Source organism: Nomascus leucogenys, chromosome 6, assembly GCF_006542625.1.
Source record: "Nomascus leucogenys isolate Asia chromosome 6, Asia_NLE_v1, whole genome shotgun sequence".
NCBI classification, from domain to species: Eukaryota; Metazoa; Chordata; class Mammalia; order Primates; family Hylobatidae; genus Nomascus; species Nomascus leucogenys.
In genome coordinates this window covers 46,583,959-47,628,545 of record NC_044386.1, presented here as the reverse complement: position 1 = coordinate 47,628,545, position 1,044,587 = coordinate 46,583,959, and the positions used below count along the sequence as shown (strand labels likewise).

Below are 1,044,587 nucleotides of genomic sequence, written 5' to 3'. Positions count from 1 at the left end.
AATAAATCTTTTCCGTAAAAACAGTGTTTCCTAGTCTTCTAAGATTGATATATGACTGTCATGATTTCTGCCATACTCTATTTTTAATAATAATTTTCATTTTACCTATTGTTATATTTGGTATCTTCCTAAACAATAATCTTTATGAAATTATACATTCATATGTTAGTTGCAAGGGTTAAAATGAATACATAAGTATCAAAAAATGTTGTCTATGACCACCCAAAGTATCACTCAGTGATGTGTGCATTATATTTTGTGAAACACTGAGTTAAATATTCTCCCCAAATTGTCATTCCTTCCTGAAACACAAACAATTTTGGGAGACAATTTAGCATTATATATGTAATCCCATTAAAAATGTCAAAAAGAGAGGAGAAAGGGGCCAAGCACACTTCCCACATTGCTTTGAGAAAGTCAAGAAAAATGAAAACCTTCTGTCCTGCAGGATTTCTGTTGCTAAACCACCAAAAGGGTAAATACCAATATAAATTTTTAAAACTTATGATACATGTTATTTCTAATGTTCAATTATATATGTCTACACACACAAATATACATAAATATGGGTGTGCACTGACGCTATGAACACAAATTTTCCTTGTAGTTCCATTGTCTGGAATTCAGTATCTAGTCCCCCATTTTCACTTCTTAGGTCAATATGTTAGTCTATCTAGTCTATAATACACTTGCATTATTCTAACTGCCATATCCAAACACCATGAAGCCAAAGTCTCTACACGAAATGTTCTGAGCATTGCAATTCTGAATACCAGGATTATACGTATTAATCATACTACAAAGCTACCCAGAGAGTTCTGATTTCAATAATACTGTAACCAGAACATGCACCTTTTTCTGCTTCAAACAGAGAAAAATGCATTATACCTATTTTTAAGTTGTTGCTTCATGACCAAGCTTATAAATAAGTCTGGAAAATCCCAAGCAGTGGAAAACTAAGAGAAACCAGAAAACTGGTACAATAAGTATTGGAACTAAATTAGTATGTGGCTTTTTGGCTAGGAGTTTGCATATTAATCCCTATGTAAGGATAGGAAGCAAAACTCTCAGAAGTGGCCTTGCTCAATGAAAGAGGAACAGAAAAACTACCCCAGGAAGATAAGAAAGCGTATTTCCAAATCTCCCAAGAAAAATCTGTCAAGCCTGAAGTACAAATGGGTTGGGAGTAAAAAAAAAAAAAATTTTTAATATTATATATAATTCCAGAATGAATTTCTTCACATGGGGATTCTGGAATTATGTATAATACTTTTATAATAATTATATATAAAAAATTGTTTCCAGGTCAATGATACCATTGGGAGGCTTGTCAGAAACATTACAGACTTATTTGAATATCTAAATTTTTTTAAAAGACCATGACAAGTGTTAATGGCTAGGCGCAGTGTCTCAGGCCTGTAATCACAGCACTTTGGGAGGCCGAGGTAGGTGGAGCACTTGAACCCAGGAGTTTGGGACCAGCCTGACCAACATGGTGAAACTCCCTCTCTACTAAAAATACAAAAATTAGCTAGGCATGGTGGCACACACTAGTAATCCTACCTTGGGAGGCTGAGGTGGGGAAATCGCTTGAACCCAGGAGGTGGAGGTTGCAGTGAGCTGAGACTGTGCCACTGCACTCCAGCCTGGGCTGTATACAGAGCAAGACAGGGGGTAAAAAAAAAGACCATGACAAGTATTAAGAAGAATGTACAGCAACTGGAACTCATACACTGACGGTGGGAATGTACAATGGAAAACAGTTTGGCAGAAAGAGGTCAGTGATTGCTCAGGGAAAGAAAGAACAGAGAAGAGTGACATTGCAATGGGGAGTAAGAAAACTTTTGAAGGTGGTAGATAAGTTCATTATTTTCATTATGGTAATGGTTTCATGAGGGTATACATATGTCAAAACAATCAAATTTATACTTTAAATGCATTTATGTATACACACAAATATTGTGTGTGTCAATTATACTTCAATAAAGTTGTTTAATGTTTTACTTAAGGCATTCTGAAAGACACTCTCACTATCAAGAGTGAATGGGATTTCTGTAAAACAAATAGCCCCAGTAGCAAATAATCTTACAATAAAAAATTACAAAACATTCAAGATAAACCATGAGCAAACAGAAAGATTAGTACCCCAGGAACTAATAATAAGTGAACAATCTAAAACATATTTCAAAAGAAGAACAAATATAATAAATTATTATAAATCAATAAATAGACAAAAGATGAAATTAAAAACCCAAAGAAAAAACCTACAGAAGGTAGACTTTTAAAAGAAACAAATACTACCTCTAGAAATAAAACATAATCCTTAAAATATAACAAATCTCAAAAGGACAAATCAGAATAGACCCAAGTGAAGGGAGAATAATTAACTTAAATACAATTTTCAGGGAATTTCCCAGAATACAGCAAGAAGTCATTAAAAAAAAACTGAAAATGTTGAGTAAAAAGAATTCAGAGACATTAAGATAAATCAGAGATGTTAAGAGATATAGATGCTAAGTGAAAAGACCCAATATTTATCTAATATAAGCTCCAAAAATGATAGAACCCTTTCCCTTCTTTGCTAATTCAGTCCTAAAGCCATCGAGTATTAATAGAACAGAGCAAGAGTGGAGTGTTGGAGTTCAAATAGTATGAGGAGGGCATCAGGATAGGAAGACAGTGGAGTCAGAGCCCAGGGATGGTGAGCGAGGTGTCCAAATGTGGGGGCAGCTGCATGTGGGGGGCAGCTGCATGTGGGGGGCAGCTGCATGTAAGTTGCAGCCTCCAAGCGGGGTGATGAAGAGTAAGTATACAGGGCTGTCTGGCACTGGGTATTGCAGCAGGAACAAGTAAGAAAGGAGCTCATATAATGAGGTTCCTCAACAAGGAGTGTCATGAGCCTAACAGGGGTGAGGACAGTGAAGGAAGTGGCCCTACTGTGAGAGGCCAGAGCTTGGGCAGGGTGAGGAGGACATCCATTTACAAGGATGGTCTGGCACAAAGTGTGGAAGCCCAAGGAGGATAGGAAGGCATGCACACTGGGGGGTGTTCACACCCTGAGAACACTGGTAGGATGAGAAAAGTTGCTGCCTGAAAATGTAATCAGATGTAGTAAAGGAATACAGGGATAAGCAGGATATTAACACATGAGGCAGTGGACAGGTCCACAAGGAGTGTTAAAGCCATGAAATGATCAGGAGGGCATCCACACAGAGGACAGGGCAGCACGTTTATGGGAAATTGGTTACGTAACAGACTGACGGCAAATAATTAGTATTTTGCTTATTTATAACAGGAATCAGATTTCTTACCATTAGAAGAAAAGAGTTAGAAATATGGAAAGGAAAAACCTTGAATGATCCCTGTGGTACTGGAGTCGAATTAGAGGAATTGGTGTAAAACAAAGGTAGATGTAAAACACACACACACACACACACACACACACACACACACATACACACACACACAGACTTGCCATCTCTGTTAGCTGGAGTCTTGGGAGAAGCAACACTCCAATAGCAATGAGCTTACATATCATCTCTAAATACTATTCTCTACTAAAAAGGAATCAGGTTTTATTGGGCAACTGGTTGATTCCAGGCCTGGAGCAGGGAAACACAAGATGCTACTGGACTAAATTGCTGTTAAAACAAGGAAGTGCTCAAATAGTGAGGATATATCAAAGGAAACAGGAGTCTGCTTGAAAGACCTCCCACAGGCCAAACCATGGACAATTTGAGCATCAGAATAAATAATGCTAGCAACAGAATGAATAAATGGATTAAACTTAATAGTTAAAAGACAAAAATTCTCAATTAGAATATATCCTACTATATCCTACTTACAAAAGATTCCTAAACTATTGACGCAGAAAGGTTGAAAATAAAGAGGTGAATAATAATGTACCAGGCAAATAGTAATAAAAGAAAACTGATGAAATACTGGACAAAATGGGCTTTAAAGCAAAACCACTGTTGGCGGGGGGGCGGTGGTCACTATATGATGATTAAATAAGTCATTCACCAGAAAAGGATAGTAGTCTCTAGATACTCAACAGCAGAGTCTCAAAATACATAAAACACAACATAGCATAATTACTAAGAAAAGTTGGTAAATTAACTATGACACAGAGAGATTTTACATGTTTCAATTAGTAATAAATAGATCAAGCAGACAAAAAAATTTAAGGATATTAAATACTTGAACCACATAATTTGTATTAGTAACATTACGAAAATATATAGATTCCTGCACCTAGGAATTAAATAAAAATACATTTCAATGAGACCATGCATACAACATTTATAAAACTGTGACCCTGCTGGACCACAAAACAGGTCTCAAAACATCTAAAAGGATTAATACCATTTAGGAAACATTATCTGGCCACAATCAATAAAAATCTGAAATTGTCTCCTTCCCCACTCCTGTAACATATGCATAACACTAAAGTTTGAAATATTCCCTGTCTGAATGTTTGGAAACTAAAAAAAATTCTAAATGATCCCTGGGCTACCAAGAAAACATAATATAAATTTGATGTAGTTAAGACTCAAAAGTATGAAAACTTTGTATAATAAAACTTGCCAAATGTAGGCTTTGTATTAAAAAAATTACAGCCTTAAACACATACATTAGTAAGAAAAAAGACAGCAAATTAATAAGTAAATAACAGCCAAATTAAAATCTTATATAAAAGAAGAGCAGGGTAAATACAAAGAATGTAAAAGGAAACAATGCACACAAAACCATATATATTATAAAAACAACAACATAAAAGAAATAATCTACAAATCAAACCCAGGTTTTGAAAAGAGAAACAACATGAGGAAATCTATGGCAAGTTTGATAAGGCCCTAAAAACATCAAAATTAATATACAGAGAAAATGGATATAACTCAAATATCTTAAATAAGAATATTATTAACTTAATGTTAAAAATTTGGAAAGGTAAGTGAAATAATTTTTAGAGAAAATATAGATCACAAGCCTTGTTTTTTTTTTTCTTTTGAGATGGAGTCTCGTTCTTGTCACCCAGGCTGAAGTGAAATTGCGCGATCTCAGCTCACTGCAACCTCCACTCCCGGGTTCAAGCGATTCTCCTGCCCCTGCCCCTGCCTCAGCCTCCTGAGTACTGGGATTACAGGCACCCACCACCATGCCCAGCTAACTTTTTTATTTTTAGTAGTGACAGCGTTTCACCTTGTTGGCGAAGCTGGTCTTGAACTCCTGACCTCAGGTGATCTGCCCACCACGGCCTCCCAAAGTGCTGGGATTACAGGCGTGAGCCACTGTACCCAGCCAGAAAACATAGATCATTAAATATGAATGAATAAAAAATAGAAACACAAACACTTGTAACCATTAAAATGGAATAAAATATGTAAAATTATGCACCCACACATTTAGCAAAAACTTTATATTGGGTGTAATCTTGGGGAATTAACAGATACATTCTTATACATGAAAGCACATAGGACAAACCTACATAAATTCTCCTAAGTAAAGTAAAATGACAGCTCATTTAACAGCTCATTTATATTAAAATCAACAGATGAGAGACGGAAGGAGAATGAAGTGAAGAAAGTAGGAACATGATGATTTTCAACTGAAGTAAGCACCAAAAAAAAGTGAATCAGCAAAGAGAAAGGAGATCAAAAAGCCCACAAAACCTGCCATTAAAGCCGCAGAATCTGGCAGTCCTGGGACCCTTAGTGTCAGAGCAAATTGGCCTACATCTCTGTCACTCCGGAGGGCTCCACAGTCCTCTAGCCCCGGACAATTACTGCCTCTGATGGCACCCACCTGTCTGAATAAAAGATGCTGAGATGTCCAGTATACTCTATTATAAGAAGCAGGGGAAGTAGAAACTAGCAGTTTTAACTACTTCTAAGACAAGAGTTAAATAGATAGTAAGTTTCATTGATAAGTAAAATTCACCTTTGGGGAAAAGCTCACTCTCATGAATACCAGATAAATGGGATACAAGTGAAGATTGCAAAGCAGGTAGTGAGAAGGACACACATGGGCGTGTTTTAACATTCTGCTCCTAAGAAATACTGCTCCTGACTTGGTATTGCTCTTTTCACCACAGCTTTTAGTATTGAGACAACGAAAATCACCATACAAAAATCATTTGACCTTCACTCTTGGCTTGGCTAACGTGTGCTTAGCCAAGAATTAAATAGTGGTACACAAGGGAAAAGCTCCTGGGTCACACTGCTCCAGAGGAAACTGGGCATATTTTTACGGGCAATGTGCACTTTGGCTCTTGTCCAAGGACTTGTGTCATTTTTTAAACTTTACCTAGGAAACTAGTCAAAGAAATTCATCCACCCTGCTGAGTAGAACAGTAGGAGAAAGAAATTCCGAGGAACACTTGCCAGGGAATTAATATACTCGTAATGATTAACATTACACTAAGGGCTAAATAACTCTTGAGGTGCAGTATTTATATTCCTATTGCTCTGGAAAACTAGCTTCTCTTACTTGAATCTTTGCAACACTGTCTACCCAATAACTGGCCACCTGTATTCCGGTTTTGCATCTCCCTGAAAAGTATCCGCTCTGCATTGATGTCTCCCTTAATGAAGTGATACACTTCCCCCAAGGATGGAGATCAGTCCTTACGTAGCATATTGCCTATCCCATAGTAGAAAATATTCTTTTCTACTGAAAAAAATTGATTCAACTAATACTTTTTTTTTTTTGAGACGGAGTCTTGCTGTCGCCCAGGCTGGAGTGCAGTGGCGCAATCTCGGCTCACTGCAAGCTCCGCCTCCCGGGTTCACGCCATTCTCCTGCCTCAGCCTCCCGAGTAGCTGGGACTACAGGCGCCCGCCACCACGCCCGGCTAATTTTTTGTATTTTTAGTAGAGACAGGGTTTCACCGTAGTCTCGATCTCCTGACCTCGTGATCCGCCCGCCTCGGCCTCCCAAAGTGCTGGGATTACAGGCGTGATCCATGATTCAACTAATTTTGATGCTTCTTCCTTCTACATTCCTTCTGAAATATGGTAATCATTTCTTAATCACTCATCTATTCCCTACAATGCCTGAAGAACAGTGCTTTGAAGATAAGGACAAAATAAATATTGGTTGAATAAATTCCTCTTTTCATTATTTTTAAGCTCTGTATACCAAAAGAGACGGAGTGGATTAAGAGTGTAAACTTTAATCAGGCTAGACTTAAATTTGAGCCATTTTGTCCCTCTGAGCCTCAGTTTCCTCATCCATAATATGTGAACAATAAAGATACCTTACAGGGTTGTTGTGAGAATGAAATGAGATCATGCACACAATGTGGAGCAGAGAGTAATATTAATAACTTACTACTATTATTTTTAGTTTGGCTCTCATACTTCTGGATAATCCATATGTCAAACTTTTTCACCATAACACCTTTGCTTTACTCTTATTCAAATTAAACTCACTTCAACTTCACTTTCAGTAGATCGTAAATTTTCTGAGGGCAGAGACTTCTGTCTCATTTGTCTATTGCTATAATCGCAGGGCCCAGAGCAGTTTCACAGGATATAGTTCTAAAGACTCACGTACGATAAAACATCCCCCCATTCAAATATTACAAATGTTATTGTATTGTTAAAATACAAGGAATTTGGAGTTTAGGGAGGTGAAAGTAAATCAAAGCATTTCACAGGTTAAAAACCTTTATAGCCACAGGATTCCTAACACAACCAAATTAGAAAACAAAATGGACCAAGGCCAAAGCCACAAGAAATCAGATCCCTAGAATCGATCTTGAACAATCCAGATTTTTTATGTGTAGTGCAACATACCTGAAATTCAGAGACGTACTTCCAGGGCTGCTTTTACCATTTATAACCGTTATTACCACATTGTAAATACAGTAATTAGTAAAATTAGGTTACTATCACTTGAGCTGCCTACATTTCACTATTCTTATGAGGAACAAATACAATGATGTAAACAAAAGCATATGGGTATAAATACACATATTATGCTATCATTATATTACCTTGCATATTTTACTCATAAACTCCCATAGGATTTAGAGCAAGTGGCCTCGGATCATTAATGTAATCCCCCGCTCACTTATAAGAAAGCTGATGATGAGAAATGTGATCCAGATTTTTTTTTTTTTTTTTTTTTTTTGATTAAGAGTCTTGCTCTGTCACTCAGGCTGGAGTGTTGGCAGGATCTCTGCTCACTGCAAACTCTGCCTCCCGAGTTCAAGCGATTCTCCTGTCTCAGCCTCCCGAGTAGTTGGGACTACAGGCACCTGCCACCGCACCTAGCTAACTTTTGTATTTTTAGTACAGATGGGGTTTCACCATGTTGGCCAGGCTGGTCTCAAACTCCTGACCTCAAGTGATCTGCCAGCCTTGGCCTCCCAAAGTACTGGGATTACAGGCATGAGCCACTGCACCTGGCTTGATCTAGATAATTCTTATGATCACTTCTAATTCTGAGATTCTGAGAAAGACCAAATGAATTGTATAGTGAGGAGAAAGAACTGATTAAAAGCTTGCACATACCAGAAGTCACTTTTTTCAGACTCTTTATCTTTCCCCAGCAAAATTTAAAAAGTAACCCCAGAAACTTAGCGCCTTGCTATCAATAGGATAGAAAGTAAATCCATGTCTTCTGATATCCCTAATAATTCCCTAGGAATCTCTAAGTGAAAATAAACCTCAAAGGAAAAAAAACATTTTATTAAAAATTATCTATAGAATCTCTGTAGTGTGGAGGAGAAAGTTATGTTCCTGATAGAAGTACACCTGCTCTGTTTCAAATAATTATGTGTCTAGACAAGTTTAAAGAAGTCTTTGGAAAAAGATTATATAAACCTCTATCACAGCCCTCAATTTATAATTATTGTATACCAAATTTGAGTACCTGAATGATATTTTGGGTGTCCAAAGCAAGCTGGTAGGATTTTGCAGGATAATTTTTAAATCTGGTCTATTTAAAGGCAATTCAAAATAAATACTTTCACTGGAGAAAATAAGTGAATACTGAGAAAGAAACATAGCATTACTTCTTGGCCTTTTGGCTAAGAAAAAAAAAATAGGCATCATAACCACAGATAGGGATAAAGTTAGTGCCTATATTATAGAGGTCAAATGAATTTCTCTCATGGGGATCTCTAGTCACAGGACAAACTACAACACTGTAGTACATCACACTTTGTACATAAATTCTTGGTAAATACAAATAGATAGTAAATAAACGTACTTAGTACATCTTAGTACTAAGTATATTTTGATATTGCATTTTGTAACATATAAGCAATGTAATCAATATTTTATCATACAATCAATACAACTATGGAAATAATTATATAAACAACCAAACATACAGACATAAAACTTATCTTAAGTAACTCTCAAATAATTCCTACACAAATTCTTGACTGCAGCCTACTCAGATACCACACTGGATTCTCAGGATGAAAGGATGAATGGGCTTCAGGAAGCTCACAGCCAGTAGATAAAAAAACAATGTAAATGAATTACTTGCTAGTTATGTAGTTGCATTTATATATATCCTACCATTTTCACATTGTATATGTATATAATTTTGTCATTTCTTGGTGGCATAATGAAAAAAATAATTTTAAGAAAAAATTTATTTTAGGTGTAATAATTATGAAAGTGTTAAAAAGCTGATTTTATAGAGTTTAATTATACATATAGATCATTGCAATTTATACATAACTATGAAATAAAAGCATAATATTAAATTCAAACATGTTATTTTAGTATTACATATTTAATATAGACTGAAATTTGGGTATATATCAAATAAGACCATAAACATTTGTTATATATTTTGGGACTTCCTACCTTTCATAGTTAATAAAGTAAAACTGTTCATGTTTATAATTTCCACATTTGTTTCTAAATAAGAGATGTTTCAAATCGTTACTTGCAAATGATTTTTAGCCATTCAAAATATAGGAAGTTCGTGAATATTTTTACTTTCTAGAAAAAGCCATATGCAATGTTCCAAATCATTAGGATTTTCGGTTTTAATATTGATTTTTAAAGTACTAGTGATAACTTGATAGTCCACATAAAAATCTTTATCAGGCTGGGTGCAGTGGCTCACGCCTGTAATCCCAGCACTTGGGAGGCCGAGACGGGTGGATCACAAGGTCAGGAGATCGAGACCATCCTGGCTAACATGGTGAAACCTTGTCTCTACTAAAAATACAAAAAATTAGCCAAGCATGGTGGCGGGCGCTTGTAGACCCAGCTACTCGGGAGGCTGAGGCAGGAGAATGGCGTGAACCCAGGAGGTGGAGCTTGCAGTGAGCCGAGATCACGAGACTTGTCTCAAAAAAAAAAAAAAAAAAAAACTTTATCAAATGAATCTTCTCTTCAGATCAAAGGAATACCTTCTTGTAGTAAATCTGCAGTAACGTTTCTGTTTTCATTCTCACTGACACAGGATTTTAGTAACAGAGTTCTCTGTGCTCCTTTCTATAACCAACACTCTATTGTGATACAAATCAACTAAATCAGGGCCTCCCATCAGCATGCCATGGTACATAATGAGTTATGAAGAGTTTATAGGAGTGAGAGGAACTGAAACTTTCAACCTGGTGTATACAAAAATAATCATTTTCTATGTTTATGCTTTGATATGAAGAAGGATGAGAAGCATTGAATTACGTAAAACTTGTCTAGAAATATAAATAATATAAAGCCGTAGAGGGCTCAAACCATTATAGAGTTTGCAAAACCATATCCACATCTAAGAAATAAACTTCCTAGTGATGCAGTCCTGCTGATAGCCACTGACTGTTGCGCACTCACAGGATGACCTGCCAGCTCCCAAACTGTTCTCTTTTAAAGTGAAAATTTCTTTAAATAATGTATTTTGAAATAGAAATAGCAATAGGCTACCTACTCTAGCAATGTTAACTTCCCAATCACCTCCTAAACCATAAGGCCTCTCAAATCACCAGTGTGGGGACACTTTGCAAAACTAAATTACAGCTGGAAAAAAGTGGGTATGTCTTTTCATTGTTTGATCCCTAGTCCCTGGCACACTGCCTACCACATAGGTGACATTCAGTAAATATTTCTTATATGATGTGTTTGACCTGGATACTGAAGCAAGAGTTCACTAGAAATTGGAAGAGACGTGAAGAATGTAAAGCTGAACTCTTATTTTGCTGATGAGGAAGTGGAGGAAAGGTGGTGTGACCTTCCTAGGACCAGAGCATAGTCTTGCTCTGGGAGAAGTATATTCTGGGGAACGTAACCATCCCAGTTCCTCTCTTCGTGTTCTACCAAAATACACAGAAATATAAAGTTTCTGATTCTGGGTTCATCATTAGGTTGTATCCAGCATGCCACTATTTGTATTATTTTAATTCAAAATATACTTTATTGTAAAGAAAAAAGGCAAGAAAATATTAATAGAATGCGTCAGATAAAGTTTTGCCTTCCTTTCCCACACCTTAGTAACTCGTAAATATTCTTTGAGCCTCAGTTTTCTTATCTATAAAATGGAAAAAAAAATAATTACCTTGGAGAACTGATGGGGGTATAGACGATTCTGTGTAGATAACTTTTATCATTATTCCTTGTTCATAATCAGCACTCAGCATATGGAATGAATTGACTGGATGAGGCAATGAATCACTATAATTTTGTACTGTGGATAGAGATTTTGACTATCACTTTCTAGCAATACCTTTGAAAGTGTGAGATTTCCTTCCTTTACTTTTACAGTATTGACACTGCAATTTCTTTTCTGGAAAATACTGTGGCTATATGCTGGAATATTTGGCCATGAAAATATACAATTTGTTATTATTACTTCTAAACTCCATGATGATCTTTAAATCAATGACTCCAAGCCAAATTAGGGTTGCCAGATTTAGCAAATAAAGATACAAAATGCCTAGTAAAATTTGAATTTCAGATGAACAACACATAATTTTTGTATAGTATAATACTATGTAATATTTGGGACATGGTTACACTAAAAATTATTGTTTACTGTATGAGACATGCTTATAGAAAATATGTGTTGTTCATCTGAAATTCAAATATAACTGGGACCTGTAGGCATAGTAGGGTCTCTGGTATCTCGAAGCTGAAGACAAAAAGGAGCCTTGTAGATCCAACTAACGCTCCTTCCTTCTATAGATGAGTAAATGAAGGCCCAGGGAAGTTGGTTACTTGGCCAAAGTAACCAAACAAATGAGTGGTCGAGAAAGAAACTGAACCAGGTCTACTAACAGCCCATCCAGAACTTGCTCCTTGCACACCATTGCAAACAAAGATGCCCCTGTCTTGCCCTTCAGAAATTCTTAGGGATTTGCAATGTGAAATTCCTTTGTTATTTTGGTTGTCCTAAAAAAAAAAAAAAAGTAAAAGTCAAGCAAAACAAGAGCAATAAACCTCTTATTCATCCAGGCTCCAACATGGCCTTCATTGCCTTTAAAAGCTGAACTGACACTTCCTGATCCTCTCTCCATAAATACAATACCTGGCAAGAACAAGGAAGGACAACACGCCATTACAGCTCCCATCCTCCAGCCCACCTTCATCTTCTTCCCCGTAACAATTTGTTTTTATCTTTCTGACTTGTCTGAGGGTAGCAGAATAATGAGGATGATGCAGATGTGGTTCTGTGGATGGTGTCTACTGGACAGTGGAATTGTTTACCTTGTCATAAATAGCTGTCTTCAGGGACACACCCAGACACTGAGTCTGCTTTACTAACCTCACAAACATAGACAAATCTCAAACCCCTTGACTGAGCACAGCCCACTAGAAACACAAAGGATAAAGTTCCTGGTTACAATGCATGAATTTTAACAATAACATCCTAACCAGAATAAACACTAAGAGGAAAGTAAATATAGTATAGCAGTGAATAATATGAGCTTTGAGATAAAATAGGCCTAGGTTTGAATCTCAGATCTGCCACTTATAGTTATGTGACCTCTGTGAATCCCATCCCATCTCTTAAGTGGAGAAGAATCCCACCTACTTTCTTCAAAACTCATAGGTACTGTGAGGGGAAAAGATGAATTACTTAAAGATTTTTTTTTTTCCAGAAAACATACCTTGGTCATCTTTAGCCCAAGAGGGAGTTTTGCTTTTAAAAATTTGAATTTAAGTGGAGATAAAAAGAGCTTTGGTGTGAAAATTGTACACTCAATTTGGAATTGTGCACTTTAAAAGTGTGCAGTTTATTAAATGTATTATAAATTTACCCTAATAAACTTGATAAAACAAATGGATAGATTAGAGAGCACAGTAAAGTGGCGTGGCCAGTGTCACACAGCTAGCTAGTAAGTGGAAACAGTTTGGGAAAGGGCAAAGCTGAGCTTTAGGAAGGAACAAAGAACTCAAGGAAACTGAAGAAAGCTGGAGAAAGTAACTGGGTGTTCAGGTGGGCCAGAATGAGATCTACTTCAACCACAGGAGACTATGAAGCAAGCAGCCCCTGCAGTCCATAGGGCCTGAATTCAGTCCGTGAGAACATGCCAGTCCGAGCTGGCATGGGTCTCAGCAGAAGCCCTGTCCGCCCAAAATCTATTTGAAAATGCTCCTGAAGCCAAAGTTATTATTTTATCAACAGATTATAATTAGATCACTCCTTAGAAAAGGTTAAAAAAAATTCTACAAGGTCACAGAGTGTCCAAGGCATATTTAAATAACACATAACATTCTGTCTGGTCAACCCACTGGAACATTACTATTTCGGAATTAACCCCTAACCAACATCAATGCCAAGCTCCTCCAAAACTGTTGTTACTGAGTAATTAACTGCTACTTAGTAAACTCTAGAAAATAATGTGTTTTAGATAGAGAATATCTTTTTTTTTTTTTTGAGACAGAGTCTTGCTGTTGCCCAGGCTGGAGTGCAGTGGCGCGATCTCGGCTCACTGCAGGCTCCGCCCCCCGAGGTTCACGCCATTCTCCTGCCTCAGCCTCCCAAGTAGCTGGGACTACAGGCGCCCACCACCTCGCCTGGCTAATTTTTTGTATTTTTAGTAGAGACGGGGTTTCACTGTGTTAGCCAGGATGGTCTCCATCTCCTGACCTCGTGATCGGCCCTAGATAGAGAATATCTTAGCAGGTAAAGTCAAAGCAGAAACAGCCCACAGATCAAAGTAGGAATTAAACAGATGTGCAAATTCATCTCTGAATTCCAAACACTCATGACCTGGAATACGTATAAAGCGAAACAGCCAAGAAATCACATCTTTTTCACTACATGGATGAGGTTTCCATCACAGCTCACAGCTCTTCCAGACTTGTGAGTCGAAGATTTTCACAGAGTATTGCCTTCAAACTTCACCTCCTAGCTCAATAAGCTGTAGTGCAACAGAGCTGACACATTCAAAGAAAGGCCAAGTGTGTCTACTTCTAGTCATTGTCAAGGAAATGAGCATTAGATGTGGTAAGAGAAATATGAGAGAACAACTCAATTCTTTCTGGGTGGTAACTTCACTTTTATTTATATTCAATTAGTGAACAAACAAACTCAAGAAACTACAATCCCCTTGTCTAAAGCTCAAAGTTCAGGCTTTAAGAAGTGGATATGTATTTAGCTTATACCACATTTAACCCTCTATTTACAGTGAAAATCTTTTTTTTTTTTTTTTACTTAGATGTGGCTAGCATAAACAAAAAATACCATTGTCCTAGACCATTCTTAACTAAATTCAACAAATACGTATTGAGAACTAAATATAGCCAGGTGGTAGGTTGGGCTGCAGAGAACACAAAGAACAGAAAAACACCATCCCTGCCCTCAAAGTATTTACCATGGAGTCATCTTTTGATTAATTTTAACTAAGTATTCATGCTACTAGACAAAACAATTGTTTTATGTGTGTATAAATTTTGCAAACCTATTTCTGGTCTTGAGCCATGTTTTTCTTTCCCATATCCAAAAACAATCTGGAAAACTGTTTGCCTAATATCTCTCTTTCAATTAACTTGCCTTAAGTATTAATTAAACTTAGGTAAGACGAAATTAAGCTACATAAGTATATTTGTTTTGGAATCGCCTTAATCATAAGTGTCCATAAAATCATGAGGTTTATTGTACAGGTTATATTTTTCAAAATACACATTAAAAGAAATACTTGTCTATTAACATAAATACTTGGTATGTACTACCTAAAATCACATTGGGAAACATGGCTTTCATCCTCTGTCATAGCCAAATCCTTTCCTCTACCTTTCAAAACTCCACCCTAACTGAGGTAATTCCCCATATCCCAGCACTCTTAGTTAATGATCCTTTCTTTCAATTAACCAAGAAAATCAAGTCTCTCACACATGAACTTCCTCATTACTTCAACATTCCATCACTTTTTCTTATTTTTAAGATTATTTTCTTCTGAGATATCCATACTAGTCTCCTCTGATAACATGTTTATCTTTATTCCAGATTTCATCTTCTATCAACTCAATTACTTCCTTTATTAATACTTATTTATTTTGTCTTCAACTGATTTCTCTTCTTTGGTCCCTTTGCCTTTGTTTACATATATTTGGTTTAAAAATATTTATTATCTGATACATGTAACAGACTGTGCAAGGATTCTAGGGATATGGACAAGAAGGACAAAGAAAGTCACAAACCTCAAGGAGCTTACTGGTGTCTAAGAAGACAGGCCTGCCCTGAATCATCCCATAGTGTGATAGGTGGTATGTTAATGTAAATGCAAGAGTGTCCAGGGAGGGAGCACAATTAGAGCTCGAAGCCAAAATTGGGAAGGATTTCCCCCACGGGAGGGAATAAAACTTCATTTTATTGTACTTCTCAGATAATGTGTTTATTTACAAATTCAAGCTTTGCGGCAACCTTGCCTCAAGCAAATCTATAGGCACCATTTTTTCCAACAGTATGTGCTCACTTCATGTCTCCATGTCACATTTTGGTAATTCTCATAATATTTCAAACTTTGTCATTTTTATTATATCCGTTGTGGTGGTCTGTGGTCGTAAATATCACTCCTGTAATTGTTTTGGGGTGCCACAAATTATGCCCATATAAGATGGCACACTTAACTGGTAAATTAAGTTTTTGTTCTGACTGTTCCACCAACTGGCCATTTCCCTATCTCCTCTCTCCCTCTCCTCAGTCTTCTCTGTTCCCTGAAACAAAACACTATTAAAATTAGGTCAATTAATAATCCTATAATGGCCTCTTAAGTGTTCAAGTGAAAGGAAGAGTTGCACTTTTCTCACTTCAAATCAAAGCCAAAAATGATTACGCTTAGTGAGGAAGACATGTTGAAAGTCAAGACAGGTCTAAAGCTAGGCCTTTTGCACCAAACCGTTAGCTAAATTGTGAATGCAAAGGAAAAGTTCTTGATGGAAACTGAAAGTGCTACTACAGTGAATACATGAATGATCAGAGACCGAAACAATTGCTGATATGGAGAAAGTTTTAATGGTCAGGAAAGATGATCAAACCAGCCATCCCTTAAGTCAAACATTAATCCAGAGCAGCACTCTAACTCTCTTCAATTTTATGAAGGTTAAAAGAAGTGAGGAAGCTGCAGTGGAAAAGCTGGAAGCTAGCTGAGTTCATGAGATTGAAGGAAAGAAGCCTCCTCCATAACATGAAAATGCAAGATGAAGCAGCAAGTGCTGATGGAGAAGCTACAGAAAGTTATCTAGAAGCTCTAAGCTCAGATAATTAATGAAGGTGGCTACACTAAACAACAGATTTTCAATGCAGATGAAACACCTTTTTATTGGAAGAAGATGCCATCTAGGACTTTGCTAGCTAGAATGGAGAAGTCAATGCCTGGCTTCAAAGCTTCAAAAGACAGGCTGACTCTCTTGTTAGGGGCTAATGCACTGGTGACTTTAAGTTGAGGCCTATGCTCATTTATCATTCTAACAATTCTAGGGGCCTTAAGAATAATGCCTGTGCTCTGTATATGGAACCAGAAAACCTGGATGACAAAACATCTATTTACAGAATAGTTTACTGAGTATTTTATGCTCATTGTTGAGATCTACTGCTCAGAAAAAAAAAAAAAAAAAAAAAAAACTTTCAAAACAATGCTGTTCATTGACAATGCACCAAGTCAACCAAGAGCGCTGAGATGCACAAGAGATTAATGCTGTTTTCATGCTTGCTAACGTAATATCCATTCTACAGCCCAGGGACCAAACAGTAATTTTGACTTTCAACTCTTATTATTTAAGCTACACATTTTGTGAAGCTATAGCTGCCATAGGTAGAGATTCCTCTGATATACCTGAACAAAGTCAATTGAAAACTTTCTGGAAAGGATTCACCACTTTAGATGCCTTGAGAACATTTGTGATTCATAGCAGGAGGTCAAAATATCAACATTAACAGGAGTTGAGAAGAAGTTGATTCCAACCCTCATAGATGACTTGGAGAGATTCAAAATTCCAGTGGAGGAAGTAACTGCAGACGTGGTAGAAATAGCAAGAGAACTAGAATTAAAAGTAGTCTGAAGAGGGACTGAATTGCTGCTACAAGCTCTTGATAAAATGTAAATGGACGATAAACTGCTTCTTATGAATGGGCAAAGAAAGTGGTTTCTTGAGATGGAATCTACTCCTGGTGAAGATGCTATGAACATAGTTGAAATGAAAACAAAACATTCAAAATATTATATAAACTTAGTTGGTAAAGTAGCAGGGTTTAAAAGGATTGACTCCAATTTTGGAAAAAGTTCTACTGTGGGTAAAATGCTATCAGACAGCATCACATGCTACAGAGTCATCTTTCACAAAAGGTCTGAGCACAGTGACATAGGCCTGTAATCCCAGCTACTTGAGAGGCTGAGAGGTGTGAAGATCACCTGAGGCCAGGAGTTTGAGACCAGCCTGGACAACACAGTGAGACTCCTTTTAAAAAAAACAAAAAAAGCTTTCATGAAAGAGTCAATCAATGCAGCAAACTTCATTATTGCCATATTTTAAGAAATTGCCAAAACCACCTCCAAACTCCAGCAAACCACCACCCTAATCAATTAGCAGTCATCAACATGACAGGCAAGAACCTCCTCCAGCAAAAAGTACAACTTGCAGAAGACTCAGATGATCATTTGCACTTTTCAGCAATAAAGGATTTTTAATCACAGTATGCACAGTGTTACTTTAGATATTATATTATTGTATACTTAATAGGCTTTGATATGCACTGGGAATCCAAAATAAATTGTGTGACTTGCTTTATTGCAATATTCACTTTATTAGGCTTGGAATCAAACCTACAATAGAACCCACAATATCTCCAAGATATGCCTGTAACGCCTAAGTTTAAATCACAAATCTTATACATTTGCTGGTTTTGTGACCCAACGAGCTTATTTTGTCATCCATGAAAGGGGATCAATTATCTATTGCACCCGGCTGTAATGAGTAAGGAGAGAGCATGTACCAGTGGGTCAGGCCCTCCAGTCAGTGAGCCTGGTTTCAAATGCCAACTCTACCAATCTATGTCCTTGGGAAGGTTACTTTACAACTCTGTGTTGGATTTTTATCAATAAAATGAGGATAAATAATAATATCCATCTAATAGGGTTGATGTGAGTAAACAATCCTTGGAAATCATTAATTAGTAAGCATTCAATAAATATTAGACTCTATTATCCAAAGGCTTTTCAAATCTCAAAATCTGTATGTAAATCCTGCTAAGTAAACAATATTAAGATAAATGAAATTCTTGTCACTTATAATTCTTCATTCTATCATTCATAACTTACAGTAGATTCCCTCTATTAAGTGAATTAAGTAGGAGAGATAAACATAAAACTTCAAAAGTATCAAATTAGCAAAGTAAAATACTTTAAATTTAAAAAACAATTTGATTTTTTCAAAAATCTACCACATTCTCATCTAATATGAGTTGAATTGAGCCTATCCAAAATTTATATGTTGAAGCCCTAACTCGGAGTGCCTCCAAGTATGATCTTTTTTGGACATCGGCTCATTGTGGATATAATTAATTAAGTGAGGATGAGGTAATACTGGATTGGGGTGAGCTTCTAATCCAATCTGACTGGCTGTCATATAAAACAAGGAAATGTGCAGAGAGACACACATACAGAGAAAGTCAGGTAAAGGTGAAGGCAGAGGTTGGGGTGACTTCTACAGGCCAAGGAACACCCAAAGATTGACAGCAAACCACCAGAAGCTAAGTGAGACATGGGACAGAATCTTCATCTCAGCCTCAGAAGGAACCAACCCTGCTGACACTGTAATTTCAGACCTCCAGCCTCCAGAACTGTGAGACAACACATTTCTGTTGTGTAAGTCACTCCGTGTGTGGTACTTTATTATACATTCCTAGAAAAGTAATACAGCATTTGACAGACTTTGTTTCTTTTGAGTCAGAATGTAGATCTCAGTAACACATGTAACAATTCCTGAAACATATATTTAAATTTTAGTCTGAATCACACAATTGATCATATACCAAAATCTATTCCCTACCTCTTTGTGTAATAAATCTCCTTTCCATCTACATTATCAGCTCCTTGAGAAAAGAATATATTCATTTAATAATTCAATAATTAGTATCTAGTAAAGCCCTACTAAATGAAAGATGAAAAAACACAAGTTCCTGCCCTCTAGGAATTCACAACCTGTAAGTCAAATCCTAAGTATGTAAAGAACCAACATAAAGTGGGTTGGAAGAAGCATTTCCGAGGCACAACAGCAAACCAAGTTTCATTCCCATGGTTGTCAACAGGTCATCCCTTACATTTTGGCTTCTCGTGTAAAAATCCTGTGTTCTTCCAAGGACTAGTTATCTTCTTCCTTGGCCCTGACATCTACTTCCCTTCTTTCAGTTTCAGCACAAATTGACATTGGAAGTCAGTCCACTGTAATTATAACTATCCTTTTTTCCTCCCAGAATAAGCAAATGGCAGGCCCTCCCATAGGCAGGAATATAGGCCTATATGGACAAGGCCTATTTGGAGAAGCCTCCCTAATGCCCACGATTCTAGTGTTTTCTGACTTTGTCCTACCAACCAGGAACACCTGCCAGGGAAGACTTTAAATTCATCTTTTGCACTAAAGGATTCTAGCAGAAGCTAGGCCAAAACAGACTTTCATCAGCAAGGCTATGAATGCAGAATCCCAAGGTGGTTTGGAAAAAGTGGTAGAGGAAGTACAGGATTTGAGGCTCATAACCTGAAGGAACCGTAGCCTTTGTAGCCTTTGTGAATATCTTTGTGGATTTTCTGTCATGAGCCACGATAAGCCCACCTCTGTTTCATAGTCCCTATCTCACCACTTGATTATTCAAAATTTTCTCTAGTCCTGGCTCTTCCTACTTTCCCTTATTCCTAAACACAACCCACCTTCTGTCTTCACTGTCCTTGCCTCTTTTCTCAGTGTTAAGGCACACAGTGTTGTATACTCAATTCAGCAAGTGTTTACTGAATGCCAACTGTGTTATAGACCTTGGGCTGGTGGCTTTCCCAGGCATTTTCTCAAGTAATCCACACACCTACCATTACTGTTATTAGGAAAAGAAGGCTCAGTAAATCTAAATCCCCTGGCTACGATTACATCCCTAGGATCACATCCCTAGATTTGTATGACCTCAAAGCCCATCCCACTTCTTAAAGGCCTTGAAAGTGAGAATTAATAATGATGACATCATCATCTGTTTACAGTTCCATACAGACAAGCCAGTCCACCTGTTTCTTTAAAGAAAATGAAACAAAACAAAACAAACGCAACTTAAATTCAACCACAGGGGTGGTTAGGATGCCAAATCACTCCTAGACTCAAGACTCTTTAGTCTAAGAGTCTTAATCTATAAAACCTATTCATTATATATGTGGAAGTGTATGCATGGGCCAGAATGTTTTCAAAGCATCAGAACTTAATAAGAAAACACTAAAAAACTCATCGTAACACTAGTGTCAAGGAAAACGACTCATAATACACAATGTGAGATTTCCACATTGGGATGACTGCAATGCAGTTTATGACACAAGAGGTAGCAGAGGGAGACAGGAGAGGGCTTGCCTGAACCTACAGGCCAACAAAAACCAGGCAATATGTGGCACTATGGCACTTTCTAAAACATCCTGGCCTCTGCTTATTCTAAGAAAAAAAAAAAATCCCTGGCAAAGGGGATCCGTCTTCTCTGCTTGATTTCTACTGACCAAAGAAGTCACCGTCCAGTGATATAAAGAAATTCTGTCCTTAGGGCATAAATAAATATCCAACACCTACAGTTCATGGGTGTATAAGAGCCTGAGAGGCCTGGAATCGATCCAACCCATTTTAACTAGCAAGAAACTACCGGGTAATACCTTGTTTGTATTTCTTGGAGGAGGGACACAAGAAACACTTATTTCATTCCACACAATAATTCACCACAATCAGAGAGAGCACAGCAAGGGCAATACCATCTCCCAGCTGCTGATTACATCAAAGGCTTGCAGCACAAATTCAATTTTATGATGTTAATCTCGGCCTGCCACTCAGAAATTTTCTCTGAGGGATATGATTTTTCTCTGGATTTCATTTTAAGAATGATTTTCTTCATCCACAATCAATAAAGATATGTTTTCATCAAAAGACTCTATCTTGGCAGAATTCAATTGGCTATTTCAACCCCTTTTGGTGACACAATATTAATTAAAATAGTTTATGTTGCACCTCAACTGTAAAAAGAGGCAGTGAAAATAGGAGCTACTCAGAACACATGTTCTATATACATCAACATGGAAGGCAGAAAATAATTTTCTCCTTCCCCAGGCGACAGCTATTAGCTATTCAAGAGAGTTGCTCTAACTTGGTTTATCTCTGTGATCTCACTGGAAAAAAGAATGAAGTCCTTCCTGTTTATATTTTTTTGTTGTTCAATAGGAAATCAAAATGCATATAAAGAAGATACTTTAAATGCTTACATCCTAGTTCCTCACAAGAGGAGAAATAATTATCTGTGCTCCTATGTGGCATAATGGGTTATTAGGGATCACATTCATTATTTCCCTTAACTAAAAATTGATGATGCTATTACAAATTCTTTTTATTTTCAATTTTAAATAATAATTACAGCTAAATACATTGTATTTCTCAAAAGCAGGCACATAGATTCTCAAAAGCGGGCTTACAGAATTAGCACAGGGTTTTGCACATTTAAGAAAGAGGAGAAAACTATGCAACGCATTACAGAAAATAAAGCAATTTTGTTTTAACAGTGGTTTGGGAAGTGGCAGTTAATTAATTTAACAAAGATTTATGAAGCACCTACTGTGTTCTTGACTCTGTTCTCCTCTTGAGAATGAGATGAAGGCCCCACTTCCTGTCCCATGATGCTGACAGAGCATGGTGCCTCCATTACCGCAGAGAGAGAAGGGCTAGGCCTGGTTCCCACAAAGCAGATAGAGAGCACAGCAGAGGCTGCACTTAACCCTGCTGGGAGGAGATCAAGAAGAGTTTCTCCAAGGAAGTCCAATTACTGAAACATTCAGCTGGTAATTTACATATCCAGTCTAAAAAAGTGGGGACAGCATAGCTCAGTCTCTAATAGAAAAGGTAGTCTCTATCAACCACACCATCTCACTTCCCCATTCTGAAATTCATTATTCCTCTTAACATAAGAAAGTGGTAACAAAGAAAGTAGGCGTACTGATACCCTAAGGAGAATAAGGATTGCACAGGACTTTGTGTTCTAATTTATACCAAAGCAACCTAAAAATCATATCGGCTTTCTGGGCTAATATGATTTGGCTTCACCCCCACCCAAATCTCATTGTGTAGTTCCCATAATCCCCACATATGGTGGGAGAGACCCAGTGGGAGGTAATTGAATCATGGGGATGGTTTCCCCCATGCTGTTCTCGTGATAGTAAGGTCTCGCGAGATCTGATGGTTTCATAAGGGGCCTCGCCCTTTGCTCAGCACTCATTCTCTCTCCTGCCACCCTGTGAAGAGGTGCTTTCCGCCATGATTGTAAGTTTCTTGAGGCCTCCCCAGCCACGTGGAAATGTGAGTCAGTTAAACGTCTTTTCTTTATAAATTACCCAGTCTTAGAGCAGTGTCCTTAGAGCAGAATGAGAAAAGACTAATACATGGGCCCTCACAACTCACTGCCGACTCACAAGCAACAAAATGTCAATTAACCAAAAGGTTGATTGGTACATCTCCCTCATCCTGTACTTGCTTATTGTTTTAAACACTTATTGTGTAGGGCTTTACATTTCTCCTAGTTAAATTTCAACTTGTTAAAAAAAAAGAGAGCGAGAGAGGAAAAGTCAGTGTCAAAGTAAACAACTGCTACCATTTACTGACTATATGTTAAGTTGTAGACACTATGCTGCTTAGATTATGTTCACTGCTTCATGCGGTCCTCATAATATCAATATGCATTATTATCACTATTCCAAACATGAATAAAATGAGTCTTGGAGAACATAAGTAACATGCCTAAGGTCAGAGCTAGGAAACAAACAGATCCATCAGTCTAAGAAAAACTCACAGTCTTAATCACTGCACTACACTGGTTAGGTGGGGCAGAGGTGGTGGTCAGCATGTGAAGACAGCCTCTGGAAATGAGAGCAAATTCTGGAATCAGTGTTCCCCTAGAGCAATGATATCTAGCTCTGTAAATGAAAATTTGCATTTTTTTAGAAAAGTTCAAAGGGGCCCAAATGTCTTTTCAGACCAAAGATAACCCTCTCATTTTGAAGATAAACATGACACATGTAAATTAGGAAACTCCTGGGTCCCCAAAGTTAATTAGGAAGAGGACTTGCAAGGACTTCAAAGCTGACCTGGGCCTAGACCTCAGTGCACACATAGATAATTTTAGTCCAGGTCTCCACCACATCTGCCTGCTTCCAATTCAGCCTAGAGAAGAACTGAATCTACAAAGCTTAACAACTGGGAAAAAATAACCATACATACAGAAAAGGCCTCCAGAAAGGTACCTATTATGATATAGTGATAGAATTATTCCTAAACAGCCAGGCACGGTGGCTCATGCCTGTAATCCCAAAACTTTGGGAGGCCGAGGCAGGTGGATCACTTGAGGTCAGGAGTTCGAGACCAGCCTGGTCAACATGGTGAAACCCCATCTCTGCTAAAAATACAAAAATTAGCCGGCCATGGTGGCAGGCACCTGTAACCCCAGCTACTGGAGAGGCTGAGGCAGGAGAATCACTTGAGCCCAGGGACCAGAGGTTGCAGTGAGCCGAGATAGTACCACTGCACTCCTACCTGGGAGACAGAGTGAGACTCCATCTCAACAACAACAAAAATTAAAAATTAAAAAAAAAGAATTATTCATAAAGGATGCCCCCATTGTGAGCAACATTATTACTAGCATTATTATTATTAAATAACAGAAATTTTGAGTATATGAATTGTCAAGCTACAAAGATATCTGAATGCAACAAACTTGAAATCTTAAAATCTTACTGATACCATTATTTTCAAGGTTCCTTTAAGTTATTTCACAAGTCAAATGCACTCTTCCATTCCAGTAGGCATGTATAAACTAGAACGTCAGATTTCTAAAACATTCAGTTCATTGGGTAGAGACCGTTAATGGAAGATTTCACACACAGGGAGAAACTTAAGAGTTTTCTCTCTCTCTCTCTCTCTCTCTCGAGACAGGGTCTTGCTCCATCACCCACCCTGGAGTACAGTGAAGCATGCAATCATGGCTCACTGCAATCTCCACCTCTCAGGCTCAAGTCATCCTACTCCTTCAGGCTCCCTAGTAGCTGGGATTACGGACTGATGCACACCACCACATACAGCTGATTTTTGTAGAGATGAAGTTTTGCTATGTTGCCCAGGCTGGTCTGGAACTCCTGAGCTCAAGCGATCCACTCACCTTGGCCTCCAAAGTGTTTGAATTACAGGCATGAGCCACAGTGCCCAGCCTAGTTAATATTTTCTTGACAAAATACTTACAATTATAAAATATCTTTTCCAAAAGAAGTGAAAGCATTGGAACTCGAAATAAAATATTAATTTTTAGGTTAAAAAAATCACCTTACTAGACACCTTCAAGGGCAGTTTCCTTTTCTCCTACAGCCTTTTACATTCTCTACAGAAAACTCTATTGGCACATTTTAATATTGAAGAAATTAAAAAAAGACAAAGGAACAAGTGATGTTTACAAAAAAAAAAAGCTGCACAAGACCAACTTAACCACAAGTATTTGCATGACAGAAGTGGTCGCTTTCCTTTTCACTGGTTTGTAACTGGTGAGAGCTGAACAGGGAAGAAAGGAATGGCGCTTTGGCAGTGACAATGGGAAGGGTTGGAGGAAAACACTTCAGGTAAAAAGATCCCCAACAGGTGACCTAGTCTCCAATCGTCGACCTTGAACTCATTTAGCACAAAACGGGGGGGGGGGGGGGGGCGGGGGAAGACAAACGTACCATACACCTACGTTTTGTTTAACAGAACGTCGTTAACTGTATTGAAATGGATGCAAAAATGCTTTAATAAGTGAGGAAGATGGTATAAGGAAGCACCAGTCTCCAAAAGGAAGTATTCCCAGTGCATCACCTTTTCCAGATTTTGTCAGCACAGACAGTCTCCCCTTTATCTTCCTGCCTCTCATCCAACCTTACAAGTGGCAAAAGTCTCGTCCCCGCAGTCTTTATTGCCGACTCAGCCCAAGTGGCAGAGCAAGGAAGGTTTCGCTAGCTCCCGTCCCCACAGCCCCAAGCTGTCACACCCCAGCAGGCTTAGGCCCCCCCGGTCGTTTTCCCTGCCCCTGAACTCAGCTTTAAAATTAATTCGACCTAAAATTAAAGTTTTAAAAAATAAATACATAAATAAAATTAATTCAATCCATTCCGTTCCATAGAAGTCCAATTCCCAAGTTCCAAAAAATTATCCTAATAGGGAAAGGCAGGTCCCTAAAAGTATCTGGGGTAGACTCCTCCCAGGAGGACAGGTAGGGATACTGCGAGATGAGCGGCTTTGTTCACTCCTGATGCCACATCTGGAAAATAGTTTGAAGAGGGACTTTTCCAATTTCCAAGTGCAAGAACTTAGAGCAAAAGTAAGGGGTTAGAGAGCGCTGCGCACGCCCACCCTCTTTCCCCGCCCAGCTGTATCCAAGCGCGGGCCGTCCCCTCCTGCGCCGGGCTCTGAGGGCAGGAAGGCGTGCGGCTGCACCAGCCAGGGGCAGACGAAGACCCCCAGCCTGGGACCCGGCAGCCCGACCTGAGCTCTGGGGGTGCCTGCCTTACCTGAGCCGTGGGGCGGAGGAGCGGCAGAGGCCAGGCAGGCTGGCGCTGGGCGGCGGGCCGGCAGGCTGGCGGGTCTCGCCCTTAGGGTCACCGGCCCCGCCCCGCCCCGCCAGGCCCCTACCCGCCCCGCCAGGCCCCGCCCCGCCAGGCCCCGCCCCGCCCCGGTCCTGCCTCCGCAGCGCGCGGACCTGGCTCGCTCTGGCCCCAGCCGCCCGCGGGCCGGGCGCACCCGCTCTCCCTTCCTGCAGCCCTGAGCCACTGCCTCCCTCCCTCCCTCCTTCTCTCACTTGCGGTGGCGGCTGGAAAAGGCCTGCCAGCAGCCTGCGGTTGCCTGTCCTCTCAGAGCTGGAGAGAATTAGTTAGGGGGGGTTAGATCAAAAGAGCCAGGTGACGTGAACTCTTGACCCTAGGCATTGGCAGAGACGAGGCTTCAACCTTTTTTTTTTTTTTTTTTAGTTTTTGGGGATACACAGTAGGTGTATATACTTATGGGGTATATGCTGTATTTTGATACAGACAAACAATGCGTAATAATTACATCAGGGTAAATGAGGTTTCCATCACCTCAGCATTTATCCTTTGTGTTACAAACAATCCAATTATATTCTTTTAGTTATTTCTAACTGTACGATTATATTATTATTGACTATATTCACCCTGTTGTGCCACCAAATAGTAGGTCTTATTCATTCTATTTTTTTCTACCCATTTACCGTTCCCACCTCCCCCCAACTCCCCCACCCCCCACTACCCTTCACAGCCTTTGATAACCATCCTCCTACTGTCTATCTTCATGAGTTGAATTGTTTTAACTTTTAGCTCCCACAAATAAGTGGGAACATGTGAAGTTTGTCTTTCTGTGCCTGGCATATTTCACTTAACATAATGATCTCCAGTTCCATCCATGTTGTTGCATTGTTGATCTCATTCTTTCTATGGCTGAATAGTACTCTACCGTGTATATGTACCACATTTTCCTTATCCGTTTATCGGTTGATGGACAACTTAGGTTGATTCAAAATCTTGGCTATTGTGAACAGTGCTGCAATAAACACGGGAGTGCAGATAGTTCTTTGATATACTGATTTTCTTTCTTTTGGATATACACCTAGCAATGGGATTGCTGGACCATATGGCAGTTCTAGTTTTAGTTTTTTGAGAAAGCTCCAAACTATTCTTCATAGTGGTTGTACTAAGGAGCTTAAATAACTCAATAGGAAAAAATATAATAATTCAGTTTAAAAATGGGCAAAAGTCCGGGCACAATGGCTCACGTTTGTAATTCCAGCACTTTGGGAGGGTGAGGTGGGCAAATCACTTGAAGTCAGGAGTTCGAGACCAGCCCGGCCAACATGATGAAACCCTGTCTCTACTAAAAATACAAAAATTAGCTGGGCATGGTGATGCATGCCTGTAGTCGATGCTACTCCAGAGACTGAGGCAGGAGAATCGCTTGAACCTGGGAGGTGGAGGCTGCAGTGAGCTGAGATCACACCACTGCACTCCAGCCTGGGTGACAGAATGAGACTCCATCTCTAAATAAATAAATAAATATAAAAATAGGCAAAAGACCCAAAAAGACATTTTTCAAAAGAAGAAGTACAAATGGCAAACAGGCATATGAAAAGGTTCTCAACATCACTGATCATCAGAGAAATGCAAATCAAAACTACAATGGGATATCATCTTACCCAAATTCAAATGGCTCATATCCAAAAGATGGGCAATAACAAATGCTGGCAAGGATGTGAAGAGAAAGGAATCCTCATACATTGTTGGTGGCAATATAAATAAGTACAACCACTATGGAGAACAGTTTGAAGATTCCTCAAAAAAATAAAAATAAAACTACCATATGATCCAGCAATTCCACTGCTAGGTATATACGCAAAAGAAAAGAAATCAATTATCCAAGATCTTTTGATAAGGGATGGAAGGACATTTTCCTCAAGACTGCATGGGCATGGTGGCTCATGCCTGTAATCCCAGCGCTTTAGGAGGCTGAGGTGAATAGATTGCTTGCTCCCAAGAGTTTGAGACCACAATAGGAGGAGACCCCCATCTCCACAAAAAATACAAAAATTAGCCAGGCGTGGTGGCTGTGCACTTGTAGTACCAGTTCCTCTGGAGGTTGAGTCAGGAGGGTCACTTGAGTCTGTGAGTTCAAGGCTGCAGCTAGCCCTGATTGTACCACTGCACTCCAGCCTGAGATACAGAGCATGACTCTGTAAAAAAACAAAAACAAACAAACAAAAAACCAAAGCAAAAAACCCACAAAACAAAAAATGCAGCCTCTGAGTAGGGAAAAGCCATTAAAAGTATCAAGAGTGGGTGAAAAATTCAATATTGAAACCAGCATCCTAGCCTGCTGTGAATAGACTAAGTACCTAAACTGAATGACTGGATGGTTTAGTAAAATGTGGAGTGGGGAGACACTGCTTTTTTTTTTTTTTCAGGTTTCTCAGTTACATGACTTTACCCTCCAAATCCTATAGGCTCCTTAGTCTTGGATTCTAATACTCCTGGAAGTAGGTTGGGAGAGATTTTAACTCCTCCTTTTTTTCACTGATATCTGGCTTCCCAAATAATAAGGATATTTGGCCAGGCCCAAGTAAGATCACAGGTTTTCCATCTCTTAAACTTCACGTAACCTGGGTCTTCCTGCATGCAATGTTTCCTACTAGAGCACTCCTCTTGCCTTCTGCATCCTTTGGGACTGGTTTGTTTTTATTCTGGATTCTCAATTCCCTCCTGCAGGTTAGGTGTGCTTGTTACTCACTCCTAATTACCTTGCTTCTTCTGTCATCACACTTGTCACAACTGACTACCATTGCTTGTGCATTAGCCTCCCCTGCTTGACTGTAAGCTCATAAAGGCAGGGACACCAAGCACGTAGGAGATACAGAACAAATGTTGTTGAATGATGTGCCTGTGACGGTCAACTGTTAAGGCACTCCCAGCCATCAACTCTTTAATGAATTTCCCTTGCCAATCCTTTCCTTCTAAGTCTGCAGGTTCTTGTATCAAAGTTAATATCCCCACACATCCCCTCATCCCCAAGCCTTCATCCTACCTCTTGAGCAGAGCCTTCTCCATAGTCTTCATAGTCGCAAATGTAGAAAGAGGTCTAGACCTAGTTGCTCTTGTCTGAGCTCTGCTGGAGCTAGCTTAGTGGTCTTAGAGACTCTTAGTCTCTCTGTGTCTCAGATCAGGGCTGGCTTATCCGTTAGGGACAGTGCCCAGGATCCCTAATAATTTGGGGGCCCACAAAATGGGGACAGAGAAAAAAGAACAAAAGAACATTTAAGTCAAAGAAAGTCTTGTAATATATAATTTTAATGTGTCGGTCTTTGTACCATTGTAGTCACTGACCATGTTGAACTTTACCCAAGTCCTGTGATCCTGGAAAACATGAAGGATTAAAGGAACCCTCTCACTCCTTAGTGTTCTAGAAAACAGCTTATACAAGGAAAGATCCTCCCCCATGTGACTTAGATAAGACTTGCTGATGCCAACCTTGTTTTTTTAATGACAAAGCTGAACATAGACGCTCCACCATTCCGTTCTTTGCATCATTAATGATTAGCTGAACTGTTTCACCCACTGACCAATGTGGACAGAATATCTGCTACCTTGACTTGACCCAATTTTAGTTAGAATTCTCTCTTTCTCCTGGCCCCTGAGCTTTGACCTGCCCTTTGCCTGAGCCATCATACAACCCCTCCTTAAGAGCCCCTCCTGAAAATCGGGTGATTATAGGGTAGAATTTTCTCTTTTCTACTGTAAGATCATTCACCCTAACTCATTCCACTTTTCGACATCCTGTTATTTCCAGCATTGTTTATTCCTTCCTAGAAAAGAAAAGACCTTTTCTGCCTAACCTTTGAGAGGTTTGCATATCTCAGGATCAAAGTTTTCTTCTAATTGCACTAGTCCCCCTCCGCCTATTGCAAGTCACTTTCTCTCCATTGCAATACTCCTTTAGAATAAAAGTCTTTGCTTACCCAAGTCTGTATTTTTAATTTGACATTGTAAGATATAATTTTTAATATTGTTTATAAAGTGGCCTCCCCAAAGCAAAAATGCCCACTAAAATCATAATGTGAACCTGCTTCAGATTCCTCACTGTTACATGGAGAAGCTGAATTAGGTAGACCAAGATAACTTTTGCCAAAATTAGTGAATTGAGAAGCAGAATTATCTGCTCTTTGTTAGTCAGTAGGAAGCAACTGACAGAATGACACGCCCACCTCATTTATATACATCTTATTCATTGTTACTTCTTTGACTGGACTCAGGGCTGTTCCTGCGCCTGGCTTATGGGATAAAATAGAGGTCTCCAAGGCTTCATTTCTGAAAGTTCCGGCACACAAATAAGACCTCTGATTGTGTACCAACCTATATGTATTTATTGGGTCCTGACACAGTGGGTATTGGTTATAGCAATAGTTTATCCCTTCCTCCCTATATTTCTTGTTTTCTTATTCATGTAGCATATGATATTATAACTGAAAAAGCTGCATAAGTTCTAAAGTAAAAACAACATAATAAGTAATTTGATACCTCACCCATTCAGATGAAATTTCATAATTTTCCCCACTTCTTTAAAAAGAGTTCATTTTGTGCTTGCTTCGACAGCACATACAGTAAAAATAGAATGATACAGAGAAGACTAGCATCTCCCCTGCACAAGGATGACATCCAAATGTATGAAGCATTCCATTTTTCAACGTGAAATAAACCATAATTTTTTAAAAAACAAGAGGATTGGACTTTTGGTATAATTTGTTTTCCAAGATTAAATAAATATACATTAAAATAAATATATAGAAGAGGAAGAGAAAATATATATATCCCAAACCATAGCAATCTAAAAGAACCTTTAGTATCCTTTTTTCAGTGTATTTCTTTCTTGCCTCTCTGAAAAAGTACATGCTTATGTATTTGTAATGTTATACAGGTACAGTTTATATCTTTTCCCTTAAACCTTACATTATAAGAAGTTTACCTTGTTGCTACGTTGTCTTCATAATCATCCTTTTTAATAGCTGCATAATAGACCATCAAATAGATGCTTTGTAATATGCCTGCTTCCCATGCTTCCCACTTGCTGGGTGTTTGCTTCTAAATTTTAATTAAATTATGCCGTGTTGAATATTTTGTTAGGACAGATTTCCAGAAGCAGAATTATTAAGTCAAAATGTATCCCTATTTTTTATGCCTCTCCATACATCTTTCCAAGTTGATTTTTAATAGCTGGAGCAAATGCTTCCATCAGTGTGTGAGAGCCAATTTCTCCACCAAGGAAATATTTAACTGGGCATTAAATATACATATTCTCAGTATTTGCAAATTTGATGTACTAAATTGACTATTAACTCCATGAGGGGCTATGTCTGTTTGTTCACCATCTCCTTGCTCAATAATTATTTGGTAAATACTGAATAGAAGACTGAATGATGAAAAGTTGTATCATCACACTGTTGAACGAACTGCATTTTGGAATGCAATGAACTAGCATAGTTTGTAAGTGCTATAAAATCTCCTTATTTTTCTTTGGTCTTAATCCTTGGACTGAGAAGTGGTCATTAAAAACTCATCTAGAGTTGGCATTCAAGGCGGGGTTGAATAAAATTGGAGGTTCTAAAGCAATGTTTCTGAAAGGGCCTTTTCTCCTTTGAATAAAGAAAAATTAATAGTACACTGAATATCTCAAACCCAAACATTGATGTTATCACCTAAACCACAAAGAATTTTTGGGAAGTATTGTGCCTATTTGGCCTTGTTTCCAGTGTATGAATTTCTATACTGTCGAGGCACAGGTAGCCTCAACACAGCATGATCAAAACCGGTCTAATAATAAACCCAGAATGATAGCCTATTTAAAGAAACATGGTGCCCCTAACACATGCGCCTAGAGGGGATGCATATGAGACCAACTGCCTTGGACAGCAAGACTGTGTTCAGTGTAACAGATGGGAGAGGATGAAGAGAGCATGCCCTCTGTCTCTCTCTGTAGATGATGGAAGGGGACGTGCAGTTAATCCTTAGTTTAGGATATAAGGGAGAACAAAAAGAAAGGAACCACAAGGATTCCCTTAACTTGCTCATTCCTTACATCTTTATTTTTCCCAAAGAAAAGCAAGTTAGAGCTTAGACATCAGCAGGAAGAGCAAGCTGGCAGGTGAAAGCCAAATTGGACACTGGAAGGTGATTTGTTTGGTTGGCTTGGTATTGCTGCTGTTATTTTTAGCTGGCATTTGAATATTGTAGGCCTCGCCACTCCCTATAGTCTTCACCCATCTATACTACCTGCTTGGCCTCTGAAGACACTCAACTTTGTGTTCCTAGAATACTTTGTGGTTCTCAGAAAAGTGTCCTGATTTACAAAAACTATCTCCTACCTTTCCCCCCATCACATCAATAAGGCTAGCCAGACAACGATGACTTACTTTATAATCTGTTAATCTCTATACTGCAGGATTCAGGTGTTTGAACAAAAGGACAAATATTTCATTTATAGTTGAAATGTGTTTCTTTGCTGATAAAATGCTATGCAGTGTGAACCCCTCTTCCTTTTAAGCACTGAAAGATTTTCGCCAGATACAATAAATATCTTTGGAGAAGATGTGGTAATTTCCAATCAAAAAGATCCTCTGACATATTATAATACAAAAAATGACTAGAAATAATGCCTAAGTAAATTAGTTCAGTCAATCTGTGAAATGATAAAAATAACTCGTGATGGTTTAGTATATTTCCAGAAATTATTTGAAACTCCTCCCTCTGGTGAAGCCTTAATTCTCTCTGTGGGCAATACTTAGTGACTACCTTCCAACAAGAAGAACACGGTAGATAAGATGGAGAACAACTGTGAAATGTAGATTGTAAAATGACAATGTAGCTTCCACCTTGTTCTTTCTGCTGCTTGGGTCATTCTCTCTGGGGGAAGCCACTCCAGCAGCTCTATGGAAAGGCCCATGTGTTCAGGAACTGAAGTGTATTTCCAGTAGCCATCAAGAAACCGAGGCCTGCTCCTGTGAACGTGCCAGCTTGTAGACAAATCTTCTAGCTTCAGTCAGGCTGACAGTCCCAGCTGGTATCTTGACTGCAACTTTATGAGAAACACTGTACCAGAACCACACATCTCAACCACTCCTGAATCCCTGTCACATAGATACTCTGCAATAATAAAGCCCTTTTCATTATTACATATACCCCACTAAGTTTTGAGGGTAATTTGTTACACATTAATAAATAACTAATACAGAATTTATTCAGGAACCTTCCTTGATGAGGATGTGCTAAGGATGACAATAATAATAATAATATCTGGCATTTTCAAAGTTTTCTGTATTATAATGTCATGTGTCTTCTAAAAACCTTTTGGTTGCCTAAACTATGTGGGCATTGGTCATTCTTGTTGATGATTCAGTTTTTGCCCCTGTTTTCTACGGTTGGAAACCCACTTCCCTCTTTAGGAGTCAGAGCCTGTATTTTTCCTGGAGAAGTTGTAAACAGTTCATTGCTTACTCTTCAGTATTCCATTATACACAGGGCACGAACACATGTTCTAGCTTCTGCCAATCAGACCCACAGCTCTAGAAAAAACACATTCTTGTGAGGGAGATGGCAGCACCACGGCCACATCTGATTTTCAAAGGCAGTGGTGCAGTGTCTAGTGGCTGCATCCGAGGACACTAGCAGAGTGTCAGTGGTGCGGGATCCACTCTCTATGCCCAGCTGGTGGCAGTGATGATGGTACTAGTTCTGCAGTATGACTTTGGATTTTGTCAGGATTGCATAACATTCAAACTTAGTTTTCTATTTCCTGGGAGAGATCCAATACCCTTTCATAAAATCCTTTTCTATTTAGATTAGCATGTCGCTTTATTTTGCACACAACTAAAAACCCTGACGGATACAGGCAGCTCCATTTTACAGATGGGACAATTGAGAACAAAAGATGTTAAATGATGTGTTGTTAGATACAAGTAGCAAGTGATAGAATTGAAATACATTAACTAGTACAGATTGAACTAAGCAAATAAAGTAATATTCAAATTTAGAATTAAAATGCAAAGGCTTTAGATCCTTTAAAAAAACAAATTAATTGTTTTTCTTTAAACTAGATAAAGTGCTAGTTCCCTGTTCTAATCCATATATTAATTGTCAGCATTATGGCATTGAAGCCCTTGCTGCTTCAGAAATGGACGATGCTTTTCCACGCTTTCTTGATTTTACACAGATACCTCTTCATGGAAATGCTTTTATCTGTCCATCTCTGCCTCCCACTCATTAATCAGTTTGCCTGGAGGTTACTTCGAAACCCAGACGTTGTGATGATTATTCTTTGCAGCCTCTTCTGGGCCCTCAGGAAAAGGTATTTATTCTCATCCACCTCTAATGCTTTCTCAGAGTTCTGTTTCTACCCATGATAAAATGCTTAAGCTTGTTTACCTGTCTGCCCGACTTCACCCCATTTCACCAACAAAAGGAATGGAAAGACCCCAGACTCTGCCCAACCAATAGAGGGATGTTAGGACAAAGTCTACATATGGAACAGGAATCCCAAGGCTGGAATGACAGCTATAAGAATGCTGACAGCTAAGCAGATAGCCCTGTACAGGATACTGGAGACATTTTCTCAAAAGAAATTGAATGATTCCAGAAAAAGTCCTCAAAAGCATGACATTTGGAAGTTTCTCAAGCAAATGGGTGAGTATACATATGATTCTGAAGGATTTGCCAATCCACACCTTACAGGAAGAATGCCAACTCAGATTGTAGTACTTTAAATTTACATTACAATAAAAAACAAAGGATCATCAGAATTATGTAGAAAACTTCCAGTAAGAAAGAGATCAAAACACATCAATTAGAAAAGGAAAAAGGAAGAGGAGACAGAGCAAGATGCTCAAGTAGAAAAGGAAAAGGGAAGAAATAATTTAGAGAGCGGGAAAAGATGTTAATCAACATAATGAAGAGACAGTCTACCAAATGGGAGAAAATATTTGCAAACTATACATCTGATAAGGGGTTAATATTCAAAGTATTTAAGGAACTCAAACAACTTCATAACAATTAAAAAAATAAAAAATGGACAAAAATCTGAATAGACATTTCTCAAAAGAAGATAGGCAAATGGCCAAGAAGTATCTGAAAAAAGGCTTAACATTAGTAATCATCAGGGAAATGCAAATCAAAACCACAATGAGATCTCACCTCACTCCTGTTAATACGGCTATTATCAAAAAGAGCAGACATAAGTGTTGGCGAGAATGTGAAGGAAGGGGAACACTTTCACTCTGCTGATAAGTCTGCAAATTTGTACAGCCATTAAAGAAAATGGTATGGAGTTTCCTCAAATTAGAAATAAAATTACCATATCATCCAGCAATGCCACTATTGAATACATAGCCAAAGAAAATGCAATCAGTATGCCAAAGAGGTATCTGAACTACCATATTCATTGCTGCACTATTCACAATAGCCAAGATGTGTAATCATCCTATGTGTCTATCAGCAGATGAATGGATAAAGAAAATATGATAGACGTACATAATGGATACTATTCATCCATAAAAAAATAAGGAAATCCTGTCATTTGCAAAAACACGGAAGAATCTGGAGGACATTATGTGAAGTAAAATAAGTCAAGCACAAAAAGACAAAAATACCACATCATCTCACTCACATGTGGAATCTAAAAAAGCTGATATCTTAGAAGTAGAAAGTAGAACAGTGTTTACTACAGGCTGCAGTGGTTAGAGTGGAGCCAGCTCAGGGAGATGTTAGCCAAAGTGTTACGAGAAAGGGGTCCCAATCCAGACCCCAAGAGAGGGTTCTTGGACCTTGCATGAGAAAGAATGTGGAGCAAGTCCATAAAGTGAAAGCAAGTTTATTAAGAAAGTAAAGGAATAAAGAATGGCTACTCCACAGGTAGAGCAGCCCCAGGGCAACTGGTTGGTATTTTTATGATTAGTTCTTGATTATATGCTAAACAAGGGGTGGACTATTCATGAGTTTTCTGGAAAAGGGGTCAGCAATTCCCAGAACTGAGGGTCCCTCCCCCTTTTAGACCATATAGGGTAACTTCCAGACGTTGCCATGGCATTTGTATACTGTCATGTCACTAGTGGGCATGTCTTTTAGCATACTAATGTGTTATGATTAGCATATAACGAGCAGTGAGGACGATCAGAGGTCACTGTCATCACCATCTTGGTTTTGGTGGGTTTTAGCCAACTTCTTTACCACAACCTGTTTTATAGGCAAGGTCTTTATGACCTGTACCTTAGGCTGACCTTCTATCTCATCCTGTGACTTAGAATACCTTCACCTCCTGGGAATGCAGCCCAGTAGGTCTCAGCCTTATTTTACCCAGCCCATATTCAAGTTGGAGTTGCTCTGGTTCAAATATCTCAGACAAAAGGAGACCTAATTACAATTAGAAAAGAGGAAAAAGTACAGGAGATATGTTATACAGCACAGTGATTATTGTTAATGATGATATATTCTTGAAAAATGTAGAGTGGATGTTAAATGTTCTCACCACAAAAATGATAACTATATGAAGTAATACATTTGTTAATTAGCAAGATTTAACCATTCCACAATATTTATGGATTTCAAAACATCGTGTACATGATAAATGCTTATAATTTCATCTGTCAATTAAAAAATAGTATCAAAGAAATTGACAGACATTCTAAAATTATAAGAAAAGGCAAAGAACTGGAATAGTCAACAATTTTGAAAAAGAATAATTCTGGAGAACTCACATTCTCTGATTTCAAAACGTACTATCAAGCTACAGTAATCAGGACACTGCAGTGGTGGTAAAAGGCCAGACATATACATCGGTGAAGCAAAACAGCATCCTGAAACAGGCTCAAGTGTGTAGAGTCAACTGATTTTTTTTTAAGGTGCTAAAGTAATTGTATGGAAAAAGGATAATCTTTTCAACAAATGATGCTAGAACTATTGTCATCCATACACTAAATGAATTAATGAATGAATACATTTTAACCTACACTTTGCACCTTAAAATTAACCCAAAATGGATCATAGCTCTAAATGTAAAACATAAACCTGTAAATCTTCTATAAGAAAACATAGAAGATATTTTTTGTTACTTTGAGTTAGGCAAAAAGCAATATCCATAAAATAAAAAAATTGAAAAATAGTACTTTATCAAAGAACTTCTGGTTTATGAAGAACACTATTAAGGGAAAGAAAAGCAAAGCCACAGATTGGGAGAAATTATTTGCCAATCATATATCTGGTAAAGGACTTCTATCAGAATACAAAAGAATGCTCCAAGCTCAACAGTAAGTACACTAACAATTGAATTTTTAAATCTGTTAAAAGATTTGGCCACTTCACCAAAGAAAATGTTACTGATGAAAAATGAACAGATGATGAAATGCCCCACACATCATTAGTTATTAAAGAAATGCACAGTAAGCCACAATGAGATATTACTAAGCCCCTATTGAAATGGCTGAAGTTTTTAAAATATTGGTATTATGAAATGCCAGTGAGGATACAGAAAATTTAAAATTATCATACAGTGGTGGGGGATTGTAAAATGATGCAGAAATTTTGGGTAATGTTTTCCAGTTTCTTACAAAGTTAAATATACACATGCTTTGTGATCTATCAATGCTACTCCTTGGTATAGTGATAAATGAAAACTTACATTCATATAAAGTCCAGTTTGTGAATACTTATCATAGCTTTATTCATAAGTGGAAACAGCTTAGGTTGGTGAGCATACAAACTCTAATATATCTATATATTGGAATGCTACTCAGTAATAAAAAGGAACAAATCATTAATGCATGCAACACCATGGCTGAATCACAAGTGCATTATGCTACATGAAACAAGCCAGGTTTGAGACTATATACTTTAGTGGTTGCCTTGGAGATGGAATAACTATTTTGGATAATAAAACTGTCCCATATCTAGACCGTGTTGCTGGTTACATGACTGTATCTATTTGCCATTTTTGATAGAATCAAACTCCACGAAGTGTGAATTTACTGTAGGTAGACTTAAAGAAAAAACCTAGGAATTAAAGGGTCATTCATTTAACCATTAACCATGTTTTAAATAGAACTAAGCAGAGACTAGAATGTGTTTATCACCAGTGTAATAACAACTCACCAAAAAAAAGCAAAACATTTCAGTGACTGAGTAGACCAAGAATCATTTCAAGAAATATCATATCAAGATGACACTTTACAAATAGAAAAAGAATGGGTTCAAATGCCTCTTTTGTGCAACCTTTACAATATTTATTTGAAATTATTTGCACTTGAAATTATTTACTTTTATGCTTTGGTAGTTAATCCCTGAGTCTTCTTTAAAGCAGAGACTTCCTTTTATTATAACCTGAAATTACTTGAAATTCACAAAAACAGCCAGAGATTTGTGTCTGTGAATTCTGGGCCTGACATTATGTATGTGACTGTAAACAAATCACACAATCTTCAGAAACATGTTGATTTTTATCAGTTAGGGGCTCATATAAACTGTAAGCAATATGCACATGTGAGACATAAGAATTACTAAACTAATTCTGTCTCTGCAGAGGTGCAGACATAGACGTGGAGTCTCTTCTCTCTCTCTTTCTCTCTCTCTCTCCCTCTCTCTGTCTCTCTCTCCTTCACTCTGGCTTGCTGCTAGGTGACTAGAGACAAGCCATCCTTCTAATGACCAACACTAGAACTGCACACATAATATCTAAAGGAAGGTACCTTGCCTTAAGGGCAGGATCTCTCCACTTTAGTTATAAAACTCTGTAAGGTCATGCATAACGAGTGTATATGAATTTTCACTGACGAAAGCCTATTCTATAATTGAGACCAAGGACGGCAGCTGACCACTTGATCTCAAAAGGCGTGTTAGAGATCCTTGCTCTAAGCGGTTCCCAAACTTTAAATTTCATAGGTCTAAATAAAATTTCAAAGAAAATGGGGTTGCCAATTTGTATTTTCTGAAGTAACATCATTAAAAATAAAACACATTAAAAATTGTTATTTAGCAAAAATAAAAATGTACATCATCATTGTGAATTTACAGAATGCCAGGGGTTACAAGCAGATTCTAAAAACTTTGAGAGAGAAAAATCAAGGTTATCTGCAAAGGAACAAGAAGCATAATTGTTTTAGACTTTTCAGCAGCAATGTGGGATAATAGAAAACAGGTTATCAAGGCCTTCACAGTTTTAAGAACAAACTATTTTCAGATTTGAATTGTATATTCTGCCAAGTTAACAACAATTATAAGACATTTTCATAATGCAAGAACACAAATGTAAACCTCCCATACACACTTTTTAGGAAGCCACGGAGGATATCTTCAGGTAAACAAATAAATTAACCAAGAAAAAGGAAAGCATGACATCCAGGAATGATGGGAATGGGAATCGATTTGAGAAAGCAGTGAAGGCAAAACACAGCATGAGATACGTGCCCAAAGCCCAAATAGTAGCCAGTCTGTATAGCAGGAAAAAAGTGAAGCAGATTAGTCTTTAGAGGAGAACAAGATAGAATAGTAATAGATGAATTACTTGATATGTATGAGCATTTCAAAAATTATTGGTAAATATTTGACTAGTCTGTTTGAACGCTGGGGAAAAAATACTAAAAAATTACCCAAATGTGAAACAATATAAGTACTGAATTAAACATTATTTAAAATAAAAGATAACAATTGCAAAGATAATAACATCTAACATTTATACATAAAAATATATAAATAGCCAGGTGCGGTGGCTCACGCCTGTAATCCCAGCACTTTGGGAGGCCGAGGCGGGCAGATCGCCTGAGGTCAGGAGTTTGAGACCAGCCTGACCAACATGGTGAAACCCTGTCTCTGTGAAAAATACAAAAATTAGCCAGGCGTGGTTGTGGGCGCCTGTAATCCCAGCTACTCGGGAGGTGGAGGCAGGAGAATCGCTTGAATCCGGGAGGCGGAGGTTGCGGTGAGTCGATATCGTGCCACTGCACTCTAGCCTGAGTGATAGAGCAAGACTCCATGTCCAAAACAAAACAAACAAACAAACAAAATATATGTATATACACACACACACATATAAAGTTCATTCTACTTAAAATTTGCTATGAGAAGATTATAATGGACATTTATTCTTCTTTTGGGTTTCTCAGGTTCTTGGGACACTATTTATAGTTGGGGAAAATTTCCCACTTAACCCACTGCTACCTCCCCAAGAGAGAAGGCAAAATATCTTTCCCAGTTTACTTTGAAGCTCGGGTTCAGGTACATCACTAAGGCTTACCAATCAGATGCACCCATAGATTAGCATCAACGCAATAAAGTAGGTGCTTGCAGAATTCAGCCACATTGGCAGCAGAGACCTCTACTTCAGAGGCATCTGTGGCAGTGGCTGTGGTGATAAGGTCCAGAGTACAGCAATAATGGTGAGAATTCTGCTTCCTGTGCCAATAGCAGTGGTATTCACATTTCCACAGAGCAGTTCTAAACTCTTAAGTTGTCCTTAGCAGTCCTCATGATAGACTTAAATAAATTACTTTTCTGCTAAAACTTCTGGAGTGGGTTTCTGTTGTTTACTACTGAAACTAAAATCATCAGTGAAGAATAAGAATTTAGCATTTACTATTGACATTTCACATGCATTCTTTCACTAGATTTTAATCCCCTGGATCAAGAATATGTAATAGGAAAACTATGATAAATACCTGATAATAGTAAAGAATTGAAGAGACTGCAAATGTGTCTTTCTGATCAATCATCAGAGAGGAAAGTCCAGGATTTTCCATTTTTATGCTATTCTACTGAAGTCCTAACTGAAAATTAAAGAATTGTAAACACTATCAAGTCCAACACCATATTTTAGCTAGGATATTAGAAGCCTTAAGAAGTTAAGGGTTTTCATCAAGGTTGTGCATTTCGTTTTGACAAACCTGGGCTCAAGCATCAACCTCACTGGTCACTGATCTTTCCCCTAATCCCCATTGTCTCAGTTAAGACTTAGATCATGCTAGTAACTGCTCACTTATTACTCAAATCAAGGACTTAATATTTTTATAACAATGGATTTGTAAAGATATGTGGCTTATAAAATAAAACTGTAAAGATAGCCACGCAGAAGTGGCAGTGGAACTGAAGATCCTTGGAATGACTGTTAAAGAAGTTATAAGCTTGTATAACTAGGAGCTTAAAAAAATGATGGCAGATTCTTTATTATAGCCATGCCATTGAGCAGCCCTATAATATAATATTTTAGGTGAAAAGTAACATTTAGACAGGCTATTTTTCTAGCACCTGATTTCAAGGTCAAATACATTTCTTCTTCATGTTTTGGAAGTGCCTACATTGAAGGCAAAATGAGAAAAGACAAGTCAATGTATTTTTAAATGACAGAATTCTGTGTCTTAAAAAAGGCGAACATTGAACAATTTGAAATTGTTACTGTAACAGTGATAAACCTAGTTATTTTCCATGCTCTAAATGCTCTGTGCAAGAGCAGAATAATTACCTGAGGCGATGTTATAGAATAAGTGACCCAGATGCAGTTTGGATTTTGCAGTCTCCTTGTGAATTCTTCTCAGCTGCCTATATAAATAACTGCAACATTGCGTACTTAATCATCAGCAAATGGAAGTTTCCAGAAGAAAAACTGTGCTATAGATTATAGACACTCTGACATGAAGGGAAGTTAATTTCCAGAACTTAATTATATTAATATCCCAGAAAAGGTCAAGGAGCAGAGTAGTCTATAGTTAGTATCCTAGTCCTATATTTGTTATCCTGAGAAAATCAATTTAGAACTAGGACTGAATTCCAATTTATGACAGCAACAACAATGCCTTACATTTGGATAATGCTTCTTTAACAAACTTTCATCTATATTATATTAACTGATCTAGTGAAAGGAGAAGATACATAAATAGTAGAGAAAGAATATGACATAGAAATCATTTGCTTTGGACTTTGCATTGTTTTTGGCAATTTTACATGATATCATTTTGAAGTGAACTGTAATTGTCATCCTAAGTAGTTGTTCTTTTGGACTATCTTCATGTCTTTGTCTTCTTAAATAATCCAGCTCATTTCATGGTTAATATAAACTTCCTTCAGCTCTGAACTTTACATTCTCAGAAATATTCCAGATCATCTCCAATTTATCGCTCTTTTTTTTTAGAGTAATGGATTTTATTTAATTAAAATAGATTAAAAACAGACTATAAAATAATTAGCATTCTCAATAATTTACTATTATTTGCATTAGCAAATGTCGGTCGTTAGTAGACACTGTGAGGAGAGAAGCTGATAGAACTGGGACCCTCCACTGTAGGCGAGGGAGCCCCAGCTTCCCTCTTGCTTCTCCATCTTTCAGGTTCATTATGGCAGCTCCATCACTGAGAGCACCAGGGCGGTGACTGCCGCACTGGGACCCGCGCTGAAGGCAAAGAGACCTCAAAAGCCAGGAAGAAATTCCTTTCCTCTGGGGAGAATCATCAACGCTCAGTCAAAGCTCAGATGGGCACCTGGTTGGCAATGCTTTCGCCCTCCCTTGTAGCCAGTACTCCCCACTGTGCTGGGCCTTCTGCAAATACTCTTTGGGTTGACCTAAACTCAGTTTCTGGATAAACTCTCCTCCATCCCCTCCCATGGCAACCGCACAAAACATTTTAGGGGGGATTTTGACAATTTATCCACTCTTAAATGCTGATCCATCCTTTTATGTTTCCTGATTCTTTAACAAACTTTCATATATGTTATTTTAACTGATTTAATGAAAGGAGAGGATACATAAATAATAGAGAAAGAATATGACATAGAAATCATTTGCTTTTGACTTTGCATTGTCAAAACCTATGACCTATTTAGTTCTGAGTTTCTACTCCTGTTATTTCCCTTCCTATTTTCTCACTATAGCTCCCATTTGTTTCTTTATAACAAATGTGAAAATAGTTGTTATATATTCTTTTCGTATTTACTTGTTTTCCTCACTGGAGTATTATAAGCTCCATCATGGCAGTGACTGAATCAATTTCAGGACTGTACAGATAGTAATGGCCAGAGTGCTTAGCACATATTAGATGTTTAATAAAACTAGTTAAATAATGAAATCAATTACTGAATTTGTGTTACTACTTCAGCACTTGTAAATAAATTAAAATTATACCCTAACTCATATCATATTAAATAATTTTCAAATGAACTATAGATTCAGACGTAAAGAAAAAGAAACTACAAAATGTCTTGAGTTAAATATTAGTAAATATTATAAAATTTTAGTGTGGTAAAGAGCTTTCCTTGTCTATATTTTCCCCCATCTCCTCCACTTTTTTATTTCTTCTTTTTCTCTTCCTCTTTCTTTTTCTTCTATTTTGATAATAAAAACTTACAAAAATCATACACATTTATTATCTTTTAAAAATACCAAAAGATTATGAAGAAGATGAATCTCTTCATAGTCCATGCAGTTCCCACCCAACACAAACCAAGATATCTTTTTTTTTTTTTGCTTTTCATTTAAGAAGAGAATTTTGTATATGGGCGAGAAGTTGGGATAATCTCAGAAGTGACTGACAAATTTTACTGTGTATAATTTAAAATCATCTACACATCAAATCCATATGAAAGTTAAAGGGCATATGACAAACTTCAAAAAATGCTTTTAAGTCACATTAAAACCATTATGATCTGTAGTAGATGTAAGATGGCAGCAAATTATTTGTCACTCCTCCACTGAGACATATCCTTTATTTCCTATTCTCTTGTATCTGGGCTGGCTTTGTAGCTGCCCAGATACAAGTCTTACTATTCCACGAAGAGGGAGAGAGGGCCAAGCATCTGAGCATCCATTTCAGCCTCCAAATAAATCCAGCCTGAGATGCCAATGATGGCATACTTGAGAGACATCCCAAGGGCAATTAGAAGGAGAATTATCTTACTGATCCCAGTCAACCCCACAGCTGGGAGATATAATAAAAAGGTTGATGTTTAAGATCTGTACCAAAATATCTCATGTACCCTATAAATATATATAACTAGTATGCACACACAAAAATTTTAAAAAAATTTAAGGTGCTGCCATAATGAAAAACCTAAAACACATGCACTGGCTTTGGAACTAGATCAGGAGTCAAAGCTGGAAGGAACTCAAGAAGACTGTGAAAGTTGGCTTAATCATAAACTCAGTTGTACCCTCAAAACATAGCACAGTGTCCAGAAAATGGTATAGATGCTAAGTGTCTGATGAATAAACAAATGAAGTCTTATAAGCTAACAAGTAAGATGAGTATCTCTTTTACTCATCTTATAAGATGGGTACAAGACAGGCAAAAAGAATGTTTTAGTCTGCTCTTAAACCACTAATAAAGACACACTTGAGACTGGGTAATTAAAAAGGAAAGATATTTAATGGACTCACAGTTCCACACGGCTGGGGAGGCCTCACAGTCATGGCAGAAGGCAAAGGAGAAGCAAAGGCATGTTTTACGTGGTGGGAGGCAAGACAGCATGTGCAGGGGAGCTCCCTTTTATAAAGCCAAAAGTTCTGAAATAATCCCCTTTGACTCTATGTCTCACATCCAGGTCTGTTGATGCAAGAAGTGGGTTCCCACAGTCTTGGGCCACTCTGCCCTTATGGCTTTGCAGGTATAGCCCTCCTCCCAGCTGCTTTCACAGGATGGCATTGAGTGCCTGGGGCTTTTTTAGGTGCATAGTTCAAGCTATTGGTGGATCTACCATTTGATGGGGATAGAGAATGGTAGTGCTCTTCTTACAGCTCCACTAGGCATTGCCCCAGTGGGGACTCTGTGTGGGGGCTTCAATCCCACATTTCCCTTCCATACTGCCCTAGCAGAGGTTCTCCATGAGGGCCCCACCCCTGCAGCAAACTTCTCCCTGGACATCCAAGAGTTTTCATACATCCTCTGAAATCTAGGTGGAGGTTGCCAAACCTCAATTATTGGCTTCTGTGCACCCCAGGCCCAGCACCACATGTAATCCACCAAGGCTTGGGACTTGCACCCTCTGAAGCAATGGCCTGAGCTATACATGCGCCCTTTTTAGCCATTGCTGGAGCTGAAGCAGCTGGGATAAAGGGCACCATGTTGCCAGGCTGCATAAAGCAGGGGGCCCTGAGTCTGGCCCATGAAGCCATTTTTCCCTCTCAGGCCTCCAGTCCTGTAGTGGGAGGGCCTGACAGGAAGGTCTCTGACGTGCCCTGCAGACACTTTCCCCATTGTCTTGGTGAATAACATTTGTTCCCTGGGTACTTATGCAAATTTCTGCAGCTGGTTTGAATTTCTCCTTAGAAAATGGAATTTTTTATTGCATTGTCAGGCTGCACATTTTCTGAACTTTTATGCTCTGCTCCTCTTTTAAACATAAGTTCCAATTCCAAGTCATATCTTTGTGAATACATAAAACTGAATGCTTTTAACAGCATCCAAGTCACATCGTGAATGCTTTGTTGTTTAGAAATTTCTTCTGGCCAATACCCTAAATCATTTTTCTCTAGTTTAAAGTTCCACAGATCTCTAGGGTAGAGGCAAAATGCCACCAGTCTCTTTGCTAAAGCATGAGAAGAATCACCTTTGCTCCAGCAGGGCAGTCAATACTTAAAGCACCAAAATGATCTCCTTTGACTTAACGTCTCACATCCAGGTCATGCTGATGAAAGATGGAGGTTTCCATGGTCTTGGGCAGTTCTGCCACTGTGGCTTTGCAGGGTACAGCTTCCCTCCTGGTTGCTTTCACAAGCTGGAGTTGAGTGTCTGTGGCTTTTCCAGGAGCATGGTGCAAGCTGCTGGTGGATCTACCATTCTGGGGTCTGGAGGACTGTGGCTTTCTTCTCACAGCTCTAGTAGATAGTGCCCCAGTGGGGACTCTGTTTGGGGGCTCTAACCCCACATTTCCCTTCTGCACTGCCCTAACAGAGGTTCTTCATGAGGGCTCTGCCCCTGCAGCACACCTCTGCCTGGTCATCCAGGCATTTCCATACATACTCTGAAATCTAGATGGAGGTTCCCAAACCTCAATTCTTGTCTTCTGTGCACCTGCAGGTCCAACACCATGTGGAAGCTGCCAAGGATTGGGACTTGCACCCTCTGAAGCCATGGCCATACCTTGGCTCCTTTTAGCCATGGCTGAAGTGGCTGGAACACAGGGCACCAAGTCCTTAGGCTGCACACAGCAAGGGGAGGGCCTGGCCCTGGCCCAGGAAATTATTTTTCCCCACCTAGGCGTCTAGGTCTGTAATGGGAGGCGTGGCCCTGAAGGTGAGACATTTTCCCCATTGTCTTGGTGATTAACATTTGGCTTCTTGTTAATTATGCAAATTTCTGCTGCAGGCTTGAATTTCTCCCCAGAAAATGGATTTTTCTTTTCTATTGCATTTTCAGTCTGCAGATTTTCCAAACTTTTATCCTCTCCTTCCTCTTGAATGCTTTGCTGCTTAGAAATTTCTTCTGCTAGATACCTTAAATCATCTCTCTCAAGTTCAAAGTTCCACAGATCTGTAAGGCAGGGGCAAAATGCCTCCAGTCTCTTTGCATAGCAAGAGTGACCTTTACTCCAGTTCCCAAGAAGTTCCTCATCTCCATCTGAGACCGCCACAGTCTGGACTTTATTGTCCATATCACTATTAGCATTGTGGTCGAAGTCATTCAGCAATTCTCTAGGAAGTTACAAAATTTCCCACATCTTCCTGCCTTCTTCTGAGCCCTTCAGACTCTTCCAACCTTTGCCAGTTACCCAGTTCCAAAGTTGCATTCACATTTTCAGGTATCTTTATAGCAGGACCCCACTCTACTGGTATCCATTTACTGTATTAATCTATTCTCATGCTGCTCATAAAGACATACCTGAGACTAGGTAGTTTATAAAGGAAAGAGGTTTAATGGGCTCACAGTTACACATTTCTGGGGAGACCTCACAATCCTGGCAGAAGGCAAAGGAGAAGCAAAGGCACATCTTATATGGCATCAGGTAAGAGAGCATGTGCAGGGGAACTTCCCTTTATAAAATCATCAGTTCTTGGGAGACTTATTTACTATCACAAGAACAGCACAAGAAAAACTGCCCATAAGATTTAATTACCTCCCACTGGATCCCTCCCATGACACATGGGGATAATGGGAACTACAATTCAAGATGAGATTTGGGTGGGGACACAGCTAAACCATATCATAAAGAGTGCTGTGTGAAATTATTTTGAGTTAAGCAAGAGTGAAAGCAAGGAGACCAGTTTGGAAATTATTGTTTTCATCCAAGCTTTGGCCCATAATCTAAGCTAGCCTCTGATTCTGATTTAGGGAAGAATTGTGTCTTTGACTCAGATTTACTTGTTAATTTAATGAGGGCATTTGGTGGATGGGGAGGGAGGGGGTTGGACATGAAGCAGGCTGAATTAGGAGGATGGCCTACAGAGAGTCCAAGCTCCCGAACTGTTCTGTATACCACCCTTCACATAGCGCCCTCACCACGGCACGCCATACACCGTGTGTGTTGTCTTAAACTTAGATCTCATGAAAACCCTAAGAGGTGAGTATTATCATCCCATTGCAAAGGTAAGACAACAGCAGAGTTTCAAAGAGATAAGTAACTGGCCCTGAATCACACAACTAGGGAGTAAGTGTGCTGGGATTTAAATACCAGGCCATTCAATTCCAAAGCCCTTATGCTTTCCTTTACACTGTCATTTTTTTTTTTTTTGAGGGGTTGAACTTTGCTCCAGCGAACTTAACCATCAATCTATAAAAACTCCTTATGTTTGAGGCACTGTGCTAAATGCCTTTATTACATCATCTCACTGCCTTCCCTACTTTATGAGCAGTGGCTGTAGTATAGTGGCGAAGGACTTGCACCCCAGAGCTAGACAGTCTGGGTTGGAATCCCAGCTACTCCACTGACAAGCTATGTTATGTTGAGCAAGGTATTTAACCTCTCAGAACCCCTGCCTTCCTCTTCTACAATATGGTGATAGTAATAGTACCTACTTTCCAGGAAGGCTACAAATTAGGTATTGCAATATAAATTGTTCAGAGTAAGGCTTAACACACATTAAGCTTTATTTTTTACTGTAATTCTCCTTTTAAAGATAAGGAAACAGGCTCACAGAGGTAAACTAACTTGCTCAAGACCATACAACTATAATATTGCAACAGTGGTATAGCTTGGTGTTGATGATGAAGTGGAATGATTGGAAGTTTCCTGGGTTACAGTGTGGCATGCCACATCACCAATTAATGTCCCAAAGGAAGAAAAACTACTATTGAAAATGCAGCAATATATCATGATGGCACCTGCATATGCATATGTCTTATAATAATAATAATAATATATGTAAAACTTGAGTGAAGTTCTGTGTTTTTCTCCGACTACTGTAAATATTGAATATTTTTATCAAGATAAAAATACAAGACTAAAAAGTAACAAAGTATACTATACCCTGGAAAGTTTTACCCAAATTATGCTATTAGCTCCCTCCAGTGCAATGCTTTTGCTCCTGAATCTGGAGAGGAAACAGCGATATACACTCCTCTGGGATTTGAACCTTTAACTGCCTAATCCCAAAGTTTATGCTTAGTCCATTGATTTACAGGCTTTCATGCCTATTAAAGTACATCGTTGTGTGGTTGATTTAGGACTCCTGAGATAACATTAATGAGAAGCTCAAATCTCTCTGAACAACACAAAGTGCCAGAGATGATTTGCTGGCAGGTCTGGCTGTTGACAAACTTGTCAAGTGGAAGAAGCTGGTGTAACCTTAGCCTTTGGGATCTCTCAGCCAGTTTGTTTATTCCGGCTCTCACTTCAACTTATTACTTCTCTGACAGCACTTCTGTTCCTAGCTTTCCTCCTCCTAAATCCCATTCATTAGCGAGGACATTATGCCCCCATATGTCACTTTAGCCTGTGCTGATACACCAGTGGTGCAGGTGGATTATTCCATTCTGTTGTGCATTCAAATACAACATTTGAGAAATGTTTAGCCTCTTATTACTTACTCAACAAATATCTAGTGAAGGTCTATTATGTTTGAGGTGTTGGAGAAGAGACAATGAACAGGCTAAAGACTTTATTACTGTCTTATAGATTAAAATACTTGCATGCTTTCAAACTGATTATGTGAAAGACTAGGAATAATTTCTCCCCAATAAATCTCTTACTTTGTATTCCCCCATTACTCTCTCTTTCTTTCCTTTTGTTTACTTATTCTCCATTATGTATCACAGAAAAAGGTAGAGGTATTGACATTTTCTGTATTCCTTAGCAGAGAATCAAGGCATTTTTAGCTAATGCACTAACTGATAGCTAGTGTTTTTATCTGTCTTTCTTAGTGGAAAATATTATAATTTTCAGAGCCTTATCAAGAACCTACTAATTTTCGGCTATTTTAAAAACTGAGTAGTCCTTTCTTCTCTACTCATTTCTACTTAAGACATTAATTTGAGTTCCTTTGTGTTCTAGAGCATGTACAAGAGTCCTGAAATGACATTGTTTTTACCCAGATGAAGAATCAAGGGACAAAATATCAGATACCACAATGGGGCCCAAATGATGAGAAAGAGTCACATTTAGAAAAGGAATCCAATTTGCTCAACCTCCTAAGACACTTTATGGGTGCAAATGCAAGTGAGAATTATTAAAAAAAAAACAAACCTCAAATTAAGAAGCCTCTGCTTCTTTTGCAGGATGATAGAATGGTAAGGAACTTGAAAGAGCATCAGGCAGTAATTCTCCTCTGGCGGCCATACTGCCCATCGTATTGGTTGTCACAGTGTTTTAGTTGTTCCTGGCATTTGGTGCCAGGGGCCCAGGATGCTTGCAATGCAGCAGTGCTCTAATATGCAGCACTGCTAGTCTGTCCCTTTGTCCACAAGGAAGGAAACATGAGTGGGTCTTTCTCCCAAGGTCTTATGCCCAGCTATAGTGTCAAAGCTGGAGACTGAACTTGCAACTCTATTTCAGGATTTGTTTTTTTCCACTAGAACCAATTCTCAGTGTGACTGCTCCACAAGTAGCCAAAGGAAAATTGTCCCACTCAAAAGAGCTTCTTTAAGGTGTGGTATTCTCATTCACATCGGATGTCATTTCTCTTACTCTAAATTCTTCTTTCGGAATGGTTTTTAGTGATATTTCAAAAACCACATAAAAACCAGTCTTATTATTTTGTAGTTGTAATTTTTTGGGGCGGAGCAAGTGGTTATTTTGTTTGTCACTTCAAAAATGCTTTCATTAAGCTTGATCAGTCATTTTGTTTACCCCCACTTAAATAAACTTTGACTTCTTTAGAAAATCAGACCTACCTTAAAATGTGTAAGATGTCCTGTTTTTAAGTATCAATGTATGAACATACAGTTCTTATTCAACATATAACATATATTGCAAGTGTTTCATAAGCCAGGTTTGTGTTAGGTGCTAAGGGTGCAAGAGATATGATCTTAAAGGAAAAAACCATGGTTCTTTCCTCAGAAAGCTACTTAGTGAAAACAGACAGGAGAGAAGGCAAGTCCAACATTGTGGTCATAGGAGCATAGTGAAATGCAGAGAAAGGGCTCTTACCCCCAAAGTAGGTGGTTAGAAAGCCCTCCTGAAACGTTGGCAACCAAGTGAAGAACTGAGATGGTGATCAGACAAATGTCAGTAAGAAGCGGATTAGGGCAAGAAGAATGGGAGATGGAAATCTAGACAGAGAATGGAATCTGCAAAGTTTAGGTGTAAAAGGAAATGTGTTGCCATTCATTAGATGTAGAGTACATGGTTTGAAATTCTTGTTGAAATTCATCACATCCACTTCCATCGAGGTTGTAAAATATGTTTCTGAACCTGGGCTGAGTTTGGCATGGATTCTTTTTCCCTCCTCCACTCATTAACAAGATCTTGTCCCCAACCAACACCCCTAATTAGGGCTTATCAACCCTGGGAAGAAATGTTGTCATAGTAAAACATAAGGCGACATTAGTGCTGAGTACATTAGGACAGTGTCAAAGAGGGAGGATTTATTGCATTATTGTACACACAACATAATTAAATATTAATAAGAACTGTCACTTTTCCTGTCATTACCAGGCCTTTGTTTTGCAAAGAAAGATTAACAGTGTTACTAACAAGAGTGTTATTAACGACATTTGAAAATGGAAAAAAAATGCTTTCACAAATTGCTAAAGGGTAAACGAGGAAAAAGTCATCACTGGAGATACATGCAGTAATTAAATAAGTGTTTTTGAGTACTGGCCAACAACTGTTTTTAATGAGTAACAATAGAACTACTCTACTGACATTCTTCCGCATTAAATTAACACACCAGCCATACCCACAATTTTACTTTGTAGGTGCTGTTGCATTTCACATCCTGATGTACAAGTGAAAATTCAGTTTGGACTTCGATAAAATGGAAGAGAAACATTCTCCAGAAGATTAACTATGAAAAGAAAGTAATAAACATGGTAGTGGTAGAAAAGTAAAGGCTTTCTCAAGATAGAAGAGCTTTGTACTTGTTTAAAACCAAATGCCAAGAACACAGGTGGCAAGAGATTAAAGATGCTTCAGAAAATTAAAAAAAAAATAGATCATTTAGTTTTTTCTGAGACAACATAAAAATATGAAAGAAAATAAACTGAGAAGAATGTAGAGACAAGTGGGTGAGAAACAGAATCATTGTTTATTTATACTTCATCTATTATCTAAAAGAATTTGAGGCAGCTTAAAAAAAGAACATAGAAATAATGAAGTTAATAAACAGAAAAAAAAATCAGGACTTAGAAAGAAGGAAGAAGCAAATATGATAGCCATGAGAGCTGGCAGAGTTGGAGTGACTGAGTATCAGATTTGGCTCTGAAGTTCTTGGCAGTCAGGGACAAGGGGAAATGTGATATATTTCCACGTACCTTTTGTTGCATAACAAACCACTTCAAAACAATGACTTGGAACATGAACTTATTATCTCTCATGTTTTTGTGAGCAGCCTGTAGGTCAACAAGGAGGTTCTGACTCTAGGTCTCTCAGGGAGTTGTAGTCAGCAGCTAAGCCTTCAATCATCTGCAGCCTCGCACATTCCCACGTCTGGTTCCTGGGCTGGGAAAACTCAAACTGCTGGACTGGACAGCTGGGGACCCTCAGGTGTCTCTATCTCTATGTGGTCTTTCTAGCTTGGCAGCTTCAGGTAGTTTCAAAGGCACATGATCCAAAAAGAGGCAAGCAGAAGCCATACTTCTTTTATGACTTAGCCTTGGAGGTCACTCACCATTGCTGCTCCGTAATTCTTTAGAAGCAAGTCTCTAAGGCTGACCTGTGTTCAAGGGAAGGGGAACTAGTTTTTCCTTTTTGAAGGGAGAAATGCCAAATAATCTCTAACATGTTTTAACAGATTTAACCACGTGGTGTAACAGATTTCTCATTGTCAAAAGGGTAGGAGCATATTCAATTGTTCAAGCTCACATTTGATGTTGTCAGTCTTTTCTTTTAGGTGAAGTAAGAAGGAAGATTATCAATCATAATAGTAGAGATGAAGGGAAGGACAGATTAGGGAGAAATGTGTGTTTGGAGTATTTCTTTATAGCGTATATAATGCCAGCACACTAGAGCCTTGCTTCTTAAAATATGGTGTAGGATCAGCAACATTCATCTACTAGGAGCTTGTTAGAAATGCAGAATATCAGACTGTTGGGGAAACCAGCCCCACACCACCCGGTGGGTACCCCGAGTCCAGCGGACACAAAGGAATTAGAAAGAGACAGAGTAAGGGTTTAAAAGGCGGGTCCAGGGGACCGGAGCATCGGAGGCTTGCTCGCTCTGCGAGCTCCCGGCCTCCACCTGATTTATTGGTTTACAAGCTCTTTGTTCTTACGGCAAATGGGAGGGGGAGGAAGGGATGAGGAAAAGGATTAATCAGTGAAGGAGAACTCGTGAGTCATTCAATAAGATATATAGCAGTGGCGGTTTCTGTGAATCTCCTCAAGCCTCGTGTGTCTAAACTACTTAAGATCTTTAACTTATCGGGACTGAAATGGGTGGGAGTGGGTTTCAGGAGAAGCCAAGATGTTTGATTATAATCCACTGCTTCAAGGGAGTGTTATCTCCCTGAGCAACCTGTGGAATGCCGCAGAGCGGTTATGCTCTTGGGGCATAAAGACATGAAGGCAATAAGGAGACTTTACTCGTCAGAGGCTGTCCATGGCTTCCTATGGGTGTCTCACACAGAGAAGACCAACTCATCTGGCATCCCAGAAACTCTCTGTCCCACACAGACCTCACTCCAGACCTTCTGAATAGGAATTTCACCTTAACAAAACCACAAGTGATTCCTACACTGGGTAAAATTTAAGAATACTGCTCAAGAGGTCAAACAGAGTTGCTGGGCAGTGGAAAGGGACAAATTATTGCTGGGTACACACTTAGAGCAGGCCACGTGTGGGACAATAACAGAATATGAGTGGGAATGAAGACATTACTACATAGGTCATTTGAAGTTTGACATTTTATACATTCACTGACCAGAGTGTTTCGGCTGTGTCTTGGAAATATAGGTGGAATTGAAATGGGAATAGGATCTAAATGAGGACAAGGTGCAGTTATGGAGGCAGCGGTGTGAAAACAATAGTTGGCCAGGCGTGGTGGCTTATGCCTGTAATCCCAGCACTTTGGGAGGCCCAGGTGGGAGGGTGGCTTATGCCCAGGAATTTCAGACCAGCCTGGGCAACATAAGAAGACCCTGTCAAAAAAAAAAGAAAAGAAAAGAAAAGAAAAACATAGCTGGGCATGGTGGCATGTGTCTGTAGTCCCTGCTACTCAGGAGGCTGAGATGGGAGGACCAACTGAGCCTGTGAGGTCAAGGCTGCAGTGAGAATCGATGGTGTTACTGCACTCCAGCCTCCAGCCCAGGTGACAGACCAAGACCCTGTCTCAAAACCCACCCAAAAGGATACAAACAAAAACCCCAGCACAATAAATGTTGGAATAAGGCCGGAGAATTGATGTTGCAGAAATATGAACAATGGTATACAAATAGGTAGCCAGAAGGAGAAAAATACCAAGTTAGTTTTCAGAGAAAAATAAATATTATTTTTGTATGCTGGAATTGTGTTGTACAGAATGTTACTTGAAGCAAGTAGATTATTTACTGAGACATTAATTTTGTTTTACAGAAATATCTTCAGAAATGATATTTGTTAGAATGATGAACATCCCATATATAATTAAAAGCAGACAGCCAATAGAATAGTATTAAATATTAGCAAGTTGTAGTACATCATTACTGATATTTCAAACAGGCTTGCATGTGTGGTTTGTATTAAGAGTATAGGGCTTAAAGAGTATAGGGATCCTTGAAGAAATGGCAGATACCAATTTTGGGCCAGGAAATGCATAAAATATATCTGAAATATTCTGTCTTACTGAAAGACAAGGAAGCTATTAGAAATAACTGGTTTCATGTTAATTGGATCCCAGAGCCAATTTGAAGGGGATTGCACTGGGAAAATACTAGCAACAAAAAAAGAATAATAATGATAATACATTAAGACACATCAAATATACTAAAACTCATTAGTTCTTAAGGATACTCCATAAAAAATCTCTCAATCACCTTTGGAAGATGCTATGAACCAATACTTTATTGTAAAAACTGGTAAATTGAGTAAAATGATCAAGCATTTACAGCATATTTCTTGGACAAAAAGTATTTTAGGGTACCAAACAGTTAATTAAAAAGAAAAAAGACTTTTAAAAAGAATTACAGCAAATAAACCAGAAAGCAATAGTAGAATTAGAATATCATCATTTAACTCCTGATGAAATAATGGATTTAGGTCATAATTATCAGTGGCTACTAAAACCAGTAAGTGAATTGCTGATAGGGAACTTTATAATGGTGATGAGGCTGACAACAGCAAATGTAATGCCCAGGCTTCGTGCCACAAAAAAGGGAAAGAACTAGACATTATGTGTCTCTTAATGGAACAACACAACACCCATATACAATAGTCATGCCATAAATCTAAGCCAAATCGGATCAAGACGTTAGCTTTACAGATAATAAAGAAGCCAGAAGAATGTGTGAAAACTCCCCATAGGAGGCAATAAGCAAATTTTCGAAGGTAAGAATCTCTAAGAGATGGCCCATTTTCCTTTTCTTTTTCTTTTCTTTTTTTTTTTTTTAGACAGGGTTTGCTCTGTTGTGTAGGCTGAAGTATAGTGGTGCAATCATGGCTCACTACAGCTTCAACCTCCCAGGCTCAAGTGATCCTCCTGCCTCAGCTTCCCAAGTAGCTGGGACCACTGGTGCATGCCATCACACCTGGATAATTTTTTGTTTATTTTTAGTAGAGGCAAGGTCTCACTATGTTGCTCAGGCTGGTTTTGAACTACTGGGCTCAAGTGATCTTCCTGTCTCAGCCTCTCAAAGTGCTGGGATTACAGGCATGAGCCCCTCCACCTGCCCACCCACTTTCTTCAACAAACATACAGTGAAAGAAGAAAAACAGTAAGAGAAAATTTGCAGATTAGAAGGTATGTAACAGACTTACAATTTCAGCTCCAACATAAAAAGAGCTTGGAAATCATCATTCCTGTCCATAGAATAATTAAAAATGCCTAAGAAACTGAAAATCAGTCTTTTCTTAGACCCACCTGGGAACTGAGGTCACAGGGCAAGAACACCCCAAAACCTGGCAAGATAGGTAAATACAGAGAATCTCAGCCAAGGTCAATTTACATGGAACAGAAGTCACTAGAGCCATAAATAGGTAAGAACACTAAAATGATAGTTTTGATGAATTCCTGTAGGCTGAGTGTGGATTAGCTTGAGAATGAGAAACCCTGGAGGCTCAGGCTTTGGAACCCTCCACACTTTTGTAGGTTTTACCTCCATAAGCCCACTAGGTTCTCAAGGTAAAGATCTAGAAAAATCCCAATTTGAGCAGGAGGAAGGAAAAGTAACCATTTGAATTATGGTCAGGGAGAAACAGCTTTTGAAATATTCCCATAGTAGATTTCATAACAAATACCTGGTTTCCTTAATTTAAGCAAGGGTAAACACTTTACCAAAACCTTATCTAACCTGGGGGAAGGGAAATCAGCCAACTTTAGGTTCTCTAGCCTTCCTATCTCATTTAAAGAGACGGGAGAAAATGGCTAAGAAAAACTTGTGACATTTATACCTCAGGAAGACAGTCCCACTAGAAATCTAAAATATTATCAAACGATTATAGAACATTTCTTCTTCCCACACCTTACCATCATGTTCTTATCTGTTCATGGCTCCAGGAAGCTCAGAGAACACCAAGTACAATAAAGAACAAATAGAATAAATACCGAGAAATAAGCATATTTTATCAAAGCAGCAGAAATTCAAAGACAAAGAGAACATCGCAGAAGAATTCAGAGGACAAAATAAAACCAAACAAAGCACCTTATCATTAAAACAATGAGAAGAATTATAGTGGAATACTTGCCAGAAACCATGCAAACAAGAAGGAAGTGGAGTAAAATGTAAGCATTGAATAAATAAAAAAACCACCAACCTAGAGTTCTATATTCAGGAAATTTATCCTGAAAAAGTGAAGAAAAATAGTCTTGCTCAGAAAAGCAAAAACTGAGGTAATTCATTAGCAGTAGATGTGCCCTGCAAGAACTGTTAAAGAACTTCCTCAGAGATAAAAATAATATAGGTCAGAAACTCAGATCTACGTGGAGAAAGGGTTCATAGAGAAGGAATAAATGAGAACAAAATGAAACATTTTATTTTTCTTCTTCTTAATTGATCCAACAGATAACTGTTTGTCAAATTAATAATAGTTAAAATATTAAGGCATTATAGCATATGGATAAGTAAAATAAGTAACAGTAATAGGGGATGGGAAAGAGAAATTGAGAATGTTCTGCTATAAGATATCTGCATCACTGATGAAGTGGCACAGTGTTATTTGAAAATGGACTTAGATTAGTCATGAAGGTATGTTGTATACTCTAAGGCAACCACTAAAAAACGGAAGAAAATAATTATAATTGATTTCCTAAGAGAGAAAATAAAATGGAATCATGTGAAATGCTCAATTAAAACCAGAGGTGGCAGAAAAAGAAGAAGATTTTAAAAAAAGAAAAAACAAATTCGATAAATAGAAAACAGTTTAAAACGTGGTAGATATTATTTCATCAATATCAATCGTCACTTGAAATGTGAATGTTCTATATTATCAATTAAATGACAGAGACTGTCATAGTAGATAAAGACACAAGATTCAACTATCTGTTATCTATAAGAAGTTTACTTTAAATGTACAAACCCAGATAAATTAAAAATAAAGAGATATAGAAGAGTATACCATGCTATAATAAAAAGAAAGCTGAAGTAGCTATATTAATATCAGACAAAACAGACTTCTGAACAAGGAAAATCACCTGGGATAAAGAGAGCACTGCATAATGATAAGTGAGTAAAGTTTCCAAGAAGATATAACAATACTTGACATGCATGCACCAAACAACAGAATGTCAAAATTTGTAAGGTAAAACCTGAGAAAACTGCAAGGAAAAATAGGAAAATCTATTATTATAATTGAATAATTGAATATCCCTCTTTTAGTAATTGATAGACCCAGAAGGCAGAAAATCAGTAAGGATATAACTAAACTGAACAGCACCATCAATCTGCTAAATCTAACTAACATTTATAGAATATTTCATCTAACAACTGCAGAATACACATTGTTCTCAAGCTCACATGGACATTCACTGATTGACTGTGTTGTGGACGATAAAGCACATCTTAAAATTTTTTAAAAAATAGAACTAATTCAAGTTATGTTCTCAGAGCATACTAGAATTAGGCGAAAAATCAATCATAAAAAGATAGCTGTAGATTAAACAACTCTATACTTGATATTAGCCAAGTGGCAGAGAAACAATAACAAACATTTCTAAGTAATACATGGGTCAAAGAAGAAGTTTCAAAGGATATTAAAATATTTTAAACTAAATGAAAATAAAAATACATCTTATCAAAATTTGTGGGACACAGCAAAAACAGTGCCTAGACAAAAATTTATAGCACTGAATGCATATTATTAGAGAATAAGATAGACCTAAAATCAATTTAAACTTCCAACTTAAAAGATTAGTGAAAGAAGTACAATGTAAACCTAAAGCAAGCAGAAGAAAATAAATAATAAACATTAGAGCAAAAATCAAATAAATTGAAAACAGAAACTAGATAGAGAAAATCAACAAAACCAAAAGCTGGTTCTTTGAAAAGATTAATAAAACTAATAAACCCCTAGCCAGGCAAACCATGAAGAAATAGAAGACAAAAATTACTAATATCAGAAACAAAAAAGGGGTTCCCACTATTGATCTTATGGGCATTAAATAAATAATAAATGAGAGAGAAGAAAACAAACAGGTGGAGCAACATGGCAGAATAGAAAGCTCCACTGATCAGCCTCCCCACAAAGACACCAACAACTATCTACATAGAAAACAAACACACAAAAAACACCTTCACAAGAACCAAAAATCAGGCAAGCACTCATAGACCAAACTCAACTGACACTGGCCCACAGAAGGAGTATTTAAAGCAGCCCCAGCCAGAGGGGAATCAAAGATCCAAGCAGTCTGAACTTGAGTGCCCACAAACCTCCCCACCAATATCCCAATATAATAAAAACTATACATGACAGATCCACAGCTAGAATCATACAGAATTGGGAAACACTGAAAGCCTTTCCTCTAAGATCTGGAACATGACAAGGATGCCCACTATCACCACTGTTATTCAACACAGTACTGAAAGTCCTAGCTAGAGAAATCAGACAAGAGAAAGATATAAAGGGCATCCAAATTGGAAAGGAGGAAGTCGAATTATCCTTGTTTGCAGATGATGTGATCTTATTTTTGAAAAAATCTAAACGTTCCCCAAGAAAACTATTAGAACTGATAAACAAATTCAGTAAAGTTACAGGATACAGATACAAAATAAACACACAAAATTTGTGGGATCTAAAAATCAAAACAATGTGAACTCATGGACATAGAGAGTAGAAGGATGGTTACCAGAGGTTGGGAAGGGTAGTGGTGGGGATATGGGGGAGTAAGGGATGGATAATGGGTGCAAAAAATATAAAGAATGAATAAGATCTACTATTTGATAGCATAACAGAGTGACTATAGTCAATAATAACTGTACATTTTTAAATAACTTAAAGAGTATAATTGGATTGTTTTCAACTCAATGGATAAGCATTTGAGGAGGTGGATTAAAAATCATAATAAATGAATGTTAAGAACAATGCTATGCTCACGATTCTAATAACTTATATGAAATTTACCAATTGCTTGAAAGTTACAAAACTTTCAATGCTACCCAAACTCACACAAGGAGAAATAGGTGATCAGAATAGGCTTATATTTATTAAGAAATTAAATTAAGAAGTAATAACTTTCAGGTGGGTTCAGATGGTTTTATTGGTGAATTCTACCAATTATTAAGGAAGAAATTGTTCATGATATATACCAGTGATACTCCACAATCTCAGAAACACAAAGCATAGGGATCATTTCCTAATTCTTAAGAGGCCTGCATTATCCTAATACCAAGACATTACAACAAGGAAACTTATAGACTAATATCTCTCAAAAATATGGATATAAAAATCCTGAACAAAGTAGTAGCAGATTGATTGTAATAATATACAAAAAGAATTGGATATCACAAACAAGCAGGATATCTTCCAGATATGCAAGGCTGATACAACATTTGATTATCAATTAACACAATCAATCACATCAACAGGCTAAGGAAGAAAAGTGATATGATCATTCAAATAATGCAGAAGAAGCATTTGGCAAAATACAATACCGATTCATGATAAAAAGTCTATTCAAACTAGAATTGGGTGAGCTTTCTCAACTTTATAAAGAACATCTAAAGCAACCTACAGCCAACATGATACTTACTATTGAAAAACTAAATACTTTTCTCCTAAAATTAGGAACAACAAGGTGACTATGGCTTTTCTCACCACTTCTATTCAGCTTTGTGCTAGAACTCATAGATAGTTTAATAAGAAAATAAAATGAAATAAAAGTGATATAGATTAGGCAAAAAAGGAATAAAACCATTTTGGTTCACAGATGATGATTGTGTATCTAAATTGCAATTAGTTTACCAAAAACACACGCCACAAACCCCCAAAACCACCCAAAAACCAACCCCTGAAACTAATAAGTGATGATAGCAAGGGATACAAGGTTAATACACAAAAGTATATTATGAAAAGGTGGTCAACATCACTAATCATCAGGGAAATGCAAATAAAATCTGCAATGAGAGATATAACCACACCAGTTAGAATGGCTATCATCAAGAAGACAAGAGACAAATGTTGGCAAGGATGTGGAGAAAAGGGAATCCTTATACACTGTTGGTGGGAATGTAAATTAGTACATCCATTATGGAAAACAGTATGGAAGTTCCTCAAAAAATTAAAACCAGAACTACCATATGACCCAGCAATCCCACTCATGGACATATATCCAAAGGAAATGAACTTAGTATCTCTAAGAGAATCTGCTCTCTCATGTTCATTGCAGCATTATTTACAGTAGCCAAGACATGGGAACAACCTAAACGTCAGCTGATAGATGAATAGGGAAAGAAATTGTGTTATATACAGAAAATGGAATATCATTCAGCCTTAAAAAAGAAGGAAATACCATAATTTGTGACAACATAGATGAATCTTGAGAGAATTATGCAAAGCAAAACAAGTCAGACAAACACAAATACTGTATTACCTTACTTACATGTAGAATTTTTAAAAGTTGAACCCATAGAAACAGATAATAGAATGGTGATTGCCAGGAGCTGGGGCTAAAGGAAATGGAGAAATGTTGGTGAAAGGGCACAAACTTTCAGTTATAAGATGAATATGTTCTGGGGATCTAACATACAGCATGGTGACTATAGTTAACAATACTGTGTTGTACACTTTAAATTGTTAATAGAGATCTTAAATTGTTCATACCACACACATGTACACACAAAAGGTAACTAGGTGAAGTGATTGATGTGTTAACTAACCTAATTGTGATAATCATTTCACAATGTACACATATCAAATTATCACACTATACACCTTAAATTTATACAATTTCATTAGTCAATTATGCCTCAATGAAGCTGGAAAACTTTTTTAAAAATACAAAAGTATGTGGATAAACAAATAGTGGTATAGCCATACCATATATATACTTTTATATATCTATCTATCTATCTTTTTTTTTTTTTTTTGAGATGGGGTTTTACTCTTGTTGCCCAGGCTGGAGTGCAATGGCACAATCTCAGCTCACTGCAACCTCTACCTCCCGGGTTCAAGCGATTCTCCTGCCTCAGCCTCCTGAGTAGCTGGGATTACAGGCATGTGCCACTAGACCCAGCTAATTTTGTATTTTTAGTTAGGACACACATCTATTTTTTTGCTCTGTTTCTCCATGTTGGTCAGGCTGGTCTCGAACTCCTGACCTCAGATGATACACCCACTTCAGCCTCCTAAAGGGATGGGATTACAGGCGTGAGCCACCGCGCCCGGGCTTATAATAGGATATTATTCAATTATAAGAGGAAATGAGCGATTATGCCATGAAAAGACATGGAAGAACCTTAAATGCACATTTTTAAGTGCAGAAAGCCAAATTGAAAATGTTTGCAAATATATATGACATTCTGGAATAGCTAAAACTATAGAGATAAGAAAAATATCAGTGATTGCTAAGGATTTTGGTGTGCGGGGGGGTTGTGGTTGTGGGGAAGTATGTGGGATTTTTAGGGTGGTAATACAATCCTGTATGATACTGTGATGGTGGATACGTGACATTATGTGTTTGTCAAAACTCATAGAACTTGACAATAAAAGGAGTAAATGTTAATGTATGCAAATGAAAAAATCTATCAGGATGTTTTGGAGTCACAGGAAAAAATGCATGTTGTGAGAAGATAATCTAGCTGTATCACAAATGTATGAAACAAGCACACTGAGGGATTTGGGGAAAAGTTGCTGACCTAAATAACTTTGGAAATAAGTGGAGTCTGTGAGACTAAAGGCAAAAGGAAGTGCACATAAGCATTATGTGCAGTTGATACGTTTGTTTCCCCTAAAGATACGCAGTAATGATTCTCATACTGCCATACATGTATACTAGAACTGAACAATGAATGGTGGATGGTGGGAGCCAGGTTTCTCAGCGTTGTTTTGGGAATATACAGATAAGCAAGGGGAGAAGGCTAGAATGATCCATATGGTAATAGATTACATTAGTAAGAACTCATGTTTAATTTAAAAGAGATACAGGTGATTACATATAGAAATATTTATGAATATGTATATATACATGGGTTAGAACACACATCTATTTTTTTGCTCTGTCAGTTTCTCTAAACTGACCCTAAAAGAAGCAACACTCTAGTAGCAACTAGCATATCTAGTACCCAGATCATGGTTTCTAATACCATTCTCCAGTGAAAGGAAGTAGGGCTCCTTGGAGCAATGGCTAATTCTAGGACTGTAGCAGGAAATACACAAGATGAGCCTGGAGCATCTTGTAGTGTTAGAGTGTAAGGAAATGCTCAAAAAACAAACAAAGAGAACAGAAAAGAAACCCAGAAACTACCTTGATGTGGGTATGTCAAAGTGGCACAAGAGCTGTATTAAGATAAATAATGTCCCCCAAAAAGTATCAGTTTCTATTCCCTGTAATCTGGCAATGCTATCTTATAAGGAAAAATGGTTTTTGCAGAGTGAGTAAGTAAGGAATATTATTTCAGATAATCTGGCTGGACCCTAAATACAATCACATGTATCTTTTTTTTTTTTTTTTTCCTATTTTGAGACAGAGCCTTGCTCTGTCGCCCAGGCTGGAGTGCAGTGTTGAATCTCAACTCACTGCAGTCTCCACCTCCTGGTTCAAGTGGTACTCCTGCCTCAGCCTGCCAAGTAGCTGGGACTACAGGCACACGCCACCACTCCGGGCTAATTTTTGTATTTTTCGTAGAGATGGGGTTTCACCATATTGTTCAGGCTGGTTTCGAACTCCGGACCTCAAGTGATCCACCCACCTCGGCCACCCAAAGTGCTGGAATTGTAGGCGTGAGCCCCCACGCCCAGCTGACATGTATCTTTATAAGGAGGCAGAGAGAGATCTGACACAGACACAGGGATGAGGAAGAGGCAACGTGATCAGGGAGGCAGGGATGGAAGTGAGGCAGCCACAAGTCAAGCGAGGATTGCTGGCATTCGCCAGAAACTAGAAGAGGCAAGGAATAACTTCTCACCTCCAGAGAGAGCACAGATTGGCCAACACTTGTTTTTTGTCTCAGTAAAACTGATTTTGGACTTCTTGCCATTAGAATTTTGAGAAAATACATTTCTGTTGTTTTAAGCCATGGAGTTTGTGGTAATTTGTTACAGCAGCCCTGGATGATTAATACAGAAGCCAACTGAAAGAGCTCCCAATGTCCAAAGCTGAAAGAATTTGAGTAACAAAATAAAACAAGTAGTACTGGGTGATAACTCAAAGTAAAAAATAAATATCCGTGAATGCATACTGATATAAATAAATGATTGAATAATAAATAAATAGGAAGAAGAAATAAATCTCCCATGTAGAATAATTCCAGATAAATTACACAGATACTCCCCCATCCAACAAGGTGAAGCAAAACTCTACTCTTTAAGTGTGGGGTGTGCATAGTGACTTCCTTCCAAAAAGTACAGAACGAAATGGGAGAAAAAGGAGTATCTTTTCAAGCACTGTTTCAGTATGGTGATCAAGTTCACCATTATTAGTCAGAAATCATGTTAATAGTCTATACCCTTGATATGTTACAATAAAAATGGCACTTTACCTCTGTTATCTTTCTCTCTAAAACTCATAACCCCAGTTTAATAATGAGAAAAAAAATCAGAAAAATTCTAATAAAGGGGCATCCTACAATATAGCTGACCAATGCTTCTCAAAATTTTTAAAGTTACAAAAATGCAAGAAAGTCTGAGAAACTGTCACAGCCAAGAGGAGCCATTTTGTTTAGTATTTTGTTTAGTATTTAGTATTTTCATTTATTTATATCCATTACGTTTCTTTCACTTCTCTGCTAATCGTACTATTTGAGTCATTTTGAGATGGGTTTACCTTGACTCTTTGTTCTTTAGCGTTGGTCATGTGCTTCCGTTTCTTTGCATGAGTGACACATAATAGACTCGGAGAAAGTTGATTTTTATTCCAGTCAACAATTAACATGTCTGGATTCAAACTCCATCTGTGTCCCCTGAAGTCAACAGTTTCCCTAGGATCTGTAGTTTCCAGCTGCTGCTTTTTAACTAGTTCCATTGTGAAGTTTAGCTGAGTGGTCAGCCTACATTTCTGGCCAATATTAGCTGCATATTTTGGGACACACTCACTACATGACCCCTTCTCTTCCAAGCTTTCTGGCTGCTCCCCAAACCCTAAACTCTGGCTTTTTATGCTTCAGAGCAGTAAGGCTGCGATGTTCTGCTGCCCTGAGCTGCTGTGCAGACTGGAGATTGTCCTCAGGCAGGAAGCTATACTATTCTCCAATCTCACCAGCTGCAATTCTTGTTTTGTGAGGGCTCCTTTCAGCAAATGGAAGGGCTGGGATCAAATCCAGGAAGTTTTGTCTCAAAGTTTGCACTCTTAACCTCTAACAATGCTTCCTCTCAAATTTATTTCCACTGAAGATGAAATACTGGGGATAATTGCTAAACCCACTTATATTTTAGTCATAGCTAATTCTTGTGTTCTATTAAAAAAAACAACAACAGAGAATTAACTCGGAGATTCTGAATGCCCCTCAAATCTTGCCATATAGTCTACAGTCATGCTGTTTATGAGAGAACACAAAATAGAAACCTACATCAAGATATCTTGATTGTAGGGCTGGCTCTACCATTAAGTTCATACGTACCTTTGGTAAACTGTCTCTTATCTCTCAGCTCCAGTTTACTCACCTATGAAATGGAGTGATAGACATTTTACTCTAACAGTAAAATTACAGAACCATCAATCATCCACCTGTGTATTTCCTGTTAGTCTCCACTAGAGGGAGAAGCAATACCAAACAGATTTGCTAAAAATAAAAAAAAATAAAAAAAAAAACACCTGAAATAGAATCTCTTATTTAAACATTTTTTTCTGATTATTTAACCCTCTTCATTATAGAAAATGTATAACATGTGAAGAAGCATAAACAACCAGAAAACATCGCCAAAAAAAATCACCGTTGTGTACATTTTTCATCTCTTTTGGCTGCCTGACATCAGAACCTCTTTTGCTGTAGAGGTGAAAACCCCTGCTTTCCCTACCTCCTCTTGCAGCTGGGATGTGGACACATGACTGAGGTTCTGCCCCAGATGTGGGTCTGAAAACAAGAGAGCATAAGCAGGGAAGAATTCACGCTGGTAAGAGGTGCAGCGCCACGGAGTAGCAGTGACCTTGGCTCCTGAAGCAGCAACATCAGTGATGTAGGGGGCACTGATGAAGCCCTGCCCTGTCCCTGGCCCAGTTCACTTGGGAACTGGGGTTTATTGAGTTTCATGGATCTTTCACCAAATTGAGGAAATTTTCAAACAATGGATGGCACAGTGGGACCTCACTAAACTGCTTTTGGGATGATTTTGAACATTGCTCTTGGATTCTTGAACTGGCTTCCTTTAGCCCTTTGTGCCACGCCCAACCACTTCCTGCCTCAAGAATCTGTGAACTATTTAAAATCTTCTTTTTAAATCTCCTTTTTACTGTTTAAAACACCCAGTTTTTTTTTTTTTTTTTTTCTAGTACTTGCAATGATAAATCTTACCCGAAGCCAACTTTCCTGGAGACAATCACTGTTGGTATTTTGTAAATTTTAAGAGAGCCTTTAAATAATTTTAAAGAATTTGTTAAAGAGAGGGATGTATGGGCTCCAATACAAGTTCCCCAGATGTATTTTTTAAAGTGTTCTAGGTTCATTGAGATGTATTATGGTTGGAGGACCTCTAGTCTTCTGGATACCTCCACTGGAACGTGGATATTCCATGAAGCTGGGTTCACTTCATAACCTAAAAGTTTGCTTCACTTCCTGTATTCCCTCCCCCCACCCACCTTTTTGATGGAGGCTTCTAGTTACCTAAGTTAGATATCTCGGAGACCTCTTTGCCTACTTTCTTTCCCTCACATTCTATACTTAACCGTTTACATTAATATTTTATTGATGTCTGCATTTTACTGATGCCTGTTACCTGAGTAATAGAGATTTCAGCTGGTTTAGAACCAGATTCTAATGTGGCTAATATGTAGAGCTAGTTTTTTCTTCTCATCTTATCTCCATGACCTCTAATTGTTCTGACAGACTGATTTTCAGGAAAATTGAGGACACTGATGGATGTAAAAGCATGAACTCTCTCCACATTTGGAGTTCAGACAGGGCTGCCAGATTGAGAGTTAGGTTACAGGCAGGTAAGAAAGTATCAGGTTGGTACAAAAGTAATTGCGGTTTTACCATTAAAAGTAATGGTAAAAAAAAAGTTTTACCATTACTTTTAATGGTAAAACCGCAATTACTTTTGTACCAACCTAACACACACAGAGAGAATTCATTCTAAGCAGGGAAGTTATCTAGCATGGACCTTCAGCCTCATCCAAAGGGACTAAGGGTTAGAATGGTGCAAAGTACAATGTGGTAATTGGTAGGTAAACCCATTCCAGTTCAGCTATCCTGGTGATATGTGTGTTCCCTGGAAAAAATAAATGAATTGTTTGTACCCTAAAGACCTCTCTCGCTAAACTCTATAGCACCCCATTGCTCAATCTACCCTGCTATGGACACCCCTCAATTAAATACAATAGGGATAGGGGCCAGGGGGAGGAAACTCCTTTCCACTTAATAAGAGATTGCTGGGCATGTGCTGTACCCTGAGGACCGAGAGCAGTGGTGGCCACAGAAAATCAGCAAATTTCTAATTTCATCGTGGAAGATGCTAATGGCAAGTAGCAACCTGAAATTTTTGTCATTGTTCTGTAAACATATGTAAGAAATCGGTTGCAAACTCCCAGACATTTTTTGGAGTGTCTGTGCAGAGGAAGTGCTGCTTCTGCAGGTGGCACTCGGAGCTAGTAAGATTAGAAGATAAGGGTGCATGTAACTCAATCTGCCCTCACAGGTTTGTGAGGTTAGAGAGCCCCAGCTTCCACAGACGCCTCAAATGTGTCACCTTCCCTGTCCTCCCCATGCCGCTGCTTATGTTAGCTCTTCATCATTTCTCACCTGGAATGCTGTACCAGCCTCTTAACCTGGATCCTGCCTTCTGCCTTTCTCCAAGTTTTAATCCATGCTCCACATGAGTGCCAGATTAATTTTCCGTGGCACAAGTTAGATTATATCACTCTTCTGCTTAAAATCACAATGGCTTCCCATTTTCTTTAAAAAAGTATCTTATCTCCTATTGATTTGCAAGATTTTTTTATGATTTGGCTTCAGTTATGCTGTATAGACCTTTCATTCAGCTTTCCCATCTGGCACCTTACACTTTCATCATACTGTACTGTCGGTGGTTTCATGAGCTTAGCATGTATTTTATATTTGTGCATTTCAATGTCTTCCTTATCTTTAGATGACAAAGAGTTAACTAAAATGTTTGACACAATTCGTTTTATAGGAGAGTCACAATTACATCCTCTTAAAAATTGTCCTTTAGCAAAACAAAGCACAAATCTTTCTTTTTATTCAGAGCCACACATCATCTTGGATAGGTACACTTACAGCATTAGTGGTCTCTAGATCCAACTATTTAATTGTGAGGATCCACTTGGAATAGTCTGTGTTTGGGGTTAAGAGTCATGTTTTCTGTCCACTTGAGGCACAACTTCCTTTTTAAATTTTTGACTCTTTGAGAACTTTTAAAGTGGGAGTCAGATAGAAATTTATACTGTCTTGATAGATACGTTAAGACTATCTGTCCACCAGATGTCACCCTGACTTCTTAGGAGCCATAGAAAACAAAAGAACTAGTCTTCCTTTCAGAAGTATGTTATTTTTGACAGTGTATATATAAACTGGTGATAGTTTAAGTCTTAAATAGGGGCTGGGGCAAAACCCGAAAACCAAGGTTTATTTATTTATTTATTTGAGATGGAGTTTCTATCTTGTTGCCCAGGCTGGAGTGCAATGGTGTAATCTCAGCTCACTGCAACCTCTGCCTCCTGGGTTCAAGCAATTCTTCTGCCTCAGCCTCACGAGTAGCTGGGATTACAGGCATGTGCCACCATGCCTGGTTAATTTTTTGTATTTTTAGTAGAGACGGGGTTTCACCATGTTGGCCAGGCTGGTCTCGAACTCCTGACCTCAGGTGATACACCTACCTCGGCCTCCCAAACTGCTGGGATTACAGCCGTGAGCCACCACACCCAGCTTTTATTTTTTTTTATTTTATTAATTCAACTTTTATTTTAGATGCAGTGGGTGCATGTGCAGATTTGTTGCATGGGAATATTGCGTGGTGCTGAGGTATGGAGTAGGAATCTCATTACCCAGGTAGTGAGCATAGTACCTGACAGGTAGTCTTTTAACCCACCCCTCCACCCTCTAGTATTCCAAGGTGTATTTTGTTCCCATGTTTATGCCCATGTGTGCTCAATAAAACCCGAGTCTTTATGTTTCTCCAAATCCCTGCTTACCTGAGAGAGGCACCTTTCTAGATAACACTGTCAATTCAACTTTCCTTTCACTGCTTAGTTACAGTTTTAAAAGTACTCTCAGTTAAATTCACAATTTAATTTACAAAACTTTTGCAAATAACCTAAAGTACATGGCCATTCTGCAGATCACATAAGGCTTCTCTTAATTTCAGTGAAACATCTATTCATACATCATTCACGGTGATGGTCTTTGATAGAGGACCATTGACACAACTTCCAATCAAGTCAGACTGCTGGGTGGTCTCACAAACAAGCAACATGTGTTTTGCTTTTACTAGTCTCTATTATTACAAATAACATTTTTCACTGTCAACAGTTAGCATCCTTTTACTCTGCTCTAATTTCCCATTCTTTTAAGGATTCATCTATTGTGAGCTTTAATTGGGGTATGGGCGTGTGTGAGTGCTCATACACTCTGTAATAACAAACCAGAACTGCCCTTTCTCATCAGAGATTTTCTACTATCTTCCAAAGCATGTACTTTGATATTTTAATTGTTTACAGCTGGGCACAGTGGTGCGCGCCTGTAATCCCAGCTACTCAGAAGGCTGAGGTGGAAGAATTACCTGAGCCCGGGAGGTTGAGACTACAGTGAGCAGAGATTGTACCACTGGCACTCCAGCCTGGGCAACAGAGTACCACTGCACTACAGCCTGTGAAACAGAGACCCTGTTTCAAAATAAGTAAGTGCGGATAAAGAACCAAAACTTACATAGCATCTACCATATGTCAGGCACTTTATATATATGATACAAACATGAATTAAAGTCTTTTTGTTTTCTGAGAGATTTGCCCCTCATTGATAGAAAATCCCAACCTGGTTGGGTGCCATGGCTCACGCCTTGTAATCCCAACACTTTGGGAGGCCAAGGCAGGAGGATTGCTTGAACTCAGGGGTTCAAGACCAGCCTGGACAACATAGGAGACCTTGTCTCTATAAAAGAAAAAAGAAAAAAAGAAAATACCATCGCATGCAGAGTGAGAAAACATCTGCCTGAGAATTCTTTTTTTTTTTTTTTTTTTTTTGAGACAGAGCTTTGTTCTTTTGCCCAGGCTGGAGTGCAGTGGCACAATCTCAGCTCATTCCAACCTCCACCTCCCAGGTTCAAGTGATTCTCCCGCCTCAGCCTCTGAAGTAGCCAGGAGTACAGGTGTGTGCCACCACGCCCTGGCTAATTTTTGTATTTTAATAGAGATAGGGTTTCACTATGATGGCCAGGCTGTTCTCAAATTCTTGGGATCAAGTGATCCACCCTCCTTGGCCTCCCAGAGTGCTAGGATTACAGGCGTGAGCCACTGTACCCAGCCTGTCTGATAATTCTTTTTTGTTTTCTTTGAGACAGGGTCTTGCTCTCTCACCCAGGCTGGAGTGCAGTGGTGCAATCATAGCTCCCTGCAATCTCGAACTCCTGGGCTCAAGTGATCCTCTTCCCTCAGCGTCCCAAATAGCTGGGACTACAGTCATATGACATCATGCCTGGGCTAATTTTACTTTTTGTGGAGATAGGGTCTCACTATGTTGCCCAGGCTGGTCTTGAGCTCCTGGTCTTGAGTGATCCTCCTGCCTCAGTCTCCCAAAGTGCTGAAATTACAGGCATGAGCCACTGTGCCTGGCCCATCTGAGAATTCTTGTTGGCAGAGAGGGTGGTGAATGGCTCAATTTTCTTTCTTTCTTTCTTGCTTGCTTGCTTGTCTTTCTTCCTGTCTTTCTTTTTCTATTAAAGAAAAAAACAGATTAATTGAGCTTTAACTTTTAAACCAAAAAAAAAAAAAAACTGCACTTATTTAACATAGGCAGAATTTGATGAGCTTGGACATAAGCATACACCAGTGAAGTCATCACTACAATCAAGTAATAGAATAACTATCACCTCTAAAAGTTTCCTTGTTTCTCTTTCCTTTGTTTCGTTTCGTTGTTTGTTGTCGTTGTTGTTGTAAGGACACCTAACATGAGATCCACTTCCTTAACAAATTTTTAAGCGCGCTATACAGTATTGGTAACTATATGTTCTATGTTGTACAGCAGATCTCTAGAACTTATTCATCAAGCATAACTGAAACTTTATTCCCATTGAAAAGCAACTCTCAATTTCCCACTCCTGCCAGCCTCTGGTACCCTTCATTCTGCTGTTTTTTTCCATGGTTATGACTATTTTAGATAACTCACATAAGTGGAATCACACATTATTTATCCCTCAGTGGCTGTCTTATTTCACTTAGAATAATGTTCTCTAGATTCATCCATGTTTTGTCACAAATGGCAGGATTTCCTTCTTTTCAAAAGCTAATATTCCATTGTATTATACTGTGTTTTCTTTCTCTAAGCCTGGCTTTCTACAAGAGCTTTGCTATTGTAACTAACACTGCAATGAATGTAGGACTGCAGATATCTTGTCAAGATCTTTATTTTATTATTTTAGATATATATGCACAAGTGGGATTGCTAGGTGCTATGGTAATTCTGTTTTTAACTTTTGGAAGAACCTTCATATTCTTTTTGATTGCACTATTTTACAAGGATTCCCTTTTCTCCACATCCTTACCGATGCTTATTATCTTTTTTTTTTTTTAAATGGTCATGCTAACAGGTGTGAGATGATATCTTGTGTGGTTTTGGTGTTCATTTCGCTGATGATTGGTGACGTTGAGCACCTTTTCATGTATTTACTGGCCATACGCTGAGGGAAAGGAGAGTCTTTTCAATAAATGGTGCTGGGAAAACAAGTTATCCACATGCAAAATTATAAAATTGGACACCTATTTTACACCACACACAAAAATAAAGCCAAAATGAATTAAAGGCTTAAATGTAAAAACTGAAACTATAAAACTACTAGAAGAACAAATAGGATAAAGTTTCTTGACATTGGTGTTGGCAATGATTTCTTGGATATGATACCAAAAGCAGAGACAAACAAAGCCAAAATAGACAAATGGGATTGCTGTAAACTAAAAAGCTTCTGTAGAGCAAAAGAAATGACAGAATGGAAAGACAACCTACAGAATGAGAGAAAATATTTACAAACCATATATTTAATAAGGAGCTAAGGGCCAAAATATAAAAAAAAACAAACCCTACAACTTAATAACAACAACAACAACAATAAAAACCCAACAAAGTTTAAAAATGGGGAAAGGGCTATAATAGAAATTTCTGTAAGTAAGTCACATTTCTTTTTCTTACTCTGGCTCCATTTTTTGGCTTCCTGCTGAAGCCCTGATCTCACTTGCGTCTCCCTTTCTAAGATTGTTCTTCTCCATGCTCTCCAAAGATCCACACGTGGGACAGAACATTTTTTCCTCTATTTCCCTCCAACCACTAGTCAAAAAGAAATTCAGAAAGTTTAGGTAATATGCTCAAGAGAGCATGGTGATGGAGCAGGGACATACTTCAAGGTTTTCTGCCTGAAAACCGGAGCTATTCCTATTCACCTTTCTTTCTCATGTATTGGCCAATGACATATGGTGGGCAGGGGACTCATGAAATGAAGTGAATTTGACTTATCATGAGATAGTAAAACATTTGGAGTGGTGAAAATTTAAATATTTTTGAAAGAGAAAACTTTTAATATTTAGAGCAATGATTATTTTACTAATATTCATTAATTGGGGATAATGTTCTTATTATCTTTATGTAAGAGTTATCTATAAATAAAATTATCTAACATTTCAATATGTGGCAAAGTATTTAGTTTCTTTTGTTTTTTTTTTTCTTTTTTTTGAGACAGAGTCTTGCTCTGTTGCCCAGGCTGGAGTGCAGTGATGCGATCTCGGCTCATTGCCACCTCTGCCTCCCAGGTTCAAGCGATTTTCCTGCCTCAGCCTCCTGAGTAGCTGGGGTTATAGTCAAGAGCCACGGCACTCGGCCTTCATCAATAATTTTTAGTGTATAGAGTCATGAGACCAAAAGGTTTGAAAACAGCTTTTGTAGCCTCTACTGAATTTTTAGGATTTTCAAGACAGCGAAAGGAAATATGTAATTAATGTTTTTCTACTTCATACCAGAGATTTCACATATTTAATCATGTTTTATAAATTTTATCTTTTCTTAATTATCTTAATAGAATTGTAAATTTTACACCCATTCCATAATTGAAGAGCTTGAGATCTGGAAATGTTACTTAAAATCTTCATAGGTTAACAAAGGGCAGAAGAGAAACTAAACCTAGGTCTGAATGACTCCAAAGAACGTTCTGTCCTGCACTTAAAATGTGTGGAACTACAACTGTGATGTGAAATGAGGTGGGCTACAGACATGGCTTTTCATAGTTACAGAGAATAAAACAAACTAGGAAGTCCACATCTACCAATTGTGGCTGTAGCTCAGTACACAGATTTCCAAAACATGGTTTCATTCTTGACAAAATGATAAAAAAATCTTGTTTGGAATAGGAAGTCAACTTGATTGGATGCATTTTGGGGCCACAAGATCAAACAGAAGACCTGGATAATCTTTTTGTTATATTAATATTTCATCCAGTGTTTTACCATTGCCTATGGGCAAAGAATTGAATTTGACCTGCCTTGAAATTAAATTTTCTTTTTAAATTTTCCATTAAGAAAATATTGCTGACTCTTGTCCTAGATTTTCAGTCTATTAAAAAATATTCTCATCCATGGCTAAAACACATAGAAATTTATGCATTTTAAGTTCCTCCTTAGAACTTAGTGTTTTGGTCTCCCTTTATATCCCAATTGGAAAAATATTAAAAATATGAAATTAAAGCAAAATACCTGGAAGCAACTGTATATAGAATCACAAATCATCTATCCAAGAGCTAAGACATTCCTGCTTATTACTATTTATATATACAAAATTAATTAAAGATGTGATAGTTCTCTTCCAAGCTAAACCCTGAGTACCCTTGGAACAGAGACTGTCTCATTCTCTTTGGTCCTGACCTCAAGTGATCCACTCGCCTCAGCCTCCCAAAGTGCTGGGATTACAGGTGTGAGCCACGGCACCCAACAGTCTCATTCCCTTTGGCTAGCCCATTACCTACATAGCAAGTGGAACACAGGAAGTACTCAACACATTTGTTTAATTGTCACATGTAATTGGCTTTATTTAAAATGCATTTTTTCCTAATTTAAATGTCTTTATTCTGCTATGTAATTCATCTCATTATATAATAAACTCATTTCCATATCATCTAATTACTTTGGAAAAACAATAAGAAAAGCTGTTTGGTTAGGATGAATGCATTGAAAATTCACAAAGTTTTCTTCTATATAATCTAGCTTCCCTAGCAGTTTTTTTTTTTTTGAGATGGAGTCTCGCTCTGTCGCCCAGGCTGGAGTGCAGTGGCGTGATCTCTGCTCGCTGCAAGCTCTGCCTCCCGGGTTCACTCCATTCTCCTGCCTCAGCCTCCCGAGTAGCTGGGACTACAGGCGCCTGCCACCGCGCCCAGCTAATTTTTTGTATTTTTAGTAGAGATGGGGTTTCACCATGTTAGCTAGGATGGTCTCGATCTCCTGACCTCGTGATCCACCCATCTCGGCCTCCCAAAGTGTTGGGATTACAGGCATGAGCCACCGCGCCCGGCCTCCCTAGCAGTTTTTAAGATTTCTCCTTTATCATTGGTAGAAAACACTTTTCACAAATAGAACTTTTTGTTTTTAATTGTAATTAAGGCAGATGGCTAACTTAGTAAATGGGTATTGTTGGGGAAATATAACTAAAAACAAAAACTCCTTATCTAGAAATCACCTCCACAAAGGTAATAGGAAAAGAAAACGTTTTTAATATTGAAAGCATTGAAACATAATGTAATGGGTATCACAGGCAATCCACTAAGACATTGCTCACCCTTATATACAGCCAAGCAGACACGATCCATTATATGCATGTTTTCAAGATGAACAATAACTCAAGAGGACTTGACAGCACAGTATGTCACACACAGGTTACCATAATTGTGCCTGTTAGTTGGGTACAATTAACTGTGCTAGTTAATTTGCTTTATCCAGAGGAAATTCAAACCTCTTATATCTTTAGGACAGGAAATAGTTTTGCAACTTGGAGCAAGGTGCCCACCTAAGTCAGACTTAAGCCTACCCCAAAGACTGGGAGATGTAGGTACTATCTTCCTTGATGTTTACATTTCAAAGAAATGGCTACCAGGGACTTGAGAAAGATATTTCTAGATTACATAGCTGACAAAATGCCAATTTAGTCTTCAAAAGAATTTATATACGTTTCAAAGAGAGGAGAAAGAACTTGTAATAATAAGTTTTCTAAAGTAAATGCTCAAAGTAAATGGAGAGAAAGAGATATTTTTTCTCATTTTCAAAATGAGTAAGAGTCTGATTTTAAATGTGCATTTGTCTTTACAGTATTTACTGTCTAGTTACTTTATGCAAATATTTATGGTAATTGAGTGGGGAGGTGAAGAGAGAGAGGAAGCACTACTATCATCTCACTCATATGTTGTTGCTTTTTATGATTTGCTTTGTTTTCGTGTTTCTGAATGTTAAATTTGGCATTTCTTGGCCTATTCATGAGCTAAAGTAACTACTGCTGTGTAGGGGAAAAAGGATCCTTTAGGTTTGTTCTTCAAGATTATGGCCTCTGAGAGTTCTGGGAACAACTTTCTTGACCTCTTAATTGCTCTCTGTTCCCCAAAATATTAGAAAATCACACAGTTATAGGTGCGTAAATACTAAGTTAATAAATAAAGAGGTTAACTGTGTTGATGGAGAAAAGAAAAAAAAAACTCTGTAAAATATTTACACAGGTTTATTCTGAACCGATACAGGCAACTGTGGCCCAAGGAACAGTCTCAAGAGGTCCTGAGAAAGGGTGCCTGAGGTGATTGATGACTGAGTTACAGTTTGATTTTATACATTTTATGGAAGCAATATTACAAGCAAATATTTAAATCAATACATTGGTTCAGACCAAAAAGGTGGGACATCTTGAATTGGAGGTGGGGTGGGAGAAGTAGAGTAGGTTTACAGGTCATATGTGGGTTCAAAGACTTTCTAATTGACAATTAGTTCAAAGAGTTAAGCTTTGTCAAAAGACTTGAAGCCAATAGAAAGAAATTCTTGAGTTAAGATAAGGAGGTTATAGAAGACAAGGTTCTTGTTTTGTTATGTAGATGAAGCTTCCAGGTAGCAGCCCTCAAAGAGAAAAAATCGTAAATATTTCTTTTCAGACCTTTAAAGGTGTCAGACTCTTAGTCTCTCCTAGATGGAGAAAGTCCTGGCTGCATTAATGGAAATTCTTTACAGAAGCAAACTTCCTCCAGAAAGGACAGCTTTGCAGGGCCATTTCAAAATACGTTAAAGAAATATAATTTGGGATAAAACATTTTGATTTCTTTCAGGGTCTGCTATCTGTCATGTGATGCTATACCAGAGTCAATTTGGAATTTGGTGTCTTATTGCCACAAAGCGTCTGTTTTGTCAGTCTCATGATCTCCATTTTAATGTTAATACTGGTGGTCAGTTATGACTGAAGTCCAAAAGGGAAGAGGTATAATGAGGCATGTCCAATGTCCCTTCAATTCAGTTTTTCAGGTTTCTCTGGGGTTCCTGTGGCCCAGAGGGGCTCATTCAGTCAGTTAAGGGGGTGCATAGGATTCTATTTTTGGTTTGCATGTCCCTGTAATCATCACCCAAATTATGTCTTTTTCGCTTTCTTTTCTCACATAGAAAAATTATTCTTTGTTATAATCTCCTACTTAAAAGATTTTTGTTGTTGTTATACATGGCACATTCCAGGTACAGTCCAATAAAAAGTAGGGTTAAGATCATCCCTTTAATGAATGTGTCTGGAAAAGCTTTCATCTCTTGCTTCTTGTGACGCTATGCTCTCCTGGTTTTCCTCCTACTTCCCTCACCACCACTTCTCGGTTTCCTTTCAGGTTCCACCTTTTCTACTTGACCTCAAAATGATGGATTGCTTCTGGGTGGAGTCAAGAGTTGCCTGTTTATTTATTGTCCTTCCATAGGTGGTTTCTCTTAGTCCTGTGGATTTAAGTACCATGTGATATTGACGAATCTAAATTTCTACACCTCTGATCTCTTCTATTAGTTTCAAACTTTTATATATAATAGCCTACTTGAAACCTCAATTAAATGTCTAATAAGCAACTCACATTTAATATGTAGAAATAGGACTCTTGTTATCTCTCAGTCTGCCCTTCCTCCAGGCTTCTTAATAGAATGAATGACACCATTACATTCAATTGCTCAATCAAAACACAAAACAAAATATAATAAAACAAAAACAAAAATCTAGGAGTCATTGACTTACATGGTCCATATCAAACCCATCAGTAAATTCTGTTGTTTCTACCTCTAAAACATATGCTACATCCTTTCCCTTTTTACATCTCTGTAGCCACCACCCCAGTCCAAAACACCATCCTTTCTTATAAAGACCACAGTTACCTTCTAACCAGGCTGTCTGCTTTCACTCTTCCCCTTTTAACCTCTTCCCCTGTTCTTTCCCCATATATCAGTCACCATGATTTTTAAAAAATATGAATTGCATTAATTCAGTAATCTCATGATAAAACTTTAAAGACTTTCCATTGACCTAGAATAATATTAAAAATCTTTACTGGCATGTTCTTAACACATTTTGTTCAAATGACCTAGATATTTAAAATGGACAACTAAGAGTAAATATTGGAGAAAATTTCCTTGCATTAAAAAATAATACTTTAAAATAAAAAGGTCATATTTCTTCTAAATATATCCAATTAATTGTTAAAGATAATAAGCAAAATATTTTGTAATATTGTCTCTTAGTGAGATGGATGGGACGTTTTTTGTTAGACCATATTTCTAGAGATTAACTTTTTTTTTAATAGCTACAGTAAGATGGAGTTCAGAGTTCAGCATTAGTTTCATCCCTGGTGTGTGCTTTAGGATTATTTTTTGCATAGGCAAATGTCAATTATATAGGTTGTCCAAATATGCCTTAAGAAGCTTAAGAATTCATCTTAAGAGAAGAATTCTTGAGAATTCTTATATGTGGTTACATATATAATTTTATTTCATAGTCAAAAACTATTAAATCTATAATTATGCATTTGACAGACCAAACACATTCTTATTAACATCTGAGAGTGTGGAATTCATCCTAATTAAACAAAACTATCCTTCTATAGTTCAGAGCATAACTTTCTGGGTTGTAATTTGGGAACATTTTGTTCTACACCTGTACTTAAATGGATATTAGAGATGACTTTAATCAACTTTGTAGAAATTAACAGCAGCAATAAGAGAATGAATTAAGTATGAGCTTATGAATAATACACTATTTACAGAAGAATCTATAACATTTGATTGTAAACCAAAAATAAAATTCTAAGTCCCCCAACCATCTAAATGGACCCTTCTTCTCAGCCAAGGGCATTCCAAAGTTAACCTGGAAAACTAGTTCAGGCTATGACAGGAAGGAGTCAAACATGCCTCATTACACCCTCCTCCCTTTTGGAATTCAGGCCCAGTTGACCAGCATTAATATCAACACAGACCTTAAGACTGATAGAACAGACTGAGTCTGGCAAGAAACATTTCCAATCTATTCTCTGAAGCCTGCTACCTAGAGGCTTCATCTGCAATAAAACCTTGGTCCACACAGCACATTATCTTAACCCCAACATTTCTTTCCATTGATTTTAAATCTTTAGACAATATTTAACTCTTTTAACCAATTGTCAATCAGAAAATATTTGAATCTACCTATGACCTGGAAGCCACCCCACCACCACCTTTCCGGACCGAAACAATGTACCTCCTACATGTATTGATTGAAGTCTTATGTCTCCCTAAAATGTATAAAGCCAAGGTGTAGCCTGACCACCTTGGGTCCATGTTCTCAGGATCTCCTGAGGGCTGTGTCATGGGCCATTGGTCACTCATATTTGGCTCAGAGTAAATCTCTTCAAATATTTTACAGAGTGTACTAGTTAGTTTTCATACTGCTGTGAAGACATACCTGAGACTGGGTAGTTTATAAAGGAAAGAGGTTTAATTGACTCACAGTTCCACATGGCTCAGTTAGCCTCAGCAAACTTACAATCTTGGCAGAAAGCATCTCTTCATGGGACAGCAGGGAAGAGAATGAGTCCCAAGTGAAGGAGAAAGGCCCTTATACAACCATCAGATCTTGTGAGAACTTACTATCACGAGAATAGCATGGGGGAACTGCCCCCATGATACAATGATCTCCCAGTGGGTCCCTTTCACCACATGTAAGGATTATGGGAACTACAATTGAAGATGAGATTGGGGTGGGGACACAGCCAAACCATATCACAGAGTTTGACTCTTTTCATCTACAGATTATTACATTTAAATCTGTTAATTGAAATCTAGTAAATGAATCATGGGAATACATAAAAGAGTAGATAAGTGACTGAATGACAAGCAGGAAAATTTCACCTAGTAAAATAAACAAGTATGATTTTATAATATCCAATGATCTTTTAGCAACAATAAATAAGATGTATCTTTTCCAATGCTGAATAAATATTCAAGAAAAAAAAACCCTCCATCTTATCTTAAATATATGTGTACCTTTATTTATTATATAATATTGACGTGAAGAAATAAACTTAGAAAATTATTTGACTCCTTACTTAAAAAGATCATGCAAAATATGCAATTGAGACACATGGACAGAAGTAGTGTATAATATCTCTTGGCTGTTTTGCCAGAACTCACCCCAAAAATGGCTTTCCTTTGTGAACCCTGAATATCTGAGACAGGTCTCAGTTAATTTAGAAAGTTTATTTTGCCAAGGTCGAGGATGTGCACCCATGACACAGCCTCAGGAGGTCCTAATGACATGTGCCCAAGTGGTTGGGGCACAGCTTGGTTTTATACACTTTAAGGAGACATGAGACATTAATCAATATATGTATAATGTACATTGGTTCTGTCCAGAAAGGTGGGACAACTCAAAGCAGGGAGGCAGCTTCCAGGTCACAGGTAGGTGAGAGACAAACAGTTTCATTCTTTTGAGTATCTGATTAGCCTTTCCAAAGGAAGCAATCAGATATGCATCTATCTCAGTGAGCAGAGGGATGACTTTGAATAGAATGGCAGGCAGGTTTGCCCTAAGCAGTTCCCAGCTTGACTTTTCCCTTTAGCTTAGTGATTTGAGGGCCCCAAGATTTATTTTCCCTTCAAATTTCCTCCCTTTTCTTTTAAAAATATTTGGAGGAAGCATTTTAGAAGACAATGAGTCTCTGGTCTGGTCTCTCATGGCTAGGACAGTTTATTCCTAGATGGGTAGGTTTTAGGTTATTAGGAAAGCTCATTTTTAGCAGCTTGTGAAGTCTCATGTCCTGTGGAGAGAAAACAGAGGGAGGAAGGGAGAAAAACAACAACAACAAAAAGAACAATCCTGGAAAATTAATATAGCCACATTGCTCTGAAGTCCATATATCAGTAGGCAGGTATGAGAGTGGCTTATGTATATAAATAAGTTGTTATTTTCTTCTGAAGTTTAAGTTGTCTAGCTTCAGTTTGCAAGGATATAAGAAAGCATGGCTTAGTTTTCAGTGATTTCAAATTAGGAAAAACAGGGAAAAAAGGTAAAGAAAGAAGAAAAAAATTGAAAGCATTATTTTGGAGACTTACAGCGAGGAAAAATTAGAATTCAGTCCAAACTGTAGAAATAATAAAATTTGAAAAACATTAGGCAAAACTAGACTCTAACAACAGGTATACTGTAGTTTTTGAAACATATTTTTTTCTCTCTCCAGTTTCCCATTTTTATGAAAGACAAATCGTGGTAGGACCAATTTGCTTTATTATACTAGGCCAGATTATTTGTATGAAGTGCAGCAAGAATAATTATTTTTTCCACATAGGCTTTTTAAATTGGCTTTTGATGGAACTTTGTTCCATAGAAGGAATCTCAGATAAGACTACTGTAAAACCAAGCCCAGCCATGGATTTGTACCATCAAATATCTATGAATTGGGTGAATTCCTCTCCTCTTGTGGTCCCCAAAAAACCTGGGGCTCCTGGGCCTGTCAGAAAATGACATTCTTTACTTACCACAAGACAGGAACTGGGACAGGAACTGTGTAGACAAGGTATGAAGCCAGTTTTCCTAAGGGGCTTTTATTGGCAACTCTATAAGTCAAGTTTAATTTCTTAAAGGAAATCATGCCATTCCAGTCAAAGCCTTGGTAAAATAAGCAGTCTCTCCAATTGTGTTCTGTTACAAATGAAAACAGATTCTTATTGTACTCATGCAAATAACTATTGCCATAGTTAAGAATACTCACAAATAGTTTCCGAATTCTGGAGAAATAAGGTAGAGAGAAAAAAATATGCTCCACATTTTGTTCAGGAGTATAGTTAATTGTTAAAAGCTGTCAATAGCTCAAAATAAAAGTTTTCTTGACTCTGAAAAACAAAACAAAGGATCAGCAATGTTTTAAGCAAAAAGTCTAAAAATTACTTCTGTCTTCTATTAGTTCAGTCCATGCAGCTAATTCCTTGATATTCATGAACATTTCAGTTCTCCATGAGTCCTGAAAATTTTTCCTCTATTCTGATGTCAGTCTCCAAACTTGTCAGAAACCTGCATTCAATAGCACCTGTTAGAGTTTTATAGCTGATTATAAAACCACCTTCTAAAGTGGACCAAAACAAAACAACTGTCTGTAGATGACAAAAGGTTTTAGAGTAGCCATAGTCAAAGACACAATTGACAAGGAAATTGTTACCTCTGTGGCACACAATAATTTAATGTAACAATTATGATTATTACAGATAATGTACACTAGGTCATATCAGAATTACAGGAGTTTTTCATAATTTTGGAACACATACCAATAACATATTTTTACAACTACAGTTGAAAGAAAACCAAACACCATTTCATATTTGACAATGCTTCCTGTATAATTTTTATACTAAATAAGCCAAATATGTCATTTTTGGACTTTAGGGAAGCTAATATCTTAAAGGATTAATTAGGTCAGAAAAATACATAATTTATAATTTGATTTTGGAAAGTTTGTCAATATCAAAGGTTTAAAATACTTGATATCACAACATAGGATTACAGGTCATTGTCAAATAAGTCATTCATTTAACTGGAGTGATAACTCAAGGATTTGTTTTTAAAAAGTGAAAACCTTCATTCTTTGAGAGAGGACACTTAATTTTCCAAATACTAAGCCCTAATAAAACAGGATGAAGCCAATTAAATTTGTTTTTCTAAACAATCTATAAAATTTTAATTTTGACCATAAGATATAGCTTCCATAAGACTTTTATAACCTTTATTAAAGAGTCAGTTAATGCTTCAAGAAAACCTTGCTAACCTGACACAGGGGCCCATATGCTGGTCTTGTATCAGTGTGTGCTTGATGTTGATGGTTAATTTATAGAGAATATGTAATTATTTTCTCTCTCAAAATTGGCCCTTACAATCTCACACACCCACCTCTTCTGCAATAGTCCCTGAGCCTTGAGGAGTTGAATAGCTTTAATTTCTGGTCCTGTGTGTCAAGAACACAGTTTATTTTGATTGGCATCTTCTACTGAGCCTGAAGATGAGGCTTTCATTGCTATCAGTGTTTAAGACTTACCAGGACTTGATGTCCTTTTTAGACCTAGGAGTCAAAGCCCTGTAACTCAGCATCACAAGGACTTTAAAAGCATATACAGAAAGATATGCAGGTGTAATAACCTTAATTAAAAATAATTTTAATCTCAAAATTTTTTCTAAACAAACCAAAATTTATAATAATGGCATAGGAATTACTCAATAAAATATAAACTCTATTAGGTCAGTTACCAGAAGGCAAAAGAAAAGACCTGCAGTGCACAGAAAATTGTGTTGGAAGAAAAAATTTCCTTTATACCTTTAAGAAAACAATGTTAGCATCAGGCAACAACAAAGAGAACCTGAGGGGGAAAAAACCTTAACTGAGCTGAAAATGAGTTGAAGAAGAGCATTACTATCTAAAGTAGGTCTTTGGTAAAATGACACTCACAGTTACTGATTCTTAGAGTATACATCAGATACAGATTTTAATACATACCTTTCTCTTTAGATTTTTGTCTAAAAGGACTTAGAGTTATAGAGTTTCAGTGGATACCATGGCATTTTGTTTAATTTTTTTCTACTTACAGGGTCAATATCACTTTCAGAAAATTATAGCATTAAAAATATATAATTTTTAAATAGTATGTTTTTCCCAGAAAAGCATTTTAAAATTTAAATATAATTGAGTGCCAATTTTTAAAAAGATAAGATGGTTTCATCATTAATTTTTTTTCAAATCAGATATTTTATGCACCTGTGATTTTCTTTTTTTAGCTTAATTCTTTTAAAAATTACAATTCAGATTGCAGATACAGTCACAGCAGGCTACCTTTTTAAGGTACGGGTCATTGTATGAGAACATATGCACTTGTTTGTTCTCAAAAAACAGACTCAGCAAGAAATAGGGCATGATATTTATTAATGCAAGATAGAGTTTTGTAAAATACATTGTAACTTTAGGATATGTTTTGTATATTATCTTGAATTTGGTATATGAGCCCATTAATACTATTTTATTTTTCTACATGACAAAAAAGAAATATGGATAATCCTAGAATTTTTTTTTTTATTGTAAAAGTAAAACGTATCAAAGATGGGGAAGTAGAAGGAATAAAATACCACACTACTGGCAGTGTAATGGTTTGGAGCACAGTCTTTAGGATCTAATTGACTAGATTCTAATTTCACCTGTGCCATTTACTAAAAGCATGTACTTGGTGATGCTATTTTACCTGTCTGGGCCTTAGTTCCTTTATTTGCAAGGTAGAGATAATGTTAATAGTAACCATACCATAAGGTTGTGAGATGAAATGAGTATTCAAGTAATCCATCTGGCTGTATTCACTAAGTATTCACTAAGCATTGCTAGCATCATTTAAGACTACCAGCTGATGATTTTCTAGTGTGCTTTTCCTCATGTATTTTTTCACATTTGTTATAAAAATATATGTATGTACATATATATGCAACTTGATTTTCTTTCTTTTAAAATTAACGTGTAATAATGCTTATTCTTTATAACTACAACGTTGCTAAACACTCTGTAGTTACACACACACAAAATGCAGGCAACACACTGGCTCAAAAATCTTGTCCTGGTCATGGTAACCATTTAAAGTGCTTTTCCTAGAGCATCTGAGAACACTGATCCAAGTAACTGAGAGCAGCTCTTTTTATCTGTGAGAAGGCACAATGTTACAGAAAATTAGATGCTTGTCCCAAGGGAAATTAGATATTCGTTTTCACAATGTGTCTTCTAGGGCACTTATAATGGGGTCCTCATGCTGGCTGCCTCAGTGATAGCTATGTGACTTAAGCCAGTGTCTCTTAGGGAAACAGTCCCGTTTTCCCTCGTCATCAGTTCCTATCTTGTTTCACCCAGAACAGAATTCCCAGAAGACTGCTTGAACAAGAAGAAAGCTCCAACATTTTGTGGAGTAGAAATATCAGAAGGCTGCCATATTCTGTAGGAGGGAAGAATAATTCAGAAAATGTCAATTCTGGCTGGGCACAGTGGCTCACACCTGTAATCCTAGCACTTTGGGAGGCTGAGATGGGCAGATCACTTGAGGTCAGGAGTTGGAGACCAGCCTGACTAACATGGTGAAATACCGAATCTGCCAAAAATACAAAAATTAGCCAGAAGTCGCTTGAACCCAGGAGGTGGAGGTTGTAGTGAGCTGAGATTGTGTCACTGCACTCCAGCCTAGGCAACAGAGCAAGACCCCATCTCACAAAAAAAAAAAAAAAAGAAAAAGAAAGAAAGAAAATGTCAATTCTGTAATCCGGGTGAGTGCATTCTCCTTTTTCTCCTGTGGGACAGAAAAGGAATTTCTCCATTTTGTTTAACATCTGACATAACATGATCATGAAACATGTAATGAATGCCTGCTGTGTGTCAGGAACTATTCTAGGTCCTGGGGCTTGAACTCTGTTCTTCAGAAACTCCAATGCATCATATATATCCAGACTCATCCTATGATTCAAGTTTTCTCATGATTTGACCTTACCCATTCAGCCAAACTTACCTCCCACATAATGCTCCAGTGTGACCAACTCATCTGACTTCATTTATTCATCTCACAGATCCTAGTGAGTGCTTACCACATGCCGGGTATGTTGTAGGAACTGCAGATATGGAGGCAATCTAAATAAAGTCCAGGCTTTCATAATTTTTAAAACCAGTATGAGATTCAGACTATAAACAAACAAAATGATAACAGTAAATGTCATTGTGCAGAAAAAATAAGAATGGAAGGAGAGAAAGCAACTTAGAAGCATATATGTGCTACTTTGGATAGGGTGGCCAAGGAAGTGCTCTTGGATGAGGGGGGCATTTTAATAGGCACTTGAATAATTAAGCGGGGTAGTTGTGTGACTATTTAGGGAAAGGGCATTCCAGGCAGAGGGTAGAGCAAGTGCAAAGTTCTTGAAATGGAAACATGCATGAGGTATTTGAGGAATAGCAAGCTGATCAAAGTGGATCAGGTGGAATAAACTAGATGAGACAGCAGTAGGAAATGTAATTAAAGAAATAGCCAGGGGCCAGATCATACAAGACCAGGGACATGGTAAGGTCGGCCTTTGAGTTTCCTTTCAAGTATTATGGGAAGCCCTTGGGGGTCTGGGTTGGAAGCCTGTTGAGAATAGAAGGTGGCAGATAAGTGTGAAAGCGGGAGGCACTGTTGGCTACTGCAGCTGACCAGTTTGGAAGACCCCTAACTATTATGCTCCTCCCATTTCTGCTTCTTCCCTTTGCTCTGATCCCCTTCTGTGGGTGTTATCCCACTCTTCTCTCCACTTACTCAATTCTTTGTGATACATCTCATGTCATTGACTGATTTCATTCACTTCCAGTATATTTTATACTGGAAAAGATATTTCAGGGAAATCCTCTTCACATCTTTCAAATAGTTTAACATTTGTGGATTCTGACAATTAAATCTCTTAATTTAAGAATGACTTTCTTTTATTTTCATCTTTAAATAGATTGGCAGAATTTTTAATGATGAGGATTTGAAAAGAAATACTAAAACTGGATTTAAAATGAATCTAAACCATTCAAGCTTAACCTAAATATCTCATTTTCTTATTCCACGTTTATGATGCTTAAAATTTTTTTTACTTTATTTTTTATGATTCTGTCTACTAAAGTAACATTTTTCTTACCTAGATAATTCTGATTACAAATAGAATGCAGAAGAGAACCCAGAAGAATATGCCTCTGGGTTGCCAGAAAAGACGCCCCAACTCCATGCTCTCACGTCTATATATTTTCCTCTTATAACCTCATTTCCACAAATACTAGAAGAGTTACATGCTAAATGCCCATGGTGCACTGTGTCAGGAAGCTTCCTTCCTTGCTTGTTCATAGGGATCTCACTTATTATCACACTGGGTGTGAAGAGGAACTTGTTTCTCCCCAGCTGCTGGAATGGTCCACTGAGCACACTGAGCACCGTGCAGGGTGGAGTCAGTTCCATCTGTCTAAACCACTCAATAAGCAGGAAATACTGGGGACACCTGCAGGAACAGCCTGGGGCATTCTGACTGGAAGGAGCAAAGATACACCTGACATTTTTTTTAAGTTGAGAAATGAAAGGTCATGGGAAAACTGTCGTTGACAAATTAGAAAGCATTTCTAAATATTCTGTTATTTTATCCCCACTTCTACTTATCTGCACTGTTCATCTTCCTCTTTTTCTATTTCTTTTTCCATCTCCCTACCTGGGCAAAAGAAGGGTGGGTTTTGTGTATCATCCTCTCTAATCGATTGGTTTTTTTATGAGAACTAGAGAGAGATTTCTGGAAACAATGAAAAAATAGGGCAGAATCCATAGAAATGTCTCAGGAATGCCTGTGAAAGCACTACTCTTGATAATGGCTTCTGCATAATGCATCTGTATACATTTAACATCTATTTTTAATGTTGTAGAGTTGGCACCTGAATTAATCAAGATTAATGAGCTGGTCCTGCAAATAATATCTCAATGATTGTGGTGTTCTCAGTGAATGCCTGTCGAATTGAATTCAATTTCATTAATAATCTGCCTCATTAAATGAATGACAGAAGTCCTGAGAAAGGCAACTGTGTATCTGGCTCGTAATTAGGACAGCTGTGAGCACATAGATAGGCCCTAGTGGACTCCTTAGACAATAAAATGGGCATTTTATTCAGGTTTTCATCAGGGGAGAGTGTGCTATAATTGCTGTGACGTGGCCTTGGCCTCTAATAGATCTGGCTGGAAACCTGATATTACTAGTTATCAGTGACATGAAGCATAATTTCACTCAATTTTCTTATCTGTAAAATGGCAGTAATGATTGATACTCCCCTTAGACTTTGACAAGAGACCCTGCGTTGGACCCTTCCCTGGTCCTTTTCTGGCTGTGTCCCTACAGATGATGTGAAGAGTTAGCAAGGTAAAGGAGATGTGCCCACCCACAGGCTACAGTGCCCCTCGCTGTGCTCCACAGACCAACTCCAAGTATGTGGGACTCAGAATTTCATGTTTAAAGGACTTGGAGCCTGGTTTCAGAGCCTGCAAGAAGCCGCCAAGGACTCCATTTGAGAGGTAAGAGGAGTGTAGATGAAGCTTGTAGGTTCTGTCCACAAATGTGGGTGTCCACAAACATGCATTTTAGAGAAGAGGGAGGAGAAGAGAAAAGGAGTGCATCTGAGATGGGGCAGCTTTCCTAGGCAGCTGTGTTCCCATGGAAAATTCCAAGTCAGGGTATCTGAAATTTGAACCTGGTGTAGCAGGATGAGCTGCAGACAAGAACCCCTCAGACACCAAGTTGTGGAAGGAAAGGGCTTTATTCAGCTGGGAGCATCGGCAGACTCACGTCTCCAAAAACCTAGCTCCCTGAGTGAGCAATTCCTGTCCCTTTTAAGGGCTTACAACTCTAAGGGGTTCCATGTGAGAGGATCGTGATCGATTGAGCAAGCAGTGGGTACGTGATGGGGGCTGCATGCAACGGTAATCAGAACAGAACAGAACAGGACAGGAATTTTCACAGTGCTTTTCCATACAATGTCTGGAATCTATAGATAATATAACCGGTTAAGTCAGGAGTCAATCTTTAACTACCAGGCCAAGAATGCAACGCTGGGCTGTCTGACTGCTGATTTCACTTCTGTCTTTTCTTTAACTCCTACTTTTTCTTTGAGGCAGAAATTGGTCATAAGACACTATGAGGGGTGGTCTCCTCCCTTACTGGAATTCCAGGTAGTTAAGAAGTCTATTTTTCAAGGTAGGAGTATAGAATATATTTTATTTAGCAGCTTGTCACTTGATTTTTAAACTATTTTTAAAGATTTTAAAAATTTGTGATAATTGTAGATTCACATGCAGTTGTAAGAAATACTGCAAAAAGATAATTTGTACACGTTGTCTATTTTCCCCCATTGGTAACATTTTGCAAAACTGCAGCATAATATCAGAATGAAGATACAGACATCTATACAATCCAAAGATCTTATTTTGATTCCCCCATTGTACTTGTATTCATTGGTATGAATTGGAGTGTTTTAAGCTCTACACATTTTATCACCTATGTAGTTTCCTGTATTTGCCTCCATAGTCCAGACACTGCACAGTTCTAATACCACAAGGTTTCCTTGTGGGCTTGTTTTAAATAAATAGCTACATAGTGAGCAAGGAAAAGAAAATCTCAGCACCCTAAACTCACTATGCCAAAGGAAAAAATTAAGCTTGGAAGCTGAGTCATGCACAAAAACAGACAAACAAACAAACAAAACCCCCAAAATCTGCCTTTCCTTTTGTTCCTAAACAGTTACAAGATAAAAGGCCACATATCTCCCCAGGTGGCATCCCTCGCCCTGAAAATGTAAATTAACAGCTTATCTTTATGAGTGTGGGACAAGAGGAGACTAGAGATTGTCCCCTCCACCCCAAGGGAAACGCATATTTCACTTCTTCCTCTACTCTGTGTTTACTTTATCTTATGTAAAGTGCAGTTTTACTGAGCAAATACATAACTGACTGCCCCTCTACTCCCTCATTTTCATATGCAACATGTGGATTCCGTGAGCGCTAATGAAAACCTCACAAGAATGTGACCATACTCTTTATCTTTCTTTTTTTCTTTCCTTCTTCCCCCTCCTGCCCACTTTTTTCTCTTTAAATATTGAAGCTCTGAAAATTCTCTTTTGAAAAAGTGCAGGCCGCAGATCCTACTGTGCCTTGTGTCTCTTTTTCCCAGGTGCATCCTCAACCTTGGCAAAATAAATCTCTAAGTTGATTGAAGCTTGCCTCAGTCATTTTATTTGGTTTACAATAGAAGGCACAGGCAAATGAGGGGGAATAGCACTACAATTAAATGTTTGGCTTAGGCTGAATTAAGAGTAACATGCCAGAATGGAAGACTCTTCTCAAAGAGAAAACTCTTCCCAAAACAGAATCCTTGTACTAACCTGCAGATTCTACTGGTTGGATGGTTTGTGTTTAAACCACAGATCCTACTGGGGGTAGTTTGTGTTTAGAGATGGAGATTGTGGGAGAATTTGCTTCAAGCTGCTGCCTCTGATTTCTGGGACAAGTTCATACTCTGTCCTTTATTGCTCAGTACTGTACATCTATGAACACAGGAAAAACTAACCCAGGGCCAACTGTTATATTTCAGCAAAGCCCTCAGGTTTCCTGGGAACTCTGATTTCCCGAGCTTGTAGGAGGGTTAATGGCCATCTTGCTAATCTTTAGGAGCCCATAGATTTCTCAGTCTTGCATTCTACTCTAGGTATAGACTTTTGAAGCAATCAGACCAACTCAAGTTCTACTGGGGCAGTTAAGGCAGAAGGAATTGTATTACCTGCTAAGAGTGGGAGTTACTATAAAGGATGTGTGAAAAAATGGGAAGCACCGTGGGAGGAAGAGATAAAAGGTAAAACTCTCATGGGATGTAATCAGATGAAAAGAACTGTAGTTAAATCATAGCCAGGGTTCAGGTTTGGAAAATTCCCACCTCTGAGCTCCCTATAGCTTGTCCGAGATGTTCTGTGGTCCACCCTGGAATCCCCTTAGTGGTTGGCAGGGGGCTTCTGTTCTGCCCCCTCCACTAGCTGTAGCCTGTTTGCTAGCAGACAGTCTGGCTCATTCCGTGAACTCTTCTTTTCCAGTCTTTTGGCTTCTAAGCCTCTGCTTTTTCAGCAGTTGGTTGACTCCTAGCAGAAGCTAAGATCTAATCTGGGAATGACGCCAGGGTTCAGAGCGGCCAAAAGGCAAGAATTTGCTGTGAAAATAAATCTAGTACTGCTTCAGTGACTCTGGGGATGTTTAGCAACGTTATGAAAGCAAACCATTTGTTTATTTTAGCGTCCATATTTTTGGTCCATATTCCAAAAATGTGGACCCTAAAATAAATAACTGGTTTCCTTTTGTTTCTGTGTGTCTGTGTGTGTTAGACAAATGACTGGGACCCCAAATTTCGTGTGACTGCAAACATGTGTCATGAGTAGTTGCTAAGAACATAATTTCAGGTAGCAAAATTATGTAGGGAAGAGCAGGGGCGAACGGAAGGCAATTTTATTTGCAACTTGAGGGCTGTCAAAACATAGTTAGAGGGCAGTTTATTTCAGTCTTATAAACCTTTTTAGTTGCTTTAAATTTTTAAATATACAAAAATTATTAATAAATAAAATTATCGTTTTACCGTACAGAGGAAAATCACCATTAATCTTTTGTTTTAGTTTTTTTATCTGTATATTTACCATAAATCATATTTGTAAGAATTTTAAAGTAATTTATGATAATTATAGAATATATAGGAAAAATAAAAGGAAGAAAATGAAAATAATCTATACTTCTATTCATAACACCACCATTGACATTTTTGTTTGTGTATATTCTTCTAAAATGTGTATATATCATTTGTTAAAACATATGCAATATATACTTTAACAAAACTGAGATTATAGTACATTTTATAATCTACTTTTTCTACCTAATGGTGTATCTTGAACATTTCTTTTATTCTTATAAACCATAACTTTTAATTACCTAATAATATTTTATCACATAGGTATGTCATAATTGACTTAACAGTTTTCCTCTTTTGGATACTTAAGTCATTTCTAATTTATAATTGTGGAATAGAAAGCGGCAGAAAGTCAGCCCTTCTGCATTTGGTGTCAGATGGCCTTGCTAAAAATGACTGTCCATTCTGTCTGGTGCTTCCAGCCCTTGCTGTTTCTGGAAACTTGTTGTATCTGCACATGGATCTTATTATAAGATGGTATAGTGTCGGGACTGAGAGTGAGGCCACAGGAAGGCTAGACAGAGCTGGGTTCAATTTTTAACCTGCGATTTTCCTGCTGTCAAAGACTCAGGTATCTCATGATTAAAGTAAGAGTTATTATGAAGATTACATGAGGTAGTGTATCTCAGTTTATGTAGCTACTTAGCTAATAGTTGTATTATCATTTAGTGGTTCTCTTTTTGAGTTGTATTTATTGAGCACTTTAATGTGACAGGCATTGTGCTCAGTGCTGAAGATAAAAAGATGGGAAAAATAAGTCCAGTCCTGGTCTTGTGGCTTTTACAGTCTAGTATTATAGAAAATCATCATGTAATTATGTTTAACAAAATTCAAAATTGTGGCTATGCCAGGTGCTCAGAAAGAGAGACACCTGTTCTCATGAGACCTTTTAATAGGGGATTGGCCATAGTCACAGATGGGCTTTTGTGTTCTCACAGGGAATATCCATCTCTGCCCTATAATGCTGGTCAAGACAGGGCTGTGGGAAGATTGATATTCAGCAGAAAACATACTACCTGCTCTGAGGTCTTTTTTGTCTTCTCTCTCAGATGAACAGAAACTATATGAATGTGATTTTGCAACAAAATGCTCCAGAATGGAACAAGGAAGAAATGTGTTTAACTCTTTCCTGCCTGGTGCGTCACCTTTGATCATCTTTCTTGTTTATGGCATCTGTGCTCACATAGCTTTTTGCACTTGCCTCCGGGATGAACAACTGTAGGATGCTTCTTTGCCCAAGTGTCTAGTGCTTCCCACCTTCTTTACTTTGCCACCTTGGCCATCTTTGTATTGCCAGCGCTTAACAGGGTACCTGGTACACAGTGGTTCTCACAATGCCCAAAGCCAGCTGACTTAAAAGTTAATATAATATTTCAGGGCAGGGCAGACGACACCTGCCTAGGAAGATGGAGAGAGGAAGGAAACAACTTCTCTTCCCTGAATATGCCAGAACTATAAAGCAAGGAGTGGAACGAAAACATCAAGGGGCAGCTCCTTGAAAGAATTCAGTGAATCATCTTGTGGGGAAGATAAGAAATGTTTTGAAATATGTCTGAAAAGGGAAGAGGGCATTCCAGATACAGGAGACATCAGGTACGTAAGTAGGAAGGTATGAACAATATCACCTGCAATAGAAAGTGTCGAGATATGGGTGTGCCAGGAACAGGGAGAGACTGGGGAAAGGCTGTTAGATGAATAAATAGGAGATGACCTGGGGAAGTAGTTGGAGCTGAGTTGTGAAATATCTTCTGCCTGTCAATAGTTTAGATTTTTTATTATAAGAAACAAATATACATGCAGATTGGGGAAAAGCATAGGGCTTTGCAAAATACTAAATTAAATACTGCTAATATCTTTTTTTTTTTTTTTTTTTGAGATGGAGTTTCGCTCTTGTTGCCCAGGCTGGAGTGCAATGGCTCCTTCTCGGCTCACTGCAACCTCCGCCTCCCAGGTTCAAGCAATTCTCCTGCCTCAGCCTCCTGAGTAGCTGAGATTACAGGCATGCACCACTACGCCCGGCTAATTTTTTGTATTTTTAGTAGAGACAGGGTTTCCCCATGTTGAGGCTGGTCTCAAACTCCTGACCTCAGCTGATCCGCCCGCCTCAGCCTCCTTAAGTGCTGGGATTACAGGCGTGAGCCACCTCGCCCGGCCCACTGGTAATATCTTACAGAAAAACAACACAGAACAAAACAAATCCTCCCAGCTGTGATCAGCATGCTTAGATCTTGTCTTGAACTTCACAAGCCTCCTAGGGATGAAAACCTACGTGGTATTGTACCCTTGCTCCTGTTGCAACCACAGAGTTAATATCATCTTCACTGTGTGAAGGTAAACAGGCCTTTACACCAGAGAAATATAGCATCTTGTTTTTAAAAATACGTCTTTGGTTAGTTTTAATATTTTTACTTTAAAATATATATTAACGGTAAGATTTTGTAACTATTCCATGAATATATTCCCTTATTATTATCAAAGTTCTTCATATACTAACAGATTAGAAAGTTATTTGCATAAAAAGTTTATGCAAAAAGTAAGAAATCTGGCTACTACTGGAGTAAATAAGTGCCTAATATGCCTGCTTCCATTCTGCAATCTATGAACTACAAGTAAGTTTTATGTGAACAGATTCTTGTGTGTAGACTGGTGGTTCCCAATATCTCACTTAGTTACCTCTCATCCTATTCCTAGAAGCACACTTAGGGACATATATTGGCTGGGCTGTGGGACTGCCAGCTACCTATTCTGATCTCTTCTTTGAGGATTCAGAATTGCAGACCTCAGTCAGAACAGATTACTCTAACTAGTAGACTCTCACATATTTTGCCACCAAACATTCTGATTCAGTGCCATGGTTGGGAAAAATAGGTGTATAAATCAGAGTGCAAGAAAACAGATGTTATGTTCCAATTAGGATAATTTGAAAAGGGTATATTATTTATGAGGAACTAATGACAAAATTTTGAGAGAGTGAAGGTCGTATCAGAATTTCTAAGGGCCAGAGTAACTGCTTTAATACCCAGCTTTGCATGTTGTTAAACAAAGTTTATTGGAGGCCGTTGTTGTGAACTAGCATTTGCACTTGGTCTTAGCAGACCGGATCAAACCAGAATGGAGTCACTTAGACTAAGGGATGGTAATCAAACAATTTTGAAATGGGCCAGTTTTCCAAAACACAGGAGATTCCAGTCCGCCTGAGTCAGCATAGTAAGGAAGTTCACTCAGTTTTAACCCTATGACGATGGTAACTTTCAAATAACCAATCCGCCTTGTGTTCTGTATTTCTGATTTCTTCAGCCATTTTCTGCTTATAAAGCCAAATTTGTCTTCCCAGCTCATCAGAATACTCACTCTATGTTATAGAATCACAAATAAAAGTCAGTGAGATCTTTAAACTAAATTTGTTGTAATTTTGCCTTATAATATCATTGTCTATTTGGAAAATAAAATGCAACATACCTGTGTGCATACATGAATTATTTTATGGACAATTGACAATTGAAATGAATCGAGAAGGGGGAGAATTGAAGGTGGAAGAAGATCTACCATAGCAGTCAGAATTTGTTGAATCAAATCAGTTTTCTAATCATGAATGCATCACCTCAAGGGAATACATCTTAAGCAAAAAGCAGTCATTTCGTTGTTTGTTTATGATACACCCCTGTCTGCTGCTGGGACACATCAGCGGCATCATGATGCTCCAGCTCCAGCTCTGCAGGTGTGTTTGGTTTACTGATTGGCTGCTCACCAAATCAGGAGCTGTTCTGCCTTATTGAAAAGCCCTGTGGTTCACAACATGTTTTCCTAAGTTTACTAAGTGGTATAAGCCTCTTAATCTTAAACTGCTCTACAGCACCTGCCCTGCCACTTCAAATTAACTTGGTTCTTGTTCTCAGTCTTGATTCAGTGCATAAGCTTTTCATTGGCCAAGGTGAGTGCTGAAGTAGTTTTAGCTGCTTTTTTACTCAAGAGGTGCCAGGCAGCACCAACTAGCACACAGCCAGCATTAGGAGGCAGTAGTAGAGGTAAATGACAGTCTCTTCTGAAAATTTCAGTGTTTTGCTTTTGTATCTGCAAATTTCACTGGAATTGATTTCTTGTATGTAGTATGAGATAGGAATCCCATTTCACTTTTTACATGGCATTTCCCCAAAGGATAATTTATTGAATAATCCATCTTTTCCCTACTGGTTTGAAATGCCACCACTGTTAAAGATCACATTTATGTTTATATGTGTTGATCAGTTTCTAAGAACTGTGTAGTATCTTATTGGTCTGAGTTTTTAAAAAATCAATGCACTACTTTTAAATCAAAGCTTCATTAACTTGGCCGGGCGCGGTGGCTCACGCTTGTAATCCCAGCACTTTGGGAGGCCGAGGCGGGCGGATCACGAGGTCAGGAGCTCGAGACCACGGTGAAACCCTGTCTCTACGAAAAATACAAAAAATTAGCCGGGCGTGGTGGCGGGCGCCTGTAGTCCCAGCTACTCGGAGAGGCTGAGGCAGGAGAATGGCGTGAACCCGAGAGGCGGAGCTTGCAGTGAGCCGAGATTGCGCCACTGCACTCCAACCTGGGCGACAGAGCGAGACTCCGTCTCAAAAAAAAAAAAAAAAAAAAAAAAAAAAAAGCTTCATTAACTCTTTAAACTTATTTAGCTTAATAAATCTTGCCATTTTGTTGAATAATACTCCCTTGCTTAATCATCAATTTTTTGAATTAAAAAATTTTGCTATAAAATATAATTTTTGCTAAAAAAGTTCTGTAACACTTTTAGTTTATAATTTTTCCGTGAAAATATCTTGTTGGTATTTTAATTGGAATTACATAAATGTATGGGTCAATTTGGGAAAGATCAATATCTTTAATGTTTGCCTATAAATATGATGTATTTATCCATCATTTATGTCTCCCTTAATACTTTACAAACTTTATAATTTTCTCCATAAAATGTCACAAATCTTTTGTGCCACTCACTCATTCATTCATTCCTTTATATTTTTTAAAGGCTTACTTGAACCAGAACATTTGCTAGCATGCTTGTAGCATATAGATTTTTAAAATGTTTTTCCATCAATATTTATGGTGTTTACCATAGATTTTTATGGATATGTTTTTATCTGATTAAATGTGCTCCCTTCTAGATTTAACTTTTCCTATGAATAGATGTTTAATTTTATTGAATGCTTTAACTCATCTGTTGAGACGCTAAATGGTTTTCTTCTTCAAACATAATGTGGAAAATTACACTAATTGATTTTTAACATCTCTAATATACATTCAACTTGATTATAATGAACTATATTTATATATCTTTTAATTTGGATTGACAACATTTTATTTAGGATATATGTACTATTTTATAAGAGAAATTGACCTATAATTTTTTGTTCTCTAATTTTTTTATCCTTGTAAAACAATTTGGTTAAGATTTTCTCATTTTCTATTCCCTGGAAGAGCTTGTTAAAACATGTAAACATTTAGCATAAATTACCAGTAAGTCCTAAAGTCTTGGAAGTTTTTGGAGGAGAGAGTGTTGGTTAAAATTTATTTATTCAACTTCTGGTTAAGGTATATTCAGATATTTAATTTGTTATTAAGTAATATTTGAAATATACTTTCATAGGAAATTGAAAATTTGTCCAAGTTTTCAAATTTACTGGTGTAGTTATTCAAAATATCATATTACTTTCTAAATGTTACTTTATCTTTAGCTATGAGCTTTTTTGTTTCCAAATATTGTATATATGTGTTTCTCCCCTTTTTACATGATTTCTAAAACATGTGTAAAATGTGTATATGCATGTATATATGGGCAGGTCTGTGTGTGTTTCTTCTGCTGTGAGAAATCTGTCTCCCAGCAACATGTTTACTAGTTTTTACTGTTCTTCCCATCCCCTAATTAAGACTCATATCTCTAGGTTTCTAAAAGCTGTTAACGTTTCCAGTGATTCTTTACTTGTAACAAGATGAACAGGATGAAAGAGCAGCTTCTCCAACTTCACAGTTAGGTGTCTCTGCTAAGATTCCAATTCCTTCAACACTATATGGAATTAGCAATTGATAATATTATTTATTATTAAGCATAGAGAATTGTTTCCTACAACAAAAGAATACTAATAGGAATAAGAATCCATGTTCAGTATTTTAGCTATGAGAAAATGGCTTGAAGACTGCACTATATACCTGAGAAATTTTCTTCTTATTCTAACTGTCTAAGAATTGCCTTTTATTAAAATTTTAGCTCTGTTAAATAGAGATTAATGTGCTAGACTAATTAATTTACTGAGCGCTTGCAATGGAGTTTGTCAATATTCTCTAGAAAGCCGTAAGACTGAGATATTTTTCTAGCCAAGCAAAACTAGAGTCATAATGGGAAGGGGCATGAAAAAAAACAAGGAGAAAAACCTGGAACAGAGGCCTGCAAGACTTGAGCAATCATGAGGCAAAGTATTAAGCACCTGAGGTGAAGCCTGAGGACAGGGTTCAAGACCGTAGTAAGCAGAAAATGGTTAACACCACCTCCTTTTACCTTGATGTACAGGTTCTAATAACGCTTGTGTGCCTCTTCTATTAGCATCATGGGTCCCATTTTGACTGTGAATAAAGGCACTGAGGCGGTATCCATGTGAGCCTTCAAGTTTGGGAAGGAAGGACAAAGAGAAACAGATGTATATAAGCAGGATTCCATGATTACTTCTATGTGAGCACAGCAAGTATAAGTATGAGGCATGGTGTGTACGCCATGGCCTCATACTGCTCTGCTCACACAGGAGTAATCATGGAATGTATGAGAAGTATGAGGCATAGCATGGGTACATCATCCTAAGTATTGGAATTCCAGTGTGATAACTGCAAGTGCCAAATTCAGAGGGTTAGTCTGGCTCACAGCTATCAGAAGTGAGTGAGAATTCCAAGTCTAGGAGCTCTGGTGTTGGTGAAACCAATGTGCGGATGGTCTCACAAACAGAAATGGTTTGCTTTCATTTGCCTTTTTGACCACCTACCATGTGCCACGCAATTCATATACATTATCTCTAATGTTTCCAAGAACCTTAGAAAACCGGGGAATTACAGATCCCTATTTTATATTTAAAAAAACTGAGATTAAAACATGTCAAGAGACTTGACCATTTTACAACTATCAATTGGTGGAGCTAGGATTTAATACTAGTTTATTTGACTCCAGAGTCTCTGCTTTCCCCCCTACCTTGGCCATCTCCCAGTGAAATAAACTCCCTTTCCTTCCAATTATATCTTGAAAGCTTCAACCAAAAGCAAGGCTAAAAATATACACATTTTTTTCCTTCTCTAAAATATATATTGTGTGGATTATCTTATTCTGCACTTTTATTGAACATCCTCTTTCTCAACACATAATCTTTATTAAGCACAAATCTGCAGGCAACTAATAGATATTAAAGAAGTTAGTAAAAAATAAGATATTTTAGTTGAGAATAAGTATATGAAAAAATTGCTACCTACTGCATGAAATTTTGAAAAAATTATGGCATATGTGACAAAGAGCTCCCCACAAGGTAGCTGCGGAATAGAAGGTTTATGATTCTTGTTTGGAAAAAAGTGTTTTAACATAGATCTGTAGTTGTATTTTTATTTTTTAACTGAAAATGAGGACTGGAAGATTGTCAGGGGTCTTATGTGGATTTGCACTATTTGCCAGAGAAAGTAAATAAGATTGTCACTGCAGCTGATTAATTTTCAGGACAAAATTTGCCTCTTCTCTCTTCAGTTACTGTTGCCATAGTGATGTTATGACATCAAATTTTGCACAGGAGGTTACCACTTCTTAACTGTAGACTCTCGCTTTAGCTGGATAGGAAGAATTTCTGGACCACTTTGGGGAAGATCTTTATATGGTAAAGCAAGACTAAGGGTGCAGAGTTATCCATTAAGATGTTGATGTCTTTTTAAATATTCTGAACATGAGTAAGAACATCAAACTATGACTTGTATTTGCATAAATTGAAGCTTTCAGTAAAGTGCTTTTCTTTGACACTGAAAAGTGCAGAATCTCTTAATAGCATTGAGCAGGAGAATGGGAAGCGTCACATAGTGAAAAGAATATTAGTCTTAAGAGGGGGAAATGAAAATCCAATACTGTCTTTTACTATGTGACTGAATTTAATTCCTCTGACTTTTACTTTGCTCATTCATAAAGTATAAATAATTTCTGTTGTTGAAAAGATAAAAGAAAACTTTACAGATATAAAGTATCATTGTAGATACATTTTCTGGCCACTAGCATTCTGATTTACCTTTGGGGAAATTATCTCCACTGTTCTCAATTCATGATGTTCAGATAGGGCTGACAATTTCCTGAGATCATTGGCTGAGTTTGTGACTTGGAATTGGCCGATTAGAGTTCTGCGTTCTTCTGGGCATAATATATGGTCAGGAAGGACTTGGATTAATTCAAGCCAGGCCACTGAACCCTTCTTGAGACTTCGTTGAATACATGGAGAAAGTTACATTGTCTTTCAGGTGCTTAGGTGGTAGGATATAATTACAGTTACATCGTCTTTCAGGTGCTTAGGTGGTAGGATATAAATCTAAATTGATAATAGGCATCTTTGTTATGGTTGGAGATATTAAACCTGAAAATGAAGTTGACACACAGAGAAGCTGAGCTGAGAGAGAGATAGAAATTTTATAGTTTGACAACTTGCACCCAGAAGTGCCTGACATCTGCTCCTTAACTTTCCTCAAATTATAGTAGCTGATTTATTGCTTAAGCCAATTTGAGTTGGGTTTCTATTACTTGAAACTGAAGAAATTTTGAACACCAGGATCATTCTTGTGCTTATATATATATAATTTTAGGTTATATATGTATATAATTTAAAAATTAAAATAGTTAATAAAAAGTTCTTTGTAATTTAAAAATTAAAATAAAGAACAGAGAAATTTTGCTAAATAACTAGAATTTTACTCACAACTAGAATGGTCAAAAGCCAGCCATCTCTGACTTTGAAGTCACTTGCCCTTTAGATGTTTCTCATTCGAATATTTATTTTCCCATATTAATATTTCTATTTCTAAACAGTGAATTGGGTCACCTATTTGGTAAATATAATTCACTTTTGCAGTGGCTTAGGCCTGTGATCCCAACATTTTGGGAGGCCGAGACAGGCAGATTGCTTGAGTCCAGGAGTTTGAAACCAGCCTGGGCAACATGGCAAAACCCTGTCTCTACCAAGAAAAAAAACACAAAAATTATCCAGGCATGGTGGCTCATGCTTGTAGTCCTAGTGACTCAGGAGACTGAGGTGGGAGGATTGCTTATGGGGAGACTGCTTGAGCCCAGGAGGCAGAAGTTGCAGTGAGCTGTGAGCATGCCACTGCACTCTAACCTGGACAGCAGAGTGATATCCTATCTCAAATGTATATACATATGTCACTCTTTATGGTGGCTCTTTTTTTTGGTTTGTGGTTTTACTTATTTTTTTATAAGCAGTTAATCATGAGATTAGTAATGCTGTTCAAGGAGGGACCAGTGGGTGAGATAGGGACCAAGGCTAGACGTCTGAAGAGGATACTATGTTGTATATGTGGAGAAAAAAGAGCCCACGAAGAAGACTGAAAATGAAGGCCGTGTGTGCAGAACAAAGTCAAAGGAGTAAAAGAAACACGTAAGAAACATGTTAATGGCCAGCACATCCCAGGTCAGCGCAGAGGCCTGATAAGTTAGATACTAAAAAGTTTCCCTTGAGGTCAGGATTTAGGAAGTCACTAGTGAGAGGAAGTCCATGAGATTTGTTGAGAGGCTCTATTTCAGTGGAGTGAGAATTAAGTGAATATTAAAAAGAGGGCATTGAAAAGTAGAGATAACTCATTGAAGATTCATGGAATAAGAAGAGTAAAGAAATCAGATGGAGTTTAAAATCTTTTCGGAACAGAAGAGCCTGAGCATGCTGACTGGCTGAGAAGCAGCCAGTTTAAAGGAGATGTGACATACAAAAAGGGGAACTGATAACAGATGGTCCCAGCTGAAGGGAAAAGAAGTGAATACCAGAGCATGTGTAAATGTGTTTCCTGGAGCAGGAGAGACACGACCTCTGAAATCAGAGGAAAGAAGGAAAACGTGTGTGTCACTGTAGATAAGCATGTTGGTTGCAAATCAGAGAGCTGAGGAAGATCACCACTGATAATTTTAATATTCTTGGTGAAGTAGAAGGCAAGGTTATCTATGAGATAAGGAAATTTGGTCACTGTTAAAGAGAAACAGAGTCCAATGTCCATTAAAGGCAGCAAGGCAGATTTTATTCAGACTACTGCAATTGGAGAGAAATACTTTGGTATTGACTGAGCTCAGTTTTGTTGACACAAAATGTGGGAGTGTTTGTTTGCTGGGGTGTGCTAAAGGAAAAGTACTGAAGGACACTGAGGCAGGGAAGGTGGGTCAATGTGATAAGGTCATCTGTGTATTTGTTAACTGGTTTTTATCAAAGTTAGGCTCCTGCACATAGCCTGGAAGACAGAGCTTTAGCATTCTTGACGATGACATTTCAAAAGGTTGACTTTCAGGTTCTTGAGAATGACATTTTTGGGTTGCAGAAGATGCATCTCAAAGGGACAAATGTTTTACAATTGCAAGTTTTCTCAAGTAGAAGGGAGAGTTCCTAAGAAAAAAGAGATCAGGGACCTATAGTCAGATTTCTGCTGGAACAAACAGTAAATTCTTTGGCCAGCATTGAGCTTTTTCAAGCAGGCATGTTAAGGGGACTGGTGACATCATCCTAGAGGCACTAACTTGAGCTGTGAGAAGACATGCTAGAGGTTGGAAAAGCAGAGAGTGTTTGTCACCATGTTATCTTTGACTTTCTCAAGTTCATACTGAAATGGATGATACAGGTTTATATCCAGGTGTTAAAGCAGTGAGCCTGAATGTATGAGCTAAGTTTAAGCAATCTCAGAGAAAGCTCTCTAAACTGATTATATTAAAAATTGAAGGCTGGGCGCAGTGGCTCACGTCTGAAATCCCAGCACTTTGGGAGGCCAAGGTGGGTGGATCACGAGGTCAGGAGTTCTAGACTAGCCTGGCCAATACAGTGAAACCTCGTCTCTACTAAAAATATAAAAATTAGCCCGGGTGTGGTGGCATGCACCTGTAGTTCCAGCTACTCAGGAGGCTGAGGCAGGAGAATCACTTGAACTGGGAAGGCTGAGGTTGCAGTGAGCTGACACCACGCCATTGCACTCCAGCCTGGGTGACAGAGCAAGAGTCTCTCAAAAAAAAAAAAAAAATTATAACAGAGTGTTCAGCATGGAACAGTATAGAAAACTGAAACAGAGAAGTAGGTCAAAAAGAATACAGCCTCACAACTAGAATCAGAAGAGACTGTGAAGCAGAGCTGGAAGACAACACAGCCCTCCTACTTTGCCTACAGCCTTCAACACAATGTCTTATGATATGAAGTTGGTTTTAATACCACAGCATATTATTTCCTTATGCATTCAGTGTTTTGATCATTCATGAAATTTATTGAATGCTTACTCTATGCTAAGCACGGGTCTAGGGATGCAAAGCTCAATATAATTGTAACTACTTATTAATTATGTGTTGTATGTATTATATTTAAGCTTAATTTAACTGTCAGTAAATTGTATGTGATTCAGTCCATGAAGTGGTACTGTTTTATGAATGAATCTTTTTATTTCCTATAATGCTATGAATCTGGGGAAATTTTAGGTATTTAATAATGAGGCATGTTTGAACTGTGGCAGACCCAATTGACATTTGCAGGCAGCATCATTTTTCCTTTTCGGGGCAAAATCCTAACATAAATAGTTTCCCGCTTAGGATGGTTTGACTTACTTTTCTTTTTTTTTTACTTTACAATGGTACAAAAGCCTTACACACTCAGTAGAAACCATACTTCAAGTAACAATAAAAGCATTCTGTTTTTCACTTTCAGTACAGTATTCAATAAATTACATGAGATAGTTAACACCTTATTACAAAATAGGCTTTGTGTTAGATGATTTTGCCCAATTGTAGGCTAATGTAATTGTTCTCAGCCCATTTAAGGTAGACTGGGCTAAGCTATGATGTTCAGTAGGTTAGGTTCATTAAATACATATTTTCAATTTACAATGGATTTATTGAGGCATAACCCCATTGTAAGTTAAGGAGCAACTCTACTGACATGATTTGATCAGATCTTTGCATTCATATGGCATTGTGTAGTGTGATGAGGTTTACAACACATAACTAATGAATCTATGAGATTGGTAATAATCTTTATTTGGTAAATCAAATTCAATTTTTATGGTGGATTTTTAAAAAATTTGTCTGCATGCACTTTATATCGTTTTTATGATAACCAATGAGTCCATGAGACTAGTGATGCCACAAACTTGGGTTTGAATTTGTGCAAGTTACTTATTTTCCACATTTGTGGATTTGTGCAAGTTACTTATTTTCCACACTTACAAGAAGAAAATTTTAGTATTTACTTTACAGAGTTAATGGGAATTAAATAAATTTTTGTAGGTTACTCATACAGCCAAAGCTGAGCATATTTATGTATTAATATGGTAATATCTGTTTGCTTTAAGACATTTTTAGGTAGTTTTAATGAATGACAAATTTTTTAAAAAATTGTCCAGATTGTACTATATAGAAGAGATACTTCATATGCCTTATATCCTAATCCAACTTATTTTCAGAAATAATATTTTCAGGAAGGTAAACCATTTAATAATTCCAAGATCCTTTAGGTAGAAGCTTTAGTTATACTGTGGTGATGTATAATCAGACTGAGAATGACATAGAGATGTCTCAGAACACCTCAGGAGGAGAGCAAAGCTCCGTGACTATGAGTCCATAATCTGGCTTTGGAGGAGTCAAGTCTTAAAGTGTAGGGCCCAACTGCAGAGGTCAGCGTTGAGAATAGTTGTCCTAGAGAGACCTCACTAGAGCCGTTGTTCTGGTCTACAGGTACTTGTGTGCAGGATTGGACCATGATGTCAAGAACAAAAAAAAAAAAACAACAAATGCTCAAGGAAGGGGAAACTAGACCCAACATAAAAACAAACAGTTATAGGGACTTTGTGCTAAAACATAATAACTTATTAACTTTCTACAAACAAAGTTAAAGATTTAGTCTAGATCTTGGAGTAGAGCTGAACTTGCAGGTTTTTAACTTTCACTACTTACCAATTTGTGTATCAAGAACGTGGAAGATGTTAAATAATTCAGGCTAACAAAAAGAGAAAGGTTATAGAATATGAACTAGATAAGGCATTTCATTAGCTATTTTTTTTTTTTTTTTTTTTTTTTTGAGATGGAGTTTAGTTCTTGTTGCCCAGGCTGGAGTGCAATGGCGTGGTCTCCACTCACTACAACCTCTGCCTCCCAGGTTCAAGTGATTCTCCTGCCTCAGCCTCCCAAGTAGCTGGGATTACAGGTGCCCACCACCATGCCTGGCTATTTTTTTTTTCCTTTTGTATTTTTAGTAGAGATGAGGTTTCACCATGTTGGCCAGGCTGGTCTCGAAATCCTGACCTCAGGTAATCTGCCCACCTCAGGCAGATCTGCCCACCTCCCAAAGTGCTGGGATTAGAGGTGTGAGCCACTGTGCCCAGCCTCATTAGCTAATTTTTTATATCCTCCCTAGATTGAGAGGATATGGCCTTTAGATACAGGAAAATCAGCTTCAATACAGGGATGACCCAGTGGAACAAATACCAAAGATGAAATAGTAAGGTTAAACATGCACCACTGTGATAAGATAAGCATATATTTTCTTTGCCTGCTCAGGACCTTTCTCTCATTGATTGTGTGTTTTGGGCGAATTTGAATCTCTGGTGACAGAGGTAAACATGCAAAGATACTTAAGCCAATCAAAATACTTCATGACCTTGACGTAATTTATTGAGGATGGGCACATGACATTTCATCTAAGTTATTTTAGTAGTCATAAAATTGTTCATATTTCCTTATCACCCTTATAATGTCTGTAGGATGTCTAGTGATGTTCTCTATTTCGTTTCCGACATTGGTAATTTATTTGTATTCTCTCTCTCTCATTGATCAGTCTAACTAGTGGTTTATAAATTATAATTTAAAGTGAATTTTTTTTATATTTAAGGTGAATTTCTTGTAGATAGCATGTAGTTGAATCTTGTCTTTTCATCTAATATGATATTTTCTGCCTTTTGATGCATTTCAAACATTTAAAATTATTGTGATTATCTATGAGGTAGAATTAAACCTACCATGTTGTTGCTTATTTTTTATCTTCAGCACTTGTTTTGTGCCATCTTCCTTTATTTTTTCCTTCCTTTGGAGCAAGTAATTTTTATAATTACATTTTATGCCCACTATCAATGTATTATTTATAAGTCTCAATTAGTAATTACTGTAAGGTCTACAATATAAAACGTAATTTTATGGCGTACCTTCAAATAATATTATAAAACTTCTTTATAAAATATAAATCTTATAACATTATACTTTAAGTCCATTCTACTTTTTAGAACAATATTGCCATTAATTTTAAATTTTCATAGGTTATAAACTCCACAATACATTGCTATTGCTACTGTTTTTACTTTGAGCACTTATATATTTTTTCTTTTTTTTCCAAAAAAGCATTTTCAGACCAAAAATATTTCTTCTTATTGCATGTTTTCATTTTTTTTAATTTTTTAAATTTTTTTATTATTATTATACTTTAGGTTTTAGGGTACATGTGCACAATGTGCAGGTTTGTTACATATGTATCCATGTGCCATGTTGTTTTGCTGCACCCATTAACTCGTCATTTAGCATTAGGTATATCTCCTAATGCTGTCCCTCCCCCCTCCCCCCACCCCACAACAATCCCCGGAGTGTGATGTTCCCCTTCCTGTGCCCATGAGTTCTCATTGTTCAATTCCCACCTATGAGTGAGAACATGCGGCGTTTGGTTTTTTGTCCTTGTGATAGTTTACTGAGAATGATGGTTTCCAGTTTCATCCATGTCCCTACAAAGGACATGAACTCATCATTTTTTATGGCTGCATAGTATTCCATGGTGTATATGTGCACACGTTTTCATTTTTAATGAAGGCAAGTAAGCCATTAGATGATGAGTCACAAGATTCCCATTCTTTTCCACAAAATGTATTCTGGCAGCAACCACCAATTCTCATGGAAGGGCAACCCTTGTGCTTCCAGGAGATGATATTACAGGGGCTCCTAAGACATTGGCAACTAGGGGCTCTGGGCGTGATGCAGGCCACTGTAAAAGGCCAAGAAGAATAAGCAATATGCTACACATACATATGTGAGACAATGAAGAAGGTGGGCCATGTGTTTTAAAAAATTAAACAATGAATAAAGCATATATTTTAATATTTTCCCACAGCGTTACCACTTACAGCCTTCTTTGTCTTGTCTGTAGATACAAGTTTCTTTTTAGTGTCATTTTCCTTTTGCAAGAACTTCCTTTAACATTTCTTGTGCTGCAGGTTTGCCTTAGTTTCTGTTTGCCTTCATTTTTGAAAGACTTTTTGCTGGATATAGAATTCTAGGGGGTACAGGGCATGGTGGCTCACACCTCTAATCCTGACACTTTGGGAGGATGAGGCAGGAGGATCAATTGAGGTCAAGTTCAAGACCAGCCTGGGCAACATAGTGAGACCCCATCTCTACAAAATATAAAAAAAATTTAGGCAGGCATGGTGGCATGCACCTATTGTCCCAGTTACTTGGGAGACTGAGGCAGGAGGATCACTTGAACCCAGGTGGTTGAGGCTGCAGTGAGCCATTATTGTGGCACTGCATTCCAGCCTGGGTAACAGAGCAAGACACTGTCTCTAAAAATATTTTTTTAAATTAAATTTTAATTAATTAAAAATATTTAGGGGGGTATCACAACCCCCACTCCCACTTAAGTTCTTTAAAAGATTGCCATTTGATTGTCTTTTAAAATGCATATTTCTGATATGAATCTGCAATCATTCCTTGTTGCACTGAAGCAATGTCTTTTATTTCTGGCTCCTTTAAAATTTTTCTTCTTTATCACTGGATTTTGGCAATTTGATTACAATTAGCCATGTGTGATTTTCTTTATGTTAATTCTACTTAGGATTCATTCAGCATATTTGATGTATGGGTTTACCATTTCCATCAAATTTGGATAACTATTGGCAATGATTTTCTTTTTTTTCTTCTTTCCTCTTCTCCCTTCTCTCTTATAAGAACTTCATTATGCATGCATTAAATCTTTGATATTTTCCCACATGTCATTGAGGCTCTGGTCATTTTTTCCAACCTTTTTTTTTCCTTTTCTACGTTTCATTTTGGAAAGTGCTATTACTATGCCTTCCAGTTCACTGACCTTTACTTATGCAGTGTCTAATCTGCTTTTAATTTTATTCTGTGATGTTTTTATTTCAGAAATTTTATTTTTATATTTCTTGGAGTTCTAGTATGTTCTCTTTCGTATCTTCTATTTCTCTTATTATTTTAATTTTTTCTTATATCCTTGAGCATATGTAGCATATTTAAGTAAACTGTTTTAATATCCCCTGTTATTTATAAATTTGATCACCTATGTCATGTTTAAGTGTGTTTTAATTGCCTTTTTTCTGGTTATTGATGACATTTTTCCCCCCTCTTTATCCAGTTATTTAAAATGTTCCATTTCTGATGTTTAGATTTTGTTGTTTTCCTGCAGAGTACTGGACTTTGTTCTGGGAGACAGTGAGGTTAACTCATTATCAGTTTGATCATTTTGAGGCTTGATTTAAAGCCCCTTTAGGTTAAAAGTAACAGGAGTTACTTTACTTTAGCCCCAGTTTTAATGCCTAGCCCTTATGCAGTTTTTAATGAATACTCTTTTTGTTCGCTGGGATGTTCAACCATGGTTTCTGGCTCATAACTCCCATAGCCCCTGTTACAGTAAACAGAATCTCTCTCTCTTTCTCTCTCAGTCTCTCATCTCCTCCTGTGCTCCTTTCACCTGCCCAAGGCAGGACTCTAACCTGATTGTGGGTCATAAACCCTCATTCCAGGGGGGCTGTGCCCTGTACCCTGGAGGAAGGAATGCTGCACAGAGAGACCGAGAAGAGTCTGAACAGCAAGCCCTTGCAGGCTTTAGATCATGCCCTTTTTGTCCAATCGCATTGTGACATGGTTGTCCATCGTTCAATCATGCCTGTGCAACGAAGTCTCCATATATAGCCCAAGAAGACAGAGTTTGAGAGCGTCAGGACAGCTGAACATGTGGAGGTTGCTGGAAGGTGGTGCGTCTGGGGAGGACAAGGAAGCTCTGTACACCTTCCCCTGTACCTCATCCCATGCATCTCTTCATCTGTGTCCTTTGTAATATACCTTATAATAAGCTGGTAAATGTGTTTCCCTGAGTTCTGTGAGCCACTGTAGCAAATTAATGGGATCCAAAGAGGGAGTTGTGGGAACCCCAACTTGAAGCTGGTGAGTCAGAAGTTCTGGAGGCCAAAGTTGTGACTGGTATCTGAAGGATACTGGTATCTTGCAGGATTCAGCTTTCACCCTGTGGGATCTGACATTTTTCCCAGGAAGATACTGTCAGATTTTAATTGAATTAGAGGAAACCCAGTTGGTGTCTGCCACTTGGTGTGTGGGGTAAACCCCCACACATTTGGTCACAGTGTCTTCTGTGCTGATTGGATTGTTGAGTAAGAGAATAGGTAAAAACACACACTTTTGAGTGTGTTCGACATTTTTTCTAACAGGCCTTTTACTCTAGCTATTGGAAGCTTGGATGATTCCAGGCCTTACGTGAGCTCTAGAATTTTTCATCTACAGTTTTCTACAATTTCTCCTTTCCTAGAAGTTTTCCCTAGCTTGGCATCATGGGGTTTCTTCCTACATATGTACAGATGGATATTCAGCCACAGACTTAAAGTCACCCCAATATAAATTTCTATAACTTTTTCTCTGCATAGTCTGTGTCTGTGGAAATTTTAGCCACTTCTGCCTCTCTGAAATCTGAGCTCTTTGACTAGGCTCTTCCAGATCACTCTCACCCCTTGCCCCATGCTGCTGTCTGGTAATTGCCTCAAGGTAGAAAATGTGAACAATTACAAAGTTTACCATATCGTGTCCATTCTCTCTCTGCCATCATAGCCCTGCACTACCTATATAGTCCAACATATGAAAATAGTGTTTGTTTTCTATATATTTTTTAGTTTTCTAATTGTTTATGGCAGAAGATTAATTCTGGATTCTAATACTGCTTCATGACTGGAAGTGGAAATCTAGTTACCTGCTTATTTGGGTAGCTAATGGTGAAAGAAAGAAAAATGTGTTATTTGTCTAAGAAAATTGCAACAGAATTCATAATAAGGGGTAATCTTTTATGTGTGTGCACGCACTCTGCCTCCTCTCCCACCGACTTTAGGAACTATCTTTTTTTTTTTTTTTACTTCAACTTTTATTTTAAGTTCAATGGTACATGTGTAGGATGTGCAGGTTTGTTACATAGGTAAACTTGTGCCATGGTGGTTTGCTGCACAGATCAACCCATCATCTGGGTATTAAGCCCAGCCTCCATTAGTTATTCTTCCTGATGCTCTCTCTCCCCTCACCCCCAGCTGCGGTAGGCCTCAGTGTGTGTTCTTCCCCACCATGTGTCTATGTGTTCTCATCATTCAGCTCCCACTTATAAATGAGAACATGTGGTGTTTCCTTTTCTGTTCCTGCATTAGTTTGTGCCATCCATGCAGATCAAAAGACATGATCTTGTTTATTTTTATGGCTGTGTAGTATCCCATGATGTATTTGCACCACATTTTCTTTATCCAGTCTATCATTGATGGTCATTTGGGTTGATTCCATGTCCTTGCTATTGTGAATAGTGGGGCAATGAACATACATGTGCATGTGTCTTTATAAGTGAATGATTTATATTCTTTTGGGTATATGCTTATTAATGGGTCAAATGGTATTTTGGCCTCTAGGTCTTTGAGAAAACTCTGGTCTGTCTTCCACAATGGTTGAACTAATTTATACTCCCACCAAGATTGTAAAAGCATTCCTTTTTCTCTGCAACTTCGCCAGTATCTGTTGTTTTCTGACTTTTTTTTTTCTTTTTTTTGTGACAGAGTCTTGATCTTTTGCCCAGGCCGGACTGCAGTGGCACTATCTGGGCTCACTGCAAGCTCCGCCTCCCGGGTTCACGCCCTTCTCCTGCCTCAGCCTCTGCCTGCCGCCGCACCCGGCTAATTTTTTGTATTTTTAGTAGAGACAGAGTTTCACCATGTTAGCCAGGATGGTCTCGATCTCCTGACCTCGTGATCCGCCCGCCTTGGCCTCCCAAAGTGCTGGGATTACAGGCTTGAGCCACCGCGCCCGGCCGTTTTCTGACTTTTTAATAATAGCCATTCTGTCTGGCAGGAGATGGTAGCTCATTGTGGTTTTGATTTACATTTCTCTAATAGTCAGTGATGATGAGCCTTTTTTCATACATTTGTTGCCCACATGAATCTCTTATTTTGAGAAGTGTCTGTTCATTTCCTTTGCCCACTTTTAATGGAGTTGTTTGTTTTTTTCTTGTAAATTTGTTTAAATTCCTTGTAGACTCTGGATATTAGACCTTTGTCAGATGGATAGATTGCAAAAATGTTCTCCCATTCTGTAAACTGTCTGTTCACTCAGATGATAGTTTCTTTTGCTGTGCAGAAGCTCTTTAGTTTAATGAGATCCCATTTGTCAATTGTTGCTTTTGTTGCAATTGCTTTTAGCATTTTCATCATGAAATCTTTGCCTGTGCCTATGTCCTGAATGGTATTGCCTAGATTTTCTTCCAGGGTTTTTATAGGTTTTTTTTTTAATTATTATTTTATTTTTATTTTTATTAATTTTTTTTTGAGATTGAGTCTCGCTCTGCCACCCAGGCTGGAGTGCAGTGGCACAATCTTGGCTCACTGCAACTTCTGCCTCCTGGATTCAAGTGATTCTCTTGCCTCAGTCTCCTGAGTAGCTGGAATTACAGGCACACACCACCATGCCTGGCTAATTTTTGTATTTTTAGTAGAGACGGGGTTTCACCATGTTGGTCAGGCTTGTTTCGAACTCTTGACCTCGTGATCCACCTGCCTCAGCCTCCCAAAGTGCTGGGATTATAGGTGTGAGCCACCATGCCCGGCCAAGTTTTGGGTTTTATATTAAAGTCTTTAATCCATCTTGAGTTAATTTTTATATATGGTGTAAGGAAGGGGTCCAGTTTTAATTTTCTGCATATGGCTAAGCAGTTCTCCCAACACCATATATTAAATGGAAAATCCTTTCCCCATTAATTGTTTTTGTCAGGTTTGTCAAAGGTCAGATGGTTGTAGGTGTGTGGTCTTATTTCTGAGTTCTCTATTTTGTTCCATTGGTTTATGTGTCTGTTTTTGTACCAGTACCATGCTGTTTTGGTTACTGTAGCCTTGTGATATAGTTTGAAGTCAGGTAGCATGATGCCTCCAGCTTTGTTCTTTTTGCTTAGGATTGTCTTGGCTATTTGGGCTCTTTTTTTGTTCCATATGAAGTTTAAAGTAGATTTTTCTAATTCTGTGAAAAATGTTAATGGTAGTTTAATGGAGATAGCATTGAATCTATAAATTAATTTGGGTAGTATGGCCATTTTAATGATATTTATTCTTGCTATCCATGAACATGAAACATTTTTCCATTTGTGTGTATCCTCTATGATTTCCCTGAGCAGTGGTTTGTAGTTCTCTTTGAAGAGGTCCTTCGCATCCCTTATTCGCTGTATTCCTAGGTGTTTTTTTCTCTTTGTAGCAATTGTGAATGGGAGTTCATTCATGATTTGGCTCTCTGCTTGACTATTGTTGGTGTATAGGAATGCTTGTGATTTTTGCACAATTATTTTGTATTCTGAGACTTTGCTGAAGTTACTTGTCAGCTTAAGAAGCTTTTGGGCTGAGACAGTGGGGTTTTCTAGATACAGAATCATGTCATCTGTCAACAGAGACAATTTGACTTCCTATCTTCCTATTTAAATATGCCTTATTTCTTTCTCTGGCCTGATTGCCCTGGCCAGAGCTTCTAATATGTTGAATAGGAGTGGTGAGAGAGGGCATCCTTGTCTTGTGCCAGTTTTTAAGGGGAATGCTTCAAATTTTTGCCCATTCAGTATGATATTGACTGTGGTTTTGTCATAAATGGCTGTCATTATTTTTGGGTATGTTCCATCAATACCTAGTTAATTAAGAGTTTTTAAAATGAAAGGATGTTGAATTTTATCAAAGTCCTTTTCTGCATCTATTGAGATTATCATATGGTTTTTTTGTCTTTAGTTCTGTTTACGTGATGAATTACGGTTATTGATCTGCCTATGTTAAACCAAGCTTGCATCCTAGGAATGAATGATCATGGTGCATAAGCTTTTTGATGTGCTGCTGGATTCGATTTGCCAGTATTTTATTGAGGATATTTCCATCGATATTGGTCAAAGATATTGGCCCGAAGTTTTCTTTCTTTTTGTATCTCTGCTAGGTTTTTGTATCAGGATGATCCTGGCCTCATAGAATGAGTTAGAGAGGAGTCCCTCCTTTTCGATCTTTTGGAACAGTTTGCGTAGACACAGTACCAACTCTTCTTTGTACCTCTGGTAGAATTCAGACATGAGTCCATCTGATCCTGGGCTTTTTTTGTTGGTAGGCTATTTGTTATTGCCTCAATTTCAGAACTTGTTATTGGTCCATTCAGGGATGCAATTTCTTCTTGATTCAGTATTGGGAGTGTGTATGTGTCCAGGAATTTATCCATTTTTTCTAGATTTTCTAGTTTGCGTGCATAGAGATGTTATAGTGTTCTCTGATGGTTGCTTGTATTTCTGTGGGGTCGGTGGTGATATACACTTTGTCATTTTTGAACGTGTTTATTTTATTCTTCTCTTTTTTCTTCTTTGTTAGTCTAGCCAGTGGTCTATTTTATTGTTATTATTATAAAAAAACAGCTCCTGGATTTGTTGATCTTTTGAATTTTTTTTTGTATCTCTCTCTCCTTCAGTTCAGGTATAATCTTGTTTTTTTTATTTATTTATTTATTTATTTTTTCTTGTCTTCTGTTAGTTTTGGGGTTTGTGTGCTCTTGGTTCTCTAGTTTTTTTTGTTGTTGTTATTGTTGAGATGTTATATTGTTAACTTGAGATCTTTCTAGCTTTTCGATGTGGGCATTTAGTGCTATAACATTGCTTTAGCTGTGCCCCAGAGATTCTGGAATGTCGTCTTTTGTTTTCATTAGTTTCATAGAATTTCTTGATTTCTGCCTTGATTTCATTATTTACCCAAGAATCATTCAGGAACAGGTTTTTCAATTTTCATGTAGTTTTGTGGTTTTGAATAAATTTCTTAATCTTGAGTTCCAGTTAGATTGCACTGTGGTCTGAGAGACTGTTATGATTTCAGTTCTTTTGCATTTTCTGAGGGGTGTTTTCATTTATCTAATCAATTTTAGAGTAAGTGCCATGAGGTGATAAGAATGTATATTCTGTTTTTGGGTGGAGAGTTCTGTAGATACCTATCAGGTCCACTTGATCCAGAGCTGAGTTCAGGTCCTGAATATATTTGGTAATTTTCTGTCTCAGTGATCTGTCTAATAATGACAGCAGGGTGTTGAAGTCTCCCATTACTATTGTATGGTAGTCTAAATCTCTTTGTAAGTCTCTAAAAACTTGCTTTATAAATCTGGGTGCTCCTGTATTGGGTGCATATATATTTAGGATAGTTAGTTCTTCCCGTTTAATTGAACCCTTTACCCTGACCTATGATCTGCCCACCTCGGCCTCCCAAAATGCTGGGATTACAGGTGTGAGCCACTGCGCCCGGCCCCAATCTGGCTATTTCTGTACCTAACTTCCATTTTCTGTATATCACTTTCCTTTTTCTGCCCATGAATCTTTTTCCACCACGTAGTCACGCTGGAGTCTCTGAGCCTACTCTGGCTCAGGAGGCTGTCTGATTCGTGAATGGATCTTTGCTCAATTAAACTCTTAAATTTAATTCAGCTAAAGTTTCTCTTTTAACAATGTAATTACTTCTCATAACCCAAATTTTTAGTAGAGTTTGGTTAGACACCAAAATAAATGAGTGAATTTTATAGAAATTAAAGAAGAGAGTTAGTTTGTACATCTGGATTGGCACAAGGTAGAACAGAAATAGCAGGTATGAGATGGTAAGGCCATCCTAAACTAAGATAATATTGGGACTAGAAGCTCAGAATAAGATTTGGGAAAACTCGAAATCATTGGCCGGGGGTGGAGCCAAGATGGCCGAATAGGAACAGCTCCGGTCTCCAGCTCCCAGCCCCAGCGACACAGAAGACGGGTGATTTCTGCATTTCTGCTTGAGGTACCGGTTTCATCTCACTAGGGAGTGCCTAACAGTGGGTGCAGGACAGTCGGTGAAGCGCACTGTGCGCGAGCCGAAGCAGGGCGAGGCATTGACTCACTCGGGAAGCGCAAGGGGTCAGGGAGTTCCCCTTCCTAGTCAAAGAAAGGGGAAGCAGACGGCACCTGGAATATCGGGTCAGTCCCACCCTAACTGCGCTTTTCCAACGGGCCTGGAAAACGGCACACTAGGAGATTGTGTCCCGCACCTGGCTCGGAGGGTCCTATGCCCACGGAGTCTCGCTAATTGCTAGCACAGCAGTCTGAGATCAAGCTGCGAGGCGGCAGCGAGGCTGGGGGAGGGGCGCCCGCCATTGCCCAGGCTTGCTTAGGTAAACAAAGCAGCCAGGAAGCTCGAACTGGGTGGAGCCCACCACAGCTCAAGGAGGCCTGCCTGCCTCTGTAGGCTCCACCTCTGGGGGCAGGGCACAGACAAACAAAAACTCTGCAAGAACTTCCACAGACTTAAATGTCCCTGTCTGACTGACAGCTTTGAAGAGAGTAGTGGTTCTCCCAGCACGCAGCTGGAGATCTGAGAACAGTCAGACTGCCTCCTAAAGTGGGTCCCTCACCCCTGAGCAGCCTAACTGGGAGGCACCCCCCAAGTAGGGACAGACTGACACCTCATTCAACCCGGTACTTCTCTGAGACAAAACTTTCAGAGGAACTATCAGACAGCTGAATTTGTGGTCTCACGAAAATCCGCTGTTCTGCAGCCACCGCCGCTGACACCCAGCCAAACAGGGTCTGGAGTGCACCTCTAGTAAACTCCAACAGACCTGCAGCTGAGGGTCCTGTCTGGTAGAAGGAAAACTAACAAACAGAAAGGACATCCACACCAAAAACCCATCTGTACATCACCATCATCAAAGACAAAAAGTAGATAAAACCACAAAGATGGGGAAAAAACAGACCAAAAAAACTGGAAACTCTAAAAAACAGAGCACCTCTCCTTCTCCAAAGGAACGCAGTTCCTCACCAGCAACGGAACAAAGCTGGATGGAGGATGACTTTGATGAGTTGAGAGAAGAAGGCTTCAGACGATCAAACTACTCTGAGCTATGAGAGGAAATTCGAAACAACAGCAAAGAAGTTAAAAACTTTGAAAAAAAATTAGAAGAATGGATAACTAGAATAACCAATGGAGAGAAGGGCTTCAAGGAGCCGATGGAGCTGAAAGCCAAGTTTCGAGAACTACGCGAAGATTGCAGAAGCCTCAGTAGCAGATGTGATCAACTGGAAGAAAGGGTATCGCTGATGGAAGATGAAATGAATGAAATGAAGAGAGAAGGGAAGTTTAGAGAAAAAAGGATAAAAAGAAATGAACAAAGCCTCCAAGAAATTTGGGACTATGTGAAAAGACCAAACCTACGTCTGATTGGTGTACCTGAAAATGATGGGGAGAATGGAACCAAGTTGGAAAACACTCTGCAAGATATTATCCAGGAGAACTTCCCCAATCTAGCAAGGCAGGCCAGCATTCAGATTCAGGAAATACAGAGAACACCACAAAGATACTCCTCGAGAAGGGCAACTCCAAGACACATTATTGTCAGATTCACCAAAGTTGAAATGAAAGAAAAAATGTTAAGGGCAGCCAGAGAGAAAGGTCGGGTTACCCACAAAGGGAAGCCCATCAGACTAACAGCTGATCTCTCAGCAGAAACTCTACAAGCCAGAAGAGAGTGGGGGCCGATATTCAACATTCTTAAAGAAAAGAATTTTCAACCCAGAATCTCCTATCCCGCCAAACTAAGCTTCATAAGTGAAGGAGAAATAAAACACTTTACAGACAAGCAAACGCTGAGTGATTTTGTCACCACCAGGCCTGCCCTAAAAGAGCTCCTGAAGGAAGCACTAAACATGGAAAGGAACAACCGGTACCAGCCACTGCAAAAACATGCCAAATTGTAAAGACCATCGAGACTAGGAAGAAACTATAGCAACTAACGAGCAAAATAACCAACTAACATCATAATGACAGGATCAGATTCACACATAACAATATTAACGTTAAATGTAAATGGGCTAAATGCTCCAATCAAAAGACACAGACTGGCAAACTGGATAAGGAGTCAGGACCCATCAGTGTGCTGTATTCAGGAAACCCATCTCACGTGCAGAGACACACATAGACTCAAAATAAAGGGATGGAGGAAGATCTATCAAGCAACTGGAAAACAAAAAAAGGCAGGGGTTGCAATCCTAGTCTCTGATAAAATAGACTTTAAACCAACAAAGATCAAAAGAGACAAAGAAGGCCATTACATAATGGTAAAGGGATCAATTCATCAAGAAGAGCTAACTATCCTAAATATATATGCACCCAACACAGGAGCACCCAGATTCATAAAGCAAGTCCTGAGTGACCTACAAAGGGACTTAAACTCCCACACAATAATAATGGGAGATTTTAACACCCCACTGTCAGCATTAGACAGATCAACGAGACAGAAAGTTAACAAGGATATCCAGGAATTGAACTCAGCTCTACATAAAGTGGACCTAATAGACATCTACAGAACTCTCCACCCCAAGTCAACAGAATATACATTTTTTTCAGCACCACACCACACCTATTCCAAAATTGACCACATAGTTGGAAGTAAAGCTCTCCTCAGCAAATGTAAAAGAACAGAAATTATAACAAACTGTCTCTCAGACCACAGTGCAATCAAACTAGAACTCAGGATTAAGAAGCTCACTCAAAACCGCTCTACTACATGGAAACTGAACAACCTGCTCCTGAATGACTATTGGGTACATAATGAAATGAAGGCAGAAATAAAGATGTTCTTTGAAACCAACGAGAACAAAGACACAACATACCAGAATCTCTGGGACACATTCAAAGCAGTGTGCAGAGGGAAATTTATAGCACTAAATGCCCGCAAGAGAAAGCAGGAAAGATCCAAAATTGACTCCCTAACATCACAATTAAAAGAACTAGAAAAGCAAGAGCAAACACATTCAAAAGCTAGCAGAAGGCTAGAAATAACTAAAATCAGAGCAGAACTGAAGGAAATAGAGACACAAAAAACCCTTCAAAAAATTAATGAATCCAGGAGCTGGTTTTTTGAAAAGATCAACAAAATTGATGGACCGCTAGCAAGACTAATAAAGAAGAAAAGAGAGAAGAATCAAATAGATGCAATAAAAAACGAAAAAGGGGATATCACCACCAATCCCACAGAAATACAATCTACCATCAGAGAATACTACAAACAACTCTATGCAAATAAACTAGAAAATCTAGAAGAAATGGATAAATTCCTCGACAAATACACCCTCCCAAGACTAAACCAGGAAGAAGTTGAATCTCTGAATAGACCAATAACAGGTTCTGAAATTGTGGCAATAATCAATAGCTTACCAACCAAAAAGAGTCCAGGACCTGATGGATTCACAGCCGAATTCTACCAGAGGTACAAGGAGGAACTGGTACCATTCCTTCTGAAACTATTCCAATCGATAGAAAAAGAGGGAATCCTCCCTAACACATTTTATGAAGCCAGCATCGTCCTGATACCAAAACCTGGCAGAGACATAACCAAAAAAGAGAATTTCAGACCAATATCCTTGATGAACATTGATGCAAAAATCCTCAATAAAATACTGGCAAACCGAATCCAGCAGCACATCAAAAAGCTTATCCACCATGATCAAGTGGGCTTCATCCCTGGGATGCAAGGCTGGTTCAACATACGCAAATCAATAAATGTAATCCAACATATAAACAGAACCAAAGACAAAAACCACATGATTATCTCAATAGATGCAGAAAAGGCCTTTGACAAATTCAACAACCCTTCATGCTAAAAACTCTCAATAGATTAGGTATTGATGGGATGTATCTCAAAATAATAAGAGCTATCTATGACAAACCCACAGCCAATATCATACTGAATGGGCAAAAACTGGAAGCATTCCCTCTGAAAACTGGCACAAGACAGGGATGCCCTCTCTCACCGCTCCTGTTCAACATAGTGCTGGAAGTTCTGGCCAGAGCAATCAGGCAGGAGAAGGAAATAAAAGGTATTCAATTAGGAAAAGAGGAAGTCAAATTGTCCCTGTTTGCAGATGACATGATTGTATATCTAGAAAACCCCATTGTCTCAGCCCAAAATCTCCTTAAGCTGATTAGCAACTTCAGCGAAGTCTCAGGATACAAAATTAATGTACAAAAATCACAAGCATTCTTGTACACCAATAACAGACAAACAGAGAGCCAAATCATGAGTGAACTCCCATTCACAATTGCTTCAAAGAGAATAAAATACCTAGGAATCCAACTTACAAGGGATGTGAAGGACCTCTTCAAGGAGAACTACAAACCACTGCTCAATGAAATAAAAGAGGATACAAACAAATGGAAGAACATTCCATGCTCATGGGTAGGAAGAATCAATATCGTGAAAATGGCCATACTGTCCAAGGTAATTTATAGATTCAATGCCATCCCCATCAAGCTACCAATGACTTTCTTCACAGAATTGGAAAAAACTACTTTAAAGTTCATATGGAACCAAAAAAGAGCCCGCATCGCCAAGTCAATCCTAAGCCAAAAGAACAAAGCTGGAGGCATCACGCTACCTGACTTTAAACTATACTACAAGGCTACAGTAACCAAAACAGCATGGTACTGGTACCACAACAGAGACATAGATCAATGGAACAGAACAGAGCCCTCAGAAATGATGCCGCATAGCTACAACTATCTGATCTTTGACAAACCTGACAAAAACAAGAAATGGGGAAAGGATTCCCTATTTAATAAATGGTGCTGGGAAAACTGGCTAGCCATATGTAGAAAGCTGCAACTGGATCCCTTCCTTACACCTTATACAAAAATTAATTCAAGATGGATTAAAGACTTATATGTTAGACCTAAAACCATTAAAATCCTACAAGAAAACCTAGGCAATACCATTCAGGACATAGGCGTGGGCAAGGACTTCATGTCTAAAACACCAAAAGCAATGGCAACAAAAGCCAAAATCGACAAATGGGATCTCATTAAACTAAAGAGCTTCTGCACAGCAAAAGAAACTATCATCAGAATGAACAGGCAACCTACAGAATGGGAGAATATTTTTGCAACCTACTCATCTGACAAAGGGCTAATATCCAGAATCTATAATGAACTCAAACAAATTTACAAGAAAAAAACAAACAACCCCATCAAAAAGTGGGCAGAGGACATGAACAGACACTTCTCAAAAGAAGACATTTATGCAGCCAGAAAACACATGAAGAAATGCTCATCATCACTGGCCATCAGAGAAATGCAAATCAAAACCACAGTGAGATACCATCTCACACCAGTTAGAATGGCCATCATTAAAAAATCAGGAAACAACAGGTGCTGGAGAGGATGTGGAGAAATAGGAACACTTTTACACTGTTGGTGGGACTGTAAACTAGTTCAACCATTGTGGAAGTCAGTGTGGCGATTCCTCAGGGATCTCGAACTAGAAATACCATTTGACCCAGCCATCCCATTACTGGGTATATACCCAAAGGACTATAAATCATGCTGCTATAAAGACACATGCACACGTATGTTTATTGCGGCACTATTCACAATAGCAAAGAGTTGGAACCAACCCAAATGTCCAACAACGATAGACTGGATTAAGAAAATGTGGCACATATACACCATGGAATACTATGCAGCCATAAAAAATGATGAGTTCGTGTCCTTTGTAGGGACATGGATGAAACTGGAAAACATCATTCTCAGTAAACTATCGCAAGGACAAAAAACCAAACACCACATGTTCTCACTCATAGGAGGGAATTGAACAATGAGAACTCATGGACACAGGAAGGGGAACATCACACTCCGGGGACTGTTGTGGGGTGTGGGGAGGGGGGAGGGACAGCATTAGGAGATACACCTAATGCTAAATGACGAGTTAATGGGTGCAGGAAATCAACATGGCACATGGATACATATGTAACAAACCTGCACATTGTGCACATGTACCCTAAAACCCTAAAGTATAATAAAAAAAAAAAAAAAAAAAAAAAAAAAAAAGATTTGGGAAAACTCCTGAGAATTTTTAGAAGTCTTGGGAAAGACATTACATTTTTCAAACTATAAGGAACAGAGCTTTAGCAAATTATTATTGCAGATCTATTGAGCAGAATGACCCTACGTGACCTCTGTGTTAACCTTAGGCTCTGTGCTGTCTGTACCAGTAATATTCTAAGATGCTGAGCATCTGTTATTAACCAACTGCTGCTGGCAATGGCAGTCTGCTGGGGGAAAATTATGCAGAGAAAAGATTCCATTTCTCTCTCAAATGTTGGCAGATGATTAGGAGGAAAATTATCTTAAAAGTGAAATTATATAAACGTTATCTGATTAACTTTTTGGTGACACTTCATTTATCAAGCTGAAAGTACAATGGTGAGCTGGCGTTAAGATTTTCTTCAGTATTATTTAACAATAATGAATGCAGAGTTATTTTTAAAACAACTTAGTCACCCAGAATTTATTTCATTCCCTAAGGTAGTTCATACATTAAGATTTATGCTTAACATGCTGTTTTCTTAATTTGGAACATGTTATTAAAAGAAAATGACAAACATTGTTTTAGGGCTTTTAATTTAGCTCTGGCAGAAATGATAATTTTAACCTCTATATGAATGTCATATGACATGTTTAATTTCTTCATTTTTGATATGTACATCTATAATATTGGTGGCTAGATAAGGTAGGCAACATATTATTCAGCATTCTATCAATTGGAACTCTATAACATTTACATAGTGAAAATTGAAGACAACAATATAAAACACTAAGATTTTGATATGCATTTTAAATGTTTGCTTAGGAATAGTATTAAATTAAATTATGTTTGGTTTCACTTTAGTATTGTGACATGATATATAATTTTTATTAAAAACAACTTACAGTTGTGTATTCATTATCTCATTTTCTCCTCATAATGAGATTTGTTTTTTTTTTTTTTTTTGAAATGGATTCTCGTTCTGTCACCCAGGCTGGAGTGCAGTGGCATGATCTTGGCTCATTGCAACCTCCATCTCCCGGGTTCAAGTGATTCTCCTTCCTCAGCCTCCTGACTAGCTAGGATTACAAGCATGCCCCACCATATGCAGCTGATTTTTGTGTTTTTCATAGAGATGGGGTTTCACCACGTTGGTCAGGCTGGTCTCGAACTCCTGACCTCGTGATCCACCTGCCTTGGCCTCCCAAAGTGTTGGGATTACAGGCATGAGCCACCATGCCCAGCCCAGATAATGAGATTTTGAAATAGGCTCAGAAACAAAAACATGTTTATCTGTGGCCTAATGGCTAACACACTGCTTCTTACATTTTGTAAGTATAAATATGCATATGGTTAATATTAAGGAGTCATTTTAATACTCAAAATATTCATACCATAGTTGGAATAAGTACTCCGCATAACTTGGTCATAGTCACATGATTCAAACTATCATTTTTCTGCCATAGATATATTTTACTTAATATTAAAATATTAAAAATTATTTTATGTGTTTAGATATATTTATGGGTAATGGTATTTAATATTTGAAGTTTGATAAATCTAAATATTGAAAATAATTATCTTTGTTTTTTTTCTTATTTGCATTTTGTAAATGAGCACGTACAACTCATAGAAGAAGAAAGCTAGTTAACTAGCATTCACCAAAGCATTACCAAAATAACAAAATGAAACAAAAAAAACCCCTATGAAGTCTTTGTAGTATTTTAATGTTAATTAAAAAATTTTTAATGTCTCATCATTAATAAAATAATGTTTTATGATAGAAATAAGTTGTATAATTCTTGCTAGATGAATTGATTCTTTTCAAACTTTTTTCTTTAGTCCAAATATATCATCCTGACTGCCTCACAAAAATTGCAAATATGAATGCATGTTCTGGGCCAACCATTTCCAGATTTTAAAATTTCACAGACTAGTGAAATTACAAGAAAAACCAATGGAAGGGATGGCCCAGGTTTGTCGATATTTCTTATTGCCATTGAAAACATTAAACAAAACAAATTCTTTGCATTGTTTTTGCAAAATTCTTTATCATTATTTTATAAAAGAGAGGATATTAAACACCAAAAAAAGAAAAAGATAAAAGGAAGGTTGTAATCTTATACTGAAGGAGTCTTTGATAAGAATGATTTATAAAATAAATACAGACATACATACACACACACACACACACACTCATATTTAGTTTTCATTTTTAACGCTATGAACTTCCAGCCCCGTATTCAGAAAACTTCATCTAAATGGGTACCCAGGGAAGACAGTTCTAGGCTGTTTCCCAGATCCTGCTTTTATCTCCCTGGCGAGATTCTTGGCTCCACATCTCATTTCTGATACCTATTTGTATTATTTCCATTGCTGAATCCTTCTGATTTCACTCCAGGCTTGGGGGATCTGTTTTCTCTAACAGTTTTGGGCTATGCGCACTCCTACGGTTTTGTCTTTCTCTGCTTCTTTAGGGTGAGAAATATCTGCACTGCCCTCTTGCCCCTTGGAATTCCCACACTAGCTGTGATTGCCCCAGTTTTGATAAGAAATCCAGATATGTTTTTCTTTATCTGAATTCTCTAGCAAATTTGAGTTCTGCTAATTATAGCAGCACAGACCATCTTCTCTTTCTAGATATTGATGACCCCTTGTTGCCAATGACATTTCAAGTAAGAATGCACGTTGTTCAATTGTATAATGTAGTTATCTACTTGTCTTAAGCTTTGAATATATGTGTGGATTTTTTTACTTTAATAATTTGTTGAGGTTAGATTCAGATGATAATCATGATATCATGTGATAAGTCACATGATATCATTTTCAAGCAATATTTTACAGGTTGCTTTCATGACCTAAAATGTTAAAAATTTCAAAATTAAAGAAGGATATTTTGAGGATCCTCAGGGAGGTAACTCACAGTCGAAGGGACTCGTAGAGGTCATTGGTCCATCATTCCAGCCACAATGCAGAATAATGACAAATGAATTAATTGGTCATGCAACCCCTATTTAGACACTTCAGTCATGGGCAGGTGATTGCCCCATAGGGTTTCTCATTCCATTCTTGGCCATCATCATTGGAAATTTTCGCCTTAGAATGACCTGAAATCTGAGTCTCTCTTAGAATGACCTGAAATAGCCCTATTTGAAGATAGCTGTGAAATCTCCCAGGAGTCTTTGCTGCTCTAAGTTATACATTCTTAATCCTTTCTAACCATTCACTCTTCACATAACATGCTTTTCAGATCCTTAATCTTTTAGACTTTTTTCTGAATATGTTGATTATTTTAACAGTCTTATATTGTCTTCCAGAACCAGAATCAATATTCCTGAAAAAGTCTTAGAAAATTGAGCATGGTAGACTATTCTTTCAGGTCATTGGGACAATGTGCTCCTATCGATGCATCTTCTTGAAGAGGAGATTCATGTAAATGTTGTGATCAACTAAAGTTCCTAGATTTAATCTTTGCTGCTGAAATGGATTCTTTCTACCCAGTTCATGTACATTTGATTTTCTGAACCAAAATGTAGGGCTTTAGACTTATTTTTGATAAAATTCACCTTGTCAATATATTTAAGTATCATCTGAAAGCTAGAGATACTTTTCGTTTTAGAATGACATCATTCTGAATCTTAATTTTATTCAAAATATCATATATTTCTCTTTATTTCATATTATTTGCACATTCAGTTTAGCTTTTAAAATAAATGTATGTTAATGACAAGAATTAAAATGAGTAAGTTCAAGGACTCTATATTTGAGACCTCCTGCTAAGTTTATACTTCGTAATTAATTTACATTACTTGGGTACAGTTGTCTAAAAGGCAGGAACCTAATCAAGTATATTTTATTATTCAGCCTTTGTGTTTATACAAGGATATAATTGGAAACTTTATCACTTGCTTTCTAAAAGACAATGGTATTAAACAGCCATCTTAAACATAAAATGACTCAACTCCATTATTTTTTGCGTGTTGTGTTATTTTTGTTTTTTTATAAGTTCATTGGATTTCTTTCTATCATAATAAAAATATATCATCTTCATCACATTTGTTCTTAGTCAAAAGGCTGAGAAGCAGTATATGGTGCTTGTCAAAAACTCATTTCTTAGCATGGGTCCTCTAGAAAACAGAGCCTGGGGCAACAATTAAAGTTTTGCTGCCTATAGAGGTGCAAATATATGTGTGTTAAGATAAAGGAAAAAAGAAATGTGAGGCAAAGACAGCCATGAAACACAATGAGTTGGAAGCAGATCCAGCAGATTGCTCAGTGGGCATGTTAGCTTGGCCTTCATTACCTCTCCAGAAGAATTGTAAAGAGGAATCATAACCTCAGAGTAGTCCATGGAAGATAGGTAAAAGGGAAAAATGCAACTGCCTACCTTTCTCTTGTCTCTTGTTTTGTATTAGTTGAAGTTCACCCCCACTAACTCCCCATAATTCCCACCAGCTCCGCTATCTTGTCCCTCCAACTCAGTCCTTGCCTGGTATGTGGTTACTAGCTAGTGTATCATCAGGAGGCATTAAATCTCGGCTGTGAAATGACACCAGATGTATTAGTCTGTTTGGGCTGCTATAACAAAATACCATAGACTGGGTAGCTTAAACAACAGGAATTTATTTTTAACAGTTTTGGAGGCCAGAAGTCCAAGATCAGAGTGGCAGCATGATCGGATTCTGGAAAGGGCTCTATTCCTGGCTTGTAGACAGCCACCTTCTTGCTATGTGCTCATGTTCCTGCACAGAATGAGGTCCAGCTGCTTGTTCTTATGCTCCAATAACCAGACGCAGACAGACTTGGAAAAAGGGAGTTTATTTCTGCAACTGGTTACAGGGAGAAAGTCAGAGTAACTCACCAGACAGACTCAAAGTTACAAGTTTTTTTCTAGTGCTCATGTATATTTTAAGCTCGATGCCTACGTGTGGGAGTGCACCCACAAGCAGGAGTGTTTCATTCAATCTGTATCTAATCTTTAACTAGAGCCTGGGGTCTGGAAAGCTTTCTCTAGAGTCTTGGAAAGTTTCTTAAGTGTGTCCTGGTACAAAGTGTATGTGTAAGAATGCTATTATTCAATCAGACTTTAGGGTCTGAGAAAACCCAGGCAGGGTCTTAATAGGTTTGTTTTCACATTCCTGCCCTCATACACCCAGTTTCTCCAGTTCTTTAATGTTTAACTTACACATTCATCAAAATTATAGTAAAAGGTTAGTGGAAACCGACTGTTCTGGTTGCTACTAGAAAGCTGGCCTGCCGCACTCACGTCAGGGAGACAGAGTGAAAGCAATCTCTCTGGTATCTTGGGGGCTTCAGGACCTCATCTTAAACCTAATTGTCTCTCAAAGACTCCATCTGCAAGTAACATCACTTTTTAGGTTAGGGCTCCAGCATATGATTTTAGGGGTAACGACATCTAGTCTGTAGCATTCTGTCCCTGGCTCCCCCAAATTCATGTCTTTCTTGCATGTAAAACACATTCATTTCATCCCAGTGGCCCTCCAAGTTTTAACTAATTCCGACATCAACTCTAAAGTCCAAAGTCTCATCTAAATATCACCTAAATCAGATATAGGGGAGACTGTAGGTATGATTCATCCTGAGGTAAAATTCCTCTCCAGCTATAAACCTGTAAAATCAGACAAGTTAATGTGCTTTCAAAATACAATGGTGGGCAGGCCTAGGATAGACATTCCCACGGCAAATGGAGAAATCAGAGGAAGAAAGAGGTGACAGGTCCCAAGAAAGAACTAAGCCTAGCAAGGCAAATTCTATCAGATCTTAAGGCCTGAGATTACTCCTCTTTGGACTGATGCATTACCCTCCAGGCTGTCTGGGGTGGCAGAGTCAGCCTCAAGTCTATGCAGGTTGGCCTCACCCTTCAGATCAGTATTGGGCAGGAAACTGCAGAAGTGACAACATTTCTAATTGTGTAAATTAGTACAATCTTTCTAAAGATCAACTTTGTGATACAAATCAAAAGTCATAAAATGTTACATATCGTTTGATGCAGTAATTCAAATGATAGCTATTTATCATAATGATATTGTAATACATGCACAACAAATTTTAATACAAGAATGCTTATCACAATTTGTATATTATAATGAAAAAGTGGAATCCTCAAGTGTCAACAATCAGAGATTTGTGCAATCATTCAATAGACTAGTATGTAGCCAAAAGGATTGATAATTAATATCATACTCAGAGCATTTAATATTCCATAAAAGATTCAAGGTGTGATAAATGAATAAAGCAGGTTACCAGACATTATATTTGTAACAGATGCTATGTATTATGTATGCCACACTTGTGTATCTTCACCCTCACTATTCCAGCATGTGCTTACTGTGCTTCTAATTTCCAGCATTGACTTCTCTTTGTCTAAATTTTCTTTGCCCATGTGCTTAGCAGGCCAATTATGCCCCTTGATGAACACTCATTCAATAACTGGTGGAGTTCATGATGTAACCCCAGTGGTGAGGTTACTCACTACTTTGTTAAGATAACTTTGAGGTCCATGTTCCATGCTGGCTCCCAGAGTTCCTCATTTGGAACATTTCAGCTACCCCAGTGGTAATGTCCTTGTACGTACACTTTTTTGGCTGCTTTCTATGCCTCGTCTTACTTTTCCACTCTTCCTGTGTCTCCTGACATCTTCACCCACATAAATGACCAGTACTTGAATCCCTGTCTCTGGGTCTTTTTCCAAGGAAACCCAACTTAAAACACCAATTCAAGCAGAATTTTATTTAAAAACAATATTTATTGAAAACTGACTGAACATATGTCCATAAGCAATATTATTTATTACTGGGGTTGGTGCGATCACAAATGATTATTTTCTTCCTTTTGCTTATCTGTATTATCTTTAGTGATTCTGGAAAGGAAAATAATAATAAAAGTTGTGTCAGACAGGCAAAATCAACCAATACTTTTTCCTCAGTTTACTCTTTCTCAACCCCATTCTTTCTCTTAACCTCTTTCAAAGAAAGCTACTTACTATGAATTCCATTGATTTACAGTGCAAAGACTTATTACATAATTATATAATGACTTTTAATCAAAGGAATATTAAAGGCAGTATAGGCCTCAAGTACTTCCTGTGAATTTCAGTTTTAAACTTTCGATATTCTCTCTACCTAGGCTATATCCTTAAATATTTCAGATCTAAGAAATTCTTTCCCTTTTTCGTCAGAAGAGGATTGATCTGAAGAAACCAATAGTATTTGCAGAGTCGTAGGTACAGATGTCCCTGTAGAAATACCCTCTTCCTAGGTTGTATTATTTATAATAAAGTAACCCTGATTTATTCTGGATAAAAAGGCATCAGAGACCATATGATAGGCTTCAGAAGTATTCATTTCACAAAGCACGAAAGGCAGTTGTTTGACTATCATGCAATTCAGTTTGTAAGGGTAGAGAGAAAAGTAAATTTTCTAGACAAATCTGAGTCTATCTAAGGATTGGTGTAGTAAGTCCAAAAGGGCATTAACCAGGGGTCAGAAGACCCGAATTCTTAGCCTTGGACCAACTACCAACCTCAATTTGTTCAGCTGTGGTTTGGTCAATTTTAGGCAGAGAGAAAAGAATGAGCAATGAGATAAAGTCTGTTGGGAACAGTCAAGTTACACAAATGAATAAATTGAACTTGGACTATTTTTTATTTTTCTACTTTGATGGAGATTTAAGTACTGAGAAACATTTCTGTAGCTTAAGAAAATCAACAGTGCAGCTGCGACTGATGAATAGCAAATGCATTTGGCCTCAGTCATAAAGCTGTGGCAGGAACTTCATTCCATTGAGTGACCGCATGAGTCCACTCGGGCTGACAGAATACAGACAGGGAGGCTTAAGCAGCTGAAACTTAGTTTCTCACAGTTTTGGAGGCTGGAAATCCAAGATCAAGGTGTCAGCAGGTTTGGTTTTTCCTGAGGCGTCTCTCCCTGGCTTGCAGGTGGCTGCCTTCCCACTGAGTCCGACTTGACCTTTTTTGTGTGCATGAGACCCTGGTGTCTCTTCTTCTTCTAAGGACACCAGTCATATTAGATTAGGGCCCCAACCTAAAGGCCTCGTTTTAACTTAATCACCTCTTTAAAGACTTTATCTTCAAATAGGGTTATAGGTGTTGGTTGTTATGATCTCAACATATGAATTTTGATAGGGAAACAATTTAGCCCATAACAGTGACATGAATAGGAGAGCAAATAAATGCTGAAGGTCAGTATTAAGATCCACTGAACTCCATAATTTAATAATCAATAAAAATCTATTTAAAATCGTACAATATATTTTAATATAGCTTTGAAAATATATATCTAAAAGTATATTTGTATTTATTTTATTTTGAGTTATGAATATAGAAGTTTTATAAAAATTGGCTCCAGTTAAAAGTAAGTTGACTGTGAAATATTCACATACAAAAAATTGATTACATATCAAGCCAAAAGAAAAGTGTGAATAAAGTTCCCAGAGTAGAAATTCTGAACCTATACAATAGAATAAGAAATAAATAACTAAAAGATGGCAAAAACAAAACAAAGTCAAGGAAGATAGTAGAATTACCACAAAGAAATAATTTTTAAAAAGAAACTTCTAAAAACTCAGATTAAAGAGGTAAGTAAAAAGTATGTGGTAAACAGGGATAGTAGAGAAAACTTTTCAACTGCTATTCTTCAGTACCCACACATTATTTGTGATGTGATTATATCACGTAAAAATAAATTAATAAATGCTTAGAAATATGTGGCAGTGAAGACAAAACATTAAACCTTTCAAGTTTTGAAAGATTTAAAATATATGTGCTATACATTCCACTTCAGAAGGCAGAAGAATTGCAATGCTGAAGGAATAAACACAGTTAATGAAGATAAAAGCAAAAATTAATAAAATGGAGTGCAAAAATATTGTCTTCAGAGCTGTTTAAGAAGACCGCATAGACAACACAATATGCAACATCAGTAATGAGGAGGTGTTTACTCAGACAATAAAGAGATTTAACAATTTTAAATGAGTACTAACTATACATTTATACCAATACATTTTAAAATGTGGCTTAGATAAGTAACTCTTGTGAAAATATTAGCAATTTAGGTTCAAGAATAGTTAGAAACAATAAGGAAAGACAAGAGTTCTTTCTCCCACCTTGCCCCTGACCTGCAAGGCACCAGATCCAATGTCTGAGCAGTAAATCCAATCCAATTGAATCTTTGAGGCACAGAAAATTCAAGACATTTAAGCTACTGCAAAGCATAGATGAATTAGTTGCTAGAAATTTACTCATTCATACAAATTAACAACTCATTCTATGAAAGTGGTAAGTCACTAATTCTGAGAGTGTTGAAAGATAGCACTAAAAAATAAGTTTACAGACTTTTCTTACATATGAACGCAGAACCAAAAGTATGTAAAACCATCATCTAACATAATCTAGCAGAACCTTAAAACCACACTATGCCATATTTCAGAAATGTAAAGATGGCTCAACATTTGGAAATGGTTTCAGGTTATTCACTATATCAGTAATTAAGGAGTCAAAGTATATGATAGTTGCTAAAAAGGCCATTTGATGAAGTTCAACATCCATTTCTGAGGAACATCCTCAGTAACTTGGAAATCATATGGCTTAATTTAAAAGCAGCATTTTATCAGCAATTAACAGTAGAAATCATATTTCAGGGAGAAACAATAGAGGAATTTCCAGTAAATTTAGGAAAAAGGCAAGAATGCTCACTCTCATTATTGTTATAAAATATCAGATGTCATACTGGAGGTCAAAGAATACAAATATGCTGGTACAGGAACAAGAATAAGCAATGAACAATAAACATGAGAAAACATCTGTAGTAACAATAGGAACAAAAAAACTATAATGAACTAGAATTTTTATATATCAGATAAAACATTAACAATGTTTGATTTTGATGAAATTGCTTCCATTACTTAAGCCCTTCTTAGGGAGGCATCCACATCCTGCCTCCCTCTCTCAGCAGCCCAGCGTCTGTCTGTGCAGATTAGTGAAAGCCGCTTTACAACTTCTGCAGTTCTTTACTAATTCTGAAGCCTCGAGGCATCCACTGAAAATCAATGTCTTTCTTTTCTGGAAAAGACTTTGCAGGTGAGAAAGTTATGAGTAATTGACAGAGGGATGGGATAGGATTGGGGGGGCAGGGAACTCTGGTCCTGTGGATGATGGCTGTATTTTTTCTTAAATCTCTAAGAATAAACTCACCTTGCCACTGTGAGGATTGATTTCCTTCCTGACTATTAATATGATTTGAATCCTATTTCCTGTAAAATAATAAGTTTTGCATTATTTTGCTAAGGCTTGCTCTTGCCTTTCTTGTTCAAGGTTAAATAACAAATTTTGTTTTATTTTTTAATTTTTTGAGACGGGATCTTGCTCTGTCACCCAGGCTGGCGTGCAGTGGTGCTCCCATGCCTCACTGCAGCCTGGACCTCCCAGGCTCAGGCAATTCCCCTGCCTCAGCCTCCCAAGTAGCTGGGACCCCAGGCGCAGGCCACCATGCCCAGCTAATTAAAAATATATATATTTGTAGAGAGGGGGTCTACCTGTGTTGCCAAGACTAGTCTTGAATTCCTGGGCTCAAGTGATCTTTCTGTCTTGGCCTCCCAAAGTCCTGGGATTACAGACATGAGCCACCATTCCTGGCCACAAACTTTTATCATATTAAACTATCAATGGGAAATGGCCAGGGAGCTGCTCTCTAATCCCCAGAAGTCTCTGCTGACCACCCTGAATTTGCAGGCAGGCTGTTGGTAGTAGAGGACATTGCAATGCACTTTCCCTGAGAGCAATTGGAGGAGGAATTGTATTACATTCTTGGACTGATCCACACAAAACCCAGCCAGGGGCCATTTGAAATGCCAGTATATGGTTCTTTATAACAAAAGGACTAATTTAAGCAAATAAAGTAGGTGGAAAAAAATTCACTGGAGGATCTGTCCCTGGGCGATCTTTGCTGGATGTGAATGCTGGGTCTATACTGACTTGTGCCCTAGGGGTCAGGTGAGGGGGAGACTAAGGAGGCCCGGCCTATGCAGTCTGCTCCCCACAGGGTTCTTCTCTTAGCTTAATGTATAAGATATTCCTGCTTGTGAAAATGCCCTGTCCACAAGAAGTCATAGATCTCTCCCTGTTTAAGTCACAGGCAGTTAGGGTTGTTAATTTTGCTCTTGGTCAATCCTTAAAGAAGTAAAAATGACCATGCGGTCTGGAGGGAAAAAGTAAATTTAAGAAAAGAATAAGTTAACTTTGAAGCAAGAGATTCATATTACTCAGAGGTGTGGAGATGTCATTTGAGGTTTTCTACAGAGATCTCACTAGGGCCATATTAAAAACAAGAATGGGTGGGGCTTGATGGCTCATGCCTGTAATCCCAGCATTTTGGGAGGCCAAAATAGAAGGATCACTTGAACCCAGGAATTGAGACCAGCCTGAGCAAAATGGCAAAACACCACATCTACAAAAAATTTAGTCGGGCGTGGTGGTGCATGCCTGTAGTCTGGGCTACTCAGAGGCTAAGGTGGGAGGATCGCATGAACCTGGGAGGTCAAGGCTGCATTGAGCCATGATTGAGCCACTGCACTCCAGTATGGGAGACAAAGACCCTGTCTTAAAAAAAGTCATAAATACAGAAAGCAAATTGATAATCCATCATTTTGGAAAAGAGATAGACCCTGGATCATGATTTGGGATTTGAAGATACAAAGCTTTAGGGCCCTGGGTGACCTGCAGTTACGTGGATGGCCACATGGGGGCAGCAAACCATTGCAGTCATGAAGTGACCAGTGCCTCCTGTTCAATGCTGCCTGTCTCAGCTGAGACACCACGTATCTCCTGAGCTGCCTTGTAGCAAGTGGTCATACACAGGCATATACGTTCATGACATTGTTTTCTTTTGATGATGTTTCATGAGTAGAAGAAAGTCATTAATATTTCACTCCACGATGTCATGCCAATAAAAAGGGTAATTCATACTAATTCCCTTGTGGGCTTAATCATTTTTCTTTCAATATTAGGATGAATATTAGAATCTTCATTAGAATAACTCCTTGAAAACAGTTAATAGTATTTAATTATTAACTAGTAATAATTAATAATACTGAAATTAATTCTTACATGCGGGGGTCTGTCCCGCAGACCGTGACCCAACAACAGATGAATAACGTATGCTGACACAGATATTCTGCCTGTCAGTCCGGCTAAGAGTCCAGGCCCCTCACAGATACCAAGGAAGGTGCTGTAAAGAGTAGCAGCTGCAGCCCCCTCAGCCAGTGAAGCTTGCATTTATTCAGTATAGATTAAATAACAAAGGTCTTGAGTAAACACCACCAGAGGGTAATTGACCCGATTGCTGACCCCCCAGAGTAGAGAGCAATTATGCACCTGCAGTTGATCAAAGGTTGGTCTTAGGACCACATGAGTAAACAAGCTATTTAGATAAACTCCTCTACATTCCTTTGTACCTACTGTGAGCTATTTACACAAGGTAAGGATTAGACTGCTTTCAGCCATAACACTATCCTAAGACTTTTGCAAAATCTTTGGGCCTTCCAAGAAGATTTGTGTCTATATTCTATAACTTCATTTTAAAATTTTTCCCACCAGTCTGACTGTACTCCTACGCTTACAATGTCCCTTTTACACAAAAATAAATCCTTTGAGTTCCTCATTGTCCTTATATAATATAGTTTTGTCTAAATCCTTCTCCTTTGATAAAATTGGAAATGTTTTAAGTTTAAAACTTTTTATGTTTCAAGTTTACCAAGTCTCACCCAACAGAAATGAATTTTTTCTATTTTTCTCCTCTCCTTTGAGCAGTCACTTTCTATTTTTCTATAATATTAACATATATCAAGTATTGCTAGTGGCTGATTGTCCCCTGATATGCATTCTCACCTCCTCTGTACTAAAAGGCACAACTGCAGAATTTGGACACGCTGTCCTTTTTCCTTCCCCCCACCCCCACCCAACCTACTGGCTGGAGTGGAGATATCCTGGACCATGTGGGTGAGTGCCTCATCCTAGTGATTACAGAACAACAAGGTAGAAGAGTCCATGGCCATTCAGCTTGCCTTCCTACCACTGCTTATACCTGGATATAAGAAAAATGCACTTCTGTCTTATATAAGCCACCGTAGTTTTGTGCTTCTGTTACAGCAAGTGAGACTACGTCCTAACTCATACAAACACCTGATACATGTCAGGCAAGAGTTCAGCACTTCATGTACTTTACCCCATCTTCATAAGCCCTCTAAAAAGAGGGTCTTATCCTGATTTTTATTTGGGGGTCTTATCCTGATTTTTATTTTACCAGAAAGTAAGCCAAAGCACAGAGGTTTAAGAAGTTTGGCCAAGGTCATACAGCAATTAACTGAATTAACTGGGAGAAGTAGAGCCCCTGCCCTACAGCACACCATACTTCTACTCTAGGATGCTTCTGTCCCTTCCTCATCTCTTACCTATGATCAAGACCAAGTCCTGCCCAGTGCCCTTGACAATAGTGTTGGAGCCATCCTACACAATAACTCCAACGCTATTGTCATCCTCATGCCGTATAATTGCTTTCCCAGTTGCCAGTCACGTTGTGCTCTAATTCTAGTTCATTCTCATTTAGTCTCCAAAGTTACCTGCCCCACTCCCCCAAATAAATTTGATTGCTATGTATGGCCCTTGATTTCTTCTCAAATTCTTTTACAAAGATGTTCATTGCTGATATGGGCCCTGAATGTCTGTATGACCTCTCTATTTTTACCCCTCTTCCTCTGCCAACCCCATCCCTATGCCCCCATTTTCTAGGCTCCAGTGATGTTCATTGACCTTCTGTGCTTATGCCATGTTTAGCCATGCTTATGTTCATTCTTGTCTTGGGACTTTTGCACATGTAATATTTTATAACTTCTTAACTCCCCTGACTGACTTCTTCTTATTTAGGTTCAGCTTACATCTTAATTCTGGGAAGCACTTTCTCATCCTCCCAGTCTAAGCTGGCTGATCACTTCCACAGCAGGCTCTGCTCATTTATATCAGATATCACCTTCTCTTTTCTTGTCTTTGGTGCCTTCTATGCAAGGCTGTGAGCAACTTGAGGGAAGGTCTATTTTGTTCATTGCTGTGTTCCAGTTGAGAGCACAATGAGTGGCACAGAGTAGGTCTTTAGTAAATATGTTTCACATGAGCGAATAAATGAATGAGGTGGGGAGGGGGCAGCAAATTTCCAGGAGACTCCCTAGATAGCCTGTGGCTGGCCTTGGTTCAGGTCTGAACACATTGATTTCTTATGGCTTCTTCATGCTCACTTAGCATCTTGATTGAAACAAGTACTTAAAATGGTCTGTCCCAACATCAAGCCTGATGCCAGTGGAAGGCATTACAGTGAGTATTGTGGAAGTGGGTGCTTATGTTTGAACTCTTCAACTTGTACACACACACAAAAGAAAGTTGTGCAAGAAAAACTTCCTCTGCTGCTAGTTTCTACAGTTAATGGTGTTAGAATGCTCCTTCAATGTGTGTGTGGAGCTGATGAAACCCTCCCTTCTTCAGGAGAACCTGCAGAAAGCAACTATTATGATGTGTTGAAATGACATCTGATCTAAGATTCAGGAAATCTGGATCATTTTCACATTTCTGGACTTGTAGTGAATCTTTCAAAGAGCCATGAGCCTTCCTTACCGCCTTTGTTTCACATTCATGCCCCAGCTGCATTTTCAGAGCAGGCAAGAACTTGTGGTCCTCCCTCCCTCCCTCTCTCCCTCCCTCCCTCCCTCCCTCCCTCCCTCCCTTCCTTCCTTCCTTCCTTCCTTCCTTCCTTCCTTCCTTCCTTCCTGTCTTTCTTGTCTTTCTGTCTGTCTCAGGGTCTTACTCTGTCGCTCAGGCTGGAGTGCAGTGATATAATCATGGCTCACTACAGCCTTGACCTCTAGGCCCAGTCAATTCTCCCACCTCAGCCTGCTGAGTAGCTGGGACTATGGGCATGTTTCACCACACCTAGCTAATTTGTGTATTTTTTGTGGAGACAGGGTTTTGCCATGTTGTTCAGGCTGTGGCATGTTTCTTATAGTAAAAATAATAGCTAGATTTTACGGGGAATTTACTCTGCTCCAGGTATCATACAAAGTACCTTAATACATTATTTAATTTAATTCCCCTGACAACCCAATACAATGTGCATAATTAGTATTATTCTCATTTTATAAACGAAAATAATTGAGGCTTAAATAAATTATGCAACTTTTCTAAAGCTACACATGTGGGAAGTGGCAGTACCAGGAATGGAGCTCAGACCTGTCTGACTTCTATCCCCAAGGTGTTTACCTCTATGACATATCTTTCCAAAGACACCATGGACTATGCCTTTACTCACATTACTGAAATTGGGCTTTAGAGATTATCCAACTAGCTATTTTCATTATGCGGGTGAGAGATCCTTTACCCAGAGAGGACAGGTGAACATCAAGGTCACACATTAGAACTTTCTTTCTTGAAATGCCTCCTTTACCATCCTCTACAGTCTATTAGCCCTCAATACGTAGCTCAATACCTACTTTTCTGCCCAAAGCCGTCTCTCACATTCCTTTGAAACTTATACCAGGTACTTCTGGTACCACTCACTTGGCACTTCCACATATACTTGGCATTTCTTTAATTGCCATGAAAATAATTTTAAAAATCTTGGCCAGGCACGGTGGCTCATGCCTGTAATCCCAGCACTTTGGGAGGCCAAGGCGGGCGGATCATGAGGTCAGGAGTTCGAGACCATACTGACCAATATGGTGAAACCCCATCTCTACTAAAAATACAAAAATTAGCTGGGCGTGGTGGCATGCACCTGAATCCCAGCTACTTGAGAGGCTGAGGCAGGAGAATCACTTGAACCTGGGAGGTGGAGGTTGCAGTGAGCTGAGATTGTGCCACTGCACTCCAGCCTGGTGACAGAGTGAGACTCCGTCTCAAAATTAAAAAAAAAAATCTTATATGCATGTGACTTTCCCTCACATCTATTGTAATTACATTGAGCAGTGCTTTCAAAATATTTTCTTATATGGAAATTTCAATTTAGCTTATTGAAAATGTATTGAGCACCTACTAAAGTTAACATGATGTACCCAGAGGTGAGTAAGAAAATCTCCAATCTCAAGGAATTTCATTTCTGCTTAGTAAAGAACATAATTTAAGTGCACAAATTATTATTTTGAAAAGAACATGTTACATAAATGCCATAACAGTGAAACATGGAAGGACAGATTACACATGATTTGAAGGGATTTGGGAGGCTTCTTAGAGGAAGGTGATTTAAGATTTGCCTTGAAGGTGAGGATGTCGATTTGTGAGCATTCAAGGCCAAGGGACAGGTAAGAAATAGTGAGGAGAAAGAAAAGCAGTATTCATGGTAGAGGCAAGGGCTTACTATGCCATCCTGGGGTGCAGTGTGGCATCTCAGCAGGTTGATGGCAGACTAGCGCAAGATTTTTTTTTTCAATTATAATCTAAATGTTGTTGGGTATGTTCTGCCTAGTCTGTATGCTCACTGTAGTTTTGCAACAGGTTGCTGCACATTTTAGCTTGCCTACCTAGACTCTGAAGATCCTTGAGTGAGGACAATAGCAGGAGGTTGCTGGTAAGGTGGTTTGAAGGCTCGTATTAGATCAGGGGTGAAGATTTTCCAAAAAATAAGTCATTGGGGGAGTAACTTGAGTTTTTAAGCTAGAGTAATGTGATGGGAACTGCATTTGAGGATGATGTATCTGATAGTGATATGTAAGATTGAGCAGGGAAATGGGGACCAGGTAAGAAATTAACACTCCCTTTGTTCCCTCAAAGGCTGTGGCACATGTAGTTGTAATATAATTCTGCAATAGTTTTGTGGTGTGCATTACACCATTTAGCACCATCTTGTGTTCGATTTTCTGTTGTGGCATTCTTTACTCAAGCACTAGGGTCTGGGCCATGCCTTGCATCTTGTGTGTGTGTCACACAGTGCTGACACATGGCAGACACTGCAAGAAGAGTTGTTTGACTGACACTGAAGGGTCAATGTTACTTCCTTGGAACAAAAGGTGGTAAGGAAAGGATGCCAATTCATGTGCTATGTCAAGTTAAACTAGAAGTTCTCTCAGATATCTGAGCACAGGGTATGTGTTCTAAAGTGCTTTTGTTTGGTTTTATTCCCACGTAATGATTTTTTATGCTAAATGCTCTTTCCTGTTTAAGATAAAATATTTTTCTTTTTCTAGTGTGACAAACATTCAGATGTGATCTGAATTATTCATGATGACTTTTAGCTTTCGCTCATGTTGCATTTTGAAATCCAATATTGCACAGACATTTTGGCAGAATGTGGCACTAAACGAACTAATCAATTCACCGGCATCTCTGGTTTTCTAATTCAATGGAATGTTCAAAGCTCAAGTACCAAACTTCCATTGTATTTCAGGGGGGCACCTTCTCAGCTGAGCCCTTCTCAAAATCGAACCTTCTCATTTCAATATTATATTTAAAAATGGAGGCTCGAAGGATTGACTGAATGCTGTGTTAATCTCTGTAGAAATAGTGAGCAGGCCTAGCAATTCAGAGGCTCCATGTTATCTACCATATTGCAAAACCAAAATGTTGACATACTAAGAAAATGTTGTAGACGTGGTTCAATTTCTTCCCTCTAAAGCTGCATGTCTCGTTAATGCTTACACAGCTGCCATCTTGGAAATCAAAACAGAAGAGCAGGAACTTCTGTTCATGTCAGGTTTTTTTTTGGTTTCAAATGGTTTTTATTACGTTTTTTTTGAAAAGTCTGCTCAGATTTATTTATTTTTTCAAAATGAGGGCCACAAAGTGGGTATAAACTGTTATAATTGCCCACTCATCTCCCTCTTATTGTAGAAGTATTTTATGGTATCCTTAGTCTTTTTGTGATTATAAAAAACAATATAGTAACTGTAAAAGCAAAACCACAAATAAATACAAAGATGAATAAGATAAAGAAGTCTTTCTATTATTTCTCTTTCCAGAGATAACTATTGTCAACAGTTCCACAGTTTGATGATGTCTAGTGAGATAGAGAGACGGAGAGATGCCAAGAGAGTACATCATGGCGTTTCTGTATGTCTAACTATGGCATATTCTTCAGAAATCACTGAGACCATTTATTTTATATTGGAATTTCATCCTGATCTAAGATCCAGCAGCTTCAGAAGGTAAGTTAAGTTGGTGAACTTCCTAAGTCCTAGAGATTCTGAAAGTGGTTTCTGTTAGTAATATAGCAAGTTGTCAAGAAAACGTCCTTCAGGTCTAATATGCCAAAAATCCATGTTAAAAAGTCACTTTAATATAATTACTCAATTTGATTAGCTGAATTATGCAAAAGCACATCAGTGTTCCACAGGGGCTTGCAGCAGAGCTCCGAAGGACTCCTGTTCTCCTTTGCCTTGCCCTCTCCAATGCCTTCTGCCCCATCCATCCCTTCAATGCCATGTTCCCTCCCTGAGAGTGAGAGAAGCTCTTAGAAACATAGGCTCAGGGAAGACAGACCCTAGTTCAGGGAGGTTTCTGCTCTGAATTTCAAAGGACTGGGTAGGGGTAATCTAGCCAAAACCTAGGTTAATATTAATAGAAATTAAAGAGAAAGAGCTTCACTTCCTCAGGGACTAGAAGAGGTCAGGAGAGAAACTAGGTTAAATAGAAAGGCTAGTGTGTTTGTGGATACAGAGAAAGACAGGGAGAGAAGGAAAATAGGGAGGAGGAGGAGGGATGAAGGAGAAGAAACAAGAAGAGAGAAGAAGGGAAAGTTGACCTTTTACAAAACATGTTGAGGTTAAGTGTATGTATGAATACAGAAATGTACAGATCTTAAGCATAGAATGAGATGAGGTTTGACACGTACATATCTGTGTAAACAATACCTAATGCATAGACCACTTTCCTTCACCTCAGATAGTTCCTTCATGCCCCCTTGTACTCAATATGCCAATTCCACCCTCCTGACCCCGCAACTATGGGGATTTCCATTACTATAGATTCATTTGGACATTCTTGAGCTTCATATAAATGGAATCATACAGTATGTTCTCTTTTGTTTGTTTCATTTATATGTCTTGCTCTTTTTGTTCAATATACATTTTTTAGATTCACCATGTTGATCTACCATAATGCTTTTTTGCTTAGTATTGAGTATGGTTCCACTTTATGAATATGCCACATTTGTTTATCCATGAAACTTGCATTTTAAAAAAAAATGGTTTGTCTCATTTGTCTTCTGGTTGACACAGTTTCAAACTTTGAGCAGGACATACTTGTGTTCACAGGATTGCTTGGAAATGGATGATAACTGAAATTTGCTGTCAACTTAGAAACTTCATCTGTGATCACTATTATCACCTCCTCACTGCCAAGCCTCAAACCAAAGCTGTGCCCTCTGAATCCAGTTGTGGTAAGAATTTTTCATACTCATACAGGACTCTAGAGTTTCTGAAGCACTTTTATACACAGCATTTTCTTTTAACTTGATCAACACTCAGAATTTCTAGGTGCCAGGTTTTGAAATAGAGAGTCAGGAATACAGACTTGCTGTTCTCTTTCCTCAAAATTCTAATTTTGTGATGCGATGCTCTGTCAGATTGATTTGGGCCTGCAGCAGGAATTATCATTTCTCTGCATGGCCATAAGGGCCTGGCTGGGGTTCCATTTAGCCAGCCCTGTTGTCCTGCTGATGAGATCATGTATATAGCCATGCACTTCTTATCTGTGCTGCTCTTTGTCTACTTTTGGGCTTTCACACAATAATTTTAAGAAATATTTGGAAGCTATTCTTAAAAAAAAAAGAAACAGAAAACAGAAGAGCTGGCTGCCATAAATGAAGATATTCCCAATTCAGTTTACTTCTGAAATCACTAAAGGAAGAAACAACTTTTGTTATAAGTGTCTTATTGCATTGCTAGAGATTTACTGCTACAGGTCTTTGCTCATGGAACCAACCAACCAAATGAACCTCTGAAGCAATGAATATGCAGATAGAAGCCATTTGATATCTGAAATAACTTTTAGAAAATCTACAATATTATATTATGAGCCCTTTGACTCTAATTAACTTTAAAACAATTTTTTGCTTTTGAACAATTAAATCAAATCTGGGTATGGCTCCCTGAAAGAGTCACCTCCAAATTCTCTTTATGATGATGACATACCTTGTACATTTTGATTCCCTTGTAAAAATAGTACATATAAAAAATAACTTTTTTAGCAAAGAAAATAGTCCTCCAAGATTTTTAAATGGGTTCAATATTCATTCATTCATTCATTCATTGATTCATTTATTTTTAGACACAAGGTGTCACTCTGTTGACCAGGCTGCAGTGCAATAGCACAATCATGGCTCATTGCAGCTTTGACCCCCAGGGCTCAAGGGATACTCCCACCTGAGCCTCCTGAGTAGCTGGGACTACAGGCACACAACACCACGCCAAGCTAATTTTTGGAAATTTTTAGAAGAGTGGGTTCTTGCCATATTGCCCACGCTGGTCTCAAACTCCTGGGCTCAAGCAGTCTTCCCACCTTGGCTTCCCAAAATGCTAGGATTATAGGGGTAAGCTACTACACCCAGCTGTTTTTCAATTTTTATATCAAATGCATGTATGGAAATAGTATTTATGTTGTTATATATAGGAACTTGGTGCTTGCAGCTCTTTTAAGTATACTTGTTACATTTTTTTAAGTAAATGCTAATTCTCTCTTTTTTTTTTTGAGACGGAGTCTCGCTCTGTCGCCCAGGCTGGAGTGCGGTGGCACTATCTCAGCTCACTGCAACCTCCACCTCCCAGGTTCAAGCAGTTCTCTGCCTCAGCCTCCCAAGTAGCTGGGATTACAGGCATCCACCACTATGCCAGCTAATTTTTGTATTTTCAGTAGAGATGGGGTTTCACCATTTTGGCCAGGCTGGTCTTGAACTCCTGACCTCATGATCCACCCACCTTGGCCTGATTCTCTTTTTAAAACTGGAAAAGAAAATTATTATTAGATACAAGCCATGTAATCTAACATAAGAAATAAGGTATAGTGAAAAAAATTAAAATAAATTTATCATGCTGTGTGTGTATGTTTGTGTGTGTGTGTGTGTGTGTGTGTGTTTATATATATATATATGTGTAATTTTTCTTCTTTGTTTTTAGGTAACACCATTTATCAAGGATGACTGGCATTTTTGTTTAAATCATGTAGTTACTCTGCAAGGTCAAAGGAGGGCCACTACCATGTCCATTTTACAGACAGGGAAGATAATCCTGCATTATTAAATGGCTAGGAAGAATGAGGCTGGGATTAAAATGCAGGATCTTTGAGACGTATTTTCTAGTGCTCTTTTTGCTACAGTCACAAATGGCAGAATAAGAGCTCTTGATGCATGGTAGTTTTACTCAGATCTGAGATCCAGAAGTTGGCTAAAACAACTATATTATAAAGATTGAAGAAACTAGATAGCAAATCAATATTCACACAGAATAAACTGTAATGACCAATTACTTCAATTTCAAAGAAGTTAACTTGTGTTGTGGCAGCTTTGCAATTGTTTTCTGAAGAGCTGAAGGAATAGCTCAGTAATGTCTGAACTGCACGTTTGGTTTTCAAAGAGCACTGTGTGTAATGATTTAGAATACAACCGCGGGTCAGCATTTAGTGACAGCACGAACAGGCTTCAGCTTCAAGAAGCTTCCTGTGAGGTCAGCTGACAGCTCTCTCGGGACCAAATCCTGACGTATTATAAGGATAACCCAGTCTGCTCTTAAAATGAGAGGATTTCTAACAGGAATTAATCACGACCTCTTTTTCCTCTCTTTAAAAGCAAGCTGCTTTGTCGTCTTCTTTTTTTTTTTTCTGAAATCATCACAAAGAAAGAGTTTGAAAGGGAGTTGTTCTGTTTAAGATACTGCAGCAGATAATAGACAAAATAAGATGGCAATTATTGCTTACTGCCCCTCCATTGCCTCTTACTCTCCCTACGGAATACCCAAGTGGGTTTTAGGATAACAATGGCTTGATTTTTAATGTTCATGAATAAGAGAAGCTTGTAAGTGAGAGTCTGAATTTGGAAGGCAATAAAGAAGCATAGCAAGAGAGGAAAGAGCTGAATTGGAGGGAATAGCATATAAGCAACCCTTTTTCTGTATTGCCCCAAGTGATGCTGGCCTTGTCAAATGCATCACAGTCTGAGCCAAGTTTTCAGCAGTGTGTGTGAGCCACAGCAAGGAAATAAATCCATCATTTAAGGGCTGCATTAACTCTGCTAAGAAGTTGGGGATTGTGTGTGTGTGTGTGTGTGTGTGTATGTGTGTGTGTGTGTACATGTAAATTTAAATCTGATTGGTTTTGTTTCTTTTGCTCTGTGAAGGGGGAACTTATAAAGTGTCCGAGGTTTTATTCAGAGCCTCAGGGTAGCCATACTGTTTCGAGAGAGTGCTGCATACCAAAGCTTGCATGGTTATGGAGTGTTAGAGCTGCAAATTGTGTCCAAGCGTGTAGAATGCTTCCTGTATTGTCAAAGTGGCCATTAAGTATCTTAAAAGTTAAATGCTTTGTCTTGCACTGGGATCATTACTTCTGATTTGAAGACACTTGAAATCAAATTCACGTAAATTTTAAAGAAGTTCTGCTTAAGCATACCTCACTTTCAGCCACTTTAAGTCAGGTTACCGTGAATGGGAAATAATGTAAAGAAGAATCTTCAGAGAATGAATAGAGGGTGTCAACTTCTAACTCCTCTTCCATGGTCACAGTTGGGTTGTCCAGTGGTGGACACCTGTCTTTAGCCAGTGATCAGAGCTTTTAAGCACCTGATTTGAAAGTCCTTTAGTCAGTTCTTTCTTGTTACGGAAATTGTGAAGTTTGAAAGCTAGATTTTGTTACTTGTAGAGTCCCAACCAATACCTTCATTCGTTTGTTAGAGGGCTCATGTTCTCAAAAGTTTTTCAATGGCATTCCAAGAAGTGGGATATTCCTACTTGCACAAAACCAAAAAGGACCTTGTTAAAATACAAATATTATCAAACAGGGCTGTGCATCATGCCTATAACCCACATGATTACTTTCACGTTAATTATCTATCTGCTGTCCAGTCATCAACCTTTTCAAGTCTTGATAGAAAACTCAGCACAAGCCACTTTTGAAGGAAAAGAAAGGCCAGAAACAAGGGTCATATAGTAGGTGGGGATGAGACACTTAGGTTTGAGGATATCCAGAACATGCATGATTGTGAGAAATTAACCTCTAAAATGCATATAAAATTATTTAGCTCTGAGAGTTGAATGAACATTAATTAGGAGAGCGCAGTTTAAGGTATGGAATATGGAATCTAGCTTTTATTTTATATTCAGTAGATGTCACCTATTATCACAATAAAATATTAAATGTTTAACATAATTGAATGTTTTTGGTTTATGAACAAGTTCAAAAGCTTCCATTACCTAATGGTTTGATTTTTATTGTACAGTTCTGTATACAAATATAGTATCTTTGGGATTTGCAAGTCTAGGAATTAGATTTTTTCCATACTACTTTTGCTTATAATAAAATCTATATATACCCAAAGCTTTTATTATAATTCATTATTTATGATACTTCATGTGACCCAGTCATTATTTCTATTTGAGTTTGTATATATTTGTACACTTAATTTTATAATATGTCTGAGTCATGACAGGGAGTCAGAATTACTCACATTGGCAAGCCTTGATGACTTGTATGGTCCTTTAAGAAAAGACATTTCAATACTATTCTACTGCCATTTGGTAGGATAACAGGGCCAAATGAAGCATAATTTACATTTATTGAAAATGGATTTGGTGATGGTGGCCCACTGTTGTCCCAAAACTTTGTCAAATCAATATATCCAGGACACAGTTTTGGTGGAGTATAACCAGTGTATTCTTGGGTTCTTGAGTTACGGATTGATATAATCTCTACAGAGGTTACTAAGCCTTAAATAGTTAAACAGCCTTTGGAAAACAAGTGTTCTTCTCCACTGAGGATGATACTATTATTTTTATTAGTAAACTACTTCTGATCATTTTGGAACAACACACACTGGGGCCTATCAGAGGGTGGAAGGTAGGAGGAGGGAGAGAAGCAGGAAAAATAACTAATGGACACTAGGCTTTATACCTGGGTGATGAAATCACCTTTACAACCACCTATATGACACACATTTACTTATGTAACAAACCTGCACATCCCGCACATGTACCCCTGAACTTAAAAACAAAGTTAAAGGAAAAAATTCAGAAAATCCTGGAAGAGCACGATGGCTACCACACCAGAGAAAACTAACTCTGTAGGAAAAGATTTAATAGTGAACCAGCAACTGAATGTTTTTTTTTTCTACTTAAAATGATGAAATTTATTACCTTACCATGAGGCTTTAATATCAGCCTCAGAAAAGGGCAGTAAAGCTACTGTTAGAACTGAATTGCTAGCTGTAGCTTTGGGAGCCTCAAATATGGGGACTTTGTTTATTTTTCACTTCTGACATCAAATACTGTTGCTGTTTGCTTTGAAATATTTCCTCTTGGTATCAGCCATAGCCCTGGAAGGGCTGACAAACATGTCTCAGGTTTTGGGGCGGAGTCACAAGCAAAAGGTAACTTTAAAGATAACTGTCTTTTGGCATGGGGTTCAAGAGTTAGTTTAAATTTCTTAACCTGAAAGGAGAGGACCAAATGCCAGTCAGGTCTATCACACATCCTTTCATAGAACTATTGGTAAAGCAATCAAATGCATAAATGACAGAAATGATAGATGTTGGCTCCTTTATTGCTATTTAATGCAGACAAAGCATGTTCTTTCCCAAGATTAGATTTTGTGACAAGACTTTTTCTTTTAGTCATTATATAATATGAATGGTTATTTGTCAAAGGAGTTATATTTGTCTTTGGCTGTTGCAGAAATCTCAGAGGAAAAATCCTCCGGCTTGATTTTACTTTCAAGAAGTACATAAACATTAACAGTGAGTTTTTTCTTTCAAAATAGGTTTTGTTTTGACTTTGAAAGCCTCACAATTTCCTCAAAGCATTCTAATATTTGGAATAAGTATATAAAATATTGCAGGGTACTTGTATTGCTCTTCCATCATAATTCAGGGCAAAAATTCCTACGGAAAGTCTGAGGGTAGGTTTCTTCTGTTTTTCTCTCTACTATTTCCACTTTTGCCAAGTTGCCTTGATGCTGTGATCTTGGGGAAATGATGCCGGTACCGTGCATGGCTGAGTTAGGGTGTCCACGAGACCAGTTGAGACCATCATTGTTGTTACTATGGTTAATAAAAGAGAGTCACAGGGTGCTTAAGGCTGGGAGGGATAGACCCCATTAACTATACAATCCTGTTATTTTTCAAATGGGAAACTGTGGAGCAGGAAGATGAAGGGACCTGTCCAGGTCACATGATCAGCTAGCATGAGAGTTGTGATCCAGGATTAGTCTCCATCAGGCAATTTTTTCAGTAATTTCCCAGGATCCTAAACTCTTCACTCTTCACTCTTTCCCCTACCTATATACAGGGCCTCGTTCTGTCATCCAGGCTAGGATGAAGTGGCACAATACTAGCTCACTGCAGCCTGAACTCCTGGGCTCAAGCAATCCTCCCACCTCAGCCTCCTGAGTAGCTGAGACTACTGGTGCGTGCCACCGTGCCCAGCTAATTTTTTGTTTATTTATATTTTTGGAGAAATGGGGCTCACTGCATTGCCCAGGCTAGTCTCAAACTTCTAGCCTGAAGCAATCTTCCTGCCATGGCCTCCCAAAATGCTGGGATTATAGGTATGAGTCATCAAATCACCTGGCCAACTACTTCACTCTTTACTTGCTTCCATTCCATTCCATTCTGCTCTTTGAATATATTGAGTGAGTGAGATGTTCTCACCTTGAGTCTTGGCATTCTCTGAGTAGTTTTTACTTGGACTTACTCTTTTGGAATTTTAGTTCCTGCCAACCTAGAGAAGGACTCCCTTCTCTAGTTCCCCCCTCTTTCCCTGTACTCCTACTGCTGCTACTTCTGCTCCTACCAAATGACTTCTGGAAAAGACAAAACTGTTGAGAAAGATTCATCAGTGGTTGCCAGAAGTTCAGGGGAAGGCAGAGGAGGAAGAGTAGGTGAAATCAGGGTTTTACAGAACAGTGAAACTATTAGTGAATAATACTGCAATGGTAGAATCATGAGATTATGCATTTGTCAAAATCCATAGAACTTTATCACACAGAGTGAATCTTAATATATATACAAATTATGTTTTATAAATAGAAAGTCAGGGGATTTCAGGAAGCAATGTGACAAGTGGATACCCCCAAAGTAGGGCGCCTTGTCAGACTCAGTTCTTCGAACAAACGGAAATTGGAAAAGCCTCAGAACTAAAGTCTTTCTGAACTTCTCCTGCCTTTCTGTTTCCCACCCAATTTTATTCCCCAGTGAGAGTCTTAGAAATCAGAATTCTTCTTCCCTAAAGTGGGGCGTAGAAACCAGAACCTCTCTCTTCCAAAGCAAGCCATTAAATCTAGACAGGTCACTGTCTCCAGGCTGACTTCTCCTTTAAAGACCCTTATTCCAGAGGGGTTCTGTTCCATACCTGGGAAGATGAAATGCTATGCAGAGAGGCCAAGAACAATCTGAACAGACAGGACTTACTACATTTGCTCTCAGTCTGTTGTTGTTGGATCATACTCTTGTGTCCAATCACAGTTCTACATGACTGTCTGTTCTTCATCAAACCTAAGCATAAAATAGTTTTCCCTGGGTCTTTGGATCTTTATTTCTGAAGGCCCCTATGTCACATAAAATTTTGATGACATTAATTTGGTATGCTTTTCTCTGGTCAACCTGTCCTTACAGGAGAATCAATCATGACCCTTATGATGGGTGAGAAAAGTGATCACACCTTTCTGCCCCTACAAAAGAGAAAATAAATGTACCATAAATGTGTGAAACAACCTCACTGAAGTGAGTGAGGGAAAAAGATGCTGACACAAGTAAGTTTGAAAAACAGTGGAGTGTGCAATACCAAAAACAAAAGGAGTTGGTCATAAGTCCTGTACTCTCATTAATAAGGTTGTTTTTCATTGGGTATGGGTTAACAATTCTGACACTGCTATACCTGTATAGTGGAATTGATCAATTATATGAATGAATGGTGGATGGTGGGAACAAGTTTTCTGACTATTGGGTTGGGAATTTACAGATAACTAAGAGGAAGAGGCTGGAATGATCTATATGGTAATGGATAAGAGTTGGAGACATTGGTGAGAACTCATGTTTAGATGGTTACATACAGAAATATTTATAGATATGTATATTTCTATGGGTATATATAAGAAATGACACCTTAGTACCAACAAGCATACCGAACACCCAATCCTGGCTTCTAGTATCATTCTCCAACAAAAAGAAATAGAGCTTCTGGGAGAAATGACTGCTTCTAGGACTGGGGCATATACAAGATGAGCTTGGAACATTTGTAGTTCCAGAGACTTATGAAGTGAACAGAAACCAAACAAAAACAAACCCAAACCTACATTGATAGGGATATGTCAAAGGGTCACAGGAGCCAACAAAAAGAGCTTTCAATGGCCAAAGCTAGAAAAATGTGAGGAACAAATGAAGTAAAGTAGTATTGGACCACAACCCCAAGTATGAAATAAGTATTCATGAGTCCATACTTATATAAATAAATAATTGAATAAATTAATAAGCAGAGGAAGAAAAATCTCCCGCACAGAGGAACAACAAGTAATCTATGAAGACACTCTACCCTAAAAGAGAGGCAGTATAATTCTTCACTCCATAAGTTTGGGCTATGCATTGTGATTTCCTTCTGAAGAACACAGTATTAAAAAGGGAGGTAGGGGAGTGGAGGAACTCTACAGTGGAGAAAACTGATAAACAGTATTTCAACTGGATGATCAAGGTTAGTATCACTAGTTACAAATCAGGTTGATAGTATGTACCCTTGTTATGACATCATGAAATTCACACTTTACCTCTGTGATTTACCTCCCCGAAATACATGACTCCAGTCTAATCATGATGAAAACATCAGATAAGTCACAATAGGGCAGCATCCTACAATATACGTGAGGAGTACTCCTAAAAACTTTCAAGGTCATCAAAAACAAGGAAAATCTGAGAAACTGTCACAGCCAAGAGGTGCCTATGGAATTATGATAACTAAATGCAATGTGGTATCCTGTATGGAATCCTGGAACAGAAAAAGGACACTTGGTGAAACTAAGAAGATCTGAGTAAATACGGACTTTGGTTAATCCTATATCAATAAGGCTTCATTAATTATAACAAATGTGCCATACTAATCTAAAATGTAATAATGTTTGTGTGTGGAAGGAGAAGGGTTGTGGAAACTCTCTGTACTATCTTCTCCATTTTATAAATCTAAAACTGGTCTAAAAATAAAGTTTATTAAAATATTGACTGCATTAAAAATGTCAGTTATTGATATCCTTAAAATCCCCTGTTATTTAATATGTTTATTATTTTTATTCTAAGGTAATTCATTTTATTATAGGAAATGTGAGGAAACAAAGTATATTAGGGGTAAAATAAACACCCCAAACCATTATATTAAGTGTAACTCTTATTAACATTTTTTACTGCTTATCCTCTTTTTTAGATATACATGGGATTTCATGATTTTTGCTTTTTAATAAGTTGAAGATGTATCAGATATGACGTTAATATTAGGCAATTCCCTTTCTTCATGTTGCATGGGGTTTGTTTCTTTTTTTTTTTTAATTATACTTTAATTTCTGGGGTACACGTGCAGGACATGCAGTTTTGTTGCATGTGCCATTGTGGTTTGCTGCACCCATCAACCCACATACATTAGGTATTTCTCCTAATGGTATCCCTCCACTACCTCCCACCCCCTGATAGTGTGATGTTCCCCTCCCTGTGTCCATGTGTTCTCACTGTTCAACTCCCACTTACGAGTGAGAATATGTGGTGTTTGGTTTTCTATTCTTGTGAACACTTCCAGCTTCATCCATGTCCCTGCAAAGGACATGAACTCATCCCTTTTTATGGCTGCATAGTATTCCATGGTGTATATGTGCCACATTTTCTTTATCCAGTCTATCATTGATGGACATTTGGGTTGGTTCCAAGTCTTTGCTATTGTGAAGAGTGTTGTAATAAACATACGTGTGCATATGTCTTTATAGTAGAATGATTTATAATCCTTTGGGTCCATACCCGGTAATGGGATTGCTGGGTCAAATGGTATTTCTAGTTCTAGGTCCTTGAGGAATCGCTGCACTGTCTTCCACAATGGTTGAACTAATTTACATTCCCACCAACAGCGTAAAAGTGTTCCTATTTCTCCACATCCTCTCCAGCATCTGTTGTTTCCTGACTTTTTAATGATCACCATTCTAACTGGCGTGAGATGGTATCTCATTGTGGTTTTGATTTGCATTTCTGTAATGACCAGTGATGATGAACATTTTTTCATATTTTTTTTGGCTGCATAAATGTCTTCTTTTGGGAAGTGTCTGTTCATATGCTTTGCCCAATTTTTAATAGGGTTGTTTTTTTTTCTTGTACATTTGTTTAAGTTCCTTGTAGATTCTGGATATTAGCCTTTTGTCAGATGGATATATTGCAAAAATTTTCTCCCCTTCTATAGGTTGCCTGATCACTCTGATGATAGTTTCTTTTGCTGTGCAGAAGCTCTTTAGATTAATTAGATCCCATTTGTCAATTTTGGCTTTTGTTGCCATTGCTTTTGGTGTTTTAGAGATGAAGTCTTTGCCCATGCCTATGTCCTTAATGGTATTGCTTAGGTTTTCTTCTGTGGTTTTTATGGTTTTAGGTCTTATGTTTAAGTCTTTAATCCATCTTGAGTTGATTTTTGTATAAGGTGTAACGAAGGGCTCACATTTCAGTTTTCCACATATGGCTAGCCAGTTTTCCCAACACCATTTATTAGATAGGATATCTTTTCCCCATTGCTTATTTATGTCAGGTTTTTCAAAGATCAGATGGTTGTAGATGTGTGGTGTTATTTCTGAGGCCTCTGTTCTGTTCCTTTGGTCTATATATCTGTTTTGGTACCAGTACCATGCCATTTTGGTTTCTGTAGCCTCGTAGTATTGTTTGAAGTCAGGCAGCAGGATGCCTCCAGCTTTGTTCTTTTTGCTTAGGACTGTCTTGGCTATGCGGGCTCTTTTTTGGTTCCATATGAAGTTTTGTCCAATTCTGTAAACAAAGTCAGTGGTAGCTTGATGGGGATAGCATTGAATCTATAAATTTCTTTGGGCAGTTTGGCCACTTTCACAATATTGATTCTCCCTATCTATGAGCATGGAATGTTTTCCCATTTGTTTGTGTCCCGTCTTATTTCCTTGAGCAGTAGTTTGTAGTTCCCCTTGAAGAGGTCCTTCGCATCCCTTGTGAGTTGGATTCCTAGGTATTTTAATTCTCTTAGTAGCAGTTGTGAATGGGAGTTCACTCATGATTTGGCTCTCTGTATGTCTGTTATTGGTGTATAGGAATGCTTGTGATTTTTGCACATTGATTTTGTATCCTGAGACTTGGCTGAAGTTGCTTATCAGTTTAAAGAGATTTTGAGCTGAGACTATGGGGCTTTCTAAATATACAATCATGTCATCTGCAGATTGTCAAACAGAGACAATTTGACTTCCTCTCTTCCTATTTGAATACCATTTATTTCTTTCTCTTGCCTGATTGCCCTGGCCAGAACTTCTAACACTATGTTGAATAGGAGTGGTGAGAGAGGGCATCCTTGTCTTGTGCCGGTTTTCAAAGGGAATGCTTCCAGTTTTTGCCCATTCAGTATGATAACGGCTGTGGGTTTGTCATAAATAACTCTTATTATTTTGTGATACATTCCATTGATACCTAGTTTATTGAGAGTTTTTAGCATGAAGGGTGTTGAATTTTGTCAAAGGCCTTTTCTGCATCTATTGAGATAATCATGTGGTTTTTGTCATTGGTTCTGTTTACATGATGGCTTATGTTTATTGATTTGCATATGTTGAACCAGCCTTGTGTCCCAGGTATGAAGCCAACTTGATCGTGGTGGATAAGCTTTTTGATGTGCTGATGGATTTGATTTGCCAGTATTTTATTGAGGATTTTTACATCGATGTTCATCAGGGATATTGGCCTGAAATTTTCTTTTTTTGTTGTGTCTCTGCCAGGTTTTGGTATCAGGATGATGCTGGCTTCATAAAATGAGTTAGGGAGGATTCCATTTTTTTCTATTGTTTGGAATAGTTTCAGAAGGAATGGTATCAGCTCCTTTTTTTTTTTTTTTTTTTTTTTTTTGAGTCGGAGTCTCACTGTGTCACCCAGGCTGGAGTGCAGTGGTATGATCTTGGCTCACTGCAAGCTCCGCCTCCTGGGTTCACACCATTCTCCTGCCTCAGCCTCCTGAGTAGCTGGGACTACAGGCACCTGCCATCACACCCAGCTATTTTTTTTGTATTTTTAATAGAGGTGGGATTTCACTGTGTTAGCCAGGATGGTCTCAATCTCCTGACCTCGTGATCCACCCACCTTGGCCTCCCAAAGTGCTGGGATTACAGGCGTGAGCCACTGTGCCCAGCCACCAGTTCCTCTTTGTACCTCTGGTAGAATTTGGCTGTGAATCCATCTGGTCCTGGACTTTTTTTGGTTGGTAGACTACTAATTACTGCCTCAATTTCAGAACTTGTTATTGGTCTATTCAGGGATTTGACTTCTTCCTGGTTTAGACTTGGGAGAGTGTATGTGTTCAGGAATTTATCCATTTCTTCTAGACTTTCTAGTTTATTTGTGTAGAGGTGTTTATAGTATTCTCTGATGGTAGTTTGTATTTCTGTGGGATCAGTAGTGATATCCCCTTTATCATTTTTTATTGTGTCTATTCGATTCTTCTCTCTTTTCTTCTTTGTTAGTCTGGCCAGTGGCCTATCTATTTTTTGAGCTTTTAGAAAAACCAGCTCCTGGATTCATTAATTTTTTGAAGGGTTTTTCATGTCTCTATCTCCTTCAGTTCTGCTCTGATCTTAGTTATGTCTTGTCTTTTGCTAGCTTTTGAATTTGTTTGCTGTTGCTTCCCTAGTTCTTTTAATTTTGATTTTAGGGTGTCAATTTTAGATCTTTCCTGCTTTCTCTTGTGGGCATTTAGTGCTATAAATTTCCCTCTACATATTGCTTTAAATGTGTCCCGGAGATTCTGGTATGTTGTGTCTTTGTTCCCATTGGTTTCAAGGAACATCTTTATTTCTGCCTTCATTTTGTTATCTACCCAGTAGTCATTTAGGAGCAGGTTGTTCAATTTCCATGTAGTTGTGTGGTTTTGAGTGAGTTTCTTACTCCTGAGTCCTAATTTGATTGCACTGTGTTCTGAGAGACTGTTTGTTATGATTTCCATTGTTTTGCATTTGCTGAGAAGTGTTTTACTTCCCATTATGTGGTCAATTTTAGAATAAGTGTGATGAGGTGCTGAGAAGAATGTCTATTCTGTTGATTCGGGGTGGAGAGTTCTGTCCATGTCTATTAGGTCCACTTGGTCCCGAGCTGAGTTCAAGTCCTGGATATCCTTGTTAATTTTCTGTCTCATTGATTTGTCTAATATTGACAGTGGGATGTTAAAGTCTCCCACTATTATTGTGTGGGAGTCTAAGTCTGTAGGTCTCTAAGAACTTGCTTTATGAATGTGGGTGCTCCTGTATTGGGTACATATATATTTAAGACAGTTAGCTCTTCTTTTTGAATTGATCCCTTTACCATTACATAATGCTCTTTTTTGTCTCTTTTGATCTTTGTTGCTTTAAAGTCTGTTTTTATTAGAGATTACGATTGCAACTCCTGCTCTTCTTTGCTTTCCATTTGCTTTGTAAATATTCCTCTGTCCCTTTATTTTGAGCCTATTTGTGTCATTGCATGTGAGATGGGTCTCCTGAATACAGCACACCGATGGGTCTTGACTGTTTATCCAGTTTGCCAGTCTGTGTCTTTTAACTGGGGCATTTAGCCCGTTAACATTTAAAGTTAATATTGTTATATGTGAATTTGATCCTGTCATTATGATGCTGGCTGGTTATTTTGCCCATTAGTTGATGCAGTTTCTTCATAGTGTTGATGTTCTTTACAATTTGGCATGTTTTTGCAGTGGCTGGTACTGGTTGTTCCTTTCCATGTTTAGTGTTTCCTTCAGGAGCTCTTGTAAGGCAGGCCTGGTGGTGACGAAATCTCTCAGCATTTGCTTGTCTGTAAAGGATTTTATTTCTCCTTCACTTATAAAGCTTAGTTTGGCTGGATATGAAATTCTGGGTTGAAAATTCTTTTCTTAAAGAATGTTGAGTATTGGCCCCCACTCTCCTCTGGCTTGTAGGGTTTCTGCAGAGAGATCTGCTGTTAGTGTAATGGGCTGCCCTTTGAGGGTAACCCAACCTTTTTCTCTGGCTGCCCTGAACATTTTTTTCTTCATTTCAACCTTGGTGAATCTGATGATTGTGTGTCTTGGGGTTGCTCTTCTCTAGGAGTATCTTTGTGGTGTTCTCCGTATTTCCTGCATTTGAATGTTGGCCTGCCTTGCTAGGTTGGGGAAGTTCTCCTGGATAATATCCTGCAGAGTGTTTTCCAGCTTGGTTCCATTTTCCCTGTCACTTTCAGGTACACCAATCAAATGTACATTTGGTCTTTTCACATAGTCCCATATTTCTTGGAGGCTTTGTTTATTCCTTTTTATTTTTTCTTTAATCTTGTCTTCTCACTTTATTTCATTGAGTTGATCTTCAGTCTCTGATATCCTTTCTTCTGCTTGATTGATTCAGCTATAGATACTTGTGTATGCTTCATGAAGTTCTCGTGCTGTGTTTTTCAGCTCCATCAGGTCATTTATGTTCTCTAAACTGGTTATTCTAGTTAGAAATTCGTCTAACCTTTTTTCAAAGTTCTTAGCTTCCTTGCATTGGGTTGGAACATACTCCTTTAGCTCAGAGGAGTTTGTTATTACCCACCTTTTGAGGCTTACTTCTGTCAATTCATCAAACTCATTCTCCATCAAGTTTTGTCCCCTTGCTGGTGAGGATTTGTGATCCTTTGGAGGAGAAGTGGTGTTCTGGTTTTTGGAGTTTTCAGCCTTTTTGAGCTGTTTCTCCCCATCTTTGTAGATTTATCTACCTTTGGTCTTTGATGTTGGTGACCTTCGGATGGGGTCTTTGAGTGGACTTGCTATTCATTTCTGTTTGTTAGTTTTCCTTCTAACAGTCAGGCTCCTCTGCTGCAGGTCTGCTGGAGTTTGCTGAGGTCCACTCCAGACCCTGTTTGCCTGGATATCACCAGCAAAGGCTGCAGAACAGCAAAGATTCCTGCCTGTTCTTTTCTCTGGAAGCTTTGTCCCAGAGGGGCACCTGCTAGATGCCTGCCAGAGCTCTCCTATATGAAGTGTCTGTTAGCCCCTACTGGGAGGTATCTCCCAGTCAGGATACCCGGGGGTCAGGGACCCACTTGAGGAGGCATTCTGACCCTTAACAGAGCTTGAATGCTGTGCTGGGAGGTTTGCTGCTCTCTTCAGAGCTGTCAGGCAGGGACGTTTAAATCTGCTGCAGCTGTGCCCACAGCCACCCCTTCCCCCAGGTGCTCTGTCCCAGGGAGATGGGGGTTTTATCTGTAAGTCCCTGACTGGGGCTGCTGCCTTTTTTTCAGAGATGCCCTGCCCAGAGAGGAGAAATGTGGCAGTCCGGCCACAGCAGCCTCGCTGAGCTGCAGTGGGCTTCGCCAAGTTTGAACTTCCTGGCAGCTTTGTTTACACTATGAGGGTAAAACTGCCTACTCAAGCCTCAGCAATGGTGGATGTCCCTTCCCTCACCAAGCTCAAGCATCCCAGGTCCATCTCAGACTGCTGCTGTGCTAGCAGCGAGAATTTCACGCCAGTGGATCTTAGTTTGCTGGGCTCCATGGCATGGGGCCCACAGAGCCAGACCACTTGGGTCCCTGGCTTCAGCACCCCTTTCCAGGGGAGTGAACGGTTCTGTCTCACTGACATTCGAGGTGCCACTGGGGTTTGGAAAAAAAACTTCTGCAGCTAGTTTGGTGTCTGCCCAGTTTTGTGCTTGAAACCCAGGGCCGTGGTGGGGTAGGCAGTGGAGGGAATCTCCTGGTCTGTGGGTTGTGAAGACCATGGGAAAAGTGCAGTATCTGGGCTGGAGCGCACAGTTCCTCAGGCTCCTTCCCTCACGGCTTCCCTTGGATAGGGGAGAAAATTCCCCAACACCTTGCACTTCCCAGGTGAGGCGACACCCCACCCTGCTTCAGCTCACCCTCCATGGGTTGCACCCACTGTCCAACCAGTCCCAGTGAGAATAACTGGATACCTTGGTTGGAAATGCAGAAATCACCCCCCTTCTGTGTCAATCGCGCTGGGAGCTGCAGACTGGAGCTGTTCCTGTTTGGCCATCTTTGCTAATATTGGTATTTGTTTCTTAATGGCTTAATAATAGTCAGTTGAATGAATGTACCAACTGTTTACCTAAATATTCTTATAGTTGTTTTGGCAGACACTGTAGGTTGGCTCAACAAACCCAACCCCTTTATCCCTTTCCTGATTACTATAGAGAAAGTGAAAATCAAGTATCAGTTTTCCAGCTTTCCTTATAGCAAGAAGTGGTCATCTGACTGGCCTGGAGTTGTGGGCGAAAGTCTGCTGGCACAGTCACTTTCCCCTCTTATGCCTTGAATGGAGACATGATGGTTGAAGTTGTAGCTGCTGTCTGAGACAATAAGGAAGGCAATTGTTGAGGGACCTGAGTATCTTGAGACTTCTTGCTATTATGGAAATAGACCCCCATTTATTTATGTCACTTTGGTTGGGTTTTGTTTTAATTATCAGTAGAAACATTTCTTTCTGAAATATTTATTTATTCATTTATTCGACTGTAAATGAGTTTTTTATAATTTTGTAAAACTTTTATTATAGCAAACTTTTGATATTTACAAAAGTCAAGAGATTAGTGTAAATTATTGCCCCATTAACCCTTCACCATGTTCAACAATAATCAACTCATGGACTGTATTATTTCATTTAAATATTCCTTGATCACAATTTGTTCCACATAGTATTATATTGATAATTATGTTTTCAAATTTACTTATTATATGTAATTATCTAGTGTTCAGTTTCCATGAATAAAGCTTTTAGTGTTATTAGGATCATTCCTTAGAAATTTTTTGTCAAGGCTGTGCGCAGTGGCTCATGCCTGTAATCCCAACACTTTGGGAGGCCAAGGTGGGCAGATCACTTGAGGTCAGGAGTTTGAGACCAGCCTGGCCAACATGGTGAAACCTCATCTCTACTAAAAATATAAAAATAAACCGGGTGTGGTCGCAGGCGTCTGTAATCCAGTTACTCCAGATGCTGAGGCAGGAGAATAGCTTGAACCCGGGAGGCGGAGGTTGCCACTGCACTCCAGCCTGGGCGACAGAGTGAGATTTCATCTCAAAAAAAAAAAAAAAAAAAAGAAAGAAAGAAAGAAAGAAATTTTGTGTCATGTAATGGTCTTTGTCTTTTGGAAAACAGGTTGTAAATAATTTAGGCATGGTCTACTACTGTGTAAATCTTAGAAGAGATCATTGAATGTTCATAAATTGATAAAATAAAAACATACATTTTTATAAACATATTTCAGACTGTTTTAATAAACATAATTAAAAGATATCCCAGCTGAAGTAAGCTGTATATCTAATTAGTAATACATACAAATCCCTTGTAGACAAGTTTTGTATTCTGCAGCTGTCTGTGAGATTAGAATGTGTGCAGATAGCTGAAGAATGAATAGTGCTTTTTGTGTTTCTTAGGCATTACAGATGAGAAGGATTTACTCAACTGTGAATTCATTGTATCATTACTATTTCCTCCAGTTTTATAATGTCTATTCCAAATTATTCAAAGGTTTGTGAGACTGCTGTTCTTTGAGCATTGAAAATATGAACTAAGACTAACATTAATCCATTTTTCAATCTTAATGTCTTCAACAAAGCTCAGTCTCTTGTAAAATGTAAAAAAATTAAGTCTGAGTCTGTAGGTGAGATTAAGGCCACTTAGTCCAGTATATTTTAACTCTAGCATTCTCTTTCTTCAGAGCTCTGCCAACATTTTATTTGATTTTTACTTTAAAATGCATCTCAAACAAAATAATAATAAAAACAACACATGAATTTAAATATGCTAATGTCCATTAGTGACCATCATCAAGTCAACTTTAGTTGCCAACGTAGAGTTCCTTAGGAGAACACTTCTCTAGTCATCTTCATGAATACATTTGAATATCATATAAACACATTTTTGGTTGAAAAGTGTGTAGCTATCACTGTTTCATTTGGTGTTTGATTTTCACCTTACTTGTAACAAATGTAAAAAAAATACTACTAGAGCATATATATACCAAATACAGCTAAGTGACAGGCAAGATCTAATAATGAATTGTGCCACAGTCTTTCATTGTAGTGTTAGCACTTCCTTTAAGTTGGGTGCTGCTGTGCTCTTCTGGTTCAATTTAGTCAATTTTTCTGAGCTTGTGTGTTTGTTTAGCAAAGGTGTCATTTGTAAATACTTCTGTGTGAATCAGTATTTTTTTCTTAATATTGGATATTAGTATGAGTATTATTATTACAATATTCAATGTTATTATCATAATAATACATGGGATGGTGAAGTGGATATATGTTTTTCACCCCTAAGCCTTATGGCAGACGAGATACTTAATTTCCACTCCATCCCTCTTCCTTAAAGGGAACCAGGTCATGTTCAGGGCAACTAGTTGCTCAGCTGAAAAGTATTCATGTTTCTCAGCCTCCCTAAAGATGTAAGGAGTGCCTGCTGTGGATTTTTAGGAAATTCTGGCTTTCTAAATGTGGGGACTATCCCATATTCTTTAGCAATTCCTTCTTTATTATGTCTGGTATCATCTCCATTAGCATTAAAAACCACACCCTAAGGTGAATAGAAACATCAGAGACACCTGGGACACTGATGACCTCATGAAACTATTCCACCTGTCCTGGATGACCTACCTCCTAACTTTTTCTCATATGAGAAAAATAAACTTCTATTTGGGAAGCCAACGTAGTTAGGTTACTGAGGTTTTCTGTTACATGTAATTACTTAAAGACTGTGGAAATCACTGACAGAGTCCAGCCTCCTCATTTTGGAGAGAAAGTAACTGAACCCTGCTTTCCTCCCTCACTTGATAATACCTTATCCAACAGTGAAACTATATGTTTATTTACTATCTGTCTTCTTCACTAGAATGTAAGTTCTATGAGGTCAAGGACTTGGTCTTTCTTATCTATTGCTATATCCCCAGCACCTAGATGTCTTGTCTCACACAGAGGAGACAATCAATGCTCATTGAATAAATGAAATAATCAGCCAGTCCTCAATGGGGTCCAATGGACTGGATCAGGAAAATGGTAAAAATAGAGATTAAGATCCAACCTCCTGATTACCAGCTCAGTCATCTCTCATTATACTACTTGATGCTTTGGGAACTTTTTTGAGTACATGGATAGCAACAATAATTTTATACATATTTATTTTATTTTTTCCTTGTTTTTGTAGAGATGGGGGTCTCACTATATTGTCTAGGCTAGTCTTGAACTCCTGGCCTCAAGTGATCTTCCCATCTCAGCCTCCCAAATAGCTGGTATTATAGGCATGTGCCATGGAACCTGGCTATACATACATTTAAATGGCAATACATTACAACTCAACTGAATTGATCCACAAGGTCATCACACTGTTATAGTATCATCTATTCAGGCCTTACCCAATGCCATTTTGGCCACTTTTCCTGAATTTCCTTGATGAGAAGCTATCCCTTAAATGACACTCTACATAGACCCCTTTCTTGGAAAATCAGAAAGTGTATTAGCATATTAAAAGTTCTTCTATGTGCTGTAATTTAAAAAATCCATTTAACTTTACCTTGACACTTTCCAGATTTATTTTTTCTGAGAATGCCCTGACTGCCCTCATTTTCTGTCTAACCCCTACTAAAAATCCTAGGGGATTAATGTTGCACTTTGAAAAACCCTTGGTCTTGATAACTGTAGTTCTAGTTGAGTATTTTAAGTCCTTTCATTTTGTATGATAAAAACCTTGCTGAGCACTGGCGTCTTGTGACAAAAATGCTGCTCTATACAAATGTTCTCTTACTGGGCTAACTCTTCCAGCTGTGAGACCCATGCTGATAGTTCAATACAAGATCTTCTGCATTACTTCCTCCTGCTGGTGCACATAGTCCTAAAAATGCAGACTTTCTCCTTTTATAGAGATAATGACCACCACCACCATCATCATCATCTTCTACTGTTAACGTTGGGACTATTCAATTATTTTTAAACCAGTCATGCTTATCTTTTAAATATGGTGCTAGTGAAATTATTTGAAATGATCAGGGCAAGATGGTAAGGTTATTGAGTGCAACTTTTCTTGACCTCACTGATTCTAAAAGTGTATTGAAATTCTTCTCTAGACACACACACACACACACACTAACACACTTTTTTTCTCCTAATAGCTATATTCTCAAAAAAATCAAACATTTCCCCAAACAGTAGCCTAAAGAGGGAGGTTACCCTGACGTCTTCTGATTCCCTAGTAAATGAGAAAAGAATCAAAAGATATTGGCTCCCCAAGGGAGCAGGGAGCTGACTATTGACTGGGCCATTTTAAAGTTAGTAGGTTTTAATTCTGGCTTTATTGAGGTATAATTGACAAAATGTGTATGTATTTAAGGTGTACAATATGATAATTTGGTATATGTATACATTGTGAAATGATTCTATAATTAAGCCACTTAACACATCTATCACCTAATATTCCAATTTAAAAAAAAACATAAGAATACTTAGTATCTACTTCCATAACAAATTTCCAGTATACAATACAGTATTATTGGTAATAACTATGACTATATTCACTATTCACTATGCTGTACATTAGAATCCCAGAACTCATTCATCTTGCAACTGAAAGTCTGTCCCCTTTGACCAACACTTCTCCATACACTGCCCCCCACCCCATCCCCAACTGTCCCCCACACCATGCTCACTTCCTCTTGAGGAGGAGATTCTTCCTCTTGAGGCCGGAGATTCTTCCAATGTGTTTCCATATAGTAACCTCATTTTCATCTTTAAAGACTCAGATTAATGTCATATCTCAGAGAAGCATTCTCTGATTATATTAACACCTTCGGTATTCTGTGCACTATGTCCTGTTACACTATTGTACTTATTTATGTATATGTTTATTATCTGCCTATGTCCACTGGAATATAAGCTCTTTGAGGTCAAAGAATTTGATTATTGTGTATCCTTAATGCCTAATAGACAGCATCTCATAACAAGTGCTCTACAAGAATCTGTTGACTCTCTGAATAAATCTAAATTGTTATAAACACATCATTTTCCTCTTTGTCTCTAATCGCTTCCTTCAAACCACTTTCCTTCCAAATTAAACTTCTTGAAAATCAACTTCTTGTGTTCAAAAGCATGCAGTAGCTTTGCTTTCTAAAAGAATTACATTCCAAACTTCTCTTCCTGAATTTCAAGAGACCAATTTTCTTAACTCACTCTTCTTATGCAAACTTTTTAGTCACTGTTCACCAAAATGAACACTTAGCTGGAAAACCAGTCTCTCTACTTTTTTTTTAGACGGAGTTTCACTCTTGTTGCCCAGGATCTCGGCTCATCACAACCTCCACCTCCCGGGTTCAAGCGATTCTCCTGCCTCAGCCTCCCGAGTAGCTGCTATTACAGCCATGTGCCACCACGCCTGGCTATTTTTGTGTTTTTAGTAGAGACGGGGTTTCTCCATGTTGGTCAAGCTGGTCTCGAACTCCCGACCTCAGGTGATCCGCCTGCCTCGGCTTCCCAAAGCGCTGGCAGTCTCTCTGCTTCTGAGATGGTTCCTTTTTAGTTTCTTATCTTTGCTATTGTCCTTCCCATGAGGAAGTCTCACCCAGTTCTGCATGGTTGAAGTCCCATCTCCCCAACAGATAACTACCCCACCCTACAGAAAGCTCTTCATTTTCTGCCATATGATATTTTATTTTATATTGTCATCAGATTAGTATAACATATATACTATTTCATCTTTGTGTAGAAAATCCTCCAGAAAGTCAAGCCTGAATCCTACTATTAAAATACCCCCTCAATCTTCAATCACATTATTCTGCAAATAGTACATCTATTTAATTCAAAATTAATGAGGGACTAGAATGATACCCTATGGATTTAATAAGGAATTATAATTTTTTAGTATTAAAATATAGTAAGCAGTTTATGTTATTAACAATAATGTGTCCCCAGACTTATTCCAGGATGGCAGACACAAGTGTTTAGGATAGCCATGCAAGTTATAAAAATTGGAGAAGAGGGCCTGATGTATGAACATCAGACACAGAAGAATATTCTGTACTTAAACAATTAAACATGTTCTTTATTTTTTTTGAAACATATGGGCTTTTCAGGTTATCTTTTCTTTTAGCTTTACCAGCCATGGTGACAGAGAAATGTTTATTTACTGTAAACAATAGTAAAAGCAAGAGTAATGACAAATAGCAACTGCTGTTTGGACTCATTGTTAGGAAACCAGTGAGATATGGTGGGGATTATGAATCACCGTAGCTACACAATTCCTCCAAGGAGGGCAACTGTAGGACGTTCAGGGGATATTGCAGTATAAAAATGGAGGCCCAGTGTTCAGCAAACTTCTGTTTTTTTTTTTTTTTTTTTTTTTTTCCACTGTGGGCCAAAAATGCATTATCTTCTACGTTAAATCATCCAACTTTTAAAGACTCAGATCAATGTCACATCTCAGAGAGTTCAACAGATCTACGTCCCAAATCTGCAATCTTGATTTTGTACATTTGCAATACTGACTCATAAAATGTACTATGTTGTTGATCAATTGGGCTACAGGAATAGGCACTTCATGCTCCCTACTTTATCTTCTTTTTCCATAAGGGTTTAACATACATTCATTTTTTTTCCTCCTTTTCAACATTAGTCTTTATAAATTACCAAAAGATTAATTTAAAAGTTTGGTATGTATTTTCTCATAACAAACGTAACATACATCTGTAAAAATGTGGAAAATACTCAAAAACATATATAAAGTATAATAATAATTATTCTATACACTGTTATGATTTTTATTCATTTTCTTCTGTAGTTAATTTATTATATTTAATTAACATAATAGTCATGGGATTATTTTTTATAAAAAGAATTTCTCCATTAAATTAAAGATTCTTAGTAAGCATCATTTTAACGTCTTCATAGATTTCTTTTTTTTTTTTTTTTTTTTTTTTGAGATGGAGTCTCGCTCTGTCACCCAGGCTGGAGTGCAGTGGCACAATCTCGGCTCACTACAAGCTCCACCTCCCAGGTTCACGCCATTCTCCTGCCTCAGCCTCCCAAGTACCTGGGACTACAGGTGCCTGCCGCCATGCCTAGCTATTTTTTTTTGTATTTTTTTTTAGTAGAGATGGGGTTGCATTGTGTTAGCCAGGATGGTCTCGATCTCCTGACCTCAGGTGATCTGCCTGCCTCGGCCTCCCAAAGTGCTGGGATTGCAGGCGTGAGCCACCACGCCCAGCTGGTAGATTTTTATTACTTGGATGTGCCATAATTTATTTAGTCCCTCCTCTATCTATGGACGATTAGGTTGCTTCCAGGATTTTTCCTTATAATGAATAATGTTGAAATGAACATTTTTGTATATAAACTCTGTATTTATTGTAAATTATTTTATGAGAAATAGTCAATGGAGTCAAACATATGAATTTTGTTGAGGCCAAATTGATTTCCAAAGACATTTTGCCAATTTATAATGCCATCAGAAATTTGAGAGTGCATGTTTACTGCACCCAAAACATTTGGATATTCTCATGAATGAAAGTTTAAAGGTAATTGATTATTTCATCTTTTCACTCCTCTCTTCAAGTCTCCCTTATCTCTGACTTATCTCAGCAGACCACTTTTTTTATTTACAGTGAAAATTGAGGATTCTTATCCCTCTGTCTACAAAATTAAGTTCTTACCCATTTCCATTTTCCTCAATGGAAGAAATGACCTTTATCCTAAGACTAATACCACCACATGTGCATTAGTTTTCACTTCTCCATATATCCTTTGAGATCATGTTCTCTCAGCCATACTTTTTTTCTTCAATATTTTCAATATATCCTACTCTTTTGGTTCTTTCCTCATAGCATATAATAATACTCAAATTTGTTTCATAAAAAGTCCTTTCCTCATCCTAGTTTCCGTTCTAGTCCAAATGGGCTCTTTTTAGGAACCATTCTCCTTGTCCTCTATGATCCTTTAATACTCCCTAACCCTAATCCCACCTAAGTATCCCTTCCTAGATACAGGAGACAGACAGATTGAAGGAGGTTGGAGGTTGCAGTCAAATTTCTGCCTCAACAGAGCTGGCAGTTGATGCCAAGTTCTGGCAGTAATGGAAGAGAAAGAAGACTGATATGGTCAGTAAGTGTACTGAAAAAAGGAATAACCTATCAGTTAGTGATTGCAGAACATGAGGACTTAACATAGTTTAAAGCAGCAGAAAACAAACATGGTAGTAGAAGGAGTAATTAGGGAGAGAAGAAAACACCTGTAATGAAGGATGGCACTAGAAAATATTGACACTAGCAAGTCTGCTTTATTCAATAGCTTATTTAATTAACTCATATTAAACACTTTCTACATGCAAGGCAGTGGGAATATAGTGCTTAAGGGGGTATGTAATTCATTGTCAATATCAACAGAAGCAAAAAATTTGGAATGATAGAAGCCAATACAGAAAAAGATTGGTAAGGGGTCTTCAGAAGGTTTAGGGGGCTTACAATGCTTGGTGAGTACTGAATCAAATGGATTCTGATATCAACAATAGCAAAAAGGCCAGTGAAATTCATTTTGCAATAATACAAGGTTTGAAGGAAGAAAATAATGGCATAAGAATGGATGACAGACCAGATGGAGGAAAAAATCAGAAGTAGAAGCTACAAAGGGTTGGTAGGGACAGTGGTGGGGCTGGAATGCTGGGACATAGGTTCTGATGAAAGCAACTTTGGAAGATGCCAATGACGATCATACAGTCAATTTGGATTTTGATCCTGTTTGAAACAAAGACAAGATAATGCCAATGTAATTATTTGCTTGTCCAAAACATATTCTCCAACACAGAGGATAAAATACTCATTAAAAATTCAAATACCTTATGGTGACATATAGATATTTGTCTCCATATTGGAACTGCAAAGCTAATGCAGACTGCATAACATCAGATTGTCTCAGATTTCAAGATTGGCTTGATCCCAGCAGATGTAACACATTACAATTTTCTGGTGTAAATAAAAGGGCTCAGACATATTGATCGACATAACAAGATTCCTTGATGGAGCCTATCAAAATAAATCAGAAGCACATCCATCAAATGTCATTTGAAATATTTCAGGGTTTAATCTCTCAAGAGAAAATGATTTCCATTCTAATTAAGTTTTCTGAATTTGAAATTCAACCAGAGCAACACAAATCCAATCAAAGTCCTCTTCGTTAATTTAAGATTGTGACAATATCTCCATGTGGAACTGGATGGCCACAAGGCCAATCAGATCATTTTGTCCTTTTTCACTACCATTGCCCTCAGCCAAATCAACAGAGTGAGAATTCCCATAATCTCCAAGGTGTTCACAATGATCAGCTCAGTGACATGACTGTTCAAGACCTGCTCTGACAATGTTCTGTAGCCTGAAAGTAGGATAAGGAAAGCAGGCAGTAGACAGTATCTGCTCTTGGAAAACTGGATGTTGAAGGGCTGTGTTCAAGTCTAGGTTGGACAAGAAGCCATATGTAAAACCTAATTTGCTGTGAATGAGAAGTTACTTAATGACTGAAAACCTTTCTGACAGCTATATTGGTGTTGTGGAATAGTGAATATAAAGGAGGATATTGAAATTTCCATCTGAGATAGAGAGCAATTAGTATTTAGATCTTGGAAGCATATTAAAAGGAATTATGATGTTAAGTACAGTGACATTGTGCAGGGACATAGAAGGTCAAAAAACTTGGACTTCGGTGGCTCTTTAACATGAATATCACACACACCTAATAATTTTTAATTCATCGGCTGGCTTATCGATTGACTAGTTTACCTGGCCAAATGCAAGGCTTAGAATTATTATTTTTAATCTTGTTGGATGTTCAATAAGGAAGTCTTTTGGTTGGGGAAAACTAAACCTTCCTGCTGAGTTGGTAGACTCTCTTGGTTCAGTTTCCACTTCAGAATAGTACCATATTTATCAAATAATTCTTTTAAGTAGCATTTGAAGAATTTATGGGATTTTAACTTTACTCATTTGTTACTCAAGTGATAAAACATTTGTTATATGCAAAATAATTTATATACATAAATGTACATTATAAAGAAGACTAATTTGTAATACAAATATTATAAAGAAAAAATAAATCTCATTTAAATTTCTATCTATATGCACTGTGCCCTTGCCTTGTACAAATAAAAGATATCATCATAAAAATAATTTCATTAAAAATGAACAAAACCATTGTTTTAGTGTTTGCTGAACTAACTCTATTCTGTTTGACTCCAGGTCATGATGGATATCATCATATTACTTTCACAAAGTAATATTCTATTTTAGAAAATTCCAAGCATACAAAGTACTGTATTCTAAACTTTACAGGAAAACCTTAAAATGTTGAAATCTCAAGCTTTGTTTCTTAAATAAAATGTTATTTTCATCAACCTCAAACCAAATTATTGAGAAAAGACTCCACATTTTTATGGACACGAGCATGCATTTTGGAATCAGCTTCTGTGTTTATACCCTGGCTCTACCATTAATTAGTTATGATACCTTGGGCAAGTTACTTAGCCTTTATGATGCCTCATTTTATTCATCTGAAGAATAGTTATAATATTAGTTCCAACCTATGGATGTTGTGGATTGATGAGACAAGTGAATAAGAACTGTAACAGTACGTAGTAAGTGTTGGATATTTTTTTTTTAATCTATCTAAGGAAAGTAGATATTCCAAGGGCCTTGGAACTGAGGCATGCATAGACAGAAAATCACAAGCAGATATGAACTACATTTGTTGGACAATGAATGCATAACACACGAAACTCTCTGCTTAAGTTTAGATTTTAAAATATAGAAGGCATGTAGTGTAACTATTATGGAAAACAGTGTGAAGGTTCCTAAAAAATTAAAAGCAGAAGTACCATATGATCCAACAATCCCACTACAGGTACAGTCGAAGGAAATGAAAACAATTATCTTACAGAGCTATCACTATTCCTCATGTTCATTGCAGTATTATTCACAATAGCCAAGATATAGAAATAATCTAAGTGTCTTAAGTGTCCTTTGACATATGAATGTATAAGATTTCATCTTTATATATATATTACATCATATATATTACATTTATATTATATTACTTTATACACATACACACACACATACAATGCTTGTTTGGTCTAAAAATAAAGAAAATCCTGAACATGAATGAACCTGGAAGACATTATGCCAAATGAGATAAGCCAGGCAAAGAAAGACAAATACCACATGGTCTCACTCATATGTAGAATCTAAAAAAAAATAACTCATAAAAGCGGGGAGTAGAATGGTTGGTTGCCAGAGACTGAGGGCTGGGGGAAGTGGGGAGATGTTGGTCAAAAAGTATAAAAAGTTTTAGTTATGTAGGATGAGTAAGTTCTGGAGCTCTAATGTCCAGTAAGGTGACTATAGCTTACTGTATTCTATACTTGAAATTTGCTGAGGGTGGGTCTTAAATGTTCTCACCACACACACAAAGGTAACTACGTGAGGTGATGGATATATTAATTATCTTGACTTCGGCGATTATTTCACAACGTATATATATCTCAAAACATCACTTCATATATCTTAAAAAAATAGCAGGTCCCTGCTTTCATCATACTAAGCAGATTGAAATAACAGAATACAAACTTAGAGAATATGTAAATATCTATTATCCCAAGCTCTTGCTAGAATGAGGTGTTTAAAGACTAAGGGAACCCTGGGAGACCATCAAAAGTCTCTGCAATAGGCTTGGCACAGTGGCTTACATCTGTAATCCCAGCACTTTGGGAGGCCAAGGCAGAGGATCCCTTGAGTCCTGGAGTTCAAGACAAGCCTGGGCAACATGACAAAACCTTGTCCCTACAAAAAATTAGGTGAGCGTGGTGGTGCGTGCCTGTAGTCCCAGCTACTAGGGAGGCTGAGGTGGGAGGATCATCTGAGCACGGGAGGTAGAGTCTGCAGTGAATTGTGATTGCACCACTGCACTCCAGCCTGGGTAAGACCCTGTCTCAAAAAAAGAAGTCTCTGTAATTGAGTTATATGAATATCCCAACTACTGCACTAGGTCTGGCAATCCAACATGGACTATTTGCATTTGTGCCTGTGATTTCCACAAAATTATGACACTCAGCATCCACTTTAGCAATATGTGCATAGGTAGCATCTGAGGAGTCTGTCTAGCAACTATTCTTCTTTTCTTCTAATAAGTGGACCCTGTCTCTCTTTTTGCATGGCATAGAGATGGAACTGTCAGTCAGGATGTCCCATCTTTCCTTGCCAAGGGATCAGCCAGGACAATTGAACTTTTCCTTCAGGAATTGAATCTTGAGTGGAGTGACTCAAGGGCTAAAATGGTTTTTGTCAATTCTTTGAGATGGTCATACCCAGAACCCTGTATTAGTCCATTCTCACACTGCTATAAAGATACTATCTGAGATTGGGTAATTTATAAAGCAAAGAGGTTTAAATGACTCGCAATTCCACTTGGCTGGGGAGGCCCTCAGGAAACTTACAATCATGGCGGAAGGCGAAGGGGAAGCAAGGACCTTCTTCACATGGTGGCAGGAGAGAGAAGAGCGAAGAAAGAACTTCCAAACACTTATTAAACCATCATATCTCGTGAGAACTCACTCACGATCATGATAACAGCACGGGGGGACCACCCTCATAATCCAATCACCTCCCTCTCTTGACACATGGGGAGTATAGAGTGAGGATTACAATTCAAGATGAGAGTTGGGTGGGGACACAGATCCAAACCATATCAACACCGAAGAGATTGTTTTTGTTTGGTTGATTTTTTGCAACTGAGAACCCTAGTGCTATTCTGCTTTCTGCTTCTTCCAAAGCCTGTTTCTGAACTTTTTCTTTGGGTGTATGAACTACCAAATATCCTTAGGATAATGTCATTATTTTTAACTTAGAATATATTTCTGTTTTATGCAAACAACACCGAATATCAAGTGGTATTACTTAATATAGTGAAGTTCACTTCATGGTTTTCCCTATTTTTTTTGATGGTTGTAAATTCTTAAAAAACAATGTACTAAAAAGAAAGGATATATTTAATTTTTGAAATAAATATTTTTAATATAAGTAAATGCTTGTAATAGAAGACCAGCATTGAGTAGACTAATAGAATAGATGATGTATGATATAGTGGAGAAAGCCAGATGGGAAGAGCTCTTCTTCAAATTTGCCCCAGAAATTGAGTATTCCTCTTATTTTTTCTTGTTAAGGACCTTGATCAAGTCACTTAACCTCTCTTTTGGCGTCCGTTTCCTCATATGTAATGAGGAGATAATAATGCTTTTATTAAAAGTTCCTATAGTATTGACTGAGATGATGCATATGAAAGTGCCTGACACACAACTTAACTCATGTTATGAACTTTATAAATAAGTCATTTATTATTATCTAATGAATTATTCAGTTATTTCTTCTTTAGCAGAGAGCAAGGTCTCTATCTACCTTCTTTGCTACTATATCTCTAGTTCCAAGCACAATGCTTAACATAAATGATGCTAATTAAATATTTGTTGAATAAATGAGTAAAATAAATAAAAGCAAAATAATAAATAGAGCCATTTTGGAGACTACATCACCCTTGCTATTTAACTTGTTTCTGGTTTTATTCTAGTTAGAATTTAGAAATTACTAATTTTCATAGATAATATTTTAAATACACGTATCTTGAAGTTTTAGGATTTACTGCAATTACTGAGTAGTTAGAAAGAGGGGCAGTGGGAAAATTATCCTTTAGCTGTTGAATATTCTACCACTTGTTAGCATTTTTTATAAATGTCAACATAAGAGGAGAATGGGGGCTTAGAAATATTGTCCCTGTTCAGTGTTGGGTGCCCACTCATTGTCCACAGCATATCAGGAACGTGCACATGTCCTTATCATTTAATGGGTGCTCCTTTTTTTGTCCTACTTTTCTTGTTTGTCCTATTTTTACCCTAGCAACCTTACAGAGACTTGCATTTTAGAAGAAAGACTTAGGGAATACTGTAAAGTTTCTAAATAATGGCATATATACAAGTTCAAATACACTCTTAGACTTAATAGTAGATACATTATTCCAGGGCTTATACACACAAAAATGGTCAGGCTAGCAGCACACGATGCTTTGGGGAGTATACATTATGTTAAAAATGTAGTATGTGTGCCTGTAATCCTAGCACTTTAGGAGGCTGAGGTGGACAGATTACTTAAGCCCAGAAGTTCTAGACCAGCCTGGGCAACATGGAAAACCTTGTCTCTACAAACAAACAAACAAACACAAAACATAAAAAACCAGGCATGGTGATGTGCACCTGTAGTCCCAGCTTGGGAGACATCAGAAGGAGGATCACCTGAGATTGGGAGGTTGAAGCTGCAGTGAGCCGAGATTGCACCACTGCACTCCAGTCTGGGTGACAGAATGAGAACCTTTCTCCAAAAAAAGAAAAAAAAAAGTGTATCTAAATATTTGGTTTTATACATTTTTTTCAAATATTGGTATAAATAATATTGTTTTATCAAAAACTTATATGCATAATAAAAATCCAAGTGATAAAAGTATATTCAATGTAAACTAAGTTTCCCTCCCAAGGCAGACTACCAAGAGCCACTTCCTGAGTGCCAAAGTCCTACTTTCCAGAGAAAATCGCCATCTCTAGTTTTCTCCTTATTCTTGTGGAAATGCCCAACATATGAGTTATTTATGTGTATCACTTTTTAAAATTCAATATTGGAGCACTTTTCTGCACTGTGCTTTTTTAAACCATTTTATCATGGAGATTTTATTCCATATCAGCACATATTAAATGATATATCTAACAATGAAATATGAATCAAAATGCAGTGTAACCCCTGAAGCACCAAGACATGATTCTCCTGCTGATATAATCCTACTTCCCATTTTATGGATGAGGAGACAGGCTCAAGAAGGTAATGTGAAAATGAAACAGTGGCCAGGCGCGGTGGCTCACGCCTGTAATCCCAGCACTTTGGGAGGCCGAGGTGGGCGGATCACGAGGTCATGAGATCAAGACCATCCTGGCCAATATGGTGAAACCCCGTTTCTACTAAAAATATTAGCTGGGTGTGGTGGTGAATGCCTATAGTCCCAGCTACTTGGGAGGCTGAGGCAGGAGAATTTCTTGAACCTGGGAGGTGGAGGTTGCAGTGAGCCAAGATTGCGCCACTGCACTCCAGCCGGGCGACAGAGTGAGACCCCGTCTCAAAAAAAAAAAAAAAAAGAGAAAAAGAAAAATAAAGAAAATGAGACAGTAATGGAGGAGGGACTAGAGCATTCTGGTTCTCAATCCTGTGACTTTGCATGACACCCTGAAGATAAGTTCACAGAAGTCCTAGAAAATCTGCATCTGGGGAAAAGTAAAATATTAAAAGGAAAAGGAAAAAAAATCATGGATATACTATGATGAGCCATTCACACGATTAAATTGCAAAAGGTTCAGGGATCCTGTGTTAAAAGTTTTGCCTGGAAAAGCTTCTATTTCTGACTCAGTTACAGATAAAAACCTGAAGCAGGTATTCAGAGCCCTCTGGAGTCTTGCTATGATTTGGGTCTGAGTGAAATGAGATGCCACTGCAGTTGCTAGGTCTCTACTACTTAATTACTAGCCAGCAAGAAGGAGCCAGATTCCTTCACCTGCTGCTCTAGCCCCACAGCTGAGCCTCTGCCCTGCTGCGCTCTTAGCTTGGAGAGTGGTGGGTCCAAGGGACCTTCCCTATAGGCTGCCAAGAGTCTAGGCTACTTTTGCTGAGGGTTGTTCTGTTCTGTGCCTGAGCCTTGGGGCCCAGGTCAGCCTGGTACATCAATCAGAGCTCCAGGGGCTCTTTTCATATCAATAGTCTACTTAATTAAGCAAGATATTTTATAAGCTAAAAAATCTATGGAGGTTTTGCGTTATCAAATACATTGGGGAGACAATCATTTTCTATTATTTTTAATACCTTACTTTTCTCCTAGGCTAAACTAACTCACCAGGGATCTAGCTTGTAAGTTCTATCTGGAAGCCCCATCTAACTGCATCTCACAAAATAGCCAAATTTCTCCTCTATGGGAACTTGTCTGAGCTATCTTTAGCAAACCACCATTTAAGTTTACACATAATTGTGAATTCAAAGGTATACCATTCTACTAATAGATTGCTACAGTTTAACAGAATTAGAAATTAAAGCATTGAAAATATTTAATGATGCCAATGGATCCTGACTTTCAATTCAATTCTGTAAACTACTTTTGAGCCCATACTTGGTATATGTAAGAATCAATATTAGGTATGTGCTGGAGGCCCCTTTCCTGGGAGTCCAGCTCTTTTGTTACCATTCCCTGAACTGTGTCTGGCCCTGAGCTTAGACTGTACTGCTCTACTGTTACCTGCACATGACAATAACCTATGGGCAGTTTTCCAAGTTTAGGATTAGGGTTGGGCAGGGTAAATAGTCAATATAGTAGTTTCTATCCCAAGGAGCAAAGAATTTAATGCATGCATGAGTAGATACAATACAAGTAGACATCTTTTAACTATCGGTTATGCCCTGTGGGTTTTAAAAGGGAATACGGGTCGTGGGGAGCGGGGAAGCTTCCGGTTGGCCAACAATGAAGAGGTGGTGACAGTGGTGGAAGAAGAGGTGGCAGCGCGGGTAAGAAGCCTGGAAATGTGATTGGGGATGGTAGGTGTTTTGGACCCGACAGGCCTTTGTCGTTTCCAGGAAACATTTGACTGGAGGAACGTTTGGAGCAGCTGCTTTTGGACAAACTCATTCTGAAAAGTGGGCAACCTAAAAAGCCAGCTGATGCCACTTACTTTTGGAGTGGTGGGTTTGCTGGCTCCTCCAGCTGATGGCGTGTTGAGGTATGTGGGCCAGCTGTAGCGACGGCATCCTATCCAGACGGGGCCACTCTAGAGGCAGGGCCACCAGCACAACGGGCCAGTATGTCACCAAGTGCAAGAATCCCTCATGGACACTGGGCAGCAGGAATGGAGCCCGTGACCCTAGCAGCAAGTAGCACAGCAGACGGGGTGCAGGCCACCATGAGGAGGAGATGCCATCCTGTGGCAAGCCAGGTGGCAATATCCTTGTAAATGGGACCAGGAAGGTGGAGGCTGCTACTGAGGCCTGCTGGCTGCTGATGTCCTTGGGAGATGCGGGGAGAGAGTCCACGTTCAGTGCCAAGGAGTCTTCCTTGCAGAGGTTGGAAGAACTGTTCGGGTGCTACAAGGATGAGCAGGAGGAAGCAATTTTGGAAGAAGGCATGGAATGTTTTTGCAATGACTTTTGTGTTGACCCCATGGAATTTCGAATGCTGCTCTTGGCTTGGAAGTTCCAGGCTGCAACCATGTGCAGATTCACCAGGAAGGAGTCATTTGATGGCTGCAAAGCAGTAAGTGCAGACAACATTGACGGAATCTGTGCACAGTTCCCTAACCTCTTAACAGAAGCTAAACAAGCGGATAAATTCAAGGATCTCCACCGGTTTACGTTTCAGTTTGGCCTGGATGCTGAAGAAGGGCAGCGGTCACTGCATCAGGAAATAGCCATTGCACTGTGGAAACTAGTCTTTACCCAGAACAGTCCCCCAGTATTGGACCAATGGCTGAAATTCCTAAGAGAGAACCCCTCAGGGATCAAGGACATCGCCCAGGACACTTGGAACATGTTCTTTAACTTCACTCAGGTGAGGTCCTGACCTCGGTAAATATAGCACAGATGAGGCCTGGCCAAGCCTCTTCGATACCTTTTTGGAGTGGGAAATGGAGCGAAGGAAAAGAGAAGGGGAAGGGACATGTGCACTCAGCCCAGGGCCTGAGGCCTTGTGTCCCAAGAAGCAGACTTAAAGGCTCTATCTCAGGAGCAGGAGCAAGGATCTGCCACTGCCCTGCGGCCAACCAACGCATTAGACCTTTCTGGAAATTACTGAAGATCTGGACATTTTCTATTTTACGTCTCTCTCTGCCTTGTATCTGAAAGGGCTCTAAAATGCTTTATCATATTTTAGGCACTTTCTTCATTCTTTGGTTATTTTTATTTTTTGGCGGGGGGATCTCCAAAAATATTTGAACCTGGTTACATACATTTTGTGTATTTTTGTTTGAAGTCTTCAATAGAATGAGCCCACTATTTCTTGCACAAATTAGATTTGTGTGTGTGGCGGGGTGGGGGGTGTAGAACAGGGAAGGGGGATGGGACCGTTAGATTGAATTAACATCACAAAATGATTCAGTGTCAGATCTTAGTTTTGCATATTGTTTTTCAGGGCAGGTATGTGCTGTGTGTAGTGCTGTTTACATGGTTGAATTTAGGTTGTAATGATTATTTTTAAAGATTTTAATGGCAACATTGACTGTTATCCACGTTGCATGAATTCCCAGACGATTCAGAGCTCTTGGAGAGGCAGGGCCAGCCAAGAGCATTCTAAGTCTGGTGACAACCCCCTTTTAAGCTAATTTATCCAAAACTGTTATTTCCCTCACTTCTTTTTAATTCTTTCTTTGAACTATTGCGTTTCATGTTGAGTTTTTCCATCAATATGTTGCACCTGTCAGTCAAGTGGACATATTTTTTAAGAACACATTGTACAGAGAACCACTTGAGCACTGAATGCAGAGAAAGCAGTGTTGCCTCAGTTTTGCTGGAAGTAGGCTTCCTGGATAGTTTTCTTTCTTTGATGAAGTTTCTGTATTTTTATGTTGTAAGTGGAAATGCTTTTTTTGTTTTATTTGCCTTGGAGCCAAAGTTTTTGTTCCTAGTGGTAGGGAAACTGTGCCTGCGGGCCACAGGACTTAAAGGAAAACTGTGTTATGGAGCTCTGCTTGAATTAAAATTTTTTTTTTCTTTGAGTATCCTTAGCTACTTGTCTGGCAAGTGCAGGACCCAGGTGTTGACCTGAATTCTGCCAAACATATGTAACACTTAAATGCGTGCCGTTTCCCTTCTTGCTACATCCATGTTGTCACTTAACCCCCGGGAGGTTTTTATTATCTTTGTTAATGTCAGGCTGTGAGGTACCTGGATGTGCTTTGGTCAAGGAATAGGCCGAGGCGGATACCCAGGCCTGCATGACTCACTGAGTTTGGCATGCAAGCACACACCTCCACTTATTATATCACCTATTTGTGGAAGTTCATATTTGGCTCTGAGCCATTATTGCTGTAAAAGGTATAACTGCCCTGTTGACACTGTGCACAAGGGACATGGCTCTTGGGGCTCGGCTCAGCTCAACATGGCTTGACATGGTGGGCACGCTGGAGTCCAGAGAAAGAGAGTCAGAGCTGTCCATCTTTGCAGACAGAGGGGAGCCAGGATATAGCTCGGCTTGATCGTGCCCAGAGAAAGAGTTAAGCTGCTGACCCTGAAGCCAAGGGAGAGCAGGCCATGCAGCTGCAGGTGTGGGGGCAGCAGGGGCCACAGAGCCAGAGCAGGCAGCCGAGATACAGGCGAACAGTGTAGAGAGCTAGTGTGAGAAAGCTGTTGATGAGAGCCACTGCTGAATAAAATCACTTTTCACCTGCCTACGGCCCCCTGAGTGTTCTTTCTGCTTGCCCACCCACTCCCTCCAGACCTCAGCATGACCTTTGGCGTAGTCATGTACCTGACAATTGCGACATTGGCAGGATGAAGTGAGTAGGTCTTTGGCCCCTGAGGGCTCCTGGGTCAGCTATGTGGCGGCAGCACAGGCTGTACCCAGGGGCAGCGGTGCTGCTTGGATGAGCCCCAATGGAAACGTGGGAGGCAGTGGAGAGGTCTGCAAGTGTGGGAGCACACAGCACCAAGAAGGAATGCACCTTTGCTGGCAGCGTCGGATGGGCGGTTCTGACAGCACTGCAGGAAGTACACGCTCAGTTCCACAGGTAAGGGACCTCCCAGCGCAAGCTGAGCCCCTGGGGGCCCAAGTGCACAGCTTGGAGCAGGACCTGGGGGTGGGGGACCTCCAGGTGCAAGCAGGGCACTTAGAGGCCCAGATAAACAGCCAGAAACAGGAGTTAGCAACAGCTGTCAGCCCGACCTTGAGCCCATCCTCCTGGCGGGACACTCCCATTCAGTCTGATGCTGAGAAGGAGGCTCCTCCACTGCCAGATCACCCTGTGATCCGTCAGAAGGTTGAACATAAGCAGCCAGTGGGACCCCAGGGGAGATCCCAGGAGCCCCCCACAGTGGTGGAATATACCTCTTATAGTGCTTATACCCCCACTGATTTGAGGGAAATAGGTAAACAGTCCAGCAGCGTCCGAAGGAGCTGATAGCATCTCACAGCTGCTCCGCCTCTGAGATGGAGAAGCTGGCTTCTATCACAGCTCACCCCTCCCTTCATCAGCGGCTGCAGTTGTGCCAACAGTTGACACAAGGGCAAGGTGACTACACGTAAATCATGTGGCTGATGGCAGCCATATGGACTGTTTGGAATGATGCTGGAGAGGTGCCAGAAACTGTAAGTAAATGACAACCATATACTGATCTGGTGCAGGTGCTCCAGGAGATGGCTATGCAGCAAGCTGTTTGATCGGAATATCTGCGGCCAGATGATGAACGCTTTACCTCCCCCATGAGGGATCTTGTGCTGAGTTCAGCACCCCTGGATGCTTTAGCTCTCTAGCTGCTGTTCTTACCCCGTATGTGGGACACGGCATACACAAAGTGACTATTGCTATGGTAGCCCTTGGGGAGGCAGAAGGCCATTGGCGGGACCTGGGAGTCCATGCCATAAAGAATGGGAAGGTGCCCCCTTCACAAGTAACCATCCCACGAGATTAAAAGGGGCCCACCAGGTGACCCACATGTGGATATGGATTGATTTACTTGCAGCTGGGGTTGCTAGGGAGAAAATTGACAGGCAACCCAATGGAATGCTGTTGGCTCTGTGGAGGCAATTGTCCCCAGAGCTGCAATTCTGAAGATGCCCAAGGAGGGGCAAGACAATGTTGTTCAACTCAGCCCCACCTGGAAACTTCAGCTCAAGGACTATTTGCAGACGGGCGAAGATATTAGGCCTTTCCTGTTTGATTAGGGAACTGGCTGAGGTGCCCAACTCTGGGGGGAACTGGACAACTGGAGGCTATATGTGGAGCTGGCAATCCTCTGGTCCCCTACAAATGTACAGCGGGTCCTAGCACTGGTAGATACTGGTGCAGACTGCAGTCTACTTTATGGGAACCTGGATAAGTTTCTGGGAAAAGCTGCATTGATTGACAGTTATGGGGGCCAGTCTGTGATGGTGAATCCATATTGGCATTGGCTACTCTGCTATCCATCTGCACACTCCGTGTGTTTCTCCTATACCTGAATATATTCTGGGGGTGGACATTTTGCATGGCCTGGACTTACAAACCACAGCCAGAGAATTTGGTCTCCTGGTTCGTGTAGTAAAGTCAGTACTGCAGTAAAGCCAGTAATCTATACACATCACCAGCCCCAAGTTCTGCCACAACCCCAACAACTTACTTCCACTCATCAATACCGTTACTGGGAGGTGTGTGTGGGGGGGCACACAGAGATAACTGAGACTAATAAGAAGTTAGAGGAGGTGCAAATGGTACGTGGCACCCATAACCCCTATGATTCTCTAGTATGGCCAGTCAAAAAGCCTGATGGAGCTTGGCAGATGACAGTGGATTATCAGGAACTGAATAAAGCAACACCCCCTCTGCATGCAGCTGGACCTTCCATCATAGACTTGATAGACTGTTTGACAACAGAACTGGGACAGTACCACTTTGTGATGAGATTTGGCTAATGCATTCTTCTCCATTGACATTGCTCCAGAGAGCCAGGAACAGTTTGCCTTCATGGGAGGGTGGCAACGGACTTTCACAGTGTTGCTTCGGGGCTTATATGCATAGCCCCACCATATGTCATGGTCTTGTTAATAATGTTATATTCACTTCTGATTCTCTTGCAGGTTTAGAAGCAGCAATGCTCTTCTTGCCTGGGATTGGGATGATGCAGCTGAGACAGGCTTCCTGGTAGCCAAGTAAGTTATTCAGCAAGCACAAGCCCTATGGGTAGTTGACCAGAGGTGCCCATTTAAGCTAGATGTGCATGTGACCACAGATAGTTTCAGTTAGGGCCTATGGCAGTGCACGGAGTGCCTGAGTTTGCCAGTAGGCTTTTGGTCCCAATTATGCAAGGGAGCTGAGCTCCAGTATTCCTTGATAAAGAAGCAGTTAGTAATAATAGGATGGGTGTGTTCATGGATAACCACCCTCTGGACTGGGAAAGCAGTTAGTAACTGTATATACTGCCCTTCAGGCTCATAAGATCATGGCAGGAAGGGCTGCAGTCATCATGCAGACGACTTTCCCAACAGTGGGGTGGGTACACTCATGGGTGATTACCCCACGGGCTGGGACAGCACAGACATCCACTTTAGCAAAGTGGGGAGCCTACTTACAGCAGTGAAGTACACTTATTTCAAGTCCCTTAGCAGCAGAGTTACAGGAGGTCTTGGAACCTGTAGTCCTAATGCCAAATAAGGCCATGGGGCCTGAGGCACCCCTAAACCCTAAGTCTTCATCATTAGGAAGGGCATTCTCCCATTCCTAATAGGGCATGGTACACAGATATGTGTAGGCAGGGAGCTACTGCTGCCTGGATTGCTGCCACAGTCCAGCCTAGTACTAACACCACAGGGCTTAAAACCAGGTGTAGGCAAAGCAGCTAATGAGCTGAACTCAGGGCAATGTGAACAGTAATCATCAAGGACGCAAGGATGGTAATCTGCGCCAATAGCTGAGCAGTTTATTGAAGCTTATGTATGTGATGGGCTTGTGTGCCCAGAGCCTATGTATAAGGCTTATGTGTCAGGCCTATGTGCCCAGAAGCCTATGTGTATGTATCAGGCCTGTGTGCCCAAAGTTTATATGCCCGGCCTGTGTGCCAAACCTGTGTATAAAACCTGTGTGTCCAGGGCCTATGTCTCCCTCGGCCTAGGGGGTGGAGTGTAAGGTACATGGATGTGCTTTGGTCAAGGAATAGGCCAAGGTGGATATCCAAGCGAGTTTGGTGCATGAGTGCGCACCTCCACTTGTTATATAACCTGTTTGTGTAAGTTCATACTTGGCTCTGAGCCATTATTGCTGTAAAAGGTATAACTGCCCTGTTGACACTGTGCACAAGAGACATGGCTCTTGGGGCTCGGCTCAGCTCAACATGGCTTGACATGGCGGGCATGCTGGCATCCAGAGAAAGAGAGAGTCAGAGCTGTCCATCTTTGCAGATGGACCCTAGGGATCCAGGATACAGCTCGGCTCACTTGTGCCCAGAGAAAGAGTTAAGCTGCTGACCTTGAAGCCATGGGAGAGCCGGCCATACAGCTGCAGGTGTGGGGGCAGCAGGGGCCACAGAGCGGGAGCAGATGGCCGAGATACAGGCGAACAGTGTAGAGAGCTAGTGTGAGAAAGCTGTTGATGAGAGCCACTGCTGAATAAAATCATCTTTCACCTGCCTACAGCCCCTCGAGTGTTCTTTCTGCTTGCCCACCCACTCCCTCCAGACCTCAACATGACCTTTGGCGTAGTTGTGAACCTGACACAGGCTCATTTGGGGGTAATGAGATATGTGATAACTGTTTTAGGTTTATATGACCCTCCTCTCCTTTCCCTCCCCCTAAATATGTGTGTGTATGTATACATATATATTATGTATATACTGTATTCCTTTGTTTCTTTGTCTGCTAAAACCAGCCATAAAAGAGGGAGCTGCCTTCAATACCTAAAGTATAAGAAGGGTGCCGGGGAATGTCATAATGGAGGCTTTCCCATCTGAATTTGCATTATTTCACTAAAGAGAACATGAGTTGACTCAGCCCTTTCCTCACGGGATGGAGGGTTCAATTCCCCTGACTTCACACACTCACTCCATAAGGCCTGCTTTGGCAAAACTGCCACAGGGGCCTGTGGAACTGACTCTGGTCCTACCTGGTTTCAGTAGAAGGTCCACTTTTTGTTTTTCTTTTTAAAAAATATGTCCTCAGAAAACTGTACTGGAAAAGTCGGTGGCAGGAACTTGTATAGTTCAGCTTCCAACACTTTGGAATAGATTAAAAAGATAATCTTTTAAGTGAAAACTTAAAAAATAACAAATAAAAGGACAATACAACAACCAGGCTGTAGAGAAGACAGTGTCTCAGGTATTACAGAGGCCTAAAGAGAACCTGTGAGGAAGACAATCAGGAACCTTACCTCAAATTGTAGTAGCTTAATTAATTAATTAGTATTATAGCACTTATGACCAATGAAGGATAGATGTTTGTAATATGTAATGTGTTCATATAAATAAAATGTCACAAAGGACTCAAAACACAAATGACAAATGGGCAAAATATTTAAGGGATACCTCAAAAGCGATAGAATAAAATTAGGAAATATTTTTAAAACAAGTTCAACTTTCCTAGAAAGAAAAAATGAATTAAACAATGTTGTATCATATTTTGCTTAGTATATCAGCAAACATTTTAAAAGTATATAAACCAAAGTTGTTGCATTGTAGTGCAAAAATAAATATTTGTCAAATGAATCAATAAGTGGAGAGATGGATTGATGACTATTAGGGACAACATCACATACAAAACCACGGTTGAAATCTATGCATATGAATTAAGGTACATATAGATCCATGGAAAAGTACTTGTGGGATGATATTCATTGCTCTTTATCTTTAGGTTCCTTATCTGTAAAATGAAAATAAATGCACTACTTAGGATTCTTTTATAATTTTTTCCCAATTTTCTTTCCCCCCCAAGTTTCTGTTATAGTGTTAAATTTCCTGTATTTTTGAAATAAAACTGTAAAATAAGGGCTTAAAAGTGTTTAAAAATGGGAAATTGGACGTAAATTACTGTGGTGGGCTGGGAGACTAGACAGAGTTCAAAGAATGGTAATAGAAGAGCTTGGATCCCACAATTGCCTATAGTACAAATTAACGTATTAGCTATACCTAAACTCGAAAGGCAGCCTATGGGGACTGAGCCCTGTGACTATAATCCAAGTCTTGGGGTCTCGCGGCAAGATTTTCAGGTCAATAGGAAGTAGTCCAACATGATCCATTTGAGAAGGACATCCTGAACAATGAGAATACTATTTGTGATTTATCTCTACTGTAGCTGCATATTCACTGAAATATCTTTACTCTTAATGAAGCTTCCTTGTGCCTTTGAATTAATAGAGTAGGCTGACCTGGAATGGAAAGGATGAGGGGAAGTAGCCCTTAGAAAGAAACCAGAGAGAGAATGGGAAAGGCCAGGACTTGTAAGATGAAAGAAAACTGAGACCCATCAGTAGTGAAGAGTTGGGAAGTAGAGCTGCCTGCATCGTCGAGCACCTAGAAGCTCTATGCAGTGTGGCTAAAAGTGTGCTCCTATTTCAGAACTACCAGAGTCCTTTCTAAAAATGCAGATTGCTAGGCTTAACTCAGAAGTACTGAATCCCAGTCCCTGAGAATGTGCATTTTAAACGTTTCAAAGTGATTCTCACGCACTTTAGAAAGGTTCGAGAACCATCACACATCAGCATGCTTAAGAAACATCAGGAAGCTTCTAAAGAAACTATGTATTCCTGGATCAGATCCCACCACTAGAGTTTCTGACACACTGAAGCTGGAATGCTGTCAGAGTCTATATTTTCAGCAAGCATCTTGGGTTTTTGAGGCAGTTTACAGATTATACTTTGGGAAACAGTGTTACAGGTTCTTTGAATATAGTTAAATATTGGCATAAAAGAATCAGATGACCAGACTATGATTTTAAATTAAGCACAGCATCAGTAATGGCACATTAATTCCTTCTTGGTTTATTCATTTATTTTTATGACAGTCCAATCCTGGTGAATTTGTTTAACATTTAAATAGACATAATGAAGAATTCTGTGAAATAATCTTGTTCTTTCTCTTCCCCACACTATCACTATGGGTTATAACAGAAGGGAGTGACTTTTGTGAGCTCGCTTCCAGAATGGAAGAAGTGATTTCACCTGATTAATAAACCGCCCAGCATTCTTTAACAGTTGGGTGCAGCTGAAACCTGCGTCAGGAGTAGCTAGTCTCATAGTATCAAACACCTTCCTTCTAGCTGGCTCAGCTTTTAAGACTGGAAACCTGAACAAAGTGAGAAGGAACTAGGCTCCCGAAAAAAAGAAAAGGGAAGAAGAAAGTTGAGTTCTCTTACTGGCTCCAGAAGGAACTCCTAAAAGTGAGTACCTAGTTCTTAGGTAACAAGTGATCGTTGATTGTCATTTGCCTGAACACAGGCTTGATACTGGTGGAGATCCAGGGAAATGAGCGCTTCAAAACTCTCCTGGTGAAAATTTTGAATTTAGAGTAGCATAACTCAGTGGTAATTCAGACCTTGGACAAAAATGTGACACAAAGGGCCTCTTTTCTATCTCCTCCCCTCTTCCCTCACTCCACTCCTCACCACACACAGACATTTTAATTATTCTGTCATTCTTTCCCTAGAAAGTAACAAAGTGGATGGGCAAGGAATGTTCAAAGTAAAACCAGTATTTTAGGCTTAGGACAACAGGATTTGAGGCTATGTAAAATTCTTTGTCACTTTCATTGATTTTGAGAAACGACACTTTTTATTTTATTGTCATTTTCTTTTTTTGCCCTTCCTAAATTTTTAGTAACTTAAAGCACAGTCACCTGTCTTAGCTAAGATAAAGATTGAAAAGGTTTCTGCTCAATAATGTTGAGTTTAGCATGTTTTAAGGAAAGTAAGACATTCTTTGGGCTGGGCACGGGTGGTAGCAGTTGGAACAAAAAAAGTTGATTGAGAACGCTTGCATAATAAATTCTCTGCCCAAGAATCTCCTGCCAGAATTTTATTTGCTTAAAATGTGGATCGTTTTAAAATTCTGTTTTCATAAGAATGATTGGCTGTTCACTTTCAACCCTTTCTTCCCTGTGTTTTGTTTTCGCTTTTGAAAGCCACTCCATTGCAGAAGCAACAAGGCCGCAAATCAGTGGAATCTTCAGCCCCTGAGTGTGCTGCTCTCACAGGCTAAGCTGCAGCTCCAGGAAGATGCGCAGGTATTTGGCCTCGAGCCCAGTTTTCTTCCTGTTGTCAACAAATTGTTTATTTGCCTACTCAGATTTTTTTTTTCTCACTCTCTTATCACAAGTCATGTTTACTAATAGCTTGTTAACAGTCTTTTTGGTTGGGACAAAGGTGAAAAATAGTAGTAATTTCACCTTCAACCTTTCATAGTTTACAAAGTCTCCCACTCCCTCAGACGCAGCATCAGTCCATGACCTTGATATTTTTATGTCTCACTATTGAGTCATTTTAAAGTCTGTCCCTGGCTGTGACAGCCAAGGCAGTGCTGAGCACAGGGACTGTCCCCGTTCTCGTAGCTGATATTACACATCGTCTAAGGATAGTGGAGACTGCACTCCCATTGCCTGGTGACTGCTGGGTCCCACAGGGACTCAGAAATGGGCTGTTTTGCAAGGCAAAGACAAATGGTAAAGTGAGGATTCTAAAGCCAGATGCTTCTTCCTGGAAGTTCCTGTCATCAGAGAGCCTCTCTCCCCAACACCATGGAATTTATCTGGTACTATAAGTCATGGGCTTGTGAATGTGTTTGGGCCATTGCACAGAGCTTCAAAGTACTTTTGAAAATGATGAGATAAGAGCAATTTTTCGACAGTCACAGCATATATGCTTTCATGGCTCTGCAGCAGGCAGAAGTGAATGTGGGATTTCTTTCTTCCGTTTTAGTTTGTTTCTGATGATATATGAAGTATAGGAAGCTCTATACTTCATGTGAATTTAACAATATAGGATTGAACCAATTATTTCCTAACTCGCCAATTTTTTTTGCTTAAGTTTTGCAGACTCACATTTTCATAGTACTACGGAGTAATGCTTAAATGTGTGGCTTCTAGGTTTAGTTTCTGACTTAGAACACTTACTAGCTATGTGAGCTTGAGCAGGTTACATAATAATTGTGATGTCTCAACTACTTTAATTAAAAAGTGGGGGTTAATAATAATGCCTAATCCATAGGGTTGTTGTGAGGATGAAATATTGGTATGCTCAGTGATGTGTCTGGCACATCAAAAACAAACATCAGTTATTGGCGTGAATAATGGAAGAACTTACTTGTCCTAGGTGACCATGTGTGCCTCAGTGAATCAGCGCTCTTAGGGTAGAGCTCACCTGGGTGAGTAATGAATTAACTTCCTAATTAGAATCAGGGAGGAATTCTCAGAGGACAAATTCTTGGAGCTGCTTAGGTGTTGATTTCTAAACAGAATGCAACTAAGTTCATCTATATTCCACGCCAGCACGTGTCCATCTCCATTACCACCATGTGAGTGGAAGCACGCTGTAATATTCCAAGAAGCTGACACAATCTTCTTTTTTTGGGACAATGTTAATTTTGGATTGTATTTAGGTATATTCAATAGCCATAAATCACAGAGTTTCCAAGAATGAGATTGAGAGTTTGTTGGTACTCACAGTCTTCATTCAAAGGCATGACCCAATTGTTCTTTACACTGGAAAATATACAACATATAACATGCTATAGGATTCTCAAAGTAGGTATCTAAAGTTTTGGTTAAAAATATTTTACAGTCAGACTCTGAGTATTTATGTATATTTTAAAATGATTCTCTTGATATAAGTAATATCACAACAAAAATAAGATTAAAATATTAATTGTCACCTCCCGTATCAAGTTGCTTTTCTTTTCCATGTTTTTTTTTCCAATCCGTCTTTTTAGATTAATTTATGCTTTGTATATTAGAAGATAGCTATATACTTTGGTCTTTTGTCCTTATTAGCCTAATTTACTACGAATATTTTTCTTTTTTAAAAGATAATGTTCATAATTAATCATTTCAATGTATAGATAACATTCTGTTGAATGGATGTCCCTTGTTTTACCACTTCCTTCTTGTTGGATATTAAGGTCGTTTCTATAATATTGTTAAGATAACGCTACAGCATATAACTTTACACAAAACCTCTTTCCCTTTCTCTTGGATTCTTTCTTTAGTTATCAACTTAAAAAGCAGAATTAGGCCAGGCAGGGTGGCTCACACCTGTAATTTCAGCACTTTGGGAGGCTGGTCAGGAGTTCAAGACCAGCCTGACCAACATGATGAAACCCTGTCTCTACTAAAAATACAAAAATTAGCTGGGTGTGGTGGTGTGTGCCTGTAATCTCAGCTACTTGGCAGGCTGAGGCAGGAAAACTGCTTGGACCGGGAGGCAGAGACTGCAGTGAGCTGAGATTACCACACTGCACTCCAGCCTGGGTGACAAGAGTGAAACCGTCTCAAAAATAATAATAACAAGCAAAATTTTATTTATAATTGCTAACTTGATTATTTTATTCTCATAAAACATTAGCTCCTTGGTGTAGAAGGTCTTCAAAGAATAAAGATGTAGCATCTGGAGGAGGTTACGAAGCATAGCAAGTGAGAGTGGATGGAGTCTTCTCCATAAGAGAACCATTTATTTTCTCAAAAAACATTAACTTAGTATTTTGCGTGTTACAGGCACTCTATTAGGTCCGGAGGATAGAACAGTAACCAGAAAGACACAGTTCTTGTCCTCTTAGAGTTTGAATCTAGTACGGGAGTCATTTTAATCAAATAATTGGACAAAAAAAAATAAATCACACTTCTATTAATAGCCACAACAATAAAAGGTGCATATGCCATGAAAGTTTAACTATGGGAGTGACCAAGGGAAGAGGCTAGAGGGCGTAATATTTGAAATGAGTTTTCAAGGATGAGCAGGAATTAAAGTAGGGTGCTGGGTGTTTTCGAGGCAGTGGGGAAAGCATCTGAGCTAGCCCTGTGGTAGGAGGGGAAAGGCTCATTGGAGACAAGAAAACCATGCTATGGTAGGTGGGGCACAGACATTGAGGCATCTTTTTTCTATGACAGGAAAGAACATTACTGTAGAATATTTACTCTAAATGTGAATGGGATAATTGAATCAGTGTCTTTATTATTTTTACTCTGCGAACTTCTCAGCTACTGTAAAAACTGGTTCCAATAAAAAGGCCTTCAAAGTTGCTTTGTGGGCTATTTATGCTTATTAGAATATTCTATTTATTATAAGAAAAAGGAGCTGCCATATTATTATATAGCTCTTTTTAAAAGGAAATTCACATCTGTAACTTTATGTCAGTAAAAGACATTTCATTGTCAAGATGACCTCTGAGTGAATATAAACATTCTGGTTGACATTAAAGTTGGCCGATTCTCTGTGGAGACTATATATTGCATATGAAAGTAAGTCAAATTGCTTAAACATCTCTTATTCTCAGAGTTCTCCAATCTAATAACTTCTTCACTGGGATATCAACTTTCTAAATGTCAGGACAAATTACAGCTATTTATGACTTAGAATTTCTCGAGCTATTAAAGACTCAAAATGCTTGCCCTTTCCCTCTGGCATGGAGATAGTGATGAGTGGAGTTTTCAGTGCTTTGGGTCCATATAGATGCTCATATGTGATACATGGGTGTGTTATGGCCACCTCACATTTTCATAGCACTTTAAATTTTCTAAAGCATCTTCATGTTTACTTATTGTATTAAATGTCCAGTTTTAGAACCGGAATGGACTTTAAGGGTCATTTGATTTAAATGGGGTTTTTTAATGAAAAAAGCGTGTGTGTCATGTAACTAAGACAGTATTTTCTAACTGCGACTTGTGAGTTAGTTGGTTACGAAATCAGTTTCGGGGATTGTGACTAGGATTTCAAAAGTATAATATATTGAAGTGCAGTATGAATAATGTTTTCTGAAACTTTTGTTTCAGTAGCATTTATGTTTGTAAGCATAAGCATGTGTTTATTTGGTCATGCTTGAATTTAAATACTATGATAAAGTGAATAAGTAATGGTATTACTGATTTTTACAAAGCAATGGGCTTTGCGAGCTGTGTTCAAACTGTAGCCTTGTAACCCACTAGCTAAGTGACTGTTGGAAAGTCAAATAAATTCTCTGCAACACAGTCTCCTCATTCTAAACTGGGGCTAGTACCAATTGTGTGAATCTGGCTCGAGTTATAATGGAGGGCATATATGAAAAAGGTTCCCAGAAGATGTTTAATCGATATTAATAGTTTTTGAAATGCAACGCATATTCACATATAAACTGAGAGACTTACAAATGAATGGCCAGGTATTATTGACTTAATTTTACAAATGAAGAAATGGAAGCCAATGGGGGCAAATGGCTAATTCAAGACCACTTAACAAGAATGAATCACAATCAAATCCAGCTCTCCTGGCTCTTGGTCTTTCGTACTTACCTCCATTCTTGTCCCTCATCTTTGGAATTTCTTTTCCTGCCTCAGGTTCTTTATTCCTTTTTATATTAAGCAGAAAATAAATAACAACCCCCTTGTGTTTTATTAACCTAAACCTCTGACCTCAGAGTACCAGGCTTATGTCTTACAGAGGACATTACTAACCATAAACTAGCATGCAATATTGAAGAAAGAAACAATGGGATGTCAGAAACTTTTATCTATAGTATTTTTAATTTCAGTGATTAACTGTGATTTTTAAATAAGACATTTAATCTTTCTGTGTCTTATCAGAAAAGTTGGATTGAACTAGGCTATAGCTAAGAACTTTTTTGCTCAAAATATTTTGAGAATATAAGTATTCATTACTTACCAGAAGCGATTATTAATGGTGAAATGCATAAGGTGATCAGTAGTTCTTATTTACTAAGCCACTCTATACATTATTCTAGAGGCTTTCTATTAAAATATTTCAGTCTCAGGTTTGTAGAGACCTCCCATGGGAATTAATGTATTCATTTGCGTTTGTATGTTTGTGAATTTCAGGAGGAATAAAATACTACCCTTTCCATTCCTTGTTGCTGAACTACTGCTTAATCTGTAAGATTCAGATCAAACGACATAATTTCTGCAAAGCTGTCCCATTCACCGAGGTGGAAACAATCACATCTAAAGCCCTTAGTTATACCACTCACCAAAAGGCAATGTGATTATTTTTGTGTGTCTGTCTCCTATACAAGACTGATGTATCCTCAGAATCCAGACTACTGCCTGGCATATAATAGATGCCCAATAATTATTTACTGGATGAAAAAAGACTCTAGAAAAATTTGTTAAGTCTCTGTGTATCTGTCAGTGAATATAGTGACAGAACAATTTACAGATTCTTCCATGATAGAAGGATATATTTATGGTAGAAACAATAATGAAGAGGATTGTGATAACTTGACTAACCAACAGCCTTGATAACTTGCAGGATACTTCCCCTATGACCCTTGAGCCATCCTCTAAAAGCAGCCCTGCAACCCATGCATTGCATCTTCCTTCGATATTAGCTGTCTCTACAGAGCTCACATTGTTTTCTGGTGGAAATCATTTATTTAGAGCTGCAGAGAGTAGGAGTCCGTTGGAAAGAGATGAGTGCACAGAGAGTATGGGATATTGGGAGAGAGTGTGTTTCTTCCTCGGAATGGAACTAACACCTTAAGAATCATCTCTGTTTGTAAGTGCTCCAAGGCTGCTTCTTGGGCACTTTCCTCCCATGCTTACCACATTTGGATAGATGGAGCTAGAGTTAATTCACAGCAGATGAGCAACCAATAGCAATTTAGGTTCTAAGTTGATTAATCTAGGTAAGGGCAAAGTTTATTCAGGAGAGATAGCACAGGCTGGGCGCAGTGGCTCATGCCTGTAATTTCAGCACTTTGGGAGGCTGAGGCAGGCAGATCACCTGAGGTCAGGAGTTCGAGAGCAGCCTAACATGGTGAAACCCCGTCTCTACTAAAACACACAAAAAAATTAGCCAGGTATAGTGGTGGGCGTCTGTAATCCCAGCTACTTGGGAGGCTGAGGCAGGAGAATCGCTTGAATCCAGGATGCGGAGGTTGCAGTGAGCCGAGATCATGCCATTGCACTCCAACCTGGGCAACAGAGTGAGACTCTGTCTCAAAAAAACAAAACAAACAAACAAAAAACAAAAACAAAAAAAGAGATAGCATGGCGCAGTTCAGTGCTAATAGACTAGATTTGTTTCCAGTGTTGCCATTTACCAGCTGTGTGACCTTGCAGAAACCTTGTAATCTTTTTGCGATTCAGCTCTTCATTTGTAAAAACGGAGGAATGATGCTTTCCCTTTTCTTTCATGAAATTGTTGTGAAGCTCAACTTAGGAAATAAATAGCTAAATGTTTATAAGTGTAAAATATTATTAACCTTTTCCATTTATATTTTCATGAATTAAGGAAATAATGACAGAGCAAATTAAGGAAATAGTGACAGGGTGCACTATATTTTTAGCCTGTAGTAAGGATAAATTTTAGTTTTGTATAATAACAATGCTGATTATCTTGTGCTTTGTTTAACCTCAATAATTATGTAATTTTCTCTGAAAATTACAGTGACTTGATATGCCATACAAACTGGCTTTTAGTTAGAAAAGCTAAAAGCAAGAGGTATCCTTTCCTAATCCCAAAGAAAGCCTAAATTTCGTTTGACTAAAATTAGACTTTTGAACATTGAATCATTTTGAACACAAAATTCAAACACCAATTCTTATCACAATCAAAATTTACTTTTTAAAGCACAAATACATTCTGTTGATATCAAAAATTGATGTTTTCCCTTTAAGTTGGAATGTTGTTTATAAACTATGTGTTTAGGGTATATGGTTATATGTGTTTTCTAGCCTGTCTATAACTAAGATTCTCAAGGTGAGATGGGATTTAAGCTATCAATAGAAAATTGTGCTTTCACAGCTGTTATGGGCCAAATATTGGATCAGAATGTTGTTTCAGTCAATGGTTCTTATAAAGAGAGAACAGCGCTTAGTTTCATGGGGAATGTCACAGAAAAAGGGGAATCTGTTTACATTATTTTGTGTCTTCAGTGGAGGGAATAAATGTAACCAGGTGATTTGACTGGATGTTCATGGATTTTTACAGTAATTACATTAGATTATTATTTCAGATAGTCTCTCATAGGGTAGATATCCTCCCAAAATAAAGACAAAAGAAAGTATACATCTTTTCTTGTTATAAAAAGTTAAATGCTACAGTCTATAAAAGAGGAAACACAACAAGACGCTTTGTTTGGGACCTGTCAAGATTTCAAACCCCAAAGGGTCTGTGTTTGGCAACACGGCCTGTCCTTCCCGGGAGCCAGAGGCTTGTTTTCTCTGTAGCAGTTAAGCATTTGCCACACACCTGGATTTGGAAGGACTTCCGAGGTGAGAAAAAACTCATTTTACAGCTTTAGTATAAAGCTTGTCTTGCAGAATAGAAGTGTCAAGCAGAATAGAAGTGTGTTTGCATGTTAAATTCCGGCTTTTCTTAAACTCCTTAGAAAGACAGGCTATCCCTTTTGTTTACATTTTAAACACACAGCTCTCCCCGTAAAATTACAGGCTCTGAGAGTCTAGCTGCCTCATTTAATTTGTAGTGTCAGGAGAAACAATCCCTGGTGAAAACGTAAACACCAGACTATTATTTATCAGTGACACTAGCTCGCAGCCTGATCTTCAGGTGTCTCCAAAAACTATTTTTAAAGAAAGATCTTCCTTGTTCGGATCTTGTGAATGATCGCCATGCCTGACCAGGTGCTTCTCTTTTGTGACTATTCCTGGCTAGGCCTGTAAAATATGAAATGATTTTGCAGACAAGGCTTCCTTATCTGACTCCAAGGACGTTGTGCCCTTGAAGAGCAACCACGGATTTTGGTCAAGCCCCAGTGGGAACACAACATAGTTTTAAAAGACACCTCTCTGGGAGCTTACAAGGCATATTTGTAAGTAATGAATGCATTCGGCCAGGAGCAATACTATTCCTATGGATTAAAACAAGATGATTTAGTTTTTTAGTTTTTTTTTTTTTTTTTCAGTGGGGGAAGTATGACTCATAGATATTAAAGCAGAGGTGCTTTCTGAAGAAGGTGTAGGGAGCAGAATCATTATTTTCCCAGAGTTTAATACAAAATAGTCATCTTCAAGGGAGGGTAGGTAATTATGAAATAGAAAAATAATTTGTAGGATTTGGAATTGCAAGCCCTGGATTTGAATAATGGCTGCATGATCCTAGGGAAACCATTTGATTTTTGAAACCTCAGTTCTCTCACATGTGAGAATAATTATTTTTCTTTTATTCTATAGATCATAAAAGGGTTATAATATGTTTTAAAGTGTTCTGTGTATATTAAAGCATCATGATATCACTGCTAATACTATTGAGAGAGGAAAGAAAACACGTAGAGGATAATGAAACAGAAATATTTGTTGTATCCTATATTCCATGCTAGTTATTATGCAATGTATCAAAGAGATAAGGATACAGGACACAGTCACTGGCCTCAAAAAGCATGCCTAATAGAGGAAGTGGGTTTGTCAGAAATATTGCAAGGCAGTGTGGTAAATGGAATAACAGAGATATCTGCCAGATTCTGTGACAGCACCATAAAGGAGGCGAGTAACTTGGCTTGGCTTAAAAGGAAGAAGATACCCAATCTTTAATGCTTGAATGATTGGTGGGAGTTCACTTCATGTTCCAGGGAGAAGGACATTCCAGAGAGAAGGGCGTGGAGGAATGGAATGGCAGGACAGGATCAGGGATCTGCCAATAGTTTTCCGTGCCTATAGCTCTGCCCTAATGTGGGATAAACTGAGTTGGACTGGACAGGTAAGCAGGTGCTGGACTGTGGAGGGTTACTTTCCCTGAGTAAGCATTTTCCTCCAGAAAAAGGTCTTAAGCAGATAGATTGTCATCCATTTATTTAACACCCACTTATACAGTATTGTACTTTCTATGTTCCAGGCACTGTTCTAAGAGCTTTATAAATGTTAACTCATTTCATCCTCATAACCACCAGGCAAAGTAGATGCTATTTTTATTCCAATTTAATTCTGAGGAATACAAAACAGAAAAGTAACACTCCCAAGATGACAAAACTAGTGAGTGATGGAATCAGGATTTAACCTAGGCTCTGGAGTCCGTGTTTTTAACCACTTCACTCTGCTGCCCCTCAGGGTTAGTTCCACGAAGATCACTTTGGCTACTATGCAGGGAATGGACTGGAGAGGAGCCGAGGCTGCAGGCAAGGAGAACAGGTGGGATGTGGGTGTAAGAGTCCAGATAAGAAATGATGCATCAGTGAGGTAAGAGAGAGGGAATGCACGGATTCAAAGGATAAGTTTGGAGATAGAATTGATAGTAACTGGCATGGACTGACTGTAGAGTGTAAGGGAGAAAGAGCTAAACATCTCAGTTGTCAGGGTAGGTGATAATTCCACTAACAAGACACTTATTAGAGTAAGAATGGAAGGAGAAACGTCATGTGGACTTGAAAGCAGCTGTGGAATATGAAGGTGCCATGTACAGAACACAAGTGGTTATTTGAAGCTGGAATTTCAAAGGAGGGTTCTGAGCCTGAAATTTAGATTTGGGAGTCATCAGTAGAAGTTGTGGGTATGCGTGTGATTACCCAGGGAAGTTCTAGAAATGGATCCCTACTGGTTTGATCTGACTTGCAGATGTAAGTAGATGGTTTTGCTTCCTTTGGCATAAACTGAGAAGAGCAGGGAGCTTGGAAGAGAATTCCAGGGAGAACCAGCTACCATCACATCTCTAAGAGTAGAAGAATGAGAAGAAGCAAAGTAAGTGATAGAATGAGCAAAATCATATCACTGTCTTCTGCCAGCAATTAGTTGAAATAGACATGTAACTACTCCAAGTTTGACAACTTCAGAAATAATAGTTTATTAAAGAAGGGATAAAGGATGTCTACATGTTGAAGATTTCAGCATAGAGATTGCTGAGACCAGTTCAGTCAGGGAGACCCTAACCCAGCAGTGCTAGAGGAATTAAAGACACACGCACAGAAATATAGAGGTGTGAAGTGGGAAATCAGGGGTCTCACAGCCTTCAGAGCTGAGAGCCCCAAACAGAGATATACCCACATATTTATTAATAGCAAAGCAATCATTAGCATTGTTTCTATAGATATTAAATTAACTAAAAGTATCACTTATGGGAAATGAAGGGATGGGCGGAATTAAAGGAATAGGTTGGGCTAGTTAACTGCAGCAGGAACACACCCTTAAGATACAGATCACTCATGTTATTGTTTGTGGCTTAAGAATGCCTTTAAGTGGTTTTCCACCCCAGGCAGGCCAGATGTTCTTGCCCTCATTCCTGTAAACCCCCAGCCTTCCAGCTTGGGAGTTAGGGCCATTATGAACTTGTTACAGTACTGCAAAGATTTTGTTTATGGCCAGTTTTGGGGCCAGTTTATGGCCAGATTTTGGGGGGCTTGCTCCCAACAGAGATAGAATATCTAACTATGTAAAAAAAAAAAAAAGTTCTATTTAGACTCTCCTGGAAGGACATTTGAATATGTCTACTTTGAGCTTTGTTATAAGCAAGGTCAATGTGAGTTCTTGCAGTTGGGATTAATCATACAGTTTGTTTCACAGGGATGAGCTTTCTAAGTGAATTTCTGGAGGTACTGCTGCTTTCACAGAGTACTGGGAGCTCTAACTTAGCATTTCATCCATTGTATAAGTAATCTTAACATTCAAAAGATTATGTCAGTGGAATAACCAATAATTTCTTTTTTTTATTATACTTTAGGTTTTAGGGTACATGTGCACAATGTGCAGGTTTGTTACATATGTATCCATGTGCCATGTTGTTTTGCTGCACCCATTAACTCATCATTTAGCATTAGGTATATCTCCTAATGCTGTCCCTCCCCCCTCCCCGCACCCCACAACAGTCCCCAGAGTGTGATGTTCCCCTTCCTGTGTCCATGAGTTCTCATTGTTCAATTCCCACCTATGAGTGAGAACATGCAGTGTTTGGTTTTTTGTCCTTGTGATAGTTTACTGAGAATGATGGGAATAACCAATAATTTCAAGAGAAGATCATGTTCTTTATGTTCTCTTTGGGAAGACTTCACATTGAAATTCAGCCTTGAAGACAGTGGTGATGATTACATCATGACAAGAGTCATGAAAGAAAAGGATCATACTTACTGTTTGCTGGGAGATATTATAGGGATTGTATTAGTCTGTTCTCATGCTGGTAGTAAAGACATACCTGAGACTGGGTAATTTATAAAGGAAAGGGGTTTAATGGATTCACGGTTCCATGCTTCTGGGGAGGGCTCACAATCATGGCAGAAGGCAAAGGAAAGAGAAGGCACATCTTACATGGTGGCAAGCAAGAGAGCTTGCAGGCAAGAGAGCTTGTGTAGGGGAACTCCCTTTATAAAACCATCAGATCTTGTGAGACTTATTCACTATCAAAAGAACAGCATAGGAAAGTCCCACCCCCATGATTCAATTACCTCCCAGTAGGTCCCTCCCATGACATGTGAGAAATATGGGAGCTACAATTCCAGATGAGATTTGGGTGGGGACACAGCCAAACCATATCATTTTTACCTCATTGTACCATGTTATTTTGAAATGCCACTAAGAAAAAATTATATCACCAGAGACTTTTTTGATGAGTGTATCTACCTCAGTGATGTTAAAGCATCAACTACTAAAATTTAGAATGATACAGTAAGAAGTCATTTTGATTAGAAAAAATTAATATTTAGAAATGTTTAACATGGATCAGCTTAGACCTCAATAATATTTTTAGGTGCGTGTGTTAAGGCAGGCTACATTAAATTTGGGCCTTGCTCCTGTACTTAACTACTTAACTATTAGAATTTTAAGAGGAAAACTTCTATGTATTTGAATATTTCAAGCACAGTGAATTTGATTATAAACAGTTTAGAGACAAACTGTTTCCATTATAATAAAAGTCATGTTATCTGGCCCTGCACCCATTGGAAAGTTTTAGAAACCAGCATTTTTCAAATGTAGCTCTTCATTCTTGAAACTGGTTTCAACACTACAACTAAAGCAAACAGGCTAGAATTCCTATGAGAATAATATCAAAAAGAACAAAAATAAGATGCTAACGGTGACATAGAAGGAGAGAACTGTGATGTCATTTATGTTAGATATATCTTACTATGTAACAAACTACTCATAACAAAGGCTGAAAATGACAATGGTTTATTATCTGTCACCATTCTGTGCATTGCCTGAGTGGTCCTTCTGCTCTGGTCACTCAGTTGGCTGCCTTGATCTGGTAACTGGGCTGGAATGAAGCATGCAAGGTGGCCTTTCTCACATGTCTGGGGCCTTGAAGCTGACTGTCAGCTAAGCTGATTGATTTCTCCTCCAGGGTTTCATGTGTCCTCTCTCTCCACAGTTTCTCCACATGGCCCCTTTCTCCATGGCCTCTTTCTTCCTCACAGCATGACAGTTGAGCTCCCAGAGAGGAGGAGTAGATACTACCATTCCTCTCAATGTCTAGACCCCGAACTCACACAAGTCCCTGCCATTGCATTCTATTGGTCAAAGCAAATCACAAGGCCAGATTCAAAGGAGGGGAAATAATCTTGACCTCTTGATGGAAGGAATGGCCTGTAACTAAAAGAACTGGTGGAATTGCTGGTGACCATCTTTAGAGACAATCAACCATATCATTAAGAGGAGATTTTCTGGGAAGAAGGCTGCTTTGGCTCTTTCTAGGGCAGTGGTAAATACACAAACACTGTTACTTATTAAAAACCTAAATACACAAACTAAATACACAAACACTGCTACTTATAAAATACCTTATTGGTCTGTCTGTGCTAGGAAAAATTGTTCCTCAGTAGCCTTTGCTGGATTTTATTTGATCTGACCCCTTTGTACTCACACTTTATACTCATTACTTGACAGAATCATTATATACAAAATTTAAGATTATACTCTACCAAAGATTACATTTCTATTAGTGTTAGGTTAAATGCTGGGGAAACAGCCATAAACAGCACAGACATGGTTTCTTCCCTCATGCATTTTAGTACTGAGATCTTAAGGTACTTTTTCAGTGTAAAGATTTTTAGAGCATGGAAATAAAAGTAAGATTTACACTCAAATGAAGTTATTGTTGACCTCTGTAGAGAACACTTAGTTTTGTCAAATGAAAAATACTCTCTGGTCAAAATGAGCTTTTGCTAAATTAAATGTTCTTAATCTAAAGGGACACTTAAGAGATTTGCCAGGGAAAGAACCAGCAGCTGACAACTGTCTAATGCCATTCAATGACAATGACTTCTGCTTAAGTGAGATGAGCTTACCATCTCAGATAGGAAGTTGCTTTATTTTATTTATTTATTTATTTATTTTTGAGACAGAGTCTCACTCTGTTGACCAGGCTGGAGTGCAGTGCACGATCTCGGTTCACTGCAACCTCTGCCTCTCGGGTTCAAGTGATTCTCCTGCCTCAGCCTCCTGAGTAGCTGGGATTACAGGGGCATGCTACCACACCTGGCTAATTTTTGTATTTTTAGTAGAGACAGGGTTTCACCATGTTGGCCAGGCTGATCTCAAACTCCTGACCTCAAGTGACCCACTCGTCTTGACCTCCCAGAGTGCTGGGATTACAGCCGTGAGCCATTGCATCTGGCCTTTTTTGGCTTATTAATCATAACGTTTGCATTACAAGGTGGGTGGGGTGCATGCATATGTGTGTACAAATTGTCTTTGATTCCTTGTTCCTAATCTTATATGCTTTCCTGGGTGATGCAGGATAAGGGCTGATTTACAGGGCTCTTGACTTCTGGCTTATATGCCTAGTCTAAGCTTTAAAATACATGGTTGAGACAACTAAACAAAGGTATACACTTAGGTAAGATTTGAAAGACTCTGTGACTCTTCTCTTAAAAAGCGATGAAATCAATTGAGGTGTGTTTTTGTTAAAATCGTCTTTTGCTAGCGGGAAGTATGCCTAACACCACATATAGAACATATGCTACAAATCAGGGTGAGTCCTTGGTGTTACAGTGCTGTCAACGATTCATATCGTAGGCATGAAATCATTTACCAAAATGGAAATGATTAAGCTGATTGTTTAACATCTGGCCCACCATCAGTATTAGTGTTTTTAATCATCCAAAATACACCCCTCATGTCACTCTTAATTTATTATATACTAGGTGCTGGGTTAACAGTGCTAAGCTCAGGCCGGGCACAGTGGCTCACGCCTGTAATCCCAGAACTTTGGGAGGCTGAAGTGGGCAGATCACGAAGTCAAGAGATTGAGACCAACCTGGCCAACATGGTGAAACCCCATCTCTACTAAAAATACAAAAATTAGCTGGTCGTGGTGGCACATGCCTGTAGTCCCACGTAGTCAGGAGGCTGAGGCAGGAGAATCGCTTGAACCCGGGAGGCAGAGGTTACAGTGAGCCGAGATTGCACCACTGCACTCCAGCCTGGCAACAGCGAGACTCCGTCTCAAAAAACAAAACAAAAAACAACAACAACAAAAAACAATGCTGACCTCAGGTATTTAAGTGACAGACCAAAATGTTTAAGTACAGAATAATATTCACAGATACTCTATTCTAAATTATAGACTTTCCATAACCTGTGATGTTAAAATTAATGCAATTTGTCTAACTGCAGGTACTCAGTAAATACCTGAAAGTGTTAACAGGAAAATGAACAAGGGAATGCTGTTTACCCAAGGCAATTAAACATATCAATTTTCTTCAAGAAACTCTCCCTTACCTGGGCTTCCATGACTCCCATCTCTGCTCATACTCTTCTTACCACTCTAACCCTTTCTTTTGGGTTTCTTTTTCTGCCTTTTCTTCCTATTCCTTTCCTTTAAATATTGCAGTTTCCTTAGCTTTGACCTCTTTTCTTAGTCATTTCACTCTCTGGCCACTCTTATTCATCTGCATGAGCTTTTGATTCTAAGCCCTTAAGTCCCATGCATACTTAGGCCTAGGCCAAATCTCTTTTCAGAATTTTAAAACCCACATACTCAACTATCTCTTAAACATCCCCATTTAATTTTCACAAAAGAATTTTATAATTAAACGTGCCAAAAGAGGAGCTCATTACCTTTGTCACCAAACCTCCATTCCTAAGCTCCAACCATTCTGGTTGGCACTGCCATCCAGTCATCAACCCAGGAATACAGGAGTCATTTAAAGATGCCTCCCTCTTCTCACTTGGATTTCATAAGTGACTAAATCCTGTTGATTATTTTTGTGTAAGATCCTCCAAGAACAGGCCTTGCCTTTCTCTTCAACTCTAAATCTACTGCCATAGTTCAGATCCTTATCATCTCAGCCTGGACAATTAGGATAGCATCCTGTTCTTCCTTCTCTAACCTATACTCTATGCTGCCCACCTCCCCCTACCATGAAAGCTTTTTAATACAAACATCTTATTACTTTGTGGCCCTGCTTAATAATTTAGCAGTTGTCTTCAAATTTTGTAGGTACATAATGTACCTCTTCAATAAAGAAAAAATGTCAACATATGCGTATATATATCTTCGCTTAAAAACTGTCAACATGTATTACCACACAAATATAAGATACACATAAATCAAAATGATGGTATTACTATAATGTAGTTAGACATTTAAATATTTACTTCCAACATTTCAGCACTGTATACCACAGCACTGGCAGCGGATACACCCCTCTGTGGAAGCCTCTGGAAGACTGAATAAATTCCAAAGTTTTAATATGGTTTACACTGTCTGGTCTCTCTCTGCCTCTCTAGCCATAGACCTTAACACACACAGTTAGCCTGCTGTAATTTAGTCATTCTGAACCACTGTAGCTCTCCGAGTGCACTATGCTGTTGAATGCCTCTATGCCTTTGCTCCCTCTGTTTTCTCAGCTCGTAACACCATCCTCAGCCTTGTCTATCTGGTGACCATTTATTGAACTTCTAGGGTTCAGTTTATAAACCTTCTCATTATTGAAGTCTTTCCTACAATTTTACTCAATAATGCTCTGTAGAGAACTTCTGCAAGAATGCTGTGTTAGGCCATTCTTGCATTGCTATAACAAAATACCTGAGATGGGGTATTTTATAAAGGAAAGAGGTTTAATTGGCTCATGGTTCTGCAGGCTGCATGGGATGCATGGTGCCAGGCATCTGCTTGGCTTCTGGTGAGGCCTCAGGAAGCTTGAAATCATGGCAAAGGCAAAGGGAGAGCCAGCATATTACATTGCAAGAACAAGAGAGAGAGTGAGGGAGGTGCCATATACTTTTCAACAACCAGATCTCACAAGATCTCACTTGCTATTGAAAGGACAGCACCAAGGGGATGGTGCTAAACCATTGATGAAAAATCTGCCCCCATGATCCAGTGACTTCCCACAAGACCCCAACTCCAACAATGGATATTAACTCTCAATATGAGATTGGTAGGGGACATCCAAACTATATCAAACACTCACACATCACTGCATTTCCTTGTACCTATAATTGTCTACTGATGCCAGACTCTATAATCTGGTGTAGTAGAGTTCTTTCCAACCCCTGCCTTTGTTTCTCATGCTGTATTTCTAACACCTAAGAAAATAATATGATTACATGTTTGTGGAATGCATGAATAAATTTATGTTTATCTTAAAATCAGAAGGTAAAGTCAAGTCCTAGAATAACAAGCAAAGCTACCAATTAATGAGAGTCAGCTATTTCTAGACAACTGTAATGGGTAAGTTTGGAAGAGGGGTGTTTCCCCAGGTGCAGTGCACTTGCTCTGCCAAGGGGCAGCCAGACTACTTCTTTAAGTGAGTCCCTGGTCCCATTCCTCCTGACTGGGTGAAACCTCCCAGCAGGGGTCTCCAGACACCTACAGGAGCATTCGGGCTGGCATCAGGTCTGTGCCCCTCTGGGACAGAGCTCCCAGAGGAAGGAGAAGGCTGCCACCTTTGCTATTTCATAGCCTTCACTGGTGATAGCTCCAGATGTGGGAGGGACCAAGGTGACTAGGGTCTGGAGTGAACCCCCGGCAAACTGCAGCAGCCCTACAGTTGCTAACAGTCAGTGGCCTGTTTGTTAAAGAAAAACAAACAGAAATCAACAACAACATCAACAAAAAGACCCCCCAAAAACCCATTCTGAGGTCAGGAACCTCAAAGACCAAAGGTGAATAAGCCCACAAAGATGAGAAAGAATCAGTGCAAAAATGCTGAAAACTCAAAAAGCCATAGTGCTTCTTCTTCTCCAAATGACTGCAACACCTCTCCAGCAAGGGCACAGAACTGGGCTGAGGCTGAGATGGCTGAATTGACAGAAGTAGGCTTCTGAAGGTGGGTAATAACAAATTTCAGTGAGCTAAAGGAGCATGTTCTAACCCAATGCAAAGAAGCAAAAAATTATGATAAAACAATATCGATGTTGATAACTAGAATAGCCAGTTTAGAGAGGAGCATAACTAACCTGGTGGAGCTAAAAAACACAAGATCAGAATTTCACAATGCAATCACAAGTATCAATAGCAGAATAGGCCATGCAGAGGAAAGAATATCAGAGCTTGAAGACTATCTTTCTGAAAAAAGACAGGCAGGCAAGAATAGAGAAAAAAGAATTAAAAGGAACAAACAAAACCTCCAAGAAATATGGGACTGTGTAAAAAGACTGAACCTATGACTAATTGGGGTACATGAGAGAGATGGAGAGGACAGAACCAAGTTACAAATCATACTTTAGGATTTCATACAGGAGAACTTCCCAACCTAGCAAGACAGGCCAGTATTCAAATTCAGGAAATGCAGAGAACCCCAGTAAGATACTCCATGAGAAGATCAACCGCAAGACACATAATCATCAGATTCTCCAAGGTTGAAATGAAAGAAAAAATGTTAAAGGCAGCCAGAGAGAAAGGCCAGGTCACCTACAAAGGGAAACCCATCAGACTAACAGTGGACCTCTCAGTGAAAAAACTACAAGCCAGAAGAGAGTGGGGGCCAATATTCAACATTCTTAGGGAAGAGAATTTCTAACCCAGAATTTTATATCTGGTCAAACTTAGCTTCATAAGTGAAGGAGAAATATGTTCCTTTCAGATAAGCAATGCTGAAGGAATTTGTCACCACTGGGCCTGCCTTGTGAGAGCTCCTGAAGGAAGCACTAAATATGCAAAGGAAAAACAATCACCAGCCACTACAAAAACACAATGAAGTACACCGACCAGTGATACTGTGAAGCAACCACATAAACAAGTCTGCAAAATAACCAGCTAGCAATGATAATGACATGATCAAATTCACATGTAACAATATTAACCTGAAATGTAAATGGACTAAATGTCCCAACTAAACATTACAGTATGGCAAGCTGGATTAAGAGCCAAGACCCATTGGTATGCTGTCTTCAAGAGACCCATCTCATGTGCAAAGACACACATAATAAAGGGATGCAGGAAAATTTACCCAGCAAATGGAAAGCAGAAAAAAGAGTCACAATCCTAGTTGCTGACAAAACAGACTTTAAACCAATAAAGATCAAAAAAGACAAAGAAGGGCATTACATAATGGTAAAGGGTTCAACTCAACAAGAAGAGCTAACTATCCTAAGTATATATGCACCCAATACAGGATCACCCAGATTCATAAAGCAAGTTCTTAGAGACCTACAAAGAGACTTAGACTCCCACATAATAACACCCCACTGACAATACTAGACAGATCATTGAGACAGAAAATTAACAAAGATATTCAGGACCTGAACTGAGCTCTGGATCAAGCAGACCTGATAAATATCTGCAGAGCTTTCCACCCCCAAACAACAAAATATACATTCTTCTCATGGCCAAATGGCACTTACTCCAAAATTGGTCACGTAATCAGAAGTAAAACACTCCTCAGCAAATGCAAAAGAACTGAAATCATAACAATCCCTCAGACCACAGCACAATCAAAATAGAACTCCAGATTAAGAAATTCACTCAAAACCACAAAACTACATGGAAACTGAGCAATCTGCTCCTGAAGGACTCCTGGGAAAATAATGAAATTAAGGCAGAAATCAAGAAGTTTGTTTAAACTAATGACAACAAAGAGAGAATGTACCAGCATCTCTGGGATACAACTAAAGCACTGTTAAGAGGGAAATTTATAGCACTAAATGCCCACATCAAAAAGCTAGAAAGATCTCAAATCAATAACCTAACATCTCAACTAAAAGAACCAGAGAACCAACAGCAAACCTCAAAGCTAGCAGAAGACAAGAAATAATCAGGATCAGAGCAAAACTGGAAGAGATAGAGCCAAGAAAAACCCTTAAAAAATCAGTGAATCCAGGAGCTGGTTTTTTGCAAAAATTGAGAAAATAGACTACTAGATAGACTAATAAGGAAAAAAGAGAAGAGTCAAATAGATCCAATCAGATACAAGGGGGATATCACCAGTGACCCCACAGAAATACAAACAACCATCAGAGAACACTATAAACACCTCTATGTACCTACACTAGAAAATCTAGAATAAATGGGTAAATTCCTGGACATGTACACCCCCTCAAGACTGAACCAAGAATAAATTGAATTCCTGAATAGACCAGTAATGAGTTCTGAAATTGAGGCAGTAATAAATACTCTAATGACCAAAAAACCCCAGGACCAGATGGATTTACAGCTGAATTCTACCAGAGGTACAAAGAAGAGCCAGTACCATTTCTACTGAAACTATTCCAAAAATTTGGAAACAAGGCACTCCTCCCTAACTCATCCTATGAGGTCAGCATCATCCTGATACCAAAACCTGGCAGAGACACAACAGAAAAAGAAAACTTCAGGCCAGTATCCCTGACAAACATTGATGCAAAAATCCTCAGTAAAATACTAGTAAACTGAATCCAGCGGCACATCAAAAAGCTTATCCACCAAAATCAAGTTGGCTTCATCCCTGGGATGCAAGGTTGGTTCAACATATGCAAATTAATAAAGATAATTCATCACATAAACAGAATTAACAACAAAAACCATACAATTATCTCAATAGATGCAGAAAAGGCCTTCAATCAAATTTGTCATTGTAAGGTCAGCCAAGAGAAAGGATGAGAGAGAGAGAGAGAGACCCAAGTTCAGGCAAGCCTTTATTTAACCTGCCGGCTGTTCCATTACAGACAGAGGAGACAGCCCTGAGCTTACAAGATGATGGGTTTGTATTGGGTAGAGAGATTCTGGGGTCGTTTATTGGTTAACTTTGCCATCTGTCACCTTGTGATGTTTATGGTAGCAGCTAGATGAAGGAACTTACAGGAGGGAGTAGGTAAAGTTTGTTTATGCTTCCCACCGTCTCCCTCTGTGTGGTCTGGATGGTTTGTAATTGGGGTTTGTTTATTGTAGCAAGACCTGATAGGTAAAGTCTGTTTGCTTCACCATGGCACTTAGATAAGGGCTTAGAAATGTAAAAAGTTTTGAGGGAAGGGTAGGTAGCACGGAGAGGTTTGCGGGGAGTGTTGGCAATACCAAGAAGCTTTTTGGGGTGGTTTGTCCCTAACAATCATCCCTTTATGTTAAAAACCCTGAATGAACTAAGTATTGAAGGACCATGCCTCAAAATTGTAAGAGCTATATATGACAAACCCACAGCCAATATTATACTGAATAGGGAAAAGCTGGAAGCATTCCCCTTGAAAATCAGGACAAGATAAGGATGCCCTCTCTCACCATTCCTATACAACATAGTATAGGATATTCTGGCTAGGGTAATCAGGCAAGAGAAAGAAAGAAAGCGTATTCAAATGAAAATAGAGGAAGTCAAATTATCTTTGTTTGCAGATGACATGATCCTCTATCTAGAAAACTCTATTGTCTCAGCCTAAAATCTTCTTAAGCTGATAGGCAACTTCAGCAAAGTTTCAGGATATGAAATCGATGTGCAGAAATCACTAGCATTCCTATACACCAACAATAGACAATCAGAGAGCCAAATCATGAATGAACTCCCATTCACAATTGCCACAAAGATGATAAAATGCCTTGGAATACAGTTAACAAGGGAAGTGAAGGTCCTATTCAAGAAGAACTACAAACCACTGCTCAAGGAAATCAGGACACAAAGAAATGGAAAAACATTCCACACTCATGTATAGAAAGAATCAATATTGTGAAAATGGCCTTACTGGCCAAAGTAATTTATCAATGCTATTCCTATTAAACTACCAGTGCCATTTTTGACAAATTAGAAAAAAGTCTATTTTAAAATTCATATGGAATAAGAGCCCAAGTAGCCAAGACAATCGTAAACAGAAACAACAAAGCTAGAAGCATCACGCTACCCAACTTCAAACTATACTACAAGGCTACAGTAACTAAGACAACATTGTACTGGTACAAAACAGACACATAGACCAATGGGACTGAATAGAGAACTCAGAAATAAGGCCACACTCCTACAACCATCTAATCTTTGACAACCCTGGCAAAAGCAATGAGGAAATGATCCCCTATTTAATAAATGGTGCTGGGAGAACTGGCTAGCCATACGCAGAAGATTGAAACTGGACTCCCTCCTTACATAGTATACAAAAATGAATATGGATTAAAGACTTAAATATAAAATCCAAAACTATAAAAACCGTAGAAGAAAATCTAGGTAATACCACTCTGGACATAGGCTTGGGTAAAGATTTCATGACAAAAATGACAAAAGCAATTGCAACAAAAGCAAAAATTGACAAATGGGATCTAATTAAACTAGAGTTTCTGCAAGCAAAAGAAACTATCATCAGAGTGAACAGACAATCTACATGATGGGAGAAAATTTGTGTCATCTATCCATCTGACAAAGGTCTAATATGCAAGGTCTACAAGGAACTTACAAAAAATTACAAGAAAAAAACAATCCCATTAAAAAGTAGGCAAAGGACTTTTGGAAGAAAATTTGTGTAATCTATCCATCTGACAAAGGTCTAATATCCAAGGACTACAGGGAACTTACGCAAAATTACAAGAAAAAAACAACCCCATTAAAAAGTAGGCAAAGGATATGAACAGACATCTCCCAAAAGAGGACATTCATGGGGCCAAACATGAGAAAAAGCTCAACATCTCTGGTCATTAAAGAAATGCAAATCAAAACCAAAATAAGATGCCATCTCATGCCAGACAGAATGGCGGTTGTTAAAAAATCAAGAAACAACAGATGCTGACGAGGTTGCCGAGAAGAACATGCCATCTCATGCCAGACAGAATGGCGGTTATTAAAAAATCAAGAAACAACAGATGCTGACGAGGTTGCCGAGAAGAACACTTTTACACTGTTGGTGGGAGTGTAAATTAGTTCAACATTGTGGAAGACAGTGTGGCAATATCTTAAAGACCTAGAACAAGAAATGCTATTTGACCCAGCAATCCCATTACTGGATATATACCCAAAGGAATATAAATTATTCTATTATAAAGATACATGCACATGTATGTTCATGACAGCACTATTCACAATAGCAAAGACATGGAATCAACCCAAATGCCCATCAATGGTAGACTGAATAAAGAAAATGTGGTACATATAACGTGGAATACTATGCACCCATAAAAAGGAGTGAGATCATGTCCTTTGCAGGGATATGGAAGGAGCTAAAAGCTGTTATCCTCAGCAAGCTAATGCAGGAATAGAAAACCAAACACTGCATGTTCTCATTTATAAGTAGGAGTTAAATGATGAGAACATAGGGACACATGTGGGGAAACCACATACACTGGTGTCTGTTGGTAGGGATGGGGGGAGAGAGAGCATCAGGAAGAATAGCTAATGGATGCTGGGCTTAATACCTATGTCATAGGATGATCTTTGCAGCAAACCACTATGGCACTTGTTTACCTATGTAAAAAACCTGCACATCCTATACATGTACCCTGGAATTTAAAATAAAAGTTGAAAAAAAAATTAGTTCATTACCAAGGCATTTGAATCTGTGTGACTCATTATTATGCCTATTTTCCAGGTAACAATTATCCTGAAATATTTTTCTCTTTATTTCTGTTTTTGAGACAGAGTCTCACTCTGTCACCCAGGCTGGAGTGCAGTGGTGCGATCTTGGCTCAGTGCAACTTCCAACTCCTGGTTCAAGCAATTCTCGTGCCTCAGCCTTCCAAATAGCTGAGATTACAGGAATGTGCCACCACACCCGGCTAATTTTTGTATTTTTAGTAGAGACAGGGTTTCGCCATGTTGCCCAGGCTGGCCTCAAGCTCCTGGCCTCAAGTGATCCACCTGCCTCGGTCTCTCAAAGTGCTGGGATTACAGGCAGGAGCCATTGTGCCCAGCCTATCCTGAAGTTTTTGCTTGATATTTATGAAATCTTTCTTTTCACTAAGAACAGAAACATATTAGTTTGTATTTTATTCTAAAATTTAAAGTTTATCATTGACAAATCTTTAATCACCCTGGAATTGATTTGATGCAGATATTAGAGATCTAACTCCATTCTCCATTCCACCCTCCATTTTAATAGCCAATGGTCAAAAAATTTAATGAATTGTTTCACCTTTCCTCACTGATTGGCAGTGCTGCTTCTTCATGTATCAAGTTTAAGTGGCTCTGTTTCTGAATGTGCAATTCTATTTTATTGGCTAATTTATCCATACTTAAGACAAAATCACATTCTCTTGTCACAATCACATAATACATTTTGCTATCTAATAGGACAAATTGACCACTTATTTTTTCTCCTTTTAAGTATCTTCATTATTCTTGGTTCTTTGTAATTCTCAAATAACAAGAATTATCTCCTCTAGTTTCTAAACAGCAACACAACAAAAACAAGAACAAAAATAATAATTTCTCTTTTATTTTGAGAGGGATTGATTTGAAGCCATATAGAAATTTTGGGAGAATTGATATTTTGTTGTCTGTGATAAGCAGATGTCTCTATTTTTAACGGTTTTAAAGTATTTATAATTTTATCCATAAAGGGCTTATGCATGATTTAAAAGTTAAACTTCCAGGGTTTTTTTCCCTAAAAAAATTATGGTATTATACTTCACACTTAAGTCCATGATCTGTTTGAGTAAATTTTTGTGTAAAGAATGGATTTATGATTTGTCTATTTCTCCTTTCAGTTCTATTAGTCTCTGTCTGACATATTTTGAGGATCTGTATTTGGTACATGTACATGTAGGATTGCTATATTTTCCTGGTAAATTGGCCCTTTTATGACATTTTGACTTTGGGATGTCTAAGTATCTGGTAATTTTTTTTTCTCTGAAGTCTGTGTTTTTATCTGATAGTAACATAGTCACTCCTGCTTTCTTTTGATTAATGTTTACATGATATATCTCTTCCCCTCCTTTTCATTTCAATGTGCATATATTGTTATATTTGAAGTTTCTGGTAGACAGCATATAATTGTATCATGTTTTTAAATCTACTCTGTCAATATCTGTCTTTTAGTTTACTTGCGTAATTAACAATTATTTACATTTAACATAAAAGGCTAATGTCTGCCATCTAAGATGCCTCCAGGCTTCCTAACTGATGTGTCTTAAAACTTCAAAAAGAAAAAAAATTATTTTATTATTTTAATAATTTAATTTGGCCCTCTTTTTTATTTTAAACTTTTATTTTAGGTTCAGGGGTACATGTGCAAGTTTTGTTATATAGTTAAAATCATGTCACGGGAGTTTCTTGTACAGATTATTCTATCACCCAGGTACTAGGCCTAGTACCCAATGGTTATTTTTTCTGATCCTTTCCCTCCTCCTGCCTTCCATCCTCAAGTAGGCCCTTGTTGTTCTGTTGTTCTCCTCATAGGGTCCCTGTGTTCTCCTCATTTAGCTCCCACTTATAAGTGAGAACATGTGGCATTTGGTTTTCTGTGTCTGCATTAGTTTGCTAAGGATAATGGCCTCCACTTCCATCCATGTTCTTGCAAAGGACATAGTATCATTCTTTTTGATGACTGTACAGTGTATATGTACCACATGGTATATATGTACCACATGGTATATATATACCACATTTTCTTTACCCAGTCTGCCATTGATGGACATTTTGGTTTATTCCATGTGTTTGCTATTGTGAATAGTGCTGCAATGAATCTATGCATCCCTGTGTCATTATGGTAGAATGATTTGTATTTCTTTGGGTATATACCCAGTAATAGGATTGCTGGGTCGAATGGCAGTTCTGTTTATAGCTCTTTGAGGAATTGCTACACTGCTTTTGATGGTTGAATTAAGTTACTCTCCCACCAACAGGGTATAAGCATCTCCTTTCTCTGCAACTTTACCAGCGTCTGTAATTTTTTACTTTTTAGTAATAGCCATTCTGATTGGTGTGAGGTGGTACCTCACTGTGGTTTTAATTTGCATTTCTGTAATGATTGGTGATATTGGACTTTTTTTATATGCTTCTTGGCCGCATGTATGTCTTCTTTTGAAAAGTGCCTGTTCCTGTCCTTTGCCCACTTTTTAATGGGGTTATTTTTCTTGTACATTTATTTATAGATGCTGGATATTAGTCCTTTGTCAGATGCATAGTTTGCAAATATTTTCTCCTATTCTGTAGGTTGTGTTTACTGTGTTGATATTTTCTTTTGCTATGCAGAAGCTCTTTAGTTCAATTAGATCCAATTTGTCAATTTTTGCTTTTGTTGCAACTGCATTTAGCATCTTCATCATGGAATCTTTGCCAGTTCCTATGTTCAGAATAGTATTGCCTAGGTTATCTTCCAGGGTTTTTATAGTTTGGATTTTATATTTAAGTCTTTAATATATTTTGAGTTGATTTTTATATATAATATAAAGAAGGGGGTCCAGTTTCAATCTTCTGCATATGGCTAGCCAGTTATCTCAGCACTGTTTATTAAATGGGGGGTCCTTTCCCCATTGCTCGTTTTTGTCAGCTTTGTAAAAAATCAGATTGTTGTAGGTGTGCAGCCTTATTTCTGGACTATCTATTCTGTTCAGTTGGTCTTTGTGTCTGTTTTTGTACCAATACCATGCTGTTTTGGTTACCATAGCCCTGTAGAATAGGTTGAAGTCAGGTAGCGTGATGCTACCAGCTTTAGTCTTTTTGCTTAGAATTGCCTTTGTTATTTGAGCTTTTTTTTTGGTTCCATATGAATTTTAAAATACTTTTTTTCTAGTTATGTGAATAATGTTATTGGTAGTTTAATAGGAATAGCATTGAATCTATAATACTGCTTTGGCCAGTATGGTCATTTTAATGATAATGATTCTTCCTGTTCATGAGCATGGAATGTTTTTCCATGTGTTTGTGTCATCCCTGATTTATTTGAGCAGCGTTTTGTATCTCTCATTGTAGAGATCTTTCACCTCCCTGGTTAGCTATGTTCCTGTGTTTTTTATTCTTTTTGTAGCAATTGTGAATAGGATTGCTTTTCTGATTTGGCTGTTGTTGGTATATTGGAATGCTAGTGAGTTTTGTCCATTGAGTTTTTTATCCTGATACTTTGCTAACATTGTTTATCTGCTGAGGGAGCTTTTGGGCCAAGGCTATGGGGTTTTCTATATATAGAATCATGTTGTCTACAAACATGGATCATTTGACTTCCTATATTCATATTTGGATGCACTTTATTTCTTTATCTTGCCTGATTGCTTTGGCCAGGACTCCTAATACAATGTTGAATAGGAGTGGTGAGCGAGGACATCCTTGTCTTGTGCTGGTTTTCAAGGGGAATGCTTCCAGCTTTTGCCCATTCTGTATGTCAGTATGATGTTAGCTGTGGGTTCATCCTAGACGGCTCTTATGATTTTGAGGCATAGTCCTCCAATACCTAGTTTACTGAGGTGTTATTTTTGTTTTTTTTAAACGGAGTCTTGATGTGTCACCCATGCTGGATCACCTGAGGTCAGGAGTTCAAGACTAGCCTGGACAACATGGTGGAACCCTGTCTCTACTAAAAATACAAAAATTAGCCAGACACAGTGGCACATGCCTGCAGTCCCAGCTACTCAGGAGGCTGAGGCTGAAGAATCACTTGAACCAGGGAGGAGGAGGTTGCAGTGAGCTGAGATTTTTTTTTTTTTAACAGGACAGGGTATTGAATTTTATCAAAAGATCTATCTGTATCTATTGAGATAATCATGTGGTTTTCATTTTAGTTCTGTTTATGTAATGAATCATATTAACTGATTTGCAGATGTTGAACCAACCATGTATTCCAAGGATAAAGCCTACTTGATCATGGTGGATTCACTTTTTGATATCCTGCTGGATTTGGTTTGCAAGTATTTTGTTGAGGATTTTTGCATTAATGTTCATCAAGGATATTGTTGGCTCACTTTTTTAAAAGTCAGTAACACAGAGTCTAGTGGGTTCTAATAGAAGTTCTATTAATAGCTTGTTATGCTTGGAATGTAAGCAAACAAATGAAACTTTCCAGTTTTTATCTTTTGTTCCCAATATTTCCAAATATAAGTATAAAACTTGGTCCCAAATCTATGGTGATGACTTATATGTAACCAATTAGCAAGCCATATAGGTCTGCCCTGGACTATTCAGTCTATGTTCTGATGAGTTCCAAAATTGTATACTTTCTGGATTTTCAAAGTAAAATATTAAGGCCTAAGAAAAAGCAGATGGATAGATGATATTAGACTTTCAAGCACCATTAAGTTATGGGCTGTGTCTTTTTTTCACAACATCATACTTAGAGCATAGTATAATGTGGCACATAGAAGATATTTGATTAATATTTGTAAAATGGATGAATGAACAAATGAAATAGAAAGCTGATTTATTAGCTCTCAGCTCAACAACAGTCCTCATTTCATCTTCTTCTGTCCATACTCAATCCCCATCTCCAAGGTACAGTTTGAAGTTCAATTCCTTTTGCAGCATTTCCTTAATGATCTACCAACTGGAAGTAGCTGCTCCTTTTCCTGAAAACTTAGACCTTCATCATGCCTCTGATCACCTTGTACCTCTCATTGGTGATGTTTGTTCACATCTTTTGTTATGACTCTTAAGCTCTTTTTATTTTTTGAAAGTGTCATCTATGTCCCTTTGATCTTGTCACCGCAGCTCCCAACACAGTGTTTTGTATCTATCAGAGGCTCTTGTTGAATTTCTACTGCAGAAAATTGTGACTACCTGAGATGGCTGTTGTTCTCATCTGGGACTTGTTCCATTATAATGGTGAAGGGTTGTCAAGGTTGGAGGATGACTCTTTAGGCTTCACTGTAGAGGAACACATGGGCAGAAAAATATCTAGAATCAAAACTTGTATGTGGTATCACAATGACTTTGTCTTCAGAAACATATCATGATACACATTTTTTAAACTGGCAGCCAATATCTTCTGAATTAAAATTTAACTGTTTTAACTTTATCAGAAGGATTGATTTGCTATCTGATTCAGTAGTGCAATTAGGTGAACATATTCTTAAGGTAAATGAACAAGAACTGAAAATAACCCAAAGAGTAGGCTGGGAGTGTAAGCCAAAACCAAAATCTTGATTTAAAGGTATTTTCCATCTCAAAAGGTACTCATGTAAGAACGAACTAGATTTTCTAAAATAATAAATCTTGTTTGTTTACTCTTTTTATTTTTAGTTCTTTAAAGTGCTAGGTTCTGTTATTTTTTGAAAGTGGTTCTTGTGGAGATTAAATATGGAAAAATGATACTGCTTTCAGAAGAAAGTACTCTGTTGAGAAACTTCTGTCATAAGAAAGAGCTACCAGTGCGGTGGCTCACGCCTATAATCCCAGCACTTTGGGAGGCCGAGGGGGGTGGATCATGAGGTCAGGAGATTGAGACCAGCTTGACCAACATGGTGAAATCCCATCTCTAATCAAAATACAAAATTAGCTGGGTGTGGTCACAGGCACCTGTAATCCCAACTATTCAGGAGGCTGAGGCAGGAGAATCGCTTGAACCCAGGAGGCGGAGGTTGCAGTGACCTAAGGTTGTGCCACTGCGCTCCAGCCTGGGTGACAGAGCAAGACTACATCTCAAAAAAAAAAAAAAAAAGCTATCAACAGAAATTTATTATACTCTTTCAACATAGGACTAGGGCCTTTTTATTTTCTGAATTCTTAAATTACAAAAATGTTGGAGAGGGCAGAAATGATGTGAGAAAGATGTGTAGGAATTAGCCAGGTGAGGAAATAACCTTTCAAGCAGAGGAAAAGGGGACAATGAAGGCACACAGCTGACACAGAGTAGGAAGTATGGAGAGACCTGAGGCTGAATCGAAAGGCAGAAGAATAAGAAATGCAGCTAGAGAGAGGAATCCAGAGCCTTGCATATATTGTACTTAAAGAGCTTGGAATTTATTCTTTACACAGGATAAACCATTAAAGGTATTTTCCATTAATCCATTGTAACTATTTATTGTGCTAGGCACTGTTCTAGGGATTGAAGATACAGCAGTGGGCAAGACATAATATCTTCCCTCACAGGACTTATAATCTACAGAGGAGTACAGAAAATAGATAAGCAATTATAATATAATACATGCTTTACTTTTGCAATGGAGAATCTTGGCACCTTATTAAGAACTTACCAATATTTTAGGTTGTTCACTCTTCATACAGTTTGGAGTATGGCTACAGGTTGACAGATTGTGAGACATCGACCTTATTGAGATAAAGTGCCTGCTACATAGTAGATATACAGCCAATGTGCTAAATCCTGGACTGCTTTCTACTTGTTGGGTGGGAGACTTGCAGCTGTTTAAAAAAATTCAGCACCTGGCTGGGAATGATTTATTGATATAACCCAGGAGATCCATAGACATTTCTTTTGGTTTTATGATGTCTGTTATTTTGAGAGAGAAATAAGAAAACTACAAGTTATCTAAAATAATTTTTGTAGAATAATTTCTCAAAGATTTGTCTATGATCTTGGGCACTTAGTCATTTTTGCTTCTATTTCTCTATAGCACTCAGTATACAACTCCATTAGTGTTAATTGCAGTGTGTTAATCATCTGATTATATATCCCAGGTTTGGAGAACTATGAGCACACCAGGACTCTGAGATGAATCCCAAACAGAGGACCTGGCACATCAAAGAGAGATTTTTCTCAAAGTATCATCCCAGGACTACCTGAGGGGCTTGCAAAAATGCAGATTCCTGGAACTCTGCTCCAGACAGAATGAATCAGATGTTATTAGGAAGGCTGAGAATTTGCACTTTATAGTCCTCAAGATTCTTATGTATACTAAAGTCTGAATATAATGTTTGCTGTTGAACTGATACTCAAGAACTTACTCTTTTTGAGTAGAGAAAGTGTCTTATAATAAATTCAGTTTTAACTAACATTATATTTGACCTTAAGCTCTGCTATTTGTTTTTTCATATTTTTGGAACCACTATTCTCAATGTCAGAAACACAGGAAGAAGATAAAAATGTCAATACACAGAAATGTATCTAGAAAAACATCTGTGACACTCTTACCTCAGTACATTATAAAAGTACATGCTGGGGGGAGAATCCACATTAACCCCAGTCAGGCAGGCAACTGAAAGAGGCATCTCTGTGGCAACTTCTAAAACTTAAAATACAAAGAAGGGGCTTGGTAAAGATGATAAGGTATTGAAAGTCCATCATGTGGAACAAACCTTATATTAATTTGTTTAATTTTCACAGTAGCCACGTGAAGTAGACAATAATATTCCCATCTTATAGACAGGAAATTGAGACTTGAAGAGGCTAAGCAATTTGCCCAGGGAAGGTCTTTATTTTTCTTTTTTATAAATACGTTTTTTCCCCTTTTCCTTTTTCTCTTTGCTTAGAAAAGTATCAGCAAAGTATTTTTTTGTGGTTTTTTTTTTTTTTTTTTTTTTTTCGCCTCTGTAGGACTAGTTATTTAGTAGGTAATGTGATGGTAGCCTTTTCCAGTATAATTCTTCAGTACTCTAATTTTATAATAATTTTTCATCTCTAACAACATAAGACAATAGCTGGGAAATCCAAGATGTCAACTGATACTCCAAGTGTTTTATGTTTAATTTTAGATTACGTGCAGTAGATCGCTCTCTAGCATCCAACCACACTGTAAGACATGGAATGCTTCTATAAGACAGTAAACCAACTGGAGAAAAACACATTTGATTCTGGATTCAGGGCTGAAGACACAGAAATAGCAGCCAGGGGTTATGCATTTTTCTCAGCTGAGAGAGCAAGCTCAGGGGTGGCATTAGGCTACCACATTTTGCATTGCTTAGAGAAGACACATCTGTGTTCAAAGAGGCTTTCAGGAAGCCGGCTAAGACAAGTCCATGTCTTCATCAATGTAATCCTAAAAGTTTCAGGTCTTTTTGTAACAACAGTTATTATATATTACAAAGCGAAATGTAATATAGCAATCTAGTGAAAACAGTCCTGTAGTTATGCTCTGCTTTCTGATTCTCACTGTGAGAAGAATATGGGGAGATGAAGGCTTTTCTCTGAAGATATTTCTTAAACTGTAAAATATGAGCAGTAAATTCATATTTTTAGGACCTCATTTCTAAGGTCTTTTTGCCAAACTTTTAAAAATGATGATTTATATATGTCTGCAAGAAGTGTGAAAATATCTAACATTTCTCTTAATTCTGATTTAACTCAATAAACCTACACGGCTGGGTGACTTGGCATCAGAAATGCCCTGACAAGGAATCAACATACAAGCTGAATTAGGGATATTGAATTCCAACTGGACTCATTTCAACATTTTACCCTGATTTCACATCTATCTAATGTATAAAGGCTTCCTATGGTATTCAACACAGTAATGTGAATAACCAAGCCATTTTTTTGGATACTCACTATGTGGGCTGACCCAAGTTTGCCAGGGACAGATCAGGTTTAGCTCCATTACAGATTAATTAAAACCCATTAATTATTGTAGTGACCCCTTTCACTCTCAAAAGTATCTGGTGTAAATGGTAAATCACGTGGCCACCCTATTCTTCACAGCCTTTGTGACATAGATATTGGTCTCCTAATCCCACAGATAAGGAAATGGTAGTTAGGCTTTGAGAGGTTAAGCAGCTTGCTTAAACTAGCCAGTGGTGGAACCAAGATAAAAACTCAGTTCTGTTTGGCCCCCAAATCCATGTTTTTAACCACTACCCTTCAAGGATCCTTTTTCTTCCATATGCTAAGAAAAAATTACTTATAATACAGCTCTGAAATGGGTATCACATCCTTTGTTTTTAAAGTGTAAATAACCTTTCCTCCTAGGACATTTATCTTTATATTAAACTTAAATTCATCTTATTGAAAATTCAAGTGATTCCTTGGGCTCTGTCCCAGCGGATCTGGAGACCAGCTGGTCACGAGGATTTTATCTTTTTTCAAGTGTATTTATCCCTCAAGCCTCTGTAAATGGAAAACTTTGACTGCAAGGAACAAAGCACAGCGGTACTTTGCATAGCATCCTATACCGCTTTGGTTTATGTATCAGCCATAGGGTGATGTGAGGGTCTGGGCAATGCTGAGGCATGTAGTCATGAGCTGAGGTGATATTCTTAAGGCCAAGGACACAGTAAACCATTCCTTGGTTGTCCTGAGAAGAAAAGAGGGCAGTATTTCTAAACAGTAGAGATTCTGAAGATGTTGAATACATTGCCCTAAAGGGGTGCCGATTTGGAGAAAAGTGGGGTGGTTAGGAAGTAAATGTGGCAATAGTGGCTAAAATTATGACGTTACCTGGCAGGACAATATCGTCTCTATCGGATAGAAAAGGAAATAGATTCATTCAGCTTTTGACTTGCTTGCTCAAGGTTACACACAAATAAAAAGGCTAGATCATTCTTTCTTTTTTTTTTTTTTGAGACGGAGTCTCGCCCTGTCGCCCAGGCTGGAGGGCACTGGCGCGATGTCGGCTCACTGAAAGCTCCACCTCCCGGGTTCACGCAATTCTCCTGCCTCAGCCTCCCGAGTAGCTGGGACTACAGGCATCTACCACCACACCCAGCTAATTTTTTGTATTTTTAGTAGAGATGGGATTTCACCGTGTTAGCCAGGATGGTCTCGATCTCCTGACCTCGTGATCCGCCCGCCTTGGCCTCCCAAAGTGCTAGGATTACAGGCGTGAGCCACTGTGCCCGGCCAATCTTGAACTCAGGGTTTCTAAATAAATAATTCTCCCATTCATTCTGTCTTCCCCCATCAACTCACCTTCTAACCCATCAATTAATTTATGTTACTAGTTATCAACCATTTGAGCACGAACTTTTGTACCCAAATAGTTCCCAAATTTTGATGGCTATTTGAAACACCTTGGGACCTTTAAAAAATACTGATTGATTTCTGGCTGCCAACGTGGACATTGTAATTTAATTGTGTGGGCTGTGATCTGGGCATCAGAATTGTTTTAATAAAAAGCTCCCCAGATGATTCTAATGTATAACCAAATTAGGAATCCACTGTGCTGGCACTTGACTGAAGCTAGGAATAAGATGACCCAGGCAAACTGATGCTCTTAAAAATTGCAAGGAAATAGGGAATTCAAAGTCCATCCTTCTTACTTCAAGTATACAGAGAAAACATTTAAGCACAGGGACCTATGGTGTTCATAATATTCAGGGCATATATAATAAATGTTTCTAAATGTTACAGTCTCTTAGAGGGTCTAATTTTTTTTTAATTTTATTATTATACTTTAAGTTTTAGGGTACATGTGCACAATGTGCAGGATTGTTACATATGTATACATGTGCCATGTTGGTGTGCCCCACCCATTAACTCGTCATTTAGCATTAGGTATATCTCCAAATGCTATCCCTCCCCCCTCTCCCCACCCCACAACAGTCCCCAGTGTGTGATGTTCCCCTTCCTGTGTCCATGAGTTCTCATTGTTCAATTCCCACCTATGAGTGAGAACATGCGGTGTTTGACTTTTTGTCCTTGCAATAGTTTGCTGAGAATGATGGTTTCCAGCTTCATCCATGTCCCTACAAAGGACATGAACTCATCATTTTTTGTGGCTGCATAGTATTCCATGGTGTATATGTGCCACATTTTCTTCATCCAGTCTATCATTGTCGGAAATTTGGGTTGGTTCCAAGTCCTTGCTATTGTGAATAGTGCCGCAATAAACATACGTGTGCATGTGTGTCTTTATAGCAGCATGATTTATAATCCTTTGGGTATATACCCAGTAATGGGATGGCTGGGTCAAATGGTATTTCTAGTTCTAGATCCCTGAGGAATCGCCACACTGACTTCCACAATGGTTGAACTAGCTTACACTCCCACCAACAGTGTAAAAGTGTTCCTATTTCTCCACATCCTCTCCAGCACCTGTTGTTTCCTGACTTTTTAATGATTGCCATTCTAACTGGTGTGAGATGGTATCTCATTTGGTTTTGATTTGCATTTCTCTGATGGCCAGTGATGATGAGCAATTTTTCATGTGTTTTTTGGCTGCATAAATGTCTTCTTTTGAGAAGTGTCTGTTCATATCCTTCACCCACTTTTTGATGGGGTTGTTTTTTCTTGTAAATTTGTTTGAGTTCATTGTAGATTCTGGATATTAGCCCTTTGTCAGATGAGTAGGTTGCAAAAATTTTCTCTCATTCTGTAGGTTGCCTGTTCACTCTGATGGTAGTTTCTTTTGCTGTGCAGAAGCTCTTTAGTTTAATTAGATCCCATTTGTCAATTTTGGCTTTTGTTGCCATTGCTTTTGGTGTTTTAGACATGAAGTCCTTGCCCATGCCTATGTCCTGAATGGTATTGCCTAGGCTTTCTTCTAGGGTTTTTATGTTTTTAGGTCTAACATGTAAGTCTTTAATCCATTTTGAATTAATTTTTCTACAAGGTGTAAAGAAGGGATCCAGTTTCAGCTTTCTACATATGGCTAGCCAGTTTTCCCAGCACCATTTATTAAATAGGGAATCCTTTCCCCATTTCTTGTTTTTGTCAGGTTTGTCGAAGATCAGATAGTTGTAGATATGCAGCATTATTTCTGAAGGCTCTGTTCTGTTCCATTGGTCTATATCTCTGTTTTGGTACCAGTACCATGCTGTTTTGGTTACTGTAGCCTTGTAGTATAGTTTGAAGTCAGGTAGCGTGATGCCTCCAGCTTCGTTCTTTTGGCTTAGGATTGACTTGGCAATGTGGGCTCTTTTTTGGTTCCATATGAACTTTAAAGTAGTTTTTCCCAATTCTGTGAAGAAAGTCATTGGTAGCTTGATGGGGATGGCATTGAATCTATAAATTACCTTGGGCAGTATGGCCATTTTCACGATATTGATTCTTCCTACCCATGAGCATGGAATGTTCTTCCATTTGTTTGTATCCTCTTTTATTTCATTGAGCAGTGGTTTGTAGTTCTCCTTGAAGAGGTCCTTCACATCCCTTGTAAGTTGGATTCCTAGGCATTTTATTCTCTTAAGATGAAGCAATTGTGAATGGGAGTTCACTCATGATTTGGCTCTCTGTTTGTCTGTTATTGGTGTATAAGAATGCTTGTGATTTTTGCACATCGATTTTGTATCCTGAGACTTTGCTGAAGTTGCTTATCAGCTTAAGGAGATTTTGGGCTGAGATGATGGGGTTTTCTAGATATACAATCATGTCATCTGCAAACAGGGACAATTTGACTTCCTCTTTTCCTAATTGAATGCCCTTTATTTCCTTCTCCTGCCTGATTGCCCTGGCCAGAACTTCCAACACTATATTGAATAGGAGTGGTGAGAGAGGGCATCCCCGTCTTGTCTAATTTTTTTTTCCCTGAGCGGTTTGGGGATGAACACAGCAAAATAAGATTTCTTCAGTGTCTTGTACTTATGTGAAGTGTACAGAGTGAAATATATGCCACCTCTATGTTCAAAACCTGAAGTGAAATAGATATGAATAAGTTGTAACTGAATTAGCACCTCATGACAGCTGCTTTCAGGGGGTAATTTAGGCTTCTTTTTATATCATGCTTCTGACTTTGATGTGATGAGAGGATTTTGGAATGTACTTTCAGAATTCTTCTTTTCCTCAGAGTCACATGGTTAAATGATCAGAGATCACATTTTATTTCTGTGTGGAAAAACCTCCATTAATCTGATGCAAAGTAGGCACTCTTGAATCCTGAGGGAAATGAGAAGTGGCTTTCCATATAAGAGCTTGCCGGCTAAGCAGGCAGCTAGGCTGTGCCCATGGGCACCTGCCTCGTGGTGCTCCAGGTGTTTCTCCTCAGGAGGGCCCCAGAAGTCAAGGCACATTAGCAATGAGAGTCCAGCTTCTGTCCAATTCAACCCTAAGGACTCTCTAGATCCAGGGATGTTTCTGGAACAGCAATATTAAAGCATCACCCAAGAGTATTACAAGAGGAGCAAAATAGAGATTCTCCTTTGCAGACTTGGATAAAGCTTGAACCAGTTTGCTCTAAACATGAATGCATTACAAATTGGGGGCAGTTGCTTTGTGGCAGAGACTGGAGGCAATGGCTCAGAGGCAGAATGAATATTCAGATATAACCTGCATGTCCAACAGCATTTGTTATTACATATGCCAGCACATTAGATATTAATTTAACTTGTGAGGTCATAGAATCAGAAGGGATAATATGAAGAGATCACAGGGCTTTCTGTTTCACTGCTAAATTGCCTCTAAGCTATTTAAGATTTATAAGTTTCCACATCACAAAACTCTCCTTGCTCTTACGTCTGCTGGAAGCAGTGTCAGAGCATAGTCCAGACCTGCTTGTTAATTGGAGGATAGATGATACGTGCAGTTGGCATCAAGACTTGCATGGTGACTGTAAGGGACACAGCGCAGCCAGGTTGGGGGTGCAGGGCTGCGAGCTTTGTAGTGAAGGAGCAGCAAGGCAGCACAGCTATTCATATCCTCCTTTATCTTTGTCTCCTTTCTTTCTCATTCATCATTTCCTATCCATCCTTTAAAGAGCCTGAATTTCTTGTATTCATGGATTGTAAATGGAAAAACTACTAGGTGCCCAATTTTACATACATAATCTCATTTAACTCAGTCTGTTGGAAATAGTTATCATCAGCTTATTGTTTTCCTGCAGCATTCTTATATCATGTTCCATGTGCATGTCTGTAGTGACACAATGTTTTCTCTATTTGTCCCACTAGGGTGTGTGCTTCTTGAGAGGAGAGACAATATTTCTTTCTGAACTGTTATTGTTAAGCACACCAGTTTCATATGATGATAGATACTGGGCATAATTATAAATATATTTAAACATTTAGTACCTGGTATTTGCCAAGGAAGTAAATATTAATTGAGTGAAGAAAGAAAACTAAAGTCCAAGAAGTGGAAAAGTGGTTTACACAAAGTTACACGTAGTTATAAATTGATTCTAACCCCAAAGCTATCATCCTGCTATCATGCAGTCTCCTTTGATGAAGATGAAATCCAACATTAAATGTCATCGTATGTTTTCACAACTTGCTATTGAGTGAGCTGCCCAGGTTTTGTCTTCTGATTATAGGCTTCAAATGGGTTATGAGTTAGATTGGCCTGTTACAGAGTTAGGGATTTAGATGGTTCTCAGGGCAAGCTTATAAAGAAATAGTAAGATTTCCCTCAATGTTTTGGTTCATGTTTAAGAGAGGACATTCTCATTCTCTCAAACTTAAAGGAGAAGCTTTATATGAATTATAAAATGCTACGGTTAAGTTTGTGTTTCAAAAAATACAGTAAATAGACTATATGCTTCTAGCCTTACACAGAGTATCAGTGTACTATCAGGTTGTACCATAAGGCTTTCATACCGAAGTCAAAATGACCAAGGAACCAGCATATTTTCACAGTCCAGCTATGATGCTAAAAAGATGAGCTGGCTAGGACATATGAAGTTCAACTTGTGGCTCTACTTACAATGTTTTGATGAATATAAGAAGAGAACTGGAACATAGATGTTCAGTAGCATAAGTACCAGAATAGTGCCATTAAGTGCAAAGCAGTTTCAGGTGAACATACATTTTGATTGCAAGCTATCTAGATAATATCTTCAATTATCTATAGTATTTCCCCTGCATAGACACAGATGCTGAATTGCTTTGTGAAAATTTCTGCTTCTTTTTGTACTATGATATCAAAGCTATCACTTTTTCTTACATACACACACACACACACACACACACACACACATACACATATATAAAGGAGAGAAATCACAATGGGAAAAGAACTTAGAAATAGTTTTTGATACCAAACATACTGAATTAGGAAATAAAAAATTATGAGACAGTGTTATTAAAAGACATGATTTTTCAGCTGCTGTATTCTTGTTATTTTCATTAGAAAGATATAAATAGGAATTGAGAAAAATTGAAACTGCTCCAGCCAAAAAGATGTGGGTAATTAGAGCAATCTACCCTTGGCTGAAACACAATCAAAGTGACAGGGCTGTTGAAATTCCATCTCTAAAGCGTTTAAATACAGTTTGAGTATTTTCTACAGAAATTTGAGGCAGTGATAATGTGTAGGGACATAAATGGGAAGTGGCAGCAGCTCAAGAAAACATGGAAAATAGAGTGTATAGAAAGAGGATTGGTTTAAAAAATCCAGAGGCTTTAAACATGCTCCATCAGCTAGTCTGGTGATACCACAGCCACTTACCTTCCCCATTCTGATGCCTCCTCATGCTGGCCATTTTAATCCGATTTCACCCATTTAAGAATACTGAGGAAAGAAAATAAATTGTTCTACCATAAAGACACATGCACTCCTATGTTCACCACAGCACGATTCTCAATAGCAAAGACATGGAATCAACCTAGGTTTCCATCAGTAGTGGAGTGGATGAAGAAAATGTGGTATATATACACAATGGAATACCATACAGTCATAAAAAAGAATGAAATCATGTCCTTTGCAGCAACCTGGATGTAGCTGGAAGCCATTATCCTAACTGAACTAATATAGAAACAGAAAAACAAACACCACATGTTCTCACTTATAGGTGGGAGCTAAACAGTGGGTACTCATGGACAAAAAAAAGCTGGCAACAGTAGACACTGGGGATTCCAAAGGGGAGGGGGAGAAGGGCAAGGGTTGAAAAATTAACTATTGGGTACTATGGTCAGTTCTTTGGTGATGGAATCAATGGCATCCCAAACCTCAGCATCACGCAATATACCCAGGTAACAAGGCTACACGTGTACCACCTGAATCTAAAATAAAAGTTGAAATTTAAGACAAAAGAATAATTATGGGTGCGAAATTCACATAGCAGATATGTATTTGCTGCCTACAATGCCTCCACCGGTACTAGCTGCTCAGAAGGCTCAGTGATCAAAAACAGACATACACCATTTTGCCCCAAGCTCTTGTTCTTAACGATTACGTAATCAGGTCTTAGATGGGGTTTGTCTATACAACAAAACAGAGAGGTAAAGAGGTTTAGGGTATTAGCAAGAGTGTTACTTAGAACTGAAGCTTCATAAGTTAGCAAGCGAAAAAGGGAGAAGCTTGATGATTGAAATAAAGTCAGGAGCTTGAAGGGATGGATGACACAGAGAAATTGAACAGGAAAAACCAATGGAAACTCTGAGCAGGGAATGATTGTGTAGTTGAAGGAATTCTGAGTAATGCCAATGTCATGATGTGGTCCAGGAATGCATGGTGGAAATAGAATGGAGAGAAGGATTATCAGAGTTGAGGATGTCATGGAACTGAGAGGGAGCGTTGTTGTCTGGGTTGTCCACGGGACTGGTAAAGTTAAGCTCAAGTGTGTGTGTGTGTGTGTCCACGCATCCATGTGTGTAAAACATGGCAGCTCTGCATGTCCAAGCTTATAAAATAGGAGCTGCATGTATCGTAAAGTTCAAAACACTGATATTATCTTCATAGAAATATTTTTCATTGAAACAAATGCCAAGAAATATAATCATTACTACATATGTGTTCATTATGACAATATTGTGATATTCTAACATGCAAAGTGAGAATTTTCAGAAATGGGAATGTTCTCTTTGTTTTTTTTTTTTTTTTTTTGAGACAGAGTCTCACTCTGTCACTGAGGCTGGAGTGCAGTGCCACAATGTTAGCTCGCCACAACCTCCACCTCCTGGGTTCAAGTGATTCTTGTGCCTCAGCCTCTTGAGCAGCTGGGATTACAGGTGCACACCACTACGCCTGGCTAATTTTTGTATTTTTAGTAGAGATTGGGTTTCACCAGGTTGGTCTTGAACTCCCAGCCTCAAGTGATCTGCCCACCTTGGCTTCCCAAAGTGCTGGGATTATAGGCGTGAGCCGCCATGCCCCACCAGAAATGGGAATGTTCTCAAAAGTGTTTTTAAACGCAGTGGTTCCTTTTGTTTGGTAAGTATTTTCATAGACTTTCAATATAATTTTTAAAAAATCTCACAACGTTGTGAATGTACTAAATGTTGCTAATGGTAAATTTTACAGTATATATATAGTAGTACAGTGAAAACTCCTCCCTTACCTACCCTAAGCAAATCATTTTGTTTTATAGCCCAGAAATTCTGAGTAGATTGATATAAGTACCAATTTCTTTCTGTTGTTTTTGTTCAATATTCAATTACAGCATATTAAATAAGTACAGGAAAGAGAGGAGTTTGGTCTTATTTTAAACATAGTTTAAGTCAGCACACATTTATTGAACTTTCAGTAGGTGCTAGGAATAGTGCTCAGCCATGCATGGGCGTCAGCAACAAACACCAAATAGTCCCTGTCCCCAGGAGCTCACAGTCTAGAGGTTAACAGAGGCATCAATAAACATCTTTTATGAGCAAAAGATATATTTAATGATTTCAACATGGGCTCAGGTTTTTTTTGTTTGTTTTTGGTTTTTTTTTTTTTTGGTCAGGGGAGAAGGTGGAGATTGAGATAATTTTGTTCTTTATTTCTAGAGGACTTTAAAAGAGGTAATCAAACAGTACCTTGTTTCATTTCATATCTAAATTTATAGGAGCATAAGAAATACTACAGCCACTACTTAAAGAGAGCTGTAGATAATTTTAGACAAAGTTTGTCACCCAATCCCCTTTTTTCTCCCCACCTATACCAATGTTTAAAGAAATGAGGACAAATTTCTAAAATCAGAACAAACCAAAATTTGGACAGCTCTAGAGACAAATTGTAACATCCCTTCTCCCGAAAACTATCCTCAAATTTCAGATGGACTCAGCCTCAGGGTTTCATATGACTGCCTAATTTAGATCATTCTTTGTCTCTTTGTTTTCTCCACTACCAAAATCAAAGTCAAATGAACACCTGGGCTCATTGTTGTTTTGCCTTTTTACCTGGTCTTGAAGCCTTTGTGCTGCCTTGCTTTCAGTGAAACAGAGTCCGTGCTCCAAGGGAAACTAGAAAGGGCTGAATACAGATGCCTCAGCTTATTGATGAGGAAACGGAGGACTTGACTTGCCCAAATTATCCCATCTTTTGATAGTGGAATTATGATAAGACTCAGGCTGTCTGATCCCCATCACAGGCTACTCCCATAGCCTCTGCTTCCTGTCTTATTTGTTTTTTAAAATTATTTTATATTGGTGTATAGTAGTCGTACATATTTTGGGGATACACGTGATAGTTTGATACCCTTATGCTATGTATAATGCTCTAATCAGGGTAATTGGGATATCCATTACCTCAAACATTTATCTTTTCTTTGTGTTGGGAACATTACAATTCTTGTAGCTATTTTCAAATATAGAATCAATTATTATTAGCTATAATTACTGTACTGTCGAATACTAGAACTTATTCGTTCCACGTAACTGCATTTATGTATCCATTAAGCGACCTCTCTTCTTACTCCCACTCTGCTTGCCCTCACAGCCTTTGGTAACCACCATTCTTCCTTCTACCTCCATGAGAGCAACATTTTTAGCTCTCACATATGGGCGAGAATGTGAAATATTTGTCTTTCTGTGTCTCGCTTGTGCCACTAACAATCACCTCCAGTTCCATCCACATTGCTGTAAATGACAGGATTTTATTCCTTTTTATGGCTGAATAATTTACTGTGTATATATCACATTACTTTTATCTATTCATCCTTTGATGGGCACTTAGGTTGATTCCATATTTTGGCTATTGTAAATAGTGCTGCAATAAACATGCGAATGCAGATATCTCTTAGATATACCATTTTATTCTCTTGTATATATTCCCAGCAGTGGGATTCCTGGTTCATATGGTATTTGTATTTATAGATTTTGAGGAACCTCCATACTGTTTTCCATAATGGCTGTACTACTTTACATTCCCGTTAACAGTGTATAAGACTTCTCCTTTCTCCATATCCTCACCAGCGTTTCTTATGGTTTCTTTTTGATAATAGCCATTCTAACTAGCCTGACTTATTTCTTATCCTTGTTCATGCTCATGTTGGTGGTCATCTTAGTTTAACTCCGTTGATTTTTCACCCATACCTAGTAGCTTACCCACTGCTTTAAGACTCAGAGTGTCCTTTGGTTTTCAGGGCTCAAAGACCTCTAACTCAGTTTGGTAATTTATTGCTTGCAGTTCTACTTGATAGAGATTTCATGGCTATGTTTTGTATATTAAGTCTCACAACAGAAAACAGATCCAAGCTACAATATTAAAGTGGGAAACTCAATATAATACAGATGATCCATGTTAATCAGAATAAATCTTACAGCCAAGTTCTTCATAAAGTGGATTTCTATTTATATTTCTTCATGGACTTCATTACAGTATCTGAGCTGGGTATCACTGCAATAAATTGAAGAAGCAGATTTTTACAAATTGCATTATAGAAAAAGAATTATTGCGGTATTTTAATAAATGGGGTGAACTAGGTAGGCATTTAGAACTCCTGGGATAAGCATTACTTTTCCCATTGAAAGTTTTTACAGTTTACAGTTAAAAGTAACAGTGAGATCACCCTCTTACCCTCTCTGAGACACTAAGGAGATATGCCACCTTCAAGTAGTTGTCTATTTTCCTCCATTTCATGCAATTACGAAGGTTTCTTGAATCTGACTAGAACAAGATCTGGGTTTGGATCCCCATTCTGCTATTGTCACCACAGGCAATAAGTAACCTAAGTCTTAGTTTCTTTACCTGTGTGATGAGGTAATGCCTACCACAGGGAGTTGTGAGACTGAGTATGACCCTAGAGCAGACTAACCAAGTCTGGAGACTTGTGTATATAATCTATATCATGGGTTTTTTTTTCCTAAATGGTAGCTTGGGTTTTATAGGATCGTAGGAATGGAACCAGAATGTCCCTATTCTTTGAGGGACACTTTTGTATTCTTTGTCTTGTTCAAAGTTTGATTACCCTTTTCAGACCACTACTGTAGCATTTAATGAAAAGCTTTTGAAATAAGTTCAAGGACTATAGTCTGGAATGTATATATGAATTATGACAAAAATAAAACTTATTATTTGGAATTTCTATGAACACACAACACAAAGTAAGAATGTGACCTGGAAATGACCCAGATGACTCGTTAACTAGTTACTAACCACTCTGACCTAGATCCCAAAGTAGAGTGCTTTTGGAAGGTGGAGCACCATTTGGTCAGTTTTATCAGTTTTTATAGTCAATCCTTTCATATCCATTTCAATAAATCCTAGCATCTAATCAAGTTACATGTGATAGATGCTCCCATCTTCTCTGCAGCCCACTTCTTGCCCTCATCCCGACTATGCATATATTAAGTTACTGTCCCCACCACATAGCTTTCCTGATTTTATATGTTATATCACAGACAAAAAATATAATGAAGTATTATAAATTATTCTTAGGTAATGGATGAGTTATAAACTTCTTTTAAAAAAGTCTCAAAATTGTTTGCTCTGTGTATGTGTGTTTGTATATGTTTGTGTGTGTGTGTGTGTGTGTGTGTGTATTCCTGTACCTAAAATGGATAGAGGGGCAAAATTCAACTTTTGAGCAACTGCCTATTTTTTGATGGTTCCTAGGTTTCCCATCCTTACCCTTTCCTTCATCCCTGAGGTTTTGCTGCAGCCAGTAGTCAGTGAACAATTTCCTGAGCTCTCTGGGGGCGCTCCAGCCAATGCAGCATGGCCCGGCAGGGGGATATCTGTTTCTCCCAAGGCTTGCCCACTGGCACAGCACCGGACCATGAAGCGCCTGAGCCTTGGTGCTGTCATTCCTTTGCTGGGGGACTCTGCTCTGGCTGCCCTCCTCTCTGAATTGCTTCACCTCTCAGGAAGTTACTTTGTTTGCAAAGAGGGCTACAGAAACTGGTGTTCTAGATCTTTTGTCTGAAAGACACTGCCCTTAATTTGTCTTCATGAGGAGGGATGAATGTACACATTGTCATTATGATTCTTTAATCAGTAGGGCTTTGGATGCATGGTGCACAATGGTTAAGAGCGGGTTAGAATCAGCAAGGGCAGCATATAGTGGTTAACAGTTTAGAAACTGTTTGAATCTTGGTTTTCTTACTGTGTGACCTCTCTAAGCCTTCATTTCCCTAACAGTAAAACAGAAAAAATGAGGTTGCTGAGAGTATGTTAAATTGGTTAATATATGTCCATGCCAGGAAAAGAGTAGTTTTTAATCATTGAATAATATTATTGCTGTAACAAAACAGACATTCCTGAAAAGCCTTGTAACTAGTTTCCTATTTACCACACATGAGATAATTCACCAAATACAAATATGTACGGTAGCAGAATAAACTGCATTGTAAATGGCACATCAGCATGAGAAATCTACAAACCTACTTCTTAGTGTCAAAAATTTGGGGGAAAAAGAAGGCAGAGAAATTACAAACTCCTTTTCTACTCTTCATTTATTCTTCTTTCTTATCTTTAATGCCTTTCTTCATTTCTTCACTTCTGTTTATATTATCAAATTTTAGGAGTTACTGAGTTAATGTGTTACGTTTTCTTTAAGAGATAGCTCCTCCCTATCTCCATCAAATAGCATGAAATTTGAGGCTTGTGTACTATCAAATTGTTTGCATTATTTTTAATCCATGACATTGATGATAGCTATAATATAATCTTAGGTTCCTGATTCCTGCTCGTATTTTGTTTAAACTCTACTATCTATTTAATATCTGACACTGCTAAGCATTTTGCTGGCTTACAGAATATCATTTTTCATGCTAATAACTTGAATAAAAATATCAGACAAATATATAAATCACTATATGTGAAATAGAAGAGTCAGCACAGACTTAAATACACTAATTTGCTAACCATGTTTAGATATTATTATTTTAAAATACTGGTGATATTTGAGTAAATATTTTGATATTCACTCTCTCATTATACAGTTATGATTCATTTCAAGTATATTATTTGAAATTATTTTATTTTCATGTGTGAGTATGTGTGTGTGCTTATTATATTCCAGTTCCACTCCCGTTTCTTGCAGCGCACATGGCTGATTGCATAATCATATCAATAGAAAAAATATGATTCCCTTAGCCCTAATAGCTGCTGTACCAAACAGTGACGGTCCACCTGTCTCAAGAAACAGACAAACTCATAAGACGCTGACTGTTCCATTTAAGCATTGCCACGTTCATCAGATAATTGGCTGCAACAATGAATACTGCATTATTAAAGAGAAGAGAGAAATAGACTGGAGCAAATGCCATGGTTTTTAGTGACTTTCTTTTTCTTCAGACATAAAATAGAATCACAGAGGTGAGCCTCTGCTCTAATTAATTCTTTCCTTGGTTACACTGTGAGCCTTCCCTTCACTGCCCTCATCAGAACCACCTGAAGGGAATAACTAATAAGAGTTCATCTGTCATCCTTTGTACATGATAAAATTCAGACTGCTTAGAAATCAAAGGTGCCAAGTTATGCCCACCTGCAAAGAAATCATAATAGAGAATATTTATGTAGTTTTCTCGATTGCATGATTTTTTCACATTACCTTACAGAGGTCAGAAAGCTGATTCTGCTGTCCTAAATTTAAACTACAGAACATAGGGTATGTTTTAATGACCCTTCAATTGGGCACAAATTAGACACGCCAGCAGAGGGCGAGCATTAGCCATGAGAAAGGCTGAGGTTTACATTATGGTTTATAGAGGCAAACTCTCCCCCACCCACACTCAGACAATTATTTTGGGGGCCTTATTTTAAAAGGTTTCTGTTATATGAAGACCCTCAACTTCTGTCTTCACAGCCCACCAAAGTTATATTCAGACTTTTATTATAAAAACATTTTCAGGTTTGGTGAAGACAGACTGTCACAGTGAAGTTCACTAAGCTTTGAAATACATCAAGCCTGCCTGGGTTTGAACCCTTGGAAGCTGTGTGACCTGAAGCAAATTTCTTGACTTCTCTGAGCTTCAGTTTCCTCATTAGTAAAATAGAGATGAAAAGGGTACCTGCCTCATTGTGTTGTTGAGATACCCATATGGGACAATACATGTGTAAAGGATTTAGCTCAGTATCAGCCACAGGGTGAAATTCTGGTAAGTATTACCTATCGTTAATTCTCGGTACAAATCCTGGGAAACAGTAGACACTCGAAAATAATAATAATGTCTATAAGAGGAGCCCTGCTAAGAGTGGATTTGGGAAGGCTCGTTAAAGATGAATCTGCAGAACTGAAGGATGAGATGCTCAAGGAAGACATGCATATTTCATTAAGAAGAGGTGAAACCTATAAGAGTAAGGAACCAATGACTGACATTCATGGTTCACAAACTTAAAATGACTAAGAAATTATCAGGGGAATTGAGTGCTGCACATGGAAATGGAAATAAAACAGGCTGGATGGTTTTATATCCAGAAACATAATTTAGTCAAGCAATTGTGTCAGGATAGAGGGATTTTCTACATCTATTTTAGCACCCAAGTTCTTTCTGGCAGGATTTGGGAAAGAACACATATTTTGGAATTTGGCAAACCACAAACAGGCCCATCTGTCTGGAAAGAAATGGTCGTTACCCATTTTTTTTTTCCAGCTTGAAACATGAAAGATGTGAACCTAGAAGCAAAAATGGGTTACAATTTTAGGAAATAAAATCATTAAGGACCAACATCTTTACAGAGTAGGAGTACTGACAAATCTCATGGGAAGAACTGTATCTACCTTTTCATTCTAAATGGTGTATACAGGGGCTAAATCAAACAGCTTGACTAAGTGGGTTTGAAAGAGAATGAACAATTTTGCAGAGATGTTCATCTACTTGCTGAAAAGAGTTGGTATGATTGATCTGTTTCCCTAAATCCTGAATACTGTGTGGAAGTAGGCTCTTAAATCTAAGAATTACACTTAGTACGAACACTATATTTTTACAGCTACTTGCACAGAGCTATCCCTATGGATGTCAACCAAAAGTAGATAAAATGGTCTTTCTTCAAATAATTACTGGGTAGCCAATATTTTTCTATACCCTAAGGACATGTAATGCACCTACCTCAATAAACTGAACTATTAGGTTGTAATGGCAAAAACTGCAATTACTTTTGCACCAACCTAATAAATTCTAAAGAGATGTTCAGGTATTCTTCTGAGGTATTTAAATACACATCTAAATAAAATAGGCCTTAGTACTTACCCGAGCCAGAAATCTATCCATGAAACAGAGACTATTAAAGATGATATATGAAATGCCACATTAAAAAAACACTCCAAGTAATGTTTTAAAAATAGCATGTCATCTAAAGCCAGATGAAGATTTGGAAACCCACAAGACAATTTAGAATCTTTTGGCACTTTGGAGGATCTGACAGCAGCTAGTGTCACTGGAGGGAAGCAGTAGCACATCTTGAAGTCATGTTAGCTACAGTCATGAACGTACATTACATGTATACTAACAAGACATAGCCTGCCCCAAGATATACATCTTTTAGGTAAGAAAATACAATTGTTCAGAAAAACAGTGTTAATGATTTATAAGTTTTCTTCTCTGATTATACTAATAAGTCCCAAACAAGTTTTTATTTATAATAGTTTAGACACATTTGGTGCATTACACTCACACAGGCAACACAGCACAAAATAACTGGTTCCTTCACAATGTATTAGGCATAAAATGATTTGAACTACGTTTTATTATGTAAAATTTTAAATGTAAAAAGTAGGCAAATTATTATAATGAACACTTACGTGCCTATCAACTGGTTTCAATGATTATCAACCCATGACCCTTCAATCATTTATAACCCTCTCTTCCCCTCCTCAGCTCGTATTAATTTCAAATCTCATACATCATATCGTTTTACCCTTAAACATTTGAACTCATTTTAAACACAACCTTCAGTACAATTACTTCATACATTCACAATGATTCTGTAATATTGAATATCAATTTGGATGTTTAAATTTACAATTATCTCACAAAGAGCTCTCTCTTTTTAATCAGAATCCAAATAATATTGAAATGTTGAATGTATTTATGTCTTTTCAGTGCACTTTTATCTATAGGTTTCCCCAGGTCTCTCACTCTCGTTTTTTTATTCTTCTGAAATGTATTTGTTAAAGAAATTAAGTGGGTCATTCATAAAAGTCTCATAGTCTAGATTTTGCTGATCATATTCATGTGGCATAGTTGACATATTCTTCTATTTATATTTTCTATAAGTCAGTAGTTGAACCTACTGGCTTGATTAGATTCAGGTTCAGTTTTCGTGGGTAAGACTGTTTTATTGTTGGTTGTATCTTTTTCTATAACAAGGCACCTGATATCCGGCTGTCTCTCTTTTTGTGATGTAAACAACTATCAATGCTGAGTGTTAGCACTATTTTATGCCAACATTTTTCCATTTGTTTTGATTACCTGAAGCTCTTTTTATAGTCTATTCCTCAAGGAGATATCACAAGAATAATATTCCTTGAGTTTTTAAATGTTTATAGCAGATTGTACTCTTTATCCTTGAAGGTGAGTTTGTTTGTGTTGGATGAACGTGTTGAATATCACATTTATGGTTCATATTTTCTTTATTTTTTTAACTTCATTGCCTGTTGACATAAAATTTGCCAAAATTCTGAAGACAGTCTATTTTTTCCTTATAAATGAGTTGATCTTTTTTTTTTTTGTCTGGATATCTAAATAATTTACTAGAGTATATCCTGGCATTGCTCTTTATAGATTGATTTTTCTCAGGCATGCAGTATGCCCTCTCAAAACAACATATCTCAATTTTTTTGTTTTACATTTTAGTAAGCTTCCTTTGAATTTAAGTTTTTACTATCTTATTTTCTTTGGGGAAGAGGTTCATGAGTTCATATTATATCTATGTTAGATTTTCTTTTCTTAGCTTCTATAGTTGTCATTTCATCTTGAATTCTTTTTACATACTTTTATTTAAAACATAATTCATTTTACTTATTTTCCCAAGGTAATAATACCAGTTGTGTTTATATCCTTTGCATTCTTTCACTTCTAAAATAATGTTGCTTCTATTTCTAATTCTTTCCTGATCTGTATACCCTCATCTCTAGTTTTTCCAATTCTAATTTGTTAACTTTTCATATCTTGTATCATTTTAATAAACATTTTGAACCTATATGAACTATTAGGTTATGGTTTATGTTTTTTGAGCCTGTCTTTATGTCATGTTTTCATTTTCTGAGGGGATATCGTTACGCTTCATATACTCATCTTTTTTTTCCTGTGGTGAGTTTTTATGGATTTTGAATGTGTTTTTTCTACTTACTTTTTTATAAAATGAGTTTTTAAGAACATAATTTTTTTTTTTGAATCATCACGAGTTGAAGTATGTACCTGCTGTTCTCAAGTGACCTACTGTGCTTTCAAGTGAGTACCTTTGTTTATTTGGGGGTTTACCTGTTCTCAAGTCCTTTACATTCCTTATTGCTTTCTTCTATTTCCTCTCATACAAAAGCAGACACCAGAAGGATTTTATATCTTTGTCCCCACTTGCTTATATTTTGTGTTCATAAGGATATCCTCTCAACTACTTTTATTTGTTGTCTGGATTTTTGCTTTGCTATCCTAGTTATTCTCTCTAGTTTCAAGAGATGTTTCCTTGAACTATTCTTAAATAACAGCTCACCATGTGATTAAGGTGGTGGCAGAAGGGAAGGAGAAGTGTAAGTTACATTGAGCTCTTTTGCTTTAGTGAAGTATTTGCCAAATGGAGATAAATAACTATAGGTGGCACAAGCCAATTCGTTGAAATTCATTTGGTGGTTTCATATAGATAGTAAAATATGAAACAGTACCAATTGTGATGCATTGTTTTTAAAAAATGTATCTGTAGATTCTGTAGTCTTTGTTCTCAAATACGTGGCTTCATTTTTTTTTCAATTATCTGTAGATCTCAAAATATTTTGTATCTTTAGCCTGTAGAAACTACTCAGTACCAATTACATACCTGGAATTGATCTGTACTCTGTGCACAATGGAGAATGTCTCTGATGGTAAAGTGTTATCGTTCTGATGGTAAAGTGTTATTGTTCTCATGGTTTTACAGACTTGAGGACTTGAGTCTGGATACTAAGAGAAAAATTGTCCTTGTACCTGAGGGTGAAGGGAAAGGTGATCCAACTCAATGCTTATCAAAAGCATAATTTAGACAGGAGATAAGAGACTGCATTATGCAGTATTACTGAAGCTCATTTCCCTAGGCAACCCCTGTGGGCTCAGATTGCTCCTGTGAGAACTAGTTCTTAAATGAATTTTAAAATTCAGTTCACAGTTGTTCTTAGTGAATTAGGCAGGGGACCCGGCTATTGGAAGGCTTCTGTCAATCCAAGAGTAAGATACTATTAAGAACCACAGAAATACGGAATATATCAAACACTTATAATCAGGAAGAACCCAGAGAAGATGGTGGGGTTAAGCAGATATACCCAGGATATTGGGTGAAAAAGGACAGGGGGTTCTCACTATATTCACTGAAATTCCATAGAAGGAGCTTAGAAGGAGAAGCCCCAGAAAAGGTATTCTGGTATTTCCTTAGCCAGGAAGCTGAGGAAAGATCCTAAATCCCAGGGTCTCACAAGGTCCTGTGTTTGGATCTCTCCATGAAAAAATAGGAGTCAGCCTTCCTTTTGTTTGTAATTTGAGTTTGAGAGAGGATCTAAATTTCTTATCTCTTTGAGCTTTATAGCAAGAATCAAAAGCTGATGGCCAGCAAACTGGAAAGAGTCCAGTTTTTGTTTACATTCAGATTGTTTTAAACATTGCAAAGATTTACACAACATTCTTTATTTCTGCTCTATTTTGAAAACCAGCAGATTTAATTGTCTTGTGCTCCTCTCATTAGGCAGCTATTGCTCTAGAGAGGGCAGGTACTCTGCAGTTTCCTACAATCCCCACAATCCCCATCTTTTTGAATTTTATCACACTCGACGGACTTAATCCACTGACATAACCTTCCTTACTATTAAAGTATTTGTGTTTGCACCTCTGTTTTATAGGATAAAGAGAATAATTACATTCCAAATGCCTGGGTTGAGTTTTCATTCCAGAATCTCTGGAGTTCAGAGATCTACCCACAGATAGTAGAAGGCACAGCAGGGGAAAGTGATGGCACATTGATAACGAAGAGAATCAGGGCAAGATAACTGACTATTGAAAATATGCCTAAAAGAGACAAGAGTAGGGAGGGAGAGTATTTGAGAAAGATGAAACACCACAGGGCAGCCCTGGTCATGCTGTAAGATGCTCAGGATGGAGCCAGTTGCAGCATTCTATCCTCTAACTCAAGCAGGAATTTGATAAATTATTTTTGAATGTTAATACATAGCCTGATGCCTCCTTCAGATAGCAATTTAAAAATTGTTGTAAACACACATAATACATTTTGGGAGGCTGAGGCAGGAGGATTTCTTGAGGGCAGGGATTTGAGGCCAGCCTGGTCAATATAGTGAGACCCTGTCTCTATAAAAAATTTTAAAAAAATGGCTAGGCATGGTGACACACACCTGTAGTCCCAGCTATTCAGGAGGCTGAGGCAGGAGGGTTGATTGAGCATAAGATTTGGAGGCTGCAGTGGGCCATGAATGTGCTGTTGCACCCCAGCCTGGGCATCAGGTAAGGTGCTGTCTCAAAACAAACAAACAAACAAACAAACGAACAAAATCCCCATACACTTAACATAAAATTTACCATCTTAAACATTTTTAAGTGCACAGTGTTAAGTATATTCACATTATTGTGGGACAGATCTCTAGAACTTTTTCATTTTTTAAAACTGAAATTCTATACCCATCACCTGACTTTCTGTTTTCCCCCTCCCCTTGCTCCTGACAACCACTCTTCTGCCTTCTGTTTCTGAGTTTACTACTTTAGATATCTAAAATAACTAGAATCATATAGTATGTTTTTGTTTGTTTGTTTTATGATTGGCATATTTCACTTAGCATAATGTCCTCACAGTTCATTCATACTGTAGCTTGTGACAAGTTTTCCTTTTTTTTTTTTTTTTTTTTTTTTTTTTTGAGACAGAGTTTCACTCTTGTTGCTCAGACTAGAGTTCAGTGGCGTGATCCTGGCTCACTCCAACCTTTGCCTCCCCGGTTCAAGCGATTCTCCTGCCTTAGCCTCCCAAGTAGCTGGGATTAAAGGCATGTGCCACCACTCCTGGCTAATTTTTTGTATTTAGTAGAGATGGGGTTTTATCATGTTGGTTAGGCTGGTCTCAAACTCCTGATCTCAGGTGATCCACCCGCCTCGGCTTCCCAAAGTGCTGGGATTACAGGCGTGAGCCACTGAACTCTGCCATTTTCTCTCCTTTTTAAGGCTGAAAAATATTCCATTGTATATAAATACTATATTTTCTTTACCCACTCATCCATTGATGGGCACTTGAGTCCTTCTAACTCTTGGCTATTGTGAATAATATTGCATTAAGTACAGTTGTGCAAATACATCTTTGAGATCCTACTTTGGATGGAGCTGGAAGCAGTTATCCTCCACAAACTAATGCAGAAACAGAAAAAACCAAATACCACATGTTCTCACTTATAAGTAGGAGCTGAACGATGAGAACAGATGGACACATGGGGGGAAACAACATACATCTGGGGGATGCAGAGGGAGGGAGAGCATCAGAAAGAAAATCTGAGGGATACTGGGCTTAATACCTACATGTTGGGTTGATCTGTGCAGCAACCACCATGGCACATGTTGACCTGTATAATAAACCTGCATACCCCCCACATGGACACTGGAACTTACAAGTTGATTAAAAAGTAATAATTCTTTTGGATATATACCCAGAAATGAAATTTCTGGATCATATGTTTATTCTATTTTTGAATTTTTGAGGAACTTTTCTACTGTTTTTCATAGTAGCTACACCAGTTTTCATTTCCACCAACAGTGAACGCAGGCTCCAATTTCTCCACATCTTGTCAATACTTATTTTCTCTTCATGTGTGTTTCATAATGGCTACTCTAATGGGTGTGAAGTAATATTGTGGTTTCGATACGCATTTCTCTAATGATTAGTGATGTTGGGCATTATTTCATATTCTCATTGGGCATTTGTATATCTTCTTTTGAGAAATGTCTATTCAAGTTGGCAAACCACACAATGGAGAAATGGCAGCCTCTTCAACAAACAATGCTGAGAAAACTGGAGATGCTCCTGCAAATGAGTGACATTGGATACTTACATCATGTACAAAAATTAACTAAAAAATGGATTATAGTTTACAATGTAAAATATAAAACCATAAAATCCCTAGAAGAAAACATCAGGGAAGAGCTTCAAGACTTTCTCAGTGATTTGTTAAATATGACAGTAAAAGCACAGGCAACAAAAGCAAAAGTAGATCAATTAGACATCAAACTTAGAAACTTCAGTATGACGAAGGAAACAGCAAAATGAATAGGTAACTAACAGAATGGAAGAAAATATTTTCAGGAAGAAAATAAAAATGGAAGTATTTTTATTTTTCAGTATAGGATGATTCATTAAAGTCTCTACTAGCTGTTGGAATTTCAGTGTTATAAGAGGGCAATATTTTAGAGAAGAAGATCTTTCTGGAGTTTTAAAAAGTATACTTTCTTTTAAGAAATATATCTGGAAACTGGAACATTTATCTATATGAGAAAGATTTTATTATCTCCCTTTCAATTCTTACTATGATCCTATCAGATAGTGCTCCCTTCTAGCATTTCCAGAGGTAGAGCATCTCTTCCTCTAGCACCTATTTATAAAATGACAATGATGGTGTTGATAAAAGGAACAGCTGATACTGTCAAGTACTTTATATTTTTAGGTCATTTGGTTTTTACAACAAAAACATGAATAGGTAACACTCTTTATTTTCCATCATTTTATAGATGACTCATAAATCAGAATTACCAACTGCAAAAATACCAGTTAGAATTATTTTTAAATGACTATGGTTTCATTGTCTTGACTTCCTCTTCCTCCCATGTGATATATTTTATTAATTTGCAATTTAGCTTTTGGTACTTTATAGAGCTTTCTCTCAATAGAGATTGCCAAAGTAACCAAAGAGTTTGCTGAAGGAGAGAGAAAAAAGGGCAAAGACCTGGACAGTGAAGGGTTCTGAAGAAAACATCACTTAGCTCACAGCTGACCTAGAGTCAACCCTTCTGATGCTTATAAGAGCTTCTTTCTCCCTGGCCCTAAACCAGAAAGTAGGGTTTTGTTTTTGCTTTTGCCCTCTGGGCTCTACAGAATATGTGGATGTGCTCTCTGGAGATAACAACTAGGAAACGGGAGAATCTGAAACACTGTAAAAAGAAAGGATGCTATGTCCAATCATATTAAATAAAGTGCTCTATGTGGATCTATTTTGATACAAATATTTCAGACCATTTCAAAGAAGTACGTTCCTGACTTGCTTCACACTTTATACACATCCTAGGCAGTTAGGTGGAAAGGTCTTTCAGTATGATTCTTGGTTATAACAAGAAATTGGGTAATTAAGATATCTTTAGTACCAAATATGGTTTCTAAAAAACCTGTTAGACAAAGGACATCTCCACAAAATTTGAATCCATGCAGTTTGTGGTCAATAATGATTCTCACCCAGTCATCAGGAAGCTTCTGCTGCAGTTATTTTCACTGCTCTTGGTGTCATCAGTGCATATTGGATAACTCCTGAATGATTGGCATGTGATGTTATTCACATATGCACTCTAGCCTTCAAAAAAAGGGAAGAAAGTCATTGTTTTTTTTTTTTTTGGAAGAAAAACTCAATGATTGTTTATCACTGTGTACATATGTATTTTAAGACATTCATCCTTGCCAATATTGAACAAGATAGCTCAATATATACATCAACTTTATTGTCAAACATGGAAAAATGTCTAGTGTACATAAGACATTGAGTGAGAATATGAATTATTAAGATTATAGTTTTCATTTTTGTCAAGCCAAATTGAAATTTGCATTTGGAAATCTATAAAGAATAGAAAAGGAAAAAAGAAATAGACATATTGAACACATAGTATATACAAACAGAAAACTGAGGCTCAGGGAGATTACATAAGTAGCATATGGCCCTACAGGTGGAAAGTAGTGGAACTCTGAATCAAAGAATGGCTCTTTGGTATTCTAAAACTTATTAAGAATTTTAAAACATTTACTCCTCTGGAAACGTCACCATTATGAACGCAGGGCAGATTATAGTAGAAAATGACAATATTTGATAAGAAGTTTAATATATTAATTATTGCTAGCTAATATTTATTGAGTACCTACTACATAATAAGTATATACTATCTAAATTGCTTTACATGGATTATCTCATTTGATTCATCAGCAAGAGTATAAATAGAAATTATATTTATACCCATTTTGCAGATAAAGCAAGCTTAGAAATGCTAAGAAACTTGACTAAAGTCAGAAAAATTGTACTTGCTAAAGCCCAAATTGGAAACCAGGCACCCTGATTTCAGAGTCTGAGCTCTTCAATGCTGTGCCATATCACTAAATCAGTTTCCTGAATCAACAAAATTTAAAAAAAAAAACCCAAAAAGTGGAAAAAAAATTTTTACTTGAGGTCATCCAAATGCTGTCTTTAAAAAAATTTAGAACCTCTTTAAAAGTCCCTTCATCTGATGATTTGCTGGAATATAGTGCTGACACATTTTTAATTTTACCGAAGGAAATAAAAAATGAACAACAGAATGAAAGTATAGATGCTGTCACACCAAACAGCATTCAACATCAAATGATATCTATCCAAAGTCTAACAATCATTACCCAAGCAGAAATATTCTAAAAGAGCGTCTGCTTGAATAATTTACTCCATTTAATTATTAATTTTTTTCAAAAAATTACAGATTGTGCCATTTATTATGCTTGTATAAGTAAATACTTGTCTGCTTTACAGGGGATCCAGTTTTGAAATAGAGGTTCAATGCTGATTTTTAATCCAGTCTTAACCACTTACTAGTTCTGTACAACCAGATAAGTCTTGCAAGACTTTGAGCCTGTTTCATCATTACAATATGGGAACCATAAAATACTACTATAATGTTTTGCAGGTTTTTAAAGATAAGTATCAAATAAGAAAATGTATGTAATGACACTTTTAAGGGTGTTAAGTTTTAGACACTATTATTGTGTTACTGACTCACTATTGTTGGAATATATAGTTAGAAGGTTTGTTCTGGCACAAATTTGTGAGACAGCTGGTGAGAACTAAGGGCGCCATTTGGACCAAGAAATAGAACAAAGCTAATTGGCTACACAGGGACTCAACCCATGTCCTTAGCCTCATTAACTCTGTGCTTTACTAAGCAAGCACACTATTATTCACTCACTCATCAACCTACCTTTAATGAGTCTGACCTTCAGCTGGGCATGGATGATATAAAAATGAATGAACCATGGTCTCTGCCCTCAAGGAGCTCACAGTCCAGCAAGGAAAAGCAGGCAGATGAGTAAAATAGTCGTTAGCATACTGTATAATAAATCAGCGCCACAACAGAGATTTATGAAAGTGCTTAGAAGGCACTGCCAATACTGACTGGAGAAGTACAGCATCCGTATCTTGTGACAGAATTTGTTGAGCCTAAAATTTTACTTCTTAAATCACTTAGATACATTTAAATCCCACAGTTGAAAAATAGTTAATCTCATTCCTCAGTTGGAAAAGTCAAAAGTACTTTTTTTTTTCTTTTTTTGCATTTAAACAACGAACATTTATTATCTCAGTTCCTGTGGGCCAGAAATTCAAGAATAGCTTACCTGGGTTTTTCTGCCTCAGGGTTTCTCATGTGGCTGCATTTAGCATGTCAGCAGTGGTTGCAGTCGTTTGAAAGCTTGAATATGGTTAGAGGGTCAGATTCTAAAACGGCTCATTCGCATGCCTGTTGGCGGGAGGTCACAGTTTGTGTCTGGCTGGCTGTTGGCAGGAGTCCTTAGTTCCTTGCCATGTGGACTTCCCCCTAGGCTGCTTGGCTATCCTCATGACATGGCAACTAACTTCCTCCAGAGTGAGCAAACCAGAGTGAGCAAACAGGAAGTGGCAGTATACCTCGTGTGACCTGGTCTCTAAAGTTACACACTGTCGGTTCTACTCAAAAGTGCCATTTTAAAGTGACCCATAATTTAATGGAAAGCTTTAATTTAAGAACAGAACTTAACGTGTGTTTTACTACCATGTAATCTATGCTAGGCACATCGTTCCAAATTGCATAAGATGGTTTATTTCCAAATATTTTTTCTCCTATACATTATTTACTTATATAGAGCTAGAAATGCCAACTTGCTGTTTTAAACATAATCATATTTTTCTCCGCAATTATCTGGACAACGAATCCATTTTGCCAATCCATTTGCATGGAAACAGAGAGCCAATGATTGGTCAGAGTATTGTTTTTAAAAAATATAATAGTGAGGTTCAATGGTTGGTTACCAATTCCCTAAAATAAAGATCGAGGTTTTCTATAAAACTGAAAACACAATTCCACGCACACAGGATTGGTTTATGCTTTTTCAAGGATTCTTCTATTGCTTAAAGCCAAATATACAGGCCATGACAGAATTGTACAAGAATGACCCCTTTACTTGATTCTTTTGGTTTAGTCAAGCTTCACTACTACTGTACTAAAAAATAAGCAGTGACCCATGTTCCTTGCTTTTCTTCCACCTGAACCATAAATGAGACAAGTGATCTGGCTCAGCTTATGTCTTGGGTTATGAGAGGTGAATGGTACCCCAGAGGTTTTATTCTTTCTGAAACGACTGCTGAAGCATTTGGAGGAGAAATGATCTTATTATTTAATCCAACCATCTATAAGTTTTGAGGCATGTACCTGTGGATGGGGTGAGTGTATAAGTAGAAATTACTTCTTATCCTGTGTTGTTTAATGTTATTAATTCAAGAGTTTGAAAAGCTCTGTAGAAACAGAATGCATCTTACTGATAAGAATGTGGCTCTTACTGTTGAAATCTCATCATTGTAATTATATATTATTCAAATCAGGTACTCAGTAGTGAAAACTACTGGTCAAAAGCCAAAACATTTCTACTAGGGATTTTGATGTCCCTGCAGGTCAATAAAGTCATAAAGCTCTGTCACTCTAACAGCAACATATTTTATTAGCAGCCAGTGTCCCTCAAATACATGATTCCTGCCACTTTCAGAGATGTAAACAATTTCCATTTTGAAACATATGACCAGAATCCTGATTATTAGAGCTTAGCACGGCATTCATTAAAACACACATACTGGCATTGAAGCATTCATGAAACATTATTTCTTCTTTCCAATAAAAACTAATGATTACCACCCCTGGTGTGATTCATTTCCTCTACGAGAGTATTTGAATTAGAGCAATATTTTCACAACTTTTCATGGCACTACATACATGTTTTTTTTTCTTTTTTTTCTCTTTTTCTCTTTTTTTTCTTTTTTCTTTTTTTTTTTTAGTCTTGCTCTGTCGCCCAGGCTGGAGTGCAATGGTGCAATCTTGGCTCACTGCAACCTCCACCTCCCAGGTTCAAGTGATTCTACTGCCTCAGCCTCCTGAGTAGCTGGGATTACAGGCACCTACCACCAAGCCCGGCTAATTTTCCTACATACATGTTTTATAGACCACTCATAGTTAGAATCATCTTTCATTTATTTCCTTCTGTAGGTTTAAACATTTACATCACTGACATTAAATCCAAATTTACTGAAGATGTATGCACATTTACCTTATTCTGGGTGCTAGGGTCTCTCAGCTGACCACAGCTTCTGCACTTTGGAGTGGTTATTTCACACCAAAAAATGAAAACAGATTCAGTGAATAGGTGTTCTTTTCTCCACGTATTAAAACATGTTCTTCAAAATAGTGTATTGGCTAGCATGAGTTTTTCTGTGTAAAAAAGTCAAGTTTCGCCCTATCAGGTACTTTTAGGTCTAACCGGTTTTCCTGTGCTGCTCTCCAGTGCTTACAGCCGGGGGCAGTAGAGCTTTGTCCTGCCTGCCACTCCAGTGATGAGTGAAGGCAGGAATAAGACTGTCCTGGTACTTGCCCCTGATGCAGATCATTAGACCTTGAGCAGCTGCTCAGGTCCATTAACAGCCACTTAAGCAGCAGGTAAGGGGAGCTGTGCTGCTCTGAATTAAAGGTGGGGCTGATAGCTGGGAATGGGGAGGGCTCAGCTGCTGGTACCCAGCATATATATTGTGTCACATTTGGGGACACTTTTTTAAACATCATGGAGAGGTTATTTATCGGTTGCCACATATGGTAGGTGAAATATGTTTTGCCACAAGTTTTGCCAAAAAATGCTATATCCGTTTTAACTGTTTATTTTGATGGCAACTATGATTATTGAATATTTAGGTGGAGTCAATTCTAACGACAGTCAAGACATATTCATCCCTCCAAGTACTGAAAAATGCCATACAAGTCTGTATATATGCTTCTTATACTATTTAACCACAGCTGCTAGTTGACGTTCTTCAGTCCTGGAAATATCCTTCCATTTTCTAAAAAGCAAAGAAAAGTAAAATTTCAAGTAAGCAGTAGAACAGATGTAGCTTAAAACCTCCAAATTATTCCAGGCCTCGAGCTGCTTTAAGGCTCTATTTTAAGATTCAGTACTTTTTTATTTGTTTCAACAGGAGGATTAGAGGATTGAAAATGCTTTATTGGTGGAAAGTGGGAACTGTTACTCCCCCCACCTCCTCTACTCAGCAAAACTAAAAGAGAAAGCAAGTCCATTCAATTCCCAGTCAGATCTTTAAAATGTTAACATCAAATGAAAAGACATTACTCCTAAGTGAGAAGAAAAACCTTGGCATCACTCTAAGTTACCCATCATTTCCCACTTTGATTTATGCGTGTGTCATTAATTCAAATTGTTCAGGAATCACCTTCAAATGGTTTTCCACAAAAATAAGAGGAAAAACCAACTGGGATGGGATGTCAGTACCTCCTCTATTTAAATACAGGGTCCTGTTAGCTGCATTTGGTGGCTCATAGGGAATGATACCGTGTGCGGTATACTTTCATAATTCCAAGTACAGTCAAGTACATCTAAAACAGTCATTGTTGAGTAACATGGGTAATTTAGTATTATCCACGCTATTCCACTAGCAGAATTGGCCATGACTGTCTCCTAGAACATCATCCAGCGATACAGGGAAGACAGGCTGGGGAAGCTCTGGCATTCAGGCGTCTCCCAGCGATGAAGCTGTGTCCCACACAGTTAGTTGTCAGTGCGGTGGTGAAGGCCACACCTGGCAGTGGCTACAGTGCGTCTCCTGTGAGCAGGGGCTGCAGCTCACCCTCTGGGAGCTGCTCCGTGCAGCTACGGCGGCAGGAGAGGGAGCCCGGGCGCTCTCGGTGGAGGAGGAGGCTGGGGATCGCAGTGTCAGTGCTGCATTCAGAAAAGCCTCAGCCGCAGCCGGCGATGTGTGAAGTTCCCAGCACGCACTCAGCCTGGCTGCTTCTCACCCTCAAATGTTGATGAGCCCGGGCGCTCGTCAACACACGGGAGAGATCCCATTTTGCTTTCTGGGAGGAAGAGATGAGAAATGAGCTGCGGAAGGTATTTGGCAATGAGAAGCGTGAAAGGCAGTTTCTTGCCAGCAGCTAAGTTGTAGAATTGCTTCGGAGGCTACCCGGGGAGCGCGACAGAATTGACAAGAAAAGAACAGACACCGTTGCAGACCAAGACATGCCTGATTGCACGAGTCGGATCCCTGGGACGCGGCTTCCACTCCTGTTCTAACTATTTGTGACTGAAAAAAGGAAACGAGACTAGAAACACAATTGCAAGTGGTGTTCCTAAAAGGAAAACACATACGCTCCAAAAGGAGGGGAAGAACAACCCAGCCGGCGTGCACATTTTTTTTTTTTAAAGGAGAATCCCTCAGGTATGTTCTTTCCTCCGCTGCACGCACTGCTTCATCTGCATGCGATTTTCTGTCTGTATTTTCCTGTCCCTTTTTTTTGTTTGCACTTGGGAATCACAACCATGGGGTTCTCTTAGCGTAGCAGATACATTTGTAAAATCTCGGCTCTCCTGTTTTTATAATGTACATGATTCTATGGAGCATCATGACTTCTCAGTCATTGCTTTTTTTTAAAAAAAATTCAGAATGATAAATGACTGCTGAGTTTCCAGTCAACTTTTAGGAGAATATCTACATAGGGACAAATAGGGTTGAGATGAAAGGCTGGGATATTCCATAACCCCTTGGAATTTTGGAAGAAAAAAATTGAGCTCAACAGAGAACAAAAGTTAAGGGCTTCTAGGAAAGGGTTAAAAGCCAAGATGTCATACACTAGTGTGTCACCCAAGTGTTTTTCCAGCTCAGCATCCAGCCTGAAGCAAAAGAAGCTTTACCAATGATTTTTTATTTCTAGCTCTTCATCAGTTCTTCAAGAAGAAGATCCTGCAGATTTACTTTCAAGAGATGAATTGCTTAAATTGTGTGCTTGGTTCTGTTTTACAACTGTTCTATGGTGCTCAAGGAGGCAGTCTAAAAAAAATCCCTTCGGTCCAACAGCATGAGTAAACCCTAACTTCTGCAATTACATCATCAATATACTTGTATCATCAAGAGTAAGACAGATATACAACAATAGTAATGTTGGCTGTCTTTAGTACCTAGACGGAGATGACAAAACTTAAAAATCAATTTTCATTGTTAGGCTTTTAAGGAAAAACATGAAAGAGGTTTGAGGGTGGGTAATACATGTAAAGATTAGTTTTAAAGTACTCTGCATTTCTTTAAGAAGCTAAAATTTTAAGTTTATATAATTTTGAAATTAATAAAAAACTTAAGGATTTTTAGAAAATCATCTTACCACATTTTGCTCATCAATACTTTTATAAAAGTGGGTTAAATTGTCAATAAATTAAATGTGCATATGTCTATATTAAATGAGATTTTCTGGAGGGGAGAAACGAGAATGAGGAAGTACTACTTTTCTGTGTATATAAAATATTTAGTAGATTTTTAGTGTTAACACAGAGTTAATGTCAAAGCTCTAGGACCCTGGCTTTTAATTGTTGTTGTTCCCACTTTCTTATGATTAAAAAGCTCAAATGTAATAGAGGTAAGTGGGCTTTAAATTGTCATTTATGCACACTGTAAAGTAAATCACCACCCTGCTCTTTGAAAACTATAGACCTCATTTTTGCCAAATGGTAGCAATCTGGAGCACTTAGGCCGTACATAAAATGAGGAAATCATTTGTTTTAAAATTCCACACTTACTATAACAACAACAATGTCAAAATATGGTAAGCAAGTATAGGCAATTCTTGAGACCAGAGGAGTGATTTAGAAGATGAGCAAAGTATTAAGTTTATGTTTGTTAGTAGGGAGTGAAGAACATTCTGTGTTTCTTCTACATGGACATCTTGTATAAAGAAGCTTATGATGTCTGCAGGTGAAACACTACAGTAGTAATTTTACTGAATCCATTAAATAATGTTTTAAACTAATAAACTGATAAAGGATCATCTAAAAGAATATTTGAAACTCTAATTCACGAAGTTGTATTTTCAAACTATAGTGGAATTTTGTTGAGAAAGTAATTTCAGTAGAATTGCCAATGTTTTTTCAGTAGAATTTGAAGGTGGATAACAGGTATGTGTTTATCTCCTAGCATTCAATACTTTGTTGTTAGACTTCCATTAAAGAAATCTGGAAACTCCTTCCAGAGGTCATCATCACTATGTGCCAGGTAAATTCATGCCCAGGTGAAATAGGAGGTAAAGTGTTAGCACAGCCTGGAGAATTCACTTTTCATGTGCTTATTGTTAATAAAGTAAACTGGTTTCCTTTCCAGGCCATATAATAACTTGATAGGGTTGCTAATCTTTAAATATGAAGCAATATAGTATGTGGTGCACAGAACTAGTTGCTTAAGAGCCCATGGGTCATTGGAAACAGAGGATAATTGCAGTGATTCCCCTTTTAAAGACAAAACACACCAAATGTATGTTGGGGCTGAGGTGGGGTTGGGAGGAAGGTCAGTGCAGAAGACAATGTACTTCATTGACTTTGCTGATTTAGGGCAAACCTCTGTTTTTTTTTAATATCAGACACTTTTGGTATGATAATATCTTTTCCCCAATTCTCTAGGCACTTTCATTTCTGTTAACTTTTTCAGCTAATGCAATGCATAAACCCTGCCATAACTTCTCTGAAGTATTATGCCACCTGTACTTTGTCTTCCAGTTTCAACATATACGTTTCTGTTATTCATTCTTTCCATCCCATAGTCTTTACTACAGAGGGGCATTCTCTAGAATTTTTGAAGACATTAGAATCACTTTGTCACCCAAGAAAAATAATCCTGCTTGGCAGCTAGAAATTTTAAGAGTTTTAAATATATGCCAAGTTTGTTTCTGAAATACACTTTTATAGCTAGAAAGCCAGTTTATAAATAGGTCATAGTTTGTACCTAATATCAATTCATTTGGTAATATGTATTTAGAATAACTGTAGCAAACAATTGCAAATTCGAAGTATCAAATTTGTGTTTCTGTTGTTATTACAAATCCTTTCTGGATCTTAGGTTGTCTGTGGTTGGATCACTAGGCTCCAACTTTCTTCTAGCTTAAAAAAAAAGGATTTATTAATAGCCCTCTCAATCTGTAGCTTTCGAGAATGCAAAAGACTGATCACCAGTTCTATAATCTCTACAGAGATAATGGATGCCACGGCAGTATTTGTTTCACTTGTAGTCTTTTAAGGCATAGAAAGGGAGACAGGAATAAATATTCTAACCTCTAGGTCAAAAGTCCTCCAGAGGAGAAGTAGACAATAAGACATACTGAATCGTTTCTCCATGTCTTGTCAAAATGGTTGTGATGCAGTAGGCATAAATGTTTCCCAGCTCTTTTATATCCTAGTTATATTGTATATTTTAGCCTCAGCATATAGAAATTAATTATAATCTTGATATGGAAGAGAGTTTTATATTATTCTTCCTATATAAAGAGTTAGGAAAATATTTTGTGGAAATAAATGCTAGATAGAAAGATAGGAACTCAACATTATAAATTGTACTCAGAGATTTTGAAGTATTTTTAAAAAGTAATCATAAAAGATGGGCTTCCCTTTCAAATATTTTCTTGTCTCCCTACATTTTCACAATCCCATCTTCAGCCTGTCTTTTGCTCCCAACAGCCAATTTTTGTTGGCCCAAATCCTGTGTTCAGGATAAAACATACTTTGTTTCTGAGCCTTCTGGTTCTTGAGAATCTGGGTGCAATATGTCTTTTTGATGGGGAAAAAGTGTTTTGCATGAAAATATTTTGCTTCATGTGTTTTATAAGTTGAAATTATTTACTCTAGAAGTAGCTTCTCCAAGCATGTAAAATATAAAAGAAAAAGAGCAGTGATTGGACAGAGTGGGTGGCTATTTCCATTTTATAGGTGGGAAGAACTAATGGCTTAGGCACATTCCCTGAGGCACGTCTCTGAAAGGGGGCACTGATGATATGGTCTCAGAATAACTGGAGGAAGAAGGGTTGTGTTTTGAATCATGCCATTGTTAAGTGGCACACAACTGAAAAAGTCTAAATAGTTGCTTTGTTTATTAATGAGAAACCTTAAGTAAAAATTACCAGTGAGATAAAGCTAGAGAATGAATGACACATTCCAACAAGAGTCCAGTGCTTTTTCCTGTCTCATAGAAAATACTGTAATTAATCAAATCCTAGCTCAGTCACCAACTGGCTGGGTAAACTTTGGCCATCATTTTCTTTGTAAGCCTTGATAGTCTGTTAGACTGGTTAGATGTTCATGAAGATCTCTTCTAGTTCCTCAACTCAGAGATTCTATAAAAACTGCATCGTGCAGACTCTGTAGGCTTGACTCCATTTCAAATGTAGCTACAGAATTACTTGACTCTGACTTGCTTCTCCTGAGAAGCTAGAGGCTTGGTAAATAGCATTTGTCTACCTGATAAACTGAAGAAACAGTGTTCATGGTTTTAGAATTGAGTAAGAAATTTGTCAACTTGTTTTCCTTCAGACAACAAGGCAGAAGTATTGGCTTAATTATAATCCATGAAACTGCACGTTTTGTATAAGGCTCTTTACTGTGACTCATTAAATATCTGCTGTAGCTGTGATAGATGTTGAAGTACTGCTACTTCGTTAACAAGAAACAAATAGCATTAGGATACTTAGCTGCTAACTTTTTAAGAGTCATTTATGGAACAAAGCTTTTAAAAGTAAAGAATATGTACCTACTCTACTTAGTTACTGGAATAGATTGATTCTCTCTAGTGCCTTCCTCTCTGGATTGGCACATTCAATGAGAATATGTTGGATAAAAGAGGGCTGCAGGGAGCTCTCATGGCTGAAGGGGAAATTTAACTATGAAGCTGCTCAAACCTAAGGAAAATTTACATTTCCTTTTCACTTTCAAAGAAGGTTGATTGGTAGGAGGCAAAATATATGGATAACTTCATATATGTAAAAATTAATATTTGATTATTCTTAGAAAATAATCCCTAAAATTAGAATATTTTGCTTAATTACACAATAAGTTGCCACAATATTACTGGAAAGTGGTTGAAGAGCATATTTTTTTAAATAATAAATGTAATGCTTCATAAATAAATACGGCAAATTAAAAAAATTGCCTACCGTAATTGCTTTCATTCTCCATTTAGCCTTGAGTGGGAACATTCCTGATCCTCTCTTTCTACTTTTTGTCTTGGTGACCTGAATTTCTTCAGTGGCTTCTATTACCTCTTTGACAGGATTTCCACTAACATGTCTCAAAAGTCAAGAAATTCAGCTCTGGGTCTCTCAAGCAGCATCTCTTCCTAATTGCTTCAGCTTCTCAGACCCAAATCTCAAATCATCCTCACTGCCTTATGCTTTCTCATGGATCGTATTCAGTTACTCTTGTTTTCTCTTTAACACATGGTCTCCAGTCACGTCTTCTGTTATCTTCCTATTAACACCACCCTAGTTCAAGTCCTTATAACTTTGTGCCTAGAATACTGCTTGAATCTTCTGATTGTTTTATCTGTATGATCCTTTCTGTAAGCATCTGTTCTGCATACTACTGCCAGATTCATTGTCCTAAAAAATGCTTTGAACATGACATATGTCACTCCCTGATCAAAAATTTTCAAGGACACTATATTGTTTATAAACTAAAGCCTTAAATACTTAGTATGGAAAAATACTTTTTACAACGAGATCTGACTGCCTTCCCAGCTTTATCTCTTTTTCTATTTCCTTATCCAATCTCTGCCCCAATTAGACAGATTATGCACAGTTTCCAGATACTGACATTTGATACAATTCCACAGTAGTAAATGACTTGTCTGATTAATTTACTAATGCATCGTATACTCTCTTATAAGATTTCTTCTTTGGTCTTGGATTACAGTTAAAACCTATATTTTTGAATGTTACTTTTTTAAAGCCTTAGCTAGAGAATAAATCCCTTAAGTATAGTGTTTGTGCAAACTTTGGCAAGTTACTTAAAATTTCTGCATCTAAATTCTCAACTAGAAATAATGACACTATAAAGACCATTGCTTCACAGAGTTTACAGGAGGAGTAAGTTAAATAATATAAAGGAAGTTCTCAGTGAGCACTGGCTTTAAATTTGTCATTATCTGTGTATTGAAGATAAATGCTCAGGAAATATTTGCTTTTATATCTGAAATGTATATGTTATTAGACGAAAAGACTGGTAAGGGAAGAAGAGTATGGTATGCAAAGTTGGAAATAACAAGAAAAATAATTCAAGTCAGAAGGAAACTGAAACCTCTGCTGTGTCCTAAAATGGTAATGACTTTATCAGCACATTTATGGTAAATTGGGATTGCTTTGGACAGCCTATTTCTGATTAAATCAATTGCCCCGAGATTCTAATATAAGCTTATATGTATTTTCCATAGTGTTACGGCAGCAAATCTTAGTGACTTTCTTTTTTTTTATTCTTTATTTCTTCTAAAAGAAAAAAAAAAACATGGGAATACATGTGCAGAATGTGCAGGTTTGTTACATAGGTATACATGTGCATGGTGGTTTGCTGCACCTAGTGACCCGTCCTCTAAGTTCCCTCCCCTCAATCCCCACCCTCCAACAGGCCCTGGGGTGTGATGTTCCCTTCTCTGTGTCCATGTGTTCTCAATGTTCATCTCCCACTTATGATTGAGAACATCTGGTGTTTGGATTTCTGTTCCTGTGTTATTTTGCTGAGAATGATGATTTCCAGCTTCATCCATGTCCCTGCAAAGTACATGAACTCATACTTTTTTATGGCTGCATAGTATTCCGTGGTGTATATGTGCCACATTTTCTTTATCCAGTCTATCATCGATGGGGAGTTGGGTTGGGTCCATGGCTTTGCTATTGTAAATAGTGCTGCACTAAACATATGTGTGCATGTGTCTTTATAGTAGAATGATTTATATTCCTTTGGTATATACCCAGTAATGGGATTGCTGGGTCAAATGGTATTTCTGGCTCCAGATTCTTGAGGACTTGCCACGCTGTTTTCCACAATGGTTGAACTAATTTACATTCCCACCAATAGTGTAAAAGCTTTCCTATTTCTCCACAGCCTCACTAGCATCTATTGTTTCCTGACTTTTTTAATAATTGCCATTCTGACTGGGATGAAATGGTATCTCATTGTGGTTTTGATCTGCATTTCTCTGATGATCAGTGATGTTGAGATTTCTTTCATATGTTTGTTGGCCACGTAAATGTCTTCTTTTGAGAAGTGGCTGTTCATATCCCTTGCCCACTTTTTGATGGGGTTGTTTGTCTTTTTCTTAACTTTTTGTAGTACATCTGATGTGGGTTGCATGAAGTGTCTACCACTGTAAAATGCTCCCGGGAACAAGAAGAGAGATTAGAGTCTGACCAGCAACCCTGATTTATTCTTACTCTTCAGGCTCCTGACTTCAGTAACTGTGGTGAACATGAATGTCAGGATCTAGCGTCCACGTAGCTCATGAACACAACCACTGAAAGGCGGAAGAGATATAGCTACGAGAGTGGTGGAAGACGGACTTTTATTAGTAGGGGAGCTGCCTACCTGATGTCGTAACCATGTCACATTACAGGTCAATGTCAACTCACTGTGGTGTTTGTCTTCCTCTTATTGATCAGGGGGTTCTGAGACTACTACTTTCGTCTGTTTGGTTTTTGTAGTAACAATATTTTCCTCATTGGGTCTATATCCCATATCCTTCCTCTCTTCCTTTGGTCTAAATCTTCCCATTTTGACTCCAGCTGATAATCTCAACTTTCATTTGCCTCCCTCCTGAGCACATTGAACGTGTTTTCGTTGTTGTTTCTACTACTGTGGGTCCTGCTTGATGGCATCTAGCTCCCAATGGATTTTTCAGTAGCCACGATTATGGAAAGACATCCAGGGAGGAATCCCCAGTGATCTTTTTTAAAGTTTTCTTGAGGAAATTCTTAAAGCATCTATCTATTTCAAGATAGGAGGCAGTGTGCCTCATTATAGACAAGTACACTCACCTGTGATATTTTATGTTGGAAGAAAATTTCTCAAAGAGTGAATGAAAGGTCTGAGCAAAATATGTCTTGAAGTCCTTGTTTGGACTTGAAACGGGGAGGGAATGCCAATTAGGAGAGACAAAGCGTGGGGTCAACTCTAGAATCTATTGAGAGGAAAGTTGAGCCTAGCTTTGTAAGTTTTCCTTTTGTTTCTAGATTTCATATTACCTTTCTCTTCAGACACTTGACACTATAAGCCTTGATGAATTTCTCTTATAGTTGATTTCACTTCTCTGTAACTCAGGCCCTACTGGCAAGATATTATTTGTTGATTGTTGTTTTAGAAATATACAGGATCCTTCTATGAGAATAAGACATTTCTTATAATTCTGAAAATTTGATAAGTACAGAAGATATGAAAAAATTCCGAATTTAATTAAGATTATAAAACACTAGATATGGTTTTTAAAAATTATGCAGCACCAAGAAAGTACTTATTAAAGTAGTTACAGTTTCTGGATGTCTGGTTTTCAATTGCTTCTCAGTTCAGTCACATATTGCCTCACTTTTCATTGTGAACTTAGTCTCTTAGTTCAGTTACCTAAAACTCTTAGAGGACAGATAATTTACTGTACTACTTAACATCAGATGAAACTGGACCAAAAAGCAAAGCCTGTTCATATGTTAATGCAAATAAATTTGTTACTATATGTCTGTGAAAGTGAGTGATAAAACCAACCAATCTGAAATGTAGTGGAAAGACACTCTGAAATCCTATTTATCAGGAATTCAAACGTTAATGAACAATTAACTAATTTATGGTAGTAGCTTTAGAAGAAGGATAAATATAATAGATATTTACAGGTGAGGATACTACTTATAGATTGGCTTATCTTTTGTCTGCAATATTGCACAATAATGATATACACTACAGTGGCATGAAAGATTCTTAAGATTTCTCTTTAGTGCTTTCTTCAGTATAAAATATTAAACTATGTTTAGCATAATTGGTCTTCATTTCACTTCCTAATTATTTGAAATTGATAAACAGATATTTTAGATAAATAGGCATTTCTTGGTTGGTTAAATAACACATTGTTAGTGATGAGGAATGGCTGTCTGGGTAATTCAAATTTTATTTTATTTGACTTGGGAGGTAGTAGAAATTACCGGGAAAGTAAGTTAACCTCCTATGTGGATTATTTGCCTTGGGAGAAATAGGCCTGGATCCTAACACGTAATCTTGCCAGAGGAAAACAATTGGTTTTAAAGAGGAGTAGAAAAGAGATTGCGGTTATACAAAATCCATCACTTCCTCCAGAAGAGCAATTCAAAGCTAGCATCCTACAGAAGGGAAAGTAGAACATCAGTTCTAAACATGAAAGACAGGCTTTTTGTTGTTGTTGTTGTTGTTTAATATTCTCGAGTACTAGCAGGCTTATCTTAGTTACTTTTTGCTTACAGTACTTCTGCAATTCGTTTGCAAAAATGTCCTGAGGACTCAGCAATTGGCTCTGACAGAAGATGGGGCAGGACTGTCATGGACAACAGCAGATAGCCAAGCTTGGGTTTGAAACATGCCCACAAAATTCAGTGTAGCAATCCCAGTGCACTGATGTGACTGTGTTTACATTTTCTGTTATTGCTGTGTGCCTTAGGCTATCTGAAGGATGTCTCTGTTCTTTCCTGATTGAGAGATAGATTTCCTGTCTCGAGTTGCTGCTTTTGCCCTAATTAAACCATCTATAAAACATTTGGCATCTAGGGAGTTTCTTCTGGGTTAATTACAGAACTGTGAGCAGCTTTTGCAGGAGAAATGAAATTCAGTTTCAGACGAGATGTGTTTGTGTGAGTTTTGTGTGTGGTTACCTGTGCAGAGGCCTAAAGGCTTGGCTTTCCCGATACTGCTCTCCCTCACCATCCAGGCTGGTCTGAATTTCTAGTGCCTGTATCTGCCTTCTCTTCTATTTTCACTAGACTGTAAGTTCCCTGAAGGCAAGTCTTATGCTGTTGTTCTCTTCACTGCAAAACTAGTAGAATGCTTACATATATTAGGTATGGGAGGAGGAGGGAAGGAAGAAACCCTGGTGAATTAAAGTGGTTCTGATGAGATACAATACAGCAGTTTCCTGTGTTTGACATTATTAATACAAAAATAGTTCTTACAATAATTTTTCTTGATATTTTAAAGAAAGGATGTATTATTATTGGTCAGAGAGAATATTCTAGACAAAATGCTTATGGAAGACAAAAAGATAACAAAATTATTGTGAGTAGAGTGGAGGAGGCTGTTTTTGTTATTTAAGAAGCCTTTGGGTTCTTTGCTAGGTTGCACAGAAGAAATGTGAAGATGAATCAAAAAGGATCTACCATCACAAGCTCTTGCATCTTTTGGGGGAAGGAAATATGAATATAGAATTATAAGATTTAGAATTGCAACAGGAATGGTCTGCTAGGGAGGATTTGAAAGTACATTCTTTCCAAGCAAGGAGGTAAAGAGATATCTTGGGTTAGAACAGAAAAAGTATGGTAAGGAGCAGGGCTATTGTTGGGTCTGAATTTCATGAAGTAGACATCAAAGAGTCACTTCTTGCTGCAAGGAAAATCTACCATTTGTTGAAATTGCTCACTTTCCAAAGTCTCTCTGTTTGTTCCATTCTTAGGGGGCAGGGCCTGTTGCTGTTTGGCTCACCATTGTGTTTCTCAAACCTAGTACAGCTCACAATAAGTAGCTGGTGCCCAGTAAATATTTATTGTGTGAATGAATAAAGTGTTGGTATCTCCATATTGTCAGTATTTTTAAAGCTTTTGAATTCAAATCCAGGTTTCTAGCTAGCTAGATTCCCCTTGAATGTATTTTTCACTTCTTCATCGTCATCAGTAACCTACTCTGTGTTGACTACCATGCAGGTAGTGGGCTCATAAAAGATTCTTTTAAATAGATGCAATGCTTGGTGTGAGTAAAACAGTACAGAGGAAATTGAGCTGTCTCTCTAATGTCAGCATGTGGTTCAATATTTTTGAATTTGTTAAATAGATACCTCACCTCCAAATTGTGGTCAGATATTTCTCATCTAGACAGTGTATCTCAATTGCATTTATCAATGAAGGCGAGGTTATGCAACCTCAATTACAGTCCTGGAAAGCTGTCAACAAAATCTGATTAACAAGCACTGCTTAATTGTTAAAAAAAATGTAGGCAATGTTTCTTGGCTTCTGCCTGAAATAATAGCCTGGTAGGAAATTCATGGATTTAACATAAAAAGAAAAAATATTAATCCAAACAGTTCCTAAAGACGCCACAGCAGGGCAGTGGCCTTAATTAAAACTGTAACTCCTCATGTTTTACCTATTTTGCCATTAATTCTATTTCTTCTTTGGCAAATGTAGGATATTTCTGTTTTGTTTATTATGCCATGTAAAACATGTTTTCTTTTTTTTACTCTCAGATATACAAATAGCCAAATAGAATAATATCTGCAAGTTAACCATAATGTTAAATTCTCTAGGGAACAAGCTTTTTGTTTTCAGGAAAATTGTGCTGAATGCCTTTGTAAAGCAGTATTCACCTTGATTTACCTGGTTTTGAAAGTATGAACTTATTTATACTAATGTATAATTGCACTTTTCTTGAAGACAGCAGCCAGCATGGACTCTGACAGCTGCTTTAAAAGGGGGCTAGTCCTAAGTGCTGACAGGTAGCACTGCAATAGTTCTGCATCTCAGAGTTTGGAGATCTCTGACACTGTCATGATAAGGAAGCCAGAGGAAAAAAATGGGTGAAGAGTCTAACATGATTCGATATTTATGTTTCTTCCTGTGACCCTGCCCATTATTCCTAAGCAGGTTAAAGGACAAGGCTTACTTACTTGAGGCAAATTTCATAAAGGGAGAACAGGTCAGCTTGTCCAAAAGGTAAACAGGCCATGATAACAGGGAGTTTCTCTGCTGAATCTTGGGTAGACTTGCCTTCTGTCTTACGTAGACTTGCCTTCTCTCTTAAAGAGAGATAGGTATGTTTACCCTGTTAAAGCATACTCTCTGAAAGACTCTCTTAAAGGACTTTAAAAAATATATACCTGCTTTTTGTCCCATTCTCTTGTTTACTCAGGACTCTTTGAATTATCCCAAACATGCAGATAATTATTCCATGCATCAATGGGGTCATCGATGAAAAAGAGATTATGAGTGAAAAATGAATGCAGAATTATAAAGCTTTCAAAAAACCCAGCAAAAGATTAGGAAGATTAAATGCAGAGCAAGAATGAAGGGGCTCTTCTATCTTGCCCTCTGCTGGCCAAGAAATTGGTGATGCAACTCTAGCTTCAATTGACCTATTTGTATCTGTATATGAAGGACATATTGGAGTTACACTGAAGTGCTGTATAATAAAATTTTAAAATCTTTTGTTTTTACTTTTATTTTTCAGTAGTGATAGATGCACAGATCTTTCCTATCTCAAACCCTGGTATAACCTGGTACTTGAAATATGCCTTAGAGGGGTATATATATGCAGATTGGAATCCTCTGGGCTTTGTTGTGATAGGAACAGTAGAGGGGTATATAAGGTTAAATTGTAAATGATGTGTACTTCCATGGGTCCGATGCTGCATCTCCACTAGATGAAGTAGACCCCTTGATCTAAAATTATGTGGGTAGGAAAGGTAAACATATCAAAAATCATGTTGATTCCAATTAAAGTAAAGCATTTTTCTTTCTAGAGCAGAAAAAGTCCAACGTGATCAATCTTTACTAAGTGGCTGGTCCATCTTCTTGAAAGCTGTTGTATCAGGTGCTCAACCTTTGTCTCAGCTGCTGGCAGATTGGATATTTGGCAGCAGCAGCATCTAGATCAGACTTGGTAAATCTTACGGGGAAGGCTGTCCTCAACCTTCTAATCATCCATTATTTCTTTTGCTTGTATAAATTAAAACAATTTCTGTGGAGCAGTGTGCATCTGCTTGCCTCTAGGAACTGCATTCTATTAGCCATCTCCGTAGCTCTAAGTTAGGCCTCCATGGCTGCCACTCCAATGTTGCAACTTATTATGGTAATTGCACCCACATTGTTTCTGATAGTTAAACATTACTACCTAACCTCAATTGTTTTTGGGATCCTATTATTGCCCTTGTTATCAGAGCCTAGTCCTGTAACGTCCCTGACATATAGATGATAGGTATCACTGAGATACTCAGTGATGCTGTTCAGAATCTCACAATGACCTTACTTATCTCACTGGTGAATGATGTGTACTCCCATGGAATATTCTTAGCTGATAGGTTTTCTGGCATTATATGGTATATTCACTCTAGTACATCTACTTCTCTGAGACTTATTATCCCTTTCTCTACTGTTTTCCATAATATTTGTTAGTGCAGACCATGAATTTTCAACCTTTTAAGAATTACTCTAGTTTTGTGTTAACATGCCTCCTATGGGTCCTTGCCAGGTGTTAAATTTAATATCACTGGAGAAGGAATGTATCCCATAATGATACATTCTCCTCTGTTTAACTTTGCATACCTCTCCATTGACGTAGCACTGACAGAATCCAGTCCATATGTGCTCTCCCCATTCCTACTTGTGCATACATATTGGTGAGGTCTTACAGCTTCTTCAATATATAGTCTCTCTTCCCTCTTAACAGACCCTGCCATTTCTCAGCTGGAGAATGCTATGACTTTACTCTAGTTGTTGGTCTGGAGTTCCAGGAGGTTGTTTGTGGTAGATCTTCATGGTGGATGCAAAGATTTTCCTACAAGTAAGAAGCCTCCATATTGTCTTCAAGCAAGGATGAAGTGCTAGCCCCAACAAGAAGGAGAGGGCGACTTTTGCAATCTTAGAGGATTCAGCAGAATCTAGGGATCCAAGAGTTTCAGGTGAATTAATCCAGATGTCCTATCCCATGACTCACAGTCCTATTTTTCCTAAGGCCTTGGCCTCGGCAAATCCAAGCTGCCCAAGCTGAGAATTCAACCTCCTCTAGAGATTTATAACTCTTATGATTAATTCCTGGACCTGGTGCTCAGCTTTTTCTGAATCTGTGGCAAGAGGGAAGAATTTATTTATGTGGTGACATTGGAGGTCTGTTGTCTTTCAACTCAGCTTTATATTAGTAATTAATCACTCTTCACTTTTGTTGTCTTTCTATACTGCATCAAGAGGCCCTAGCAACAGTTACTGTATTCCAGAGTATGAATCACTTCTTCCCCTGAACCTCTCAAATACCTGAGATACAGTATGTATGCATTAATTCATTCCCTTCTACTCATATCCCATCCCAGTCTACTGCCAGTGAAAACATTAACAATCACACTGCTATAATACACCACGGACTATCCATTTTCTACATAGCATCAGTGATTAAGTCCTCATTTCCAGTCTAACTGAGGACATAGATAAAATATCTTATCTGGAGTCACTTCCTCAGTGCTCCCTTGCTATCAATTTTCTTAGGTCAGATTACCAGGGAAGTAGGCTGTGAGACAGAGAAATATATGCTGAACTTCCTTTGGATTAGGTATAGGGAAAAGCTGAGCTGCAATGCATTTGCAATAGAGTCTTCGACCAATCTCACAGGAAACTCTGATGCCAATGTGGTCCCTGTATTAAAGCAAGGGGTTCAAGCAATTGAACCCCCACATCCATTCATCATTGGATGTATAAAGCAGCAGAAGAGAGATAATGAGCGCTTGACCATGAACCTCTCTCAGGGAGTGAGTCAACTACGAACTCCTGGCAGCCAACATAACATTTTTGAAAGTTGAAGGGGTGAGTGACTTAGTCCTGAAGGGGGTATCTGTGTGGCACGTTATGGCTGTGCCACATCAAGTCTTTCCATTCATTCTGAGAGAAGGTGAGGATGGGAGCCTGGAATGCAAATATTATGGTTGGCATTACATTGACTTGAGTATCAGGGATATTCAGAAAGTGTATGCACTCTGGCATACCCCTTCCATGTCCTTCTTCCTCCAAAGACACAAAAGTTTACTCAGAGGATATTCTAATTGTTGTTGTTGTTTGTTGTGTTTTTTTTAATCTGCAATGTTTTAGAAGATAGCAGATTGTGGTCCCATGATCTGTGGTGTCAAAGATAGTCTCTCTAATTTCCCACAGCATTCTTCTGGGTCTTTACTTTATAGCTGTAGTCAAGGCCTCAATAATGGTCTAGGCTATGTCAGGGGAATGGAAAAACACAGGTATAATTGGAGGCCTATTCTTAATGTGGTTTTACTGAAGAGAGAGATTTTACCTTCCTTTGTGAGAAGGAGCTTTTGATGGATAGACATTGTATATTTTTACCTCTGTGGTTATTATCAGTATAAAAAATTTCATATTACCTTCTTAATTTCTTCCTATTATTTCAATTACACCAATATTTGGACTTGCTATAGATCAAGTTATTAACTGTATCTTCTGTGATTGATTATTCTCAGAGCTTGCTGATACTAAGAATGTTTTAGTTTTAAACAGAAGAGACTTTACATGTATAATGTGGTATCCCACAATAAGAATATAAAATTTTTAAAGAACTGGACTTGATATTTAAATTCCTTATTGGCAGCATATATTACCTATAATTATATCGAATGTACTCTATCTTTGCAGAAAACTTTAAAAGATATCTTGCTATTAGGTATTTTGAAAATATTTCTTTATGGATTTATTTAAAGAGCACCTTAAGATACAGGAAAATGAAATTGCAGCTCTCTTTAGTGTGATGCTAATTTAAATTTTAATTATAAATGCCACGCCCATTTCACTTGAGTGCCTTGAAGCATAAGTAATGGGCTTTTATCCAAGAATTAGAATCAAATGAAGTTCCATTGTGTGAAGAGAATCACACTGGATCAAATACTCTAAAGGGGAAAGGAGGGGAGGATTCTAATTCTGTAAGCATCTATGTTCTAGTCTGTTTTCTGCCAGTGCAACATTCATTAAAACTTAAAATTCCTACTTTTACTACAAAAGAAGGATGCATTTAGAGTTGTGCACAATTAATGAAGGGAGAACAGCTTGGAAGCCATGTCAATAGTCAAGTGTAAATATGTGTGGTGAGGATTAATTAAATGTGTTTTTTAATATGTATAGTATGAAACATTGCAGAATCTATACAAAAATGTTTAATATTTTTAGTATTTTTAAAATAAAAAACAAGATAATGACCTCAAGGGAACACTGATGAGGGCCTGGACTAAGGTGGTAGCTCTGGGAATGGAAAGGAGGTAGGAGGTATGGGAATGAGAGAAATTGTGAAGTTAAGGTTCGTAAGATTTAGAAACTGGTTAGAGATGTGTGACAAAAAAATGGAGGAATGAAGGGTGAACCTGGATATCCAGTCTGTATAATTAGGATAATATTGCTTTTGTATATAAATACTCTATGAGAAACTGAGGGGACACTATAGTTCATGAATGAAGATAAATTTGAAAATATTGAATTTGAGATGTTGGTGGTTACATAGACCCAACTGGTCAACAAACAAATAGGAATTAATGCAAAGAATAGAAGATTGATGCAGACATATTGATTTGCTAGTTAGAAGAAAGGGGAAGAAAAGTCTGAAAAGAGGAGCAGCACCAGTAAAGGACTTTGTTAGGGCTTCTTTGTAAAGAAAGAAACCTACGTAAATAGGTATTTTACCACCCTTCAGATAAAACTCCCAGTAGCCCCAGTCTTCAACCTAGAAATCAATCAGAAAAAAAGGCAGCCCTCCCTCTGGGGCCATCTGTTCTCTTATTTCCACTTTCGTTCCTCTTGTCTGCATTCTTTTTTTTTTTTCACCCCCCTGAAAATGTTTTCACTGTTCAACTTTCACAAGGTTTATACTTGACTACTTAAGTAAAAGCTTTGTCACTTTCTTGTTGAAATGTCTACAAAGGCCTGATGAAAGACGTCATGCTCTCTCTCAAGTTCCGAAGAGGGAAACTATCTGGATGAGTCTTAATCATGTGATCACCCAGATAGAAGTAGCTGTGGTCAGAGATTGGCTCCAGCAGGTCACATTTGTCATGGAAGTAAATAGGCTGATTTAAAGAACGCCAACTAGTTAATGGTTTCAGATGCAGTGATAGGTTGGAGAAGATTAAGGTTTTATACAAATACTTTTTATGCCCAATAAAGGAGAAATTTCAGTAGAGTACTGAGGCTGGAACTGGATGGTGAGAGGTTGGAGATGTATGGACTCTTGGAGAAGTAGAGAAAGAGGTTTCCATGATGCTTTTCAAGAGTTAGGTGGGATGTGCAGTAGCTGGAGGAGGTAATGCTATGGAAGGACGGCCAAAGACTCTTGTTCATTTGTTTGTTTTTTATTTACAACATGGAAGATATGAATATGCTTATTGCTTAGGCTGGGTGGACTCAGTAAAGAGAAAGAGACTGAAGATGTGAGCAAAAGGAGAGAGAACAGTCCTAGAGGTGGTGAGAAGTGATTCCATTAAGAGAACAGGAAGAGATGTGATCCTTGGAAAGGAAGAATTCTTGCATATTAGAGATGTACAGCAAACATACAGTACTGAAACAAGTATATATTTGAATACTTATTGTAGTTTTGTTCTAATTGTATGACAGTGAAGCCTTGGACAACTTCAGTTCGTCTTTAATCAAGAAGACGTTTCTGTATCAGGTAGACAATTTCCAAGCAGGTTTGAGAGGTGAGGCCTGGTCTTTGTGGTGAGGATTAATGTCAAAAGAACCTTTTGTTTCTTCAACACACTGCTTAGGCCCTTATGTCTTTGATTGCAGGGGTGAACCACTTTTTCTGTATATATTTGTATTTTATTATTTACATATTTTTATTGGACAACAATTTACACTGAAGTGCATATATTTTAAGCTTACAATTAAAAGAATTTTTAAAAATGAAAACACTAGGGGCCGGGTGTGGTGGCTCATGCCTGTAATCCCAGCACTTTGGGAGGGTGAGGCGGGAGGATCACGAGGTCAGGAGATCGAGACTGTCCTGGCTAACACAGTGAAACTCCGTCTCTACTACAAATACAAAAAAATTAGCCGGGTGTGGTGGCGGGCACCTGTGGTCCCAGTTACTGGGGAGGCTGAGGCAGGAGAATGGCATGAACCCGGGAGGGAGCTTGCAGTGAGCCGAGATCACGCCACTGCACTCCAGCCTGGGTGATAGAGTGAGACTCTGTCTCAAAAAAAAAAAAAAAAAAAAAAAAAGAAAACACTTAACCACTCTAAGATATAGAGCATTTCTATCACCTTAAAAATCTTTCTCATATCCCCTTCAAGTCAATCGCCACTCTTCATAGCCAACAGTGTTTCAGATTTTGAATATCATAAATTATTCTTGCTTTGAACTTAATATACATGAAATCATAGAGTATGTACTCTTTTGTGCCTGATTTATCTTGCTCATCATAATGTTTATGAATGTCACGTGCAGTAGTGGTTCATTATTCAAATATACCATAATTTTTGTATTCATTCTCCTGATGGATTTTTTTCTTCATTTTTTGGCTATTATGAAAAAAGCTATCAGAAAAAATCTTATACACACATTTGTTTGTGAAAATATGTTTATTTCTCATGGGTGAGTACTTAAGAATAAAGTTACTGAATCACAGGGTGCATGTAGGCTTAACTTTGTAAGAAATTAGCCATTCCTAAGGTGATTTTATTTTACATTGTCCTCTGCAATATATAAAAGTTCCAGTTGCTCCACATCCCTTCCATCATTTGGTGTAACCAGTCTTTAGAAATTTTAGCCATTTTCATCTGTATGAAATGGTATCTCATTTTGATTTTTTTATTTGTATTTTCCTTATAATTAATGCTGTAGAGTACAGTTTTATGTGCTTATTCGTCATTTGAATACCTTCCTTGGTGAAGTGTTTACTCAAGTCTTTTGACCTTTTTTGTTTATATTGTATTTTTATTGTTGATTTTTTGGGTTGGTGTGTATGCAAGCATGTGAGTGTGATACAAATCAGATGTGTGCATTGCAAAGTCAATCTGTGACTTGCCTTCTTTTTTTGTTAATGGTTTTCAAAGAAGACAAGTTTTTAATTTTGATGAATTCCAAGTTGTCAAATTTCTGTTTTATGTTTAGTGCTTATTTATACTTATAAGAAATTTTTCTATACCTTAAGTTTGCGTTAACATTCTTTTATATGTTATACTCACAGCATTACAGTTTTAGTTCAGCTGAAATTAATTCCGTATGCAGTATTAGCTACTTTTCTCACATTTATAAAATTGTTCCAGGATCATTTATTGAAAAATATCCTAATTGAATTTTTTGTACCTTTTTTTTTATTATTATACTTTAGGTTTTAGGGTACATGTGCACAATGTGCAGGTTTGTTACATATGTATCCATGTGCCATGTTGGTTTGCTGCACCCATTAACTCATCATTTAGCATTAGGTATATCCTTTTTAAAAATTAAAGTTATCTATACACATGTGTCTATTTCTGGACTTCTGTTCCAATTATTTCTTTTCTCTAGTTATATCAGTATCACTACTACTGCAGCTGTTAGTAAATTTTGAAATTAGGTAGTGTTTATCCTCCAATATTGTTTTATTTTATTTTTTATTATTCTTTTCTTTTTGAGACTGTCTCACTCTGTTGCCCAGGCTGCAGTGAAGTGGCACAATCTTGGCTCACTGCAACCTCCATCAGCCAGGCCCAAGCTATCCTCCCACCTCAGCCTCCCTAGTAGATGGGACTACAGGTGTGCGCCGCCATGACCAGCTAATTTTTGTATTCTTTGTAGAGACAAGGTTTCGTCATGTTGCCCAGGCTGGTCTAGAATTCCTGGGCTTAAGTGATCTTCCTACCTTGGCCTCCCAAAGTGCTAGGATTACAGGTATGAGCCACCACTCCTGGCCCAATCTTGTTATTTTTATAGAATGTTTTAAGTATTCTGGAATCTTTCCATTTCCATATACATTTTAGCATTTTATTTCCAAATTCTCAAAAACAAATATGCTGGGATTTTGTTGTGGTCTATTAAATCTATAGATCACTTTGGGGAGAATTGATATATTAACATTGAATTTTTCAACTTCTGATCATACGTTATGTCTTTAGTTATTTTTTAATTTCTTTCAGCAATATTCGTAGTATTCAGGAAAATATTTTGGTAAATTTATTTCTAAAAATTTTATGATTTTGATGTTATATTGATTTTTTATCTTATTTTTCAGTTTTTTACTGCTAGTAGTGAGAAACATAATTTATCTACATTGAGCTTATGTTCTGTGGGCTTGCTGAATTTAGTTTTCAGCTTTTGCACTTATTTTGAAGATTCCTTAAGATTTTCACATAAATACTCATGTCAACTGTGGAAAAATGCAATTTAATTTTTTTCCTTTCTAATACTTTTGATTTCATTGTTCTCCCTTATTGACCTGTCTAAATCCTCCAATTCAATGTTAAATACAGGTGGTGAGAGTGGATATACCAAGCTTAATCCCTATCTAAGAGAAAGCATTAAATATTTTGCCTTCAATTATAAGCTGATATGTAGATTTTGATTTTATTAGATTGATGATGTTTTCTTCTATTTTGCTAAGAAATGTTTTATGGCATAAACGGGTGTTGAATTTTGTTAAGTGCCTTTTTTTCTTTACATGTACATAAGTGATTTTATGCTATTTTTCTCCCTTTCTTTTTTTTTTTAATGTGTTCAATTGCATGACTGATTTTCAAAAATTAAATCAGCCTTACATTCCTGGAATAATTATACTTGATCGTGATCTATTGATCTTTTTACACATTTCTAGATTTTATTTGCTAATATTTTGTTAAATATTTTTCATCTACATTCATGAGGGATACTAATCTGAATTTTTTCTTCTCTTGTAACATTTTTGTCAAGTTTTGAAATCATGGTTTTATGGCCAAATAAAGCAATTGGATAGTGTTCTTTCCTCTTTTCTGAAACAGTTTGTTTCAAATTAACACATTTTTCCTTAAATATTTCTAGAATCCTCTAGTTTAAAAATTCTGCCTGGAGCATTCTTTATGGAAGATATTTGATTACATATGTACATGTAAGATATCTATATATATACATCTATTCTCTCATACATATAATATATATATAAGATATATATACATAGAGAAAAATTCTTTTAGTTTTTATAATATGTGGTTTTGAAGGAATTGATGTATTTTATCCATTATTGAATTTATTGACATAAAGTTTGTATAATATTCTCATTGTCGGTTTAATATCTGTATGATTTGTACTTATATTCTGTCTTTCAGTTCTGATATTGGTAATTTGTATTTCTTATTTTCTTCATCAATTTTTATTACCTATTTGTTAACTTCTGGGTTTTTGTCATTGACTTCTTCTCTTATTTTTGTTATTTTCTTCATTCCACTTGTTATGTATTTAATTTGCTCTTTTTTTGACAGCTTCTAAAGGTGAAATTTAGATGATAGATTCCTAGATTATTTAAACCTATACATTCATTTTTAAGCACTGCCTTTAGCTGTGTCCCATACATTGTGGTATGTTGTTTTTTTAAATTATTCATTTCAAAATATTTCAGTTTTGGGGGGTTTTGACCCATGGATTATTTAGAAGAATGTTGTTTAACTTTAAAAGATAGCTGTGGAGATGGAGCGTTTATAGATATTTCATTCTTACTGTTTTTTAAATGTCTTTTATTATGGTCAAGATATATGCTCTGTAAGATGTTAGTCTTTTGAAATATTTGAGGCTTATTTCAAGGACCAGTATGTGTCTTGGTTAGTGAGCTCTGTGCATATGAATAAAGTATATCTCTTCTACAGTTTTTGTATGTAATGAGTATGTGATATTTTGACAGAAAAATTAGATGACTTCCATATTTCCCTTACTTCAAAGACAGCTAAATTGCTTGAGACAAGCAATTCTGAGGGAGAAGTTTTAAGTTAGAATGGAGTATGCCTCCTAAAATAGAGTCTTAAAGAGTGATTCAAAGACTTCAAGAAATGTCATAAAGATATCAGAATCAAGAACAGCATCTGATTATAATAAAAAGAGCCAATTTCCACAAGCCAAACTAAAACTACTGGATTTTAGTTTTGTGCCCTTAAGCAAGTCAAGTAACCTCTCCAAACTTTGATCTACTGAAGATAATGACTCCTCCCTCCATGGCTAAGCATTCTAACTATTCTTAGAATCAAGCCACAGAATATATATGAACATGTTTTGAAAGCTAAGTCAAATGAAAATGCAGGTGGTGATATTATTATACCATCACATAGCATAAATCTATAGCTAATTTTAGTAAAATCTAAGAGTGAAACCAATTTTAGATGATCTATCAAGTGGTTTTAACATTGCTAAAATTCATAAGTCAGCCTCTTGTTCTTCACAGAGGTCTTAGAAAACCACATTAGAAATCAGTCTGAAATTGCCACTAATTACTAAACCCAATGTGTTGCTTTTAAGGATGTTCTTTTGGCATTAGAGTGAATTTATAGACAGATCGAATGTAATAAAACTGAGCAAAATGAGTTAGCAACACCTAATCATATATAAAGAATACTTTGTGAACAGATTTTTGTTTAGACACTCCAGGTGCAGCACTCTTTAGACTTCATAAATTAGACTTGTGGACATCTAATCAATGTACCAACTTCCCAGCAATATTCCTAGTTTCTTGTTATACGTATATTTAATGTAATTTTAGCAAAGGACAGACATATTTTTGGCCAAAATACTTCATTTTGTAGGCAACTCTTAGAGAAATACAAAAAAATGTTTTTTAGTTTGAATCTTACTCTTTCATAATGTGTGATAATTTTTACATCTTAGGAGGGTAATAGATTTGTATTAAGGACACGATAACTCTTTTCCTCTTCCACCCTACTAACATTTAGGTCAAATTCTGTTTATAGCTGAGCAGGTTGGTGATAGTTCATGACAGGTTTTGATAAATTTGTTACTTTTTCCCAATGAAAAGTCATTAAACAGCTATTAACTATCAGACACGCTAGTACATTGCTTTGGGAAAATTGAGGCAAAAATGAGGGATCATATTGCCTCATGTTAGATCCTATAATACATGTCATACAGTATAGTAAGGGTGTTTGTATGCATTGGAGAAGGTATCTGTGATGATCAAATGAGCCTGTGACACAGATGGAGGAGTGCATTAGCTCCTGTCTGGGAATTAAAAACACTTTTAACTACATGTAACACTATAGATTTTTATCTTCCTCACGAACTTTCAAAATTAGTGTGAAATTTACTATACCTTAAAAAATAGACTAATGCAACTGAGCAGCTTGCGTTAGTCTAAATGAACCCCAAAGAGCGTCTGTGTCACTGTGGTGATTTCTTGGCTGGCCTGCAATCAGTAAACTAGTAGGGGTAGAGGAAAGGTCTGCTCAGATGGGAATCGTGTTATTTAATAATAATGTTAACATTTTTAGTACTTTAGTACTTCTGATGTTGTGGGCACTTCTCTAATTATTTCTTATTTTAATCATTATAGCAATATGAGGTAGTTGGTACCATTATCTTATTTGTTAAATGAGGAAACTGAGAAACAGAGTTTAAATAGTTTGCTCAAAGTGCGCCATGGGGACGTGGCACAGCCATGATCTAAAGTAGCCAATCTGACTTAAGTCTCCCCTCTATACCTTCCCCCACTCACAGGGCATGATAGAGCTCAGGTGGGCACCAAATGACTCCGTCCCATCAAGGATGGAAATGCTCCGTGACTTAATTGATGTTATCCCGCTTGAACAGTATGATGCAGTATGGTTTGGTAACCATACAGAAGTTATTCAAATCAGCCAGGCGCAGTGGCTCACGCTTGTAATCCCAACACTTTGGGAGGCCGAGGCGGGCGGATCACGAGGTCAGGAGATCGAGACCATGGTGAAACCCCGTCTCTACTAAAAATACAAAAAATTAGCCGGGCATGGTGGCGGGCGCCTGTAGTCCCAGCTACTCGGGAGGCTGAGGCAGGAGAATGGCGTGAACCCGGGAGGCGGAGCTTGCAGTGAGCCAAGATGGCGCCACAGCACCCCAGCCTGGGCGACAGAGCGAGACTCCGTCTCAAAAAAAAAAAAAAAAAAAAGGAAAAGAAAGAAATTATTCAAATCCTAACTGTATGTTTGAGTAAGTCGCGAGTAAGTCGCTTAGAACTCTGAGTCTAGCTTTTTTTTTCTCTTCTGTCTTTAAAATGAGAATAATATTTTACCTTGCGGGGTTGTTTTCAAGATACAGATTAATCCAAATAAGAGACAGAATAGACCTTAGGAGACACAGAGGAGCAGGTAATTTGTTTAAACAGGCTCCTTGCCTTGGTATAGGACACTCGGGTGGTAATGTGTCAAACGTGATGGGACAGAAGACGTGAGAAACATTTCAGCTAGTGGAAGCTTTTGCTCTAGAATAGGAGTGGTCCTCAATGGCCTTCCTTTATACAGCTTAACTCTCCATCAATAATTCTAACAAATGTCAAAATTGCTCACAGGATTTACCTTCAGAAATCTCTTTTAATCTCAAACAGTTTCCAATTCCAGAAAATTACAGACATTGAGTGTAGAGAATCAAGGTAAAAGTCAAATTATTTAAGGACAGAGTTAGATTGCCTTATGAAAGAATGTTGGGCACAGTGGGAAGGTGCCAAACCCTGGGATGTGATTGCTGTGGAGGAAAGGCAGCACAGCACAGAGGAAAGAATAGTGAAGTCAGGGTAGGAGGCCTGAGTTTTCGTTCCAGCTCTGCCGTATGCGCTAAGGCAAGTGTTTTGACCTTCCTATCTTTCCTTTTCATGCTGTGTACAATTTGAGGATCAGTGCTGTTTAAACTGCACTCCCTAACCTCAACGACTCTGTAGAGGGTTTCTGTAGGCTGCAATTTTTGTGGAAGCAGTGAAGTGGGACTCTAACCCTGCTGCCTTAATTCAGCTAAAGGAGCTCTGCTTTTTCAATCATAGTGAGTTTCAACGTCTGATTTTGTTGGAAAAAAAGTGGGAGGGGGTTTGTTTCTGCGGATAAAAATCAAAACAAAACAATACCTTATGAAAAAAAAAATCATCTTTGAAATGTTATAATTCTAAGTTGCTTATCTGTAAGCCAGGGTACCTGTACTCTGCTCTCTGTGCATGCGATTAGGAAGATGCTGCAAAGATTGAAAAAGCAATAGTGCTTATCATCATGTAGCTGGGAACGGGGTCGGGCCATGCCAAGATAGTAAACAGGCAAAGCTTATTCAAGGCTCCTCAGTATCTCATTTCTGGAATACCCCTTTACCTGTCCCCTTTGAAGGTAGACTCTTCCCATTCTCAGACCTTAATTTTTAAAAAATTGTTGTGGGTGCATAGTAGATGTATATATTTATGGAGTACCTAAGATATTTTGATACAGACATGCAATGTGTAATAATCACAGTGAATAGGGTATCCATCCCCTCAAGTATTTATCTTTAGTATTACAAACAATCCAGTTATACTCATTTAGTGTTTTAAAATGTACAATTAAACTTTTACTGACTGTAGGCTGGGCGCGGTGGCTTACACCTGTAATCCCAGCACTTTGGGAGGCCGAGGCAGGTGGATCATGAGGTCAGGAGATGGAGATCATCCTGGCTAACATGGTGAAACCCTGTCTCTACTAAAAATACAAAACGTTAGTTGGCATGGTGGCAGGCACCTGTAGTCCCAGCTACTCGGGAGGCTGAGGCAGAAGAATGGCGTGAACCCGGGAGGCGGAGCTTGCAGTGAGCCGAGATCGCGCCACAGCACTCCAGCCTGGGCGACAGAGTGAGACTCCATCTCAAACAAAGAAACAAACAAAACAAACAAACAAACAAAAAAACACTTTTACTGACTATAGTCACCCTAGTGTGCCATCAAATATTAGATTGTATTCATTATTTCTATTTTTTTGTACCCATTAACCATCTCCATCTTCCTTCTACCTCCCTGTTACCCTTCCCAGCCTCTGGTAACCAGCCTTCTACTTTCTATCTCCATGAGTTCAGTTGCTTTGATTTCCAGATCCCACAAATAAGTGAGAACACGCAATGTTTGTCTTTCTGCGCCTGGCTTATTTCACTTAACATAACTCCAGTTGCATCTATATTGTCGCAAATGACAGGATCTCATTATTCTTTTTATGGCTGAATAGTACTTTATTATGTATATGTACCACATGTATTTATCCATTAATCTGTTGATGGACACTTAGGTTGCTTCCAAATCTTGGCTATTGTGAACAGTACTTCAACAGGCATGGGATTGCAGATATCTCTTTGATATAAGGATTTCTTTTCTTTTGAGTATATATCCAACAGCAGGATTGCGGGATCATATGGTAGCTCTATTTTTAGTTTTTTGAGGAACCTTCAAACTGTTCTCCATAGTGGTTGTAGTAATTTACATTCTCAGCAATAGTATACAAGGGCTTCCTTTTCTCAACATCCTCACCAGCATTTGTTATTGCCTGTCTTCGAGATAAAAGCCATTTTAACTGGAGTGAGATAACTCATTGTAGTTTTGAGTTGCATCTCTCTGATGATCAATGATATTGAACACCTTTTCATACGCCCATTTTCTGTTTGTATATATTCTTTTGATAAATGTCTATTCAAGTGTTTTGCCCATTTTTAAATTGGATTATTAGATTTTCTTCCTGTAGAGTTGTTTGAGCTTCTTATATATTCCGGTTATTAATCCCTTGTCAGATGGGTAGTTTGCAAATATTTTCTCTCATTCTCTGGGTTGTCTCTTCACTTTGTTGATTGTTTCCTTTTGCTGTGCAGAGGCTTTTTAACTTGATGTGACTCCATTTGTCCACGTTTGCTTTGGTCACCTGTGCTTCTGTGACTCAGGCTTCTTAATGTTCTCTCTACTCTCCCTCCGAGTCCTGAGGGATATCCTGATAAACCATTTATACCAAAGTACAATGTGCCTGATAAGCCTTAAAACCTAGGGGCCCAGTGGTGAGACTTGCATTTCAACAAAGACCAAAATTTTAAATAAAAGAAATAAAGCTCTAATAATAAAAACTAGTATAGATTATTCTTGAGTAGGGGAGTTCTTCAAACATACTACATAAGTCACCACCTATTTCCCTAAGATTGGTCCTCGTGGGCATAGTAGTATAGCATAGTGTTTATGAGAAAGGACTCTAAAACCAGTCACGTTGGTTGCAATGCTGGCTGCATGACTTCCAACTATGTGGCTTTGGACTAGATACTCAGGCTCTCGTATTCTTCATCTGTAAAATGGGAATTCATAAAAGTATCTACCACAAGTTTACTATCAAACATCAATGTAATCTATAAAAAGCACTCAAGACAATGCCTGGTATATAATAGACATTAAAAATGGAAAAACATGTGTAAGAGCTGTCTGGTAAACAGCTTAGAAGAATAATTAACGACTAAATGTCATGGTTCAGACTATATAGACTGTAAGGACTATAATGAAAAGAAGAGATGACAAGTTAAATAACTTTTGTGGAAAACATGAGTCTCGATTTCTCATTTGAATGATTTGGAACAGATTAGGTGGAGGACATTCTAGACAGAGTGAAGAACAAGAATAAAACAATGGAAGAATACATGTGTGCATCCACAGTACCATAAAGTGGCCTAGAGCAGAGGGTATACAATCATTCATGGGGAGAAGGAGGAGAAGAAAATTATATTTAAGGGAAATTTGATGGGATATTTAAGGGAAATTAAATCAATGGGAAGGTTTGAAATGGTGGAGGATATTACTTTAGGGGGCCAGTAAACTACTGTAGTATTCTATGTCTGAAATAAGGAGAATGTAAATTATTATAGTGAAATCATTTTAGAGTTAGGTGATTTGGGCAACTACTTCAGCATCTCTGAGGCTCAGCATTCCTGATCACAAACTGAGATACTATCCTTACAAGATTACCATGAAGATTATTTGAGATAAGCCACACAAAAGGACTTTGTAGATCCTAAGTGCTATGGAAATATTAGTACTGAGTGCCATTGTTTACTCTTAAACAAAAGTAGTAGCAATGGGAATGAATAAAGAATGTATGTGGGTTGTAGTTGGGTGAAGAAATTCACAAAACAACTGATTAGCTAGAATTAAAGAGGATGCTTGAGTCATTTGACTTTCATTCTTGGGGGAAAGGGGTCTTTCTGTTTATTTTTAAAAAATAGTATATTAGCTTAGGATAAACCTTTTAATCACTTTCTGATTTGGTCATTTTTGTTGAAATATTTTAATATTTATTGGTTTATTGCTTTTGCCTTAAAGTAAGGCAAAAAACTAACAGTTCCCCCAAACATTATTTAATGTGTTACTGTGTTCCAGCAATTGTCATTGTCAGAGTCATCCCTGTGACCATCAGTCACATTATATACACATCCTTTTACTCCTTCATGTGGAAAGGATATATAAAACAGGTATAAATCTTCATTGACCTGATAAAGACATTCTAGAGGGTGCTTTTTAAAATTTAATCTTTAATATCAACCTATTTGCTCATCATCTGCCTTGTCCCAACTTGTTCCACCTCGACATGCTCCCCCTTATCAATCCTGGTGGCTCCTCACGTGCTATTGGTGTATCTGGCTTGCCCTTCCATCTCCAGCTACTCTGGTTTTCTTCTTTGCTGTGTTTGGAGGAGTCTGCTTATAAAGTTACTTGGTCAGTGTGCTGCTCAATGCTGTTTTGCACAGGGGCCCTCTTGCTCAGTTGCACCTTTTCTGCACTTTGTTAGGGTTGCTTCCTTCTCTGTTGCAGTGATTCTGCCCTCCTACCTGATGGGAAGCTTCTTTGAGTCAGCTACTTTTCAAATCACCAAGAATTTACTGTTGAACAGATATGTGGTGAACCATATTTATGTATCACCCTTTTATGTATTTTGAAATAATTTCTTTTAAATCAGCAATTATATTATAGGGCATTTACTGATGAGGTGCTATTGTATTGAAAAGCAGAGGCTTTCTTGCTATGTTCTTGTGGGAAAATAATTCTAATCCTAACACAGTCCAGGACATGTAACACAACTTAATGCAAGTGAAGGAGCAGTTAAGAGTAATATTAGTCTAGGATTAAGCAAATAACAGTAAAGAGAAAGTCAAAAAGTCAAGTGATTCAACAGCAAAGACATGGAATCAACCCAAATGCCCATCAAAAATAGATTGGATAAAGAAAATGTGGTACGTATACACTATGGAATACTATGAAGCCATAAAAAGGAATGACATCATGTTCTTTGCAGGGACATGGATGAAGGTGGAAGCCATTATCCTTAGCAAACTAACGCAGGGACAGAAAACCAAACACTGCATCTTCTCACTCATAAGTGGGAGCTGTACAATGAGAACACATGGACTCAGGGAGGGTAACAACACACACTGGAACCTGTTGCAGGGTGGGTTGGGGGGAGGTAGAGCATTAGGAAAAGTAGCTAAATGCGTGCTAGGCTTAATACCTAGGTAATGGGTTGACAGGTGTAGCAAACCAGCGTGGCACACATTTATCTATGTAACAAACCTGCACATCCTGCCCATGTAACCCAGAACTAAAAATAACAAGAAAAGCCAGGTAATAAGCTATTTCTAGACCAAAGACAGGAATACAGATCAGAATAAAGGCCAGTGAGACAAGCGTGAGTCCTGAGGCCAGGACCTGGGGAGGCGTTTGTACTTGGGCTGTACCATAAGAGGTTCTGTCCCTTTGTCTTCTTTGTCTGTCTTGAAAGTTAACCTCTAAATATCCAGCTCACCTGGGTATTTAGTACTTTACTGCCTTTAATAAGGAACATGAAATACTTTACTGCATTTAGAAAGGAACATAAAATTGTTTGTTGATCTGAAAATGCTTTAACTTAATTCTGGTAATGATTTAGCAATAAATTTTTGACTGTTTAAAAGTTCATTATCTCCTTTAGCTCACTAGGGTATCTAGCTTTTAGAGTCATATTAAATAGTTCTCTTAAAAATGAATACGTTAACATATCTGCAAAACATATTTCCCATTGAACACTAATACTAGTTTCAGAGTTTACACACTTTCTATTCAAATCTGGGGTTCCGAGTCAAGGCTGTGTTTCATGTTAATCGCATGACCTTAAGCAAGTTTTCAGAAGCTAAACCTTGAGTCACTTTATCTGGAAATTAAAAATACTTATTTTATACAATTATTGTGAGAATGAAATGAGATAAACTTTAGAAAATTGCATGCACAGTGCTTGGTACATAGTAAATAGTAACTGAATGTTATTACTAAGGCTTCCCATAACAGCATAGTCTATTGTTTTAATCTCTCTCAAAGGCTTTCTTTCCAAAGTCTTAAATCTTATCCCTAAAGTTCATTACTGAAGACGATGTGTGGTTATGTAACTAAAGTTAAAATATCTGGAGCTTTGGAATTCAAGTAGTTGAGATGATGTTATCTTAGCGTTCACCCTCCAGCTGCCTCTCATCCACCTTGAGTTTTTCCTGATTTGAGCTATTTTCCTTTAAAAAAATGAACTTCAGAGAGAGGAGTAGGTATGTGGGTTTGAATGGGCTGGGTGTAAGGGTTTGTGTCAGTTACCACTGGTAACATTCACTTTACGTACAAATGATTGTTTCATAGACTCCAGGACTAGGACCAAACTACCTTTTTGCTTTATTTAGCTGGGCAGTTTTTGGCTGTATCTCTTTATCTCTTTGAATCTCTTATCTCGTCATATAATAGGCATAATAATGCCTTCTTTAAAGAGTTTCTGTGAGGATTGCAGAGATAATTTAAGTTTCTGAAACATAACAGGTGATCATTAAATGTCATCTTCCTTTCCTATCTCAGTCACTTGTCTGAAGGAAGTTCCACAGCCGTTATTTTGGACTCACCAACTCTTTCCCTAAGGCACCTGTGGTTTTATGATGGGATTGTATCACACACATACAGTAGGAGCTCAGTAACTAGGAAGATGAGATCTCAATATTAGGAAATTGTTGCTGAACCATAGAGATAAAAGTTACCTTCCCTTTCACTTCTGACTGCTTCTTTAGAATGTTTTTGTTCTTCCTCTTTCATTCTCCAACCTAGCAGAATTCTTAGATTGCCCCCCACTGTATCATAATTTTCACATCAGATACCAGCTGATTAGTCTTCTGTAATTGCTTCTTGAACTTTTTCACTACTCTTTTCAGCACTAGTAATAACTAATATTTACTGGGCTTTGGTATCTTCTAGACATTGCTCCAAAAATTTACATGTATTAACTTATTTAAACCTTACAACTATCCTATGAGGAGATGCTATTTCTGTCCCAATATAATTAATGTACAAGATAAAGCAGTAGGAAAGTAATTTTCTTCTTCTTCTTTTCTTTTTTTTTTTTTTTTTTTTTTTTTTTTTTTTGAGATAGAGTCTCACTTTGTCACCAGGCTGGAGTGCAGTGGCATGATCTCGGCTCACTGCAACCTCTGCCTCCCGGGTTCAAGTGATTCTCCTGCCTCAGCCTCCTGAGTAGCTGGGACTACAGGCATGCACCACCACACCTGGCTAATTTTTGTATTTTTAGTAGAGATAGGGTTTCACCATCTTGGCCAGGATGGTCTTGAATTCCTGACCTCATGATCTGCCTGCCTTGGCCTCCCAAGGAAGTAACTTTCTTATGACCACACAGCTAGCGTATCACAGAGTTGGGATTTCATTGCAGGTAATTTGGATCAAGGGACTGTGCTGAAAGCCAATAGCTATTCGTGCCTACTCCTCAAATGGGACTTCTTAAATTTCAAAACTCTCTACCTTCTGATTGTATTTTGTCAATCCTCTGCTCCCCGTCAGAGGCATCCCTCTCTGGACAAAGTGGATGCTTCTTCGTCTTTGCACATGACATGAATGTCTCAGATGCTTCCCTTCTGCTCACACTGCTTCTCCTTCTCTGGATTGTGTAAGGCCCAGTGCAGCCAGTTTAGGCTTACTGGAACCTACATTGTTTATGTATTAGTTCATGGGTTTACTACTTTCATTCATTTATATAATCACCTATCTGACAAACAGTATGAGTCTATTATGTATCAAGGAATATAAAAATTTAAAATTAAATAGAATATGGCTCCTTCTCTTCAAGAGTTTATAGTCAGATAGGAGAGGCAGACATACAGATAAAATATTTCACATAAATAATTATGGTATTTCAAGAGTACATTGCAGGAGCACAGAGGAGGAAGTGCTGTATGCTGAGGAGGTAAAATGAGCTGATGTTGATCCTTGGCTGGATCTCAAATGTATAGATATTCTGTAGATATTTATGAAAGAGACATGTGAATAGAGAGGGGAAGGGGAAAGGAATTGGAGGAAGAAGGAACAGCATGGAAAAAGGCCCTTTAGTGAGGTAAAAATATGGTAATCAGGGAACTGCCACTACTTCACCATGACTGAGGCAGATGTGCTTATGGGAGTGATAGAAAATTAGACTGTTAAAATAGTGTTTCAAGAAGGAAGACATATATTTTTAATTGTATGAATTTTAGAAATTTAGGATTTGAAAAAAGAGTACAAATCATCATTAGGAAGACCACGTAGGATACAACTGTCATAGTCCAGATGAGAAATGACAGTGTTCCTTACTAAGGTATTACTATGTCACCTCAGGTATGAACATGAGATGGATGACACATGATCTAGAATGACTCCTGGGTATGTGCTGTGGGCAAGTGGATGATTATGATGACATTATTGAGATTAGTAATTCAGGAAATTGCTAGGTTCTGGATGGAGTTTAATTTGGGGCAACTAGGTGAAGATACTAAGTGGCTGAAATGTGTGCCAATTCTTTGATAAAAAGTGGCTAGGAGAGAGATGAGCTCAGTTAGGGTGGTTGCTGAAATGGTTTTGGAGTTTAAACATAATTTTTACAGATAGTGAGGGCTGGATAATGAATGATATTCTGGCTAGAGAGGACATAAAAGTTACTGAGGCATGAAAGAGTGTGGAGCCCTTAGTGAATAACAGGTTGTTGTCTGTGGTTGGAATACAAGCAAATGAGTTCGTGTGTGCAACTGTGGACACCTGTTCCTGAGTTTGCATTTGGTGGGCTTCATTTCACATTGAACTTTCCCACTCAAACTTTTTCTAACAATTATTGCCCAGAACAGTATCTTTGAACCAGTAATGCCAGTCAGGAAATTTAGTTCTGAAAACATCAGAGGCATTAACAGAATTGCTACTTTGATTTAAACAAAAAGAAGCATCTGTTTCTAAGTTTGGAAGACCAAGGATTTTGGATTGAGTGATGGGTAGAAAATTTTATTCGACCAAAATTGGTTTTAAAATAATTTATCTACCTGATTGCAGCTTAACTTTCCAAAGCCTTTTCTTCACAAGGAGATGTCACAAAGGAGTATAAAAAATGCTTTTAAAATCAACTCAAAAGTAAATTTCTTGACATTTTTATTGGTAGAAAATAGGTCCTGGTTTGTGTTTGTGAATGAATACCAAATTGTTTCAGAGCAGAAGAATTATACCCTGATAGTATTTGAAACCCAGAAAGACTTGGACTTCTTTAGAGTTCATCTCTTTCACTCCATCTTTTCTCCTCCTCTTCTGTGCTCCCCTGTCTCTTGTGGAGCTTGGCTCCTGGCCAGAGCATGTACTCCCAAATCCCCTGCAGAGCCCGACTGAAGTGAAACTGGCAGATTTCCAAGTGGAGAGAGCTGATAAAAGAGCAGATTTCTGAGACAATCTGTAGTTTATGATGTGTTCTTTAATGAATTAAATAGGTTATCTACCCAAACACATACTGGAATACCAACAAAGCCTTTTGACTGTTACTATTATTCTGGGTTACATTTCACTGATAAAATATTAAGTTCAATTCAACAAAACTTTGAGTTCCTACTAATATAAGGCCCTGTGCTGGCAAACCAGCAAAATTAAATGTAAACTTTATTTTCTTTTTCTTCACATAATTCAAGAAACTAGTCATCATAGAGATTATTTATTCACGTGGTCAGAAAAAGATTGTTTGAATGAATAAAAACAGTTATATATATATAGATAATATTAATTTGTGAATTTTGAATATCTGGGATGTGAGGGGAATATACATAGATTTAAATTCTTACATTTGTGTAAGTAAACATGATATTAGGAAAGAAAGTAAAGTAGAAATGACTTTATTAAGTCAATATGGCTGTATAAATTGCCTGTCATATTACTCAATGTTTTCTAAATAATCATAATTACCTTTTATTACTATTTCAGTTGTGTCCACCCATAAATGATTTATCAAAAAACATTATAAACGTAGTTATTGGTAGTGATTTGCTTTAAGTAATTATTTTAAAAGTAAATTTACATTGAAATTCATATATTCTCCTATTTCCTCAGCAATTTTTCACACATTGTGTATTATGAATACTTTTGAAACATGTTGGAAGTGGAATAAATCTAGAATTGAATTCTGATATTTATTTTAACATTCATTTCTTTTTAGACACTGCATGGAGTTATGTGGAAATGAGAGAGATTCATGAAACCCCTCCTCCAGGAAAGAATGTCTTTCATAGATGGAGCTTTGCTTCTGGTTTGCACAGGACAGCAACAATGTGGCAGAGCCATGCCTGCCCTTCCTGCTCTTTCCAATGATTCACAGAACATCTGAACAGTGATGCTTGCCTTGGATTTTCAGATTTTCATCCTGATACTTGTTTACTTTTCTGGGGCAGAAAAGCTTGCACTAATTGCTCTCCATGGTGGCTAATTTTTTCAAGAGCTTGATTTTACCTTACATTCATAAGCTTTGCAAAGGAATGTTTATAAAGAAATTGGGAAATACAAACAAAAACAAAGAGTATCGTCAGCAGAAAAAGGATCAAGACTTCCCCACTGCTGGCCAGACCAAATCCCCCAAATTTTCTTATACCTTTAAAAGCACTGTAAAGAAGATTGCAAAGTGTTCATCCACTCACAACTTATCCACTAAGGAAGACGAGGCTAGTAAAGAGTTTTCCCTATCACCAACATTCAGTTACCGAGTAGCTATTGCCAATGGCCTACAAAAGAATGCTAAAGTAACCAACAGTGATAATGAGGATCTGCTTCAAGAGCTCTCTTCAATTGAAAGTTCCTACTCAGAATCATTAAATGAACTAAGGAGTAGCACAGAAAACCAGGCACAATCAACACACACAATGCCAGTTAGACGCAACAGAAAGAGTTCCAGCAGCCTTGCACCGTCTGAGGGCAGCTCTGACGGGGAGCGTACTCTACATGGCTTAAAACTGGGAGCTTTACGAAAACTAAGAAAATGGAAAAAGAGTCAAGAGTGTGTCTCCTCAGACTCAGAGTTAAGCACCATGAAAAAGTCCTGGGGAATAAGAAGCAAGTCTTTGGACAGAACTGTCCGAAACCCAAAGACAAATGCCCTGGAGCCAGGGTTCAGTTCCTCTGGCTGCATTAGCCAAACACATGATGTCATGGAAATGATCTTTAAGGAACTTCAGGGAATAAGTCAGATTGAAACAGAACTTTCTGAACTACGAGGGCACGTCAATGCTCTCAAGCACTCCATCGATGAGATCTCCAGCAGTGTGGAGGTTGTACAAAGTGAAATTGAGCAGCTACGTACAGGGTTTGTCCAGTCTCGGAGGGAAACTAGAGACATCCATGATTATATTAAGCACTTAGGTCATATGGGTAGCAAGGCAAGCCTGAGATTTTTAAATGTGCCTGAAGAAAGATTTGAATATGTTGAAAGTGTGGTGTACCAAATTCTAATAGATAAAATGGGTTTTTCAGATGCACCAAATGCTATTAAAATTGAATTTGCTCAGAGGATAGGACACCAGAGGGACTGCCCAAATGCAAAGCCTCGACCCATACTTGTGTACTTTGAAACCCCTCAGCAAAGGGATTCTGTCTTAAAAAAATCATATAAACTCAAAGGAACAGGCATTGGAGTCTCAACAGATATTCTAACTCATGACATCAGAGAAAGGAAAGAGAAAGGGATACCGTTCTCCCAGACATATGAAAGCATGGATATAAAGTTGTCTACTCCAGAGCCAAAAATCAAGAAGAACAATTGGCAGTCACCTGATGACAGTGATGAAGATCTTGAATCTGACCTCAATAGAAACAGTTACTCTGTGCTTTCCAAGTCAGAGCTTCTAACAAAGGGAGGTACTTCCAAGCCAAGCTCAAAATCACACAGTGCTAGATCCAAGAATAAAACTGCTAATAGCAGCAGAATTTCAAATAAATCAGATTATGATAAAATCTCCTCACAGTTGCCAGAATCAGATATCTTGGAAAAGCAAACCACAACCCATTATGCGGATGCAACACCTCTCTGGCACTCACAGAGTGATTTTTTCACTGCTAAACTTAGTCATTCTGAATCAGATTTTTCCAAATTGTGTCAGTCTTATTCAGAGGATTTTTCAGAAAATCAGTTTTTCACTAGAACTAATGGAAGCTCTCTCCTGTCATCTTCAGACCGGGAGCTATGGCAGAGGAAACAGGAAGGAACAGCGACCCTGTATGACAGTCCCAAGGACCAGCATTTGAATGGAAGTGTTCAGGGTATCCAAGGACAGACCGAAATTGAAAACACAGAAACTGTGGATAGTGGAATGAGTAATGGCATGGTGTGTGCATCTGGAGACCAGAGTCATTACAGTGATTCTCAGCTCTCTTTACATGAGGATCTTTCTCCATGGAAGGAATGGAATCAAGTAGAGCAAGGAGCTGATTTAGGCTTGGATTCATCCACCCAGGAAGGTTTTGATTATGAAACAAACAGTCTTTCTGACCAACAGCTTGGTGTTTACAATAAAGACCTAGAATACTTGGGAAAGTGCCACAGTGATCTTCAAGATGACTCAGAGAGCTATGACTTAACTCAAGATGACAATTCTTCTCCATGCCCTGGCTTGCATAATGAACCACAAGGCCAGTGGGTTGGCCAGTATGACTCTTATCAGGGAGCTAATTCTAATGAGCTATACCAAAATCAAAACCAGTTGTCCATGAGGTATCGAAGTCAAAGTGAATTGCAAAGTGATGATTCAGAGGATGCCCCACCCAAATCATGGCATAGTCGATTAAGCATTGACCTTTCAGATAAGACTTTCAGCTTCCCAAAATTTGGATCTACACTGCAGAGGGCTAAATCAGCCTTGGAAGTAGTATGGAACAAAAGCACACAGAGTCTGAGTGGGTATGAGGACAGTGGCTCTTCATTAATGGGGAGATTTCGGACATTATCTCAATCAACTGCAAATGAGTCAAGTACCACACTTGACTCTGATGTCTACACGGAGCCCTATTACTATAAAGCAGAGGATGAGGAAGATTATACTGAACCGGTGGCTGATAATGAAACAGATTATGTTGAAGTGATGGAACAAGTCCTTGCTAAACTAGAAAACAGGACTAGTATTACTGAAACAGATGAACAAATGCAAGCATATGATCACCTTTCATACGAAACACCTTATGAAACCCCGCAAGATGAGGGTTATGATGGTCCAGCAGACGATATGGTTAGTGAAGAGGGATTAGAACCCTTAAATGAAACATCAGCTGAGATGGAAATAAGAGAAGATGAAAACCAAAACATTCCTGAACAGCCAGTGGAGATCACAAAGCCAAAGAGAATTCGTCCTTCTTTCAAAGAAGCAGCTTTAAGGGCCTATAAAAAGCAAATGGCGGAGTTGGAAGAGAAGATCTTGGCTGGAGGTATTCATGTTTAAATGCTACATTGTGAGCTAATTGTGTTTTAACATTGGGTAGCACTTCTTTAGAGCATATTCTGTGTTTACTTGGGTGAAAGAGTTTACTTGCAATGACTTTTCACGCTTACTCTGGGGAGCATTTTGTTTTACTCAGGCAGCTCTCCTAAGGAGTTGGGCTTGATGATTTAAAATCAAAGAATATGTTAAATGGGTCATATTGGAATGAGCCCAAACTTAACCCAACACATTGTGGATCAGATTTCTCTGCTAAATTTAGGCACAAACCCCATTTTACCTCAACTAACTTTGTGGCATCAGTTGTCAAACAAAAGGTGAGTGAAACCAAAGGTTAAGCCAACAGCCTGGCATCTATTTCTTGGTTGCATTAAGTTTACAGGGATGGAGAGAAAGGTGTAATGTTAAAAAAAAATGTGAAAAGATGGACTCTGAGACTTAACCACTCATTTTCCTATCCATTCAACAATTTAGGGGTTGCCCATAGGAAAAGTTGTGTCTGCATAGGACAGTCCCGTGGAAGACCACGGACTCCCTTACAACCTACTGGCACAGTCAGGAAGAGCAGTAGAGCCAAGGCCCTAGGTCATGCCTGAGTGGTCACAAGCTATTCTTTGAGAAGAGATCAGTAAGGGGATAGAGTTGAGTGGTTACCTTCTTAAGAATAAAGTCCCTTCTCCACCATGGAAATGAGAAGAGTACCTTAACTAACAAGTTTAATTGCTTTCTTGTGGGAACAACTTTGGATTATATTCTTTTGGAAAGTGACAGTTATATGCAAATGTAAGAGTTTGTTTACTTTTTATTTCTCAACCCAACTTCCTCCGCACTTATTCCAATCCCTTACCATTTATTTCAGTTGCATGCTAATTACTTACATTTTTGGGATAGTCTGTTACTATCTCAATTTAAACAAATTGCATATTATTATTATGTTTCCTGATCATGGGATTGTCATCATTAACTAAGCTATTACTCTACATAATACTTAATAAAGGTATATATGACCAAGTGTTACTTGCTCTTATCAAATAACATAATAATATCTGCAGCCAGTAGCTGGTTATGGCTTCTCTGTCTTGACCAAAGTTGTGATCAAACTCCTCTAAATGAGCCATTTTGTGGTTGATGTGAGTAGATTATTGAATAATCAGAAATCTTTACTGCTAAACTATTTGAATTTCTATGACAACTGAAATAACTAGGGTTTGCCACTCTAAAAATCTGTCTTTATAAAACAACACAGTTTATGTAATTTATTTAGGAATGATATAGGTCGAAGGGATCTCGAATGCACTGGCTGTTGTGACATTTAGTGTTTTTGTTTTTTTGCAGGGATGGGTAGTTCTCAACTATATTTAAAACTGATTTAAGAGTGAAAAGTAGTCAAATGTTATGCAAATGTAATTCATATGGTAATAATATCTATCTTACATTGGAGTGATTTTTGAGAGTCAGATGTCCTTGTTACTGAAATTCATTTGCTATTTCTTGGGATACAGGCCAGCAGTTTGACATTGTATTTTATTTTCTGTTGATTCAGAGTTTACTCAAAGGCAAATGAAGACTAAGAAGTGCATGAGCATGTGTGTGTGTGTGTGTGGTTTGTGTATATATGTTGTGACATAATAGAGAAATGTTTTAATGCCAATTGGTTAATGTAGTTGCTTGAAATGTTAGGCAATATCATAAATAGGACAAGATGATACATTTCAGAAAAATGGATCTTCTTCAACTTCTAAAAATTCCAAATTAGCAAGCCTCTGCAAAGCAGATTGTTACTGATGATGACCCTTCAACCAGCTAACAAACTTTGTCATTCAGTGAATGGCACTTAACCTTGGAATACACACATGCTCTTGGTTATCTATAGCCACCTGGTTAAGAATAAAACCACAGATAAAACAATCCTGTGCCATTTATCTGACATATGAGGCCTGGCTATAGAGGACTCAGACCCCTCCATCCTCTTGGAGCTTGGCTTCTTATTATCCTGTGAGCCAACTTTGAATGGAATCCGTTGGATATCATCTGTCCTAGAGGAAATCAGCACACATATCTTTAAGATGGTCTCTGGTTGCTGAAAGGTACCAGATTGACTACCCAGGAAGCTGCAGTAGCCTAGATTTTAAAGGCTATCTTTGCTCCCCTTGGCAGCAGTCAGGCAATTTTCCCCATCCTGTGCCACCCATATGCCTCTGAAGGAAGGACAGCCAAAGAAGGACATTTTCCAGGCCCCTTTCCTGCTCAGAGCATCCCAAAGAGGTGCCAATTGTCATGATGGTTTCTGTTCCCATGGCCATCTGCTTACTGGGCTTTGGGCAGATGCCAGCATATTTTTTCTCTCCATGGCTACGTAGTTATCATGAGGTAGCAGTGCTGTCTTTTCTCCATAAGTAACCTTAGCCAGATTGGAGTGCAGAGCTCTTGCTGTCAAACTGTGGGATGCTGTCTCTCTGACATAGCTTTATGGAATTATAAGCTCACACATTTGAATTATTTATTTCAACCGTTGTCTTCAGGATCCAGAGGACCAGAAAATTCCTATGTCTATAGATGTGGATATTTGATGATAATGTTTCAGAGAATCTTCACCTTGAACAGCATTCCAGTAGGAAGAGACCTTAAAGTGTGTGTAGCCAGAAGCTTCCCCATGAGGTCAAATTCTTCCATTGTTGCTGGCCCCTGCTGAGTTGGCACCATTTGTGCAGCTGTCTTGATTCCTATACTATGATGGTGACTCTCTGATCCCCCACCTTCAGCCTTGTACCACCTATCAACTGGAATTAACTATTTATTGTCTCCTCAAAATTCCCATGTACTTGCCTCTTATCACACTGACTCTCATATTTATGTGCATTTCTCATTTTCTTTTCCGGAATAGTCTAGAGGCAAGTTGTCTTTTTTTTTTAATCCTTTAACTTATACTATGCCTAGACTAGTGTTTTATACCCATATGGCATTGAGTTAATATGTGTTGGATAAATGCCTGAATCAAGAGAGGTGGGATACTAAATAAAAAAAACACAAACTTTAAAGTCAAATCCAAATTCAAACTGTGGCTTTTAATTGCTAAGACTATGACTTTATCTCCTGAGAGCTCAGAAGAATAGACATAAAAGCTTACTACTCAGAATTACTATATATTAGGCACTTTCCAGGCTGTTTACCTGTTTTTCATTCTTTTAATTCTTATAACATCATTATTAATTTTATTTTATTATTATCCCACTTTACAGGTGAGGAAGCAGATGCTGGAAACTTACCTAGCTTAATTGGTGGATCCAGAATTACAGGGATTGTTACTTTGGCTATTTAGAGCAGCAATATGCTTATTCACTTCAAAGGTTGTTTTTATTCAAGTTTTAAGTTGGAAAAACTGATAAAAGATGAAGAACAGAGTCAGCCACTAGGTTTAGTTCAACTCAGAGATATTTACGAGAAACCAGTATGAATATGAAAGCCACTAAATTTCTGGGACTCTCAGGTTTTGATGTGAAATAGTTCATTCTCAGTGTTTCTACTTCAAATCCTTGGTTCATTTTATAAATCAAGCTTTGTAGAGTGCAATAAATACTGTACTAAAACAGCTGCTTGAAGGATGTTGTATTTGCAGTCTGATACACTTTACCTGAAATCAGAACCTAACGCCAGTTTGAAGTATGAATAATTTTCCTAGCAGAAGAACAAAAATCTTGCTCTGAGAGAGACTGTGATATGGAAATTAGCATACTTCCTAGTTTTTACGTCATGTATATATTTTGTTTTCTGAATGGTTATAAAACCGTCAGAATATTTTGACTTCCAAGTAAGGATATAAAACTGAAGGTATTAAAATTTCCCTAAGGTATATACTTTGTTAGACTAGTGGTTCCTAATCTGGCTGGTTGTTAGAATCATCTGGAAAGCTTTTGTAGTAGTTGTTCCTGGGATGTTGTTTTAAAATGACCAATTATTAGCATATTTTCACAGATTATTGTGACTTGGTGGTCCTACAATGAGGCCAGGCATATGCCTTTAAATTACATGAGTTACCGATGTAATATATGCCCTTTAATAAAACAACAGCAATAACCACACGCACAATTAAAAACATAATAAAAAATCTAAAATGAAAACTAAAAAAGCTCACCTGTGGACAGTCCAGGTCAGGAGGATGCAGTCTGGCTATTCACATGCTCCCTTGACGGTTCTGAGGAATGTGATCATCAGAGCACATTTGAAGAGCACTACTAAAAGCTATGTAGCAAATATACCTGCTCACACGGCATTCTTAATTTCCCCCTTTTTTAACTTGAAAGAGGTAAAATCAGTCTAAGGAAAAATATTAATGATTTTTCTTTCTTTTTTTTTTTTTTTTTTTTTTGAGACAAAGTCTCACTCTGTCGCCCAGGCTAGAGTGCAGTGGCGCGATCTCAGCTCACTGCAACCTCCTCCTCCTGGGTTCTCCTGCCTCAGCCTCCCGAGTAGCTGAGACTACAGGCATGCACCACCATGCCCAGCTAATTTTTTTTTGTATTTTTTTTTATTAGAGATGGAGTTTCACCATATTAGCCAGGCTGGTCTCGAACTCCTGACCTCATGATCTGCCTGCCTTGGCCTCCCAAAGTGTTGGGATTACAGGCGTGAACCACCGCACCCGGCCAATTTTTCTTAACTTAAAAACAAAAGATGTTTTGTCAACCTTTCAGAGTTAAGTAGATTATTACATTTTGTGAAAAGGCTTTAGTAATATCTACATATGAAAACAGAAGAGCAATAGATGTATTCCTTAAAAGGTATGTATGAATTTAAAATTTTAGAAATCATCTGTATCAAAAGTCCTAGGGGATTTTCCTGTAGAAACCATTTAGCGCATAATTTTGCCTACAAATAAATTCCTATCATTCCACATTTTATCTGACAACTTGGGGCTTTTTTTTTTTGTTTTGGTAAATCTTCCTTCAAGCATAGCAATACTGGTAATAGTAGAAGGCAACTTATTTGCAAAATATTCCATAAAAATGCAGTGCATAACAATAATCTTTTGTCTAGTATTTTTTGCTTCTAATACACTAGAATTATCTATAATATAAAGTGATTCTCTTGTTTTTTTAATTGACATTTTTATTTGACAGTAACATTTTTAATTGACAATAACAATTGTGTATATTTATGGGGTATAATGTAATGTTTTGAGTTACATATACATTGTAGAAAGATTCAAACAAGCTAATTAACATATCCATCACCTTACAAACATATCATTTTTTTTTTAGTGAGAACATGACAAATCTATTCTTACAGTAATTTTGAAATATACAATGTTATTATTGACTGTGGTCACCATACCGTGCAGTAGATCACTAACATTTTATTCCTCCAGTCTAGCTCAAACTTTTTACCCTTTGATCAACATCTCCCCTTTTCCCACCTCACTCTCTACCCCAACCCTTAGCCTCAGGTAATCACCTTCCTAAAATCTGTTTCTCTGAGATTGACTTTGTTAGATTCCACATATAATTGAGATCATACAGTACTTTTCTTCCTGTGCCTGACTTATTTCACTTAGCATAATGTCCTTCAGTTACATCCATGTTGTCACAATTACAGATTCCTTTCTTTTTAAAGACTGTGTAGTGTTCCATTGTGTGTACATCTACTTTTTTATCCATTCTTCCGCTGGTAGACACTTCGGTTGCTTTCATATCTTGGCTATTGTGAATATTGCTGAAGTAAACATGGAAGTGCAGCTATCTCTTTGAAATATCAGTCTCAATTCCTTTGGATATACAGCCCTGAGATGCGTGATGACATTTCAGGTGATGATGGACTGCATATATGACAGTCTTTATACATGATGGTGGTCCCAAAAGATTATAATACTGTATTTTTACTGTACCTTTTCTATGTTTGAATATGTTTAGAACACAAACATTTACCAGTGTGTTACAATTGTCTACAGTAATCACTATAGTAACATGCTCTATATGTTAAATTGTAAATGTTTATGTATCTAAACATATCTAGTAGTAATAGGCTATACCATATAGCTTAGGTGTATAGTAGGTGGTACCATTTATGTTTGTTTAAGGTACAGTCTATGATGGGCAAGCAATGACAAAATCACCTAATGACTCATTTCTCAGAACGTATCCTTGTTGTTAAGCAACACATGACTGAATATGAAGAAGTGGGATTGGTAGATCATATTTTCTAGTAGTCATAGTTTTAGTTTTTGAGGAATCTCTGTAGTATTTTCCGAAATGGCTGTGCTAATGTACATTCCTACCAACAATGTACAAGAATTTCCTTTTCTCTACACTCTCACCAACACTTGTTATTATTCATCTTTTTGATCGTCATTGAAACAGGTGTGAGGTGATATCACACTGGTTTTTTGGCTGTTTCTTTTATTTTTTTTAAGCAACAGGGTATCTGTCACCCAGGCTGGAGTACCTTGATGATCATGGCTCACTGCAGCCTCAAACTTCAGAGATCAAGTGATTCTCCTGCCTCAGCTTCCAGAGTAGCTGGGATTACAAGCAAAAGCCACCCCAGCCCAGCCTCTTTGTGGTTTTAATTTGCATTTCCCTGAGATACTGAGCGTTGTTTGATATATCTTCCATTTACATCTATTCTTTTGATAAACGTCTGCTCAGGTTCTTTGCCTATTTTAAAACCAGGTTACTTACTTTCTTGCTATTGACTTGTTTGGGTTCCTTATATATTTTGGACATTAGCCCCTTATCAAATATATGGTTTGCAAATAATACTTTCTTCCAATTCATGGATCGTCTCATCTTTCTGTAGATTGTTTCCTTGGCTATGCAGAAGCTTTTTACTTCGATGTAATTCCATTTGCCTATTTTGCTTTTGCTGTCTGTGCTTTTGGAGTCAAAGGAGACCTTTGAGGAGTGAAGTGGCCAAGGGCCCCTAGAAGCAGTAGAGAACCAGCTAGGGACACTACTTCTTGCTAGAGATAAAGCTTAAAAGGTCCAACAGTAAAATTCATCTAGGAGGCAAGACTAGAACCCAAAGAATACATGTGTTTGTAAATTGGTTCAGAGGAGAGAAAGATAATACGTATAAGGAGATTAGTCCCAACTGGAGCTGAAGTGTTTAAGTGTATTCTGCTGTGAGATGGAACTAAGAGAAAGGGAAAGAAACCAATAGGTATGCTGTTCTATCAGACTCAGTTCTAGGCATTTTAATTTCATACTTGTCACCATAGCTTTGGGAAGAAGGTACTGTTAGCCTCATCTTACAAGTGAGATGACTGAGTCTCAGAGGAGCAAAACAAGGAAGGCTCAACACCATATAGCGAATTAAGGGTATTGGTTGACTCCTATTGTGCCTTGCCCAGAATCCAAAGTCTGTTGCTCTTTCCCTGACATCCTGTTGCCAATGCAGGCCAGTCTTGTCATGAAAGATTATGGCTTATGTTTTTAAGCATCTGTGTAAGTTGTACATTTAAAGTAAGCCAATTTTGTGTTAGCAAATGTAGTTACATACTGAGCTCTCTTAATAAAAAGTGAGTGATAATAGTTTGTGCTAAGAGATAGTGTCATATTTTTAGGAAGTTTTGTAAGTCTGGGGAGGTGATGCTAGCCACTTGAAAAGATTTTATTAGGGGTGAAGAAGTTAAGTGCCAATAAGGTTAGTTTTTGAGAATTAAAAAATTTTATAGAAGGTAAGAAATTCAAAAGGATATACAAAGACCCATGAACAGGAACAACAAAAATGTTGCAGAGTTCATAAACACAGTTAAGTTATATTATAACTATTAAATGGCTCCCAAACTATAAGACTGGAATACCTGCCTTTGTAGGGAAGCTAAAGGCATGGTGCATTTTTTGAGGAAAATATTAACTGACAATGAAAGACGGCAATTTCCAGGTTGTATTAGGAATGTTTTTGGAAAGTGTACAGTGCAAAATACTGTATCTCAGAGATTCAAGAAATGATGTTATGTCAAAACCTCAGATGAATAGTTCTTTTTTTGCTTGTTTCTGCTCATGTCATCATTCATGTTATTTCTTCAAGCTCAAACAGAGACATATTTTATAGAAATTATAAATCATTTTTGAGATTGCTGTGTGGAATAAGATAAACTCTGAACTCTGGTGTAAGATAGCAAAGAGTAGCCTAATCAATTATGATGAATTATGTGAGAATGGGGTAGATGGAATAGCTATATCCAGTGGAGCAATTTAGGCTCTGGCATAAAACTCAGGAACAAGGGAGGAGAGGGACTCCAGTGCAGCAGAGAAAACCTGCCACCTGGAGAGTACACCTCAGACCACCATGATGGCTTCCAAAGCATTTAGGACTCTAACTCTGGGTGTCACTTGGATAGGCTCTCAACATCCCAGAATGAGAACTATTAAGAGAAATACAAATCCTAGGAGGGATTGAGGTACTAGAGAGCTTATCAAGAGAATTACCTAGTTACCTAAACTAGGACCCAAGGTGAGAAATAAGTATCTGAAACAGGTAAAAGCCTTATTGTTCAGAAGGTATCCAAGAACTGAGCCTGATTTACAAGAAAAATGTTTTGATGCTGAGTCCAAGGGAGATGGACTCAAATAGAACTGTTTCCTGCACTAAAGATAGTAGCTTATGTTACCTCCATAGGCTGTAAAACTGGACAGAGCTAAATGCATTGATTGACTTCTACACCATGGCTCATTTCAGCCTATTGTATGCTTCTGTTAAAAAAAAAATACGCTATGGAGGCCGGGCGTGGTGGCTCACGCCTGTAACCCCAGCACTTTGGGAGGCCCAGGCGGGCAGATCACGAGGACAGGAGATCGAGACCATCCTGGCTAACACGGTGAGACCCCGTCTCTAAAACACAAAAACTTAGCCGGGCGTGGTGTCTGGCGCCTGTAGTCCCAGCTACTCGGGAGGCTGAGGCAGGAGAATGGCGTGAACCCGGCGGGGCGGAGCTTGCAGTGAGCCGAGATCGCGCCGCTGCACTCCAGCCTAGGCCTAGGCGACAGAGCGAGACTCCGTCTCAAAAAAAAAAAAAAATCATGCTATGGAATCTTGTTAACCATTTCATTCATCAAACTTGATTTACTGACTCTCAGCTACTTCCAAATATCAAATAAACCATCCTAAGATAAAAGTGATTAATAATTGGCAGATTCAAACAACTGTGAAATAAGAAATGATCCATAGGCAATGCCAAAAGGTCCCGAGATACACTGAGCAATGTCGCTTTATTTAGAATAAGTGTATCTCTCCCTCATCCCTCCAACCATCTTCACTGCCCTCAACATATCCTTCATTTTCTCCCTAACTCAACCATGATGACTTTAAAAGGGATGCTTTTTATTTTGGAGTATGAAATTTGTTATGTGTGTATGTGTTTTATATAGCATTGGCACACACAAACACATACTTTCATTAGTTTTCTTAAGAACCCTAGAAGCTATGGAGCTTAATAATGGGTAACATTTATTAATTCCTTTCTTATGTGCCAGATACTATTCTAAATACACTGTATTAAATCATATCCTCACAATAAGCCTATGAAATGGGTATTGTATTTGACCCCATTTTATGAATGTGAAACCGAAATACTGTAACTTATCTAAGAGGAGGGGGAAGAAAAGCCAGAAGTAACAAATCCAGTATTTGTACTTTGGCGTTTCTCTTCCAGATTCTGTGTGCTTAAGCATTACCCCATGCAGCCTAGTTTAGGATTCCAGAAATTAAGTGTCGGTGTTCAACTGTATACGATGGAGAAACTGAGGTGGTAAATATTGATTTACCCAACAGCAGCAATTTGTCAGTAGAACTGCAATTACAAGCTATTTTCCCAAATCATAAGCCAGCATTCAAACGATCAGACCATTCTCCCATTTTACATGATGATATTACAGGCAACATGATTATCCAGGTGTCATTTCTGTATAATTTGTGATAAAAGAAATTGTTGACTGCATATAATCGTGGCAACAGGAAATGACAGCTTGAATATAATCTTCTTATTTCCCAGAGATGTAGGTTAAGCTTCCCCTGCCCTTTTAATGCCTTTTCTGATGCCGACAGTGTCTTGTGGAAAGCCCATGGTTTTAGATTTACATTTCTGTTCTTTAGTGATTACAGTTAAGGCACACATACTCGTGTTCCTATACACATACATAAAATGATAATTTACTTAGTGTTTAAAAAAGCATTTTCCTATCTGAGAGAAATGAATAGGAAATTCTTGAGCTGATCAACATGCCCTTTGCATTTTCTAGAAACATAATGCAAATGGAATATTTTTAAGTCACCTATCATATATATTGAATCCTCATAAAACATGAATGGAGTAGACTATGGCTGAAGTCCCCATGTCTCTATTCCCTGAAGATAATTACGGGTCGTTAATGTAGGTTGTAAATGTAGCATATGATGAGATCAGGTGACAGGCCCAGGATTTCTGAATCCTCCTCTGGTATTCTTTGCACAATAACATGCTCTTAGCTACTTGTGCACGTTTATGCTTCTTTCTTCTAGAAGTTAGAACACCTGGCCTATAATACAAACTTTGAGACTAAGTCAAGGGTATTTCTGTGCTGATTGCTAAAGTTAGTGGTTCTCAGGTTGCATTAAAATCATCTGGAGTCATTTATTAAAGACATAGATTCTTTCATCCAGTCTCCAGTTGATTTTGCTGTAGGGTAACCCATAGATCACATTAAGAAATGCTTAATAGTTGATAATATCTCATCCCAAGTACTCTTTTCACTCTTTTTTGAGTGATTTGATTAGTTCCATTGGCTACAGTGATCATCTGTATCCTGATGGTCCCAAATCAGTGTCTTTGGGCTAATTATCCTCTCTCAAACCTAGACTGTTATATATATTTATTCTTTCAGTCATTAATTTATGCATTGGTTCATTCATTCTTCAATAAATCTTTAATTTCCTGGCTGGGCATCTGGGATATAGCAGTGTCAAATCATATTTGGTCTTTGTCATCAGTGAAGTAGGTGAGAGGAATTTAATTTTAAAAATTACACAAATATATTGTTTCCAACTTTGATAATGGATGTAGAAGAAAATACAAGTGTTAAGAGAGCACATTACAGCTTAGAGGTTACAGGCTTCCCTAAGGAAATGGTATTTGATCTGAGATTTGAAGAATGAATACATTGAGCCAGGCTAAGAGAAAGGAAATGATCCCCTCAGTCAGAGGAAATAGCATGAGCCATGTTCTATAGGCAGGAAATGGTATGATGTGTTTGAGGAATTGAAAAAACCAAAAAAACAGGAAAAGGATGTAAGACAAATCTGGTGCAATAATCAGAGGCCACCTTTTCTGTGTCTTTTGAATCTTTTGGAGATTTTATTTTTACTCCTAGACACTGTGGAAAGCCATGGAAGAAGAGTAAGATAATGAGTTGTAGGAGTTATGTCAAACAAGATATCCTGTTGAACTCTCCTCTTTTGTTTTGTTTTTAAGACAGTCTCGCACTGTTGCCCAGGGTGGAGTGCAGTGGCAGGACCTCGGCTCACTGCAACCTCCACCCCTCCAGATTCAAGTGATTTTCCTGCCGCAGCTTCCCAAGTAGCTGGGATTATAGGCGTGTGCCACCACGCCTGGCTAATTTTTGTGTTTTTTAGTATAGACAGGGTTTTACCATGTTTACCAGGCTGGACTTGAACTCCTGACCTCAAATGATCTGCCTGCCTCTGCCTCCCAAAGTGCTGGGATCACAGGCGTGAGCCACAGTGCCTGGCCTCTCCCTGGGTTTTCGGTCTCAACAGATGGCACCACCAGCCTCTGTTTGCTCAATACAGGGTTGTCCTCCTTAGCAGCTTATTTGACACACTGTAGTGGAAATTTGCACATTTCCTTTTTTTTTTTTTTTGGCTTTTCAGCATCCGAATTCCTTTCTTATTGGTGTCTCCTTACTAGTAGGTAAGCCCTTAGAAGGAAGTAGTGCTCTGTGTGCTACTACAAAGCTGAACGGGCTGGAAGCACCTTCTTCCCACCCCTATTAGCCATGCCTTGAGCACATGTCAAACTGGGCTAACTGGAAATGCCTGCCCAGAACTTTGAATTGGGAGGAAGTGGTAGGAGATAGGGATAATTCAACATTGTACATTAGCACTGTACATAGACTAATAAATCCAGGTTAATAGTTGCAGCTGCCCATGGTTTAAGTACCAGTAGTGGTGAACTTACTGTGGTGAGTGTTGACTGGGATCTATGTCATCTTGAAACCTATATCTCAAGCTAAGTTTTTCAGACTTTCAGTTGATTTCATAATGTACACAATTAACTATTTTCTCCTTTTATTAGCAAAAGTGAATTTTCCTGTGTGGGGTACACTCATCACCTCAAACTCAGTCATTGAATAAGGCCAGGCAATTTTGCCTTCTAATTGTCTCTCAGTCTCCATTGAACATTGGACAACAATGGACCATTGCTGTAGCCTCATAATTAGTCTCCGTCTCTATGTCTTTCCCCATCCCCGCTCTGCCACTAATCCATCACGTCTCAGCATCCAGCGATACATATAAATCGGCAAAACTAAAAATGTCTTTGTATAACTTTTAGAGTAAGGGCAAAACAACAGCGAGCCCATAGCGCTGAAAATTCCTGTTTTCCTGCTGCCTCCCTCATCTCCTGCAAGGCAAGTGGTATGCCTGGTACCCTTGGCATTTTTCCCAGTGCCCACCAGTGGTCAGCCATGACTCAGCCAAGCATAGTGGTTAAGACCCTGGCCTCCAGAGTCAGCCTACAAGTCGTTTTTTTTTTTTTTTTTTTTTTTGAGACAGAGTCTCGCTCTGTTGTCATCCAGGCTGGGGTGCAGTGGCACAATCTCAGCTCACTGCAAGCTCCGCCTCCCGGGTTCACGCCATTCTCCTGCCTCAGCCTCCTGAGTAGCTGGGACTACAGGCACCTGCAGCCTACAAGTCTTAGGAGCTTGGGCAAGTTGTTTAACCTCACTGTGGCTCCATTTCCTCACTTAAAATGTGGTGATAAAATAAATACATAAAATAAATTTTCAGCCAAACTAGTAAGCAATCAGCAGGGAGGCAACCTACCTAAAAAGCACAGACTTTTGATTTTAAACTATTTATGAGAAATATTAATCAGAAGCCAAATGCTATAATTACCTTGCTATACATTTCTTAACTAAACCATCCAGAGTGCATTTTGGGGATTGATTGTGATTATTTTTGGGTTTGAATTCTTGAAAGGCTCTGGGCACAGACAGCTTGGTGAAACTGGACTTAGTATTAATAGCTTCAGTTATTGATGTTTTCATGAAACACAAAAAAATGTGCATCTGCCTGTAGTCTCTGGCTTTTTAACTGTGTTGCCTTGGGGCAATTTCAACATAGTGAACCAAATAAGTCAATCAACATTTATTGAGTGCTAGTAGTGTGATGAACTCAAGATTAGGGCTGCAGGGAGAAAGCACATGATATAAACACATGGTTTCCTTCCTTGATACTATTATGGTCTGGTTCAAGTCAATTCACAATTATTTCTTGAGTGACTGTTGTGAGAGGCATTGTAGCTGATACTCATATATTATCATTCAATTGTTTTTTGAAAATATTTATTAGCACCTACTGAATGTATACTGTGAATGACATCAAAGTAGAAGACACAGAAAAATAAATAACTCGATAACTAATGACATTACAATTAAAATACTAATTATTACCCATTCATTATTATTAGTAATAAGCAAGAAAGTAAGACAATGCCATAAAATGGCACTTATGCAGCCAAACTGACAGAGGTGAGCACTTTGCATGCATTTTCCCACTTAAGCCTTCACACAGCTTCAGAAGGTATGGCAGATGACCCTGGGACCCTACATGGCCCTACTTAACCTTGCTCTGATTGCACCTGCAGCTCTGGTGGACCAGAGCTTGTGGTCATGCTCAGCTTCATCCTTCACTCAAGTGAACACCTTCATCTTTTCAGGTCTCTGCCTCAGTCGTCTGTGATGTTGAGTGATTCCACTCAGCAACCCTCAACCAGTAAAGGACAGCAGATCCAGGACAAATGCTGCAGCTTTCCACCCTTTGGGAGGGCAATTCAGGGCAGCACACTGAACCCAAGTCTGGAGTTCTTAGCTGAGTCAAGTCCCTATCGTCTGCTGCTGCAGCAGCAGCAGCAGGTTCAGTCATTCATCTTTATATAGGCTTTTTCTCCACCTCTACCTCATTCTCACTGCCCCCCTTCCTGCTTCCAGGGACCACCTTCCAAACTACCCACCCCCATGTCCGTGTCCCAGGCTCTTCCTTTGGCAAGACCCAAATTCAGACCCGAGGTCATGACTATTAATATCCTCATTTTGCTCCTGAGGTGACAGATCCATAGACCACTAAGCTGAATGTTACTTACTTAGTTAATGCCCCTTAGGCAGAGCCAGTATTCAAATACCTGCCCCTGCTGTCTGTGAACAATATAAAGATAACTGTGAAAAAGGTCTAACTAATTGCAGTCCAGGTGTGAGAGAACTTAGAGAGAATCTCAGACAGTAAGGTCAATCGGGTTAGAAATTATTGTTAGTGGTAGTAGTAAGTCAGCAAAAACTTTTGTATAAATGTTTAAAAGTATCATAGCAAAATTATGTAGAAGTAAATGTGGCCTCCATCATCCTCTTCTTACCCCCATCTTTGTTTGTATTGCTATAACAAAATATCTGAGACACGGCAATTTATAAAGATAGAAATTTATTTTTTTCACAGTTCCAGAGGTTGGGAAGTTTAAGTCCCAGTTCAGTTTTCCAGTGAGGGCTGCTCTCTGCTTCTAAGATGGTGCCTTGAATGTTGCATCTTCCAGAAAGAAAAAAACACCGTGTCTTCAGGTGGCAGAAGGAGGAAGTGCAAAAAAGGGATGAACTATCTTTATTAAGCCCTTTTATAAGAGCACAAAATCCCATTCGTGAAGGCAGAGCCTTCATGATTTGATTACTACCTTCTAATACTGTTGCATTGGGAATTAAGTTTCAGCATGAATTTGAGAGGACAAAAACATTCAAACCATAGTACACCTCTTCTTCCGGTCACACATGCAGTCTCTTAGGCCTGTGATGCTGTGTCTCCCAATTATCAAGTATCTAGTAGCTGGTTGGTCTTTGTTTCATCGTCCCTTGTGCTTCCTTTCATTGCTTTGTAGAATGAGTGATATTTATTGTAATTGATTTTCAGTTGATAAGCTGCATCTCCTGAGGATGTTTGCATTTTATGTCTTTTCTATTATCAAATGGAAGCATTCCTGCTGATAAAGATATTTAGGCATTGGAAATTCAGAAGGGTGCCGTTTTTGGATAGCAAAGCATGTCTAGATACCCTGAAATAACATCTTTTCTTTTCTTTTTTTTTTTTTTTGAGACAGAGTCTCACTCTGTTGCCCAGGCTGGAGTGCAGCAGCACAATCTCAGCTCACTGCAAGCTCTGCCTCCTGGGTTCACGCCATTCTCCTGCCTCAGCCTCCCGAGTACCTGGGTCTACAGGCACCCGCCACCACACCGGGCTAATTTTTTGTATTTTTAGTAGAGGCAGGGTTTCACTGTGTTAGCCAGGATGCTCTCGATCTCCTGACCTTGGGATCTGCCCACCTCGGCCTCCCAAAGTGCGAAATAACATCATTTTAGCAACTGAACACACATCAGGCTGGGCTTGAAGGAATCATCTTTGGACAATTTGAAGTTTCTACTTTTTGACAGGAAGTTATTACTGATAGAGGGACGTAGAAAGAACCAGAGCAGTAGTTGTACCAAATATCTAGGAAGATGCACAAGTGTATGTTTGCCTGTGTGCATGTGTGTGCATGCATAATGACTTATCTGTACAGGTAACTGAGCAAATGGCTTTCATTGATGCCTTTTATAGATACTATAGAAATAAGGATCAAATATTTATACAATAAAGTTTGATATGGCTGCATAAAATTAAGCATAATTGTAGTCAAGTATGTTATCTGCTTAACATGGTCACGTTATTATCAAAACAAATTATGCAAAATAAATTATGGCATATCATTCATGAACTTTATCATACATTTTGCTTGTTACAACATTTAATTTTTCCACAGTGCTTGATCTTCATGGTCTGCTGCTTAGGTAAATTACTTTTCTTACCACAATGTAAATAGCTACCAGAAGTATTAATTAGAAGGATTTTCTTGTCTTATGGCAAAGGCATGAGTCTACATGTCTTAAAGACTGAGGATGATTATAGAATGAAGAAATATATGTACTTTGCAGTTCAGGGTCAGATGACTGCTTTGTCCTGAGAGGTATTACTCAGTTACAAATGCACTCATTTATTACAGTAATTTGATTCTGTTGGTAGCTTTGCTTTCTCTGGCACTGTTCATTTTTAGTATGAATGATTTAGAAAGAATAGCAGTTTGTGTGGAAGGAAGTGATTTTCATGTCAAGGTACATAAAATCAGATTGATAGGAAAACACTCCTTTGATTACAAGGCCGGATAAACATGAGAGATGTTTGGACAGGCCTAGAAGCCCAGTCATCAAAGAAACCTTTCCCAGCCTCCTGGGTGCCTTCATTGTGTTGATGAGTGATTGCTCAGGTTTGAAATGCAGGAATCTAGTAGAGAGTTGCTTATTTTGGCATAATCTGTTTAGCACAAGGTATCCAGTTTTTGAAAAACTCTCTCTTCTAAGATGCAACAGTAGACAACAAAGGAAGATGTGTATATATATTGTGATATTTCTTAGAACTCCAGGTTTTTTAGGCTGGAAGGGAGCTTCTAAATCATTTAAGCCAGTCCTGTCACTTAAAAGCTGAAATAATAATAAGAGCCCAAAGGTTAAATATTTTGTCCAAGATCGTACAAGCTATTGCACTGGAGGATTTCCTAGAAACTGGTTCTCTTCATGTGGTCCCCTGTAGTGAAGTAATAACAGTATGCTGCTATTAAAATAGATGTTCCTTTAAATGAACCAATGGCATTTGCAGCAATCTGGATGGGATTGGAGACCATTATTCTAAGTGAAGTAAATCAGGAATGGAAAACCAAACATCATATGTTCTCACTCATAAGTGGGAGCTAATCTATGAGGATGCAAAGGCATAAGAATGATACAATGGACTTTGGGGACTCAGGGGGAAAGGGTGGGAAGGAAGTGAGAGATAAAAGACTACAAATTGAGTTCAGTGTATGCTGCTTGGGTGATGGGGGCACCAAAATCTCAAAAAATCACCACTAAAGACCTTACTCATGTAACCAAACACCACCTGTTCCCCCAAAAACCTATGGAAATAAAAAGAATTTAAGATGTTCCTTTAATAATGGCATAGATGTGATTAATAATGAGACTTATTGCCTCAGAACCCACCCCTTAGTTTATAAAAAAATACAAATAAAAAATACACAATGTACGTCTATTTACCAATATTCTAATAAAAATCTGAAAATGCAAAACATAAAATGTTCAAAGATTTTGGAAGAGGTTAGAGAAACACTGTTACTTTGGATATACCTTAGTTCCTAATTTTTTTTAACTAAGTGACAAGCAAAAATTCTTTGGATTATTTTGCTAACTTATCTTACTGACTTATCTTATTGTCATGCGATTTTTGAAATGGAATCTGTCTTGAAGATCATCGAGAGCAGCTGTTCTCAAGCCTGGATGCATGCCAGCATCACCTGGGTGAAATTTTATGTACACACATTCCGTGAACCACACACCCAAGGATTCTGATTCGGTGGGCCCCAAGAAGGACCTGGGAATATGTATTGTGAATAGAATCCTCTAAAGTTTTGGAGACTGGCCAGGTTAGAGAATCCTCTGTCTAATTCAGTCCTTTTGTTTTGCAGATGAGAAAAGCCAAAACCCAGAGTTATTATGTACCTGGGTAATTTTTAAATTTTAGGACAGCACATGATATGGTGAGAGAGGGATCTAGCATCCCTCAGGAAATTGATCCAAGCACAAACCAAATGAAGGTTCTCACACTGAACTTCTTGAGCGTGGGAGATCTGTATGTCCTTTCACTCATCATTTCTGTGGGCTAGAAGAATTATCCAAAAGCAATGAGCTCTCTAGTATAATCCTCTGCTATATAGAGTGGAGTTTCATCACAGGGTCATTGAACTTAGTCCAACTTTGCTGGCAAAGTGAAAGAGAAAAGGAGATACAGATAATAATTTAAATAGTGCTAGCGATTTCTCTGGCCAATCCATTCTGCAAGCTTTTGTTCCAGAATGGACTTCCCTGGCTTGCTGTCTGTCCCAGGAGGCTGACCCCTGTGTATTGGATCACCCAGCTTTCTTTGCCAGCAGGCTTGTGGTCAGGTTTGCAGGTCAAATAGCAGAAGGGAAAGGTCAGAGTATCTTTGCTCACTCCCTGTTTTGGTGCCTCAGCTCTAGCTGTAAGCGTGTGTCTACCATTTACTGCTGTAAGCCACTGAAGCAGCTTGTGCTGGGCACTGAGCACACGATTTCCTAGTTTTGTCTTAGGTGTTAGGCATGACAATCATGTTCTCGTGTACATGGTCTCTCTCTCTCTGGGCCCTTACCATCTCTTTTTGTTCCCTTACCTTATCTTACACCTCTGTAATTTGTCCTTTTGTTAAAGAAACTTATTTGAATTATTGGTATTAATTCTGTTTTCTTCAGGCACCTAGGTTAATACAAGATGGGAAATATAATTGTTTCTCTCAATAATTCTAAATTTTTGGGTTTCCTTAAAAAGTCGCTATCTCCTTGAACTGAAAATGATTAATGTTTAAGAATACAATGATGTGAAATTCTTAGTATATTTACTTGATTTGCATGGTACATTGCTGTACATTTTATCATTTTGCATACATATTACTTTACAGATTTGTTGATACAAGACTATACACAATGTACTTTGTGAGCTGTTTAAGATGTTTTCAAAGATAATTTTGACTACATGATATTTACTCCTTAGAAACTGACTTCAGAACCTCCTCAGTGGTTGCAGTTCCGTTCAGTTTGTTTCACTATATCTATCACAAAAGATTTTAAACCTGGGAGGGAGACTACTCTGAAGTAAGAGAACCGACGTAGAAATAACCCAGTTTATCTAATCCTTTTAGATAGGCACACTGTTTGCTGTGGCCTAGGAGTCTGAAGCTCTTCTTCCAATGACCACTTCAAAATACCCCCCAGAAGAGTACAAACTAGTACATCCACTTCCAAGGATGATTTGGCAATATTTAGCAAAGTTTTAAATTTACATACCCTTCTTCCATTTTTTTTATGAATGACTCTTCAGATATACATTTATACCGATATTCTGGGCAGCATTGTCTTATGAAAAACAATATACAACCTACGCATGCCTAAAGGGGCCTTGTTAAAAAATGTATAATGTACCCAGAAAATGTATTAGTCCACTTTCATTATAAAGAATGAGGCATATCTAGATGCTTGTGATATATTAAGTCAAACAAAAATCCAAAGTGCAGAATAGCATGTTACATGATTACATATACACACTATATCTATTCCCCTTTATATCTTCCTATGTTTTTATTTTTTTGTTCTTTCTAAAAATCATAGGCATGCATGATTTGTATAATAAAAACCAAAACGCTCCAGTGATGGTGATGAGAATTTGGAAGCACCCAGTAAACACTGTTAGTCAGATGACAAACTTCACAGGAGCTCATTTTCTCCAAGTGAGAGACCCTTCTGTATGGGAAGCTCCCTCTAAATTTCACTGGCCTTCTTCTAGTCACTTTAAACCTACAGCCCATTCTTAGATGCATGCACCTTTGTCACTGTGGAGGTGACTGGATTTCTGACCCGATTTAGAGAGAGATGCCTCTGTCCCAGAACCATCACTCAGAGAAAAACGTGGAAGCCAATTTGCACAGGCATGGGAAGTTTTCCATCAACCAAGATAGCAGCAACACAAATGAGATTAGATGAGCACCCAATGCTAGGAAGCAGAGAGTCTGGGGCAATATTCCAAAAAGCCGAGCCACCTACAGACAAGTTTCACAAGGTGGGAAGGTGTTGCAACACCAAGAGGATGATTTGGATTCTTAAGTGTAGCCATTGGATGCCAGAAAGATAGAGAAGATGAAGATATAGTCATACATTTCTGCCTTGAAAAGCAGATCTGGTAGTAATACTTCAGGGATTTTGTAGTCTTCCCATCTAGGAATTGAGGTTATAAAGAATTATTGTCATTCTAGGTGACTACAAGCCAAGTTGAGAGGTTTCTTTAAAGAGAATGACCCCTTCCTTTTTCCGGACACTTGATTGTCTCTGCCAGCCTTCAGCCTTGTATTCATTCTCAATGAACCTTAGGATTCCAGGATGTGAGAAATTAACCACAAGTTGTTACTGATAAAAGCTTCAAAGTTTCCCTGGCACCCTAATCTGCCAAGGCTGAAGATGTCTCTATAATGGTCTAATTCAGTGGTTTTCAACTTGAGGTGCAACTGGCACTACTGGGCGAGGCCAAGGATGCTGTTGATCATTCTGTAGTGCCCAGGGCAGCCCACAACAAATAATTATCCGGTGCAGGTGGAGAAATCCTGATGTTGTCCAAATCCTTCAATTTACGGAGGAAGAAACTGAGGCCCAGAAATGTTATGCATTTCCTAAACGCATTAGGTACTGCATCTCTCACTTAACACATTCAAAAGTCGTTCTGTCTCAGTTCTTTAGTAACTTCTTTTGGGGACACCTTCCAATGTGCCAGTAATATAAATTCACTCAGTTTTGATTTCCACATACATGAAAAGAGGGAGGGATAGAGCCCAAGTAACTTTCTGCTTTGGCCTGAGCCTGTCCAGGAAAATGCAGCCATTCTTCTCTGTGTTACATCTCCTCAGCAGCACTAGATGCAATTGAATCTGTTTCTCTCCTTTCTTCTCATCGACCTTCATCTGTCATTCCCGTAATGGATGGAGTTGGGGCAGTTTGCTAAATTGTAGCAAAATTTGAGGTGTTCAAAGACCAAAACAGAATAGATAACTTCCAAAGTTCTTTTGCCTCTGAATATCTATGACTGTATGAAAATGGTAAACCTTTGGTGATTCAGTTGAGAGGATTCTGGGAAAGCAGGGAGAGTCATTAAATGAATGGACCTTCTGCTCTTACTTAAGTCACCAGAAGCAGGCCACTCTGCCTGCGTGAAGGGCAGGAATGCCAAGAAAATGAGCCTGCTGTGGATACTAAATGTAATTTATTTTATATGATTCGGGCTACCGAAAGACCTAGCATTAAGGCGAGACCTGTCCTCTAAGTATTTCTGTGTGCTTTCCAGTTAAAGGTGTTCTTAAACCTTAAAAGCTTCTTGATAGAGAAATAGCTGCCTTGAGTTTAGCACCCCTGATTCCAGCTGTTTTGAGTACTAGCTACCTTTCTAGTATCCACATAATTTTGCAGGTTTCCTGTTCTACAGTAGTTGCCCTTTTAGGTACTCCAGTGATGTGGTTTAAAGTAGATGCTTTGCAGACAGAAAGATACAGTTTTTTTCTACCCTGAGCATCTCCACAATGTGCCATGGGCAAATAGTTTTTAACCATCTATTCCCTACCTTCCACAGCTGTAAAATTGCGGTAATAAAAGTATTTTTCTCATTGATTTATCATGCAAAAATTAAAAAAAAATGTCCAAAAGGCTTAGCACAATGCTTGTCATTTGGTAAGTGATTGCAAGGCCAATGATTATTTCACTGTTTTGGAGGAAAAAGCAAGTTTGAATTCGTTTACACATCAAAATGAATTTATATGTTTCTTTTTAAATTATGCTAGTATCTATATACATTTGACATATGGTAGGAGATACTTCTAACATTAGAGATTTGTTGGTCTGTTTTTGGATGTGGTGTTCACTTATTAGAATAGTTGTCTGATTTATATAAGAGACTCCCATAAATTCTTCTGCAAGTGATCTAACACCATTCACTTTGCACTTAGGGACAAAATGGTTAGGTTTGCCATTTATGCAAGTGCCGTTATGGAGTACATTCATTTGGGCAGTTTTCTTTGTGTCCTATTAATGTATTTTTTTCTAAATTAATATTTGTATAGTGTATGAAATTTAGCAAATATATGGAAATCTCTATTCTTTTACCAAAAACTGAGAAGTCTAAAAGCAATGGAGGTTTTTTGCTGTCTTTGAGGCAGCTTTTGAGCAAGTACATTCTGTTTACATATATCATTTTAAAATTAATATTTAATTTATTACAGTTACCTTAAAAATAGATTCTCTTATGCTTTTATGTTATACTTGTATGTATATATGTGTGTATATACATATACATATATATATATATATATATTTTTTTTTTTTTTTTTTCCTGAGACAGAGTCTGTGTTGCACAAGCTGGAGTACAATGGTGTAATCTCGGCTTACTGCAATCTCCTGCTTCCCTGGTTCAAGCAATTCACTTACCTTAGCCTCCTGAGTAGCTGCAGTAGCTGGGATTACTGGCACGTGCAACAATGCCTGGCTAATTTTTTTAATTTTAGTAGAGATGGAGTTTCACCACGTTGGCTGGTCTGGGATTCCTGGCCTCAAAGTGATCCGCCCACCTCGGCCTTTCAAAGTGCTGGGATTACAGGCATGAACCACTGCTACTGGCCCCATTTGTACATCTTATTCTATTTTAAATATAGGAGATGTTAGCAATCACTTGTTAAAATTAATGTTATCTCCCATTTACAAATGAGGTTAGGAAAACAATTTTTAACATTTTAAACTGCATTTATACCTGAAAATATTTAGTTTTCTTTATAAGAACTTTAACTGACTGATAAACAGAATCTTTCCAAGAGATTAAGTAATTCTTTAAAATAAATTAAACTTATGAAGTCAATATCAAGTTATCTTAAACATCTCAACACTGTTTAAAAAACTTAACAGTTCTCTTTGAATAACTAAGATCACAATTTTTAAATCAATTATGTTTCAATTTAGAATCCTGAGACTCATATGTTAGTTTAATAAATCAAATTATCTGAAGTATTTCTAACATTTTAATATGTATAGGTTATTTCCATTTTTACGTAAATAATTTTCATGAACTTAACACAGTTACAATATAATTGTGGGCTTGATTTAGACTTTCTGTGGTAAATTCCAATCCTTTCTGTTTAAAGAATGGTTGTACTATCTTGGGCCAGTAAAGGCTACAAATCAATGGAATATTTGGGGTCTAGATGCAGTTGATTCTCCACATGTCACTTACCTATAAGTCGACCTGCTTTTTATAGTTGCTGTAGCAACAGGGACCTCATGCCCTTTAGAAGACATTGCCCCCTCCTGCATTCAGATTATTGTTATGTAACATTTCTGTCCAGTCTCATCGAGATTGTTTGTAATTTTCTTCACTGTTTTGTTAGGTTTTGCACTTATCTGATTCTCTTAGTACGTTTTAATGTTTTCTCATCTGGCTCAAAACACATTTTCTTTCCATTCCATCAGATGTTTCACATGCTTATGTAATACTTTTGAAACCTCATTTAATTTTATTTGTCTGATTTGAGTTTTCAAATTATTCTAGATTCTTTTCATATTGTTCCTGACTGGCAGGGCGACAGTGAAACAGAATGACATGCCATTGGTGTTGCATATCCCTGGGGTCTTTGGCTCCACAGATGACACTAAAGTCAAGCTAATGAAAGTAAGGAAAAATAACCAACTAGAATCCCTCCACACAGATATTTCTACCATTGACTTTGAGCATATTCACTTCCAGTTTTCTAAGACTGGAGTGTTCCAGAGCTCAGTTCTTGGACTCTTTTTTTTCCTATTTATGATTGTATATTTTCCTACTTACACTTGCATTCTAGGTGATCCCATTTGGTCCCATAACTTTGAATGCCACTTGCGTGCTGAAGATGACAGCATTTCTATTTCCTAGCATGAACTTCCCTCCTAGACTCTAGTCTATTAGTATGTAACTGTTTCCTCGACTGCTTCACTTGGGTGTCTAGAATCTAATGACTTCTTACATGTCACCCCACCACCATTTGCTTCCCTCTCCAGCCCCCCATCCTTTGCCTTCATCATCTCTGCACTGGATGCAATGGCCTCCCTGCTTCTTCCCTTGACCCCCACCAGTCGCCAGAGTGAGGCTGTTAATGTCAGTATGTCATAATGTCATCCTCTGTTCAAAACTCTACAATGTGCCTCCCCCACCCCACCCCCATTTTACTGAGAGGACAGGCCAAACATCTTACTTTGGCCTTTACACTCTTTTCCCATTACCTCTCCAAGCTCCTTTCTTGTTCTTGCTGCTGAAACCTTCAATTACTCTGTTCTAGTCATGTGGATTCACTGTGTTCTTCTAGCTCACCAGGCTCATTCCTATGGGTAGGGTTCCCCCAGAAGCAGACAGACTCTAAGACAGGTTAAATGCAACTAGTTTATTTCAAAGGTGATGCCAAATTCAAACTGTGGGAGAGAGACTAGGAGTAAGGTATAGAAAGGAAGCCGACACAAGATACACTTAGGCTATAGGCAGGTGGGTCCAATCCCACTGAAGAACCCTGACCTTGCTACTTAAGGTGTAGTCTGTGAACCAGCATGATGCTATCACCTGGGAGTTTGTTAAAATGAGATTCAGGCCCCACCCCAGACCTACTTAATCAGAATCTGCACTTTAACAAGGGCTTCAGGTGATTCTTACGCCCTAATTAATGTTTGAGAAACACTCTCTGGGGGACAGTGTGGAACATGTCTCTGTGTTATCCTACCCAGGCTGGGAAAGCTGGGGGTATTTTTCAACAACTCCCTAGCTGTCATTGGTTGAGTTTTGCTTCCAGGGCTATTAACTTCCAGCTTGCCCCAAGTACTGGCTTAGCATGCACTTTGGCCTGAAAATAAAGGCCTGCTGGAAGTGAGTCACAGGTGTTTGCAGTAAACTGTCTTCAGGTGTGTAGAGGTGAGCACCCAGAATATGCGTATGTTACTAATAGTGTCTGCAACTGAGCCTTTGCTGTAGCTGTTCTCTTGGCCTGAAATGTTCTTCCCTCAGGTATTCACTTGGCTAAATCCTCTACCTCCTCCTGGTCTTTACTCAGATCATACTGTCTCAGTGAGATTTATCTCTATTTAATTTTGCAACCTGCATGCACCAACCCAGCATTCTCAATTCCCTTCACTCTGCTCTGTTCTCTTTGTAATTGCACTTAGCCTTTGAATTCACTGTATAATTTATCCACTTAATATACTCATTTTTTACCTGCTTCCATGGAAAGTTAGCTACACCAGAGCAGCAGACTTTGTCTGTTTTGCTTATTGATGGATAACATAGAGGAGCTCTTTAATGTTTGTTAAATGAATGTCTTTCTATATTTTAAAATATAAGATGGTAGTATATATAAAACTTTGTATCCTGCATTTGGCTTAGCATTATGTCACAAATATTTCCCATATCATAAAAATACTTAAATATCATTTTAATTGGTAGTCAAATATTTCATTGTCTCTACAAATTATAATTAATTTAAACGTTCTCATAACACTTGGCATGTTTTCTATTTTCTTTTTGGGATAAATAACACTTCTCTGTATGTAAATGTTTCATTTTATATATTATTTCTTTAGAATAAATGCCTAGAAGTCAAAATATTAACTCAAAGACTAAAAATGACTGTCAGGACTCAGAGAGGTGCATAAGAATTGTCTTTTGGAAATTTTGTTCCCATATACCTCTAACCAGCAATGAATAGACATGCCTGGAACACCATACTCTTTTAATCAACCCAAAGCTACATAGCGTAGTAGTTAAGAGCATGATTCTGAGATAATTGTCTTGGATTTAATACCAGCTCTCGGATTTATGAGTTGTGTGACATTGGCCACGTTACTTATCTTTTCCTCACTTTGTTCATTTGTCAAATGAGAATAATGGAAATAATATTACCTCATGGGGTTGTTGTGAAGATTAAATTACTTAGTATAGATAAAGACGAATATCTGGTACATAATAAATTCAATGTAACTGTAAGCTAATACTGTATTGAGACATTTTAAAATTGATAAAGTGAATAAATAGTACTTTGTTTTTACTTTATTTGCATTTGAAGTTGGGGGTATAGTACTGTCAGGACTAATTGGTAAGATTTGTGTAATGTTTCAAAACCTGATCGAGTACATCTCAACTTAGCATGATGGTGCTGGGGCTTGGCATTCCAGGTTGAGCATTCCTAATCTGAATATTTGAAATGTGAAACATTTTGAGCAGCAATATGATGCTGAGATTTTTATATTTGGGATGCTTAGCTGGCATATAATGCAAATATTCCAAAATCAGAAAATATTAGAAGTGGAGAACACTTCTTTACCCAAGATAAGGAATACTCAACCTCTATAAAATATCACAATACTTCAGAGTCAGGTTTTGGAGCCCTAGGTCAAATAATTGTCAGAAAAATCTTATTTTTGACATAAAGTATGAAATGAAAATACATAGGGATTTATCGCTGATAAATTTTGAGCTTATCATTGAAAATGTGAGTCTGTAGGGATAACTTCAACAGTGACTTTTCAACCAAAACACACCTGCAGGTTTAGGAAAATGGGTAAATATACTGATATTGCTAAGAACAAAAGTTGTCCCTATGAAAGAGGAAAGATACAAACACAAAATAGGGGAAGTGAAGAATCTTATATTCCAGTGGAGGACAACTGATAGATGGTAACCACATGTCACCTGGTTGTCGTTCATTAACTTAGTGGCTTAGAAACCACTTACTGAGGCTGGGTGTGGTGGCTCACACCTGTAATCCCAGCACTTTGGGAGGCTGAGGCGGGCAGATCACAAGGTCAGGAGATCGAGACCATCCTGGCCTACATGGTGAAACCCTGTCTCTACTAAAAATGCAAAAAATTAGCCAGGTATGTGGTGGGCGCCTGTGGTCCCAGCTACTCAGGAGGCTGAGGCAGGAGAATGGTGTGAACCCGGGAAGTGGAACTTGCAGTGAGCCGAGATCACGCGACTGCACTCCAGCCTGGGCAACAGAGCAAGACTCTGTCTCAAAAAAAAAAAAAAAAAAAAAAAGAAAGAAAGAAAAAACCACTTATTGAGAATCTACTGTGCATAACATTGAGCATCAATGTTATGAAAGTACAACAAAATGAGTCTATCACACTTCTTGTCCTTAAGAAGCCTGCTAGATGCTCCCTATCCAGCCTGGAAACATGACTGCTCCTCTATAAGGAAAGGCTTATAACATGTTTTACAATGATGGCTTCATCCCAGGACTCTACTAAAATAAGCTTATGGTAAATTTACCTTATATGTGGATGGGTTTTGAAATTATACATTTTTAAAACCATATTTTTTTTCACAAAGTGGCTAAAATAATTCTGGACATGGAAACTTATTTTAATGCATTTATGCAATAAAGGAGGCAGCCTTGCGCAACATGTCAATTTCATCAGGAGATCACTATGCAACAGACAGAGAATTTGGGCAACATTTACACTGCAATTTCTGGAGATATTAAGCCAGCAGATACAGGAACATGCATCACTTTATTTATGCCTTGCTAATTAAATGTACATGGACTTTGAATTTTGAAGCCCAGTCAAAGTTTCCTAGTTCTCTTTTAGCGGCAGTTTATTTTTACTCTGGGTCTGGTCAGATGTAGAAACCACAGAAATGGAGGCTGTAGGATTCTGTCTTCTCTAAGCAAGTTGGTGCTTTTTTCCTGTGGCTTCCCTCTTAGGTAGGAGCAAAGATGTATGGCAGAGGAGGCTGTAAACATCCAGCCATTTGGGGTGGTTCATTTGGTTCTTGTCAAGGGAAATAGGTTTCTACTCTTGCTGCAATTTCTATGCAATCTTGTATTAGTTGATGTGTAGACGTCCAGAACTTGGGATACCCTCTTTTGGGATGATGTTTTGTCCCTCAGTGGGGTGTCCTACTCTTTTCATCTATTGTGTGCGATCATACAACTTCATCCACATACTCTTGGTTCCTGGTTTGATAGATGGGTCTATTGACAGATGGCATTATTAAAGACCATTTCCCTTTGGACCTTATATCACTCACAACTTAGGCTTTAATTTCAGAATATGTTTTTCTTATTACAACTTTATTGAAATAAATTTACATAATATAAAATTCACCCTTTTAAAGTGTAAATACAATTCAATAGTTTTTAGCATATTTAGAGAGGTACAACCATCACCATAATCTAATTTTGGAACTTTTGTCACCCCAAAAAGAAATCCCATGTTTATTGTAGTCACTCTCTTTTCCCCCTGCCCCCAGCCTCTGGCAACCACTAATCTACTTTCTGTCCCTGTGGAGTTGCCTATTCTGAATCTTTCATATAAATGGAATAATACAAAATGTAGCCTTTTGCATCTCATTTCTTTTACATAATATAATGTTTTCAAGGTTTGTCTATGTCATAGCACATAACAGTAACTTCGTTCCTTTTTGTGCCTGAGCAATATTTCATATTATGGATATAACACATTTGTTTATCCATCCATCCCTCTATATACTGATTGGAAAAAGCTATTTCCACTTTTTGGCTATTATTAATGCTGCTATGAACATTTGTGTACAGGTTTTTATGATGACATGTATTTAAAGTTTTCTTGGATGTAGATCTAAGAGGTGGGATTACTTGCTTCAGTGGAACTCTTTGTTCAACTTTTTGAAGAATTTCCCAACTGTTTTCCAAAGTGGCTGCACAACCTGACAGTCCCACCGGCAATGTGGCGGGTGGGGTGGCAGATGTGGGGGAGTTCCACTTTCTCCACGTTCTCACCAACACTTGTTATTATCTGACTTTTTTGTTATAGTCATCCTGTTCGTGGTGAAGTGGTATCTCATTTTTAAAAATAAATTTTATTGTGTATATTTGAGGTTTGCAACATGATGTTATCAGATACATATAGATAGTAAAATTGTTATTATAGTCAAGCAGATTAACATATCTATCATCTCACGTAGCTGCTATTTTACATTTGCATTTCTCTAATTACTAAGGGTGTTTTTTCCGTGTGCTTATTGGCCATTTGTATATCTTCTTTGGAGCAAAATATATATTCAAATTCTTTGCCCAGTTTTTAGTTTGGTTATTTTTTCTTTTTATTGTTGAATTGTACGATATTTTTATATATTCTAGTTACAAGTCCCTTATGACATATGTGATTTAAAATATTTTCTCTCAATCTGTGAGTTATCTTTTCACTTTCTTGACTGTGTCCTTCAAAACACAAAAATTTTAAATTTTGATGGAGTGTAAATTATCAACTTTTTCTTTTTTTGCTCATGTTTTTGGTATCATATCTAACCACTGCCAAATCCAAAGTCATGAAGAACTATTTATATGTTTTCTTCTAAGAGTTTTATTTAGTTTTCAGATTTGTTTTGAGTTAATTTTTGCATATGGTATGCAAACAGGGGTTTAGTTTCATTCTTTTGTATGTGGATATCTAGTTGTCTAGCATCGTTTGTTGAAAAGATTTTTCTGTTCTCCATTGAATTTGTTTAACAACTTTGTTAAAAATTCAGAATACTTTTAACCTACACATTTTTCTTAAAAGATATTTGTTGGTGAATTTCCATCTTTTTCCCCCTGAATAATACAATCGTTCTCTTCAGTATAAATTTTACATATAAGCATTCATGCCCATACATTTTTCAGAACACCTGTTCTTAACTGGAGGTGGAATTATTACCATGTGTGGTGGGGCCTCTGACCAGCGGGAGGTCACAGTACTTTTTCCTACCACTCTAGATGAACTGATTCTGTGGTGAGTCACACTGATGGGGAGAGTAGGAGTAGCTAATAGAACCTGACTGCCTGGCTGAAACCTGTCTTTCTTATCATACACCTGAGGTCTTTACTGAACAAAGAGTAAGTTATTGTAGTAAATAAATAATCTCTGGGGAAATAGTTCGAGATTCTAGGAATATCCCATTTTTCATCAGTGTTCTACAAACTAGCTTTAGCATCCATTGATAATTCTCGCTTGAACTGATAATTACCATCCAGGTTGCAAAATGATGATTTTTGTAATTCTGTCAGTCTTTTTACATTTATTAATTGACATTCTTCTATAAAGAAGATTTTATCATCTCTAATTCTCTTTTTAAAATTTATTGTAGCATCAGTAGGGACTCCAGATTCATCTCGTATTCAATGTTCTCATCCATTTCCATCATTTCTCACTTTGATACTTAGTTGTCTCAAGTTTGCTGTTTTTTTACCCAACAATCTATCTTGGAGATTACTTCAGTAGTTTATAGAGATCTTTCTCATTGTCTTTATTGCTACATAATACCCCTTTCTGTGGATGTAACAAAGTTTAATCCTGCTGATATCTTGTGAATTGGTGTCTAATAATTTACTATAACAGTGAATAGCACTGTAGATGTATTTTTCTATGAGGTGTGTCATCAGAGTAAATACCTAGGGATTTCTGATTTCTGGGTTAGTGTATGAATAGGCTTGTTAGGTTTAGCAATTATTCTCCAGAGGGATTACATCATTCTGGATTGCCATTCGTAACATATGAGTATGCTTGTTTTTCCAGAGTCTCATCAACAATGTATATTGTCAGACTTCTATATTTTTGCCACTCAGTTGACATATTTCAATGTAATTTTAATTTGCATTTATTTTATTGTGAATGAAATCAATAATCTTTTCATATGTTTAAAGATTATTTTTATATTTGTCTTATTCCAAACCACCTGTGTATATAGTTTTGTTCATTTTTCTACTGGGTTTTTTCCTTCAAACTTTAAAAATATTTTTATATTGGCTATTAGCCTTTTTTGTTGTTGTTCTGGAACATAGACACTTTATTTTTTACTTTTTTATTGTGGTAAAATATATATAACAAAACTCTTTTAACCATTTTTTAATTTTTAAGCTTTTCATTGAAATATAGCAATATAGAAAATATATAAACAGTACAACTTATAAGTACACTGCTCAATCAGATTTCATAAACTGAGTACACTCTTGTACCCAGTATCTGGGTCAAGAGCAGAATATTCCAACATTCCAGAAAAGAAAAGAAACATGTTAAAAAGAAAAGATTTCTATTAAAAATAAAAAAACTAGACATAGTAATTCAAATGGGGGTAAGAGACATAATCCCTTTATCCCTTTATACACATGTAACATATTTATATATAATTCCATATATATGCACATATGCACTCTATAATGTACAATTTCCAAAAATGGGTTCACATAAGATTTTGTAAGTGGTATTTATTTTTTAAAAAGTTATGTGGTAATAATTTGGAGTCAAATGATTAAGACTAGTCAAACAGGTTTATCATTTAAGAAGATTTTCACAAATTCAGACTTCAGGGCCTATTGCCTGACCATCTCAAGTCAGGAAAGGAATGAGGAGAAGCCTTCTTACCCATTTTAGATATATTTTTAAAATTATGATAAAATATACATAACAAAATTTACCATTTTAACCATGTTTATGGGAACAATTCAGTGGCATTAACATTCAGAATATTGAGCAACCATCATTACCATTCATTTTCAGAATTTGTTCATCCCAAGCAGTAGCTATGTACCCGTTAATCAATAGCCACCCCCCACCCTTCCTTCTCCCCACCTGTCTCTGGTAAACACTGTTCTCCTTTCTATCTCTATGAGCTTGCCTATGCTTTTACCTCATATAAGTGGTATCATAATTGACATTTTGTGTCTGGCTTATGTCACTTAGCATAGGTTTTCAAGGTTTATCCTGTTGTAGCATTTATCAGAATTTCATTCCTTTTTAAGGCTAAATAATATTCCATTGTATGTATTGTACCACATTTGTTTATCCATTCATGCTAGATATTTGACTTGTTTCCACCTTTTGCTATTTGAATAATGCTGCTATGAACTTTGGCGCATAAGTGTCTGCATTTTATACATTTGCGCAAATCCATCCTCATGTATTTTTGTTCTATAAATAAACTTTTGGAGGCATTTCACAATTTAGAGGTCAAATAGAAATTAATAATATACATTTTTAAATAGTTTAATGTTTTATCATCAACATTCATATTTGTTCAGGCTGAAGATTCCGGGATGAAATAATGGGCAAAAAACAGAAATATAATTAACACTACATAGGCATATCATAAGTATATCACAATATTTTGCTAATTATTGGATTAGAAAAATATGAAACAGAGAAGTACATAAATTACTTTGTGTTTCATCTTTCTGAATGTACTTTTACATTAAATACACAGCAAGTGTGTATACTTATTTAAAGATTATCCTTTTTTTTTTTATCAACCAAAACATGCATATCCTTAGTTAATCAGAATTCATTTCAAAAGACAAAACTTCTTAAAGATACGCATGGCATGTAGGGCTTTAGACCCATACTCTTACTGGATTGGCTGCTTGATGATTGTTCTCCTTCTTTTGTAATTTCAATCTCAGTTTTGGCTTTGATTTTTCTCTCAATCTTTTTGGAGACCTTCTGCATACTGCAAGTATTGTTTATGTTTCCTCTTTACCAAATGTCTCCAAAAACTTTTGACAGTAAGCAAGAACTGTATCAACATGTGTTTTGTATTTTACAGCCAATTCTACTGCCCTTTCTCAGTTGTAGAGATTAATATTGATCTGGATTGCTTGATAAATGAGGCCAGCCTGAATAAGTGCTATTTCAGCCTCCTGTATGTTTCCACTAAACCTTAGTATGTGGGCCATTTTTGACTCTTTAAATGAAAGACTTTTATAGAATTGAAGTACCGGACCTTATCGATTTCACCAATTGCTGCATAGCCTATTTCTGTAATAGTAATATTTTGATTAGCAACTGCCATAGCAGCTAGACAAGCTCACATGGTTTGCTCCTCAACAAAGCGGCAAAGTCTTACATCATCTTCCCATTTCGAACTGCCTACATATTCAGGGAGAATAACAGGATATGGTGATACACTGATGTGAACCAGAGGGCCATTAACTCTTGTTGTAGTTACCTGATTTCCAACGAAACTCACAATATGGGGATTTTTACTGAATTCACTTGTATCCCTTTCACGTAATGTTTTAGGGAAAATGTCACTGTCCGCATAAACCATATTGGAGTAATACCACACTGTAAATTGAGTATCTTGAAGTCTGCAAAGGATAGTGCATGTATCACTCCATGCCAAAGTATGCACCATTGTTCCAAGTTTGATAATTTTTTCTTCCTTCTCAAATTGTTTCACAGAAGTGGTAAACGTATCTCTATTTTTATCAATGAAAGTGACTTTTCTATCATTGGTAAGTCCTTTTTGATCCAGAGCAATTTTCAAGATTTCATTCTTACAAGGAAGAAACTTTCCATCATCTAATGGTTTTCCAGTTGATGCCCCAATTTTTTCATCAACTTTGTCTCATTGCTATGGTATCATTACTCAGAGGCACAGTCCGTGCATTCAGAATATCTGTTCTCACTCTAGGAAATTTTGGAGATGAAATAAAGTGCCCTTCATACGAATATAAATCGATACTGCTAACATCTATGAGAAGAAAATGTCTTTCTGCCTGCAGGATTAAACTAACAGTTCCTTCTTTGAGATCAGATGTAATTGGTGTATTCCAGTTCTTTGTGGAGACCACATAACATTGAAGAGACATTGAAACAACTAAGTGTGCAGAGTTCAAAGATGCTTTAATGGCCGTGATGGAATTCCATTAAGTTCACTGCATCATTAAGAACATTATGAACGTGTTTGGTCCTTCTTTTAGTTAATGTTACTTGAAAGTTTTTCCACTCTCAATGCTGTTCCACCGCAGTGCAAAAACAACATGCCCAATTCCACACACTCCAGCAGTCTGAGTGCCATCAGTTGACCATGCAATATTAAATATGCTGCCAGTGTTTTTCTAAAGCATATGATCACCCAGTTTTATTACATAAAAGTAAAGTATGAAATAATCCAATAGCAAATAATTCTCCATCTGGAGCCCAGGTAACTAAAGTAATTGGATGCTCATGAGGTTGTGAATTGTACAGTGGGTGACTGTGAACTATCCCATACCTTATATTTACAGTCTTCACCAGCAGATAAAATAAGATTATTGACTGAGTTCCAATCTATTTTTAAAATGATGCCATCATAAGCTTTCTGTAAAACTTTAGCATTTGATTGAAGAGGTTTCTTTTCGTGAGATGGATTCTCAGTCTGTCCCCCAGGCAGGAGTGTAGTGGCGCAATCTCGGCTCACTGCAACCTCCGCCTCCCAGGTTCAAGCAATTCTCCTGCCTCAGCCTCCCAAGTAGCTGGGATTACAGGCGCCTGCCACCACCCCCGGCTATTTTTTTTGTATTTTTAGTAGAGACGGGTTTCACCATGTTGGCTAGACTAGTTTTGAACTCCTGACCTCAGGTGATCCACCCACCTCAGCCTCCCAAAGTGCTGGTATTATAGGCGTGAGCCACTGTGCCAGCCACTGAAGAGGTTTAATGATTAGCTGCTTGCCTGCTGTATAAAGAACCTTTTCTGAATCAGGACCCCACCCTACTGAATACAGCGGTATTCCTCAGAAGGCACTCCTCCTTTTTCTGTACTTGATAAGTATATTTTCTGGGAATATTCTCTGGGAGTAGTCAGGAGCTGACCTGGGCTTGCTGAGCTAAAGTTGATCTAAACATCCAAGTCTTTGACCAAATTTTTATTGTCCACCTTCTCCAATTGTAACTAATGCTGTTGCTTCATCATTCTGTCTTCCTGCAAGTATTCTCCAGAGTGAGCTGCTACACTTTTTTCCACTCTTTCTAACTTGGAAATCAAATTAAATTTATCATCAGAACTTATGAGGACAAAGCTTTCTGCTTGAGTTTGTCTCTTATACCCAACCTCTTTGGAAACCGGTGAAGATCTATAGGGTAAATATCATCAGGAAGCTTTACTATTTGAGTTGTTCCACTCGCGAACAAGTTTCTCTTCACTATCTGGTGATCGTCACTATATGAATATAGCCCTTCAGCAGTAGTCCAGCCTACACAGCTTACTAATTCTTGATGCTTTGGTTCTCTTAAAAGAGATATCTTCAGTCTCATGACACCACTTCCAGCAAAAATTTAAAATGCCACTTGATTGTATTTACTCAAGTTCTAGGAAAGCAGTGGCAATTGCTTTCATATAGCTGGTACCAGTTACCAAGAAGCCTCTCAATCTCCTGGTCACCGCAGTGACTTCTTGACTATTAGTCTTTTAACTATGATATATGTTGCAAACATTTTCTTCCAGATTTTTATACTCTTTTATTGTGATTTTCTTTTTTGCCTTATAGAAAATTCATTTTTATAGAGCCACATTTATCCATCTTTTATTGCATCTGTATTTTAGACATAGAAAGGTTTTCCCCACACTCAGGTTATAAAGGAATGGATCCATCTTTTTTTCTAATATTTTTATAACTTCATGTATTTCATTTGAATTCTTGATGCATTTGGAGTTTATTCTGGCATATGGTATAAGGAATGGATGCAATTTCATCATTTTCCAAACGATTATAGAGTGTCTTGACACTAATTATTTAAAAAGTGTATTTTTTTATCTAGTGGATTGAGTTGACATTTATATAATATATAAACTTCTATTTGTATTTGGGTTTTTTTTCCTGGACTTCCTAATTTTTTTCTCACTGCTTAGTCTCTCTATTCAATGTACTATATCACAGTCTTTCAAATATAGAGACTTTGGTACATATTTCAGTATCTGGTAACACTAGCTGCTGATCAGATAGCTGTGGTTCTATGATGGATCTATGATTTTTCATTTTCTAACTTCATTCCGTATGTTTCTGTTATACAGACTTTATATCTCACTTGCTGACTTTGAAAATTTTTGTTGGTATTTTACAGAGATTACAATGAACACATGGATTGAATGATAAATTACATGTTTATGGTGTTGAAGTGTTTTATCCAAGAAGAAAGGATGACATTCCATTTGTTAAAACCTATCTTAAGTTTTTAATATTTAACTCTTTATGTGCTTAAATTTGTTTCATAAGTTGTTTCCTTCCTGGGTTGTAAAGGCCGTGCTTTAATCATGTATTTATTTAGTTAGTTATTTTGCTTTCACTTGTCACTTAGAACAATGTCTTCAATATAGTTGTTAATTTGATTTTATAAGTATCCAGTGACAGAAATAGTACTCAGTGATGTGGTTACTATCCAGCTAAAAGGATACAGAAAAATATTAGGTTGGTTGTAATGGCAAAAATCCACAATTACTTTGCACCAACCTAATACATTTAGAAATCCAGTTGACTCTTAAATTTTCTTATTATTGTTATTATCTTTTAAGATGGAGTCTGACTCTGTTGCCCAGGCTGGAGTACAGTGGCAGTGGTGTGATCTCAACCCACTGCAACTTCTGCCATCCATGTTCAAATAATTCTCCTGGCTCAGCTTCCTGATAGAAGGGACTACAGATGTGCACCACTACAGGTGTGCGCCACCACACCCTGCCAATTTATTTTTTATTTTTAGTAGAGATCTTGTTTCACCATGTTGTTTGGGCTGGTCTCAACCTCCTGACCTTAAGTGATCCACCCACAGCCTCCCAAAGTGTTGGGATTACAGGCATAAGCCACCATGCCCAGCCTAAATTTTCTTATACTTAACTCAGAATGTGTTCTAGAACTTTGAAACTGATTTTGCAAAAATAGAAATGTAAATTCCGCAGTTAACAAATAACCTGAGTGTAGCATTATTTGTAAAGCTTTCTGTGACATGCTTCCCTGCCTACCTATATATTTTTTAATTTATGGTTTTTATTGGCTGTATATTAGATGCATATATTTATGGGGTACATGACATTTTGATACAGACATATGATGCGTCATAATTGCATCAGGGTAAATGGGGTGTCCATCACCTCAATAATTTATCCTTTCTTTGTGTTACAAACAATCCAATTATACTCTTTTACTTATTTTTAAATGTACAATAATTTAGTGTTGACTGTAGTCACTTTGTTGTGCTATCAAACACTAGATGTTATTTATTCTAAGTTTATTTCTGGACCCATTAACCATCCCTGCATCCCCTTTCCTACCCCCAACTACCTTTCCTAGCTTCTGGTAACCACCGTCTACTCTCTATCTCCATGAGTTCAATTGTTTGAATTTTTAGCTCTCACAAATAAGAGAGAATATGTGAAGTTTGTTTTTGGCTTATTTCACTTAACATAGTGACTTTCAGTTCTATTCGTCTTGTTGCAAATGACAGGATCTCATTCTTTTTTAAGGCTGAATAGTGCTCCCACTTTTCTTCATCCGTTCGTCTGATGATAGACACTTAGGTTGCTTCCAAATCTTGGCTATTGTGAATAGTGCTGCAATAAACATGGGAGTGCAGATATCTCTTAAGTATACTGGTTTCCTTTCTTTGGGCATATACCTAGCAGTGAGGTTGCTGGAGTATATCATAGCTCTATTTTTAGCTTTGAGGAACCTCCAAACTGTTCTCCATAGTGGTTGCACTAATTTATGCCTACCTATCATTTGACGGTTCCTTTTCTGCATCTCCATGTACCACATAGATGGTTCTATATTAGTATCCATCCCATTCTAGTGCTCTTGTCAATCTCTCCCTCTTAGGCTATAAGCTCATTGGAGGTATTGACTGTGACTGATTTGTCTGTGCATCCTCCTATCATAATACCTATCTTAAGGCTGCCCTCTGTTAAATTGCCACAGGATGATTTCATGCTAACAGAATTTTGTGAATAGAATTAAATGTTGTGAATCTAGAAATTTATACTGTAAAAACATGCTGATATACCATTGCAGAATCAAGAAGATAGGATCATTAAGCTGGATTGTTCAGCATCTACTTGCCGTTTATAATTTAAATATGGGAATGTGACCCAAATTTGAAAGATTTTCTTCACTCCTTAAGAACTTCCCACTTTCTCTACTGGTTTTATAATGTACCATGTTGACTATTTTCAACTATAAAGGCATATCACAGTATCAATTATTTACATTAAACCTGTATTTTCTGTCTATACCCTGCCAGGTAAATGAGAGCCCAAATGACATTTTCACCAACATATGTATTTTTTTGTTTTCTCTTGCTGACCCTTAATGAAGGCCAGGCATAAATGGAGTCGACTTTGATGCAGTCAATTTTAATTTTTGCTTAGTGCTCATGAAGTCTGCTGCCCAGTGAGTTGTACCAACTGCATTGTTGTAACATCTGAATCAACTGTGGCCTACACTGATCAGGATGACAAAATTGCTTTATTTATTCTTCTTTTACAATTATAGCCTGCAGATAAATAGGCATTATTACAGGGATCAAGCTTGATCATGCTGCTTATTACATTACCAGATTTTCTCTGTGACTACAATGGCAAATTGATTAGATAAAACTTATTAACATGCAATGCCAAATAATTGATTTATTATACTAAAATACCTCTCATGCCTAAATCAGTTACAATAACTCATTTTTAGTATGGAAAAATCATGCTTATGAATTTTGGGGTTTCCCTGAACACTAAATTAGCTACTTAGGAGTTTGTCCTTGCCAACTCAATTATCATATCATATCATTAGTCTTGTCTTCTTTTCTGTCATTTCTCTAGTAAAGTTATATCAGACTAATAATTCAAGTATACTATGGTGAGTGCTTACCTTGAAAAAATATATTTCTTGAGATTCTATTTTGCATTTAAATGTTCTTTTTATATGCGCTGCTACAAAACAAGCAAGTGCTATTGTTGTACTGATAACGGAAATTTATTTGGTCCCTCCAGCTGATCAACTGAGGGATTTTAGTTTGTAGCCATGTCTAGACAAAATGCAAATGTGAGTATTTGATGCTTTTTCTTACCATCAGTATGCATTTGGAAAGCGTTAAGCATTACTTCTGTGGGTTGTTTCATAGAATTAATTATCAAGATTTCAAAGACATCTTTGCATAGATGGTGTTTTATTTTTTTGGAATAAATTTATCCCTACATTTGTTTTCTAGAAAGACATTGGTAGAGTCATTCTAATAACAGGATGGGATGGAATTAAGGTAACACTAATAGGGAATGAAAGGTCATGAAACTAAAATATATGTTTTGCTTCCAATGAGTACATTTATTATTGACAGCTGGAAATTTTAGGACACCTGATGATGAAAGAAGAAAACTACTCAAAATGACTGCAAGAGAGTTGTGGGTACTCTCTTCACATCTACTGGATACCTTCCATTAGCTTCTGTGCTTCTCTTTATGATTTCTCTGATTACAAGAGCATATAAGTCCCAACTGAGTACAAGTAAAAAAATGTCAAGAAATTAACATCCTAGGAGCAACCCTTAACTAACAACTAGAAAGAATTGGTAGATACGTTCCCTTGTCCTTAGGTTGAACAACTGAGAGGTGTGTTCCATACCATTTTCTAGAGGAGGTGAGTCCCAGTTCCCCATGAAACTAACTTTTCTGTGTTGGTCTCTTCCTTTCCCTTTCTTACTTTGCCACACCTCTGCCAGTGTTTTCTACCAAATGGACTAATTTTGCTTAAAGTCTAGTTCAGAGTCTGATTCTTGGTGGACCTCACCTAAGACAGTGAGTCTATGCTCCCTCAGAATTTAGGTGGCTGGAAGAAAAATGGTACTCTATTTAGTAAATTTTAGTTGTACAAACAAAAGAAACACCTTTTGCTCTTGCAAGCTTGCCTCCTTTTTTTCCCTGGACCAGAGATATTTTTTTGCTAATTGGATCACTCCCCAATTTCCCTTCATACTGGATCTCTCTCTGTTGAAGTTGGGTTGGGGCACAAAGACCAACTTAAAGGCCTCTGAGGAAGTATACAGACCCTGTGTCCAAATCCAAACCTTGGAATCTTACCTCCCTTGTCAGCACAATGGTACAGCAAGCCCTTTTAGGCATGCTTAAGTAAGAGAGAGCAAAGGAAACAAGACAGTGGAGAAAAGAGGGTGAGTTTCTCAACATGGTGCAAGAGAAAGTAGAAGGAGAGCCCTCATTCTATAAAACCTTTTCGTGAACAGTGAGCTTGCTCATTGTATGCAGCCTGACAATGGCTCTAGAATGCCTTGGAGGCAGAAAGAATCAAGGAGAAAAGAAGGAAAAGGGAGAGGATTGAAAACCAGAAAGAGACTTTCTTTCCCCTTCATTCTTAGCATGGGTATGTCAGTTAAATCAGGGTCATGGATGTTTGTAAATTTAAAAAATGCACCTCAGAATTTGGGCAGCTGTATCAATCATATACCAAGAACTTAAATTATTAATTCATGCCAAGATGGGGACTGACTCAAGATGACTTCATATATCTCTTAAGAATCTCCATCCTCGGCCGGGTGTGGTGGCTCACACCTGTAATCCCAGCAGTTTGGGAGGCCTAGGCAGGTGGATCACATGAGGTCAGGAATTCGAAACCAGCCTGGCCAGCATGGTGAAACCCCACCTTTACTAAAAATACAAAATTAGCCAGGCGTGGTGGCGGGCACCTGTAATCCCAGCTACTTGGGAGGCTAAGGCAGGAGAATCGCTTGAACTTGAGAGGTGGAGGTTGCAGTGAGCCGAGATTGCACCATTGCACTGCACTCCAGCCTGGACAACAAGAGTGAAACTCAGTGTCAAAAAAAAAAAAAAATCTCCATCCTCTGTGTGATTCTCCTAACATGGCAGAGGTCATAGTTTCCTATAGAGGATGATCCCAGCACCACGTTCTAAACTGACATGATTCTTCTCTCCTAGCCCTAAACTCTCTCAACTCCATTTTTCTTCTTCTTTTCACAAAACTCAACCTTCCGGAAAGCAAAATGACACTGGTCCTAAACATGTGGTGCTTTTTTACATCGTTATGTTGTTGAGTATATAACTTCTACTTCAGGAATGCTTCTTACCTTCCATGTGGAAGTACAGTTTAGTCTAAAGCACTGGTCCTTAGTGTGTTGTCCTTAGACCAGCAGTGTGAGCATCAACAAGGGAGCTTGATAGTCATGCAAAACTTTAACCCCACCCAAGCATACCGCTGTTAGAAACTCTACTGGTAGAACCCAGGAATCACGTTCAATAAGCCCTTCAGGTGATCCTGATCTTTCCTAAATTTTGGGAGCTACTCGTGTAATAATTGACCGCTGCAAATACTGGGAACTGAGGCATGAAAATCTCACTGTGGTTTGGTGTAAGTCTAGACATCCCAGTTATTCTATCCCATCCCCTTTCATTGAGAGACAAAATTGCAATTAGGAATGCTCATTGATCTTGATTCAGGAAGTCGGTGAGAGGGGAAAGAAAGGCTCATTAGTTCCCATTAGGGCTAGGCCTGGAGAATTGTAGTGGGGATAGATGAAGAGAAAACCTGTGGTATTTGTTTTTTTTTCCTTCCAGGATGAGAGAGGATGCCTTCCTATTTCAAAATATCTCCTCCACACTGACTGAAATTTCACCAATTAGAGCTAATAAGAAAACATTCCGGAATATGTTAAGGAGTATGTGGGAAGATGATTAGTCATAAACTTAATGTGAATTAGCTTTCATTCTAACCTGGCTGATATACTTTAAGTAAATGAGAGTTTGATTCTAGGGAAGGGTAATTCCAAAGCAAGACACACACGAAGCTGAATAAGAAGTGTGTGGTGGGGAAGGGGGTGATAGGCAAGAATTTAGGATGTTGGAGTCCTTGGAGAGCTTGGACAGGGCACCAAGTGGGAGGAGAGAAGTACTGAAGGTATATGCCAAAGCCAATACCAACTGTTTCCTTCATTTCAGATCCCTCCTAGGAGTCATCAGCTCTTGGTAAAGGATAGTGGTTATTTGATTTTTTTTTAACATCCTCACTTACTTCTCCCTCACTCATTTTTATTCTCCTAGATTCAGAAGATTGGAGTTTATGGAAGCAAACTAGTATTTTTCCAGCAATAGCATGGAAAATAAACTGCAAAGAAGATTCTGTCTTGAATGAATTCTAGGCACCAGTAAATGCTACAAGAATTACTTGACCTTTTAAAAAATGACCAGTCTTTGTGCTAAGTGTGAAAACAATGCTATGCTTCCATTGAGTTCCACAAATCTTTTTGGTGCAGAAAAATGCTAATGGGATATAGCGCAAAACCTTCAAGGTGGGAGACACAGCTGCCTTAGAGAGTCTGTCGTTGAGAAGGAGGGGAAAGGGCCGTTAGACAAATCCATGTGGAAATACAGGATTTTTGGAGGCACAAAGGACAATAGGAGTTTCATGGATAAAACAGATACTGTTTTTTGACACCCAAGAATTTCTAAGATTTGGCCCACAACAGGTGAAAACAGGAGATGGATTTAAAGAGCTGTCTTATCCCTCTTTGTGTCTAGCTTCTCACCATTCTCCTACCTCAATTTTTCTTTTTCTTTTTTTTTTCTTTTTTTTTCAGATTTGTCAGGTCTGCCACATTTTGTGTCTAGCTTTTGGTGAAATTACTCTCACAAAAGATACTTAACCTATAAAGGTCAAGTGCAGAAAATTGTTCAGTGTCACTAACTTAAGGTCATATGGCTACCTAGTGGCAACAGAGAGATCCATGGCTCCATGATCTTGCCATAACTTCATTTGTTATTTCTGGCTATAAATAGACCTACTGGCTCTGCATAGACGTGGTCGATTTGTTGCTAAAAAGATTACAAAAATAACTGCAACCTCGAAGTTTGAGAACCTGTCTCTAGCTCACTTAAGGTCTTTCCTCACACAGTGGGGGCTGGCAAGTTGACGCCTCAGATTTCCACTGTGCGCCTTAGGATCAGCAGTGAATAAATTTGTATTGAGTCTGCACAGTTTCATTCAATATGCACGTGGAAGCAGTGAAACAAATGCAGTGTAGCTGATTTCCCAAGAGATGCTGCTAACATGAACCAGAAACTCATTCAGAATAATTAAATGGACATATTCCAAATATATATTTACTCACATCAGTCACTTCCCTCCCCAGTTTCCAGTGCTTCTCGTTCCTTTGCACTCAATCTATCAGCAGGAACCACTACCTATAATCTTGCTAAGAGCAGTTAAATAGGAATAACTACAGGTACTGTTTAATTCACTTTCAGGAAACAGGCTTTAACTGAAGAGTTCCCATCACTTTCCATGTGCTTCCCAAAATGTTAGAGGTTTTAATTTGCTCTACTGACCATCATCAGGTAAGAAAGCTTTCATGGAAGAAAATCTTATATGAAGTTCTCAAAATCAGAGAAAGATGAGAGTACTTGAGAAGTAAAATATGTAAATAAATTCACTCTGCAAGGATTTCTAGCTGATGAATATTACTTTTGTTATAGAAAACTTCCTATGTTTAAGATTCATTCACTCCAATGGTATCCTTGGAATTCTGAGCCAATATCTAGATCTCTAAATTAGATATGCAAACCAGACTGTCTTTCTCAGAGGTCTGGACTGCAGTAGGCATTTCAAATGATCTGACTACACAGGAGCTCACTTTCTAGCTTAGATCAGAGAGATAAACACCAGGTACAGTTAGAAAAGTCCTCAGGGGCCCACCTCTCTGTTGGTGGCCTGCCTTTTGAGCCCTAACAAGGGAGCCAGCTACAGGACTTCTGCTATTGTTTACTTCGAGTTGCCAACGTCTTAGTTTCCCTAAGTTCCCAATTCCACTCTCCGATATGCTTTTTCTGCATTATACGATCTCTGCTGCCAGCCCTCACTATTCACCATTTCCTCACTGCACCCTTTTATATCTCGTGTTAGTTTTTGATAATGAACCATGCTAAGGTGACACAGAATATCAGGCCTGAGCCCTTTCTTTGATATCTGGTTCGTATTGGTAAGCCCCTGTAAGAAACATCCCCCAAATCTCAGTGGCTTATCATAACGAGGATTTATTTTTTGCCTCCATCACAGCTCAGTGCAGATTAGGAGGCTGTCTTCCAAGTAAGAATGCAAGATGCTGGGCTCTTTCTTTAGGATGGCTTTGCCATCCTGGAATTCTTCACTTCCAGTTAGTGGGAGAAAGACCAATACTTCACAGGAACTTTTGGGGGCCAGTCCATTCCATTGGCAAGAGCTAGTTCCATGGCCCCAATCTAACTGCAAGTGAGACTGGGAAATACACTCTTTTTGTGCATCTTGGAAGAGGAATGGAGTTGGTGAACACCAACCTACTCTCTGCCATCCTCATTGCTGAATGACTTACTGACTTCCAATGAAGGGAGCAATATTAAGGAATCACTGTACTGGCTAATAGAAAAGAAAGCAAGCACAGTTTGAATTTAATTATTTTCTCTTCCATGATTACTTAACCATATCCCCAAATTTTACTATTTATTAGCATGAACACCTATGCAAAATTCTGGAGATCCAAATTACTTTATCTCTGATTATGACTTTGATATTACTTGGGCAGTTTTAAACAAATAGAAAAAGTTCAAAACATTCTTAACCCAGTTAGCAGAGTCATCTACAGAGAAGCTTCTGGGAATAGTTTATCTCACTTTTGTGGTGTCAATAAAAGATATGCACGGATCATCTGAATTAATAAGTAAGGAGTTATAGATTGATCAAGATGATAGCTAATGCTTTTCCTGTCTTCTAGCATGATGGCCAGCAGCCTAGCACATAATAAGAGCTAAGAAATACAAGCTGATCTCTTTTTCCCTCCTCTGATGAGTAATTTCTCTGGTGAATCTGAGAATGGTCTTTGAAATCCCTTGTTAGGAAGTTGAAGCTTATGTTTGTTAGAGTCAGTCCATTTTGTGTCTTCACTGTTTTCAAACATTTTGTTTTTTTAGACTTGGAAATCCATGGTGAAATTCAGTATCATCTGTGCACTTATGTAAAAACACAGAGAGACACTATAGGCCAAGGATTTCATTCAGCTCTCAACCCCACTGCAAGGTGGCCACAGGGCTCTACAGAGCACTCCTCCATTGAGGAAATGGAGACCCACTGAAGCGAGATTTGTGAGGCTCAGAGGTCACGTGTTATGCCTTCAAAAGATGATTTCTAGGCAGTTAATGACCAAAATGATAGGCTCTTTCCCTATTTTGAGTAGTGGAGACCAGAGATGAGGCCAGTGGCTATGGTATTTGGGCACTAAAAATTGAGGAAAGGGAAAAAGTCCTCTGATGTTAGTGCTAAGATGTCCATCTGGTTTTACCCAGCACGATACTCCAGAAGGCAAAGTCTTGTCCCACAGAAATATCTAAATTTAATGCCTAGATTCCGAGGATCAGTGCTGAAGGGGAAAATAGAAAAATTGTTGTTTTTTTTAATTTAGGAAGAATAGATTTTGCCACACTAATACAGGATGTTACCATACTCATTCCATCTAAGACATGGCTTGTTTTGACAGTCTTTTAGCTTATAGCCCTGGTTCATGCTGATATTTTTTAAAGTAAATGAGTTTCTTAGATTATTAAGGCAATAATTCTTCCCTATACTCCTATTTAGTTCGATTTGATGACTGACTGTTTTTTTAATCTTGGTTGAAGATTCCTGAAAGCGATGTTGCCTCAAGTAATTACACTTAGCTCAAGGAAAACTGTATTGTCGTCACATAAACATCATCAAATATTTAAATCCATGCCATATTTAAAATTTCTTTTATTCCTTTATTTCCTGAGAGAACAGTGTATCTTTTAGACTGTCTTTTAGGCCAGCACACTCCACACCTAATTTTGGATTTTCTGGTTTCATATTTAATTAACATCTTATGTTATAAAAAATTTTAAATATTTGACTTGTTTCAATTGATTTAAGAAAATGTCCTTTCTCCAAGAGAAGGAGAATTCATTATTTCAGTCAACAATTCATGCTGTGAGAGGTAAAGCTTGTCTCTATGATAATGCATTTGAATATCGTTATAGGAAATAGCTGTAAATGTTGCACTGTATGGACATAATAGAAGCATAGCTGCAGTTTTGCAGTTTGCAGTTTTGATATATATTTATGTGTACCTATTGTACAAAGTTGTAGGTCCATAATGAACCAAATATTTGTATCTCTCTGAAGATGCTAGGGGATATTCAGACTTATGTCATTAGCCCTCTGAGACTAGATAATTCCTAAGTCTTGATGCCTCTACTTTTTCCTGATTAGAATGAAGATAACAATCCCTGTGCCCAATATATGGGATGCTGTGAGACCTAGTGAGCTCAATACATGTGAAAATACATGTGTAAAAGTGTCAACAGTCTGACTCCTTTTTAAAATTAGGGAGTTAGAGTAATATTGCCAGGTAAATTACAGGATACCCAGTTAAATCATATTTCAGATAAACAACAAATAACTTACACTTGCTAAATCTGGGAACCTTAAGTTGGGGTTATTGAGAAGAAGTCTCTGTCATTTTCCTGAGGAAAGAGAAATTTCCCATCCCTTCAATTTCATTACCTACACTGGTGACTAATTTTCAGGAGGGCCTTTTGGGAGCTCCTGTAGTCAGTGTTAAGGAAAGCCCCAATCAAAATTTTGAATGTAGCAGCAACGTAACCTGAACTATTCAATAGCCACAACTTTTTAAGAGATTTTGATAACTGATTCGTAGACACTTTGAGACTGAAGTTCAAGAAAAATCATCTAATTTGTTCCATTTAGAGATGAAGACTCAAGCCCAAAGTTGTGAAGTGTTTGCCGTCATAGAGGTAGCTAGAAGAAGGGCCACAGCTCGAACTTCCTTCTCCTGACTCCCAGGCCAATGTTCTTCCCACTCATGCTGGGTCTTGGGGCTAAATCAAGCTGCAACCTGCTTTTGTAAATAAAGTTTAATTTGGAACACAGACACATCCATTTCTTTACATATTGTCTATGGCTACTATAACTGTACAATGGCAAAGTTGAGTGGTTGTCACAGAGACTGCAAGGTTGGCAAAGCGTATATTTATTATCTGGTAGTTTACAAAAGTCCGCCAACCACTGCTAAAGGAGATAGGGTTGATTGCCTTCACCTCATGATTGTAAGTATATAACTGGCTTTGTTCTTCTAATTATCACAGACACAACCATACTAAATGTATATTTTTTTTTCAAAACATAAGCTGCACAAACCATGGATGAACACACAGATTAACTGTAGTAGTCAGTTTCGGAAAAGTGGACTAGAAATTGTCAGAATTTATTTTTTTTCCTCTTTTGATCCGATAATGAGGGCAAACTACAGGATTAGTGAGTAATATTGACAGGTCACTGTGCACAGGGCATTATATCTATTTTAGGCATTCTGAAATAAGTTACGGTGTTTGGATTCTGCCATCAAGATAAATAGTAAGTCATATTTAAAAGTTCATTAGACTTACTTTGTATTATCTAGCACATCTTAAATAATTCTAGGAACACAATGTGATACTCAGTATATATTCACACAAATACAGATGCTTACACATTAAGCTATCCTGAATATCTTCAGAGAGCAGACTAAGAGACAGAAACAGATCTAAGGTTTTGTCTTAGTTTTATTTCTCTCAATATGTCAATGACAAAGGTTATCACTAGAAGGAGTGCGTTCCTCTTCTGTCTGAAAGTGTTTAAGCAGCTCCAAGATGACCTTTGGGAAGTTGTAGAGAAAAGGGCTGGACTACTTGGCTAAATCCCTTTTTGTGCAAAGGTTCTATGATACCAGTCTATGACATTTTGGAAGCCTTGTGTACTGTCTCCTTTGTATCACAGTGACTGGAGTCTTCTTTCAGGCAGCCTATAAGGATAGACATTAATAATATCACAAGTGTGTCTGAATCCTGACCCACTGTCCATGTTTTCCTAACAGGATTGTTTTAGAAGTTTGTTATGTCTGCATAAAATAATCCTGAAAACCACATCCTTAACTAAATTGCTCTCATGTACATATTGAAAATTATTCATGGCTCTATGCTTGGCCAAGTTTGTGTCGAACGTTTTTTATTTTATTTCTTCGAAGCTAAAGATAACTTGTCATGGGCTATGTACTTGGAGAGGTATTTTGATTGCTTAAAAGGAGAAGAAAGAATGTTCAGGTCAGCTCAGAAAAACATAATTTGTTTGAAATCACACAAGTTACACTGTAACGTTAGATAAAGCCTTGAACTCTGGTGAGGTAGGTATACCTGACCTCCAGGGATTCTGCAGCAGTTACTGGATCTGATTTTCTATAGATAGTGAAGAGCCACGTGAGGGGTACTCCTCAATATTCTGTAAGAACCTTTCTCTTTCCTTGGCCACAGAAGCGATGAAGAGAATAAGCAGTAAACGACATTTATGCTATTCCACATGCTTTATACATTACTTCAGTTAATCCACAGAATGAGTTGAGTATTGTTAACCTTCCATTTTACAATGATCCTTAGACAGTTATGTGATAAGCTCAAGGTCATAGAGCTTGAAGCAAAGAAGCTGGTATTCTGATTCAGGTCTGTTGGATTCCGAAGCCCCTACTGGGGCGATTTTACCACAATGTCTCCCACCGGCAATGAAGAATCCAAGTAACACAGACTTTGGCTTTATGATTTAGCCAAAGCTATTTATAGCCTGTTTTTACATCAATTCAAATGTTTTCATTAAGCCCTTGCTGTGTTCGAGGCACTGAGCCAATTGTTACAGAAATTCAGAAATACTTCATCACCCTCAAGGACCCTCGAGGATCTTATAATCTAGTTAGGCATAAAAGATAAGAAGATATGAAAAGATAACTGAAAATGGAAGGCAGCCCATGCCAACAGCTGACTAAGTGGAATATGTAAGTGCTACAGGGGCTTCAAGGCAGGCAAGTTACCACCAGCTGCAAGTAAAAGCAGAAGGAATGGAATTTGAGTCTGCATGCAGTATAAGATGATGTTACAGCCCATCACTCAGATGAGGATTGCAATCTGTACATTACATTTTGTCTACAGACCTGTTTTGTTAGCTTGCATAGGTTTTTTTTAACCCTAAAAAAATTTACATATAAATATGCTTCTGTTTTTTCTCAAATTTTTCAGGATACTTGGACCATGCATGTTCATGTGACAAAAGACAGGGCCCGTGTTTTCCAGTTAGCTGTGGCCTCTGCTCTCCCGGAAGCTGCAGTTTCTCTGCTTCCTTCATCTACATTTCTCACCTGGCCTTGTGGATATTTGGTCAAGATAAGGAAAGTAAAATCCAGAGAGTGAAGTAAAGTTTTTTAAGATCTCAACTCATTACTTACAAGCTGGATTCAACCCAAAGATTTCAAACTATTAATCTAGTTTTCTTTTAATAGACCACACTATCATTCATGGGAGTTGGTTCATACTTTTCGGTAGAAGATATACAATTTATTATTCAACATCTATAGGGCCTGATGTGTTTGGAAAGGCAGTTCTTTTTTAACTTTAGAAAGATAATACTAGTCCTATATAAACTTTTATGAAATAAGTCTAGCAGAGTCTGGTGTAGCATCTGATAATTAATATTTTTATCATGAAATGTATGAATGTTCACCCCAAGTGGCAGATCACCAATTCAGATCAGATTTTTATATCAAATTTCCTTCTTAAAAAAATTTGTAAACTTTTAGGATTTCAGAGTTGCAGATAAATTGTGGATAGCTATAAATATCAATATTCTTGTCTCTGTTGCACAGTATTTTTATCTTTAAATGCAGATAGTAGTTCCTACTTCACTAAATATTTAATACTATATGTAAAAAACAGTGCCTAGAGCATAGTAAAATCTGTAGAAGTAATGGTTATGGTTACTATTTTCTATTATTGGTATTTCTGTGTAAAATATATATTTCACAAATCAGATTATTGATATATTCTTCTGCAACCAACTCATAAATGTTAACTTCAAAGCATGCAGAGGTACCATACACAAAAAAAATGAGACTCCATATGATCAGTACTGAATGGCTCACTCTGATCCAGGGTAGGCAAACAATGGCCCATGGGCTATACGTGGCCTGCTACCTCTTTGTAGGAACAGCAAGATAAGAATGCTTCGTATATTTTGAAATGGTTGAAAAAAACAAAAAGAACACTATTTCATGACATATGAAAATTACATACAATTTAAATATCAGCGTTCATACATAAAGCTTAATTGAAACAGTCATGCCCTGTTTCACGTTGTCTCTGGTTGCTGTAATGGCAGAGTTGAGTAGTTGCAACAGAGACTACATGTTCCTCAAAGCCTAAAGTATTTATAATCTTGTGCTTTTAAAGGAAAATGTTCCTGATCCCTGCCCTGACTTACTGCTGGTCACGACGTCTCTTGATATCTCTGGCTCCTAACTTGGTTGCCCTTTTCCTTCCTTGTCTTGCCTTCCCAGGCAAACTATTTCACTCTGCTTGGTTTCCTAAGATGACCTTAGATTTGCTTCTACTACCATCTGGGACAGCCCTCCTTCTCTGTTGCAGAATTTGATCTTCTCCATTCTTTTATTACTTTTCCCATAGACTTTGTATCTCTTTGTTTTCCTAGTTCTGGGAGTGGAAACCAGGACTCTGATCTATGGCTGACCTAGAATTCATGTGTGGAAGTACAGGGTAGTGAGCAGGGGTGCATTTCCTCTGGGATAACGCAGTTTGTAATTTCAGATGTTATTTCAAGCTTGTCTGAGATGCCAAACGCCCAGCCTAAAATAAGCCTTCTTTTAGAAAAATCTGTATTTTCACACCATAGGGATTTTGCTTCCTAGTGTATCTATAGATAAAATTGGTAATAAACCCAAATCCAGGGCAACTGAATTCTCCATCAGAATGCCCAGCAAAAGGCCTGGTAGGTAGCTGAGGCTGTCCTTTGCACTCTTTTGTTTCTTCAGTGGAGCTAATAGAGCATGAAGAGGGGAAAATTGTGCACATCACCCAAAGAGTTTGGAATACACCATGTTACTGTGATATGAGTCTTGGCTTGCATAGATAACACAAGGCCTTTTTATCCCCCTGTCTTCCAAGCCACTACCTTTTCTTTTTTCATACCTTAATGATTTTAATGGGAAGTTCAGTATAAGGTAGGCAGAGATAAGATGGGAAAGGAATTTGAATTATCTGGGAACTCTTAGAAGAGTTTTGTCCTCATTTGTATTATGTAATATGCACTTTTGAGTCCTCATAATGATCTGAATAAAAGAACATTTTACTACTTGTAGGTATAATTATATAACTGAGTAATGAATTTACTAACCAAACCTTGACCTTGCCAATAATTTAAACTGCCATTGATCCACAGCCTCTTTGTTCTTCTTCTTTTTTTTTTAAATTATACTTTAAGTACTGAGGTACATATGCAGATTGTGCAGGTTTGTTACATAGGTATACACGTGCCATGGTGGTTTGCTGCACCCATCAACGCGTCATCTACATTAGGTATTTCTCCTAATACTATCCCTCCCCTAGCCCTCCACCCCCCAACAGGCCCTGGTATGTGATGTTCCCCTCCCTGTGTCCATGTGTTCTCATTGTTCAACTCCCACTTATGAGTGAGAACATGTGGTGTTTAGTTTTCTGTTCTTGTGTTAGTTTGCTGAGAATGGTGGTTTCCAGCTTCGTCCATGTCCCTGTAAAGGACATGAACCCATCCTTTTTTATGGCTGCATAGTATTCCATGGTGTATATGTGCCACATTTTCTTTATCTAGTTTATCATTGATGGGCATTTGGGTTGGTTCCAAGTCTTTGGTATTGTGAACAGTGCTGCAATAAACATACATGTGCATGTGTCTTTATAGTAGAATGATTTATAATCCTTTGGTTATATACCCAGTAATGGGATTGCTGGGTCCAATGGTATTTCTTGTTCTAGATCCTTGAGGAATCGCCACACTGTCTTCCACAATGGTTAAACTAATTTACACCCCCATCAACAATGTAAAAGCGTAACTATTTCTCCACATCCTCTCCAGCATCTGTTGTTTCCTGACTTTTTAATAATCACCATTCTAACTGGCGTGAGATGGCATCTCATTGTGGTTTTCATTTGCATTTCTCTAATAACCAGTGATGGTGAGCATTTTTTCATATGTTTGTTGGCTACATAAATCTCTTCTTTTGAGAAGTGTCTGTTCATATCCTTTGCCCACTTTTCGACTGGGTTGCTTTTTTCTTGTAAATTTGTTTAAGTTCTTTGTAGATTCTGGATATTAGCCCTTTGTCAGATGGATAGATTGCAAAAATTTTCTCCCATTCTGTAGGTTGCCTATTCACTCTGATGATAGTTTCTTTTGCTGTGCAGAAGCTCTTTGGTTTAATTAGATCCCATTTGTCAATTTTGGCTTTTGTTGCCATTGTTTTTGGTGTTTTAGTCATGAAGTCTTTGCCCATGCCTATGTCCTGAATGTATTGCCTAGGTTTTCTTCTAGGATTTTTATGGTTTTAGTTCTTATGTTTAAGTCTTTAATCCATCTTGAGTTAATTTTTGTATAAGGTGTAAGGAAGAAGTCCAGTTTCAGTTTTCTGCATATGGCTAGCCACTTTTCCCAACATCATATATTGAACAGAGAATCCTTTCCCCATTGCTTGTTTTTGTCAGGTTTTTCAAAGATCAGATGGTTGTAGATGTGTGGTGTTATTTCTGAAGCCTCTGTTCTGTTCCATGTGTCTATATATCTATTTTGGTACCACTACCATGCTGTTTTGGTTACTGTAGCCTTGTAGTATAGTTTGAAGTCAGCTAGCGTGATGCCTCCAGCTTTGTTCTTTTTGTTTAGGATTGTCTTGGCTGTGTGGGCTGTTTTTGGTTCCGTATGAAACTTAAAGTAGTTTTTTCTAATTCTGTGAATAATGTCAATGGTAGCTTGATGGGGATAGCAGTGAGCCTATAAATTAGTTTGGGAAGTATGGCCATTTTCACGATATTGATTCTTCGTATCCATTAGCATGAGATGTTATTCCATTTGTTTGTGTCCTCCTGTCTTATTTCCTTGAGCAGTGGTTTGTAGTTCTCCTTGAAGAGGTCTTTCACATCCCTTATAAGTTGTATTCCTAGGTGTTTTATTCTCTTTGTAGCAATTGCGAATGGGAGTCACTCATGATTTGGCTCTCTGTTTGTCTATTATTGGTGTACAGGAATGCTTGTGATTTTTGCACATTGATTTCGTATTCTGAGACTTGGCTGAAGTTGCTTATGAGCTTAAGGAGATTTGGGGGTGAGACGATGGGGTTTTCTAAATATATAATCATGTCATCTGCAAACAGAGGCAATTTGACTTCCTCTCTTCCTATTTGAATATGCTTTATTTCTTTCTCTTGCCTGATTGCCCTAGCCAGAACTTCCAATACTATGTTGAATAGAAAGATCCACAGCCTCTTTCTATTCACAGTTCTTCAAGAATTTGTTACCTTAAGGCACTTTCTTAACTGGTGTTGTAGGTTGTTAGTATCATCAATATCGTGTGGTTGGAGTCAGTCAGACCTGTGCTCCAACATTTACTATGGCCTGAGCTGCAATTTCTATATCTGTAAAATGTGTTATATCACTCAAAGAATAATAACACAGTCAAAGGAAAGGGTGTATGTAAATGATTCAGTTGGTGCCGATGTAATTGTAGTTTTTACTATTAAAAGTAATGTCCAAGGCCGGGCGCGGTGGCTCATGCCTATAATCCCAGCACTTTGGGAGGCCGAGGCGGGTGGATCACGAGGTCAGGAGATGGAGACCATCCTGGCTGACGTGGTGAAACTCCGTCTCTACTAAAAACACAAAAAATTAGCCCGGCGTGGCGGCAGATGCCTGTAGTCCCAGCTACTCGGGAGACTGAGACAGGAAAACGGTGTGAACCTGGGAGGCGGAGCTTGCAGTGAGCCGGAGCTTGCAGTGAGCCGGAGCTTGCAGTGAGCCGAGATCGTGCCACTGCACTCCAGCCTGGGCAACAGAGCGAGACTCTGTCTCAAAAAAAAAAAAAGTAGCGTCCCAAACTGCAGTTGCTTTTGCATCAACTGAATACTTTGTCCAGCATGTCAGACTTTTTGAGCTTTCCATAAGTGATGGTTGTTAATACTATCAGAAGTATTGAGCAGCGATTGTGGAATCTCAGTGTGGCTAACTGCATTGCAACTTATTGAAAACAATTCATGCATAGTTTGTATATGTACTGCATTTATGAATATGTGCTCATATTTAAAAAAATTCCGTGTAACTATCATCTTCAGATATAATAATGCCAGAGAATAATTTTAAATATTAAATGAACATGCAAATCAAAATAGTTTTAAATCTGCAAGCTCAACAGGACTTTAGAGATTATCTAGATAATTGCCTTCATTTTACGGATGAGGCTACTTAGTAATTTGTTCAAAGTCACACAGCTAGTTGATTGCAGTCCACTTCAGAATAGGGTCTTCTAGAGTTCTAGGTCACCTCTTTCTGCTCCTTCACTTAGACTCTTATATTGATTTAATTTCCATTTAAATGCCCTCCACCATTTATAAATGTGGGTAACATTCAGGTTAATTATTTTTTAAAATGTTTACAGTTCCCTGGAAAACACCACATTTATTGGGTAGTGGAAATAGAATAAGAGGTGCTGGCAGAGGAGTGATAGTTAGTTTCTATTACCACTTGATAACGAGTTGGTTTCTGCATAAGCAAACTAGAAATTGGAATTGTCATTACCCACCACCCAACACACAAATACACACTTTTAACTTCATTTCCATGTTCGGTTTTAGGTCAAATCCCTGTGGGAGTATTCTTTGCTGTTAAGTAGGAATAAAGGGGGAAAAATGGATATAGCTGAACAAATATTTCTACTTGCTTTCTTTCCACCTGAGTTGAACTTAACATTATCAGATTGATTTAGAGAAATTATTATAAAAATCCTCTTTGTAATAGTGGTCTTTATGAATTGTTATATTTTTCTAATCTGTAGAATGGATATTTTTTCCCTATATTTATGCATAAGAAAATGGTATCTGAGAGATGAGTAGCTTATCAAGGTCACATGGTTAATTATTGGTTAAACTGAGTCTTGGGTTTTGGTCTTTAGGCAACAAGTCCAGGGGCCTGTTATAGTGAAGACTGTGAGTCTCTTTCTTCCCTATATTTATGGGTCTCAAACAACCTTGGAAGCAAAAGGAATGAAAAAAGGGAAAGGACTTCCTATAGGCCATTTCTTACTGAATATCTTGCTTGGAAAACTCTAAAAATGAATTCTTAATACAGATTATTAAACATGTTTCTTATGGTGCATTTTAATGCATTTTCTTATTTGCAAATTGTATTTTTTCAGCAAGATTTTCATTCGTAAAACATCTATTTCTTTTTTCATTTTCTTTTCTTTTTTTTTTTTTTGAGACAGAATCTCTCTCTATCTCCCAGGCTGGAGTGCATTGGCGTGATCTCGGCTTACTGCAACCTCTGCCTCCCAGGCTCAAGTGATTCTCCTGCCTCAGCCTCCTGAGTAGCTGGGACTACAGGCATGCACCACCACACTCAGCTAATTTTTGCATTTTTAGTATAGACTGGGTTTCACCATGTTGCCCAGGCTGCTCTCAAACCCTTGGTCTCATGTGATCTGCCCGCCTAGGCCTCCCAAAGTGCTGGGATTACAGGCATGAGCCACCATGCCCGGCCAACTACTTCTCAAATTGGCACAAATAGATGTTGTTTTAGTAGTCCCATAGCATCTAATTAAATTTAATAGCAATAATACAACCAATTTGCTAAATCAGAAATTGCTAACTAAAAAAATAAGCCTGTGTAATTTTCTTTTCCTGTCACCTTTAAAAAAATTTTATTACAGATTTAGAGGGTACCCGTGCAGATTTGTTATGTGAATATATTGCATAATGCTGGGGTTTGGGCTTCTAGTGAACCCATCACCCAAATAGCAAACGTAGTACCTAATAGGTAGTTTTTCAATCTCTGCTTCCCTCCCAGCCTCCCCTACGTTGGAGTCCCAGTGTCTATTATTTCCGTATTTATGTCCATGTGTACTCATTGTTCAGCTCCCACTTATTAGTGAGCACATGTGGTATTTTTTGTTTCTGAATTATTTCACTTAGTCTAATAGCCTCCAGCTCCATCCAGGTTGCTGTAAAATACAAGATGGATGAAGCTGGAGGCTATACATGTGGTTTTATAGCTGTGTGGCCTTCTATAGTGTGTATACATATCATATTTTCTTATCCATTCATCCATTGATGGACACGTAGGTTGATTCCATAACTTTGCTACTGTGAGTAGTGCTGCAATAACCGTAAGAGTGCAGCTATATTTTTTATAGAACTATTTACTTTCCTTTAGGTAGATACCTAGCATTAGGATTGTTTAATGGAATTTTAGTTCCACTTTTCGTTATTTGAGAAATCTCTATACTCCTTTTCATAGAAGATGAGCTGATTTACATTTCTGCCAATAGTGTATAAGCGTTCCCTTTTTCTGCATCATTGCCAACATCTTTTTTTTTTTAAAAAGCCATTATGACTGGTGTGAGATGGGTTCTTGTTGTAGTTTTTATTTGCATTTCTCTGATGATTAGTGATGTCGAGCATTTTCTCATATGTTTGTTGGCTGCTTGTATGGATTCTTTTGAGAATTGTCTGTTCATATCCTTTGTCCACCTTTTAATGGAGTTGTTTTTTCCTGCTGATCTCCTTAAGTTCCTTATAAATTCTGGATGTTAGTCCTCTGTTGAGTGTGTAGTTTGCAAATACTTTCTCCTATTCTGTAGGCTGCTTCCTCTGTTGATTGTTTCTTTTGCTATGCAGGAGCTCTTTAGTTTAAGTTCCATTTGTCTATTTTTGTTTCTGTTGCACTTACTTTTGAAGTCTTAATTATAAATTTTTTGCCTAGGCCAATATCCAGAAGAGTTTTTCCTAGATTTTCTTCTAGAATTTTTATAGTTTCAGGTCTTACATTTAAGTCCTTCATCCATCTTGAGTTAATTTTTGTATATGGCAAGAGATAGGGATCTATTTTTATTCTTCTGCATGTGTCTAGCCAGTTTTCCCAGCACTATTTATTGAATATTGTGTTCCTCTCTGTCTATTTTTGTTGACTTTGTAGAAGATCAGTTGGTTATAGGTGTGTGACTTTATTTCTGTGTTCTCTATTCTGTTCCATTGATCTATGTGTGTATTTCTGTACTTGTACCATGCTCCTTTAGTTATCATAGCTTTGTAGTATAGTCCGAAGTCAGGTAAGGTCATACCTCTGGCTTTGTTCTTTTTTGCTTAGGATTGCTTTGGCTGTTCTGGCATATTTTAGTTCCATATTAATTTTAATCATTTTTTTCTAATCCTGTGAAAATTGATGTTGGTAATTTCATAGGAATTTCGTTGAATTTTTAGTTTTTTTATGGACAGTATAGTCATTTTAATGATATGGATTCTTCCTATTCATAAGCATGGGATGTTTTTGCACTTGTTTGTATCACCTATGATTTCTTTCATCAGTGTTTTGTGGTTCTCCTGGTAACGGTCTTTTACCTCTTGGTTAGATGTATTCCTGAGTATTTTATTTTTTTTGTGTGTGGCTATTATAAATGGGATTGAGTTTTTCATTTGGTTCTCAGCTTGAGCACTATTGGTATATGAAATGCAATTGATTTTTGTGCGTTAATTTTGTATCCTGAAAACTGCTGAAGTCCTTTATCAGGTCTAGGAGTCTTTTAAAAGAATCATTAAGGCTTTCTGGTTATAGAATCATGTCATCAGTGAATAGAGATAATTTGATTTCCTCTTTTCCTATTTAGATGCTTTTTCTTTCTTTCTCTTGCTTAATTACTCTGACTAGGACTTCCGGTACTATGTTGAATAGAAGTGGTTAGAGTAGACATCCTTGTCTTGTTCCAGGTTTTAGGAGGAAGTCTTTCAACTTTTCCCCATTCAGTATAATGTTAGGTGTGGGCTTGTCATATATGGCTTTGATTATTTTGAGGTAGTTCCTTCAAGGCCTGGTTTGTTGAGGGTTTTTTTTTTTTATCATAAAGGGATGTTGGATTTTATTGAATGCTGTTTTGGCACATCAATTGAGAGGATCGTATAGTTTTTGTTCTTAGTTCTGTTTATGTAGTGAATTACATTTATTGATTTGCATATGTTGAATCATCCTTGCATCCATGGAATAAAATCCACTTTATTATGATGAACTGACTTTTTGATAAGCTTCTTGATTTGGTTTGCTAGTATTTCATTGAGGATTTTGAGGTCTACATTCATCAAGGATACTGACCTGTAGTTTTCTATTTTTGTTGTGTCATTGTCACATTTTGGTATCAGGATGATACTGGCTTCACAAAATGATTTAAGGAGGAATCTCTCTCAGTTTTTTGGAAACATTTCCTAAAGATTGGTATCAGCTCTTCTTTGTACATCTGGTAGAATTTGGCTATGAATCCATCTGATCTTGGGCTTTTTTTAGTTGGTAGATTTTTTATTAACGATTCAATTCTATAACTTGTTATTAGTCTGTTCATGATTTCAATTTCTTACTGTTTTAATCTTGGGAAGTCATATGTTTCCAGGAATTTATCCATTTCCTCTTGGTTTCTATTTTGTACACATAGAAATGTTCATAGTAGTCTTTATGGATCTTTTGTATTTTTGTGGTGTCAGGTGTCATGACACCTTTATCAATTCTGATTGTGCTTATTTGAACCTTCTCTCTTTTTCTTGGTTAATCTAGATATTGATATATCAGTTTTGTTTATCCTTTCAAATAACCAACTTTTTGTTTTGTTGATCCTTTGTGTGTGTTTTTGGGTCACAATTCCATTTAATCTTTGTTGTTTCTTTGCTTTTGCTAACTTTGCATTCGGTTAGCTTTTGTTTTTCTAGTTCCTTTGGGTGCAGCATTAGGTTGTTAATTTGAGAACTTTCTATCTTTTTGGTGTAGGCATTTAGCGCTATAAAGTTTCCTCTTAACACTGTTTCGCTGTATCTCCATTGGTTTTGGTATGTTGTGTGTCTACTTTTGTTTGTTTCAAAATTTTAAAAATTTCTGCCTTAATTTAATTGCTTATTCAAAAGCCATTCAGGAGCAAGTTGTTTAGTTTCCATATATTTGTGTGGTTTTGAGAGTTCCTCTTGGTATTAATTTTTAAATTTTGTTTTGTGGTCTGATAATATGCTTGATATGATTTTGATTTTTGAACTTACTGAGATTTGCCTTATGACCATTTTAGAGATTGTTTCATGCGCAGATGATAAAATGTATATTCTTTGGTATTGAACTGAATGTTCTGTAGACGCCTATTAAGTCCATTTGGACAAGACTCCGATTTAAGTTCTGAGTTACTTTATTAGCTTATGCTTTGATGATCTTTCTAGTGCTGTCAGTGGAGTGCTGAAGGCCCTCACTATTATTGTATGGCTGTCTGCCTCTCTTCTTAGATACAGTAGTATTTGTTTGTGAATCTTGGTACTCTGATATTGGGTTTGTATATACTTAGGATAGTTAAATTTTCTTGTTGAATTGAATCCTTTATCATTATATAATGCTCTTTTATTTTTTTTACTGTTGTTTTAAAGTCTGTTTCATCAGATACAAGAATAGCAATCCCTGCTTTTTTTTTCCTTCGCTTTCCATTTGCATGAGAGATCTTTCTTCATCCCTTTACTTTGAGTCTGTGGGTATCATTACACATAATATGGGACTCTTGAAGGCAACAGCAGGTTGAGTATTGTTTTTTAATCCAATTTTCCCCTCTATGTCTTTTAAATAGAGCATTTAGGCTACTTACTTTCAAGGTTAATACGGATATGTGAGGTTTTGTTCCTCTCCTAGCATTGTTAGCTAGTTGCTTTGTACAATTGTGTAGTTGCTTTATGGGATCTGTGAACTTTGTACTTACTTGTCCTTTTATGGTAGCAAGTATCGTCCTTTCATTTCCATGTTTAGAACTCCTTTGATCATTTCTTATAGGGCTGGTCCGGTGGTTATGAATTCCCTTAGCATTTGCTTGCCTGGGAAAGTTTTTATTTCTTTTTCATTTATGAAGTTTAGTTTGTCAGGATATAAAATGCATGAATGTCATTTATTTTCCTTTAAGAAGGCTAAAAGTAGGCCCCTAATTTCTTCTGGCTTAGAAGACCACTGTTAGCCTAATGGGATTTCCTTTATAGGTAATTTTGCCCTTTACTCTATGCCTTCAAGATGTTTTCATTAGCATTGACCTTGGATAGCCTGATGATCATATATCTTGGTGATGGTCATTTTGTATAGTATCTTGCAGGTGTTCTCTGAATTTCTTGTATCTGGGTCTTGAACTCTAGCAATATTAGGACACTTTTCCTGAACTATTCTTTCAAATATGTTTTCCAAGTTGCCTACTTTTTCTTATTCTCTATCATAATGCCGATTAGTCATAGATTTGGTTGCTTTACATAACCCCGTGTTTCTTAAGTGCTTTGTTCATTAATTTTTTTTTAATTTTGTCTGGGTTGCTTCGTGTTCATTTCAACTTTCTCTTGGATCTCATTGAGTTTCCTTGAAATTTATATTTTAAATTCTTTATCTGTCATTTTAGACTTTTGACTTTGGTTGGGATCCATTGCCAGAGAGCTAATGTAATCTTTTGAAGTTGTCAAAACATTGTCTTTTTGTACTGCTGGAGTTCTCCTGTTGATTTCTACTCATCTAAGGAACCGTCGCTTCTTATTTTTTAGTTTTCTATCATTTTGATGGGACTGTTTTTAATTTTTTATCTTTTCCCTTGAGGGTATGACTACAGTATATGTTGTATATAATCATCCGGTTTTGTTTCTGGGTGCTTTCATGGGGGCCAAGGCTCTGAATGGGTTCCTTGGTTGTGGATAGGTTCTGTGTGATAGCTTTCTAAGATGCTGCTTGTTGTAGGGATATATTGGACATATGAGCCCATACACCATCTCCTGCGGTGCTCTGGGTGTGGAGGTCTCAGGGAGCGCATCTTGTGTACTAGCAGTAAGACCCTCCGGAAGATTTTTAATTTGATGGTGCAATTCAGGCTCCATTCCAGTAGGTGGCAATGAAGAGTAAGAGCCAGCTCACTCTCAGCTCAGGGGGAAGTGCCCACCCTGATGGGGAGAGACTGTGTTGGGATGTTCTAGGTCCCTGGGGTAGGGAGTGGGAGTGAAGCCTTGTCCTGAGCAGCCAGGAACACGATTCCCTTCCCTATCATGGCCCTGTTGTAGGGCTCAAAACCTCCAGTTCATTTAGACTTTGTTCTTTGGCTCCCAGCTGCAGTGTGGCTGTGGACCTTTGGATGTGGCTATGCCCCTCTGGCAGCGACCACCAAACTGGGCTCAGGGCACAGCCTTTTCCCTCAGTCTGGAGCAGACAACTGTATGGCTTGTCTTGTCCATTGCCAGGGTGCTGCTGCTGTGTGTAGGGAGAGGGAGTTGGACCCCAATCTTCATGCAAGCCCAAGCAGCACAGGCTCACTTTCTGCCCTGTGAAAAAGCACTTTCTCCAGGTGTACATGTGCCAGCCCCCAGTGGGGAGAACCTCTGCTGTATCCACAGTAGTAGATGGGGTGGGGTTCGGGAAATAACCCCCTCTCCATCCCTCTTCCCAGCTGCTGTGTGCTGCCCCTTCTAGAGATTGGTGATGCGCCTTCATTTCCTTTGTCCCAAAAAGAGCTTTGATGGGCTGCACTCCCTCCTCCCTTGGGGCAGCCTACACCAAGGGTTAGATCTCTAGGGACCCCACAGCTCACCAGGGACTCGATTGTCCGCTGTGCTTGCGAAAGTCTGAGGGGATTAAAAGGTGTGTTTGCTGGGCATCTGCTGGTGCATTGTCTTGAGGGCAGAGATTTCTCAGGCAGGACAGTGGCCCATGATAGGTACGTAACCAGTATGGTACTCACCATCTCAGTTCGGGTCTGAGTGGGGTGGGGGAAACTCTGCGCAAACCGGCTACCTGGTCCTCTGTCCTCATGAAGTTCCCAAATCGCCACGGACAGTGTTGTCCAGGGCTGTGAGTGCAGAGGGTCTTCCCAACAGTTTGGCAGGCAGCAGATTGCCACAGAGGTGAGGGGAGCAGAGAGGACTCCCACTACCCTTTCTTCGGGGCTCCACGTTGCTCTGGGGTCGGTCTCAGCCAGCCTCTTGCTACTTTCCTTTTCTGCACCCCAGCTATCCTGGCTCTCTTCCCTCAGTTTTCTGTTGAGAGCCCGTCCATTCACAGTAACTGTGATCTGTGTCCCCTTTTTTCTTCAGTTCTGTACTCTTTCTACTCTCTTTCTATTGGTCAGTTGGATTTAAGTTCCTCGTATATAACGGAATGGGTGGGTTGGATTCGAGCAAAGTTCATTTTTTGCAGTTGTGTTTTATGGGTTTACGAATTGTCTTTATAACTCAGAAATAATGGTTGTGAAGACATATCTACCTTCTTTACTTCTTAAATAAGTTTCATTTATTTCTGACTTTATAAATTCCCAGCCTTGTGTTTGAATTATTTTCCATGTAATTTTCAAAAGTCAGGGGTCCTGGGTCTGAATGGTGTCCCCTTTATGGCCATTGCCATTTTTTGGCATGTATCCTTTGATGGGTCGTTTCACTTCTTTGAGCTTTAGTTTTCTCGTTAGTAAATGAGAACTGTTAATATCTACTTTAGATGTATATTATAAATATTAAATAAGAAAATATACATAAAAGATGCAGAATATTCAGGTCATATGCTAAGGGATCCATAAATATTACTGCTCGTTGAGTGACTTGAAAAAAATTATCTTCTCTGTCAGAAGAAATACTCTCTTCTCATATAGATGAGATGCTAATGCCATTTGGTCACTCTTTTTTTTTTACTAAGAATCAGGGCCCCTCAGCCTCAAGATCACAATTGCAAGAATTAAGGAAAATGATCTTTATTTTGCATTCAAAAGTAGTGGTGTGTTTCAATAATAGTGTATTATGATTATTTATAAGTAGTTTTGATATGTGGCAGGTACATCTTTATTTTAGATAATGTATAAACATTTATTTTTATAGAAATAAATGGTTCAATTTGTCCAAATTATTATTATAAGAAGACTTCTGAATGTTGATTATGACTTCTGCTAACATTATTGGTAGAAGAGTAATTTGGAATAACCCTTCCTATGGAGGCAGATTGGAAAATCTAGGCAAATAATTTACAGATATCAGAGAACAAAGAAGCTAGTAGAGAGTTACAGGGCTAAGATCCTAGAGGAGACAAAAATATACAAAGATGTGCCCAAAATTTAGGGCTACTTTCTCCTGGTACATTTACTGATTCCAGAAGTGTCAGCGGGAAGTTTAGTTGCACTTTTGACAGGCTCTTAAAGCAAAAGATACAAAATGTTAGAGTCCGGAGTCTTACAAAGAAGGATCCCAAGTAATCCCTATACTCAACCTTTTAGTTTGGGGTTCCTCAGAATTTGCTCCAGGCCAGACTTCTAAGAAGCTATAGCCTTCAGTCATCTCAGTCATCGAATTTGCATTAAGAAGACTGTATTGTCAGTGCCCAGAAGCCTAGTAGAAGCAAATAAATATCTTAAAGAAGATACGCCAACACTTGCCTCAAAGTATTTATACTTTTTTCCAATAAAACTTTATTTATTTATTTATTTATTTATTTATTATTTGTAGAGATAGGGGTCTGTCTCCTTTGTCACCCAGGCTGTTCTCAAATCCCCGCCCTGAAATGATCCTCTTGCCTTGGCCTCCCAAAGTGCCTTTTTAAAAATCTTACCACACAATAAAAGAAAACTAGGCACAATACGAGGGTCGGGGTGCTGGCTGACATTTCCTGACATGTGTGGGGGTGTGATCAATTTTAAGCTCTGTATTTTATTTTGTGCAATGCACTTTTCTGTCTGCGTATTTAAAAATGATTAAAGAAACAATTATGAAACAATTGTTGGAGCACCCTGGAGATATGTTTGGCCCCTCCTTTTATTTTAGTTGACATGTAATGTACATATTTATGTGATACAGAGTGATATTTCAATACATGTATACACGTGGAATGATCAAATTTGGGTCATCTGGGTATTTATCACCTCAAACATAGCACGTCTTTGTGTTGTGAACACTCAAAATCCTCTCTTTTAGCTTTTTGAGGATATACAATAAGTTAGTTAACAATATTCACCTTACAGTGCTGCAGAACATCAGACACATTCTGTCTATCTAGCTGTAATTGTGTGTCTATTAACCAGTCTCTCCTCCTCCCTATACTTCCCAGCCTCTAATACGCACAATTCTATTCTCTATTTCCCTGTAGCCACTCCTATATTTTGCATTCGAAATGGGATGACGTGTTTTAAGAGACTCTGAGTGGAGAAAGATATGGGAATACTATAGAACATTCAAAAAAGTTTTTTTTTTCCTTTGCAAAAGGGATTTATTTCTAATATCTCAGAAATTATGTTCCCTATCTCCTTAAGGGTCACATGGCATAATCAAAAATTTTTCAGCAAAATGATAAAATTTAGGCTGCTCAGTCTCTCAAAATAAAATGTTCATCAGAAGGCCTAGAAAGTAGGCGGGTTTCATACTCTTCTAACAAAGGAAGAACATAAATCCCTTCTCATTTGTGTTTGTTTTGTAATCTTAAGATGAAAGTTCAAAAGAGGGAGAGTGAAATGGCGAAAAACAGGAATTATAAATCTGTTGAAATGCAGCAATGTGCTACCATGGAAATTATCTTATTTGTTTGTAACATTACCATTTATTTCACATGTACTATGTGTTGCTTATTTTCTTTTTTTGTTTGTTTTTTTTTTTTTTTTTTTTTTTTTTTTTTTTTTTTTGAGATGGAGTCTCACAGTCGCCCAGGCTGGAGTGCAGTTGCGGTGGCGAGATCTCGGCTCACTGCAACCTCCTCCCTCCAAGTTCAATGGATTCTCCTGCCTCAGCTTCCAGAGTAGCTGGGATTATGGGCACCTGCCTCTGACCCAGCTAATTTTTTGTATTTTTGGTAGAGACGGGGTTTCATCATCTTGGTCAGGCTGGTCTTGAACTCCTGATCTCATGATCCACCCACCTCAGCCTCCCAAAGTGCTGGGATTACAGACGTGAGCCACCACACCTGGCCTGTTGCTTATTTTCCACCTCAGTACTTGTCAGTTACTGGAAGCACTATTTTCCTGTCTCGTAGCACTAGACATTGAACATACTTGATTTAGATGTGTCATTCACCTCCTATGATGTATTTTTCTTATTGTTTTAATTTGAAGCATTATTTTCAAATAATTTCCACTCCAGAAAGTGGAGTGCAGTTTTTTTTTAAATAAATCAAAGAATCTTAAAATTTAGAGAGCCCTTGGAAATCACTAGTTCATCATCAGTACAGGTATACTTTCCATCATATCAGCGGCAGATGGATTTCTAGCCTGTACTTAAACACTACTGGCGTCAGGGAGCCCATTATCTGACAGGACAGATCTGCATTTTTGCAAAACCCAACTACTGAGAAAGTTCTTTTCTGCATGAAGTTGAAATGTGGAACCCTGTATATTTCACTCATCTTTACCCACTTCTGTCTTTATTATGATGTGATTCTTTTTATTTCAATTTTCTCAGTAATCAGCATCTGCTAATTAGCATATGCATTGCCAAAGATTCCCTCATGTCCACAGATGGGCATATTACAGGCTTAAATTAGTGTGATGTGGGTGACTACCACAGGTAGCTCTCCTATGCCAAAACTACTCCAGTTACCACTGAGAGGGGCCTAGAGAACAGTTGCTTTAGGCAGAGCCTTGTCTATGATGCCAAAGAGAATTGTTACTGATTAGCTCTTGTAACTAAGAAGCTGGATTAAGTATAGCTTTCTGTATTATGTTCTTCAAGCTCATTTTCAACAGTTACCAAAGTTTTTGTCTGTGCCAGAGACTTTTCTGATTGAGGAAATTATCAATAATTTCCACTTCTAACCAATTCTGGTTAACTTGGATATTGGGAGGAAAGGCACTTTAAGGCAAATTTCGCTATTGTTTAGAACAAAACTAGTCAAAATGTAGACCAAAATGGAAAGAATGTAATTTTACTTACATTTATCTGTTCTGAAGACATTATTGAAATGAGTACAAGTAACATAGCCTACAAATCCAGAATATTATATATATATATCTTGTAATATACATATATATATCTCTGTAAATAGCCTACAAATCCAGAATATTATATATATATATCTTTATTTTAAAATGCCTTAAAATTCCTATTAATATATATATATATATCTGTAAATAGCCTACAATTCCAGAATATTTTATATATATATATATCTTGATTTTAAAATGCCTTAAAATTCCTATTGAAATTGGCTCCTATATTTTTTATATCAACTGAATAGTCACTCTTTTTTCCTAATACATTAGGCAAAAATGTGGAAGCAGTCATGGGCTTCCTTTTCCTTTTTTTTTTTTTTTTTGCCCCCTCATCCAATCAGCCAGTTCATCTCCTTTCACGGCCGTAATTTGTCAGGATTCAGGCCCCATGGATCACTCCCCTGACACCCTTGTGTATCCTCTTCCAGTTTGAGGCAAGTCAGTCTTGGGCTCTTAGGAAAAGTTGGGCAGAGTGGGGACATGCTATTTGCACCATGAAGGGAGAGAAATGTTTCTAATCCACATTGGTGACAATGCGATTATAGATGCACTTCCAGACAAGAGATGCTTTACATCGGATGGGGGTTCTGCTGATCCATAGGAAATTTCATTGTTTTTCACCAAGTCGTTATCGTTATTGTTGTTGGTATTTTTGAAATCGGAGGTTGATTACAGGCAGGTTTATCTACTTCTGTAGCTCTGATCAGAGCATGTTACTTCCTTTCTCTACATTGTTCCCCTGAGGGTAAATTTGGTGTGGGAGTTAGGATTGCAGGTGAAGAAGAACACGAGTGCTCTCTGTCTGTTTCATCTCTAATTTCTAAGTCTATAGACAGTAGAGACAATGTGATGTACAGTGTGATGCAGCATTCACGTTGGAAGTAATAAATGGGGATTTAAACATTTTCTGCCTTTTCTTGCATAGTTTAGTGTTCTTTCTTCCAGTGACGCAGGATGTAGAATTTGGGGAGGAGGAAAACCTAATTTTACGCCATTGAAAGAGAAGAAATCTTGGATTGGTCCCTACCTGGCTTTGGGGTCAGATGACTTGAGGGGGAACATCAACACGAAGTTCCAGAAACTTGATGCTGGTCTTGGCAATGTCACAGTCCCGTCACATACCACAGGCTCATGGCCCGAACATTCTTAGCGGCCCTTTTCCACCCTTCTCCTGTGCTTATCCCTGTGCCTCTTTCATGCCTCCTGCGTGCTCCTGATTTGATAGTCTAAATTCTTTGCCATGTGGTTCAGGAACCTGCCAGGTTATCTTCCCTGTGTGTGTAACATGGAATTAATGATATCTTCCTTGCTTGACTAATGAAAACTAAAAGCAAGGTGTGCCTAGTACTAGTGCAGTGCCTAGAACAAAGAAAGCTCTCTGTAGTCAGCAATTCATTATTTGGAAGAATGTGTCTACACTTACCATTACTTCTTTTAGCTTAATGAGGAGGAAGGACTTGGGAGACTTAATTGGGGTTTCCTGGGTTTGGGCTTGAGATGGAACAGAATGGCCAGAGAAGCAAAATTTCAATTACTCGTGTGTAGATTTCAGATAAGAGCAGTATTCGGGCTGTATCCTCTTGAAGGTTAGAGGAGAAAACCTGTGAGTATGTGTCTGTCATCATATGTGCATGTGTGTTCACTGGGGTAGAGAGTGTTGAGTGGAGGAGAAAATACGGCCTTCCCACGTTATTTTCTATTTCCTAAATTTTCAATTAATCCAGTGAAATCACTTATGGTTATTGCTTCAAATACCTTTTTTTTTCGCAACATGCATGCCTTGCTGGTTGTGTGTTTGATGCACTTCACCTTTGGGTTCAGAATGGGACATTCATTTCTACTGTCTGGAGAGAAATTTTAAAGATACACATGTAAAGTAACTCAGAAATTCAACTCATCATACAGGTGTTAGAAGGTGTCAATATAATTCTTCAATGTGAGGGTTGGTCCCATGTTCCCCTGCTGACTTGTGGGAGTGGGAGCGGAACAAGCGGTAGGACTTCCAATATGCTGCTTCGGCCCTCAGTGGACTGTGTGAGGGAGAATGTAGATTGCAGCAGAGCTCTGACCTATTTTATTGGGAAGGACTCTGGCACAAACAGCCTGGGGCTCACATGTGTTTCCTTTGCTGATGTACAGGAGAACTCTGACATTGCTTACATTTCTTTCTCCAAGGACATGCATCACCTGCAAATGTCAAATGATAATTTTGTGCTTGCCAAAGGGAATCAGCTCCCTGAAAATGGAACCACTTCAGGATTGCAAAAGGAGGATGTATTCTGTATAGACCTCCTCTTTGGGTCCTTTTAAGCTCTGCTGGGGAATTTTTTCAGGTACTGTTTGAGAAAAAACTATCAGTTATGACTCTGTTGTTTCTATAGAAAACAAAAAAAAAAAGTTGGTAAAAAGGCTTAAGGATGAAGGGACAAGAAGTCCTGTCTACCTACTACTAAATGTCTAATTTAAAATAAGAGCAAGTGCTTTGTAGTACAATGAAATAATCATGCTACTAAATACTTAATATATTTGCTCATAATCCTCACGACAATCTTACGACATATTAACCCCAGCTTACCAAAGATAGATCAAGAAAAGTTAAATGACTACTTACATTTAGAAAGTGGCAACATCAAGTTTCAAATCCATACATTCTGGCTAGAGTTTATGCTCTTAACCAATTGTTATATTTAGCCAATCACCAGGAAGTTATTCTGTACACTCCCAAACGTTGTAATGTTTCGAGATATCTGAAGGATAGGGGTTACTCATTCCTCTTTCCACCTGAATGTCAATATCCTATACATATGGGAGTTGTCACAGCATTTAATGGCTGTTTCTGGAGAGACTCTCAGCCTGGAAGCTCCCCTGTCCCTGCTGATGGGCTAAGCTGCCTGAGACTTGGGCAGGTGCATCAGTTCTGGGAAGCATTAATTTGGCTCTGTCCCGCTATAACTGAGAATGTGTGGTGTGACTAGCACATGTCAGTAGGTACTTGATGATCTTATGACTGAGAAGGCACTAAGAAGAATTTGAGGCCTCTGTGCAGATAGATGAGACGCTCTTGGTGCACACTTAGCCTCAATTCTGTAAGCTCTGAATGTCATCCCAAAAAGACTGTTAAGTCACATACCTTCCACAGAAGCTGGGGCGGGGGGGGGGTGGTTGCCTCAGTATCCAACCACGACCTTCCTCAGTGGGGTTCCCCTGACTTCTAGCTGACACTGAACTGCTTTTTGAGGCTAGTTTGATCCTTCTGCCTCTGACCTTTTCAGTTTAAGACTTGTAATTGTCTCTCCTGCGCTTAAAACTTCCTCTTTCGTTAAATGATCCTCTCTTGACATGTTCCTCAGCTCTGTTTAACTTGTACTGTTTCAGCTAATAACCTCTGTTTTGTTCTCACCTTGCAGAGCTTCAATTCCATTTTTTTCTTGACTCTTTTCCCCATTTATTCTTGCAGATGGATTTTATAGTCCTTTCTTAGGTTCAAAATCATCATTTGAAATTTGTATTGAAGCTGCTTTAAATTTGTGTATTGATTTAGGAAGAGTTGATTCGTTTATAATGATACATCCTTTCATATCTACTGTTGTATGGTCTTCTCTTTATTTGAGATTTATTTTCCATCTCTCTGTAAATTTTTATATGCTTTAAATTTAGTTCCTATTTGTTGATGTGTTTATTTCTATAGATTTTATATTTTTATTCCTTCTTTGAATGGGAATATTTTATTGTATTTTCTAACAGGATATTGCTAGTATATAAAGCCACTATCAATGTCTGAATATTTATTTTATAACTTGTCTTCTTTCTAAAATTTTTTGTTATCTCTTGCAGTTTTTCAGTTGATTTTTTTTCAAGAGAAATCATTTTATTGAATTTTTGCTGCACAGGACTTCATATTTTCCATTTGGCTTGATTCCTGCTTCCAGCATTTTCTCATTGAGATTTATTCCTTAAGTCTTAGTGTTCTCATTGTTGGCAAACTTTGCTTATTATGCATCAACCATATTTCTTTTCTTAGTACTTTTTCAAGAACATGAAAACGGTTTCTCAAAAGTTTGATATCAATATTGACTTGTATTGGATTCAAATTTACTACACCTCTTAGACTTAGCCATTTGAACACAGAGCCCCTCTCTTAGGAGCAGAAGATTGTTAACTATCTTCTTAATAAATTTTATTCTCCACATTTCTACCCTTCAAGGCCTTGGCTGTGTTCCACCTGCCTCACTGGCGGGACATGAGATCCCAGAAGGCTCCTTACCTGGGGCTGCACAGTTTAGAATTATATATGCCCAAATAATTCAAAAATGACAGGGTATAGCATTATGGAGTCAAGCATTTAACATGATTTGTTTTTACTGTGAACTTCCATAATCTTTGAATTTTGAGTCTGTTTTTGGGCTGATAGGGTCACAAAGCATATTCATTAACCAAGTCTTTACAGAGGATCTGCTATAATTTTACAAAATCATAATCATGATAGTGATAACAATACTAGCAACATTTTATGGTCACTATATCTTGTATTAAGGCTTTACATTCCGTTTCTTCTCATAACGCAGTGAGGTAAGTGTTATAATCCCTCTTTTAAATCATGTCTTGAAGAGGTTTACTAAGTTGCTCAAGGAAACACATTTAGTGTTGGAGCCAAGGTCTGAACCTGACAAAATCTGTCCCCTTAATCCCCAAGAACACTCCTAGTTGCTAGTGATGCAAATAGTTGGAAGAGAAATACTCAATATCTTCAATATGTTTAGAAGTCCACTGGGGAAGGTAGACATTCAAATAATGAACTCATAGTATAAAAACTATAAATATACTATAAATGGAAATATATTTGAGTTGTAATGGGAATGTAGGGAGAATAGTTCCCTATGACATTACTTATTTGTCTTTTAGTGTGGATTTTGATATTACCTCATTGGCGACCTCAACCAAAAATGGTTTTTAAACTTTCGTTTATTGTATGACAAAGATAGAGGAAGATTTTTTATTGTTTAAAGAATAAATATCTGACATATACCTGACACAATATCTTCCTCTGAGAGAAAGGTGAATAATGATTAGAATCTGGAAGGAATCCCTTAGCTTTCAAGATTAAAGTATTCCAGTCCCCTTTAGCCTCCACTCATTCACGTCCTGTGGTGCTAGGTTCCTTAGGGTCCTATCCTTATTTGTCGTCTATTCTTGCTTATAAGTCCTGCTTCAGCTTATATTTATGCTGCCATTATTAATCCCCAAGGCTGTGTTCACAGGGTGCTAAAACGTGTAAATTACAAAAAAAAAAAAGAGGAAAAATCAATCTTGTCTATTTTGGAAAAACAATCAAAGGCTGTTCCCCAGTAAAACTTGAGTCAGCCCAATATGTTTAACCTGCTTAATCAATATTGCACAGATAAAATAAGATGGAATTAACTTTTTGCTTTTCTCAGAGTCCTTAGTTTTATACTGACTTAAGTAGGTATGGCTAAACAGTTAAATTAGTTGTGTTTGTTGAATGTTAGTGTTACTCCTTAATTGTCCTTTGCTTTTATGTAAATGTATAATTTGATGACTAACAACTAATGAAAAGCCTGAATTATAATCTTTGTCAAACTGAATATTAATGTTGCTCTCTTGAGCAGTTTAATGAGAACATCTTTTATTTTTAAATGAGTTTTTATATTAAAATGTTCATATCAGTGGATAATTACCAAATGCACATGGGTGCTGCAATGGTCTCTACTTAGCATGATCTGAGAGCCCTTGGAAAGTCACATTTGGGTTCTTCTAGAATAATTTAGTGAGTTCTGGACCTGGTGTGACTGTTGCTTGCTGTTGAGCATATGTCCATATCAATAACACCTTTTCAATTCCAATGAAGAAAAGTCACATTCAGCTTTTTATAAATACATTGTCCAAGGGCAATTCTATAATGCCTGAAAATATGACAGCATGAGCCATGATTTATCCTCAAAATGGTCTCTTCTCAGTTCAAGGTCCCATGGCAAAAATAAGTAAGTAAATATATTAAAAATCTGTATTACTTCTGTGGCAGTTATGAGAATGCACTCCTTGGACTATGGGGAGCATAATTGACTTATAGCACCAATTGGTGTGCATTGAAACCTTTACTTCATTTCCAAGAAGACAGGCTTCCCACGGGCTACACTCATCAATGACTGAGTGGAGGCAGCAATGCAAAGGCAGACCTGTTTCTTGGTGACGTGGAGCTCCTGATAATAAACTTTGGCTTAAGGACTCCGAAGGCCTTACTGACCTCACCTAGAATTGCACTGCTGTCTAAGACGTCTCCGCTAAACTTTCCTTCCCTGTGTTCTTCATCCAGGGTAAAAGTCAATTCTACATGGTGGTTTGACAGCACTCCCAGCCTCTTCATACTCCCTTCTTATTTTCCCTTATGGATGTTACCTCTAATAAATCTCTGTGAAGCTGATCTCTCTCATCTTGATATCTGCTTCTTGAAGGACCTGTTTTAATACTACCACCTTCAAAGCTAAGACAGTATTATGGGCTTAGTTTAAGGCTAACTGGTACTCATGAGTGTGCCTTTTATATTGTGCTTTGAGGTAACTGTAACTGTGTCTTTCAACAAGCTAGACTCAAAGTGTAGAACTTTAAACCAACTGTTTGTCTTCTACTGCCGCTTTTTAGAATTTGTTCTTCCCACCACCTTAGATGACAACTTGAGCAGATCCCATTGACTTTTATTCTCAGATAGCAAAAATGTCCTTTGAACACTTCACTGAAGTCTTAGTTCATCAATTAAAGTGCTCACTCCTATACAATAAGCAAAAATCTATTAAAGTTTTGTTACAATTCTTTCTCTCCCGCAGTTAAGGGCTGTGCAGCTATCTCTGAGTTTTGGCAAGTGTTATAGCTGAGCCTTTCTCTTTGGGGTTGGGGAAACCTGTCATCACAGGGGGTCTCTCACTCCTGTTCCACTGATATGGCCAAATACAAAGTGATTCAGACGTTTTAACTGCAATTCTCCCTTATCCCTGACGTATCTATCCTAATAGCTTCAGCATCTTTCTGGTGAGGTATCCAAACCCATTCTGGTGGCCTTTCTGTGCAACATCTAAGACAACCCCACACAGATTCTCACAGAGGTATGGTCCACATTTCTTCCATGGAAAATAATGCACATCATTTGTCCAATGAACTCTGGGCATGCAGGCTGTCCCAACATGGAAGCCTCACTACAGAACACCGTCCACCCCAGCAGGCAGACTGTTACAGTCTCTTTTCCTTTAGATTTCTCAGGCATCGTTCCTCTCAAACTCTAAGACATACAAATCGAGCTCTGTATCAGTCCATTTCATGACATTCTCCCTAGGCTTAATGGTTGAAAAAGCATCTCCTATTTCCCATAGATCAGGTTGTAGTGGGGTACGCAGGACCATCATTATACAGCATTCTCTCCAAAATTCCTCTAAACTCCAGACTCCTCAGCTACTCCAACCTTACAAAAGCTGGAGTTGAATTTTCTGTTCCATGTCCGTGTCACCAAAATAATGTCACCTTCTCTACTTTTGTGGTCCTACTTTGCAGCATGAAAATACTTGGCACCTATTCAGTAGATTGATATTCAGTTTGTGGTTTTAGTACCAGCAGCAGCTTCACCTGGTAGTTTGAAGAAATGCTGAATCTTAGGTCTCATCCCAAACCTACTGAATGGGAATCTGCATTTTTACCTGGTGCCCAGGTGATTTATATTCACAGTCACTTTTGAGAAGCACTAGCTTAGAGTACTCAGATGAAACAGAAATAAGAAATAACCCATTTTAACACTCTGTTACAACAGTATTATTCAACAAATTTATTGACCACTATTAGGTTCAAGACATATTCAAAAGGCTTACTTAGGGTCTTATAGAAAGGATTAGTATATATTAGTAGTTCCGTGGGATTTTAGAGAGGAAAGATTATTTTATGGCCGGAGATTCAGAAAGGGAATGATTTGACTGGAGTCTTGAAAGGCACACAGCACGTGTCCATGTGGAATTGAGGAAACTGATCATTTTATATAAAGAGATTAGAGTAAACAAAGGTGCAGACTTTAGCTATATTTGACTAGAAAGAGAGCATGTGAAGGCAATAATGGGGGCAATACCACGGAAGATATGTAGGTATGTGTGAGCCTTGAATGCTGAACTGGAGTTTGAACTTCATTTAGAAATGAAATTAGAGGGTCACCTTGGTGGGGTGTGTAGTGATTCTCCTTAGCTGCTGCTGTTGAGTTGACAGCTTGAGACTTTCATTCAGATCTGAAGCTTAAAATCTGGCTGGTGCAGAAAGCATAGGTCTGGAGATGAGGGCTGGGTTGTGCTAGGTCAGGGATTCCACATTTCATCACATGGTCTTTTGATGCTGCTCATTTCTCTATTTGGAAAAAAAAAAGTCTGTGATAGACCAAGAACTATGGCCTCAAGAACTCTCAGCAAATTTTAAGAGGGGGACATGCTGGATATAGTATTTTGGATCCTGTTTTGGAGAAGTGCCAATTTTCTTTTCCCCTTCACAGCAAAACTTCTCTAGTTGTCTGTATTTACTGTCTCTAATTCTCCAATTCTCACACGCTCTTCAATATGGATTATGCCCCATTCTGTTAGTGTCTCCTCCCCAGCTGCCAGAGTACCCTTTAGAAATAATCAAATTATAACAATGCCCTGTTCTTGCATTTAAACAACTTAGAATACACACTAGCTTTCTTACCATTGCCTGACATTTAGAATGGTCTGGCTCCGACCTTTCTCTCCAACCCTGTCTTGTGCTCTTCTACCTCCTTTAACTATACTCTAGACTTCCAGGCCAGCAGCAGAATAAAGCATGAAGTAAGAGAGATCTAGGGAAAAAGAAAAAGAAAATTTTGCCTATTTCTCTCTCTATATATGTATGTAAATATGTTTTTAATATTCAGAAGGATATATGATAAATTAATAATTATAGCTATTTTAGGTGAGAGAGAGGATATCAAGCTTAAATGGGAAACTTTTGTCTATACTACTTGAATGCAATTCTCTGCAATAAAAATATATTCCCTTATATTTCTGAAGTATATTCCTGAAATTTCTGAAGTCAGAGGCTTAACAAAAAGTCTCAGTTAGGATACAGCCTTTCCCTTCTCCAAATGCCTCAAATAAAGACAATTTGATCGTTCCTATTTAATGTTCTCATAGTGGTGTGGTTATGGCTCTCCTCTAACATTGCTTTGTCCTTCAAATATTTATGGAACACCCCGTCTTTTGTACTTGTCTAAGATAGTCACTGCTCCTTCTTTCAGGTTTTACTTTGCATAATTGTTTTGGTGTCCATTTCTCCTTCAAAATTATTATCTATTTTACCACATGTACTATTTGTTAGTTGGCTTTGTCCACTTTAACAACTTGTCTCAGAGGTTTTTTTCTGACAGGAGATATGGATCTACCTCAATCTCCCCAGTGTGTAAGAAAATTAGGTGTTTTAATGGAGAACTTGAGACAGCTCTTTGTAAGGAGATTATGCGGTGCTGACAAATTACGATGCCTGGTATTCTATGTAGCTTGATGACTATCAGGCGCTTTTTCATTTATTTCTCCTTTAACTTGTAATGGAAACTGGGCCCCAGGTGGAATGAGTTATTTTCTAGACAGAAAGTATCAGAGGCACAGAAGTTTAAATAACTTCATTATCTTTGTGGCAACTTCTAGGAGTGGATCCAGAAGGAGCTGTGACCTCAGGTCTATCTGTAATTCATCTAGTCGTAGTTCATCCATTTGTTCACCTGTCCATCTCTCTCGGTCCACAGAGGATTTGAAATGGTTAACTGTGTGTGGTTATGTGACTGAGTGATCTCTAAGAGGAATTCATCAAATTAACATTCAGATCATTGTTAGAATAACTTGCTTGTAAAATAAGTATTGTGATGAGAACAGCGCTCATTTATACATAGACTCTGGGGTTTTTAGAAAAGAGTAAGCCTTCCTCTTGAAGAGACAGTTCATGTATGTGAAATGACTGTGAACGTTTCTTTGCTTTATCAGTTTAAATGTGCACTGACTGTTGGAAAAGAATACAATTAGGTGTGATTTTGCCACTCCAGAGGTTAGTAACAAGTCGTAGAAGATTCAGTAGTCTCAGCTGGACAGAGTGGCCAGGACAGGCCACTCTGCGGATAGCTGGGCTAAAGCACATGCTCCACTTTGGTGACTCCCTCTGCAGTTTTATTTTATTTTATTTTATTTTATTTTATTTTATTTATTTTATTTTATTTTATTTTATTTATTTTATGATGGAGTCTTGCTCTGTTGCCCAGGCTGGAATGCATTGTGGCGATCTTGGCTCACTGCAACCTCTGCCTGCTGGGTTTAAGCAATTCCACTGCCTCAGCCTCCTGAGTAGCTGCGATTACAGGCATGTGCCACCATGCCTGGCTAATTTTTAGTGGAGACAGGGTTTCACCATGTTGGCCAGGCTGGTCTCAAACTCCTGACCCCAGGTGATCTGCCCACCTGGGCCTCCCAAAGTGCTGGGATTACAGGTGTGAGCTACCCCATGCGGCCCCTCCATAGCTTCTTCTCCTTCCTCCCAACTTCCAGGAACTGCAAGAAGCACCAGATTCCCAATCCACTTTTACACATATGCCTCCATGTTCTTTCTAAGAATAAACGTGTTGCTTCACTTCACGTTTTTTTTTTTCTTAGTAGATTATAAAAGAAACACCAGCATAAGATAAACAGGTCTGTATCATAATAAATTACATTTTTCTAACTTATAATACAGCTAACAAATGTATGCTGTTGAACTTTTTACCATAGGTACACTTTAAAACATTTCACCAGCAAAACATTTTGACCAAGAAAGTCAGTGTTTTCTTTTTGAGAGTTTGCAAATGATGATCTTTCTAATGGAGATTTCCGTCTTCATCAAATGTCAGCGAATCTCTAAAGGACATTTTCATTCCCTAATATACTGCTAAGGAGGGCTGGCTGAGTTTGAAATAGGTGAGGATGGAAGGTCTGCCTCTTTAAGTCAGAGCCAGTACATGGATTGTCAATTCTGCGGCTTGCAACGTGTTGCCTTATGTATTTTATCTACCAAATAATTCTCCTGAGAGAAAACTTATCAGAGGCTTAACAGTCCCTTGGTTTTAATCAAATATGTCCAAAGATGTTGATATCACTTGATGAGCTTGTAAAGTTCTTTACTTGAAAAAGGGCAGTTTTGTCAAGAGTAGAACCAAAAGTGATCGCAGCTTCAGGATGATCCCCAGCTGCTGTGTGCCTAAGAGCGACAGAACTTTCCAGGGTGTTTGGTGTAAGAGGCTACAGCATTTAAGTTGGATGAAATGCTCCCCTTTCTATCTTTCTCCCATGGAAAAATCCAGGTCAGGGTTAAATCTAATTTTCCTCTGGCTCCAAGACTCTGCTCCAAATCGTATTACTGAACTTTGCTTGGGAAGATAGCAAACCCCAATAAGTGGTCTCACTATAAATAGATGGCCCTGCATCTCAAGGTGACCCTCTCCAGCAACCCTGCTGTATTTCCTCAATACATTTGCTTCCTAATACCCCAAGATGGTCACTTAATTATCTTTTCCTTTTTCCTTTCCACCTCACCATTCATGTTCACATTCCGATGAAATTTTTCAAACTGTAAAAGAAAACTAGAAGCATTCAGAGAAGAAGCCCATCATGATCTCACCATCATTGAATTCCTAAACCTAAGTGCGTCTGTACTCGAATATTTCCCCTTTGATTAAAATGAAAGAAAATCCCTTGCACTTCATCTGCTTGCAAATTTAGAGTGCAACCCATCCAGTTTTTCAAGCATTTTCTCCTATAAAGTAGAAGTGCACTTTAATATATCCCACATTTAAAAAAATACTTGGCTGGGCACAGTGGCTCATGCCTGTAATCCCAGCACTTTGGGAGGCTGAAGTCAGGAGTTTGAAATCAGCCTGGCCAGCATGGTGAAACCCTGTCCCCACTAAATATATAGTACAAAAATTAGCCAGGCGTGGTGGTGGGCACCTATAATCCCAGCTATCCAGGAGGCTGGGGTATGAGAATTACTTGAACCTGGGAGGCAGAGGTTGCAGTCGGCCAAGATCCTGCTACTACACTCCAGCATGGGCAAAAGAGTGAGACTCTGTCTCAAAAAAAAAAAAAAAAAAAAAAAAAAAAAATTAAATAAATTAAATTAAATTCTCCTTGCACTCCTCCAAGTACCTTATTTCTTTTCCCCCCTTCACACAATGCAAGAGTTTTCTCTATTGCTGTCTCACTTCTTCACTTCTTGTTCTCCTTTAAATTCTTTGAGATTTTTTTCCACCTATACGTTGAAATGCTTCCATCAAAGCCAAAAATAAAATCCGCACAGTCAAATCTCATTTTCACAGCATAGCTTGATATGACTGGTCACCGTCTGCTTATTGACACATTCTCCACTCATGGCTTCTTTGACACCACATTCATTTAGCTTTCCTCCTACCTCACGGGCCATTCCTTTTCAGAAGTGTCTCCGACCCTTGCATACAAATTCTAAATTTTGGTGCATTTCAGACCTTTGACCTGGGCCCCTTTCTCTTCTCCATTTACACTCTCTATGTGATTCCATTCAGCCTTATGCTTTTCTTTGAATTGCATTTTTATGCTGAGAACTTAGGTTGTTTCTTTAGCCCAGATCTCCATTCTGAGCTTAGTACGTGTATATCCAGTTACCTATGTGGGAGATGGTGCATACACTTCTACAACTCAATATCTCAAAAAAAAAAAAAAAAAAAAAAAAAAAAAAAAACCTGTTAAAACTGGAAAATTCATTAGCAATCCAATTAACATTATTGCAAAACCTTTCTTTCTACCTGCTCCATCACTGCCACCTAATCCATGCCATCATCTCTTTTGGTGACTGACCACATGGATTTTTTAAGCACTTCTCCTTGCTTCATTCTTGCTCACTCCTCTTCTCACTCCCCAGCCCATTTTCACAACCAGAAGGAATGAATTACAAATACATTGACTGAGGTATAATATATAATACACATATAGTAAAGGGCATAAATCTGAAGTGTACACCAAGTAATTAACATCCAGATCAATATCTGTTGTTAAGCCCATTTCAATTTTTTAATAATTTTTATTTCCAAGATTTCATGGGATTTGTTTAATTTAGATTTCTGTTTTATGGAGAAATTCTCCATCTTGTCACATATTTCCTTCAATATATTTACGATGAGTTTTTTTAGGGCCTGCCTTTGATAACTCTAATATCTGGATAACCTGTTAATCTCCTTCTATTATGGTTCCTTTTTTTCTTGATTTTTAGTTATTTGGCTGGTAGCACAGAGACAGAATAAAACCCAAATTTCTTGATTCACAGGCTATTACTATCTTTACTGCCGCTCTGCTGCTATTTCTCTGCCTCTGTCTTTTATTGCCATATTGAGTTATTTTACAATAGAGATGTTTGCTTTTGTTCTCATCTCTCAGAGTCTCCTATTCCTTTCTCCATTGTTTATAGCTATACTTTATAAATACTTTCAAAGCAAAAGAACCTATTTTTTTACTAAATAAAATTGTATTTATAATTCCCAAAATAAACAAGATAAAACTGGAGTTACTTCAGGTCAAGTGTTGGAGAGACATGGAGTTCATTCTATTTGCTCCTCCTCATTATCCTCCTCCCCATTTTTTTTTTTTTTGACATGGAGACTTGCTCCATTGCGCAGGCTGGAGTGCAGTGGCATGATCTCTGCTCACCGCAACCTCTGTGTCCCAAGTTCAAGCGATTCTCCTGCCTCAGCCTCCTGAGTAGCTGGGATTACAGGCACGCACCACCACGCCCAGCTAGTTTTTGTATTTTTAGTAGAGATGGGGTTTCACCATATTGGTCAGGCTGGTGTCGAACTCCTGACCTCGTGATCCGCTCGCCTTGGCCTGCCAAAGTGCTGGGATCACAGGTGTGAGCCACTGTGCCCGGCCATCCTCCCCATTCTTATACTTGGGTAACCTAGAGAGCCAAAGAACGGATTTCAAAAAACACTGGCATGTGAATCAGTTCAAATTATTAAACTGCTAGCCTTTGTTCAGTGCTCTTTGCATTACAGCGTTCTTGCATATGTATTATCTCATTTGATGCCTGTGTCTACTAGATCCTGTGTGAAGTATCTAAGATGTGGAATTTGACCATAGTCATATTATAAATGAGCAAACCGAGACTCACACAGATGAGGCAAATTCCCATAGTCATACAAATAAACAAATGAACCAAAATATTATATCTTGGAGTCTAGTAGGTTTTCTTTCATGTGCATGCATATAAACTTCTGCCAGATCGTTCTTAATACAATGGACTGGGGGCTAGACACACAGTCTAACCTGAGAATGTACTGGCATAAAGTATTTTTATTAAAATTCAGTTTTTCAACTTTCAAAGATGTCAAAGGGTGTCCGGAAGTACCTTGAGAGGCTCCTGTCCTGCCTGAAGGATTTTCAAGTGCAAAACAGCCTTGCTGCTGCAGGACATGCTTGTGTATGTCACACCCTGGATACACAGAGCTGTCACCTACACACATCTTTCCCTAAACTCTTGAGGCAGGTCTGCAGAACTGGGAATGTGCTGCTCAAGTAGAGGTGTTCTATCCATGTTTTACAGGGTGCAAGAAAAACAACAACTAAATTATAATAAATACCTTTTCTGTATGTAGCTACTATTTTCTACTTTCTCAATGTGGAGTACTTTTAAAAAGCATATTCTTTTAAATGTTTAAATGTGTCCGAGTGTTCATTCTAGAGTTGATGAAATGCTGTCTTTCTTCCTCTGCTCTCTCTTTAGCCATATTTCCCTCATATGCTCAGAACGTGCACCCCAGGGGCATTCACCCAGTCCCGGTGACTCTTGTCTCATGGGGATAAAAAGAAGAACATTTGATTGGTCCTCCTGGAGAGTAGCATTCTTTGCTAATGTTGTTTCCGTAGTTCTGGTGTCACTGTCAAAAATAAGTGATCCCTTGGCCAGCTGCACTGCTTGCATCTTGCTGGAAGTCTGTTGGTGGCTGTAGCAGATTAATACTTCTAGTCATGACAGTCATTTTTCTGGAAGGAAGGTAGATTTTGTCCTCTGTGACTGAAGTTCATTGTCTGGCAGTTTCTCAGGGTACAAATCGGGGAGAGAAAGCCCTCTTTCTGCAGTATTTTTCTCCGAAGTATTTGTTTCATTCCGATCACAGACTTGTGGTCCAATCATTATAACTATGATACACAAACACACACACACTCTCTCACAGTACATACACATGCTCTCTTACACATAGACATACGTCTCACAATTCTTTACACACACAGAAACACCTGTACTCTCACACTTATTTTAAGGGGTTCACCAGGGTAACTAAGCACAGCCTGTCTTCCTTACCTTATGTTCAGGCCTTTGGGAGCTGAGATCTTTTTTTTTCTTTTACATGAATATACCAATTATTTATTAAGTGAATATTTTGTTTAGATTCTAGTTCGAAAAAGCTGAGACAAACAGGGCTTAATATAACAATAGTTAGACATGGAATTTAGGACATTTAGGTGCATTTATTTTTTCTGATGACTATTTTTACTGAAGTTTAAAAATATATATAAATATGAGCAAGACTCTTCATAAACAAAGTACACCAGGAACACAGTATCTCTTACGGAAGATAAAACATTTGCATGCAACACTGTCATAAACTCAAGAAATACCAGAAAAGCACTTTGCCATTTCTGCAACGCACTTATAAGGAACACACGTACCCTATTTATGTGAGATCTCACCTGATATAATAACTACTTATAATTTATGTTTCTATGATACTTGCTTGAGAAGCCACAGGCTAAATGTGTTTTATCGTTCATAGGTGGAATTTCTCAGAATCATCGGATGAATAAGAATAGGATACTAAAGCTTAAAGAAGTCTTAGGGATTATGTAGGGCAACACTCTTCTCCCCCATTCTTGTTCCTCAGATACTCTTTTCTTTTATTATTATTATACTTTAGGTTTTAGGGTACATGTGCACAATGTGCAGGTTTGTTACATATGTATCCATGTGCCATGTTGATTTCCTGCACCCATTAACTCGTCATTTAGCATTAGGTCTATCTCCTAATGTTGTCCCTCCCCCCTCCCCCCACCCCACAACAGTCCCCAGAGTGTGATGTTCCCCTTCCTGTGTCCATGTGTTCTCATTGTTCAATTCCCACCTATGAGTGAGAACATGCGGTGTTTGGTTTTTTGTCCTTACGGTAGTTTACTGAGAATGATGGTTTCCAGTTTCATCCATGTCCCTACAAAGGACATGAACTCATCATTTTTTGTGGCTGCATACTATTCCATGGTGTATATGTGCCACATTTTCTTAATCCAGTCTATCGTTGTTGGACATTTGGGTTGGTTCCAAGTCTTTGCTATTGTGAATAGTGCCGCAATCAACATACGTGTGCACGTGTCTTTATAGCAGCATGATTTATAGTCCTTTGGGTATATACCCAGTAATGGGATGGCTGGATCAAATGGTATTTCTAGTTCTAGATCCCTGAGGAATCGCCACACTGACTTCCACAATGGTTGAACTAGTTTACAGTCCCACCAACAGTGTAAAAGTGTTCCTATTTCTCCACATCCTCTCCAGCACCTGTTGTTTCCTGACTTTTTAATGATGGCCATTCTAACTGGTGTGAGATGGTATCTCACTGTGGTTTTGATTTGCATTTCTCTGATGGCCAGTGATGATGAGCATTTTTTCATGTGTTTTCTGGCTGCATAAATGTCTTCTTTTGAGAAGTGTCTGTTCATATCCTTTGCCCACTTTTTGATGGGGTTGTTTGTTTTTTCTTGTAAATTTGTTTGAGTTCATTGTAGATTCTGGATATTAGCTCTGTGTCAGATGAGTAGGTTGCAAAAATTTTCTCCCATTCTGTAGATTGCCTGTTCACTCTGATGGTAGTTTCCTTTTGCTGTGCAGAAGCTCTTTAGTTTAATTAGATCCCATTTGTCAATTTTGGCTTTTGTTGCCATTGCTTTTGGTGTTTTAGACATGAAGTCGTTGACCACGCCTATGTCCTGAATGGTATTGCCTAGGTTTTCTTGTAGGATTTTAGTGGTTTTAGGTCTAACATTTAAGTCTTTAATCCATCTTGAATTAATTTTTGTATAAGGTGTAAGGAAGGGATCCAGTTTCAGCTTTCTACATATGGCAAGCCAGTTTTCCCAGCACCATTTATTAAATAGGGAATCCTTTCCCTATTTCTTGTTTTTGTCAGGTTTGTCAAAGATCAGATAGTTGTAGATATGAGGCATTATTTCTGAGGGCTCTGTTCTGTTCCATTGATCTATGTCTCTGTTGTGGTACCAGTACCATGCTGTTTTGGTTACTGTAGCCTTGTAGTATAGTTTGAAGTCAGGTAGCGTGATGCCTCCAGCTTTGTTCTTTTGGCTTAGGATTGACTTGGCGATGCGGGCTCTTTTTTGGTTCCATATGAACTTTAAAGTAGTTTTTCCAATTCTGTGAGGAAAGTCATTGGTAGCTTGATGGGGATGGCATTGAATCTATAAATTACCTTGGGCAGTATGGCCATTTTCATGATATTGATTCTTCCTACCCATGAGCATGGAATGTTCTTCCATTTGTTTGTATCCTCTTTTATTTCATTGAGCAGTGGTTTGTAGTTCTCCTTGAAAAGGTCCTTCACGTCCCTTGTAAGTTGGATTCCTAGGTATTTCATTGTCTTTGAAGCAATTGTGAATGGGAGTTCACTCATGATTTGGCTCTCTGTTTGTCTGTTATTTGTCTATAAGAATGCTTGTGATTTTTGTACATTGATTTTGTATCCTGAGACTTTGCTGAAGTTGCTAATCAGCTTAAGGAGATTTTGGGCTGAGATGATGGGGTTTTCTAGATATACAATCATGTCATCTGCAAACAGGGACAATTTGACTTCCTCTTTTCCTAATTGAGTACCCTTTATTTCCTTCTTCTGCCTGATTGCCCTGGCCAGAACTTCCAACACTATGTTGAATAGGGGTGGTGAGAGAGGGCATCCCTGTCTTGTGACAGTTTTCAAAGGGAATGCTTCCAGTTTTTGCCCATTCAGTATGATATTGGCTGTGGGCTTGTCATAGATAGCTCTTATTATTTTGAGATACGTCCCATCAATACCTAGTTTATTGAGAGTTTTTAGCACGAAGGGTTGTTGAATTTTGTCAAAGGCCTTTTCTGCATCTATTGAGATAATCATGTGGTTTTGGTCTTTGGTTCTGTTTATATGCTGGATTACATTTATTGATTTGCATATGTTGAACCAGTCTTGCATCCCAGGGATGAAGCCCACTTGATCATGGTGTATAAGCTTTTTGATGTGCTGCTGGATTCGGTTTGCCATTATTTTATTGAGGATTTTTGCATCAATGTTCATCAAGGATATTGGTCTGAAATTCTCTTTTTTGGTTATGTCTCTGCCAGGCTTTGGTATCAGGACGATGCTGGCCTCATAAAATGTGTTAGGGAGGATTCCCTCTTTTTCTATCGATTGGAATAGTTTCAGAAGGAATGGTACCAGTTCCTCCTCGTACCTCTGGTAGAATTCGGCTGTGAATCCATCAGGTCCTGGATTCTTTTTGGTTGGTAAGCTATTGATTATTGCCACAATTTCAGAGCCTGTTATTGATCTATTCAGAGATTCAACTTCTTCCCGGTTTAGTCTTGGGAGGGTGTGGAGCTGAGATCTTACATTCTTATACCCAAAGCACTTTCTGTTTCCTGGAACAGGATGAATAATATTTCTTCCAAGAAAAATGCTAAGCTGGTCATACATACAGAGAAAATTATAGTTTACCAACCATGTTCAAATTAACTTTTCTGAAAACACAATAGTATTACTTCACTTTTGTAGATTAAGAATATTTTTGTCAGTGCAAACCCAACACAATCCTTCTATTAAATTGTCTTAGCTGAGTACCTTGTTTCGCTATCATTATTGATTGCCTTGTTCTTTCATTTAATTAATTTCTGTGACCCTGTCATTATTTTTTTTCTACCTGTACCATCACCATCAGACCTATCAGACAACTCTCAATACTGTTTTCCAAACACATAGATTTTTTTTTTTTTTTTTTTTTTTTTATGAGACAGAGTCTCACTCTGTAGCTCAGGCTGGAGTGCAGTGGTGCCATCTTGGCTCCCTGCAACTCCACAGTCCCGGGATCAAGTGATTGTCCTGCCTCAGCCTCCTGAGTAGCTGGAACTACAGGCGCCTGCCACCACACCCAGCTAATTTTTGTACTTTTAGTAGAGACAGGGTTTCACCATGTTGGCCAGGATGGTCTCAATCTCTTGACCTCGTGATCTGCCCGTCTCCCAAAGTGCTGGGATTACAGGCGTGAGCCACCATGCCCAGCCACATATAGACCTGTTAAGGTATTGTGTCAAGTCCTTTTCTTTCTTTCACAGTCCTTGGGCCTCTCACCTCAGCGAGCCCAGGTTTGGACCCGTTGCTCTGGATACTTGCTTTACCTGCTTCATTGCTCTTCCTGGGACTTCTGTTAGCACTCATTCTAGGAATTCCCTTCATTGTCTTCAAACGATGCCTGGATTCTATATCTTTTCAGGTTTGTCTTTTTGTTTTCATGGAAGTCAGTAACTTCCAGAGAAATAACCAATAAGAAAACCACTTTTTCATCTTTTTTTTCTCTTGGAGAATATTCATGTTTGGAAATGTTTTTGTCTGTGCTAACTTAAAAAAATATATTCTTAGATTTCTTCTTCCTGGCCACACACAAATTTGTTGATTCTTTTTCTTTGGATTTCCTTTAAGATTTTCATGATTGATCTCTAATGTTCTTATCTGTTTTATTTTCCTTCCCTTTTCTTTGTATTCTAACTTCAAGTGATTTTCTGAACTCCTTTTCTCAGCACATAATAGTTATATTTCAGTTATCAGATTTCTAATAGTCAAGAGTTCTTTCTTATTTTCTGATAGTTAAATTTTAGTAGTGTCTTATGATGCAGCATAATTTTTAGTTTCTCTAAATAATTATATTTACAGTGTTTTTTTTTTTTTTAAATTCTGCTTCCTAATTGTTTCATATGCTGATTTTGGTTCATCTGGGTTTTGATTTTCCAGTTTGATTGTATCCATCTTTCATATTGGTGGTTTGTCTTTCATTGTTTTGTAATCCTTGTCTGTTGGTTCATATTGTAACAATAAGACACTGAGAAGCTGGCTGGTGCTCTGTATTCTCTGCTGGGCTTTGGTAACTGGAGAGTTACACTCTAGGGTATTAAGGTGGTAAGGCTGAATTTGCATTGGTGTGTATGTGTTTGTTTAAAAGTGCTGCCAGTGTCACTTTCTGGAAATCTCATCTCTAAGGCTCTTCACTTTGTCTAGAGGAAAAGCCCCAGTTTTTCTACCTGAGGGGCATACACCTGCTCCTGTGGTTCCTGGGAGCAGGATGGACAAGAGAACTGACAGTTCAACAGTTCTTATACAGGATTTTATTTAACTTTTTAATTTTTATCTCAGTCTCACTATTTGCCTGGAGTTTCTGGGCCCATAGCTTCTCAGATTTAATTTCTCATGAGAATAAACCTTGGGTATTCTTCCCGAGGCAGTAACAGTCTAACTGCCCATGATGGTGAACAGGACATGGGGGGTCTCAGTAATGTTTTCAGATGGTCAATTATTCTCTTGCTTTCAGCTCCTTCCTCTAGGCCCACAATTCTTACCACCTGCTGCATCTCAATCTGGAACCTGTCAGGGTTCTTCTGATAAGAATAAATTCAGTAACTGCCACATTATGCCCTTTCCCATTCTCTTTCCTTCATTCTGAAGATTTTGGTATATTTTTTATTATTATCCTTTGTGTAAAGTCATGACAGGGAGAAGAAATTCATGTGTTTGGCCAATTCATGAAGTTTAAACAGAAGTCACACATTGCATTTTAAAGTCTCAGGTGAATAAGGACTAGAAAGCTGTAAACACTCTTAACTACACATGAAAAAACATTTCTACTACTGTGTGATGAAAATATAGAGACAGAAAAACGACACAGACTATTGCAGAAATCATGAAAATGTGAACTATGTCCTATGATAGTAGGAATGAATAGAAGAACGTGAAAGTGAAGAGTATGTAAGTGGTGGTTTCACCCAGATTTCGTGACTGGCTGAATATGACAGTAAATAGAATAATTGGAATAAACAAGTAGGATAAAAGTATAAGATTATTTTATGGCTTTTTATTCGATGACTAGCTAGAAGCTATTACCATCCTTAGAACAAAGAGAATGCAGGAGGAAGATTGGCAGACATGCAGTTCGGTTCTATTTTAAACTTACTAGAGTGGAAATGGTCACTAGGTAGACACTTTCTTCTTGGAATTTAAAAGACAGCGACTGCAACACGTGCTGGAGTCTTCTTCAGTGATGTAGTTGTAATGAGCCCTGATAATTCTGTGTTGGTACAGCAGTCTTTCTAGATCCCTTAACTTATTAAGCAGATTTTAGTAATAAAGTAATTCATATTCAGAAGCATCTACCTTTATTTGAAATAAAAAATTGTAAGACCTCTGAGACTCATGTCTATAGAAACAGGAAATAATATATGTAGAATGAGCTCTGAAGCCTACAGTTTGGGATTGTCAAAGTGGAAAATTTCCTTTTATTTATTTATTTATTTATTTATTTATTTATTTATTTATTTTTATGAGACGGAGTCTCGCTCTGTCACCCAGGCTGGAGTGCAGTGGCCTGATCTCCCATCACTGCAAGCTCTGCCTCCTGGGTTCACGCCATTCTCCTGCCTCAGCCTCCCGAGTAGCTGGGACTACAGGCGCCCACCACCACGCCCGGCTAATTTTTTGTATTTTTAGTAGAGATGGGGTTTCACCATGTTAGCCAGGATGGTCTCGATCTCCTGACCTCGTATCCACCCACCTCGGCCTCCCAAAGTGCTGGGATTACAGGCGTGAACCACCGTACCCGGCCCAAAGTGGATAATTTCCTTTCTTATAAAAATGAATCATTACTGATGTTCAAGTCTTGAAGAGAACAAATATTAAAACAAGAACTCGAAATTCACCAATGACCACCTAAAACTTCTCTAATTCTTAAAAAAATGCATCAAGCAAAAATATTTTCAGGTTTGCTTTTAAAAAGTGATTCAGAATTGAGAGGTTACACAGAATGACTTGCAGTGAGTTTGCTCAGTAACATAAAAGTATCATTTCATACACATTCTTGTTCTCTTATTGTTCTTCTTTAGTTTCAGCAGAAAAAAATTATCTCTATTCTTTCTTTAAATGAAGTTAATCCTTCATTTTCTGTTCCATGTGCCATCTCTTCTTATCATTTTCCCCACCAAATTTATTTCTTTCCTCAGTCATTCTATCCTTGCATCCCTCATCTGAAGTAAACATTTAATAGATACCTACTATATGACTCAGTTTTAAACTGGCCAAAATATGAAACCAACCCGTGTGATTAATGGCAACTAGACAATAGTGAACATTGAATTGGAGGTGGCAGTAGCAGCTGGTAGTGAGGCAAGGAAGACAAGAAGTGCTTTCATTGTCTCAGAGTTTTCAGACTAACAGCCACGTGGCAGAATACTGGCTCAGGGGAACTCTCGCTCTTGTATGTTCCCTGCTGTGTAGAATGAAAGATACTTTTAAGGAGAATTTACATTCCTGAAAACATACATTATCCAAATGAGTTTGTTTCACAGGTTATTATACAGTAGGTATCATGTGACCATATTGAAATTAAATATATTTTTGTGTAGAACTATATCAGAAAGTTAGAAAATACATTATTACAACTCCTTAAAAGAAAATTGTGACTAATATTTTCGACTGTTTTATTTCAAATCTTAATTCCATATTGCAATTATGCCTGAGCCTTTGTCTAAATTTTTAATTTTTAATACACCAATAATTGAGCTAAATACAGCTGAAAAAATAAGGGCTACCTACGTATGAGGGGAAAGAAACAGCTATAACAAAAAATGTATTTTAAATGATAATCATTCAAATATTAACAAGCATTATAAGCATATAATTAAAAAGCATTTATAAGCCAGTGTGTTGGTTTAGTTTTTGATGCACTTGAAGTACTTTGATGCATTGCTTCATAAACACAAGGATGTGCCAGGCACTGAATTAGAATATAGAGTCTAATATAAAGATGATGACTGGTTCCCATTTTTCAAGGAGCTGGCAGTCTACAGGAGAGGCAGTGAAATAACGCAGTTTTTAAAGTTTATGATATTAATTCAACCTTGGAACCCAGCTGAGAACAGGAGAAGAAATGGATTTCAATGATGCTGCTTCTTTTATCCAGAATGAGAACTCACCTGTTAGTTTAAAAGGAATTATTATTGTGATATGTAACACAGAGTAGGGTCCTTTCTCAAGCTTTTGTACTAAATAGCGTTATTTCCATTACTTTAGGGTGGTTTTGCTGTTTACTTTCAAGGAAGCATGATAATACATTAGGTCATCTCTCAAAGTCTTTTTATATTTATTCTAGGATTATGTAAGAACTGTAAAAACATCCTTTGGAAAGAAATTTTCCATTAAAACATATGAGTTGAGTCTTGAGAAGATTGAAATTTTGTCCTTTATTCTGAAAGTTATTGAAAACTGGTATGAGCAAAGGCAAAAGAGTGATGGTTTCTGTGACTTTGAGACCACAGTTTGTAAAAGAGAAAAAAACATACTTTGGAGAGAAAAGTTTTCAAGTGTCTAACAGTATACAACGATTATCTGGGTTTTATTTTGTTTTGTAGGAATCAATGCTTTGGATCTGTAGACAGCATTTAGAGATAATGGTTTGATGATAGTTTTCTATTATTTCAATGGAAATGTAGTTTGCTAAATAATACTTTTTTTTTTTTTTTTTTGAAACAGAGTCTCTCTCTGTTGCCCAGGCTGGAGTGCAGTGGCACCATCTAGGCTCACTGCAAGCTCTCCCTCCTGGGTTTACTTATGCCATTCTCCTGCCTCAGCCTCCCGAGTAGCTGGGACTACAGGCGCCCGCCACCACGCCTGGCTAATTTTTTTGTATTTTTAGTAGAGACGGGGTTTCACCACGTTAGCCAGGATGGTCTCGATCTCCTGACCTCGTGATCTGCCCGCCTTGGCCTCCCAAAGTGCTGGGATTACAGGCATGAGCCACCATACCCGGCCTTTGCTAAATAATACTTTTTAAACGTCTCAATAAACCATCTAGGCCAAGAAAAAAAATAGCTTGTAAAATAATCATAGTATTATAGTAGATTTGAATTTCAAGTCTCAAATTATAGCAAGTTTTCTTAACTTTTATTTTTCCCATAGCACATAGATTTACCTCCAGTTCTAGATAAGAACCAATGACAATCAAATAAAAAGGCTTGTCTTATTCTGAGCTATGATGTGACTTTCTCTGCTTCATTCCTATTACTTTGTCTGGAAAATAGGGGAGATAAAAAGAGGTGGAGGCATATGGTAAGCCAAATTTCTCTCCCTTGGTTGATTTCATGATGACAAAAAGGAACCTGCTGTGTGAGATACTACAAATTCAGGCAACTCTTCAGATATAAGCACTCAGAGGAGGAAGCATTCCTTGTAGTTGTTCCATCTTAGCGTGGTTTGCTTTCCTACATTTAGCCTGGTGGAATTCTGATGTATGGAGTGAGAGTCTGAATCTGGAACATCGGTGCAAGCTTTCAGTCCTTTAATCTAGAGTGGGATTCCTGTACTCACTACCTGCCCAGGGGGAAAGTTTACTCACTTTCTCTGTATTATGCACCTCCTGTAACGACAGACGTTTCCTATTTGGGATCACAAATGTTTTTCATCTGTGCTTTCTTAGCCTCCAACTAGTGTTTTACAAAGCTGAAGGACAAAAAATAGTTAGCAACCTCTCTGCTATCGGAAGTGAGCTTTTTACAAACTATATTTTATTTTCCTTTCTTTTCTTTCCCCTTCCCTTCCCTCCCCTCCCCTCCCTTCCCTTCTGTCCCCTCCCCTCCCCTCCCCTCCTCTCCCTTCCCTTCCCTTCTCTCCCCTCCCCTCCCCCTCCCTTCCCCTCCCTTCCTCTCCCTTCCCCTCCCTTCCCTTTCCTTCCCTTCCTTCCTTTTTTCTTTTTTTTTTTTTTTTTTTTTGACAGAGTCTTGCTTTGTCGCCCAGGCTGGAGTGCAGTGGCTCAATCTGAGCTCACTGCAGCCTCCACCTCCCAGGTTCACGCCATTCTCCTGCCTCAGCCTCCCAAGTAGGTGAGATTACAGGCATGCGCCATCACACCCGGCTAATTTTTGTATTTTTATTAGAGACGGGGTTTTGCCAAGTTAGCAAGGCTGGCCTCGAAGTCCTGACCTCAGGTGATCCACCCACCTCGGCCTCCCATAGTGCTGGGATTACAGGCATGAGCCACTGTGACTGGCCTACAAACTGTATTTTCTAATACAATTGATGTTTTACTTAACAACTTTATTCAGAATAATCCATACCTCATAAACCCTATACATACGGTAATCCTTAATATGAGGTAGGGTCATTAGGAAACTGGATTGTGAGTTGCTGGGGTAGGGATGGAGATATTATAGGTGGATATCTCCCTCCTCCCAACATAATCTGTTCAGACAGACTCTGTGACAACCTTTTCTCCATGAAACTGACTCTGCTTGGTGGCTATCCCATCTGTCTTGGACATCAGCAAGGAAGAAGAGGCCTAGTTTCAACATCCTTCCAGCTATTGTTGCAGGTCCTTCTGTTTAAAGTATAAATATTGGCCGGGTGCAGTGGCTCATGCCTATAATCCCAGCACTTTGGAAGGCCGAAGCAGACAGATCACTTGAGGCCAGGAATTCAAGACCAGCCTGGCTAATATAGTGGAACCCAGTCTCTACTAAAAATACAAAAAATTTAGCTGGGCCTGGTAGCACACGCCTATAATCCTAGCTACTCAGGAGACTGAGGCATGAGAATTGCATGAACCTGGGAGGCAGAGGTTGCAGTGAGCCAAGATTGTGCCACCGCATTCCAGCCTGGGTGACAGAGTGAGATGCTGTCCCAAAAAAAAAAAGTATAAATATTAATACATACTTCTTGACCTAATCTGAGAAGTCCCACAGAAGACAAACAGTACTTTTCAAATATTCTATACCATATAGCAATACCAATAGAGAAAAATATTATCATTCTGTTTGTTAGGTGAAATGAGATCTGCATGTAAAATCAAATTCTGTCTTCAGTGTATAACCTTGGAAATGAGATCGCTTGCTATGTTGAAAAGACTTGTGGAAAAATATTACAGGAATAAAACAATGCATTTTGTGGTTGTTGGTTTCAAAATGATTAAAAGAGGATTCCACTTATTAAGAAAAAATAGGATTGCATGTTATTTGAACATTATAGCTCTAGCTATATGATGTGTTATTGAGAAAATTGATTATTAGTTTTCTAAACCATTAAGCCAGAGCCTGGAGTAGAAATCAAAGTTGTTTTTGTGTGTGTGTGTGTGTGAATTTTCTTCCACATCAGCTTTGGTACCAAATATAATTCTCTCCCGTTTTAGTGACTTCCTTGAACACAATTGATTGGCCTCATAAATGACCCTTATTAGAAATCACCAAACAGAGGCAGAAATGGAAGCTTGATGACTTAGTCCTTCCTCTTGTAACTGCAGACAAGAGTAAACAATTGCTTTCCAAAAGTTTGCATACACCATTGCACTTCCTTTAATGAGAAATACTTGTTCACAGGGTTACAGCTAGGTTAAATGATCCAAAAGTTAGCCCCGTACCAGTCAATGACTCTTATTCTTCCAACTGTTAGAGCAGGGCATAATGCACACTACAATTCTTCTCCTTCTTCCCTGACTTTATGCCAGAATTGCTATGTTGGTAAATTAAACATAGTTATTCTTTCACTTCTGACTTTACTCTTGGAGAAGCATCGTCCTGTTTATGTAGTACAATAAGATGGACGATAGACATCAAAGGCTCCCACATGTCTTCCTTAACAGCTTCCCATAATGCTGAGAATTCTCCAGTAAACATCAAATCTTTTAAACCTAGAACTATGTGACCTTGATAGAAAATGACTTTAACTTACTCAACTTTTCATTTCCTCATAAAAATAATGCCAACATTCAATTGTTCATCCTCCTTTTTTAGAGAGAAACTATTTTTGTAAATGAAGTCCTATTTGGAATCCCAATTATAAAGCAAATAACGTCATAACTGTTCTACTTGATTGGAGGCGGTGGATGCAGAATCCTAGATGTGAAGACCTTGCCTCAGCCCCTGAAGCCTCTCTGGGAAATCACAGAGCTTCTCAGAACACAGTTTGAAAATCAGTGGGCAATATGATCACCACAAGACCTTTTGGTTCTGAGGCACTTTGATTCCAATAAGTAATTACTGAATGTTTCCATGTTATTCGCTCTATACTCTGGTATAGTTCACAGGAATCGACAGGAGAGGTCCTTCTCATCAAAGGATTGAATGATTTGGGTAAACAGAAAGCCCAAGAATTTTTTAGGGTGAACAGGACCAGTCCAAGGGGGCAGAGAGGAGTGCTGTGTTTGGTAGTGAACAGTGAGACATGAAGGGAGATATTGCTCTTCCCCAAAAGGTGGGGGAAGAATCATCAGCCTTTCAAAGTTGGCATGCAGAGTCTTTGATTTATAGAGATGATGGGAGCCCTTTTGCCACAGAGGTTGAAGCTAGGATGCAACAATGGTGGAAACTGCCATTACCACTTTTACCACCTTCTACCCAAGCCACTGTGTGATATAAAGCCATCTGCTTGAAACCAGGGGCACAGGTATAGTTAGGGAACCTGTGAAAAATTTCTTGTTAAAATTCTACTTTCTCATAGAAGGAAGAAAGTTACTATTCCCAAACATTGCCTCTTCACAAATTCTGAAGCAACATCATTCGTCTGGGATAATACCTGAGGTTCGTTGCCTCATGTCAAGGAAATCAAGGACATAGACACATGTGGAATGAGGTTAAGAGCCGAGGTTTAGTATGCAAAAGGAAGAGGAAAGAGAATAGCTCTCTTTCCTGCAGAGAGAGAGGGACTCCTGAGTGGGTCTTCCAGTCCCATTGTGAAGTGCATGGGTTTTTGTAGACTGGATTGAGGAGGTGGTGTCTGCTTCACGTAGGGCCCAAAGATTGGTCCAGGTGTGATGTTTACATAGTACCTGAAGGAGCTAGCCACCCACCTTAATCTATTATGAAAATGGAGTTTCTACCTGGCCAGCGCCATGTTGTCTGCTCCTTACTGTACACTTGACTGATAAAAGGAAAGATGGAACTGTCATGTTGAAGATGCCTAGCCCCCAGGTAGCCTTTTACTAGTGTCACAGCTGCCAACATTCACCTGTGCAAGCTTCCAGCTTGCTTATCTATGTTTGCAGCTCTTTTTCTAACAAAAAGTTAGAAAAGAAATAATTTTGGTGCTGCTTTTTATAAAAAGAGAAACCTTACTGAGGACTTTCTGACCCTCACTATCTGCCTAAATAATTTCTTTTTAACTCTCATATCAATTAGACCTCTCTGCTCAGAGCCAACCCAAGTTGCAAGTTGAGGCCCGTGGACAGTACTATCCCTAAATATTGCTTTCCCCTCATGCCAAAAGTCCACATTAAAATGAAAATACTTCTGAGAGAGAGTTATGCCTTGACCAAACATTACCTTGAATGTAATAGTAGATGAAGTGGAGTATGCAGCAAGAAGGTTGCAGATAGGTGCAGTAAATAGTGTTTTTCTGGTGAAATGGATATGCAGATGTATCTTAATAAATTGTGTCGTATTTTACTCTTTATCATGTTAGGTGAGTTTTTTTTTTCCACCTCTCCTCCACACTCATCCCTACCTACATCTTACCCCTTAAATTGCAAACTCCTTGGGATAAGAGATTATTGCACATGAAGTCTGTCAATAGATGTTGGCTAAGCAAAAGAGAGAGAGAAAAGGAGGGAGGGAAGGAGAGAGAGAAGAATGCTACTGCATCCCCTCTCTGTATCTTGATAGCATTCATGATCTACTAAACTCTGGGCTTATTTTAGAGATAGTAGGAAGACAAGTAGTTGGGAAATCTGCATATTTTAACAGCTGGTTAAAGAAGAATATAAGCAGAGAAATCAGAGTGGCAACTGGAACAAAGAAGAAAGTCAGGTCCGAGAGCTGCAGCTGGAGTAGGAAAGAAAGGAGTATTAGAAGCTGAGCAGGTCCAGGAAAGTCTTCATGGGGGTATTCATACAAGGCAAGCTGTTAAGTTCTGCGGGTTGCATGTGAAAACATTATAAGACTGCTGTAATCCCAGCACTTTGGGAGGCCGAGGCGGGTGGATCACGAAGCCAGGAGATCGAGATCATCCTGGTTAATACTGTGAAACCCCATCTCTACTAAAAATACAAAAAATTAGCTGGGTGTGGTGGCACATTCCTGTAGTCCCAGGCTGAGGGAGGAGAATTGCTTGAACCCGGAAGGCAGAGGTTGCAGTGAGATCGCACCACTGCACTCCAGTCTGGGCAACAAAGTGAGACTCTGTCTCAAAAAAATAAAGAAAAAATTAAAAGACTTTAAGTTGACATAGTTTAAAAATAATCTGTAACAATTAAAAATGTACCTGTATTTGGATTCTGGGAGTGGCTTCTATGAAGTTTACCTTTAGCTTGTCTAATACATCAGCCTAGTAGATTCCCTCACACCTCTGAAAGGCTTACTTTGTGCATTTACTCAGGGTCTTCCACCTGAACATGAGCTCTGCCTCACCAGTGTTCACTCACACTATGACTGGCAGCTGTTGGAGACCCTTTTTTATCCCCAAACCACTGCCAAAAACATTAGTATGTAAATTTTATAGAAAACATGATGTTACCTCCTTTATGTATTCACCCTCTTTCTATGGATTATTTTCTGCAGTCTTAAGGACACACTATAATCCCAATAGCCTGCCAGTGGAATACCCTTATTTTCTTTTCATTGACACTTTTAATTAAAAGAATAAAGCACTAAGAATAAAATTGGAGTCTCCTTATCTGGCCCTCCTGTCCTATTTCCTTCCTTCCTTAGGGGCAATCACTATAAAAAATTTAATGCGCATCCTTCCAGGTTATGTTGCATAATTTTACTATTCATAGATACAGTAGAAGTGGAGCTTTGTGATTTTAAATTTTTTATACAAATAATGCTATACCAGATGATCTACAACTTGCTTTTTTCACTCCATTTTAAGTTTTGGAAAACTACTCCCATTGATGCCTATCAGTCTAATTCATTCATTTTAACATATTCTACTATATAAACATAGCAAAACTTATCCATTCCCTATTAATAGGCATTTATACTAGATCCTATTTTTTTGCTACTGCAAATAATGCAGTAAACGTATTTCTACATGTAACCTGCTACCTATGTGTAAGAGTTGATGTCATGTACCTACAGGCAGAATTTTTGGGCAAAGAGATTAGCAAGTTTAAAACTTACTAGATATTGCTATTTATTTCTTCAGAATCTTTGTATACGTTTTTATTATTGGCAGCATTACATGAATGTTTCCATGCATAAGAATGTGGGCTGGGCGCTGTGGCTCACGCCTGTAATCCCAGCACTTTGGGAGGCCGAGGTGGGCGGATCACAAGGTCAGGAGATCAAGACCATCCTGGCTAACGCAGTGAAACCCCATCTCTACTAAAAAAAATACAAAAAATTAGCCAGGCATAGTGGCGGGCACCTGTAGTCCCAGCTTCTCGGGAGGCTGAGGCAGGAGAATGGCGTGAACCCGGGAGGCGGAGCTTGCAGTGAGCAGATATGGCGCCACTGCACTCCAGCCTGGGCGACAGAGCAAGACCCCGTCACAAAAAAAAAAAAAAAAGAATGTGGTAGTCTCAGGTATTTAATTATTTTCCATTCCAGTGGCTGTGAAATAATATATTACTACTATAGTGATTGCACAATCTTCATGGCTGAAGATTTGAGCATCTTTTCCTTTGTTTTTAATTCAGATTTCCACTTAATGAATTGGAATTTAAAATGCATTCCCCACTTTTCTATTGGATTGTTTTTCAAGTTCTTTTATTATAGATGCTAATCGTCCATTTGCCCTATGTTCTGCAAATATATACTGTTCTTTTATTTTTTAATTTTATTATATATTTTTACTTGTAATGTGCTTAAGTTGATCATTCTTATCCTTCATGACTTATGCTTTTAGAGCCCTAAAATATTTTTAGCTCATTGTTACACATATACTTATATATTTCCTACATTTTCAAATGAATTTAAGAAGATTACACTGATGTTTTAATGTACAAAAATGTATTTGTGCACATGCTTTGAGAAAGGAAGCTAATATTTTTTAAATTCTTTTTTCCATATAGAAACCAGTTGTGCCAACATTATCAATTGCATCCTTCACCGTGGTTTTGTGCTGCTGTTTCTTTATTTTATAATAAGTCAGTTCCCATATACAGGCCTATCTTGTTTTATTGCAGTTTGCTTTGTTGTGCTTCACACTTCACAGGTACCATTTTATTTTTCTTTTTAAAATTGATACATAATCGATGTACATATTTTGGGGGTACATGTAATAATTTGATATTCATATAATGTGTAAAGATAAAATCAGGGTAATTGGGATATCCATCATCTTAAATATTTTAAAAAGAGTTTTATTTTAATTTTTAATTGAAAGCTCTATCTGCTTTCATTTGGATAAAACTTAAAAGGCAGTATCAATCATAGTTTGCTCAAGGATGTGGAAATTCAAAGAATTCATTTTCAGAAATATTCATTGATTGCTATATTCCTAGCCCTGGGGATACTGAGGACACTAGGGATACTGAGATGAATGACATGATTTCCCTCAAGACACTCAATCTGTAAGGAGACAAAAGGCATGTGATTTATAAATTATGGTATGACTTTGATGACCTGATAAGGCAGCAATAGATGCATAGAAGAAGGAGACAGTAATAGTATCAAGGACGGCTTTCCAAAGAAGATACCACCTCATTGGGTTATTTTTATAGTCAATCAAAATTTTTTTAATTGAGATAAAATATACATATAAAATTCGCCATCCACATCATTTTAAGTATATAGTTCAGTGGTAATAAATACATTTATATTCTTTTTTCTCCTTGCCCCCCCACCCTTCCCAGAATTTTATTGTTGTAATTGAAACATAACAGATGTACATATTTTCAAGGTACATGTGATAATCTAGCACTTCTCTTTAATGTGTATATATGAAACCAGTGTAATTAGAATATTCATCATCTTAATTATTTGTCTTTTCTTTATGCTACAAACATTTGAAATATCCCCTTCTAGCTATTTTGAAATATACAATAGATAATCATATAGTCACCCTTCTGTTCTATTGAACATGATGTCTTATTTTTTTCTATCTAACTGTATATTTGTGCCCACTAATCAGCCTATCTTTATACCCTCTTCCCCCATACCCTTCCCAGCCTCTGGTAACCACCAATATACTGGCTACCTTCAAGAGGTCCATTTTCTTAGCTTTCATCGATGAGTGAGAACATGCAATATTTGTCTTTCTGTGCTTAGCATATTTCAGTAAACATAACAACTTCCAGTTTCATCCATATTGTTGCAAATAACAATATTTTATTCATTTTTATGACTGAATAATTTTCCATTGTGTGTATTTGCCACATTGTCTCTGTGCATTCATCCATTGATGGGAACTTAGGTTGATCCCACACGTTGGCTATTGTAAATAGTGCTGCAATAAACATGAGAATGCAGACATTTCTTTAATATATTGATTTTCTTTCTTTTGGATATATATCTAGTAATGGAATTGCTGAACCATATGGTAGTTTTAAGTTTTTTGAGGAACCTCCATATAGTTTTCCATAGTGGCTTTACTGATTCACATTCTTACCAGAAGTGTGTGAAGGTTCGCCTTTCTTCACATCCTTGCCAGCAGCATTATTACTGATCTTTTTGATAAAAAACTGTTTTAGCTAGGGTGAGGTGATATCACATTATGGTTTTGATATGCATTTCTCTGATGACTGGAGATGCTGAGTTTTTTTTTTTATATACCATTTGTATGTCTTATTTTGATAAATGGCTATTCAGATATTTTGCCCGTTTTTGCTTCCAATTATTTTTTTTCTTATTGAGTTATTTGAGCTCCTTATATATTCTGATTATTAATTGTTGGTCAGATGGATAGTTTGTAAATATTTTCTTCCATTCTGTGGGATATCTCTTCACTTTTTTTATTGTTTTCGTTGCTGTGCCAAGACTTTTTACCTTGATGTAACCCAATTTTTTTTATTTTTTGCTTTTGTTTTCTGTTCTTTTGAGGTCTTACAGAAAAAAACCTTTGCCCAGTGTGATGTTCTCAAGTGTTTTTCCAATATTATCTTCTAGTAGTTTTATAGTTTCAGGCCTTAGATTAAAGTCTTTATCCATTTTGATTTGATTTTTACATATGATGTGAGGTAGAGGTCCAGTTTCATTCTTCTGCATTTGGTAATAGAGTTTTCTCAGAACTATTATTTTTTTCTCTCTCTCTCTCTCTCTCTCTCTCATTTTCTCTCTCTTTAGAGACAGGGTCTCACTCTGTTGTCCAAGCTGGAGTGCATTGGGACAACCTTGGCTCACTGCAGCCTCAACCTCTGGGCACAGGTGATCCTTCTGCTTCTACCTCCTGAGTACTTGGGGCTACTGGCACACACCACTAGTCCAGCTATCTTTTGTATTTTTTTGTAGAGATGGGATTTTGCCATGTTGCTTAGGCTGGTCTTGAACTCCTGAGCTCAAGTGATTCCCCCGCCTTGGCCTCCCAAAGTGCTGAGGTTACAAACATGTACCACCATGCCTGGCCCCAAACCATTTATTGAGAAGAGTATCTTTTCCCTATTATATGTTCTTGGCATCTTTGTTGAAAATGAGTTGGCTGTAAATGTGCAGATTTACATCCGGCTTCTCTCTTCTGTTCCTTTGGTTTGTGTGTGTCTGTTTTTATGCCAATACCATGCTGATTTGGTTACTATAGTTTTGTAGTATATTTTGAAGTCATATAATGTGATGCTTCAGCTTTTTCTTTATTTTCAGAAAAAAAAAATCTTTTTCACTTTTGACACTCAAATTGCTTTGGCCATTTGAGTTCTTATGTGGTTCCATGTAAATTTTAGAATGGATTTTTTCTATTTTTGTGAAAAATAATATTGGCATTTTCATAGAGAATACATTTAATCTGTGGATTAAATGTACTTTAGTACTTTGGGTACTATGTTCATTTTAACAATATTACTTCTTCTAATTCATGAACATGGAATATCCACTTTCTTGTATCCTCTTCAATTTTTTTTCATCAGTGTTTTTTAGTTTTTCTTGTATAGAGATTTTACTTCTTTGGTTAAATTGATCCGTAAGTATTTTCTTCTTGTAGCTATTTTAATCAGATTGCTTTCCTGATTTTTTATTCAGATTGTTTGCTGTTGATATATAGAAATGTTACTGATTTTTGTATGTTGATTTTCTAACCTGCACCTATACTGAATTCATTTATCACTTCTTATAATTTTTTGGTGGAGTCTAGGTTTTTCTAATATAATACCATGTCATCTGTGAATAACGATAATTCAGCTAATTCCCTTCCAGTTTGAACGTCCTTTATTTGTTTTCTGGCCTACTTACTCTGGCCAAGACTTCCAGTATTACATTGGATAAAAGTGGTAAAAGTGGGCATCCTTGTCTTGTTCCAGATTTTAGAGGAAAGGCTTTTAATTTTTCCCTGTTCAGTATGTTAGCTATGTGTTTATCATTTATGGCCTTTATTATTTTGAGGTATGTTTCTTCTACACTCTGTTTGTTGGGGTTTTTATCATGAAGGGATGTTAAATTTTATCAAATGCTCTTTCAGCATCTATTGAAATGATCTTATGGTTTTTGTTTTTTTGGTTCTGTTAATGTGATGTGTCACATTCATTGATGTGAGTATCTTGAACCATACTTGCATCCTAGGAATAAATTCCCTTGATGATGGTAAATGATCTTTTCAATGTGTTGTTGAATTTGGTTGGCTAGTATTTTGTCAATGACTTTCACATCTGTGTTCATCAGTGATATTGCCCTGCAGTTGTTGTTGTTGTATCCTTGTCTTTTTTTCATATTGGAGTAATTCCGGCCTTATAGAATGAGTTTGGAAGTATTTCCTCCTCTCCAGTTTTTTTTTTTTTTTTTTTTTTTTTTAAGAGTTTGAGTAGAATTGCTGTTAGTAGTTAGTTCTTAAATGTTTAGTAGAATTCAGCAGTGAAGCTATCAGGTCCTGTGCTTTTCTTTGACGGGAGACTTTTTATTATAGTTTCTATCTTATTACTCAGTAAAGGAAAGCTGAAAGATTTTGCATTTTTTAACAAATCGAAGGTCTGTGGCAACCCTGCATTGAGCAACTGTTTAGGTAACATTTCTTCAAGAACACTTTCACTTCTTGTCTCTGTATCACGTTTGGTAATTCTTGAAATATTTTATTTTTTTTCATGATTATTACGTGTATTATGGTGATCTGTGATCAGTGATCTCTGGTATTACTATCGTAATTGTTTTGGAACACCACATACTGTGCCCATTTGTGATGGTGAACTTAAAATACGTTGTGTGTGTTCTGACTACTCCACACATGGGCCATTCCTTCTTTCTCTCTTTTTTGCCATCCTGATTTCTGCAGACAAAACACTATTGAAGTTAGTCTAATTAATAACCCTACAGTGGCCTCTAAGTGTTTAAGTGAACTGAAGAGTCACACATCTCTCACTTTAAATCAAAAACTAGAAAAGTTGAAGCTTAGCGGGGAAGGCAGGTCGAAAGTCAATAGGCTGAAAGGTAGCCCTCTTGTGCCAGTTAGCCAAGTTGTATAAGGAAAGTTCTTGAAGGAAATTAAAAGCACTACTTCAGTGAATACACAAAGGATAAAAAAGCAAAACAACTTTATTGCTAATATAAAGAAAGTTTTAGTGATCTGGATAGATCATATCAGCCACAACATTCTCTTCCTTAAGCCAAAGCCTAATTCAGAACAAGGCCCTAAGGCTCCACAATTCTATGAAGGGTAAGAGGAGTGAGGAAGCCACAGAAGAAAAGTTTGAAGTTGGAAGAGGTCAGTTCATGGAGTTAAGGGAAATAAGCTGTCTCCATAACATAAAAGTACAAGGCAAAGCAGAGAAACAAGTGCTTATGCAGAAGCTGCTGCAGATTATCCAGAAGATCTAGTTAAGATAATTGATGAAGGTGACTCCACTAAACAACAGATTTTCAATATAGACAAAACAGCCTTCTATTGAACAAAAATGACACCAGGACTTTTAAAGCTGAAGAACAGAAGTCAACGCCTGGCTTCCAAGCTTCAAAGAACAAGCTGATTCTCTTATTGGGAGTTAATGCAGCTGGTGACTCTAAGCTGAAGCCAGTGCTCCATTTTGCATTCTGAAAATCCTAGAGCTTTTGGGAATTATGCTGAATCTACTCTACTTGTGCTCTGTTAATGGGGCCACAAGCCTGGATGACAGCACATTTATTTGCAACATGGTTTACTGAATACTTATACTGCTCAGAAAAAAAAAGAAAGATTGCTTTCAAAATGTTACAGCTCATTTACAATGCACTTGGTCACTCAAGGGCTCTGAAGGAGATGTACAAAGAGATTAATGTGTTCACACCTACAAACACAACATCCATTCTGCAGCCCATGGATCAGGGAGTAATTTTGACTCTCAAGTCTCATTATTTAAGAAATACATTTTGTAAGGCTATAGCTGCCAAACATAGTGATTTATCAGATGAATCTAGGAAAAAGTCAATTGAAAACCTTCTGGAAAGGATTCACCATTCTAGATGTCATTAAGGCCATTTGTGATTCATGGGAAGAGGTCGAAATACCACATTAATAGGAGTTGGAAAAAGTTGATTCCAACCCTCATGGATGACTTTGAGGGGTTCAAGACTTCAGTGGAGGAAGTAACTACAGATGTGGTAGAACTAAAAAGAGAACTGGAATTAGATATGAAGCCTGAAAGTGGGAGTGAATTCCTGCAAACTCTTGATTAAACTTCAGTGAGTGAGGAGTTGCTTCTTATGGATGAGCAAAGTAAATGGGTTTCTGAGACGGCATCTACTCCTGGTGAAGATGTTATGAACATCGTTGAAATGACAAAGGATTTAGAATCTTATTATGTAAATTTAGTTGATAAAGTAGCAGCAGGGTTTGAGAGGATGGAGTCCAATTTTGAAAGAATTCCTACTGTGGGTAAAATGCTATCAAACAGTGTCACAAGGTACAGGGAAATCTTTCCCAGAAGGAAAAGTCAATGAATGTGCCAAGCTTCACTGTTGTCTTATTTTAATAAATTGCCGCAGTTACCCCACCCTTCAGCAAATACCACCCTGATCAGTCAGCATTCATCAACATGGAGGCAATAATCTTCATCGGCAAAAAGATTACAATTTGCTGAAGGCTCAGGTGATTGTTAGTATTTTTAGCAATAAAGTATTTTTAATTAAGGCATGCACATTATTTTTTAGACCTAATGCTATCAAACTAGGAAACCAAAAAAAGTGTGTGACTCACTTCTTTCCAATATTTGCTTTATTTTGGTGGTCTGGAACTAAGTCTGCAATGTTTCCATGGCATGCCTGTATGTGTGTGTTTTGTGGCCTTCTGTTTGGTTGCAATAATTATTTTTTAAATGTGTTGTATGACAATATCGTACTTTCTCAATTATCATAGCTTTTTAATTTCCCTTGATATTTAATAGGGCAGTGATGCTCTTCTTTTTCTTCTTTTTTTAGTGTCTGCTTGACTATTTTTGTAGAAGTCTTTGAAAAAAATCTTATTGTGCTATTGATTCTGAGTGTATTGTCTATATATTAATTTTAAGAATACTGTATCTTCATATACTAAACTTTTTACCTATAAAATTTTGTCAGTTTGTTCATGTATTCTTTTATCTCTTTCAGAAATGCTTTATATTTTTCTCTGTGAAGGTCTTGTATTGGTTTTGTCAGATTTACCTTATAGACATAACATAATCGTTATGTTATTGTGAATGGGTTATTTTTGTATTGTATTTCCTATTTTTTATCATTAAAATATGGGCATAGTGTTAAGTTTTTTATGTTGATCTTATACGGAGTGACCTTAACAAATATTCTTATTTATTTTAATAGCCTGTCTATAGGTTCCTTTGGACTTTATGTAGCCAGTAATATTTGCTAATATTGTGTCTGGAATTAGTGGGTTCTTGGTCTCACTGACTTCAAGAATGAAGCCATGGACCCTTGCGGTGAGTGTTACAGCTCTTAAGGTGGCACGCCTGGAGTTGTTTGTTCCTTCCGATGTTCGGATGTGTTCGGAGTTTCTTCCTTCTGGTGGGTTAGTGGTCTCGCTGGCTCAGGAGTGAAGCTGCAGACCTTTGCGGTGAGTGTTACAGCTCTTAAGGCGGCATGTCTGGAGTTGTTCATTCCTCCCGGTGGGCTCGTGGTCTCGCTGGCTTCAGGAGTGAAGCTGCAGACCTTCGCGGTGAATGTTACAGCTCATAAAAGCAGTGTGGACCCAAAGAGTGAGCAGTAGCAAGATTTATTGCAAAGAGCGAAAGAACAAAGCTTCCACTGTGTGGAAGGGGACCCAAGAAGGTTGCCACTGCTGGCTCGGGCAGCCTGCTTTTATTCTCTTATCTGGCCCCATCCACGTCCTGCTGATTGGTAGAGCCGAGTGGTCTGTTTTGACAGGCCACTGATTGGTGCATTTACAATCCCTGAGCTAGACATAAAGGTTCTCCACGTCCCCATCAGATCAGTTAGATACAGAGTATCCACACAAAGGTTCTCCAAGGCCCCACCAGAGCAGCTAGATACAGAGTGTGGATTGGTGCATTCACAGACCCTGAGCTAGACACAGGGTGCTGATTGGTGTATTTACAATCCCTGAGCTAGACATAAAGGTTCTCCAAGGCCCCACCAGAGCAGCTAGATACAGTGTCGATTGGTGCATTTACAGACCCTGAGCTAGACACAGGGTGCTGATTGGTGTATTTACAATCCCTGAGCTAGACATAAAGGTTCTCCACATCTCCACCAGACTCAGGAGCCCAGCTGGCTTCACACAGTGGATCCTGCACCCGGGCTGCAGGTGGAGCGGCCTGCCAGTCTCACACCGTGCACTCGCACTCCTCAACCCTTGGGTGGTCGATGGGACTGGGCGCCATGGAGCAGGGGGTGGCACTCGTCGGGGAGGCTCGGGCCACACAGGAGCCCACAGAGGCAGGGGAAGGCTCAGGCCTGGCGGGCTGCAGCCCCGAGGCCTGCCCCACGGGAAGGCAGCTAAGGCCTGGCGAGAAATTGAGCGCAGCGCCAGTGGGCTGGCACTGCTGGGGGACCCAGTACACCCTCCACAGCCGCTGGCCTGGGTGCTGAGCCCCTCATTGCCCGGGGCCGGCAGGGCCAGCCGCTGCTCCGAGTGCAGGGCCGGCCAAGCCCATGCCCACCCGGAACTCCAGCTGGCCCGCAAGCGCCGTGCACAGCCCTGGTTCCCGCTCACACCTCTCCCTCCACGCCTCCCTGCAAGCTGAGGGAGCCGGCTGCCGCCTTGGCCAGCCCAGAAAGGGGCTCCCACAGTGCAGCAGTGGCTGAAAGGCTCCTCAAGTGCCGCCAAAGTGGAAGCCCAGGAAGAGGAGGCGCCGAGAGCGAGTGAGGGCTGTGAGGACTGCCAGCACGCTGTCACCTCTCAGTATGACAGCCAGTCTGTAAATTACGATTTTGTTCCAATCTTGTTCCATTTTTTTTTTCTTATTTCATTAGTTAGGGCTTTGGAGCACTTTGTTAAATTGTAGAAATGATAACAGTCCTATGTGTCCGATTTCTGATCTTACACTTAATAATTTCTAAATGGTGTGCCATGTTTTTAATAAATACATTTCATCAGATCAAGGAAATTTCTGGAGACTTTCTTAGTTTCTTAAAATGCTTGTGCTTTGTTTTGGTTCTTTAGTTAGTTTTTGGTAGTCATGAATAAATGATTAATTTTATTAAAAACAGTTTACTGTATATAATGAGGACATTTTAGGTTTCTTTTTTTTTTTCCAATCCTTTAACATGGTGAATTGTACTGATAGATTTTTAAAATTAACTTCTTTGAGGTATAATCTCTCTCTTTGTATGATGCATCCATTGTGTGTGTGCAGTTTGATACATTTTTGGCTACTGTACGAACCCATGCAGCCAACTTCACAATCAAGACAGAAAAAAAGATCACCACAAAGTGTTCTCTCATGCCCCCTTGTAGTCAATTGTCTTTGCTATGAAGGCAACTGCTGATCTGATTTTCATCAAGATCAAGTTTTGCTTGATCTTGAATTTCAAATAATGGAATAAGACAGTGTGCACAATTTTGCATCTCGCTTCTTTCAGTTAGCATAATAGTATTGAGATTTATCCATATTTATATTTGTATCAGCAATATATTTCTTGTTGTTTGGATAAAGCAAAATTTGTTTATACCTTCATCTGTTGATTGACATTTATGTTATTTCTAGTATTTGGGTATTATTAATAAAGCTGCTATGAAATTTTACATTTAAGTATTCATGTGAACATGTATTTTAATTTTTCTTTCTAGTAGTGGAATACCTTGGTTATATGGCAAATGTATGTTTAAATTTTTAAGTAATAGCTACCCTGTTTCTAAAGCGATTGTAGTTTTTTACATTCTTCCCTGAAGTGTAACAGAGTTTGTGTTGCTTCACATCTTATCAATGCTTTTATTATTGTCAGTCTTTTTAATTGCAGCTATTTTAAAGTATGTGTCATGGTATCTTATGGTTTAAAATTTCATTACCCCAAGACTAATGATATTGAGTATCTTTATGTGTACTTTCATTATTCATATATTCTCTTGTACAGTCTCCATTCAACTCTTTTGTCAACTTGTAAATTGGCGTTATCTTGATATAGTATTCTAGATATAACTAGAGAGAGATGTAATGAATATCTATGTGTCTTTATATATATCTATATATACATTTATATGGATATATAAATGATATGGATAATATAAATTATTTTCATATGTATTTTTTTCTTAGTATATTTCTTAGTATGTTTTCTTAGTATTTCATTTTCTTAAAGATATCTTGTAAAGAGCAGACTTTAAATCTTGATTAAATCAAATTCAAACGTAATAAATCAAAGTTATTTTTCTTTTAACACTGATTTTTAAAGCTGCTTATTTCAAAAAAATTACGGATTCACAGGAAGTTATAGAGATAGTAGAGAGGTGACAGGTATCCTTCACCAGTTTCTCCCAGCAGGTACATCTCATTACGTAGAGTACAATATCAAAAACAGGAATTTGGCATTGGTATAATGTGCAAGTATAGTTCTATGTAGTTTTATCACACGTGTAAATTGTATAAGCACCATTGCAATCAAACTATAGACCTGTTCCTTCACCACAAAGCTCTCTTTCTGGTTCTGTCTCTTTATAATCACTCCCACTATTCTCCTTCCTTAACCATTCATAACTCCTGGCAACTGCTAATGTGTTTTTTATCTTCATAATTTTGTCATTCCATGACTATTATATAAATGAAATTACAGAACTTCTGACCTTTGGAGACTGGCTTTTTTCACTTAGCATAATGCCCTGAGATCTATCCAAATTGTTGCATATATCAATAGTTCATTTAGTTTTACTGCTGACTAGTGTCCTATGACATGGATGTGCCACAGTTTGTTTAACTATTCATCTGTTAATGAACATTTTGGATATTTCCAGTTTGGGTTATTAAAATAAAGCTGCTATGATTAATCATATGTAGATTTTTGTGTAGACGTATTTTCATTTCTCTAGGATAAATGCCTAAACGTGTAATTGCTAGTTGAATTATGAGTGTATGTTTAGCTTTATGACATTGTACACGAGACCCAGTTTCACAGCATCCTCTCCACCATTTGGTATTGTCACTGCTTTTTGCTTTATTTGTTCTATTAAGTGTGTAGAGACATTTCATTATGGTTTTTATTTGCACTTTCTAAATAGCTACTATTATTGATTATCCTTTCATAAGCTTGTCATCCATATGTCCTCTTTAGTGAAATAACTGTCTATGTCTTTTACCAATTTCCATATTAGATTTTTTCTGTTGAATTTTGAGAGAATTCTTTACATATTACAGAAACTAGTCCTTTGGTGGATTTGTGATTTACAATTTTGTTCTTCCAGTTTATTGCTTGTCTTTTTATCCTCCTAACAAGGTCTTTCTAAGAACAATTTTTAAAATGTTGAAGTCCAAATAATTGATTCTTTTCATATTATGCTATTGGTATCATTATTAAGAATTAATCCCCAAGCCCTATGTCTTGAAATTTTCTCCTAAGTTAACTAAGAGTTTTACATTTTTATATTCTACATTTAAGTCTATGGTTCATTTTGAGATAATTTTTGCAAAAGATATGAAGTTTAAGTAAAGTTTCCTCTTTTTAAAATTTATTTTTATTTTTGCCTATGAATATCCAATTGCTCAAGCACTAGTTGTTGAAAAGCTTATCTTCTATTCAATTGCTTTTGAATCTTTGCCAAAAAAAATCAGTTGACCAGAAATGTGTGGGTCTTTTTCTGGGCTCTCTATTCTGTTTCATAAATCTAAATGCCATTCCATCTACCAGAACAACACAGTCTTGGTTGCTATAAATATAAAGTAATCTTAATTGAATAAAGTAATACCTCCCATTTTATTCTTTTCCTTCAGAATTGTTTGTAGCTATTGTAGTTTCCTTATCTTTCCATGTAAGTTTTGGAGAACCCTTGTCCTTAACTATAAAAATAATTCTAGGGCTGGGCACGGTGGCTCACGTCTATAATTCCAGCACTTTGGGAGGCCAAGGCAGGTGGATCATGAGGTCAGGCATTTGAGACCAGCCTGGTCAACATAGTGAAAACCCATCTCTACTAAAAATACAAAAAAATAGCCTGGCATGGTGGTGGGTGCCTGTAATTCCAGCTACTCAGGAGGCTGAGGGAGGAGAATCACTTCAATCTGGGAGGCGGAGGTTGCAGTGAACTGAGATTGCGCCACTGCACTCCAGCCCGGGTGACAGTGTGAGATTCCATCTAAAATAACAATAATAATAATAATAATAATAATAATTCTAGGTTTTGGTAAGAATTGTGTTAAGACTTTGTATAAATTTGGGGATTACCTATGTCTTGCTATGGTAACTTTTCCAATTCACAAACATGGCACATTTCTTCATCTATTAAGATATTCTTTGAATAATTTCATCAGTGTAACAGGGAGTGTAATAGGGAAGTTTAAGTCTCAAACAATATTTGTGTATTTGTTTATTTTTCCTTAGTGTCAGATTTTGCTTCATCTATTTTGCAGGTTTTTATTTGGTGCATGTTCATTTTTGATTGCTGTGTCTTCTAAGTAGATTGACCTCTATATCATTATGTGCCTCTCTGTTAGTTTTCTTTGCTTTGAAGTCTGCTTTATCTAATATTAGCACAGATACTATTGCTTTATTAGATTAATGTTTGTATGGTCTTTTTCTATTGATTACTTTCGAACTGCCAATATCATGAATTAAAGTCTGTGTAATTTTTAAGCAAAAGAAAACTTACACAAAATACAATACCTACAGTAACCTCTAGAAAAGCAATACAAAGAAATATACTAAAAACTAAAAAATGTTCAAGTAATTTAAAGCAATGCAAGAAAAAAGAAAGTACAGAAATGAAAATCAGAACAAAGAGATGACAAAAAATACAAGGATAAACTTAAGCCTTAACATATCAATAATTACGTTAAATGGTGTAAATACACCAAATAAAAGTTACAGCATAATAAGGTGGATTAAAAAACATGCCTCAACTATTGCTCTCCATAAGGAACTTAATCCAAATGCAATGATATTGGGAGTTTGAAAGTAAAGCATGGAAAAAGATAGGCCATACAAACATTAATCTGATAAAGCAATAGTAGCTGTGCTAACATTAGATAAAGTAGACTTAAAAGCGAAGAAAACTAACAGAGAGGCACATTATATAATGATATAGAGGCCTATCTACTTAGAAGACATTGCAATAAAAATGAATATGCACCAAATAAAAAGCTGCAAAATAGATACAGCAAAAGCTGATACAAAGGAAAAACAAAAAAAATCCGCAAATATTGTTTGAGACTTAAACTCCCATACTACACTGGTGAAATTAACTCAAGATTGATTAAAGACTTAAACCTAAGACCTAAAACCATAAAAATCCTAGAAGAAAACCTAGGCAATACCATTCAGGACATAGGCATGGGCAAAGACTTCATGACTAAAACACAAAAAGCAATGGCAACAAAAGCCAAAATTGACAAATGGGATCTAATTAAACTAAAGAGCTTCTGCACAGAAAAAGAAGCTACCACCAGAGTGAACGGGCAACCTACAAAATGGGAGAAAATTTTTGCAATCTATCCATCTGACAAAGGGCTAATATACAGAATCTACAAGGAACTTATACAAATTTACAAGAAAAAAACAACCCCATTAAAGAGTGGGCGAAGGATATGAACAGACACTTCTCAAAAGAAGACATTTATGCGGCCAATAGATAAATGAAAAAAGCTCATAATCACTGTCATTAGAGAAATGAAAATCAAAACCACAATGAGATACCATCTCATGCCAGTTAGAATGGCGATCATTAAAAAGTCAGGAAACAATAGATGCTGGAGAGGCTGTAGAGAAATAGGAGTGCTTTTACACTGTTGGTGGGAGTGTAAATTAATTCAATCACTGTGGAAAACAGTGTGGCGATTCCTCAGTGATCTAGAACCAGAAATACCATTTGACCCAGCAATCCCATTACTGGGTATATACCCAAAGGATTATAAATCATTCTATGATAAAGACACATGCACACATATGTTTATTGCGGCACTGTTCACGATACCAAAGACTTGGAACCAACCCAAATGCCCATCAATGATAGACTGGATAAAGAAAATGTGGCACATATTCACCATGGAATGCTATGTAGCCATGAAAAAGGATGAGTTCATGTCCTTTGCAGGGACATAGATGAAGCTGGAAACCATCATTCTCAGCAAACTAACATAGGAACAGAAAACCAAACACCGCATGTTCTCACTCATAAGTGGGAGTTGAACAATGAAAACACATGGACACAGAGAGGGGAACATCACACACTAGGGCTTGTTGGGGAGTTGGGGACTAGGGAAGGGATAGCATTAAGAGAAATAGCTAATGTACATAAGGGGTTAATGGGTGCAGCAAACCACCATGACACATGTATACCTATGCAACAAACCTACACATTCTGCACATGTATCCCAGAACTTAAACTGTGTGTGTGTGTATATATATAATATACATATTAAATATATAATATTTCATATATATTTATATATAATATATTTAATATAATATATATAATATATTATATTTTTTATATATATATATTTTAAAAAACTTGAACCTTCCTCCTTGAGAGCTGGAACTGGAACAAGACAAGAATACTCACTCTCATCACTCCTGTTCAACATTTACTAGAAGTCCTAGCCAGAGCAGTCAGGCAAGAGTAGGAAATAAAAGGCATCTAAATAAAAAAAGAAGAAGTCGAACTATCTCTCTCATCTGAAGGTATGATTCTATACCTAGGATATCCTAAAGACTCTGCCAGAAGACTCCTGGCACTGATAAATAACTTTAATAAAGTCTCAGGATATAAAATCAGTACAAATGTCAGCAGCATTTCTATACACCAATAAGGTCCAGGTTGAGAGTGAAATCAAGAACACAATCCCATTTACAATAGCCACAAAGAAAATGAAGTACCCATAAATATAGCTGATGAAGGAGGGGAAAGATTTCTACAACAACTACAAAACCCTGCTGAATAAATCAGAGACAACAGAAATAAATGGAAAAACATTATATGCTCACAGATTGGAAGAATTAGTATCATACACATATTTATTTTTATATCCTTAATTTATTTGCTACAACTTTCTACTTCTTCACAAAACTTTCTATTTTTTTCATTTGATTCAGACATATTTAGAATTGTTTTAAAGTGTTTTGTTTTAGAGGCATTAGAATCCTTGTCCTGTCATCCTAACATCTGTGTGTGGACATTTGCATCTATTGATTGTCTTTCCTCATTCCCTTTGATATCTCCGTGGTTCTTGCTATGACAAGTAAGTTTTGCTGGAAACCTGAACAGTTAGGGTGATATGTTTAAGACTCTGGATCTTATTAAAATCTCGTGTTTTAGCAGGCATGGTTTGACATTTCTCTAGTGATTGAAAGGGAGCTCTGATTCATTTGCACCAGGTTGAGTTGGAAGTCCAGGTTCTGTAGCCTGCCCCCACGGATACCCAAGTGGAAAGGGCTTTATGTTACTGCTGGAAATGGCTGAGAGTTGAGACTTCCCACTGAGTCTCTGCTTACAGAACCCTAGTTGGGAGGGAAATTAGTACCTAATTGCTGCTTCCCATCACTGATATCAGGGGAGTAACCTCATTACTACTGAGAAATGGTCCAAGTCCTGACTCTCAACTAGGCCTCTCAACTAGGTCATTCTCTTGCTTAAAAACAATCTGATTCCACATTCCTCCTCTAACACCATTCCAGTGAGGAAGAGAGGGATACATCACTACTGCTTCTTTTGGGTGGAAGTTCAGGCTTTGAGTCCCAAGATCAATAGCTAATCTACCGTCTTCTCTCCAGTTTTCAGTTTATTATATTTTACATATAATGACCAGAGTTGTTAGTTACATTTGGTGGGAGTAATAGGGAGAGTAGGTCTATTTTTCCTGGAAGCGGAAGTTCCACTAATGAATTTTACATTGTTAAAGCACGGTTTTATCACAGGGGTAAATACAGCTTGGCCAGATGCATACATGTATACATACATCCACACTGCTAGGTTAATTGCAAAATATTCTTTAGGATTTTACTCATCTGTGATACTGGTATGTAATCTTATCATGTACTTTCTTTTCTGATTTCAGTATCAAGCTTATACTAGCCTTAGAAAATTAATTAGGTGCATATCTTTCTGTATCCTACTTCTATAGTCAAATGTATACTATGTGGAAGTTATTCATTTTATAAATATTTGTTAAAATGTATCTAATAGGTTAAAATATTAGATATTCTTTGATAGGGAGCATTTTCTACTGATTGAATTTCTTTAATAATTGATACTGTGTTTAGTTTTTCTATTATTTTTGGGTAAATTTTGGTAATTTATATTTTTAAGAAAATTTTTATTTTGATAGTTTAATAGTCTTAGAAAATTATCCATTTCCTCAAGTTTGACCATTAATTGGCATAAAGATGTATATATCATTTTCTCAGAACTTTTCAAAATCTTTACCGTACCTTTAACTATATCCTTTTACATAATAATAATATTGTCTATATGTACATTCTATTTTCTTAATGCTGCTTAAGATTTATACTTCCATTAAAACTTTAAAAAAGTCTTTATTTATACTGATTTTTCCATGTCATAAGTTTACATTATTATTTGTCTTTTTTTTTGTACTTTGAGTTTATAATCTGGTTTTTGTTTTTAGCTTCTTGAGTTGCACTTAAACTGATCTATTTTACTTTTTTGTTATATTTTAAACAAAGTTTTAAGGTTATAACCTTTCTTTTGTTGCATTAAATTTATCTCACAAATATATGTATGCATGTGATGTGTTTTAGTGCAGTTTTAATTTTTATTAATGTTTTATCATTTCCATTGCGATTTCTTTTCCTATAAAATAAGGCATGCTTAAAAGTTTTCAAATGTGGTTTTCATTTTTGTTTTTGTTGTATTTTATTTTGTTATATTTGAATCACCATTGTTGATTTCTTATTTGATTGGTCTTTTTGATATCTGTGGAATATGTTGAGGCTTCTTCGTGGCCAGGTACATAATTAATTTTTTTTTTTTTTTTTTTTTTTTTTTTTTTTTTTTTTTTTTTTTTTTTTTGTGAGAGGGAGTCTCAGTCTGTCTCCCAGGCAGTGCAGTGGCACAATCTCTGCTCACTGCAAGCTCCGCCTCTCGGGTTCACACCATTCTGCTGCCTCAGCCTCCCGAGTAACTGGGACTACAGGCGCCCGCCAACACGCCTGGCTAATTTTTTTGTATTTTTATTAGAGACGAGGTTTCACCGTGTTAGCCAGGATGGTCTCTATCTCCTGACCTCGTGGTCCGCCCGCCTCGGCCTCCCAAAGTGCTGGGATTACAGGCGTGAGCCACTGCGCCCAGCCCATAATTAATTTTTAATAGTATTTTATGTGAAAAGAATAAATATATTTCAGTTTGGTATGAATTCTGAACCTACATCTATATTTGGTATAGGCGTAAGATTCCTATCTTCATAGGCAAATCTTTTCCATTCATGTTCCTAGGTGGAAAGAAAATTTCCCTCTGTTTCTCTACTTCCATAGTTAATTCTTATCTCATGCTTTTATATTTTATGAGTGTTTTTAATAATATTCTTTCTGGTTTTATTCAAGTAGTTCTAGAAAGTTATAGCTTTTCTTGTGTACAGATTCTGTTGTACCTGGGTTTACCTCTACTGTAAAAGTTGCATGACCAATGGTGTTATTTATCTTGGTTTTCAGCTGTTGCCTCCCCTGTCCCTAGCACAGTGCCTAGAACTTAGGGGCACTTGGTGGATGGGAAATGAATCAATGAATGAAATGTTTCCATATTCCTGCGAGCAATTTTGATTTTTACTGCACTGAAGATTGGTTTTGAGTTACCTCATTTGTAATGATTGGGAGATTATGTTTGATTTTGAGCTTAGATATGTTTTAAAGTTTAACAAAATCATGTTACCTAGTATTTGTGTGTCTGCATGGAATTTTGGTATATGTGGACCAGAGGGAAGATTTCTTCCATATTATATCTTATTTTGCTTTATTGCCTGGCAGACTAGAATGGATTTTTAAAAACAGAAAATAAAATTTTGATTGTGTTATATATCATTCTCTTGCTTGAAAACATTGTGTGATTCCACATTGCGATTAGGATATAATTTATATTCCTTAATACAGTAGTCTCTCTGATCTACTATTTACTTTACATGGTTTCAGTAACCCATGGTCAACAGCGGTCCAAAAATATTCAATGGAAAATTCCAGAAGTTAAGAATGAGTAAGTTTTAAGTTATATCCCTTCTGAGATAGGTAATGAAATCTTATGCATTCTGCTTTGTCCTGCCCAGGACGTGAGTCATCCCTTTCTTTAGCATATTCATGCTGTATACACTACCCATAGTTAGGCACTTAGTACTCATCTCACTTATCACATCTAAACAATGTAGCATGTTTAGGGTTTGGTGCTATCCTTGGTTTTAGGCATGCACTAGGGATCTTGGAACATATCCCCCCATGAATAAGGGCTGACTCCTGTAAAATATGTAAGGACTTTTATGTTATGAATCTTATTCACTTTCCTTTCATTTCTTGAAATTGTTTACTGTCGCACTCCCATGTCTCAGTCCCTAACACTCTATGCTCTTTCAAGCTTCAATGCCTTTTGAAATCCTTTTTACTCTGCCAGGAATACCTTCACACATCGACAAAACCCACTCCTCTCCCGAATGAGTCCTTCCCAAACCCAATGTTCTCCATGGCTGAAGAGTTAGGGGATCTCTTCCCTGTGCTTCTATATCACTTTGTTCATATCTTTAACATCGCTGTGATGTTGAACTGTCATTGCAATTCAGTTTTTTTTTTTTTTTTTTTTTTTGACGGAGTCTTGCTCTGTCACCCAGGCTGGAGTGCAGTGGCGCAATCTAGGCTCACTGCCAGCTCCGCCTCCCAGGTTTACTTATGCCATTCTCCTCCCTCAGCCTCCCAAGTAGCTGGGACTACAGGTGGCCGCCACCACACCCAGCTAATTTTTTGTATTTTTAGTAGAGTTGGGGTTTCACCATGTTAGCCAGGATGGTCTTGATCTCCTGACCTCGTGATCTGCCTGTCTCAGCCTCCCAAAGTGCTGGGATTACAGGCGTGAGCCACCGTGCTCAACCAATTCAGTTTTTTTAGATTACTGTTGAAGCGGTAAATGAGTGATCAAAGATATGTGAGATATGAGTTAGATCAGCATTAATCTCCCAGCACTCATCCAGTTGCATCCAGAAGTACGTCTGAAACATGCACCGTCCACAGGTACTTCCTCTGACCTGGAAGCATGTGCTCATTATTAATAATTAACAAGACAGTTTAAGGAATTCAATAAAAGGGAAGATAAAGTTATTTGCATACTTACCTACCACACAGTAGGTACTCTGTAAAGGCTAATAACAGCTCAGCAACCCTCTGATTTCATTAATGATTTTTCTTTGCACTGTTTTTGGCTCTCATGTGATGACTTTCAGGCATACTACACATGTATCAAAGTCGTATCTCTTTTAATATGGTGACAGAGCAAACTCTTTCCAAAGAAGATAATGAATTATCACCAGTGGGAAATTTATGCTGTGTTATCACTGAAGAACCTCAGAGCAAAGATGTTTAAGGGAATTCCTAAACTAGATAGGACGGAACTCAATTTACATACAAACTTGGAGATCTCTTCTATTCAAATTTCCTTCAAAAAGTGTGTTATAATAGAGGTAAAACATTAAGGGAGAAAATACAACAATTTTACTTTTCTCTTAGAAGATTGTAAATTGACTATATCTATCCATCTTAATCTTAAATGTAGGCATTAGGTACTATGAATATTTATTTTTCATGGTAACTGGTGAATAAACATTCCTTGTTATAGTGAAAATTCACTACACATACCAGAAGATATAGAATTTAGAGCTAGAAGGTTTAGATAGATGCTGGTCAAATATTCTTATTTTACTTATACATGAAGGAAAACAGGGTTAGGGAGATGACATGTTTCCTTAGATTATGTTCAGATTTACTTCTTGAGGATGCTCACACAAGAACCTCTGATGGGTCTAAGACACAGGAGACACACATATATTATTTGTATTTCTATATACTGAGAGTTTTGGTTTTATAGGTCACCATGCAACATGGTTGAATAGAATAGTGCTGTTCGCCAAGTAAATATTTTATCAGTTTTTTTATTTTAAATTGCTTGTGGAATTTGAAGACATTAAAATTTTTTTTTTTATTATACTTTAGGTTTTAGGGTACATGTGCACAATGTGCAGGTTTGTTGCATATGTATCCATGTGCCATGTTGGTTTGCTGCACCCATTAACTCGTCATTTAGCATTAGGTATATCTCCTAATGCTGTCCCTCCCCCCTCCCCCCACCCGACAACAGTCCCCGGAGTGTGATGTTCCCCTTCCTGTGTCCATGAGTTCTCATTGTTCAATTCCCACCTATGAGTGAGAACATGCGGTGTTTGGTTTTTTGTCCTTGCGATAGTTTACTGAGAATGATGGTTTCCAGTTTCATCCATGTCCCTACAAAGGACATGAACTCATCATTTTTTATGGCTGCATAGTATTCCATGGCGTATATGTGCCACATTTTCTTAATCCAGTCTATCGTTGTTGGACATTTGGGTTGGTTCCAAGTCTTTGCTATTGTGAATAGTGCCACAATAAACATACGTGTGCATGTGTCTTTATAGCAGCATGATTTATAGTCCTTTGGGTATATACCCAGTAATGGGATGGCTGGGTCAAATGGTATTTCTAGTTCTAGATCCCTGAGGAATCGCCACACTGACTTCCACAATGGTTGAACTAGTTTACAGTCCCACCAACAGTGTAAAAGTGTTCCTATTTCTCCACATCCTCTCCAGCACCTGTTGTTTCCTGCTTTTTTAATGATGGCCATTCTAACTGGTGTGAGATGGTATCTCACTGTGGTTTTGATTTGCATTTCTCTGATGGCCAGTGATGATGAACATTTCTTCATGTGTTTTTTGGCTGCATAAAGAAGACATTAAAATTGTATAACCACTGCAAACTTACTTTAATCCCATTTATAGGGGTGGTTTCACTATAAAGTAGTTGGATGTACTGTGGTCCCGCATTAACGACATTAAATTGCTGAGCTGCAAAATGAACCTGTTGTGAGATGATATGTGCCTTCTAAGACTAGGAACATTGGGAGCAGCATTATAGGGAGTACCCAGCATGTAATTACAGACATTTTACCAGTTTTACTAAGCAGAACAACTGTATGTAGAATAAAAGGCAATTTATCAGCCAACAAAGGCTGTGTGTGTATGTGTGTGTATTTACTATATCTATACACACAGTATCTGTATATACATATATGATTATCTGCATATGTATATATGTTTTATATATATATTACACTGCCCCTTGAATAGTAGCCTAGATTTTTGCCCATTGTATACATTTTACATTTTATTCTTTCCCCAGCTTTATTAAGGCATAGTTGACAAATAAATTAGATATTTCAAGGTGTTAAAATATAATGATTTGATATTCACATACATTGTGCAATGATTATCACAATAAAAGTAACTAATATATCCATCACTATGCTGAGTTACGTGTGTGTGTGTGTGTGTGTGTGTGTGTGTGTGTGGTGAGGACACTTATGTACTATATTAACAGATTTCGAGAAAACAATGCAGTATTATTGGCTATAGTCGTCATGCTGTGTATTAGATCCCCAGAATTTTTTCATCTTATAACTGAAAGTTTGTACACTTTGACCAAAAACTCATTTTCCCCACCCCCAGCCCTGGCAACCACTGTTCTATTCTCCACTTTTATGAGTTCAGCTTTTTTTTTTTTTTTGAGATTTTACTTATAAGTGAAATAATATTTGTCTTTTCTTTTTCTGCCTTATTTCACCTAGTATATGCCCTCTAGATGAATCAATCTTGTCATGAATGGCAGGAGTTTTTTCTTTTTAATGGTTAAATAATCATCTCTGTGTGTGTGTGTGTGTGTGTATGTGTGTGTGTTTTTGTGTATATACACATAACAATGTCTTCATCTGCTGACAAAGAGGGTTTTTTTTTTTTTTTTTTTGAGATGGAGTCTCGCTGTCTCCCAGGCTGGAGTGCAGTGGCGCGATCTTGGCTCACTGCAAGCTCCACCCCCCGGGTTCAAGCCATTCTCCTGCCTCAGCCTTCCAAGTAGCTGGGACTACAGGCACCTGCCACCACGCATGGCTAATTTTTTTTTGTATTTTTAGTAGAGATGGGGTTTCACTGAAATAGGTTGTTTTTATACCTTGGCTATGGTGAATAATTCTGCAATGAATATGGCAGTGCAGATATCTCTTCAACATGCTAATCTCATTTTATTTAAGTTTATACCTATAAGTGAGATTGCTGGATTATTATGGTAGTTGTATTTTTATGTTTTTGAGGAACCTCCGTACTGCTTTACTTAATGGCTGTACCAATTTATATTTCCACCATCAATGTACAAGAGTTCCTTTTTGTCCACACCATTACCACCAACACATTATCTCTTGTGTTTTAATTATAACCATTCTAACAGGTGTGAGGTGATATCTCATTTTGGTTTTGATTTGCATTTCTCTGCTGATTAATGATATTGAGTACCTTTTTAAATGTGTATTAGCCATTAATGTCTTTTTTGAAAAAAAAGTCTGTTTTAGACCCATTGCCAATTTATTAATCAAAGTGTTTGTAATTTTGCTATTGAGTTATATGAGTTTCCTATATATTTGGATATTGACCCTTTATCAGACATATGGTTTGCAAATATTTTCTCCCATTTCACAGGTTTCCTTTTCATTTTGCCGATTGTTTCCTTTGCTCTGCAAAAGCTTGTTAATTTGATGAACCCGTTAATGTTTTATTTTGTTGCCTGCATTTCCAGTGTCATATCCAAAGAAATTATTGCTGTCATGGCCAATATGTTGCCAATGGTAAATTTTCCTTAAACTTTAATGTTGGAGCTTTATGGGTTCAGGTCCTACACTTAAGAATCCATCCCAAGTTAATTTTTATGTGGTATAAAATAAAGGTCCAATTGTATTCTCTCACATGTGGATATCTGATTTTTCCAATACCATTTATTGAAAAGACAGTCCTTTCCCCATTGTGTATTCTTGGCACCTTCATCAAATATTAGTTTGCCATATGTCTGTGGTTTTATTTCTGAGCTCTCTCTTCTGTTCCATCAGTCTGTGTGTCTGTTTTTATGTTGGTACCATACTGTTTCGATTACTATAACTTTGTAATGTAGCTTGAAATCAGGACAAATCATGCCCCAGCTTCATTCTTTTCTCTAAAGATTGCTTTGGCTATTCAGGGCTTTTTTATGATTCCATATAAGTTTTAGAATTTTTTTTCTGTTTCTGTAAAAAAGCCATTGGAATTCTGGTAGAGAGTCCTTTGACTCTATAAGCCTTTGAAAAAACCATTGGAATTGTGGTAGAGATTCCTTTGAATTTAAAATGCAAGCATTTTAAGAATATCAGTTTTTCCAATGCAGGCACACTGAACATCTTTCCATTTATTTGTGTTTTCTTCAATTATTTCATCAATGTCTTATAGTTTCCAGTGTACAGATCTTTCACCTCCTTCATTAAATTTATATCTAAGTATTTAACATTTTGATATTGTAAATTTTAATTTTTAAAAATGTCTTTTTTAAGATGGGGTCTCACTCTGTCACCAAAGCTGGAGTAAAGTGGTGTAATCACTGCTAACTGCAGCCTTGACCTCCCAGGCCCAGGTGATCTTCCCACATCAACCTCCTGAGTAGCTGGGACTATAGGCATGTGCAACATGCCCTGCAAATTTTTTTTGTATTGTTTTTAGAGACTGGTTTGCCTTGTTGCCCACTGTTTTAATATTCTTTTTTCAGATAGTTTGTTATATTAGTGTATAGATTTTTTTATCATGACACTTTAAATTTGTTTATTAGTTTTAAGTTTTTTGGTGGAGTCTAGGGTTTTCCATATATGAGATACTGTCACCTGTAAGCAGAAACGATTTACTTCTTCATTTTTTTATTTAGATGCCTTTTATTTATTTTTTTCTTGCCTTATTTCTCCAGTGAGAACTTCTAGTACTATGCTGGATAGAAATGATGAGAGTGGGAGCGCTTGTCTTGATCTTAGGGGAAAATCTTTCAGCTTTTCACTGTTGAGTATGATGTTAGCTATGGGCTCATTGTATATGGCTTTTATTATGTCCAGGTATATTCCCTCTATACCTAATTTGCTGAGAGTTTTTATCATGAAAAGATGTTGAATTTTGTCAAGAGCTTTTTCTGCGTCTATTCAGATCATTATATAATTTTCATCCTTCATTCTTTTATTTTTGTGTATCGCCTTTTTTTTCAACTTTAAGACAGAGTCTCGCTCTGTCACCCAGGAGTGCAGTGGCACAATCTAGGCTCACTGCAGCCTCAATATTCTCAATCAGTCCTCCCATCTCAGCCTCCCTAGTAGCTGGGAGTAGAGGTGTACACCACCATGCTTGGCTAATTTTTGTATTTTTAGTAGAGATGGTGTCTTGCCCCTGCTGGTCTTGCCCAGGCTATTCTTAAACTCCTAGGCTCTAGTGATCTGCCCACTTGGGCCTCCCAAAGGGTTTGGATCACAGGCATCAGCCACTGCACCCAGCCGTGTATGCCATTTATTGATTTGCATTCACTGAAACATCCTTGCATCCCAAGGATAAATTCCATTTGATCATGGTGTATGATCCTTTTACTATGCCATTGAATTTGGTTTGCTAGCATTTTGTTGAAGATTTTTTGCATCTATGTTCATCAGGAATAGTGGCTGGTAATTTTCTTGTAGAATCCTTGTCTGGCTTTGGTGTGAGTAATGCTGGCCCATAAAATGAGATATAAGTATTATCTCCTCTTCAATTTTTTGGAAGAGTTTGAGAAATATTGGTGTTAAATCTTGGCACACAATGAAGCTATCTTGTAATGGGCTGTTCTTTGTTGAGAGATAATTGATGACTACTTCCGTGTTGTTACTCATTATTGGTCTGCTCAGATTTTCTCTTTCTTTATGATTTAGTATTGGTAGGTTGTATGTTCTAGTAATTTATCCATTTCTTCCAGGTTATTCAATTTGATGGCATGTAATTATTCATAGTGATCTCTTAAGATCCTTTGTAGTTTTGTGCTACCAGTTGTAATGTTGCTCTTCCATTTATAATTTTATTTATTTGATACATTTCTCTTATTTTCTTGGTGAGTCTAGCTAAGAGTTTGACAATTTTCTTTACATTTTCAAAGAAAACCCTCTTAGTTTCATCTATCTTTTCCATTGTCATTGTAGTCTCTATTTCATTTATTCCTTCTGTAATCTTTATTATTTCCTTAGTTCTGCTGACATTGGGCTTTGTTTTGTTTTGTATCTAGTTCTGTGAAGTAAAAATTTAGGTTATTTGAGATCTTCTTTTAAATGTGGGTATTTATTACTTTATCCCTCTTAGAAGTGCTTTTGCTACATCCTGTAAGTTTTGATATGTTGTGTTTCTATTTTTGTTTGTCTCTAAATATTTATTTATTTCACCTTTGACCCATTGGTTCTTCAGGAGTGTGTTGTTTTATTTCCACATATTTGTGGATGTTCTAAAATTCTTCCTGTTATTGATTTCTACTTTCAAATATTGTGGTCAGAAAAAACACTTGATATGATTTCAGTGTTTAAATTTGTTAAGATGTGTTTTGTGGCTTGAAGGCTTTTCCGAAATTTACACTCTACAGGAATATATATTCTGCTGCTGTTGGGTAGAATATTGTGTCATTTTAAAATATTTTAAACAATATGATTATTAAATAACAGAATCTTGGAAAACATAAGAGAATATGAATGAATATATTAACCTATTACTGAAGATTAATAACGTTATGGTGATTTTTTCAAGTCTTTATCTATATATAACTGTTTTTGTTTTTACTTAGTCACCTTATAACCTCAAGTAACCTTAAACATGAGGTTACTTCCTAATTTTTATTTTATACATCAGAAACATTTTCTATATTTTTTTAGCCTCTAAATGCATTGATTTTAATGGTCACAGATTATTGCATCAAAGTCATAGAACATAATTTTCAACCCATAGTTCTATATTTAATCATGTGTGCTTTTCCAATATTTTGTAGTAAATAATGAAACAGTGCCAATCTTAACACATTTTTTAGTATTTAAATTGTATGTTTGCTAGGGTTGCCATAACATAATATCAAAAATTGAGTGACTTTAGAATAGCAGAAATTTATTCTCAGAGTTCTAGAGGCTGGACGTTCACTATCAAGGTATTGGCAGGGCCATACTCCCTCTGAAGGAACTAGGGGAGAATCTATTGAGACCTCTCCCCAAGTTTCTGGGAGTTGCTTGGCTTATGGAAGCATCACTAATCTTTACTTGACATTATTGTGTGTGCATATGTCTCCAAATTTCCCCTAATTTTTTTTTTTTTTTGAGATGGCATCTCACTCTGTCACCAGGCTGGAGTGCAGTGGCACAATCTCGGCTCACTGCAACCTCCGCCTCCTGGGTTCAAGCGATTCTTGTGCCTCAGCCTCCCAAATAGCTGGGGTTACAGGCACGCACCACCATGTCCAGCTAATTTTTGTATTTTTAGTAGAGACGGGGTTTCACCATGTCGGCCAGGCTGGTCTCAAACTCCTGACCTCATGACCTGCCCGCCTCAGCCTCCCAAAGTGCCAGGATTACAGGTGTGAGCCACTGCATCCGACCCAAATTTCCCCTTTTTATAAGAACACCAGTCACATTGGATTATGAGTCCACCCTACTCTGGTATGGCCTGTTTTAACTAGTTCCATCTGCAGTGATCCTATTTCTAAACAAGTCCACACTGTGATGTACAGACGTTAGGACTTCAACATTTAAATTGGGAGAGGTGGGACACAATTCAACCCATAACAAAAATAATTTCCTTAGCACCAGTTTCCAAAAGTGGAATTTTCCTATCAAAACAGTCTATTGATAGACATGTTATGAAAGATTTTTTTAACTTATATTATTAAAATTTTCATGCTCATCAACTATGCATGATAGGGTTTGATTAATAATTTCAACAGCCTTGGGAATTATTTTTAATATCATTAAAATCAATATCTTTAATCTTCATTAATTTTTTAATTATTTGTTGTAGTTTTAGTAACATAGATAATTTGTATGTGCATTTACCATTGTTGCATTTTAATTTGTCAATTATCTATGAAGTCTAAATTTAAAAATCTCATTCCAAAGTTTTAATAAATATTCCTTTCTCTTTTTACTTGTCTTTCTTCCTTTAATTATTCTATATTTAAATATTTAATGTATGTGGAACTTGGTGGCATATGTATGAGATGAGGATACAAATGAATATTATAGATACTTAACCTATTGTCTGAGCACCATTTACTGACTAGTGCTTCTCTTTGTCTTTGATAAAAAATGTTTTCTTAGTCATTAAATTCTTGAGTATAAGGGTTTCTTAATTATATTTTGTGTTTCACTTTTAATCTGTTATTTTGCCAGGACCATACTGTTTTAGCTGTTATAAACTATTAATACTTTTATAGATTCATCTCATAATGCTTCTTTTACAAAATTTTAGATATTTTTACTTGTTTATTAATCCAGTTACACTTAAAATTGGTAAAATTTCAAGTTACAGCAATCTGCCATTAGGATTTTGACTGTCAAATCTACAAATCTGTTAGATTATAATTCATCATCACTATATAGAAAAATGAAATAATATTTTCTATTATTCAGATTTTTAGATATTCCATGAAGTGGTGTAGCTTATTAAAATTATCCATTCCAATATTTAAGAAATGGTTATTGGTCATCTCCTATATTTCGGGAATGTGGTAAGAGTAAAAAAAAGGGAGAGAGAGAGATTAGAAAACAGACTACCATCAAGGAGCTCAAATTCTGAAAGGATTGCAGATAAGGAAACTGGCAAAGGATGAAGATTAGCAAAGAGGAAAGCACAGTGCACAATATTGAACCCAGGACAACAGCAGGGAGAAGTGTTACAAGTTTCCAGAAACAGGGGTTGTGCTTCAGCTAGGTTTGGGACATAACAGGCAGTCAGTTCAATGAGGATGGAGAAGAGTTGTTTCACAGGGAGGAAACAGCACTGCAAAGGCACATAGATTTCAAAGAACATGGCACAGAAATGGAACTTCAAGAATGTAATTGTGACTGAAGTTTATGATGTGAATGAGATATAATGAGTGATGAGATTGCATTTCACATGGATTTTATGTTCTTTCATGAGGGTACTGTGTGTCATTTGTGGGTTTTATGAAGGAGAGTGACATAATTTTATCTTTTTTAGAAAGATTTCAGGGAAGAATACAGCAGGGAGACAAGAAAGCAGTCAAAGTGAACAAAAAAGTTTCATTGGCAATAAACATGTGTTCAGTGAATGAATGAAACATTGAAAGAACTGATGTATTACCAGATTTAACAGCTGAAAAGTAATTGATGACCTTGTTAAGATTACCTTTATTTAGTGGGATGGTTGAGATGGAAGACAAATATCAACAGGAGATAATGAATACAAAGTACTCATTCAAAATATTGCATATGTGAAATCAGATCTTATTTCATTGTTTTCCAAACTAGTTGCTAGTGCATAGGAAATAACATTATTATTTTGTTTATGGGTTGACTATATAGTTCCTCTGTTGACTCTTTTGTTTAATAGTTTTCCATGCGATTTTGTATGTTTTGATTACTAGATATAAAATTATAATTCTTATAAAAATAACTTTCTATTTTGCCTTCTAATAATTATATAGTTTATTTTCATTAGTTTTAATATATAGGCCAGAATTTTCAGGAAGAAGTGAAAATGATGCTTTTGGACAGTTTCGTTTGCTTTTAATGATCATAGAAATGCCCTACTATTTCACACATAAATTGCTGACTGTAATAGTATATATAATACTTTTTTAACATATTAAACTTAAAGAAGACCCATTATAATCCTCTTTTAAGGAGGTTTTGAACGACTAGAAGGTTTTGATTTTTTATCAGATGACTTTTGCTCCCTATGAAAATTAAGATATCTATTTTCTGGCCAATTGATATGTCATATTAAATTAGACATTCCATTATTTGATACTTTGGGTACAATTTTCTTGAATATGGTATATTATTCTGCAATAATGCTAAATTTTATTTATTTTATATAGTATTTTAAAATAATTATGGCCATAAATAAGATTTATCTTTTATTACTTCACAATACATTTTACCCTGTTTTGCATTTGGAGATAGAACCCTGAGATACTGTAAAATCTGCACCGAAATATTTACTTATGACAGTTAAGCAGCCTATACTTAATGAGTCAAGAAAAGTAACGCATTTCGGATTTTCATCAGTAAGGGTCACCATTGAGCTACATGACCTTGGACAAATTTTAATCTTTCCAGTGCTCATTTATATAAACAAGGGATTTGAACTAAGTAAACTCCAGTGTCACTCCAGCTCTAGCATTTTGCCGACTTGTATCCATAGAGAAGTTTCTCCAGTTTTATGCTAACAAGCAAAGATGAATTAATGAGTTTCAGAGCAATAGTACTGTGTAAGGTAGTAATAGACTCTATCCTATGACCAGGCAAATTTAAACCTGTGTTTAGAAAATGATGACACAGTAGTCCATTCTCCATCTCCTTGGGTCCATGAGCAGTTGGACCTGGAAAATGTTGGCCCTATGTTTTATCTTAAGTTGCGTCTGAAGGCTGTAGACCAAGCACCCTTCACTGTTCTGTTCAGCTCACCTGAAACATTAGATATAAAGAGCACCAGATGGGAGATCAGGAGCCCTGGATTTGTGTCCCTCTTCTGCCATTTACTAGCTTTGTGATCTTAATCAAGTCACTTAACCTCTTTAGGCATCAGTTTTCTTATGTGTAAGATGGAATCAACTTAATCTTTTAGCTCGTAAACTCTATGATATGAGAAGCCATAAATATATAATCTCTTAATAAAACAACTTTTATCTATAGAGCCATCTGAGGTTTACTTTCCCAAATATTGATCTCAATTAATTCTATCAACAACATTGCGAGGCAATTAGTCAAAGTATTTGTGATCATATTACAGAGTTGGATCCAGGCTCTTGACTTCAAAGAGTTTGGTAGCTTACCCAATGCGTCTAGTAAGTGGCAGAGCCTCAGCTGGAGCCCAGGACTTCTGATTCTTCAACTGTGTTCTTTTCTTAATATAACACATTGTCCTTCATTAAATCCTGTAATCACTTTTATACTTTTCAAGCATTCTATTACATTTCCCTGCACTTTAAATTATGAGAACCAGCTATCCTTATACCCTTGGGCTCAACCTTGAAACTCTTGTTTATTTATAATTTTAAACAATGTAACATATTAACACTCTGTTCATGTATATGTTTAAATGATTTCTTGAAAAGTACTACATCTAACATTTATCCCTTCTTTTCCTGATTCTCTTTCAGATAGCAGTTCTGTGGATGAAAAGGTTTTAAATCATACTTATTCTTCCCTCCTGAGGGATCTTGTCTTTTGTACATGTTTGTTTGTGACATATTAGACCTGTTTGATTCCTCTGTTTTAGTTTTGAAATGTGCATGTTATCCCAGCTTTCCATTATTTGGTTGTCCTTTAAGTGTGCCCCTGATATGTTGCACTTATGGAGAGGTCACACCTTGCCAGCTGCGCTTACCTTAGCTATACTTGCCAACCTAGGGGTCTGCTACTGTCAAACACAGCATCTTTTCTTAAGTCTGGCTAATCATGACCTTTCTGACTGATTCATGATCTTCACTGCACATATCAAGTTTTAAGGGCAAATAGTACTTGGAATATGATATATTTTCCTGGACTCTGCCAGTGCATTTGTTTAAATGCTGACAGCTAATTTCAAAACCTCTACTCATAAAAACACAGTAGCTTTGACTTGGAGCTGACCCTGCTTAGCATCTGTCATAGTAGGTGTTACGTGTGTAGTGCAGCTGAACTGTGTCCCGATTTCATGTACATAAAACTGTAGTATGCTAAAAGCCTGTTTGTTTTGTTTTTCTCTCACTCTTCATTTAAGGCTCGAATAGTAAGTGGCAATGATTTCGAGGCTTCCAAATTTTCTGCACTCCCCGTGTGTGGTGGGTAAGTACCTTCATACCTTTCTAATTTATTCCATTCATAGATGGCACTTGGCTGTGTTCTCAACACATATGCTTTGAATACAAGATGCTGCATGATTAGCTAGCCTCATTGTTACTTCATTCCACAATGAAGTCGACATTATAGTGTTTTCTTAAAAAAATAATACATGTTAACTGTAAAACAATTCTAAAAATATGAATATATATGATTATATATATATAAGTCAAAATCACCTAACCAGTTTGTTAACATTATGAATACATACCCAAATAGAACCACATAATTTTATGTGAATGAATTCATATTGATACAATTAATGCTCTCTTTCAATGTGCTTGTTTGCACTTAATGATATATGTGCATGAACATTTTTCCTGTCAACTCAATGAATGTAATCTCTACTATTATTTTTCATAGTTGCATAGTCTTACACTTAACATAAGTATCAAAGTATTTAAAATTTAATCACAAAAATAATGTATGAAATTTATTTTCTATGTAAAAAATTTAAGCAGCCTCGTCTTTAATGTTAAAAGTTACATACACACTGGTATCAGTGTGGCATGAATGTTCATAGGCATTTTTCTGCATGTTTGCAGTACATATCTATGTTCATATAAGTAGTTTTGCAATGTGTTTTTTTTTTGCATTTTAACATAAAACAGTCCACTCTGTGTAAATAAATAAGCATGAATTTAATGCTGACTTTGTATCTAGTGCTGTTAAAATTGTTCTATACATAATGACTCACTTAACCTTTACAATGGCCGTATGAGGTAAGTACTATTTTGACTCTAATTTTACAAATGAAGAAACCAATCCACAAAGCACTTAAGAGACGTTTCCTTAAGACAGCTAGTGAGTGACAAAGTCAGTATTCAAGCTCAGTTAATCCAATTCCAGAGCCTGTAATCTCAATTTACATGCTACATTGCCTCTGCAACTTGCCGTTTTCTTTTTTTCCATTTAATAACAAATGCCTTGCCAAATTTTCTACTTTATTATTTTGAAGTGATGCAAATATTTGAAAACATTCATACAACATGTTTTATTCTTCTATTGGTGGGTTTTCAAAATTATTTCTAATTCATAATTGTAAATTATGACATAATTATAGATACTATGGTAAATATATCACAATAGATTTTAAAAGGTAATTTGTGGACCAATGTTTATACACAGTTTATATATTCATATATACCTCCTTATATATGAATATAGAGAGACATCGATATAATTAAATATCTATCTATTTATATAGATTTTTGTTTTAAAATTGAGACCGGGTTTTGCCATGTTGTTCAGGCTGGTCTTGAGCTCATGAGCTCAGGCGATCCACCCACCTTGGCCTCCAAAGTGCTGGGATTACATGCATGAGCCACCGTGCCTGGCAAATAATTTAAATATATGTACATATATATGTATATGTGTATTAGATGTTTCATAAATGTTGAAATTTGAATACATTTATGTACAGTATAAATAGAAGCAAAATTTAGAGCCATGTTTTAGTTTTTTTATCTAGGCAAAAAGTTTCACAGTTCTGTTTTATAATACACTCATTTTTTGAAAATCAGTTTGTTATTAAATACATCCACATGTTACTTATTTTAAATAAAATATTTGTAAGATTTAAAGTTTTAAATGTAAAGCTCCTACAAATTAATAGATATGTATCATTTTTATTTTGATTTTTCCAAATAGAAGTGATTAAGATGTTATTTCTGTTACATCTCTAACTTCAATGTCCTTGAAATATGTGAAGAATTACACTCATTCATATTCTAATGTTATAGTAATTTAAATGAGTTATAAAACCAGCTGTGGTGAAAGATCACTATGAATTATTCAGAGATATTAAGGTAGTGAATAGACTACTCTCTCTACTACAACACCACAAATACTGTGTCTTTAAGTTTGCCAGCAATAATAATTTGACAACTAAATAAAATGGTTGTCTTAGGAAATCATTAAGTTGAATTCTAGTTTAGTTATGAAAAATGTTGGGACATAATGTCATGCACCTGGAGGTTTATCTGAGTTTATGATGTCATAGATTCTGCACCTCCCCCTCGCCTACAGCATCTATCACTTTGTAAAAATTTGATTTGCTAACTCATGTCTGAATGTGGACTTGATCCTTGCCAGAGCAACAGAGTGAATCTACATCCATGCTTTTGTTAAGCACATGCAGTAGAAATGTCTGGCTAAAATAGTTCCTCTCTGCATTTCGAATAGATCTTTCCACATTGTTACGTTTTCTGAAAATGCCTCTTTCAACGACTTTCTAAGGGATTTTGGAACTGTGATATATGGGAAGGGGGTGATAATTTTCAGTCATCAGGAGAATTTGTCATTGCCTGAATGCTTATTTTCTCTTAAAGAACCTGAAGGGTACATTTACATATGAGCCTTCAATCACAAGCTCTTTCAGAAAGATGTGCTTATTTTACTTTTTCTATAAATATTTTAGAATATATTTTTTAAATAAAATGAAATACTATTTAAATATCACAACTTCTATTTTCCTGAAAAACTATGACTGGGGCAGACTTTTGAAATACGGAGTCATTGCTCTTCTATTACAATGCTGCTAAATCTTTCACTTTTCTACCTTCGCCATCCCCAATCGTTTGAGAGCCAAATGACATTCATCCTTCCCTTAGTTTACTCAAGTGTCAATGAGAGAATAATCTATACACACTAAAACCAAATTAATAAACTATATACACTGAAACCAGATAATGAAATTAATAATTCTGCTTTCTGATTTCTGCTTAGCTCTCTGTACATTTCCTGTAAGTGTTGCCAGAAAAGACATGGCAAATTTCATTCTGTTTTTCCTATCTGTCACAATAAAAGTTCAGACAGGCTCTGGGGAAAAACTGGAAGAGGGACAGAGAAGAGGTGACAGAAAAATAAAAGGAGCAAGAGAAAGTGGGAAGGATACATGTTTTGATGAAACCAATGAATTTAACATTTATACCCTTTATTGGTTTTATAAGATTTTGTTAACTTTTGTCATCTACATAAGCAAAGAGTCATACAGAAAGCACACAGCAACTCAATATGAAAAGTACAAGAGGTTTACTGGGCAGAAATGTCTCAAAGATAAAATGGAGAGGTAGCAGAAGTAGATGAGAAAAGCCTTTGGACCATGACACAGTTCTTACATTTGCAAAAGTATGTGGAGCAGGAAGGAGAATTGAGTATGAAAAGCCTGAAATTGACTATAATGAGGCTAAAAGAAAGTCATTCAGACAAATGGAGAGGAAAGTTTGCTTATTAGAGGAGTCTTTCATTGGGTACAAGTAGCCAGCTCTATTATCTCCACTAAGTTTAGCCATTGGTTGGGAGCAGCTTGGGGAGGGTGTAGCCTTGGGGTGAATGCTGCAGTGGATACTGGAGCTGTGGCAGCTGGAGGCTTTTACCCAACTATCCTGCAGCAGATTCTCTCTAAGGGATATCTGAGTGATACATGCCCATGGCAGTTACCCAGCATCAGTTTGATGAAACTACTTTTTTTTTTTTTTTTTGAGACAGAGTCTCACTCTGTTGCCCAGATTGGAGTGCAGTGGCACAATCTCTGCTCACTGCAAGCTCTGCCTCCCGGGTTCATGCCATTCTCCTGCCTCAGCCTCCTGAGTAGCTGGGACTACAGGCGCCCTCCACCACGCCTGGCCAATTTTTTGTATTTTTAGTAGAGACGGGGTTTCACCGTGTTAGCCAGGATGGTCTCGATCTCCTGACCTCGTGATCTGCCCGCCTCGGCCTCCCAAAGTGCTGGGATTGCAGGCATGAGCCACTGCGCCTGGCCTGATGAAGCTACTTTTATTCAATGATAGTGAACAAAGTCACATGAGTACCTTCTCCAAATGTGAAACACGTTTTTAATTAGAATAACACTGCTTTGGTGCTTTGATTGTATATGACTTAAGTTTACCTTTCCCTTGACATTTGTAGTTAGAACTCCACTGGTTGAATTATAAGAAGCATCACAAGGTGTGTGTGTGTGTGTGTGTGTGTGTGTGTGTGTATTCTGAAAGTACCACAAGTCTATAAAACAGTGGTTGAATTATAAGAAGCATTGCAAGGTGTGTGTGTGTGTGTGTGTGTGTGTGTGTGTGTGTGTGTGTGTCTATTCTCAAAGCACCAGACTTGCATGCACCACAATTTGGGCAAGTCTATAAAACAATGGTGGGATTAGGGAAAAACAATTTGGGGAGGATATTATCATCTTTATTTTCTTTCTTCACTTGTCATTGAAGTTCATCTCTGCAGTACAGTTCTCATGACACTAAGTTCCTTGAGCCGATGTGGAATTCCTCTGTCCATGGTTCTGAACTAGGCTGGTAACTTCTGTTCAACCTCTACCAGAATGATTGAACCTTATCAGGAAAGAGGCAGTGGTTACAGAAGTGAAATAATGCAGAGACAGAGAAAAATGAAGAGACACTGTTGAAGGGAAGGACACTGAGATATTGTTAAATTAAAACAGAGGCTTCTATTTTGACCTCATTTTCAAACAGGTACATTTACCAAAAAAATATTAATAAGAAATATATGCTGAGATTTCCAAGGTTGTTCAATTATCACCAGGAACAACTATCTTGGTAAATGTGAAAAAGCCAATTTTCATCCAAAGTCCTACACAATTCCATTGTTTTTCTTAATTTTACCTTGATTAAAATACCCATTTTTGCTACTGTTGTAGAACTCAATGTCAGTTAGGTTGTTCAACATATGAATAAAGCTGGCTTAACATATTTTTAATTTTCTGTCACAGTACTGACACTGCTTTTTTATTTGTCTATAAAGTTGAGATTGCATACTATCCTCACACTCTCTTCCTCTTTCATAGTCTTGACTTCCATGTTTAGCCAGGGCCTAAATTCTTCCACTTAGCATAGAAGATAAAGTTGTTCCTACTCTCCAGGGGCTCTTCACCTAACTTTTCTCATTGCAGCAGTCTTCTCTCTCATAGCTGAGAACTTTTTATTTCAGTTCTTCCTGTCAAGTCCACTAATTCGATTCTTCCCTGTTCCCTCAGATAACTTCCCTATTTCTCAAGGGTCAGAAATTCTCCTAAGCCTAGACATGGGCTGTTTCCACTGCCCTTTCTTCTGAGTCAGTCAGCGATTTACCCTACAGCACCATCCTTGCATGCTCTGAACCAGGTTTGCCAAATATTAAGAAAATGACAGCCCCCACATAACACAGGGCTTTAATCATGGTGACAGGTCACTCTTTGGAGGAAGGAGCCTTTGTCTTTTATATGGTTTGGTTCTGTCACCTAAATCTCATCTCAAATTGTAATCCCCATGTGTCAAGGAGGGACCTGGTGGGAGGTGATTGGATCATGGGGGGCAGTTTCCCCCAGGCTGTTCTCATGCTAGGGCGTTCTCATGAGATCCGAGGCTTTAAAAGTGTTTGGCAATTCCCCCTGCCCCTGGCTCTCTGTCTCCTGCTGCCATGTAAGGGACGCCTTTCTTCCTCTTTGGCTTCTACCAGGATTGTACATTTCCTGAGGCCTCCCCAGGCATGCAGAACTGTGAGTCAGTTAAATCTCTTTTCTTTGTAAATTACCCAGTCTCATGTTGTGTTTTTATAGCAGTGTGAAAATGGACTAATACGGTCTTTGACCTTTTAGTTAATTATTTTTAGGGAACAGTTTCCTTTCCCTCCAGAGAACTTGGTATAGAAGGGGTTCACTATAGAGTTAGGTAAGAGTGAAATAGAGATTTCTACTTATTATAAGGGTTAACAGATGCAAACAGGGCCCACTTTCATAATTCATTATTGTATAGCCAGTGAGTCATCATGCCCATATTTTTTCAACTTATTTGTATTCACATTACCACTGATCTAGTTTTGGTCCTCAGTACCTTTCACTTAGGCAGTTGCAAACTGATCTCCTGAGACTGATCTTCTAACCAATCTTCCTTTGTTAATTTCTTCTTCTACATTAAATCTAATCTCTACACTGTTAAAGATCAATGTCTTTAAAGCACGGGCCTTTCTACCTAAATATTTTTAATGACTCTTGTTTTTCTTAAATGTAAAGGACAGTAGGCCCTCTGTATCTGTGGGTTCTACATCTGTGGATTCAAACAGCTGTTGATTGAGAATATGCTAAGCAATAATAATAAATAGCAATGCAACAATAAGAAATACAAATAGAAATACAAGATCACAACTGTTAATATAGCATTTACATTGTATTTGGTCATATAAGTAACTTAGAGATAATTTAAAGTATATGGGACGATGGGCACAGGAAATACACAAATACTGTGCCATTTTATATAAGGCAGTTGAGTATCTGCAGATTTTGGTCTCTGACAGGGGATCCTGGAACTAATCTCCTGTGGATACCAAAGGATAACTTTATAGCTCTTTTCACATGGCTTTGAATATATTTCTTGATTTCTATTTCTCTCTCTTTTTACTATGGTAAAGTATTATCCCTGTTTTTAGTGTTTCTATTTTTTTGTACCAGTTTTGTAGCATATATTAGTTTGATAAGTTGCATAGATTTAACAAGATTCTTATCCTCCAACTTGATTTCAAATTCCTAAGGAGTTTAAAATAAGTTGACTTGCTTAAATTATTACAGGAGAAACAACCCTTGACATCTCTTGGCCAGTGCTGGGCACAATCATGCCACAAGGCAGTTGCAGCTGCTCGAAAGGAGCCTCATGTGAGACTTCAGGGAGTACGCCCAATCACAGACTCTTGATTGTATCATGCCTGTTAGTGCTCAGCACACTGTCTGCAGTCCTCATGCAGAGCAAACACATAATGTCCTATGCACAAAGGCTTAATCTAGACAGAGAGTTTCTTAATTAGGAAAACTGATAACCACAAGGCCGCCAACTTTCTAAAACCCACGAATCAAGAAGTGGTTGCTGAGCCATTAGCTTCCTGTGGTCAAGAAGACTGCCTATCTAATTTTGGTCTACCTCCATCTCTCTCTAGTCTCAGGAGCACTTGATATCTTCTCTACTTAGAAAGTCATAAGATCATTAGGTTAGCTTTTGATATTAACTACAAAGACCAAACATTGGGCTGACTACTTCAATGTGCGTATCTATGAGACCTCACAACCACAGACCCATTTAATGGGAAATATACTTTGGTACAGCATCTATGAAATTAAGATAAACTTTATTGTCTATATTCTCAACCAGGCTTAGTTGAACCATAGTTTTCTTGGGGTAGATTCTAAATAGTTTCTTTTAGGCATACTTTATTCCTAAATTTATGGTGGCAAAACAATCATAAAACTGACTCAGAAGATTAAGAAAATGGAGCTGTCATCCTGAAGCTGCTAATAGCTCATAGTTCACCAAGTTGTAGATTGGCACCTTTTTGATCATTTCACTTTCTGGCTTGGGTTTATAGCTTACCATTCTTTCTTACCCAGTGGTAGACCATAAACCCAGGAAAAAATACTTGACTATTACCCACAGTTGATCAGGGATACTGTATAATACTCCCCCATCTTCAGGTAATATTAGAAAATAGGTCCATCCATCCTCACACGTATATAAGAAACCTGATGTCTATTGTAATAGAGGCCATCTTCTGAGCTTTAGGAGGCTGACCATAAAAAGTTATTCCCCCAAATCACATTTTTTACTTCCATTATTTAATAGTATTTAAGATTATGAAACCTCAGGATAATCCTAGTACATGTAAGCCAGGAGAACCTCCAGTTTTACTCATTATATGAAAACTACTCTTTTATTCTTTTTTTTGTCTGAGATGGAGTCTCACTCTCACCCACGCTGGAGTGCAGTGGCATGATCTCGGCTCACTGCAACCTCTGCCTTCTGGACTAAAGTGATTCTCCCGCTTCAGCCTCCCGAGTAGATGGGATTACAGGTGCATGCCATCATGCCTGGCTAATTTTTTTGTATTTTAGTAGAGATGGGGTTTCACCAAGTTGCCCAGGGTGGTTTCGAACTCCTGAGCTCAGGCAATCTGCTACCCTCGGCCTCCCAAAGTGCTGGGATTATAGGAGTGAGCCACAGCGCCCAGCATTTACATTTCAGATCAAGATCCCTTTCAAGTCACGATGCAGATAATGGTTCTACTTTGGGGAAGGAAATCAGAGCTGCCATCAATTCTGACAACTTTCCTTTAGCCAGTTCTTGGCGCTGCAGCCTTCCATAATTGGTCTACACAGCTCTGGTTGGCTTCTTAGAAAGGGCCTGCTTTTCCTTTCATCTTTAGGTGACTGCCAATAAAAACACACTCGATAGGAAATTTACCTTTCCCTGATTTCTGTGAGCCACTAACTCAACCTCATAATATTTGAGATGTACTTTAAGAGAACCCCAAATCACGCACTTCCAAAGGACTAGCATTTGGTAAGACCATCTCCATATTAGCGATATAAGTTTCATCACACATCCAACTCCCAAAGCCAGCCTTTTCTCAATTAGAAAACTAAGGCCATCAACATAAGCTTAAGCATAGTACTACTTCTATCCCCTCACCCTCATGAACTCATTCACAATTTTTTTTTCTCACTCCAGCGTCTATACCTCAAGCCAGTGTTGGTACTCACTTCTGGGTTTGAGTATCACAGGAGTGCCAACTTAATATAGCAGCTAGCGGGGCCAATCCAGCCCCAGAAAAATGAAATTGCTAGTTAAGAAACTTGAAGACAGTATATTTGTTGATGAGAAAAAAGTAAACGCATTTCCTTCTCTGTGTTCAATTTGCTTATCCAACATTTATATATTAGTATACATTTCAGCTCTTTCTATGCCAGATTCTTAATCATGACCCCTAAGTCTCTAGGGCTTAAATTTATGAGGAAATTAACAAATCTTGGCTACATCAGAGTCAAGCTTAATCTTCTAATGCCTTCCAGATATTCTTGAGTTTGAAGAGTAGCAAATTAAAATCACTGATACATCCTTTATGAAGACAGCGTTTGAGTCGTGAGTCTTAAAGTGGTGCAAGTTTAGTAACTACAGAAAATATCATCTGTTACATTGAGCAGAATAATCACTTGTGTTAGAAAATTACCAGCTATTAGCTGGGAAACACTGAAAATAACCCCACTAAATAAGATGGAAAGTGTAAGAAATACTGTGGTTCCTATACCTACTGGTTCTTTCCAAGCTGTAATTGATATGGCTGTTGAGCACATCTAATATGTATAAAAGTCTTAGAGAAAAAAAAAAAAAGAGGAACACTGAGGGTGATAATTGTATTTTCCAATGAAGCATATATAGAGTATGTTTTTAGGTATCTTTTAATGAAAAAGTACCTTATTCCATGAAGGTAGATGACATAGATTCCCTCTTATAGACAGACTATATAGTAGTGCGAGAGAACGATAAAATAATCACTGCTAAAAATCTGTGCTGCTGCTGCTATAAACTTGTAAATAATTACTCACTTCTTATTTAAAGTAACAAGTTTGCTTAATCCATATACTTTCTTAAATATGGAACAGTTTGCTCCAGGAACTGCACTGTAATCCATATTTTCAGATATGACAAAATCTATCTAAGACTAGCAGATTAACAGTTCTTAGTTTTTAGTCTGTCTTAACATTTAGAAAGAATATAAAATAAAATAATTAAGCAACACTTTAGATGTCATTTAAAAATGGTATATCTCAAATTCATAATTATTATAAGTAATACTTTTTGAAATGTTGTAATATAACAGACCCATATCTGAGCATTGTTTAGCATTACTTCCTTTAATTATTGTAGCAACTTTTTGAGGTAGGTATGATAATTATTATTCATATTTTACAGATGAGATAATTTAGGAATCCAGACACTAAGCAAATATCAAGATCAGTGACAGTATCAGTGCTGAGATCTGAACTAGATCTACCTGACTCCAGAATTTGATTGCTTTGCTTTTTTTTTTTTTTTTTTGAGACGGAGTCTCGCTCTGTCGCCCAGGCTGGAGTGCAGTGGCGCGATCTCGGCTCACTGCGAGCTCCGCCTCCCGGGTTCACGCCATTCTCCTGCCTCAGCCTCTCCCAGTAGCTGGGACTACAGGCGCCCGCCACCACGCCTGACTAATTTTTTGTATTTTTAGTAGAGACGGGGTTTCACCGTGGTCTCAATCTCCTGACCTCGTGATCCGCCCGCCTCGGCCTCCCAAAGTGCTGGGATTACAAGCGTGAGCCACCGCGCCCGGCCTGCTTTGCTATTATGCCAAATTGATACAATTTTACAAATCAATAATGCTCATTTCTGGATTTGTTCTGTTAAATATTGTACTGTACACTTACGTTATATTTTAACATTACATTATGTATTGATCTGAAAAGGTTTCTAAGTATATGTACCAAATAAATGTAGATATATTTCTAGATTTCAAAAATATATTTGCAAAGGAATTTCAGGATATATCCTAGAAAAATATGACCTAGATAAACTAATAATAGGTTGAATGACTGGACCCAAGGTGTGATAATTCATGATTGATATTGTACTCAGGGGTGGCTCTTATTGAAATGCCTCAGGAATTGCCTTTACATTGATTTTTAAAAATTGGTGTATAATAGAGGTACATATTTTAGGGGTACCTGTGGTATTTTGATTCGTTCATATAATGTGTAATAATTAAACCAGGGTAATTGAAATACTCATTACCTTAAATGTTTTTATTTATGCCTGGAATATTCAAATTATCCTCTACTAGCTATTTTGAAATATATAATAAATTATATATTGTTGTAGTCACTCGACTGATTTATTGAGCACTAGGTCTTATTTCCTCCATCTAACTATATTTTTGTACCTATTAACCTCTCTTCTTCCCCACCTCCTCTGTATTCTTCCTGGCCTCTGTTATCCAACAATCTACTTTCTTTTGGTATTTTGATACATGTTGCTTTGAATCTGTAGATTGCTTTGGGTAGTATGGACATTTTAGCAATATTACATTTTCCAATCCATGAATATGGACTTAGATTGTTTTTAATTGGAAAAGATAAAAAATATAAAATACATACTTATACAATTTAAGGGTGATATATACCTGGGAAAATAGCTAGTATATTAATAATGGAATTAATGTCTAAAAGATCTTAGCATATTACAACAATGATCTGAAACTAACAAGGTGAAGTATAAATAGTATGTTAACCAAGATAACCTAAGTTATGATACAGTAATGAACAACTACCAAATTTCAGTATATTAATTAAATAAAATGTTATTTCTCATCCATGCAACATTTCCATTTTTCCCCTTATTTTTCAGAATTTAAGCATGCAACATTTTCAATGCAAATAGATACGAGGAGGAGGATGCACTTTCATCTTCATAGTTGTTCAGGGAACTATGCTGACAGAGGCTTTGCCTTCCTACACGATGAATCTAGAAAAGAGAAGGTTCAAGTGAGAATTCATGTTAGAGGTCTTTAAGTATTTAAAAGATTAGGTTATAAAAGGGACTATATTGTCCTGAGCTTCCCAGTGGACAGAACATGGATCATTGAAGAAACTGTGTATAGGCAGGCTTCTGACCAATGTAAGAAGATATTTCCAATAATAAGAACTGTCTTTGTAAATACTAAGTTTCCTACTGCTGGAGACTTTTAAATAAATTAGGTGCTCAGTTGTTAGAAATATTGCAAAAGAAATTTAAATATCAGATGCTTGATTATTTAAAACCTATTCCAATCTTAATGTCCTATCTTTATATTCTATCATAATATAGTAACTGTATCAGTTAGATATTGCCATGCAACAAACCACTCCAAAACTCAGTGGCTTAAACAATGAATCCATGGGTCTTGTTTACATTCACTCATGCATGTATGGTCAGCCCAACAGGGGCTATTGCTCACATTTCTGGTGGCTCTTTGGCTATTCTGGAGCAGGGGCAATTGGGCTGTTACTCTTCATCCAGCTGGCCAAACCAAACTTGATTATATGACGGTGACAGGATTCTAAAGGAATAAGTGGAAGCATGCAAGTCCATTTGAATCCAAAACTGAAACTGACAGCTATCACTTTTGCCACATTGTATTGTGAAAACACATCATAAGTCGCACTGAGATTCAAGGAATGTGGAAATAAGGCTCTGTTTTCTTTATAAGAGGAGTGAGTGACTGAGGCCATTTTTAACAATAGATTATAATCATGTATATTCACAATTAAATATTCTTCAAATTATATATTTTCCGCAATTTTGAGAAAATAGAATATCATTTCATATATTTACTTCCATGTAATTATTTGTATTTTAAATAATGAAAAAATAGATATTGCCATGAAAACATCAGAATCTCATTTTCAGTAGTACCTAGTTACTCTGTTGCAATATGGAATAAAGAGTAATTTACTTTCCAGACGAGTGAATGAAAGTGTTCTGTACATTTAAGAGAAGATGTATTTCTGACTTGGAGTTCTCAGTGCAGACTTTATGGAGAAGGTGGAATTAAATTGGGCTTAAATGTTTGGATACAACTTTGACACGTGGATATGGAAAAGAAAATGCAGACCAGGAAGCAGTACAAAGCATAAGCTGCATCATAGGCAAGAAAATGGACAGTAGTATGTGCGATCATGTGGAGGAAAGAAGTGGAAAATGCAAGCTGAAAGTTTGAATGCCTGACCAAAGATACTAAATATATTAACCTTTGAATAACATATTTCTGTAATTTGAAATACCTGCATCTTGTGAAAAATGACTCAGTTATTCTGGTCAAACAATAACTACAGGGTGATGGTGACAATGACAGGGAAGAAACTGATGGATTTAAATTCACAAGATTGTATGATTTTCATTAACTAGGGCAGAATCATCTGCCAAAATCTTAATTTTTAGAAAGACATTAGTCTCCAGAAGCAGGTGCACTCAGGCATAGCAGGCATCTTTCTTGCTTTGAGAATTTTTACACAACTCTGTCAACCATGATAAGCATCACTGTAACTCCTACTCATTATCTTGAGGCTTAGACTCTAAGGTGCCAGGTAGGAAAGGCCAAACCAGGGGATTTGTAGAAGCCATCACTGCTGAGAATCATCTGTATACATCTTTTTATACAAGATGACATCATCTGCCCTATAATCTTTACATATAAAGACCTCTTCAGGAAACAATACTTGAAACAGTTATTCCAGAGTCACAGAGTGACAGCTACAGAATCTTATAATTTAGAAGGTTCCCCACGTTTAACAATAAGTTACATTTATTGTATCAAGTGTGGGAGATACAAAGCTGTAGTGCAAGTGTCAAGGAAACCACGGATTACATGTAACAGAGTATCCTTTCCAGGCTAGAGCTGGGACTCAGATTTGTCCAGTGTGACATCTGCAAAATCTCTTTCCAATGTATATGTTTGCTTTCATCGGTTTGCACAGCGTCTGAGAATAGAGAAGCTGGACAGTGTCTGCAACTTGGGTTCAAAACTAGACATATTTGATGAAAGACTGTGTCAGTAGCAGTGAAATTGATGGGCAACAGAATTTTTGAAAGGCACATAGGTTTTCTGTGAGAAGTCTTATCCTAAAGGAGAAAAAAAGAGCCGGGGATGGCAATTCAGACTCAGCAGTTGGAATTAGACATCAGAGGAAAGAAATTCCCATTACTCTGTGTGTGGGTGGGTGTGGCCACCCTGCTTGTATAAGTAACTTTTAAGGAGGGAGAAAAGGACTGTTTGTGAACTTTAGCTGTTTCTCTGGGATCAAGGCAAAACTGCTGAATTCCCCTCTCACCAACTGACTGCAAGCCAGCCATAGGTTACAAATTAGAATTAACTCTAAGTGAAGGTGAATAATGTCTTTGCTTTTTCCATTTAGCCAATGGGACATGAGAAGGGAAAATTCCCACATTGCTTCTGAGGAAAAGACACGTGATAATGTGATATACTGACAAATACAAAGAGCTTCGAATTAGAGGGCCTAGTTTTAAATCTTGACTCTATTGAATTAGCTGTGTTAGTCTGTGCAAGTCATTTAACCTGTGAATCTTAATGCTGCATTTGAAAACTATAGATTATACTCATAATCACATTATAATCGCAAGATCATTTAGTATGTTTTAAGTTTCTTTTTAAATCTAGCACACATAGAAAATAATAGTTTAATAATACATTATTAAAAGGTAAATCCTTGCTCATCGTGATCAGAGGTAGGGTTTCTTGAAACTGGGGGATTTCTTAGGATGCAGTAGTTTTAGTGCTAGAACCAGGAAAGCCCTGAACAAACCAAGATGAGTTGACCACTTTATGAGTTTTGAGACACTCTAGCTACCCCAACGGGCTGCTCAAAGGGTTCTTCTGAGAAGATCAGCGGAGCTGTAAAACATGTATAGTTCACTAGAAGCTCTCATTTAGAGAATTAAATATCAAAACAGCATGCTACTTGTACCAAAACAGAGATATAGACCAATGGAACAGAACAGAGCCCTCAGAAATAATACCACACATCTACAACAATCTGATCTTTGACAAACCTGACAAAAACAAGAAATGGGGAAATGATTCCCTATTTCATAAATGGTGCTGGGAAAACTGGCTAGCCATATGTAGAAAGAGAATTAAATATATTTCTATCTACTCCCACTGGTGTTCTGCCTAAGAAAATGTATAGATTCAAGCTTGGAAAAATAGTAATTCCCTACTCCAGCCCTCTACTTGGCATGTATCTTTAGGCATAATTGTTTACCCCTTGAAAACAAGAAAATCATATCTCAAGGAACTCATATCCAGAAAGACAAAGGGACAAGGAAGAGAGAAGCCTTAAGATAGACTGGTGAGTTCTTTCTAGAACTGAATTGAATTGTGAGAAGGAGCAACTTTTAGAACAGAAATTTGTTTTATTGCCTATTTGAGCAAATAAGTAGACCTCATCAGAGATTCTTCCCTTTCTAAAAACTTTGATGTTTGAATGAATACATGGCAGATGCTGCCAAACTTCTTCTCTTTCCATGCGTGGTGCAGTGTCATTTACTCTTTTTTTTTTTTTTTTTTTGAGATGGAGTCTCACTCTTTTCGCCCAGGCTGGAGTACAGTGGCCCAATAGCTGCTCATTGCAAGCTCCGTCTCCTGGGTTCACGCCATTCTCCCACCTCATCCTCCTGAGTGGCTGGGGCTACAGGTGCCCACCACCATGCCCAGCTAACTTTTTGTATTTTTAGTAGAGATGGGGTTTCACCGTGTTAGCCAGGATGGTCTCGATCTCCTGACCTCGTGATCCACTTGCCTCGGCCTCCCAAAGTGCTGGGATTACAGGTGTGAGCCACCGAGCCTGGCCTACTCCTTTTGATATTAGCTTTTTTTTCTTTTTATTTTTTTTTAAACTTTTTAGAAATAGGATCTTGCTGTCACTCAGGCTGGAGTACAGTGGCACAATCATGGTTCACTGCAGCTTCAACTTCTCATACTCAAGTGATCCTCCTACCTTAGCCTCCCAAATAGCCGAGACCACAGGCTCATGCTACCACACCTAGCTAATTAAAAAAAAAAATTATGTAAAGATGAGGTCTCACTATGCTGCCCAGGCTGTTCTCAAACTCCTGACCTCAAGTAATCCTCCCACCTGGCACCAAAGTGCTGGGATTACAGGCATGAGCTATCACACCCAGCCAATATTAGCTTTGTTATCTGCTCAGCTGAGACCAGCCTTTTTTCTTCCTATTATTGCAAACTGGGATGTGGGCAGGATTTTATTTTGCTATCTTTGGCAGGAGGGCCCACTTTTCATTGGAGTTAAAGCTAGATACAGATCTTGGCACTGCTTAGAAACTTGACACTTTCTGTATCACACCATTAAACATCTCCCTGCTGGCCATGTGTCTTACTTATTATACTTTAGCTATTTCATGCTCACTATTGAGCAGGCTACAATAGAACTGTCGAGTAAACATGCTGATTCAATAATTTCAGAGTTTGACTAGCATTCAAATTCTTTGTAGACCGCAGACCAGGCAGAATGAACACAGTAAATATCTTACACAGTCTAAATACCAAAGGATGTGAATGGAGAGGAAAACTAGAGGAAGAAGACTATACCATTTCATTCAAAACCAAGTCAACACTTTATTAAGGGTGCACCAAGGACAAAAGCACTGTTTGTTCTATGAGTCTTTTTTGATTAGAGGATGCAGATGCCTAAGGCACTGTTTCATTGTGCATGTTGTATTTAGCTATGAAGATAGTTAAAAGGATCATTCAGACGTGGGACCACAGCAGCTGCAAAAAAAAAAAAAAAAAGTGTCCCTGTGGCTAAAATGTGTCTTAATAATCTAGCGTTTAAGGGCCTACTTCTGGTATGAACAAACACTTGGACAAGGAAATTAGTGGGTCAAGTTTGGTAGATGTTTAAGGCTCATGGGGATAATACTGTCACAAAAGGATTTTGAAGATAGGTGAGTGCCAGATTGGAAGGGCCTTAAACATCAGCTAAGAAACATGAGGGTTTTTGCCTGTATTTTCTAACCTGCTTTTGTAACTTCAAATACCTGAAGGATATTCTGGTTTACCATTATGCAGTAGTGCACTAGAGAGAGGATTAGAATTGTGAGAAGGCAAGGGAAGAGTAATACATACCTTCCTCTTCCCTTAGTTACTATTAAATTATCTGCCTATCCTGTCCTTCCTTGGGCAAAACATCAATTGTAGGCAATTAGAAGGCAGCAAAGGCATTCAAGCCATGAGTTTAAAAATTAAACCTTTGTTGTGTGAAGATTGAGGTAGAAGGAATATATGATACATCATGGAAAACTAGACAATTGGAAGACTTTTGGAATACTATTGACAAAAAAGGACATAGAAACTACTCTGTCAGAATAAATAATGATGCTAGCTTTGAGCATGTTTCGCTTGGGAAAAATATGAAATGGATAGTTAAATGGAAGTGTTAGGTAGACTGTTAGTGAGGATCTAGATCATGGGAGAAAGTTTAGGATTGGTGTAGTGATTTGAGATTCAACTCTACAGAAGTGATAGCTAGATGAAAATGACAAAGAGAGCATAGGAGCCTAGACGGAATGATTAAGAAAGAAGGATGTTATTACACCCTCCTAACAATGCATGCTAGATTCATTTATATCAAGCAACAGAAAGCTATGACACATGCTTGTTTCGTAGAAACTATGATAAGTTGTTGATCACTCCAGGATATCCTTTACTTACTCATGTTCCAAAAAAACTAAATTACAAAGATCCAGAGTCACTTACACTTTTTTGATTTAGAAATAGAATTCGTGATCTTCAAATTTGGTATAAGACTCTGATCTCTGGAATAAAGTCCTTGCTAAATAGCTATTCAAAAGTATAGCTGTGGAAAAGCTTCCTAGTTTCTCTAAAATGATTTTTATATGCATAAGTAAATAATTACAATTCTGAACTCATTCAGTTGCTATCAGTATTAAATGAATTGACGTATGTGAACATTTAACACAATTTATGACACATAGAAAGCAAATGTTTTTTACATGTTGGTCATTAGTAATTGTTTCTGGTTTATAAATATGTTCTAGTATCTATATCTCTAATATATTTGATAATTAGTTTAAATTTTTATGATAAAGCTATTTTAATGAGAATGTAAGTAACATACTCTTTGAAATGTGAAAAATCTCTAAATTTGCACATTTCTTTTGAAGGTTGATACCTTAGCCTAAAAGGGGTTGGGAAAGCCGTTGTGAATAACAGGACAACATCACAATTAAACAAAAGAGCTCAGTTGCTCTACACTGAGTGGATTGTTGCAAAATAAATATTAGTTTATTTTTCTTTTTAATTTTTTAAAACTTTTTAGAAACAGGATCTTGCTCTGTCACGCAGGCTGGAGTACAGTGGCACAGTCATGTTTCACTGCAGCTTCGATTTCTCATGCTCAAGTGATCCTCCTACCTCAGCCTCCCAAATAGGCGAGACCACAGGTGCATGCTATTTGTTCTATATGTAGTCTCAAACTTTATTCTATAAGTTGAATAATAAACAGGAACATTAGGCCAATTTGGACAGAGAGTGGAGATCTTGGGCTTGTGTGTTAGTCATAAAGCCATGGCTTTCTGCCAGGTACATGGACACCGTTTGACAGTGGTACAAGTCTGCTGTTTGACAGTGGTAGGCCAATGATTTTGTCCAGTGAAATAGTAGCTGGCCAATTTAAATATTTATTAATTTAATCATATTTTAATATACTGAGAGCATTAATAACAACTGCCAGAATTTCTCTTATATTGGGAATAAATATCTCAATATTTATTTCTATAAGTTCAGAGTTGTTCTTGTTTTAGTGTCTTTAGGTTTGGTTTTATATTAGATACAGTAAGCCTTTTGTCAATTATCATTCAAATTTTGACTTTTTCGGCCGGGCATGGTGGCTCACACCTGTAATCCCAGCACTTTGGGAGGCCAGGGTGGGTGTATTACCTGAGGTCAGGAGTTCCAGACCAGCCTGACCAACATGGAGAAACCCTGTCTCTCATAAGAATACGAAAAAATTAGCTGGGCATGCACATCTGTAGTCCCAGCTACTAGGGAGGCTGAGGCAGGAGAATCACTTGAACCCGGGAGGCAGAAGTTGCAGTGAGCCGAGATTGCGCCACTGCACCCCAGTCTGGGCTACAGAGAGGGACTCCATTTCAAAAAAAAAAAAATGACTTTTTCCAAGCAATTACATAGTCTGTGTCATACAGGGATATGCGATCTTGCTGAAGCACAAATTTATGTTGGTCATCCAGCATTCTTATTTTTTGGCTGCTTTGCTCTCTAGTCATTAGGAAATTACATATGATAGAGTCATATTGTTGTTACTCATAAATTCATGTGCATGTGTGTACGTGGCTGATGTCTATTGTTTAGGATTTGTTTTGCTTTTTCTTACAGCAGATGATCTACAACTGCAAAAGGGTTAAGGTGAACTCAGGCAAGTGACTAGATATAATCCCCAGTAATTTCACTACAAGGCAGGGACTGGTCTGGTTCCTTGTCTGGTTCATTCTACTGCCGGTTACCTGTGATTGCAGAATTTAGAGACCTGATTCCCTTGGCTTGTGACACTATGCAATCATGGATAGACAGACCAGAAGGCATTCAAAGAGAATACCTGGGCAGCTCTTGCAATCAGGCAGAGAACATATGAAATATTGTGGCTCATACTAAACGATTTCCTGGTAAGGAAATTTCAAAAACTCTCTCCCCATCAAATACAATCTGATATTTTGTCACTTTCACTGTCTGAATAAGATTCTTTCCATCAAAACCAGAGTCCTGCTTTTACATTAATTTAGCCTATTATTGTCCTCTATCCTTTGAGACCAGCTCCAAGAAATAGACAGTTCCTTCGCTATTAGTGAGAAAGATTTCCTGGAACTTTCTCCATCTCCTTCCATTGCATACAATACAAACTACTTTATACTTTAGTTAATATGACTTTTAGTTTCCATTTAATTCATTAATTCTCTAAGAGCTGACAGAAATGTATTTTTTTTTAAATCTCATGTTGGTTTAAAATAGTTCCCTGAATAATCCCTTGTTAAAACTCAACAAGATTAAGCATGAGGGTGAAATCAAGAGATAAACAGATGTTGAATAATGCAACGTCACTGAGTTTAATTTTGGTTTTTTAAACTGTGTTCCCTGAATAGGTGAGACAAGATAACTGTAGATAAAGTTGTGCCGCCTTTTAGGATTTTCTTTTCTTCTATCTCACTCCTTGTGGTAGACAGCACGATGGCCTTGCAGAGATGTTTGCATCCTAATTCCTGGAACCTGTGAATATGTTACCTTACATGGCAAAAGACACTTTGCAGTTATGAATGATTCAGGAGCTTGAAATAGATTACCCTGGGTTATCTGAGTGGGCCCAGTAATAATTACAAAGGTCCTAATAAAAGGGCTGTCAGTTTCAGAGAAGATGTGATGATGAATGGGAAGCAGAGACTGGAGTGATAGAAAAAGGGGCTACTAGCCAAAGACTGCAGGCAGCCTCAGCCTCTGGAGCAGGAAAAGACAAGGAAACAAAATCTCCTACAAAGCTGCCAGAAGGAGCAGAGCCTTGCAGAGACATTAATTATAGGATTTCTGGCCAGAATTGTAAGATGGTAAATTTCTGTTGTTATAAGCCATTACATTCGTGATAATTTGTTACAGCAGCAGTAGTAAACTAATATATTCTCCGTCGATTTTTTAAATGTATCTAAATCATTTTTAAACTTTACCCCAGAGTGCTTTGCATCTTTGGGAACACCCACTGTTCTTCTTTTTAGTTACCTTCTTCTACCCAGGATGTTTGTTTTATAACTAGAGCCTGTTGTGCAAATTCACTGCCATTACTTCCGGAGAATTGGGATTGCTTTTATCATCAATCTAACAGAAGTCATTTACCCAGTATCTGCTAGGTGCTTTATGCTGTGCTAGGTATTATTTTAATGTATCCTCTTCTATAACAGATCACAATCTCTTTTGTGATCATGAGTTGAAGAATAATTTTGGAGAGTGAAGTTACTTGGAATCAGAAGAAATAATTATAGTGTTTTCAATTAACTGATGTAGAAAAACATTTCTAGATGAAGAATTATAGTTCTCAGAATGTAAATCGTAAGCCTGCCTGATTGTGAATTTATGGGATGAATAAGACTAGAGAGCTCATATACAGTGTGAATAATATGGCTGTAACAGTGTTTGGTATAGTGGGAGTTTGCTAAGAGAGTGGATTTTAGATGTTCTTACAGAAAAAAAGGGTAACTCTGCAAAATGATGCTTGTGTTATTTTGCTTGACTATAGCAACCATTTCATTAGGTGTAAGTATATTAGAACATCTTGTATACCTTAAATATATTCAGTTAAAGAAAGAAAAAAGGAGAGCTAGCTAGCTAAAGGTAATTATATGTAAATAGTTAGAATTTATGTGTAGTTTAATTTAAATTATGTCTAATATATACACATGTAATTTAAATAATCTAACTTGAATACACTTCAAAATATGTTTATGGTCCATCTGTTTAAAAAATTGTAGTAGCTACGTAGGCATAAAATTTGGCTTAGATGTAATAAATTGTATGTAACATTTTCCTGATTATACTGTATATCATTTGCTATACCAATGTAAACCAAGTTAAAAACACTGTCTTCATCTTAGACAATGTGGCTTGGCCAAGTATTTGTGTGGATACTATAAATAAGTAAAAAAACTAAATAAATAAGTAAATAAAACATCAGTAGGACAGTGCTAAAATTAAAACAACAGAACATGAGCCTTACATCAAGGTGAGAACAGGTATTGCAAGTGGTTATAGCATCTGTTCTGTCAATTCAGCTGGGTTTCTGGAGCCATCAGCCTCTGTCAGGATTGCTTTCACTAAACAATTATGGAATGTAAATCTGCAGCTCAGTGTCAAATGTTCCGGATTGATGTAAACGATTTGGGTTTCATTTTTCTCAGAACCGTCTGGTTGGCACTGAAGGACTAGAAAAAAGGACAGTTCTATGGTTTCTAAACATTAAAAAATCACAGACAGCTCTAGTATTAGAATAATTTCATCATCATATTTTATAATTTGAAATTTTAGCTAATGAAGTAACAGTTGGTTTACCTATAAGTTTTGATACATCTCACTATATTGTAAAATAACTTTTATTAAAATATGCAAAGTATGAAAACAAAATCACTTGTAAAATCCTATATCCAGAGGTAAGTAGGGTGGACAGTTTGTGTATGTCTGTTATTTTAAAATCAATACTCATTTTAAAATTTCAAAGACTCTTGAGAGCGAAGTAAGTTTAAAAAGTCACCTTCCCTTTGCTTCCAGTGTCCCCTTTCCCACTTCCAACAGTGAACCACTGTTTACAATTTTTTGAATACTCTCCCAGAAATACTTTAAAGAAACACCTGTGTGTTTGTGTGTATATATATGATTTTCATAAACATGAAATCATGTTGAGTATAATATGTATAGCTCTATTTTCACATAAAAGTGTTAATAATAAATAATTATTATATGTATATATTTCGATAAATTCTGTAAGAATATGGAAAAATGAACTGTTATAAGCTCTATGTGTCAGGTACTAGTATTTTTTATCCCATTATTTCACTGAATTCTCACAACTATATTAAGTGGTTCCCATTGCTGCAATTTACAGATGAGGAAATTGAGGGATAAACATGAAGTCTAAGGCCACACAGTGAGTGAATGACAGAACTGGGCTCTGATCCCAGCCCTGTGTCACTTCAGAACTTAGGTATTGTAGTTCTTACATCAACAAATAAGTTATCATCTTTATATACTATTGTAAAACATTCAAATATAATAATATAGCATAATTTATTTAATCAGCATTTTAACATCAGGTTTTAGGTTACTTCACTTTTATTATTGTGTTTTCAAAATTATTGCTCTAAATTATTTAAAGTATAATTACTGATTTAGTAAATTGTCTTCAACAAATATTTTTAAAAATTTTGTGTTCATTTTATAATTCTCTCTGCTTCCCTCTCTCTTTTTCTGTCTTCCTTTTTTTCTCCCTCCCTCCCTCTCTTTTTCTCCCTTTCTTGCCAATTTGAAAGGTCAAAATGCGTCTCATTTTTAAAATTTGTGTTATTTTTAACAGGTGAATTCAAAATGTTTTCTTATTTCTTGCCATTTGCATTTGTTATTTTGTGATTGTTCGTCTATTCTCATCACATTTATCTTCTGTGGTAAATTATCTTTACTAAGGTTTGTAGGAGTTATTTATGTATTAAGAGTATTTTTGGCTTATGTATCAAAGTCACCTTTCCAGTTTATCATATTTTTAATGTTATTATAGCATTATTGATCTTGAACAGATTTTTATTTTACTAAATCTATCCATATTCTCTTGATTTCTGCCTTTAGATAAGGTTTATAAAACTATTCCCAACACAAAAATTATGAGAATATTTGCTTCCAGTCTTCTTATAGCAAACATTTGTATATTTAGCCTGTATTAATTTATTTGAATGTATGGTAGGAGACATGAAAAAATATTACTTATTCAATTATTTATTTATTACCCAATCATATCTTAAAAATATTATTTCTCCAAATATTTAACATTTTTATTGTTTATCATGTGCAAAATTACATATATTTGTAACCAAATTGTGTTTAGTTATTTCTGAACTATTCATTTTCTATAAATTTTCAGTCCAATTTTACAGCTTTTTAAAACAAGTATAGGCAATTAGGCAAGAAAAATGGCACAAAGATTGGAAAGGAAGAAACAAAGCTGTCTTCATTTGCAGACAGAATGATGATTTGTATAGAAAACCTTAAGGATTCTGCAGAACAATTACTTGAACTAATAGTGATGTTAGTAAAATAGGTTTCAAGGCTAACATATCAAAATCAATTTTTTTATCAGCACACAATTATAAAATGAAATTTTAAGAATTTCATAAAATTGTATCACAACACATAACATATGTAGGAATAAATTTTAAATGTGGTACAAGTTCTGCAACCTAAAAAACAGAAACATTTATGAGGGAAGTTAAAGATGACTTAAATAAACAAATTTGCTATGTTAGTGGATTAGAAGACGGAATATTGATAAAATGTCAGTTTTCTCTCATCTAATCATTGGATTCAATGCAATCCTACTCAATCTCAGCATTATTTTTCATAAGAATTGCAACCAAAAAAAAAAAAAAAAAAAAAAAAAAAAAAAAAAAAAAAAAAAAAAAAAAAAAAAAAAAAAAAAAAAAAAAAAAAAAAAAAAAAAAAAAAAAAACCCAATAGGAAAAGAGACGGGGCCGGGCGCGATGGCTCACGCCTGTAATCCCAGCACTTTGGGAGGCCGAGGCAGGCGGATCACGAGGTCAGGAGATCGAGACCATCCTGGTTAACACAGTGAAACCCCGTCTCTACTAAAAATACAAAAAATTAGCCAGGCGTGGTGGCGGGCGCCTGTAGTCCCAGCTACTCAGGAGGCTGAGGCAGGAGAATGGTGTGAACCCGGGAGGCGGAGCTTGCAGTGAGCCGAGATTGCGCCACTGCACTCCAGCCTGGGCGACAGAGAGACATTCCGTTTCAAAAAAAAAAAAGAAAAGAAAAATAGGAAAAGAGACTCTTGAACAGATGGTGCTAGAATGAGTGAAATGAGTGAAAGAATGAGTATCCAAATAGGAAAAAAAAAAAAAGAAAACCAAATCTCAACCTCTAACTCACACCATACACATACAAATTAAACGTAAAAGTTAAAACTAGCAAATCTTAAGAGGAAAACAAAGGACTGGTATGCAGGGTATATAAAAAAAATTCTACAACCCAATTAAAAAAGTTAAACAATTCAATAAAATATGGGCCAAAGGTTTCAACAGTCACATCAAAAGAACATATAGGAGTGGCCAATAAGCATATGGAAAAATGCACATCACTAGTTTTTAGAAATATGAAAATTAAAGGCACTAGGAGAGACTACTATACACCTACCAAAATGTTAAAAACTAAAACAACTGACAACCTCTAATTCTGGCAAAGATGTGGAACAACCAAAACTCTCCTATAGATAAAGGGAGAACTATCCCTTGGAAAGTGGGGTGGTTGTATGAATAGATACGTGATACAGCAAGTACAGTAAAATAATTATAGTAGAATCTAGGTGGTGAGTATAGGGTATGCCTTAAAATGTTTGTTCAATTTTGCTGAATGTTTGAGATTTTTAATAATAAAACATTAGAAAGGTGTGGCTTTAAAATATACTTGACTATAAAGTCAGTTCCCATGTTGTCTTTAAAAAGTTGCTGGCTATTTTGGCTTGTTTACATTGCTATTCTCAAAAAATATCATTTTGAGATTTGTTTGGACTTTTGTTTACTCAGATTAGTGTGACAATTTCATCAAGTTTCAACAGTTGAAATATAGTTATGCAATGTGTAATTTTATGTTTACATTCATTGTTAAACTTGTTGCTAGATATTAAATATTTCTGGTTCCTTGTAAGATTGGGATCTCACTCATTTTTATTGTAATTGGTTCTTTCTAATACAGATGCTCTTTTAAGAGTTTTCAACGTTCAACTTTTATATGCTACTAAGCAAAAGTGAATCATTCTGCTTATTGATATTAAATACAAAGGGTTTTTGGCCACGGTCATTTTATTCTTGCACAGCTCAGATATGTCTTGCTTTCTGTTCTTGATTATTTTTAAGGTAGTTTATGAATACTGTAACACAACGTGTCAGTTAAATTCAACAGCGGTGTGAGTGCCAAAAAATTAAGAATTTTAAATAGGAGAGTTCTAGGTTTATACTGGAAATAAAAGTAGAAAAAATCAGCAAAAACTAAAAGTAAAATATAATTATTACATATGCATATAAGATACATTTTTAACAAACCAAACATTAAAGAGGGCATAAATGAATCTTGCAACTCATAACAAGTGCTGTGTCTATGCAATTAGCAGTAATCACCAAGAATCAATAAAAGTAATTAATAAAATGGAAAAATGCTAAGGGTGTGGCTGAAAACATATTTCAATTTGATCACCTATCAACCTAATGTTAACTCAGATGGACAAGTATAATAGATTCCTGCTTATAAAGTTTTTGTCACGTGTTGGATAGGCTAAATGGCAAGGAAACATTTTACAGGGAACTCAGTTATTGAAGAAGTAGAACCAGGCAGAGACCATCAAAGGAAACAGGTATTTGCTTAAAAGTTTTTCAAATTAGACGACAATTTTCCCTTTTAAAAAGCCCAAAAGAATGAATTACTATTACTGTTTAAACAGCTTTAATGGACCATTTCCCAAGCCTATTTGATAGAATTGCATCTGATGGCTATACGTTTACATTTCTCTTAGTCATTTTGAATTTTTGCACTTATTAAATTATGAACACCTTTCCAGAATCCAACCTCTTCCTAAATATCAAATTTTCTCCATGTAGAGAGGCTATTTTTTTTTCTTTTTAGTATTTTGCCCATTACTAACCGTCTACTAAGCTCTCTTGTCAATTCCTACAGTAATTCAGTTGCCTGCTCGAGTTTGCAGAAGGCATTCTTTGTAAACAATGGCACCTTATGACACTTCTTAGAACTAAAATTCAATGTATTTAACATGATCCAGAAGGCCTGGGCTGCCTCTCCAGCCTCATTTCATGCCTCTCTTTCCTTCCTTTGCTGCGCTGCCCGCCATTCTGACCTGTTTTCTTTCCTCGAATATGAGGATTGCCCTCTCCAGCCCTAGGACTTTAAACTTTCTGTTCTTGCTGTTTGGAGTGTCCTTTGGGACACATCACCTCTCCTCGACAACTCCTGTCCATACTTTACATCTCTACTAATGCGACCTTCTTCCAAGAAACTTTCCCTGGCTCTATAGTTTATATTAGTTCCCCCACCACCCACCCGCTCTGTCTCAGAGCAGCTGGTTCTTTTTCTTCAGGGAACGTTTTGTGTTTATGAATCTATCTTTTATGTGATAATGCATTTGATATCTATCTCCTCTCCCACAAGGTTGTAAGCTTCATATCAGCAAGGACAATATCCTTTTTCTATTTTTTTTTAACATCGCTATGTTCTAAAACCTATCATGATACAGGGTATATAAGAGGAAGAGAAACTTCATAAATATTATTTAAGCATTGAATGCCATCAAAATGGGTTCCTGTTTCTTGCAGATAAGACCTCACTCTCACATATTTGTTTAGAAGAAAAGAAGAAAAGCTGGTCTCTATTGTGATACTTATGTCTGATAGTGACTTTATAGATTTCCATTTGAGAATCATTTGTATATGAGAAATATACAACATGTTAATGAAATAGAGATTCTAATGATGAAATTCTCAAAAATAAAACTACAGGGCAGTAAGGGGAAAAAGATGAAAAAAACAGAATCATTTAGCATATAGCACACAGGCGATTATCAACTCCTGGCCCCACATTTGGAAAGACAAGATCTAATACATAAAAATATGAAGGGAGTATAAACATATAAAAAGAGATGATCTATATATTCTGGGGAATTTCAAACAACGTCGTTATCATTATGTGTGGTACTGAGAGACTGTCAAGTTTTCCCTTTTTCAAATTAAAAACATTAGTAAGGGTTTTTTTATTTCCCTTTTTTTTTCTTAAAATATCTTATTTTTCGGAGGAAGAGACAGCCATTTCATTTGGTTAAAGGATTTTATCTGTTATACTATACATCCTGTACTTTAAGCTATTTGAATGTTAGGTTAGAGATGGTGCTCAGAAGGTACCATATCTGCTAGAGAGAACGTGGCAATGAAGGTGCCACAGATGATTCCTTTTTGTAAATATGTTTTGGCTGCAAAGACCCAGGAATCCTCATTTTTTCACAGATACCTAAAAAGTAAACTGGCCTAGCTATATTTTTTAAAAGTCTGAAGAATGTCTGCCTAAAGGTATAAGCCATTGTTCCTGTGAGAGTCTGCGCCAGACTCAGATGGCAACCCTAAAATGGAATTGAGGGGGTTTGTTTACAAAAGGACTATTTACAAAGTCCACGTGTACAAAAATCACAAGGATGGGCATATACATTATATGCAGTAAAACAAGCCCTTTTTAGTGTGCCGATTAATGAGTTTTGTCAAATGTACACATGCTTATATAACCAGCAGCCCAATAGAAATTCAGAACATTTCCATGATTGCCAAACATTCCCTTATGTCTCTCTATAATCAATCTCAAACTCTAGGTTGCCAGCAATCACTGATCAACTTGCAATTACTATAGACTAGTTTTGTCTGTTCTTGGCAACCAATGCAAAAATGGACAAATAGGATCAGATCAACTTAAAAAGCTTCTGCATAGCAAAGGAAACAATCGGCAAAGTGAAGAGACAATCCACAGAATGGGAGAAAATATTTGCAAACTACCCATCTGACAAGGGATTAATAGCCACCATATACAAGGGACTCAAACGACACTATAGGAAACAATCTAATAATCCGATTAAAAAATGGGAAAAATATCTGAATAGACATCTCTTAAAAGAAGACAAACAAATGGCAAACAGGTATATGAAAAATTGCTCAATGTCATTGATCACCAGGGAAATAAAAATCAAAACTACAATGCAATATCATTGCACCCCAGTTAAAAGGACTTTTAACCAAAAGAGAGACAAAAACAAATGCTGGTGAGAATGTGGAAAAAACGGAATCCTTGTATACTGTTGGTGGGATTGTAAATTAGTACAACCACTATGGAGAACAGTATGGAGGTACCTCAAAAATCTAGAAATTGAGCCACTGTATGATCCAGCAATCCCACTGCTAGGTATATACCCAAAAGAAAGAAAATTGGTATCCCAAAGAGATATCTGTATTCCCATGCTTATTGCGGTATTATTCACAATAGCTAAGATTTGGAAGCAACCTAAGTGTCCCATCAACATTTGAATGGATAAAGAAAATGTGGTACGTATACACAGTGGAGTATTATTCAGCCATGAAAAAGAATGAGATCCTGTCATTTGCAGTTACCATGGATGCAAGTGGAGGTCGTTATGGTAAATGAAATAAACCAGGCACAGAAAGACTAAGTTTACATGTTCTCACTTATTTGTGGGAGCTAAAATTTAAAACAATTGTACTCATGGAGATAAGAGTAGAATGATGGTTACCAGAGGCTGGGAAGGGTAGTGGTGGGGGAGTGGGAATGGTTAATGAATACAAAAATATAGTTAGATAGAAGGAATAAGACGTAGTATTTGACAGCACAATGAGGTGACTGCAGTCAATAATGTATTATACATTTTTAAATAATTAAAAGTATAATTGGATTGTTTGTAACACAAAGAAAGCATACATTCTTAAGGTGAAGGATACCCCATTTACTCTAATGTGATTATTATGCATTGCATGCCTGTGTTAAAATATACCATGTACCCCATAAATATACACACCTACTAGGTACACACAGTTTTTCAAATTGCCTATTCTTGAATTTTATATGAATGAAGTAATACAGTAAGGATTCTTTGGCTCTAGCTCCTTTATAGCTCAGCATAACGTGGTTGAATGTATTAGTAATTTGTGCCTTTTTCTTGATGAGTAGTATACCATTGTATAAATTATACCACAGGTTATCAGTCCTGCTGAAATATACCTGGAATGTTTCCATATTATTTTTCATAAAGCTTCTATAAATATTTTTGTATGATGCTTCATTTATGATGAAGTCAAATATATATATTAATTTATGACAAAGTCAAATATATATACACACATATATATACACTCACGTGTATATATATATACACACACACGTATATATATATATACACACACACGTGTATATATATATATATATTTATTTATTTATAGGTCATTTTGGGTCTTGTCTAAGAAGTATATCCCTACCCCATGGTTGTGAAGGTTTTATTCTATGGTGAGCTTTAGAATCTTTGTAATTTCAGCTTTTATATTGAGACTTGTGATCCATTATAGTTAATTTTTGTGTACATCGTAAAGGTAGGAAATAAGATTTGCTTTTGTTTATATGAACATACAGCTGTTCCAGCATCATTGGTTGAAATACTAGCATCTCCGTCACGAAATTATCTTGGCACTTCTGTTGAGAATGAGCTGACCTAATATGGATGAGTCAATTTCTGAACTCTCTATCCTGTTCACTAATCTTTGTGATGATGCTGATATCACATAATCATAACTTCTATAACTTGATAATAAGCCTTGAAAATCAGAGTGTATTTCTCCAATTTTGTTATCTTTTTACAAGGTTATATTGTAGCCATTCCAAATACCTTGAATTCCCATATAAATGTTTACAAGGTCTACCAAAAAAACCTGCTGGGATTATGATACAGTGCATTAAACCTGTTGATCAATTGAGGGTTACATTGTCACCTTAAAAATACAGAGTGTTCTAATCAAAGAACGTGTAATATGTCTCCATTTATTTAGGTTTTCTTCATTTTCTCTCTGTGCTTTTTTTGTGTGATTTACATTGTACAGTTACTGCACGTTTGTTAAATTTATCTCAGAGTATTTTATAGTTTTGGATGCTGTTATAATTTATATCTTTAAAATTTCATTTTTCAGTTTTTTTGTTTCGCATAAGGAGGGATTAAATTTATTTTGTAATATTGATCTTGTATTCTGCAACTTTGCCAGATCACTAATTTTCATAACATTGTTGCAGATTGCTTAGGAGTTTCTGTGTATATGCCCTTATTATCCACAAATACAGTTTCATTACTTCCTTTCCAAAGTGTATGGGTTTTACCGTTTCTTTTCTTGCCTTAATGAACTGACTAGGCTCTCCAGTAAAGTGATAAATAGAAGTGATACAATGGACATCTTGCTTTGTTCTTGATTTTAAGGAGAAGCATTCAGGCTTTTAGCATTCATTAACTATGTTAGCAGTAGGTGTCTCAGAGTTGCCCTTTACTAAGTTCAGTTCTCTTCCTAACAGTTTTTCTTAATCATAAATGTGTGTTGAATTTGTCAAATGCCACTTATATATCTATTGAGATTATCAGGTGGGTTTCCCCCTTGTTTATATAGGGAATTAAATTGATTGGTTATCAAACATTGCATCAGTATTGTATTCTTATGATAAACTTCAATAGGTCCCTTTTTATCTGTTTGAATTTGCTAAATGCAACTTGTTAATATTCTGTGAAGGATATTTTTGTTTTTATGCTCATGAGGGCAATTGGCGGCTAGTTCTCTTTTCTATTAGTATCTTTGTTTGGGTTTAGTATAAAGGTCCTGCTGTCCTCATTAAATAAATAAAGAGGTATTCTTTCTTCCTCTATTTTTCTGAAACATTATTTTCTCCTTAAGTGAGATTATTTTCTTGTTAAGTGATTGCAAAACAAAAATAGTTTTCTTTCATACAAATTACATCTTCTTCAGGAATGTGGGTTTTCTTCCAGTAGTGAGCTGGCTTATTTGCATGATCAACTTTCATTTATTTGTGGAGAGATTTTTCATAACAAATCTTGTTTTTAATTTTTAATGATAATTGTGCTGTTTTAACTCATATTCATAAAATTTGCCAAATGGTTTAGTTCAGGTATGATTTAATCACTGTATTCTCAACTATAACTTAATGTAGCATCAAGAAATTTAAAACAAGTTTATTAAAACCAGCTTACCCTTAGAACATACCAAGTTTTTTGAACAGTATAATTAAATATGATTCTATCTTAATCAAAAATTCTTAAGCAAAGCAAAACGAAGCCTGGACCATATAATAACTCCAACAGCCCCATCCCCACACACTTCAGAATCAGTTATTTCCTCTAAAGTAACAGCATTTAATAATAAGAATTTTAAAAGCCCTCGTTTCCTTTTCCAGCTGTGAACAATTTGGGTCATGTACTGATAAAGCAGGTAAGAATGGAGATAGTCCTCTTGATTTCAATGTAATTAAGATGCCGGTTATGCAAAGTTCACAATCTTTGAATTTAAACCCAATCGGAAGGAACCTCATATGAGTTTAAATTTTGCTTTTGTAAATCCTTTTGCCGAGCTCAAGCCTATTGAACCCACATGTTTCTCCTTGCACTCACCTAAGCATGCTATCCCAGTGGTAGTGAGAAGCAGAATGACCTGCACCTTTATCTTTCTCAACTCCTTAATTCCCCAGCCTTTGGTCACATTCATGAGTCCAACAGTGGCATATTTCCTTTCCACCACTCATGTTCTCCCTGCAGCAGAAACTAACTTACCATGGAAGAGAAAGCCCTACATCTTATCTCTCCGTCAGCTTTTCTTTATGTAGGATTCCAAGCAAACAAAATATTATTTTCTTAATACCCAGACCGATGTTTGATACTTTAAACCCTGGCCAAGGAAAGACTAAAGAGGAAATAAAGTTTCAAAACGAGCACAAGAGGAGCAGAAGCCATGGTGTCCAATCTGTCTCCAGTAGCACCATGTTATTTGCCCACCATAACTATAAAATAGTAAACCAAGGTGAGTCTTCCCTGGTACCAAATGAATCCTCTTTCCAGTAGGAAAAGAGACACTTTGTTCCCCAAAACACTGTTGCTGTGGCCCTAGAATTTTTTTTTTTTTTTTTTTTTTTTTTGAGATGGAATCTCACACTGTAGCCCAGGCTGGAGTGCAGGGGTGCGATCTCGGCTCACTGCAAGCTCCACCTCCCGGGTTCACGCCATTTTCCTGCCTCAGCCTCCCAAGTAGCTGCGACTACAGGCACCCGCCACCACGCCCGGCTAATTTTTGTATTTTTAGTAGAGACGGGGTTTCACAGTTCCACAGCGAGATACACAGAAACTGGGAGTAAGTTTAGAAACTTTTTTAGGGATTTGGCATTGCTCTGCCATTCAGACTCATGATCTGTGGACTTATCTTATTAAAAGGGTTATAGGTCATGTGGTGGCACACTGCCTATTTGTGAGCAGTGGTTATAAAACTGGTTATGAGGTTTTAAAACCACATACTGGTCTATACTAAATAGAAATTTTTTTGAAAAATTGCTTTTCAGCATAGTGTGAGAAGCACTAGTTAGTATAAAACATATTTAGTGTCTAAAATAATGCATCTGTCATATATAGGATATCTCTTTCCTCATCTCTTACACTTAGTGTAGATGTCTACTCTTTTTGTTGCTTGTGTTTTTTTAACATGCTTCTGCATTTCAACTTTATGAAATTTGTATTAAAACATCCTGAAAAGAATCTGGAAGCACAGTGGGTTCAACATTCTTTTTAAGCACAATCTTCAAGATCATAGTTTTTTTTCTCTGCTAAATTGTATTAAGGCTGCTTCCAGTGGTGTATAAGAAAGTGTCTCCCACTTTTTAGTAGCATCTCTAAATCACATTGTGGACCAGTGGCTTCTAGAAGATAGGAGCCAATTACAGTGAAGGTACTGAGATTATTATGTTCTATTAAAGAAACAATATAACTTTTAACTTAGGTTGTCTGTTCTGTTCTGTCTTTATTCCTCAATCTTTCTACTTTTTGAGATCCCTGGCTTACCTTGGCCCTGTAATCTACAGTCACCTTTTATAATGTCTCCATTAGCCCCTGTCTAACCCTTATGGTAATATTTCTACATATATTACACAAAAAATGAAGTTGAAACAATGTTGAATGACTGAAATCCTGTATCAAAAAGTTCTTAAGTAGCAAATTATAATAATTCATATCCACCTTAAAACCAGGGAGCATGAAACAAAATTGAGCCTATAGACTCACTTTTTATGACCTACTTTTTATGAAAGTCTGACATTGAAGAATAAATTTAATAATATCAAATAGTAACTTAAAAGCACAAATTTGACATGGGCTTAATATTTGAAGACTAAGATATTAAAATCTAATGTTAAAGTTTTGGTCCACTATGTAGTTATAATTTTTGCCTTGCTCTATGGAACAAAAAGATGAATTGTTTATAGGAGATGTCTTGTAACGCTATAAAAGAAACATAAATGCTACTGATAAAGACTCATCACATTAAGGTGAAAATAAATTAATATTCTTTATCAAGGGAACACCAGTAGCACTGAGACTGATGTCATCAAACTATCCTCAAATTGGCAGACCACATATGTGATTGGGTTGCCTGACCTCCCAGATGAATACTTTTCTCTTATTATATAGCCTAGAAATCTGAAAACCTAAAGTGTTTCAAAGGCATTCTGAAAAAAAGATCTTAAAAAAAAAGCAGCAGTATCAAACAGCGGGGACATATAATTTCAGGACTATACCAAGCGCATGTGTAGCAGGTAGCACACTTAAAGAGAATTGATCCTACGCAGGTACAATTTGATCAAATACTACCATAACTAAACAATAGTGATGGTAATAGTTATCGGAGGTGCTGTATGTATAGACTGGGATAATGACTGCATTGATTCGTTGGGTTCTCTGAAGAGGTTCTTTACAAGTTAAGACTATTTTTTAAGCACACATACACACAAATTAGCTAAGGCAATTTGCATACTCTGGAAAAGTACTACATGTGGCTCACTCTGTGAATACAAATATACACATAATCTTCAAGTAAAATACAGGTAGGCATTATATCTCTAGCATGAGTCAGTAGTCTCTCCTCACTAAGAGGTTAAAGAGAGGCCGTAAACCAATGGAAAGGAATACCAGAATAAAACAAGCAAAGCTTTATTTTTCACTTTGCTTCTTTGCTTCAGTGTGTATTCTCTTCTGTGAGTCTGTCTCCTGATAAATTAATTTAAAATGAATTTTTACGTAGGCATGATATGTATAATTTCAGGTATTGTGAATTGTTAAACTTACAATCAGTGTACTCAGCCTCCAGTTGTTATATAATATATAACTATTACTATTTATAGTTGTTACTCTGTATCCATCATCTTCCTGAGTTAGTAAAATAGAACAGCCATGTTATTTCAGTCCCAATAACGTGATTTTCTATAATAACAGATAAAATCCTGTGATATGTTGTATGTAGGCAGTATTATTAAACATTTTTTCTCATTTTTTTCTCTCTCTTTTTATTGCCTTTTCCGTTAGTAGTTTGCTGCCTATGATCACATAGGAATTTATTACTCAGAATTTTTAAAATGTGCATTTTTATTGATTTTTTATAAAAATAAAAACATACCCTACTTTCCTCTATCGTTTCCTTTAACTTCTATCATATTTTTCTTTTAAGCGGGAGAATTATTCTCTATTTTTCAGCTACAGTAAATCAAGTGATCATCAAGCATGGTTTTCAATCTACACAATCCTGTATTTAGGGTCTCATTGGCTATAAGTTGATGATGTAAAACCATTTGAAACAGATCTGTTTGTTTGAAGTGGGGTGTAGGGAACCCCTGTAAAAAGAGGGATTCCTCCCTCCCCATATCTTCTCTCCACATGATCTTTCTCTGCCCAATGCAGAATAGCCTTAATGAGTTTCCACTGTAACTCGTGGTTTTCTCATAAATAGCTTAAAAATCGATAGATATTTAAGATGCAATCCATCAATTTTTAAGCTATTCATGAAGTATCTCAAATTAAAAAACAAAGAAAATATCAGCAGATACACAGAAGAGTAACTCCTAGCATCTTAAGTGAACTGTGTTTAATAAGTAGTTCCTAGAAAGAGCTGTGGAAACAAAGAGGATTAAATAAACAAATTCCAAGAGGGATAAGCCTTTCCAAGGTGCAAAATGGATGCCTGTTGTTTTCGTCCCTGGAAATAATTACCAGTTCTCAGTATGAATTAAGGGTCAGGCTTTGCTCACACAAAGGAGAAAGTAAAATAACAAAATTTCTGTGCAGAACTTGCACAGTGTTTAAGAAACTCAAGGAGGCCAGAATTCTGTTTTCCCCGTCACCTATTTGCCAAATCTGGGGGTCATGCTGAAGGCCTGGGAGCTTTACAGAGAAGTCTGACCTGTTCCCATACCTTCACAAAATTAAGGAAATAAAATCCTGCTTGAGGAACAGGCCTGCCTCAAACAAATAGTTTGTCATCTTCTCATGACATCTACCAAACTGGGAAATAGCATGGTATGGAAGGGCAAACAGAAAAACCCAAGACCTACAAAGGCTGACTGAATTTTCATAGTTATTTAGACATCAGGAAGTATAAATCTACCAGTCTCCCAAGAGGAAGCTTGGAACATGCCTGAATAACATGAATGAATCAGAAATGAATGAATTCTTACTAAAGCACCAACCCAGCCAATTATTCACTATAATCCATGATTGAGTGGAAGTGATTAACACCCCTCACATGTACCCTACCCACCTTACAGAATTCAACAGGAACTCTAGAAAAAAGGTAAGCTCAACTAGATCCTTTATGTTTCCTTAATATATGATATGCACATATGATAAAAAATTATTGAAAGTATGAATAAGCAAGAAAATGTGGCTAATAATCAAAAGAAACAAAATAAGCAGACTAACAATCCAATAATGGAATTAGTCTGTATCTACAGACTTTAAAATTACTATTATTAGTATATCAAAGGGCAGAAGTATACATGCACTAAATGTAGGAATATATGGAGAGTTTCACTAAAGAGTTGAAATACGTGAGACAAGTTGATATTCTAGAGCTGCAAAATACAATATATGCTATTAAGTCCTTATTGGATGGGTTTCACAAGAGAAGGGACATAGAGAAGATACTATAAATACAATTAGAGATAGTTGAATACATCTAAAGGAAGCTCTGAAAGAAAGAATAATAATTAAAGAAAAAGAAAATACCAGTATATGAGCTACAGTGAGAAATTCAAATATATGTGCAATTGGAATGCCAAAATAGAGGGCAAAGACAATAGGAAATCAATATTTAAAAACCAAAATAACCAAAAATGTTCCAAAAGTAATAAATGGCGTCAAATTACGAATTCAAAAGTCTAACAGCACCCAAGCAGGATAAATAAGAAATAATCACAACAAAGATCACTGCAGTCAAATTACTAAATATCAAAGAATAGGAAAAAGAATTTAAAAGCAACAGTATGTTATTTTCAAAAGAGAAGCAATAAAACATAAGGTTAATTTTCCAATAGTAACTGTGAAAGACAAGAGAAAATAAAATGATATCTTTAAGTGCTAAAATAAAAACTAGAATTTTATTTATTGACTTTATTTTACTTTCAGGGGGTATACGTGCAGGTTCATTACCTGGGTATATTATGTGATGCTGAGGTTTGGGGTATGAATGATTCCATCACCCAAGTACTGAACATAGTACCTGATAGTTTTTAAACTTTTGCCCCTTCGCCTCTCCCCTCTGATAGTCCCCGGTTTCCATTGTTACATCTTTATGTCCACGAGTACCCAATGTTTAGTTCCCATTTATAAGTGATTACATGCCATATTTTGTTCTCTATTCCTGGATTATTTTGCTTAGGATAATGGCCTCTAGCTGCATCCATGCTGCTACAAAATACATGATTTCATTCTTTTTCATGGCTACACAGTATTCCATGGCAATATGCACTAAATTTTGTTTATTCAATCCACTGTGGATGGGCACCTAGGCTGATTCCATGTTGTTGATATTGTGAATAGTGTGATGAACGTGCGAGTGCATTTGTATCTGTTGTAGAAAGATATGTTTTCTTTTGGTTATATACCCAGTAATGGGATTGCTGGGTCAAATGGAAGTTCTGCTTTTAGTTATTTCAGAAATTGCCAAACTGCTTTCCACAGTGACCAAACTAATTTACATTCCCACTAAGTGTATAAGTGTTCCCTTTTCTCTGCATCCTCACCAGTATCTGTTGTTTTTGACTTTTTAATAGCCATTCTGATTGGTGTGAAATGGTATCTCATTGTGGTTTTGACTTGCATTTCTTTGACGATTAGTGATGATGAACATTTTTTTCATATATTTATTGGATACTGGTATGTCTTTTGAGAACGGTCTGCTCATATCTTTGGTCCATTTTGATGGCATTATTCATTTTTTTTTGCTTGTTGATTTGTTTAAGCGTCTTATAGAGTCATGTTATTAGACATTTGTTGGATGTGTAGTTTGAAAATATGTTCTCCTGTTTTCTAGGTTGTCTGCTTACTCTGTTGATAGTTTCTTTGGCTGTGCAAAATCTCTTTAGTTTAATGGGGTCCTAGTTGTCAACTTTTGTTTATGTTGTAAAATTGCTTTTGAGGACTTAGTCCTAAGTTCTTTCCCAAGGATGATATCCAGAATGGTGTTTTCTATGTTTTCTTCTAGGATTTAAGAATCCTAGTTTGAAGTCTTGCATTTAAATCTTTAATATATCTTCAGTTAGGTTTTGTATACGGTAAAAGGTAGGGATATAGTTTTATTCTTTTGCATATGGCTACCTAGTTATACAAGTATTATTATTGAATAGGGAGTCCTTTCTCCGTTGCTTATTTTTGTAGACTTTGTTGAAGAATCAGATGGCTGAAGATGTGCTGCTTTGTTTCTGGGTTCTCTGTTCTGTTCCATTGGTCTATATGTCTGTTTTTGTACAAGTACCAAGCTGCTTTGGTAGTTGTGGCTTTATAGTATAGTTTGAAGTCAGGTAGTATAATGACTGTAGCTCTGTTTTTGTTTGTTTGTTTGTTTCTGTTTTTTCTTCTTAGGCTTGCTTTGGCTATTTGGACTCTTTTTTGGTTCCATGTGAATTTTAGAGTAGTTTTTTTCTAGGTCTATGAAAAATGACATTGATAGTTCAATAAGAATACCATTGAATCTGTAGATTGCTTTGGGCAGTATGACCACTTTAATCATATTGATTCTTCCAATGTATAGAGCATGGTATGTTTTCCCATTTGTTTGTTTCATCTATGATTTCTTTTAGTAGTATTTTGTAGTTCTCCACTTACAGATGGTTTACCATTTTGGTTAAAAAAAAAATTATTTTTGTGGCTATTTTAAATGGGACTGCACTCTTGATTTGGCTCTCAGCTTGAACGTTTTAGTGGTGTATAAAAATGCTACTATTTTTTGCATGTTGACTTTGCATCCTGAAACTGTACTAAAGTCACTTGTTAGTTCCAAAAGCCTTTTGGCAGAATCTTTAGAGGTTTCTAGATATATGATCATATTTTCCATGAAGAGAGATAGTTTGAATTCTTCTTTGACTATTTTATTGCCTTTTATTTTTTCTCTTGCCTGATTACTCTGACTAGGACTTCTAGTACTATGTTGAATAGGAGTGGTTAGAGTGAGCATCCTTGTCTTGTTTTAGTTCTCAGTGGGGATGCTTCCAGTTTTTGCCCGTTCGGTATGATGTTGCCTCCGTGTTTGTCATAGATAACTCTGATTATTTTGTGGCATGTTCCTTCGATGCCTAGTTTCTTAAGTTTTTTATCCTGAAGGGATGTTGGATTTTATTGAGAGCTTTTTTCTGCATCTATTGAGATGATCATACGGTTTTCATTTTTAATTCTGTTTATGTGATGAATCACATTTATTGATATGTGTATGTTGAACCAAACTTGCATCCCAGGAATGAAACCTACTTCATCATGGTGAATTAACTTTTTGATGTGCTGTTACATTCAGTTTGTTAGTGTTTTGTTGAGGGATATTGGTCTCTAGTTTCCTGTTTTTGTTGTGTCTTTGCCAGGTTTTGGTATCAGGGTGATGCTGGCTTCATAGAATGAGTCAGAAGGGAATCCGTCCTCCTCAATTTTTTGGAATAGTTTCAGTTGAATTGGTACCAGCTCTTCTTTGTACAACTGGTAGAATTCAGCTGCAAGTCTATCTCAACCAGGGTGTTTTCCTTTTTTTAACAACCCACGATTTATCCTCCAGGAAAATATCCTCTAAAAAAAAACCCTGAAATAATTCATCAGCATATCTTTACTACAAGACATATTAAAACATTATTGAAATTGAAGGAAAATAATTCCAAGAAGCATGGAACTTTAGGAAAGATAGAAAAGTACCAGAAAGAGAAAATATCTAGGTGGTTATAAAGGAATATTGATTGTTAAAGAGAAATGATGTACAGCCTATAACATATGCAGCAATAAAATAAGTGAAAACAGTAATGGCATAAAGTATTGAGTTAAATATTATGTTTCATTCATTGTTCAGGAAGTTAAAGTACTAATTTCATTTGACTTTAGTAAGCAAGTATTCATGTTTTAATATCTAGAATAACCACTATAATAAAATAGATAACACAAGCTAGTAGAGGAGAAAAATAAAATAACAAAATAAAAACATTTTACAACCCCCAAAGAAGATAAAAAAGGTGAAATAGGGGGACAAAAGCAGAGATGGGAAAATGAATATCAAGTATCAAGTAGTAATACATATTGCTTCCATTTATTATTGTAATATAAAGTTGATAAATATATTCTTTAAGTTTAAAAGTCAGTTGAGTTTAAGAAAAACATTAAATAAATAAATGGTGCTGATTGTACATAGGTGACACAAATTTGGAAAATGCTGGCACAATAACTACTACAGGGAAGCAGAAGAGAATGTTTTCTGAATTTAGGCAAACTAGATGCAGTTCTGACTATGCTATTAGCTATCTAAATAACCAGCAAATATCTAAATAACCAGCAAAGCAAAAGATTATTTTTCAAAAACTTATATATACATATGATTTTGATTCCTCAATCACTTTTTATTGAAATGATTACTATTTGCCATGTGTGAATATTTACATGTGTAGGTTATTAAGGGCCAATATATATTTTTGTTTGTGTTAAAATGTCCAAAAGAAATTTACTCACATAAGGCATTTATAGAATTGAAGGACCATGGATTATTGAAATGATTTTGGAGAATATGAGTATGGCCCATAGCCATTCATGCAATAACTATTTATTGATTACTCAATAAACAGTAATAAATAGGCTCAGACTCAATAAATAGGCTCAGACCTTGTGAGACAGAAAAAAAAACATGGGGATCAGTCATTGCAGACAGTATTAAGTAATAGAATAGAGAGCTAAGTCTCAAACTGAGCAGTGGCACAGAGAGAGGAACAATTTGTTTTATTAGCGTGAGATCCTGAAATCTTCACAAAAGACCAGACACATTAGCTATGCCTTAAATATTTAATAGCTCACTTACTTGGGGAAAGGACATTCAACCAGTTTTGAAAAAAAAATTGCAAATAGATTCACACTTTTAAAAAGTACAAAAATTACTTGAAATGGATGATTTAATGTGTTTAGCATTATAATCTCTGAAATGCAGACTGTACATTCCCGTCACATGAATTGTTACGTCTGATTTAGTATGTTTTTAGATTGGTTTTGTTTTGAGGCAACTGATGCTAATAAGAAAGTTAACAAGAAAGTAAGCCAAGGCATTTTCCTTTGTTAAAGTTTTAAATGTTTCTCTATTGGATTCATTATCCATTTGCTTTGTAGGTTAAATTTCTTTTGCTGAAAGTCGATGAAGAAAATAAATTCTGGTATATACTTGACACTTGAAAAATTATATCTTAAGCCACAAAATAACTGTATGTAATCAATTGGTATATCAAAATAAAATGTTTGCTACTTAATTATATACTTCAGGATTCTAAAAACAAATTTATCTTTTAATTTCACATCATACAGTATAATTTTTCCTCAAAGTGAAGAATGTATGTTATTATTTTAATATTATAACAGAAAAAAATCCACTTACACTGTGGGAAAAATTTAATCATGAATTGTAGTAAGAATGGATCAATACCCACTCCATGTAAGAACAACTTAATATTTCTGAGCTTCTGGAGAAAACCTTAATCATGTAGTGCAGTAGTAAGCGTGCCCGTTTGGCTTACATATTACTTAATGCTCACTGCCCTTGACTACCACATTATCATGTTCACTGACACATACAAAGAACATAGTATAATTTTTTTTTTTTTTTTAGACAGAGTCTTGCTCTGTCACCCAGGCTAGAGTGCAGTGGCACAAACTTGGCTCCCTGCAATCTCTACCTCCCAGGTTCAAGCGATTCTCCTGCCTCTGCCTCCCCAGTACCTGGGATTACTGGCACATGTCACCATGCCTGGCTAATTTTTGTATTTTAGTAGACACGGGGTTTCACCATGTTGGCCAGGCTGGTTTTGAACTCCTGACCTCAGGTGATCTGCCCGCCTTGGCATCAATTTTACACGTAAAAGTTGGTATGAGCTCACACATATGCATTTCCTGAGAGTAATTCTTCAAGTTAGATCAAAATTCTAATGTTTAATAAAATATAATGTCTCCTGCATCTCTCCTCTTCATTGCTAAAGTCCTACCCTGACTTGGACTTTTGCCATGCTGTCTTCATTGGCATTCCTACATCCATTCTTGCCCACAAGAACATGTTCCCCATACCATAGCCAGAGAGTGGGCTCCTTCAAAATGTAATTATGATCAGATGATCCTACTACTCAGAATTCTTTCATAACATTCCATTGCTCGTAAAGATCAAAACCATCAGTGAAAAGGCCTGACCCTTCTCAATAACTCTTTAGTTTTGCTCTTTGAATTCCAGTCACACTAGGTTTCAGTTTCTAAAATATGAATAGGTTTCTCGACAGCTGGCCCATTGTCTCTGATACCCCTCTGCTCAGAGTAGCCTTTCTACCTGCCTTTGCATAGCTGACTCCTCTTCACTGAATCTCTCAGTCAGCCTGTCCTCAGAAAAAGCTTGTCCTGACCTCGGTGACAACATGATTTTTTTCTATAAAAACTTCTTCTGGCATCATATCTTTATGGCACTCAAGCAGCTGTATTTACACCTTTTAATAATTTGATTAATAATATCTTATCTCTTCACTAAATAATGAAGCCTACCAGGATTCACACTGTATGTTTTGTTTTATTGTTTTGTTTTGTTTTGTTTTGTTTTGAGACAGAGTCTTGCTCTGTTGCCCAGGCTGGAGTAAAATGGTGCGATTTTGGCTCACTGCAACCTCCACCTCCTGGGTGCAAGCGATTCTCCTGCCTCAGTCTCCCAAGTAGCTGGGATTGCAGGCGCCCACCACCATGCACGGATAATTTTTATATTTTTTGTAGAGATGGAGTTTCATCATGTTGCTGAGGCTGGTCTGGAACTCCTAACCTCAAGTGATCCACCCACTTTGGCCTCCCAAAGTGCTGGGATTACAGCCATGAGGCTTCGAGCCCGGCCACACTGTATGTTTTTACTCACCACCTGCTCCTCAGCATCTAGAAGAGTGAACTTGGTACATAATGGGATTGAATACATTCTTATTTCATATTCTTACATTATTTAAACTAAGTAGAAAATCATAACATTTGAAGTTAATTCCAACAGCATAAGAAGGTACACACTGACCTTGTTTTAGATAAACCCAAAATGTATTAAATAATTTTCTAGTTGTGATTATAAAGAGGTAAACTACTTGTTGAACACATATGCTGGCAACAGGCAAATAATAATTATATAAAGAATTTTATTTTTATTGTCTATGTATAATTTTAATTGAATAATTACATACAAAGATTTTATGATAATGATAATTGAGTACAGCAAACTACATTTATTTTAAATTCACTAGCGGAGTGGTACTCTGCTAAACAATTTTCAAATATGACCGTATTTTGTCCTGATAAGAGCAATCGCAAATGATTTTCAAAGCCGGATTGCTTTACTTCAGAGCCTAAGTTCTTAATAAGTACACTATTGCTTTGCTGTGGCAATTTTATGTATGTTATATTAGCCCTTATTTGTTAAGCATCTGTTATGTGTCAGACACTCTAAAAGTACTTAATCTCACTGATCCTTATAGCTGGATAGGTACATATCATGATCCCTATTTATTAGATACCCTATTTGAGGAATTGCATTTATTGGAAATTTAAAATTGATGATTACAAATAGGGGCAATCACTAATGCTTAGATATAATTATGTTTTCCAAATCGGAGCTTATCTTAGGAAGAAATGCAAGCTTACTCTTCCATTGTTACAGTTTCCAAATTCTCTAGAAGCAATTTACATGCTTGCATAATGCTGTTTTGGTAAAACCACATTAAAAATAAGGACTGTTGTTGCTTTGAATGCTAGTTTTTAGGTGAATGATATTCTCCTACAAAAGTCAACTACTGGTAGATAATTTAGAGATTTATGCACCAAAAATAATAAAATAGCAAGGATATCTCATTGCCTATTATGAGTACTAGTCATCTGTATTCATATGAGACTAGATGAAAAGCTCATTTTCTTTGTCCCACAGGTCAGTGTCTGGAACAAAATTAAAATGTGTAAAAGTGGTTCAGAAAATTCTGTCTCCCAGATAAATATTCCCTGGGCAAAAGGGAGAAATGCACTGGAGGATATGGGTGTTAAGTTTGCCTGCACATATTCTACTCAGAATTTCTTTTCTTATAAAGTGGGCCCTCTGATGGTACCATTTTTTAAAATTCAATTTATTTTAATAGTTCTTCTAAGAAAAACAACACTGTCATAACACCAGTTGCCTGCTGAATCTTTTATAGCTATTAGGAAAATGAGCTCCACAAGTAATAACTACTTCAATAGAAGTTCTTAGGAAACTCGGAGTATATTAGAGTGCAGAGCTGTGTCTGCAGAGGCAGATGAAAGAGACAGCTGAAGCAATTATGTAGATATTGCGGGAAAATGGAAACAAGACAATTTAGATAATTTGATTAAAAATTGAATTTTTTAATGTAACACAAATGGAAACAAGATAATTAAGATAATTTGGTTAAAAATGATTTTTTTTTAATGTAAGAAGTTGCCTGGTCATGAGTCAGTGTTAGTTGTGGCAAAGCTTATAGGGCCATGTTCAGATCAAGGTTCCATAAAGGGGAGAAATGCATGCCACAAACAGCTGCTTGATTGCAGTGGCATCTTGATTCTTTGATGCCACTTAATACCCATTTTGGTAAAGATTCTATTTTGGAAAAATGTCCTACTGTGAAAAATAGAAGTGATTTAGATAATTCAGGAAAAAACTTAGAAACATATTATGTAACATGTTAGGTAAACAGTCCTAATTTTAGCCTAATGTTTTGCATTTATAAAAGGTTTTAGAGACTAAACTGATTCTACAAAATTGTCCAGTGAGGGAACACCTTACTCTTAGTACAGGTTTCTAAGGTAATGGATAAGGTCACACCTTCTAGTGTTTTGGTCCCTGCAGATGGCTTAACCAACCCTGCAAGGTGGTTAATACTCTTACCTCCATTAGGGTGATAAGGAAACTGATTTAAGCTAGCAAGCACAACCAGTTAAGTGGCAAAGCCAAGACTAAAAAAACTCAGACACACAAGTTTTTCTTTTTCTTTTTTTATTTTTTTTGCTTAAAAAAGTTTAACAAAACAGGTAATTCCTATGGACAATAAAAATTGAAAAGGCAAACAGCCTACATAGCAATAAGCAAATCTCCCTCTTTCCTATACTTCTCGCCACCCATCCCTTTTCCTTAGGGAGAGCTCACTTTACCCATTTAATTATGTATCTTTTTAGTGATATTCTATGTACATCAAGCATTTTTATATAGGTCTTTATGTATGTAAATAAACAAATGATAGATTATGCACCATTCTCCACCCTTTTTTCAGTTTTTAAGATAACATAGGTCTTTATCTACAAATATAGAGTCACTTCATATTTTCTAGAAGATACATTGTATTCCATTGTATAATGTATCACAATATCCGTGAGGGACAGTAAGTTGTTTCCCATCATATTTTATTACTAAATATACTGCAAAAATTATTATTTTTTATGTATCCCGTTTAGTAATTTTGTTTTAGGTGTATATTTTATATATAATAGATAAAGTTTGCTTTTAAACATAACATTGTTTGAACCATTTACACCTATTGATGATATAGCAGGCCTAGTTCTATCATTTTTGTTTGTTCTTTTTATAATCTGTTTTGTTTTCTAGTCCATCTATAATTTATTTTAGTAATTTAGAAAGTTGATCTTTTTAATTTATAATATATTTATTCCTCTCGTTTTTGAGACATTACGTATGCATTTTCCATGAAAAGCAATGATAAAATTAGTTTAGTCCATGCTAGTTTAGTTCCTCAATTTTTTAGTTTAGTTCCTTAATTTTTTAAGCATTTTTAAATTATGCTTTAAGTTCTGGGATACATGTGCTGAACATGCAGGTTTGTTACATAGGTATACACGTGCCATGGTGGTTTGCTGCACCCATCAACCCGTCATCTACATTAGGTATTTCTCCTAATGCTATCCCTCCCCTAGCCCCCAACCCCCGATAGGCCCCACTGTGTGATGTTCCCCCCTCCATGTGTCCATATGTTCTCATTGTTCAACTCCCACTTATGAGAGAACATGCAGTGTTTGGTTTTCTGTTCCTGTGTTAGTTTGCTGAGAATGATGGTTTCCAGCTTCATCCATGTCCCTGCAAAGGACATGAACTCATCCTTTTTTATGGCTGCATAGTATTCCATGGTGTATATGTGCCACATTTTCTTTATCCAGTCTATCACTGATGGGCATTTGAGTTCGTTCCAAGTCTGCTTTTGTGAACAGTGCTGCAATAAACATACATGTGCATGAGTCTTTATCATAGAATGATTTATAATCCTTTGGGTGTATACCCAGTAAATGGGATTGCTGGGTCAAATGGTGTTTCTGCTTCTAGGTTTTTGAGGAATCGCATACTGTCTTCCACAATGGTTGAACTGATTTACACTCCCACCAACAGTGTAAAAGCCTTCCTATTTCTCCACATCCTCTCCAGCGTCTGTTGTTTCCTGACTTTTTAATGATCACCATTCTAACTGGCATGAGATGTTATCTCATTGTGGTTTTGATTTGCATTTCTCTAATGACCAGTGATGACGGGTTTTTTTTACATATGTTTTTTGGCTGCATAAATATCTTCTTTTGAGAAGTGTCTGTTCATATCCTTTGCCTTCTTTTTGATGGAGTTATTTTTTCTTGTAAATTTGTTTAAGCTCCTTGTAGATTCTAGATATTAGCCCTTTGTCAGATGGATAGATTGCAAAAATTTTCTTCCATTCTGTAGGTTGCCTGTTCACTCTGATGAAGCTGTGGAGAAGCTCTTTAGTTTAATTAGATCCCATTTGTCAATTTTGGCTTTTGTTGCCATTGCTTTTGGTGTTTTAGTCATGGAGTCTTTGCCCATGCCTATGTCCTGAATGATACTGTAAAGGCAATTTCTTTATTCCTGAATTAGTTTTTGAGTGCAAGTTAATGTGTTTGTCACAATTTATATTTCTTCCAGAAAAACTTTTCATATTTAGGGAATATTCTTTCTTGTCATTTGTTTTTTCATTTCTTCTTTATTTTTGTAGTCTTTGTGACTATCAGGTATTAGTTTCTTATTGTTGTTGTTGCTCTGTCATTTTTTAAAAGGAGATGGGTTTTTCTTGTGTCATCTAATAAAGGAGCATTGCAGGCAAGGATAGATTCTCCATGCTTCACAAGTAGTACATTTGGACACAGGGTGATATATCCATGAATTCTTTTAGCGTTTATATCTTTCCAGACAACTGTGATTGGCAGCTGCCAGACTCTTCACAATACAGCCCCTTTCCTCCACCCTGGTTCTCTAACATCTTACTCATCACATTACTGTATCTGGATAGTTCCTTTGTTTGTTGGTTCTTCCTGGAATTTATTTTACTGTCACACCATGTTCAGGACATATCTTTTTCATCATTCCATAGAATTATTGGTTTTATAAATCAGAGTGGGATCTGTGATTTCAATCACAGAGTTCTGTTAGTTTCACTTGAGATCTGTAGCTGTAGCACTACTCAGCTTCCCACTGGGCCTTCAGTCTTCAACGTATTTGCCAGTCCTTTCTCATATATTGTGTTTTGAATTACAGACAATAGTTTTTATCTAAGACAAGTTTGGTTTTATCTAAGACAAGTTTCTCTCTTTTTTTCTCTTTCTCTGTGTCACACAAACACACACATTAAGATGAAAGGAAAAAGAAGGAAATGAGATTTATTTTTATTCATTTTTAAATGGAAACTCAAGTAACTCAAAGCTTATACTTGCACTTACTGTACATTACCAATGCCCCTCTGTTATTTTCCTAAGAATCTACCATCTTAGATTCATTTTCATGACAACTGAGGCTTCAGGTATTCACAAAGTTGTTTTCTTCTACTTTATAAGTACTAAGTGAGATGATATTTACTATGTTGTAGATGAGAAACAAAGTGAAAGATCGGGCTTTAAGACAATTTTTTAAAGTTCTGTGAAGAGTCTTTACATATCTTCTTATGAATCATAAATTCAGCCTCAATTACTACTGCTCACTGATGACTATGTGATATGCTTGGATACTTCCTGAATCCCTGCTCTGAAAAGCTTGAGTGTATATACAACACATGTTTTCTATCTTTATTCAGTATGTCTTGACATCTCCTCATTTAGGAAATAGCTTCTTTCTTTCAAAAGTTTATCCTTTTTATTTTTTGCCCTAAAGGCAATCACCTTTTATCGCTTCCTTATTCTCTTTTTCTCCTTCCCCTCTATCTTAGAAGCTTCCATCTCTGTTGAGCCGCCGATCAGCTTTTCAATGTTCCCTCTGGTTCCACCTACCAAAAAGTCTACACTCACACCCCCGGCCCTTCAGTCAACTCTGCCATTCTGTTTTACCCCTTTCAAATAAACTAATCGAATAGCTACGCAACTTACTGTTATCGTTTCTATTTTACTGACAAGAGATTGAGGTGATAAGAGGTTAAGTGATCTAGACTTGTACTATAAGGCCATCTCTTAAGAGAAATTCATCTCCCTACAAAGATTTCCCTGTTACCTCCATAGCACTGATTGCCAAATGTACAAATCTGGATTTGATTTCTCAGACTGCTAGAGAGTCCCAGGGTAGCTTTTATGGAATAATTTTCAAAGTGACATCTGAATTAACACCTAGGTAATGAGATCTGGAGCTATGAAGGTTCTACGGAAGAGAACAGAGGTAGGAATGAGCTTGGCCAACTAGAGGAGCTGAAAGAAGGCCAGTGTAGTCCAAATGCAGTGAACCAAGGGAAGAGTAGGTAAAGATGAATTTATAAAGATGCAAAGGCCATATCTCTGAGGGCCAAGTGGGGCTTCAAACAGGATGTGCAACTCCTTTTAAATTTAGTAGGAAGCAAGGTTTGCAGACATCACTCTGGCTGCTCTGTGTAGACCAGTTTGGAGATTATGCAATGACCCAAGTTAGAGGGGATGATAGTTTGGACTAGAGCAGTGATATGTACTATAGATGATCATATTTTGAAGATACTTCAAGGTTCTTAGACAAATGCTGTTTTATCAATATCTCTTGTTTTCCCTGACGTATGCTCTTAAATTGCACCCTTAGCTGAAGGAGTGATTTCTTGTGTGTGGTAACAATAATATCCTCCGTTTGTAGAATATTTTTTATTCTTCAAAGTTCTTGGACATTATTTGTGGCAAGGACAATACTGATCCATATTTTAGTCATAAAATATTTAAATGTTAAAAGACAGTGTTAAATGAAGTTTTAAGGTTGACACCCAACCTATCAAATTTAAGAATTTGATAATATCGTTTGATTCTGTGGATTAAAACAACATGATACAAAACTCTCCATTGAATAGACATTGCTTCAAAGCTACTTTATGAAATTTAAGTGCGAGATCTGGGTAAAAGGACATGAGCTGCATTGACTGCAGAAGTAGGACTCAGGAGTGGAGTGGGTCTGAAGTTGAAATGGAGTGGGATACCACTAGAAGTATAAGAAAGGACACTATGAGCCCCAGATCAGCCAGACAGACAGGTCTACACAGACACAGCTGAAGGCCTGTGAGTGGGCTTCTGATATTAGGTATAAAAATTTAAAATATTTATTTTTGAAAGCAGCATTAAACACTAAACATGTTTTTGTGAGAAAAAAGAGACAAAAATCCTCAATGAAACTCAAACAGGAAATGATCAAAGAATTCATAATTTAAACTCTATTTCCATTTAGTTTGTCATCTTTTCTCAAAAATTACATTTACCTCCTGACATTCCACGTATAGAATATTGAGTTGGTTTAGCTTTTCAGGATCAGAAGTTTTGTGTGGATGTGTCTGCAATTTTTTTGGTTCTTCCTCATGATCTCTGATACTGCAACATACAAAGATGGAATTTCAATCCTGGTTATTCTCCACCTGTACCATAAACAACTCTGGTAGCAGAGGAAAAAAGCCTATACCCTCAGCAGGAGCCAGGTTTATGCCCTACACCCCTGTTTACATCATTGGCTGGCAGATAAAATGTAGGCTGAGAGAACAGCCGTTAATTTAACAATTCAAACACTGCCATTCCAAGACATTTTTGCACTGTAGTTTTGCTATGGAACAAAGGCATAATGAATAACATTTGTTTTGGAAAGAGCTGTGGGGATGCGAATTCTTCCTTTATTCATTCAGTAAATAGTATTGTGTGGTCAACCCTGTACTGTTTGGATAGTGAGGTGGTAGAGTGGCAGGACAGAAGCGGCACCTTTTACACCATAGATAGACAATGAATACAGCATTAATGTCATGAAGTTCCCAGGTACAAGGTAAGCCACACTTTATATAACCTAAACTTCTCCTCTGAATATTGAAAATCCCCTAATACTTGCTCTTTAGTCTCTATAGTCTTATAGATCATCTCTCATTACCATTTTATTTGTACTTTCTCTTCAGCAATGTTTAGCAAAGCGGTTTTGTTGTAAGTGGTATAATATGACATTGCAGAGACGTGCAGGCAGGAGAGAGTGCTAATGGTTACAATGAAGACGTCTTATTGCAGTTGGTTAAAATTGTTCAAATTACCTGTTGCTTGATAATATACCAAAGCTGAATTAATTTAAAATCATCTGCCCAGCTTACTTTACCACAACTGTGTCTTATTTTGTCTTTTTACTGACACCTTGAATATGTGCAAGTTCTCCACCTTTCTCATAGAACCAAGTATCCATGACCATCTTTATCTCATGCCAAACTTATGAACGCTGAAACAGTTCCCTGTAGTCATCCAAGCAGATTATGTTTTACCATGTGGAAAAGCTCTTTTATGAATGGGAGAAGAGGTTTATTTTTCTCCCTACTGAAAGTATAGCACACTCTTATTTTCTAAATAAAATATAATCTCCTTAAGTATATAGGTGAACTTGCAAGAAAATAAGGGGAATTCTTACAGGTCAAGCAGCTAGTGAAAGTGGAAATGCAGAGAGACAAGCAAACAGCTGTCAACTGTTCTGGGGCAAAGGCTGATCTCACAAGCCCAGATCTTCAGCTTTAGCAGCATGCAGGCTACTGGAGAAAAAAACAAAAAACCTGTGACCTTCAGAAATGAGACTTTATAGTAGAGATCCCTGCAAAAAGTGGGACTTTTGGATCTATTCCACATTCAATTTTCCATATAATAGAAAAAGAGAAAACATTCTTCAAGTTATGTTATGAAACTGGTGTAACCTTAGTACCCAAATCAGATAAGGACAATAAGAAGCAGGAAAGTTGCAGACCATGTTCACTCATGAGTATAAATAAAAAATTAATAAATGGAATATTAACATCCAACAATTATATAAAAGACAATATATCATGACCAAGTTAAGTTAAACCCAGGCTTTCAAGTTTAACTTGACTTGCAGTCAGTGAATAATATACTAATCTACAGTAGCTGATTAAATGAGAAAAATTATGTGATCATTTCAATAGATAAAAAGTCATTCAAGACTAAAAGCCATTCATAATTTTTGAGAAAGAAATTCTAGTAAATTATATGGAAAATATCTTAACCCGATGAACTTATATAATAAAAACCTATAGGAACAGTCATGCTTAACAGTAAAAAACTGCAATATTTACTTTAAGGCCAGGGATGAGAAAATGTATCTATTAGATCATCACCTCTGCTGAGTATTGTTTTGGAGATTCTAAAGAGCACCATAAAAAAAAGAAAAAGAAAAGGTGTAACATTTGGAAAATAGAAAACAAAACTTTGATTATTAGCAGATGATATGATCTACATAGAAAATGCCAAAGAAACTTCAAACAAATTATTAGTTTTAATAAGTACATTTGGGTGGGCACAGTGGCTCACGCCTGTGATCCCAGCACTTTGGGAGGCCAAGGCAGGCAGATCACCTGAGGTCAGGAGTTCGAGACCAGCCTGGCCAGCATGGCAAAACCCCATCTCTACTAAAAATACAAAATTTAGCCGGGCACCTGTAATCCCAGCTAAGTGGGAGGCTGAGACAGGAATCACTTGAACCCAGGAGGCGGAGGTTGCAGTGAGCCAAGATCGCACCACTGCACTCCAGCCTGGGTGACAGAGTGAGACTCTGTCAAAAAAAAAAAAAAAAAAAAAGATGCTGGATAGGTTTAACATACAAAAGTCAATTGCATGATTACATTTTAAGCACATCTCTATAAGGAGGCTTTGAGAATAATTGAGTTGTGGGTGCAAACTTTTTCACATTTAAAACTTTGCCTGAAGTGCATCTTCTGGCTGTAAAAGGAACCTTTAAGAATAAAGCATCTGGGGGGTATCAGATTAAGAAGGCGGATAGGAGGCAGGACTGGCTTGCAGCTCCTGCTCAGACAGAGAGAGCAATATGTGAATACTCACATCATGAACTTTTGCTCCAAGAACTAGTGCAGGAACATACTAGGAAAGTCGAGAGAGTCCACAGACCCTCTGAAGGAACTGGATCACTGCTGCAGGCTCCCTGAGACACCGAAATCTGTGTCTTTTTGCATTATCAACAAGGAGGCTCGTGGTCTGAGGCAAGTTCTCAGCCCTGGTCACCAGCTGCCTGGAAATAGACTCGGTGCTATTGGATGGGTATGGTGGGAGTGAGACAAGCCTTTAGGACTGCAGGCTGTGTGGGACTGGGGTGAGGCTTGTGACTGCCAGCTTTCCCTCACTTCCCTGGAAACCTATATGGCTCAGCAGAAGCAGCCATAGTCCCCCTGGGAATATAACTCCATTGAACTGGGAACCACACCCCTATCCCACACAGCACCTTCATCAAGCCCTGCCGAAGGAAGGGCTGAGCTCAGACATTCCTATCCCTACCTCCACCTGGTAGTCTTTCTCTACCTGCCCTGGTAGCCAAAGACAAAGCTCATGATCTCTTGGCCCTGCCCACCACCTGAGAAACCTGAACACTTAACCAGATGCCCCTAGGGGAAGTTTGCATCCTCCCTATGGAACCGCAGCTGATGTACTCTTGAAAACACCACCTCCTGGCTAGAGGCCAATCAACACAAAACCAGCACACTAAACAAAAACACAACCAGGGATCCTCGCAATGTCCACTTCACTCCCCTGCTACCTCCAGTGGAGCAGATGCTGGTATCCACAGCTGCAAGACCTGAAGATGGATCATATCACAGGACACTTTGCCGACACTCCCCAGTACCAACCCAGAGCCTCGTAGCCCCACTGGGTGGGTAGACGCAGAATAACAAAAACAATCACTATAGTTTGGCTCTCAGGAAGCCCCTCTCCTAGGGGAAGTAGGAGAGCACCACATCAAGGGAGCACCCTGTGGGACAAAAGATCTGAAAAGCAGCCTTTGAATCCCAGATCTTCCCTCTGACATAGTCCACCCAAATGAGAAGGAACTGGAAAAACAAGTGTGGTAATATGACAAAACAAGTTTCTTTAAGACCCCCAAAAGATAATAAGCAGTTCACCTGTAATGGATCCAAATCAAGAAAAAATCTCTGAATCGCCAGAAAAAATAATTCAGGAGGTTAATTGTGAAGAGAAAGGTGAAGTCTAACTTAAATAAAAAATGTGATACAGGATATAAAATGAAAAATCTTTAGTGAAACAAAAAGCATAAAAAACAATTACAGCTTCTGGAAATCAAGAACACACTTAGAGGAATGCAAAATACACTGGCAACTCTCAGCAATAGAATCAAACAAGCAGAAGAAAGAACTTCAGAGCTCGAAGACAGGCTTTCCAAGTTAACCCAATCCATCAAAGACAAAAAGAATTTTAAGAAATGAACAAAGCTTCCAAGAAGTTCAGGACTATGTTAAAAGTCCAAATCTAAGAATAATTGGTGTTCCCACAGAAAAAGAGAAATCTACAAGTTTAGAAAACATTTTTGAGGGAATAGTTGAGGAAACCTTCCCCAGCCTTGCTAGAGAGCCACACATCCAAATACAAGAAGCTTCAATAAACCTGGGAAATTCATTGTAAAATGATTATCCCCTAAGCACATAGTCATCAGGTTATCTAAAGTCTAGACAAAGGAAAGAATCTTAAGAATTGTGACGTAAAGCATCAGGTAACCTATAAAGGAAAATCTGTCATATTAACAGCAGATTTCTCAGCAGAAATCCTACAAGCTAGAAGACATTGGAGTCCTATTTTTGGCCTCCTTAAATAAAACAATTATAAGCCAAGAATTGTGTATTCAGCAAAGCTAGACTTCACAAATGAAGGAAAGATACAGTCTCTTCCAGACAAACAAATGCTGAGAGAATTTGCCACTACCAAGACAGCACTACAAGGACTGTTAAAGGAGCTCTAAATCTTGAAACAAATCTTCTAAATAAACCAAAATAGAACCTACTTAAAGCACAAATCTCACAGGACCTATATAACAAGACAATGAAAACAAAAACCAAGGTATTCAGTCAACAAATACTATGATGAATATAATAGTATCACACATCTCAATACTAACATTGAATGTAAATGGCCTAAATGTTCCACTTAAAAGATGCAGAATGGCTGAATAGATGAAAATTTACTAACTAAGTTTTTGCTGTTTTCAGGAGACTCTTACAACAAATAAGGACTCATATAAACTTAAAGGGGTGGAAAAATATATTTCATGCAAATGGACACCAAAAGTGACTAGGAGTAGCTATTCTTATATCAGACAAAGCAAACTTTAAAGCAATAGCAGTTAAAAAAGACAAAGAGAGACATTATATGATGATAAAAGGACTAATCCAACAGGAAAATATCACAATTGTGAATATATATGCACCTAACACTAGAGCTCCCAAATTTATAAAACAATTACTTCTAGACCTAAGAAATGAGACAGACAGCAACCTATTAGTGGGGGTCTTTAATACTCCACTGACAGCATTAGATGGGTCATCAAGACAGAAGCTCAGCAAAGAAAAATGGACTTAAACTATACCCTACAACAAATGGTCTTAATAGATATTTGCAGAACTTTCTACCTAACAACTGCAGAATATGCATTTTATTCACAGCACATGGAAGATTCTCCAAGATAGACCATACGACAGGCCACAGAACAAGTCTCAGTAAATTTAAAACCATTGAAATTGTATCAAGTACTCTCTCAGAACACAGTGGAATAAAATAAAAAGAAAGGAACCCTCAAAACCATGCAAATACATGGAAATGAAATAACCTGCTCCTGAATGATCATTGGGTCAACAATGAAATCAAGATGGGAATTAAAAAATTCTTTGAACTGAACAGTAATAGTGACACAACCTATCAAAACCTCTGGGATACAGCGAAAGTGGTGCTAAGAGGAAAGTTCATAGCATTAAATGTCAACATCAAGAGTGTGAAGGAGCACTCAGTCAATCTAAGGTCACACCTCATGGACCTGGAGAAACAAGAGCAATCCAAGCCCAAGCCCAGCAGAAGAAAATAAATAACAAAGATCAGAGCAGAACTAAATGAAACTGAAACAAACAAAAAATACAAAAGATAAATGAAACAAAAAGTTTGTTCTTTGAAAAGATGAAATTGATAAACTGTTAGTGAGATTAACCAAGAAAAGAGAGAAGATCCAAATAGGCTCAGTTAGAAATGAAGCGGGAGATATTATAACTGATACCACAGAAATGCAAAATATTCAAGGCTACAATGAACACCTTTATGCACATAAACTAGAAAACCTAGAGGAGATGGATAAATTCCTGGAAATATACAACCCTTCTAGATTGAACCAGGAAGACATAGAATCTCTGAACAGACCAATAACAAGCAGCAAGACTAAAATGGTAATAAAAAAGTTGCCAACAACAAAAATGTCCAGACCAGAGAAATTAATAGCCGAATTCTATCAGACATCCAAAGAAGAATTGAAACCAATCCTGTTGACATTATTCCAAAAGATGGAGAAACAGGGACTCCTCCCTAAATCATTCTATGAAGCCAGTATCACTCTAGTACCAAAATCAGGACAGGACCTATCAAAAAAAGAAAACTACAGACCAATACTCCTGATGAATATAGATGCAAAAATCTTCAACAAAATACTAGGGGACCAAATCTAACAGCATATCAAAAAGATAATCCACCATGATCAAGTGGGTTTCATACCAGGAATTCACGGATGGTTTAACATACTTAAGTCAATAAATATGATACACCACATAAACAGAATTAAAAACAAAATCACATGATTATCTCAATAGACACAGAGAAAGCATTCAATGAAATCTAGGATGATTTTATGATTAAAACCCTCAGCAAAATTGTCATAGAAGGGACATTTCTTAAGGTAATAAAAGCCATCTAGGACAAACCCACAGCCAACATTATACTAAATGGGGAAAAGTTGAAAGCATTTCCCCTGAGAACTGGAACAAGTCAAGAATGCTCACCCTCACTACTTCTATTCAACATAGTACTGAAAGTCCTAGCCAGAGAAATCAGACAAGAGAAAGAACTAAAGGGCATCTGAATTGGTAAAGAGGAATTCAAACTGTTACTATTTGCTGATGATATGATTGTATACCTAGAAAACCCTAAAGGCTCATCCAAAAAGCTTCTAGAACTGGTAAATGAATTCAGTAAACTTTCAGGATATAAAATCAAGGTACACAAATTGGTAGTTCTGCTATACACCAACAATGACCAAGCTGAGAATCAAATCAAGAACTCAACCCCTTTCACAATAGCTGCAAAAAAATTAAATAAATTGTTAAGAATATACCTAACCAAGAAGGTGAAAGACCTCTGCAAGAAAAACTACAAAACACTGCTGGAAGAAACCTTAGATGACACAAACAAATGGAAACACATCTCATGCTCATGGATGGATAGAATCAATATTGTGAAAAGGACCATACTGCCAAAAGCAATCTACAAATTCAATGCAATTCCCATCAAAATGCTACCATCATTCATCACATAACTAGAAAAAACCATTGTAAAACTCATATGGAACCAAAAAGGAGCCCTCATAGCCAAAGCAAGACAAAGCAAGAAGAACAAATATGGAGGTATCACGTTACCCAAATTCAAACTATACTATAAACCAGAGTCACCAAAACAGCATAGTACTGGTATAAAAATTGGCACTAGACCAATGGAACAGAATAGAGAACCCAGAAATAAACCCAAATACTTACAGCCAACTGATCTTCAAAAAAGCAAACAAAAACATAAAGTAGGGGAAGACATCCCATTCAACAAATGGTACTGGGAGAATTGGCAAGCCACATGTAGAAGAAAGAAACTGGATCCTTATCTCTAACCCTGTACGAGAATGAACTGAAGATGGATCAAAGACTTAAATCTAAGACCTGAAACCATAAAGATTTTAGGAGATAACATTGGAAAAGCCCTTCTAGACATTAGCCTAGGCAAAGATTTCATGACCAAGAATCCAAAAGCAAATGCAATGAAAACAAAGATAAATAGATGGGACTTAATTAGACTAAAAAGCATCTGTACAGCAAAAGAAATAATCAGCAGAGTTAACAGACCATCAACAGAATGGGAGAAAATCTTCACAATCAATACATCTGACAAAGGACTAATATCAAGGAACTCGAACAATTCAGCAAGGAAAAAAAAAATTCTATCAAAAAATGGGCTAAGGACATGAATATACAATTCTCAAAGGAAGATATAAAAATGGCCAACAAGCATATGGAAAGATGCCCAACATCACTAATTGTCAGAGAAATGCAAATCAAAACCATAATGCAATACCATCTCACTGCTGCAAGAATGGCCATAATAAAAATATCAAAAAATAATAGATGTTGGTGGGGATGCAGTGAAAAGGGAACACTTTTACACTGTTGGTGGGAATGTAAACTAGTACAACCACTATGGAAAACAGTGTGAAGACTCCTTAAAGAACGAAAAGTAGATCTACTGTTTGATCCAGCAATCCCACTACTAAGTGTCTACCCAGAAGAAAAGAAGTCACTATATGAAAAAGATACTTGCACACGCATGTTTATAGCAGCACAATTTGCAATTGCAAAAATATAGAATCAGTCCAAATGCCCAACAATCACGAGTGGATAAAGAAAATGTAGTGTGTGTGTGTATATTTGTGTGTGTGTATATATATATATACACACACGCATATATACACATATATATTTTATGACTCAGTAGTATTCCATTGTGTGTATTCCATATATTTTATGACTAAGTATTCCATGTGTGTATTTTGTAAAATGGAATACTACTCAGACATAATATATACATTTTCTTTATCCACTCGTGATTGGCATTTATACATATATATGTATATATGTGTGTATATATACACACACACACATACATATATATGTATGTGTGTGTGTATATGTGCACACACACACAATGGGATGCTACTCAGTCACAAAAAGGGACAAAACAATGGCATTTGCAGCAACCTGGATGGAATTGGAGACTATTATTCTAAGTGAAGTAACTCAGGAATGGAAAACCAACCATTGTATGTTCTCACTCATATGTGGGAGCTAAGCTATGAGGACACAAAGCCATAGGAATCATACATTGAACTTTGGGGACTCGGGAAAGGCTGGGGGTGGCGAGGGATAAAATACTACACGTTGGGTACAGTGTGCGCTGCTTGGGTGATGGGTGCACCAGATCTCAGAAATCACGAAAGAACTTATTCATGTAACCAAACACCACCTGTTCCCAAAAACCTATTGACATAAAAAGATTAAAACTTGAAAAAAAAAAAACACCTCAATTCCGTTTTTACATACTGGCAACAAAGATAAATCAATAAAAAATAATTTGCGATATTAACAGTATAAGGGCTGCAGGCATAAACTGGATTGTGGTTGATATTTATGCCATTTATGGAAAAAAATTAAAGATTAAACAAATGGAGATATTTACCATGCTTATAGATAGGATAACCAAATATAAAGTATCAAATTCTCTCTCAATTTGTCTACACGTTTAATGTGATTACAATTAAAATATCAACAAATTGTTTTTATTCACTTAAGAAAGTTGTAAAATTTTTCTGCAAAACAAAGCAAAAATAGCTAAAATCTTAAGAAAAACAACAAGGTAGAAGTACTTAATTTACCAGATAAGTAACTTATTTTTAAGCTAATGATTAAGGCAGAGTCACATTGAGGAAAGCAAGTGAATTATTATCACAAAATTCAGGATAGTAGTTAACTTTGGAGGAGAGGAGAAAAGAGAATATTTGGGAAAGTCGACAATATTGGAAATGTTTTTTGAACTGAGTAGAAAATACATGAGTTATTTTTATTATTGCCATGCATATGTGACCTACATCATTACATATAAGTCATTTAATCATAAAACAGTTTCAATGTCATGTTAAAAACATTTTAATTCTAAAATATGTTTTATTCTTTTAATATTTACCATCAGACTTCTGTAATCCCATAATTGGGAGATATTGTAAGTAATGGTTTCCTAATGCTGACTGATAATCAGAGAACTGAAAGAGTTTTAAAAATATAGATTTTATGACTCCCTAAGTGTCTGTTAAATCAGAATCTTGCTAAATCATATCTTGGGTCAGGGAATATGGTGAAATAAATAATGATTGGTAGTGTAGTACTCCGTTTTAAAAATGAAACATCTCCTCTCCCGTTTGTTTTTTTTTTTTTGTTTAATTCTCCTGGTGAGTCTAATGATCAACTAGTTAAGAGGACCACTAATTTTCTAGTTTCTCTTGTGCCCCAGTGTAAGATTTTTCTTTCTGTGCTATCGTAAAAGACAATTTGTCTCAGCTTATGTATTTCTATAGGCTAGGAGCTCATTAAGCAATTATTCAACTAATATCAGGTTCTTATTGTTCAAAAGTGTTAATGGTAAAGAAAAAAGAGTGAGATGCTTTTTGTATAACTCTTAGCATCATGCCTCATACCTGCCACTCAGTAACGGCTCTATAAATATTGGCTATTTTCATGTTTATTGTAACTATAGTAATAGATGATGAGTCAAATTCTAACTCTCTGTTATTTCCACCAATTAGCCCCAGTTCTGCTGTCTGGAGCAACAGAAAGCAGGCTCCTTTTTTCTGCCATGGGACTTGATTTTTAAAAGCATTGTCATGTCATCTTTTAAGCTTCTCTACTTTTTGCAGAATTTATGAAGTTCTTATAAGTGTTCAAAGTATAAATTGAAAGGCAAACACCTCATTTTTCACGGCACATGTCTCAGAGTTTATTGTAGGACACAACAGTATTATATCTACAAAACTGGTTACCTGTGAGTGAATAAGGAAGTAATCCAGTCAGCTGAAATTACAGCTGGGCTTCTGAGATTTTAGGACTGGCATAGGATTAAATTCAGCATATCTAAACACAAATTTCTCTAGCCGAACTAATAAGTTGTTACTTTGAAGAGATTAGGGTATAATTTAGTTTTAATCAAGGATTTCCTCTCTTTAAAAATAATATAACATAATGAAACCAGTAATTTTATAGTATTAATGCATAAAAGATTGTGGATTTGTAGTAAATATTTAATCATAAAGAAATTGTTATTCCTGATGTTATGCACATCACAAAAACTCAGAAATTACCTTCCTAAAAATATTTATAGATGATTATTTTTCTGTTTTTCTTTTTGTCCTGTAATAGTGTCTCTCCCTTCTCTTTGCACTAGTCACTTACCACCCATTATCCCCTGCTTAACTGATCTTCTTAAGGTTCCTATCCCTCATCCTCCAATCAAGTCAAGTGATAATTTATAAAAATAAAAGTTTTGATAACAGAAAAGGTTTGGAGATTTTTTCCCATTGGAATTATTCTGAAATCAGCTCCACCTTCTTGAAGTAGTTCAGGGAGACTTAGCATTTCTTAAAGAAAATGGTTGACAACTGGAATATTAATTTTTTTTTGTTTTGACTTTTAAATGGCTGATGGTTATTACAGAATGAACCATTAATCAACGCACCTAGTATATAAGGATTCTATCACCTTGCTTCTGCTTCCTTAGACAAAACAGATCATCCTCACAGCTGGGCAGTAAACTAGGATCAGGTGAAGGAAATATCTGACCGATATAGCTCTATCTAAACCAGACAGTAAATTGTATTAAAGATATTTGTGGCACTTGTCAGTGGGAACATTGTGAAAGTGGGAGCCTCATCGCACTTCTAATAGATATACTAAGAGTGAATGTAAAGAGTCAACTCAGTGTGGTCAAGCAATCTTAGTCTAGAAAATTATAGCGAAGTGAAACTGCATGTCAAGAGCTCTTGGCTTATGAAATTGCTCTGGCCAGAACACAATTCATGAATGTCAGATGTCTATAACTTTGGTTTGTGTTTAGATCGCCAAAATAAAGCACTGTGCTGAGATTGTTAAAATATAACCCATTCCTAATGGAAAATAAAACCCAAGGTACTCTAAGTAGCAAAAATACTGTGGGTCCTAAATAAAAGCTTGGATCTCACAGTAGCAGAGAGGAAGCATTCCTCACGCAATGCATTGTACCAAGGTAAGGTAGCAGTGGCACTTTATTGATGATGGTGATGATGATAATTACAAGGATTAGAATGTTGGTTGTTCTGAACAAAACTCATGTTGAAATTTGATTCCTGATGTGGCAATATTGGGAGGTGGGGCCCGGTGAGGGGTGTTTGCCATCATAAATAGATTAATGCTCTCCCTCAAGGTGAGGGAGTTCTTGCTTTCCTGAGAATGGATTAGTTTCAGAAAAAAGCTGGTTGTTAAAAATAGTATAATTTTCTCATTTTCTTTCTCTCATGTCCTCAGTCGTCATGTGATCTCTTTGCACTCCTTTTTCATTTTCTGCCATGAGCAGGAGGAGCATGAGGCCTTCACCACACAGAGCTGCCCAATCTTGAACTTAGGGGAGGGAGAGAAGGAGAAGAAACTGTGAAAGTAGAAATATGCCTACTGGCATTTTACAATTAAGTTTTTGAGGGAATGGAATAATTCATGTAAGTTACTTATCCAGAGAACTGAAGTACCCATTAAAGATACGTATAGTGGGGGTAATTTGGAGATAATTTTGATTAGATATTTTTCTAAAACTTTGTACATCTCTGACTTCTTAAACAATATTCAGAACCCAATATATGTCTTTTCTTAAAATGACTCAATGCCTGTCATGAATATCATTCACTACTGTAGTGATCAAGAGATGCGCTCTGAAACCAGACTGGTTGGGTTCAAATCTAAGCTTTGTATGTGTCAGTTGTGTGGTTTTGGAACAAAATACTTAATGTCTCTGTGTTTTAGTATGCTAATGTAGAAAATAAGCATAATAATAGTTGTATTTCCTAAGATTTATTGTATGGCTTTGTCTTAGGCTATTTTTAGTGTAAAAGAATACTTAAACCGGAAAATTTATTGTAAAGAAAGAGGTTTAATTGGCTTACAGTTCTGAAAGCCGTACAAGAAGCATGGCACCAACATCTGCTCAGCTTCTGGTGAGGACTTCGGGAAGTTTACAATCACAGTAGAAGGTTATGGGGAGCCAGCATGTCACATGGTGAGAGCAGGAAAAAGATAGAAAGAGGGAAGAGGTGCCACATACTTTTAAACAACCAGCTCACATGAACTCAGAGCAAGAACTCACTTATCACGAAGGGGATGGTGCGTTCATGAGGGATGACCCCTGCCCCGTGATACTAACACCTCCCACAAGGGCCCATCTCCAACACTGGGGATTACGTTTCACCATGAGATTTTGAGGGGTCAAATAGCCAAACCATAGCAGGATTCAATGAATTAATGTGGGTATGTAGCTGTAACAGTACCGGTCAAATAATAAGGGCTGCATAAATTATTATTATTGAACATTTCAAGGTTGTTTACTTGTTTATTCATTCCCATAATATTTATTGAGCAACTACTACGTGCTAGGTGTTTCTGAAGCCATTTGGTAATAAAGACCCCTGCCCTCACAGAGCTGGAATTCTAAGTAGAAATGACAGATAATAAAATAAACATAAGTACATTATGTGTATGATGGTCATAAGAACTGTGAAAATAAGAACTAAACCAGAATAAAGGGAATTGGAAGTGCTGAGGCAGGGTAAATTTTGGCAGGGAAGGAGCAGTATTAAATAGAATGGTAAGATTATATAAGTCTCATTGAAAAGATGAGTTTTTAAAAATCTTATGTATCACATACAATAAATAGCCATAAACTATAGTACTTTTGAGGTAAAATAACTTTTTAGTTCTCTCACATATATTATTTTGCCCCCAATACATTTATGCTTATCCCATTTGTCAACACAGGTGAGCCAAAATGACACAAGGACCCTTCCTCTGTGTGACACAAGTCTCCAAAAGAGAAACATTAACTCCTTTATGCAAAGCAAGTCCATGGCTAACAAACCATGTCACCTAAACTTTGACTGCCTTGCCCTATCCTTCATCATGGCTCAGTGCTCCAGTCCTGAAAGGAAGTCTCTCTTGGGTACTGCCAACTAGTCTTTAAGGCCCTCTGCTCCTCCTCCCACTCTACTGTGAATGTTCAGCTCTATGGAGATTTAAGCGCCTGAGGAGGGAGTATTTCAGAGTAGAACTGGAAGCATGATGGGGTAAATGTCTTAGAAACCCAAAGAAAGGAAAAGGGCTCCTGTATTTGAAGTTCTGTATTAACTTTATTTGATATTTGCGAAGAGAGTATAAGCAACTTGCAACCACGATCAGTTATAAACTAACCCAAATGGTCTAGGGATTCAGGCATAGAGTGAAGTGTATCCTGAACTGACCCTTTACATTTCAGTGTTTTTTTTTTGTTTTTTTGTTTTTTTTTTCTTTGAGGCAGGGTCTCACTCTGTCACTCAGGGCTGGAGTACAGCTGCACAATCATGGCTCACTGCAGACTCGACCTCCCAGGCTCAGATGATCCTCCCTTCTCAGCCTCCTGAATAGCTGGACTACAGGCACAGGCCACCATCCCTGGCTAATTTTCTGTATTTTTTTGTAGAGACCGGATTTCACCATATTGCCAAGACTGGTCTTGAACTCCTGGGCTCAAACAGTCGGCCCACCCTGGCCTCCCAAAGTGCTGAAATTACAGGTGTGAGCCACCACACCAGGCCTACATTTTATGTAAATGTTTTATGTGTACAAATATCTAGAAGGTTTTACCTCTTAATATCGGCTAAACAGTGATTACACATTTTGATTTTAATGTCAACATGATCCAACAAAGTAGTGCAACTTCTTTAGAATTGGGATAGTCGATTTATATATTAGGTTGAAATAAATAAGATAAAATGAGATAATACAGGCAAAAAGTATCTGGTAGATGTTAACATATTTATTTTATTTAAGGTATGTGTAAGACACTGTTTCATAACTACTGAATATTTTTGAATCAATTTTCTCTAACTATATTAACTTTGAACAAATTATTTAACTGCTGTGAAACACAATTTCCTCCTCTATATGTTAGAAATAATTCCTACTTGAAAAGTTATTGTTGTCAGTGTTACGAAGAATACTCATGAAGAATCTCGTACACTACCTGACATATAGTTGTTGTTCCACAAATGAAAGAAATATTGATTATATTATGCAAAGAAAACTTACTATATATATAATAGATATATATATAGTTAACTGCATATAACCAAAATATATATAGTTAACTGCATATAACCAAAATATATATAGTTAACTGCATTAACATATATATATATGGTCTAACAAAACAAGTGTTAATTTTTCTTGTTTGTTATTTTATTTAAAGGTGTTTCTATATTAGCTCTCTAAATCAGTTACTTTGTCATTAGTTAGATGATTAATGTTCCCATATAACAAGCATGGTCATAAATGAGGATCGTGTGGCACAAAATATTTATTTTTGTACTGAAATGCAATGCTATGTCAAAATTACTTGAGAGATTTAAGCATTTATTATAAAAATCTCTTCCTTTTTGAACCATTTGATATAGCTTTATATATTTTGGTTATATGAAATTCAATTCTTTATAATTACATGCACTTACGCGTCATCACATATCTCTTTACATGTTTATATGTCTCTTTAAGGTCAAGAATAAACTTATGTTCTCTACTTTAAGAACTATGAATTTCTGATATTTTACCCTACATAAAAGCTGACTAGCTAGTCTGCCACAGTTGCATGGATGCTGGCAGAAAATACCATAATCCTGATACAAAGGTCAGAGACAAAGGATTTTATTATTCATGGCAAAGCAAACAGTATTGGCTTCCTGTTTACAATGGTTTCCCTTGTCCCAGGTCCCACAGGATGACTTGGAGGTGGGCGTTTGTGGGTGCAGGACACACAGTGGACTTAAGCAAGTCAAGCCAAACTTTGCTTCACGGAGAGACATTATATTTATTATACTGATCAGCAAGCAAATCTGTCCTTTATTCCAGAGGAGTAGACACTACAAAAGGCAGTCAGAGCCTCTACTAGCAAGATGTACAGAAATGCAGGACATCCATGAAGAATTGTCTCCCAGCACTCTATAGCACTTAGTAGTCTAGGTATCATAGTAGGAACTCGGTGAATGCTGAAGTGAATTAATTTGACCAGGGAATCATTTCAAAGGAGCACTGAATTGAAGTCATCACTGTAAATTACACAACTATTTATGTGTACCTCTATGCTGGCTTCCCTTTCAATTGAAGTTCTGAGAAAGATACTGATTTTAAAGAACTCAAATATTTCTATAAATATTATGTAAAATGATGCTTAGAGTCCATAGCAATCAAAGATAGAGATAAAGGGGAGTGAAAATTCAATTAGTGAAGTACAAATTATAGGAGTTCCTCACTGGGATATTAGCAAGAGTGATGATTAGTTAGGTGTGTGCTGGTAAATGTTTAATACCTGTAGGTTTTATTCAAGTAGGAAAAAAAAGTCCTACTTTGTAGCATTTGCCTTTTTTCCTAGTCTCAAGTTATCCTACTATGATCAGTTTCAACCTATCAATGTGATTATCTCTGAATGTGGAGTTATGGAAAGATGTCTACAGTTTGCTCTTCCTCTAGAACCATAGGGCTAGCTCCAGTGCACCCCTGATTGTGGTGTACAAAGTGGAAGTAATAACACCAAAAGTTCACTCCCCCACAAAGCTCCATCCTTTGTCCCAGCGTTCCCCATCAGTATGAACAGGGTGTCAGGTGCAGTGCTAGTGGGATTTCATAGGATATCCATATGTGGCAGATCTAACATGCATTGCTTAGTCTACAGAAGAATCAAAGGAAATGAGCTTGTATTACATCTCTCTACCCTGTGAGCAGGACTCAGGTCAAGATGCAGCCTTATTTTTCATCCCTTCCAATGCTATTATTATAGAGGCAAAAGTCCGCTCCTCCCTCTTACATTGTCCCCAGGTTGTAAGCTAAGAAACAGGAGATTCCGTCTTGCTGGCTTATTCACTCCCACGACCCATTTATTTTATATGGGGTCCTAATTGTCAGTAGCTCAAATGCTTTAGCTTACACAAGGAGGCTGAGTGACCAAGTTATGAGCACTAACATATTTTGGGACCAGCACTTGCTGACTGGTACAGCGTTGCTACTTTTGTTGCATTATCATGGTGCTTGAAATTTACAAAGAAACTTGACATGTCCTCTTTACCTCATTTCCCAAGGTGAAATAATCACAAAATGGTAAGTAGCTAAGCTTTCATCATGCCAAACTGCTGAGGAGAGATCCACAGGAGAGGTGTTATGGACAAACAACAAACAGGCATGTACCCAAAGGAAAAATTCAGGTAGATGTTTGTATCATTTTTATGTTACTATTTTCAGAAACATGCCTGATTTTAAGTGACTCTACTTATATTTTACTGTTCAGATGATTCTTATCTAAGTCCAGAGAATCATATACAGTCACTGGAAACAGCTCCCACATCCATGTATGTTGAAAAAATGACCGTTAAATTATGTACACAATACCGTGCTCCTTGTGGAATCTGGGAAGAATAAACAGTCTTCTTTTGCTTCTCCAGCCAGCAAAACCAAATGTCCCAAATCTACATAGTTTGGCTCCCTTCCTCTCCCTCAACCTCAATTAGATCTATGTCTGTTTGTTTGTGTGTTTGTTTGTTTGTTTTAACTACTGGGTTTAAAAAGTGCTTCCAGAATACAGTACTAGTTTGACAGTCACTAGCAGAGTTGATTACACGTTAAACTAAACATAGATGGATATGTCCTTTTTCAGACAGCTAAAATTACCTTTTGGTTAGGTGTGTGTTTTTGAAAGCTCAATTTCAGTTCAGCAACTGTACCTGAAAATGCAAGGCATACCCATTAGGAACAAACAGTACTTTTTCTCTATTTAAACCCTGATGGCCTTGAGGAGGCAAACTGCCACTGTGCTAAGCACAGTAAGAACAACATTTTGGATTAGAGACATAATGAATCTATTTGTTTTTCAATTTTTAGAAAATCATACCGGTTAGAATAATAACCTTTGCTTCAAACCCCAATGCAGAAAAGAAAACTTGGACAATCTTTTAATTTCTAATTACTCAAGACCTTCAAATGTGTGTCTATATTCTTGTTTTTGCTTTAGTAAGAAGTGTTTTAAAAGATGAATATTCCACAATGTTTACATATATTAAAACATTAGGTTATACCCTGTAAATATATGTAATTATTGTTTGTCACTTAAAAATAAAAGTTTTAAAAATGAAAATAATTCTTTCATTCATTAATTTCATTACTTATTTATTAAATATTTAATATGTGTAAAATCCTATACTAAATACTAGAGAGGAAAAGTATATTTTATATAGTTCCTATTTTGGAAGGGTTTTTTAATCTAGTGAAAGTCAAATATGTGCAGACAACTTTAGCACAATTTTTAATGGGTGTTATAAAAGGAATAAATGTAGTGCAATGGTAGCATGGTGAAATGGGTTCTCAACTAATTTGATAGTTACTTAGGAACATGCAGTTAAGTCTTGTTAACTTTATAAGCTTCTAATCGTTTGCACAATCCCGGGAAGTTACCCCTCTGGGTACATTCATGGGTTGCAGACAAATTATTTTTACATGGAGAACATACATTTATCCTTGACCTTAAAGACGCAAGTTGTTGAAGAGATGTGTGATGATGTATAAGTGCATGTAATCATAAAGCACTGCATTGCATATAACCAAAAATAGATAAAGCTATATCACGCAGTTCAAAAGGGGAAAGATTTGTTATTTTGTAGCAGACAGGTAGATTGGGGAAGACATTTCCCAACTTGCCAACCTAACAGGTAGTATTGCTGGAAACTTTCAGAGGTGAGGGCATTTTCTCTAATCCAATGGCACCAGAAGTTTGCCAGCCAAAGGCATTGAGATCACATATCCAAGGAGGCAAAGGCACAGACGGAGCTACCAAGGGAGAGAAATAACACATTGCAAATTGATGGTCAGAGAAACCCAAAAATTGACACTACAAATTATTATATCTTATCCTTGCCTGTGTGGATCAATTGGAATCCCTCCAATACCCATTCCCTAATTGGCAATTCGTTAAAACAGTACCTGATGTACAGTTGTTGCTTTTTAAAAATTATATTTTAGTTATACCCTAAAAGTTCCATAATTTCTTTTAAAATAATGAGAAAACCATGGAATAAAAAACAACCGGAGCTTGGCTCTAGTTGTCTGTGAATAGGCTACTTCCTGATGAGGTACACAGCACAGGAGTTTTCTTTATTCTTTGCTTTCTCTAGTCTTTGAAATAAGCAGGACCTGAAAGGGCATTCTTGGTACTATCTATAAAAGCTAAACTACTGGGTGAGATGTGTCTTTAGTCTGAGCTAAAGTCTGAGTTATGTTTTTCGTTGCAGTCAGCTTGGAACTGTGAAGCTATGTAAGAGGATGCAAGAAACATTGTCTAATAATAAGAGGGGTGGGCTGTGAAAGTCTGACAACCACTTAATAGTGTTAGTCTCTGCTGTCAGGTACTGCTAATTTTCATTAGTGATAGAAGAGGGATTATTAAACATTTTAGGGTTTATATGTGCAGCATACTTCTAAAGGATAGTATAATTAAAAGGAATAAAGGGTTTCAGCTTTAAGAAATGTAGTTTCTTTGCTGTTGGAGATTTGATTCTATGTAATGACTTTAAAATAAAGCCTATTAAGAAGCTGGTCTTTCATTAATTATGAATGATCATACTTTAAAAAACTATGTGTAAATGGCTGCTGAGATTTTCCTGAAAGAGATCACTATGAAAATTAGCTTCAAACCAAGGAACATTAATGTACACAATTTCATATTTACTACAGCTTTGAACCACAGAAGTGTGACTTAGATGTTTAAAAACTAACACCCTAAATTGAGACCCTAAATAGCATGAATTTTAATTAAAGGGATTTTTTTTTTCAAAAAGAAATAGTGGATGCTCTTATTACGAGAAAGTTTTGGGGCTGCATTTTTCGTTTTCTGTTCTGTAGCATGTAATAATGTCTGAGGCCTATTTAGGTATACAGAACATTATGGAGGGAGTAAGGTTTTTGGTACAGGGAATTGCAACCTCTAGAAAAGTCTGTATTGTCTATTTGACAAACAATGTGTAAAGAAAATGAGTCCTAGAAGGTACATATTGTAATTGAGTTGTTAAAAGTTAATCCCTGACACTGACATTGTTTCCAAGCCTGCCATTGAGAAAACCTTCAGGAGAGTGCTGAAAGCTGCATTTAGGCTTTTTTACTTCCTCAACTCATTATACCAGAAACCTAGGACCATTTGGTTATTTGTTTTTCTATGAAAAAATATTTTTCATTACTGGAAATACAATTTGAAATTCCCTCTCTCATCAGGATAGTGTATCATTCATGTCCTCTCCCACTCCTTGAAAACTTTAAAAAATGGTATTAGCCGTTTAAAATAATGTAAAGGTGAATAATGAGGTAGTCAACACTTCTGAAACCGTGTCTCAAAGGAAAGAAAGCCTGCCTAAAGTGTTAAGGAGCATTATTGAGCTTTAATAGGTCAAATGCACAAGAAAAGAGAAAGTAATTTAATAGAATACAAAGCCTCTCCTTGATAGTGAGGCCAGCTTATCTTTAAAATATTATGGCAGTTTGAATTGGGAGTTTTACCAGAGTTCATGAAGTGGAATGGAGGGGTTGAGAAAAATAGTGGTGAAATTACCTCAGTCAAGACTCTCATTAAGAAGCCCATTAAGGAATCCAGGATTATTTCAACAATCTTTGAGACCACGTCTCTGTCTCCTTTATTTGTCCTCCAATCCATCATGAAAAGCACTGCCAGACTAGTCTTCTTAAAACATCACTTTAATCAAGTCAGTTTCATGGCTAAATACCTACAGAAGATAGATGCAGCCATTGTCCAACATAAATTGAAACTGGGATAAGCTGGAGATGGGGAAAGTGGTTATTAGAAAGTCAACAAAAAGAGGTCCAGGCATAACACAATAAGATTAACAACAAATGTTCATGGTGATCCAAATATAAAGATGCAAATGAGAAAGGATGTGGGGATGAGAGAGAGTGAGTGTGTACGTGAAGGAAAGTGGACAAGATTTGATATGTCTTGGATACTAGAGGCAAAGGAAGGGGAAAGGACTGGACTGCAGCGAAAGCCTGGAGCCCTGATTATGTCTAGCTTGCTGCCAATAATCTGGGTATCTTGCACAAGCATTTATTTTCTTTACAGCTCATTTTCCACATCCTTAAAATACAAAAATATTGGAATATAGCATTTTTTAGGTTGCTTCAATTCTATAACTCAGATTAGCTGTTATTTAGTATTTTAAACCTCTTTGTGAAATTGACAGTAATACACAAAACAGAGACAAGGAAACAGCTAAAAAATTTCAGGGAAAATAATTGGTTCTGGAATGGATATATTGTCTTGAAATTGCTGGCATGTTTGTGAAAATATTTGAGAACCTTTAAAAAATTGTTTATTGACAGTCAGTGTGTTCCAGGCACTCCTTCCCTACTTCAATGGAATCACTTCCTATACAAATTTACTAGAGAGAAAACAAGAGAGGGAAAATATGACACAGAGAGAAATAAAGGAAAACATTAAAAAATGATGGGCAATTCAATGTGCCAGTTAGTTCAGTATTTTATTAATACATGCCCAGAATGAGTGAGATGAAAGATATGAATATTCTATGCCCTATTTAACTTTCATTTTTCCCTTGCCTCACAAGCGTGAACATTGTTATTCCGCTGAGGGTAATTTTATATATTTTTCATGCAACCATGACCTCTGAACTTAAGCCAATTACATCATCTTATATTCAACCAAGGGATGAGTGATCATGACAACACAAGAACTATAGCCATACTGGTCTTACTGCGAGATGGCGTATTGGTTTCTAATGTGATTCCCTCCAAAGGGATCATCAGGTTACCTTGGAGTACTATGTGTGGTTTCCAATGAAGAAAATCATTCTGCTTTACAGCAGTAGTTAAGATATCTAGGAGTTAATGGAGAGAAGATGTGAGAGTCTGGAACAATTAGTACTGAGGAGGAGCTTTATTCTTTGAAGTTTATTTCCATTTTGAGATGGGGCTTAGAAAGATATTTGAGAGGATCAAAGTAGTGTTTTTCAGATATTAGAGTTCATGGAAAAATAAACTTGGTGGAGTCATCTGTGAGACTCTTGTCTGATGTGAAATTAAATAACTGGGACTAGGATTGTGGATAAGGACAAGGCAAGGAAGTAGCTCAACCAGGATGCGGCATCATCAGAGCTAAGGTGCCAACCAAAGATCAGCAGAGGAAAGAAAGTCTGGACCAAAGCGTAGTCAGAAGAGGAAATTAACAGAGCCAAAAATACAATAGGGGGTATGATCAGAACTTTGGCAATCTGCCCTTCTATTCTTTAACTCTCTATGCAGATAGGTGTCTACAAGTTCATGTCTGCCAGAGGCTCTTTCATTAATCTGTTCCTTAGTTTGGATGATTGTAAATACCATAGGGCAGCAGGTGGGCCAGCACACATTCAATCAGCTTTAATTTTGTTTCTGTCTGCACAAGTCTCTGATCAAATAATTGCTACCAGTAATACATAATCTACTTATATGTATTATCTCTATCAGTGCTCCCAAAGATGCTTTAAGGCAAGTAATTTTTTTCATTTTCCATAGTAGATAGATTCATAGAGGATAAAAAATACTTACTGGCCTAGGAAATTTCAGGCTCTTATCTTCTTCCCTATGACTTAAGTTCTTGCTGACTAACCCTCTTTAGTGTGAGGTCTCTGACTTCTGCCAGGTCCGAAGGCTTCCATCTTGCTCTTTCCAGGTAAAATTTCCGGGATGAAAATCTAAATTTTAAGACAGAACCATGGACTACTTAATGTCACATCCCTCTAATGTCAAGGCCTATTCACTTGAACCGCAACTTTTCATTCATCCTTGCTACCTGCCAGAACTGGTTCTAGGAAAGTAGAGATGAGTAATATCATTTTAGATTTTTTAAAAACATGTATTATAGTGGAGACATTCCCTGTAAACAAAAAGAATGCAGTTTTATAGGGGATATGACAGAAGACTTAAAACAATTGTTCTCAGACATTTTTCTGCTCCAGTTCAACCAAAAATAGGCCATCCTCCTGTCAGCAACAAACGTTTACCTTTCAACCCACGCAGGTGCTGGCAATGCATTTGAGGGAAAAGAGACATAATTTTCTCCTCCTCTTTCTCCCCTCATTCCCCATCTGTTTCCACTGAGAAATCCTGAAGTTAAGGGTTACAGAGATAGGGAAGAGGGTTACCTGGGAATAGGGAGAAGATACTTATGGATCAGTGAGTGTGATGTTACTGTGTTACTCGAATGGTAAGTAGGTGTTAGCATTTGCTACTCAGTGAGGAGGCCAGTACCAGTAGACAGAATGGGGGAGCAAAAACAGAGAAGTGTGGAATAGTATGATGCCTCCCCAAAACCTGCAAGGAGTTCAGGATGGCTGGAACAATGAAGCTCAAAGACAGAAGTCGAAAGAGATGTGCTATGAGGGGGCAATAAAGCCTTACTGGGGTGTAAAGGGGTTTGTTCTATATCCTATAAGCAATCAGGGATACTGAATATAAAAATGACATGCTTAGATTTTGTGTTATGGAAAAATCACTCTGTTGGCAATCCAAAAAATGGGCTGGAGAAAAGCTGGGCCATTCGTTCAGAATGCAGGAAGTGGAATAGGGCACTACTGATGCGGAGCTTCAGGAGGGGGAGGACAGGTGGCAAAACATCCTACTGTAACAATTCTACAACATACATTTTTAATGCGTTATAGACAATAGAAATGCATCTTAATAACTGATGGTTTATTAAAAATATTGGTAGCCAAGCAAATGTTGTAAGAGTTTCATTGCCTGCACACTTGCAAATGTAGTTAAAAGTACACTGGGAAAGAATCACATTTTGACTGTTTTGGTGGTGGCATTGCTAAACAACTGCAATGTCTTATTGTTTCATTAAAAAATTAAGGATGATTAGGGGAAGGGTAGGAGGCTTGTTTGCGTGTTTTGGTGCTTTTGGTAAGATTGAGAACCTATCAACGTCAAAACCTGTAGCATAGTGGTTTGCTACTTGGGATGAAAAAGACAATAATGGTTTATTATTTTATGTAATACTAAACCACAGATGCTCTTGCTGGCTTAGAGGACAATATTTTGGAAAACGTCCCACACATTGACAGTTCTGATGAAGTCTAATTCCAAAGACTTGGACTCTGAATCAGAAGTTTAAGAAATAAGTTAACAATTTATTTTGTGTATATTTTCCCTTCATGTATTGACAAAAATGGTTGATAAATAACAAAAGTCCATGTCATACATAGATTTTTCATGTCAGTTTATGAGGGACCTAAATTTAAATTCTAATTGCTAAGAAAGCATAGTGTCATAATTTAATTATTTTTTCACAATGTTGTATAAAATAATGAAGAGAGATGGTGCTATAGCTCTGATGAAATATGAAATCAAAAAATCGTTAGGAATTGCTGATTAATTGTATGTGGAAAGTGAATCACCAATTGTACAGACATAAATATTCATTCAGTGTTGACAATAATTGAAAAGAGAAGGGAGGATAACACACTCTGAATAGCTAATATTCAGCAGGTGGAAATTATATGAAGTCTATAATAGTCATCAGGAAAATTATATATATAAAATACATAATGTTAGGCAAAAATGCAAATAGGTTTTCATAGGTTATCATCAAATAAATAAATAAAAAGAGTTATTTGTAAAAGTCTAACAGAATAGAGTTGTATTAAAGAAGAGGGATTTAGAATGATTGGTTATCTTTTACCTTGCTTTAATGTTCCATAATGCTAAAAAAAAAAAAAGATTAATTGCATAACCCTATCGAACAACTGTTTTGGCAACACAGAAATAAACAGAAACACTATGCATTTTCTCAGACCCACAGTCTTCAATTAATTCAAGAACTCCTTCAGATACAGAGTCTACAAATCTTCTGATTTGTAATAGGAAATAGCTAGTCTGTGAATATTAGCCAAATAACTATCAACTGTCCTCTTGTGGAATGGCAAACTGTTGTCCCAAAATCAGAAAGTTTTTTTTTCTTTTTTTTTTTAATTTTTATTTTTATTATTATACTTTAGGTTTTAGGGTACATGTGCACAATGTGCAGGTTTGTTACATATGTATCCATGTGCCATGTTGATTTCCTTCACCCATTAACTCGTCATTTAGCATTAGGTATATCTCCTAATGCTGTCCCTCCCCCCTCCCCCAACCTCACAACAGTCCCCTGAGTGTGATGTTCCCCTTCCTGTGACCATGAGTTCTCATTGTTCAATTCCCACCTATGAGTGAGAACATGCGGTGTTTGGTTTTTTGTCCTTGCGATAGTTTACTGAGAATGATGGTTTCCAGTTTCATCCATGTCCCTACAAAGGACATGAACTCATCAGTTTTTATGGCTGCATAGTATTCCATGGTATATATGTGCCACATTTTCTTAATCCAGTCTATCGTTGTTGGACATCTGGGTTGGTTCCAAGTCTTTGCTATTGTGAATAGTGCCGCAATCAACATACGTGTGCATGTGTCTTTATAGCAGCATGATTTATAGTCCTTTGGGTATATACCCAGTAATGGGATGGCTGGGTCAAATGGTATTTCTAGTTCTAGATCCCTGAGGAATCGCCACACTGACTTCCACAATGGTTGAACTAGTTTACAGTCCCACCAACAGTGTAAAAGTGTTCCTATTTCTCCACATCCTCTCCAGCACCTGTTGTTTCCTGCTTTTTTAATGATGGCCATTCTAACTGGTGTGAGATGGTATCTCACTGTGGTTTTGATTTGCATTTCTCTGATGGCCAGTGATGATGAGCATTTCTTCATGTGTTTTTTGGCTGCATAAATGTCTTCTTTTGAGAAGTGTCTGTTCATGTCCTTTGCCCACTTTTTGATGGGGCTGTTTGTTTTTTTCTTGTAAATTTGTTTGAGTTCATTGTAGATTCTGGATATTAGCCCTTTGTCAGATGAGTAGGTTGCAAAAATTTTCTCCTGTTCTGTAGGTTGCCTGTTCACTCTGATGGTAGTTTCTTTTGCTGTGCAGAAGCTCTTTAGTTTAATTAGATCCCATTTGTCAATTTTGGCTTTCGTTGCCATTGCTTTTGGTGTTTTAGACATGAAGTCCTTGCCCATGCCTATATCCTGAATGGTATTGCCTAGGTTTTCTTGTAGGATTTTAATGGTTTTAGGTCTAACATTTAAGTCTTTAATCCATCTTGAATTAATTTTTGTATAAGGTGTAAGGAAGGGATCCAGTTTCAGCTTTCTACATATGGCTAGCCAGTTTTCCCAGCACCATTTATTAAATAGGGAATCCTTTCCCCATTGTTTGTTTTTGTCAGGTTTGTCAAAGATCAGATAGTTGTAGATATGAGGCATTATTTCTGAGGGCTCTGTTCTGTTCCATTGATCTATGTCTCTGTTGTGGTACCAGTACCATGCTGTTTTGGTTACTGTAGCCTTGTAGTATAGTTTGAAGTCAGGTAGCGTGATGCCTCCAGCTTTGTTCTTTTGGCTTAGGATTGACTTGGTGATGCGGGCTCTTTTTTGTTTCCATATGAACTTTAAAGTAGTTTTTTCCAATTCTGTGAAGAAAGTCATTGGTAGCTTGATGGGGATGGCATTGAATCTATAAATTACCTTGGGCAGTATGGCCCAGAAAGATTTTTATTTGAAAAATTTGCTTGATAGTTTTTTGGGAAATTTTTTGTTTTATTTTAAATTTTAAATTTTTGGGAGTACATAGTACGTATAGATATTCACAAGATACATGACATATTTTGTTACAGGCATACAATGCATAATAATCACATCAGGGTAAATGGGATATCCATCAACTCAAGAATGTATGCTTTCTTTGTGTTACAAACAATTCGATCATACTATTTTAGTTATTTTTAAATGTACAATAAATTATTGTTGACTGTAGTACTGTCAAATACAAGATTTTATCCATTCTATTCAATTATATTTTTGTACCCACCAACCATTTCCCCATCCCTCTTCCACCCATCCCTACCCTTCCCAGACTCTGATAACCATCATTCTATTCCCTGTCTCCATGAGTACAATTGTTTTGATTTTTAGCTCCTACAAATAAGTGAGCGTATGCAGTTTGTCTTTCTGTGCCTGGTTTATTTCACATAAAAGAATGACCTCCAGTTCCAACTATGTTGTTGCAAATGACAAGATCTCATTGTTTTTTTATGGCTGAATAGTACTTCATTGTGTATAGGTACACATTTTCTTTATTCATCTGATGATGGACATTTTGGTTGCTCCTAAGTCTTGGCTATTGTGAACAGTGCTGCAATAAACATGAGAGAGCAGGTGTCTCTTCACTATACTGATTTCCTTTCCTTTGGGTATATACCTAGCAGTGAGACTACTGGGTCATATGGTAGTTCTATTTTCAGTTTTTGAGGAACCTCCAAACTAATCTCCACAGTGCTCGTGCTAATTTACAATCCCACCATCAGTGAACAAGGATTCCCTTCTCTCTATATCCTTGCCAGCATTCATTTTGCCTGATATTTGGATAAAAGCCATTTTTATCTGGGTTGAGGTGATATCACATTGAAATTTTGATTTGCATTTCTCTGATAAACAGTGATGTTCGAGCACATTTTCATATACCTGCTTGCCATTTGTATGTCTTCACTGAGAGATGTCTATTCAGATATTTTGCCCATTTTTACAGATTATTAGATTTTTTTCTATAGAGTTGTTTGAGCTCCCTATGTATATTCTGGTTATTAATCTCTTGTCGCATGGATAGTTTGCAAATATTTTCTCCCATTATGTGGGTTGTCTCTTCACATTGTTGATTGTTTCCTTTGCTGTGCAGAAGCTTTTAAAGTTGATGTGATCCCGTTTGTCCATTTTTGCTTTGGTTGCCTGTACTTATGGGGTATTACTCAAGAAATCTTTGCCCAGACCAATGTCCTGGAGAGTTTCCCAAATGTTTTTTTCCTGTAGTTTTATAGCTTCTGGTCTTAGATTTAAGTCCTTAATCCATTTTTATTTGATTTTCGTATATGGTGAGGGACAGGAGTCTAGTTTTATTCTTCTGTATATGGATATCTAGTTTTTCTAGCACCATTTATTGAAGAGGACTATCATTTCCCAATGTGTTTTTTGGCACATGTGTTGAAAATGAGTTCACTGTTGATGTATGGATTTGTTTCTCGGTTCTCTATTCTGTTTCATTGGTCTGCGTGTCTGTTTTTAGGCCACTACCATGCTATTTTGGTTGCTGTAGTTCTGTAGAATAATTGGAAGTCAGGTAAGGTGATTCCTTAAGTTTTGTTTTTTGTTGTTGTTGTTTGTTTTGTTTTTGTTTTTATTTTCTGCTCAGGATAGCTTTGCTTATCCTGAGTCTTTTGCAGTTCCATATAAATTTTAGAATTTTTTATTCTTTTTCTGTGAAGAAGGGCATTAGTATTTTGACAGGGATTGTATTAAAGCTGTAGATTGCTTTGGGTAGGTAGTATGGGCATTTTAACAATATTCCTCCAATCTATGAACATGGAATATTTTTCTGTTTTTAGGTGTTCTCTTCAATTTCTTGCATCCAATGTTTTGTTGTTTTCATTATAGAGATCTTTCACTTATTTGATTAAGTTAATTTGTAGGGTTTTATTTTATTTGTAACCATTGTAAATGAGGTTACTTTCTTGATTTTGTTTTCATATTGTTTGCTGATGGCATATAAAAATGCTACTGATTTTTGTATGTTGATTTTGTATCCTGCAACTTTACTAAATTTGTTGATCAATTCTAAGAGTTTTTTGGTGGAGTCTTTAGGTTTTTCCAAATATAAGATCATATCATGTGCAAATAAAGATAATTAGACTTCTTCCTTTCCAATTTAGTTGCACTTTATATCTTTTGTCTGATTACTCCAGCTAGGACTTCCAGTACTATGTTGAATAACTGTGGTAACAGTGGGCACCCTTGTGCTGTTACTGATCTTAAAGGAAAGGTTTTCAGTTTTTCCCCATTCAGTATGTTACTAGCTGTGTGTCTGTTGTATTTTTGGCACTTTTAATGTGTTAAGCATGTTCTTTCTGGGAATTTGAAGGCTTTTGTAATGAAGGAATGTTGAATGTCATCAAATGCTTTTTCGATATCAGTTGAAATGGTCATATGGTTTTTGTCCTTTATTCTGTTGATGTGGTGTATCACATTGACTGATTTGGGTATGATGAACCATCCTTGTGTCCCTGAGTTAAATCATCTTTGGTTATGATCAATGATCTCTTCAATGTGTTGTTGAATTCCGTTTGCTAGTATTTTGTTAAGGATATTTGCATCAAATTCGTGTTCATCAGGGATATTGGCCTGTGGCTTTCTTACTTTCTTTTTTTGTTCATGTGTCTTTAGCTTTGGTATCAGGGTAATACTGGTGTTATAGAGTCTAGAAGTATTCACTTCTCCTATATTATTTCTCAGAGTAGTTAGAATAAGGTTGGTATTAGTTCTTTTTAAAATGTTTTCCAAAATTTAGCAATGAAGTCATCAGGTCCCGGGCTTTTCTATGACACTTTTGAGGGTTTTCAGAGACACTTTATTGCAGCTTCAGTCTTGCTACTTGTTATTGGTCTGTTCAGGTCTTGAATCTCTTCCTGGTTTAATTTTTGTAGGTTTTATGTGTTTAGTAATTTATTAATTTCCTCTAGGTTTTCCCATTTATTGGCATATAGTTGCTTATAGTAGCCTCTAATGATCCTTTGACTATCTGTAGTATTGGTTGCAATGTTTCCCTTTTCACCTCTGGTTTTACTTGTGTCTTTTTTTTTTTTTTCTTATTTAGTTTGGCTAAAGGGTTGTAAGTTTTGTTTATCTTTTCAATAAAATAGCTTTTTTTCATTGATATTTTGTATTATTTGTTGAAGATTAGATGGTTGTAGATGTGCAGTCTTATTTCTGAGTTCTCAATGTGTCTTTTTTTTTAAACTAGTACCATGCTGTTTTAGTTACTATAGCGTTGTAGTATAGTTTGAAGCTGGCTAGCATGCTTCCAGCCTTGTTCTTTTTGCTTAGTATTGTCTTGGCTATTTGGGCTCTTTTTTGGTTCAATATAAACTTTAAAATAGCTTTTGCTAATTCTGTGAAGAATGTCAAAGATAGTTTAATGAAAATAGAATTGAATATATAAATTACTTTGGGCATTATGCCCATTTTCACAATATTCATTCTTTCTATCCATGAGCATGGAATGTTGTTCCGTTTGTTTGTGTCCTCTCTAATTTCCTTGAGTGGTGGTTTGTAGTTCTCCTTGAAGAGGCCCTTCACTCCTTGTTAGCTGTATTCCTAAGTATTTTATTCTCTTCATAGCAAATGTGAATGAGAGTTCATTCATGAATTGGTTCTCTGCTTGTCTGTCATTGGTGTAAAGGAATGCTTGTGATTTTTGCACATTGATTTTGCATCCTGAGAATTTGGTGAAATTGCTTATCAGCTTAAGAAGCTTTTGGGCTGACACGATGGGTTTTTTAGATACAGGATTATGTCATCTGCCAACAAAGACAGTTCGACTTCTTGTCTTCCCATTTGAATACCTTTATTTCTTTCTCTTGCCTGATTGCCCTGGCCAGAACTTCCAATACTATGTTGAATAGGAGTGGTAAGAGAGGGCATCCTTGTCTTGTGCCAGTTCTCCAATTCTCAAGGCAAATGCTTCCAGCTTTTGCCCATTCAGTATAATTTTGGCTGTGGGTTTGTCATAAATGGCTCTTATTATTTTGAGGTATGTTCCTTCAATACCTGGTTTATTGAGAGTTTTTAACATGAAGAGCTGTTGAATTTTATTGAAGGCCTTTTTGCATCTGTTGAGATAATCACATGGTTTTTGTTTTTAGTTCTGTTTATTTGGTAAATTACATTTATTGATTTGTATATGTTAAACCAACTTTGCATCTCAGGATAAAGCCAAGTTGATTGTCATATGTAAGCTTTTTGTTGTGCTGCTGGATTCAGTGCCAGCATTTTATCGAGGATTTTTGCATCAATGCTCATCAGAGATATTGACCTGAAGTTTTCATTTTTTGTCATATCTCTTCTAGGTTCTGGTATCAGGATGATACTGGCCTCATAAAATGAGATAGGGATGAGTCCATCCTTTTCAATTGCTTGGAGTAGTTTCAGAAGAAATGGTACCACCTCCTTTCTATACCTCTGGTAGAATTCAGCTGTAAATCCATCTGGTCCTGGGCTTTTATTGATTTGTAGTGTCACAGGATCCTTGGAGTGTCACTTTGCTAGCTGGAAACCTCTGTTGCCACCAGTAACTTCTGCTTGAGTATTGCTTATGACCACTTACCTTGTTCCATCCACTTGCCCCAGCCAACTGTGCTTGGCTTATGCCACTGGCCCAGATCCTACACCAGCCAAGGACAAGCCAGGTGCAGAGTGGCAAGGGGTGTGTTGGAGAGCAAGCCTGGGGTCCAGCCACTGGCCCGCTGAGGGCCAGGGGCAGGCAGCTCCAGGCACCAGCACATATGTTAGCTCTGTGAGAAGCTGCAGCTGGACCAGATGTACTCCATGTGGCTTGTGCTGTAGGCACCTGTGTCTGGACAGAGGGATCATGGTGGTGCCTGGAAGCTTGGAGATATCAGAAACTGTAGAACTCCTTAAAGTGTGTCAGACCCCTGGCTCAGGGAGTCCCTAGGTCTGGGATCCTAGAGGGCAGCAGCTCTTCTCCTTCTCATTACCCATAGCATGGCAAGCAGGGAAGGGTGGGGGGCATGTTTCAGCCCTGTTTATGTTACAACTCTTTTAGTCCCACCATTCAGTGGGTCCTGAGTTCTTATCCTTTGTCCAGGAAGAATGAGGTACGCAAACAGCTGGAGGGTGAGCAGAAAGGAGCTTCATGGAGTGGCAGAATAGTTTTCAGGAGACCTAAAGTGGGTAGCTCCTTTCTTCAGGCAGATCGTTCTTATTTCTGTTTAAGGCTGGCTGAGTTCAGGGTTTTTATGGGCTCAGAAGGGAGGAAGTGTGTGCTGATTGGTCCATGGATGGCCAAGGGCGGGCCTGGGAAAAGCACCATAAGTTCTTACTCCTGGCTGTGGACTCCACCAGGAACTGGCAGCCCAGTCCCCAGGCTTCAAGCCATCCCTTGCTTGAAGGTGGGGTTTCACCACAGACCCACCCCTTTCCACCCTGGAGCCTGCCTGCTGCCATCAACGTACCATTCATGGCACCCAGGCTGCTTGTGCCAAGGGGCACCTGCCAGCCCATGCTGAGCCACCTTCAGCACCCCCTCCCTCCCTCTCTGAACTCTTTGGGGCCTAAATCTTCAGAGGGAGACTGAGGGGGCAGGGGGGCTGGTGTGTCAGGACTTCCTTGAGTGCACACACACCAGCCAAGTCACGACAACATTCCAGGCTTGGCTTCAGCTTTGTTCCAAAAGTGGCCCAGAGTGAGAATTTTCCAGGCACCAGGAGTGGGTAGAGGCCAGGGAGTGAGATCAGGCACTTCCAAACCTGTGGGGACAAGGGGGCTTCCCGGGCCCCCAAGAGCTCAGGGATGCCCAGGTCCAGCGCCACAGCTAGGTGAGTACAGCTGTGCCCAGACCACCACTGGTAATGTGCTGGGTCAGTCTTGAAGCCGGTATAGTACTGGGTCTTGCCCAAGGCCTGTCAACCACTGACTGGCTACCACCTATGTTCACTTAAGGCCCTGATGCTCCACAATAAGCAGGTGGTAAGGCCAGCCAGGCTTGTGTCCTTTCCTTCAGGATAGTGAGTTCCCTGTCATCGCTGGTGGGTCCAGAGATGCCATCCAGGAGCTGGGTGCTGAAGTCAGAAACTTTAGGAATCTATCTGGTGCTCTATTCTCCTGCAGCTGAGCTGGTATCTCAACCATGCGACAAAGTCCTACTCACTTCCCATCTCCTTTCCATAAGAAGACGTATCTCTCCCCATGGTCACCACTGTCCCAGGCCCATAGTGAGTACTGCCTGGCTACAGTCAACGTTCATTCAAGGCCCAAGGACTCTTTCGTCAGCTTGTGGTGAATGCTGCCAAGCCTGGAGTTCTTTTTTCAAAGCAATGTGCTCCCATCTGGTCCAGGGAAGGTCCAGAAATGCTGTCCAAAAGCCAAGGCATGGAATCAGGGACCCCAAGAACTCTGGGTGCTGTACCCCACTGTGGCCAAGCTGGTACCTAAGCTGCAAGACAAAATCTCTTTCACCCTTTTCTCTCCATTTCTCAAGCAGAATGGGTCTCTCCCCAGTGCCATCACAGCTGGGAATGTGCTTGGTTACACCAAAGCCAGCATGTCTCTGAGTCTCACCCAAGGCCCATGGCGAGTACTACCTGGCTACAGCTCCTGATTATTCAGGGACCTAGGGTATTTTAGTCAGCAGGTAATGAATCCTGCCAGGACTGGATTCTTCCCTTCAAGGCAGCAGGTTCCCTTCTGGCCTAGGGTGTGCCTAGAACTGTTGTCTAAGAGCCATGGCCTGGAATGGGAGTCTCAGAACTCTGATTCCTTATTCTACTGTGGCTGTGCTGGGTTCCAAGTTACAAGACAAAGTCCTCTTACTCTTCCCTCTCCTCTCCTCTCCTCAAGCAGAGGGAAAGTGTCTATCTCAGACCTGTGAGCTGTGCTGCCTGGGGTTGGGGAAATGAGTGGTACAAACTCTCCCTGAGCCACTCTAGATGGTTGTATCTCTAGGTCATTTGCCCAAATCCACTGGCTCTAAGCATAGCACAGCACCAGGATTTTCAGTCCTTGTACCTAGACTGCCTTTCAAGTTTATTTAGGACCCTAGAGCACTGTAGCCTTTAGTGGTGAGGCTTGCCAGAACTCAGGATCCAACTGCTGGGATGGGCTAGTCCCCACTTGCTAGGGCTGGTGTAAATGCTCCTTCTGTGGGCATTGGCTGAGTTCTGCCTGTTGTTGCTTTCTGCTGTGACAGGACAGCATTGAGTTCCAATGTTCCAATGCAAAGTCCCACAATTACTGCACTCTCCCTCCCTCAAGCACTCAGATTCTCTTTCCATGCCATGTGGTCACTGCCAAGGGATTGGTGAGGGGTGGCATCAGGAATTATACGCTGTCATTCCGATTCTCTCCTGTGCCTCTTTTAGTGATGTGAAGTTAAAACCAAGTATTATGATTGCTCACCTGATTTTTGGTTCTTATGAAGGTTTTTTCTTTGTGGATGTTTGTTCAATTTGGTGTTCCTGTGGAGAAGATGATTGCTAGAGGCTTCTATTCAGCCGTGTTGCTCCACTTCCTTGAAAGCTGACAGTCTTTTTATTTTTAATCACCTTACCATTTGTTTATTATTATTTTTAAATGATTGGAATAATTGTACATATTTATCATGTACAGCATTATATTTTGAAGTATATTTACATTGTGAAATGGCAAAATCCAACTGATTAACATATGTGTTACCTCACATAGTTATATTTATGGGGTGAGTACACTTAACATCCACTCTGTTAGCATTTTTCCAGAATACAGTATATTGTTAATGGACTATATTCACCCTATTTACAATAGATCTCTTAAACTCACTCCTCCCGTGTAACTAATTTTCTGTATCTTTTGACCAATATCTCCCTAACCTCCCCTTCCATGCCATCCACTTCTTGTAGCTACCACTCTATTCCCTAGTTCTGAGATCAACATTTTTAGGTTGCACATGTCATCAAGATCATGTGGTATTTGTGTTTCTATGGATGGCTTATTTCACTTAACATAATGTCCTTCAGGTTCATCCATTGTCACAAATGGCAGGATTTTTTTTTTTTTTAAGACTGACTAGTATTCTATTGTGTATATATACCACATTTTCTTTATCCATTAATCCACTGATAGACAGTTAGGTTGATTTCATACCCTGGCTATATTGTGAATAATGTAGCAATAAATATAGGATTGAACATATTTTTTCAACATATTGATTCCATTTTATTTGAATATACACCCGTTGGTAGGAGTAATGAATTATATGGTAGTTGTGTTTTTTACTTATTTGAGGAATCTACACCTTGTTTTCCACAATGGCTGTATTAATTTACATTCCCAACAACAATATGCAAAGGTCCCTTTTTCTCCATAGCATCACCAACAACTTCTAATCTTTTATTATTTTCATGATAAACCTTGTATCACTTGTGAGGTGATATTTCATTGTGGTTTAATTTTGCATTTCACTAATAATGAGTTGTATTGCGTATTTTTTTATATCCTGCTTGATAGTTTTCACGTGATATTTTCCTGGTGTCTTCTCAAATTTCTTTTGCAGTCCGTGTACATTCAATCTGTTATCAGTCACTTTTGCGTGAAAATAATAATTAATCTCTACTTAATCAGTAAAATCAGCTTTTATTTTCTTTATCTAAATATGAAGTGTTTTAAAATTACAGAACATATGTAATTTGTATACTCTATATTGCATTTATTTTATAACAAGACAATTAACTGAACCTGAGTCAAGGCACATAGCAATATACTGTACATCTCAGATTTTATTAAATTCAGTAAACTCATTTTAATATCATTATAGAAAGAACTGAGAAACAAAAGAAAACCACTGAAAATATTTAGACTATGTTGGCTAAGAGTGTATATTTTAAAGGTCTCGCTACAAAAAAATAAGTAAGGTGGTAAGTATGTTAATTAACTTGATTTAATCAGCCCACACTGCATACCTACATCAAAACATCACGTTGTACCCCATAAATGTGTATAGTTATATGTTAATTAAAATAATATTAATAAAAACTTTGTAATAGAGCTGATATTGAATTCGAGCATGCTTTAGACTTTAAAATAATATCCATTTTGTCAATTTTATGTGACCATTGACTTTCCAACTATTTCCATCGATGTCTTCAGTTTTTTATCCTCTGTAATGCCTATAGTCTAATATGTCTTTTTTCCTAAGAAGAACACTTGAATAGTTGGACAGGGGTCATTTGAGGAAGACAGTCTATTTTGTACAGTGAAACAGGGTTGTGATTTGAAGATAATACTTTCCTGAAATACATTGAAAAAATATCCAAATGATGGCAACGTCCCTGGATCAACTGGTACACGTGTCTTATTTCTTCTTAGCAAAATACTTATTGATTATTAAGAATATTAAGTTTGAGGTAAAATGATCCTGCAGTCCAAATCAATCTCCACAATATATTAGTTTCATTAAATACAAAATAATATTAATTGTAGACCTCAGTTCATATGAGTTTTAGAGATATACAATATCCCAATCAGATAAGCAGTGGAGCACGGTAAGTCATAAACTGTGGGCTCAAACCTTGGCACTGCCATTTCAGATCTAAATAATGACCTTGGATATGATTTTGAAGGATTCTATGTCTTCATTTTCTTATTTATAAAGTGAGAGAAATAATTGTACCTATACCTCATATGATTTTAAAAAAATAAAATGAGTTAAGTAAAGTGCTTAGAATAATAAGCACTCTGTAAATGTTGGGTACAAATATTAGCATTATATCTGTCATCTAATAAGCACCAAAAAAATTAGTTATCCTTAGTGAGTTTTCTGTGTACAGTCAATGACATCTTAAAACAATCAACTTTACCAAAAAGGGCTGAAATGAAACAGCTTCTTTTCTTATCAGACCTTACCTTTAGAGTTACTTGTCTGCCATGGTCTGTTCTGATAACTTTGTCTGACTACCTCTTTATCAAGTCTAGACAGTTTCTTCTGGATTTTATCTATTGTGCATGAACTTAACATCTTGCCTAGAAAGTAAATGATTTATTTATTTATGAATATTTCCACTATTTACTAGTTTTTGTTACTTAATCTCTCCAAGATCGCTCCTGGTAAGAAGCCTCCCAATAAATATTACAAAAATAGTTTGCATTTATGTAGACCTTATCCATATTTATCAAGTACTTCTCTATTCATGAGGTGAGGTCAGCAAGGTAGACTTTTTTCATAGTCATGGTTTATGATAAAATTTTATATTATTACTTGATGGATAGGCTTATCAAAGTTTCTTATAGTAATGATGAAAACATAAAAGTACAAGGAAACATAACCTGAGAAGGCTATGTTTTGAGGCCCTCTGTGAAGGTTGAGAAAGTGTTTTTATTGTCTTGCAATTTTCCAAATTATAAAATGTAAGTTCAGTGAAATTCAGTGGCAAACTCAAAAGAGGCAGAGATGAATTTTGGATACGTGTCTGCTCACTTGGGCTTGTTATTCTGCAATGCTCATATTTGTCCCAGGTCCTTGGATATCTCTGCTCTGATGAGACAAGCATGGGAGTGAAGTGTCAGGCCCAATAAGGCACATGCTTATAACCGATTCCCAAATTTGTTGGTAAATAAGTTTAATTCAAGATTCTGGGTGTACTTTGAAAATCTGAATTAAGTTCCACGGAAAGGAAACCATAGAAGAAATAATGATTACTGATAAAAGAAAATACACAACTCATTTATATAACACTTTGCAGCTTATAAATCACTTTCTCAACCATCATCTGCATTGAATGTGTTTCTTTACATAGCTATGAAAGTTGCATTATTTAGAAGTCAAAACATTTCAAAATACTTGAAGGTTTATAGTTAACATGATTAATAGGTACTGTAGTGGGAAAATATTTATTCATGCATGTTTTAGTTCATTATTGATACTGTTCACAGAGGAGAGAAAGTAGAAACTACTTGGAATGACAGTCTAATATTGGAGCACATGAAACTGGAAGAATCCTTCTAGATACCCATTCACTTAGCCTTTTTCCATGTATTTGATGTTTTGAATGTGGAAGGGTCAAGTATGAATTGGCAGGGGGTGGGAAGGAATAAAGAAAGATGACAGGAGGGAAGCAAGAAGTTACTGATGGAGTAGGGCTGTGTATTCTGAAGGTGGGGCTTAAGAAAAAATGTTTATCATTCTTTTCCCTTTTCTACTCCACAGTTTCTTGACATTCAAAAGAGTATGTCACCAATGATTCTTTTTTGTGATATACATTCTCAAACTTTGACTCACTGTGACTAGCACAGCCCTTAACCTAGAGAGTGCTAATTGTCATTATTCTGGGCAATGAGGGAAATCATATTAGCTATTTTATCATAGAATTAGTGGAGAAAGGGGTCTTTTAAATGTCACCTTTCTCCCTGAACGCATTCTCTTCAGTTCTTTTCGTCTCTCTTTTCTTTCATCTTTCTTGACCTCTGCTTCACACATATTCTATTTCTTTATGATCAAAATTAAGGGGGACAATTAGTTGAAGTGCACGACTCTGAAAATAATTTGCTCATCCTTGACGTCTTTCTTACACATTTGCAATGGTTTTAATATTTCAAACTCACTGCATTTGATCCTCACATCCAAACATATGTTATGGCATTATTACTATGCATTGATTAATTCATTTTATCTTTATTACTACTTTGTTTTCATTTCTATTGACATGAATTTTATGACACATTTCATGATTTGTTAGTAGTACCATGTTAGTAGTAGTGGATACCTGAAGAAGTGTTGGAGTTAGGATCATGGAGACGAAGAAAAATCCAATAAGACTAAGTTTCCTTATATTAAGCTAAGCAGCAAGAACATAGAGGCCATCTCTCTGCTGATGGAAAACTGGACTATAAAATGCTATTAATCTGTCATTAACCTTTGTGGACTGTTGCAATGACAGAGATGCCTAGCTATCACGGAGTGGCATGAACTGTGCTGTTCATGGTGAATAAACTGACCACGGGCAAGAGGTCAGCAAGGGGTTTTGTAGTTCAAGTAAGCATAAGGAGAAGCTATCATCAGTAATATTAGCATCTTGTTGGTTATATTAAATGACTGGATTTAATGCAATAAAAAGTCAAATTCAGTGTATGAAACTCATTCTAGAGAAATATTAATACCTCTTAGAAAATTATTTTAATTGCAAAATAATACATGCTTATTTAAAAATTGAACATTACCAAGTTTATAACAGGGAGTTTTCTCATTCTCTCACCCGTTCTCACTCCACAGAGGTAACTACAGTTATCAATTTCATGATTATTTTTCTAGATATTTTCTGTGCATTCATAAACATATATATATAGGAGTATACTAAACTTACTAATACACAAACTTGCTTGTTCGCTAAACATCTTATGAGCATTTTTGATGTATGCACACATATATTTACCTGTTTCACCTTAATTATTCTTCCCATTGATTCATTTAATCGATATGCTATTGATGAACATGTAAATAACCTAGCTTTTATTGCTATTATTTAAAGATGCAATAAACATCCTTCTACAACTACTTATTTTAATTCTGTGCGTTTACCTGTAGGATGAATTCAGATAAGTGGAACTTGTGGTATAAGGGTAATTACCAATATTTTAAATATGTCCATGACTCCTTGAGACATTACTCTGGAGTTTAATTTGTGAAGCAGAAGCACACAATAACCGGTATTTCTATAATGAAGGTAATTTATTTAGCACCACAGCCAGACCAAACTTGCACCAAAAATGGTTTGCTTCCGTTTCCTCCTGGAGATAAGAATTCCACAGATCTTACATTTTGATTATTTTCTTTGTGATACTAACAGAAAACAGTGTGTCCATCCAGGCCATGTGTATCTTAAATTTTCAACTATCCAAGAAGATGAGTGGTCACTAAGTGTGGTAGCTACAGTCTTTTCCTCACTCAGCAAAGTCCTAGAGGCTTGTATCTTTGCACCTTTGTGAATTATTTGAAAACTATGGTATCCATGTCATCTTTTTCACAGACTTTATACCATGAACAGTGGATGTTTTTCTTACAAGAAGTCATTTTACCCATTGCAATTATTGGTTTTATTTTCTCTTTCAGGGCTGGAGGTGGACTTTATGGTATTGACAGCATGCCGGATCTTCGCAGAAAAAAAACTTTGCCCATTGTCCGAGATGTGGTAAGTTACAACTGTTTAATTCTCTTTGATTGCATGTGTGGTTTTTTCCTTACTAAAACGTAATGTCCTTCTCATTCATTGTGTAGCCTGTAAATATTTCATGTAATAAAAGTATATGAGGCCAGATGCTACCTGCTGTTATATTTATTATTATTTCTTTAAATCTATTAGATGGAGGAGATAACTCAAACCTTTTGATAGCTTTTGATATAAGTGGAAATTACAATTAAGTTAATATGACCCTATAATTGGAGCAAAAAGAAATCACACAGCATGCCAAGCAAATGAATAGGCTGTGATGTGTTTAGTGTTATGAATGACCAGAAGTTTAATTCACAGTGCTTGAGGCTTTATTTAAACTTCTTCACCTTAACACAGTGGACCTGTACACTTTATAAAGCGAGTAGATAACATTAATCAACTCTTTATTTTATTATATTAGAGTCAATTCTAGCTAAATTAATAAGCTCTTCTATTTAAAGAAAATCATGGTTCACTTTGGGAGGCTGAGGCGGGCGGATCACGAGGTCAGGAGATCAAGACCATCCTGGCTAACATGGTGAAACCCTGTCTCTACTAAAAATACAAAAATTTAACTGGAGTGGTTGTGGGCACCTGTAGTCCCAGCTACTCGGGAGGCTGAGGCAGGAGAATGGCATGAACCTGGGAGGCGGAGCTTGCAGTGAGCCGAGATTGCGCCACTGCACTCCAGCCTGGGCGACAGAGCGAGACTCCGTCTCAAAAATAAAAATAAAAACAATAAAAAAGAAAAGAAAACCGTGGTTTTCAAGTTATTAACATCATTATTACTTCTGATCATGACTCTGAATAAATCTGTTTCCTATATTGAAATATGCTGCGGCCACCTTGATAAATGCAAAAAATTGACGATGGCCTGCATTAGATTGTAAAAAAAAAATCATGAAAAAGTGTCTCTTCCATCATCCAAAATATCTTCACATTTTATAGGCATATTTTTAATATTATATGTGATATGAAAAATATATTTTCCCCCATAAAAAGTAAATTTTCTTTCAGCAACAATGTACATAACTTTTTACATCGGTAATTTTTAATTTTGCTAAGAAAGCCTTCATCTGAAGGCCACTACTTTAGTTTTAAAATATGATCCTCACTGAAAAGATCTTATACTGGAAAGTATAACATGTCAGTACATTTAGTTCAGATTTCTGTCGTCACTATGTGGAAATAATTGTAAAGTGTTAGGCTAATTTAACATTGTTATATACTCTTTTCCTACCTTTTGTGTATCTAATTATTTACACTTTGTTTCCTCTCACTTCTGGAATCTTCAGGCCATGGTAAGTGCTTTTCTATTTATTTAATTAATATTTTGCAGTCTTCTCAAACATACACCGCACTTACTCATGGGGTAAAAGAGGGCAAGATGGAGAAATGAAAAGACAGACATACAAGAATAAGAAGTTTGTTCTGCAAGAATTTAACATCTGGTTCAATTCTGAAAGAGAAAATTATGTATGCAACAGGTGCAAACACAGACCAAGATAGGATACAAATGTAGTTGTAGGGAATATATTTTTCGAAGATGAAAGATTTTCTTGGGTAAACTCTTGGAGGTAAGTCTTCAAGGTAAATGTGGAGATGAGTGGGGAGTGACATTCTTACTCAGGTGTATGCTGAATTTTATTTGAGTTAATGACTTTGTAACGCTGAGGAGATATGTATATGACCAGATGGGTCTTGGGTGATCAAGAATGCATTATTCCACAATGACATCCCTTTGCTCCTAATGGGATAACAGTTTTAATATTCCCATATGGAGCTTCTGATTTCCAACGTTCTCTATAGCACTGCTGAGTTTCTTGTATTTCATGTATTTTGGGTAGGAGTAGGTAGTGGTGGTTATGGTTCTGTTTTATGTAGTGAGGAAACTAAAGGGACTTGACTCTTATTTAAGATCACCCAAGTTACCAGCATCAAGTGAAGAAAACGAATCTGGATATAACAATTATCAGTAAATTGAATGGGCACTTAGAAAAACTGTCTTGAATAGATATGGAAGAATATTCTAGGGAACTATGAACAACTCAGGAACCATCTAATACTAATTATGATTCAGGGCTATCCCCAAAGTCAGGCTGGCTCTCTACCAAAGGTTATGTATTCTGAATGAATATATCACAACCACCTTGGGGAATAAGAAAGTTTGAGAAGCCTCTTGCTAGCCTGAGGTGGTTGAGGGGGCTGGTCATCTTAAGGCTGGTCATCTTGCCTTTCTGGGCCTCAGTTTCAGCATCTATAAAATGTAGGCGTTGGGTTTGATGAGTTGCGGGACCTTTCCAGTTTTAATATTGTATGAGTCCATATTCTGGGTGAATCGGCTGATTACCAAAATGGCAGGTCCTTACTAACTAAAATATGAACAGTGATGGCCGATATTCTTGCATTTTCACCCTCTGCTGAGCAGTATATGCATGTCAACCTCCCTATGTATTAATAAGTCATAATTCTGTTTGTTTTAGACCCTGGCTGCCCGGAAATCTGGACTCTCCCTGGCTATGGTGATTAGGACATCCCTAAATAATGAGGAACTGGTAAGTACAGTGTCCATTACTAACTAGATATTGCTCATAATCACAAGGGGGAAACCGTTCTGCTTGAGCTACTCATCTGTGATGTTTAGTCCAATGTTCTGGAAGTAACTGGGAGCATGAGGAAAGCCTGACTGCAAACAAACTTCCTCAGGGACTCAGCCAATCATTTTCTTCTCCTCAAATACGTATAAACCTTCCTATCTTTACAAATGCTGTTCAGTTCTAACATAGCTTCCCTGTTATTCTCCCTGTGGAAGGAAAAGTCCTACTGTTTTTTTACATAGTTTAAGTTTTGCCTCTTTTACGAGGTTTTCCCCAAACATCTTCCCTCCAGCTGAATGATTAATTTCCTCCTTAGGACTTTTATAGGTTTTTTTTTGTTTTGTTTTTTGTTTTTTGTTTTTTTTTTAAGACGGAATCTCACTCCGTTGCAGGCTGCAGTGCAGTGGCACAATCTCAGCTCACTGCAACCTCCACCTCCTGGGTTCAAGCAATTCTCCTGCCTCAGCCTCCCTAGTAGCTGGGACTACAGGTGCTTGCCACCATGCCCAGCTAATTTTTGTATTTTTAGTAGAGATGGGGTTTCACCGTGTTGGCCAGGATGGTCTCCATCTCTTGACCTCATGATCTGCTTGCCTTGGCCTCCCAAAGTGCGGGGATTACGGGCATGAGCCACCACACCTGGTAGCATTTATTCACGACCTCCATAGGGTCATATGATTACGAGTGAAGTCGGCTTGGTATGAGTCCCATCTGTGCCACTTAATTAGAATTATTATATCCCACAAGTTATGTTACTTCTTCAAGCCTGAGTTCTCTCATCTACAAAGTGAGGTGACAAGGAAACTGAGAGGATTAGGAAGTAGATACATGCTTAACATTCAGCATAGCTCAGGTTATAACAAACAATACATACGAGCTTCTGTTTTATTATTTTTATTACAATTATTTTGATTATTTTGCATACACCTTTTCTTTTAAACTCTGATATCCTTGAGGGTGGCACTATAACTTGTGTGTTGTTCTTGTTAAATGATTCTACCACGATGGCTTAGCACACTGTCTGGCATGAGGTGGATGTTTGTAAATTCTGACTGAATGAAAGAACCATGCTGATTAGAAGATACAGATAGGCTGTAATTATTTAGGTCAGGGATTCTTAAATCTGGCTCACTGGAACACTTGAGGGAGCTTTAAAACATACAGTGCTGGGGTCTCATTCTCAGCCACTCTGATTTAATTGGCTTCAGGTGTAGTTTGGGTAAAAGGGATTTTTTAAAAAAAAATTCTTGTGTTTTGTGCCTGGCATGTTCTGTTCTGGTAAATGTGTCTTGCACATTCTGCTGGGGATTTACTTGAGACAGTATCTGTGTGCCTCCCTATGCCTGGAGACTAATATATCCTACCTCCCCAATTTTGGCAACTTTGTCATTCTTATAGAGTAAAAATTCTGCCAGAAATATTATATTATGCATTTTAACTTTCTATAACTTAACATTTAAACACCATTTTTTATGTCTATATTTCTCATTCCCTTCCTTCTTCTTCCTGTCATTGTCATCTTTCATCCAAATGTCAATCTTTCCTGGGTTTTTCCATCAGCAGGCTCCCCTACCCAGTACATATCAGTAAAACAAAACATATTCGTTTGACTATCTGGAGGCTACAAGTTGATACATTTTCTGTTGTGCCACAGGAGAAAAAATGTAATTGCATTCTCAGAGTATTATTCTTTCTTTCTCTCTCTCTCTCTTTTTATTTATTTATTTTTTGTAGACAGAGTCTGGCTCTGTCATCCAAGTGGGAATGTAGTGGTATGGTCATAGCTCACTGCAGCCTCAACCTTCAGAGCTCACATGATCCTCTGGCCTCTGCCTTCTAGGTAGTTGAGGCTAAAGGCATATGCCACCACACTCAGCTAATATTTTCATTTTTTTTTTAGAGACAGGGTCTCGCTCTGTTGCCCAGGCTGGTCTCAAACTCCTGGGCTCAAGCAATTCTTCCACCTCAGCTCCCAAAGTGCTGGGATTACAGGTGTAAGCCACCATGGCCCCCACCTCCATATTCTTATCTGTTAGATTTATGATGCCATGTAATATTTTGAGTATAGTTTGGGCACAAGACAAAGCAGACATCCTCTGGTGTAGAAAAAACTGCATATTGCTTGCTGAATCTCAAAGCATCTCGTCTTTTTTTGAGTAAATAATAAAGGCTGAAGAATTTTATTGATAAATTCCTACACTGTTCCTTTCCTATGTTTTAAAACATGGTATTTGATTTGAACTATGAATACTAAGTCTTTTGATGCGCTAACAGGAAAGCATGGGAATTAGTGGAATGCTACTGTATTTTCTGAGTCCTGGACAGGGAACGTATCCTCACTTTAAGGTTAGCTATTGATCTGCTTTTCAGCAACTTAAAAATATCACCTTTACTCCTTTAGTTTCAGAAGGCCTCAGTAAAAAACTCTGTGTTGGTGTTGAATGGATGAACAAAATCCATCAGTTACCTCTCAGATTCACAAAGCCCATTTTCCTGGGACTCATGCCTCAAAAAGTAAATGAACTATGACTTCTGAACAATAAGCATGTTAAATGTCACTCTTGACAAGCTGTTGCATTCAGTCATTACACACGCAACTAATATAAATGCTGGAGCAAATAATTTGCACTCTTTGGTGCTGAAAATCTTCCTAGGCACACTTGATATAAAAGCATAAAATATTTGCTTTTATGTGAAGGGAAATGGCTTGGTGATGTGAAAAATATCAAATGGTACCATCTCTATTTTAATTAAAGAAATGTACAGTTTGAAGCTCAGTCATCTCTTCCGAGGAAAGAACAGGCACTAATGCCTGATGCAGGATGACAGTGGGTCACGTGGCACTGCCTCCTCCACTAACACTCTGCTGGCCATGGGTGAAGCATCGCCAGTGCCCCCATCCATCACCAACTCCAATTTACCCATGAGGCGCTATTAGGACTGATCGAGAATCTCAGCTTAATAAGCTGTTAAGGATTATGATTTCTGAAAATTTCCATCTAGCTTAGTAACATAGGCAGGACCAACCAATCTAGTATCTAAATACCATAGCAGTAGTCTTCCTGGCACTCCACTATCCATCCCTGTGCTAGTTTCACAGACTGATAATTTCTTAGGTGTGAACCTGACAGTGGGGCAATCAAAGTATATCCATTCGGTAATTCAATACATGCTTATTGACTACCTGCTCTGTGTCAGGTGTTGTTTCAGACTGGAAATTAAGTAGCGAACAACTCAGCCAAAAATCTCTACTTTCATGAGGCTTACCGTACAGTGGGAGGGGGACTGAGATACTTAATTTTGTATCCATTGTTGCTACAAGTCACATGGAAGCTTCTAGTAGGCAAGAGCATTTAAACCAAGATAGTCTCAGATGAGGTTTACGGGAAACCAGGTAGAGGGGGAATGAAAATGACTAAGCATAAGAGGGATCCTAAAGCCCTGTTGGTTCTGTCTGGGTTGATGGGCATGTTAAGGCTGGCAGGCTTCTAGGAAGTGTCCATTCTCAGTAAGGGGAAGTTTGTCTAGGATTCAGACTTTGTGAAAGGGACTGGCAAGAACTAGATGAGGAGGTATTCAGGAGATCAAACCTGAGCCCAATTTCTAGCATGACACTAGACAGATAACATGGAAGGAGAAAACTGCTCAGAACACCTCTCTGAGACTTCAACTTCAACCAGAGCTGTAGGCTTACAGTACACCCAGGTCCTTCAGACCCCTGCTCGGGAACAGAAACCCTTTCAGGCCACCTGGATAAGTTTGGAAGTGAAAGGGGCCTGAATTAGAATCTCAACTCCACCTCTCACTAGCTTTGACTACTTGTTTCTTCTCAATATTCTTCACCTTCCTGAGACAACTTTGCTTCATCAATAAAATGAAAGTAATAATAGTTACCTCACAGTTTGTGAGAATTAAAAGAAATAGCTTATGTAGAAAGCCCTTTGTTTAGTCAAACGCTTCCCATTCCCCCTTTTCTCTTTATACAGTGGCCAGCATGGCAGGTGGCCATCAGCGCAGTAGGGCAGGAACTTGTGATCGGGGCTGCAGAATACATGCTGAGTCTAATGCCTCCCTGCCCTCTTTGCACCTGAGGGTAATTTTCCTTTCCAGGAAGTACTGACATGGAAGCCAGCAATAACGACGCCAAAGTAAAGATTATCTCTTGTCTGCAAGTATTGCTATTGGTTCTGTTATTCTTCATAAGCACGGACTTTGACTTGAGATCCCTGTTGGTCCAGTTCCACAATTTACCTGCTGCGGTGCCTAGGGCAAGTTATGGAAATTTTCATGTCCTTGAATTTCTTATATGTTTACTAATTATATCACATTTTTGCATCTACTTTGCATCATAATGTAAAAATGACTATGTTTTTCTGTGTTCTTGAACAATTTTGGCATCATTATTAAACTAGCTTAATAAGATAAGTGGGGAAGATTTCCTCTTTTCCCTTCTCTGGGATGGTTTCTATAAAATAAGTTCTGTATCTTGAAGGACTGGCAAAACTTGTCCTCCAAAACCACCTGGATATGGTACTTATTTTGAGAGTAATTTTTTGACTATTGAATCAACTTATTTAATATAGTGATTATGTACGCTAAGCATTCATTCTTGAGTTAGTCTAGACAATTTATAATTTTTAGCAAATTGTCTTGTTTTTCTAAATTTTTGAATTTAATACCATCAAATTGTTTATATAATTATATCATGGTTTATATAAAAACGTGTGCCATTTTATCCTATTTATTTATACATATCCTATGTATTTTCTCTCTCTTTTGTAAAATCAAAACTGCAGGAAATTTATCTGGCTTTGCTTTGTTGACTCCATCTTATCTCCTTGTTTTCTATTTCATTTATTTATGCTCTTGTTATTTTTAGATTTTTTTATTCTTTGTATTTACCCAGAAAGTACTTTTCTGAGTTATAGGGTTGAACATATAGTTATTGATTTTAGTGGTTCTTATTAACTATTGCATATACACAAAGTAATATTTACAATGTAAGTGAAGAAAATAAATAATAATAATAACTAACCATGTATCCATTTTTGATGCATAAGTACATACTAAAAGTTAGTTAATTTTGTGATTAACAATTTTTCACCACACAATTTCCCATGGTTCCCTGACTGACTGCTTGGTTACATAAAAGGACAGTTACATGGGATCTATTTATAGGAATGGTCAACCCCTCCTCACCTTAGTTTTATAAAATCCTAAACATTCTTCTCTCTTTTTTCCTTCAACTTTTATTTTAAGTTCTGGGATACATGTGCAGGATGTGCTTGTTACACAGGTAAATGTGTGCCACGGTGGTTTGCTGCCCAGATCAACCCATCACCTTGGTATTAAGCCCAGCATCTGTTAGCTATTCTTCCTGATGCTCTCCCTCCTCCCACCCCCACCCCGACAGGCCCCATTGTGTGTTATTCCCCGCCGCACGTCCATGCGTTCTCATCCTTCAGCTCCCACTAATAAGTGAGAACATATGGGGCTTGGTTTTCTGTTCCTGCATTAGTTTGCCGAGGATGATGGTTTCCAGCTCTATCCATGTCCCTACAAAGGACATGATCTAATTCCTTTTTTTGGCTGTATAGTATTTCATGGTGTATATGTAGCACATTTTCTTTATCCAGTCTATCATTGATGGACATTTGGGTTGATTCCATGTCTTTGCTATTGTGAACAGTGCTGCAATGAACATATGCATGCATGTATCTTTACAACAGAATGATTTACATTCCTTTGGGGATATACCCAGTAATGGGATTGCTGGGTCAAGTGGTATTTCTGCCTCTAGATCTTTGAGGAATCTGTCTTCTACAATGATTGAACTAATTTAATTCCCACCAACAGTGTAAAAGCATTCCTTTTTTTCTGCAACCATGCCAGCATCTGTTGTTTTTGACTTTTTAATAATCACCATTCTGACTGGCATGAGAAAGCATCTAATTGTGATTTTGATTTGCATTTCTCTAATGGTCAGTGATGTTGAGCTTCTTTTCATGTTTTTTTGACTGCATGAATGACTTCTTTTGAGAAATTTATGTTCAAATCCTTTGCCCACTTTTTAATGAGATTGTTTATTTTTTTTCTTGTAAATTTGTTTAAGTTCCTTATAGATCTTGGATATTAGACTTTTGTCAGACAGATAGATTGCAAAAATTTTCTCCCATTCTGTAGGTTGCCTGTTGACTCTTATTTTAGTTTCTTTTGCTGCACAGAAGCTATTTAGTTAAATTATATCCCATCTGTCAACTTCTGCTTTTGTTGCAATTGCTTTTGGCGTTTTTGTCATGAAATCTTTGCCCATCACTGTGTCCTGAATGGTACTGCCTAGATTTTCTTCTAGAGTGTTTATAGTTTTGGGGTTTTATATTTAAGTCTTTAATCCATCTTGAGTTAATTTTTGTATATGATGTAAGCAAGTGGTTCAGTTTCAGTTTTCTGCATATGACTAGCCAGTTCTCTAGCACCATTTATTAAATAGGGAATCCTTTCCTCATTGCCTGTTTTTGTCAGGTTTTGTCAGATGGTTGAAGGTGCATGGTCTTGTTTCTTATTTCTCTATTCCATTTCATTAGTCTATGTGTCTGTTCTTATACCAGTACCATGCTGTTTTGGCTACCGTAGCCTCGTAGTATAGTTTGAAGGTGGGTAGGGTGATGCCTACAACTTTGTTATTTTTACTTAGGATTGTCTTGGCTCTTCAGGCTCTTTTTGGTTCCATACAAATTTTTAAAAAGTTTCTTCTGATTCTGTAGAAAATGTTCATGGTAGTTTAATGGGAGTGGCATTGAATCTACAAATTACTTTGGGCAGTATGGCCATTTTCACAATATTGATTCTTCCTATCCATGAGCATGGAATGTTTTTCGATTTGTTTGCTTCCTCTCTAATTTCCTTGAGCAGTAGTTTGTAGTTCTCCTTGAAGAGGTCTTTCACTTCTTTTGTTAGTTGTATCACTAGGTATTTTATTCTTTTTGTAGCAATTGTGAATAGGAGTTTGTTCACAATTTGGCTCTCTGCCTACCTGTTGTTTGTGTATAGAGATGCTACTCATTTTTGCACATTGATTTTGTATCCTCAGACTTTGCTGAAATTGCTTATAAGCTTACTCTTTTGGACTGAGACATGGAATTTTCTAGATATAGGATTATGTCCTCTGCAAAAGTAATTTGACTTCCTGTCTTCCTATGTGAATACACTTTATTTCTTTTCTTGCCCAATTGCCCTGGCCAGAACTTCCAATGCTAGGTTGAATAGGAGTGGTAACAGAGGGCATCCTTGTCTTAAGCTGGTTTTAGACTCATAAGAATGCAGTCTCCACCCCAAGTAGTAAATCTTAGACTTCCCACATTAAAATGGCTAAAGTTTCCCCCAGTGTAGAAATCCATATTATTTTTAGTTTCATATATTTATCAAATTAATTATCTCATACCACCCACATCACTTGTATACATTTTTATTGAAAGTTTGAGTTGGGAAAAAAGAACATTTATAGTGCATAAAATCTATCATATTTTGTTTTCAGATTATGTTCTGTGTCATAACAAAGGGCTTATGCTATATTGTGCTCTCCTTGAATTAAGGATTCATCTACGTTAGTGTTGTTCTGCCCTCTTTATTTGGACTCACCCCATAAGTTTCTCAGGACAATGCTAATTTATATCTGTTATAAAGCAATAGAAGTGAAAGAAAACTACTTACATTCTCACATAGATAGGATATAATTTTTAGTCTTTGTTTGTACTTTCTGCTACAAAAAAGTCACCTGAATAATTTTAGCTCCTACAGTCAATCAGTTTTATAGGATGATTACTTAGATGAGCAAATCAGCACTGAAATTATGTCTGTTTATATAGTCAGGATTTTATCCTAGCATTGCTCTGTCTTCGTGTTTATAACAAATTTCAAAAAGATCATATTGTACCTAATGTTTGGTCTGCAGAAAATTCTGATGTTTTTGTCCAGAAAAAATAACACTTGTACTTCACCGAAGAGTAGATGTATTTTTTTTTTCTGGAAAGTATACATCAAGTATATGGAAAATGCCTCAAAACAAGAAGCATTTTTTTTTTCTTGAAAGTATCAAAATGTGATATTTGGGGGGTATAGGAAAGGTGTGGCTTACATAATCTCACAAGGAGGATTATTTCCTCCACGGGATGAGGAGGAAAATAGAACTTCATAGGTTAGTCACCGGTTAAAACAGAAAGGAAAAAGGAGAGAAACGGCGTGGCAAATGGAGGCAGACTGGCTTTGTTCCTGTTATAATTATTAACAGTTGGCAGATTAGAATATTGATGGTCTGAAAACACTAGCCATTGCTCTTGGCAGGAAGCCTGATTCCTTTAAATCTCAGGCTCTTTTTAGTTTCTTCAGGTAGTGATGAATAGAAAAGGCAATTCATTTCCTTCCAGTGTCCTAATTGTTCCCAAAGTGATATATTAGTGCAACTTACTTTAAATTTATTTTATGGAGAAGAAAGTTCTAACAAAATATTTCTCTAGGGTGTGAGCATCCTCCCCAGTGTAGTCTATATGTTGTACTTGCCTGCAAAGGCTTATCAGCATGTGAAAACATTCCTTACTCATTTCTACAGGTTAACGAGATGTCTATACACAGCAAAAAAAATTGCCTTCTTTTTTGGAGTCACTTAAGCAATGTGAAAATAATGTTGTTTTTTTTTCTAATTGCAAGAGTATCGCATCCTGTCTATACATAAAAAAGAATACGGGAAGGATATGTATCAAATAATGCCTAACTTTAAAAAGCTAAATCGAATATTTTTATTATTTATATTAGTGCCTTTCTGTTTTATAAATTATTTTTACAATGAACATGCACTTTATTATAATCTTAAGATACATATTTTTTAGGAAATACATTTTTTGTTGTAGAAGATTTGAAAAGTTGTAGAAGATTTGTAAAGTTTAGAAACATTTAAAATAGATCAGCAGCTGATGAGAACACACGGACACCTAGAGGGGAACAACACACACTGTGGCCTGTCAGAGGGTGGGGGTGGGAGGAGGGAGAGCAGCAGGGAGAATAGCTAATGGATGCTGGGCTTAATACCTGGGTGGTGGGATGATCCGTGCAACAAACCACCATGGCACATGTTTACTTATGTAACCTGCACATCCTGCACATGTACCCCTGTACTTAAAATAAAATTTGGAAATTTGAAAAGTTAAATAGATTAGCAGTAAGTCACTCATTTTGCCAAATCCTGCTGTCCTTGGGTCCTAATTCTATTAATTAGGTTTTTGCTTGTTCTAGGGATCTCCATATGTCTAATTCCAAGTTGTTTACCTAGGCGAGAGACCCTCTCTTGATAACATATTCAGTTCCATCCTTCTCCTTCGGCTCTTATTTATAGCTGATTATTAATCTGTCTGCCCTTAGTGTTACTTTTCTTTTTAATGGCTTTTCATCCTTCAATCTGATTCCTAATGGTAAACTATAGACTTTCATTTGCTTCCATCAATGGCAAATTTTGGGGTTTCCCCTTGTTTTCCCCTGCCATGCTTTTATTTAGTGCTTCTTGCTCTTTTCACCTTATTCCACACAAAAACCCACACTTTTTCCTTCTTATAGTCTTATTTCATCTTGCCTGATTTTGCTGCTGAGAAAACATCTTTCTCCAAGATGCATTATCCCCCTGAAATACAAGAATTCTCTATTATGAGATTATTTTTATATGCTTTTCCTACCTAATAATTTCATGTTCCTAAACTATCAACTCAGCATATACTTTGCTGAAAAAAGAATGTTTTCGTATGGCATTTATTTCAGAGTAATTTTCAGCTTTGATAAATACAGGCCCATACCCCCGAAAGTCAAGAATGAAAAGGACTCATCATTTCCCTAAAATGATGAGCCCTTATTAAAGGGGATAGGTACCCTCTAGTAGGCTGTCTAATGTTTTAATGTTTTTCTCTAACTTTAATAGCTTTTAAGTATTGGGATTTGTTTCAGTGCCCCATTCAATTGCTTTTCAATGGGCTGTCTAGTAAATGTTTCATGTTTCTTACTTTTAGAAATTAGCTTTACTCTCCCTGTACATGAAATGAATCATGGCTCCTTAGCCAAACCAAACAAAACATTTTAATGAAATCTGCTCAGCTGTTTATTCAGAGCTTTTACTTGTTTTCCTCCAGTATGTTTAATTTTTTAGCAGGGTTACTTGTTTTTATTACTCCTATTATAACCTACAGTCTTAGAGTACTGACTGTTTATCACTTGACTTCAGTAAAAGGAAAGTGGACATAGGGAATTAGATCATATATGTTAATCATTTACCTAATCTTGAAATATGTGAATAAGTTCATGTTCAAAAACAACCTTATTCCCAACTCTACTTTCTAAATTTATGTAAGGTATGTTACTTACTTTTCTTCCGTTCATTAGCAGATTCTGTTTTATTCCCACTCAGTATTCCATGTAATTAGAATATTTTATTATTCTATTTTTATTATTTTATTGCCATTAAAACAAACGAGTTGCCTGATGCAATTGCAAGTATATAAATTAGTTCCCTTCCTAATTTTTCTTCTAGACCACAAATGCTACATTACGCACACAAACACACACACACAGCCCCTCAGCCCAATTAGAACAGGAGACTCTGTCTGTGGGTAGCTAATGAAAAATCTGTTAGGCCAAGGATTATTTCATTTATTTTAATGATAGTGAAGATATTCACTATGCTAGATATTAAAGAGGAGGCAAAGGTGAATAATACATGCTTCTAATTCTCAAAGAACTCTTAACAGTTCTTTATAAGACATCTTTATTATGAAATGAAGCCAGGAGATTTACTTGCTTCAGGCGCTCTTTATTGAAAAGTGATGGATCCAGTTGTTCTATCTGAATAAACCCTAATATCAGGATCTTCCACTTGAGTGATGCCTGAATTTGACCATACTGCTGCTCTGTAGACTCACTTGAAGTATAAAGAGCTCTGGATTGACCAGCCCCTTATCTAATAGCAAGGATGGATCTAGCCATTCAAAATTAGAAACATTTTTACTGAGGCTTCATTCCCTGGTAGGGGACCTCCTAGTACCATTACCAAACATATTCTGAGAAAACACAGAGTGAGAGGAATGTAGTAATAAAGGGAAATATGCTGTTACCATACTGTGGAATTGAAAGTTAGTCATTTCAACACTGTGGGAAAATATTCTGAAATGAGATTTAAGGATAATTAATGCAAAATATAAATGCTTCCCTTCTAGTATGACTTATCAGCTAGGCTCCTACAGGGTTTATGTAAATATCCATTCATTATGCATCAGGCAGTTGTGTGAAATTATCTGTAAATGTAACCTCTAAGAGTGCTGGTCTTTCTCTCAGGAAGTCACCTGCTTTGTGGGATATGAGAAGCATAGAAAAGGACTCATTTAACCAATTCTCTTTTCTATTGGCCTGTGTTTATTGTTGTTGTTGGTGTTTTTTTTTAATCCAGCATCAGTACTAATACTAAGTGCTTATTTGGTGTTTTGAAGCCTGTAGACTACTTCTGTTATCATTATATAATTTGATCTTCAAAGTAATACCATTTTAAGCAGAGCGGAGGAGAGAGTGAGTCTTAGAGCCCTTACATTTCTCCATAGATTACAAGATTCATAAGTGGCAGAACGTTTATTCGTTAAAAGAAATGTACCTCTACTATGTTCCAGGGACTGTGATAAGCTGTGAAGTTAAAATATTTAACTTCCGTGAAAAACACGGAAGACAGTTCTGCTTATAGAGGCCCCTTTTAAATATCATGTGGTTGGGCCTAGGAGAACTCAGATCTCCTACCTACGTGTTCAATAGATGTTTTTCACCTCACTAATGACTTATCATTAGAGAGTCCTTCCATGTGCTATTAGCAATTATTTCCTTTTAAAATATAAATCACCATGGGAGAGTGCTTCATTTGACCTTGTCTACTACTGATGCTTTCTCATGAATTAGGTGATAAGATCCTTCCCAGGTGATAGAACTGAAAGCAAATTTCCTGCAGATTGAATTACAGAAGTATTCCTTGGGGCTGAGGAGGGGTGAAGTGTCAGGGAGGGCAAGGGAGTCAGGAAATAACGGCCTGGGTAGAAAGTAAGAGAGGCGTGGGGTTTACAGCATAGCAGGGACTTAGATATTGTCAAGTAATTAGACCTGTGGGCTGCTGGGAAAGAAGCTGCAGGCAGTGAAGCCCGGTCCAGTCTGGAAGATTAGGGAGTTCTTTGTGTACAGATAACTGAATTGGGCCCTAAAACATTGAGAGAAGAAGAGGTTAGCAGAGTTATTATGCTTACTGTCATGACTTGAATCAGTGATCCAGGGGCTCTCTCAAAATACCATTTTCAGAGAAAAGTGATAAAATGGTTTGTTTTATTTTGAAACAATTCAAATCCACTGACTTGGCAGCGCACTGGTAACTTCTCTCGTGTTCACAGAAAATGCACGTCTTCAAGAAGACCTTGCAAGCGCTGATCTACCCTATGTCTTCTACCACCCCACACAATTTTGAGGTCTGGACGGCTACCACACCCACCTACTGCTACGAGTGTGAAGGGCTCCTGTGGGGCATTGCAAGGCAAGGCATGAAGTGTCTGGAGTGTGGAGTGAAATGCCACGAAAAGTGTCAGGACCTGCTAAACGCTGACTGCTTGCAGAGTGAGTACTTGGTTTGGCTGAAAAAGTGGTACGCAGAGCCTGCCTTATTCCATCTGTTTCATGTTAGATCGCTTCAACTCTTGCTGGTTGTCAAGAAATCCTACCCGCTCCCCTCCCACCACTTACACAAAGATACACATACTGTCCATCAAATCACAGCTGCTGATGCATTCTTACAGTGTGGAGCTAGGCGCTATTAGAATCCTCAGGGTGAGTACCTGGAGTGAAATTGCACTCTCATCCAGCATAAACCTTCAAAGTGACTTCCAATCTTTTTTTTTTTTTTTTTTTTTTTATACGGAGTCTCGCTCTGTCACCCAGGCTGGAGCGCAGTGGCGCGATCTCGACTCACTGCAAGCTCCGCCTCCCGGGTTCACGCCATTCTCCTGCCTCAGCCTCCCGAGTAGCTGGGACTACAGGCACATGCCACCACGCCCGGCTAATTTTTTTGTATTTTTAGTAGAGACGGGGTTTCGCCATGTTAGCCAGGATGGTCTCCATCTCCTGACCTTGTGATCCGCCCGCCTTGGCCTCCCAAAGTGTTGGGATTACAGGCGTGAGCCACTGCGCCCGGCCCCTATTTTCTTACTCATGCATCATAATAGCTCCATGAGGTAAGTGGGAATATGTAAAATCAGGTTCCCCAAACAGGGCTCAAGATATGCTTCTGCATTTGCAGCAACTGGAATTCTTTTTTCAAGCCTATCTGGTGCCTGTCTGGCAGGATCTATGTCCTTCTGCAGTTCCTGCACAGGCCTTGGAAATGGGATGTCTTGGGTTTGAATGTCAACAACAAATGTAACTTACCAGATATGTGACTTTGAGAAAGTATTTTAACTTCTTGAGGCTTTATATTTCTCTACTCTGTGGGCAGGAATAACAAAATTTACCTTAGAGGGTTATTGGAAAGGCTAAATGTAATAGTCTCTGCTAAGAGCCTGGCACATGGTAGATGCTCAATAAATATTAATGACCTTTCCATCCTTTCACACTCTTGAATGAGTACATGCCACTTTGGTTTTTATAACAAGTTACCTTAAATTTTTCATTTCCAAAAAAAAATCCTTTATTTGCTACTTTAGGTCTAGAAATGCTAATGCATCACATTCTAAAATACACATAATTGACTTTTCACTACTATATTTATTGGGTAGTGTCACTTAAAAATTGCCAAAAAATTATATTTCAACACGATGTTCATTTGCAAATCATATTTTTTCACAACTAAATATTGTCCCCTCTATTGATTGTTTATATGGATGTAGTGAATGTAAGATATTTGGATTGCTTGACACTGAAGGGAGAAGAGCAAAATGTCAAAGATTAAATCAGAAATGCTGTCACAGCTGACTTGTTGTAGTTACAATCACATACATTCTTAGGTTTGCTTTATCTGATTAGTATTCCCCATATAAGATCAGATCAGACTGAGGTTGTGTTAATGGCAAGAAGTGCATTTTTTAAGCAAAAGAAGTGGTATTCTTTATTTGAAAAATAAAAAATATAGTTAAGAATAATTATTTTAAAGGAAGGGGGATTGACTTGATATTACTCATTTAATTTACATGCAGAAGCTCATAATCCGATGAAAATTCAGCCCAATTGTTTAAAAAGTGAATAGTGTATAGGCATCTTAAGAAATAAGCATATTAGAGCAATGACATTTAAGAAAGTAGAAAACACACTGTCATCTAAAAACAAATGTCTTAAATTCCTTAGAGAAAAAAACGATGCTGCTCATACCTAAGAAATCAATTCATTCTTCTAGTCTTTCAGAAAGGACAGATGCCACCCATTCATTAAACTTTAGAAACATATTCATAATCTATTTCCATTTCCTAAAACAACATTCATTATTTTATATTTGTTAAATAAATTATGCAATCCAAAATTTTCATTGACATTATTCATTAAAATGCACATGTAAATTGGAAGAATCAAAAATAGTGCAGAACAATGAAGGTAGGTATGCACGCCCCAGGGAGGGTTTTTATAAATCCATTTTTACTTTTTCCCTAAAATTGACACTCTCATATTGATCAGAAAGAGGTCCTACAAGTATGTGTACTTAACTTCATAACTTTCCATGATAACTATCAATAAAATTTGGAATTCTCCCTACAGAATCAGTGAAATTACCTTAAGAAATTTCTCTTATTCATTGTTTTAAGCCAAAAAATGGCAATGGTAACACTATATATGAGATAATTTCATGAATGCCAAAACTGAAGAAAAGGAAAGAATAAAAAGCTAATAAAATCAGAGTTAGAAGGTATAGCTAATTCAGCCCCCTCTAAATGTAAGACAGTTCTATGATTTTCTTTACAAAATGGCCCTTCAATCTTGTAACATTTCCAGGGAAACTTTAAACCCTTGGTAGGCAGTTTAACTCATGATTTTAAAATGCTAGTTCGTAAATTAAAATTTAAGCCAAGGTGTCTTTCCTTGTAATTTCTACCCATTAAGCTATATCTTACTTCTGGCAAAAATATTTAATGAACTCTATTAAATATGACAGTTTTTCAAGTACTTAAAAGTAATTATCTAGTTTTCTATAGGTTTCTAGTACTCTTTTTATTTTGCTAATTCTTTTCTGAATAATTACAGTCTATCAACACACACATGCTAAAAGAAATTAATGTGGTCTGACCAATGACCCACGCAAAAGAGAGAGTATGTAAAGTTACTTCAAACTGATTTAAGTTAGGTGTTTCCTTACCATGAAGTCTTGGGTTTGTGACTTGTGCACCTTCAGTCAAGTGGAATTAGACCAGGTGATGGTGAAATCCCACTCATTGCTCCAGTGCTTCCGTGTGGCTTCAGAGATGCATGGAAATGTCCAGTCAATTCCCCAAAGAGCTTCATCTAACACTCTCTCTAGCTAATTGTACTTGATGGTAGTTCCTAGATTTTACCACCTTCTTGGCCCAAAACTCATAGTCACAGGGTGGTAAGAAGGAGACTAAACGGAAACAGGGAGAACAATGAGAAAAGAGACCTGATTTATACTCCTTCAATAAAATCAGTGGCAGCAGCCAGAGTTCACCTGCTTTTTCTTTAATTAGTTCATTTGTGTCTCGTCACCTAAAAAGACATTTTATTCTTTTTTGGAAAAAGCATTTGGTGGTGAAATAATTTAATTATAATAAATGGAGGAGCAGGTTGTGACCCTGAATTATGTTAACATAACCTGTAAGGAACTTGCTGTAGCACCTCGGTGGTAGTTTTAAACTAGAAAAAGGCCATGTTGGCTGGGATGAGGGTTGTGTGCAGAGTGAGTCATATGTAAAAGAGACATCATATGTAAAATATTTTCCTTGATTATCTTTTCAGTGTAGAAAAGAGACAGCTACAGAGATTGGAAAAAAATGCAAATAATCATGGCACTTTCCTTACACATCTCCAAAGAAGGAATCCCAGAGTCTTACTGAATAAGCATTCTGCCTACTTTTAATTCCTAACTAGAAATTTCAAGCACCTGCATGAGGCCAGAAAATATTTCACCAAACGCTCAGCAAAGAAGCATTTTGTGAGATGTGTTCTTTAGTTCTATGTGCTTCCTACTGACATTATGTTGAACTTATGTGTCCTAAGACAAGCAATTAATAACTTTGTAGCATTAATAAAATCTGGCTGACATACTCTTGTTTGCAAATTAGATATTGATTCTCCTTTCTTTGTTGCCCTGTTATCACATTTTGAAATCATATCTTAAGACAGTCAAATATCTGTATATATTGATCATCTATTGTGGGTAGGAGCTTTATTCTGGGCTCTCAGAGCTGCGAAGAAAGTAAGTGGTATTTTTCCTGGACTCAACCTTCCTTTCTTTTTTTTTTTTTTTTTTTGAGACAGAGTCTTTCTCTGTCCCCAAAGCTGGAGTGCAGTGGCGCAATCTCGGCTCACTGCAAGCTCCGCCTCCCGGGTTCACGCCATTCTCCTGCCTCAGCCTCCCGAGTAGCTGGGACTACAGGTGCCCGCCACCACGCCCGGCTAATTTTTTGTATTTTTAGTAGAGACAGGGTTTCACCGTGTTAGCCAGGATGGTCTCGATCTCCTGACCTCGTGATCCGCCCACCTCGGCCTCCCAAAGTGCTGGGATTACAGGCTTGAGCCACCGTGCCCGGCCCTTATTTTCTAATACATAACTTAGATGAACTGATGTGAACATGTACCTTGGAAACTTTTGACATTTTCCTCTTTCAATAACAATTTTACAACATATGTTTAAGTAATGAGTACTCAGGAAACTTCGAAGTAGGATTCCTTTTATCCTCTGCTACTTAACACACATTTAAGCAAAGGAGCTGCTTAACAAATGTGGTTAAACTAATGGATGAAGGAACAAGAACTACAACTAGAAATAACCTGTTATGGTTTAAATATCATCTTTCCATATAAGCATACGCTATTAAAGGAGCTTCGAGATTAGTGAGTTAGGGAACTCAGTCTACTGCTTTGGCTGAGTTCAGAAGATTTAGTGTCTCATCAAAAAGAATCAAGTGAATAGCGTAAGCGGGATTAGAACTCAGGTCTCTGAATTCAGCCTGGTGTTCTTTCCTAACTTATAAATAAGTTTGCAAAGTCAGTCCTAGGGGGAAGAAAAGGAAAGTTACTGCATTTTATTTTCAGCACTGTCTCATTTTTTCATATGGGAGAAAGCACACAGGGTACCCCTGAATTGGAGACATTCTATGCTGCCTGCTGTAGCCTCCAAGAGTTCCCCGCCATGATAACTCCTCAGGGCCCGCCATCTACAGCCAACCGCCAATAAATCCTCAATGCTCCTGAAATAGGAAAAGTTCTCATGTCCTCCTTGCAGGGCGTGTGATGAGGTGTAGCTCGCTTCTTCAGTGCCCCGCTGCTCAGACCTCTAGGGGAGTATACAGATAGGTAGGGAGCCCCACGGCAGTGTCTAGGAGTGAATGTTTAAAGCTGAAGCCCCAGTAGGCATATGTTACAAGATGCTCTTTAAGTTTAGCTTCCTGTAGGTGGCCTGTGTTAGTCAACTCAATTAGACCCCTCCCTGATCGCAAGGACAGAGGGCTTTCTGTATCCCAGGGTTCTTGCCTTGGTGTACTGGAAGAATTGGATCACACGTGGGCTTGGACAATGAGTGCAAGGTTTTATTGAGTGGAAGTAGCTCTCAGCAGATGGGGGAGCCAGAAGGAAATGGTTTTCCCCTGGAGGCAGGCCGCTTAGAGGCCCGGGCTCTCCCCTGACTGCCCTGGCCAAACCCCACCACATTCTGTTAGTTGATGGTCTGCTGGCGTGACGATGTCTGTCCTGTGCTCTTCCACCCCGCGTGCTCCCATCGGTGTCCTCTCAACATCCAGCCACTTGTGTCTTTTTCTACCAATGTGTTCATCTGGATGTCCAGCCGCCTGTGTGTTCCTCTGCTGATGTGCTCCTTTCCACATCCAGCTGCTTATGTGTTTGCTGGCTAGGGCCTTAGGGTTTTTATAGGCACAGGATGGGGCTGTGGCAGGCCAGGGTTGTCTTGGGCAATGCAACATTTGGGCAGGAAAACAAAAATGCCTGTCCTCACTTAGGTCCCTGGGCAGAGGCCCAGGGGTGGAGCCCTAGCCAGAGACCACACCCTTCCCCTTCAGGCACTTCCCTGACCCCCTTCCGTGTCACTACCACCTCTATCCCAGCATGTTATTGCATTGACTTTTCAACAACACTAAAAGGGAAAGGTATGCAATGGTCAGTTCCTTAACCCAAAGGAATAGACTAATAATGGAGCATTTTCAGGTGTTGGGGTTGGCTGCTGGAGAGGACTAAGAGGATGAATATGCTTTGCATAATGCCGTAGAGGTATTCTATGTAACATACTCAATGGATATCAATGCATGTTTTTTCATAGTGTTGAGCTACTTAAAAATAATCTGACTTCAGGTCTTATTGCAACCATAGTGTTTTTAAAACTCCCCTGGGCGTCATTTTCCTCATCCGTGAAAACAGTTAATAATACTTGTCAATGACCTCCAGCTAGAGGCCACCAGGAACACACCCGTAGTTTTAAAAAGTATGTTTTATTACTGTGAGGGAGAGCATGCACCAGGGTGACTGTAGGGCATCTCAGCAAGACGGTGCTGGAAAGCAGAGGTGTACTCTGGATGGGGTGTTATGTGGAAGTGAGGACAATTCTATGATTTTGTGTCTGTAAGCATCTAATCTAGAAGGAAGGCAGAGTAGACTGAAGCCACAGCTTTACAGTAGTCCCTCCTTATTCGTGGTTTCACTTTCCAGTTTCAGTCCTCTGCAGTATGGTCCAAAAGTGTTAAACAGAAAGTTCTAGAAATAATGTATAAATTTTAAGTTGCACACCATTTTTAGTAGCATGATGAAATCTGCCATCCTTCTTGGAACGAAAGTCATCGCTTTGTCATTGTATCCATGCTATAGATGCTACTCACGCCACAGTCACTTAGTAGCTTTCTTGGTGGTCAGATTAAAATAAAATAAAACAATGACAACAACAACAACAACGAAAACACTATACAATAAAGATAGAGTTTGGTACTGTCTGAGGTTTCAGGTATTCTTGAAGGCTTTGGAACGCATTCCCTGAGGATAAAAGACAACAATTATACTTTAAAGCAACAATAACCACTCATATTAGTTAGGAAAGCGAATATTTGATATTTTGTGGTTTACACAGTGCTATGTTTTTGTCTATGCTTGGGAAAAATAAGGAAGCGGCCTTGTTTGTCTTACTTTAATGCTGTTGCAGGGTGACCACGTCTAAGGTTGGCGCTCTTTGAAATTGTTTAGGTCCAAGAAAAGAACAACGTAGCCTAGCTATGAGTACCAGGCCAGGTCTGAACCACACTGTGAACTATTTGTGTTAGCAAAGTTCCTAGAAGTCAGAGTCTAGTTATGAAGAAATAGAAATAGAAATAAATCTTGTTTTGAAAATTTTGGTGTTTACTTTTCTTTTGCTTTGTATTTTTTTGAAAAGTATATGAAGAAATCTATGTAACTAAATGTGATACAAAGAAAAATTTCTTCCTCCTACCATTACTCTCTTGGTTTCTTCTCTTTCCTTGCTTAGTAAAAATATTTTGAAAATTGAGCACATTTTAAATTACAATTAATTTGTTCCCCTAAAAGTGTAGATAGCTTTTGACTCTGTGATGACTGGGAAACCTCTAGAAAATGCTGATGAGATGTAGTAGCTTTAACGTACTGTTATGCAAGCACATTCCTGATTTTGTATTTTTAAAACATGCTTGTTTTCAAACTTGTTCTAAAAGTTTGCATATACCAATAATGAGATGATTGAATATGGTGGGGACGGTACAGGCAGAAGAGAAAAAACAGTTTGGCAGTTTTTGTGTGCTCTTGGTGCCACGCTCCCTGACAACTGGTCATTTTAGAGAAGGTGGTAGTTCCTTGGGAAGCGGACTACCTTCCTGTATTTTCCCACTGTCAGTGACAGAGTTACCTACAGGCTCTCACCTACACGAATGGGAGATGACGCTATGTAAGATTTGTGCTCCTCCAATTACCTTCTGTTAAATGTCAGTCCTTTGTTGTTTGCAAAAAATGAGGAGTGCGTGGCTTTGATTTTACAAGAAAAAGGAGGCTGCTAACTTGAAGACTGGGGGAGTTGCAGGTCTGTTCCTTGAAAAGACTGAAGGCATGTTAAAAGAGGAGGGTTCGTATTATCTTGGATATAAAACATCTGAAGGAAATGGGTAGAGAATGGAAACTTAGAGAATGGCAACTGAATGTCCACCCACATGATTTCACGGGGGCAAAAAGCAGAGAGACAATTAAAGCAGGCCCACCTACATGTTTTTACTGGGAAATAAAAGAAAAACAGTAAAGACCCATTTCCCGTGTCAGAGAGGCTCCTAGAGAAAGAAAGGAATACACAAATGCCTCAATATCAGACCCTCTGAATGCTTTCAATGGATGTTAACCACCCACTTTCTCTGGGTCCATCAGTCTCAAATGCAGGAAAGGCTTTATGGATGTCAAAAAAATAAATAAGTTCTTTTCTCTATTTTTTTTTAACTCAAATTTCTTTTATCTTTAAGCCCTTCCTTGGCCCTCATCTAGCAAATAGATACAGAGCATCCAGCATACTGCAGACACCGTCTGTGTGAGAGTTTTCCAGTTGTTTCAGAGGTCAAGTGATTATGAAGCTCAAACCCCTAACATTTCTTACTAATGTGAAATTATTATTTTTTTTTAGACAAAGTCCCACTCTGTCTCCCAGGTTGGAGTACAGTGGCACAATCTCGGCTCACTGCAACCTTCGCCTGCTGGGTTCAAGCCATTCTCCTGCCTCAGCTTCCCAAGTAGCTGGGACTACAGATGTGCACTAACACACCGGGCTAATTTTTTTGTATTTTTTTTTTTAGTAGAGACGGAGTTCTACCATGTTGGCCAGGCTGGTTATGAACTCATGACCTCAAGTGATCCGCCCACCTCGGCCTCCAAAAGTGCTGGGATTACAGATGTGAGCCACCACTCCTGGCCTGAAGTTCTTTAATAAATACCTATACCTTCACCTTTTTGACATGCTGAAATCACTATACTTATTCCATTACTATTATTAAAGCTATATGTGTTATCTCATTGAATCCTCATCCTGTTAAGGGAGACACTACTACTATTCCTACCTGTTTTTCAGATGAAGAAGCTAAAGTTGAGAGAGATAAACTAACTAGCTCAAGACTAAAAGGTTAGGATCTTAGTCTGTTTCAGCTGCATAAGAAAGTACCATAAATTGGGGGGCTTATAAACAACATAAATTTATTACCCACAGTTCTGAAGGTAGAAAGCCCAAGATGAGGGAGGTTTCAGCACAGTCAGGGCCCGTTGAGGGCGATCTTCCAGGTTGCAGACTGCTGACTTCCCGCTGCATCTTCACATAGTATAAGGGGCAAGTGAGCTCCCTTGAGCCTATAAGGCCATTAATTCCATTCTTGAGGGCTCTGCTTTCATGATCTAGCTACTTCCCAAAGGCCTCATCTTTTAACATTATCACATCGGGGATTAGGTTTCAATATATGACTTTCAATGGGATGCAAACATTCAGACCATGCCAGTTAGTAAGTGGCAGATCAGGATTCACACTCAAGATTGTCTCCTCTACCCAAGTGTATTAGCACGTTTTCAGGCTGCTGATAAAGACATACCCAAGACTGGGTAATTTATAAAGAAAGGAGGTTTAATGGACTCACAATTCCACATGGCTGGTGAGGCCTAACAATCATGGCGGAAGGCAAAAGGCAGGTCTTACATGGCATCAGGCTAAGAGAAAGAATGAGAAAGAAATGAAAGGGGTTTCCCCTTATAAAACCATCCGATCTCGTGAGACTTATTCACTACCATGAGAACAGTACAGGGCAACTGCTGCCATGATTCAATTATCTCCCACCAGCTCCCTCCCACAACAGGTGGGAATTATGGGAGCTAAAATTCAAGATGAGATTTGGGTGGGGACACAGCCAAACCATATCACTGAAGCATCATTAGCTACTGTGCACTTTTACCTTATTTAAATTTCTGCCATTTGTAGTTGGCATTTATGTTTTTGCTTTATGGTGACTATGTAAGTGCTTGTGGCATGTAGGTTAACCAAATTCTGTTATCTAATGATGGGAATACAGCCTTTGTTTTCTAAGAATTCCAAATCCAAACCCAAGGGCCAGGTGTATTTTGTCTTTTCATAAGGTTTATTCGACAGGATATTTATCATTTTATATCCAATGTATTCCTTTTTTTTTCCAGAATTGTGGCCTTAGGGCAGGAGTTTGCAAGAAGTTCATAATACATTAAATTAACCCAGAGCCAAATTAAATATTCAATTTTGCCAATCATTTTATCTTCGGCTCCCCCGAGAAGTATTTCCTCTATTTATTGAGTGTATGCTAGTTTCCAAATAGTGTGTTAGACACTTGAAATACACATTTAATAAAATTTGGGCCTTATGAGGTAGCATAAGGAATGGACATATATGCAGGTAGCTATGTCAATAGTGATTGTTAAATATGAAAGAATTTTTTGAGGCATTTGCTTGGAATCAGCTGTTAGAAGTATTTACATCACAGAAATCTGCTAATACTACAAATCAGGTTTGGGTTTTTTTGTTTGTTTCTGTAGGAGAGGAGAGAAAATGTGACTGTTGAGTTTAAAAGACCTCTATTTCCTCTTGAGATAAGATCATATGCTGAGAATGGAGGGTAATGGGGGTGAGGTAGGTGACTTGAGAGTAGAAATGTTTTGGAAGAGCTGTTGAGAAAAATAGCAAAAGGAAAGAGCTGAGAAGAAGGAAGAACACTGAAGTTATTATATACATATATATGTGTATACATATATATGTATACATATATTCTATATATAATATACACACATATATGTATGTGTGTGTATTACATATGTATGTATGTATATATATACACACCTGTAGTTTTAAGTTTTTATATATATATAACTTTATATATGTATGTTTTATAAAATTATATATAATCAAAATATATATTTTATGTAACTTTTTTTTTTTTTTTGAGACACAGTCTCGCTCTGTCGCCCAGGCTGGAGTGCAGTGGTGCGATCTTGGCTCACTGCAAGCTCCGCCTCCCGGGTTCACACCATTCTCCTGCCTCAGCCTCTCCGAGTAGCTGGGACTACAGGCGCCCGCCACCACGCCCAGCTAATTTTTTTGTATTTTTAGTAGAGACGGGGTTTCACCGTGGTCTCGATCTCCTGACCTCGTGATCCGCCCGCCTTGGCCTCCCAAAGTGCTGGGATTACAAGCGTGAGCCACCGCGCCCGGCCGTAACTTTGTTTTATATATAAAGTTACATATATAACAACTTCAATATTCTTCCATTTTTAGATTATATCTATAAATTCTGTAAGTATTTGTAGATATTATCTATAGATACTTCTGCAGAAAAAAACACAAAAATTGTAAATTGCCATATAAAGATGGTAAAATTGTTAATTTCACCTGAAGTTTAGATGTTTTGTCTGATAAAAATTAAAGAAAAATGAGTTCTAGTTAATTGTCCCATTAAATTACATAGAAGAAAACCAGTTTGCCCCTCTGTCTAAGGTTGAATTATGATTGTGTTGTCCGTAATTATATTGTCTTATCTGTCAAGTAATTATTTTTAAAAGTATCAATGATGCATTTCATTTGGATATTATACTATACAAAGTGCTTTTAGTTTACATTATCTCCTTTGATCTCATCTATTGTTGATCTCTGGTTGGCATATGACTGTATTTCAATGACACTACTAGACCTTCTACCACACGCTTTGAAGAAAGACTCATATAAAAACAAATTTAAAGTTATCTCTGATGACTTTTAGATAAACAAATAAGGCCAAAGAAAAATAACCCAAAGGGCTGGAAATTCATGGCAAATTGTAACTATTTAATAAAGAGTTTCATTAGAAACCTAAGATATGTGGGTTTGATAAAGAATAGGGCAATGGAAAGTACTTCTAAATCAGTGACAAAAATTAATTATGAATTTGTCTCTATCTCTGAGCTAAACAATCTAAGATGAATAATTTTCTTCGGATCAAAAATGAAAAAGTAGAAATTTTTGTTTGTTTGTTTGTTTTGTTTTGTTTTGTTTTGAGATGGAGTCTCGCTCTGTCGCCCAGGCTGGAGTGCAGTGGCGCGATCTCGGCTCACGGCAAGCTCTGCCTCCCAGATTCAGGCCATTCTCCTGCCTCAGCCTCCCGAGGTAGCTGGGACTACAGGCGCCCACCACCATGCCCAGCTAATTTTTTTGTATTTTTGGTAGAGACGGGGTTTCGTCATGTTAGTAAGATGGTAACAATCTCCTGACCTCGTGATCCGCTGGCCTCAGCCTCCCAAAGTGCTGGGATTACAGGCTTGAGCCACCACGCCCGGCCAAAAGTAGAAATTTTTAAAAGCTAAATATTTTTTTTTAGAAATAACAGAGAAAATGCTTAAACACTATGTCTCTATTAACCTGCTGTCCACCGATTGGCAATTTCAGTTTATGGCTCTTTTGTCCGTACATATTAGAATAGATATTCGATAATAACATCAATAATACATAAGAATAAGTGAAATTTCAAAGCTAATGCTCAAGCTTTCCTAATTTTTTTTTTAAGTAAAAAGAGGGAGTTGTGAAGGACAGAAGTCTGATTCCTTTGGATGAAAAATCTCTTTATATTCTAACTTTGAATTTGGCAGCTATTGTTCGAGCATTTATTGCGTGTGTGGTATTTAGATGGGCTCTTCCTGAATTTAGAAAAATAATCCAAAGTATATCTAACTCTACATGACTTTAGCACTCCTTCCTAGAGCCTTTGGGAGCATTAATAGCAAACATAAGAAGAGCCGCTTAGAAATTTGGGGGAGAGTCAACATTTTTATGACATTTCTAACCTTTTGGCCATTCCTTGCCTGGCTGTCACAGACCAAACTTTTGAGTCACTTTGTGTCTTGTAGGGAACATTTTCCAGCCACCACTGTCCTTTCCATTTAATGAATATTAACTACTTGAATAAAATATGCCTATCGAATAGTTTCAACTATTTACTCCAGCCTAAGCTAATTTTACTGTTTAAGAATTATGGACTGTGTAGTTAAACCAATATTGATAAATTAAAACATCTTAATTGCATGCAATTTACAAATTTGTAGCTATTCCAGGGACATGTTTCAACAGTGTAGACCATTTACAATGTACTTTTAAATAATCTTTAGTGGAATTCGTTCTTTTTTTTGTCTTCCTTTTTTTAAATGTCTTTTAGGTCCTCAAAGTTTAAAATAAAAGATAAAGACAGGTAGCCTGCTCTTTCTACCACTGGAATATTCATATCTTTTAGCTTCCTCTATTCACATTCATTATTATGAACATATTTTTCCACTCTAGGAAACATATTACACTTTCAAATAAATGAACATTTACATTAAATTATTGCTGTCAAATTGTATATGAATTTATCATAAGTAAAGTTAATAGTTGACCTTTCATCTTTTGTCTTACTTTCTATACTTAAATTGGGCTCAACATTCACAAATTAGGTTCAAAGAACATTACTGATATTATCTTTATCATAGAAATTGTGCTTACCTATAAATTATCCCATTTAATCTCTAAATAGTTTATGAGATATTAGTATGCCTATCTCAGAAATATAATAGTTCAGAAAAAAAATGAGAATACTAATTATGCAAACTTACAGTCATGCCAATGAAAATTAGAGCAATTACTACCTATGAACACAAGCCTTTCGATTATTTTCACTATATTTCAGTTGCTTCTGTACCAAAAAAATGTTTGATTTTAGCAGTGGCAGTTCCTGTAGACACTGGTACATGAGCTTTTGCTTTCTTACTTTAAACTCACTAAGGAATTGTGGAAATTGAAACCATGGTCCGTTATTAACTTGTGTAATACTAGGCAACCCAGAAGGCCATACAGAGCAATGAGAATATCTAGCCAGTAGCTTAAGGTTAGGGATCCAATAATGGAATTTTAGAAATCCTTCACTGACCGAATGATTTGTGTTACAAACAAAAATGCCCAGAAAGTTGAGACCGGTCATGAAAGACAATGCCCCAGAAATAAAAAAAGTTTTTAGTGGAAAATGAGTATTCAGTCATTTAAAAGCTCTGGATATATTAGAGAAAGAGAGTTCAAGTCAGTATTCTATCAGTTACTTTGTAGGTCATTTAGCCTAGTAGTGTCCAAATCTTTTTTAAACAGTTCAATCAGTTTCTTCCTAAGTAAAATCTTACATTCTATTTTAATGTTCAGCAAATAACAGTGATGTGTTTGAATTATTGCTTTCCAAGTGACTTTTGCCACTTATATTCTATTTCTCAATTTTGTTTTGGACACCCATTGAGGAAATATGTGTGGTATGTAACACATTTGATTGTCTCTGTTCTTTTTGCTGTTTTTGAATTCTTTTTAGAAAATTCAAACCAAATTTTTGCACAACATCTAATTTAGTTCAGTAATACAAAAGAAAAGCCTGGGAATCATAGGAGGTCAATTTACTTGCCAATAGCACAAAGGAGTACTAGTTGTTGTGAATCTCAGCATAGCAGTTCATTATGATATTTTTCTAAAAAGCCACCTGACTCCACAGAATGAAAGCACTCATTCATTCTCACTTCCTCCTCCTTTTCCTCCCTCCTTTAGCCATCAAAAAGTAATGGCACGTACGCTCACACCACCATTGATTTTTCCATCATAGGAGCAGCAGAAAAGAGTTCTAAACATGGTGCCGAAGACAAGACTCAGACCATCATTACGGCAATGAAAGAAAGAATGAAGATCAGGGAGAGAAACCGGCCAGAAGTATTTGAAGTAATCCAGGAAATGTTTCAGATTTCTAAAGAAGATTTTGTGCAGTATACAAAGGCGGCCAAACAGAGTGTACTGGATGGGACATCTAAGTGGTCTGCAAAAATAACCATTACAGGTAAAAATAAGTCTTCTTAAAAATTTTTATTGTAAATTGAGATTTTTATGTGTCCTAGAAATAACTGCTAATAATAATTATAGGTAAAATAAATGATTATTTTTTGAATCATGTTAATATGAACAAGACTAGTTGTTACTTCACATTTTGAAAATACATACTAGATAAGTGAAATAATTTTAGTCTGTGTCTTGTCCTAATCAAAAGTTCTTTCATAGGAAAAAGTTTCTGGTTTTCAATATATTCACCTGCAGTTGACAAGAAATGAGTATTTTTGCTGCCTACCAGTAATAAATTATAACAGTAGCTAATAATCTGTTCAGTTAATCTTTTTAAATGAGAAAATCAATGTTATTTTACTTACTCCTGGCTCAACATCCCTCATCCATTTGGTCCTCGAGTCAGGACAATTTGAGTTTAATGAGATCTAGTAAATTGGACTTCTGAAGTTGCTTGTAATGTTAACAGCAAGTGACTGTGCAGCCTGTTAACATTTACCAAGACTCTTTACGTACTCATTTTGTATTTACAAGATAAATAAAGATGCTTTCTCAACTATGTAGAGTTGATCAATATTGATGGCAGACTCATAAATAAATCAGTTTGGATTACAGGCCTTTGAATTATGTTGGGTAATTTTTCATATAAGTGTAGGTATATCTTCCTCATTCCTCTGTACATGTATGCAGTAATGTGTATGAGTATATAGCCAATATGTATATGCATGTGTATGTATAGAGCTACTTTTCATTAGAGACAAAAGCAAAAATTACAGATTTTAATGTTGTATATTTATTTTTATTAAACTTTTTTTAAAGTTCTGTGGGTCATGAGAATGAAAGCAACAGGGATGCATCTGCAAACCCAAAGAACCAAATGACAGAAAAATTGTCTTTGTTATTATTATTTTTTGTTTCTGAGGACTCTGTATGTTAAAATGTTCATTTTGGTTTATTTCAGTGGTTTCTGCACAGGGTCTACAGGCAAAAGATAAAACAGGGTCTAGTGATCCATATGTTACAGTTCAAGTTGGAAAGAACAAAAGAAGAACAAAAACCATTTTTGGAAATTTGAACCCAGTATGGGATGAGAAGTTTTATTTGTGAGTATATAATGTGAAACCTTTACAAATATTAACTTATTTAACAATGAATTTAAGACAGGCATACAAAGTATGCAATAATTATCTTGTATTTTAATAATCTCTTACCCAAAAGAAATAAAAAAGTAAAAGTAATGTTATAAACTCCCTCAATACTCTCATAATATTTATTATTTATTCTTCATCTTTGGAAACAAGTGAATAAGAAGAATACTTCGAATCAAAAAAAGATGGCATGACTGGGGTAGCTTTGCAGGAGATAAAAAAATATATACAACATGATCTATAACTTGAGATGACCCAACATAGCCAGAAATGTAATCTTGATTTCACAGTATCTTGACATCTGAAGATTTATAACTAAAGACAATAGACTTAGAGCATCTCCTGGCCCATCACTTGGGGTGGAACCATATCTACACTAGCTAATACTATTGAGATGGTTGATGATAACTTTTATAACCTTGTACATTCCATGAGGGCATTTATTTTTAAACCTCTTATGTCTTTCACTGAACAGCAGGAACTCATTTTTCTCTCAAAAGTTCTTTTTTTAACACTCCTTTGTAAAAAAATGAATTTCAGTTATTATTTGGTAGAAATAAAAATTCCTACATGAGTTAAAGACAAGTCTTTTTTCTTTAGTTCTCTCTTTGCAAATGCTTTAAACAGGAATCTCATTACCATGGTAAGTAAATACACCGAGAATATATAGCTTATTTGAGAATGTGGGCAATATTGTGTAAGAAGTAGAGTTTCTTTCATATATGGCCTGATGAAGGAAGTCTTAAGAAATAGGTTTGGAAAATCAGCTGGAACCAAATAACAGAGGGTACTGTAGAATGAACTAAGGGATTTGGAGGATTTCTCCCTTCAGACTTCTGGGAGAGACGAATACCATTATGTGTTAAAATAGAAGACAAGAAATCAATTAGAAGTTAAAATTAAATTTCCTGTTGGAGTCAAGTAAATGAATAAAACAGGAAATGAACAACAAAGGGGAGGGATGAAGACTAAGGAAAACTGGAAAACAGGTGATTCCCAGAAAATAAATGGCTTCCGTTGCCATGCGATCATGTAGACACGATGCAGCTAGAGCTTCCGGTTTTTCAGGAAGCCGGATATCTGAAAGCTTAGAAACAGTTTTATTGAGGTATAATTGACATAACATAAAATCTACACATTTAAAGTGTACATTTTGTCAAGTTTTGACATATGTGTACCTCCTGTCACTACAGGGAAGATAATGAACATATCCATCAGTGCCCCAGAATATTCTTTATGCCTCGTGGAAAGTCATCCCTTCTGACTTCCCATGTGCAAAGGCAGTCACTGGTTTGCTTTCTGATGCCATGGGATACTTTTCATTTTGCATTTTCTAGAATTTCCTATAACTAGAACAATATGGCATGTAATGCTTTGTGTGGTTCTATTCATTCAACGTAATTATTTAGAGATCCATCCAAATTGTAGGGTATGTCAATAGCTTATTTTTATTGCTTGTTAGCATTCCATTTTATTAATATATCGCAGTTTATTTTACCATTCACCTCTTGATGGATATTTTGGTTTGTTTCCAGTTTTTGGTTAATGACAACAAAGCGACCCATATGTTAAATGAATGACTCACACTAAAACTGACATTTTTATGTAAATATTTGTGTGGACATATGTTTTTGTTTCTCTTGAATAAATACCTAGAAGTGGAATGAATAGCTGGATCACATATTAGGAATATGGTTAATGTTTGAGATATTTTTTCCAGATGACTGTACCATTTTATCCTTTCACTACAAATGTCTGAGGGTTCTAGGTCAAACATACCCTTCCAATACAAATGGTCCTCGACTTATGATAATTTGACATAATGATTTTTTACTTTAAGATATATTCATCACGATGTAATCCCATTGTAAGCTGAGGTGTTTCTTAGGATCTATAATTGGGTTATGGTTTCGATTAAATACCTATCACTTTTGCATCATCATAAAGTTTATAAATCCTAAATTGAACCAACATAAGCTGGAGACCATCTGCTGTGTTGCCCATGTTTAGTGCATTGTCAACTTATGATAGTTTTGTCTTATGATGGGTTTATCATGATGTAACCCTATTGTAAGTTGAGGGGTATCTGTACTTGGTAAGGCCAGTTTTTGACATTTTAGCCATTCTGATCCATATACAGTGTTATAGTGGTTGCATTTTGCATTTCTCTAAGGACTAATAATTTTGAGCATGTTTTCATTTGCTTATGTGCTATGTATCTGCTTTGGTCAAGTGTCTGTTCAAATATTTTGTCCATTTGGTATTGCTTTTGTATTTTGTATTTGTATAGCTTTTATGGTTTTGAGTTTTACATTTAGGCTTTTGATACATTTTGAGGTAATTTTTGAGTATGGTATAAGTGACAGACTTAAGTTCATTTTTTTTGCATATGGACATATACTTTTTTCTGTGCCATTTTTGAAAGCAGTATTTTTCTCTACTAAGTTGCTTTTACATCTTTGATAAAATTCAGCTCTCCATATATATGTGTCTGTATTTCTGAACGTCATTCTTGTGGTGGTGGTTGTTTTGAGACAAAGAGTCTCACTCTTTTGCCCCAGCTGGGGCGCAGTGGCACAATCTTGGCTCACTGCAACCTCCACCTCCCGGGTTCAAATGTTTCTTTTGCCTCAGCCTCTCGAGTAACTGGAATTACAGGCATGCACCACCAGGCCCAGCTAATTTTTTGTATTTTTAGTAGAGACAGGGTTTCACCCTGTTGGCCAGGCTGGTCTCAAACTCCTGACCTTAAGTGATCTCTCTGCCTCAGACTCCCAAAGTGCTGGCATTACAAGCATGAGCCACTGCATCCGAACATGTCGTTCTGTTTCTTTGATCTATTTATCTGTTTTCTAATAACACACAGTCTTGATCATTGCAGCTTTATAATAAGTCTGAAAATTGGGTGGAATTAGTCTACCAACCTTATTTTTTCAAATTTATTTTGGCTATTTTGTAACCTATCAATTATTTGATATTAATTTAGGAATTGATTCATCTTTTTTTTACAAAACAAAACAAAAAAACCATGATGGAATTTTGGTTGCTTTAAAGCACTGGCTAAGATTTCCAGTATGATGCCAAATCAAAGAGGTAAGAGCAGACATCTTAGTCTCATTCCCAATCTCAAGTGGAAAACTTCATTTCTTGATTAACTATGATATTAGCTGTAGCTTTATTGTAGATGCCATTTATCCAGTTAAAAAGTGATTTTTCTATTCTCAGTGAACTGAGAGTTTTGACCAGAAATAGATGTTGCATTTTGTTACATTCTATTTCTGTATCTATTGAGATGATCATATGATTCTGATTGTCATTTTAATTTTTTTGCTTCGTTGTCTTTGTGTTTTCAAAAACAAATCTGCAGTTGTCCACATTTTTGCTTCTCTGTGTGTAACATATCTCCCCTACTCCCCCAACTGCTTTTAAAATATTTTTCAACTCATTTGTACAATTGGTTTATGATTTCGCGTGGTGTAATATTCTTCCTTTTTCCAGTGTTTAGGGTTCGTTTAGCTATTTGGGACTGTGGGTCTACAGTTTTCTTTCAAATTTGGAAACATTTGGTCATTATTTCTTTAAATATTCATTCTGCTGTCCGTTTGGAGGCTCTACTTTTATATATATATTAGGCCTCCTGAAGTTGCCCCATAGCTCCTTGACACTCTGAGGACTTTTCTTTCTTTCTTTCTTTTAAAATTTTACTTTAAGTTCTGGGATACATGTGCAGAAAGTGCAGGTTTGTTACATAGGTATACATGTTCCATGGTGGTTTGCTGCACCCACCAACCCATCATCTAGGTTTTAAGCCCAGCATGCATTAGGGATTTGTCCTAATGCTCTCCCTCCACTTGCCCTCCACCCCCCAAATTTTCTTAATGTCTTTTTTTCTTATTTTTTTCTTCTGTATTTCACTTTGGATTACTTCCATTGTGTGTGTTTAAATTCACTAAGCTTTTCTTCTGTAATGTCTAATTTGCTAAAATCTAAGCCACTGTATTTTTCATATTAGGCATTTTCTTTTCCATCCTAGGAAATCCTAACTGGGTCTTTGTATCTTCCATGCCTCAACTTAAATTTTTGAAAACATGCAATACTTATGATAACTGTTTTGATGTCCTTCCCTACCAATTCTAACATCTATATCCAATCTTGGTCACTTTTGATTGATGGATTTTTCTCCTCATTATGCATTATGTTTTTCTGCTACTTTGCTTGCCTGGTAATTTTAGCTTGAATTGTAGACATTGCAAATGTTACTTTGTTGTTTGCTGGATATTGTAGCATCCTATAGGTATTATTGAGCTTTGTTCTGGACATAAGTTACATGGAAATATTTTTGTGCTTTGGATCTTGCTTTTCAAATGTGTTAAAGGGGAATGAAATAGTGCTCAATTTCAGGCTAATTATTCCTCGTATCATGAAGGGAAGACTCTTCAGCATACTCTTCCTACTAACTCATGAATTAGGAGGTTTTATCTTCTGCCCAGTGGAAATTAGTATGATTTCTAGAACTGGCTGTGTGTTGGGCACTGTTGCATCTAAACTTTTAAAATCTTAATCTGGCCTTGGGCAGTTTCTTTTCTTTTTTTTTTTTTTTTTTGAGACAGAGTTTCGCTCTGTCACCCAGGCTGTTTCTTTATGTGCATGCACTTATCATTCCTCACCTCATTTCTCAAGGGGACCCCTGTGCAGATTGTTGAAATCTTCCTTCTGTTCAGCTCTTTTATGTTGATATTATGCCCTGTTACCTCTAGCTGCCTTGGTCTTCTCCACCTTTCAATTCTGTCTTTCAACTCAAAGAGTCTAATGGACTCTACCTTGGTTTCTATTTCTTGCACAATGATTGGAAAACTCCCTCAAGGCAATAAGCTGAAGTAATCATAGGGCTCACTTTCTTTCTTTCTTCGTTTTTCTCTCTCTCAGGGATCACTGTTCATCACTGACATATCTCTATTATATTGAAAAACATCGTTTGATACATTTTGCTCACTGCTTGGTTTTTTTTATGTGGGAGGATATCTCTGGTCCCTGTTAATCCCTCTTGACTAGAATAGAAAGTCTGGAAACCTGAATTTGATTGATAAGCAAAAAACAAAATAAAACAGTATGACAGCCAACATAGGGCATGTCAAAGAGAATAAAATTTCTAGAAATATTGATCCAATTGTAATCAGTAAAATAAAATAGAAATATTTATTGTCTTATTTTAATCCTTCAAAGGGTCCTCCTTGAGAAATCAACTGAGTAATGATAAGTGCAGCCAAATAATGATGCATGTGAGAAAACTACCTAAGACCACCCAAGTACTTGATGTGACAGTTCACAGTGCTCATCCACACCAGGGCTAGTGCTTGTTCCCACCAGACTGGCTAAAAAGCATCATAGTTCATGGGGAAAGTACACAGAAGTACACACTAGAATGGACCATTAAACTATGAATTATCTGTATTATTATTGGCAGTTTTCATATAATTTTCCATGTTGTGTGCCTGGTTTCCTTTTGATAGGAGGCACCATCTGTACTGGCAATAACAATATATGTATTTTTTAAACAACAGCATTTCAAAGAAGAAATTCAAATTCAACACTGTACCTGGCCATGCATAAACTATATATAAGTACATAATTTTTCACAATATTTTCCACTTTACTGATAAAATATTTATTAACTTTAAGTGAAGTTACACTTGTAATTCTTTTTATTTGTCTCCTTTTTAAAAGCCAACTTTTTTAACATTAGTTCTTTCTGTCATCAGTTTCCTGAATTCTGAGATTTTATTCTTATTATACAGGTTCTATATCACTGGCTCCAGAAATACTATTTTGAAGCTACCAGTGCATGTTTTCATTTATCATAAAAATTGCATGAGAATTGCAAAGTTACCTTTTCTTTATAAACAGTTCTCTTTTGCAGAAAGAAATGAGTTCACAGTGAATTTATGTTCAGACTTTAAAAAATGTATACACGTCACAGATGAACTCATCCATGCCTCCCCCTACCCTGACAGTTCTGCCCTGTGAACTGGGGTGGAAAAAATGTATACTGACATTCTGAAAATAGGATGTTTTATTAATAGCGTGACTTTAACTTCTGAGCTTTAGCTTGTCTAATATGAAAAATAGGGATAATAATACATACCTCACAGAATTGTTATGTTTTTTGAGGTAGATACTGTATATAAATTTCATAGAATTTGTTAAGTATTAAAAATGATAGCTGTATTATTATTAGCATTAATAACATGATTATACCTTTGTGCTGAGCTTCAGGTCTTTACACTAAATATGACAGTAATAGTCTCACACCAAAAAAGTTCCAACTTGAATAGTGAGGCCAAGGGAGAACCAATGAATAGGCTGCTGTAAAAAGAAAAAAATAAGTTCTACTAAAATAAGAACCAGAGAACAGAGACTGGGAAATGGATCTGAGAGATAGTTTTGTCCAACTTCCTCACTTCACTGATGAGGAAATCAAAGCTCAGATGGGTTGTAGTACATTCGACACTACAAAGTAGTGCCCTGTTGTGAAGCCAGGTAGAAATTGTGAAGATACAGGTAGAAATTAGGAAGTGTGGTTTTTTTTCCCCTACATCCAAACTCTTCACTTGCAGACCTAAGCAAGGCAAGCAATCACAGAACTGGTAAAATGAAAATGTAGTTGAAATCGTTTTTCAACTTTGGGATTTGGCCTTAATTATCCCCCCATTAATTGCACTTTAATGCCCTCTAGAGATTTTAATGCTAAATAATTTCAATTTTAATTTTATTTATCTTACTTTAAAACAAAGAGTTTGAATTTATAATCTTTAAAATACTACGGATGTTGTGTGATTTCAGAATGGGGCACTCGGGACAGCATTTGGAGAGAACAGAGGCATAATCAATTAAGCCCTTACAGAAATCTGAGTTACAAGGGGTTGTAAACAAATGTTTAATTCCTAAAATATCACGTGAAGATGAATTAAGATAACACATGTGAAAGCACTTTGAAAATGATTATCATATAAATCTAAGATGCTGGTTATCTTTGCTCTTTGATCCTAAATTGTATAGTTGATCATTTCATAATTAACTATGACATTCAATTTCACTTTCCTTTGCTACTGTTAATGAAATGTCTTATGCTTATCATAAACCATTCCCTCAGGAGGAAAACAAGTAACTCTCTCAGTGAGTTATAGAGAGAAAGTGCCAGTATGGTCTGCCAGTTTGAATAGGAAATTTGAGAGTTAGGAGACTGACATTTTGTGCGTATGTTGATGCTGTTTTCTGAGGACTCTATAGTTGAGACCTTGGTGCCTCCTTTTTGCAAACTTCTGAAATAAAAACAAATTTCATGCTGACTCCCTGCAAGAGTTGAGGTAGGTCATAAAGGTGATAGTAGATATGCTCTACTTAATCTGTTTTTAATAGATATTAACCATTGGAGTAAAGAATTAGGTTAATGAAAGTCTAGTCAACAAAATGCCTGTGATAGGAGTGCAAATGTGTCCTCATTTATAGTAGCATTGAATAGGCATGGGAATGGTAGTTAAGTATTCTACTTATGTAACTGACTGGACAATCAGCTCCACTTACTTCTTGGAGTATCCATTTAATTCCACCTAATTTCCTGAGTGACCATTATATGTAAAGCACTGTAGTTAAGTACCATGGAAAGTATTGACTTAAAGAGTGATTCCATGCGATACCAAAAGCTATCTGGCCAACAAGATGATAAACCTGAATACCAGTACTATTCTGGGTCTAACATGTTTCTTGACCAATCCTTAACCTCTTTGAATCTCAGTTTCACCGTGGGAAATGTGCTAAAAGTTACTCCCCATCTTGACAGACAGTAACACTAAACTCATAATACTGTTGTTTAGAGGCATGACTGTTTTGAACCTTTTGAAGTATATGGCAGCCACATTCAATTCCTAGCTACCCAGATGTGGTGCACAGAGTGCCTCAGGCCCATGGCTCTCCACCATGCCATGTGCTGCTCAGCTGGGGCTAAGTATGAATTAAGCATGAACTAAGCTCTATAAAAGATAATTTATTTAATACCATATTTAAAATATTTTGATAGCACAGCAGACTAATATTTTAAAATGACAGCCTGAACATAATCATGCATCTGATTTATTGCCTAGATTACCAGCAGTCTTTTCCTAGTCTATGTGGGAAGGGAGTATTTCCTCAGTTGCCTGAGCCATTTTACAGTGATGGTACCAACATCAGCAAGTCATTTGTCATAGAAGACGGTTCCACAGTTTCTAAAGCAAGGAGTTTAGTCACACTTTATGGGATTAGAATTTATTTATTTATTTATTTCTCTTTTTTTCTCATCATTGCCTACATTGTGATTATGTCTAGCAGCAGGAAAATAATAATAACCAATTCTACTGTTCACTTGCTAAATGAGATTGAGCCATTACCTATCCACATACAGCAAGGCCAACAGAATAGAATTTACATTATCACTGCTTCTCACTGGAATCTAAGGGTTTTATAATAAATAGCGGAAGGAGTTATGGAGAGATCTAAATTGAATGTCATAAAATATGAACTTAGGGTCACCAAAGAGAATTAATTCACAGTCAGTAAACTAGAAAATATCAAATCAAGATGCATCTTTAGAGCTATCACTCTAATATTCCATAGGCAGAGGTGCAAGGTGCTATGAACTTGACTTAGTTTTAAATTGAGAACCAAACAGAACTTAAGTAAAATCTCCCAAATCTTTAGGGAGCAGTTGGGGGTACAAACAGCAATCTTTGGGGTAAAAAGGACTGTCCTGCAGGAATCTGTCTCAGTCAGAGGAAAGAGAACCCTCTACAATTAAACTAGTACATGGAAAACAGATTAGGTGAGGACAAATTTTAATATATGAGAACAGAAAGTCCTTGCAGAAACCAGGAAAAGCCAAACAAATTGTCCCAAGGGCAGAAATGATTGTGCTTGTTTATTCCTCTCTTCTTCTCTGAGAGTTTATTCACCTATATCTGTTTTTCCATCTTTCCATTTACACACACACACTCTCCTTTCACTGTGTCCCTATCTCCCTCCTTTCCCTGCTTTTCCCCTTCCTCTCTTCTCTGCACACTGATCTGATTCTTGATCACTACTCAATAGATTTTCTTGTTTTTCACTTCCCCATGGTATATAATAGCATTGGCCATGTGTTTCCCAACTCTGGCACTCAGTTTGCTGCTGGAAACCTCTTTGGGTTTTTCAATAATTAGCTCAGTTCATCTTTACAAAGCACCACACAAGTCTGGGGTTATTGGTCTATCAATGATTGGAACATCTTAAAACTATCACTTGTATGTTTCATGTGTGGAATGGAGACCAGGGAAGTCTTAATGGGGCATGCTAGTCACTCATTTGTGGGTTGAAGCAATTTCCCCTGAGTGTAGTATTACACTACAACCAACTGATCTAGCAGAATTTTCAAGATCCCAAAACTAAAATGCCAATCTATCTCTACTTGGTTCATTCCCTCACTTCTTGGATGTACCCCTTGTGTAGACCACCTATTTTGAAAGCAGAAAAAGATCGACATGCTAGTACTGTCCCTGGCCAAACTGGGAGTCTGCAGATCCCTGTTGACCCAGATCCATATAGTGTAAAATTCAGCTTTCTGAGCATTTTTTTTGTTAGTATCAGCCCCAACACTCTGTAGAGAAATAATTTGTTGAACATATATTTAAGTGTGAGGTACTCTGCGCAGTGTTACAGACACCGAGGTAAATATGAAAGACACATGATTTTTTTGCCCCAGAGCTTTCATTACAATTGGAGTGGAGAGGATGCTGAGGCTAACATCGTCAGTAGGGGGAGCCAGTCCTAGGGAGGTGGGGAAGAAGTGGTCAGTTCGGCCTGGTGCTGCCAACTTGACTTGACAATAGGATAGATATTTGACTCCAAATAAAAGATGTTTAAAGAAAGGTAATATTTGAAAGCTGGGCAAAAGAAGTTTTAAATAGGTAAGCAATGTGTTGAAGAAATATTAATGGCAAGGAAGAAATATCTAAAACAAAACCCAAATCACTGCAAATATCATCATAATTATAGGCATGGATATTTGTGTAGTTATTTACTGTATCTCAAATCCTATCATATGTGTAATACTTCACAACTAATCATTGTCATTATGGTTGTTGTTATCATTTTACAAATGAGAAACCTTCGGGAGACCAATAGATTTTTGCTGAATAGTCCATCCCAACAAGCAAAATGAAAGAAACACAACTCATGCCTATATCTTCTGTTATCACATAAATATCCACTTAAAGATGAGTTTATAAACTCTAAAGCAACCACTAAAAAGAGAAAACAAAAATGTTATGGTTAAAAAGCCAATAAAATAGACTTTTTTTTTGAGACGGAGTCTCGCTCTGTCGTCCAGGCTGGGGTGCAGTGGCGTGATCTTGGCTCAATGCAAGCTCTGCCTCCTGGGTTCACGCCATTGTCCTGCCTCAGCCTCCCAAGTAGCTGGGATTATAGGTGCCCGCCACCACGCCCAGCTAATTTTTGTATTTTTAGTAGAGATAGGGTTTCACCGTGTTAGCCAGGATGGTCTCGATCTCCTGACCTTGTGATCTGCCTGCCTCGGCCTCACAAAGTGCTGGGATTACAGGTGTGAGCCACTGCGCGCGGCCAAAGTAGACAAATTTTAATATCAAAAATGATAAATCCTATAAAGGGGGTAAAATAAACAAATGAGGGAAAACAGAAAGCAAATAGCAAGATGATAGACTAAAACTTAAATATGCCACTGATCACGTTACATAAAAAACATCTAAATGCCCCGAATAAAAGGCAGAGATTGTCAGATCGAATAAAAAAGCAACGTGCAAGCATATCCTGCCTGTAAGAAATACACTTTAAATAAAGACACAAATAGTTATACTACTCGTAAATATGCTACTTAGAACACTTTGCCCAACGAGAACAGACTACCTATCATTTTAAAGTACACACAGGAGATTTGTGTTGGTAGCAAACAAACACATGAAAATATGCTCAATGTCATTAATTATTAGGGAAATGCAAATTAAAACTATGTGAAAATCACATCATACTTAGTATAATAGTATGTTCTTTGTCCCCTAGTATTTCTTTTTCTGCCCTTTTTTGAACCACTTGAATATTTTTAATAATCGTGTATGATATAGTTTGTTGGGTTATTTATATCTCATTATTTTGTTATTCTAGTTATTGCTTTAGAGTTTATTATGTATATATCTTTAAGTTATAACAGCCTACAAGTAATATAATATTAATACTACACATACAATATGAGAAAGTTATAATAATATACTTCTAGTTGTCTCCTCTATACCTTTATCCTGTTGTCACTAAGTGTTGGTGAGAACGTGGTAGAACTGGAATTCTGTTGTTGGTGGGACTATGAAACGGTAAACCACTTGGGAAAAGAATTCATTCATTTATTGAAAAGAAAATATGTGTCCATACAAAGACTTGTATACAGATATTCATAGCTGCTTTTTTGTAATAACTTAAAACTGACAACAACCCCAAGTCTTCATCAATAGGTGAATAGATATCAATAGGTGAGTAGATATCAATAGGTGAATAGATAGAAGCTGTGGTAAGCCCAGAGACTGAAATACTAGTTAATAGTGAAAAGGAATGAGCTGTAGTATACACAATATCATGGGTAAGTCTCAAAATAATTATGGTGAGTGACAGAATTCAGACAGGAATTCTTACAGTATAATTTCATCTGCATAAAATTATAGAAAGTGCAAAATGCAGACTAATTTCCAATGTAAGAAATCAGATCAGTGTTTTCCTGGGGAGTAAGCAAAGGGAAAGATGAGAGGAACTGATTACAAAGAAGCTCAAAGAAACTTTTGGGGAAACTTCTGAAATACAACTTTAATTATGTTAATCATGGTGATGATTCCATAGGTGAATGCATATGCCAATACCTAAAAATACTGTACACTTGAAATGTGTGCAGTTAATTGTATTTTAGTTATACCCCAATAAACATTTGAAAAAAAAACTCTGACAAAAAAATAATTCATTCACTGTGTTAGCAGAGTCAATATTCCACTAATTACTCACACCCCACAAATTCAAGATGACATAAAATTGCTGCTTCTACTAAGATGATTATGAGCACACAATAAAATCAGTGACCCCGACCACCACCATCCTTTGTGGTCTGGCATTAATGGTTTACAGTGTTCAACACATCTAAAATCTAAAATACAGTATCGTGTGCATTTACATCCTTACATTTATGGCTGAGAAAAATGTCTCAGACTTTTATGAAATTGTAGATAGTATAGCCAGAACCCCAAGTTCCTTGATGGGCTAATTAGGATGTAATACTGTTGTGAATTTTTTATACCTTACTCATTGAGTTCTATATAAAAAGTCATTACTCAAAATTAAAAGAATGTGCTATCTCAGTCACATCTACTACTTGCCTTTAACATTTTTCCCCATTAGTCTTATGACATTTGAGACCGTTTTTGATACAGTCCTTCCAAATTTTTATGTACTTTATATATGTTAGTGTAATTTTCCTCATCTAAGTTTTGAGCTACTTAAGGACAACATCCTAAAATAATTTTGGGTATAAAGTAGGCATAAAAATATATTAAATAATTATTTTCAAATGATAATTTCTATAATTGATTTTTTTACCAATGAAAGCATCTTCTATAAACTTTTACTGTTAATTTAAAAAATTTATTCCCACCATTGCTTCACTCTTATTTCTCCTTTGTTTTCAATGACATTTTCTTCCAAATAATTCCAAAGACATTCCTTTCTTTTCTGTGCACGATACCCAAACATTATGATATGAACTCAGATGTTGACATTTTTATTAGCATCTCCACAGTGTTTTCCTGCCTGATGAAATGTTAAGAATGCCTTTAGTCTTCATGATATGTTTGTTACTTTCTTTCAGTTATGTTTCTACCCAGTAAACTTTGAAGCTGATTTTGACTAGAGTTGGACTTGGAGGGACAATAAAATGGATAGCACTTCTTTTGACTTAGTTAAAGCACTAAAATAAGAAGTAGGAAGTAACCCCTTGAGCTTTTATTATGATTAGATCCATATCATCTTTTTTCACCCTGTCCTTACAGAACAACATATAAGGTTAAGAAAGCACAAGATGGAAACCTACCACTAACTCTGGGGGAACATTTGGCATGATTTTTCACTGCAAGATGATGTCTAAGGTGCCCTCTGACATCATAGGTTTATTACTTTATAAAACTCTACTAATTGGCAGATAATTAAGTATGTGTGCTGGGAAAATTTCATCAAAAAGGAGACATTAACTTTATCTTTTTAATATTGCTGCTACAAGGGCCATATTTAAAATGGTTTAAGACATGCTTTAATAAATATTTGATTTTAAGCAATTATTTGTTCCTTGCTTTGTTCCAAGGACGAATTAAAACAAATAATTCAGTTGTATTTTTCAATTGTATATTCAATCACAAGGACTGAGATGAAACTAAATGATTTGAACCCAATCTATTTTGTAATATGAGAGTAATGTTGTAGAAAAAAATGATACAGTTGGGAGAAATTAAGTAGCTGATAAATTTATGAACTGGCACTCCAGGCGATCTCAGATTTTGGAGGCTACTCTACAGTTAGAGTCCTTTAAGTACAGGTAGTAGCCAGTGCACAATCAGAGAGAAACCATCCCCTTAGACGACTTTCTGTTTATGGAAAAGTGATCAGCGTGGCATGCAACTCAAAAATAACTCTTATGTCAATGCTGTCTACCGACCTAACTTTCCTTACCATCTTTGGCCACTCCATCCTGATCTGAGACCTCTGACTATTTTGCCTAGCTTTTGCTGTGCCTTTTTAAATATTGGCACCCAACTCTCTTTTCACCACTTTTTAGAAATCTTATCCTTTTTCTTTATCAACCACTCCTTATGTGTGGATCTTGCGATTTTAGAACTCCAAGAAAATTCTTAACAGCCAGAAGTTTCTTTACTGCTCCCTACTTTAGAGTCATATGTCAGGTTAATATTCTCAAGTGAGCTTGAAAGCTTTAGATTTCTTTGAGTAGACAAAATTAATCCCCTATCTGGCGAGAGAGGAATTGGGAAGTTCCCTGTGTGGCTGAATTTCTGGAAAAGCATTCACTAATGTCTAAATGATCCCCTCTATGATCAATGCTGTTCTCAAATGAATCAAATTTAGTATATCTTGATGATCTCCAGGGCTTCCTCAACTTTGTTGTTAAGCTGTACAATACCGTTCTTCTCTCCATCTCCCCGACACTCATCTCTTCAGTATCTTGACTAATAATCAGACTAGGTTTTGTGAATGCACTCTTTATTTTTTTTAATATAATAGACTTTCTTATACTTGCAAAGTACATACTGGATTTTCAGTTAGAACACAGTCAAGACTTCATCATGCAGAACTGGTCATTACACAATCGAGCCATGTGAAATTCTTGACATTTGACCCTTTTGACCTACAAAAATGGAAATATTATATGGTTCAACCTAAAGTAATCGCTTTCATTAGAACGATTTCTATGTGAATCATCAGTCTTACCTCTTTATCATCTAGAGCACAGTATTTGTTATACTTTTTAAAATATAAGCTATGCTTATATTTGATCAAATTGGGTTGTTTTATGTTTTATTACACAAACTTTTGGAAATATTAAATACATTCAAACAGTTGTCTGGTAAATTTTCATTCAGCTGTTCATAAACATATTTATTCAACTTTAGTTCTTATGGCACTTAAGTTTGCATCTTAATGATAAAGGGCAATACTGCAGACAGATGAGTACCAGTGCCAAAATATGACAGGTGTTGCCAAGTGTTTTGTGGTATTTGTGCAGTGACTTGGCATTTTCAAAAATTCAGTCTCTTTGCATTTTTCACATCTAGCAAAAACAGCCCAGAGAGGACTAAGGTATAACCAACATTACTATTTGTGTATTCTTCAGAACATTTGCTCCATTTGAGATAATTGGTTGAAGCTTAGACTTAAGTGGAAAAGTTAATTGGAATGTGAGATTTCCTAACATTTCTCCAGCAGTTCCGTGGTGATTAGTACAATCTTCTTTGTATAAGCCTGTACTGTGCTGTTGTATTGTTCATGTTTGGAATGAGAGGGATGTTGACAGTGTTTACTTTTGTGATTGCCTCTCCTGATTCAAGTTTGGTGTTCAGATAAAGCCTGTTTGGGAAACTGATGGAACTGCCACTTGTTACTGGCATTTCCATCATTGCCTCAAAGTTTCTTGAAAGAATGGCAGCTCTTCTTTTCTAGCAAGGAAGGTGGGGGGAATAGCTAAGAGAAAGGATGCCGGGTGTCTACAGAAATGAATGCTGACTGATCCTGTTTTCTTGCCAGAAATAAACTCCAGCTATTTATTTTGTTTAACCCTTTTTCTCTGGCAAGAAATATTTATCATCTCTTTAAAGGTCTTTTAGATATGGGAATGTGAAGCTTTACATTAGAATTTTTTTCTGTTCAGATAGGCTGGTAAGAAAAAAAGAAAAGTATTGCATGAATATTTATGCATGTATTTTGTTTACTGTAGGATGGATGTGCTCCCTAAAAGTCAATATAATATAAAAAGATAGGTTTTCAATGATCTCATCAGCAAATATTAAACAGTAAAAATTCTTAGTATTAATGAGAATATAGAGAAGCAGATAGAAGGGTAAGCACATACATGTCTCTGGATATATTTTAGTAATGTGTGTGTGTATACAGATATGCATATAATATGCACACTTTTAAATCTAGCAAAGCTACTTTTAATAATTTGACTAACACATTTTCACAAGTTATAAACATATACATACAAGGGGTTCTGTGGTTCTGTGTAGTATTTTTTGTAACAGTAAACAAATAGAAACTATTTAAATGTCTATTTATTGTACATAGGAGAATGGTTAAATAAATTAGGACACAGTAATATAATGAAATACAATATAGTTATTAAAAAGAATGATGTGTCAGGATGTACCCAATGTGTTAAGTTAAAGGGGTAAATGATATGAACAATACAATCCCATATTTGTCACAATTCAAAGTAGATACATGTATCTACTTTGATAACAATATATCAAAGTTTTTAAAGGCAAATACTGATACTAAATAATAACTTTCTATTAAAATATTGACAATAACATTCAGTGAGTCAAGTAATGAACTGGATACAGCTATCACAATAAGAATTGTGCTCACTGCAGATGGAAATTGATAGAGGAGAGTTCCATCTTTCTGAAAAACACATTGTCTCTCTCTCTCTCTTGCTCTCTCTCCATATATATGTATACATATATGCATAAACATATATAAACATATATGTATATAAAAACATATGTATGTATATACATGCATATGCATATATAAATATATGTTTATATACATACATATACATATATAAACATATATGTTTATATACATGCATATACACGTATATAAACATATATCTATGTATATACATATACACATATATAAACATATATGTATGTATATACATATACACATATATAAACATATATGTATGTATATACATATACACATATATAAACATATGTATGTATGTAGATACATATATACATATGTAAACATATATGTATGTATGTAGATACATATATACATATGTAAACATATATATGTATACATACATATATAAACATATATATGTATATATACATATATAAACATATATATATATATATGTATATACTTTAAAAAAAATTGAGACAGAGTCTCACTCTGTCGCCCAGGCTGGAGTGCAGTGGTGCAATCTCTGCTCATGGGAACCTCTGCCTCCTGGGCTAAAGCGATTTTCCTGCCTCAGCCTCCTGAGTAACTGAGATTACAGGCACATGCCACGATGCACGGGGAATTTTTGTATGTTTAGTAGAGATGAGAATTTGCCATGTTGGCCAGGCTGGTTTCAAACTCCTGACCTCAAGTGATACGCCTGCCTCAGCCTCCCAAAGTGTTGGGATTACAGGAATAAGCCACCATGCCTGGTCAACACTCAATATTTTTAAAAGTCTTTAAATTATCCATATACTTATACAGAGTGACTATATAAACATTAAAAACAATTGTAATAGTTTATAAAGTGCTATTATTTTTCCAAAACTTTTATATCCACAATTTTCTTTCCAATTCACTCATTGTTACTAGTGCAAAATGTTTATTAGTCTTTATACAGAGGTTTCCTTTTCTGAAATAAGAAAGTTGGATCATACACTCCAGAAAAATGCTTTGTGTTTATGGTTTATTATCAAGACACAAATGCTAAGATCTTTCAGAGAAGGACAAAGAAATACTGAAAGGACTGAGAGAGAGAACCAAAGATATACTGAAAGCTAAGTATGTAGTTGTATATATCTTTTCATGGCATTTTCTGTGTGGGTTTGGCATGTGGTGTGCTGGTCATTTGCCTGTTAGCTCTTCTATTCCTTAACTGTTTTTATAGTTTTCTGGTAATTTACAGAATGCAACAGTGGGAGAAATTGAAACCACCAACTCTCAGTCAAATATGAAGTTGAAAAGAATGCATGCATTCATTCCAAAGATACTTACAAGTATTGTCTATGTATCTATACACTCCAAAGTGCTACACTAAGTGATACACATATACACATTAATTCATTTAATTCTTACAACAGTATTATGAGGTAGGTATCATTCTTATTATCACCATTAAACAGAAGACAAAACCAAGGCAAAGAGATTAAGTAATACAATAGTCAACAAATGGTGGAACCAAAAGTGAACTCTCATTTTTATTTTTTATTTTTTTTCTTGTTAAGTTCATTTTGCTACGAAAAGAGAGACCACTTAAGAAGAGAGATATCAGCGAACAGGCAGATCAAATTGTTCTCTCAAGAAATTAGAAGTGTGTGTGTGCGCGCGTGTGCACATGTACTCGTGGTGATTTCTATTCACCGTTTCTTTGGTTCACCATTTCTTTGGTTCACATTTCTTTGGTTTCACATTGACCTTGAAAGTGAAATACAAAAAATGTGTAACTAATACTGTGAATCACAGATCTTGGAATATTATAGCTAGAATAAGAAAACCACAAACAACAGCAACAGACACTTCCAGTCCCTTTACAGTTATATGATCTTTTGTTCCTCCTTACAACCAATGACTTTAGAGATTATTGATGTATAGCTCTTTGTTCTATGGACAGGTAAGTTTTTAGAAATAACACATATCACCACTTAAATAAAAGTCAGATTTGGGAACATAATTTCCTTATTAAAATATCAAATAAATATCAAACATACATCCAAAGTGGACCTTGTTTCTTCAAACAAGTAGTTTAATTTCAGCTTCAATAATTATGCCACTAATTCGAACAAGTATATTTGTAATATCTCATGAGGAATAAAAAGGAAGAGTATAATTACTCTGACCTGTGATGTTTCTCTTATTTATTATGCAAACAATTTTGAATACCTACTTGCTGCAGGCACTAGAGCTTGGAACAAACAGAAAGCTCCCAGGACACTTTCACACAGGGATGACTCTTTATGTGAGTTTTGAAAGACAGGTAAGTGTTAACCAGAGGAGTAGGGAAAAGACATCCTTAACTAGGAAAAACATGAATACAGGGTTTGAGCTGGGAAAATACAAGGTGAACCAAAGAAATGGTGAATAGAAGTCACCACGAGCACATGTGCACATGTGTGCACACACACACATACACACACACTTCTAATTTCTTGAGAGAACAATTTGATCTGCCTGTTTGCTGATGTCTCTCTTCTTAAGTGGTCTCTCTTTTCGTAGCAAAATGAACACGGGGTATTTTCCTAAACGAGTTTTTTATGTTTATTATTTTAATATTATTAATAATTGTATTTTACATTATAATTTTGATAGCATTTTAAAAGCTTAGTATTCATTTACTGTTATTATTCAACTGTTTTAATGTTATTTAATAGTTATCAAAACAGCTGTTAAAACAACTTTATTCTGCAACATTATCTGTGGAGAAATTATTAGACATAAACATATAATACAAGACTTTGAAAGATTTATAATCTAATTGTGGGTTCTAGAAGGTGGTTCAGGGAAATTAATGTAGTTTATAAGGTTATATTTTGCTCTTTGTTTCTATGATCTATTAAAACATAAGTGCTTTCTTCAGCCAACCCTTAAAAGCCAGTGCATGAACTCCTCTTTTCCTTTTCCAAAAGTCATGCTAATAATATAATTCCTTTCTCGTTCTTATTTTCATCGTCTCCTACGTTATTGACTTCTAAAATGGATTTAAAGTGCCTTAATACTACAAAGAAAAACTATGAGACAATTTAAAGTGTTGAGGACTCTTTTTTTTTTTTTTTTTTTGAGATGGAGTCTCGCTCTGTCGCCCAGGCTGGAGTGCAGTGGTGCAATCTCGGCTCACTGCAAGCTCCGCCTCCCGGGTTCACGCCATTCTCCTACCTCGGCCTCCCGAGTAGCTGGGACTACAGATGCCCGCCACCACGCCCGGCTAATTATTTTTTTGTATTTTTAGTAGAGATGGGGTTTCACCGTGGTCTCGATCTCCTGACCTCATGATCCGCCCGCCTCCCAAAGTGCTGGGATTACAAACGTGAGCCACCGCTCCCGGCCTCTTTTTTTTTTAAACTCCAGTAACTAAATTGCTCCTGTTAAATGTAGGTGAGAAAAGTTTCTCTGCATCATCACTGTGTTTTGGACTTAGAGTTTGTCCATCTACTGTAATAGAATTTGAAGAGAATAGTGTTAGGGATCTCCATGCATGCAATAACAAGTGAGACACCGATATTGCAATAGAAGTAGGTTACATAATTCATGATCAATCACTAACAGGAAATATGAAAGTTGAGTGTCTTATAGTATTTCCATTTGCTGGGTCAGAGTTTAAGGAATTAAGCTGTAACTAGAGAATTTAATTACTGTTTGAAAGGCTGCCGCGGCTGCTTTGCCTCGGGATGGCTCTGGCAGGCAGTTTCTGCTGATGATTTTCTCAACTGATGCCCTGCCTTCCAGGTTGAAGTGGAATGAGATCATTCATAATTGCTAGAAGATATTTCAAACTACATTTTTTATTGTAGCAGAAAAAATATAAATAATAAAATAACATTTTCACAAATTCTATCACCTATATTTTGATATTTTGATTTATATGCTTACAGCTTATTTTAATGAATATATATTTTTATATATGTATATATTTATTAATCATGTATATTCAGTAGTTATTTATTTTATTTATTTATTTTTTTAAGACAGAGTCTCGTTCTGTCACCCAGGCTGGAGTGCAGTGACGTGATCTCAGTTCAATGCAACCTCCGCCTCCCCAGTTCAAGCGATTCTCCTGCCTTAGCTTCCTGAGTAGCTGGAGTTGCAGGTGTCCGCCACCATGCCAGGCTAATTTGTTTTGTATTCTAAGTAGAGACAGGGTTTCACCATTTTGGCCAGGCTGGTCTCGAACTCCTGACCTCAAGTGATCTGTCCACTTCAGCCCCCCAAAGTGCTAGGGTTACAGGCGTGAGCCACTATGCCTGGCACATTATTTATTTTATCAGTATATCTTTTAATAAAAGCTGGATCTTTTTACAATTAAAATATGTAGCTAGAAATTTTAGATATTCTTAACGAACATGATTTCTAATGGTGACAGCACTTACTACTGACATTTTTCTGGTATAGTTGCAGTATGAGGTATATTTTAGTTGCTTCATTAGATCTAGCCCAACTACAAGTGCAGTTTTCAATATTTGACAACTCTCTTCTAATATACTACTTCAGCAATGCTGTTGTATTCCGAGATGGTTACTTGAGCAGGAACTTGTTTTTTCCATTGAAGTCAGGCAATCAGGCTTTATTGACTTTATGAAAGCCATGAGCATTTCTCTAGGTAGAGCGATCCATTTCATGATGGGTTAAACTCTGATAACTTGGCCAAAAAAAGTTTTGCTTTAATGATAGGAAATATCTATTTGGACCATATCTAGGAGACTCTATATCTGAAAATACTTGCAAAGGTGGAATGAGCAATTATAAGGAAATTGGTCATTTTGATGGCTGCCAAAAGAAAATTGGCCAAATAAGTGATTGGCTCTGCAGAGATACAGCACCTGTAAATTAGAAACTAAAATCAAAACAAAACACAGACACACATACAATAATACTGAGGCCAGAAAAGGAACATATTTTTCTTTAATTTTGAATGGAATAAAAGACCTTATTCCCATCGAAACAAAACGAGCTCTCTCTTTAACAATGAAAACATTTAAAATTAGAAATATAAATCACTCTTTAAGAAGAGAATTATTTTTAATTAAAGGAAAACTGCAAAACGAATAACGTGGCTGTAGCAGTACTTTATTTATCAAGTTTGTGCAGTAAAAATTCTTAATTTCTGTTGATAAAAGAAAAGCCAAATTCACCAACTGGTAAACCCTAAACCCGGAGTTTTGGTTAACAAATTATTCAGTTCAGAAATGGTTTAGTAGAGTAAGATTAGTGAGACTATGCATTCTCCCTCTATTACACAAGATAGATTTTTTTCCTCTTGTATGTAAGGATGTTTCTCTTGCTGTCAAGTTGTTTACTACAAGGGCCTACCATTTCCCAGCTAAAATGCAAACCTGTATATTTTCATAAAAGTCAAGGTTTGTGAAACACATTTTAAATAGCTAAGGAATACCATAGAACACAGCAAGTATAAAAACTAATAAGAGTTCTTAAACTTATTTAAATTTATTTCAGATATAATCAAACAAAATGGACTTACTATGTTTTTTATTCTTTTCCCACTTGATCCAATCAGAATTGCATTAATTTCACATTAAGCCACAGCTTTACCAAAGAAGAGATTCATTTATTTCATTCAACAAGAAGTTCAGATATAAGTATGGTAACTCAATTATCCCTTCAAAGAACAAAGCTTATTTTATCTTCCTATTTTAACATTTTTAGTGAAGGCTGTTCTACATCCATGTTTCAGGGTAGTAAAGGTAGAAAAAAGAGGAGAGAGCATCAGAAGACTATTGCTCATGTCTCTTTCGAAGAAGTTTGTCTAATGTCCATCTCTAGTTGCAGGAGAGGTTGGGAAATTGCATAAAACTAAAAAAGGGAAGGAGGGGAATGGTTTGAAATATTGTTGTATGAGTGTACTTATAGCATCTGCCACCAACAACCTCTTTAGCTTCTCAGCATGTGTATATGACTTTTCTACATGTATGTTCACTTTAAATGAAATGAATTCATTCTCTCCCTTTCAATGTAGGTAATCTAAAAATTATATTCAGTTACTGCATTTAGTTTGAAGTCCAGGATCTTTCTGTAGTCTCTTTACGAGCTTCAGGTTTGGTTCTTTGTAGATCCTGGGACACAAATTAGACACTATGTATCTCTGTCCGACACTCCCAATGTATTGTGGAGAGAAAAGAAAATAGGATAACAGCAATTTAAAATTTCTGATTTCGTAAGAGAGAAAATGGAAAATACATAGTCTTTGTATGTAGCAACCGTAGAGTCCTGCTGGACACGTATATTCAGGACTTCCTGATCCTAGCAGCAGAAGTAGTTTCTGGGTTAGTCAATCTTGTATGACCTGCTACTTTCTAGATGAATTTCGTTTATCAATTTCCCTCTACTAGTTTGAGTGTACATATGGGTAAACCTTCTTTGCTCAATCTCTTTAGCTTCTCAGCATGTATATGTGACTTCTGGGCAATACTGTTTCCCGGAAAATTTACCAGGCTTCCAGGAGATGGGCTCTAAGACAATTTTATGAGCAAGTAACCACATAAGCCTGGACAATTTTGTCTCTTAGCTCTTGGCTCCTCTGTTCTGATCAATTCATCTCCCTTAACCTAATGGCTGCAGCCTCAGTTCCTGAAAAATAATATGCCAGGGTGAGAATGCAACACCTTTAATTTGGTTTTTGCCACTAAGCTACCATTCATTTTGACTCGTAGACCTCTTAAAGGATGGTGCTGGAAAAGCCCTAGGGCAACAATTTTATCTATTTCTGAAGTTGCACTTAGAAGCCTCTGCTTGTACAGGTACCTTTTTGTGTTCAGAATCAGCTGGCTTTTCTCAACCCTGCAGTGTTCCAAATTATGCTATTCTCAGTCAATTTACATTGCAGGACACTAGCACGTGAACCTTTTTGAACATGGCTGCTCTCCTTTGCATCTCTACCTATAAACTGTCTAGATTCAGTTTGAATGTATCTCTGTATGGTAGTATATTTTTGAAAGGGGGAAACATTTGATAATCACTTGCCAACATTCTGAATTTTATTTCCTACCATTCCCACTAATAAAAATCTTCAGCTGGCATGGTGGTCAAAGTTTATAAGTATAGTGAGCAAGATTTGACTAGCTGTTTTGCAACTGCATATCAAAATGTATCGGCTTTCTAGCCTGAGGTGATTAAATCTTCACTCTCTGTGCCAGCGTCTCCTCCACAGAGTCAGTTCTATATTTTTGGACTCTGTTACTTGCCACTCCCTTCATGCTTTAAAAATTATTATGTTAGTGAGTATTCTTAGTTGCAAACAACGCAGTCCACTTTGGTTGGTTTAGGCTGAGAGAGATTATTTATAGACTACTAGGTCACTCAAGAATGATTGTAGAGGTTAAAGCACCAGCTTCTGAAGCTGCTGTGTGGGAACTGGGTCAAATTATGTGGTGACATTTCTTTGGGGAAAACACTGATCAATACTTTTGCCCCTCGAGACTAAATAGTACTGTGAAACCCTGTATCACAGTACCACATAGCATCCACTGTTGGGGGTAAAAGAAAAGCAGTTCCCATGATTTAGACACTGTACACTGTATCACTTTGAGTTTACACCTTGCTTGAATGCAGGGTAAATACCTGGAACGTAGCTACAAAGGAATCCAGGAGTGTGAGTTATCTAACTTCAGTCTTCAGAAGATGAGCAACACAAGGAGCGATCTAGTCAAAATGAAAGCAGAATGTTCGAGAGGCTGGGCATCCATACGTGATGCTTCTCCACCACAGAATCATAAACTGAATCTCCAGTTTCAAACCCATCACAACACCCTTAGGTAATCTTCAGCATTTGAAACAGCAGCCTCACTCTTAACCTTTGCTCTGTGAAGTAAAACTGTAAGTTTCTGACAGTTTAAATATGAAACATAATGGCCAACTTAATATTCCTCAAAAAAAGCTGTTTGGAAGAGAAAAATTGTAAGAGCTGGCCAGTCTTTACGGGGAAAAAAAGTAGAACCAATGTTAGTTGCGACAAATATTAGTAATGTGACAGGTTAATAAGAAATAATTAGGGTTCAGGGCCTAGAGAAAGGCTCTGTGCTATTGTTGCAACTCTTCTGTAAATCTAAAATTATTCTAAAATAAAAAGTTCATTTAATTAAAAAAATGAAAAAAACAGTCAACCAGAAATGCAGAGAGACTCAAACTCCCAAGACAAATTGCAAGTACACTTATACAAAGAACATCATTGGTCATTTATATTTGTCCTTCATCTATTGGTATCACATTTATTTTGAACAGAAATTTGGAAAGAAAGATAATATTGTCTTTCCCTCCTTTTTCTATATCATATATATGTATTATGTAGAAAGACACATGCATATGTATGTATGTTTACCCATATTGTTACTACTATTTTGTATGGATTGCTATTTGTATGCATATTTAACCACTTAATAAATTTTTACCTTGCTTTTATAGCAAAAACTAGAATCTCAAAAAACTTTGCCTCAAAATGAGATGGATATTTTTTCTCGTGAAGGAATAGATTCTAGAAATGTTTACCAATCTTTATTATCTAGAGCTTGCTTTTTATTGTGCCTGCTATTTGCGGGTAAAAAATGCACTAGACCTCTGTCTTCCAGGGCTTACATAAACTCTGATAATTTATTTATCAAAAAGTGACAAAAAAGACATCTTTCTGCGTTTGCAGTGTATTGAGAGTTAAGTTTAAGACGATAACTGTATCTTTTGCTACTCTAAAATGCCTTTCTATCTTTTTCTAAGAATGAAATAAATAAACTAGTAGTTGTGTCTTTGTTTCTACTTAGACTTTTCTTCTATTTGATAGCAAAGAACTTAAAATGTTAGCCACTTTTAAATATAAATTTTGGGCAAATTACCAAAGAGGTTATCATCCAAATATGCTTGCTACAATAATTTCAGGTGTGGGTTCATACAGTTATCTTGGGAATTCTGAGTCAACGGGAGGCAGCTGTGCTGTTACTATTCTGACTGCTCTCCACGGTTGATAGTGGGCTTTGTTAGCTGCTCCAGACACAGAGTCATGGATTGATTCTTCCTTTCTCCCCACAATTTCTACCACATTTTACTAATAAAATACTTCAAACTTAGATATTTTTATGAATATGTTTCTAAGAATGACAAAATTATTTTTTCTTCAAATGTAAAAGGGATTTTATTTTGGTGAAACTTTACAGACTTTAGTGAATATTTTTTGAAAGATACGTGCCAGAAACTGTCAATAATACATATATTAAACATAGGCTCTAACTTCAAAAAGAACATGTGGAACTTACGGAATAATGGCATATTATAGCTAATATGGATCAAACATTGCCTGGCACTGTGCTAACTGCTATCAGGTATTATCTACCATTTCCCACAAGCATTTTCTAAGACAAGTGTTATTACCCCATGTTACTTATAGGTAAAGTAACTGAGATTTATAGAAGTTAAGTTAGGCAGACATAGTAATTCTCAACCCTGTCAGACCCAATGAATCATTTTTATGTAAAATAATTCATAATGACCCATTTTATGCTGAAACAAAGTAATGTATGACTTAGCCTATCTATAGATCTAATTTGAAAAATCAGTATAATGTTCCAACTTAAAATGAAGGAGAACTAAAAGTATTCTAATATGTATTTTAACGTGTAAAGGCTTGGATACAACGAACCTAGAATACATAGTAGACACAGGCTTTCACTGTTGATAAAATTAACATGAATGTGACCATTTCAAATGCACACTGATAGAAATACTATAGATACTATAGTTCAAATATTATAGTTCAGATACTTTGCGTAGTTTCGACATGGGTGATATAATTTTTCAAAATGGAAAGCAAGCCTTGGTGAAGTTCTTAACAGCAACAACAAAACCTTCTTTGATTAGTGATTGACATACTAGTTCCTTTCCAGGACAGTTCAGTGTCTAGTAAACCATGCAAAAGACATGGTGTTTCTACCTAAAAGAATTACATCCTGAGCTAAGATAATTATCAATGAGTTAAACAACTTCCTTAATGCCTGAGGGGTCATTTTAAATCACCAACGTGATTTACATGGTGGGGTATCTAAATCTCTAGCCTATTCCACTGAATGCCAGTAATGTCCTTGAATGTTCGTGAAAACCAAAAATGTCCCAGAAATGAGTAAAATGCTGTGTGTTGAAAACTCCTATGTTAAGTAGAAACAGTGGTGCTACAATTTGCATATAGGCCCATCAGATTCAAATATTATTCTTGTATGTGCTATATTATTTTGCCTTATAAGTTAATGAAAGAGACATTATACTGTCAGGAATTCTCAAATACTTTTTGCACCATGAACCTGTTGGGAAGTCTAGTGAAAACTATGGATGTCTTTTCAATATGTACTTTTTCATAAAAAAAATAAAATTCATAGAATTAAATCAATTATATTGAAACACAGTTTTAGTTTAATGATAGGCACAAATAATATTTTATGGTTCATAACACTTATACTGTTATATGTAAGTATCTGTGGTTGTATTGATGACCAAAATGCTGTTGTGGTTTGTTGTCTATATTCATAATTGAAAATATAAAGATCTCTTCCTCTCCCTGTATATATGTATTTTATACATATATATGTATAAAACATGTTTTATAATACATATATATGTATAAAACATGTTTTATAATACATATATATGTATAAAATATGTTTTATACATATATCCATATTAATTATAGATGATATATAGATTATATAGAGAGATATCTATATCTATCTATATAGATTATATAGATAATGCATATATAATATGTATATTATCCTTATATGTGTGTGTGTGTATATATATATATATATAATATATGTATTTTAATCCAAGTTCAAGAATGCTCAGAACTCGTCCACGAACCCTGAGATAAAGCACTTGTGCTAGAGGAAATCACGTACAGGATACACAGAGAGCACAGAGTTGATCGCAACTAAATGGTTCAATAAGTTGTAGGAATAGTGATGTACATCAGTTAACTTGCTGATTCCTAAAGATTGATTGGTTAACAGGCAAAGAAGCCTAGGGAAGAGTGTATACAAAATTCACAGTGTCAGAAAAGACCATAATGCGTGTACGCAATACTGAGTAGCTTGCCTCAACAAAAGAGGGTGAAGGAAACCTGGAAATTAACGATGGACTAGAATGCACAGTTTGTTCTTTAAATCCGAAGGATTTTTCTCCAATTCTGCTTGATTTAATAATATCGTACGTGCTTACTGGGATTTTTAGGTTTTCGAGTCCTTCAGAAACTATTAGTGTCATCTTGTAGTCTGTGAAGTCCACATTCTCAACACCCGTTGCAACAAAATTAGCTTTATTTTTATGGTGAAGAATTTTCCAAGCATGGATATTTTTATCAAGATAACTATTGTCAATAGGAAATATGGCATAAGTGAAAATATCACAAGCAAAGATTTCTTACCCATATTTGATTATATCTAAATCAGTTAAAGGAAATAGGATGGAATGGGATTTGATTTTCCCTTATTAACATTATTTAAGTTTTCTTCAGTATATTTGCATTATGTGCCTGCAACATCCCATGGATAGATGAAATGGGTTCTCTCATTTATTATGTAGTATATTATGCCTTTCTAGAATAGATAGAAAATAAAGTACTAACATCAGATGCAATTTAGAGCAGTTTTCAATGGTTGTTAACTTATCCACATTTATTTTCAGTGAGTGTCATAACTCCACAGATCGAATCAAAGTCAGAGTATGGGATGAAGATGATGATATTAAATCCAGAGTCAAGCAACATTTCAAAAAGGAGTCAGATGATTTTCTGGGACAAACAATTGTAGAAGTGAGGACCTTGAGTGGAGAAATGGATGTCTGGTACAACTTAGGTGATTTTTTTTTATCTACTTGAAAACAACTTAAATAAAACCCCTGAATACCTGTGGCATGTATTATATTCCCATATAAGTAAAAATAACCAATGCCTTTCCAGGACATTCTGTTGAACTTTAGACGATTCATTTCATTGACAAGAAAAGGTTATTCTTTTTTCAATACTATTGAAAGACTTTGGTATATTTGAGGTGAAAAGAGAAAACCCTTTCCAAGAACTACCTAGATGTCTTTTAGAGAAAAATGTTATTGCATTCTTAATTTTTAATGCATGAAATACAGCTTCACAAACCCTTGCCAAATACACGGGAAACAAATGACCTATTATTTAATGCTGTTTGACTTATTTCCTTCTTGTCCATTAATGAAATTTTGGCAATGAAGGAAAAATGTATTTTGAATTGCTTTCAAATGATGGTGTAAAAGTAGGCTTTAGATGACAAAGCCAAGTAAATATGTGAACTCATGTGGACTCTCTTGATGAAGATACTGAGAAGGTAATTAACTGGAATGATTTAAAAAATTATTATGGAACCAGAAATTAAATAAGGTAAGTTTTAATTTAACTTTTATTAGAATAAAATAATAACATAGAATTTTCTGTGGTGATTTAATAATAGTAAAAATATATGGGTCACCTCAGTTTCTGCAAAGGCACGATCTGAAGATGTCTTAATCATATCCTATAAAGTGTTTTCATTAAACTTTTGAGGGCTGGCTGGATATGAATGAAAGAGTTGACACATTCCTTGGGTTACAAAGAGTTACCACTTAGGATACCAACATATGTGAACAAATTAAAAAGTGCTTTTGACTTTAAAAAAAATCTGCATACTTTTAGTAATGAAATAATTGACAAACGGAGAAGGTCACATGGAATTCACGAAACTCTAGATTATAGAATAATTCAATGAAAGAGATATTTAATTTATCTAAACACAGATGATTCAAGTTAAACTAAGAACTAATTATTAAAACTATCTTAAGAAATCTTCCTTAAAGAAGATTTGTACTCTTAGGTATTGGAGTAGAATTTTTACCTCTGCTATAATGAGCCACCCCCCAAAGCTTGTTTTAACTATTAAATGACTTCATATATGAAAATAGAGATACCAATTGAGGGTAAATTTCAGGCCATTCACTCTGTGGAACATTCACAAATTATTTCTTTATGAAAGAGGTTTATCTTTATATGGACTTTTTTTCTGTAATATGTTAACATATTCTTGGGTCGAGGCAGTAAAGTTGTAATTCAGAACAGAAATTTCTCCAATTTGTTCTTTTAACAAAACATATATGAGTACCTGGCACAGTGGCTCACACCCGTAATCCCAGCATTTTGGGAGGTGGAGGAGGGAGCATTGCTTAAGGCCAGAAGTTTGAGTTCAGACTGGACAACATAGTGAGACCCATCTCTACCAAAACTTTTAAAAATATTAGCCAAGCATGGTGCCATGTGCCTGTAGTCCCAGCTACTCTGGAGGCTGAGGCAGGAGGATCACTCGAGTCCAGGACACTGAGGCTGCAGTGAACTAAAAGATTATGCCACTGCACCCCAGCCTGGGTGACAGAGTGAGACCTTGTAAAAAAAAAAATAAATAAATCAAAGAAGAAGAAGAACCAAAAAAAAAAAAAAAAAAAAACCACGTACCAGTATATATTCAGAACTTGCTGAGGAATTTGACTATACTGCTATTAGTAAAATCAGCCATCCAGTTCTTCTGCTGAAACTGTCCTTCAGTCTATGAGATGAAAATGTGATGAAACACAATATTGTTAAGTCTTTACCTACTCACCCTGAGTAGCTTTTTGCCCTCATTGCTGATGTTTAACCTTTGACAGTGTGTACAGGTTTTACCTTTTTTAACTTTGTGTAAAATCCCTAAATACATTCTATCCAAACAAATAATCTACTTCTATTCTTGATACGACCTTCCTTATCACTTAAAAGTCATTCCACTACACAAAGGAAGTTTTGACTGAAAGCCTTGGGTGTCCAAGCAGAGCCTGCTGCCCAAAGATCCTTTGGGATGATGACAGTTAAAAATCAAAGAACCAATAAAGCTCCCCTGGAGTTCTGGAAAGAAGTGTGTGACAAAAAAGACCCTAGGTCTTGCATTTCTCTTGGCCCCAGCAGAGAATTTATTTATTTATTTATTTATTTATTTATTTATTTATTTATTTATTTATTTTTGAGACGGAGTCTCGCTCTATCCCCCAGACTGGAGTGCAGTGTCGCAATCTCGGCTCACTGCAAGCTCCGCTTCCCAGGTTCACACCGTTCTCCTGCCTCAGCCTCCCGAGTAGCTGGGACTACAGGCGCCCGCCACCACGCCCGGCTAATTTTTTGTGTGTGTATTTTTTAGCAGAGACTGGATTTCACCGTGTTAGCCTGAATGGTCTCGATCTCCTGACCTTGTGATCCGCCCACCTCAGCCTCCCAAAATGCTGGGATTACAGGCGTGAGCCATCGCGCCCGGCCTAGCAGAGAATTTTAATATTTGTTGAGAATCAACTCCCTCTCAGCCAGTAGGAAAATCGCTTATGATCCTGGCACTTAGAAGGGAAGAATCTTTGCAACACGAATGACGATTAAAGAATAACAGTGGAAAGTCAGTAGACATTCCACAAGAGGGAAGTCATCTTCATGATTTAACTGTACCTTATACGCTAAAGATACAGCTATGTTAAGAAAGAGGGCCAATTTAAAGTCCTCCGCACTGACTTTGTGTCACTTACCTAAATCCTGTTTTCATTTGTGAAATGGGTCAGATTGCCTCTGTATTCTGTATCTGAAATGGGTCTCGAACTTAGGACCCTCTGCTACAATCACAGCCTAGATTATGCCTTTATTTATCGCAAAGCTATTGCTCAGTTTATACCGAACACCTACGCACACACATTATATGGCTAAATTGACTACACGTTGTTTGCATTTAAATAAACAGTCCAGCACTTATAAGTTAGCCTAGGCTATAGACTGTAGGTCTTTATAAATCACTGACAATGAAAACTATTAACATTTTTTTATAAACCAGAACTTTGGCTCATCTTTTCAAGTACAGAAACAAAGAGAAGAAACCAAGCAGTGACAACTTTCAGATAAAATAATTTCCTATTTATACACCGTTTTTCTTGATTTTGATTGCCAAATAACTTATTTAATTTCATTGTATAAACTGATCAAATACACAGAAATATATGACAATGGCAGGGTCTTCTGATTAGTTTTTTTATTCGGAGTATCTGTAAGACATTTGACAATTACAATACCACAATAGGCAAATATTTTAAATTGTATTTAGGGGAATCATGGTAACTTTTTTTGCATTTTTGAATAGAGACAGGGTCTCACTCTGTTAGACAAGGTGAAGTGCCCTGGTATGATCATAGCTTAGTATAACCTCAAACTCCTGAGTTCAAGAGATCCTCCTGCCTCAGCCTCCTAATTAGCTAAGGCTGCAGGCAAGCACCAACACACCCGCCTAATTAAAAAAAAAAAATGTAGAGACTAGATCTTGCTATGTTGCCTAGGCTGGTCTCAAACTCCTAGCTTTAAGTGGTCCTCCCACCTTGGCTTCCCAAAACACTGAGATTATAGGCAAGAGCTACCACATATGGCCTCATTATGGTTACTTAAGAAGCAACTCTGACTCAGAAAAATAGCTTTTAGCTACTTAAGCCGTTTTTTTGTTTTGTTTTGTTTTTTTAGCTTTTGAGAGGTCGTATGAGAAAAACATTATTGTCAAACAAGACTGACCAATTGCTTTTTTGCTTTATCAGAGAAAAGGACAGATAAGTCAGCTGTATCTGGGGCCATACGATTGAAAATCAATGTGGAGATAAAAGGAGAAGAGAAGGTTGCTCCATATCATATTCAATATACATGTTTACATGAGGTAAATAAATGGAATTTTATTAATACAAAATATAAGAAATGTTCTTGATTATGGATTATAAAACAGAATGTTTGGTTTAAAAATCATTGAATTTGTAGTGGTTCCTGGAGTTCTGACTCTATACTACAGCAGGTGATATACTAAGATACCATAAATTCTATGTGTTGTATTACTCCTGATGAACTTGTCATCTAATGAGAGTTTAGAACAAGCCTGTGAGGCAGATGTGAATAGGCAATAAGATGATAATGCAAAAGTAGATACAAAAAAATTAATGTTCTTCCAAAGAGGAAGAAGAATGTTAAAAATATTGATTGAAGAAATGAGTCATGCCACCTATTTTGGAAGCATTAAATATGTAGTAGTTTGGTAATGCGGGAGAGGATCAGATCATAATTGTGTTTGAGAACTCCGAGTTAGAGTTCAGATTTTATTGAAGATTTAATTAGGACTCTATTTATAACTAGAAACATAAAAATGTGGTGCTGTTTCAATGGCTTTTGGGAGCCAATGTAATAAGCAGTTAATTTTTCTTCCTGTTTCTGAGTACAACAAACAGTTTCATACATATTGCACAGTCCTTCGTGTTCACCTCTCTTTCTACAAACATGTGAGTATGGGGAGAATGAAGATGTGGTTACTCACCCAAAAAGTAGGGCCTAGTTGGCTTGGAGAGAGGTAAACACCACCCAACATCAATCAAAAGCACAGTTTCACCAGTTCCCTTTTGTGTCTCAGTACAGAAGCACAGACAAATCATCTTGGGAGTCTTTTGAATGTTTGTCGCTGAGAGCTTAGTTAGATGTGTCACAGGAGACTTTCTCTGATGCAAATGATACTTGTCTCATATCAAAAAATAGGTGAAGCTGCAGAATGTACTCTTCTTCATGTTTTTCAAAGTAACAAAGTACCTTCCTCAGAGAGAAAAAGACAACTGAAAGATAGTTCTACTTTTTTGCATGTTATTTTCTCTAATTATATTCATGAAAATGTATACGTGTAAATATTTATACCCCATTTTACTAAGAAAGAAATGAGGAACAGTGTTTAAATCGTGTGTATATTACACAGTAATTAGGCATAGGACCTAGGCTTAATTTCATAATCACAGTTTTGTGGTTAGTGATATCATTCCCTCAAGAGAGATGGTTCATTTTTCAGACCAATAAAATAAATCCCTTGAACTGGCATGATGGAGAATTCTGGCCTTAAAGTGTGGGCAGAGAAGATCTGCAGTTAGAGAAACAGCAGTCCAGTTCACTTTATAGAGTCTTTTCTACTGGTCCAAGAAGCAGAAAGAACTGAAATCTAAGAGCAAGTCCTTCAGTTTACCCTGGCTGCATCAAAGTAGTAGTTGCTAAACTTAGAAGCAAAAAGGAATTGAGAGTAGTAATTTTATTTCGTTACAAAATTCTCCAACATTCATTTTCAATCTCGATTCATTGCCCTGACTCTTACCATTTTGCAGTCCAAACCCTTTAGTATCATTTACACAGCTAAATTTTGCCTTAACAGTCAAAAATCACATTGTTCATCCAGGGCACTATAATTTACTCAGAATCCCCGAATGCAAAATAAGCTCTATCATGTAGAAATGTTTTCATGCAAAAACACTCACTTCCTTCTGCAAATGGTTAGGTATGTACAAAATATTTGAATCATTGATTCTGTATAGACCCACCCAACTTTACCGTCTAAAGTGCCTTAGGAAGGTACTTTATCACTTCGAACATGAATAAGGGTACATTCTTCAGCCTCATCTCACATTTTTTGATGTAAGAAAAGTATCAATTGCATCAGGGAGTCACCGGTGACACCTCTAACTAACCTCTCAGCTGCAGTGTAATAGAATCTAATTCTGAGAGTGGAACTTGGCGATGTGTGTTTTAATAAGCCTTCCAGGTGATTCTTATACACTTTAAAGTTTGAGAACCAGTGCCTTATTTGCTGAGGGAACTAAAGCCTTGATTTTTCCGAGGTTACAAAGCCTGTTACTGTCAGAGACCCATCCAGAGCTGTTATGACGTCTTGTCCTAAATATTAAACTATGTCCTTCCTTTCCATATTTATGTCAGCGCTTTTACCCAGGCAGAAATCAAAGCAGATTTTGCATAAAAGATGAATTGAGTTAGAATAAAATTTCCAGGTATTCCTATTGCTTGCAGATGCTGATGAAACATTAGAGGCAATGACAGTGCAGGTGCATTTTACTGAAAGTTTTAGTTAAATATTTCTGGCCTATTCTGAGGAATCACTGAACAATTAAAAACCACTTGCTTTTAGAATCTGTTCCATTACTTGACTGAAGTGAAATCTAATGGTGGAGTGAAAATCCCAGAAGTCAAAGGGGATGAAGCCTGGAAGGTTTTCTTTGATGATGCTTCCCAAGAAATAGTTGATGAGTTTGCTATGCGTTATGGAATTGAATCCATTTATCAAGCTATGACGTAAGTACTACAGAACATTTACATGGTCAATATCTCTATTAAAATACAAAGAAAGAAAGGAGCATTCATCTCACTAATTCAAATGAAACTGATTAAAAAGAGGATTATATTTCACTGTGCATGTTTGATGCTGACCACTCTCTCTTACAGCTGTAAAGTATTAATGACTTGGTAATTCACTACCACCATCGTCCAATCCTTGTTCTGTTCTCCAAGTGTAGTTCCTTGACAAATAGTATCAACAGCACCTGGCAACTTAGCAATGCAAATTACCCACCCCATCCCAGACCTACTGAATCAGAAACTCTGAGGGTGGAATCCAGCAACCATAGGTTTAACAAGTCTTCCAGGTGATTCTCATATACTTTAAAGTTTGAGAGCCAGTGACTTATTCCATATCTGAGGTAACTAAAGCCCTGGTTTGTCCAAGGTCACAAAGCCTGTTAGTGAGAGAGACAGGTCCAGAGCTATTATGGTGTCTTGTTCCAAATATTAGACTATGTCTTTCCTTCTCATATTTATATCAGTACTGATAATTCAGTAAAACAAAGATTTGTTTAGCACCCATAGAACCCAAACAGTATAAAAAATGTGATGCCACAGAATTGCCTTATTATAATTTCAATGAAGATTTAGAACTGAATTTCAGTGAGGGTTTAGTAATGAACAGAAGTATTCATTACTTCCCCATAGTTTCCTTTTTGAGACCTGGTCTAATTTTATAAGTGCATGTGGTTCAGATATATATGAGGTGTAATATGTAAATTATTTATATGCATATATTAGATGACTTTTTTCATATTAACAACAAGATCTCATTTTCATGTGAACTGAATAGATACTGGCCCAGATAATCAGTCAATTTCAACCATTTTAATGATGAATGAAGACTGGGCCGAAATCAGTGTTCGTTTTCTTTTTTTTTGTTTTGTTTTTAATATACTCTAAGTTCTGGGGTACATGTGCAGAATGTGCACGTTTGTTACATAGGTATACACGTGCCATGGTCGTTTGCTGCGCCCATCAACCCATCATCTACATTAGGTATTTCTCCTAATGCTATCCCTCCCTTTGCCCTCTACCCCCCCAACAGGCCCCAGTGTGTGATGTTCCCCTCCCTGTGTCCATGTGTTCTCATTGTTCAACTCTCACTTTTGAGTGAGAACATGCAGCGTTTGGTTTTCTATTCTTGTGTTAGTTTGCTGAGAATGATGGTTTCCAGCTTCATCCATGTCCCTGCAAAGGACATGAACTCATCCTTTTTTATGGCTGCATAGTATTCCATGGTATATATGTGCCACATTTTCTTTATCCAGTTTATCATTGATGGGCATTTGGGTTGGTTCCAAGTCTTTGCTATTATGAACAGTGCTGCAATAAACATATGTGTGCATGAGTCTTTATAGTAGAATGATTTATAATCCTTTGGGTATATACCTAGTAATGGGATTGCTGGGTCAAATGGTATTTCTAGTTCTAGATCCTTGAGGAATCACCACACTGTATTCCACAATGGTTGAACTAATTTACACTCTCATCAACAGTGTAAAAGCATTCCTATTTCTCTATATCCTCTCCAGCATCTATTGTTTCCTGACTTTTTAATGATTGCCATTCTAACTGGCATGTGATGGTATCTCATTGTGGTTTTGATTTGCATTTCTCTAATGACCAGTGATGATGAGCTTTTTTCATATGTTTCTTGGCTGCATAAATGTCTTCTTTTGAGAAGTGTTGGTTCATATCCTTTGCCCACTTTGTAATGGGGTTGTTTGTTTTTTTCTTGCAAATTTGTTTCTTTGTAGATTCTCGATATTAGCCCTTTGTCAGATGGATAGATTGCAAAAATTTTCTCCCATTCTGTAGGTTGCCTGTTCACTCTGATGGTAGTTTCTTTTGCTGTGCAGAAGCTCTTTAGTTTAATTAGATCCCATTTGTCAATTTTGGCTTTTGTTGCCATTGCTTTTGGTGTTTTAGTCATGAAGTTTTTGCCCATACCTATATCCTGAATGGAATTGCCTAGGTTTTCTTCTAGGGTTTTTATGCTTTTACGTTTTACATTTAAGTCTTTAATCCATCTTGAGTTAATTTTTGTAAAAGGTGTAAGGAAGGGATCCAGTTTCAGCTTTCTGCATATGGGTAGCCAGTTTTCCCAACACCATTTATTAAATAGGAAACCCTTTCCCCATTGCTTGTTTGTGTCAGGTTTGTCAAAGATCAGATGGTTGTAGATGTGTGGTGTTATTTCTGAGGCCTCTGTTCTCTTCCATTGGTCTATATATCTGTTTTGGTACCAGTACCATGCTGTTTGGTTTACTGAAGTCACGTAATGTGATGTCTCCAGCTTTGTTCTTTTTGCTTGGGATTGTCTTGGCTATGCTGGCTCTTTTTTTATCCCGTATGAAATTTAAAGTAGTTTTTTCTAATTCTGTGAAGAAAGTCAATGGTAGCTTGATGGGGTATACTTCCCAAAGTAATTGATAGATTCAATGCTATCAGTGTTTCTTTTCAAAGTTTACTGTTCATAGCCCTTAATCTCTAATCATAATTCTATAACAACATAATGTAAGCATGAATGATAAGTACTGATAAATTGTGCATGCTTTTTCAGTACATAGAATGTCCTTATGCTAAATAATAAAGATACACAGATTCTTAGACATGAAAAAAAAATAAGAAACCTTAGCGATCACCCGATTGAACCTCCCTCTCAAATCTAGAAACTTTGTTATTGGATCCCTGACTAATGGTCATCATCCCTTTGTTCATCCACATCCAGTAACAGGGAGCTCACTACTTTGAAGGCAACTTGTTTTATAATTGATCAACCATAAGAGAGTCCGTGATTTTGACATCTGTTCCATCCCATGCCAAAGGCTACGATTCAGAACACCTAGTATAAAGTTATAGCACAATTAAAATGCAACTATGATGAACAGTCTAAGGGAAATGAGTTGTTCTGCCTAAAGAAAGGCAGGTTAAAAAATCAAAACAACCTGCTGCTGGATAGAATCCCATTAAAAGAAAAGATTAAGTTAAATTTATTCTAAAATATATCTGGGAGCTGGTGTTAGATTCGTTCATTTCCATCTTTTCTGTGTTCTGAGAAACACAATCATGTTAATGTAGAAAAATGGTAAGTATGTATCACATAGATCGTTGAAAAGAGGAGAATTAGCCCTTCCTTATTTTATTACATTGTATAATGTGATAACTCTTGCTTCTCAATCTAAGTAAAAGATAAGTATTTTTCTTTCTTTTTATTTTTCCCCCAGTTAATTTAGAAAGTTTATTTTGCCAAGGTTGAGGACATACTCCCATGACATGGTCTCAGGAGTTCCTGACGACATGTGCCCAAGGTGGTCGGGGCACTGCTTGGTTTTATACATTTTAGGGAGACATGAGACATTAATATATGTGAGATGTACGTTGGTTCCATCCAGAAAGGTGGGGACAACTCAAAGCAAGGAGGAGGCTTCCAGGGCACAAGTAGAGGAGAGACAAATGGCTGCATTTTTTTGAGTTTCTGATAAGCCTTTAAGATAAGTATTTTTCAAAAGTATTTTGGATATTTATTTGGTTGCAAGTGACCTGCAGGTAAATTGGGTCTCATTGTATTTATAAATCTCAGGAAAGGCAAAACTCCTATTCACACTAGACAACTGTCTAAGAGCAGGGGTTGGAATTTTTTTTTTCTGCAAAGGGCCAGATAGTAAATATTTTGTAGTTGTACCAGTCTCTGTTACACTACTTAGCTCTGCAGTACTAGTGCAAAGCAACCATAGATATTAAATAAATAAATGGAAATGGCTGTGTGCTGATAAAACTTTATTTTAAAAAACAGGAACTCAGGATTTGGTCAGGGTTTGGCATGAGGGCCATAGATTCACTGGTCTAAGGAGTGAAAACAAGGCAGATAGAAATAAAGAAAAAGAATGCCTTAGGTTTTGCGATTCATTGACAATTACACTTCAGTGACAATAGTGTGGTAGATTATGTGTACTTGTGGTTATACATTTGATTTAAAAATATTTTTATACATCACATGTTTCTTTAAGTACTGAATACTTATCATGACAACCCTAACGTTTTTCCTAGCTTAGCAAAACTTTAGGCAGGCTTCTTTCTGTCTCTATCGTCCTGACGTCCATTTCCTCCCAGCCCTTGCAGATTCCAAATGACCTAAACCCACAGGTCCCTGACTTCCTTTCCCTTAGAGCATTTACTTTAGAAAACTTACAATTGTAAATTCTTTCTCTGTTCCTTTGAGATGTAATTTTTTTTTTTAAAGCCCTTACCTGATCTTGTGCCTGTTGCAGTAGCCTTAATGAAAATTCCCTTGTCTAATTAACTTTTGTGCAATTTTTGCTTTGGCAGTACAAAATTTTCCATGACTTTGCCAGAAGAAAAAGAATTCTGTTGACAGTCTGATCAATCCTAAGGAAGTTACTACCAACATAGATACAATCTCTATTGTACCATTAAAGATTTTATGAATACCAATATTACTTATTGGTATTCATTAGTTATTAGAAATTATTGTTTTTATACAAAAATATACGTGTACTCATTTTATCTCAATCTGTTAATATAATTGTAATCTGTAATTATATCCAGGAAAGAGAATAGAATGGAACAGCATAGAGGTGCACTTGAATTCTATTCCATGACTTACAAATTGAAATTTTGAAGAGAGGAATCATATCTTTCATTACTGCTTTATAAGAAGTTCTTGATGCATGATAGAAACTCAATACGTATTTGCAATTGAGTGAATCAGAGGCAGAAGTTGTTTATCAGAATAACATTTATTTTTACCTTCTCCTAGTGTATTTCTAGATGCCAGAGTTTTTCAGTTGCCAAAAGAAGGTGAAAATGAAAAGTTTAATTGAGCTGATACAGGGGTCTATGTCACCATTTATGTTGTAATAAGGGTGAGAGCACACTACATTGATTGATCATTTTTAAAAATTTGAGGAAGTTTCAGAGTACTGACTTTTTTTTTCAGTCAAGAGTTGAAATACAGCTTTCAGAGATAATTTCCACCATACTTTTAAAATGATGCTTTTGCAACTGAACTGTAACTTGAGCCCTAAGCTATTGCTGGCCAAGGACTAACTCAACTGAAAAAAAAAAACTGTTTATGAATAAATCTATCTTTTAATTTAAACTGGTTGACTAATGAATAGGTATTTTTCCGTTGTTCTGAAACCTTGCATCAGGGAACCACAACAATAAAAGTAACTGGAAAGCCAACCAACCAACCAACGAAAGAACAAAAAAACCTAGAATGCAACATTTGAAGCCTGTCTCAGAATTACTTCCTCTTAATTCTTAAAAAAAAAAAAAATTGGAAAACTCAGCTACAAGGAAGAAATAACTGTCTTTTCTCTATAGTAAGGATACTTACCATTTTCGAAAAAGACAAAAGTCCTTAATTCTGTGGATTTTCCTAGACACCACTTGATCAAAAACAGAAATCAAATTATACTTTCTTTTGATATTTAAATACTCTTTAGGGTTAGCCAAATCCCTGGGTAATTTCATAATCTTCCTCTTTTATTAGAGATTTCTTGGTTTCTTTTGAGCACATTCCCATTTCTTTGAAGATGGATTCGGAGAAGAAATAAACAAGAGGAAGTATGTTTTAAGTCAGAGTCTGGTAGTACACTATTGAATTTTTCTCTTGTGAATTTCTCTTCAGACAAAAGAGCCTGAAACTATTTTGCTGGTAAACCTGAGCATTAGGACTGAACGTCCCAGTGCTCCAAGGTACCTCCAGCTTACTATAAAGCATTCCCCTTTCCACAGAATATTTTCTGTGAGGGTACCATTTATTAGCCCTACCTGTTACATAAAAATGACCCTTTGTTCTGGAGCATGCATCAGTAGGAGAGGGATTACAATTTTCCTGTTTGGATAAGTGATTGATCAAGGACCTGAAGAATTTGTTCCCACATGGCAAATGCAACCATCCATCTAAAATAAAAACAATTTTCCAACTAATGACAGTAAGAATGATAGGCTGGTCCCCTTCTCCAAGGAACACACCATTCCACATATTTTGCATCATGGGGTGAGGCATAGAACTTGTTTCCATCATCAATATTTTGGGAGTTCTTGATGCTTTTCATCTATGTATGCAATGTGTGTGTTCCTAATAGTGTTTTGACAGACTAATTGTTCACAGCTGAACACATCTGGGGAACTTTATATCAGTTATTATGGTTTAAACCATCCTCTGGAGATTATTTGTGTCAAGAAAATACATTTTCTTGAGTGTTCAATTAGTTATTTATTGTAACGTGAAGGCTAAGATGTCTCACGAAGTCTGAGATTCTGTTAGGCTATGGTTTTGCCTCTGCAATAGCAAAGGAGAGGAAAGCATTAGGTCGGTGTTTTTTACCTTGATGTGCTTAAAAAACAACCTGTACCCTGGCACTGGCCATCTTTATCTAATTTATGTTTAAATCAGAACTGTTTGGATACAGATTACTTTAAAGTCGCCAGTCTGTTTTAACTGCTTGAGCCAGGAGTCTACCCGTAAAAAAGAGTGCTGCTTAACGGGGTCATTCATTCGTTTAAGAACTATTTACTCACTTCCTATCATGTGCCAGAAACATTTCTGTGGTTACAGCAGTGAACAAGAAGTCTAGTTTCTCACGAACCCCACATTCTAGAAGATGAAATTAATTTATTCAATAGACATTTTCTGATTAAGTATGAGGACTTATAGAGAATGTCTTAGTCTGTGAGGCTGCTATAAAAAATACCATCAGTTGAGTGGCTTATAAACAAAGAAATTTATTTCTCACAGTCCTGGATGCTAGAAGGTCCAAAATTAAGGTGCCATCAGATCTGGTATCTGATGAGGGCCATTTCCTGGTTCCTTTATGGCTATATTTTCACTGTGTGCAAGCTTCACATGGCCAAAGGGATGAAAGCTCTCTGGGGCCTCTTTATAAGACAACTAAAATCCCATTCATGGGGGCTCCCCACTCATGATCTAATCACCTCTCAACAGCCTCACCACCTAATACTACAGCCTTGAGTCATAGGTTTCAACATACGAGTTTTTCATGAACACAGCTGTTCAGACCACAGCACAAGGCAATGGGGAAACAGCAGTAAAAGATAGCTCTTGTCTCTAGTAAGCTCCTGATTTAGGGGGAAGAGAATGAAAAGATTAAATAGTAACTAGCATGCGGGCTCTAAGGGCATAGGTATAGAGGAAGCAAATCCAAGCACAGATGAGAAGAATGTCAGAGAAAGCTGATGGGCAGCCTGAGGGCCCCACCCTTACTTGTCCTTCAACTTCTGTCTTCCTCTAAAATCTGTGCCTTTTATTTATTTTCCAGTCACACACCATTGCTCTTGTACTCAAAATCTCCCTAATTGGGCTCCAGCAACCCATAGCATCTTTGAGAAGCTATGATGTTTTTGGTCAAAACAGAAGTGACATTTAAGTGTTTGAGTCATCTTTAGTGACAAGAATGAATAAAATTCTAACTTATCACTGATAAGTTAGAATGCTGAGCTGAATTTGGGGGAGCAAGTGTGATGAATATTGTTTTAGTGCATTTCTAACATCAGAAATGCAGATAGTCTTTCCTTTCATTTTGAACAGTATCTCTGAAATTGCTTGCAACAATCTAAGAATCATAATCTTCCTTTTGGTACTTCTTTCCAATCACCTTGTTCTTCTGTTCAATTGATTATTTTTAAACTTCAGATGAAAGGCATTTCTATTCTTTGAAAACCACAAGTTCCATATGATTTTGGACACCTGTCCCTGAACTGGCATGTGAGTTAGAGGATTGTTTTTTTTGTTGTTGTTCAACAATAGTAAGTGGCATTAATCCAGATGTGCTATTTGAAATACATATTAGGCCAATAATATTTTGACTATTAATGGTTAATAACTTTGTATCAGTTGCTTTAGCCAAAAATTTGCCAGTAGCTATCTCATTATTTGCTTTTTAAATTTTTTAAAAAATTGATTGATAAAATTTTACGTATTTATTATATACAACATGGTGTTTTGAAGTATATATATATTGTAAAATGACTAAATCTAGCTAATGAACATATGCATTACCTTACATAGTTATTTTTGTCATGAGTACACTTCCACGCTGTTAGCATTTTTCAAGAATACAATGCATCGTTATTAACTATCATCACCATGTTGTACAATAGACATTTTGAACTTACACCTCCTATCCAAGTGAAAATTTTTATACTTTGACAAATACCTCCCAGCACCCACCCTGCTAGCCAACTCCAGCTCCTGGTAGCTACCATTTTACTCTCTAATTCAGTAAGTTCCTCTTTTTTTATATATTCCACATACGAATGAGATGATCGTATGGTATTTGTCTTTCTGTGCCTGGCTTATTTCATTTAACGTAAAGTTCTCCATGTTCATCCATGTTGTTGCAAATGATAAAATTTCCTTCATTTTTATGGCTGAATACTATTCTATTGTATGTATATACATTTTCTTTATCCATTTATCTGTCAATGGACAGTTACGTTGATTCCATATCTTGACTATTGTGAGTAATGCTGCGATAAATATGGGTGTGTGGATATTTCTTGACATACTGATTTATTTTCTTTGGCTATAAGCCCAGTAGTAGAAATAATAGATTATATAATAGTTCTATTTTTAACTTTTTGAGGAAGCTTCTTACTGTTTGTCATAATTGCTGTAACAATTTACATTACCATCAACAGCGTATGAGATTCTCTTTGCTCCACCTCCTTGCCAAGGCTTGTTATCTTTTACCTTTTTTGGTAATAGCCATTCTAATAGGAGTGAGGTGATAGTTTATTGTGGTTTTAATTTGCATTTCTCTGATGATTAGTGATGTTAAATATTTTTCATATACTATTGGCCATTTGTATGTCTTCTTCAGGGAAATGTCTATTCAGATCCTTTGCCCATTTTTTAATCATGTTATTTGTTTTCTTGCTGTTTAATTATTTGAGTTCCTTTTATATTTTGGATATTAACACTTTATTAAATGTATAGTCGGCAAATTTTTTCTCCCACATTGTAGGGTGGCTCCTCACTTTGTTGATTGTTTCCTTTGCTGTGAAGAAGCTTTTTAGGTTAATGCAATCCCATTGTCTATTTTTGCTTTTGTTGCCTGTGCTTTTGAGGTTATAACTAATAAATCATTATACAGACCAGTGTCATGCAGTTTTTCCTCTATGTTTTCTTCTAGTAGTTTTATAGTTTTGAGTCTTACATTCAAGTCTTCAATCAATTTAGCGTTGATATTTTATATGGTGTGAGATAAGAGTGGGTCAAATTGTATTCTTCTGCATGTGGACATCCAGTTTTTTCAGCATCATTATTAAAGAGATTATTCTTTTCTCATTGACACTCTCGTTGAAAATAATTTGTCAGTAAATGTGTGGATTTATTTCTGGGCTCTCTGTTCTGTTCCATTAATCTATGTGTCTATTTTTGTGTCAGTACCATGTTTCATTATTTGCAATAAGTATCATCTTTTTAGAGTTTATTACTCTAACTTTTCCCATGGAACTAAAATTCCATTTGTTGAATTCTTCTGACACTAACACCTTTTACTTGCAAAAGTAAAGTCAAGTGTTTTAATGTTAATCCATTGTTTTTAATCATGTCTTTAGGGGAGAATATTAAACATTTCCAGAGAGATTGCAACAGTACTTTTTGATCTTTTTTTTTTTTTTTTTTTTTGAAGATGTACTCTCTGGTTTTTGAAGAAGTGGTCTGCAGCACCTCTGAGTCAGTCATTTTTAATTACTGGTTGTACTTTTAATCCTATTTCCACTCTGAGAATAATTTAAGTAGTGTTGGAACTGTAGCTGTTAAAAGTAAATGATTTTCAATGGATATTGTTAGAAGCAAGAAAAAGTTTGCCTTGGCTGTAACTACACATAAAGAGAGGACCCTTGCAAACTCGGAGGCGGATGTCTTGCCAAATTGAACCTCCTGTAGAAGCCCATTAGCTGAAAGCTCTGCAAAGAGCAAAGATTGCCTCAGGCTGACTTCTGTGTCCAGTGCTTTCTTGTTATTTTTCCGAACCTCTGGCTGCCATAGAATCAAATGTTGATGGTGGAGAGAAGTGATGAACGCAGCTGGACACAGCCAACATGTTATTTATATTCAGAAAGGCATAGCATGTTAGAACATGTAAGGATTAGATCTTCTAAAAATCCTTTCATTTTGCAGATGGAAAAACTGAATCTAGAAGTGATGAAGTTACTTTTTAAGATCACAGAAGAGGGCTAGGTTTAGCATGAAGCATCTTTATGCCTTGGTACTTTTAACTCTAAATTGGCCACCCAGATTCCTTCTATCCCTCCTCTCTCTCTCTCTCTCTCTCTCTCTCTCTCTCTATATATATATATATATATATATATATGTACATACATACACACACATGCACGCACACTTTGCTGACCATTTCTTCAAGGTTTCAAGGAAATGTAGCCACTAATACTGATTCATATTTTTCCTTTTGTAAGATTTGTCTATTTTTCTTTTTTCCTTCAACCATCCAAGAAATGTTTACTTTGATGGATACTACTTACCACCTTTATCATATCAATTGCCTAATCATTTACTATTTAGAGTCATGAAAAGGCAAGTTCAACATAGACTACTGTTTTGGTACTAGGAGCTACCTTCCTTAATTTAGCATGGTTTTAATCACAGTTTCTAGAAAAGGATAGGTATTTTTACCAAACTGGGGAAAAAATTATACTCATTGTAATGACCTGAAAATTCTGTTGCTCGGTTTCAGTATTTTATTTTGTAAAATCAGTATCAAATGAGTAAGCTTTTAATCTTCGCTCTCAACTGTTTGTTTAAATCCCAAGTCACTAGTTATTTCTAAGAAGATCATTTTAATGTAAGTTCTAAGAGGTGGCAACTACTCCTAAGTATTGTATCTTTAATCTTTAGGTGTATTAAAAAGTGTTTAATTTAACTAGCTAAATTTATGACTCATATTTAAATTTTTGACATATTTACATTTCCTTTCAATCAAACAACAAAAGTTTTGCTGATTAATTAGCTCACAAGAAAAACGCTATGGTAATGCTAAGTTGTTATTGAAACTGGTAATAAAATATCTAGTGGACAGAAAAGTAGCATTAAGTGAAATGCTGGGTTTTTCTTATTAGCCTTTTTGATTTTCACATATTCGCCATTCTCATACCTTTATTTTGCCTTAGGAACTTATGCACCAAGATCATTTCATTAATATCTTTAAAATTCTTGATATATTTTATTAAGTAAAATTAAACTGGTATCTGTTTTACAGTAATTTTATTATATCATGAGGCATATATTCCTAACTAGAAATTACTTGTCAGTAATACATTTTGAAAGAGAAAAGTCATTTTGTCAGTGATTTGTTTGACTTCTTCAACAAAATTCTTGTTCAATGATATTTTAAAATATTATAGGTTATACAATTTTGCATGATATACTTTAAAGGTTATGTAGTTTTCTTCAAAAGGAAAATATATAAAAATAATTTAGTTAAACAAGAATAAAAAACATGTTAAATTATCTTATTAGTGCTTAAGGTTACAAAGAGACTTTTAAAGTCAACAATAGGCAAAATTTGAATTAGCAAAATTTAAGATGTATATTTTGTATTTTTTTTTCTAGTTAGGGTAATAAAACACATTAACGCTACATTTAAAAATATACAATGTACATTTTTTTAAATAACAAAAATGTATAACGCCAACCAGAGATAACACTATGATCATATAATTTAGCAGTATTTCCTGCTGGGTGTTTGTTTTTGTGTTTTCACGTAGACATATACACATATCTATTTGTGTTTGGTGTGCGTGTGTGTGTGTGTGTGTGTTTGTGTGTATGTGTGTATGTGTGTGTTGAAATAGTAAAATGTTTTCATCCTGCTTGTTTTGGCAACTTACAGGGTTTCTTTGAATATGTGTTTGCTGACCACCTGGATGTTGTCAGCATCCACCTGCAAACTTTAAACTGAAAGACCAGCCCCTAAAAATTTTCCACTTTCTGCCATTTCTTTAGTCAAATGAAGCACTCTTTTAGACTGGGGAAAAATATTTTTTAGCTTCTATTTGTGAGTTTTCTAAGCATATTTCTTTTTCTGAACAATGTAAACAACCAGTACATTTTGTCTTGCTAAAATCAGAGCATAAAAGATTCTATATAATCCCCAGGGTATATTGTTCCCAGCGTTCTTCCAGCCCTTTCTTCTAAGTAGCTTCACATCTGATTGCTCATTCCCTTTTGTACAGGCAGTATTAGAATCTTGGGAGTTTTATGCTCTTTAATGGAGATAGAGTGAGAAGGTGTGGGAAAGGAGAAACAGCTTTACTGCCTGGGGAGTCCATTAGCATGAAATAGGGAGGGATTGATAGCCTTGCTTGGCAGCAGTCTAGGCCCCAGATCTCTGATAAAGGGGGCAGACATTGGAAGATTTCTGGAAATACCCTCCCATTACTCTCTGTCAGGTTAGTGTTTTAGGAGTTTATATACCAGCAGTCACTGAATAGTTCTCCATCTAGCCAGTTGCCTAAAGTTAGAAAAAGCTCCTTCCGGGAACCGGGAAATCTTTGATTGGTAATCTTAATTTCCAACACGGTTGTGATTTTGCATCCTTTTTGGTTTTCTCGGAAGTTTCCGTGGGATGCTTAGAGGGATTGAGTCAGGTGCGGCTAGCTACCATCCATCATACCCCAGAAATCACCTCAGTTAAATTTTAATCAAAATGTAAAGTATTTCTGTCAGCTTTCTAAGAGGAATACTGGCCTAATGCTTTAGAAAAGTTAAAATGCTGCTTTCAGCATACTGATTATAAGTAGAATATTATTCACCTTCAAAGTAGCCATTGTTATTACAGTGTTAACTGCTAAGTACTTCCGCCACACTTTCACAACATAATTGGATGTTTTCATAAACTGTCATACTCAAGCATATGTCCTGTACACTCTAACTCTACATCAATACCTTTAGTTTATATTTTGGTTCATATTACTTTAATTTGTTTTAATTAAGTAATGTTTGTCGGTCAATTAGTATGTATGAGAAAACACTGTGCTAAATATGGGCTGGATATATATCTTAAATTTTGCTGATTCAAATTTTGCCTATGGTTGACTTTGAGTCTCTTTGTAACCTTAAGTACTAACAAGAAAGATAATTCAACTTGTTTTTTTATTCTTTGATAAACTAAAAACTTACGTATATTTCTCTTTGTTTTTTGTAAATAAAACTGCATAACCTTTAAAGTATATAATGTAAAACTGTATAAAGCTATAATACTTATTGTGGAATAAGTCAAACAAATCAATAACACAATGCTTTTTTTTCTTTCAAAAGTTATCGAAGCATAAGCCAAACACATTCCAGAAGGAACAGATACGTATACAAGTAATACACAATATTGAAGAGAGAGGGCCAAAGTAAATAAAATCATTAGGTCAAAGATATATCTGTAGTCCCATGTTCATTGCAGCATTAGTCACAATAACTAAGACATGGAATCAACCTAAGTGTTAATCAATGGGTGAATGTATTGAGAAAATGTAGTATGTACTCACAATGGAATAGTTTTAGCCTTAAAAAAAAAGAATGAAATCTTGTCACTTGCAACAAGATGGTTAAACCCTGAGAATATTGTGGGTAAGGGAAATAAGGCAGGCACAGAAAGACAAGTACTGCATAATCTCACTTACATGTGGCATCAAAAAAAACAAAAAAAAAAAAAAAAAAACTGGAATTCATTGAAATAAAGACCAGAATGGTGATTACCAGGGTCTTGCGGAAAGGAGGCGGATTGTGGAGCTATTGGTCAAGGAATACAAAATTTTAGTTAGATGGGAGGAATAAATTCCAGAAATTCATTTTACAACATGGTGACTATAGTTAATAACAATGTGTTGTATTCTTGAAAAGAGCAAAGAGAATAGATTTTATGTTTTCTCACCACTTAAAAAGATAAGTATGGGAGGTAGTGCAAATGTTAATTAGCTTGATTCAGCCATTCCATATTGTATACATATTTCAAACCAACATATTGTACATGATAAGTATGTAATTTTTGTCAATTAAAAATAAAGAATTTTGTTTTTTTTTTATAAAGAGAGTGAGGAGGATAAATTAAGAGAAGCTATACCATGGTGGATGGTTAAGAGGGAGTCTCTAAAGATACACTGCCTGAATTCCAGTCTTTGAGAACCTTACCTGCTCTGTGACTTTAAAGAAAAAAAATTAGAAAAGGAAAGAAATGTTTAATTATGACAAATACAGAGAGGACATTAGACTTCAGAAACATTGGCAAAACAAAAGCAATTAAGTATTTAAAGACTAAGTTGGAATTACTAAAGTTACCTAGTTTACTTGGTGTTTTCATGATGGGAACAGCAGCCTTCCCACTTGGTTTTATATTTTCAGAGATCATTCTAAATCTTCAGTTATAACGTTGTCAAAATTAGGCTTAAAATTATTTTGTTAGGAAGTTTGGGTATTACAGAAAAATTCAAGGTTTTGTATCTTAGAGATCAGAAGCAGACAGTAATTCTGTGATATTTGGATTATCAAATATCACAGAATTCAGGGTGTTGTTATCTTAGAGATCAGAAGCAGGCAGTAATTCTGTGATACCTGGATTGTCTCCAGATGCAAAGTATGTTTTTTTTTCCTTCTGACTGTGGTATGTGAAGTGATCGTTCATATTGGAAGCATGGCAAGAGTGTCAGTTTTCACTTCTACACTTTCTAAATTGTTTTTCTGCTTCCACTACTCACTCATTTGAATTCATCTTTATACCACTTCAGAGTCATCTTTTCAAATTAATCTGATAATGCTAGTTCTTTCTGCAGAAATCTCAGGTAACTTCAGGTAGTTCACAAGAGAAAATCAAAATTCCTTGGCTAGATGTTGTACCAGTCAAGGTTTGGCCTTGACCTACTTTACCTTGGTCATCCCCTGGTACCTCTTCACTTTCCATCTTATTTCCTCTTAGTGCAAACTCCTGTCACTCTATTAACGTTGATTTTGCTAAGGTCATGATGATGTTTATTTGTCAAGTCAAATAACTTCTTTTCTGTCCTATTTTATAAGACTCTTACTGCACTTAACAGTATCAATCATCCTTTTATCAAGATTATCCTGATTCCAGTTTTCTGGGTTTACTTTTACCTATCTAGTATTTATTTAGTCTCAATTATAGAATTTACTTTTTTTTCTTCTTGTATAATTTCCTTTCATATTGCTATTTCCCAGGTGACATTCTCTAACATTTCTTCATTTATTGTACATATGTTCCCTAGGTAATCTTATCCTTTCTCATGGTTTTTGATAATTCATGACGATGATCCCAAATCTAGGTGTTTAGTCCATGTCTCCAAAAACCAGTAACATTCCTACATGGAAGCTCTATGAGCACCGTACGCTCATAATTGGCTGGATACATCATCCCCACCTTCAATTTTTTTCCAATTTTTAGCTCCCAGCTCACTTGGCAGAAGAGCCATTCATGTAGTCATTCAAACTAGAACATTGGAACTTTTCTGTTCCCCATCCCATTTTCTTTATGAATTCTAAGTCCTGACAGTTTTTCCTCTCTGAATATTTCTCAAATCCATTCCCTCCTCATCATCTACACACTACTACTCTAGTTCAGACATCCATCATCTCTTCTCTTCATAGCCTCCTAATTGGACTCTTCACTTTCACCTTCCTTAAATTCATCCTCCTATATGCTCCTCCCATCAAATTAACCTATTTAAAATCCAGATCTGATTATTTCACTTCCTAATACATGTTGAAGAGCTAGAGTTCCTTGCTAATACTTTTCAACTTATATTTACTCTAAGATTTTGAACTTTCTCCAAAAATGTTTTTTGATGCATAGAATAGATCCAAAATGTTAGATAAGACTCTCTGTAAACCCCTCAGACCTATCTTTGGCCATACCAATCCTAAATGTTCTCCTGGAAACTTGTGCTCTGTTAACCTAAAATTGTTGGAGTTCACATTACACAATATTTTATTTCTTTCCGTAGTGCCTTGATTTGTACTTTTCCATTCCTCTGGAATACATTCTTTATCTATCAGTGATATCAAACTCTATGCTAGGCTTGGCTATCTCTTAGTCATTCATTGACTGTTAGCCCAGCCTCATCTCAAGACATCTCCCCTGACCCTCCTCACCAGGCTGTGATATACACATTCTAACTCAGTGTCTTCATAGCACTCTGCTATGCTTTTTTCATAATTTTTGCATAACTGTACTAAATTTATTACATGACTGATTCCCCCAGCAGTCTATAAGCAGATTCATTACTGCATATCCAAAGCTAATATAGCATCTGCCATGCAAGTGTGCTCAGTAAATATTTGTTGGACCAACTCGTAGAGATGCTAAGCTCTTCACTCTTTCATGATCATTACCTCAACTCTCATTCTGTAGTCCTTGTGTTTCCCTCTATCTTCTCCTGTCTCCACCACTATGGGACTCAATTTGGCCTTTGGAGGATTGCCCTGCACCTCCAGGCCTGCTTCTCTATCCTATGGCCCACCCAAACCTTTTGGCTGCCTCTATGATTGCACTTTCTGCTGTACAACAAAATTAGGATTCGAGGTATGTGCTTCTCAATTAGGAGTATGCATTTTATTAGATCAAGACTGTGTTTTAATCAACTCCAGATTCTTACCATTAAGAAGAATGCCAGGAATACAGTAAGTACGTAACCAATGAAGAAAGAGTACTCTGACCAGATGGCTTTAATAGGAAAAAAATGGTTAAATACTAGAAAACTCTTAGAATAAATTATAATACTAATTCTAATCAATTTTCATAGATGAATGTATTATAATTACTATTTGACTATACATTGAAGTTATTTTTAAAAGAGAAGCTTAAACTGTGAATGTAAGTTTGACATTACTTTTTTCTAACTTTTCTGTGAATAACATATGTTAGCATTAATGATAAATGTGTGACGAAGAGTGTATTAAACTATATAACTCAAGACTGCACTTATTTACATGACATTTCCTGAATTATACAAATTTTCACATATAACCTATGAATTATTTATTAACCTCTCATTTCGGTCATGAAACATTGCTCTGGCACTCAAAAGCCACAGTTTCTTAGGGTATTTTTATCATCAAGATATTTGCTTAACCATCTCAAAGTATAAAATAGGCAAAGGGTGGTTTTTGATACTTCTAATCGTCCCATATTGCATTTGTATTTCCCTCAGATGACTTTTAAGTAGTGAGCAATGTTCAATAATTGTGTCATTTTCTTTCAAATTTGTGTAGTTTTATTTTAAACTGACAGATAAAATTATACATATTTATCATGTACAATATGATGCCTTGAAGCACATATACACTGTGGTATGATTAAATCTAGCTGATTAACATATGCATCATCTCACATAGTTATCATTTTTGTGGGAGAACTTTTAACATCCATTCTCCTAGCATTTTTCACAAATACAATATATCATCATTAACTATAGTCACCATTCTGTAAAATAGATCTTTAGGACTTATCCCCCCATTTAATAAAATGTTATATCCTTTGACCAGGATCTTCCCAACTCTGCACGCCCTAACTGCTCCAACCTCTAGTAACTACCTTTCAACTCTCTACTTCTCTGATTTCAACCTTTCAGACTGTACGTATGAGTGAGATCATGCTGTATTTGTCTTTCTGTTTCTGGCTTATTTCACATAATGTCCTCCAAGTTCATCCATGTTGTTGCAAATGGCAGGATTTCCTTCTTTTTATGACCGAACAGTATTCTCTTATGTATATAACCATTATTTTCTTTATCCATTCATCTAGTGATAGATACTTAGGTTGATTCTGTTCCTTGGCTGTTGTGCTGCAATACACATGGGAGTGCAGATATCTCTTCGATGTGCTGATTTCATCTTATTTGTGGATATATCCATTAATGGGAATGATGAATCATATGATTGTCTTATTTTTTAGTTTTCTGAAGAACCACCATACTATTTCCCTTAATGGTTGTACTAATTTACATTCCCACCAACAGTATACAGGGTTCCCTTTTCTCCACATTGTTGCCAACACTTCTTACCTTTTATCTTTTGGGTAATAGCCATTCTAATAGGAGTGAGGTAATATCCGATGTGGTCTTAATCTGCATTTCCCTGATGATTGGTGATGTTGAACTTTTTTTTATATACCTTTCAGCCATTTCTGTGTCTTCTTTTGAAAACTGCCTATTCATGTCTTTTGCCCATTTTTAATTGGATTATTTGTTTTCTTGCTACTGAGTTGTTCAAGGTTCTTATATGGTTTGGGTATTAACCCCTTATCACATGTACAGTTGACAGATATTTTCTCTCATCCTGAAGGTTGTCTCTTCACTCTCTTGAGTTTTTCCTTTGCTGTGCAGAAACTTTTTAATTTGATGTGCTCTTGTTTATCTGGTTTTGCTTCTTTTGCCTGTGCTTTTGAGGTCGTATTAAAAAAAATTATGTCATTTTTTACATAAATCTTTTAGTTACACTTATAAAAATCATCCTGTGAATGCCTTAAGTATGTTATTCCTGTGTTGCTCTACTATTTACGCTTGAAGTAACCACTAAGCTGCTGTTGCTTCCTTAACCAAGCACCAAAAATCTCAAGGTGGCAGCTACAAAAGTAAAGCCAAGTAATATGGCTGCTTTATGAAAGCACCAATCCTTTTTAAAACCAAGAATGAGATTACTCAGCCTGATGACCTCCAGTATCCCTTTAAATAGACAATGCAGGGTCGGGGTAATGACCCCCTTGTTTTTGAGTGTCTTAACAATTTATTTTCAAAATTGACTATAGCATTTCTATATCTCTTTTTCCCCCTAGTTATTTTATTGTTGCCTACACCATTTTAGGAATTACATTTTCCACAACTTTTGACCTGTGATTTTAGTCTGACAAATGTAATTACTTGTGAATTATTGAAAAAAAAAAAAAAGAAATGTGATAGCATAGCTCTAAGAATTTTTAGTTTCTATTTTTAACTAATGTTTTTTGTTCCATAAATAATATCGTTTGTGGATTCTTAATACATATTGATTATAATCAATTCAGTGTATAATAAAGTCATAACACCATTTCCTTAAAGAAGCACTCATTAATAATCTAAATCCAGGGTTAATTTGCACAAATCCTGGAACTCTCATAGCATAGATTTTTATTCGTGATTCTTAAAGATGCACCTTTAAAGATTTAACCTTTTTTGTTAATCAGTATTATGACAAAGTAGGTAGAAAGGTGCCTGGTTAAGATCTAAGAAAAGCCACAGTTTTCAGGGCCATCATTTATTTTTTGTGAGTGCCACTCAGGGCAGCTATTTATGTATGTGTTTGATAATACAAAATTCTGAAATGTCTAGATGATTTGGTGGCATAGTAAGATATGAGAGCAAAATAGGATCACATTATATAGTGAAATTTTCTTTCCTCCATGGATATTTTATCTTTCACTTTTATCATAAGCTGTGCTGTCCAATTTCAAGTCTTTTGTTGTAGTTCAAATGAAACAGGTTTCCTTGAGAGAAATAACAAAATTGGACCCTTGACGCTTCTGATGGGTATAAATGATACCATTATTCAAGGTTTAAAAGAAATGATCTTTAAGCATAAAGCTGGCATTATTCAATCTGTTCTCACTATTCATCTGTTTGCCTAATTAAATCTTGTCTGTAACAAAGTGCTTACTTAGAAAAGAGAATTGCTTACAGAAGATATTTCTTTCTGAAAAATCATACAAACTGGACTCAAGTCAGAGGTTAAATTGACTTATTAATTCGATGTATAACGAGAGGAGGGTGTCTTGCTACTTTACAACTGTGAGAGGCATACAAATACAAAAGAACATTTTGGTTAAAATATGGCATTTCAGGAATGAAAATAAGTAGAAGCAGGGTTGAGGAAGTAGGGAGACTCCTGCACAGTTGCTTTCCGATTGTGCTAAATTCCACTGGAAATTGTATTTTTGGTGTGTACGTGCAACATTCAAAGTTGAGTTTTCACATCTTTGCAGCAAATTACGTTCTTTTTTTTTAAGACACATTTATTCCGCATAATGATCAAACTATTACATTTAGCAATCAACATCAAGGGTGCAAAAAAAATCTGCATTAAAAACGTTCACTGGAATGCTTTACACAAAACAGAAACTAAAATAACCTGTTATACAATTAGTCACAAATATAATCCTTGAGTTTTTGGCCCATACGCATGAGTATTGTCTAAAACACATCTTCTTTGAGAGCAGCAAGGCCCTGTCACTACTGTGCCTGGCTGAATTCACAACTGTGTTGGAACCTGTAGCTTCCTTGTCACTTCTCTGGCTCTCTTCTCCTGCTAAACTTTGTTTCCTGGCAGTAATTAATATCTTCTGCCACTGCCATAGCTACTGCTGCTACTGGAACCACCATGACCACCTTGGTTTCCTGGTTGGCAAAGTATGGGCCTCCATGACTACAGGAGCCAGAGCTTCCGCCTCCAAAGTTTCTACCCTTCATTCATCCAAAATTTGAAGATTGACTCCTATCATTGCCAAAATTGTTATAGCTTCCAGTACTTCCAAAACTGCTTCCATTATTACCGAATCCATTATAGTCATCCCACTGCCACCATATCCACTACCACCACAGCTACCACCAAAGCCACACAACCACTAAAGTTTCCTCCATGACCAAAGTTGTTATTCCCCTGAAACCACCTCCATGACCACCACCAAAGCTTTTAGGACCACTTTGACCTCTTCAACTGGGTGAGGCACTAGCCATCTCTTGCTCTGACGGGGCTTTTCTTACTTCAGAGTTGTGGCCGTTCACAGTAAGGTGTTTCTGAATGACAGCCTTATTTATGGAGTCATGGTCATCAAAGGTTACAAAAGCAAAACCCCTTTTCTTGCCACTGCCTCAGCTATGATTTCAATCACTTCGATTTCCCTGTACTGTTCAAAATTATCTCTTGAGTGATGTCCTTCAATGTCTTATTTAATGCCACCCACAAAGATCTTTTTCAAAGTTAATTGGGTACCTGGTCTTTGAGAATCTTCTCTTGAGACAGCTCTCTTTGTTTCCACAACTCTTCCATCCGCCTTTGTGGCCTTGCATTCGTGGCTACATCCACCTCCTCCACAGTGGCATACGTGTCAAACCCAAAGCCCCTGGAACGCTGGGTGTTTGGGTCTCTCATTACCCCATAGCCTGTAAGTGTTCCCCATCGCTCCTCAGACTCTTACTAACTTTTTTCAAAGCTTAACCCTCTGATGCAGAGCTTCTGCAGCTGTTCAGGCTTTTTCGAAAACTGACTTCGACATGACGACAGTGGCAAGGGAGACTTTAACAATGCTTTCTCGGCAGTGTCCACGGGCAAAAAGGGCAAATTACACTCTAATTAAGCCACTTTACATTTGTGAATGAGAAATTTTCAAAAGGCCGAAATTGTTTTTCTTTCAATTAGAGATTGTGCAGTTTTCTCTCCTTTTCATAGATGTAGCTGTGGAATTACTTAATTGCTGATGTTAGAAGCTCTGTTGTTGCATGAATTAATTAATTTCTGTTTTAAAAACACTTTATATTTTTTGTCTTGCAGGCACTTTTCATGTCTGTCTTCTAAATACATGTGCCCCGGTGTCCCTGCCGTCATGAGCACCTTGCTGGCTAATATAAATGCTTTTTATGCTCACACAACAGTTTCAACAAATGTACAGGTTTCTGCCTCAGATCGATTTGCTGCTACCAACTTTGGTGTAAGTATAATTTTTTAAACTTTAAAATTCCTAGCAGCTTATGGGAGTTACATTTCAAGAGACTTTGAACTTAAGATATTCTTGGAATCTTATTTCAGAAAGGACATTTTAGGGAATAGCATAATGGGCTCCAGCTCAAAGTTCATTTGAAACATTTTTAGTAAATTAACTTTGACAGTCAATAAGAATTTTCATTAGATTGAATCTTCATATCTTAAAGGATCTTTTTCAGTGAGGGAAAAACATACATTTTATAAGAGAATGCTGGGACTTTATAGGGAATTCTCAACATATGCAAATTTGGTATTCAACATTTCAGATTCACTGTCTTGTAGATACAGTTCCCTACTAAGTGTGAGCTTGGCTGCCATCTCTGGAACATATTAGGCTCCATTTGCACTTCCTGTTGGTTCCTTCTGGTACTGATGGATAGTGGCACATCCTCTAAGTAAAACATAGTACGTGTTTAAGGAGCCTAAGAAAAACAATCTGTGCCTAATTAAGGCTGTCCATCTGACATATGCAAAGGCATCAAGAATGCATTGAAAAGTAGAAATTCAGGGAATCAAAGGAGCCCCAAGAATTCGTCTGTTGCATCCGTCGTTGTAACTCTTTCTCTACAAGTATGCTGTAACTGAAATTGGCAAGACTGGAAATAGGATATAAATTAAGAGTCTTTCTAGTAAAGTGGTAAGAGTCAAAATTAAAAATGAGTGGAGATGGAGAAGAGAGGATAGATACCAAAGGTTTTCAGGGCATAAAATCAACAGCCTCAATAGCATTTGGTATGTTTGGGGACACGGACAGGGAGGGAAGGAGAAGATGCCTGGAAATATTCCCAGGTTTCTGGTCAGGGCTAATGGGTAGGCAGTAGCACTGTTCAATAATCCTGTGAAACAGGTTTTTTGTCATCTTTTTTTTTTTTTTCTCATGGAGGAAACTAAGATCAATTGTGGGAAGGTGATTTTTCATGGCACCATATTGTTTCCACTGCGCTTCCAATTTAGTTTACTGAATATATTTTTGTTACAGAGTATATTGTTTAGAAATCAAATTTTGAGTTATGTGTCATAGAAAAGAAACAGTTGAGACACAGCAAATAAAAGGGTGAAAAATCTAATAGGGAAAAAGATGTGCTCCTGTGTTTACTCTTTTTCTGTCCTTTTCCTCTAAAAGAGAAATGCATGTGAGGTGTACGAAGTGAATTAGAATAATCAATAATCAAAGGAAAGTATAATTTCTATTTAATGCCAAATCAAATAAAATGCCAGTAAAAGAGACTACTCTTTGGGTTAGGAGTTATGGAGTTTCAGTTTTTATTGAAATTTAGCAAGTCAGTTTAGTCATCTAAGCCTCAGTTCCTCAACATGCTCAATGAAGAAGATAATTGTTACTTTAACATGTTTCTCAAATTTAAAATAATGATAAAATTAGATAAAAGATGGCAAGCCAGCTGGTAAAAGTTAAACGTGTCATTGCATAAAATATGAGAATTTTGTCTCTCCTGCCTTACCTACAGTATAAGCTACTTTTGTTAGACAGATTGACTCTTGCAGAAGCTGGAACCAAAGAACGTTCCCTAGCCAGCTTAACAAAATCCTGTTGTTACCAAATACCAGATCATAGAATAGTTTTGTTATAAAAACCTCATCTTAGTAACAGCACTTGTTGTCTTGGGATTTTACCTATAACATAAAGCATGCTGTGCTATGAAATTGTTTTGCTTCTAATATTCCGTGTGTGTATATTGTGAACAATAAGCCAACATCATGGAACATTGAGCCTTTCTCCCTCTGAGAAAGATGTGTTTCAGTGATTAATATCCACCGTAAAAACTACCTAGAGGAAAATTAGGTAACATGCTCCTTTACTTCATGTTGACCCAAAGAAGAGAGAGCAGATTGATTTCAGTACATTTTAGTATTTCAGTGGCAATGTAGTTATAACAAACTTCATTTTGTAAATACAATAGCTTATTATAGAATAGGGCCAAAAGAAAGAGAAATGTTTCTTCAAACTACATTGTGAAAAGTTGGTGATTTGGTATAGAAATTTGACTATATTTTTCTAGCTGTTGAAAATAATGCCATTTGATGAGTCAAATATACCTAAGTATATCTCCTGCCTCCACGTTGGAACCTCAGGTTTTTATTCGCCTAACTATTAAAGCTGATTCTGTCATCTGGGACTCAATGACAATGATATGCTCCCTTCTTGATCCTTCTCAAAGGTGCCTAGCCCACACATTTTGAGACTCCAGATAATAAACCAGTAGGAAAAACTTTCTTACCTATGAAAATTGTAAAACAAATCTTTAAGAAAAGAAAACCATTACACATTTAGACCTTTTCATGTATAAATCTTATTTGAAATCATGATGTAGATGAAACATGTTCAAAAGTAAAGTGAAAAGGACAGAACCCCTGGGTGTACAGAAGAGATGCAAGCAAAGTTTACCTAGGAAAATGGCTAGCCCAATTGGATGACAATGATTTTTTTTTTAAATGTGATTTTATCGTACCACTGCACTGCAGCCTGGGCCACAGAATGAGACCTGGTCTCTAAAAAGAAGTGATAACTGTAAACGGTAAGGTAAACTCTTTGGGGAAAAGGGTAGTATATAACATCATTAACTGTCATAGAGAGTTCAAGTAAAATGGAGAAAGAAATTAGCCCATTGAATTTGGCAAGTAGAAGGTCGTCGGTCAGTGAAGCAATTGAGGTTGAAGCCTGATTTCCTGAAGTTTGTTCAGTGAGTGGCATGTAACAAGCTTGTCCAACCCACAGCCCATAGGCCACATGCAGCCCAGAGTGGCTTTGAATATAGCCCAATACGAATTCATAAACTTTCTTAAAACATTGTGAGACTTATGCATGATTTTTTTTTTATTGCTCATCAGCTATCATTAGTGTTAGCATATTTTATGTGTGGCCCAAGACAATTCTTCTTCTTCTATTGTGGCCTATGGAAGCCAAAAGATTGAATATCCCTGGCATAGAAGCACAGTTATATAAATTAAAGCTCAATTATTCACTAAAATATGATACAGTCATTAAAAATGAAGTTTTGGTCGGGCACGGTGGCTCACGCCTGTAATCCCAGCACTTTGGGAGGCCGAGGTGGGCGGATCACGAGGTCAGGAGATCAAGACCATCCCGGTTAACACGGTGAAACCCCGTCTCTACTAAAAATACAAAAAATTAGCTGGGCGCAGTGGCGGGCTCCTGTAGTCCCAGCTACTCGGGGGGCTGAGGCAGGAGAATGGCGTGAACCCGGGAGGCGGAGCTTGCAGTGAGCCGAGATTGAGCCACTGCACTCCAGGCTGGGCGAAAGAGCAAGACCCCGTCTCAAAAAACAACAACAACAACAACAAAAAAAAAACTCAAGTTTTTATGGAAGAGGTTCTATAATTGAGCAATGCCCATGATAATAATAAATGAAAAAAGTATGCTAAAAAACTCTATATGCAATTTAATTCCAACATTGAAGACACACACACACATACGCACACACACTTACATACTCACATACAGGTTTAGAGATAAGACTGGAAGGAAATGTGCTAAAATACCAATGATGTAGCCACCTAGTTGGATTATATCTGACATTTTGTTGGTTTTGTTTTGTACTAATCTTTATACAACAGTCTGTTTGTTATTATTATACTTTAAGTTCTAGGGTACATGTGCACAACGTGCAGGTTTGTTACATAGGTATACTTGTGCCATGTTGGTTTGCTGCACCCGCCAACTCATCATTTACGTTAGGTATTTCTCCTAATGCTATCCCTCCCTCAGCCCCTCACCCCTCGACAGGCCCCAGTGTGTGATGTTCCCCTTCCTGCGTCCATATGTTCTCATTGTTCAACTCCCACTTATGTGGTGTTTGGTTTTCTCTTCTTGTGTTACTTTGCTGAGAATGACGTCTAAAATTTTTTATAAAATACCTTAAGTCTGTATTAACTTTATAACAACATTCTGAAAGAAAGCGTGAAATTGGATGAGGAAATAGACTATTCTTTCAAGGAACTTAAATCAGAAGATAAAAAGAGAGATTGGGCAAGAGTAAGAAGGTTTTTCCATATAAAAATAGACTTTATTTTTATTATCTTCTTGGGTAGGGATTTTTAAACTAATAAGGTAAATATAAACATGTTTATAGAGTGTTAGGAAAGGAGCTAGTTGCAAGAGTGAGGTTGCGAATTTCTCGGATGGGAGAATAAGTGACTGTAAGTACTATCTCAGAGGAAACGAAGGAAGTGCAGTCATGAGGGCAGAAGGAGAGGCTAGCCTTTAGAATGAGAAAGGACAAGCTCTGTTCTGAAATTCAAGGAAATAGTGTGAGAGTCCTTGCAGAGAACACTAAGCTTTTGATATAGAAGTGAAAAGTTGGGGCACTTGTGCCTTATTTTTTATTCCTTCTTCAAAGTTGTCAGGAAGGACAAGGATTGCTCATTTACAAAACAATGGGCTGTGAAATGGTTGCAGAGGGGAAAGAGGGGTGGTAAAAGTTTGGATAAGCTACTGAGGGGAATACAAAAAAGAATGTTTCAGGGACATGCAAAAGAAATTCCTAGTAAACTGAAAGTGTCATTTGCTGTTGGGCACTATAAATGTGTTGTCACAATTCTTGTGACAGTGAGACTTTCTTAGAGTGTGTCAGCATTCTGATGCTGATCTACTAGGAGATATAGCTGATGGTTGGATTGACTCTAGGCCGAAATTTTGCAGAAAAGAGGCCATGGGAAGGTAAGGAAATTTATATAAACATAATGGGGTGAAGGTAAAGTGATTTGCCATTAGCTCTAGTTTTTGGTAAGTGGAACCATGAGAAGTATGATGGATAGCAAGAGAGAAGGAGGGGAGAAGCGGGGAAAGGGACGGAGAGAGTGGAAGAGAGAAAACAGGCAGAGACAGAGGATTGTAGGAGGAACATATTAATAGCACCTTTCAGTTAACATTTCGCAAGGGAAGTCTCAGGTCCAAAAGGTAACTCAGGGAGTATATTGTTGAAAATTGATTGTAGAACAGTGGTATGCTACAACTGGCTGGTACCTGCTCATGAGAACTGATCAGTAAATTTTCAGGAATATTGCAAGCTTGTTGTTAAACACAGCCATCCTTGAAATTGGATATATTAAAAGTATTTACAACATGAAAGTTAGCAAATGCTGAAAATCAAGGCTTTTTGCTTTCAGAGAGCCACTTTACCAGCACATCACTGAGTGTAAATGTTATTTGGAGTCCAGCCAAAGAACTTTATTAGATAAAATGTCTCTATGTGTGTTGAAGGCACTTATGGGTACATCAGGAGTTGAAAAGGAACAAAATTCCATGAGGTGGGAGGTAGTCAATATTTTAATTTTGAAGGTGTCTTTAGGAAATTTATTTAGTGAGTTATCTTGAAATACAAATACCAAATCAATCGTAAAATTGATATTTCTGAGCTGTTTATTTACTTGAGTATATACATGCTCAATATATATAACCAAGTATAAATGATATTTTTATTGACTGACGAACCTCTATAATATTTTCTTTCTGCACATTTTTGGCTGCATTTTCTTTGATCACGTCATATGACAAAAAATTGAAATATTATTTTTATAAATTTTTTTTACTTAGCAGAGTTGACATATTTTTTTAATGGACACTTTAGAAGAGTTTATTTCATGCCACATGCGTTTTAGTGATTTTCATAAAATTTGGGAAAACACCAATTTTTTTTTCATATATGATGTAAAAGCAAAAATTACAGAAGACAAAATTAAATAGGCAAGGCAAACTTTATTCAAGGCTATTGCAATAGAGAAGAGAGGCCAGAGCTCAATTAGAGCTCAACTCCACTGAAATGAAAGGCAGGGCTAAACTCCATAAATCAAGTTTCATTGGAAAACAATCATGCCTATTAGACAATTTACATATTGTCTATGGCAGCTACTGTGCTACAGTGTCAGACTGAATAGTTGAGACAGGGTTGGCAAAGTGAAAAATATTTACTAACTAGCCCGTTGTAGACAGTTTGCCAATCCCTGGTCTAGTTATTCTGGTCAACTAATTAAACCAAGTTGTTATTTTATTTTTTTTTTGCTTGGATTTACCTTTTATTTATTTTAAAAATTTATTTAAATTTCTAATTGGATACATAATAATTGTACATATTCATGGGGTACGAGGTAAATTTTGATACATGCATACAATATGTAATGATAAAATCGGAATAACTGGAATATCTATCATCTCAAGCATTTATCATTTCTTCATGTTGGGGACATTCCAATTCCACTCTTTTAGTTATTTTGAAATACACAACCAATTATTGTTAACTATAGTTGCCCTATTGTGCTACCAAACACTGGATCTTATTCCTTCTAACTGTTATTTTTGAACCTATTATAATATTTATTATTATTTTTATTATTGATTTGCCTCCTACTAGACATATGTGGCCCTTATTTAATAAAAAACTGAATAATGTGGCAATTTTAGATATTGTGCCATGTCCCTTGGGGAAACATTTTTTAATCACCCAGTCTTTCGTTATTCCTCAAATCACACCCTACAGACAGTAGGCTTGCTCTGCTCTGCAAAGGCAATCTCACTCTAGTTAAATAGAAATGTTGTAAATAAAATTAAATTTCAAGCTGTCCTGCTGTTTAAAGAATCCCTATGAAAATTCAATCAGCAGCATACTTTTAATTTCACATCATCTGATGTTGTTCTGGATTCAGTGGCAAGAAGCCCAGCAGTTTTCTTCACAGTTTTCTATTTTCCTTGAATGTAAATTTTCCAGCTGGGCACCGAAGACTAGGTAGGGAAACCAAATGTGTGAACTGTATCAGTCAGAAATCTTTTCAACTGCATGAAACAGAAACTCACTAAATACATTTAACTAAATAAGATTTCCCCCTTTGCTCCCCCACTCATGGAAGCTAAGTCCACAGAGGTAGGGAATTCAGAGCTAGTATAGCTGCTCAGTATTGTAGTATTTTAAAAGAGTGGGCAGATGGGGTAGGATGGATGTAGGCAATCCTTTTTTTTTTTTTTCCATTTGTTCTTTCCATTTTCATCTAATGGGCATGAAATAAGCACTCTATCTTCTGGAGCCTATTAGAGTTTTAGGTGGGAAAAGGGAAGAAGCACAAAGGGCAAAAGTTGAAAAGTCTGAATGGTATACCTAACAAAGAATTATACAGCAAACACTAATGTAACAAACACTATCTGCCAAGCACTCTTTTTAAATCTTTCAAAACAATAAGTCATTGGTAGTATGGTAGCTGGGTCTATTTTATTTAATAAACTGTCTACATCTCATTGGCCAAAACCATGGCATGTGGTCATCCTTGGAGGAAAAGAGGTCTGAGAGGGTGAGCATTTCATATGGGCACATTTGACATATGATATTCTTTTAGTAAGGAACAATGGAAGAATGGATATTGGGCAGACAACCAGAACCATTTGCCCCAATGAGTATAAGAGGGCCAATGATTTGGGCCACAGTATGGTTGATCAGTCACTTCAACTGTCTTGATGATTTGTGCCCATCACAGAGATAAGATAAGGCATCCAGAGATGTGACACGAATCACACTCACTTTGATAATCATCTAAATGATTAACTTTACTGTGGCCTAAACTAATTATTTTAGTGATTCTTCTCTTTTTCTATCTGGATTGAGGGCCACCAACCCAAATGCATAGAAGTTGGAGAGTTAAGAAAGGACTGTATAGTTTGCCTCATCCCCTGGGAAGGTATAATTGAGAGTGGCAGGGAAAGATCTAAGATGTTCAACTCATCTGTATTTTCTGTAGCTTTGTTGGCATAAAGGGTCTTAACCTGCCTAACAAGATTGCATGCTTCTGGAAGGCAGGGCTCGTTTCTTAGGCTCCTTTATTGCCTCCGCAGAGGTTAACACAGAAATGATACTCAAACTTTCTTACTGATGTATAAATCTGATGATGACAGTTTATTCAGAAAATTGGAGTTTCAGCTTAGGAACAATTTATCACCTCCTGTTACTATTCAGCTCACTCCATCAAGATCAGTGACTTCGAGGCATAAGAGTTATATACCCCATAAATCCACCTCCTATGTGAAACCACCGGGAAAAGCTTTCATTTTTGTCAATATCTTCCAAAGTGCAATTTGGTGTTTACAGAATATTAATGTTGGCAGGGACATTTTATGTCATTTAATCTTACCTCTCCCATTTTTTTTTATTTTTGATGAGAAAACTGGAATTCAGAATAGTGGAGTGTCTACCAATAAGGTTTGCATGTGTGACTTTTATGTTTTGACTTTGTTTTTGTTTAATCCATACAACTTTAACCATACACTTAATAAGAGAAAAGCTCTTTATTCTCACCATCTTCAATTACTTCTGTTAAGAGGACAGTTCAACACTGATACTGCATCAAGTGGAAGCAACAGAAGTTTTTTGGCTGCATTTTTATACTAATTTTAGCACTAAATCATACACAGCCTTTGAAAGCAATTGATCCTTTCAGATTATGAAGTCTACATTTGCTTCCAAGAAGAAAATTTTTTTTCAAATTGGTTTTGACAAAAACAACACCTGCTCCCACTTCCGTAGGTGGGAGAAGTGTAAAAAACTGTAATATATTGTCTGGAGAAGGGGCATGAAGTACAGGAATAAAAAGAAGAATGGGTTGCATTTTCTCTTGCTGACGCATTATATTGTTGTGAATTACTACACACAGAGAAATGTACTGGTAATTTATTTGTCTGATCTCTTTCTACAAAATGCAAGTCTCTAGATATTTTGTTAGAACAGTTACACGTTTCTCATTCATCATAGAGAGGAAGTATGACTTACTGAAAAGAGCATGAATTTGGTGTCAAAGAGACCTGAGTTTGAATCACTGCTATGCCACATAGTAACTTTATGATCTTGGACAAGTCATTGATATATTTGATCCTTTCTTTCTACAAAATAGAGACAAAACTCAGAATTATTATGAGGTCATTAGAGTGGTCATTTATTTATATTCTCCTATTTTGTGTTTGCTTTGTACAGAGGGAAAAATTCATAAAACTACTGGACCAGTTACATAACTCTTTGAGGATTGATCTGTCAAAGTATAGGGTATGTACAAATTTACTTGCCTAAAAGAAAACTGTTGTTTGGTCTAGAGAATTTCTTGCCATGTTGTAAAAATTATCCATCATGTAATAGAAAAATAAAAATATATTGACCTCAGGTGCTGTCACCCTTAGAAATAATCCAGCAGGTCTCCTTCGTTGTTCAGATTCTTTGCCCCACGTAGACTATAACAATACTCTGTGTATGTGCGTGTGTGTGTGTGTGTGTACGCACATGCAGCTTTAATTTTGTAATTTTTAAAATAGCCATCAGATTCAATGACCCTCAGCTAATTCATGAAGTAGACTATGGCAAGGTCCTCATTTTGAAAGCTCATCCTTTGTTACTGAAATATTCTGCTGATATTTCCCCAATTTCTGAGCTTCCTACTTAATTTACTGCTTCATCCTCTTTCCTCCTAGATCATGGTACCGAGAGTACCATGTGCTCTTGCAAAGCTGCCCAGAATTCATTGTCAACAATTCTATATATCACCTCCTGGGGAAACACATACACATACCACAAATATATTCATATACATATGTGCATAAATATACACACATATAATTTTAGTTATAAAATATCTTAGTTATAAAAAGTTACAAATTTTAGTTATAAAATGTCTATAGTAATAACTAATAGATGCTGTCTTGTATCTTACATTCTTTAACAATGTATCCTAAACATCTTTTCTTATTTGAACATATCTATCTCCCATGCATTCATTTTTAATTAGTCTCTTATTGACAGATACTTTAATTGCATACTTATGGAAATTATAATACCAAATTTAATTTAGTATTGTTTCATGTTGGTTATTTCATGTTGGATCTGGGGCCAACATAATGAGAAGAGAACAACCATTAAGCCATTGAGAGAGATATTTGGGGGCGACAAAGGCCTGAAGCCACCTCATTCACCACCTCATCATAGGCACACTAACCCTGTTCAAGTTCATGAATATCTCGTAATTAGCGATGGTTTTCCTAATGGCTCTTTAGAAAAGCATGTTAATACATGAAATTGACCAAAGTAAAAATTGTTTCTTAGTTCAAACATTTTATAACTTTTCATTCCTTCAAAATTATAAACATCTGTATTTTTAAATGATACTTCTCATCAAACCTGGCTAAAAGAAACCTTTTGTTAAAATCCATAGTATTTCAGGAAAGACTGTATGATGCAAACTTATTTTTTAACTTTTAAAGTATTTTTGTGACTAAAAGTAAATGCAGCACATGTATAATTTCCAAAATTTTTTTTAAAAAGTAGTAGTTATCTTGAGAAAATCATGAAAATTTTTTCCTGTGTATGCTACACTTCCTCCTTTTAGTAGCAAGACTATTTTAGAAGCAAGCATTAATAACATAACATTGTAATAATGATATTGTTTTGCATTTATTGCATTGTTAGTATAAATAGAAGAGTGCAGTTTTCCAAGGGTAAAAATATAATATTTCCAAATTGTTTATGTTCTATAATGTTTTATGATAAAAATATTTTAAGAATACTTTAAGAGTATTTTTAAAATTGGATACTGTTTACTTTCCATTTTCTTTCATGAGAAGCTGGTTTTAGTTTATTTTCCCACTGGAGGTTTGCTGCTGACAACCTTATCCATTTTCTGTTTCCTAATTAACCAGGAAAACTTTCCTGCAAGCAATACTGAAAGACTGCAAGACCTGAAATCAACTGTTGACCTGTTAACAAGTATCACCTTTTTTAGGATGAAGGTATCTCATTTTATTTCTGTCACTGTTTTGGTGTGACATAGAATACATTCATCCCCTGGTAAAGTCTTGCTTTACCCTCCTCTTGATCAAGTACTTTGTTAACCCCATCGATTAAGCTGTACTATCTTTGCCTGAACTCAATGAATCTTCCAATATAAGGTATAGTGAAAAAGAGATTATCCTAGACACTTAAAATACTCTGATGCGTTTGGCTCTAATTTAGTTCTCAGTTAAATCTCTCTTAGATAAAGCTCTCTAGTAAGTGGATGTGGCACTTAAAAAATTTCCAAAGAATGTTAAATGGAAATGGAGTTCACTTCTAATTTTAGTTTTAACTTAGATGTTTTGCTGACTTTTTTTGCTACAAGAAAGTAGCTGACTCTTTTAAATTTACCCCAATTGTGGCCACTTCCATTTTCAGCACTGGAAATGTCTGTGTAGGAATATGTTTGATCACCTATCTATTGGTGTAATTGGCTAGGCCTTACAAACCAGGTATTTCTTTTTAGATATATCATTTCTGCTTTAATTGCGAGTTCTCTGCAGTCATAGTTCTGGCTTGCAGTGCAACTTATGTAAAGCATTTTCAGAAACTACTTGCCAGGCTGTGGGCTAAAATATACGCTCTTTGAAAGAGAGTATTACGATGCTTATTCAGAAAATTCCTAAATAGGAACAATTTTTTTCTTTGCATTTGCCCATAATTTTTTTTCACTAGAACCTCTAAAAATGGCATTTTGTAATAAAAGAGAGACACAAAGGGAAACCATACTATATTAAATTTCATTTAGATTCTTTAAAGTTGAATTAAAATTCATTTGGTTTAAAATCAGGTTAACTGGGTGACTAGGATAAATAGAATTTACGTCAATTCTAATCTACTGTCAGTAGCTATTGGAACAATGTGCAGATAATGATGGCGAGACCCAATCAAGTTGACTTAGATTGACAAGTGATGTCTGCCATTGACACTGAGGAGTGAGGAATGGGAGTGAGGGTAGGGCTTGCCAGCACAGTGCTACCCATCTGCCATGCCTCCTTGCTTAAAAGCACTATCTCCTTAAACTTGTAACTATTCTTCCCCAACCCTCACTACCAGCTGATTACTTTGCTTCCTATTTCAATGAAAAAACAAAAATAGGAGGAAAGAAAGAGGAGAATCCTCAAGCTCCAATCACATACTCCCACCACCTACCCCAGTAGGTACCTCCTTGTATGTGTCCTTATATTCTTTCTTTTTTACTATTGATGAGCCATATGTTTTCTTAGAAAATGTGGTCTCTTCTACTTGTGCAATTGATTTTGTCTTCTCTTGTGCACTAAAATATTGGTCCAGCAATACTCTCCACTCTCCTGAATTGTCAGCTTTCCCTTATGTATGTGCTGTTGATTTTACAGTCTTCAAAATACTGCTTGGCATCACTTTCTTCTATAGCTACTACCCCAGTTCATTTCCCTTAATAGCAAAACTCCTTGAAATAGTCATCTATACATTTCCTTCCAATTAATTTCCTCCTATTATCCTTTCAACAAATTTTCTTCTCCTGTTATCCTTTTTTCTCACGGCAGAGAGTAAAAATCACTCTTTTGTTGTACAGTCCTATTAGTTTTGACAAATGTGTAGTCATATAACCACCAGAGCAATAAGATACAGAACAGTTCCATGAGCCTACAGAATTCCCTTGTGCTGTACCATTGTCGTCAACCCTTCTCCCACATGCTGGTAACCACTGATTTGTTCTTTGCCTGTAGGTTTGCCTTCCTTAGAACATCATGTAAATGAAATTTTACACAATGTAGCATAACACAATAGAGATTCATTGGTGTTGAGTGTATCAACAATTCACTTCTGTTAATTGCTAAGTAGTAATTCTTTGTTATATATGTACTACCAACTTATCCATTCCCTCATTGAGAGATATTTGAGTTATTTACAATTTTGGTTTATTACAAATAAAACTGTTTTAAATAAGCATGGGATTATAGTTGTAAACATACGTTTTTTATGTTCCTTGGGTTAAATCCTCAGCAACAGTGTGTGAGAGTCCCAGTTGTTCTGCATCCTCTAGCAAAACTCTTGGGATTTTCAATGTTATGTATGTATGTTTGTATGTATTTATTATTCTAGTAGAAGTGACGTTGCATTATCTTAATGTATTAATTTTATTTGTCTAAAAATTAATAATATTGAGAATTTTGGGGGGGTTGATTTGCTGTCTGAACATCTTCTTTTGTGAAGAATGTTGAAATTTTTACCCATATTTATTAGCTGGTTTTCTTACTGTTAAGGGCATTTTAATTTTAATTATTTTAAATTGATAGATAAAATTGCATGTATTTATTGTGTACAACATGATGTTTTAAAATATATATGCATTGCAGGATGGCTAAATCTAGCTAATTAACATATGCATTACCTCACAAAGTTATCATTTTTGTGAGTAGAATATTTAAAATCTACTTTCTTGCACTCTTCAATAATACAATAGTCTTGAGTTTTGAGAGTTTTTATATGTTTTGAATACAATTTTTTGTCAGATATGTGATTTGCTATTATTTTTGCCTTGTTTGTGCCTTGTCTTTTAATTGTCTTAAAAATATGTCATATAGTAAGTTTTTAATTTTGGTCTACTTTATCATTTTTTTTCTAATTATGGATAATGCTCTTGGTTAAACCAACATCACAAAGAGGTTTTTTGGTGTGTTTCTTCTAAAAGATTGGTTTTACCTTTTGTATTTGGGCATATTTTTTATTTAGAATTTTGGGGTTTTTTTGGTGGTTGTTTTTGTTTGATATAAGTGTGAAGTGTGAGTCAAGGATAACATTTTACATATTTATGTTAAATAGTTCCAGCAGCATTTCTTAGAAAGATTTTCTTTTCTCCACTGAATTGCTTTTGTATTATTGTAAAAAGTTAAATTGACCATATATACATGGGTCTATTTCTGAACTCTCTATACTGTTCAATTGTCTGTACATCCACCACTACCATCCTGTCTTGATTACTGTGACCTCACAGCAAATCATTAAAAAAGATAATGTGCATCCCATCTCGTTTCTTCATTTTTCACAATTGTATAGGTGATTTTCATCCTTTCTGGGATTTTAATTGAGATTGCATGTCATCTACAGATCAATCCGGAGAGAACTGACATTTTAACAATATTAAAACTTCAACTCTGTCCTTAGTTTTTGACCACACTGTAATCAGACTTTTACTGTCTCACTTCACCAAAATTAATTTGTCAACATCTCATGTTTTATTTCTCTCCGATACCATTGGCTCTTTTGGGAGCGGGGCGAGGGGTGGGGCTCTCTACTGCTTTATTCTTTCTCATTTGTCTGTTGTCACAGATTTAGAATTATGTAAGATTTAACCGGATTTATTTATTGGACCTCTTCTCTTCACTATCCATACTCAACCAGTGTTGTTTCTTTATATTCTTCTGTAAGCTAATAATTTCCAAATTTATGTCCCTAACCAGAACTTTTCCACAACTGTAGATTCATTTATCCAATTATCTTCTTGAAATTCATGTATATGCCTAATAGGCTTCTTAAACTGTTCAGAATTGACTCCTGAGCTCCCATCCACAGTTTTTCCATTTAAATTGAAGTCACCTCCCTTATAGCAGTTGCTCAGGCTAAAATATTGGGATCAACTGGGGTCAGCTCTCACACCAGTCATCCAGTCTGTCAGAAAATCCTGTTAGCTCTTTTTTTCTAAATTTTACCAGAATATGATCTCATCTAATAATTTCTAATTCTACCACCTTGGTCAAGCATCATCTTCTCTAGACTAGATTTTAACATTATTCTCACAATTGGTCTTTTTTTTTTTCATAGCCCACTTTAAGGCAGCATAAGGGAGCCTTATAAAAGGTAGTTTTTTTTTGCTAAAATTAGGCCATTTTGCTCTTATGCTTAAACTATCCACTTCTTCCCACCTCGCTAAAAGCTGAGATTCTTATAGTGGTCTATATGTAGTTTCCCCTTGTTCTCACCCTGCAGCTTCATTTACTATTGCTGTTTATTGTATTAATTCTATTCCACTGAAATGCTTTCCATCCTTCCTCTGTTTTACTTTTCAACATGCATCATCATGTAATATATTTTACATATTTATTTTATTATCTACTTGAACTTAAGCCCATGAGGAAAGGGATTTTTCTTTCTATCATTCATTGCTGTATCACCATTATCTGGCATATAGGAAGTGATGAATATTTGTTGGATGATGGAATGGAATGAAATCAATGCATGAAGTACTAACTGGTCACGTTAAGTGTTTTTATTTGAGTGTTTACAACTATTATCATTTTCAATAAGTTTTTCTATCAGAAAGTTAAAATGTTTACACATTTAAAACCACATGGTAAGATGACACTTACTGCACATAGAAAAATCAACTGAAAGTATTTATTGAATATATATTTGAGTAGTTTATACTAGAATACTGTGTATTATATTATTTTATTTTATTTTTTTTTTTATTTATTTTATATATATTTTATTTTATATTTTATACTAGAATACAATGTGTTATCGTTGCATTTGAGAAAATAAGTGTCTGTCTTTGTCTGTCAGGTTCTGGAGCTGCAAAGCCCCCCAAAAGCAAGCATGGTGGTGAAGGACTGTGTAAGGGCTTGCCTGGATTCTACATACAAGTATATTTTTGACAATTGCCATGAACTCTACTCCCAGCTAACAGACCCGGTGAGAAAATACGTATGTCTTTTATAATCCCCACTTTTGTTTCTAATATCTGTTTCAATAAGTTTAGCCTGATAGTAAATAGAAAAGTATGTTCATTTAATTTCACATTAACTGCAAATTTGAGAATTTCTATACTTTTTCTTCACTTTTGAATATCACTTTCACATACATGAACTAATTCACTCCTTACAATAACTTTATATAGTAAAGGCACGTATTTTTTAAGGTTTTAGCTGAAGAATCAGTTTCAGAAAAATGAAGAGATTTTCTCAAGGTCACACAGTGGGTAGGTGGCAGATTTGGGACTAGACATTAGGATTCCAACTCCTATTTCTATGTTCTTCTCCTAATTCATACTGCCTCCCATACCATTTTATTTTATTTATTTATTCTTCCTGTGTCCATGAGTTCTCATTGTTCAATTCCCACCTATGAGTGAGAACATGCGGTGTTTGGTTTTCTGTCCTTGCGATAGTTTACTGAGAATGATGTTTTCCAGTTTCATCCATGTCCCTACAAAGGACACGAACTCATCATTTTTTATGGCTGCATAGTATTCCATGGTGTATATGTGCCACATTTTCTTAATCCAGTCTATCGTTGTTGGACATTTGGGTTGGTTCCAACTCTTTGCTATTGTGAATAGTGCTGCAATAAACATACGTGTGCATGTGTCTTTATAGCAGCATGATTTATAGTCATTTGGGTATATACCCAGTAATGGGATGGCTGGGTCAAATGGTATTTCTAGTTCTAGATCCCTGAGGAATCGCCACACTGACTTCCACAATGGTTGAACTAGTTTACAGTCCCACCAACAGTGTAAAAGTGTTCCTATTTCTCCACATCCTCTCCAGCACCTGTTGTTTCCTGATTTTTTAATGATGGCCATTCTAACTGGTGTGAGATGGTATCTCACTGTGGTTTTGATTTGCATTTCTCTGATGGCCAGTGATGATGAGCATTTCTTCATGTGTTTTCTGGCTGCATAAATGTCTTCTTTTGAGAAGTGTCTGTTCATGTCCTTTGCCCACTTTTTGATGGGGTTGTTTTTTTCTTGTAAATTTGTTTGAGTTCATTGTAGATTCTGGATATTAGCCCTTTGTCAGATGAGTAGGTTGCAAAAATTTTCTCCCATTCTGTAGGTTGCCTGTTCACTCTGATGGTAGTTTCTTTTGCTGTGCAGAAGCTCTTTAGTTTAATTAGATCCCATTTGTCAATTTTGGCTTTTGTTGCCATTGCTTTTGGTGTCTTAGACATGAAGTCCTTGCCCACGCCTATGTCCTGAATGGTATTGCCTAGGTTTTCTTGTAGGATTTTAATGGTTTTAGGTCTGACATTTAAGTCTTTAATCCATCTTGAATTAATTTTTGTATAAGGTGTAAGGAAGGGATCCAGTTGCAGCTTTCTACATATGGCTAGCCAATTTTCCCAGCACCATTTATTAAATAGGGAATCCTTTCCCCATGTCTTGTTTTTGTCAGGTTTGTCAAAGATCAGATAGTTGTAGATATGCGGCATCATTTCTGAGGGCTCTGTTCTGTTCCATTGATCTATATCTCTGTTGTGGTACCAGTACCATGCTGTTTTGGTTACTGTAGCCTTGTAGTATAGTTTGAAGTCAGGTAGCGTGATGCCTCCAGCTTTGTTCTTTTGGCTTAGGATTGACTTGGCGATGCGGGCTCTTTTTTGGTTCCATATGAACTTTAAAGTAGTTTTTTCCAATTCTGTGAAGAAAGTCATTGGTAGCTTGATGGGGATGGCATTGAATCTATAAATTACTTTGGGCAGTATGGCCATTTTCACAATATTGATTCTTCCAACCCATGAGCATGGAATGTTCTTCCATTTGTTTGTATCCTCTTTTATTTCATTGAGCAGTGGTTTGTAGTTCTCCTTGAAGAGGTCCTTCACATCCCTTGTAAGTTGGATTCCTAGGTATTTTATTCTCTTTGAAGCAATTGCGAATGGGAGTTCACTCATGATTTGGCTCTCTGTTTGTCTGTGATTGGTGTACAAGAATGCTTGTGATTTTTGTACATTGATTTTGTATCCTGAGACTTTGCTGAAGTTGCTAATCAGCTTAAGGAGATTTTGGGCTGAGACAATGGGATTTTCTAGATATACAATCATGTCATCTGCAAACAGGGACAATTTGACTTCCTCTTTTCCTAATTGAATACCCTTTATTTCCTTCTCCTGCCTGATTGCTCTGGCCAGAACTTCCAGCACTATGTTGAATAGGAGCGGTGAGAGACGGCATCCCTGTCTTGTGCCAGTTTTCAGAGGGAATGCTTCCAGTTTTTGCCCATTCAGTATGATAGTGGCTGTGGGTTTGTCGTATATAGCTCTTATTATTTTGAGATACGTCCCATCAATACCTAATTTATTGAGAGTTTTTAGCATGAAGGGTTGTTGAATTTTATCAAAGGCCTTTTCTGCATCTATTGAGATAATCATGTGGTTTTTGTCTTTGGTTCTGTTTATATGCTGGATTACATTTATTGATTTGCGTATGTTGAACCAGCCTTGCATCCCAGGGATGAAGCCCACTTGTGATGGATAAATTCCTCGACAAATACACCCTCACAAGACTAAATCAGGAAGAAGTCGAATCTCTGAATAGACCAATAACAGGTTCTGAAATTGTGGCAATAATCAATAGCTTACCAACCAAAAAGAGTCCAGGACCTGATGGATTCACAGCTGAATTCTACCAGAGGTACAAGGAGGAACTGGTACCATTCCTTCTGAAACTATTCCAATCGATAGAAAAAGAGGGAATCCTCCCTAACACATTTTATGAAGCCAGCATCGTCCTGATACCAAAGCCAGGCAGAGACACAACCAAAAAAGAGAATTTTAGACCAATATCCTTGATGAACATTGATTGATTTATTTATTTTTTAAGATGGAGTCTCACTCTGTCGCCCAGGCTGGAGTGCCGTGGAGCAATCTCGGCTGACTGCAACCTCCGCCTCCTGGGTTCAAGCGATTCTCCTGCCTCAGGCTCCCCAGTAGCTGGGATTACAGGCATGAGCCAGCATGCCCAGCTGATTTTTTTTATTTTTAGTAGAGACGGGGTTTCTCCATGTTGGCCAGGCTGGTCTTGAACTCCTGACTTCAGGTGATCTGCCTGCCTTGGCCTCCCAAAGTGCTGAGATTACAGGCATGAGCCACCACACCCAGCCTATATGTTAATTTATTAAGAAATATTTCAAAAATACAGTTGAAATCAAAACCACAATGAGATACAATCTTGTACCAGTGGTAATGGCTATTTTTATTATTAAATTTTTATTTCATTAGGTTTTTGGGGAACAAGTGGTATTTGGTTACATAAGTAAGTTATTTAGTGGTGATTTGTGAGATTTCAGTGTACCCATCACCCAAGCAGTATCACTGAACCCAATTTGTAGTCTTTTATCCCTCACACTCCTCCGACCCTTTTCCCAGAGTCCTCAAAGTCCATTGTATCATTCTTATGCCTTTGCATCCTCATAGCTTAGCTCTGACTTATGAGTGAGAACATACAATGTGTAGCTTTCTATTCCTGAATTACTTCTCTTAGAATAATAGTCTTCAGTTCCACCTAGGTTGCTGTGAATGCCATCAATTCATTCCTTTTTATGGCTGAGTAGTAGTATTCTATTATGTGGAGATATATATATATCACAGTTTCTTTATTCACTCGTTGATTGATGGGCATTTAGGCTGGTTCCATATTTTTGGAATTGTAAATTGTGCTGCTGTAAACCTGCATGTGCAAGTATCTTCTTTGTGTGTGGATTTCTTTTCCTCTGGGTAGATACCCAGTAGTGAGATTTCTGGATTAAATGGTAGTTCTACTCTTAGTTCTCTGAGGGATCTCTACACTGTTTTCGAAAGTGGTTGTACTAGTTTACATTCCCATTAGCAGTGTAGAAGTGTTCCCTTTTCACTGCATCTGTGAAGGCATCTATTATTTTTTGATGTTTTTACTATGGCCATTCTTCCAGTAGTAATGTGGTATTGCATTGTGGTTTTAATTTGTATTTCCCTGATCATAGTTATGTTGAGTATTTTTTTCATATATTTGTTGGCCATTTGTACATCTTCTTTTGAGAATTGTCTATTTATGTCCTTGGCCCAGTTTCTGATAAGATTTTTTTTTCTTACTAATTTGTTTGAGTTTCTTGTAGATTCTGGATATTAGTCCTCTAACAGATGTATAGATTGTGAAGATTTTCTCCCACTCTGTGGGTTGTCTGTTTACTCTGCTGACTGTTCCTTTTGCTGTGCAAAAGTTCTTTAGTTTAATTAAATCCCACCTATTTATCTTTGTTTTTGTTGCATTTGCTTTTGGGTTCTTGGTCATGAAGTCTTTGGCTAAGCCAATGTCTAGAAGGGTTTTTCTGATGTTATATCTTCTAGAATTTTTATAGTTTCAGGTCTTAGATTTAGGTTCCTTGATCTATCTTGAGTAGATTGTTGTATAAGATGAGAGATGAAGACCCAGTTTCATTTTCCTACATGTGGCTTGCCAATTATCCCAGCACCATTTGTTGAATAGGGTATTCTTTCCCTGCTTTATGTTTTTGTTTGCTTTGTTACAGATCAGTTGGCTGTAAGTATGTGGGTTTATTTATGTGTTCACTATTCTCTTCCATTTGTGTATGTGCCTATTTTTATACCAGTACCATGCTGTTTTGGTGACTATGGCCTTATAGTATAAAGTTAGGTAATGTGATGTCTCCAGATGTGTTCCTTTTGCTTAGTCTTGCTTTGGCTATGTGGGCTCTTTTTTGATTCCATGTGAATTTTAGGACTGTTTTTTTCTAGTTCCGTGAAGAATTATGGTGGTATTTTGATGGGAATTGCATTGAATTTGTAAATTGTTTTGGCAGTATGGTCATTTTCACAGTATTGATTCTACACATCCATAAACATGCAGAATGGCTATTATTAAAACATCAAAAAACAATACATGCTGGTAAGGCTGCAGAAAAAAGGGAATGCTTATCCACTGTTTGTGGGAATATAAATGTGTTCAGCCACTGTGGAAAGCAGTATGGAGATTTCTCAGAAAACTTAAAACAGAACTACCATTTGACCTAGCAGTTCCACTACTGAGAATCTCTACAAAAGAAAATCAGTTTTTCTACCAAAAAGATAAATGCACTCATATATTTATCACAGCACTATTCACAAAAGCAAAGACATGGAATCAACCTAGGTGCCCACCCATGGTGGACTGGATAAAGAAAATGTGGTGTATACACACCATGATATACTATGTAGCCATAAAAAAGAATGAAATAATGTCCTTTGCAGCAACATGGATGCATCTGGAGGCCATTATCCTAAACAAAATAACGCAGGAAAGGAAAATTAAACACTGCATATTCTCACTTATAAGTGAGAGCTTATAAAGATGGGAACAATAGAAACTAGGCCTACTGGCAATGGGAGAAGGCTTAAAAACTAACTATTGGGTTCTATGTTCAGTACCTGGGTAAGGGGATCAGTTGTACCCCAAACCTCAGCATCACACAATCTATTCAGGTAACAAACCTACATATGTACCTCATGAATCTAAAATAAATGTTGAAATTATTTTTAAATATTTCAGGAATACAAAAGAAAATATACAAAGCAAATCAAACATGTATATGCTTACTACCTATAACCATATGTTAACATTTTCCAATATTTCTCTGCTCTTGTTTAAAGACATTAAATGTTACACATAAAATAGTGTTTTGCTTGGGAGGCTGAGGCGGTCAGATCACGAGGTCAGGAGATCGAGACCATCCTGGCTAACACGGTGAAACCCCGTCTCTACTAAAAATACAAAAAATTAGTCGGGCGTGGTGGCGGGCGCCTGTAGTCCCAGCTACTCGGGAGGCTGAAGCAGGAGAATGGCGTGAAGCCTGGGAGGTGAAGCTTGCAGTAAGCCAAGATTGCACCACTGCACTCCAGCCTGGGGGACAGAGCAAGACTCCGTCTCAAAAAAAAAAAAAAAAAAAGTATTTTGCTTTGTATTTCCCAATCCCATCCCACTCCTTTTTAGTGCTTTGGAGATGAACACTATTCTAATATTGGTGAGTTTGAACATATTTTCACATATGATCAATGAACTCTTGAGTTTTATGTTCTGTGAATTGCCTGTCAATCTTTTGTGTGTGTTTTTCTTGGTTTTCTTGTCTGCTACTTATTAATTTATACAAAAATCTAAAAATATTGTGGATATTAATCCTTTTTTGGTTATGTGGATTTCATAGATTACTTCCCTCTTGATGACATGTCTTTTTGTTATATTGAAGTTTTCTAATGCATACTATGACATATATAGCTATTACTTCTATGCAATTGGCTTTTACAAATGTATTCTAGCTTGGGCAACCTGGGCAGCATAGCGAGACCCTATCTCTACAATTTTTTAAAAACATTAGCTGTGTGTGGTTGCATGTGTCTATAGTCACACCTACTTAGGAGGTTAAGGTGGTTAGAGTGAGCCCAGGAATTGGAAGTTAGAGTGATCTATGATTGTTCCACTGCATTCTAGCCTTGGTGACACAGCAAGACCGTATCTCTATTAAAAAAAAAGTGTCTATTGCCTATCCTTTCCGGAAGAGTGCACTTGCTCCACTAGATATTACAAATTGTGTGATTATCCATGAAACATTCTGTTTACTTGGGAGAGGCAAATTCTAGAAAGCAAATGTTAGATGAAGGCAAGTAAGACTCTTCCAAACTGGATTTTTAGCCAGGTTTCATATAATATGATATGTTTCTGGGGTCACTGTTTTTTTTCGTTTTTTTTTTTGCTTTATAGGAAAACAAATTAAGCTGAGTTTGGCATTGCATAAGCAAAACAGTATATAACCACATACTTGTTCGTAACTTTAGCTCATCAACTCTGTTAGATATGCTCTAGTTTTAAAACTTGGTCCTCCAGGATTTCTAGGAGCTAAATTGGTTCTCACTTGCACTTTCCCATGAATAGTTTTCTAATGACTTTTCTTTGTCTAATCTCTACTTTCCATCTTCCTCCCATAGGGCTCTTTCAATTCTTTTACATTTTTCAACATCATTATCTTTATTTTACCTAAAGGCTAAGATTGAAACTTTTTATTGTACCATGTAATTACCCATGCATAACTTTTTTTTTTTTTTTGATGGAGTTTTGCTCTGTCACCCAGACTGTAGTGCAGTGGTGCAATCTCAGCTCACTGCAACCTCCGCCTCTTGGGTTCAAGTGATTCTCCTGCCTCAGCCTCCTGAGTAGCTGGGATTACAGAGGCCCACCACCATGCCTGGCTTATTTTGTATTTTTAGTAGAGACAGGGTTTCACCATATTAGCCAGGCTGGTCTCGAACTCCTGACCTCAGGGGGACCCACCTGCCTCAGCCTCCCAAAGTGCTGAGAGTACAGGCGTGAGCCACCGCACCTGGCCCCATGCATAACTTTATAATCAATCTTACCAGACTTTACCAAGTTCAGTTTCCTACTCCTCACACTCCTGAACCAAACTGCTCTGCTCTCATGAGCCCTAAATTTTATAGTTTCCATGAATCAGCCATCCTTTTTCATATCCCTGCATTTATGCATCCTGTTCTATATGACTAAAAAAACTCTCCCTCCTTCCCTGCTTTCATCAAAATCCAGCTCAAATATAATCTTTGTTAAAGAAAAAAATTATTCATTACACCCATTAAAGAATGCTAAGGCAGACTATTCAAAGAGGACTATTACAATAGTTACACAGGAAGGCTACCGCAATGGGATTTTATAGTAGACAAGAGAAATTGGGCTCAACTATGAATACCACAGGGAAAAGTGGGAATTTATCACCAAGGAGCTGAGTTAAGGGGAGGGGCTTACTGGATAGAAATTACTAAGAGGTAACATTTGGGGTAAGGGGGGATCCTGGCTAACGGATCTGGTGGGATTCTTGCTGAAGGCAGACCAGGGTGATCAAATATCACCGGAAGCATTGTGGAGGAAGGAAATCTGATCAGATATCAAAGTGTGATCAGATATCAAGGATGAAAAATCCTGGCTAAACTGAGAAGATTCTTGCTAAATTGGGCAATGCAGAAACTAACATGGAAGTTCAAAAGTTGACGCCTGGTTAAAAAGAGAGCTCAGAAGAGTTTGACCAAAGTTTGGTCAAAGAGAGAATCTTTGTTATTTCCTCATCTACTAATTAATACTCAGTGGATGAATTAAACTGCCAAAGTAAAGTGGCCTACCTTACTTGATGTCTTTCTAATACATAAATAATAACAACAACAATAATAAACAAGCAGTTTATTTCTGTAAGAGAGCTTCATAGGTAGTTCCCATAAAGCAAACATGCCCCTAACAAAAAGTAAATGAATTATGTCACATCAAAATAATCTAATATAGCTTAATATTTTCTGACTTGGCTTTCAGAAAAGACAATTACATACTTTTCTGACCAGTTTTATCTTTAGGTAGATAGATCTTAGATTTTATGTGAAATTTTGTCAATGTACGGAATGCTTGGGGCTAAGCTTTAAATCTTGGAAAAATACTTTTTCATCAACATTGTTATTATTTGAAATTCTAAAGGAAGCATCCATTGGAGCTGAATTATTTAGGGGGCTAATGCTCTCTAGAGCCCTTTTGAAGCCATCTAGGAATATTTCATATGATTAAGGCTTATCTCCCCTCAGTTGGCTGCAACTCCATGCTCCTAAGAGCTCAAGTGAAGACCTTTTTGTCTTATAGCATACATCTCACCTGTCTTCAAATTCTAATTATTTAGCTCAAAATTAAATGCCTTCATTTCAAAACATATCCAGAATCAAACCACTTTTCACCAGATCTATGCTTCTACCCTGGGTCAAAACCATAATCATTGTTCGCTCGGATTACTACATAACTTCCTAAGAGAGCTCAACGTGTCTACCCCATCATCTTATGTCTGTTCTCAACAGAGCAGCCAGAATTATTTTTTTAAAAAGGAAGTCAGATTATATCACTCTTCTGCACAGAATGTTCTAAGGCCCTTCATTTAAGTTAAATTCAAAGTCCTACAAAACTCCACATGATCTGGCCCACGTTATGCTTCTCACCCCTCTTACTCTAATTCTGTCCCCTTGCATGTATCTCCATGTGACTGGAGAGCCAACGAAGAGTTGATGTGCAGGGAAGTAATGTGAACAATGCTTTACCCCTGCTTTTTATGACAGAGACAGAACTCAGGACAGTGCCAAGTAGGTGCTCACAAAAGCATTTGTTTAATGAATTGAATATATAAATAAACTGATTTTTCTCCAAATAATACAGTAAGCGATTATAGGTATATTTCACCTATTATAAACAAGATTGAATGAAGTGCCCTATTCTGTGGTAGACTCTCAGTGCTTGCCTAAGGCCTCTTGCACTTACTCTGGGTCATGTGGCAGGATCCCAGATGATGAGATATGGGAAAAGTAAATCAAGTCCACTTCTAGTCCCAACCCATAAAAACATCTTGTCACCTGCAGTGCAATAACCTGGAAGGATGCATATTCCAGATGGCATAGCTACCAGGTGGAGAAGGGCTGCCTGTCAGCCTCAGACTTTGGATGTTTAAGAAATAATCTTTTATTGTATTAACTCACTGATACTTGGATATTTATTTGTTACCATAGCACAATCTGGCTTATTTTGACTAATAGAACTTCTGCTCCTTTTCCAACCTGCCACCCCACTATATATTTAAAATATATCCATGTTTACGTGACTGTCCTATTTATAACTCTGGATCAGCTCCCCATTTACTCACAGGATGAAGTCCAGACTCTCCCATTATCCACAGTGCCTCTAAGATCTAAGCCTTGATTATCACTCCTGAGTTCAACATCATCTCCACATTTGCATTCCGTGATTCAGTACATTAAACTCCATGGTGACTTTGCCTGCCTTATATTTACCTGCCTGGAGTGTGCATCCCTTCTCCAAACTTCCCTTCTAACAGCTAACCCCAGCTCAGCTAACCTTTTCTTCAGAAAGCCTTTATAACCTCTTCTAGCTGGATTTGGTGTTTCGGTTCCCTAGTCTCATAATACCCTGACATGTCACCACCACTGCACTTATCATGGTGAATTTATTAGGTGCATCATGTGATATCAGTTTGACCTGTCTTTCCGGCTAAACCGTGAGTTTCATCTTTGTATTCCCAGTGCTTGGTGGTATACCTGACTCTGAGTAGGGTGGATAAACAAAGTAATTATCTAGTAAAAATAACATTTAAAAAAAAAGGCAGTGCCTTAGTTACTTATTTGTAGTATCCTTCAATGACTCTACATTAAAACCTATGGTAAGGAACATAATCTCTGATATTAAAACCCCTGAGTTCAAATTACAGCTCTACTTTTTAGCAATGTGGCCTTTATTAAGCTATTTAGCCTCTTCTTGTCTAGTTTCTTTATCATATTCATGCTACTTCTGTTTTCTCTGAATCCTCTCTGGATAATATAACGCCTTGCCTGAAACAAAAAAATTAAGAATTCCAGCACTGTTAGCCACAGTACAGTTCTGATTATTTAAATGTGGAATCGTACTTTCTCTCTCCAGAGGGATTTTGAAGAACCATAAAATAATAAAATGCTTAGGATAAAAAAGGAAAATCGATTTAATAGAAAAGTAGAAACAGCTGCAGTTAGAACGAGAGAAGTGTGGTCTCCGGAGGCTGGCTCTGCACTCGGTAGGTGGTATTTACCTTGGCTGAATTGCCAGGCTCCACATCTGCACTTCAGTTTAGCTTAAGAACTCCAATGTGTCAGTGTAGACAGAGGTCATTGGACTCACAGAGAGATACACAAAGGATCAATCTATAAACTGGATAGATATCTATCCAGCAGATACCTAATCAGCCCTATTATATGCCAGGGACTGGTGTAGGCTCTTACGACATGTCAGGGAACAAACAATAGTTTCTTTAAAATAAAAAATACAGTTTCAAACAGACTGAAAATGTTTTAGTTTATACTCTCCCAGGTGAACATCTATGTGAAAATAAAACCTGTAATCTGAAGGTTATTTTAGGAACCTGGAACAAGAGCAGGATGAATTAGCTGGATAATATTAATAGTGATTATTGCCGGCATGAACACATCCATTTTAATAAAATCTACGTAAAGAGACCCCCTAATTGTGGAATGAGGAGGATAGATAAGACTTTCTTTTTAAATGTGTTTTAAAAGAATTATGCTGAGCTAATGTCAGCATTAACTCAGTTCCGTGGAAACCACTCAGTGAAAGAACTTTTCTGTTAACAATGAAAACCTTTATTAACTGATTTCTACAGTCTCCCTCCACACCTACCCTGAAATAAAAACTTGTTTACACAGAGATCATCCACAAAAAGACGCCAAAAACCAATAAAACCTTTCTGCCTAAGATTCTGCTATTTTAAATGTATATATTTTGGTAAATGTTGAGTCGTTTATTGAATGACTACCTAAGAAAATTGTATTAAGATACGTCTTAACTAAAACACACGTACACTTTTCGTTCTGAAGCACACTTAGGGACTTTTAAAAATCTTATTTTGAGTCTGATTAGAAGGTTTGTAACTAAAAACAAGAACAAACGAAAGTTCTTGACATTCATGTTGATGATTTCTTTTGAAAATCATTTCTCCAAATGACTGTGTTTTGTTATAAGGCAGCATGAGTGATACAGATAGATGAATGCAGAGGAAAATGTGCTACCTACAAGTGGGAGTTGTATGTAAAATCAGTAGAAACATATTTCTCTCTTTATTAACTTTTGGATACATACACACACACGTGCACACATATGCTTAGGTTCTTTGTTTCCCTCCCAAGTCAAATTCTCTCGCTTCTTATCTCAAAGGAAATCTCTGTTATGAATTTCTTATTAGCTTTGATGAACATAGTTTCATCTTTATGTAAATTTATTACATATATCTATTATTTGTGATACAGTCTTTATCTCTATCAACCTGTGATATAATACGTTTTAGAAATAGGTAATACAGTATTATTGTTATATATACTAATTCTAGAACCAGATTGTCTAAATGTAATTATTTTTCTGTAATTTTTAAAGCTCAATATTAATTTTTGAGAGCTATCTATGCTGATGCATGTATGTGTAGTTTGTTGATTTTTACAACTGCTTACAGCATATACAGCAATTTACACATCAATTCCGATTTTTCACAATTACAAATAAGGCTGCGATGAATATCTTTGTAGTAGATGTGTAAAAATTTTGGTATAGTCTCTTAAAGGAGAAGGGAATACCCTCCTTTCCTCTACTTTTTCCCTTCCACTAGACAGAATGTGGATCTGATTTTGAGCCATCTTGTACCATGTGGACAGAAGCACCCTTTACTTTTCATATGCATTAAAATACCTTTTGTCTGAAACTCATGGTAACCTTGAGTTTAGTGAAAGCAAACTCCATTTATCTTAATATTGAGTTTGTAGCATATAACACTGTGCAGAGATCAATTAATGCTTACTAAATGAAAATTCTATCAAAAAACATCTCTTTGTAGTAGACAGAATGTGATATGTATACCACAATTTTGGCCACGTTATCCTCTGAAAATTCTTTGAGAAAAAGAAAATATCACCGTAGAATACTCTAAACTGGCAACTTACCTGAATTTAAATGTGGAAAATTTCAGAACGTCTATGCTTAATTTGTGGATGTATCTTTCTCAGTTATTTTAACCCAAAAAGTTGATTTAGCAATTTGTCTTTTTCCCTTTCATTTGGTTTTGCTCTAGCCAATTTCTAAATAATTCAGCAATGAAAGAAAAGTTAAAATGTGCCCTGAAATCTACATGTAGAAAAATATCCAATTCTATAACTCTTAATTTGAAACATGATTTAAATAGTAATCATTACAAAACTGGCTATAATATGTCCCTGACTTTTCTTAGATATTTTTCCAGCAATGTACTTTCTTTTTTTTTTTTTTTTTTTTATTTTTTCTTTGAGATGGAGTCTCCCTCTGTCGCCCAGGCTGGAGTGCAGTGACACGAACTCGGCTCACTGCCAGCTCCGCCTCCCAGGTTCACGCCAGTCTCCTGTCTCAGCCTCCCAAGTAACTGGGACTGCAGGCGCCCGCCACGACTCCCGGCTAATTTTTGTATTTTTGGTAGAGATGGGGTTTCACCATGTTAGCGAGGATGGTCTTGATATCCTGACCTCGTGATCCGCCTGCCTCGGCCTCCCAAAGTGTTGGGATTACAGGCATGAGCCACTGCGCCCAGCCTATTTTTCGAAAATTTAGATAAATACTCAAAACAATAATAAACATTTTATAAGACTGAAAAAATAGGCAAACATCAAACTCAGTAACATGGTCTTATGTAAGTCAAAAGGAGATGAAATTGTAGAATGGTAATTAAAAGAAATAGAAAGATAAGGATGACGGATGGAATGAATAGACAGGCAGACAGGAAACTCGCATGATCTAAATTCCTAAATTTAAGGTTCTAACCTCTCCTCCACCTCAAAGAAAAAAAGAGTAAGTCTAAAGGTCTGCAGCAAAATATGCTATGTTTGTGATATCTCTGGAGTCAATTACCTAAACTTTGTATAACTTTTCAATTGATATGAATTTAGCATCTAACAAGTATAAAACTCAGATTTAATGTTGACTCTTTCTGCCCCACATGGCCGTACACGAAATTGAAATGGCGACCTCTGAAACTGTGCAGCGTTATAGCCATAAAACAGCTGTAGTGGAGTCAAGAGGTATAATCAATATTGTGTCATGTGATTTTTATTTTAATGTGTTCCTTCTTTAGAAACCTTCATTCTTTAAAGATGTTTTTCATTCACAAATGGTGATAGGAAAAAATGAATTCATTTACAATATGCTTCTTTATATTTTAATACTATCAAGTAAGTTGTTTGGAACATAGGATATTTCATTGAAGACTATAGTTTGAGTCATTTCCCTTGAAATTTTTCTCTTTTTCACATTGTGACTTTGTATAATAGTTACCCAGGAAACTGATGAGTCTTGAATCGATTAGTTTTAAAATATAGTTGTTGCTTGGGATGGGACATTTTAGTAAGTCAGATGACTCCAAGCTCATGACAAGTCCAGTAAACATAAGAAAATGGAAACAATTTTTTTTTTACAATTGTTTGACTCTAGTATTTCCCAAATATCCTGCTGCTAAGAATCATCTGGGGAGCTTGTTAAAACTCAGGTTCTCGGCTCCTTCAAAAAATACAGGATATCCAGTAAAGTGCGCAGGAATCTGTATTTTTTAACAAGTTAGTAGAATGATACCTGGCATTAAGCAACTATTCCATTGAATAGAACTTTGTCACTATGGATTCTGATATCCTATTTACTTTTTAGTTTTTCTTTTTAGTAAGTATCTAGAGAAAAACATGCACTGAAAATTAAATTGTGAAAAGAACTATAGTATGTAAAAAACCTGTTTAAGAACTGTTTTTGCCTAATAGTCTGTATTATTTCCCAAGGCTTCGGCTCCTCTTCCCCAGTTTCCCAGAAGTTACACAATTCTTTATATAATTCCTTTTAAAGAGAAAAACTTGGTAGATGTTACTTATATTACTGAATCCTTGGTAAAACAATATAGCAATTAAGATCAACAGGGAGACAGTATGGTGGAGAATATTATAAAACCCTTCAGTGTAGGAATTTTATCTCTCTTGCTCACCAATGCATTTTTTATATCCAACCTAAGGCTTCACATATACTAGGCATTCCATAAATAGTGGATGTAATAGTTGCCATTTTTGTTTATAATACATGTGAATCAAAACCATAAGATTTTAATTTTAATCTTAGTTTTACAACTTAACTAATTATAAAGAATTAACAAATCACTCAGTAGCCACTGTTTTCTCATCTTTAAAATAATGCAGTATCTTTTATCTCTACTTCAGAGGTAGTAGAACTCTGATTCTAAAATCGGGAGGTGTTTACACTTAGTGAAGCATCTAGTGAATTAGAAAGTAGTGTAGAAACATAAGTAATTAAAAGAGAGAAATATACAGAGAGAGAATTAAAGTTAAAATATCATTTACTCAGTGATTTCATTGGAATCTTGGGATGAAAGTTAAATGTGAAACTTTAAAACAAGAGGTCAGGAACTCTAATCCATCTAAAAAGCTCTCTATATGGTTAAGTTTAATGCATTTTCAATTGCTATTTTCAGCTTTCCAGGAAATACTGATGTACTTATTCTCATAGTTGTGATTTTGTTAATATATTGTGATTATATAAATATATAACATATATATACATTTATATAATTATATATAAAATATATATTGCCTAATATATATTTTATAAGACAAAATATATTTTATATATGTTTTATATATAAAGTTGCTAGGACTAGAAGCATGGGCCGCCACACCAGCAGAAAACTAGACTTTCATGTGGGCTCTAATTTTTCTGTTGGCATCTAGTTTCTAAAAAACGTAGTACCAAGCACAGTGCCTGAGCCTGTAATCCCAACAATTATATATATATATAAAATATATATTTTATACATATGTAAATAAATACATATAAATATATATGTAATTATATATATATAATTATATATAAATAAAAAAAAAAATATATATAATTATATATATAATTATATATACATATATATAATTATATAAATGTATACATATAGAGAGAGAGATAGAGTGAGTCAGGTTATCCTCTCTGAAGAATATTATTGGTCATAATTGTTTAATTCATCATCAGCAACAAAATCACGTGAATAAAATGGTGTTGCTTAATGAAATGGTATTTAATGTGCTGATTAGACATAGTCTCTTTTATTAAAAGTCTCATATTTTGTAGTATGTTTCTTCTAAAGTTCCTGATTCATCAGAACAGTGTCAAACAGAAGGCATAAAACAAAAATACAGCAATTAATTATGCTAAATTCTAGAATATATATGTATTTTTGCTATCACTCATAAGTGGTGTCTATATATAATCTCTAATAGATGGCTAGCAAAGACAGACTAGATTGTAATAATCCGGTAATCCAATTTCCCCTTGCTTTCTCCAAAACAAGTTAATGGATAATGGAATCTCACCAGGAAATGAATTGGTCCCTTTCTTTATTTCCATGATGCGTTTTATTTTCCTTAAATATGCTCTATGGCTCTCTATAGAGGTGCTCAATTTTTTTACCATTCCTTAAAATATCTTATTAAAAATGCAGTTTGTGTATCTTGTTTTGTTGATTTTTACAATTTTATCTATTGAAAAATTCTATCTTTGAGACATTCTTCTTTGGCAGTGGTGAAAATGGCAAACAGGAAGCATTCAAAATTATGCAGGAAGATTAGTTTTGAGCTTTCTGTCTCATACAGGAAAAAGGATTTAAATGTAATTCATTTATTCACATATATACAATAAATAAAATTTGTTGACTTCTTGTTGTGTACCAAACACTAAGAATAAGAGAAAGAGCAGTGAACAAGAAAACCACAGTCAGTATCCTCATGGGACTCTAGCCAAAGAGGTAGACATTAAGAAAATTATTAGACCAATAACTAAAATAGTGTCAGATGCCAGGCAGGGAAAATATAATGTAGTATTAAAAGAAAAACCCATCCTAGTCTGGGATGTAGGGAAGAGTAGAATTTAAAATAATATGGCTTCTGTTAGAAATACATACAGACAGACACTGCTGGAGGTGGTAATTCTGGAGATGTGTCCCTGCAAAGACCAGGGAAATGTTACAATCAATTAATCAATCAACCAATAAAACAAAACATTCTCTTACTTTCATTCAAAATCCCGGTGTAGTAGTACCTAGAATTCTACAGACAGTTGTATTTTTCATCCCAGCAAAGAGGTCCAGTAGAATCCCTTTCTTTGGGCTTCTGCTGAAACTATCTTAGCTCTTTCATCTGTACTGTGCCTAAACCGATGGTCAATTATCTGGCCTCATTTACTTAACCTATCAGAAACATTTGTTATTTTTGGCCACTCTATCCTTCCTAAAACACTTTATTTTCTAAATGTCTAATTGCTATTCTTACCGGCTTTCCTCTGACCTCACTGCTCCCTTTTGAATTCTTTGTCAAATGCCCTCCTCTACCAGGCCTGTAAATGTTAGAACTCCTGGGGTTCTGTCCTTGGCTTTTACTCTAGCTCCACTGCTTCACACACAAAACAGTCCCATAAAAACTTGGAGGACACCAACCAATTGAAAAACAGAATTGTATCTGGGCCAGGATGAAGGAGCCAGACCCTTTTGCTTTGATTCTGGAAATAGCTCTTACAATTCCTAGGGAAGAATTGGTTGTCCTGCCTGCTTCATGTCAACAAATAACCTTGTTTTGTTTTGGCAAGTAGTGGATGTCTTAGGAAGAGATGCAGCTTTGAAATCAAACCCACCTGGATTCAAATAGAGGCTCCCATCAATTAGGAAACTATTGAGTCTTGGACAAGTTACTTCGTTCTTCTAAGCCTCGATGTTTTCATTTAGAAAAAAAAAGGATAACAATGATTACTCATAGAATTGCTGTGAGGATTAAATGAAAGAATGTTTGTGAATCATCTTACTCATAGGTATTCAGGAGATGGTCCTTTTCTTTATTCCATCAATACTTGCCTTGTTTTTGTGCTAAATTCACTGACCAGACAGGAGTTTGTGCTATAACACCATGCACTGCACTGAAACACAAACAGTTTTTGATTCGGTGCTGCTTCTACTGATCCTGTTAGCCTTATAAAAATGGAGGAGATTATAACACACAAAATACATAGTTTGCTGGACCTACCAGGATTACTCTGAAATGCATATGCTGTCACTCTCCATCTGCTTGCAAAGCATCTTCCAGATATTTGGAAGCATTGGAATGTGCTCTCTAATTAAACTTGGCACTGACAGCCTATAAAAATTTCTGGAAATGTACTTCATTGTCCTTTTCTTCTTTTTGGTCACATAGCTTCCGGAATAGGTTTCCTTCAGTGATAGTAAGAGGAACAAGGTTGTACAAACAAAGTAGTACTTCCAACTCAAGGAATATCTTAACTTTACTATTATTCAAAAAAACCAACTTAAAGATCAGTGCCCCCAAATTCTGCATAAAATGTAACTTGGAATTAAATAATGTGGGAATAGTTACTTGCTATAGTTTGAATGTTTGTCCCCTCTAAAATTCATGTTGAGATATAATCCCCAATGTGGCAGTATTGACAGATGAGGCCCTCAAGAGGTGATTGGGCCACAAGGGCTCTGCCCATATGAATAAATTATTTCATTTATGAATTATTGTGTTAGTGGGCTATCACAGGAGTAGAGTTGGTGGCTTTATTGGAACAGGAAGAAAGGCCTGAACTATCATTTTCAGCCTCCTTGCCACGTGATGCCCTGTGCTACCTCCAGACTCTACAGAGAGTCCCCACCAAGAAGGCCTTCACCAGATGTTGCCCCTTGACCTTGGACTTCTCAGCCCCTGCAACTGTAAGAAATAAATGTAATTTCTTTATAAATTTCCAAGTTTCAGACATTTTGTTATGATCAGCAGAAACAAACTTAAAACTTAATTATCAAGTATCACAGACAAGCAATAATTAGAATTATTTCTATGATCATGCAGTCTGCACATGTCATGTTTCATTTCATTATCTCTGAATTAATCTTGATTTTTAATCTCACTTTGCTTTTTTTTTCGAGACAGTCTCACTTTATCACCCAGGATGGAGTACCATGGCGCGATCTCGGCTCACTGCAACCTCTGCCTCCCGGGTGCAAGCTATTCTCCTGCCTCAGCCTCTCTAGAAGCTGGGGCTACAGGCACTCACCACCAAACCTGGATAATTTTTTGTATTTTTAGTAGAGACGGGCTTTCACCATGTTGGCCAGGCTGGTCTCGAGCTCCTGACCTCAAGTGATGCTCCCACTTAGACCTCCCAAAGTGCTGGGATTACAGGTGTGAGCCACCGCACCCAGCCCTCACTTTGCTTTTAATTCAAGTTTTATTTATTAAATTTTTTGGTCATATATTTCTCAGGCACATAATTGAAAAGATTTTTTTTTAAAGTATAAAGTGAAAATGTTCCTGCTCATACTTTCCCCCAAGTACTCAGCCTCCCCTCCTGGAAATAAACAATATCATCACCTTTCTACATATCCTTTCAGAGATACTGCATTCATACCTACGTATATATATGCTTTCCAAATATGAACATGTCATAGATGTATATATAGATATGTTTGTATATATGAGGACACATACACATACCAGATATATGAATCACCTTTTTTACACAAATAGTAGCATATTATACATACTCTATTGCTCTGTGCTTCATTTAACAATATGTCTTTGAGATGGTTTCATATCCAATGCACTAAAATATTCTCATTTTTTATGTCTGCGCAGTATTCCATTGAATGGACATTTCACAATATATTTAGCCTGCCCCTATTGGTGGAAATTCAAGTTGTTTCTAAGGTGATGTTTTCACAAATGATGCTAGAAAGACATGATATATATCTTTTTGTAACTCGTAAAAGTATGTATCAAATAAAATTCAAAATGTGTATTTGATTGATGGAACAAATGTCATATAGATTGGGAATTTTAGCAGATACCAACAAATTAACCTCCAAAAAGGTTTTATTAATTTTCAGTCCCTCCAGCAATCTCTAAAAGTGTTTTTTCTCCATGCCTTGTCCATATACTGTTCTACCAAAGATGTCATAGGCCTTCTGGGCTGCTATAACGAAAATACCTTAGATTGGGTAATTAATAAACGACAGAGGTTTATTACTCACAGTTCTTGAAGCTGGGAAGTTCAAGATCAAGATGCCAGTAGATTTAGCATCTGGTGGGATATGCTCTCTGCTTCCAAGGTAGTGACTTCTTGCTGAAACCTTGCTGAAGGGGCAAAAGCAGCTTTCAATCTCTTTTATTAGGGCACGGGTCTCATTCATGAGAGCAGAGTTTTATTATTTGATAATTCCCCCAAAAAGTCCCAACTTTTAATCCTATCACATTGACTATTAGGAATACTTTAGCAATATAACATAAGAATTTTTGTGGGATACCCAACATTCAGACTGTAGTCATTGTCTTAATAGTTTTTACAAATTTAATAGATATAAAAAAATTGCTGAGGAATTTCAATTTACATTTATCTTAATATTGATAAGTTTAAACATTTTTGTTTATTAAAAAGGCACTTCAATGTTTAATCAAAGTTTTCTTCATTTTTTATTTATTTATGTATTCTGATCTATAGGACCTTGTTCTATTTTAAGCAAATTGCACTTTGTCTTGATAAAGGATTCAAACATAACTTCTTTAGATTTTGTTTAAATTTCTTTAGTTTTTTTTGAAGTTTACATTGTTAATTGTATCAGTTTACAGTTTATAGGATTTATGTTATGTTGTAAACTACAGTCCCCACTTTGCAGTTATTTTTTAAAATCTCATCCCTTCTTTCCATCTAGAATTTTTACAGTATTTTGGTTAAATGTATGACTCACCTGGAATTTATTTTATATAAATTGTGATGAAAACATTGTCCTAAAGCAGTGTTTTATTATAAATTTCAAAATAAAAGATAATTATGAAGTATAGAGCAGAATCAAATCAACAAATGTTTTTGCTTTGCATTCTCTCCATCCTAAAAAACAACCTGGAATATTTTAAAAATATTCTGATTTTCTTCCATTATCCAACAGGACTTTCTGTACATTGTTTTTATGAAATATTAAATTTGAAAATATTTGTTAAGCTAAGCTTTAGGAAAAAATAATTTTTTATTCTAATATTATTTGAAATTCTTAAATTTTTAGCATTATACATTTACACATACTTTTTGTACACTGATAAATATTCTTCAAAGATAAAGCAAAAATTGAAGAGGTTTCAGCATATGCATATATTAAAAAATAACTTTAAGCCTCTAAAGTTAGCATAAAATTAGACACATTAGCACGTATAAACGTTTTAGGAGAAAGTAATCTGAGGAGATAATTACTGAGAAATCCAGGGGAAAAATACAAACACATTCTTTCAACCTTTCAGTAAACTATTCTTTGGTTTCCATATAAATTTCCCTTGCTGTTGGAGTAGGACTTACAAAACACATTTTTCACATATATATGAGAAAAAACACACACACATATATGTGTGTGTATATATATGTAAACCATGATTTTATGTGTGTGTGTGTATGTATGTATATACATTAATCTTTTCTCTATTATTATCAAAAGCCCCAAAACCAAGGAGACTTGCCTGTACTAATCATGGTGCACAAAGATATCTATTACCTCTTTTTAGTTAAAAAATATCTAGGAGTTTCTGCATTTACTCAGTATGCAATCTAGCTTTCCTAGCACCATTTATTAAGGACTATCTTTTTGCCAGTGTATATTCTTTCCAACTTTGTCAAAAATGAGTTGGCTGTAAGTACGTGGATTTCTTTCTGGGTTCTCTGTTCTATACCTTTGGCCAATGTGTCTGTTTTTATGCCAGTACCATGCTGTTTTGCTCACTATAACTTTGTGGTGTGTTTTGAGGTCAGGTAGTATGATGCCTCCAGCTTCATTCTTTTTGATTAAGATTGTTTTGGATATTTGGGTCTTTTGTTGTTCCATACAAATTTTAGGATTGGTTTTTCTATTTCTATGAAGAACATCATTGGTATTTTCATAGGGATAACATTAATCTTTAGCTCCCTTTGGGTAGTACATACATTTAATATTATTTTTTCCAACGAGTGGACAAAAAATGTCATTCCAATTATTTGCATATTCTTCAATTCATTTCATCAGTTATCTTATAGTTCTCAGTATAGAGATCTTTGACCTCCATGGTTATAAATGTATCACTATTTTATATTTTATGACTATTACACATTGGATTACATTCTTGATTTATTTTTCAGATAGTCTGTAATTGGTGTATAGAAATGCAACTAATTTTTATATGCTAATTTTTATGCTGCAACTTTACTAAATTCATTTATTTATTGGTTCCAGTATTATTTTTGTGGAGTCTTTGGGATTTTCTGTATTTTTAATCATGCTGTCCTCAAACAGGGATAATTTGACTTTCTTCTATCCAATTTGGATGCCCTTTATCTCTTTCTCTTGCCCAATCACTATAGCTAAGACTTCCACTATTATGTTGAATAAAAACAGTGAAAGTGGACATCCTTATTTTGTTCCATAACTTAGAGAAAAATGCTCCCAACTTTTCCCAATTGAGTATGATTTTAGCTGTGATTTGTCATATATGGCCTTTATTGTGTTGAAGCATATTACTTTCATACCTAATTTGTTGAAGATATTTTATAATGAAAAAATGTTAAATTTTATAGAATTTTTTTTGTGTCTACTGAAATATTCATATTTGATTTTTTGTTTTTTCTCCTTGATTCTGTTAGTATGATGTATTATGTTTATTGATTTGCATATGTTGAACCCTCCTTGTATCCTTGGCATGATTCCATTTGGTAATAATGAAAGATCTTTTTAATGTGTTGTTTAATTTGTTTTGCTAGTGTTGAGAGTTTTTGCAACTATGTTCAACAGGGATATTGTCCTATAGTTTTCTTTTTTTGTTGTATCATTGTCTGGTTTTGATATTATGGTAATGCTGAGTTTATAAAATGAGTGGAAAGTATTCCCACCTCTTCAATTTTTTATGATGAATTTGAGAAAAGTTAATATGAGTTCTTCCTTAAATATTTGATAATTCAATATTATTGGCAAATATTTATTAGTGGTGAAGCCATCAGGTCCTGGACTCTTCTTTGATGGGAGAGTCTATTATTGCCCCAGTCTTCTTCCTTATTATTAGTCTGTTCAGGTTCTCTATTTCTTCATGATTCAGTCTTGGTAGGCTGTATGTGTTCAGGAATTTATACATTTCTTATAGATTTTTCCACTTGTTGGCATATAATTGTCCATAATATTATATTTTGTATTTGTATTGAATCATTTGTATTTCTGTGGCATCTGTTGTGATGTCTCCTTTTATCATCTCTAATTATGCTTATTTGAGTCTTTTCTCTTTTGTATTTACACTAACTAAAGGTTTATAATTGTTGTTTATTTTTTGAAAACCAAGTCTTGGTTTTGTTAATCTTTCATATTTTCAAAATCTCTGTTTTATTTATTTTTGTTCTGTTCTCTGTTATTTCTTTTCTTCTACCAATATTAAGTTTAGTTTGTTTTTGTTTTTCTAGTTTCCTAAGGTATACCTTTCTTGATGTTAAGTGTTTATTGCTATAACTTCCCTCTTAAAACTGCTTTTGGTGTACCTCTTAGGTTTGGTTAGGCTGTGTTTCTGTTTTCACTAGTCTCAAGGAATTATCTAATTTCTTCATTGAGCCATTATTGTTCAGGAGCACGTTGTTTAATTTATATGAATTTGTACAGTTTCTATTATTCCTTTTGTTATTGATTTTTAGGTTTTTTCATTGTAATCAGAAATGATACTTGATATTATTTTGACTTTTAAAAATTTATTAAGACCTGTTCTGTGACCTAACATATGATTTGTACTGGAGAATGTTTCAAGTGCTGTTGAGAAAAAATTTTATTCAGCAGCTGTTGGATGACATTTTCTGGAAATGTCTGTGACATCTATTTGGTGTTGAGTGCAGTTTAACTTTGATATTTCTTTGTTGATTTTCTGCCTGAATGATCTGTCCATTGCTGAAAATGGAGTACTGAAGCAATCTACTATTATTTTATTGCATCAATTCCTTTAAGTCTATTAATATTGAATTTATATATTTAGGTGCTCTGATATTGGGTGCATATATATTTAAAATTCATGTGTCTGCTTGCTGTATTGACCTCTTTATCATTATATAATTGCCTTTTTTTCACCATGCTTGACATAAAGTCTGTTTTATCTGATATAAGCAAAGCTACTTTCAGATTAAAGAACTCTCTTTAGCATTTTTCTTGTAAGATAGGGCTGGTGTTAAGGAATACACTCAGCATTTATTTGCCTGGGAAAGTTCTCTCTCCTCTGTTTCCCAGATAGCTTTTCTTGGTACAGTATTCTTGGTTGACAGGTTTTTTTTTTTTTTTTTTTTTTTTCCCATTAGCACTTTGAGTACAGTATTCCACTCTCACTGAGAAATCCTCTAAAAGGTGTATTGGAGCTCTGTTGAATGTGATATAGTTCTTTGCTCTTGCTGTTTTAAGTATTCTTTATTTATCTTTGGTTGATAATGTGATTATTATTTGCCTTGGGAAATTTGTTTTTGGCTTAAATTTAGTTGGCAATCTCTGTGTTTCTTGGACCTGAATGCTGTCATCTTTCTCCAGATTTGGGAAATATTCAGCCATTATTTCCTTAAATATACTTTCTAGGTCTTTTCCCTTTATCTCCATCAGGAAATTTTATTAATATTTGGTGGAACTTAATTCACTTTATGGTAGCTCATAATTCTCATAGGACTTCTTTACTCTTTTCTATTTTTTCTTTTATCTCCTATTTTGTATATTCTCTCTTCAAGCTTGTTCATTATTTCCTTTCTTTGATCAAGTCTACTGTTGAGGCTTTCTAATGTGTTTTTCAGGTCAGTTATTGTATTCTCTATTCATTGTATTCAGTATTCTTCAATTTTAAGATTTCTACTTGGTGTGTTTTTACTTGTGTAAACACTATTTCTTTGTCAATTTTCTCATTTTATTCTTAGATTATTTTCCAAATTTCATCAGTTTTTCTGTCCATATTTTCTTGTGATTCCCCTGAACTTCTTTAAGGAGATAATTCTGAATTTTTCTGACAGACATTTCATAGATACTCAATTCTGTGCCCATTGCTGAAGCTTTGTTGTTTTCCTTTGGTGATGTCATATTTCCCTGAGTTTAACAATGCTTACACTGATGTCTGTACATTTGAGAAGAGAACCACCTTGCCCAACTTTTGCAGTATTCTTTGATTGTGTTAGACCTTTACTACTTAGTACCAAAAGTTAATCCTTTGCTCCCAGTTCTGGGGAGGACTTATAGTGAGCACTGGAACTAAAACACTGCACTGGAACTAAACTGCTACCCTACCTTTCTTTCCTGGTTTGAGGAAGGCTTACTCTGTGAGTTGAAACTTAAATGCTGCACCAGAACTGAATTGCTGCTCTGCTATTATTTCCCAGTCTGGGGAAGCCTTATAGAGAGTACAAGAACTTAAGTGCTATACCAGAATTATATTGCTGTCCTGCTATTGTTTTCTGGTCTGATGAAGACTCAAGTGGCACCAAAACCAAATTCCAACATTTTAGTTATTTCTAGGACAGGAAAAAGATTCAATGAACATCTGGGTTTGTAAAAAATATGGCCAGTGATTTGGGCCTTCCTGCATATTGTACTACTGTAGCTCTATGGCTCTGGCCAGTCTCCTTACTGTGGCATCCATGCTGATTAGAGGGAAGAATAGCTGCCAAGATCTGTGTACCACTCACTGTGATGAGAGACCTGCTCTTTATCCAATTTATCCCAGGTGATTGAGCCCTCCTGGCACTCCCAGTCTTTCCAGTGGGATGGAACTGGAGTTGGCTTCCCATGAAGATTATCAGACCAGTGGAGAAATTGAATATCCACCTCCAACTCCTTCCTCTCACCTCAGAACCCACAGGTCTAGGGAAATTCTTTGCAAATGGTGTTATGCCAGCTTGGAGGAGGGAGCAGCACAGACTAAAATGACTATTTCTCCTACTGGTCATGCCTTCTCTTGATTCTGTAGGCCCAAGAGATTTCTCCATTACTCCCCTGAATGTTCTTGTCTTTGAATAGTTTCTAATTATATTTTTGGAGGAGTAGTGATACAAGGGAATCTTGTGTTCTACCATCATGCTGACATAACTTCTCTCAGTTTTTTTCCATTGCAGGGTTCACAAAAATGGAGTTATAGAACCATAACATCACTTTCAGATATATATATCTTAGGACCCACTCAAGAGCTACTGAATCAGAAACTCTTGAGGGTGGGGTCCAACATTCTGCATTTAAACAAGTCCTCCAGGTACACTCTAATGATCGAAAATCACTCATCTACTGCATGACTCAGACAAGTAAAGGGAAAGTTAAAATGTGGAAAATGCTCTGAGAGAAAAAAAGGTGTTCTGCGAGCACATAGGAGGCTCACATAATCTACTGGGGATAGACAGATCATGAAAGGCTTTTAGGATGAGAAGAAGGCATATAAAGAATAGGTAAGTTAAGTGGGAAGGATGTGTTAGGGAAAAGAAGGATGGGGCATGGTGATGGACAAAGGGCCAGAGAGAGTATTACAAATAAACAAAAGTCCCACAAGTGCAAGATCTCAGAGGCAGGAGAAGGTTGATGCCTTTCAGAGCTGAAACCTGAAGCAGCCATAACCAATCACAGTGCTGAGCTGATCATGAGGTTTGTTTTGTTTGTTTGTTTTTGAGACAGAGTTTCACTCTTGTTGCTGAGGCTGGAGGGCAGTGGCACGATCTCAGCTCACTGCAACCTCTGCCTCCTGGGTTCAAGTGATTCTCTTGCCTCAGCCTCCTGAGTGGCTGGGATTATAGACACATGCCAGTCCACCCAGCCAATTTTTGTATTTTTAGTAGAGATGGGGTTTCGCCATGTTCGCCAGGCTGGTCTTGAACTCCTGACCTCAGGTGATCTGCCCACCTTGGCCTCCCAAAGTGCTGAGATTACAGGTTTGAGCCACCTCACCCAGTCCTAATCATGAGGTTTTTTTCAAGGGTGAGTATGTCACAAGTCATTTGATACTAGTATCAGTGAAAGTCATAAAGACTGAAAATTATTTCCTTTTACTAGTGACAAATCAGGCTAAAGAAGAAAAGAGATGTTTTGTAAACCAAGTTAATGGATTTGGATTTGTCCTGAAGGAAACATGGAGCCACTAAGAATTTTAAGCAGTGGCATGGCATGATCAGATATGTGTTTATAAAAGCGTATCTGGCTACAGAATTGAGAATTAATTGGAAGGGCAAGCCTGGGAGCAAGTAGAGCAGCTATAACAATAGACTATTTGGGTAATCTGTCTGTGTTAAATTTCCTGATTTTCTCTTGCTAAAGAATTCATTTACAAAAATATGCCCTAGCTTTTTGATGTATGTTGAATAAAAATAATACATACAGAAAAATTAAAGTCTCTTAAATAAGGATTTCCATTTTAAAGATCCTGAGCAATTATAGATATTTGGTTAAAAAGTAAGGGGAACTAACAAGCAATTTTCAGTATATTAAAAAGCCCAACAAGTGTCATACATTTGCATAAATGCAAATTAAAAATTCATGGCTTTCTTTTTAATTTGGGGCAAATTACATCAATTCAGTGTAGGCACTCTGGTGATTTAGTGCTGATTGGAAACTCCAGCTTGACCTTTACATATTGCTGGAGAACAGAAACATCAGAAAATGAGCTTTTTGCTTAACAGATGCTGTATGAAAGAAAAACCAATGAAATTCAATCGTAGAAAAATAAATCCATGTGTCTTGATAGTTGAAGATTATAAAACATGACATTTAATCTATCTTATAATATAGCTAGACCCAAGTGAATTAGGTAGTCATCTAAGTATTTATTAGACCAAAAAATGACCCCCCCAAGAAAAATTTAATTGCATGAAAATAGCTTAATTTTTGAGATAGTCATATTTTATTTATAAGTAATTACACTCAGAGCTGCTATGAGAGGGAAAAGTTAGCCACCAACAAAGCTCAGAGACATCAGAATTTGAGCAGAGTCCCAAATCAATGTTCATTTTTCTTAGATGTAGGGAGCTACTGGGGTTTAATGTCATTTTGTACACATTTAAATTCAATTTAGTATCATCTTTTGAGTGGCAGCTTCTTTTGGAAACTGACTGAGCTGATGACAGTTTATACTTTTAGTGAAGGACAGTAAGACTTCAGCTTAGGACTTTTTTGTTGGAACAAACTCACACAAATCTAAATAAGAAGTCCAAAACCTTTATGGAAAATAGTGCCCACTAGAAGTGTAATATAGTACTGATTGTACTTACGATATTCCCATTAAAAGACTTAATGAAACGTATTCAATGTAATTTGTGTCTAGATGGTGCCGGTAACACATTAGCTAGTGATTGATTCTCACTGATGAATAGCTATGTGAATTAGAAAGCTATGAATGAGTCTAATTATAGTATGCTAGAGCTACTGCTAGATGTACATAAAAACAATCAAACTCGGGCATAACCACTGTGCAGATGAATGCTTTTCCATATGTGGATGCTAACACTAGCGCTGTGTCTATGGCAATAGCCCTGATTAGATTGCAAAGTAGCCGCTAAGATGGCACAGCTCAACTGCCATTCCAATTTTGACAGCCTTTTTTATTTTCTTTTTGCCATTTAGAGTGAGAAAGAACTCCCCGTCAGATCTGCAGAGCTGCAAACCCAGCCACAGGCTTGGTCTGTTTTCTTGGCCCTCTTAGTCTTTTCCTGTGTCCTTTCTGTTCCTGATTTGGCTGAATGCAGGCTCCCCACTGAGATCCTTTTCTCCGTATAACTCTTCCCCTTCTGGCCAGCTGGTCCTTTGTGGAGGCTAAGTTCTTTGTATCCCTTGGAAGTCTCCCTCTCATTTTCATAGAATCTTGGGGAAAGGTGTTTCTCTGATTATTGCACATGGTCCTTGAATTTAAAGTAATTTTCTTCTTTTTTAAAAACCACTTTGTTGAGGTATGATTGATATATTTAAAAACTGTACATATTCAGTCTATACAACTTGATAAATTTGGGGATAAATATACACCTATGAAATCATCACCACCATCAAGGCCATAAACATATCTATCACCTCCCAAAGTTTTCTTTTTATTTGCCAAAATTAATTTAACTTATATTCATAAGATATCTTTTGTATTACATAGGAATTTGGGATGGCATATAAGACCAAGTTCATTTATGATTTTATGTATTAACTATGAGCCTTGGGAGACTCAGGATTTATGATGAAAGAGTTGGAGTCTTTCTAGTGGGCCCTCATATGACAAATGTCGTAGGCTCCTCACTTGCACTCCTCCCCGCTCAAAAAAAAAGAAAAAAAGAAAAAAAAAAACTTGACCCAAGAGACAGTCCCACTTTGTGAACATCGTATATTCTTTAGAACTTTTTTAGTTATACTATGTCTTCCTGGAGATTCAGTACTTGGACTATTTATCTTAGTTGTAAAATCATCGTGAGTTTTTATAAGGGAAGGAAAATATGTCATTTTCAATTCTCCGTCTTGAAGACACTTAGAATTATGTTAACTGTTGTGACCTTTGCAGCACATTGGGAAAAAGTGTTCCAGGAGAGTTTGTGATTATTTAATTGTTCCACAGAAGAAGAGCAAGTTGGGATATTGCTTGGCTATATTATTTTGTGTCCTATTTTTATTAATGACTCCCTTTAAATTACAGCATCTCTCTGTTAGATGAAAAGGCCTTATTTTTATTTCAAAAGCATCGTTTATTATGGTTATTCTGTTATTTAGAATTTATTGCAGATGTTTCATCTACATATAATTTGGGTGATGCATTTTCTAGTTGCTATATAACAGATATATTTCCATAACGTGGCAAAATGTTTTAAAGAAGCTGGCAGCTTGGGGTATTTATGTTCAGCTCTCTTCAGATTTTCCTTATAGTTTTACAGATAAGGATTTTAATCATGCTTTGTACTTTGCCTGAGATTCATTTTCCAGTCCAATTTTAAATCCCCAGGATAAAAAGCATTTCTACCTGAAAACATTTTACTATATGTTAATTATGTGCATATGAACACATATACACACACATACGTCCATTGATATGCGGTACATTTAACCCACTATAGTTTTTCGTTTTTTTTTTTAATATCTTAGGTTTACAAGGTTTGTGTGCTAAAATGGTAAATATGATCTATTAAATAATATGTTTAGAAAATAATTAACTCTTTGACCCAGGATATTAACAGTAATTGAGAAAATCAGGGTTGGCTGGAAGAAACAAATCTGACCTATTGATGGAAAAATAAAAGAGCTCTCAGTGATTTTTTTTTTTTTATTAAGCATCATCTTGGCAATGAATGGTGTTTTGTTAATGCAGCATTTTTCTTCATTTTTCTGAAAAATAGCTAACCTATCTTTAAGGCAGATTTGGACAACTCTGGACTATATGCATGGAATACACTCAGTCCTCTGGTGGCTGCAAGGCCCTAACATCCCTGTTACAGCACAGCAGGATACGATTCCTTAAGAGCCAGTTAGGTCTAACATACAAGTCTTTAATCCATCTTGAATTAATTTTTATATAAGGTGTAAGGAAGGGATCCAGTTTCAGCTTTCTACATATGGCTAGCCAGTTTTCCCAGCATGATTTATTAAATAGGGAATCCTTTCCCCATTGCTTGTTTTTGTCAGGTTTTTCAAAGATCAGATGGTTGTAGATATGCAGCATTATTTCTTAGGGCTCTGTTCTGTTCCATTAATCTATATCTCTGTTTTGGTACCAGTACCATGCTGTTTTGGTTACTGTAGCCTTGTAGTATAGTTTGAAGTCAGGTAGCATGATGCCTCCGGCTTTGTTCTTTTGGCTTAGGATTGACTTGGCGATGTGGGCTCTTTTTTGGTTCCATATGAACTTTAAAGTAGTTTTTTCCAATTCTGTGAAGAAAGTCATTGGTAGCTTGATGGGGATGGCATTGAATCTATAAATTACCTTGGGCAGTATGGCCATTCTCACGATATTGATTCTTCCTACCCATGAGCATGGAATGTTCTTCCATTTGTTTGTATTCTCTTTTATTTCATTGAGCAGTGGTTTGTAGTTCTCCTTGAAGAGGTCCTTCACATCCCTTGTAAGTTGGATTCTTAGGTATTTTATTCTCTTTGAAGCAATTGTGAATGGGAGTTCACTCATGATTTGGCTCTCTGTTTGTCTGTGATTGGTGTACCAGAATGCTTGTGATTTTTGTACATTGATTTTGTATCCTGAGACTTTGCTGAAGTTGCTTATCAGCTTGAGATTTTGGGCTGAGACAATGGGGTTTTCTAGATATACAATCATGTCATCTGCAAACAGGGACAATTTGACTTCCTCTTTTCCTAATTGAATACCCTTTATTTCCTTCTCCCGCCTAATTGCCCTGGCCAGAACTTCCAACACTATGTTGAATAGGAGTGGTGAGAGAGGGGCATCCCTGTCTTTTGCCAGTTTTCAAAGGGAATGCTTCCAGTTTTTGCCCATTCAGTATGATATTGGCTGTGGGTTTGTCATAGATAGCTCTTATTATTTTGAGATACATCCCATCAATACCTAATTCATTGAGAGTTTTTAGCATGAAGGTTGTTGAATTTTGTCAAAGGCCTTTTCTGTGTCTATTGAGATAATCATGTGGTCTTTGGTTCTGTTTATATGCTGGATTACATTTATTGATTTGCATATGTTGAACCAGCCTTGCATCCCAGGGATGAAGCCCACCCTAGAAGAAAACCTAGGCAATACCATTCAGGACATAGGCATGGGCAAGGACTTCATGTCTAAAACACCAAAAGCAATGGCAACAAAAGCCAAAATTGACAAATGGGATCTAATTAAACTAAAGAGCTTCTGCACAGCAAAAGAAACTACCATCAGAGTGAACAGGCAACCTACAGAATGGGAGAAAATTTTTGCAACCTACTCATCTGACAAAGGGCTAATATCCAGAATCTACAATGAACTCAAACAAATGTATAAGAAAACAATCCCATCAAAAAGTGGGTGAAGGATATGAACAGACACTTCTCAAAAGAAGACATTTATGCAGCCAGAAAACACATGAAAAAATGCTCATCATCACTGGCCATCAGAGAAATGCAAATCAAAACCACAATGAGATACCATCTCACACCAGTTAGAATGGCCATCATTAAAAAGTCAGGAAACAACAGGTACTGGAGAGGACGTGGAGAAATAGGAACACTTTTACACTGTTGGTGGGACTGTAAACTAGTTCAACCACTGTGGAAGTCAGTGTGGTGATTCCTCAGGGATCTAGAACTAGAAATACCATGTGACCCAGCCAGCCCATTACTGGATATATACCCAAAGGATTGTAAATCATGCTGCTATAAAGACACATGCACACGTATATTTATTGCGGCACTATTCACAATAGCAAAGACTTGGAACCAACCCGAATGTCCAACAACAATAGACTGGATAAAGAAAATGTGGCACATATACACCATGGAATACTATGCAGCCATAAAAAACGATGAGTTCATGTCCTTTGTAGGGACATGGATGAAACTGGAAACCATCATTCTCAGCAAACTATCGCAAGGACAAAAAACCAAACACCGCATGTTCTCACTCATAGGTGGGAATTGAACAATGAGAACACATGGACACAGGAAGGGGAACATGCCACTCCGGAGACTGTTGTTGTGTTGGGGGAGGGGGAAGGGATAGCGTTAGGAGATATACCTAATGCTAAATGACGAGTTAATGGGTGCAGCACACCAACATGGCACATGGATACATATGTAACAAACCTGCACATTGTGTACATGTACCCTAAAACTTAAAGTATAATAATAATAAAATTAAAAAAAAAAAAGAGCCAGTTAGACCAGGAATTGTTGAGCTCTCACACAACTGTCTTCTCACAGGAAAACTGGCTGGCTGTCATTTAACCTCAGGGGATACAGTGACCTTATGATTCATATAATTGAATTATGCAATAAGATCAGACATATTAATGACATGACATTTATTAATTTAAATCTATTAGTATTGAAATTGTATTCATATTAATATAGTTTCCAGAAGCTATCAGAACAGAAAGTACCAATAAAACATAAGAAATATGCCAACCCCTACACACTTTATATTCCAAACCAACCAAATAGTTCTTCCCATGTACGGCTCAGATTTTCCTCTAAACTTGACTTTTCTCATTAAAAAGGTAGTAGCTCTCCCTGCAACTATATTTACATTTTCCAATCCTACCTATTCATAAAGGCACAATGCGAATACCACATTTTCTATAACAAATTCTTGATAGATTTAACAGTAAATAATTTCTCCCCACCCTTAATTCCTATTTGGGAGTTCGTTCCACTTTATGTTACTGTTATTTTTGCAAGTCTTAGCTTTCCCATTATGCCACAGGCTCTTTGAAGGGAGGATCTGAGTTTGATTCATCTGTGAGAATCACTTTCTTGCCCCTGTCCATACACAGTACTTTCCACAAGGTATCTGCTCCATAAATACTGATAGAATGAATGAATAAAAAATATTTAAAAGTTTTTAGACAGAGAATGTAAATGATCCAACAAATTATAGCATAATAAAAGCGGCTTTTAACCTCTCCTTCATTCTGGAGTCCATTATAGCATCTAGTCTCAGTTAAATCTTAGATTATAGACTGAGGCAAGTCAGTTCTGTCCCACAAAATTTTCTGTGATGGTAGATATATTTTATATTTACACTATCCGATACGGAAGCCTCTAGCCACATGTAGCTGTTGAGCACTTGAATTGTACCTAGACCAATTGAATTACTGAAGTTTATACTTTATTTACATTTACTTTAAACTTAAATAGTCACATTTGGCTAGTGGCTACTGTATTGGAAAACATAACTCTGGAACTCAGAACAAATGGCGACATTCATATTGCACTGAAAAACTTCAGCTGGGCCGCAGCTAGGGTCCACTAGAGTGAGACTTTCAGGGTAAAGCAAGTACATGGTTGACCCTTAAATTCTGCACTCAAGGACACCCCACGTGCCTCACCTTAGTCTCAGCCATGCATTTCAGAGATTACTAGCCAGAGTTTCTTACTACTGACACTTTACCCTATGTTTTTGGGCCCATGTTAAACCACAGATGGCACTGAGACGCTATTACTGACTATTGAGGAGTCATATTATCTAAAGCATAAATTGAACACAGATCTAATGAAATTTGTTTTCTGCTACAGTGAGAATTACGATGTTTTCTTTTATTCCTTTCCTTTCCCATAGGAGCCTTTTAAATTAACAAATCTTCTTTATATAATCAAATCGAATGTTATCTTCTCTACGAAGTGACTCTTGGTGCTTTGTATATTCACTTCTCCTGACAAAACTGTGGTAGAAATGCCAAGTGTTAGCTCTATACAAGTGCCACAACATGTGAGTTATGGCAAAGAAAAACTCAACAAGTGCTATTAGGTACAACCAATGAGCCCCCAAGAAACCAATGTGGCCTGCTATTTCTTACCACCCTTAAAAACACAAGAATTAACTTCACTGTGCCTCAGTTCCCCCACCCCACACACAACATGGTGATGCTAACACCTAATTTATGTTAATTTTCTTAAGTGCTGTTTAATGAGTATCTGCTGTATGACTGATATTTGCACTAAATGCAGAGATTTTATTCATCAAGAGAGATTTTGCTTTTTGTTTCACAGAATAGACCCAACAATTAAATAAGCAATTGCAATAAATGTCTATCATGACTACAAAACTCTTGTTTTAGTAAATGGAACAGAGTAGGCACTCATTAATTCCAGTAATGTCCTTTCAAATATTAGAGCTGAGGAGTCTATTTCATAAAGTCCAAAGAGTAAACGTGTTAGTAGGACATAACCATGTTAAACAATTGTAGATTAATTTTACCAAAGCTTGTTGGTAAAGGAAGAACCATTAGAATGATCGCCTCCATGAAGTAATGATTTGTTCAAGTATAACTTATGAAGTCCTTCAGAGTTAAAAATGAAAGGAAAAAATACATTTTCTCTAGTTAGCACAATTGGTAAAATTAGACATCCCTGTATTTTGATAGCTACAAGTAGATTATAGAAATAGACCTTCTGGGATCGATTATTAACCCCCCTCCAAAAAAAAGAAGTTGAATGCTAAAGGGCATCAGTCGAATGCATTTTAATTTCATGTTATTATTGGTAGTTTTGAGCTGCAGTTACTTGGGATAAGGTTAATTCGTAGACTTTCTCCCACAACAAAAGCATTGCCTTTGCTAAAGCCCTTTTGTTTATTTACTTGCTGATTGCAATCCAGCATAACAGCCACATTTACAATTAAATTGGTAATTGACTATTTAGATCACTGTTCCCCATGCAACACTAAACTTGTAAGTAATGATTCAGGCATTAATAACAAAGTCACACAATTTTAAAAATGCACCACGAATTTTATATCTACCTAATGAATTGATAAATCTGGAAGAAAATTCCAGTTAGATACTATCTGCTATAAAATTAAAGATAGAATATGAGCAAAACATAGCCTAACTTTAGTTATTTAGTGATAAGTTATCTAGTTTGAAAGGTTCTTAGATTGTCTTTTCTATGTTTTGGTCATCACAATTTCACTGACATTATTTCACCAATGTATGGATGAACAATGAAGGAAAAATGACACTCAGATTAGTCAACTTGCATGCCTAAAAAGGACTTGTAATAGCGTTGAGCCTGAGATAAGAAGAAAAACTAAAAGGGTATGTGGGCCTATCTGTGCCCTTCTAGTTACACATCTCACTTGTTTCTACTATTTTTAAGAAAAATGAGAGTTGGCTGTATTAGAATCTCTGGTTAGTCAGGGATCCTCAGTTTCGTGCTGACTACATACTCTCCTTGTGTTTTTAAGGGTGGTGAGAAATAATAGGCCACATTGGTTTCTTAGGAGCTCATTGGTTGTACTTAATAGTGTTTGTTGAGTTTTTCTGGGCTATAACTCACTTATTGTAGGACTGCTATCGAGCCAACACTTGGCATTCCTGCAATATTTACCATTTTCTTAACGCATTTATTAACTAGTTCCACCTCTTTCTATGCACAGATGGGGGAAAAAAGCCAATATGGTGGCTTTCCTCATCTTTTCAGCAGGCGTCAAATTGTACTGATATCCAGTCTCTTCATTGACCCCATTTAGCCTGGCTGTTAAGTACTGAGAAATAGTCATTTCAAGAACAGCAAGGCCCTGGGGACTGTCTATTGTTGCTAACCCTGAGATACATTTTGGAATCCCGAATCACCCTCAAGTGATTTAGTTCACTAAATACCTCATAATGAAATATAGCCATTTAGACATATAGATTTACTTGTCATTAAGCCTAGGGAAAACTAGGACTTGCAATCTTTAAGTCCCCTTTCAATTCCAAAACTCCCTGACAATGAGCAATCTGACAGTTATATCATGATACGATCGTGTCTGCCACTGCTTCAGTGCTAATTCACATTGAATTGCCCTTTCCTGCCTCTTGACTTTCAGATTCGTTTTGATAAAACACGAATATGGTATTTTCTAGCTGATCATTCTGATTTCTAATCTGACATGTTGTCATATTTTTATTTATAGATTTTGGTTTACAAGTCAGCACTCCAGAGAGATTTCTGGTTTTTTGACCTTCACTACATTCAAATAATATCTGAATATGGTATAAGTATCTGAATTTCACTCATATTATAAAGCTATTTTTAAAAATTAAAAATCTCAATTATAAAAATTAAAATATCCTTCATTAAAATATAAAATTTTTACTAATTATAAACTTAAAAAGTTTTTAATTGACATGAAATCTCATGTTAGTGTACAACATTTTATTTTAAAGTATATGTACATTGTGGAATGACAAAACATAGCCTATTAACATATGCATGACCTCACATAGTTATGATTTTTGTTGTGAGATTACTTTATATCCACTCTCTTAGCACTTTTCAAGAATGCAACACATTGTCATTAACTATAATTACATATTGTACAATTGATCTTTTGAACTTATTTCTCTTACCTAACTGAAATTTTGTATCCTTTAATCAAGGTCTCCACAAACCATCACCCAAACTCCTGCCATTCCAGCCCCTGGTAACCACCATTTTACTCTCAGCTTCTATGCGATCAACATTTTTAGATTCCATATATGAGTGAAATCATGTGATATTTGTTTTTAATACCTGACATTTCATTTAACGTGACTGGAATGATTATCAAACATCATCAAAATGTAGGAAATGTACATAATATAAGCTCTTAGGTCCAATTAAACACATGCACTACTCTTCCACCGTTCTTGCCATCAACATTGCACCCCATTAAGTTTCCAAGTTGAATAAAGTGGTGATACCCAACTCATCTCGAGACTTTTTTGAATGTCCTGAGGCTTAGCAGCAGTTCTTAGTTCAGTAGTCTATTGTGGTTAAGAAACTTTATTATAGAAAGTTTTAATGTGATATAATTAAAAGTTTTGCCATTCTGTTTGGCTTCTCCAATCTTATTTCCATGTATAATTTTTTGGTATTCAGGATTTGTTTATGGCTTTACCAGAGCTTTAAAATAAAATACCCCTTAATAATGGAGATATATATATATATACACAGATACCACTGGAATACTATTGAGCCTTAAAAAAGAGGGAAATCCTGTCATTTGTGGCAGCATGTATGAACCCGGAGGACATTATGTTAAGTGAAATAAGCCAGGCACAGAAAGACAAACACTGCATGATCTCACATATTTGTGGAATGAAAAATAATTCTACTCATAGGAACAATGAGTAAAGTGATGGTAACCACAGGCTGAGGGAGGGGAGATTGGGGAGATCATGTCCTTGTTGATAAGAGCCCACAGGTTTTCATTAGAAGGATAAAGTTCAAAAGATCTATTGTACAACATGTGACTATGATTAATAACAATATATTGTATATTTAAAAATAGCTAAGAGAGTAGATTTTAACTGTTCTCAGCACAAAAAAGCATTATAGTATGTGAGGCAATGCATGTATTAAAAATCTTGATTTACTCATTCTGCAATGGATGCATATATCAAAACATCATATTGTGTACCATAAATATATACAATTTTTACTTGTCAATTAAAAAGTATAAAATTGAAAAATATAGTAATATGTCATATCAGTGAGCTTTATCTTATACTTGTTTTCTATTAGTAATAGAAAACATATCAGTTACCTTTTCTTTAAGAGCCTAGATTATTGAAAAAATATTTTATTGTGAAAAATATCCTACATAAAAATAGTGAATATTTATGATTTATAAAAAGATAATAAGATGAGCACCTTAATACTCGTGACCCAAGTTTAGAGAGAGATTACACTGATAACATCAGTCCCCAAAAATAACCACTCTCTTGAAGCTTGTGTCAATGATTCCTTTTCTTTTCATTATAGTTCCACTACATATAAATATTTATATACTTTATTATCTAATCTTGTTTTTAAATTGGTATATACGGAATCATACTAAATATATTTTTCCTTGGACTCCACATGATGTGTTTGGTATTTATTCAGGCTTCTGTTTGTAACTGTTTGTTTTACTCTGGATTCCCTGAAAATAGATTCTGAGGTGAAGAATTGCATGCAGAAATTTCACCTAAGAATGCTCTAAAGCAGTGCTGGCCAATAGAACTTTGTGCAGCGGTAGAAGTATTCTATACCTACATTGCTTAATAGAGTAGCTGTAGCCACTAGTCATAGGTGACAATCGAGTTAGTCAATTTAAAAATTTAAAAATAAATTTCAACATCCACATATAGCTTGTGAACTATGGTACTGGAGAGCAGAGCTCTAGAGAGACATACCTGTAAGAAACTAGGAAGCAGAATTGGACAGAGGTAGAAGCTGACTCAGCCAGTCCTCTGGGCACGTCTAGAACTGGGATAGGCTGTCAAAGGTGTCCCCAGTTGAGGCAAAGCAACTGAACTTTAGTATGACAACATGAGACAGTCATTGGTGCTGCCTCCTAGAAGAAGGAGCAACCTTGGGTGAGTCAGCTCCTCACTGGAAATTGCCCTCAATTTCCAGTGAACAGCACGTCTGTGAGCCTTCAGCAGCCAGTATTACCGGAAGCAAGTATTACAGGATACTTGGAGTGTTGCTTCATTAGCCAGAAAACTTTGTGGTCAGTGGCACCTTTGCCTGAGTTTTGCTCGAGCCCACTGGACTTGTTTCACCCACTCACACTGGCAGGCCATGCTTGGCTTGTGCTACTGGCCTGGATCCCATTCGTGCCAAAGGTGAGCCAGGCATGAAGGAGTGAGGGGTGCATGAGTGAGCAAGCGTGGAGTCCAGCCACTCTGCACAGCCAGGCACACTGGCTGTGGTGGGGCAGGCAGCTCTAGATGCTGGCATGGGTGCCAGCTCCCTGCAAGGCTGCAGCTGGTCCAGGCTTGCCACAAGCAGCTTCCACAGCTGGCACCAGGGAACATGGTGGTGCCTGCAAGTCTGGAGCACCAGGAACCATAGAGTCCCAAAGAAGGCGTCACAGCCCTGGCTTGGGAGCTCCTAGTCTGGATTCCCCAAAGGGCTGCAGCTCTTCTCTTTTTCTCTCTTCTCTCCTTCTTATTGCCCGCAACATGGTGAGCAAGGGGCATGTTTCTGCCCTGTTTGTGTTACAACTCTTTCAGTCCTGCCATTCGGTGGGTCCCAAGTCCTTGTCTCACATCCAGGAAGAATGAGGTACACTGACAACTAAGGTGAATAAGTGAAGAGGTGCTTTACTGAGCAACAGTACAGCTCTCTGGAGACTCGAAGTGGGTAGCTCTGATCCATAGGCAGGCCATCCTGTCAAGGGTGTAGTCTTCAGCAGAGAAGAAACCCAGAGTGGGTAGCTCCTGTCATCAGGCAGGTCATCCCAACATTTGCTGAGCTCTCAGCTGAAAGAAGACCCTCAGAGGGCAGCTCCTCTCTGCAGACAGTCCTCCGAATGTCTCCCCAAGTCTGTCTGAGTATGGGGTTTTTATGGGCTTCAAAAGGGAGGAAGTGTGTGCTAATTAGTTCATGGGTGGCTATGAGAGGGCCCAGAAAAAGCACCATAAGTTCTCATTCCAGTCTATGGAACCGGCAGCCCAGCCCCCAGCTTCAGGCCTTCCCAGACCCTTTCCACCCAGGAGCCTCTCTGCCTCCCACTGTCATCAGCCTGTCAGCCCAGGTGCCCAGGCTGTTTGTACTGAGGGGCACCTGCAGGCCTACACCAAGCCAGCCGCAGTAACCCCCACCCTGGCCTCCCTCTCATGCCCCTCAGCACCCAAAGTCTGGAGGGGCCAAGGCAGCAGGGGGCTGGCATTTCAGCACCACCTCCAGCAAGCAAACACACCGCTGGGTTGTGACAGTGCCCAGGCTTAGTCTCAACTTTGCTTCAAAATTGGAGCAGGCACCAGGAGTAGGAAGAGGCCAGGCAGCAGGAGCAGGCATTTCTGAGCCTGCAGAGGAGGGGAGGCCTTCTAGGGCCCCTGAGCTCAGGAATGCTCAGGTCTGCAGCTGCGTCCAGGGGGGCGGGATTTCCATCCCTCCAACTTGGAAGGGGTGGGGGCTTCTGCCTGTTCCTGGCTCCTGCTAGCTCTGTGGAGCATGCAGTCCCGGCTGCGCCTCCCCGGCTGGCTGCAGCTGCCGTCTTCACAACAGCCTCTCCAGATGGGCTGCCACTGCCATCATTAGGGGATTGGTGCTAAGCTCTGGAGAGATTCTGAGCAGATCACTGCAGTATCCATGATAGAGCTGATCATTTGCTTTTACTGCTCTATAGGAATTTAATTCTATAAATAAACCACAGTTTACTAATATATTCTATAGATGATAAGAGATTTAGGTTATTTCCAGTTTGAGGAGGTATGGCTATGGTAAACCATGTTTCTCTAAACAGTCCTGTATATGTCTTCTGGTGAATAAATGCAAGAATTTCTGTAAGATGTATACCTGTAAGTACAATTACAGAAAGTTAGGATATGTGTGTAATTGGCTGCACTAGGTAAAGCTTGGATGTTTTCCACATGGTTATAGAGTTTACAAATTGCAACCTCTCATTCAGTGCCTCAACTGTATCAAATGAAAGGTTTATTCAAAATTTCTAATCTACCATGCAGAAAATAAACTTGGATTTTTTAATATCATTTTTCTCTGAATGAAGTGTTGAAATAAATTTAACCCTGTAGTGGTTGGCACTAAATTCTAAAATAATCACCAATGAGTAATGCTATTGTATAACGCTTTTCCCTTGAATCTTGGCTGAACCTGTGACTTGCTTCTAGCCAAGAGAGTATGGCAAAAACCATAAACAAAAACAACAAATATAAATTCACATTTAGATTATTTTGTATGTTAAAGGTAAAGGATTTTTACAGATGTAATTAAGGTCCTTAGTAAGTTCGAACTGAATCAATGAAAAGAAAGACTACACTGTGTGAGTCTGATTTAATCAGGTGAGCTCTTTTAAAGGGGGCTTCAGCCTTTTCTGGGGCCAGATACATTGTTTTTCTGGTCTTAAAGAACCAAGCCTTCCTGAATTCTAGAGATGCAAGGAAATTAATTCTGCCAACAACGATGTGAGTTTGCATGAAGACCCTGAACCTCAGATGAAACACCAGCTCCAGCCAATGCCTTGATTGCAGTCCCCCTGAAACATAGAGCAGAAGACCCAGTGGAGCTGTGCCTGGACTCCTGACCCATTGAAACTGTGTGACAATAAATGTATATTTTTTTAAAGCTGCCAAAATTGTAGCAATTTGTCACACAGCAATAGAAAACAAACACCCATTTGCAGCAAAATTTCCCCTTTTTTAAATCACAATATTTTATTTTCTCCATCTGACTATTACATTTTCTTGAGTATTTTTTATTAGAGTCAGAGACTGTATTCTTTCTGTCTTTAGGACAATCCTTAATTCCTGGGGAAGAGACATTGAATATCATTCCAATTGCTTTCATGTAGTATCTTGTAGTAACTGTGTCCTTTCAAATAAATTTTTAACTTTCCAAGGATAAATGTACTTGTAGGAATTCAAGGATTAAATAGAAATTATTTATATTTATTTCAACGATAAAATATCTAAAAATCACTTTCCTGGAACATCTAAGAATACCTAAGTTTAAGAAAAGAAAGGTATGGGTTACAGTATTTTAAGATTCCTCTAAAGACAAAAGGGGGTTTTGAGAAGATAATAATGACAGAAACATAAGAAAAATTTGGATGACATCTGAAACATAACCAGAAAAAGCATATATGAGTTTAAATTTTATAAAGAACAATGGAATTGTATTATTACAGATAAAACTAGCTGCTAAATCAAATAAGTCTAAACTCAAATATGAGTAACAAGTTTTATTCTTAGTCATGAAAGTCTAAAAATCAGTCTGCCTGATACTCAAGTAGTCTTCCTGTCATAGTTTGGGTTGTCTGAGAGCAGAGCCTAAGAGAAAGACTTGAAGATAGTTTATTTGAGATGTGATCCCAGGAAAGAGAAGCTGCATATGTAGAGAAAATGACATGAAGAATAAAGAAAAACAGTAACATGTGCTATAGTGAGCTGGTAAATTCTATGCTCTGTTTCTCTGAGAACCCATTGAAAACCACATGAAACATCTTTGAGAATTGTCCCAGTGGAAGATGGTGAGTTCAATAGGTTTAAGGATGTCCCCCGGAAAGACTTGTCGTTCACCCAGAACCTCAGAGTGTGACGTGATTTGGAACAAGTGCCTTTGCAAATGTAACTAAGGTAATCATCTTGAGATGAGATCCTCCTAGATTAGAATAGGCCCTAGATCCAATGACAGACATTCTTAAGGGAACCAGAAAAGGAGCAGACACACAGACAGAAGAAGCCCTTGTGAAGGCAGAGGCAGAGATTGGTGTTATGCAGCTACAAATTGAAGAATATGTCAGCCTAGCAGCCGTCAGGTGCTAGGAGAGAATCATGAAATGGATTTTCCTTCAGAGCCTCCAGAAAGAACCAACCACAGCCCCACAGGGCTGCTTGGGCTTCCTCACAGCATAATGGCTGTATTTTAAGAGCAGAAGTTCAAGCATCAAGAGCAGAGGCAAGCATTGAGAATTGCGTTTCTTAAGACTACAGCCTGGAAATAGACATAGATCACTTCTGCCATATTCTATTGGTCAAAGTCACCCATGTTCAAGGGGAGAAAAACAGGAAGAATTGACAAATAATTTGAAACTATCCTTAACCCTCCACACTTGTTAGCTATGTACCCAAGAAAAAGGAGGAACAGATTCGGTGGACAGCTATTCAGCCTCTGTCATGATTGGGGCTTTTAAAACTGCTTATCCTTTTAAGCAGTAACCATATATTTTCATCAGCATCCTATGAAGTACTTAAAACTTGTCTTAATCCATTCAGACTGTTACAAGAAAAGTCCTTAGACTGGGTAATTTATAAGCAGCAGAAATTTATTTCTCACAGTTCTGAGGCCAGGAAGTCCAAGATGAAGGTGCTAGCAGATTTGGTGTCTGTTAAGGGTCCATTCCTTATAGATAGCACAGTCTTTCTGTGTCCTCACGTGGCAGAAGGAGTGAACCAGCTCCCTCAGGCCTCTTTTGTAAGGGCATTAATCCTGTTATGGAGGGTTCCAGCCCCATGATGACCTAACAACTTCCCAAAGGCCTCACCTCTTAATAGTATTGCATTGGTGATTAGGTATCAATGTATGAATTTGGCCGTGGGGATTAGACCATATCACTTATGGATTGTTTTCATATCTGTGAACTTAGTTGCAAGTATATAATCATAGAAATGCATATTAACAAATTCACGGTGCATGTAGTCAATTTTTAGATACAGTATGGGAATTTTTTTTTTTTTTTGGTACAGCATTCCCTGAAAAAAATGATGTTTTTATGTATAGATGCCCCAATGTACCTGGAGGTTTATAACATTTGGAGACATCGGATACTAGAACATTTTTATTATGTTATATTAAATCTTCTCTGTTGGATATTTTACACACAAGTAAAAGTATTAGTGTTATTTTCTTGACCACATGAAACAAATCCAAGTTATCTTCTAGTCTTCTGTACAGCAACCCATCATGTATTTGAAATCAGCTATCATGTTATTCCAGAGTTTGTTATCTTTGTTCTAAGCACTACCAGTGCTTTTAAAGAGGTGATATCTGAAGCAGAAAATAAATGCTAGCCAGATATGACCTATTGCATTTTGCTTTTTTAATACAAGTGTAATTTACCTAAAGAGAAAGGAGCAGCCATTAGTTTATTAAAATGGTAGTGTTTATATTCAAGAAACTTTCATATGCGTGTCTCTTGGATCCTAAGGACCTCGTCAATTACTAAAGCATACGCCATAAACTTAATTAAATGTAAGTATTCCCCCATTTTGGTAATAAATATATAATATTAAATATATTCTACACATGTACCTGCTATAATTATCAGAAATATAGAAATATATGTGTATATATTATCATTTCAGTATTAGGAATCTAAAGTTTGAAGAGATTAATTCTTTGCCCAAATTTATACAATAAATTAATGGTAAGCTGAGCCCAGAGTATAAGTTTCTAATCCTATATTCAGTTACTATTTTTCTATTATACCGTGCTGTTACATATTTTATATATTTAAAATTCCACATTCAGAATTGTATTATTTTATAATTATGTATAGTTTAATTAACTATGTATAGTCTATTCAAATTCAAGGAGCCATTTAGAGATGTTAAAAACCACTTAGAGTGCCCAAACACTTTGAAATACAGTTTTGGCAATTTAAATGTCAGGATACCTCTGACTTACTGAAACTGAAAGGACCCTGTAAAGATTATTGAATATTTTACTGTAATGAAACTGAAATATTCTAATATATGGAAATTCCTAGCTTTGTTTCTCACAAATTAATGTATTTTTAGCTTTTGATAATTACTCTTAAGACCACTGGTTGCTCAGTATTTTTGATAGCAATAGTCTATTATGTTATTTGAGAAAACTAGTAATCCCTTAGTGACTATTAATTTTAAAAGTAATGTTTTATGTAGGATCTGGTATCAAAGTCTATCAACAGCTAGAAAGGATACTACATAAATACCTAGTAAAATATTCCACTTCCTCTTAAAATTAGGGAATTGTGTGTAGTTGGAAATTCATCAGGTCTGAAGGTGAAAGACACATCTTTTGTTATCATGACAGAATACAAAATCTAGCAAACTCATGACTGATACTGGCACCCAAAAGTAAGTGTATTACTCTTGTTTCTAAAAAGCGAGTCCTGTTTTTAATCTGACTTTATTATAAGTTACCAGTGAACTTTTCCTATGAACATGAGACTTCATAAGAGCAGTGCTATGTATGTAAGGCCAAATTTGTGGGCCGTATTTTCGGTTATCCTGATTTAGTAGGTCTACAATAGAGGCTCTAAAATCAACTGTATTTCTATCAAGCAACCTACATGGTTCTGACGTAGAAGTTCCATGGACCAGACTTAGAAAAACAGTGGTCAGTAGGAGCTGTGAATATTGGCTCCAATTCCATTCCACATATGTTTCTTTCACATTCTCTGTATAAGTTGCAATTCACACTTTGCTCAAGGTATTTTTGGTATGGGTTTTAAAATTATTATTTTTTTGATTGAAAGATAAATTGAATTTATTTATCATGCACAACATGTTTTGAAGGATATATACACTGTGAAATGACTCAATCTAGCTAATTGATATATACATTGCCTCACATAGCTATTATTTCTATGGTGAGAACAATTTATATCTACTGTCTTAGCATTTTTCTAGAATACAATATACTGTTAACTGTAGTAAACATGTTGTACAATAGATCTCTTGAATTTATTCCTAACTAAAATTTTGTGTCCTTTGACCAACAGCTGTCTAAGCCCCCACCCCCAACCGTACCCCAACCACACCTGCCCCTGTTAAACACCATTCTACTGTCTACTTCTATGAGATCAACTTTTTAGTTCCATACATGAGCGTGATATTTGTCTTTCTGTGCCTGGCTTAATCCCCTTAACATAATGTTCTCCAAGTTCATCCATGAAGCAACATTTCCTTTCTTTAAAACTACATAGGATTCCACTGTGTTTATACATATGTGTGGTTTTTATCCATTCATTCATTGATGGCTACTTAAGTTGATTCCATATCTTGGCTATTGTGAATAATGCTACAATGAATATGGGAGTGTCACTATGTCTTTGACATACTGATTTAATATCTTTTGGATATATATACAATGGTCAGATAGATCACATGGTAGTTCTATTTTTAGTTTTATGAGAAAGAGATTGTTTTCCATAATAGCTGTACTGATTTACATTCCCACCAAAAGTGTGCAGAAGTTCTCTTTACATCCTAACCAACACATGTTGTCTTTTGTCTTTTTGATAATAGCCATTCTGACAAGTGAAAGATGATATTTCATTGTGTTTTTAATTTGCATTTCCCTGATAATAAATGATGCTGAGCATTTTTCCATATACCTGTTAACTATTTGTATATCTTCTTTTGACAAATACCTGTTTAGGTTCTTTGCCCATGTTTAATTGGGTTATTTGTTCCCTTGCTATTGAGTTGTTTGAATGTCTTACAAATTTTGGGTAGTAACTCCTTATCAAATATATAGATGGCAAATATTTTTTCCAGTTCTATAAGCTGTCCCTTCACTATTTTGAGTTCTTTGTTGTACAGAAGCATTTTTGTTTAATGTAAACCCATTTGTTTATTTTTGCCTTTGTTTCCTGTGCTTTTGGGATCACATCCAAAAAAATCTTAATCCAGTCTAGTGTCATGGAGCTTTTCTCCTATGTTTTCTTTTAGTGATTTAATAGCTTGTGGTCTTACATTGAAGTCTTTAAAGGTTTTGAGTTGGTTTTTGTATATGGTGTCCAATAAGGATATAATTTTATTCTTCTGCATGTGGATATCTAGTTTTCTTAACATCATTGATTGAAGAGATTGTCTTTTAACTATTGTGTGCCCATGGCATATTTTCTGAAAATCAGGTGGCTAGGATTTTTTTTTCGGTTCTCTATTCTGTTGCATTGGTCTGTGTGTCTGCTTTTATATTAGCACCATACTGTTTCTGTTACTATGGCTTTGTAGTATATTTTGAAGTCAGGTAATGTGATGCCTCCAGCTTTTTTTTTTTTTTTTTTTTTTTTGCGCAAAATTGCTTTGGTTATACAGAATCTGTGGTGGATTCATACAAATTTTAGGATTGTTTTCTTAATTTCTGTGAAGAATGCCATTGGTATTTTTATAGTGATTGCATTGACTCTGTAGATCACTTTGGGTCATATCGATATTTTAACAGTATTACACTTCCAATCCATAAACATTGGACATCTTTTTATTTGTTTGTGTCTTTTTAAATTTCTTTTATTCTTATTTATAGATTTTAATTTAGATATCTTTTACCTTCTGGGTTAAATTAACTCTTACATATTTTTTGTAGCTATTATATATATATGCACCCAGATTCATAAAGAAAATATTACTAGATATCTAAAAAATCTAAAAATATATTTTCAAAAGATACAAACTTCAACACAATAATAATGGAAGATTTCAACATCCTACTCTCAGCATTAAACAGATCATCTGGACAGAAAAGCAACAGAGACATTGGACGTAAACTGAACTTTCAACCAAGTGAACCTAACAGATACTTATAGAACATTTTATCCAACAACTACATATTCTTCTCATCAGCATGTGGAACATTCTCCAGAATAAAATACATGTTAGTCCACAAAACAAGTTTCAAAATATTTTTAAAATCAAAATCATATAATGTATCTTCTTGGACTACAGTGAGTAAAACTAGAAATCAATAGCAAGAGGGACTTTGGAACCTATACATATACTTGGAAAACAAACAATACACTCCTCAATGGCCATTGGGTCAATAGGAAAATTAAGATTTATATTCAGACATTTCTTGAGAGAGAGAAAAATGGAAATACAAAGTATTAATTTCTGTAGGACATAGCAAAAGCAATGCTAAGAGGAAAGTTTATAGCAGCAAACAACTACACAAACAAAAAGTGAGTCTGGGCTCAGTGGCTCACTCCTATAGTCCCCACACTTTGGGAGACTTGGGAGGCAGAGGCAGGCAGATTGCTTAATCCCAGGAGTTTGAGACAAGCCTGGGCAATGTGGCAAAACTCCATCTCCACAAAATGTACAAAAATTATTCTGGTGTAGTGGCATATGCCTATAGTCCCAGCTACTCAGGAGGCTGAGGTGGGATGGTCACTTGAGCCCAGAAGGTTAAGGTTGCAGTGAGCCAAGATTGAGCCATTGCACTCCAGCATGGGCGACAGAGTGAGACCCTATCCCAAAAACAAACAAAAAAAATGATGAAAAAAAACTCAGAAAGATTTCAAATAGTCTCATGATACACTTCAAGCAACTAGAAAAGCAAGAATAAATCTAACCCAAAATTAGCAGAAGGAAGGAAATAATAAAAGTCAGAGCAGAACTAAACAAAATAGAGGCTAAAGAAACCACTGCAAAAGTTGGTTATTCAAAGAGATTTAAACATTTGATAAACTGATAACTAGACTACCGAAGAGAAAAAGCAAGAAGCTCAAAACAGACAACCTCAGAAATGAAAAAGGAGACATTATGACTGATATTATGAAATACAAAAGATCACCAGAGATTATTATTAACAACTATACACTAACCAACTGAAAAACCTAGAGGAAATGAATAGATTCTTGGAAGCATACAACTTACCAAGATTCAATGAGGAAGAAACAGGAAATCTAAACAGGCCAATAATGAGGAGCGACATTGAATCAGTAATAGAAATTCTATGAACAAATAAAAGCTCAGGACAGGATGGATTCAATGCAGAATTCTACCAAACATATAAAGAAGAATGAATACCACTTTTTCTTAAACTTTTCCAAAAATCGAATAGAGAATTCTCCCTACTCATTCTATTAGGCTAGCATTTTCCTAATACTCAAACCAGACAAAGATACACACAAAAAAGCTATAGACCAATATCTCTGATAAATATAGATGCAAAAATCCTTACAAAATACTAACAAACTGAATGCAACAACACATTAAAAAGATAATGCATCATGATCAAGTGAGATTTATCCCAAGGATGGTAGCATAGTTCAACATATTCAGGTCAATAAATGTGATCTATCATGTCAGCAAAAGGAAAGACAAAACCCATAGGATTATCACTATAGATGCAGAAAAATATCGTTCTTTTATAACCACTCTGAGCAAACTAGGCATAGAAATATCATACCTCTAAATAATAAATACCATATATGATAAACCCACACTAAAATCATACTGAATGGGGAGATTTGAAAGCATTTTCTCTAAGAAATGAAACAAATGGTGAAAAATGCCCACTTTCACCACCCCTATGCAAAATGGTGCTGGAATTTTTTGCCAGAGAAATCAGGCAAGAAAAATAAATAAAAGTCACCAAAATTAGAAGAGAGTCAAACTGTCCCTTTTTGTAAATGACACGATCTTAGGTCCAGATAATCCAAAAGACTCTACCAGAAAATTCTTAGAACTTATAAACAAAGTCAGTAATGTTGAAGGATACAAAATCAACATATAAAAATCAGTAGCATTTCTGTCCACTAATAATGGCATAGCCAAAAAAGAAATTAAGACAGTCTCATTTTCAATAGCTACAAAAAAATACCTAGGAATAAATTTAATCCAGGAAGAGAAAGACCTCTACAAGGAAAACTGCAAAACACTGATGAAAGGAATTGAGGAAGACACAAACAAATGGAAAGACATTACTTGTTCATGAATCAGAAGAATTAATATTATTGAGATGACCATACTACCCAAAGCAATCTATGGATTCAATGTAATTCCTATCAAAATACCAATGCCATTTTTTACAGAAATATAACACACAATTCTAAAATTCATGTGGAGCAAGTAAAGCGCTGAAATATCCAAAGCAACCTGAGCATAAAGAACAAACCTGGAGGCATCATGCTATCTGACTTCAAAACATATTACAAAGCTATTGTAACCATGACAGCATGGTATTTGTATGAAAGTAAACACATAGACCAATGAAACTGAATAGAGGACCCAGAAATAAATCCACATATTTACAGCCAACTCATCTTCAACATAGCTTCCAGGAACATACCTTGGGGAAAGCCCACTCTCTTCATTAGATTGTGCTGAGGAAAATCTATAACTATATGCAAAAGAATGAAACTGGACCCCTGTCTCTACCATATACAAAAGGCAACTCAATATGGGTTAAAGACTTACATGTTAAACCTGAAATTATAAAACTACTAGAAGAAAACAGAGGGAAAATTCTTCAGGACATTGGTCTTCAGAAAATCTTTCTAGGGAAAGATTTTATGGCTAAGAGCTCAAAAGCATAGGCAACAAAAACCAAAACAGACTATTGAGACCATAGTAAAGTTAAAAGCTTCTGCACAACAAAGAAACACTCAACAGAGTGAAGAGACATCCTCTTGAATTAAAGAAAATATTTGCAAATTATTCATCCTACAGGGCACTAATATCTGGAATATACAGGGAACTCAAGCATCTCAATAGTAAAAAATAATAATTCTATTAATAAGTGGGCAAAGGATATGAATAGATATTTCCCAAAAGAAGATATACAGATGTCTAACAGGTGTATAAAAAATGCTGAATACCACTCATCATCAGGGAAATGCAAATCAAAACCACAATGAGATATCATTTTACTGCAGTTAGAATGGCTATAATTTTTAAAAGACAAAAAATGTCAGATACTGGCAAGGACATGAGGAAAAGGGAACTATTACACACTGTTGGTGAGAGTATAAATTAGTACAACTGCTATGGAAAACAGAACTACCATAGAATATAGCAATCCCACTACTGGGAAACATGTACTCATGTGTTTATTGCAGCATTATTCACGAAGAATAGTGGAAAGATATGGAATCAACCTAAGTGCCCATGGTGAACGATGCCCACTTTCACCACTTCTATTCAACATAGTACTGGAAGTCCTTTGGTACTATGGAAAGATATGAAATCAACCTAAGTGTTCATCAAGGGAACAACAGATAAAGAGAGTGTGGTATATATTCATAATAGAATACTACTTGACCATAAAAATAATGAAATCATGTCATTTTCAGTCACATGGGTGGAACTGGAGGTCATTACATTAAGTACAATAAGCCAGGCACAGAAAGACAAATACCACATATTCTCGTTTACATGTGGGAGCTAATAAACTTGATATGGAAATAGAGAATAGAATGATAGATACCAGAGACTGGGAAGGGTGGGTTGTGGCGAGGGTTGGAGGGGGGCAGGATGAAGCAGGGTTGGTTATGGATATAAAAATATAGTTAGATACAAGAAATAAGTTATAATGTTTGATAGCAGACTAGGGTTACTATACTTGGCAATAATATTATGCACATTTCAAAGTAACTGGAGGACAGGACTTGGAATGATAATCATTCAAGGTGATAAATATCCCAGATAGGCTGGCTTAATCGTTATATGTTCTATGCATGCAAAGAACACTCACATGTACCCCATAAATTTGTAAATTATTATATATCAATAAAAGGAGAAAAAAGAATGCTCTAAAACTGGGGGGAAATCAAATGGAAATTAACTTACAGCCAGACCTTGATTGTGCCTATAATTCTCAAACTGCAAATGAGTGCTCAGGAGTTGTGACATTTGAGAACTCAGGAAGTGCAAAGGCATTTAACAAAGGTATCAATCATTTTGTTCTCTGAAAGCTTTTCTTCTCATTCAAGATACATAACACAAAATAAAAATTAGCTCCGTATTATTAATGTGAGGTGATGGTTGCCATCTGTATCTATAAACTCGACCAGGTCTTGGCATTGAGGCTAAAGGGAAAAAAAAACCGAGGCTACTAACTTGTGTTATTTGCAGTTAAGAGGATGTGGAAATTAAGATAACCCTCAGTTTACTTATCTCTAAAATGACGATGATGGTATTTGACTTTAATATTTGGAAATAAATGAAGAACATCCAAGTGAGAATAGATAGTTTATTTATTCAGACATTGCTATAGCAAGAAAGTCAGCTACCATCACTAGCACTTGGCAGAGATTCAAAGTCAGTCAGGGAAGTGGAAAAGCCTTATAATAAAAAACATGGAAGGCCTCCGATGTGATGTGTTTGGAGCATGTTAGCATGGGAAAGCTAGGAGTCAGCTAAATGGAAGTGACACATCCTGTGTGATTTGTTTAGGGAGTATATTTGGCTTTCTCTTTTGGGTTTTCAGTTAAAAATTAGGGCAAAATATAAGGAAGCTGGCAGCCATTGGCCAAATCCTTACCATTCCAGGTCAGTTGCTGCAAAGGTTGTGGTTTGGCCTCCTGGAATTGTTGATGCAGAGATTGTGGGCCAGAGTTCTATCAGACATGGTCTAGACATTATTCATTTGTATGTTCAGTCTTCATGGCTAACAGCTTTTTAATGAGAATTGAATTGTAATGAGTTGAAAATATGCCTCTGTTGCTGCTTTTGGAAGTAGTGGGGGTAGCATTAGGCGGTAAGGTGAAGGCAGCAGTATCTGGAAGAGAGAAGAGGGGCATGTGGCTCCACTGATGGCAGGAATGTCCCAATAGTTTGCCTGGAGCTAAGGGAAGAGGACTTAGAGAAATTCTCTTTCTCAATCCTGTCTAAATGTAGAGTAGAATAATTGCCCTCTATTTTCCTAGCTGACAAACTGTCCACATTGCTCTTCAAAAGGATCCTTGATCCCCTGGGTATCTGAAACTTTAGGTTCTACTTCTAAACTGATGTGGGTGAACCCCAATATTGGGGCCCAGCCAAGGAGTGTTCTTGGCATTATGCAGGAAATAATTCAAAAATAAGCCAACAAAGTAAAGTGAAAGCAAAGCAAGTTTATTAGAGCGACAGAGTACAGGAAAATGGCTGCTCCGTGACAAAGCAGGGCTACCCCATAAGCAGAGTAGCACTTGTGGATCTAGCACCAGTTAGCTAGGTTTATAGCTACTCCTTAATTATATGGTAAATAATTTTCTAGAAAAGGGATGTGGAGTTCCTGGAACTGAGGGTTTCTCTCCTTTAAACCATGTAAGGTAACTTCCAGGCATTGCCATGGCATTTGTAAACTGTCATGGTGCTACTGGGAGTGTCCTTTAGCATGTTAATACATTATAATTAGTGTATAATTAGCAGTGAGGGCAACTAGAGGTTGCTTTCTTCCCCATTTTGATTTTAGCTGGTTTCTTTACTGCATCCTGTTTTGATCAGTGGGATCATAACCCTACTGATTTGGAGGACAAGTCCTGCTGATCTCCTACCTCAAAACTAATGAGAGAGGGCCCATTCTTCTAACCTGTGAACTTCTATAGCTAAGATTTCCTTATCTCAGAATTATGAATAGGTAAACAATCAATTTGTAATCAGAAAAAGTTGCAAACACATCATATGAAAGCTATCTAGTTAATGATTTAATATTATTTTATCTTGCCACATATTTATCACATTTTAAAGCTTACCTCTTTCAAAATATTCAGCCTTACATCTATCTTGTTTTCTTTTTTGTTTCTTTATATCTACCCTGTCCTGATTATTCAAATTCTTGGCATCAGCAAACCTTGTTGCTAAGATCTTTAATCATTGCTTAGCTGCCATGACTACAGCTACCTTGCTATGCACATTGCAAAGCACTTATACACACACACACACAAACAAGCACACAAATTCTTTTAAGTTCTGTTCGGAAATACCACAGTCCCTTTGGCCTCTCCTAGACCTCCTCACTTCTAGAGCCCTTCACCTAATCTCCATTCTGGATTCCCATTCCCATGAGCTGAATGACGAAACACACATATCCTACTGACCTCAATTTCCGGTCCTGCCTTTTTCACTCCTTTTTTCCGCTAGATCTGTTTCTTCACCTTCCCTTCCTTTTCTTCCTTCCTTCCTCCAGTCCAAAATATGTGTTTGTTGTAGCACTTCAGTAATTCTCATCAGTTATTTAAATCTCATTCTCCTTTACTGTTTTTATTGTATACTCCAGAAGCACATCCAACATTCTGGCTTTTAGGCTTCTACATTCAATACTGGAGAAAACTCATAATGGTCCAGCATAGTGTCACTACAAGTTCATAGAGCCACCCCACACTGCCTGGCAATGCCACTGTGGGTCCAACTCGAGGCCGTCTCTCATTCCTCACAGGTGCAATTTCAAACTTTTACTACTACACCAGTACACTGTGCACCACCTCTTCTCTCAACAAGGAAATTCCTAGCTAATTTTTCTCACCACCAACAAGGCTTATCTGCAATATTTTTTTATCATCTTACTCAGAGTACGTCACATTCTTATTTATGCTTGAAGCTAATTAGTCCACATAGACGCTGGATCTCATTCTCTTCCATTTCAGCAGGGGCCTCTCTTCTTTGCCTATGTCTCTTATAAAATTTTATTCTTATTGTTTTTTAGACGTTTTCTCTAAGGTTTTGTCTGTGGTCACATATTTATCTCTCTCTTTTTGAGTAATCTTATTTACTCCATAATTTCAGCTGCCACATATATGCTGGAATTTTTTTTATCTACATCAACACATTCAGAATGCTTTTGAAACTTCAGACAGGTCTACCTAATTACCTTCTAGATTCCTCCTTTTCTCTTTTCTTTCTCACCCATTAGTCAGTAAGTTCCAACAATTTTACTTATAGTAAATAAGTAATAAGAGTTACTTATTAGCTCTTTAAGTTAATAAGTAAACTGCCAAGTCATTTGGAACACAAGTACTTCTATGTTTAAAATCTTTTAATTGTCCTTATCATGTTTGGTTTAAATGCAAACTCCTTGACATGACACACAAAACTTTTCATGATTTGACCCCTGCATTTATCTCTCTAGTCTTTTATTTCCCAAAGTATGTTCGGAAGAACACTTATCCTGTGAAAAGTCTGGCACGATGAGGTGGGGGAACAGGACGGGAATGGAGGGCTTTACCAAGTTCAAATCCATTTGAGAAACTAATGCTTTAGTATTACCTCTTAGAGAAGTGGTTCTCAAATTGGTTCCTGGAGCAGAAGCATCAGCATTACTTGAAAGGTCACTCTCAGTACACATTTTCAAGCTTTACCCTAGACCTACTGAATCAGGAACCATGGGTCCCAGGACCTAGCAACCTGTCTGTGTTTGTGAGCTTTCCCAGCGAGGCTGATATACACTAAAGTTGGAGAACCACAATCTTGGAGAATCACCATGCACATTAGCATATTAAAGGCTTCAGGAAATCTGAAAATCAAGTATTTAACTTTGTTTAATCAAAAATTTTTAAGTTAGTTGAGCATTGGCCCTTGTATGTGTAAGTACGTAATACTAACACACAGTAGAACAAACGTTAGAGAAGCACACTTCTTCAAAAGCTGTTATAGCCCATTTTACTAGTAATTATTCAAATATAGTAGGCATCTGTCATGTGTTTTTGTGTTTACACAGCCTGTCTTTGCATTTTTTTTTTTCTGTGATGGAATCTTCATCTGTTGTTCAGGCTGGAGTGCAGTGGCGCAATCTTGGCTCACTGCAACCGCCACCTCTCAGGTTCGAGCAATTCTCCTGCCTCAGCCTCCCAAGTAGCCAGGACTACAGGCATGTGCCACCATGTCCAGCTAGTTTTTGCATTTTTAGTAGAGATGGAGTTTCACTATGTTGGCCAGGCTGGTCTCCAACTCCTGACTTCAGGTGATCCACCTACCTCAGCCTCCCAAAGTGCTGGGATTACAGGCATAAGCCACTGTGTCCGGCCCGTCTTTGCATTTTTCTACCGCATGTCTCCTCCCAACCCTAGTCTTGTCAACTCCTTAGAAGCAGCGTTTCACAATTACATGTTTATTGAATGAATACATTGAATGCCACAGAAATATTTTATAACAGTATTAAAAGTATTGTGTAGCTTCCACTAAGTTGAAGATATCATTTGTTATTTCAATACTTTCTTTTGCATGTAATGGCTCTTTCTATATATTGATCTCTTCTTGATGGAATATACTTATATTTTCTTATGTGATATCATGAAAGTGTAATATACATCCCATCAGCTTGTCTGTAAAAACTTTTCTGTATATGCTTTTCTGTAATGAAATGACTTTGTAAACATGACCATTGGAACTTTCTTCAGATAATCCTATAACCTGGCAACTTTCCACTTTCAAAAAATTACCTCCCCATTATACCCTTACAGATTTTCTGTAAAGTCTATTTCTTCAATAATCTATTAACAAAATAATTTTAGTCACTATTATAATAATCACTATAATTATGATTGATTTACTGGGTCATATTTTAATAAATGTATTTTTATTTGCTATTAAATGATTTATAATTACCATATTTTCTTGATATAACAAATGTTATTTCATAACATTATTCATAGTAATGTCTCAATCAATATGAATATACTTATTATAAGCTTTTCTTAATTTCTACTACTATAACCTTAATTTTTCCAATCATAAGGTTAAATGCCCTATTAGATTTCTAGGGTATATTAAAAAGTTTTACATAGAGAAACTTAATTCTTAAGAAATTGAGTAAATATTGTAATACACCAGATGAGACCTCATCCTTTAAGCATTCAGTCTATTACAATATGCTATTAAAGTAAGGAAAGCCTGGTTTATAACAGTATTGTGTGCTGTATAAAAACTTAATGATTCAACATCCAGTTTGATTTATTCTAATGCAACAAACGTTACATGATGTGAAAAATAGCATCATCAGTAATCTTCTAGTGTCATAAAAAAGAGTGATGGAAGTACAATTTGCAACAGGTAAGGGGCTTGGGAATGAATGCATATTTCAACTACTTCTGTCTCTCCTCCTTTCCATGTCACTCTTTGCAAAATGGTGAGAAGTGGCTGTGATGTTACACATATCATGTATAATAATTTTCTTTCATTTAATCACATTACTTAAAATATATAAGACATATAGTTTGGCTATGTTCATATGATGATAATTAATGATAGTGTTCTAATACAAGTATCTCCCCACTGTGGCCATTAGAAGTAGTTTTATTTGTAACCTTCACAACTCACCATGTTATCTGGATTTCTAAATCCTTTAGAAATCTATTGAGCTTAATATAATGCACAAATAATTACATTATAGTAGTGATAACAAAATCCTGTTCACAAAATAAAAATAAATTTTAATAAAATTTCTAACTTAAAAGGCAGCAAATCTTGATATTTGTAAGCCTGCATTATGGCCCATTACTTCCTAAAGATTCACTAATATAACCCAGGAATTGAAAGAAGAAGCTTGCCAAGAACTTTCAGGTTGTTCTCGGGATCATATATACATACTTCTTAATCCATACGTTGGAGATTGCTTATCATTCATTCTGGATATTTGAAGTATTTTGTGTCCGCCACTAGTTTTTTTTTTTACCATTTTAATTTAGTTCTGCAAGTTTTAACATCTGTTGCATTTCAAACATAAATATAAATCAAAGGCTCTTGGATGCACCCTAGGGAAATACATGCTCTTAAAAGTACATTATAGTCTAAGAATGGAGGTGTCTAGTGCTAAGTGAGTTCACTATAGGGCTGTCTTTTAAGTTAAGGGAGAATAATTAAATGACAACTCAACAAAATATGGTTACATGTCATGATTTGCACTGGAACATATGCACATACAACCATTCAGCCGAGAGGGTGGCTGATCTGGTCACAGCAGAAGACATGGCAATTGGATATGGCAATAGTTTGGGCCAAATAAAATATAATACCCATTTTACATCAGAGTCTTTGAGTTTCCGGAGCCATAAGTTGATGTTTTCAAATATCTTGCACCTATAAGCTTGTAAAGGGTTTAGCAAAAATTATCATATACTTAAGTGAAAATGTATCTCTGCCTATATTTTTACCCAATTTTAACAAGTAAATGTAAAAGAAGTGCTCTAAGAGGAACACCCACCAAAATAAATGACCAGAATAACTTATCTATATGTTGTAAAGAATTGCTTATGTTGAGTATGAAATTTATATGTGAAACATTCAAGATTGTTATTGTACTCTGTTAACCTCAAAGTAAATCTAGATCATCCTATGTCACATTCTGCTTTCTAGACTGAGAGTTGAAGACTTTGAGCAGAATGGTAAATTGAGAAAGATTCAAAGATATTTTAAAAAAAGGAAAAAAAGAGAAAAAGACAAACTTACAAAATTTTAGTTACCTAGAGAAATTTGTGTGTAAGAAGGGAGGGTTTAAGTCAATTAATGTTGCATATATATTGTGGGATTTAACAGTACTGAGTTTGAGTAACAGCACTGACAGGCAGCTGTCAGTTCTGCATACTTACTACTGATGTAACTTTGAGCAAAATATTTAGACAAGATAAATTTTATGCACACACACGCACACACACACACCTTTGCACACACAAAATTCAATCTTCATCCTTGGAAGAAGCCACATTAAAGGCATAATTTCTAATAATAATAATTCTTAAGGTCATGAACTGTAATCATCAGAGGGAGGAAAAACCTCTAATCCAGAACAACAACAACAAAGCAATGGAAGTTAAACCAAAATTTAAAAAGTGATTAGAAATACAAGCCTGGCCACTGTGAGTTTATTCTATGGGATGTCATTCAATGAAGAAAAGAAACCTGAGTTTAACAGCTTTGACTCCCGTAATCTAAGTTTCATTTCCATAATCATTTTTCTTTGATCTTCTATTTGAGAGTGACATCTAACTAAAGTCATCCCATTTAACCTTTTCTTTTGCATGTTGCGTGAACCTGTGAGCAGAGTAAGAAACAGGACATTCCTCGTGAAGATCAGGGACCAACCACCAAGAATTTGGATTTTTGGCCCCAACTTATTACACTGATGGTCACTATTATTGATGAGGATAAAACTGCCTACACACCTGTCCTGAATCAGTAAGTACAATGTTTTGGAAATGAATGGATTTTATTCCACCAAAGTTCAAATAATACATATTTTAAGCGCAACATACTCTGACGACAATAATAAACTTTTCCATAATTAAGCTATAGAAAATAGTATTTTTCAACTTTTATCAGTAAATATCAATTAAATGATATTATGAATTTTTAGTTTGAGCTCCATGGAGTGTGATTCTTTGGATATGGAGAAAAATATTTTCCAAGATTTGATTTTTATGTAATGTAAAACTTTTCCTCCAGATCCTTTCATAACTATACCACTGTCTCAAAAAAAAAATGTACACTCCCCCAAAACTAAAAATAATTTTGAAGAGCTAGTGTTAAACATATTGCATTGTGGCTTTTTAATAATAAAGATTTGGCAAAAAACCTGCTTTCAAAATAGCTGTTCATATTGATTTAACAAATTTAATAAAATATTTAACAAAAAGTCAATTTTCACAAATTATAATCTAAAGTTCATGCCTCTAAGAAAAGGCAGATGAATTAAAATTCGTGACTGTTCTAAAAGAGACCGTAAAAATCCTCATTTTATCAAAATACAACTAGCTGTGTGACCTTAGGCAAATTATCTAATTTCTCTGGGTCTCAATTTCCTCCCAACTAAAATAAAGGTGTAATTATTAGATGATTTCCAAGATCCAATCCAACTTTAATATTGCATATTTAGATTTTATTTTACACCCACATATTAAAGACCATAAAAGCAAAAATAACATCAGACTACCAGCTAGGCACTTGCAATCTGGTTAATGAAGAGGATTGTCCTGACAATATTAGTTAGACCTGAAATGTTATAGGTAGCAAAGACAGCAGGAATAGACAAACAATGAAGTAGAACAGTGAAGTAGGCTTAGACTTAGTATGGATAAATGACTGTATTCTTATCCTCTATACTGGTCAAGACCGTTAGGGTCATTGTTTATGTGGAGTCCAATTAAAATTCCAATTAAAGAAGAAATACATTTAAGTATTTCAGTCTTCATCCTTTTCTGCTTACTATTAACCACCCATTTTCAACAGTCCCCCAATTCCTTCTAATTGTGGAGACAGTGGTCCTATTTTTGGTATACAATCATGATAACATCAAGTTTGCCCTTTCACTTTCTTCTCCCTTTTCCCCCACACCTAATTCTTATATCCGCCTTTTCTTTCTGATGGCCTTTGTGTTTCCTAATCTCTGTACAGACTTTGATCTTTTATTCTCTTCTGTTAGGACTAGAAGATCTTCTCTTAAGCTATAACATGTCGTCATCTCATCACGGGTCCTGGGAAGTACTTCTCAGGTCTCTGACAGCTTTGTGGAATAGAGTTGTTTTCTTATTTACTCTTTGAACCTTTCTTGAGGACAGAGTAGGTTTCTGAAAGATTGGGAGACCAACAACTTGTTTCAAGACTGTGTCCTTGGACTGGGATAGGCCATTTTACAAATGGATACTGGATGAAAACAAACATCTACTGAGAAACACAAATTCAGTTCTATGAAGAAACTTTGGTTTTAATAATCAAAGAAATTTCTTACGTTTACCAAGTTATCTTAAATCAGGATTTGACCAGTAAAAATACATTATAAAATCATGGAAGAAATTAAAGTATCCATGATTTATTTTTAATCATGTACCACAAAATACATACAAAGATTTTAGTTGACTTTATGTAACTGTAGTAAAGAAACAGGAATAAATACATTTATTTATGGCAAAAATAGATTTAAAATTATGAACTAAATTAAGCCTACCAAGTGTAAAAATTAGCAATGACATGTGCAAAGGAGAAAATTGTTTTTGTTTTTTTAATTTTGTTTTTAATGTCAGAGTTTAAGTCCACTTTTTTCCTTTGAAAACTTGTCCCTGAAAAAACCAAATGCCTTCCTCTATTTGGAATCCATTTATTATTATTATGTTTGGTCAGATTTTAAGGATGCTGTAAAACTTTTTTTCACATACTGAAGATCATTCAATTTAGTTTCTCACTTAATTTGATAAATGCCTTAAGTGAACTCATCTGGAGACTAAGATGGCATCCTGGTGGCCAATGTTGCATTTGTATAATGTGTTGAGATTTTCATTTATGTCTGTTTCTTTGTTTGAATGCTGTATCGTCACATTTATGCTTCATTAATCATCTCCTTGGTTACTTAAACTAATGCAGAATTTCACAAAGTAAAAAATGCAGACCACTAGGGTAAGGATCACATGGACTACTAGCTGGATTTGCAGATCTTGAGCCCCATCCCAAATCTATGGAGTCAGAAAACCTGAAATTGACACAGAAGTCTGCAATATTAATAAACGGTCCCTGTTATTGTGTCTTATGGTCAGTAACAATGAAGGCACAGATCAATATGTGAAGGACATGATAAAAGTAGCTTGGGTTTTGTTTTAGAGGCAAAGGCAAGTGAATTTAATGATTTTAAAACATAGGACATTTTAAAATCTCTTTCAATGTAATCCATGATTATTGATTCAGATCATTTAGTGAAGTTCTTATTGTTATCATGAGTTTGAGAAATCATTGTAGGCTTCTGCTTACTCAAATTTGATAACAAGTTTACAGTGACAGTAGAATATAAGCATGAGGGAAAAGACTTGTATTTTGTTGACTAATGTATATTCAGGCATACATATTTGTTGAATGAATTAATAAATTAAAGTAAATTTATACATGTAGTCAGTGTTTGTTCTGTCTATTCCCATGTTGTTGACTTATTCATGAACTACAGTATTTATTTGAGTAATATTTTCTCAATTTTTAAAATTATTTATAACGAATTTTAGATGTTTTAGAAATTTCAATATTTCATTAAAACTAAATAGTATTAAGCAGAGTACTTTCAGATTTAGGTCTAGGTTTCTGTCTCTTTTTCTTTCTCTGTCTTTCTAACAGGTTTATTGAGGTATAATTGAATATAATAAAATTTCACATATTTAAATAGTCTAATTTGAATATTTCTGGCATATGTATTTAGCCACAAAATTATCACTATTTTCAAAATAATGAAGATATCCATTACCCCAATAATTCATCCACTTTTGTAATTCATCCACTCCTCCACCATCCCCAGGCAACGCCCCTCATCTGCTTTCAAATACAATGAATTAGTTTGGAAACGTTATCATTATGTGTGAATGTAATCATAGATTCTCTCCATTCTTTTGTCCGGCTGCTTTTATTCATTACAACTATTTTGAGTTTCACCCATGTTATTGTATGTTTCTTTTTATTTTTGGGTAGTATTCCATTGTACATATATACCACAATATGTTTATTCATTCATCTGTTAAAATTTGTATTTTTTCAAGATTAGGTTGCTATGAATATTTGTTTACAAGTCTTTGTATAGACATACTCTTTTATTTCTATTGAGTTATGTGGTAAATATGTACTTAATATTAAAACTGCCAAACTGCTTTCCAAAGTGGCTGTACCATGCCAACACTTGGTTTGATAAATCTTTTAATTTTACCTATCCTAATAGGCATATATTATTTAACTATGATTTTAATTTGCACTTTCCTGAATCCTAATGATACTGACCATATTTTTATCTGAATATTTGAAATTCATATATCTTCTTTGGTGAAATTTCTATTCAAATCATTTTCCCATTTCCAAATTAGGATGTTTATCTTATTATTGTTGAGTTGTAAAGGTCTATACTAGATAAAAGTCTGTCATCAGAAATAAATGTTGCAATATATGCTTCTAGTTTGTAACTTTCTTTTCCATTATCTTACTAGTGCCTTCTGAAGAGCATAGTTCTTGCGCATTTTTTAAAAAATTTTGATGGAATAGTCCAATGTATTGATCAGTTTCTTTTATAGTTTAAGCTTTTAAAAAACTGCTATTTTAGAAATCTTTGCAATCTGCACAGTCAGCTTGCAACACCACAATTTTCTTCTAGACATCTTACATTTAAGTCTATAATTCATTTCAAGCTAATTTTTACTTGTTAACTGGTGTGATAATCAAGTTTAACTTTCTTTGGGATCGTTTTCATATGGTTATCTATATTTTTATCTCTACTTGTTGAAAATTATTCTTTCCTCATAGAATTGCTTTGGCACCTTGGTGAAAACTCAATTGACTGTATATGTAAGAGGTTAATTCTGAAGTTCTCTGTATTCTGTTCCACTGATCTATATATCCGTAGTTACACCAGTACTGCAAGTCTTGGTCACTATCATTTTCTAACATATTTTGAAATATTATAGTAAAATTTACTCAACTTTGTTTATATTTTTGAAAATTGTTTGGCTCTTCTAGCTCCTTTGCAATTCCATTTAAATTTGTATCGGTTTGTCAATTTCGACAAGTAAAATGTCTGCTGGACTTTTGATTGATATTGCATTAAATATATAAATCTATTGGGGAGAAAAGAAAACAGCAATATTGAATTTTATAATCCATTAACACGGCATGTACATGCATTAAGGTCTTATTTAATTTCTTATTTTGGTGAAAAGATGTTACATATTCTTTGTTAATCGGTTTCTAAGTATTTTTATTACTATCTTAAATGGTATTTTTAATTCCAAATTCCCATTCTTTGTTAATAGTACATAGATATACAAATATATTTCTTCAGCCTTTCTAAATTTACTTTTTTGTAAGTTCCTTGTGATTATTTAAATAAATTATATTCTTGTCTAAAATAAAGATCATTTTACTTATTTCTCTCCAATTTGGATGTATTTTATTATTTTTCTTGCCTTATTGCTCTGGCTAAAATCTTCAGTACAATGTTGACTAAAATTAGTGAAGAGCAGACATTCTTGCCTTATTCCTAATCTCATGGGGAAAGCACAGAGATTTTTACCATTGAATATCATGTTAACTAAATGTTTTTCGTGGATAATGCTTTATCAAGTTGAGGAAGTTCTGTTCTGTTCTTATTATTCTGAAAGTTTTTATCATGAAAGGGTGTTGGATTTTGTCAAATATCTTTTCTGCTCATAATAGGGTAATCACATAATTTTGCTTTTCAACAATCTGTATGGTGAATTATACTAAGGAATTTTTAACTTTAAACCAACCTTGCATTCCTGGGACAATCTCCACATGGTCTTGATGTATAATCTTTCCTACATAATATTATATTTTATTGATAAAATTTTGTTAAGTATTTTTGCTTTTGTGTTTATGAGGATATTGCTCTATGGTTTTATTTTCTTATAGTGTCTTTTTCTGTCTTTTATATCAATGTAATGATGGTTTTATAGAATGAGTTAGACAGTATTTCCTCCTGTGTAATTTGCCAAAAGAGTTTTTATAAAATTTGACATTTTCTTTTCTGAGTTTTTGATAGAATTTACTGGAAAAATCATCTGGGCTTAGAGTTTTATTATAGGAGGTTTTTAAGCTAAAAATGTTATTTCTTCATTAGATAGAGGGCTATTTAGTTTACCTATTTGTTCAGTTTTGGTCTTTGTAGTTTGTGTCTTCAAGAAAATTTTCCATTTAATCTAAGTGGTGAAATTTTCCATCATGTAGTTGTTTATGCCAGTCTATTCTTATCTTTTTTATGTCTATTAAATCTGAACTGATTTTTCCTCTCTCATTCTTAATATTGATATTTTGTGTCTTCTCTCTTTTGTTCTGTCCAACTGGCTGAACATTTATAAATTTCACTGGTCTTAAGAAAGAGCTTTTGATTTTATTCAATGTTTTGTTTTTTGTTTTTAATTAATTTTTTTCTCATTCCTTTATTATTGTCTTTCTTCTTTTAGTGAAGATAAATGTTAAATGGCTATAGCAGTAATCCAGTGATAAGATATGAAAGCCTTGTATAAGATGATGGAGAGTTAAGGTTAGATTTGTGAAATAAATCACAAGATCTTTATGACTAAATGCATTGAGTGGAGTGTTAAGGAAGAAAGTAGAGACCATGGAAATGTCATATTTATAGGTGCATCATTATTGGAGATAAGAAATATAGGAGGAAGTATCCATGTAAAGAAGATCAGAGTGACTTATATTTTGATATACAGATATTTGGTTATCTGTGGGACTTCCAAGCCTTATATGCAACAGACAATTGTATACATAGATAAGAAAGTCCTTTAGGTTGATATCAGTTAAATACATAATGTAGAGAAGTTTCGCTATATGTGCCTAAAAGTAAGAAATATTAATTATTTCTAAATATTCAGAAAATTTTACTCATTTTACTTAACTATTGTGACTTCATATTACTTTGTTTTTGTTATGCAGACTAAAACATAAGCAGAAATATGTTTCATCCATTCTGTTATCTCATTTGTTTGCATGCATTGTACTATAATATGTAATTTCTTTTAGTTTTCTCCAAAAGTATACATACAGTGAAGTCTCAACTCATTTTCTCTCTGCATTAAGTGTAGATAGCAGAAAGTATCTCAATGTATTGAGTAGAAAATGGACTAGTTTTAAAAGATTGTCTTTTCCATTTGCAAGGATAAAATTTGCCTATTTTTCCCCTCTCAGGGTTATGTGATGAGCCAGAACATTAGTTTCAAATTGCATTGTTTTTAAAGATAGTATGTTTTATTTGCTGAAGTGAGGAAGTTTATGTTTAAGCTACTTTGATCAGGGATTTGCCCTTCGTTCTTTCTGTTTTGGAAATAATGTTGTTCAGAGTATTAAAGTTATTGATCTGTTTGCTTACACTATGGCTTCCCTAAATTACTTTTATATTTAAGAAATTGTTATGAAAGTATTTATCATACTATAAAGTACAGAGACTATGCAGTAGAGTCCTGTATATCCATCATTCAAATTCAACAATTATCAAAATTTTGTGATGTTTTCTTCATCTATACTCTTGAGTTTTCAAGTTTTCACTTTCTTTTTCTTTTGGCTGAATTATCTTAAACAAACTTCAGACATTTTATCATTTCATCCCTTCTTAGTTCAATATTTATCTCTAAAAATCATGGCTTTCTTTTGTACATCACAATTAATAACATTCACGGTAAGGCCCTGGTATTGTGTAATCCCTATTCCATAATCAAATGCTTCTGATTTTCTTTAAAGAAGTTTTTTTATTTACATTGGTTTGTTTCAATCAGGATCCAAATAAGGTATTAGCATTACATATGGTTATTATGTGTTGCAAGTCTCTTTCATACTAGTTAAGTCCCACCTCCCTTTTATTTTATTTATACCATTGACTTGTGAAAGAAGCTATGTTCATTATCCTTTAGAATATGCCACTTTCTGGGTTATTCCATTTGCCTCCTTCTGGTGCCATTTAACCTGTTCCTTCATAGTCAATACTCTCCATAGTTGAACATTACAGATTCATTTTTTGAAGAACACTTCACAAGTCACTGTGTGTATTTCATACTATGTTACATCAAGTAGGACATTATCTGGTTATTTCCTTGCAGTGATGTTAACATTGATTAGTGCTGACAGCCTTATTTCTTCATCAACCTTTCCTCTAATGGTTTCATTTATTTATGATCACTTCAGAATTCGCTATTTCATTAGGGATGACAAAATGGTGGTTTTATAAGGTTATCATTTCTTCAACATTTATTCATTAGAATTTTTTGCAAAGAAGAACTTACTTTGCAAAGTAATTAGGGTTAATTACTTGGTTACCCATATATATAGTAAATATAGGAAAGATAAGGTAAATATTTAATTATGTCTTTTAACCTATTTTATCTCATTATTTTCTTTTCTGCTCTATTGGGCTTTTATCATTTTTCATTAACAGTTTCATTTGAATTTAATAAATGTGTATTGAACCCTTAATATATGCCAGGCACCATGCAAGGCTAGAATCACAAATATTTGATTTGTAAAAGAGATATGTACGAAATTAATCAGTCTTAAAGTGGTTAACTACTGTGCCTGACACAGTCACAAGTGATTTTGTGATTAAACTCCTCCTACACACCCTTGTTGATGCAGCCTTATGAGAAAAATTTTGCACAATAAGAGAAACTAGGTTCACTCTCTGGAACTGTACCAAGAAATCCTGAGAATGAATCAGCTGACAGGGAGAATAGACACTGAAAGTTTATGAATTTGGAGATACCTGTAGTAGGTGATCAACAATTAAGAATAAGTCAGAATGAAGTATAAACAGGAATGAAGATAGAATGGAGAGAGAAGAAGGTAGTTGACAGTGAGTGGAGGGAATGGATACTTGGAAGGAAAAGCAGGTACAAGAATAGCAGAGTCACATACTGGAGGACTTTGTGCATGAAGATCCCCATCTGTGGTCATTCGACGCACTCTTCAGCGCTGCCTTAAACCCTGAAGGAGCATCTTGTCTGTCTTGTCTGAGGGTCCCTGAAGCCTGACTCCAGGGACTGTTTGACTCCAGTAGACAGAGTTCAGCTTTTCTTGGGTTCCAGTACAATGTGGTAATGGAGTGTAGTCTTGTTTCTCCATTACCCAAAGTGTCCTTACAAAAATTACTTTTTAATTATTTGTAGTTACTTGAGCCTCTGATTTTTGGAACCAAAGTAGCGTAACTAACCCAATATAATATTATATGGAAGGACACATGTATTCCAATATAGTTGCAGTTCGTTTGCTGTTGAAATGTTAAAAAAAAAAAAGTGCTTTAATTTGAATTCTTAGGATCTAGGTGAATGGTTCATTTCCTACAAGTGATCAGTTTTGCAGACCTGCAGTTCATAGTGGGCAGAATAGGTAGTGAAAAAACCCACAGATCTGTTATAAAAATCTACCTGACACTAAAGACATAAAGTAAAATTTTAAAAGTAATTTTAGAAACTATTGCTCATGTATATCATAACCATTTTGAATTTTAAAACAGATCAAGTATGTTTCTCTGCAATTTCCCAAAATATTACATTATATGGAAATAATTCAAATACTTTTCTAAGTGCACAAAAGTACTGCCAAAGAATGCTTACCAATAATTATACTAATTTAAAGACCTCTGAAGATTTCAATTTTCTACCGCCCTGACCACATATCACAGAGGCGAAAAAGAGTTGATCTTGAATTTTTCAAGGTTTGTCATGCTTGCTGAAAGATTTTAACACAACTACATATTTATATGTTATAAATATCATAATCATTATATAGGGAACCATGGAGACTTAGCTGGAGACATCTAAGCATTTTTACAGTTTAATGTTTAATTCTAAATTTATTCTAATGATATCAGTACCATTATCATCCCCAAACTGCAGATGATGAAACTTAAGCATAGAGGGGACTAACTTACGCAAAATCACTTATCTAGTAATAGGCAGAATCAAAATGTAAGCAACCCTTTGAAATAACAAAAGGGTTAATGTTAACAAAAGGATCCCATAAATAAGATGATGAGCATCAATCCTTCCAAACATTTCTGATATTTTAATGATTAATCTGGATCTGATCGCAACATCTTTTAGGCTTTCTGTGTTTTAGAAATTAGGAGGCAAAACTTAATTCATGAGACCATATCAGGATTTGTAGAGATAATGCACAGAAAGCACCCAGCCTCATGCCTGCATTGAGTAGGTGCTCCCCGATGGTAATCTCCATCTCTGCTCTACTGCCTTAAGCTCCCTGCCCTGCAATATGAACATGAGGACTTGCTTGTACCAGGTCTTGCAGCTTGAGAAACAGTTATCTAAACCCAGTAAATTCTGTTGACTATTTACCCCATGCACATCACACAAGTTATGTCCCTGGCCATCTCCAACTCCTTTGTCATACTGCCAGGTGGTATTTTTATTGTCTTATGCAATGCTGATTTCAAGAGTTAACTCAGAGCTGGCCTGATGCTGATAGGCCTAGCTACTTGCGAGGATGAGGCAGGTGGGTCTCTTGATCCCAGGAGTTCAAGGCTGAAGTGAGCTGTGATCAGACCACTGCACTGCAGCCTGTGTGACAGAGCAAGATCCTGTCTCTGACATAAATAAATAAAAACTTTTAAAAAGTGGAAGCCAGGACCAGTGATTCATGCCTGTAATCCCAGCACTTTGGGAACCCAAGGCAGGAGGATTTCTTGAGGCCAGGAGTTTGAGATCAGTACATAGTGAGACCCCGTCTCTACAAAAAAATACAAAAATTAGCCAGGCATTTTGCCACGTGCCAGTAGTCCCAGCTATTAGGGAGGCTGAGGCCGAAGGATCTGCTTGAGCCCAGGAGGTAGAGGCTGCAGTGAGCCAAGGCAACACTCTGAGCAACAGCCTCAGCAACAGAGTGAGAACCTGTCTCAAAAAAAAAAAAAAAAAAAAAAGTTTACATAGATCCATTCACAATTGTGTTTTTCATGTTAAAATTAAATATATACTTAAATATCTGAGTTCATTAAAATAATGCCTCGAAACAAAGAGAAAGCAAAAAGATAAAAAGGTTGATTGACTTCAAATGGCACTTACGATCAACTTGCTTTATGGTACAAGAGAACCTAAGCACAAAAGGAAAAATTTCTACCACAGCATTAATTCGTAAGGATGGCTTGTAATTTACCAGTAGAGTCCTGATTAATAAAATTTATGCTTAGCTGTTCACTACATTCATGATAATAGCAGTTAATTGCACTAAATGCATGTCAAGTATCTTAAGTGCAGAACGTGCTAACAAAGGCTTAATAAGTTTTATAATGTAAAAAGGGCACAACAAACTGTCTCTTAAGTTCTAGCTATGACAAAGAAATTTCAGATGCACACATGACAGGCAGTTACAGAGAACCATTGCTTACTTATTTGTAATAATTAACATACTTTTCTTCAAAGACAAACTTTGCATATCAAAATAATACTTCACATTTAATGGATTCTAATTTTATCCATTGTGACTGATGAATCAGTATTATCAAATTTGGCAGTGGCAGATTATGTTTTCCTCATTTCACTAAGAAATTTGCAAGATAATAAATTGGGTTATTAAATTGTTGTGTCTCATAAGATTCAAGATTTAAAACATTTGTGCTTTGTTAATTAATTGCTGCAAATTAAAAACAGGAGACAGTCACATAATGGTGGAATGGATCAGTTATTTCATTAAACCTCCTCTTTATGATGGTAGATTAAGTTAAGCTATGACTGCACTAAAAATGAAGAAGAGGTGGAGCTATACCTTAGAGAATTTAATCTGTGCACAAGAAAACCTCATGAATTCAGACTAGTGTGAGAAGAGCTAATTTAAATATATATGGTACATAGGAATATTTAATGTTCCATATTTGTGTGTACTTCTTTTAACTTTTAAGTGTGTATGACAATTTCTACAAAGTTACAAAATGGTTGTGGAAAGGTAAACCTCTTTCAGTTTTGCTTCTGTCATAGTTTGGAACTGATCTGTAGTTAATGTATGAATTGTTAGTGTATAGCTCAATACTTCTGAAGTTTATAAAACCATTCAGTCCTGTGAGTACATAAACATTTTCCTTTGCAATCAAGTTTATTGCTATTGGCCGGGCGCGGTGGCTCACGCTTGTAATCCCAGCACTTTGGGAGGCCGAGGCGGGCGGATCACGAGGTCAGGAGATCGAGACCACGGTGAAACCCCGTCTCTACTAAAAATACAAAAAATTAGCTGGGCGTGGTGGCGGGTGCCTGTAGTCCCAGCTACTCGCAGAGGCTGAGGCAGGAGAATGGCGTGAACCCGGGAGGCGGAGCTTGCAGTGAGCCGAGATTGCGCCACTGCACTCCAGCCTGGGCGACAGAGCGATACTCCTTCTCAAAAAAAAAAAAAAAAAAAAAAAAAAAAAAGTTTATTGCTATTAACTTTATTAACAAATTTTCTCCTTACAGACTAAACGCCTAGTAAGTACAAATATAAATTTTCATTCACTTTATGTGATTATTTTTACGTTAGAATCGATGGAATCTAAATAATATTTTCCCGTCTGTCTCATTTATACTTAGAATTTCATCATTATCAGCAGGAAACATTTGTTGAGTACTCACTATGTGCCAGTGACTATGCAAAATATTTACATGTAAAATCTCATTTAATCCTCACAGCAGCCCTAGAAACAGTCCCAGGTTACACAATTAATATCATCCCCATTTGACAAGTGAGAAAATTGAGTTTTGAAGAGATTACTCACTGCTCCACTGGGTAAATTAGCTAAGCAGCAGAGGAGAAATGAAATTGCTGTCTTTTGGAATGCATTGCTATTTAACTTCTATAGTACACTGCTATGTATTATGCAGAAGAAATAGACAAAAATGTGTTAAATTTTGGAAAATAAGCCTCTAGCAAATATGCAGATGGTATAGACTCGTTAGCTAGCCCCTACCAAAAGGCAGAAGTATTCAATTGTGGAAGGTGTCAGAAAAAAACAAACTCTGCCTTTTAAATATTGATTTGATACTGGGACTACAGCATAGAAAAAGCATTTAAAAATTTAGTGTCAAAGTGAGATTACATATTTACAAGTCTACAAAGGCAAGTTAGACATGGTGAAAAAACACTATTATGGAAACATTATTTTGTGGCCCCTTAAAAATCAGAAACTTAAAAGGTAGCCATTAGTTATTCAGACATTGATAAAATCTATGTTGTCGGGAAAATGGAGTGTTTCTCCTTTCATCTGCAGTACCGACTTTCCTCTTTCACCTACTGTATTTTACTCATAGTTGTTCATTTTTTCTCCCCTATTTCAACAAGGCAGAAAAAAGTAAAGAATTGTTTGGGAAACTGTTAGCTTTGCAAATGTTACTAAGTTATATTCTGGCTGCTAAAATGGTTTAAATAGTATGGAGAGAAAAAATTATATACATATGTAGGTATTGAGAAGACTGTGTAAATGTAATTAATACTGTTAGGTAGTAAAGAGATGCTATGTGAGAGAAGTGTAGGGGAGAAAGAATATCTTATCCTTCGATCCTCTGAGTCCGCAGCTGTAGTCACTATAACAAGATCCATTAACAAGAGAAGAGCATACGAATTTATTTAACATAAGCTTTATATGACATGGGAGCCTTCAAAGGGAATAAAGACCCGAATAAATGATTAAATTTGAGTATATTTTGTGCTAGGTTTGATGAAAAGTGGAGAGTTGTGGGGACATGTATAGAAGCCCCCAGAAAAGTATAAACACAGTAAACTTGGAGAAACAGCAAGGCCTGCTCATTCGCATTCCTTTTGACATCCATGTCTTCAATGATAAGGATGCTTCTTTCTTTCCTTTTGGTACAGGAGCAGCACCTCTCACGTAAGGATCTTATTTCCTGCTTCAGAGGAAGATTAGAAAATCCCTTCTAGGTTTTATGTCTTGCTTCAGGGGAAAATCGTAAAGTCCTAACTGCATGTGCCATTTCTCAGATTCCATCCACTTGAAATATTCAATTTGCCAAGGTGCCATGTTTTGGGGTAGCGTGTCCTGAACCCTGTCAGGAGAAACATTTTATAATGCTAGACAAAATTGGTTAAAGAGAAAAAATGTTATTCCCCTTATTTTCATCAGTTTGGAACTACAAAGCAAACATCAATAACATTGTGCCAGTTAAGTTAAACCTTGTGTCAAGAGTAAAATTATGGAATTTCCACGGTATAAAAACACCAATCCTGTCACTAATTCTTAATATTCAGTGAGCTCAGACCCATTTATAGTCACTATGCACTTCCCTTTGCCCTTATCATTCACAACTATTTAATCATTGCTAATTCTGCCTTGAATACAACAGAAGACTTAAAGGGAGGTGATGCTTGGGCTGTGCTTTCCAGGGAGAGAGAGAGGTTATTATCTCATAGAAATTAAGAAGAAGAGAGAACAGGAAGGTGGAAAATTATCAGAAGATATATGGAACGTCAAGCATGTCAAGAAATAATAAATAATAGAGGTAGCTAGATTATTCATGGTAAGGGTTGGGGAATGAAGGTGAAAGAAATGAAAGTTGGGGCCAGATGGTCAGAGCAGGATAGTCATATTAATGAATTGAAACTATTATATGCTAATAAATGTGTGACAAGCAATTTATGGTTTTAAAGCAGTAGTTAGAAATACGATGGCCTGTGTGTTTAAAAGGTAAATTAGGTGATAATATAGAAGATATATCAGAAGAGAGAAAAATAGAGACAAAGACCTAAAGTAATAGATTAGTGCAATTATTGAGGCAAATGAAGATAACGACTTGAATTGGGGGTGTGATATTAGGAATAGGGAAGAGAGAGGCAAATTCCATAGGTAGACCAAAGAAAAAATTCCCAGGAGGGTGGAAAGGAGGGGACACTGTGGATGGTGGCAGAGGTTGATGACTCTGGTAGCTATCTAAATTCATCAGCTAAATAGAATTGCCATTAATTTAATGATGAAATATGTAAGAAAGAGTAAGAAAACTTCTTCCGAATGTACAAAAAGTACCATAGAGTGGAGGTAAGGTCAAATAAAATACAGGCTTCAGAAGAACTTGTGTAACTGTTAAAGAAAGAAACTCTGCATTCTTTTTATTTTCTATCATGCGATGTCTATTATCTCTATAGGTAATAGCACGACCAAAATTGAAACCAGTGTATCGTAATGTTTTATAATGAAGAAAAACTTCTAAAACTGATCAGAATGAGACCTCGGACCCCAAATATTGTTTTCCGTATAGAAGTAGATCTCAGCAAGAAGTAGATCTTGAGATTTAAATTTAAAGAGGGACTACTACATAAAATATGAAGCCAATTATTTAAACTGTAAATATTTTGAGGAAAAAACCAATAGCCTGATACCAAAAAAAAAAGAAAGAAAAAGTTAACTGTGAAAACATTTTCAATGCATGGGAATTTTTTTTACTGTAAAAGAAAAGAATGAGCCGGGCGTGGTGGCTCACACCTGTAATCCCAGCACTTTGCGAGGCCAAGGTGGGCGGATCACAAGGTCAGGAGATCAAGACCATCCTGGTGAACGTGGTGAAACTCCAGCTCTACTAAGAATACAAAAAATCAGCCAGGCGTGGTGGCGGGCACCTGTAGTCCCACCTACTTGGGAGGCTGAGGCAGAAGAGTGGCGTGAACCTGAGAGGTGGAGTTGCAGTGAGCCAAGATGGCACCACTGCACTCTAGCCTGGGTGACAGAGTGAGACTCTGTCTCAAAAAAAAAAAAAAAAAAAAAAAAAAAAAGAAAGAAAAGAAAAGAAACATGGGCAAGATACGTTGGCTCTGTTTCTGATTCTATCTTTGATTTGTTTCATGTTCTAGTATACTTTCCTAATCTCTAACGTTACTGAGTCTAAAATGAATGTTATTAAAGTTTCCTTTACATCTCCTCTAAATATCAAACAAACTCATGAATATTGTTTTTTCTTTATTGGAGAGATTTCAGGGCTTAACTCCTGACCACCAATTTTTTAAATTAGAAATAATAACAACTGAACAGGGGTTTTGTGAGAAACAATATTATCCATCTTTTAAAAGAACTCATGTATATAGTAAAACTCCCATTGATTCTACTTCAAAATTGAGTTTCAAAAATGATATGCTTAGAAAAATAATCACATTCAGCTTCACAGGCTGTATGAAGTAGAAAATAAGAGTCCTAATGTTTATGTATCATTTCTGTGAAGTAAATCAGTAAAAATTAAAAGCATGACTCCCCAACCTAAGCTTTACAAATTTTCAGTACTTTGGTGTGTTTTCTTCCAGCTAATCTCTCACACATATAAACATAGAAATTCATTTAATAATGTTTGCTTCCATAGTGTTTTTTATGAAATACACGATCATATTTTATATGCTAATCTATAATTTGCATTATTCACCTAATACTGCTCGAGAGACATCTATTCGTGTCAATTGAAATAGATCTGCCTTGGTCATTTCAATAGCTGCATATTTTTCCATGGTATCATTTAACATCAGGATGATGCAGCCAATGAGGGGACTCCTGGGGCACAGAGAAGAGAAGGGGATAGGGACAACACAGATATTGGTATAGAAAAGAACTGAAGGCCTGTAGAGAGTCATTAGATAACTATGAGAAAATCAACTTCAAAAAAAAGCCTGAATTTTCATCAATTTTTAATTGTTTCCAGTCTGAGAAGTAGAAAATTTTTACTCTTAGTAAGGTGAACAGCCCCTCTCTTGTGTTTATAAGGCTTTGACTTTTTTTAAAATTTCCTTTTCATCTCAGCCACTTTTTCTTTCATTTTTTTCTCTAGATTTTTAACATGTTAATAATACTATATGTTCCTTTTATATTAATAATATTCTCTTTTTGTCTTTTATATAAGCTGTATATATTTTTCCAGTTTGTTGTTTTATTTTAAATGGTGGTTTTTGTTTTGCTTTTTCTTTCCAACTTTTATGTGAGGTTCAGTGGGTACATAGGCAGGTTTGTTACACGGGTAAATTGTTAAGTCATGGGGGTTTGATATACAAATTATTTCATCACCCAGATGATAAGCATAGTAGCCAATAGGTAGTTTTTAGATCCGTACTCTTTTCCCACCCTCCACCCTCAAGGAGCTCCCAATGTCTGTTGTTCGTTTCTTTGTGTCCATATGCACTTAATATTTAGCTCCCACTTATAAGTGAGAACATCTGATATTTAATTTTTGTTCCTGAGTTAAGTCACTTATGATAATGACCTCCAACTCCATCCATGTTGCTGCAAAGGACGTGATTTTATTCTTTTTTATACCTGTGTAGTATCCTATGGTACAAATGTACCACCTTTTCTTTATCCAGTCCACTGTGTATGGGCTTCTAGGTTGAATTCTATGTCTGTGTTATTATGAATAGTGCTGTGATGACCATACAAGTGCATGTGTCTTTTTGGTAGAAAGATTTGTTTTGGTTATATGCCCAGTAAAGAGATTGCTGAGTCAAATGGTAGTTCTATTTTAAGTTCTTTGAGAAATCTCCAAACTGTTTTCCACAGTGGCTGAATTAATTTACATTCCCACCAGCAGCGTATAATCGTTCCCTTTTCTCTGCAACCTCAGCAGCGTCTGTTATGTTTTTACTTTTCAATGATTGCCATTCTGACCAATGTGAGATAATATCTCATGGTGGTTTTGATCTGCATTTCTGTAATGATTAGTAATGTCAAGAATTTTTTCACATGCTTGTTGGCCATGTGTAAGTCTTCTTTTGAGAAGTCTCTGTTCCTGTTCTTTGTTCATTTTTAACAGGGTTGCCTGTTGTTTTTGCATGTTGACTTGTTTAAGTTTCTTACAGGTTCTGGATATTACCTTTGCCAGATGTATAGTTTGCAAGTATCTTCTCCCATTCTGAAGGTTGTCCCTTTACTCTGTTGATAGTTTCTTTTGCTGTGCAGAAACTCTTTAGTTTAATTAAATCCCACTTGTCAATTTTTCTTTTCGTTGCAATTGCTTTTGGGGTCATCATAAAATCTTTGCCAGGGCCTATGTCCAGATGGCATTTTCTAGGTTTTCTCCTGGATTTTTGTCATTTCCAGTGTTACATTAAGTCTTTAATTCATCTTGAGTTGATTTTTGCATATGGTGAAAAAGATCCAGTTTCAGTCTTCTGCACATGACTAGCCAATTATCCCAGCATCACTTATTAAATGGAGAGTCATTTCCCCATTGCTTTTGTCAGCTTTGTGAAAGATCCGATGGTTGTAGGTGTGTGGCCTTATTTCTGGGCTCCCTATTCTGTTCCATTGTTCTATGTGCCTTTCTTGGTGCCAGTATCATGCTGTTATGGTTACTGTAGCCTTGTAGTATAATTTGAAGTTAGGTAGTGTGATATCTTTGGCTTGGTTCTTTTTTCTTGAGATTGTTTTGTATGTTTGGGTTCTTTCTTGGTTCCATATGAATTTAGAATTTTTTTTCTAATTCTATAAGAATGTCATTTGCCAAACTGCTTTCCAAGACAACTATAACATTTTGCATTCTCAAAAGCAATGTGTCAGAGTTCCAGCTCCTCTGCATGCTTGCATCTTTGCTAGCCCTTAATATTGGTGGGCTTTTGCCTTTTGTTTTTTTTAAGCTATTCTAATAGACATGTAGTATCACATCATAATTTTATTGCCAAGTATATAATGACTAATAATGTTGAGCCTATTTGCATGTGTTTATTTCCCATCTAATTTTTTTCTCTGCTGAAATGTCATTCAAATCATTTGCCCATTTTTATTGGGTAATGTTTTTTCTCTATTATTGAGATTTTAGTGTAATGTATATATCCTGGACATAAGTCCTTTATCAGTCACATGTTTTGCAAATTTTTTTCTCCCTGTCTGTGGCTTATCTTTCTGTTTTCTCAACAGTGTATTTTGAAGATCAGATTTTAATTCATGAAGTTCAATTTATCAATTTTTTACTTTATGGGTTTACACCTTTGTGTTACATCTAGACAATTTTTGCCTAATATAAGGTCACAAGGATTTTCTACTATGTTTTCTTTCAGAAGTTTTATAGTTTTAGGTTTGGCATTTTGGTCTGTGGTCCTTTTTGGTTAAATGTTTAATTTGTCGCAAGGTATGAGTCAAGATTTTTTCTTTTTTGCATGTGGATATTCAAGTATTTTAGCATCTCTCGTTGAAAAGACTGTCCTTTCTCCACTGACATACTGTTACACATTGTTGAAAACTAGCCACTCTTGTATTTGAAGATATTCTGTATAAATTATTATATTTTCATAGAAAGCTGCAAATGCAAGTAATGTTTGTTCTTTACTTTAAAAGAAAAACAACATTTTTTCCTCTTCTAGTGCTTTTACTTTGCCATGTCAATTTTAGAATCAGTTTGTTAATTTCCACAAGAAATTCTGCTAGAATTTTGATTGAGATTGCATTGAATCTATGAATCAATTTGAGAAAAGACAAAATTCTAACATTATTGAGTGTATCAGTCTATAAATACAATATATTGATTTAGGCCTTATTTAATTTCTTTTTCAATACTTTATAGTTTTCTTCATATAAATCTTGTACATATTATCTTAGATTTATAACTAAGTATTTAATAACTTTTGATGCTGCATTAGTCCATTTTGACACTGCTGTAAGGTGCATGCCTGTAGTCCCAGCTACTCGGGAGGCTGAGGCAGGAGAATCGCTTGAACCCAGGAGGTAGAGGTTGCAGTGAGCCAAGATCGCACCACCACACTCCAGCCTGGGTGACAGAGTGAGACTTCATCTAAGAAAAAAAAATGCCCGAGACTGAGTAATTTATAAAGGAAAGAGGTTTAATTGACTCACAGTTCTGCATGGTGAGGGAGGCCTCAGGAAACATAATCATGGTTGAAGGCTGAGGGGAAGCAAGCAGCAGCTTCACAGGGCAAGAGGAGAGAGACAAGAGCACAGGAGGGAACTGCCAAACACTTTTAAAACCATCAGATCTCATGAGTACTCACTCACTATAAGAGAACAGCATGGAGGAAACTGCCCCCATGGGAATTACAGATCCCTCCCTCAACATGTGGGGATTACAGTTTGAGATGGGATTTGGGTGGGAACACAGAGCAAAACCATATCAGATGCTATTATAAATGATACTGTTATTTTAATTTCAATTTCCAATAGTCCATTGGTAGTACACCGAAATACATGATTTTGTATTCTGTGACCTTATATTTTGTAGCTTCTTAAATTAGTTTCTTAGACATTTTCTATGCAGACAATTTTTAGCATGCCATTTTTTTATGTAGAAAACCATGTTGTCTGTGAAGAGTTTTATTTCTTCCTTTGCTATCTATATGCCTCTTACGTATTTCTCTTGCATTTTAACAGAATTTAGGAACTCCAGTACAATGTTATGTAGAAATACTGAGAGTCAGTATCATTGTCTTCATCCTTAAGTATCAAGTGTGAGACTTAACAATAATTTTAGCAGTAGAGTTTTGTAGATTCTCTTTATGAGGTTAAAAAAGTCCACTTTAATTACTATCTTCCAGAGGGATTTTAAATCATGAATGAATGTTGAAGTTTGTCAAATATCTTTTCAGCATCTATTGAGATGATCATAAAATTTTTCTTCCACAGTCTAACAATACGGTAAATTATGTTGATTCATTTTTGAAGGTTGAATTAACGTTGCATTTTTGGGACAAACCCCTCGATCATAATGTATTATTCTTTTTATATATTGTGAGATTAAATGTGGTATATTTTGTTGAAGATTTTTACATCTATGTTTATCAGAGATATTCTTTAGTTTTTTGTGTGTTTGTTTTTAGTTTTAGTTCTTTATTTCTTTGTTTCTTGTATATTGTACTGTAAAGTTAATATGATCTTATTCTCGATACAAATAAATTAAAATAACTAAGGAATTTTGCCTTTTTATAAGCATAAAGCACTCTTATTATATCACTTACAAATTTGATGCTGCATACTAATTACATAAAATCTAATGTACTACAAAATGTATGATGCTAGTATTTATGCTCAGACGAAACCTTTTGAGATAAATTGTTTGCTTAGGGTTATTTTTATATCAATAAAGTAAAATTTAATATTGAAAACTAATTTATATGTATTCAGATTATATTAAATTTTTTTAGAAAAGTTCTGAACTTAAATACTTGATAAATGTAAAGCTTCTGATTTAAGTTTTAAAATCGAATGCCTTATTAGACAAATTGATAAAATTGGCAGTCAGTAAGGGAAACTGATGCAACACACTCTAATTTTGATGGAAATATGGACTAGACTAGTTCTGTTATGTGTCAGTAGTCTTTTCTTATTTGAGGTTGTCTTGAGGTCATATTTCCTTAGGTAACACTTTCCATACAGGATTATACTCTTTTTTTATTTGAACCCCCAAATGTGGATGAATGTGAGAGCTAGCTCTGTTCTTTGATATAAATATTTTTATTCATGTGTGCGTGTCTGTATATATATATAGAGAGAAAATACTTCTAGTCTTACATTCTGGCAGGGAGTGAGTGTTTACATTGTAATAAAAAGACTCGGTCATCATATTCATTGGGCTTATATTATTAGGAGCCTTATCATGATACTGAAAACACATGCAAACAAAATAAATTTTTAGAAGCAGTCAGAATCTTGTTTTTAACCTAAGCTTGTTTAGTCTAAAACACAGACCTGCCTGGAAGTTCTGGAGTATAGATTAGTGGGTGTCCACCAGGAGCCATTTTGTCAGAGGGAGTGAGGAATCTTTGTTCAAATAATTCACATGACGATAATAGATAATAGAAAAAATAGAAGTACTTAAGTGTGCTTCAAAGAAAATGGCTGAGGGACATATATGAGGTGTGATTTTTTTAGTGTCACATGGTGTTTGCTATTCAGCTTCATCTGATCTATCCTCAAAAGTGAGACATAAAAAGATGGAGTCGGCCAAGTATGGTGGCTCATGCCTGTAATCTCAGCACTCTGGGAGGCCAAAGCGGGTGGATCACCTGAGGTCAGAGGCTCCAGACTAGCCTGAATCAACATGGTGAAACCCTGTGTCTACTAAATACAAAAGATTAGCCGGGCATGGTGGCATATGTCTGTAATCCCAGCTGCTTGGGAGGCTGAGGCAGGAGAATTGCTTGAACCCGGGAGGCGGAGATTGCAGTGAGCCAAAATGGCACCATTGCACTCCAGCCTAGGTGAAGAGTGAGATTCCATCTCACAAAAAAAAAAAAAAAAAAAAAAAAAAAAAAAAAAGATGGAGTCTTCCATAAAACCGAAGGAGCTCTTGAGACACAAACACTCATCACAAGACATCCACAGGGAGCCCCAGGCACCGTTACTTTGGCACTGATATAATGAAGTCTCTTTTCTTACCATCCAATAACTTTTTAACATTAAACTCTAGTGCGTAACTTTTTTTTTTACTTACGAAAGTTCATAAAGAGAAATGTCATAAATAAACATATTTATGAACTGTGTAATAACTACTGTGGTATATATGTAAAATGCTGTATTTTGGTTTTGAGGCATGCCATTCTTCTTCATACACTAATACAATGTGTTTGGTTTTAGGTTTCCTCAAGAGCTGAACATGGGAAAAATAAGTGCCGAAATTATGTGGACTCTTTTTGCTCTAGATATGAAATATGCTTTAGAAGGTAATTATAAATATTTATACTTATTTGAATACATGTTAGAGTTAAATGGTGATATTGTGTTCTTGGCTTTAAATGTTAAGAATTGAAACATTAAAACACTAATTATTGTGATCAGTTTAGTTCTAAAACTTACTTCCATATGGTAGAAAGATAAGGTCTCAAAGTACTCAAAAAGCCCTAAAGAAGTATATACATTTTTAATTATATGGTCTAAGTTCTTGGATCATAAGAGTATTTCACTGGTAGGATTATGCTCATATGCAAGAATATTTTATGGTAGTTCATTTACCAAAGCAGGCCATATTGAGGGGGTGGATGAGTTGTTTAGTCCAGATATTTGTCTACCTGGACTTGGAAACAGTATCCATGGGGAGGCGGGTCAAAATCCTGCCAAGTTTACACAAGAACAATGGCAGTGGTCTTCACCCGAAACTCCACTCCGAATAAGTACAAATCATTCAGTGTAGAAGAAGAGAAATACAGCTCTAAGTTAAGCAATTCTATAAATATTCTTTGTGCACCCACATTGTGTTTACAGTTAGAGACAGAACCATAGACCCGGTTACTATCCTCTAGAAACTAACAACCCGGTAGAAAAATTTCTTTGTACTTATTCAGTAAATATATATTGAGCCCATAGATACTAAATGACCATTGGTGCACTGGATGTAGGGGATGCAACAGTGAACAAGATAGCCCTGGTCCCCACCCTCATCAAGATTATAGAGGAGGACTACAAGAATGCAAACAGTTGCAATGTGGAGTGGTGAGGGCTTATGATGACAGAGTGTCTGGAGAAGCACCTACATCAGACCTGGGGCTAGGGGACAAGGCAGGCTTACTACGGGAACGTCCTCTAAGAAAATGTAACTTTGATAAAGACCTAAAGGATAGGTAGGAGTTAAGAAGAGCTTTTGGTAGGACAGAGCACTAGCAATTAGAGAAAGCACAGGGTGCATTTGAGAAGAGAGAACTCAGCGGGCCCAATGAACAAGAAAGAGGTAGCAAGAGTAAGACAGGAGAAATTAGCAGGGACCAGCAGACAGGGCCTTGACTCTGTGCTGAGAGAAACAAAGTCCCATAAAGGATTTTCAGCAGGTGCATGTCTTATTTAGATTTGCAACTTATTAAAATCATTTTGATTACAATATGGAAAATAGGTTGTGAGAGTAAGACAGGTTTTATAGAGTTCATGTTTCTCATGCTACTGTTTAATAGCTTTCCTGTACCAGGTTGCAGAGGGAACATACAGTTTTTCTTATTTGGAAAAAAAAGGTACTCAATAGATCATAATACCTAGTTTTCTGATAAAGTCAGCCTCTCCCACTCACAAATAGAGAGGTTTATCTAATCTTTAAAATCACACGAGAACTGCTCAGAGGTACAATTCCTTACTTTGCAATGAGGTGTTTCTTCTACAGTTTATTAATGACCCAGCCCTTCCTACCTCGTCCATCTTTGCTTCCTACTAACCACATCCTTTTACATCTCTCTGCTTTCACTGTCTCTTTGGGACCCCAAAATTCTCTTAAATCAGACAGGAACTACCAGTCCACTCAGCAAATAACTTTTTTTCAGATAGCATTCACTACCGTAGGCCTATACTCTGCATCCCCCCACCCTCCTTGAAAGTCTATCAGGCATCTGAAAATTTTTAGGGTCGATATAGATTCTTAAACTCCTCTGTCAGAACCGACTCTTCCCAGCTGTTCCAGATAGCGTTATTGCTACCACCATTTATGCAGTTACTTAAGCACTTACGGGTTATCATTGACTCCTTTATTGTCTTCACTACAATAAAAGTTTATTCCTGCCTGAGGGATTTTTTTGGTCAGCTGCTCTGATGCCTGGAATTTTCTTCCCACCAATCTTCATAAGCAGCCATGTAGGGCTCAGCTACCCACACCTCCTCAGAGAAGATTTCCCTCACCACATTATCTGTAGTAGCTCCCAGGAATAACTTTATTTTAATTTGCTGCATAACAACTAATTTTATTTGATTATTTGTTTGTTGATTTGATTATTTCTTACATGTCTTTTTTACCACAATGTAATTTTTTTGTCTATGACTTTTACCGACGTATCTACATCGCCTATAATGATGTTTAGAAAATAGAAGCTACTCGATAACTACTTGTTGAACAAATAAATTACCAACTTTACCAGGTAATCCCAACTCAATGGATTAGTGGAAAGGGCAGTAGAGGAGACATCAATCTGTTACTGTCTTTTGCTGTGTGACCTTGGGAACATTCCAAGAGCTCAACACCTTTGTGTTTCACTGTTCTCCCCTTTTGTTTGAGTAGTATAAAACTCAGTGCATTTTCAAACATTTATTGCCTTTTTGTATCATGATGTATAAGCCAAATGTTATAGAAAGTTGATAATTAACTTTACCATGTAAGTTTTAGAGTAAATTTAAAATTTACTCTAAATCTATGTCTTAGAGTAAATTTAACTGGGGACTTAGGTACAATTCAGCATAACCGTATTTTCCATATTTAACTATGATTCAGCATACTTCATATACATTTGGAAGATTAAAATGTTTTAATGCTTTTTAGTAGAATAGATGGTCTTACTAGTGACATTTTCAATTATATGAGATTAGAGCTTTTTGAGAAAAAGAACTATGTTAACCATGTGTCAGTCCTTAACACAAGCCTGGCATGTAGTAGTTGCTCAATAAATAATGGTTGCATGAAAATCTAAGGTGCACTAAAGCAGTGTGTAAATGAATGTATGTGTGTAGATTAGCAACATAATTCAGAATTATTTTCATTTATATTAGAGCCAGGCAGTTGTACATTGTTAAAATTTCCTATATGTTTTGTGTATGTTTGTTTGTTTGAGATGGAGTCTAGCTCTGTCGCCAGGCTGGAGTGCAGTGGTGTGATCTTGGCTCACTGCAACCTCCGACTCCCTGATTCAAGCCATTCTGCTGCCTCAGTGTCCCAAGTAGCTGTTTTCTAGTCCCTTCTATATTGAAGTACATTGTTCATCAGTTTAATTGTCCATATTGATATTTGCACAACAGAATAGTAAAGCTTTAGCTCATCAGAATGCCTTTTAGCCTCAGTCCTTACACAAAGGCTTTCTAATATATAACAATCTATTTTACATTAGCAAACACAGCCCACAGAACATCTGGCAAAATGCTGCTTTCATGAGATAAAACCACATTTTAGCCATCAAGCAGATTTCACAGACTGGTTAGTAAAAGTCAGCTGTCAGGCTGTCTAATACAAAGTCGAAAAATATTCCATTAAATCCCCTATGTCGTTTTAGTGGGGAAATGGAGATCGGGGAGAATAGACATTGAGAAGCAGGGCAAGACCAAGGTGGACCGATGCGTTTCAGGCTCATCTTCCTCTGCTTGTTCTGCATGTTTCTTCCCACACCCTATCTGCCCTGCCCCTTCTTTATCTATATCTTACGAGCACCTGGTGCACTCAGGGCTTTCCAAGAGATTAAACACACTGAAGCATTTGGGGCATCCTGGTTATCCCTTCCAAAAGATCTGAAATCACAATAAGGAAATAAACACATTATAATTTAAAACTGGGATGGTTGGAGGGTTGGCAAATATATCCTGCATACACTGAAGAGCTGGAAGCGGCTATGTGGGAATAAACATAAAAAACAATTAAATGGGAGCAAGAAATGAAGCTAATTAGCATCTGCTTTTCACCTCTAAACATGTATCTCAGAAATGTAGGAGATTCTTGCCTCCTTTCATCTTTACATTGAAGGAAAGCATAAGTGTTAATACCATTGACCTAAACTTGGGAGCGCAGTTCCTCTTTCACACTTACAGTAAGTGCATTTCACAGTTTGGGAAATGGAAACTCCACTGGCAGTTCCCTTCCAACCCACACACTCCCTCCTCCCTTGCAATTAAGTTGAAACTACTTGTTTTGTATATCTGGAGTAGATAGAGAAGGCAAGCTCCGTATAATTAATCTAGAAACATGCTGACTAAAATATTTGGTTTCTAAGTAACAGAAGAAAAATAGACATCTAAGACTGTTTGTAATGCTGTTATTTAGGTACACCTTTGACCACCTACTAAATCACTTTGTTATCTATTTCAGTAAAAGATAATTAAAATATGTTTACCTGAGTAATAGACCATGCTGTTTTGATAGAGATGAATACATCAGAGTAGGTATGTAATTAACTGGTCAGCCACTTTCTCTGGTCCAACTTAAAAAGTAATCAAATGGTAAGAACAGGGCTAAACTAACTTCTCAGGCTATGAATGTGGTCCCACTTGCAGTATAGGCAAATCTATTTGTTGAACACACAGCTGGGTGCTCTGATACTATTAGAAGTTCAATGTCTAATAACTTCAATAACTTTTAAGTCTGTCTTTCTATTATACAATGGTGAACTTTAGCAGAATCTCACATAAGTGGAAATGAGTTTCCAAAAACCCACTGAGCTGGTATTAGAATCAGGATATGGAACCTTACCTGTTCAGATATTTTTAATTGGTAGATGGTCACTATATAGATAGAACATAAGGTCTTGATGAATATTTTATCCCTGCCTGAACTCAAACTCTAAGATTCTAGTTTTATCTCATATAATTCTGCCTCTTTGGTTTTCAAATAAGGAACAACGGTGGACGCTGACATTCAAGGATTTAGTTAAGTTACCTGGTCATCTGTGCTCCTGGAAAACACTGAGCTTTCTCACATTTTTCGTTTCAGATGGTATTAGAATTTAAATTTCTTGTTAACTCAATTCAGAGTCTGTGTTGTCATGAATACAGCTGGTCTCTCACTGTTGAGCTTGGTACTCAGTCAAGTATGACAACTTTTTTTCTTTCTCTCATATGTGAGGCCTCAGGAGACTAAAAGGCTGAGACTGGGTGATCTTTCTCTCTCCCTCGCACAACATACCCACTTTTCTAGTTAATTGTTTTAGTAGCTAATTATTTTTGGTGAGCTTAATGAGTCAGAAAAGAATAAGATGAACAGATCCCCTGCAGTAGCACCAAAATAGGAAAAGAGAAACTCTCAGCTTGGATACCTAAAAAATATAAGATTTAGGGTTAGTGTATCACTTACCTATTATGATATAATGAATTATCCCAAAATATAGTGGCTGGCAACATACATAAGTAGCTGCTGTTGTTGAAGAAATGATGGGCTGGGGGATTGCTTTCCTAGGTGACATACTTACATGGCTGTTGAGTAGTTGTGGGCTGTCAGCAGGAGACTTCAGTTGTTCTCAGCATGGACCTCTCCACAAAGTCCTTGACCATCTCCAAGATACAGCTGCTAGCTTTTCCCAAAGGGGGCAATGCAAGAGAAAAGGCAGAAGCTGCCATCTGTATTATCTATACTGTGAAGCCACACTCAGTCACTTCTACATTATCTCTTTGGTCACACAGTTCAGCTTGTTCAGTGTGGGAGAGAGTACGCAAGGATATGAACTCTAAGGGTCAAGGATCACAGGTGTCATCTTGAAGGCTGGCTAGCACAATTAGTATTTGCCTCTCTGATCATTTCTGTATAATATTAGCATATTCTTATTTTAGGTCAGGTTTTTGTTTGTGATGATTTTAAACAAAAATAATAGTCAGTGTGGATAAAACCATTTTTTTTCCCTTCGGCTTCATTTCCCTCAGCCCTTCCCATAACAACAGGAAAATGAGGTGAGCAAGAAATGACTCTTGAAATTTTATAAAAATAAATTATTGTCTAAGATGCTAAAGCTCTTGTTAGCCCTCTGTAGTTTTCCTCGCCAAGCTCCTCTGGGAAGGGAATTCTGGTTCACTGAAAAGAAATTAACCAGACACTTTCAGGAAAGGCATTCATTTATCTGCTGTGCTCTCTTCATTTCAGAACAGTGGTTTTCAACACTGATTGTACATTAGAATCACCAGGGGTAGAGCCTTGGCCTTTTGAAACACGCCCAGATTTTTTATCTTACTTAGCAATTGCCTATTTAGCACCTGCTAGATACTGGTTTAAGTGATTTATGACTATTAACTTATTTGATTCCCACAACAAGCCTATGAAATAAATACTATCATTATCCCCCATTTAGAGAGGTTATTTTGCCTGAAATTACATTGCAATTGAATGGAAGAGCCAAGATTCCTGGTGGTTCTAGTATGTATTCATACTAGATTGATGTATTCATGATTGAGTACCATTATTCATAATGTGAATTACATTTTGGAGGCCTTCTTGGAGAATCTAATAAAATATGTAGACTGTATTACTAGAAAAATGCTAAATAGCCTACACATCAAAACTCTGCATATATTCTGTCAAAGATATGTATACAAATGCCCTATAGCTCAATCATTGACTTCTCCCAAGGATCCATGAACCCCAGGTTCAAAACTTTTGCTTGCTAGAGCAGCGATTATCCCTGGACCAGCAGCATCAGCTAGGCAGTTGGTGGAAATGCAAATTCTTGGGCCCCACCCCACATCTACCTAATCAGACATCCTGGGAATAGGGCCCAGCAATTCCTGTTTTAACAAAACTTCCGGTTGCGGCTAATGTGCACCAAAGTTGAGAACCACTGCTCTAGAAAACCGCTGTGTGGAAGCAGGTGATTTAACTAGCAGATAAACCCATTTCATGGTTCTTTATAGACACCTCATTGTCCTTGGCTCATTCTTATGCAAGTAGAAACTATCTTCTGTTAAAACTTGGTTTATTTGATAAAAATGATCACCAAAGGAAAATTAATCACAAACATTCATTTAATTTTTCATTAATACACACACTTATATATTATGTATTCAAGGAATTCCCAGAATGTTTGCTGTGTGCCAGGCATTCTGTTAGCAAGGCTCAATGCAACACAACAGGCGTGATCCCTGCCTTGAGAAATTTTTTACTTTACAATAAGCAAATAATCACACAAATAAACATACAAGATTTAATCAGTGATATGGATGAAAAGCATGTCCATTAGACACCTCTAACTTAAATGTTTAAAGTAAACCTAGAAGTACAACCTTCTCACCCAAATCCTATTCCTCTCTTGGTCTTTTTTTATTACAGCAAAATATGTTACCATTTGTGGATTATCGGATATTATCTTTGATTCCTCATTTCTCTTGCTGTACCACAATCTCCAGACACTTGACATAGACAAATCCATAAATACTTACCTGTTCTACCTCCAAAGCATATTTGGCTCTCACACTTCTCTCCATCTCTACTACCTCCAACTAGTTCTAGCTACAGGCCCCCTTCACTTTGATACCTATCATAGCCCTCTAAGTAGTTTGCACATTTCCGCTCTTGCTTTCTTACGATCCATTAGCTCATAACATTCAGATTGACTTTCACACACTTAGATTACATCAAGACATTCCCTGGTATATAAAAGTTTCCAAAGGCTTCCTCTTTCAATTGACCAAAATCCATTATTCTTTCTATGGCTTATAATGTAGCATGTAGTCTGGGCTCTACCCGTCTTTCCAGCTTTACCTCATTCACTTTCCTCTCACTCAAATGTAGCCACGCTGTCCCCATGACTCTTCCTTAACTGAGCCAAATGTGTTCCCACACCAGGGCATTTATATCTGCTTGCTTTTCTGCCTATGAAGCTGTTTCCCTTCTCTTCATAGAGGGCTCCTTTCCATTCTTCAAGTCTCATTTCATGGTCACCTTCCTTCACAACCCTACCCTGACCTTCACAACCCTACCCTGACCATCCCATCCCTACCCTGACCATCCCATCCCTCACAACACTCCCACACACCTCCAACTCTTTTTTCTCCCCCAAACACTTACTATATCTGAATCATATTCTTTAGCCTGGTTATTTGTTCACTTCTTTACTACTTTTTTTCTGTTTTTGATGCCTTTTCCTTTTTTCTGTTTGTATATGTTTTGGTCACAATCCAAAGCAAAAAGAAAATACACTTTTACAGCAATATAGTACACACACACACACACACACAGACACACACACAACCAAAACAAAACCTTCATGAAACATAAACATCATGATAAAGATAAAAAATTCTGAAATGTTATTTCTTCTTAGATGTGTATGTACCTTATATATGTACCTGTATATACATGAAGATATTACATGTTTATAATATATAGCATACATATATGACATATTGCATATAATTTATATATACATATTTAAATTCTGGTCATCACCCTCTAAACTGATGTTATGACACACTGATGGGTTGAAGCTAGCAGTTCATAGACTATGAAAGTTTATAATTTCATTTAAAATTGAATACTCGTATTCAAAAAATAATAATTGAATATTTTAAAAAATATATTATGCCACCTTAAATCTCACAAAATATATCTTTTAGATATATTCAGATATATTTCTATGTTGATAAATTTGCCAATATAATACAGCGTATAGATAATTTCCCCAACAATATTTGGAATTTGACACAATTTGGGGCCTGTTTTTGTGTACCTAGCTCTTTATTTCTAAATATACATAAAGAAAATGTTATATTTATGCATAAAAATGTTTTCTCTTCAAACAAATTAAGATATTCCTGGTGAATGATCACATCTCTTGGGCAAGGTATTTGAATGGAGCATTTGAATATAAAAATCTATAGAAAGCCATTATTGCCAGAAGGAAAAATATAGTAAGAGTTCAATCAAGAAAATAAAGTTGGTATTGGCTGAAAACAAGGGAACGGAGCTAACTGCATTTTGCATATGTCAGTATCATAACATGGTAGGTTTTCACTTATGTGAAAATTATATATTTAAGTTTATATTCTTTCTATCATTTTCCTGCTATTAGTTTTACAGCCATGTACCATCTGGGAAGAGATAGGAGAAAAAAGAAAAGATAAAGTGATGAAAACTTGCTTAGATTTTTCTTCCTTATTAGTGGTTTTTAGAATTTTTTAGAGAGATAATAGATTGAAAGCAATTGTTAAAATTAGTTTAGAAAAGTTCATTTTAAAAAGGAAACAGATACACCTAATGTAAATGACGAGTTAATGGGTGCAGCACACCAACATGGCACATGTATACATATGTAACAAACCTGCACATTGTGCACATGTACCCTAGAACTTAAAGTATAATAAAAGGAAAATAAAAGGAAACAGAAATATTTACATGTCATGGCCTTAGATGCTCATTGCTGCCTTGCTACCTATGGTAGATAATAAAGATGATAAAATTGTTTAGGAACAAATGAATATTATCTAAACTACTTGAACTTGAATTGTGGAACTTGTAAATTTAGCTCTCTCCTCATTAAGTCAAATGAATCACAAGCCCAACGATGCATGCAGATATGTGGATATAACCAATGAAATAGCTGTGACTATTTTTGTAATATTTTGGTCAAAAAATCTGTGCCTTTGTTTGGAGACTGCTGATACTCAGCCAGTGAAAATGTTTTGGAAACAAAAGAAACTTGGGAAGGAGGTGGCAGTCGGCATGAAATCAGCTTTCTAGAAGCTTTCTCCTGATAAGCAGTTTAGGAAACCATGTTTTTTGTTTTGTTTTTCTTTGGAAACCTTCCAGGGAAAGCTCTGAAGAAATACCTTCTGTTGGTTCTCTTGAGGTGACTGTCAATTATACATGTTTGTTGTAAGTGCGACATGGCTACAACTTGAGGAGAAGGGGAAAGGACTTGGCTAAAGCCCATTTATGCTTTAGATCAAGCCTTTTCAAGCATTATAGATAACATTCACATGTGTGTTATACTATCAGGAAAATACCTGTGAATGGTTTGTGGTGAGTAACTTCACACACATATTAATCCTGTATCAATGGGATATTCAATTTGGCAAAAACAATAGAATTAGGGGCAAGAAAATGGCATTTTTAGAATCATAGTGGAAGAGGAAGATACAGTCTAGACCTATTGACAGTATGCTGGCTGGAAAGGACAGGAGCAGATTAGAACATGGAGAACATCTTGGAGAGAAAACAAAAATGTTTCGTGGGGAAATGAGTGTATTGTGCTGTGCTCTGTGCTGGTCACCCTCTCTGCGTCTCCCCAGGAAACTTCAGTGCACTCTGCATTACTTGTCATTGGAAGGGTTCTTTAAGGATGCTCCAAAATGCTGATCTTAACTTCAAAATGTGTCCTGATGAGCCAAAGCTGACATGCTATGTATACAATGCCATGTACTGCAAGAAACTCCAGGCCTTTCTGGACTACCAGGGACCACTTCAGCATGTGAAAGAGTATGAGTGACATTAGGATATAGTTTATTCTTTTATAAGAATAAATAAATTATTTGTAAACCTTAGTATCATCACTAGAGTGAGTATAAACACATTACAGTGAGTAAAAACTCACAATTCACCATGTAGATGGCAGAGTTCATCGACACCATGACCCCAAATCACTACTCTGGCTTATTGGAAAAATACAAAAGCAGTAAGTGAAAGGATAAAAACTGGACCTGGATTGATGGGGTGGAGCTACAAGAGAAGATTCTACAATGAAAGGAGGCAACCAGTAGTAAGTGGTTTGCAAACTGGAGAATTCACTGTACAGGTGAATCACAACCCAAGTTATGAGGCTAAAGAATTTTCATGCTGTGCTCCACATAAGAAAAACTCACATGGACAACCAGGCATGAGAGATCTTACTAATAGACTCAAAGGCAAATGACACCTAGAATCAAGTGATTCCTTTCTCAATTATTGTAGTCCCTCTTAGTGACACTATTCAAAGAAATTTATTCACCTCCTGAGAAGTTAGTCTAGATCAGTGGTCTTCACACTGTGTTCTATGGAACACTAAGTTAAAACTTCAGGGACTGCTTTGGTGGTAGCTAAGGTTCAGAGAAGAATGACTACTGGCCAGCTAATTTGTCCTCTGTTTGACATAGTGTGTTTATTAGTCATCTGTGCAACAAATTATCCCCAAAGTTAGTGCATAAAACAATGCAAATGCAAATATATCATCTTAGAGACTTGTAGGCCCGGAAGTCTGATGTCGGTTTCATTGGGCTAAATCAAGGTATTGGTAGACAGCCTTTCTTTCTGGGGACTCTAGGAGAGAATCCATTTTCCTGTCTTTCACAAGCTTCTAGAGGCTTCCCATGTTTCATGGCTGTGGCCATCTTCCAAATTCTATGTCAGCAATATCCAAGTATTTTTGTCATGACTCTAAAAATGACTCTTCTCCCTCCCTCTTCCACATTTACGTTTCCTGTTGAGTACATTGAGCAGAACTAGAAATCCAGCATAATCTTTTGTCTTAAGGTCAGCTGATTAGCAAACTTAATTCCAACTGAAACCTTAATTCTTCTTTGTCATTTAACAGAACATATTCATATTCAGTAATCTGGGCATGTTTTCGCTGGGTCCTCTGTCCTAGAGTCTCTTACAAGGCTGAAATGAAAGTGTCATACAGGACTTGGCGTCATCTAAAAGTTGGTGAAGGATCTGCTTCCATATTATTTCGTATGGTTGTTGACAGAGTTCGGTTTCTCAAAAGTTATCTCACTGATGGCCTCACTTCTTCCTTGGCATTTGGCCTGTGGCCACCTTCAGTATCTTTACAAGTAGGCCCCTCCAACATGGTGTCTTGATTTATCGAAGTACGCAAGCCAAGAAACCGAGAGTCTGAAAACAAAAAAATAAAAATTGTAATCTCTTATAACCCAATCACAGAAGTGAGAACCCATAACTTTTGTTGTATTTTAGTCATTAGAAACAAGTCATTAGGTCAAATCTATGTTTAAGGGAAGGGGACTACCCCAGGGGGTGGGGGGGGGGGTAAATAGTAGGAAGTAGAGATTATTTGGGATTATTTTAAAGGCCGTCTTCCATGGTGTGTTGTTTAGTCTCAAAGACATTGGCTTTAGTCAGACAAGATGAGTACAAAAATCTGTCTCCATTACTTACCCACCATGCAACAATGAGCGATTGTTCTGTCAACTCTGTACATCAATTTCTTCTTCTGAAAAATCATGTTGTTGTGAAGATTAAATTCGGTGCTATGTGTAAAATGGTTAGAGAATTTCCTGGTACATAGTAATAAGTGCTCAAATATTAGCTTTGGTGATGATGATCATCAGTCTTCACTTGAATGAAGAATTCAGTGCTAAAACCTGAGTTAACCATTCAGCTAGATATATTCTAAAGCTATATCTAAATAAAGAATCTATATGTTTCATTAATGACCTACAAATTCAATTTTTCTACTCTCAGAATATATAAAGCATAACATTTTACAAATACCAGAGGATAATATGACCAAATAATTTCCTCCTTTACTATTGAAAATGTATATGATATGGTTTGGCTGTGTCCCCACTGAAACTTCAACTCAAATTGTGTCTCCCAGAATTCGCATGTGTTGTGGGAAGGACCCAGGGGGAGATAATTGAATCATGGGGGCTGGTCTTTCCCATGCTGTTCTCGTGGTAGTGAATAAGTCTCACAAGATCTGATGGGTTTATCAGAGGTTTCTACTTTTGCTTCTTCCTCATTTTTTCCTGCTGCCACCGTGTAAGAAGTGCCTTTCTCTTCCCACCGTGATTCTGAGGCTTTCCTCAGCTATGTGAAACTATGAGTCCAATTAAGCCTCTTTTTCTTCCCAGTCTCAGGTGTGTCTTTATCAGCAGCATGAAAACAGGCTAAAACAGTATATTATTTTTCTGATTTAAAAACTTACAAAAAAATTGAAAAATACAAAGCACAAAGAACTTCAAAATTACCCAGTGTATTTATCCAGAAATTATGTATACACTTACATATTTGCTTTTCACACATTTAATATAATTTTATATAAAACATTTATAACTTTAATTTTACATAATAATTAACCAAAATACTTTTTATGAAAGAAATTGTAGCTTATTATATTTTACTATTGACAACTTTTCTTTTTATAGTCATAAGTGTTCTTGACTTAGTTATTTGGTCAGCCTATACCTGCAGGTCATTTTTTTGAAGGGAAATGTTCATGGATTATAACACTGTAAGTCCCTGCATGTCTGAAACTACCTCTGTTGTGCTTGAAAGACAGTGTGGCTAAGTATATAATTCTTAGGTGATACCTATTTTCTCTCAGAACCCTGTGGATACTTCTCCATTGTCTTTTGGTATATAGGGTTATAGCAAAGAATTAGAAGACCAGAATAATTTTCTTCTTTGAACACAGCCTGTTCTGTTTTGTTTCAGCCTAGATGTGAATAATGCTTTTTATTTATTTCAAGGTTGAAAATACACTGAAGGGTTTCTTTCATTGTTAGTTGTGCCTGGTACTCCATGAGTGCTTAAACTTTGTAGACTCAGATATCTCTTTAATTCTAAAACATCTTTCTACTGTTTCTTTGTTTTGATCTGACAAACATCAAATCATGTCTCTCTTCTGTTCAGGACCCTTGTCACACACAGAATGAAATCCATTCTTTACCATGAACTGGAAGGCCCTGCATTATTGCTGGAGGCCCTGTCTCTGAACTCATCTCCGATGATTCCCAGCTCATCCCTTTGTGACAATCACTCTGAACTCTTTGTCCTTCCCCAATCACATCATACAAACCTGTCCCTCAGGTTGTCTGCATATCTGTTGCCCCTGCTTGGAATACTCTTTTCCTGAATATTCACTTCAGGTTTCTGATAAGGAAGTCCTTTACTGCTTTATAAAATAGGAAAGTAGAGCCACCCCCAATCTATCACCCACTGATATGATATGCTTATTTGTTTATTGCCTGTTTCGCACCTTAGACTGTAAGCTCTATGAAAGGGACTTTTCTGTGTTGTCTACCGTTATAACCCTAGCATCTGGAGAAGAATCTATTATGTGGAAGGTAGGTACCTGACACATGTTGCATGAGTAAATTCCTCAGTTTAGTTTCCTGGTATGTTCTCTGTGCTAGATCTAAAGTGGGTATGGGTACGCACAGCTGCAGAATCCCCAGGCAGTGTGCCCTTTGATCCCTTGTTTGCTTCCCCAAATGTTGATAGATTGCAAATGTGTTTGTACTATCCCATGGTGCTCCCTGCCTCCTGCCCCACCCCTTCTCGGATTGGTGGTTGATCAAGCACTGAAGGATTTCTGCCTCTTTCTTCATGTGCTTCTCTCTCTTTCCCCCAGCCCCCAGTCGGGTCCCGTATTTCCCATATATTGTATAATTCCTTAAAGTTTCTCGCATGTGAATGCTATTCTTCTCTAGAGTAGCATTCTCTTAAAGGATTTTGTAGCGATGAAATGAAACAATGCTCAAAATGCTCTATTATATTTACAGGGTTGTGCAATCACCATTATAATTTAAATTTATTCATTATTGCAAAAAGAATCTTTGTACCATTAGCAGCCACTCTCTGTCTTTCCCTCTCATTGAACTGTAGACTTTAAATGGGTAAACTTTATGATATATAAATATTTCAATAAAAAGTAATTTATAAGTGAAAGTATTATACAAATGTTTTTAATTATTATGATTAAAAGAGCAATACAGAAATTCCTAAGGACAAGTTAAAGCATTATTCTTTTATGAACTTCCCATATTTTTCCAAGTCTTTATCTTTTTAAAAATGTAATGATTTCTAATGTTATCACATTATCTATAATTTTCTCAAATCACAACAGTTATTTCCCACAAATGATAAAAGGCAGTATAGAAACATATATTTAGCCTTAACATATTAACTATAACTAGTATTTCTCCCATCATTTCTTTAATCAAATTCATTTATGTATAGCATAATAGAGGTGGATAATTTCCATTATAAATAGGTATTGATATTTGTGAATATTTATTCACTTGTAATTTTAATCAGATTTTTTCTTAGTTGAATTCTATGCAAGGTACATTCAGATTTTATCATTTACTAATTTTTATTATTTATCTCCATGGGAATTTGATATTGACATTTTGAAGGCAATGTAATGACAGCATTGCCATTTTGCTATTCCTTTAACTTATTTCTATTTGCCTAAGGAGAACTATGTCAATCACTCTGGGAATAAGTAACAGAAAGTAAAAAGTAATGTAGTTCTGGATGAAACGTTAAGGGATTTGATTTGGAGAATAAAACTGAATTTCAATAGTATTTTATCTTTTATAGTTAAAAATGCATATGATACATCAAAATGCACACTTGTAACTAAAACACTTTATTTCCAAAATAACACGCCAGTTTGAGGGTAGGAACATGGGAACAAACATTTGTATAATTATTGCTTATTTTTTACGTATTCTATACATTCAGCATTTTTTTAATTTAACCCTAAGATAACCTCTAATCTAATAGTATGTTGACATGTTTGATAAGTGAAAATTTCAGATTCTATATTCAGATTTTTGTGAATAAGAAAAAAGCTATTCATTCTATTTTTTAAGTTGTGCTCTGTCAATTCTTATACCACTTAACTTATGGTGATAAAGCATTTTTACATTTAGTTTTTTACTCTTCATATTATGAAAGTGTCTCGAGCATATTGGTTACTGCTTGATGACTGAGTCCAACTGATATCAGCTATTAAAACTTTTGGAAAATTTGTGGTCAGTTGTAAAAGAAATCCAAAATTATTTTACTACTAGTCTTTTCATGCTTCTTTCATATTGAATTTTGCCTTTCATTTGCATGTTTGGATTTTTTTTTTTTTTGCTTTCTTATCACGCTGAAGGTTTAGACATTTTTTTAATGTGTTAATTGCTCAAACTCATTAGCCTACTAAGCTTCTCAACATCATATAAGGTAAATCAGCATTAAATATTAATAGAAATTAAGGTACACAGAGGTTAAACAACTTGTCAAATTACATTTTCTATACCATTGCTGTTAAACGAGTTATCTTAAGTCTTGTTTTATCTTGTTTAAATTTGCACTAACTGAATAAAATTTTGCATGAGAATTTAAAACACATTTTGTTTTCACTGCACTAAATACTATCTCAGGAATTTCAAGAACTAGAATGAGCTTTCTGGGAAATGGAGGTCTGTCATTCAGTTATTCCACTGAGAGGTTCTGGCGTTTGGCAACAATATTTAAATAGCTAATGTAACTGAGGGAACAGTTGGTGAGTGAGTTTGAACAAATCTTGCCTCCTTAGTGATCCAAGTCTTCCCACCCGAAATTTCAGATGTCATGAACCATGTTGCAACTTCTCTTTAGAGAAAACCTGGGCAGAAGATGGTACACCCAAAGCAGTTACATTAACACTTTTTACTTCCTACTGCCCTTGCAAACAAAGTAATTTGTTGTCACTACTCAATCAAGAATATTCAGAATAATTATTGCTGACAGAGTACTGGACTTGGAGATTTATTTTGTGAATGTTTGCATTTGTTAAATTATATATCCAAGAAATTTAATGTATAAAGCAGAAATTCAGGTTTATAACATGTGCACATTTCCTGGAATAATTAACAATTTTAAATCTTAGATCTTCTCAAATAATTGTGTTGCCATATTGGGAGATCATCTCTGCCAACTTTACTTCTCTGAATCACGAGCTTTCTTTTTCTGCCTAGAGAGCCAATACTTTTTCTGTGTCTTCACAGTAGTTCTGAGAACTTATCTCCTTTTCCATTAATGGCTAAATATTTGGAATGTCTAATAGGGTATCTAATATGCAGTATCACATATTGTCAGTACATACTAGTATATTAGAGTGTACATCCATCTGGATTTATCTTAAACTCTGAAATTTGATGTCAAATATTTTTATTGTTTCACTATTCTTGCAAAATCCAATTTTTATAAAACAGATCTACTTAAAGTTAATATGCGCTGCAGTCTATGTAATATGAATTAATTGCAACTGAGGAAGTACTTTTGAAGACTGTTGGTTTTACATTCTTCAAATTACTTTCTTTGGTAAAAAACTTCTGTATAAAGTGGAAAATCATATGTGCAATAAGCACAAGCTCAGCGAATTAGACCATATGGTGTCTGTAGCTATAATACTTGGAAGTATCAGATAGTCATTCTTTAAGATCATTTTAAAAATCTACTGCACAGATTCTTTCTAGAGATAACATTAATCAATTCTTACATTTCAAAATAGCTAGAAGAAAATAATTCACATATTCCTAGAGTAACAAAAAGACAAATATTAAGGTGATAGATATTCTAATTACCCTAATTTGATTATATGAATGTTTCAAGTTAGCACATGTACCCTGAAAACATGTACATCTATTATGTATCAATAAAATAAACAATTTTTAAAGATATGACTTCTATATATTTATATTTAAACACATTTCTAACAACCACAAAAATGTTACTCATTTGACCATTCAATAAGCTAATATTTAAATAGCTACTCTGTGTCAGGCACTGTGCTAAGTACTTGGGACAATAAAGACATAGAATCTCTGCCCTAATAGAGTCCACAGTCTTGTCAGGGAGGTAGGTATTTAGCAATTATTCTTGCTTATTTAAGTAAGAGCAACTGTGTTACCTATTAGAAAAAATGAGTGTGTGGTGTTAGAAAAATAATTGAGAGGGGCATTTTGTCAGGTGATTCAGAAAAGTGTTCCATGATGAAGTGATTTTTGTGCCAAGATTTCACAAACAAGCAGGATTTAACCAGTTGAAAAGGGATAGTGCACTCAAATTAGAACTCAGGATTAAGAAACTCACTCAAAACCACACAACTACCTGAAAACTGAACAACCTGCTCCTGAATGACCACTGGGTAAATAATGAAATTAAAGCAGAAATAAATTATTTCTTTGAAACCAATGAGAACAAAGACACAATGTACCAGAATCTCTGGGACACAGCTAAAACAGGGTTAAGAGGGAAATTTATAGCACTAAATGCCCACATCAGAAAGTGGGAAAGATCTAAAATCTACACCCTAACATCACAATTAAAAGAACTAGAGAAGCAAGAGCAAACAAATTCAAAAGCTAGCAGAAGACAAGAAATAACTAAGATCAGAGCAGAACTGAAGGAGATGGAGACACGAAAAACACATCAAAAAAATCAATGAATCCAAGAGCTGGTTTTTTGAAAAGATTAACAAAATAGACTGCTAGCCAGACAAATGAAGAAGAAAAGAGAGAAGAATCAAATAGACAAAATAAAAAATAAGAAAGGGGATATCACCACTGATCCCACAGAAATACAAACTACCATCAGAGAATGCTATAAACACCTCTATATAAATAAACTAGAAAATCTAGAAGAAATGGGTAAATTCATTAACATACATCTTCCAAGACTAAACCAAGAAGAAGCTGAATCCCTGAATAGACTAATAACAAGTTATGAAATTGAGGCATAGCCTACCAGCCAAAAGAAGCCCAGGACCAGATGGAGTCACAGCAGAATTCTATCAGAGATACAAAGAGGAGATGGTACCATTCCTTCTAAAACTATTCCAAATAATAGAAAAAGAGATTCCTCCCTAACTCTTTTATGAGGCCAGCATCATCCTGATACCAAAACCTGCCAGAGACACAGCAAGAAAAGAAAATTTCAGGCCAATATCCCTAATGAACATCTTTGCAAAAATCCTCAATAAAGTACTGGCAAACCAAATCCAGCAGCACATCAACAAGCTTATCCACCACGTTCAAGTCAGCTTCATCCCTGGGATGCAAGGCTGGTTCAACATATGCAAATCAATGAACATAATCCATCACATAAACAGAACCAATGACAAAAACCACATGATTATCTCATTAGATGCAGAAAAGGTCTTCGATAAAATTCAACACCCCTTCATGCTAAAAACTCTCAATAAACTAGGTATTGATGGAACATATCTCAAAATAATAAGAGCTATTTATGACAAACTTATTGGCAATATCATCCTGAATGGGCAAAAGCTGGAAACATTCCCTTTGAAAACTGGCACAAGGCCAGAAGGCCCTCTCTCACCACTTTTATTCAACACAGTATTGGAAGTTCTGGCCAGGGCAATCAGGTAAGAGAAAGAAATGAAGGGTATTCAAATAGGAAGAGAGAAAGTCAAGTTGTCTCTGCTTGCAGATGACATGATTGTATATTTAGAAAACCCATTGTCTCAGCCCAAAACTCCTCAAGCTGATAAGCAACTTCAGTGAAGTCTCAAGATACAAAATCAATGTGCAAAAATCACAAGCATTCCTATATACCATTAACAGACAAACAGAGCCAAGTCATAAGTGAACTCCTATTCACAATTGCTACAAAGAGAATAAAATACCTAGGAATACAACATACAAGGGACACGAAGGACCTCTTCAAGGAGAACTACAAACCACTGCTCAAGGAAATAAGAGAAGACACAAACAAATGGAAATAAATTTCATGCTCATGGATACGAAGAATCAATGTCGTGAAAATGGCCATACTGTCCAAACTAATTTATAGATTCAATGCTATCCCTATCAGCTACCATTGACTTTCTTCGCAGAATTAGAAAAAAACTACCTTAAATTTCATATGGAACAACAACAACAAAAAAGCCCGTATAGCCAAGACAATCCTAAGCAAAAAAACAAAGCTAGAGGCATCATACTACCTGACATCAAACTATAGTACAAGGCTATAGTAACCAAACAGCATGGTACTGGTACCAAACCAGATGTATAGACCAATGGAACAGAACAGAGACCTCAGAAATAACACCACGTATCTACAATCATCTGATCTTCAACAAAATGACAAAAAGAAGCAATGGAGAAAGGGTTCCCTATTTAGTAAATGGTGTTGGGAAAACTGGCTAGCCATATGCAGAAAACAGAAACTGGACCCCTTCCTTACACCTTATACAAAAATTAACTCAAGATGGATTCAAGACTTAACCATAAAACCTGAAACCATAAAAACCCTAGAAGAAAACATAGGCAATACCATTCAAGACATAGGCATGAGCAAAGACTTCATGACTAAAACACCAAAAACAATGACAACAAAAGCCAAAATTGACAAATGGGATCTAATTAAACTAAAGAGCTTCTGCACAGCAAAATAAACTATCATCAGAGAGAACAGACAACCTACAAAATCAGAGAAATTTTTTGCAATCTATCCGTCTGACGAAGGGCTAATATCCAGAATCCACAAAGAACTTAAATTTACAAGAAAAAACAACCCCATCAAAAAGTGGGCAAAGGGGCCGGGCGTGGTGGCTCACGCTTGTAATCCCAGCACTTTGGGAGGCCGAGGCGGGCGGATCACGAGGTCAGGAGATCGAGACCACAGTGAAACCCTGTCTCTACTAAAAATACAAAAAAAAAAAAAAAAAAAAAATTAGCCAGGCGTGGTGGCGGGCGCCTGTAGTCCCAGCTACTCGGACAGGCTGAGGCAGGAGAATGGCGTGAACCCAGGAGGCAGAGCTTGCAGTGAGCCGAGATCGCACCACTGCACTCCAGCCTGGGTGACAGAGCGAGACTCCGTCTCAAAAAAAAAAAAACAAAGTGGGCAAAGGATATGAACAGATATTTCTCAAAATAAGGCATTTATGCAGCCAACAAACACATGAAAAAAAGCTCATCATCACTGTTCGTTAGAGAAATGCAAATCAATACCGCAATGAGATACCATCTCACACCAGTTAGAATGGCAATCATTAAAAAGTCAGGAAACAACAGATGCTGGCGTAGATGTGGAAAAATAGGAATGTTTTTACACTGTTGGTGGGAGTTTAAATTAGTTCAGAAATAGTGGAAGACAATGTGGCAATTCCTCAAGGATCTAGGACCAGAAATACCATTTGACCCAGCAATCCCATTACTGGGTATATACACAAAGGATTATAAATCATTCTATTACAAAGACACATGCACACATATGTTTATTGCAGCACTGTTCACAATATCAAAGACTTGGAACCAACCCAAATTCCCATCAGATAAACTGGATAAAATGTGGCACATATACACCATGGAATGCTATGCAGCCATAAAAAAGGATGAGTTTATGCCCTTTGCAGGGACATAGATGATGCTGGAAACTGTCATTCTTGGCAAACTAACACAAGAACAGAAAACTAAACACCACATGTTCTCACTCATAAGTGGGAGTTCAACAGTGAGAACACATGAACACAGGGAGGGGAACATCACACACCAGGTCCTCTCGGTGGGTGGGGGACTAGGGAGGGGTAACATTAGAAGAAATACCTAATGTAGATGATGGGTTGATGGGTGCAGCAAACCACCATGGCACATGTATACCTATGTAACAAAACTGCATGTTAGGCACATGTATCCCAGAACTTAAAGTATAATAGATTTAAAAACTAATAAATAAAAATAAAAAAAGAAACTATCATCAGAGTGAACAGTCAACCTACAGAATGGGAGAAAACTTTTGCAATCTATCCATGTGACAATGGGCTAATATCCAGAATCTACAAGGAACTTAAATAAATGTACAAGAAAAAAAACAAAACAAAAAAAAATCAAAAAGTGGGCAAAGGATATGAACAGACACCTCTCAAAGAAAGACAGTTATGTGGCCAAGAAACGTATGAAAAAAAGCTCATCATCACTGGTCATTAAAGAAATGCAAATAAAAACTACAATGAGATACCATCTAATACCAGTCAGAATGGTGATCATTAAAAAGTTAGGAAACAGCAGATGCTGGAGAGGATGTGGAGAAATAGGAATGTTTTTACACTGTTGGTGGGAATGTAAATTAGTCCAACCATTATGGAAGACAGTGTGGTGATTCCTCAAGGATCTAGAACTAGAAATACCATTTGACCCAGCAATCCCATTACTGGTTATATACACAAAGGATTATAAATCATTCTACTGTAAAGACACATGCACATGTATGTTTATTGCAGCACTATTTACAATAGCAAAGACTTGGAACCAACCCAAATGCCCATCAGTGACAGACTGGATAAAGAAAATGTGGCACACATACTACACCATGGAATACTATGCAGCCATAAAAAAGGATGAGTTCATGTCTCTTACGGGGGCATGGATGAAGCTGGAAACCATCATTCTCAGCAAACTAACACAGGAACAGAAAACCAAATACTGCATATTCTCACTCATAAGTGGGAGTCGAACAATGAGATCACATGGACACAGGGTGGGGAACATCACACACCAGGGTCTGTCGAGGGTTGGGGGGCAAGGGGAAGGAGAGCCTTAGGACAAAGACCTAATGCATATGGGGCTCAAAACCAGATGACGGGTTGATGGGTGCAGCAAACCACCATGGCACATGTATACCTATGTAACAAACCTGCACATTCTGCACATGTATCTCAGAACTTAAAGTAAAATTAGGAAAAGAAAAAGAAAAAGAAATTTAGAAAAATAAAAGGAATAAAAAATGCATTTTTGCTATGCAGTTATTGTATTAACTTTTTAATGAAAAAATTATAAGCAATAAGAGCATAACAAAATATTTTTATTTAAGCTGCTGGTTTTAAATATTAACACTGACACTATTAGTCCATAGCCTGCAAAATTTGAAATTTACATTTCTCTGATGGCTACCTACAATGAGATTATTTAGTTTATGTGCATATGCATTCACCAATTTGGCATGTCTGGTAACAAACTTGTCTTTTCCCCATTGTAAAATTAGCATCCCCTTGGATAATTGCTTTCACTGGTCACCGTTTTGCCTCAAATATTTTTTGTGTGTGTTGGCAAATACCCACAAAGTTCCAAAAGAGGAAATACGTGTCCATCTTTAGCTATTTGATTATGCTCATAATATTTTAGTCACAAAACAATTACCAGCTGGCAAGCTTTACATACATATTCAATAGCATCTAAATATTGTTGTTACATCTATTATATAAGCTTCAAAGGAACTCACTCAACAGATGCTCTAAAATTTATAAAACTTGTAACTCTCAAAACATTTGGGCTTCTTGGTAATATAATCTGAGTCTAATCCATGACTGATTTGATTGTTCACCTTACAGCTTTTCCTTCCTTAGATCTATCTAGTTTGTTTATTTTTGAGGTTCCCATATGTTCCATTTCTTCAGGATTGAGCCATTTTCCTATAAGTCACACCACAAAGTTTAATGATACAATAGCTTTTGAGGGGAGAGTCTTGCTAGGTTAGCACTTAAGGCATATCAGAGAGTAGTCAGTTAGTCCCGTTCTGATCAATTGCAAACAGGAATACTGTTGACAAGGAACAATAATGATCACTCAAGGTCACACAGGTGGTTAGAACACAGAGGACGTGTTTGAACCCATATCTGCAGAGTCTAACCAGTATGGTTTCTGCTATGCATTTTATAGGAACATGATTAAGACCAAGTTTTGAAATCCATGAAATTCAAAGGATTTTAAGGAAGGTACTTAAAAGCAGCTCAAGGTTTTGCTACATTTTAGGTATACGATAAAAGCAATGTGTCATTCCTATGTCCTTCAATCTCTTACCTTGTATTCTTTGACTATCTAAAACTCATACATTTTTCTAGTTAGCAGGAGTAAGTGCATTCATAAGAGGAAACTAGGGTAAAATACATTTCAAGTCATCACCAGTTTAGCCTCTTTACAAAATATTTGGTGGGGTTACTCTTAAGGAAAGCCTATATATAGACTCATCTACAGAAAAAAAAAGGGCACATGTCTGGAACAGCTCACATTAACTTTTCAATGTAAAATCACCTATCCAGCAGGTGTAGTCCCATAGAACTTCTAAACTGCATAAAGTCAGTGACTGAATCCTTCCAAACTCAATGGATTCTCTGAAGCGTGTCTTCTAATGGCTCTGATTCCTCTACTAAAATATGGGTGGAATATAAAGATGCCCAATTGTTTGCTTTTCTTCTAGTAAAGACTACAAGATGTGTCCATGTCTACAAGAGAGCTGCGTTTTAAACGTTGAATTCTTTTGTCTAAGTCTTCGTGCTCACCAGTTGTAAGCAAGCACATTTTTAAAATGTAGATTTAAACGGGGTTGACCACTCCGCTCTAGTCAACATGAGGAGTCCTCTTTCTAAGTTCCTGGTTTCGTATAACCAGAATCTTCTTCCAGTCTCTAAAATGGCAAGCAGAACATACCTTAATGTTTATGTCCTTGCCATCAAGGCATAATTTCTCTAATTTGATATCTAGGTAAAATTTCTCAATCTCTTAAACTGCTTATAATTTATACAACTATGAGTTGCAATTAGTACCTCTAGAGAGTTGGTGGTGAGGAAATATTTCTAGAATCCCACCAGCACATCAAGAATTTATCCTCTGCTCAAAGCTGTTCGTTCTTCTATATATCCTATTTTTAATTGTACTTGACAGCTTCACTCTGACCTCAATAACCCTTCAAGATCGCTAAGTCACATTAAGTTCTTCCCTCACCTTTACACTTTACTCAGAGTCCAAGCTCTTAACTCAATACTTTGTGTTGTTTGTAAATAGCTTGCTCAAATATATTTTTTAATTTAATGGGTTTTGAAAGTTTAACTTATAAAGTTCTCACCCTTAAGTATCTGGTTCTCTTACCCCTTCTTCTCATACTTACCTGTTACTGCACTAGATCAGGACAACATTATCTTCCTATAGAATCCTTCCTAGGTGCCAGGCCACTCAAATTACCTATATCCTGCTCCTGTATAATATCCATCTAAACTCAACACATCTCTCTCAGAATCTGTGTTACATGGAATAGTTTGAAATACAAAACACGTCACTGGGATACCAGTAATAACAGTAGTAAGTCCAAAATCTTTTAAACAAATTAATTACCTAATCCTTCATGAAAGTGCCATTTATGTATAGGTGTGTTACTATTCCCAAAAGATCAGTAAGAACCCAGTGCCTTTGGTAAGTTTCTTTAGACTATGTAATCTAGAGTTTACATTAAAATATATAAAATAGGATAAAATTCTCTTCTTCAAGGAAAATGAAAGTTGATAATGATAATTTTGAAGTTATTTGACTTGTATATATTGCTCAATTATAATAGAAATAAATTTTAAATTTAAAATTTTAAATTACCAAGATCCTACCATCCTATTTTCTAGTCCTACATAAGCATACAAAATTTTATATAATTGTAATAATAGCATAGATGCATTTATGTATTTTCACATATTTTTAAATTTTTGCATATTGATACAAAGTCTCAAGTTTTTTTTATCAATATGTGATATTTGTACATATTTATGGGGTACATGTGATATTTTGTTCCATGCATGTAATATGTAAGGATCAAGATAGGATATTTAGGGTATCCATCATCTCAAATATTTATCATTCCTATGAATTAGGAATATTTCAAATCCTTGCCTCCAGCTATTAATATTGTGAAATACACAATATATTATTGTTGACTATTCTCACACTACTCTGCTGTTGAACATTGGAACTTATTTCTTCTATCTATTGTTGTAACCATTAACCAACTTCTCTTCATTTCACTCCTACTCCTACACATACACTCTTCTCAGTTTCTGGTATCTATCTCTCATGGTTTGGCTGTGTCCTCACCCAAATCTCATCTTAAATTGTAATCCCCATAATGTATCAAGGCAGGGTCCGAGTGGGAGGTTATTGGGTCATGGGGGTGGGTTCCCCCATGCTGTTTTCTTGATAGTGAGCGAGTTCTCACAAGGTCTGATAGCTTTATAAGTGTCTAGAATTTCTCCTGCCTCCGCTTCTCTCTCCTCCTGTCATGTGAGAAGGTCCAAGGTCCGCCTTCACCCTCCATCATGATTGTAAGTTTCCTGAGGCCTTCCTAGCTTTGCAGAACTATGAGTCAATTAAACCTATTTCCTTTATAAATTACCCAGCCTTGGGTATTTCCTTATGGCAGTGTGAAAACAAACTAATACATTATCATCTACTCTCTAATGCTATGAGAATCACCTTTTTAGGTCCCATATATGAATGAGAACAGGCAGTACTGTCTTTCTGTGCCTGGCTTATTTCACCTAACATAATGACCTCCAGTTTCATTCATGTGGCTCCAAATGACATGATTTCATTCTTTTTTTATGGCTGAGTAGTATTCCATTGTGTATAAATACCACACCATCTTTATCCATCCATCCATTGATAGGCACTTGGATTGGTTTCATATCTTTTCTATTGTGACTAGTACTGCAAAAAAGATGCGGCTGTAGGTATCTATTTGATGTAGATGATTTCCTTTACTCTGAATAGATACCCAATAGTGGGATTGCTGGATTCTACAGTAGTTCTATTTTTAGATTTTGGGGAAATCTCTATACTGTTTTCCATAGTTGCTATACTAATTTATGTTTCCACCAGCAATGCATAAGTGTTCCCTTTTCTCTGTAACCCTGCCAGCATTTATCATTTTTTATCTTTTTAATAATAGCTATTCTAACTGGGATAAAATGATATCTCATTGTGGTTTTGATTTGCATTTCCCTGATGATTAGTGATGTCGAGCATTATTAATATACATGTTGACCACTTGTATGTCTTCTTTTGATAAGTGTCTATTCATGTCCTTTGCCTACTTTTTGATGAGATTATTTATTTTCTTACTGTTGAGTTATTTGAGTTCCTTCTGTATACTGAATATTTGTTCCTTGTAAAATGAATAGTTTGCAAATATTTTCTCTCATTCTACAGGTTGTCTCTTTACTCTGTTGGTTATTTCATTTGCTCTGCAGAAGCATTTTAGATTAATATAGTCCCAGTCGTCTTTTTTTCTTTCTATTGCCTGTGCTTTTGAGGTATTAGCCCTGAAATTCTAGCCTAGACCAATATCCTGAAGTGTTTTCTCCAAGTTCTCTTCTAGCAGTTTTATTATAGTTTCAGGTCTTATGTTTAAGTGTTTAATCTATGTTTGGTTGATTTTTGTATATGGTGAGTGATAGGGGTCCAGTTTCGTTCTTCTACATATAGATGTCTAACTTTTCTAGCACCATTTATTTAAGAAGTTATTCTTTTCCTGATATATGCTCTTGGCACCTTTGGAGGGAATCAGTAGGCACCCTTATCAAAAATCACTTAGCTATAAATATGTGAATATATTTTAGGGTTCTCTATTGTATTCCATTGTTCTATGTGTCTGTTTTTATACCAATGCCATGCTATTTTGTTTACTATAGCCTTGTAATATGTTTTGAAGTCAGATACTGTGATGTCTCCAGCTTTGTTTTTTGATCTGAATTTCTTGGGCTATTTGGTGTCTTTTGTGGCTAATAGGAATTTTAGGATTTTTTTTTCATTTATTTGAAAAACTACATTGGTATTTTAATAGTGCATACACTTAAACTATTGATTGATTTACATGTATGATTGTTTTAACAATATTTCTTCTTGTAATCCATGAGCATGAGATATCTTTCTATTTGTGTAATTTTCATTTTCTTTCCTCAGTGTTTTGTAGTTTTCATTGTAGAGTCTTTTATCATCTTTGTTTAATTTATTCTTAGGTATTTTTTCGTAGCTATTATAAATGGGATTTTCTTCTTTCTTTTTAAACTAGTGCATTATTATTGTATAGAAACACTATTGCATTTGTGTATTGACTTTGTATCTTGTAATTTTATTAATTTGTGTATACATTTTAAGAATTTTCTGATAGTCTTTTATTCTTTTCCAAATATGTCTTCCACAAAGAGAGATAATTTGACTTATTCTTTTCCATTTTTGATGCCTTTTTTTCTTTTTCTTGCCTGATTGTTCTAGCAAGGACTTCCAGTACTAAATTGAATTGAATGAAATTAGGCATCTTCCACCACTTGTTCCAGTTCTTTTTTTTTTTTTTTTTTTTTTTGAGATAGGATCTCACTCTGTCGCCCAGGCTGTAGTGCACTGGCTCCTGGGTTCAAGCGATTCTTCTGCCCCTGCCTCCTGAGTAGCTGGGATTACAGGCATCTGCCATCATGCCCAGCTAATTTTTGTATTTTTGTAGAGACCGGGGTTTCACAATGTTGGCTATGCTCGTCTTGAGCTCCTGACCTCAGGTGATCCACCTGCCTCAGCCTCCCAAAGTGCTGGGATTACAGGTGTGAGTCACCACGCCCAGCCCCAGTTCTTAGAGGAAAGGCTTTCAGACTTCCTCACCCAGTATGATGTTAGCTGTGGGTTTCTCATGTATAGTCTTTATTATGTTGAGTTATGTTCCTACTATGCCTAGTTTATTGAGAAGTTTTATCATGAAAGGATGCTTTTTCTACATGCATTGAGATGATCTTTTTTTGTCTTTCGTTCTTTGATGTGATGTATCGTATTTATTGATTTACATATATTGAGCTATCATGGCATTCCTGGGATAAACCCCGCTTGTTCATATTGTGCTGTCTTTGTGATGTGCTGTTGGATTTGTTAGCTGGTATTTTGTTGAGGACTTTTGTATCTATGTTCATCAGGAATATTCGCCTGTAGTTTATTTTTGTTGTTGTGTCCTTTTCCGATTTTAGTATTGGGGTAATTCTGGCCTCATAGAATTCACTGGAAATAATTTTTTCCTCTTAATTTTTTGGTAATAATTTGAGGTTAATTGGTGTTAATTCTTCTTTATATATTTGCTAAAATTCGAGAGTGAAGTCATCTGGTTATGGGCTTTTCTTTCTTCACAGACTTTGTTACTGATTCAATCTTATTGCTCACTGTTGATCTGGTCAGGTTTTCTATTCTTCCTGATTCCATCCTGGAAGGTTATATGTGCCCAGGAATTTACCCATTTCCTCTAGGTTTTCCAGTTTGTTAGCATATAGTTGTTCATAATAGTCTCTGATATCTTTTACATTTCTGTAGTATCAGTTATAATGTCTCTTTTTTCAATTTTGACTTTATTTGGATCTTTTTCTTTTATTCTTGGTTCATGAAGCTAATGGTTTATCAATTTTATCTTTTCAAAAATCAAATTTGTTTCATTGATCCTTTGTATTTTTTAGTCTCTTTTGTTTAGATTTAGTCTGATCTTTATTATTTCTTTCTTTCAACTAATTTTGGATTTGGTTTCTTCTTGCTTTTCTTGTTTCTTAAGGAGCAGCATTAGATTGTTTATTTAAAAATCTTTTTACTTTTTTGATGTCAGCATTTATTGCTAAAAATTTCCCTCTTAGCACTGCTTTGACTTTATCACATACATTTTTCTATGCTGTGTTTCTATTTTTATTTGTTTCAATAAACTTTCTGATTTCCATCTTGATTGCTTCATCGACCCAATGATCATTCAGGAGCATGATTTATAAATTTTCATGTATTTGTATAATTTCCAATACGTCCTCTTTGTATCGATTTCTAATTTTATTTTATTGTTGTATGAGAAGATACTTGATGTGATTTTGATTTTTAAAATTTGTTAAGACTTGCTTTGCCGTTTAACATATACTCTGTCTTGGATAATATTTCATATACTGATGAGAAGAATGTATGCCCTGTAGCTGTTGAATAAACTGTTCTGTAAAGGTATATTAAGTTCATTTGCTCTAAAATTTAGTTTAAATTCAAAGTGTATTTATTAATTTTCTGTCTAGATGATCTGTCTAATACTGACAGTAAGTTCCCTAGCATTATTTTATTGTAGCTCATCTTTCCCTTTAGATTTAATAATATCCACTTTATATATCTGGATACTCCAGTATGGTTACGTATATATTTAGAACTGTTATGTCCTCTTTCTGAATGATCCCTTATCATTATATAATAACCATCTTTGTTTCTTTTTATAGTTTTTATTTTACTTAAAATATGTTTTATCTGGTGTAAATATGACTTCTCCTGCTCAATTTTTGTTGTTGTTGATGTGGAATATCATTTTTCATCCCTTTACTCTTGATATATGTATATATATACATATACATAATATATGTCATATATGTCATGTATATACATATATATGTATATGATATTTGTATATGTCTTTTTCATTCCTTTACTTTCAGTCTATATATGTCAGATACAGGAAAAGTGATCTTTTGTAGGCATGATATAATTGTATCACGTACTTTTATCCATTCATCCAGTCTGTATCTTTTAAGTAGGAAAATTTAATTTATTTCAATTCAAGGTTATCATTGATATATGAGATTTTGTTCCTGGTATATTGTTAATTGTTCACTGTATCATTTGTATATCCTTTGTTTCACTTTTTCTCTCCTATTATTTATTATTGTGGTTTGGGATTTTCTATAGTGGTAACATTTAAGTAGTTTCTCTTCTAATTTGTGTGCATGTGCTCTACCAGTGGGTTTTATCCTTTTGTGCATTTTTATGATGGTGGATGTCATCCATTAACTTCCAGGTATAGAACTGGCTTAAGAGTTTCTTTTTTTATATTTCTTTTATATATATATTTTTTATTATACTTTAAGTTCTAGAGTACCTGTGCACAAGGTGCAGGTTTGTTACATATGTATACATGTGCCATGTTGGTGTGCTGCACTCATTAACTCATCCTTTACATTAATGCTATCCCTCCCCCCTTCCCCCACCCCACAACAGGCCCCAGTGTATGATGTTCCCCTTCCTGTGTCCAAGTGTTCTCATTGTTTAATTTCCACCTATGAGTGAGAACATGCGGTGTCTGTTTTTTTGTCCTTGTGATAGTTTGCTGAGAATGATGGTTTCCAGCTTCATCCATGCCCCTATAAAGGACATGAACTCATCATTTTTTAAGGCTGCATAGTATTCCATGGTGTATATGTGCCACATTTTCTCAATCCAGTCTATCATTGTTGGACATTTGGGTTGGATCCAAGTCTTTGCTACTGTGAATAGTGCCACAATAAACATACGTGTGCATGCGTCTTTATAGCAGCATGATTTATAATCCTTTGGGTATATACCCAGTAATGGGATGGCTGGGTCAAATGGTATTTCTAGGGAATGGGCACACAGTCTTCCGCAATGATTGAACTAGTTTACAGTCCCACCAACAGTGTAAAAGTGTTCCTATTTCTCCACATCCTCTCCAGCACGTGTTGTTTCCTGACTTTTTAATGATCGCCATTCTAACTGGTGTGAGATGGTATCTCATTGTGGTTTTGATTTGCATTTCTCTGATGGCCAGTGATGATGAGCAATTTTTCATGAGTCTGTTGGCTGCATAAATGTCTTCTTTTGAGAAGTGTCTGTTCATATCCTTCGCCTACTTGTTGATGGAGTTATTTTTTTCTCGTCAATTTGTTTGAGTTCTTTGTAGATTCTGGATATTAGCCCTTTGTCAGATGAGTAGATTGCAAAAATTTTAGCCCATTCCGTAGATTGCCTGTTCACTCTGATGGTACTTTCTTTTGCTATGCAGAAGCTCTTTAGTTTAATTAGATCCCATTTGTCAATTTTGGCTTTTGTTGCCATTGCTTTTGGTGTTTTAGACATGAAGTCCTTGCCCATGCCTATGTCCTGAATGGTATTGCCTAGGTTTTCTTCTAGGGTTTTTATGGTTTGAGGTCTAACATTTAAGTCTTTCATCCATCTTGAATTAATTTTTGTATAAGGTGTAAGGAAGGGATCCAGTTTCAGCTTTCTACATATGGCTAGCCAGTTTTCCCAGCCCCATTTGTTGAATAGGGAATCCTTTCCCCATTTCTTGTTTTTGTCAGGTTTGTCAAAGATCAGATAGTTGTAGATGTGTGGTATTATTTCTGAGGGCTCTGTTCTGTTCCATTGGTCTGTATCTCTGTTTTGGTACCAGTACCATGCTGTTTTGGTTACTGTAGCCTTGTAGTATAGTTTGAAGTCAGGTAGTGTGATGCCTCCAGCTTTGTTCTTTTGGCTTAGGATTGACTTGGCGATGTGGGCTCTTCTTTGGTTCCATATGAACTTTAAAGTAGTTTTTTCCAATTCTGTGAAGAAAGTAATTGGTAGCTTGATGGGGATGGCATTGAATCTATAAATTACCTTGGGCAGTATGGCCATTTTCCCAATATTGATTCTTCCTCTCCACGAGCATGGAATGTTATTGGTATCCTCTTTTATTTCTTTGAACAGTGGTTTGTAGTTCTCCTTGAAGAGGTTCTTCACATCCCTTGTAAGTTGGATTCCTAGGTATTTTATTCTCTTTGAAGCAATTGTGAATGAGAGTTCACTCATGATTTGGCTCTCTGTTTGTCTGTTATTGTTGTATAAGAATGCCTGTGGTTTTTGCACATTGATTTTGTATCCTGAGGCTTTGCTGAAGTTGCTTAGCAGCTTAAGGAGATTTGAGGCTGAGATAATGGGATTTTCTAGATATACAATCATGTCATCTGCAAACAGGGACAATTTGACTTCCTCTTTTCCTCATTGAATACCCTTTATTTCTTTCTCCTCCTGATTGCCCTGGCCAGAACTACCAACACTATGTTGAATAGGAGTGGTGAGAGAAGGCATCCCTGTCTTGTGCCCGTTTTCAAAGGGAATGCTTCCAGTTTTTGCCCATTCAGTATGATATTGGCTGTGGGTTTGTCATAGATAGCTCTTATTATTTTGAGATACGTCCCATCAATACCTAATTTATTGAGAGTTTTTAGCATGAAGGGCTGTTGAATTTTGTCAAAGGCCTTTTCTGCATCTATTGAGATAATCATGTGGTTTTTGCCTTTGGTTCTGTTTATGTGCTGGATTACGTTTATTGATTTTCATATGTTGAACCAGCCTTGCATCCCAGGAATGAAGCCCACTTGATCATTGTGGATAAGCTTGTTGATGTGCCGCTGGATTTGGTTTGCTGGTATTTTATTGAAGATATTTGCATCTATGTTCTTCAAGGATATTGGTCTGAAATTCTCTTTTTTGGTTGTGTCTCTGCCAGGCTTTGGTATCAGGATGATGCTGGCCTTATAAAATGAATTAGGGAGGATTCCCTCTTTTTCTATTGATTAGAATAGTTTCAGAAGGAATGGTACCAGCTCCTCCTTGTACCTCTGGTAGAATTCGGCTGTGAATCCGTCTGGTCCTGGACTTTTTTTGGTTGGTAGGCTATTAATTATTGCCTCAATTTCAGAGCCTGTTATTGGTCTATTCAGAGATTCAACTTCTTCCTGGTTTAGTCTTGGGAGGATGTATGTGTCGAGGAATTTATCCATTTCTTCTAGATTTTCTAGTTTATTTGCATAGAGGTGTTTATATATTCTCTGATCGTAGTTTGTATTTCTGTGGGATCAGTGGTGATATCCCCTGTATCATTTTTTATTGTGTCTATTTTATTCTTCTCTCTTTTCTTCTTTATTAGTCTTGCTAGTAGTCTATCGATTTTTTTGATCTTTTCAAAAAACCAGCTCCTGGATTCATTGATTTTTTGAAGGGTTTTCTGTGTTTCTATCTCCTTCAGTTCTGCTCTGATCTTAGTTATTTCTTGCCTTCTGCTAGCTTTTGAATTTGTTTGGTCTTGCTTCTCTAGTTCTTTTAATTGTGATGTTAGGGTGTCAATTTTAGATCTTTCCTGCTTTCTTTGTGGACATTTAGTGCTATATATTTCCCTCTACACACTGCTTTAAATGTGTCCCAGAGATGCTGGTATGTTGTGTCTTTGTTCTCCTTGGTTTCAAAGAACATCTTTATTTCTGCCTTCATTTCGTTATGTACCCAGTAGTCATTCAGGAGCAGGTTGTTCAGTTTCCATGTGGTTGAGCAGTTTTGAGTGAGTTTCTTAATCCTGAGCTCTGGTTTGATTGCACTATGGTCTGAGAGACAGTTGGTTATAATTTCTGTTCTTTTACATTTGCTGAGTTGTGCTTTTATTCCAACTATGTGGTCAATTTTGGAATAAGTGCGCTGTGGTGCTGAGAATAATGTATATTCTGTTGATTTTGGGTGGAGAGTTCTGTTGATGTCTATTAGGTCCGCTTGGTGCAGAGCTGAGTTCAATTCCTGGATATCCTTGTTAACTTTCTGTCTCGTTGATTTGTCTAATGTTGACAGTGGGGTGTTAAAGTCTCCCATTATTGTTGTGTGAGAGTCTAAGTCTCTTTGTAGGTCTCTAAGGACTTGCTTTATGAATCTGGGTGCTCCCATATTGGGTGCATTTATATTTAGGGTAGTTAGCTCTTCTTGTTGAATTGATCCCTTTACCATTATGTAATGGCTTTCTTTGTCTCTTTTGATCTTTGTTGGTTTAAAGTCTGTTTTATCAGAGACTAGGATTGCAACCCCTGCCTTTTTTGTTTTCCATTTGCTTGGTAGATCTTCCTCCGTCCGTTTATTTAGAGCCTATGTGTGTCTCTGCACATGAGATGGGTTTCCTGAATTCAGCACACTGATGGGTGTTCACTCCCTATCCAATTTGCCAGTCTGTGTCTTTTAATTGTGGCGTTTAGCCTATTTACATTTAAGGTTAATATTGTTATGTGTGAATTTGATCCTGTCATTATGATGTTAGTTGGTTATTTTGCTCGTTAGTTGCAGTTCCTTCCTAGCCTCGATGGTCTTTACAATTTGGCATGTTTTTGCAGTGGCTGGTACCATTTGTTCCTTTCCATGTTTAGTGCTTCCTTCAGGAGCTCTTTTAAGGCAGGCCTGGTGGTGACAAAATCTCTCAGCATTTGCTTGTCTGTAAAGTATTTTATTTCTCCTTCACTTGTGAAGCTTAGTTTGGCTGGATATGAGATTCTGGGTTGAAAATTCTTTTCTTTAAGAATGTTGAATATTGGCCCCCACTCTCTTCTGGCTTGTAGAATTTCTGCCGAGAGATCAGCTGTTAGTCTGATAGGCTTCCCTTTGTGGGTAACCCGACCTTTCTCTCTGGCTGCCCTTAATACTTTTTCCTTCATTTCAACTTTGGTGAATCTGACAATTATGTGTTTTGGAGTTGCTCTTCTCGAGGAGTATCTTTGTGGTGTTCTCTGTATTTCCTGAATTTGAATGTTGGCCTGCCTTTTTAGGTTGGGGAAGTTCTCCTGAATAATATCCTGCACAACTTGGTTCCATTCTCTCCATCATTTTCAGGTACACCAATCAGACATAGATTTGGTCTTTTCACATAGTCCCATATTTCTTGGAGGCTTTGTTTCATTTTGTTCTTTTTTCTCTAAACTTCCCTTCTCACTTCATTTCATTCATTTGATCTTCAATCACTGCTACCCTTTCTTCCAGTTGATCGAGTCAGCTACTGAAGCTTATGCATTCGTCACGTAGTTCTCGAGCCATGGTTTTCAGCTTCATCAGGTCCTTTAAGGACTTCTCTGCATTGGTTATTCTAGTTAGCCATTCGACTAATCTTTTTTCAAGGTTTTTAACTTCTTCGCAATGGGTTCGAACTTCCTCCTTTAGCTTGAAGAAGTTTGATCGTCTGAAGCCTTCTTCTCTCAGCTCGTCAAAGTCATTCTCCATCCAGCTTTGTTCCTTTGCTGGTGAGGAGCTGCGTTCCTTTGGGGGAGGAGAGGCGCTCTGATTTTTAGAAATTTCAGCTTTTCTGCTCTGTTTTTTCCCCATCTTTGTGGTTTTATCTACCTTTGGTCTTTGGTGATGGTGACGTACAGATGGGGTTTTGGTGTGGATGTCCTTTCTGTTTGTTAGTTTTCCTTCTAACAGTCAGGACCCTCAGCTCCAGGTCTGTTGGAGTTTGCTGGAGGTCCACTCCAGACCCTGTTTGCCTGGGTATCAGCAGCGGAGGCTGCAGAACAGTGAATATTGCTGAACAGCGAATGTTGCTGCCTGATTGTTCCTCTGTAAGTTTCATCTCAGAGGGATATCTGGCCATGTGAGGTGTCAGTCTGTCCCTACTGGGGGTTGCCTCCCAGTTAGGCTACTCAAGAGTCAGGGACACACTTGAGGAGGCAGTCTGTCCATTCTCAGATCTCAAACACTGTGCTGGGAAACCACTACTCTCTTCAAAGCTGTCAGACAGGGACATTTAAGTCTGAAGAGGTTTCTGCTGCCTTTTGTTCAGCTATGCCCTGCCCCCAGAGGTGGAGTCTACAGAGGCAGGCAGGCCTCCTTGAGCTGCAGTGGGCTCCACCCAGTTCCAGCTTCCTGGCTGCTTTGTTTACCTACTCAAGCCTCAGCAATGGTGGGTGTCCCTCCCCCAGCCTCGCTGCCGCCTTGCAGATGGATCTCAGACTGCCATGCTAGCAATGAGCGAGGCTCCATGGGCGTGGGACCCTCCGAGCCAGACGCAGGATATAATCTCCTGGCATGCCATTTGCTAAGACCATTGGAAAAGCACAGTATTAGGGTGGGAGTGACCCGATTTTCCAGGTGTTGACTGTCACAGCTTTGGTTGGCTAGGAAAGGGAATTCCCTGACCCCTTGTGCTTCCCGGGTGAGGCGATGCCTGCCCTACTTCAGCTCATGCTCGGTGCACTGCACCCACTTTCCTGCCCCCACTGTCTGACAAGCCCCAGTGAGATGAACCTGATGCCTCAGTTGGAAATGCAGAAATCACCCATCTTCTGTGTTGCTCACACTGGGAGCTGTAGACTGGAGCTGTTCCTATACAGCCATCTTGGAACCACCCAAGAGTTTATTTTAGGGTCAGTCTAGTGATGAATTGCCTCTGTTTTTGCTTGTCAAGGAGACTTTATTTTGCCTTTATTTATGAAGGATAACTTTACTGTGTATAATATTTATGGTGGATACTTTCTTTTTCTTTTCAGCACTTTGAATATATCATCTCTGTAAGAGATGTAAGCTTCTACCTATTATTTTGTTAAATAGAGTTTTTTAAATATTTTTTCCTCTCCTGGGTCTCTGAAAATTCACATATTTAGTCATTTTATGCTAAATAGTTTATTGTAGGGTCAGTCTAGTGATGAGGAATTACCTCAGTTTTTGCTTGTCAGGGAAAAACTTTATTTTGCTTTTATTTATGAAGGGTAAGTTTTTGGGGTATAGTATTTTTGGTGGATACTTTTTTCAGCCTTTTGAATATATCATCTATGTAAGAGATGTAAGCTTCTACCTAATATTTTGTTAAATAGGTTTTTTTTTATTTTTTCCTCTCCTTCTGGGCTTCTGAAAATTTACATGTTTAGTCCTTTTATGCTGTCCCATATGTATGTAGGCTTTGTTTCTTCTCTTTTTAAAAAAATTGTCTGACTGGATTATTTTAAAGACCTGTCTTTAAGTTCTGAAATTCTTTCTTCTGCTGGATCTAGTCTTTTTTTGAATAAATGCATTTTTTACTTCATTCAGTGAATTCTTCAGTTCCAGGATTTTTTGGTTATTTTATATTATAGCTATCTCTTTTGTACATTTCTCTACATATCCTGAATTGTTTTTCTGATTTCTTTGTATTAGTTATCTGTATTGGGTTGTTCCTTACTGACCTTATTTAATATCATTAGTTTTAATTTTTCTGATATTTGATAAATTTCTTTTTCATTGGAATATGTAGCTGCAGAATTATTGTTTTTTTTGGAAGTGTCATATTTCCTTCCTTTGTCACGTTTCTTGTGTCCTTATCTTGGTATCTGTGCACCTGATATAAAAGTTGCCTCTTCCAATTTTTTGATTTGCTTTCATAGGGAAGGACTTCATACCGAAGATGTATCTGTGATTTTGGTTAGGTAGGGAACATTGGCTTTGATTCTGGATGCATGCAGTAGTGTATTATTTGTATCATTTATTTGACTGTGCACAGCCAAATCAGTGGTATCTGTGGTATCTGTGATTTCCTCAGTGACTTAGGGTGTGATTCTTAGTGGAGGCTGTGGTGGAGATTTGCTTGGGATGGGGACATCATCTGAGTGAGTCCTCAGACCCCGGTGTGAGCAGTGATGGGGCAAATGTAGCTGTTCTTGAGCCCAAGAGCAATGTACATTGGCCTCTGTATTGGCAGGTCCAGGAGGGCCAACTCTTGGATCTCCACTTGGTTTGCTCAGATGCTGGCAGTGGTAGCAGTGGCTCAGGTAGGTGGGTGGGTCCTTGTGTCCCTGGATAGTGCATGGATGATGGCAGTTATAGTGGTGGCTCAATGCTCTGGTTCCCAAGACATCTGCACTCGTATTGAACATGGCTGTGACAGGCTGGGCAAGCTGGTCTTCTGTCCCACAGTGGTGGCAACAGCAGGCTGGATGGGCCCATCTTCAGCTGCTGAGAGGAATGCTTAGGTGCAAATGCTGGTGGATAGGGCAGGACAATCCCAAGATTCCTGGACAGCATGCTCAGGTACTAGGGGAAGTTGGAGAAAGCCAGGTTGGGAAAACCTGTCCTCAGATCTCCCCATGGTGCATAGAGGTTGGCTATGGTCAGATGGAGTGGTCCTCAGACCCCAGCAGCATGCTTTTGTGGAGATGGCTGCATCTGCACTGTGGCCCTGCTACTGCTAAGGGCCAGGTTGCTTTCAGTGTCAGCAGCCATAGGTAGCTGGCTGGGGAGTATGCACTTTGGCCCCAGGTGGCAGCTGCCAGTGGAGCAGCCACTTTTCTATGTGCATGAAAATGCACAGCAGCCCTTCTTTGTGGGAAAATAGGGTTGCTGCCAGTGGCTCACACGTTAGCCCAGGTGGCAGTAGCCAGCAGCAGCAGTGGCTCTCAGCAGGGGATGACAATGGGATTCTAAGGGTGTGGAAATGCAGAGGCTGTTGGGGCCCAGGACAGGATGCATTCTGGTGGTGGCTAGGTTCTCAAAATGGCACCATTGTATAGCTGCTTAGGGCTTGAGTTTCCAGTATGGGGGACCAAGCCTGAGCTCTCTCTCTCTCCCTAAAGCAATGCCATTGCAGTCTCCAGGCAGCTCTCTATGTTTATCTCTGTGCCCACAAGTGTCAAGAAACATTCCCTTGGTAGGATTGGAGGGGTCCATGGTGGGAATGTAGACTGCTAGGGATCACTCACTTACTCTTTTCCTGCACTGTGAAGTCTCACTGGGCTCCCAGATGATACTAGCTGAACAGGCTACCTTGCTTCTCTGTCTTTCCTTCTTTTACATGTCTCCTGTCACTTCTCTGTTGAATCCTGATGTTCTCTCTTAGAGGATCTATTGAAAGCATGATCACCAACTCATTATTTGTTAGATGCCTCTACTCAGCCATCTTGAAATCCCTCTTCAGATGGTTACACAATATTCCACCAAATCCATAACCTTCAGCTTTTTAACTACACCCTATATTTGGATAATCAGGTTGTTAGATTTTTTAAGTACTGTAAATAATGCTACAGTAAAAAGTTCTTGTATTTTGCCTTTTCCTCATTTTGTTTACATCTTTGTGCAAATTATCAGGAATGAATTTACTGAGTCAAAGATGATTAACATGATATACCTTTTGAAATTTTCTAATGTTTTCAACAGTTTTCACTGCCACCAGCTGTAAACAGATATTCTCATTTAAGCACACTTTTGACAAAATGGAATGTAGGAATTACTTTTTTTGATATAGTATATTATTTTTAATTTAGATGAAATACACATAAAATTTATCATTTTAAAGTATACAGTTCAGTGGCATTTAGTTTATTCACAATGTTGTGCAACCAGCACCCCGTCTAGTTCCAAAATATTTTCAGTTTCCCCCTCCCTCAGCATCTGGTAACCATCTATTTACCTTCTAGCTCTGTGGATTGGCATATTCCAGACATTTCATATAAATGCAATCATAAAATATGTTGCCTTGTGTCTGGCTTCTCTCACTTAGCATAATGTTTTCAAGGTTTACCCATATCATAACATGTATTAGTACTTTATTCTTTTTTATATTTTTTTATTGTGATGTATATATATAAAATACAATTTACCATTTTTAACCATTAATATGTGTACAAATCAGTGGCTTGAGGTGCTACATTCACAATGTTGTGCTACTATCACCATCTATTTTCAGGACTTTTTCATCTTCATCCCCAAGAGAAACTCTGTACCCAATGAACAATAACTCCCTGGCAGGGTGCACTGGCTTACGTCTGTAATCCCAGCACTTTGGGAGGCCAAAGCAGGCAGATCACCTGAGGTCAGGAGTTCGAGACCAGCCTAGCCAACATGGTGAAACCCCGCCTCTACTAAAAATACAAAAAGTTAGCCAGGCGTGTTGGCGGGCACCTGTAATCCCAAGCTCTCAGGAGGCTGAGGCTGGAGAATCACTTGAACCTGGGAGGTGGAGGTTGCAATGAGCTGAAATCACACCATTGTACTCCAGCCCAGGCAACAATAGTGGAAAAAAAAAAAGAAAACAATAACTCCCCATGCCCTTCCTCCAAGCCCCTGATATCTTCTATTCTACTTTCTTTCTCTATACATTTACCTATTCTGAGTACCTCATGTAGGTGGAATCATACAATATGTGCATGGCCTTTTGTGTCTGGCTTCTTTCACTCAAGGTAATGTTTTCAAGTTTCCTCCACAGTGTAGCAACTCCCAGTACTACATCTCTTTTTTAAATTTTATTTATTTATGTATTCATTCATTCATTCATTCAGTAGTTTTGGGGAAACGGGTGGTGTTTGTTTACATGGATACGTTCTTTAGTGGTGATTTCTGAGATCTTGGTGCACCCATCACCTCAGTAGTATACACTACATCAAAAATGTAGTCTTTTATCCCTTACCCCCTCCCACCCTTGCCCCCAAGTCTCCAGAGTTCATTATATCATTATGATGTTGCATTATCATAGCTTACCTCCCACTTATAAGTGAGAACATACGATCTTTGGTTTTCCATTCCTGAGTTGCTTCACTTAGAATAATGGTCTCCAGCTCCATCTAGGTTGCTGTGAATGCCATTATTTCATTCCTTTCTATGGCTGAGTCATATTCCTCTCTCTCTCTCTCTCTTTTGGCAGTGTGGTCATCTTCATAATATTGATCCTACCCATCCATGAGCATGGGATATGTTTCCATTTGTTTGTATCATCTATTTCTTTCAGCAGTGTTTTGTAGTTTTCCTTATAGAGATCTTTCACCTTTTTTGTTAGGTTTACTCCTATGTATCTTATTTATTTATTTATTTATTTATTTATTTGCAGTTGTTGCAAAAGGGTTTGAGTTCTTGATTTGATTCTCATCTTGGTCACTACTGGTGTATAGCAGTGCTCCTAATTTGTGTACATTGATTTTGTGTCCTGAAGCTTTACTCAATTCGTTTATCAGATCTAGGGGCTTTTTGAATGAGTTTTTAGGGTTTTCTAGGTATATGATCATATCATCAGTAAATAATGACAGTTTGACTTCCTCTTTACTGATTCGGATGCCCTTCATTACTTTCTCTTGTCTGACTGCTCTGACTAGGACTTCCAGTACTATGTTGAATAGAACTGGTGAAAGTGGGCATCCTTGTCTAGTTCCAGTTCTCAGGTGGAATGCCTTCAACTTTTCCCTGTTCAGTATAATGTTGGCTGTGGTTTGTCATAGATGGCTTTTATTACCTTAAAATATGTCCCTTCTATGCTGATTTTACTGAGGGTTTTAATCAGGAAGGGATGCTGGATTTTATCAAATTCCATTTCTGTGTCTATTGAGATGATCATATAATCATTGTTTTTAATTCTGTTTATGTGGTGTATCACATTTACTGACTTGCATATGTTAAACCAACCCTGCATCCTTGGTATGAAACCCTCTTAATTATGGCATGTTATCTTTTTGACATGCTGTTGGATTCAGATAGCTAGTATTTTGTTGAGATTTTTTGCATTTATGTTCATCACGGATATGTTTCTGTAGTTTTCTTTTTTTATTATGTCCTTCCCTTGTTTGGGTATTACAGTGATACTGGCTTCATAGAATGATTTAGGGAGGATTTCTTCTTTCTCTATCTTTTGGAATAGTTTGAGTGGGATTGGTATCCATTCCTCTTTGAATGTCTTATAGAATTCAGCTGTGAAACCATCTGGCCATGGACTTTTTTTTGGCAATTTTTTTAAAGACTATTTTAATCTTGTTACTTGTTCTTGCTCTGTTCCGGGTTTCTATTTTTTCCTGGTTTAATTTAGGAGGCTTGCATCTTTCCAGGACTTTATCCATATCCTCTAGGTTTTCTAGTTTGTGTGCATATAGGTGTTCAAAGTTGCCTTGAATGATCTTTTATATTTCTGTGGTATCAGTTGTAATATCTCCCATTTTGTTTCTAATTGAGCTTATTTGGATCGTCTCTCTTCTTTTTCTTGGTTAATCTCACTAATGATCTTTTGATTTTGTTTATCTTTTTAAAGAACCAGATTTCTGTTTAATTTATCTTTTGTATTTTTTTGTTTCAATTTCATGTAGTTCTGCTCTGCTTTTTGGGTTTTTTTTCTTTTTTTTTTTTTCTGCTACTGGATTTGGGTTTAGTTTGTTCTTGTTTCTCCAGTTCCTTGAGGTGTGAGCTTATATTGTCTACTTGTGCTGTTTCAGATATTTTGATGTAGGCATTTAAGCTATTAATGTTCCTTTAAGCACCACTTTTGCTTTATCCCACAGGTTTTTATTGGTTGTGTCATAATTATCATTCGGTTCAAGGAATTTTTAATTTTCCATCATGATTTCATTGTTTATCCAAATATCATTTGGGGCAGATTATTTAATTTTTATGTATTTGTATAGTTTAATAGTTCCTTTTGGAGTTAATTTCCAATTTTATTTCACTGTGGTCTGAGAAAGTACTAGATTTAATTTTAATTTTCTTAAATTTATTGAGACTTGTTTTGTGGCCTATCATATGGTCTGTCTTGGGGAATTTCCCATGTGCTGATGAAAAGAATGCATATTCTGCAGTTGTTGGTTAGAATGTTCTGCAAATATTTGTTAAATCCATTTGTTCTAGTATATAATTTAAGTCCATTGTTTCTTTATTGACTTTTGGTCTTGATGACCTGTATAGTGCTGTCAGGGGAGTTGACATTGAAATCTCCCACTTTTATTTTGTTGCCATCTATCTCATTTCTTAGATATAGTAATAATTGTCTTATAAATTTGGGATCTCCAGTGTTAGATGCATATATATTTAGGATTGTGATATTTCCTATTAGACTAACGCTTTCATCATTATAGAATGTCCCTCTGTCTTTTTTAAACTATTGTTGCTTTAAGTTTAAGGTCTTCTCTTTTTTTTGGAAAAAAGAATAGCCACTCCTGCTCACTTTTGGATTCCATTTCCATGGAATATCTTTTCCACCCCTTTACCTTAAGTTTATGTGTATCCTTCGCTATTAGGTGAGTCTCTTAAAGACAGCAGATACTTGATTGGTGGGTTTTTATCCATTCTGCCATTCTGTATCTTTTTAGTGGAGCATTTAGGCCATTTATATTCAATGTTAGTATCAAGATGTGAGGTACTGTTCTATTCTTCATAACAGCTGTTGACTTAATATCTTTTTTTATTGTGTTATTGATTTATAGGTCCTGTTGATTTATGCTTTAAAGGGGTTCTATTTTGGTGTATGTTGAAGTTTTGTTTCAAGACTTAAAATTCTTTTTAACAGTTCCTGTAGTGCTGGCTTGGTAGTGGTGAATTCTCTCAGCATTTCTCTGAAAAAGACTTTCTCTCTCCTTCACTTATGAAGCTTAGTTTCTCTGGATACAACATTCTTGGCTGGTAACTATTTTGTTAAGGAGGCTGAAGATAGGACCTCAGTCCCTTCTGGCTTGCAGTTTTTCTGTTGAGAAATTTACCATTAATCTGAAATCTACTGTTTCCTTTATAGGTTACCTGATGCTTTTATCTTATAGCCCTTAAGATTCTTTCCTTCGTCTTAACTTTAGATAACCTAATGACTATGTCCCTAGGGGATGATCTTTTTGAGATGAATTTCCCGGGTGTTCTTTGACCTTCTTGTATTTGGATGTGAAGATCTTTAGCAGGACCACGGGAGTAATCATTGATTATTCCCTCAAATAAGTTTTCCAAACTTTTTTATTTTTCTTCCTCCACAGGAACACCAATTATTCTTACATTTGGTTGTTTAACATAATCCCAAGTTTCCTGGCGGTTTTGTTCATTTTTTTTCTCTTGTTTCTTTGTCTTTGTCAGATTGAGTTAATTTGAAAGCCTTATCTTTGAGTTCTGAAGTTTATTCTTCTAATTGTTCAATTCTATTGTTGAAACTTTTCAGTATATTTTGCATTTTTCTAAGTGTATCTTTTATTTCCAGAAGTCATGCTCATCTTTTCTTTATGATGTCTATTTATCTGAAGACTTTTGCATCCATATTTTTTTTTATTTCTTTAAGTTACTTTTCACCTTTCTCTGGTGCCCCCTTGAGTAGCTAAATAATAATAATCAAACTTCTGAATTCTTTATCTGGTAATTCAGAGATTTCTTCTCGGTTTGGATCCATTACTGGAGAGCTAGTGTGGTATTTCCTGAATGTTATAGAACCATGTTTATTCATATTACCAGAAGTACTTCTCTGGTTCCTTCTAATTTAGGTAGACTGTTTCAGGGGACAGATCTGCGGCTCAAGGACTGCCGTTCAGATTATTTTGTCCCATTGGGTGATCCCTTGATATGGTGCTCTCCCCCTAGGAATGGGGCTTCCTGAAAGCCAGACTTGAGTGATTGTTATTGCCCTTCTAAGTTTGTCCACCCAGTAGGGCTACTGGGCTCTGGGCTTGTGCTGTGGAATGTTTGTAAAGAGTCCTGTGATGTGATCCATCTTCATGTCTCCCAGCCATGGATACCAGCACCTGCTCCAGTGGAGGTGGCATGGGAGTTAAGTGGACTCTGTGGGAGTCCTTGATTGTAGTTTTGTTTAGTGTGCTGGTTTTCTTGAATGGTGGTTATGCTAGCAGTGAAGTTGTCACTTGAACAGACTCAGGACCTCTGATTAGCCAGGGTATTGCTGGCGGTGGAATTAGCTGTTGTCTTCTCCTTCATTGGAGCAGGGTTGTTCTGTTATGAGTGGCTGTAATGGCTCAAGTTGGCTGGCCTCCAGCCAGGAAGTGGCACTTTCAAGACAGCACCAGCTCCAGTAATAGAAGGGGGATATAATCTTGCCCTAAGTTGGCCAGGATAAGTACTCAGGTTTCTCAGGCAATGGGCAGGGCCATAGAGCTCCCAAGAGTTTATGACCTTTGTCTTCAGAGTTTTCCAGCTGTCTTGCAGCATTTGCAGTAGCAAGCCGCTTCTTTCAAAGGGTCTGTGAATTTTTTCGGTTTTTCTGGTATGTTCTTGCAGTGGTTCTTGGAGCAAAACTTCACAAAATGAATCTCCACACACTCTTCTGTTCATCCAAGTGGGAGCTGCACATTAGTCCTCTTTCCTATTGGCCATTTTCCTCTCAAGTCTAGAATATAGGAATAACTTTAAATTTGCTGTTGTAATAGTTATAAATTAGAACCTTATTGTTTGTTTATATTTTTTATTTCTTTTATAACAAAAGAGTGGAACATATTTTATGTTTGTGACTAATTTTATTTCTTGCATTTTTATTCATGACTTTCCCCTTAAATATTGGTCTTCAATTCAATCAATATTGTTTGAATTTCTTATTTTTATGACGTATTTATAAAATAAAATTTTTAATTTTTAAAACAATTGCTGCATATATTTTTCTTAGGATATTTTTATTCAAGTTATATATATATATATTTATTTATTTTATTGTACTTTAAGTCTTAGGGTACATGTGCACATTGTGCAGGTTTGTTACATATGTATCCATGTGCCATGTTGGTGTGCTGCACCCATTAACTGGTCATTTAGCATTAGGTGTATCTCCTAATGCTATCCCTCCCCCCTCCCCCCACCCCACAACAGTCCCCAGAGGGTGATGTTCCCCTTCCTGTGTCCATGTGTTCTCATTGTTCAATTCCCACCTATGAGTGAGAACATGCGGTGTTTGGTTTTTTGACCTTGCAATAGTTTACTGAGAATGATGATTTCCAGTTTCATCCATGTCCCTACAAAGGACATGAACTCATCATTTTTTATGGCTGCATAGTATTCCATGGTGTATATATGCCACATTTTCTTAATCCAGTCTATCGTTGTTGGACATTTGGGTTGTTTCCAAGTCTTTGCTATTGTGAATAGTGCCGCAATAAACATACATGTGCATGTGTATACCCAAAGAACTATAAATCAAGTTATATTATTTTTGTTGTAAAGATTTATTACAGGTTGAGCATCCCAAATCCAAATATTCAAAATCTGAAATGTTCTCAAATTTGGCATTTTTTGAGTGCTGACATGACACTCAAGGAGAATGCTTGCTGGAACATTTAGAATTTGGATTTTCAGATTAGGGATGCTCAGTCAGTGAATATACTGCAAATATTCCAAAATTCAAAATCCAAAACACTACTGGTCCGTAGCATTTTAGATAAGGGATATTTAACCTGTATATCATATAATCTATCTTTGTATTTATGGTTTCTTTTAGCTTAAATGTTATCTAGCAAAATATTTTGTTAGTCTATAATTTGATTTATATATGTGTGATGTTCTTTAATCTCCATGGTCTTCATTTTAATATTAAAAATCCGTTAATAACGGGGAAAATACTATATGTATTTATGATTATGGGAATAATTTAGTAGACAGAGAAAAACTGATAATGCAGAAGAGAAAGTATACAATTGCGACAACTGAGTCATTGAGTAAATCAGGTAGGATTTGGTAAACAAATAGACTGGTTACTCTTAGATAGTAGTATGAGTAGGTCAGCCACAGTAGCAGAAGGGGAGGCAAACTATATGTCTACAGAAGAGGGCAGATTGATAAATATGGTAGTGGTAGATGTGGACACTAAGTGATCAGTTGAGAGTGAGGAGATTTGAGGGGTTGTTCAATGTTTGAAGAAAAAGAATAATACTGGCATGAAATAGTAACTTCTGAGAGTAGGAAGCAAAGATAGTGAAATATAGAGATCACTGTCAGCACTGGTCTTACCTTCAAGTGATGACCACAAACCAGCAGAGTTGTATGTTTTCCAGTCATGTTTAGGTACTGGGATACAAGCACAAAATAGATAAGGATTTGGGTTTACCCAAGTCAGGCCTTTGCCAGGGGTGTGTGACAAAGAAAAAGAGAGGCCAAGTAGTTGAGCATGTATATAAAAGAGAGACTACAATCATGAGCCACAAACTCATAATAAAAAGAAAATAGAATTATGAAGGGATTATTTACAGAGAAAATGTAAATCTCAGTGGATATAAGAGGGACTGAAATTGAAAGGTCACAATGTGCTGGCGGCTCTCACTCGCTCTCAGTGCCTTCTCAGCCTCTGCATCTGCTCTGGCCATGCTTGAGGAGCCGTTCAGCCCGCCACTGCACCGTGGGATTCCCTCTCTGGGCTGGCCAAGGCTGGAGCCAGCTCCCTCTGTTTGCAGGGAAGTATGGAGGGAGAGGCATGGGCGGGAATCAGGGCTGCAAGTGGTGGGCCAGCGTGAGTTCTGGATGGGCATGGGCTCAATGGGCCCACACTCGGAGTGGCCGGCCGGCCAGCACCGCCGGCCCCAGGGAGCGAGGGGCTTAGCACCTGGGCCAGCAGCTGCGGAGGGAGTGCCGGGTCCCCCAGCACTGCCAGCCCACCCACGCCACGCTGGAATTCTCACCAGGCCTCAGCCACCTCCCCAGGGGCAGGGCTCAGGACCTGCAGCCCACCATGCCCGAGCCCCCCCACCATGGGCTCCCACGAGGCCCGAGGAGCCTCCCTGATGGGCACCGCCCTATACTCCAGCGGCACCTGGTCCCATCGACCACCCAAGGGATGAGGAGTGCAGGCACATGGCATGGGACTGGTGGGCAGCTCCACCCGTGGCCCTGGCGCAGGATCCACCGGGCAAAGCCAACTGAGCTCCTGAGTCAGGTGAGGACTTGGAGAACTTTTCTGTCTAGCTGGAGAATTGTAAATGCACCAATCAGCACTCTGTGTCTAGCTTGGGGGTTTGTGGATACACCAGTCAGCACTCTGTGTCTAGCTAAAGGTTTGTAAATGCACCAATCAGTGCTCTGTGTCTAGCTAATCTAGTGGGGACTTGGAGAACTTTTGTGTCTAGCTAAAGGATTGTAAATGCACCAATCAGCACCCTGTGTCTAGCTCAAGGTTTGTAAATGCACCAATCAGTGCTCTGTGTCTAGCTAATCTAGTGGGGACTTGGAGAACTATTGTGTTTAGCTAAAGGATTGTAAATGCACCAATCAGCACTCTGTGTCTAGCTCAAGGTTTTTAAATGCATCAGTCAGCACCCTGTCAAAATGGGCCAATCAGCTGTCTGTAAAACGGGCCAATCAGCTGTCTGTAAAATGGGCCAATCAGCAGGATGTGGGTGGAGTCAGATAAGGGAATAAAAGCAGGCTTCCCGAGGCAGCAGGGACAACCCACTTGGGTCCCCTTGCATACTGTGGAAGGTTTGTTCTTTCAGTCTTTGCAGTAAATCTTGCTGCTGTTCACTGTTTGGGTCTGCACTGCCTTTATGAGCTATAACACTCACCGCGAAGGTCTGCACCTTCACTCGTGAGGCCAGGGAGAGAGACCACGAACCCACTGCGAGGAATGAACAACTCCAGACGCGTCGCCTTAAGAGCTGTAACACTCACCATGAAGGTCTGCAGCTTCACTCCTGAAGCCAGTGAGACCACGAACCCAACAGAAGGAAGAAACTCCGAACATGTTCGAACTTTAGAAGGAACAAACTTCTGGGCACACCATTTTTAAGAACTGTAACACTCCCTGCGAGGGTCCGCGGCTTCATTCTTGAAGTCAGTGAGACAAAGAACCCACCAATTCCGACACAAAATGAAAACCAGGTCAAGGAGTAAGATGCTTGTCAAAAGGCAGAATTCTTGAAATTGAGAGTTGAAGGAAATGCCGTTGTTGGTAATGACATGACAGAGGGTAAGACCGTGGGAGGGGATGGCTGAGGTGGAAGAAGGGACAAGCCCAATGGAGAAGAGAAGGTCAGCGATTTAGAGCCAGGGCACTAAATAGATCATCTACGTAGTTATTAAAATCACAACAAATGATGACAGGAGTGATGGTGAAGATAAAGAAGCAGTTAGCTAACAAATGTAAATTATAAATATCAGTAGTAATTTCTATGAAATTTTTATCATGTAAGATTTCCATTAACAGCAATTAAAAGTGCCTAATTCTCCATATCTTGCCAACACTAGGTATTATCAATATGCACAATCTTTACTAATATCCTAGGTGAAAAACAATATCTTGGAGTTTGAATTTTCCTTTTTAGTAATTGATACAGTTGAGTCCATTTTCCTATATGATCATTCTTACTATATTTTCCATTCATGACCTTTGTCAGTTTTTCTGCCAGCATATCCATCTTTTATTAGCTATTTAAAATAAATCTTCCTGGAATAGAGAAAACTTTCTCTGAGCTATCATTTACCTTCCAAGTATTTTTCAGTCATTTTTATGTTGACATTTTAGTGAAGCATTAAATTTTTTTGTTCTTGAAAATAAACATTATAATTATTTATTAGTTGATTGTACATAAAACATCAGAATGATGAGATGTATTTAACAGGCTTTTTCTTCTAAAGGATCAAAACTCATTGTATATGAGTTAAATGTATTTTTGAAAATTCTGTAGTGGTCATAGTTCGTACAAGGAAAATGACTTAAGTTTAAAAACTTTTAAATCAAATTTTTATTTGAATAATTTTAGAAGGAAGAACCTTAGATTCCCGATAGCAGTCACATACATAGAAGAGGTGGTATTGCTCCAGATAGATTCAGATTATCCAGTAGAAAATGAGTGTAAATTAGTGTAATGTTAGGAGAAATGCATGTTTATTGACTATTCTCCTGGCCAATAAAAGGTATTAAGAACTTAACAAATGGAATGCTTTTAAATGATAAATAGTATTCAAAGGTATCCATGGATTGCTTTTTTTTTTTTTTACCTCTTAGAACTTCTATTACAGGCTTCACTAAAATTGTCACTCATTGTCTAGCCCTAATGATTAAAGAAGTCAATTTGTTATAATAAATACATACAGATAATACATTATACTTTTTCTGTATATTACATAGATAATACATATTTGATGGCAGCATTCAGTATCATATAATTTCAATATATATTGAAGCTATCGTTATCTGCTTTGGCAATATGCTTGCGAGGTACCACAGCTTGAAAGAAGTAATGAATAAAACTAAAACGAAACAGTCAATAAGACAGTGACCAGAATAGGGTAAATTCTAAGATTTCAAATGAACTGTGCTAGTATGTGATTCCACTTATCTTCAGATTATCCTAATACAGTCAATTGGTCATCAAGAATACACCGGAAAATACCTAAATGTTATAGGATTCATAGTTCATTTAGCCAATCCTTTTAGCCTCTGAATGCTGAATTTAAATTCATTTATTTAATCATTTTATGGCTTCTATGCTTTATAAATACTTTGGTAGATATGACAAAACAAATGAGGATCTGAGTTATAGCCTGCTTAGGGGGAAGGGTTAATAAGAAAATGAAAGGAGCCATTAGTATAACTCCCTACTGAGTAAGAGGTCAACATGGAATGGTACTAGTTAGTAATAACTTACTGAATTATGAGAATTTGAAGCTACATTTAAGTAAAATGATGACTATGGCTGAGGCTAGATAAAATGATAACTCATTCAAGATGGGGAGAAAATAGCCAATGTGAATGCACAGAGGCAGGAATAGTAGTATGATTCCAGAAAGATGGTCAAAGTGTGGCGTTTTAATATGACAGATACTCAGCTAACAGGATTGGGGATACATAATGAGGATTAGACTTTGGAATTCAGAAACAGAATTAGCAGAACAAAGATATCAGGTTAGGACTACATAAGAAGCAATGTAAGGAGCATGATGTTGCATGTATTTAAGTTCTTTTCCCCTAAAGCCTAAATTATTCCTAGAAAAGTGCTTTCAGATGTAAATGTGCAAAAAGATTATGTGGGTAGCCAAGATATGGAATCTTGTCCATCAACAGATGAACAGATAATGAAAATATGGTCTGTATACACAGTGGAATATTACTAAGCCATAAAAAGAATGGAATCCTGTTATATGCAGCAACATGGATGGAACTGAAGGTTATTACATTAAGTGAAATAAACTAAGCACAGAGAGTCAAATTTTGCATGTTCTCACTCATATGTGGGAGCTGAAAAGAATGGATCTCATGGAGAATGGTGGTTACCAGAGGTTGCGAAGGTGGGGAAAGAGAGGTTGGTTAATGGGTACAAAAATACAATTAGATAGAAGAAATAACTTCTAGAGTTTGATAGCTCAGTGGGGTGACTATAGTTAACAAGAATTTATAGTATATTTCAAAATAGCTGGAAGAGATTTAGAATTTCAAAACACAAAGGAACAGTAAATGACTGAGGTGATGTATATTTCAATTACCCTGATTTGATCATTTCACGTAGTATGCATGTATGAAAATATCTCATGTACCCCATTAATGTCTACAGCTATTATATATCAATTTCCAAAAAAGTCACCTGAACTCTGGATACTGGTATTTTGATGTATGTGACAGAAGGGCATGTTGGAGGTCAACTTCGGGCTGAATTTGCCTGTGGAAGTCAATTGAACTTGAGAGAGTATCTTGTCAGGATGTTGCATCTTTAAGACAAAAAAATTACATATGTGATTATTCTCTTTTGGCAGATAAAAACAGACCCCACCCCCACACACACATTTGTATTCCTAAGAAGCATATCAGTGTTCTATGGACATTCAGTGGAGGTGGGGTGGGATTGGAAGATTGATTTTCCCATTTATTCCAACAATCAGGTATTATTTTAGTAATTTGAAAAATATCAAATAAAATTCAAAAAGAGAAAAATGTAATAAAAGATTACTAGTGGCTATGCAAATAAGCAGCAAATAAAGGTGACAATAAGAAGCATCTTAAAATATTATAATAAATTGGGATACTAATATTTGATCCTAAAGAAATTAGGAGACCTGTGAATTTCCAGAGCTACTGTATTGAACAGCATTATTCTAGAGAATTAGTTCCAAACCTGACTGTGCATTAAAATAAACTGTGACAGTTGTTAAAATATTCAGACTTCTGGGACCTACACTGGAGTTTCTAAATGAGAATTTCCGGGCACAAAACCATATTATCTATATTTTAAACAAGGACTGGAAAAACAGCTGTGAACGAGATAGACATGGTTCCCTCATTCATGGGGCTTACATTTTAACAGGGAAACATAAATTTAAATAACTCAAGAAGAATTTGTCAGTAAATGATGAAGGAGTTTTCCAAAATTGTAGTTATTTGATGAAACTAATTATGATAATGATGGCTATTTAAATCCAAATATTTTCCAACAATTTCTAAACCAAAAACAAAAAAGTACACAGACTTTAGCTTGAGTATAACTAGAGGACAGAGATGACTACAAATTTCTTTTTTTAATAAGATTTTAAATTTTCATCAATTTTATTATTTTTTTCATTACCTCAAACATTTATCATTCATTTGTGATGGGAAAATTTAAATTCTTCTCCCTTAGCTATTTTGAAATACACAATAAATTATTTTTTACTATAGTCACCATGCTATGGAATAAAACACTAGAACTTATTCCTCTTGTTTAACCTAAACTTTCTGTGGTGTCAGTAATGTCTCCCCTTTCTCCATCTACTCTGCGCTCCCATCAGCCTCTGATAACCACAATTCTGTTCTCTAATTCTTTGAGTTTGACTTTTTCAGATTCCATGTCTAGGTGAGATCATATGGTATTTGTCCCTCCATACCTGACTTATTTCACTAAGCATAATGTCCTATAGGTTCACTCATGTTGTCAAAAATGTCAGACTGCCCTGCTCTTTTAAGGCTCGATAGTATCTCATTGTGTATATATCCCATGTTTTTAAATCCATTCATTAAATGATGAGCACTTCAGTTTTTTCCCACATTGAATAATATTTCAATGAACGTGGGAGTGTAGATGTAGATATCTATCTCTTCAACATACTGATTTTAATTCCTTTGGCTATACACCCAAAAGCGGGATTGCTGGATCATATAATAGCTCCATTTTCAGTTTTCTGAGACACCTCCATATTGTTTCCCAAAGTGTCTGTACTAATTTACAGTACCACCAACGGCATGTATGGGTTCCCTTTTATCCATATTTTCACCAGTACTTTTTATCTTTTATCTTTTTGATTATAGCCAATCTAATAAGTGTGAGGTGATATCTCATGGTGGTTTTAATTTGCATTTATCTGATATTGAGCCTTTTTCATGTATCTGTTGGCCGTTTCTATATATTCTTTTGAGAAATGTCTACTTAGGTCTCTTGCCTATTTTTAAATGGGGTTATTTTATTGTTATTGAGTTGTTTGAGTTCATTATATTAATATATTTTGGATATTAGTCTTTTATCCAATGTATGTATTTGAAAATATTGTCTCCCAATCTCTGGGTTGTCTCTTCACATTTTTGTTTCCTTTGCTGTGCAGAAGCTTTTTATTTTGAGGCATTCCATCTATTTTTGTTTTGGATGCCTATACTTTTGGAATCTTAGCCAAGAAATCGCTGCCCTGATCAATGTCGTGAAGATTTTCCCCTATGTTTCTTTCAGAAGTTTTACAGTTTCATGTCTTCCTTTTAAGTCTTTAATCTATTTTGAGATGATTCTTGTATGAGGGGTGAGTTAAGGGTCCATTTTCATTCTTTTGCATGTGGCTATCCAGTTTTCCCAGTACCATTTGTTGAAAATACTGTCCTTTCCCCATTGTGTGCACAGGTACCTTTGTCAAAAATAAATTGAGTATGAATGTGTGGATTTATTTCTGGGCTCTCTATCCTGTTCCATTGCTTAGTATATCTGTTTTTATGTCAATACTATGCTATTTTGTTTATTATAGCTTTGTAAGTATTTTGAAATCCAGTAGTGTGATGCTTCTCCTTTGGCTCAAGATTACTTTGGCTATTTCAGGACTTTTGTAATTCCTTACAAATTTTAGGATTGTTTTCTCTATTTCTGTGAAGAATAGAATTGAAATATTTATAGGCATTTTGCTGAATCTATAGATTGATTTTAGCAGTATGGACATTTTAACAATATTAATTATTCCAATTCGTGAGTAAGGGATGTCTTTCTATTTTCTCATGTTACCTCCAATTTCTTTTATCAATGTTTTAGAGTTTTCAGTATACAGGTCTTTCACCTCCTTAACTAAATTTCCTTCTATGTTATTTTTTATGTTATTGTAAATGGGATTGTGTTCTCAATTTCTAATTTAAATAGTTTATTATTACTGTATAGAAATTAATTTTCATAAGTTGGTTTTGTGTCTTGCAACTTCACTGAGTTCCTTTATGAGTTCTAGGAATGTTTCTTATGTAGCGTCTTCAGGATTTTCTTTACGTAAAATCATGCCATCAGCAAGCAGATTTTTTTTTCCTTTCCCATTTGGATGCCTTTCATTTCCTTCTCTTGTCTAATTGCTCTGGCTAGGAATTTCAGTACAGTTATCCATCAGTATTCACATGGCTCTGGTTCGAGGACCCCCTGTAGATACCAAAATCTGTGCATGTTCAATCCCCTTATCTAAAATGGCTTAATATTTGCATATAATTAATGCATATCCTTTCATATACATAAAATCCTGTCTAGTTTACTTATAATGCCTAATACAATGCCAACACATCACTTCATTAATGTGGGTTCAGTGTAGTACTTGGTACACAGCAAATTCAAGTTTTGCTTTTTGGAATTATGTGGAATTTTTTGTGAATATTTTCAATCAATGGTTGGTTGAATCCACGATACAAAACCAACAATTATGAAGGGCTGACTGTAATATGCTGAACAGAAGTGGTGAGAGTGGCCATCCTTATCTTGTTCCTGACATCAGAGGAGAAGTCTTCGACTTTTTCCCATTCAGTATGATGTTAACTGTGAGCTTGTCATATATGGTCTTTACCCTATTGAGGAATATTCCTTCTAAAACTAATTTGTTGAGTGGTATTTTTATCATAAAGTGATGCTTAATTTTATCAAATGCTTTATCTGACTCTATTAATATGCTCATAGGGTCTTTGTTCATTCTTTAATATAACATGAATCACATGTATTGATTTACATATATTTCACCATCCTTGCATCCCAGAGATAAATCCCACTTGATCATGGTGTTCATTCTTTTTAATGCACTGATGAATATAGTTTGCTAATAATTTAGTTGAGGATTTTTGCCCATCTATGTTCATCAGGGATATAATGAAAATAAATGTGTCTGTCTGGCTTTATCAATTTAATGCTAGACTATGAAATGCGATTGGAAGTATTCCTACCTCTTCAATATTTGGAAGGGTTTGAGTAGAATATGTATTAGTTCTTCTTTAAATGTTTGGTAAAATTCAGTTGTGATGCTTCTGGTCCTGGAATTTTCTTTGAAGGGAGACATTTAATTTCTGATTCAGTCTCCTCACTCCTTGTTGGCCTATTCAGATTTGCTATTTCTTTGTGATTCAGTCCTGTAGGTTATATGATTTTAGGACTTTCTCCATTTCTTCCAGGTTGTCTAATTGGTTTGTATATAGTTGTTCACAGTACTTTCTTGTGATCTTTTGTACTTTGTGTTATCAGCTGTAATATCTTTTTTCATTTATGATTTTATTTATTTGAGCTTTCTCTCTTTTTTCTTGGTCTAAGAAAAAAGCTAAGATTTTTTCAATTTTGTTTATCTTTTATAAAGCTAATATTTTGTTTCATTAGTCTTTTAAATTGCTTTTCTAGTTTTTATTCCATTTATTTCTGCTTTGATCTTTGTTGTTTCCTTCATTCTGCTAATGTTGCATTTAGTTTATCCTTCTTTTTTAGTTACTTGAGGTGTAACTTTTTTTTATTTAAGATCTTTCTTCTTTTTTTGATGTAGGCATTTATTGCTACAAATTTACCTCTCAGAACTGCTTTTGCTGCATTCCATAATAATCTCAAGATATTTTCAAATTTTTTCTTTTTTTAACTCTATAGTTTTTTAGGAGCGTATTATTCAATTTCCATATATTTGTTAATTTTGCATATTTTTTCATGTTACTGCTTTCTAGTTTTATATAATTATGGTTGGAAAAGATACTTCATATGATTTTGATTTTCTCAAATTTGTTAAGACTTATTTTGTGGCCTAATATTTGATCAATCTTGGAAAATGTTCTGTATGCACTTGGAAAGAATGTGCATTTGTTGCTGTTGGATAGAATGTCCTGAATATGTGTGTTATGTCTGTTATAGTTCAAGCAAATGCTTTTTTAGTTGATTTCTCTGTTTAGGTTATCTATCTATTGTTGAAAGTAGGATACTGAAATTTCCTACAATTATTGTGTTGCAGTCCATGTCTCTCTTCAGATCTTCAGAGCATATGTAGGTACTTCAAAGTTGGGTATATAGATGTTTACAATTGTTGTATCCTCATGATGAATTGACCATTTATCATTTTATTATGACCTTTGTTTTTATAGTTTTTGGCCTAAAGTCTGTTTTGTCTGAAATAAGTATAGATGCCCCTGTTCCCTTTTGGCTTTCTTTGCACATACTACCTTCTCCTATTCCTTTGCTTTCAGTCTATGCCTTTTCCTTAAGGTGAAAAGACCTAATTATATGCTATATGTAGGTGGCACATAGGTATAGTCTAACTTGTTCAGACTTATTTTGTAGCCTAACATATGATCTATCTTGGAAACTTTTCAGTATACACTTGAAAAAAATGTCATTTTGTTGCTGTTGGATGGAATCTTCTGTATGTGTGTGTTATGTCTGTTTGATGTAGTTCAAACTAATGCTTTTTAAATTGATTTTCTATTTGGATTATCTGTCTATGACTTGTCTGTAAGGTGAAAAATACCCAATTATATGCTATATGTAGCTAGCATATAGTTGGGTCTTTTAAAAAAATTAATCTATTTAGCTACTGTATGCCTTTTGATTAGAGAATTTAATCAACTTACATTTAAAACAATTGTTGACAGATAAGAACTTACAAGTGCCATTTTGGTATTCATTTTATGATTGTAGATCCTTTGTTATTTTCTATACCTTTGCTTTCTTCCACTGGTTTGATGGCTTTCTGTAATAATATGCATTGGATCATTCCTTTTTATCTTTTGTACATCTACTGTAGCCTTTTTCTTGTGGTTACCCTGATGCTTACATAAAGCCTCTCATACTCTAAAATTGGCTATTTTAAGCTGATAATCACCCAACTTTGATAGCCAAGAAAATCTCTACACTTTTATTCCCCCTTCCCCTTGTTTGTGTTTGATGTCACAGTTTACATCTTTTTATAATATGCATCCATTAACACATTATTTACATTTTAGTTGTTTCTAACAGTTTTGCCTTTTAAACTTTTTACGGAAGATATCATTGACTTGCCCATTGTTATGTCAGTTTTACAGTATTTTGGATTTGACTTTTCTTTCATTAAAAAGTACTTACTTTTACCAGTAAGTTTTATACTTTTGTATGTTTTCATGTCAGTAATTAGCATCCTCTTCCTTAATCTTAAACATTTGCTTTTAGCATTTCTTCTGAGGCAGGTCTAATGCACGTGTACCAGTGATAAACTAGACCTGCCATTCTCTTCTTTTTTTTGTCTGAGAAAGTATTTACCACTCCTTCGTTTTTTTCTGAAAAACAGAGTTGCAAGGTATAGCATTCTTGGTTGACAGTTTTTTCTCTGTCATAGTTTTGAGTATATCATCTCACTCACTTCTGGCCTAGAATGTTTCTTCTGAAGTATGTACTGATAATCTACTAGAGGTTCTCATGTATGTAACAATTTGCTTTTCCTTTGCTGCTTTCAAGTCTCCCTTTTTGTTTTTAACTTGTTTCGTTTTTTAAAATAATTTAAACGTATTTCCTATCTGGGGAGTTGGACATGTACAGATTTGTTACATGGATATATTGCATTATGCTGAGGCTTGGAATATGAATGATCCCGTTACCAAGGTAGTGAGCATGGTACCCAATAATTAGTTTTTCAACCCTCTTTTCCCTCTCTCCCTCCCCCATCTAGTACTCCCCAGTGTCTGTTGTTGCCATCTTTATTTCCATGAGTACCTAATGCTTAGCTCCCACTAAAAGTGAGAACATGTGGTATTTGGTTTTCTGTTCCTTTGTTAGCTTACTTAGGATAATGGCCTCCAGATGCTTCCATGTTTTTAACTTTTGATAATTCAATTATGATGTGTCTCAGAGTGGGTCTCTTTGAATTCATCTCATTGGGTGTCCTTTGGGCTTCCTTTGTATGGGTTTCGCTTTGCTTCTTCACGCTTGAAAAGTTTTCTGCCCTTATTTTTTTGAATATGACTTCTGTTTCTTTCCCTCTTTTTCTTCTAATTTTAGAACTCCAATAATGTGTGTGTTATTCCACTTCATAGTGTCCCATGTTTTTTTCTTAAGCAATTTTCACTCTGCCATTCATTTTTCATTTTTGCTCCTCAGATTGGATGATTTCCAGTGACCTGCCTTTGAATTCACTTTTCTTTCTCTCCTTTATCTAGTCTGCTTTTAATCTGCCCCTAACTGAATTTTTCACTTCATTTATAGTACTATTCAGTTCTGTGATTTCTGTTTGATACTTGTTAATATTTTCTATCTGTTTGCTGAAGTACTTAGTTGTTCTTGAATTGCTTTCCTGTCCTCAGTGATCATCTTTATGATGATTATTCTGAATTCTCTGTCAGTTAAATCACAAATCTCCACTTCTTTGGATTTGTTTCCAGAGATTTATCTTGTTTTTGTTTTTGAAATATATTTCCCTGTTTTTCTCCCACATGGGTGGGATCTATAGAATGGGCACTTGGCATATGGACTAACTTTTCCCAGGAAGAATAGTAGACCTGAATTTATCACTTAGGTAAACCAGAGAAAAGGCTTGTGCAGTGCCAAGCTCTGGCTCAGCCTGCAGGAGAGCTTTTGTCTGTCTGCCCCATTAGTGCTTCAGCTTTTCCTACCCACTTGATGTAGACGTTTTCTCAGTTTTACAGTGGGTAGGAGTCTCTCAACTGGTTTCTGAATGTCTCCAAGATGGAAATGATCTGTGAATAGAAGTTTAGTTAGTGTGTCTGTGGGTGGAGACAGTCAGGAGCCTCCCATTCTACCATATTGCTGATGTCACCCACTACAAATGTCAAACTAACCATAAATAAATTCCAACAGAGATAGCTTACACTATTTCACAACAGGTCTCTCCCTTTGCAAAGAAAGAGGAAGGGTGTCTGGAAAAACTACATAAGATGGCAAAGAAGGAAAAGGAGGGCCAAAAGATTAGCTTAGTCCCAAAAGAGAAAATCTACCTTAAATGTGTATTAATAGAAAAGAAAAATCACAAGTACTTAAAAGAGGCAGAACCTAAAGAAAAAAAGAACTTAAAGTAAAAAACTAAAAAGGTGTCTTGAAACACCATTGCTTCTTGAAAAGAGGTTAAACAGAAGAAGTTTTGCTCCTTTTCTGGGTAGTAGGAGATGAAGGAGTGGAAAGAGTTAAGATCTTGCAATACAATAACAACAAAAAATAAGAGGGCATAAAACTCCTTACCTCACTACCAAATATTATCATACTTTTTTAAAATTATACTTTAAGTGCTGGGGTACACGTGCATAACGTGCAGGTTTGTTACATAGGTATACATGTCCCATGGTGGTTTGCTGCACCCATCAACCCAACATCTACAGTAGGAATTTCTCCTAATGCCATCCCTCCCCTAGCCCCACCCTCCCAACAGGCCCCGGTGTGTGATGTTCCCCTCCCTGTGTCCATGTGTTCTCATTTTTCAACTCCCACTTACGAGTGAGAACATGTAGTGTTTGGTTTTCTGTTCTTCTGTTAGTTTGCTGAGGACGATGGTTTCCAGCTTCATCCATGTGCTTGCAAAGGACATGAACTCATCCTTTTTTATGGCTGCATAGTATTCCATGGTGTATATGTGCCACATTTTCTTTATCCATTCTATTATTGATGGGCATTTGGGTTGGATCCAAGTCTTTGCTATTGTGAACAGTGCCGCAATAAACATACGTGTGCATGAGTCTTTATAGTAGAATGATTTATAATTCTTTGGGTATATACCTAGTAATGGGATTGCTGGGTCAAATGGTATTTCTAGTTCTAGATCCTTGAGGAATCACCACACTGTCTTCCACAATGGTTGAACTAATTTACACTCCCACCAACAGTGTAAAAGTGTTCCTATTTTTCCACATCCTTTCCAGCATCTGTTGTTTCCTGACTTTTTAATGATCACCATTCTAACTGGCGTGAGATGGTATCTCATTGTGGTTTTGATTTGCATTTCTCTAATGAACAGTGATTATGAGCTTTTCTTCATATGCTTGTTGGCTGCATAAATGTCTTCTTTTGAGTGGTGTCTGTTTGTATCTTTTGCCTACTTTTTTGAAGGAGTTGTTTGTTTTTTTCTTGTAAATTGGTTTAAGTTCCTTGTAGATTCTGGATATTAGCCCTTCATCAGATGGATAGATTGCAAAAAATTTCTCCCATTCTGTAGGTTGCCTGTGCACTCTGATGATAGTTTCTTTTGCTGTGCAGAAGCTCTTTAGTTTAATTAGATCCCATTTGTCAATTTTGGCTTTTGTTGTCATTGCTTTTGGTGCTTTAGTCATGAAGTCTTTGCCCATGCCTATGTCCTGAATTGTATTGCCTAGGTTTTCTTCTAGGGTTTTTATGGTTTTAGGTCTTACATTTAAGTCTGTAGTCCATCTTCAGTTTATTTTTGTATAATGTGTGAGGAAAGGATCCAGTTTCAGCTTTCTGTATATGGCTAGCCAGTTTTTAAGTTCTGAAATTGAGGCAGCAATTAATAGCCTACCAACTAAGAAAAGTCCAGGACCAGATGGATTCACAGCCAAATTCAACCACAGGTACAAACAGGAGCTGGTACCATTCCTTCTGAAACTATTCCAAATAATAAAAAAAGAGGGAATCCTCCCTAATTCATTTCATGAGGCCAGCATCATCCTGATACCAAAACCTGGCAGAGCCACACACACAATTTCAGGCCAATATCCCTGATGAACATCAATGTGAAAATCCTCAATAAAATACTGGTAAACCAAATCCAGCAGCACATCAAAAAGTTTATCCACCACGATCAAGTCAGCTTCATCCCTGGTATGCAAGACTCAACATATGCAAATCAATAAACGTAATCCATCACATAAACAGAACCAATGAAAAAAATCACGTGATTATCTCAATAGATGCAGAAAAGGTCTTCAACAAAATTCAACAGCCCTTCATGCTAAAAACTCACAATAAATTAGGTATTGATGGAACATATCTCAAAATAATAAGAGCTATTTGTGACAAACCCACAGCCAATATCATACTAAATGGGCAAAAACTGGAAGCATTCCCTTTGAAAGCCAGCACAAGACAAGGATGCCCTCTCTCAACACTCCTATTTAACATAGTGTTGAAAGTTCTGGGCAGGGCAATCAGGCAAGAGAAAGAAATAAAGGGTTTTCAATTAGGAAAAGATGAAGTCAAATTGTCTCTGTTTGCAGATGACATGATTGTATATTTAGAAAACCCCATCGTCTCAGCCCAAAATCTCCTTAAGCTGATAAGCAACTTCAGCAAAGTCTCAGGATACAAAATCAATGTGCAAAAATCACAAGCATTCCTATATACCATTAACAGACAAACAGAGCCAAATCATGAGTGAACTCCCATTCACAATTGCTACAAAGAGAACAAAGTACCTAGAAATACAACCTACAAGGGATGTGAAGGACCTCTTCAAGGAGAACTACAAACTACTGCTCAAGGAAATGAGAGGACACAAACAAATGGAAAAACATTCCATGCTCATGGATAGGAAGAGTCAATATCGTGAAAATGGCCATACTGCCCAAGTAATTTATAGATTCAATGCTATCCCCATCAAACTACCTTCATCTTTCTTCACGGAGTTGGAATAAACTACTTTAAATTTCATATGGAAACAAAAAAGATCCCACATAGCCAAGACAATCCTAAGCCAAAAGAACAAAGCTGGAGGCATCATGCTACCTGACTTCAAACTATACTACAAGGCTACAGTAACCAAAACAGCATGGTACTAGTACCAAAACATATAGACCAATGGAACAGAACAGAGCCTCAGAAATAATGCCACACGTCTACAACCATCTGATCTTTGACAAACCTGACAAAAACAAGCAATGGGGAAAGGATTTCCTATTTAATAAATGGTGTTGGGAAAACTGGCTAGCCATATGCAGAAAACAGAAACTGGATCCCTTCCTCACACCTCATTGTTCATTTTTTAAACTATACTTTTTTACAATGAAAAATGTACCGCAAGAAAGTTCTTCTAGTAAGAGTGTTAGCCCTGTTTAGAAGACTGCCATTTATACAGTGTATTTTGTTGATGAGACATTTATACATGTGATATCATTTGATTTTTTTTAAAAAACTGAAATACATTTAAAGTTATAGTCCTACTTAACATATGAGGAAACTGAGTCTTCAAGGTGCAAAATGGCTTGCCAATGGTGACAAGGCCAGTAATGGCAGAACCAACACTAAAGCTCATGTCCTCTGGCTCCCTTACTCTATCAAGTCTGTCCTCCAATGCATCCATCATATCCAAAAGAAATATTCGTCTTTCTACACACTTTCGTTTAAAGGTAGAGATCATGTCCTGGGAATCTTTTTATTCCCATAGCTTATAGAACAGTGATTTGCACATGATAAGCAATCAAAAATTCTCATTGAATTGGATTACATTAAAATGTAATGTAAAACTTATTTAGAGAATTTTCAGTGGAATATGGAGGAGGAAGGCATGTTGAAGTGGGTTAATTCATTTAAACATGAAAGACATATTGAACAGATAAAATAGAAATAGTGATCATAGAGAAGTAAAATAAGATAGTATTTAACAATATGTGATTTTGATACAAACAGCCTGGGCTTGAATCATGCCTTTAACAGTTCATAATTCTGTAATTTTTGACAAGTGATGTTTTCTCATCTGCAAAATAGAGATAATAAAAATACTTAACTTGTAAAAAAAAAGTGTGAATAAATAGAAAAGGAAAGAAACAGAATAAAAGTATGTGTTCAAATCGTTCTCTCTATATATCTATTCTACTTGTCTAAAATTTAACCTAAGAAGTAAAATTTGTTAACTGACACGATGAAAAAGAGATGTATGTATACAAAGAATTGATTGTATAAATGTAGTATTTAAAACATAATTAAAAGATACAAAATATTTGACAGGCATTTTTAACTTCCAGGTATGAATTTTTTTTTTTTTTTTTTTTTTTTTGGAGATGGAGTTTCATTCTTGTTGCCCAGATTGGAGTGCAATGGTGCGATTTCAGCTCACTGCAACCTCCACCTCCCAGGTTCAAGTGATTCTCCTGCCTCAGCCTCCCAAGTAGCTGGGATTACAGGCATGTGCCACCACGCCCAGCTAATCTTGTATTTTTAGTAGAGATGGGGTTTCTCCATGTTGGTCAGGCTGGTCTTGAATGATATTAAGTTTTAAGTAGGGAAAATATACCAAGGTACTTGTGTCTTTCACATTATGTCTGTCTTGGCAAGTGTTCACCTGGACCTAGTGCAATTGACTTCATGTAACTTCTATGTTCCTAATTCTTTAATTATATGCAATACATTTAATCACCAACCATTGCCTAAAGGATGAGTTTATTTTTACTAAGAAAACCTTCTATTGAACTATAGCACACATAAAGTCTGCACACCATAGGTGTCCAGCTGGATACATTTTTACACACTGAACTTACCTGTAACAGAACCACAGAAGCCCCCTTCATGCCCCTTTCCTGTCATTGCCCAATTCCTCTCCTAGAGGTACTCACTACCTTCACTTCTAACATCATAGAATAGTTTTCACCTATTCTGAAACTTCGTTTAAATTAAATCATAGAGTACATTATCTTTTGTGCTGAATTTCTTTCATTCAATGTTATTTCTTGTGTGAAATGTTTACACTTTGTTAATTTCCATTGCTGTATTATATTCTGGTGTACAAATATAATGCTATGCATTTTACTGATGAGGTATATGTGGATAGTAGTATGGTCTAAATGTTTGTGTCCAAAAATTTATTTGTTGAAGCCTAATCACCAATGTGATGGTATTAAGAGTTGGGCCTTCCATTAGGAAGGTGATTAGGTCATGAGGGTGCAGCCCACATGAATGGGGTGAGTGACCTTGCCCATACCACCGTGTGGGGACACAGCAAGAAGGCAGCATCTGTGAACTAGGAAGTGGGCCCTCACTAGATACCAAATTTGACAGTGCCTTAATTTTGGACTTCCTAGCCACCAGAACTATGAGACATAAATTTCTGTTGTTTATAAGCTATGCAATTTATGGCATTTTGTTATAGAACCCCAAACTGACAAAGACAGATAGTTTCTGATTTTAGGCTCTTATGAATAGTGCTGCTATAAACATTCTTCTCTGTATCTTTCGGTGAACATATCTATACACAAACGTTCAAGTATATTCCCAATGGGTGGACTTGCTGGGTCATTGGGTGTGCATATGTCCAGTTTAGTTTCACAAAATAGTTTTCCCAATGGTTGTAGCTTTTACCTCTCCCACCAACAGTATATAAAAGTTCTGTTAGTTCCACATCTTCGCTAACTTGGTATTGTCTCTCTTTTTCATTTTAGCCATTTGGGTAGGCATGGAAGGGGGTTAAACTGGTTTAATTTTCATTTTTCTGGTGACTAATATGGTGAGGCATTGGACTTGCTGGGTCACAGAGTATGAAATAGAAGTGTCTCTGACTTTAATATCAATTACTTATACACTAATTTTCTACCCTAAGAATTATTTTTGCATTCTGGAAGATGTTATCAACCTATCCTTAAGTTACTTATTTAGTTTCCAAAATTGTCTATTAAGTGCTTTACCATTTGGGGTTGTGTTTTTTAGATATGGTATTGGTTTTTTAAAATGTAATATATGTACCTGGTTAAAACTATCAATACATACAAAAAGAATTCTGTGGAAAGTTTCTTTTCCATAACTGATTAGTTTCTGGCCTAATGATGATTGCAGTTTCCAGTTTCTTGTGTATTTTCAGATATATTCTAAGCATGTTTTATGTATGTATGTATGTACATATTATGTACATTATTACACATGGTAATAAACCATTCATACTCTTCTGCACTTTGTTGTTTTTTTGGCATTCTTAGAAATATCTTTTTTACTAATGTAGATAATTTTTACAGTTTTACTGAGCTATGATTGACCAAAATTTGTATATATTTAGGGTATACAATGTGGTTTTAACATATGTATACACTGTGAAATGATTATGACAATCAAGCTAACTAACGTGCCCTTCATTTGGATAGTCATCTTTGTGTTTTTGTGGTGGAAACACTTGAGATCTACTCACTTAGTAAATTTTAAGTTTATAATACACTATCAACTATAGTCATCATGCTGTGTGTTAGGTCTCCAGTACTTATTCGTCTTATGACTGAAGGTTTTAACCCTTTGACAATATCTCCCTTTTTCCCCACCCCTCAATCCTGGGTAACCACCATTCTATGCTTTTCTTATGAGTTTGACTTTAGGTTTCACATACAGGTGAGATCATGCAGTATTTAGTTTTCTGTGTCTGGCTTATTTCACTTAACATACTATCTTCAAGTTTCATTCATGTCACAAACGGCAAAATTTCATTCTTTTTTAAGACAATAATATTCTATGTATATAGACATCATCTTTATCATCTCATCTGTCAATGGACACTTGTTTCCACATGATTTCATATCCTGGCTTGTATGAATAATGCTACAGTGAATATGGGAATGTAAATATCTCTTCATGATAGTGTCCTTATTTCCTGCACCTTGCTTTTTAAACTTACCTATAAACTTGTGGCTCAGACAATATAAAAAAATGTAGGTGTTCCACTTTCTTTGTTATAATCAAAGGAATAGATGTATGATATATTTATTTCTTCCTAAATCAATAAATATTTAGATTATTTCTAGCATTTTATATGATGAATACCTCTAAACATATACATTTTATTTACATGTCTAAATATATATGAGTAAAATTCTTAGAAGTGGAAATGACAAAATATGTATGCATTAGATGTTTGTTGTTGGAGATTATTTTATTGATACATAATAATTGTACATATTTATAGGACACATATGATATTTTGATACATTCATACAAAGAGTAATGATCAGATCAGGGTAATTAGGATATCCATCACCTTAAATATTGATCTTTTCTTTGTGTTAGGAACAGTTCAAATCTTTTAGTTAGTTTGAAATATACATTGAATTATTGTTAACTTTAGTTACCCCCCTGTGCTGTCAAACACTACAACTTTCTTATTCTTTCTTTGTAACTTTATGTTTGCTCCATTAACCAACCTCTCTTGATTCTCTCCTCTACCCTTCCCAGCCTCTTATAACTATCATTCTACCCTCTAACTCCATGAAATCAATGATTTTAGCTCCCAAAATTTGTCTTTCTGTGCCTAGCTTATTTGACATCATATAATGACCTCTGGTTCCATCTATGTTGCTGCAAATGAAAGATTTCCTTCCTTTTTACAGCTCAATAGTATTCCATTGTGTATATATACCACCTCTTCTCGTTTTTCTTTTTTTAGTTTTTTTATAAATGTATATATGTTTATGGGATACAAGTGCATTCTGTTACACGTGTAGTGGTGAAGTCAGTGCTTTTAGGGTATATATCACACGAATAATGTACATTGTATCCATTAACCAGTTTCTCATCATCTTTCCCCCTCCTACCTTGTCACCCTTCTGAGTCTCTATTATCTATCATTCCACTCTCTACATCTATGTGTACACCTTTTTAAGTGAGAACGTGTGATATTTGTCTTCTGTGTCTGGATTTCTGCAAAAGACATAATGCCATTACTTTTATGGCCAAATAATATTCCACTGGGCTTACTGCATTTTTTAATCCATCCATCCATTGATGAAAACTTATCTTGGCTACTGTTATTAGTGCCACAATAAACATGGGGGTGCAGGCATTTCTTTTATATATTGATTTGTTGATTTGCTTTTTTTGGGAGGGGTGGTAAATACCCAGTAGTGGAATTGCCAGAACATATAAATCTTCATACTGTTTTCCATAATGGCTATACTAATTTGCATTCCTACCAAGAGTGTAAGAGTTCTTTTTTCTCTGCGTCCTCACCAGCATCTGTTATTTTTTTCCCTCTGATAATAGCCATTCTAACTGAAGTGAGGTAATTTCTCATTGTGGTTTTGATTTGCATTGCCCTGATGATTAGTGATGTTAAGCATTTTTTCATATACCAGTTGGACATTTGTATGTCATTTTTTTGAGAAATTATTCATGTCCCTTGCCTGCTTTTTAATGCAATTATTTGTTGTGTTTGTTTGTTTTGTTTTGCTGTTTACTTGCTTGAGTTCCTTGTATGTTCTGGATACTATTTCTTTGTCAGATGAATAGTTTGCAAATATTTTCTCCCATTCTATAGGTTATCTCTTCACTCTGTTGATTGTTTCTTTTGCTGTGCAGAAGCTTTTTGGTTTAATATAGTCCTGGTGTTAGTTCATTTGCATTGGTATAAGGAATACCTGAGGCTGGGTAATTTATGTCTTTTTGGCTTATGTTTCTTCAGGCTGTACAAGAAGCATGGTGCCAGTATCTGCTTCTGGTGAGGGCTTCAGGAAGCTTCCACCCATACCAGAAGAAGAAGGGGAGCAGGCATCACATGACAAGAGTGGAGAAAAGATAGAGGGAAGGGAGGTGCCAGACACATTTTAACAATTAGATTTTATGGGAACTAAAAGTGAGAGTTCACTGAATCCCACAAGAAGGACACCAAGCCATTCGTGAGAAGAGATCCATCCCCATGACTCAAACACCTCCTATTAGGCCCTACCTACAACATTAGGGATCAAATTTCATCACAAGATTTGGAGGGGACAAATAGCCAAATTATATCAGTCTTATTTTTCTGTTTTTTCTTTTGTTGCCTGTGCTTTTGAGGTCTTAGCCATAAAATAGTTGCCTATACCAGTGTTCTGAAGTGTTCACCCTGTTTTTGTAGTGTCAGGTCTGATGTTTAAGTCTTTAATATATTTTGAGTTTATTTTTGTATATAGTGAGAGATAGGGGTTTGGTTTTATTCTTCCACATAGGGATATCTAGCTCTCCTGGCACCATTATTGAAGAGGGTATCTGTTCCCCAAGGTATGTTCATAGTGCCTTTGTAAAAATTCAGTTGGCTATAAATCCTTAAAGATATATGCTGTCCAGTGCTTTAAGTGGGGGTATTGAAATCCCTGACTATTATTTTATGGGATCTCTCTCTCTTTAGTGATAAGAATATTTGCTTTATATATCTGGGTGCTTTGATATTGGGTACATATATATTTATGATTGATATATCATCTTGGTAAGTTGATCCCTTGATTATTATATAATGTTCTTCTTTTTCTCTTTTTGTGTTTTTGATGTAAAGTCTCTTTTGTCTGCTATTAGTTATTCCTGCATGCTTTTGATTTCCATTTTTATGGAATAATTTTTTAATTCCTTCACATTCAGTCTATATGTATCTTTACAGGTGGAGTAAATTTCTTTTAGGCAGCATACAGTCAGATTTTTTTCAAATCCATTTAACCTGTCTATATCTTTTAATCAGAAATTTAAAAGTTTGCATTCCAGGTTATTACTGTTAGGTGATGACTTACTCCTGTCATTCTGTTCATTGTTTTCTGATTGCTTCATATATCCGTTTTTCTTTATCCATCTTTTATTGTTTGCCCTTACAATTTGGTGGGTTTTCATAGTGATAATGTTGCGTTCCTTTTAATTTTTTTTTCTGTATGCGCTCTACTAGTAAATTTTATACTTTTTTGTTTTCATTATGGTAGATATCATCTTTTCACTTCCAAATGTAGGGATTCCTTAAGCATTTCTTGTAAGGCCTGTGTAGTGGTGATGAATTCTTCCTGTTTTTGTTTGTCTGGGAAAGAATTTACTTGCCTTTCAGTTTCAAATAGTAGCTTTGCTGGGTATTGTATTCTTTGTTGGCAGTTTTTTTATTGTTGTTTGTTTGTTTGTTTTTCTTTTGCACTTGGGATATTTCATACTATTCTCTCCTGGCCTGTAAGCTTTCTGCTGAGAAGCCACTGTTGGTTTGATGGCGACTCCCTTATATGTGAGTTGACTTTTTCCTTACTGTTTGTAGAATTCTTTCCTTGTATTTGACTTTTGGCAGTTTGATGATAATATTCCTTGGAGGAAACTTTTGGATTGAATCTGTTGGAAGATCTGTGAGCTTCCTGTATTTGAATGTCCATATTTATTGTAAGACTTGAGAAGTCTTCATTTAGCTCTGCTGTGGTCTTTATTATTTATTTATTATTTAAGCTATTATATTTAACAATATAAAATGGTTTTCTATTCCATTGCCTTTCTCCTCACCCTCTGGGACACTGAAGTTTTGAATATTTTGTGACTTTATAATGTTCCATGTGTTACATAGGCTTCGTTCATTCTTTTTTTACTTTTTTTTTTTTTTTAATTTTATCTGGCTGGGTTATCTCAAAAGACCTGTCTTCAAGTTTATAAATTCTTCATTCTGCTTGAACTTATCTATTTTTGAAGTTCTCAATTATGTTTTTTCATTCCTTAAATATTTAGTTCCATGATTTTTTCTTTATAATGATATTTATCTCTTTGTTGAATTTCTTATTCAGATTATGAATTTTCTAATTCATCTTGTTTATCTGGGTTCTCTTGCACTGTGTTTCTTTAATATTACCATTTTTAATTAATTTTTAAGTATTTCATATATTTCCTTTTCTATGAAATTTGTTACTAGAGAATTATTGTGTTGCTTTGCAGGTGTCGTGTTTCCTTGCTTTCTCATTATTTCTTGGATTCTTGCATTTAGTATCTGCGCATCTGGTGTAACAGTCACTTTTTCTAATTTTATGAATTAGCTTTTATAGGGAAAGGCTTTTTCCTATAGTCACATGTAAGGAAATCAGATTAGCAGCAGATTTCTCAGCAGAGGGGGTGTCAGCAGGGCCTCAGGGATCTATAGATGCAGCAGCTGTAGGGTCTCCAGATACAATGTATTCTCATGAGGACTTGGCTCTCAAAACCTATGTAACTATGGTATTGGTTTGGTAGGATGCTTTGGTTTTGTTTCTGGCAGGGCACAGTAGTGTGTTCTCTGTACCACTCCTTTGGCTGTAATCAGTATCATTAATGTCTTGGAGTTCCTCTGTGGTTTAAGCTGCAGTTATTAGTGGAGGCTATGGCAATGCATTGCTGGGGATGGGATGCTAGGCATGCTGGTCCTCAAGTGCCAGTGGTGGTGGTGTCAGTATGCATAACATTGGCAGTGGCAGTAGTGGTGGTGGGCCAACCCTCAGGCCCATGAGTGGTGCATGCTGGAGCCAGCAGTGGCAGTGCAGGACTGGGCAGGCCAGTCCCTGGCCCCTGAGAAGCACACTTGGGTGCAGACTGCAAGAAAGAAATTGGTCTTTCCTAATGCTCCTGGATGACATGCACATGCCACAGTGGGGGTCAGGGTGAGCTGATCTCCAGGGTCTTGGAAGGTGTATGTGTGCATACATGCAGTGGGCAGGTGGGGTGGATCAGTCCCCAGGGTCCAGGATGATACATGCAGGTATTGGTTGCAGCAGCAGTGGCTTTCAGGGCGCTATATAGTCTGGTGAGGTTGGGCTCTCAAAATAGCAGAATGTTGCAGCTGCTTGGGTTTTGGGGGGTTTATGGGACAGGGATGGGCCTGTCTTTGGGTCCCTGGATGGTGTGTGCAAGCACCAGTGGTGGCGGGCAGGACACAGAATGCAGAGGACATGAAAAGTTGCTGCATCTGTGGTGGGTAGAGCAGCCCTGTCCTCATGTCCCCTGATGCGCATGGGGATGCTAGCAGTGGCAGGCAGGATGGACCAATCCCCAGGCCTCCAGATGACCTGTGTAGGTATCGGCAGCAGTGGTGATGTGCAGGACAAGTCTCTCCTCAGGTCCCAGGATGGCATGTGGACGGGCCCATAACCAAGGCCCTTGAAGGCACTTGCAGGTGCGTGGCAGCATTGCTCCTGTGAGGGGCAGGGTTGCTCTGCATGGCAGTGGTCCTAGGCAGGTGGCTCTCAGGCCCTGGGGAATATACACTTTGTCTCACTTTTTTCTCGTGGCAGCCTCTCTGGTGTGCTGTACCACGTTTCCTGGGGTGTAAGGCACTGCATGGGCTAGAGTAGTGGAAACTCAGCTGCACTGCTGTGTCCAACTAGTGTCATGATACTGCAGTCCTCGGGAAGGACATAGGGGGATGTCAGCAGAGCTTCAGTGATGTAGATACAGGAGCTTTTAGCTCTCAGGGCACAGTGTAGTCTAGTGAGGGCTGGGCTCTCAAAATAGCACAATATTGCTGCTGTTTGGGTCTTGGAGGGGTCACAGGACCCAGCGTGAACTCCTTCTTTGAATTAATCCAATCAAGTGAACTCGCAGCAGCTCCTATTCCAGTCTCAGGTCCTGTGAGAGCCAAAGGGTTCTCCTGTGTTAGGACTGTAGGAGCAGGCGGTGGGAATTTAAACCACTGGGGAACTTTTGTTCACCTTTTTCCCACAATGGGAAGTTCCTCCTGGCTCTGAGCTGATCCTGAGGGGCCAGCTACTTCACTTCTCTCTCCTTCCTCGCCTCAGAGGTTCTCTGTCTCTTCTCTGCCGAATTCCACTGTTCTCTCCCAGATGCTGTATTCCACATGTGGTTACCTACCGCGTGTTTAGGTCCCTCTGTGTGAAGGAGGCAAGTGCCAGGCACCTCTAGTTTACCCATCTTGAAGTCTCCTGAACATTTAAAATTTTGATATATATTGCCAATTTTTCCCTAATGGGAAAAGCAGTGTGTATATTTTACTTTTTGTCAGTCTGACAAATATCTCATTAAATTGTCATTTCTTTAAATATGAACATAGTTATACATTTTTCACATGTCTAAAGGCCATTGTAAATGAGAATTTCTTATCCTCTAACTTTTTAATAAACTAGTTTATTAATTGTTATTAATTTATAAAAATCATTTGAATATTAAGAAAATTTAACTATTTGTCAGAAGTGCTCTAAACATTTAGGTAGCTTTTAACATTATCCAATTTAAATTTTACAGTGAATATTAATTTTCTAATATAGTGAATACTACAGCTGCAACTCCGTCATAATTTGTAATCTTATTCTCTAAGTGTCTTCTTATGCCTTTGTTTTCTTATTTCATAGAAAATAAGACATCATCTTACCACTTTGTACACTTTTAAATTAAATTTATCTTCTGCTCTTCAGCTGGTTTTTCAGAGATCTGTCTTGATCTTGGTGACAGGGTCTGTCAACATATGCCAACCAGGTCACCTGCATTATATTCATCTGAATGCTTATATTCACCTGAATGCTTATTCCAAACTTACCGAATCTCTGAGAGTAGAGGTCAGGAATCTGCATTTTAACAATCAGACTAAAGTTTGTGAACTCCTAGTCTAAATAATTCAGATGATGCAAATTTTCATTGTTTCATGAGTTTTCTTTTTCTTTTTTTTTTTTTTTTTTTTTGAGACAGAGTCTCACTTTGTCACTAGGCTGCAGTGCAGTGGCGCGATCTCAGCTCACTGCAACCTCCATCTCCCAGGTTCAAGCGATTCTCCTACCTCAGCCTCCCAAGTAGCTGGGATTACAGGTGCATGCCACCATGCCCAGCTAATTTTCATATTTTTGGTAGAGACGGGGTTTTACCCCGTCTGTCTCTGCCTCCTAAGGTGCTGGGATTACAGGCGTGAGCCATGGCGCCTGTTTTCTTCACACTACTTATTTTCTGTCTTTGCCATTGCATAGGATGTTAAGGTTATTTTAATTATGAGAAACACTCTCCCTACAATGCAAAATGCCACTGGCATTTCTTTGTCTCCCTCTCACCTTTTTACTTACCTTTTACCAACAGAAACACACATATTCACAGAACATACACACACAAACACACATACAGTACATACACACACACACACATATGCAAACTCACACACTTCCTGGCTAGTTATCTTCTGGAAGTCGTCTTCCATACCTTTCATACATTGAATTATTTGTTGCAGGGTTGGGAAGGATTATGAATCAGAACTCTGGCTTCCCTGAAAAAGAAAAAACAAAACAAAACCAGCATCTAGGAAGCTAATGATTAGCTACACAGTTTTCTCTTATACGCATTCATACCTGGCAAGCAACTGGAGGTGAGGAAGAGATGAACAGCAAGAGTCAGGATTATAATGTGAGACATAGTCGTAGGTGCTCAAACACATCTGAATGGGTCATTGTATTGCAGTTTTATAGATCCAGTTGTTTTGAAAATTTCCCCTAGGTCCTAGCCATGGTTATTGATCAGTTTTACTTTTAATGAGCATGGAAGTATTCATAATTTTCTGTTTTCACTTATGCATTTTCAGTGTAAAATTGAGACATGCTACATTAGGATCTCCTATCCAGATGTTATTTTAAAACCATGAGCTGAAATTGAACATGTCAGAACTAAAATAGGCATACAGAGAAAGGAAACTTAGACTTATTAAACAAATACATTATCAGTAAAGTAAGTAAATAACTGTTCCCACCAATAATAAATTTTAAACTGATCAAATATTTAGGATGTTTTTACTTCCTGTCAAAATATGAACTAAGTGAACATGTTTTCACTTTATCTTCATGACCTATCAATTGGGCCCATCTCCTTGGTAAATAATAAGGAGATGAAGGCAAACTCAGAAAAGCTAAGGAAAAAATAGCTTAGTTGAAATCTACCAAAAAGAGAAATTCCTACAGTTTGTTTTTGTATGCTGTAAATCATTGATAGAAATCAATTTCCTCCCACAAAAAAGGATCTCAATTACAGGTTACATTTAAATAAGTAATGAGAAAATGTACCATAAATTTCAAGAGGTAAAATCCACAAATATTTGAGTCTTTTAATAAAAAACTGTAAATAATGATTTTGTAATAAAAGTTATAAGATTCTGAGACATACTTGAAACTGATTATTTATGAGTGGTTAATTTGAACTATTATGGATGAAATTGTTTTTTTGTTTTATCAACAATTCTTAGCAAAAACATTTACTGACACAATCGGGGCCTTTTATTTTAATACAGAAAAAAAAATGAGTAAGATGCAGCAGTGACTTTTCCCCCTTGGAAGCTATAAACCAGCAAAGTTGTAGGCCAAGTCCAATGTTGATTAGTCTGATTGATGATCCACTCCATTCCCAGTAAGACCTAGAAGAAAATGAAGAAATGGAAATGGCAAAGAAACTGGATACAATCTTTACATTCTTTTATCCATTTATCTATTCATCTATTCATCCATCTATGGTTCTAAGCAAACAAGGTTGGGCAGGGATACAAAATTTCAATAAGTTACCATTTCTGGTCTCAGGTTATTTAGGAAGGAAAGAGGTGAGAGGTAAGGCTATGTAGTGGAAGGACACAGAACCAAGATTAGACTTCATGCCTCACCACTTCTACCACAGTCATCACTGCTACCACCCAAGTGTCCGAGCTGCCCTGTCCCTTGTTCTACTGCAGTAGCCTTCTGCATATCCTTCTGCCTCTACTTTCTCATCCCTGTCATCTGTTCACCAAATAGCAACCAAAGCCATGTTTTACAGATGTAAATCAGACCAAAATCATGCAGTTTTATTCCATAACTCTTAGAGGAAAATGTCTCAGTCATGGGTTACAAGATCCTACGTGACCTACTCTGGGTTTCTCTCTGAACCCAGATCTCAACACTCTCCCAAACTCACTTTGCTTCAGTCACATTGGCCTCCTTGCATCTCTTTGAGCTTGTCATGCACACTTTTTTGCTTGAGGGCCACTTTACTGTCTGTATTCTCCACTGGGAATGCTTTTCCAGAAGATGGCTCTGTGGTTTGCTTTTTGACTTCATTCAGTTCTGGTCTCTTGTCATCTCATGAGCCACCTTCCGTGAGCACCCTATCAAAAAAGGCACTCCAGGGCCACTTCTTCCCCTTACATTATATATATTTTTTTTCCAGAACACATACCTCACGTTATACTTCACATTATATTGAATGGCATTTATTGTCTGCCACTTGTCACTATATTATAAGCTCCATGATGGCAGGGACACGGTGTCTTTTTCTTTGCTGTATTTCCTGTATAGAAAATAGTACCTGGTGGCCGGGCATGGTGGCTCACGCCCGTAATCCCAGCACTTTGGGAGGCTGAGGTGGGTGCATCACCTGAGGTTAGGAGTTCGAGACCAGCCTGGCCAACATGGTGAAACCCCGTCTCTGTTAAAACACACACACACACACACACAAAAAATATCTGGGCATGGTGGTGGGCACTTGTAATCCTAGCTGCTCCAGAGGCTGAGGCAGGAGAATTGCTTGAACCCCCAGGAGGTGGAGGCTGCAGTGAGCCAAGATCGCGCCACTGCACTCCAGCCAGGGCGACAGAGTGAGACTCCATCTCAAAAAAAAAGAAAAGAAAAAAGAAAATAGTACTTGGTTCATAGTAGAATAGTCAATGAATATGTTGTATAAAGGAATGAAATCCACATTTTAGTCCTCAGTTCTCATTCTCACAAATATACTTTGTACGATATTTATTTCTAGGATTATGGGTAAATATGCAAAGTAAGTGAAACTTATTCTTTTTTTTAATACGCTTGGTCAATGATTTGTCAATTAACGCCAAGAGCTTCTTTGGATGCCTGTCTTTTATCATTATGATCCAGCCTGTTGGCTCTCTCTGTTTTAAAAATACCCTTTCCCTTTCCATCCCATTCTTTTTCTTTATAACTATCCATCTTTATTTCCAACACCAGATTATGTGGATCTACCTGTATACTGCTTCCTAATTTTTCAGGTATATGGCTTGGACAAGTCATGCAGCATTCTTCTAAGTCGTATCATGGAGTGGCCCTTCCTCTAAACATACCAGTATGGCTTTAGATCTAGACCAGAACTAGATATAAGCCAGAATTCAAGTAGGTCAATCAGAGAGTGTATCTGTGAGGTATGTCCAACCGGGACATACCTCATAGATCTAAGCCAGAATTCAAGTAGGTCAATCAGAGAGTGTATCTGTGAGGTATGTCCAACCGAAACATACCTCATAGATCTAGGCCAGAATTCTAACTAGATCAATCAGAGAGTGTATCTATGAGGTATGTCCAACCAGGACATACCTCATAGATCTAGGCCAGAATTCAAGTAGGTCAATCAGAGAGTGTATCTATGAGGTATGTCCAACCGGGACATACCTCATAGATCTAGGCCAGAATTCTAAGTAGATCAATCAGAGAGTGTATCTATGAGGTATGTCCAACCAGGACATACCTCATAGATCTAGGCCAGAATTCAAGTAGGTCAGTCAGAGAGTATATCTATGAGGTATGTCCAACCGCAACATACCTCATAGATCTAGGCCAGAATTCTAAGTAGATCAATCAGAGAGTGTATCTATGAGGTATGTCCAACCTCACATCATTCCTGGTTTAATGAACCCAGGGATCCTGGATTCATTCTGGGTTTCTGCTGAGGAATTGTTTGTAACTATGAGCAGAACTACCAACTGCTACTCCTCTCAAGAATAAAGCTTCCTTTGGCATGAGTTTCAGTGGTCATAAAGTAAGGCACTATCTCATTCATTTTCTTTGCTTTTTTTCCTAGTATTTTGCTAAGATTTGATATCAAAAATGTGTCATGAAAGAAACTTCTATATCTTTTTTCTCACCCTACAAAAATTAACTATATTTGTTCCTCCGAAGTCATTGATTCTAAGGAAAGTTTATTACCGTAATGGCTGGGCACAGTGGCTCACACGTGTAATCCCAGCACTTTGGGAGGCTAAGGCAGGTTGATTACTTGAGGTCAGGAGTTTGGGACCAGCCTGGCCAACATGATGAAACACCATCTCTACTAGAAATACAAAAGTTAGCCAGGTGTAGTGACACTCACCTGTAATCTCAATTACTTGGTAGGCCGAGGCAGGATAATTGCTTGAACTCAGGAGGTGGAGGTTGCCGTGAGCCAAGATTGTGCCACTGCACTCCATCCTGGGCAACAGAGCAAGACTCCATCTCAAAACAAAACAAAAAAAAAGAGAGAGAGAGAGAGAAAAGAAATTTGATTACCATAATTTACAATTGTGACTAATCTTTCCTTTTTGCCTATTTTCTTCTCTAGAGGATTCACATTGGCCCAGATGATTTTTCCTGACATATTATGTATAGTCATTTATTTTTTCATTTTTATTACTCTAACCTTTAACCTTGTTAACACTATAGCTTACTTTTGGCAGCCAGGATTTTGATGATTTCTTGCCTGCAAAGATATCCCAACATTATAAGATCTTTGTAAAGTTTCTCTAAAATAGAAAATGGTAACTCATCCTACCTTATTTTTTTAACTTCTAATTACATGGCTTACCATTCTTAGCATATAAAAAAGAACCCATGATCCCATCTAAATATTGTTAATATGAAGTTATAATTACCTCGGAAATGCTTATGTGTGTTTTGTATCTATAATAGTCTGTCATAGTTTAGAACCAATGTTTCTTGGTGATAAAATTTTGTATTTGTGAGCACACAATAGCTAGTAAAACATCATACATACTGAATCCTAATACAGGCTTTTTATTTCATATTGTTTCCAGACCATTCATCTTACCACCTATTGGAGCTAGAGCAGGCTGTCAAACATGGAGAGGGATGATTAAAATAGTCTTAATGAAATAATATGTTACAAACTATAGGGTAAAGTGTTTATACAATAAAATGATGTCACAAAGTAAGGACTGAAAAATGACACTGTGATGATAGCAGCAAATTTTCCTTTGGCATGAGAATGGGTCAAGAATATACCATTCCTATTATGTAAACCAAAACATAATTGTACATTATACAGAAAAAAGCTCATGAATAAACACCGACTTTCTGAATTTTCAAGTGAATGCTGGTAAGCACCCTTTAAAGGAAAATAGTCATGTTCTTCCAAATTGCCAAGCCTTTTCCTTGTACAGTTTTAATGAACCATTTTTATTCTGGTAGTAAAATATACATATTTTTCACTGAAATTCAAAGATTAAATTTTGTACAAAATTATACTGCAGCTTGGAAAACTAATTAAATGTTTTATTTTGTAAATGTAATGAGCTAGTTAAATCTTTGTTGCCAAAATTAAAAATGTAGGAGGATTGATGGCAAAATAAATTCTAAGATTCATTCACATCAGATGAGATTGATGCCATTTTGTCAACACAGTCTACCACGAAGCAGAAGATAATTCGAGTAGAAATAATTTGAACGATATTTTTGAATTTGATATAACAATATCTTACATTGATTATTTGGTAGGCATTAGTTAGGATATAATTGTAGTTTATTTTAACTATCTCCTGTATAACATGTGATTACCCATTATGGAAGGAATATATGAACACATAAGAAAAGCAGGCAGTTGGATTTTGGAACAATAACAGCTCACTTTTTATAGAATCATGTAAGAGGCATTAACTACCCAGAAAGTAACTGAGAGACCATGAATATGAAACAAGGATGACAGGAAGGTAAAATATTTATTAGACTATCCACAAAGCCTGTGTATTTTACTTGTATGATTACTCCCCATTCAAAGCCTATATACTTTTATCTTAACATGAACTTAACGAATTTGATTAACTGGTTTTCTGTGCAGTGGTGCATCAATTCACAGTGGAGTCAGCTAGAGTTACACTAATACAGTTCCAACAAGGCAAGGAGACAGCCTCAATGTATGTCGGTATATGTACATCTATATATATATGTATATGTACACAAGAAGAAAGAGGCAGGAAATTAGAAAGCAGAGCACTCTGGAGGATAATTAATAAGTGGGCATTAAGCTTCGAAAATCTTGTTGTGATGTAGCAGAGCCCCAAATTCAATCATACAGCAAGGAAGTCTGGAAAATGTAGTCTGGTTGTATACCTGAGAGGAAAAGGACATAGTTTGGTAACCAGTAAATTAAACCTGCCACAAATACTGGGGTTCATGATGATTTCTGTACTACAAGTCACTGCAAACAAACAAGCAAAATCTTGTATTTAGTATTTGCCATTTAAGGGCAAACATCACAGGTAGATCTCATTATATAGAATCATATCATTTATTTTCATTTTTGTTTGTACTGTCCTCAAGATCAGACCTATATCACCAATCAACTCAATATATTGAAAAATTTTTATTATATAAGCTGAAGTGCATAATGCATGAAAGAACCCAATTACTCTTTTGTTGAACTGGCAGAATGGGTAAACAGATACTGAGCTCCCCTGTTTCTGTCCACAGAGAAAAATAAATATCAGTTGATAGTGCATAAGAGAAATATAGCATAAAGGGATAAAGATTAATTCCCATGGGTTTAGAAGCGACTTTATAAGGAGGAAACTATTAGTAATTTTTCTAATATTTTTTCCCAGCAAAGAGGCTGGTAAAACCCTGATACTTAAGAGTTATCATAGCAGATACACTCTTAGGAACTAGAATGAGTAGTCTCTAGATAAGAATAAAACCAGTTTTAATTCTTTAGAAAGATTAAGGTATCTTTCCTATCTCTTTTCCCATATCCATCCTCAACGGGAAGACTTGTGAAGTGAAGAAGTGGTCTGCCTATGTGTGGCTGCAGTAGACAGAAGTGTTTCTTTTGTGGGAACAGGAATGAAGAGACTGTAGGAATGTAGGGAGTTTGCAGAGTCCAGGAGGACAAATTGGAGGAGATCTATAAGTTCCAAGCAGAGCAGCCAAATAAGGAGGAAGAAACAACTAGAATTGAAGTACAGATGGGTTAAGCAAATAAACTGAAGGTCTTGTCTGAAAAACTGACCAAATGCGGCCTACTGCTGGCTTTTACCTGCTTTCCAAAGTGTAGAGGCTACTGCATTGCCAGGGACAGGGATTGGGAAACTTTTTTTTTTAATGTCACGGCATAAATTCAAGATTCACCCTAACTTACCACCAAAATATTTAAAAACATGAGTATAGAGACAGGAAAAATCTCAAGGTTTTAATTGGAAACATACTTACATAATTTGGCAGACACGCACACCTCTTAAATAGTATCCCATTTAAGTAAGAAAAATGTCTTATTTTATGTAATGTTTCTTTTGACATAAATTTCTCTCTCCCACTAAGTACCACTATCAGCAGATCATTTCATTATTAAGTTGTTCATTTGAAGCACAAAGTAGAGCTAAATTCATGTCCTCCAAGAGACCACAACAACCTGTACCTGTCAAAAATCAAGGCACTTGCCATATTGTATTGAATCGAAAGTTAACATGTCACCCTTTCCTCCCTAAGCTCCATCCGCTTCAGATCAATGTGTCCATATTTATATTTCCAATGCCTCACATGCAACCTGGGGCAAGAGACACACCCAGGAAACATTTTTTGGTAGTAAATGAAACTGAGTTGCTTTTTTCTTTAGCATTCTCTTCAAGTGCAAATGCTCTTGGAAGAAATAACACATTAATTCCGGCTCATTCCTACCATTTGCAGAGGCAAGAGCATAGATGAAGATCCCATACCATAGACCTAAATACTGATAATTTATAAATCTAACTAATAAACTGTTAAATAAAACATATCCTAACTTCCTACCTAAAAGAAAAAACCTTCATATCAACATGATAAAAGTTGTACGTAATAGCAGTTATATTTTAAGATGCTAAAAGCTGGAAAAATGCAAAAGTTAAAATGTAATTATCAATATGCATATTAGAGTGTTATGCTTAGATTGGTAATATTTTTGTTTTTAAATAAATGTATGCATAAATCAGTATATTTTTTCAGAAAATATACTTTCTCACCTTTATTTTAGCAAAAGCACTAATTTGTTCTTATAATAAAAATTTTCAAATATTTTCATTTGGCTTAATGTGGTGCCAAACAATAACTTTCCTGAGTCACATGATATCTGCTTGCTTTCATTATTTTCTGTTTTTAAAATTTAGGCACACCTGGCTGGGCGTGGTGGCTTACGCTTGTAATCCCAGCACTTTGGGAGGCCGAGGCGGGCAGATCACGAGGTCAGGAGATCGAGACCACAGTGAAACCCCGTCTCTACTAAAAATACAAAAAATTAGCTGGGTGTGGTGGCGGGCACCTGTAGTCCCAGCTACTCGGAGAGGCTGAGGCAGGAGAATGGCGTGAACCCGGGAGGCGGAGCTTGTAGTGAGCCGAGATTGCGCCACTACACTCCAGCCTGGGCGACAAAGCGAGACTGTCTCAAAAAAAAAAAAAAAAAAAAAAAAAGTGGGCAAAGGATATGAACAGATATTTCTCAAAATAAGGCATTTATGCAGCCAACAAACACATGAAAAAAAGCTCATCATCACTGTTCATTAGCGAAATGCAAATCAATACCGCAATGAGATACCATCTCACGCCAGTTAGAATGGCAATCTAAAAAAAAAAAAAAACTCAAAAAAAAAAAATTTAGGCATACCTTCACTTTGAAATGTTTTCTCTCTTTTTGCTTTTCAGCCTTTACTTTTTCTACTCTACTTATATATTTTCTTTTTCTACCCAATCATAGTTTACACACCTTGTTAATATTTAAAGGATTAAAAAATAGAAGGTTGCCATATTCAAAACATACATTTGAGTCTATAGTTTATACAAAGGTTCAATTTAAACTTTCGAATACAAAAATTAAAATAAAATTATCTCTATATGTGTTCTCAGATACAGTTTATATATAGTTTTCAGAAAGTTTTTTCTAAAGTACCCAAAATATTTATTTAAATGAAAACAAAATACAAATTATTAATATTAGATATAAATTTCTAAGGTAAATCATTTGAATACAGCTAAAATTTAGTTAAACTTCATGTATCTAGATTTTAAAAATAAAACTATTGACAATTTTAACATTAAATGGCCATCTAGTTGGCAAAGAAGTATGAGGCTTCATGTATATTAACATAGAAATTTACATACAGAAATTTAAACATAATATGAATTATTTAATATTTAACATAGTTCTCAGCCATTATGTGCACGTGTTTTGATTAATGATACTGCAGTGATTTATGGGTATCTTCAGACACATACGGTTGAACCAAAGGAAAGTAAGCAAGTGGGTGCTTGTTAATGATGCTTTATTATGCAATAATCTGCTGCATTTCTGCTATCCAAAGGAAGAATTTGGCAAGTTAATTAGTTTGCCCCTTTTCTTACCTAACTGCTTCCAGAGCACAAATTTCTCCCCACACTCCAAAGCAGTATCTTTCTGTTGTCAGCAATGGTACAACCTGCAAACCTTGGTAGCATTTGGACATTGTCACCTTTTGTTTCTAGGACACAGGAGGAAAAATGGTCCAAAATGTTTCTCTGGGTCTTAGAGGGTGTTAATCATAAGAGCAGGTGGTGGTACTCACAAGAGGAAATGTTTAGTATTCTGGCTTGTTCTGTGCCAGCACCAAGTGTAAGATCCCAAGTGATAGAGGAGCCCAAGAGCTATTTAATGATGAGTCTGTATTTGTGGTAAGTTGAACCTTCTAAATTCATCAGTCCCCGAGCGAAGGTCTCCATTGATCTGGGTTTCAGGGTAGTATTGTGTTAAATTTCTACCTGACTTTATCAAGTAAATGTTTTCTCTTAAAGAGTGCAGGGATATTAGACATCTGAAGAGAGAGGTTAGGGGAGAGCTTACACTGAATGGTGAAAAGAGTGAAACGAATTTGGAGGAAGCTAAAGCAAAATATCATCTTGACTAAAATTTTGTTTGGGAGTTTGGCCTAGAAGTATTAGTTTATTACTCTTGTTTCTATGTGAGTACGTGTCTTTATGTTCCCCTCCCTCCCTCCCTCCCTCCCTCCATGCCTCTCTCCCTCACTCTCTCCTTCCCTCTCTCTCTCTTTTTCTCTCTTTCTCTGCTCTACAACTTGTCTTGAATTAATCATTGTTCAGATAATTTGGAAATGTTTGACCTGGGGTCGAGTTCTCTCTTATGTTCACTATTGGGATTTCAGTCACTCTATATTCAGGTTTTGAAAAGCAGGGATGCCTTTAATTTGCTTATAGCAGTCTAATTGCTTCAAATGGTGTTTTAAGAATTTAGCTTGGAATGTAAAGTATAGGATGTTTCTGCTATAAATCAAAGTCCTTAGGAGACTCACAGACCTCAAGCAGAATTTCTCAGAGGGCACATTCAACCTGGATATAGCTAGGTATATTTTAGGTTTCATTATGTTTAAAATTGTAGTGAAAATTGGCCAAATATTATTAAGGAGGGAAAAATAGCATAGATAAACATGCTCAGTAACATTATTATTTGTCTCTATTCCCCAGCCCTGTATGTCCAGGTCACAATAGCTTAACAACTGTGTTAAGCTATATTTTTTGAGCAAGAGAGAAAAAAATGCCACATATTAGGAAATCCTGCTAAGAATGTATCAGTAAAGCCAAAGGGTGCAAGATAACTTTAGGTAAACCTACAGAATGAAGAAGAAATTATGTGCCTCATAAGTTAGAGATATTTTCTCTCCTTTTCAACTATTTTAATACTTTAGGGGGTAAATAACTAGGCCAGAAATATGATCTACTCACTTCATATCTCCAATATTAATTAATCAATGATGATAGCTCCTGACTCATGTTTTATGCATGCTTAGAACAACATGGCACATGTATACATATGTAACAAACCTGCATGTTGTGCACATGTACCCTAAAACTTAAAGTATAATCTAAAAAAAAAGAATTTTAATTCTCTCTGCCACTTTGTATCAAGCTAAAAGCAGTGAAAATATGAAAATTTGCAGATAAGCAGAAATTTTAGTATGTTATTACTCTGTAACTACATCTGACTTTTCACATTTTTCAGTAAGCTGGATTAGAACATTGAAGTTATTTTGCATTACTGCTTGACCTATTCTATGTGGGACTTATAATTATTTCTGCATTTTGTAAAATTTTAGGTCTGCTTTTAGCAATTCATTATACCTTTACATCTAATATACTATTTTCTTCCTTTTAGAAATTCTATTAATAAAAATAGATTGGAACATAGCAGCATTGTTGGCAAACCAAACTTTATTAAATATTTGATTTTATCTGTTATAGAACATGAAAATCAGCGGTTATGCAAGAGCACCGATTATATGAATTTGCATTTCAAAGTTAAATGGTTTTATAATGAATATGTGCGTGAACTTCCTGCCTTCAAGGATGCTGTTCCTGAATATTCCTTGTAAGTAGTGATTTTCACACACACACCCTCAGATCTACATTCACAGTCCTGTAAAATTACACCTGAATTGCGCAGCACTAAAATCTCTTCACATCATCTTCATTGGAATACAGAAATTTCCGTTATGAAGTTAACATTAAAGGATTTTCATGTCTTTGGGAACCATATTTAATTGAATTGTGGTGCATATTTTAAATATGCCCTACCTGGATATTCAACTCAAAGACAAAAAATGCATAATAAGACATGGCTCACGTGATAACATGAATGATTTTCTGTAAAAGTACCAGAACACAGATTTTTTGGGGGAAAGTATGGTGCTTGTATATTGACCTATATATTCAGATTTTCCTTTTTATTCAAACTTGGAACTCTCGTAGGAATTCATATTTCTAAAAATAGAAAGAGTGGTTTAACAGGGAACTTTCTCATAAATATGCCTCTTTCAGACACATTTGTAATCACACAAGGACTCATGTAATACTTTGCATTTGATATGTATTAGAATTCTATTTTATTCTATTGATGGGGTCTTCCCTATGCCAGGCACTTTCCAAGTGCTGTAGAGCAATAGAAAATAAAGACCCCCACCCTGAAAGGAACTTATACTCTAGGAGATGCTGATAAGCTCAAATATCATTATAAAGCAAGGCAAAATGAAATACGTGCTAATTTAAGGAGCATAAGCAGAGTGCAATAGGGTTTCACAGAAGAGAGAAATTACCTCTATTTGGGGAATTCCACACAATATTTATGGATGGGATAGCATTCGATGTAGACTTTATAAAATTTGCCAGGTTATGGAAAGAAAAGGGAGAAAAAGCATTAAGATGAAAATGAAAGTTATGAGCATAATTATGGAGGTAAGAATATATGAGCTATCATCCATAGGAAGTGAGGCATATTTCTATTTTTATAAAATTAATAGAAAGTAATGTTTTAAAAAATAATGTAGGAAAAGTAGTTTTGAGCTAGATTGTTATAAATAAATATTGTGAAGCTTGTACCACATTCATCAGGCATTGTGGGAGTTGGAAGAGACAAGGAATGGGGGGCAGAGAAGAGATTTAGAAGGTAATGAGTGATTTAGAGATGAAATTAGAACAGCCCTTTAACACAACTTTTCTCATACAAAGTATATAAGAAGTAAGGGGACAGTGGGATAACTTAAAAATGCTATACTATTGGGTATAGGGTGTTGGGGAGATTTTGGTCAAAAGATACAACATTTTAGTTAAGTAGGAGGAATGAGTTCAAGAGATTATTATACAACACGATGACTATAATTAGTGTATCATATTCTGAAAAGTTGCTAAGAGAACACATTTTACATGTTCTCACCATAAAAATGATAAGTGTGTGAAGTAATGCATTTGTTAATTATTTCAATTTAGCCATTCCACAATGTGTACATATTTCAAAACAATGTGTTATACTTGGTAAATACATACAACTTCTTTTGTCAAATAAAACATACTTAAAATAAATACAATAAAATTATAGTCTTTATGTTAAATAAAGGCTATATTGATAATATAGAGTGATTGCAGTAAGTATGCAAAGGGTGAAGACGTGGAACAGAAATTTTGAAGACAGAATTTACAAATGTCGTCAACTAAAGACATATGGGGTTAAACGAAAGAGAAAAGGTGAAGATTCCTTAAAGAACTAAAAGTAGATCTACCATTTAATCCAGCAGTCACACTTCTGGGTATCTACCCAAAGGAAAAGAAGTCATATACAAAAAAGATCTTTGCACACGCATGTTTATAGAAGCACAATTCACAATTTCAAAAATATGGAACCAGGCCAAATGCCCATCAATCAATGAGTGGATAAAGAAATTGTGGTGTGTATATATATGTGTATGTATATACATATACGTATATACATATACATATATGTGTACGTGTACATATACATCTATATACATATATACATCTATATACACATCTATATACACATATATATACATATATACACATATATACACATATGTGTATATATACATATACGTGTATACGTATATGTGTATACGTATACGTGTATACATATATATGTGTATACACATATATACGCATATATGTATATGTGTATATATGTATATATGTATATAGGTATATATATACGTATGTATATATACCTATATATATATGTATATATATACACACCATGGAATACTACTCAGCCATAAAAAAGAATGAAATAATGACATTCCCCGCAACCTGAATGGAACTGGAGACCATTATTCTAAGTGAAGTAACTCAGGAATGGAAAACCAAACATATGTTTTCACTCACAAGTAGGAGCTGAGCTATGAGGAAGCAAAGGCATAAGAATGATACAATGGACTTTGAAGACTTGGGGGAAGGGAGGTGGGGGGGAAGGATAAGAGACTACACATTGGGTACAGTAAACACTGCTTAGATGATGGATGCACCAAAATCTCAGAAATCACCACTAAAAAACTTATTCGTTTAACCAAACACCACGTGTTCCCCTCAAAACCTATTGAAATGAAAAAAATTTAAAAATAGAAAAATAAACAAGAAAGAGGAAAGAGTTAAACATGAAGTCTGTATGCCTAAGTTGCTGGTAGTATCACTGATCAGGAATAGGGAAGTAAAACAGAGGAGCTATTTGCCAGACACTTCTGCTTCTGGCTCTGTCTAGACACTCTACACTAAACTAAAATCAGACTAATGTTTTCCCTGATGGCTAACAAAAAAGGTAAATAAAATTAAACAGCAGCAGAAAGACAACAAAGACAACAAAAGCAACCAGGACTTGAGAATCTAAGATCCCTGAGAAAAGAAAAATGCACTAAGGTGAGTCCTGTATGTTGTTGCATCTTCTCTCCCATGTTTTCACCCCCATACATCTGCCAGTTTGCAATACGGGGCTTGCAGAGCGAACAGCCAACAGTAGCTCAGAGTTTACAGCTGTCTCCCTGGACTGGAGAAACAATATGGCTGATGGGGCTATGAAGGCTGCTTGGATTTGTGAGATCAAGATCCCAGAGAAAAGGAAACCACAGGAGATGAGCACAACATTCTACAGGCAGTTCTCACTGAAGGCATTTTCTGATGCCTAATTTTCCTATGTGTTGAGATTGGGACAGAAGAAAATCAAGTAGAAAGTGGCCACTAACAGATTGGGAACTAAGTAGATACTTTAGCAGTCTCATAGTGCTGAAGGGACAAATGTTAGAAGTCAAGGCTGGTCCCCTTCGTGCCTACTTGCCATAACAGCCTCTCCTTCTGTTGCAGCAGAAACCACCTTCTGATGCCTAATAGCATAGATTAGTTTTATAGATTTTTATACTTTATATAAATGGAATCATAAATTGTGTACAAAAAATAAGAAGGAGCATTATAAACACTCCAGGCTTTCAGGTGAGATTTTTGAAGGTCTCTGCCCTAGAAATAATGACAAAGTGGAAATAGACCAACCGACAACCCAACACTGTCTAGATCAAAGGTCCACAATTTTTCATGGACAATATACAACATTCATCAAAAAATTAAAGGCTACCAGACAACAGGACTAAATAGCTATCTGGAGATTATGCTTCTTCAGCAATGAATTGAAAAACCAGACCCCAAAAAACAGTAAGAACAAAGAAGTTTGAAAAATATGAATAAAACATTTAGAGATATCTATCTATATAGGTATCTATATTTCTATATCTATATCTGATCATCCAGAGTTTCCATAGTTTTTCACTGACAATCCTTACACACAAAAACACCCATATAAAATTTATAAACAAAAATGATAAAATACATATTGTTATTAGGTACACATGGTACATTTACCAAAATAGACTGTCTCCTGAGCCATAAAACAAAACTAATACATGTTAAGGGGAGAAATCATGTATTATATATTCTTGACACTGTAGAATTAAGACACAAATCAACGCCAAGAAGATAATTAGATAACTAAATACAGAAAAGCAGCAGAATATTCTAAATACTCATGAGTCAAAAAATAAATCATGGTAAAAATTACAAAATATTTTGAATTAAGTGCTAATAAAATATGGCATATCCAATTTTGTAGAATGCAGCTAAAACAGGAAGTAGATGAAAATTCAAAACGTTTTTGAAGTAGAATTTTAAAAGTAAGTGTGGTCTATTTAAAACTTTATTAAATTTCTGTATTATAGCCACAAACAATTAGAAAATTATGTATAAATTGTACCATTTAAATAACATTAAAATCACCACAAATAAATGTGATGAACGGCATACAAGCCATGTTTTCAAGCAACTATAAAATATTATGAGAGAAATTTAAGATGAACTAAATGAAATATGTAACATTCCTAAAAAGATGCATTATTATAAAGATAGTAATTCCCCCCACATGGACCTACAGTTTCAATGCAACCCTATGCAAATTTCAAAAGATATTTTTATGCAAATTGACAAGACTTTTAAAATGCATGTAGAAATGCAAAGTGCTTAAAAATACAAAGGCAATCTACAAACTGGAGAACTACATTATTGGCTATCTAATAAGGTAGAGTTCTTAAGAGAGTGTCATGCTAATGCATTTCTCAGTCTGTTCTCACACTGCTATAAAGAAATACCTGAGTCTAGGTAAAAAAATAAATACGTTTAATTGGCTCACAGTTCTGCAGGCTGTACAAGAAGCATAGTGGCTTCTGCTTCTGGGAAGTCCCCAGGAAGTTTTCAATCATGGCAAAAGGCAAAGAGGGAGTGGGGCATAACCAGATCTCATGAGAACTCAAACACTATCTCAAGAACAGCACCAAGGGGATAGTTCTAAACTATTCATGAAAACTCCACCTGCATGATCAAACCACCTCCTACCAGGCCCCACCTCCAACACTGAGGACTACAATTTGACATGAGATTTGGTGGGGACACAGATCCAAACCATATCAGTACATAACAAATGAATCAAGGGAATAAAATAGTCCAGAGGCCAATTCACATGTATGGCATGACCTGATTTGCATCAAAGATGCAAACTCAATGTGGTGGGGGGATAAATGGTGTTATAAATAAATGGTGCTAGATCAACTGGGCATACATACAGAAAAAAGAATTTATGCTCAGAATGGAGAAAAAAATATCTTAAACAATTTCCAAAAATCAATTGTCCATAGATTATAGATTATAACTTACAAGTCTGAGGTAAGCACCCAGAATCAGTTACAGATTAGTGTGAATGGGTAGAAGCTCTATGGCAAAGAATTTAAAAATGAGGAAATGGGTTGATAGGGAAGAGAGCACAAAAGGTCTACATTTTACAAGAGTTTGAATTTTGAAGGGAATTACAGAGTAACTATTGGAAACTAAGCATATTTGAGGCAGCATGGGAAGAATCAAGATGAGGTAGAGGTTGGAGGTAAAGAGGAGGAGACTAATTTGATGGAGAAAGGTAAAGGTCTCTAAGGAAGCAAAACTGCAAGAGAGAATGAGATTGTCGATTCTGAATTACTCTCATATACAAAAAGATCAGCATTCCTGTTAATTATATGCAAATGATGTCCTTTGTGGTATGTAACATTATTAATTTGTTATAGGTGGTTTGAACCTTTTGTCATGCAGTGGCTAGATGAAAACGAAGATGTGTCAATGGAATTCCTTCATGGAGCACTGGGAAGAGACAAAAAAGATGGAGTGAGTTTAAATTAACTTAAGAATGTTCATTGCCATGATTCAGTCACATTGCTTGCTTTTAAGCTAATGCGAATTATTAGACTCATCGTTATTAATTGTTTCCATTACCCAATGACCAAAATTAATTTAAAACACTATTTCAATTGTCTGATCAGAAACCTAGAAACTTGCCTACATTTATTTAAAAAAAAAAATCAGTCACCCATTTTTCCCAAGATTTTCTTTAATTCTTACATTAATCTGAATCTACAGGTTCCCTAAGCTTGTACAAAACATCTTTGTTGTCCTGGAACTTTTCCAGGATTTCTAGATTAGAAGCAGACATTCTCCCAGTCCCTGTGCAGCAGCTCCCAAAATCTTGAGCCACAACTGGCTTGCTAAGCTAACCTATTGCCTTTGGAGAAAATGAAATACAGAAGAACCGGTACCTCAATTCAGCGGTGGAAAAACCAATTAGCAGCAGCTTGCCCCATGATATTAGTTCCACCACACTTTCTAGAAAAGGAGATTAATGATTTTAAAGTGGGTAAGCATTTTATAACTGGGAAATGTAAATATATGATACGGGAGATTCAGTTGTTGATGGGAAATAATGAAGATTTTTCCATTCCGCTTCTAATGTACTGTTTGGGATGGTTTCATCTCCTCTCCCCACAGTTCCAGCAGACATCTGATCATGCCCTCTTTTCTTGCTCCGTGGTTGATGTCTTTGCTCAGCTGAATCAGAGCTTTGAGATTATTAAGAAACTGGAATGCCCTAATCCTGAAGCATTATCTCACTTAATGAGAAGATTTGCAAAGGTAGGTTAAATAAAACGAGTCTTCTTTTTTTCTGGGTCTGTGGCAATCTGAAAAATGCCATTGTTTTGTGGTGTTAGTCTTCTCTGTCATCCCTATCCCAGTTTATTTGTAATTCTGTACTCGTAAATTCAGTTGTTTCCAAGATTCCCATCTGATTTCCTGCACTTCTTATTTCTTTTATATGGATTTATCATCCTAAAAACCTATTTATTGTTCACATCGAGGACTCAGTTACTTATAATAGAAGAAATTACCATAGATTTCCAAATTACTCCCATTTCAAATGTGGTGTTTTCTAGCTGAAAGTAAGCCTTGGCAATTTCATGTGCAAATTGCCAAGTGTTTTAGCAGACATTATAGTATAGTACAACGTATATTGAACTTGGAGCCGTGAAAACTGATTTCTGATTACAAATCAGCCAATATTTGTAATTGAATCTCAATACTTCAAGTTTTTTATGTATTTAGTTTTCATATTTGACATACTGATTTTGATAAACCAAATTTATCTTAAGGTCCCTTCTCCTCTTAAAATCTAAAATGGCTTACCATGTGCTTACTACTTTGCCAAGAGTTTCAAGGGAAATATAAGAAATGAAAGAAGCAGCCACTGTCTATCAAATCTCAAAAAAAAAATCCATATAATATGCAAGACCACATGACATAAACTAATTGAAAGATGACGTGAAAAGGGACACAATTCAGCTTCAAGTTTAGTGAGATCAACTGTAAACTGAGTGGAGGGAAATCTGATGAGAGCTGAAATAGACAGAGGCTTCATGACAAGGGCAGGGCTCGTAGAAGACTAAAACAGAGAAGTTAGAAAAGTATTCTAAGCCAGAGGAATAGCAGGAACAAAGGAAGAGGTAAAGCGCAGCCTGACATGGGAAGGGCAGGGAGAAACAACCCTTGTGGGGAGAAGCAGTAGCAAATGTTGGGAGAGTGAAGATACCCCAGGTCTTGAAGAACTTTGCTTCCCAGGATGAGAAGTTTAGACTTAATGTTCTGGTCAATTTAGGAAATGCAGAACCTTTGGAGATTTTTATGCAGGGTAGTGACATAACAAACATAGTAATTTAGGGAAACTACTTGCACAGTTCTATGTCTGGCTGATCTAAATATAAGTCTGATTCCATGGATTGAATGATGACTGAGGTTTTAGGCTGTTCATTCAACAAGTGCTTGCTGATATGCCTCACTCGCACACACTATAAGCCACCTTGAGGGATGTAGTCATGAATAAGCATAATATCTGACCTCAGAAAACTTGTGTGGAAGGGCCAAAGCTGCAAACAACTATGACAAAGTCAAATGTTATAATCACAGCATCTCAGAAATTGAAAGAGGCCCAGAATATAGATAAAGGAGCAGAGACAGACAGAGAGACACTAAACTGTATTATATTTATTTGCCATGAAATATTCTGATCTTAAGTCTTCATTAATTAAGAAGACTAACCTCCAACATTTAAAATATTCAATAACAGCCAATAATCATTTAAACCATTCTTACAGATGACTTTCTTAGTCCCCTTAGATGATTCTACTTTCCCAATATGGTGAAATCTGTAGGAGCATAATTCTAAAAATTCTCTAAGTCTTTTCTTGATGAGCAGCTGTGTTTGGGTGAATGCCAAGAAAAGAATGAAACTGGGTCATTAGGAATAGTGTTTGCCGAAGTATGTCACGTACTATTCCTGGAATTCTGTAGGATGTAGGGAAAGCAGGATCATACGAGAATTTAAAAATCTCAGGGTTAATATATTTGGGTTAATATATTTAGGTTATTATATTTAGTAACGTATTATAATTGTACCTGATATTAGAAAAGTAACTAGAATTCACCCTCAGAGTAGTCAGGCAGGTAGCTTATGTAAGTTGGGAGACATGAGTGCACAGTAGAAAGAATGTTGAATTGAGATTCCTAGACCCTGGGCTCCAGCCACCCATTGGTAGCTCTAACCTTTCTTCAGCTGTAATACCGAACTTAGCCACAATAAGCCAGCTGGGGTATAACCAAATGTACTGAATGGAAGTATAAAAGGGTAGGAGGTCACAAGGAAGGTCATATTAGAATCACACTCAGGAAAACACATTCTCTGAAGCAAGAAGAAGAGAATCAGTTTCCATGTATTACTGAGGAGATGTGTGCTTTTATTGGTGCAATAAAAAAATCAATGAAGTAAAACATTTTTAATCCATGGAAATTCAATAATATCCAATTGTCAAAAGGAAATAATGTAAGAACAATGAGAAGCATTTTCTGGAAAAGAAGAAATTAGAAATTTTCATTGAAAAAGAAATTCTATTTTATTAGAATGATTTAAAAATCTCTTGCCAGCATTTCTCTTTTTAACTCTTGCAGTGACTTACTATATAGAATAATAAATAAAAAGCAAAATCAATTAAACATAAATATAAAAATAAGTAACATCAGTCAAATCCATTTCACCATTATCAGCCTTTGCTTATTTTATTTATTTTTTTTTTTTTTGAGACAGTCTCGCTCTGTCACTGGAGTGCGGTGGCACAGTCTTGGCTCACTGCAACCTTCACCTCCCGGGTTCAAGTGATTCTCCTGCCTCAGCCTCCCAAAAGTAGCTGGGATTACAGGTGTTCGCCACCATACTCAGCTAATTTTTTGCATTTTTAGTAGAGATGGGGTTTCTCCATGTTGGCCAGGCTGGTCCCAAACTCATTATCAGCCTTTCTATCTATAATTTGTATTTTATATAACAAAGTAGATAAAAATGGTTTGTGTTTACTATAATTAGCCATTTCACAAGAACTGCAAACTATTGGAATTTGTTTTTATTTCGTCAGATGTGACTAATTAGTCTTGAAAACTCTACCCTTCTCAGTATTGGAATCCTTATATCAAAATATACTAAAATCCCATTATCTTTATGGGATTTATATTGATTTAAACAGTCTCCTGGAGATAAGACATATTAATTGTATCTGTAGAGATTTAAAAATTTTTGCATTTTAAAATGGGATTTAAAGGGACAATTTATTCTTACTAAACAGGATACAAGACTAAAAAAGGTACCAAACAAAATGCTTCAAATTTCATATTTTGTTTAGGACTAAAAAAGGTACCAAACAAAATGCTTCAAATTTCATATCAAGAACATTCAGAAGCTACGATGAGTGAGAAAATGGGCACATGTAGGCCGGGCATGGTGGCTCATGCCTGTAATCCCAGCACTCTGGGAGGCCGAGGCAGGCGGATCACCTGAGGTCAGGAGTTCAAGACCAGTCTGGCCATGGTGAAACCCAGTCTCTACTAAAAATACAAAAAATTAGCCGGGTGTGATGGTGCACGCCTGTAATTCCAGCTACTCGGGAGGCTGAGGCAGGAGAATCGGTTGAACCCAGGAGGCAGAGGTTGCAGTGAGCCGAGATTGCGCCATTGCACTCCAGCCTGGGCAACAAGAGTGAAACTCCGTCTCAAAAAAAAAAAAAAAAAAAAAAAAAAAGAAAATGGGCACATGAGTAGTCAATATTCCTATGACTATACTGCTGCTCTTACCAGTATGGGTAATTTAATTTCAAAAATAGGTATGAAGTAATGTTATTTTTAATATTGCTTAAAAACAAATAAACAAATATTAAGTCCCGGGTATGAGTCTGGCTGTTTGCCGGGTGCTGGAGATACTGTGGTAAATGATGCACACATATTTCTATTCCTTGTTCTCTGGGAACATAATTCTAATTTTTAAAAATAATAATGATAATTCATTGAGCATTATTATAGGCTAATCATGTTATACATTTTCTTATTATTCACAACCATCTAATTAAATGGGTACTATTATGTTCCCTAATTTCCATCCATGATGAAACAGACTAAAAATGTTTAAATAATTGAAATGATATGGATAGAATCCTTTCAACCACTAAACTATCCTCCCTTCTCATTCTGGTGTGATCAGAATTAAGTTAGAAATTTGGAGAATAGAATCTCACTATTTGTTTTTTATCCTTAAGGTCAAACCTAGGCATTTATGGTGGCAGAAATGGGAGACCCTATCTTATGTCGGATGTGTTAAAATACATTACATAAATCTGTGAAGTCACATTTCTAATGTTGCTGAACCAATATGACAGTTTTCTTGTCTTCCTTGTGTTGCTCTAATACTGCATTGTTCCATGCATAAAATGTGAATGAAAAGATGGATTTTGAACTACACTTCTTATCTTACTGATCGTAAGAGCAATACACTAGATGGAATAACTGGAAGTGTTGACAGGATATTTAGCCCACTCCTAACAGGGTGGCATTAGCTCAGAAAAACACAGTGCCTTTGTCTGAGTAATTGATGGCCGTCCCATTCAATGCTCCACCAGTACCTGTGTGTCAAATCAGAACTGATTGTAGCTGAAAGATATTTTAGTCACCATGTCTAATCCTTTAAATGCAGCAGAATCACTCTCTGTACTGCCACACTCCTATTAGAATTTCATGTTATTTAATCTGGAACTTTTTGAATAGCAGCTCTTTATAGGCATCCATAAAAGAGCCCTCTACTCCTCATGACTATTTCTTTAGAACAAGATGCCACAGCCCCTGCTAGGCTGTTTGTTCCCTGTCTCTGCACTATACTCTCTTCTGAAGACCAGTAGTTCCCCAAAGACAAAATCATGACCTAAGCTCACACACCCAGAAGTCCTATGTTCCAGGCCTTGCGAGGTGCCCCTTGCATCACAGCTTCTCTCTGAAGAGTTACCTCCACCCTGCCATGCATTCGTTAAGATAGTGGTTCTTAAACTTTGTATGCATTGGAATTACCTTAGACTGGTTAAAACCCAGACAGCTGGGGCCCACCTCTAGCATTTCTGACTCAGTAATTTAGGACAGGACCAGAAAATGTGCATATCTAACAAGTTCCCAGGTGATGCTTATAGTGCTGCTGATTCCAGAACTACGTTCCGAGAACCAATGAGTTAAGCATGTCATAAGCAACAGCTTATTAGTATGAAAGAGCTATTGTGTGGTAGTGGTTTACTTAGCTGAATAAATTAGAATGAAATTGAAGTTGCCCACAAAATGTACTTTGCACACTCTCATTCAAGTACATTGTACATTAGTAAAGATGGGAGTTATTACAGCAGTGTACTTGCAACTCTTCTAGGCACACAGCTTTAAGCTATATTCTTTTTTTTTTTTTTTTTTTGAGACAGTCTCACTCTGTTGCCCAGGCTAGATATATTCTATATGACTGTGCACTATTTCTTACCTGCAGCCCATCCTGACTTGCTAACCATTGGCATTTGTAGGCTAGTACATGTGAGATCCCAGCATTCCTTGTCTCTAAGCATAAATTCAAGGGACTAAGGTTTTCCTATGAAGTAGACTCAAGATGTAGGCCATAGGGCATACTTCAAGAATGATGGTAAAGGGTATCCAGCTTCCTCTTTCTTCTTTAGAAAACGATAAAAAAAAAACAACAAAAAACAAAACCCAGGCTGTTCAACAAGTCACCCGGCAGCTGTAGGATGTAGGGGAAGCAGAATCATAAGAATTAAAAAATCTCACATGGCACTAAGTTGTAGAGGATTTTCACACAGCCCAAACTTTACCTTAAGCAAGTTACAATGTCTCAGTTACAATGATTGCCTAAAGTCAGGTTTATGGTTTGTGTTTATATGTTGTTGTGTATGCAATACAATATAATAATTCTTCAAGTTTATAATGTCATCAAAAAGCTGTAGATTGAGAGTAGTGTTCATATGTACAAACGAGTAAGTATTTCATAGGTAAGTCCAAAGTAATTCAACATTATGTCTAAACTAAAATTTGAAGAGACACATTTGGAAGATAATTCAGTCTGATCAGCCATCTGTTTACCAGGATTTATTGGTCTGCTCCTTGATAAGATTTTATATTTTTCAAGGTCAACTTTCTATTTGAGTTGATACATATTATCATGTTACTGTGTACTTCAACAAAGTATTGATTTTCTGTCTGTGTGTTATCTCTTATTTCAGGATTTCATTGTGATTTTAAAAGTGTGTAAGCAAGCTTATAATCAATTTAGCGAATTCAGGTTTATAAATTAAACATCTCTTCTTCAGCTTAACTCTTTGGAGTGTCTCCCTCAGCTGATTTTGAGCCACTAAGAAAATTCAGACATATGTTGTACAAATAAGAAAATAAAAGCTTTTTTGTCTTTACTTTTCTATCAAAAGAGATGACATTTCTGCTGCTATTGTTGCCTTATCTCTTCTAAGAAAATCGTATCTACATTTGGCTTATGATAATTTAATCTATGTATAAAAGCAGTAGAGTGCAAACTCATTCATGTATCTTTAAGTAATTGAAATAAAATGTAATTAACATGGTTTATTTTCCTCTGTTTTGCATAATTAATGAAAACAGAGGGCATTCTTAGGTTCACGAACAGTTGTTAGAGAGAGAAAAAAATGTAGAACTAAGATGAAAAGGACAGAAAGAAGGTAACTTAGGATTAAACTTTATAGCGTATTTGTAAACTACATACTTACCTGGGTAAAGTTCACAATGTTTTCTTTCTTAGACTATCAATAAAGTGCTGCTCCAGTATGCTGCAATTGTATCAAGTGATTTCAGTTCATATTGTGATAAGGAAAATGTGGTAAGTAAAAATGTCTCTACTTTCAAGTATCTCTCAGTTGAGATTTACTTCTTCAAAGTATGAGTAAGCAAGAGAAATTGTTGACTTTCAGTTTTCATATAGGATAGTAAGAAATAAGGATCTTAAGAAGTTGAAAACTTCTCCAGGGTTCTTGAACTGGTTATAATACAGGATTTACAGGAAGGTAGAGAGTGTCTCAATGCCAGCCAACTTGTGGTTTTCCATGTAGAAAAGGAACAAGACTAGAATAAATAATTGAAAATTCACATACTCATAAAATACTGGAGCTGAGAAAAACAAAGGACTTAAAAATTAGATGAGTATTGGCACCAACTAGTTTCATTTTGGCACTAATACTCAAATAATTTAGTCTTTCAGTTTTCAAATAAATTGCAAAGGTTAATATTTGGAACAATGCTGATTTCTATTCTGAATTATTAAAATAGCTTTTTTAGATGATTGAGAAAATATTTATAAAATTCAAACTAGTATTGCAACTTAATAAAAGGCATAAAGAAAAGCGAGATAAAGGTATTTGAAATATAGTAAGATTTATTTTATGATGGAAGGTGAGTATAGGGTTTTTTTTTCTTAAAAGAAAAACCAGTTTTTTCCCCCTCCAAAAATCAGTTTCGCTATCAGGTGAATCTAAATTACTCTAAAGAAAGCTACTAGTTTTCTCCCTGAAACCTCATTGACCTCTTGCTGACAGCTCATTAAGATAAGTCAGTCCTAATCGTTCTTGAGAATTCTATAAGATGCTTCTTTTCCTTAAATTAATATGCTGCCCAGAAATTTTATTAGAACTTTTTGACAACTCAATTATTTCTTATTGCTATTGATTATACTCCAAAAGCAAGATATTTATTTATTGAAAGTATATTATTTCTGATTAAAAGATAATACATGTCTAAAGTGTTACATTGAAAATCAAAACAGTATCTGATAATTTCACAAAAGAATACTGTTTATATTAGGACAGCCAAATTGAAGATTTTGAAAGGTGACCGTGAACTCCTAAGGCTAATTCCTGCCATTCAGAAAGGCAAATTAGTTTTTAAAAGCCCCTGCAGAGTTCCACTTTATGTATTAACATTCTATATTATATTTTACATTTAATAAACACTGAGATAAAAATTATAACCCAGCATTTATTATATTATTCTATGTACTCTTTCTGTAGGTTTTATACTTTCAAAAATTAAATCTTTATAAAAAGGAACAAAAGCCCTCCAAATATTATAGCAAAGGAACTTCCTTTTCCTTCCCTCAGTGCTTTTCTTCCATAATTACTAATATCTTGACCAGCCTTATACACTATTGCTTAAATACCAAGTATCATTTTAGCTTTTATAAAAGGATATCACTTGGTTACTTGGCTTATGTTTTCATTCAAGGCAAATTGAAATGCTTTTGTACATTTCCATGAGTATATATAGTTACTATTACAGATACTTATTTATAATTATTTCAATATCTGATTTCAATATCAAGACCACTGAAACTTGTACATCTTTCAGTATATCTATGGCAATATATCTATTTCATCTGCAAATTGAGCTAGAAACATCTAAAGATAGACATCATTTAAGATATGACCATAATATACGCCGGGCGCAGTGGCTAACACCCATAATTCCAGCACTTTGGGCGGCCGAGGTGGGCAGATCACCTGAGGTCAGGAGTTCAAGACCAGCCTGGCCAACATGGTGAAACCCTGTCTCTACTAAAAATATAAAATTAACCAGGTGTGGTGGCGTGCACCTGTAATCCAAGCTACTTGGGAGGCTGAGGCAGGAGAATTGCTTGAACCTGGGAGATGGAGGTTGCAGTGAGCCAAGACTGTGACATTGCACTCCAGCCTGGCCAAAAAAGAGTGAAACTCTGTCTCAAAAACATACAAACAAAAAAGATATGACCATAACATTTGAGTTCTCAGGGTTCAGAATTAAAGACCAGAGTTAAATAAAATATCCATGTCAGAATAATTTGTTTTCTACTGTAACATTTTAAACTGGAAATGGGTCAAAATATTTTTATTCATTTAATTTCACATTCCAAAATATAGCAAGACATCACAATCTAAATTAGAATTACTTTTATTTTAAATAATTTTTAAAATATTTTTAAACTCAGAGACACTTTGGCCGTGTAGAAATATTCCTAGTCTGAAACTTTCATATTCATTATGTTTCAGTTTCCTACCTTTGTTCTAGATTGAGATAAAATTAAAGGTATTATTCTATTTTTAGGGAAAAAAATCAAGATATAAAAATAGGAAGATACAAATTGACTTTAACATAGTTTGTTTTATCTTACTAAACTCAAAAAGCAATATCCCTGAGTTAGGGTAATGTTTCCTTTGCTGTCAGTTTTTTTCATTTACTACGAAGTTGTTCTTTTTTTCATTTGCTATGAAGTTGTTGAAAGTAAAAACTGTTTCATGATTAAATTTAAGGTGAATTTGTGTAATCTGTTCCCAGTAGCAGTTTGATGAATTGATTCAGTAAAATTGAACTTTGAACATTTCAAGGTCAGGGAACTCTTAATGAAAAGGGAGAGTCTCATATCTATTTTTGTCTCCCTCTGGATAACTGCATCTCCTCTTTTTTCTCTGTAGTCTAACTTGGGGTCAATAGCAATCCATGTCAAGTGAGCCAAACTGTCCATATTTATTTTGTTCTCAGTAGCTCTCTTTAATCAGAAATCATCATAGTAAGAAGAGTTGGCAGTTGGCCTTTATTTATAAAGCTAGTACTAGGGTCCTGTTATATGTGACAATAAAGATTAGTTTGAATGTTAATATCAAATAATCTAAGAAGAGTCTATCAAGCTAACTTAGACATATGGGAAACAAGGTGATAATAACCACTCACCTGTATAGCCTTCCTGCTTCTCATTATAAGTCACTGTTTTACTTTGACCTTGGATTTCTCCCTGGTAGGATTGCCCAGATTCACACCAAATTTTCCCTTTCTGCAATTAAAAGTGAATATCAATGACCCTACCTCCTTGTGAAAAGATAGGCTATTGGCTTAGTTTGTGGATTTTGGGTCAAGATGCTGAATCCTCTGAAAATGTGGCCCTACCCACTATGGAAAGGACTAAGCCCAGATCAAGTAGTACTCACTTACGGCTATGGATCAGAATCATTTGTGGAACATTTTGATTCAGCTAATTAAAACAGTCTTTCTGGGATACATCTCAGATATCTGTGTTAAAAAATTTTTAAGTGACTGGAATCAAGGAAACAGAAAGGAATTTTTAAATTGTTTGCATAAATCAAAGTGATGATGTGGTCACTTTGAGTCAAGTAGAAAGTTTTTCAAAGGTCATTAATGTGGCTCAAGTAATAGTAAAATCTTGCCACTGATAAGAGCTAACACCTCTCTGACATCCCTTGAGTCCTTTGCATGACTCTGGTTATTGGCTTATTTCCCAGCAACTTGGAAGCTACATCCATTTTCCTCCCTTTGTCTATTTCTCTTTCTGTGTCTGTTTTCCTCTGATACACTGGCTCTTAGGAATCAATATACAGCAAAGATTAAATGATTCTATAACTATTATGAATTGTTTTCTAATTATGAATTAATGTTTACTATTCTAAGTTAACATCTAGACCTGTCACAAAGCTTCACATCTTTGTTATTGTTTTATTTCTGGCTCCTTGGAAACAAGTGGAGAAACATTTTCTAAGCATGTATTATATGTATACCACTGTGCAGTAGTTTGTGAGTAAGAAAAGCAGAAAGAGATACAGCAACATGTACAATGTATTTAAGTTTGGCCAGTGAGAGTGAAAAGCAACTCAAATGTAAAGCAATATAAAACAAATGCCAAGTGAGTGATAAGAAAAAATCCAGGAAAAAAGAACGCTCTAACCTGAATGATGGATATGAGTCAAATAAGCAAGTAGGAAAATGAGAAGAAAAACACAGGTTAAAGCCAGAAGCAAAATTCTTCGAATACCAGCATGTGGTCTTTATCTGCAGCCAGAAAATCTATTTATTTTTAAAATTTTTTGCATTTAAAAAATCACATGATGTTTTGTTTTCTAAAACAGTAAAATAACAGAAGAATTTAAGCTAACCTTTTTCTAAAAGTAAATCTATAAAAACAAAAAATGTGCTTACTTTCTAAGTATGAAATGTTACCGTGTTAAAGATAAAAGAAACTTTAGCAGTAAGTCTCCAATGGTTTATTGTCTGAGTATGTTATTAAATTTCATTCCCCAATGTGGCATTATATTTTTCCATTTCCATTCTTAACTGTTACAAACTATAATGTTGAAATAGCAGAATTAGTATATACATCTTATATAATAGGAATCCAAAATAGCTATTTTCAACCACTTATAAGTTAAACTCATTCAATAATTTTATATAAAATGATTGCTCACAATAGTCTTTTCTTCTGTATTTAAAGCCCTGTATCTTGATGAACAATATTCAACAATTGCGGGTCCAGCTGGAAAAAATGTTTGAATCCATGGGAGGGAAAGAGGTGGGTATCTTTTTCTCCTACATTTGCTAAAAACCTACTTAGAGATTATTAGCAGCGTATCTCTTGCTATGAAAGTGTCTTAATCAAGTTTTTACATGGTTAACTAAGAACAGGAAATGATAATAATCTCAAATGTCATTAACAACTAAAATGATTATTATCCACAACAGAATACTTTAGTAAATACATTAGAAGTGTGAATGGGAGGCAGAAGATAGTAGCCTTTGGTCTTATGTGTGTGCACATGTATGTTTGTGTGTGTAGTCATATATACACACATATATTTGTATGCTAATGACTTGTAAAATTCCACAAATTGTGTTTTTCACTGTCTTGTACAATGTCAGCTTGATATCAATGTTTGTTCTGAAATATGCTTTGTGGTACTATTGGTTTTTGATGTACTAGTAGTTTATTTTTCACATCGAGAAAGCTCTGTCAAAAATGTGTTGTGTGCTGTGTCTGTAATGTGTCATGTCTTTGTCCAACATCTTTGACTTGCAATTCCATGAGCAGAAGAAGGAAGGAGAAAGATTCTTTTATGAGGTTTGTGATAGTAAGCATTTTATCCCTTACCTGGCTGTTCCCTCCAACCCTCACTCCATACCTAAAGACCATTGCATTTTCTACTTATTCCCATTTGCTTGTTTGGAACAGACAGACAGTGAAATACTAGCTATGCACCTGCATCTTCCTGCCTGCCACAGTCTTTTCTTTCATAAACTGACCTAAGCATTCAGGGACTGAGGGACTGGAGAAGGTGCTGAGAGGGAGGGTCATGAAGCAGGGTTTCTCCCCATGCCCTCATTCCGCTCCAAACAATCTCAAGGGCAGCTATGTCAAGAATACGTAGATAGATACTTCTGTTTAAGATTCCTTTACATTGTTCCTTCCTGTGGGAAAGTTTCTGAGATGTGCGTAATGCTAGGATGCATTTCAATGTAAATATCCCTTTTATTTCTAAATTTATGTGACTACAAATGTTTCTTTTAAGATTGGCTCCTTCCCATGTGATTTTGCTTTTAACCCCAAGGAGATGTTTTTAGACTTCCCCAATGTCTGTTTCTTTTTCAGTATTTTGAAAAATGAACTTGCTGTTTAGCATTCTACAATGGAGAAGCACTAGAATATATGTGTGATGATGCAAAACTTTAAAAACATGAACGTTTATGAGCTGTGCCTTCATTGCAATCTCAGTTTTATTTGTCTAAAATAAGGCCTCATTCCCTAAAGTGTGTTAATGCTTTATGTAAAGTTTGAGGGCATTGATCTTATTTTAAAATTATTCTGCTGGATTAGGTAAGCACAACCAATTAGGGAACATAATGTGAGATTTCCTTTTCAATTTTACTGATGTTTCATATTCAGACTTGAAGTCCACTTAGCATTTAGAAAAGAGATGAAGAAATTATTGATTTCATGTGGGAAATATTATCTCCTTTCTGTAAATTTTAAAGCCCACAAATCATCTAAGAATAAAGTTATATTTAAAATGTCATATTTCCATAAATTTCTCCTTACACCACTTACGCTATTTCATTACTATTCTGTGTTTGAACTCTAATGTGAATAACATATTGTTGAACTGAATTTAACCAGATAAATCAGACCTGTACTTCAAGGAAACTGGATGGGCCAAGCCACTTGCTAATTAAAAATGTTATAAAGTGGCTTGTTCACCAATCAAAAATGAATTCCTTATTTCAGATAGAATTGCTGGTTTGAAATATACAGTTTTCACACTATTCATTTTGTTTCAAATATATGACTAAACCATAGAACTCCTCCTCTTATTGAAGAAAATAATGAAAACAGAAATACTGAGCTTGGTACCTTCTCCCTTTAAAACTCTTGCAATGTCTATTTGCTAAACTCCTCAGATACAATTTAAGAAGAAAACATAAATAAATCAGTGAAATAAAATGAATGCCTAGCTTCTAACAATGTAATCTGCTCCTTTCTTTTTCTAAATATTTTTTTCATTTCTTTCCTTCCTCTCTTTACCCTTTTCTGTGATTTTCTGTTTCTCCTGTTTTCTTTTTCTCCTCTCTATGCATAGATCTTTTCTCTTACTCCCTTCCATTTTCAGCTCAAAGTTTTAGGTAGGGCCAGTCAGCATTGGCATAGAGATTGATGAAATGTCAGGAGGAAGCAAGACTTGCATTCAAGTCTGAGTGCATCATATGTCCTCCCAGAAAATAGAAGCTTAATTGATACAGAATTATGATAGAGTTTCTGATTACTCTGGGGTCTCTAGGCAACAGAATTTCAAAATAATAAGCAGAGTTCTTCCAATATTGTTCTATAAACATGGCAGTATCTAAATGGTTTCCTTAACTTGGGGCTTTTATAAAGATGAAAAAGGATTTGATTGAAAATTATAGAATTCACTCTTTGATATGAGAAAATTACAGCATTCACCCTTTGATATGCAACACTTGATACAGACATGTTCAGGGGCCTTTAAAAGTTATACAATGTGTTCTAATTCAAATTTCCAGTTTTTTCCTTACAGTGGAACTGGTTGTAAAACCTTTGACTGGTATTACAACCAATTCCAATCTGTAAATAAGGGAAATATTCCAGGCTAGACCTTATTCTTTGTTTAAGAGTTTCTTTTTATTTTATACCCCACCATCTGTGTTGAGATATGTACTTCTTGCTATAAAAATTAAATAGCAAATAATTGCTTGTGCACTTGCTCAAAATGGTTTTTAATGCTATGTGTTTATTAGCTGGCTTCTAACAACAGCATTGCTTTCCTCTAATATTATACTATCTGCAAAGTGCTGGCTGCTTACAGGCATGACTGCATGCTACTGCAGCTCCCTGCTGCTTTAACCTGATCACCATGTAGTTGAGGCAGCTGTTTTTTCTTCACAGAATCAGCCTCTTTTCCCTCTGGAAATAAAAAGAGTGTTTAAAACGTTTTTTCAGTGGAAAACTCCACTCTCTGTATGGAGTTCAAATGGAAGCATTGCTTAACACCATGATGATCCTGGGATTATGCTGTTGACAGTGGTTCCAAAAACAGTCACTTAAGCAATCATTGTTAGACAGTCACATGCACAATATCCTATGGGCCATGTCAGCACATTTACTTTCTAATGCCCTATTTAGGGAAAAAAAATCAAAAGAGAAAAGCAAACCACTAATTTTCTTCTCCTATAAAGTGATTTTCCAACACACTTCTCTGCATACAAATCAGAGGCATGTTTTGGCATAACATCTCTGATTCCTCTAGAGAATATAAAAAAAAAAAATAACTCACAAACCATGAAGAAAAACTAACCTTTAGGAATGGAGTACAGAGTCTGTTTTTTTAAAAAGCACCTCTGGCGATTTTTTATGTGGATACAGTTTTGGGAATCACTATACTAAAACAAATAAAAATGTTGTAGATGTACTAGAGCTACAAGTTAATTTACACTACAATCCCCATATAATATTACCTGTCCCTTTATAACACAATAACAACAAAATGATTATCAGCTTGCCATGTAATCATTTTCATTCATTGGTGAGTGATTACTTTAGGTTACATTATGTTAATAGCTTAATTATTTCATGAATATAATTTATTATCTATCAATTGCAAATAATTACTTAGCTTGTATTCATTTTGTAACAAAAACACATTGCTGCAGCCCAAGAAAAGGACTTATCATTAATTTGCAATCTAAATATATAGGTATATGAAAAAAAATCCAAAATTTAATTTCTTTTCAGGAAGTTATAAGAGATGGATTTTGAAACTCTAAAGAACTTGTATTATGATAATTGATTTAGAAGGTGCATTAATCCTTCACAATATTTTATTGGTGCAATCATTTTAAATGGTAGAATACATAGTTATCCATAAGCCCACTAACTATTGATGTTACTTCAAATTGTAGTTAGCCGTTATTAAGACATTTGGGGAAAAAGGAGGGTTCGTTTGTTCAGCTAAATTATTTTCAACTGTTGAGCACAGGCAGATCAATTAGGTATAATGATAATGCTATTTGTATTGTTATGACTCAAAAAAAGATTGACTCTTTTGTGTCATATCATGATGGTAAAATTTCCCATGAGAGTAACTTCACATAAGTCCAGGCAGAATAGAGCCAAGGAATCTGGACCATAACCCCATTATTCTAAAAATATGGATATTTTAATGGTCAACTTAATTATCCTTTTATTTCAGAGATGTATATCTATGTTGCTTTTAATTTTTAATGACAAATTTGATGTGTCAACTAGAAATTGCATCTGACTGCCCAAAAGTGTGTGTATGTAGCTCATTGAAATTCATTGTAATACCTATTAGCCACAAGGACCAAGTCATTAGCTAAGCAACCCTAGACCAGGAAGGAAAAACATTAATCTTCATCATTTTTCACTTGCCACTAGCCTCTCAACTTTATACGTGCTGAGGCAACAGGAGATGAAAGATCAGAGCTTTAAAGGAAATAATACTCCATGGCAGTAGTTCTTGAACTTCAGCACGCATCAGAACTACCTGATGAGTTTATGAAAAACACACATCACTGAACTCTACCCCCAGTGTTTTTGATTCAGTACGTTTGGGGCAGGGCCAGATGATTTGCATTTCTAAGGAATCTCTGGGTGACGCTGATGCTACTGGTCTGGGGACCATGCTTTGCGAATTACTGCTATATGCTTTCTGAAAAAGAATCAGGCCAGGTGTGGTAGCTCGTTCCTGTAATCCCAGCACTTTGGGAGGCCAAAGTGGGTGGATCACCTGAGGTCAAGAGTTTGAGACCAGCCTAACATGGCAAAACCCTGTTTCTACTAAAAATACCAAAAATTAGCCAGGCATGGTGGTGGGTGCCTGTAGTCCCAGCTACTCAGGAGGCTGAAGCAGGAGAATCACTTGAACCCTAGAGGCGGAGGTTGCAGTGAGCAAAGATCACACCACGACACTCCAGCCTGGACAACGGAATGAGATGCTGTCTCAAAAAAAAAAAAGAAAGGAATTGGATAATTAGAAAATAACACCGAATACTCATTTTTCTTATTTGTACACCACTCCTGACCAGCCTACTTTCTGTGTTTTGAATCTTAAGAACACCTGAGATTCAAGGTGTTTGTATGGAAATTGGGACAGCATGCAAGAGTGCAGGCAAGTATTTGTATTAAAGAATATGATAATCCCAAAATACAGGTAGTCGATTTGCAATCATATACAAAATTCTTGCAGTTTTTTAAGATTCTGGCCTTTATGCTTGAATTTTATATGTAATCTTATAAAAAATGGTGTTATAGTTAACAGAGGCCAAATTTTACGTTCAGGTTTCTAATCTGTCTCGCCTTTTCTTCTTAATATAGAAATATAAGTTACTAGTTAATAAATGAATAAGAATTAATCTACTGTTCTCATATTTTTGGGAATTACAAAATATAGAATAAATTATAAAGTATATATTAGATAATAAAATAGACAATTTCAAATTGTCACATTATATCTTTCAGTTCTAAAACTGTTTTCTAAAGCAATTTGAAAAGTTCTTATTTAGTTAGACTATCCATTGTTGCCTACTTACATGTAGTTTATCTGCAGGTGGGCAGAAATTGGGGTATAAAATAAAAAGATTTTTTAATGCCTGGGGCCTCAAGGAGATTACAAGGTGTAAGGGACTTGGTAAAACAATAATTAGACTAGAGATGCCTTTTAGCACTTACTGAAGGATATTCAGAAGCCAGCTGCTCCACGTCTTTCTCCACCACTGTAAGCATCTCTTCCTCTTGGGGCTGACTGCTGTATGAAAAAAAGATCTGAGCACACTGAATATGATGACAGAATTTACTCCTTCACTAATTCATGCAACAAATATTCATTTGCTGAGCACTTGTTATGAGCTGTAAATTTTACTAGGAACTGGAGATACATTAATTACTAAGATGCGGACCGCACCCTCAAGAACTTAGAAGTTTTTAGGGGAATCAGAGCAATTAAAGAGATAAGGTTTGTGAGAGAAAAACAACAAGAACACTTCCTAATTGTGAACATACCCTTCAGATGAAAGTTTTAATTGTTATAACTTATCCTGCAACAATTCAGAAATAAACTCAAACCTCACCTCTTGTTGTATAAATGGAGGTAAAAAGGGAAATGTGATTTGGCTGAAGTCAGTAAAAGCAACCAGTTATAGCTTCATAGCCCCAGATAGTAAGGAGAATTGAATGTTTGAAGTGCTGGCCTTTTATTCTGGCAACATGCAGAGACTGCCTGGTTTCTTTCTCCTCCTAACCATCTCTGCCATCTCTGCAATTAGATTTAATAAATTGAACTTAATGGAAAATTAAGAGAATAATAAGGGCCAATAAAGCAAATTATATTGAAGTGATTTAATAAATATGTTTAATAATTTAGCACTACTACTACATAAAGTTTAGCTAACTGCTAAGCTTGTGAAATTAAGAAAAGGTGCTGCTGAGGAGGTTGAAAGGTTTTCTGGTTGGCAAGCCATGTCAAGATGAAATACAGACCCAGGCAGGCGATGCTTGTTAACCTCACTTCCCAGAGCATTTGAGAGACCTCACAGGGTTACTCATACACTGCCGAGTCTCTTTTTAAACTCACCTCTCTCTGAACCTTCAGAAAACTTAAGGAGAAAGGACACATGCCACAGCAAGGAAGGAGAGGAAGACAGCTTCACTTTAACTGCCATCTATAATAAATCTATTTCATTATCTGGTTGTGATCACCTTCAGTTGCTCATGCCTGCTTTAACAAACCATAAACCAATGCCGTTACTGGTAAAATTTAACTTCTTTAACCCAGTCAATTCTCTTTTTTGCCCTACTTAGCAGAATAGTCCTCAGACACCCTGAGATAATGGCTCACAGGGAACACTCTGTCCCCAGCCCTTGATGGTCAACAGGTCCTGAATTCAGTTGACTGGGTGGACTATCTTCACATCGCTGAGCAGTGGTTTCTAACAGATGCGAGAATGTGAAGAAACAGCCAAATGGGTCAGACAGAGTAGGACAGGGGAAAAGGGCAGAACAAAATTCTAAACATAAAGTGTCTCATTGATTCTATTCCTAACTTCTCTCCCTACCCAGTCCATTTTCACAATTAGCCAATAGATGCAACATATAAGCCCTAAATTCCTTTCCCATTGTTATAAAACAGGGATTACTGTTTTTTTAATGAACATTTTCAGAAGAGAATTTCTTCAGAGGAAATAGCTTCTAAGAATGCTGCTCTTCAGTCCCCATGTGGCTCCAAAAGCGTAACCCATTATCTGTGCTTTGGTTGTACCCATTTGGAAACAACAAGGAAGTTGAACTATGTGATTTCAGAAATTCTTTTTTTTTCTAAATTTCTGTCATTATAAGGACAATCCACATGTTAGCAATCCATGAAGTAGAGGAATAGTGTATGTGTTGTAGGTGAGAAGGGAAAAAAATGTTTAAGAGAAAAGAATGTCACATCACTCATATAAAGCTTGAAGGTGTAATTTAAAGAAAAACAGTTCATAGAAACAGAAAAAGCCAAAATTCCTTATATTCACTAACTCAAAACTATATTGAGTGAATTATAAAAGGTAAGGCAATCTTTTTTTTTCCTTCAGTTGTCTAGACTGAAGAAACTCATTGAACATATCTCAAAGGCATTTCGTTGATCTGAAGCACAGTGACAGTTGGGTTTACTGCATACTCTCTTTAATCAGGATGGGAGACAGCTATTGATGTTCAACTTTTTGAAACCCAGAAGTTAGAAACGTGAACTTATACAACTGATACCTCTAGCATAACATTCATGCAAATCTGAATAGGATAAAGAAAATGCCATAGTCTGTCTGAAAATTGCCATGTAAGTTCTTGGAGTTTCTCCTTAAGAGGCAGTTTAAAACGAAACAAAAAACAGGGTAGTATGGTTAGAGCTGGGCATATTTGTTTCCAGTAGAGAGGACCATGTATTCTTTTACTTCTGACAACAAACCACAGTATTCGTGCTGACACCACAGGCTTATGAAGTGATTTAGGGCATTTCCAGGAAAGTACACTACTTCTAGACTCACTAGGGAATTTTTGCTGAATTCTCAGTCATATATTTTAAGTTGAAGTAGACCTTATAAGATGAAAAGATTCTGGTCAAGTGGAAGATTTGAAGGAAAATGATGTTTTAAAAAGAAAAAATAAAAAAAGCAAGAGCCCAGATAAGATTGTGAGAAGTTGCTTGAAGCAATTCCCTGGTGGAAAGCCAGCTACAAGGATGATACGCCAGTGTCATGATCATATTTGGGTTTATTATACCAGTTAGGAGGATGAAGAGGGGAAACAGGAAATAGGAACACAATGTGGAGATGATTACAGTGGGCTAGAGGAGAAAAATTCAGAATCTGGAAGTGAAGAGGACAAGACAGGTGGATAAAACATTTCAGAGATATCACCAGTCATATTTGGTATAGAAAACAGAAGTCAAAGATGACTTTCACATTTCTGCCTTAAACAATTGTAGGCCATTAACCAAATCCGAGGAAATAAGAAGATAAATAAATAAAGAATGGTAATAAGTTGTGCTTTGATATGCTACAGCTGAAGTATGTATGGGCCATCAAAGTGGAAGTTTACTAGGTACTTGGAAATATAGACATGATTCTCAGGCATGCTGTTAAGAGTGTTGATAATAGATTTGGGGCCCTTAGCATATGGGTGATAGTTGAAGCCATGGGCATGAATTTAATTGTACAAGGGCAGTACAGAGTAAAAAGAAAAGAAGATTGAAAAAGGAGAATTGAAGGACACTAGTATTTAAGGGATATACAGAGGAGTAAAGTTAACAGAAGACACAGACACATCACAGGCAGTTACAGAAGCAGGGAAGGACCTTGGGAAACAGAGCAAACAACAGTATGAATGAGGGCTAAGATAAATAAGGTCCTTGAAATTAAGAAATCGTTGGTGACCATATGGAAACATGTCAGTGGCATATCTGTAGCAGAAGCAAGCCACATTGCAGAGAACTGATGAATGTTTAGGAGAAAAGGATGTGGGGTCAACAAGTTTGACACTGTTGTAAGCAGTTTGAAGATCAAAAGAAGGAAGGATATTGGCTAGATGTCAATGAGAATGTAGTTCCAAATAAGTCTGGCTTCTCTTTCATTGTCTATTGTTTATGTTAACATTAATGTTACTTGAGCATATTTATATGATGGGGTAATAAAATTAATGGTAGAGGGAATGAAAAGGGAAAGAGATAATTGATGGAACAAAATCCCAAAGAAGGAAACAAGAGTGCAAGTTAAACAGCATTTTTCTTGGAAATAATGCTCCTGTCTATCCTCACTTCCTTCCTCAACATGTGGTGAATGCCCATGCGTGCAGGACACTGGGACAGATACCCAGGATAGAAAAGTATGAACAAGTTCTATGGAAGAGGTAGATTTATAAGAGAGCGTTTAGAGAGAACACTGCATACACAGTTATAGTAAAGAGCATAGTCAGTGTAGAGGCTAGATCTACTAACTGCCTAGGGCTAGCTACACTTGAGGGAAAATTTGCAAAAGGAGGTGATAAGTGAGTTATCTTTTAAAGAAAAAGGAAAAGTAGGCCTTAAGGAAAATAACTTAAAAGATGTCTTTCTGGCTGGACGCAGTGGCTCACGCCTGTAATCCCAGCACTTTGGGAGGCCAAGGCAGGTGGATCACCTGAGGTCAGGAGTTCAAGACCAGCCTGGTCAACATGGTGAAACCCCGTCTCTACTAAAAATACAAAAAAATTAGCTGGACGTGGTGGCAGGTACCTGTAATCCCAGCTACTCGGGAGGCTGAGGCAGGAGAATTGCTTGAACCCAGGAGGTGGAGGTTGCAGTGAGCCAAGATCGAGCCACTGTACTCCAGCCTGGGCGACAGAGCGAGATTCTGTCTCAAAAACAAAACAAAACAAAACAACAACAACAACAAAAAGTCTTACCTACTAGCTGGCTCTCCCAGACAAGTTATATCTGTTACCACAGCTCAATGGTATAAAATACCTCGATGGTGTAAAACTCAGTTAATACCTATGCAGGATTATAGTTTATTCTGATCATCTGAACCATACTTTGGCAGCCTCAATTTTGGAATTCCCACGCCCTTCATAGAGTGGGGAATTAAATCTGTCTTAAAAACTTTATTTTAAATTCAGAATTTGACTCAAAATTCTTAAATTTTCATTGTGTATATTCCTCATTACATAGAAACTTTATTTAGCCAGCCAGCCAATTAAGTTGTTCATATACACATGCTAATTGAATTTCTACTTTAGAATACACTGTGACTTATGAATGTTTGAAATTTTTCTGTTCTTTCCCTCTTAATTTTTGCTTTTAACAATAATTCTAACAATACAGAAAGATTCAAGATAATTTTGATGTTATACTACTTATATAACTAGGATAAGGTTTAAACCTTTGAAAAAAGATTAGATTGCCTTTTACCTTTACGAAGTACCCAATAATTTTAAAAATATGCTATTGATAATTTAGGCAATGAGCTCTCAGCTCCCAATCTATTATTTCTTAAAATTTTACAAAATTTGTAGGAGTAAGAAAAATGTTGTGCACATGTACCCTAAAACTTAAAGTATAATAATAATAAAATAAAATAACATAAAAAAAGAAAAATGTCCCTAATTTGGACACATAGAGTAATGCAGAAGAACTCAAAAACTGGTAGTTTTGCTACCTAAAGAGATTGTTTTATTATTAGATGAGTGTGATAATTATGTCCATTATGCTCATTATTGAAAAAGATCTGAAATTTGAAGAGCATGTACATCGGCCTCAGAATTGCTTTGCCTGTTTCAATGGTATGATTCAGATCATGTAAACATTAAATAGTTAACTGAAACTAAAACTTTTCCTTTTGTGAGAGGGACTGGTTACATGACAGAGATATTCCATCTGCACCTACTTAGAAACATATCTGTGTATCCAGAAATTAAAACTGTCATCCAATGTTCAAATTGAAATATCTATTCACCAAATACCTAAGGTGGACTAAAATAATTCTATAAGAAAATAGCATACATTTGTGCCAGTGACTTATGTAGCCATTTCTGTATGACTTTGAAGGCTTTATCTGGTGATAATCCTACCTCAATGTGAACAAATTACCTCAATGTGCATATTAAACTCATATGAAAACCAAGACACATTTTAAATAAGAAGCAACCCCCATTTCCTGAAGAAAACGCTACTTTCAGAGCGATTTCCTTGGAGGTGGTAGAGGTGTGGGTGGGGAACTACCACCCATGTGAGCAAGAAGTGGAGAGCCTGAAGAAAGCCCCATGGGAGAACTTACGTCTCATTCCCTCTTCCCCAACATTTTTACCAAATGAAATCAAGGTAAAATTGTTATTAGCACAATAACAAGAAACTATCATTTAAAAAAATTCAGCCTGCATGGTTCCTCAGGACTGAAGTGGAAAATCCACATATGTTTTCTTGGTTAGGAGTTAGAGAGTTACAGTTTGTTGGGCAAATTGTGATTAAATTCATTATCCATTTTTTAAGTCTTTTTAAAATAAGTATGTACTATCTAATTGTCTTTCTGAATTACTTTCCTGCAACTGGTTATAGTTGAACAGAACTCTTAGAAAGTATGAGGCTCACAGATACGTTAATTTTCTCACTCCTATAGAAGTCTCTATCTGTTATGGTAGCCTGTGTGTCTGGACAAGAGCTGTCAGCATAACTGATTACTGAGACAGAAAAAAAAAAAAAGATACAAGGAGTCCAGAAAAAATCACATTGCCTCTGATAGAGGGCAGAAACTAACCAATCCTGAAGATTACCTGGATTTGGGTTAAAACTGATTTAAAGGATTGGTTTGATATAATTAATAAAGTCTCAAATGCCAAATGCAATATTTGATTTTCATTCCAATGTTTTTAGTCACATCAGTACAACTTAGAGCTACCCAGCTGCAGAGATATGTAAATAATTCTTCTTCCTAACAGTTCCTTAGTATCAGAAAGTAGTCTTGGAGGGTTATAGGACTTATGTCCAATACACACTCACAGGGACACTTCTTGGTTCTGTATCGGCTCCCAGGAGTTTAAACTGATATTAGTTTAAACTATATTTAGTTGGCATTGTTAGATTCTCTTACTTATACTAAGTCATGCTTTAATTTGTTTTACTCCCCAAATTTGGCTTTATCCTGTCCTCTTTTTTTCAATAGTAGATCAGCTTGCACAAGAAATAATGATAGTAATGGTAGGAAACTAAATTTCTAAAGGTAGAAAGAAAGAAAAAGTCACATGCCAATTTCAGAGAATATTTCCAATTGCTATTTATATGGATTTCTCTCTGCTTGATACAATAGATCTATTATCCTGAACTTTCAGCCGTAAATTAGCAGCCAGGAAGAAAAGTCAGGCCTATCGTCTCCAGAAAAACATGGGAGTGCTTAGATACCTCATCTATCCTATTACTCTTAATTCCAAAGTTGGGGAAATATGAAAACACCTTTAAATAATGCACAAGACAATATTCAAAAGTAAATTTTTAACAACTTTTATTCTTAATGTGCCTATTTATTTACAGGGATATTAAAGATTTAAATAAATTTTGAAGCAACATATATATTCAGCTGAAGTATAACAGGTTTTCTAAATTATGGAATTATCATGTTCTGGAGGATATTTTTGTCATGCCTTGCATCTCATTGCTATAACCAACAAAGGCTTTGCTATGTAGCTATTACTTGTATGCATGCCTTGAATTTCAAACAATTTTTTGTATATGAGAACCCCTTGGTTTCTTTAAAGTTTCCTAAATGTTTATATTTGATTTCAAAGACCAAAACAAAAAAAAAAAGAAGAGAAAAAAAGCTTACATGTTGTTTGAAGTTACCATGTAATAATCAAAATGCTTGTAAGCGAACAGAGGCATGCTTTCTCAAAACTCCGAAGTAATACTATCTATGGTCTCTCTGCAGCTAGATTCTGAAGCTAGTACTATTCTAAAAGAACTTCAGGTTAAGCTCAGTGGGGTCCTGGATGAGCTCAGCGTCACTTACGGTGAAAGGTAAGTGGCCTCCGTTGTCATTATCTAAATTAGATAATTAGGTGTCAGCTCATGATATTCTTGCCTTCAATGCTGTTTCCTCTAACTGACTAAACCTATTTAACTTCAAGACCCAGTCTAAATGTCATTTTCTCTGAAACGTCTGTTATGACCCCACAATCTAATAATGCTGTCTCGCTATGCACTCCGTAGAACTCTGTGCATCCTTCGGCCGGATAACACCTATAACACTATCCTCTAAGTTTTGTTTTACCTGTCTATTTCCCACACTCAGGACAGAAACCGTATCTCACACCTATATGCAGTTCTAGTGTTTAGAGCTTGGTGACTGGCTATTGAAAGACTAAAGAGAGGGAGGGAAGAAAAGAGAAAAACTTCACATATATAAGAAGTATGAGTTGTATTCATACCATACCTATCAGTGTGGTTGCACTCAGTATAGCTGGATCAACAAGCCTATACCAAATTGTCAGGATTCTTGGTTTTACGGCTTAGCAATCTAAATACAACTACCCCATGGGAAGGAGTTTGGAAACTATTGATATATCTATATATTTTAAATGTTTGTTAAAACTGGCTTTATCTGTGATATGATTCTAAAGAAAGATAAGTTCACTCTAGTTAAATTTCACTTCAGTTCTATAGGAAAAAGCTATCACCTCATCAAAATGTTAAAATAGATAGGAAAGAAAATATATTTTTGAAGAGGTTCATTAATATAGAATTTGCTTTAAATATTAGTTCAATAACTGATGTATTATTTTAAACTATGTGTTCAGTTTGCAAAAGAGACTATGAAGATTGCTCTTCAGGGCCAGGCGCAGTGGCTCACGTCTGTAATCCCAGCACTTTGGGAGGCCGAGGCAGGTGGATCACGAGGTCAGGAGATCGAGACCATCCTGGCTAACACAGTGAAACCCCGTCTCTACTAAAAATATAAAACAAACAAAAAAAGTAGCCGGGCGTGGTGGCGGGCGCCTGTAGTCCCAGTTACTCAGGAGGCTGAGGCAGGAGAATGGCGTGAACCCTGGAGGCGGAGCTTGTTGCCTGGGCAACAGCAACTCCGTCTTAAAAAAAGATTGCTCTCTTCAGGTAGGGACTATCTCTGGCCACCACTCATCACCTATTATTGTGTTTTAGAAAGATCCACTATTAATAAACATTTATCAATTAGTTATGCCATTTTTTAAATCAGAAAGACAAAAGACTCTGAAAGCATCATATTTTTCTTCTTAGATGTAGGAATAAAGCAGAGTGAAGAATAATCTCCCACTTAGCCTTCTCTTCATTATCAGAGGTGTGTCGGTGTGTCTGTAACTTCCTTAAGCAAGGTGGCCTTGTCTTCATGGAACTCAGCTTCAGGGCTCAGCTGCTGAGCCAGACCAGCCTTGCTGTGTTGAGCCAAGGGTAGTTACTCTGCCTCTGCAGTGTTGTTAGCTGACTCGATGATCCTGCCTACTTCATCTGGATGTTAGTCAGCAATTTCAATGTTCTGTTTACCTGAAGTTGGAGAAACATAGATTGTTCCAGAGATATGGGGTTCATTGGCTCTGACTTGGGGTGACACTGAGAGATGAAGAGGCCTTTGCTGAGCCATTTCAGGAATGTCTCTCTTTGTTCTAGTTGCAAATTAACATGGGGTTAGCAGAAAGACTGTTGCCTTCAGCCACGGAGGCAACATTAGAGATTATTTAGCAAAGTTAGGGGGAGGAAGAATAAAGAGGTCAGGAATAGCTAGAGTTGTTCGGAACTTTATGGAAAATAAGATGACTAAACAGAGTAGAAACTATAATATAAGTAAAGTATATTTCAATTATTTTCTGTAAAATATCTAAATCATTCTGATGATAAGTGCTTTTTGTTTTGTTTGGGGAGATGGAATATTCAGGTTATAAAGGCTAGAATATGTTTTCCGATTCGACAGATATCTGGATAAACCACAGTTATGAAAGAAGGAGTAGTGTCCTTAGGAGGACACTTGAAGAGCTTTATTTGTATGAAGCCAGCTATTTTAGCCTAAATAGTAAAACCTGCGGCTACCCAGAACCCATTTATTATTGATTTTTTAAATATAGGAAAGAATTTAGTACTCTGCTCAATTAGGGTTTATTAGGAGTATTGGAATAAATGGGCCACATGTCATGTTTTCCTCATAAAAAATATAATTAATATATCCTTGTTGCTATGTTGCTATGGCTTTATTCCTCACACTACCAATCAGGTTTATGTTATACTCTCAGGGCAGAAAAGTCTACAGTAATCAATGTGATCATGCTGTGAAGTCACAATGCACAATTTTAGTCTGAACCTACTCTTCTTAAGGTCTAAATTGGCAGTGCAGAGTTTTAGAATTAAGTGCATAATTAATTGTAAAAATCCACTTGATTTTATGTTATTAAAACTCATAATTAAATAATTCTACTATATGCAGCTGTTAGGATGTCTTTGCTGTAAAGTCAGAGCTGAGCCAAACCACACATTTGTGGAATCCTGACATGCTCACAGGGCACCTACGTGGGAACTGAGACTAAGTGATATAACCTCAATAATAACTTAAAGATGGTCTTAAAATTTTCAGAGAGTGTGCCACTAGGGTTTCTGCTTACACATGTTTTGCAGTTTGGTTTTTAGTTTGCTCCTTTCTTTTTTCTTCTTAACCAACATCTTTAGTACTAGAGGCTGGCTAGATTAAGTAAACAAAAAAATTCAGGAATATTTCATAGGCATTATTCTGTGAGTATGTGGCTCCTTGGGTGCTCACAAAATCTGTAATTATTTACTGGTAGTACTTTTATTCAAGCCAGTTAATATAGACCTTTTTTATCAAAAAAAATAGAAAAAAGACTTTTTAGGTGAATTTACCAAAAATTGATAGAGTCAAAAAGGTAGGTGCAAGTATTGGTTTCGCCTGGATTAATGCAAAAGTAGAATGCTATCGTCCATTAGACCCTGAGAACCCTTCCTCTATATGCCTGATAACATACCCAGAGCTGGCTTCTCATTAGAGTTTACAATACAGGTCTGTTTAGAAAACTGCTTTTTCACATAATGGAAACATAAATGTCACACCTCTTGTCTAGTCTATCGCTCCACCCCAATGCCCTAATTTGAAAATCAGTGCAAAAGAAAATCAGTGCAAAATCAGGAAAATCAGTGCAAAAATTGGGGTGGGTATCTCCCCACTCCAATGCACTGATTCAAAAATCAGTGCAAAAGAAAGTAGTCACTTCAAAGGAGATTTTGACTACAGCCAGCAGGATCATTGATGACCCAGTGGTAAATCAACTAGTTCAAAATATTTTCAATATGATTTGCCTTCCTTTTCTATTGCTCCAAGTATCTACTACCTTTATTTTGATTCAATACACACTCCACCACAAACAACATCCCCTTCCTCATTTTCCCCACCATCTCTTGCAACCTCTACCTGACAGAAGTACAAAGGCAGCTTCAGCCAGATAAAAGTGAAATAATCAAGGATTTAGACTCTCTTGGATGACAGCTTGGAAGAGAATGTTCCTTTAAAGCTGATAAATATGCAGAGAGCCAAGAAATGAAACAAATTCAAAGGGGCCAGCTGAGATGCAAGGCTCAAGGAACCAAATGTAAATGCCAAGCCCAGAGGGGCAAGAATGGTGTTGTCAACAGTAAAGAAATCCAAGAATTCAGGAGCCAAAAATGGAGACAGATCAAACATGATGGTAGAAGTGGAATCAGGCCTTGAATATGTACACAAAATTATGAACAAGTGTATGTATAACCCTGCTATTAAAGGCCCAGAAGCAAGAAAAACACTCAAGTTATGATAATTTAACATTTATTAAAATTTTTCCATATTAGGTATGGAAATATGTATATGGAAAACCAAAAACTGGACAAATGAAATACTTAACAAGAGGTCAACTAAAATATTTCCATCATGTAAATGTAAAATAAAAGTTCTCATATTTGCTATAAGAACAAAACACTGTGCCTGTTCTGTTCATTGATATATCTTCAGCACCTAGAACAGTGATTGGCACATAAAGTTTAGTAAATATGTGGAAAATGTACGCATGAATAAATAAACATGTATATTTTATTTAAATAAAAGCATTATATAGTGAACATTCCTAAACTTCTATTTAAAATCTGAGGAATTTATGCCTTTGGATACTTCTCAAATACTAACTGTATCATCATTGTGTGTGGAGGAGGAGAGGAATGGGATTGACTTGACTGCAATACTAAAATGAATTCCCTCCTTCTCCTCATTACCATTCCAATGATTGACGATTTTCCAAGCTTTCATTGATCTTCATTCTCCTAAGTAGTTTTTCTTGCCTACCCACACATGTGTTATTATTACTCCTATTGTTGGAAACATGAAAATAGCAGACAATATGGAGGAATGGTGGTGATGCTAAGAGTCTCCGAGATTTGAATATCTTACTACTTGCCACTTCTTACTTAAGTAAGAACCATCAACACTGGCGTAGGGGATATACAGAATGAAAAAAGCAATACGAAATATTGCTCTTCGCGACATTTAAATCCTTAGAGTGGGTGAGGCAATAGAGGTAGGTGGAAGGAGATGGTCCATTGATGCATTCAACACGTATTTCCTTTTTAATAGCTTTATTGAGATATCATTACCATATAAAAATTATGTATATGTAAGATATACAACTTTGTTTTCATATACATATCCATTATAAAATGATCGCCACGTTCCAGATAATTAACGTATCTATCACCTTCATGGAGTTGCCATTTGTGTGTTTGTGTGTGTGCGTGTGTGTGTGCTGAGAACATTAAGATCTGTCCTCTTAGCAAATTTCAAGTATATAATGCAGCAGTTTTAACTATTGTCCCAATATTTCTTGCACAACCTCTTTGTGCCAAACATGGCATCCTGTGCCATGGTATGGGCATGCAGCACTGAACAAAACAAAATTCCTGCTCTCATGGGGCTTACATTCTAGGGAGGGAAACAGGCAATAAGCAAATAAATTAAATTATGCAGTGCATCATATAATGAAGAATGCCATTGAGAAAAAATGAACAATAAGGGAACAGAGATTGATAGGAATGCCATTTCAGTTTGAGTGAACAAGGAAGATTTCTCTAAAGTGATATTTGGTATATGCCTGAAATAAACGAGGGACCAAGAGAGCTATGAGAATTTCCTTCCATGGCAGAGGGAATATAACAGTGGCCATGAGATAAGAGTGTCCTCAGAGAATTCTAAGAACACCAGGAAGTCTATTGTGGCTGGACTGCAATGAAACGGAAGGAGGAGTGGCAGGAAATGAGATCAGTGAGATTGCCAGCGCCAGATTATGCTGGGCTTTCAGTCTGTCAGATACATCTAGAGTTTTTTCTAAGTGGAGTTGGAAGCTATTGAAGATTTTTAGCAAAGGAGGAACATGATCTGGTTTTTATTTTAAAAGGCTATCTGTAGAGGGTTGAACAGAAACAATTTAGGAAATTATTGTACAGGTTCAAGTGGGAGGATGGTAAAGGGGTCTATAGTGGCATTTTTGGAAGTAATAATAAATCTTCAGATTTAGGATACATTTTGCTGATAGGTTGGATGTTGAGTATGAGAAACCCATCAGACTTTGAAGTGGAAAGATTGCATGGGCAGTTAAATAAAATAGTCTGGAGTTTGGTTTAGAAGTCAGGTCTGCAGATGTGAATTTGAGAACCACCAGTATATAGATGCTATGGAAACCGTGGGATTAGATGTGATTGCCAAGAAAGTGATTGCTGATGGAGAAGTGAAGTGGTCTAAGGATGAAGCCCAGAGGATCACAGTGTAGGATTTCCTAATAAAATACAGAACACCCTCAGTTAAACTTGAATTTTAGATACATAAGGAATAATTTTTAGTATAATTGTGTTACAAATATTACGTGGCCATGTTTGTACTAAAACTATTCACTGTCTGAAATTCAAATTTAACTCGGTGTCCAGTGCTTTCATTTGATAAATATGGCAACCTTACTCCAATGGTTAGAGGTCAGGCAGTTGAGAAGGAGCAGCCTGTGAGGTCAGAGGAAAGCCAAGAAGGTGTGGAGTCACAGAATCCAAATGAAGAAGGTGTATCCAGATGCCAAGAGTGTTTCTTTTTTTTTTTTTTAACAACAAACTTTATTGAAATATAATTCACATACCATGAAATTCTCCCATTAAAAATATGCAGGTGAGTGGTTTCTAGCATATTCACAGAATTGTGCAACTCTCACCAAAATCTAACTTTAGAACACTGGTATCACCACAAAAAAGAAACCCCATACCCATTAGCAATAAATCCCATTCCAATCTCCTTTCCAGCCCTAGGAAACCACTCATCTCCTTTCTGTCTCTATGGATTTGCCTATTCTGGATATTTTATATAAATTGAGTCATACAATATGTGGTCTTTTGTGACTGGCTTCTTTACCTAGCACAATGCTTTTAAGCATATGGTTGATTTACATCGTGGCAGTGGCAGTACTTCATTTTTCTTTTAACTTTTATGTTATGTTCAGGGGTATATGTGCAGGTTTGTCACATAGGTAAACTTGTGTCACACGGGTTTGTTATACACATTATAATACATCATCTAGGTATTAAGCCTACTACCCATTAGTTGTTTTTCCTGGTCCTCTCCCTCTTCCCACCCTCTACCCTCCAATAGATCCCACTGTGAATTGTTCCCCTCCACGTGTCCATGTGTTCTCATCATTTAGCTCCATTGTGGAAGACAGTGAGGCAATTTCTCAAAGACCTAAAGACAGAAATATCATTTGACCCAGGAATCCCATTACTGGGTACATACTCAAAGGAATATAAATCATTCTACCATAAAGACACATGCATGCATATGCTCATTGCAACACTATTCACAATAGCAAAGTATAGCATCAACCTAAATGCCCATCAACCCTAGACTGGATAAAGAAAATATGGTACATATACACCATGAAATACTATCCAGCCAAAAAAAGGAACAACATCATGTCCTTTGTAGGGACGTGGATGGAGTTGGAGGCCATTATCATTAGCAAACTAACACACGAACAGAAAACCAAATACTGCAAGAGTCTTTCTAGAGCAGTCATTTTCCCAAACCATGCTCAGAGGAACATCTCAACTGTGACTATCAGAGGTGGGGACTGAATGAACCTCCACTCAAATTAATTCAACCTGAAGAACAGCACTTTCATCTGCCTTACTTATAAGTATTACACGTAAGCTTTCATTGCAACAAAAATTTTTGCAGTTAAACAGTGAATTCGAAAACTCATGAGCAGGGGAATTCACACCAGTGGAAACAGATCAAAATCCTCAGGGTGAAATTGAAACAGGCTCAGGCAAAATGTATTCTTATATTCTAGAATTTATATTCTTTATTTTTAGTTTCCAGGTTATAATTGAAGAGTGTATAAAACAGATGAGTTTTGAACTAAATCAAATGAGAACAAATGGAAACACCACATCTAATAAGAACAGTGCGGCAATGGATGCAGAGATTGTGTTAAGATCTCTTATGGATTTTTTGGACAAAACGTAAGTTTTTTTGCCCAGTTTTCTCTTTACTTATTGCCCTAAATTTGACTTGTAAGGCTTTAAGAAAAACATTGATTTCCTCTGTGTAAGGTAGCATTAAAAGTCTTTCTATAGAAATAAATGAATTCAAAGATAAATAAATTCATTAAAAAGCAACATACCTTTAACTGATTACAAGATAAAAATAAATTAGGAATGACTTTGTACAAGAAAGGAAAGAAAGAGGGGAAATAAATTTTATAACTAAGGAGGTTGCTGTTCTGAGGCAGAGAAAGATTTAGAATTTCATGTTCCTTGGATAACATATTGTTTTCAATCCTCCTGGACATAGAGAAAGACTAAGCTGAGTCCAGAATATCTGATTTCATGTCAGAAACCTGACGAAAAAGAGAATAGCACAAATATGACTAGAATTAACTTAGCTCAGAGGCAAGCAGATAGCTGCCTGACCCAACCTTCAATAACGATTTATTGAGTGCTCACCTGTATCAAACCATATTCTACACACTGGACAGTGATGAAAAGGAAATCTCCCTGATACCATGGAGATTACAGTTTAATAGTGGTGGGAGTGCATGGGAATGCAGGCCATTATGACTGACTAAGACAAATTCTTAACCTGAAAGTTTGGTTGGTTGCTCTGTTTGTTTTTAAGGTTTTTGTTCTGTTCCTACTCTTAGAAGTTCTAATTTAGTAAGTTTGAGGCAGGGTCAAAGCATCTATATTTTGTAATGTGTCCACAGCTGGGATTGGGAATCATTGATCTAAAGCAACCAGAAACATGATTTCTTAAACAGTGATACTCAAAACCAGAACTGAATGTAGAAGAGAAAAGTGAATAATAATTTTGAATGCCTACCAAGGGACCAGTGTCATATATGTTCGTTTACATAATCTCATTTATTATTGTTGTGGCAAATTAATATCAAAAGGACCAAGATTTAAATAAAAGAAAAATTACAATGTCTTTCTTTAAAGACAAGGACAACAGTCACCCCACTGTGCTGCTGCTGCCACCGGCACACGTAGACACCACTGTATTGCTGCCACCAGCCATTGCCCCAGCAAAGTGCTTTGGCCAGCACTGTCCATTAGACTGTTGTTACCAGAAGACCAGGAACACCTTCGCCTCTCCAGTGCAGCATGTGCTTATCCTTGAGGAGACAGAAAACAAAGTAATGGGCCTGGTACCACGCCCCAGGGTTAGGGCATGCAATCCAGGAATGCCAAGCTAAGCCTTGGCCCCCTTCAATCTTCCAGAAACGAAGCCAGTTGACTTTGACTTAACCCAATGTATACCATAGTCAAATCTTCAAAGCCTCAAGGGCATGAAAGAATATAAAAGCAAAAAAACACTATTCAAACAACAGCAACTTAAAAGATTAAAGGAACATTAGCCCATGCAGATGAGAAAGAACCAGCATGAGAACTCTGGCAACTCAAAAAGCCAGAGTGTCTTACTACTTCCAAACAACCACACTAGCTACCCAGCAGTGGTTCTTTTTTTTTTTGAGACAGAGTCTCGCTCTGTCACCCAGGCTGGAGTGTAGTGGCGCGATCTCGGCTCATTGCAAGCTCCGCCTCCTGGGTTCACGCCATTCTCCTGTCTCAGCCTCTCTGAGTAGCTGGGACTACAGGTGCCCGCCACCACGCCTGGCTAATTTTTTGTATCTTTAGTAGAGACGGGGTTTCACCGTGGTCTCGATCTCCTGACCTCGTGATCCGCCCGCCTCGGCCTCCCAAAGTGCTGGGATTACAAGCATGAGCCGCCGCGCCCGGCCCCAGCAGTGGTTCTTAACCAGGCAGATGTGACTGAAATGACAGATAAAGAATTTGGCATCTGGATAGGAAAAAAGATGAAAATTCAGGAGAAAGTCAAAAGCCAATCCAAGGAACCCAAGGAATCTTTTTTTTTTTTTTTTTTATACTTTAGGTTTTAGGGTACATGTGCACAATGTGCAGGTTTGTTACATATGTATCTATGTGCCATGTTTATTTCCTGCACCCATTAACTCGTCATTTAGCATTAGGTATATCTCCTAATGCTGTCCCTCCCCGCTCCCCCCACTCCACAACAGTCCCTGGAATGTGATGTTCCCCTTCCTGTGTCCATGAGTTCTCATTGTTCAATTCCCACCTATGAGGGAGAACATGCGGTGTTTGGTTTTTTGTCCTTGCGATAGTTTACTGAGAATGATGTTTTCCAGTTTCATCCATGTCCCTACAAAGGACACGAACTCATCTTTTTTTATGGCTGCATGGTATTCCATGGTGTATATGTGCCACATTTTCTTAATCCAGTCTATCGTTGTTGGACATTTGGGTTGGTTCCAACTCTTTGCTATTGTGAATAGTGCCACAATAAACATATGTGTGCATGTGTCTTTATAGCAGCATGATTTATAGTCCTTTGGGTATATACCCAGTAATGGGATGGCTTCATCAAATGGTATTTCTAGTTCTAGATCCCTGAGGAATCGCCACACTGACTTCCACAATGGTTGAACTAGTTTACAGTCCCACCAACAGTGTAAAAGTGTTCCTATTTCTCCACATCCTCTCCAGCACCTGTTGTTTCCTGTTTTTTTAATGATGGCCATTCTAACTGGTGTGAGATGGTATCTCATTGTGGTTTTGATTTGCATTTCTCTGATGGCCAGTGATGATGAGCATTTCTTCATGTGTTTTTTGGCTGCATAAATGTCTTCTTTTGAGAAGTGTCTGTTCATGTCCTTTGCCCACCTTTTGATGGGGCTGTTTGTTTTTTTCTTGTAAATTTGTTTGAGTTCACTGTAGATTCTGGATATTAGCCCTTTGTCAGATGAGTAGGTTGCAAAAATTTTCTCCCATTCTGTAGGTTGCCTGTTCACTCTGATGGTAGTTTCTTTTGCTGTGCAGAAGCTCTTTAGTTTAATTAGATCCCATTTGTCAATTTTGGCTTTTGTTGCCATTGCTTTTGGTGTTTTAGACATGAAGTCCTTGCCCACGCCTATGTCCTGAATGGTATTGCCTAGGAACCCAAGGAATCTAATGATACAAGGGCTAAAGGACGAAATAGCCATTTTAAGAAAGAATCAAAGTGGTCTGATGGAGCTGCAAAATTCACTATAAGAATTTCCTAATATAATCAGCAGTCTTCGTATCTCCCCAGGACATACTATACAAGATGACTGTACTGTCATCAGATTCCTCAAAGTCAGTGTGAAAGAAAAATATTAAAGACAGCTAGAGAGAGGGGGAGGTCACCTACAAAGGGGATCCCATTGGGCTAACAGTAGACCATTCAGCAGAAACTCTACAAGCCAAAAGACATTGGGGGCCTATATTCAGCATTCTTAAAGAAATTCCAAAGAAGTATTTCATACCCCACTAAACTAAGTTTCATAAGCACAGGAGAAATTATATCCTTTTCAGACAAGCAAATGCTAAGGAAATTTGTTACCCTAGACCTGCCTCTCAAGATGTCCCTAAGGGAGTGCTAAATGTGAAAATGAAAGATCAATACCTGCCAACACAAAAATATGCTTAAGTACATCAACTATAGACACTATAAAGTAACTACACAATCAAGTCTGCATAACAACCAGCTAAAGACACAACGACAGGATAAAATCGCACATATCAATATCAACCTTGAATATAAATGGACTAAATGCCCCACTTAAAAGGCAGGAAGCTGTCTTTAAGAGAGTCATCTCACATGCAGTGACACCCATAGGCTCAAAGTAAAGGGATGGAGAAAAATCTACCAAAAAAATGGAAAACAAAAAAGAGCAGGGGTTGCTATTGTAATTTCAGACAAAATAGGATTTAAATGAACAATGATCCAAAAAAACCCAATAGCATTATATAATGATAAAGGGTTCGATTCAACAAGACTTAGCTATCCTACACATATGTCCACCTAACACTGGAGTATCAGGATTTATAAAGCAATTTCTTAGAGACCTATGAAAAGACATAGATAAATACACAATAATATCACCATCCCACTGAGACAGATCATTGAGGCAGAACACTAACAAAGATATTCAGGACCTAAACTCTGCACTTGACCAAAAGGACCTAACAGACATCTACAGAACACTTAACCCAACAAAAACAGAATATACATTCTCCTCACCTGCACATGGCTCATACTCTAAAATCAATCACACAATCAGCCACAAAACAATTGTCAATGAATTCAAAAAATTTGAAATCATACCAACCACACTCTCAAACAACAGTGCAATAAAATTAGAAATTAATACTAAGATGACCTCTCAAAACTGTACAATTACATGGAAATTAAGCATTCTGCTCCTGAATGATTTTTGACAATGAATTTAAGACAGAAATCAAGTAATCCTTTGAAAATTGTAAAATAAAAGGTATAACATACCAGAATCTCTGGGACACAGCTAAAGCAGTGTTAAGAAAAAAGTATATAGTGCTAAACATCCAGATCAAAAAGTTAGAAATTGTCAATTTAACAACCTGGAGAAGCTAGGAAAACAAGAGTAAACCATAAACCAACCCAAAAGCCAGCAGAAGAAAAATCACCAGTATCAGTTGAACTGAATCAAATTCAGAGATGAGAAACCATACAAAAGATCAATGAAACAGAGTTTGTTTTTTGAAAGCATAAATAAGATTGGTAGACCACTAGCTAGACTAATAAGGGAAAAAGTGAGAAGATTCAAATAAGCACAATCAGAAATGACAAAGTGAGCATTACCACCAACCCCACAGAAATCCAGATAGCCCTCAGAGACTATTACAGAGACCTCTATGCACACAAACTGGAAAACCTAGAAGAAATGAATAAATTCCCAGAAACATACAAACTACCAACATTGAACCAGGAAGAAACTGAAACCCTGAACAGACCAATAATGAGTTCTGAAATGGAATCAGTAATAAAAAAGCCTACCAACTAGAAAAGGCCCTGGAGCAGATGGATTCACAGCCAAATTTTATGAGATGTGTAAAAAAGAGCTAGTACCAATCCTATTGAAACTATTCCAAAAATTGAGGAGGAAGGACTACTCCACAACTCATTCAATGAGGCGAGCATCATTCTGATACTAAAAGCTGGCAAAGACACAACAAAAAAAGAAAACTTCAGGTCAATATCTTGATGAACATAGATGCAAAAATCCTCAACAAAATACTAACAGATCAAACCCAGCAGCATATCAAAAAACTATCTCAGGATTATCATGTAGGATTTATTCCTAGGATGTAAAGTGGTTTAACAGATGCAAATCGATAAATGTGATTCACCACATAAACAGAACTAAATACAAAAGCCACGTGATCATCTCAATAGATGCAGAAAAGGCTTTCAATACAATTCAACATTGCCTCATGTTAAAAACCCTCAACAAACTAGGCATTAAGAGAACATACTTCAAAATAATAAGAACCATCTATGACAAACCCACAACCAACATCATACTGAATGGGCAAAAGCTGGAAGCATTCCCCTTGAGAACCAGAACAAGACAAGGATGCTCACTCTCACTACTCCTATTCAACATGGTACTAGAAGTCCTAACCAAAGCAATCGGGCAAGAGAAATAAATAAAAGGCATCCAAATAGGAAGAGAGAAAGTCAATCTCTGTTCACATACGATGTGATTGTATGCATAGAAAACCCTATAGTCTCTGCCCAAAAGATCCTAGATCTGATAACTTTAGCAAAGTTTCAGGATACAAAATGAATGTACAAAAATCAGTAGCATTTCTATGCACCAACAGCATCCAAGCTGAGAGCCAAATCAAGAACACAGTTCCATTCACAATAGCCACATGCACATACACAAGAAAATCTCTAGAAATACAGCTAATGAGAGAGGTGAAAGTTCTCTAAAACAGGAATTACAAAATACTGCTGAAAGAAATCAGAGATGACACAAACAAATGGAAAAATATTCCATGCTCATGGATAGGAAGACTCAACATTGTTAAAATGGCTATACTGCCAAAGCAATTTACAGTTTAAATCCTATTCCTATCAAACTACCAGCAATATTTTCCACAGAATTAGAAACAAAAAATTTCAAAATTCATTTAGAATCAAAAAAGAGTCTGAATAGTCAAAGCAATCCTAAGCAAAAAGAACAAAGCCAGAGGCCTCACAGGACCTGACTTCAAACTATACCACAAAGCTACAGTAATCAGAACAGCATGGTACTGGTACAAAAATAGACACATAGACCAATGAAACAGATTAGAGAACCCAGAAATAAAGCCACACACCTACAACCAACTGATCTTCAACAAAGTCAACAAAAACAAGCAGGAAGGGAAAGAACTTCCTAGTAAATGGTGTTAGAATAACTGGCTAGCCATATGCAGAAGATTAAAACTGGAAACTTTCCTTTCACTGTATACAAAAATCAACTCAAGGTGGATTAAAGATTTAAATGTAAAACCTAAAACTATAAAACCCTAGAAGAAACCTAGGAAAAACCATTCTGGACATAGGCCCTGGCAGTTTTTATGATGAAGATTCCAAAAGCAATTGCAACAAAAACTAAAAATGAAAAATAGGACTAATTAAAGAGCTTCTACAGAGCAAAAGAAACTATTGTCAGAGTAAACAGACATCTTACAGAATAGGAGAAAATATTTTCAAACCATGCATCTGACAATGGTCTAATATCCGGACTTTATAAGGAGCTTAAATAAATTAACAAGCAAAAAAAAAAAAACAACCCCATTAAAAATGAGCAAAGCATATGAGCAGACACTTCTCAAAAGAAGACATACAAGCAGCTAACAAGCATAAAGAAAAATGCTCAACATCACTAATCATTGGAGAAATGAAAATCAAAACCACAATGAGATACCATCTCACACCAATCAGGATGACTATTAGTAAAAAGTTAAAAAATAACAGATCCTGATGAGGTTGTGGAGAAAAGGGAATGCTTATACACTGCTGGTAGGAATGTAAGTTAATTCATCCACTGTGGAAAACAGCTTGTAGAGTTCTCAACTAACTTAAAACAGAACCTCCATTCAACCCGGCAATCCCATTACTGGGCATATATCAAAAGAATATAAATTGTTCTACCATAAAGACACATGCATGCATATGTTCACTGCAGCACTGTTCACAATAGCAAAGACAAGGAGTCAACCTAAATAGCCCATCAATGGTAGACTGGATATAGAAAATGTGGTACATATATATAATGGAATACTACACAGCCATAAAAATGAATGACATCATGACCTTTGCAGCAACATGGATGAACTGGAGGCCATTATCCTATGTGAACTAACACAGGAACAGAAAATCAAATACTGCATGTTCTCACTTATAAGTGAGAGCTAAACACTGAGTACAAATAGGCACAAAGAAGGGAACAATAGACACTAGAGCCCACTTAAGAGTGGAGGGCGGGAGGAGGGTGAGAATCAAAAACTATGTATTGGGTACTATACTTGTTACCTGGGTGACAAAATAATCTGTACACCAAACACCCACAGCATGCAATTTTCCCATGTAATAAATTTGCACATGTGCCTTCTGAATTTAAATAAGAGTTGGAAAGGAAAAAAAGTTGGATATTCTTCCAGGTAATTAAACTTACTTAGTGCATTTCTTTTTCTTTCCATCTAAACTTTCCCACAGTCATAATTATAAAATATTTAAATAGGTAAGGATAAAAAAGAAATAACTCATAGGAAAATATCTTCTGTACACTATGACTTCTGTTTTAATTCCATTTAGCTTTGGTTGCCTTCTTACTACATAAGTCTAATGTTGTTATCTATTTAATGTCAATATTTGGTAGGAAAATTAAGCCTTATGTTTTGTTCTCTGTGGGGAAATGTCTAGAAGACAGGTATATAGGTAAGTAGATAATAGGATGTAGGTAGGGAAGTAGGTGCAGAAGAAAAGAGAGAGGAAAGGGAAGAAGTAAAGAAAGAGAGGAGAAGAAATACTTTTCCTCATTTCTTTAGTTTGTTAATGTAGACTTTCACTTTTACAACATAATTTTCTATACATTCTCTGGACATTTTTATCTTAGTATATGACTCTTTTCTATGGACAACACAGAAATGGGTCACTATAAACACACCAGCATTGGTTGTGAATGTGATGGTGATGAACAGCAGGCCCAGGCAATCCCAATTCGTTTCAACCTCTCACTGGAATGCCTTCTGGTTTTTAGAAGTCCAATCAGTAGTTTGGAGAAGTATTATTTATTATTAGCAAAACTGTTTGCTTTCTATGTCCTGTGGCCAAAGTTGTGGAACATAACAGAAAGTTTTAAGTAATCTTGGTACTTCCAACTATTAGCTGAGTGACTTTGAATCCATTTCACCATCTATAAAACGGGGCTAATAGATAAAATGGGTTGACCCTTACTTTCAGTACATTTTGATTCTTATTTTTACTCAGTCTTACTAAAGTATAATTAGAAAATTATGTCACCATATATGTCATATCTTTTAATTATTGGTGGAAAGAGATAACGTATAAAGTTAGGAAATAATCTATGAGCTTTAAGCATTTGTAAAAGACATTTAAAAATTTTGAAAGAAATATGTCATGGAGAATTGCAGAAGTCCTCAGGCCTACTTCAGAATGCATAACTTGAAGGCCACTGCATAGGGGAGATACTTAAAAGCCAGATATTGATTCTGTTTTCAAGGAGCTAATAGTTTAGGAGGAGAAATAAGAAAGGAACACAAATAAACATAAGATGTAAAGTGATAATGAGTACAATATTTTATGAATGTATAAGCTCTTTTTGTCTTTGTGCAGCCTCTCTAAATAAAACATCTTACTTCCTTATGTTGCGCTTTCTCCACTAAGACCTCACCACTTCACAAATTGAGGTGTAAACTGCATTTTTAACTAGCAGAAATCCTACGAGCTGCGCACGTGACAATGATTTTATTCCTATTCTTTTAGTTCCAGTCTAAGCAGGGTTAGTCAGCATGCCAAGTATGTGAGCTGACCATAAACACAAGATTAATTCTTAGACTTGGATCTTTGGAAAGTGAAAATTGTACATCTGCAGCAAAATTGGCAGAGTTGTTGTGTCTCCAATCCTACCAGGCATTTTTCTGCCATGACACATCTGCTGCTTTCTACCCTATGTCCATGCCAGATACTCACCAGCAAGCTAAAAATGGTACCCCGAAAAACAGTTTTCAAATTACAGGAGCTGGAGTTCTACATACATGCCTCAGGGGTCCCCAACCTTCCTCTTTATCCAGAGAAGGTTGCTTTCACATATTTGTATATACTGGGCTTTTACATACATAGTGTTAGGATAAATACTTTAACATAAAAATGTGTCTTGAAAATCTGTCTATATGCCTCTCACATGTCACATGCCTTTCAATGTTATCCATTGTAATTATATAAATACAATTATGTATATCTTTAAATGTTAAAAACAGCCAAATGTGTCTGTCATGACTAGAGCCCAGGTTATAATTTCTGAGTCCAAAAACATTCAGAGTAGCATTATAGGGAGTCAATGAGGCTGCCCTGAAATATATGACCCATCTTTGGCTCTCTGTGAAACAGGTTTAATTCACTTAGAGACTCAAAGAGGCCAGGGTCATATGATAGTATATTTAATAGATATTTATGCAGCACTGTGTCTTCATATAGGCCGTAACATCCTGTATAAGTACATTCATCAGAGGTAGTATGGGACATTGGAAGACAGGCTGGATTTAGAAGAGTCAAACTTTGAATCTAACTTACTAGCTTCACTTCCGTGGACAAGTACCCAAGCCTCTCTGTGCCTGTTTTTGAGTTGTAATATGGGCACAATAGTAAATGAGAAATATATATAGAAGAAGTTTCTAAAGAATAGCTTGTATAGGTATTATACAAATGCTAGATAATGTTACATCATTATGTCACCATGAGAAGAATTTGTAAGGAATACCTTACACCTATTAAAATAGGTAAATTTTTATTCTTGATTGAAATTATGTACACCTTTGCCATGTTGTTATGTTGGTCCAGTGCCCAGTAGTACTGAAAATGTATTTCCTTGGTGTTCCTAGACCATGAACATTGGCATATACTAAATACACATCGGGGTGAGGGTGAAAATCATGTGCTTTGGGAGGCTGACTCCACTGTGGAGAATGGTCTGCCTTCTGCTGCTGTAACATGGGTTAAAAATATGGGTTCTGTTGCTGTTTTCTCAACTGTCATGCCAAACCTTGGTGACTGATATCAGAAATTGCTCTAGGTTTAATAAGTATTAAATATGAATAAAAAGGGATCATTTGCCTTTAAAGATATTTTACTTCGTGTGCTTAGAAGTTATTTTTTATTGTTTTCAAAGAACTTACTTATTTCTGCCTTGATTTCGTTATTTACCCAGGAGTCATTTAGGAGCAGGTTGTTCAGCTTCCATGTAGTTGTGCGGTTTTGAGTGAGTTTCTTAATCCTGAGTTGTAATTTGATTGCACTGTGGTCTGAGGGACTCCTTGTTATGATTTCCATTCTTTTGCATTTGCTGAGGAGTGTTTTACTTTCAATAATGTGGTCGATTTTAGAATAAGTGCAATGTGGTGCTGAGAAGACTGTATATTCTGTTGATAGGAGGTGGAGAGTTCTGTAGAAGTCTATTAGGTCCACTTGATCCAGAGCTGAGTTCAAGTCCTGAATATCCTTGTTAATTTTCTGTCTCGTTGATCTGTTTAATATTGACAGTGGGGTGTTAAAGTCTCCCACTATTATTGTGTGGGAGACTAAGTCTCTTTGTAGGTCTCTAAGAACTTGCTTTATGAATCTGGGTGCTCCTGTATTGGGTGCCTATATATTTATATTAGTTAACTCTTCTTGTTGCATTGATCCCTTTACCATTTTGTAATGCCCTTCTTGGTCTTTTTTGATCTTTGTTGGTTTTAAGTCTGTTTTGTTAGAGACTAGGATTGCAACCCTTGCTTTTATTGCTTTCAATGTGCTTGGTAAATATTCCTCCATTCCTTTATTTTGAGCCTATGTGTGTCTTAGCACATGAGATGGGTCTCCTGAATACAGCATACTTGTGGGTCTTGACCCTTTATCCAGTTTATCACTCTGTGTCTTTTAATTGGGGTATTTAGCCCATTTACATTTAAGATTAATATTGTTATGTGTGAATTTGGTCCTGTCACTATGATGCTACGTGGTTATTTTGCCCATTAGTTGATGCAGTTTCTTCATAGTGTCAATGGTCTTTAGAATTTCGGCATGTTTTTGTAGTGGCTGGTACCAGCTTTTCCTTTCCATATTTAGTGCTTCCTTTGGAAGCTCTTGTAAGGCAGGCCTGGTGGTGACAAAATATCTCAGCATTTGCTTGTCTGTAAAGGATTTTATGTCTCCTTCACTAATGAAGACACAACATACCAGAATCTCTGGGACACAGCTAAAGCAGTGTTGAGAGGGAAATTTGTAGCACTAAATGCCCACAGGAAAAAGAGGGAAAGATCTAAAATCAACACACTAACATCAAAATTAAAAGAACTAGAGAAGCAAGAGAAAACAAATTCAAAAGCTAGGAGAAGACAAGAAATAACTAAGATCAGAGCAGAACTGAAGGAGATAGAGAAACGAAAAACCCTTCAAAAAAATCAATGAATCTAGGAGCTGGTTTTTTGAAAAGATTAACAAAAATAGACCACTAGCCAGATTAATAAAGAAGAGAGAAGAATCAAATAGACACAATAAAAAATGATAAAGGTGATATCACCACTGATCCCACAGAAATACAAACTACCTTCAGAGAATACTATAAACACCTGTATGCAAATAAACTAGAAAATCTAGAACAAATGGATAAATTCCTGGACACATACACCCTCCCCAGACTAACGCAGGAAGAAGTCAAATCCCTGAATAGACCAATAACAAGTTCTGAAACTGAGGCAGTAATTAATAACATACCAACCAAAAAAAGCCCAGGACCAAATAGATTCACAGCCAAATTCTACCAGAGGTACAAAGAGGAGCTGATACTATTCCTTCTGAAACTATTCCAAACAATAGAAAAAGAGGGACTCATCCTTAACTGATTTTATGAGTCCAGCATCATCCTGATAACAAAACCTGGCAGAGACACAACAAAAAAAGAGAATTTCAGGCCAATATCCCTGATGAACACCAATGCAAAAATCCTCAATAAAATACTGGCAAACCGAATCCAGCAGCACATCAAAAAGCTTATCTACCACGATCAAGTCAGATTAACCCCAGTATCCAAGGCTGGTTCAACATACACAAATCAGTAAATGTAATCCATCACATAAACAGAACCAGTGACTTAAAACACATGATTATCTCAATGGATGCAGAAAAGGCCTTTGATAAAATTCAACAGCACTTCATGCTAAAAAACTCTCAATAAAATAGGTATTGATGGAACATATCTCAATATAATAAGAGCTATTTATGACAAACCCACAGCCAATATCATACTGAGTGGGTAAAAGCTGGAAGCATTCCCTTCAAAAACCAGCACAAGACAAGGATGTCCTCTCTCACCACTCCTATTTAACATAGTATTGGAAGTTCTGGCCAGGGCAATCAGGCAAGAGAAAGAAATAAAGGATATTCGAATAGGAAAAGAGGAAGTCAAATTGTCTCTGTTTGTAGATGACATGATTGTATATTTGGAAAACCCCATCGTCTCAGCCCAAAATCTCCTGAAGCTGATAGGCAACTTCAGCAAAGTCTCAGGATACAAAATCAATGTGCAAAAATCACTAGCATTCCTATACACCAATAATAGAAAAACAGAGAGCCAAATCATGAGTGAACTCCCATTCACAATTGCTACAAAAAGAATAAAATACCAAGGAATCCAACTTACAAGGGAAGTGAAGGACCTCTCCAAGGAGAATTACAAACCACTACACAAGGAAATAAGAGAGGAAACAAACAAATGGAAATAAATTTCATGTTCATGGATAGGAAGAATCAATATTGTGAAAATGGCCATACTGCCCAAAGTAATTTATCGATTCAATGCTATCCTCATCAAGCTACCATTAACTTTCTTCACAGAATTGGAAAAAACTACTTTAAATTTCATATGGAATCAAAAAAGAGCCTGTATAGCCAAGACGATCCTAAGCAAAAAGAACACAGCTGGAGGCATCATGCTACCTGACTTCAAACTATACTACAAGGCTACAGTAACCAAAACAGCATGGTACTGGTACCAAAACAGATATATAGACCAATGGAACAGAACAGTGGACTCAGAAATAACACCACACATCTACAACCACCTGATTTTAACAAACCTGACAAAAACAAGCAATGGGGAAATGATTTCCTATTTAATAAATGATATTGGGAAAACTGGCTAGCCATATGCAGAAAACTGCAAGTGGACTCCTTCCTTACACCTTATACAAAAATTAACTCAAGGTGGACTAAAGACTTAAACCTAAGACCTAAAACCATAACATCCCTAGAAGAAAACCTAGGCAATACCATTCAGGACATAGGCATGGGCAAAGACTCCATGACTGAAACACCAAAAGCAATGGCAACAAAAGCCAAAATTGACAAATGGGATCTAATTAAACTAAAGAGCTTCTGCGCAGCAAAAGAAACCATCATCAGAGTGAACAGGCAACCTACAGAATGGGAGAAAATGTTTGCAATCTATCCATCTAGGCTAATATCCTACAAGGAACTTAAATCTTAATCTACTTAATCTACAAGGAACTTAAACAAATTTACAAGAAAAAAAAAGAATCAAAAAGTGGACGAAGGATATGAACAGACACTGCTCAAAAGAAGACATTTATGCGGCCAACAAACATGAAAAAAAGCTCATTATTACTGGTCATTTGCATTAGAAATGCAAATCAAAACCACAGTGAGATACCATCTCACGCCAGTTAGAGTGACGATCACTAAAAAGTCAGGAAATCACGGATGCTGGAGAGGATGTGGAGAAATAGGGATGCTTTTACACTGTTGTTGGGAGTGTAAATTAGTTCAACCATTTTGAAAGACAGTGTGGCGATTCCTCAAGGATCTAGAACTAGAAATTCCATTTGACCCAGCAATCCCATTACTGACTATATACCCAAATGATTATAAATCATTCTACTATAAAGACACATGCACACATAAGTTTATTGCAGCACTACTGACAATAGCAAAACTTGGAACCAACCCAAATGTCCATCAATGATAGACTGGATCAAGAAAATGTGGCACATATACACCATGGAATACTATGCAGCCATGAAAAGGGATGAGTTCATGTCCTTTTCAGGGACATGGATGAAGCTGGAAACCATCATTCTCAGCAAACTAACACAAGAACAGAAAATGAAACACTGCATGTTCTCACTCGTAAGTGGGAGTTGAACAATGAGAACACATGGACACAGGGAGGGAAACATCACACACCAGGGCCTGTCGGCGGGTGGAGGGCCGGGTGAGGGATAGCATTAGGAGAAATACCTAATGTAGATGTCGGGTTGATGGGTGCATCAAACCACCATGGCACATGTATACCTATGTAACAAACCTGCACATTCTGCACACGTATCCCAAAACTTAAGGTAGAATACGAAAAAAGTCATTTCTCTTTCCAAAGCCTGTTGATTTAGAAAACAACGTAAGAAAAGATGTATGCTGATTTCATTTTCTATCAAATGTAGAGAATTATCTAATGTACAGAATCATGAAATAGTTTTTTTGAGATTATACATTTTGTTTAATAATTTAGCAAATGGAATTTAGCATTTGAAAATTGTAAAGGCCTAAATTGATACCTTGATCTGAAATTTAAAAGTGAATATATATATATACATTTTTTTTTTTCAGATTAAGTCTCTCAGCAAAAATCTGTGAGAAAACAGTCCTAAAGCGAGTTTTAAAAGAGTTATGGAAGCTAGTTCTCAACAAAATAGAAAAACAAATTGTTCTTCCTCCTCTGACAGATCAAACAGTAAGTATATAAAGTTTAGTTATGCTTTCATTAACCCATCTGTTTTTGGTTTAAGTGAATGATTTTCATCCAGATGAAATACGAATTAAATCCCTTTGGGGAAAAAGTGTTTGGTATCTAGTTTCTTAACAATGATCATTCAAATTATAGTTTCCCATCCAAGTCAATTTTAAATAATGGCAATAGCAGTCAAACTTCACCTTGCTTGACAGTCAGAACTTAACCTCTTAAAACATGTATCAAAGTTCTATTTATAGTGTTATCTGGTTTACACATATAATTTTTATTTAATTTTACCAACCTCAAGAAAATAGAATTAAGATACAATGTATCCACTGTGCTTCTTTCTTAAATGTTACAGTTTAAGGAGATAGTTGCACCACTGCTATTTGGATTTTTTTTCACCTTTCTATTATGCTTTCATCTCTTACCTCCCCACTTGGAGGTTAATAGAGGAGGCATCTTTTAGTGAATCTGAAGAATGAGATTGTATTACCCAAAGAAAAAGGAAAAGAACCAGAAAGATCAATTGGCTGCAAAGTTAGACAATGGTCAAGTGGATACACAGAGCCAGGTATCTCTGTTCACATATCCTGAGCCAAACAAGGGAAAAATAACACTAACAAGCACCTGTTGTGGGGTAATGTATTTTTTTCTCCGTGACTGAGGAAGATAAATTGATGCAAATAATGAGTAAGTATAAATGGAAATAAAATACGCATTATTATACATTAGTTATACACACTCAGTCCATGTTTATTCAGTGAAAGCATATGCCTAGAAAACATTTTCTTATAAAGTGTTCCAAGATGCAAATATGCATGTGTTTTTGTTGATTTGCTGCCAGACAGTGAGTGATAAAATATAAATAACTTTGAGTTTCGCTTAATGCCATGAATGTGTGCTTTAATCATTTTATAGCCTACATATATATAGGTTCCAAGTCACATTTATAAATACACACACACATACACACACACACACACATTCTACTTCAATACATAATGTATTTCCATAACACCGGTTAGCACTCATGTAATTGTTCAATAGAGGAGTATCAGTATAATCTGGAAGCTGGGTTGGTTTATATATAAATTTCCCTAGGTCAGAGGCTCTGGAATATAATAGAAAAACTATAACTTCAGCAGAAAAAGAAAAAGCTCTCCCCTTGGCTACTTCACAGACCTGTTTTAAAAAAGGAAAAAAGAGGAGAGTAACTGTACACGGGCTCCCTCTCTGGAAAACTGAACCTTGCATGACTGTCACAGATGGCAGGCTACCTTCCCCGTCTGCTGGTAGCTCCACTTGCATGAGCGTCTCAGCTCACTTTTGAACTCTGTTGTTTTGTTGTTGTTGTTTTGTTTCTTTTGCTTTTTCTTTCTGGAGACAGAATCTCGCTCTGTCGCCCAGGCTGGAATGCAGTGGCACAATCTCGGCTCACTGCAAGCTCCACCTCCCAGGTTCACGCCATTCTCCTGCCTCAGCTTCCCAAGTAGCTGGGACTACAGGTGCCTGCCACCGTGCCCGGCCAATTTTCTTGTATTTTTAGTAGAGACGGGGTTTCACCGTGTTAGCCAGGATATTTTGCATTTTTAATATTCCTTGAGGCAACCATTAGCTTGACTGAGTTCCCTGCTAGCTATCCAAGCCATATCCCAAAGTAGCAGTTATGGTTTTCATAGTTCTTTAGTAACAGAACTGCAAGGGCTTGGACTGTTCTGCCCATTGCTGTTTTTCCCATAAGTCCTATTATTTTTAGTGTGCAATTTTGTAGAATATGAGGTTTTTCAAGAATGTATATATTATGTTACAGTAGAAATGCTATCTATGACATTTCATTTTCTGTATAAGGTTTTCCCTAGGAAAGCTTACCATAACCTAAAATTTCTCTAGCATTGAGATATCCAAGTATGAATGCACATCATTTATTCATTCATTAAATAAATATTCTTTGGGCTCCTACTATGTACTAGGCACTGTGCTAGGTGACGGGGCAAAATATGAGCAAAATTAACCACGGTTGCTGTTCTCAAACTTATAGTCTTTAATTCTCCAATAAAATACACACTCCGATAAAAAATCTAGATAACATTTGTTCAGAATAGCTAATTTTCCTTCCTGTGACAATATTTCAAGCTGTAATGAACTTGGCCAAATTTAGTGCTTTTCCAGTCACATACACCAACAGACATGCCTCTAGTTTTTCATTCTAGTAAAGCATTGGATGGTTTATTCCAGTGTTTTTCAAATTCATTTCCCCAGGGCCTTGGGGTTCTAGAGAAAGCCTCTGGCTGAGGGAGGGGTTAAGAGGGTAGTCGCTAATAGATTGGACAGCATTTTAGAAGGAGCAATTCCACCATCTTTAGCCCCGTATCTTCAGATTTTGCATACATTTATTTTTGCAGGGAGTAGAATGAGGAAGTTGCCTCTGCTAAAAATAAGTGAATAAAAGTTAAAGATCACTGATTTAATCCATATACTACATTAAACTGGCTACATTAGTAGCAACCCATTCATTAATCTAAACTTAAGACTTTCAGAAGTGGGACACCTATGAGGACTGTTATACTGCCAGCGGTACTAAATATATTTGACCCAATCTTTATGATAGACCAATTAAGGGCATCCAGCATAAGCCATAACTCTTATAAGGGAAATAAAGAGATTATCTGTTGACTGCATTTCTATCGTGACTAATACTGAATATCTTAAGACTGAGTCTTCTCTCACTTTTTCTTTGTTTCTAGGGACCCCAGATGATTTTCATTGCAGCTAAAGATCTTGGACAATTATCCAAACTGAAGGTAATAAAAATAAGGAAATTACTCATTCATGGAAAGTAGTAAGTTAACTACAGTTCCGCAAGCATCCTCCTCCTAGTAACAGTATCTAGCACGGCAGGATTAAGAAGATGTATATCTGTGATTTCACAATCTGCTTTAGGAATTTTTAACTTTGTATTGCAGCATTTAGCATTATTGCTTCTGGATTAAATTAGAGAGCATATTTTCTTTCATATATTAAACTGGCTTGATATGAACAAAGACAAAATGGAACACTGCGTAGAAATCCAGTGAAGTCTGGAGAAGTCTTCAAACCAAGAAACACAGTATGGGAAAATGAAACTCATCAAAGCAGGCACTGAACTTGTCAACATGTTCAGTCCCATTACAAGTGGGGGATGTTCTGACTAAATGACTGTGCTTAGTTATAATTTGAGATTCCCAAAATTCTGGATTTATGCAGGAAACTTCAGTCCCTGTTCCTCCAGCATAGGAACTTGACTGGCTAAAATACATGCTATTTTTATTCCATTTCTACCTACTAGAATGTAGTTAAGGGATGAGTTCCAGACACAGGTAACCTTGTTTCAAATTCTTCCTCAAATGCTTCCTACTATGTGACATGGGCCAAAGTATTTAACCTCCCTTATCTTCAGATGCGGCGCTTGTAAAATGCAAAAAAATAATAATAATATCAGTTATAAGGATTGTTGTGAGTATAAATGAGACAACACACACATTATCTTTGCTTGGTAACTGCAAAGTGTATGTCACCTCCCACTTGCAGAGGGAGCTATCTTCATTCCTCCCCCAGCTGGTAGCTCAAAGTTAGGTGCCATTGAGTATTGGATTGTTTCATATGTACAGCACTGGGGAAAAACAAAATGTATAATTATGTACTGAGGTAAAATATGTGCCTTATAATTTCAGTATTCTATTTTATCATCCACATTATCCCATTCCTAACACAAAAATTAAAACCAATAATCCATCTGGAAGATATAACTATCACCTAAAATTGTTACTGACATGTGTTCAGTGCTGTTGATGGTTGGAAGGAAAGATAAAAGGTAGATGTCACTGCCAAACTATTATTTTGGATCTTGGATCTCTAGCCCTTTCTGTATCCGTTTTATTACCTCCCTGGGATTTCTGGAGCCTATTTTGAAAAGTGGATTTACACACTGCTGAAGTTTCTCACATAAAACCATGAAGGTGAAATAACATAGGTCTTATTACGAAAGAAATGGCCCTGGCCACGCATCTAATATCTGTGTGATGTTAGTAAGCACCCTCCATCTCCCCAGGCTTCAGTTTCCTGAGTTGAGTGTTCTATCAGCTACAACTATTTCATTTTCAAGTGATGGAAAGCCAAACATAAGCAAACGGGGAATTTACTGCTACATGAAATTTTACAGTCCAAGGGTAACTCTGGTTTCTGTGACTACTTGATTAGGGATTCAAACAATGTTACAGGACCCAGATACTCACCACCTCTCGACTCTGCCCTTCTCCTTGTTTGATACATTGCCATAACAGACCTTCATTTCTGTGTTTAAGTTGGGTTGTCTCTGCTCTCACATCCTTTGATGTAACATCTTTTGAACTTCAAGGCTTGTAGAGAAAAACACCCATCTCAGTGCAGGGAATCACAGAAAAGTCTCCTGGAATATCAGTAGCTCTGAGGAAGTATGATCACCATTCCCAAACCAGTCGCTGTGGTCTGAGAAGTGACATGTGCCAATTGGCTTAACTCACATACTCACCCTGAGGTTCAGGTACAGTCAACCCAATCCAAATCTTATGAATTCTGATTGAGATAGAGACTGGTTCCCTAGAGGGTATATACATGCTCTATGGGAACAATCAGGGTCCACAGAAAACATAACACTTTGGCATGCTTTGTGGTCCCATTATTTTTTCAAGTTGCTGAATTCTTTTTCAATTCTAATAACCTAAAAGCACACTATAAATATAATGACCTAACAGGATTATTTCAACAACACTGAAATAATATGAAGGACAAAAGATAGTCTTTGTATCTATTGATGATGAGAAAAAGAACTTCGTTCCATATCATATTCCATTGTTGGCTTTTGAGTTTTTTATTTGTAAATTATCAGTCCATTTATTGATTATTATTTGAATTGCAGAGCAATGAATCTCCTACAGTATTATGCAAAAACCTGAAACTCCAGCTGGCATGAAGAACTTCAAATTCTATAAAACTATTTCCTCTTATTTTATTAGAACGTCACTTCCATTTAAAAAAATGTTAAACCATGGGTCTTTAAATTTTCAATATATTAATTTGAAAGCAGATTTGATGTGCTGAAAAGGTGCTATTTGAAATAATTGTACTGATAGAGAATTTCAGAACTCCTATTTAGGAGTATTGGTAGATAACTGCCTAAAGGAACACAAGATGAAGAAAAATGGAACAATGTGGGGAACGAATTGGGTTTCTGTGTTTGGCTATGATTTAGGATTATTTCATTAAACATGTATTTATTCAACAATTTGACATTTTCTATTACTTCATAATCTGGAACTTCATTAGGTGTAATATATATTATATATAATTATATTATATATTACAATATATAATACAATATATAATTATATATTATATATAATTATATTATATATTACAATATATAATACAATATATAATTATGTATTATATATAATTATATTATATATTGCAATATATATTATATTATATATTGTTATATATAATATACAGTTATATATAATTATATTATATATTACAATATATAATATAATTATATATTATATACTACAATATGTAATATAATTATAATTATATATTACAATATATAATTATAAGTATATATTATATAATTATATATTATATATTACATAATTATACATATTATAATATGTAATTATACATATTATAATATATAATTATACATATTATAATATATAATATATATTACAGAAGACATTTATAATGTGTATTATATATAATACATATTAAATGTATGCTATATATAACATATATATTTGCCTGGCAATATTTCATATAATCAGATTTATTTGACATAAAAGAAAATATGCATAAATCTTCAGGAACTGGTGATATAATATCAAAACCAACTGATGAAAATACACCTGAGACTCTGAGTTTACTGCATGCTTTTTACTTGGGCAATAACTCATTTCTGGCCTCTTTCAGAGATTCCCTTACTTGAATGATCTGTTGCTAAATTCTAAAAAAATATTTCTAGTAAGAATTATATTTCTATAGCACCAGCATATATCACTTATTAGCATCTGTTAAAAAATAATGTGACCACATTTTTAAACCAGTCAAGACTGATGAAGCCAGATAAATTTATTTAACAGAAAATATTTTTAATTACTTGTCTGAAAGCATTTTCCCCTATAATTCAGCAAACATTTCTATTACTCTTTGAGTCTCAATGGGTATATAATATTGCTATTTAAAAACTGTGAAATGACTCATATGATTAACTTGAAATCGCCATATCAGAAAAAGATGCAGTAAGATGTATAAATATATATCATGGATCCGTGAAACGTTATACCATGTTGTTAGCAGTATCCAAAGACAATGATTCTATTGGAGCATATAAAATCCTGTGACACACACTGAAGAAGTACAATCCAATTACCAAAAATTTACTGGGTGCCTAGCAGATAACAACTGCCAAAGTAGACAACGAAAAGCTGAAGGAGTGAGCGAGACATAGATTATCATCTTCAGGAAGTCGTGGCAACTACCAAATACAACAATAAGATAAAGGCCAAAATACAAGGACAAGCCACTAGGTGTGACTGCGTGGTTTGTGCATTGCACAAAAATGCATACCTAAAGGAGCAAGTGACAGCCGAAATTGAGCCCATGTTCCACTTGCCAAGCTGTATGTGTTAACTTCAAGCTGTCCTCTCATAAAAATAAGACACCTTTTATTATTTACCAAAGGCACTGCTTTACTCATCATTCCATACCTGCTCAGAGCTACGTTCACCCACGTGGGACTTTCCTTCTAATTCACAAAGGCACCTACATAAGTTTAAGCTCCAGAAGGACAAAAGTTTTCCCTGTATTAAACAATATATCTCATTCACTGTGAACAGTGCTGGCACATAATAAACACTCAATAAATATTTGTTGAGTGTTGTCCAATAGAATAATGGCAGCCCTGGGATGATTGTATCAGTTTGGGGGGATCAGACATTTTTAAATTTTTCCCTTAGTTTTTATTTCCTTTATTATTTTCTTTTTCTGCCATCATTTCCCTAAATAAGCTTTGTATGATGGGTTGAAACAGATCACAGTGAACAACGAAGAAAATCCATTGTAAAATAATGAAATCAGTTTTAAAATCAGTTTTAAAATATGTAAAATGATTATAAAATATTTAAAATCTTCACAGCCAAATTTAGTTAATTATTTGGCGCTTTTCCCAGGAATGAGTAAGAATTGAGGGCAACTAAGAAGACAGTAAAATGGAGGCATTATATTTAAAATAGACTTTATCAGTAATAATTGGGAGAGGCTTAAATTTGCTCCTTAAACCCTTTTCATGATTGACATTCCTCAGTGTGACAGACATAAACCAAGGAAGTCAGCTGAAAAAATTTCATCACGCATTTTCCAGTTTCTCTCTTTTTTCCCTAACATTAGCTTGCAAGTGAAAATAAAGCCACACCTCTATCAAAGCACTTCTTTTCAAGTAAATGTTTAACATTTCCGCCTTTGACAAAGAGGAGATTTATAAAATATATGACAATCATTTTATTTTAAATGCATTCATGTGCAGAAGATATTTCAAATAGGAAATTTTGCATATGCGGATAATACAGATTATGTTTTAAAGTAGTTGTTGAATACATGAACTGGTTGTTTTATAAGCAATTCTTCACCTGTTTTCCAGGAGCACATGATTCGAGAGGATGCCAAGGGTCTGACGCCCAGACAATGCGCTATAATGGAGGTAGTCCTGGCTACCATCAAGGTGAGATTATAATGCTCCTCTATATACATCCAGAGAGGCCCCCATTTACCTCCAGAGATAGGTAGCCCTGATCTTAGCCATGTATCAGTAGAGCTGCGCCATTCAAAGAGATAGTAGATAGTTGAATAGATATAGGTTGGTGCAATAGTAATTGTGGTTTTTGCCATTAATACTATTGCACCAACCTAATACATTCCTGGAGGATGATTTAGCCCTGTCTGTCTCCTTATGACATCCACAATACACTGTCCTTCTACTTGCTTCTTTTGTCTCTCTCTAAAGCATAAGTGAAACCTATGTTTTAACACATGTTCTCAAAGAAATGTACCCTAAAACCCAGATAAACAGATGCTTTGAGAATATTTTGGGTAGACAGAATTTGTTTTTATGTGTTTTCTATGCATGTTGAAATTATTTTTAAAATATCAACCCTCCCTTCTTGCTTAGTAAGTACAATAATTTCATTTCATTTTCTGCTGAACACCCAAAGACGTCGTTTGTACGCATCAACTGTTTTCATAGCCAAAGATTAAAAGTTATTGTAGTGTATGCTAAATGTGTGCGGATCTCAAAATGTAACCTAGAAGTTATTTTCAAATAATTTCTTTTATATTTATATCCATATATATTTATATGTGAAAGTTTATTAAAGAGTTTGAAAGATGAGTTTGTCTTCTAAATTCAAATTATGTCCAAAGTTTTCACTCTTCACTGGGGGAAGCATCTACTATCCAGGATGTGTGAATAGCATAGCTACTAACTATACTATAACTGTTAGCTACCATGACCCATTTGTAGAGCACAGAACAGTTCTACTGGATAGAAACAATGGTATTCATTTCAACAGAGTTTTATCTGAATAACAGTCACATACTTTCACAAAACTGTCACCTCGTGGCTTTTGTTTTGCAGTTTCAGCATTTAATATGAGGCAGTCTTTTGCTGCTGCAGTGGTAAAAACTGCCAAATTAAAGTTGGGAGGTAAGACTTTTGTGACACCTGGTGGCACCTGGATCACAGAAATGGAGTTTCTAGAAGAGGTAGCAGGAATGTTGTCTGGAAATATGGAAAATTTGCAAAATAATTTTGAGGAAAAAATGAACAACATGAAAAAGAAATACAATAAAAAACTTTAAAAGTTTTTTAAAATTATTTTCAAAAATTTGAGGAAGAAATAACTAATCTTTGGAGTTATAGTAGCACTAATAGCCATATAAAAGGACATGCTAGTAGAAAAAAATAAGCTCTAGTGTGCACCATGAAGAGGAAGAAAAGAAAAAAATTTGGCATCTGAACTCAGCTCTTCATGCATTTTATTAGGTCAATGCATGGCTTTAGGAAAGGAAGGAAAATGTGTTCTGTGGAAATAGGGAATGGTGTTCACTGTGTTCACAGATCCGGCTTCTGTCTCTAACTTCAACATTTCTCTAATTTTTATTGATGGGGCCAGATGATCACCACCTGCTGGCTGAGTTCTTCTCAGAGTCTAAGACAATGTTGATCCTCAAGCAAATTCCTTTTATCTTGACAGCTCAACTGTCCTATCTTCCTGTTTATATCATCTATACTAATATTTTAATTCAGTCTCAGACACCAGACACCATCCTTGTTCTTTGTGGACAAAACTACTATTTGGTGTCCTAGGTCCAGTAAATGGGTCCATGCCATTTGTCTTGTTTCTCCAGGACTGAAGTCTGACTCTGGTCCTCCTGAGCCCCAGAGCCTGTGTCAGTTCTCCAGTTCCCGTCTTCCCTAACTTCTGTGATGCCAACTCTTTCTCTAGGCACCTCCATGCTAGGCCTGCTGTGCCTGCTATGAGACTCTCTTGACCCTGTGCCCTGCCCATCTGCCAAGGTATTCCCCTGATATCTGATTTTCAATGACTGTCATCAGTTTGCCAATGCTGAGACTCCCTTTATCTTGTCTGTCTGTGAGATTTGCACCAACTTACTGTCCTACCAAACACTAATTGTGAGATTGACTACAAAGGAATTCAAGAGAAGGAAGAGTACAACTTAAAAGAGTTTTAACTCCAAGAGCTAAAGATTCAGTGTCTCCCCAGAGCCCAGCCAAAGGAGGACTATAATGCAAGCAGAGACCTTATGAGAAAGATGACCTTAGACCAAAGGAGCAGACGCTACCCATGCTAATTTCCAATGGCTGCTAAAGAGATAATCTTTAATTCCTCTTCAGCTCAATTTAATTGAATAAGCTAGAAATGAGAAAACAAAGAAGGAAAATGTTATGGAGTTTTTAGAATATAGGCTGAAATAATGTTTTACATTTTCAAATTTCTCTTATGTATGTACATCATTTCACCTGATCCTTGTCAATATCCTGGGCGTTAGATAGGTCAAGAATGATTGTTCACATTTGATAATTGAGAAAATTAAAAGTGAAGAGATGTCAGTTGTTTTTCCAAGGCCATAGCTCTGCTAGTAATTGGCAGAGGTGAGAAAGGACTCCAAATTCTGAAGCCAGTGTCCTTGCTTCTATTTCACATTTTTTCAATAAGTATGTACGAAGTTTAAGTAAAATGTAGTAGGCTAAAAGGGATGCTTCTTCAAAGAGATTACTTCTTGCTACATTAAAATACTATGTCAATTACTTAGATTCTTTTCTAATTATTTTAAAATAATGTAAAACCTTTCAGCCTCTATACAAGCATTGATGAAAATATTAATTTTCTAAATATTAAAAGTTTAATTGGACTGGAACTATTTTATAACACCAGTCACATGTAGCTTCTATTATAAGTCAAGAGTGTCAAATATGGCAGGAGTAACAAATGATCATCTGCTGCAGGTAGGATGGTTGGGCTTTGAGACATTCCATTTACCTGGCAAAGCAACCAAATCAACAATATTTGAAAGTAAAAGTAGAGAGGTGGCAGCTATGAGACAGATAATCAGTCACCTAATCTGTATGTGCAAACTAATAGGGAGGCCAATAGGGAAACTTTAGAGGAGTTCTAGCTGGACTTTGAGTTCCAACCCCATATCTCAAGAAGACTCAGGACTGACATGAAATTCCCCAAAATGTAGATTTCTTTCAAAGAGAAATAGCAGTTACACTTTGACCTGAAAAAATGCTGAATGATTTAATTTTTCCCACCCTTTTAAATTCCCGCAGAACCCCTGTTATATGGGCCTGAACATGACACTACATTATATGTTGCAAATATATTTGGCATCATGCAGTGGCAATACTGAGGTTTCTCTAAAAATAATAAACATCTGAATCAGGGCCCTCTAGAAATTTGCATTTCTTGGTATAAGGAAAGAAATTTAACTATAAATTCAAATATAGCTTTGGAACTTATTACTTTCTTATTTGATCCTAGATAATACCATTTCTTATGCTCAGGACTCCAGCAGACAGAAGCACATGGTGATGAACCACATTTTATTCCTCTGTGTTTCTTACCCTCACAGAGGTTCTACCCTATCCTGCTATCTCCATTGTCCATGGGGTGATTCCAAGGGCTTTTTCTCAGCATCTGCTTTTCACCATTACAAGTATAGCTTTTGCCTTGGTTAAAATCCAGCTGCTCATGAGAAGAACAAAATAACCTACCTAGTTTAGAGGATTGCAATTCAAATATCATTATTTGAGAGCTTACTATAGGTAGAAAATATGGTGAGCAATGAGGAGGTGGTTGGAGATGAGAGCACTTGCCTTTTACTTGGGAACAAAAACATCTACAATCCGTAAAATAATTGTGGACAAAGGATGGGGGAGGGCAGAGAGGATGATGAATTTTCTCTGAATGTCCAGGGAAAATCTTCCCAGAGAAGCACATTTAGGGATGTAGAGGCTAAAGAGGGAAAAAAACAATGGGAGAAAGGCATTGCAGGCCTATAGAAAACACAGCATGAGTGCCCGAAGAGAAGGCGTTGGCTGGCATTAAAACTTTAAATAGTCTAGTGTAGAAGAACCGATCATGACTGGCTGAGCATCACAGGGAATGAAAGAGGAACATTGGATTGGAGCCAGAATGCTGCGGCTTAAACACCAAAGTAAAGAATCTCAACTTTAGTTTGTCAGCAAAAGAGAAACACTGAAATATTTTATGGGCAGGAAGAGCATATTCTGATATGTGTAAAAGAGTACTCCAGTTGTGGTAGAAAATAATTTTTTAAATTATCTGTCAAATAATTTCTAAAAAAAGAAAACTTTAGTGGCTAACCTCTAAAATTATAAAGTTAAGGTGGGTTATGATTATGTCTAAGTTTGCAAAATAAGCTGTCTGCCTGGATTTGCCGAAAATATGATACAGGTGTTGGAAAGAACAAAGTAATGATGGAAAATTGCTACCAAAATAGTATATTTAACAAAAAAAGGGAATTCTTCTTATAATCTTGTAAAGAAACAATAGCATGTTCCCATGAGTCAGTAAAAATATATTGTGCAAGATCTTCAATCTTGAAAAGTTTGAAGAGTTAGAAGAATTCAGAGAGTTTTATTGGGATTATAAAAAAATAGCTTGCCAAGCATGCAGGCAATATTTTTCCTGATTTTTTTAAATTTGGCAGTACTATTTTTTTTTTTTTTTTTGCCTCTCAAATCACAGTCAGGTCTCAAGTGCTTTATTTTCTGAAAAGTCGCGAAGAAAAAAAGAATCTAGTTATTTTTCAAGGTAAAGAAAATGATACTTCGTATATAGCTCCTTCCTACCCCCGAGGTGATAATAGTGCTCCTTATCACACATCCTGACATTTGTGACACCAACATATTAATGTATCTAGGGTGGCAGCCTTTACAAATGTCAGAAGGTGTCTATGAATTACAAAAGTAAATAAAATACTGGAAACTACATGGGAAATTATACCACTAACAAGTATAATATCAGGATAGGAGGTGATTAAGAGAGAGAGAGAGAAAGACACCAATGTGCAAATTATTCTTCTCTCCTATGGAAATAATACTACTACTCAAAAGATTGTTGAAAGAAAATTACATGAGTCATCACATACAAAGCAATTAAAGCAGGCATATAGTAAACGCTTCATAAATATTAAGTTGTCACTTATATTGCCTGATGACTGGTTCATTTTGGAGGCCTCTCTTTCTACTCTTAAGCCCAAGACCCCACATACTCTACTGCAACCAGTGTGTTTCTTTTTTCCTCCTTTCCCAATAAACCCTTTAATTCCCTCTCAAAGGAGCTAACTGTTAAATCTGACTCTTTCCGCCAAGCAATAGTTCAAATCCTTAAGGCTTTGTTCTCTGGCCTTTTGGTTTCCTGGGCCCAGCACTTTTTCCCTATAACAGCACAGTCCTGGTTAGATTCTTTAACACCTGAGACTCCCCTTTGAGAAGCAGTGCTGTTCCTTCTCTCCAGGAGTTTATAGTCCAGATTAAAAGCTGAGAGAGGTACATTGAAAACGAAATAATCATACATGTTAACTTATAACAGTGTAAGAGATGGAACAGATGATTCAAATACTAATTTAGGGAAACAGATTAAAAAAATCATAAAGTTTTAGAGGATGTGATCAACCAGTATGGACTCAAGAGATCAGGAAAAGCTGCAATGGTCTTGAAGGACAGATGGGAGTTTACAGGCTGGATAGAAAGCTTTTTTTGGAGGAAGACTCAGGACAAGAACATCAACAGGAAAAAGGAATTTCACCAGGGAAAGGCACAAGACGAGAAGGCTTGGAGGCAGTGAGTAGACTACTCTGTGGACTGGCCTGAAGCAGTGTAAAATGAGGTCGATGGGAAATGTTTAGGTTGAAAATACAGAGGTCCTTTTGTGCCCTCAGTATATTTTATAAAAGAGGATTCACTGATGGTTTTGAAAATGTTATGCTAAAGTCATTTCACCAATAGGAATCTTAAAGAAATGCACAAATTAGATTGCATAGTTCAAGACTGTAGCCAGAGATTTGAGTTCCAGTTATTTAGTTCATAAGATGATGAGAGCTAACAGCAAGGTGGTGGCTTTAGGAGGAGAAAGGAAAAGATGGATATGAGTGACACATGCCAGGGAGAGTTGTTGGAACTTGGCAACTGAATATGGGGCAAAAAGGAAAAGGAGCCCAAAATGCCTCAGAGATTTCAGCCCCAGCGACCGAGAACGCATGGTTCCACCAAGAAAAATGGGAGACAGCCAGGAAGGCTATTTTCCTAGTGCCATGTTGGAGTTAGGTACGATGGCAGGAACGTGGAAATAAATATTTAAGAACCTGCTTGAGATAGGGCTGATGCTTAAAACACAATGCTGAGTTCTATCTTGGGGAGTTCTATGTTATTCTGCCAATTAAATATATTTCTTACAATTGGAAAGAACTCCATCTTTCACGAAGCTCTTCCAGTTAGAGTAATTACAATTTTACAACACCAAAGATAGAATGGATATTTCTGCTACCATTCTATAAATGAATTAACTGATAGCCTAAGAGGTTAAATAACCTAGGCAAAAGTCTGACTGTATAGAGGACAGATGAAGAATTATATTTTCTAGCATATTATAAGGATCAGAGAATCAAAGAGGTTAAGAGGATTCTCGACTCTCTGAATTGGAAACATGACTGAGCGTCTCCCAGTCTTGCCACGTCATCTACAATGTTATCCGCACATGGTCTTCTGGCCACCACTTAATAGCAGCCAGTGACGGCACCTCACTAACTTATAAGTGGAAGTTTTGATTTTTAAGATGCATTATTATTGGAAATTTTTGATGAATGTGTCAAAGAAAAATCTGCTCTCCTGCTATGTATTGGTGCTCCTTCTGTTCTTTGGAACTACTATAAAATTATTCTGTTTCCTTTTCTGTGTGATAGACTTTCAGATATTGAAGAAAACTATCATGCCATCCTATATCATCTGAAGCTGTTTATTGAATAACATGCCTTGTAGACCTTATGAAATTCTGGTCATCTATTTTTAAAAGGCCTCCACTTTTCATATTTCTTGTAAACGATGAAGCCCAAGAATGAACTGAATATCTCAGATGTGTTCTAACCAATAAAGAATGTTCTTGCCTTACCAAACCCTTATACTTGACCTGTCTACCTATTTTGATGCATGATCAGATTTCACTTGCTTTAACAGCTGCCTTCTCACTTATGAAATCATGTTGAGCTTGAAAGCAAATAAATCTTTATGACTTTTTAACATTTTCTGTTGTTAAGCCACATCACCCCTATTCTGTACTTTGCGGTAAACACAAATATTAATATTTATTATGAATTCTGGCTTTTTACTTTCCTCTTTGCCATCTCATTCTAGAAATGTTGACCCAGCATTCCAGACTACCGGGACCCTTCTAAAGCCAAATGTTGTCATCCAATGTAACAACTTTAAGCTTCAGCTCAACTGCACATCTGTCAAACATGCTTTCTGCCTTTGTTTTTTTAAGTCCATAGTGAAAATATCAGCCATGATAGAGAGGAAGAGAGAATGTCATCCAGCGAATACCTTTATCCTTCTTTGCACTAAATGACCAACTCCTCCATTGTCCTTCAACTGAGAGGTTACAAATTTTTTTCTTCAGTAAGGAGGAAATGACCTGTCCTAAATGTTTTTTGCCCACTTTTTCCTGCCACTTTAGGCCAGTCTAAGTAAAATATCTGAACAGATCAAACTGAAGTTTCTTAGAGTATACTGCAGGCCACAGAGGAATTATAAGAAACCAAGTCTTGGTCTTTTGTTTAGAATCAATGGAAAATAATGCACTTTTCACTTGTATAATGTTTTCATTGTACTGGGCTTTAAACCCCACATTTACAAATTCCTTTCTAGCATGTTATCCCCCAACAAAATGCCCATTAAAATAAGTAGAAATCAACTATACTGCACTGAGCTATGGATAGTGGGTTTTGTCTAATAATTAAGACATTTACTTCTATACATCACCCTCACATTATATCCTTCAAACCCAAGCCTCAGCAAAATGCAGATTCTACTCTCTAGTTCCTTCAGAGTCATGGGCATAGAGTCAATCTGAATGTAAAATCTCTGAATGCCATGTAATAACTGCAGCCCCCTTTCTCCTGATTATCTGTGCCAGTAAGATAACCAGACTGGTGCTCTTAGATGCTGTCATTCCAGGTTTTGAACACTGTGTGAAAGGTTTTCATAAAGTAGAATTCTCATCGAGTTTCCATTTGCGTAACCATAGAAATCACCTTCTTCACTGTTGGAGTGAGGAGCCTATAGCATATGTTATTTTTCTGTGTCCATTGAATGGGATGTTTTCATTCTTACCACCTGGCAATTTGTTTTCTCTTCTGACATAGCTACCCTCTGTCCTGGGTTTCTGTCTCGGGACATTTCATATTGTAAAATGCACTCAAAAGACAAAGGCATTAGTTTCTGCCCTTAAAAATCTTCTATTCAGTAAATGTCCTACTAGAGACTTTAATGGAATAACAAGTGAAACTCTATGGCTAAAAAAGAGGAAGTCAGTTGAGTATCATAACCTAAAACTATAGGGACCCTTGGGTTTTCCTCAGGTACAAGCACACACTTTATTTATGATTTCATTTCCTGATTAGTCCCCAAAGTCCCAGGAGAGTCCTACAAAATAATGCCTTAGTATTAAAAACATGCCCTTCTATAAAATTATTTTAAAAGATTCAAGTACAAGTACATAGTTTATGCCTTCATAGCTTAACTCTTTTTACCTTCTCCTATGAAGCTTTCTAGGCCCTCAACAATATCTCAATTAGATGAAGTTCAGTGACATTCTTCTGTTCTTGGGTTTCTCAAATCATATTCCATGGAACACTTGTATTCCCAAAAGTATTAGCCCAGTGATATAGGTGTCCTATGGCCTAATAATTTTAGCAAGAAGGTATATTAATAAAGGATTACACAGATCTCTTTACCACAGTATGCCTCAGAGCCTCTACCATGTTAATAAGCATTGGGAATCTTTAGGAGTGCGATGTCATCTCTTAACTTCCATAGGCCCTCTACTACCTAGAGGCAGCACAAGTTTAGTGATGAGTATAGAATAACAGTAGAAAACAGTATTTTGAAAACTATATCTAAATTATACGTGGAGAACTACAAACACTTCAGTTCTCCTTAAATAATGCTGAGAGTACTAAGGTTTCTCTTGTTTATTTGGTGAGATCGTCCTCTTTGTCTAGGTCATGAGGATAAATTACCTACTGGCTGCTAAAGTTAAAAACAACAGTACTTAAAAACTCATAACCACCAAAGATGTCACTTCTTTGGAAGCCTTTGCTGGCTCCTTAGATAACAGAATTGCATGCCTCCCCCATTATCTGTATTTTCAGATCATTTTTCTAACACCTGCAATGTATTTTTGAAGTCATTTGTTTAAATGTTGGTTACATTTCCTACTAGATCATAATCCCTTTTGGAGCAACCACTGTGTCTCTTTTGCTTTGTAATGTTAGCATCCAGCACAAGGTCTGGCTCATGATACAGATTTAATAAATATTTATTAAAGAAAAGAGGGAGAAAACAGGTGGCACAGCAGACATTACCACGGATGCTGTCAAGTATTAAGGTGACTGAAGAATCCACAGTGCAATCTTACAAATTAGACAGTAAATCCTGTGGTCATCCTTATAAATGCTGTCACTCATACTACTTTATATACACTGTTAAAGAACGGTTTTTAAAAGAGAGTACAATTGTGATATTCATGCAGTTATAAGATGTGTCAAAATGTTATTCATCAATTAGTGAGAGAACCAGGTAAGATGTTACTACTGTCTCAGAGGAGAATTCCAGAAACCAAGCATATACAAGCAATAAGAAAAGCTGGAATAGAGGCAAGACAGATTTATCCACAGAGCAATATTCAGTTCTATTCCACCCAAAATAATTAATTTGTATTACTAGGGACAAAAATCATCTACACTATTTTTAGTAATTTTCTACCATTTATGGAGTTTTAAAGTAGCCCAAGGACAATGAAAAGTGAAAATAACCCAAACGTGTATCATAGACAGAATACCCACTAATCTTTTCTGCTCCTTTTTCCCCAGAAATGGCAAGTTTTCATTTTATCAGTTTTGGTTTAACTTCCCTCTCTTCCTCCTCCTCTTTCTGCTCGTCCTCGTCCTCCTTTGTTATAATCATCTAGCACTTAGGCTCAAATTTGGTAAGACTGGGGCTTACCTGAGAAATATTAAGAGAGAAAGTGCCTTCCTTTCCAGAGTTACCCTCCTACCCTTGGCTCAGTTTCTAGCATTGCTCTTTACTCTCAGGCAGAGTTATTCCTTTGGATGGCTCCTTGATTCATTATTAAACAGTCCTCCAGAGAGCACCCGAGCACCCTTCTAGGTGATACAGAGTCAAGACCAATCTAAATACATTTATGTGCATCCCCCTCAATACGTCCATGAAATCTTTTTTCCATCCTTAAATACTGTGTTTCTCAAAGAAAGGAATTGTCATATTTTTTCAACCATTAAGGCACCTGAAACAGTTCTGGACTAATAGTCCTCTAAATACTTTCTGCATGTGAAAATGTTTTAACATTCTTTATAAGATCCAGGTGTAGAACAATTTAAAAATTATGTTTTGTCTTTTCCTAAAGAGAAGACATTTTTTTCTGTGCCTCCTTTTCATAGCATATATAGTTTTTGCCAAAGCCTGTGTGCTCACAGAGCACCTAGCTAGAATCGGTAAATGGAATTTCAAAGGACCATAGGTTTCTTTCTGCCTGAGGAGGGTATCTGTAATTGTACCAGTCTTTCTTAAGTTTAAATCCCAATTGCCTAATTTCTCTGGCCTACACCCTGAATCTCCTCTACAGTATACTCTCTGAGCTATATACCAGATGCTTGCTAATACCCATAAAATTTTTCTGCATCTCCCCTTGAATAGGGAAAAAAAACTGAGAAAACTATGATTTTTCAGCTCATTGAAATGTCTTGCCTGAGAACTTCTTAAGGAGTGGGAAAGAAGAATGACACATACCCATTTAGGAGAGCGTCTCTGAATAATTTCTTGAGCTTCTTCGACATATTTCATTCTGTGCTAATTATAGATCACAGTGAGCCACAGTTACTAGTGAGTGCTTTGTTTCCTCTAGCATTGTTGGTACAGGAAGAGAGAAAGAGAACCATTTAATCTTAACAGAATATTATAAATCTATTATCATTTATAAACAGGTAGAAAAAAAAATCCTTAGTTCTATCATATATCTCTAGACAGTCTGCATTTCCAAGAGATGTCTGTGCATAACACTTGTAGTATGAAAAATGCTAACATCCCTCAGTAACCATATTTATTGTCAATTACCATGTATCTTCTCTATTATTTATAAATATTGGAATATTTTGAGTTTGGTTGAATAAAAATAGCAAAAAAAATAGTTTTATTATATTTATCAGACACAAAGTTCAAGGGGTGTTGGATTTCTAAGGACCACTCTGCTTCATCAGGTTGGCCTATATCTGCACCACTGTGTGATTAGAGGATTGGGCAGATGGAGTGGCAGACACCTGACCTAGAATCTCAAACTGGTATCTGGAAGATATGTGGCCAGAAGCTACCTTACCTATGAAATTTTGACAACCCTTGGTATTTTTCTGGTATTCAAGAAACAGAAGCCAATAACCAACTTGATAATTGTTACCTAAACCTGTTATTCTATAAGGATTGTGACTGCCACATCAGCATGATCTCATTTGTTTAAAATTTTGCATAAGAGAAAAAGGCTTAGGCCTTCTGGGATATGAGGTCTGTGATGTTGAGTGTCATTTCAGAGACGTCTTCTAGGGACCTGAATTAGATGTTAATAACTTAGCAATGGGAAAATGATGGGACCATTTTTTTGTATCTTGCCTTGATCAAATTGTATTATTCCATTTGAGCTTCTCTATTAGAGTAATAAATTCTTTCCTCCAATACTTCTCTCTAAATGCCTCTGCTTATTTTTTTTTCTTTGTAGCAATACTTTCATGCAGGAGGAAATGGCCTGAAAAAGAATTTCTTGGAGAAAAGCCCAGATCTTCAGTCTCTGAGATATGCTCTCAGCCTTTATACCCAAACTACTGATGCCTTGATAAAGAAATTCATAGATACTCAAACCTCACAGAGTAAGTAACACATAGGACCTGAGAATAAGGTAAACTGAATACTAAACTAAAATTTGACATCAGAATTATTATACATAGTACCAATAATTTTTTGCTGTTGTGAATTGAAGTATCATTAAAAATGGAGAGTTATGGTTAATAGAGAATACCAGTTTTTTTAGTGTTCATGAATTATAATTTTATAAATAATTTCAATAACACTAAGATGTATGTCATACTAAAGCTCTATGGAATGCCTGACTTGTTGATGATTTTAACTTCCATAAAACCACTTTAAGTAAAATCTACTTTTTAATATTTATGACCATGATATTTTCTTCAATTCAGTATAAAAGACTCAGTGGATTTCTGGTCTTGGTATCGTCCGAAAAAATGATAATAATTCCCTAAATCCTAACTTCAAATGTAAAATCCTGTGCTCTGGGGTTTTCATAAGGGAAATCTCATTTTACGCTAATTTCATATGAAAAAAATTACAAGATTTCTTTGAAACAGGCCAAGAGGCAGGCTTCGTATTTTATTTGAAACTCAGATATGTTTCATGTGTCAAAGTTTCCACTGCATAAGCTTCTAGGATATTACTGTTCAAAAATTTTTCTTTCAAATTGCTTTGTGATTTATTATATTTTGGTGATTATATGCATTTAAGATCTGGCATTTCTAAGAGATTATTGAAAATGTCAGTACGAGTCAAAAGAGACAAATGCAGGCTCAAACTCCAGAACCTAATAAGTTATACTACAGAAATAATAAAAGTAAGTAAGAGGACACTGTCTTCATTCATGAAAGATCCTTGGAAAAGGGAACATACTGATAATTTTTTAACTGTGATGAAAATACCCTGGACTCGTCATTGTTTCCTCTTGGATATATTAATTTTTCTACCTATATCAAAGATAAAGCTAAAGGTGCTAGGTAGGTAGTCTGCCTATAACTGCTTTCTGATACTGTCCAATTAAAAGCTACAATTATCCCTTTTCATATATCCCAGGTTATACTGTGGGATATTTCCAGAAAGGGAAAAGTCGAGCTCGTGAGAGATCGTCAAGAGATGCAGAAATATTCAAAACATTATTCCCTGAATGCATGCTCGTGCTCCCTTAAGGTTTTCTAAACTTTATAAATACGAATACAATTCTAATATATCAAATAAATAGTGTTGTAACTTTAAGAAAACAATGAGTATATAAAACTTTTGCTTTATCTTTATAGGTTTACATTTATGTGTACACCACCCCCAGCACACACACATATACATATACAGACAGTCATCCCTTGGTATCCATGGGTAATTGGTTCCAGGACCTCCCATAGATAACAAAATTTATGGATGCTCAAGTCCCGGATATAAAAAGGGATAGGAATTGCATATAACATATGCACATCCTCCCATATATCTTAAATCATCTCTAGAGTATGTAGAATATGAAAAAATGTAAATAATTTTTATGCAGTATTGTTTTTGGAATAGTAACAAGAAAAAAAGCCTGTACATGTTTAGTAGTATAGTTGCAATTTTTAAAAATATTTTCCATCCACAGTTGGTTGAATCTATGGATGCAGAACCCATGGATATCAAGGGCCGACTGTGTGAGTGTGTGTGGATACCTCTATGTATGTTTGTGTGTGTGTATATATATATATATATAAAATCAACTATGGTATATGGAATTTGGCATAATTATCTTTTTATTACATGTATTATATGAAAACATTAAAAGCATATGGGAAGAGGAGAGGATTCTTAATTCTAATAACTCACTGACAATATAATTGGTTTTACTATTAGTTTATTTCCTATTCCCTTATTTTCTGTTTTTTTTCTGAATATTCAATTTTTTTTCAGATAACTGAAATTGGTAGGATATAGGTATGAAATGGTTTTTAATTTTCTCCAATAACTACCTGTAAATATGCCTTGTGGAAACTTATTTCCACCTCCTCCAGCCCTCCCATCCACCTTTGCCTAGCTGCCCTCACCAGACATGCTCAGGCCCAAAGGACTTAGTGTATAAAAGGGAGCCTGATGTGCCATTTACTCCTCCTTCCCCATCCACTTATAGGTCTCTCTATTCCTCAGTGTTTTGGGGAATGGAAACTAAAGGGGAAGAAGAAGAGGTCCTCAATGCTTCCTATTGGTTGCATCCAAACGCTGGTCTCTCATGTGTGTTTCTGGGGACCCTCCTATCTGCACATTTCCTTGAGGAATGAAATCTATTTCAGATCGATTCCTGTCAGTGTCTCCTGTGACTGCCTACTGCAGCATATGCCATAGATTCTTGCTGCTTGAAAATCCATTCCTTGTGGCTAGCCCTCTGGAATGGGATTCCGGCGAGTAAGCTAAAGCCCAACTTCCTCTTGTGAGGTTCACTTGAGCCATAGAAAACTCATACATTTTTTTCAAATTGTTGGTGGTAATGGAGACTTCTCCACTACTACCCACTTTCTCCACCCTGCCATTTCTCTAAAATTCTCTTCTCTACCTGTACATAAGCATTTATACTTCCACATTAGGGGGGAGACAGTGCTATGGCTTGATGTAACATGACCATGTTCAATAAAAAATGGAGGCAAGCTAAAGTCTTCTCAGTTAGTGAATCCAGGATTTCTGAGTAATATTCATTCCCTCTCTTTTTTTGATTCTATCACAATCCCATCTCAATATTCATGACCATAGACTGAATAATAAAGTTAACGACACTACACCCTTTGGAAAATTGTGATGAGCAAGAGAGAGAGATGAAAATTAGCTACATTTTAGAATTATTTATAAAACCATAAAAATGAAAATATAGTAGAATATACAATACTTATTTCTGTAACAGTTCCTGAAGTTATAATTTGTACTTATGACTTCCAAATTCTTCTGTCCAGTCCATGTTCTCTTTGGCGCCAAAGGAAACTCAGCTTCCAAGATCCCTTAAGTGATAGAGAAATATAGAAAAGTTTAATTATTGGGGTCTTATTTATATAAAGTGCTATACAATTCTTTGAACATTTGACACTGGACATGCTGAAATAGAGGCATTTGGGTTCCACCCTTTGTATTCCATTGGTACTCTTCCTGCAGATGATCATTTCCAGTCAATAGTAGGATACATTATCCTGTACCTGTTTTATTCTGGTGGCATGGAGTCAAAACTGACCAAATGAAGTCTCAGTTTCCAGTGCATTATTAGTCCATTCTCATGCTGCTAATAAAGACATACCCAAGAGTGGGTAATTTATAAAAGAAAGAGGTTTAACGGACTCACAGTTCAGCATGGCTGGGGAGGCCTCACAATCATGGGAGAAGACAAAGGAGGGGCAAAGGCATGTCTTACATGGTGGCAGGCAAGAGACTGTGTGTGCAGGGGAACTGGCCTTTATAAAACCATCAGATCTCATGAGACTTATTCACTAGCATGATAACAACACAGGAAAAACCCACCCCTGTGATTCAATTACCTCTCACCGGGTCCCTCCCATGACATGTAGGAATTATGGGAGCTACAATTCAAGATGAGATTTGGGTGGGGACACAGCCAAACCATATCACAGTGTAAATATTGTTGCAATTATCCAAATAATTGTCTAGCACTCAGCACAATACCAAATACCCATGAATAGTCACTGTATTTCATTTTTGTTATTTTAACTTAGATTTTGTTATATGATTTAGAAAGATCATACTGTTATGGTATCAATCAAATATAAAGCAGTAATAGCTGACACTGCTTACTGCAAACACCTGCCACTCTGCCTGAGGAGCCACAGGCACAGGCTCAGTCCTATGCAGGACCAGCTGGAGTGCCAGAGGGTTACTGCCTCAGGGAGCAGCCCCCTACCGGTGAAATACAGGAAGTTGGTGGGTAAGAAAGGAAGAAGAGAAAATCCCTGTCTTCCTCATTTGTGACAACTCTGATGTGTATTCTACATACACAGCACTCCAGAGTTTCCCTATGAGATGGGATCCAGTTTCCCTCAGAAGGCTGGCTTCACACTCACTTACTTACTTTTTACTTACTTACTTTTTTTTTTTTTTAGCTTACTTACTTTTTTTCTTTTCTCACCTCCTGTCTCCTTTCCCAGTGTTTCCTGGGATCCCTCCCCAGGCAGACCACTTACCTTTTGATGCTTGTCTCAGGTTTACTTATGGGAGAACCCAAACCTAAGGTCACGTGGCTAAAAAGCAGGATGCCAGATCCTGGTTCAACACATATCTAGACTGTGCCCTGACCTCTGTGTACACCTCTCCTTAACGACGTAAAAAGGCTCACTACCTTGAATGAATGTTTCCCCATTACTTGGGTTTTTTCTCTCATGTGTTCTTAATTTAGAAATACAGAACTAATTAATGAAATACAACTTTTAAATGACTATTATCTGAGAAAAAAAATGTGTATTTTTTTCCAAATAATAAGCATAATCATTTACCTTATGATCATAAAACCCAAAGTGATTTTCTTGTCTTTTTTTTTTTTTTTTTGAGATGGAGTCTTGCTCTGTCACCCAGAGTGCAGTGGCACAATCTCGACTTACTGCAGCCTCTGCCTCCCGGGTTCCAGCGATTCTCCTGCCTCAGCCTCCTGGGTAGCTGGCATTACAGGTGCACGCCACCATGCCCGACATTTTTGTATTTTTTTTTAGTAGAGATGGGTTTCACCATGTTGACCAGGCTGGTCTCGAACTCCTGACCCCAGGTGATCTGCCCACCTCAGCCTCCCAAAGTGCTGGGATTACAGGTGTGAGCTACCATGCCCGGCCTGTCTCTTTAATTTTTAATTCATGCTCTGTGGGGGGAATTACTGTTTCAAACTGCATTGAATCATTATTTAAGTGTTATTTAATCAAAACGTGTGTTGTATAAAAAGTCTTGTGATCCTTTAGAATCTAAGTGCACTTTTAAAAGCATTTGTGTTTTACTTTTCTTATTCTCATATAATTTCCCCTTACTCCATTTTCTTCTTTTCCTTTCTCATATCCTTCTCTTTTTTTCTGTTTTTCTCCCTTGCTTGTGTTAGAAAAGTAACTATAACATTTAATATAAAAGGAAAAAGTCAACAACTTATAATTGATTTTTTTCACTATTTTCAGGTGTTAAGACATACTTCCCTTTAAAAATATGTTTAGTGGAATTTAACTTTTTAATAAATGGGTTTATAAGTATGGAAATGCCTCTTGTATCTTGCTCATTTATTCTTTTTTCCTTATTCACCTCTTTCTCGCTCTTTTCTCTCCTATTTTTGTACTCCTTTCCTCCTTCATTATTCTCTTTTGGAAGAGATTTGGATGTCATCTTTCTGTAGTACTTAGACAAAAAGAGAAAAATACTCTACAAGGAATTGAATCCCATTAGAAATTTATGAGCCACATAATTCAAATGTGATCTATCATATTGGAAAAACAGTCTTCTCTCTCTGTTCCAAACATGGAAAATAAACAAATCCAAAATGGATGTAGAAGTATTCTTAAGTTTTTAAGTGGAACTGAGAATTTAATATATAAGAGTCACATGTTTATTATTCTAGAAATGTACTGCAATACTAAAACACCGTCTTATTCTGCATCCATTTAACAAACATTTACTGAGTGTCACCTCTGAGCTGTTTCATACAATGAGAAATATGTTCGAAGGTGAATATGATGTTATGTTTGCAAGTTGCCCTAATACGGTGCATGTCAAGTAGGGGTGGTTGTCTCCCTCAGGAGACATATGGCAATATCTGCAGAGCTTTGGTTGTCACATCCTGGAGTGGTGGTCATGTTACTGGCATCTAGTGTAGAGGCCAGGAATGCTGCTAAACATCCTACAGTGCACAGGACAGCCTTCCTGTAATAAAAATTCATCTGGCTCTAAATAGCAATAGTGCTCAGTCTAGGACACCGTACTCTAATACAGGCTGGAAAGTGAGAAGTGAAATTTTGGTCTGAGGAGACAGAAAAGGCAGAGAGGTAGGTGAGTATACTGGGTCATGAGAAGGTAGGAGAAGAAATGTATTCTGGATAAAGAAACTGTCCAGGAGAGCATGTACTTGCACTCTTATTTTAAAATCCCAATATAGCAAGCATGTCCACAGTATATTTTTACTGGTGAAAAAACATAATTTTTTAAAGCAAAATTCACTACATCACCCCCTATTTTAATCAATAGATATTATTAGAAGTATCTTAAATTTTCTTGCACCATTAAAATATGTAGAAATACTGTGGTAGCTTAATGTAACATTAGCTGAAATTTTAATATATGTTGGAATTATGACATGTTATTTCTCCAAAATTTGACTCAGTGGTTTAAAATTGATAGTTAGCTTGAAATATTACATTTTTTATTGCTGTTTTCTCTCAAGAATGCATTACTTACAGTTTTAGAAGCTGGTAGAAAATTCATTTCTTGCATCTTGATTACAATGTTAATAAAAAACGGTTTTTTTCTAACACCTATTTGATTATACCAAGGGCTCTTTGAATATTTCATGCAGGAGCAGACAGTGAAAAATGAATAAAATTGAACATATTAAATACAGTTTTTTCAATGAATAACACAATTTGAAATAAGGCACAGAATGATTAATTGCTGAGCCATCCTCTGTTTCCTTCTCTGAGTTTTATTGCAGCTTGAGTGACCTGAATCACAAAAGCTTTACACAGAAAAGGGATATTTTATGGAGAAGTTACAACTGTCCCATAAAAATATTAATAGTTAATGCCTATGCGAATTAAAATACAAGAGCTGAAGTGTTTGTATTCTATGATCTGTCCTCTTTTTTCATTTTTAATGAGTGAAGTCTTTGAGTCCCTGCTTAAGTTTCTTAACATTTAGATTAGATCATTTTGATCATTTTAATAACCTGTATCCTGCTGAAGTAGAGTATAACGTATTTTAATTTGAGATGGAAAGCATACAGCTACCGATTCCCATTCTGGAATCTATTAATATACTTCAGTACGCTTAGTATATTGCACTAATGTTATGTGGAGATTGCTCACTCTTATTTTTATTGGTCATTTTTATAATTTAAGTGGAAGAAATATATTATTTATTTATTTATTTATTTATTTTGAGATGGAGTCTGTGTCTGTCACCCAAGCTTGAGTGCAATGGCGTAATCTCGGCTCACTGCAACTTCCGCCTCCTGGGTTCAAGTGATTCTCCTGCCTCAGCCTCCTGAATAGCTGGGATTACAGGTGTCCACCACCATACCCAGCTAATTTTTGTAATTTTAGTAGAGACGGGGTCTCACCATGTTGGCCAGGCTGGCCTCGAACTCCTGACCTCAGGTGATCTGCCCACCTCGTATCCAGAATATATGATGAAAAGTTTAAATGCCAGATTATATATCCAAGCACACTTCTATTGTCAGGAGTAAAATTTGGAAGCATCTCACACATAGTTATTTGGGATCATATCACCTAATGAAAGCATTAATTATCTCTAATTATATTCCTCAAACTATAGAATATATGCCCAGAAGTAGAAAATAAACCCTTTTCTGAAATGGTTCACTGTGGAAAGAGTGAACCATTTTCTTATCAGTAATACAGAAGAACTTAATATTTCATTGGCAGAAAAACTGTTCTCAGAAAAAAAAAAAATGAGCTTTTTGGCCAAGGGCCACTGCTGAAATTTCAGCTGGATAGCCACCTCTGGAAAAATTGCTGAGAAATGTCTTCAGTTCCTATGGTTGGCCATTTTCAACTCAATACTGATTTTAAAACATAGAAGTTATGTCTCATATTGGCTGATAAGCTTGGCAGAGATAGTCAGAGATCTGGAATCCTCTCCAGCAGGATTACACTCAGTAAATGTCACTCTCTGCCCCTTAGGCACCACTGGACTATCTCGAATTGCCTTCTAAGACAAGAGGTTAGCATTTCTCTAGATTCCTAAGTGTAAAACTGAGGAGAATCTGTGAAATATAGCTCTTCAAACATTGCAGTCTTTCTGATGACATTCACTTCACCAAGGTGGATGAAGGTCTTCAGTGCAGTCAAAGAGCTATGCACAAATACCTTTAATAAGCGGAGTACTGTGATATGATTCTAAGGATGTTGACTCCCATAATAGAAATGGCAAATATTAGATGAGGTTACAGTGATGATAAGCAAACATCTTGTGCACTAACCAAGTTGTCTACCTCTGTGCTATTCCTCCCCCAAATCCTGCAAGACCAGTAACATTCTCCACACTTCTCAGATTAAGACACGATGCATAAAGATTTTACTCACAGATAGATTTTTAAACTTGCTAAGGTAGTTGGTCAAGTAGATAAGTGACGGAGGCAATGCCCCTCCCGCTGTCTCACACTCGTTTTCATCAGAAAGAAATCAGCCTATCATTATTCCTTCCCACAGCCCATGCTTTCTTCTCCCTAGCTTTAAATAATTGGGTGTACTTCCTTCTCTGCACTCTACATGTTAGTATCACTGAATCTTTCTTCTGTTCAGGAGATGATCTTTAAGCTGATACTTGGTTTTCATGTTGGCAATAAACCCCCTCTGCAAACTTCTAACTTCTTCCTCTGCTCCCCAGTTTCACTTCATTCTGGCTGCAGTTACTGGGTAGGCTCAGTAGCCAGGACACCTTTTAAGTAATAAACAGAGGAATGACGTAGTAGAAATCCAAGCTAAATGTAAGAAAATACATCCTGCTTCCAGGACACTCTTTCTAATATAGCGTGGAGTCTACCATGCACATGTAGGACATTGCTGCATTGCTCTTTCTTCCCTGTCTCACTCTTCTCCACTCTTGTCCCCCACCAGCACAAGGATTCATCTTGTGACAGTTCCCTAGCACAGTGAGTCATTTCATGATTGATAATTGGCAATCCTCTCTTCTTACAATGTAAGCCCTAGTAGAACAGGCAGTTTGCATATTCGTCTTTGAAATCTAAGTGCTCCATACCGTACTGGATGCCAAGCAGGTGCTTAGTGAGTTATAGAACAAATGAATGCTATTAAATTCAATGCAGAAAATCTCAAATCGTGTAATGTAACACAGTTCTCATATTTGAATGTATGTGATTACAGACTTTTATTGAAGCAACTATGTTTGTGGTCCTGTTCTAGACACAAGAACATCCAAAGTGTGTATGAGTCTGTGTGCATCCTTAGAAAAAAGCTTGTAATTTTACAACTGATACTATTCACTATCATACAAGATAAAAGATAGTAAGTGCCATTGGAGAAACACAAAGGGTATATAAAATTAGAAAGAGAGAGAAAAAGACTACTTTTTTTTTTTTTTTAGCAAACTCTTGAAATCATGATGTTTTATTCAGTCTGTTACATGAAACTCAAAAACCGACCAGGAGAAGAATGAACTCTGCCACTCTGCACAGTTTAGGTCACTGAAAGATCCATTTATCCTTTCATGTGACTTAGTTTTAGGAGCATTTGTCATATGCCAGGCTTTGTGCTAGGTAAATTACCATGAAAGTCTATGCCGAATATCTCCATTTACTTCTCCTAATCTACTTTCCCCCACTCCGCAGGAGGCTGAGCTGTGTGGGTCACAGTCTTGGGCAGGCTTACTCCCTGTTTCCCAAGTGGTTCAGACAGCAGGGAGCCCCTCCTAAAAGGGAAGAGTACGTTCAGATATTCCTTCTCCAGGCTCCCTCTGGACAAGGTCCTCTCAGCCTGGCTCTGTCCTTTGACTCTAAGCTTCTCAATGTCTTTCCTGGAAAACTATCTCTTTCCAGGTTCCAGTAACTCCTTCCTCCCCTCATGGTTTACAGATGAGGGTAGTCAGCAGCTCCACTTTCCCTTGTCATTTCCCTACAGCCCAGCGAAACCCTCATAAAAAGTCTCCTCTCAAACCATCCTAAAATTCCTCAAATGCTGGTTTCCATCTGTTCACTATTTATACTCTGATACTTGCAAAATCTTTAGAGTTTTGCCAGGTTTTCTTCCACGGAAACTCCTTCATTTGGGTCAAAGATTAACATGTTGAAATAAGCATTTCAAGCATCAGAATAATGCTCTTTGGAGTGAGAGAAAACGTCAAATTTTGATGACTCCTTTGTCCAGAATGAACAAAAGAGCTTTCCACAGAAACATTTCCATTACAGTCTGGGCAGTACATCAAAACTCCAAATCCCACTTTCTCAGAATACAGTTTATTTGGCCCAGCATTTTATCTTTTCTGGAAATCTGAAATCAGATTAAGACAACGGGGAATCATTTGTAAAGTCACTTGTAAGATGTAAGAGTTCTCACAGCATAGAATAAGCACGTGTTTATTGCATGTCATGCTATGGGGAAATTATCACTTTTAATGTACTGGTAGACTAAAATGTACATATTTTTAGCTCAGAATAGGTGTACTTCTAGTGTTTCTTCATTCGTTTTTTGTCATGAATACTTGAAAGATTACATTTTTTATAGCACTCACATTTTTAATCAACATCTGTGTATATGATGCATTTCTTTATTTCTCAATTTGGTGAGAGCCAGATCTCATTCCAAGGTTATGCTGAGTATCAGTGATTAGAATCCCTGTTTCCTGAGTTCAAGTGTTCCCTGTTACTTGCCTCTCAAATACTAAGATTGGTTTAAATAATTGTGAAGGTAACGTATATATATTTTCAAAAGAAACAAAAGCACTTGACATTTGTTTACATCTAAAGTTACATATAAAGTTTACATATAAAGTAATAACCACTCACACTGCAGTTTACTACCATTTATAAGCACCTTCATGTATTTTTGTCACTTGAGTCTCAGAACAGCCCTCTAAAGTCAGACAGAGGGCCAGCACCATGGCTCATGCCTGTAATCCTAGGACTTTGGGAGACCAAGGTGAACGGATCGCTTGAGGTCAGCAGTTCGAGACCAGCCTGGCCAACATGGTGAAATTCTGTCTCTACTAAAAGTACAAGAATTAGCCAGGCATGGTGAAGCTGGGACTACATGCCTGAAGTCCCAGCTACTGGGGAGGTTGAGGCAGGAGAATCACTTGAACCCAGGAGGTGGAGGTTGCAGTGAGCTGAGATCGCGCCATTGCACTCCAGCCAGGGGGCTCAAAAGTGAAAATCCGTCTCAAAAAAATAAATAAAAATTAAAAAACAAAAAATAAAGTCAGGCAGAGATGTTCAGATTATTGGTGTAATATTCCAAAGGGCTCCTGGGTGCCCTTTTGTGACAGTCATCTCACCCAAGAGCAATGGATGTCACTGAAGTGATTTAAGCAAGAGTGCAACATGGGTAATAGACTGACGGGAGACAAGACAGGAGCAGACACAAGTTCCAGGCTCCAGTAAAAATCCAGGTGAGACACGGCATGGGGCTTGGATGGTGGAATAGTGACAAAGAAATATGGGCAGACTCAAGGTGTAGTTCAGCAGTAAAATAGGCAAGTGTTAGTGAAATAAATCTTAAGTTAATAAAAGTCAGGATATAAAATTTCTTCTACAGGATTCCAAAATAAAGCAACAATTCCTTCTGTGTGATGAAAGTGTGGTTGTTTTTTTTCCTCTGCCTGCTTATGGTTTTCTGTACTTTCAAATTATCCCAAAATGTCTAGATGTTTATTTTTGAATTATAATTGTATTTAAAAATATAAGAAATGCACTTTCTTATGCAAAGTAAATTAGTTTAATTGATTGCCAAGGTGCAGTTTATTCAAAGTGGTAGATTTTGAAGTCTTTTAAGGCCTTGGATTTAAATCTGAGCTGGAATAAACAGCCCAATTAAACTTTCTCTTGGCCGGGCATGGTGGCTCACACCTGTAATCCCAGCACTTTAGGAGGCTGAGGCAGGCAGATCACAAGGTCAGGAGATCCAGACCTTCCAGCTAACACAGTGAAACCTCATCTCTACTAAAAATACAAAAAAATTAGTCAGGCCTGGTGGCACACACCTGTAGTCCCAGCTACTTGGGATGCTAAGGCAGAAGAATGGCTTGAACCTGGAAGGCAGAGGTTGCAGTGAGCCGAGATCACGCCACTGCACTCCAGCCTGGGCGACAGAGCAAGACTCTGTCTCAAAAAAGAAAAAAAAAAAAAAAGAAAGAACTTTAGGATTTAAAGAATCTTATAATCGCTTTGCGAGTAGCACAATCGCCTGGAGTGGGACCCACATGTTTATGTATAATGCATCGATTAAAATTAAGCGCTGAGTTAATGATAAAGCAGGTATTTTGAAAATTGTGTAATACCTTCTTATTATGGGTAGCTATGATACTTTTTAATATTTTTGTTACTGCTGTTTGTTTTGTTTTAGGTCTGGTTAGAAGGTAAAACAGAGGTTAGAATAAGTTGTTTGGGAATCTTATGGAAATGCTGACATGTCAGAAAAATACTCTTCAAATCGCTGAGTCAAGAAAGCAAAATGCAATACTATTTCTCTGGACCCACTGAGCCACCACGCCTGTTTTTGTTCACTGAGAACAGGTTTGGTGACCAATGGGGTCGATGGCGTTAATTGGAAACTGCAGACTACTGCCTCACAACCTGCACGTGTCCTTCACAGCTGATTTCTGAGAGAAGATGGGACGTTTTCTCCTACAGTTATCCTTTGGCACTGGAAGTTAAGCCTTGTTATTACATGTTTAATCTATCTTAGAATAAGGAATATAAACTATGTCAAATGGCCTAAAAATAGTAAACCTAAATCTTTAAAGGTTGGAAGCCAACCTTGTACAAACCTCTGGTGTAAAACTCTCTGCTTATTTATGGAAGAAAGGCAAGAAATGCGAAAACAGGTGAATGGAGAGCTATGCAGGCATGGCCCAAGCAAGTGCTCTGGTTCTGCCTGGCTATAAGACCTGGGATAAGTCACTTATCCTCTCTAAGCCTCAATTCTGTCATCTGTAAAAATGGAAAGCATAATCATTCATACCGTGTGGAGTTGCTGGGAGAACTACAAGTGATAATACCCGTGAAACACTTTGCACATAGAAATCCCCATAAATGTTCATCATTCTTATGGCATCATCATCATCATAAGATGTACTCTGTCTCAGAGGCGACTCTTTCGTTTACAAAACATTAAGAGAGACCCCCTCAGGATGCAACTCCCTAAGCAAGTAAGCCAGTAATCACGTGTTCCTCTGTGAGCTGCACCTCCACATTCCTAAGAGGCTCGGAGGTACTGAGAGATCTGTGACGCCTGAATGATTCACACCTGCAGTTTCTAGGAACCCCTTCTCCATACACTCCGTGGTTGTCAAATAATCATATATTTATTGAACCTGTGCTGTGCACAAAGCACTGTGCTCGGTGTGTGACACCAGGGATAGATTCTTTGCTCCAAGGAGCTTATGATGAAAACAACTGTATGAAGAGTAAAAAGAATCATCCAGGGTAGTTTATGCTAGATGCCAGATGAATCTAAAGAGTAGAGGCTTTCAGAAGGGGAGAGATGACTGTGATGGGAGAGTTGGGAGCCTTCAGGGAAGACGTGTGGTTCCAACTGGGTTTTCAAGAAGATGTGGGGCTCAAGTAAAGAAAGGAGAAAAATAGGCATGTCAGAAAGACACAGAGATCAAGCCGACAAGGAGGCCAATCAGAGTAGAGTAGAAATGTGCTCTCAAAGTATAGTCCCAGAACAGCAGCCTCAGGATTACCCACTCAGGCTGTCATAACAAAATACGAAGACTGAGTGGCTTAAACACAAAAATTTATTCTCCAGTTCTGAAGGCTGGGAAGTCCAGATCAATGTGCCACCAATTCCGTTTCTGATGAGGGCTCTCCTCCTGACTTGCAGACAGCCTTCTTCTTGCTGTGTCTTCACATGGCTGAGAGAGAGATCCTAAGTTCTCTGGCATCTCGTTTTATAAGGACACTAATCCCATCAGGTCAGGGCCCCACCCTATTACCTCATTTAACCTTAGTTACCTCCTTAGAGGCCCCATCTCTAAATACAGCCACGCTGGGGATTAGGACTTCAACATATGAATTTGGGGGAGATATCAACATTCTATCTATAGCACGTGGAAACTTTTCAGAAGTGCTAAATCTTGGGCTTTACCCTAAAACTACTGCAACAGAAACTCTAGGAGTCGGGCTCAAATATCTCTTTTAATCAGCCTTTTTGGTGCTTCTGAGTTTGAGAACCACTAAAGAGTCGATAGGGGAAGTGAATGGAGGGGGGACAAAAGAAGTAGATTGTCATCAGAACTTGGAGAATTTTGAGGCTCAAGAATGTGGAGGCTGGTCTTAGTCAGTGGGAGACCTAGAAGGAGAGGAGGTCATACAGGTTAATGTAAACCATTTATTTTGCCATCTGTTTGCAGGAGAAAGGGGAGGAAGGAAAGGAGGAGAGAAGGAAGGAAAGGAGGAGAGAAGGAAAGAAGGAAGGAGAAAGGGAGGTAATGAGGACGGGAGAGAAGAAGGCCTTTAGGAAAACAGTTTCATAGTTCAGGTATTCACATTCTAAGTTTAGTAATAGCAGGAATGGAGAAAAGGGATGAAGATGATAAATATTATTAAAATCTACAGGTCATGCCAGGGTCAAGCAAGCAAAGGAGAAAAGGGAATTAGGTAACTCATAGATCTGTGCAACCTACCACTGACGAAAGTGTGGAAGCTTAGAGGGGGAGCTGATTTGAGGCACAAATGCAGTTTTATTTATTTGTGCTGATATTAACAGGAGGACATCTAAGTGACTGTGTCTACTAAGATATGAGATACAGTCAAGAGAGCAGTCCGTTCTGCAACTACATTCAGAGGTGATTCTTGAATCCTGTGGAACCTTTGCAGGTTCTGAGGAAGGGCGCACAGTGAGAGAGGATAAACGAAGTCACAGAGAAAGCCACTATTTCAAGGAAAGCAAAGGCCCAGAATGAGGGTGAAGATGAGGGCAGAGTAAATATCAATGACATTTAAACATTTTTGCTGGTTAGCCCCCCAAAAGGCCTCTCAGTCTGAGCTCTGCAGAAGGGACATGTTTGCAAGTCACTGTGAGCCCTCAGGGTGAATCACTGTGAGTCCTCGGGGTGAATCACTGTGAGTCCTCGGGGTGAATCACTGTGAGTCCTCGGGGTGAATCACTGTGCCTATGAACTGGGCCAACTAGCCAAAACTGTGAATTATGATGACCACCACTACTGTTAGCCTGACTCCTTGTTAAACAGGATAATGGTTTTCAGTACCAGCTAAGAGAATTTTAAAATGTTGACCATTTATATTACTTAAGTAATGTGCTACCAAAACCCTAAGGGGTTTCTGTAACAGTAAACTGACAGTTCTCTAGTGTAGTTCAGCATCACCTGTCAGGCTGGTTTGACCACAGATTGCTGGGTTACACTCAGAGTTTCGTATTCAGTGGGTCTGGGTGGAGTCTGAGAATTTGCATTTATAAGAAGTTCTCAGGCACAGCTGATGGTGCTGGTTTAGGAACCACAATTTGAGAACCATTGTTAAGCCTCATGCCACGCCATTCCGATCATGAGAGCCACCTGTAGCTAATTCAGGGCAACTTGTTGGCTGCCAACTATAACCATAGGCAGTTTCTTTAGCAATATAAACCTCTAGATAAAAGAAACACTCAAAAACCAGAATAGGAAAATAGAGAGTCAATGAAAAGTATTTTTTTCCAAATGAGAGCATGTGTTTTACAGCCTCAAAAGAATATTTTCATGTAGACTGCACTAAAATAACAACAAGATAAACCTGAAACTAAAGCTTAAAAAGGCCTTTATGAAACGAAAACACTTTCACACCTGAGGTAAAGGGCTACATATTTCCCTCCATTTTCTCTCATATCTTAGCTTTCATTTAAGTGACATTGCCATTTTACATATAATAGAAGAACCTAGAAATTTGATTCCTGCTTATTAGGGCAAACCAAAGGGGTTATTTCCAATTATTTTCAGTTTGGTTTTTCTTCACGTATAATAGAAATGATTTAAAAGCAAGGTTTTGTTGGAAACTGCCATAAATGTGGTTAATAGTTGCTGCCTCAGCATCCATTTTCAGGCCTGACCTAAGTTGTCTGAAGCCCAGTCTCACTGTATCACCTCTGGTCTGGGTAACACTTCCCCTCCCTGAGTGGTTGTTTGTAATGCGGCCCATTTGCTCTTCATCGCGCTAGAATAGATCTAGTGTGTGCTAAATCATAAACACAGCTGCTGACCACCATCAAACCTAATGGCCAACACCAGAGTCCTGTAAATAAGTCCTGCTTCCTCCAAGTTCTCTTAAATCAGCCTAAGCCACACCCCCAACGGGAAAGCCCCAGGACAAAGCTCCAGGCCCTCCCTCTGCTCTTTGGCTCCCCATGGCCTCCAGACTTCCCCTCAGGCTCCTGCCACTCCCTCCACCTCTCTGGGATGTGTAAGTAAGAGATTTCTTTTGTTGCTGCGTTTTGGTTTCACCATCTCCTTGTGCCTCACCTGACTGACACCCTAGAACCTACCTTTCCCCATGGCCAGGGCTCTCCTGGAGAGTGGCTGGTTTCTGGCCCCCTCCAAAGAGAGACCTCAAGACCAAATTAGGAACCTAAATATATAAATCACAACAGAAAGCTTGGTTGTTTACTGACAATATATATTTATACTATAAAATGTGTTTATGATTTAGAACACACTAGACCTATTCTAGCTCTAAATTGCATTGCTATCTTGGAGTATGCAGTTATGCCTCGTTTCATTTCATTTTCCACTTGAAGTCATTTTATTCCCTCAGTTTATAAATGCCTCGAATTCTTTAGCCGAAAAGGCAAGGTAACTTGAGAGAGCACCCCCCTTGGTAACCATAACCTCCAATGCAGAACAAATTAAACGTGCAAAACTGTGAGCACCATGTCCTACACTGTTAAAGAAAATGATGTTGAAGGGCAGTGAAAGTCCTTATGAAGAAATTCAAAAGAGTAAAAGTATTAAACAGACAGATGAACTGGAAACGGAAAAAGTCAGTTTTTCTTTCCTTTAGGAGTAAGCCAACTTGGAAACTAGCTGGTAAGTGTTACAGTCCATTTAGATGACAGACATTCTTAGTATTCACTAAGAAAACATTATGGTACAAATGTTCATTGTGCAAAGCACACCTGTAATATTTCATCTGGTCCTCTCTGTGACCCTATAAGGAATATGAAACATTTTCAGATGAGACCAGGCTTCAGGGTGAAATTAGGTGACTGGTGAGACTTATAGAGAGAGTAAGTGGTGGAACTGGATTCAAATCCAAATTCTTCCACCTGTAAGCACAGGGCATTTTCCACTAATCCGCCCACTAACCAAAGAAATCTAATTTTTCCAAACATTTAAAGTGATGCTATGGCCATTTGAGTAAAACCAATTTTGGCCTATATGTTTGATTCCTCATCACCAGCCTACCATTGGTTATCTGATATGGGCAGCAGAATTAAGCGGTAATGAAGTCTAATAGAACCTCTCATTATTTGTGTGGATGCAGTAGTAACAGAGATGGTGATATAGTTTGAATGCTTGGCCCCTCCAAATCTCATGTTGAAATGTGATCCCCAGTGTTGGAGGTAGGGCCTGCTGGCAGGTGTTTGGGTCATGGGGCAGATCCTTCATGAATGGCTTGGTGCCCTCCTCATGGTAATGGCTGAGTTCTTGCTCTATTCATTCACTGAGATCTGGTTGTTAAAGGGTGTGGTACTGCCCCCGTGTCTCTCTTGCTTCCTCTCTCACTATGTTAGGTGCCAGCCCCCCCTTTGCTTTCTGCCATGATTGTAATCTTCCTTAGGCCTCAAAAGAAGCAGATGCTGGTGCCGTGCTTCTTGGGCAGTCTGCACAACCATGAGTCAAATAACCCTCTTTATGAATTACCCAGCCTCAGGTATTCCTTTATAGCAATGCAAAATGGACTAATACAGATGGGGAGATGTAGGTATTAATTTAACAGATGCTTATATATTGCCTATATTCTCACTGGGACTGGGAAGTGTTAGAGAAATATAAATGAAAACATAATCTCTTCCTAACTCAGAAAACTTCTCCACAAAGGTAGAAGAGAAAGAACACAGTTTTACTGAATAAGCATTAAACCAGAGTGAGATGCACGTCTCCGGAAATCAGCTAAGAAATTGCAAAGACAGAAAAAAATCTCACCTTTTAATGTAACAAGCAGATATAACCTTTTATATACAAATTCTCAAGGTAAACAATAACTTGTCCTCAAGGGGACTTTACAGCACCATTTGTCAAACAACTTCCAACCTAAATTCCCTTAGTAATTGGGGTAACCATCTGTGTTAAACAATTGGCTTTATCCAAAGCAAAAATAAATTTCTCATATCTTTATAAAAGGAGGTTGTCTTGCAACTTGGAGTAAGATACCTGCTGAAATTACCCTCCTAGCCTCCTACAGAACCTGATAAATAGAGGTGTTATCTTCCTTGATAATTTTCAAAGTGATGATTCCCCGGTCTTTGAGAACGGTATCCTTGGGTCTTAAAACTAGCAAGAGACTAAGATAGCTTTTAAAAATATTTATATGCATTTCAAAATGACAAAGAGGTACAAGCTTTCTAAAGTAAACACCCTAAGAAAAGGATGTTTCTTTCCTTATTTTTAACATGGAGAACATATTAGTCATATATTCCTTATAGGCTTCTTAACAAAATACTACAGATTGGGTAACTTAAACGACAGATATTTATTCCCTCACAGTTCTCGAGGCTGAAAGCCCAAGACGAAGGTGCCAGTGGCCTTGGTTTTTGGTGAGATTGCTCTTCCTATCTCGCAGACAGTTACCTTTTCATTCCGTTCTCATGGCCTTTTCCCCGTGCACAGGGAAAGAGATCTCTGGTGTCTCTTCCTCCTCTTAAAAGGACACCAGTTCTATCATATTGGAGCCCCATCCTTGTCACCTCGTCTAACCTTAACTAAATTTTTAAAGTCCTTTCTTCCAATAAAGTCACATTGGAGGGTGGGGCTTTCACAAACACATTTAGGGGGGACACAATTCAGTCCATAACAAAGAGCTGAGCTGCTTATTTTTAGTTGGCATTTGCCCTTATAGGAATAACAAGCCAGGCTAAGTCCTTGTCATCATGGGGATGCAAGTAATGCAAGTTGCAAGTAATAATCAAGGAAATAAATAGTGATGAGTGAAGGCCCTTGGCTTAAGGATGAGAAGAAACCAGCCAGCTCCTGGTTAGCCAGGAGCATTCCTGATAATTTGGAAAGGAAAGAGCTAGAAAAGTAAATTTATGGAAGCAGGATCATCCAGATAATCGATGATATAACTAAGCTGTACAGACTGTTAGGCCATCAATCAATAATTTATCAAATTCCACTCACACATTAATTCATTTATTCATGTACTCAACATTTAATCACCCCTAGATTCATTTTACATACCAATATGGCTGAAAACTACCCAGATAATGTTTTTCCTTCCATCACTTACTACCACCGAGGATTTTATGAAATTATTGATTAGGCTTCAACTTAGATTTCAATTTCAAACTATTGTGTCATGTTGATTTTACGCAAATACTTGTAAGGTGAAATGACAGAATTTTATGAAATTATTAGGTTTCAACTTAGATTTCAATTTCAAACTGTTGTGTCATGTTGGTTTTACACAAATACTTATGAGGTGAAATGACAGAATTCTCCTCCTACCAGGACAGTTCACAAAACCTGTGAAGCATTTATATGGCCTGAAGCTTCTTCATGTGCTCAGAGTCTATTGTAAGGAAACAGTTGTCTGCATGTCTTCCCAGTTTTTAAAAACAACCACCAACTAATTCATATAATAGAACTCACTCAAAATAACTCAAAGACAGTCTGGACAAAATAGAGATAAGATAGTTTAAAAGATAATGTAGTCTTATAACTTCCACATATAGATAGTAAACTCACAACTAAGGAGTTTGAGACCAGCCGTCAGGACCTCAGTACTCCACTCTTATAATGTATGGTCATTCTGTTGGTAGAGTGGATTTTCATCACTGGAGGCAGATGTTACACTGCTCCTCCCCTCTGGCAAAAAGACTTGAAGGAAGGCAAGTGAAGGCCAGGTGAGACTGAGCCTCCACCCACCTCCCCATGCCCAGTCAACTCTCTCATTCTCTACCCTGTGCATCTCCTCTCTACACAAACAGCAAACATCTTTTTACTTTATTCAGTCAAAGGTAGACTTCTTCATGTAAGATACTGACATGTTCAATAATAAAATATTTGAAGTTAAGTTAGATACATTTTAATGACTAATTAAGTCATATTTTTAAGAAATAAGAGAATTATTCACTGTGCATTTGTTATGCCAAGTTTCAGATGAGACTAACATTGGCCCTGGGCACAATGCATGGGTGAATCATTTTAGTCTCAGGAAGACGGGTTTTGTATGGTGTTCTGTATTAGGCACAATCACAAGGTAGATTGGAGAGTCCTAGATAAGATGATAGAGAATGGGTAGGACACCCTTCCCCTGACCAGCAGACTGCTGGTTGCATGGTGAAGCTCTTTGTTAACCTTGGCTTTTGCCTCACCTAGCTTCTCATATGGTTCATTAATAGCATTGGGGTACAACGCATTATCTGCTGAAATGCAAAGGAAATGCTGATATATTTTAAATTTATTTCCTCAAGTAAATTGAACTTTTCCCTTAAATATGGTCACATTATTATTGATTACTTTAAATCTCGGCTCTGCCACTTACTACGTGTAACATTAAGTAATTTAACTTATCTATGTCTCATTCCCTCATCTGTAAAATGAGGTTGACAATAGTGTCTCCTAAGTGTGGTTGGTGAGAAGATTAAATAAATCAATATATGTAAACCTCCTAGAACAATGCCTAGTGCATAACAAATACTTCATAGTAAATGCTTTTTTTTTCCATAAGTTATTGGTGTACAGGTGGTATTTGGTTACATGAGTAAATTCTTTAGTGATTTGTGAGATCCTGGTACACCCATCACCCAAGGAGTATACACTGCACCATATTTGTTGTCTTTTATCCCTACCCCCTTCCCCTCTTCCTCCCAAGTTCCCAAAGCCCACTGTATCATTCTTATGCATATGCATCCTTATAGCTTAGCTCCCACATATCATTGAGAACATACAATGTTTGATTTTCCATTCCTGAGTTGCTTCACTTAGAATAATAGTCACCAGTCTCATCTAGGTCATTGCAAATGCTGTTAATTCATTCCTTTTTGTGGCTCAGTAGTATTCCATTCCATTGTGTGTGTGTGTGTGTGTGTGTGTGTGTGTGTGTGTATATATATATATATATATATATACCAGTTTCTTTATCCACTCGTTGATTGATGGGCATTTGGGTTGGTTCCACAGTTTTGCAATTGTGAATTGTGTTGCTATAAACATGCATGTGCAAGTATCTTTTTCAAATAATGACTTCTTTTCCTTTGGGTAGATACTCAGTAGTGAGATTGCTGGATCAAATAGTAATTCTACTTTTAGTTCTTTAAGGAATCGCCACTCTATTTTCCATAGCAGCTGTACTAGTTTACATTCCCACCAGCAGTGTAGAAGTGTTCCCTAATCACCGCAGCCACACCAACATCTACTGTTTTTTTGATTATTATTTGATTATGGCCATTCTTGCAGGAGTAATGTGGTATCGCATTGTGGTTTTGATTTGCATTTCCTTGATCATTAGTAATGTTGAGCATTTTGTCATATGCTTGTTAGCCATTTGTATATCTTCTTTCTTTTTTTTTTTTTTTTTTTTTTTTTTTTTTTGAGACTGAGTCTCACTCTGTCACCCAGGCTGGAGTGCAGTGGCACAATCTTGGCTCACTAAAGCCTCCGCCTCCTGGGTTCAAGTGATTCTCCTGCCTCAGCCTCCCGAATAGCTGGGATTACAGGTGCATGCCACCATGCCCAGCTAATTTTTGTATTTTTAATAGAGACGGGGTTTCACCATGTTGACCAGGCTGGTCTTGAACTCCTGACCTAGCAATCCACCTGCCTCAGCCTCCCAAAGTGCTGGGATTATAGGCATGAGCCACCACGCCCAGCCAGCCATTTGTATTATCTTCTTTTGAGAATTGTCTATTTATGTCCTTAGCCCACTTTTTGATCAGGTTGTTTTTTCTTACTGATTTGAATTTGTTGTAGATTCTGGATAGTAGTCCTTTGTCAGAAGTATAGATTGTGAACATTTTCTCCCACTCTGTGGATTGACTGTTTGCTCACTGTTCTTTTTGCCATGCAAAAACTCTTTATTTTAGTTAGGTCCCAGCTATTATCTTTGTTTTCATTGCAATTGCTTTTGAGTTTTTAGTCATGAAATCTTTGTCTGAGCCAATGTCTAGGAGGGTTTTTCCAATGTTATCATCTAGAATTTTTATAGTTTCAGGTCTTAGGTTTAAGTCCTTAATCCATCTTGAGTTAATTTTTGTATAAGGCGAGAGACAAAGATCCAGTTTCATTCTCCTACATGTGGCTAGCCAATTATCCCAGCACCTTTTGTTGCAATGGGTGTCCTTTTCCCATTTTATATTTTTGTTTGCTTTGTTGAAGATCAATTGGCTGTAAGTATTTGGATTTATTTCTGGGTTCTCTATTCTGTTCCATTGGTCTATGTGCCTATTTTTATACCAGTACCACCCTGTTTTGGTGACTATGGCCTTATAGTATAGTTTAAAATCAGGAAGTGGGATGCTTCCAGATTTGTTCTTTTTGCTTAGTCTTGCTTTGGCTATGTGGGCTCTTGTTTAGTTCCTTATGAATTTTAGAACTGTTTTTTCTAACTCTGAAGAATGATTGGTGGTATTTTCATGGGAATTGCATTGTATTTGTAGATTGCTTTTAGCAGTATGCTCATTTTCACAAAATTGATTCTAACATCCAGGAGCATGGGATGTGTTTCCATTTGTTTGTGTCATCTATGTTTTCTTTCATCAGTGCTATGTAGTTTTCCTTCAGAGGTCTTCTGACTCTTTTGTTAGGTATATTCCTAAGGGTTGGTTTGTTTGTTTGCAGCAATTGTAAAAGGGGTTGAGTTCTTGATTTGATTCTCCATTTTGTTGCTGCTGGTATATAGAAGAGCTACTGATTTGTGTACATTAATCTTGTATCCGGAAACTTTGCTGAATTCTTTTACCAGTTGTATGAGCTTTCTGGAGGAGTCCTTAGGGTTTTCAAGGTAGACGATCATATCGTCAGCAAACAGGGACAGTTTGACTTCCTCTTTACCTATTTGGATGCCCTTTATTTCTTTCTCTTGTCTGATTACTCTGGCTAGGATTTCCAGTACTATGTTGAAGAGGAGTGCTGAGAGTGGCCATCCCTGTCTTGTTCCAAATCTCGGAGGGAATACATTCAACTTTTCCCCATTCAGAATTATGCTGGCTGTGGGTTTGTCATAGATGGCTTTTATTACATTAAGGTATTTCCCTTGTATACCAACTCTGTGAGGGTTTTAATCATAAAGGGATGCTGGATTTTGTTGAATGCTTTTTCTGCATCTATTGAGATGATCATGTGATTTTTGTCTTTAATTCTGTTTATGTCATGTATCACATTTTTTGACTTGTGTATGTTACACTATCTCTGCATCCCTGGTATGAAACCCACTTGGATCATGGTGGATTATCTTTTTGATAAGTTGTTAGGTTCGGTTAGCAAGTATTTTGTCAAGGATTTTGGCATGTATATTCATCAAGGATATAGGTCTGTAGCTTTCTCTTTTGTGTCCTTTCCTGGTTTTGGTATTAGGGTGATGCTGGCTTCACAGAATGAATTAAGGAGGGTCCCTTCTTTCTCTGTCTTGTGGAATAGTGTCAAAAGGATTGGTATCAATTCTTCTTTGAATGTCTGGTAGAATTCTGCTGTGAATCCATCTGGTCCTGGACTTTTTTTGTTGGTAACTTTCTAATTACCATTTCAATCTCACTACTTGTTATTAGTCTGTTCAGGGTATCTAATTCTTCCTGATTTAAGCTAGGAGGGTTGTATTTCTCCAGGAATTTATCCCTTTCTTCTAGATTTTCTAGTTTATGTGCATAAAGTTGTTCATAGTAGCCTTGAATGATCTTTTGTATTTCAGTCGTGTCAGTTGTAATATTTCCTGTTTCATATCTCAATGAGGTTATTTGGATTTTCTCTTTTTATCTTGGTTAATCTTGCTAATAGTCCATCAATTTTCTTTATCTTTCCAAATAACCAGCTTTTTGTTTCATTTATCTTTTGTATTTTTGTTTGTCTATTTGTTTCAATTGCATTTAGTAGTGCTCTGATGTTGGTTATTTCCTTTCTCCTGCTGGGTTTGGGTTTGGTTTGTTCTTGTTTCTTAGTTCCTTGATGCCTGACCGCAGATTGTCCATGTGTGCTCTTTCAGTGTTTTTGTTACAGGCGTTTAGGGCTATGAACTTTCCTGTTAACACCACCTTAGCTGTATCGTAGAGGTTTTGATAGGTTGTATAATTATTGTCATTGAGTTCGATGAAGTTTTTAATTTTTATCTCAATTTCATTTTTGACCCAATGCTCATTCAGGAGGTTATTTAATTTCCATGTATTTGTGTGGTTTTGAAAGTTCCTTCTGGAGTTTAGCTCCAGTTTTATTCCACTGTGGTCTGAGAGAATGCTTGATATAATTTCAATTTGCTTAAATGTATTGAGGCTCATTTTATGGATTATCATATGGTCTGTCTTGGAGAAAGTTCCGTGCACTGCTGAATAGAACGTGTATTCTGTGGTTGTTGGATGAAATCTTCTGTATGTATCTGTTAAGTCCGTTAGTTCCAAGGTATAGTTTAAACCCATTGTTTCTTTGTTGACTTTCTGTCTTGATGACCTGTCTAGTGCTGTCAGTGGAGTATTGAAGTCCCCCACTATTATTGTGTTGCTGTCTACCTCATTTCCTAGGTCAATTAGTAATTGTTTTATAAAATTGGGAGCTCCAGTGTTAGCTGTATATATGTTTAGGATTGTGATATTTTCCTATTGGACAAGGCCTTTTACCATTCTATACTGTCCCTCTTTGTCTCTTTTAACCACTGTTGCTTTAAAGTTTGTTTTGTCTGATATAAGAATAGCTACCCCTGCTTGCTTTTGGTGACCTTTTGCGTGAAATGCCTTTTTCTACCCCTTTAAGTTTATGTGAGCCCTTATGTGTTAGGTGAGCCTCCTGAAGGCAGTGGATAGTTGGTTTGTGAGTTCTTATCCATTCTGTGGTTCTGTATCTTTTAAATTTAGCATTTAGGCCATTTACATTTAATGTGACTATTGAAATGTGAGGTACTATTGCATTCATCGTGCTCTTTGTTGCCTGTGTACTTTGTTTTTTGTTTTTGTTTTTTTTTAATTGTATTTTTGTTGTATAGGTCTTGTGTGATTTGTGCTTTAAAGAGATTTGGTTTTGATGTGTTTCCAGGATTCGTTTCAAGAGTTAGAGCTCCTTTTGGCAGTTCTTGTAGTGATGGCTTGGTAATGGTGAATTCTCTCAGCATTTGTTTGTGTGAAAATGACTGTATCTCTCCTTCATATATGATGTTTGGTTTCACTGGATACAAAATTCTTGGCTAATAATTGTTTTATTTGAGGAGGCTGAAGATAAGGGCCCAATCCCTTTTAGCTTATAGGGTTTCTGTTGATAAATCTCCTGTTAATCTGATAGGTTTTCTTTTGTAGGTTACCTGGTGCTTTTGTCTCATAGCTCTTACGATTCTTTCCTTTGTCTTAACATTGGATAACTTGATGGCCATGTGCCTAGGCAAAGATCTTCTTGTGATGAATTTCCCAGGTGTTCTTTGTGCTTCTTGTATTTGCATGTCTAGGTTTCTATCAAGGCCAGAGAAGTTTTCCTCGATTATTTCCCCAAATATGTTTTCCAAGCTTTTAGAATTGAATTATTTCCCAAGAACACCAATTATTTTTAGGTTTGGTCATTTAACATAATCCCAGGCTTTGTTCATATTTTCTTATTTGTAGAGGCTTTGTTTATATTTTCTTATTCTTTTGTCTTTGTCTTTGTTGGATTGGGTTTATTCAAAGACCTTATCTTTGAGCTCTGAATTTCTTTCTTCTACTTGTTCAATTCTATTGCTGAGACTTTTCAGAGCATTTCACACTTCTAAAAGTGTGTCTAAAGTTTCCTGAATTTCTTATTGTTTTTTCTTTAAGATATCTATTTCCTTTAATATTTCTCCCTTCACTTTTGAGACGGAGTCTTGTTCTGTCGCCCAGGCTGGAGTGCAGTGGCGCGATCTCGGCTCACTGCAGGCTCCGCCCCCCGGGGTTCACGCCGTTCTCCTGCCTCAGCCTCCCGAGTAGCTGGGACTACAGACGCCTGCCACCTCACCCAGCTATTTTTTTTTTTTTTTTTGTATTTTTAGTAGAGACGGGGTTTCACTGTGTTAGCCAGGATGGTCTCGATCTCCTGACCTCATGATCTGCCCGCCTCGGCCTCCCAAAGTGCTGGGATTACAGGCTTGAGCCACCGTGCCCGGCCTCCCTTCACTTCTTGTATCATTTTTTGGATTTCCTTGCACCAGGCTTTACCTTTCTCTGGTCCCTCCCTGAGTAGCTTAACTAATCTCCTGAATTCTTTTTCAGGTGAATCAGGGATTTCTTCTTGGTTTAGATCCATTGCTGGTGAACACTAGGTGATTTGGGGGGCATGTTGACCAGTCCTGTTTTGTCATATTACCAGGGTTGGTTTTCTGGTTCCTTCTCACTGGGATAGGCTCTATCAGAGGGAAGGTCTAGGGCTGAAGGCTGTTCTGATTTTTTGTCCCACAGGGTGTTCCCTTGATGTAGTACTCTCCCCATTTTCCTGTGGATGTGGCTTCCTGTGAGCCAAACTGCAGGGATTGTTGTCTCTCTTCTGGGTCTAACCACCCAGTGAGTGTACCCTGCTCTGGGCTGGTACTGGGGGTTGTCTGCACAGTCTTGTGATGTGAACCATCTATGGGTCTCTCAGCCGTGGGTACCAGCGCCTGTTCCAGTGGAGGTGGCAGAGGGTGCAATGGACTCCATGAGGGCTCTTAGCTTTGGTGGTTTAAAGCTCTTTTTTTGTGCGGGCTGACCTGCTGCCAGGAGACAGCGTTTTCCAGAAAGCATCAGCTGTAGTAGTGTGGAGAAGGACTGTTGGTGGGTGATGCCTTAGAACTCCCAAGATTGTACTCCCTTGGCTTCCGCTACCAGGGTGGGTAGGGAAGGACCATCAGGTGGGGCAGGGCTAGGTGTGTCTGAGCTCAAGACTCTCCTTGGGCAGGTCTTGCTGTGGCTGCTGTGGGGGGTGGGGGTGAGATTCCCAGGTCACTGAAGTTGTACACCTAGGAGGATTATAGCTGCCTCTGCTGAGTCATGCAGGTTGTCGGGGAAGTGGGAGAAAGTCGACATTCACAGGCTTCACCCAGCTCCCGCACGAACTGAAGGGCCGGTCTCACTTCCACCATGCCTCCTGCAACATCCCCAAGTCTGTTTCTATGCAGGGGGTGAGTTGGGCTTGAAAACTTGCCTAAGGCTTTCCGTCTCCCAGGTTCAGCTTCCCCAGTAGGGAAGTGTGTTCAGGAAAGGATGTTGGGGAGACCAGCCCCACACCACCCAGTGGGTACCCCAAGTCCAGCAGAGAGAAAGGAGTTAGAGACAGAGTAAGTGTGTAAAAGGCGGGTCCAGGGGACCGGAGCATCGGAGGCTTGCTCACGGCCCAGAGCTCTCAGGCTCTGCCCAATTGATTGGTTTACAAGCTCTTTGTTCTTAGGGCAGATGGGAGGAGGAGGAAGGGATGAGGAAAAGGATTAATCAGTGAAGGAGAATTCGTGAGTCATTCGATAAGAGGTATAGCAGTGGTGGTTTCTGTGAATTTCCTTGAGCAAAGGCATGTGTCTAAACTACTTAAGATCTTTAACTTATCGGGACTGATACAGGTGGGAGTGGGTTTCAGGAGAAGCCAAGATGTTTGATTATACTCCACTGCTTCAAGGGAGCGTTATCTCCCTGAGCAGCCTGTGGAATGCCATTATGCTCTCGGGGCCTAAGGACATGAAGGCAATAAGGAGACTTTTCTCCTCAGAGGCCACCCATGGCTTCCCATGGGTGTCTCACACAGGGAAGACCAATTCAACTGGCACCCCAGAAACTCTCTTTCCCACAAAGGAGGGTCTCCTTTTTCCACTCCTGCAGATGCGGCACTCAAAGTATTTGGGGTGTCGCCCGGTCTCTGCAGGAGCAGCCGCCTTCCTTCAGGGGGTCTGCGGGTCCTCTCAGGATTGCTGGTTTGTTCTTGCAGTTCATCTGGAGCTAAAATTCACAGTGCAAGTCTCCACAGGCTGCTCTGTCTGGGGCTGCAATCTAGTCCTGCCTCTCGTTTGTCTTGATCCATAGATTCTTAATTATGGAATTTGTGATTATTTTGTTTAAGTTCTCTAAGGCAATTGTGTTCAGATCTTATTTTGCCACTAAAACTACATTGGAAATACATTCCCTACCACTTGTGCTGCGTGGTTTTAGTGATGTAATTGCATACAAGTTTCTCCAGAAATAATTCAGAATTCTTGGACAGCTTCTATTTGTTTAATTCTCTAGTTTATCTGGACAGATTCAATTTTCCAGTGAATTCGACTTGATCTTTTATAGAAATGTAGCCAAATAATTGAAAAGTAATTTTCCATTCATTATACTAGTTACTCAATCTCTTAAATGATTATGTGAAGTAGATAGCATATTTCTTCAGAGCATAAGAAATATTACATATGAAAATGCCTTTAAGAATTTGAAAAAAAAAAAAAAAAAAAAGTCTTCCATAGGAGTTTTGGTTGTCTGCTCGGGCTAGGTTTGAGTGTTTTAACTAAGCTTATTGGTATTTTTGGTCGAAAACCCAGCATGACTGAGTCAAGTTGAATTGGACAGGGTTTGAGCTACTGAATCTGAAGGTTCAAACCAGAAATGTGTTAAGTTCCATCTCAGAGGTTATATTTATCAGAAAGTTGTATTTTTTTCATGACGTATAAATATGCTTATCCCAACTGTGGGTGTTTTTTCTACTGAAAGTGCTACATTAAAAAGAATATTTTCTATATCACATGCCAAACATGCCTCCCTGTGAATTTTAGATAACTAATTTCCCGCAAGGAAGGTGACTATGGAGGCCAGCTTTGTTGTTTTTAGTTTTGTGGGATTTTCATCTAGGAATTGGAATATAAAGAGTATAGCCATGATGCAAATTGAAATGACTGTAAGTCCCAGGCTTGCTTTGAGGAGTTACCCTCTGATATGCATATGCACACACACATGTACAACAATAACTCAAGAGGCCAAATGAGAGCACCACCAGGGTCAAATATGACCATGATGGGAGGCATGGCACAGGCAGGAGGACTGGGGATATCATTTGAATGTTTTGTCTTTTCCAACTCGCATGTTGACACGTGATCCCTCAGTGTTGGAGGTGGGGTCTAGTGGGAGGTGTTGGGTTATGGGGGCAGATCTCTCATGAATGGTTTGCTGCCCTCCCCATGGAAATGAGTGATTTATTGCTCTATGAGTTCACATCAGAGCTGGTTAAGAGCATGGGACCTCCCTCTTCTTTTGCAATGTGACACAGCTACTTCCCCTTTGCCTTCTACCATGAATAAAAGCTCCCAGAGGTCTCACCAGTAGCTGAGCAGATAGTGGTGCCATGCTTGTATAGCCTGCAGAACTGTGAGCCAAATAATCCTCTTTTCTTAACAAGTTACCCAGTCTCAGGTATTCCTTTACAGCAATACAAAATGGACTAACACAACTGGGAAGTCCCATCCTCAGAAAGAGCTGTCCCCAATCTTTCTGGCACCAGAGAGTGGTTTCGTCTTGGGCAGTTTCATCCCAAAACCAGTTGGGATGGTTTTGGGATGAAACTGTTCTCAGATCATCAGGCATTAGTTAGATTCTCATAAGGAGTGCACAACCTAGATCCCTCACATGCGCAGTTCACGATAGGGTTCATGTTCCTGTGAGAATCTAATGCTGGCTGATGTGACAGGAGGTGGAGCTCAGGTGGTAATGCTCACTTGCCTGCCGCTTATCTCCTGCTGTGCAGCCCAGTTCCTAACAGGCCACAGACCAGTATCAGTCCACAGCCTGGGGGTTAGGGACCACTGCTCAGGAAGGTAAGAGCCAAGGGCAATAGCAGCGTGCCAGCGAAGAATCTTACCAGGTACGTTAGGAGACAGCTTAACACCTTTGGAATCCAGGGTCCTCTGGTAGGAAGATATTGCACCGAACCTGCAGGCCAAAGTTTCTGTGCATGTAAGGGGTTTATTTTACTTAGCCCAGGGTCTGTGGTCCTCTGCTTGTGAACTCCAGATACGTCTGGGGTAAGACATGGAAGGAGAGGGAAGAATGTTGGGCATGGAGAATCATCCCTGAGACACTGCAGATGGGACAAGACAGTCCCTGCTGTGTAAAACATAATAACTACATAAGAATGAAATTTTGATCTTTTTCATAGACTGGCAACCTACACAACACATACTAAGAACTTAAAATATTTGAGTAAATAAATTAGTGAATAATGACTACTAACATTAATGATGACTTCAGGTGTTAAGGCAAACACATTATGTACAATTTTTATTCTGAGTGTCTAAAAATATGTCATATCCAGCTAATAATATAAACAATTTTCCAATTATACCTAATATTCATGGAGCATAATAATGACTTTTTCAAAACTGAGGCATTAAATGTATTCCAGGGATACAAACTTTGTCTTGATATTTTATGAACAAAATAATCATCGGAGCTACCTAGCAAAGGAATATGATGCCTTTTTTAGATGTTTACATGATAGAAAGTAGTCAAGCTTTAAGACTGGTAAAACTTTCCAGGCATATTGTAGAAGACTCCTACAATGAGTGGAAGATTTTAGCCTCTGAGGTCCTTTATTCTGTTTTGTTTTTGAGATGGAGTCTCGCTCTGTCACCCATGCTGGAATGCCATCTTGGCTCACTGCAACCTTCACCTCCCTAGTTCAAGTAATTCCCCTGCCTCAGCCTCCCGAGTAGCTGGGATTACAGGTGTGCGCCACCATGCCTGGCTAATTTTTGTGTATTTTTAGTAGACACGGGGTTTCACCATGTTGGCCAGACTGGCCTCCAACTGCTGACCTCGGTCGGGCAATCTGCCGGCCTAGGCCTCCCAAAGTGCTGGGATTGCTGGCATGAGCCACTGCGCCCAGCCTAAAGGTCCTTTTTTAATTCTAAAATTAATTCCATGACACTTTTTTGGGATTTAAAAAATTGAGTGAAAACCTGTCCGTATACAGAGACAGTTCGATGCTCTCCAGAGGCACATCCAGGCACAGCACATAGGATCTGGGTGGAATAAAGTTCTGTTGAATCAACCTGAAGGAAGCAGCACTGGCATGTGTTGAGGTTTCCTAAAAGAATTCAGTTTATATTGATTTAGTTCAAGCACTGTAAAGTTTAAGTTGTAAAAATGGAGTCAATTTCTATTAATTTGATGTTATAACTTTTACTAAGGATTCTAAATTTTCCCTCTTTTTAAAAGAAAAATTGGCTGTTTCCATGTCAGAAAATACTTGAAGCAAAAAGATTAAGCTCTGAGAGTTTATATAAAAACATTCATGCACTTGTCATTTAGCAGACACTCAGAAAATGTTAGCTGTATTGTACTGAGGCACAAATACTCACGTATTTGATAAGAGTTTGTTTTCCTTCAACAGTAGGAGTATTTGTTTTGTTTATTTCTGTAACCTTCGCATCTGGTGCTCAACAAATATTAAATGAAAAATCAATTGTGCTTTGGTAAAATAATATAGTAAAATACTATTCTAATCATATTCTACTTTTCCCCACCTAATTTCTCATAATAATCATACATTTCAGTAATAGCTCATTTTACTTTAGTAAATATATCCATATTCATAATATTATCTGGTCACACATATATAGGTAGAGAAATATTATCATTCCCATCTTACCAATGAAGAAAAACAGAGGTTCAGAGAGGTTAAATAATCACATTAGTGACTAGGGTACAAATCCTTGCTTCAAGATTCCACGTTCAGGACATTTTCTAATAAACATGAGGGTTTATGCCAACTTCAGAGGTACAGATCAAGAAAAGAGAAAGCCTGAACGATTTCTTCTGCATTTGATGCCTTTTTGCTTTCTTTTGCTTTGAGTTTGTGTCTTGTACAAGCCTGCAGTGTAATCTCTATTTCTTCAGTATCTGCTTGCAGTCATTGTTACATTTTTATGCTATTTGTGGATAAAAATGGTAAGAACTATTTCTTTCACTCCGGTAAGACTATCCAAGTTTCCAAAAGTAAGATTTTTCCAACGATATTGGTTCATTATGGATCTAGGGCACTGGAGGAGCCTCAAGAGAGCAATTGTTAAAATGTTGCAACTACTCGAAACACATGGTTGTCTACACCGTTTTTAGGAATTTCCTTTAAGTAGCCTACTTCAGTGGTTAGTTGTACAGTGAAAAATTCCTCCCCACAAATAGACAAATTTTCTCTGGGTCTGTGTGAAGCCTATTATGTTTCTGTCTTCTATGGAAATGAAGGACATCTGCTTCTTTTCTTCTTGAGTAGGACTTATAACATTAAATGGTTATGGTCTCCTCACTCTTCTTTCTCTCGCACCTCTTCCTAACCATTGAAAGTAAACTTGAAGAGAATGATAATTATCTAGGCACTCAAGTTAGAGGCATTGGAAAGATTAACTTCTTCTCTTGCTTTTGTAGTAATTGTTTTGAGTACTTTTGTTTTTTTAGGAAGAAATTTCCTAGATCTAATATAGCAGGCATATGATCATTTATTAACCTCTTATACAACCAGGTAATTTGGAACAGAGAGAATAATGAACACCATTCCTACTCTCCGGAGTAGTTTATGATCTAATTTGTCAGGGAATAATAAGTATGGGACTTATTAGAGACTCTTATGAGAGAGTGATTTCATGGTAGCACATATTTGTGTTAGAACGTGGTAGGCCCTGGACTGTGCCTTGATCTTATCAAAGTGAGACCTCTCTAAATTCCTCAAGAATCGTGTTATCTAGGGAACACTGTGTAGAAAAGGGGTATCTAGGGAGGGATTTTAATGGAGGCATATGATTTAGGGATGAGAGCATTTTTCCATGAACACAAAATGGTATCACCAAAGGCAAAGATGTAGGAATGAACAAGCCATGTTCAGAGTATAGGGGAGCAGGCCAGATAAGCTGGAGCAGTAGGTCCGGTTTGAGAACAAGATGAGCTCAGCTAGATTAAGTTAGATTATAGGGGGCCTTTTAGATTCCTTTGTCCCTATGGTACTGTCCTATTGCTAAATGCACAATAATTGTCAGATGTGAATATGCATTATAATTCACTTTTTTGGTACCTTATTTTTCAGGTATTGATTGATAATGTGTCTGAATTATGGATTATTCTCACCAATCAGTGTTTGTTTTTTATCTCTTTCTTATACAAAATAAATATTTTATCTTTGAAAACAAAGCTTTCATACCTTAAGAAAACCCCATACATAGATCATTTATTCATTCATGGGACTAATGTTAACTGAGTGTCCATCATGGACCAAGCACCAATCTAGATGTGGATGATACAGCATTGGATACATAAGCCCATATACTCAGGTAATCTATAGTCTAATGCATGAGTGTCCAATCTTTTGACTTCCCTGGGCCACATTGGAAGAATAAGAATCGTCTTAGGCCACACATAAAATACACTAACACTAATGATAGCTGATGAGCCAAAAAAAAAATTGCAAAAAAATTATTGTTTTGAGAAAGTTCACAAATTTGAGTTAGGCTGTATTCAAAGCCATCCTGTGCCACATGCAGCCTGTGGCTCGAGGGTTGGACAAGCTTGATCTGACGGGTTAAGCTAGAGTAAACGCCTACATTCTCACGATTCTTTAGTTCCAAAGAACATTCAATATGGTATGCAATGAATATGAGTAAAATAAGCTAAATAAGCAACAAACATGTTTTGGTGACCTATATACCAGGAACTCTTTGGGATGCCGCAGGGAATCTAGAGGGTAATAGGGTCTTTAATGTCAAAGAGAAGATAATCTCCTGGTGCAAGAGGCCACAAACAAAATGACTTAAAACCTAAGTCAGACCTACAAGAATATTACAGGAAAGTGCTGTGGTTTAGAGGAGGAGAGCACTCGATGGTAGGACTGAGAAGACCCTAGGGGAACAGGTTAGGGAGCTTTGTTAGGATCTGAATAGTTACCACTACACAGAAGAAAAGACAGACACAAAATGTGGGCAAAGTGGTGTAGAAATTGTCTTACTTGAATCAGAGTCTTGCATAAGCTAATAAAAATTAACTTCGATTCTGTCAGGAAAAAGTATGCAAGTTCTGATGATCACAGAGAGTACAAGACATTCTCTGTTCCTTATCCATATGCTTTTTCCCTTTGGGGGCCTGGTTGAGTGGTTCAGACATCCATCTCCCTTTCCCTGTCCCCCATTCCAAAGGAGTTTTGTCACTAAATTTAACAACAGGAAGAAAGAAGTAAAATCATCCAGGTGCCATCCTTAGGGCGACTGCCATTCACTTAAGAACATGTTTCTCCTCAAAGTGGAAACGTAGAAGCAGGCAAAGGTAAGGAAGTACTGGGGAAGAGCATGGCCTGGTCTCTGCAATCTGTTGTAGTGATTTCCGGTCTCTCCCACCCACTGCCCCATCTGAGAACAATGGGAGGATTGACTTGCACTCCCCTCTTACTTCCCTCCCTCTGTGAGCCCACAGCCAGCTCCCCAGTCCTCTTGTCTTGCCCTCGCTAGCTCCTCCCTTGGCCATTTTATTCTGGCATAGACTGAACAGACAACTATTTCTTCATCAATTAGCAGCTGTTGAAAAGGAATGAGCTCCTCAAGGGCCTCTGAGGACCAAGAAAGCATCCAAAGAAAGCAATCCTGTAGTGGTTTCCATGGAGTTGTGCAGCCTGGAGGTAGAAGGGGATAACTTTATTTCAGAAACACTTTAATCACCCTAGTAGCTTGTTAACACACTATGCAGAGTAACTAACACAATTGTTTCTAATTCTTGGAGAACAATAGATGAATTTCACTGGGCTGACAGTGGGACAGAGTGAGAACAAGAATAAGAAAATCCTCTCTCACACACACGTGTGCCCTCCTTACTTTCATGGAAGTGAGAAACAAATAGTCTTTAAGTGGCCACCATAGTTCTAATATCAAGGAGCTAGAATATTTTAATATTTAGAGATGATCAGTAGATTATATGCTTTTAAATATTCTATTTTCATTTTAAAAGCATGAGCATATTTTAGAGGATGCTCTAAGTTTTCTTTTTATTTTGAGATTATCAATAGATCTTATGTTTAAGTATTTTAACCTTTATTGTAACATACAGCACAGAACAAAGAGCCACATAGAACAAGTGTAAGGACCACAAAAGTCATCAAAGAAAACTTTGCCAGTCACCCCAGAAGTTCCTCCATACGTCCCATCAGTCACAGCCCCCACCTCCCTCCAAAGTGACTTTCATTGTAATCACTTCTTTGCATTTCTTGATAGTTTTTCATGCCCAAGATGGGATCCTTGGACATCAGTTTCGCTTGCTCATTTTCTTTTAAACGTGATGTCTTTTAAAGTCCCTTTCATTTACAAATCCCTTCTGTACTTTATTATCTTTTTAAGAGCAAGCATTTTTCAATTGTTGAGTCTCTGACAGCCTGGATTTTTCTGATTGAGGATGGACACTGTGATTCCACATATCCTTCTGTGTTCCTGCAAGTCGGCCTCTGTGTCTGGAGACTGGACTCAGGTTTCATGCTTGAGGCAAGATAATAGGTAGGATCAGTGGGGAGATTTCACAGAGGCTCTGGTGCATCTGTTTAGTCCTTCCTCCATTCCCATGTGCCTCTTCCACATAGACACCAGTCACACAAAGAACTCACAGCTGTTTGTGGCACCTCCGGCGTTATCCCGTTTGGGGATTCAAGGAGTTACCTTGACATCTGTCTCATGGTAAATGTTTTCCTCGGGTTTCTGGCCTCGATAAGTAGTTGCTTTGTTTGTCTCTGTGTAGATTTGGGAAGATCAAAAAATTAGGCTGCCATCTCTCACACATCTTCCTAGAATTCTGTGAAGTGTGACTCTTTTTTAATCATGTTGAATGCATTTTGAAGGTATTGATTCCTCAATTATTGACGAGAAAAACACCTGACACAAATCACTTTACTGGCAGCTTTTAAAGAACACACCCTGTAGAGTGAAAGATGCTTATCTGGTTGTTCATTATTCCACAGTTACATTGCTGCCAGAACTGTTGGTAGCACTGCATTCATTCTTAGACATATATAGAAAATCACTTGTTTAATACTCCAGTGTGGATCTATAAGCACTCCCACCCCTGAAACCATTCACATGTGGATAGTAAAAATATGAAGAACTGGCCAGGCACAGTGGCTCACGCCTGTAATCTCAACACTTTAGGAGGCCAAGGCAGGCAGATGACTTGAGGCCAGGAGTTTGAGACCATCCTGGGCAACATGGTGAAGCCCCCGTCTCTACAGAAAAATACAAAAATTAGCCAGGTGTAGTGGCAGGTACCTGGAATGCCAGCTACTTGGGAGGCTGAGGCAGGAGAATCACTTGAAAGGGGAGGCAGATGTTGCAGTGAGCTGAGGTCACAGCACTGCACTCCAGTCTGGGAGACAGAGGGAGACTCCAAAAAAACAAAACTTCTGTCTAGATAGACTTGACTGAAAGCTTACACCTGAGCATGGCTTTTTTTTTTTTTCTACCTGACTGAGTGCAGCCTTCCCACTCTTTGTTACCAATATCTAAATGTTCTTTCCCACTTATTCAGAGCCTGTGATATCCTCTGGTTTCACATGCCTGGTACATGGTTTTCCAGGCTTTGATCTGCCTCTGACACTTTCACCCTCAGCTTATTGATGTGAGAGCTGAATTCATGCCCATCTCTTTATGGAGTCAGCCTTTTCTTCACCCTACAGTGGACTGGTTGGTCTCTGTTGTCATCCATGTCCTGGCATTGTGTCTATTACAATGTGGCCTGATGACACTGACACATGTCATCTAAAATTTCTAGAAGTATGAGTTAAGGAATGCATAATTTCCCACCACATAGATGAACTAAAATGTATTTAGTTGTGCATCTAAATACCTGTAGTTTACTTTCAGTTTTTCCATTAAGAAACACAACAAAGTTTGAAATTACTTTTTTCCTTAAACCAGAAAAGAAAAGAAAAAAAAATACCTGTAACACCTCTGAGTTTAGGTGCATCATTTATTGTAAACAGTTTATTTTGAGAGGGGCAGTTGCAGTTTTGGGGGATCACTGATACCTCTCTCCTCAAGGGGCTAACTTTCCTGGGGAACTCCCTGCTTCCAGTAAAAGCTCCAATTCTAAATATTGATTCCAGAAAATAAGAGGCCACCCCTGTGAGGCCAGAATCCCCACTGGTCTTGTCACCTCTACAGTCAGCAATTCCTCTAAGACCTCTTTATTTCTGGTGGGATAATATTTCCACTTGAACACCTTTCCAGTGCCAGCACAGGGCAATACTGTGCCAGCAGTGTTCTGGAGGACTTTGAGTTGTTCAGATGTTGTTACTCTGACAGGGCATTGAAGAGGAATGCTGTCATAATAGAGAGCATGAGAAATCGAACAAAATGAAGTTCTCCTCATGCTTAAAATGTAGAGTCTAAAACCTGATAAATGGTCTGGACCCAGACCTACCTAATTAACAAATCTGCACTTCCGGCACATGTACCCTGCAACTTAAAAACTAAAGTACACCTGGGGAAAAAACCAGCTCTATTCTGTGTTGAGATGGGTAATTTCCTCATCTCCAAAGGATGCTGCAGCAGCAGGGGAACTCACTGGGAGTTTATTCCCAGCTTGGAGTTAGGATTCACTGCCTGAGATGAGAAACAAGACCTGCTGGGTAGTAAAGCTGGAGGGAGAAGTGATCAGTGGGAAGCTCACAAACCCGTAAACAGTGGCCCCAGGGGAGGGTCAAACAATCGGCAACCAATTAGTCTGAATGGCAGTTTAATCAGTCCTAGCTGGATCCAACAGCTGAGTTCTAAGAGGGGCCACAGTGCCGTGTAGAATCACTGAAACTGCTTTTAAGCCTAGCACTCTCAGCCCATCCCCAGTCTTAATGAGGTACTCCTCCTGTGTGCTACCAGTGCCCCTTGTGTTTCCTATCATAGCACAAATCCCACTGGATTTTGTTTACTTATCCTTCCACAAGCTTAGAAGCTCTCAAAAATACTTTTTTGTCTTGCTTTGGAGCCCCCATACTTGTATTTGACTTAAATGGGTTGGTATCTAGTTCTATGTCAAATCCTGCGTTATGAATGCAACTAATGGTTGGTGGTGACAGATGTATGATACCAAATAGCTGAAAAGTAGCATGAATTTTAAGAATGCGAAAGAATCTTGGTTTGCAAGTGAGAACCAAGCCACAGATCACAGGGATATACTAGGCCACAGAAATTACTAGAAGCCAGTATTTCAGCTTCAGAACACTGTTTCTTATCTCTATTTCCCCATGCTTGTTTGCCCTTTTTCAGAGTCAGTTCAATACATTCTTGAGAAAGAAAAAATATTTTTAATCCTACCTTGTACCTGGGAGTTCCTCAGCACAGTCTGAATTTAGGAGATTGTTAGAGTGACTGTTCTTGTAGAGAATACAGTCTTTGGAAGTTGAGATCTATTTCTTATTTTTTAAATGCTTCAGACAAGGTATTAGTCCATTCTCACACTGCTGTAAAGAACTACTTGAGACCACAGGGTAATTTACCGAGAAAAGAGGGCTAATTGACTCAGTTATGCAGGCTGTACGTGAAGATGGCTGGGAGACCTCAGGAAACTTAGAATTATGGCAAAAGGCAGAGGGGAAGCAAGCGCATCTTTCCATGGCAGACAGGAAAGACAAAGGGAAGGGGGAGGTGCTACACACTTTTAAACAAGCAGATCTCTTGAGAACACATTCACTATCACAAGAACAGCAAGGGGGAAATCTGCTCCCATGATCCAATCACCTCCACCGGTTCCCTCCCCCAACACTGGGGATTACGATTCAACATAAGATTTGGGTGGGGACACGGAGTCAAACCATATCAGACAAACAGTAGTTTTTATTTTTGTGTGTTTATTTCATAATTTAAGGTCTCATCAAAAGGAACGTGCTCTCCTTGCATTTATTTGAAAAAACAAAAAGCCAGTTTCTCTCCACTAAACAGATGAAGTTCAAGATTTTTAGAAGACAATAGCATTACGGGATAAGTCAGAAAACTGAAATCATGTCTATGTATTCCAGATCTTTTTCCAAAAAAAACACTTATATTTAAGTTTACTATAAACATTAAATGAGTTGTTAAAACTAATTTAACAGAAATTAAATAGATCATCTTATTCAAATCAAAACAAAAGGACATAAAGGAATTAACATTTATAAGCACCAAATAGGTGTTAGACTGTAATTTCAACCAGTGGCACCTCATTTTGTCCTCATGATCTTGTGACGGGAATGTGATTATTTTATTTCCAAAGATAACAAAACATGAATCTCAGGAATGCTAAAATGATTGCTCAGAGCACAGGTATGTGATACAGCCAGAATTCAAATGCAAATCTTTTAGATCACAAAAATATCTTCCACTAGAGTTATTTATGTATATATTTTATTCACTTCTCTGAAGGTACAGGATGTGATGCACTCATTTTTAGTTTTGCTTTTTTGTTTATATTTCTCAACACCTAGCAAAGTGGCAGGTTGAATGTGTTAACAAACAAATGAAGAAACCATGTTTATTTTTAGTCTATATTTTTTATATATTTCAGATTCCAGATTCTTATTCAGCACTGTGTCACGATAAAAAACAAAATACACTAAGGAAGAAAAGGAAACACTGAGGGTTTATTGCATTACACCCTCTGTTTATTGTATCTGCTGGGAAATGAAACCATATATATTCTCTATTTCTCTTCTGACAAATGATATTCATTCTGTTCATTACAGTTCCTTATCTTGCTATATTGTCCTTGCTGAATTATGTTAGATTAGACCAATTATTGATTTAAAAGATCAGAGCAGTACATTACCAAGCCCTGTTGCCTTTTCCGTAGGATAGTTACATTTGTGTATGCCTGCTTCCTGCAGAGTGGCTGCTTCAAAGTGATGGTGAGAGTTACATTTTACTATTTCAACATTAGCTTCTAATGTTTCTGAAGTCTCTGGTATTAAATGAGTTCTCAGCCAAATGTTCTGAACCCTGGGAACTACTGCTGTTAATTGTGGTCATCTCTTAGATGTGTTTGCATTGTTGTCCATAACTAAGCTGATTTCTTTTTATTATTTAATGGCTTTTTACTGCTGCTGCTTGAGTATTTTCCTGGGTGAGCATTCTTGATTGATTACCGGAATGAAGTCAGTTCTATCTTCTGCCGTCACCCAGGTACCAATTATTGGATCACTGTGGACACTGCTCCATCTACCCATTGATGCACATTACCAATTTTCCTCTCAACACTGTTCAGTGGCTCACTCACATGCTCACAAATTCAGCAATTTGTTCATGACAGCTGCTTGGCGGGGTGGATAACATCCTGGTCAAAATGACTGAGCCACATCAGTGATGTATGTATTCTCCAGACAGGGAAAGCACAGGGTTTTAAATCAATGAACTGAACTTGTCATCTATATTTTCCTGCTCTAATTTTCTGGGTTTTTTTTTAATATGTTTAAACATTTTAATTAAGTGCTAGATGTTTCTTAAACAATTCAGATAATATGAGAATGTATGACAGCAAAGCTAATACACTCAGCCAACACCATCTCTGTGTGCACTGTTTATTCTCCCAGACCTTCAATCATACATGTATAATACTTCTTTCCTCCCCCTAAGATTGAGTAATATGCATGTAATTGTCCAGTCTCATGCTGCTAATAAAGACATATCCGAGACTGGGCAGTTTATAAAGAAAAAAGGTTTAATTGACTCACAGTTCAGCATGGCTGGGGAGGCCTCAGGAAACTTACAATCATGGCAGAAAGGGAAGCAGACGTGCTTCTTCACATGGTGGCAGGAAAGAGAAGTGCCAAGCAAAGGGGAAAAAGCTCCTTATAAAACCATCAGATACCATGATAACTCACTCACTGTAATGAGAACAACAAGGGGGAAGTGCCCCCATGATTCAATTACTTCCTACCAGGTCCCTCCCATGACATAGGGAGATTATGGGAACCACAATTCAAGATGAGATTTGGGTGGGGACACAGCCAAACCATATCAGTGCATATTGTCGTTTTTTTTAAATAGATCTTCATATCTTATATACAAAAGAGTTCCTTCAGTGTTTAGTGTGAATTCATAGTATGTCAGTATGTCATGTGATATATGATGATGTACTCACTATTTTACTACTTATAGACATATCAGTTTTCTTTAGCATTTTTTTTTTTTTTTGAGATGGAGTCTTGCTCTGTCACCCAGGCAGGAGAGCAGAGGCGCAATCTCGGCTCACTGCAGCCTCCGCCTTCTGGGTTCAAGCAATTCTCCTGTCTCCACCTCCCGAGTAGCTGGAATTACAGGCACACACCACCATGCCTGGCTAATTTTTTGTATTTTTAGTAGAGGCAGGGTTTCATGATGTTGGCCAGGCTGGTCTCAAACTCCTGACCTCAAGTGATCCACCCACCTCTAAAAATGTTAATTATATGTGTCTTTGTGTATTTGTGCAAGTGTTTCTGTAAGAAAGGTTTATAGAAATTGCTAGGTAAACAGGGATGAGTAACATTTTAATAAACAACCACCAAAATAATAGCTAGCAACTAGACTCTACATATGTCAGGTCTTTTAAGTTCTTTTTAAGTGGTAACTCATTTAATCTTTACAACAATTGAAATAGGTAAGAACTATTACTCCTATTTTACAGATGTGAGATTTGAGATTAAGTAACTTGCTCAAGGTCACCTAGCTGATACTTAGCAAAGCCTGGATTCAAACCCAGGCAGTATGGCCCAGAGACCATCACGTACCCTTTACATACAATGCATCACTATTAGGTTTCATCTCCAAAATGTGTGTTTCAATGACCAGTTTTTGTATTTGTATCAGTTATTCCATCAATTTGACCAATAGTAAGTATTAAAAAATTTTAGACAACTATACTTTTTAAAATTTAGCATTAAAACTGTTTTAATCTTGGCAAAACTTCATGATGCAATAGGTTTGATCTGTAGAAAACACAGGAATACACAATGAGGTGGCGTATTAAGTGACAAAATGAGTGGTATAGGGAGAATACAGTAGCTACAAGTGGCCATCAGTAGTGTTGGTTGGAGTGATTGGGGAAGCTATGCAGAGATGGCAGAGCTTGGAAGTGGAGTAGTATTTGCATATGTGCAAGGAAGGCTTGTAAAAAGCGATGTTGCTGAGTGTGATAAGAGATAAATTCATTTATAATTGATAGGAGAACAATTCCTAAAGCTTAGGATTAAATTTAAAATTTCCACTCAAATCAGCAAGAGCCCTTGGGTTTAGAAGGGGTTAACAGGACTCAATTTGGTATATTGGGAAACTTAGTCCTACTGCATTAAATGAAATAAAGACTAAAACTTTGGTTAGGGTCAATAAATAAAAATAAGATAAATCCCATGGGATTGCCAATGATTTGAGCTTGAATGTTTGAAAATGGGGAAGGTAAGCCCTTGGAGGTATTTTGAGAATATGAAAAATTAATTTTGAGATGCTGCTAAAATGAAAACATGCAAGGATATTCCTTAGGCTATTAGAAATGGAGTTTAATTGAAAGATCAGGGTAGCGACTAAAAAACAGTACAAATATTAAAACGATTAAAGTTTGAGAATAGAGAAAGGAGAGTGGAAAGCCAAGAGCTCACAATAGTAGATGGCACATAACAGAAAGCTAAACAAAGGAAAAAAAAAGGAAGCTACAATAAGTAATGCAAGGAAGTAGATAGTTAGGGAAGCCAAGGAGAAAAGAACTGCAAGAAGGTAATCAACCACATACAGGCCAAAGTCATAGCAAATACGAAGGACCTGAAAAAACACATATAGCTGGCTAAAAAAAAGATCACTGGAGACTCCCAATTTTCAGCAAAATTATGCTTGAAGAGAAAAGTGAGCAGAGATGGACAGTACATTCAAGAAATCTGATTAAGATAACACCTAAAGAAGAGAAGGTCCATCCATAGGTTGGTTTGTGTTCTTGTTTCTGAAATAATCTCTGGAGGAACTTTTAAGAAGCCTGAAAGATTCAACTATTTTAAACTCTTCTGGAAAAGTATATGCATATACTCCTTTGAAATCCCTATGATTGTAAGTTATAAATCCCTCTTTCTTGATAACTGTTATGCTTTAGCCAGTAGTAAATCAAGCTCTCTTAATACATGTTTTGAAATGGTCCAACTACATTTATTTTATTTTTATTTAAAAAGTAACATGGAATTGGAAAACAATAGAAAATACAGGGTATAAAGATATTACTCAAAAAATTAAGCTTTTGTTATATTTTTTGTAATTTAATCTTATTTCAAATGCTTCATCAGGCTTATACACAATTATGTATCCATTTACATGACCTTGCAACAGAAGCATTTTACATGAGAACTCTGTGAACCGTCAAGTTTACAACTGTTGCACTGATCACATGGATATCTCATTTAATGATTTACTCAGCAATTACAAAATAAGTTTATTTCTCATTTTCAACCAGAATTTTATAAAACACCATCTTTCACATATGTATTGAATAGTTTCATAATTGAAATTATGAAACTCAAATATGCAGAAAACATGTAATACCCAAGTTGCTTTCCACCTGGAATCATTGTTTTAATTTCTCTTCCCGTCAATAGTGGACTCAAGTAGTTATATTTTTCACAAAATCTCTAGCATTAGGTGGTTGTATTTGTTTAAAATATGCTAAAATATATGCTAATGTGATAAGCAATGCTAGATACCTTATTTAAATGTTCCACATTTTCCACATGAACCAGTTGAATTGTCTATTTCTTCATTTAGAGTTTATTTATTTGTGTGACTTCTTTATACATTAGGGATAGTAACCTTCTATCTGTAACATCTGTTACAAAACATTTTCCCAGTTGACAGATTGATTTACAAATGTTTTTTAAGTTTGTGATTTGATTTCAAGTTCCAAAAGATTTTCCACATACAGATATCAAATGATTCCAGTTTAACTTTTTCCCCAATAGTCAAAACTTCTCCTAGAACATTTAATTGAATAATCGCGCTCTTTCTCATTGACTCCATTCATTTACTCTAATTTCACATAGTCTTATTCTGTTTGCTTTAAAAGGCAATTTTTAATGACTTACATGTGGATATGAAATTGGTTGTTGTTGCAAATGAAGTGGATATTTTTGAAAAACCACATTTTAAAGCTACCCTCCAAATATGAATAAGGTTTGAATAGGAATGAGCATTGAATTTTATCACACCTTATTTGACTTTGAGATATTTATTAAACCAATCTTTTCTTGTTACTGTAAGTTTTAATAAGCTTTATTTGGTCAAAGCCTTGCATTTTGTCAGTATTTCACTTAGGATTTTTATATTTATATGAATTAATTCAGTGGGGTCCTAATTTTGTGCCCTCTATGTCACTATTATTTAGAGGTTATATTCACATAAAATTAGGAGATTATTATTTTTCTCTCTACTCAAGAACAAGAGACTTCTAAAAAATTTTGGAAGCAGACAACATAATTACCTACATAGAAAGCATAAACAGACCTATATAAAAACAATTAGAAGATTTACTCACTACAAAATCAATAGCTTTTTTACATAATAGCCAATTGGGATATAAAATTAAAATATCCTATTTAAAATAATAACATACATACAAATGTAGCAAAATATGTATAAAACCTCCAAAAGATTTTGAAATTCAGAGCAAGACATAAACATCAAGGTTACAATTTCCAAATTAATCTATAAATACAATGATCAAAATCCCAACGGGTGACATATTAAAAAATGTCTATTAAAATTGTGTTGCTATATTTACTAAATATTAATAGGAGAATGCATGAATCAAAATATTCATGAATGGTATACTATACAGTAGTTTAAAATAAGTGAATTACAATGCTGTCTATTTAACATGGATAAACCTCAAACAGTACCTAGTGAAATAAAACTATACAATGATACTCATAATACTGTTAATATTTCTAAAACCTATTAATGAATAAATATTTATGGATCCATAAACCAAGTATAAAGACATTCAAGTGTAATAGTTTCTGAATTCATAATAATGGAGAAAGAGACCAGGGAGGAGAACTCTTGGGGCCTTAATTATTTCTATAATATCTTCTTTTTTAAAAAGCTAATTATCAAAATAGAGATATAAATCATGATAAAATGCCAGGCTTATAACCTCGGTTTAATTTACAATTTATCTTCTTTTAAATAATATTCTCAACTTTTCTAATTGTGTAACTGTGTGTTTGGCAAATATTTATCTAGTACGTACTAGGAACTGTTTTAGGTAGTAATTAAGCATTTGTGACCAGGGCAAAGATCTTTCCCTTATGGAGCTTATATTTTGGTGGGAGAAACTATTATATACTTTGCAGCATCAGAAGTGCTTGAAGAAAAATAAAACAGGGTAAGAACTCCAGCCCTATTTCCTGGTGCCCCAGCTACTTTAATTAATAGCACAACCAGTTCCCAAGAGAGGTTGCTGATCATCATACTGCTTTCCTTTTTAACTCTTAATCAGATACAATAGTGTTCGTGTTCTTCTCTTTCCTTTTATGAAACTCAGGTCAACTGACTTATTTTTTTAGACTGTGAATCCATAATTTCCCTGAAAATATAGTAACTTTCCCCTGTAGCTGTTATATTACAAGAAAGAATACTTCTTGTGTGGTAGGCAGGTAGTCAGTACCAACACTCACTACAGCCCAGCAGCTCCGGTCTTAGGCGCTATTGGGTGAAATATGTATTAATTTTTCTGGGCTTTTGAATTTTTGAAAATTACTTTTTATTTACACATGAGGAAAAACTGGATGGATTAAAATTCTAGGATCATATACTGTCTCCCTCATAACTAGGTATTGTATAATTTTTTCCTGAATTTTAGGAGGAAAAATACAGGGCTGCCAGAATCTTCCTTTTCTACTTGGATATTTATTATATACTTAGACATTTTGCCCTTTATCTGTAAACGTTTCATCCAGATATATGCTGGTGTAGTTTATACTTTTCTAATTTTGTTGTACATTTAGTGACTATTTTTTTTTAAATCCTGATTTATTTAGGAATACTGTTTTCAGAGAGACGCTTTCTCCTCTGAGTTCTGAAGATAGATAGTATCTTTTTCTTGTTCTATAGAATTTTTGTTTCAGATGCCCTTTATTGGGTTTTATACGTTCACTTATCCTCAAATGAGATGTATTTAGACATAGATTTTTCAATGTGTATGTGAACTGGATTAACCTTAGCCACTTTTTAAATTTTTTGTGGGTACATGAGGTGTTTTGATACAGGCATGCAATGTGAAATAAGCACATCCTGGGGAAGGGGATATCTATCTCCTCAAGCATTTATCCTTTTACTTACAATCCAGTTATACTCTTTAAGTTATTTAAAAATGTACCATTAAGTTGTTATTGACTATACTCACCCTATTGTGCTATCAAAAAGAGGGTCTGTCTTCTTAACTTCCTTTGGTTACTGACAGATGCAGTGGTCTGAAGCCAGGGCTGTGGGGATGCATAGTCCCTTACTGACTGACTTCATCTGAACTAACTTGGCTCCCATTACTACATTTATTTAATTTACTTTAGTGATCACCAAGAAGAAGACATCCTGACGGTCTCATCCTTCAAGGTGTATTATTCCCTAGTCTCTTCCTGCTTATAATGTCTGGTGGGGAATACACACTGCCAAATGGAGAGAACCTTTTTATACCTCTACCTCTCTCTGCTCGATAGTCATGTTTGCTAGTAATTGTGGTGCATGAATAGATTTGAGAGATGCTGATAGGTCAAGTTAAATAGATAATGAGTGTCTACCTCTGAAACAGTTATCAGGCATTAGTTGGGGTTGAAAGTTGTTTTGTTTATTTTCCCCCAACTGCTGTGTGTTTCCAGGTGGAAACAAGTAACAGTGACTGGCCAAATCCACATGCTACCTACTGCCCAAGTTCTTCTCTTGTTTGACAATCTATCCAATTCTGTGGATTCCAAAAGACAAGCTAGTTGTCAGTGGAAAGAATCCAGAACTGAAAAATAAGACCTACCACTAATATTGCCCCCTTTATTGAAACGTGTTCAAAATACTAAGCCTCAACTTCTTTATGTCTGAAACAAAAAGACTGGACCAAATGATTTCCAAGGCTCCCTTTAGCCCTAAAATTCTTCCATCTAAATATGTTTCAATCCTAAAATATTTAAAGTTAGGATACCTAAATTCCCAAGGCAATTCTAAAAGATAATTAACCAACATGGTGACTTACCTCATGGATTTCTTACTAACCTCTCATCAATTTCTCAGCAACACACTTCAGCAAACTGTAGCCATGGAGACTTACTGTTGATTGAAAAAGCTTGTATCTGCTACTTTATGTTAAGTAAGTTTACAGTCCAGAAAGCCATGAAAATAGGGAGTCCTAGGAAACAAAGTTAATTTAAGTATGTCTACATAATTGCTGTGGAGTTTGTGACATATACCAATGTTACAGTCACTGATACACTGCATTTCAACAGTGGCCCATAAGATTATAATAACATCATAGCACAACATGTTTGTGGTAAAGATGGTGTAAATAAGCCTGCTGCACGGCCATTCATTAAAAAGTATAGCAATATAATTATGTACAGTTAGAAAAGACTCAAGTTAAAAATTTTAAAAAATGATGTTGAGGATTCTGACCCTGTGTAGGCCTGGGCTAATAGTTTAACGACCACCACCAAAAAAACTTTTAAGTAAAAAAAAATCTTTAAAATAGAAAACATTTTACAGAATAAGGTTATAAAGAATGATGTTTTTATACAGCTTGAGCTATGTGTTACTACGAAAGAGTCAAAAGGTTAAAAATAGTTTACAAAGTAAAAGGTTACAGAAAGGTTAGTTTATTATTGAAGAAAATCTTTTATAAAGTAGCCTGAGTGTTTAGAGAGAGAGTCTACAGGGTGTACAATAATGTCTTAGGCCTTCATATTCACTCATCACTCAGGCATGGACTCAGCCAGGGCAACTTTCAATCCCACAAGCTCCATTCATGGTAAGGGGCCCAATGTAGGTGTCTTGTTTTTGTGTTTTATACTGTATCTTCTCTATGTTTAGCTATGTTTAGATACACAAATACAGGTGTTACAACTGCTTACACTATTCAGTACGGTAACATAGTGTACAGGTTTGTAGCCTAGGAACAATAAACTGTATGTACCCTACCACTTAGAAGCGTCATGGGCTATAACACCCAGGTTTGTGTAAGCACACTCGATGATGTTCGCACAATGAAGAAATCACCTCACACATTTTTCAGAATTTATACCCGTCATTAAGTGACGTGTGACTGTAGAGTTTAGTAAAGTGAAAATGCAAAATAAATGTTAGAAAATCCTAAGCTAGCTAGGTCCTACATAAGTAATTTTTTAAATCTTTTGTTTCATGTCCTGTCTTTTAGTGTAGCAATATTTTAATTGCCATTAAAACTAAACCAGGTCAAAGTTTGCTTTTTCCTCTTTGATGGAAAAAAGAAAAAAGTGGAGGGGCAGGGAGGAGGGATGTGGGGAGAAGGTGTTCAGTGCACATCAGAGCACAGTATATACTATATCTTATAAGTTAGAGATCTGAAGTCAAATCTCAGCTTTGCTCTTTATTATTAGTTAGTTGCCTGTTTAAGGCAACTAACCTCTGAATCCCAGTCTTACCATCTGTAAAATGTACATAATACCTTACTAGATCTTATACCTGAAACACTTGGCACAATGCCTGGCATACATAGATAATAAAAAATTGTAGCCATTATTGTTATCACTGCCATGAATTCTTCCAAATATATATTAAATAACATGGATATAATGAGCAAAGACCAGGAAAGAAAGCACTGGAAGGGATGAGAGAGGAAAAAAAGCCTAAGTCATTGTCCATTTATTCATCATCTACCATCTTGGATGATGCCTAATGACTTACAGAACTGAATGTGGAGGTAGGTCATTCCCATCCAGAGTCCTGGACCTGAAGATGGAGGAGCTATGGGGCAGATGAGCCTGATATTTAGTTGTGATATTGCCAGAGTGGTTGACCTTCATAAATAATCTACCTCCTTGTTTTATGGGGCCCAGCAAAGGTGCATGGGACCAGATTCAAATTTGTCAGAAACTGAAGCAATTGGTTAACCTATAGGGGTCATTTGAGAAGCTGTGATGTGTTTTTCTATATCATGTTTCATCTAGGTCATTACCAATTAAAAGCATTATATGAGTAGTCATTATTAAATGTGTGAGACTGTTCATTCCCTCACACAGCATACTAAAATTATGGTAGGTGAGAGATTCCAGTAAGGTGCTTATAAATCCTGTGTTATAATGACAGTAAGCAGGAATTTTTAATCCTCAAAAGCTGCTCTTCTGAAGAGAAGTTCAAATAAAGCAGACAGTGAGCTCTTTGAGCTTCCTGCCCTCTGTCAGTGTATACTCACAAGGGCACTACTCATTCTTGAAGTATTCATGACCCAATAATGTTAGTGACAAAGGGCACATTGTAGACACACAGATGGTGATTTCACATGTAGTCTAATCCCTATGGATTTAGAATAAGCAAGACTATATAACAGGCATAGCCTCTCATTAAAATTTTCTGAATTGCTCGCTAAAACTTTGTTGAATAAAGAGTATGATGTTAGGTTATTTCCATGTTCAAATCCATAGGAAAGGGAAATATAGGCTGCCTTTTTGGGCAAATAACTGCTCGATTGAGTATCCTGTGTTCAACTTCAAAGTGCTTTGGTTCAATTTCATTTTTACCCTGGGATAGACAATCGACAAATTGCACCGTACACATCATATTCAAGGACATAGTAAAGCAAATCTTCCGAATGTGAGGTAAAATATGTTGCACAATATAACACACATGTAACTCACATGTGACTGAATTAAGCAGCTTTTAGAGTTTCAGTATCAAAAGCATTAAATGAATCAATGGAAGTATATGTTTAGTTCTTTTCACAGTAATACAGGGCTATGAAAAGAACGGGAGACAAACTGTGCAAAGTAATCTGGATAACTTACGGAAAAACGTAAAATTCTACCGTGACTTTTAAAAACATTTTGTCAAAAAGCAAAAAACCTCTTACTGTCAATTATAAATGTACAGGGAAATTTAAAATACAGTAAAAATATTTGTTTAATGAGTTTTATTGTAAAAGTCTTTTTAAGAGGAGTTTGAACAGTGTTTGCCTCTTTCTTCTCATGGTATAGTAAGGGGCAAGCAGCTTTTCTACGCCTTGGAAATGGATCCAAATTTAGGACTATGACAATCCACCAACATTGTAATCCTTTCAGCTTTTTATGTCATCACCTATCTGAGAGTTCCTTAAATGTGAGCTTTTCTCCACGTAAATTTTGCTAAGATACCTGTATCTTTCTCCTCACTTATGTCAATAAGCCCAACGTGGATGCTTATCTAGAATCTCTCCAATGGCAGTAGTGTCACCATTCCAAGGGTCAGTGATTGCTTAGATTAACTCATTTGCACTCTACGCATGATTCACTCTAGCATTACCCCTTATCCTTTCTTTGCTGCACTTTCATCTTTCCTGAGCAAGTCCATCTTTTGATTATCCAGGTTCGTAAAATAATCACGTGGGTTTATAACAGCAAAACAAAAGGGGCCACACTTTGTTGTCTGTGTGTGAACAGGTACACAGTGACCAATCACCTCCTTTACTTTGAAAGAAGAGACTGGTCACTAATGATGTGTCTGCTATCCACATAGTGATTAGTGGACTACAGAATTAGCTTGTGAAGTTTGCCCTTTATGCAATTACACACATTTAATATACCATAGTAACTGAAATTTGAACTGATCAGAGGGACACTAATGTTGTTTAAACTGTGGAAGCAACTAGTTTCAGCCTATTTAATCAACAAATATTTAATTGCCCATGTAATGCACATCAAAGCATTGCATTGTATGAATGAGAAGTATGGATTATTAATAATTATGCAGATTTTTCTCCTTCACAGAATGCCTTTATTAACTGTAATACTAGCTATAGCATGAGTGCTAGAGAGTGGTATAAACTTAGGGCCATGAAAGCAGAATCGTGTAGTTCCAAAGTGAAAATTCTTTGACTATTAAGCAATAAGAGCAATGATAATCAATACTTTCTAGCCCATTGTTTCTGACCTACAATTGTCAGAAAATTTATGTTCCTCATTGCACTTTAGGGTTGTACTACCTTACACAGCCAGTTCTCAAGACTATGTTTGACCTAATTGAAGAGTCAATTTTTGTCTTAGAAAAGGAAATATGTATTTTGAGAGTCTAGTAAATGTTTCCACCCAGGAGGTTTCAGAAAAGTGTTCAGGCACTGCTGAGTACATCAGCAAGATTTTTAAATCCTCTGCCCCTGACGTCAATACAACCGTCAATATCTGATTAGAAAACACACACACAGCTAGGGTGTATAAATGGAAGACCGCAGACAAGCAATTTGAGAAAGGAAAAACTTACCTTGTGTACGTTTAGAGTCCCTTCTTAAAGGTTTTAGGCACATTTCCTTAGATGTTACTTGTTTTAAAACAACATAAGTCTTCCTTCATAACGAAGGACACCGAAACTCACATATTGCCCTACTTAGAATGTTATGGCCAGGTGCAGTACTTTGGGACCTCCCAGTCCAGGTTCATACTGTATTAGTTACTCGTGCTGCTAGAAAATTACTCATTTCTTAAGGTTTCATTCTGCTCACATCAAAGCTTTGGCTCTATTCTCGGCCGCGCATGGCAGCTCACACCCATAATTCCAGCACTTTTGGGAGGCCCAGGTGTGGTGGTCCATACTTCTAGTCCCAGGTACTTGGGAAGCTGAGGTGGGAGAATCACCTGAGCCCTACATGTTGAGCCTGGAGTGAGCTATGATTGCACCACTGTGCTCCAGCTTGAGCAACAGAGCAAGACCTTGTCTCAAAAAAAAAAAAAAAAAAAAAAAAAAAAAAAAAAAAAAAAACCCTCTCTCCCAAAAGCAGGCTATAATCGTGCCTTCAGCAGTACAAAGAGTAAAAGATAAAGGTATGACCTCCTCTCATGACCTCTTTCTCCAGGTGGTAGTCTCCCTGGCATGGGGGAGGAAGGAAAGAAAAAAGATGACTCCATTTGTACTTCAGTGGTGACCTTTAGTGGTGAGGGGTCATTGTCTATTTGGTTAGTGTGAAGGGTTGTTCTAAAATTCTTATGTCCAAAGTGACCACTTTCTATCTTCCAGTCCTTTTATCATCAAATGGCTGTGCCAAGGAGAGAGGCCCTTGTGGTGAACTGGCTCATCTCAGCAGGTTCTCTTGAAAGGTTTTGGCCCAAATCCTGATGATTCTCTCAAGATAGAAACTGAAAGTCTTTTAGAATCTTTTGTTCTGGGCTTTCAGGATTAGCCTTCATTTTTATGAAAATAAGATCTTTATTAATCTAATACATTGCAAATGAGACTGCAAAAGTTATAATCCCTAGGGTAGAAATGAAAACTCCACATAACTTTGACAAAAATACTGTGCTTTTAAAAACTATACTGTAGATAAACTTGTAGCATAATAATTCATTATAGTTTATAATAGCAAGGAATTCATTGAAATATGGTTAAATTATATATTCATATAATGGATTAAATATAAAACATCAATGTTTTATTTTCCACGCATGTAGTCGTTGAACATGTACCTTGTAGTGGCAGCTTTATCTACACTGAACTGGAATGACCTCCATGATATATTTTTAGGTGAAAAGAAAAAGACCTGGTAACTGGGGAAAAACGTGTATGTTCATAAAAGATACGTTAATGTGAATATAGTAAGAGGTTGGTGTCGTCCTCATTTTACAAATAAGAAAACAGAATCAGTGGTGGCATACTGTGATTTGAATTGATGTTTATCTGAACCCAAATCACAGGCCCTTTCCAACACAATAAGTTTAACCCCTGGCTAATCTTTTCCAGGAGAGAGATGACTTTTTAAAATGCTATCGGTACACGTTATAAATTGTTGTAATACATTTGCATGTGGGTCTCCCCTGGCCAACTGTGAGTTTCATGAAGGCAAGGACCCTAACAAAGCTACCTTTCTGTTCCCAGTGCTCTGGTAGGGCACATTGTAGAAAAGTTCTTAAAGTAATAAAAATCAGTGGTGCACCCTTGTGTGCAAGAAATGAATATAACTTCATTAAGTGGCTAGTAAATCAACCCTAGTTCTTTGAACCCTCATAATAGTAACAGAATGTCTTAGGATTTCTGCAGGCCCAATGAAATCTTAGTTCAATGGGGTAATTATTACATCCAAGCTTCAAACTTGCATATCATACTTAAGTGAATATTTATCATCACCTATTATGCACTATTAATGGAAAGAACTATTCATTTCCAATAATAAATTTTATGAATGAAATTGTCCATTATTAACGAGTCTGAAAGCTCAGGCCAGTAAACTTCTTCTTATTTTCAGGTCGTTCCTCCAAAGATGCCGTAGGTCAGATATCTGTTAATGTGGACATCACTGCCACCCCAGGAACGGGCGATCATAAAGTCACTGTAAAAGGTATACTTCTGGTCTAGATAAATCAAAACAGCCTTCTAAACTTCTGCAGCAGTACTGATATCAGCAATGTAACTTTTCTTGCATTAAAAAAACTGCATAATTATTTTAGGGCATGCACAAAATTTCCTAATGAAACCCAAACTTTTGATTAAAAATAGAAAAATATCAATAGCACTAATGTTTAGCATGCATTATTCAAAATATATAAATACAGTTTTTAAATATCCAAACTTACTTTATCAGATATTTATTTTGTGGTTGGTGCCATGATATTCATTGAACACTTGCACTTTAAATATTAAGTCAGTCAGTATGTTCTTACTATTCACAAAACCTACTGCTTTTTCTATATGATTTCCAACAACTGGCTTAGAGTTCTTTGTAATGAGTGGCTGGATTTCTTGGTTTTGTATCGTAAAAACAGCCTGAATGCAGGGGTAATTTCAAAGATGAAATTAAAGGATTAGCATTTTGTTCACAATACGCTCGTTCTATTTTTATATTAGTCACTTCAATACCCACTTTGAGCAAAACCAGGGTTGCCCAATATATTTCAGAATTACAATTACATTACATATTGTATCTTTACATCATAAAAGTAAAATAGCTATATTTTAGAAAAGATTATATACAGTACTATATACTTTCAGTTTCCTTAAATATTTTTGAAAAATATGTTGCCAACATGTGAAAGTTTAATGAATATTTTGCAGTAGTGATTTTAATTATAAGACACTTCGCTTGAGGATGAGCAAAGGTATTTACACACAAGAATGTTCATTTAGTAATTTTTTATGATGACTGAAATTTAAAAACAGCTATAATATCTAACAAGTGACTGGCTAAATACAGGATGAAATATATCCGCAGAGCAAAATATTATTAGCAGTTGAAAAAATATATAATGAATTAGAAAATTAGCCATGATAGACTTAAAAAAATAAAGCTATAACATTGCAACACATTATAATATCATTTTGTATATAAAGTAACTAAATACTGAAAACATACAATCCAAAATATTGTCATTGACTGGTAAATTTATAGATTTTATCTATTTCCTGATGAGCATATCTTAATGTTTAATATGAACACCATGTTTTTACCCAGAGGAGGAGAGTGCTAACTTTTCATTAGTAACAGATGTCATTTTAATTGCAGCTAACTTTTCACCAAAGCCACACAGCTTAAAGCTGAAAGCTCCATCAGGTGTGCCTTCTGGAAAGAAAATTGTATTTTATTGTCTTGGAGTACAGTGTCTTGTCAGTGGGGTTAGGGCACTATTATTAAGTTTTGGCTTCATAAATCTCTTTTAAAATTTCACTCTAAATTTCCACACATTTGTTTGCTAAAATGTGATCTTTCCTTTGCTTTTTTAGTGATTGCTATTAATGACCTAAACTGGCAGACCACAGCAATGTTCCGCCCCTTTGTGGAAGTTTGTATACTGGGACCCAACCTCGGAGACAAGAAGAGAAAACAAGGCACAAAAACAAAAAGCAACACGTGGTCACCAAAGTACAATGAAACATTTCAGTTGTAAGTCATAAACCCACCTTACTTATTCCACCAGGCAATAGTTACTGTACAGCTGACCTTACTGAGGGGTTCAGAGTGGGAAGGGCTCTGTTTTTAGTTCCCTTCCATTCATTCTATATCTATCTGTTCAGTGCCTGCCATGTATCAGCCAATGTTATAGTCATTAGGTGTATATATCATAGGAGGTGTCTGAATGAATCTTTTGCAGTGCACTCATGTAAGTTACTTTCTACGGATGAGGAATGTATGATAAAGTCACAAAATATTTGTCATAAGGCATTAAATATGATATTCAGAACTATGTGGTAAGTGCTATGACTAGCTGCTTTGCCTGGGAGGTCAGGGAAGCCTCTCTGAGCATGTGACTTTTACACTGAAACCTGTCCAAATAAAAAGCCAGGCATGGAAGTGCAGAACATTTCAGACAAAGTGAAATAGGTTGTACAAGGACTCTAAGGCAAGAGCAAGTCTGGGATATTTAAGAAGCAGCACATCATAGATAAAGGAGTGAGATCCAATTACTTTGGAGAGGAGGCCAAGGTACAGATGCTGTGTCACATAGGGCTTCTCAATTCTAAGTTCAATAGGTGGTCCACTAAAGGGTTTTCAAATGAAGAGATGAACAATGTGATTTACATCTTTGTTTGTTGTGTACAGAAATAATTATATGGCGGTAAGACCAAATATGTAAAGATCAGTTAAAAGGCTATTGCAATAGTCCAGCCAATAGCTATTAGTGACTAACCAGATCCTAGTAGGGAGATAGATGGAGAAGATTCTATATCATATGTGGAAATAGGCTGGAGGTAGAACATGAAAGAGTAATTCCCAAGAACACTCAATTTAGAGTAATTTGAAATGAGCTTACTTACAAAGGAATTTACAAAGCAGTTAAGTGCAGAGAAATTTGAGTAATCATGGGAGCTGGGGCTAATAGTAACCAGGCTATTACCATGCTTATGCCTGAAAAGAGGAGAGAAATTAGGAAAGTGAAAACTTGAGGTATGCTTGAAATGTATTATTCAAATGCACTATTAATGGAAAGAACTATTCATTTCTTTTCAGTTAGATGTATACATTTCAAGTATACATCAAGTTTGAACTGTATACTTGAATGTATACTTGCCTTGAAAGCAGCAGTGACATTCCATAGAGGGCAACAGCCTACCGGAGGCAGCCTCACAGGCAACGAGCCAGGGAAATAAAGACCCTGACCTCACTGCCTACCTCTTGATGGGGTTCCCTTTTGGCCAAAATCTACTGGAAGCAAGAAGAAACCCTACTGAGATGGGATTGCAAACAGCAAAAAAGAGGGTGGATCCACAAGGGGAAAGTGGGTGACACCTGGCACTGAATAAAATCAAGGATGATCCCTAAGTTTTTGGCATGAGTAGTTGGGAAGATAGATAGATAGTAATTTACCAAGATGGAAGAGGAAATGATAAAAATGTTGTTTTAAATCTATTAATTTGGAGATGCCTGTCAGACTCTCAAGCGATGTCATTAAATTCAATAAATATAAATAATCTAACCTAGGAATGGATACATAGAGAAGTTACTAGGCCTAGGACAAAGCCCTAAGGATTTACATGCCAAAATAGTCTCTTACAGGTTTTTTGTTCATGATTTCCTATAGTCGTTTCAGCACTCTGCTCTGAATGTTTCACCCTCTTATCACTTATTAAACCTGAAGTATCCTACTCTATCAAAAGGGTCCTAATAGATCACATTCCCTGCTAATAAACCAGCTTACAACATTTCACTATCTACTTCTCCACCACAGACAAAAACCTGGACCCAACTAAACAGTGAGCTACTTAAAGGCAGCATTTTTAATTCATGAGATCTGGTTCCCATCATATCCCTTAGACTTCCATTTTCTTTCACATTATTTCAGATTCTCCCTAAATACAAAGTTTAGTTACCAATGTTTCCTAGAAATGAAAGTTTGACTCTGCAAAATGTTTCATCAGGAAAAAATCGCCTGTAAAAGGAAGGAATTTGGAAACCGGTACTGCCACTGCTGAGGCCTAGATATACATTCATTAGAAAGTAAAGAACATGAGAATGAACAAAAATAAGGGGTGGAGGAAGACTATGTCTACCATATCACCACTTGGCCTTCTTTATTATGTTGACACTAACAAGAGGAGAGGCCACACACTTCTTCACACGTCTGTTACCATAGGAAAGAATTGGCATCGAATCACCAGGCTCTGCTGGAATTGATTTACTCTGGAGATTTGTATCCAATTTAGCATAATTGTGAGTAGTGCTTGATGGGCTGTGCAGTGTATTCCCCTGAGAAAAGACTCCTAGATATAATAGCTTATTCAGGATTTGGAGGTAAAGTGAGAGTAGTAACTGATATTGAAATGGCATAGAAATTCTGCCAAGAGGTATCCGTTACCCTGGCCTAGCCCCCATGACCCCTGTCCAACTCCACCGTACCTGCAATCAGGAGACCCTGCCTCTACTGATTAAGTGTAACATAGTAACATAGTATCTTAATTCCCATTTTTTCTGTCGAAAAAGTCATTTTAAAATTCGCTTTCTAAGTCAAATTTAAAGGGTTAAAATACACTGATATTCTATTTGCCAACATAATAATCAGATCCACTGTATACAATTTTCAGCAGTATTTGAGAACCATAGTGATGCCTAGTGGAAGTGAAGTTTTTGCTCAGAATGTGTATTTTTAATCCACACAGCATTCTGGGAAAGGAAAATCGACCAGGGGCTTATGAACTTCATCTCTCAGTTAAGGATTACTGCTTTGCCAGAGAAGATCGAATTATCGGAATGACAGTCATTCAGCTACAGAACATAGCAGAAAAGGGAAGCTACGGGGCATGGTATCCTCTTCTGAAAAACGTCTCTATGGATGAAACCGGTTTGACTATCCTAAGAATACTCTCTCAGAGGACCAGTGACGATGTGGCTAAAGAATTTGTAAGACTTAAATCTGAAACAAGATCTACTGAAGAGAGTGCTTGAAACCTAAATTCATAACTATAATTGTTTGACTACTGCATGCATGTGCAAATACATGGGAATGTTTATTTCACTACATTTCAATGTTTGCCAGTACTCATGTACCATGTCTACAAAAACCTGCTGAACTTTTATACCAATTCTGGTCTTTGGGAAATAAGTGTTCCATGAAGTGCCAAAATTATGATGTAAAGTGAAATATCAAGAACACCTTTTAAAATGTTTATTTTGTTTCTTTACCAATTTCACATTCATTAAACATAATTTTTAAAAACTAGTCTTTTGAGTTTGCCCATCAGTTGTCTCTGTTAAATTATATTGCCCGTAGATCAGAAAACATTTATTACTCAATTTCCATTTTATTTACTTACCTCATTATAGATGTCTTACAAATACCCTTTTCTACCATAACTAGAAATGCAGTCACTTCTAGAAAGCATTTGTAATTTTATAGTCGCAGATATTGTGATTTTTGCATACAAATTAAAAATAGAAAAGGTGGGAAATATTTTCTGCTGACCAGTTTCCAACCTTTCTGAAATATCACTGTGAAGAAATGCTGTTAAAGCAAACTTACATAAAGCAATGCTAGAGTTTGTTAACAATGTTTGATATATGTAGACAAAACTTTGTTCTCTAAAACTGCCAAGGTCACATCACCTTTGTAAAAATGGTAAGTTAATGCATTTGTCATATACTGTTATGTCTTGGCTTTACCATATTTCATTCTTTAAAAATCATTAATGGTTTAGAAATGGGATGAAAGGTTTATTGAAAATGCCTGTAAGTAACTATATTGTTAATATCTTCCCTCTGACAGTTATGACTCTATAATCAGTTCAGTACTTTATTTTAAAAAATATTCAATGATTAGTATTGAATGCAGCATTACTGTATATTCTACTGATGCCAGAAGTCATGTTTTCATCCACCTAGTGAAAAAATAAATAGTAAAATTAAGTCTGAAGAAATTGCTTAAAATTTTGTAATTTGTATTTATAAGTAAGTCCCAAATGCATCAAATGCAGTAGGAGAACAATGTAATACAGCTTGGTACCTAAAAATATAGCTAAGTTGGTTTTTGAATATAAAACAGTTTATGAATATGTGCATTTTCTGTATTTTTATGATTTGACTTTTTAGAGTCTATGCCAAAATATATGGCTGTAAAACAGTACTTTGTAATTATAACTTATGGTCATAACTGTTAGTGGACTACTTACAGAAGCAGAAACAAGAGCCTGTTATGATTGTGCTTTGTGAACAAGCTGATCTAATACGTTAAGTACAGAAGTGCTTAGTATCATGACTGTCAGAACCATTCTGCTACTGAGGGGGAAATCACAGACCAGTGAGGTGGGCTAATTAATTCATGGTAAACTGTTAGGCCATTGCTTTGTTAATGACTCCTCCAAATGCATAGCGTGATGCGATCCTCTGGCATATGCTTTAATAAATGGACGTATATTGAGCACATGCAGCATTGTATTGTATCTTCTGCCTTTTTATTTCGTTTATGCAATATCATCTCATTATTATTTAGGAATAAAAACTCCAGGCTCTTTTGACCATATGTAATAGTCTTCATATTATTTATTTGGTTCTAACATCTCATTAAAAGTTTAGATGTCAGAATAGCTATTAGTCAAAAAATAACAGATGCTGGCGAGGTTGTGAAGAAAAATGTTTATACACTGCTGGTGGGAGTGTAAATTACTTCAACTATTGTGGAAAGCAGTGTGGTGATTCCTCAAAGAACTACAAACAAACAGAATTAGCATTCGACTAAGCAATCCCACTACTGAGTACATAGCCAAAAGAATATCAAACATTCTACCATGAACACATATGCACGTATATGTCCACTGCAGCACTATTCACAATAGCAAACACATGGAACCCGCCTAAATGTCCATCAACAGTAGACCAGATAAGGAAATACACCATGGAATACTATGCAGCCATAAAAAGAATGAGACCATGTCCTTCACAGTGACATGGATGGAGCTGGAGGCCATTATCTGAAGCAAACTAACACAGGAATAGAAAACCAAATACTACATGCTATCACTTACAAATGGAAGCTAAACGATGAGGACACATGGACACTAAGGGGGCAACAACAGACACTGTGGCCTACTTGAGGGTAGGAGGAGGGAAAAGATAGATAAGAAAAAGTATCTATCACGTTACTAAGCTTACCACCTGGGTGACAAAATAATCTACACCAAAACCCCTGTGACACTAATTTACCTATATAATAAACCTGGACATGAACTCCTGAATCTAAAATAAAAGTTTAAAAAAAGTTCAGATATTAAAATTCATTCCACAGGTGTTGCGTTCATAGAAACCACTATATATTGCAATGACGAGGAAAATAAGGAAGAACTAATGTATCTACCCATATATTGCTAAATACTGTTTAGCCCCATGAACAAAATTCAACATGCAACATGGCTAAAATCTTACATTATAAAGTTTTTCATCAATTACTTGAAAAATTCATTCTAGATTTATGTTATAAATATTTTACAGAACACTGACTTAAGCTCTTTAGGAGCACATTAATGTCATAATATATGATACATTTGAGTAAAAGGCAGTCAGGATCTGCATTGATCACTTTAAATTGAGCAAGGTATTTTTTCCCTGACATGTTTAATTGCATCCAATTATTCTGTCTCTTACAATGTATACAATATATATCAAAGGCTAATAGTGGCAGGGTGAATTAAGTCTATTACTATCATAAAGTACAGGTACTAATTTTGAAATGATTCTAAATTCTGTAGACTCTCTTTTCCTCTCAAAGCACAAGTATTCCTGTTGTCTTCAGAACAAAGCCTGTTCTATTTACTTATCCAAATTAGGAGTCCCTCTAAGGTTCCCAGTGATCTCTGACAATTGAGTGTTGCACTAATGTGTATAGCAATTTATTCATCTTATTCTAGATAAAACACACAAAGGCAAAGCTCTGTTACTCGTCTATGGATAAACCTCACATTACGGGTCTTTAAAGATACACATGTAAATCAAATTTAGCAAACACAAAGTATTTAAACCCAGAGTAGAGTATTTGCTATTCGAAGGAATTTGAATGCATTAAGTAATCAGATGTCCCCATTACAACCTGCTCTAATTTATCTACTTCTAGGATAATTTATATCTTGAATTTATCTTAAATGAGGCACATTTATAAATGACAATCCTAGCCTAATGTCTATTTGGTCTTTTTTAAAAACAATGCTTGAAACAAGATTTTATCCTTTTAATTTCTCTACATTACATAAAGATATGACTATACTAGCTTGCCCCTTCATGGACTACTATAGCGGCTTTAATCTTTATACTCAAAGAATAAATGATCATACTTATACATGACTCAGGGAAGATCCTGGAATAAATGTCTAATTCCACCTACTTAGAAAAATTCTTGGGCACACAGGCAAGAGACTGCCCTCCCCTGATATTACCTGTGTTTATACTCAAGTCCTTTCTTTGAAATCGCTGCCCCTTTGCTCTTCTGACTCCCCAGGCCTCCACTCATCACTCATCTCTGTGGTTCAGGCTTCTGGAGTGTGATTTTTAGAATAAAAAACTAGGATATATGATATGAAGGAGAATCAATTCCAATTTGTGAATGTTAAATAATACATATTTTAAAGTGCTCATGTTTTTTCACATCATGACAACTTTGAAATTGGGATACATGTATAATCCTTTGACATGTTATGGTTTAATTGGTGATTTTTTTTCTCCCTTAATAGTACATAATGTTTCTTCTTATAATGAATGGCTTCCCGGCATCAATAAGCATATTTATTAAAAAGTATATACAAATCGATGAAAATAAGTAATGCTTAGTTGTCTATTTTAAAACATAGTTTGGCTAGGCATGGTGGCTCACACCTGTAATCCCAGCACGTTGAGAGGCCGAGGCAGGCAGGTTGTTTTGAGCTTAGAAGTTCGAGACCAGCCTAGTCAACGTGGCAAAGCCCCATCTCCACAAAAAAATACAAAAATGAGTCGGGCCTGGTGACATGTGCCTGTAGTCCCAGCTACCTGAGAGGCTGAGGCAGGAGAATCACTTGAGCCGGGGAAGCGGAGGTTGCAGTGAGCCAAGATGCATCACTGCACTCCAGCCTGGGCAACAGAATGAGACCCTGTCTCAAAAAATATATATTTTTTAATTTGCATATACTAAAATTATCTCTTTTGGCATACATTTCTGTGTTATGACAAATGCGCAGTCATGTATTAATCACAACAGTCAAGATATGGGACAATTCCATCATGCCTCAAAATTCCACGTTACCGCTTTATAGACAAACACTTTTCCTACCATCAACCCTCTGCAGCACTGATTCATTCTAGTCCCTCACGTTTTGTGTATTCCAGAATGTCATATAAATGGAACTATAGTATATATTCTTTTGAGCCTGTATTATTTCACTTGGCACAATGCACCAGAGATTCATCTACATTGTGGCATGTATCAATTATTACCTAGTTTTTATTGCTGAATATTACTGCACTGTATGAACATTAAGAAGATTTCATTCACCACTTATTACACTTCACATTGTTTGGCAATATTATGAACAAAGCTTTTATAAACATTCACATACAGGATTTTGTGTATACTTGTTTTTATTTTTCTTGGGTGCTTATCTATTAGGGTGTGATTTCTAGGTCTTACGATAAGTATATCTTTAAATTCATAAGGAACTATCAAACTTTTGAAAGTAGTTATAAAATTTTACATTTCCAGCAGCAATGTATGAGAGTTCCAGTTGCTCTGCATCTTTGCAAGCACTGGGTATCGTCAGTTCTTTATTTTAGTTCTTCCTCTGATATACACAAGATAGTATCTCAACATGGCTTTAATTTGTATTCATCTGAGGACTAATAACATTGAGTATCTCTGTATGTGCTTATTTGACATCCATATATTTTCTTTAGTGAAGTATCTGCAAATCTTTTGCCCATTTATTTAATGAGTTGTTTATTGTTGAGTTTGGGGACATATTTTTGTATTCCATATACAAACTCTTTGTCAGATATGAAATGTGCAACTATCTCATCCCAGTCTGTGGCTAGTCTTTTCATTTTTATAACAATCTCTTTCAGAGAAAAAAAGGTTTTCACTTCCATCAAGTCGAATTTGATGAAGTCATTTTTTCTCTTTTATAGATCATAGCTTTGCTATCATAAGAATTACTTGCCTCACTCAAGGCCAAAAAGATTTTTTTCTCCTATGTTTTCATATGGAAATTTTATACTTTGGGGTATTACAATTTGGCCTGTGAACCGTTTTGAGGTTAATAGAGGGTATAAAGTTTGAGTTAAGGTTCATCTATAATTATTAAATTACAATTGAGTAATTAATTAGAAACTAATTTTCATAGGCATGTCCAATTGTTCCAGCACCACACGATTCACTGAAAATACTACACTTCTCACTTTGAATTACCTTTGTACCTTCATCATAAATCAATTGACCAAATGTGCGCGGGTCCATTTCTGACATCTCTAGTCTGTTCCATTGATCTGATTCTATACCGTATCACGAATGTGACACTGTAGCAATTACTGTAGCTTTATGCTGTCTTGAACTCAGGTAGTAAGAGTTCTCCATGTTCTTCCCTTCAAAACAGTGTAATATTCTACTACTTCTCCCTCTCTATAAAAATTTTAACAGCCGGCCAGCTACGGTGGCTCATGCCTGTAGTCCCAGCACTTTGGGAGGCCAAGGCAGGCAGATCACCTGAGGTCAGGAGTTCAAGACCAGCCTAACCAACATGGAGAAACCCCGTCTCTACTAAAAATACAAAATTAGCCAGATATGGTGGCACATGCCTGTAATCCCAGCTACTTGGGAGGCTGAGGTGGGGGAATCACTTGAACCCAGGAGACAGAGGTTGCAGTGAGACGAGATCACGACATTGCACTCCAGCCTGGGCAACAAGAGCAAAACTCTGTCTCCAAAAAAAAAAAAAAAAAAAAAAAAAAAAAAAAAAAAAAAACTTTAACAGCCTACTGGGATTTTGACTGAGAACTTATTAAATCCATACACCAATTTACAAACAACCAATGTCTTAACAATATTGAATCTTCAATTCATGGGCACAGTATATGTCTCCACTTATTTACGTCTTCATTGATTTATTACTGTCTTACGGTTTTCAGCATACAAATCCTACCAAGATTTCTTCTGTATGTGTACAAGAGTATAAACGTTACTTTGAGAATAAAATTCAAAATCCAATTGTTTATTTCCCGTACAAAGAAAGATTTTTGTATATTGACTTGGTATCCTGGAACCTCACTAGCCTCATTTTATTAGTTTTAGCATTTTTTTTGATTCCTTGGGATTTTGTACATTGACAATTATTAGAGAGGCAAATATTTTTCTTCCTTTCTACTCTGTACACATATTATTTCTTTTTCTTTCCTCAGTGCACTTGCTAAGGCTGCTAGTCCAATTTTGTATAGGAGTGGTGAGCACAGATATGCTTGCTGTGTTCTCAATCTTAAGGAGAATCTACTGAGTCTGTCACCATTAAATATGTTAGCTGGAGGTTTTATTCATGTATTTTATAAGCTTAAGGAAGTTGCTTCCTACTCCTACTCTTTAAAAGTTTCTATCATAAATGACTTTTGAATTTTGTCTAATGCTTTTTCTCATCAATTAGGACGATAATTTTTCTGCTGTAGTCTATGTGGTAAATTACTTTGGTTCATTTTTGATTGTTGAAATAACTTTACATTTCAGTAGTAAATCCTACTTTGTCAAAATATATGCTCTTCATATATATATTCAATTGTGTAACATTTTGTCGAAGATATACTATATACACGAATATATACATATATACACGTATATATACATATATACATGTATATATACATGTATATATACATATATACACATATATACATGTATATATACATATATACACATATATACATATATACATGTATATATACACGTATATATACATATATACACGAATATATACATATATACACGAATATATACATATATACACGAATATATACATATATACACGTATATATACATATATACATATATATATAGTGCCTCTTATGGTCTATACATCATGTAGAATATAGACTATATATGGCCTCCTAAAGTGTATGGGGAATTCTCTTCTTCTTTACTCTCTCAAAGAGATTGTGATGAAATGATATTAATTCATTCTTAAATATTTGGTAGAATTTAACAGTGAAAATGTGTGGGCCTGTATTTCTTCTTTATTGGGAGATGTTAAAACACCAATTCAACAAATTTAATAGGTATTAAATGAAAAGCCAATGTCAAAACAACATATGCTTTGGATGAAATAAATAGTACATACTGTAATGATGAAGACAGCAAAAACAAACAAATAATGAGAAAAAATATTACATGTGGGACAAGATGACCCTTTATTGTGGAAGCCTGCCCTGTGCATTGTAAGATGTTCAGTTACCATCTCTGGACTCTACCTACCTTATGCCAGGAGCACATCCCAAGTCCCTCAATTATCATAACCAAAATGTCTCCAGACATTGCCAAGTGTCACTTAGGGTGGTAGGCAAGAGTAATCCAGTTCAGAGCCATTACTGTAGAGGCTTTAGATTCAGACTGGCCTGAGTTTAAGTTTTGAATTCATGAATAGCTTCAAGACATTATACAAGTTATTTAACCCTTCTAAGCCACAATTTTTCTCATTTGTTCAATGACAATTACTATACTATTCTTATAAAAGTATTGTAAAGATTAAATAAGTTAATGCATATCATATTTAGAATAGTAATTGATAAGCACTCAAATAATGGCAGCAGTTAACTTAAGCAATGAGACAAAGCACAAAGGACAACTGAATAAAAGAACTAACAGCTCATGGAAGAAAGGCTGATAAGGTAAACATAGGTAATAATTAAAACATGTTTGGAAAATAGTTTTACCTTGAAAAATTGCATTTCTAAATGAAAGAATTCATTGCTACAGAATAAACTGATAAAGTGTAGGGAAAGTTAGGGAACCAGATCAAAAAATAAGAAATAAATGTGCTCTATTTCCTAACTCATAATTTGAAACAAAAGTCATGCTATATGGGTGTTTAGCAATGACCATATATAAACATTTTTGGAAAACTTTAATTCACCACTTACGGAGTTAAAAACAAGATTTCTTTCTTCTAAATCAATGTAGAAGAATAATAAAGACCAACAAAATAGTCCAAATAACGATAGAAAATTGAATAGAAATACAGGAGACAAGAAAAATCAGAACACATAAAATAAGAGAGAACACTTTCCAAGGGTGACAGATATGACAATAAATTACAGATGATACAGGATTAAAGTAACAGGGTTAAATTAAAGCTTTTTACAATAATCATACAAGCGCAAACTAGAAAAACAAGGTAGAGGGGCACACTAGTTAAAAAGATGGCTAAATTGAGAAGTGACATCACCATGTTACAAATCAAAACAGCCCTAGCAGGGCTCAAGGGACTATTAAAGAATCTGCAGCAACACAGTGAAGCAAAAAAGATAATATCTAAATAGACAGGACAGAAAGAATCACTGGTGAGATTAGCATACCTGAGACACCAGGAGATGGCTAGGAACAAAGAACAAAAGCAGAGGTTACCAGTATCAGCCATACAGCAGGAACTATCATGGTCCCCAGTGGCCTGCTCCACAGAGGACACTAGAATGTTTTGCCACGGAGGTAACCAACCAGTTACTGCCAGGGAATCACAGAAAGAGAGATGCAGGCCGGGCGCGGTGGCTCACGCCTGTAATCCCAGCACTGAGAGGCCAAGGCGGGCGGATCACGAGGTCAGGAGATCGAGACCATGGTGAAACCCCGTTTCTACTAAAAATACAAAAAATTAGCCGGGCATGGTGGCGGGCACCTGTAGTCCCAGCTATTCGGGAGGCTGAGGCAGGAGAATGGCGTGAACCCGGGAGGCGGAGCTTGCAGTGAGCCGAGATCGCGCCACTGCACTCCAGCCTGGGTGACAGAGCGAGACTCCGTCTCAAAAAAAAAAAAAAAAAAAAGAAAGAGAGATGCAGCTGCATTCCCCATAACCTCACTATTAAGCCACTATGATAAAGGAGCTGCCATTTCTCCCTAACCTTCATGTGTCTTAAAGCCTGAGCAGCCCCTGGCACAAAATCTAACAAAACTTTGACACAATGCTAGTAATTTTTCATCAGCTAATTAATGTATTCATTGAACAAATGAAAACACACCTGTTCCCTCATATTCAAAACATTTAGTCCATTTTTATTGTTTCTTTATAATGACTCTTAATGCCAGTCAGTATATGACTCTGAGATACTTTCATGTACAATTAATACTTAGAAGAGAAGTGGCATTGAAATCTGACATTATTCCAGAGACATAATCTGAGGTCCTGAGATGGATCTCCTTTTCATCAAAGCTATGTTTTTATATTTTTTTCTGGACTCTATGATTGCTCAGTGGAGACACTTCATTTGGAAGATAGAATCGTGTGTATTTCCCACTGGAAGACCAGCTCCCCGCTTCAGTCTTCATGCCTCTCTGCTATACCCGCCAGTCAGAAATTCCACATATTGGCAGCAAATAACCACTGTCTCCTTTGAAAAAAAAAAGTCAGGATGATTTTTTAAATCCTCAGAAGGTACTGTTTAAGTCGTTTCTTCTCTTCCAAGAGGTCTTCTCTCATTATTAGTGAACCCAGTGACACTATAGATTCACCAATTCCTCTAATTTCCTGGAGGGCATAGTCCCATCACCTGTCAAACTAAGTGTCTCAAGGAATCCTTCTTCTCCCTCAGTTTCTGCCATGGTCAGCCTTCACTTGGGGCCACAACTCACTTATTTTTCAGTTAGAGAGAAAGTTTGGGGGAGAGAGAAATTCTTTTCAAACATACTTATGCTATTGTAAACATCTCTCTGAGCTCATAAGACAAAATATCCAAATAGAAATTGGCTCAAAGCTCTTTTTCTACCTAGAATGCCCTTGTCTTCATCCATGTTCCTCATCTGGCACGCTCCTACTGGCCTTCCCTTAATGTAAACCCATAAGTCATTTTGTAGGAAACGTTAGTACATCTCTCCACCCTACCCTCACACAGATGACCCTTTCCTCTCATGCACCTATTTACTTATGGTATTTCCCACATTAAACCTTTATTTCTGCATGCTGAGGGCTTGGAAAAACTCTCAAAGTTTATTGAATGTATAAACAAACCTCACATTAACAAACCAGAAGTCCCATTGGATACAGCCACACAGACTACTGAACTAAAACATTTCCCAGAGATTTGCACTTTTCCTCATCTTAATACAGTATCCAGCAGTGACCTCACTCATGTCCTCTCCTCAGAAAGGTCTTAAGACTATTTGGCATTCAGTTTTATAGAACTCTAATAGGAGTCATACATTTCAAGAATTTTATTTCTTTATTATGTCCATAGTTTTGTGACCAACTGTGGCCCACTCAAATCCCCACCTGCCAAGGCACTAACATTTTCATTCCAAGTGTGTGACCTACAGTCCTTCAGAAAGACTCCCATCAGGGTAAGAAGCCTGAAAGCTAAGGAGGCTTCTGGCATCTGAAGCTCAACAGAGGTGAAAGAGTGAGTTGGGAGAGAAAGAAAAGCTTGTCTTTATTCCATCCTTTTGTTCCCCAAAGATCCATGTAGCCACTTCCCCAATAACATGTTATTTATCATGTTTGTTTTTAATTCCCCAATTATAATAACTATCTTACTGATGGGGAAATCTGATCCAAGGACTACAATGAGGTGCATGATACCTATTGATTATGACTTTGGTGATACGTTATATAAACTGCTCATTCTTGCTATCTATATTAATAATAATGGCTTTGAAATTGCTTTATCAAGTTACCTTCTCACTGCCTCTAGCCTAGAAGATGATACTAATATTACATTGGTCTCCATATATCCTATGTTTTTGTCTTACTAATCTATCTTGAGAGACTACCTACAACTCCACATTGAAATTCCTTGCCTAGAATACAATGCTGGCAGAAATATGCACTCACTCTGGTCATGAGCCTACTTTCTTTAGACCTACTTTTTGCTTTAACCAGGCCAACCTCATTGTACTCCATCTCTACCCATGACTCATGACACTCAGTCTCATCTCTGTGGCTTTGTTCCAGGTGCTGTCTCAGCTGGTAACAGCCTCTGAAGGCCTCCCAATTGGTCTAAATCCTATTTGTCTAGATCAAGTTCCCATCTACTTGGCTCAACCTGGTCTAGCCATGTTGAAGCTAAATGTGCACATTCCATAATGGTTGTTACCGGGGCAGGGTTAGAATACTGTAAGAAGCTGCATCAGGGTCCAGGGGACACTCTGCCTGTGGGAATAGTGTTGAAAGGCTTGCCTGTCATGGGTGCGAGAACGCCCATCTTGTGGTGGCTTCTCCTACATTTACTATCCAGCCAGCCCTAATAGCCAAGACATTCATGAGAGAAGACACACTCTCTTGATAGTGTGCTTCTAATTTATTGCAACATCCAAAGAAAAAAACAGGCTTTCTCACATACCATCATCTCACAGTCACAATTCCTGCCGAAGAACAAAATACTCAATGTCTAAAAGAAATGCAGAAGGGGGTTGCCAATCCAGACAGCTTGCTAACAGTGAGTTTCAGAAGAGGAAATGCAGTCAAGGCAGCTGGCTACCACAAATGTACACAGCACACCTGATGGTGGGAACTGGCAATCACCCTCCATAGAGTCAGATGGAGTCCAGAGGAGTCCACAATTCCCATGGGAAGGTGTCTAGGAAACCACATCCAGTTAACTACTGTAACATTCTTCACCCAAGAAATGGTATGAGATTATCTATTTGGTAGCCAGTTTCATTTATAAATATAAGAGGGGTCAGAGACCTCAAAGATCTTATGTCAATGACTTTATTTGTCATGGATGTACTTCTCAGCAGCTTTGTGCCTTGGGAAAGATACTTACCTCCTCTTTACATCAGTCTGACTTTCATCTCTGAGATGAAACATATGGTAATGGGATATAGTCCCCTTGGGGCAAAAATGCTGCTCTCTGCTTCTTAGATTGTCATATTAAACTACTATCGGCTCTACGAAATCACATCCAATTATAAGTTACGATGGAAGCTCCCCGAGATGTCACCTTCCTGGAAGACCCCCTCAATTACTTGGAATGACTTACGTTAACTAGTATGCCTCCAGTCAAGATGTTCCACAATGTTCCACTTTACCTCATTGAAAAGACATGATATTAACATTAATGTGCAAAATAAGTCAATTCCATCTAATTTCTCATAAGAAGTAGCTGACATTTTTGGAAATACTATATTTTTTATGGTAAATCATATTAAATACCCTGACCTCTCCTGAAAAAAACAAACACACAGCCTTATGAATTTTTTACTCCTTCCAATACAATACTGCTTATTTAGTGCACTGAAATTCTGTTTGCCCTGTCTCTAAAGCTCTCACAGCTAAATTTTAACTTTCTATTTTGGGAACTCATCATTTCAGTAATTTTCCAGCAAAATAATTTTATTCACAATGTATGGAATGACTAGACTGTTTCACAGATGCACCCAGAGTGTGAAGTTAAATGTCTCATTAAACAGTAAGCTAATATTAATGAGAAATGGAAGTTCTGTGTCATAAGCTGATAAACCAATGGGTAAGAGAGGTCTTGACAGCCTGGACAAGATGTCAGTTAGGATCTACATAAATAAATAATGTAAATGATTTTATCTGGAAAAATCAGTTTTGTCCTTACTAAATGTTGAGCAAAGATATTTCTAGAAACTAAATACATCGCCTGTCATCCTCAGAAATATCCCTCTGCTTCTACACAATATCCCTCTGCTTACACACACACACACACACACCTGATTGATGACAGTGGCATTAGTATAGTTCCCTGTCACATGTTTCCCACATTTTCACACACCTATTAAAATAAGCTAATGCCCACATCTTGATGGATTCTTCGGTAAGAAAAAGAGCATAAGGTGAATAGATCTCTAAAACCCTTCTGTTAAAAAATAAAGCACATCATGTTTGTGCCATTTAACTGGCAAGCTCATTTTGCTTGTTTTACTGTAATTATTTTCTTAGATAAGACAACCCATTGAATTGTAGCTAGAATTTTGCATCCCACGCTGACTCAAAATTCAAGGCTAAGAGGAGAATTTATATTTACTGAGTGCCTGCAGTATACTATAATGTTAGATGTGTATTGTATTGAAACCTTAACTCAATCCTAAGCTCCTTTTACAAGTTTATTCACTCATTCACTTATGTATTCTTTTATTGATCAAACATTTATTGTATGTTTTTGATGTACCAGGCATGCTTCTAGGCTCTGTGGACACATCAGTGAACTAAACAGACAAAAACTACTTGCCTAGGGGAGGTCTTACATTCCTAATGTGGAAAAATGAGGTAATCAAAGCTCAAAAATGCTATGCAACTTGCCCAGGATATTTAAGATTAAAATGTTTCCTAAAATATGGTTCCAGGAACATCTATTTTAAAGTCACTGAGGATGCTTATCAAAAGGATGATTCCATCTCACAATCATAGAGTATGGGTAAGTTCCAGGAATTTGTTGTTTTTGTTTGTTTAAAGAACCACAGTGATCCCTTTATGCACAGAGATTTCTGAAAGACCTGGAGCAAACCAACTAAAGGTGTTTGGCGTCACGCTTACATCTGTCCAGATTTCTATCTCAGAGAAAAGTAAAGGCATATAAAATAAACATAGAGATGTTTAGAGAAGCATTGTTTATAATAGAAAAAAAAGAAGACAGAAACCAAATGTTCATGAACTGTGTTCATCAATTGTGGTAAATTGTGGTTCACGCATACTGAAAAAATACTCTGCAGCCATGTGTATACATACACACATACTTAGAAAGATGCTTACTTCACAATGTTAAACAGAAACCCCAGTTGCAGAACACTATATAAAATACGATTACCTACTCATCACTATAGGTACAATTTCCTCTACTTGCTGGTAGATATGTACATATTTAAATGTTTCTATAGGCACAGAAAAGAGTATGCGGCAAAGCGTCAGTGTTTACATCATCAAGAAAAAGAGAAAGGGGCAAACTATAATTTTAAAAATGTATACACTTTTTTACTTTTTAATTATGATAGCATCATTTTATAATAAAAACACGAAGAGTGGTTTTATGAAGAAATATATTTAAAATATAAATACAGAAATAATTATTTCATAGAAAAATAATGTTTTCCTATGGAAAGTAAGAGGGTAACTTATGAGTGACATAATGAGATACAAGACAGTCTTGGATAACAGATGAGAGGCATGGATGCCAACCAAAAGATTTCAGGCTTCAGGAAGATATGAGAAATAAAAGTTATATTCCTAGTTTCTGATATCCATAGCAATCTTATGGAAGAATTCCACCTACTTATTTCAAGTTGTCAGTACCTCTTTACTTCATGAAAATATGCTCTTATTCTTTACTACTCAGTTCTTCCCCCCCAGCGAAAAAGTTACACTCAAACTGAATTTTAGCGTAAACTCAATTAATTAGCAACATCTATCAGGCTACAAGGAGGTTTTGTTTTCTCTTAGAAAGGTAAATCATTTCTCACCTTAAAAGAAAAATGCGTGGTTGTTCTCTGGAGTAATCAATTCATTGTGGTGTTTCTTTTTTTAGTCATAGGTCACATGGGAAGCAAGTAGAGGAAATGGTTATAGGAAACCACTGGAAGTTCCTGAAAATAGCTATCCAACAGGAGTTATAGCCTTGGGCAAACATACACAGCCAATGGCCAATGGAGAGAGAACAGAGAAACACTCTAACTTCTCTTTCTTTCCATACTCCAATTTTCTGATGCTCCCACCCATTGGCCAATTCCAACCAAAAGCTGACACAACAGGGAGCATGGTTTACACAATCCATAGAGGACAACCTTCTAGAACACAGAGCAAGATTTAAGTGGAGAGTAAATCTGGAGAGGAAAATTGAGAGTATCCAGCAAAAACAACATGTCATGAATTTCTACGCATCAAGTTCTGATCTTTATGTTGAAATTGCCAGCTGTGAATGAGCTGAAATGAGACCACGTCAATGAATGTTTCTTTTTCACTACCATGGAACCCACAAACGAAAGATATTCTCTTTCGCCCGGTATTAACAACTTCTATTTTTCCTGCCTGAGTCTGTTCTCAGGTACTGTTAAGCCTGGTTGATTGACACAGGGATCTGAAATGTAATCCTAACTGACATTTACTCTTCCTTTAAAAGCTGCTTAACTCCAGTCCATGGAGCTATTAGCTCTCCCTGGATTTGCTACAGAAAAATGCCAAACAATGATGGCCTAACTTTTAAAGACTGTTGAATAACTATATTCAATTATTTTGCAAGGGATCGGGAAACTGTAATTGAAGGTGCTAGGGGACACTAGGCCCTCATTGTAGCTTTAGGTCTGCTATAAATGAAGAATTCTCGGGAAGCTGCCAGCTCACAAGATGGTCTGTGGGTCTGTCCTGGCACTTTCTTGATGGTTATCCAACCAGTGACTGGTCTAGTATTATGTCCAATTCATTCTGTCTACTGACAAATAAAATGCTTTCTGAGAACTACTTGGCAATTGTGCAATTAGAAGAGGTTTATTTATAGCTGGTGTAAATACAGTTTTTCCAGTAATAGGTCCTCATCCACTCTAGCTTTAAGATGGAAGGGTATTAATTAACCACTAGGAGTCAACACCAGCTATATTTGGAACAATCCCATTTCTAATATTTTACCACTTCCATTGGCTTTAGTAATTTTTGAAAAAAAATAAATATTTGAGACTTAGAAAATGTTTTTCCACAGCTATGACCATCACTTGTTGGGTCATAAGATTGTTTCTGATTAGTTTGCAAACTACTATACACCAGAGCCTGAGAAATGTTTTAGAGCAGTGGTTCCCAACCTCTTCGCCACCATGGACGGGTTTCCTAGAAGATAATTTTTCCATGGGGTGGGGGTGGGCTGGAGGTGGGGGGTATTAGGTGGGAGTGCTGGGGTGAACAGTAGGTATATGTTCAGGATGAAATTTTCACCTCAGATCATTGGGCATTAGTTATATTCTCATAAGGAATGCACAACCTAGATCCCTTGCCTGCTCAGTTCACAATCGGGTTTGCACTCCTATGAGAATCTAACGCCACAGCTCACCTGACAGGAGGCGGAGCTCAGGTGGTAATGCTTGCTCATTTGCCACTCACCTCCTGCTGTGCAGCCCGGTTCCTAACAGGCCACGGACCGGTACCTGCCTGCTGCCCAGGGGTTGGGACACCTGTTTTAGAGAACTGAGATTTTTTTTTCCTTAATAGTAATAGCTCCTTTGTGGGGAATACCTACCATACACCAGAAACCATGCTAAGCTTTTAGATACTTTATATGATTAATTCTCATGACATAAGATAAATAGCACTATCATCCTTAGTCTGATAAGACTCTTATGGTTTAGAGAGGTTATACATGTGTCCAAAGTCACGCATACAGTAAGTAGTAGAGCCCAGTCAAGTCAGAATGCAGGTTTGTCTGATTCCAATGCCCATATTCCTACCTTCCCTGATATTTGTTCAGCTAATAAAACACCTGAAAGAACACCAATCTCATTGCCTCAGAGGTCCAGATTAGCTGTGTATGGGGAATGTAATCGTGTATGTAGGTGGTACCACATGAACTAAACATTAAATACTGTTATTCTTGAGGACGAAGCTTTATGAACTCTTTATGGTCCCCGAACTCCACTAAGAGTCATGAGCTTACAGGTGGGAATTGAACTTTTCATGTGCCTTTTTGGGGGAACTCCTTGAGTTTTCTTTTTCCAGTTTGGGAACTGTACAGCCTCACAATGGGTGTCTGCAACCACTTAGATAGGAAGGGACAGCAGGGGTTTGCTAGTGGAAAGACGATGCCAAAGCTTGTTTCTCTCAGTGCATTTTCTTTTAGTAAGATATGACTTGTACTAAAGTTCAGGAAAAGTCAGCTTTTGGGTGACTAACCAAACCTTTGGAGAACAAGTACGGTGTGCAGAATGGGGTCAAATTGAAATAATTTAAGAGGCAGAGTTATTTATAATGATAACAAGAAATTCTACTAGATTCAGGCACCATTAGTTGGCAATGATATCCTCAGGGATCTCAGGACCTAATGTTTGAGCAAAATAATAAAACAGTTGTTGATGACAATGATCATGTAAATCTATAGTATATACAGGTATGGTCCTACATATCCAAAACAGTATAGTATCAGATGAATTCTGAACCATATCTTACACATAATAAAAAGTTATTTTGTACCCTCATGTGATATCTGAATGTTAAAACAATATCCCAGAGGAACAGTACTGTTAAGAAAATCCCTGAGCTAGAAGAAGGCTGTAGCTGTCAGTGGTAGTACTTACTAAGCGGAGTTGTAGCAGGGAAAGGAGAAAGACAAATCCATCATTCCAGTTACAACGTACAAAAAGTGTATTCAAAAAGGAAGACTAATTTCCATTTCTTCAGAAACTCCTTTAAAAGCATCCTTCAAGTGTCCTTGCCACTAACTTCTTGAATAGATTAGAATCTCCCCAAAAGTATGTTCCATGGCCAGCTCTTAGTTGCCACTAGAGCGGCCAGTAATGTGAAATGTCTCCTTCAAAACACACAATAGAGTAAAATACACTGCATATGGGCCATAACACCCACAAGGCTCTTTGTGTGTCCCATGATAAGAAACACAGAGGTCAGAAGGGACTCCAGAACCCAGGGCTGACAGCAACAGTGCCAGGTCACCAGGATTGGACTATTCTAAGGCCTAGAGTGGGAGTCTTCAGAAAGAGTCTGTGGTTAAGCTTTGAGATCACATATAAAGCTCAGATACCATATAATAAGTATGTTACCTTTTTTAAAGGTATGAACTAAGGGAGAGTAGAATGCTTACTTTCTCTCCCAGACTATCAGTGACAACTTGGCATTTCAGGCAAGAACTTAACCTCTCTTAGTCTACTCCCACATACTTGATCAAGTCTTTTATTCTACACAAATATGCAGGGGAACAAATGACAGACTCCAAAGTCTGAGCTATCAAGCACCATGCTCTTTTGCTTCCACTAAGTAAAAATAAATCATTATTAATTTTAATAAAAATGAATGTGTTTGATGGAATTCGAATTTGCTACCCCGATTCCTGTAACGTCTCCTCCAAAGGTAATTTATGGAAATGAATGAAAATCTAATAGAGTCGATATATATTTGAAAACCAGTTCTCCAAATAAACAGGAGTATGTAGAATTATTTAAACAATAAAAAAGAATAATGCAAACCTGTTTATTAACTCCGAGGTATATGACTATGAGTGTTGTTAATTCTGGACTAAAATGGTACTTATTTTCAGTAAAAAGTAAAATAGGAAAATCTGCAGAAATCTGACAGGCAGAGATAATGTTTCACATAGGTCTCCCAAGGTCATTTGACTATTAAATTATAGACATGAAATTCAAATGTAAGTTTGTTATTATTTCAAAGTACATTCTCTTTCCACTTCTACACAATATAAAAGATATATTGCAATACTCGCATCTAGAACACAGTTCCCTGCATTACCCTATAATTCTTAACAAGCCATTAACTTGACTTACTTCTAAATAGTTTAACTGACATGTCAGCATATAAACAAGGATTATCATTTATTACCTAATTTATATTTCAAAGAATTTTTAAACGACAATTTTATCAAAAATATTACCATTAGAAGTTACTGAAACATATCAACAACCTAAACTTTCAAAGACCTGATACTGCAAAGTCCAAATACTAGTTAAAAATTCAAGTATTAAAATCAAATTGGAGTGGACTCAGAAAAACTTTGAGTTTGGGAGTAGGGGAAAATGGTGGATCATAGGCAGGACTAACTTGCAGCTCCCACTCAGACAGGCAGAGCAGCTCATGGAGACCCACAATGTAAACTTTTGCTCTGACAACTACCACAAGAACATAACAGAAACGTCAAGGGAATCCACAGACCCTTTGAAGAAGGCATATTACCACTGCAGGCTCCATGGGACAACCAAGGAACTCTGAAGACAAGGAACATAATCTCTTGGAAGCTCTATGTCCCCACCCACCACCTGAACCTTTCTATAATACCACAGCTAATGTGCTCTTGAAAGTGTCACCTTCTGGATAGAGGCCAACCAACACAAAATCAGCACACATTTAACAAAAATACAACCAAGGACCCTCACAGAGTCCGCTTCACTTTCCTTCTACCTCCACCAGAGCAGGTGCTAGTATCCATACCTGAGAGTGCTGAAGATGGATCACATCACAGGAATATTTGCAGACACTCCCCAGTATCAGCCTTGAGCCTGGTGGCCCCACTAGGTGGCTAGATTAAGAGAGAAATAACAATCACTGCAGTTCAGCTATCAGGAATCCCCATCCCTAAGGGAAAGGGGAGAGCACCACATCAAGGAAGCACCCCATGAGACAAAAGTATCTAAACAGCAGCCCTTGAGTCCCAGATCCATCATCCCTGTGGCATAGTCTACCCAAATGAGAAGGAATCAGAAAAACAATTCTGGTAATATGACAAAATAAGGTTTAATAACACCCCAAAAGATCACACTAGCTCACCAGCAATGGATCCAAACCTAGACGAAATATCTGAATTGCCAGAAAAAGAATTCAGAAAGTCGACTATTAAGCCAATTAAGGAGGCACCAGAGAAAGGTGAAGTACAACTTAAAGAAATTTAAAAAAAAGATACAGGATATGAATGGAAAAATCTCCAGCGAAATAGATAGCATAAATAAAAAACAATCACAACTTCTGGAAATGAAGGACACAGTTAGAGAATTTCAAAACGTACTGGAAAGTCTCTGCAATAGAATTGAACAAGTAGAAGAAAGAACTTCAGTGCTCAAAGACAAGTCTTTCGAATTAACCCAATCTGACAAAGAAAAAAAGGAATAAAAACATAAACATTGGGAGGCTAAGGTGGGTGGATCATGAGGTCAGGAGATCGAGACCATCCTGGACAATATGGTGAAACCTCATATCTACTAAAAATACAAAATTTAGCTGGGCATGGTGGTGCGTGCCTGTAATCCCAGCTACTCAGGAGGCTGAGGCAGGAGAATTGCTTGAACCAGGTAGTTGGAGGTTGCAGTGAGCCAAGATCGTGCCACTGAACTCCAGCCTGGTGATAGAGCAAGACTCTGTCTCAAAAATAAAAAATAAATTTTAAAAAAGCTTCCAAGAAGTTTGGGATTATGTTAAATGACCAAACCTAAGAATAGTTTGTGTTCCCAGGAAGAAGAGAAATCTAAGAGTTTGGAAAACACATTTGAAGGCATAATCAAGGAAAACTTCCCTGGCCTTGCTAGAGATCTAGACATCCAAACACAAGAAGCTGAAAGAACACCTGGTTAATTCATCACAAAAGACCATCACCAAGGCACGTAGTCATCAGGTTATCTAAAGTCAATATGAAGGAAAAAATATTAATAGATGTCAGGCAAAAGCATCAGATAACCTATAAAGGAAAACCTATCAGATTAACAGCACATTTCTCAGCAGAAACCCTACTAGCTCGAAAGAACTGGGGCTCTATCTTTAACCTATTTAAACAAATAATAATCAGTCAAGAATTTTGTATCCAGTAAAACTAACTTTCATAAATGAAGGAAAGATACTGTCTTTTTCAGACAAATGCTTAGAGAATTCACCACTACCAAGTCAGCACTACAAGAAATGCTAAAAGAACCTCTCAATCTTGAAACAAATCCTCAACATACACCAAAACTGAACCTTCTTAAAGCATGAATCTCACAGGACCTATATAACAATAATAAAATGGAAAAAAAACAAACAAAATATTCAGACAACAAATAGCATGATGAATAGAATAATACCTCACATCTCAATACTAATAGTGAATGTAAATTGCCTAAATGTTCCAACTAAATGATACAGAATGGCAGAATAAATAAGATTTCATCATCCAAATATCTGCTGCCTTCAAGAGACTTACTTGATACATAAGGACTCACACATAACTTAAGGTAAACAGGTGGAAAAAGATATCCCATACAAATAGAATCCAAAAGTGAGCAGGAGTAGCTATTCTTATATCAGACAAAACAAACGTTAAAGGAACAGCAGTTAAAGAGAAAAAAAGACATTATATAATGATTAAAAGGACTAGTCCAACAGGAAAATATAACAATCCTAAATATATACACACCTGACTCTGCAGCTCCCAAATTTATAAAACAATTACTACTAAACCTAGGAAATGAGATAGACAGCAACACAGTAACAGTAGGAGTTTGAGTTTGACCCTTAGCTTATTTCCTGCTTGGTATTTGATTTTATATCCTCAAAGCATTATAGAGGGGAAAGAGCATATATTTGCTAAAAGCTTTCCAGTAGTGCCTGTTAATTGCTAAAGAATACCCTGACCACCCAAACTTTTCTAGAGCCAGTTACAGCCTTCTGTGAATAGAGGTATGGATAGAACAATAACTTATATGATACACAAAATACAAGCTAATTGGGATTTTTAATGCTTGTCCTATTTATTTAAGTCATAAATCATGGAAGATCAAATAAGATAAAGACTCTAAGAAAAAGAATCTTCTTCTTTTACCCTTTGTTTATATGGGTTAACATAGAAAAGAAGAAAAGACTCAACTGAAAAGTGAGAAATATTATTGAACTTATAAAATCTTCAGGGAATTCTCTCTTTCTAAAGTAAGTTTAGATCAAAACAGTATGATCCCCATTGCATTGTAGGCGTCTTATAGAAAGAAAACGAACAGGATGTGATGAAAAAGAACACCAAGGCCAGAGGGAGAGATCTAGATATAATTTAGACAAGACAGTTGGAGAAGAAATCTCTACTGATATGATGTGTAAGCTGAAATGTGCAAAATATATGGTTTTCTTAGCACAGCTGTTTGAAGTATTTTTCTATTTCATAGCTGGAAGTGGAGTACTCAAGACAGCACTGGGAAAAGTGTAGTTTGTAGGGGTTTGTAGGATAAACAGTATGGTTTATGTGAAAACACAGGAGGCTGATAGCATAGGCCTACATGGGAAATAATAGAGAAATTAGCTTTTACATATGATGGAAAATCACTAAAAGGGAGTAACATGATCAAATTTTTTAAAATTCTCTGTGTGCAGGCTATGTGAAATAGACAGACTTGAGGGGTTCTAGACAGGAAGACCAGTGAGGTGGCTATTGAAATAGTCTGGAAAAAGTGGTGGTGATTTCTGTCCAGAGTGATGAAGAGATTATTATTAAAGGTCTATTTGGATGTAAAATTAATACTCTTGGCCGATAGGTTGCATGCAGAAATGGAGATGAAGGAAGGAAAGGTTAATTCCCAGTTGACAGCTCCAGGCACTGAATAGATGGGTTGAGGGGAGGGTGTCACTGACTGGGGTTGAGCCCAGGAAGACTGAGAAGACCCACTGTGGGAGTACAAAGCAAAGGCTCCATCTTAGAAACATTCCATTTCAGATACTTGGGAGACATTCCAGGGAAGACAATAACTAGGTAATTCATCAGGTGAATGGGATGCAGTCTAATCTGGAGTTTTTATACTGCCAGTAACTCAGGATCTTGAGTTTTAATGACCACACCCACACAGGGGACAAAGAAGAAGCCTTAGGTCTGTTCGAGATTTGAATATATACATTTTTATAAATGCAAAACTCCAAGGGGATACGCACTCAGTAGCAGCGAGGACAGGGGAAAAAAATTGCAACCATGAGAGATGTCAGAGAACAGTTTTTTAGGCGGGACTCCTGAGTAGAAGAGAGAAAAAGGCTCTCAGTAAAATTTGCCACAGAAAGCAAATTCTCATGCAAGTTTAGATGAATTCGTATTACCTACGATGTCCAGAAAACTATTATGTCTTATAAATGTTCTTTTGTTGATAAATTAAGTTTTAGGATTCTCTTTTTAGTGTATATATTTAAGGTATATAACATGATGTTTCAATAGACATATACAGAATGAAATTGTTACTAAGGACAAGCAAATTAATATATCCATCATCTTATATAGTTACCATTTTGTCATAGCAAGAGTACCTAAAACCTACTCTTTTAGTAAAAATCCCAAATACAGTACAATCCTATTAACTATATTCCCTATGTTATATATAGATCTCTAGATTGTTCATCCTACATATCTGCTACTTTGTGTCATTTGTACTACATCTCCCTATTTCCTACCCTACCTCACCAATGATAATCACCATTTTATTCTCTATCTTGTGTATCTGACTTTGGAAGTTAATTTAAAGTTGTCCTGATTTCAAAGTACTCCCTGGAATCTGGTAGGAAATAATCCAAATATAAATATGTAATCACAATAAACATAAAAGTTTAATTTTTCAGTTAAAAACAGTAATTATCAGACTATATTTGTAAAAATCATCTAGCCATACACCTAAAATAAAATGCACAAAGGGATAAAAGTATTGATAAAGGCATACCAGTAAAATACTATGGTAAAAAAAAGCTGAGAAACCTATTTAATATCAAACTGTGTATGTGTTAAAGGAGAAAGTATTATTAGCAATAAAAAGGGTTATTATATAATAGTTTCAACAAATAAAATAATTATAAAGTTGCATTCCCCTAATAACATAGGTTAAAAATAGTAAGAAAATCAGACAGGACAATAGTAACTAAACGAAAATACCAGCACAGTAAGAGATTTTAACATACCTCTGTCAGTCAATTATAGGTCAAGCATGAGGAAAATCAGCATCAATGTAGAAAAATTTGAGTAACACACTCTCTTCAAAAAATGATGCAGGAAGCCGGGCGCGGTGGCTCACGCCTGTAATCCCAGCACTTTGAGAGGCCGAGGCGGGCAGATCACGAGGTCAGGAGATCGAGACCATCCTGGTTAACACGGTGAAACCCCGTCTCTACTAAATATACAAAAATTAGCGGGCATGTTGGCGGGTGCCTGTAGTCCCAGCTACTCGGGAGGCTGAGGCAGGAGAATGGTGTGAACCCGGGAGGCAGAGCTTGCCGTGAGCCGAGATGGCACCACTGCACTCCAGCCTGGGCGACAGAACGACTCTGTCTCAAAAAAAAATTATGCTGGAAAAACTGAATATCCATATGCAGAAGAATGAAACTAGACCCCTATCTCTTACCATATACAAAAATCACATAAAAATGGATTAAAGGCTTAAATCTAAAGACTTAAAACTATGAAACTATTACAACAATGAATAAACTAGATGTCATGGACCCAAGTAGAACCAAGCGTTCAAAAACTTGAGAATATATATTCTTCTGAATAAGATATAGAAGACTGACCATGTACCAATTCATAGCACAAATTTCAACAAATTTGAAGAAACTCATATCATAGAGACTTATCCTATGATCACAATTAAATAGGTTGTGTTGTGTTAAAAAGTTATCCCTAATTCCCAGTGACTTCAGATATCAAAGGTACATTTCTGCCTCATGCTACAGCTCCAATGCAGGACAGCAGAAAACTTGGCTCTTCACAATCACCCAGGAACCGACGCTGAAGTGGGCTTGCCATTTTACTTTCTGGAATGTACAATATTCTCCACTGATCAAGAGGGAAAGAAAGAGATGGAGGATCCCACGTCGACTCTTAAATTATTATACTCGGCCCAGGCACATAACACTTCCACCCATATGCATTTAACAGAGCAAGTTAAAGAGCTTGAACTAATTGCAAGGAGGCTGGGAAATATGGAAGACCTCATGGGTATCTTGAGAGCTGTGTTCTCTGCCCACAGCGAGCTTTCAGATCACCTTGCTGCCTTCTTCCTACATGTAGAGCACATTCAACACCTCTCCAAGTTGATTTAATAACACAAATGCAGAACCTCAATATATGTAATTTAGCACACAAACAGAAGAAAACATATGATAATATCATATTTTAAGGGAAAATATAAGTTAACTTGTAATTATTTTTAACTTAATTACTTATAAGTTAACATAATTACACATTCATTCAAATTTTATTCATTATAAATAAGACAACTATAAAGTATTGTGTGGATATAGGCAAACAGATTTTAAACTTTACACACAAAAAAAGAAACATGCAAGAAAATCCAAGAAAACACTAAAAAAAACCATGATGGGAAATAACTCACCAGACATTAAAACATAGTATGAACACTGTAAATAAAATGCTATGGTACAGGTACATGCGTTGACAAATAGACTAGTGGACTAGAAACAGACAGACTCCAAATGGTACATATCTGAATTTAGTATATATTGAAAGCGTCATCTCAAATTCACAAAGATAAATTTTTTAAATAAATAATGCTTAGGAATCTTGTTAGTATTTGGGAAAATATATAATTAGATTCAGTTTATACCATGCATAAAAACAAGCTTGAAATAGATCAGGGATTTAAATCTAAAAATGAAAACTTACAAGTAGTAAAACAAAAAAAAGGGGTGGGTGAATTTTTCTATAATCCATTTATATGGAAAGGCTTTGAAACTGTGACTTAAAAATCCAGAGGCAATAAAAGAGACAATTTTAAAATTTGACTACATAGAAATTGTTTCAAAGTTCTCATGGCAAAAACATACCAGAAACCAAGTCAAAAGGCCACTGATGAAATGGAAGAAAATGTTTACAACATGTGCTGCAAAGGGCTAATATCCCTAATATGTAAAGAACTCCTAAAATGTGATGAATAGAGCATTAACAATCCAATAATGATGAAGAAAAGACATAAACAGATAATTCACAATGAAAAGATTTTAAAACAGTCTTTAAGGACACAGGAGTCAACCCTGAAGGAACTTCTCACAGGCAAAAGCAGGGACAATTTGAGTAAAAAAATAGGTAGTGATAATAGTGAATGACACGCCTCAGAATCAATATCTATCCATAAGTCCATCTAATATAAATAACTGGAGAAAGAATAAAAAGAAAAGTAACAAGAGACAGCTCTTCCTTACATTAGAATTCCAATCAATTAATGTAGAAAGAATAAAGCAAAGAGAAACGGAAAATATCCAATAGGCAGACACCACAGTAGTAATTGTCATAGGCAAGAGTTGTCTATTAACAAGAAAATTAGCAGGCAAAAGTATAAGGAGAACCAGAATACTTATATAGTCTCAAATATACTTATTAATTGAACTACTTCATTAACATTAAACTAATTTATTAATTTAAAAAGAAAAATAGTAAATTTATAGTCAAAAAACTAATAATTTTCTTTAACTTCAACATGTTAAGCTATCAAACATACCATCACCATTAAGAACATATATCAATAACATATAGCTTCTGATATGATATACTGCAAATGGTATAAAATCATTCTGGAATATTCCTGCCAAATATACGTAACTTCAAAGTAATCATGAAAAATCATAGGCTATACCCAAATTAGTGGGACATTCAAGAAAATAACTGGTCAGTACCCCTCAAATGTGTCAAGATCATAATAAAGACAAACTAAAAAATGTCACAGATTGGAGATTAAGGAGAGATGTAAACTAAATAAAATGTGTTATTTGGCATAAGATCCTGAATCTGAAAAACTATGTTAGCAAAAAAGTTTGCAAAATTCAATCGAAGTCTTTAGATGAGTAAGTAATATTGAATCAGTGTGAATCTTCTGATTTGGGTCATTGTGCCATGTTCCTTTTGGAAGCTGACCTTAAGGGAAGCTTTGTAAAGACTGTTCCGTAACTCTCTATACTCTTTTGCAACTTTTTATAAGTCTAAAATTATTTTGAAATATGTTTATGATATAACTGACTGTCTAAAGCAGAAAGCAGTGAAAACAGATTGTAAGTTTTAAAACACGCATAGAAGTAAAACTGGGACAAAAATAGCACAAAAGATGGGAGGAAAGAAAAAAGTATGCTTTTGTGAGGCTTTATACTAGATGTGAAGTAGTATATTATTTGAAAGTAGACTGAAAAATTAGTAATAGTGACATGTGTATGTGTATACCTATATAAAACTCTAGAGCAAACACTAAAACATAAAATGGTATAAACAATTAAAATAAAGATAGATAAGGCAGATACATAGAAAAGGCAGAAAATATCACTATATTTACTTACAAAATTATATGATGACCAATGAAGAGACAATAGAATATATAAACTATTCAAATCATTAAGTTTAGCATGTTTATTAATAAAAGATGAATATGAAAATACATTTCTATATACTAGGTGAGAACACTTGGAAAAAAGGTGCTATCTTTTTAAGCAAAGATACTGAGTTTAAATTCTGGAAATAGCTGTATTATTTTAGGCCACACATTTTGCTGAAAACAGCTAGAAATCTGGAGGTACATTTCATCAAAATAATGTATAATGTCATTAGGAGGCTAATTAGAATAGCAGTGAGGAATTGTGGGGCCAATATCTAGATCAGGAGGTAATCACAGAGAAGTGAGCCCTGCATTTGCAGCATTTTTTTTTCCCCTCAACACCATCAGTGATCTGTGAAACAACAGATTGGAGTCAAAGGACAGAACATACAGAATCACTGACTTACTTCACAGAGCCTAACATCCTTCAGGCTCATCTATACTGTCCCAAATGACATAATTCCTCCGTTTAAAGCTGAATAGTATTCCATTGTGTATAATTACCACATTTCCTTTACCTATTCATCTACTAGTACTCACATAGGTTGAGTCTCTATCTTGGCTGCTATGAATAATGCTGCAATGAACAAGGGAGTGCAGGTATCTCCTTGATATATTGATTTCAATAAATTTCATTATATACCCAGACATGGGATTGCTGGATCATAGGATAGTCATATTTTTACTTCTGTATTTAAATTAGGTTACTGGTTTGTCTTACTATTTAGTTAAGCTATTTAGTTATATATTTTGGATATTAACCCCTTATTAGATATATGGTTTGCAGATATTTTCTCTCATTCTGTAGATTATTTCTTAACTCTGTTATTTTCTTTACTGTGTAGAGAGATTTTAACTTAATCCAAACAAACTTGTCTATTTTAACTTTTGTTACCTATGCTTTGAGGTTTGTATCACATGATCTTACATGCAGAATCTAAAAAAGTCTAACTCATAGAAGCAGAGAGTATAATAGTGGTTACCAGAAGCTTGGGGTAGAAAGGGAAGGAATGGGGAAGTGTTGGTTAAGGGGCACTAAGTTTCAGTTACACAGGAGGAAACTATTGTTTTTTTAGATCTACTGCACAGCAGGATGACTACAAATAATAATTTATTATATATTTCAAAATAGCTGAGAGTAAATTTCAAATGTCTCACCATGAAAAATGATAAGTGAGGTGACAGATTTGTTTATTAGCTTGATTTAGTCATTCCAGGCTCTGCGTGTGTGTGTGTGTGTATATATATATATAAACATTAAATTGCACTCCAAAATATATGAAATTATGATTTATTATTTCAAATAATATTAACTTTTAAGAATTCATTGGGCTTTGGGGACAAAGATTTTGGTTCAAGATCCAATAAGAAGAGTAAGACGTGGTAAACCCCCAATGCCTACACATTAATGGAATAAGGGTAAAGTGGAACTGTATCTACCCTCATAATCTAGGATCATCTCATTTTCTGATTGGATGATGGTGTTCCATGCTTAGCTGACTGCAAGAAACAAAAGTGACTCCATGTTACAATAAGATCATCCAGAGCCTCAAAATAGTTTGATAGCTTTTTCTAAACAATGTTTAGCACATAGCAGAAAATAAGTCAGCCTACAAAACATATGAGTTAACCTAAAATAAAGAGAAAATATACAAACCAAAGGAGATCAAGGTGTTAAGATTAAAATTTGAAAACTTTAAACATTCATATTACTTGAACATATTAATCCTGTTAGGATTCAAATTTTAAAATTAATTTGTTTAATTTATAATTTTTTTAATTTTTAAATTAAAATTTTTTAATTACAATGAAAAATTTAGAAATTTTTAAATTTTAACCTTAACAGGATTAATATGTTCAAGTAATATAAATTTCATTGCAGTAGCAGAAACTTAAAAATCAAATATAAATTCTGTTTAAAAAGATACAATAAGTAAAACACTGAATTCATTGGATTTGGAGATGGGAGATGTATCACACTGCTATAAAGAACTACCTGAGATTGAGTAATTTCTGAAGAAAAGAGGATTGACTCATGGATCCACAGGCTGTACAGGAAGCATGGGTAGGAAGCCTCAGGAAGCTTACAATTATGGCAGAAAGTGGAGGGGAAGCATACACATCTTACTGTGGTGGATCAGGAGACAGAGTGAAAGGGGAAGTGCTACACATTTTTCAAACAACCAGATGTTGTGAGAACTCACAATCACAAGAACAGCAAGGGGGAAACCACCCCCATGATCCAATCACTCCCACCAGGTCTGTCCCCCAACACTCAACATGAGACTTGGGTGGGGACACAGAACCAAACCAAATCAAGAGAAATGTTAAACAGAATATAAATTGTAAGAAAATATTTAGAGTAAATCCAAAGAGAGAGAGTAAAGAAAAGCAATACTTGGAGAGATATTAGCTACGAATTTCCCAAAACTGACGAAAAGCACAAAGCCACAGATTCCAGAGGCACCACGCACAACAATAAGAATAAACACAAGGAAACACACATCAAAGTAAAACTGCAGAAAATCAAGGACAAAGATTACTGGAAGGCAGCAAGACACACAGCGAGAGAGAAAGAGAAAGAATTTGTCACTCTGTCCAATACCTAGAAGTGACAATTGACTTTCAACAGAAACAGTGGAAACTATAAGACAATTTGTCAATATAAAAAATAGGGTAAAAAATAACTAGAAACCTACGGTTCTATACCAGCAAAAATATCATTCAGAAATAAAAAAATTAAAAATGTTTTCATATAAATAAAACTGAGAGAATATTCCACTAGTAGATCTGAATTAAAATTTTCACTAGTAGATCTGAATTAAAAGGGACTGAACTGAGTCTAAGAAAAAATACACTAAATAGCAGTTTAGAGATACAAGAAGAAAGAACAATAAAAAAGATAAACATTAATTGCAGGAAGCAACAAAAATGATAACTATTGAGAATTGTACTTGATGACAACAAATATAACTACGATAAAAATAAACACAATAAAATTAGCAACATTGATATAATTTGACAATGGTAAATGGAATTAAGTATTCTAAATTCTTCCCACTGTCCACACATGACTATATTTTTTAATTTATGTTAGGCTTCAATGAAACAATGATACATGGCAATCACTGAAAGAATAGAAAAAATATATGTAGGCCAGGTGCAGTGGCTCATGCCTGTAATCCCAGCACTTTGGGAGGCTGAGGCGGGTGGATCACAAGGTCAGGAGTATGAGACCAGCCTGACCAACATGGTGAAATCCCATCTCTACTAAATATACAAAAAAAAAAAAAAAAATAGCCAGGAGTGGTACCACTCGCCTGTAATCCCAACTACTCAGGAGGCTAAAGCAGGAGAATCACTTGAACCTGGGAGGCTGAGGTTGCAGTGAGCCGAGATTGCACCATTGCACTCCAGCCTGGGTGACAGAGTGAGACTCCATCTCAAGAAAAAAAAAAAAAAAAAAAAAAAGAAAGAAAAGAAAATATGTAATTACCAAGCTAACAGAAGAAAAAAGGGAAAATAAATTGAAAATAAATACAAAAGTAGGGAAAAAAAGCAGAGAAAGGGGAACTTTATTGATCCATTATAATATTAAATATAAACAGCTTAAATATTCCAAAAATACCAAGGTGTTTTTTTTTTTCTTTAGTGAAACATACCTTCAGGTTTCTACTTGTTGACTGAGAGTGAGGATCAAGAGATGAGGCACAGGAGTAAATTTTGAGGACAATGGAATTTGTTCCATATTTTAATTGTGGTGGTAGTTAGATATAAAAATTTGTCAAAACTTTAAAAAATGTTTTCAGTTCTATACTCAAAAATGTATGCTATTAATAGTATTTATTTTAAAAAGGACAGTGAAGTCAGCTTTAATGGTTACCTACTGGCCAAATCTATAATTTGATTATGAAAATAAATAATAACAATGCATTACAACATGTTGAGAAAATGAGATCCATAAGTCTATACTATATAAATAAATAAGACTAGGGATAGCTCTTCTTTAAAGCAAAAAGACAACTAAAAAACTGAATGAATAAATGAATGACAGAAATATAAAATCAAAATTCAGAATCAATATAGTTGTGGCTAATTCAGTCAGGAATCATCAATAAATGCAAAGGCTAGAGGACAGTCATTTGATGAAGAACCAGATATTGACATAGCCCTAGAGTATTTCCCCCAAAAATACTATCAAGTGCAGGGGGAAAATGGTGATATCATTGTGGAGACAACGAGGAGGCATTCACATGCCAAGTGATCAAGTTTAGCCTGTATGTTTTCTGACCTGAGAGGAACATCATGATTTTTCTCACATTCCTGACAAGAATGTATCACTTGAATATGGTCATGAGGACACAATGGAGGAACCCAGGTTGAGGGGCACCATAAAGATTGAGAGGCTTCTATTCTATAAAATCTTCAAGTCATGAAAAACTGAGACAGCCTGAGAAACTGTTTAAAGGAAATGTAAGATACATAACTAAAATCTATGCATGATATTCGATTGAATCAGGATCAGATAGAAAAAAGATACTTTGTTGGGATAATGAGATTTAAATGAGGTCTGTGAGTTGGATGGTGGTATTGTATTAATGTTGATTTCCTGCTTTGGATAATTATATTGTGCTAATAGGAAAGAGCAGGTGGAATAGTTCAGGAAAAGAAAAATGATAATGATCATAAAACAGACATTGTACACACATACAATATACCTTATATTGAAAGAGAGAGCTGATGAAGGCTATTTAGTGAAACACCAACAATTAGGGCATCTGTATGAAGGAGTAAGGGACTATGAGAGGTTTTTTATACTGTTTGAAATAGTTTGAAGTAGTTCTAAGTAAATTATGAAAACAATGAGAAATATCTACATATACTGATAAGCAGTGATCATTCAGCCCATATTAAGTAAAAAAAAAAAGAAGATGTAGAACAGTTTATGGTGTTTATCGTGTGTCTTACTGTTAGCAATAATACTGGTATTGTTATTTTACAATTATTATATAAATATAGAATAAGATAAATATGGTAATTTTATAAAGAACTAAGATATCCAATATAAAGGAAAAGGAGATAAATATATTTTTAATGATTAAATGTATGTATTTTTTAAATGTATTCTTTAGTTCTGCTCACTAAAATAACCCAGAAGCACTAAAAACTCAGTAGCAATGAACATCACCATTTCTTAGATGATGGTGTCCAAAACCAATCCATTAGAACTAGGACTCCTTGGAGAAATTCGCTAATTCCTGATCACATGCAGAAAATGTACAAAATGAACCTGGTACTTATTTTTGTGTAAGGAAAATAAGTATCAAAAAGTACTTAATGGACTAGTGTCAAAAAGATACAAAAAAAAAAAAAGAAACACAGTAGCCAAAAGTGAAAACATTAGTCAACATGGTTAATGACTACAGTTGATCAAAATGTCAAATAAGTGTTAAAACCCATGAATTCAAAGTGATACTTTTTGGGATGAAAAAAAAACTATTAATTTTTTTTGGAGATTGCCAGAATGCCATCAAATTAATCTGAAAGTTAAAATTAGTTAATTGAAAGCCAACAAATTAATTCTGAAAGTTAAAGGAATAAATCAAATACTGATCTTGTTTTTCTGTATGAACTGTATTTCACTATAAACAGATAGTTCTTCCACTAATCCACTGAGTGACTTTGTGTGAGTTTCTCTCTACCTCTCCGAGCCTTGTTATCCATCTATAAATGAAGATAATAATGCCTGCTTTATAGCAATGTTAAGAGCATTAAAATAGACAATACATGTAATGTTTCTAGTACAGAGGCTTATTTTCTCTGCAGAGCTTTTTATAATACTTAAGGACATTTAACCTGTCATGCACTTGTTTTGTATTCTACAGACCATTCTCCAGTTTTTCATTTATCATAAAACTTTACCTACTGAAGGGTCTACCACATATTAAGCACTGTGTTAGAGTTGAAGTATGAAAATTAAGACATGCTCCCTGACCTCAACTTTTTCTTTCTTTCTTTTTTTTTTAAGACATAATCTGGCTCTATCATCCAGGCTGGAGTGCAGTGGCACGATCTCAGTTCACTGCAAGCTCCGCCTCCCGGGTTCACGCCATTCTCCTGCCTCAGCCTCCCGAGTAGCTGGGACTACAGGCCCCCGCCACCACACCCGGCTAATTTTTTGTATTTTTAGTAGAGACGGGTTTCACCGTGTTAGCCAAGATGTTATCGATCTCCTGACCTTGTGGTCTGCCCGCCTCGGGCTCCCAAAGTGCTGGGATTACAGGCGTGAGCCACCGCGCCCGGCCAGAATTTTTAATCTAGTAGAACCACTATCCAAAAGACAGTTGTTGAATCAAATAGAAATTTCCAGACTGATTTAGATTTCAGAAGCCTGTCCAGGCAGTTCTCTACCACCCATGCTTCTTAGGCTTAAAAAAAAAAAAAAAAAAAAAAAAAAAATAGACGACAGCAGCAGTTTTGGTAAGAAAATAGTAAGACAGCCAAATTAACAAGACCAACAAGATAACAAAAAATAGATATAATATTGCTTAGAGTTATAGATGACGGTGTCCAGAGGGTATGTCTATATTCAGTCTTAGCCTGCCTGACAGTACACCGGCACCATTAAGCTATTCAGGTCACGTTAACTGAATAGGACAAATGGGGCAAGAATGAAGATTAATGAAGACAAACAGCATTTGAAATGGCAGGATCTAATTCTAGGTAAGCTGCCTTAGAGATGACAGCTGAAATTTGCTCATATCCCAAAACTACACCCAACAGCAATTCATTATATGTATCAAATGAGGTGAGACTCAACGACCCAGAGTATGTGCCTGTCTTCTGGGAATCTCCTGCACGCAGGTGGCAAGCTGGACGCAAAAATCTATTACATTCTGGGTATAAAGGCTTCTATTGTAAAACCTGCATATAAACAAGGCTAGCGTCCACTGAGAAATCTTGAGTAATCATGACTTAAAAAAATGGTATCTTGGTTGTGTGTCAGCTGTCATAACCAGTTGTGGATTAATTTTTAACTATGCACTTTTTCTCAGAGTGTTATGTATAAACACTCAAAGGAAAGCGAAACTAAAGAAAGTAAAAGCAGCCAGTGGATAAACTTGCATTTTTTAAATGCTGAAAATCATTCACTGAACGATTAATTGCTGAAATATTTGGTACAGTGAAATATGTAGCCTACGGAAAATAACAGAGATAAAATGGTGAAAATAGCAGACATAAAAATGGTACAAATGACTGAGATAAACATGGCCTCTTCAACCAGTGCATCCCAACATTTTTCACATTGTGTCATACATAGAAAATGGTGACGTCTTTACAGCACTCCAGTAGGCTACTGGAGGCAATTGGCCAGGAAGCTCTGTTATCTAGGTCTTGCTCCGTTGACCCAGTGAAAAACGCTCCTCCAGTGAATTCACTGTACACCTAAGCTAAGGGTTTTCAAACAGTACTGTGAGTGGTCTTATGAGTTCTGAGATGGAGCTGGAGGAATTCTGATTAGGTAGACCTCTACACTCTCACCACACAGCAACCCCACTTTTTTCCGTCTCCTTAAAGAAAAAAAAAAAAATCCACTTAGGAAAAAATACATTTGGCAAATTAATTCCTTCATTCTAAGACAACTGTAATTAAATTTTAAAATAAAAACGAGCTTGGAAACTAGATATCTAATTATTGCAATATTCCTCAACCCGGGCTACACATTAGAATCAACTGAAAGGCTTTTAAAAGATACAGATGCCTGGGCCCTACCCTCAGTGATTCAGAACCAGCCATGGTGTGGCTCAGGCATTTGCTAATATTTTAAAACTCCCCAGGTATTTCTTTTTTTTTTTTTTTTTTTTTTTTTTTTTTTTTTTTTTTTTTTGAGACGGAGTCTTGCTCTGTCACCCAGGCTGGAGGGCAGTGGTGCAATCTCGGCTCACTGCAAGCTCCGCCTCCCAGGTTCATGCCATTCTCCTGCCTCAGCCTCCCGAGTAGCTGGGACTACAGGCGCCCGCCACCACGCCCAGCTAATTTTTTTCTATTTTTAGTAGAGACGGGGTTTCACCGTGGTCTCGATCTCCTGACCTCGTGATCCGCCCGCCTCGGCCTCCCAAAGTGCTGGGATTACAGGCGTGAGCCACCGCGCCCGGCCCAGGTATTTCTTATGTAGCCAGGTTTGAGAAGCACTAAATTAGACCTGGCAGCCAGGTAGAAAAAGGACTGAAATAAGAGGCAGTTGAAACTCACTTATCCTCGCCAGTGTTATTAGCCAGTTACAAACAACTTGGAGAATGGGCGTGTACTAATTTTCTTGTTTATTAGAAATTAACACTTATATGTGAGTTTTTCAAACCAGGACATTTCACCAGAAAAGAAACCAAGGTGGTCAATGACAGCAGGAGGATTTGGAGGCTACAGTCTGAGAGTTTTGCGACTTCTTAAAAAGAGAAAATTTTAGAGTATAATAGAAAAAAAAAACATAAATTGGTAAGGACTGAGTGTGCTAAGACTTCATATTATTTTCTTCACCCCATTCTCTTTCACCCTCTATGTGAAAGGTAGGAATCAGGGTTACTTGAAAATGGAAACTAACAGGAAAGGGTACAAAGCTGGCAACCTCATTAAGGACAAAAAAGGAAAAAATAATTGAAGCCAATAGAGGCCATGAAGGAGAAAATCTGAAGCAAAGATCTGGTTTGCCTGTTTCATTTTCTAGAATCCTAGAACTTCTGGTAAAAGTGTCATACAGATGAAGAAAATCTATAAAATTTCTGGGAGTGGAAAAAGTCAGTTGTGTGTAAGAGATTACATAATCATTTTTTTAACTGGAGTTTATTCAAAGTTCTCATTTGCTGAAATAATAATACTGATTATTTAATGAATACAGTCCATGGGCCAGATGTTTTAGAGGTTTTATATATGTTATCTCAAATATATTTTTATAGTAATCCTTTACTTATGCTCTAATTTTTACTATTTCCATGTCTTGAAAGGTATTTATTTGTATTTTACAAAATAAGAAAATGAACCTTGAGGAATACAGATATCAAGTCCTCATGATCAGAAACCAGGATAGATATTATCTGAGTTGCATTCTGGCTACCTCCAGTATCTAAAGTTTTTCCACAGCACGTAAACACACTTAGGAATTAAAGCATTTGACAAAGCATTGAATCTGTGGTAAACATGCATAAAATTTTGGGAACTGTATGGAAAGGAAGAGAAAGCCCAAGATTTCTTTTTAATTCTCTTTAAAATAAAAAGCTCGCTGTATAAATATTGGAAACATTACGTAATAAAAATTTAAGTGAAAGTTGTCAGGTTTGGAACTAGGAATACAAAGATGAAGTAAAATTGGAGCAAGAGAAGGAGGGATTAATCAATGCCAGATGCTTTTCAGTTAGGGTCTGATAAGGATTAGAAAAAACACATTTTGTGGATCTAGAAATAAAGTGAATATGTAATAAATAAAAACATCACAGTCTTTTTAAAACAAGCTCAACACTCTTCCTTCTGGCAGGAAAAGGGAAGGGGGAAAAAGGAGGAGAAAAACGTCTATAATTTTGTGTTTTAGAAAAATACTAGCCAGTTCAGGTTACCAAAGACCATGAAATAATAAAAACAGGCAGAAGACACACATGTGCAGGATTCAGAACACAGGAGGGAAAAGGAGTAATGAAGCACATAAAATTCGCTCCTATGAATGCACAGTCCTCTGTGCAAAAGGAAAATCTCAAGAGGGTGCTTCAGAAAGAGTTGGGGAGAAATAGAAATGGCGATGGGCTTACAGTACTGAGACAAGAGATGGAAAAGTAAAATAAATCATTTTACTACAAAGATAATTATTCAGTAAAAAGAAAAGATAGGGCCGGGTTTGGTGGCTCAGGCCTGTAATCCCAGCACTTTGGGAGGACGAGCCAGGTGGGTTTGAGCTCAGGAGTTTGAGACCAGCCTGGCCAACATAGCAAAACCCCATCTCTACTAAAAATACAAAATTAGCCTGGCCTGGTTGCGCATGACTGTAATCCCAGCTACTTGGGAGGCTGAAGCACAAAAATCACTTGAACCCAGGAGGCAGAGTTTGCAGTAAGCCAAGATGATGCCATTGCACTCCTGCTCTATCTCAAAAAAAAAAAAAAAAAGATCTTTGAGGACAAGAAAAAGAAACCACTTCCTTCAGGGAAAACTACATGGTCAATTAGCAGTATAAGGGAACTATTATATTTGTGAGTGACAGAAATATTATTTTTCATTTTGATTGCTTTGATGGTTATAAAGCCGTATATATGTGCCAACTGCATCAAATTGCTCACTTAGAGAATTTTAATGTAGGTAAATTACATCCCAAGAAAGCAGATTTAAAAATCAAGTAGGAATGAAAGAAAGTGGACAGGGTATTCAGAGAAAGAGAAATCTGAAAGCATAAAAACAGGACATTGCCGCTGCCAAGATTCATACAAGAACTTCCAGGAAGACAGAGGCAATTGAGTAACAGCATATTAGAATATGAGGCACTACAGGCGGAAAAAGAATAAAGGAATTACAGAAGACCTTAAAAAACTAAAACCATACCAAATCGGGAAAACAAACAGGCCAAGTGATTTTTCTCTTCTCTACCTAAAATGTCATGTCTTCCTAATATATAGGCAGTGCCACATGTCTACTGGAAAACACAATGGACCATTCGGGGGACTTCACCACGGTGCCCACAGAAAGCCAGGCTACCATGGTACTTCTTAATTTACACATACTGTATTTTCAACAAATAAACAACAAATAAAATGCCTAGATTAGAAGTGGATTATGTGTCTAATTCCTGTAAAAATAACATGATTTAAGGATATAACATGTTCTTACCCAGTACAAAAAATCTTGAAGTTGGGGTGGGGAAAGTTAAAAAAAAAAAAGGCAGCGGGGAGTATCAGAAGAAACTGATGGGGATCCAAATAATACAAATAATTATATAAATTTTAAAAAAAATGTATTTACTCAAAACTAAAGTGACCCAGTAGTACTTACAGTAAGCATGGGTAAAAAAAAAAAAAAATACTGAGAAAAATACTTATTTTCTGACCATGCCGTGTTATGACTTTTTCCCAAAAAGTGAGAAATTTTGCAAAAAGATGTAGTATACCCAATGCGCAAATTTATATTACTTTAGATAAATTTAAACCATGAATACTAATCATCTAAAAAAGTACATTATAAAAGAAAACCCCAAGGTTTTACGGTACAGAATAGATACTCCAAGTCTCCATCCATACAAGAGATTACACATTATAAGCAAAAGGGGGAAATTAGAGAAGACAGATTAGACCACTCTTATCAAACAGAGTCCTAGTGGTTAAAGCAGAAAATGACTGGAAAAACATAAACACTGTACTTACCAAAACCTTACAGTTAGAACGGGGAGAGTGGTAAGAGCCATAAAGGGAAAACAATAGCTGACTGCCTGAACTTTAGTAAAAATCACGGAACATGATAAAGGAGGGAAGTATGAGGAAAACATCTAAAAGCTGTCAATCTAATCGATGGTTTTCTAGTCAAGATTTTGTAAAATAACCTTTGCCTGAAAGGTTGTTGATATGATACTAGCATCCCTATCCATCCCTGGGTTAGATGCGGGGAAAAAAAAATAAGTGAAAATGAACATTCTAGTAGCCTCTTGAAGTCCATGGAAATTCATGGAGTTCCCAGATCATTTTACAGAAAAACTTATCAAAATTTAGAAGAGTGTAAATATGTATAATGAATGAAGGTGCCGGCCAGTCCAATCATTGCTTACGCAATGGATATTTTTCCGAAGTTATGAAAAGATGTCAAGAGTCTGCAAGAGAAATGGGGTAAGAGATGGAAGGGCAAAATTCAAAAGTACAAAAAAACCAAAAAGGTGAAAATTAAATACAACTGAATTGAAAATGCAAAACTGATGGAGGAGTCAAAAATGATTATTTGTTGCCCTTGGTGTTAGAAACAAAATGAAAATAAGTGAAGTAGGCCAGGCAGGGTGGCTCAAGCCTGTAATCCTAGCACTTTGGGAGGGCAAGACGGACAGATCACCTCAGGTCAGGGGTTTCAGATCAGCCTGGCCAACATGGTGAAACCCTGTCACTACTAAACATACAAAAATTATCTGGGCGTGGTGATGCATGCCTGTAAGCCCAGCTACTTGGCAAGCTGAGGCAGGAGAATTGCTTGAACCCAGGAGGCGGAGGTTGCAGTAAGCAAGATCACGCCACTGCATTCCAGCCTGGGCGACAGGGTAAGACTCCATCAAAAACAAAAGGGAGGGGAAGGGAGGGGAGGGTAGGGGAGGGAGGGGAAGAAGAGACAGAGAGAGAAAGAAAGAAAATAAGTGAAACAGAAAGGGAAGTATATTCATAGGAAATTTATTGGCCGATAGAAAATGCGAATATGTCCTGGTGTCCCTTTTATTCTTATACTCTAGTTGTGGGACAGCTCTTAGCCACAGGGTCCCTTTTCATTGCCCTATGAAAAAACACAGTACCCTTGACCAGAAGATTCATTGTGTATCTGTAACTGGAGAAAGGAAGTTTGGGCAAAATCAGTGCAGAGGAGTTCAATGCCTGTATAAAAACATCACAGGTACCTCATAAGTATATATACCTACCGTGTGCCCATAAAAATTTTAAAAAATTAAAAAGCATTTTACAAAAAGCAGGAGATGGTAACAATTGTAGTTCTTGCTCTAGATTTTACCCACCTGTTTTGAAAAACTAGTAGAAAGATTTCTGTCTAATGAGGAAACATTTTTCAAATAAAACTAGACAACACACATAAGGGAAAAAGATGGCATGGTTGCAGATGAAGCCTGAAGATTTAGAAAGAAAAAGAGCAAAGGATTAAACAAAGACATCTTGAAGGAGGTTTTTTTTTTTAACACTCATAAAATACATATTGATTATAATGATCTTAGCAACTGAAGGAAATTTAAGAGAGTTCACAGCAGGAATGTCACATGGAGTAACTTGCTTTGAATATTCTAGTCCAAACCAGAACAAAATTCTGAGTTTATGAGATGAGAAGAGAGCACACCTTCAAGGGAAAAGATTGGGGAAGTGGTATGCCAAAGTATTAAAAATCTGAAGACAACAATTAAAGATGAATCTGCTCAGACTATGGAAGGGGAAAAAAGCACCCAATTCTCAGCAATAATAAACAGCTTATGGGGAGGTTCTTACTTTCATCTCATTGATATTAATAATATATCAGGCCGGGTGCGGTGGCTCACGCCTGTAATCCCAGCACTTTGGGAGGCAGAGGTGGGCGGATCACGAGGTCAGGAATTCGAGACCAGCCTGGCCAACATGGTGAAACCTCGTCTCTCCTAAAAATACAAAAATTAGCCAGGCGTGGTGGCGGACCCCTGTAATCCCAGCTACTTAGGGATCTGAGGTAGGAGAATTGCTTGAAACTGGAAGGCAAAGTTTGCAGTGAGCCAAGATAGCGCCACTGCACTTCAGCCTGGGTGGAAGAGTGAAGTCCTATCTCAAAATAATCACAATAATAATATCAATAATTAAAATTCTGTAAGTTAGAGAACTTCCAGAATTCCTCACTCTTAACCTGTAAGGAATTACATATGTATATATGCTCAGAGGACCTGGTAGTTAGGAGGTATAAAAAAAGTAAATAGGTGAACAGAGTGAGGTGTCAGTGTCAGAACATCTTTATTACACATCTTACCAAAGTTCTTTTTGTTCCTTTTGTTCACTATTACACCCTCAGGACCTAGATAAATGCCTGAATAAGTTTCTACTGAATGAATTAACAAACAAAAGAAAAAGTTTAATAAATGAACTCGTCTTTTTCTGGTGATCATATCAGTAATATTAAAAATATATATATTCTTTTACTAAAAATAAAACCCCAGGAATTACAATGTTGGCAACTTGGCAACAGCATAAATGCAGATATGAATATGTAAAAGTTACCAGAGAAGAAATCAAGAAGGTTAGAGACATTACCAAAAAGAGGAAGATAAAAACATAAGAGGAAAAATATCAACATTTGGGGATCATGGATTTCATTAGAATCCAAAATACATTGTTTATGAGCAAGTTGGAGTGAGAGAATTATAAGAGGTGTGTAAAGAAATTTAAAATAAATAAGCCAAGATTAAATGGGCCACTTCGTGAGACACTATATTCTCTGCATTCTCTGTGCCAGAAGAATTTGTCCAGCCAAGCATAAGCCAATGATCTTGGTGAGAGATTGTAGCAGGACTACAGAAGAGCAAAAGATTTGGAGAGTGGAAGCATGAGATGATACCTATGTTACCTTTCAGCCTAGATTCTAGGTTTTTGTTCTTAAATATTAGTATGCTTTTTACATTAAAGCAGAAAACAGAAGCATAAGAAAATGAGACCTTTGTGTTGTGCTGAGCCCATGTCTCTCTAGAATAAAAGATAACTGCTTATTGTTTTAATACAGATTTTTTTAAAAGGAATAAAGGAAGCGTAGATAGGTTGACTGCATGTTAATAAACAATGCTGAATGTATTTTTTTTCCAGAACCACCATACAGACCAAGGATCGGAAAGACAAGTTTGAGTTTGCAAGATGCCTTTGCTCAAAAATATCTTTTCTCACGGTTAACAGTCGTAACTGATAGAGACAGGAAGCAGCCAAGGGTTCCCAGTGAAACCCTGCCTTCAAGCATAAAAAAACCTGAAGGCTAAAAACTCAGACTGCTGCTCCCAGATGAAGCTGGCCCTTTCCCAACTGTTTCTGTATAATGACCACCTAAGCACTCCGGGACAGAGTGGAACCTGGGGAAGCTCTCACTCTTTGCAGAGGGGAAGAGCCTGGCCTCTCCTGTTCCTGCGTGGTGACCTGGGATTCAAACTGCTAGCAGGATTCTCTCTCACTTGGCTGAGAGTTATTTTTCCTTTTTTCCTTTTCACCCAATAAATAATACTCCTCAGCCTTCTATGTGTCGGTGAGCCTAATCCTTCCTGGTCATATGACAAGAACCTGGCTACTTCTATGACATAACCATATCTTAGTTAATATATCTCAAATTCCGTTATCTGTAGGAATGGATTATAAGGCCTAGAGTTTGGCAGTATAAAAACCTATCAGTAATTTACCTCTTATTTTTATCTTACTTCCAAATTAATATATTGGCTATAAGAATGAGAGATTTCATGGGGTTATATGAAAGACATTTGATATCTTTGGTGTAGGATAGAAGAGCATTTGAAGGAAAATAGTAATTAATGGAGTTAGGACCTGAAAACATAAACTCTAACCAATCTTAAATTTCGTCTAGAACTCTAGCTATATCCAACACACAGATGAATAGTGATATTAAGACCAGTTTGGAAGACAAAATTCCTAGATTTCTTAATTTTACCTAGCCTTCCCAGTTTAGATTTACTTACCCAAACTTACAATTCCAGAGCCGTGTATCACCATCCTTTTCCTGACTTTTATTTATTTGGGGTAGGATATATTGACATCCACAGAGAGGAGTAAATGATAATGATAAAATAATTAACACTTCTTGAATACTTACCTTTTCTCAGGCTTGTGGTTAGGGTCATGCATACAATTTTTTTTTAACTTTGCCCATCAAACACTACATAATCTGCATCTTGTCTCCCTTTCCAAACTAGCCCCTTCCATACTTTCTCTAGCCAACTATGCTGCAGCCAAACTGACTTTTCAGTTGCTCAAATACATCAAGCTTATTTCACTTCAGGGCTCACACTTGAAGTTTGCTTTAACTAGAATATGCTTCTTCTCCTTTACCTGGCCTTCTCAAAGCTGATTTTTTCAGGGGAAGATGGAGTCATTCAGTTTCTAGTCAAAAGTAACCTACCGTCCACACACTGTAAAACAATCCCCACCTGACTTCATTAACTCTGTATTCTTACCCCACTTTTCTTCAAGGCACTTACTACCTGAAGTTACGTTAATTTTTCTCCATGTTTATATCTGTCTCTTCCCAGTAAAATGCATACTTTGTAAGGGCAAGGAACAACTTCTCCCTTGTTCACTCCTGTATTACTAACACCTTTATTACTGACTATAGATGCTCAAATTCATTTTTTGAATGAAAAAGTATATTCTTGATCTTTACAACAATAGTATGAAAATGACGCTTTTTACATTACAAAGTAATGAACTACAGAAAGTAGTTAAGTAAGCTTACCAATGTCACTAGATAATTAGTGGCAAACCATTTCCTTATAGTATCCTCTGGCTACAAGTAAAAGCTTCTATGTTCATCGCAACACTCAGTCTCTCACAACCCTTGACTCATATTTTTTCAAATGATAAAAAAATTTATTTAATGACTAAAATGTAACTACCCAATTTGAGAATGTTTATTTGGCTATCGTAATATAAACATGTAGAACCAGGAATAACAACAGTTAGATGATTATCCTTACACCTTTTTAGTAAGAGTGGGCTGAGGGGTTCTACTGCCTCTAATATAAAGCAGCAGGAAGTATGACTGTCATCCTAACAAGAAGAAAAAATTGGGAAATCTACAAAATTATAACTTTCCTTAAACCTATCAGAGAGCTGAGGTTTCAAAACAATTATGTGAACTGAGTTTCAAAAGGGAGACAGGACACCTGAACTGTTTCAGTTTTGACAAAACACAGAAGAAAGAGGCGAGTGCCATAAAAAAAAAAAAAAAAAAAAAACAAGAAAGAAGAAATTAGCAAAATAAGTAATTAATTCTTAAAGGCTGACTGTGGATTCATGTGACAGACAGTTTGAGATCCCTGGAAGCTCAGACACAAGGGTATGTCTACGTTCACGTACAAGTGCTTTTCCGTAAGCCCCCACCAGGCACTCTCAAAAAAGACTTGGTTCAAAGAAGGAGATCCAAGAAAGAACCACTTCGTGGTGCACAGACATAAAATATGCCCGTTCTCTGAGCCATCCTTTCTGTGACACAAAAGACAAGCCATGGGAGAGGGTTGGAAAATCCTACTGCCCTAGCAGCCAGAAAGAACAGTAGCGAAAGTTGTCTGCTGCTGAGGGAGGGGTAGGAATGTGGAGAGAGACCCCCATTATGCCCAAATATGCAGATGGAGCACGAACTTTGAGAAAAACTTTGTGGTACCCCAACCCCTAAACGAAACACAACGCAGAGGTAGCCCACTGCTATAAGCATTTGAAGGCTGTGGTGCACTGAATATAACAACAAAATATCCCAGCTCAATTACTTACTAAATTGACTCAACTCCCACATCCATGACCTAAAGAAGGGGTGGCCCATTTCCAGGCATAAGTACTATTCACCTCAGTCTCTACCATTCTTCTATACAATGTTTGACCTCTAATTGAAAAGTATCAGGAACACAAAAAGAGTAGAATAAAAACAGGATTTTAGTGAAAAATCAGTCAAAAGAACTAGAGCCAGAGATGACTTGGATGTTAGAACTTTCAGATCAACAAAAAAATCTATGATTCAGATTTTAAATAGTCTAGAAGAAAAGAAAGGCAATATGCAATAATAGATGAGAAATCTCTCAGAGACATAAAATATATGAAACAAAGAGTCCAGTGGAATGCTGGAAATGTGAATAGACTCTTTAGCTTTTAAATTTTCACTGGCCAAAAGAAAATTCTAAAGCTATATATGTATACTCTGATGTTTACATATCTTTAATTATATAGAACAAATATCATGTGCTAAACTTAATCCAACTTTTAAAAACAAGTGACTTCCTGTCTGATACTGCTGTTTATCTCAGTCACCAACAGAAGTGCACTAGCACCCCATCAACTCTTCTACTATCATATAGATTCTTACAGTTCTGATAGTTTGTACATTCCCTTCCTTCAAATTCCTTTCCCTGAGACCTTCAGGAATAGTCATACCATACCTTGCTTCAGCTATTTGCTGTTTATGTGGATCTGAATAAGGTAATTTACCTTTCTGAACTTTAATTTCTTTATTAGTAATAGAAGAATAACAACAATTACCAGGTCACAAAGATGTTAGAATTGTAAGTAATATACGTCAAATGGATGCTATATAGAAGACACCCAAAAAGTGGTGGCCATCATTACTATAATTCGGTGCTTGTGTGCATAGCCATCCTTATACCTGAAGATGGGGGAGAGTTGCTCAGGTGTCTCTAGGGCACTTACTTATCTATAATGGATACAAACAATATTTGTCAGGAGAGTCAGAACCAGATTCTCCTTAATCCCGGTCAACATAATTGGAAGAGTCGCATCAGACTTCTGAGCCCTGGTTTCCTCAAATGTAAAATGATCAAGCCAGATCATCTCCAGGTTCTCTTGAAATCCTAAAATTCTATGATTCTAAGCCTGGAGGAGCTGTTAAATTGTGATTTTCAGTAGGATGATTACGGAGGTTTATTTTTCTTTCTAAGCCAAATAGAATGTTTCTTATATCTACCATGAATTAATGTATAATGGAATCAGAAGATAGGCCAAATTTGACATCTGTCTGTGGAATAATTGAATTAAATGGTACATACATGCCAGCACCCGGAGTTCAGGTACACTCATTTTACCTAACAGCAGGCAACTGTGTTCTTTTCTTAATCTTTTCTGCTCAAAGTTTTATTTTTGTTTATGTTGAGCTTTTTTGTGATGTGAATTTTCTCATTTTTCTTTATACAATCATAAAGATTTGTGATCATTAACCAATTGCTATCTAATATACACATAAATTTCCATTAAATTTCCATCTTTAAAAGTTTGTGTCTGTAAAATAATTCTTCAGCATCTGGCTTTATTCTAGAACGGTATGTGGCAAGATTAGTAAAACTGAAATGAATCACACATTGGATTAACATGAAACATTTGGTGTTGCCATCAAGAAGGTTTACTGAGCTGGAAATTAATGTAAAAAAAAAAATGTTCCAAAGAGGTTGGTGTTAAAACATTTCATGCTTTTTACATTTCATCATTATGGCTATTGAAAGACCTTGGGCTAATATCCTTCTGTATTTCAGGGTAATCAATCACAGGAAAATTAACATAACAGAAAAGCCTAAAAATCATTTTTATTACACATATTTCCTTTAATATAAAAAATCAAAATATTCAAAAATACAGTAAGTCCTTACTTAACACCACCGATAGGTTCTTGAAAACTGTGACTTTAAGCCAAACGACATACAATGAAACCAATCTTACCACAGGCTAATTGATATAAACAAGTAAGCTCCTATGCCACATTTCTGATCACAAAAACATCACCAAACCTCTAAAGACTCTAAACACCTCTAATATTAAACACTGAAATAACTGTGAGATCAACATACATTTAAGAAGAACTAATAAATTCAAGATAATTATTCATCCAATTATTCCAGGTCAGGGTCATGGTGGCTGGAGCCTATCTCAGCAGCTCAAGGGGATAGGAAGGGACCAACTCTGGACAGAATACCATCCCTTCACAAGGCACACACACACACACGCACACCCCTGCACTCACTCAGACTGGCATCACTTACACACACCGATGCATCTAACACACACAAGCATCGGGACATGGGAGGAAACCAGAGTACTCAGAGAAAACTTATGCAGACATAAGGAGAACATGCAAAATCCACAGAGAACGTGGCCCCAGCCAGGAATCTATTTTTTTCTCATCAGTTATATAACTAAACTATGTTGAACAAAATGTTTTTTGAGGACTTGCTGTATCTGGATTTTAAGTCAATTTTTTTTTATTGTATTCAAATGTCATGTAGGCTCCATTTGCCAAGGAAAACAATTTGATGTTAAAATAAGAAAAGAATAAACTTCCTTCCTACAAAAAAAGTTATAAGCACTACCGATTTTTAAAATACAGAAAATTATTTTGTCCTATAGTAAAAGTAGTCAAGGAATGGTCATTTGGAAATCAAATAAACTGTAAGAAGTGGGTTCATAGTTTTTCAGAAAAAGAAAATATTTCAGGAAATTTCTCTTTTACTTCAGGGGACCCATGATAACAATGCAATTGAATCCTATTTATACTTCAAAACTGACTTTACACAGGACCTGATGATTGATAGTTGAATAATTTTGAAAACACAGTAATAGACTACATAAATTAAAAGAAGTTATTTTTTCAAAGACTACAAAACTTTAGAATGTGATTTTAAGCTTCAAATATCCATTTTCCTTTGTTGGCTTACCAAAAAAACTTACTTAAAATATAATAGCATAGCTACAAATTTTTAAATAATTTGATTCCTGCTTCCACAACAGTGAATGCTAACAGAACTTGTAGGAACCAGAGAGAATATAGTTAGGCTTTGAGGGAATCAAAGCCTGCAATGAAGACTTGTTGCTTCAGATCTCCTCATGTAAGGGGACCAGAAGGATCCTCGCACTAAACAAATGAACAAATGCATGTGAGCAACAGAGTGGGGTGGTACCCAAAGGCCAGCAACTTACTCTGGCAGATCCAGGGAACTCCTAAGCAAAGCTAAATCCTACACTATGGTTCCAGAGTTTACAGGATTAACTTCCCTAAATTGACAGAGGAGTTTAGGCATAATTCTATCCCGAGTCTCTAAGACTAGAAAAGTTCATCCCCAAGCTATGTTGAATATTTCAAAAGCCTAACAGAATTAATGTCTTAAATTATAATGGATATTTAATACACAAAAAAAATCATGGAATTAATTTATATTATGAGAGATGCTAAAAATTATCCACAAAAATAATTTTTAGATATTTGGAAAATCTCTAGGCAGGGCAATGAAGCTCACAGGGAATACGTGATTTTTCCTCCCCCGCCCTCTTTCCTTTTACGTTGTTTTAGTTTCTTCTGCATTATCTTTGCTTTGCTCTCTCTCTTCCTTTCTGTTCTTTTTTTTCTTTCTCTCCAACTTTTACGGGCAAAAACAATCAATCATTCATTCTGGATCACTGGCACACACTGAAAGAAAACCATCTTCTTGACTCTCCTAGTGTTACGGGATCTCTGGGGTGTCGATTTTTCTGGCCGGAAACCTCTGTGGCCAAGGTGCCTTTGCCCGAGTTCTTGTCCTGAGGAAGAATGAGGTACACAGACAAGTGAAAGGTGAAGAAGAGTTTGATTTAGTGTTAGAGCAGCTCAGAGGAGTGGGTAGCTCCTCTCTGTAGGCAGGTCATCCTGTGGAATGTTCAGCTGTCTTTAAAGAGGAGGCCCTGGAGAGGATAGGTCCTCTCTGCAGACAGGTCTTCTGGACATTTCTGCAGGTCTCTGAAGCTCTCAGGGGAGAGGGTAGCTCCTCTCTGCCAGCAGGTCGTCTCTGCAGCTCTAAGCACAAAGGGTCCTCCTCTCTGTAGCTGATCGTCTCATTGTCTCTCTGCCCTCTTAGTCCTCTGGCCGTCCTCTGCCCTGCTCTAAGTCCAGGGCCATTATGGACCTCAGAGGGGAGAAAGTGTGTGCCAACTGGTCCGTAGGTGGCCATGGGAGGGCCTGGAAGAGGCACCAGGAATTCCCACTCTGGTCTGAGGAACTGGCAGCCTGGCTTCCAGCCTTCAGGCCCTCCCTGGCCTGAAGATGGGGCCTTACTGGAGACCCGCCCCCTTCTACCCAGGAATTAATCTCCCTGCCGCTGCCATTCATGGCCCCGGGGCTCAGCCCCAACCCTGCTCCAAGATCAGAGCCAGCATGGGAGCTGAGAGAGGCCAGGTAGCAGGAGAAGACATTCCCCGAGCCTGCAGGGATTGTGGGGGTTGGGGGTACCTTCCCAGGCCCCCAAGGGTGCAGGCTGCAGAGATGCCCAGGTCCTGAGCCTGGGAGGGCAGCCACAGCTCAGCCACCGGGCCAACTCAGAAGGGGAAGGATTCCTGCTTGTCCCCAGCTCCTTCTTGCTGAGTGGAGTGGGAGGACCAAGCCGGCAACTAGGGGTTCTGCCCTTGCAGCTACACCCAGGAGGGGAGATCCCGCCTGCTCCCGGTACCCCCCAGCCCAAGAGCACAGGGAGGCTCAGATCCACAGCGCAGTTTGGGCAGCTGTAGCCCCACCCAGGGCACCTCTCTGCTGCAGCCGGAGTGATGACAACAGCCACTGCCATCATTAGAACCTGTAAAAGTAGCCGATTGCTCCGCTTTTCTTAGCTCACAGTGATACATACCAGACTCAACACAAATAACCTTGCTTTCACTTGCAAAGTATTATTTTTCTTAGAAATTTGGTCATAAGAAACTTGAAAATATTTCATAAAGCTCATATGTCTACTGACTTGCTCCATCTTGTAGACAGTCTGGTAGCTTGACACCATTCATTCAGACTTTGAAGAATGTATGCCTAGATTTATAAAAGGAACTAGATTAACCCAATAGGCTAATAGGAAAGAACAATACCAGCAGAAAAATAGAAAAAATTGCTCCACAATTATCATATCCTCTTATAAGTCTTAGTTTCTGGTCCCGTCAATTGTTTGTTTTTTGATATTACCACATCCTATTATGTGCCCACATCCTGCTAAAATACATCAGTCATGACATGATGCAATGGTTTCTCAAACAACTCTATGGTATTTATCAGTTGGTGGAGCTCCATTCTAAATCTAAGAAACGATCAGTGATAACCACAGCAAATGCAGCTCTTGCAATGAGAGTACAGCTCAACTCCTTCAGATTCATCCTGTCAAACAGGTTTATGTCTGCTCAGAAAATAGCACAGTCCCTTTCTCCTGGGCCTGAAGAGGATATCCTTCCAACTTCTCTTCTATGTGAATGACCATCCCTTGAAAAGAGTCCAAATATTTTCACCACCTGTTGAATATGTATTCAAAACACACAGACTAAAAAAATGATACAATGAAAGTCACTGGTCTTATTTTGGGCAACTGAGTCTTTTGTCACATTCATTGTGCATCAGATTACTCAGTCTCATTAAATGAGGTTACCTGTGTGATTTTAGGCAGTGAGTGATAGATATTTTTCACAGGATGGTTGTCTGCCTAAATTCTGTTGCTGATGTTTTTCTGGGCTACTCCTTGAGTAAGTTTTTTACCTTAACAACACAACTGGAATTTGCTACACTACAGTTTTATTTTTAAGTAAGGTCCCATTGGTCAAATTCAATTTATGTGACTTTAGCAGATACTTCTAATAGGCCAATACAAGCCAGTAATTGATATAAATTAGAAAGCTATTCCACACAGTTCTAATTTCAGAGAGCAAAATTATCCTCACTGATCTTGAGTACTTTGTATTTTTCCATCATATTAACGGTGCCCTTGGCTCTCCCATATATTCTCATTTTGACCACGAATGTTTTGTCACTTTGCTGCTCACAAAGCCCATTTGTCTTGTTCTTTTCTTCTTACAAAATGCCTATGTCTACTCACAGCAATAAATGTGAGAATGCAAAGCATTACGAAACAGCACACCATCTTTACTAGTAAGAATTTATGGAAAAGTTTAAATCTATGATTTCTCAAACCTTCCAGCTCTAATATGTCATCCAGCATTTAACACAGGTCTGTGCACATCTTGCTCCTCTAGAATCACAGTGATAAAAGATAAATTGTCTCCTGTCTTCTTTCACAGTCTTAACAGTAATTATAGAAGTTCATGCTTTTACATTTATAGTCCTAGTATAGATCAAGGCCACGGATGTAGGGTTGCCTAAGCAAGTACAGAGAAATTTCGAGAAAAGCACTTCAGGGGTTTGTATACATAAAGAACAAAGGAACCTCATGGGGGAAAATATCCCATCCTAAAACAACAAAAGCTGAAACACACATTTGATGAGGTGCAGTAGACTAGTGAAAAAAAAAAAAAAAAGAAACGATTGATTACCCTACTTTTTTTCTTAAGTTTTTAATTAGTATGGGCATATAACAGTTGCATATACTTATGGGGTACATGTGATATTTTGATACAGACATACAATGTATAGTGAACAAATCAGGGTAATCATGATATTCATCACCTCAAGCTTTTAGGAACATTTGAACTACACTACTACTTTAATTAGGATCTTCCAAGAAACAAACACAAAGATGGGATTAAACACTGACAGTTTTGTTAGGGAAAATACTTGTGTGAAAAAGAAGTCAGGAGGCAGCCAGAGAAGACTTGGAGAGTCAGCAGACCATCATGATTTGGAGTGAAGAAGAAACAGAGAGAAAGTTGGCTGGATGCATCCTAGACCACCACATGGTCTAAGAAAGCTTCAGTAAAGCCTTCAGGAAATTGGCCAATAACAGTCCTGTGTTTCCGTGAAATGAGTCAGCTTTCTTCCCTCAGTCATTAACAGGGAATGTTCTGGAAGAAGTGTGGCCTCAGTGCAAACACACTCTTGGATTTCAGGGTGCAGCAGATGGGGACTTAATTACACTCCCTGATTGAAGGTCTGAAAGGCACATGTCCCTGGTCACCACACCTACGTATTTGTCACTATAATCATTCATTTGCCCAGCATCCCTTAACTCCCCCTGGAGGGGCTTCAATAAAAGAACAAGTAAAAACTAAATATGTATCTTCGCAATAAAAATATCTTCATGACGTCAAGAGTCAAGGGCATTAACATTACTCGTACCATAGACTTTGGTCTCTAAACTCAAGCAGCTTACTTGGGAGGGAGTGGTTTGAGAAGCAAGGTGGCTGCCATTAAATAAATAATTGCATATAAATCCAATTATAATTTTGGTAAGATCTACAAATAGAAGTGCAGGGTTCTTAAAGCCTGTAACATAATACCTTGCCATAAGATTTATTCAGGTGCTCAGTAAATACTTCCTGAACACCTACTTTGGTTCAGACACTGCACTGCTGTAGTCCTCAAAGAAAGATGCCTGACATGGAGATAACACCATCCTCTTTTCATCATCCATTGCAGTCTCAGCGATGATACCAGTCGGTGGAAGCAGCCACAGTAGCAGTGTCCTTTGCAGTGAGAATATGTGGGTCCAGTGCCTTCATTTCAGAAACCAGCTGTCTGGATACTGGACACAAAAAATCTTGTTTGGTAGAAGCAGAAGCAACTACTTCATACTTCGCTAGAACTACATTTTATTTAACTTATGGATCAGCACCTCATTTCTGTGTCATGTATCACATGCCCAGCATCGTGCCACCTAATGAGGAAGAGAAGCGCCCCCACATGAGGTAGAATAGAATGGTACCCTCACTGTGTATGCTTTCAATCTTTTAGGGGCCTAAGCATCACAGATGTGTAGCTACCATTAAAACTAAGAAACAAGCAGATAATAAAAATAGCTATTGTTAGGAAATAGCCATGATGTTTCACATTCTAAAGGCTTACCAGAATTTTTTAGAATTATCAAACTCATGCTGGGTAGGTGGACATATATAGGAAAAACATGGTTTTATGTTAGCTATTTTTAAAGTTATACTTGTATAAAAAAGGACGCAGAATATTTCATTTAACATATGGATCAACCCCATGTCTCCGTGTTGGATATCACATTTCCAGCACTGTGTCACCTACAGGAGGAGGAGAAACTTCCCCACACAAAGTGTGTTGGAGTGATACCCTAGCTGTGCTGGTTTTCAATGTATTGCAACATATTTCATTCTATGTGAGGCTGACTAAATGTTCAGTTTGTTGTCTATTTTTTTTTTTTGACCAAACTACAAGGAGTAAGAGTATACAAGCTCTTTGTCAGCTTTGAAGTTAAAACAAAAGTGATAATCTAATCACATCTGACAAGAAGTAGGCTTCAAAAACCTGGATATACCAAGATTATTTGAAATATAGACCGACATCTACTGTTTTTAAGAGTGACCTTTGCCCTAAGTATTCACTGTGCCTTGAGATACTACCCAACGATTGTATGAAGTCATCATGATTAACACTGAAACATTGATTATCCAGAACCTGAACACAAATCTCTGCAGTATCACAGCAAGTCATGTGATTCTCAATCCAGGGTACAACAACATTTCACTAAGTGCTATAAAAAGATAAGAAGCCTCTTTAGAGATTTCTTATTTCAGAGTACAAGCCAAATGAGGGAGCTTGGCTTTGCCAGCAGTGCTTGTTCCATTTGAAATTGTAAAAGTAGCTAAATAGCTGAAACAACACACTGAATACAATATAGTGATCAAAATGCATTTCTTTAGCAGACAATGCTTTCAGAGGATGCATAGATATACTGCTAAAATTTTGAAGAAACAAGCATTAGAGTGAGTTACATAAGTATGGGAGGTTTTTTAACATAGTTGGATGAAAACATATTTCTAATATCCTATTTTAAAACATTTGCTACATTCCGTTTGTTTGTTTTTGAGACGGAATTTAGCTCTTCTTGCCCAGGCTGGAGTGCAATGGCACGATCTCAGCTCACTGCAACCTCCGCCTCTCGGGTTCAGGCGACTCTCCTGCCTCAGCCTCATGAGTAGCTGAGATTACAGTGGGATTACAGGCATGCACCACCACGCCCAGCTAATTTTGTATTTTTTTTTTAGTAGAAATGTAGTTTCTCCATATTGGTCAGGCTGTTCTCAAACTCCCGACCTCAAGTGATCCACCACCTCGGCCTCCCAAAGTGCTGGGATTACAAGCATGAGTCACCATGCCCAGCCTACATTCCATTTTAATAATAAATTAAGAACTATTTAGTAAAACACTAAATGAAAGAGTACAGACACACATACAATCTCAAAAGTAAATACATTCTTTAACTTAAAAAATACAAGTATTTATTTTTTAAAACCTGCAAGTGTAACTACTGATGGAGATATACTTTAACTAGAATCTTTAAGTGACAGGCATCATTTAAATTCATTCAGTTATTCATCTATTCATTTACTCCAAGGTAATATTATATTCTTTGACTGCATATCAAACAATTGCAGCAAAAGCTTACAGCCATAGCTCAACCCTCCTAATTAGATCTGTAGAATAAATCTTTAGATACCTGAGTAAGGCCAGAACCTTGGAGATTTAAGTTCAGCTCTAATCAGTTCCCCACAGGGGAAATCCAATTCCCAGTGACATCAGGATTAGTACATAGGGCTTGGTACTGGGCTGTCTTTATGTGAATATTTCACTAAAAGCATAAATATATTTTCTCAAGAGAAATTCATCTACACGTGCATTCTCCTTGACTGAATCTTGCGTTCTCTAAAGTTAAGTAGATTAAACACAGATTCCTATTTTATGGATTTGGTTTTACTATAAGTTATATCATAGCTTTCAGGACTTAAAAGTGTGCCTAAATAAAGTAAAATGTAAGTAATTATTATTTGTTTGGCAAGCAAAATATTTCAGAATGAGGTTCTTGGTGGTGAAGATATTAAGAAATCACTGGTGCCCAACACTGTTGGACTATATTCATTTTAAACACATTTTGGTTCTGTCCCCTAATCCTGGTATGCTAACAGGGATATACTGTTTTTCTAGAGTTCCTCTTCAGGAATTCAGGTCATATTTCAGATCCTCCAGACCTCAGATGTGGTTCAAAAGATCAAGAGGCACTTCCTTAATTCAATAAATATTCATTTAGGATCTACTATATGCCAGTACTCTATGGAAGCTTGATTTTGTAATATGGTTTTGTGCATGAGTACATATGTACAAAGACATATATATGAAGATATTACCCATACCATTGTTAATAATGAGAAATAAGTGGAAACGATTCAAGTATTTATCAATAGAAGATCATGTAATGATTCACCTGAACAACAGAACTTTAAGATCATTAAAAAGAGATACGTCATTACGTATTAGTATGCAAATATGCCGAAGGAATAAGACCAAAAATTGTAAAATATATTTAATTTAAATTTAAAAAAAGGCTACAGTAAGAAATGCACCAAATGTTAAAAGGTATCATGATTTAATTAACTGTGTAAAAATGAGAATTTCAAAATACTGTATAGAATATTGAAAATACCTAATGAGACAGGAAGAAATCATTAAAGTCTTATACATGTGAAATTTTGCTCGTGGCAAAGCACTTAAAAGAGCTGCAGAATTTTCATATTAGTTATAAATTATTATACAGAGAAATCAAATGGTTCATGATTTTTATGATAAATGCTCCCAAGTGTTATTAAAATGTATATACATATTTAATTTCTCCATTCAAGATAAAGGTCAGATTTTTAACAGTGAGTGAGAGAAGTAGCTTCTTAAAAAATAAAGTTATACTTCAGCAAGAACATTTTGGAAATTGATATTTGGAAACTTTCCTAGAGTCATGTCATTTTGATTCCAAGAACAATTTAAGTATATTACCTATTTAAAGTTTTGTCGCATATGCTCACTTCAGAAATTTGGAAAGAGAGTACCCTAACATTATTTCAATATCTTTTAGAGTTTCAGTGGGTTCTGCGCCAACTTGTTAAAAACTACAACAAGGCAGCACTTTCTGACTACTTTGCGAGAATAAGTGACTGATTGATACAATAGAAGATGGAAACTTACAATATAAGTTGAGAAAAAATTTGCATAGTTGGTGCTTAAAACTGAAATATGGAAGTATACAGTCAAAATATTTTACCTATCAGTGTGTGTAATGAGAATCTTGAACCTTATTCATCTATAGAAATAAATGGGGCATTATTTCTTCTTACCTTGTCCTTCCTTAGGAATGATCACTAGAGTCACTGCTGTCACAGTTTGCCTTCCTACTTTGTCCTTCTATTTCATTAAATGTTATTAGCATTTATATCAAGTATTAGTATCACTGCCTCTATAGTACTAATTCCCTCTGTACCTCATTTTCACCAAAGGAATGATTTCAACTATACCTACAACTAGAGATCTTACGATAATCAAATAATAATATGGATATGAAATTACAGTATACATAATGTCTGAAACAAATTTGAGATATTAACAAGTTGCCTTTGTCTATTTATCTTAAACTGCATTTGCTGTGTCTCTCAATACTGTGAGGCTCCCAAAGATTTCATATCTCTTATTTTTATCCCCCTGAAACATTGATAAATAACCACTTATTCACAGGAACTAAGCTATTATTCATTTTCCCTTGATCAAAGAAGTTAGCACAGAAAGTAGGTAAAGATGGTTAAAGGCTTGGGGTCCTCAGATTGTCAGGTAATCCATATTCCTCATAGCCTGACTAAGCACAAGAAAAGGAGCACCCTCCCCAATATATATTTGATGTTCTGATGTTGACTTCTCCAGTCTTCCCTTCACACTCTTCACCAATATAATGCAAATAGCTGCTGTGTCTCCAATAGGAATTAAGAAGAACATGTTACACTCAGAATATGAATCTGAATCTTTTTGTTTTGGGATGAACAAATCTAACAAACATAAAAAGTATAAATTCCAAAATCACGATGGCACAGTGTAGAACACCTTGACTTATCATAAGATTCTGCACATCTATTACCACTGGATGACTGCATAACTATTAATCAACCAACCATACTGTGATGTCCAGAACTTGATAAATACTCCAAAATACTATGTATAAGAATTATTATTGTAATTGTAATAAAAACCTCTAATCCTCAGTTTCACCATATTAATAAAATATTTGTGTGTCGGGGGAATAATGTCTGTGGCACAACTTATCAGACCTTCTATGAGAATCGAATAAAATATACCTATGAAACTTCTATGAGAATCAAATATAATATACCTAAGTTATACCTATGAAAAGCCCTTGAATATGATACAGCCCAGTATAAATACGTTAATAGCTTACATAGGACAACGCTTCCCTGATGGTTTTTGTATCCTAATGTAAACAGAATGGTAACAATTATAATTTGGTTACAAGGAACTTTACACGTTACTGCACTTACAAATCTATTAACAACAAAGAGTCCCAAGATGAGATAATATGGAGTCATTAAGGGAGTCATTATTCCCAAATCCATTTTTGGAGAACTAAAGCCCATGAGCTGATGACAGACGCTTAAAGAGATGCCAGTTGTCTTATCTTAATGCAGTATCTCCCTCCACCACACAAACTTCCATGAAGTTTTCCCAGATAGTCATTTGCAGATTTATAACAACCCATTAAGACAGTCTGTAAGTGTGCATAATTTTGAAAACGCTTTTGCTTAATTCTCTCTTTATAATTACAATAGATGAAACTTCTTCTCTTGGCTCGTTTATTAAGATAGGATTCATGAGGCTTGTGATAGAGTGACCATTTAGGTAGAAAATGCTGTAAAATATGCAGCATTCGCAGTAAGAAATTCCCATAAATATTGAAGCCATGGGAAAACTTTGAACGAGGAATATATGCATTTTTATATGCCATATAGTAACATAACATGATAATGTATATATTTTATTCATTTTGAAATGTAAAATATATTCATTTTTTGCTCCTATTTGCTCATTTTGATCTTTAAATTGAATGGATCAAATAAAATTGTTATCTATTATCACTTCTTTCCATACACATCTGTGAACACAACTGAACAAATAGTTTACATGTAGTTATAGATTTATAAACTGAATACATTTTAAAATGAATATATTAATTTTCAGGTACTGTGCGATGGTTTTCAATAAATCGAGATGGTATAAAAAAAAATCCTGCTGTAGTTCTATACCCAAAGAAAAAAATACTATTACCAGTTTGTATATAACCTCCTAGAAACAGTATTTTACTTTTTTATTCTAAATGAAACTATTAATAGAAGAGCATTGAGAACTATGTCCATAGAGCTTTCAAAATTTTTGAAGAACAAGTAGAAATTCAAACACAAAAGAAAGATTTAGTGACAACTAAAACAAGCCTGAAGTGTTCAAAAGAAAAATAAGCAGGCTAGTTTATGACAATAATACTGATGTGTTTTACTAGACAGGTGCAGGAATGTAGCTGGCCCTCAAAGATAGTGAAGTCGGTCAGCACCTGGAAACAGTAAGAACTTGTGATCTTCACCTTCTGTCTCTTATCTCTGCATATCTGCTTTTCTTTCTTTTATACACAAGCTTTCTCTCTTTCTAGGTTCATTTACATGGTGTTTGGTGGCTCCATAACAACTAAGAAATTTTCACATAAGAAATATCCTCTATTTAAGAAATAAAATCTGAAACTGAGTCTCACGTTTTAGTTCTAGTAATAATTTCAAATTAATGGAGAAGCACTTTGTATTAGTCAGGGTCCCAACAGAAAACAGAAGGTGTACTTGGCTGTTACTTTCAGCAGAAATTAATTAAGGGAGTATTTATAGCAATTGAGGCAAAAATTAAGGAACCGATAAAGGATATAGAGACCCAGATTCTACCAACAGAAAGAGGCCTTATTACCCTAGACTTGAAGGAGCAAAGAGAGGGAGCCAGGAGAGGGAGCCTTGGGAGAAGCAGTTTTCCAGCAAAGGTTATAGCTAAAAATAAATACGACCATTGAAACAACCAGAGTGACAAGGCAGAAAGACAACAAGGGAAGAAACACCTAGACCTGTTTCCCGTACTCCAAACCCATCTGCAAGCCCCAGGGTAACAAAACTCCAGTTAGGAGGTCTGCAGGGGCCAGCCCCATAGGCACAGTGTGGGGCCCAGAAGAATGCAGAAGAAAGATGGAGAAGGATAGAAAAGATGACGAATAAGATGGGAAATGGGGGTAGAGAGATAGGCAGAAGAGAGGGGATAGAGGAAGACGACAAAAAATAAATAAATAAAAATTTTAAAATCCCAGCATACGCTCTAAGAACAAGCATATGCTCTAAATAGTCTGCCTAAATTGAAATTCTTTCTTCCCCATTCAATCAGTCATGACCAAAAGGTTAGATCACTAAAGGGTGACTAGAGGTTATCCCTATAACAACCTGTATTTGTTCTTTCTAACAGTCATTCCATTTGGTTTATACAATTATTGGTTCACCTATAATATTCATATATGCTATTTTTGGTTTCCTTAAGTTTCTTGAAAAGCTACTTGACTGCTGCCTTACGTTATATACAGTTTTTGGGTAGTCTGATGCCAGTTTAATTTTCGTGCCTTTATAGGTGTTACTCCTCTTTTTACCTGGAGATTCTGATTATTTTTATGTTTAAAGTATTTTTACTGTTTTTGAGTTGATTTTTGGAGTTTATTTTTCTAGATCAATTTTCCAAAGTACCAGATGGCCACTTTCAATTGGAGATTTAAGTTATTTTATTTTGGTAAGTTTTTTTTTTGGATTATAGTTTTTTTTAATGAAACACATTTATTTGCTTATAACCACGTATGAAAATAGAACATTACTAAAAATAGTGATACTTCTCCTGCCCCTTTCCAAATACTAACCCTCATCCTCAACAGTAACAGATTTATTTTTTATTTTTTATTATTATTATACTTTAAGTTTTAGGGTACGTGCGCACAATGTGCAGGTTTGTTACATATGTATCCATGTGCCATGTTGGTGTGCTGCACCCATTAAGTCGTCATTTAGCATTAGGTATATCTCCTAATGCTGTCCCTCCCCCCTCCCCCCACCTCACAACAGTCCCCAGAGTGTGATGTTCCCCTTCCTGTGTCCATCTGTTTTCATTGTTCAATTCCCACCTATGAGTGAGAACATGCGGTGTTTGGTTTTTTGTCCTTGCGATAGTTTACTGAGAATGATGTTTTCCAGTTTCATCCATGTCCCTACAAACGACATGAACTCATCATTTTTTATGGCTGCATAGTATTCCATGGTGTATATGTGCCACATTTTCTTAATCCAGTCTATCGCTGTTAGACATTTGGGTTGGTTCCAAGTCTTTGCTATTGTGAATAGTGCTGCAATAAACATACGTGTGCATGTGTCTTTATAGCAGCATGATTTATAGTCCTTTGGGTATATACCCAGTAATGGGATTGCTGGGTCAAATGGAATTTCTAGTTCTAGATCCCTGAGGAATCGCCACACTGACTTCCACAATGGTTGAACTAGTTTACAGTCCCAACAGTGTAAAAGTGTTCCTATTTCTCCACATCCTCTCCAGCACCAGTTGTTTCCTGACTTTTTAATGATGGCCATTCTAACTGGTGTGAGATGGTATCTCATTGTGGTTTTGATCTGCATTTCTCTGATGGCCAGTGATGATGAGCATTTTTTCATGTGTATTTTGGCTGCATAAATGTCTTCTTTTGAGAAGCGTCTGTTCATGTCTTTCGCCCACTTTTTGATGGGGTTGTTTTTTTCTTGTAAATTTGTTTGAGTTCATTGTAGTTTTAACTATTGTTTTTCCATTGTTTGTTTTTTCCATCATCAGGGAAACCAGTTATACATATGTTAAACCTCCTTTGTTTTCTAATTCAACTACTTTGTTCTCTGACTCTTTTTATTTTTGTGTCTCATTTTTATTCCCTTTGATTTTTTTTTTAACTTTCCTTTGAGCACTCATAATTTACCCTTCATTTCTTAAATATTTTTGTCTTTTTACTCTGCTAGTTTCCTGAGTTCAATCAACTCTCATTATGTTTCTTCCTATTGGGGTCAATGTCCTGCCTCAATTTTTGTATTTTTAATTCAAGGTATCTATTGTATATACTCAAAAGCTCATTTTAGAATACTTACTATATGGAGTATTATGTTACAGTTTTCTCCCCCTTCAAGGTAGGTCTTTTAAGGGAGATTTTTAATCAGCAGTGAAGCTTTTATTACCATTTTCTAATTTTTTTTTTTACAATAGTCTGCTTTTTGTTGCTCTTTTTTTTTTTTTGGACATGGCTCAAATACAAGAGTTTTCTCTTTTGTTAGTTCTTGTCTCTTTGTGTGGTCTCTTTTACAGATACCACTGTTAGGTTGGGGAAGGAAAGGAACTGGAAAGTCTTACTCCGTTTTTTGTTTCTGTAGTATTCTTAACTTTCTACTAATATTGCTTTCATTTGCATTAGTGCTTTTATTTTTGCAAGAAATACTTCCCCCTCCCCCTCCGTATGTCTGATTTCCTTCCAGAATCCCACCCTAAAGTTGATACTTCCTGTCCTACACACTTGCAAGTCCCTTTCAGGTAGCCAGAACAAGTAACCTGTGTGCTGTGTTTTGACTTTTATTGTTGTACTTTTTCTTTCTTGGGGTGATTGTGCCTTTTTTTCCTAAGTTATCTGCTCCCCTCTACTCTTTTGTTGACATCTTTAAGCCTCCCCCTCCCTCTTTACTTTTATCACAGGCTTGCAGTGGCAAGTGCATAATGAAAAATTTGTTGACATATCTTTCCCTCTTCTTACAGGTAATTAGAAAGATGTGGTGTTCTCTGTTTGCTGGTAATGTAAGAAGTATGGGTCATGAATAGTTTTACGTGATCTTTTTATTTTATGTTACTTTAGAATAAAGTCTGGGAGATATTGGAATCAGACAGGTATCACTATTCTCCAAAGCCCTACGATCATTTTTATTTGAAAAAAATTTAACAATAAATACACGCATATGATGAAAGAAAATCAAGCAGCGCAAATAAGTACATGATGAAAATATGTTTCTCTCCCACTCCAGAACCATAATCTCCAAGAATCCCTTCTCAAAGATCCTGGTACACATTTTATGGAAGAATCTTCCATAGATACTGAGTACAGATGCTATATATTTCCATATATTTGTGTTTATATATAAGAATTCTTTATTTCACACATGAAGTATTATATACACACCATTTTATAACAATTTAAAATATAAGCATAAAATATACACAAAGAGATGGTTCTCTTGTTAGCATTATAGGTCCCATAAACCAACAGAAAATATTTGCAATTATTTAAAATTATTTTCCCTTTGCCTTTAATGAAATTGATAATTATATTTAAATCTATCTTCTTACTATATGTTTTTATTTTTGGCCTGTCTATTCTATATTCCCGTATAACTCCTTTTGGGTTGAACACATTTTATTATACCATTTCTTTCATTAGCTTGTTACTTCTCAATTCTTTGTACTATAGTTTTACTGGTTAAAAGATAAAGAACTATATTTACTCCTTCCTAAACAATGCAAAGCTCTCAGTATACTTGAACTCTATTCCTTTCTGTTTGCCATTATTCTCATGTATTTTTAAATATCTAAAATAATATTTTTATTATTTTAAGTCAATTTTCAGTTAGATTAACCCATGGGATTACTTTTCTCCTTTCTCTTTATTATCTCTTGCAGTCTGGAGCTGTAATCTAATATCAGTTTTCTTTTGCCTGAACAATACAAATTAGCATATACTTTAGTGTGGCTCTACTAATAATTTCTCTCACTTATTGTATAAAATTAGATTTACTTTCTTTTCATTTTTGGAAGATACTGTAATTGAGTATTAAATGCCATAGAATAGTAGGTTGGCAGTTATTTCCATTCAATAATTTCAAGATATTTCATTTTATGACCATTTCCATCTCTTCCAAGGTCCACTGTCATTCTTACTTCTGCTCCTTTGGAGTTATTTTTGTCTCTCTAGCCATATTAACGATTTTTCTTTTTCAGCATTGTTACTATGATGCATCAAAACTAAGTTTTCTTTTGACATAATGTGCTTCAGGCATAACTGTGATCTCATGTCTTTCCTCTGTTTTCCCAAAATCTTAGTAATCTTTTCTTCACGTATTGCTTTTGTTTGATTCTTTTCTTGATTCTTTAATTCCACATGTTTAAACTTTTAACTATATGTTTATGTTCTTTTCTGCATTTTGCATTGCTGGACTAAAACATTCATGGGTTTTTTTCTTCTTTTATTTTCTATTTCACCAATTCTCTCTTCAGCTGTGCCTAGTCTGCAGCTGAGTGCATTCATCGAATTGCTACTTTCAGTTTAATTTTTGTCCTTCACTTAACCTATCTTCAACATGGTTTGTTTTTTCACTTGATCTTTTCTGGTGAAATCAGTGACTTCTAGACCCCACCAGGACAATATTTATCAAATGACCAATATGTCTAATCAATCTCTTATCTTCACTTCCTAGAGCAAATATCTACACTACTTTATATTGAAATTACATAATTCTTAACATTTACTCTGCATGCTGCAGAAAACAACAGACTATGAATCTACTATTCAGAAGATATGTGGTAAGTATTATTAGAAATGTTGTTTAGAATTGTGTTTCACTCCAATACAGGAAGAATAAGAACCTGCTATGAATATGCAAACTTGCTATTTTTTAAATTGTTTTTAATTTTTGTGGGTACATAATAGGTGTATATATTTATAGATTACTTGAGATCTTGTGATACAGGTAGCAATGTGTAATCATATCAGGATAAATGGGGATATCATCACCCCAAGCATGTATCCCTTATGTTATGGACAATCTAATTGTACTCTTTTAGTTACTATAAAATGTACAATAAAACTATTTTGACTATAGCCACCCTGTTATGCTATCAAATACTAGGTCTTATTCATTCTTTCTAACTATTTATTTTGCACCCATTAACCATTCCCACTTCCCTCCAACTCCCATTTTCCTTCCCAGCCTCTAGTAACCATCCTACTCTCTATTGCCATGAGTTCAATTGCTTTAATTTTTAGTTCCTGTAAGTGAGAACACGTGAAGTTTGTCTTTCTGTGCCTGGCTTATTTCACTTAACATAATGACATCCAGTTCCAACCATGTTGATGCAAATGACAGGATCTTGTTGTTTTTATGGCTGAATAGTATTCTAATCTGTATATGTACCACATTTTATCTATTCATCTGTTGATGGACACATAAGTTACTCCCAAATCTTGGCTATTGTGAACAGTGATGCAATAAACATGGGAGTGCAGATATCTCTTCAATATACCAATTTCCTTTCTTTTGGGTATATATTCAGCAGTGGGATTGCTGGATCACATGGTAGCTCTATCTTTAATTTTTTTAGGAAACTCCAAACTGTTCTCTATAGCCGCTGTACTAATTTACACTCCCAAAAACACCATACTAGCTTTCCCTTTTATATACATCCTCGTCAGCATTTGTTATTGTCTGACTTTTGGATAAAAACCATTTTAACTAAGGTCAGATAACTCATTGTGGTTTTGGTTTGCTTTTCTCTGATGATCAGTGATGCTGAGCACCTTTTCATGTATCTGTGGTCAGACCGGTTCTCTGCTCTCAAACCCCTGTTTTCTGTTATTTAAGATGTTTATCAAGACAATACGTGCACCGCTGAACATAGACCCTTATCAGTAGTTCTGCTTTTGCCCTTTGCATATGATCTTTGTTAAACCCTTACTAGTAGTTCTGCTTTCTGCCTTTTGAAGCATGTGATCTTTGTACCTACTCCCTGTTCTCACACACCCTCCCCTTTTGAAACACTTAATAAAAACTTGCTAGTCTGAAATTCAGATGGGCATCATGGTCCTACCGATATGTGATGTCACCCCCGACAGCCCAGCTCTAAAATTCCTCTCTTTGTACTGTCTCTATTTATTTCTCAGCCGGCCAACACTTATGGAAAATATAAAGAACCTACGTTGAAATATTGGGGGTGGGTTCTCCCAATATTTAGGAAGATTATTAGATTTGTTCCTATACATTTGAACTCCTTCTACATTTGGGTTATCAATATCTTTTCAGATGCATAGTTTGAAAAATTTGTATCCCATTCTGTGGGTTGTCTTCACTTTGTTTCTTTTCTGTGCAGAAGCTTTTTAACTTGATGTTATACCATTTGTCCATTTTTAAGTTTGTCTGCTTGTACTTGTGACGTATTAGTTAAGAAATCTTTGCCCAATTCAATGTCCTGGAGAGTTTCCGCAAAGTTTCTTTTAAGGAGTTTCAATAGTTTGAGATCTTAGATTTAAGTCCTTAATCCACTTTGATTTGATTTTTGTATACGGTAAGAGATAGGGGTCTAGTTTTATTCTTTTGCATGTGGATATCCAGTTTTCCCAGAACCATTTATTGAAGAGACTGTCCTTTCCCCCAGTGTATGTTCTTGGCACCTTTGTCAAAATGAGTTCACTGAGATGTACAGAGTTATCTCTGGGTTCTCTATTCTGTTCCACTGATCTATATGTCTGTTGCTATGCCAGCACCATGCCGTTTTGGTAACTGTAGTTATGTAGTGTAATTTAAAGTCAGGTAATGTGATGCCTTCAGTTTTGTTCTTTTGGTTTAGGATACCTTTGGATATTTGGGGTCTTTTGTGGTTGCAAGTAAATTTTAGATTTATTTTTTCTATTTCTGTGAAGAACGTCATTGGTATTTTGATAGAGATTGCATGGAATCTGCATATTGCTTTGGGTGGTATGAACACTTCAACAATACTGATTCTTTCAATGCATGATCATGGAGTGTCTTTCCATATTTTTGTGTCTTCTTCAATTTGTTACATCAATGTTTTATAGTTTCTATTGTAGAGATCTTTCACTTCTTTGGTTAATTCTCAGATTTTTTATTTTATCTGTAGCTATTATAAATGGGATTAGTTTCTTGACTTCTTTTTCAGATTATTCACTGTGGTATATAGAACTATTACTGGTTTTTGTATGTTAATTTTGTGTCCTGACACTTTACTGAATTTGTCAGCTCTAATAGCTTTCTGGTGGAGTAGTTGGGTTTTTCCAAATTTAGGATCATATCATCTGCAAACAAGGATAATTTGACTTCTTCCTTTTCAATTTGGATGCCCTTTATTTCTTTCTCTTGTCTGATTGCTATAGCTAGGACTTCCAGTGCTATGTTGAGTAACAGTGGTAAAAGTGGGCATCCTTGTCATGTTTCCCCTCTTAGAGGAAAGGCTTTGTTTTTCCACATTAAGGATGATACTAGCTGTGAATCTGTCATCTATGGCATTTATTATGTTGAGGTATGTTCCTTCCATACCCTTTTTAAGGGTTTTTTTAATCATGAAGGGACATTGAATTTTATGAAATACTTTTTCAGCATCATTTGATATAGGAACTTATGTCTATAAACGTCCCTCTTCATACTGCTTTCACTGTGTCCCAAAGGTTTTGGTATGTTGTGTTTCTATTAACCTTTATTTGAAGAAATGTTTCAATTTCCTTCTTAATTTCTTCATTGACCCACTGGTCATTCAGGAGCATATTGCTTAATTTCACTGTGTTTGTATAGTTTCCAAAATTCCTCTTGCTATTGATTTCTAGTTTTATTTCATTGTGGTCAGAGAAGATGCTTGACATTTCATTTTTTGAAAGTTTTAAGACTTGTTTTGTGACCTAACATCTAATGTATCCTTAAGAATGATGCAGCATGTGCTGCAGAGGAAAAAATGTGTATTTGGCAGTTGTTGGCTGAAAAGTTCTATAAATATTTATTAGATCCATTTGTTCTATAATACAGATTAACTCTGATGTTTCTTTGGTGATTTTCTATCTGGAAGATCTGTCCAATGCTGAAAGTGGGGTGAAGTCTCCAGCTATTAATGTACTGGGGTCTCTCTCTTTAATTCTAATAGTTCCTATGTATATCTTAGTGCTCTAGAGTTAGGTGCATATATATTTATAAATTGTTTTATTATCTCACTGAAGTAGCCCCTTTATCATTAAATAATAACCTTGTTTGTCTCTTTTTAAAGCTTTTGTCTTGAAGTCTATTTTGTCTGATGTAAATATACCCACTCCTGCTTTTTTTTGGTTTCCATTGGCATGGAATATCTTTTTCCATCTCTTTTCAGTTTATGTGTATCTTTCAAGGTGAAGTGTGTTTCTTGTAGGCAAAAGATCATTGGGTCTAGTTTTTTAATTCATTCAACCACTCTCTCTTTTGATTGGTAAGTTTAGTCTATTTATATGCAATGTTACTACTGATAAATAAGGACTTACTCCTGCCATTTTTTGAATTGTTTTGTGGTTGTTTTGTGGTCTTCTCTTCTTTCTTTCCTTTTTTCCTATCTTTTAGTAACGGTGATTTTCTCTATTGGTGTGATTTAATTTATTGCTTTTTATTTTTTGTGTATCCATTGTAGTTTTTTATTTGAGGTTACCATGAGGCTTACAAAAACCATTTCATAACCTATTACCTATTATTTTAAGCTGATAGAAACTCAACACTGGTTGCATAAACAAAGAAACAAAAAGAAAACCAAAAAAAAAACTCTACACCACAACTTTGTCACCCTACATTTTAACTTGTTGTTTCTATTTATATCTCATTGTACTGTCTATGTCTTGAAAAGTTGTTGTAGTTAGTATCTTTGATTGGTTCATCTTTTAGTCTTTCCATTTAAACTAAGAGTAGTTTACACACCATAGTTACAGTGTTATAAGATTCTGTGGTTTTCTATGTTTTTACTAACATCAGTGAGTTCTGTACCTTCAAATGATTTCTTATTGCTCATTTACGTCCTTGTCTTTCTGATTGAAGTACTCCCTTTAGCATTTCTTATAGAACAGGTCTGGTGCTGATAAAATCCCTCAGATGTCTGGGAAAGTATTTACTCTTCATGTTTGAAGGATATTTTTGCTCAAAATACTGTTCGGGGTTAAATGTTTTTTTCTTTCAACACTTTATATATATCATGCCACTCTGTCCTGGCCTACCAGGTTTCCACTAAACAGTATGCTGCTAGACATATTAGAGCTCCATTGCATGTTATTTGTTGTTGTTGTTGTTGTTGTTGTTTCTCTCTTGCTGGTTTTAGGATCCTTTCTTTATCCTTGACCTTTGGAAGTTTGATTATTAAATACCTTGAAGCTTTCTTCTTTAGTTAAATATGCTTGGTATTCTATAACCTTGTACTTGGATATGAATATCTTTCTCTAGGTTTAGAAACTTCTCTGTTACTTGCACTTTTAACAAACTTTCTACCCCCCTCTTTCCCTCTACCCTCTTTTTAAGTTCAATAACTCTTATTTTGCCCTATTGAATCTATTTTCTAGATCTCATAGGTGTGTTGCATTGTTTTTCAGTCTTTTTTCTTTTGTCTCCTCTGTGTATTATCAAATAATCTGTTAAGGCCACTAATTCTTTCTTTTGCTGGATTATTTCTGCTACTAAAAGACTCTGATGCATTCTTCAGTATATCAATAGCATTTTTCAACTCTGGAATTTCTGCTTGATTCTTTTTAAATATTTCAACCTCTTTGTTTAATGTATCTGATAGAATTCCGAATTCCTTCTCGGTGTTATTTTAATTTATTTGAGTTTCCTCAAAACAGCTATTTTCAATTATCTGTCTGAAAGGTTACATACCGCTGTTTCTCCAGAATTGGTCCCTGGTGACTTATGTAGTTCATTTTGTGAGGTTATGTTTTCCTGGATGGTCTTGATGCTTGTGGATTTTTATCTGTGTCTGGGTATTAAAGAGTTACATATTTATTGTAGTCTTCTCAGTCTAGGCTTGTTTGTATTCATCCTTCTTGGGAAAGCTTTCCAGATATTCAAGAGGACTTGAATGTTGTATTCTAAGCAGTAGCTGCGCTAGCGGGCACCTCAAGTCCACTAATGCTGTGGTTCCTACAGACTCTTACGGGTATCCCCTTGATGGTCTTGGATAAGATCTGGAAAAATATGCTATAGATTACCAGGCATGGACTCTTGTTCTCTTCCCTTACTTTATCCCAAACAGAGTCTTTGTTCTGAGTTGCCTGAAGCTGTGGATTAACATAAACATTCCTTTGGCCACTGCCACAAAACTGTGCTGGTTCAGAACTGAAGCCAGTACAGCATTGGGTCTTGCCCAAGGCTGGCTGTAACCACTCCCTAGCTGCCACCTATGTTCTCTCAAGGCCCTTAGTCTCTACAATCAGCAGGTAGTGAATCCAGCCAGATTTGTGACCTTCTGTTAAGGGCAACACCAAATTCCCTGGTGCCTGCAGTGGAAGCTGTTTGTGGTATGCATGGTCCAGCCACAGCCTTGCATGTAGCCAGCATCGTGTCTGTAAGCAGTGGCTAGACACTGCTCTCACTCACACACCCCTCACCACTCCACACCTGGCTCACCCTTGGCAAGCATGGGATCCAGGCTGGTAGCATGAGCAGAACACAACCTACTGGGCCAAGTGGGTGGAACAAGACCAGTGGGCCCAAGCAAAACGGGCAAAGACGCCACCGGCTACAGAGGTTTCCCGCTGCAAAAGTGACACCCTAAGGATCCTGTGACAAAGGGCCAGCAATGAGTTCAATTTAGTGTCTCACAATTGCTGTGCTCTCCCTCTCCCAAGAGCACAGGCTCTCTCTTTGTGCCACCCAGCCACTGACAAGAGGTGGGAGAGAGGTGGCATCAGTGATTCAAAACTGTCCTCTTTCCCTCTTCACAGTAACAAACCTACACATTCTGTACTTGTGCCCCAGAACTTAAAGTAAAATTAAAATAAATAAATAAATAAATAATAAAATAAATAATAAAAACTAGTTATAGCTTACATGGTTTATTTAGCTTAGCACCTAAGTCATCTTCAGTGTTAATGTGAAGTTAATTAAAATCATCTGACAAATATTTATCATGCGCCTACTACGTGCAAAGGACAGTAAAGTTCTACCACTCACGTAACTTAATTTACACTCTGAATAAGAGAGGCAGGCAGTAAGTAAACACACTGGCAATACAAAATACATTTTACCAGATGATGACAATGGCTATGGAGAAAAATAAAATATGGTAAAGATGGGGAGGAGTGGGCAAGGAAGGGTACTACATTATTGTCAGGATGATAGCATGACATGAGATGAAAGACCTGATAGGACTGAGAATGTAAGCCATGCAGATTTCTGGGGGAAGGGCATTAGATGACAGAGAAAAAGGAAGTGCAACATTCCTGAGTTAGTAGCATGCCTAGTAGGTTTGGGAAACAACACAAAAGCCAGAAAACATGTGTTATAAATGAGGTTAGAGTAGATATAGTGGAACCATAATGTTTAGGGCTTTATTAGTTACTACAAAAATTTTGACTTTTAACCTGAAGCATAGGAAGCCACTGTGAAATTTTAGGTGGAGAAGTGACATAACTTGACTTTGTTAAAATCTCACTCAGGCTAACACATTGAAAATAAATAGCAGAGCATGGGGCATAAGGAAGCCAGGAGACCAGTTAGAAGGCTATTGCATTACTCCAGGTAAGAGATGATAGCATTTGAACTGGCGTATTGGCATACTAATTGTGGCATGTGGTCATATTCTAGATGTTTTTTCAAAGTAGACTTGACAGCATTTGTCAATAAATACTACATGAAGATGATGGATGACTTCACAGTGTTTGGCTTATGCAAGTGGAAAGATGAGTTATCAAGACGTGAAAGACAGGGCAAAACAAAACTAGAAATAGTATGGCTGGGCTTCTTTTTAGACATAATACATTTTAACAGCTATTAGACATCTGTAGGGAGAGTAGAATAGGTCATAAAACACACAGGTCTGTATTCTGAGTGAAGGTAGAGATACAAATTCGGGAGTCATCAGTTCATTGGTAGTAGTTAAAGTCTTTACATCAGATAAGGTAAGCCAGTGAGTGAGTGTGAAAACTAGTAGAAGTCTGATGCTTGAAACTTAGAATATTCCAATATTCATAGGTCTTAGAAATGAGGAAAAAGCAAACCAAAAGTTACTTGCTAATGAAACAGTGCTATGGTCTGAATATTTGTGCCCCCCAAAATTTGTATGTTTAAAACCTAACCTCCAAGGTGATAGTATATAAAGGTGGAGTCTTTGGAAGGTGATCAGGTCAAGAGGAAAGAGCCCTCACGTATGACACTAGTGCTCTTCAAAAAGAGACCAAAAAGAGCTCGTTTTTCCCTTCTGCCATGTGGCATTACAATGAAAAGACAGCTGTCTCTCAGAGGAACTGGGCCGTCTCCAGACACCAAATATGCCAGCACCTAGACCTCGAACCTCTAAGCCCCTAGAACTGTAAGAAATAAATTTGTTGTTTATAAGGCACCCAGTCTATGCTAGTTTGTTATAGCAGTCCGAAAGGACTAAGACAAGACACCCAGAGGCTGTTAAAAAAAATAAAGATTGAACAAGTGATCATGACAGATTAGGTACAAATTGACCTCTGTGCTTAACAATATGACCGTAACTTCAGACTTCTAAAGAGGGGTAGAGATAAGGCTTGACTGATTTGAGTTCAAGCAAGAATGGAGAAAAGGGAACTATATATATTGAGACAACATGCACAGGTAATTTTCAGGAGTTTTGCTGAAAGAAGCTAAAAGAAATGGAACAAACTAGAGACAAATGGGAAGTTGAGCAAGTTTTATTTTTAGTATATGATTACAGCTTATTTGAATAAACCAATAAGAGTAAGACATTGACGATGCAAGAGAAGCAGAACAATTACTAGAGTCATCTCCTCGAGAGGGGACGGGCTGCAGTGTAAAAGCAAAGGGGCTGGCCTTCAATAAAGGTACAGACATTTCACCAATAATCAGAGCAAATGCAATAGAAATAAACACAAAAGCAGTCAACTTTTTTTTTTTTTTTTTAACTCTGTGGAGTAGAAAAAGGATTAGACTTAGCCAGGTTTGAGATTTTTCTGGAAAAAGTCAATGCACAGAAAAAGTGGCCATGAAGGTATGCCCAAGGGGGTGATTATAATGATCGGGCATGGACTCTACATGAAAGCGGAACTGAGAGCATATGGTATGCAAGAAATATTATAATGGTAGCAAAAGCAATGGAATGCAGGATGCTGGTAGGATTTAAGAATTCTTAGTGTCAGGGCAGTAGAAGGAGTAAGCTGGAAAAATGGGAGTGGTGTTTGGAAAGTGTAATGCTTAAAATGAAGATTATGGAGAAGAGCAATTATTGACAATGCCAACATCTTGGTCATGACCATAGAAGTATGTGCCTGAGATGGGGTAAAAAAAAACAAAATACAATCGCTGGAGGGGAGGAGGTAAAAAAAAATGAGGTAGCAGATATGTGAAAAATAATATAACACACATACATATATACACATATATAACACACATACATATATACACATACATATTTTATATGCATATATTTTACATATATGTCTATGTATTGAGAAAAAGGATGTGCTAGGTGCTGAGTTTGAAAAAATGTGCAGGAGAAAGACCTGGGGATCTGTGGATGCCTGCAACAAGGTGGAGTAATAAAAGGCACAATATAATAGCTTGAACTTAAAGCTGGGTATTTTTAAGGAGAATTGTCTGAAAGGTGCCAAGAGAGTATATGCTTATCTCCAGGCCCAGTAGCAGAAGAATGCAGAAGGGAAAAAAAAACCTTCTTAAAAGGGCTTCGCAGGAAGCCATTTCCTTAGACAGAGTCAAGTTTCATAGAGTGAGAAGGTTAAAGAATGTTTGGCAAATAGGTTAAGAATGCAGAGTTTTGCTGATAACAGACACTGAGTCCCACACCCTTATGGGGATGAAGGATAAATCTGGATGAAGAATGACTTGGAAGTCTTAGAGATCATAGATTAACTGATAAAATCAAAGATAAAGTGGAAAATGAGATTAGTCTTGGGTCCTTAAGCAGGATACATTAGGGATGCAGCATGTGTTGGTAAAAAGAGAAACAGCATCTTGATAAAAGTGTTTAGAGTCTCAGGATCCTTTCTTCACTAATACTGATGGAGTATGAAGGGTAGATGAGAAGCTACATTTAGTGAGATACTCTGAAACACATATACAGAGAAAATGTGATCTGTGTGATACATGCTAAGGAATATATACAATGGAATTTGAGCCAAAATATTGTAGGGTATGTGGAAAGCTAATATTAATTAGTTAACACAACTAATTATAATTTTTGTTGGAAACCAAAACATCTATTTATTTCCCTGATGTTAATAAAATAAGCCAGTCTGATTTATGGAATGGTATTTTGCAATGGTGCAAATAAATCATTGCACCGTCTATTTCTACCTGTTGGCTGCGTATCTAAACCTTGGAGGTAATTTTTTTTTTTTTTTGAGATGGTGTCTCGCTCTGTCACCCAGGCTGGAGTGCAGTGGCACGATCTCGGCTCACTACAACGTCCACCTCCCAGGTTCAAGCACTCATCTGCCTCAGCCTCCCGAGTAGCTGGGATTACAGGCACCTGCCACCATACCCACAGAATTTTTTTGCATTATTAGTAGAGAAGGGGGTTTCACTATCTTGGTCAGGCTGGTCTTGAACTCCTAACCTTGTAATCCACCCACCTCGGCCTCCCAAAGTGCGGGGATTACAGGCATCAGCCACTGCGCCTGGCCTGGAGATAAATTTTTAATCATCAACATATAATATCCACATTTCAGACACTCAGAAAACCCTACCTTGAATTGAAGATAATTCTTAAGAACAGTAACTATAGAATACTCTCCAGTCCCTTACCACAGTGCACTGTGCTTAAACCGCTGATCCCTGGTAACACATGCAATAGCCTTGCGATATGTTATTTCCATTTTTCAGAGGAAAAAAATGAGACACAGTGAGATAAAACTGTTCTAGGTCATGCAGTGAGTAACTATTTAAACATGATATATCTGAGCCTAAACCACTATCAGAAACCATGTCTGTCTGTCTATCAGGCTTCTGTAGTGAATACTTCTCAAAGCATAGTCCCTGGACCAACGAATTTGTAAGAAATGTGAATTCTGTGACCCCACCTCAAACCCTTGAACCACAAAGTCTGCGGATGGTGTCAACAATTCTATATTTTCATAATCCTTCCAAGTGATTCTGATGCACGTTCAAGTTTGAGAAAATCTATAGTAAGGAGAGATAAAACATCAAATTACTGAGAGCATGATAAAGGGCAAAATAACTACCCATTACTCTAGGTTATTTATTTCTCTCTTATATGGGTGGTGTGTGGCTGGGGATGGTATGTGTTGGGGGGTGGATATGAGTATGTATATGTGTGTATGGGAATGGGGTGTAGTACTAGCTAACACCCCTCCTCTGTTATAAATACTTTTAGAATTATTATCAACTTCAGGAATTATTGAAACTGTTATGAGAGTCAAATAATTTGGAAAAATACATCCAGCTTATTATAATCTTGCCACTCTGAGGAGTTGGTTATCGGCATAACTGTTGTTTTTTTTTTTTTTAGTCTATTAAATACATGAAGAAACAACAACTCTTACACTTCCAAACATGAAAGCTCTCATTTTCACTACAAAATCTGGTGCCTTATAAGTGTGTGAGCCTCTCAGTTCTGCCAGAAGTGAGACTTTGCAAAACAGTACAGTAATGTCACAGGGCTATGAGATAAAAGAACTGTCATGACATTAATCTCTGACTCCATATAGGGAACACCTTATTAGAAAAGACATTCTTGCTGCTGCAGAGCTGTTGTCAGGGCAGCTGAATTACTGCAACAGCCATTTAGTCTCCTCTTTTTCAGTGAATAGAGAGTCAATATGAAATAGATTGCAACTGACTTTTTTATATTACATGAATAATTGATTTCCATGGAAAATGTTTTCTAAAAATAATCATAGCAAGAGTTCTCTCACCTAGTTCCACACTTTCCAACCAAAATAGAGACCACTACAAAACGATTAATCATTCAATACTTTCCCTTTAGCTCTGATGGCATAATGATAAACTAAATTCACCAGGAAAGAACTCTCAGAGACAGAAAATCCTACATCTATTAATTTTTGTGAGGCACGGCTTATGAAAATAAATGGTGGTGAAAGGTAAGTCACCTCTTGCATTTGTTCGCCTCTGCTAACTTTTATTCCAGCTACTTAATATCTATGATATCATATGTAACATCATCATGGGGCAATTGAGAGGTACAACTACCCCCATTTTATGGAGGGAGAAACAAGGGCCATAGATGTTTAACAAACATGCATAGGTAATGGTATACGTTGTATTTAGAACTTGGATTGGAATCTGGTTCTCTTGACCATCATACCTCTCTGTCTGACACTGCCCCAATTCTCACCTAAACTTCTGAGTGACCTGTCTAGGAAGAGTATGCTCCACTGCCACTTAACAAATGCATGATCATCTAACCAGTAGTTCTCCAAGTAAAACAGAGGGATACCTTTCAGGGTATGTTTTTTATAATAACACTAGGATGTTATCAGCCTTTTTCACTTGCATTCATTCAGGAGTGTATGGTGGAATTTTCCAGAGGCTACATGGTATGTGATATGAAAACAGACAATGCAGAAGCAGAAAAGAATATCCAGCTTTCTTCTGTTGTCATTTAGAAGATTTTCAAAAACATAAAAATGGCAATCTTCCCAAATTTTTTGTTTTAAAATTTTTCATAAAATTTCTATCAACATATGATTTTAATCATTGTTTCTTAACATCTAATATGATAAATGGTAACAGATATAATCTGTATTTTTTACAAGTTATTGGAGGCCTTAATCACTTTCAAGAGTGTAAAGGGGCCTGACAATGAACATTTTAACAACTGCTGAAGAGTTGACCAACAAATAAATTCCTATGCTTCAATTATGTTCTTTCATTTACTCATTCTTCCTTTCTTCATTCAATAAATATTTCTTGAGCCCTATAATGTGCAAAGAAGCTCCAGATACTGGGTGCATAGTAATGAACAAAGTAACAGCCCTTATTCCTAGTAAGGGTAGAAAACAATCATCAATGCATAACAGATACATGTTATAAACTTCCATACATATTTTAAAGAAGGAGAGCAAGATGCTATCAGGTAGAACAATAGAGGGAGGAAAAAGAACCCTCATATAAATTAGGAAGGCTATACTGAGGAATAAGAAAGAATCATAAGAAATGAATGACAGAAAGAAGACCTGACAGAGGAAACACCACGTTTTTAACATCTTAAGGTGATAAAGAGCTTGATGTCCTCAAGGAACTGAGGCATAGACAGGCAGTTAGAGTATAATGAGCAAAGAAGGGACAGAAAAGAAAGAGGTTGGAAACTGAGCCAGGGACTGTATCTTACAAACCACCATATGTCATAATAGAAAGTTGAGATTGTATTCCATGCACAGTGGCAAGTCCTTAAAGAATTCCAAGCAGTAGAATAGCATGATGTGTATTAAGTGGGCAGTAGTGATTGAAAGAAGGAAATCTATCAAAGTTAACCAAAAGAAATAGAAGAGGCAAAAAATCTGTGGATTGAGGGGGGGAAATCTATGCATTATCAAAACCTTGTGGAGAAATAGGCAAACTAAGGAAGAAGAAACTGTAGAAGAATTACATTTTTTTTGAAAATAAGGTGAGGTGAGCTAAGAACACAATTGGAGTTTGACCCAATGGACCAGTGTCCACTTGAGTTTGACCCCCAGGTGCCACCCCAGCTTACCCTAGACAAGGAACCTTCCCTCCATGTCTATAATATAATAACGATAAAGCATACAAATGGAATAAACAGTAATCAGAAGCAGGGAAATATATGCTCCATCTATTAGCTCCATCTAAGAGGTTTTAGGATGAGGAAGTAATGTGAGTTCAGTGAAAGAGTAAATTTGAGTCTGGGTATGACATACCATCTTTGGCAAGGGACCTCAGACTGAGAAATGGAATCATGATGTTCTCTTTGTAAGTTGGTCTTTGATCAGGACAATTTTAACATTTATTGCTTAGACTGCTCTCCCTGCACTAGCTCTCACCCAGGGAAGTTGGGCATGCTCTGTGAGAGGTAGAGATAGAGCCCAGAGTCAACAATCTGACTGATATTTATAAAAGTTCACTATAACTGCCATGTGAGAACAGACTGGAAAAAGGGGAGCAAAACTAGAAAGAGTCATTAGAAGGCTATTATAATTGTCAAAGGGAAAGATGATGATAGCTTGGATAAAATGATGATGTTGGAAATATAAAGTAGATGACTATTTGACAGAAATTAGATAAAAAGCTAATAGAGTTCTTGATGCAATGGTTTGTGAAAATCAAGAAAGGGAGAAATAAATATTACTCCCACATTACTAGTTTGTGCAGCTGAGTAGATGATGACTCTATCAACTGAGATAAAAACTGGGGGGAAACATGGCAAGTTAGAAAGAAGAGAATCAAAACTCTGGGACATGTTAGGTTTAACTTATTTGTGAGACATCTCAGTGGAAAATGTCAAGGATGTAGTTGGCTAAAATAAATAAATAAAGCTGGAGCCCAGAAGAATGGTTTGTAATGAGGACACACATTTTGGAACAATAGACAAGCGTTTTGAAAGACATAAAATTCTAAGTGCTGCCTTAACATCCTTGAGCCGAAAAAGATTAGGTTCAAAGGCATAACCATCATTTCCCCTGCTTGCTTCAAATATACTCCAAACCCTGTGAGAATTGCTCCACACCCAGCTAGTTCCCACCTCTTCTAGCTGCACCCCACTCAGTCCTTAACCTAAGTGGTTTCACTTTTCTGCAAGCCAGAATTCTTCAAACAGGCCAATCACATCTTTCAGTGGGAACCCTGGGACCCCCCTACACCCCTGTTACTACAAAGCCTGCCTCCCACAGCCCCTGAGGGTTAACTCTATTCCCAAGTACAACCCCCATGTCACCTGCATGGTATGTGGTATCCTCCTCTCCCAAATCCTGAATATGTGTAACTGGTAAACTTCTGTGAGGGTAAATCTCATCTATCCAGTGTTGGGTGCCATGTATTTGGCCATCTCATACTACTTAGAACTAGGGATCTCCCTTTCACCAATAATATGAATAGCAGGTTATCAGAATAACAAGTAAATGGTATATAATGCCACTGAGATAAATAAAGTCATCTAGGCACAAAATTTTAAAGGGAGTAGCCACCAGGTACAGTGATGATCCATCCAGCAGGAGAAGCTGAAAAGTGACATGAGAGAACAAAAGGAAAACCAGTTGGTGAGGAGCCCTGGAAACCAAAAGGAAAGATTATTCAAAAGAAGGATAAAATTTTACCTATCCACACTCAGCAACTGAGAGTCACTGATGTTAATAAGGCAAGAGCAGGTTCAAGGGAGCAGTGGGAATTAAATCATACTGAAGTTAATTAAACAGTGAGCAAGAGATGAGGATGTAAAGACAACATGTCTTTTTGCAAGATTCAGTAATAAAAGGGAGCAGATAAATAGATCACTATCTAGACAGAAAACCGGCATAAAAGAAATGAGTCTATTTGGGTTCTGGTAGGAATAATCCAATGGGGAAAAAGGTTGATGATGTTAAAAAAGGGGTATCCAAAGAAAAGAGGCCCTTTGCAAAGGCAGGGTCTATTAGTCCATTTTCACACTGCTGTAAAGAACTGCCCAAGATCGGATAATTTATAAAGATAAGAGGTTTCATTGACTGACAGTTTAGCATGGCTGCGGAGGCCTCAGGAAACTTACAATCATGGTGAAAAGCAAAGGGGATGCAAGGCACCTTCTTCACAAAGCAAAAGGAGGGAGAAGTGTCAAGCAAAGGAGGAAGAGCCCCTTATAAAATCATCAGATTTCGTGAGAACTCACTACTATGAGAACAGCATGGAGGAAACTGCCCCCACTCCAATTACTTCCACTTTGTCTCTCCCTTGACATGTGGGGACTATGGGGATTACAGGGATTAAAATTCAAAATCATATTTGGGTGGGGACACAAAGCCTAACCATATCACAGGGTGAAGTACAAAAGATCCCATTTGGAGAGAATGGTCTTTGATGAGAGCAAAAACTCATCACCCTTGTAAAAAATAAAACTTTGAGTATGAATCCTAGTGCTTTGTAGATATGATATTAGAAGGAAGAGAGAGCTCTTTTCTCGTGGTTTGAATTTTTCCTTTGAAGTATAAGCAAGAGTATTTGCAACTAAGGCTATAAATGTGAGGAGTGAAAAGACAGCAGGAAAGAGTTAACGTGGAAAGTGGAGAGAAAGCCCACTTGAAAAATCACAGGGGAATTCTGAAAATGTAATCATTCTTAATTAAATCAGTCCTTGATTGCCTGCACATCACAAATTTAACAGTAACTGCTACAATTTTGGAAGCCCTACCATCACTTCACATATATTATTTTTATATCTTTATTTTACACCTTACTACAACCTTATGATGCTGAAATTGTCTTTCCCACTTTATATATAAGAAAATTGAAGCTCAAAAAGGTTATGTAATTGCAAAGTTAAAAAGTGACAGAGCAGTTGAGTTCAGTTCTATCCAATGTAAAGGCTGTTGCTAACTGCACCATATCAGTTTTTATCAAACTTGAAAAATGCAAACATATTTTAAAGTGAAACAAGTCTCATGGATGCCTAATATTGAATTGTTAAATCATTTGATCTTCTCTTGGCATCAGGAGATTTGTAAACCAAAATAAAGATGCAGCCACTAAAGTCGTGTGAATCAGTTGTAAGGTAGTAATTTAAATGATACACAGATTTTTTCTTCAGTTTTTTCCTGCTAGGGTGACTGCAATCTTCCCCCTCCAGACAGATCAAGACAATCACTACACCTCCATCAAGTGAGTACTGAGCTTTGTACACATTACCTTAAGAAAATCCAGTTAACAAAGTCATGTAAAATAATCCAGGGTTCCTATGGAATAATGGCAACTTCCTAAATCTAATCTCTTTGCCCATAATCTAACTACCATATGGAGAAAAAAAAGTGAGCAAATAAAACCACTTTTAAAACATGCCAAAGAATAAATTTGGAGACAAGGAATATAATACAGTTTACACACTTGAGATTTCAACAAGATGGCTGACCAGAGATGCCTGGCACTCATACCCCTAACAACAACAACACCAAAGACCAGAGCAATAAATAAACAATTAAAATTCAAGTATAGTGTCTAAAAAGAGAACTGGAGCACTGCAAGGGAGGTGTGAATTCCCTGTGAAGCATGGACACCCAGAATAGCAGCATAGAGAGGGGAGCAAAGCACCCTGCTTCTGGTACTACATCACCTCCACCAAGATTGACTGGGAACCAGAAAGGACTTTCATTTGCGGGGGAAAAGGTAAGCAGAAGATCTCCAGCAGCTCCATTACATAGAAGTCACATACAGGAGAATCCTGCAGCCCTCACAGACCATGATCACAGCTGGGTGAGCTGCCTAGAGTTCACATGGCTACATTGTTCCAAAATACAAGTGCATATTGTGCACCCCTCACTTCCAGTGACACAAGTTGCTACAGTACAGCGTCATCTTAGAACTGGAACCAATTACCAGAGTGTACCTTTCTCTGAGGGCCAGTGACTACCCTGTCTCTCCATCCATGAGGCTCTGTCACTTTTATCATGCTTACACATGTCACTACAGCACCATACTCCCAGTTATTCAAAGCTTGGGCCCAGTGGGATGTAAGTAACTCCAGCATCTGAGCCCCTCCACTGGAGAGGCTATGCCAGAGCCAGTGGATGCATTGCATATGTGACTCTTTGGCCTGAAAACCAACCCAGCACCCAGAAAGCTTTGCCACCACTGTCACAAATCCCCACAGTCTAGGCTGCTAAGGCACCTGCAGAAATTGCTTACGTGGATTTCACTGGAAGAATCTGCATGGAGACTACACTATTATGTAGTCTTCCAGAACCAAAGCTTACAAACTACCCAATGATACCCTAGGACAACAGCTACAAGAAGATGTCTTTCCTTTCAAAAGCTATTCCATCAAATTGGAAGAAGGACAATTCCACTAAATGCACAGATATCAAAGTAAGGATAAATGAAACACAAAAATAAACAAGAAAATATGACACTTCCAAAGAAACAAAATAATTATTTAATAACAACCCTGCAAGAAAAGGAAATTTATGTTACATATGTATCCATGTACCATGTTGTTTTGCTGCACCCATTAACTCATCATTTAGCATTAGGTATATCTCCTAATGCTGTCCCTCCACCGTCCCCCAACCCCACAACAGTCCCTGGAGTGTGATGTTCCCCTTCCTGTGTCCATGAGTTCTCATTGTTCAATTCCCACTTATGAGTGAGAAAATTCGGTGTTTGGTTTTTTGTCCTTGTGATAGTTTACTGAGAATGATGTATTCCAGTTTCATCCATGTCCCTACAAAGGACATGAACTCATCCTTTTTTATGGCTGCATAGTATTCCATGGTGTATATGTGCCACATTTTCTTAATCCAGTCTATCGTTGTTGGACATTTGGGTTGGTTCCAAGTCTTTGCTATTGTGAATAGTGCCACAATAAACATACGTGTGCATGTGTCTTTATAGCAGCATGATTTATAGTCCTTTGTGTATATACCCAGTAATGGGATGGCTGGGTCAAATGGTATTTCTAGTTCTAGATCCCTGAGGAATCGCCACACTGACATGGCACATGGATACATATGTAACAAACCTGCACATTGTGCACATGTACCCAAAAACCTAAAGTATAATAATAAAAAAAAGAAATATACTGATTAAAAAAAAAGAAAATAATGAGACAAAGTGAGGTCAGAAAGTTAAGGGGGAACAAGCAGAACATAAAGGGCCTTAAGAGTGATAAAAAGCAACCTGCTTACACTCTGAGAAAGGGAGCCACAGCAGCATTTGAATAGAGAGGAGACATGCTCTGACATATTTTAACAGGATCACCCTGGATTCTGTGTTGAGTATAAACTGAAAGGTAAAATAATGAACCCAGTTATGATGCTACAGATAATATTTAAAATGAACCTCTTAGGAAAAGAACTTCTATCATTCATATATATGAATGACTCAGATATATAGATATATAGATACACACATATATATACACACACACACATATACATATATATAGACAATTTGTGGTAAAATATCAGGGAAGGAAGCAGATAACATAAAATTTATAAGATGATTTACCCTCCTGAGACAGAATTCATGGCAAGGGCAATAAGGGTCCAAGAGTCCAATGGAAACTCTCCCAGTAGATTTTAGTGGGTGTTTTATGAACCTGACCTGGACCCAGTGATCTTGCTGGCATGTAAATACTCTGGACAGGAAAGAATAGTGTTTTATACAACTAAATGAGTTCTAGATCTGCAGAACTTCAACACAGATGATGATAAGCCCTCCCTACTCACTTTGCAGAAACGCAACCCAGGCTGTGAAGGATCATATGACATTAAAACTACAAAGACCTGTGACTAGCAACATCATCATGAATGGCAGTCCAGGAGCCAAGTGCAGCAATAATGAAATAGGATATACTTCAAACAGTGGCCTAAGATGAGGGTGAATATCACTGTCAGCACCCACCAGTGTCAGAAGCATAATCCTAGGTGAAGCACTAAAACAAGGCCTAGACAAATGACTGCATCAGTGACATGGAAATAATTGCAGTGAGACATTAAGAGCAAAGGCATGAAGCATAGTAGTTGAGGTAGACAAGCAATTCCTCAGTACTTATGAGATACCCCTGGAGGGCCACAGAAATACTAAAAGAGAATGAATACCTCAAAATGGGATCGAGACCCAGAATGTACTCAGACAAAGGTTATCAAGCTGGAAAAAAACTGAATCTAAATATCCGTGTGATGTGATGTCATCTATACCTTCATGTTAGAGAAACCTAAGGACTTGCAGGGAACACCTTTCAAATGTTCATAATAAAAACTAAGAAACTTGTTAATGTAAAACTATAATAATAAAATGAACACAACATAGCTATTACATTTCAGTTCACAGGTCTCTGTTGATGTAGAATGAAAAGCAAATGAAAGTAGAGATGTGAATATTTTATTCTGTTTCTAATTAAATATGTTGTTTTATTGCTAAAAAAAAAAGGAAATTTGTGAAATGCCAAAGAAGGAATTCAAAATCATAATCATAAGGAAACTTGGCAAGATACAAGAGCATACAGATAAACACTTCAATAACGTCACAAAATGAGGAATTTAACAAAGAAAATGTGAAAAGAACCAAACAAAAATCCTGGAACCTGATGAATTGAGAGCTACAACAAGAGACTAGAAGAAAGAATTTCTGAACTTGAAGATAAGTCTTCGGAAATAACCATGTCAAAGGAGGAAAAAATAAGAAGAAAAAGTAAGCCAAAGGGACTTATGTGATATCATTAAGCAAATATATCTTTACATATATTTACATATATATTTGGTTAATATGCTTAATATATATTAGAGGAGCTCCAGAGGCAAAATAGGTGAAGAAATGCACAGAAATCCTATTTAACAAAACAATAGCAGAAAACTTTGTAAGTCTTGACAGAGAGATAGACGTCCAAATCCAGGAAGCTCAGAAGTCCCTAAATGTATTAAAACAAAAGTTCCTCACCTGGCAACATTATAATTATGTTAGACTGCTCTTGAATCACTACAATGCAGTATTCAAGGGTGGGTAATTTATAAAGAAAAGAGGTTTTATTGGCTCACAGTTCTGCAGGCTGTACAGAAAGCATGGCACTGGCACCTGCTCACCTTCTAATGAGGACTCAGGAAGCTTACTATCAAGGCTAAAGGCAAAGGGAGAGCAGGCATCTCACATGGGGAGAGAGCAAACAGGGGGAAGGTACCACACATTTTTAAACTAGATCTTATGTGAGTTCACTCACCACTAAGGAGATGTCACTAAGCCATCCCTGAGGGCTATGCCCCAATAATCCTATCACCTCCCACCAGACCCCACCTCCAAGACTGTAGATTACAAATTCAACATGAAATTTAGAGGGGATAACACCCAAACTTTATCAATAACCAAACTGACAAAACACAAAGAGAGAATTCTATAAGTAGCAAGAGAAAGAAAAGAGTGAAGACATATACATGGGAATCTCCTTTAGACTATCAGCAGATTTCTCAGCTGATGCATTGCAGGCAAAGAAAAAATGAGATGATATATTCCAAGTGCTATATAGGGAAAAAACTGCCAGCCAAAAATACTATACACAGCAAATCTGTCCTCCAGAAAAGATAGAAAAAAAAAAGTCCTTCCCTGATGAGCAATACTACAAGGAATTCATCAACCCTAGTCTTAAAAGAAATGCTTAAGGGAGGAATACAACTGGAAGCAAAATGACAATAATTACTATTATGAAAACACATCAAAGTATAAATTCATTACTAGAGGTAAATTCATAATCATTCAAATCTCTACTATGAAGGTTAAAGTCAATATGGTCAAAAATAACTACAGCTATGATTAGTTGTAAAAGAACCCACAATATACCAATATGTATATGAAGGTAAAAGTAATGTATTGTGAGAAGTGGGTGAAAGTCTAGAAGGTTTCTATACAACCAAAGATAATTTTCTCTCAGCCTAAATTAGTCTATTTTAGCTACAAGATTATTTATATTACCCACACGTTAACCTCAAAAAAAAAATGCAGCAGATACACAAAATAGAAAGGGAATGAAATCAAACCTTAGCACCAAAAGCAAACAGAAATCACCAGACCACAAAGGTAAACAAGAACAAAAGAAAAAATAAAGGATGTACAAAACAACCACAACAGAATCAGCAAAATGGAAGGAATAAATACCTACATATCAATAACAACCTTGAAGGCAAATGAATTAAATTCTCCAATTAAAAGATATGAAATGGCAGAATAGATTAAAAAACAAGATCCAACTATATGCTCCCACGAAACTCACTTTACCTGTAAGAACACATCCAATTTGAAAGGAAAGAGATGGAAAATACAATCTAAGCAAAAATAAAAAGTGAGCAGGAGTTGCAAAAATAAAAAGGAGCAGGAGTAACTATGATTGTAATAGATAAGACACTTTTAATAGAAAACTATGAAAAGAACAAACAAGGTTATTATATAGTGATAAAGGAATCTACTAAGCAAGAGGATATAACAACTATAAATGTGTACATACTCAAAACTGAAGTATGCAAATATATAAAGCAAATATTATTAGATCTAAAAGGAGAAATACAATGTAATACAATAATAGTAGAAAACTTTAATATCCCACTTTCAACAATGGACAGATTATGCAGACAGAAAATCATAAAAGACACATCGGACTTAAACTGAACTCTAGACCAAATGGACCTAACATTTACAGAATATCCTACCAAACAGCTACAGAATATACATTCTACTCGACTGCACATGGAACATTCTCCAGGACAGATCATGTTAGGCCACAAAGTATGTCTTAACAAACTTAAGAAGATAGAGATCATATCAAGTACCTTTTCTAATCATAACAGTATTAAACTAGGAATCAGTAACAGAAGGAACTTCTGAAACTTTACAAATACATGGAACTTTGACAACAGGCTACTGAATAACCAATGGGTCAATGAGGAAATTAAAAGAGAAGTTAAAAATTTTTGAAACAAATGACAACAGAAACACAACATACCAAAATCTATGAGATAATGGCAAAAGCAGTACCATGAGAGAAGTTTATACCCAATGGACTATAAATCATGCTGCTATAAAGACACATGCACACGTATGTTTATTGCGGCACTATTCACAATAGCAAAGACCTGGAACCAACCCAAATGTCCAACAACAATAGACTGGATTAAGAAAATGTGGCACATATACACCATGGAATACTATGCAGCCATAAAAAATGATGAGTTCATGTCCTTTGTAGGGACACGGATGAAAATGGAAATCATCACTCTCAGTAAACTATCGCAAGGACAAAAGACCAAACACCGCATGTTTTCACTCATAGGTGGGAATTGAACAATGAGAACACATGGACACAGGAAGGGGAACATCACACTCTGGGGACTGTTGTGGGTTGGGGGGAGGGGGGAGGGACAGCATTAGGAGATATACCTAATGCTAAATGACGAGTTAATGGGTGCAGCACACCAACATGGCACATGGATACATATGTAACAAACCTGCACACTGTGCACATGTACCCTAAAACTTAAAGTATAATAATAATAAAAATAAAAAAAATACAAAACATCAATGAAACAAAAAGTTGTTTTTTAAAAGATTAAAAAAATTGACAAATTATTAGCTACACTGAAAAACTTGAGGAAAGACCCACCTAAAAAAAATCAGAAATGAAAAAGAAGACATCATAATAAAAACCAGAGAAATACAAAGGATCATTAGAGACTACTATGACAATTATAGACCAATAAATTTGAGTACCTAGAATAAATGGATAAATTCTTGGACACATACAACCTATCAAGATTGAACCAAGAAGAAATAGAAAACCTGAACAGACCAGTAACAACTAACAAGATTGAATCAGTAATAAAAAATCTCCCAAAAAAGAAAAGTCCAAGACTGGATTGCTTCACTGCTGAATTCTACTGAATCCTAAAAGAAGAACTAATACTAATTCTTCTCAAACTATTTTAGAAAGCTGAAGTAGAGGGAACTCTTCCTATCTCATTCTATGATGCAAGTATAACCCTGATAATGAAGTCTGACAAGGACACAAGGAAACAAAAGAAAACTACAGGCCAATATCCCTGATAAATATAGATGTAAAGATCTTCAATAAAATACTAGCAAACTGAATCCAATAATACATTAAAAAATACTTTATCATTAAATGAGATTTATCCCAGGAATGCAAGGATGGTTCCAAATTTGCAAATCAGTAAACATGATATATCACATCAGCAGAATAAACAACAAAAATAACAATAAACAGCAAAAACCATATGACCATCTCAATAGATGCAGAAAAAGCATTCGACAAAATTTAACACCGCTTCATGATAATTTCTTCAGGAAGGAAGGAGGGAGGGAGGGAGGGAGGGAGGGAGGGAGGGAGGAAGGAAGGAAGGAAGGAAGGAAGGAAGGAAGGAAGGAAGGAAAGTAAGTCAGGGAGACAGAGAGAGGGAAGGGAAGGGAAGGGAAGGGAAGGGAAGGGAAGGGAAGGGAAGAAGATTAGGAATAAAAGGAAAGAACCTCAAAATGATAAAAGCCATATATGACAAACCCACAGCTAACATCATACTGAATGAAGAAAAGCTGAAAGCTATTTCTTTAAAAACTGGAACAAAACAAGGATGTCCATGCCCACCCTTCTTATTTAACATAGTAGTGGAAGTTCGAGTCAGAGAATTAGGCAAGGAAAAGAAATCAAAGCATCCAAATTGGAAAAGAGAAAGTCAAATTATCCCTTTTTGTAGATGACAAGATTTTAATAATATAAAAACCTAAAGACTCTACCAAAGAGACTCATAGAACTAATAAACAATTTCAATAAAGTTGCAGGATACAAGATCAACATACAAAAACTCAATAGTGTCTCTGTACATAGACAACAAACTAGCTGAAGAAGAAATGATCAAGACAATCCCATTTACAATAGCTAAAAAAAAAAAAGAGAAAAAATATCCTAGGGATAAATTTAATCAAGGAAGGGAAAGATGTCTACAAACTATAAAAACATTGATGAAAGAAAGTGAAGAGAATGAAAGCAAATAAAGAGACCTTTCATGCTCACAGAAAGAATTAATATTGTTAAAATGGCCATACTGCCAAAAGTAATCTACCAATTGAATTGAAGCTGTAACAAAATGCCAGAAACAATCTTTACAGAAACAGAAAAGCCCATTCTAAGATTTGTATTGAACCACAAAAGATCCCCTAAGCTAGAGAAATCTCAGATAAAGGGGAGGGAAAAGCTGGAGGCATCAAATTACCTTACTTTAAAACATACTACAAAGCTGTAATAACCAAAACAGCATGATATTGGCAGTAAAACAGATATTTAGACCAACAGGACATAATAGAGAGCCCAGAAACAAACCATGTATCTAAAGCCAACCGATTTTCAACAAAGGTGTCATGAGCACACTATGGGGAAAATGTCATCTCTTCAAGAAATGGGTACTTGGAAAACTGAGTATCCACATGCAGAAGAGTGCAACTAGACTCTTAACTCTCACAATATACAAAAATCATCTCAAAACTCTCACAACATACAAAAATCATCTCAAGATGGATTAAAAACTAAGATGTAAGATCCCAAGCTATCAAAACACTAGGAGAAAACATAAATGTTTCATGACTCTGGACTGTGCAAGAATTTTTTTGATAAGACCTTAAAAGCACAAACAGCAAAAGAAAGAATAGACAAACAGAATTACATGAAACTAAAAACCTTATGCACAACAAAAGATGCAATCACTGAGTGAAGGCATACTCTACAGAATGGGTGAAAATGTTTGCAAAGTATGTATCTAACAAAGGGTTAACATTCAGAATATATAAGAAACTTAAAATATGAAAAAAATTTCATTTTAAAATGAGCAAAAGACTTGAATAGACATTTATCAAAAGAAGACAGACACATGTCCAAGACACACACAAAAAAAAGTCACTATCACTAATTATGATGGTTAATATTAAGTGTCAACTCAACTGGATTGAAGGATGCAAAGTATTGTCTCTGGGCATTGCCAGGAGAGATTAACATTTGTGTCAGTGGACTGGGAAAGAAAGGCCCACGTGCATTGTGGATGGGTCCACATCTACCCACAATGGACCCACCATCCAATCCGCTGCCAGTGTGGCTAGAAAAAGCAGGCAGAAGAAGGTGGAAGAAGCTGACTTGCTGAGTCCTCCAGCCTTCATCTTTCTCCCATCCTGGATGCTTCCTACCTTCGAACATCAGACTCCAAGTTGTTCAGCTTTTGGGGTCTAGGACTTACACCAGTGGTTTGCCAGAGGCTCTCAGGCCTTCAGCCACTGACTGAAGGGTGCAATATCATCTTCCCTACTTTGAGGTTTGGGGACTCGGACTGAGCCACTACTGGCTTCTTTGCTCCTCACCTTGCAGACAGCCTATATGGGACTTCACATTGTGATCATGTGAGTCAATTCTTTTTAATAAACTCCCTTTTGTATATACATGCATCCTATTATGTCTGTCCCTCTAGAGAATCCTAATACACTAATTATCAGGTTAAGGTAAATCAAGACCATGATAAGGTATCACCTGTTGGTGACATCTTGGCTGTCACCAAAAAGACAAAAGGTAGGTCTTGATGAGTATACGTAGAAAAGGGAACCCCTGCACACTGTTGGTTGGAATGTAAATTAGTATAGCCATTATGGAAAACAGTGTGGAGGTCTCTCAAAAAAATTAAAAATACAACTATCATATGATCCAGTGATCCCAGTACTGTACACATATATGCAAAGAAAACAAAAATCAGTATTTCAAAGAAATAATCTGCATTCCCATGTCTGTCACAGCACTACTCACAATAACCAAGGAATGGAATCAACATATGTCCAGTGGCAGATGATGGATTAAGAAAATGTGTATATATACACAATGGAATAATATTCAGCCACAAAAAAAAGAACAAAATCCTGTCCTTTGCAAAATCATGAATCAATCTTACAGACATTTCGTTACATGAAATAAGCCAGAGAAAGACAAATACTGCATATTCTCACTCATATGTGGAATCTAAAAAGTTCAACCTCATAGAATTAACTGAATACAACTGTAGTTACCAGAGACTAGAGAGGGTAGGGGGCAGTGGGAGCTAGGCAGAGGTTAGTCAGTAGATAGAAAGTTACAGGTACAAGGAAAAGTTCTGGCGTCATACTGCACAGTAGGGTGACCACAGTCGACAAAAACACATTGTATATCTCAAATAACTATAAGACAGGATTTTGAATGTTCCTACAACAAAGAAATGATAGATATTTGAGGTGCTTGATGTGCTAATTACTCTAATTTTATCATTACACAATGTACACATGTATGGAAACATCACATTGTACCCTATCAATATACAATTAGTCAATTACAAGTAAAATAATTTTTAAAAATATAGTATAATTTAATTAATATGTAAGAAAGGCAATAAATATATGAAATTAGTAGAGTCGGCTTTGGACCCCAATCCAGAGTAGATAATAAGGTAGTGCCCTGCAGAGAAGAGAGAAGACAGTGGACAGCTAACCATGGTAGAGTGCAGATAAAACCTACATCAGAGGGAGTCAAATATTGAATGCGGAAAGCCACGAAGACCAAGTTTGAGACTTCATAGATCAAAGCATAGCTCCTGAGAAATCAAAAAGAAGGGGATTAAAAATGTGTGGGGCTGATGGTGGCATCTTGGAGAGGGGCATTCTTAAGGCTTGCGAAGGGAAAGAAGTAAGCAGTGGGGCTGGGTGCAGTGGCTCAAGCCTGTAATCTCAGCACTTTGGGAGGTTGAGGCGGGTGGATCACAAGGTCAGGAGTTTAAGACCAGCCTGACCAACATGGTGAAACCCCATCTCTACTAAAAATACAAAAATTAGCTGGGCATGATGGCACGTGCCTATAATCCCAGCTACTCAGGAGGCTGAGGCAGGAAAATCACTTGAACCCAGGAGGCGGAGGTTGCAGTGAGCCGACATTGTGCCATTGCACTCCAGCCTGGGCAACAGAGCAAGACTCCATCCCCCACCCACCCCCACCCCCCACCGCCAAAAAAAAACCAAGCAGTGGAAATGTGGAAATATAAAAAGAAAAGAGAATTGCAAAATCAGAAGACATGTTATCAATTTCTTTCCTCATCACCCCAAAAAAATACATGAAAGATTTTACCACCCCCAAAGAAGAGGGTGCTATTAACTAAGACATCTAGAAAACAACCAAAACTTCAGAATAACAGACAGAAAAATCTTTTACTGGTAGTCCAGGAAAATATAAGGCATTCAAAATAAGTAACAATGGCAAAAGCCATCCCTACAAGGCTACTAAAGGGAAAAAAATTAAAAACATTTTAGCTGATAAAAATCCCCTAAAACAAACCAAAGCAGAGAAAAGCTGCATTACAATGTCTCAACTGGAATTATCTATGTTTAAACAACTGTTTGGAGATATTTCAAAAGATTTTGAAGCACATATTTAAATCTTTCAATATAAATGGATTAAAAAGGGAAGCTATGAAATGAGTCAATTAAATTCAAAACAAACTGAAAACGAACTCAAAATTATCTCAGAAATGAAAGCTAAATTTAATTACAATGTATGTAAGAGAATAGATACAACTTTAAATATACTAAGGAGAACTCAGAAATGAAAACATCCAAGGAAACAAAAATACTATAACAAAGAAAATGATTTCTTAAAAAAGAATTATAGAGTGATAAATAAGTAGATAAACAACAATCCATCAAATTATTGGAGTCCCTAAAGTTCCTAAATACATACAAATGTTACATATTCTGAAAATGTAGAGATAACACAATTTTTAAAAAGAGAAGAGAAGGGAAAGAGAAAAAGGAACATGGAATAAGCACAGTGATTGCCCTAAATGTATGATGTCGGAATCAAAATATATTCCATTGAAGCTGAAAAACTAAAAAAACCAAATCAGGCTCAAATAAGAAAACATATACTGAAAGTATCATTTTTAAAAAAAGAGTATAAAAGTAACAACTAGAACAAATATGTTCAAATCTGCCAATACAATAAAAGAAATTTAAAAGAGGGAAACACATATCTCATAGAGGAAAAAATACCATAAATATAGGATCAACTAATCATAACATTAAAAAATGACAAAGCTGGGACCACACTTAACAAGCCATAACAATAATTGTAAATGGGCTTAGCCCACCTATTTTTTTTAAAGACTTTCAGATTGATTCTCAAGCAAAATACAAGTCTACGCTGTATGCAAGACATGAAGATACACCTAAAACAAAATAATACAGAAAGATTATGAATAAAAGGCAATACACGGACAAACGTATGTGAAACAAATGCAAACACTGAGAAAACAGGATTTACAATACTGATATCAGGCACACAGGACAATTCATGCCAAAAAATTTAAACAAAAAAGAGTGCTTTGTAATACTAAGAATAACAATTTACAATAAAAGTATCATTTAGGAATCTATACACCAAAATCCCACAGCAATGGCATACATAGAGCAGAAACGACAAACATGCAAAGAGAAACTGACAGAAACACACTCATAACACACCACCACTTTTAGTCTAACACAGTTAAAATAAAGAAAATATAAAAAACGGGTTCCAAGATGGCCGAATAGGAACAGCTCCAGTCTACAGCTCCCATTGTGAGCGACGCAGAAGACGGGTGATTTCTGCATTTCCAACTGAGGTACCAGGTTCATCTCACTGGGGCTTGTCAGATAATGGGTGCAGCCCACTCGAGTGTGAGCCAAAGCAGAGCAGGGCATCACCTCACCCGGGAAATGCAAGGGATCAGGGAATTCCCTTTCCTAGCCAAGGGAAGCTATGACAGACAGTACCTAGAAAATCCGGACACTCTCACCCTAATACTGTGCTTTTACAGTGGTCTTAGCAAACAGCACACCAGGAGATTATATCCCGCGCCTGGCTCAAAAGGTCCCACGCCCACGGAGCCTCATTCACTGCTAGCACAGAAGTCTGAGATCGACCAGCAAGGTGGCAGCGAGGCTGGGGAAGGGGTGTCCGCTACTGCTGAGGCTTGAGTAGGTAAACAAAGTGGCCAGGAAGCTCGAACTGGGTGGAGCCCACTGCAGCTCAAGGAGGCCTGCCTGCCTCTGTAGACTCCACCTCTGGGGGCAGGGCATAGCTGAAAAAAAAGGCAGCAGAAACTTCTGCAGACTTAAACATCCCAGTCTGACAGTTTTGAAGAGAGTATTGGTTCTCCCAGCACGGAGTTTGAGATCTGAGAATGGACAGAATGCCTCCTCAAGTGGGTCCCTGACCCCCGAGCAGCCTAACTGGGAGACATCTCCCAGTAGGGGCCATCTGACACCTCATACAGCTAGGTGCCCCTCTGAGACGAACCTTCCAGAGGAAGGATCAGGCAGCGACATTTTCCATTCTGCAATATTTGCTGTTCTGCAGCCTCCACTGGTGACACCCAGGCAAACACAGACTGAAGTGGACCTCCAGCAAACTCCAAAAGACTTGTAGCTGAGGGTCCTGACTGTTAGAAGGAAAACTAACAAACAGAAAGGACAGACACCCATCTGTCTGTCACCATCATCAAAGAACATAGGTAGATAAAACCACAAAGATGGGGAGAAACCAGAGCAGAAAAGCTGAAAATTCTAAAAATCAGAGCGCCTCTTCTCCTCCAAAGGAACGCAACTCCTTGCCAGCCATGGAACAAACTGGTCAGAGAATGACTTTGACGAGTTGAGAGAAGAAAGCTTCAGATGATAGGTAATAACAAACTTCTCCAAGCTAAAGGAGGATGCTTGAACCCATTGCAAAGAAGCTAAAAACCTTGAAAAAAGATTAGACAAATGACTAACTAGATTCAATGGCACAGAGAAGTCCTTAAATGACCTGATGGAGCTGAAAACCATGGCACAAGAACTATGTGATGAATGCACAAGCTTCAGTAGCCGATTTGATCAAGTGGAAGAAAGGATATCGATGATTGAGGATCAAATGAATGAAATGAAGAGAGAAGAGAAGTTTAGAGAAAAAAAGAGTAAAAAGAAATGAACAAAGCCTCCAATAAATATGGAACTACGTGAAAAGACCAAATCTGCATCTGATTGCTGTACCTGAAAGTGATGGGGAGAATGGAACCAAGTTGGAAAACACTCTGCAGGATATTATCCAGGAGAACTTCCCCAACCTAGCAAGGCAGGCCAACATTCAGATTCAGGAAATATAGAGAACACCACAAAGATACTCCTCGAGAAGAGCAACTCCAAGACACATAACTGTCAGATTCACCAAAGTTGAAATGAAGGAAAAAATGTTAAGGGCAGCCGGAGAGAAAGGTCAGGTTACCCACAAAAGAAAGCCCATCAGACTAACAGTGGATCTCTTGGCAGAAACTCTACAAGCCAGAAAAGAGTGGGGGCCAATATTCAACATTCTTAAAGAAAGGAATTTTCAACCCAGAATTTCATATCCAGCCAAACTAAGCTTCATAAGTGAAGGAGAAATAAAATCCTTTACAGACAAGCAAATGCTTAGAGATTTTGTCACCACCAGATGGGCCTTATAAGAGCTCCTGAAGGAAGCACTAAACATGGAAAGGAACAACCGGTACCAGCCACTGCAAAAACATGCCAAATTGTAAAGACTATCGAGGCTAGGAAGAAACTGCATCAACTAACGAGCAAAATAACCAACTAACGTCAAAATGACAGGATCAAATTCACACATAACAATATTAACCTTAAATATAAATAGGCTAAATGCCCCAATTAAAAGACAGAGACTGGCAAATTGGATAGAGTCAAGACCCATCAGTGTGCTGTATTCAAGAGATGCATCTCACATGCAGAGACACATATAGGCTCGAAATAAAGGGATGGAGGAAGATCTACCAAGCAAATGGAAAACAAACAAAAAAAAAGCAGGGGTCGCAATCCTAGCCTCTGATAAAACAGACTTTAAACCAACAAAGATCAAAAGACACAAAGAACGCCATTACATAATGGTAAAGGAATCAATTCAACAAGAAGAGCTAACTACCCTAAATAGACATGCACCCAATACAGGAGCACCCAGATTCATAAAGCAAGTCCTTACAGACCTACAAAGAGGCTTAGACTCCCATACAATAATAATGGGAGACTGTAACACCACACTGTCAACATTAGACAGATCAATGAGACAGAAGGTTAACAAGGATATCCAGGACCTGAACTCAGCTCTGCACCAAGCAGACCTAATAGACATCTACAGAACTCTCCACCCCAAATCAACAGAATGTACATTCTTCTCAGCACCAAATTGCACTTATTCCAAAATTGACCACACAGTTGGAAGTAAAGCTCTCCTCAGCAAATGTAAAAGAAAAGAAATTATAACAAACTGTCTCTCAGACCACAGTGCAATCAAACTAGAACTCAGGATTAAGAAACTCATTCAAAACCGCTCAACTACATGGAAATGGAACAACCTGCTCCTGAATGACTACTGGGTACATAATGAAATGAAGCAGAAATAAAGATGTTCTTTGAAACCAATGAGAACAAAGACACAACATACCAGAATCTCTGGGACACATTCAAAGCACTGTGTAGAGGGAAATTAATAGCACTAAATGCCCACAAGAGAAAGCAGGAAAGATCTAAAATTGACGCCCTAACATCACAATTAAAAGAACTAGAGAAGCAAGAGTGAACACATACAAAAGCTAGCAGAAGACAAGAAATAACTAAGATCAGAGCAGAACTGAAGGAGATAGAGACACAAAAAACCCTTCAAAATGTCAATGAATCCAGGAGCTGGTTTTTTGAAAAGATCAACAAAATAGACCACTAGCAAGACTAATAAAGAAGAAAAGAGAGAAGAATCAAATAGATGCAATAAAAAAATGATAAAGGGGATATCAACACTGATCCCACAGAAATACAAACTACCTTCAGAGAATACAATAAACACCTCTATGTAAATAAGCTAAAAAATCTAGAAGAAATGGATAAATTCCTGGATACATACACCCTCCCAAGACTAAACCAGGAAGAAGTTGAAACCCTGAATAGACCAGTAACGGGCTCTGAAATTGAGGCAATAATTAGTAGCCTATCAACCAAAAAAAGCCCAGGACCTGATGGATTCACAGCCAAATTCTACCAAAAGTACAAAGAGGAGATGGTACCATACCTTCTGAAACTATTTCAATCAATAGAAAAAGAGGGAATCCTCCCTAACTCATTTTACGAGGCCAGCATCATCCTGATACCAAAGGCTGGCAGAGACACAACAAAAAAAGGGAATTTTAGACCAATATCCCTGATGAACATCATTGCAAAAATCCTCAATAAAATACTGGCAAACCAAATCCAGCAGCACATCAAAAAGCGTATCCACCACGATCAAGTTGGCTTCATCCATGGGATGCAAGGCTGGTTCAACATACACAAATCAATAAACATAATCCATCATATAAACAGAACCAAAGACAAAAACCACCACATGATTATCTCAATATATGCAGAAAAGGTCTTTGACAGAATTCAACAGCCCTTCATGCTAAAAACTCTCAATAAATTAGGTATTGATGAGACGTATCTCAAAATAATAAGAGCTATTTATGACAAACCCACAGCCAATATCATACTGAATGGGCAAAAACAGGAAGCATTCCCTTTGAAAACTGGCACAAGACAGGGAAGCCCTCTCTCACCACTCCTGTTCAACATAGTGTTGGAAGTTCTGACCAGGGAAATCCGCCAGGAGAAAGAAATAAAGAGTATTCAATTAGGAAAAGAGGAAGTCAAATTGCCCCTGTTTGCAGATGACATGATTGTATATTTAGCAAATCATCTCAGCCCAAAATCTCCTTAAGCTAATAGGCAACTTCAGCAAAGTCTCAGGATACAAAATCAATGTGCAAAAATCACCAGCATTCCTATACACCAATAACAGACACAGAGCCAAATCATGAGTGAACTCCCATTTACAATTGCTTCAAAGAGAATCAAATACCTAGGAATCCAACTTACAAGGGATGTGAAGGACCTCTTCAAGGTGAACTACAAACCACTGCTCAATGAAATAAAAGAGGACACAAACAAATGGAAAAACATTCCATGCTCATGGATAGGAAGAATCAATATTGTGAAAATGGCCATGCTGCCCAAGGTAATTTATAGGTTCAATGCCATCCCCATCAAGCTACCAACGACTTTCTTCATAGAATTGGAAAAAACTACTTTAAAGTTCATATGGAACCAAAAAACAGCCCGCATTGCCAAGACAATCCTAAGCCAAAAGAACAAGCTGGAGGCATCACACACTACCTGACTTCCAACTATACTACAAGGCTACAGTAACCAAAACAGCATGGTACTGGTACCAAAACAGAGATATAGATCAATGGAACAGAACAGAGCTCTCAGAAATAATACCACACATCTACAACTATCTGATCTTTGACAAACCTGACAAAAAGAAGAAATGGGGAAAGGATTCCCTATTTAATAAATGGTGCTGGGAAAACTGGCCAGCCATATGTAGAAAGCTGAAACTGGATCCCTTCCTTATACCTTATACCAAAAATTAATTCAAGATGGATTAAAGACTTAAATGTTAGACCTAAAATCATAAAAACCCTAGAAGAAAACCTAGGCCATACCATTCAGGCCATAGGCATGGGCAAGGGCTTCATGACTAAAACACCAAAAGCAATGGCAACAAAAGCCAAAATTGACAAATGGGATGTAATTAAACTAAAGAGCTTCTGCACAGCAAAAGAAACTACCATCAGAGTGAACAGGCAACCTACACAATGGGAGAAAAATTTTACAATCTACCCATCTGACAAAGGGCTAAAATCCAGAATCTACAATGAACTCAAACAAATTTACAAGAAAAAAACAACCCCATCAACAAGTGGGCAAAGGATATGAATAGACACTTCTCAAAAGAAGACATTTATGCAGCCAAAAGACACATGAAAAAATGCTCATCATCACTGGCCATCAGAGAAATGCAAATCAAAACCACAATGACATACCATCTCACACCAGTTAGAATGGCCATCATTAAAAAGTCAGGAAACAACAGGTGCTGGAGAGGATACAGAGAAATAGGAACACTTTTACACTGTTGGTGGGACTATAAACTAGTTCAACCATTGTGGAAGTCAGTGTGGCGCTTCCTCAAGGATTTAGAACTAGAAATACCATTTGACCCGCCATCCCATTACTGGGTATATACCCAAAGGGTTATAAATATGCTGCTATAAAGACACATGCACACGTAGGGACATGGATGAAGCTGGAAACCATCATTCTCAGCAAACTATCACAAAGACAGAAAACCAAACACCACATGTTCTCACTCATAGGTGGGAACTGAACAGTGAGAACTTGGACACAGGGTGGGGAACATCACACACCAGGGCCTGTCGTGGGGTGGGGGGAGGGGGGAGGGATAGCATTAGCAGATATACCTAATGTAAATGATGAGTTGATGGGTGCAGCACACCAACATGGCACATGTATACATATGTAACAAACCTGCATGTTGTGCACATGTACCCTAGAACTTAAAGTATAGTAAAAAAAAGAAAATATAAATATGTAAAAGAAATAAGGTAGATCTAATATATATTCATATATATATATCTCAAATATATAATCATAAAAAGAAAAATACATATTTTAAAAGACTTAATTGGCAAACAGATTGTATATTTTCAAGGTGTGCAATGTTATGATTTGATATACATATTCCTTTTGGTTTTTGTTTGTTTTTTGGAGATGGAGTCTCGCTCTGTCGCCCAGGCTGGATGGTGTGTAGTGGCCCAATCTTGGCTAACTGCAACCTTTGCTTCCCGGGTTCAAGTGATTCTCCTGCTCAGCCTCCTGAGTAGCTGGGATTACAGGCGCACGCCCCCACACCCGGCTAGAATTTTAAAAAGTTAAATTCTGAACTCAGAAGAATAGAGCTAAGTATACCTGATCACGCCTGTAATCCCAGTGCTTTGGAAGGTCAGTGCATGACAACGGCTTCCAGTCAGGAGTTTGAGACCAAACTGGGCAACATAAGGAGACATTGTCAAAATAAAATAAAAAATAAAATAAAATAAAATAAAATACCCAGTGTGGTATTCTGTGCCCATAGTTCCTGCTACTCAGGAGGCTGGGACAGGAGAATTACACAAGCCCAGGAATTCGAGGCTGAGGCTGCAGGCAACTATGATCTGGGAAACCCCAGCCCAGGGAAAGAGAGAGACAATGTCTTAAAAAAAATAAAAGTGGTTCCCAGACTAGATGGAGATGGCTGACTAGACGCAGCCAGCAAGAACATATGCCATGGAAGGACTAAGAAGGACTATTCAGTATTATTTTAAAAAGCACTGGTGCAGTCTGAGCAGATATTCAGAGGGAAGGCACTGAGAATAGAGGGAGGATAGAGGGAGAACACAGATGCTGGGCTGAAGGAAGAGGAAGCTGGGAACTCTGCCTGGGGCTACCCCACACCAGGATTCCTTCCTGGCCCCCAATGACTACTGGCAAAGGGGTGAATTGTACAGTCAAGGAATGACCTAATTTTGCTATGGACCTCTGAAATCATGGCAGCAATAGATCCCGTGACACCCAAGGACACTTGAGCTGGCAAGGAGAGCTGCTTAAAGAGCAGGGAGGGGTAGGACTCCAGCCTCTGCAGTGCCCAGAGTGTTTGGTGCAGGAATGTGTTCAGTGGAGTATGACCAGGGATGACTATCCCCCAAGGCTCACCATGTGCCCTTTGGAGACTTTAGTCTTAGAGGAACTGTTAGGCCTGAACAGAGCAAAGTGGCCTTGCCTGTAAGATGGGGTAGTCTGACTTGAATGCCCCCTTGTCAGCTGGCCTCTTCCAGGGCCTCAGCCTCGCTGTGTGCATTTGCAGTACATCCTTGGTTGCCCAACCAGAGTGCCTCCAGCACTGAATCCACCTTATAACACAATCAAACACCCAAGCACATCAAAAAGATAAAAGAAAAAAAAATCCAAAGGACAGCAACTTCAAAGATTAAACAAACATCAATCCACAGTGATGAAATAGAACTAGCACAAGAATTAGGCACCTTAAAGAGCTGGAGTGGGCCGGGCGCGGTGGCTCACGCTTGTAATCCCAGCACTTTGGGAGGCCGAGGCGGGTGGATAACGAGGTCAGGAGATCGAGACCATGGTGAAACCCCGTCTCTACTAAAAATACAAAAAATTAGCCGGGTGTGGTGGCAGGCACCTGTAGTCCCAGCTACTCAGAGAGGCTGAGGCAGGAGAATGGCGTGAACCCGGGAGGTGGAGCTTGCAGTGAGCCGAGATTGCGCCACTGCACTCCAGCCTGGGCGACAGAGCGAGACTCCGTCTCAAAAAAAAAAAAAAAAAAAAAAAAGAGCTGGAGTGTATTCGTACCTCCAAACAACTGCACTAGTTCCCCAGCAATGGCTCTTAACCAGGCTGAAATGACTGAATTGACAAAAACAGAATTCAGATATGGATAGGAATGAAGATCATCTAGATTCAGGAGAAAGTCAAAACCCAAGCCAAGGATCCTAAGGAATACAATAAAAATATCCAGGAGATAAAAGATGACATGGCTATTTTAAGAAGGACCAAATTGATCTTACAGATTTGAAAAACTCAGGTTGAGAATTTCACAATAAAACTGCAAGTATTAACAACAGAATAGACTAAGCTGAGAAAAGGACCCAGCCATCCCATTACTGGGTATATACCCAAAGGACTATAAATCTTGCTGCTATAAAGACACATGCACACATATGTTTATTGAGGCACTATTCACAATAGCAAAGACTTGGAACCAACCCAAATGTCCAACAACAATAGACTGGATTAAGAAAATGTGGCACATATACACCATGGAATACTATGCAGCCATAAAAATGATGAGTTCATGTCCTTTGTAGGGACATGGATGAAACTGGAAAACATCATTCTCAGTAAACTATCGCAAGGACAAAAAACCAAACACCGCGTGTTCTCACTCATAGGTGGGAATTGAACAATGAGAACTCATGGACACAGGAAGGGGAACATCACACTCCGGGGACTGTTGTGAGGTGCGGGGAGGGGGGAGGGACAGCATTAGGAGATATACCTAATGCTAAATGACGAGTTAATGGGTGCAGCAAACCAACATGGCACATGGATACATATGTAACAAACTTGCACATTGTGCACATGTACCCTAAAACCTAAAGTATAATAATAAAATAAAATAAAATAAAAAAGAATCTCAGAGCTCCAAGACCAGTTCTGAGATAATTCAGTCAGAAAAAAACAATAAATAAGAATGAACAAAACCTCTGAGATATACGGGATTATATAAAGAGACCAAGTCTATGACTCAGTGGCATCCTTGAAGGAGAAGACAATAAAGAAAGCAACTTGAAAAACATGTTTCAGGATATCATTCATGAAAGTGTCCCCAGCCTTGTTAAAGGCCAACATTCAAATTCAAAAAATGCTGAAAATCCCTCCAAAATACTACATAAGAAGACCATCCCCAAAACACATATTCATCAGATTCTCTAAGGTCAAAATGAAAGAAAAAATGTGGAAGGCAGCTAGAGAGAAGGAAACCTATCAGGCAAGCAGCAAACCTTTCAGTAGAAACCCCACAAGCCAGAAGACATGGGGGTTCTATATTCAGTATTATTTAAAAAAAAAGAATTTCCAACCAAGAATTTTGTATCCAGCCCAACAAAACTTCTTAAGTGAAAGGAAAATAAGATCCATTTCATTTTTTATTAAAAATAAAAAATAAACAAAAGACCCATTTTAGACAACCAAATGAACAGACTAATAATGAGTTCTACAATTGAATCAGTAATAAAAAGCCTGCCAACCAGAAAAAGCCCAGGACCAGATGGGTTCACAGACAAAATCTCCCAAACATACAAAAAGAGCTAGGACCATTGCTACTGAAACTATTTCAAAAAACTGAGGAAGAGGGACTTCTCCCTAACTCATTTTATAAGGCCAGCATCATCCTGATACCAAAACGTGGCAGAGACTCACAAATAAAGAAAACTTCAGGTCAAAATATTTGATGAATGTCAGTGCTAAAATCCTTAACAAAATACTGGAAAACTGAATCCAACAACACATAAAAACACTAATCCATAAAGATAAAATAGACTTTATCCCTAGAATGCAAGGTTGGCTCAACATATTCAAATCAGTAACTGGGATTCATCACATAAACAGAACTAAAAACAAAACAAGTTTGATTATCTCAATAGATGGGGAAAAGGCTTTTGATAAATTTCAACATCCCTTCATGTTGAAACTCTCAACAAACTAGGCATTGAGAAAACATACTACAAAATAATAAGAGCCATCTATGAAAACCCTATAGGGACAACATAGTGAGTGGGCAAAAGCTGGATGCACTCCCCTTGAAAACCAAAACAAGACAAGTATGCCCTCTCTCACTCCTCCCATTCAACACAGTATCAGAAGTCCTGGCCAGAGAAATCAGGCAAAAGAAATAAATAAAAGACATCCAGAAAGGAAGAGAGGAAGTCAAACCATCCCTGTTTGCAAATGATAGGACTTCATACCTAAAAAATCCCCAGTCTCTGCCCAAAAACTCCTTGATCTGATAAACAACTTTGGTGAAGCATCAGAATACAAAACCAATGTACAAAACTCACTAACGTTCCTATACACTAACAAAAACCAAGCCAAGAACCAAATCAGGAATGTAACCTTATTCACAACTACCACAAAAAGAATAAAATACCTAGGAATACAGCTAAGGAGGTGAAAGATCTCTACAATGAGAATTACAAACACTGCTCAAAGGTATCAGAGATGACACAAGTGGAAAAACATTCCATGATCACTGATACAAAGAATCAACATTGTTAAAATAGATATACTGCCCAAGGCAATTTATAGATTCAATGTTATTCCTATCAAACTACTAATGACATTCTTCACAGAATTAGAAAAAAAAAACTGTTTAAAAATTCATATGGAACTAAAAAGGAGCCTGAAAAGCCAAGGCAATATTAGCAAAAAGAAAAAAACTGGAGGCACCATGTTACCTGAGTTCAAACTATAATAGAGGGCTATAGTAACCAAAAGAACACAGTACAAAAACAGACACATAGATCAATGGAACACAACAGAGAGCCCAGAAATAAGACCACACACCTACACCCATCTGATCTTTGACAAAGCTAACAACAACAAGCAATGGGGAAAGGACTCTCATTCAATAAATGGTGCTGGGATAATGGGCTAGCCCTATGCAGAAGATTGAAACTGGATCTCTACCTTACACCACATACAACAACCAACTTAAGATGGATTAAAAGCCGAAATGTAAAACCTAAAACCTAAAACCACAAAAATCCTGAAAGACAACTTAGGCAATCGTATCCTGGACATATGACCTGGCAAAGATTTCATGATGAAGATGACAAAAACAAACGCAACAAAGACAAAAATTGACAAATGGGAACTAAATAAACAAAGGAGCTTCTGCACAGCAGAAGAAACTATCAAGGGATTAGAGGAAGAGCAGCAGAACAAAAGGCAGAATAGAAGACTCCTCCAAGGAGCCTCCCTTCTCCACAAGGACACCAAGTTAACATCTATAAATACTTTAAAAAAAAAAAAAAAACTTTCTTAAGAACCAAAAATCAGGTGAGCACTCATAGTACCTGGTTTTAACTTTATAGTGCTGAAAGAGGCACTGAGGAAACAGAAAATACAGTCCTGAATCGCTGACATCACACCTCACCCACTCCTAGAAGCAGCTGCTTGGCACAGAGAACATCTCTGGGCACCAGGGTAGGGAGAATACAGCAACTGTGAAGCACGGAACTCAGTGCTGTCCTGATAGAGTAGAAAGGAAAACTAGATTCATCTTATCTGAAGCTCATTATAAAGGGAGCATTTAAAGCAGCTCTAGACAGAGGGGAATCGCTGATCCCAGCAGTCCAAACTAGAGTACCTACAAACCTTGCTATGGATAGTTACAGCATTCTATGTGTCCAAGTAAATTTGAAAAGCAGTCTAGGCCACAAGAACTGCAACTCTTTTTTTTTTTTTTTAAGACAGGGTCACCCAGTCTGGAGTGCAGTGGTGAGATCTTGGCTCACTGCAACCTCCACTTCCCGGGATCAAGCAATCCTTCCACCTCAGCCTCCCAAGTAGCTGGAACCACAGGCATGTGCCACTGCACCCAGCTAATAAGGGCTGCGACTCTTAGGTGAGTCATAGTGCTGAACTAGGCCCAGGACAGTGGACTGTAGAGGGACATGACATACTGAGATGCCAGCTGGGACAACTAAGGAAGTACTGGCATCACTCCTCCCCTAACCCCAGGCTGCACAGCTTGTGACTCCAAAAAAGACCCCTTCCTTCTATTTGAGGAGAGGAAAGAATGGAAAGGACTTTGCCTTGCATTTTGGATGCCAGCTCAGCCACAGTAGGATAGGGCACTAGTTAGACTCATGAGGCCACCGATCTAGGCCTTAGCTCTGAGATGACATTTCCAGATACATCCTAGGCCAGAAGGGAACCTGCTGCCTTGAAGGAAAGGATCCAGTCCTGGCAGCATTCATCACCTGCTAACTAAAGAGCCCTTGGGCCCTGAGGGAACATTGGCGTGAAGTCTGGCACTACTGCTCCTGGATTGGGGTGGTGGTGGCTACAAAGTAAGGCTCCTCTGCCTATGAAAAGGGGAGGGAAGAGTAGGAAGGACTGTGTCTTGTGGTTTAAGTGCCAGTTCACCACAATACAATACAACACCAGGTAGACTTCCAATGTTTTTGACGCTAGTCCCTGGCTATGGGACAGCACCTCTGTACCCACACGAGGACTAGGAAATCTTGCCACACTAAAGGGAAGGACTGTGTTGCCTTCATCTATGAGCAAGCACAATCATAGTGGTGGTGGCCACAGTGGTGTTTGTGTTACTCTACCGTCAGCTTTAGGTGATTCAAAACAGAGACAAAGACTCTGCATGTTTGAGAGAAAGTAAAGGAAGAGAACAAGAGCCTTTGCCTGGTAATCCAGAGAATTCTCCCAGATCTCATCCAAGACCATCAAACCAGTACTTCTACAAGTCTGCAAGAACCACAGTGTTACTGGACTTGGGGTGCCCACTGAAGTAAATACACTGAGAGCACAACAAGCAAATCCTTTCAAATATCTAGAAAGCCTTCCCAACAAGGATGGCTACAAATAAGCCCAGACAGTGAAGACTGCAATAAATGCCTAACTCTTCAAAACCCAGACACTGAAGAACATCTACTAGCATCAACACCATCCACAACAACATGAACTCACCACATGAACTAAATAAGGCACCAGGAACCAATCCTGCAGAAACAGAGATATGTGACCTTTCAGGCAGAGAATTTAAAATAGCTGTGAAGAGACCCAAGGAAATTCAAGAAAACACAAAGAAGGAATTCAGAATTCTATTAGAGAAATTTTAAAAAGAGATTGAAATAATTTAAAAGAATCAAACAGAAATTCTGGAGCTGAAAAATGCAACTGGCACACTGAAGAATGCATCAGAGTCCTTAATAGCAGAGTAGATCAAGCAGAAAGAATTTTTGAGCTTAAAGGCAAACAATTTGAAATGAATTCAGCAAAGTTTCCATTACAAAATTAATGCCCTGCTAGACAGCAACAGTGACCAAGCTGAGCATCAAATCAAGAACTCAACCCCTTTTACAATAGCTGCAAAAATAAAATAAAATACTTAGGAATATACTTAACCAAGGAGGTGAAATACCTCTACGGTGAAAATTACAAAACGTTGCTGAAAGAAATAATAGACAACACAAACAAATGGAACACATTCCATGCCCATGGATAAGTAGAACCAATATTGTGAGAATGACCATACTGTCAAAAACAATCTACAAATTAAATGCAATTCTCACCAAAATACCACCATCATTCTTCACAAAACTAAAAAAAAAAAAAATCATAAAATTCATATGGAACCGCAAAAGAGCCTGCATAGCCAAAGCAAGACTAAACAAAATGAACAAATCTGGAAACATTACATTACTTGACTTCAAACTATACTATAATGCCATAGTCACCAAAACAGCATGGTACTGGTATAAAAATAGACTTATGAGCCAAGGGAAAAAAATAGAGAACCCAGAAATAAATCCAAACACAGCCAACTGATCTTCAACAAAGCAAACAAAAACACAAATGGAGAAAGAGACCCTATTTAACAAATGGTGCTGGGGAAATTGGCAGGCAGCATCCAGAAGAATGAAACTGGATCCTCATCTCTCACCCTATACAAAAATCAACTCAAGATGGATCAAAGACTTAAATCCAAGACCTTAAACCATAAAAATTCTAGAAGATAACACTGAAAAAAAAAAATATAAAACTCTTTTAGACATTGGCTTAGGCAAAGATTTCATGACCAAGAACCCAAAAGCAAACACAACAAAAACAAAGGAAAACAGATGGGACTTAAGCTAAAAAGTTTCTGCAGAGCAAAACAAATAATCAGCAGAGGAAATGGAAAACCCAGAGTGGGAGGAAAATCTTCACAATCTACACATCTGAAAAAGGACTAATATCCAGAATCTACAAGGAACTCAAACAAATCAGCAAGAACAAAGCAAACAATCCCATCAAAAAGTGGGCTAAAGACCTCAACAGACAATTCTCAAAGGAAAATATACAAATGGCCAATAAACATATGAAAATATTCTCAACATCACTAATTATCAGGGGAATGTAAATCAAAACCACAGTGCAATACCACCTCACTCCTGCAAGAATAGCCATAATAAAAAAAATCAAAAAATAACAGACGTTGGTGTGGAAGTGGTGAAAAAGGAACACTGTTACACTGTGGATGGAAATGTAAACTAGTACAACCACTATGGTAAACAATGTGGAGAATCCTTAAAGAACTACATCTACCATCTGATGCAGCAATTCTACTCCCGGGTATCCACCCAGAGGAAAAGAAGTCATTATATGAAAAAGATACTTGCACATGCATGTTTATAGCAGCACAATTTGCAATTGCAAAAATATGGAACCAGCCCAAATGCCTGTCAATCAATGAGTGGATAAGGAAAATGTGATACATACACACACACACACACACACACACACACACACACACACACACACCTTGGAATACTACTCAGACATAAAATTGAATGAAATAATGGCATCACAGCAACCTGGATGGAATTAGAGATAATTATTCTAAGTGAAGTAACTCAAGAATGGAAAAATCAAACATTGTATTTCTCACTCAGAAGTGGGAGCTAAGCTGTGAGCATGCAAAGGCATAAGAATGATACAATGGACATTTGGAGACTCAGAGGAAAAGGTGAGAGAGGGGTGAGAGATAAAAGACTACACACTGGGTACAGTGTACACTGCTTGGGTGATGGATACATTAAAATCTCAGAAATCACCACTAACAAAATTATTCATGTAACCAAACACCACCTGTTCTCCAAAAACATATTGAACTATTTAAAAATGTTTAACAAAAACAGAAAGTACACAGAGGAGACAAAACAAAAAAGAATGGGAAACAACGAAGCCTGCCTGCAGTATTTAGAAAGTAGGTTCAAAAGGGCAAATCTAAGAGTCATTGGCCTTAGAGGAGGTAGAAAAAGAGATGGGCATAGAAGGTATATTCAAAGGAATAATAATAGAGAACTTCCTAAACCTACAGAAAGATATCAATATCTAAGAACAAGAAGGTTGCAGAACATCAAGCAGATTTAACCCAAAGAATCCTACCTCAAGGCATTTAATAATCAAATTCCCAAAGGTCAAGGATAAAGGATCCTAAAAGCAGCAAGTGAACAGAAACAAATAACCTACAACGGAGCTCGAATACATCTGGCAGTAGATTTTTCAGAGGAAACTTTACAGGCCAGGGGAGAATGACATAACATATTTAAAGTGCTGAAGGAAAAAAAAACTTTTATCCTAGAATAGCGTATCTGGTGAAAATATCCTTCAAACATAAAGGAGAAATGAAGACTTTCCCACAAAAACAAAAGCTAAGGGATTTCATCAATATCAGACCTATCCCACAAGATACACTAAAGGGAGCACTCCAGTCAGAAAGAAAGGATATTGATGAGCAATAAATAATCACCTAAAGGTACAAAACTCACTAGTAATAATAAGTACATCGAAAAACTATAACATTTCCAGACATAGTCACTACAATAAGATATAAACAGAAACAACAAAAAGTTAAAGAGTGAGGAAAAAGTTTAAGGCATAAAGCTGTTATTAGTGTTCCTTTTGCTTGCTTGTTAGTTTACGCAAATAATGTTAAGTTGCTATCAGGTTAAAATAATGGGTTACAAGATAGTATCTGCAAGCCTCATGGTAACCTCAAACCAAAAAAGACATACAATGGAAACACGAAAAATAAAAAGCAAGAAACTAAAGCACATCACTAGTGAAAATCACCTTCACCAAAGGAAGACAGAGAGGAAAGAAAGAAGAGAAAACCCCAAAATAAACAGAAAGCAAATAACAAAATGGCAGGAGTAAGTCCTTACTTATCAATAACAGCATTACATGTAAATGGACTTAAGTCTTCAATCAAAAGACAGACTGGTTGACTGCATGAAAAAAAAAAAAAGACCCATTTAGCTGTTGCCTGCAAGAAACACACTTCACCTATAAAGACACACACAGAATGAAAAAACAGGGATGGAAAAAGTTATTCCATACCAATGGAAACCAAAAGGGAGCAGGAGTTTCTATACTTAAACAAAATAGATTTCAAGACAAAAACTGTAGGAAGAAACAAAGAAGGGCATGATATAATAATAAAGGGGTCAATAGAGCAAGAATTTATAATAATTTTAAATACATATGCACCCAACAGAGGAGCACCCAGATATATAAAGAAAATATTATTACAGCTGAAGAGGGAAATAAGCTTCAATACAATAATAGCTGGAGACTTCAATACCCCACTTGCAGCATTGGACAGATCTGGCAGACAAAACATCAGCAAAGAAACATCAGATATAATCTGCACTATAGACCATATATATCTAATAGATATTTACGTAACATTTCACCCAACAGTGTCAGAATACACATTCTTTTTCCTAAGCACATGGATCATTCTCAAGAGAAGACCATATGTTAAGTCACAAAACAAGTCTTAAAACATTCAAAAAATCTGAAATAATATGGAACATCTTCTCTGACCACAATAAATAAAACTAGAAATAACAGGGGCAATTTTGGAAACTCTATAAATGAATTAAACTATATGCTCCTGAATGACCAGTGGGCTAATGAAAAAACTAAGAAGGAAATTGAAAGATTTCTTGAAACAAATGATAACAGAAACACAACATACCAAAACCTATGGGATACAACAAAACCTGCACTAAGAGGGAAGTTGATAGCTCTAAGTGCCTATATCAACAAGAGGAAACACTTCAAATAAATAACGTAACAACACATCTTAAGGAACTTAAAAAGCAACAGCAAACCAAACCCAAAATTAGAGGGAGAAAAGAAATAACAGCAATCAGAGCAGAAATGAAATTTAAATGAAAAAACAACATAAAAGATGAATGAAACAAGAAGTTGGTCTTTTGAGGTTAAATTGACAAGCCTGTAGCCACAGTAAATAAGAGAGAAGATACAAATAAATCAAATCAGACTTGAAAAAGGAGATATTACAGCTGATACTGCAGAAATTCAAAGGATAATTAGCAGCTACTATGAGCAACTATATGTCAATAAATTGTAAAATCTACAAGAAATGGACAAATTCCTAGACATATACAACCTACCAAGATTGAACCAGGAAGAAATCCAAAACCTGAACAGACCAATAACACATACCGAGATTTAAGCCATAACAAAAAGTCTCCCAGTAAAGAAAAGCCAGGGACTTCATGGCTTCACTGCTCAAACTGTTAAATAAGAACTAATATCAATCCCACTCAAACTATTTCAAAAAATACAGGAGGAGGGAAGACTTCCAAAGTCAATCTAAGAAGCCAGTATTGCCGTGATACCAAATTCAGACAAAGACACATCAATAAAAGAAAACTACAGACCAAAATCTCTGATGAATATTGTAGCAAAAATTCTCAACAAAATACTAGCAAACTGAATTCAGCAATACATTGGAAAGATCATTCATCATGACCAAGTGGGATTTATCCCTGGGATGCAAGGATGATTCAACATATGCAAATCAATCAATGTGATACATCGTATCAACAAAATGAAGAACAAACACCATAAGATCATTTCAATTTATGCTGAAAAAGGATTTGATAAAATGTAAACATCCCTTCATGATTTAAAAATAAACCATCAAAAGCTGGGTATAGAAGGAAAATACCTCAATATAATAAAAGCCATATATGACAGACCATAGCAGTATCATACTGAAGGGGAAAAAAACTGAAAGCCTTTTTTAAAGATCTGGAATGCAACGAGGTTGCCCACTGTCACCACTGTTATTCAACATTGTACTGGAAGTCCTAGCTAGAGTAATCAGGTGAGAGAAAGATATAAACTGCGTTGAAATTGGAAAGGCAGAAATCAAATTATTCTTCTTTGCAGATGATATGATCTTACATTTGCAAAAACTTAAAGGACTTCACAAAGAAAACTATTAGAACTAATTAAAATTCAGTAAAGTTGCAGAATCAATATCAACATATCCAAATCAGTAGCATTTCTATATGCCAACAGTGAACAATGCAAAAAAGAAATTTAAAAAGTAATCCCATTTACAATATCCACACATAAAACTAAATATCTAGGAATTAACAGAGATGTAAAAGATTTCTAAAATGAAAACTATGAAACACTAATGAAATAAATTGAACAGGACACCAAAAAAATGGAAAAATATTCCATGTTCATGGATTGGAAGAATCAATACTGTTAAAACGTGCATACTAGCCAAGGCAATTTACAGATTCAATGCAAGCCCTATCAAAATACCAACGACATTCTTCACAGAAATGAAAAAAATCCTATTATTGATACGTATCACAAAAAAACTCAGAATAGCCAAAGCTATCCTAAGAAAAAAGAACAAACCTGGAGGAATTATATTAGCTGACAGGTAACCAAAACAGCATGGTACTTGCATAAAAACAGACACATAGACTAATGGAACAGAATACAGAACCCAGAAACAAATCCACACACCCATAGTGACTCAGTTTTGACAAAGGTGCCAAGAACACACACTGGGGAAAAGCTAGTCTCTTCAATAAATGGTGTTGGGAATCCTGGATATCTGTAGGCAGAAGAATGAAACTTGACCCCTCTCTGTGACCATATACAAAAATCAAATCACAACGGATTAAAGACTTAAATCTAAGACCTCAATTTATAAAACTAATAAGAGAATAGATTGGTGAAACTCCAAGACATTGGTCTGGGCAAAGATTTCTTGAGCAATATACCCAACAAGCACAGGCAACCAAAGCAAAAATGGACAAATGGGATCATACAAAGTTAAAAAGCTTCTGCACAGCAAAGGATACAATCAACAAAGTGAAAGAGACCACCCAAAGTATGGGGGAAAATATTTGCAAACCACCTCTCTGACAAGGGATTAATAACCAGAATACATAAGCAGCTCAAATAACTCTATAGGAAAAAATATAATAGTCTTATTAAAAATGAGTGAAAGATTTGAATAGACATTTTTCAAAAGAACACATACAAAAAACAGGCATATGAAAAGGTGCTCAACATCAATGAGCCTCAAAGAAATGGAAATCAAAACTTTAACAAGATATCATTTCACCCCAGCCAAAATGGCTAATATCCAAAAGACAGACAATAACAAGTGCTGACGAGGATGTGAAGAAAAGAAAATCCTGTACACTATTGGTGAGGATGTAAATTGGGACAATCTCTATGGAGAACAGTTTATAGGTTATTCAAAAAACAATTTGAGCTACTGTATGATCCAGCAATCCCATTGCTGGGTATATACCCCAAAGAAAGAAAAACAGGATATTAAAGTGATATCTGTACTTCTATGTTTGTTGCAGTACTGTTTATAATAGCTAAGATTTGGAAGCAACTTAAGCGTCTATCAACAGATGAATGCATAAAGAAAATGCGGTACATATACACAATGGAGTACTATTCATCCTTAAAAAAGAACAAGATCCAGTTATTTTCACAAACATGGATGAAACTGGAGATCATTATGTTAAGTGACATAAGCCAGGAACAGAAAGACAATGCACCTTCTCACTTATTTGTGGGGTTCAAAATTCAGAATAATTGAACTAATAGACATAGAGTAGAAGGATGGTTTCCAGAAGCCAGGAAGGGCAGTGGGGAAGTAGGTATCGATAATGGGCACAATAAAATAGTTAGAAAGAATCAATAAGACCTATTATTTTATAGCACAACAGGGTGACTACAATCATTAATAACTTAATTATATATTTTTAAATAATTTGAAGTATAATGGATTGTTTGTAAATCAAAGGATAAATACTTGAGGGGATGGATACCCCATTCTCCTTGATGTGCTTATTTCACATTACATGTCTGTATCAAAACATCTCATGTACCCTATAAATATATATACCTTATCTGCCTATAAAAATTTTGAAATTTTTTAAATCAAAAAATAAATTTAAAAAACAAATTATCAACAGAGTAAACAGACAACCTATAGAATGGGAAAAAATATTCACAAACTATGCTTCTGACTAAGGTCAGAAAATAAACAATGCCATTAAAAAGTAGGCAAAGGACATGAAAAGACACTCTTCTAAAAAAAGACATACACGTGGCTGACAAGCATATGAAAAAAAGTTCAACATCACTAATCGTTAGAGAAATGTAAATCAAAACCACAATGCAATACCATCTTACACCAGTCAGAATGTCTACTATTAAAAAATTAAAAAATAACAGATGCTGGTGAGGTTACAAAGAAAAGGGAATGCTTATACACTGCTAGTGGGAATGTGAATTAGTTCATCGATTGTGGAAAGCAGTTTGGCAATTTCTCAAAGAACTCAAAGCAGAATTACCATTAAAACCAGCAATCCTATCATTGAATATATACCCAAAGTAACATAAATTGTTTTACCATAAAGACACATGCACACGTATGCTCATTGCAGCACCATTCCCAATAGCAAAGACATGGAACCAACCTAAATGCCCACTGATGGCAGACTGAATAAAGAAAATGTGGTACATGTACACCATGAAATACTATGCAGCCATAAAAAGGAATGAGATCATGTCCTTTGCAGCAACATCAACGAAGGTAAAAGCCATTATCTTACATGAACTAATGCAGGAACAGAAAACCAAATACTACATGTTCTCACAAGTAGAAGCTAAACATTGAGGACACATGGACACAAAGAAGGGAACAACAGACACTGGGACTTACTTGAGGGTGGAGGGAAGGAGGAGGGTTAAGACTGAAAAACTACCTATCAGGTACTATGCTTACCACAGAGGTGACTAAATAGTCTGTATATCAATCCACAGTGACACACAATTTACCTATGTAACAAACCTGCACGCATACCTCTGAACCTAAAAGTTTTTTAAAAAAAGAGTTGATAAAAAGTAAATCAAAAGAAAGCATAAGGAAAGGAAAATGTGAGATAAAACAGAAAAATAGTAGATATAATAAATAAGAACTTTAGTACCTTGAAAAAAATAAAATAGACAAATTAGTAAGAAAGGAAATAAGCATAAAAGCAAAAAAAGACAAGAAAAAATAGTAATTTAACTCTAATTATAAGGGACTATTTTGCACTACTCTATGCAAATACATTTGAAATCTGCATTCATTACTATCCAATAGAACTTCTAAATCATGAAAATATCCTACATCTGTACTGTCCAATAGGTAGCCACTAGCCATCTGTGTTGAGTGAATATTTATATACTTAAATGTGGCTCAGGTGACTGAGAAACTGAATGTTTTATTTTATTTAATTATAATTAATTTAAATTTGAATAGCCTCAAGCAGCTAGTGGCTATTGCATCAGAAAGCATAGAAGATGAAATTGAAATTTTCCTAAGACAGTGTTATTTACCAAAGTTAAATCCAAAAGAGTATTTTTTTAAAAAAAAGCTTAAACAGACCAACTCTAGAAAAGAAATAACATTATCAAAGAATCTCAGTCTCTGACACACAGACTACACACACACACACACACACACACACACAGACACACACACAGGTGTTAACAAGGAAAAGGAAAGCTCTTCTTTATAATATAGAACAGGGCTTTGGCAAATTACTATCCGTGGCCCAAATCCTGCTGCAGACTGTTTTCCTGCAGTCCATGAGCTAAGAATACTTTTTTACACAGCTAAAGAAAAAATAGAATAAGTAACTGTAACAGAGACCATATGTAGCCCACGAAGCCTAAAATACTTAGAATGTGGCTCTTTACTGGAAAAATTTACTGGGCCCTGATCTAGAAAAATGATTGAAATTTAAAATCACCATTTTGCAAATACCACCAAGGTAATATGAGATTCTGGCAAGCAATTCCTCCTAACACTATAAGCTAACGTATTGTTAGAAAAAGGACATTCATATATCTCTATCACCCATCAAACGTTTATTAAGTACAGAAGTTGAAACTTGTATTTTAAATGAAAAGATCAAACTTAGCTTCACCAATATTAAGACAAAGTGACATTACAAACTCCTGATGTAATGCAATGGGAAATGTAGTATTTGCTGAAACATTTTATCCATAATCGAATCCAGAGGCAACAGTTAGATGAATCCAGTTTGATTGAACATTCTATGAGACAATCAGTCTGGACTCTTCAAAAATGTCAAGGTTGTAAAAGATGAGGAAAAAGGGCGGAGGGTGAGCAATATTGTAGGCTGATGAAAATAAGAAACATGACAAAAAATCCAATATATAATCTCTAATATAAAGAATATTTGAGAGCAATTAGAGACATTTAAATTTAGACTGTATACTACATAATATTAATTATCAGTAGCAAATGTCTTGTGATTGTTATTGTAGTAATATAAAAGAATGTGCTAATTTTAGGAAAAATACCTTAAGTATGGATGATCTTGATGTCTGAAACTTGCTTCAGAGCAGTTCAGAGCTCCCCCAAAATATGTGCATGTATATGCGCGTGTGTGTAAGAGAGAGAATGAGTGTGTGTGTGAAGAGGGAAAGCGACAGAGACACACAAAGCCAATCTCAGAAAATGTTAACAATTTGTGAATCTAGATGAAGGGTACATGTGTCTTTATGGTACTTCTTTTCCAACTTTTCTGAGTTTAAATTTTATTAAAAGTTGGAAAAATTTTAAAGGCATTTGTTTATTCAGGGTGAACATGGTCTTCAAATTTATTTGCTAGATGCTGGTTTCCTGTAGTTTTTAATATTTTCATGCCACCTGATTGCCTTATGACTAAAATAAACTTAGCTAGGAAAGAAAAATCTGTGTAGACATAAAGCAAAACAATTTCTCTACTGAATAGGAAAAGAAAGCATTAAGCTTATTGGCAAGTAATATTGTTATAAATTGTTATTCTCCTAATGCAGTGTAACCAATTATTACCTTGTGTCAGCATCTACTAGTAAGGAGAGACAAACAGGCAGTATTTATATACAATTACACTAAGACAAATTCCTTACAGCCTGCAAAACAATACATCAAACATTAATAAAAGATACAGGAGGTGTTTCTTCAAGATTTACAGGACAAGAAACCACATTATCTCCTTTTATTATATGATTAACTATTTTGGGAAACATTCAGGTTTATGGTTATAATATACAAGAATACAAGGTGCATAAGCAACTCTGTCATCTTTCATCATTACAGTGTCGCCAATCTGGAATGCAGCAAAAAAATGACACAAGTAGGAAGGGGCATTGGCTTAAGAGGAAGAAGCCCAGAGTTATGGCTTCAGCTCTGCTTCTAAATAGCACCAATATTTTTTGGTAAATCACTTCCCTTCTCTGAGCTTTAGTTTCCTCAGCTATCAAATGTGGCAGCTGAACTGAATTAAGATTGTTGGAACTGCAAGATCAAGGGCTATTTATTCTTCAAGGACTGGGAGACCAGATGGCAATTTAGAACAATTTTATAAGAAATAAAAGTTTAATGTGATGTGAATATTATTCATTAGAATTCAGTGGGACACAGGGAGAGGAGACCAAGAGATATCTAAAAATGATTATCAGCTTCAGGAATCACTCCCTTCTAAGACCTAGGGGCTGCATTCGGTGGGCAGAGACACTTGACCAGAGGCCCAGAACACTTTGGATGAAGAATGGCCCCAAGAGGAAGGGTGGAGATTATACTGGGCCGAGAAAAATGCCACTGACTGCTTGTTGTGTGAGAGGACTTTTCTATCCAAACCTACAAAAATCTTTATATATTTGGTGGGTTATAATTTTTTAATGAATCCTAGAAAGAAGTAATATTTAGCAACCAGGTAGCAACAGAAATTGAAAACTCCCTCAGAAATAGAAGAGTAAACTGAGGAAGTTAATCCAGAAATGCCCGAAAACTATGAAATTGGGGTGTATAGAGCACGCCTTCATTAAACTCCATCTTAGAAAAAGACTCCATTTTATATTTCATATGGCACTTTGCCAACAAGGATAAGATGTTTTACTTAATAAAAATATAAAGACTATGTCCAAGTAGATAAGCACATAAACAAACACACTCTTCCACTATAGGTTCTCACCAGAGGACTCTGTGACTATAAAAACAAGCAGACCTTCAGCAGCTCCAAACAGCTGCCTTAACTGACTGAGCCTTGCAGTCACCCATGATAAGCACTTGGCATCTACCTCTAAAGGCTCTGCCACATCAAAGACTCTTCCTTTGGAGAGTCCATTTGGAGACCAATGGACCAGACCAGGAATCCTTTTGTCTTCTTTGCTCCTGCTGGGACTTCCTCATTAACCCTTTCTCCTATCTCTTTCTCCTCTTGATGTTAAGTGTTACTTTTGTTTGTTGTGTAATGTTTAACCTATAACATTTATATATAGATTAAATATACTATTATGTATGGTATATAATATAGACTGACTTGTGGAGTGGATTGAGCCTGTGTGGCCATGGCTCTGACTACGGAGTGAATGGGAAGTACTAAGGAGAATTGTCTCCTTGGGAACTCCATGTAGCTCGTGGCTTTTGTGATTAAAATAGTTATCAATAGAAGTCTGACTCTGTGTAAAGACATACACATGTGTGAACCTGGACACCTCTAACCCTGCACTGCTCATGACATGGGGCTTTAAGAAAAAATTGCCTAAACTACCGAGGACATGGATGCCACCAAGTGAGCTATGGGTTAAATCAAACAGAGTAAGACCATAGGTGAGTGGAATGCTTTGGAAATGGATTATCTGATTAACTCTGAGTTACTTTGGAAAACTTGCCAGTCTATTCTGTTGTGTGTGTAGGTAGTTTTTTTTTTTTAAGTACATAAGCAAATTTTCTTTCCTAAATAGGCACAGTCTTCTGAACATTACTGAATCTTCCTTTGATCATTTTACATTTTGTAATATCTCTGAGTCATTATTTTAAACATCATTTCCTCTGTATAGGGATTGTAAATATGGGATGTGAACATTGGACTGAATCTGTATAGGACTCACGCATCCCTGGAAGGTGATTTTTGGTGGGAGATAAATCTTGAGTGTGAACTAGTTTTCACTCTTTGTCCCCTTCTCATGAAATATCAGTATAGCAACAACAACAGCAGCAGCAGCAGCAGCAGCAGCAAAAGAGAGGTTAATTGAGGATTCTGATTAGTTTGGCTTCATAAGTTTATTTATCAAATTCTTACTATATTTTGCTTTAAATCAAAATGAATCAAATTAAAATCTACATCCCCTATTCTAATTCCCTTTAATAAGACTGCATTCTTTCTTTCAACAGCTATTAGAGGAACGTTGTTTTGCCCACACATTTTCAAAGAAGTTCCTGGAGCTTATAACACACAGGTCATTATTTAAACTTTAAGAATTCAGAAGCAGAAATTCTACTCACAATTGAACTTCACTGAGTTGGCCGACACAGTGTTTTAAATTCTAATTCTACTGTAGAGCAAACTCAGATTGAAAAGTTGAGGACAAATAACATGTATTGTTTGTACTGGGAAATTGCATCATTAACAGAGTCTTTCATACACAATGGCAAGCCCTGTTTAAGATGTATATGCTCCTGGGAGCTTTTCCTATCATTCTTCCATTAGATGATATGTACACAGAGCAGTGTTCACAAACTCTGAGTGGCACTGACATTAATTTCTAATAAGATTTAGAAAAATTTCTAGACATATAAACTTTATGAGGCCGGTGACATATTTGATTCTAAATTACTATTTGATTTTAAATCTTTTCTTAGAAGAAAATGCTTACTTGCCCAAATTCTTTGTTTAAAAAAAGTAGAAATTTCATGTGAATGGACAACTGGTAAAAGCAAACCATGTCTTCTTGGAATGGTTCACAAATGATGGTTCACATCACCCATGGGGATTTTGGACAGGAGTTCTTAAGGCAGGAGAGTAGAACAAAATTCTCAAGGTTATGTCTTGATACAATTAAAAGAGAGGTTTAAACCTTAAGCTCTTTTTAAAAAAGTTTTCCACATGCTCAGGATAAGCACTGTGGTATCATAGCAGAAATGAAGCATGCATGAACCAAATAGTGTCAAAATCTCACTCAAAAAGGATCATCTAGCTACTACCGTCACTGCCACTGCCACACGACGCCACAAAGATCAACCGTAAGAACTGATACAGCACCATCCCTCGGAGATCAACTAGCCACTTATTTTGACAGATACCACTACACATTTCCGGTATAGCTTCCACAAATACCACTATCCAACAGTTTACAGGGCATTTGACCCACTAGCATGCACCTCACACACTTTCGCATCAGACAAGCAACTTACTTTACACCAAAGGCAATAAGGCAGTGGGCACATGAGCATGAAATCCACGTTCTACCACTAACTTTGCTACTCAGAAACTGCTGACCTAAAAGTGTATGGGAATCACTTATTGAAGGTGCTGCTGAAGCCCCACACTAATGACAATATCCTGCCAGCCTGGGGCACCATCCTCCAATATACAAAATCCATACTAAATCAATGACCACTATTTGATGCACTGTCCCCCAAAGAAAAAATATCTGGGTCTCAGAATCAAGGGATGAAAGCCACATGGCCCCTCTTACTATCACCCCCAGTAACCCACTTTGGGGAAGTGTGCCTCCCATTCCCACAATTCTGGGCACCACAGGTTTAGAGAACTCTTCTACCAGCAGACATAGCAAAGTCCCATTAGATAGAAGATACAGCTGCCACTTCCACACTTTGGGCACCTTGTGTCCAGGGCCCGAAAAAAAAAAAAAAAAAAAAAAAGATTTGGGATAATCACCATCCTGGAAAAGGTACATGACCTAGTCATCAGGAGGAAAGCTGCTGTTACACATTAGAGAAGTGGGCAATCAGCTTAACACCAAGGTGGTTGGCATATGTTAGTATTCCATCATCTAATTTTAATAATGAACCCATAATTGCCACAGCCGCAGCCTAAGAAAAGTAAACATTAACTTGGTCCCCTCAGGAAGGAAGGTCTGGGTTACTCACAAAGTTAGCATCCTTGTACCATTATAAGAACCAAGGTAAAGGGCTCCAGAATCCATCAGAGAGTTTAGCCTAGAGCTCCCCCTTCCCAGTAGCAGCTGGGGTTCAGTTTCTCCTACTAACCTTTTTCCCCTTATAACCTTTTAAGTTTACCCAAAGAGGAAGTCCCACCAGAGTCTTAAAGCAGCTACCCTGAAAACTTGTATGAAACAAATGGCCCCAGAAATATGGATGAATTGTCACAAATGGTGCGCTGCCCAGATCTCTATGCTCTATTCCCCTAAAGACTCAAGGATATATACCCTAAGCTGAGTATGACCTCACTGAAAGAGCTTCCCTCTTCCCCAGTGAATCCCTACCCAAGTACTGGGGATAAACGACCAGCTCCTCTCCCCAAAGAGGAACAACCATGAGGGGCTGCCCAAGCTTCAGAGATCCTTTTGGAGTCAGCCGAGCTCCTGTTGTGATGCATCACAGCCTCAATTCTTCCTAGGCCCAACCCTAATTTCCTTCCTTTCCCCACACCCCAGGTGCTGCACCCAAGTCCACTCCCTAAGAAACGTCCTTCACACTCATTGCCATCTGTTTTCTGGGGTAAACAATCTACGACAAATTTTATGTATCCCTGGCAGACTAACAGTAAAAAGTTAATATTGCTATTTTACTTGGGCCATAATTTTTTTCTATAGTTTTGCAGTATTTTTTCTCCTTACTGTCTTCTAAGAGCAAAGGAAATTCTCCAATCAATGTGTTTATACTCTAATAAGAGCTGTACTATACAAGATTTTTAAATATATAAGACATCTTTGATTCCTCCAATATAAATACATGTTTAACATGGCCAAAAAATGTTAAGACAAACAGAAAAAAAAGAAAATTTGATTATGGAATAAAGTATTTTTGTATTTAAAGCAAAGAAATGGCTAAAATGTTTATCATACTTAATTGGCACATAACCTGAAATTGATCCAATGTATCAGAAATCAAGTGACTTCTACACTATGATCAGTTGTAATATCATTTACTAGCCTTTCTTTCTTGATTTCTTCTCCCTTTCTTTGCTCATCTCTTCATCTCTGGAATCTGTTTTTAAGCCTGAAATCTCAGTAGCTGTGCTTTGCTACCCATTGCTGTTCATCTCTGAAACATGTTTACCACTCTGGATGTGCCTGCCTCTTTATTAGCTATCTGCTAACACGAGGAAGCTACTGCCTAGTCCTGCAGTATCCAGCAGTGTCCAATTTTTGCCTTACTTCGACTCCTTGTCCTGGCTAACTTTTATTTCTTCTTAGTGGAGAATGCAACGGAGTCACAGCTTACTCCTGGGTTAGGTTCTAACATTAGTCTATTAGGTGAAAAAAATATGTATATATCAATGATAATACTCTTGCAAATCTCATCAGATCAGGAAAAAAATGTGTATCTCAAAAATGCATCACTGCTGGTTTTTCTTTCAGCATTTGAACCAATCACTATGAAGTGTTTGGCTTTCATTTAAGGTAATACATTGTTCAAACCGGGTCTGTGTTTAAACACAAAAGTTCCACTTAGCTTAGCAAGATGTGATACTATAAAAGGCATGAGGGAAAGGCCATTCTTGTTCATTGAAGGAAGTCACTGGTAGACTCCCCTGAATGCTTTAAAGGATTACTTTTCCTCGATCTTTTATTTTTGTTAGTTCATTTATGTTGGTCATTATACATAATTCTTTATAAATTTTTAACCAATGCATAATATTTGTATATTTTTATGGCATACATGTGATATTTTGATACATGCATGGAGTATGTAATGATCAAATCAGGCTGTTGATCAGATATTTAGGATATTCATCACCTCAAATATTTATCATTTCTTTGTGTTGGGAACATTTCAAATCTTCTAGCTATTTTGAAATACATATTGTTAATTATAGTCACCCTACTGTGCTATCAAACACTGGTATTTATTTCTTCTAACTATATGTTTGCAACCACTAACTAATCTCTCTTTATCCCCTCTCACACACATAAACCCATCCCAGTCTCTAGTAACCATCATTCTACACTCTACCTTCATGAGGTCAGCATTTTTAGCTCCCACAACTGAGCGAGAACATGCGGTATCTGTCAGTATCTGCCTTATTTCTCTTACCATACAGCTTCCAGTTTTCATCCATGTTGCTGCAAATGAAAGAATGTTATTCTCTTTTATGGCTGAATGGAATTCCCTTATGTATATATACCACATTTTCTTTACCATTCATCTGTTGATGGACATACAGGTTGACTCAATATTCTATCTATTGTGAATAGTGCTGCAGTAAACGTGGGGTTGCAGGTCTCCCTTTGACATACTGATTCCCTTCCCTTTGGATAAATACCCAGGAGTGGGATTTCTGGATCAAATGGTAGCTCTATTTTTAGTTGTTTGAGAAATCTTTATACTGTTACCTTAATAGCTTTCCTAAATTACACTCGCATCTACTGTGTAAGAGTTCCTTTTTCTCTGCATCCTTGCCAGCATGTATTGTCTTTCTAATAATAGTTATCCTAACTGGGAAAGATGACATCTCAGTATTGTTTTAATTTGTATTTCCCTGATGATTAGTGATGCTGAGGATTTTTTTTCATAGACCTGTTGGCCATTTATACTTTAATTCTTATAAATGAAAACCACACATACAATGTAACCCAGTGAGTTAGGCATGGATACAATAACCATGAGATCAACTAACCCTGGGAAGTGGCAGGACCCAACCTATGCAAATGCCACGTCTTTCTGAAACCCTGTTCCAGAATTGCTTTCATGTGACTCTGTTTCTACTCTTTCACACTATCTCTTTGTTTACATACTTCCCCCAACTTACATATTCCCAATCACTCCATTTTAATCTCAGTGCATGACTGATTTTCAGCTTTGCTACTCTATGTGAGCACTAACCCCAAAAGGGAATTCCAATCTGTTTAGTTACTAGATTATAATACAGAAGAGAAAAATAAACATAACATTGAATTCCTATAACCATATTAGCTTTTTACAGATCAGATCAACCATGGCAGTGAAGACTCACCATCCGTCTTTTGGTTCTTTAATATTATAAGGAAATCTATTCCTGTGGGCAGACATTAAACATGAGAGAAGTTAACACAGTTGCACTAATGCAATCACAATGTCAATAATTTATAATCTGAGAAAAGCAACTGGTAAACCACATTTTAATTATACAGGCCCATCGTGACACATTACTTACGTGACATTTTAAAACTCATTCACACAATAATTAATCCAGGCAAGAAGGTTTTAATAAATTATAACCAGATACATTATACTAGCATACTTTTCTCTCAGCATACTTTTTCCTATACTACCGGACATTTGTAAGAATATCCCTGGGGTCAGATATATTCATACTGCTTCATTTACCAAGCTGTACAAGTGTTTTTAAATATATTAGTTTAATATGTTACCAACGAGAGAACAAATTACTCAGTAAACAAATGGGTATCTGAAAATAAGATGCGTTGTTCATGGATTTCATATTTGCTTCCAGGCTGCAATATATATAGCTTGGAAATTAAAACCTGTTAAATTCAGGAACATGCTGGATAATTTTAAAAGTTGGATGGTTATAAAGGTGCAAACCCACGTTTCATTTGTGAAAAATAAAAGTTTCTAATAAGAGCATTAAAAATTTGAAAAAATGTATTTTTTATCACTTGTTTTTTGACAGATCTAAATTCAGTATTGTCATTGGACTTTTTTTTTTGCAACAGTTCTAGTGATGAATCTAGTTTTAAAACACACAGGACATGTTCAACCCTTTGACATTCTGATCACCATGGCTCTCTACCAAGTTGGAAACTTGAGAAGGAATGCTTTTAAGTCTATTTAACCAGTTGTCTATGTTTAAAAAAAAAAAAGCAAAACAAAAAAAAAATCTCCCTACATTTGCATTGCTCATTAAAAAGTACTCCCACGTGCATTAGCACATCTGATCATCTAAAGACAATTTATTTGGAACAGATATTATCCCAATTTACAGATGAGGATACTAATATCAGAGAGGTTTGGACTTGCCCAAGGTCACACAGTTTTGATTCTGGAAAGCTTCTAATATAATTTTAACTTTTATACCACCATACTACTGCTGCAGTTAGAGAAAATGTGCCTTGTTTATATTGGCATCACTCAGCCATAGAGCAGTGTCTGACACCTAGTTGTTTAATGTATGTTTTGAAAATGAATGAATAGAGAAATGATTGAATGTTGGAGTCACTGTTGGGTTCTGTAAGAGAAATTATTTAGCCACCTTTGGCAGGAAATGAATCCCTTAAGCCCATTACAGTGGCACCGAGAGCTCCAGAGATCTGATAAATTTTGAAGATTCCTAAAACATGAACACCTGAAGGCCCAGTTGTACGCTTCATCTTTAGAAATCCCCACCTCTTCTTGTGAGTCAAGTTAAGTTGGGTATGAGATGTTTTGCATAAGCCTCATGGTAACCCCCAGGCAAAAACCTATAGTAGATACACAAAAGAGAAAAAGAAAATAATCAAAGCATATTACTACAGAAAATTATATAATTACAAAGAAAGACTGCAAGAAGGAAAGAAAGAAATAAAGAATCTACAAAATATCCAGAAAACAATAAATAAAATATCTATAGTAAATATTTACCTAACCACTTTAAATGTAAATGGCCTAAAATTAATAAAGTACACAGAGCAGCTAAATGAATTTAAAACAGGACCCAACTACATGCTGCCTACAAGAGGCTCATTTCATTTGTAAGGAAACAAGCAGATGAAAAATGAAATGATGGAAATAGATATCCCATACAAATGGAAACCAAAATAGAGCAGGAGTAGCTACACTTATCAGACAAAATAGCCTTTACATTCAAAACTATAAAAAAAGAAAATAAAGTATCATACGATAAAGAGGTCACTTCATTAAAAGGATAAACAATTACAAACACATATGGACCCGATATCAGAGCACCTAAATGAATAAAGCAAATATTAACAGATCTGAAGGGAGAGATAGACAGCAATACAATAATTGTAGCAGATTTCAATATCACACTTTCAGCAACAGAAAGATGATCCAGGAGAAAATTAATATGGAAATATTGGACTTCACCTATATTTTCTTTTTTTTTCCCACCTATACTTTCAATCAAATGGAGCTAAGAGACATATGTAGAACATTCACAGGATACATCTTTTCCTCAAGCCCACATGAAACATTCTCCAGCATAGATCATATGTTAGCTCATAAATCAAATGAGAATAGAGAAACTGTAGGAAAAATATCAATAAAATAAAAAATATAAAAAATAAAATAATCAATAAAACAAAGAGGTAGGTTTTTGCAAAAATAAGCAAAAATGAAAAATCCTTAGCTAGACCAACTAAGGCAGAGAGAAGATTCAAACAACTGAAATCACAAATTAGAGAGAAGACATTACAACAGATGCCTCAGAAATGAAAAGGATCGTAAGGGACTTATAAACAGTCGTATGCCAACAAATTAGATAACCTAGAGAAAATTCATAAATTCCTAGCAACACACAACCTAGTGGGATTGAATCAAGAAGAAATAGAAAACAAACCACTAACAAACAAAGTTGAAGTAGGAACCATTTACTGATTAGGAGACCCTTTCCCCATTGCTCGTTTTTGTCAGGTTTGTCGAAGATCAGATGGTTGTAGATGTGTGGTGTTATTTCTGAGGCCTCTGTTCTGCTCCAGTAGTCTATACATCTATTTTGGTACCAGTACCATGCTGTTTTGGTTACTGTAGCCTTGTAGTACAGTTTGAAGTCAGGTAGCATGATGCCTCCAGCTTTGTTCTTTGTGCTTAGGATTGTCTGGGCTATACAGGGTCTTCTTTGATTCCATATAAAATTTAAAATAGTTTTTTCTAATTCTGTGAAGAATGTCAACTGTAGTTTGATGGGAATAGCATTGAATCTATAAATTACTTTGGGCAGTATGACCATTTTCATGATATTGTTTCTTTCTATCCATGAGGATGGAATGTTTTTCCCTTTGTGTCCTCTCTTACTTCCTTGAGCAGCAGTTTGTATTTCTCCTTGAAGAGGTCCTTCACATCCCTAGTGAGCCATATTCCTAGGCATTCTCTTTGTAGCGACTGTGAATGGGCGTTCATTCATGATTTGGCTCTATGCTTGCCTATTGTTGGTATAAAGGAATGCTTGTGATTTTTGCACATTGATTTTGTATCCTGAGACTTAGCTGAAGTTGTTTATCAGACCAATAAGTTTGGGGGATGAGATGATGGGGTTTTATAAATATAAAATCATGTCATCTGCAAACAGAGACAACTTGACTTCCTGTCTTCCTATTTGAATACGTTTACTTCTTTCTCTTGCCTGATTGCCCTAACCAGAACTTCCAATACTATGTTGAACAGGAGTGGTGAGAGAGGGCATCCTTGTCTTGTACCGGTTTCCAAAGGGAATGCTTCCAGCTTTTGCCCATTCAATATGATGTTGACTGTGGGTTTGTCATAAATAGCTCTTATTATTTTGAGATATGTTCCATGCAAAGACCCATCTCACATGCAAAGACACACATAGGCTCAAAATAAAGGGAGGGAGGACAATTTACCAAGGAAATAGAAAGCAAAAAAAAGCAGGGATTGCAATCCTAGTCTCCAACAAAACAGACTTTAAATGAACACAGATCAAAAAAGACAAAGAAAGGTATTATATAATGATAAGGGAAACAATTCAACAAAAAGAGCTAAGTATTCTAAATATATATGCACCCAAAACAGAAGCACCCAGAGTCATAAAAGAAGTTCTTACAGACCTACAAAGAGACTTAGACTCCCACACAATAATAGTGGGAGACTTTAACACTCCACTGTCAGTATTAGATCAATGAGACAGAAAATTAACAAGGATATTCAGGACTGAACTCAGCTCTGGATCAAATGGACCTAGTAGGCATCTACAGAACTCTCTACCCCAAATCAACAGAATATACATTCTTCTCAGTGACACATGGCACTTATTCTAAAACTGACCACATAATTGGAAGTAAAACACTCCTCAGCTAATGCAAAAGAACTGAAATCATAACAGTCTCTCAGACCACAGTGCCACCAAATTAGAATTCAGGATTAAGAAACTCACTCAAAACCACACAATTTCATGGAAATTGAACAACCTGTTCCTGAATGACTCCTGGGTAACTGATGACATTAAGGCAGAAATAAGTAAGTTCTTTGAAACCAATGAGAACAAAGAGACAACATACCAGAATCTCTGGGATACAGCTAAAGCAGTGTTAAGAAGGAAATTTATAGCACTAAATGCTCACATCAGAAAGTTAGAAAGATCTCAAATTGACACCCTAACATCACAATTAAAAGAGCTAGAGAGGTAAGAGCAAACTAATCCAAAAGCTAGCAGGGGACAAGAAATAACTAAGATCAGAAAAGAATTGAAGGAGATAGAGACACAAAAAACCCTTCAAAAATATCAATGAATCCAGGAGCTGTTTTCTGAAAAAATTAATGAAATAAATAGACCCTAGCTAGACTAATAAAGAAGTAAAGAGAGAAGAATAAAATAGACACAATAAAAAATGATAAAGGGGATATCACCATTGACCCCACGGAAATACAAACTAAGAGAATACTGTATCACCTTTAAGCAAATAAACTAGAAAATCTAGAAGAAATGTATACATTCCAGGACACATTCACCCTCCCAAGACTACATCAGGAAGAAGTCAAATCCCTGAATAGACCAATAACAACTTCTGAAATTGAGGCAGTAACTAATAGCCTACCAACCAAAAAAAGCCCAGGACCAGACGGATTCACAGTCCAATTCTACCAGAAGTAGAAAGAGGTACAAATCTGAAAGTGTTCCAAACAATTGAAAAGGCGGGACTTCTCCCTAACTCATTCTATGAGGGCAGCATCATCCTGATACCAAAACCTGGCAAAGACATAACAAAAAAAGAAAACTTTAGGCCAATATCCCTGATGAACATCAATGCGAAAATCCTCAATAAAATACTGACAAACCAAATCCAGCAGTACATCAAAAAGCTTATCCACACAATCAAGTCAGCTTCATCCCTGGGATGCAAGCTTGGCTCAACATATACGAATCAATAAATGTAATCCATCACATAAACAGAACCAAAGACAAAAACCACATGATTATATCACTAGATGCAGAAAAGGCCTTTGATAAAATTTAACAACCCTTCATGTTAAAAACACACAATCAGCCAGGTGCGGTGGCTCACGCCTGTAATACCAGCACTTTGGGAGGCCGAAGTGGGCAGATCACGAGGTCAGGAGATCGAGACCATACTGGCTAACACAGTGAAACCCCGTCTCTCCTAAAAATACAAAAAACTAGCCAGGCATGGTGGCGGGCACCTGTAGTCCCAGCTACTCAGGAGGCTGAGGCAGGAGAATGGCGTGAACCCAGGAGGCAGAGCTTGCAGTGAGCAGAGATCGTGCCACTGCACTCCAGCCTGGGCAACAGAGTGAGACTCCATCTCAAAAAAAAAAAAAAAAAAAAACATGCAATCAACTAGATATTGATGGAACATATCTCAAATTCTTCTTACACTCTTCTAAAGTTTAGAACTAGAGGGAATACTTCCAAACCCATGTTTGAGGCCAGCATCATTCTTATGTCAAAGCCAGACATAATAAGAAAACTACAGGCCAATATCTCAGATGAACATAGATGCAAAAATCATCAAGAGAACACCAGCAAAATGAACTCAAGAACATCAAAAAATTATAATGACCAAGTTGGATTTATCCCTGGTATGCAACGTTGGTTTAAAAAAAGGCATATCAATTAACGTGATAAACCACATTAACAGAATTAATGACAAAAACCATCTGCTCAACAGATGCAGAAAAGGTATTTGACAAAGTTGAACCTTCTTTCATGGTAAAAACACTCAACAGTGTTTTTACCATGAAAGAATGGTAAAGAGGCTGAAGAGACGACTTAAATACTGGGAGAATATATGTACCAACCATAGTCTCTCTCAAGAGGTTAATACCTAAAATATGCAAGGAACTCAAACAACTTACTAGCAAAACAAAAGGATAACCTGATTAAAAAATAGGTAAAGGACCTGAACAGACTTATTCCTAGAGAAGATATACAAATGGCCAACAAGTACATGAAAAGGTGCTCAACATCACTAGTCATCAGGGAAATGCAAATCATGATGATTTATCAATGATTTATCACCTAACATCTGTTGGGATGCTCATTATAAAAAAAGATAAGAGGTAAGTGGTGGTGGGGGTGTAGAGAAAAAGAAACATTTGTAGACTGTTGGTAGGAATGCAGATTTGTGTAGCCCCTAGAAAACTTCACAGAGCTTCCTAAAAGAAATTCAATGTAGAACTACCATGTGACCTAGTGATCCCTCTTCTGGATATATACTCAAAGGTAATGAAATTACCACCTCATAAAGATATCTGCATGCCCATGCTTATTGTAGCATTATTCACAATAGCCAAGATAGGGAAACAACCGAAGTGTCCACTGATAGAGGAATGGATAAAGAAGTCATGGTATACATACACAACAGAATACTATCTGGTCTTAAAAAAGGAGATCCTGCCATTTTCAGCAACATGGTTGAACCTAGATGATATTATGTTCACTGAAATAAGCCAGATATAGAAAGACAAATACTACACTACAGGATCTCACTTATATGTGGAATCTTAAAAAAAAATAAACACAAAGCAGCAGAGTAGAATGGTAGTTGGGAAAGGCACAGGGGAAATAGGAGATGTAGGCCAAAGGGTACAAATATTTTATTTACATAGGATGAATACATGTAGAGAAGTAGCATACAGCATGAGCACTATAGTTAATGATATTGCATTTTATATACTGGAAATTCATTAAAATAATAAATTTTAGATACTCTTACCCCACACACATACATACATGCACAAAGGAAAGGTAACTATGGACGATAATATATTATTAATTTGACTGTTGTAAGCACTTCACCATGCAGGAATACACGAAAACATGTTGTACACCTTAAATTTACACAATAAAAAATATTACTTATTATTGTTGAAAAATAAAATTATTTTTCATAAAAATTAACATGTAACTTAGATTAAGATAATTATATATTGTAAAACATTTCTCAATGTTAATTGTTAATATGGTGAATACTAACAGAACTCACAAAAACAAAAAAATAAAAATAAATATCTCTGCCCCATTCTACTGAGAGGTCTTCAGGGAAAATATTCTAGTAGTCCAGGTACATTTTTTTAAAGCCCTATAAATAATTTGTGTGGACATAATTACCAAGTCAAATAAGAATCTGTCTATGAATCATCAATTATTTCAGTGTCCTAGGCATCTCTAAAAATAAGCCTCAAGACAACATAAGCCTGGAAAATAATTTAAATTTTCCCCATTCAGATGTATTGTTTTTGTTCACCGGTAACTGTAGGAATTTTTAGAAATCAAGATGTGTTCTACACATTCACTGCATTCAATAGTATGGATGTCATGAAAATGTTCCCTTATTTATCTGTATACCTAATCATTAAATTGTAATATGAAGTAAATACTCAATAATTCATTTGAAATACTCTTCTCTAGTTACTGCAGATTTGAGTGATTATTTAAATGTCATCCAATGAGGTAGAGTAGGTTGATTGCCAACCAGGTGCCCATCTAATGTATTCCTCCTAAAAGGCACCAAAACTCATGCACTTGTAGGTAAGAAGCATAATATAATTATTTCTTCTTACTTCAACAAAGTATACTTCGGTTTACTACTGTGAGCCAGGGAGGAGTGAAGAGAAAGTGGAATGGACTAAAAACTCTGAGAAATAAAGCACAGCTAAGACCGACAGCCAGAGAAGCTGTGGTTCTGAAATTGGCTGCTTTCTCTCAAACATTAGGAGACTTTTCTTTCTCCTAGAGATTAGCTTATTTTCCTCACAGAGGTAGAAGGGGACTTTTGGAAATAAAAAAAATCACACCCTGCTGTATAGGAAGAAAACTAACTCAAGAAGATCTTTCACAGTGATATGAATGAAAACATAAGGCAGGTCTATCCTGACAAAGACCAAATATGCAATTATATAAGCCGATATTCATCATCTTTCTCAACATCATCTACTGAATGTCTACTATGTGCCAACAACAGGTTCAGTGCTTTCCAGGTAACCTCACAAAACCTTTATGAGCCAGGTACTTTTATGAATCCTTTTCAAGTGAAGAAATTAAAGCCTACAGAAGTTGTAAGTTACTGGTCCAAAGTGGCTAAGCCACTAAAGATCAAAGATTCCTCTCACTACAAAGTCCCTGTCTCCCCAAAGAGCAAAGAGACCAATGTGTACCTAGAATAAAAATACTGTGTAGTATTTGGATAAGAAAATGAGAGTTACAGGAAGAAGGAGAAAGCACACAGGATGGGAAGAGAAGAAAACGAGTTATGTTTGTGGTATAATTAGGAGACTGACCAAGTCGGTGGAGGATTTGTAGTGAGGAATGTGAGGAAGCAAACTAGAATAGTAGACTGGGGGCAAATCAGTCAAATATATTTAAATGCTAGTCTAAAACCCATGGCAATTGGAAGCCATTGCACGTTTTTAATCAGAGTCCAAGACTAGAAGAATCCTGTGCTTGTTTTAAGAAAAGAAAACACACAAGCTCATCAGAATTTACAGCTAAAATTAATTTTATTGACAATCTGCTTAAATACCTTCAATTTAGGGATTAGACACTGAGACCTGAGTTAAGGATCCCTATTCTTCACTACTACTACTACTACTAATTTAAAAATCAAGATAAGTGAACATTACATTTAGCTGAGAAAAGAAATAACCAGTAACTGTCTTTTGAATATGAACCTTTCAATCACAGTTACATTGTTTTGTTGCTTGTGAATATGTAATCTTCTAAAGAAAATAGATTCCTATCTTTATGATAGGAACTTTATGAATGTAGACACTTAATAAAGAAGCAATATAAGTGGTACCAGCTACAGAGTATGGATTCAGGAGAAGTAATTGACATGAATTGGGGGAAAGTCATATGCCCCATTATAGCCATGTTCCCCAAGACCCCCAGAATGCCCTTCGCCCATAACTGCTCAATGACATGGTGGCTTTCAGGTGAATGCCATAGAGCTTGCTGGCCAAGGAACACAGAAAAGACAGATCAGAAAATCCCTTGAGTCACTTGCCTACAGTAAAGTGTCTCCTCTTTGAGGTTCTTTGCACTTTCTCAATAATCAGCTACATGAGATCACTTTTCCTCTTTTTGTTTCTATTCATTTAAGAGATGGGGTCTCACTGTACTGTCCAGGATTGCCTCAAATTCTCAGGCTTGCCTCATACTTCCAGGGCTAAAGGCGTTCTCCCACCTCAAGCCTCCTGAGTAGCTAGGACTACAGGCTCATGCCACTGCATCTGGCTCTTCCTCTTATTTCTGACCACTGACCTCTAGAATTTCCTGCTACGTGACACTGCAATGTGAACTTATACGTATTTATAGAGGCTGCTAAGAAAAGTCCCAGAAGGGCTGTGTTCCAGATCTGAGAACAGAACTTTGGTTTGCTTCATGTATTGATTTTCAGGCTAGGAAAGCAAATGCATCCTTAAAATCAACTTATGTCCTTCCTGCCTCTGGGAAGGCTTCTCCAACTGCAGACTCCTTCAAACAAGAAAATTATCTTTCTAAAAACAGACAAAGGTAGGAAAGCCATGTCTGATAAATTTAAGTTCTCATAGCATAGTGGTAAAGAAAAAGTAAGCAATAAAAGTGGCATTGAATATACGCATTCACATATGTGAGACAAACATAGATATGCAAATAAAAGTTGTGAAGGCAACCCACTTTCAAAACAAAATATTGACAGAGTTTAATGTTTTTCCTATATCCCTTCTTCTGAATCAGCTTATTCAGATCTTTAAGAAATATTGCAATAGTATTGAAATCTAAGGTATGTTCTTCAAATTTTAGGTTTTGCTTCTTTGAAAGGACTTGAAGCAATGCTTACTGGTTAAGTTATTGTCTTTTGTATGAGTACTTTCTCTTGTTTCACACATCTTTGCCAAAAAAAAAAAAGTTTTTGTCACTTTTTGTTTGACCTCCTTTCCAGTTAACTTGGTGTGCAAGGGTAAGTTTTTACTGTATTTTCTCCATAAACTGAAAGGACAGACACCTTTTCTCTGTGGACAACCCCCCAGAGCCACCATCATTTGCTAAAGAACAGTTGCTGTATGCTTTTGTGTTCACATGTGCTCAATTAAATGTGGCTTATATTAAATATAGCAAAGACGTTTTATTACAAAACCAAGATTAGAAAAGGATTACTACAGCCAACTCCACACTCATCTCTCTTGCCATTTAGTTTCTACCATTCTTTGAGTCAAACTATCAGCGTTGAACATTTGTTTGCCTCCCATTATTTGGCATTTCTCTTTGGTGCTTCACAGAGTTTTCTTTTTTTAAAATATCTATCATAGTACTACTCTCTCCCAACAAGTACAATTGCTCAAATAATTAAATGAGGACTATCTTGGTTTAGACAGTGCCCTTTCATGTTTTCTCACTCAAGTCTTATAAAAACTAGTTTTACAAGACCTTAAAGTTACATGATTCAAATTGGCAATATGTAGCAATATGTTAATCTTTGATCCATCAATCCCACTCTCGGGAATTTATTCCAAGGACCAAAATGTATGTACCAACTTCATATATTAAAATAATAACAGGTTTTAAAATGACCACAATGTCCAGTAATAAGAAATTGGTTAAATAAGTTATGATACATTTGTATGATGCAATAATGCATCCAATGTCCATCATCATGTTAAGGATCAAAGGAAGTATCTAAAACTATCAATATCATGACATAAACTTGTATGTATTTATTGACATGTACACAAAAGAGCTGAAAGTGTATTTCACGAAATGGTAGGCTTATCAGTGCTTTTCATCTCTATCCTTTCCTCTCTTTTCTTTTTAACTATAAATAGTATATATCTCATGTGAGATACACATATGTGTAAATACCCATATGTATAAAATTTGTACCAAGTAGTTACCATAATTTTAAGAAAAATAAGACTTATGCTACCACTTAGATATGATCCAGAAATTCCACTGCTAGGTATGTACCCAAAAGAAATAAAAATATATGACCACACAAACACTTGTACATAAATCTCTATAGCAACGTTACTAATAATAGCCAAAAGGTGGAAACAATCCACATGTCCACCTTATTAATTTTAAAATGCGGTAGCCATACAATGATTATTCAGCCATAAAAAAATACTGATACACACCACAAAATTATTTAACCTTGAAAACATAATGTGAAATGAAAGAAGCCAGTCAAATAAAACATGTTGTGATATGCTTTGGCTGTGTCCCCACCCAAATCTCATCTTAAACTGTAGTTCTCCTAATTCCTACGTGTGGTGGGAGGGATCTGGTGGGAGATAATTTAATCATGGGGTGGTTACCATCATGCTGTTCTAGTGATAGAGTTCTCACGAGATCTGATGGTTTTATAAGGGGTTTTCCCCCTTTTGCTTAGCACTTCTCCTTCCTGCCATCATGCGAAGAAGCACGTGTTTGTTTCCCCTTCCACCGTGATTCTAAGTTTCCTGAGGCCTCCCCAGCCATGTGAAACTGTGGGTCAATTAAACCTCTTTCCTTTATAAGTTACCCAGTTTTGGGCAATTCTTTATAGTAGTGTGAGAATGGACTAATATACATTGCCACACAATATGTTTATTGAAAGGTTCAGAACAGGAAAATCTATACAGACAGGGAGTATATCAGGGGTTGCTTAGGGATGGTGGGGGATGGGGCAACGGAGGTGTACAAATAAAGGGCATGGAATTTCTTTTTGAGGTGATGAAAACTAAAATTGACTGTAGTGATGGTTGTATACATATTTTAATATACTAAAAGCTATTACTGTATACTTTAAATGAATTAATTGCATGATATATGAATTATAACAATAAAGCTATTTTTAAAAAAAGGAAAAAATAACATTACTAGCAGTTTTCTTTCCTTTGGAAACAACTTTAGTTTACATTTGTAACAGACCTTTTTAGAAAAAAAAATCACAGGACTAGATTCTTTAGTTACACAAATATAAAGCACGTATACACCTCATGACTTCGGAAAACTATGGAATCCCAACAATTTTCAATGCAGAAGCTGCAGGCCACAATATTATATATTCTGTATGTGAATGTAAATTGAGTATACTTATTTTTAGGATCACTCGCCTTCGGAAAGTTAGACCCTCTTCCCCCCATTCCCACATAAACAAGTTTAGTCTGAACTGTTGGTATCACATATGAAGTTAAGATTAAATAGTTTAATCTTTTAGAAATGTACGGCAACTATCGTGAATGTGTTTCTTGGGTCAGGAAAGCCTAACCACATCATTGTAGGTGGGGTATGGGTTTTTATGAAGGAATGGCTACTACCACTGTCAAACATACAAGATCATTAAATAAGCAAGATCTCCTTGGACAAGAGGGGAGGAGACCAGCTTTTCTTTCTGGCACCCAGGAAGGTTGTCTCCTGGTATACCCAGTACTAGATGGCAGAGGTTACTTGCTGATGGAGCTAAGATGTCCCTGACTCAGCAGCAGCCTGCCAGGAGCTAGGCATGAACTCTCTGGTTTGCTTAGTATCTACACACGAAGAGAAACTATTTCTTTTTTTGTTTTTGTTTTTTTTTGTGTGTGTGTGACGGAGTCTCGCTCTGTCACCCAGGCTGGAGTGCAGTGGCACAATCTCGGCTCACTGCAAGCTCCACCTCCCGGGTTCATGCCATTCTCCTGCCTCAGCCTCTCCGAGTAGCTGGGACTACAGGCGCCCGCCACCACGCCTGGCTAATTTTTTGTATTTTTAGTAGAGACGGGGTTTCACCATGGTCTCGATCTCCTGACCTCATGATCTGCCCGCCTCGGCCTCCCAAAGTGCTGGGATTACAAGCGTGAGCCACCGCGCCCGGCCGAAGAAAAACTATTTCTAATGGCAGTGTAGTATGTTTCCTCTATTGTGCTCTGTGTATCTGCATTTACTCAAGTTCTATGATACAGCATTTCCTTGCCTGAAATATAATTTGGGGAAATTAAATGAGGGGTTTATAGTCATCCTGTAAGTAAACTGATAGAAGAATAGTATGACCCAGAGAAGCCACTGGGTTTAGTGAAGTGATCTAAGAATTCCTGAGATTTAGAACAAAAGCAGAATACAATCCAATAAAACAATTCCCAAATACAGCCAATGGGTTGATTTGCAGTACATGTTATGCATATTGTGTACATACATTTTTAGGGATTTCCAGAATTTTCTTGGATTAAAATAATGGACTTCCTCCTGTGATCTAAAGGATGGGGTCTGAAATTATTATAATGTAGATATTTAAAATAAGGGTTGCATTATAATGATCTGCACATGTATCCCAGAACTTAAAGTATAATAAAAAAAGAAAAAATAATAAAAGATGTATAATAATTAACTAGTTTTCTAACACTCCCATGTTAGAAAGAGTTAAACGTCATCTATGAATACCTCATGTTTCTCAACATTGATAGGAAATTTAACATTTTTACTTGCTAGGTCCTATCAATTCTGATTTAAAATATTTTATTTCCATGTTTCTATTAGTTCAAAATAAAACAAGAAAGTGCTCCTGGCTATCATATTTGTGATCTGTATACTACAGATGCACTCTTCTATTTGCTCTTAATTATGTACAAAACAGAAGATATAAAATATTATTGTGATGTTTATAGAGCAAATAAAATTTTATGCATGAAAAATTAAAACAAAATAAGGGCTCAAATGTCAAATACATAAGATAGGAAAACCTCAAAGGACAAATTTATTTCTTTTACTTAGAAGAACAATTGCATGGAAGTAATATATTATCATTACCTCTGGGTTGTAACATGAGAGTTTTCTGTTTTCTTATTTATACTTTTTGTATTTTTCATTTTTTGTTGTTATTTGAGAGACTGTCTCACTCTGTCGCCCAGGCTAGAGTGCAGTGGCACAATCTTGGCTCACTGCAACCTCCACCTCCCGGGCTCAAGCCATTCTTGTGCCTCAGCCTCCTGAGTAGCTAGGACTACAGGCACATGCTGCCATGCCCGGTTTTTGTTTTGTTTTGTTTTGTTTTTCCGGATCTTAGTAGAGATAGGGTTTCACCATGTTGTCCAGGCTGATCTTGAACTCATGGGCTTAAGTAATCCACCCACCCCAGCCTCCCAAAGTGCTGGGATTACAAGCATGAGCCACCATCCCCAGCCTCCTGTTCGTACTTTCCTAAGCTAAGTTTTCCAGCATGCACTGTTACAAAAGCCTGCATTGCTTTTATAATCTAAACAAAGAATATGTTATATTTTAAAATCATGTATTTATGTTGTATATAACATACTGTAGATAGATATAATTGTAAATATATTATTCTTCCCAAGGTTAGGGAATAAATAAAACTGCTGATTTGAATTTTGAAAAGGTTCAACCTTTAGAAGGTTCACGTTTATATTGAGATTAAATCTGCCCTAGATCTAAATCTGTAGTTTATCTCGAACATGTCAATAAGTCCTACTGTATTTGAAAATAATTAAAATATCCTTCCTGAATCTGCTCTCCTTTAATCTCATACTTCATTTCATTCCATTCCTCCTCAGATGATATGGGTTAGAGTTCCTTTATTCAAGAGTGATATCAAAATTATTTAACAGCATATATTATGGATATGATCAGTCAAAACCAGCTGCCAACTAATCAAAAAACTTGCAGATCAATCAGAACACATGCCACCCAATCAAAATGAACAGAGGTGAGTGCCAGAGCAGGGTCCTAGAAGCCCGCCTATTATATCAGACATTACCTCATTAGTTGCTAAATCACGGGAGACATTCAGAGGTCTCAGAAGGGGCAGGAGGCTTGGAGTCACCACTAATAACCAATATGCATGAAAGTGTTTTGCTGTTTTACCTTGCATAGCTGTAACAATACATGTTGACTATCAGCCCTGCCTTCATTTTCCTTCCAATGTCTTCTAGGCTCTCTAGGTTCCTTTTTAAGTGCTGTAACAATAGAGTTATGATGCAAAAATTTATTTTTGCTCCCTCTCCAAACATTGCTAAAGTGTCAGGTAAGCAATAAAAGAAATATAGTACTATATTAAGTGATAGAGCAAGAGACGTTAACCAACTTTTGGAAGATGGAAAATTTCTAGGTGATAGCTGACTTTACATAAAGGAAAAAGGTGTTGCCTAAGAAGATGCTAAGCAAGATTCCAATGAGAAACAAGTTAACTCATCTTTTAGAATCCTAGAAAATTTCAGACATTGGAGATGCCGGGTATTTCTGAAGTTAAAGGGGGTTAAGGATCACGACACTGAAAATGCGGCATTGCCTAGAAGGCTGTAAAAGAACAACTGGACTCTGTCTTTCTCTGACTCCATGCAACCAAGTAATTTCCTCTTTCTTCCATGTCTCAAGAGATAATCAATTTATTCTCTGCAGAAATTGAGTCAAAGTGTGTCAGAATCCAGGTCACGGAGACACAATAAAAGTTGAGGTGAGGTGCCATGCTAGAAATAGGATTTACTGAGAGTACTAGGTCCAGTCCCCCTCCCTCGCCCAAATTCCGAAATATTTACAGACAGGTTTATCCATTCAGGCAGGCCTTTGGAGGGTTAGTCTTTGGAGAAAACATTGATGAGAATGTAAAACAATACAGCTACTTCATGAAGTATTTTGGCAGTTTCCTAAGAAGTCAAACGTACACTTACCACTTGATCTAGCCATTCTACTCCAAAGTTCTGAAAGAAAAGAAGCACGTGTCCACGCAAAGACTTGTATATGTATGTTCACAGCAGTTTTATTTGTAATAGCCAAAAACTAGGAATGGCCTGAATATCCATCAAGAAATATAGAAAAACTGAGGTGATTATATACAGTGGACTACTATTCAGCAACAATAAGAAATGAACTATTGGTATAAGCAACAATATGGATCTCAAAAATAAACCTCAAAATAATTTTTCTGGATGAAACAAAAAACAGACAAAAAGGAGAATACTCTATACGTATGAGGAGTGGGGAATGAGCAAATGTGGGAGCAAAGGATTACAGAGAGGCATGAGTAAACCCTGGGAGGTGAAGGATATGTTCATTATCTTTGTAACAAAGGGTTGGCAAGTTTATAAATATGTAAAGACATTACATTCTATGATTTAAATATATGCAATTATTGTAAATTTTAAATATGCAGTTTTTGTATATTGAGCATAACTTATTTGATAGATGGATAGATTAATTGATTGACTGATAGAAACATAAAGCCAGGAATCCCCCTGGAGACCTTTGCATTTCTGAAGTTTGGGATGCTTTTATAAATAGGTATACCAGGTCGTATTTTATTTACCGGTATTTTAAATTGTCACCTAACTAGGTTGTTCTCTTTACATCACCAGAGAATGAGAATAACCTTTAGGTCTCTGGCATTGCTATGTTTTAACTTAATTATTACAGAAGTCATTTTGTAGTTATATTCTTATTTATGCTTTGCTTTAAATGCAAGGCCTCCTCAACAATGGACATAAGTACCCAATAACAAACAGCAAGTATTAGTGCCTTTTAATATAAAATTTATTGAGAAGTCAAAACACAAAATTTACAAGTACAGACATGATGGTTTTGCCTTAGTTTATTTTATAAATAACCTCAGATCGTGCTAAACGTCCAAAGTTACATTACCTTCATTTGAAAACTTTGGTTCCTTTTATGAAGAGGTTCTCTCAATTTAATATATTTGCTTTATGTCTGATTTAGAGAAGTATATCAAGTACTATATCTACTATTTAATCTTTCCTGCTGGAAGATGCAAGAATAATTTTATGCAGTCATTTGGAAAAGGTTGAAAATATCCCAGTGGATGCAGCTTAATTCAGTACCTTTACTACTTTATTGATTTCATTTTGAATAATTTGTCCATGTTGTGCTTTATAAATCATTTTTACCATATGCCTGGCATGCTTCTATCTTTATATTACCCCAGGTTTCTTTTTTCCACATGCTCTCCAGAATCATAATTTAACTCAGAGTTTCATACTGGCTGCATATCACAATCACCTGTTAAAACACCAATGCCCAGGCCCAACTCACACAGATTCTGACTTAATTGTTTCAGGTGGGGCCCTGGCGTACATATTTTTTAAAGCATCCCTAATGTGCAACCAATATTGAGAATCACTAACTATCTTACACACTGTCTATATCAGAGTTTCCCAAATGTGCGTGAACATAAGAATGTTCAAATAAGGTACTTCAAAAAAATGAAACGAAACAAATGGCTCTGAATTCCCAAATTCCAGAGCCTCAAGCAAAACCTCATGAATCAGGAGCTCCACAGAAATAAGCAGGATCAAGAGCCCCAGATTAAGAAGCATGGTTTCACAAGACTCCAAAGACATTATAATTAATCCCAGAGGTTGGAGAAGAAAAAGGACATATAGTACCTTCTCACACCAACATCTAATGCAGCATCGTTTTTAAAACTTTAACCTCCTAAATACATGTGAAATATCTCTATTTACCTCCATTACCCCCATCACCCCTGTAGTCTAAGCCACTATAAACAAACCTCAGTCTACTGCAATATCTCATTCTCCCACCAGGTCTCTGGCTTCCATTCTTGCCTTACTAAAATCTGTTTTTCCATTAGAGCCAGGCTTATGATTTCAAACATCAGTCTTACCATGTCACCCAGGGCTTAACATATTGCCCACAGCTCTTAGGTAAGTACAGTACAAAACTTTCACAGCCTGGTCTGGCTCCCACCTTTTCCAGCCTCCTTTAGGACTCAACTCCCCTTTACTTCCTGTCATCTGGCCATGATAACCTTCTTTCAGACTGTTCATTCTGGCTAAGCGCTGGACGGCCACAGGCCATTTGTAGATACTCAGTCCTCTGCTTGGAAAGCACATGCCCCGCCCCACGGCTTTATCTAGTTAATGTCTATGCATTCTTCACAAGTCAGGCAACAGCCAAGCCCTCACCTTCCTCTAGACAAGTCAAATCTTGCAACTTCAGGCTTTTTAAGTGGCGTACACCACTCCGTCCTAAAATTTACCAGAATTAAAACATGCATTTATCTGTATGACTTCTCCTTTTCCCAAAACCTATTTGACTATAAACTCACTGGGGACAGGACATTTTTGCTCTCCAGGATCAGACTGCCTATGTTCAAACCCCAGCTTATTGATGTGGTCACTTTGGGCAAGTTATTTGTCCGTTTGTGCCTCGGTTTTCTCATCTGTAAAATAAGACCCATGCCATTACGTACCTCATTGGGTTGGTTTAATGATTAAATTTACATGTAGAAAACTTAGCACAGGGCTTGCTACCACTGTTACTATTATTATTATCATTACTAATACTATCATTTCGCACAGGGCTTAGCACAATCCCTAGTTGTGGTTAACAGAATAATAGTTCCTAATTGTAGAAACTTGTGAATATGTTACTTATGACAGAAATAATTTTGCAGATGTGATTGACGTTATGGACCCTCAGATGTGGAAATTACTTAGGGTTATTATTAGATGGGTCCAATCTAATCACGTGAGTCCTTAAAAGCAAAACAGTAAATCAGAGAGATGAGGTAGAAGAAAGAGGAGAGATTGAAATTCTGAGAAGTACTCAATCTGCCAATGCTAGCTTTGAAAATGGAGGAAGGCGACCGTGAGCCAAAGAATGCAGGTGGCTGCTAGCAGCTGGGAACTCAGCAAGGAGATGCAGTGTCAGCCTTATAGCCACAAAGAAATGAATTCTGCCAACAATGCAAGTAAGGAGAAAGTCGATTTTCCCCAAAGATTTTTATTTTAACCCAACCCTTGTCCTGACCTGACCCCAGAGATAAAATTTCCCTCGACTACACTACAGCAGCTCTAGCCTCCAAAGGGTTTGCATATCATTTATCTACATCATCTCCTCAGTTCCTCTCCTTATAAATCTAAAACCTTCGGGGTTTGCAGTTTCAAGGAAAATCTATTCTATAAAAGGAAGATATTGCTGGGCACAGTGGCTCATGCCTGTAATACCAGCACTTTGGAAGGCCTGAGAGGGTGGATTACTTCAGGTCAGGAGTTTGAGACCAGCCTGGCCAACATAGTAAAACCCCATCTCTACTAAAAATACAAAAACTAGCCAGGTGTGGTGGTGGGCGCCTGTAATCCCAGCTACTAGGGAGGCTGAGGGAAGAGAATCATTTGAACCCAGGAGGTGGAGATTGTAGCGAGCCGAGATCATGCCATTGCACTCCAGCCTGGGTGACAGAGCAAGACTCCATCTCAAAAAAACAAACAAAAAAAGGAAGATACTAAAGATAATTTATGTAATAACCATGACAAGTAAAAATAATTAAACACTTACTTTGTGCCTGGTACTATTCTAAATATTTTGTATCTGTTAACTCACTTAACCCAGATATTAACATGGTGGTAATTATTCTGATTAATTTCCCATTGTCATTGTTAGCTTTAGAGCAATTGTTTTTTCACATCCATGTAGCCCTGTTAAACTGAAACTTCTATATTATGGCAGCAAAATTAGTCAAATATTTATGTTGTTACACATTTAAGCCCAGCAATTTAAAACACATTTTAAAAAATCAACAGACTTTTCATATGCTATATTTCTAACTTTAATAGCATTATGGGTTTTTTTAAATCTTGCATTTAAATAATGAAATATGTTTAGATAGCGACAGATGTATACAGAAGAGATGGACTTCAGACGTAAGGCTCCCCAGAGAGACATTTAATTTGTAAATGTTTAAGCATAATTTGAGGTGTTAATTAGCATAGCAAATAATCCTTTTAGGCAAAATTATTTTTATGACTTTAGTTATTAAAATGGAAATTAAATAGAAGAACAGAAATTCAGTGCATTATATTGTTCATAGGCATTCAAGCCTATACCAAATTGTATAAGTTCTTTTAATGATTTCATACTACTATTATTTGACTTTGGTATTTGTTTAAATTTATGACTGACACACAGTAATTATACATATTTATGAGGTATAACATGATGTTTCAAAACACGTGCAAAAACTTACATCATTTTCTTGTACTTTACCTTACTGTGCTTCCCAGATAATTGCATTTTTTGATGCTTTTTTTCCCCACAAATTGCAGATTTGTGGCATGGCAACCCTGTGTCAAACAAGTCTACTGGCACCATTTTTCTGACAGCATGGTGCTCACTTTATGTCTGTCACATTTTAATAATTCTTGAAATGTTTTAAACCTTTATCTGTTGGTTAGGGTGATCAGTGATCTTGGACATACAAAATTATAATTACTTTGGGGCACCACGAACCTTGCCTATGTAAGACAGCAAACCTACCCAATAAATAAATGCTGTGATGTATTCTAACTGCTCCACCAACTGGTTGTACCTCATCTTTTTCTTTCTCCTTGAGCCTCCCTATTCCCCAAGACACAACAATATCGTAATTAGGCCAATTACCAACCCTACAAACACCTCTAAGTGTTCACGTGAAAAGTGGTATGTCTCTCACTTTGAATCAAAAGCTAAAAACGATTGAGCTTACTGAAGAAGGCATGTTAAAAGCTGAGGTAGGCCAAAACTGGACCTCTTACACCAAACAGTCAAGCTTTGAACACAAAGAAAAAGTTCTTGAAGGAAATTAAAAGTGCTGCTCCAGTAAACACACAAATGATCAGAAAGTGAAACAGCCTCACTGCTGACATGGAGAAAGTTTTACTGCCCTGGATAGATCGAACCAGCCACAACATTTCCTCAAGCCAAAGCGTAGTCCAGAGCAAGGTCCTAACTCTCTTCGATTCTACGAACGCTAAGAGAGGTGGTAAAGCTGCAGAAGAGAAGCGTGATGTTAGCAGAGGTTGGCTCTTTGTTTTTTGTTTTTTTTTTTTTCCATTTTTGTGCATATATAGTAGGTGTGTATATTTATGGGATACATGAGATGTTTTGATACAGACATGCAATACGAAATAAGCACATCATGGAGAATGGGGTATCCATCCCCTCAAAATAACTTAAAGAGCATAGTTGGATTGTTTGTAACTCAGAGACTGATTCTTATCAGAGCAGATGCCAGTATCATGCCTCCTATAAAGCTTGCAGAACCATGAGCCAATTAAACTTCTTTTCTTTATATAAACTACCCAGTCTCAGATATTCCTCTATAGCAATGCAAAAACACCTAACATACTCAGTCAAGTTGACATGTAGAATTTACATTTCACTTTCCTCATCTCTGTCATGACATATTATAATACAAGATTATATATATCAGCCCATTTTCATTGAGTATTTTTCTTGTTTTCTATTTTGCTGGTTGCTTTGGAATAATCTTAAGAGACAGAGGCAGAAACTACTTCAATTCCACTATCTTGAAACTGAAACACCCCAATCTGAGCACCCTAAATAGGCTATTCTGATAAGCTGTTTTATCTGAGGCTGGGTAATTTAAAGGGAAAAGTAGTTTAATTGGCTCACAGTTCTGTAGACAGTACAAGAAGTGTGGTGCCAGCAAGGGGGACCAGGTGTTTCACATGGCTAACACAGGAGCAAAAGAGAGAGAAGGGAGGTGCCACATACTTTTAAACAACCAGATCTCAAATGAACTCAGAGCAAGAACTCATTTATCTTCAAGGGACGGTGCTAAGCCCTTCATGAGGGATCCACCTCCATGGCCCAATCACCTCCCACCAGGCCCCACTTCCAACATTGGGAATCACATTGCAACATGAGATTTGTATGGGACAAACACGAAACATATCAGCCATCATGGTACTTTCTCCTCTTTATCTGATATTAGAGATCTTTATGTACACGCTTTATTTCTGCTATAAAACTCATGCTTCCTTAAAAGAGGCTATCTGCATCTACTTCAGGGCCTAGCATACTTCCTTTTGTATACTAGATTCTTTATGTAATTGTGGAATGAATAAATTAAAAAATTAATAATACTAAATCAAAACAATATCATTTTTCTTAATCTCTTCCTGTAAATTTTTCTGTAGAGTATACAGGCTTGACTGTCTCATGTTTTCTGGAGTTATACTAAAAAAATTAACTAAAATTTAGCTTGGTTCTAGAAACCATGAGGGAAAAATAAGACAAACAGAACAAAGCAAAGGTGCAATCAATGCCCTCAAATAGGTCACAATCCTTTTGAAATTATAATGTTCACAAGAATATATCCAGAAAAGACTAGAAATAAAACATTACCTATTTTGTCATAATGTGAGTTCAAGTGTAGAGGGGTCAAATCTAGGATGTCATAACAGATTTATAGTTTCAAATGTCTCTTTTATCATAGAACCACCTCCTTTGCAAGATGATCCTAATATTTTCTAGAATCAGCCTGTCTACTTACAATTTTCTAATTATGTTTAGGAGTCAGGTATCCTGAAGAAACCAAACACCACTTTATGGGCAATAACTCTCTTGACTCTTTAGAATAATCATCACCATTCAGTTTGCATTTTCATGAGACTGCATTATTTATGACATTATAAATGCTTCTTTCTATTCCAAATGGCTCTGAGTTACCTTCATCAATAAATCAATAAATTATGTCTGTACCTCAGAAATCCTCCTCAGGTGTTTGCTAATGGCAAGCCATTTGCCAAGGAGCCAAGAATTCAGAAACTGAGCTTGTCTTGAAGCACATAATTGCTCTCCAAAAGCTTTGAGAAAGTACTAGATTGACTTCCAAAGCCCCTTCCAGTCCACATTTCTGTGATCAGATAGATGACAGATAGTTATAGATCAGTAGATACATAGATACCCAGATAAACATAAACGTGTTTTTAAAATGGCCAAGTTTGGTCTAACAATATTTCTTAACTTGCCATGTCAATAGTCAACATACGAATAATAAAATCTGCTTTCGAAATATTTTAATTCCTTGTAATAACTTCAATGTGTCAGAAGGACCATCCATATTCAAGGCATCTGATATTCAAATAAAGGATATCTTTTATTGAAATTGAGTTATGATTAATAGAGAGATGCTAAGTGAATAGACAGACAAATGGATTAAATCTTATGGGTAAGAGCTTTGCTTCCAGATGCAGAGAGCCTTTAACTTGAATCTCAATGTTATTAGTTGTGAAATATGTTATGTTGGACAAGCTACTTTTTATTTCCAGGCCTTTAATATCTCCATCTTTAATGTGGGTGTGATAATGGTATTTACCTCCAAAAAGGGCTACATTAAATGAGATTACACATATTAAGTATTACATAATTCTGGCATATAGTAAGTGCTGAGTAAATGTTAATGCTTTAATCAAAAGTAACAAGTGTTCCAGAAAGCAAATCTTTGTGAAAGTGTACAATGCTCAGGACATGATGATACCCTTTTTCATCCCTGGACAACTGAAGTAAAGTGAAGTAAAACAAGACATGACAAATATATTCACCAGATACAGAATGATCTGGGCTCTCTGTAACATGCTCTCCTATCACTTCCAGTAACTCTAATTTCTATCTATTCCAAAGTACTTAGAGCTCACCTAAAGTATTGTTCTGTGACATGCCTTCAGGTCTTTTTACAAGTTTTCTCTGACTAAAATTTGCATCCCTCCCCAACTACCTCCCCATTCTTAACTGGAAAAGTCTTGCAAATCTTGCAAGAGCCAGTTCAAGTACTTCCTTTTCTGTGAGCCCTGCCTCTCACCTAAAAAAAGCAGAATTACTTACTTCCTCTTTTACTCCACCATAGCACTCATAGATGCCTCTACTAATGAAACTCTGTTTCATAGTCTTTTGATGTATCAGTTTCCCTAGCTGGTCTCCGAGCTTGTTGAAGGTAAATACTATGTCTTATTTACCTCTGCACTGCTAGCACATAGAATAGAGCCCAATATCTAGCAAGAGATTAATATTGAACTAATGACTGCATAAAATATAGTATGTTATAAATGACTCATGCGTGAGTCACTGTTTCATGTGACAGAAAACCCAAAATGACAATGGTTTAAACAATTTACAAGTGTTTTCTCTCTATGATGGAAGTCCCGAGTGAGGCACAGTAAAGTCAATACAGAGGTCTTACAGTCATTGTCATCATGACTCAGCCTCCTTCACATGCTCAGTCCCTGGGATGTGGCTCTGGTATTCATGGTGTTAAATGAAAGCTGGTGCTTCAGCCATCATTTCAGTGTCCTATCATATTTCAGCAGCGAAATGGAAAACTGGGATAAAGGTCATCTTAGGACAACATCTTCGAAGTACAATAGTCCCCCCTTATTCACAGGAGTATGTTTGAAAACCCCTGTTGGATACCTGAAACCACAGTAGTACTGAATTCTACATACTCTGTATTTGGAGTTCAAGTCCATTTGCCTCTACACACATTTTGATGAAGTTTAATTTATAAATTAGGTACAGTAAGAGATAAAACAATAATAAAATAGAACAATTATAACAATAATGTATTATACTAAAACTTATGTGAATGCGATCTTTCTTTCTCAAACTATCTTAATATTTTTGGACCACAGTTGACCACAAGTAACTGAAATAGGAAAGTGAAACCACAGGTAAGGACACACTACTGAACTACACAGCACTTCAGCTTATTGGTTAGAGCTTTGTCACATGACCTCATGTCCTAAGGTGTTTATCAATAGCAAGAGGTAATCAGGCATTTTCAATCCAGATTCCATCACCAAAGAAGAATTAGTAAATCCATATTAGGAGCATTGAGCAGTAAAGAGGTAATTAGAGACCAACTCAATCACTTCTGTTCACATTATTTTATGGTAACAGAGTTTGGACCCAGAGATCTTTAAGATTCCTTGCAAGTCTTTCTTGTCTAATATTGTAAAAAAAAAAAAAATTTAAAGCTGCAGATGGTAGAAAACAATTGTGTGCATTTATACTATAACGTAGTTATTTTAGTCCCCAAAATATGTATTTTTTAAAAGAATTCCACTATTAAAAGAGCCAAAAAAGGAAAATGGAAAAGAGTGGGATAAACCAATATTTCCTAATAAAATTTAAAAGAAAATCTCTAAAGGCAGCTTTTGAAATGTTAAATGTATGTATCAGCCTATGTCAGCAGCAATAGTTATGGGGAAGTCACCCCCTCATTATCTCCATCAATATCTCCAAACTCCCAAGTGAAAAATAACATTATTTTATATAAATAACTGGGATTTCCTCAATTCTGTACTAAGCATTTTAACATTTTTATTGACCTGTAATATGCTTAAAACAATCTACTTACGAATCAAACACAGCTTTAGAATAAGCCCCCAAACTTTCCTGCAACCCCATTCTCTACCACCACCCTTGATGACAAAAAGCCCATTCTCACAGATGTCCTGGAAACACCATGCATCTAGACTTGAGGAGTAGGAAACTCATAGGCACCACCAAACATCAAGTTTTCAAAATAAAATGAATTTTTGTAGCTGCCAGGTACTAAAGGCATTTACTAATTTTTAAATCACAATCTGTTACCAATCCAGCCTTGAAAAAGCTCTATCTTCAAATATAAACCGCCAAAAAACCTCAATCTGAGATGTCTCTGTAAAGTTGTAGAAAGCAATCAGCCAAAGGGACACGGCAGTGTGTGCTCTGAGCTAACATTCCATACCTGCTGCTGCCAATTTTCTGCAAAGTGAACTCGTGTGACACTGTTTTTTGTCTTGTGTTAGCTACTTACCTGGTATTTTCATTCCAAAGAAGTCCAGTTAGATTTCAAGGTTCTGTCACATAAACACCCGTCAGAAAATGTTGAGCTGCTTTTTTAAGTTATGTGCCTCATACTGTACTTCGGTCCTTGTAACACTTAAGAATCCAAAATTATTTCATTTTCCATAATTCAGTTTTGACTGGCAGCAACAAAAATATATAGAAATTCTACTGGTTGATCAATAATTTTCTAAGGCAGCAGACAGACTGTAAGAAATTCATTCTTTCTGTGCAGTTGACCACTCACCAACAAGATTACCTAAGTCTCATGTCGTGACCCTGAGAATTGCAAAATGATTATCATTATCTTGCCCTCCAAAAAGAAGAGAGGTTTTAAACTGACCTATTTCACATCTCAGAAATTATTTGGGCCTGAAATTGGGTAAAACATCCTAAGGGCCTGGCAGTCTCCTTTGTGCTTTGACAGCACATAAACCATCAAAAAATTAGGAACAGTTCTGAAATTGAGTCTAATGTAAATACAATAAAAAAGATAAAGGTTATACTTGTTTAATAAATGACAATGGAACCAACTGTCCCTGCTGTCCCTGGGAGAATGCCACCAATGCATTATCCTGACTTATGAAGAATAAGTACCTCACTCCATCCTCAGCCAGTATGCTTTCTTTTCTAGCCAAAGGAAAGTGTCATCACTACAACTGTTATAATCCCCCCAAATCCCATAAGCCCCTTTCCAGGACATAGTCCTATATGAAATACTACATTCCCCATAGAAAATCATTCACAAGATTCCTATAATCTATTAGATCAAATTTATGATTCAATTCACTCATGCATTTTTTATACTTTGGGGCTTCTGTGTTCAGCACCTAGATAAAAGACAGATTATATCAACTCTACTTTAAACGCATTGCCAAGACCCTCAAAAAAATTACTAAAAGACAAAAACAGCAAAGAAAGAAAA

The 1,044,587-nt window shown here is 36.9% G+C and overlaps 1 protein-coding gene, 1 non-coding gene and 2 pseudogenes across 3 annotated transcripts; 3 read left to right on the top strand and 1 right to left on the bottom strand.

Annotated features, from left to right (window-relative positions):
- Positions 1-30,831: 30,831 nt before the first annotated feature.
- Positions 30,832-30,938, top strand: LOC115835590. Its single transcript, XR_004030631.1, has one exon. It is a non-coding gene; the product is annotated as a U6 spliceosomal RNA (small nuclear RNA).
- Positions 30,939-172,482: 141,544 nt separating this feature from the next.
- LOC100595738 lies at positions 172,483-173,464 on the top strand (annotated as a pseudogene).
- Positions 173,465-242,647: 69,183 nt separating this feature from the next.
- Positions 242,648-897,498, top strand: UNC13C (unc-13 homolog C). 2 transcript variants are annotated; one of them, XM_030814067.1, is made up of 33 exons: positions 242,649-243,567; positions 277,568-280,815; positions 408,104-408,126; positions 408,706-408,770; positions 497,605-497,683; positions 499,000-499,005; positions 500,188-500,259; positions 512,751-512,970; positions 527,193-527,420; positions 528,381-528,522; positions 556,540-556,709; positions 560,497-560,612; positions 562,896-563,059; positions 584,703-584,859; positions 593,897-593,965; positions 595,606-595,695; positions 600,284-600,412; positions 658,954-659,087; positions 680,917-681,002; positions 764,783-764,909; positions 770,470-770,566; positions 771,224-771,367; positions 777,909-777,986; positions 782,412-782,489; positions 795,428-795,516; positions 802,903-803,052; positions 817,868-817,991; positions 820,739-820,795; positions 825,703-825,783; positions 837,671-837,818; positions 891,390-891,482; positions 892,862-893,021; positions 895,733-897,498. In XM_030814067.1, exons 2-33 carry the CDS (start codon positions 277,824-277,826, stop codon positions 896,016-896,018), a joined length of 6,654 nt encoding a protein of 2,217 aa, XP_030669927.1. In that variant the 5' UTR covers positions 242,649-243,567; positions 277,568-277,823; the 3' UTR covers positions 896,019-897,498. The 2 variants fall into 2 exon arrangements, 1 of the variants encoding a protein (XP_030669927.1); XR_004030428.1 differs by lacking the exons at positions 891,390-891,482; positions 892,862-893,021; positions 895,733-897,498 and having other exon boundaries at positions 242,648-243,567; positions 795,432-795,516; positions 837,671-837,741.
- On the bottom strand, positions 312,632-316,218 carry LOC115835455 (annotated as a pseudogene).
- Positions 897,499-1,044,587: the final 147,089 nt, after the last annotated feature.

Excerpts from the sequence above, each read along its gene's own strand:
- UNC13C (XM_030814067.1), top strand. The coding sequence starts at position 277,824 with ATGGTGGCTAATTTTTTCAAGAGCTTGATTTTACCTTACATTCATAAG. Across the intron at positions 764,910-770,469 it reads GCTGTTCCTGAATATTCCTT|GTGGTTTGAACCTTTTGTCA; the intron begins GTAAGTAGTGAT and ends AATTTGTTATAG. Across the intron at positions 820,796-825,702 it reads GACAATTATCCAAACTGAAG|GAGCACATGATTCGAGAGGA; the intron begins GTAATAAAAATA and ends CCTGTTTTCCAG.